Below are 1,052,735 nucleotides of genomic sequence, written 5' to 3' on the forward strand. Positions count from 1 at the left end.
TTGAACGTTGAAAATGAGCTTTTTAGAGCCAGCAGAGGTCAAAATAAGCAGTGATGCAAACTCAGTCATAGACATAGATTTTCACTTGCAACTTTCTTAAACATATTTAACAGTGCATGAAATGTTGTCTAAAACAAAAAGAAAATGCTTTTTAGTGGCTGGAACTGGTTTTATCACATTCTGAATTGAACGTTGAAAATTAGCTTTTCAGAGCCAGCAGAGGTCAAAATAAGCAGTAATGCAAACTCAGTCAGAGACATAGATTTTCACTTGCAACTTGCTTTAACATGTTTAACAGTGCATGAAATGTTGTCTAAAACAAAAAGATAATGCTTTTTAGTGGCTGGAACTGGTTTTATCACATTCTGAATTGAACGTTGAAAATGAGCTTTTCAGAGCCAGCAGAGGTCAAAATAAGCAGTAATGCAAACTCAGTCATAGACATAGATTTTAACTTGCAACTTGCTTTAACATGTTTAACAGTGCATGAAATGTTATCTAAAACAAAAAGAATAATGCATTTTAGTGGCTGGATCTGGTTTTATCACATTCTGTATTGGACGTTGAAAATGAGTTTTTCAGAGCCAGCAGAGGTCAAAATAAGCAGTAATGCAAACTCAGTCAGAGACATAGATTTTCACTTGCAACTTGCTTTAACATGTTTAACAGTGCATAAATTGTTGTCTAAAACAAAAAAGAATGATGCATTTTATGGCTGGATCTGTTTTATCACTTTCTGAATTGGACGTTGAAAATGAGCTTATCTCAGCCAGCAGAGAGGTCAAATCACAGTAATGCAAACTCAGTCAGAGACATAGATTTTCACTTGCAACTTGCTTTAACATGTTTAACAGTGCATGAAATGTTGTCTAAAACAAAAAAGAATGATGCATTTTATGGCTGGATCTTTTTTTATTACTTTCTGAATTGGACGTTGAAAATGAGCTTATCTCAGCCAGCAGAGAGGTCAAATCACAGTAATGCAAACTCAGTCAGAGACATAGATTTTCACTTGCAACTTGCTTTAACATGTTTAACAGTGCATGAAATGTTGTCTAAAACAAAAAGATAATGCTTTTTAGTGGCTGGAACTGGTTTTATCACATTCTGAATTGAACGTTGAAAATGAGCTTTTCAGAGCCAGCAGAGGTCAAAATAAGCAGTAATGCAAACTCAGTCAGAGACATAGATTTTCACTTGCAACTTGCTTTAACATGTTTAACAGTGCATGAAATGTTGTCTAAAACAAAAAGATAATGCTTTTTAGTGGCTGGAACTGGTTTTATCACATTCTGAATTGAACGTTGAAAATGAGCTTTTCAGAGCCAGCAGAGGTCAAAATAAGCAGTGATGCAAACTCAGTCATAGACATAGATTTTCACTTGCAACTTTCTTAAACATATTTAACAGTGCATGAAATGTTGTCTAAAACAAAAAGAAAATGCTTTTTAGTGGCTGGAACTGGTTTTATCACATTCTGAATTGAACGTTGAAAATTAGCTTTTCAGAGCCAGCAGAGGTCAAAATAAGCAGTAATGCAAACTCAGTCAGAGACATAGATTTTCACTTGCAACTTGCTTTAACATGTTTAACAGTGCATGAAATGTTGTCTAAAACAAAAAGATAATGCTTTTTAGTGGCTGGAACTGGTTTTATCACATTCTGAATTGAACGTTGAAAATGAGCTTTTCAGAGCCAGCAGAGGTCAAAAAAAGCAGTAATGCAAACTCAGTCATAGACATAGATTTTAACTTGCAACTTGCTTTATCATGTTTAACAGTGCATGAAATGTTATCTAAAACAAAAAGAATAATGCATTTTAGTGGCTGGATCTGGTTTTATCACATTCTGAATTGAACGTTGAAAATGAGCTTTTCAGAGCCAGCAGAGGTCAAAATAAGCAGTAATGCAAACTCAGTCAGAGACATAGATTTTCACTTGCAACTTGCTTTAACATGTTTAACAGTGCATGAAATGTTGTCTAAAACAAAAAGAAAATGCTTTTTAGTGGCTGGATCTGGTTTTTATCACATTCTGAATTGAACGTTGAAAATGAGCTTTTCAGAGCCAGCAGAGGTCAAAATAAGCAGTAATGCAAACTCAGTCATAGACATAGATTTTCACTTGCAACTTGCTTTAACATGTTTAACAGTGAATGAAATGTTGTCTAAAACAAAAAGATAATGCTTTTTAGTGGCTGGAACTGGTTTTATCACATTCTGAATTGAACGTTGAAAATTAGCTTTTCAGAGCCAGCAGAGGAAAAAATAAGCAGTAATGCAAACTCAGTCATAGACATAGATTTTAACTTGCAACTTGCTTTAACATGTTTAACAGTGCATGAAATGTTATCTAAAACAAAAAGAATAATGCATTTTAGTGGCTGGATCTGGTTTTATCACATTCTGTATTGGACGTTGAAAATGAGCTTTTCAGAGCCAGCAGGGGTCAAAATAAGCAGTAATGCAAACTCAGTCATAGACATAGATTTTCACTTGCAACTTGCTTTAACATGTTTAACAGTGCATGAAATGTTGTCTAAAACAAAAAGAATGATGCATTTTAGTGGCTGGATCTGGTTTTATCACTTTCTGAATTCAACGTTGAAAATGAGCTGTTCTCAGCCAGCAGAGGTCAAAATAAGCAGTAATGCAAACTCAGTCAGAGACATAGATTTTCACTTGCAACTTGCTTTAACATGTTTAACAGTGCATGAAATGTTGTCTAAAACAAAAAGAAAATGCTTTTTAGTGGCTGGAACTGGTTTTATCACATTCTGAATTGAACGTTGAAAATGAGCTTTTTAGAGCCAGCAGAGGTCAAAATAAGCAGTGATGCAAACTCAGTCATAGACATAGATTTTCACTTGCAACTTTCTTAAACATATTTAACAGTGCATGAAATGTTGTCTAAAACAAAAAGAAAATGCTTTTTAGTGGCTGGAACTGGTTTTATCACATTCTGAATTGAACGTTGAAAATTAGCTTTTCAGAGCCAGCAGAGGTCAAAATAAGCAGTAATGCAAACTCAGTCAGAGACATAGATTTTCACTTGCAACTTGCTTTAACATGTTTAACAGTGCATGAAATGTTGTCTAAAACAAAAAGATAATGCTTTTTAGTGGCTGGAACTGGTTTTATCACATTCTGAATTGAACGTTGAAAATTAGCTTTTCAGAGCCAGCAGAGGAAAAAATAAGCAGTAATGCAAACTCAGTCATAGACATAGATTTTAACTTGCAACTTGCTTTAACATGTTTAACAGTGCATGAAATGTTATCTAAAACAAAAAGAATAATGCATTTTAGTGGCTGGATCTGGTTTTATCACATTCTGTATTGGACGTTGAAAATGAGCTTTTCAGAGCCAGCAGAGGTCAAAATAAGCAGTAATGCAAACTCAGTCATAGACATAGATTTTCACTTGCAACTTGCTTTAACATGTTTAACAGTGCATGAAATGTTGTCTAAAACAAAAAGAATGATGCATTTTAGTGGCTGGATCTGGTTTTATCACTTTCTGAATTCAACGTTGAAAATGAGCTGTTCTCAGCCAGCAGAGGTCAAAATAAGCAGTAATGCAAACTCAGTCAGAGACATAGATTTTCACTTGCAACTTGCTTTAACATGTTTAACAGTGCATGAATTGTTGTCTAAAACAAAAAGAAAATGCTTTTTAGTGGCTGGAACTGGTTTTATCACATTCTGAATTGAACGTTGAAAATGAGCTTTTTAGAGCCAGCAGAGGTCAAAATAAGCAGTGATGCAAACTCAGTCATAGACATAGATTTTCACTTGCAACTTTCTTAAACATATTTAACAGTGCATGAAATGTTGTCTAAAACAAAAAGAAAATGCTTTTTAGTGGCTGGAACTGGTTTTATCATATTCTGAATTGAACGTTGAAAATTAGCTTTTCAGAGCCAGCAGAGGTCAAAATAAGCAGTAATGCAAACTCAGTCAGAGACATAGATTTTCACTTGCAACTTGCTTTAACATGTTTAACAGTGCATGAAATGTTGTCTAAAACAAAAAGATAATGCTTTTTAGTGGCTGGAACTGGTTTTATCACATTCTGAATTGAACGTTGAAAATGAGCTTTTCAGAGCCAGCAGAGGTCAAAATAAGCAGTAATGCAAACTCAGTCATAGACATAGATTTTAACTTGCAACTTGCTTTAACATGTTTAACAGTGCATGAAATGTTATCTAAAACAAAAAGAATAATGCATTTTAGTGGCTGGATCTGGTTTTATCACATTCTGTATTGGACGTTGAAAATGAGTTTTTCAGAGCCAGCAGAGGTCAAAATAAGCAGTAATGCAAACTCAGTCAGAGACATAGATTTTCACTTGCAACTTGCTTTAACATGTTTAACAGTGCATAAATTGTTGTCTAAAACAAAAAAGAATGATGTATTTTATGGCTGGATCTGTTTTATCACTTTCTGAATTGGACGTTGAAAATGAGCTTATCTCAGCCAGCAGAGAGGTCAAATCACAGTAATGCAAACTCAGTCAGAGACATAGATTTTCACTTGCAACTTGCTTTAACATGTTTAACAGTGCATGAAATGTTGTCTAAAACAAAAAAGAATGATGCATTTTATGGCTGGATCTTCTTTTATTACTTTCTGAATTGGACGTTGAAAATGAGCTTATCTCAGCCAGCAGAGAGGTCAAATCACAGTAATGCAAACTCAGTCAGAGACATAGATTTTCACTTGCAACTTGCTTTAACATGTTTAACAGTGCATGAAATGTTGTCTAAAACAAAAAGATAATGCTTTTTAGTGGCTGGAACTGGTTTTATCACATTCTGAATTGAACGTTGAAAATTAGCTTTTCAGAGCCAGCAGAGGTCAAAATAAGCAGTAATGCAAACTCAGTCAGAGACATAGATTTTCACTTGCAACTTGCTTTAACATGTTTAACAGTGCATGAAATGTTGTCTAAAACAAAAAGATAATGCTTTTTAGTGGCTGGAACTGGTTTTATCACATTCTGAATTGAACGTTGAAAATGAGCTTTTCAGAGCCAGCAGAGGTCAAAATAAGCAGTAATGCAAACTCAGTCATAGACATAGATTTTCACTTGCAACTTGCTTTAACATGTTTAACAGTGCATGAAATGTTGTCTAAAACAAAAAGAAAATGCTTTTTAGTGGCTGGAACTGGTTTTATCACATTCTGAATTGAACGTTGAAAATGAGCTTTTCAGAGCCAGCAGAGGTCAAAATAAGCAGTAATGCAAACTCAGTCATAGACATAGATTTTAACTTGCAACTTGCTTTAACATGTTTAACAGTGCATGAAATGTTATCTAAAACAAAAAGAATTATGCATTTTAGTGGCTGGATCTGGTTTTATCACATTCTGTATTGGACGTTGAAAATGAGCTTTTCAGAGCCAGCAGAGGTCAAAATAAGCAGTAATGCAAACTCAGTCATAGACATAGATTTTAACTTGCAACTTGCTTTAACATGTTTAACAGTGCATGAAATGTTATCTAAAACAAAAAGAATAATGCATTTTAGTGGCTGGATCTGGTTTTATCACATTCTGTATTGGACGTTGAAAATGAGTTTTTCAGAGCCAGCAGAGGTCAAAATAAGCAGTAATGCAAACTCAGTCAGAGACATAGATTTTCACTTGCAACTTGCTTTAACATGTTTAACAGTGCATAAATTGTTGTCTAAAACAAAAAAGAATGATGCATTTTATGGCTGGATCTGTTTTATCACTTTCTGAATTGGACGTTGAAAATGAGCTTATCTCAGCCAGCAGAGAGGTCAAATCACAGTAATGCAAACTCAGTCAGAGACATAGATTTTCACTTGCAACTTGCTTTAACATGTTTAACAGTGCATGAAATGTTGTCTAAAACAAAAAAGAATGATGCATTTTATGGCTGGATCTTTTTTTATTACTTTCTGAATTGGACGTTGAAAATGAGCTTATCTCAGCCAGCAGAGAGGTCAAATCACAGTAATGCAAACTCAGTCAGAGACATAGATTTTCACTTGCAACTTGCTTTAACATGTTTAACAGTGCATGAAATGTTGTCTAAAACAAAAAGATAATGCTTTTTAGTGGCTGGAACTGGTTTTATCACATTCTGAATTGAACGTTGAAAATGAGCTTTTCAGAGCCAGCAGAGGTCAAAATAAGCAGTAATGCAAACTCAGTCAGAGACATAGATTTTCACTTGCAACTTGCTTTAACATGTTTAACAGTGCATGAAATGTTGTCTAAAACAAAAAGATAATGCTTTTTAGTGGCTGGAACTGGTTTTATCACATTCTGAATTGAACGTTGAAAATGAGCTTTTCAGAGCCAGCAGAGGTCAAAATAAGCAGTAATGCAAACTCAGTCATAGACATAGATTTTCACTTGCAACTTGCTTTAACATGTTTAACAGTGCACGAAATGTTGTCTAAACAAAAAGAAAATGCTTTTTAGTGGCTGGAACTGGTTTTATCACATTCTGAATTGAACGTTGAAAATGAGCTTTTCAGAGCCAGCAGAGGTCAAAATAAGCAGTAATGCAAACTCAGTCATAGACATAGATTTTAACTTGCAACTTGCTTTAACATGTTTAACAGTGCATGAAATGTTATCTAAAACAAAAAGAATTATGCATTTTAGTGGCTGGATCTGGTTTTATCACATTCTTTATTGGACGTTGAAAATGAGCTTTTCAGAGCCAGCAGAGGTCAAAATAAGCAGTAATGCAAACTCAGTCATAGACATAGATTTTCACTTGCAACTTGCTTTAACATGTTTAACAGTGCATGAAATGTTGTCTAAAACAAAAAGAAAATGCTTTTTAGTGGCTGGGACTGGTTTTATTACATTCTGAATTGAACGTTGAAAATGAGCTTTTCAGAGCCAGCAGAGGTCAAAATAAGCAGTAATGCAAACTCAGTCATAGACATAGATTTTCACTTGCAACTTGCTTTAACATGTTTAACAGTGCATGAAATGTTGTCTAAAACAAAAAGAATGATGCATTTTAGTGGCTGGATCTGGTTTTATCACTTTCTGAATTCAACGTTGAAAATGAGCTTTTCAGAGCCAGCAGAGGTCAAAATAAGCAGTAATGCAAACTCAGTCGTAGACATAGATTTTCACTTGCAACTTGCTTTAACATGTTTAACAGTGCATGAAATGTTGTCTAAAACAAAAAGAAAATGCTTTTTAGTGGCTGGAACTGGTTTTATCACATTCTGAATTGAACGTTGAAAATGAGCTTTTCAGAGCCAGCAGAGGTCAAAATAAGCAGTAATGCAAACTCAGTCAGAGACAAAGATTTTCACTTGCAACTTGCTTTAACATGTTTAACAGTGCATGAAATGTTGTCTAAAACAAAAAGAAAATGCTTTTTAGTGGCTGGAACTGGTTTTATCACATTCTGAATTGAACGTTGAAAATGAGCTTTTCAGAGCCAGCAGGGGTCAAAATAAGCAGTGATGCAAACTCAGTCATAGACATAGATTTTCACTTGCAACTTTCTTAAACATATTTAACAGTGCATGAAATGTTGTCTAAAACAAAAAGAAAATGCTTTTTAGTGGCTGGAACTGGTTTTATCAGATTCTGAATTGAACGTTGAAAATTAGCTTTTCAGAGCCAGCAGAGGTCAAAATAAGCAGTAATGCAAACTCAGTCAGAGACATAGATTTTCACTTGCAACTTGCTTTAACATGTTTAACAGTGCATGAAATGTTGTCTAAAACAAAAAGATAATGCTTTTTAGTGGCTGGAACTGGTTTTATCACATTCTGAATTGAACGTTGAAAATGAGCTTTTCAGAGCCAGCAGAGGTCAAAATAAGCAGTAATGCAAACTCAGTCATAGACATAGATTTTCACTTGCAACTTGCTTTAACATGTTTAACAGTGCATGAAATGTTGTCTAAAACAAAAAGAAAATGCTTTTTAGTGGCTGGAAATGGTTTTATCACATTCTGAATTGAACGTTGAAAATGAGCTTTTCAGAGCCAGCAGAGGTCAAAATAAGCAGTAATGCAAACTCAGTCATAGACATAGATTTTCACTTGCAACTTGCTTTAACATGTTTAACAGTGCATGAAATGTTGTCTAAAACAAAAAGAAAATGCTTTTTAGTGGCTGGAACTGGTTTTATCACATTCTGAATTGAACGTTGAAAATGAGCTTTTCAGAGCCAGCAGAGGTCAAAATAAGCAGTGATGCAAACTCAGTCATAGACATAGATTTTCACTTGCAACTTTCTTAAACATATTTAACAGTGCATGAAATGTTGTCTAAAACAAAAAGAAAATGCTTTTTAGTGGCTGGAACTGGTTTTATCACATTCTGAATTGAACGTTGAAAATGAGCTTTTCAGAGCCAGCAGAGGTCAAAATAAGCAGTAATGCAAACTCAGTCATAGACATAGATTTTCACTTGCAACTTGCTTTAACATGTTTAACAGTGCATGAAATGTTGTCTAAAACAAAAAGAAAATGCTTTTTAGTGGCTGGAACTGGTTTTATCAAATTCTGAATTGAACGTTGAAAATGAGATTTTCAGAGCCAGCAGAGGTCAAAATAAGCAGTAATGCAAACTCAGTCAGAGACAAAGATTTTCACTTGCAACTTGCTTTAACATGTTTAACAGTGCATGAAATGTTGTCTAAAACAAAAAGATAATGCTTTTTAGTGGCTGGAACTGGTTTTATCACATTCTGAATTGAACGTTGAAAATGAGCTTTTCAGAGCCAGCAGGGGTCAAAATAAGCAGTGATGCAAACTCAGTCATAGACATAGATTTTCACTTGCAACTTTCTTAAACATATTTAACAGTGCATGAAATGTTGTCTAAAACAAAAAGAAAATGCTTTTTAGTGGCTGGAACTGGTTTTATCAGATTCTGAATTGAACGTTGAAAATTAGCTTTTCAGAGCCAGCAGAGGTCAAAATAAGCAGTAATGCAAACTCAGTCAGAGACATAGATTTTCACTTGCAACTTGCTTTAACATGTTTAACAGTGCATGAAATGTTGTCTAAAACAAAAAGATAATGCTTTTTAGTGGCTGGAACTGGTTTTATCACATTCTGAATTGAACGTTGAAAATGAGCTTTTCAGAGCCAGTAGAGGTCAAAATAAGCAGTGATGCAAACTCAGTCATAGACATAGATTTTCACTTGCAACTTTCTTAAACATATTTAACAGTGCATGAAATGTTGTCTAAAACAAAAAGAAAATGCTTTTTAGTGGCTGGAACTGGTTTTATCACATTCTGAATTGAACGTTGAAAATGAGCTTTTCAGAGCCAGCAGAGGTCAAAATAAGCAGTAATGCAAACTCAGTCAGAGACATAGATTTTCACTTGCAACTTGCTTTAACATGTTTAACAGTGCACGAAATGTTGTCTAAAACAAAAAGATAATGCTTTTTAGTGGCTGGAACTGGTTTTATCACATTCTGAATTGAACGTTGAAAATGAGCTTTTCAGAGCCAGCAGAGGTCAAAATAAGCAGTAATGCAAACTCAGTCATAGACATAGATTTTAACTTGCAACTTGCTTTATCATGTTTAACAGTGCATGAAATGTTATCTAAAACAAAAAGAATAATGCATTTTAGTGGCTGGATCTGGTTTTATCACATTCTGAATTGAACGTTGAAAATGAGCTTTTCAGAGCCAGCAGAGGTCAAAATAAGCAGTAATGCAAACTCAGTCAGAGACATAGATTTTCACTTGCAACTTGCTTTAACATGTTTAACAGTGCATGAAATGTTGTCTAAAACAAAAAGAAAATGCTTTTTAGTGGCTGGAACTGGTTTTATCACATTCTGAATTGAACGTTGAAAATGAGCTTTTCAGAGCCAGCCGAGGTCAAAATAAGCAGTAATGCAAACTCAGTCATAGACATAGATTTTAACTTGCAACTTGCTTTAACATGTTTAACAGTGCATGAAATGTTATCTAAAACAAAAAGAATTATGCATTTTAGTGGCTGGATCTGGTTTTATCACATTCTGTATTGGACGTTGAAAATGAGCTTTTCAGAGCCAGCAGAGGTCAAAATAAGCAGTAATGCAAACTCAGTCATAGACATAGATTTTCACTTGCAACTTGCTTTAACATGTTTAACAGTGCATGAAATGTTGTCTAAAACAAAAAGAAAATGCTTTTTAGTGGCTGGGACTGGTTTTATCACATTCTGAATTGAACGTTGAAAATGAGCTTTTCAGAGCCAGCAGAGGTCAAAATAAGCAGTAATGCAAACTCAGTCATAGACATAGATTTTCACTTGCAACTTGCTTTAACATGTTTAACAGTGCATGAAATGTTGTCTAAAACAAAAAGAATGATGCATTTTAGTGGCTGGATCTGGTTTTATCACTTTCTGAATTCAACGTTGAAAATGAGCTTTTCAGAGCCAGCAGAGGTCAAAATAAGCAGTAATGCAAACTCAGTCGTACACATAGATTTTCACTTGCAACTTGCTTTAACATGTTTAACAGTGCATGAAATGTTGTCTAAAACAAAAAGAAAATGCTTTTTAGTGGCTGGAACTGGTTTATCACATTCTGAATTGAACGTTGAAAATGAGCTTTTCAGAGCCAGCAGAGGTCAAAATAAGCAGTAATGCAAACTCAGTCAGAGACAAAGATTTTCACTTGCAACTTGCTTTAACATGTTTAACAGTGCATGAAATGTTGTCTAAAACAAAAAGAAAATGCTTTTTAGTGGCTGGAACTGGTTTTATCACATTCTGAATTGAACGTTGAAAATGAGCTTTTCAGAGCCAGCAGGGGTCAAAATAAGCAGTGATGCAAACTCAGTCATAGACATAGATTTTCACTTGCAACTTTCTTAAACATATTTAACAGTGCATGAAATGTTGTCTAAAACAAAAAGAAAATGCTTTTTAGTGGCTGGAACTGGTTTTATCAGATTCTGAATTGAACGTTGAAAATTAGCTTTTCAGAGCCAGCAGAGGTCAAAATAAACAGTAATGCAAACTCAGTCAGAGACATAGATTTTCACTTGCAACTTGCTTTAACATGTTTAACAGTGCATGAAATGTTGTCTAAAACAAAAAAGAATGATGCATTTTATGGCTGGATCTTTTTTTATTACTTTCTGAATTGGACGTTGAAAATGAGCTTATCTCAGCCAGCAGAGAGGTCAAATCACAGTAATGCAAACTCAGTCAGAGACATAGATTTTCACTTGCAACTTGCTTTAACATGTTTAACAGTGCATGAAATGTTGTCTAAAACAAAAAGATAATGCTTTTTAGTGGCTGGAACTGGTTTTATCACATTCTGAATTGAACGTTGAAAATGAGCTTTTCAGAGCCAGCAGAGGTCAAAATAAGCAGTAATGCAAACTCAGTCAGAGACATAGATTTTCACTTGCAACTTGCTTTAACATGTTTAACAGTGCATGAAATGTTGTCTAAAACAAAAAGATAATGCTTTTTAGTGGCTGGATCTGGTTTTATCACATTCTGAATTGAACGTTGAAAATGAGCTTTTCAGAGCCAGCAGAGGTCAAAATAAGCAGTAATGCAAACTCAGTCATAGACATAGATTTTCACTTGCAACTTGCTTTAACATGTTTAACAGTGCATAAAATGTTGTCTAAAACAAAAAGAAAATGCTTTTTAGTGGCTGGGACTGGTTTTATCACATTCTGAATTGAACGTTGAAAATGAGCTTTTCAGAGCCAGCAGAGGTCAAAATAAGCAGTAATGCAAACTCAGTCATAGACATAGATTTTCACTTGCAACTTGCTTTAACATGTTTAACAGTGCATGAAATGTTGTCTAAAACAAAAAGAATGATGCATTTTAGTGGCTGGATCTGGTTTTATCACTTTCTGAATTCAACGTTGAAAATGAGCTTTTCAGAGCCAGCAGAGGTCAAAATAAGCAGTAATGCAAACTCAGTCGTAGACATAGATTTTCACTTGCAACTTGCTTTAACATGTTTAACAGTGCATGAAATGTTGTCTAAAACAAAAAGAAAATGCTTTTTAGTGGCTGGAACTGGTTTTATCACATTCTGAATTGAACGTTGAAAATGAGCTTTTCAGAGCCAGCAGGGGTCAAAATAAGCAGTGATGCAAACTCAGTCATAGACATAGATTTTCACTTGCAACTTTCTTAAACATATTTAACAGTGCATGAAATGTTGTCTAAAACAAAAAGAAAATGCTTTTTAGTGGCTGGAACTGGTTTTATCAGATTCTGAATTGAACGTTGAAAATTAGCTTTTCAGAGCCAGCAGAGGTCAAAATAAGCAGTAATGCAAACTCAGTCAGAGACATAGATTTTCACTTGCAACTTGCTTTAACATGTTTAACAGTGCATGAAATGTTGTCTAAAACAAAAAGATAATGCTTTTTAGTGGCTGGAACTGGTTTTATCACATTCTGAATTGAACGTTGAAAATGAGCTTTTCAGAGCCAGCAGAGGTCAAAATAAGCAGTAATGCAAACTCAGTCATAGACATAGATTTTCACTTGCAACTTGCTTTAACATGTTTAACAGTGCATGAAATGTTGTCTAAAACAAAAAGAAAATGCTTTTTAGTGGCTGGAAATGGTTTTATCACATTCTGAATTGAACGTTGAAAATTAGCTTTTCAGAGCCAGCAGAGGTCAAAATAAGCAGTAATGCAAACTCAGTCAGAGACATAGATTTTCACTTGCAACTTGCTTTAACATGTTTAACAGTGCATGAAATGTTGTTTAAAACAAAAAGAAAATGCTTTTTAGTGGCTGGAACTGGTTTTATCACATTCTGAATTGAACGTTGAAAATGAGCTTTTCAGAGCCAGCAGAGGTCAAAATAAGCAGTGATGCAAACTCAGTCATAGACATAGATTTTCACTTGCAACTTTCTTAAACATAATTAACAGTGCATGAAATGTTGTCTAAAACAATAAGAAAATGCTTTTTAGTGGCTGGAACTGGTTTTATCACATTCTGAATTGAACGTTGAAAATTAGCTTTTCAGAGCCAGCAGAGGTCAAAATAAGCAGTAATGCAAACTCAGTCAGAGACATAGATTTTCACTTGCAACTTGCTTTAACATGTTTAACAGTGCATGAAATGTTGTCTAAAACAAAAAGATAATGCTTTTTAGTGGCTGGAACTGGTTTTATCACATTCTGAATTGAACGTTGAAAATGAGCTTTTCAGAGCCAGCAGAGGTCAAAAAAAGCAGTAATGCAAACTCAGTCATAGACATAGATTTTAACTTGCAACTTGCTTTATCATGTTTAACAGTGCATGAAATGTTATCTAAAACAAAAAGAAAATGCATTTTAGTGGCTGGATCTGGTTTTATCACATTCTGAATTGAACGTTGAAAATGAGCTTTTCAGAGCCAGCAGAGGTCAAAATAAGCAGTAATGCAAACTCAGTCAGAGACATAGATTTTCACTTGCAACTTGCTTTAACATGTTTAACAGTGCATGAAATGTTGTCTAAAACAAAAAGAAAATGCTTTTTAGTGGCTGGATCTGGTTTTTATCACATTCTGAATTGAACGTTGAAAATGAGCTTTTCAGAGCCAGCAGAGGTCAAAATAAGCAGTAATGCAAACTCAGTCATAGACATAGATTTTCACTTGCAACTTGCTTTAACATCTTTAACAGTGCATGAAATGTTGTCTAAAACAAAAAGAATGATGCATTTTAGTGGCTGGATCTGGTTTTATCACTTTCTGAATTCAACGTTGAAAATGAGCTTTTCAGAGCCAGCAGAGGTCAAAATAAGCAGTAATGCAAACTCAGTCGTAGACATAGATTTTCACTTGCAACTTGCTTTAACATGTTTAACAGTGCATGAAATGTTGTCTAAAACAAAAAGAAAATGCTTTTTAGTGGCTGGATCTGGTTTTTATCACATTCTGAATTGAACGTTGAAAATGAGCTTTTCAGAGCCAGCAGAGGTCAAAATAAGCAGTAATGCAAACTCAGTCATAGACATAGATTTTCACTTGCAACTTGCTTTAACATGTTTAACAGTGCATGAAATGTTGTCTAAAACAAAAAGAATGATGCATTTTAGTGGCTGGATCTGGTTTTATCACTTTCTGAATTCAACGTTAAAAATGAGCTTTTCAGAGCCAGCAGAGGTCAAAATAAGCAGTAATGCAAACTCAGTCGTAGACATAGATTTTCACTTGCAACTTGCTTTAACATGTTTAACAGTGCATGAAATGTTGTCTAAAACAAAAAGAAAATGCTTTTTAGTGGCTGGAACTGGTTTTATCACATTCTGAATTGGACGTTGAAAATGAGCTTTTCAGAGCCAGCAGAGGTCAAAATAAGCAGTAATGCAAACTCAGTCAGAGACAAAGATTTTCACTTGCAACTTGCTTTAACATGTTTAACAGTGCATGAAATGTTGTCTAAAACAAAAAGAAAATGCTTTTTAGTGGCTGGAACTGGTTTTATCACATTCTGAATTGAACGTTGAAAATGAGCTTTTCAGAGCCAGCAGAGGTCAAAATAAGCAGTGATGCAAACTCAGTCATAGACATAGATTTTCACTTGCAACTTTCTTAAACATATTTAACAGTGCATGAAATGTTGTCTAAAACAAAAAGAAAATGCTTTTTAGTGGCTGGAACTGGTTTTATCAGATTCTGAATTGAACGTTAAAAATTAGCTTTTCAGAGCCAGCAGAGGTCAAAATAAGCAGTAATGCAAACTCAGTCATAGACATAGATTTTCACTTGCAACTTGCTTTAACATGTTTAACAGTGCATGAAATGTTGTCTAAAACAAAAAGAAAATGCTTTTTAGTGGCTGGAAATGGTTTTATCACATTCTGAATTGAACGTTGAAAATGAGCTTTTCAGAGCCAGCAGAGGTCAAAATAAGCAGTAATGCAAACTCAGTCAGAGACAAAGATTTTCACTTGCAACTTGCTTTAACATGTTTAACAGTGCATGAAATGTTGTCTAAAACAAAAAGAAAATGCTTTTTTAGTGGCTGGAACTGGTTTTATCACATTCTGAATTGAACGTTGAAAATGAGCTTTTCAGAGCCAGCAGAGGTCAAAATAAGCAGTGATGCAAACTCAGTCATAGACATAGATTTTCACTTGCAACTTTCTTAAACATATTTAACAGTGCATGAAATGTTGTCTAAAACAAAAAGAAAATGCTTTTTAGTGGCTGGAACTGGTTTTATCAGATTCTGAATTGAACGTTGAAAATTAGCTTTTCAGAGCCAGCAGAGGTCAAAATAAGCAGTAATGCAAACTCAGTCAGAGACATAGATTTTCACTTGCAACTTGCTTTAACATGTTTAACAGTGCATGAAATGTTGTCTAAAACAAAAAGATAATGCTTTTTAGTGGCTGGAACTGGTTTTATCAGATTCTGAATTGAACGTTGAAAATTAGCTTTTCAGAGCCAGCAGAGGTCAAAATAAGCAGTAATGCAAACTCAGTCATAGACTTAGATTTTCACTTGCAACTTGCTTTAACATGTTTAACAGTGCATGAAATGTTGTCTAAAACAAAAAGAAAATGCTCTTTAGTGGCTGGAAATGGTTTTATCACATTCTGAATTGAACGTTGAAAATGAGCTTTTCAGAGCCAGCAGAGGTCAAAATAAGCAGTAATGCAAACTCAGTCATAGACATAGATTTTTACTTGCAACTTGCTTTAACATGTTTAACAGTGCATGAAATGTTGTCTAAAACAAAAAGAAAATGCTTTTTAGTGGCTGGAACTGGTTTTATCACATTCTGAATTGAACGTTGAAAATGAGCTTTTCAGAGCCAGCAGAGGTCAAAATAAGCAGTGATGCAAACTCAGTCATAGACATAGATTTTCACTTGCAACTTTCTTAAACATATTTAACAGTGCGTGAAATGTTGTCTAAAACAAAAAGAAAATGCTTTTTAGTGGCTGGAACTGGTTTTATCACATTCTGAATTGAACGTTGAAAATGAGCTTTTCAGAGCCAGCAGAGGTCAAAATAAGCAGTAATGCAAACTCAGTCAGAGACATAGATTTTCACTTGCAACTTGCTTTAACATGTTTAACAGTGCATGAAATGTTGTCTAAAACAAAAAGATAATGCTTTTTAGTGGCTGGAACTGGTTTTATCACATTCTGAATTGAACGTTGAAAATGAGCTTTTCAGAGCCAGCAGAGGTCAAAATAAGCAGTAATGCAAACTCAGTCATAGACATAGATTTTCACTTGCAACTTGCTTTATCATGTTTAACAGTGCATGAAATGTTATCTAAAACAAAAAGAATAATGCATTTTAGTGGCTGGATCTGGTTTTATCACATTCTGAATTGAACGTTGAAAATGAGCTTTTCAGAGCCAGCAGAGGTCAAAATAAGCAGTAATGCAAACTCAGTCAGAGACATAGATTTTCACTTGCAACTTGCTTTAACATGTTTAACAGTGCATGAAATGTTGTCTAAAACAAAAAGAAAATGCTTTTTAGTGGCTGGATCTGGTTTTTATCACATTCTGAATTGAACGTTGAAAATGAGCTTTTCAGAGCCAGCAGAGGTCAAAATAAGCAGTAATGCAAACTCAGTCATAGACATAGATTTTCACTTGCAACTTGCTTTAACATGTTTAACAGTGCATGAAATGTTGTCTAAAACAAAAAGAATGATGCATTTTAGTGGCTGGATCTGGTTTTATCACTTTCTGAATTCAACGTTGAAAATGAGCTTTTCAGAGCCAGCAGAGGTCAAAATAAGCAGTAATGCAAACTCAGTCGTAGACATAGATTTTCACTTGCAACTTGCTTTAACATGTTTAACAGTGCATGAAATGTTGTCTAAAACAAAAAGAAAATGCTTTTTAGTGGCTGGAACTGGTTTTATCACATTCTGAATTGAACGTTGAAAATTAGCTTTTCAGAGCCAGCAGAGGTCAAAATAAGCAGTAATGCAAACTCAGTCAGAGACATAGATTTTCACTTGCAACTTGCTTTAACATGTTTAACAGTGCATGAAATGTTGTCTAAAACAAAAAGATAATGCTTTTTAGTGGCTGGAACTGGTTTTATCACATTCTGAATTGAACGTTGAAAACGAGCTTTTCAGAGCCAGCAGAGGTCAAAATAAGCAGTAATGCAAACTCAGTCATAGACAGATTTTAACTTGCAACTTGCTTTAACATGTTTAACAGTGCATGAAATGTTATCTAAAACAAAAAGAATAATGCATTTTAGTGGCTGGATCTGGTTTTATCACATTCTGTATTGGACGTTGAAAATGAGCTTTTCAGAGCCAGCAGAGGTCAAAATAAGCAGTAATGCAAACTCAGTCATAGACATAGATTTTCACTTGCAACTTGCTTTAACATGTTTAACAGTGCATGAAATGTTGTCTAAAACAAAAAGAATGATGCATTTTAGTGGCTGGATCTGGTTTTATCACTTTCTGAATTCAACGTTGAAAATGAGCTGTTCTCAGCCAGCAGAGGTCAAAATAAGCAGTAATGCAAACTCAGTCAAAGACATAGATTTTCACTTGCAACTTGCTTTAACATGTTTAACAGTGCATGAATTGTTGTCTAAAACAAAAAGAAAATGCTTTTTAGTGGCTGGAAACGGTTTTATCACATTCTGAATTGAACGTTGAAAATGAGCTTTTCAGAGCCAGCAGGGGTCAAAATAAGCAGTGATGCAAACTCAGTCAGAGACATAGATTTTCACTTGCAACTTGCTTTAACATGTTTAACAGTGCATGAAATGTTGTCTAAAACAAAAAGATAATGCTTTTTAGTGGCTGGAACTGGTTTTATCACATTCTGAATTGAACGTTGAAAACGAGCTTTTCAGAGCCAGCAGAGGTCAAAATAAGCAGTAATGCAAACTCAGTCATAGACAGATTTTAACTTGCAACTTGCTTTAACATGTTTAACAGTGCATGAATTGTTGTCTAAAACAAAAAGAAAATGCTTTTTAGTGGCTGGAAATGGTTTTATCACATTCTGAATTGAACGTTGAAAATGAGCTTTTCAGAGCCAGCAGAGGTCAAAATAAGCAGTAATGCAAACTCAGTCAGAGACAAAGATTTTCACTTGCAACTTTCTTAAACATATTTAACAGTGCATGAAATGTTGTCTAAAACAAAAAGAAAATGCTTTTTAGTGGCTGGAACTGGTTTTATCACATTCTGAATTGAACGTTGAAAATGAGCTTTTCAGAGCCAGCAGAGGTCAAAATAAGCAGTGATGCAAACTCAGTCATAGACATAGATTTTCACTTGCAACTTTCTTAAACATATTTAACAGTGCATGAAATGTTGTCTAAAACAAAAAGAAAATGCTTTTTAGTGGCTGGAACTGGTTTTATCAGATTCTGAATTGAACGTTAAAAATTAGCTTTTCAGAGCCAGCAGAGGTCAAAATAAGCAGTAATGCAAACTCAGTCATAGACATAGATTTTCACTTGCAACTTGCTTTAACATGTTTAACAGTGCATGAAATGTTGTCTAAAACAAAAAGAAAATGCTTTTTAGTGGCTGGAAATGGTTTTATCACATTCTGAATTGAACGTTGAAAATGAGCTTTTCAGAGCCAGCAGAGGTCAAAATAAGCAGTAATGCAAACTCAGTCAGAGACAAAGATTTTCACTTGCAACTTGCTTTAACATGTTTAACAGTGCATGAAATGTTGTCTAAAACAAAAAGAAAATGCTTTTTTAGTGGCTGGAACTGGTTTTATCACATTCTGAATTGAACGTTGAAAATGAGCTTTTCAGAGCCAGCAGAGGTCAAAATAAGCAGTGATGCAAACTCAGTCATAGACATAGATTTTCACTTGCAACTTTCTTAAACATATTTAACAGTGCATGAAATGTTGTCTAAAACAAAAAGAAAATGCTTTTTAGTGGCTGGAACTGGTTTTATCAGATTCTGAATTGAACGTTGAAAATTAGCTTTTCAGAGCCAGCAGAGGTCAAAATAAGCAGTAATGCAAACTCAGTCAGAGACATAGATTTTCACTTGCAACTTGCTTTAACATGTTTAACAGTGCATGAAATGTTGTCTAAAACAAAAAGAAAATGCTTTTTAGTGGCTGGAACTGGTTTTATCACATTCTGAATTGAACGTTGAAAATGAGCTTTTCAGAGCCAGCAGAGGTCAAAATAAGCAGTGATGCAAACTCAGTCATAGACATAGATTTTCACTTGCAACTTTCTTAAACATATTTAACAGTGCGTGAAATGTTGTCTAAAACAAAAAGAAAATGCTTTTTAGTGGCTGGAACTGGTTTTATCACATTCTGAATTGAACGTTGAAAATGAGCTTTTCAGAGCCAGCAGAGGTCAAAATAAGCAGTAATGCAAACTCAGTCAGAGACATAGATTTTCACTTGCAACTTGCTTTAACATGTTTAACAGTGCATGAAATGTTGTCTAAAACAAAAAGATAATGCTTTTTAGTGGCTGGAACTGGTTTTATCACATTCTGAATTGAACGTTGAAAATGAGCTTTTCAGAGCCAGCAGAGGTCAAAATAAGCAGTAATGCAAACTCAGTCATAGACATAGATTTTCACTTGCAACTTGCTTTATCATGTTTAACAGTGCATGAAATGTTATCTAAAACAAAAAGAATAATGCATTTTAGTGGCTGGATCTGGTTTTATCACATTCTGAATTGAACGTTGAAAATGAGCTTTTCAGAGCCAGCAGAGGTCAAAATAAGCAGTAATGCAAACTCAGTCAGAGACATAGATTTTCACTTGCAACTTGCTTTAACATGTTTAACAGTGCATGAAATGTTGTCTAAAACAAAAAGAAAATGCTTTTTAGTGGCTGGATCTGGTTTTTATCACATTCTGAATTGAACGTTGAAAATGAGCTTTTCAGAGCCAGCAGAGGTCAAAATAAGCAGTAATGCAAACTCAGTCATAGACATAGATTTTCACTTGCAACTTGCTTTAACATGTTTAACAGTGCATGAAATGTTGTCTAAAACAAAAAGAATGATGCATTTTAGTGGCTGGATCTGGTTTTATCACTTTCTGAATTCAACGTTGAAAATGAGCTTTTCAGAGCCAGCAGAGGTCAAAATAAGCAGTAATGCAAACTCAGTCGTAGACATAGATTTTCACTTGCAACTTGCTTTAACATGTTTAACAGTGCATGAAATGTTGTCTAAAACAAAAAGAAAATGCTTTTTAGTGGCTGGAACTGGTTTTATCACATTCTGAATTGAACGTTGAAAATTAGCTTTTCAGAGCCAGCAGAGGTCAAAATAAGCAGTAATGCAAACTCAGTCAGAGACATAGATTTTCACTTGCAACTTGCTTTAACATGTTTAACAGTGCATGAAATGTTGTCTAAAACAAAAAGATAATGCTTTTTAGTGGCTGGAACTGGTTTTATCACATTCTGAATTGAACGTTGAAAACGAGCTTTTCAGAGCCAGCAGAGGTCAAAATAAGCAGTAATGCAAACTCAGTCATAGACAGATTTTAACTTGCAACTTGCTTTAACATGTTTAACAGTGCATGAAATGTTATCTAAAACAAAAAGAATAATGCATTTTAGTGGCTGGATCTGGTTTTATCACATTCTGTATTGGACGTTGAAAATGAGCTTTTCAGAGCCAGCAGAGGTCAAAATAAGCAGTAATGCAAACTCAGTCATAGACATAGATTTTCACTTGCAACTTGCTTTAACATGTTTAACAGTGCATGAAATGTTGTCTAAAACAAAAAGAATGATGCATTTTAGTGGCTGGATCTGGTTTTATCACTTTCTGAATTCAACGTTGAAAATGAGCTGTTCTCAGCCAGCAGAGGTCAAAATAAGCAGTAATGCAAACTCAGTCAAAGACATAGATTTTCACTTGCAACTTGCTTTAACATGTTTAACAGTGCATGAATTGTTGTCTAAAACAAAAAGAAAATGCTTTTTAGTGGCTGGAAACGGTTTTATCACATTCTGAATTGAACGTTGAAAATGAGCTTTTCAGAGCCAGCAGGGGTCAAAATAAGCAGTGATGCAAACTCAGTCAGAGACATAGATTTTCACTTGCAACTTGCTTTAACATGTTTAACAGTGCATGAAATGTTGTCTAAAACAAAAAGATAATGCTTTTTAGTGGCTGGAACTGGTTTTATCACATTCTGAATTGAACGTTGAAAACGAGCTTTTCAGAGCCAGCAGAGGTCAAAATAAGCAGTAATGCAAACTCAGTCATAGACAGATTTTAACTTGCAACTTGCTTTAACATGTTTAACAGTGCATGAATTGTTGTCTAAAACAAAAAGAAAATGCTTTTTAGTGGCTGGAAATGGTTTTATCACATTCTGAATTGAACGTTGAAAATGAGCTTTTCAGAGCCAGCAGAGGTCAAAATAAGCAGTAATGCAAACTCAGTCAGAGACAAAGATTTTCACTTGCAACTTTCTTAAACATATTTAACAGTGCATGAAATGTTGTCTAAAACAAAAAGAAAATGCTTTTTAGTGGCTGGAAATGGTTTTATCACATTCTGAATTGAACGTTGAAAATGAGCTTTTCAGAGCCAGCAGAGGTCAAAATAAGCAGTAATGCAAACTCAGTCAGAGACATAGATTTTCACTTGCAACTTGCTTTAACATGTTTAACAGTGCATGAAATGTTGTCTAAAACAAAAAGATAATGCTTTTTAGTGGCTGGAACTGGTTTTATCACATTCTGAATTGAACGTTGAAAATGAGCTTTTCAGAGCCAGCAGAGGTCAAAATAAGCAGTAATGCAAACTCAGTCATAGACATAGATTTTCACTTGCAACTTGCTTTAACATGTTTAACAGTGCATGAAATGTTGTCTAAAACAAAAAGAATGATGCATTTTAGTGGCTGGATCTGGTTTTATCACTTTCTGAATTCAACGTTGAAAATGAGCTGTTCTCAGCCAGTAGAGGTCAAAATAAGCAGTAATGCAAACTCAGTCAAAGACATAGATTTTCACTTGCAACTTGCTTTAACATGTTTAACAGTGCATGAATTGTTGTCTAAAACAAAAAGAAAATGCTTTTTAGTGGCTGGAAATGGTTTTATCACATTCTGAATTGAACGTTGAAAATGAGCTTTTCAGAGCCAGCAGAGGTCAAAATAAGCAGTAATGCAAACTCAGTCATAGACATAGATTTTCACTTGCAACTTTCTTAAACATATTTAACAGTGCATGAAATGTTGTCTAAAACAAAAAGAAAATGCTTTTTAGTGGCTGGAACTGGTTTTATCACATTCTGAATTGAACGTTGAAAATTAGCTTTTCAGAGCCAGCAGAGGTCAAAATAAGCAGTAATGCAAACTCAGTCAGAGACATAGATTTTCACTTGCAACTTGCTTTAACATGTTTAACAGTGCATGAAATGTTGTCTAAAACAAAAAGATAATGCTTTTTAGTGGCTGGAACTGGTTTTATCACATTCTGAATTGAACGTTGAAAATGAGCTTTTCAGAGCCAGCAGAGGTCAAAATAAGCAGTAATGCAAACTCAGTCATAGACATAGATTTTAACTTGCAACTTGCTTTAACATGTTTAACAGTGCATGAAATGTTATCTAAAACAAAAAGAATAATGCATTTTAGTGGCTGGATCTGGTTTTATCACATTCTGTATTGGACGTTGAAAATGAGCTTTTCAGAGCCAGCAGAGGTCAAAATAAGCAGTAATGCAAACTCAGTCATAGACATAGATTTTCACTTGCAACTTGCTTTAACATGTTTAACAGTGCATGAAATGTTGTCTAAAACAAAAAGAATGATGCATTTTAGTGGCTGGATCTGGTTTTATCACTTTCTGAATTCAACGTTGAAAATGAGCTGTTCTCAGCCAGCAGAGGTCAAAATAAGCAGTAATGCAAACTCAGTCAGAGACATAGATTTTCACTTGCAACTTGCTTTAACATGTTTAACAGTGCATGAATTGTTGTCTGAAACAAAAAGAAAATGCTTTTTAGTGGCTGGAAATGGTTTTATCACATTCTGTATTGAACGTTGAAAATGAGCTTTTCAGAGCCAGCAGAGGTCAAAATAAGCAGTGATGCAAACTCAGTAATAGACATAGATTTTCACTTGCAACTTTCTTAAACATATTTAACAGTGCATGAAATGTTGTCTAAAACAAAAAGATAATGCTTTTTAGTGGCTGGAACTGGTTTTATCACATTCTGAATTGAACGTTGAAAATTAGCTTTTCAGAGCCAGCAGAGGTCAAAATAAGCAGTAATGCAAACTCAGTCATAGACATAGATTTTCACTTGCAACTTGCTTTAACATGTTTAACAGTGCATGAAATGTTGTCTAAAACAAAAAGAATGATGCATTTTAGTGGCTGGATCTGGTTTTATCACTTTCTGAATTCAACGTTGAAAATGAGCTTTTCAGAGCCAGCAGAGGTCAAAATAAGCAGTAATGCAAACTCAGTCTTAGACATAGATTTTCACTTGCAACTTGCTTTAACATGTTTAACAGTGCATGAAATGTTGTCTAAAACAAAAAGAAAATGCTTTTTAGTGGCTGGAACTGGTTTTATCACATTCTGAATTGAACGTTGAAAATTAGCTTTTCAGAGCCAGCAGAGGTCAAAATAAGCAGTAATGCAAACTCAGTCAGAGACATAGATTTTCACTTGCAACTTGCTTTAACATGTTTAACAGTGCATGAAATGTTGTCTAAAACAAAAAGATAATGCTTTTTAGTGGCTGGAACTGGTTTTATCACATTCTGAATTGAACGTTGAAAATGAGCTTTTCAGAGCCAGCAGAGGTCAAAATAAGCAGTAATGCAAACTCAGTCATAGACATAGATTTTAACTTGCAACTTGCTTTAACATGTTTAACAGTGCATGAAATGTTATCTAAAACAAAAAGAATAATGCATTTTAGTGGCTGGATCTGGTTTTATCACATTCTGTATTGGACGTTGAAAATGAGCTTTTCAGAGCCAGCAGAGGTCAAAATAAGCAGTAATGCAAACTCAGTCATAGACATAGATTTTCACTTGCAACTTGCCTTAACATGTTTAACAGTGCATGAAATGTTGTCTGAAACAAAAAGAAAATGCTTTTTAGTGGCTGGAAATGGTTTTATCACATTCTGTATTGAACGTTGAAAATGAGCTTTTCAGAGCCAGCAGAGGTCAAAATAAGCAGTGATGCAAACTCAGTAATAGACATAGATTTTCACTTGCAACTTTCTTAAACATATTTAACAGTGCATGAAATGTTGTCTAAAACAAAAAGAATGATGCATTTTAGTGGCTGGATCTGGTTTTATCACTTTCTGAATTCAACGTTGAAAATGAGCTTTTCAGAGCCAGCAGAGGTCAAAATAAGCAGTAATGCAAACTCAGTCTTAGACATAGATTTTCACTTGCAACTTGCTTTAACATGTTTAACAGTGCATGAAATGTTGTCTAAAACAAAAAGAAAATGCTTTTTAGTGGCTGGAACTGGTTTTATCACATTCTGAATTGAACGTTGAAAATTAGCTTTTCAGAGCCAGCAGAGGTCAAAATAAGCAGTAATGCAAACTCAGTCAGAGACATAGATTTTCACTTGCAACTTGCTTTAACATGTTTAACAGTGCATGAAATGTTGTCTAAAACAAAAAGATAATGCTTTTTAGTGGCTGGAACTGGTTTTATCACATTCTGAATTGAACGTTGAAAATGAGCTTTTCAGAGCCAGCAGAGGTCAAAATAAGCAGTAATGCAAACTCAGTCATAGACATAGATTTTAACTTGCAACTTGCTTTAACATGTTTAACAGTGCATGAAATGTTATCTAAAACAAAAAGAATAATGCATTTTAGTGGCTGGATCTGGTTTTATCACATTCTGTATTGGACGTTGAAAATGAGCTTTTCAGAGCCAACAGAGGTCAAAATAAGCAGTAATGCAAACTCAGTCATAGACATAGATTTTCACTTGCAACTTGCCTTAACATGTTTAACAGTGCATGAAATGTTGTCTGAAACAAAAAGAAAATGCTTTTTAGTGGCTGGAAATGGTTTTATCACATTCTGTATTGAACGTTGAAAATGAGCTTTTCAGAGCCAGCAGAGGTCAAAATAAGCAGTGATGCAAACTCAGTAATAGACATAGATTTTCACTTGCAACTTTCTTAAACATATTTAACAGTGCATGAAATGTTGTCTAAAACAAAAAGATAATGCTTTTTAGTGGCTGGAACTGGTTTTATCACATTCTGAATTGAACGTTGAAAATGAGCTTTTCAGAGCCAGCAGAGGTCAAAATAAGCAGTAATGCAAACTCAGTCATAGACATAGATTTTCACTTGCAACTTGCTTTAACATGTTTAACAGTGCATGAAATGTTGTCTAAAACAAAAAGAATGATGCATTTTAGTGGCTGGATCTGGTTTTATCACTTTCTGAATTCAACGTTGAAAATGAGCTTTTCAGAGCCAGCAGAGGTCAAAATAAGCAGTAATGCAAACTCAGTCGTAGACATAGATTTTCACTTGCAACTTGCTTTAACATGTTTAACAGTGCATGAAATGTTGTCTAAAACAAAAAGAAAATGCTTTTTAGTGGCTGGAACTGGTTTTATCACATTCTGAATTGAACGTTGAAAATTAGCTTTTCAGAGCCAGCAGAGGTCAAAATAAGCAGTAATGCAAACTCAGTCAGAGACATAGATTTTCACTTGCAACTTGCTTTAACATGTTTAACAGTGCATGAAATGTTGTCTAAAACAAAAAGATAATGCTTTTTAGTGGCTGGAACTGGTTTTATCACATTCTGAATTGAACGTTGAAAATGAGCTTTTCAGAGCCAGCAGAGGTCAAAATAAGCAGTAATGCAAACTCAGTCATAGACATAGATTTTAACTTGCAACTTGCTTTAACATGTTTAACAGTGCATGAAATGTTATCTAAAACAAAAAGAATAATGCATTTTAGTGGCTGGATCTGGTTTTATCACATTCTGTATTGGACGTTGAAAATGAGCTTTTCAGAGCCAGCAGAGGTCAAAATAAGCAGTAATGCAAACTCAGTCATAGACATAGATTTTCACTTGCAACTTGCCTTAACATGTTTAACAGTGCATGAAATGTTGTCTGAAACAAAAAGAAAATGCTTTTTAGTGGCTGGAAATGGTTTTATCACATTCTGTATTGAACGTTGAAAATGAGCTTTTCAGAGCCAGCAGAGGTCAAAATAAGCAGTGATGCAAACTCAGTAATAGACATAGATTTTCACTTGCAACTTTCTTAAACATATTTAACAGTGCATGAAATGTTGTCTAAAACAAAAAGATAATGCTTTTTAGTGGCTGGAACTGGTTTTATCACATTCTGAATTGAACGTTGAAAATGAGCTTTTCAGAGCCAGCAGAGGTCAAAATAAGCAGTAATGCAAACTCAGTCATAGACATAGATTTTCACTTGCAACTTGCTTTAACATGTTTAACAGTGCATGAAATGTTGTCTAAAACAAAAAGAATGATGCATTTTAGTGGCTGGATCTGGTTTTATCACTTTCTGAATTCAACGTTGAAAATGAGCTTTTCAGAGCCAGCAGAGGTCAAAATAAGCAGTAATGCAAACTCAGTCGTAGACATAGATTTTCACTTGCAACTTGCTTTAACATGTTTAACAGTGCATGAAATGTTGTCTAAAACAAAAAGAAAATGCTTTTTAGTGGCTGGAACTGGTTTTATCACATTCTGAATTGAACGTTGAAAATTAGCTTTTCAGAGCCAGCAGAGGTCAAAATAAGCAGTAATGCAAACTCAGTCAGAGACATAGATTTTCACTTGCAACTTGCTTTAACATGTTTAACAGTGCATGAAATGTTGTCTAAAACAAAAAGATAATGCTTTTTAGTGGCTGGAACTGGTTTTATCACATTCTGAATTGAACGTTGAAAATGAGCTTTTCAGAGCCAGCAGAGGTCAAAATAAGCAGTAATGCAAACTCAGTCATAGACATAGATTTTAACTTGCAACTTGCTTTAACATGTTTAACAGTGCATGAAATGTTATCTAAAACAAAAAGAATAATGCATTTTAGTGGCTGGATCTGGTTTTATCACATTCTGTATTGGACGTTGAAAATGAGCTTTTCAGAGCCAGCAGAGGTCAAAATAAGCAGTAATGCAAACTCAGTCATAGACATAGATTTTCACTTGCAACTTGCCTTAACATGTTTAACAGTGCATGAAATGTTGTCTAAAACAAAAAGAATGATGCATTTTAGTGGCTGGATCTGGTTTTATCACTTTCTGAATTCAACGTTGAAAATGAGCTGTTCTCAGCCAGCAGAGGTCAAAATAAGCAGTAATGCAAACTCAGTCAAAGACATAGATTTTCACTTGCAACTTGCTTTAACATGTTTAACAGTGCATGAATTGTTGTCTAAAACAAAAAGAAAATGCTTTTTAGTGGCTGGAAATGGTTTTATCACATTCTGAATTGAACGTTGAAAATGAGCTTTTCAGAGCCAGCAGAGGTCAAAATAAGCAGTAATGCAAACTCAGTCAGAGACAAAGATTTTCACTTGCAACTTGCTTTAACATGTTTAACAGTGCATGAAATGTTGTCTAAAACAAAAAGAAAATGCTTTTTAGTGGCTGGAACTGGTTTTATCACATTCTGAATTGAACGTTGAAAATGAGCTTTTCAGAGCCAGCAGAGGTCAAAATAAGCAGTGATGCAAACTCAGTCATAGACATAGATTTTCACTTGCAACTTTCTTAAACATATTTAACAGTCCATGAAATGTTGTCTAAAACAAAAAGAAAATGCTTTTTAGTGGCTGGAACTGGTTTCATCACATTCTGAATTGAACGTTGAAAATTAGCTTTTCAGAGCCAGCAGAGGTCAAAATAAGCAGTAATGCAAACTCAGTCAGAGACATAGATTTTCACTTGCAACTTGCTTTAACATGTTTAACAGTGCATGAAATGTTGTCTAAAACAAAAAGATAATGCTTTTTAGTGGCTGGAACTGGTTTTATCACATTCTGAATTGAACGTTGAAAATGAGCTTTTCAGAGCCAGCAGAGGTCAAAATAAGCAGTAATGCAAACTCAGTCATAGACATAGATTTTAACTTGCAACTTGCTTTAACATGTTTAACAGTGCATGAAATGTTATCTAAAACAAAAAGAATAATGCATTTTAGTGGCTGGATCTGGTTTTATCACATTCTGTATTGGACGTTGAAAATGAGCTTTTCAGAGCCAGCAGAGGTCAAAATAAGCAGTAATGCAAACTCAGTCATAGACATAGATTTTCACTTGCAACTTGCTTTAACATGTTTAACAGTGCATGAAATGTTGTCTAAAACAAAAAGAATGATGCATTTTAGTGGCTGGATCTGGTTTTATCACTTTCTGAATTCAACGTTGAAAATGAGCTGTTCTCAGCCAGCAGAGGTCAAAATAAGCAGTAATGCAAACTCAGTCAGAGACATAGATTTTCACTTGCAACTTGCTTTAACATGTTTAACAGTGCATGAATTGTTGTCTGAAACAAAAAGAAAATGCTTTTTAGTGGCTGGAAATGGTTTTATCACATTCTGAATTGAACGTTGAAAATGAGCTTTTCAGAGCCAGCAGAGGTCAAAATAAGCAGTGATGCAAACTCAGTCATAGACATAGATTTTCACTTGCAACTTTCTTAAACATATTTAACAGTGCATGAAATGTTGTCTAAAACAAAAAGATAATGCTTTTTAGTGGCTGGAACTGGTTTTATCACATTCTGAATTGAACGTTGAAAATTAGCTTTTCAGAGCCAGCAGAGGTCAAAATAAGCAGTAATGCAAACTCAGTCATAGACATAGATTTTCACTTGCAACTTGCTTTAACATGTTTAACAGTGCATGAAATGTTGTCTAAAACAAAAAGAATGATGCATTTTAGTGGCTGGATCTGGTTTTATCACTTTCTGAATTCAACGTTGAAAATGAGCTTTTCAGAGCCAGCAGAGGTCAAAATAAGCAGTAATGCAAACTCAGTCGTAGACATAGATTTTTACTTGCAACTTGCTTTAACATGTTTAACAGTGCATGAAATGTTGTCTAAAACAAAAAGAAAATGCTTTTTAGTGGCTGGAACTGGTTTTATCACATTCTGAATTGAATGTTGAAAATTAACTTTTCAGAGCCAGCAGAGGTCAAAATAAGCAGTAATGCAAACTCAGTCAGAGACATAGATTTTCACTTGCAACTTGCTTTAACATGTTTAACAGTGCAAGAAATGTTGTCTAAAACAAAAAGATAATGCTTTTTAGTGGCTGGAACTGGTTTTATCACATTCTGAATTGAACGTTGAAAATGAGCTTTTCAGAGCCAGCAGAGGTCAAAATAAGCAGTAATGCAAACTCAGTCATAGACATAGATTTTAACTTGCAACTTGCTTTAACATGTTTAACAGTGCATGAAATGTTATCTAAAACAAAAAGAATAATGCATTTTAGTGGCTGGATCTGGTTTTATCACATTCTGTATTGGACGTTGAAAATGAGCTTTTCAGAGCCAGCAGAGGTCAAAATAAGCAGTAATGCAAACTCAGTCATAGACATAGATTTTCACTTGCAACTTGCCTTAACATGTTTAACAGTGCATGAAATGTTGTCTAAAACAAAAAGAATGATGCATTTTAGTGGCTGGATCTGGTTTTATCACTTTCTGAATTCAACGTTGAAAATGAGCTGTTCTCAGCCAGCAGAGGTCAAAATAAGCAGTAATGCAAACTCAGTCAAAGACATAGATTTTCACTTGCAACTTGCTTTAACATGTTTAACAGTGCATGAATTGTTGTCTAAAACAAAAAGAAAATGCTTTTTAGTGGCTGGAAATGGTTTTATCACATTCTGAATTGAACGTTGAAAATGAGCTTTTCAGAGCCAGCAGAGGTCAAAATAAGCAGTAATGCAAACTCAGTCAGAGACAAAGATTTTCACTTGTAACTTGCTTTAACATGTTTAACAGTGCATGAAATGTTGTCTAAAACAAAAAGAAAATGCTTTTTAGTGGCTGGAACTGGTTTTATCACATTCTGAATTGAACGTTGAAAATGAGCTTTTCAGAGCCAGCAGAGGTCAAAATAAGCAGTGATGCAAACTCAGTCATAGACATAGATTTTCACTTGCAACTTTCTTAAACATATTTAACAGTGCATGAAATGTTGTCTAAAACAAAAAGAAAATGCTTTTTAGTGGCTGGAACTGGGTTTATCACATTCTGAATTGAACGTTGAAAATTAGCTTTTCAGAGCCAGCAGAGGTCAAAATAAGCAGTAATGCAAACTCAGTCAGAGACATAGATTTTCACTTGCAACTTGCTTTAACATGTTTAACAGTGCATGAAATGTTGTCTAAAACAAAAAGATAATGCTTTTTAGTGGCTGGAACTGGTTTTATCACATTCTGAATTGAACGTTGAAAATGAGCTTTTCAGAGCCAGCAGAGGTCAAAATAAGCAGTAATGCAAACTCAGTCATAGACATAGATTTTAACTTGCAACTTGCTTTAACATGTTTAACAGTGCATAAAATGTTATCTAAAACAAAAAGAATAATGCATTTTAGTGGCTGGATCTGGTTTTATCACATTCTGTATTGGACGTTGAAAATGAGCTTTTCAGAGCCAGCAGAGGTGAAAATAAGCAGTAATGCAAACTCAGTCATAGACATAGATTTTCACTTGCAACTTGCTTTAACATGTTTAACAGAGCATGAAATGTTGTCTAAAACAAAAAGAATGATGCATTTTAGTGGCTGGATCTGGTTTTATCACTTTCTAAATTCAACGTTGAAAATGAGCTGTTCTCAGCCAGCAGAGGTCAAAATAAGCAGTAATGCAAACTCAGTCAGAGACATAGATTTTCACTTGCAACTTGCTTTAACATGTTTAACAGTGCATGAATTGTTGTCTGAAACAAAAAGAAAATGCTTTTTAGTGGCTGGAAATGGTTTTATCACATTCTGAATTGAACGTTGAAAATGAGCTTTTCAGAGCCAGCAGAGGTCAAAATAAGCAGTGATGCAAACTCAGTCATAGACATAGATTTTCACTTGCAACTTTCTTAAACATATTTAACAGTGCATGAAATGTTGTCTAAAACAAAAAGATAATGCTTTTTAGTGGCTGGAACTGGTTTTATCACATTCTGAATTGAACGTTGAAAATTAGCTTTTCAGAGCCAGCAGAGGTCAAAATAAGCAGTAATGCAAACTCAGTCATAGACATAGATTTTAACTTGCAACTTGCTTTAACATGTTTAACAGTGCATGAAATGTTATCTAAAACAAAAAGAATAATGCATTTTAGTGGCTGGATCTGGTTTTATCACATTCTGTATTGGACGTTGAAAATGAGCTTTTCAGAGCCAGCAGAGGTCAAAATAAGCAGTAATGCAAACTCAGTCATAGACATAGATTTTCACTTGCAACTTGCTTTAACATGTTTAACAGTGCATGAAATGTTGTCTAAAACAAAAAGAATGATGCATTTTAGTGGCTGGATCTGGTTTTATCACTTTCTGAATTCAACGTTGAAAATGAGCTGTTCTCAGCCAGCAGAGGTCAAAATAAGCAGTAATGCAAACTCAGTCAGAGACATAGATTTTCACTTGCAACTTGCTTTAACATGTTTAACAGTGCATGAATTGTTGTCTGAAACAAAAAGAAAATGCTTTTTAGTGACTGGAAATGGTTTTATCACATTCTGAATTGAACGTTGAAAATGAGCTTTTCAGAGCCAGCAGAGGTCAAAATAAGCAGTGATGCAAACTCAGTCATAGACATAGATTTTCACTTGCAACTTTCTTAAACATATTTAATAGTGCATGAAATGTTGTCTAAAACAAAAAGATAATGCTTTTTAGTGGCTGGAACTGGTTTTATCACATTCTGAATTGAACGATGAAAATTAGCTTTTCAGAGCCAGCAGAGGTCAAAATAAGCAGTAATGCAAACTCAGTCATAGACATAGATTTTCACTTGCAACTTGCTTTAACATGTTTAACAGTGCATGAAATGTTGTCTAAAACAAAAAGAAAATGCTTTTTAGTGGCTGGATCTGGTTTTATCACATTCTGAATTGAACGTTGAAAATGAGCTTTTCAGAGCCAGCAGAGGTCAAAATAAGCACTAATGCAAACTCAGTCATAGACATAGATTTTCAATTGCAAATTGCTTTAACATGTTTAACAGTGCATGAATTGTTGTCTAAAACAAAAAGAAAATGCTTTTTAGTGGCTGGAACTGGTTTTATCACATTCTGAATTGAACGTTGAAAATGAGCTTTTTAGAGCCAGCAGAGGTCAAAATAAGCAGTGATGCAAACTCAGTCATAGACATAGATTTTCACTTGCAACTTTCTTAAACATATTTAACAGTGCATGAAATGTTGTCTAAAACAAAAAGAAAATGCTTTTTAGTGGCTGGAACTGGTTTTATCAGATTCTGAATTGAACGTTGAAAATTAGCTTTTCAGAGCCAGCAGAGGTCAAAATAAGCAGTAATGCAAACTCAGTCAGAGACATAGATTTTCACTTGCAACTTGCTTTAACATGTTTAACAGTGCATGAAATGTTGTCTAAAACAAAAAGATAATGCTTTTTAGTGGCTGGAACTGGTTTTATCACATTCTGAATTGAACGTTGAAAATGAGCTTTTCAGAGCCAGCAGAGGTCAAAATAAGCAGTAATGCAAACTCAGTCATAGACATAGATTTTAACTTGCAACTTGCTTTAACATGTTTAACAGTGCATGAAATGGTATCTAAAACAAAAAGAATAATGCATTTTAGTGGCTGGATCTGGTTTTATCACATTCTGTATTGGACGTTGAAAATGAGTTTTTCAGAGCCAGCAGAGGTCAAAATAAGCAGTAATGCAAACTCAGTCAGAGACATAGATTTTCACTTGCAACTTGCTTTAACATGTTTAACAGTGCATGAATTGTTGTCTAAAACAAAAAAGAATGATGCATTTTATGGCTGGATCTGTTTTATCACTTTCTGAATTGGACGTTGAAAATGAGCTTATCTCAGCCAGCAGAGAGGTCAAATCACAGTAATGCAAACTCAGTCAGAGACATAGATATTCACTTGCAACTTGCTTTAACATGTTTAACAGTGCATGAATTGTTGTCTAAAACAAAAAAGAATGATGCATTTTATGGCTGGATCTGTTTTATAACTTTCTGAATTGGACATTGAAAATGAGCTTATCTCAGCCAGCAGAGAGGTCAAATCACAGTAATGCAAACTCAGTCAGAGACATAGATTTTCACTTGCAACTTGCTTTAACATGTTTAACAGTGCATAAATTGTTGTCTAAAACAAAAAAGAATGATGCATTTTATGGCTGGATCTGTTTTATCACTTTCTGAATTGGACTTTGAAAATGAGCTTATCTCAGCCAGAAGAGAGGTCAAATCACAGTAATGCAAACTCAGTCAGAGACATAGATTTTCACTTGCAACTTGCTTTAACATGTTTAACAGTGCATAAATTGTTGTCTGAAACAAAAAAGAATGATGCATTTTATGGCTGGATCTGTTTTATCACTTTCTGAATTGGACGTTGAAAATGAGCTTATCTCAGCCAGCAGAGAGGTCAAATCACAGTAATGCAAACTCAGTCAGAGACAAAGATTTTCACTTGCAACTTGCTTTAACATGTTTAACAGTGCATGAAATGTTGTCTAAAACAAAAAGAAAATGCTTTTTAGTGGCTGGAACTGGTTTTATCACATTCTGAATTGAACGTTGAAAATGAGCTTTTCAGAGCCAGCAGAGGTCAAAATAAGCAGTGATGCAAACTCAGTCATTGACATAGATTTTCACTTGCAACTTTCTTAAACATATTTAACAGTGCATGAATTGTTGTCTAAAACAAAAAAGAATGATGCATTTTATGGCTGGATCTGTTTTTATCACTTTCTGAATTGGACGTTGAAAATGAGCTTATCTCAGCCAGCAGAGAGGTCAAATCACAGTAATGCAAACTCAGTCGTAGACATAGATTTTAACTTGCAACTTGCTTTAACATGTTTAACAGTGCATGAAATGTTATCTAAAACAAAAAGAATAATGCATTTTAGTGGCTGGATCTGGTTTTATCACATTCTGTATTGGACGTTGAAAATGAGCTTTTCAGAGCCAGCAGAGGTCAAAATAAGCAGTATTGCAAACTCAGTCATAGACATAGATTTTCACTTGCAACTTGCTTTAACATGTTTAACAGTGCATGAAATGTTGTCTAAAACAAAAAGAATGATGCATTTTAGTGGCTGGATCTGGTTTTATCACTTTCTGAATTCAACGTTGAAAATGAGCTGTTCTCAGCCAGCAGAGGTCAAAATAAGCAGTAATGCAAACTCAGTCAGAGACATAGATTTTCACTTGCAACTTGCTTTAACATGTTTAACAGTGCATGAATTGTTGTCTAAAACAAAAAGAAAATGCTTTTTAGTGGCTGGAAATGGTTTTATCACATTCTGAATTGAACGTTGAAAATGAGCTTTTCAGAGCCAGCAGAGGTCAAAATAAGCAGTGATGCAAACTCAGTCATAGACATAGATTTTCACTTGCAACCCTCTTAAACATATTTAACAGTGCATGAAATGTTGTCTAAAACAAAAAGAAAATGCTTTTTAGTGGCTGGAACTGGTTTTATCACATTCTGAATTGAACGATGAAAATGAGCTTTTCAGAGCCAGCAGAGGTCAAAATAAGCAGTAATGCAAACTCAGTCAGAGACATAGATTTTCACTTGCAACTTGCTTTAACATGTTTAACAGTGCATGAAATGTTGTCTAAAACAAAAAGATAATGCTTTTTAGTGGCTGGAACTGGTTTTATCACATTCTGAATTGAACGTTGAAAATGAGCTTTTCAGAGCCAGCAGAGGTCAAAATAAGCAGTAATGCAAACTCAGTCATAGACATAGATTTTCACTTGCAACTTGCTTTAACATGTTTAACAGTGCATGAAATGTTGTCTAAAACAAAAAGAAAATGCTTTTTAGTGGCTGGATCTGGTTTTATCACATTCTGAATTGAACGTTGAAAATGAGCTTTTCAGAGCCAGCAGAGGTCAAAATAAGCACTAATGAAAACTCAGTCATAGACATAGATTTTCACTTGCAAATTGCTTTAACATGTTTAACAGTGCATGAATTGTTGTCTAAAACAAAAAGAATGATGCATTTTAGTGGCTGGAACTGGTTTTATCACATTCTGAATTGAACGTTGAAAATGAGCTTTTCAGAGCCAGCAGAGGTCAAAATAAGCAGTAATGCAAACTCAGTCATAGACATAGATTTTAACTTGCAACTTGCTTTAACATGTTTAACAGTGCATGAAATGTTATCTAAAACAAAAAGAATAATGCATTTTAGTGGCTGGATCTGGTTTTATCACATTCTGTATTGGACGTTGAAAATGAGCTTTTCAGAGCCAGCAGAGGTCAAAATAAGCAGTAATGCAAACTCAGTCATAGACATAGATTTTCACTTGCAACTTGCTTTAACATGTTTAACAGTGCATGAAATGTTGTCTAAAACAAAAAGAAAATGCTTTTTAGTGGCTGGAAATGGTTTTATCACATTCTGAATTGAACGTTGAAAATGAGCTTTTCAGAGCCAGCAGAGGTCAAAATAAGCAGTAATGCAAACTCAGTCAGAGACATAGATTTTCACTTGCAACTTGCTTTAACATGTTTAACAGTGCATGAAATGTTGTCTAAAACAAAAAGAAAATGCTTTTTAGTGGCTGGAACTGGTTTTATCACATTCTGAATTGAACGTTGAAAATGAGCTTTTCAGAGCCAGCAGAGGTCAAAATAAGCAGTAATGCAAACTCAGTCAGAGACATAGATTTTCACTTGCAACTTGCTTTAACATGTTTAACAGTGCATGAAATGTTGTCTAAAACAAAAAGATAATGCTTTTTAGTGGCTGGAACTGGTTTTATCACATTCTGAATTGAACGTTGAAAATGAGCTTTTCAGAGCCAGCAGAGGTCAAAATAAGCAGTAATGCAAACTCAGTCATAGACATAGATTTTAACTTGCAACTTGCTTTATCATGTTTAACAGTGCATGAAATGTTATGTAAAACAAAAAGAATAATGCATTTTAGTGGCTGGATCTGGTTTTATCACATTCTGTATTGGACGTTGAAAATGAGCTTTTCAGAGCCAGCAGAGGTCAAAATAAGCAGTAATGCAAACTCAGTCATAGACATAGATTTTCACTTGCAACTTGCTTTAACATGTTTAACAGTGCATGAAATGTTGTCTAAAACAAAAAGAAAATGCTTTTTAGTGGCTGGATCTGGTTTTATCACATTCTGAATTGAACGTTGAAAATGAGCTTTTCAGAGCCAGCAGAGGTCAAAATAAGCACTAATGCAAACTCAGTCATAGACATAGATTTTCACTTGCAAATTGCTTTAACATGTTTAACAGTGCATGAATTGTTGTCTAAAACAAAAAGAAATGCTTTTTAGTGGCTGGAACTGGTTTTATCACATTCTGAATTGAACGTTGAAAATGAGCTTTTTAGAGCCAGCAGAGGTCAAAATAAGCAGTGATGCAAACTCAGTCATAGACATAGATTTTCACTTGCAACTTTCTTAAACATATTTAACAGTGCATGAAATGTTGTCTAAAACAAAAAGAAAATGCTTTTTAGTGGCTGGAACTGGTTTTATCACATTCTGAATTGAACGTTGAAAATTAGCTTTTCAGAGCCAGCAGAGGTCAAAATAAGCAGTAATGCAAACTCAGTCAGAGACATAGATTTTCACTTGCAACTTTCTTAAACATATTTAACAGTGCATGAAATGTTGTCTAAAACAAAAAGATAATGCTTTTTAGTGGCTGGAACTGGTTTTATCACATTCTGAATTGAACGTTGAAAATGAGCTTTTCAGAGCCAGCAGAGGTCAAAATAAGCAGTAATGCAAACTCAGTCATAGACATAGATTTTCACTTGCAACTTGCTTTAACATGTTTAACAGTGCATGAAATGTTGTCTAAAACAAAAAGAAAATGCTTTTTAGTGGCTGGATCTGGTTTTATCACATTCTGAATTGAACGTTGAAAATGAGCTTTTCAGAGCCAGCAGAGGTCAAAATAAGCACTAATGCAAACTCAGTCAGAGACATAGATTTTCACTTGCAACTTTCTTAAACATATTTAACAGTGCATGAAATGTTGTCTAAAACAAAAAGATAATGCTTTTTAGTGGCTGGAACTGGTTTTATCACATTCTGAATTGAACGTTGAAAATGAGCTTTTCAGAGCCAGCAGAGGTCAAAATAAGCAGTAATGCAAACTCAGTCATAGACATAGATTTTCACTTGCAACTTGCTTTAACATGTTTAACAGTGCATGAAATGTTGTCTAAAACAAAAAGAAAATGCTTTTTAGTGGCTGGATCTGGTTTTATCACATTCTGAATTGAACGTTGAAAATGAGCTTTTCAGAGCCAGCAGAGGTCAAAATAAGCACTAATGCAAACTCAGTCATAGACATAGATTTTCACTTGCAAATTGCTTTAACATGTTTAACAGTGCATGAATTGTTGTCTAAAACAAAAAGAAAATGCTTTTTAGTGGCTGGAACTGGTTTTATCACATTCTGAATTGAACGTTGAAAATGAGCTTTTTAGAGCCAGCAGAGGTCAAAATAAGCAGTGATGCAAACTCAGTCATAGACATAGATTTTCACTTGCAACTTTCTTAAACATATTTAACAGTGCATGAAATGTTGTCTAAAACAAAAAGAAAATGCTTTTTAGTGGCTGGAACTGGTTTTATCACATTCTGAATTGAACGTTGAAAATGAGCTTTTCAGAGCCAGCAGAGGTCAAAATAAGCAGTAATGCAAACTCAGTCATAGACATAGATTTTAACTTGCAACTTGCTTTAACATGTTTAACAGTGCATGAAATGTTATCTAAAACAAAAAGAATAATGCATTTTAGTGGCTGGATCTGGTTTTATCACATTCTGTATTGGACGTTGAAAATGAGCTTTTCAGAGCCAGCAGAGGTCAAAATAAACAGTAATGCAAACTCAGTCAGAGACATAGATTTTCACTTGCAACTTGCTTTAAAATGTTTAACAGTGCATGAAATGTTGTCTAAAACAAAAAGAAAATGCTTTTTAGTGGCTGGATCTGGTTTTATCACATTCTGAATTGAACGTTGAAAATGAGCTTTTCAGAGCCAGCAGAGGTCAAAATAAGCAGTAATGCAAACTCAGTCATAGACATAGATTTTAACTTGCAACTTGCTTTAACATGTTTAACAGTGCATGAAATGTTATCTAAAACAAAAAGAATAATGCATTTTAGTGGCTGGATCTGGTTTTATCACATTCTGTATTGGACATTGAAAATGAGCTTTTCAGAGCCAGCAGAGGTCAAAATAAGCAGTAATGCAAACTCAGTCATAGACATAGATTTTCACTTGCAACTTGCTTTAACATGTTTAACAGTGCATGAAATGTTGTCTAAAACAAAAAGAATGATGCATTTTAGTGGCTGGATCTGGTTTTATCACTTTCTGAATTCAACGTTGAAAATGAGCTGTTCTCAGCCAGCAGAGGTCAAAATAAGCAGTAATGCAAACTCAGTCAAAGACATAGATTTTCACTTGCAACTTGCTTTAACATGTTTAACAGTGCATGAAATGTTGTCTAAAACAAAAAGAAAATGCTTTTTAGTGGCTGGAACTGGTTTTATCACATTCTGAATTGAACGTTGAAAATGAGCTTTTCAGAGCCAGCAGAGGTCAAAGTAAGCAGTGATGCAAACTCAGTCATAGACATAGATTTTCACTTGCAACTTTCTTAAACATATTTAACAGTGCATGAAATGTTGTCTAAAACAAAAAGATAATGCTTTTTAGTGGCTGGAACTGGTTTTATCACATTCTGAATTGAACGTTGAAAATGAGTTTTTCAGAGCCAGCAGAGATCAAAATAAGCAGTAATGCAAACTCAGTCAGAGACATAGATTTTCACTTGCAACTTGCTTTAACATGTTTAACAGTGCATGAAATGTTGTCTAAAACAAAAAAGAATGATGCATTTTATGGCTGGATCTTTTTTTATTACTTTCTGAATTGGACGTTGAAAATGAGCTTATCTCAGCCAGCAGAGAGGTCAAATCACAGTAATGCAAACTCAGTCAGAGACATAGATTTTCACTTGCAACTTGCTTTAACATGTTTAACAGTGCATGAAATGTTGTCTAAAACAAAAAGATAATGCTTTTTAGTGGCTGGAACTGGTTTTATCACATTCTGAATTGAACGTTGAAAATGAGCTTTTCAGAGCCAGCAGAGGTCAAAATAAGCAGTGATGCAAACTCAGTCATAGACATAGATTTTCACTTGCAACTTTCTTAAACATATTTAACAGTGCATGAATTGTTGTTTAAAACAAAAAAGAATGATGCATTTTATGGCTGGATCTGTTTTTATCACTTTCTGAATTGGACGTTGAAAATGAGCTTATCTCAACCAGCAGAGAGGTCAAATCACAGTAATGCAAACTCAGTCGTAGACATAGATTTTAACTTGCAACTTGCTTTAACATGTTTAACAGTGCATGAAATGTTATCTAAAACAAAAAGAATAATGCATTTTAGTGGCTGGATCTGGTTTTATCACATTCTGTATTGGACGTTGAAAATGAGCTTTTCAAAGCCAGCAGAGGTCAAAATAAGCAGTAATGCAAACTCAGTCATAGACATAGATTTTCACTTGCAACTTGCTTTAACATGTTTAACAGTGCATGAAATGTTGTCTAAAACAAAAAGAATGATGCATTTTAGTGGCTGGATCTGGTTTTATCACTTTCTGAATTCAACGTTGAAAATGAGCTGTTCTCAGCCAGCAGAGGTCAAAATAAGCAGTAATGCAAACTCAGTCAGAGACATAGATTTTCACTTGCAACTTGCTTTAACATGTTTAACAGTGCATGAATTGTTGTCTAAAACAAAAAGAAAATGCTTTTTAGTGGCTGGAAATGGTTTTATCACATTCTGAATTGAACGTTGAAAATGAGCTTTTCAGAGCCAGCAGAGGTCAAAATAAGCAGTGATGCAAACTCAGTCATAGACATAGATTTTCACTTCCAACTCTCTTAAACATATTTAACAGTGCATGAAATGTTGTCTAAAACAAAAAGAAAATGCTTTTTAGTGGCTGGAACTGGTTTTATCACATTCTGAATTGAACGTTGAAAATGAGCTTTTCAGAGCCAGCAGAGGTCAAAATAAGCAGTAATGCAAACTCAGTCAGAGACATAGATTTTCACTTGCAACTTGCTTTAACATGTTTAACAGTGCATGAAATGTTGTCTAAAACAAAAAGATAATGCTTTTTAGTGGCTGGAACTGGTTTTATCACATTCTGAATTGAACGTTGAAAATGAGCTTTTCAGAGCCAGCAGAGGTCAAAATAAGCAGTAATGCAAACTCAGTCAGAGACATAGATTTTCACTTGCAACTTGCTTTAACATGTTTAACAGTGCATGAAATGTTGTCTAAAACAAAAAGAAAATGCTTTTTAGTGGCTGGATCTGGTTTTATCACATTCTGAATTGAACGTTGAAAATTGATGCATTTTAGTGGCTGGAACTGGTTTTATCACATTCTGAATTGAACGTTGAAAATGAGCTTTTCAGAGCCAGCAGAGGTCAAAATAAGCAGTAATGCAAACTCAGTCATAGACATAGATTTTAACTTGCAACTTGCTTTAACATGTTTAACAGTGCATGAAATGTTATCTAAAACAAAAAGAATAATGCATTTTAGTGGCTGGATCTGGTTTTATCACATTCTGTATTGGACGCTGAAAATGAGCTTTTCAGAGCCAGCAGAGGTCAAAATAAGCAGTAATGCAAACTCAGTCATAGACATAGATTTTCACTTGCAACTTGCTTTAACATGTTTAACAGTGCATGAAATGTTGTCTAAAACAAAAAGAATGATGCATTTTAGTGGCTGGATCTGGTTTTATCACATTCTGTATTGGACGTTGAAAATGAGCTTTTCAGAGCCAGCAGAGGTCAAAATAAGCAGTAATGCAAACTCAGTCATAGACATAGATTTTCACTTGCAACTTGCTTTAACATGTTTAACAGTGCATGAAATGTTGTCTAAAACAAAAAGAATGATGCATTTTAGTGGCTGGATCTGGTTTTATCACTTTCTGAATTCAACGTTGAAAATGAGCTGTTCTCAGCCAGCAGAGGTCAAAATAAGCAGTAATGCAAACTCAGTCAGAGACATAGATTTTCACTTGCAACTTGCTTTAACATGTTTAACAGTGCATGAAATGTTGTCTAAAACAAAAAGAATGATGCATTTTAGTGGCTGGATCTGGTTTTATCACTTTCTGAATTCAACGTTGAAAATGAGCTGTTGTCAGCCAGCTGAGGTCAAAATAAGCAGTAATGCAAACTCAGTCAGAGACATAGATTTTACTTGCAACTTGCTTTAACATGTTTAACAGTGCATGAATTGTTGTCTAAAACAAAAAGAATGATGCATTTTAGTGGCTGGATCTGGTTTTATCACATTCTGTATTGGACGTTGAAAATGAGCTTTTCAGAGCCAGCAGAGGTCAAAACAAGCAGTAATGCAAACTCAGTCAGAGACATAGATTTTCACTTGCAACTTTCTTAAACATATTTAACAGTGCATGAAATGTTGTCTAAAACAAAAAGAAAATGCTTTTTAGTGGCTGGGACTGGTTTTATCACATTCTGAATTGAACGTTGAAAATGAGCTTTTCAGAGCCAGCAGAGGTCAAAATAAGCAGTAATGCAAACTCAGTCATAGACATAGATTTTCACTTGCAACTTTCTTAAACATATTTAACAGTGCATGAAATGTTGTCTAAAACAAAAAGATAATGCTTTTTAGTGGCTGGAACTGGTTTTATCACATTCTGAATTGAACGTTGAAAATGAGTTTTTCAGAGCCAGCAGAGATCAAAATAAGCAGTAATGCAAACTCAGTCAGAGACATAGATTTTCACTTGCAACTTGCTTTAACATGTTTAACAGTGCATGAAATGTTGTCTAAAACAAAAAAGAATGATGCATTTTATGGCTGGATCTTTTTTTATTACTTTCTGAATTGGACGTTGAAAATGAGCTTATCTCAGCCAGCAGAGAGGTCAAATCACAGTAATGCAAACTCAGTCAGAGACATAGATTTTCACTTGCAACTTGCTTTAACATGTTTAACAGTGCATGAAATGTTGTCTAAAACAAAAAGATAATGCTTTTTAGTGGCTGGAACTGGTTTTATCACATTCTGAATTGAACGTTGAAAATGAGCTTTTCAGAGCCAGCAGAGGTCAAAATAAGCAGTGATGCAAACTCAGTCATAGACATAGATTTTCACTTGCAACTTTCTTAAACATATTTAACAGTGCATGAATTGTTGTTTAAAACAAAAAAGAATGATGCATTTTATGGCTGGATCTGTTTTTATCACTTTCTGAATTGGACGTTGAAAATGAGCTTATCTCAACCAGCAGAGAGGTCAAATCACAGTAATGCAAACTCAGTCGTAGACATAGATTTTAACTTGCAACTTGCTTTAACATGTTTAACAGTGCATGAAATGTTATCTAAAACAAAAAGAATAATGCATTTTAGTGGCTGGATCTGGTTTTATCACATTCTGTATTGGACGTTGAAAATGAGCTTTTCAGAGCCAGCAGAGGTCAAAATAAGCAGTAATGCAAACTCAGTCATAGACATAGATTTTCACTTGCAACTTGCTTTAACATGTTTAACAGTGCATGAAATGTTGTCTAAAACAAAAAGAATGATGCATTTTAGTGGCTGGATCTGGTTTTATCACTTTCTGAATTCAACGTTGAAAATGAGCTGTTCTCAGCCAGCAGAGGTCAAAATAAGCAGTAATGCAAACTCAGTCAGAGACATAGATTTTCACTTGCAACTTGCTTTAACATGTTTAACAGTGCATGAATTGTTGTCTAAAACAAAAAGAAAATGCTTTTTAGTGGCTGGAAATGGTTTTATCACATTCTGAATTGAACGTTGAAAATGAGCTTTTCAGAGCCAGCAGAGGTCAAAATAAGCAGTGATGCAAACTCAGTCATAGACATAGATTTTCACTTCCAACTCTCTTAAACATATTTAACAGTGCATGAAATGTTGTCTAAAACAAAAAGAAAATGCTTTTTAGTGGCTGGAACTGGTTTTATCACATTCTGAATTGAACGTTGAAAATGAGCTTTTCAGAGCCAGCAGAGGTCAAAATAAGCAGTAATGCAAACTCAGTCAGAGACATAGATTTTCACTTGCAACTTGCTTTAACATGTTTAACAGTGCATGAAATGTTGTCTAAAACAAAAAGATAATGCTTTTTAGTGGCTGGAACTGGTTTTATCACATTCTGAATTGAACGTTGAAAATGAGCTTTTCAGAGCCAGCAGAGGTCAAAATAAGCAGTAATGCAAACTCAGTCAGAGACATAGATTTTCACTTGCAACTTGCTTTAACATGTTTAACAGTGCATGAAATGTTGTCTAAAACAAAAAGAAAATGCTTTTTAGTGGCTGGATCTGGTTTTATCACATTCTGAATTGAACGTTGAAAATTGATGCATTTTAGTGGCTGGAACTGGTTTTATCACATTCTGAATTGAACGTTGAAAATGAGCTTTTCAGAGCCAGCAGAGGTCAAAATAAGCAGTAATGCAAACTCAGTCATAGACATAGATTTTAACTTGCAACTTGCTTTAACATGTTTAACAGTGCATGAAATGTTATCTAAAACAAAAAGAATAATGCATTTTAGTGGCTGGATCTGGTTTTATCACATTCTGTATTGGACGCTGAAAATGAGCTTTTCAGAGCCAGCAGAGGTCAAAATAAGCAGTAATGCAAACTCAGTCATAGACATAGATTTTCACTTGCAACTTGCTTTAACATGTTTAACAGTGCATGAAATGTTGTCTAAAACAAAAAGAATGATGCATTTTAGTGGCTGGATCTGGTTTTATCACATTCTGTATTGGACGTTGAAAATGAGCTTTTCAGAGCCAGCAGAGGTCAAAATAAGCAGTAATGCAAACTCAGTCATAGACATAGATTTTCACTTGCAACTTGCTTTAACATGTTTAACAGTGCATGAAATGTTGTCTAAAACAAAAAGAATGATGCATTTTAGTGGCTGGATCTGGTTTTATCACTTTCTGAATTCAACGTTGAAAATGAGCTGTTCTCAGCCAGCAGAGGTCAAAATAAGCAGTAATGCAAACTCAGTCAGAGACATAGATTTTCACTTGCAACTTGCTTTAACATGTTTAACAGTGCATGAAATGTTGTCTAAAACAAAAAGAATGATGCATTTTAGTGGCTGGATCTGGTTTTATCACTTTCTGAATTCAACGTTGAAAATGAGCTGTTGTCAGCCAGCTGAGGTCAAAATAAGCAGTAATGCAAACTCAGTCAGAGACATAGATTTTACTTGCAACTTGCTTTAACATGTTTAACAGTGCATGAATTGTTGTCTAAAACAAAAAGAATGATGCATTTTAGTGGCTGGATCTGGTTTTATCACATTCTGTATTGGACGTTGAAAATGAGCTTTTCAGAGCCAGCAGAGGTCAAAACAAGCAGTAATGCAAACTCAGTCAGAGACATAGATTTTCACTTGCAACTTTCTTAAACATATTTAACAGTGCATGAAATGTTGTCTAAAACAAAAAGAAAATGCTTTTTAGTGGCTGGGACTGGTTTTATCACATTCTGAATTGAACGTTGAAAATGAGCTTTTCAGAGCCAGCAGAGGTCAAAATAAGCAGTAATGCAAACTCAGTCATAGACATAGATTTTCACTTGCAACTTTCTTAAACATATTTAACAGTGCATGAAATGTTGTCTAAAACAAAAAGATAATGCTTTTTAGTGGCTGGAACTGGTTTTATCACATTCTGAATTGAACGTTGAAAATGAGTTTTTCAGAGCCAGCAGAGATCAAAATAAGCAGTAATGCAAACTCAGTCAGAGACATAGATTTTCACTTGCAACTTGCTTTAACATGTTTAACAGTGCATGAAATGTTGTCTAAAACAAAAAAGAATGATGCATTTTATGGCTGGATCTTTTTTTATTACTTTCTGAATTGGACGTTGAAAATGAGCTTATCTCAGCCAGCAGAGAGGTCAAATCACAGTAATGCAAACTCAGTCAGAGACATAGATTTTCACTTGCAACTTGCTTTAACATGTTTAACAGTGCATGAAATGTTGTCTAAAACAAAAAGATAATGCTTTTTAGTGGCTGGAACTGGTTTTATCACATTCTGAATTGAACGTTGAAAATGAGCTTTTCAGAGCCAGCAGAGGTCAAAATAAGCAGTGATGCAAACTCAGTCATAGACATAGATTTTCACTTGCAACTTTCTTAAACATATTTAACAGTGCATGAATTGTTGTTTAAAACAAAAAAGAATGATGCATTTTATGGCTGGATCTGTTTTTATCACTTTCTGAATTGGACGTTGAAAATGAGCTTATCTCAACCAGCAGAGAGGTCAAATCACAGTAATGCAAACTCAGTCGTAGACATAGATTTTAACTTGCAACTTGCTTTAACATGTTTAACAGTGCATGAAATGTTATCTAAAACAAAAAGAATAATGCATTTTAGTGGCTGGATCTGGTTTTATCACATTCTGTATTGGACGTTGAAAATGAGCTTTTCAGAGCCAGCAGAGGTCAAAATAAGCAGTAATGCAAACTCAGTCATAGACATAGATTTTCACTTGCAACTTGCTTTAACATGTTTAACAGTGCATGAAATGTTGTCTAAAACAAAAAGAATGATGCATTTTAGTGGCTGGATCTGGTTTTATCACTTTCTGAATTCAACGTTGAAAATGAGCTGTTCTCAGCCAGCAGAGGTCAAAATAAGCAGTAATGCAAACTCAGTCAGAGACATAGATTTTCACTTGCAACTTGCTTTAACATGTTTAACAGTGCATGAATTGTTGTCTAAAACAAAAAGAAAATGCTTTTTAGTGGCTGGAAATGGTTTTATCACATTCTGAATTGAACGTTGAAAATGAGCTTTTCAGAGCCAGCAGAGGTCAAAATAAGCAGTGATGCAAACTCAGTCATAGACATAGATTTTCACTTCCAACTCTCTTAAACATATTTAACAGTGCATGAAATGTTGTCTAAAACAAAAAGAAAATGCTTTTTAGTGGCTGGAACTGGTTTTATCACATTCTGAATTGAACGTTGAAAATGAGCTTTTCAGAGCCAGCAGAGGTCAAAATAAGCAGTAATGCAAACTCAGTCAGAGACATAGATTTTCACTTGCAACTTGCTTTAACATGTTTAACAGTGCATGAAATGTTGTCTAAAACAAAAAGATAATGCTTTTTAGTGGCTGGAACTGGTTTTATCACATTCTGAATTGAACGTTGAAAATGAGCTTTTCAGAGCCAGCAGAGGTCAAAATAAGCAGTAATGCAAACTCAGTCAGAGACATAGATTTTCACTTGCAACTTGCTTTAACATGTTTAACAGTGCATGAAATGTTGTCTAAAACAAAAAGAAAATGCTTTTTAGTGGCTGGATCTGGTTTTATCACATTCTGAATTGAACGTTGAAAATTGATGCATTTTAGTGGCTGGAACTGGTTTTATCACATTCTGAATTGAACGTTGAAAATGAGCTTTTCAGAGCCAGCAGAGGTCAAAATAAGCAGTAATGCAAACTCAGTCATAGACATAGATTTTAACTTGCAACTTGCTTTAACATGTTTAACAGTGCATGAAATGTTATCTAAAACAAAAAGAATAATGCATTTTAGTGGCTGGATCTGGTTTTATCACATTCTGTATTGGACGCTGAAAATGAGCTTTTCAGAGCCAGCAGAGGTCAAAATAAGCAGTAATGCAAACTCAGTCATAGACATAGATTTTCACTTGCAACTTGCTTTAACATGTTTAACAGTGCATGAAATGTTGTCTAAAACAAAAAGAATGATGCATTTTAGTGGCTGGATCTGGTTTGATCACATTCTGTATTGGACGTTGAAAATGAGCTTTTCAGAGCCAGCAGAGGTCAAAATAAGCAGTAATGCAAACTCAGTCATAGACATAGATTTTCACTTGCAACTTGCTTTAACATGTTTAACAGTGCATGAAATGTTGTCTAAAACAAAAAGAATGATGCATTTTAGTGGCTGGATCTGGTTTTATCACTTTCTGAATTCAACGTTGAAAATGAGCTGTTCTCAGCCAGCAGAGGTCAAAATAAGCAGTAATGCAAACTCAGTCAGAGACATAGATTTTCACTTGCAACTTGCTTTAACATGTTTAACAGTGCATGAAATGTTGTCTAAAACAAAAAGAATGATGCATTTTAGTGGCTGGATCTGGTTTTATCACTTTCTGAATTCAACGTTGAAAATGAGCTGTTGTCAGCCAGCTGAGGTCAAAATAAGCAGTAATGCAAACTCAGTCAGAGACATAGATTTTACTTGCAACTTGCTTTAACATGTTTAACAGTGCATGAATTGTTGTCTAAAACAAAAAGAATGATGCATTTTAGTGGCTGGATCTGGTTTTATCACATTCTGTATTGGACGTTGAAAATGAGCTTTTCAGAGCCAGCAGAGGTCAAAACAAGCAGTAATGCAAACTCAGTCAGAGACATAGATTTTCACTTGCAACTTTCTTAAACATATTTAACAGTGCATGAAATGTTGTCTAAAACAAAAAGAAAATGCTTTTTAGTGGCTGGGACTGGTTTTATCACATTCTGAATTGAACGTTGAAAATGAGCTTTTCAGAGCCAGCAGAGGTCAAAATAAGCAGTAATGCAAACTCAGTCATAGACATAGATTTTCACTTGCAACTTTCTTAAACATATTTAACAGTGCATGAAATGTTGTCTAAAACAAAAAGATAATGCTTTTTAGTGGCTGGAACTGGTTTTATCACATTCTGAATTGAACGTTGAAAATGAGTTTTTCAGAGCCAGCAGAGATCAAAATAAGCAGTAATGCAAACTCAGTCAGAGACATAGATTTTCACTTGCAACTTGCTTTAACATGTTTAACAGTGCATGAAATGTTGTCTAAAACAAAAAAGAATGATGCATTTTATGGCTGGATCTTTTTTTATTACTTTCTGAATTGGACGTTGAAAATGAGCTTATCTCAGCCAGCAGAGAGGTCAAATCACAGTAATGCAAACTCAGTCAGAGACATAGATTTTCACTTGCAACTTGCTTTAACATGTTTAACAGTGCATGAAATGTTGTCTAAAACAAAAAGATAATGCTTTTTAGTGGCTGGAACTGGTTTTATCACATTCTGAATTGAACGTTGAAAATGAGCTTTTCAGAGCCAGCAGAGGTCAAAATAAGCAGTGATGCAAACTCAGTCATAGACATAGATTTTCACTTGCAACTTTCTTAAACATATTTAACAGTGCATGAATTGTTGTCTAAAACAAAAAAGAATGATGCATTTTATGGCTGGATCTGTTTTTATCACTTTCTGAATTGGACGTTGAAAATGAGCTTATCTCAACCAGCAGAGAGGTCAAATCACAGTAATGCAAACTCAGTCGTAGACATAGATTTTAACTTGCAACTTGCTTTAACATGTTTAACAGTGCATGAAATGTTATCTAAAACAAAAAGAATAATGCATTTTAGTGGCTGGATCTGGTTTTATCACATTCTGTATTGGACGTTGAAAATGAGCTTTTCGGAGCCAGCAGAGGTCAAAATAAGCAGTAATGCAAACTCAGTCATAGACATAGATTTTCACTTGCAACTTGCTTTAACATGTTTAACAGTGCATGAAATGTTGTCTAAAACAAAAAGAATGATGCATTTTAGTGGCTGGATCTGGTTTTATCACTTTCTGAATTCAACGTTGAAAATGAGCTGTTCTCAGCCAGCAGAGGTCAAAATAAGCAGTAATGCAAACTCAGTCAGAGACATAGATTTTCACTTGCAACTTGCTTTAACATGTTTAACAGTGCATGAATTGTTGTCTAAAACAAAAAGAAAATGCTTTTTAGTGGCTGGAAATGGTTTTATCACATTCTGAATTGAACGTTGAAAATGAGCTTTTCAGAGCCAGCAGAGGTCAAAATAAGCAGTGATGCAAACTCAGTCATAGACATAGATTTTCACTTGCAACTCTCTTAAACATATTTAACAGTGCATGAAATGTTGTCTAAAACAAAAAGAAAATGCTTTTTAGTGGCTGGAACTGGTTTTATCACATTCTGAATTGAACGTTGAAAATGAGCTTTTCAGAGCCAGCAGAGGTCAAAATAAGCAGTAATGCAAACTCAGTCAGAGACATAGATTTTCACTTGCAACTTGCTTTAACATGTTTAACAGTGCATGAAATGTTGTCTAAAACAAAAAGATAATGCTTTTTAGTGGCTGGAACTGGTTTTATCACATTCTGAATTGAACGTTGAAAATGAGCTTTTCAGAGCCAGCAGAGGTCAAAATAAGCAGTAATGCAAACTCAGTCAGAGACATAGATTTTCACTTGCAACTTGCTTTAACATGTTTAACAGTGCATGAAATGTTGTCTAAAACAAAAAGAAAATGCTTTTTAGTGGCTGGATCCTGTTTTATCACATTCTGAATTGAACGTTGAAAATTGATGCATTTTAGTGGCTGGAACTGGTTTTATCACATTCTGAATTGAACGTTGAAAATGAGCTTTTCAGAGCCAGCAGAGGTCAAAATAAGCAGTAATGCAAACTCAGTCATAGACATAGATTTTAACTTGCAACTTGCTTTAACATGTTTAACAGTGCATGAAATGTTTTCTAAAACAAAAAGAATAATGCATTTTAGTGGCTGGATCTGGTTTTATCACATTCTGTATTGGACGTTGAAAATGAGCTTTTCAGAGCCAGCAGAGGTCAAAATAAGCAGTAATGCAAACTCAGTCATAGACATAGATTTTCACTTGCAACTTGCTTTAACATGTTTAACAGTGCATGAAATGTTGTCTAAAACAAAAAGAATGATGCATTTTAGTGGCTGGATCTGGTTTTATCACATTCTGTATTGGACGTTGAAAATGAGCTTTTCAGAGCCAGCAGAGGTCAAAATAAGCAGTAATGCAAACTCAGTCATAGACATAGATTTTCACTTGCAACTTGCTTTAACATGTTTAACAGTGCATGAAATGTTGTCTAAAACAAAAAGAATGATGCATTTTAGTGGCTGGATCTGGTTTTATCACTTTCTAAATTCAACGTTGAAAATGAGCTGTTCTCAGCCAGCAGAGGTCAAAATAAGCAGTAATGCAAACTCAGTCAGAGACATAGATTTTCACTTGCAACTTGCTTTAACATGTTTAACAGTGCATGAAATGTTGTCTAAAACAAAAAGAATGATGCATTTTAGTGGCTGGATCTGGTTTTATCACTTTCTGAATTCAACGTTGAAAATGAGCTGTTGTCAGCCAGCTGAGGTCAAAATAAGCAGTAATGCAAACTCAGTCAGAGACATAGATTTTACTTGCAACTTGCTTTAACATGTTTAACAGTGCATGAATTGTTGTCTAAAACAAAAAGAATGATGCATTTTAGTGGCTGGATCTGGTTTTATCACATTCTGTATTGGACGTTGAAAATGAGCTTTTCAGAGCCAGCAGAGGTCAAAATAAGCAGTAATGCAAACTCAGTCAGAGACATAGATTTTCACTTGCAACTTTCTTAAACATATTTAACAGTGCATGAAATGTTGTCTAAAACAAAAAGAAAATGCTTTTTAGTGGCTGGGACTGGTTTTATCACATTCTGAATTGAACGTTGAAAATGAGCTTTTCAGAGCCAGCAGAGGTCAAAATAAGCAGTAATGCAAACTCAGTCGTAGACATAGATTTTCACTTGCAACTTGCTTTAACATGTTCAACAGTGCATGAAATGTTGTCTAAGACAAAAAGAAAATGCTTTTTAGTGGCTGGAAATGGTTTTATCACATTCTGAATTGAACGTTGAAAATGAGCTTTTCAGAGCCAGCAGAGGTCAAAATAAGCAGTGATGCAAACTCAGTCATAGACATAGATTTTCACTTGCAACTCTCTTAAACATATTTAACAGTGCATGAAATGTTGTCTAAAACAAAAAGAAAATGCTTTTTAGTGGCTGGAACTGGTTTTATCACATTCTGAATTGAACGTTGAAAATGAGCTTTTCAGAGCCAGCAGAGGTCAAAATAAGCAGTAATGCAAACTCAGTCAGAGACATAGATTTTCACTTGCAACTTGCTTTAACATGTTTAACAGTGCATGAAATGTTGTCTAAAACAAATAGATAATGCTTTTTAGTGGCTGGAACTGGTTTTATCACATTCTGAATTGAACGTTGAAAATGAGCTTTTCAGAGCCAGCAGAGGTCAAAATAAGCAGTAATGCAAACTCAGTCAGAGACATAGATTTTCACTTGCAACTTGCTTTAACATGTTTAACAGTGCATGAAATGTTGTCTAAAACAAAAAGAAAATGCTTTTTAGTGGCTGGATCTGGTTTTATCACATTCTGAATTGAACGTTGAAAATTGATGCATTTTAGTGGCTGGAACTGGTTTTATCACATTCTGAATTGAACGTTGAAAATGAGCTTTTCAGAGCCAGCAGAGGTCAAAATAAGCAGTAATGCAAACTCAGTCATAGACATAGATTTTAACTTGCAACTTGCTTTAACATGTTTAACAGTGCATGAAATGTTATCTAAAACAAAAAGAATAATGCATTTTAGTGGCTGGATCTGGTTTTATCACATTCTGTATTGGACGTTGAAAATGAGCTTTTCAGAGCCAGCAGAGGTCAAAATAAGCAGTAATGCAAACTCAGTCATAGACATAGATTTTCACTTGCAACTTGCTTTAACATGTTTAACAGTGCATGAAATGTTGTCTAAAACAAAAAGAATGATGCATTTTAGTGGCTGGATCTGGTTTTATCACTTTCTGAATTCAACGTTGAAAATGAGCTGTTCTCAGCCAGCAGAGGTCAAAATAAGCAGTAATGCAAACTCAGTCAGAGACATAGATTTTCACTTGCAACTTGCTTTAACATGTTTAACAGTGCATGAAATGTTGTCTAAAACAAAAAGAAAATGCTTTTTAGTGGCTGGAAATGGTTTTATCACATTCTGAATTGAACGTTGAAAATGAGCTTTTCAGAGCCAGCAGAGGTCAAAATAAGCAGTAATGCAAACTCAGTCAGAGACATAGATTTTCACTTGCAACTTGCTTTAACATGTTTAACAGTGCATGAAATGTTGTCTAAAACAAAAAGAAAATGCTTTTTAGTGGCTGGAACTGGTTTTATCACATTCTGAATTGAACGTTGAAAATGAGCTTTTCAGAGCCAGCAGAGGTCAAAATAAGCAGTGATGCAAACTCAGTCATAGACATAGATTTTCACTTGCAACTTTCTTAAACATATTTAACAGTGCATGAAATGTTGTCTAAAACAAAAAGAAAATGCTTTTTAGTGGCTGGAACTGGTTTTATCACATTCTGAATTGAACGTTGAAAATGAGCTTTTCAGAGCCAGCAGAGGTCAAAATAAGCAGTAATGCAAACTCAGTCAGAGACATAGATTTTCACTTGCAACTTGCTTTAACATGTTTAACAGTGCATGAAATGTTGTCTAAAACAAAAAGATAATGCTTTTTAGTGGCTGGAACTGGTTTTATCACATTCTGAATTGAACGTTGAAAATGAGCTTTTCAGAGCCAGCAGAGGTCAAAATAAGCAGTAATGCAAACTCAGTCGTAGACATAGATTTTCACTTGCAACTTGCTTTAACATGTTTAACAGTGCATGAAATGTTGTCTAAAACAAAAAGAAAATGCTTTTTAGTGGCTGGAACTGGTTTTATCACATTCTGAATTGGACGTTGAAAATGAGCTTTTCAGAGCCAGCAGAGGTCAAAATAAGCAGTAATGCAAACTCAGTCAGAGACAAAGATTTTCACTTGCAACTTGCTTTAATATGTTTAACAGTGCATGAAATGTTGTCTAAAACAAAAAGAAAATGCTTTTTAGTGGCTGGAACTGGTTTTATCACATTCTGAATTGAACGTTGAAAATGAGCTTTTCAGAGCCAGCAGAGGTCAAAATAAGCAGTGATGCAAACTCAGTCATAGACATAGATTTTCACTTGCTACTTTCTTAAACATATTTAACAGTGCATGAAATGTTGTCTAAAACAAAAAGAAAATGCTTTTTAGTGGCTGGAACTGGTTTTATCAGATTCTGAATTGAACGTTGAAAATTAGCTTTTCAGAGCCAGCAGAGGTCAAAATAAGCAGTAATGCAAACTCAGTCATAGACATAGATTTTCACTTGCAACTTGCTTTAACATGTTTAACAGTGCATGAAATGTTGTCTAAAACAAAAAGAAAATGCTTTTTAGTGGCTGGAAATGGTTTTATCACATTCTGAATTGAACGTTGAAAATGAGCTTTTCAGAGCCAGCAGAGGTCAAAATAAGCAGTAATGCAAACTCAGTCAGAGACATAGATTTTCACTTGCAACTTGCTTTAACATGTTTAACAGTGCATGAAATGTTGTCTAAAACAAAAAGATAATGCTTTTTAGTGGCTGGAACTGGTTTTATCACATTCTGAATTGAACGTTGAAAATGAGCTTTTCAGAGCCAGCAGAGGTCAAAATAAGCAGTAATGCAAACTCAGTCATAGACATAGATTTTCACTTGCAACTTGCTTTAACATGTTTAACAGTGCATGAAATGTTGTCTAAAACAAAAAGAAAATGCTTTTTAGTGGCTGGAACTGGTTTTATCACATTCTGAATTGAACGTTGAAAATGAGCTTTTCAGAGCCAGCAGAGGTCAAAATAAGCAGTAATGCAAACTCAGTCGTAGACATAGATTTTAACTTGCAACTTGCTTTAACATGTTTAACAGTGCATGAAATGTTATCTAAAACAAAAAGAATAATGCATTTTAGTGGCTGGATCTGGTTTTATCACATTCTGTATTGGACGTTGAAAATGAGCTTTTCAGAGCCAGCAGAGGTCAAAATAAGCAGTAATGCAAACTCAGTCATAGATATGATTTTCACTTGCAACTTGCTTTAACATGTTTAACAGTGCATGAAATGTTGTCTAAAACAAAAAGAAAATGCTTTTTAGTGGCTGGGACTGGTTTTATCACATTCTGAATTGAACGTTGAAAATGAGCTTTTCAGAGCCAGCAGAGGTCAAAATAAGCAGTAATGCAAACTCAGTCAGAGACATAGATTTTCACTTGCAACTTGCTTTAACATGTTTAACAGTGCATGAAATGTTGTCTAAAACAAAAAGAAAATGCTTTTTAGTGGCTGGATCTGGTTTTATCACATTCTGAATTGAACGTTGAAAATGAGCTTTTCAGAGCCAGCAGAGGTCAAAATAAGCAGTAATGCAAACTCAGTCATAAACATAGATTTTCACTTGCAACTTGCTTTAACATGTTTAACAGTGCATGAAATGTTGTCTAAAACAAAAAGAATGATGCATTTTAGTGGCTGGATCTGGTTTTATCACTTTCTGAATTCAACGTTGAAAATGAGCTTTTCAGAGCCAGCAGAGGTCAAAATAAGCAGTAATGCAAACTCAGTCGTAGACATAGATTTTCACTTGCAACTTGCTTTAACATGTTTAACAGTGCATGAAATGTTGTCTAAAACAAAAAGAAAATGCTTTTTAGTGGCTGGAACTGGTTTTATCACATTCTGAATTGAACGTTGAAAATGAGCTTTTCAGAGCCAGCAGAGGTCAAAATAAGCAGTAATGCAAACTCAGTCAGAGACAAAGATTTTCACTTGCAACTTGCTTTAACATGTTTAACAGTGCATGAAATGCTGTCTAAAACAAAAAGAAAATGCTTTTTAGTGGCTGGAACTGGTTTTATCACATTCTGAATTGAACGTTGAAAATGAGCTTTTCAGAGCCAGCAGGGGTCAAAATAAGCAGTGATGCAAACTCAGTCATAGACATAGATTTTCACTTGCAACTTTCTTAAACATATTTAACAGTGCATGAAATGTTGTCTAAAACAAAAAGAAAATGCTTTTTAGTGGCTGGAACTGGTTTTATTACATTCTGAATTGAACGTTGAAAATGAGCTTTTCAGAGCCAGCAGAGGTCAAAATAAGCAGTAATGCAAACTCAGTCAGAGACATAGATTTTCACTTGCAACTTGCTTTAACATGTTTAACAGTGCATGAAATGTTGTCTAAAACAAAAAGATAATGCTTTTTAGTGGCTGGAACTGGTTTTATCACATTCTGAATTGAACGTTGAAAATGAGCTTTTCAGAGCCAGCAGAGGTCAAAATAAGCAGTAATGCAAACTCAGTCATAGACATAGATTTTCACTTGCAACTTGCTTTAACATGTTTAACAGTGCATGAAATGTTGTCTAAAACAAAAAGAAAATGCTTTTTAGTGGCTGGAAATGGTTTTATCACATTCTGAATTGAACGTTGAAAATGAGCTTTTCAGAGCCAGCAGAGGTCAAAATAAGCAGTAATGCAAACTCAGTCATAGACATAGATTTTAACTTGCAACTTGCTTTAACATGTTTAACAGTGCATGAAATGTTATCTAAAACAAAAAGAATAATGCATTTTAGTGGCTGGATCTGGTTTTATCACATTCTGTATTGGACGTTGAAAATGAGTTTTTCAGAGCCAGCAGAGGTCAAAATAAGCAGTAATGCAAACTCAGTCAGAGACATAGATTTTCACTTGCAACTTGCTTTAACATGTTTAACAGTGCATAAATTGTTGTCTAAAACAAAAAAGAATGATGCATTTTATGGCTGGATCTGTTTTATCACTTTCTGAATTGGACGTTGAAAATGAGCTTATCTCAGCCAGCAGAGAGGTCAAATCACAGTAATGCAAACTCAGTCAGAGACATAGATTTTCACTTGCAACTTGCTTTAACATGTTTAACAGTGCATGAAATGTTGTCTAAAACAAAAAAGAATGATGCATTTTATGGCTGGATCTTTTTTTATTACTTTCTGAATTGGACGTTGAAAATGAGCTTATCTCAGCCAGCAGAGAGGTCAAATCACAGTAATGCAAACTCAGTCAGAGACATAGATTTTCACTTGCAACTTGCTTTAACATGTTTAACAGTGCATGAAATGTTGTCTAAAACAAAAAGATAATGCTTTTTAGTGGCTGGAACTGGTTTTATCACATTCTGAATTGAACGTTGAAAATGAGCTTTTCAGAGCCAGCAGAGGTCAAAATAAGCAGTAACGCAAACTCAGTCATAGACATAGATTTTAACTTGCAACTTGCTTTAACATGTTTAACAGTGCATGAAATGTTATCTAAAACAAAAAGAATAATGCATTTTAGTGGCTGGATCTGGTTTTATCACTTTCTGAATTCAACGTTGAAAATGAGCTGTTCTCAGCCAGCAGAGGTCAAAATAAGCAGTAATGCAAACTCAGTCAGAGACATAGATTTTCACTTGCAACTTGCTTTAACATGTTTAACAGTGCATGAAATGTTGTCTAAAACAAAAAGATAATGCTTTTTAGTGGCTGGAACTGGTTTTATCACATTCTGAATTGAACGTTGAAAATGAGCTTTTCAGAGCCAGCAGAGGTCAAAATAAGCAGTAATGCAAACTCAGTCATAGACATAGATTTTCACTTGCAACTTGCTTTAACATGTTTAACAGTGCATGAAATGTTGTCTAAAACAAAAAGAAAATGCTTTTTAGTGGCTGGAACTGGTTTTATCACATTCTGAATTGAACGTTGAAAATGAGCTTTTCAGAGCCAGCAGAGGTCAAAATAAGCAGTAATGCAAACTCAGTCATAGACATAGATTTTAACTTGCAACTTGCTTTAACATGTTTAACAGTGCATGAAATGTTATCTAAAACAAAAAGAATTATGCATTTTAGTGGCTGGATCTGGTTTTATCACATTCTGTATTGGACGTTGAAAATGAGCTTTTCAGAGCCAGCAGAGGTCAAAATAAGCAGTAATGCAAACTCAGTCATAGACATAGATTTTCACTTGCAACTTGCTTTAACATGTTTAACAGTGCATGAAATGTTGTCTAAAACAAAAAGATAATGCTTTTTAGTGGCTGGAACTGGTTTTATCACATTCTGAATTGAACGTTGAAAATGAGCTTTTCAGAGCCAGCAGAGGTCAAAATAAGCAGTAATGCAAACTCAGTCGTAGACATAGATTTTCACTTGCAACTTGCTTTAACATGTTTAACAGTGCATGAAATGTTGTCTAAAACAAAAAGAAAATGCTTTTTAGTGGCTGGAACTGGTTTTATCACATTCTGAATTGGACGTTGAAAATGAGCTTTTCAGAGCCAGCAGAGGTCAAAATAAGCAGTAATGCAAACTCAGTTAGAGACAAAGATTTTCACTTGCAACTTGCTTTAATATGTTTAACAGTGCATGAAATGTTGTCTAAAACAAAAAGAAAATGCTTTTTAGTGGCTGGAACTGGTTTTATCACATTCTGAATTGAACGTTGAAAATGAGCTTTTCAGAGCCAGCAGAGGTCAAAATAAGCAGTGATGCAAACTCAGTCATAGACATAGATTTTCACTTGCTACTTTCTTAAACATATTTAACAGTGCATGAAATGTTGTCTAAAACAAAAAGAAAATGCTTTTTAGTGGCTGGAACTGGTTTTATCAGATTCTGAATTGAACGTTGAAAATTAGCTTTTCAGAGCCAGCAGAGGTCAAAATAAGCAGTAATGCAAACTCAGTCATAGACATAGATTTTCACTTGCAACTTGCTTTAACATGTTTAACAGTGCATGAAATGTTGTCTAAAACAAAAAGAAAATGCTTTTTAGTGGCTGGAAATGGTTTTATCACATTCTGAATTGAACGTTGAAAATGAGCTTTTCAGAGCCAGCAGAGGTCAAAATAAGCAGTAATGCAAACTCAGTCAGAGACATAGATTTTCACTTGCAACTTGCTTTAACATGTTTAACAGTGCATGAAATGTTGTCTAAAACAAAAAGATAATGCTTTTTAGTGGCTGGAACTGGTTTTATCACATTCTGAATTGAACGTTGAAAATGAGCTTTTCAGAGCCAGCAGAGGTCAAAATAAGCAGTAATGCAAACTCAGTCATAGACATAGATTTTCACTTGCAACTTGCTTTAACATGTTTAACAGTGCATGAAATGTTGTCTAAAACAAAAAGAAAATGCTTTTTAGTGGCTGGAACTGGTTTTATCACATTCTGAATTGAACGTTGAAAATGAGCTTTTCAGAGCCAGCAGAGGTCAAAATAAGCAGTAATGCAAACTCAGTCGTAGACATAGATTTTAACTTGCAACTTGCTTTAACATGTTTAACAGTGCATGAAATGTTATCTAAAACAAAAAGAATAATGCATTTTAGTGGCTGGATCTGGTTTTATCACATTCTGTATTGGACGTTGAAAATGAGCTTTTCAGAGCCAGCAGAGGTCAAAATAAGCAGTAATGCAAACTCAGTCATAGATATGATTTTCACTTGCAACTTGCTTTAACATGTTTAACAGTGCATGAAATGTTGTCTAAAACAAAAAGAAAATGCTTTTTAGTGGCTGGGACTGGTTTTATCACATTCTGAATTGAACGTTGAAAATGAGCTTTTCAGAGCCAGCAGAGGTCAAAATAAGCAGTAATGCAAACTCAGTCAGAGACATAGATTTTCACTTGCAACTTGCTTTAACATGTTTAACAGTGCATGAAATGTTGTCTAAAACAAAAAGAAAATGCTTTTTAGTGGCTGGATCTGGTTTTATCACATTCTGAATTGAACGTTGAAAATGAGCTTTTCAGAGCCAGCAGAGGTCAAAATAAGCAGTAATGCAAACTCAGTCATAAACATAGATTTTCACTTGCAACTTGCTTTAACATGTTTAACAGTGCATGAAATGTTGTCTAAAACAAAAAGAATGATGCATTTTAGTGGCTGGATCTGGTTTTATCACTTTCTGAATTCAACGTTGAAAATGAGCTTTTCAGAGCCAGCAGAGGTCAAAATAAGCAGTAATGCAAACTCAGTCGTAGACATAGATTTTCACTTGCAACTTGCTTTAACATGTTTAACAGTGCATGAAATGTTGTCTAAAACAAAAAGAAAATGCTTTTTAGTGGCTGGAACTGGTTTTATCACATTCTGAATTGAACGTTGAAAATGAGCTTTTCAGAGCCAGCAGAGGTCAAAATAAGCAGTAATGCAAACTCAGTCAGAGACAAAGATTTTCACTTGCAACTTGCTTTAACATGTTTAACAGTGCATGAAATGCTGTCTAAAACAAAAAGAAAATGCTTTTTAGTGGCTGGAACTGGTTTTATCACATTCTGAATTGAACGTTGAAAATGAGCTTTTCAGAGCCAGCAGGGGTCAAAATAAGCAGTGATGCAAACTCAGTCATAGACATAGATTTTAACTTGCAACTTGCTTTAACATGTTTAACAGTGCATGAAATGTTATCTAAAACAAAAAGAATAATGCATTTTAGTGGCTGGATCTGGTTTTATCACTTTCTGAATTCAACGTTGAAAATGAGCTGTTCTCAGCCAGCAGAGGTCAAAATAAGCAGTAATGCAAACTCAGTCAGAGACATAGATTTTCACTTGCAACTTGCTTTAACATGTTTAACAGTGCATGAAATGTTGTCTAAAACAAAAAGATAATGCTTTTTAGTGGCTGGAACTGGTTTTATCACATTCTGAATTGAACGTTGAAAATGAGCTTTTCAGAGCCAGCAGAGGTCAAAATAAGCAGTAATGCAAACTCAGTCATAGACATAGATTTTCACTTGCAACTTGCTTTAACATGTTTAACAGTGCATGAAATGTTGTCTAAAACAAAAAGAAAATGCTTTTTAGTGGCTGGAACTGGTTTTATCACATTCTGAATTGAACGTTGAAAATGAGCTTTTCAGAGCCAGCAGAGGTCAAAATAAGCAGTAATGCAAACTCAGTCATAGACATAGATTTTAACTTGCAACTTGCTTTAACATGTTTAACAGTGCATGAAATGTTATCTAAAACAAAAAGAATTATGCATTTTAGTGGCTGGATCTGGTTTTATCACATTCTGTATTGGACGTTGAAAATGAGCTTTTCAGAGCCAGCAGAGGTCAAAATAAGCAGTAATGCAAACTCAGTCATAGACATAGATTTTCACTTGCAACTTGCTTTAACATGTTTAACAGTGCATGAAATGTTGTCTAAAACAAAAAGAAAATGCTTTTTAGTGGCTGGGACTGGTTTTATCACATTCTGAATTGAACGTTGAAAATGAGCTTTTCAGAGCCAGCAGAGGTCAAAATAAGCAGTAATGCAAACTCAGTCATAGACATAGATTTTCACTTGCAACTTGCTTTAACATGTTTAACAGTGCATGAAATGTTGTCTAAAACAAAAAGAAAATGCTTTTTAGTGGCTGGAACTGGTTTTATCACATTCTGAATTGAACGTTGAAAATGAGCTTTTCAGAGCCAGCAGAGGTCAAAATAAGCAGTAATGCAAACTCAGTCATAGACATAGATTTTAACTTGCAACTTGCTTTAACATGTTTAACAGTGCATGAAATGTTATCTAAAACAAAAAGAATTATGCATTTTAGTGGCTGGATCTGGTTTTATCACATTCTGTATTGGACGTTGAAAATGAGCTTTTCAGAGCCAGCAGAGGTCAAAATAAGCAGTAATGCAAACTCAGTCATAGACATAGATTTTCACTTGCAACTTGCTTTAACATGTTTAACAGTGCATGAAATGTTGTCTAAAACAAAAAGAAAATGCTTTTTAGTGGCTGGGACTGGTTTTATCACATTCTGAATTGAACGTTGAAAATGAGCTTTTCAGAGCCAGCAGAGGTCAAAATAAGCAGTAATGCAAACTCAGTCAGAGACATAGATTTTCACTTGCAACTTGCTTTAACATGTTTAACAGTGCATGAAATGTTGTCTAAAACAAAAAGAAAATGCTTTTTAGTGGCTGGATCTGGTTTTATCACATTCTGAATTGAACGTTGAAAATGAGCTTTTCAGAGCCAGCAGAGGTCAAAATAAGCAGTAATGCAAACTCAGTCATAGACATAGATTTTCACTTGCAACTTGCTTTAACATGTTTAACAGTGCATGAAATGTTGTCTAAAACAAAAAGAATGATGCATTTTAGTGGCTGGATCTGGTTTTATCACTTTCTGAATTCAACGTTGAAAATGAGCTTTTCAGAGCCAGCAGAGGTCAAAATAAGCAGTAATGCAAACTCAGTCGTAGACATAGATTTTCACTTGCAACTTGCTTTAACATGTTTAACAGTGCATGAAATGTTGTCTAAAACAAAAAGAAAATGCTTTTTAGTGGCTGGAACTGGTTTTATCACATTCTGAATTGAACGTTGAAAATGAGCTTTTCAGAGCCAGCAGAGGTCAAAATAAGCAGTAATGCAAACTCAGTCAGAGACAAAGATTTTCACTTGCAACTTGCTTTAACATGTTTAACAGTGCATGAAATGCTGTCTAAAACAAAAAGAAAATGCTTTTTAGTGGCTGGAACTGGTTTTATCACATTCTGAATTGAACGTTGAAAATGAGCTTTTCAGAGCCAGCAGGGGTCAAAATAAGCAGTGATGCAAACTCAGTCATAGACATAGATTTTCACTTGCAACTTGCTTTAACATGTTTAACAGTGCATGAAATGTTATCTAAAACAAAAAGAATAATGCATTTTAGTGGCTGGATCTGGTTTTATCACATTCTGTATTGGACGTTGAAAATGAGTTTTTCAGAGCCAGCAGAGGTCAAAATAAGCAGTAATGCAAACTCAGTCAGAGACATAGATTTTCACTTGCAACTTGCTTTAACATGTTTAACAGTGCATAAATTGTTGTCTAAAACAAAAAAGAATGATGCAGTTTATGGCTGGATCTGTTTTATCACTTTCTGAATTGGACGTTGAAAATGAGCTTATCTCAGCCAGCAGAGAGGTCAAATCACAGTAATGCAAACTCAGTCAGAGACATAGATTTTCACTTGCAACTTGCTTTAACATGTTTAACAGTGCATGAAATGTTGTCTAAAACAAAAAGAAAATGCTTTTTAGTGGCTGGAACTGGTTTTATCACATTCTGAATTGAACGTTGAAAATGAGCTTTTCAGAGCCAGCAGAGGTCAAAATAAGCAGTAATGCAAACTCAGTCATAGACATAGATTTTAACTTGCAACTTGCTTTAACATGTTTAACAGTGCATGAAATGTTATCTAAAACAAAAAGAATTATGCATTTTAGTGGCTGGATCTGGTTTTATCACATTCTGTATTGGACGTTGAAAATGAGCTTTTCAGAGCCAGCAGAGGTCAAAATAAGCAGTAATGCAAACTCAGTCATAGACATAGATTTTTACTTGCAACTTGCTTTAACATGTTTAACAGTGCATGAAATGTTGTCTAAAACAAAAAGAAAATGCTTTTTAGTGGCTGGGACTGGTTTTATCACATTCTGAATTGAACGTTGAAAATGAGCTTTTCAGAGCCAGCAGAGGTCAAAATAAGCAGTAATGCAAACTCAGTCATAGACATAGATTTTCACTTGCAACTTGCTTTAACATGTTTAACAGTGCATGAAATGTTGTCTAAAACAAAAAGAATGATGCATTTTAGTGGCTGGATCTGGTTTTATCACTTTCTGAATTCAACGTTGAAAATGAGCTTTTCAGAGCCAGCAGAGGTCAAAATAAGCAGTAATGCAAACTCAGTCGTAGACATAGATTTTCACTTGCAACTTGCTTTAACATGTTTAACAGTGCATGAAATGTTGTCTAAAACAAAACGATAATGCTTTTTAGTGGCTGGAACTGGTTTTATCACATTCTGAATTGAACGTTGAAAATGAGCTTTTCAGAGCCAGCAGAGGTCAAAATAAGCAGTAATGCAAACTCAGTCATAGACATAGATTTTAACTTGCAACTTGCTTTAACATGTTTAACAGTGCATGAAATGTTATCTAAAACAAAAAGAATAATGCATTTTAGTGGCTGGATCTGGTTTTATCACATTCTGTATTGGACGTTGAAAATGAGTTTTTCAGAGCCAGCAGAGGTCAAAATAAGCAGTAATGCAAACTCAGTCAGAGACATAGATTTTCACTTGCAACTTGCTTTAACATGTTTAACAGTGCATAAATTGTTGTCTAAAACAAAAAAGAATGATCCATTTTATGGCTGGATCTGTTTTATCACTTTCTGAATTGGACGTTGAAAATGAGCTTATCTCAGCCAGCAGAGAGGTCAAATCACAGTAATGCAAACTCAGTCAGAGACATAGATATTCACTTGCAACTTGCTTTAACATGTTTAACAGTGCATGAATTGTTGTCTAAAACAAAAAAGAATGATGCATTTTATGGCTGGATCTGTTTTATAACTTTCTGAATTGGACATTGAAAATGAGCTTATCTCAGCCAGCAGAGAGGTCAAATCACAGTAATGCAAACTCAGTCAGAGACATAGATTTTCACTTGCAACTTGCTTTAACATGTTTAACAGTGCATAAATTGTTGTCTAAAACAAAAAAGAATGATGCATTTTATGGCTGGATCTGTTTTATCACTTTCTGAATTGGACTTTGAAAATGAGCTTATCTCAGCCAGAAGAGAGGTCAAATCACAGTAATGCAAACTCAGTCAGAGACATAGATTTTCACTTGCAACTTGCTTTAACATGTTTAACAGTGCATAAATTGTTGTCTGAAACAAAAAAGAATGATGCATTTTATGGCTGGATCTGTTTTATCACTTTCTGAATTGGACGTTGAAAATGAGCTTATCTCAGCCAGCAGAGAGGTCAAATCACAGTAATGCAAACTCAGTCAGAGACAAAGATTTTCACTTGCAACTTGCTTTAACATGTTTAACAGTGCATGAAATGTTGTCTAAAACAAAAAGAAAATGCTTTTTAGTGGCTGGAACTGGTTTTATCACATTCTGAATTGAACGTTGAAAATGAGCTTTTCAGAGCCAGCAGAGGTCAAAATAAGCAGTGATGCAAACTCAGTCATTGACATAGATTTTCACTTGCAACTTTCTTAAACATATTTAACAGTGCATGAATTGTTGTCTAAAACAAAAAAGAATGATGCATTTTATGGCTGGATCTGTTTTTATCACTTTCTGAATTGGACGTTGAAAATGAGCTTATCTCAGCCAGCAGAGAGGTCAAATCACAGTAATGCAAACTCAGTCGTAGACATAGATTTTAACTTGCAACTTGCTTTAACATGTTTAACAGTGCATGAAATGTTATCTAAAACAAAAAGAATAATGCATTTTAGTGGCTGGATCTGGTTTTATCACATTCTGTATTGGACGTTGAAAATGAGCTTTTCAGAGCCAGCAGAGGTCAAAATAAGCAGTATTGCAAACTCAGTCATAGACATAGATTTTCACTTGCAACTTGCTTTAACATGTTTAACAGTGCATGAAATGTTGTCTAAAACAAAAAGAATGATGCATTTTAGTGGCTGGATCTGGTTTTATCACTTTCTGAATTCAACGTTGAAAATGAGCTGTTCTCAGCCAGCAGAGGTCAAAATAAGCAGTAATGCAAACTCAGTCAGAGACATAGATTTTCACTTGCAACTTGCTTTAACATGTTTAACAGTGCATGAATTGTTGTCTAAAACAAAAAGAAAATGCTTTTTAGTGGCTGGAAATGGTTTTATCACATTCTGAATTGAACGTTGAAAATGAGCTTTTCAGAGCCAGCAGAGGTCAAAATAAGCAGTGATGCAAACTCAGTCATAGACATAGATTTTCACTTGCAACCCTCTTAAACATATTTAACAGTGCATGAAATGTTGTCTAAAACAAAAAGAAAATGCTTTTTAGTGGCTGGAACTGGTTTTATCACATTCTGAATTGAACGATGAAAATGAGCTTTTCAGAGCCAGCAGAGGTCAAAATAAGCAGTAATGCAAACTCAGTCAGAGACATAGATTTTCACTTGCAACTTGCTTTAACATGTTTAACAGTGCATGAAATGTTGTCTAAAACAAAAAGATAATGCTTTTTAGTGGCTGGAACTGGTTTTATCACATTCTGAATTGAACGTTGAAAATGAGCTTTTCAGAGCCAGCAGAGGTCAAAATAAGCAGTAATGCAAACTCAGTCATAGACATAGATTTTCACTTGCAACTTGCTTTAACATGTTTAACAGTGCATGAAATGTTGTCTAAAACAAAAAGAAAATGCTTTTTAGTGGCTGGATCTGGTTTTATCACATTCTGAATTGAACGTTGAAAATGAGCTTTTCAGAGCCAGCAGAGGTCAAAATAAGCACTAATGAAAACTCAGTCATAGACATAGATTTTCACTTGCAAATTGCTTTAACATGTTTAACAGTGCATGAATTGTTGTCTAAAACAAAAAGAATGATGCATTTTAGTGGCTGGAACTGGTTTTATCACATTCTGAATTGAACGTTGAAAATGAGCTTTTCAGAGCCAGCAGAGGTCAAAATAAGCAGTAATGCAAACTCAGTCATAGACATAGATTTTAACTTGCAACTTGCTTTAACATGTTTAACAGTGCATGAAATGTTATCTAAAACAAAAAGAATAATGCATTTTAGTGGCTGGATCTGGTTTTATCACATTCTGTATTGGACGTTGAAAATGAGCTTTTCAGAGCCAGCAGAGGTCAAAATAAGCAGTAATGCAAACTCAGTCATAGACATAGATTTTCACTTGCAACTTGCTTTAACATGTTTAACAGTGCATGAAATGTTGTCTAAAACAAAAAGAAAATGCTTTTTAGTGGCTGGAAATGGTTTTATCACATTCTGAATTGAACGTTGAAAATGAGCTTTTCAGAGCCAGCAGAGGTCAAAATAAGCAGTAATGCAAACTCAGTCAGAGACATAGATTTTCACTTGCAACTTGCTTTAACATGTTTAACAGTGCATGAAATGTTGTCTAAAACAAAAAGAAAATGCTTTTTAGTGGCTGGAACTGGTTTTATCACATTCTGAATTGAACGTTGAAAATGAGCTTTTCAGAGCCAGCAGAGGTCAAAATAAGCAGTAATGCAAACTCAGTCAGAGACATAGATTTTCACTTGCAACTTGCTTTAACATGTTTAACAGTGCATGAAATGTTGTCTAAAACAAAAAGATAATGCTTTTTAGTGGCTGGAACTGGTTTTATCACATTCTGAATTGAACGTTGAAAATGAGCTTTTCAGAGCCAGCAGAGGTCAAAATAAGCAGTAATGCAAACTCAGTCATAGACATAGATTTTAACTTGCAACTTGCTTTATCATGTTTAACAGTGCATGAAATGTTATGTAAAACAAAAAGAATAATGCATTTTAGTGGCTGGATCTGGTTTTATCACATTCTGTATTGGACGTTGAAAATGAGCTTTTCAGAGCCAGCAGAGGTCAAAATAAGCAGTAATGCAAACTCAGTCATAGATATAGATTTTCACTTGCAACTTGCTTTAACATGTTTAACAGTGCATGAAATGTTGTCTAAAACAAAAAGAAAATGCTTTTTAGTGGCTGGATCTGGTTTTATCACATTCTGAATTGAACGTTGAAAATGAGCTTTTCAGAGCCAGCAGAGGTCAAAATAAGCACTAATGCAAACTCAGTCATAGACATAGATTTTCACTTGCAAATTGCTTTAACATGTTTAACAGTGCATGAATTGTTGTCTAAAACAAAAAGAAATGCTTTTTAGTGGCTGGAACTGGTTTTATCACATTCTGAATTGAACGTTGAAAATGAGCTTTTTAGAGCCAGCAGAGGTCAAAATAAGCAGTGATGCAAACTCAGTCATAGACATAGATTTTCACTTGCAACTTTCTTAAACATATTTAACAGTGCATGAAATGTTGTCTAAAACAAAAAGAAAATGCTTTTTAGTGGCTGGAACTGGTTTTATCACATTCTGAATTGAACGTTGAAAATTAGCTTTTCAGAGCCAGCAGAGGTCAAAATAAGCAGTAATGCAAACTCAGTCAGAGACATAGATTTTCACTTGCAACTTTCTTAAACATATTTAACAGTGCATGAAATGTTGTCTAAAACAAAAAGATAATGCTTTTTAGTGGCTGGAACTGGTTTTATCACATTCTGAATTGAACGTTGAAAATGAGCTTTTCAGAGCCAGCAGAGGTCAAAATAAGCAGTAATGCAAACTCAGTCATAGACATAGATTTTCACTTGCAACTTGCTTTAACATGTTTAACAGTGCATGAAATGTTGTCTAAAACAAAAAGAAAATGCTTTTTAGTGGCTGGATCTGGTTTTATCACATTCTGAATTGAACGTTGAAAATGAGCTTTTCAGAGCCAGCAGAGGTCAAAATAAGCACTAATGCAAACTCAGTCAGAGACATAGATTTTCACTTGCAACTTTCTTAAACATATTTAACAGTGCATGAAATGTTGTCTAAAACAAAAAGATAATGCTTTTTAGTGGCTGGAACTGGTTTTATCACATTCTGAATTGAACGTTGAAAATGAGCTTTTCAGAGCCAGCAGAGGTCAAAATAAGCAGTAATGCAAACTCAGTCATAGACATAGATTTTCACTTGCAACTTGCTTTAACATGTTTAACAGTGCATGAAATGTTGTCTAAAACAAAAAGAAAATGCTTTTTAGTGGCTGGATCTGGTTTTATCACATTCTGAATTGAACGTTGAAAATGAGCTTTTCAGAGCCAGCAGAGGTCAAAATAAGCACTAATGCAAACTCAGTCATAGACATAGATTTTCACTTGCAAATTGCTTTAACATGTTTAACAGTGCATGAATTGTTGTCTAAAACAAAAAGAAAATGCTTTTTAGTGGCTGGAACTGGTTTTATCACATTCTGAATTGAACGTTGAAAATGAGCTTTTTAGAGCCAGCAGAGGTCAAAATAAGCAGTGATGCAAACTCAGTCATAGACATAGATTTTCACTTGCAACTTTCTTAAACATATTTAACAGTGCATGAAATGTTGTCTAAAACAAAAAGAAAATGCTTTTTAGTGGCTGGAACTGGTTTTATCACATTCTGAATTGAACGTTGAAAATGAGCTTTTCAGAGCCAGCAGAGGTCAAAATAAGCAGTAATGCAAACTCAGTCATAGACATAGATTTTAACTTGCAACTTGCTTTAACATGTTTAACAGTGCATGAAATGTTATCTAAAACAAAAAGAATAATGCATTTTAGTGGCTGGATCTGGTTTTATCACATTCTGTATTGGACGTTGAAAATGAGCTTTTCAGAGCCAGCAGAGGTCAAAATAAACAGTAATGCAAACTCAGTCAGAGACATAGATTTTCACTTGCAACTTGCTTTAAAATGTTTAACAGTGCATGAAATGTTGTCTAAAACAAAAAGAAAATGCTTTTTAGTGGCTGGATCTGGTTTTATCACATTCTGAATTGAACGTTGAAAATGAGCTTTTCAGAGCCAGCAGAGGTCAAAATAAGCAGTAATGCAAACTCAGTCATAGACATAGATTTTAACTTGCAACTTGCTTTAACATGTTTAACAGTGCATGAAATGTTATCTAAAACAAAAAGAATAATGCATTTTAGTGGCTGGATCTGGTTTTATCACATTCTGTATTGGACATTGAAAATGAGCTTTTCAGAGCCAGCAGAGGTCAAAATAAGCAGTAATGCAAACTCAGTCATAGACATAGATTTTCACTTGCAACTTGCTTTAACATGTTTAACAGTGCATGAAATGTTGTCTAAAACAAAAAGAATGATGCATTTTAGTGGCTGGATCTGGTTTTATCACTTTCTGAATTCAACGTTGAAAATGAGCTGTTCTCAGCCAGCAGAGGTCAAAATAAGCAGTAATGCAAACTCAGTCAAAGACATAGATTTTCACTTGCAACTTGCTTTAACATGTTTAACAGTGCATGAAATGTTGTCTAAAACAAAAAGAAAATGCTTTTTAGTGGCTGGAACTGGTTTTATCACATTCTGAATTGAACGTTGAAAATGAGCTTTTCAGAGCCAGCAGAGGTCAAAGTAAGCAGTGATGCAAACTCAGTCATAGACATAGATTTTCACTTGCAACTTTCTTAAACATATTTAACAGTGCATGAAATGTTGTCTAAAACAAAAAGATAATGCTTTTTAGTGGCTGGAACTGGTTTTATCACATTCTGAATTGAACGTTGAAAATGAGTTTTTCAGAGCCAGCAGAGATCAAAATAAGCAGTAATGCAAACTCAGTCAGAGACATAGATTTTCACTTGCAACTTGCTTTAACATGTTTAACAGTGCATGAAATGTTGTCTAAAACAAAAAAGAATGATGCATTTTATGGCTGGATCTTTTTTTATTACTTTCTGAATTGGACGTTGAAAATGAGCTTATCTCAGCCAGCAGAGAGGTCAAATCACAGTAATGCAAACTCAGTCAGAGACATAGATTTTCACTTGCAACTTGCTTTAACATGTTTAACAGTGCATGAAATGTTGTCTAAAACAAAAAGATAATGCTTTTTAGTGGCTGGAACTGGTTTTATCACATTCTGAATTGAACGTTGAAAATGAGCTTTTCAGAGCCAGCAGAGGTCAAAATAAGCAGTGATGCAAACTCAGTCATAGACATAGATTTTCACTTGCAACTTTCTTAAACATATTTAACAGTGCATGAATTGTTGTTTAAAACAAAAAAGAATGATGCATTTTATGGCTGGATCTGTTTTTATCACTTTCTGAATTGGACGTTGAAAATGAGCTTATCTTAACCAGCAGAGAGGTCAAATCACAGTAATGCAAACTCAGTCGTAGACATAGATTTTAACTTGCAACTTGCTTTAACATGTTTAACAGTGCATGCAATGTTATCTAAAACAAAAAGAATAATGCATTTTAGTGGCTGGATCTGGTTTTATCACATTCTGTATTGGACGTTGAAAATGAGCTTTTCAGAGCCAGCAGAGGTCAAAATAAGCAGTAATGCAAACTCAGTCATAGACATAGATTTTCACTTGCAACTTGCTTTAACATGTTTAACAGTGCATGAAATGTTGTCTAAAACAAAAAGAATGATGCATTTTAGTGGCTGGATCTGGTTTTATCACTTTCTGAATTCAACGTTGAAAATGAGCTGTTCTCAGCCAGCAGAGGTCAAAATAAGCAGTAATGCAAACTCAGTCAGAGACATAGATTTTCACTTGCAACTTGCTTTAACATGTTTAACAGTGCATGAATTGTTGTCTAAAACAAAAAGAAAATGCTTTTTAGTGGCTGGAAATGGTTTTATCACATTCTGAATTGAACGTTGAAAATGAGCTTTTCAGAGCCAGCAGAGGTCAAAATAAGCAGTGATGCAAACTCAGTCATAGACATAGATTTTCACTTCCAACTCTCTTAAACATATTTAACAGTGCATGAAATGTTGTCTAAAACAAAAAGAAAATGCTTTTTAGTGGCTGGAACTGGTTTTATCACATTCTGAATTGAACGTTGAAAATGAGCTTTTCAGAGCCAGCAGAGGTCAAAATAAGCAGTAATGCAAACTCAGTCAGAGACATAGATTTTCACTTGCAACTTGCTTTAACATGTTTAACAGTGCATGAAATGTTGTCTAAAACAAAAAGATAATGCTTTTTAGTGGCTGGAACTGGTTTTATCACATTCTGAATTGAACGTTGAAAATGAGCTTTTCAGAGCCAGCAGAGGTCAAAATAAGCAGTAATGCAAACTCAGTCAGAGACATAGATTTTCACTTGCAACTTGCTTTAACATGTTTAACAGTGCATGAAATGTTGTCTAAAACAAAAAGAAAATGCTTTTTAGTGGCTGGATCTGGTTTTATCACATTCTGAATTGAACGTTGAAAATTGATGCATTTTAGTGGCTGGAACTGGTTTTATCACATTCTGAATTGAACGTTGAAAATGAGCTTTTCAGAGCCAGCAGAGGTCAAAATAAGCAGTAATGCAAACTCAGTCATAGACATAGATTTTAACTTGCAACTTGCTTTAACATGTTTAACAGTGCATGAAATGTTATCTAAAACAAAAAGAATAATGCATTTTAGTGGCTGGATCTGGTTTTATCACATTCTGTATTGGATGCTGAAAATGAGCTTTTCAGAGCCAGCAGAGGTCAAAATAAGCAGTAATGCAAACTCAGTCATAGACATAGATTTTCACTTGCAACTTGCTTTAACATGTTTAACAGTGCATGAAATGTTGTCTAAAACAAAAAGAATGATGCATTTTAGTGGCTGGATCTGGTTTTATCACATTCTGTATTGGACGTTGAAAATGAGCTTTTCAGAGCCAGCAGAGGTCAAAATAAGCAGTAATGCAAACTCAGTCATAGACATAGATTTTCACTTGCAACTTGCTTTAACATGTTTAACAGTGCATGAAATGTTGTCTAAAACAAAAAGAATGATGCATTTTAGTGGCTGGATCTGGTTTTATCACTTTCTGAATTCAACGTTGAAAATGAGCTGTTCTCAGCCAGCAGAGGTCAAAATAAGCAGTAATGCAAACTCAGTCAGAGACATAGATTTTCACTTGCAACTTGCTTTAACATGTTTAACAGTGCATGAAATGTTGTCTAAAACAAAAAGAATGATGCATTTTAGTGGCTGGATCTGGTTTTATCACTTTCTGAATTCAACGTTGAAAATGAGCTGTTGTCAGCCAGCTGAGGTCAAAATAAGCAGTAATGCAAACTCAGTCAGAGACATAGATTTTACTTGCAACTTGCTTTAACATGTTTAACAGTGCATGAATTGTTGTCTAAAACAAAAAGAATGATGCATTTTAGTGGCTGGATCTGGTTTTATCACATTCTGTATTGGACGTTGAAAATGAGCTTTTCAGAGCCAGCAGAGGTCAAAACAAGCAGTAATGCAAACTCAGTCAGAGACATAGATTTTCACTTGCAACTTTCTTAAACATATTTAACAGTGCATGAAATGTTGTCTAAAACAAAAAGAAAATGCTTTTTAGTGGCTGGGACTGGTTTTATCACATTCTGAATTGAACGTTGAAAATGAGCTTTTCAGAGCCAGCAGAGGTCAAAATAAGCAGTAATGCAAACTCAGTCATAGACATAGATTTTCACTTGCAACTTTCTTAAACATATTTAACAGTGCATGAAATGTTGTCTAAAACAAAAAGATAATGCTTTTTAGTGGCTGGAACTGGTTTTATCACATTCTGAATTGAACGTTGAAAATGAGTTTTTCAGAGCCAGCAGAGATCAAAATAAGCAGTAATGCAAACTCAGTCAGAGACATAGATTTTCACTTGCAACTTGCTTTAACATGTTTAACAGTGCATGAAATGTTGTCTAAAACAAAAAAGAATGATGCATTTTATGGCTGGATCTTTTTTTATTACTTTCTGAATTGGACGTTGAAAATGAGCTTATCTCAGCCAGCAGAGAGGTCAAATCACAGTAATGCAAACTCAGTCAGAGACATAGATTTTCACTTGCAACTTGCTTTAACATGTTTAACAGTGCATGAAATGTTGTCTAAAACAAAAAGATAATGCTTTTTAGTGGCTGGAACTGGTTTTATCACATTCTGAATTGAACGTTGAAAATGAGCTTTTCAGAGCCAGCAGAGGTCAAAATAAGCAGTGATGCAAACTCAGTCATAGACATAGATTTTCACTTGCAACTTTCTTAAACATATTTAACAGTGCATGAATTGTTGTTTAAAACAAAAAAGAATGATGCATTTTATGGCTGGATCTGTTTTTATCACTTTCTGAATTGGACGTTGAAAATGAGCTTATCTCAACCAGCAGAGAGGTCAAATCACAGTAATGCAAACTCAGTCGTAGACATAGATTTTAACTTGCAACTTGCTTTAACATGTTTAACAGTGCATGAAATGTTATCTAAAACAAAAAGAATAATGCATTTTAGTGGCTGGATCTGGTTTTATCACATTCTGTATTGGACGTTGAAAATGAGCTTTTCAGAGCCAGCAGAGGTCAAAATAAGCAGTAATGCAAACTCAGTCATAGACATAGATTTTCACTTGCAACTTGCTTTAACATGTTTAACAGTGCATGAAATGTTGTCTAAAACAAAAAGAATGATGCATTTTAGTGGCTGGATCTGGTTTTATCACTTTCTGAATTCAACGTTGAAAATGAGCTGTTCTCAGCCAGCAGAGGTCAAAATAAGCAGTAATGCAAACTCAGTCAGAGACATAGATTTTCACTTGCAACTTGCTTTAACATGTTTAACAGTGCATGAATTGTTGTCTAAAACAAAAAGAAAATGCTTTTTAGTGGCTGGAAATGGTTTTATCACATTCTGAATTGAACGTTGAAAATGAGCTTTTCAGAGCCAGCAGAGGTCAAAATAAGCAGTGATGCAAACTCAGTCATAGACATAGATTTTCACTTCCAACTCTCTTAAACATATTTAACAGTGCATGAAATGTTGTCTAAAACAAAAAGAAAATGCTTTTTAGTGGCTGGAACTGGTTTTATCACATTCTGAATTGAACGTTGAAAATGAGCTTTTCAGAGCCAGCAGAGGTCAAAATAAGCAGTAATGCAAACTCAGTCAGAGACATAGATTTTCACTTGCAACTTGCTTTAACATGTTTAACAGTGCATGAAATGTTGTCTAAAACAAAAAGATAATGCTTTTTAGTGGCTGGAACTGGTTTTATCACATTCTGAATTGAACGTTGAAAATGAGCTTTTCAGAGCCAGCAGAGGTCAAAATAAGCAGTAATGCAAACTCAGTCAGAGACATAGATTTTCACTTGCAACTTGCTTTAACATGTTTAACAGTGCATGAAATGTTGTCTAAAACAAAAAGAAAATGCTTTTTAGTGGCTGGATCTGGTTTTATCACATTCTGAATTGAACGTTGAAAATTGATGCATTTTAGTGGCTGGAACTGGTTTTATCACATTCTGAATTGAACGTTGAAAATGAGCTTTTCAGAGCCAGCAGAGGTCAAAATAAGCAGTAATGCAAACTCAGTCATAGACATAGATTTTAACTTGCAACTTGCTTTAACATGTTTAACAGTGCATGAAATGTTATCTAAAACAAAAAGAATAATGCATTTTAGTGGCTGGATCTGGTTTTATCACATTCTGTATTGGACGCTGAAAATGAGCTTTTCAGAGCCAGCAGAGGTCAAAATAAGCAGTAATGCAAACTCAGTCATAGACATAGATTTTCACTTGCAACTTGCTTTAACATGTTTAACAGTGCATGAAATGTTGTCTAAAACAAAAAGAATGATGCATTTTAGTGGCTGGATCTGGTTTGATCACATTCTGTATTGGACGTTGAAAATGAGCTTTTCAGAGCCAGCAGAGGTCAAAATAAGCAGTAATGCAAACTCAGTCATAGACATAGATTTTCACTTGCAACTTGCTTTAACATGTTTAACAGTGCATGAAATGTTGTCTAAAACAAAAAGAATGATGCATTTTAGTGGCTGGATCTGGTTTTATCACTTTCTGAATTCAACGTTGAAAATGAGCTGTTCTCAGCCAGCAGAGGTCAAAATAAGCAGTAATGCAAACTCAGTCAGAGACATAGATTTTCACTTGCAACTTGCTTTAACATGTTTAACAGTGCATGAAATGTTGTCTAAAACAAAAAGAATGATGCATTTTAGTGGCTGGATCTGGTTTTATCACTTTCTGAATTCAACGTTGAAAATGAGCTGTTGTCAGCCAGCTGAGGTCAAAATAAGCAGTAATGCAAACTCAGTCAGAGACATAGATTTTACTTGCAACTTGCTTTAACATGTTTAACAGTGCATGAATTGTTGTCTAAAACAAAAAGAATGATGCATTTTAGTGGCTGGATCTGGTTTTATCACATTCTGTATTGGACGTTGAAAATGAGCTTTTCAGAGCCAGCAGAGGTCAAAACAAGCAGTAATGCAAACTCAGTCAGAGACATAGATTTTCACTTGCAACTTTCTTAAACATATTTAACAGTGCATGAAATGTTGTCTAAAACAAAAAGAAAATGCTTTTTAGTGGCTGGGACTGGTTTTATCACATTCTGAATTGAACGTTGAAAATGAGCTTTTCAGAGCCAGCAGAGGTCAAAATAAGCAGTAATGCAAACTCAGTCATAGACATAGATTTTCACTTGCAACTTTCTTAAACATATTTAACAGTGCATGAAATGTTGTCTAAAACAAAAAGATAATGCTTTTTAGTGGCTGGAACTGGTTTTATCACATTCTGAATTGAACGTTGAAAATGAGTTTTTCAGAGCCAGCAGAGATCAAAATAAGCAGTAATGCAAACTCAGTCAGAGACATAGATTTTCACTTGCAACTTGCTTTAACATGTTTAACAGTGCATGAAATGTTGTCTAAAACAAAAAAGAATGATGCATTTTATGGCTGGATCTTTTTTTATTACTTTCTGAATTGGACGTTGAAAATGAGCTTATCTCAGCCAGCAGAGAGGTCAAATCACAGTAATGCAAACTCAGTCAGAGACATAGATTTTCACTTGCAACTTGCTTTAACATGTTTAACAGTGCATGAAATGTTGTCTAAAACAAAAAGATAATGCTTTTTAGTGGCTGGAACTGGTTTTATCACATTCTGAATTGAACGTTGAAAATGAGCTTTTCAGAGCCAGCAGAGGTCAAAATAAGCAGTGATGCAAACTCAGTCATAGACATAGATTTTCACTTGCAACTTTCTTAAACATATTTAACAGTGCATGAATTGTTGTCTAAAACAAAAAAGAATGATGCATTTTATGGCTGGATCTGTTTTTATCACTTTCTGAATTGGACGTTGAAAATGAGCTTATCTCAACCAGCAGAGAGGTCAAATCACAGTAATGCAAACTCAGTCGTAGACATAGATTTTAACTTGCAACTTGCTTTAACATGTTTAACAGTGCATGAAATGTTATCTAAAACAAAAAGAATAATGCATTTTAGTGGCTGGATCTGGTTTTATCACATTCTGTATTGGACGTTGAAAATGAGCTTTTCGGAGCCAGCAGAGGTCAAAATAAGCAGTAATGCAAACTCAGTCATAGACATAGATTTTCACTTGCAACTTGCTTTAACATGTTTAACAGTGCATGAAATGTTGTCTAAAACAAAAAGAATGATGCATTTTAGTGGCTGGATCTGGTTTTATCACTTTCTGAATTCAATGTTGAAAATGAGCTGTTCTCAGCCAGCAGAGGTCAAAATAAGCAGTAATGCAAACTCAGTCAGAGACATAGATTTTCACTTGCAACTTGCTTTAACATGTTTAACAGTGCATGAATTGTTGTCTAAAACAAAAAGAAAATGCTTTTTAGTGGCTGGAAATGGTTTTATCACATTCTGAATTGAACGTTGAAAATGAGCTTTTCAGAGCCAGCAGAGGTCAAAATAAGCAGTGATGCAAACTCAGTCATAGACATAGATTTTCACTTGCAACTCTCTTAAACATATTTAACAGTGCATGAAATGTTGTCTAAAACAAAAAGAAAATGCTTTTTAGTGGCTGGAACTGGTTTTATCACATTCTGAATTGAACGTTGAAAATGAGCTTTTCAGAGCCAGCAGAGGTCAAAATAAGCAGTAATGCAAACTCAGTCAGAGACATAGATTTTCACTTGCAACTTGCTTTAACATGTTTAACAGTGCATGAAATGTTGTCTAAAACAAAAAGATAATGCTTTTTAGTGGCTGGAACTGGTTTTATCACATTCTGAATTGAACGTTGAAAATGAGCTTTTCAGAGCCAGCAGAGGTCAAAATAAGCAGTAATGCAAACTCAGTCAGAGACATAGATTTTCACTTGCAACTTGCTTTAACATGTTTAACAGTGCATGAAATGTTGTCTAAAACAAAAAGAAAATGCTTTTTAGTGGCTGGATCCTGTTTTATCACATTCTGAATTGAACGTTGAAAATTGATGCATTTTAGTGGCTGGAACTGGTTTTATCACATTCTGAATTGAACGTTGAAAATGAGCTTTTCAGAGCCAGCAGAGGTCAAAATAAGCAGTAATGCAAACTCAGTCATAGACATAGATTTTAACTTGCAACTTGCTTTAACATGTTTAACAGTGCATGAAATGTTATCTAAAACAAAAAGAATAATGCATTTTAGTGGCTGGATCTGGTTTTATCACATTCTGTATTGGACGTTGAAAATGAGCTTTTCAGAGCCAGCAGAGGTCAAAATAAGCAGTAATGCAAACTCAGTCATAGACATAGATTTTCACTTGCAACTTGCTTTAACATGTTTAACAGTGCATGAAATGTTGTCTAAAACAAAAAGAATGATGCATTTTAGTGGCTGGATCTGGTTTTATCACATTCTGTATTGGACGTTGAAAATGAGCTTTTCAGAGCCAGCAGAGGTCAAAATAAGCAGTAATGCAAACTCAGTCATAGACATAGATTTTCACTTGCAACTTGCTTTAACATGTTTAACAGTGCATGAAATGTTGTCTAAAACAAAAAGAATGATGCATTTTAGTGGCTGGATCTGGTTTTATCACTTTCTAAATTCAACGTTGAAAATGAGCTGTTCTCAGCCAGCAGAGGTCAAAATAAGCAGTAATGCAAACTCAGTCAGAGACATAGATTTTCACTTGCAACTTGCTTTAACATGTTTAACAGTGCATGAAATGTTGTCTAAAACAAAAAGAATGATGCATTTTAGTGGCTGGATCTGGTTTTATCACTTTCTGAATTCAACGTTGAAAATGAGCTGTTGTCAGCCAGCTGAGGTCAAAATAAGCAGTAATGCAAACTCAGTCAGAGACATAGATTTTACTTGCAACTTGCTTTAACATGTTTAACAGTGCATGAATTGTTGTCTAAAACAAAAAGAATGATGCATTTTAGTGGCTGGATCTGGTTTTATCACATTCTGTATTGGACGTTGAAAATGAGCTTTTCAGAGCCAGCAGAGGTCAAAATAAGCAGTAATGCAAACTCAGTCAGAGACATAGATTTTCACTTGCAACTTTCTTAAACATATTTAACAGTGCATGAAATGTTGTCTAAAACAAAAAGAAAATGCTTTTTAGTGGCTGGGACTGGTTTTATCACATTCTGAATTGAACGTTGAAAATGAGCTTTTCAGAGCCAGCAGAGGTCAAAATAAGCAGTAATGCAAACTCAGTCGTAGACATAGATTTTCACTTGCAACTTGCTTTAACATGTTCAACAGTGCATGAAATGTTGTCTAAGACAAAAAGAAAATGCTTTTTAGTGGCTGGAAATGGTTTTATCACATTCTGAATTGAACGTTGAAAATGAGCTTTTCAGAGCCAGCAGAGGTCAAAATAAGCAGTGATGCAAACTCAGTCATAGACATAGATTTTCACTTGCAACTCTCTTAAACATATTTAACAGTGCATGAAATGTTGTCTAAAACAAAAAGAAAATGCTTTTTAGTGGCTGGAACTGGTTTTATCACATTCTGAATTGAACGTTGAAAATGAGCTTTTCAGAGCCAGCAGAGGTCAAAATAAGCAGTAATGCAAACTCAGTCAGAGACATAGATTTTCACTTGCAACTTGCTTTAACATGTTTAACAGTGCATGAAATGTTGTCTAAAACAAATAGATAATGCTTTTTAGTGGCTGGAACTGGTTTTATCACATTCTGAATTGAACGTTGAAAATGAGCTTTTCAGAGCCAGCAGAGGTCAAAATAAGCAGTAATGCAAACTCAGTCAGAGACATAGATTTTCACTTGCAACTTGCTTTAACATGTTTAACAGTGCATGAAATGTTGTCTAAAACAAAAAGAAAATGCTTTTTAGTGGCTGGATCTGGTTTTATCACATTCTGAATTGAACGTTGAAAATTGATGCATTTTAGTGGCTGGAACTGGTTTTATCACATTCTGAATTGAACGTTGAAAATGAGCTTTTCAGAGCCAGCAGAGGTCAAAATAAGCAGTAATGCAAACTCAGTCATAGACATAGATTTTAACTTGCAACTTGCTTTAACATGTTTAACAGTGCATGAAATGTTATCTAAAACAAAAAGAATAATGCATTTTAGTGGCTGGATCTGGTTTTATCACATTCTGTATTGGACGTTGAAAATGAGCTTTTCAGAGCCAGCAGAGGTCAAAATAAGCAGTAATGCAAACTCAGTCATAGACATAGATTTTCACTTGCAACTTGCTTTAACATGTTTAACAGTGCATGAAATGTTGTCTAAAACAAAAAGAATGATGCATTTTAGTGGCTGGATCTGGTTTTATCACATTCTGTATTGGACGTTGAAAATGAGCTTTTCAGAGCCAGCAGAGGTCAAAATAAGCAGTAATGCAAACTCAGTCATAGACATAGATTTTCACTTGCAACTTGCTTTAACATGTTTAACAGTGCATGAAATGTTGTCTAAAACAAAAAGAATGATGCATTTTAGTGGCTGGATCTGGTTTTATCACTTTCTGAATTCAACGTTGAAAATGAGCTGTTCTCAGCCAGCAGAGGTCAAAATAAGCAGTAATGCAAACTCAGTCAGAGACATAGATTTTCACTTGCAACTTGCTTTAACATGTTTAACAGTGCATGAAATGTTGTCTAAAACAAAAAGAAAATGCTTTTTAGTGGCTGGAAATGGTTTTATCACATTCTGAATTGAACGTTGAAAATTAGCTTTTCAGAGCCAGCAGAGGTCAAAATAAGCAGTAATGCAAACTCAGTCAGAGACATAGATTTTCACTTGCAACTTGCTTTAACATGTTTAACAGTGCATGAAATGTTGTCTAAAACAAAAAGAAAATGCTTTTTAGTGGCTGGAACTGGTTTTATCACATTCTGAATTGAACGTTGAAAATGAGCTTTTCAGAGCCAGCAGAGGTCAAAATAAGCAGTGATGCAAACTCAGTCATAGACATAGATTTTCACTTGCAACTTTCTTAAACATATTTAACAGTGCATGAAATGTTGTCTAAAACAAAAAGAAAATGCTTTTTAGTGGCTGGAACTGGTTTTATCACATTCTGAATTGAACGTTGAAAATGAGCTTTTCAGAGCCAGCAGAGGTCAAAATAAGCAGTAATGCAAACTCAGTCAGAGACATAGATTTTCACTTGCAACTTGCTTTAACATGTTTAACAGTGCATGAAATGTTGTCTAAAACAAAAAGATAATGCTTTTTAGTGGCTGGAACTGGTTTTATCACATTCTGAATTGAACGTTGAAAATGAGCTTTTCAGAGCCAGCAGAGGTCAAAATAAGCAGTAATGCAAACTCAGTCGTAGACATAGATTTTCACTTGCAACTTGCTTTAACATGTTTAACAGTGCATGAAATGTTGTCTAAAACAAAAAGAAAATGCTTTTTAGTGGCTGGAACTGGTTTTATCACATTCTGAATTGGACGTTGAAAATGAGCTTTTCAGAGCCAGCAGAGGTCAAAATAAGCAGTAATGCAAACTCAGTCAGAGACAAAGATTTTCACTTGCAACTTGCTTTAATATGTTTAACAGTGCATGAAATGTTGTCTAAAACAAAAAGAAAATGCTTTTTAGTGGCTGGAACTGGTTTTATCACATTCTGAATTGAACGTTGAAAATGAGCTTTTCAGAGCCAGCAGAGGTCAAAATAAGCAGTGATGCAAACTCAGTCATAGACATAGATTTTCACTTGCTACTTTCTTAAACATATTTAACAGTGCATGAAATGTTGTCTAAAACAAAAAGAAAATGCTTTTTAGTGGCTGGAACTGGTTTTATCAGATTCTGAATTGAACGTTGAAAATTAGCTTTTCAGAGCCAGCAGAGGTCAAAATAAGCAGTAATGCAAACTCAGTCATAGACATAGATTTTCACTTGCAACTTGCTTTAACATGTTTAACAGTGCATGAAATGTTGTCTAAAACAAAAAGAAAATGCTTTTTAGTGGCTGGAAATGGTTTTATCACATTCTGAATTGAACGTTGAAAATGAGCTTTTCAGAGCCAGCAGAGGTCAAAATAAGCAGTAATGCAAACTCAGTCAGAGACATAGATTTTCACTTGCAACTTGCTTTAACATGTTTAACAGTGCATGAAATGTTGTCTAAAACAAAAAGATAATGCTTTTTAGTGGCTGGAACTGGTTTTATCACATTCTGAATTGAACGTTGAAAATGAGCTTTTCAGAGCCAGCAGAGGTCAAAATAAGCAGTAATGCAAACTCAGTCATAGACATAGATTTTCACTTGCAACTTGCTTTAACATGTTTAACAGTGCATGAAATGTTGTCTAAAACAAAAAGAAAATGCTTTTTAGTGGCTGGAACTGGTTTTATCACATTCTGAATTGAACGTTGAAAATGAGCTTTTCAGAGCCAGCAGAGGTCAAAATAAGCAGTAATGCAAACTCAGTCGTAGACATAGATTTTAACTTGCAACTTGCTTTAACATGTTTAACAGTGCATGAAATGTTATCTAAAACAAAAAGAATAATGCATTTTAGTGGCTGGATCTGGTTTTATCACATTCTGTATTGGACGTTGAAAATGAGCTTTTCAGAGCCAGCAGAGGTCAAAATAAGCAGTAATGCAAACTCAGTCATAGATATGATTTTCACTTGCAACTTGCTTTAACATGTTTAACAGTGCATGAAATGTTGTCTAAAACAAAAAGAAAATGCTTTTTAGTGGCTGGGACTGGTTTTATCACATTCTGAATTGAACGTTGAAAATGAGCTTTTCAGAGCCAGCAGAGGTCAAAATAAGCAGTAATGCAAACTCAGTCAGAGACATAGATTTTCACTTGCAACTTGCTTTAACATGTTTAACAGTGCATGAAATGTTGTCTAAAACAAAAAGAAAATGCTTTTTAGTGGCTGGATCTGGTTTTATCACATTCTGAATTGAACGTTGAAAATGAGCTTTTCAGAGCCAGCAGAGGTCAAAATAAGCAGTAATGCAAACTCAGTCATAAACATAGATTTTCACTTGCAACTTGCTTTAACATGTTTAACAGTGCATGAAATGTTGTCTAAAACAAAAAGAATGATGCATTTTAGTGGCTGGATCTGGTTTTATCACTTTCTGAATTCAACGTTGAAAATGAGCTTTTCAGAGCCAGCAGAGGTCAAAATAAGCAGTAATGCAAACTCAGTCGTAGACATAGATTTTCACTTGCAACTTGCTTTAACATGTTTAACAGTGCATGAAATGTTGTCTAAAACAAAAAGAAAATGCTTTTTAGTGGCTGGAACTGGTTTTATCACATTCTGAATTGAACGTTGAAAATGAGCTTTTCAGAGCCAGCAGAGGTCAAAATAAGCAGTAATGCAAACTCAGTCAGAGACAAAGATTTTCACTTGCAACTTGCTTTAACATGTTTAACAGTGCATGAAATGCTGTCTAAAACAAAAAGAAAATGCTTTTTAGTGGCTGGAACTGGTTTTATCACATTCTGAATTGAACGTTGAAAATGAGCTTTTCAGAGCCAGCAGGGGTCAAAATAAGCAGTGATGCAAACTCAGTCATAGACATAGATTTTCACTTGCAACTTTCTTAAACATATTTAACAGTGCATGAAATGTTGTCTAAAACAAAAAGAAAATGCTTTTTAGTGGCTGGAACTGGTTTTATTACATTCTGAATTGAACGTTGAAAATGAGCTTTTCAGAGCCAGCAGAGGTCAAAATAAGCAGTAATGCAAACTCAGTCAGAGACATAGATTTTCACTTGCAACTTGCTTTAACATGTTTAACAGTGCATGAAATGTTGTCTAAAACAAAAAGATAATGCTTTTTAGTGGCTGGAACTGGTTTTATCACATTCTGAATTGAACGTTGAAAATGAGCTTTTCAGAGCCAGCAGAGGTCAAAATAAGCAGTAATGCAAACTCAGTCATAGACATAGATTTTCACTTGCAACTTGCTTTAACATGTTTAACAGTGCATGAAATGTTGTCTAAAACAAAAAGAAAATGCTTTTTAGTGGCTGGAAATGGTTTTATCACATTCTGAATTGAACGTTGAAAATGAGCTTTTCAGAGCCAGCAGAGGTCAAAATAAGCAGTAATGCAAACTCAGTCATAGACATAGATTTTAACTTGCAACTTGCTTTAACATGTTTAACAGTGCATGAAATGTTATCTAAAACAAAAAGAATAATGCATTTTAGTGGCTGGATCTGGTTTTATCACATTCTGTATTGGACGTTGAAAATGAGTTTTTCAGAGCCAGCAGAGGTCAAAATAAGCAGTAATGCAAACTCAGTCAGAGACATAGATTTTCACTTGCAACTTGCTTTAACATGTTTAACAGTGCATAAATTGTTGTCTAAAACAAAAAAGAATGATGCATTTTATGGCTGGATCTGTTTTATCACTTTCTGAATTGGACGTTGAAAATGAGCTTATCTCAGCCAGCAGAGAGGTCAAATCACAGTAATGCAAACTCAGTCAGAGACATAGATTTTCACTTGCAACTTGCTTTAACATGTTTAACAGTGCATGAAATGTTGTCTAAAACAAAAAAGAATGATGCATTTTATGGCTGGATCTTTTTTTATTACTTTCTGAATTGGACGTTGAAAATGAGCTTATCTCAGCCAGCAGAGAGGTCAAATCACAGTAATGCAAACTCAGTCAGAGACATAGATTTTCACTTGCAACTTGCTTTAACATGTTTAACAGTGCATGAAATGTTGTCTAAAACAAAAAGATAATGCTTTTTAGTGGCTGGAACTGGTTTTATCACATTCTGAATTGAACGTTGAAAATGAGCTTTTCAGAGCCAGCAGAGGTCAAAATAAGCAGTAACGCAAACTCAGTCATAGACATAGATTTTAACTTGCAACTTGCTTTAACATGTTTAACAGTGCATGAAATGTTATCTAAAACAAAAAGAATAATGCATTTTAGTGGCTGGATCTGGTTTTATCACTTTCTGAATTCAACGTTGAAAATGAGCTGTTCTCAGCCAGCAGAGGTCAAAATAAGCAGTAATGCAAACTCAGTCAGAGACATAGATTTTCACTTGCAACTTGCTTTAACATGTTTAACAGTGCATGAAATGTTGTCTAAAACAAAAAGATAATGCTTTTTAGTGGCTGGAACTGGTTTTATCACATTCTGAATTGAACGTTGAAAATGAGCTTTTCAGAGCCAGCAGAGGTCAAAATAAGCAGTAATGCAAACTCAGTCATAGACATAGATTTTCACTTGCAACTTGCTTTAACATGTTTAACAGTGCATGAAATGTTGTCTAAAACAAAAAGAAAATGCTTTTTAGTGGCTGGAACTGGTTTTATCACATTCTGAATTGAACGTTGAAAATGAGCTTTTCAGAGCCAGCAGAGGTCAAAATAAGCAGTAATGCAAACTCAGTCATAGACATAGATTTTAACTTGCAACTTGCTTTAACATGTTTAACAGTGCATGAAATGTTATCTAAAACAAAAAGAATTATGCATTTTAGTGGCTGGATCTGGTTTTATCACATTCTGTATTGGACGTTGAAAATGAGCTTTTCAGAGCCAGCAGAGGTCAAAATAAGCAGTAATGCAAACTCAGTCATAGACATAGATTTTCACTTGCAACTTGCTTTAACATGTTTAACAGTGCATGAAATGTTGTCTAAAACAAAAAGATAATGCTTTTTAGTGGCTGGAACTGGTTTTATCACATTCTGAATTGAACGTTGAAAATGAGCTTTTCAGAGCCAGCAGAGGTCAAAATAAGCAGTAATGCAAACTCAGTCGTAGACATAGATTTTCACTTGCAACTTGCTTTAACATGTTTAACAGTGCATGAAATGTTGTCTAAAACAAAAAGAAAATGCTTTTTAGTGGCTGGAACTGGTTTTATCACATTCTGAATTGGACGTTGAAAATGAGCTTTTCAGAGCCAGCAGAGGTCAAAATAAGCAGTAATGCAAACTCAGTCAGAGACAAAGATTTTCACTTGCAACTTGCTTTAATATGTTTAACAGTGCATGAAATGTTGTCTAAAACAAAAAGAAAATGCTTTTTAGTGGCTGGAACTGGTTTTATCACATTCTGAATTGAACGTTGAAAATGAGCTTTTCAGAGCCAGCAGAGGTCAAAATAAGCAGTGATGCAAACTCAGTCATAGACATAGATTTTCACTTGCTACTTTCTTAAACATATTTAACAGTGCATGAAATGTTGTCTAAAACAAAAAGAAAATGCTTTTTAGTGGCTGGAACTGGTTTTATCAGATTCTGAATTGAACGTTGAAAATTAGCTTTTCAGAGCCAGCAGAGGTCAAAATAAGCAGTAATGCAAACTCAGTCATAGACATAGATTTTCACTTGCAACTTGCTTTAACATGTTTAACAGTGCATGAAATGTTGTCTAAAACAAAAAGAAAATGCTTTTTAGTGGCTGGAAATGGTTTTATCACATTCTGAATTGAACGTTGAAAATGAGCTTTTCAGAGCCAGCAGAGGTCAAAATAAGCAGTAATGCAAACTCAGTCAGAGACATAGATTTTCACTTGCAACTTGCTTTAACATGTTTAACAGTGCATGAAATGTTGTCTAAAACAAAAAGATAATGCTTTTTAGTGGCTGGAACTGGTTTTATCACATTCTGAATTGAACGTTGAAAATGAGCTTTTCAGAGCCAGCAGAGGTCAAAATAAGCAGTAATGCAAACTCAGTCATAGACATAGATTTTCACTTGCAACTTGCTTTAACATGTTTAACAGTGCATGAAATGTTGTCTAAAACAAAAAGAAAATGCTTTTTAGTGGCTGGAACTGGTTTTATCACATTCTGAATTGAACGTTGAAAATGAGCTTTTCAGAGCCAGCAGAGGTCAAAATAAGCAGTAATGCAAACTCAGTCGTAGACATAGATTTTAACTTGCAACTTGCTTTAACATGTTTAACAGTGCATGAAATGTTATCTAAAACAAAAAGAATAATGCATTTTAGTGGCTGGATCTGGTTTTATCACATTCTGTATTGGACGTTGAAAATGAGCTTTTCAGAGCCAGCAGAGGTCAAAATAAGCAGTAATGCAAACTCAGTCATAGATATGATTTTCACTTGCAACTTGCTTTAACATGTTTAACAGTGCATGAAATGTTGTCTAAAACAAAAAGAAAATGCTTTTTAGTGGCTGGGACTGGTTTTATCACATTCTGAATTGAACGTTGAAAATGAGCTTTTCAGAGCCAGCAGAGGTCAAAATAAGCAGTAATGCAAACTCAGTCAGAGACATAGATTTTCACTTGCAACTTGCTTTAACATGTTTAACAGTGCATGAAATGTTGTCTAAAACAAAAAGAAAATGCTTTTTAGTGGCTGGATCTGGTTTTATCACATTCTGAATTGAACGTTGAAAATGAGCTTTTCAGAGCCAGCAGAGGTCAAAATAAGCAGTAATGCAAACTCAGTCATAGACATAGATTTTCACTTGCAACTTGCTTTAACATGTTTAACAGTGCATGAAATGTTGTCTAAAACAAAAAGAATGATGCATTTTAGTGGCTGGATCTGGTTTTATCACTTTCTGAATTCAACGTTGAAAATGAGCTTTTCAGAGCCAGCAGAGGTCAAAATAAGCAGTAATGCAAACTCAGTCGTAGACATAGATTTTCACTTGCAACTTGCTTTAACATGTTTAACAGTGCATGAAATGTTGTCTAAAACAAAAAGAAAATGCTTTTTAGTGGCTGGAACTGGTTTTATCACATTCTGAATTGAACGTTGAAAATGAGCTTTTCAGAGCCAGCAGAGGTCAAAATAAGCAGTAATGCAAACTCAGTCAGAGACAAAGATTTTCACTTGCAACTTGCTTTAACATGTTTAACAGTGCATGAAATGCTGTCTAAAACAAAAAGAAAATGCTTTTTAGTGGCTGGAACTGGTTTTATCACATTCTGAATTGAACGTTGAAAATGAGCTTTTCAGAGCCAGCAGGGGTCAAAATAAGCAGTGATGCAAACTCAGTCATAGACATAGATTTTCACTTGCAACTTGCTTTAACATGTTTAACAGTGCATGAAATGTTATCTAAAACAAAAAGAATAATGCATTTTAGTGGCTGGATCTGGTTTTATCACATTCTGTATTGGACGTTGAAAATGAGTTTTTCAGAGCCAGCAGAGGTCAAAATAAGCAGTAATGCAAACTCAGTCAGAGACATAGATTTTCACTTGCAACTTGCTTTAACATGTTTAACAGTGCATAAATTGTTGTCTAAAACAAAAAAGAATGATGCAGTTTATGGCTGGATCTGTTTTATCACTTTCTGAATTGGACGTTGAAAATGAGCTTATCTCAGCCAGCAGAGAGGTCAAATCACAGTAATGCAAACTCAGTCAGAGACATAGATTTTCACTTGCAACTTGCTTTAACATGTTTAACAGTGCATGAAATGTTGTCTAAAACAAAAAGAAAATGCTTTTTAGTGGCTGGAACTGGTTTTATCACATTCTGAATTGAACGTTGAAAATGAGCTTTTCAGAGCCAGCAGAGGTCAAAATAAGCAGTAATGCAAACTCAGTCATAGACATAGATTTTAACTTGCAACTTGCTTTAACATGTTTAACAGTGCATGAAATGTTATCTAAAACAAAAAGAATTATGCATTTTAGTGGCTGGATCTGGTTTTATCACATTCTGTATTGGACGTTGAAAATGAGCTTTTCAGAGCCAGCAGAGGTCAAAATAAGCAGTAATGCAAACTCAGTCATAGACATAGATTTTTACTTGCAACTTGCTTTAACATGTTTAACAGTGCATGAAATGTTGTCTAAAACAAAAAGAAAATGCTTTTTAGTGGCTGGGACTGGTTTTATCACATTCTGAATTGAACGTTGAAAATGAGCTTTTCAGAGCCAGCAGAGGTCAAAATAAGCAGTAATGCAAACTCAGTCATAGACATAGATTTTCACTTGCAACTTGCTTTAACATGTTTAACAGTGCATGAAATGTTGTCTAAAACAAAAAGAATGATGCATTTTAGTGGCTGGATCTGGTTTTATCACTTTCTGAATTCAACGTTGAAAATGAGCTTTTCAGAGCCAGCAGAGGTCAAAATAAGCAGTAATGCAAACTCAGTCGTAGACATAGATTTTCACTTGCAACTTGCTTTAACATGTTTAACAGTGCATGAAATGTTGTCTAAAACAAAACGATAATGCTTTTTAGTGGCTGGAACTGGTTTTATCACATTCTGAATTGAACGTTGAAAATGAGCTTTTCAGAGCCAGCAGAGGTCAAAATAAGCAGTAATGCAAACTCAGTCATAGACATAGATTTTAACTTGCAACTTGCTTTAACATGTTTAACAGTGCATGAAATGTTATCTAAAACAAAAAGAATAATGCATTTTAGTGGCTGGATCTGGTTTTATCACATTCTGTATTGGACGTTGAAAATGAGTTTTTCAGAGCCAGCAGAGGTCAAAATAAGCAGTAATGCAAACTCAGTCAGAGACATAGATTTTCACTTGCAACTTGCTTTAACATGTTTAACAGTGCATAAATTGTTGTCTAAAACAAAAAAGAATGATCCATTTTATGGCTGGATCTGTTTTATCACTTTCTGAATTGGACGTTGAAAATGAGCTTATCTCAGCCAGCAGAGAGGTCAAATCACAGTAATGCAAACTCAGTCAGAGACATAGATTTTCACTTGCAACTTGCTTTAACATGTTTAACAGTGCATGAAATGTTGTCTAAAACAAAAAAGAATGATGCATTTTATGGCTGGATCTTTTTTTATTACTTTCTGAATTGGACGTTGAAAATGAGCTTATCTCAGCCAGCAGAGAGGTCAAATCACAGTAATGCAAACTCAGTCAGAGACATAGATTTTCACTTGCAACTTGCTTTAACATGTTTAACAGTGCATGAAATGTTGTCTAAAACAAAAAGATAATGCTTTTTAGTGGCTGGAACTGGTTTTATCACATTCTGAATTGAACGTTGAAAATGAGCTTTTCAGAGCCAGCAGAGGTCAAAATAAGCAGTAACGCAAACTCAGTCATAGACATAGATTTTAACTTGCAACTTGCTTTAACATGTTTAACAGTGCATGAAATGTTATCTAAAACAAAAAGAATGATGCATTTTAGTGGCTGGATCTGGTTTTATCACTTTCTGAATTCAACGTTGAAAATGAGCTGTTCTCAGCCAGCAGAGGTCAAAATAAGCAGTAATGCAAACTCAGTCAGAGACATAGATTTTCACTTGCAACTTGCTTTAACATGTTTAACAGTGCATGAAATGTTGTCTAAAACAAAAAGATAATGCTTTTTAGTGGCTGGAACTGGTTTTATCACATTCTGAATTGAACGTTGAAAATGAGCTTTTCAGAGCCAGCAGAGGTCAAAATAAGCAGTAATGCAAACTCAGTCATAGACATAGATTTTCACTTGCAACTTGCTTTAACATGTTTAACAGTGCATGAAATGTTGTCTAAAACAAAAAGAAAATGCTTTTTAGTGGCTGGAACTGGTTTTATCACATTCTGAATTGAACGTTGAAAATGAGCTTTTCAGAGCCAGCAGAGGTCAAAATAAGCAGTAATGCAAACTCAGTCATAGACATAGATTTTAACTTGCAACTTGCTTTAACATGTTTAACAGTGCATGAAATGTTATCTAAAACAAAAAGAATTATGCATTTTAGTGGCTGGATCTGGTTTTATCACATTCTGTATTGGACGTTGAAAATGAGCTTTTCAGAGCCAGCAGAGGTCAAAATAAGCAGTAATGCAAACTCAGTCATAGACATAGATTTTCACTTGCAACTTGCTTTAACATGTTTAACAGTGCATGAAATGTTGTCTAAAACAAAAAGAAAATGCTTTTTAGTGGCTGGGACTGGTTTTATCACATTCTGAATTGAACGTTGAAAATGAGCTTTTCAGAGCCAGCAGAGGTCAAAATAAGCAGTAATGCAAACTCAGTCATAGACATAGATTTTCACTTGCAACTTGCTTTAACATGTTTAACAGTGCATGAAATGTTGTCTAAAACAAAAAGAAAATGCTTTTTAGTGGCTGGAACTGGTTTTAACACATTCTGAATTGAACGTTGAAAATGAGCTTTTCAGAGCCAGCAGAGGTCAAAATAAGCAGTAATGCAAACTCAGTCATAGACATAGATTTTAACTTGCAACTTGCTTTAACATGTTTAACAGTGCATGAAATGTTATCTAAAACAAAAAGAATTATGCATTTTAGTGGCTGGATCTGGTTTTATCACATTCTGTATTGGACGTTGAAAATTAGCTTTTCAGAGCCAGCAGAGGTCAAAATAAGCAGTAATGCAAACTCAGTCATAGACATAGATTTTCACTTGCAACTTGCTTTAACATGTTTAACAGTGCATGAAATGTTGTCTAAAACAAAAAGAAAATGCTTTTTAGTGGCTGGGACTGGTTTTATCACATTCTGAATTGAACGTTGAAAATGAGCTTTTCAGAGCCAGCAGAGGTCAAAATAAGCAGTAATGCAAACTCAGTCAGAGACATAGATTTTCACTTGCAACTTGCTTTAACATGTTTAACAGTGCATGAAATGTTGTCTAAAACAAAAAGAAAATGCTTTTTAGTGGCTGGATCTGGTTTTATCACATTCTGAATTGAACGTTGAAAATGAGCTTTTCAGAGCCAGCAGAGGTCAAAATAAGCAGTAATGCAAACTCAGTCATAGACATAGATTTTCACTTGCAACTTGCTTTAACATGTTTAACAGTGCATGAAATGTTGTCTAAAACAAAAAGAATGATGCATTTTAGTGGCTGGATCTGGTTTTATCACTTTCTGAATTCAACGTTGAAAATGAGCTTTTCAGAGCCAGCAGAGGTCAAAATAAGCAGTAATGCAAACTCAGTCGTAGACATAGATTTTCACTTGCAACTTGCTTTAACATGTTTAACAGTGCATGAAATGTTGTCTAAAACAAAAAGAAAATGCTTTTTAGTGGCTGGAACTGGTTTTATCACATTCTGAATTGAACGTTGAAAATGAGCTTTTCAGAGCCAGCAGAGGTCAAAATAAGCAGTAATGCAAACTCAGTCAGAGACAAAGATTTTCACTTGCAACTTGCTTTAACATGTTTAACAGTGCATGAAATGCTGTCTAAAACAAAAAGAAAATGCTTTTTAGTGGCTGGAACTGGTTTTATCACATTCTGAATTGAACGTTGAAAATGAGCTTTTCAGAGCCAGCAGGGGTCAAAATAAGCAGTGATGCAAACTCAGTCATAGACATAGATTTTCACTTGCAACTTGCTTTAACATGTTTAACAGTGCATGAAATGTTATCTAAAACAAAAAGAATAATGCATTTTAGTGGCTGGATCTGGTTTTATCACATTCTGTATTGGACGTTGAAAATGAGTTTTTCAGAGCCAGCAGAGGTCAAAATAAGCAGTAATGCAAACTCAGTCAGAGACATAGATTTTCACTTGCAACTTGCTTTAACATGTTTAACAGTGCATAAATTGTTGTCTAAAACAAAAAAGAATGATGCATTTTATGGCTGGATCTGTTTTATCACTTTCTGAATTGGACGTTGAAAATGAGCTTATCTCAGCCAGCAGAGAGGTCAAATCACAGTAATGCAAACTCAGTCAGAGACATAGATTTTCACTTGCAACTTGCTTTAACATGTTTAACAGTGCATGAAATGTTGTCTAAAACAAAAAAGAATGATGCATTTTATGGCTGGATCTTTTTTTATTACTTTCTGAATTGGACGTTGAAAATGAGCTTATCTCAGCCAGCAGAGAGGTCAAATCACAGTAATGCAAACTCAGTCAGAGACATAGATTTTCACTTGCAACTTGCTTTAACATGTTTAACAGTGCATGAAATGTTGTCTAAAACAAAAAGATAATGCTTTTTAGTGGCTGGAACTGGTTTTATCACATTCTGAATTGAACGTTGAAAATGAGCTTTTCAGAGCCAGCAGAGGTCAAAATAAGCAGTAATGCAAACTCAGTCATAGACATAGATTTTAACTTGCAACTTGCTTTAACATGTTTAACAGTGCATGAAATGTTATCTAAAACAAAAAGAATAATGCATTTTAGTGGCTGGATCTGGTTTTATCACATTCTGTATTGGACGTTGAAAATGAGTTTTTCAGAGCCAGCAGAGGTCAAAATAAGCAGTAATGCAAACTCAGTCAGAGACATAGATTTTCACTTGCAACTTGCTTTAACATGTTTAACAGTGCATAAATTGTTGTCTAAAACAAAAAAGAATGATGCATTTTATGGCTGGATCTGTTTTATCACTTTCTGAATTGGACGTTGAAAATGAGCTTATCTCAGCCAGCAGAGAGGTCAAATCACAGTAATGCAAACTCAGTCAGAGACATAGATTTTCACTTGCAACTTGCTTTAACATGTTTAACAGTGCATGAAATGTTGTCTAAAACAAAAAAGAATGATGCATTTTATGGCTGGATCTTTTTTTATTACTTTCTGAATTGGACGTTGAAAATGAGCTTATCTCAGCCAGCAGAGAGGTCAAATCACAGTAATGCAAACTCAGTCAGAGACATAGATTTTCACTTGCAACTTGCTTTAACATGTTTAACAGTGCATGAAATGTTGTCTAAAACAAAAAGATAATGCTTTTTAGTGGCTGGAACTGGTTTTATCACATTCTGAATTGAACGTTGAAAATGAGCTTTTCAGAGCCAGCAGAGGTCAAAATAAGCAGTAACGCAAACTCAGTCATAGACATAGATTTTAACTTGCAACTTGCTTTAACATGTTTAACAGTGCATGAAATGTTATCTAAAACAAAAAGAATAATGCATTTTAGTGGCTGGATCTGGTTTTATCACTTTCTGAATTCAACGTTGAAAATGAGCTGTTCTCAGCCAGCAGAGGTCAAAATAAGCAGTAATGCAAACTCAGTCAGAGACATAGATTTTCACTTGCAACTTGCTTTAACATGTTTAACAGTGCATGAAATGTTGTCTAAAACAAAAAGATAATGCTTTTTAGTGGCTGGAACTGGTTTTATCACATTCTGAATTGAACGTTGAAAATGAGCTTTTCAGAGCCAGCAGAGGTCAAAATAAGCAGTAATGCAAACTCAGTCATAGACATAGATTTTCACTTGCAACTTGCTTTAACATGTTTAACAGTGCATGAAATGTTGTCTAAAACAAAAAGAAAATGCTTTTTAGTGGCTGGAACTGGTTTTATCACATTCTGAATTGAACGTTGAAAATGAGCTTTTCAGAGCCAGCAGAGGTCAAAATAAGCAGTAATGCAAACTCAGTCATAGACATAGATTTTAACTTGCAACTTGCTTTAACATGTTTAACAGTGCATGAAATGTTATCTAAAACAAAAAGAATTATGCATTTTAGTGGCTGGATCTGGTTTTATCACATTCTGTATTGGACGTTGAAAATGAGCTTTTCAGAGCCAGCAGAGGTCAAAATAAGCAGTAATGCAAACTCAGTCATAGACATAGATTTTCACTTGCAACTTGCTTTAACATGTTTAACAGTGCATGAAATGTTGTCTAAAACAAAAAGAAAATGCTTTTTAGTGGCTGGGACTGGTTTTATCACATTCTGAATTGAACGTTGAAAATGAGCTTTTCAGAGCCAGCAGAGGTCAAAATAAGCAGTAATGCAAACTCAGTCATAGACATAGATTTTCACTTGCAACTTGCTTTAACATGTTTAACAGTGCATGAAATGTTGTCTAAAACAAAAAGAAAATGCTTTTTAGTGGCTGGAACTGGTTTTATCACATTCTGAATTGAACGTTGAAAATGAGCTTTTCAGAGCCAGCAGAGGTCAAAATAAGCAGTAATGCAAACTCAGTCATAGACATAGATTTTAACTTGCAACTTGCTTTAACATGTTTAACAGTGCATGAAATGTTATCTAAAACAAAAAGAATTATGCATTTTAGTGGCTGGATCTGGTTTTATCACATTCTGTATTGGACGTTGAAAATGAGCTTTTCAGAGCCAGCAGAGGTCAAAATAAGCAGTAATGCAAACTCAGTCAGAGACATAGATTTTCACTTGCAACTTGCTTTAACATGTTTAACAGTGCATGAAATGTTGTCTAAAACAAAAAGATAATGCTTTTTAGTGGCTGGAACTGGTTTTATCACATTCTGAATTGAACGTTGAAAATGAGCTTTTCAGAGCCAGCAGAGGTCAAAATAAGCAGTAACGCAAACTCAGTCATAGACATAGATTTTAACTTGCAACTTGCTTTAACATGTTTAACAGTGCATGAAATGTTATCTAAAACAAAAAGAATAATGCATTTTAGTGGCTGGATCTGGTTTTATCACTTTCTGAATTCAACGTTGAAAATGAGCTGTTCTCAGCCAGCAGAGGTCAAAATAAGCAGTAATGCAAACTCAGTCAGAGACATAGATTTTCACTTGCAACTTGCTTTAACATGTTTAACAGTGCATGAAATGTTGTCTAAAACAAAAAGATAATGCTTTTTAGTGGCTGGAACTGGTTTTATCACATTCTGAATTGAACGTTGAAAATGAGCTTTTCAGAGCCAGCAGAGGTCAAAATAAGCAGTAATGCAAACTCAGTCATAGACATAGATTTTCACTTGCAACTTGCTTTAACATGTTTAACAGTGCATGAAATGTTGTCTAAAACAAAAAGAAAATGCTTTTTAGTGGCTGGAACTGGTTTTATCACATTCTGAATTGAACGTTGAAAATGAGCTTTTCAGAGCCAGCAGAGGTCAAAATAAGCAGTAATGCAAACTCAGTCATAGACATAGATTTTAACTTGCAACTTGCTTTAACATGTTTAACAGTGCATGAAATGTTATCTAAAACAAAAAGAATTATGCATTTTAGTGGCTGGATCTGGTTTTATCACATTCTGTATTGGACGTTGAAAATGAGCTTTTCAGAGCCAGCAGAGGTCAAAATAAGCAGTAATGCAAACTCAGTCATAGACATAGATTTTCACTTGCAACTTGCTTTAACATGTTTAACAGTGCATGAAATGTTGTCTAAAACAAAAAGAAAATGCTTTTTAGTGGCTGGGACTGGTTTTATCACATTCTGAATTGAACGTTGAAAATGAGCTTTTCAGAGCCAGCAGAGGTCAAAATAAGCAGTAATGCAAACTCAGTCATAGACATAGATTTTCACTTGCAACTTGCTTTAACATGTTTAACAGTGCATGAAATGTTGTCTAAAACAAAAAGAAAATGCTTTTTAGTGGCTGGAACTGGTTTTATCACATTCTGAATTGAACGTTGAAAATGAGCTTTTCAGAGCCAGCAGAGGTCAAAATAAGCAGTAATGCAAACTCAGTCATAGACATAGATTTTAACTTGCAACTTGCTTTAACATGTTTAACAGTGCATGAAATGTTATCTAAAACAAAAAGAATTATGCATTTTAGTGGCTGGATCTGGTTTTATCACATTCTGTATTGGACGTTGAAAATGAGCTTTTCAGAGCCAGCAGAGGTCAAAATAAGCAGTAATGCAAACTCAGTCAGAGACATAGATTTTCACTTGCAACTTGCTTTAACATGTTTAACAGTGCATGAAATGTTGTCTAAAACAAAAAGAAAATGCTTTTTAGTGGCTGGATCTGGTTTTATCACATTCTGAATTGAACGTTGAAAATGAGCTTTTCAGAGCCAGCAGAGGTCAAAATAAGCAGTAATGCAAACTCAGTCATAGACATAGATTTTCACTTGCAACTTGCTTTAACATGTTTAACAGTGCATGAAATGTTGTCTAAAACAAAAAGAATGATGCATTTTAGTGGCTGGATCTGGTTTTATCACTTTCTGAATTCAACGTTGAAAATGAGCTTTTCAGAGCCAGCAGAGGTCAAAATAAGCAGTAATGCAAACTCAGTCGTAGACATAGATTTTCACTTGCAACTTGCTTTAACATGTTTAACAGTGCATGAAATGTTGTCTAAAACAAAAAGAAAATGCTTTTTAGTGGCTGGAACTGGTTTTATCACATTCTGAATTGAACGTTGAAAATGAGCTTTTCAGAGCCAGCAGAGGTCAAAATAAGCAGTAATGCAAACTCAGTCAGAGACAAAGATTTTCACTTGCAACTTGCTTTAACATGTTTAACAGTGCATGAAATGTTATCTAAAACAAAAAGAATAATGCATTTTAGTGGCTGGATCTGGTTTTATCACATTCTGTATTGGACGTTGAAAATGAGTTTTTCAGAGCCAGCAGAGGTCAAAATAAGCAGTAATGCAAACTCAGTCAGAGACATAGATTTTCACTTGCAACTTGCTTTAACATGTTTAACAGTGCATAAATTGTTGTCTAAAACAAAAAAGAATGATGCAGTTTATAGCTGGATCTGTTTTATCACTTTCTGAATTGGACGTTGAAAATGAGCTTATCTCAGCCAGCAGAGAGGTCAAATCACAGTAATGCAAACTCAGTCAGAGACATAGATTTTCACTTGCAACTTGCTTTAACATGTTTAACAGTGCATGAAATGTTGTCTAAAACAAAAAGAAAATGCTTTTTAGTGGCTGGAACTGGTTTTATCACATTCTGAATTGAACGTTGAAAATGAGCTTTTCAGAGCCAGCAGAGGTCAAAATAAGCAGTAATGCAAACTCAGTCAGAGACATAGATTTTCACTTGCAACTTGCTTTAACATGTTTAACAGTGCATAAATTGTTGTCTAAAACAAAAAAGAATGATGCAGTTTATGGCTGGATCTGTTTTATCACTTTCTGAATTGGACGTTGAAAATGAGCTTATCTCAGCCAGCAGAGAGGTCAAATCACAGTAATGCAAACTCAGTCAGAGACATAGATTTTCACTTGCAACTTGCTTTAACATGTTTAACAGTGCATGAAATGTTGTCTAAAACAAAAAGAAAATGCTTTTTAGTGGCTGGAACTGGTTTTATCACATTCTGAATTGAACGTTGAAAATGAGCTTTTCAGAGCCAGCAGAGGTCAAAATAAGCAGTAATGCAAACTCAGTCATAGACATAGATTTTAACTTGCAACTTGCTTTAACATGTTTAACAGTGCATGAAATGTTATCTAAAACAAAAAGAATTATGCATTTTAGTGGCTGGATCTGGTTTTATCACATTCTGTATTGGACGTTGAAAATGAGCTTTTCAGAGCCAGCAGAGGTCAAAATAAGCAGTAATGCAAACTCAGTCATAGACATAGATTTTCACTTGCAACTTGCTTTAACATGTTTAACAGTGCATGAAATGTTGTCTAAAACAAAAAGAAAATGCTTTTTAGTGGCTGGGACTGGTTTTATCACATTCTGAATTGAACGTTGAAAATGAGCTTTTCAGAGCCAGCAGAGGTCAAAATAAGCAGTAATGCAAACTCAGTCATAGACATAGATTTTCACTTGCAACTTGCTTTAACATGTTTAACAGTGCATGAAATGTTGTCTAAAACAAAAAGAATGATGCATTTTAGTGGCTGGATCTGGTTTTATCACTTTCTGAATTCAACGTTGAAAATGAGCTTTTCAGAGCCAGCAGAGGTCAAAATAAGCAGTAATGCAAACTCAGTCGTAGACATAGATTTTCACTTGCAACTTGCTTTAACATGTTTAACAGTGCATGAAATGTTGTCTAAAACAAAACGATAATGCTTTTTAGTGGCTGGAACTGGTTTTATCACATTCTGAATTGAACGTTGAAAATGAGCTTTTCAGAGCCAGCAGAGGTCAAAATAAGCAGTAATGCAAACTCAGTCATAGACATAGATTTTAACTTGCAACTTGCTTTAACATGTTTAACAGTGCATGAAATGTTATCTAAAACAAAAAGAATAATGCATTTTAGTGGCTGGATCTGGTTTTATCACATTCTGTATTGGACGTTGAAAATGAGTTTTTCAGAGCCAGCAGAGGTCAAAATAAGCAGTAATGCAAACTCAGTCAGAGACATAGATTTTCACTTGCAACTTGCTTTAACATGTTTAACAGTGCATAAATTGTTGTCTAAAACAAAAAAGAATGATGCATTTTATGGCTGGATCTGTTTTATCACTTTCTGAATTGGACGTTGAAAATGAGCTTATCTCAGCCAGCAGAGAGGTCAAATCACAGTAATGCAAACTCAGTCAGAGACATAGATTTTCACTTGCAACTTGCTTTAACATGTTTAACAGTGCATGAAATGTTGTCTAAAACAAAAAAGAATGATGCATTTTATGGCTGGATCTTTTTTTATTACTTTCTGAATTGGACGTTGAAAATGAGCTTATCTCAGCCAGCAGAGAGGTCAAATCACAGTAATGCAAACTCAGTCAGAGACATAGATTTTCACTTGCAACTTGCTTTAACATGTTTAACAGTGCATGAAATGTTGTCTAAAACAAAAAGATAATGCTTTTTGGTGGCTGGAACTGGTTTTATCACATTCTGAATTGAACGTTGAAAATGAGCTTTTCAGAGCCAGCAGAGGTCAAAATAAGCAGTAATGCAAACTCAGTCATAGACATAGATTTTAACTTGCAACTTGCTTTAACATGTTTAACAGTGCATGAAATGTTATCTAAAACAAAAAGAATAATGCATTTTAGTGGCTGGATCTGGTTTTATCACTTTCTGATTTCAACGTTGAAAATGAGCTGTTCTCAGCCAGCAGAGGTCAAAATAAGCAGTAATGCAAACTCAGTCAGAGACATAGATTTTCACATGCAACTTGCTTTAACATGTTTAACAGTGCATGAAATGTTGTCTAAAACAAAAAGATAATGCTTTTTAGTGGCTGGAACTGGTTTTATCACATTCTGAATTGAACGTTGAAAATGAGCTTTTCAGAGCCAGCAGAGGTCAAAATAAGCAGTAATGCAAACTCAGTCATAGACATAGATTTTCACTTGCAACTTGCTTTAACATGTTTAACAGTGCATGAAATGTTGTCTAAAACAAAAAGAAAATGCTTTTTAGTGGCTGGATCTGGTTTTATCACATTCTGAATTGAACGTTGAAAATGAGCTTTTCAGAGCCAGCAGAGGTCAAAATAAGCAGTAATGCAAACTCAGTCATAGACATAGATTTTAACTTGCAACTTGCTTTAACATGTTTAACAGTGCATGAAATGTTATCTAAAACAAAAAGAATTATGCATTTTAGTGGCTGGATCTGGTTTTATCACATTCTGTATTGGACGTTGAAAATGAGCTTTTCAGAGCCAGCAGAGGTCAAAATAAGCAGTAATGCAAACTCAGTCAGAGACAAAGATTTTCACTTGCAACTTGCTTTAACATGTTTAACAGTGCATGAAATGTTGTCTAAAACAAAAAGAAAATGCTTTTTAGTGGCTGGAACTGGTTTTATCACATTCTGAATTGAACGTTGAAAATTAGCTTTTCAGAGCCAGCAGAGGTCAATATAAGCAGTAATGCAAACTCAGTCAGAGACATAGATTTTCACTTCCAACTTGCTTTAACATGTTTAACAGTGCATGAAATGTTGTCTAAAACAAAAAGATAATGCTTTTTAGTGGCTGGAACTGGTTTTATCACATTCTGAATTGAACGTTGAAAATGAGCTTTTCAGAGCCAGCAGAGGTCAAAATAAGCAGTAATGCAAACTCAGTCGTAGACATAGATTTTCACTTGCAACTTGCTTTAACATGTTTAACAGTGCATGAAATGTTGTCTAAAACAAAAAGAAAATGCTTTTTAGTGGCTGGAACTGGTTTTATCACATTCTGAATTGAACGTTGAAAATGAGCTTTTCAGAGCCAGCAGAGGTCAAAATAAGCAGTAATGCAAACTCAGTCAGAGACAAAGATTTTCACTTGCAACTTGCTTTAACATGTTTAACAGTGCATGAAATGTTGTCTAAAACAAAAAGAAAATGCTTTTTAGTGGCTGGAACTGGTTTTATCACATTCTGAATTGAACGTTGAAAATGAGCTTTTCAGAGCCAGCAGGGGTCAAAATAAGCAGTGATGCAAACTCAGTCATAGACATAGATTTTCACTTGCAACTTTCTTAAACATATTTAACAGTGCATGAAATGTTGTCTAAAACAAAAAGAAAATGCTTTTTAGTGGCTGGAACTGGTTTTATCACATTCTGAATTGAACGTTGAAAATTAGCTTTTCAGAGCCAGCAGAGGTCAATATAAGCAGTAATGCAAACTCAGTCAGAGACATAGATTTTCACTTGCAACTTGCTTTAACATGTTTAACAGTGCATGAAATGTTGTCTAAAACAAAAAGATAATGCTTTTTAGTGGCTGGAACTGGTTTTATCACATTCTGAATTGAACGTTGAAAATGAGCTTTTCAGAGCCAGCAGAGGTCAAAATAAGCAGTGATGCAAACTCAGTCATAGACATAGATTTTCACTTGCAACTTTCTTAAACATATTTAACAGTGCATGAAATGTTGTCTAAAACAAAAAGAAAATGCTTTTTAGTGGCTGAAACTGGTTTTATCACATTCTGAATTGAACGTTGAAAATGAGCTTTTCAGAGCCAGCAGAGGTCAAAATAAGCAGTGATGCAAACTCAGTCATAGACATAGATTTTCACTTGCAACTTTCTTAAACATATTTAACAGTGCATGAAATGTTGTCTAAAACAAAAAGAAAATGCTTTTTAGTGGCTGGAACTGGTTTTATCACATTCTGAATTGAACGTTGAAAATGAGCTTTTCAGAGCCAGCAGAGGTCAAAATAAGCAGTAATGCAAACTCAGTCAGAGACATAGATTTTCACTTGCAACTTGCTTTAACATGTTTAACAGTGCATGAAATGTTGTCTAAAACAAAAAGAAAATGCTTTTTAGTGGCTGGAACTGGTTTTATCACATTCTGAATTGAACGTTGAAAATGAGCTTTTCAGAGCCAGCAGAGGTCAAAATAAGCAGTAATGCAAACTCAGTCATAGACATAGATTTTAACTTGCAACTTGCTTTAACATGTTTAACAGTGCATGAAATGTTATCTAAAACAAAAAGAATTATGCATTTTAGTGGCTGGATCTGGTTTTATCACATTCTGTATTGGACGTTGAAAATGAGCTTTTCAGAGCCAGCAGAGGTCAAAATAAGCAGTAATGCAAACCCAGTCATAGACATAGATTTTCACTTGCAACTTGCTTTAACATGTTTAACAGTGCATGAAATGTTGTCTAAAACAAAAAGAAAATGCTTTTTAGTGGCTGGGACTGGTTTTATCACATTCTGAATTGAACGTTGAAAATGAGCTTTTCAGAGCCAGCAGAGGTCAAAATAAGCAGTAATGCAAACTCAGTCATAGACATAGATTTTCACTTGCAACTTGCTTTAACATGTTTAACAGTGCATGAAATGTTGTCTAAAACAAAAAGAAAATGCTTTTTAGTGGCTGGAACTGGTTTTATCACATTCTGAATTGAACGTTGAAAATGAGCTTTTCAGAGCCAGCAGAGGTCAAAATAAGCAGTAATGCAAACTCAGTCATAGACATAGATTTTAACTTGCAACTTGCTTTAACATGTTTAACAGTGCATGAAATGTTATCTAAAACAAAAAGAATTATGCATTTTAGTGGCTGGATCTGGTTTTATCACATTCTGTATTGGACGTTGAAAATGAGCTTTTCAGAGCCAGCAGAGGTCAAAATAAGCAGTAATGCAAACTCAGTCATAGACATAGATTTTCACTTGCAACTTGCTTTAACATGTTTAACAGTGCATGAAATGTTGTCTAAAACAAAAAGAAAATGCTTTTTAGTGGCTGGGACTGGTTTTATCACATTCTGAATTGAACGTTGAAAATGAGCTTTTCAGAGCCAGCAGAGGTCAAAATAAGCAGTAATGCAAACTCAGTCAGAGACATAGATTTTCACTTGCAACTTGCTTTAACATGTTTAACAGTGCATGAAATGTTGTCTAAAACAAAAAGAAAATGCTTTTTAGTGGCTGGATCTGGTTTTATCACATTCTGAATTGAACGTTGAAAATGAGCTTTTCAGAGCCAGCAGAGGTCAAAATAAGCAGTAATGCAAACTCAGTCATAGACATAGATTTTCACTTGCAACTTGCTTTAACATGTTTAACAGTGCATGAAATGTTGTCTAAAACAAAAAGAATGATGCATTTTAGTGGCTGGATCTGGTTTTATCACTTTCTGAATTCAACGTTGAAAATGAGCTTTTCAGAGCCAGCAGAGGTCAAAATAAGCAGTAATGCAAACTCAGTCGTAGACATAGATTTTCACTTGCAACTTGCTTTAACATGTTTAACAGTGCATGAAATGTTGTCTAAAACAAAAAGAAAATGCTTTTTAGTGGCTGGAACTGGTTTTATCACATTCTGAATTGAACGTTGAAAATGAGCTTTTCAGAGCCAGCAGAGGTCAAAATAAGCAGTAATGCAAACTCAGTCATAGACATAGATTTTAACTTGCAACTTGCTTTAACATGTTTAACAGTGCATGAAATGTTATCTAAAACAAAAAGAATTATGCATTTTAGTGGCTGGATCTGGTTTTATCACATTCTGTATTGGACGTTGAAAATGAGCTTTTCAGAGCCAGCAGAGGTCAAAATAAGCAGTAATGCAAACTCAGTCATAGACATAGATTTTCACTTGCAACTTGCTTTAACATGTTTAACAGTGCATGAAATGTTGTCTAAAACAAAAAGAAAATGCTTTTTAGTGGCTGGGACTGGTTTTATCACATTCTGAATTGAACGTTGAAAATGAGCTTTTCAGAGCCAGCAGAGGTCAAAATAAGCAGTAATGCAAACTCAGTCATAGACATAGATTTTCACTTGCAACTTGCTTTAACATGTTTAACAGTGCATGAAATGTTGTCTAAAACAAAAAGAATGATGCATTTTAGTGGCTGGATCTGGTTTTATCACTTTCTGAATTCAACGTTGAAAATGAGCTTTTCAGAGCCAGCAGAGGTCAAAATAAGCAGTAATGCAAACTCAGTCGTAGACATAGATTTTCACTTGCAACTTGCTTTAACATGTTTAACAGTGCATGAAATGTTGTCTAAAACAAAACGATAATGCTTTTTAGTGGCTGGAACTGGTTTTATCACATTCTGTATTGGACGTTGAAAATGAGTTTTTCAGAGCCAGCAGAGGTCAAAATAAGCAGTAATGCAAACTCAGTCAGAGACATAGATTTTCACTTGCAACTTGCTTTAACATGTTTAACAGTGCATAAATTGTTGTCTAAAACAAAAAAGAATGATGCATTTTATGGCTGGATCTGTTTTATCACTTTCTGAATTGGACGTTGAAAATGAGCTTATCTCAGCCAGCAGAGAGGTCAAATCACAGTAATGCAAACTCAGTCAGAGACATAGATTTTCACTTGCAACTTGCTTTAACATGTTTAACAGTGCATGAAATGTTGTCTAAAACAAAAAAGAATGATGCATTTTATGGCTGGATCTTTTTTTATTACTTTCTGAATTGGACGTTGAAAATGAGCTTATCTCAGCCAGCAGAGAGGTCAAATCACAGTAATGCAAACTCAGTCAGAGACATAGATTTTCACTTGCAACTTGCTTTAACATGTTTAACAGTGCATGAAATGTTGTCTAAAACAAAAAGATAATGCTTTTTGGTGGCTGGAACTGGTTTTATCACATTCTGAATTGAACGTTGAAAATGAGCTTTTCAGAGCCAGCAGAGGTCAAAATAAGCAGTAATGCAAACTCAGTCATAGACATAGATTTTAACTTGCAACTTGCTTTAACATGTTTAACAGTGCATGAAATGTTATCTAAAACAAAAAGAATAATGCATTTTAGTGGCTGGATCTGGTTTTATCACTTTCTGAATTCAACGTTGAAAATGAGCTGTTCTCAGCCAGCAGAGGTCAAAATAAGCAGTAATGCAAACTCAGTCAGAGACATAGATTTTCACTTGCAACTTGCTTTAACATGTTTAACAGTGCATGAAATGTTGTCTAAAACAAAAAGATAATGCTTTTTAGTGGCTGGAACTGGTTTTATCACATTCTGAATTGAACGTTGAAAATGAGCTTTTCAGAGCCAGCAGAGGTCAAAATAAGCAGTAATGCAAACTCAGTCATAGACATAGATTTTCACTTGCAACTTGCTTTAACATGTTTAACAGTGCATGAAATGTTGTCTAAAACAAAAAGAAAATGCTTTTTAGTGGCTGGATCTGGTTTTATCACATTCTGAATTGAACGTTGAAAATGAGCTTTTCAGAGCCAGCAGAGGTCAAAATAAGCAGTAATGCAAACTCAGTCATAGACATAGATTTTAACTTGCAACTTGCTTTAACATGTTTAACAGTGCATGAAATGTTATCTAAAACAAAAAGAATTATGCATTTTAGTGGCTGGATCTGGTTTTATCACATTCTGTATTGGACGTTGAAAATGAGCTTTTCAGAGCCAGCAGAGGTCAAAATAAGCAGTAATGCAAACTCAGTCAGAGACAAAGATTTTCACTTGCAACTTGCTTTAACATGTTTAACAGTGCATGAAATGTTGTCTAAAACAAAAAGAAAATGCTTTTTAGTGGCTGGAACTGGTTTTATCACATTCTGAATTGAACGTTGAAAATTAGCTTTTCAGAGCCAGCAGAGGTCAATATAAGCAGTAATGCAAACTCAGTCAGAGACATAGATTTTCACTTGCAACTTGCTTTAACATGTTTAACAGTGCATGAAATGTTGTCTAAAACAAAAAGATAATGCTTTTTAGTGGCTGGAACTGGTTTTATCACATTCTGAATTGAACGTTGAAAATGAGCTTTTCAGAGCCAGCAGAGGTCAAAATAAGCAGTAATGCAAACTCAGTCGTAGACATAGATTTTCACTTGCAACTTGCTTTAACATGTTTAACAGTGCATGAAATGTTGTCTAAAACAAAAAGAAAATGCTTTTTAGTGGCTGGAACTGGTTTTATCACATTCTGAATTGAACGTTGAAAATGAGCTTTTCAGAGCCAGCAGAGGTCAAAATAAGCAGTAATGCAAACTCAGTCAGAGACAAAGATTTTCACTTGCAACTTGCTTTAACATGTTTAACAGTGCATGAAATGTTGTCTAAAACAAAAAGAAAATGCTTTTTAGTGGCTGGAACTGGTTTTATCACATTCTGAATTGAACGTTGAAAATGAGCTTTTCAGAGCCAGCAGGGGTCAAAATAAGCAGTGATGCAAACTCAGTCATAGACATAGATTTTCACTTGCAACTTTCTTAAACATATTTAACAGTGCATGAAATGTTGTCTAAAACAAAAAGAAAATGCTTTTTAGTGGCTGGATCTGGTTTTTATCACATTCTGAGTTGAACGTTGAAAATGAGCTTTTCAGAGCCAGCAGAGGTCAAAATAAGCAGTAATGCAAACTCAGTCATAGACATAGATTTTCACTTGCAACTTGCTTTAACATGTTTAACAGTGCATGAAATGTTGTCTAAAACAAAAAGAATGATGCATTTAAGTGGCTGGATCTGGTTTTATCACTTTCTGAATTCAACGTTGAAAATGAGCTTTTCAGAGCCAGCAGAGGTCAAAATAAGCAGTAATGCAAACTCAGTCAGAGACATAGATTTTCACTTGCAACTTGCTTTAACATGTTTAACAGTGCATAAATTGTTGTCTAAAACAAAAAGAAAATGCTTTTTAGTGGCTGGAAATGGTTTTATCACATTCTGAATTGAACGTTGAAAATGAGCTTTTCAGAGCCAGCAGAGGTCAAAATAAGCAGTAATGCAAACTCAGTCGTAGACATAGATTTTCACTTGCAACTTGCTTTAACATGTTTAACAGTGCATGAAATGTTGTCTAAAACAAAAAGAAAATGCTTTTTAGTGGCTGGAACTGGTTTTATCACATTCTGAATTGAACGTTGAAAATGAGCTTTTCAGAGCCAGCAGAGGTCAAAATAAGCAGTAATGCAAACTCAGTCAGAGACATAGATTTTCACTTGCAACTTGCTTTAACATGTTTAACAGTGCATGAAATGTTGTCTAAAACAAAAAGAAAATGCTTTTTAGTGGCTGGAACTGGTTTTATCACATTCTGAATTGAACGTTGAAAATGAGCTTTTCAGAGCCAGCAGAGGTCAAAATAAGCACTAATGCAAACTCAGTCATAGACATAGATTTTCACTTGCAAATTGCTTTAACATGTTTAACAGTGCATGAATTGTTGTCTAAAACAAAAAGAAAATGCTTTTTAGTGGCTGGAACTGGTTTTATCACATTCTGAATTGAACGTTGAAAATGAGCTTTTTAGAGCCAGCAGAGGTCAAAATAAGCAGTGATGCAAACTCAGTCATAGACATAGATTTTCACTTGCAACTTTCTTAAACATATTTAACAGTGCATGAAATGTTGTCTAAAACAAAAAGAAAATGCTTTTTAGTGGCTGGAACTGGTTTTATCACATTCTGAATTGAACGTTGAAAATGAGCTTTTCAGAGCCAGCAGAGGTCAAAATAAGCAGTAATGCAAACTCAGTCAGAGACATAGATTTTCACTTGCAACTTGCTTTAACATGTTTAACAGTGCATGAAATGTTGTCTAAAACAAAAAGATAATGCTTTTTAGTGGCTGGAACTGGTTTTATCACATTCTGAATTGAACGTTGAAAATGAGCTTTTCAGAGCCAGCAGAGGTCAAAATAAGCAGTAATGCAAACTCAGTCATAGACATAGATTTTAACTTGCAACTTGCTTTAACATTTTTAACAGTGCATGAAATGTTATCTAAAACAAAAAGAATAATGCATTTTAGTGGCTGGATCTGGTTTTATCACATTCTGTATTGGACGTTGAAAATGAGCTTTTCAGAGCCAGCAGAGGTCAAAATAAACAGTAATGCAAACTCAGTCAGAGACATAGATTTTCACTTGCAACTTGCTTTAACATGTTTAACAGTGCATGAAATGTTGTCTAAAACAAAAAGAAAATGCTTTTTAGTGGCTGGATCTGGTTTTATCACATTCTGAATTGAACGTTGAAAATGAGCTTTTCAGAGCCAGCAGAGGTCAAAATAAGCAGTAATGCAAACTCAGTCATAGACATAGATTTTCACTTGCAACTTGCTTTAACATGTTTAACAGTGCATGAAATGTTGTCTAAAACAAAAAGAATGATGCATTTTAGTGGCTGGATCTGGTTTTATCACTTTCTGAATTGAACGTTGAAAATGAGCTTTTCAGAGCCAGCAGAGGTCAAAATAAGCAGTAATGCAAACTCAGTCATAGACATAGATTTTAACTTGCAACTTGCTTTAACATGTTTAACAGTGCATGAAATGTTGTCTAAAACAAAAAGAAAATGCTTTTTAGTGGCTGGAACTGGTTTTATCACATTCTGAATTGAACGTTGAAAATTAGCTTTTCAGAGCCAGCAGAGGTCAAAATAAGCAGTAATGCAAACTCAGTCAGAGACATAGATTTTCACTTGCAACTTGCTTTAACATGTTTAACAGTGCATGAAATGTTGTCTAAAACAAAAAGATAATGCTTTTTAGTGGCTGGAACTGGTTTTATCACATTCTGAATTGAACGTTGAAAATGAGCTTTTCAGAGCCAGCAGAGGTCAAAATAAGCAGTAATGCAAACTCAGTCATAGACATAGATTTTAACTTGCAACTTGCTTTAACATGTTTAACAGTGCATGAAATGTTATCTAAAACAAAAAGAATAATGCATTTTAGTGGCTGGATCTGGTTTTATCACATTCTGTATTGGACGTTGAAAATGAGCTTTTCAGAGCCAGCAGAGGTCAAAATAAGCAGTAATGCAAACTCAGTCATAGACATAGATTTTCACTTGCAACTTGCTTTAACATGTTTAACAGTGCATGAAATGTTGTCTAAAACAAAAAGAATGATGCATTTTAGTGGCTGGATCTGGTTTTATCACTTTCTGAATTCAACGTTGAAAATGAGCTGTTCTCAGCCAGCAGAGGTCAAAATAAGCAGTAATGCAAACTCAGTCAAAGACATAGATTTTCACTTGCAACTTGCTTTAACATGTTTAACAGTGCATGAATTGTTGTCTAAAACAAAAAGAAAATGCTTTTTAGTGGCTGGAAATGGTTTTATCACATTCTGAATTGAACGTTGAAAATGAGCTTTTCAGAGCCAGCAGAGGTCAAAATAAGCAGTAATGCAAACTCAGTCAGAGACAAAGATTTTCACTTGCAACTTGCTTTAACATGTTTAACAGTGCATGAAATGTTGTCTAAAACAAAAAGAAAATGATTTTTAGTGGCTGGAACTGGTTTTATCACATTCTGAATTGAACGTTGAAAATGAGCTTTTCAGAGCCAGCAGAGGTCAAAATAAGCAGTGATGCAAACTCAGTCATAGACATAGATTTTCACTTGCAACTTTCTTAAACATATTTAACAGTGCATGAAATGTTGTCTAAAACAAAAAGAAAATGCTTTTTAGTGGCTGGAACTGGTTTTATCACATTCTGAATTGAACGTTGAAAATTAGCTTTTCAGAGCCAGCAGAGGTCAAAATAAGCAGGAATGCAAACTCAGTCAGAGACATAGATTTTCACTTGCAACTTGCTTTAACATGTTTAACAGTGCATGAAATGTTGTCTAAAACAAAAAAGATAATGCTTTTTAGTGGCTGGAACTGGTTTTATCACATTCTGAATTGAACGTTGAAAATGAGCTTTTCAGAGCCAGCAGAGGTCAAAATAAGCAGTAATGCAAACTCAGTCATAGACATAGATTTTAACTTGCAACTTGCTTTAACATGTTTAACAGTGCATGAAATGTTATCTAAAACAAAAAGAATAATGCATTTTAGTGGCTGGATCTGGTTTTATCACATTCTGTATTGGACGTTGAAAATGAGCTTTTCAGAGCCAGCAGAGGTCAAAATAAGCAGTAATGCAAACTCAGTCATAGACATAGATTTTCACTTGCAACTTGCTTTAACATGTTTAACAGTGCATGAAATGTTGTCTAAAACAAAAAGAATGATGCATTTTAGTGGCTGGATCTGGTTTTATCACTTTCTGAATTCAACGTTGAAAATGAGCTGTTCTCAGCCAGCAAAGGTCAAAATAAGCAGTAATGCAAACTCAGTCAGAGACATAGATTTTCACTTGCAACTTGCTTTAACATGTTTAACAGTGCATGAATTGTTGTCTAAAACAAAAAGAAAATGCTTTTTAGTGGCTGGAAATGGTTTTATCACATTCTGAATTGAACGTTGAAAATGAGCTTTTCAGAGCCAGCAGAGGTCAAAATAAGCAGTGATGCAAACTCAGTCATAGACATAGATTTTCACTTGCAACTTTCTTAAACATATTTAACAGTGCATGAAATGTTGTCTAAAACAAAAAGATAATGCTTTTTAGTGGCTGGAACTGGTTTTATCACATTCTGAATTGAACGTTGAAAATGAGCTTTTCAGAGCCAGCAGAGGTCAAAATAAGCAGTAATGCAAACTCAGTCATAGACATAGATTTTCACTTGCAACTTGCTTTAACATGTTTAACAGTGCATGAAATGTTGTCTAAAACAAAAAGAAAATGCTTTTTAGTGGCTGGATCTGGTTTTTATCACATTCTGAATTGAACGTTGAAAATGAGCTTTTCAGAGCCAGCAGAGGTCAAAATAAGCAGTAATGCAAACTCAGTCATAGACATAGATTTTCACTTGCAACTTGCTTTAACATGTTTAACAGTGCATGAAATGTTGTCTAAAACAAAAAGAATGATGCATTTTAGTGGCTGGATCTGGTTTTATCACTTTCTGAATTCAACGTTGAAAATGAGCTTTTCAGAGCCAGCAGAGGTCAAAATAAGCAGTAATGCAAACTCAGTCGTAGACATAGATTTTCACTTGCAACTTGCTTTAACATGTTTAACAGTGCATGAAATGTTGTCTAAAACAAAAAGAAAATTCTTTTTAGTGGCTGGAACTGGTTTTATCACATTCTGAATTGAACGTTGAAAATGAGCTTTTCAGAGCCAGCAGAGGTCAAAATAAGCAGTGATGCAAACTCAGTCATAGACATAGATTTTCACTTGCAATTTTCTTAAACATATTTAACAGTGCATGAAATGTTGTCTAAAACAAAAAGAAAATGCTTTTTAGTGGCTGGAACTGGTTTTATCACATTCTGAATTGAACGTTGAAAATGAGCTTTTCAGAGCCAGCAGAGGTCAAAATAAGCAGTAATGCAAACTCAGTCAGAGACATAGATTTTCACTTGCAACTTGCTTTAACATGTTTAACAGTGCATGAAATGTTGTCTAAAACAAAAAGATAATGCTTTTTAGTGGCTGGAACTGGTTTTATCACATTCTGAATTGAACGTTGAAAATGAGCTTTTCAGAGCCAGCAGAGGTCAAAATAAGCAGTAATGCAAACTCAGTCATAGACATAGATTTTAACTTGCAACTTGCTTTAACATGTTTAACAGTGCATGAAATGTTATCTAAAACAAAAAGAATAATGCTTTTAGTGGCTGGATCTGGTTTTATCACTTTCTGAATTCAACGTTGAAAATGAGCTGTTCTCAGCCAGCAGAGGTCAAAATAAGCAGTAATGCAAACTCAGTCAGAGACATAGATTTTCACTTGCAACTTGCTTTAACATGTTTAACAGTGCATGAAATGTTATCTAAAACAAAAAGAATAATGCATTTTAGTGGCTGGATCTGGTTTTATCACATTCTGTATTGGACGTTGAAAATGAGCTTTTCAGAGCCAGCAGAGGTCAAAATAAGCAGTAATGCAAACTCAGTCATAGACATAGATTTTCACTTGCAACTTGCTTTAACATGTTTAACAGTGCATGAAATGTTGTCTAAAACAAAAAGAATGATGCATTTTAGTGGCTGGATCTGGTTTTATCACTTTCTGAATTCAACGTTGAAAATGAGCTGTTCTCAGCCAGCAAAGGTCAAAATAAGCAGTAATGCAAACTCAGTCAGAGACATAGATTTTCACTTGCAACTTGCTTTAACATGTTTAACAGTGCATGAATTGTTGTCTAAAACAAAAAGAAAATGCTTTTTAGTGGCTGGAAATGGTTTTATCACATTCTGAATTGAACGTTGAAAATGAGCTTTTCAGAGCCAGCAGAGGTCAAAATAAGCAGTGATGCAAACTCAGTCATAGACATAGATTTTCACTTGCAACTTGCTTTAACATGTTTAACAGTGCATGAAATGTTGTCTAAAACAAAAAGAAAATGCTTTTTAGTGGCTGGATCTGGTTTTTATCACATTCTGAATTGAACGTTGAAAATGAGCTTTTCAGAGCCAGCAGAGGTCAAAATAAGCAGTAATGCAAACTCAGTCATAGACATAGATTTTCACTTGCAACTTGCTTTAACATGTTTAACAGTGCATGAAATGTTGTCTAAAACAAAAAGAATGATGCATTTTAGTGGCTGGATCTGGTTTTATCACTTTCTGAATTCAACGTTGAAAATGAGCTTTTCAGAGCCAGCAGAGGTCAAAATAAGCAGTAATGCAAACTCAGTCGTAGACATAGATTTTCACTTGCAACTTGCTTTAACATGTTTAACAGTGCATGAAATGTTGTCTAAAACAAAAAGAAAATTCTTTTTAGTGGCTGGAACTGGTTTTATCACATTCTGAATTGAACGTTGAAAATGAGCTTTTCAGAGCCAGCAGAGGTCAAAATAAGCAGTGATGCAAACTCAGTCATAGACATAGATTTTCACTTGCAATTTTCTTAAACATATTTAACAGTGCATGAAATGTTGTCTAAAACAAAAAGAAAATGCTTTTTAGTGGCTGGAACTGGTTTTATCACATTCTGAATTGAACGTTGAAAATGAGCTTTTCAGAGCCAGCAGAGGTCAAAATAAGCAGTAATGCAAACTCAGTCAGAGACATAGATTTTCACTTGCAACTTGCTTTAACATGTTTAACAGTGCATGAAATGTTGTCTAAAACAAAAAGATAATGCTTTTTAGTGGCTGGAACTGGTTTTATCACATTCTGAATTGAACGTTGAAAATGAGCTTTTCAGAGCCAGCAGAGGTCAAAATAAGCAGTAATGCAAACTCAGTCATAGACATAGATTTTAACTTGCAACTTGCTTTAACATGTTTAACAGTGCATGAAATGTTATCTAAAACAAAAAGAATAATGCTTTTAGTGGCTGGATCTGGTTTTATCACTTTCTGAATTCAACGTTGAAAATGAGCTGTTCTCAGCCAGCAGAGGTCAAAATAAGCAGTAATGCAAACTCAGTCAGAGACATAGATTTTCACTTGCAACTTGCTTTAACATGTTTAACAGTGCATGAATTGTTGTCTAAAACAAAAAGAAAATGCTTTTTAGTGGCTGGAAATGGTTTTATCACATTCTGAATTGAACGTTGAAAATGAGCTTTTCAGAGCCAGCAGAGGTCAAAATAAGCAGTGATGCAAACTCAGTCATAGACATAGATTTTCACTTGCAACTTTCTTAAACATATTTAACAGTGCATGAAATGTTGTCTAAAACAAAAAGATAATGCTTTTTAGTGGCTGGAACTGGTTTTATCACATTCTGAATTGAACGTTGAAAATGAGCTTTTCAGAGCCAGCAGAGGTCAAAATAAGCAGTAATGCAAACTCAGTCATAGACATAGATTTTCACTTGCAACTTGCTTTAACATGTTTAACAGTGCATGAAATGTTATCTAAAACAAAAAGAAAATGCTTTTTAGTGGCTGGATCTGGTTTTTATCACATTCTGAATTGAACGTTGAAAATGAGCTTTTCAGAGCCAGCAGAGGTCAAAATAAGCAGTAATGCAAACTCAGTCATAGACATAGATTTTCACTTGCAACTTGCTTTAACATGTTTACTAGTGCATGAAATGTTGTCTAAAACAAAAAGAATGATGCATTTTAGTGGCTGGATCTGGTTTTATCACTTTCTGAATTCAACGTTGAAAATGAGCTTTTCAGAGCCAGCAGAGGTCAAAATAAGCAGTAATGCAAACTCAGTCGTAGACATAGATTTTCACTTGCAACTTGCTTTAACATGTTTAACAGTGCATGAAATGTTGTCTAAAACAAAAAGAAAATTCTTTTTAGTGGCTGGAACTGGTTTTATCACATTCTGAATTGAACGTTGAAAATGAGCTTTTCAGAGCCAGCAGAGGTCAAAATAAGCAGTGATGCAAACTCAGTCATAGACATAGATTTTCACTTGCAATTTTCTTAAACATATTTAACAGTGCATGAAATGTTGTCTAAAACAAAAAGAAAATGCTTTTTAGTGGCTGGAACTGGTTTTATCACATTCTGAATTGAACGTTGAAAATGAGCTTTTCAGAGCCAGCAGAGGTCAAAATAAGCAGTAATGCAAACTCAGTCAGAGACATAGATTTTCACTTGCAACTTGCTTTAACATGTTTAACAGTGCATGAAATGTTGTCTAAAACAAAAAGATAATGCTTTTTAGTGGCTGGAACTGGTTTTATCACATTCTGAATTGAACGTTGAAAATGAGCTTTTCGGAGCCAGCAGAGGTCAAAATAAGCAGTAATGCAAACTCAGTCATAGACATAGATTTTAACTTGCAACTTGCTTTAACATGTTTAACAGTGCATAAAATGTTATCTAAAACAAAAAGAATAACGCATTTTAGTGGCTGGATCTGGTTTTATCACTTTCTGAATTCAACGTTGAAAATGAGCTGTTCTCAGCCAGCAGAGGTCAAAATAAGCAGTAATGCAAACTCAGTCAGAGACATAGATTTTCACTTGCAACTTGCTTTAACATGTTTAACAGTGCATGAAATGTTGTCTAAAACAAAAAGAAAATGCTTTTTAGTGGCTGGAAATGGTTTTATCACATTCTGAATTGAACGTTGAAAATGAGCTTTTCAGAGCCAACAGAGGTCAAAATAAGCAGTGATGCAAACTCAGTCATAGACATAGATTTTCACTTGCAACTTTCTTAAACATATTTAACAGTGCATGAAATGTTGTCTAAAACAAAAAGAAAATGCTTTTTAGTGGCTGGAACTGGTTTTATCACATTCTGAATTGAACGTTGAAAATGAGCTTTTCAGACCCAGCAGAGGTCAAAATAAGCAGTAATGCAAACTCAGTCAGAGACATAGATTTTCACTTGCAACTTGCTTTAACATGTTTAACAGTGCATGAAATGTTGTCTAAAACAAAAAGATAATGCTTTTTAGTGGCTGGAACTGGTTTTATCACATTCTGAATTGAACGTTGAAAATGAGCTTTTCAGAGCCAGCAGAGGTCAAAATAAGCAGTAATGCAAACTCAGTCATAGACATAGATTTTAACTTGCAACTTGCTTTAACATGTTTAACAGTGCATGAAATGTTATCTAAAACAAAAAGAATAATGCATTTTAGTGGCTGGATCTGGTTTTATCACTTTCTGAATTCAACGTTGAAAATGAGCTGTTCTCAGCCAGCAGAGGTCAAAATAAGCAGTAATGCAAACTCAGTCAGAGACATAGATTTTCACTTGCAACTTGCTTTAATATGTTTAACAGTGCATGAATTGTTGTCTAAAACAAAAAGAAAATGCTTTTTAGTGGCTGGAAATTGTTTTATCACATTCTGAATTGAACGTTGAAAATGAGCTTTTCAGAGCCAGCAGAGGTCAAAATAAGCAGTGATGCAAACTCAGTCATAGACATAGATTTTCACTTGCAACTTTCTTAAACATATTTAACAGTGCATGAAATGTTGTCTAAAACAAAAAGAAAATGCTTTTTAGTGGCTGGAACTGGTTTTATCACATTCTGAATTGAACGTTGAAAATGAGCTTTTCAGAGCCAGCAGAGGTCAAAATAAGCAGTAATGCAAACTCAGTCAGAGACATAGATTTTCACTTGCAACTTGCTTTAACATGTTTAACAGTGCATGAAATGTTGTCTAAAACAAAAAGATAATGCTTTTTAGTGGCTGGAACTGGTTTTATCACATTCTGAATTGAACGTTGAAAATGAGCTTTTCAGAGCCAGCAGAGGTCAAAATAAGCAGTAATGCAAACTCAGTCATAGACATAGATTTTCACTTGCAACTTGCTTTAACATGTTTAACAGTGCATGAAATGTTGTCTAAAACAAAAAGAAAATGCTTTTTAGTGGCTGGATCTGGTTTTATCACATTCTGAATTGAACGTTGAAAATGAGCTTTTCAGAGCCAGCAGAGGTCAAAATAAGCACTAATGCAAACTCAGTCATAGACATAGATTGTCACTTGCAAATTGCTTTAACATGTTTAACAGTGCATGAATTGTTGTCTAAAACAAAAAGAAAATGCTTTTTAGTGGCTGGAACTGGTTTTATCACATTCTGAATTGAACGTTGAAAATGAGCTTTTTAGAGCCAGCAGAGGTCAAAATAAGCAGTGATGCAAACTCAGTCATAGACATAGATTTTCACTTGCAACTTTCTTAAACATATTTAACAGTGCATGAAATGTTGTCTAAAACAAAAAGAAAATGCTTTTTAGTGGCTGGAACTGGTTTTATCAGATTCTGAATTGAACGTTGAAAATTAGCTTTTCAGAGCCAGCAGAGGTCAAAATAAGCAGTAATGCAAACTCAGTCAGAGACATAGATTTTCACTTGCAACTTGCTTTAACATGTTTAACAGTGCATGAAATGTTGTCTAAAACAAAAAGATAATGCTTTTTAGTGGCTGGAACTGGTTTTATCACATTCTGAATTGAACGTTGAAAATGAGCTTTTCAGAGCCAGCAGAGGTCAAAATAAGCAGTAATGCAAACTCAGTCATAGACATAGATTTTAACTTGCAACTTGCTTTAACATGTTTAACAGTGCATGAAATGTTATCTAAAACAAAAAGAATAATGCATTTTAGTGGCTGGATCTGGTTTTATCACATTCTGTATTGGACGTTAAAAATGAGCTTTTCAGAGCCAGCAGAGGTCAAAATAAACAGTAATGCAAACTCAGTCAGAGACATAGATTTTCACTTGCAACTTGCTTTAACATGTTTAACAGTGCATGAAATGTTGTCTAAAACAAAAAGAAAATGCTTTTTAGTGGCTGGATCTGGTTTTATCACATTCTGAATTGAACGTTGAAAATGAGCTTTTCAGAGCCAGCAGAGGTCAAAATAAGCAGTAATGCAAACTCAGTCATAGACATAGATTTTCACTTGCAACTTGCTTTAACATGTTTAACAGTGCATGAAATGTTGTCTAAAACAAAAAGAATGATGCATTTTAGTGGCTGGATCTGGTTTTATCACTTTCTGAATTGAACGTTGAAAATGAGCTTTTCAGAGCCAGCAGAGGTCAAAATAAGCAGTAATGCAAACTCAGTCATAGACATAGATTTTAACTTGCAACTTGCTTTAACATGTTTAACAGTGCATGAAATGTTGTCTAAAACAAAAAGAAAATGCTTTTTAGTGGCTGGAACTGGTTTTATCACATTCTGAATTGAACGTTGAAAATTAGCTTTTCAGAGCCAGCAGAGGTCAAAATAAGCAGTAATGCAAACTCAGTCAGAGACATAGATTTTCACTTGCAACTTGCTTTAACATGTTTAACAGTGCATGAAATGTTGTCTAAAACAAAAAGATAATGCTTTTTAGTGGCTGGAACTGGTTTTATCACATTCTGAATTGAACGTTGAAAATGAGCTTTTCAGAGCCAGCAGAGGTCAAAATAAGCAGTAATGCAAACTCAGTCATAGACATAGATTTTAACTTGCAACTTGCTTTAACATGTTTAACAGTGCATGAAATGTTATCTAAAACAAAAAGAATAATGCATTTTAGTGGCTGGATCTGGTTTTATCACATTCTGTATTGGACGTTGAAAATGAGCTTTTCAGAGCCAGCAGAGGTCAAAATAAGCAGTAATGCAAACTCAGTCATAGACATAGATTTTCACTTGCAACTTGCTTTAACATGTTTAACAGTGCATGAAATGTTGTCTAAAACAAAAAGAATGATGCATTTTAGTGGCTGGATCTGGTTTTATCACTTTCTGAATTCAACGTTGAAAATGAGCTGTTCTCAGCCAGCAGAGGTCAAAATAAGCAGTAATGCAAACTCAGTCAAAGACATAGATTTTCACTTGCAACTTGCTTTAACATGTTTAACAGTGCATGAATTGTTGTCTAAAACAAAAAGAAAATGCTTTTTAGTGGCTGGAAATGGTTTTATCACATTCTGAATTGAACGTTGAAAATGAGCTTTTCAGAGCCAGCAGAGGTCAAAATAAGCAGTAATGCAAACTCAGTCAGAGACAAAGATTTTCACTTGCAACTTGCTTTAACATGTTTAACAGTGCATGAAATGTTGTCTAAAACAAAAAGAAAAGGCTTTTTAGTGGCTGGAACTGGTTTTATCACATTCTGAATTGAACGTTGAAAATGAGCTTTTCAGAGCCAGCAGAGGTCAAAATAAGCAGTGATGCAAACTCAGTCATAGACATAGATTTTCACTTGCAACTTTCTTAAACATATTTAACAGTGCATGAAATTTTGTCTAAAACAAAAAGAAAATGCTTTTTAGTGGCTGGAACTGGTTTTATCACATTCTGAATTGAACGTTGAAAATTAGCTTTTCAGAGCCAGCAGAGGTCAAAATAAGCAGTAATGCAAACTCAGTCAGAGACATAGATTTTCACTTGCAACTTGCTTTAACATGTTTAACAGTGCATGAAATGTTGTCTAAAACAAAAAGATAATGCTTTTTAGTGGCTGGAACTGGTTTTATCACATTCTGAATTGAACGTTGAAAATGAGCTTTTCAGAGCCAGCAGAGGTCAAAATAAGCAGTAATGCAAACTCAGTCATAGACATAGATTTTAACTTGCAACTTGCTTTAACATGTTTAACAGTGCATGAAATGTTATCTAAAACAAAAAGAATGATGCATTTTAGTGGCTGGATCTGGTTTTATCACATTCTGTATTGGACGTTGAAAATGAGCTTTTCAGAGCCAGCAGAGGTCAAAATAAGCAGTAATGCAAACTCAGTCATAGACATAGATTTTCACTTGCAACTTGCTTTAACATGTTTAACAGTGCATGAAATGTTGTCTAAAACAAAAAGAATGATGCATTTTAGTGGCTGGATCTGGTTTTATCACTTTCTGAATTCAACGTTGAAAATGAGCTGTTCTCAGCCAGCAGAGGTCAAAATAAGCAGTAATGCAAACTCAGTCAGAGACATAGATTTTCACTTGCAACTTGCTTTAACATGTTTAACAGTGCATGAATTGTTGTCTAAAACAAAAAGAAAATGCTTTTTAGTGGCTGGAAATGGTTTTATCACATTCTGAATTGAACGTTGAAAATGAGCTTTTCAGAGCCAGCAGAGGTCAAAATAAGCAGTGATGCAAACTCAGTCATAGACATAGATTTTCACTTGCAACTTTCTTAAACATATTTAACAGTGCATGAAATGTTGTCTAAAACAAAAAGATAATGCTTTTTAGTGGCTGGAACTGGTTTTATCACATTCTGAATTGAACGTTGAAAATGAGTTTTTCAGAGCCAGCAGAGGTCAAAATAAGCAGTAATGCAAACTCAGTCAGAGACATAGATTTTCACTTGCAACTTGCTTTAACATGTTTAACAGTGCATGAAATGTTGTCTAAAACAAAAAGATAATGCTTTTTAGTGGCTGGAACTGGTTTTATCACATTCTGAATTGAACGTTGAAAATGAGCTTTTCAGAGCCAGCAGAGGTCAAAATAAGCAGTAATGCAAACTCAGTCATAGACATAGATTTTAACTTGCAACTTGCTTTAACATGTTTAACAGTGCATGAAATGTTATCTAAAACAAAAAGAATTATGCATTTTAGTGGCTGGATCTGGTTTTATCACATTCTGTATTGAACGTTGAAAATGAGCTTTTCAGAGCCAGCAGAGGTCAAAATAAGCAGTAATGCAAACTCAGTCATAGACATAGATTTTCACTTGCAACTTGCTTTAACATGTTTAACAGTGCATGAAATGTTGTCTAAAACAAAAAGAAAATGCTTTTTAGTGGCTGGGACTGGTTTTATCACATTCTGAATTGAACGTTGAAAATGAGCTTTTCAGAGCCAGCAGAGGTCAAAATAAGCAGTAATGCAAACTCAGTCATAGACATAGATTTTCACTTGCAATTTTCTTAAACATATTTAACAGTGCATGAAATGTTGTCTAAAACAAAAAGGAAATGCTTTTTAGTGGCTGGAACTGGTTTTATCACATTCTGAATTGAACGTTGAAAATGAGCTTTTCAGAGCCAGCAGAGGTCAAAATAAGCAGTAATGCAAACTCAGTCAGAGACATAGATTTTCACTTGCAACTTGCTTTAACATGTTTAACAGTGCATGAAATGTTGTCTAAAACAAAAAGATAATGCTTTTTAGTGGCTGGAACTGGTTTTATCACATTCTGAATTGAACGTTGAAAATGAGCTTTTCAGAGCCAGCAGAGGTCAAAATAAGCAGTAATGCAAACTCAGTCATAGACATAGATTTTAACTTGCAACTTGCTTTAACATGTTTAACAGTGCATAAAATGTTATCTAAAACAAAAAGAATAACGCATTTTAGTGGCTGGATCTGGTTTTATCACTTTCTGAATTCAACGTTGAAAATGAGCTGTTCTCAGCCAGCAGAGGTCAAAATAAGCAGTAATGCAAACTCAGTCAGAGACATAGATTTTCACTTGCAACTTGCTTTAACATGTTTAACAGTGCATGAAATGTTGTCTAAAACAAAAAGAAAATGCTTTTTAGTGGCTGGAAATGGTTTTATCACATTCTGAATTGAACGTTGAAAATGAGCTTTTCAGAGCCAACAGAGGTCAAAATAAGCAGTGATGCAAACTCAGTCATAGACATAGATTTTCACTTGCAACTTTCTTAAACATATTTAACAGTGCATGAAATGTTGTCTAAAACAAAAAGAAAATGCTTTTTAGTGGCTGGAACTGGTTTTATCACATTCTGAATTGAACGTTGAAAATGAGCTTTTCAGACCCAGCAGAGGTCAAAATAAGCAGTAATGCAAACTCAGTCAGAGACATAGATTTTCACTTGCAACTTGCTTTAACATGTTTACAGTGCATGAAATGTTGTCTAAAACAAAAAGATAATGCTTTTTAGTGGCTGGAACTGGTTTTATCACATTCTGAATTGAACGTTGAAAATGAGCTTTTCAGAGCCAGCAGAGGTCAAAATAAGCAGTAATGCAAACTCAGTCAGAGACATAGATTTTCACTTGCAACTTGCTTTAACATGTTTAACAGTGCATGAAATGTTGTCTAAAACAAAAAGATAATGCTTTTTAGTGGCTGGAACTGGTTTTATCACATTCTGAATTGAACGTTGAAAATGAGCTTTTCAGAGCCAGCAGAGGTCAAAATAAGCAGTAATGCAAACTCAGTCATAGACATAGATTTTCACTTGCAACTTGCTTTAACATGTTTAACAGTGCATGAAATGTTGTCTAAAACAAAAAGAAAATGCTTTTTAGTGGCTGGAACTGGTTTTATCACATTCTGAATTGAACGTTGAAAATGAGCTTTTCAGAGCCAGCAGAGGTCAAAATAAGCAGTAATGCAAACTCAGTCATAGACATAGATTTTAACTTGCAACTTGCTTTAACATGTTTAACAGTGCATGAAATGTTATCTAAAACAAAAAGAATGATGCATTTTAGTGGCTGGATCTGGTTTTATCACATTCTGTATTGGACGTTGAAAATGAGCTTTTCAGAGCCAGCAGAGGTCAAAATAAGCAGTAATGCAAACTCAGTCATAGACATAGATTTTCACTTGCAACTTGCTTTAACATGTTTAACAGTGCATGAAATGTTGTCTAAAACAAAAAGAAAATGCTTTTTAGTGGCTGGGACTGGTTTTATCACATTCTGAATTGAACGTTGAAAATGAGCTTTTCAGAGCCAGCAGAGGTCAAAATAAGCAGTAATGCAAACTCAGTCATAGACATAGATTTTCACTTGCAACTTGCTTTAACATGTTTAACAGTGCATGAAATGTTGTCTAAAACAAAAAGAATGATGCATTTTAGTGGCTGGATCTGGTTTTATCACTTTCTGAATTCAACGTTGAAAATGAGCTTTTCAGAGCCAGCAGAGGTCAAAATAAGCAGTAATGCAAACTCAGTCATAGACATAGATTTTCACTTGCAACTTGCTTTAACATGTTTAACAGTGCATGAAATGTTGTCTAAAACAAAAAGAAAATGCTTTTTAGTGGCTGGAACTGGTTTTATCACATTCTGAATTGAACGTTGAAAATGAGCTTTTCAGAGCCAGCAGAGGTCAAAATAAGCAGTAATGCAAACTCAGTCATAGACATAGATTTTAACTTGCAACTTGCTTTAACATGTTTAACAGTGCATGAAATGTTATCTAAAACAAAAAGAATTATGCATTTTAGTGGCTGGATCTGGTTTTATCACATTCTGTATTGGACGTTGAAAATGAGCTTTTCAGAGCCAGCAGAGGTCAAAATAAGCAGTAATGCAAACTCAGTCATAGACATAGATTTTCACTTGCAACTTGCTTTAACATGTTTAACAGTGCATGAAATGTTGTCTAAAACAAAAAGAAAATGCTTTTTAGTGGCTGGGACTGGTTTTATCACATTCTGAATTGAACGTTGAAAATGAGCTTTTCAGAGCCAGCAGAGGTCAAAATAAGCAGTAATGCAAACTCAGTCATAGACATAGATTTTCACTTGCAACTTGCTTTAACATGTTTAACAGTGCATGAAATGTTGTCTAAAACAAAAAGAATGATGCATTTTAGTGGCTGGATCTGGTTTTATCACTTTCTGAATTCAACGTTGAAAATGAGCTTTTCAGAGCCAGCAGAGGTCAAAATAAGCAGTAATGCAAACTCAGTCGTAGACATAGATTTTCACTTGCAACTTGCTTTAACATGTTTAACAGTGCATGAAATGTTGTCTAAAACAAAAAGAAAATGCTTTTTAGTGGCTGGAACTGGTTTTATCACATTCTGAATTGAACGTTGAAAATGAGCTTTTCAGAGCCAGCAGAGGTCAAAATAAGCAGTAATGCAAACTCAGTCAGAGACAAAGATTTTCACTTGCAACTTGCTTTAACATGTTTAACAGTGCATGAAATGTTGTCTAAAACAAAAAGAAAATGCTTTTTAGTGGCTGGAACTGGTTTTATCACATTCTGAATTGAACGTTGAAAATGAGCTTTTTAGAGCCAGCAGAGGTCAAAATAAGCAGTGATGCAAACTCAGTCATAGACATAGATTTTCACTTGCAACTTTCTTAAACATATTTAACAGTGCATGAAATGTTGTCTAAAACAAAAAGAAAATTCTTTTTAGTGGCTGGAACTGGTTTTATCACATTCTGAATTGAACGTTGAAAATTAGCTTTTCAGAGCCAGCAGAGGTCAAAATAAGCAGTAATGCAAACTCAGTCAGAGACATAGATTTTCACTTGCAACTTGCTTTAACATGTTTAACAGTGCATGAAATGTTGTCTAAAACAAAAAGATAATGCTTTTTAGTGGCTGGAACTGGTTTTATCACATTCTGAATTGAACGTTGAAAATGAGCTTTTCAGAGCCAGCAGAGGTCAAAATAAGCAGTAATGCAAACTCAGTCATAGACATAGATTTTAACTTGCAACTTGCTTTAACATGTTTAACAGTGCATGAAATGTTATCTAAAACAAAAAGAATAATGCATTTTAGTGGCTGGATCTGGTTTTATCACATTCTGTATTGGACGTTGAAAATGAGTTTTTCAGAGCCAGCAGAGGTCAAAATAAGCAGTAATGCAAACTCAGTCAGAGACATAGATTTTCACTTGCAACTTGCTTTAACATGTTTAACAGTGCATAAATTGTTGTCTAAAACAAAAAAGAATGATGCATTTTATGGCTGGATCTGTTTTATCACTTTCTGAATTGGACGTTGAAAATGAGCTTATCTCAGCCAGCAGAGAGGTCAAATCACAGTAATGCAAACTCAGTCAGAGACATAGATTTTCACTTGCAACTTGCTTTAACATGTTTAACAGTGCATGAAATGTTGTCTAAAACAAAAAAGAATGATGCATTTTATGGCTGGATCTTTTTTTATTACTTTCTGAATTGGACGTTGAAAATGAGCTTATCTCAGCCAGCAGAGAGGTCAAATCACAGTAATGCAAACTCAGTCAGAGACATAGATTTTCACTTGCAACTTGCTTTAACATGTTTAACAGTGCATGAAATGTTGTCTAAAACAAAAAGATAATGCTTTTTAGTGGCTGGAACTGGTTTTATCACATTCTGAATTGAACGTTGAAAATGAGCTTTTCAGAGCCAGCAGAGGTCAAAATAAGCAGTAATGCAAACTCAGTCATAGACATAGATTTTCACTTGCAACTTGCTTTAACATGTTTAACAGTGCATGAAATGTTGTCTAAAACAAAAAGAAAATGCTTTTTAGTGGCTGGAACTGGTTTTATCACATTCTGAATTGAACGTTGAAAATGAGCTTTTCAGAGCCAGCAGAGGTCAAAATAAGCAGTAATGCAAACTCAGTCATAGACATAGATTTTAACTTGCAACTTGCTTTAACATGTTTAACAGTGCATGAAATGTTATCTAAAACAAAAAGAATTATGCATTTTAGTGGCTGGATCTGGTTTTATCACATTCTGAATTGAACGTTGAAAATGAGCTTTTCAGAGCCAGCAGAGGTCAAAATAAGCAGTAATGCAAACTCAGTCATAGACATAGATTTTAACTTGCAACTTGCTTTAACATGTTTAACAGTGCATGAAATGTTATCTAAAACAAAAAGAATTATGCATTTTAGTGGCTGGATCTGGTTTTATCACATTCTGTATTGGACGTTGAAAATGAGCTTTTCAGAGCCAGCAGAGGTCAAAATAAGCAGTAATGCAAACTCAGTCATAGACATAGATTTTCACTTGCAACTTGCTTTAACATGTTTAACAGTGCATGAAATGTTGTCTAAAACAAAAAGAAAATGCTTTTTAGTGGCTGGGACTGGTTTTATCACATTCTGAATTGAACGTTGAAAATGAGCTTTTCAGAGCCAGCAGAGGTCAAAATAAGCAGTAATGCAAACTCAGTCAAAGACATAGATTTTCACTTGCAACTTGCTTTAACATGTTTAACAGTGCATGAATTGTTGTCTAAAACAAAAAGAAAATGCTTTTTAGTGGCTGGAAATGGTTTTATCACATTCTGAATTGAACGTTGAAAATGAGCTTTTCAGAGCCAGCAGAGGTCAAAATAAGCAGTGATGCAAACTCAGTCATAGACATAGATTTTCACTTGCAACTTTCTTAAACATATTTAACAGTGCATGAAATGTTGTCTAAAACAAAAAGAAAATGCTTTTTAGTGGCTGGAACTGGTTTTATCACATTCTGAATTGAACGTTGAAAATGAGCTTTTCAGAGCCAGCAGAGGTCAAAATAAGCAGTAATGCAAACTCAGTCAGAGACATAGATTTTCACTTGCAACTTGCTTTAACATGTTTAACAGTGCATGAAATGTTGTCTAAAACAAAAAGATAATGCTTTTTAGTGGCTGGAACTGGTTTTATCACATTCTGAATTGAACGTTGAAAATGAGCTTTTCAGAGCCAGCAGAGGTCAAAATAAGCACTAATGCAAACTTAGTCATAGACATAGATTTTCACTTGCAAATTGCTTTAACATGTTTAACAGTGCATGAATTGTTGTCTAAAACAAAAAGAAAATGCTTTTTAGTGGCTGGAACTGGTTTTATCACATTCTGAATTGAACGTTGAAAATGAGCTTTTTAGAGCCAGCAGAGGTCAAAATAAGCAGTGATGCAAACTCAGTCATAGACATAGATTTTCACTTGCAACTTTCTTAAACATATTTAACAGTGCATGAAATGTTGTCTAAAACAAAAAGAAAATGCTTTTTAGTGGCTGGAACTGGTTTTATCACATTCTGAATTGAACGTTGAAAATTAGCTTTTCAGAGCCAGCAGAGGTCAAAATAAGCAGTAATGCAAACTCAGTCAGAGACATAGATTTTCACTTGCAACTTGCTTTAACATGTTTAACAGTGCATGAAATGTTGTCTAAAACAAAAAGATAATGCTTTTTAGTGGCTGGAACTGGTTTTATCACATTCTGAATTGAACGTTGAAAATGAGCTTTTCAGAGCCAGCAGAGGTCAAAATAAGCAGTAATGCAAACTCAGTCATAGACATAGATTTTAACTTGCAACTTGCTTTAACATGTTTAACAGTGCATGAAATGTTATCTAAAACAAAAAGAATAATGCATTTTAGTGGCTGGATCTGGTTTTATCACATTCTGTATTGGACGTTGAAAATGAGTTTTTCAGAGCCAGCAGAGGTCAAAATAAGCAGTAATGCAAACTCAGTCAGAGACATAGATTTTCACTTGCAACTTGCTTTAACATGTTTAACAGTGCATAAATTGTTGTCTAAAACAAAAAAGAATGATGCATTTTATGGCTGGATCTGTTTTATCACTTTCTGAATTGGACGTTGAAAATGAGCTTATCTCAGCCAGCAGAGAGGTCAAATCACAGTAATGCAAACTCAGTCAGAGACATAGATTTTCACTTGCAACTTGCTTTAACATGTTTAACAGTGCATGAAATGTTGTCTAAAACAAAAAAGAATGATGCATTTTATGGCTGGATCTTTTTTTATTACTTTCTGAATTGGACGTTGAAAATGAGCCTATCTCAGCCAGCAGAGAGGTCAAATCACAGTAATGCAAACTCAGTCAGAGACATAGATTTTCACTTGCAACTTGCTTTAACATGTTTAACAGTGCATGAAATGTTGTCTAAAACAAAAAGATAATGCTTTTTAGTGGCTGGAACTGGTTTTATCACATTCTGAATTGAACGTTGAAAATGAGCTTTTCAGAGCCAGCAGAGGTCAAAATAAGCAGTAATGCAAACTCAGTCAGAGACATAGATTTTCACTTGCAACTTGCTTTAACATGTTTAACAGTGCATGAAATGTTGTCTAAAACAAAAAGATAATGCTTTTTAGTGGCTGGAACTGGTTTTATCACATTCTGAATTGAACGTTGAAAATGAGCTTTTCAGAGCCAGCAGAGGTCAAAATAAGCAGTAATGCAAACTCAGTCATAGACATAGATTTTAACTTGCAACTTGCTTTAACATGTTTAACAGTGCATGAAATGTTATCTAAAACAAAAAGAATTATGCATTTTAGTGGCTGGATCTGGTTTTATCACATTCTGTATTGGACGTTGAAAATGAGCTTTTCAGAGCCAGCAGAGGTCAAAATAAGCAGTAATGCAAACTCAGTCATAGACATAGATTTTCACTTGCAACTTGCTTTAACATGTTTAACAGTGCATGAAATGTTGTCTAAAACAAAAAGAAAATGCTTTTTAGTGGCTGGGACTGGTTTTATCACATTCTGAATTGAACGTTGAAAATGAGCTTTTCAGAGCCAGCAGAGGTCAAAATAAGCAGTAATGCAAACTCAGTCAAAGACATAGATTTTCACTTGCAACTTGCTTTAACATGTTTAACAGTGCATGAATTGTTGTCTAAAACAAAAAGAAAATGCTTTTTAGTGGCTGGAAATGGTTTTATCACATTCTGAATTGAACGTTGAAAATGAGCTTTTCAGAGCCAGCAGAGGTCAAAATAAGCAGTAATGCAAACTCAGTCAGAGACAAAGATTTTCACTTGCAACTTGCTTTAACATGTTTAACAGTGCATGAAATGTTGTCTAAAACAAAAAGAAAATGCTTTTTAGTGGCTGGAACTGGTTTTATCACATTCTGAATTGAACGTTGAAAATGAGCTTTTCAGAGCCAGCAGAGGTCAAAATAAGCAGTGATGCAAACTCAGTCATAGACATAGATTTTCACTTGCAACTTTCTTAAACATATTTAACAGTGCATGAAATGTTGTCTAAAACAAAAAGAAAATGCTTTTTAGTGGCTGGAACTTTTTTTATCACATTCTGAATTGAACCTTGAAAATGAGCTTTTCAGAGCCAGCAGAGGTCAAAATAAGCAGTAATGCAAACTCAGTCAGAGACATAGATTTTCACTTGCAACTTGCTTTAACATGTTTAACAGTGCATGAAATGTTGTCTAAAACAAAAAGATAATGCTTTTTAGTGGCTGGAACTGGTTTTATCACATTCTGAATTGAACGTTGAAAATGAGCTTTTCAGAGCCAGCAGAGGAAAAAATAAGCAGTAATGCAAACTCAGTCATAGACATAGATTTTAACTTGCAACTTGCTTTAACATGTTTAACAGTGCATGAAATGTTATCTAAAACAAAAAGAATAATGCATTTTAGTGGCTGGATCTGGTTTTATCACATTCTGTATTGGACGTTGAAAATGAGCTTTTCAGAGCCAGCAGAGGTCAAAATAAGCAGTAATGCAAACTCAGTCATAGACATAGATTTTCACTTGCAACTTGCTTTAACATGTTTAACAGTGCATGAAATGTTGTCTAAAACAAAAAGAATGATGCATTTTAGTGGCTGGATCTGGTTTTATCACTTTCTGAATTCAACGTTGAAAATGAGCTGTTCTCAGCCAGCAGAGGTCAAAATAAGCAGTAATGCAAACTCAGTCAGAGACATAGATTTTCACTTGCAACTTGCTTTAACATGTTTAACAGTGCATGAATTGTTGTCTAAAACAAAAAGAAAATGCTTTTTAGTGGCTGGAAATGGTTTTATCACATTCTGAATTGAACGTTGAAAATGAGCTTTTCAGAGCCAGCAGAGGTCGAAATAAGCAGTGATGCAAACTCAGTCATAGACATAGATTTTCACTTGCAACTTTCTTAAACATATTTAACAGTGCATGAAATGTTGTCTAAAACAAAAAGATAATGCTTTTTAGTGGCTGGAACTGGTTTTATCACATTCTGAATTGAACGTTGAAAATGAGCTTTTCAGAGCCAGCAGAGGTCAAAATAAGCACTAATGCAAACTCAGTCATAGACATAGATTTTCACTTGCAAATTGCTTTAACATGTTTAACAGTGCATGAATTGTTGTCTAAAACAAAAAGAAAATGCTTTTTAGTGGCTGGAACTGGTTTTATCACATTCTGAATTGAACGTTGAAAATGAGCTTTTTAGAGCCAGCAGAGGTCAAAATAAGCAGTGATGCAAACTCAGTCATAGACATAGATTTTCACTTGCAACTTTCTTAAACATATTTAACAGTGCATGAAATGTTGTCTAAAACAAAAAGAAAATGCTTTTTAGTGGCTGGAACTGGTTTTATCACATTCTGAATTGAACGTTGAAAATTAGCTTTTCAGAGCCAGCAGAGGTCAAAATAAGCAGTAATGCAAACTCAGTCAGAGACATAGATTTTCACTTGCAACTTGCTTTAACATGTTTAACAGTGCATGAAATGTTGTCTAAAACAAAAAGATAATGCTTTTTAGTGGCTGGAACTGGTTTTATCACATTCTGAATTGAACGTTGAAAATGAGCTTTTCAGAGCCAGCAGAGGTCAAAATAAGCAGTAATGCAAACTCAGTCATAGACATAGATTTTAACTTGCAACTTGCTTTAACATGTTTAACAGTGCATGAAATGTTATCTAAAACAAAAAGAATAATGCATTTTAGTGGCTGGATCTGGTTTTATCACATTCTGTATTGGACGTTGAAAATGAGTTTTTCAGAGCCAGCAGAGGTCAAAATAAGCAGTAATGCAAACTCAGTCAGAGACATAGATTTTCACTTGCAACTTGCTTTAACATGTTTAACAGTGCATAAATTGTTGTCTAAAACAAAAAAGAATGATGCATTTTATAGCTGGATCTGTTTTATCACTTTCTGAATTGGACGTTGAAAATGAGCTTATCTCAGCCAGCAGAGAGGTCAAATCACAGTAATGCAAACTCAGTCAGAGACATAGATTTTCACTTGCAACTTGCTTTAACATGTTTAACAGTGCATGAAATGTTGTCTAAAACAAAAAAGAATGATGCATTTTATGGCTGGATCTTTTTTTATTACTTTCTGAATTGGACGTTGAAAATGAGCTTATCTCAGCCAGCAGAGAGGTCAAATCACAGTAATGCAAACTCAGTCAGAGACATAGATTTTCACTTGCAACTTGCTTTAACATGTTTAACAGTGTATGAAATGTTGTCTAAAACAAAAAGATAATGCTTTTTAGTGGCTGGAACTGGTTTTATCACATTCTGAATTGAACGTTGAAAATGAGCTTTTCAGAGCCAGCAGAGGTCAAAATAAGCAGTAATGCAAACTCAGTCAGAGACATAGATTTTCACTTGCAACTTGCTTTAACATGTTTAACAGTGCATGAAATGTTTTCTAAAACAAAAAGATAATGCTTTTTAGTGGCTGGAACTGGTTTTATCACATTCTGAATTGAACGTTGAAAATGAGCTTTTCAGAGCCAGCAGAGGTCAAAATAAGCAGTAATGCAAACTCAGTCAGAGACATAGATTTTCACTTGCAATTTGCTTTAACATGTTTAACAGTGCATGAAATGTTGTCTAAAACAAAAAGATAATGCTTTTTAGTGGCTGGAACTGGTTTTATCACATTCTGAATTGAACGTTGAAAATGAGCTTTTCAGAGCCAGCAGAGGTCAAAATAAGCAGTAATGCAAACTCAGTCATAGACATAGATTTTCACTTGCAACTTGCTTTAACATGTTTAACAGTGCATGAAAAGTTGTCTAAAACAAAAAGAAAATGCTTTTTAGTGGCTGGAAATGGTTTTATCACATTCTGAATTGAACGTTGAAAATGAGCTTTTCAGAGCCAGCAGAGGTCAAAATAAGCAGTAATGCAAACTCAGTCATAGACATAGATTTTCACTTGCAACTTGCTTTAACATGTTTAACAGTGCATGAAATGTTGTCTAAAACAAAAAGAAAATGCTTTTTAGTGGCTGGAACTGGTTTTATCACATTCTGAATTGAACGTTGAAAATGAGCTTTTCAGAGCCAGCAGAGGTCAAAATAAGCAGTGATGCAAACTCAGTCATAGACATAGATTTTCACTTGCAACTTTCTTAAACATATTTAACAGTGCATGAAATGTTGTCTAAAACAAAAAGAAAATGCTTTTTAGTGGCTGGAACTGGTTTTATCACATTCTGAATTGAACGTTGAAAATGAGCTTTTCAGAGCCAGCAGAGGTCAAAATAAGCAGTAATGCAAACTCAGTCAGAGACATAGATTTTCACTTGCAACTTGCTTTAACATGTTTAACAGTGCATGAAATGTTGTCTAAAACAAAAAGATAATGCTTTTTAGTGGCTGGAACTGGTTTTATCACATTCTGAATTGAACGTTGAAAATGAGCTTTTCAGAGCCAGCAGAGGTCAAAATAAGCAGTAATGCAAACTCAGTCATAGACATAGATTTTAACTTGCAACTTGCTTTATCATGTTTAACAGTGCATGAAATGTTATCTAAAACAAAAAGAATAATGCATTTTAGTGGCTGGATCTGGTTTTATCACATTCTGAATTGAACGTTGAAAATGAGCTTTTCAGAGCCAGCAGAGGTCAAAATAAGCAGTAATGCAAACTCAGTCAGAGACATAGATTTTCACTTGCAACTTGCTTTAACATGTTTAACAGTGCATGAAATGTTGTCTAAAACAAAAAGAAAATGCTTTTTAGTGGCTGGAACTGGTTTTATCACATTCTGAATTGAACGTTGAAAATGAGCTTTTCAGAGCCAGCAGAGGTCAAAATAAGCAGTAATGCAAACTCAGTCATAGACATAGATTTTAACTTGCAACTTGCTTTATCATGTTTAACAGTGCATGAAATGTTATCTAAAACAAAAAGAATAATGCATTTTAGTGGCTGGATCTGGTTTTATCACATTCTGAATTGAACGTTGAAAATGAGCTTTTCAGAGCCAGCAGAGGTCAAAATAAGCAGTAATGCAAACTCAGTCAGAGACATAGATTTTCACTTGCAACTTGCTTTAACATGTTTAACAGTGCATAAAATGTTGTCTAAAACAAAAAGAAAATGCTTTTTAGTGGCTGGATCTGGTTTTTATCACATTCTGAATTGAACGTTGAAAATGAGCTTTTCAGAGCCAGCAGAGGTCAAAATAAGCAGTAATGCAAACTCAGTCATAGACATAGATTTTCACTTGCAACTTGCTTTAACATGTTTAACAGTGCATGAAATGTTGTCTAAAACAAAAAGAATGATGCATTTTAGTGGCTGGATCTGGTTTTATCACTTTCTGAATTCAACGTTGAAAATGAGCTTTTCAGAGCCAGCAGAGGTCAAAATAAGCAGTAATGCAAACTCAGTCGTAGACATAGATTTTCACTTGCAACTTGCTTTAACATGTTTAACAGTGCATGAAATGTTGTCTAAAACAAAAAGAAAATGCTTTTTAGTGGCTGGATCTGGTTTTTATCACATTCTGAATTGAACGTTGAAAATGAGCTTTTCAGAGCCAGCAGAGGTCAAAATAAGCAGTAATGCAAACTCAGTCATAGACATAGATTTTCACTTGCAACTTGCTTTAACATGTTTAACAGTGCATGAAATGTTGTCTAAAACAAAAAGAATGATGCATTTTAGTGGCTGGATCTGGTTTTATCACTTTCTGAATTGAACGTTGAAAATTAGCTTTTCAGAGCCAGCAGAGGTCAAAATAAGCAGTAATGCAAACTCAGTCAGAGACATAGATTTTCACTTGCAACTTGCTTTAACATGTTTAACAGTGCATGAAATGTTTTCTAAAACAAAAAGATAATGCTTTTTAGTGGCTGGAACTGGTTTTATCACATTCTGAATTGAACGTTGAAAATGAGCTTTTCAGAGCCAGCAGAGGTCAAAATAAGCAGTAATGCAAACTCAGTCAGAGACATAGATTTTCACTTGCAATTTGCTTTAACATGTTTAACAGTGCATGAAATGTTGTCTAAAACAAAAAGATAATGCTTTTTAGTGGCTGGAACTGGTTTTATCACATTCTGAATTGAACGTTGAAAATGAGCTTTTCAGAGCCAGCAGAGGTCAAAATAAGCAGTAATGCAAACTCAGTCATAGACATAGATTTTCACTTGCAACTTGCTTTAACATGTTTAACAGTGCATGAAAAGTTGTCTAAAACAAAAAGAAAATGCTTTTTAGTGGCTGGAAATGGTTTTATCACATTCTGAATTGAACGTTGAAAATGAGCTTTTCAGAGCCAGCAGAGGTCAAAATAAGCAGTAATGCAAACTCAGTCATAGACATAGATTTTCACTTGCAACTTTCTTAAACATGTTTAACAGTGCATGAAATGTTGTCTAAAACAAAAAGAAAATGCTTTTTAGTGGCTGGAACTGGTTTTATCACATTCTGAATTGAACGTTGAAAATGAGCTTTTCAGAGCCAGCAGAGGTCAAAATAAGCAGTAATGCAAACTCAGTCAGAGACATAGATTTTCACTTGCAACTTGCTTTAACATGTTTAACAGTGCATGAAATGTTGTCTAAAACAAAAAGATAATGCTTTTTAGTGGCTGGAACTGGTTTTATCACATTCTGAATTGAACGTTGAAAATGAGCTTTTCAGAGCCAGCAGAGGTCAAAATAAGCAGTAATGCAAACTCAGTCATAGACATAGATTTTAACTTGCAACTTGCTTTATCATGTTTAACAGTGCATGAAATGTTATCTAAAACAAAAAGAATAATGCATTTTAGTGGCTGGATCTGGTTTTATCACATTCTGAATTGAACGTTGAAAATGAGCTTTTCAGAGCCAGCAGAGGTCAAAATAAGCAGTAATGCAAACTCAGTCAGAGACATAAATTTTCACTTGCAACTTGCTTTAACATGTTTAACAGTGCATGAAATGTTGTCTAAAACAAAAAGAAAATGCTTTTTAGTGGCTGGAACTGGTTTTATCACATTCTGAATTGAACGTTGAAAATGAGCTTTTCAGAGCCAGCAGAGGTCAAAATAAGCAGTAATGCAAACTCAGTCATAGACATAGATTTTAACTTGCAACTTGCTTTATCATGTTTAACAGTGCATGAAATGTTATCTAAAACAAAAAGAATAATGCATTTTAGTGGCTGGATCTGGTTTTATCACATTCTGAATTGAACGTTGAAAATTAGCTTTTCAGAGCCAGCAGAGGTCAAAATAAGCAGTAATGCAAACTCAGTCAGAGACATAGATTTTCACTTGCAACTTGCTTTAACATGTTTAACAGTGCATAAAATGTTGTCTAAAACAAAAAGAAAATGCTTTTTAGTGGCTGGATCTGGTTTTTATCACATTCTGAATTGAACGTTGAAAATGAGCTTTTCAGAGCCAGCAGAGGTCAAAATAAGCAGTAATGCAAACTCAGTCATAGACATAGATTTTCACTTGCAACTTGCTTTAACATGTTTAACAGTGCATGAAATGTTGTCTAAAACAAAAAGAATGATGCATTTTAGTGGCTGGATCTGGTTTTATCACTTTCTGAATTCAACGTTGAAAATGAGCTTTTCAGAGCCAGCAGAGGTCAAAATAAGCAGTAATGCAAACTCAGTCGTAGACATAGATTTTCACTTGCAACTTGCTTTAACATGTTTAACAGTGCATGAAATGTTGTCTAAAACAAAAAGAAAATGCTTTTTAGTGGCTGGATCTGGTTTTTATCACATTCTGAATTGAACGTTGAAAATGAGCTTTTCAGAGCCAGCAGAGGTCAAAATAAGCAGTAATGCAAACTCAGTCATAGACATAGATTTTCACTTGCAACTTGCTTTAACATGTTTAACAGTGCATGAAATGTTGTCTAAAACAAAAAGAATGATGCATTTTAGTGGCTGGATCTGGTTTTATCACTTTCTGAATTGAACGTTGAAAATTAGCTTTTCAGAGCCAGCAGAGGTCAAAATAAGCAGTAATGCAAACTCAGTCAGAGACATAGATTTTCACTTGCAACTTGCTTTAACATGTTTAACAGTGCATAAATTGTTGTCTAAAACAAAAAAGAATGATGCATTTTATGGCTGGATCTGTTTTATCACTTTCTGAATTGGACGTTGAAAATGAGCTTATCTCAGCCAGCAGAGAGGTCAAATCACAGTAATGCAAACTCAGTCAGAGACATAGATTTTCACTTGCAACTTGCTTTAACATGTTTAACAGTGCATGAAATGTTGTCTAAAACAAAAAAGAATGATGCATTTTATGGCTGGATCTTTTTTTATTACTTTCTGAATTGGACGTTGAAAATGAGCTTATCTCAGCCAGCAGAGAGGTCAAATCACAGTAATGCAAACTCAGTCAGAGACATAGATTTTCACTTGCAACTTGCTTTAACATGTTTAACAGTGCATGAAATGTTGTCTAAAACAAAAAGATAATGCTTTTTAGTGGCTGGAACTGGTTTTATCACATTCTGAATTGAACGTTGAAAATGAGCTTTTCAGAGCCAGCAGAGGTCAAAATAAGCAGTAATGCAAACTCAGTCAGAGACATAGATTTTCACTTGCAACTTGCTTTAACATGTTTAACAGTGCATGAAATGTTGTCTAAAACAAAAAGATAATGCTTTTTAGTGGCTGGAACTGGTTTTATCACATTCTGAATTGAACGTTGAAAATGAGCTTTTCAGAGCCAGCAGAGGTCAAAATAAGCAGTAATGCAAACTCAGTCATAGACATAGATTTTCACTTGCAACTTGCTTTAACATGTTTAACAGTGCATAAATTGTTGTCTAAAACAAAAAAGAATGATGCATTTTATGGCTGGATCTGGTTTTATCACTTTCTGAATTCAACGTTGAAAATGAGCTTTTCAGAGCCAGCAGAGGTCAAAATAAGCAGTAATGCAAACTCAGTCAGAGACATAGATTTTCACTTGCAACTTGCTTTAACATGTTTAACAGTGCATGAAATGTTGTCTAAAACAAAAAAGAATGATGCATTTTATGGCTGGATCTTTTTTTATTACTTTCTGAATTGGACGTTGAAAATGAGCTTATCTCAGCCAGCAGAGAGGTCAAATCACAGTAATGCAAACTCAGTCAGAGACATAGATTTTCACTTGCAACTTGCTTTAACATGTTTAACAGTGCATGAAATGTTGTCTAAAACAAAAAGATAATGCTTTTTAGTGGCTGGAACTGGTTTTATCACATTCTGAATTGAACGTTGAAAATGAGCTTTTCAGAGCCAGCAGAGGTCAAAATAAGCAGTAATGCAAACTCAGTCAGAGACATAGATTTTCACTTGCAACTTGCTTTAACATGTTTAACAGTGCATGAAATGTTGTCTAAAACAAAAAGATAATGCTTTTTAGTGGCTGGAACTGGTTTTATCACATTCTGAATTGAACGTTGAAAATGAGCTTTTCAGAGCCAGCAGAGGTCAAAATAAGCAGTAATGCAAACTCAGTCATAGACATAGATTTTCACTTGCAACTTGCTTTAACATGTTTAACAGTGCATGAAATGTTGTCTAAAACAAAAAGAATGATGCATTTTAGTGGCTGGATCTGGTTTTATCACTTTCTGAATTCAACGTTGAAAATGAGCTTTTCAGAGCCAGCAGAGGTCAAAATAAGCAGTAATGCAAACTCAGTCGTAGACATAGATTTTCACTTGCAACTTGCTTTAACATGTTTAACAGTGCATGAAATGTTGTCTAAAACAAAAAGAAAATGCTTTTTAGTGGCTGGAACTGGTTTTATCACATTCTGAATTGAACGTTGAAAATGAGCTTTTCAGAGCCAGCAGAGGTCAAAATAAGCAGTAATGCAAACTCAGTCAGAGACAAAGATTTTCACTTGCAACTTGCTTTAACATGTTTAACAGTGCATGAAATGTTGTCTAAAACAAAAAGAAAATGCTTTTTAGTGGCTGGAAATGGTTTTATCACATTCTGAATTGAACGTTGAAAATGAGCTTTTCAGAGCCAGCAGAGGTCAAAATAAGCAGTAATGCAAACTCAGTCATAGACATAGATTTTCACTTGCAACTTGCTTTAACATGTTTAACAGTGCATGAAATGTTGTCTAAAACAAAAAGAAAATGCTTTTTAGTGGCTGGATCTGGTTTTTATCACATTCTGAATTGAACGTTGAAAATGAGCTTTTCAGAGCCAGCAGAGGTCAAAATAAGCAGTAATGCAAACTCAGTCATAGACATAGATTTTCACTTGCAACTTGCTTTAACATGTTTAACAGTGCATGAAATGTTGTCTAAAACAAAAAGAAAATGCTTTTTAGTGGCTGGAAATGGTTTTATCACATTCTGAATTGAACGTTGAAAATGAGCTTTTCAGAGCCAGCAGAGGTCAAAATAAGCAGTAATGCAAACTCAGTCAGAGACATAGATTTTCACTTGCAACTTGCTTTAACATGTTTAACAGTGCATGAAATGTTGTCTAAAACAAAAAGAAAATGCTTTTTAGTGGCTGGAACTGGTTTTATCACATTCTGAATTGAACGTTGAAAATGAGCTTTTCAGAGCCAGCAGAGGTCAAAATAAGCAGTGATGCAAACTCAGTCATAGACATAGATTTTCACTTGCAACTTTCTTAAACATATTTAACAGTGCATGAAATGTTGTCTAAAACAAAAAGAAAATGCTTTTTAGTGGCTGGAACTGGTTTTATCACATTCTGAATTCAACGTTGAAAATGAGCTTTTCAGAGCCAGCAGAGGTCAAAATAAGCAGTAATGCAAACTCAGTCAGAGACATAGATTTTCACTTGCAACTTGCTTTAACATGTTTAACAGTGCATGAAATGTTGTCTAAAACAAAAAGATAATGCTTTTTAGTGGCTGGAACTGGTTTTATCACATTCTGAATTGAACGTTGAAAATGAGCTTTTCAGAGCCAGCAGAGGTCAAAATAAGCAGTAATGCAAACTCAGTCATAGACATAGATTTTAACTTGCAACTTGCTTTATCATGTTTAACAGTGCATGAAATGTTATCTAAAACAAAAAGAATAATGCATTTTAGTGGCTGGATCTGGTTTTATCACATTCTGAATTGAACGTTGAAAATGAGCTTTTCAGAGCCAGCAGAGGTCAAAATAAGCAGTAATGCAAACTCAGTCAGAGACATAGATTTTCACTTGCAACTTGCTTTAACATGTTTAACAGTGCATGAAATGTTGTCTAAAACAAAAAGAAAATGCTTTTTAGTGGCTGGATCTGGTTTTTATCACATTCTGAATTGAACGTTGAAAATGAGCTTTTCAGAGCCAGCAGAGGTCAAAATAAGCAGTAATGCAAACTCAGTCATAGACATAGATTTTCACTTGCAACTTGCTTTAACATGTTTAACAGTGCATGAAATGTTGTCTAAAACAAAAAGAATGATGCATTTTAGTGGCTGGATCTGGTTTTATCACTTTCTGAATTGAACGTTGAAAATGAGCTTTTCAGAGCCAGCAGAGGTCAAAATAAGCAGTAATGCAAACTCAGTCGTAGACATAGATTTTCACTTGCAACTTGCTTTAACATGTTTAACAGTGCATGAAATGTTGTCTAAAACAAAAAGAAAATGCTTTTTAGTGGCTGGATCTGGTTTTTATCACATTCTGAATTGAACGTTGAAAATGAGCTTTTCAGAGCCAGCAGAGGTCAAAATAAGCAGTAATGCAAACTCAGTCATAGACATAGATTTTCACTTGCAACTTGCTTTAACATGTTTACCAGTGCATGAAATGTTGTCTAAAACAAAAAGAATGATGCATTTTAGTGGCTGGATCTGGTTTTATCACTTTCTGAATTCAACGTTAAAAATGAGCTTTTCAGAGCCAGCAGAGGTCAAAATAAGCAGTAATGCAAACTCAGTCGTAGACATAGATTTTCACTTGCAACTTGCTTTAACATGTTTAACAGTGCATGAAATGTTGTCTAAAACAAAAAGAAAATGCTTTTTAGTGGCTGGAACTGGTTTTATCACATTCTGAATTGGACGTTGAAAATGAGCTTTTCAGAACCAGCAGAGGTCAAAATAAGCAGTATTGCAAACTCAGTCAGAGACAAAGATTTTCACTTGCAACTTGCTTTAACATGTTTAACAGTGCATGAAATGTTGTCTAAAACAAAAAGAAAATGCTTTTTAGTGGCTGGAACTGGTTTTATCACATTCTGAATTGAACGTTGAAAATGAGCTTTTCAGAGCCAGCAGAGGTCAAAATAAGCAGTGATGCAAACTCAGTCATAGACATAGATTTTCACTTGCAACTTTCTTAAACATATTTAACAGTGCATGAAATGTTGTCTAAAACAAAAAGAAAATGCTTTTTAGTGGCTGGAACTGGTTTTATCACATTCTGAATTGAACGTTGAAAATTAGCTTTTCAGAGCCAGCAGAGGTCAAAATAAGCAGTAATGCAAACTCAGTCATAGACATAGATTTTCACTTGCAACTTGCTTTAACATGTTTAACAGTGCATGAAATGTTGTCTAAAACAAAAAGAAAATGCTTTTTAGTGGCTGGAAATGGTTTTATCACATTCTGAATTGAACGTTGAAAATGAGCTTTTCAGAGCCAGCAGAGGTCAAAATAAGCAGTAATGCAAACTCAGTCAGAGACAAAGATTTTTACTTGCAACTTGCTTTAACATGTTTAACAGTGCATGAAATGTTGTCTAAAACAAAAAGAAAATGCTTTTTAGTGGCTGGAACTGGTTTTATCACATTCTGAATTGAACGTTGAAAATGAGCTTTTCAGAGCCAGCAGAGGTCAAAATAAGCAGTGATGCAAACTCAGTCATAGACATAGATTTTCACTTGCAACTTTCTTAAACATATTTAACAGTGCATGAAATGTTGTCTAAAACAAAAAGAAAATGCTTTTTAGTGGCTGGAACTGGTTTTATCACATTCTGAATTGAACGTTGAAAATGAGCTTTTCAGAGCCAGCAGAGGTCAAAATAAGCAGTAATGCAAACTCAGTCAGAGACATAGATTTTCACTTGCAACTTGCTTTAACATGTTTAACAGTGCATGAAATGTTGTCTAAAACAAAAAGATAATGCTTTTTAGTGGCTGGAACTGGTTTTATCACATTCTGAATTGAACGTTGAAAATGAGCTTTTCAGAGCCAGCAGAGGTCAAAATAAGCAGTAATGCAAACTCAGTCATAGACATAGATTTTAACTTGCAACTTGCTTTAACATGTTTAACAGTGCATGAAATGTTATCTAAAACAAAAAGAATAATGCATTTTAGTGGCTGGATCTGGTTTTATCACTTTCTGAATTCAACGTTGAAAATGAGCTGTTCTCAGCCAGCAGAGGTCAAAATAAGCAGTAATGCAAACTCAGTCAGAGACATAGATTTTCACTTGCAACTTGCTTTAACATGTTTAACAGTGCATGAATTGTTGTCTAAAACAAAAAGAAAATGCTTTTTAGTGGCTGGAAATGGTTTTATCACATTCTGAATTGAACGTTGAAAATGAGCTTTTCAGAGCCAGCAGAGGTCAAAATAAGCAGTGATGCAAACTCAGTCATAGACATAGATTTTCACTTGCAACTTTCTTAAACATATTTAACAGTGCATGAAATGTTGTCTAAAACAAAAAGAAAATGCTTTTTAGTGGCTGGAACTGGTTTTATCACATTCTGAATTGAACGTTGAAAATGAGCTTTTCAGAGCCAGCAGAGGTCAAAATAAGCAGTAATGCAAACTCAGTCAGAGACATAGATTTTCACTTGCAACTTGCTTTAACATGTTTAACAGTGCATGAAATGTTGTCTAAAACAAAAAGATAATGCTTTTTAGTGGCTGGAACTGGTTTTATCACATTCTGAATTGAACGTTGAAAATGAGCTTTTCAGAGCCAGCAGAGGTCAAAATAAGCAGTAATGCAAACTCAGTCATAGACATAGATTTTCACTTGCAACTTGCTTTAACATGTTTAACAGTGCATGAAATGTTGTCTAAAACAAAAAGAAAATGCTTTTTAGTGGCTGGATCTGGTTTTATCACATTCTGAATTGAACGTTGAAAATGAGCTTTTCAGAGCCAGCAGAGGTCAAAATAAGCACTAATGCAAACTCAGTCATAGACATAGATTTTCACTTGCAAATTGCTTTAACATGTTTAACAGTGCATGAATTGTTGTCTAAAACAAAAAGAAAATGCTTTTTAGTGGCTGGAACTGGTTTTATCACATTCTGAATTGAACGTTGAAAATGAGCTTTTTAGAGCCAGCAGAGGTCAAAATAAGCAGTGATGCAAACTCAGTCATAGACATAGATTTTCACTTGCAACTTTCTTAAACATATTTAACAGTGCATGAAATGTTGTCTAAAACAAAAAGAAAATGCTTTTTAGTGGCTGGAACTGGTTTTATCACATTCTGAATTGAACGTTGAAAATTAGCTTTTCAGAGCCAGCAGAGGTCAAAATAAGCAGTAATGCAAACTCAGTCAGAGACATAGATTTTCACTTGCAACTTGCTTTAACATGTTTAACAGTGCATGAAATGTTGTCTAAAACAAAAAGATAATGCTTTTTAGTGGCTGGAACTGGTTTTATCACATTCTGAATTGAACGTTGAAAATGAGCTTTTCAGAGCCAGCAGAGGTCAAAATAAGCAGTAATGCAAACTCAGTCATAGACATAGATTTTAACTTGCAACTTGCTTTAACATGTTTAACAGTGCATGAAATGTTATCTAAAACAAAAAGAATAATGCATTTTAGTGGCTGGATCTGGTTTTATCACATTCTGTATTGGACGTTGAAAATGAGCTTTTCAAAGCCAGCAGAGGTCAAAATAAGCAGTAATGCAAACTCAGTCAAAGACATAGATTTTCACTTGCAACTTGCTTTAACATGTTTAACAGTGCATGAATTGTTGTCTAAAACAAAAAGAAAATGCTTTTTAGTGGCTGGAAATGGTTTTATCACATTCTGAATTGAACGTTGAAAATGAGCTTTTCAGAGCCAGCAGAGGTCAAAATAAGCAGTAATGCAAACTCAGTCAGAGACAAAGATTTTCACTTGCAACTTGCTTTAACATGTTTAACAGTGCATGAAATGTTGTCTAAAACAAAAAGAAAATGCTTTTTAGTGGCTGGAACTGGTTTTATCACATTCTGAATTGAACGTTGAAAATGAGCTTTTCAGAGCCAGCAGAGGTCAAAATAAGCAGTGATGCAAACTCAGTCATAGACATAGATTTTCACTTGCAACTTTCTTAAACATATTTAACAGTGCATGAAATGTTGTCTAAAACAAAAAGAAAATGCTTTTTAGTGGCTGGAACTGGTTTTATCACATTCTGAATTGAACGTTGAAAATGAGCTTTTCAGAGCCAGCAGAGGTCAAAATAAGCAGTAATGCAAACTCAGTCAGAGACATAGATTTTCACTTGCAACTTGCTTTAACATGTTTAACAGTGCATGAAATGTTGTCTAAAACAAAAAGATAATGCTTTTTAGTGGCTGGAACTGGTTTTATCACATTCTGAATTGAACGTTGAAAATGAGCTTTTCAGAGCCAGCAGAGGTCAAAATAAGCAGTAATGCAAACTCAGTCATAGACATAGATTTTAACTTGCAACTTGCTTTATCATGTTTAACAGTGCATGAAATGTTATCTAAAACAAAAAGAATAATGCATTTTAGTGGCTGGATCTGGTTTTATCACATTCTGAATTGAACGTTGAAAATGAGCTTTTCAGAGCCAGCAGAGGTCAAAATAAGCAGTAATGCAAACTCAGTCAGAGACATAGATTTTCACTTGCAACTTGCTTTAACATGTTTAACAGTGCATGAAATGTTGTCTAAAACAAAAAGAAAATGCTTTTTAGTGGCTGGATCTGGTTTTTATCACATTCTGAATTGAACGTTGAAAATGAGCTTTTCAGAGCCAGCAGAGGTCAAAATAAGCAGTAATGCAAACTCAGTCATAGACATAGATTTTCACTTGCAACTTGCTTTAACATGTTTAACAGTGCATGAAATGTTGTCTAAAACAAAAAGAATGATGCATTTTAGTGGCTGGATCTGGTTTTATCACTTTCTGAATTCAACGTTGAAAATGAGCTTTTCAGAGCCAGCAGAGGTCAAAATAAGCAGTAATGCAAACTCAGTCGTAGACATAGATTTTCACTTGCAACTTGCTTTAACATGTTTAACAGTGCATGAAATGTTGTCTAAAACAAAAAGAAAATGCTTTTTAGTGGCTGGATATGGTTTTTATCACATTCTGAATTGAACGTTGAAAATGAGCTTTTCAGAGCCAGCAGAGGTCAAAATAAGCAGTAATGCAAACTCAGTCATAGACATAGATTTTCACTTGCAACTTGCTTTAACATGTTTACCAGTGCATGAAATGTTGTCTAAAACAAAAAGAATGATGCATTTTAGTGGCTGGATCTGGTTTTATCACTTTCTGAATTCAACGTTAAAAATGAGCTTTTCAGAGCCAGCAGAGGTCAAAATAAGCAGTAATGCAAACTCAGTCGTAGACATAGATTTTCACTTGCAACTTGCTTTAACATGTTTAACAGTGCATGAAATGTTGTCTAAAACAAAAAGAAAATGCTTTTTAGTGGCTGGAACTGGTTTTATCACATTCTGAATTGGACGTTGAAAATGAGCTTTTCAGAGCCAGCAGAGGTCAAAATAAGCAGTAATGCAAACTCAGTCAGAGACAAAGATTTTCACTTGCAACTTGCTTTAACATGTTTAACAGTGCATGAAATGTTGTCTAAAACAAAAAGAAAATGCTTTTTAGTGGCTGGAACTGGTTTTATCACATTCTGAATTGAACGTTGAAAATGAGCTTTTCAGAGCCAGCAGAGGTCAAAATAAGCAGTGATGCAAACTCAGTCATAGACATAGATTTTCACTTGCAACTTTCTTAAACATATTTAACAGTGCATGAAATGTTGTCTAAAACAAAAAGAAAATGCTTTTTAGTGGCTGGAACTGGTTTTATCAGATTCTGAATTGAACGTTGAAAATTAGCTTTTCAGAGCCAGCAGAGGTCAAAATAAGCAGTAATGCAAACTCAGTCATAGACATAGATTTTCACTTGCAACTTGCTTTAACATGTTTAACATTGCATGAAATGTTGTCTTAAACAAAAAGAAAATGCTTTTTAGTGGCTGGAAATGGTTTTATCACATTCTGATTTGAACGTTGAAAATGAGCTTTTCAGAGCCAGCAGAGGTCAAAATAAGCAGTAATGCAAACTCAGTCAGAGACAAAGATTTTCACTTGCAACTTGCTTTAACATGTTTAACAGTGCATGAAATGTTGTCTAAAACAAAAAGAAAATGCTTTTTAGTGGCTGGAACTGGTTTTATCACATTCTGAATTGAACGTTGAAAATGAGCTTTTCAGAGCCAGCAGAGGTCAAAATAAGCAGTGATGCAAACTCAGTCATAGACATAGATTTTCACTTGCAACTTTCTTAAACATATTTAACAGTCCATGAAATGTTGTCTAAAACAAAAAGAAAATGCTTTTTAGTGGCTGGAACTGGTTTTATCACATTCTGAATTGAACGTTGAAAATGAGCTTTTCAGAGCCAGCAGAGGTCAAAATAAGCAGTAATGCAAACTCAGTCAGAGACATAGATTTTCACTTGCAACTTGCTTTAACATGTTTAACAGTGCATGAAATGTTGTCTAAAACAAAAAGATAATGCTTTTTAGTGGCTGGAACTGGTTTTATCACATTCTGAATTGAACGTTGAAAATGAGCTTTTCAGAGCCAGCAGAGGTCAAAATAAGCAGTGATGCAAACTCAGTCATAGACATAGATTTTCACTTGCAACTTTCTTAAACATATTTAACAGTGCATGAAATGTTGTCTAAAACAAAAAGAAAATGCTTTTTAGTGGCTGGAACTGGTTTTATCACATTCTGAATTGAACGTTGAAAATGAGCTTTTCAGAGCCAGCAGAGGTCAAAATAAGCAGTAATGCAAACTCAGTCAGAGACATAGATTTTCACTTGCAACTTGCTTTAACATGTTTAACAGTGCATGAAATGTTGTCTAAAACAAAAAGATAATGCTTTTTAGTGGCTGGAACTGGTTTTATCACATTCTGAATTGAACGTTGAAAATGAGCTTTTCAGAGCCAGCAGAGGTCAAAATAAGCAGTAATGCAAACTCAGTCATAGACATAGATTTTCACTTGCAACTTGCTTTAACATGTTTAACAGTGCATGAAATGTTGTCTAAAACAAAAAGAAAATGCTTTTTAGTGGCTGGATCTGGTTTTATCACATTCTGAATTGAACGTTGAAAATGAGCTTTTCAGAGCCAGCAGAGGTCAAAATAAGCACTAATGCAAACTCAGTCATAGACATAGATTTTCACTTGCAAATTGCTTTAACATGTTTAACAGTGCATGAATTGTTGTCTAAAACAAAAAGAAAATGCTTTTTAGTGGCTGGAACTGGTTTTATCACATTCTGAATTGAACGTTGAAAATGAGCTTTTTAGAGCCAGCAGAGGTCAAAATAAGCAGTGATGCAAACTCAGTCATAGACATAGATTTTCACTTGCAACTTTCTTAAACATATTTAACAGTGCATGAAATGTTGTCTAAAACAAAAAGAAAATGCTTTTTAGTGGCTGGAACTGGTTTTATCACATTCTGAATTGAACGTTGAAAATTAGCTTTTCAGAGCCAGCAGAGGTCAAAATAAGCAGTAATGCAAACTCAGTCAGAGACATAGATTTTCACTTGCAACTTGCTTTAACATGTTTAACAGTGCATGAAATGTTGTCTAAAACAAAAAGATAATGCTTTTTAGTGGCTGGAACTGGTTTTATCACATTCTGAATTGAACGTTGAAAATTAGCTTTTCAGAGCCAGCAGAGGTCAAAATAAGCAGTAATGCAAACTCAGTCATAGATATAGATTTTAACTTGCAACTTGCTTTAACATGTTTAACAGTGCATGAAATGTTATCTAAAACAAAAAGAATAATGCATTTTAGTGGCTGGATCTGGTTTTATCACATTCTGTATTGGACGTTGAAAATGAGCTTTTCAGAGCCAGCTGAGGTCAAAATAAGCAGTAATGCAAACTCAGTCATAGACATAGATTTTCACTTGCAACTTGCTTTAACATGTTTAACAGTGCATGAAATGTTGTCTAAAACAAAAAGAATGATGCATTTTAGTGGCTGGATCTGGTTTTATCACTTTCTGAATTCAACGTTGAAAATGAGCTGTTCTCAGCCAGCAGAGGTCAAAATAAGCAGTAATGCAAACTCAGTCAAAGACATAGATTTTCACTTGCAACTTGCTTTAACATGTTTAACAGTGCATGAATTGTTGTCTAAAACAAAAAGAAAATGCTTTTTAGTGGCTGGAAATGGTTTTATCACATTCTGAATTGAACGTTGAAAATGAGCTTTTCAGAGCCAGCAGAGGTCAAAATAAGCAGTAATGCAAACTCAGTCAGAGACAAAGATTTTCACTTGCAACTTGCTTTAACATGTTTAACAGTGCATGAAATGTTGTTTAAAACAAAAAGAAAATGCTTTTTAGTGGCTGGAACTGGTTTTATCACATTCTGAATTGAACGTTGAAAATGAGCTTTTCAGAGCCAGCAGAGGTCAAAATAAGCAGTGATGCAAACTCAGTCATAGACATAGATTTTCACTTGCAACTTTCTTAAACATATTTAACAGTGCATGAAATGTTGTCTAAAACAAAAAGAAAATGCTTTTTAGTGGATGGAACTGGTTTTATCACATTCTGAATTGAACGTTGAAAATTAGCTTTTCAGAGCCAGCAGAGGTCAAAATAAGCAGTAATGCAAACTCAGTCAGAGACATAGATTTTCACTTGCAACTTGCTTTAACATGTTTAACAGTGCATGAAATGTTGTCTAAAACAAAAAGATAATGCTTTTTAGTGGCTGGAACTGGTTTTATCACATTCTGAATTGAACGTTGAAAATTAGCTTTTCAGAGCCAGCAGAGGTCAAAATAAGCAGTAATGCAAACTCAGTCATAGACATAGATTTTAACTTGCAACTTGCTTTAACATGTTTAACAGTGCATGAAATGTTATCTAAAACAAAAAGAATAATGCATTTTAGTGGCTGGATCTGGTTTTATCACATTCTGTATTGGACGTTGAAAATGAGCTTTTCAGAGCCAGCAGAGGTCAAAATAAGCAGTAATGCAAACTCAGTCATAGACATAGATTTTCACTTGCAACTTGCTTTAACATGTTTAACAGTGCATGAAATGTTGTCTAAAACAAAAAGAATGATGCATTTTAGTGGTTGGATCTGGTTTTATCACTTTCTGAATTCAACGTTGAAAATGAGCTGTTCTCAGCCAGCAGAGGTCAAAATAAGCAGTAATGCAAACTCAGTCAAAGACATAGATTTTCACTTGCAACTTGCTTTAACATGTTTAACAGTGCATGAATTGTTGTCTAAAACAAAAAGAAAATGCTTTTTAGTGGCTGGAAATGGTTTTATCACATTCTGAATTGAACGTTGAAAATGAGCTTTTCAGAGCCAGCAGAGGTCAAAATAAGCAGTAATGCAAACTCAGTCAGAGACAAAGATTTTCACTTGCAACTTGCTTTAACATGTTTAACAGTGCATGAAATGTTGTCTTAAATAAAAAGAAAATGCTTTTTAGTGGCTGGAACTGGTTTTATCACATTCTGAATTGAACGTTGAAAATGAGCTTTTCAGAGCCAGCAGAGGTCAAAATAAGCAGTGATGCAAACTCAGTCATAGACATAGATTTTCACTTGCAACTTGCTTTAACATGTTTAACAGTGCATGAAATGTTGTCTAAAACAAAAAGATAATGCTTTTTAGTGGCTGGAACTGGTTTTATCACATTCTAAATTGAACGTTGAAAATGAGCTTTTCAGAGCCAGCAGAGGTCAAAATAAGCAGTAATGCAAACTCAGTCAGAGACATAGATTTTCACTTGCAACTTGCTTTAACATGTTTAACAGTGCATGAAATGTTGTCTAAAACAAAAAGAAAATGCTTTTTAGTGGCTGGAACTGGTTTTATCACATTCTGAATTGAACGTTGAAAATTAGCTTTTCAGAGCCAGCAGAGGTCAAAATAAGCAGTAATGCAAACTCAGTCAGAGACATAGATTTTCACTTGCAACTTGCTTTAACATGTTTAACAGTGCATGAAATGTTGTCTAAAACAAAAAGATAATGCTTTTTAGTGGCTGGAACTGGTTTTATCACATTCTGAATTGAACGTTGAAAATGAGCTTTTCAGAGCCAGCAGAGGTCAAAATAAGCAGTAATGCAAACTCAGTCATAGACATAGATTTTAACTTGCAACTTGCTTTAACATGTTTAACAGTGCATGAAATGTTATCTAAAACAAAAAGAATAATGCATTTTAGTGGCTGGATCTGGTTTTATCACATTCTGTATTGGACGTTGAAAATGAGCTTTTCAGAGCCAGCAGAGGTCAAAATAAGCAGTAATGCAAACTCAGTCATAGACATAGATTTTCACTTGCAACTTGCTTTAACATGTTTAACAGTGCATGAAATGTTGTCTAAAACAAAAAGAATGATGCATTTTAGTGGCTGGATCTGGTTTTATCACTTTCTGAATTCAACGTTGAAAATGAGCTGTTCTCAGCCAGCAGAGGTCAAAATAAGCAGTAATGCAAACTCAGTCAGAGACATAGATTTTCACTTGCAACTTGCTTTAACATGTTTAACAGTGCATGAATTGTTGTCTAAAACAAAAAGAAAATGCTTTTTAGTGGCTGGAAATGGTTTTATCACATTCTGAATTGAACGTTGAAAATGAGCTTTTCAGAGCCAGCAGAGGTCAAAATAAGCAGTGATGCAAACTCAGTCATAGACATAGATTTTCACTTGCAACTTGCTTTAACATGTTTAACAGTGCATGAAATGTTGTCTAAAACAAAAAGAAAATGCTCTTTAGTGGCTGGAAATGGTTTTATCACATTCTGAATTGAACGTTGAAAATGAGCTTTTCAGAGCCAGCAGAGGTCAAAATAAGCAGTAATGCAAACTCAGTCATAGACATAGATTTTCACTTGCAACTTTCTTAAACATATTTAACAGTGCATGAAATGTTGTCTAAAACAAAAAGAAAATGCTTTTTAGTGGCTGGAACTGGTTTTATCACATTCTGAATTGAACGTTGAAAATTAGCTTTTCAGAGCCAGCAGAGGTCAAAATAAGCAGTAATGCAAACTCAGTCAGAGACATAGATTTTCACTTGCAACTTGCTTTAACATGTTTAACAGTGCATGAATTGTTGTCTAAAACAAAAAGAAAATGCTTTTTAGTGGCTGGAAATGGTTTTATCACATTCTGAATTGAACGTTGAAAATGAGCTTTTCAGAGCCAGCAGAGGTCAAAATAAGCAGTAATGCAAACTCAGTCAGAGACAAAGATTTTCACTTGCAACTTGCTTTAACATGTTTAACAGTGCATGAAATGTTGTCTTAAATAAAAAGAAAATGCTTTTTAGTGGCTGGAACTGGTTTTATCACATTCTGAATTGAACGTTGAAAATGAGCTTTTCAGAGCCAGCAGAGGTCAAAATAAGCAGTGATGCAAACTCAGTCATAGACATAGATTTTCACTTGCAACTTGCTTTAACATGTTTAACAGTGCATGAAATGTTGTCTAAAACAAAAAGATAATGCTTTTTAGTGGCTGGAACTGGTTTTATCACATTCTAAATTGAACGTTGAAAATGAGCTTTTCAGAGCCAGCAGAGGTCAAAATAAGCAGTAATGCAAACTCAGTCAGAGACATAGATTTTCACTTGCAACTTGCTTTAACATGTTTAACAGTGCATGAAATGTTGTCTAAAACAAAAAGAAAATGCTTTTTAGTGGCTGGAACTGGTTTTATCACATTCTGAATTGAACGTTGAAAATTAGCTTTTCAGAGCCAGCAGAGGTCAAAATAAGCAGTAATGCAAACTCAGTCAGAGACATAGATTTTCACTTGCAACTTGCTTTAACATGTTTAACAGTGCATGAAATGTTGTCTAAAACAAAAAGATAATGCTTTTTAGTGGCTGGAACTGGTTTTATCACATTCTGAATTGAACGTTGAAAATGAGCTTTTCAGAGCCAGCAGAGGTCAAAATAAGCAGTAATGCAAACTCAGTCATAGACATAGATTTTAACTTGCAACTTGCTTTAACATGTTTAACAGTGCATGAAATGTTATCTAAAACAAAAAGAATAATGCATTTTAGTGGCTGGATCTGGTTTTATCACATTCTGTATTGGACGTTGAAAATGAGCTTTTCAGAGCCAGCAGAGGTCAAAATAAGCAGTAATGCAAACTCAGTCATAGACATAGATTTTCACTTGCAACTTGCTTTAACATGTTTAACAGTGCATGAAATGTTGTCTAAAACAAAAAGAATGATGCATTTTAGTGGCTGGATCTGGTTTTATCACTTTCTGAATTCAACGTTGAAAATGAGCTGTTCTCAGCCAGCAGAGGTCAAAATAAGCAGTAATGCAAACTCAGTCAGAGACATAGATTTTCACTTGCAACTTGCTTTAACATGTTTAACAGTGCATGAATTGTTGTCTAAAACAAAAAGAAAATGCTTTTTAGTGGCTGGAAATGGTTTTATCACATTCTGAATTGAACGTTGAAAATGAGCTTTTCAGAGCCAGCAGAGGTCAAAATAAGCAGTGATGCAAACTCAGTCATAGACATAGATTTTCACTTGCAACTTGCTTTAACATGTTTAACAGTGCATGAAATGTTGTCTAAAACAAAAAGAAAATGCTCTTTAGTGGCTGGAAATGGTTTTATCACATTCTGAATTGAACGTTGAAAATGAGCTTTTCAGAGCCAGCAGAGGTCAAAATAAGCAGTAATGCAAACTCAGTCAGAGACATAGATTTTCACTTGCAACTTGCTTTAACATGTTTAACAGTGCATGAAATGTTGTCTAAAACAAAAAGATAATGCTTTTTAGTGGCTGGAACTGGTTTTATCACATTCTGAATTGAACGTTGAAAATTAGCTTTTCAGAGCCAGCAGAGGTCAAAATAAGCAGTAATGCAAACTCAGTCATAGACATAGATTTTAACTTGCAACTTGCTTTAACATGTTTAACAGTGCATGAAATGTTATCTAAAACAAAAAGAATAATGCATTTTAGTGGCTGGATCTGGTTTTATCACATTCTGTATTGGACGTTGAAAATGAGCTTTTCAGAGCCAGCAGAGGTCAAAATAAGCAGTAATGCAAACTCAGTCATAGACATAGATTTTCACTTGCAACTTGCTTTAACATGTTTAACAGTGCATGAAATGTTGTCTAAAACAAAAAGAATGATGCATTTTAGTGGCTGGATCTGGTTTTATCACTTTCTGAATTCAACGTTGAAAATGAGCTGTTCTCAGCCAGCAGAGGTCAAAATAAGCAGTAATGCAAACTCAGTCAAAGACATAGATTTTCACTTGCAACTTGCTTTAACATGTTTAACAGTGCATGAATTGTTGTCTAAAACAAAAAGAAAATGCTTTTTAGTGGCTGGAAATGGTTTTATCACATTCTGAATTGAACGTTGAAAATGAGCTTTTCAGAGCCAGCAGAGGTCAAAATAAGCAGTAATGCAAACTCAGTCAGAGACAAAGATTTTCACTTGCAACTTGCTTTAACATGTTTAACAGTGCATGAAATGTTGTCTTAAATAAAAAGAAAATGCTTTTTAGTGGCTGGAACTGGTTTTATCACATTCTGAATTGAACGTTGAAAATGAGCTTTTCAGAGCCAGCAGAGGTCAAAATAAGCAGTGATGCAAACTCAGTCATAGACATAGATTTTCACTTGCAACTTGCTTTAACATGTTTAACAGTGCATGAAATGTTGTCTAAAACAAAAAGATAATGCTTTTTAGTGGCTGGAACTGGTTTTATCACATTCTAAATTGAACGTTGAAAATGAGCTTTTCAGAGCCAGCAGAGGTCAAAATAAGCAGTAATGCAAACTCAGTCAGAGACATAGATTTTCACTTGCAACTTGCTTTAACATGTTTAACAGTGCATGAAATGTTGTCTAAAACAAAAAGAAAATGCTTTTTAGTGGCTGGAACTGGTTTTATCACATTCTGAATTGAACGTTGAAAATTAGCTTTTCAGAGCCAGCAGAGGTCAAAATAAGCAGTAATGCAAACTCAGTCAGAGACATAGATTTTCACTTGCAACTTGCTTTAACATGTTTAACAGTGCATGAAATGTTGTCTAAAACAAAAAGATAATGCTTTTTAGTGGCTGGAACTGGTTTTATCACATTCTGAATTGAACGTTGAAAATGAGCTTTTCAGAGCCAGCAGAGGTCAAAATAAGCAGTAATGCAAACTCAGTCATAGACATAGATTTTCACTTGCAACTTGCTTTAACATGTTTAACAGTGCATGAAATGTTGTCTAAAACAAAAAGAATGATGCATTTTAGTGGCTGGATCTGGTTTTATCACTTTCTGAATTCAACGTTGAAAATGAGCTGTTCTCAGCCAGCAGAGGTCAAAATAAGCAGTAATGCAAACTCAGTCAGAGACATAGATTTTCACTTGCAACTTGCTTTAACATGTTTAACAGTGCATGAATTGTTGTCTAAAACAAAAAGAAAATGCTTTTTAGTGGCTGGAAATGGTTTTATCACATTCTGAATTGAACGTTGAAAATGAGCTTTTCAGAGCCAGCAGAGGTCAAAATAAGCAGTGATGCAAACTCAGTCATAGACATAGATTTTCACTTGCAACTTGCTTTAACATGTTTAACAGTGCATGAAATGTTGTCTAAAACAAAAAGAAAATGCTCTTTAGTGGCTGGAAATGGTTTTATCACATTCTGAATTGAACGTTGAAAATGAGCTTTTCAGAGCCAGCAGAGGTCAAAATAAGCAGTAATGCAAACTCAGTCAGAGACATAGATTCTCACTTGCAACTTGCTTTAACATGTTTAACAGTGCATGAAATGTTGTCTAAAACAAAAAGAAAATGCTTTTTAGTGGCTGGAACTGGTTTTATCACATTCTGAATTGAATGTTGAAAATGAGCTTTTCAGAGCCAGCAGAGGTCAAAATAAGCAGTGATGCAAACTCAGTCATAGACATAGATTTTCACTTGCAACTTTCTTAAAAATATTTAACAGTGCGTGAAATGTTGTCTAAAACAAAAAAGAAAATGCTTTTTAGTGGCTGGAACTGGTTTTATCACATTCTGAATTGAACGTTGAAAATGAGCTTTTCAGAGCCAGCAGAGGTCAAAATAAGCAGTAATGCAAACTCAGTCAGAGACATAGATTTTCACTTGCAACTTGCTTTAACATGTTTAACAGTGCATGAAATGTTGTCTAAAACAAAAAGATAATGCTTTTTAGTGGCTGGAACTGGTTTTATCACATTCTGAATTGAACGTTGAAAATGAGCTTTTCAGAGCCAGCAGAGGTCAAAATAAGCAGTAATGCAAACTCAGTCATAGACATAGATTTTAACTTGCAACTTGCTTTATCATGTTTAACAGTGCATGAAATGTTATCTAACAACAAAAAGAATAATGCATTTTAGTGGCTGGATCTGGTTTTATCACATTCTGAATTGAACGTTGAAAATGAGCTTTTCAGAGCCAGCAGAGGTCAAAATAAGCAGTAATGCAAACTCAGTCAGAGACATAGATTTTCACTTGCAACTTGCTTTAACATGTTTAACAGTGCATGAAATGTTGTCTAAAACAAAAAGAAAATGCTTTTTAGTGGCTGGATCTGGTTTTTATCACATTCTGAATTGAACGTTGAAAATGAGCTTTTCAGAGCCAGCAGAGGACAAAATAAGCAGTAATGCAAACTCAGTCATAGACATAGATTTTCACTTGCAACTTGCTTTAACATGTTTAACAGTGCATGAAATGTTGTCTAAAACAAAAAGAATGATGCATTTTAGTGGCTGGATCTGGTTTTATCACTTTCTGAATTCAACGTTGAAAATGAGCTTTTCAGAGCCAGCAGAGGTCAAAATAAGCAGTAATGCAAACTCAGTCGTAGACATAGATTTTCACTTGCAACTTGCTTTAACATGTTTAACAGTGCATGAAATGTTGTCTAAAACAAAAAAGAATGATGCATTTTATGGCTGGATCTGTTTTTATCACTTTCTGAATTGGACGTTGAAAATGAGCTTATCTCAGCCAGCAGAGAGGTCAAATCACAGTAATGCAAACTCAGTCAGAGACATAGATTTTCACTTGCAACTTGCTTTAACATGTTTAACAGTGCATGAAATGTTGTCTAAAACAAAAAAGAATGATGCATTTTATGGCTGGATCTTTTTTTATTACTTTCTGAATTGGACGTTGAAAATGAGCTTATCTCAGCCAGCAGAGAGGTCAAATCACAGTAATGCAAACTCAGTCAGAGACATAGATTTTCACTTGCAACTTGCTTTAACATGTTTAACAGTGCATGAAATGTTGTCTAAAACAAAAAGATAATGCTTTTTAGTGGCTGGATCTGGTTTTTATCACATTCTGAATTGAACGTTGAAAATGAGCTTTTCAGAGCCAGCAGAGGACAAAATAAGCAGTAATGCAAACTCAGTCATAGACATAGATTTTCACTTGCAACTTGCTTTAACATGTTTAACAGTGCATGAAATGTTGTCTAAAACAAAAAGAATGATGCATTTTAGTGGCTGGATCTGGTTTTATCACTTTCTGAATTCAACGTTGAAAATGAGCTTTTCAGAGCCAGCAGAGGTCAAAATAAGCAGTAATGCAAACTCAGTCGTAGACATAGATTTTCACTTGCAACTTGCTTTAACATGTTTAACAGTGCATGAAATGTTGTCTAAAACAAAAAAGAATGATGCATTTTATGGCTGGATCTGTTTTTATCACTTTCTGAATTGGACGTTGAAAATGAGCTTATCTCAGCCAGCAGAGAGGTCAAATCACAGTAATGCAAACTCAGTCAGAGACATAGATTTTCACTTGCAACTTGCTTTAACATGTTTAACAGTGCATGAAATGTTGTCTAAAACAAAAAAGAATGATGCATTTTATGGCTGGATCTTTTTTTATTACTTTCTGAATTGGACGTTGAAAATGAGCTTATCTCAGCCAGCAGAGAGGTCAAATCACAGTAATGCAAACTCAGTCAGAGACATAGATTTTCACTTGCAACTTGCTTTAACATGTTTAACAGTGCATAAAATGTTGTCTAAAACAAAAAGATAATGCTTTTTAGTGGCTGGAACTGGTTTTATCACATTCTGAATTGAACGTTGAAAATGAGCTTTTCAGAGCCAGCAGAGGTCAAAATAAGCAGTAATGCAAACTCAGTCAGAGACATAGATTTTCACTTGCAACTTGCTTTAACATGTTTAACAGTGCATGAAATGTTGTCTAAAACAAAAAGATAATGCTTTTTAGTGGCTGGAACTGGTTTTATCACATTCTGAATTGAACGTTGAAAATTAGCTTTTCAGAGCCAGCAGAGGTCAAAATAAGCAGTAATGCAAACTCAGTCATAGACATAGATTTTCACTTGCAACTTGCTTTAACATGTTTAACAGTGCATGAAATGTTGTCTAAAACAAAAAGAAAATGCTTTTTAGTGGCTGGAACTGGTTTTATCACATTCTGAATTGAACGTTGAAAATGAGCTTTTCAGAGCCAGCAGAGGTCAAAATAAGCAGTAATGCAAACTCAGTCATAGACATAGATTTTAACTTGCAACTTGCTTTAACATGTTTAACAGTGCATGAAATGTTGTCTAAAACAAAAAGAATGATGCATTTTAGTGGCTGGATCTGGTTTTATCACTTTCTGAATTCAACGTTGAAAATGAGCTGTTCTCAGCCAGCAGAGGTCAAAATAAGCAGTAATGCAAACTCAGTCAGAGACATAGATTTTCACTTGCAACTTGCTTTAACATGTTTAACAGTGCATGAATTGTTGTCTAAAACAAAAAGAAAATGCTTTTTAGTGGCTGGAAATGGTTTTATCACATTCTGAATTGAACGTTGAAAATGAGCTTTTCAGAGCCAGCAGAGGTCAAAATAAGCAGTGATGCAAACTCAGTCATAGACATAGATTTTCACTTGCAACTTGCTTTAACATGTTTAACAGTGCATGAAATGTTGTCTAAAACAAAAAGAAAATGCTCTTTAGTGGCTGGAAATGGTTTTATCACATTCTGAATTGAACGTTGAAAATGAGCTTTTCAGAGCCAGCAGAGGTCAAAATAAGCAGTAATGCAAACTCAGTCAGAGACATAGATTCTCACTTGCAACTTGCTTTAACATGTTTAACAGTGCATGAAATGTTGTCTAAAACAAAAAGAAAATGCTTTTTAGTGGCTGGAACTGGTTTTATCACATTCTGAATTGAATGTTGAAAATGAGCTTTTCAGAGCCAGCAGAGGTCAAAATAAGCAGTGATGCAAACTCAGTCATAGACATAGATTTTCACTTGCAACTTTCTTAAAAATATTTAACAGTGCGTGAAATGTTGTCTAAAACAAAAAAGAAAATGCTTTTTAGTGGCTGGAACTGGTTTTATCACATTCTGAATTGAACGTTGAAAATGAGCTTTTCAGAGCCAGCAGAGGTCAAAATAAGCAGTAATGCAAACTCAGTCAGAGACATAGATTTTCACTTGCAACTTGCTTTAACATGTTTAACAGTGCATGAAATGTTGTCTAAAACAAAAAGATAATGCTTTTTAGTGGCTGGAACTGGTTTTATCACATTCTGAATTGAACGTTGAAAATGAGCTTTTCAGAGCCAGCAGAGGTCAAAATAAGCAGTAATGCAAACTCAGTCATAGACATAGATTTTAACTTGCAACTTGCTTTATCATGTTTAACAGTGCATGAAATGTTATCTAAAACAAAAAGAATAATGCATTTTAGTGGCTGGATCTGGTTTTATCACATTCTGAATTGAACGTTGAAAATGAGCTTTTCAGAGCCAGCAGAGGTCAAAATAAGCAGTAATGCAAACTCAGTCAGAGACATAGATTTTCACTTGCAACTTGCTTTAACATGTTTAACAGTGCATGAAATGTTGTCTAAAACAAAAAGAAAATGCTTTTTAGTGGCTGGATCTGGTTTTTATCACATTCTGAATTGAACGTTGAAAATGAGCTTTTCAGAGCCAGCAGAGGACAAAATAAGCAGTAATGCAAACTCAGTCATAGACATAGATTTTCACTTGCAACTTGCTTTAACATGTTTAACAGTGCATGAAATGTTGTCTAAAACAAAAAGAATGATGCATTTTAGTGGCTGGATCTGGTTTTATCACTTTCTGAATTCAACGTTGAAAATGAGCTTTTCAGAGCCAGCAGAGGTCAAAATAAGCAGTAATGCAAACTCAGTCGTAGACATAGATTTTCACTTGCAACTTGCTTTAACATGTTTAACAGTGCATGAAATGTTGTCTAAAACAAAAAAGAATGATGCATTTTATGGCTGGATCTGTTTTTATCACTTTCTGAATTGGACGTTGAAAATGAGCTTATCTCAGCCAGCAGAGAGGTCAAATCACAGTAATGCAAACTCAGTCAGAGACATAGATTTTCACTTGCAACTTGCTTTAACATGTTTAACAGTGCATGAAATGTTGTCTAAAACAAAAAAGAATGATGCCTTTTATGGCTGGATCTTTTTTTATTACTTTCTGAATTGGACGTTGAAAATGAGCTTATCTCAGCCAGCAGAGAGGTCAAATCACAGTAATGCAAACTCAGTCAGAGACATAGATTTTCACTTGCAACTTGCTTTAACATGTTTAACAGTGCATGAAATGTTGTCTAAAACAAAAAGATAATGCTTTTTAGTGGCTGGATCTGGTTTTTATCACATTCTGAATTGAACGTTGAAAATGAGCTTTTCAGAGCCAGCAGAGGACAAAATAAGCAGTAATGCAAACTCAGTCATAGACATAGATTTTCACTTGCAACTTGCTTTAACATGTTTAACAGTGCATGAAATGTTGTCTAAAACAAAAAGAATGATGCATTTTAGTGGCTGGATCTGGTTTTATCACTTTCTGAATTCAACGTTGAAAATGAGCTTTTCAGAGCCAGCAGAGGTCAAAATAAGCAGTAATGCAAACTCAGTCGTAGACATAGATTTTCACTTGCAACTTGCTTTAACATGTTTAACAGTGCATGAAATGTTGTCTAAAACAAAAAAGAATGATGCATTTTATGGCTGGATCTGTTTTTATCACTTTCTGAATTGGACGTTGAAAATGAGCTTATCTCAGCCAGCAGAGAGGTCAAATCACAGTAATGCAAACTCAGTCAGAGACATAGATTTTCACTTGCAACTTGCTTTAACATGTTTAACAGTGCATGAAATGTTGTCTAAAACAAAAAAGAATGATGCATTTTATGGCTGGATCTTTTTTTATTACTTTCTGAATTGGACGTTGAAAATGAGCTTATCTCAGCCAGCAGAGAGGTCAAATCACAGTAATGCAAACTCAGTCAGAGACATAGATTTTCACTTGCAACTTGCTTTAACATGTTTAACAGTGCATGAAATGTTGTCTAAAACAAAAAGATAATGCTTTTTAGTGGCTGGAACTGGTTTTATCACATTCTGAATTGAACGTTGAAAATGAGCTTTTCAGAGCCAGCAGAGGTCAAAATAAGCAGTAATGCAAACTCAGTCAGAGACATAGATTTTCACTTGCAACTTGCTTTAACATGTTTAACAGTGCATGAAATGTTGTCTAAAACAAAAAGATAATGCTTTTTAGTGGCTGGAACTGGTTTTATCACATTCTGAATTGAACGTTGAAAATGAGCTTTTCAGAGCCAGCAGAGGTCAAAATAAGCAGTAATGCAAACTCAGTCATAGACATAGATTTTCACTTGCAACTTGCTTTAACATGTTTAACAGTGCATGAAATGTTGTCTAAAACAAAAAGAAAATGCTTTTTAGTGGCTGGAACTGGTTTTATCACATTCTGAATTGAACGTTGAAAATGAGCTTTTCAGAGCCAGCAGAGGTCAAAATAAGCAGTAATGCAAACTCAGTCATAGACATAGATTTTAACTTGCAACTTGCTTTAACATGTTTAACAGTGCATGAAATGTTATCTAAAACAAAAAGAATTATGCATTTTAGTGGCTGGATCTGGTTTTATCACATTCTGTATTGGACGTTGAAAATGAGCTTTTCAGAGCCAGCAGAGGTCAAAATAAGCAGTAATGCAAACTCAGTCATAGACATAGATTTTCACTTGCAACTTGCTTTAACATATTTAACAGTGCATGAAATGTTGTCTAAAACAAAAAGAAAATGCTTTTTAGTGGCTGGGACTGGTTTTATCACATTCTGAATTGAACGTTGAAAATGAGCTTTTCAGAGCCAGCAGAGGTCAAAATAAGCAGTAATGCAAACTCAGTCATAGACATAGATTTTCACTTGCAACTTGCTTTAACATGTTTAACAGTGCATGAAATGTTGTCTAAAACAAAAAGAATGATGCATTTTAGTGGCTGGATCTGGTTTTATCACTTTCTGAATTCAACGTTGAAAATGAGCTTTTCAGAGCCAGCAGAGGTCAAAATAAGCAGTAATGCAAACTCAGTCGTAGACATAGATTTTCACTTGCAACTTGCTTTAACATGTTTAACAGTGCATGAAATGTTGTCTAAAACAAAAAGAAAATGCTTTTTAGTGGCTGGAACTGGTTTTATCACATTCTGAATTGAACGTTGAAAATGAGCTTTTCAGAGCCAGCAGAGGTCAAAATAAGCAGTAATACAAACTCAGTCAGAGACAAAGATTTTCACTTGCAACTTGCTTTAACATGTTTAACAGTGCATGAAATGTTGTCTAAAACAAAAAGAAAATGCTTTTTAGTGGCTGGAACTGGTTTTATCACATTCTGAATTGAACGTTGAAAATGAGCTTTTCAGAGCCAGCAGGGGTCAAAATAAGCAGTGATGCAAACTCAGTCATAGACATAGATTTTCACTTGCAACTTTCTTAAACATATTTAACAGTGCATGAAATGTTGTCTAAAACAAAAAGAAAATGCTTTTTAGTGGCTGGAACTGGTTTTATCAGATTCTGAATTGAACGTTGAAAATTAGCTTTTCAGAGCCAGCAGAGGTCAAAATAAGCAGTAATGCAAACTCAGTCAGAGACATAGATTTTCACTTGCAACTTGCTTTAACATGTTTAACAGTGCATGAAATGTTGTCTAAAACAAAAAGATAATGCTTTTTAGTGGCTGGAACTGGTTTTATCACATTCTGAATTGAACGTTGAAAATGAGCTTTTCAGAGCCAGCAGAGGTCAAAATAAGCAGTAATGCAAACTCAGTCATAGACATAGATTTTCACTTGCAACTTGCTTTAACATGTTTAACAGTGCATGAAATGTTGTCTAAAACAAAAAGAAAATGCTTTTTAGTGGCTGGAAATGGTTTTATCACATTCTGAATTGAACGTTGAAAATGAGCTTTTCAGAGCCAGCAGAGGTCAAAATAAGCAGTAATGCAAACTCAGTCGTAGACATAGATTTTCACTTGCAACTTGCTTTAACATGTTTAACAGTGCATGAAATGTTGTCTAAAACAAAAAGATAATGCTTTTTAGTGGCTGGAACTGGTTTTATCACATTCTGAATTGAACGTTGAAAATGAGCTTTTCAGAGCCAGCAGAGGTCAAAATAAGCAGTAATGCAAACTCAGTCATAGACATAGATTTTAACTTGCAACTTGCTTTATCATGTTTAACAGTGCATGAAATGTTATCTAAAACAAAAAGAATAATGCATTTTAGTGGCTGGATCTGGTTTTATCACATTCTGAATTGAACGTTGAAAATGAGCTTTTCAGAGCCAGCAGAGGTCAAAATAAGCAGTAATGCAAACTCAGTCATAGACATAGATTTTCACTTGCAACTTGCTTTAACATGTTTAACAGTGCATGAAATGTTGTCTAAAACAAAAAGAAAATGCTTTTTAGTGGCTGGAAATGGTTTTATCACATTCTGAATTGAACGTTGAAAATGAGCTTTTCAGAGCCAGCAGAGGTCAAAATAAGCAGTAATGCAAACTCAGTCAGAGACATAGATTTTCACTTGCAACTTGCTTTAACATGTTTAACAGTGCATGAAATGTTGTCTAAAACAAAAAGAAAATGCTTTTTAGTGGCTGGATCTGGTTTTTATCACATTCTGAATTGAACGTTGAAAATGAGCTTTTCAGAGCCAGCAGAGGTCAAAATAAGCAGTAATGCAAACTCAGTCATAGACATAGATTTTCACTTGCAACTTGCTTTAACATGTTTAACAGTGCATGAAATGTTGTGTAAAACAAAAAGAATGATGCATTTTAGTGGCTGGATCTGGTTTTATCACTTTCCGAATTCAACGTTGAAAATGAGCTTTTCAGAGCCAGCAGAGGTCAAAATAAGCAGTAATGCAAACTCAGTCGTAGACATAGATTTTCACTTGCAACTTGCTTTAACATGTTTAACAGTGCATGAAATGTTGTCTAAAACAAAAAGAAAATGCTTTTTAGTGGCTGGATCTGGTTTTTATCACATTCTGAATTGAACGTTGAAAATGAGCTTTTCAGAGCCAGCAGAGGTCAAAATAAGCAGTAATGCAAACTCAGTCATAGACATAGATTTTCACTTGCAACTTGCTTTAACATGTTTACCAGTGCATGAAATGTTGTCTAAAACAAAAAGAATGATGCATTTTAGTGGCTGGATCTGGTTTTATCACTTTCTGAATTCAACGTTAAAAATGAGCTTTTCAGAGCCAGCAGAGGTCAAAATAAGCAGTAATGCAAACTCAGTCGTAGACATAGATTTTCACTTGCAACTTGCTTTAACATGTTTAACAGTGCATGAAATGTTGTCTAAAACAAAAAGAAAATGCTTTTTAGTGGCTGGAACTGGTTTTATCACATTCTGAATTGGACGTTGAAAATGAGCTTTTCAGAGCCAGCAGAGGTCAAAATAAGCAGTAATGCAAACTCAGTCAGAGACAAAGATTTTCACTTGCAACTTGCTTTAACATGTTTAACAGTGCATAAAATGTTGTCTAAAACAAAAAGAAAATGCTTTTTAGTGGCTGGAACTGGTTTTATCACATTCTGAATTGAACGTTGAAAATGAGCTTTTCAGAGCCAGCAGAGGTCAAAATAAGCAGTGATGCAAACTCAGTCATAGACATAGATTTTCACTTGCAACTTTCTTAAACATATTTAACAGTGCATGAAATGTTGTCTAAAACAAAAAGAAAATGCTTTTTAGTGGCTGGAACTGGTTTTATCAGATTCTGAATTGAACGTTGAAAATGAGCTTTTCAGAGCCAGCAGAGGTCAAAATAAGCAGTAATGCAAACTCAGTCATAGACATAGATTTTCACTTGCAACTTGCTTTAACATGTTTAACAGTGCATGAAATGTTGTCTAAAACAAAAAGAAAATGCTTTTTAGTGGCTGGAAATGGTTTTATCACATTCTGAATTGAACGTTGAAAATGAGCTTTTCAGAGCCAGCAGAGGTCAAAATAAGCAGTAATGCAAACTCAGTCAGAGACAAAGATTTTCACTTGCAACTTGCTTTAACATGTTTAACAGTGCATGAAATGTTGTCTAAAACAAAAAGAAAATGCTTTTTAGTGGCTGGAACTGGTTTTATCACATTCTGAATTGAACGTTGAAAATGAGCTTTTCAGAGCCAGCAGAGGTCAAAATAAGCAGTGATGCAAACTCAGTCATAGACATAGATTTTCACTTGCAACTTTCTTAAACATATTTAACAGTGCATGAAATGTTGTCTAAAACAAAAAGAAAATGCTTTTTAGTGGCTGGAACTGGTTTTATCACATTCTGAATTGAACGTTGAAAATGAGCTTTTCAGAGCCAGCAGAGGTCAAAATAAGCAGTAATGCAAACTCAGTCAGAGACATAGATTTTCACTTGCAACTTGCTTTAACATGTTTAACAGTGCATGAAATGTTGTCTAAAACAAAAAGATAATGCTTTTTAGTGGCTGGAACTGGTTTTATCACATTCTGAATTGAACGTTGAAAATGAGCTTTTCAGAGCCAACAGAGGTCAAAATAACCAGTAATGCAAACTCAGTCATAGACATAGATTTTAACTTGCAACTTGCTTTAACATGTTTAACAGTGCATGAAATGTTATCTAAAACAAAAAGAATAATGCATTTTAGTGGCTGGATCTGGTTTTATCACTTTCTGAATTCAACGTTGAAAATGAGCTGTTCTCAGCCAGCAGAGGTCAAAATAAGCAGTAATGCAAACTCAGTCAGAGACATAGATTTTCACTTGCAACTTGCTTTAACATGTTTAACAGTGCATGAAATGTTATCTAAAACAAAAAGAATAATGCATTTTAGTGGCTGGATCTGGTTTTATCACTTTCTGAATTCAACGTTGAAAATGAGCTGTTCTCAGCCAGCAGAGGTCAAAATAAGCAGTAATGCAAACTCAGTCAAAGACATAGATTTTCACTTGCAACTTGCTTTAACATGTTTAACAGTGCATGAATTGTTGTCTAAAACAAAAAGAAAATGCTTTTTAGTGGCTGGAAATGGTTTTATCACATTCTGAGTTGAACGTTGAAAATGAGCTTTTCAGAGCCAGCAGAGGTCAAAATAAGCAGTAATGCAAACTCAGTCAGAGACAAAGATTTTCACTTGCAACTTTCTTAAACATATTTAACAGTGCATGAAATGTTGTCTAAAACAAAAAGAAAATGTTTTTTAGTGGCTGGAACTGGTTTTATCACATTCTGAATTGAACGTTGAAAATTAGCTTTTCAGAGCCAGCAGAGGTCAAAATAAGCAGTAATGCAAACTCAGTCAGAGACATAGATTTTCACTTGCAACTTGCTTTAACATGTTTAACAGTGCATGAAATGTTGTCTAAAACAAAAAGATAATGCTTTTTAGTGGCTGGAACTGGTTTTATCACATTCTGAATTGAACGTTGAAAATGAGCTTTTCAGAGCCAGCAGAGGTCAAAATAAGCAGTAATGCAAACTCAGTCATAGACATAGATTTTAACTTGCAACTTGCTTTAACATGTTTAACAGTGCATGAAATGTTATCTAAAACAAAAAGAATAATGCATTTTAGTGGCTGGATCTGGTTTTATCACATTCTGTATTGGACGTTGAAAATGAGCTTTTCAGAGCCAGCAGAGGTCAAAATAAGCAGTAATGCAAACTCAGTCATAGACATAGATTTTCACTTGCAACTTGCTTTAACATGTTTAACAGTGCATGAAATGTTGTCTTAAACAAAAAGAAAATGCTTTTTAGTGGCTGGATCTGGTTTTTATCACATTCTGAATTGAACGTTGAAAATGAGCTTTTCAGAGCCAGCAGAGGTCAAAATAAGCAGTAATGCAAACTCAGTCATAGACATAGATTTTCACTTGCAACTTGCTTTAACATGTTTAACAGTGCATGAAATGTTGTCTAAAACAAAAAGAATGATGCATTTTAGTGGCTGGATCTGGTTTTATCACTTTCTGAATTCAACGTTAAAAATGAGCTGTTCTCAGCCAGCAGAGGTCAAAATAAGCAGTAATGCAAACTCAGTCAGAGACATAGATTTTCACTTGCAACTTGCTTTAACATGTTTAACAGTGCATGAATTGTTGTCTAAAACAAAAAGAAAATGCTTTTTAGTGGCTGGAAATGGTTTTATCACATTCTGAATTGAACGTTGAAAATGAGCTTTTCAGAGCCAGCAGAGGTCAAAATAAGCAGTGATGCAAACTCAGTCATAGACATAGATTTTCACTTGCAACTTGCTTTAACATGTTTAACAGTGCATGAAATGTTGTCTAAAACAAAAAGAAAATGCTTTTTAGTGGCTGGAACTGGTTTTATCACATTCTGAATTGAACGTTGAAAATGAGCTTTTCAGAGCCAGCAGAGGTCAAAATAAGCAGTGATGCAAACTCAGTCATAGACATAGATTTTCACTTGCAACTTTCTTAAACATATTTAACAGTGCGTGAAATGTTGTCTAAAACAAAAAGAAAATGCTTTTTAGTGGCTGGAACTGGTTTTATCACATTCTGAATTGAACGTTGAAAATGAGCTTTTCAGAGCCAGCAGAGGTCAAAATAAGCAGTAATGCAAACTCAGTCAGAGACATAGATTTTCACTTGCAACTTGCTTTAACATGTTTAACAGTGCATGAAATGTTGTCTAAAACAAAAAGATAATGCTTTTTAGTGGCTGGAACTGGTTTTATCACATTCTGAATTGAACGTTGAAAATGAGCTTTTCAGAGCCAGCAGAGGTCAAAATAAGCAGTAATGCAAACTCAGTCATAGACATAGATTTTAACTTGCAACTTGCTTTATCATGTTTAACAGTGCATGAAATGTTATCTAAAACAAAAAGAATAATGCATTTTAGTGGCTGGATCTGGTTTTATCACATTCTGAATTGAACGTTGAAAATGAGCTTTTCAGAGCCAGCAGAGGTCAAAATAAGCAGTGATGCAAACTCAGTCATAGACATAGATTTTCACTTGCAACTTGCTTTAACATGTTTAACAGTGCATGAAATGTTGTCTAAAACAAAAAGAAAATGCTTTTTAGTGGCTGGAACTGGTTTTATCACATTCTGAATTGAACGTTGAAAATGAGCTTTTCAGAGCCAGCAGAGGTCAAAATAAGCAGTGATGCAAACTCAGTCATAGACATAGATTTTCACTTGCAACTTTCTTAAACATATTTAACAGTGCGTGAAATGTTGTCTAAAACAAAAAGAAAATGCTTTTTAGTGGCTGGAACTGGTTTTATCACATTCTGAATTGAACGTTGAAAATGAGCTTTTCAGAGCCAGCAGAGGTCAAAATAAGCAGTAATGCAAACTCAGTCAGAGACATAGATTTTCACTTGCAACTTGCTTTAACATGTTTAACAGTGCATGAAATGTTGTCTAAAACAAAAAGATAATGCTTTTTAGTGGCTGGAACTGGTTTTATCACATTCTGAATTGAACGTTGAAAATGAGCTTTTCAAGAGTTCACACTTAGCTGATGATTTACAAAGCTTATTTGGCATGCTGTCCCGGGAGAGAGCCCCGAGCTCAAGGGCTCCTCGAGCCCGGGGCTTCCTCCCGTTGGCAGAGCAAGAAGGGAGCCTGAGCTCGGTGGATCTCAGAACTCCCCTGCCGCTGTAGCTAAGGGAACGTAAGGAATTAGACCAGCTTGATTGTTAAGTATGTTGAATGTCTTTGGATGGTGGGAGGAAACCGGAGAGCCCGGGGAAAACCCACGCGGACACGGGAAGGACATACAAACTCCCCACAGAAACACTCACCGGTCCTATCGAACTAGGACCGGCAGTATTCTTGCTGTGTGGTTCACAGTGCTAACCTCTGGACCGCCGTGCCGCCCAATTACAGGTAAAGGAGGAGAATAGGGGAGGAGGGGGGTTTCTTCCAAACGAAGATAAAGTGAACTGAAAACTTAGACTATTTATGGTGCCTTAGGGCTCAAATGATTGGAAGATTAGTGATTAGCAAATGCGAGACTGGACGTGATAAATCATAAGCACGTGATCCTTTCGAAATTAGTTTATGAATAAACTTCACTTCAGAGCCAGCAGAGGTCAAAATAAGCAGTAATGCAAACTCAGTCATAGACATAGATTTTAACTTGCAACTTGCTTTATCATGTTTAACAGTGCATGAAATGTTATCTAAAACAAAAAGAATAATGCATTTTAGTGGCTGGATCTGGTTTTATCACATTCTGAATTGAACGTTGAAAATGAGCTTTTCAGAGCCAGCAGAGGTCAAAATAAGCAGTAATGCAAACTCAGTCAGAGACATAGATTTTCACTTGCAACTTGCTTTAACATGTTTAACAGTGCATGAAATGTTGTCTAAAACAAAAAGAAAATGCTTTTTAGTGGCTGGATCTGGTTTTTATCACATTCTGAATTGAACGTTGAAAATGAGCTTTTCAGAGCCAGCAGAGGTCAAAATAAGCAGTAATGCAAACTCAGTCATAGACATAGATTTTCACTTGCAACTTGCTTTAACATGTTTAACAGTGCATGAAATGTTGTCTAAAACAAAAAGAATGATGCATTTTAGTGGCTGGATCTGGTTTTATCACTTTCTGAATTCAACGTTGAAAATGAGCTTTTCAGAGCCAGCAGAGGTCAAAATAAGCAGTAATGCAAACTCAGTCGTAGACATAGATTTTCACTTGCAACTTGCTTTAACATGTTTAACAGTGCATGAAATGTTGTCTAAAACAAAAAGAAAATGCTTTTTAGTGGCTGGAACTGGTTTTATCACATTCTGAATTGGACGTTGAAAATGAGCTTTTCAGAGCCAGCAGAGGTCAAAATAAGCAGTAATGCAAACTCAGTCAGAGACAAAGATTTTCACTTGCAATTTGCTTTAACATGTTTAACAGTGCATGAAATGTTGTCTAAAACAAAAAGAAAATGCTTTTTAGTGGCTGGAACTGGTTTTATCACATTCTGAATTGAACGTTGAAAATGAGCTTTTCAGAGCCAGCAGAGGTCAAAATAAGCAGTGATGCAAACTCAGTCATAGACATAGATTTTCACTTGCAACTTTCTTAAACATATTTAACAGTGCATGAAATGTTGTCTAAAACAAAAAGAAAATGCTTTTTAGTGGCTGGAACTGGTTTTATCAGATTCTGAATTGAACGTTGAAAATTAGCTTTTCAGAGCCAGCAGAGGTCAAAATAAGCAGTAATGCAAACTCAGTCATAGACATAGATTTTCACTTGCAACTTGCTTTAACATGTTTAACAGTGCATGAAATGTTGTCTAAAACAAAAAGAAAATGCTTTTTAGTGGCTGGAAATGGTTTTATCACATTCTGAATTGAACGTTGAAAATGAGCTTTTCAGAGCCAGCAGAGGTCAAAATAAGCAGTAATGCAAACTCAGTCAGAGACAAAGATTTTCACTTGCAACTTGCTTTAACATGTTTAACAGTGCATGAAATGTTGTCTAAAACAACAAGAAAATGCTTTTTAGTGGCTTGAACTGGTTTTATCACATTCTGAATTGAACGTTGAAAATGAGCTTTTCAGAGCCAGCAGAAGTCAAAATAAGCAGTGATGCAAACTCAGTCATAGACATAGATTTTCACTTGCAACTTTCTTAAACATATTTAACAGTGCATGAAATGTTGTCTAAAACAAAAAGAAAATGCTTTTTAGTGGCTGGAACTGGTTTTATCACATTCTGAATTGAACGTTGAAAATGAGCTTTTCAGAGCCAGCAGAGGTCAAATAAGCAGTAATGCAAACTCAGTCAGAGACATAGATTTTCACTTGCAACTTGCTTTAACATGTTTAACAGTGCATGAAATGTTGTCTAAAACAAAAAGATAATGCTTTTTAGTGGCTGGAACTGGTTTTATCACATTCTGAATTGAACGTTGAAAATGAGCTTTTCAGAGCCAGCAGAGGTCAAAATAACCAGTAATGCAAACTCAGTCATAGACATAGATTTTAACTTGCAACTTGCTTTAACATGTTTAACAGTGCATGAAATGTTATCTAAAACAAAAAGAATAATGCATTTTAGTGGCTGGATCTGGTTTTATCACTTTCTGAATTCAACGTTGAAAATGAGCTTTTCAGAGCCAGCAGAGGTCAAAATAAGCAGTAATGCAAACTCAGTCAGAGACATAGATTTTCACTTGCAACTTGCTTTAACATGTTTAACAGTGCATGAATTGTTGTCTAAAACAAAAAGAAAATGCTTTTTAGTGGCTGGAAATGGTTTTATCACATTCTGAATTGAACGTTGAAAATGAGCTTTTCAGAGCCAGCAGAGGTCAAAATAAGCAGTGATGCAAACTCAGTCATAGACATAGATTTTCACTTGCAACTTCCTAAACATATTTAACAGTGCATGAAATGTTGTCTAAAACAAAAAGAAAATGCTTTTTAGTGGCTGGAACTGGTTTTATCACATTCTGAATTGAACGTTGAAAATGAGCTTTTCAGAGCCAGCAGAGGTCAAAATAAGCAGTAATGCAAACTCAGTCAGAGACATAGATTTTCACTTGCAACTTGCTTTAACATGTTTAACAGTGCATGAAATGTTGTCTAAAACAAAAAGATAATGCTTTTTAGTGGCTGGAACTGGTTTTATCACATTCTGAATTGAACGTTGAAAATGAGCTTTTCAGAGCCAGCAGAGGTCAAAATAAGCAGTAATGCAAACTCAGTCATAGACATAGATTTTCACTTGCAACTTGCTTTAACATGTTTAACAGTGCATGAAATGTTGTCTAAAACAAAAAGAAAATGCTTTTTAGTGGCTGGATCTGGTTTTATCACATTCTGAATTGAACGTTGAAAATGAGCTTTTCAGAGCCAGCAGAGGTCAAAATAAGCACTAATGCAAACTCAGTCATAGACATAGATTTTCACTTGCAAATTGCTTTAACATGTTTAACAGTGCATGAATTGTTGTCTAAAACAAAAAGAAAATGCTTTTTAGTGGCTGGAACTGGTTTTATCACATTCTGAATTGAACGTTGAAAATGAGCTTTTTAGAGCCAGCAGAGGTCAAAATAAGCAGTGATGCAAACTCAGTCATAGACATAGATTTTCACTTGCAACTTTCTTAAACATATTTAACAGTGCATGAAATGTTGTCTAAAACAAAAAGAAAATGCTTTTTAGTGGCTGGAACTGGTTTTATCACATTCTGAATTGAACGTTGAAAATTAGCTTTTCAGAGCCAGCAGAGGTCAAAATAAGCAGTAATGCAAACTCAGTCAGAGACATAGATTTTCACTTGCAACTTGCTTTAACATGTTTAACAGTGCATGAAATGTTATCTAAAACAAAAAGAATAATGCATTTTAGTGGCTGGAACTGGTTTTATCACATTCTGAATTGAACGTTGAAAATGAGCTTTTCAGAGCCAGCAGAGGTCAAAATAAGCAGTAATGCAAACTCAGTCATAGACATAGATTTTCACTTGCAACTTGCTTTAACATGTTTAACAGTGCATGAAATGTTGTCTAAAACAAAAAGAATGATGCATTTTAGTGGCTGGATCTGGTTTTATCACTTTCTGAATTCAACGTTGAAAATGAGCTGTTCTCAGCCAGCAGAGGTCAAAATAAGCAGTAATGCAAACTCAGTCAGAGACATAGATTTTCACTTGCAACTTGCTTTAACATGTTTAACAGTGCATGAATTGTTGTCTAAAACAAAAAGAAAATGCTTTTTAGTGGCTGGAAATGGTTTTATCACATTCTGAATTGAACGTTGAAAATGAGCTTTTCAGAGCCAGCAGAGGTCAAAATAAGCAGTGATGCAAACTCAGTCATAGACATAGATTTTCACTTGCAACTTGCTTTAACATGTTTAACAGTGCATGAAATGCTGTCTAAAACAAAAAGAAAATGCTTTTTAGTGGCTGGAACTGGTTTTATCACATTCTGAATTGAACGTTGAAAATGAGCTTTTCAGAGCCAGCAGAGGTCAAAATAAGCAGTGATGCAAACTCAGTCATAGACATAGATTTTCACTTGCAACTTTCTTAAACATATTTAACAGTGCATGAAATGTTGTCTAAAACAAAAAGAAAATGCTTTTTAGTGGTTGGAACTGGTTTTATCACATTCTGAATTGAACGTTGAAAATTAGCTTTTCAGAGCCAGCAGAGGTCAAAATAAGCAGTAATGCAAACTCAGTCAGAGACATAGATTTTCACTTGCAACTTGCTTTAACATGTTTAACAGTGCATGAAATGTTGTCTAAAACAAAAAGATAATGCTTTTTAGTGGCTGGAACTGGTTTTATCACATTCTGAATTGAACGTTGAAAATGAGCTTTTCAGAGCCAGCAGAGGTCAAAATAAGCAGTAATGCAAACTCAGTCATAGACATAGATTTTAACTTGCAACTTGCTTTAACATGTTTAACAGTGCATGAAATGTTATCTAAAACAAAAAGAATAATGCATTTTAGTGGCTGGATCTGGTTTTATCACATTCTGTATTGGACGTTGAAAATGAGCTTTTCAGAGCCAGCAGAGGTCAAAATAAGCAGTAATGCAAACTCAGTCATAGACATAGATTTTCACTTGCAACTTGCTTTAACATGTTTAACAGTGCATGAAATGTTGTCTAAAACAAAAAGAATGATGCATTTTAGTGGCTGGATCTGGTTTTATCACTTTCTGAATTCAACGTTGAAAATGAGCTGTTCTCAGCCAGCAGAGGTCAAAATAAGCAGTAATGCAAACTCAGTCATAGACATAGATTTTCACTTGCAACTTGCTTTAACATGTTTAACAGTGCATGAAATGTTGTCTAAAACAAAAAGAAAATGCTCTTTAGTGGCTGGAAATGGTTTTATCACATTCTGAATTGAACGTTGAAAATGAGCTTTTCAGAGCCAGCAGAGGTCAAAATAAGCAGTAATGCAAACTCAGTCAGAGACATAGATTTTCACTTGCAACTTGCTTTAACATGTTTAACAGTGCATGAAATGTTGTCTAAAACAAAAAGAAAATGCTTTTTAGTGGCTGGAACTGGTTTTATCACATTTTGAATTGAACGTTGAAAATGAGCTTTTCAGAGCCAGCAGAGGTCAAAATAAGCAGTGATGCAAACTCAGTCATAGACATAGATTTTCACTTGCAACTTTCTTAAACATATTTAACAGTGCGTGAAATGTTGTCTAAAACAAAAAGAAAATGCTTTTTAGTGGCTGGAACTGGTTTTATCACATTCTGAATTGAACGTTGAAAATGAGCTTTTCAGAGCCAGCAGAGGTCAAAATAAGCAGTAATGCAAACTCAGTCAGAGACATAGATTTTCACTTGCAACTTGCTTTAACATGTTTAACAGTGCATGAAATGTTGTCTAAAACAAAAAGATAATGCTTTTTAGTGGCTGGAACTGGTTTTATCACATTCTGAATTGAACGTTGAAAATGAGCTTTTCAGAGCCAGCAGAGGTCAAAATAAGCAGTAATGCAAACTCAGTCATAGACATAGATTTTAACTTGCAACTTGCTTTATCATGTTTAACAGTGCATGAAATGTTATCTAAAACAAAAAGAATAATGCATTTTAGTGGCTGGATCTGGTTTTATCACATTCTGAATTGAACGTTGAAAATGAGCTTTTTAGAGCCAGCAGAGGTCAAAATAAGCAGTAATGCAAACTCAGTCAGAGACATAGATTTTCACTTGCAACTTGCTTTAACATGTTTAACAGTGCATGAAATGTTGTCTAAAACAAAAAAAAAATGCTTTTTAGTGGCTGGATCTGGTTTTTATCACATTCTGAATTGAACGTTGAAAATGAGCTTTTCAGAGCCAGCAGAGGTCAAAATAAGCAGTAATGCAAACTCAGTCATAGACATAGATTTTCACTTGCAACTTGCTTTAACATGTTTAACAGTGCATGAAATGTTGTCTAAAACAAAAAGAATGATGCATTTTAGTGGCTGGATCTGGTTTTATCACTTTCTGAATTCAACGTTGAAAATGAGCTTTTCAGAGCCAGCAGAGGTCAAAATAAGCAGTAATGCAAACTCAGTCGTAGACATAGATTTTCACTTGCAACTTGCTTTAACATGTTTAACAGTGCATGAAATGTTGTCTAAAACAAAAAGAAAATGCTTTTTAGTGGCTGGAACTGGTTTTATCACATTCTGAATTGGACGTTGAAAATGAGCTTTTCAGAGCCAGCAGAGGTCAAAATAAGCAGTAATGCAAACTCAGTCACAGACAAAGATTTTCACTTGCAATTTGCTTTAACATGTTTAACAGTGCATGAAATGTTGTCTAAAACAAAAAGAAAATGCTTTTTAGTGGCTGGAACTGGTTTTATCACATTCTGAATTGAACGTTGAAAATGAGCTTTTCAGAGCCAGCAGAGGTCAAAATAAGCAGTGATGCAAACTCAGTCATAGACATAGATTTTCACTTGCAACTTTCTTAAACATATTTAACAGTGCATGAAATGTTGTCTAAAACAAAAAGAAAATGCTTTTTAGTGGCTGGAAATGGTTTTATCACATTCTGAATTGAACGTTGAAAATGAGCTTTTCAGAGCCAGCAGAGGTCAAAATAAGCAGTAATGCAAACTCAGTCAGAGACATAGATTTTCACTTGCAACTTGCTTTAACATGTTTAACAGTGCATGAAATGTTGTCTAAAACAAAAAGAAAATGCTTTTTAGTGGCTGGAACTGGTTTTATCACATTCTGAATTGAACGTTGAAAATGAGCTTTTCAGAGCCAGCAGAGGTCAAAATAAGCAGTGATGCAAACTCAGTCATAGACATAGATTTTCACTTGCAACTTTCTTAAACATATTTAACAGTGCGTGAAATGTTGTCTAAAACAAAAAGAAAATGCTTTTTAGTGGCTGGAACTGGTTTTATCACATTCTGAATTGAACGTTGAAAATGAGCTTTTCAGAGCCAGCAGAGGTCAAAATAAGCAGTAATGCAAACTCAGTCAGAGACATAGATTTTCACTTGCAACTTGCTTTAACATGTTTAACAGTGCATGAAATGTTGTCTAAAACAAAAAGATAATGCTTTTTAGTGGCTGGAACTGGTTTTATCACATTCTGAATTGAACGTTGAAAATGAGCTTTTCAGAGCCAGCAGAGGTCAAAATAAGCAGTAATGCAAACTCAGTCATAGACATAGATTTTAACTTGCAACTTGCTTTATCATGTTTAACAGTGCATGAAATGTTATCTAAAACAAAAAGAATAATGCATTTTAGTGGCTGGATCTGGTTTTATCACATTCTGAATTGAACGTTGAAAATGAGCTTTTCAGAGCCAGCAGAGGTCAAAATAAGCAGTAATGCAAACTCAGTCAGAGACATAGATTTTCACTTGCAACTTGCTTTAACATGTTTAACAGTGCATGAAATGTTGTCTAAAACAAAAAGAAAATGCTTTTTAGTGGCTGGATCTGGTTTTATCACATTCTGAATTGAACGTTGAAAATGAGCTTTTCAGAGCCAGCAGAGGTCAAAATAAGCACTAATGCAAACTCAGTCATAGACATAGATTTTCACTTGCAAATTGCTTTAACTTGTTTAACAGTGCATGAATTGTTGTCTAAAACAAAAAGAAAATGCTTTTTAGTGGCTGGAACTGGTTTTATCACATTCTGAATTGAACGTTGAAAATGAGCTTTTTAGAGCCAGCAGAGGTCAAAATAAGCAGTGATGCAAACTTAGTCATAGACATAGATTTTCACTTGCAACTTTCTTAAACATATTTAACAGTGCATGAAATGTTGTCTAAAACAAAAAGAAAATGCTTTTTAGTGGCTGGAACTGGTTTTATCACATTCTGAATTGAACGTTGAAAATGAGCTTTTCAGAGCCAGCAGAGGTCAAAATAAGCAGTAATGCAAACTCAGTCAGAGACATAGATTTTCACTTGCAACTTGCTTTAACATGTTTAACAGTGCATGAAATGTTGTCTAAAACAAAAAGATAATGCTTTTTAGTGGCTGGAACTGGTTTTATCACATTCTGAATTGAACGTTGAAAATGAGCTTTTCAGAGCCAGCAGAGGTCAAAATAAGCAGTAATGCAAACTCAGTCATAGACATAGATTTTAACTTGCAACTTGCTTTAACATGTTTAACAGTGCATGAAATGTTATCTAAAACAAAAAGAATAATGCATTTTAGTGGCTGGATCTGGTTTTATCACATTCTGTATTGGACGTTGAAAATGAGCTTTTCAGAGCCAGCAGAGGTCAAAATAAACAGTAATGCAAACTCAGTCAGAGACATAGATTTTCACTTGCAACTTGCTTTAACATGTTTAACAGTGCATGAAATGTTGTCTAAAACAAAAAGAAAATGCTTTTTAGTGGCTGGATCTGGTTTTATCACTTTCTGAATTCAACGTTGAAAATGAGCTTTTCAGAGCCAGCAGAGGTCAAAATAAGCAGTAATGCAAACTCAGTCGTAGACATAGATTTTCACTTGCAACTTGCTTTAACATGTTTAACAGTGCATGAAATGTTGTCTAAAACAAAAAGAAAATGCTTTTTAGTGGCTGGAACTGGTTTTATCACATTCTGAATTGAACGTTGAAAATTAGCTTTTCAGAGCCAGCAGAGGTCAAAATAAGCAGTAATGCAAACTCAGTCAGAGACATAGATTTTCACTTGCAACTTGCTTTAACATGTTTACAGTGCATGAAATGTTGTCTAAAACAAAAAGATAATGCTTTTTAGTGGCTGGAACTGGTTTTATCACATTCTGAATTGAACGTTGAAAATGAGCTTTTCAGAGCCAGCAGAGGTCAAAATTAGCAGTAATGCAAACTCAGTCATAGACATAGATTTTAACTTGCAACTTGCTTTAACATGTTTAACAGTGCATGAAATGTTATCTAAAACAAAAAGAATAATGCATTTTAGTGGCTGGATCTGGTTTTATCACATTCTGTATTGGACGTTGAAAATGAGCTTTTCAGAGCCAGCAGAGGTCAAAATAAGCAGTAATGCAAACTCAGTCATAGACATAGATTTTCACTTGCAACTTGCTTTAACATGTTTAACAGTGCATGAAATGTTGTCTTAAACAAAAAGAATGATGCATTTTAGTGGCTGGATCTGGTTTTATCACTTTCTGAATTCAACGTTGAAAATGAGCTGTTCTCAGCCAGCAGAGGTCAAAATAAGCAGTAATGCAAACTCAGTCAAAGACATAGATTTTCACTTGCAACTTGCTTTAACATGTTTAACAGTGCATGAATTGTTGTCTAAAACAAAAAGAAAATGCTTTTTAGTGGCTGGAAATGGTTTTATCACATTCTGAATTGAACGTTGAAAATGAGCTTTTCAGAGCCAGCAGAGGTCAAAATAAGCAGTAATGCAAACTCAGTCAGAGACAAAGATTTTCACTTGCAACTTGCTTTAACATGTTTAACAGTGCATGAAATGTTGTCTAAAACAAAAAGAAAATGCTTTTTAGTGGCTGGAACTGGTTTTATCACATTCTGAATTGAATGTTGAAAATGAGCTTTTCAGAGCCAGCAGAGGTCAAAATAAGCAGTGATGCAAACTCAGTCATAGACATAGATTTTCACTTGCAACTTTCTTAAACATATTTAACAGTGCATGAAATGTTGTCTAAAACAAAAAGAAAATGCTTTTTAGTGGCTGGAACTGGTTTTATCACATTCTGAATTGAACGTTGAAAATTAGCTTTTCAGAGCCAGCAGAGGTCAAAATAAGCAGTAATGCAAACTCAGTCAGAGACATAGATTTTCACTTGCAACTTGCTTTAACATGTTTAACAGTGCATGAAATGTTGTCTAAAACAAAAAGATAATGCTTTTTAGTGGCTGGAACTGGTTTTATCACATTCTGAATTGAACGTTGAAAATGAGCTTTTCAGAGCCAGCAGAGGTCAAAATAAGCAGTAATGCAAACTCAGTCATAGACATAGATTTTCACTTGCAACTTGCTTTAACATGTTTAACAGTGCATGAAATGTTGTCTAAAACAAAAAGAATGATGCATTTTAGTGGCTGGATCTGGTTTTATTACTTTCTGAATTCAACGTTGAAAATGAGCTGTTCTCAGCCAGCAGAGGTCAAAATAAGCAGTAATGCAAACTCAGTCAGAGACATAGATTTTCACTTGCAACTTGCTTTAACATGTTTAACAGTGCATGAATTGTTGTCTGAAACAAAAAGAAAATGCTTTTTAGTGGCTGGAAATGGTTTTATCACATTCTGAATTGAACGTTGAAAATGAGCTTTTCAGAGCCAGCAGAGGTCAAAATAAGCAGTGATGCAAAGTCAGTCATAGACATAGATTTTCACTTGCAACTTTCTTAAACATATTTAACAGTGCATGAAATGTTGTCTAAAACAAAAAGATAATGCTTTTTAGTGGCTGGAACTGGTTTTATCACATTCTGAATTGAACGTTGAAAATTAGCTTTTCAGAGCCAGCAGAGGTCAAAATAAGCAGTAATGCAAACTCAGTCATAGACATAGATTTTAACTTGCAACTTGCTTTAACATGTTTAACAGTGCATGAAATGTTATCTAAAACAAAAAGAATAATGCATTTTAGTGGCTGGATCTGGTTTTATCACATTCTGTATTGGACGTTGAAAATGAGCTTTTCAGAGCCAGCAGAGGTCAAAATAAGCAGTAATGCAAACTCAGTCATAGACATAGATTTTCACTTGCAACTTGCTTTAACATGTTTAACAGTGCATGAAATGTTGTCTAAAACAAAAAGAATGATGCATTTTAGTGGCTGGATCTGGTTTTATCACTTTCTGAATTCAACGTTAAAAATGAGCTGTTCTCAGCCAGCAGAGGTCAAAATAAGCAGTAATGCAAACTCAGTCAGAGACATAGATTTTCACTTGCAACTTGCTTTAACATGTTTAACAGTGCATGAATTGTTGTCTGAAACAAAAAGAAAATGCTTTTTAGTGGCTGGAAATGGTTTTATCACATTCTGAATTGAACGTTGAAAATGAGCTTTTCAGAGCCAGCAGAGGTCAAAATAAGCAGTGATGCAAACTCAGTCATAGACATAGATTTTCACTTGCAACTTTCTTAAACATATTTAATAGTGCATGAAATGTTGTCTAAAACAAAAAGATAATGCTTTTTAGTGGCTGGAACTGGTTTTATCACATTCTGAATTGAACGTTGAAAATTAGCTTTTCAGAGCCAGCAGAGGTCAAAATAAGCAGTAATGCAAACTCAGTCATAGACATAGATTTTCACTTGCAACTTGCTTTAACATGTTTAACAGTGCATGAAATGTTGTCTAAAACAAAAAGAATGATGCATTTTAGTGGCTGGATCTGGTTTTATCACTTTCTGAATTCAACGTTGAAAATGAGCTGTTCTCAGCCAGCAGAGGTCAAAATAAGCAGTAATGCAAACTCAGTCAGAGACATAGATTTTCACTTGCAACTTGCTTTAACATGTTTAACAGTGCATGAATTGTTGTCTGAAACAAAAAGAAAATGCTTTTTAGTGGCTGGAAATGGTTTTATCACATTCTGAATTGAACGTTGAAAATGAGCTTTTCAGAGCCAGCAGAGGTCAAAATAAGCAGTGATGCAAAGTCAGTCATAGACATAGATTTTCACTTGCAACTTTCTTAAACATATTTAACAGTGCATGAAATGTTGTCTAAAACAAAAAGAAAATGCTTTTTAGTGGCTGGAACTGGTTTTTATCACATTCTGAATTGAACGTTGAAAATTAGCTTTTCAGAGCCAGCAGAGGTCAAAATAAGCAGTAATGCAAACTCAGTCAGAGACATAGATTTTCACTTGCAACTTGCTTTAACATGTTTAACAGTGCATGAAATGTTGTCTAAAACAAAAAGATAATGCTTTTTAGTGGCTGGAACTGGTTTTATCACATTCTGAATTGAACGTTGAAAATGAGCTTTTCAGAGCCAGCAGAGGTCAAAATAAGCAGTAATGCAAACTCAGTCATAGACATAGATTTTAACTTGCAACTTGCTTTAACATGTTTAACAGTGCATGAAATGGTATCTAAAACAAAAAGAATAATGCATTTTAGTGGCTGGATCTGGTTTTATCACATTCTGTATTGGACGTTGAAAATGAGTTTTTCAGAGCCAGCAGAGGTCAAAATAAGCAGTAATGCAAACTCAGTCAGAGACATAGATTTTCACTTGCAACTTGCTTTAACATGTTTAACAGTGCATAAATTGTTGTCTAAAACAAAAAAGAATGATGCATTTTATGGCTGGATCTGTTTTATCACTTTCTGAATTGGACGTTGAAAATGAGCTTATCTCAGCCAGCAGAGAGGTCAAATCACAGTAATGCAAACTCAGTCAGAGACATAGATTTTCACTTGCAACTTGCTTTAACATGTTTAACAGTGCATGAATTGTTGTCTAAAACAAAAAAGAATGATGCATTTTATGGCTGGATCTGTTTTATCACTTTCTGAATTGGACGTTGAAAATGAGCTTATCTCAGCCAGCAGAGAGGTCAAATCACAGTAATGCAAACTCAGTCAGAGACATAGATATTCACTTGCAACTTGCTTTAACATGTTTAACAGTGCATAAATTGTTGTCTAAAACAAAACAGAATGATGCATTTTATGGCTGGATCTGTTTTTATCACTTTCTGAATTGGACGTTGAAAATGAGCTTATCTCAGCCAGCAGAGAGGTCAAATCACAGTAATGCAAACTCAGTCAGAGACATAGATTTTCACTTGCAACTTGCTTTAACATGTTTAACAGTGCATGAATTGTTGTCTAAAACAAAAAAGAATGATGCATTTTATGGCTGGATCTGTTTTATAACTTTCTGAATTGGACGTTGAAAATGAGCTTATCTCAGCCAGCAGAGAGGTCAAATCACAGTAATGCAAACTCAGTCAGAGACATAGATTTTCACTTGCAACTTGCTTTAACATGTTTAACAGTGCATAAATTGTTGTCTAAAACAAAAAAGAATGATGCATTTTATGGCTGGATCTGTTTTATCACTTTCTGAATTGGACTTTGAAAATGAGCTTATCTCAGCCAGCAGAGAGGTCAAATCACAGTAATGCAAACTCAGTCAGAGACATAGATTTTCACTTGCAACTTGCTTTAACATGTTTAACAGTGCATAAATTGTTGTCTGAAACAAAAAAGAATGATGCATTTTATGGCTGGATCTGTTTTATCACTTTCTGAATTGGACGTTGAAAATGAGCTTATCTCAGCCAGCAGAGAGGTCAAATCACAGTAATGCAAACTCAGTCAGAGACAAAGATTTTCACTTGCAACTTGCTTTAACATGTTTAACAGTGCATGAAATGTTGTCTAAAACAAAAAGAAAATGCTTTTTAGTGGCTGGAACTGGTTTTATCACATTCTGAATTGAACGTTGAAAATGAGCTTTTCAGAGCCAGCAGAGGTCAAAATAAGCAGTGATGCAAACTCAGTCATAGACATAGATTTTCACTTGCAACTTTCTTAAACATATTTAACAGTGCATGAATTGTTGTCTAAAACAAAAAAGAATGATGCATTTTATGGCTGGATCTGTTTTTATCACTTTCTGAATTGGACGTTGAAAATGAGCTTATCTCAGCCAGCAGAGAGGTCAAATCACAGTAATGCAAACTCAGTCGTAGACATAGATTTTAACTTGCAACTTGCTTTAACATGTTTAACAGTGCATGAAATGTTATCTAAAACAAAAAGAATAATGCATTTTAGTGGCTGGATCTGGTTTTATCACATTCTGTATTGGACGTTGAAAATGAGCTTTTCAGAGCCAGCAGAGGTCAAAATAAGCAGTAATGCAAACTCAGTCATAGACATAGATTTTCACTTGCAACTTGCTTTAACATGTTAAACAGTGCATGAAATGTTGTCTAAAACAAAAAGAATGATGCATTTTAGTGGCTGGATCTGGTTTTATCACTTTCTGAATTCAACGTTGAAAATGAGCTGTTCTCAGCCAGCAGAGGTCAAAATAAGCAGTGATGCAAACTCAGTCATAGACATAGATTTTCACTTGCAACTTTCTTAAACATATTTAACAGTGCATGAAATGTTGTCTAAAACAAAAAGAAAATGCTTTTTAGTGGCTGGAACTGGTTTTTATCACATTCTGAATTGAACGTTGAAAATTAGCTTTTCAGAGCCAGCAGAGGTCAAAATAAGCAGTAATGCAAACTCAGTCAGAGACATAGATTTTCACTTGCAACTTGCTTTAACATGTTTAACAGTGCATGAAATGTTGTCTAAAACAAAAAGATAATGCTTTTTAGTGGCTGGAACTGGTTTTATCACATTCTGAATTGAACGTTGAAAATGAGCTTTTCAGAGCCAGCAGAGGTCAAAATAAGCAGTAATGCAAACTCAGTCATAGACATAGATTTTAACTTGCAACTTGCTTTAACATGTTTAACAGTGCATGAAATGGTATCTAAAACAAAAAGAATAATGCATTTTAGTGGCTGGAACTGGTTTTATCACATTCTGAATTGAACGTTGAAAATGAGCTTTTCAGAGCCAGCAGAGGTCAAAATAAGCAGTAATGCAAACTCAGTCATAGACATAGATTTTAACTTGCAACTTGCTTTAACATGTTTAACAGTGCATGAAATGTTATCTAAAACAAAAAGAATAATGCATTTTAGTGGCTGTATCTGGTTTTATCACATTCTGTATTGGACGTTGAAAATGAGCTTTTCAGAGCCAGCAGAGGTCAAAATAAACAGTAATGCAAACTCAGTCAGAGACATAGATTTTCACTTGCAACTTGCTTTAACATGTTTAACAGTGCATGAAATGTTGTCTAAAACAAAAAGAAAATGCTTTTTAGTGGCTGGATCTGGTTTTATCACTTTCTGAATTCAACGTTGAAAATGAGCTTTTCAGAGCCAGCAGAGGTCAAAATAAGCAGTAATGCAAACTCAGTCGTAGACATAGATTTTCACTTGCAACTTGCTTTAACATGTTTAACAGTGCATGAAATGTTGTCTAAAACAAAAAGAAAATGCTTTTTAGTGGCTGGAACTGGTTTTATCACATTCTGAATTGAACGTTGAAAATTAGCTTTTCAGAGCCAGCAGAGGTCAAAATAAGCAGTAATGCAAACTCAGTCAGAGACATAGATTTTCACTTGCAACTTGCTTTAACATGTTTACAGTGCATGAAATGTTGTCTAAAACAAAAAGATAATGCTTTTTAGTGGCTGGAACTGGTTTTATCACATTCTGAATTGAACGTTGAAAATGAGCTTTTCAGAGCCAGCAGAGGTCAAAATAAGCAGTAATGCAAACTCAGTCATAGACATAGATTTTAACTTGCAACTTGCTTTAACATGTTTAACAGTGCATGAAATGTTATCTAAAACAAAAAGAATAATGCATTTTAGTGGCTGGATCTGGTTTTATCACATTCTGTATTGGACGTTGAAAATGAGCTTTTCAGAGCCAGCAGAGGTCAAAATAAGCAGTAATGCAAACTCAGTCATAGACATAGATTTTCACTTGCAACTTGCTTTAACATGTTTAACAGTGCATGAAATGTTGTCTTAAACAAAAAGAATGATGCATTTTAGTGGCTGGATCTGGTTTTATCACTTTCTGAATTCAACGTTGAAAATGAGCTGTTCTCAGCCAGCAGAGGTCAAAATAAGCAGTAATGCAAACTCAGTCAAAGACATAGATTTTCACTTGCAACTTGCTTTAACATGTTTAACAGTGCATGAATTGTTGTCTAAAACAAAAAGAAAATGCTTTTTAGTGGCTGGAAATGGTTTTATCACATTCTGAATTGAACGTTGAAAATGAGCTTTTCAGAGCCAGCAGAGGTCAAAATAAGCAGTAATGCAAACTCAGTCAGAGACAAAGATTTTCACTTGCAACTTGCTTTAACATGTTTAACAGTGCATGAAATGTTGTCTAAAACAAAAAGAAAATGCTTTTTAGTGGCTGGAACTGGTTTTATCACATTCTGAATTGAATGTTGAAAATGAGCTTTTCAGAGCCAGCAGAGGTCAAAATAAGCAGTGATGCAAACTCAGTCATAGACATAGATTTTCACTTGCAACTTTCTTAAACATATTTAACAGTGCATGAAATGTTGTCTAAAACAAAAAGAAAATGCTTTTTAGTGGCTGGAACTGGTTTTATCACATTCTGAATTGAACGTTGAAAATTAGCTTTTCAGAGCCAGCAGAGGTCAAAATAAGCAGTAATGCAAACTCAGTCAGAGACATAGATTTTCACTTGCAACTTGCTTTAACATGTTTAACAGTGCATGAAATGTTGTCTAAAACAAAAAGATAATGCTTTTTAGTGGCTGGAACTGGTTTTATCACATTCTGAATTGAACGTTGAAAATGAGCTTTTCAGAGCCAGCAGAGGTCAAAATAAGCAGTAATGCAAACTCAGTCATAGACATAGATTTTCACTTGCAACTTGCTTTAACATGTTTAACAGTGCATGAAATGTTGTCTAAAACAAAAAGAATGATGCATTTTAGTGGCTGGATCTGGTTTTATCACTTTCTGAATTCAACGTTGAAAATGAGCTGTTCTCAGCCAGCAGAGGTCAAAATAAGCAGTAATGCAAACTCAGTCAGAGACATAGATTTTCACTTGCAACTTGCTTTAACATGTTTAACAGTGCATGAATTGTTGTCTGAAACAAAAAGAAAATGCTTTTTAGTGGCTGGAAATGGTTTTATCACATTCTGAATTGAACGTTGAAAATGAGCTTTTCAGAGCCAGCAGAGGTCAAAATAAGCAGTGATGCAAAGTCAGTCATAGACATAGATTTTCACTTGCAACTTTCTTAAACATATTTAACAGTGCATGAAATGTTGTCTAAAACAAAAAGATAATGCTTTTTAGTGGCTGGAACTGGTTTTATCACATTCTGAATTGAACGTTGAAAATTAGCTTTTCAGAGCCAGCAGAGGTCAAAATAAGCAGTAATGCAAACTCAGTCATAGACATAGATTTTAACTTGCAACTTGCTTTAACATGTTTAACAGTGCATGAAATGTTATCTAAAACAAAAAGAATAATGCATTTTAGTGGCTGGATCTGGTTTTATCACATTCTGTATTGGACGTTGAAAATGAGCTTTTCAGAGCCAGCAGAGGTCAAAATAAGCAGTAATGCAAACTCAGTCATAGACATAGATTTTCACTTGCAACTTGCTTTAACATGTTTAACAGTGCATGAAATGTTGTCTAAAACAAAAAGAATGATGCATTTTAGTGGCTGGATCTGGTTTTATCACTTTCTGAATTCAACGTTAAAAATGAGCTGTTCTCAGCCAGCAGAGGTCAAAATAAGCAGTAATGCAAACTCAGTCAGAGACATAGATTTTCACTTGCAACTTGCTTTAACATGTTTAACAGTGCATGAATTGTTGTCTGAAACAAAAAGAAAATGCTTTTTAGTGGCTGGAAATGGTTTTATCACATTCTGAATTGAACGTTGAAAATGAGCTTTTCAGAGCCAGCAGAGGTCAAAATAAGCAGTGATGCAAACTCAGTCATAGACATAGATTTTCACTTGCAACTTTCTTAAACATATTTAATAGTGCATGAAATGTTGTCTAAAACAAAAAGATAATGCTTTTTAGTGGCTGGAACTGGTTTTATCACATTCTGAATTGAACGTTGAAAATTAGCTTTTCAGAGCCAGCAGAGGTCAAAATAAGCAGTAATGCAAACTCAGTCATAGACATAGATTTTCACTTGCAACTTGCTTTAACATGTTTAACAGTGCATGAAATGTTGTCTAAAACAAAAAGAAAATGCTTTATAGTGGCTGGATCTGGTTTTATCACATTCTGAATTGAACGTTGAAAATGAGCTTTTCAGAGCCAGCAGAGGTCAAAATAAGCACTAATGCAAACTCAGTCATAGACATAGATTTTCACTTGCAAATTGCTTTAACATGTTTAACAGTGCATGAATTGTTGTCTAAAACAAAAAGAAAATGCTTTTTAGTGGCTGGAACTGGTTTTATCACATTCTGAATTGAACGTTGAAAATGAGCTTTTTAGAGCCAGCAGAGGTCAAAATAAGCAGTGATGCAAACTCAGTCATAGACATAGATTTTCACTTGCAACTTTCTTAAACATATTTAACAGTGCATGAAATGTTGTCTAAAACAAAAAGAAAATGCTTTTTAGTGGCTGGAACTGGTTTTTATCACATTCTGAATTGAACGTTGAAAATTAGCTTTTCAGAGCCAGCAGAGGTCAAAATAAGCAGTAATGCAAACTCAGTCAGAGACATAGATTTTCACTTGCAACTTGCTTTAACATGTTTAACAGTGCATGAAATGTTGTCTAAAACAAAAAGATAATGCTTTTTAGTGGCTGGAACTGGTTTTATCACATTCTGAATTGAACGTTGAAAATGAGCTTTTCAGAGCCAGCAGAGGTCAAAATAAGCAGTAATGCAAACTCAGTCATAGACATAGATTTTAACTTGCAACTTGCTTTAACATGTTTAACAGTGCATGAAATGGTATCTAAAACAAAAAGAATAATGCATTTTAGTGGCTGGATCTGGTTTTATCACATTCTGTATTGGACGTTGAAAATGAGTTTTTCAGAGCCAGCAGAGGTCAAAATAAGCAGTAATGCAAACTCAGTCAGAGACATAGATTTTCACTTGCAACTTGCTTTAACATGTTTAACAGTGCATAAATTGTTGTCTAAAACAAAAAAGAATGATGCATTTTATGGCTGGATCTGTTTTATCACTTTCTGAATTGGACGTTGAAAATGAGCTTATCTCAGCCAGTAGAGAGGTCAAATCACAGTAATGCAAACTCAGTCAGAGACATAGATTTTCACTTGCAACTTGCTTTAACATGTTTAACAGTGCATGAATTGTTGTCTAAAACAAAAAAGAATGATGCATTTTATGGCTGGATCTGTTTTATCACTTTCTGAATTGGACGTTGAAAATGAGCTTATCTCAGCCAGCAGAGAGGTCAAATCACAGTAATGCAAACTCAGTCAGAGACATAGATATTCACTTGCAACTTGCTTTAACATGTTTAACAGTGCATAAATTGTTGTCTAAAACAAAACAGAATGATGCATTTTATGGCTGGATCTGTTTTTATCACTTTCTGAATTGGACGTTGAAAATGAGCTTATCTCAGCCAGCAGAGAGGTCAAATCACAGTAATGCAAACTCAGTCAGAGACATAGATTTTCACTTGCAACTTGCTTTAACATGTTTAACAGTGCATGAATTGTTGTCTAAAACAAAAAAGAATGATGCATTTTATGGCTGGATCTGTTTTATAACTTTCTGAATTGGACGTTGAAAATGAGCTTATCTCAGCCAGCAGAGAGGTCAAATCACAGTAATGCAAACTCAGTCAGAGACATAGATTTTCACTTGCAACTTGCTTTAACATGTTTAACAGTGCATAAATTGTTGTCTAAAACAAAAAAGAATGATGCATTTTATGGCTGGATCTGTTTTATCACTTTCTGAATTGGACTTTGAAAATGAGCTTATCTCAGCCAGCAGAGAGGTCAAATCACAGTAATGCAAACTCAGTCAGAGACATAGATTTTCACTTGCAACTTGCTTTAACATGTTTAACAGTGCATAAATTGTTGTCTGAAACAAAAAAGAATGATGCATTTTATGGCTGGATCTGTTTTATCACTTTCTGAATTGGACGTTGAAAATGAGCTTATCTCAGCCAGCAGAGAGGTCAAATCACAGTAATGCAAACTCAGTCAGAGACAAAGATTTTCACTTGCAACTTGCTTTAACATGTTTAACAGTGCATGAAATGTTGTCTAAAACAAAAAGAATAATGCATTTTAGTGGCTGGATCTGGTTTTATCACAATCTGTATTGGACGTTGAAAATGAGCTTTTCAGAGCCAGCAGAGGTCAAAATAAGCAGTAATGCAAACTCAGTCATAGACATAGATTTTCACTTGCAACTTGCTTTAACATGTTAAACAGTGCATGAAATGTTGTCTAAAACAAAAAGAATGATGCATTTTAGTGGCTGGATCTGGTTTTATCACTTTCTGAATTCAACGTTGAAAATGAGCTGTTCTCAGCCAGCAGAGGTCAAAATAAGCAGTGATGCAAACTCAGTCATAGACATAGATTTTCACTTGCAACTTTCTTAAACATATTTAACAGTGCATGAAATGTTGTCTAAAACAAAAAGAAAATGCTTTTTAGTGGCTGGAACTGGTTTTTATCACATTCTGAATTGAACGTTGAAAATTAGCTTTTCAGAGCCAGCAGAGGTCAAAATAAGCAGTAATGCAAACTCAGTCAGAGACATAGATTTTCACTTGCAACTTGCTTTAACATGTTTAACAGTGCATGAAATGTTGTCTAAAACAAAAAGATAATGCTTTTTAGTGGCTGGAACTGGTTTTATCACATTCTGAATTGAACGTTGAAAATGAGCTTTTCAGAGCCAGCAGAGGTCAAAATAAGCAGTAATGCAAACTCAGTCATAGACATAGATTTTAACTTGCAACTTGCTTTAACATGTTTAACAGTGCATGAAATGGTATCTAAAACAAAAAGAATAATGCATTTTAGTGGCTGGATCTGGTTTTATCACATTCTGTATTGGACGTTGAAAATGAGTTTTTCAGAGCCAGCAGAGGTCAAAATAAGCAGTAATGCAAACTCAGTCAGAGACATAGATTTTCACTTGCAACTTGCTTTAACATGTTTAACAGTGCATAAATTGTTGTCTAAAACAAAAAAGAATGATGCATTTTATGGCTGGATCTGTTTTATCACTTTCTGAATTGGACGTTGAAAATGAGCTTATCTCAGCCAGCAGAGAGGTCAAATCACAGTAATGCAAACTCAGTCAGAGACATAGATTTTCACTTGCAACTTGCTTTAACATGTTTAACAGTGCATGAATTGTTGTCTAAAACAAAAAAGAATGATGCATTTTATGGCTGGATCTGTTTTATCACTTTCTGAATTGGACGTTGAAAATGAGCTTATCTCAGCCAGCAGAGAGGTCAAATCACAGTAATGCAAACTCAGTCAGAGACATAGATATTCACTTGCAACTTGCTTTAACATGTTTAACAGTGCATAAATTGTTGTCTAAAACAAAACAGAATGATGCATTTTATGGCTGGATCTGTTTTTATCACTTTCTGAATTGGACGTTGAAAATGAGCTTATCTCAGCCAGCAGAGAGGTCAAATCACAGTAATGCAAACTCAGTCAGAGACATAGATTTTCACTTGCAACTTGCTTTAACATGTTTAACAGTGCATGAATTGTTGTCTAAAACAAAAAAGAATGATGCATTTTATGGCTGGATCTGTTTTATAACTTTCTGAATTGGACGTTGAAAATGAGCTTATCTCAGCCAGCAGAGAGGTCAAATCACAGTAATGCAAACTCAGTCAGAGACATAGATTTTCACTTGCAACTTGCTTTAACATGTTTAACAGTGCATAAATTGTTGTCTAAAACAAAAAAGAATGATGCATTTTATGGCTGGATCTGTTTTATCACTTTCTGAATTGGACTTTGAAAATGAGCTTATCTCAGCCAGCAGAGAGGTCAAATCACAGTAATGCAAACTCAGTCAGAGACATAGATTTTCACTTGCAACTTGCTTTAACATGTTTAACAGTGCATAAATTGTTGTCTGAAACAAAAAAGAATGATGCATTTTATGGCTGGATCTGTTTTATCACTTTCTGAATTGGACGTTGAAAATGAGCTTATCTCAGCCAGCAGAGAGGTCAAATCACAGTAATGCAAACTCAGTCAGAGACAAAGATTTTCACTTGCAACTTGCTTTAACATGTTTAACAGTGCATGAAATGTTGTCTAAAACAAAAAGAAAATGCTTTTTAGTGGCTGGAACTGGTTTTATCACATTCTGAATTGAACGTTGAAAATGAGCTTTTCAGAGCCAGCAGAGGTCAAAATAAGCAGTGATGCAAACTCAGTCATAGACATAGATTTTCACTTGCAACTTTCTTAAACATATTTAACAGTGCATGAATTGTTGTCTAAAACAAAAAAGAATGATGCATTTTATGGCTGGATCTGTTTTTATCACTTTCTGAATTGGACGTTGAAAATGAGCTTATCTCAGCCAGCAGAGAGGTCAAATCACAGTAATGCAAACTCAGTCGTAGACATAGATTTTAACTTGCAACTTGCTTTAACATGTTTAACAGTGCATGAAATGTTATCTAAAACAAAAAGAATAATGCATTTTAGTGGCTGGATCTGGTTTTATCACATTCTGTATTGGACGTTGAAAATGAGCTTTTCAGAGCCAGCAGAGGTCAAAATAAGCAGTAATGCAAACTCAGTCATAGACATAGATTTTCACTTGCAACTTGCTTTAACATGTTAAACAGTGCATGAAATGTTGTCTAAAACAAAAAGAATGATGCATTTTAGTGGCTGGATCTGGTTTTATCACTTTCTGAATTCAACGTTGAAAATGAGCTGTTCTCAGCCAGCAGAGGTCAAAATAAGCAGTAATGCAAACTCAGTCAGAGACATAGATTTTCACTTGCAACTTGCTTTAACATGTTTAACAGTGCATGAATTGTTGTCTAAAACAAAAAGAAAATGCTTTTTAGTGGCTGGAAATGGTTTTATCACATTCTGAATTGAACGTTGAAAATGAGCTTTTCAGAGCCAGCAGAGGTCAAAATAAGCAGTGATGCAAACTCAGTCATAGACATAGATTTTCACTTGCAACTCTCTTAAACATATTTAACAGTGCATGAAATGTTGTCTAAAACAAAAAGAAAATGCTTTTTAGTGGCTGGAACTGGTTTTATCACATTCTGAATTGAACGTTGAAAATGAGCTTTTCAGAGCCAGCAGAGGTCAAAATAAGCAGTAATGCAAACTCAGTCAGAGACATAGATTTTCACTTGCAACTTGCTTTAACATGTTTAACAGTGCATGAAATGTTGTCTAAAACAAAAAGATAATGCTTTTTAGTGGCTGGAACTGGTTTTATCACATTCTGAATTGAACGTTGAAAATGAGCTTTTCAGAGCCAGCAGAGGTCAAAATAAGCAGTAATGCAAACTCAGTCATAGACATAGATTTTCACTTGCAACTTGCTTTAACATGTTTAACAGTGCATGAAATGTTGTCTAAAACAAAAAGAAAATGCTTTTTAGTGGCTGGATCTGGTTTTATCACATTCTGAATTGAACGTTGAAAATGAGCTTTTCAGAGCCAGCAGAGGTCAAAATAAGCACTAATGAAAACTCAGTCATAGACATAGATTTTCACTTGCAAATTGCTTTAACATGTTTAACAGTGCATGAATTGTTGTCTAAAACAAAAAGAATGATGCATTTTAGTGGCTGGAACTGGTTTTATCACATTCTGAATTGAACGTTGAAAATGAGCTTTTCAGAGCCAGCAGAGGTCAAAATAAGCAGTAATGCAAACTCAGTCATAGACATAGATTTTAACTTGCAACTTGCTTTAACATGTTTAACAGTGCATGAAATGTTATCTAAAACAAAAAGAATAATGCATTTTAGTGGCTGGATCTGGTTTTATCACATTCTGTATTGGACGTTGAAAATGAGCTTTTCAGAGCCAGCAGAGGTCAAAATAAGCAGTAATGCAAACTCAGTCATAGACATAGATTTTCACTTGCAACTTGCTTTAACATGTTTAACAGTGCATGAAATGTTGTCTAAAACAAAAAGAATGATGCATTTTAGTGGCTGGATCTGGTTTTATCACATTCTGTATTGGACGTTGAAAATGAGCTTTTCAGAGCCAGCAGAGGTCAAAATAAGCAGTAATGCAAACTCAGTCATAGACATAGATTTTCACTTGCAACTTGCTTTAACATGTTTAACAGTGCATGAAATGTTGTCTAAAACAAAAAGAATGATGCATTTTAGTGGCTGGATCTGGTTTTATCACTTTCTGAATTCAACGTTGAAAATGAGCTGTTCTCAGCCAGCAGAGGTCAAAATAAGCAGTAATGCAAACTCAGTCAGAGACATAGATTTTCACTTGCAACTTGCTTTAACATGTTTAACAGTGCATGTAATGTTGTCTAAAACAAAAAGAAAATGCTTTTTAGTGGCTGGAAATGGTTTTATCACATTCTGAATTGAACGTTGAAAATGAGCTTTTCAGAGCCAGCAGAGGTCAAAATAAGCAGTAATGCAAACTCAGTCAGAGACATAGATTTTCACTTGCAACTTGCTTTAACATGTTTAACAGTGCATGAAATGTTGTCTAAAACAAAAAGAAAATGCTTTTTAGTGGCTGGAACTGGTTTTATCACATTCTGAATTGAACGTTGAAAATGAGCTTTTCAGAGCCAGCAAAGGTCAAAATAAGCAGTGATGCAAACTCAGTCATAGACATAGATTTTCACTTGCAACTTTCTTAAACATATTTAACAGTGCATGAAATGTTGTCTAAAACAAAAAGAAAATGCTTTTTAGTGGCTGGAACTGGTTTTATCACATTCTGAATTGAACGTTGAAAATGAGCTTTTCAGAGCCAGCAGAGGTCAAAATAAGCAGTAATGCAAACTCAGTCAGAGACATAGATTTTCACTTGCAACTTGCTTTAACATGTTTAACAGTGCATGAAATGTTGTCTAAAACAAAAAGATAATGCTTTTTAGTGGCTGGAACTGGTTTTATCACATTCTGAATTGAACGTTGAAAATGAGCTTTTCAGAGCCAGCAGAGGTCAAAATAAGCAGTAATGCAAACTCAGTCATAGACATAGATTTTAACTTGAAACTTGCTTTATCATGTTTAACAGTGCATGAAATGTTATGTAAAACAAAAAGAATAATGCATTTTAGTGGCTGGATCTGGTTTTATCACATTCTGTATTGGACGTTGAAAATGAGCTTTTCAGAGCCAGCAGAGGTCAAAATAAGCAGTAATGCAAACTCAGTCATAGACATAGATTTTCACTTGCAACTTGCTTTAACATGTTTAACAGTGCATGAAATGTTGTCTAAAACAAAAAGAAAATGCTTTTTAGTGGCTGGATCTGGTTTTATCACATTCTGAATTGAACGTTGAAAATGAGCTTTTCAGAGCCAGCAGAGGTCAAAATAAGCACTAATGCAAACTCAGTCATAGACATAGATTTTCACTTGCAAATTGCTTTAACATGTTTAACAGTGCATGAATTGTTGTCTAAAACAAAAAGAAAATGCTTTTTAGTGGCTGGAACTGGTTTTATCACATTCTGAATTGAACGTTGAAAATGAACTTTTTAGAGCCAGCAGAGGTCAAAATAAGCAGTGATGCAAACTCAGTCATAGACATAGATTTTCACTTGCAACTTTCTTAAACATATTTAACAGTGCATGAAATGTTGTCTAAAACAAAAAGAAAATGCTTTTTAGTGGCTGGAACTGGTTTTATCACATTCTGAATTGAACGTTGAAAATTAGCTTTTCAGAGCCAGCAGAGGTCAAAATAAGCAGTAATGCAAACTCAGTCAGAGACATAGATTTTCACTTGCAACTTTCTTAAACATATTTAACAGTGCATGAAATGTTGTCTAAAACAAAAAGATAATGCTTTTTAGTGGCTGGAACTGGTTTTATCACATTCTGAATTGAACGTTGAAAATGAGCTTTTCAGAGCCAGCAGAGGTCAAAATAAGCAGTAATGCAAACTCAGTCATAGACATAGATTTTCACTTGCAACTTGCTTTAACATGTTTAACAGTGCATGAAATGTTGTCTAAAACAAAAAGAAAATGCTTTTTAGTGGCTGGATCTGGTTTTATCACATTCTGAATTGAACGTTGAAAATGAGCTTTTCAGAGCCAGCAGAGGTCAAAATAAGCACTAATGCAAACTCAGTCATAGACATAGATTTTCACTTGCAAATTGCTTTAACATGTTTAACAGTGCATGAATTGTTGTCTAAAACAAAAAGAAAATGCTTTTTAGTGGCTGGAACTGGTTTTATCACATTCTGAATTGAACGTTGAAAATGAGCTTTTTAGAGCCAGCAGAGGTCAAAATAAGCAGTGATGCAAACTCAGTCATAGACATAGATTTTCACTTGCAACTTTCTTAAACATATTTAACAGTGCATGAAATGTTGTCTAAAACAAAAAGAAAATGCTTTTTAGTGGCTGGAACTGGTTTTATCACATTCTGAATTGAACGTTGAAAATTAGCTTTTCAGAGCCAGCAGAGGTCAAAATAAGCAGTAATGCAAACTCAGTCAGAGACATAGATTTTCACTTGCAACTTGCTTTAACATGTTTACCAGTGCATGAAATGTTGTCTAAAACAAAAAGATAATGCTTTTTAGTGGCTGGAACTGGTTTTATCACATTCTGAATTGAACGTTGAAAATGAGCTTTTCAGAGCCAGCAGAGGTCAAAATAAGCAGTAATGCAAACTCAGTCAGAGACATAGATTTTCACTTGCAACTTGCTTTAACATGTTTAACAGTGCATAAATTGTTGTCTAAAACAAAAAAGAATGATGTATTTTATGGCTGGATCTGTTTTATCACTTTCTGAATTGGACATTGAAAATGAGCTTATCTCAGCCAGCAGAGAGGTCAAATCACAGTAATGCAAACTCAGTCAGAGACATAGATTTTCACTTGCAACTTGCTTTAACATGTTTAACAGTGCATGAAATGTTGTCTAAAACAAAAAAGAATGATGCATTTTATGGCTGGATCTTTTTTTATTACTTTCTGAATTGGACGTTGAAAATGAGCTCATCTCAGCCAGCAGAGAGGTCAAATCACAGTAATGCAAACTCAGTCAGAGACATAGATTTTCACTTGCAACTTGCTTTAACATGTTTAACAGTGCATGAAATGTTGTCTAAAACAAAAAGATAATGCTTTTTAGTGGCTGGAACTGGTTTTATCACATTCTGAATTGAACGTTGAAAATGAGCTTTTCAGAGCCAGCAGAGGTCAAAATAAGCAGTAATGCAAACTCAGTCATAGACATAGATTTTAACTTGCAACTTGCTTTAACATGTTTAACAGTGCATGAAATGTTATCTAAAACAAAAAGAATAATGCATTTTAGTGGCTGGATCTGGTTTTATCACATTCTGTATTGGACGTTGAAAATGAGCTTTTCAGAGCCAGCAGAGGTCAAAATAAGCAGTAATGCAAACTCAGTCATAGACATAGATTTTAACTTGCAACTTGCTTTAACATGTTTAACAGTGCATGAAATGTTGTCTAAAACAAAAAGAATGATGCATTTTAGTGGCTGGATCTGGTTTTATCACTTTCTGAATTCAACGTTGAAAATGAGCTGTTCTCAGCCAGCAGAGGTCAAAATAAGCAGTAATGCAAACTCAGTCAAAGACATAGATTTTCACTTGCAACTTGCTTTAACATGTTTAACAGAGCATGAATTGTTGTCTAAAACAAAAAGAAAATGCTTTTTAGTGGCTGGAAATGGTTTTATCACATTCTGAATTGAACGTTGAAAATGAGCTTTTCAGAGCCAGCAGAGGTCAAAATAAGCAGTAATGCAAACTCAGTCAGAGACAAAGATTTTCACTTGCAACTTGCTTTAACATGTTTAACAGTGCATGAAATGTTGTCTAAAACAAAAAGAAAATGCTTTTTAGTGGCTGGAACTGGTTTTATCACATTCTGAATTGAACGTTGAAAATGAGCTTTTCAGAGCCAGCAGAGGTCAAAATAAGCAGTAATGCAAACTCAGTCAGAGACATAGATTTTCACTTGCAACTTGCTTTAACATGTTTAACAGTGCATGAAATGTTGTCTAAAACAAAAAGATAATGCTTTTTAGTGGCTGGAACTGGTTTTATCACATTCTGAACTGAACGTTGAAAATGAGCTTTTCAGAGCCAGCAGAGGTCAAAATAAGCAGTAATGCAAACTCAGTCATAGACATAGATTTTAACTTGCAACTTGCTTTAACATGTTTAACAGTGCATGAAATGTTATCTAAAACAAAAAGAATAATGCATTTTAGTGGCTGGATCTGGATTTATCACATTCTGTATTGGACGTTGAAAATGAGCTTTTCAGAGCCAGCAGAGGTCAAAATAAGCAGTAATGCAAACTCAGTCATAGACATAGATTTTCACTTGCAACTTGCTTTAACATGTTTAACAGTGCATGAAATGTTGTCTAAAACAAAAAGAATGATGCATTTTAGTGGCTGGATCTGGTTTTATCACTTTCTGAATTCAACGTTGAAAATGAGCTGTTCTCAGCCAGCAGAGGTCAAAATAAGCAGTAATGCAAACTCAGTCAGAGACATAGATTTTCACTTGCAACTTGCTTTAACATGTTTAACAGTGCATGAATTGTTGTCTGAAACAAAAAGAAAATGCTTTTTAGTGGCTGGAAATGGTTTTATCACATTCTGAATTGAACGTTGAAAATGAGCTTTTCAGAGCCAGCAGAGGTCAAAATAAGCAGTGATGCAAACTCAGTCATAGACATAGATTTTCACTTGCAACTTTCTTAAACATATTTAACAGTGCATGAAATGTTGTCTAAAACAAAAAGATAATGCTTTTTAGTGGCTGGAACTGGTTTTATCACATTCTGAATTGAACGTTGAAAATGAGCTTTTCAGAGCCAGCAGAGGTCAAAATAAGCAGTAATGCAAACTCAGTCAGAGACAAAGATTTTCACTTGCAACTTGCTTTAACATGTTTAACAGTGCATGAAATGTTGTCTAAAACAAAAAGAAAATGCTTTTTAGTGGCTGGAACTGGTTTTATCACATTCTGAATTGAACGTTGAAAATGAGCTTTTCAGAGCCAGCAGAGGTCAAAGTAAGCAGTGATGCAAACTCAGTCATAGACATAGATTTTCACTTGCAACTTTCTTAAACATATTTAACAGTGCATGAAATGTTGTCTAAAACAAAAAGAAAATGCTTTTTAGTGGCTGGAACTGGTTTTATCACATTCTGAATTGAACGTTGAAAATGAGCTTTTCAGAGCCAGCAGAGGTCAAAATAAGCAGTAATGCAAACTCAGTCAGAGACATAGATTTTCACTTGCAACTTGCTTTAACATGTTTAACAGTGCATGAAATGTTGTCTAAAACAAAAAGATAATGCTTTTTAGTGGCTGGAACTGGTTTTATCACATTCTGAATTGAACGTTGAAAATGAGCTTTTCAGAGCCAGCAGAGGTCAAAATAAGCAGTAATGCAAACTCAGTCATAGACATAGATTTTAACTTGCAACTTGCTTTAACATGTTTAACAGTGCATGAAATGTTATCTAAAACAAAAAGAATAATGCATTTTAGTGGCTGGATCTGGTTTTATCACATTCTGTATTGGACGTTGAAAATGAGCTTTTCAGAGCCAGCAGAGGTCAAAATAAGCAGTAATGCAAACTCAGTCATAGACATAGATTTTCACTTGCAACTTGCTTTAACATGTTTAACAGTGCATGAAATGTTGTCTAAAACAAAAAGAATGATGCATTTTAGTGGCTGGATCTGGTTTTATCACTTTCTGAATTCAACGTTGAAAATGAGCTGTTCTCAGCCAGCAGAGGTCAAAATAAGCAGTAATGCAAACTCAGTCAGAGACATAGATTTTCACTTGCAACTTGCTTTAACATGTTTAACAGTGCATGAATTGTTGTCTGAAACAAAAAGAAAATGCTTTTTAGTGGCTGGAAATGGTTTTATCACATTCTGAATTGAACGTTGAAAATGAGCTTTTCAGAGCCAGCAGAGGTCAAAATAAGCAGTGATGCAAACTCAGTCATAGACATAGATTTTCACTTGCAACTTGCTTTAACATGTTTAACAGTGCATGAAATGTTGTCTAAAACAAAAAGAATGATGCATTTTAGTGGCTGGATCTGGTTTTATCACATTCTGAATTCAACGTTGAAAATGAGCTGTTCTCAGCCAGCAGAGGTCAAAATAAGCAGTAATGCAAACTCAGTCAGAGACATAGATTTTCACTTGCAACTTGCTTTAACATGTTTAACAGTGCATGAAATGTTGTCTAAAACAAAAAGAAATTGCTTTTTAGTGGCTGGAAATGGTTTTATCACATTCTGAATTGAACGTTGAAAATGAGCTTTTCAGAGCCAGCAGAGGTCAAAATAAGCAGTAATGCAAACTCAGTCAGAGACATAGATTTTCACTTGCAACTTGCTTTAACATGTTTAACAGTGCATGAAATGTTGTCTAAAACAAAAAGAAAATGCTTTTTAGTGGCTGGAACTGGTTTTATCACATTCTGAATTGAACGTTGAAAATGAGCTTTTCAGAGCCAGCAGAGGTCAAAATAAGCAGTGATGCAAACTCAGTCATAGACATAGATTTTCACTTGCAACTTTCTTAAACATATTTAACAGTGCATGAAATGTTGTCTAAAACAAAAAGAAAATGCTTTTTAGTGGCTGGAACTGGTTTTATCACATTCTGAATTGAACGTTGAAAATGAGCTTTTCAGAGCCAGCAGAGGTCAAAATAAGCAGTAATGCAAACTCAGTCAGAGACATAGATTTTCACTTGCAACTTGCTTTAACATGTTTAACAGTGCATGAAATGTTGTCTAAAACAAAAAGATAATGCTTTTTAGTGGCTGGAACTGGTTTTATCACATTCTGAATTGAACATTGAAAATGAGCTTTTCAGAGCCAGCAGAGGTCAAAATAAGCAGTAATGCAAACTCAGTCATAGACATAGATTTTAACTTGCAACTTGCTTTATCATGTTTAACAGTGCATGAAATGTTATGTAAAACAAAAAGAATAATGCATTTTAGTGGCTGGATCTGGTTTTATCACATTCTGTATTGGACGTTGAAAATGAGCTTTTCAGAGCCAGCAGAGGTCAAAATAAGCAGTAATGCAAACTCAGTCATAGACATAGATTTTCACTTGCAACTTGCTTTAACATGTTTAACAGTGCATGAAATGTTGTCTAAAACAAAAAGAAAATGCTTTTTAGTGGCTGGATCTGGTTTTATCACATTCTGAATTGAACGTTGAAAATGAGCTTTTCAGAGCCAGCAGAGGTCAAAATAAGCACTAATGCAAACTCAGTCATAGACATAGATTTTCACTTGCAAATTGCTTTAACATGTTTAACAGTGCATGAATTGTTGTGTAAAACAAAAAGAAAATGCTTTTTAGTGGCTGGAACTGGTTTTATCACATTCTGAATTGAACGTTGAAAATGAGCTTTTTAGAGCCAGCAGAGGTCAAAATAAGCAGTGATGCAAACTCAGTCATAGACATAGATTTTCACTTGCAACTTTCTTAAACATATTTAACAGTGCATGAAATGTTGTCTAAAACAAAAAGAAAATGCTTTTTAGTGGCTGGAACTGGTTTTATCACATTCTGAATTGAACGTTGAAAATTAGCTTTTCAGAGCCAGCAGAGGTCAAAATAAGCAGTAATGCAAACTCAGTCAGAGACATAGATTTTCACTTGCAACTTTCTTAAACATATTTAACAGTGCATGAAATGTTGTCTAAAACAAAAAGATAATGCTTTTTAGTGGCTGGAACTGGTTTTATCACATTCTGAATTGAACGTTGAAAATGAGCTTTTCAGAGCCAGCAGAGGTCAAAATAAGCAGTAATGCAAACTCAGTCATAGACATAGATTTTCACTTGCAACTTGCTTTAACATGTTTAACAGTGCATGAAATGTTGTCTAAAACAAAAAGAAAATGCTTTTTAGTGGCTGGATCTGGTTTTATCACATTCTGAATTGAACGTTGAAAATGAGCTTTTCAGAGCCAGCAGAGGTCAAAATAAGCACTAATGCAAACTCAGTCATAGACATAGATTTTCACTTGCAAATTGCTTTAACATGTTTAACAGTGCATGAATTCTTGTCTAAAACAAAAAGAAAATGCTTTTTAGTGGCTGGAACTGGTTTTATCACATTCTGAATTGAACGTTGAAAATGAGCTTTTTAGAGCCAGCAGAGGTCAAAATAAGCAGTGATGCAAACTCAGTCATAGACATAGATTTTCACTTGCAACTTTCTTAAACATATTTAACAGGGCATGAAATGTTGTCTAAAACAAAAAGAAAATGCTTTTTAGTGGCTGGAACTGGTTTTATCACATTCTGAATTGAACGTTGAAAATTAGCTTTTCAGAGCCAGCAGAGGTCAAAATAAGCAGTAATGCAAACTCAGTCAGAGACATAGATTTTCACTTGCAACTTGCTTTAACATGTTTAACAGTGCATTAAATGTTGTCTAAAACAAAAAGATAATGCTTTTTAGTGGCTGGAACTGGTTTTATCACATTCTGAATTGAACGTTGAAAATGAGCTTTTCAGAGCCAGCAGAGGTCAAAATAAGCAGTAATGCAAACTCAGTCAGAGACATAGATTTTCACTTGCAACTTGCTTTAACATGTTTAACAGTGCATAAATTGTTGTCTAAAACAAAAAAGAATGATGTATTTTATGGCTGGATCTGTTTTATCACTTTCTGAATTGGACGTTGAAAATGAGCTTATCTCAGCCAGCAGAGAGGTCAAATCACAGTAATGCAAACTCAGTCAGAGACATAGATTTTCACTTGCAACTTGCTTTAACATGTTTAACAGTGCATGAAATGTTGTCTAAAACAAAAAGATAATGCTTTTTAGTGGCTGGAACTGGTTTTATCACATTCTGAATTGAACGTTGAAAATGAGCTTTTCAGAGCCAGCAGAGGTCAAAATAAGCAGTAATGCAAACTCAGTCATAGACATAGATTTTAACTTGCAACTTGCTTTAACATGTTTAACAGTGCATGAAATGTTATCTAAAACAAAAAGAATAATGCATTTTAGTGGCTGGATCTGGTTTTATCACATTCTGTATTGGACGTTGAAAATGAGCTTTTCAGAGCCAGCAGAGGTCAAAATAAGCAGTAATGCAAACTCAGTCAGAGACATAGATTTTCACTTGCAACTTTCTTAAACATTTTTAACAGTGCATGAAATGTTGTCTAAAACAAAAAGATAATGCTTTTTAGTGGCTGGAACTGGTTTTATCACATTCTGAATTGAACGTTGAAAATGAGCTTTTTAGAGCCAGCAGAGGTCAAAATAAGCAGTGATGCAAACTCAGTCATAGACATAGATTTTCACTTGCAACTTTCTTAAACATATTTAACAGTGCATGAAATGTTGTCTAAAACAAAAAGAAAATGCTTTTTAGTGGCTGGAACTGGTTTTATCACATTCTGAATTGAACGTTGAAAATTAGCTTTTCAGAGCCAGCAGAGGTCAAAATAAGCAGTAATGCAAACTCAGTCAGAGACATAGATTTTCACTTGCAACTTGCTTTAACATGTTTAACAGTGCATGAAATGTTGTCTAAAACAAAAAGATAATGCTTTTTAGTGGCTGGAACTGGTTTTATCACTTTCTGAATTCAACGTTGAAAATGAGCTGTTCTCAGCCAGCAGAGGTCAAAATAAGCAGTAATGCAAACTCAGTCAGAGACATAGATTTTCACTTGCAACTTGCTTTAACATGTTTAACAGTGCATAAATTGTTGTCTAAAACAAAAAAGAATGATGTATTTTATGGCTGGATCTGTTTTATCACTTTCTGAATTGGACGTTGAAAATGAGCTTATCTCAGCCAACAGAGAGGTCAAATCACAGTAATGCAAACTCAGTCAGAGACATAGATTTTCACTTGCAACTTGCTTTAACATGTTTAACAGTGCATGAAATGTTGTCTAAAACAAAAAGATAATGCTTTTTAGTGGCTGGAACTGGTTTTATCACATTCTGAATTGAACGTTGAAAATGAGCTTTTCAGAGCCAGCAGAGGTCAAAATAAGCAGTAATGCAAACTCAGTCATAGACATAGATTTTAACTTGCAACTTGCTTTAACATGTTTAACAGTGCATGAAATGTTATCTAAAACAAAAAGAATAATGCATTTTAGTGGCTGGATCTGGTTTTATCACATTCTGTATTGGACGTTGAAAATGAGCTTTTCAGAGCCAGCAGAGGTCAAAATAAGCAGTAATGCAAACTCAGTCAGAGACATAGATTTTCACTTGCAACTTTCTTAAACATTTTTAACAGTGCATGAAATGTTGTCTAAAACAAAAAGATAATGCTTTTTAGTGGCTGGAACTGGTTTTATCACATTCTGAATTGAACGTTGAAAATGAGCTTTTTAGAGCCAGCAGAGGTCAAAATAAGCAGTGATGCAAACTCAGTCATAGACATAGATTTTCACTTGCAACTTTCTTAAACATATTTAACAGTGCATGAAATGTTGTCTAAAACAAAAAGAAAATGCTTTTTAGTGGCTGGAACTGGTTTTATCACATTCTGAATTGAACGTTGAAAATTAGCTTTTCAGAGCCAGCAGAGGTCAAAATAAGCAGTAATGCAAACTCAGTCAGAGACATAGATTTTCACTTGCAACTTGCTTTAACATGTTTAACAGTGCATGAAATGTTGTCTAAAACAAAAAGATAATGCTTTTTAGTGGCTGGAACTGGTTTTATCACTTTCTGAATTCAACGTTGAAAATGAGCTGTTCTCAGCCAGCAGAGGTCAAAATAAGCAGTAATGCAAACTCAGTCATAGACATAGATTTTCACTTGCAACTTGCTTTAACATGTTTAACAGTGCATGAAATGTTGTCTAAAACAAAAAGAAAATGCTTTTTAGTGGCTGGATCTGGTTTTATCACATTCTGAATTGAACGTTGAAAATGAGCTTTTCAGAGCCAGCAGAGGTCAAAATAAGCACTAATGCAAACTCAGTCATAGACATAGATTTTCACTTGCAAATTGCTTTAACATGTTTAACAGTGCATGAATTGTTGTCTAAAACAAAAAGAAAATGCTTTTTAGTGGCTGGAACTGGTTTTATCACATTCTGAATTGAACGTTGAAAATGAGCTTTTTAGAGCCAGCAGAGGTCAAAATAAGCAGTGATGCAAACTCAGTCATAGACATAGATTTTCACTTGCAACTTTCTTAAACATATTTAACAGTGCATGAAATGTTGTCTAAAACAAAAAGAAAATGCTTTTTAGTGGCTGGAACTGGTTTTATCACATTCTGAATTGAACGTTGAAAATTAGCTTTTCAGATCCAGCAGAGGTCAAAATAAGCAGTAATGCAAACTCAGTCAGAGACATAGATTTTCACTTGCAACTTGCTTTAACATGTTTAACAGTGCATGAAATGTTGTCTAAAACAAAAAGATAATGCTTTTTAGTGGCTGGAACTGGTTTTATCACATTCTGAATTGAACGTTGAAAATGAGCTTTTCAGAGCCAGCAGAGGTCAAAATAAGCAGTAATGCAAACTCAGTCATAGACATAGATTTTAACTTGCAACTTGCTTTAACATGTTTAACAGTGCATGAAATGGTATCTAAAACAAAAAGAATAATGCATTTTAGTGGCTGGATCTGGTTTTATCACATTCTGTATTGGACGTTGAAAATGAGTTTTTCAGAGCCAGCAGAGGTCAAAATAAGCAGTAATGCAAACTCAGTCAGAGACATAGATTTTCACTTGCAACTTGCTTTAACATGTTTAACAGTGCATGAAATGTTGTCTAAAACAAAAAAGAATGATGCATTTTATGGCTGGATCTTTTTTTATTACTTTCTGAATTGGACGTTGAAAATGAGCTTATCTCAGCCAGCAGAGAGGTCAAATCACAGTAATGCAACCTCAGTCAGAGACATAGATATTCACTTGCAACTTGCTTTAACATGTTTAACAGTGCATAAATTGTTGTCTAAAACAAAAAAGAATGATGCATTTTATGGCTGGATCTGTTTTTATCACTTTCTGAATTGGACGTTGAAAATGAGCTTATCTCAGCCAGCAGAGAGGTCAAATCACAGTAATGCAAACTCAGTCAGAGACATAGATTTTCACTTGCAACTTGCTTTAACATGTTTAACAGTGCATGAATTGTTGTCTAAAACAAAAAAGAATGATGCATTTTATGGCTGGATCTGTTTTATAACTTTCTGAATTGGACGTTGAAAATGAGCTTATCTCAGCCAGCAGAGAGGTCAAATCACAGTAATGCAAACTCAGTCAGAGACATAGATTTTCACTTGCAACTTGCTTTAACATGTTTAACAGTGCATAAATTGTTGTCTAAAACAAAAAGATAATGCTTTTTAGTGGCTGGAACTGGTTTTATCACATTCTGAATTGAACGTTGAAAATGAGCTTTTCAGAGCCAGCAGAGGTCAAAATAAGCAGTGATGCAAACTCAGTCATAGACATAGATTTTCACTTGCAACTTTCTTAAACATATTTAACAGTGCATGAATTGTTGTCTAAAACAAAAAAGAATGATGCATTTTATGGCTGGATCTGTTTTTATCACTTTCTGAATTGGACGTTGAAAATGAGCTTATCTCAGCCAGCAGAGAGGTCAAATCACAGTAATGCAAACTCAGTCGTAGACATAGATTTTAACTTGCAACTTGCTTTAACATGTTTAACAGTGCATGAATTGTTGTCTAAAACAAAAAGAAAATGCTTTTTAGTGGCTGGAAATGGTTTTATCACATTCTGAATTGAACGTTGAAAATGAGCTTTTCAGAGCCAGCAGAGGTCAAAATAAGCAGTGATGCAAACTCAGTCATAGACATAGATTTTCACTTGCAACTCTCTTAAACATATTTAACAGTGCATGAAATGTTGTCTAAAACAAAAAGAAAATGCTTTTTAGTGGCTGGAACTGGTTTTTTCACATTCTGAATTGAACGTTGAAAATGAGCTTTTCAGAGCCAGCAGAGGTCAAAATAAGCAGTAATGCAAACTCAGTCAGAGACATAGATTTTCACTTGCAACTTGCTTTAACATGTTTAACAGTGCATGAAATGTTGTCTAAAACAAAAAGATAATGCTTTTTAGTGGCTGGAACTGGTTTTATCACATTCTGAATTGAACGTTGAAAATGAGCTTTTCAGAGCCAGCAGAGGTCAAAATAAGCAGTAATGCAAACTCAGTCAGAGACATAGATTTTCACGTGCAACTTGCTTTAACATGTTTAACAGTGCATGAAATGTTGTCTAAAACAAAAAGAAAATGCTTTTTAGTGGCTGGATCTGGTTTTATCACATTCTGAATTGAACGTTGAAAATGAGCTTTTCAGAGCCAGCAGAGGTCAAAATAAGCACTAATGAAAACTCAGTCATAGACATAGATTTTCACTTGCAAATTGCTTTAACATGTTTAACAGTGCATGAATTGTTGTCTAAAACAAAAAGAATGATGCATTTTAGTGGCTGGAACTGGTTTATATCACATTCTGAATTGAACGTTGAAAATGAGCTTTTCAGAGCCAGCAGAGGTCAAAATAAGCAGTAATGCAAACTCAGTCATAGACATAGATTTTAACTTGCAACTTGCTTTAACATGTTTAACAGTGCATGAAGTGTTATCTAAAACAAAAAGAATAATGCATTTTAGTGGCTGGATCTGGTTTTATCACATTCTGTATTGGACGTTGAAAATGAGCTTTTCAGAGCCAGCAGAGGTCAAAATAAGCAGTAATGCAAACTCAGTCATAGACATAGATTTTCACTTGCAACTTGCTTTAACATGTTTAACAGTGCATGAAATGTTGTCTAAAACAAAAAGAATGATGCATTTTAGTGGCTGGATCTGGTTTTATCACATTCTGTATTGGACGTTGAAAATGAGCTTTTCAGAGCCAGCAGAGGTCAAAATAAGCAGTAATGCAAACTCAGTCATAGACATAGATTTTCACTTGCAACTTGCTTTAACATGTTTAACAGTGCATGAAATGTTGTCTAAAACAAAAAGAATGATGCATTTTAGTGGCTGGATCTGGTTTTATCACTTTCTGAATTCAACGTTGAAAATGAGCTGTTCTCAGCCAGCAGAGGTCAAAATAAGCAGTAATGCAAACTCAATCAGAGACATAGATTTTCACTTGCAACTTGCTTTAACATGTTTAACAGTGCATGAAATGTTGTCTAAAACAAAAAGATAATGCTTTTTAGTGGCTGGAACTGGTTTTATCACATTCTGAATTGAACGTTGAAAATGAGCTTTTCAGAGCCAGCAGAGGTCAAAATAAGCAGTAATGCAAACTCAGTCATAGACATAGATTTTAACTTGCAACTTGCTTTATCATGTTTAACAGTGCATGAAATGTTATCTAAAACAAAAAGAATAATGCATTTTAGTGGCTGGATCTGGTTTTATCACATTCTGTATTGGACGTTGAAAATGAGCTTTTCAGAGCCAGCAGAGGTCAAAATAAGCAGTAATGCAAACTCATTCATAGACATAGATTTTCACTTGCAACTTGCTTTAACATGTTTAACAGTGCATGAAATGTTGTCTAAAACAAAAAGAAAATGCTTTTTAGTGGCTGGGACTGGTTTTATCACATTCTGAATTGAACGTTGAAAATGAGCTTTTCAGAGCCAGCAGAGGTCAAAATAAGCAGTAATGCAAACTCAGTCAGAGACATAGATTTTCACTTGCAACTTGCTTTAACATGTTTAACAGTGCATGAAATGTTGTCTAAAACAAAAAGATAATGCTTTTTAGTGGCTGGAACTGGTTTTATCACATTCTGAATTGAACGTTGAAAATGAGCTTTTCAGAGCCAGCAGAGGTCAAAATAAGCAGTAATGCAAACTCAGTCAGAGACATAGATTTTCACTTGCAACTTGCTTTAACATGTTCAACAGTGCATGAAATGTTGTCTAAAACAAAAAAGAATGATGCATTTTATGGCTGGATCTTTTTTTATTACTTTCTGAATTGGACGTTGAAAATGAGCTTATCTCAGCCAGCAGAGAGGTCAAATCACAGTAATGCAAACTCAGTCAGAGACATAGATTTTCACTTGCAACTTGCTTTAACATGTTTAACAGTGCATGAAATGTTGTCTAAAACAAAAAGATAATGCTTTTTAGTGGCTGGAACTGGTTTTATCACATTCTGAATTGAACGTTGAAAATGAGCTTTTCAGAGCCAGCAGAGGTCAAAATAAGCAGTAATGCAAACTCAGTCATAGACATAGATTTTAACTTGCAACTTGCTTTAACATGTTTAACAGTGCATGAAATGTTATCTAAAACAAAAAGAATAATGCATTTTAGTGGCTGGATCTGGTTTTATCACTTTCTGAATTCAACGTTGAAAATGAGCTGTTCTCAGCCAGCAGAGGTCAAAATAAGCAGTAATGCAAACTCAGTCAGAGACATAGATTTTCACTTGCAACTTGCTTTAACATGTTTAACAGTGCATGAATTGTTGTCTAAAACAAAAAGAAAATGCTTTTTAGTGGCTGGAAATGGTTTTATCACATTCTGAATTGAACGTTGAAAATGAGCTTTTCAGAGCCAGCAGAGGTCAAAATAAGCAGTGATGCAAACTCAGTCATAGACATAGATTTTCACTTGCAACTTTCTTAAACATATTTAACAGTGCATGAAATGTTGTCTAAAACAAAAAGAAAATGCTTTTTAGTGGCTGGAACTGGTTTTATCACATTCTGAATTGAACGTTGAAAATGAGCTTTTCAGAGCCAGCAGAGGTCAAAATAAGCAGTAATGCAAACTCAGTCAGAGACATAGATTTTCACTTGCAACTTGCTTTAACATGTTTAACAGTGCATGAAATGTTGTCTAAAACAAAAAGATAATGCTTTTTAGTGGCTGGAACTGGTTTTATCACATTCTGAATTGAACGTTGAAAATGAGCTTTTCAGAGCCAGCAGAGGTCAAAATAAGCAGTAATGCAAACTCAGTCATAGACATAGATTTTAACTTGCAACTTGCTTTAACATGTTTAACAGTGCATGAAATGTTATCTAAAACAAAAAGAATAATGCATTTTAGTGGCTGGATCTGGTTTTATCACATTCTGTATTGGACGTTGAAAATGAGCTTTTCAGAGCCAGCAGAGGTCAAAATAAGCAGTAATGCAAACTCAGTCAGAGACATAGATTTTCACTTGCAACTTTCTTAAACATATTTAACAGTGCATGAAATGTTGTCTAAAACAAAAAGATAATGCTTTTTAGTGGCTGGAACTGGTTTTATCACATTCTGAATTGAACGTTGAAAATGAGCTTTTCAGAGCCAGCAGAGGTCAAAATAAGCAGTAATGCAAACTCAGTCATAGACATAGATTTTCACTTGCAACTTGCTTTAACATGTTTAACAGTGCATGAAATGTTGTCTAAAACAAAAAGAAAATGCTTTTTAGTGGCTGGATCTGGTTTTATCACATTCTGAATTGAACGTTGAAAATGAGCTTTTCAGAGCCAGCAGAGGTCAAAATAAGCACTAATGCAAACTCAGTCATAGACATAGATTTTCACTTGCAAATTGCTTTAACATGTTTAACAGTGCATGAATTGTTGTCTAAAACAAAAAGAAAATGCTTTTTAGTGGCTGGAACTGGTTTTATCACATTCTGAATTGAACGTTAAAAATGAGCTTTTTAGAGCCAGCAGAGGTCAAAATAAGCAGTAATGCAAACTCAGTCATAGACATAGATTTTCACTTGCAACTTTCTTAAACATATTTAACAGTGCATGAAATGTTGTCTAAAACAAAAAGAAAATGCTTTTTAGTGGCTGGAACTGGTTTTATCACATTCTGAATTGAACGTTGAAAATTAGCTTTTCAGATCCAGCAGAGGTCAAAATAAGCAGTAATGCAAACTCAGTCAGAGACATAGATTTTCACTTGCAACTTGCTTTAACATGTTTAACAGTGCATGAAATGTTGTCTAAAACAAAAAGATAATGCTTTTTAGTGGCTGGAACTGGTTTTATCACATTCTGAATTGAACGTTGAAAATGAGCTTTTCAGAGCCAGCAGAGGTCAAAATAAGCAGTAATGCAAACTCAGTCATAGACATAGATTTTAACTTGCAACTTGCTTTAACATGTTTAACAGTGCATGAAATGGTATCTAAAACAAAAAGAATAATGCATTTTAGTGGCTGGATCTGGTTTTATCACATTCTGTATTGGACGTTGAAAATGAGTTTTTCAGAGCCAGCAGAGGTCAAAATAAGCAGTAATGCAAACTCAGTCAGAGACATAGATTTTCACTTGCAACTTGCTTTAACATGTTTAACAGTGCATAAATTGTTGTCTAAAACAAAAAAGAATGATGCATTTTATGGCTGGATCTGTTTTATCACTTTCTGAATTGGACGTTGAAAATGAGCTTATCTCAGCCAGCAGAGAGGTCAAATCACAGTAATGCAAACTCAGTCAGAGACATAGATTTTCACTTGCAACTTGCTTTAACATGTTTAACAGTGCATGAAATGTTGTCTAAAACAAAAAAGAATGATGCATTTTATGGCTGGATCTTTTTTTATTACTTTCTGAATTGGACGTTGAAAATGAGCTTATCTCAGCCAGCAGAGAGGTCAAATCACAGTAATGCAAACTCAGTCAGAGACATAGATATTCACTTCCAACTTGCTTTAACATGTTTAACAGTGCATAAATTGTTGTCTAAAACAAAAAAGAATGATGCATTTTATGGCTGGATCTGTTTTTATCACTTTCTGAATTGGACGTTGAAAATGAGCTTATCTCAGCCAGCAGAGAGGTCAAATCACAGTAATGCAAACTCAGTCAGAGACATAGATTTTCACTTGCAACTTGCTTTAACATGTTTAACAGTGCATAAATTGTTGTCTAAAACAAAAAAGAATGATGCATTTTATGGCTGGATCTGTTTTATCACTTTCTGAATTGGACTTTGAAAATGAGCTTATCTCAGCCAGCAGAGAGGTCAAATCACAGTAATGCAAACTCAGTCAGAGACATAGATTTTCACTTGCAACTTGCTTTAACATGTTTAACAGTGCATAAATTGTTGTCTGAAACAAAAAAGAATGATGCATTTTATGGCTGGATCTGTTTTATAACTTTCTGAATTGGACGTTGAAAATGAGCTTATCTCAGCCAGCAGAGAGGTCAAATCACAGTAATGCAAACTCAGTCAGAGACAAAGATTTTCACTTGCAACTTGCTTTAACATGTTTAACAGTGCATGAAATGTTGTCTAAAACAAAAAGATAATGCTTTTTAGTGGCTGGAACTGGTTTTATCACATTCTGAATTGAACGTTGAAAATGAGCTTTTCAGAGCCAGCAGAGGTCAAAATAAGCAGTGATGCAAACTCAGTCATAGACATAGATTTTCACTTGCAACTTTCTTAAACATATTTAACAGTGCATGAATTGTTGTCTGAAACAAAAAAGAATGATGCATTTTATGGCTGGATCTGTTTTTATCACTTTCTGAATTGGACGTTGAAAATGAGCTTATCTCAGCCAGCAGAGAGGTCAAATCACAGTAATGCAAACTCAGTCGTAGACATAGATTTTAACTTGCAACTTGCTTTAACATGTTTAACAGTGCATGAATTGTTGTCTAAAACAAAAAGAAAATGCTTTTTAGTGGCTGGAAATGGTTTTATCACATTCTGAATTGAACGTTGAAAATGAGCTTTTCAGAGCCAGCAGAGGTCAAAATAAGCAGTGATGCAAACTCAGTCATAGACATAGATTTTCACTTGCAACTCTCTTAAACATATTTAACAGTGCATGAAATGTTGTCTAAAACAAAAAGAAAATGCTTTTTAGTGGCTGGAACTGGTTTTATCACATTCTGAATTGAACGTTGAAAATGAGCTTTTCAGAGCCAGCAGAGGTCAAAATAAGCAGTAATGCAAACTCAGTCAGAGACATAGATTTTCACTTGCAACTTGCTTTAACATGTTTAACAGTGCATGAAATGTTGTCTAAAACAAAAAGATAATGCTTTTTAGTGGCTGGAACTGGTTTTATCACATTCTGAATTGAACGTTGAAAATGAGCTTTTCAGAGCCAGCAGAGGTCAAAATAAGCAGTAATGCAAACTCAGTCAGAGACATAGATTTTCACTTGCAACTTGCTTTAACATGTTTAACAGTGCATGAAATGTTGTCTAAAACAAAAAGAAAATGCTTTTTAGTGGCTGGATCTGGTTTTATCACATTCTGAATTGAACGTTGAAAATGAGCTTTTCAGAGCCAGCAGAGGTCAAAATAAGCACTAATGAAAACTCAGTCATAGACATAGATTTTCACTTGCAAATTGCTTTAACATGTTTAACAGTGCATGAATTGTTGTCTAAAACAAAAAGAATGATGCATTTTAGTGGCTGGAACTGGTTTATATCACATTCTGAATTGAACGTTGAAAATGAGCTTTTCAGAGCCAGCAGAGGTCAAAATAAGCAGTAATGCAAACTCAGTCATAGACATAGATTTTAACTTGCAACTTGCTTTAACATGTTTAACAGTGCATGAAATGTTATCTAAAACAAAAAGAATAATGCATTTTAGTGGCTGGATCTGGTTTTATCACATTCTGTATTGGACGTTGAAAATGAGCTGTTCTCAGCCAGCAGAGGTCAAAATAAGCAGTAATGCAAACTCAGTCAGAGACATAGATTTTCACTTGCAACTTGCTTTAACATGTTTAACAGTGCATGAAATGTTGTCTAAAACAAAAAGATAATGCTTTTTAGTGGCTGGAACTGGTTTTATCACATTCTGAATTGAACGTTGAAAATGAGCTTTTCAGAGCCAGCAGAGGTCAAAATAAGCAGTAATGCAAACTCAGTCATAGACATAGATTTTAACTTGCAACTTGCTTTATCATGTTTAACAGTGCATGAAATGTTATCTAAAACAAAAAGAATAATGCATTTTAGTGGCTGGATCTGGTTTCATCACATTCTGTATTGGACGTTGAAAATGAGCTTTTCAGAGCCAGCAGAGGTCAAAATAAGCAGTAATGCAAACTCAGTCATAGACATAGATTTTCACTTGCAACTTGCTTTAACATGTTTAACAGTGCATGAAATGTTGTCTAAAACAAAAAGAAAATGCTTTTTAGTGGCTGGGACAGGTTTTATCACATTCTGAATTGAACGTTGAAAATGAGCTTTTCAGAGCCAGCAGAGGTCAAAATAAGCAGTAATGCAAACTCAGTCATAGACATAGATTTTCACTTGCAACTTGCTTTAACATGTTTAACAGTGCATGAAATGTTGTCTAAAACAAAAAGAAAATGCTTTTTAGTGGCTGGATCTGGTTTTATCACATTCTGAATTGAACGTTGAAAATGAGCTTTTCAGAGCCAGCAGAGGTCAAAATAAGCACTAATGCAAACTCAGTCATAGACATAGATTTTCACTTGCAAATTGCTTTAACATGTTTAACAGTGCATGAATTGTTGTCTAAAACAAAAAGAAAATGCTTTTTAGTGGCTGGAACTGGTTTTATCACATTCTGAATTGAACGTTGAAAATGAGCTTTTTAGAGCCAGCAGAGGTCAAAATAAGCAGTGATGCAAACTCAGTCATAGACATAGATTTTCACTTGAAACTTTCTTAAACATATTTAACAGTGCATGAAATGTTGTCTAAAACAAAAAGAAAATGCTTTTTAGTGGCTGGAACTGGTTTTATCACATTCTGAATTGAACGTTGAAAATTAGCTTTTCAGAGCCAGCAGAGGTCAAAATAAGCAGTAATGCAAACTCAGTCAGAGACGTAGATTTTCACTTGCAACTTGCTTTAACATGTTTAACAGTGCATGAAATGTTGTCTAAAACAAAAAGATAATGCTTTTTAGTGGCTGGAACTGGTTTTATCACATTCTGAATTGAACGTTGAAAATGAGCTTTTCAGAGCCAGCAGAGGTCAAAATAAGCAGTAATGCAAACTCAGTCAGAGACATAGATTTTCACTTGCAACTTGCTTTAACATGTTTAACAGTGCATGAAATGTTGTCTAAAACAAAAAGATAATGCTTTTTAGTGGCTGGAACTGGTTTTATCACATTCTGAATTGAACGTTGAAAATGAGCTTTTCAGAGCCAGCAGAGGTCAAAATAAGCAGTAATGCAAACTCAGTCATAGACATAGATTTTAACTTGCAACTTGCTTTATCATGTTTAACAGTGCATGAAATGTTATGTAAAACAAAAAGAATAATGCATTTTAGTGGCTGGATCTGGTTTTATCACATTCTGTATTGGACGTTGAAAATGAGCTTTTCAGAGCCAGCAGAGGTCAAAATAAGCAGTAATGCAAACTCAGTCATAGACATAGATTTTCACTTGCAACTTGCTTTAACATGTTTAACAGTGCATGAAATGTTGTCTAAAACAAAAAGAAAATGCTTTTTAGTGGCTGGATCTGGATTTATCACATTCTGAATTGAACGTTGAAAATGAGCTTTTCAGAGCCAGCAGAGGTCAAAATAAGCACTAATGCAAACTCAGTCATAGACATAGATTTTCACTTGCAAATTGCTTTAACATGTTTAACAGTGCATGAATTGTTGTGTAAAACAAAAAGAAAATGCTTTTTAGTGGCTGGAACTGGTTTTATCACATTCTGAATTGAACGTTGAAAATGAGCTTTTTAGAGCCAGCAGAGGTCAAAATAAGCAGTGATGCAAACTCAGTCATAGACATAGATTTTCACTTGCAACTTTCTTAAACATATTTAACAGTGCATGAAATGTTGTCTAAAACAAAAAGAAAATGCTTTTTAGTGGCTGGAACTGGTTTTATCACATTCTGAATTGAACGTTGAAAATTAGCTTTTCAGAGCCAGCAGAGGTCAAAATAAGCAGTAATGCAAACTCAGTCAGAGACATAGATTTTCACTTGCAACTTTCTTAAACATATTTAACAGTGCATGAAATGTTGTCTAAAACAAAAAGATAATGCTTTTTAGTGGCTGGAACTGGTTTTATCACATTCTGAATTGAACGTTGAAAATGAGCTTTTCAGAGCCAGCAGAGGTCAAAATAAGCAGTAATGCAAACTCAGTCATAGACATAGATTTTCACTTGCAACTTGCTTTAACATGTTTAACAGTGCATGAAATGTTGTCTAAAACAAAAAGAAAATGCTTTTTAGTGGCTGGATCTGGTTTTATCACATTCTGAATTGAACGTTGAAAATGAGCTTTTCAGAGCCAGCAGAGGTCAAAATAAGCACTAATGCAAACTCAGTCATAGACATAGATTTTCACTTGCAAATTGCTTTAACATGTTTAACAGTGCATGAATTCTTGTCTAAAACAAAAAGAAAATGCTTTTTAGTGGCTGGAACTGGTTTTATCACATTCTGAATTGAACGTTGAAAATGAGCTTTTTAGAGCCAGCAGAGGTCAAAATAAGCAGTGATGCAAACTCAGTCATAGACATAGATTTTCACTTGCAACTTTCTTAAACATATTTAACAGTGCATGAAATGTTGTCTAAAACAAAAAGAAAATGCTTTTTAGTGGCTGGAACTGGTTTTATCACATTCTGAATTGAACGTTGAAAATTAGCTTTTCAGAGCCAGCAGAGGTCAAAATAAGCAGTAATGCAAACTCAGTCAGAGACATAGATTTTCACTTGCAACTTGCTTTAACATGTTTAACAGTGCATTAAATGTTGTCTAAAACAAAAAGATAATGCTTTTTAGTGGCTGGAACTGGTTTTATCACATTCTGAATTGAACGTTGAAAATGAGCTTTTCAGAGCCAGCAGAGGTCAAAATAAGCAGTAATGCAAACTCAGTCAGAGACATAGATTTTCACTTGCAACTTGCTTTAACATGTTTAACAGTGCATAAATTGTTGTCTAAAACAAAAAAGAATGATGTATTTTATGGCTGGATCTGTTTCATCACTTTCTGAATTGGACGTTGAAAATGAGCTTATCTCAGCCAGCAGAGAGGTCAAATCACAGTAATGCAAACTCAGTCAGAGACATAGATTTTCACTTGCAACTTGCTTTAACATGTTTAACAGTGCATGAAATGTTGTCTAAAACAAAAAGATAATGCTTTTTAGTGGCTGGAACTGGTTTTATCACATTCTGAATTGAACGTTGAAAATGAGCTTTTCAGAGCCAGCAGAGGTCAAAATAAGCAGTAATGCAAACTCAGTCATAGACATAGATTTTAACTTGCAACTTGCTTTAACATGTTTAACAGTGCATGAAATGTTATCTAAAACAAAAAGAATAATGCATTTTAGTGGCTGGATCTGGTTTTATCACATTCTGTATTGGACGTTGAAAATGAGCTTTTCAGAGCCAGCAGAGGTCAAAATAAGCAGTAATGCAAACTCAGTCAGAGACATAGATTTTCACTTGCAACTTTCTTAAACATTTTTAACAGTGCATGAAATGTTGTCTAAAACAAAAAGATAATGCTCTTTAGTGGCTGGAACTGGTTTTATCACATTCTGAATTGAACGTTGAAAATGAGCTTTTTAGAGCCAGCAGAGGTCAAAATAAGCAGTGATGCAAACTCAGTCATAGACATAGATTTTCACTTGCAACTTTCTTAAACATATTTAACAGTGCATGAAATGTTGTCTAAAACAAAAAGAAAATGCTTTTTAGTGGCTGGAACTGGTTTTATCACATTCTGAATTGAACGTTGAAAATTAGCTTTTCAGAGCCAGCAGAGGTCAAAATAAGCAGTAATGCAAACTCAGTCAGAGACATAGATTTTCACTTGCAACTTGCTTTAACATGTTTAACAGTGCATGAAATGTTGTCTAAAACAAAAAGATAATGCTTTTTAGTGGCTGGAACTGGTTTTATCACTTTCTGAATTCAACGTTGAAAATGAGCTGTTCTCAGCCAGCAGAGGTCAAAATAAGCAGTAATGCAAACTCAGTCAGAGACATAGATTTTCACTTGCAACTTGCTTTAACATGTTTAACAGTGCATAAATTGTTGTCTAAAACAAAAAAGAATGATGTATTTTATGGCTGGATCTGTTTTATCACTTTCTGAATTGGACGTTGAAAATGAGCTTATCTCAGCCAACAGAGAGGTCAAATCACAGTAATGCAAACTCAGTCAGAGACATAGATTTTCACTTGCAACTTGCTTTAACATGTTTAACAGTGCATGAAATGTTGTCTAAAACAAAAAGATAATGCTTTTTAGTGGCTGGAACTGGTTTTATCACATTCTGAATTGAACGTTGAAAATGAGCTTTTCAGAGCCAGCAGAGGTCAAAATAAGCAGTAATGCAAACTCAGTCATAGACATAGATTTTAACTTGCAACTTGCTTTAACATGTTTAACAGTGCATGAAATGTTATCTAAAACAAAAAGAATAATGCATTTTAGTGGCTGGAACTGGTTTTATCACATTCTGAATTGAACGTTGAAAATGAGCTTTTTAGAGCCAGCAGAGGTCAAAATAAGCAGTGATGCAAACTCAGTCATAGACATAGATTTTCACTTGCAACTTTCTTAAACATATTTAACAGTGCATGAAATGTTGTCTAAAACAAAAAGAAAATGCTTTTTAGTGGCTGGAACTGGTTTTATCACATTCTGAATTGAACGTTGAAAATTAGCTTTTCAGAGCCAGCAGAGGTCAAAATAAGCAGTAATGCAAACTCAGTCAGAGACATAGATTTTCACTTGCAACTTGCTTTAACATGTTTAACAGTGCATGAAATGTTGTCTAAATCAAAAAGATAATGCTTTTTAGTGGCTGGAACTGGTTTTATCACTTTCTGAATTCAACGTTGAAAATGAGCTGTTCTCAGCCAGCAGAGGTCAAAATAAGCAGTAATGCAAACTCAGTCAGAGACATAGATTTTCACTTGCAACTTGCTTTAACATGTTTAACAGTGCATAAATTGTTGTCTAAAACAAAAAAGAATGATGTATTTTATGGCTGGATCTGTTTCATCACTTTCTGAATTGGACGTTGAAAATGAGCTTATCTCAGCCAGCAGAGAGGTCAAATCACAGTAATGCAAACTCAGTCAGAGACATAGATTTTCACTTGCAACTTGCTTTAACATGTTTAACAGTGCATGAAATGTTGTCTAAAACAAAAAGATAATGCTTTTTAGTGGCTGGAACTGGTTTTATCACATTCTGAATTGAACGTTGAAAATGAGCTTTTCAGAGCCAGCAGAGGTCAAAATAAGCAGTAATGCAAACTCAGTCATAGACATAGATTTTAACTTGCAACTTGCTTTAACATGTTTAACAGTGCATGAAATGTTATCTAAAACAAAAAGAATAATGCATTTTAGTGGCTGGATCTGGTTTTATCACATTCTGTATTGGACGTTGAAAATGAGCTTTTCAGAGCCAGCAGAGGTCAAAATAAGCAGTAATGCAAACTCAGTCAGAGACATAGATTTTCACTTGCAACTTTCTTAAACATTTTTAACAGTGCATGAAATGTTGTCTAAAACAAAAAGATAATGCTTTTTAGTGGCTGGAACTGGTTTTATCACATTCTGAATTGAACGTTGAAAATGAGCTTTTTAGAGCCAGCAGAGGTCAAAATAAGCAGTGATGCAAACTCAGTCATAGACATAGATTTTCACTTGCAACTTTCTTAAACATATTTAACAGTGCATGAAATGTTGTCTAAAACAAAAAGAAAATGCTTTTTAGTGGCTGGAACTGGTTTTATCACATTCTGAATTGAACGTTGAAAATTAGCTTTTCAGAGCCAGCAGAGGTCAAAATAAGCAGTAATGCAAACTCAGTCAGAGACATAGATTTTCACTTGCAACTTGCTTTAACATGTTTAACAGTGCATGAAATGTTGTCTAAAACAAAAAGATAATGCTTTTTAGTGGCTGGAACTGGTTTTATCACTTTCTGAATTCAACGTTGAAAATGAGCTGTTCTCAGCCAGCAGAGGTCAAAATAAGCAGTAATGCAAACTCAGTCAGAGACATAGATTTTCACTTGCAACTTGCTTTAACATGTTTAACAGTGCATAAATTGTTGTCTAAAACAAAAAAGAATGATGTATTTTATGGCTGGATCTGTTTTATCACTTTCTGAATTGGACGTTGAAAATGAGCTTATCTCAGCCAACAGAGAGGTCAAATCACAGTAATGCAAACTCAGTCAGAGACATAGATTTTCACTTGCAACTTGCTTTAACATGTTTAACAGTGCATGAAATGTTGTCTAAAACAAAAAGATAATGCTTTTTAGTGGCTGGAACTGGTTTTATCACATTCTGAATTGAACGTTGAAAATGAGCTTTTCAGAGCCAGCAGAGGTCAAAATAAGCAGTAATGCAAACTCAGTCATAGACATAGATTTTAACTTGCAACTTGCTTTAACATGTTTAACAGTGCATGAAATGTTATCTAAAACAAAAAGAATAATGCATTTTAGTGGCTGGATCTGGTTTTATCACATTCTGTATTGGACGTTGAAAATGAGCTTTTCAGAGCCAGCAGAGGTCAAAATAAGCAGTAATGCAAAGTCAGTCAGAGACATAGATTTTCACTTGCAACTTTCTTAAACATTTTTAACAGTGCATGAAATGTTGTCTAAAACAAAAAGATAATGCTTTTTAGTGGCTGGAACTGGTTTTATCACATTCTGAATTGAACGTTGAAAATGAGCTTTTTAGAGCCAGCAGAGGTCAAAATAAGCAGTGATGCAAACTCAGTCATAGACATAGATTTTCACTTGCAACTTTCTTAAACATATTTAACAGTGCATGAAATGTTGTCTAAAACAAAAAGAAAATGCTTTTTAGTGGCTGGAACTGGTTTTATCACATTCTGAATTGAACGTTGAAAATTAGCTTTTCAGAGCCAGCAGAGGTCAAAATAAGCAGTAATGCAAACTCAGTCAGAGACATAGATTTTCACTTGCAACTTGCTTTAACATGTTTAACAGTGCATGAAATGTTGTCTAAAACAAAAAGATAATGCTTTTTAGTGGCTGGAACTGGTTTTATCACTTTCTGAATTCAACGTTGAAAATGAGCTGTTCTCAGCCAGCAGAGGTCAAAATAAGCAGTAATGCAAACTCAGTCAGAGACATAGATTTTCACTTGCAACTTGCTTTAACATGTTTAACAGTGCATGAATTGTTGTCTAAAACAAAAAGAAAATGCTTTTTAGTGGCTGGAAATGGTTTTATCACATTCTGAATTGAACGTTGAAAATGAGCTTTTCAGAGCCAGCAGAGGTCAAAATAAGCAGTGATGCAAACTCAGTCATAGACATAGATTTTCACTTGCAACTTTCTTAAACATATTTAACAGTGCATGAAATGTTGTCTGAAACAAAAAGATAATGCTTTTTAGTGGCTGGAACTGGTTTTATCACATTCTGAATTGAACGTTGAAAATGAGCTTTTCAGAGCCAGCAGAGGTCAAAATAAGCAGTAATGCAAACTCAGTCATAGACATAGATTTTCACTTGCAACTTGCTTTAACATGTTTAACAGTGCATGAAATGTTGTCTAAAACAAAAAGAAAATGCTTTTTAGTGGCTGGATCTGGTTTTATCACATTCTGAATTGAACGTTGAAAATGAGCTTTTCAGAGCCAGCAGAGGTCAAAATAAGCACTAATGCAAACTCAGTCATAGACATAGATTTTCACTTGCAAATTGCTTTAACATGTTTAACAGTGCATGAATTGTTGTCTAAAACAAAAAGAAAATGCTTTTTAGTGGCTGGAACTGGTTTTATCACATTCTGAATTGAACGTTGAAAATGAGCTTTTTAGAGCCAGCAGAGGTCAAAATAAGCAGTGATGCAAACTCAGTCATAGACATAGATTTTCACTTGCAACTTTCTTAAACATATTTAACAGTGCATGAAATGTTGTCTAAAACAAAAAGAAAATGCTTTTTAGTGGCTGGAACTGGTTTTATCACATTCTGAATTGAACGTTGAAAATTAGCTTTTCAGATCCAGCAGAGGTCAAAATAAGCAGTAATGCAAACTCAGTCAGAGACATAGATTTTCACTTGCAACTTGCTTTAACATGTTTAACAGTGCATGAAATGTTGTCTAAAACAAAAAGATAATGCTTTTTAGTGGCTGGAACTGGTTTTATCACATTCTGAATTGAACGTTGAAAATGAGCTTTTCAGAGCCAGCAGAGGTCAAAATAAGCAGTAATGCAAACTCAGTCATAGACATAGATTTTAACTTGCAACTTGCTTTAACATGTTTAACAGTGCATGAAATGGTATCTAAAACAAAAAGAATAATGCATTTTAGTGGCTGGATCTGGTTTTATCACATTCTGTATTGGACGTTGAAAATGAGTTTTTCAGAGCCAGCAGAGGTCAAAATAAGCAGTAATGCAAACTCAGTCAGAGACATAGATTTTCACTTGCAACTTGCTTTAACATGTTTAACAGTGCATAAATTGTTGTCTAAAACAAAAAAGAATGATGCATTTTATGGCTGGATCTGTTTTATCACTTTCTGAATTGGACGTTGAAAATGAGCTTATCTCAGCCAGTAGAGAGGTCAAATCACAGTAATGCAAACTCAGTCAGAGACATAGATTTTCACTTGCAACTTGCTTTAACATGTTTAACAGTGCATGAAATGTTGTCTAAAACAAAAAAGAATGATGTATTTTATGGCTGGATCTTTTTTTATTACTTTCTGAATTGGACGTTGAAAATGAGCTTATCTCAGCCAGCAGAGAGGTCAAATCACAGTAATGCAACCTCAGTCAGAGACATAGATATTCACTTGCAACTTGCTTTAACATGTTTAACAGTGCATAAATTGTTGTCTAAAACAAAAAAGAATGATGCATTTTATGGCTGGATCTGTTTTTATCACTTTCTGAATTGGACGTTGAAAATGAGCTTATCTCAGCCAGCAGAGAGGTCAAATCACAGTAATGCAAACTCAGTCAGAGACATAGATTTTCACTTGCAACTTGCTTTAACATGTTTAACAGTGCATGAATTGTTGTCTAAAACAAAAAAGAATGATGCATTTTATGGCTGGATCTGTTTTATAACTTTCTGAATTGGACGTTGAAAATGAGCTTATCTCAGCCAGCAGAGAGGTCAAATCACAGTAATGCAAACTCAGTCAGAGACATAGATTTTCACTTGCAACTTGCTTTAACATGTTTAACAGTGCATAAATTGTTGTCTAAAACAAAAAGATAATGCTTTTTAGTGGCTGGAACTGGTTTTATCACATTCTGAATTGAACGTTGAAAATGAGCTTTTCAGAGCCAGCAGAGGTCAAAATAAGCAGTGATGCAAACTCAGTCATAGACATAGATTTTCACTTGCAACTTCCTTAAACATATTTAACAGTGCATGAATTGTTGTCTAAAACAAAAAAGAATGATGCATTTTATGGCTGGATCTGTTTTTATCACTTTCTGAATTAGACGTTGAAAATGAGCTTATCTCAGCCAGCAGAGAGGTCAAATCACAGTAATGCAAACTCAGTCGTAGACATAGATTTTAACTTGCAACTTGCTTTAACATGTTTAACAGTGCATGAATTGTTGTCTAAAACAAAAAGAAAATGCTTTTTAGTGGCTTGAAATGGTTTTATCACATTCTGAATTGAACGTTGAAAATGAGCTTTTCAGAGCCAGCAGAGGTCAAAATAAGCAGTGATGCAAACTCAGTCATAGACATAGATTTTCACTTGCAACTCTCTTAAACATATTTAACAGTGCATGAAATGTTGTCTAAAACAAAAAGAAAATGCTTTTTAGTGGCTGGAACTGGTTTTTTCACATTCTGAATTGAACGTTGAAAATGAGCTTTTCAGAGCCAGCAGAGGTCAAAATAAGCAGTAATGCAAACTCAGTCAGAGACATAGATTTTCACTTGCAACTTGCTTTAACATGTTTAACAGTGCATGAAATGTTGTCTAAAACAAAAAGATAATGCTTTTTAGTGGCTGGAACTGGTTTTATCACATTCTGAATTGAACGTTGAAAATGAGCTTTTCAGAGCCAGCAGAGGTCAAAATAAGCAGTAATGCAAACTCAGTCAGAGACATAGATTTTCACGTGCAACTTGCTTTAACATGTTTAACAGTGCATGAAATGTTGTCTAAAACAAAAAGAAAATGCTTTTTAGTGGCTGGATCTGGTTTTATCACATTCTGAATTGAACGTTGAAAATGAGCTTTTCAGAGCCAGCAGAGGTCAAAATAAGCACTAATGAAAACTCAGTCATAGACATAGATTTTCACTTGCAAATTGCTTTAACATGTTTAACAGTGCATGAATTGTTGTCTAAAACAAAAAGAATGATGCATTTTAGTGGCTGGAACTGGTTTATATCACATTCTGAATTGAACGTTGAAAATGAGCTTTTCAGAGCCAGCAGAGGTCAAAATAAGCAGTAATGCAAACTCAGTCATAGACATAGATTTTAACTTGCAACTTGCTTTAACATGTTTAACAGTGCATGAAGTGTTATCTAAAACAAAAAGAATAATGCATTTTAGTGGCTGGATCTGGTTTTATCACATTCTGTATTGGACGTTGAAAATGAGCTTTTCAGAGCCAGCAGAGGTCAAAATAAGCAGTAATGCAAACTCAGTCATAGACATAGATTTTCACTTGCAACTTGCTTTAACATGTTTAACAGTGCATGAAATGTTGTCTAAAACAAAAAGAATGATGCATTTTAGTGGCTGGATCTGGTTTTATCACATTCTGTATTGGACGTTGAAAATGAGCTTTTCAGAGCCAGCAGAGGTCAAAATAAGCAGTAATGCAAACTCAGTCATAGACATAGATTTTCACTTGCAACTTGCTTTAACATGTTTAACAGTGCATGAAATGTTGTCTAAAACAAAAAGAATGATGCATTTTAGTGGCTGGATCTGGTTTTATCACTTTCTGAATTCAACGTTGAAAATGAGCTGTTCTCAGCCAGCAGAGGTCAAAATAAGCAGTAATGCAAACTCAGTCAGAGACATAGATTTTCACTTGCAACTTGCTTTAACATGTTTAACAGTGCATGAAATGTTGTCTAAAACAAAAAGATAATGCTTTTTAGTGGCTGGAACTGGTTTTATCACATTCTGAATTGAACGTTGAAAATGAGCTTTTCAGAGCCAGCAGAGGTCAAAATAAGCAGTAATGCAAACTCAGTCATAGACATAGATTTTAACTTGCAACTTGCTTTATCATGTTTAACAGTGCATGAAATGTTATCTAAAACAAAAAGAATAATGCATTTTAGTGGCTGGATCTGGTTTTATCACATTCTGTATTGGACGTTGAAAATGAGCTTTTCAGAGCCAGCAGAGGTCAAAATAAGCAGTAATGCAAACTCATTCATAGACATAGATTTTCACTTGCAACTTGCTTTAACATGTTTAACAGTGCATGAAATGTTGTCTAAAACAAAAAGAAAATGCTTTTTAGTGGCTGGGACTGGTTTTATCACATTCTGAATTGAACGTTGAAAATGAGCTTTTCAGAGCCAGCAGAGGTCAAAATAAGCAGTAATGCAAACTCAGTCAGAGACATAGATTTTCACTTGCAACTTGCTTTAACATGTTTAACAGTGCATGAAATGTTGTCTAAAACAAAAAGATAATGCTTTTTAGTGGCTGGAACTGGTTTTATCACATTCTGAATTGAACGTTGAAAATGAGCTTTTCAGAGCCAGCAGAGGTCAAAATAAGCAGTAATGCAAACTCAGTCAGAGACATAGATTTTCACTTGCAACTTGCTTTAACATGTTCAACAGTGCATGAAATGTTGTCTAAAACAAAAAAGAATGATGCATTTTATGGCTGGATCTTTTTTTATTACTTTCTGAATTGGACGTTGAAAATGAGCTTATCTCAGCCAGCAGAGAGGTCAAATCACAGTAATGCAAACTCAGTCAGAGACATAGATTTTCACTTGCAACTTGCTTTAACATGTTTAACAGTGCATGAAATGTTGTCTAAAACAAAAAGATAATGCTTTTTAGTGGCTGGAACTGGTTTTATCACATTCTGAATTGAACGTTGAAAATGAGCTTTTCAGAGCCAGCAGAGGTCAAAATAAGCAGTAATGCAAACTCAGTCATAGACATAGATTTTAACTTGCAACTTGCTTTAACATGTTTAACAGTGCATGAAATGTTATCTAAAACAAAAAGAATAATGCATTTTAGTGGCTGGATCTGGTTTTATCACTTTCTGAATTCAACGTTGAAAATGAGCTGTTCTCAGCCAGCAGAGGTCAAAATAAGCAGTAATGCAAACTCAGTCAGAGACATAGATTTTCACTTGCAACTTGCTTTAACATGTTTAACAGTGCATGAATTGTTGTCTAAAACAAAAAGAAAATGCTTTTTAGTGGCTGGAAATGGTTTTATCACATTCTGAATTGAACGTTGAAAATGAGCTTTTCAGAGCCAGCAGAGGTCAAAATAAGCAGTGATGCAAACTCAGTCATAGACATAGATTTTCACTTGCAACTTTCTTAAACATATTTAACAGTGCATGAAATGTTGTCTAAAACAAAAAGAAAATGCTTTTTAGTGGCTGGAACTGGTTTTATCACATTCTGAATTGAACGTTGAAAATGAGCTTTTCAGAGCCAGCAGAGGTCAAAATAAGCAGTAATGCAAACTCAGTCAGAGACATAGATTTTCACTTGCAACTTGCTTTAACATGTTTAACAGTGCATGAAATGTTGTCTAAAACAAAAAGATAATGCTTTTTAGTGGCTGGAACTGGTTTTATCACATTCTGAATTGAACGTTGAAAATGAGCTTTTCAGAGCCAGCAGAGGTCAAAATAAGCAGTAATGCAAACTCAGTCATAGACATAGATTTTAACTTGCAACTTGCTTTAACATGTTTAACAGTGCATGAAATGTTATCTAAAACAAAAAGAATAATGCATTTTAGTGGCTGGATCTGGTTTTATCACATTCTGTATTGGACGTTGAAAATGAGCTTTTCAGAGCCAGCAGAGGTCAAAATAAGCAGTAATGCAAACTCAGTCAGAGACATAGATTTTCACTTGCAACTTTCTTAAACATATTTAACAGTGCATGAAATGTTGTCTAAAACAAAAAGATAATGCTTTTTAGTGGCTGGAACTGGTTTTATCACATTCTGAATTGAACGTTGAAAATGAGCTTTTCAGAGCCAGCAGAGGTCAAAATAAGCAGTAATGCAAACTCAGTCATAGACATAGATTTTCACTTGCAACTTGCTTTAACATGTTTAACAGTGCATGAAATGTTGTCTAAAACAAAAAGAAAATGCTTTTTAGTGGCTGGATCTGGTTTTATCACATTCTGAATTGAACGTTGAAAATGAGCTTTTCAGAGCCAGCAGAGGTCAAAATAAGCATTAATGCAAACTCAGTCATAGACATAGATTTTCACTTGCAAATTGCTTTAACATGTTTAACAGTGCATGAATTGTTGTCTAAAACAAAAAGAAAATGCTTTTTAGTGGCTGGAACTGGTTTTATCACATTCTGAATTGAACGTTAAAAATGAGCTTTTTAGAGCCAGCAGAGGTCAAAATAAGCAGTAATGCAAACTCAGTCATAGACATAGATTTTCACTTGCAACTTTCTTAAACATATTTAACAGTGCATGAAATGTTGTCTAAAACAAAAAGAAAATGCTTTTTAGTGGCTGGAACTGGTTTTATCACATTCTGAATTGAACGTTGAAAATTAGCTTTTCAGATCCAGCAGAGGTCAAAATAAGCAGTAATGCAAACTCAGTCAGAGACATAGATTTTCACTTGCAACTTGCTTTAACATGTTTAACAGTGCATGAAATGTTGTCTAAAACAAAAAGATAATGCTTTTTAGTGGCTGGAACTGGTTTTATCACATTCTGAATTGAACGTTGAAAATGAGCTTTTCAGAGCCAGCAGAGGTCAAAATAAGCAGTAATGCAAACTCAGTCATAGACATAGATTTTAACTTGCAACTTGCTTTAACATGTTTAACAGTGCATGAAATGGTATCTAAAACAAAAAGAATAATGCATTTTAGTGGCTGGATCTGGTTTTATCACATTCTGTATTGGACGTTGAAAATGAGTTTTTCAGAGCCAGCAGAGGTCAAAATAAGCAGTAATGCAAACTCAGTCAGAGACATAGATTTTCACTTGCAACTTGCTTTAACATGTTTAACAGTGCATAAATTGTTGTCTAAAACAAAAAAGAATGATGCATTTTATGGCTGGATCTGTTTTATCACTTTCTGAATTGGACGTTGAAAATGAGCTTATCTCAGCCAGCAGAGAGGTCAAATCACAGTAATGCAAACTCAGTCAGAGACATAGATTTTCACTTGCAACTTGCTTTAACATGTTTAACAGTGCATGAAATGTTGTCTAAAACAAAAAAGAATGATGCATTTTATGGCTGGATCTTTTTTTATTACTTTCTGAATTGGACGTTGAAAATGAGCTTATCTCAGCCAGCAGAGAGGTCAAATCACAGTAATGCAAACTCAGTCAGAGACATAGATATTCACTTCCAACTTGCTTTAACATGTTTAACAGTGCATAAATTGTTGTCTAAAACAAAAAAGAATGATGCATTTTATGGCTGGATCTGTTTTTATCACTTTCTGAATTGGACGTTGAAAATGAGCTTATCTCAGCCAGCAGAGAGGTCAAATCACAGTAATGCAAACTCAGTCAGAGACATAGATTTTCACTTGCAACTTGCTTTAACATGTTTAACAGTGCATAAATTGTTGTCTAAAACAAAAAAGAATGATGCATTTTATGGCTGGATCTGTTTTATCACTTTCTGAATTGGACTTTGAAAATGAGCTTATCTCAGCCAGCAGAGAGGTCAAATCACCGTAATGCAAACTCAGTCAGAGACATAGATTTTCACTTGCAACTTGCTTTAACATGTTTAACAGTGCATAAATTGTTGTCTGAAACAAAAAAGAATGATGCATTTTATGGCTGGATCTGTTTTATCACTTTCTGAATTGGACGTTGAAAATGAGCTTATCTCAGCCAGCAGAGAGGTCAAATCACAGTAATGCAAACTCAGTCAGAGACAAAGATTTTCACTTGCAACTTGCTTTAACATGTTTAACAGTGCATGAAATGTTGTCTAAAACAAAAAGAAAATGCTTTTTAGTGGCTGGGACTGGTTTTATCACATTCTGAATTGAACGTTGAAAATGAGCTTTTCAGAGCCAGCAGAGGTCAAAATAAGCAGTAATGCAAACTCAGTCATAGACATAGATTTTCACTTGCAACTTGCTTTAACATGTTTAACAGTGCATGAAATGTTGTCTAAAACAAAAAGAAAATGCTTTTTAGTGGCTGGGACTGGTTTTATCACATTCTGAATTGAACGTTGAAAATGAGCTTTTCAGAGCCAGCAGAGGTCAAAATAAGCAGTAATGCAAACTCAGTCAGAGACATAGATTTTCACTTGCAACTTGCTTTAACATGTTTAACAGTGCATGAAATGTTGTCTAAAACAAAAAGAAAATGCTTTTTAGTGGCTGGATCTGGTTTTTATCACATTCTGAATTGAACGTTGAAAATGAGCTTTTCAGAGCCAGCAGAGGTCAAAATAAGCAGTAATGCAAACTCAGTCATAGACATAGATTTTCACTTGCAACTTGCTTTAACATGTTTAACAGTGCATGAAATGTTGTCTAAAACAAAAAGAATGATGCATTTTAGTGGCTGGATCTGGTTTTATCACTTTCTGAATTCAACGTTGAAAATGAGCTTTTCAGAGCCAGCAGAGGTCAAAATAAGCAGTAATGCAAACTCAGTCATAGACATAGATTTTCACTTGCAACTTGCTTTAACATGTTTAACAGTGCATGAAATGTTGTCTAAAACAAAAAGAAAATGCTTTTTAGTGGCTGGATCTGGTTTTATCACATTCTGAATTGAACGTTGAAAATGAGCTTTTCAGAGCCAGCAGAGGTCAAAATAAGCACTAATGCAAACTCAGTCATAGACATAGATTTTCACTTGCAAATTGCTTTAACATGTTTAACAGTGCATGAATTGTTGTCTAAAACAAAAAGAAAATGCTTTTTAGTGGCTGGAACTGGTTTTATCACATTCTGAATTGAACGTTGAAAATGAGCTTTTTAGAGCCAGCAGAGGTCAAAATAAGCAGTGATGCAAACTCAGTCATAGACATAGATTTTCACTTGCAACTTTCTTAAACATATTTAACAGTGCATGAAATGTTGTCTAAAACAAAAAGAAAATGCTTTTTAGTGGCTGGAACTGGTTTTATCACATTCTGAATTGAACGTTGAAAATTAGCTTTTCAGAGCCAGCAGAGGTCAAAATAAGCAGTAATGCAAACTCAGTCAGAGACGTAGATTTTCACTTGCAACTTGCTTTAACATGTTTAACAGTGCATGAAATGTTGTCTAAAACAAAAAGATAATGCTTTTTAGTGGCTGGAACTGGTTTTATCACATTCTGAACTGAACGTTGAAAATGAGCTTTTCAGAGCCAGCAGAGGTCAAAATAAGCAGTAATGCAAACTCAGTCAGAGACATAGATTTTCACTTGCAACTTGCTTTAACATGTTTAACAGTGCATAAATTGTTGTCTAAAACAAAAAAGAATGATGCATTTTATGGCTGGATCTGTTTTATCACTTTCTGAATTGGACGTTGAAAATGAGCTTATCTCAGCCAGCAGAGAGGTCAAATCACAGTAATGCAAACTCAGTCAGAGACATAGATTTTCACTTGCAACTTGCTTTAACATGTTTAACAGTGCATGAAATGTTGTCTAAAACAAAAAAGAATGATGCATTTTATGGCTGGATCTTTTTTTATTACTTTCTGAATTGGACGTTGAAAATGAGCTTATCTCAGCCAGCAGAGAGGTCAAATCACAGTAATGCAAACTCAGTCAGAGACATAGATTTTCACTTGCAACTTGCTTTAACATGTTTAACAGTGCATGAAATGTTGTCTAAAACAAAAAGAAAATGCTTTTTAGTGGCTGGAACTGGTTTTATCACATTCTGAATTGAACGTTGAAAATGAGCTTTTCAGAGCCAGCAGAGGTCAAAATAAGCAGTAATGCAAACTCAGTCAGAGACATAGATTTTCACTTGCAACTTGCTTTAACATGTTTAACAGTGCATGAAATGTTGTCTAAAACAAAAAGATAATGCTTTTTAGTGGCTGGAACTGGTTTTATCACATTCTGAACTGAACGTTGAAAATGAGCTTTTCAGAGCCAGCAGAGGTCAAAATAAGCAGTAATGCAAACTCAGTCATAGACATAGATTTTAACTTGCAACTTGCTTTAACATGTTTAACAGTGCATGAAATGTTATCTAAAACAAAAAGAATAATGCATTTTAGTGGCTGGATCTGGTTTTATCACATTCTGTATTGGACGTTGAAAATGAGCTTTTCAGAGCCAGCAGAGGTCAAAATAAGCAGTAATGCAAACTCAGTCATAGACATAGATTTTCACTTGCAACTTGCTTTAACATGTTTAACAGTGCATGAAATGTTGTCTAAAACAAAAAGAATGATGCATTTTAGTGGCTGGATCTGGTTTTATCACTTTCTGAATTCAACGTTGAAAATGAGCTGTTCTCAGCCAGCAGAGGTCAAAATAAGCAGTAATGCAAACTCAGTCAGAGACATAGATTTTCACTTGCAACTTGCTTTAACATGTTTAACAGTGCATGAATTGTTGTCTGAAACAAAAAGAAAATGCTTTTTAGTGGCTGGAAATGGTTTTATCACATTCTGAATTGAACGTTGAAAATGAGCTTTTCAGAGCCAGCAGAGGTCAAAATAAGCAGTGATGCAAACTCAGTCATAGACATAGATTTTCACTTGCAACTTTCTTAAACATATTTAACAGTGCATGAAATGTTGTCTAAAACAAAAAGATAATGCTTTTTAGTGGCTGGAACTGGTTTTATCACATTCTGAATTGAACGTTGAAAATGAGCTTTTCAGAGCCAGCAGAGGTCAAAATAAGCAGTAATGCAAACTCAGTCAGAGACAAAGATTTTCACTTGCAACTTGCTTTAACATGTTTAACAGTGCATGAAATGTTGTCTAAAACAAAAAGAAAATGCTTTTTAGTGGCTGGAACTGGTTTTATCACATTCTGAATTGAACGTTGAAAATGAGCTTTTCAGAGCCAGCAGAGGTCAAAATAAGCAGTAATGCAAACTCAGTCAGAGACATAGATTTTCACTTGCAACTTGCTTTAACATGTTTAACAGTGCATGAAATGTTGTCTAAAACAAAAAGATAATGCTTTTTAGTGGCTGGAACTGGTTTTATCACATTCTGAATTGAACGTTGAAAATGAGCTTTTCAGAGCCAGCAGAGGTCAAAATAAGCAGTAATGCAAACTCAGTCATAGACATAGATTTTAACTTGCAACTTGCTTTAACATGTTTAACAGTTTATGAAATGTTATCTAAAACAAAAAGAATAATGCATTTTAGTGGCTGGATCTGGTTTTATCACATTCTGTATTGGACGTTGAAAATGAGCTTTTCAGAGCCAGCAGAGGTCAAAATAAGCAGTAATGCAAACTCAGTCATAGACATAGATTTTCACTTGCAACTTGCTTTAACATGTTTAACAGTGCATGAAATGTTGTCTAAAACAAAAAGAATGATGCATTTTAGTGGCTGGATCTGGTTTTATCACTTTCTGAATTCAACGTTGAAAATGAGCTGTTCTCAGCCAGCAGAGGTCAAAATAAGCAGTAATGCAAACTCAGTCAGAGACATAGATTTTCACTTGCAACTTGCTTTAACATGTTTAACAGTGCATGAATTGTTGTCTGAAACAAAAAGAAAATGCTTTTTAGTGGCTGGAAATGGTTTTATCACATTCTGAATTGAACGTTGAAAATGAGCTTTTCAGAGCCAGCAGAGGTCAAAATAAGCAGTGATGCAAACTCAGTCATAGACATAGATTTTCACTTGCAACTTGCTTTAACATGTTTAACAGTGCATGAAATGTTGTCTAAAACAAAAAGAATGATGCATTTTAGTGGCTGGATCTGGTTTTATCACTTTCTGAATTCAACGTTGAAAATGAGCTGTTCTCAGCCAGCAGAGGTCAAAATAAGCAGTAATGCAAACTCAGTCAGAGACATAGATTTTCACTTGCAACTTGCTTTAACATGTTTAACAGTGCATGAAATGTTGTCTAAAACAAAAAGAAATTGCTTTTTAGTGGCTGGAAATGGTTTTATCACATTCTGAATTGAACGTTGAAAATGAGCTTTTCAGAGCCAGCAGAGGTCAAAATAAGCAGTAATGCAAACTCAGTCAGAGACATAGATTTTCACTTGCAACTTGCTTTAACATGTTTAACAGTGCATGAAATGTTGTCTAAAACAAAAAGAAAATGCTTTTTAGTGGCTGGAACTGGTTTTATCACATTCTGAATTGAACGTTGAAAATGAGCTTTTCAGAGCCAGCAGAGGTCAAAATAAGCAGTGATGCAAACTCAGTCATAGACATAGATTTTCACTTGCAACTTTCTTAAACATATTTAACAGTGCATGAAATGTTGTCTAAAACAAAAAGAAAATGCTTTTTAGTGGCTGGAACTGGTTTTATCACATTCTGAATTGAACGTTGAAAATGAGCTTTTCAGAGCCAGCAGAGGTCAAAATAAGCAGTAATGCAAACTCAGTCAGAGACATAGATTTTCACTTGCAACTTGCTTTAACATGTTTAACAGTGCATGAAATGTTGTCTAAAACAAAAAGATAATGCTTTTTAGTGGCTGGAACTGGTTTTATCACATTCTGAATTGAACGTTGAAAATGAGCTTTTCAGAGCCAGCAGAGGTCAAAATAAGCAGTAATGCAAACTCAGTCATAGACATAGATTTTAACTTGCAACTTGCTTTAACATGTTTAACAGTGCATGAAATGTTATGTAAAACAAAAAGAATAATGCATTTTAGTGGCTGGATCTGGTTTTATCACATTCTGTATTGGACGTTGAAAATGAGCTTTTCAGAGCCAGCAGAGGTCAAAATAAGCAGTAATGCAAACTCAGTCATAGACATAGATTTTCACTTGCAACTTGCTTTAACATGTTTAACAGTGCATGAAATGTTGTCTAAAACAAAAAGAAAATGCTTTTTAGTGGCTGGATCTGGTTTTATCACATTCTGAATTGAACGTTGAAAATGAGCTTTTCAGAGCCAGCAGAGGTCAAAATAAGCACTAATGCAAACTCAATCATAGACATAGATTTTCACTTGCAAATTGCTTTAACATGTTTAACAGTGCATGAATTGTTGTGTAAAACAAAAAGATAATGCTTTTTAGTGGCTGGAACTGGTTTTATCACATTCTGAATTGAACGTTGAAAATGAGCTTTTTAGAGCCAGCAGAGGTCAAAATAAGCAGTGATGCAAACTCAGTCATAGACATAGATTTTCACTTGCAACTTTCTTAAACATATTTAACAGTGCATGAAATGTTGTCTAAAACAAAAAGAAAATGCTTTTTAGTGGCTGGAACTGGTTTTATCACATTCTGAATTGAACGTTGAAAATTAGCTTTTCAGAGCCAGCAGAGGTCAAAATAAGCAGTAATGCAAACTCAGTCAGAGACATAGATTTTCACTTGCAACTTTCTTAAACATATTTAACAGTGCATGAAATGTTGTCTAAAACAAAAAGATAATGCTTTTTAGTGGCTGGAACTGGTTTTATCACATTCTGAATTGAACGTTGAAAATGAGCTTTTCAGAGCCAGCAGAGGTCAAAATAAGCAGTAATGCAAACTCAGTCATAGACATAGATTTTCACTTGCAACTTGCTTTAACATGTTTAACAGTGCATGAAATGTTGTCTAAAACAAAAAGAAAATGCTTTTTAGTGGCTGGATCTGGTTTTATCACATTCTGAATTGAACGTTGAAAATGAGCTTTTCAGAGCCAGCAGAGGTCAAAATAAGCACTAATGCAAACTCAGTCATAGACATAGATTTTCACTTGCAAATTGCTTTAACATGTTTAACAGTGCATGAATTCTTGTCTAAAACAAAAAGAAAATGCTTTTTAGTGGCTGGAACTGGTTTTATCACATTCTGAATTGAACGTTGAAAATGAGCTTTTTAGAGCCAGCAGAGGTCAAAATAAGCAGTGATGCAAACTCAGTCATAGACATAGATTTTCACTTGCAACTTTCTTAAACATATTTAACAGTGCATGAAATGTTGTCTAAAACAAAAAGAAAATGCTTTTTAGTGGCTGGAACTGGTTTTATCACATTCTGAATTGAACGTTGAAAATTAGCTTTTCAGAGCCAGCAGAGGTCAAAATAAGCAGTAATGCAAACTCAGTCAGAGACATAGATTTTCACTTGCAACTTGCTTTAACATGTTTAACAGTGCATGAAATGTTGTCTAAAACAAAAAGATAATGCTTTTTAGTGGCTGGAACTGGTTTTATCACATTCTGAATTGAACGTTGAAAATTAGCTTTTCAGAGCCAGCAGAGGTCAAAATAAGCAGTAATGCAAACTCAGTCATAGACATAGATTTTAACTTGCAACTTGCTTTAACATGTTTAACAGTGCATGAAATGTTATCTAAAACAAAAAGAATAATGCATTTTAGTGGCTGGATCTGGTTTTATCACATTCTGTATTGGACGTTGAAAATGAGCTTTTCAGAGCCAGCAGAGGTCAAAATAAGCAGTGATGCAAACTCAGTCATAGACATAGATTTTCACTTGCAACTTTCTTAAACATATTTAACAGTGCATGAAATGTTGTCTAAAACAAAAAGAAAATGCTTTTTAGTGGCTGGAACTGGTTTTATCACATTCTGAATTGAACGTTGAAAATGAGCTTTTCAGAGCCAGCAGAGGTCAAAATAAGCAGTAATGCAAACTCAGTCAGAGACATAGATTTTCACTTGCAACTTGCTTTAACATGTTTAACAGTGCATGAAATGTTGTCTAAAACAAAAAGATAATGCTTTTTAGTGGCTGGAACTGGTTTTATCACATTCTGAATTGAACGTTGAAAATGAGCTTTTCAGAGCCAGCAGAGGTCAAAATAAGCAGTAATGCAAACTCAGTCATAGACATAGATTTTAACTTGCAACTTGCTTTAACATGTTTAACAGTGCATGAAATGTTATGTAAAACAAAAAGAATAATGCATTTTAGTGGCTGGATCTGGTTTTATCACATTCTGTATTGGACGTTGAAAATGAGCTTTTCAGAGCCAGCAGAGGTCAAAAAAAGCAGTAATGCAAACTCAGTCATAGACATAGATTTTCACTTGCAACTTGCTTTAACATGTTTAACAGTGCATGAAATGTTGTCTAAAACAAAAAGAAAATGCTTTTTAGTGGCTGGATCTGGTTTTATCACATTCTGAATTGAACGTTGAAAATGAGCTTTTCAGAGCCAGCAGAGGTCAAAATAAGCACTAATGCAAACTCAATCATAGACATAGATTTTCACTTGCAAATTGCTTTAACATGTTTAACAGTGCATGAATTGTTGTGTAAAACAAAAAGATAATGCTTTTTAGTGGCTGGAACTGGTTTTATCACATTCTGAATTGAACGTTGAAAATGAGCTTTTTAGAGCCAGCAGAGGTCAAAATAAGCAGTGATGCAAACTCAGTCATAGACATAGATTTTCACTTGCAACTTTCTTAAACATATTTAACAGTGCATGAAATGTTGTCTAAAACAAAAAGAAAATGCTTTTTAGTGGCTGGAACTGGTTTTATCACATTCTGAATTGAACGTTGAAAATTAGCTTTTCAGAGCCAGCAGAGGTCAAAATAAGCAGTAATGCAAACTCAGTCAGAGACATAGATTTTCACTTGCAACTTTCTTAAACATATTTAACAGTGCATGAAATGTTGTCTAAAACAAAAAGATAATGCTTTTTAGTGGCTGGAACTGGTTTTATCACATTCTGAATTGAACGTTGAAAATGAGCTTTTCAGAGCCAGCAGAGGTCAAAATAAGCAGTAATGCAAACTCAGTCATAGACATAGATTTTCACTTGCAACTTGCTTTAACATGTTTAACAGTGCATGAAATGTTGTCTAAAACAAAAAGAAAATGCTTTTTAGTGGCTGGATCTGGTTTTATCACATTCTGAATTGAACGTTGAAAATGAGCTTTTCAGAGCCAGCAGAGGTCAAAATAAGCACTAATGCAAACTCAGTCATAGACATAGATTTTCACTTGCAAATTGCTTTAACATGTTTAACAGTGCATGAATTCTTGTCTAAAACAAAAAGAAAATGCTTTTTAGTGGCTGGAACTGGTTTTATCACATTCTGAATTGAACGTTGAAAATGAGCTTTTTAGAGCCAGCAGAGGTCAAAATAAGCAGTGATGCAAACTCAGTCATAGACATAGATTTTCACTTGCAACTTTCTTAAACATATTTAACAGTGCATGAAATGTTGTCTAAAACAAAAAGAAAATGCTTTTTAGTGGCTGGAACTGGTTTTATCACATTCTGAATTGAACGTTGAAAATTAGCTTTTCAGAGCCAGCAGAGGTCAAAATAAGCAGTAATGCAAACTCAGTCAGAGACATAGATTTTCACTTGCAACTTGCTTTAACATGTTTAACAGTGCATGAAATGTTGTCTAAAACAAAAAGATAATGCTTTTTAGTGGCTGGAACTGGTTTTATCACATTCTGAATTGAACGTTGAAAATTAGCTTTTCAGAGCCAGCAGAGGTCAAAATAAGCAGTAATGCAAACTCAGTCATAGACATAGATTTTAACTTGCAACTTGCTTTAACATGTTTAACAGTGCATGAAATGTTATCTAAAACAAAAAGAATAATGCATTTTAGTGGCTGGATCTGGTTTTATCACATTCTGTATTGGACGTTGAAAATGAGCTTTTCAGAGCCAGCAGAGGTCAAAATAAGCAGTAATGCAAACTCAGTCAGAGACATAGATTTTCACTTGCAACTTTCTTAAACATTTTTAACAGTGCATGAAATGTTGTCTAAAACAAAAAGATAATGCTTTTTAGTGGCTGGAACTGGTTTTATCACATTCTGAATTGAACGTTGAAAATGAGCTTTTTAGAGCCAGCAGAGGTCAAAATAAGCAGTGATGCAAACTCAGTCATAGACATAGATTTTCACTTGCAACTTTCTTAAACATATTTAACAGTGTATGAAATGTTGTCTAAAACAAAAAGAAAATGCTTTTTAGTGGCTGGAACTGGTTTTATCACATTCTGAATTGAACGTTGAAAATTAGCTTTTCAGAGCCAGCAGAGGTCAAAATAAGCAGTAATGCAAACTCAGTCAGAGACATAGATTTTCACTTGCAACTTGCTTTAACATGTTTAACAGTGCATGAAATGTTGTCTAAAACAAAAAGATAATGCTTTTTAGTGGCTGGAACTGGTTTTATCACTTTCTGAATTCAACGTTGAAAATGAGCTGTTCTCAGCCAGCAGAGGTCAAAATAAGCAGTAATGCAAACTCAGTCATAGACATAGATTTTCACTTGCAACTTTCTTAAACATATTTAACAGTGCATGAAATGTTGTCTAAAACAAAAAGAAAATGCTTTTTAGTGGCTGGAACTGGTTTTATCACATTCTGAATTGAACGTTGAAAATGAGCTTTTCAGAGCCAGCAGAGGTCAAAATAAGCAGTAATGCAAACTCAGTCAGAGACATAGATTTTCACTTGCAACTTGCTTTAACATGTTTAACAGTGCATGAAATGTTGTCTAAAACAAAAAGATAATGCTTTTTAGTGGCTGGAACTGGTTTTATCACATTCTGAATTGAACGTTGAAAATGAGCTTTTCAGAGCCAGCAGAGGTCAAAATAAGCAGTAATGCAAACTCAGTCATAGACATAGATTTTAACTTGCAACTTGCTTTAACATGTTTAACAGTGCATGAAATGTTATCTAAAACAAAAAGAATAATGCATTTTAGTGGCTGGATCTGGTTTTATCACATTCTGTATTGGACGTTGAAAATGAGCTTTTCTCAGCCAGCAGAGGTCAAAATAAGCAGTAATGCAAACTCAGTCAGAGACATAGATTTTCACTTGCAACTTTCTTAAACATATTTAACAGTGCATGAAATGTTGTCTAAAACAAAAAGATAATGCTTTTTAGTGGCTGGAACTGGTTTTATCACATTCTGAATTGAACGTTGAAAATGAGCTTTTCAGAGCCAGCAGAGGTCAAAATAAGCAGTAATGCAAACTCAGTCATAGACATAGATTTTCACTTGCAACTTGCTTTAACATGTTTAACAGTGCATGAAATGTTGTCTAAAACAAAAAGAAAATGCTTTTTAGTGGCTGGATCTGGTTTTATCACATTCTGAATTGAACGTTGAAAATGAGCTTTTCAGAGCCAGCAGAGGTCAAAATAAGCACTAATGCAAACTCAGTCATAGACATAGATTTTCACTTGCAAATTGCTTTAACATGTTTAACAGTGCATGAATTGTTGTCTAAAACAAAAAGAAAATGCTTTTTAGTGGCTGGAAATGGTTTTATCACATTCTGAATTGAACGTTGAAAATGAGCTTTTTAGAGCCAGCAGAGGTCAAAATAAGCAGTGATGCAAACTCAGTCATAGACATAGATTTTCACTTGCAACTTTCTTAAACATATTTAACAGTGCATGAAATGTTGTCTAAAACAAAAAGAAAATGCTTTTTAGTGGCTGGAACTGGTTTTATCACATTCTGAATTGAACGTTGAAAATGAGCTTTTCAGATCCAGCAGAGGTCAAAATAAGCAGTAATGCAAACTCAGTCAGAGACATAGATTTTCACTTGCAACTTGCTTTAACATGTTTAACAGTGCATGAAATGTTGTCTAAAACAAAAAGATAATGCTTTTTAGTGGCTGGAACTGGTTTTATCACATTCTGAATTGAACGTTGAAAATGAGCTTTTCAGAGCCAGCAGAGGTCAAAAGAAGCAGTAATGCAAACTCAGTCATAGACATAGATTTTAACTTGCAACTTGCTTTAACATGTTTAACAGTGCATGAAATGGTATCTAAAACAAAAAGAATAGTGCATTTTAGTGGCTGGATCTGGTTTTATCACATTCTGTATTGGACGTTGAAAATGAGTTTTTCAGAGCCAGCAGAGGTCAAAATAAGCAGTAATGCAAACTCAGTCAGAGACATAGATTTTCACTTGCAACTTGCTTTAACATGTTTAACAGTGCATAAATTGTTGTCTAAAACAAAAAAGAATGATGCATTTTATGGCTGGATCTGTTTTATCACTTTCTGAATTGGACGTTGAAAATGAGCTTATCTCAGCCAGCAGAGAGGTCAAATCACAGTAATGCAAACTCAGTCAGAGACATAGATTTTCACTTGCAACTTGCTTTAACATGTTTAACAGTGCATGAAATGTTGTCTAAAACAAAAAGAAAATGCTTTTTAGTGGCTGGATCTGGTTTTATCACATTCTGAATTGAACGTTGAAAATGAGCTTTTCAGAGCCAGCAGAGGTCAAAATAAGCACTAATGCAAACTCAGTCATAGACATAGATTTTCACTTGCAAATTGCTTTAACATGTTTAACAGTGCATGAATTGTTGTCTAAAACAAAAAGAAAATGCTTTTTAGTGGCTGGAACTGGTTTTATCACATTCTGAATTGAACGTTGAAAATGAGCTTTTTAGAGCCAGCAGAGGTCAAAATAAGCAGTGATGCAAACTCAGTCATAGACATAGATTTTCACTTGCAACTTTCTTAAACATATTTAACAGTGCATGAAATGTTGTCTAAAACAAAAAGAAAATGCTTTTTAGTGGCTGGAACTGGTTTTATCACATTCTGAATTGAACGTTGAAAATTAGCTTTTCAGATCCAGCAGAGGTCAAAATAAGCAGTAATGCAAACTCAGTCAGAGACATAGATTTTCACTTGCAACTTGCTTTAACATGTTTAACAGTGCATGAAATGTTGTCTAAAACAAAAAGATAATGCTTTTTAGTGGCTGGAACTGGTTTTATCACATTCTGAATTGAACGTTGAAAATGAGCTTTTCAGAGCCAGCAGAGGTCAAAAGAAGCAGTAATGCAAACTCAGTCATAGACATAGATTTTAACTTGCAACTTGCTTTAACATGTTTAACAGTGCATGAAATGGTATCTAAAACAAAAAGAATAGTGCATTTTAGTGGCTGGATCTGGTTTTATCACATTCTGTATTGGACGTTGAAAATGAGTTTTTCAGAGCCAGCAGAGGTCAAAATAAGCAGTAATGCAAACTCAGTCAGAGACATAGATTTTCACTTGCAACTTGCTTTAACATGTTTAACAGTGCATAAATTGTTGTCTAAAACAAAAAAGAATGATGCATTTTATGGCTGGATCTGTTTTATCACTTTCTGAATTGGACGTTGAAAATGAGCTTATCTCAGCCAGCAGAGAGGTCAAATCACAGTAATGCAAACTCAGTCAGAGACATAGATTTTCACTTGCAACTTGCTTTAACATGTTTAACAGTGCATGAAATGTTGTCTAAAACAAAAAAGAATGATGCATTTTATGGCTGGATCTTTTTTTATTACTTTCTGAATTGGACGTTGAAAATGAGCTTATCTCAGCCAGCAGAGAGGTCAAATCACAGTAATGCAAACTCAGTCAGAGACATAGATTTTCACTTGCAACTTGCTTTAACATGTTTAACAGTGCATGAATTGTTGTCTAAAACAAAAAAGAATGATGCATTTTATGGCTGGATCTGTTTTATCACTTTCTGAATTGGACGTTAAAAATGAGCTTATCTCAGCCAGCAGAGAGGTCAAATCACAGTAATGCAAACTCAGTCAGAGACATAGATTTTCACTTGCAACTTGCTTTAACATGTTTAACAGTGCATGAATTGTTGTCTAAAACAAAAAAGAATGATGCATTTTATGGCTGGATCTGTTTTATCACTTTCTGAATTGGACGTTGAAAATGAGCTTATCTCAGCCAGCAGAGAGGTCAAATCACAGTAATGCAAACTCAGTCAGAGACATAGATATTCACTTGCAACTTGCTTTAACATGTTTAACAGTGCATAAATTGTTGTCTAAAACAAAAAAGAATGATGCATTTTATGGCTGGATCTGTTTTTATGACTTTCTGAATTGGACGTTGAAAATGAGCTTATCTCAGCCAGCAGAGAGGTCAAATCACAGTAATGCAAACTCAGTCAGAGACATAGATTTTCACTTGCAACTTGCTTTAACATGTTTAACAGTGCATGAATTGTTGTCTAAAACAAAAAAGAATGATGCATTTTATGGCTGGATCTGTTTTATAACTTTCTGAATTGGACGTTGAAAATGAGCTTATCTCAGCCAGCAGAGAGGTCAAATCACAGTAATGCAAACTCAGTCAGAGACATAGATTTTCACTTGCAACTTGCTTTAACATGTTTAACAGTGCATGAATTGTTGTCTAAAACAAAAAAGAATGATGCATTTTATGGCTGGATCTGTTTTATCACTTTCTGAATTGGACGTTAAAAATGAGCTTATCTCAGCCAGCAGAGAGGTCAAATCACAGTAATGCAAACTCAGTCAGAGACATAGATTTTCACTTGCAACTTGCTTTAACATGTTTAACAGTGCATGAATTGTTGTCTAAAACAAAAAAGAATGATGCATTTTATGGCTGGATCTGTTTTATCACTTTCTGAATTGGACGTTGAAAATGAGCTTATCTCAGCCAGCAGAGAGGTCAAATCACAGTAATGCAAACTCAGTCAGAGACATAGATATTCACTTGCAACTTGCTTTAACATGTTTAACAGTGCATAAATTGTTGTCTAAAACAAAAAAAGAATGATGCATTTTATGGCTGGATCTGTTTTTATCACTTTCTGAATTGGACGTTGAAAATGAGCTTATCTCAGCCAGCAGAGAGGTCAAATCACAGTAATGCAAACTCAGTCAGAGACATAGATTTTCACTTGCAACTTGCTTTAACATGTTTAACAGTGCATGAATTGTTGTCTAAAACAAAAAAGAATGATGCATTTTATGGCTGGATCTGTTTTATAACTTTCTGAATTGGACGTTGAAAATGAGCTTATCTCAGCCAGCAGAGAGGTCAAATCACAGTAATGCAAACTCAGTCAGAGACAAAGATTTTCACTTGCAACTTGCTTTAACATGTTTAACAGTGCATGAAATGTTGTCTAAAACAAAAAGATAATGCTTTTTAGTGGCTGGAACTGGTTTTATCACATTCTGAATTGAACGTTGAAAATGAGCTTTTCAGAGCCAGCAGAGGTCAAAATAAGCAGTAATGCAAACTCAGTCATAGACATAGATTTTCACTTGCAACTTGCTTTAACATGTTTAACAGTGCATGAAATGGTATCTAAAACAAAAAGAATAATGCATTTTAGTGGCTGGATCTGGTTTTATCACATTCTGTATTGGACGATGAAAATGAGTTTTTCAGAGCCAGCAGAGGTCAAAATAAGCAGTAATGCAAACTCAGTCAGAGACATAGATTTTCACTTGCAACTTGCTTTAACATGTTTAACAGTGCATAAATTGTTGTCTAAAACAAAAAAGAATGATGCATTTTATGGCTGGATCTGTTTTATCACTTTCTGAATTGGACGTTGAAAATGAGCTTATCTCAGCCAGCAGAGAGGTCAAATCACAGTAATGCAAACTCAGTCAGAGACATAGATTTTCACTTGCAACTTGCTTTAACATGTTTAACAGTGCATGAAATGTTGTCTAAAACAAAAAAGAATGATGCATTTTATGGCTGGATCTTTTTTTATTACTTTCTGAATTGGACGTTGAAAATGAGCTTATCTCAGCCAGCAGAGAGGTCAAATCACAGTAATGCAAACTCAGTCAGAGACATAGATTTTCACTTGCAACTTGCTTTAACATGTTTAACAGTGCATGAATTGTTGTCTAAAACAAAAAAGAATGATGCATTTTATGGCTGGATCTGTTTTATCACTTTCTGAATTGGACGTTAAAAATGAGCTTATCTCAGCCAGCAGAGAGGTCAAATCACAGTAATGCAAACTCAGTCAGAGACATAGATTTTCACTTGCAACTTGCTTTAACATGTTTAACAGTGCATGAATTGTTGTCTAAAACAAAAAAGAATGATGCATTTTATGGCTGGATCTGTTTTATCACTTTCTGAATTGGACGTTGAAAATGAGCTTATCTCAGCCAGCAGAGAGGTCAAATCACAGTAATGCAAACTCAGTCAGAGACATAGATATTCACTTGCAACTTGCTTTAACATGTTTAACAGTGCATAAATTGTTGTCTAAAACAAAAAAAGAATGATGCATTTTATGGCTGGATCTGTTTTTATCACTTTCTGAATTGGACGTTGAAAATGAGCTTATCTCAGCCAGCAGAGAGGTCAAATCACAGTAATGCAAACTCAGTCAGAGACATAGATTTTCACTTGCAACTTGCTTTAACATGTTTAACAGTGCATGAATTGTTGTCTAAAACAAAAAAGAATGATGCATTTTATGGCTGGATCTGTTTTATAACTTTCTGAATTGGACGTTGAAAATGAGCTTATCTCAGCCAGCAGAGAGGTCAAATCACAGTAATGCAAACTCAGTCAGAGACATAGATTTTCACTTGCAACTTGCTTTAACATGTTTAACAGTGCATAAATTGTTGTCTAAAACAAAAAAGAATGATGCATTTTATGGCTGGATCTGTTTTATCACTTTCTGAATTGGACGTTGAAAATGAGCTTATCTCAGCCAGCAGAGAGGTCAAATCACAGTAATGCAAACTCAGTCAGAGACAAAGATTTTCACTTGCAACTTGCTTTAACATGTTTAACAGTGCATGAATTGTTGTCTGAAACAAAAAAGAATGATGCATTTTATGGCTGGATCTGTTTTATCACTTTCTGAATTGGACGTTGAAAATGAGCTTATCTCAGCCAGCAGAGAGGTCAAATCACAGTAATGCAAACTCAGTCAGAGACAAAGATTTTCACTTGCAACTTGCTTTAACATGTTTAACAGTGCATGAAATGTTGTCTAAAACAAAAAGATAATGCTTTTTAGTGGCTGGAACTGGTTTTATCACATTCTGAATTGAACGTTGAAAATGAGCTTTTCAGAGCCAGCAGAGGTCAAAAGAAGCAGTAATGCAAACTCAGTCATAGACATAGATTTTAACTTGCAACTTGCTTTAACATGTTTAACAGTGCATGAAATGGTATCTAAAACAAAAAGAATAGTGCATTTTAGTGGCTGGATCTGGTTTTATCACATTCTGTATTGGACGTTGAAAATGAGTTTTTCAGAGCCAGCAGAGGTCAAAATAAGCAGTAATGCAAACTCAGTCAGAGACATAGATTTTCACTTGCAACTTGCTTTAACATGTTTAACAGTGCATAAATTGTTGTCTAAAACAAAAAAGAATGATGCATTTTATGGCTGGATCTGTTTTATCACTTTCTGAATTGGACGTTGAAAATGAGCTTATCTCAGCCAGCAGAGAGGTCAAATCACAGTAATGCAAACTCAGTCAGAGACATAGATTTTCACTTGCAACTTGCTTTAACATGTTTAACAGTGCATGAAATGTTGTCTAAAACAAAAAAGAATGATGCATTTTATGGCTGGATCTTTTTTTATTACTTTCTGAATTGGACGTTGAAAATGAGCTTATCTCAGCCAGCAGAGAGGTCAAATCACAGTAATGCAAACTCAGTCAGAGACATAGATTTTCACTTGCAACTTGCTTTAACATGTTTAACAGTGCATGAATTGTTGTCTAAAACAAAAAAGAATGATGCATTTTATGGCTGGATCTGTTTTATCACTTTCTGAATTGGACGTTAAAAATGAGCTTATCTCAGCCAGCAGAGAGGTCAAATCACAGTAATGCAAACTCAGTCAGAGACATAGATTTTCACTTGCAACTTGCTTTAACATGTTTAACAGTGCATGAATTGTTGTCTAAAACAAAAAAGAATGATGCATTTTATGGCTGGATCTGTTTTATCACTTTCTGAATTGGACGTTGAAAATGAGCTTATCTCAGCCAGCAGAGAGGTCAAATCACAGTAATGCAAACTCAGTCAGAGACATAGATATTCACTTGCAACTTGCTTTAACATGTTTAACAGTGCATAAATTGTTGTCTAAAACAAAAAAGAATGATGCATTTTATGGCTGGATCTGTTTTTATCACTTTCTGAATTGGACGTTGAAAATGAGCTTATCTCAGCCAGCAGAGAGGTCAAATCACAGTAATGCAAACTCAGTCAGAGACATAGATTTTCACTTGCAACTTGCTTTAACATGTTTAACAGTGCATGAATTGTTGTCTAAAACAAAAAAGAATGATGCATTTTATGGCTGGATCTGTTTTATAACTTTCTGAATTGGACGTTGAAAATGAGCTTATCTCAGCCAGCAGAGAGGTCAAATCACAGTAATGCAAACTCAGTCAGAGACATAGATTTTCACTTGCAACTTGCTTTAACATGTTTAACAGTGCATAAATTGTTGTCTAAAACAAAAAAGAATGATGCATTTTATGGCTGGATCTGTTTTATCACTTTCTGAATTGGACTTTGAAAATGAGCCTATCTCAGCCAGCAGAGAGGTCAAATCACAGTAATGCAAACTCAGTCAGAGACATAGATTTTCACTTGCAACTTGCTTTAACATGTTTAACAGTGCATAAATTGTTGTCTGAAACAAAAAAGAATGATGCATTTTATGGCTGGATCTGTTTTATCACTTTCTGAATTGGACGTTGAAAATGAGCTTATCTCAGCCAGCAGAGAGGTCAAATCACAGTAATGCAAACTCAGTCAGAGACAAAGATTTTCACTTGCAACTTGCTTTAACATGTTTAACAGTGCATGAAATGTTGTCTAAAACAAAAAGATAATGCTTTTTAGTGGCTGGAACTGGTTTTATCACATTCTGAATTGAACGTTGAAAATGAGCTTTTCAGAGCCAGCAGAGGTCAAAATAAGCAGTAATGCAAACTCAGTCAGAGACATAGATTTTCACTTGCAACTTGCTTTAACATGTTTAACAGTGCATGAAATGTTGTCTAAAACAAAAAGAATGATGCATTTTAGTGGCTGGATCTGGTTTTATCACTTTCTGAATTCAACGTTGAAAATGAGCTTTTCAGAGCCAGCAGAGGTCAAAATAAGCAGTAATGCAAACTCAGTCGTAGACATAGATTTTCACTTGCAACTTGCTTTAACATGTTTAACAGTGCATGAAATGTTGTCTAAAACAAAAAGATAATGCTTTTTAGTGGCTGGAACTGGTTTTATCACATTCTGAATTGAACGTTGAAAATGAGCTTTTCAGAGCCAGCAGAGGTCAAAATAAGCAGTAATGCAAACTCAGTCATAGACATAGATTTTAACTTGCAACTTGCTTTAACATGTTTAACAGTGCATGAAATGTTATCTAAAACAAAAAGAATAATGCATTTTAGTGGCTGGATCTGGTTTTATCACATTCTGTATTGGCTGTTGAAAATGAGTTTTTCAGAGCCAGCAGAGGTCAAAATAAGCAGTAATGCAAACTCAGTCAGAGACATAGATTTTCACTTGCAACTTGCTTTAACATGTTTAACAGTGCATAAATTGTTGTCTAAAACAAAATAGAATGATGCATTTTATGGCTGGATCTGTTTTATCACTTTCTGAATTGGACGTTGAAAATGAGCTTATCTCAGCCAGCAGAGAGGTCAAATCACAGTAATGCAAACTCAGTCAGAGACATAGATTTTCACTTGCAACTTGCTTTAACATGTTTAACAGTGCATGAAATGTTGTCTAAAACAAAAAAGAATGATGCATTTTATGGCTGGATCTTTTTTTATTACTTTCTGAATTGGACGTTGAAAAGGAGCTTATCTCAGCCAGCAGAGAGGTCAAATCACAGTAATGCAAACTCAGTCAGAGACATAGATTTTCACTTGCAACTTGCTTTAACATGTTTAACAGTGCATGAAATGTTGTCTAAAACAAAAAGATAATGCTTTTTAGTGGCTGGAACTGGTTTTATCACATTCTGAATTGAACGTTGAAAATGAGCTTTTCAGAGCCAGCAGAGGTCAAAATAAGCAGTAATGCAAACTCAGTCATAGACATAGATTTTAACTTGCAACTTGCTTTAACATGTTTAACAGTGCATGAAATGTTGTCTAAAACAAAAAGAATGATGCATTTTAGTGGCTGGATCTGGTTTTATCACTTTCTGAATTCAACGTTGAAAATGAGCTTTTCAGAGCCAGCAGAGGTCAAAATAAGCAGTAATGCAAACTCAGTCGTAGACATAGATTTTCACTTGCAACTTGCTTTAACATGTTTAACAGTGCATGAAATGTTGTCTAAAACAAAAAGAAAATGCTTTTTAGTGGCTGGAACTGGTTTTATCACATTCTGAATTGAACGTTGAAAATGAGCTTTTCAGAGCCAGCAGAGGTCAAAATAAGCAGTAATGCAAACTCAGTCAGAGACATAGATTTTCACTTGCAACTTGCTTTAACATGTTTAACAGTGCATGAAATGTTGTATAAAACAAAAAGAAAATGCTTTTTAGTGGCTGGAACTGGTTTTATCACATTCTGAATTGAACGTTGAAAATGAGCTTTTCAGAGCCAGCAGGGGTCAAAATAAGCAGTGATGCAAACTCAGTCATAGACATAGATTTTCACTTGCAACTTGCTTTAACATGTTTAACAGTGCATGAAATGTTGTCTAAAACAAAAAGAAAATGCTTTTTAGTGGCTGGAACTGGTTTTATCACATTCTGAATTGAACGTTGAAAATGAGCTTTTCAGAGCCAGCAGAGGTCAAAATAAGCAGTGATGCAAACTCAGTCATAGACATAGATTTTCACTTGCAACTTTCTTAAACATATTTAACAGTGCATGAAATGTTGTCTAAAACAAAAAGAAAATGCTTTTTAGTGGCTGGAACTGGTTTTATCACATTCTGAATTGAACGTTGAAAATGAGCTTTTCAGAGCCAGCAGAGGTCAAAATAAGCAGTAATGCAAACTCAGTCAGAGACATAGATTTTCACTTGCAACTTGCTTTAACATGTTTAACAGTGCATGAAATGTTGTCTAAAACAAAAAGATAATGCTTTTTAGTGGCTGGAACTGGTTTTATCACATTCTGAATTGAACGTTGAAAATGAGCTTTTCAGAGCCAGCAGAGGTCAAAATAAGCAGTAATGCAAACTCAGTCATAGACATAGATTTTAACTTGCAACTTGCTTTATCATGTTTAACAGTGCATGAAATGTTATCTAAAACAAAAAGAATAATGCATTTTAGTGGCTGGATCTGGTTTTATCACATTCTGTATTGGACGTTGAAAATGAGCTTTTCAGAGCCAGCAGAGGTCAAAATAAGCAGTAATGCAAACTCAGTCATAGACATAGATTTTCACTTGCAACTTGCTTTAACATGTTTAACAGTGCATGAAATGTTGTCTAAAACAAAAAGAAAATGCTTTTTAGTGGCTGGGACTGGTTTTATCACATTCTGAATTGAACGTTGAAAATGAGCTTTTCAGAGCCAGCAGAGGTCAAAATAAGCAGTAATGCAAACTCAGTCAGAGACATAGATTTTCACTTGCAACTTGCTTTAACATGTTTAACAGTGCATGAAATGTTGTCTAAAACAAAAAGAAAATGCTTTTTAGTGGCTGGATCTGATTTTTATCACATTCTGAATTGAACGTTGAAAATGAGCTTTTCAGAGCCAGCAGAGGTCAAAATAAGCAGTAATGCAAACTCAGTCATAGACATAGATTTTCACTTGCAACTTGTTTTAACATGTTTAACAGTGCATGAAATGTTGTCTAAAACAAAAAGAATGATGCATTTTAGTGGCTGGATCTGGTTTTATCACTTTCTGAATTCAACGTTGAAAATGAGCTTTTCAGAGCCAGCAGAGGTCAAAATAAGCAGTAATGCAAACTCAGTCGTAGACATAGATTTTCACTTGCAACTTGCTTTAACATGTTTAACAGTGCATGAAATGTTGTCTAAAACAAAAAGAAAATTCTTTTTAGTGGCTGGAACTGGTTTTATCACATTCTGAATTGAACGTTGAAAATGAGCTTTTCAGAGCCAGCAGAGGTCAAAATAAGCAGTGATGCAAACTCAGTCATAGACATAGATTTTCACTTGCAACTTTCTTAAACATATTTAACAGTGCATGAAATGTTGTCTAAAACAAAAAGAAAATGCTTTTTAGTGGCTGGAACTGGTTTTATCACATTCTGAATTAAACGTTGAAAATGAGCTTTTCAGAGCCAGCAGAGGTCAAAATAAGCAGTAATACAAACTCAGTCAGAGACATAGATTTTTACTTGCAACTTGCTTTAACATGTTTAACAGTGCATGAAATGTTATCTAAAACAAAAAGAATAATGCATTTTAGTGGCTGGATCTGGTTTTATCACTTTCTAAATTCAACGTTGAAAATGAGCTGTTCTCAGCCAGCAGAGGTCAAAATAAGCAGTAATGCAAACTCAGTCAGAGACATAGATTTTCACTTGCAACTTGCTTTAACATGTTTAACAGTGCATGAATTGTTGTCTAAAACAAAAAGAAAATGCTTTTTAGTGGCTGGAAATGGTTTTATCACATTCTGAATTGAACGTTGAAAATGAGCTTTTCAGAGCCAGCAGAGGTCAAAATAAGCAGTGATGCAAACTCAGTCATAGACATAGATTTTCACTTGCAACTTTCTTAAACATATTTAACAGTGCATGAAATGTTGTCTAAAACAAAAAGAAAATGCTTTTTAGTGGCTGGAACTGGTTTTATCACATTCTGAATTGAACGTTGAAAATGAGCTTTTCAGAGCCAGCAGAGGTCAAAATAAGCAGTAATGCAAACTCAGTCAGAGACATAGATTTTCACTTGCAACTTGCTTTAACATGTTTAACAGTGCATGAAATGTTGTCTAAAACAAAAAGATAATGCTTTTTAGTGGCTGGAACTGGTTTTATCACGTTCTGAATTGAACGTTGAAAATGAGCTTTTCAGAGCCAGCAGAGGTCAAAATAAGCAGTAATGCAAACTCAGTCATAGACATAGATTTTAACTTGCAACTTGCTTTAACATGTTTAACAGTGCATGAAATGTTATCTAAAACAAAAAGAATAATGCATTTTAGTGGCTGGATCTGGTTTTATCACATTCTGTATTGGACGTTGAAAATGAGCTTTTCAGAGCCAGCAGAGGTCAAAATAAACAGTAATGCAAACTCAGTCAGAGACATAGATTTTCACTTGCAACTTGCTTTAACATGTTTAACAGTGCATGAAATGTTGTCTAAAACAAAAAGAAAATGCTTTTTAGTGGCTGGATCTGGTTTTATCACATTCTGAATTGAACGTTGAAAATGAGCTTTTCAGAGCCAGCAGAGGTCAAAATAAGCAGTAATGCAAACTCAGTCATAGACATAGATTTTCACTTGCAACTTGCTTTAACATGTTTAACAGTGCATGAAATGTTGTCTAAAACAAAAAGATAATGCTTTTTAGTGGCTGGAACTGGTTTTATCACATTCTGAATTGAACGTTGAAAATGAGCTTTTCAGAGCCAGCAGAGGTCAAAATAAGCAGTAATGCAAACTCAGTCATAGACATAGATTTTAACTTGCAACTTGCTTTAACATGTTTAACAGTGCATGAAATGTTATCTAAAACAAAAAGAATAATGCATTTTAGTGGCTGGATCTGGTTTTATCACATTCTGTATTGGACGTTGAAAATGAGCTTTTCAGAGCCAGCAGAGGTCAAAATAAGCAGTAATGCAAACTCAGTCATAGACATAGATTTTCACTTGCAACTTGCTTTAACATGTTTAACAGTGCATGAAATGTTGTCTAAAACAAAAAGAATGATGGATTTTAGTGGCTGGATCTGGTTTTATCACTTTCTGAATTCAACGTTGAAAATGAGCTGTTCTCAGCCAGCAGAGGTCAAAATAAGCAGTAATGCAAACTCAGTCAAAGACATAGATTTTCACTTGCAACTTGCTTTAACATGTTTAACAGTGCATGAATTGTTGTCTAAAACAAAAAGAAAATGCTTTTTAGTGGCTGGAAATGGTTTTATCACATTCTGAATTGAACGTTGAAAATGAGCTTTTCAGAGCCAGCAGAGGTCAAAATAAGCAGTAATGCAAACTCAGTCAGAGACAAAGATTTTCACTTGCAACTTGCTTTAACATGTTTAACAGTGCATGAAATGTTGTCTAAAACAAAAAGAAAATGCTTTTTAGTGGCTGGAACTGGTTTTATCACATTCTGAATTGAACGTTGAAAATGAGCTTTTCAGAGCCAGCAGAGGTCAAAATAAGCAGTGATGCAAACTCAGTCATAGACATAGATTTTCACTTGCAACTTTCTTAAACATATTTAACAGTGCATGAAATGTTGTCTAAAACAAAAAGAAAATGCTTTTTAGTGGCTGGAACTGGTTTTATCACATTCTGAATTGAACGTTGAAAATTAGCTTTTCAGAGCCAGCAGAGGTCAAAATAAGCAGTAATGCAAACTCAGTCAGAGACATAGATTTTCACTTGCAACTTGCTTTAACATGTTTAACAGTGCATGAAATGTTGTCTAAAACAAAAAGATAATGCTTTTTAGTGGCTGGAACTGGTTTTATCACATTCTGAATTGAACGTTGAAAATGAGCTTTTCAGAGCCAGCAGAGGTCAAAATAAGCAGTAATGCAAACTCAGTCATAGACATAGATTTTAACTTGCAACTTGCTTTAACATGTTTAACAGTGCATGAAATGTTATCTAAAACAAAAAGAATAATGCATTTTAGTGGCTGGATCTGGTTTTATCACATTCTGTATTGGACGTTGAAAATGAGCTTTTCAGAGCCAGCAGAGGTCAAAATAAGCAGTAATGCAAACTCAGTCATAGACATAGATTTTCACTTGCAACTTGCTTTAACATGTTTAACAGTGCATGAAATGTTGTCTAAAACAAAAAGAATGATGCATTTTAGTGGCTGGAACTGGTTTTATCACATTCTGAATTGAACGTTGAAAATGAGCTTTTCAGAGCCAGCAGAGGTCAAAATAAGCAGTAATGCAAACTCAGTCATAGACATAGATTTTCACTTGCAACTTGCTTTAACATGTTTAACAGTGCATGAAATGTTGTCTAAAACAAAAAGAAAATGCTTTTTAGTGGCTGGATCTGGTTTTTATCACATTCTGAATTGAACGTTGAAAATGAGCTTTTCAGAGCCAGCAGAGGTCAAAATAAGCAGTAATGCAAACTCAGTCATAGACATAGATTTTCACTTGCAACTTGCTTTAACATGTTTAACAGAGCATGAAATGTTGTCTAAAACAAAAAGAATGATGCATTTTAGTGGCTGGATCTGGTTTTATCACTTTCTGAATTCAACGTTGAAAATGAGCTTTTCAGAGCCAGCAGAGGTCAAAATAAGCAGTAATGCAAACTCAGTCGTAGACATAGATTTTCACTTGCAACTTGCTTTAACATGTTTAACAGTGCATGAAATGTTGTCTAAAACAAAAAGAAAATTCTTTTTAGTGGCTGGAACTGGTTTTATCACATTCTGAATTGAACGTTGAAAATGAGCTTTTCAGAGCCAGCAGAGGTCAAAATAAGCAGTGATGCAAACTCAGTCATAGACATAGATTTTCACTTGCAATTTTCTTAAACATATTTAACAGTGCATGAAATGTTGTCTAAAACAAAAAGAAAATGCTTTTTAGTGGCTGGAACTGGTTTTATCACATTCTGAATTGAACGTTGAAAATGAGCTTTTCAGAGCCAGCAGAGGTCAAAATAAGCAGTAATGCAAACTCAGTCAGAGACATAGATTTTCACTTGCAACTTGCTTTAACATGTTTAACAGTGCATGAAATGTTGTCTAAAACAAAAAGATAATGCTTTTTAGTGGCTGGAACTGGTTTTATCACATTCTGAATTGAACGTTGAAAATGAGCTTTTCAGAGCCAGCAGAGGTCAAAATAAGCAGTAATGCAAACTCAGTCATAGACATAGATTTTAACTTGCAACTTGCTTTAACATGTTTAACAGTGCATGAAATGTTATCTAAAACAAAAAGAATAATGCATTTTAGTGGCTGGATCTGGTTTTATCACTTTCTGAATTCAACGTTGAAAATGAGCTGTTCTCAGGCAGCAGAGGTCAAAATAAGCAGTAATGCAAACTCAGTCAGAGACATAGATTTTCACTTGCAACTTGCTTTATCATGTTTAACAGTGCATGAAATGTTGTCTAAAACAAAAAGAAAATGCTTTTTAGTGGCTGGATCTGGTTTTATCACATTCTGAATTGAACGTTGAAAATGAGCTTTTCAGAGCCAGCAGAGGTCAAAATAAGCACTAATGCAAACTCAGTCATAGACATAGATTTTCACTTGCAAATTGCTTTAACATGTTTAACAGTGCATGAATTGTTGTCTAAAACAAAAAGAAAATGCTTTTTAGTGGCTGGAACTGGTTTTATCACATTCTGAATTGAACGTTGAAAATGAGCTTTTTAGAGCCAGCAGAGGTCAAAATAAGCATTGATGCAAACTCAGTCATAGACATAGATTTTCACTTGCAACTTTCTTAAACATATTTAACAGTGCATGAAATGTTGTCTAAAACAAAAAGAAAATGCTTTTTAGTGGCTGGAACTGGTTTTATCACATTCTGAATTGAACGTTGAAAATGAGCTTTTCAGAGCCAGCAGAGGTCAAAATAAGCAGTAATGCAAACTCAGTCAGAGACATAGATTTTCACTTGCAACTTGCTTTAACATGTTTAACAGTGCATGAAATGTTGTCTAAAACAAAAAGATAATGCTTTTTAGTGGCTGGAACTGGTTTTATCACGTTCTGAATTGAACGTTGAAAATGAGCTTTTCAGAGCCAGCAGAGGTCAAAATAAGCAGTAATGCAAACTCAGTCATAGACATAGATTTTAACTTGCAACTTGCTTTAACATGTTTAACAGTGCATGAAATGTTATCTAAAACAAAAAGAATAATGCATTTTAGTGGCTGGATCTGGTTTTATCACTTTCTGAATTCAACGTTGAAAATGAGCTGTTCTCAGCCAGCAGAGGTCAAAATAAGCAGTAATGCAAACTCAGTCAGAGACATAGATTTTCACTTGCAACTTGCTTTAACATGTTTAACAGTGCATGAATTGTTGTCTAAAACAAAAAGAAAATGCTTTTTAGTGGCTGGAAATGGTTTTATCACATTCTGAATTGAACGTTGAAAATGAGCTTTTCAGAGCCAGCAGAGGTCAAAATAAGCAGTGATGCAAACTCAGTCATAGACATAGATTTTCACTTGCAACTTTCTTAAACATATTTAACAGTGCATGAAATGTTGTCTAAAACAAAAAGAAAATGCTTTTTAGTGGCTGGAACTGGTTTTATCACATTCTGAATTGAACGTTGAAAATGAGCTTTTCAGAGCCAGCAGAGGTCAAAATAAGCAGTAATGCAAACTCAGTCAGAGACATAGATTTTCACTTGCAACTTGCTTTAACATGTTTAACAGTGCATGAAATGTTGTCTAAAACAAAAAGATAATGCTTTTTAGTGGCTGGAACTGGTTTTATCACATTCTGAATTGAACGTTGAAAATGAGCTTTTCAGAGCCAGCAGAGGTCAAAATAAGCAGTAATGCAAACTCAGTCATAGACATAGATTTTAACTTGCAACTTGCTTTAACATGTTTAACAGTGCATGAAATGTTATCTAAAACAAAAAGAATAATGCATTTTAGTGGCTGGATCTGGTTTTATCACATTCTGTATTGGACGTTGAAAATGAGCTTTTCAGAGCCAGCAGAGGTCAAAATAAGCAGTAATGCAAACTCAGTCATAGACATAGATTTTCACTTGCAACTTGCTTTAACATGTTTAACAGTGCATGAAATGTTGTCTAAAACAAAAAGAACGATGGATTTTAGTGGCTGAATCTGGTTTTATCACTTTCTGAATTCAACGTTGAAAATGAGCTGTTCTCAGCCAGCAGAGGTCAAAATAAGCAGTAATGCAAACTCAGTCAAAGACATAGATTTTCACTTGCAACTTGCTTTAACATGTTTAACAGTGCATGAATTGTTGTCTAAAACAAAAAGAAAATGCTTTTTAGTGGCTGGAAATGGTTTTATCACATTCTGAATTGAACGTTGAAAATGAGCTTTTCAGAGCCAGCAGAGGTCAAAATAAGCAGTAATGCAAACTCAGTCAGAGACAAAGATTTTCACTTGCAACTTGCTTTAACATGTTTAACAGTGCATGAAATGTTGTCTAAAACAAAAAGAAAATGCTTTTTAGTGGCTGGAACTGGTTTTATCACATTCTGAATTGAACGTTGAAAATGAGCTTTTCAGAGCCAGCAGAGGTCAAAATAAGCAGTGATGCAAACTCAGTCATAGACATAGATTTTCACTTGCAACTTTCTTAAACATATTTAACAGTGCATGAAATGTTGTCTAAAACAAAAAGAAAATGCTTTTTAGTGGCTGGAACTGGTTTTATCACATTCTGAATTGAACGTTGAAAATTAGCTTTTCAGAGCCAGCAGAGGTCAAAATAAGCAGTAATGCAAACTCAGTCAGAGACATAGATTTTCACTTGCAACTTGCTTTAACATGTTTAACAGTGCATGAAATGTTGTCTAAAACAAAAAGATAATGCTTTTTAGTGGCTGGAACTGGTTTTATCACATTCTGAATTGAACGTTGAAAATGAGCTTTTCAGAGCCAGCAGAGGTCAAAATAAGCAGTAATGCAAACTCAGTCATAGACATAGATTTTAACTTGCAACTTGCTTTAACATGTTTAACAGTGCATGAAATGTTATCTAAAACAAAAAGAATAATGCATTTTAGTGGCTGGATCTGGTTTTATCACATTCTGTATTGGACGTTGAAAATGAGCTTTTCAGAGCCAGCAGAGGTCAAAATAAGCAGTAATGCAAACTCAGTCATAGACATAGATTTTCACTTGCAACTTGCTTTAACATGTTTAACAGTGCATGAAATGTTGTCTAAAACAAAAAGAATGATGCATTTTAGTGGCTGGAACTGGTTTTATCACATTCTGAATTGAACGTTGAAAATGAGCTTTTCAGAGCCAGCAGAGGTCAAAATAAGCAGTAATGCAAACTCAGTCATAGACATAGATTTTCACTTGCAACTTGCTTTAACATGTTTAACAGTGCATGAAATGTTGTCTAAAACAAAAAGAAAATGCTTTTTAGTGGCTGGATCTGGTTTTTATCACATTCTGAATTGAACGTTGAAAATGAGCTTTTCAGAGCCAGCAGAGGTCAAAATAAGCAGTAATGCAAACTCAGTCATAGACATAGATTTTCACTTGCAACTTGCTTTAACATGTTTAACAGTGCATGAAATGTTGTCTAAAACAAAAAGAATGATGCATTTTAGTGGCTGGATCTGGTTTTATCACTTTCTGAATTCAACGTTGAAAATGAGCTTTTCAGAGCCAGCAGAGGTCAAAATAAGCAGTAATGCAAACTCAGTCGTAGACATAGATTTTCACTTGCAACTTGCTTTAACATGTTTAACAGTGCATGAAATGTTGTCTAAAACAAAAAGAAAATTCTTTTTAGTGGCTGGAACTGGTTTTATCACATTCTGAATTGAACGTTGAAAATGAGCTTTTCAGAGCCAGCAGAGGTCAAAATAAGCAGTGATGCAAACTCAGTCATAGACATAGATTTTCACTTGCAATTTTCTTAAACATATTTAACAGTGCATGAAATGTTGTCTAAAACAAAAAGAAAATGCTTTTTAGTGGCTGGAACTGGTTTTATCACATTCTGAATTGAACGTTGAAAATGAGCTTTTCAGAGCCAGCAGAGGTCAAAATAAGCAGTAATGCAAACTCAGTCAGAGACATAGATTTTCACTTGCAACTTGCTTTAACATGTTTAACAGTGCATGAAATGTTGTCTAAAACAAAAAGATAATGCTTTTTAGTGGCTGGAACTGGTTTTATCACATTCTGAATTGAACGTTGAAAATGAGCTTTTCAGAGCCAGCAGAGGTCAAAATAAGCAGTAATGCAAACTCAGTCATAGACATAGATTTTAACTTGCAACTTGCTTTAACATGTTTAACAGTGCATGAAATGTTATCTAAAACAAAAAGAATAATGCATTTTAGTGGCTGGGACTGGTTTTATCACTTTCTGAATTCAACGTTGAAAATGAGCTGTTCTCAGCCAGCAGAGGTCAAAATAAGCAGTAATGCAAACTCAGTCAGAGACATAGATTTTCACTTGCAACTTGCTTTAACATGTTTAACAGTGCATGAAATGTTGTCTAAAACAAAAAGATAATGCTTTTTAGTGGCTGGAACTGGTTTTATCACATTCTGAATTGAACGTTGAAAATGAGCTTTTCAGAGCCAGCAGAGGTCAAAATAAGCAGTAATGCAAACTCAGTCATAGACATAGATTTTCACTTGCAACTTGCTTTAACATGTTTAACAGTGCATGAAATGTTGTCTAAAACAAAAAGAAAATGCTTTTTAGTGGCTGGATCTGGTTTTATCACATTCTGAATTGAACGTTGAAAATGAGCTTTTCAGAGCCAGCAGAGGTCAAAATAAGCACTAATGCAAACTCAGTCATAGACATAGATTTTCACTTGCAAATTGCTTTAACATGTTTAACAGTGCATGAATTGTTGTCTAAAACAAAAAGAAAATGCTTTTTAGTGGCTGGAACTGGTTTTATCACATTCTTAATTGAACGTTGAAAATGAGCTTTTTAGAGCCAGCAGAGGTCAAAATAAGCAGTGATGCAAACTCAGTCATAGACATAGATTTTCACTTGCAACTTTCTTAAACATATGTAACAGTGCATGAAATGTTGTCTAAAACAAAAAGAAAATGCTTTTTAGTGGCTGGAACTGGTTTTATCACATTCTGAATTGAACGTTGAAAATGAGCTTTTCAGAGCCAGCAGAGGTCAAAATAAGCAGTAATGCAAACTCAGTCAGAGACATAGATTTTCACTTGCAACTTGCTTTAACATGTTTAACAGTGCATGAAATGTTGTCTAAAACAAAAAGATAATGCTTTTTAGTGGCTGGAACTGGTTTTATCACGTTCTGAATTGAACGTTGAAAATGAGCTTTTCAGAGCCAGCAGAGGTCAAAATAAGCAGTAATGCAAACTCAGTCATAGACATAGATTTTAACTTGCAACTTGCTTTAACATGTTTAACAGTGCATGAAATGTTATCTAAAACAAAAAGAATAATGCATTTTAGTGGCTGGATCTGGTTTTATCACATTCTGTATTGGACGTTGAAAATGAGCTTTTCAGAGCCAGCAGAGGTCAAAATAAACAGTAATACAAACTCAGTCAGAGACATAGATTTTCACTTGCAACTTGCTTTAACATGTTTAACAGTGCATGAAATGTTGTCTAAAACAAAAAGAAAATGCTTTTTAGTGGCTGGATCTGGTTTTATCACATTCTGAATTGAACGTTGAAAATGAGCTTTTCAGAGCCAGCAGAGGTCAAAATAAGCAGTAATGCAAACTCAGTCATAGACATAGATTTTCACTTGCAACTTGCTTTAACATGTTTAACAGTGCATGAAATGTTGTCTAAAACAAAAAGATAATGCTTTTTAGTGGCTGGCACTGGTTTTATCACATTCTGAATTGAACGTTGAAAATGAGCTTTTCAGAGCCAGCAGAGGTCAAAATAAGCAGTAATGCAAACTCAGTCATAGACATAGATTTTAACTTGCAACTTGCTTTAACATGTTTAACAGTGCATGAAATGTTATCTAAAACAAAAAGAATAATGCATTTTAGTGGCTGGATCTGGTTTTATCACATTCTGTATTGGACGTTGAAAATGAGCTTTTCAGAGCCAGCAGAGGTCAAAATAAGCAGTAATGCAAACTCAGTCATAGACATAGATTTTCACTTGCAACTTGCTTTAACATGTTTAACAGTGCATGAAATGTTGTCTAAAACAAAAAGAATGATGCATTTTAGTGGCTGGATCTGGTTTTATCACTTTCTGAATTCAACGTTGAAAATGAGCTGTTCTCAGCCAGCAGAGGTCAAAATAAGCAGTAATGCAAACTCAGTCAAAGACATAGATTTTCACTTGCAACTTGCTTTAACATGTTTAACAGTGCATGAATTGTTGTCTAAAACAAAAAGAAAATGCTTTTTAGTGGCTGGAAATGGTTTTATCACATTCTGAATTGAACGTTGAAAATGAGCTTTTCAGAGCCAGCAGAGGTCAAAATAAGCAGTAATGCAAACTCAGTCAGAGACAAAGATTTTCACTTGCAACTTTCTTAAACATGTTTAACAGTGCATGAAATGTTGTCTAAAACAAAAAGAAAATGCTTTTTAGTGGCTGGAACTGGTTTTATCACATTCTGAATTGAACGTTGAAAATGAGCTTTTCAGAGCCAGCAGAGGTCAAAATAAGCAGTGATGCAAACTCAGTCATAGACATAGATTTTCACTTGCAACTTTCTTAAACATATTTAACAGTGCATGAAATGTTGTCTAAAACAAAAAGAAAATGCTTTTTAGTGGCTGGAACTGGTTTTATCACATTCTGAATTGAACGTTGAAAATTAGCTTTTCAGAGCCAGCAGAGGTCAAAATAAGCAGTAATGCAAACTCAGTCAGAGACATAGATTTTCACTTGCAACTTGCTTTAACATGTTTAACAGTGCATGAAATGTTGTCTAAAACAAAAAGATAATGCTTTTTAGTGGCTGGAACTGGTTTTATCACATTCTGAATTGAACGTTGAAAATGAGCTTTTCAGAGCCAGCAGAGGTCAAAATAAGCAGTAATGCAAACTCAGTCATAGACATAGATTTTAACTTGCAACTTGCTTTAACATGTTTAACAGTGCATGAAATGTTATCTAAAACAAAAAGAATAATGCATTTTAGTGGCTGGATCTGGTTTTATCACATTCTGTATTGGACGTTGAAAATGAGCTTTTCAGAGCCAGCAGAGGTCAAAATAAGCAGTAATGCAAACTCAGTCATAGACATAGATTTTCACTTGCAACTTGCTTTAACATGTTTAACAGTGCATGAAATGTTGTCTAAAACAAAAAGAATGATGCATTTTAGTGGCTGGAACTGGTTTTATCACATTCTGAATTGAACGTTGAAAATGAGCTTTTCAGAGCCAGCAGAGGTCAAAATAAGCAGTAATGCAAACTCAGTCATAGACATAGATTTTCACTTGCAACTTGCTTTAACATGTTTAACAGTGCATGAAATGTTGTCTAAAACAAAAAGAAAATGCTTTTTAGTGGCTGGATCTGGTTTTTATCACATTCTGAATTGAACGTTGAAAATGAGCTTTTCAGAGCCAGCAGAGGTCAAAATAAGCAGTAATGCAAACTCAGTCATAGACATATATTTTCACTTGCAACTTGCTTTAACATGTTTAACAGTGCATGAAATGTTGTCTAAAACAAAAAGAATGATGCATTTTAGTGGCTGGATCTGGTTTTATCACTTTCTGAATTCAACGTTGAAAATGAGCTTTTCAGAGCCAGCAGAGGTCAAAATAAGCAGTAATGCAAACTCAGTCGTAGACATAGATTTTCACTTGCAACTTGCTTTAACATGTTTAACAGTGCATGAAATGTTGTCTAAAACAAAAAGAAAATTCTTTTTAGTGGCTGGAACTGGTTTTATCACATTCTGAATTGAACGTTGAAAATGAGCTTTTCAGAGCCAGCAGAGGTCAAAATAAGCAGTGATGCAAACTCAGTCATAGACATAGATTTTCACTTGCAATTTTCTTAAACATATTTAACAGTGCATGAAATGTTGTCTAAAACAAAAAGAAAATGCTTTTTAGTGGCTGGAACTGGTTTTATCACATTCTGAATTGAACGTTGAAAATGAGCTTTTCAGAGCCAGCAGAGGTCAAAATAAGCAGTAATGCAAACTCAGTCAGAGACATAGATTTTCACTTGCAACTTGCTTTAACATGTTTAACAGTGCATGAAATGTTGTCTAAAACAAAAAGATAATGCTTTTTAGTGGCTGGAACTGGTTTTATCACATTCTGAATTGAACGTTGAAAATGAGCTTTTCAGAGCCAGCAGAGGTCAAAATAAGCAGTAATGCAAACTCAGTCATAGACATAGATTTTAACTTGCAACTTGCTTTAACATGTTTAACAGTGCATGAAATGTTATCTAAAACAAAAAGAATAATGCATTTTAGTGGCTGGATCTGGTTTTATCACTTTCTGAATTCAACGTTGAAAATGAGCTGTTCTCAGCCAGCAGAGGTCAAAATAAGCAGTAATGCAAACTCAGTCAGAGACATAGATTTTCACTTGCAACTTGCTTTAACATGTTTAACAGTGCATGAATTGTTGTCTAAAACAAAAAGAAAATGCTTTTTAGTGGCTGGAAATGGTTTTATCACATTCTGAATTGAACGTTGAAAATGAGCTTTTCAGAGCCAGCAGAGGTCAAAATAAGCAGTGATGCAAACTCAGTCATAGACATAGATTTTCACTTGCAACTTTCTTAAACATATTTAACAGTGCATGAAATGTTGTCTAAAACAAAAAGAAAATGCTATTTAGTGGCTGGAACTGGTTTTATCACATTCTGAATTGAACGTTGAAAATGAGCTTTTCAGAGCCAGCAGAGGTCAAAATAAGCAGTAATGCAAACTCAGTCAGAGACATAGATTTTCACTTGCAACTTGCTTTAACATGTTTAACAGTGCATGAAATGTTGTCTAAAACAAAAAGATAATGCTTTTTAGTGGCTGGAACTGGTTTTATCACATTCTGAATTGAACGTTGAAAATGAGCTTTTCAGAGCCAGCAGAGGTCAAAATAAGCAGTAATGCAAACTCAGTCATAGACATAGATTTTAACTTGCAACTTGCTTTAACATGTTTAACAGTGCATGAAATGTTATCTAAAACAAAAAGAATAATGCATTTTAGTGGCTGGATCTGGTTTTATCACTTTCTGAATTCAACGTTGAAAATGAGCTGTTCTCAGCCAGCAGAGGTCAAAATAAGCAGTAATGCAAACTCAGTCAGAGACATAGATTTTCACTTGCAACTTTCTTTAACATGTTTAACAGTGCATGAATTGTTGTCTAAAACAAAAAGAAAATGCTTTTTAGTGGCTGGAAATGGTTTTATCACATTCTGAATTGAACGTTGAAAATGAGCTTTTCAGAGCCAGCAGAGGTCAAAATAAGCAGTGATGCAAACTCAGTCATAGACATAGATTTTCACTTGCAACTTTCTTAAACATATTTAACAGTGCATGAAATGTTGTCTAAAACAAAAAGAAAATGCTTTTTAGTGGCTGGAACTGGTTTTATCACATTCTGAATTGAACGTTGAAAATGAGCTTTTCAGAGCCAGCAGAGGTCAAAATAAGCAGTAATGCAAACTCAGTCAGAGACATAGATTTTCACTTGCAACTTGCTTTAACATGTTTAACAGTTCATGAAATGTTGTCTAAAACAAAAAGATAATGCTTTTTAGTGGCTGGAACTGGTTTTATCACATTCTGAATTGAACGTTGAAAATGAGCTTTTTAGAGCCAGCAGAGGTCAAAATAAGCAGTGATGCAAACTCAGTCATAGACATAGATTTTCACTTGCAACTTTCTTAAACATATTTAACAGTGCATGAAATGTTGTCTAAAACAAAAAGAAAATGCTTTTTAGTGGCTGGAACTGGTTTTATCACATTCTGAATTGAACGTTGAAAATTAGCTTTTCAGAGCCAGCAGAGGTCAAAATAAGCAGTAATGCAAACTCAGTCAGAGACATAGATTTTCACTTGCAACTTGCTTTAACATGTTTAACAGTGCATGAAATGTTATCTAAAACAAAAAGAATAATGCATTTTAGTGGCTGGATCTGGTTTTATCACATTCTGTATTGGACGTTGAAAATGAGCTTTTCAGAGCCAGCAGAGGTCAAAATAAACAGTAATGCAAACTCAGTCAGAGACATAGATTTTCACTTGCAACTTGCTTTAACATGTTTAACAGTGCATGAAATGTTGTCTAAAACAAAAAGAAAATGCTTTTTAGTGGCTGGATCTGGTTTTATCACATTCTGAATTGAACGTTGAAAATGAGCTTTTCAGAGCCAGCAGAGGTCAAAATAAGCAGTAATGCAAACTCAGTCATAGACATAGATTTTCACTTGCAACTTGCTTTAACATGTTTAACAGTGCATGAAATGTTGTCTAAAACAAAAAGAATGATGCATTTTAGTGGCTGGATCTGGTTTTATCACTTTCTGAATTGAACGTTGAAAATGAGCTTTTCAGAGCCAGCAGAGGTCAAAATAAGCAGTAATGCAAACTCAGTCATAGACATAGATTTTAACTTGCAACTTGCTTTAACATGTTTAACAGTGCATGAAATGTTGTCTAAAACAAAAAGAAAATGCTTTTTAGTGGCTGGAACTGGTTTTATCACATTCTGAATTGAACGTTGAAAATGAGCTTTTCAGAGCCAGCAGAGGTCAAAATAAGCAGTAATGCAAACTCAGTCAGAGACATAGATTTTCACTTGCAACTTGCTTTAACATGTTTAACAGTGCATGAAATGTTGTCTAAAACAAAAAGATAATGCTTTTTAGTGGCTGGAACTGGTTTTATCACATTCTGAATTGAACGTTGAAAATGAGCTTTTCAGAGCCAGCAGAGGTCAAAATAAGCAGTAATGCAAACTCAGTCATAGACATAGATTTTAACTTGCAACTTGCTTTAACATGTTTAACAGTGCATGAAATGTTATCTAAAACAAAAAGAATAATGCATTTTAGTGGCTGGATCTGGTTTTATCACATTCTGTATTGGACGTTGAAAATGAGCTTTTCAGAGCCAGCAGAGGTCAAAATAAGCAGTAATGCAAACTCAGTCATAGACATAGATTTTCACTTGCAACTTGCTTTAACATGTTTAACAGTGCATGAAATGTTGTCTAAAACAAAAAGAATGATGCATTTTAGTGGCTGGATCTGGTTTTATCACTTTCTGAATTCAACGTTGAAAATGAGCTGTTCTCAGCCAGCAGAGGTCAAAATAAGCAGTAATGCAAACTCAGTCAAAGACATAGATTTTCACTTGCAACTTGCTTTAACATGTTTAACAGTGCATGAATTGTTGTCTAAAACAAAAAGAAAATGCTTTTTAGTGGCTGGAAATGGTTTTATCACATTCTGAATTGAACGTTGAAAATGAGCTTTTCAGAGCCAGCAGAGGTCAAAATAAGCAGTAATGCAAACTCAGTCAGAGACAAAGATTTTCACTTGCAACTTGCTTTAACATGTTTAACAGTGCATGAAATGTTGTCTAAAACAAAAAGAAAATGCTTTTTAGTGGCTGGAACTGGTTTTATCACATTCTGAATTGAACGTTGAAAATGAGCTTTTCAGAGCCAGCAGAGGTCAAAATAAGCAGTGATGCAAACTCAGTCATAGACATAGATTTTCACTTGCAACTTTCTTAAACATATTTAACAGTGCATGAAATGTTGTCTAAAACAAAAAGAAAATGCTTTTTAGTGGCTGGAACTGGTTTTATCACATTCTGAATTGAACGTTGAAAATTAGCTTTTCAGAGCCAGCAGAGGTCAAAATAAGCAGTAATGCAAACTCAGTCAGAGACATAGATTTTCACTTGCAACTTGCTTTAACATGTTTAACAGTGCATGAAATGTTGTCTAAAACAAAAAGATAATGCTTTTTAGTGGCTGGAACTGGTTTTATCACATTCTGAATTGAACGTTGAAAATGAGCTTTTCAGAGCCAGCAGAGGTCAAAATAAGCAGTAATGCAAACTCAGTCATAGACATAGATTTTAACTTGCAACTTGCTTTAACATGTTTAACAGTGCATGAAATGTTATCTAAAACAAAAAGAATGATGCATTTTAGTGGCTGGATCTGGTTTTATCACATTCTGTATTGGACGTTGAAAATGAGCTTTTCAGAGCCAGCAGAGGTCAAAATAAGCAGTAATGCAAACTCAGTCATAGACATAGATTTTCACTTGCAACTTGCTTTAACATGTTTAACAGTGCATGAATTGTTGTCTAAAACAAAAAGAATGATGCATTTTAGTGGCTGGATCTGGTTTTATCACTTTCTGAATTCAACGTTGAAAATGAGCTGTTCTCAGCCAGCAGAGGTCAAAATAAGCAGTAATGCAAACTCAGTCAGAGACATAGATTTTCACTTGCAACTTGCTTTAACATGTTTAACAGTGCATGAATTGTTGTCTAAAACAAAAAGAAAATGCTTTTTAGTGGCTGGAAATGGTTTTATCACATTCTGAATTGAACGTTGAAAATGAGCTTTTCAGAGCCAGCAGAGGTCAAAATAAGCAGTGATGCAAACTCAGTCATAGACATAGATTTTCACTTGCAACTTTCTTAAACATATTTAACAGTGCATGAAATGTTGTCTAAAACAAAAAGATAATGCTTTTTAGTGGCTGGAACTGGTTTTATCACATTCTGAATTGAACGTTGAAAATGAGCTTTTCAGAGCCAGCAGAGGTCAAAATAAGCAGTAATGCAAACTCAGTCATAGACATAGATTTTCACTTGCAACTTGCTTTAACATGTTTAACAGTGCATGAAATGTTGTCTAAAACAAAAAGAATGATGCATTTTAGTGGCTGGATCTGGTTTTATCACTTTCTGAATTCAACGTTGAAAATGAGCTGTTCTCAGCCAGCAGAGGTCAAAATAAGCAGTAATGCAAACTCAGTCAAAGACATAGATTTTCACTTGCAACTTGCTTTAACATGTTTAACAGTGCATGAATTGTTGTCTAAAACAAAAAGAAAATGCTTTTTAGTGGCTGGAAATGGTTTTATCACATTCTGAATTGAACGTTGAAAATGAGCTTTTCAGAGCCAGCAGAGGTCAAAATAAGCAGTAATGCAAACTCAGTCAGAGACAAAGATTTTCACTTGCAACTTGCTTTAACATGTTTAACAGTGCATGAAATGTTGTCTAAAACAAAAAGAAAATGCTTTTTAGTGGCTGGAACTGGTTTTATCACATTCTGAATTGAACGTTGAAAATGAGCTTTTCAGAGCCAGCAGAGGTCAAAATAAGCAGTGATGCAAACTCAGTCATAGACATAGATTTTCACTTGCAACTTTCTTAAACATATTTAACAGTGCATGAAATGTTGTCTAAAACAAAAAGAAAATGCTTTTTAGTGGCTGGAACTGGTTTTATCACATTCTGAATTGAACGTTGAAAATTAGCTTTTCAGAGCCAGCAGAGGTCAAAATAAGCAGTAATGCAAACTCAGTCAGAGACATAGATTTTCACTTGCAACTTGCTTTAACATGTTTAACAGTGCATGAAATGTTGTCTAAAACAAAAAGATAATGCTTTTTAGTGGCTGGAACTGGTTTTATCACATTCTGAATTGAACGTTGAAAATGAGCTTTTCAGAGCCAGCAGAGGTCAAAATAAGCAGTAATGCAAACTCAGTCATAGACATAGATTTTAACTTGCAACTTGCTTTAACATGTTTAACAGTGCATGAAATGTTATCTAAAACAAAAAGAATGATGCATTTTAGTGGCTGGATCTGGTTTTATCACATTCTGTATTGGACGTTGAAAATGAGCTTTTCAGAGCCAGCAGAGGTCAAAATAAGCAGTAATGCAAACTCAGTCATAGACATAGATTTTCACTTGCAACTTGCTTTAACATGTTTAACAGTGCATGAATTGTTGTCTAAAACAAAAAGAATGATGCATTTTAGTGGCTGGATCTGGTTTTATCACTTTCTGAATTCAACGTTGAAAATGAGCTGTTCTCAGCCAGCAGAGGTCAAAATAAGCAGTAATGCAAACTCAGTCAGAGACATAGATTTTCACTTGCAACTTGCTTTAACATGTTTAACAGTGCATGAATTGTTGTCTAAAACAAAAAGAAAATGCTTTTTAGTGGCTGGAAATGGTTTTATCACATTCTGAATTGAACGTTGAAAATGAGCTTTTCAGAGCCAGCAGAGGTCAAAATAAGCAGTGATGCAAACTCAGTCATAGACATAGATTTTCACTTGCAACTTTCTTAAACATATTTAACAGTGCATGAAATGTTGTCTTAAACAAAAAGATAATGCTTTTTAGTGGCTGGAACTGGTTTTATCACATTCTGAATTGAACGTTGAAAATGAGCTTTTCAGAGCCAGCAGAGGTCAAAATAAGCAGTAATGCAAACTCAGTCATAGACATAGATTTTCACTTGCAACTTGCTTTAACATGTTTAACAGTGCATGAAATGTTGTCTAAAACAAAAAGAAAATGCTTTTTAGTGGCTGGAACTGGTTTTATCACATTCTGAATTGAACGTTGAAAATGAGCTTTTCAGAGCCAGCAGAGGTCAAAATAAGCAGTAATGCAAACTCAGTCAGAGACATAGATTTTCACTTGCAACTTGCTTTAACATGTTTAACAGTGCATGAAATGTTGTCTAAAACAAAAAGAAAATGCTTTTTAGTGGCTGGAACTGGTTTTATCACATTCTGAATTGAACGTTGAAAATGAGCTTTTCAGAGTCAGCAGAGGTCAAAATAAGCAGTAATGCAAACTCAGTCATAGACATAGATTTTAACTTGCAACTTGCTTTAACATGTTTAACAGTGCATGAAATGTTATCTAAAACAAAAAGAATTATGCATTTTAGTGGCTGGATCTGGTTTTATCACATTCTGTATTGGACGTTGAAAATGAGCTTTTCAGAGCCAGCAGAGGTCAAAATAAGCAGTAATGCAAACTCAGTCATAGACATAGATTTTCACTTGCAACTTGCTTTAACATGTTTAACAGTGCATGAAATGTTGTCTAAAACAAAAAGAAAATGCTTTTTAGTGGCTGGGACTGGTTTTATCACATTCTGAATTGAACGTTGAAAATGAGCTTTTCAGAGCCAGCAGAGGTCAAAATAAGCAGTAATGCAAACTCAGTCATAGACATAGATTTTCACTTGCAACTTGCTTTAACATGTTTAACAGTGCATGAAATGTTGTCTAAAACAAAAAGAATGATGCATTTTAGTGGCTGGATCTGGTTTTATCACTTTCTGAATTCAACGTTGAAAATGAGCTTTTCAGAGCCAGCAGAGGTCAAAATAAGCAGTAATGCAAACTCAGTCGTAGACATAGATTTTCACTTGCAACTTGCTTTAACATGTTTAACAGTGCATGAAATGTTGTCTAAAACAAAAAGAAAATGCTTTTTAGTGGCTGGAACTGGTTTTATCACATTCTGAATTGAACGTTGAAAATGAGCTTTTCAGAGCCAGCAGAGGTCAAAATAAGCAGTAATGCAAACTCAGTCAGAGACAAAGATTTTCACTTGCAACTTGCTTTAACATGTTTAACAGTGCATGAAATGCTGTCTAAAACAAAAAGAAAATGCTTTTTAGTGGCTGGAACTGGTTTTATCACATTCTGAATTGAACGTTGAAAATGAGCTTTTCAGAGCCAGCAGAGGTCAAAATAAGCAGTAATGCAAACTCAGTCAGAGACATAGATTTTCACTTGCAACTTGCTTTAACATGTTTAACAGTGCATGAAATGTTGTCTAAAACAAAAAGATAATGCTTTTTAGTGGCTGGAACTGGTTTTATCACATTCTGAATTGAACGTTGAAAATGAGCTTTTCAGAGCCAGCAGAGGTCAAAATAAGCAGTAATGCAAACTCAGTCATAGACATAGATTTTCACTTGCAACTTGCTTTAACATGTTTAACAGTGCATGAAATGTTGTCTAAAACAAAAAGAATGATGCATTTTAGTGGCTGGATCTGGTTTTATCACTTTCTGAATTCAACGTTGAAAATGAGCTTTTCAGAGCCAGCAGAGGTCAAAATAAGCAGTAATGCAAAATCAGTCGTAGACATAGATTTTCACTTGCAACTTGCTTTAACATGTTTAACAGTGCATGAAATGTTGTCTAAAACAAAAAGAAAATGCTTTTTAGTGGCTGGAACTGGTTTTATCACATTCTGAATTGAACGTTGAAAATGAGCTTTTCAGAGCCAGCAGAGGTCAAAATAAGCAGTAATGCAAACTCAGTCAGAGACAAAGATTTTCACTTGCAACTTGCTTTAACATGTTTAACAGTGCATGAAATGTTGTCTAAAACAAAAAGAAAATGCTTTTTACTGGCTGGAACTGGTTTTATCACATTCTGAATTGAACGTTGAAAATGAGCTTTTCAGAGCCAGCAGGGGTCAAAATAAGCAGTGATGCAAACTCAGTCATAGACATAGATTTTCACTTGCAACTTTCTTAAACATATTTAACAGTGCATGAAATGTTGTCTAAAACAAAAAGAAAATGCTTTTTAGTGGCTGGAACTGGTTTTATCAGATTCTGAATTGAACGTTGAAAATTAGCTTTTCAGAGCCAGCAGAGGTCAAAATAAGCAGTAATGCAAACTCAGTCAGAGACATAGATTTTCACTTGCAACTTGCTTTAACATGTTTAACAGTGCATGAAATGTTGTCTAAAACAAAAAGATAATGCTTTTTAGTGGCTGGAACTGGTTTTATCACATTCTGAATTGAACGTTGAAAATGAGCTTTTCAGAGCCAGCAGAGGTCAAAATAAGCAGTAATGCAAACTCAGTCATAGACATAGATTTTAACTTGCAACTTGCTTTATCATGTTTAACAGTGCATGAAATGTTATCTAAAACAAAAAGAATAATGCATTTTAGTGGCTGGATCTGGTTTTATAACATTCTGTATTGGACGTTGAAAATGAGCTTTTCAGAGCCAGCAGAGGTCAAAATAAGCAGTAATGCAAAGTCAGTCATAGACATAGATTTTCACTTGCAACTTGCTTTAACATGTTTAACAGTGCATGAAATGTTGTCTAAAACAAAAAGAAAATGCTTTTTAGTGGCTGGGACTGGTTTTATCACATTCTGAATTGAACGTTGAAAATGAGCTTTTCAGAGCCAGCAGAGGTCAAAATAAGCAGTAATGCAAACTCAGTCAGAGACATAGATTTTCACTTGCAACTTGCTTTAACATGTTTAACAGTGCATGAAATGTTGTCTAAAACAAAAAGAAAATGCTTTTTAGTGGCTGGATCTGGTTTTTATCACATTCTGAATTGAACGTTGAAAATGAGCTTTTCAGAGCCAGCAGAGGTCAAAATAAGCAGTAATGCAAACTCAGTCATAGACATAGATTTTCACTTGCAACTTGCTTTAACATGTTTAACAGTGCATGAAATGTTGTCTAAAACAAAAAGAATGATGCATTTTAGTGGCTGGATCTGGTTTTATCACTTTCTGAATTCAACGTTGAAAATGAGCTTTTCAGAGCCAGCAGAGGTCAAAATAAGCAGTAATGCAAACTCAGTCGTAGACATAGATTTTCACTTGCAACTTGCTTTAACATGTTTAACAGTGCATGAAATGTTGTCTAAAACAAAAAGAAAATGCTTTTTAGTGGCTGGAACTGGTTTTATCACATTCTGAATTGGACGTTGAAAATGAGCTTTTCAGAGCCAGCAGAGGTCAAAATAAGCAGTAATGCAAACTCAGTCAGAGACAAAGATTTTCACTTGCAACTTGCTTTAACATGTTTAACAGTGCATGAAATGTTGTCTAAAACAAAAAGAAAATGCTTTTTACTGGCTGGAACTGGTTTTATCACATTCTGAATTGAACGTTGAAAATGAGCTTTTCAGAGCCAGCAGAGGTCAAAATAAGCAGTGATGCAAACTCAGTCATAGACATAGATTTTAACTTGCAACTTGCTTTATCATGTTTAACAGTGCATGAAATGTTATCTAAAACAAAAAGAATAATGCATTTTAGTGGCTGGATCTGGTTTTATAACATTCTGTATTGGACGTTGAAAATGAGCTTTTCAGAGCCAGCAGAGGTCAAAATAAGCAGTAATGCAAAGTCAGTCATAGACATAGATTTTCACTTGCAACTTGCTTTAACATGTTTAACAGTGCATGAAATGTTGTCTAAAACAAAAAGAAAATGCTTTTTAGTGGCTGGGACTGGTTTTATCACATTCTGAATTGAACGTTGAAAATGAGCTTTTCAGAGCCAGCAGAGGTCAAAATAAGCAGTAATGCAAACTCAGTCAGAGACATAGATTTTCACTTGCAACTTGCTTTAACATGTTTAACAGTGCATGAAATGTTGTCTAAAACAAAAAGAAAATGCTTTTTAGTGGCTGGATCTGGTTTTTATCACATTCTGAATTGAACGTTGAAAATGAGCTTTTCAGAGCCAGCAGAGGTCAAAATAAGCAGTAATGCAAACTCAGTCATAGACATAGATTTTCACTTGCAACTTGCTTTAACATGTTTAACAGTGCATGAAATGTTGTCTAAAACAAAAAGAATGATGCATTTTAGTGGCTGGATCTGGTTTTATCACTTTCTGAATTCAACGTTGAAAATGAGCTTTTCAGAGCCAGCAGAGGTCAAAATAAGCAGTAATGCAAACTCAGTCGTAGACATAGATTTTCACTTGCAACTTGCTTTAACATGTTTAACAGTGCATGAAATGTTGTCTAAAACAAAAAGAAAATGCTTTTTAGTGGCTGGAACTGGTTTTATCACATTCTGAATTGGACGTTGAAAATGAGCTTTTCAGAGCCAGCAGAGGTCAAAATAAGCAGTAATGCAAACTCAGTCAGAGACAAAGATTTTCACTTGCAACTTGCTTTAACATGTTTAACAGTGCATGAAATGTTGTCTAAAACAAAAAGAAAATGCTTTTTACTGGCTGGAACTGGTTTTATCACATTCTGAATTGAACGTTGAAAATGAGCTTTTCAGAGCCAGCAGGGGTCAAAATAAGCAGTGATGCAAACTCAGTCATAGACATAGATTTTCACTTGCAACTTTCTTAAACATATTTAACAGTGCATGAAATGTTGTCTAAAACAAAAAGAAAATGCTTTTTAGTGGCTGGAACTGGTTTTATCAGATTCTGAATTGAACGTTGAAAATTAGCTTTTCAGAGCCAGCAGAGGTCAAAATAAGCAGTAATGCAAACTCAGTCAGAGACATAGATTTTCACTTGCAACTTGCTTTAACATGTTTAACAGTGCATGAAATGTTGTCTAAAACAAAAAAAAAATGCTTTTTAGTGGCTGGGACTGGTTTTATCACATTCTGAATTGAACGTTGAAAATGAGCTTTTCAGAGCCAGCAGAGGTCAAAATAAGCAGTAATGCAAACTCAGTCAGAGACATAGATTTTCACTTGCAACTTGCTTTAACATGTTTAACAGTGCATGAAATGTTGTCTAAAACAAAAAGAAAATGCTTTTTAGTGGCTGGATCTGGTTTTTATCACATTCTGAATTGAACGTTGAAAATGAGCTTTTCAGAGCCAGCAGAGGTCAAAATAAGCAGTAATGCAAACTCAGTCATAGACATAGATTTTCACTTGCAACTTGCTTTAACATGTTTAACAGTGCATGAAATGTTGTCTAAAACAAAAAGAATGATGCATTTTAGTGGCTGGATCTGGTTTTATCACTTTCTGAATTCAACGTTGAAAATGAGCTTTTCAGAGCCAGCAGAGGTCAAAATAAGCAGTAATGCAAACTCAGTCGTAGACATAGATTTTCACTTGCAACTTGCTTTAACATGTTTAACAGTGCATGAAATGTTGTCTAAAACAAAAAGAAAATGCTTTTTAGTGGCTGGAACTGGTTTTATCACATTCTGAATTGGACGTTGAAAATGAGCTTTTCAGAGCCAGCAGAGGTCAAAATAAGCAGTAATGCAAACTCAGTCAGAGACAAAGATTTTCACTTGCAACTTGCTTTAACATGTTTAACAGTGCATGAAATGTTGTCTAAAACAAAAAGAAAATGCTTTTTAGTGGCTGGAACTGGTTTTATCTGGTTTTAACTACGAGCAACACTTTTCTTGTCGTATCTGGACTTCATTTTAGCTTGCGTAGCAGATAGATGTTTTCTAGCAACCTCCCAAACCTTATGGAGATGCTCACGAAATGTACTCACATAATCCAGGATTGGCACATGAGAGGGACTTTTAGAAAGGAATTGCTCACTAATCAACTTTATTGGTGTTCTAGGCACATGCCCAAATACAAGGTCAGCAGGGCTAAATCCTAACGACTCTTGTACAGTACTCCTGATGGCCAACATTAACAGAGGTAATCCATCTACCCAATCTTTGCCCGTTTCGACGCAATACGCGCGCAGCATTGTCTTGAGCGTCTGATGAAACCGCTCGAGCGCACCTTGCGACTCGGGGTGATATGCGCTTGACAGTTCGTGCTCCACCTGCAACTCTTTTACCAACTGCTTAAATAAATGCGATGTAAAGTTTGTTCCTCTGTCTGTTTGAATTATTTTCGGTAACCCGAACATTGAACAAAATTTAACCAGCTCTCGAATCACCGATTTGGATGTTATTGAGCGCAGTGGCACGGCTTCTGGGTAGCGTGTGGCTGTACACATAATGGTAAGAATGTACTGGTGACCAGACTTCGCTCGAGGTAAAGGACCAACAACATCAAGGATCAGTCTCTCGAAAGGCTCTCCTACCGCAGGAATGGGTTGGAGAGGGGCTAGCGGAACTGTCTGGTTGGGTTTACCCACTAGTTGACAGATGTGACAAGACCGAACGAATGCAGACACGGATGACTTCATATTCGGCCAAAAGAAATGCCGAGCAATGCGATCATACGTTTTTGTAACACCAAGGTGTCCAGAGCAGATGTGATCGTGGGCTAACTTCATTATTTGAGTTCGGTAGCCGACAGGAAGAACGATCTGATAAGCTCCGTCCCGCTCTCTATCAGAGGGCTGCCACCAACGCATCAGTACACCATCATCCCAAAAATAACCAACTGGCGCGTCTGATATTTTCGTTCTGTCTGCAGCAGCACTGACGCATTTATTCAACGTTACATCAGACTTCTGCAAAGCGATTAATTGTTCCCTACCTACTTTTAAGGGAGCATCGCCTTCGTTAACGCCTGCATCAGCTTGCACTGGTTCCGGCTGAATCAACAATTTATGTTCAGTGCTTTCTGGCGATAAAGATAAAAACGACTCAGACAAATCAAGTACGTCTTCAAATTTTTTTCTCTGTGCACGGGTCACGGCGCAAGACGGAAAAAGAGAGTTGAAGTGCGACAGCGCGAGCGCATCATCTGAACTGCTATTATTTGGCTCTGCCGACACAATTGGAAAGGGAAATACTTTTGTTCCAGCCAAATCATTACCCAAAATTACGTCTACGCCTTCCACTGGTAGTTGTGAATAGACACCAATACTCACAGGACCAGTAATAAGGTCAGATTGTAAATGAATATTGTGCAGTGGGACAGATGTACAGCCCATCTCGATTCCTCGAATGAGAACATTAGTACCCGTATAAGATTTAGACGAAAAGGGTAAGGTATTTTCCCGTATTAACGACTGAGCGCTGCCAGTATCTCTTAACATTACCACTGATTTAATATCATGGCTATTTGGCAGTGCCACGGTACCGGTTTGTAAAAATGATTTAAACACAGAGGGATCAGATCGCGGAGTTGACTGTACCGAACTAGAGGTAAGAGAAGTGAACGCCACCCCCTTGGGTTTATTACTAGCTTTTTGCTTCCACGCTTTACAATTTGAGATCAAATGGGTAGGATCCAGGCAGTAAAAGCAAACCCTTTTTTTATCAGACGGTTTCGGAGTATTAATTTCAGCCGCCGGTCGGAAAGAATAATTTCCTTTTTCCCTCACATCTGATTGAACGATTCTTGGAGGGCGCACGGCAGGAAAAACCGTTTTGTGCGTGAGCACGAATTCATCTGCTAAAATTGCAGCTTCGGACAATTTAGAGACCTTCTGCTCGTTCAGGTACACTACAACATTATCTGGTAAGCAGTTTTTAAATTCTTCAACCAGTATCAGTTCCTGCAAATCCTCGAGTGTTACGGTTTTGTTAGAGACGCACCATTTCTCGAATAACGCTCTCTTTTCACGCGCAAACTCCACAAACGTTTGCTTGGCTGTCTTTGAACAAGCCCTGAATTTCTGTCGATACGCCTCTGGTACTAATTCATAAGCTCGTAAAACAGCCAATTTCACTTTATCATAATCCAGCGAATCTTCGATTGGTAAAGCCGCACAAATCTCCTGGGCTTTACCAATAAGATTGCACTGTAACAACAATGCCCACATTTCCTTGGGCCATTTTAATTTAGCCGCTACTCGTTCAAAAGCCACAAAGTACGAATCTACTTCGGTTTCACGAAATGGAGGTACAAGTTTGATGTACTTACCAACGTCGAAGTCGGGTTGCTGCCCAGCCTCAGAGCTACTGGAAGGAGGGCGGCTGCTGCGTGGTAATGGTGTTGGTTTAGTACTCTGAATCTTTTGCGCTTCCAGCTCAAGTTTTCTTAATTTGATATCACGGTCAGCGGTTATTTCAAGTTCTTTTATTCGCAGGAGTTGAGTCTCATTTTCTTGCTTTTTTAATTCTAATTCTAATTCTTTTAAACGAATAGTGACCATCGGATCGATCTTCTGAACCGTTATACTCCCTGACTCTGAACCAGATGTCGCCTCGCCATCAGATGCTAAATCCTGCTCTTGCTCGGAACCCTCTACAGCGCGACTAGGCAAAACGCCGGCCTCCACCAACTTGACGTACAACTCATCTTTTATAACCTGTTTTTTTTGTTCTTTTGACACTGTTAAGTTGAAAAACTCCGCTATTAGAATTAAATCTTTTTTTCTACACCTATCAAATTCCTCTAGCGTAGGCAAGAGAGAAAACTTAATTAGATCAAAATCCATTTTAAGTTGACTTAAACTCCTCCCCTACCAAAAAGTTCAAAAACAGCCAAGCAAATTTGAAAGAATAAATATATCGTATTAACGAGCGGACGAGCCCCCAATTGTTACGTCCCGACCAGTCTAGGGTTGGTGGGAACAATAACAAGTGTAAAAAAAAAACAAATAAAGAGAAACTCAAATACTCAATTAAGGGTTTTCCCCTTCTCCTGTCCCAACTCACAATAATCACAACGCTGATCAAGTAGTAACAATATTTATTTACTTAGAAAACAAAGATAGAAGCATCACTTCGGAAGGGAATCCAGGCCAAAATAATAAACAAAAAGACAGCTAACTTGCGGGGAAATAATTCTAACTTACCTGCTCAAATAAAAGTACCCCAAATAAAATTACAACAAACTTCCCTTTCTCCCTTGCTACCACAAACCAGGAGAAAACGTTTTAAAGTAAATGGCGATTCCCAACCTACCGCTTCTGTTTCTCCAAAACTAATATATATAAATAGGTATTTAATCAGAAAAGCCAATAGATTCACATTTAACAGAGAGTCGTTTAAGAAAATAATTAGTAACAGAAATCAATCTATTCACACCAAGTCAACCAACAATTTGGGGCAGGAGATAGGAGACGCTCGGAACAACAGCAGCGACGACGACGGAGATTTGCGACCTGCACCGAGCAGAAAGATCTCCCCATTGTTCCTCTCCTCCAGCTTATATACTCTCCCACACGCAACACGGCTGGACCGCAATCAAGCGCAGCTCTAGAGGGAGGGGGAGAGAGAGAGAGAAAGCTGCGCATGCTCCACAGCGCACAACACAACATCAGCTCCAAATGCATAACAAAACACAAATCTGTATATATATAATATTTATATATATAAAATTAGCAAACAAATAATTAATACGTTCTATAACGTAACACACATTCTGAATTGAACGTTGAAAATGAGCTTTTTAGAGCCATCAGAGGTCAAAATAAGCAGTGATGCAAACTCAGTCATAGACATAGATTTTCACTTGCAACTTTCTTAAACATATTTAACAGTGCATGAAATGTTGTCTAAAACAAAAAGAAAATGCTTTTTAGTGGCTGGAACTGGTTTTATCACATTCTGAATTGAACGTTGAAAATTAGCTTTTCAGAGCCAGCAGAGGTCAAAATAAGCAGTAATGCAAACTCAGTCAGAGACATAGATTTTCACTTGCAACTTGCTTTAACATGTTTAACAGTGCATGAAATGTTGTCTAAAACAAAAAGATAATGCTTTTTAGTGGCTGGAACTGGTTTTATCACATTCTGAATTGAACGTTGAAAATGAGCTTTTCAGAGCCAGCAGAGGTCAAAATAAGCAGTAATGCAAACTCAGTCATAGACATAGATTTTAACTTGCAACTTGCTTTAACATGTTTAACAGTGCATGAAATGTTATGTAAAACAAAAAGAATAATGCATTTTAGTGGCTGGATCTGGTTTTATCACATTCTGTATTGGACGTTGAAAATGAGCTTTTCAGAGCCAGCAGAGGTCAAAATAAACAGTAATGCAAACTCAGTCAGAGACATAGATTTTCACTTGCAACTTGCTTTAACATGTTTAACAGTGCATGAAATGTTGTCTAAAACAAAAAGAAAATGCTTTTTAGTGGCTGGATCTGGTTTTATCACTTTCTGAATTCAACGTTGAAAATGAGCTGTTCTCAGCCAGCAGAGGTCAAAATAAGCAGTAATGCAAACTCAGTCAAAGACATAGATTTTCACTTGCAACTTGCTTTAACATGTTTAACAGTGCATGAATTGTTGTCTAAAACAAAAAGAAAATGCTTTTTAGTGGCTGGAAATGGTTTTATCACATTCTGAATTGAACGTTGAAAATGAGCTTTTCAGAGCCAGCAGAGGTCAAAATAAGCAGTAATGCAAACTCAGTCAGAGACAAAGATTTTCACTTGCAACTTGCTTTAACATGTTTAACAGTGCATGAAATGTTGTCTAAAACAAAAAGAAAATGCTTTTTAGTGGCTGGAACTGGTTTTATCACATTCTGAATTGAACGTTGAAAATGAGCTTTTCAGAGCCAGCAGAGGTCAAAATAAGCAGTGATGCAAACTCAGTCATAGACATAGATTTTCACTTGCAACTTTCTTAAACATATTTAACAGTGCATGAAATGTTGTCTAAAACAAAAAGAAAATGCTTTTTAGTGGCTGGAACTGGTTTTATCACATTCTGAATTGAACGTTGAAAATTAGCTTTTCAGAGCCAGCAGAGGTCAAAATAAGCAGTAATGCAAACTCAGTCAGAGACATAGATTTTCACTTGCAACTTGCTTTAACATGTTTAACAGTGCATGAAATGTTGTCTAAAACAAAAAGATAATGCTTTTTAGTGGCTGGAACTGGTTTTATCACATTCTGAATTGAACGTTGAAAATGAGCTTTTCAGAGCCAGCAGAGGTCAAAATAAGCAGTAATGCAAACTCAGTCATAGACATAGATTTTAACTTGCAACTTGCTTTAACATGTTTAACAGTGCATGAAATGTTATCTAAAACAAAAAGAATAATGCATTTTAGTGGCTGGATCTGGTTTTATCACATTCTGTATTGGACGTTGAAAATGAGCTTTTCAGAGCCAGCAGAGGTCAAAATAAGCAGTAATGCAAACTCAGTCATAGACATAGATTTTCACTTGCAACTTGCTTTAACATGTTTAACAGTGCATGAAATGTTGTCTAAAACAAAAAGAATGATGCATTTTAGTGGCTGGATCTGGTTTTATCACTTTCTGAATTCAACGTTGAAAATGAGCTGTTCTCAGCCAGCAGAGGTCAAAATAAGCAGTAATGCAAACTCAGTCAGAGACATAGATTTTCACTTGCAACTTGCTTTAACATGTTTAACAGTGCATGAATTGTTGTCTAAAACAAAAAGAAAATGCTTTTTAGTGGCTGGAAATGGTTTTATCACATTCTGAATTGAACGTTGAAAATGAGCTTTTCAGAGCCAGCAGAGGTCAAAATAAGCAGTGATGCAAACTCAGTCATAGACATAGATTTTCACTTGCAACTTTCTTAAACATATTTAACAGTGCATGAAATGTTGTCTAAAACAAAAAGATAATGCTTTTTAGTGGCTGGAACTGGTTTTATCACATTCTGAATTGAACGTTGAAAATGAGCTTTTCAGAGCCAGCAGAGGTCAAAATAAGCAGTAATGCAAACTCAGTCATAGACATAGATTTTCACTTGCAACTTGCTTTAACACGTTTAACAGTGCATGAAATGTTGTCTAAAACAAAAAGAAAATGCTTTTAGTGGCTGGATCTGGTTTTATCACATTCTGAATTGAACGTTGAAAATGAGCTTTTCAGAGCCAGCAGAGGTCAAAATAAGCACTAATGCAAACTCAGTCATAGACATAGATTTTCACTTGCAAATTGCTTTAACATGTTTAACAGTGCATGAATTGTTGTCTAAAACAAAAAGAAAATGCTTTTTAGTGGCTGGAACTGGTTTTATCACATTCTGAATTGAACGTTGAAAATGAGCTTTTTAGAGCCAGCAGAGGTCAAAATAAGCAGTGATGCAAACTCAGTCATAGACATAGATTTTCACTTGAAACTTTCTTAAACATATTTAACAGTGCATGAAATGTTGTCTAAAAAAAAAAGAAAATGCTTTTTAGTGGCTGGAACTGGTTTTATCACATTCTGAATTGAACGTTGAAAATTAGCTTTTCAGAGCCAGCAGAGGTCAAAATAAGCAGTAATGCAAACTCAGTCAGAGACATAGATTTTCACTTGCAACTTGCTTTAACATGTTTAACAGTGCATGAAATGTTGTCTAAAACAAAAAGATAATGCTTTTTAGTGGCTGGAACTGGTTTTATCACATTCTGAATTGAACGTTGAAAATGAGCTTTTCAGAGCCAGCAGAGGTCAAAATAAGCAGTAATGCAAACTCAGTCATAGACATAGATTTTAACTTGCAACTTGCTTTAACATGTTTAACAGTGCATGAAATGTTATCTAAAACAAAAAGAATAATGCATTTTAGTGGCTGGATCTGGTTTTATCACATTCTGTATTGGACGTTGAAAATGAGTTTTTCAGAGCCAGCAGAGGTCAAAATAAGCAGTAATGCAAACTCAGTCAGAGACATAGATCTTCACTTGCAACTTGCTTTAACATGTTTAACAGTGCATAAATTGTTGTCTAAAACAAAAAAGAATGATGCATTTTATGGCTGGATCTGTTTTATCACTTTCTGAATTGGACGTTGAAAATGAGCTTATCTCAGCCAGCAGAGAGGTCAAATCACAGTAATGCAAACTCAGTCAGAGACATAGATTTTCACTTGCAACTTGCTTTAACATGTTTAACAGTGCATGAAATGTTGTCTAAAACAAAAAAGAATGATGCATTTTATGGCTGGATCTTTTTTTATTACTTTCTGAATTGGACGTTGAAAATGAGCTTATCTCAGCCAGCAGAGAGGTCAAATCACAGTAATGCAAACTCAGTCATAGACATAGATTTTCACTTTCAACTTGCTTTAACATGTTTAACAGTGCATGAAATGTTGTCTAAAACAAAAAGATAATGCTTTTTAGTGGCTGGAACTGGTTTTATCACATTCTGAATTGAACGTTGAAAATGAGCTTTTCAGAGCCAGCAGAGGTCAAAATAAGCAGTAATGCAAACTCAGTCATAGACATAGATTTTAACTTGCAACTTGCTTTAACATGTTTAACAGTGCATGAAATGTTATCTAAAACAAAAAGAATAATGCATTTTAGTGGCTGGATCTGGTTTTATCACTTTCTGAATTCAACGTTGAAAATGAGCTGTTCTCAGCCAGCAGAGGTCAAAATAAGCAGTAATGCAAACTCAGTCAGAGACATAGATTTTCACTTGCAACTTGCTTTAATATGTTTAACAGTGCATGAATTGTTGTCTAAAACAAAAAGAAAATGCTTTTTAGTGGCTGGAAATGGTTTTATCACATTCTGAATTGAACGTTGAAAATGAGCTTTTCAGAGCCAGCAGAGGTCAAAATAAGCAGTGATGCAAACTCAGTCATAGACATAGATTTTCACTTGCAACTTTCTTAAACATATTTAACAGTGCATGAAATGTTGTCTAAAACAAAAAGAAAATGCTTTTTAGTGGCTGGAACTGGTTTTATCACATTCTGAATTGAACGTTGAAAATGAGCTTTTCAGAGCCAGCAGAGGTCAAAATAAGCAGTAATGCAAACTCAGTCAGAGACATAGATTTTCACTTGCAACTTGCTTTAACATGTTTAACAGTGCATGAATTGTTGTCTAAAACAAAAAGAAAATGCTTTTTAGTGGCTGGAACTGGTTTTATCACATTCTGAATTGAACGTTGAAAATGAGCTTTTTAGAGCCAGCAGAGGTCAAAATAAGCAGTGATGCAAACTCAGTCATAGACATAGATTTTCACTTGCAACTTTCTTAAACATATTTAACAGTGCATGAAATGTTGTCTAAAACAAAAAGAAAATGCTTTTTAGTGGCTGGAACTGGTTTTATCACATTCTGAATTGAACGTTGAAAATTAGCTTTTCAGAGCCAGCAGAGGTCAAAATAAGCAGTAATGCAAACTCAGTCAGAGACATAGATTTTCACTTGCAACTTGCTTTAACATGTTTAACAGTGCATGAAATGTTGTCTAAAACAAAAAGATAATGCTTTTTAGTGGCTGGAACTGGTTTTATCACATTCTGAATTGAACGTTGAAAATGAGCTTTTCAGAGCCAGCAGAGGTCAAAATAAGCAGTAATGCAAACTCAGTCATAGACATAGATTTTAACTTGCAACTTGCTTTAACATGTTTAACAGTGCATGAAATGTTATCTAAAACAAAAAGAATAATGCATTTTAGTGGCTGGATCTGGTTTTATCACATTCTGTATTGGACGTTGAAAATGAGCTTTTCAGAGCCAGCAGAGGTCAAAATAAACAGTAATGCAAACTCAGTCAGAGACATAGATTTTCACTTGCAACTTGCTTTAACATGTTTAACAGTGCATGAAATGTTGTCTAAAACAAAAAGAAAATGCTTTTTAGTGGCTGGATCTGGTTTTATCACATTCTGAATTGAACGTTGAAAATGAGCTTTTCAGAGCCAGCAGAGGTCAAAATAAGCAGTAATGCAAACTCAGTCATAGACATAGATTTTCACTTGCAACTTGCTTTAACATGTTTAACAATGCATGAAATGTTGTCTAAAACAAAAAGAATGATGCATTTTAGTGGCTGGATCTGGTTTTATCACTTTCTGAATTCAACGTTGAAAATGAGCTTTTCAGAGCCAGCAGAGGTCAAAATAAGCAGTAATGCAAACTCAGTCGTAGACATAGATTTTCACTTGCAACTTGCTTTAACATGTTTAACAGTGCATGAAATGTTGTCTAAAACAAAAAGAAAATGCTTTTTAGTGGCTGGAACTGGTTTTATCACATTCTGAATTGAACGTTGAAAATTAGCTTTTCAGAGCCAGCAGAGGTCAAAATAAGCAGTAATGCAAACTCAGTCAGAGACATAGATTTTCACTTGCAACTTGCTTTAACATGTTTAACAGTGCATGAAATGTTGTCTAAAACAAAAAGATAATGCTTTTTAGTGGCTGGAACTGGTTTTATCACATTCTGAATTGAACGTTGAAAATGAGCTTTTCAGAGCCAGCAGAGGTCAAAATAAGCAGTAATGCAAACTCAGTCATAGACATAGATTTTTACTTGCAACTTGCTTTAACATGTTTAACAGTGCATGAAATGTTATCTAAAACAAAAAGAATAATGCATTTTAGTGGCTGGATCTGGTTTTATCACATTCTGTATTGGACGTTGAAAATGAGCTTTTCAGAGCCAGCAGAGGTCAAAATAAGCAGTAATGCAAACTCAGTCATAGACATAGATTTTCACTTGCAACTTGCTTTAACATGTTTAACAGTGCATGAAATGTTGTCTAAAACAAAAAGAATGATGCATTTTAGTGGCTGGATCTGGTTTTATCACTTTCTGAATTCAACGTTGAAAATGAGCTGTTCTCAGCCAGCAGAGGTCAAAATAAGCAGTAATGCAAACTCAGTCAAAGACATAGATTTTCACTTGCAACTTGCTTTAACATGTTTAACAGTGCATGAATTGTTGTCTAAAACAAAAAGAAAATGCTTTTTAGTGGCTGGAAATGGTTTTATCACATTCTGAATTGAACGTTGAAAATGAGCTTTTCAGAGCCAGCAGAGGTCAAAATAAGCAGTAATGCAAACTCAGTCAGAGACAAAGATTTTCACTTGCAACTTGCTTTAACATGTTTAACAGTGCATGAAATGTTGTCTAAAACAAAAAGATAATGCTTTTTAGTGGCTGGAACTGGTTTTATCACATTCTGAATTGAACGTTGAAAATTAGCTTTTCAGAGCCAGCAGAGGTCAAAATAAGCAGTAATGCAAACTCAGTCATAGACATAGATTTTCACTTGCAACTTGCTTTAACATGTTTAACAGTGCATGAAATGTTGTCTAAAACAAAAAGAAAATGCTTTTTAGTGGCTGGATCTGGTTTTATCACATTCTGAATTGAACGTTGAAAATGAGCTTTTCAGAGCCAGCAGAGGTCAAAATAAGCAGTAATGCAAACTCAGTCAAAGACAAAGATTTTCACTTGCAACTTGCTTTAACATGTTTAACAGTGCATGAAATGTTGTCTAAAACAAAAAAGAATGATGCATTTTATGGCTGGATCTTTTTTTATTACTTTCTGAATTGGACGTTGAAAATGAGCTTATCTCAGCCAGCAGAGAGGTCAAATCACAGTAATGCAAACTCAGTCATAGACATAGATTTTCACTTTCAACTTGCTTTAACATGTTTAACAGTGCATGAAATGTTGTCTAAAACAAAAAGATAATGCTTTTTAGTGGCTGGAACTGGTTTTATCACATTCTGAATTGAACGTTGAAAATGAGCTTTTCAGAGCCAGCAGAGGTCAAAATAAGCAGTAATGCAAACTCAGTCATAGACATAGATTTTAACTTGCAACTTGCTTTAACATGTTTAACAGTGCATGAAATGTTATCTAAAACAAAAAGAATAATGCATTTTAGTGGCTGGATCTGGTTTTATCACTTTCTGAATTCAACGTTGAAAATGAGCTGTTCTCAGCCAGCAGAGGTCAAAATAAGCAGTAATGCAAACTCAGTCAGAGACATAGATTTTCACTTGCAACTTGCTTTAATATGTTTAACAGTGCATGAATTGTTGTCTAAAACAAAAAGAAAATGATTTTTAGTGGCTGGAAATGGTTTTATCACATTCTGAATTGAACGTTGAAAATGAGCTTTTCAGAGCCAGCAGAGGTCAAAATAAGCAGTGATGCAAACTCAGTCATAGACATAGATTTTCACTTGCAACTTTCTTAAACATATTTAACAGTGCATGAAATGTTGTCTAAAACAAAAAGAAAATGCTTTTTAGTGGCTGGAACTGGTTTTATCACATTCTGAATTGAACGTTGAAAATGAGCTTTTCAGAGCCAGCAGAGGTCAAAATAAGCAGTAATGCAAACTCAGTCAGAGACATAGATTTTCACTTGCAACTTGCTTTAACATGTTTAACAGTGCATGAATTGTTGTCTAAAACAAAAAGAAAATGCTTTTTAGTGGCTGGAACTGGTTTTATCACATTCTGAATTGAACGTTGAAAATGAGCTTTTTAGAGCCAGCAGAGGTCAAAATAAGCAGTGATGCAAACTCAGTCATAGACATAGATTTTCACTTGCAACTTTCTTAAACATATTTAACAGTGCATGAAATGTTGTCTAAAACAAAAAGAAAATGCTTTTTAGTGGCTGGAACTGGTTTTATCACATTCTGAATTGAACGTTGAAAATTAGCTTTTCAGAGCCAGCAGAGGTCAAAATAAGCAGTAATGCAAACTCAGTCAGAGACATAGATTTTCACTTGCAACTTGCTTTAACATGTTTAACAGTGCATGAAATGTTGTCTAAAACAAAAAGATAATGCTTTTTAGTGGCTGGAACTGGTTTTATCACATTCTGAATTGAACGTTGAAAATGAGCTTTTCAGAGCCAGCAGAGGTCAAAATAAGCAGTAATGCAAACTCAGTCATAGACATAGATTTTAACTTGCAACTTGCTTTAACATGTTTAACAGTGCATGAAATGTTATCTAAAACAAAAAGAATAATGCATTTTAGTGGCTGGATCTGGTTTTATCACATTCTGTATTGGACGTTGAAAATGAGCTTTTCAGAGCCAGCAGAGGTCAAAATAAACAGTAATGCAAACTCAGTCAGAGACATAGATTTTCACTTGCAACTTGCTTTAACATGTTTAACAGTGCATGAAATGTTGTCTAAAACAAAAAGAAAATGCTTTTTAGTGGCTGGATCTGGTTTTATCACATTCTGAATTGAACGTTGAAACTGAGCTTTTCAGAGCCAGCAGAGGTCAAAATAAGCAGTAATGCAAACTCAGTCATAGACATAGATTTTCACTTGCAACTTGCTTTAACATGTTTAACAATGCATGAAATGTTGTCTAAAACAAAAAGAATGATGCATTTTAGTGGCTGGATCTGGTTTTATCACTTTCTGAATTGAACGTTGAAAATGAGCTTTTCAGAGCCAGCAGAGGTCAAAATAAGCAGTAATGCAAACTCAGTCATAGACATAGATTTTCACTTGCAACTTGCTTTAACATGTTTAACAGTGCATGAAATGTTGTCTAAAACAAAAAGAAAATGCTTTTTAGAGGCTGGGACTGGTTTTATCACATTCTGAATTGAACGTTGAAAATGAGCTTTTCAGAGCCAGCAGAGGTCAAAATAAGCAGTAATGCAAACTCAGTCAGAGACATAGATTTTCACTTGCAACTTGCTTTAACATGTTTAACAGTGCATGAAATGTTGTCTAAAACAAAAAGAAAATGCTTTTTAGTGGCTGGATCTGGTTTTTATCACATTCTGAATTGAACGTTGAAAATGAGCTTTTCAGAGCCAGCAGAGGTCAAAATAAGCAGTAATGCAAACTCAGTCATAGACATAGATTTTCACTTGCAACTTGCTTTAACATGTTTAACAGTGCATGAAATGTTGTCTAAAACAAAAAGAATGATGCATTTTAGTGGCTGGATCTGGTTTTATCACTTTCTGAATTCAACGTTGAAAATGAGCTTTTCAGAGCCAGCAGAGGTCAAAATAAGCAGTAATGCAAACTCAGTCGTAGACATAGATTTTCACTTGCAACTTGCTTTAACATGTTTAACAGTGCATGAAATGTTGTCTAAAACAAAAAGAAAATGCTTTTTAGTGGCTGGAACTGGTTTTATCACATTCTGAATTGGACGTTGAAAATGAGCTTTTCAGAGCCAGCAGAGGTCAAAATAAGCAGTAATGCAAACTCAGTCAGAGACAAAGATTTTCACTTGCAACTTGCTTTAACATGTTTAACAGTGCATGAAATGTTGTCTAAAACAAAAAGAAAATGCTTTTTAGTGGCTGGAACTGGTTTTTATCACATTCTGAATTGAACGTTGAAAATGAGCTTTTCAGAGCCAGCAGAGGTCAAAATAAGCAGTGATGCAAACTCAGTCATAGACATAGATTTTCACTTGCAACTTTCTTAAACATATTTAACAGTGCATGAAATGTTGTCTAAAACAAAAAGAAAATGCTTTTTAGTGGCTGGAACTGGTTTTATCAGATTCTGAATTGAACGTTGAAAATTAGCTTTTTAGAGCCAGCAGAGGTCAAAATAAGCAGTAATGCAAACTCAGTCATAGACATAGATTTTCACTTGCAACTTGCTTTAACATGTTTAACAGTGCATGAAATGTTGTCTAAAACAAAAAGAAAATGCTTTTTAGTGGCTGGAAATGGTTTTATCACATTCTGAATTGAACGTTGAAAATGAGCTTTTCAGAGCCAGCAGAGGTCAAAATAAGCAGTAATGCAAACTCAGTCAGAGACAAAGATTTTCACTTGCAACTTGCTTTAACATGTTTAACAGTGCATGAAATGTTGTCTAAAACAAAAAGAAAATGCTTTTTAGTGGCTGGAAATGGTTTTATCACATTCTGAATTGAACGTTGAAAATGAGCTTTTCAGAGCCAGCAGAGGTCAAAATAAGCAGTGATGCAAACTCAGTCATAGACATAGATTTTCACTTGCAACTTTCTTAAACATATTTAACAGTGCATGAAATGTTGTCTAAAACAAAAAGAATGATGCATTTTAGTGGCTGGATCTGGTTTTATCACTTTCTGAATTGAACGTTGAAAATGAGCTGTTCTCAGCCAGCAGAGGTCAAAATAAGCAGTAATGCAAACTCAGTCAGAGACATAGATTTTCACTTGCAACTTGCTTTAACATGTTAAACAGTGCATGAAATGTTGTCTAAAACAAAAAGAAAACGCTTTTTAGTGGCTGGAAATGGTTTTATCACATTCTGAATTGAACGTTGAAAATGAGCTTTTCAGAGCCAGCAGAGGTCAAAATAAGCAGTAATGCAAACTCAGTCAGAGACATAGATTTTCACTTGCAACTTGCTTTAAAATGTTTAACAGTGCATGAAATGTTGTCTAAAACAAAAAGAAAATGCTTTTTAGTTGCTGGAACTGGTTTTATCACATTCTGAATTGAACGTTGAAAATGAGCTTTTCAGAGCCAGCAGAGGTCAAAATAAGCAGTAATGCAAACTCAGTCATAGACATAGATTTTCACTTGCAACTTTCTTAAACATATTTAACAGTGCATGAAATGTTGTCTAAAACAAAAAGAAAATGCTTTTTAGTGGCTGGAACTGGTTTTATCACATTCTGAATTGAACATTGAAAATGAGCTTTTCAGAGCCAGCAGAGGTCAAATGAAGCAGTAATGCAAACTCAGTCAGAGACATAGATTTTCACTTGCAACTTGCTTTAACATGTTTAACAGTGCATGAATTGTTGTCTAAAACAAAAAGATAATGCTTTTTAGTGGCTGGAACTGGTTTTATCACATTCTGAATTGAACGTTGAAAATGAGCTTTTCAGAGCCAGCAGAGGTCAAAATAAGCAGTAATGCAAACTCAGTCAGAGACAAAGATTTTCACTTGCAACTTGCTTTAACATGTTTAACAGTGCATGAAATGTTGTCTAAAACAAAAAGAAAATGCTTTTTAGTGGCTGGAACTGGTTTTTATCACATTCTGAATTGAACGTTGAAAATGAGCTTTTCAGAGCCAGCAGAGGTCAAAATAAGCAGTGATGCAAACTCAGTCATAGACATAGATTTTCACTTGCAACTTTCTTAAACATATTTAACAGTGCATGAAATGTTGTCTAAAACAAAAAGAAAATGCTTTTTAGTGGCTGGAACTGGTTTTATCAGATTCTGAATTGAACGTTGAAAATTAGCTTTTTAGAGCCAGCAGAGGTCAAAATAAGCAGTAATGCAAACTCAGTCATAGACATAGATTTTCACTTGCAACTTGCTTTAACATGTTTAACAGTGCATGAAATGTTGTCTAAAACAAAAAGAAAATGCTTTTTAGTGGCTGGAAATGGTTTTATCACATTCTGAATTGAACGTTGAAAATGAGCTTTTCAGAGCCAGCAGAGGTCAAAATAAGCAGTAATGCAAACTCAGTCAGAGACAAAGATTTTCACTTGCAACTTGCTTTAACATGTTTAACAGTGCATGAAATGTTGTCTAAAACAAAAAGAAAATGCTTTTTAGTGGCTGGAAATGGTTTTATCACATTCTGAATTGAACGTTGAAAATGAGCTTTTCAGAGCCAGCAGAGGTCAAAATAAGCAGTGATGCAAACTCAGTCATAGACATAGATTTTCACTTGCAACTTTCTTAAACATATTTAACAGTGCATGAAATGTTGTCTAAAACAAAAAGAATGATGCATTTTAGTGGCTGGATCTGGTTTTATCACTTTCTGAATTGAACGTTGAAAATGAGCTGTTCTCAGCCAGCAGAGGTCAAAATAAGCAGTAATGCAAACTCAGTCAGAGACATAGATTTTCACTTGCAACTTGCTTTAACATGTTAAACAGTGCATGAAATGTTGTCTAAAACAAAAAGAAAACGCTTTTTAGTGGCTGGAAATGGTTTTATCACATTCTGAATTGAACGTTGAAAATGAGCTTTTCAGAGCCAGCAGAGGTCAAAATAAGCAGTAATGCAAACTCAGTCAGAGACATAGATTTTCACTTGCAACTTGCTTTAAAATGTTTAACAGTGCATGAAATGTTGTCTAAAACAAAAAGAAAATGCTTTTTAGTTGCTGGAACTGGTTTTATCACATTCTGAATTGAACGTTGAAAATGAGCTTTTCAGAGCCAGCAGAGGTCAAAATAAGCAGTAATGCAAACTCAGTCATAGACATAGATTTTCACTTGCAACTTTCTTAAACATATTTAACAGTGCATGAAATGTTGTCTAAAACAAAAAGAAAATGCTTTTTAGTGGCTGGAACTGGTTTTATCACATTCTGAATTGAACATTGAAAATGAGCTTTTCAGAGCCAGCAGAGGTCAAATGAAGCAGTAATGCAAACTCAGTCAGAGACATAGATTTTCACTTGCAACTTGCTTTAACATGTTTAACAGTGCATGAATTGTTGTCTAAAACAAAAAGATAATGCTTTTTAGTGGCTGGAACTGGTTTTATCACATTCTGAATTGAACGTTGAAAATGAGCTTTTCAGAGCCAGCAGAGGTCAAAATAAGCAGTAATGCAAACTCAGTCATAGACATAGATTTTAACTTGCAACTTGCTTTATCATGTTTAACAGTGCATGAAATGTTATCTAAAACAAAAAGAATATTGCATTTTAGTGGCTGGATCTGGTTTTATCACATTCTGTATTGGACGTTAAAAATGAGCTTTTCAGAGCCAGCAGAGGTCAAAATAAGCAGTAATGCAAACTCAGTCATAGACATAGATTTTCACTTGCAACTTGCTTTAACATGTTTAACAGTGCATGAAATGTTGTCTAAAACAAAAAGAAAATGCTTTTTAGTGGCTGGGACTGGTTTTATCACATTCTGAATTGAACGTTGAAAATGAGCTTTTCAGAGCCAGCAGAGGTCAAAATAAGCAGTAATGCAAACTCAGTCAGAGACATAGATTTTCACTTGCAACTTGCTTTAACATGTTTAACAGTGCATGAAATGTTGTCTAAAATAAAAAGAAAATGCTTTTTAGTGGCTGGATCTGGTTTTTATCACATTCTGAATTGAACGTTGAAAATGAGCTTTTCAGAGCCAGCAGAGGTCAAAATAAGCAGTAATGCAAACTCAGTCATAGACATAGATTTTCACTTGCAACTTGCTTTAACATGTTTAACAGTGCATGAAATGTTGTCTAAAACAAAAAGAATGATGCATTTTAGTGGCTGGATCTGGTTTTATCACTTTCTGAATTCAACGTTGAAAATGAGCTTTTCAGAGCCAGCAGAGGTCAAAATAAGCAGTAATGCAAACTCAGTCGTAGACATAGATTTTCACTTGCAACTTGCTTTAACATGTTTAACAGTGAATGAAATGTTGTCTAAAACAAAAAGAAAATGCTTTTTAGTGGCTGGAACTGGTTTTATCACATTCTAAATTGGACGTTGAAAATGAGCTTTTCAGAGCCAGCAGAGGTCAAAATAAGCAGTAATGCAAACTCAGTCAGAGACAAAGATTTTCACTTGCAACTTGCTTTAACATGTTTAACAGTGCATGAAATGTTGTCTAAAACAAAAAGAAAATGCTTTTTAGTGGCTGGAACTGGTTTTTATCACATTCTGAATTGAACGTTGAAAATGAGCTTTTCAGAGCCAGCAGAGGTCAAAATAAGCAGTGATGCAAACTCAGTCATAGACATAGATTTTCACTTGCAACTTTCTTAAACATATTTAACAGTGCATGAAATGTTGTCTAAAACAAAAAGAAAATGCTTTTTAGTGGCTGGAACTGGTTTTATCACATTCTGAATTGAACGTTGAAAATGAGCTTTTCAGAGCCAGCAGAGGTCAAAATAAGCAGTGATGCAAACTCAGTCATAGACATAGATTTTCACTTGCAACTTTCTTAAACATGTTTAACAGTGCATGAAATGTTGTCTAAAACAAAAAGAAAATGCTTTTTAGTGGCTGGAACTGGTTTTATCACATTCTGAATTGAACGTTGAAAATGAGCTTTTCAGAGCCAGCAGAGGTCAAAATAAGCAGTAATGCAAACTCAGTCAGAGACATAGATTTTCACTTGCAACTTGCTTTAACATGTTTAACAGTGCATGAAATGTTGTCTAAACCAAAAAGATAATGCTTTTTAGTGGCTGGAACTGGTTTTATCACATTCTGAATTGAACGTTGAAAATGAGCTTTTCAGAGCCAGCAGAGGTCAAAACAAGCAGTAATGCAAACTCAGTCATAGACATAGATTTTAACTTGCAACTTGCTTTAACATGTTTAACAGTGCATGAAATGTTATCTAAAACAAAAAGAATAATGCATTTTAGTGGCTGGATCTGGTTTTATCACTTTCTGAATTCAACGTTGAAAATGAGCTGTTCTCAGCCAGCAGAGGTCAAAATAAGCAGTAATGCAAACTCAGTCAGAGACATAGATTTTCACTTGCAACTTGCTTTAACATGTTTAACAGTGCATGAATTGTTGTCTAAAACAAAAAGAAAATGCTTTTTAGTGGCTGGAAATGGTTTTATCACATTCTGAATTGAACGTTGAAAATGAGCTTTTCAGAGCCAGCAGAGGTCAAAATAAGCAGTGATGCAAACTCAGTCATAGACATAGATTTTCACTTGCAACTTTCTTAAACATATTTAACAGTGCATGAAATGTTGTCTAAAACAAAAAGAAAATGCTTTTTAGTGGCTGGAACTGGTTTTATCACATTCTGAATTGAACGTTGAAAATGAGCTTTTCAGAGCCAGCAGAGGTCAAAATAAGCAGTAATGCAAACTCAGTCAGAGACATAGATTTTCACTTGCAACTTGCTTTAACATGTTTAACAGTGCATGAAATGTTGTCTAAAACAAAAAGATAATGCTTTTTAGTGGCTGGAACTGGTTTTATCACATTCTGAATTGAACGTTGAAAATGAGCTTTTCAGAGCCAGCAGAGGTCAAAATAAGCAGTAATGCAAACACAGTCATAGACATAGATTTTCACTTGCAACTTGCTTTAACATGTTTAACAGTGCATGAAATGTTGTCTAAAACAAAAAGAAAATGCTTTTTAGTGGCTGGATCTGGTTTTATCACATTCTGAATTGAACGTTGAAAATGAGCTTTTCAGAGCCAGCAGAGGTCAAAATAAGCACTAATGCAAACTCAGTCATAGACATAGATTTTCACTTGCAAATTGCTTTAACATGTTTAACAGTGCATGAATTGTTGTCTAAAACAAAAAGAAAATGCTTTTTAGTGGCTGGAACTGGTTTTATCACATTCTGAATTGAACGTTGAAAATGAGCTTTTTAGAGCCAGCAGAGGTCAAAATAAGCAGTGATGCAAACTCAGTCATAGACATAGATTTTCACTTGCAACTTTCTTAAACATATTTAACAGTGCATGAAATGTTGTCTAAAACAAAAAGAAAATGCTTTTTAGTGGCTGGAACTGGTTTTATCACATTCTGAATTGAACGTTGAAAATTAGCTTTTCAGAGCCAGCAGAGGTCAAAATAAGCAGTAATGCAAACTCAGTCAGAGACATAGATTTTCACTTGCAACTTGCTTTAACATGTTTAACAGTGCATGAAATGTTGTCTAAAACAAAAAGAATGATGCATTTTAGTGGCTGGATCTGGTTTTATCACATTCTGAATTGAACGTTGAAAATGAGCTGTTCTCAGCCAGCAGAGGTCAAAATAAGCAGTAATGCAAACTCAGTCAAAGACATAGATTTTCACTTGCAACTTGCTTTAACATGTTTAACAGTGCATGAATTGTTGTCTAAAACAAAAAGAAAATGCTTTTTAGTGGCTGGAAATGGTTTTATCACATTCTGAATTGAACGTTGAAAATGAGCTTTTCAGAGCCAGCAGAGGTCAAAATAAGCAGTAATGCAAACTCAGTCAGAGACAAAGATTTTCACTTGCAACTTGCTTTAACATGTTTAACAGTGCATGAAATGTTGTCTAAAACAAAAAGAAAATGCTTTTTAGTGGCTGGAACTGGTTTTATCACATTCTGAATTGAACGTTGAAAATGAGCTTTTCAGAGCCAGCAGAGGTCAAAATAAGCAGTGATGCAAACTCAGTCATAGACATAGATTTTCACTTGCAACTTTCTTAAACATATTTAACAGTGCATGAAATGTTGTCTAAAACAAAAAGAAAATGCTTTTTAGTGGCTTGAACTGGTTTTATCACATTCTGAATTGAACGTTGAAAATTAGCTTTTCAGAGCCAGCAGAGGTCAAAATAAGCAGTAATGCAAACTCAGTCAGAGACATAGATTTTCACTTGCAACTTGCTTTAACATGTTTAACAGTGCATGAAATGTTGTCTAAAACAAAAAGATAATGCTTTTTAGTGGCTGGAACTGGTTTTATCACATTCTGAATTGAACGTTGAAAATGAGCTTTTCAGAGCCAGCAGAGGTCAAAATAAGCAGTAATGCAAACTCAGTCATAGACATAGATTTTAACTTGCAACTTGCTTTAACATGTTTAACAGTGCATGAAATGTTATCTAAAACAAAAAGAATAATGCATTTTAGTGGCTGGATCTGGTTTTATCACATTCTGTATTGGACGTTGAAAATGAGCTTTTCAGAGCCAGCAGAGGTCAAAATAAGCAGTAATGCAAACTCAGTCATAGACATAGATTTTCACTTGCAACTTGCTTTAACATGTTTAACAGTGCATGAAATGTTGTCTAAAACAAAAAGAATGATGCTTTTTAGTGGCTGGATCTGGTTTTATCACTTTCTGAATTCAACGTTGAAAATGAGCTGTTCTCAGCCAGCAGAGGTCAAAATAAGCAGTAATGCAAACTCAGTCAGAGACATAGATTTTCACTTGCAACTTGCTTTAACATGTTTAACAGTGCATGAATTGTTGTCTAAAACAAAAAGAAAATGCTTTTTAGTGGCTGGAAATGGTTTTATCACATTCTGAATTGAACGTTGAAAATGAGCTTTTCAGAGCCAGCAGAGGTCAAAATAAGCAGTGATGCAAACTCAGTCATAGACATAGATTTTCACTTGCAACTTTCTTAAACATATTTAACAGTGCATGAAATGTTGTCTAAAACAAAAAGATAATGCTTTTTAGTGGCTGGAACTGGTTTTATCACATTCTGAATTGAACGTTGAAAATGAGCTTTTCAGAGCCAGCAGAGGTCAAAATAAGCAGTAATGCAAACTCAGTCATAGACATAGATTTTCACTTGCAACTTGCTTTAACATGTTTAACAGTGCATGAAATGTTGTCTAAAACAAAAAGAAAATGCTTTTTAGTGGCTGGATCTGGTTTTATCACATTCTGAATTGAACGTTGAAAATGAGCTTTTCAGAGCCAGCAGAGGTCAAAATAAGCACTAATGCAAACTCAGTCATAGACATAGATTTTCACTTGCAAATTGCTTTAACATGTTTAACAGTGCATGAATTGTTGTCTAAAACAAAAAGAAAATGCTTTTTAGTGGCTGGAACTGGTTTTTATCACATTCTGAATTGAACGTTGAAAATGAGCTTTTTAGAGCCAGCAGAGGTCAAAATAAGCAGTGATGCAAACTCAGTCATAGACATAGATTTTCACTTGCAACTTTCTTAAACATATTTAACAGTGCATGAAATGTTGTCTAAAACAAAAAGAAAATGCTTTTTAGTGGCTGGAACTGGTTTTATCACATTCTGAATTGAACGTTGAAAATGAGCTTTTCAGAGCCAGCAGAGGTCAAAATAAGCAGTAATGCAAACTCAGTCAGAGACATAGATTTTCACTTGCAACTTGCTTTAACATGTTTAACAGTGCATGAAATGTTGTCTAAAACAAAAAGATAATGCTTTTTAGTGGCTGGAACTGGTTTTATCACATTCTGAATTGAACGTTGAAAATGAGCTTTTCAGAGCCAGCAGAGGTCAAAATAAGCAGTAATGCAAACTCAGTCATAGACATAGATTTTAACTTGCAACTTGCTTTAACATGTTTAACAGTGCATGAAATGTTATCTAAAACAAAAAGAATAATGCATTTTAGTGGCTGGATCTGGTTTTATCACATTCTGTATTGGACGTTGAAAATGAGTTTTTCAGAGCCAGCAGAGGTCAAAATAAGCAGTAATGCAAACTCAGTCAGAGACATAGATTTTCACTTGCAACTTGCTTTAACATGTTTAACAGTGCATAAATTGTTGTCTAAAACAAAAAAGAATGATGCATTTTATGGCTGGATCTGTTTTATCACTTTCTGAATTGGACGTTGAAAATGAGCTTATCTCAGCCAGCAGAGAGGTCAAATCACAGTAATGCAAACTCAGTCAGAGACATAGATTTTCACTTGCAACTTGCTTTAACATGTTTAACAGTGCATGAAATGTTGTCTAAAACAAAAAAGAATGATGCATTTTATGGCTGGATCTTTTTTTATTACTTTCTGAATTAGACGTTGAAAATGAGCTTATCTCAGCCAGCAGAGAGGTCAAATCACAGTAATGCAAACTCAGTCAGAGACATAGATTTTCACTTGCAACTTGCTTTAACATGTTTAACAGTGCATGAAATGTTGTCTAAAACAAAAAGATAATGCTTTTTAGTGGCTGGAACTGGTTTTATCACATTCTGAATTGAACGTTGAAAATGAGCTTTTCAGAGCCAGCAGAGGTCAAAATAAGCAGTAATGCAAACTCAGTCATAGACATAGATTTTAACTTGCAACTTGCTTTAACATGTTTAACAGTGCATGAAATGTTATCTAAAACAAAAAGAATAATGCATTTTAGTGGCTGGATCTGGTTTTATCACATTCTGTATTGGACGTTGAAAATGAGCTTTTCAGAGCCAGCAGAGGTCAAAATAAGCAGTAATGCAAACTCAGTCATAGACATAGATTTTCACTTGCAACTTGCTTTAACATGTTTAACAGTGCATGAAATGTTGTCTAAAACAAAAAGAATGATGCTTTTTAGTGGCTGGATCTGGTTTTATCACTTTCTGAATTCAACGTTGAAAATGAGCTGTTCTCAGCCAGCAGAGGTCAAAATAAGCAGTAATGCAAACTCAGTCAGAGACATAGATTTTCACTTGCAACTTGCTTTAACATGTTTAACAGTGCATGAATTGTTGTCTAAAACAAAAAGAAAATGCTTTTTAGTGGCTGGAAATGGTTTTATCACATTCTGAATTGAACGTTGAAAATGAGCTTTTCAGAGCCAGCAGAGGTCAAAATAAGCAGTGATGCAAACTCAGTCATAGACATAGATTTTCACTTGCAACTTTCTTAAACATATTTAACAGTGCATGAAATGTTGTCTAAAACAAAAAGATAATGCTTTTTAGTGGCTGGAACTGGTTTTATCACATTCTGAATTGAACGTTGAAAATGAGCTTTTCAGAGCCAGCAGAGGTCAAAATAAGCAGTAATGCAAACTCAGTCATAGACATAGATTTTCACTTGCAACTTGCTTTAACATGTTTAACAGTGCATGAAATGTTGTCTAAAACAAAAAGAAAATGCTTTTTAGTGGCTGGATCTGGTTTTATCACATTCTGAATTGAACGTTGAAAATGAGCTTTTCAGAGCCAGCAGAGGTCAAAATAAGCACTAATGCAAACTCAGTCATAGACATAGATTTTCACTTGCAAATTGCTTTAACATGTTTAACAGTGCATGAATTGTTGTCTAAAACAAAAAGAAAATGCTTTTTAGTGGCTGGAACTGGTTTTTATCACATTCTGAATTGAACGTTGAAAATGAGCTTTTTAGAGCCAGCAGAGGTCAAAATAAGCAGTAATGCAAACTCAGTCATAGACATAGATTTTCACTTGCAACTTGCTTTAACATGTTTAACAGTGCATGAAATGTTGTCTAAAACAAAAAGAATGATGCTTTTTAGTGGCTGGATCTGGTTTTATCACTTTCTGAATTCAACGTTGAAAATGAGCTTTTCAGAGCCAGCAGAGGTCAAAATAAGCAGTAATGCAAACTCAGTCAGAGACATAGATTTTCACTTGCAACTTGCTTTAACATGTTTAACAGTGCATGAAATGTTGTCTAAAACAAAAAGATAATGCTTTTTAGTGGCTGGAACTGGTTTTATCACATTCTGAATTGAACGTTGAAAATGAGCTTTTCAGAGCCAGCAGAGGTCAAAATAAGCAGTAATGCAAACTCAGTCATAGACATAGATTTTAACTTGCAACTTGCTTTAACATGTTTAACAGTGCATGAAATGTTATCTAAAACAAAAAGAATAATGCATTTTAGTGGCTGGATCTGGTTTTATCACATTCTGTATTGGACGTTGAAAATGAGTTTTTCAGAGCCAGCAGAGGTCAAAATAAGCAGTAATGCAAACTCAGTCAGAGACATAGATTTTCACTTGCAACTTGCTTTAACATGTTTAACAGTGCATAAATTGTTGTCTAAAACAAAAAAGAATGATGCATTTTATGGCTGGATCTGTTTTATCACTTTCTGAATTGGACGTTGAAAATGAGCTTATCTCAGCCAGCAGAGAGGTCAAATCACAGTAATGCAAACTCAGTCAGAGACATAGATTTTCACTTGCAACTTGCTTTAACATGTTTAACAGTGCATGAAATGTTGTCTAAAACAAAAAAGAATGATGCATTTTATGGCTGGATCTTTTTTTATTACTTTCTGAATTAGACGTTGAAAATGAGCTTATCTCAGCCAGCAGAGAGGTCAAATCACAGTAATGCAAACTCAGTCAGAGACATAGATTTTCACTTGCAACTTGCTTTAACATGTTTAACAGTGCATGAAATGTTGTCTAAAACAAAAAGATAATGCTTTTTAGTGGCTGGAACTGGTTTTATCACATTCTGAATTGAACGTTGAAAATGAGCTTTTCAGAGCCAGCAGAGGTCAAAATAAGCAGTAATGCAAACTCAGTCATAGACATAGATTTTAACTTGCAACTTGCTTTAACATGTTTAACAGTGCATGAAATGTTATCTAAAACAAAAAGAATAATGCATTTTAGTGGCTGGATCTGGTTTTATCACTTTCTGCATTCAACGTTGAAAATGAGCTGTTCTCAGCCAGCAGAGGTCAAAATAAGCAGTAATGCAAACTCAGTCAGAGACATAGATTTTCACTTGCAACTTGCTTTAACATGTTTAACAGTGCATGAATTGTTGTCTAAAACAAAAAGAAAATGCTTTTTAGTGGCTGGAAATGGTTTTATCACATTCTGAATTGAACGTTGAAAATGAGCTTTGCAGAGCCAGCAGAGGTCAAAATAAGCAGTGATGCAAACTCAGTCATAGACATAGATTTTCACTTGCAACTTTCTTAAACATATTTAACAGTGCATGGAATGTTGTCTAAAACAAAAAGAAAATGCTTTTTAGTGGCTGGAACTGGTTTTATCACATTCTGAATTGAACGTTGAAAATGAGCTTTTCAGAGCCAGCAGAGGTCAAAATAAGCAGTAATGCAAACTCAGTCAGAGACATAGATTTTCACTTGCAACTTGCTTTAACATGTTTAACAGTGCATGAAATGTTGTCTAAAACAAAAAGATAATGCTTTTTAGTGGCTGGAACTGGTTTTATCACATTCTGAATTGAACGTTGAAAATGAGCTTTTCAGAGCCAGCAGAGGTCAAAATAAGCAGTAATGCAAACTCAGTCATAGACATAGATTTTCACTTGCAACTTGCTTTAACATGTTTAACAGTGCATGAAATGTTGTCTAAAACAAAAAGAAAATGCTTTTTAGTGGCTGGATCTGGTTTTATCACATTCTGAATTGAACGTTGAAAATGAGCTTTTCAGAGCCAGCAGAGGTCAAAATAAGCACTAATGCAAACTCAGTCATAGACATAGATTTTCACTTGCAAATTGCTTTAACATGTTTAACAGTGCATGAATTGTTGTCTAAAACAAAAAGAAAATGCTTTTTAGTGGCTGGAACTGGTTTTATCACATTCTGAATTGAACGTTGAAAATGAGCTTTTTAGAGCCAGCAGAGGTCAAAATAAGCAGTGATGCAGACTCAGTCATAGACATAGATTTTCACTTGCAACTTTCTTAAACATATTTAACAGTGCATGAAATGTTGTCTAAAACAAAAAGAAAATGCTTTTTAGTGGCTGGAACTGGTTTTATCACATTCTGAATTGAACGTTGAAAATGAGCTTTTCAGAGCCAGCAGAGGTCAAAATAAGCAGTAATGCAAACTCAGTCATAGACATAGATTTTCACTTGCAACTTGCTTTAACATGTTTAACAGTGCATGAAATGTTGTCTAAAACAAAAAGAATGATGCATTTTAGTGGCTGGATCTGGTTTTATCACTTTCTGAATTCAACGTTGAAAATGAGCTTTTCAGAGCCAGCAGAGGTCAAAATAAGCAGTAATGCAAACTCAGTCGTAGACATAGATTTTCACTTGCAACTTGCTTTAACATGTTTAACAGTGCATGAAATGTTGTCTAAAACAAAAAGAAAATGCTTTTTAGTGGCTGGAACTGGTTTTATCACATTCTGAATTGAACGTTGAAAATTAGCTTTTCAGAGCCAGCAGAGGTCAAAATAAGCAGTAATGCAAACTCAGTCAGAGACATAGATTTTCACTTGCAACTTGCTTTAACATGTTTAACAGTGCATGAAATGTTGTCTAAAACAAAAAGATAATGCTTTTTAGTGGCTGGAACTGGTTTTATCACATTCTGAATTGAACGTTGAAAATGAGCTTTTCAGAGCCAGCAGAGGTCAAAATAAGCAGTAATGCAAACTCAGTCATAGACATAGATTTTAACTTGCAACTTGCTTTAACATGTTTAACAGTGCATGAAATGTTATCTAAAACAAAAAGAATAATGCATTTTAGTGGCTGGATCTGGTTTTATCACATTCTGTATTGGACGTTGAAAATGAGCTTTTCAGAGCCAGCAGAGGTCAAAATAAGCAGTAATGCAAACTCAGTCATAGACATAGATTTTCACTTGCAACTTGCTTTAACATGTTTAACAGTGCATGAAATGTTGTCTAAAACAAAAAGAATGATGCATTTTAGTGGCTGGATCTGGTTTTATCACTTTCTGAATTCAACGTTGAAAATGAGCTGTTCTCAGCCAGCAGAGGTCAAAATAAGCAGTAATGCAAACTGCATCTAAGCAGTAATGCATCTGAATTGAACGTTGAAAATGAGCTTTTCAGAGCCAGCAGAGGTCAAAATAAGCAGTAATGCAAACTCAGTCATAGACATAGATTTTCACTTGCAACTTGCTTTAACATGTTTAACAGTGCATGAAATGTTGTCTAAAACAAAAAGATAATGCTTTTTAGTGGCTGGAACTGGTTTTATCACATTCTGAATTGAACGTTGAAAATGAGCTTTTCAGAGCCAGCAGAGGTCAAAATAAGCAGTAATGCAAACTCAGTCATAGACATAGATTTTCACTTGCAACTTGCTTTAACATGTTTAACAGTGCATGAAATGTTGTCTAAAACAAAAAGAAAATGCTTTTTAGTGGCTGGATCTGGTTTTATCACATTCTGAATTGAACGTTGAAAATGAGCTTTTCAGAGCCAGCAGAGGTCAAAATAAGCACTAATGCAAACTCAGTCATAGACATAGATTTTCACTTGCAAATTGCTTTAACATGTTTAACAGTGCATGAATTGTTGTCTAAAACAAAAAGAAAATGCTTTTTAGTGGCTGGAACTGGTTTTATCACATTCTGAATTGAACGTTGAAAATGAGCTTTTTAGAGCCAGCAGAGGTCAAAATAAGCAGTGATGCAGACTCAGTCATAGACATAGATTTTCACTTGCAACTTTCTTAAACATATTTAACAGTGCATGAAATGTTGTCTAAAACAAAAAGAAAATGCTTTTTAGTGGCTGGAACTGGTTTTATCACATTCTGAATTGAACGTTGAAAATGAGCTTTTCAGAGCCAGCAGAGGTCAAAATAAGCAGTAATGCAAACTCAGTCATAGACATAGATTTTCACTTGCAACTTGCTTTAACATGTTTAACAGTGCATGAAATGTTGTCTAAAACAAAAAGAATGATGCATTTTAGTGGCTGGATCTGGTTTTATCACTTTCTGAATTCAACGTTGAAAATGAGCTTTTCAGAGCCAGCAGAGGTCAAAATAAGCAGTAATGCAAACTCAGTCGTAGACATAGATTTTCACTTGCAACTTGCTTTAACATGTTTAACAGTGCATGAAATGTTGTCTAAAACAAAAAGAAAATGCTTTTTAGTGGCTGGAACTGGTTTTATCACATTCTGAATTGAACGTTGAAAATTAGCTTTTCAGAGCCAGCAGAGGTCAAAATAAGCAGTAATGCAAACTCAGTCAGAGACATAGATTTTCACTTGCAACTTGCTTTAACATGTTTAACAGTGCATGAAATGTTGTCTAAAACAAAAAGATAATGCTTTTTAGTGGCTGGAACTGGTTTTATCACATTCTGAATTGAACGTTGAAAATGAGCTTTTCAGAGCCAGCAGAGGTCAAAATAAGCAGTAATGCAAACTCAGTCATAGACATAGATTTTAACTTGCAACTTGCTTTAACATGTTTAACAGTGCATGAAATGTTATCTAAAACAAAAAGAATAATGCATTTTAGTGGCTGGATCTGGTTTTATCACATTCTGTATTGGACGTTGAAAATGAGCTTTTCAGAGCCAGCAGAGGTCAAAATAAGCAGTAATGCAAACTCAGTCATAGACATAGATTTTCACTTGCAACTTGCTTTAACATGTTTAACAGTGCATGAAATGTTGTCTAAAACAAAAAGAATGATGCATTTTAGTGGCTGGATCTGGTTTTATCACTTTCTGAATTCAACGTTGAAAATGAGCTGTTCTCAGCCAGCAGAGGTCAAAATAAGCAGTAATGCAAACTGCATCTAAGCAGTAATGCATCTGAATTGAACGTTGAAAATGAGCTTTTCAGAGCCAGCAGAGGTCAAAATAAGCAGTAATGCAAACTCAGTCATAGACATAGATTTTCACTTGCAACTTGCTTTAACATGTTTAACAGTGCATGAATTGTTGTCTAAAACAAAAAGAAAATGCTTTTTAGTGGCTGGAAATGGTTTTATCACATTCTGAATTGAACGTTGAAAATGAGCTTTTCAGAGCCAGCAGAGGTCAAAATAAGCAGTAATGCAAACTCAGTCAGAGACAAAGATTTTCACTTGCAACTTGCTTTAACATGTTTAACAGTGCATGAAATGTTGTCTAAAACAAAAAGAAAATGCTTTTTAGTGGCTGGAACTGGTTTTATCACATTCTGAATTGAACGTTGAAAATGAGCTTTTCAGAGCCAGCAGAGGTCAAAATAAGCAGTGATGCAAACTCAGTCATAGACATAGATTTTCACTTGCAACTTTCTTAAACATATTTAACAGTGCATGAAATGTTGTCTAAAACAAAAAGAAAATGCTTTTTAGTGGCTGGAACTGGTTTTATCACATTCTGAATTGAACGTTGAAAATTAGCTTTTCAGAGCCAGCAGAGGTCAAAATAAGCAGTAATGCAAACTCAGTCAGAGACATAGATTTTAACTTGCAACTTGCTTTAACGTGTTTAACAGTGCATGAATTGTTGTCTAAAACAAAAAAGAATGATGCATTTTATGGCTGGATCTGTTTTTATCACTTTCTGAATTGGACGTTGAAAATGAGCTTATCTCAGCCAGCAGAGAGGTCAAATCACAGTAATGCAAACTCAGTCGTAGACATAGATTTTAACTTGCAACTTGCTTTAACATGTTTAACAGTGCATGAAATGTTATCTAAAACAAAAAGAATAATGCATTTTAGTGGCTGGATCTGGTTTTATCACATTCTGTATTGGACGTTGAAAATGAGCTTTTCAGAGCCAGCAGAGGTCAAAATAAGCAGTAATGCAAACTCAGTCATAGACATAGATTTTCACTTGCAACTTGCTTTAACATGTTTAACAGTGCATGAAATGTTGTCTAAAACAAAAAGAATGATGCATTTTAGTGGCTGGATCTGGTTTTATCACTTTCTGAATTCAACGTTGAAAATGAGCTGTTCTCAGCCAGCAGAGGTCAAAATAAGCAGTAATGCAAACTCAGTCAGAGACATAGATTTTCACTTGCAACTTGCTTTAACATGTTTAACAGTGCATGAATTGTTGTCTGAAACAAAAAGAAAATGCTTTTTAGTGGCTGGAAATGGTTTTATCACATTCTGAATTGAACGTTGAAAATGAGCTTTTCAGAGCCAGCAGAGGTCAAAATAAGCAGTGATGCAAACTCAGTCATAGACATAGATTTTCACTTGCAACTCTCTTAAACATATTTAACAGTGCATGAAATGTTGTCTAAAACAAAAAGAAAATGCTTTTTAGTGGCTGGAACTGGTTTTATCACATTCTGAATTGAACGTTGAAAATGAGCTTTTCAGAGCCAGCAGAGGTCAAAATAAGCAGTAATGCAAACTCAGTCAGAGACATAGATTTTCACTTGCAACTTGCTTTAACATGTTTAACAGTGCATGAAATGTTGTCTAAAACAAAAAGATAATGCTTTTTAGTGGCTGGAACTGGTTTTATCACATTATGAATTGAACGTTGAAAATGAGCTTTTCAGAGCCAGCAGAGGTCAAAATAAGCAGTAATGCAAACTCAGTCAGAGACATAGATTTTCATTTGCAACTTGCTTTAACATGTTTAACAGTGCATGAAATGTTGTCTAAAACAAAAAGAAAATGCTTTTTAGTGGCTGGATCTGGTTTTATCACATTCTGAATTGAACGTTGAAAATGAGCTTTTCAGAGCCAGCAGAGGTCAAAATAAGCACTAATGAAAACTCAGTCATAGACATAGATTTTCACTTGCAAATTGCTTTAACATGTTTAACAGTGCATGAATTGTTGTCTAAAACAAAAAGAATGATGCATTTTAGTGGCTGGAACTGGTTTTATCACATTCTGAATTGAACGTTGAAAATGAGCTTTTCAGAGCCAGCAGAGGTCAAAATAAGCAGTAATGCAAACTCAGTCATAGACATAGATTTTCACTTGCAACTTGCTTTAACATGTTTAACAGTGCATGAAATGTTGTCTAAAACAAAAAGAATGATGCATTTTAGTGGCTGGATCTGGTTTTATCACTTTCTGAATTCAACGTTGAAAATGAGCTTTTCAGAGCCAGCAGAGGTCAAAATAAGCAGTAATGCAAACTCAGTCATAGACATAGATTTTCACTTGCAACTTGCTTTAACATGTTTAACAGTGCATGAAATGTTGTCTAAAACAAAAAGAATGATGCATTTTAGTGGCTGGATCTGGTTTTATCACATTCTGTATTGGACGTTGAAAATGAGCTTTTCAGAGCCAGCAGAGGTCAAAATAAGCAGTAATGCAAACTCAGTCATAGACATAGATTTTCACTTGCAACTTGCTTTAACATGTTTAACAGTGCATGAAATGTTGTCTAAAACAAAAAGAATGATGCATTTTAGTGGCTGGATCTGGTTTTATCACTTTCTGAATTCAACGTTGAAAATGAGCTGTTCTCAGCCAGCAGAGGTCAAAATAAGCAGTAATGCAAACTCAGTCAGAGACATAGATTTTCACTTGCAACTTGCTTTAACATGTTTAACAGTGCATGAAATGTTGTCTAAAACAAAAAGAAAATGCTTTTTAGTGGCTGGAAATGGTTTTATCACATTCTGAATTGAACGTTGAAAATGAGCTTTTCAGAGCCAGCAGAGGTCAAAATAAGCAGTAATGCAAACTCAGTCAGAGACATAGATTTTCACTTGCAACTTGCTTTAACATGTTTAACAGTGCATGAAATGTTGTCTAAAACAAAAAGAAAATGCTTTTTAGTGGCTGGAACTGGTTTTATCACATTCTGAATTGAACGTTGAAAATGAGCTTTTCAGAGCCAGCAGAGGTCAAAATAAGCAGTGATGCAAACTCAGTCAGAGACATAGATTTTCACTTGCAACTTTCTTAAACATATTTAACAGTGCATGAAATGTTGTCTAAAACAAAAAGAAAATGCTTTTTAGTGGCTGGAACTGGTTTTATCACATTCTGAATTGAACGTTGAAAATTAGCTTTTCAGAGCCAGCAGAGGTCAAAATAAGCAGTAATGCAAACTCAGTCAGAGACATAGATTTTCACTTGCAACTTGCTTTAACATGTTTAACAGTGCATGAAATGTTGTCTAAAACAAAAAGATAATGCTTTTTAGTGGCTGGAACTGGTTTTATCACATTCTGAATTGAACGTTGAAAATGAGCTTTTCAGAGCCAGCAGAGGTCAAAATAAGCAGTAATGCAAACTCAGTCATAGACATAGATTTTAACTTGCAACTTGCTTTATCATGTTTAACAGTGCATGAAATGTTATCTAAAACAAAAAGAATAATGCATTTTAGTGGCTGGATCTGGTTTTATCACATTCTGTATTGGACGTTGAAAATGAGCTTTTCAGAGCCAGCAGAGGTCAAAATAAGCAGTAATGCAAACTCAGTCATAGACATAGATTTTCACTTGCAACTTGCTTTAACATGTTTAACAGTGCATGAAATGTTGTCTAAAACAAAAAGAAAATGCTTTTTAGTGGCTGGGACTGGTTTTATCACATTCTGAATTGAACGTTGAAAATGAGCTTTTCAGAGCCAGCAGAGGTCAAAATAAGCAGTAATGCAAACTCAGTCAGAGACATAGATTTTCACTTGCAACTTGCTTTAACATGTTTAACAGTGCATGAAATGTTGTCTAAAACAAAAAGAAAATGCTTTTTAGTGGCTGGATCTGGTTTTTATCACATTCTGAATTGAACGTTGAAAATGAGCTTTTCAGAGCCAGCAGAGGTCAAAATAAGCAGTTATGCAAACTCAGTCATAGACATAGATTTTCACTTGCAACTTTCTTAAACATATTTAACAGTGCATGAAATGTTGTCTAAAACAAAAAGAAAATGCTTTTTAGTGGCTGGAACTGGTTTTATCACATTCTGAATTGAACGTTGAAAATGAGCTTTTCAGAGCCAGCAGAGGTCAAAATAAGCAGTAATGCAAACTCAGTCAGAGACATAGATTTTCACTTGCAACTTGCTTTAACATGTTTAACAGTGCATGAAATGTTGTCTAAAACAAAAAGATAATGCTTTTTAGTGGCTGGAACTGGTTTTATCACATTCTGAATTGAACGTTGAAAATGAGCTTTTCAGAGCCAGCAGAGGTCAAAATAACCAGTAATGCAAACTCAGTCATAGACATAGATTTTAACTTGCAACTTGCTTTAACATGTTTAACAGTGCATGAAATGTTATCTAAAACAAAAAGAATAATGCATTTTAGTGGCTGGATCTGGTTTTATCACTTTCTGAATTCAACGTTGAAAATGAGCTGTTCTCAGCCAGCAGAGGTCAAAATAAGCAGTAATGCAAACTCAGTCAGAGACATAGATTTTCACTTGCAACTTGCTTTAACATGTTTAACAGTGCATGAATTGTTGTCTAAAACAAAAAGATAATGCTTTTTAGTGGCTGGAACTGGTTTTATCACATTCTGAATTGAACGTTGAAAATGAGCTTTTCAGAGCCAGCAGAGGTCAAAATAAGCAGTGATGCAAACTCAGTCATAGACATAGATTTTCACTTGCAACTTTCTTAAACATATTTAACAGTGCATGAAATGTTGTCTAAAACAAAAAGAAAATGCTTTTTAGTGGCTGGAACTGGTTTTATCAGATTCTGAATTGAACGTTGAAAATTAGCTTTTCAGAGCCAGCAGAGGTCAAAATAAGCAGTAATGCAAACTCAGTCATAGACATAGATTTTCACTTGCAACTTGCTTTAACATGTTTAACAGTGCATGAAATGTTGTCTAAAACAAAAAAAAAATGCTTTTTAGTGGCTGGAAATGGTTTTATCACATTCTGAATTGAACGTTGAAAATTAGCTTTTCAGAGCCAGCAGAGGTCAAAATAAGCAGTAATGCAAACTCAGTCAGAGACATAGATTTTCACTTGCAACTTGCTTTAACATGTTTAACAGTGCATGAAATGTTGTCTAAAACAAAAAGAAAATGCTTTTTAGTGGCTGGAACTGGTTTTATCACATTCTGAATTGAACGTTGAAAATGAGCTTTTCAGAGCCAGCAGAGGTCAAAATAAGCAGTGATGCAAACTCAGTCATAGACATAGATTTTCACTTGCAACTTTCTTAAACATATTTAACAGTGCATGAAATGTTGTCTAAAACAAAAAGAAAATGCTTTTTAGTGGCTGGAACTGGTTTTATCACATTCTGAATTGAACGTTGAAAATGAGCTTTTCAGAGCCAGCAGAGGTCAAAATAAGCAGTAATGCAAACTCAGTCAGAGACATAGATTTTCACTTGCAACTTGCTTTAACATGTTTAACAGTGCATGAAATGTTGTCTAAAACAAAAAGATAATGCTTTTTAGTGGCTGGAACTGGTTTTATCACATTCTGAATTGAACGTTGAAAATGAGCTTTTCAGAGCCAGCAGAGGTCAAAATAAGCAGTAATGCAAACTCAGTCATAGACATAGATTTTAACTTGCAACTTGCTTTAACATGTTTAACAGTGCATGAAATGTTATCTAAAACAAAAAGAATAATGCATTTTAGTGGCTGGATCTGGTTTTATCACTTTCTGAATTCAACGTTGAAAATGAGCTGTTCTCAGCCAGCAGAGGTCAAAATAAGCAGTAATGCAAACTCAGTCAGAGACATAGATTTTCACTTGCAACTTGCTTTAACATGTTTAACAGTGCATGAATTGTTGTCTAAAACAAAAAGAAAATGCTTTTTAGTGGCTGGAAATGGTTTTATCACATTCTGAATTGAACGTTGAAAATGAGCTTTTCAGAGCCAGCAGAGGTCAAAATAAGCAGTGATGCAAACTCAGTCATAGACATAGATTTTCACTTGCAACTTTCTTAAACATATTTAACAGTGCATGAAATGTTGTCTAAAACAAAAAGAAAATGCTTTTTAGTGGCTGGAACTGGTTTTATCACATTCTGAATTGAACGTTGAAAATGAGCTTTTCAGAGCCAGCAGAGGTCAAAATAAGCAGTAATGCAAACTCAGTCAGAGACATAGATTTTCACTTGCAACTTGCTTTAACATGTTTAACAGTGCATGAAATGTTGTCTAAAACAAAAAGATAATGCTTTTTAGTGGCTGGAACTGGTTTTATCACATTCTGAATTGAACGTTGAAAATGAGCTTTTCAGAGCCAGCAGAGGTCAAAATAAGCAGTAATGCAAACTCAGTCATAGACATAGATTTTCACTTGCAACTTGCTTTAACATGTTTAACAGTGCATGAAATGTTGTCTAAAACAAAAAGAAAATGCTTTTTAGTGGCTGGAAATGGTTTTATCACATTCTGAATTGAACGTTGAAAATGAGCTTTTCAGAGCCAGCAGAGGTCAAAATAAGCACTAATGCAAACTCAGTCATAGACATAGATTTTCACTTGCAAATTGCTTTTACATGTTTAACAGTGCATGAATTGTTGTCTAAAACAAAAAGAAAATGCTTTTTAGTGGCTGGAACTGGTTTTATCACATTCTGAATTGAACGTTGAAAATGAGCTTTTTAGAGCCAGCAGAGGTCAAAATAAGCAGTGATGCAAACTCAGTCATAGACATAGATTTTCACTTGCAACTTTCTTAAACATATTTAACAGTGCATGAAATGTTGTCTAAAACAAAAAGAAAATGCTTTTTAGTGGCTGGAACTGGTTTTATCACATTCTGAATTGAACGTTGAAAATTAGCTTTTCAGAGCCAGCAGAGGTCAAAATAAGCAGTAATGCAAACTCAGTCAGAGACATAGATTTTCACTTGCAACTTGCTTTAACATGTTTAACAGTGCATGAAATGTTGTCTAAAACAAAAAGATAATGCTTTTTAGTGGCTTGAACTGGTTTTATCACATTCTGAATTGAACGTTGAAAATGAGCTTTTCAGAGCCAGCAGAGGTCAAAATAAGCAGTAATGCAAACTCAGTCATAGACATAGATTTTAACTTGCAACTTGCTTTAACATGTTTAACAGTGCATGAAATGTTATCTAAAACAAAAAGAATAATGCATTTTAGTGGCTGGATCTGGTTTTATCACATTCTGTATTGGACGTTGAAAATTAGCTTTTCAGAGCCAGCAGAGGTCAAAATAAACAGTAATGCAAACTCAGTCAGAGACATAGATTTTCACTTGCAACTTGCTTTAACATGTTTAACAGTGCATGAAATGTTGTCTAAAACAAAAAGAAAATGCTTTTTAGTGGCTGGATCTGGTTTTATCACATTCTGAATTGAACGTTGAAAATGAGCTTTTCAGAGCCAGCAGAGGTCAAAATAAGCAGTAATGCAAACTCAGTCATAGACATAGATTTTCACTTGCAACTTGCTTTAACATGTTTAACAGTGCATGAAATGTTGTCTAAAACAAAAAGAATGATGCATTTTAGTGGCTGGATCTGGTTTTATCACTTTCTGAATTCAACGTTGAAAATGAGCTTTTCAGAGCCAGCAGAGGTCAAAATAAACAGTAATGCAAACTCAGTCAGAGACATAGATTTTCACTTGCAACTTGCTTTAACATGTTTAACAGTGCATGAAATGTTGTCTAAAACAAAAAGAAAATGCTTTTTAGTGGCTGGATCTGGTTTTATCACATTCTGAATTGAACGTTGAAAATGAGCTTTTCAGAGCCAGCAGAGGTCAAAATAAGCAGTAATGCAAACTCAGTCATAGACATAGATTTTCACTTGCAACTTGCTTTAACATGTTTAACAATGCATGAAATGTTGTCTAAAACAAAATGAATGATGCATTTTAGTGGCTGGATCTGGTTTTATCACTTTCTGAATTCAACGTTGAAAATGAGCTTTTCAGAGCCAGCAGAGGTCAAAATAAGCAGTAATGCAAACTCAGTCAGAGACAAAGATTTTCACTTGCAACTTGCTTTAACATGTTTAACAGTGCATGAAATGTTGTCTAAAACAAAAAGATAATGCTTTTTAGTGGCTGGAACTGGTTTTATCACATTCTGAATTGAACGTTGAAAATGAGCTTTTCAGAGCCAGCAGAGGTCAAAATAAGCAGTAATGCAAACTCAGTCATAGACATAGATTTTTACTTGCAACTTGCTTTAACATGTTTAACAGTGCATGAAATGTTATCTAAAACAAAAAGAATAATGCATTTTAGTGGCTGGATCTGGTTTTATCACATTCTGTATTGGACGTTGAAAATGAGCTTTTCAGAGCCAGCAGAGGTCAAAATAAGCAGTAATGCAAACTCAGTCATAGACATAGATTTTCACTTGCAACTTGCTTTAACATGTTTAACAGTGCATGAAATGTTGTCTAAAACAAAAAGAATGATGCATTTTAGTGGCTGGATCTGGTTTTATCACTTTCTGAATTCAACGTTGAAAATGAGCTGTTCTCAGCCAGCAGAGGTCAAAATAAGCAGTAATGCAAACTCAGTCAAAGACATAGATTTTCACTTGCAACTTGCTTTAACATGTTTAACAGTGCATGAATTGTTGTCTAAAACAAAAAGAAAATGCTTTTTAGTGGCTGGAAATGGTTTTATCACATTCTGAATTGAACGTTGAAAATGAGCTTTTCAGAGCCAGCAGAGGTCAAAATAAGCAGTAATGCAAACTCAGTCAGAGACAAAGATTTTCACTTGCAACTTGCTTTAACATGTTTAACAGTGCATGAAATGTTGTCTAAAACAAAAAGAAAATGCTTTTTAGTGGCTGGAACTGGTTTTATCACATTCTGAATTGAACGTTGAAAATGAGCTTTTCAGAGCCAGCAGAGGTCAAAATAAGCAGTGATGCAAACTCAGTCAGAGACATAGATTTTCACTTGCAACTTTCTTAAACATATTTAACAGTACATGAAATGTTGTCTAAAACAAAAAGAAAATGCTTTTTAGTGGCTGGAACTGGTTTTATCACATTCTGAATTGAACGTTGAAAATTAGCTTTTCAGAGCCAGCAGAGGTCAAAATAAGCAGTAATGCAAACTCAGTCAGAGACATAGATTTTCACTTGCAACTTGCTTTAACATGTTTAACAGTGCATGAAATGTTGTCTAAAACAAAAAGATAATGCTTTTTAGTGGCTGGAACTGGTTTTATCACATTCTGAATTGAACGTTGAAAATGAGCTTTTCAGAGCCAGCAGAGGTCAAAATAAGCAGTAATGCAAACTCAGTCATAGACATAGATTTTAACTTGCAACTTGCTTTAACATGTTTAACAGTGCATGAAATGTTATCTAAAACAAAAAGAATAATGCATTTTAGTGGCTGGATCTGGTTTTATCACATTCTGAATTGAACGTTGAAAATTAGCTTTTCAGAGCCAGCAGAGGTCAAAATAAGCAGTAATGCAAACTCAGTCATAGACATAGATTTTCACTTGCAACTTGCTTTAACATGTTTAACAGTGCATGAAATGGTGTCTAAAACAAAAAGAATGATGCATTTTAGTGGCTGGATCTGGTTTTATCACTTTCTGAATTCAACGTTGAAAATGAGCTTTTCAGAGCCAGCAGAGGTCAAAATAAACAGTAATGCAAACTCAGTCAGAGACATAGATTTTCACTTGCAACTTGCTTTAACATGTTTAACAGTGCATGAAATGTTGTCTAAAACAAAAAGATAATGCTTTTTAGTGGCTGGAACTGGTTTTATCACATTCTGAATTGAACGTTGAAAATGAGCTTTTCAGAGCCAGCAGAGGTCAAAATAAGCAGTAATGCAAACTCAGTCATAGACATAGATTTTTACTTGCAACTTGCTTTAACATGTTTAACAGTGCATGAAATGTTATCTAAAACAAAAAGAATGATGCATTTTAGTGGCTGGATCTGGTTTTATCACTTTCTGAATTCAACGTTGAAAATGAGCTGTTCTCAGCCAGCAGAGGTCAAAATAAGCAGTAATGCAAACTCAGTCAGAGACAAAGATTTTCACTTGCAACTTGCTTTAACATGTTTAACAGTGCATGAAATGTTGTCTAAAACAAAAAGATAATGCTTTTTAGTGGCTGGAACTGGTTTTATCACATTCTGAATTGAACGTTGAAAATGAGCTTTTCAGAGCCAGCAGAGGTCAAAATAAGCAGTAATGCAAACTCAGTCATAGACATAGATTTTTACTTGCAACTTGCTTTAACATGTTTAACAGTGCATGAAATGTTATCTAAAACAAAAAGAATAATGCATTTTAGTGGCTGGATCTGGTTTTATCACATTCTGTATTGGACGTTGAAAATGAGCTTTTCAGAGCCAGCAGAGGTCAAAATAAGCAGTAATGCAAACTCAGTCATAGACATAGATTTTCACTTGCAACTTGCTTTAACATGTTTAACAGTGCATGAAATGTTGTCTAAAACAAAAAGAATGATGCATTTTAGTGGCTGGATCTGGTTTTATCACTTTCTGAATTCAACGTTGAAAATGAGCTGTTCTCAGCCAGCAGAGGTCAAAATAAGCAGTAATGCAAACTCAGTCAAAGACATAGATTTTCACTTGCAACTTGCTTTAACATGTTTAACAGTGCATGAATTGTTGTCTAAAACAAAAAGAAAATGCTTTTTAGTGGCTGGAAATGGTTTTATCACATTCTGAATTGAACGTTGAAAATGAGCTTTTCAGAGCCAGCAGAGGTCAAAATAAGCAGTAATGCAAACTCAGTCAGAGACAAAGATTTTCACTTGCAACTTGCTTTAACATGTTTAACAGTGCATGAAATGTTGTCTAAAACAAAAAGAAAATGCTTTTTAGTGGCTGGAACTGGTTTTATCACATTCTGAATTGAACGTTGAAAATGAGCTTTTCAGAGCCAGCAGAGGTCAAAATAAGCAGTGATGCAAACTCAGTCAGAGACATAGATTTTCACTTGCAACTTTCTTAAACATATTTAACAGTACATGAAATGTTGTCTAAAACAAAAAGAAAATGCTTTTTAGTGGCTGGAACTGGTTTTATCACATTCTGAATTGAACGTTGAAAATTAGCTTTTCAGAGCCAGCAGAGGTCAAAATAAGCAGTAATGCAAACTCAGTCAGAGACATAGATTTTCACTTGCAACTTGCTTTAACATGTTTAACAGTGCATGAAATGTTGTCTAAAACAAAAAGATAATGCTTTTTAGTGGCTGGAACTGGTTTTATCACATTCTGAATTGAACGTTGAAAATGAGCTTTTCAGAGCCAGCAGAGGTCAAAATAAGCAGTAATGCAAACTCAGTCATAGACATAGATTTTAACTTGCAACTTGCTTTAACATGTTTAACAGTGCATGAAATGTTATCTAAAACAAAAAGAATAATGCATTTTAGTGGCTGGATCTGGTTTTATCACATTCTGAATTGAACGTTGAAAATTAGCTTTTCAGAGCCAGCAGAGGTCAAAATAAGCAGTAATGCAAACTCAGTCATAGACATAGATTTTCACTTGCAACTTGCTTTAACATGTTTAACAGTGCATGAAATGGTGTCTAAAACAAAAAGAATGATGCATTTTAGTGGCTGGATCTGGTTTTATCACTTTCTGAATTCAACGTTGAAAATGAGCTTTTCAGAGCCAGCAGAGGTCAAAATAAACAGTAATGCAAACTCAGTCAGAGACATAGATTTTCACTTGCAACTTGCTTTAACATGTTTAACAGTGCATGAAATGTTGTCTAAAACAAAAAGATAATGCTTTTTAGTGGCTGGAACTGGTTTTATCACATTCTGAATTGAACGTTGAAAATGAGCTTTTCAGAGCCAGCAGAGGTCAAAATAAGCAGTAATGCAAACTCAGTCATAGACATAGATTTTTACTTGCAACTTGCTTTAACATGTTTAACAGTGCATGAAATGTTATCTAAAACAAAAAGAATGATGCATTTTAGTGGCTGGATCTGGTTTTATCACTTTCTGAATTCAACGTTGAAAATGAGCTGTTCTCAGCCAGCAGAGGTCAAAATAAGCAGTAATGAAAACTCAGTCAAAGACATAGATTTTCACTTGCAACTTGCTTTAACATGTTTAACAGTGCATGAATTGTTGTCTAAAACAAAAAGAAAATGCTTTTTAGTGGCTGGAAATGGTTTTATCACATTCTGAATTGAACGTTGAAAATGAGCTTTTCAGAGCCAGCAGAGGTCAAAATAAGCAGTAATGCAAACTCAGTCAGAGACAAAGATTTTCACTTGCAACTTGCTTTAACATGTTTAACAGTGCATGAAATGTTGTCTAAAACAAAAAGAAAATGCTTTTTAGTGGCTGGAACTGGTTTTATCACATTCTGAATTGAACGTTGAAAATGAGCTTTTCAGAGCCAGCAGAGGTCAAAATAAGCAGTGATGCAAACTCAGTCAGAGACATAGATTTTCACTTGCAACTTTCTTAAACATATTTAACAGTACATGAAATGTTGTCTAAAACAAAAAGAAAATGCTTTTTAGTGGCTGGAACTGGTTTTATCACATTCTGAATTGAACGTTGAAAATTAGCTTTTCAGAGCCAGCAGAGGTCAAAATAAGCAGTAATGCAAACTCAGTCAGAGACATAGATTTTCACTTGCAACTTGCTTTAACATGTTTAACAGTGCATTAAATGTTGTCTAAAACAAAAAGATAATGCTTTTTAGTGGCTGGAACTGGTTTTATCACATTCTGAATTGAACGTTGAAAATGAGCTTTTCAGAGCCAGCAGAGGTCAAAATAAGCAGTAATGCAAACTCAGTCATAGACATAGATTTTAACTTGCAACTTGCTTTAACATGTTTAACAGTGCATGAAATGTTATCTAAAACAAAAAGAATAATGCATTTTAGTGGCTGGATCTGGTTTTATCACATTCTGTATTGGACGTTGAAAATGAGCTTTTCAGAGCCAGCAGAGGTCAAAATAAGCAGTAATGCAAACTCAGTCATAGACATAGATTTTCACTTGCAACTTGCTTTAACATGTTTAACAGTGCATGAAATGTTGTCTAAAACAAAAAGAATGATGCATTTTAGTGGCTGGATCTGGTTTTATCACTTTCTGAATTCAACGTTTAAAAAATGAGCTGTTCTCAGCCAGCAGAGGTCAAAATAAGCAGTAATGCAAACTCAGTCAGAGACATAGATTTTCACTTGCAACTTGCTTTAACATGTTTAACAGTGCATGAATTGTTGTCTAAAACAAAAAGAAAATGCTTTTTAGTGGCTGGAAATGGTTTTATCACATTCTGAATTGAACGTTGAAAATCAGCTTTACAGAGCCAGCAGAGGTCAAAATAAGCAGTGATGCAAACTCAGTCATAGACATAGATTTTCACTTGCAACTTTCTTAAACATATTTAACAATGCATGAAATGTTGTCTAAAACAAAAAGATAATGCTTTTTAGTGGCTGGAACTGGTTTTATCACATTCTGAATTGAACGTTAAAAATGAGCTTTTCAGAGCCAGCAGAGGTCAAAATAAGCAGTAATGCAAACTCAGTCATAGACATAGATTTTCACTTGCAACTTGCTTTAACATGTTTAACAGTGCATGAAATGTTGTCTAAAACAAAAAGAAAATGCTTTTTAGTGGCTGGATCTGGTTTTATCACATTCTGAATTGAACGTTGAAAATGAGCTTTTCAGAGCCAGCAGAGGTCAAAATAAGCACTAATGCAAACTCAGTCATAGACATAGATTTTCACTTGCAAATTGCTTTAACATGTTTAACAGTGCATGAATTGTTGTCTAAAACAAAAAGAAAATGCTTTTTAGTGGCTGGAACTGGTTTTATCACATTCTGAATTGAACGTTGAAAATGAGCTTTTTAGAGCCAGCAGACGTCAAAATAAGCAGTGATGCAAACTCAGTCATAGACATAGATTTTCACTTGCAACTTTCTTAAACATATTTAACAGTGCATGAAATGTTGTCTAAAACAAAAAGAAAATGCTTTTTAGTGGCTGGAACTGGTTTTATCACATGCTGAATTGAACGTTGAAAATTAGCTTTTCAGAGCCAGCAGAGGTCAAAATAAGCAGTAATGCAAACTCAGTCAGAGACATAGATTTTCACTTGCAACTTGCTTTAACATGTTTAACAGTGCATGAAATGTTGTCTAAAACAAAAAGATAATGCTTTTTAGTGGCTGGAACTGGTTTTATCACATTCTGAATTGAACGTTGAAAATGATCTTTTCAGAGCCAGCAGAGGTCAAAATAAGCAGTAATGCAAACTCAGTCATAGACATAGATTTTAACTTGCAACTTGCTTTAACATGTTTAACAGTGCATGAAATGTTGTCTAAAACAAAAAGAAAATGCTTTTTAGTGGCTGGAACTGGTTTTATCACATTCTGTATTGGACGTTGAAAATGAGCTTTTCAGAGCCAGCAGAGGTCAAAATAAGCAGTAATGCAAACTCAGTCATAGACATAGATTTTCACTTGCAACTTGCTTTAACATGTTTAACAGTGCATGAAATGTTGTCTAAAACAAAAAGAATGATGCATTTTAGTGGCTGGATCTGGTTTTATCACTTTCTGAATTCAACGTTGAAAATGAGCTGTTCTCAGCCAGCAGAGGTCAAAATAAGCAGTAATGCAAACTCAGTCAAAGACATAGATTTTCACTTGCAACTTGCTTTAACATGTTTAACAGTGCATGAATTGTTGTCTAAAACAAAAAGAAAATGCTTTTTAGTGGCTGGAAATGGTTTTATCACATTCTGAATTGAACGTTGAAAATGAGCTTTTCAGAGCCAGCAGAGGTCAAAATAAGCAGTAATGCAAACTCAGTCAGAGACAAAGATTTTCACTTTCAACTTGCTTTAACATGTTTAACAGTGCATGAAATGTTGTCTAAAACAAAAAGAAAATGCTTTTTAGTGGCTGGAACTGGTTTTATCACATTCTGAATTGAACGTTGAAAATTAGCTTTTCAGAGCCAGCAGAGGTCAAAATAAGCAGTAATGCAAACTCAGTCAGAGACATATATTTTCACTTGCAACTTGCTTTAACATGTTTAACAGTGCATGAAATGTTGTCTAAAACAAAAAGATAATGCTTTTTAGTGGCTGGAACTGGTTTTATCACATTCTGAATTGAACGTTGAAAATGAGCTTTTCAGAGCCAGCAGAGGTCAAAATAAGCAGTAATGCAAACTCAGTCATAGACATAGATTTTTACTTGCAACTTGCTTTAACATGTTTAACAGTGCATGAAATGTTATCTAAAACAAAAAGAATAATGCATTTTAGTGGCTGGATCTGGTTTTATCACATTCTGTATTGGACGTTGAAAATGAGCTTTTCAGAGCCAGCAGAGGTCAAAATAAGCAGTAATGCAAACTCAGTCATAGACATAGATTTTCACTTGCAACTTGCTTTAACATGTTTAACAGTGCATGAAATGTTGTCTAAAACAAAAAGAATGATGCATTTTAGTGGCTGGATCTGGTTTTATCACTTTCTGAATTCAACGTTGAAAATGAGCTGTTCTCAGCCAGCAGAGGTCAAAATAAGCAGTAATGCAAACTCAGTCAAAGACATAGATTTTCACTTGCAACTTGCTTTAACATGTTTAACAGTGCATGAATTGTTGTCTAAAACAAAAAGAAAATGCTTTTTAGTGGCTGGAAATGGTTTTATCACATTCTGAATTGAACGTTGAAAATGAGCTTTTCAGAGCCAGCAGAGGTCAAAATAAGCAGTAATGCAAACTCAGTCAGAGACAAAGATTTTCACTTGCAACTTGCTTTAACATGTTTAACAGTGCATGAAATGTTGTCTAAAACAAAAAGAAAATGCTTTTTAGTGGCTGGAACTGGTTTTATCACATTCTGAATTGAACGTTGAAAATGAGCTTTTCAGAGCCAGCAGAGGTCAAAATAAGCAGTGATGCAAACTCAGTCAGAGACATAGATTTTCACTTGCAAATTTCTTAAACATATTTAACAGTACATGAAATGTTGTCTAAAACAAAAAGAAAATGCTTTTTAGTGGCTGGAACTGGTTTTATCACATTCTGAATTGAACGTTGAAAATTAGCTTTTCAGAGCCAGCAGAGGTCAAAATAAGCAGTAATGCAAACTCAGTCAGAGACATAGATTTTCACTTGCAACTTGCTTTAACATGTTTAACAGTGCATGAAATGTTGTCTAAAACAAAAAGATAATGCTTTTTAGTGGCTGGAACTGGTTTTATCACATTCTGAATTGAACGTTGAAAATGAGCTTTTCAGAGCCAGCAGAGGTCAAAATAAGCAGTAATGCAAACTCAGTCATAGACATAGATTTTAACTTGCAACTTGCTTTAACATGTTTAACAGTGCATGAAATGTTATCTAAAACAAAAAGAATAATGCATTTTAGTGGCTGGATCTGGTTTTATCACATTCTGAATTGAACGTTGAAAATGAGCTTTTCAGAGCCAGCAGAGGTCAAAATAAGCAGTAATGCAAACTCAGTCATAGACATAGATTTTCACTTGCAACTTGCTTTAACATGTTTAACAGTGCATGAAATGTTGTCTAAAACAAAAAGAATGATGCATTTTAGTGGCTGGATCTGGTTTTATCACTTTCTGAATTCAACGTTGAAAATGAGCTTTTCAGAGCCAGCAGAGGTCAAAATAAACAGTAATGCAAACTCAGTCAGAGACATAGATTTTCACTTGCAACTTGCTTTAACATGTTTAACAGTGCATGAAATGTTGTCTAAAACAAAAAGAAAATGCTTTTTAGTGGCTGGATCTGGTTTTATCACATTCTGAATTGAACGTTGAAAATGAGCTTTTCAGAGCCAGCAGAGGTCAAAATAAGCAGTAATGCAAACTCAGTCATAGACATAGATTTTCACTTGCAACTTGCTTTAACATGTTTAACAATGCATGAAATGTTGTCTAAAACAAAATGAATGATGCATTTTAGTGGCTGGATCTGGTTTTATCACTTTCTGAATTCAACGTTGAAAATGAGCTTTTCAGAGCCAGCAGAGGTCAAAATAAGCAGTAATGCAAACTCAGTCAGAGACAAAGATTTTCACTTGCAACTTGCTTTAACATGTTTAACAGTGCATGAATTGTTGTCTAAAACAAAAAGAAAATGCTTTTTAGTGGCTGGAAATGGTTTTATCACATTCTGAATTGAACGTTGAAAATGAGCTTTTCAGAGCCAGCAGAGGTCAAAATAAGCAGTAATGCAAACTCAGTCAGAGACAAAGATTTTCACTTGCAACTTGCTTTAACATGTTTAACAGTGCATGAAATGTTGTCTAAAACAAAAAGAAAATGCTTTTTAGTGGCTGGATCTGGTTTTATCACATTCTGAATTGAACGTTGAAAATGAGCTTTTCAGAGCCAGCAGAGGTCAAAATAAGCAGTAATGCAAACTCAGTCATAGACATAGATTTTCACTTGCAACTTGCTTTAACATGTTTAACAATGCATGAAATGTTGTCTAAAACAAAATGAATGATGCATTTTAGTGGCTGGATCTGGTTTTATCACTTTCTGAATTCAACGTTGAAAATGAGCTTTTCAGAGCCAGCAGAGGTCAAAATAAGCAGTAATGCAAACTCAGTCAGAGACAAAGATTTTCACTTGCAACTTGCTTTAACATGTTTAACAGTGCATGAATTGTTGTCTAAAACAAAAAGAAAATGCTTTTTAGTGGCTGGAAATGGTTTTATCACATTCTGAATTGAACGTTGAAAATGAGCTTTTCAGAGCCAGCAGAGGTCAAAATAAGCAGTAATGCAAACTCAGTCAGAGACAAAGATTTTCACTTGCAACTTGCTTTAACATGTTTAACAGTGCATGAAATGTTGTCTAAAACAAAAAGAAAATGCTTTTTAGTGGCTGGATCTGGTTTTATCACATTCTGAATTGAACGTTGAAAATGAGCTTTTCAGAGCCAGCAGAGGTCAAAATAAGCAGTGATGCAAACTCAGTCAGAGACATAGATTTTCACTTGCAACTTTCTTAAACATATTTAACAGTACATGAAATGTTGTCTAAAACAAAAAGAAAATGCTTTTTAGTGGCTGGAACTGGTTTTATCACATTCTGAATTGAACGTTGAAAATTAGCTTTTCAGAGCCAGCAGAGGTCAAAATAAGCAGTAATGCAAACTCAGTCAGAGACATAGATTTTCACTTGCAACTTGCTTTAACATGTTTAACAGTGCATGAAATGTTGTCTAAAACAAAAAGATAATGCTTTTTAGTGGCTGGAACTGGTTTTATCACATTCTGAATTGAACGTTGAAAATGAGCTTTTCAGAGCCAGCAGAGGTCAAAATAAGCAGTAATGCAAACTCAGTCATAGACATAGATTTTAACTTGCAACTTGCTTTAACATGTTTAACAGTGCATGAAATGTTATCTAAAACAAAAAGAATAATGCATTTTAGTGGCTGGATCTGGTTTTATCACATTCTGTATTGGACGTTGAAAATGAGCTTTTCAGAGCCAGCAGAGGTCAAAATAAGCAGTAATGCAAACTCAGTCATAGACATAGATTTTCACTTGCAACTTGCTTTAACATGTTTAACAGTGCATGAAATGTTGTCTAAAACAAAAAGAATGATGCATTTTAGTGGCTGGATCTGGTTTTATCACTTTCTGAATTCAACGTTTAAAAAATGAGCTGTTCTCAGCCAGCAGAGGTCAAAATAAGCAGTAATGCAAACTCAGTCAGAGACATAGATTTTCACTTGCAACTTGCTTTAACATGTTTAACAGTGCATGAATTGTTGTCTAAAACAAAAAGAAAATGCTTTTTAGTGGCTGGAAATGGTTTTATCACATTCTGAATTGAACGTTGAAAATCAGCTTTACAGAGCCAGCAGAGGTCAAAATAAGCAGTGATGCAAACTCAGTCATAGACATAGATTTTCACTTGCAACTTTCTTAAACATATTTAACAGTGCATGAAATGTTGTCTAAAACAAAAAGATAATGCTTTTTAGTGGCTGGAACTGGTTTTATCACATTCTGAATTGAACGTTGAAAATGAGCTTTTCAGAGCCAGCAGAGGTCAAAATAAGCAGTGATGCAAACTCAGTCATAGACATAGATTTTCACTTGCAACTTTCTTAAACATATTTAACAGTGCATGAAATGTTGTCTAAAACAAAAAGAAAATGCTTTTTAGTGGCTGGAACTGGTTTTATCACATGCTGAATTGAACGTTGAAAATTAGCTTTTCAGAGCCAGCAGAGGTCAAAATAAGCAGTAATGCAAACTCAGTCAGAGACATAGATTTTCACTTGCAACTTGCTTTAACATGTTTAACAGTGCATGAAATGTTGTCTAAAACAAAAAGATAATGCTTTTTAGTGGCTGGAACTGGTTTTATCACATTCTGAATTGAACGTTGAAAATGAGCTTTTCAGAGCCAGCAGAGGTCAAAATAAGCAGTAATGCAAACTCAGTCATAGACATAGATTTTAACTTGCAACTTGCTTTAACATGTTTAACAGTGCATGAAATGTTTTCTAAAACAAAAAGAATAATGCATTTTAGTGGCTGGATCTGGTTTTATCACATTCTGTATTGGACGTTGAAAATGAGTTTTTCAGAGCCAGCAGAGGTCAAAATAAGCAGTAATGCAAACTCAGTCAGAGACATAGATTTTCACTTGCAACTTGCTTTAACATGTTTAACAGTGCATAAATTGTTGTCTAAAACAAAAAAGAATGATGCATTTTATGGCTGGATCTGTTTTATCACTTTCTGAATTGGACGTTGAAAATGAGCTTATCTCAGCCAGCAGAGAGGTCAAATCACAGTAATGCAAACTCAGTCAGAGACATAGATTTTCACTTGCAACTTGCTTTAACATGTTTAACAGTGCATGAAATGTTGTCTAAAACAAAAAAGAATGATGCATTTTATGGCTGGATCTTTTTTTATTACTTTCTGAATTGGACGTTGAAAATGAGCTTATCTCAGCCAGCAGAGAGGTCAAATCACAGTAATGCAAACTCAGTCAGAGACATAGATTTTCACTTGCAACCTGCTTTAACATGTTTAACAGTGCATGAAATGTTGTCTAAAACAAAAAGATAATGCTTTTTAGTGGCTGGAACTGGTTTTATCACATTCTGAATTGAACGTTGAAAATGAGCTTTTCAGAGCCAGCAGAGGTCAAAATAAGCAGTAATGCAAACTCAGTCATAGACATAGATTTTAACTTGCAACTTGCTTTATCATGTTTAACAGTGCATGAAATGTTATCTAAAACAAAAAGAATAATGCATTTTAGTGGCTGGATCTGGTTTTATCACATTCTGTATTGGACGTTGAAAATGAGCTTTTCAGAGCCAGCAGAGGTCAAAATAAGCAGTAATGCAAACTCAGTCATAGACATAGATTTTCACTTGCAACTTGCTTTAACATGTTTAACAGTGCATGAAATGTTGTCTAAAACAAAAAGAAAATGCTTTTTAGTGGCTGGGACTGGTTTTATCACATTCTGAATTGAACGTTGAAAATGAGCTTTTCAGAGCCAGCAGAGGTCAAAATAAGCAGTAATGCAAACTCAGTCAGAGACATAGATTTTCACTTGCAACTTGCTTTAACATGTTTAACAGTGCATGAAATGTTGTCTAAAACAAAAAGAAAATGCTTTTTAGTGGCTGGATCTGGTTTTTATCACATTCTGAATTGAACGTTGAAAATGAGCTTTTCAGAGCCAGCAGAGGTCAAAATAAGCAGTAATGCAAACTCAGTCATAGACATAGATTTTCACTTGCAACTTGCTTTAACATGTTTAACAGTGCATGAAATGTTGTCTAAAACAAAAAGAATGATGCATTTTAGTGGCTGGATCTGGTTTTATCACTTTCTGAATTCAACGTTGAAAATGAGCTTTTCAGAGCCAGCAGAGGTCAAAATAAGCAGTAATGCAAACTCAGTCGTAGACATAGATTTTCACTTGCAACTTGCTTTAACATGTTTAACAGTGCATGAAATGTTGTCTAAAACAAAAAGAAAATGCTTTTTAGTGGCTGGAACTGGTTTTATCACATTCTGAATTGGACGTTGAAAATGAGCTTTTCAGAGCCAGCAGAGGTCAAAATAAGCAGTAATGCAAACTCAGTCAGAGACAAAGATTTTCACTTGCAACTTGCTTTAACATGTTTAACAGTGCATGAAATGTTGTCTAAAACAAAAAGAAAATGCTTTTTAGTGGCTGGAACTGGTTTTATCACATTCTGAATTGAACGTTGAAAATGAGCTTTTCAGAGCCAGCAGAGGTCAAAATAAGCAGTGATGCAAACTCAGTCATAGACATAGATTTTCACTTGCAACTTTCTTAAACATATTTAACAGTGCATGAAATGTTGTCTAAAACAAAAAGAAAATGCTTTTTAGTGGCTGGAACTGGTTTTATCAGATTCTGAATTGAACGTTGAAAATTAGCTTTTCAGAGCCAGCAGAGGTCAAAATAAGCAGTAATGCAAACTCAGTCATAGACATAGATTTTCACTTGCAACTTGCTTTAACATGTTTAACAGTGCATGAAATGTTGTCTAAAACAAAAAGAAAATGCTTTTTAGTGGCTGGAAATGGTTTTATCACATTCTGAATTGAACGTTGAAAATGAGCTTTTCAGAGCCAGCAGAGGTCAAAATAAGCAGTAATGCAAACTCAGTCAGAGACAAAGATTTTCACTTGCAACTTGCTTTAACATGTTTAACAGTGCATGAAATGTTGTCTAAAACAAAAAGAAAATGCTTTTTAGTGGCTGGAACTGGTTTTATCACATTCTGAATTGAACGTTGAAAATGAGCTTTTCAGAGCCAGCAGAGGTCAAAATAAGCAGTGATGCAAACTCAGTCATAGACATAGATTTTCACTTGCAACTTTCTTAAACATATTTAACAGTGCATGAAATGTTGTCTAAAACAAAAAGAAAATGCTTTTTAGTGGCTGGAACTGGTTTTATCACATTCTGAATTGAACGTTGAAAATGAGCTTTTCAGAGCCAGCAGAGGTCAAAATAAGCAGTAATGCAAACTCAGTCATAGACATAGATTTTCACTTGCAACTTGCTTTAACATGTTTAACAGTGCATGAAATGTTGTCTAAAACAAAAAGATAATGCTTTTTAGTGGCTGGAACTGGTTTTATCACATTCTGAATTGAACGTTGAAAATGAGCTTTTCAGAGCCAGCAGAGGTCAAAATAAGCAGTAATGCAAACTCAGTCATAGACATAGATTTTAACTTGCAACTTGCTTTAACATGTTTAACAGTGCATGAATTGTTGTCTAAAACAAAAAGAAAATGCTTTTTAGTGGCTGGAAATGGTTTTATCACATTCTGAATTGAACGTTGAAAATGAGCTTTTCAGAGCCAGCAGAGGTCAAAATAAGCAGTGATGCAAACTCAGTCATAGACATAGATTTTCACTTGCAACTTTCTTAAACATATTTAACAGTGCATGAAATGTTGTCTAAAACAAAAAGAAAATGCTTTTTAGTGGCTTGAACTGGTTTTATCAGATTCTGAATTGAACGTTGAAAATTAGCTTTTCAGAGCCAGCAGAGGTCAAAATAAGCAGTAATGCAAACTCAGTCATAGACATAGATTTTCACTTGCAACTTGCTTTAACATGTTTAACAGTGCATGAAATGTTGTCTAAAACAAAAAGAAAATGCTTTTTAGTGGCTGGAAATGGTTTTATCACATTCTGAATTGAACGTTGAAAATGAGCTTTTCAGAGCCAGCAGAGGTCAAAATAAGCAGTAATGCAAACTCAGTCAGAGACAAAGATTTTCACTTGCAACTTGCTTTAACATGTTTAACAGTGCATGAAATGTTGTCTAAAACAAAAAGAAAATGCTTTTTAGTGGCTGGAACTGGTTTTATCACATTCTGAATTGAACGTTGAAAATGAGCTTTTCAGAGCCAGCAGAGGTCAAAATAAGCAGTAATGCAAACTCAGTCATAGACATAGATTTTAACTTGCAACTTGCTTTAACATGTTTAACAGTGCATGAAATGTTATCTAAAACAAAAAGAATAATGCATTTTAGTGGCTGGATCTGGTTTTATCACATTCTGTATTGGACGTTGAAAATGAGTTTTTCAGAGCCAGCAGAGGTCAAAATAAGCAGTAATGCAAACTCAGTCAGAGACATAGATTTTCACTTGCAACTTGCTTTAACATGTTTAACAGTGCATAAATTGTTGTCTAAAACAAAAAAGAATGATGCATTTTATGGCTGGATCTGTTTTATCACTTTCTGAATTGGACGTTGAAAATGAGCTTATCTCAGCCAGCAGAGAGGTCAAATCACAGTAATGCAAACTCAGTCAGAGACATAGATTTTCACTTGCAACTTGCTTTAACATGTTTAACAGTGCATGAATTGTTGTCTAAAACAAAAAGATAATGCTTTTTAGTGGCTGGAACTGGTTTTATCACATTCTGAATTGAACGTTGAAAATGAGCTTTTCAGTGCCAGCAGAGGTCAAAATAAGCAGTGATGCAAACTCAGTCATAGACATAGATTTTCACTTGCAACTTTCTTAAACATATTTAACAGTGCATGAAATGTTGTCTAAAACAAAAAGAAAATGCTTTTTAGTGGCTTGAACTGGTTTTATCAGATTCTGAATTGAACGTTGAAAATGAGCTTTTCAGAGACAGCAGAGGTCAAAATAAGCAGTAATGCAAACTCAGTCAGAGACAAAGATTTTCACTTGCAACTTGCTTTAACATGTTTAACAGTGCATGAAATGTTGTCTAAAACAAAAAGAAAATGCTTTTTAGTGGCTGGAACTGGTTTTATCACATTCTGAATTGTACGTTGAAAATGAGCTTTTCAGAGCCAGCAGAGGTCAAAATAAGCAGTAATGCAAACTCAGTCATAGACATAGATTTTAACTTGCAACTTGCTTTAACATGTTTAACAGTGCATGAAATGTTATCTAAAACAAAAAGAATAATGCATTTTAGTGGCTGGATCTGGTTTTATCACATTCTGTATTGGACGTTGAAAATGAGTTTTTCAGAGCCAGCAGAGGTCAAAATAAGCAGTAATGCAAACTCAGTCAGAGACATAGATTTTCACTTGCAACTTGCTTTAACATGTTTAACAGTGCATAAATTGTTGTCTAAAACAAAAAAGAATGATGCATTTTATGGCTGGATCTGTTTTATCACTTTCTGAATTGGACGTTGAAAATGAGCTTATCTCAGCCAGCAGAGAGGTCAAATCACAGTAATGCAAACTCAGTCAGAGACATAGATTTTCACTTGCAACTTGCTTTAACATGTTTAACAGTGCATGAAATGTTGTCTAAAACAAAAAAGAATGATGCATTTTATGGCTGGATCTTTTTTTATTACTTTCTGAATTGGACGTTGAAAATGAGCTTATCTTAGCCAGCAGAGAGGTCAAATCACAGTAATGCAAACTCAGTCAGAGACATAGATTTTCACTTGCAACTTGCTTTAACATGTTTAACAGTGCATGAAATGTTGTCTAAAACAAAAAGATAATGCTTTTTAGTGGCTGGAACTGGTTTTATCACATTCTGAATTGAACGTTGAAAATGAGCTTTTCAGAGCCAGCAGAGGTCAAAATAAGCAGTAATGCAAACTCAGTCATAGACATAGATTTTAACTTGCAACTTGCTTTATCATGTTTAACAGTGCATGAAATGTTATCTAAAACAAAAAGAATAATGCATTTTAGTGGCTGGAGCTGGTTTTATCACATTCTGTATTGGACGTTGAAAATGAGCTTTTCAGAGCCAGCAGAGGTCAAAATAAGCAGTAATGCAAACTCAGTCATAGACATAGATTTTCACTTGCAACTTGCTTTAACATGTTTAACAGTGCATGAAATGTTGTCTAAAACAAAAAGAAAATGCTTTTTAGTGGCTGGGACTGGTTTTATCACATTCTGAATTGAACGTTGAAAATGAGCTTTTCAGAGCCAGCAGAGGTCAAAATAAGCAGTAATGCAAACTCAGTCAGAGACATAGATTTTCACTTGCAACTTGCTTTAACATGTTTAACAGTGCATGAAATGTTGTCTAAAACAAAAAGAAAATGCTTTTTAGTGGCTGGATCTGGTTTTTATCACATTCTGAATTGAACGTTGAAAATGAGCTTTTCAGAGCCAGCAGAGGTCAAAATAAGCAGTAATGCAAACTCAGTCATAGACATAGATTTTCACTTGCAACTTGCTTTAACATGTTTAACAGTGCATGAAATGTTGTCTAAAACAAAAAGAATGATGCATTTTAGTGGCTGGATCTGGTTTTATCACTTTCTGAGTTCAACGTTGAAAATGAGCTTTTCAGAGCCAGCAGAGGTCAAAATAAGCAGTAATGCAAACTCAGTCGTAGACATAGATTTTCACTTGCAACTTGCTTTAACATGTTTAACAGTGCATGAAATGTTGTCTAAAACAAAAAGAAAATGCTTTTTAGTGGCTGGAACTGGTTTTATCACATTCTGAATTGGACGTTGAAAATGAGCTTTTCAGAGCCAGCAGAGGTCAAAATAAGCAGTAATGCAAACTCAGTCAGAGACAAAGATTTTCACTTGCAACTTGCTTTAACATGTTTAACAGTGCATGAAATGTTGTCTAAAACAAAAAGAAAATGCTTTTTAGTGGCTGGAACTGGTTTTATCACATTCTGAATTGAACGTTGAAAATGAGCTTTTCAGAGCCAGCAGAGGTCAAAATAAGCAGTGATGCAAACTCAGTCATAGACATAGATTTTCACTTGCAACTTTCTTAAACATATTTAACAGTGCATGAAATGTTGTCTAAAACAAAAACAAAATGCTTTTCAGTGGCTGGAACTGGTTTTATCAGATTCTGAATTGAACGTTGAAAATTAGCTTTTCAGAGCCAGCAGAGGTCAAAATAAGCAGTAATGCAAACTCAGTCATAGACATAGATTTTCACTTGCAACTTGCTTTAACATGTTTAACAGTGCATGAAATGTTGTCTAAAACAAAAAGAAAATGCTTTTTAGTGGCTGGAAATGGTTTTATCACATTCTGAATTGAACGTTGAAAATGAGCTTTTCAGAGCCAGCAGAGGTCAAAATAAGCAGTAATGCAAACTCAGTCAAAGACATAGATTTTCACTTGCAACTTGCTTTAACATGTTTAACAGTGCATGAAATGTTGTCTAAAACAAAAAGAATGATGCATTTTAGTGGCTGGATCTGGTTTTATCCCATTCTGTATTGGACGTTGAAAATTAGCTTTTCTCAGCCAGCAGAGGTCAAAATAAGCAGTAATGCAAACTCAGTCAGAGACATAGATTTTCACTTGCAACTTGCTTAAACATATTTAACAGTGCATGAAATGTTGTCTAAAACAAAAAGAAAATGTTTTTAGTGGCTGGATCTGTTTTTATCACTTTCTGAATTGAACGTTGAAAATGAGCTTTTCACAGCCAGCAGAGGTCAAAATAAGCAGTAATGCAAACTCAGTCAGAGACATAGATTTTCACTTGCAACTTGCTTTAACGTGTTTAACAGTACATGAAATGGTGTCTAAAACAAAAAGAATGATGCATTTTAGTGGCTGGATCTGGTTTTATCACATTCTGTATTGGACGTTGAAAATGAGCTTTTCTCAGCCAGCAGAGGTCAAAATAAGCAGTAATGCAAACTCAGTCAGAGACATAGATTTTCACTTGCAACTTGCTTTAACATGTTTAACAGTGCATGAAATGTTGTCTAAAACAAAAAGAATGATGCATTTAAGTGGCTGGATCTGCTTTTGTCACATTCTGAATTGCACGTTGAAAATGAGCTTTTCACATCCAGCAGAGGTCAAAATAAGCAGTAATGCAAACTCAGTCAGAGACATAGATTTTCACTTGCAACTTGCTTTAACATGTTTAACAGTGCATGGAATGTTGTCTAAAACAAAAAAGAATGATGCATTTTAGTGGCTGGATCTGGTTTTATCACATTCTGTATTAGACGTTGAAAATGAGCTTTTCTCAGCCAGCAGAGGTCAAAATAAGCAGTAATGCAAACTCAGTCAGAGACATAGATTTTCACTTGCAACTTGCTTTAACATGTTTAACAGTGCATGAAATGTTGTCTAAAACAAAAATAATGATGCATTTTAGTGGCTGGATCTGCTTTTATCACATTCTGTATTGGACGCTGAAAATGAGCTTTTCTCAGCCAGCAGAGGTCAAAATAAGCAGTAATTCAAACTCAGTCAGAGACATAGATTTTCACTTGCAACTTGCTTTAACATGTTTAACAGTGCATGAAATGTTGTCTAAAACAAAAATAATGATGCATTTTAGTGGCTGGATCTGCTTTTATCACATTCTGAATTGAACGTTGAAAATGAGCTTTTCACAGCCAGCAGAGGTCAAAATAAGCAGTAATGCAAACTCAGTCAGAGACATAGATTTTCACTTGCAACTTGCTTTAACATGTTTAACAGTGCATGAAATGGTGTCTAAAACAAAAAGAATGATGCATTTTAGTAGCTGGATCTGGTTTTATCACATTCTGTATTGGCATTGAAAATGAGCTTTTCTCAGCCAGCAGAGGTCAAAATAAGCAGTAATGCAAACTCAGTCAGAGACATAGATTTTCACTTGCAACTTGCTTTAACATGTTTAACAGTGCATGAAATGTTGTCTAAAACAAAAAGAATGATGCATTTTAGTGGCTGGATCTGGTTTTATCACATTCTGTATTGGACGTTGAAAATGAGCTTTTCTCAGCCAGCAGAGGTCAAAATAAGCAGTAATGCAAACTCAGTCAGAGACCTAGATTTTCACCTGCAACTTGCTTAAACATATTTAAAAGTGCATGAAATGTTGTCTAAAACAAAAAGAAAATGCTTTTTAGTGGCTGGATCTGTTTTTACCTTTTTTTGAATTGAACGTTGAAAATGAGCTTTTCTCAGCCAGCAGAGGTCAAAATAAGCAGTAATGCAAACTCAGTCAGAGACATAGATTTTTACTTGCAACTTGCTTAAACATATTTAACAGTGCATGAAATGTTGTCTAAAACAAAAAGAAAATGCTTTTTAGTGGCTGGATCTGTTTTTATCACTTTCTAAATTGAACGTTGAAAATGAGCTCTTCACAGCCAGCAGAGGTCAAAATAAGCAGTAATGAAAACAAAAAGAATGATGCATTTTAGTAGCTGGATCTGGTTTTATCACATTCTGTATTGGCATTGAAAATGAGCTTTTCTCAGCCAGCAGAGGTCAAAATAAGCAGTAATGCAAACTCAGTCAGAGACATAGATTTTCACTTGCAACTTGCTTTAACATGTTTAACAGTGCATGGAATGTTGTCTAAAACAAAAAGAATGATGCATTTTAGTGGCTGGATCTGGTTTTATCACATTCTGTATTGGACGTTGAAATGAGCTTTTCTCAGCCAGCAGAGGTCAAAATAAGCAGTAATGCAAACTCAGTCCGAGACATAGATTTTCACTTGCAACTTGCTTAAACATATTTAACAGTGCATGAAATGTTGTCTAAAACAAAAAGAAAATGCTTTTCAGTGGCTGGATCTGTTTTTATCACTTTCTGAATTGAACGTTGAAAATGAGCTTTTCACAGCCAGCAGAGGTCAAAATAAGCAGTAATGCAAACTCAGTCAGAGACATAGATTTTCACTTGCAACTTTCTTAAATATATTTAACAGTGCATGAAATGTTGTCTAAAACAAAAAGAAAATGCTTTTTAGTGGCTGGATTTGTTTTTATCACTTTCTTAATTGAACGTTGAAAATGAGCTCTTCACAGCCAGCAGAGGTCAAAATAAGCAGTAATGCAAACTCAGTCAGAGACTTAGATTTTAACTTGCAACTTGCTTTAACATGTTTAACAGTGCATGAAATGTTGTCTAAAACAAAAAAGAATGATGCATTTTAGTGGCTGGATCTGGTTTTATCACATTCTGTATTAGACGTTGAAAATGAGCTTTTCTCAGCCAGCAGAGGTCAAAATAAGCAGTAATGCAAACTCAGTCAGAGACATAGATTTTCACTTGCAACTTGCTTTAACATGTTTAACAGTGCATGAAATGTTGTCTAAAACAAAAACAATGATGCATTTTAGTGGCTGGATCTGGTTTTATCACATTCTGTATTGGACGCTGAAAATGAGCTTTTCTCAGCCAGCAGAGGTCAAAATAAGCAGTAATTCAAACTCAGTCAGAGACATAGATTTTCACTTGCAACTTGCTTTAACATGTTTAACAGTGCATGAAATGTTGTCTAAAACAAAAATAATGATGCATTTTAGTGGCTGGATCTGCTTTTATCACATTCTGAATTGAACGTTGAAAATGAGCTTTTCACAGCCAGCAGAGGTCAAAATAAGCAGTAATGCAAACTCAGTCAGAGACATAGATTTTCACTTGCAACTTGCTTTAACATGTTTAACAGTGCATGAAATGGTGTCTAAAACAAAAAGAATGATGCATTTTAGTAGCTGGATCTGGTTTTATCACATTCTGTATTGGCATTGAAAATGAGCTTTTCTCAGCCAGCAGAGGTCAAAATAAGCAGTAATGCAAACTCAGTCAGAGACATAGATTTTCACTTGCAACTTGCTTTAACATGTTTAACAGTGCATGAAATGTTGTCTAAAACAAAAAGAATGATGCATTTTAGTGGCTGGATCTGGTTTTATCACATTCTGTATTGGACGTTGAAAATGAGCTTTTCTCAGCCAGCAGATGTCAAAATAAGCAGTAATGCAAACTCAGTCAGAGACATAGATTTTCACTTGCAACTTGCTTAAACATATTTAAAAGTGCATGAAATGTTGTCTAAAACAAAAAGAAAATGCTTTTTAGTGGCTGGATCTGTTTTTACCTTTTTTTGAATTGAACGTTGAAAATGAGCTTTTCTCAGCCAGCAGAGGTCAAAATAAGCAGTAATGCAAACTCAGTCAGAGACATAGATTTTTACTTGCAACTTGCTTAAACATATTTAACAGTGCATGAAATGTTGTCTAAAACAAAAAGAAAATGCTTTTTAGTGGCTGGATCTGTTTTTATCACTTTCTAAATTGAACGTTGAAAATGAGCTCTTCACAGCCAGCAGAGGTCAAAATAAGCAGTAATGAAAACAAAAAGAATGATGCATTTTAGTAGCTGGATCTGGTTTTATCACATTCTGTATTGGCATTGAAAATGAGCTTTTCTCAGCCAGCAGAGGTCAAAATAAGCAGTAATGCAAACTCAGTCAGAGACATAGATTTTCACTTGCAACTTGCTTTAACATGTTTAACAGTGCATGAAATGTTATCTAAAACAAAAAGAATAATGCATTTTAGTGGCTGGAGCTGGTTTTATCACATTCTGTATTGGACGTTGAAAATGAGCTTTTCAGAGCCAGCAGAGGTCAAAATAAGCAGTAATGCAAACTCAGTCATAGACATAGATTTTCACTTGCAACTTGCTTTAACATGTTTAACAGTGCATGAAATGTTGTCTAAAACAAAAAGAAAATGCTTTTTAGTGGCTGGGACTGGTTTTATCACATTCTGAATTGAACGTTGAAAATGAGCTTTTCAGAGCCAGCAGAGGTCAAAATAAGCAGTAATGCAAACTCAGTCAGAGACATAGATTTTCACTTGCAACTTGCTTTAACATGTTTAACAGTGCATGAAATGTTGTCTAAAACAAAAAGAAAATGCTTTTTAGTGGCTGGATCTGGTTTTTATCACATTCTGAATTGAACGTTGAAAATGAGCTTTTCAGAGCCAGCAGAGGTCAAAATAAGCAGTAATGCAAACTCAGTCATAGACATAGATTTTCACTTGCAACTTGCTTTAACATGTTTAACAGTGCATGAAATGTTGTCTAAAACAAAAAGAATGATGCATTTTAGTGGCTGGATCTGGTTTTATCACTTTCTGAGTTCAACGTTGAAAATGAGCTTTTCAGAGCCAGCAGAGGTCAAAATAAGCAGTAATGCAAACTCAGTCGTAGACATAGATTTTCACTTGCAACTTGCTTTAACATGTTTAACAGTGCATGAAATGTTGTCTAAAACAAAAAGAAAATGCTTTTTAGTGGCTGGAACTGGTTTTATCACATTCTGAATTGGACGTTGAAAATGAGCTTTTCAGAGCCAGCAGAGGTCAAAATAAGCAGTAATGCAAACTCAGTCAGAGACAAAGATTTTCACTTGCAACTTGCTTTAACATGTTTAACAGTGCATGAAATGTTGTCTAAAACAAAAAGAAAATGCTTTTTAGTGGCTGGAACTGGTTTTATCACATTCTGAATTGAACGTTGAAAATGAGCTTTTCAGAGCCAGCAGAGGTCAAAATAAGCAGTGATGCAAACTCAGTCATAGACATAGATTTTCACTTGCAACTTTCTTAAACATATTTAACAGTGCATGAAATGTTGTCTAAAACAAAAACAAAATGCTTTTCAGTGGCTGGAACTGGTTTTATCAGATTCTGAATTGAACGTTGAAAATTAGCTTTTCAGAGCCAGCAGAGGTCAAAATAAGCAGTAATGCAAACTCAGTCATAGACATAGATTTTCACTTGCAACTTGCTTTAACATGTTTAACAGTGCATGAAATGTTGTCTAAAACAAAAAGAAAATGCTTTTTAGTGGCTGGAAATGGTTTTATCACATTCTGAATTGAACGTTGAAAATGAGCTTTTCAGAGCCAGCAGAGGTCAAAATAAGCAGTAATGCAAACTCAGTCAAAGACATAGATTTTCACTTGCAACTTGCTTTAACATGTTTAACAGTGCATGAAATGTTGTCTAAAACAAAAAGAATGATGCATTTTAGTGGCTGGATCTGGTTTTATCCCATTCTGTATTGGACGTTGAAAATTAGCTTTTCTCAGCCAGCAGAGGTCAAAATAAGCAGTAATGCAAACTCAGTCAGAGACATAGATTTTCACTTGCAACTTGCTTAAACATATTTAACAGTGCATGAAATGTTGTCTAAAACAAAAAGAAAATGTTTTTAGTGGCTGGATCTGTTTTTATCACTTTCTGAATTGAACGTTGAAAATGAGCTTTTCACAGCCAGCAGAGGTCAAAATAAGCAGTAATGCAAACTCAGTCAGAGACATAGATTTTCACTTGCAACTTGCTTTAACGTGTTTAACAGTACATGAAATGGTGTCTAAAACAAAAAGAATGATGCATTTTAGTGGCTGGATCTGGTTTTATCACATTCTGTATTGGACGTTGAAAATGAGCTTTTCTCAGCCAGCAGAGGTCAAAATAAGCAGTAATGCAAACTCAGTCAGAGACATAGATTTTCACTTGCAACTTGCTTTAACATGTTTAACAGTGCATGAAATGTTGTCTAAAACAAAAAGAATGATGCATTTAAGTGGCTGGATCTGCTTTTGTCACATTCTGAATTGCACGTTGAAAATGAGCTTTTCACATCCAGCAGAGGTCAAAATAAGCAGTAATGCAAACTCAGTCAGAGACATAGATTTTCACTTGCAACTTGCTTTAACATGTTTAACAGTGCATGGAATGTTGTCTAAAACAAAAAAGAATGATGCATTTTAGTGGCTGGATCTGGTTTTATCACATTCTGTATTAGACGTTGAAAATGAGCTTTTCTCAGCCAGCAGAGGTCAAAATAAGCAGTAATGCAAACTCAGTCAGAGACATAGATTTTCACTTGCAACTTGCTTTAACATGTTTAACAGTGCATGAAATGTTGTCTAAAACAAAAATAATGATGCATTTTAGTGGCTGGATCTGCTTTTATCACATTCTGTATTGGACGCTGAAAATGAGCTTTTCTCAGCCAGCAGAGGTCAAAATAAGCAGTAATTCAAACTCAGTCAGAGACATAGATTTTCACTTGCAACTTGCTTTAACATGTTTAACAGTGCATGAAATGTTGTCTAAAACAAAAATAATGATGCATTTTAGTGGCTGGATCTGCTTTTATCACATTCTGAATTGAACGTTGAAAATGAGCTTTTCACAGCCAGCAGAGGTCAAAATAAGCAGTAATGCAAACTCAGTCAGAGACATAGATTTTCACTTGCAACTTGCTTTAACATGTTTAACAGTGCATGAAATGGTGTCTAAAACAAAAAGAATGATGCATTTTAGTAGCTGGATCTGGTTTTATCACATTCTGTATTGGCATTGAAAATGAGCTTTTCTCAGCCAGCAGAGGTCAAAATAAGCAGTAATGCAAACTCAGTCAGAGACATAGATTTTCACTTGCAACTTGCTTTAACATGTTTAACAGTGCATGAAATGTTGTCTAAAACAAAAAGAATGATGCATTTTAGTGGCTGGATCTGGTTTTATCACATTCTGTATTGGACGTTGAAAATGAGCTTTTCTCAGCCAGCAGAGGTCAAAATAAGCAGTAATGCAAACTCAGTCAGAGACCTAGATTTTCACCTGCAACTTGCTTAAACATATTTAAAAGTGCATGAAATGTTGTCTAAAACAAAAAGAAAATGCTTTTTAGTGGCTGGATCTGTTTTTACCTTTTTTTGAATTGAACGTTGAAAATGAGCTTTTCTCAGCCAGCAGAGGTCAAAATAAGCAGTAATGCAAACTCAGTCAGAGACATAGATTTTTACTTGCAACTTGCTTAAACATATTTAACAGTGCATGAAATGTTGTCTAAAACAAAAAGAAAATGCTTTTTAGTGGCTGGATCTGTTTTTATCACTTTCTAAATTGAACGTTGAAAATGAGCTCTTCACAGCCAGCAGAGGTCAAAATAAGCAGTAATGAAAACAAAAAGAATGATGCATTTTAGTAGCTGGATCTGGTTTTATCACATTCTGTATTGGCATTGAAAATGAGCTTTTCTCAGCCAGCAGAGGTCAAAATAAGCAGTAATGCAAACTCAGTCAGAGACATAGATTTTCACTTGCAACTTGCTTTAACATGTTTAACAGTGCATGGAATGTTGTCTAAAACAAAAAGAATGATGCATTTTAGTGGCTGGATCTGGTTTTATCACATTCTGTATTGGACGTTGAAATGAGCTTTTCTCAGCCAGCAGAGGTCAAAATAAGCAGTAATGCAAACTCAGTCCGAGACATAGATTTTCACTTGCAACTTGCTTAAACATATTTAACAGTGCATGAAATGTTGTCTAAAACAAAAAGAAAATGCTTTTCAGTGGCTGGATCTGTTTTTATCACTTTCTGAATTGAACGTTGAAAATGAGCTTTTCACAGCCAGCAGAGGTCAAAATAAGCAGTAATGCAAACTCAGTCAGAGACATAGATTTTCACTTGCAACTTTCTTAAATATATTTAACAGTGCATGAAATGTTGTCTAAAACAAAAAGAAAATGCTTTTTAGTGGCTGGATTTGTTTTTATCACTTTCTTAATTGAACGTTGAAAATGAGCTCTTCACAGCCAGCAGAGGTCAAAATAAGCAGTAATGCAAACTCAGTCAGAGACTTAGATTTTAACTTGCAACTTGCTTTAACATGTTTAACAGTGCATGAAATGTTGTCTAAAACAAAAAAGAATGATGCATTTTAGTGGCTGGATCTGGTTTTATCACATTCTGTATTAGACGTTGAAAATGAGCTTTTCTCAGCCAGCAGAGGTCAAAATAAGCAGTAATGCAAACTCAGTCAGAGACATAGATTTTCACTTGCAACTTGCTTTAACATGTTTAACAGTGCATGAAATGTTGTCTAAAACAAAAACAATGATGCATTTTAGTGGCTGGATCTGGTTTTATCACATTCTGTATTGGACGCTGAAAATGAGCTTTTCTCAGCCAGCAGAGGTCAAAATAAGCAGTAATTCAAACTCAGTCAGAGACATAGATTTTCACTTGCAACTTGCTTTAACATGTTTAACAGTGCATGAAATGTTGTCTAAAACAAAAATAATGATGCATTTTAGTGGCTGGATCTGCTTTTATCACATTCTGAATTGAACGTTGAAAATGAGCTTTTCACAGCCAGCAGAGGTCAAAATAAGCAGTAATGCAAACTCAGTCAGAGACATAGATTTTCACTTGCAACTTGCTTTAACATGTTTAACAGTGCATGAAATGGTGTCTAAAACAAAAAGAATGATGCATTTTAGTAGCTGGATCTGGTTTTATCACATTCTGTATTGGCATTGAAAATGAGCTTTTCTCAGCCAGCAGAGGTCAAAATAAGCAGTAATGCAAACTCAGTCAGAGACATAGATTTTCACTTGCAACTTGCTTTAACATGTTTAACAGTGCATGAAATGTTGTCTAAAACAAAAAGAATGATGCATTTTAGTGGCTGGATCTGGTTTTATCACATTCTGTATTGGACGTTGAAAATGAGCTTTTCTCAGCCAGCAGATGTCAAAATAAGCAGTAATGCAAACTCAGTCAGAGACATAGATTTTCACTTGCAACTTGCTTAAACATATTTAAAAGTGCATGAAATGTTGTCTAAAACAAAAAGAAAATGCTTTTTAGTGGCTGGATCTGTTTTTACCTTTTTTTGAATTGAACGTTGAAAATGAGCTTTTCTCAGCCAGCAGAGGTCAAAATAAGCAGTAATGCAAACTCAGTCAGAGACATAGATTTTTACTTGCAACTTGCTTAAACATATTTAACAGTGCATGAAATGTTGTCTAAAACAAAAAGAAAATGCTTTTTAGTGGCTGGATCTGTTTTTATCACTTTCTAAATTGAACGTTGAAAATGAGCTCTTCACAGCCAGCAGAGGTCAAAATAAGCAGTAATGAAAACAAAAAGAATGATGCATTTTAGTAGCTGGATCTGGTTTTATCACATTCTGTATTGGCATTGAAAATGAGCTTTTCTCAGCCAGCAGAGGTCAAAATAAGCAGTAATGCAAACTCAGTCAGAGACATAGATTTTCACTTGCAACTTGCTTTAACATGTTTAACAGTGCATGAAATGTTGTCTAAAACAAAAAGAATGATGCATTTTAGTGGCTGGATCTGGTTTTATCACATTCTGTATTGGACGTTGAAAATGAGCTTTTCTCAGCCAGCAGAGGTCAAATTAAGCAGTAATGCAAACTCAGTCAGAGACATAGATTTTCACTTGCAACTTGCTTAAACATATTTAAAAGTGCATGAAATGTTGTCTAAAACAAAAAAAAAATGCTTTTTAGTGGCTGGATCTGTTTTTACCACTTTTTGAATTGAACGTTGAAAATGAGCTTTTCTCAGCCAGCAGAGGTCAAAATAAGCAGTAATGCAAACTCAGTCAGAGACATAGATTTTTACTTGCAACTTGCTTAAACATATTTAACAGTGCATGAAATGTTGTCTAAAACAAAAAGAAAATGCTTTTTAGTGGCTGGATCTGTTTTTATCACTTTCTAAATTGAACGTTGAAAATGAGCTCTTCACAGCCAGCAGAGGTCAAAATAAGCAGTGATGCAAACTCAGTCAGAGACTTAGATTTTAACTTGCAACTTGCTTTAACATGTTTAACAGTGCATGAAATGTTGTCTAAAACAAAAAATAATGATGCATTTTAGTGGCTGGATCTGGTTTTATCACATTCTGTATTAGACGTTGAAAATGAGCTTTTCTCAGCCATCAGAGGTCAAAATAAGCAGTAATGCAAACTCAGTCAGAGACATAGATTTTCACTTGCAACTTGCTTTAACATGTTTAACAGTGCATGAAATGTTTTCTAAAACAAAAAGAATGATGCATTTTAGTGGCTGGAACTGGTTTTATCACATTCTGAATTGAACGTTGAAAATGAGCTTTTCACAGCCAGCAGAGGTCAAAATAAGCATTAATGCAAACTCAGTCAGAGACATAGATTTTCACTTGCAACTTGCTTTAACATGTTTAACAGTGCATGAAATGTTGTCTAAAACAAAAAGAAGGATGCATTTTAGTGGCTGGATCTGGTTTTATCACATTCTGAATTTAACGTTGAAAATGAGCTTTTCACAGCCAGCAGAGGTCAAAATAAGCAGTAATGCAAACTCAGTCAGAGACATAGATTTTCAATTGCAACTTGCTTTAACATGTTTAACAGTGCATGAAATGTTGTCTAAAACAAAAAGAATGATGCATTTTAGTGGCTGGATCTGGTTTTATCACATTCTGAATTGAACGTTGAAAATGAGCTTTTCTCAGCCAGCAGAGGTCAAAATAAGCAGTAATGCAAACTCAGTCAGAGACATAGATTTTCACTTGCAACTTGCTTTAACATGTTTAACAGTGCATGAAATGTTGTCTAAAACAAAAAGAATGATGCATTTTAGTGGCTGGATCTGGTTTTATCACATTCTGAATTGAACGTTGAAAATGAGCTTTTCACAGCCAGCAGAGGTCAAAATAAGCAGTAATGCAAACTCAGTCAGAGACATAGATTTTCACTTGCAACTTGCTTTAACATGTTTAACCGTGCATGAAATGGTGTCTAAAACAAAAAGAATGATGCATTTTAGTAGTTGGATCTGGTTTTATCACATTCTGTATTGAACGTTGAAAATTAGCTTTTCAAAATAAGAGGTCATGCATGTTTAACCGTGCATGAAATGTTGTCTAAAACAAAAAGAAAATGCTTTTTAGTGGCTGGATTTGTTTTTATCACTTTCTGAATTGAACGTTGAAAATGAGATTTTCTTAGCCAGCAGAGGTCAAAATAAGCAGTGATGCAAACTCAGTCAGAGACATACAGTAGATTTTCACGTACAACTTGCTTTAACATGTTTAGTGCATGAAATGCTGTCTAAAACAAAAAGAATGATGCATTTTAGTGGCTGGATCTGGTTTAATCACATTCTGAATTGAACGTTGAAAATGAGCTTTTCACAGCCAGCTGAGGTCAAAATAAGCAGTAATGCAAACTCAGTCAGAGACATAGATTTTCACTTGTAACTTGCTTTAACATGTTTAACAGTGCATGAAATGTTATCTAAAACAAAAAAGAATGATGCATTTTAGTGGCTGGATCTGGTTTTATCACATTCTGTATTGGACGCTGAAAATGAGCTTTTCTCAGCCAGCAGAGGTCAAAATAAGCAGTAATGCAAACTCAGTCAGAGACATAGATTTTCACTTGCAACTTTCTTAAACATATTTAACAGTGCATGAAATGTTGTCTAAAACAAAAAGAAAATGCTTTTTAGTGGCTGGATCTGTTTTTATCACTTTCTGAATTGAACGTTGAAAATGAGCTTTTCACAGCCAGCAGAAGTCAAAATAAGCAGTAATGCAAACTCAGTCAGAGACATAGATTTTCACTTGCAACTTGCTTTAACGTGTTTAACAGTACATGAAAATGTGTCTAAAACAAAAAGAATGATGCGTTTTAGTGGCTGGATCTGGTTTTATCACATTCTGTATTGGACGTTGAAAATGAGCTTTTCTCAGCCAGCAGAGGTCAAAATAAGCAGTAAAGCAAACTCAGTCAGAGACATAGATTTTCACTTTCAACTTGCTTAAACATATTTAACAGTGCATGAAATGTTGTCTAAAACAAAAAGAATGATGCATCTTAGTGGCTGGATCCGGTTTTATCACATTCTGAATTGAACGTTGAAAATGAGCTTTTCTTAGCCAGCAGAGGTCAAAATAAGCAGTAATGCAAACTCAGTCAGAGACATAGATTTTCACTTGCAACTTGATTTAACATGTTTAACAGTGCATGAAATGTTGTCTAAAACAAAAAGAATGATGCATTTAAGTGGCTGGATCTGCTTTTGTCACATTCTGAATTGAACGTTGAAAATGAGCTTTTCACATCCAGCAGAGGTCAAAATAAGCAGTAATGCAAACTCAGTCAGAGACATAGATTTTCACTTGCAACTTGCTTTAACATGTTTAACAGTGCATGAAATGTTGTCTAAAACAAAAAGAATCATGCATTTTAGTGGCTGGATCTGGTTTTATCACATTCTGTATTGGACGTTGAAAATGAGCTTTTCTCAGCCAGCAGAGGTCAAAATAAGCAGTAATTCAAACTCAGTTAGAGACATAGATTTTCACTTGCAACTTGCTTAAACATATTTAACAGTGCATGAAATGTTGTCTAAAACAAAAAGAAAATGCTTTTTAGTGGCTGGATCTGTTTTTATCACTTTCTGAATTGAACGTTGAAAATGAGCTTTTCACAGCCAGCAGAGGTCAAAATAAGCAGTAATGTAAACTCAGTCAGAGACATAGATTTTCACTTGCAACTTGCTTAAACATATTTAACAGTGCATGAAATGTTGTCTAAAACAAAAAGAAAATGCTTTTTAGTGGCTGGATCTGTTTTTATCACTTTCTGAATTGAACGTTGAAAATGAGCTTTTCACAGCCAGCAGAGGTCAAAATAAGCAGTAATGCAAACTCAGTCAGAGACATAGATTTTCACTTGCAACTTGCTTAAACATATTTAACAGTGCATGAAATGTTGTCTAAAACAAAAAGAAAATGCTTTTTAGTGGCTGGATCTGTTTTTATCACTTTCTGAATTGAACGTTGAAAATGAGTTTTTCACAGCCAGCAGAGGTCAAAATAAGCAGTAATGCAAACTCAGTCAGAGACATAGATTTTCACTTGCAACTTATTTTAACATGTTTAACAGTGCATGAAATGTTGTCTAAAACAAAAAGAATGATGCATTTTAGTGGCTGGATCTGGTTTTATCACATTCTGTATTGGACTCTGAAAATGAGCTTTTCTCAGCCAGCAGAGGTCAAAATAAGCAGTAATTCAAACTCAGTCAGAGACAGATTTTCACTTGCAACTTGCTTTAACATGTTTAACAGTGCATGGAATGTTGTCTAAAACAAAAAGAATGATGCATTTTAGTGGCTGGATCTGGTTTTATCACATTCTGTAATGGACGTTGAAAATGAGCTTTTCTCAGCCAGCAGAGGTCAAAATAAGCAGTAATTCAAACTCAGTCAGAGACATAGATTTTCACTTGCAACTTGCTTTAACATGTTTAACAGTGCATGGAATGTTGTCTAAAACAAAAAGAATGATGCATTTTAGTGGCTGGATCTGGTTTTATCACATTCTGTATTGGACGTTGAAAATGAGCTTTTCTCAGCCAGCAGAGGTCAAAATAAGCAGTAATGCAAACTCAGTCAGAGACATAGATTTTCACTTGCAACTTTCTTAAATATATTTAACAGTGCATGAAATGTTGTCTAAAACAAAAAGAAAATGCTTTTTAGTGGCTGGATCTGTTTTTATCACTTTCTAAATTGAACGTTGAAAATAAGCTCTTCACAGCCAGCAGAGGTCAAAATAAGCAGTAATGCAAACTCAGTCAGAGACTTAGATTTTAACTTGCAACTTGCTTTAACATGTTTAACAGTGCATGAAATGTTGTCTAAAACAAAAAAGAATGATGCATTTTAGTGACTGGATCTGGTTTTATCACATTCTGTATTGGACGTTGAAAATGAGCTTTTCTCAGCCAGCAGAGGTCAAAATAAGCAGTAATGCAAACTCAGTCAGAGACATAGATTTTCACTTGCAACTTTCTTAAACATATTTAATAGTGCATGAAATGTTGTCTAAAACAAAAAGAAAATGCTTTTTAGTGGCTGGATCTGTTTTTATCACTTTCTGAATTGAACGTTGGAAATGAGCTTTTCTCAGCCAGCAGAGGTCAAAATAAGCAGTAATGCAAACTCAGTCAGAGACATAGATTTTCACTTGTAACTTGCTTAAACATATTAAACAGTGCATGAAATGTTGTCTAAAACAAAAAGAATGATAAATTTTAGTGGCTGGATCTGGTTTTATCACATTCTGAATTGAACGTTGAAAATGAGCTTTTCACAGCCAGCAGAGGTCAAAATAAGCAGTAATGCAAACTCAGTCAGAGACATAGATTTTCACTTGCAACTTGCTTTAACATGTTTAACAGTGCATGAAATGTTGTCTAAAACAATAAGAATGATGCATTTTAGTGGCTGGATCTGGTTTTATCACATTCTGTATTGGACATTGAAAATGAGCTTTTCTCAGCCAGCAAAGGTCAAAATAAGCAGTAATGCAAACTCAGTCAGAGACATAGATTTTCACTTGCAACTTTCTTAAACATATTTAACAGTGCATGAAATGTTGTCTAAAACAAAAAGAAAATGCTTTTTAGTGGCTGGATCTGTTTTTATCATGTTCTGAATTGAACGTTGAAAATGAGCTTTTCTCAGCCAGCAGAGGTCAAAATAAGCAGTAATGCAAACTCAGTCAGAGACATAGATTTTCACTTGCAACTTGCTTTAACATGTTTAACAGTGCATGAAATGTTGTCTAAAACAAAAAGATTGATGCATTTTAGTGGCTGGATCTGGTTTTATCACATTCTGTATTAAACGTTGAAAATGAGCGTTTCTCAGCCAGCAGAGTTCAAAATAAGCAGTAATGCAAACTCAGTCAGAGACATAGATTTTCACTTGCAACTTTCTTAAATATATTTAACAGTGCATGAAATGTTGTCTAAAACAAAAAGAAAATGCTTTTTAGTGGCTGGATCTGTTTTTATCACTTTCTAAATTGAACGTTGAAAATAAGCTCTTCACAGCCAGCAGAGGTCAAAATAAGCAGTAATGCAAACTCAGTCAGAGACTTAGATTTTAACTTGCAACTTGCTTTAACATGTTTAACAGTGCATGAAATGTTGTCTAAAACAAAAAAGAATGATAAATTTTAGTGGCTGGATCTGGTTTTATCACATTCTGAATTGAACGTTGAAAATGAGCTTTTCACAGCCAGCAGAGGTCAAAATAAGCAGTAATGCAAACTCAGTCAGAGACATAGATTTTCACTTGCAACTTGCTTTAACATGTTTAACAGTGCATGAAATGTTGTCTAAAACAATAAGAATGATGCATTTTAGTGGCTGGATCTGGTTTTATCACATTCTGTATTGGACATTGAAAATGAGCTTTTCTCAGCCAGCAGAGGTCAAAATAAGCAGTAATGCAAACTCAGTCAGAGACATAGATTTTCACTTGCAACTTTCTTAAACATATTTAACAGTGCATGAAATGTTGTCTAAAACAAAAAGAAAATGCTTTTTAGTGGCTGGATCTGTTTTTATCACGTTCTGAATTGAACGTTGAAAATGAGCTTTTCTCAGCCAGCAGAGGTCAAAATAAGCAGTAATGCAAACTCAGTCAGAGACATAGATTTTCACTTGCAACTTGCTTTAACATGTTTAACAGTGCATGAAATGTTGTCTAAAACAAAAAGATTGATGCATTTTAGTGGCTGGATCTGGTTTTATCACATTCTGAATTAAACGTTGAAAATGAGCGTTTCTCAGCCAGCAGAGTTCAAAATAAGCAGTAATGCAAACTCAGTCAGAGACATAGATTTTCACTTGCAACTTTCTTAAATATATTTAACAGTGCATGAAATGTTGTCTAAAACAAAAAGAAAATGCTTTTTAGTGGCTGGATCTGTTTTTATCACGTTCTGTATTGGACGTTGAAAATGAGCTTTTCTCAGCCAGCAGAGGTCAAAATAAGCAGTAATTCAAACTCAGTCAGAGACTTAGATTTTAACTTGCAACTTGCTTTAACATGTTTAACAGTGCATGAAATGTTGTCTAAAACAAAAAGAAAATGCTTTTTAGTGGCTGGATCTGTTTTTATCACTTTCTGAATTGAACGTTGAAAATGAGCTTTTCTCAGCCAGCAGAGGTCAAAATAAGCAGTAATGCAAAGTCAGTCAGAGACATAGATTTTCACATGCAACTTGCTTTAACATGTTTAACAGTGCATGAAATGCTGTCTAAAACAAAAAGAATGATGCATTTTAGTGGCTGGATCTGGTTTTATCACATTCTGAATTGAACGTTGAAAATGAGCTTTTATCAGCCAGCAGAGGTCAAAATAAGCAGTAATGCAAACTCAGTCAGAGACATAGATTTTCACTTGCAACTTGCTTTAACATGTTTAACAGTGCATGAAATGTTGTCTAAAACAAAAAGAATGATGCATTTTAGTGGCTGGATCTGGTTTTATCACATTCTGAATTGAACGTTGAAAATGAGCTTTTCACAGCCAGCAGAGGTCAAAATAAGCAGTAATGCAAACTCAGTCAGAGACATAGATTTTCACTTGCAACTTGCTTTAACATGTTTAACCGTGCATGAAATGGTGTCTAAAACAAAAAGAATGATGCATTTTAGTAGTTGGATCTGGTTTTATCACATTCTGTATTGAATGTTGAAAATTAGCTTTTCAAAATAAGAGGTCATGCATGTTTAACCGTGCATGAAATGTTGTCTAAAACAAAAAGAAAATGCTTTTTAGTGGCTGGATCTGTTTTTATCACTTTCTGAATTGAACGTTGAAAATGAGATTTTCTTAGCCAGCAGAGGTCAAAATAAGCAGTAATGCAAACTCAGTCAGAGACATAGATTTTCATGTGCAACTTGCTTTAACATGTTTAGTGCATGAAATGCTGTCTAAAACAAAAAGAATGATGCATTTTAGTGGCTGGATCTGGTTTAATCACATTCTGAATTGAACGTTGAAAATGAGCTTTTCAGAGCCAGCTGAGGTCAAAATAAGCAGTAATGCAAACTCAGTCAGAGATATAGATTTTCACTTGTAACTTGCTTTAACATGTTTAACGGTGCATGAAATGTTATCTAAAACAAAAAAGAATGATGCATTTTAGTGGCTGGATCTGGTTTTATCACATTCTGTATTGGACGCTGAAAATGAGCTTTTCTCAGCCAGCAGAGGTCAAAATAAGCAGTAATGCAAACTCAGTCAGAGACATAGATTTTCACTTGCAACTTTCTTAAACATATTTAACAGTGCATGAAATGTTGTCTAAAACAAAAAGAAAATGCTTTTTAGTGGCTGGATCTGTTTTTATAATTTTCTGAAATAAACGTTGAAAATGAGCTTTTCTTAGCCAGCAGAGGTCAAAATAAGCAGTAATGCAAACTCAGTCAGAGACATAGAATTTCACTTGCAACTTGAATTAACATGTTTAACAGTGCATGAAATGTTGTCTAAAACAAAAAGAAAATGCTTTTTAGTGGCTGGATCTGTTTTTATCACTTTCTGAATTGAACGTTGAAAATGAGCTTTTCACAGCCAGCAGAGGTCAAAATAAGCAGTAATGCAAACTCAGTCAGAGACATAGATTTTCACTTGCAACTTGCTTTAACGTGTTTAACAGTACATGAAATGGTGTCTAAAACAAAAAGAATGATGCATTTTAGTGGCTGGATCTGGTTTTATCACATTCTGTATTGGACGTTGAAAATGAGATTTTCTCAGCCAGCAGAGGTCAAAATAAGCAGTAAAGCAAACTCAGTCAGAGACATAGATTTTCACTTGCAACTTGCTTAAACATATTTAACAGTGCATGAAATGTTGTCTAAAACAAAAAGAATGATGCATTTTAGTGGCTGGATCCGGTTTTATCACATTCTGAATTGAACGTTGAAAATGAGCTTTTCTTAGCCAGCAGAGGTCAAAATAAGCAGTAATGCAAACTCAGTCAGAGACATAGATTTTCACTTGCAATTTGATTTAACATGTTTAACAGTGCATGAAATGTTGTCTAAAACAAAAAGAATGATGCATTTAAGTGGCTGGATCTGCTTTTGTCACATTCTGAATTGAATGTTGAAAATGAGCTTTTCACATCCAGCAGAGGTCAAAATAAGCAGTAATGCAAACTCAGTCAGAGACATAGATTTTCACTTGCAACTTGCTTTAACATGTTTAACAGTGCATGAAATGGTGTCTAAAACAAAAAGAATGATGCATTTTAGTAGCTGGATCTGGTTTTATCACATTCTGTATTGGCATTGAAAATGAGCTTTTCTCAGCCAGCAGAGGTCAAAATAAGCAGTAATGCAAACTCAGTCAGAGACATAGATTTTCACTTGCAACTTGCTTTAACATGTTTAACAGTGCATGAAATGTTGTCTAAAACAAAAAGAATGATGCATTTTAGTGGCTGGATCTGGTTTTATCACATTCTGTATTGGACGTTGAAAATGAGCTTTTCTCAGCCAGCAGAGGTCAAAATAAGCAGTAATTCAAACTCAGTCAGAGACAAAGATTTTCACTTGCAACTTGCTTAAACATATTTAACAAAGCATGAGATGTTGTCTAAAACAAAAAGAAAATGCTTTTTAGTGGCTGGATCTGTTTTTATCACTTTCTGAATTGAACGTTGAAAATGAGCTTTTCACAGCCAGCAGAGGTCAAAATAAGCAGTAATGCAAACTCAGTCAGAGACATAGATTTTCACTTGCAACTTGCTTAAACATATTTAACAGTGCATGAAATGTTGTCTAAAACAAAAAGAAAATACTTTTTAGTGGCTGGATCTGTTTTTATCACTTTCTGAATTGAACGTTGAAAATGAGCTTTTCACAGCCAGCAGAGGTCAAAATAAGCAGTAATGCAAACTCAGTCAGAGACATAGATTTTCACTTGCAACTTATTTTAACATGTTTAACAGTGCATGAAATGTTGTCTAAAACAAAAAGAATGATGCTTTTTAGTGGCTGGATCTGGTTTTATCACATTCTGTATTGGACGTTGAAAATGAGCTTTTCTCAGCCAGCAGAGGTCAAAATAAGCAGTAATTCAAACTCAGTCAGAGACATAGATTTTCACTTGCAACTTGCTTTAACATGTTTAACAGTGCATGAAATGTTGTCTAAAACAAAAAGAATGATGCATTTTAGTGGCTGGATCTGGTTTTATCACATTCTGTATTGGACATTGAAAATGAGCTTTTCTCAGCCAGCAGAGGTCAAAATAAGCAGTGATGCAAACTCAGTCAGAGACATAGATTTTCACATGCAACTTGCTTTAACATGTTTAGTGCATGAAATGCTGTCTAAAACAAAAAGAATGATGCATTTTAGTGGCTGGATCTGGTTTAATCACATTCTGAATTGAACGTTAAAAATGAGCTTTTCACAGCCAGCTGAGGTCAAATTAAGCAGTAATGCAAACTCAGTCAGAGACATAGATTTTCACTTGCAACTTGCTTTAACATGTTTAACAGTGCATGAAATGGTGTCTAAAACAAAAAGAATGATGCATTTTAGTAGCTGGATCTGGTTTTATCACATTCTGTATTGGCATTGAAAATGAGCTTTTTTCAGCCAGCAGAGGTCAAAATAAGCAGTAATGCAAACTCAGTTAGAGACATAGATTTTCACTTGCAACTTGCTTTAACATGTTTAACAGTGCATGAAATGTTGTCTAAAACAATAAGAATGATGCATTTTAGTGGCTGGATCTGGTTTTATCACATTCTGTATTGGACGTTGAAAATGAGCTTTTCTCAGCCAGCAGAGGTCAAAATAAGCAGTATTTCAAACTCAGTCAGAGACATAGATTTTCACTTGCAACTTGCTTAAACATATTTAACAGTGCATGATATGTTGTCTAAAACAAAAAGAAAATGCTTTTTAGTGGCTGGATCTGTTTTTATCACTTTCTGAATTGAACGTTGAAAATGAGCTTTTCACAGCCAGCAGAGGTCAAAATAAGCAGTAATGCAAACTCAGTCAGAGACATAGATTTTTACTTGCAACTTGCTTAAACTTATTTAACAGTGCATGAAATGTTGTCTAAAACAAAAAGAAAATGCTTTTTAGTGGCTGGATCTGTTTTTATCACTTTCTGAATTGAACGTTGAAAATGAGCTTTTCACAGCCAGCAGAGGTCAAAATAAGCAGTAATGCAAACTCAGTCAGAGACATAGATTTTCACTTGCAACTTATTTTAACATGTTTAACAGTGCATGAAATGTTGTCTAAAACAAAAAGAATGATGCATTTTAGTGGCTGGATCTGGTTTTATCACATTCTGTATTGGACGTTGAAAATGAGCTTTTCTCAGCCAGCAGAGGTCAAAATAAGCAGTAATTCAAACTCAGTCAGAGACATAGATTTTCACTTGCAACTTGCTTTAACATGTTTAACAGTGCATGAAATGTTGTCTAAAACAAAAAGAATGATGCATTTTAGTGGCTGGATCTGGTTTTATCACATTCTGTATTGGACGTTGAAAATGAGCTTTTCTCAGCCAGCAGAGGTCAAATTAAGCAGTAATGCAAACTCAGTCAGAGACATAGATTTTCACTTGCAACTTGCTTAAACATATTTAAAAGTGCATGAAATGTTGTCTAAAACAAAAAAAAAATGCTTTTTAGTGGCTGGATCTGTTTTTACCACTTTTTGAATTGAACGTTGAAAATGAGCTTTTCTCAGCCAGCAGAGGTCAAAATAAGCAGTAATGCAAACTCAGTCAGAGACATAGATTTTTACTTGCAACTTGCTTAAACATATTTAACAGTGCATGAAATGTTGTCTAAAACAAAAAGAAAATGCTTTTTAGTGGCTGGATCTGTTTTTATCACTTTCTAAATTGAACGTTGAAAATGAGCTCTTCACAGCCAGCAGAGGTCAAAATAAGCAGTGATGCAAACTCAGTCAGAGACTTAGATTTTAACTTGCAACTTGCTTTAACATGTTTAACAGTGCATGAAATGTTGTCTAAAACAAAAAATAATGATGCATTTTAGTGGCTGGATCTGGTTTTATCACATTCTGTATTAGACGTTGAAAATGAGCTTTTCTCAGCCATCAGAGGTCAAAATAAGCAGTAATGCAAACTCAGTCAGAGACATAGATTTTCACTTGCAACTTGCTTTAACATGTTTAACAGTGCATGAAATGTTTTCTAAAACAAAAAGAATGATGCATTTTAGTGGCTGGAACTGGTTTTATCACATTCTGAATTGAACGTTGAAAATGAGCTTTTCACAGCCAGCAGAGGTCAAAATAATCATTAATGCAAACTCAGTCAGAGACATAGATTTTCACTTGCAACTTGCTTTAACATGTTTAACAGTGCATGAAATGTTGTCTAAAACAAAAAGAAGGATGCATTTTAGTGGCTGGATCTGGTTTTATCACATTCTGAATTTAACGTTGAAAATGAGCTTTTCACAGCCAGCAGAGGTCAAAATAAGCAGTAATGCAAACTCAGTCAGAGACATAGATTTTCAATTGCAACTTGCTTTAACATGTTTAACAGTGCATGAAATGTTGTCTAAAACAAAAAGAATGATGCATTTTAGTGGCTGGATCTGGTTTTATCACATTCTGAATTGAACGTTGAAAATGAGCTTTTCTCAGCCAGCAGAGGTCAAAATAAGCAGTAATGCAAACTCAGTCAGAGACATAGATTTTCACTTGCAACTTGCTTTAACATGTTTAACAGTGCATGAAATGTTGTCTAAAACAAAAAGAATGATGCATTTTAGTGGCTGGATCTGGTTTTATCACATTCTGAATTGAACGTTGAAAATGAGCTTTTCACAGCCAGCAGAGGTCAAAATAAGCAGTAATGCAAACTCAGTCAGAGACATAGATTTTCACTTGCAACTTGCTTTAACATGTTTAACCGTGCATGAAATGGTGTCTAAAACAAAAAGAATGATGCATTTTAGTAGTTGGATCTGGTTTTATCACATTCTGTATTGAACGTTGAAAATTAGCTTTTCAAAATAAGAGGTCATGCATGTTTAACCGTGCATGAAATGTTGTCTAAAACAAAAAGAAAATGCTTTTTAGTGGCTGGATCTGTTTTTATCACTTTCTGAATTGAACGTTGAAAATGAGATTTTCTTAGCCAGCAGAGGTCAAAATAAGCAGTGATGCAAACTCAGTCAGAGACATACAGTAGATTTTCACGTACAACTTGCTTTAACATGTTTAGTGCATGAAATGCTGTCTAAAACAAAAAGAATGATGCATTTTAGTGGCTGGATCTGGTTTAATCACATTCTGAATTGAACGTTGAAAATGAGCTTTTCACAGCCAGCTGAGGTCAAAATAAGCAGTAATGCAAACTCAGTCAGAGACATAGATTTTCACTTGTAACTTGCTTTAACATGTTTAACAGTGCATGAAATGTTATCTAAAACAAAAAAGAATGATGCATTTTAGTGGCTGGATCTGGTTTTATCACATTCTGTATTGGACGCTGAAAATGAGCTTTTCTCAGCCAGCAGAGGTCAAAATAAGCAGTAATGCAAACTCAGTCAGAGACATAGATTTTCACTTGCAACTTTCTTAAACATATTTAACAGTGCATGAAATGTTGTCTAAAACAAAAAGAAAATGCTTTTTAGTGGCTGGATCTGTTTTTATCACTTTCTGAATTGAACGTTGAAAATGAGCTTTTCACAGCCAGCAGAAGTCAAAATAAGCAGTAATGCAAACTCAGTCAGAGACATAGATTTTCACTTGCAACTTGCTTTAACGTGTTTAACAGTACATGAAAATGTGTCTAAAACAAAAAGAATGATGCGTTTTAGTGGCTGGATCTGGTTTTATCACATTCTGTATTGGACGTTGAAAATGAGCTTTTCTCAGCCAGCAGAGGTCAAAATAAGCAGTAAAGCAAACTCAGTCAGAGACATAGATTTTCACTTTCAACTTGCTTAAACATATTTAACAGTGCATGAAATGTTGTCTAAAACAAAAAGAATGATGCATCTTAGTGGCTGGATCCGGTTTTATCACATTCTGAATTGAACGTTGAAAATGAGCTTTTCTTAGCCAGCAGAGGTCAAAATAAGCAGTAATGCAAACTCAGTCAGAGACATAGATTTTCACTTGCAACTTGATTTAACATGTTTAACAGTGCATGAAATGTTGTCTAAAACAAAAAGAATGATGCATTTAAGTGGCTGGATCTGCTTTTGTCACATTCTGAATTGAACGTTGAAAATGAGCTTTTCACATCCAGCAGAGGTCAAAATAAGCAGTAATGCAAACTCAGTCAGAGACATAGATTTTCACTTGCAACTTGCTTTAACATGTTTAACAGTGCATGAAATGTTGTCTAAAACAAAAAGAATCATGCATTTTAGTGGCTGGATCTGGTTTTATCACATTCTGTATTGGACGTTGAAAATGAGCTTTTCTCAGCCAGCAGAGGTCAAAATAAGCAGTAATTCAAACTCAGTTAGAGACATAGATTTTCACTTGCAACTTGCTTAAACATATTTAACAGTGCATGAAATGTTGTCTAAAACAAAAAGAAAATGCTTTTTAGTGGCTGGATCTGTTTTTATCACTTTCTGAATTGAACGTTGAAAATGAGCTTTTCACAGCCAGCAGAGGTCAAAATAAGCAGTAATGTAAACTCAGTCAGAGACATAGATTTTCACTTGCAACTTGCTTAAACATATTTAACAGTGCATGAAATGTTGTCTAAAACAAAAAGAAAATGCTTTTTAGTGGCTGGATCTGTTTTTATCACTTTCTGAATTGAACGTTGAAAATGAGCTTTTCACAGCCAGCAGAGGTCAAAATAAGCAGTAATGCAAACTCAGTCAGAGACATAGATTTTCACTTGCAACTTGCTTAAACATATTTAACAGTGCATGAAATGTTGTCTAAAACAAAAAGAAAATGCTTTTTAGTGGCTGGATCTGTTTTTATCACTTTCTGAATTGAACGTTGAAAATGAGCTTTTCACAGCCAGCAGAGGTCAAAATAAGCAGTAATGCAAACTCAGTCAGAGACATAGATTTTCACTTGCAACTTATTTTAACATGTTTAACAGTGCATGAAATGTTGTCTAAAACAAAAAGAATGATGCATTTTAGTGGCTGGATCTGGTTTTATCACATTCTGTATTGGACTCTGAAAATGAGCTTTTCTCAGCCAGCAGAGGTCAAAATAAGCAGTAATTCAAACTCAGTCAGAGACAGATTTTCACTTGCAACTTGCTTTAACATGTTTAACAGTGCATGGAATGTTGTCTAAAACAAAAAGAATGATGCATTTTAGTGGCTGGATCTGGTTTTATCACATTCTGTATTGGACGTTGAAAATGAGCTTTTCTCAGCCAGCAGAGGTCAAAATAAGCAGTAATTCAAACTCAGTCAGAGACATAGATTTTCACTTGCAACTTGCTTTAACATGTTTAACAGTGCATGGAATGTTGTCTAAAACAAAAAGAATGATGCATTTTAGTGGCTGGATCTGGTTTTATCACATTCTGTATTGGACGTTGAAAATGAGCTTTTCTCAGCCAGCAGAGGTCAAAATAAGCAGTAATGCAAACTCAGTCAGAGACATAGATTTTCACTTGCAACTTTCTTAAATATATTTAACAGTGCATGAAATGTTGTCTAAAACAAAAAGAAAATGCTTTTTAGTGGCTGGATCTGTTTTTATCACTTTCTAAATTGAACGTTGAAAATAAGCTCTTCACAGCCAGCAGAGGTCAAAATAAGCAGTAATGCAAACTCAGTCAGAGACTTAGATTTTAACTTGCAACTTGCTTTAACATGTTTAACAGTGCATGAAATGTTGTCTAAAACAAAAAAGAATGATGCATTTTAGTGACTGGATCTGGTTTTATCACATTCTGTATTGGACGTTGAAAATGAGCTTTTCTCAGCCAGCAGAGGTCAAAATAAGCAGTAATGCAAACTCAGTCAGAGACATAGATTTTCACTTGCAACTTTCTTAAACATATTTAATAGTGCATGAAATGTTGTCTAAAACAAAAAGAAAATGCTTTTTAGTGGCTGGATCTGTTTTTATCACTTTCTGAATTGAACGTTGGAAATGAGCTTTTCTCAGCCAGCAGAGGTCAAAATAAGCAGTAATGCAAACTCAGTCAGAGACATAGATTTTCACTTGTAACTTGCTTAAACATATTAAACAGTGCATGAAATGTTGTCTAAAACAAAAAGAATGATAAATTTTAGTGGCTGGATCTGGTTTTATCACATTCTGAATTGAACGTTGAAAATGAGCTTTTCACAGCCAGCAGAGGTCAAAATAAGCAGTAATGCAAACTCAGTCAGAGACATAGATTTTCACTTGCAACTTGCTTTAACATGTTTAACAGTGCATGAAATGTTGTCTAAAACAATAAGAATGATGCATTTTAGTGGCTGGATCTGGTTTTATCACATTCTGTATTGGACATTGAAAATGAGCTTTTCTCAGCCAGCAAAGGTCAAAATAAGCAGTAATGCAAACTCAGTCAGAGACATAGATTTTCACTTGCAACTTTCTTAAACATATTTAACAGTGCATGAAATGTTGTCTAAAACAAAAAGAAAATGCTTTTTAGTGGCTGGATCTGTTTTTATCATGTTCTGAATTGAACGTTGAAAATGAGCTTTTCTCAGCCAGCAGAGGTCAAAATAAGCAGTAATGCAAACTCAGTCAGAGACATAGATTTTCACTTGCAACTTGCTTTAACATGTTTAACAGTGCATGAAATGTTGTCTAAAACAAAAAGATTGATGCATTTTAGTGGCTGGATCTGGTTTTATCACATTCTGTATTAAACGTTGAAAATGAGCGTTTCTCAGCCAGCAGAGTTCAAAATAAGCAGTAATGCAAACTCAGTCAGAGACATAGATTTTCACTTGCAACTTTCTTAAATATATTTAACAGTGCATGAAATGTTGTCTAAAACAAAAAGAAAATGCTTTTTAGTGGCTGGATCTGTTTTTATCACTTTCTAAATTGAACGTTGAAAATAAGCTCTTCACAGCCAGCAGAGGTCAAAATAAGCAGTAATGCAAACTCAGTCAGAGACTTAGATTTTAACTTGCAACTTGCTTTAACATGTTTAACAGTGCATGAAATGTTGTCTAAAACAAAAAAGAATGATAAATTTTAGTGGCTGGATCTGGTTTTATCACATTCTGAATTGAACGTTGAAAATGAGCTTTTCACAGCCAGCAGAGGTCAAAATAAGCAGTAATGCAAACTCAGTCAGAGACATAGATTTTCACTTGCAACTTGCTTTAACATGTTTAACAGTGCATGAAATGTTGTCTAAAACAATAAGAATGATGCATTTTAGTGGCTGGATCTGGTTTTATCACATTCTGTATTGGACATTGAAAATGAGCTTTTCTCAGCCAGCAGAGGTCAAAATAAGCAGTAATGCAAACTCAGTCAGAGACATAGATTTTCACTTGCAACTTTCTTAAACATATTTAACAGTGCATGAAATGTTGTCTAAAACAAAAAGAAAATGCTTTTTAGTGGCTGGATCTGTTTTTATCACGTTCTGAATTGAACGTTGAAAATGAGCTTTTCTCAGCCAGCAGAGGTCAAAATAAGCAGTAATGCAAACTCAGTCAGAGACATAGATTTTCACTTGCAACTTGCTTTAACATGTTTAACAGTGCATGAAATGTTGTCTAAAACAAAAAGATTGATGCATTTTAGTGGCTGGATCTGGTTTTATCACATTCTGAATTAAACGTTGAAAATGAGCGTTTCTCAGCCAGCAGAGTTCAAAATAAGCAGTAATGCAAACTCAGTCAGAGACATAGATTTTCACTTGCAACTTTCTTAAATATATTTAACAGTGCATGAAATGTTGTCTAAAACAAAAAGAAAATGCTTTTTAGTGGCTGGATCTGTTTTTATCACGTTCTGTATTGGACGTTGAAAATGAGCTTTTCTCAGCCAGCAGAGGTCAAAATAAGCAGTAATTCAAACTCAGTCAGAGACTTAGATTTTAACTTGCAACTTGCTTTAACATGTTTAACAGTGCATGAAATGTTGTCTAAAACAAAAAGAAAATGCTTTTTAGTGGCTGGATCTGTTTTTATCACTTTCTGAATTGAACGTTGAAAATGAGCTTTTCTCAGCCAGCAGAGGTCAAAATAAGCAGTAATGCAAAGTCAGTCAGAGACATAGATTTTCACATGCAACTTGCTTTAACATGTTTAACAGTGCATGAAATGCTGTCTAAAACAAAAAGAATGATGCATTTTAGTGGCTGGATCTGGTTTTATCACATTCTGAATTGAACGTTGAAAATGAGCTTTTATCAGCCAGCAGAGGTCAAAATAAGCAGTAATGCAAACTCAGTCAGAGACATAGATTTTCACTTGCAACTTGCTTTAACATGTTTAACAGTGCATGAAATGTTGTCTAAAACAAAAAGAATGATGCATTTTAGTGGCTGGATCTGGTTTTATCACATTCTGAATTGAACGTTGAAAATGAGCTTTTCACAGCCAGCAGAGGTCAAAATAAGCAGTAATGCAAACTCAGTCAGAGACATAGATTTTCACTTGCAACTTGCTTTAACATGTTTAACCGTGCATGAAATGGTGTCTAAAACAAAAAGAATGATGCATTTTAGTAGTTGGATCTGGTTTTATCACATTCTGTATTGAATGTTGAAAATTAGCTTTTCAAAATAAGAGGTCATGCATGTTTAACCGTGCATGAAATGTTGTCTAAAACAAAAAGAAAATGCTTTTTAGTGGCTGGATCTGTTTTTATCACTTTCTGAATTGAACGTTGAAAATGAGATTTTCTTAGCCAGCAGAGGTCAAAATAAGCAGTAATGCAAACTCAGTCAGAGACATAGATTTTCATGTGCAACTTGCTTTAACATGTTTAGTGCATGAAATGCTGTCTAAAACAAAAAGAATGATGCATTTTAGTGGCTGGATCTGGTTTAATCACATTCTGAATTGAACGTTGAAAATGAGCTTTTCAGAGCCAGCTGAGGTCAAAATAAGCAGTAATGCAAACTCAGTCAGAGATATAGATTTTCACTTGTAACTTGCTTTAACATGTTTAACGGTGCATGAAATGTTATCTAAAACAAAAAAGAATGATGCATTTTAGTGGCTGGATCTGGTTTTATCACATTCTGTATTGGACGCTGAAAATGAGCTTTTCTCAGCCAGCAGAGGTCAAAATAAGCAGTAATGCAAACTCAGTCAGAGACATAGATTTTCACTTGCAACTTTCTTAAACATATTTAACAGTGCATGAAATGTTGTCTAAAACAAAAAGAAAATGCTTTTTAGTGGCTGGATCTGTTTTTATAATTTTCTGAAATAAACGTTGAAAATGAGCTTTTCTTAGCCAGCAGAGGTCAAAATAAGCAGTAATGCAAACTCAGTCAGAGACATAGAATTTCACTTGCAACTTGAATTAACATGTTTAACAGTGCATGAAATGTTGTCTAAAACAAAAAGAAAATGCTTTTTAGTGGCTGGATCTGTTTTTATCACTTTCTGAATTGAACGTTGAAAATGAGCTTTTCACAGCCAGCAGAGGTCAAAATAAGCAGTAATGCAAACTCAGTCAGAGACATAGATTTTCACTTGCAACTTGCTTTAACGTGTTTAACAGTACATGAAATGGTGTCTAAAACAAAAAGAATGATGCATTTTAGTGGCTGGATCTGGTTTTATCACATTCTGTATTGGACGTTGAAAATGAGATTTTCTCAGCCAGCAGAGGTCAAAATAAGCAGTAAAGCAAACTCAGTCAGAGACATAGATTTTCACTTGCAACTTGCTTAAACATATTTAACAGTGCATGAAATGTTGTCTAAAACAAAAAGAATGATGCATTTTAGTGGCTGGATCCGGTTTTATCACATTCTGAATTGAACGTTGAAAATGAGCTTTTCTTAGCCAGCAGAGGTCAAAATAAGCAGTAATGCAAACTCAGTCAGAGACATAGATTTTCACTTGCAATTTGATTTAACATGTTTAACAGTGCATGAAATGTTGTCTAAAACAAAAAGAATGATGCATTTAAGTGGCTGGATCTGCTTTTGTCACATTCTGAATTGAATGTTGAAAATGAGCTTTTCACATCCAGCAGAGGTCAAAATAAGCAGTAATGCAAACTCAGTCAGAGACATAGATTTTCACTTGCAACTTGCTTTAACATGTTTAACAGTGCATGAAATGGTGTCTAAAACAAAAAGAATGATGCATTTTAGTAGCTGGATCTGGTTTTATCACATTCTGTATTGGCATTGAAAATGAGCTTTTCTCAGCCAGCAGAGGTCAAAATAAGCAGTAATGCAAACTCAGTCAGAGACATAGATTTTCACTTGCAACTTGCTTTAACATGTTTAACAGTGCATGAAATGTTGTCTAAATTAAAAAGAATGATGCATTTTAGTGGCTGGATCTGGTTTTATCACATTCTGTATTGGACGTTGAAAATGAGCTTTTCTCAGCCAGCAGAGGTCAAAATAAGCAGTAATTCAAACTCAGTCAGAGACAAAGATTTTCACTTGCAACTTGCTTAAACATATTTAACAAAGCATGAGATGTTGTCTAAAACAAAAAGAAAATGCTTTTTAGTGGCTGGATCTGTTTTTATCACTTTCTGAATTGAACGTTGAAAATGAGCTTTTCACAGCCAGCAGAGGTCAAAATAAGCAGTAATGCAAACTCAGTCAGAGACATAGATTTTCACTTGCAACTTGCTTAAACATATTTAACAGTGCATGAAATGTTGTCTAAAACAAAAAGAAAATACTTTTTAGTGGCTGGATCTGTTTTTATCACTTTCTGAATTGAACGTTGAAAATGAGCTTTTCACAGCCAGCAGAGGTCAAAATAAGCAGTAATGCAAACTCAGTCAGAGACATAGATTTTCACTTGCAACTTATTTTAACATGTTTAACAGTGCATGAAATGTTGTCTAAAACAAAAAGAATGATGCTTTTTAGTGGCTGGATCTGGTTTTATCACATTCTGTATTGGACGTTGAAAATGAGCTTTTCTCAGCCAGCAGAGGTCAAAATAAGCAGTAATTCAAACTCAGTCAGAGACATAGATTTTCACTTGCAACTTGCTTTAACATGTTTAACAGTGCATGAAATGTTGTCTAAAACAAAAAGAATGATGCATTTTAGTGGCTGGATCTGGTTTTATCACATTCTGTATTGGACATTGAAAATGAGCTTTTCTCAGCCAGCAGAGGTCAAAATAAGCAGTGATGCAAACTCAGTCAGAGACATAGATTTTCACATGCAACTTGCTTTAACATGTTTAGTGCATGAAATGCTGTCTAAAACAAAAAGAATGATGCATTTTAGTGGCTGGATCTGGTTTAATCACATTCTGAATTGAACGTTAAAAATGAGCTTTTCACAGCCAGCTGAGGTCAAATTAAGCAGTAATGCAAACTCAGTCAGAGACATAGATTTTCACTTGCAACTTGCTTTAACATGTTTAACAGTGCATGAAATGGTGTCTAAAACAAAAAGAATGATGCATTTTAGTAGCTGGATCTGGTTTTATCACATTCTGTATTGGCATTGAAAATGAGCTTTTTTCAGCCAGCAGAGGTCAAAATAAGCAGTAATGCAAACTCAGTTAGAGACATAGATTTTCACTTGCAACTTGCTTTAACATGTTTAACAGTGCATGAAATGTTGTCTAAAACAAAAAGAATGATGCATTTTAGTGGCTGGATCTGGTTTTATCACATTCTGTATTGGACGTTGAAAATGAGCTTTTCTCAGCCAGCAGAGGTCAAAATAAGCAGTATTTCAAACTCAGTCAGAGACATAGATTTTCACTTGCAACTTGCTTAAACATATTTAACAGTGCATGATATGTTGTCTAAAACAAAAAGAAAATGCTTTTTAGTGGCTGGATCTGTTTTTATCACTTTCTGAATTGAACGTTGAAAATGAGCTTTTCACAGCCAGCAGAGGTCAAAATAAGCAGTAATGCAAACTCAGTCAGAGACATAGATTTTTACTTGCAACTTGCTTAAACTTATTTAACAGTGCATGAAATGTTGTCTAAAACAAAAAGAAAATGCTTTTTAGTGGCTGGATCTGTTTTTATCACTTTCTGAATTGAACGTTGAAAATGAGCTTTTCACAGCCAGCAGAGGTCAAAATAAGCAGTAATGCAAACTCAGTCAGAGACATAGATTTTCACTTGCAACTTATTTTAACATGTTTAACAGTGCATGAAATGTTGTCTAAAACAAAAAGAATGATGCATTTTAGTGGCTGGATCTGGTTTTATCACATTCTGTATTGGACGTTGAAAATGAGCTTTTCTCAGCCAGCAGAGGTCAAAATAAGCAGTAATTCAAACTCAGTCAGAGACATAGATTTTCACTTGCAACTTGCTTTAACATGTTTAACAGTGCATGAAATGTTGTCTAAAACAAAAAGAATGATGCATTTTAGTGGCTGGATCTGGTTTTATCACATTCTGTATTGGACATTGAAAATGAGCTTTTCTCAGCCAGCAGAGGTCAAAATAAGCAGTAATGCAAACTCAGTCAGAGACATAGATTTTCACTTGCAACTTTCTTAAACATATTTAACAGTGCATGAAATGTTGTCTAAAACAAAAAGAAAATGCTTTTTAGTGGCTGGATCTGTTTTTATCACGTTCTGAATTGAACGTTGAAAATGAGCTTTTCTCAGCCAGCAAAGGTCAAAATAAGCAGTAATGCAAACTCAGTCAGAGACATAGATTTTCACTTGCAACTTGCTTTAACATGTTTAACAGTGCATGAAATGTTGTCTAAAACAAAAAGAATGATGCATTTTAGTGGCTGGATCTGGTTTTATCACATTCTGAATTGAACGTTGAAAATGAGCTTTTCACAGCCAGCAGAGGTCAAAATAAGCAGTAATGCAAACTCAGTCAGAGACATAGATTTTCACTTGCAACTTGCTTTAACATGTTTAACCGTGCATGAAATGGTGTCTAAAACAAAAAGAATGATGCATTTTAGGAGTTGGATCTGGTTTTATTACATTCTGTATTGAATGTTGAAAATTAGCTTTTCAAAATAAGAGGTCATGCATGTTTAACCGTGTATGAAATGTTGTCTAAAACAAAAAGAAAATGCTTTTTAGTGGCTGGATCTGTTTTTATCACTTTCTGAATTGAACGTTGAAAATGAGATTTTCTTAGCCAGCAGAGGTCAAAATAAGCAGTGATGCAAACTCAGTCAGAGACATAGATTTTCACGTGCAACTTGCTTTAACATGTTTAGTGCATGAAATGCTGTCTAAAACAAAAAGAATGATGCATTTTAGTGGCTGGATCTGGTTTAATCACATTCTGAATTGAACGTTAAAAATGAGCTTTTCACAGCCAGCTGAGGTCAAAATAAGCAGTAATGCAAACTCAGTCAGAGACAAAGATTTTCACTTGCAACTTGCTTTAACATGTTTAACAGTGCATGAAATGTTGTCTAAAACAAAAAGAATGATGCATTTTAGTGGCTGGATCTGCTTTTGTCACATTCTGAATTGAATGTTGAAATTGAGCTTTTCACATCCAGCAGAGGTCAAAATAAGCAGTAATGCAAACTCAGTCAGAGACATAGATTTTCACTTGCAACTTGCTTTAACATGTTTAACAGTGCATGAAATGGTGTCTAAAACAAAAAGAATGATGCATTTTAGTAGCTGGATCTGGTTTTATCACATTCTGTATTGGCATTGAAAATGAGCTTTTCTCAGCCAGCAGAGGTCAAAATAAGCAGTAATGCAAACTCAGTTAGAGACATAGATTTTCACTTGCAACTTGCTTTAACATGTTTAACAGTGCATGAAATGTTGTCTAAAACAAAAAGAATGATGCATTTTAGTGGCTGGATCTGGTTTTATCACATTCTGTATTGGACGTTGAAAATGAGCTTTTCTCAGCCAGCAGAGGTCAAAATAAGCAGTAATTCAAACTCAGTCAGAGACATAGATTTTCACTTGCAACTTGCTTAAACATATTTAACAGTGCATGAAATGTTGTCTAAAACAAAAAAAAAATGCTTTTTAGTGGCTGGATCTGTTTTTATCACTTTCTGAATTGAACGTTGAAAATGAGCTTTTCACAGCCAGCAGAGGTCAAAATAAGCAGTAATGCAAACTCAGTCAGAGACATAGATTTTCACTTGCAACTTGCTTAAACTTATTTAACAGTGCATGAAATGTTGTCTAAAACAAAAAGAAAATGCTTTTTAGTGGCTGGATCTGTTTTTATCACTTTCTGAATTGAACGTTGAAAATGAGCTTTTCTCAGCCAGCAGAGGTCAAAATAAGCAGTAATGCAAACTCAGTCAGAGACATAGATTTTCATTTGCAACTTATTTTAACATGTTTAACAGTGCATGAAATGTTGTCTAAAACAAAAAGAATGATGCATTTTAGTGGCTGGATCTGGTTTTATCACATTCTGTATTGGACGTTGAAAATGAGCTTTTCTCAGCCAGCAGAGGTCAAAATAAGCAGTAATTCAAACTCAGTCAGAGACATAGATTTTCACTTGCAACTTGCTTTAACATGTTTAACAGTGCATGAAATGTTGTCTAAAACAAAAAGAATGATGCATTTTAGTGGCTGGATCTGGTTTTATCACATTCTGTATTGGACATTGAAAATGAGCTTTTCTCAGCCAGCAGAGGTCAAAATAAGCAGTAATGCAAACTCAGTCAGAGACATAGATTTTCACTTGCAACTTTCTTAAACATATTTAACAGTGCATGAAATGTTGTCTAAAACAAAAAGAAAATGCTTTTTAGTGGCTGGATCTGTTTTTATCACGTTCTGAATTGAACGTTGAAAATGAGCTTTTCTCAGCCAGCAGAGGTCAAAATAAGCAGTAATGCAAACTCAGTCAGAGACATAGATTTTCACTTGCAACTTGCTTTAACATGTTTAACAGTGCATGAAATGTTGTCTAAAACAAAAAGAATGATGCATTTTAGTGGCTGGATCTGGTTTTATCACATTCTGAATTGAACGTTGAAAATGAGCTTTTCTCAGCCAGCAGAGGTCAAAATAAGCAGTAATGCAAACTCAGTCAGAGACATAGATTTTCACTTGCAACTTGCTTTAACATGTTTAACAGTGCATGAAATGTTGTCTAAAACAAAAAGAATGATGCATTTTAGTGGCTGGATCTGGTTTTATCACATTCTGAATTGAACGTTGAAAATGAGCTTTTCACAGCCAGCAGAGGTCAAAATAAGCAGTAATGCAAACTCAGTCAGAGACATAGATTTTCACTTGCAACTTGCTTTAACATGTTTAACCGTGCATGAAATGGTGTCTAAAACAAAAAGAATGATGCATTTTAGTAGTTGGATCTGGTTTTATTACATTCTGTATTGAATGTTGAAAATTAGCTTTTCAAAATAAGAGGTCATGCATGTTTAACCGTGTATGAAATGTTGTCTAAAACAAAAAGAAAATGCTTTTTAGTGGCTGGATCTGTTTTTATCACTTTCTGAATTGAACGTTGAAAATGAGATTTTCTTAGCCAGCAGAGGTCAAAATAAGCAGTGATGCAAACTCAGTCAGAGACAAAGATTTTCACTTGCAACTTGCTTTAACATGTTTAACAGTGCATGAAATGTTGTCTAAAACAAAAAGAATGATGCATTTTAGTGGCTGGATCTGCTTTTGTCACATTCTGAATTGAATGTTGAAAATGAGCTTTTCACATCCAGCAGAGGTCAAAATAAGCAGTAATGCAAACTCAGTCAGAGACATAGATTTTCACTTGCAACTTGCTTTAACATGTTTAACAGTGCATGAAATGGTGTCTAAAACAAAAAGAATGATGCATTTTAGTAGCTGGATCTGGTTTTATCACATTCTGTATTGGCATTGAAAATGAGCTTTTCTCAGCCAGCAGAGGTCAAAATAAGCAGTAATGCAAACTCAGTTAGAGACATAGATTTTCACTTGCAACTTGCTTTAACATGTTTAACAGTGCATGAAATGTTGTCTAAAACAAAAAGAATGATGCATTTTAGTGGCTGGATCTGGTTTTATCACATTCTGTATTGGACGTTGAAAATGAGCTTTTCTCAGCCAGCAGAGGTCAAAATAAGCAGTAATTCAAACTCAGTCAGAGACATAGATTTTCACTTGCAACTTGCTTAAACATATTTAACAGTGCATGAAATGTTGTCTAAAACAAAAAGAAAATGCTTTTTAGTGGCTGGATCTGTTTTTATCACTTTCTGAATTGAACGTTGAAAATGAGCTTTTCACAGCCAGCAGAGGTCAAAATAAGCAGTAATGCAAACTCAGTCAGAGACATAGATTTTCACTTGCAACTTGCTTAAACTTATTTAACAGTGCATGAAATGTTGTCTAAAACAAAAAGAAAATGCTTTTTAGTGGCTGGATCTGTTTTTATCACTTTCTGAATTGAACGTTGAAAATGAGCTTTTCTCAGCCAGCAGAGGTCAAAATAAGCAGTAATGCAAACTCAGTCAGAGACATAGATTTTCATTTGCAACTTATTTTAACATGTTTAACAGTGCATGAAATGTTGTCTAAAACAAAAAGAATGATGCATTTTAGTGGCTGGATCTGGTTTTATCACATTCTGTATTGGACGTTGAAAATGAGCTTTTCTCAGCCAGCAGAGGTCAAAATAAGCAGTAATTCAAACTCAGTCAGAGACATAGATTTTCACTTGCAACTTGCTTTAACATGTTTAACAGTGCATGAAATGTTGTCTAAAACAAAAAGAATGATGCATTTTAGTGGCTGGATCTGGTTTTATCACATTCTGTATTGGACATTGAAAATGAGCTTTTCTCAGCCAGCAGAGGTCAAAATAAGCAGTAATGCAAACTCAGTCAGAGACATAGATTTTCACTTGCAACTTTCTTAAACATATTTAACAGTGCATGAAATGTTGTCTAAAACAAAAAGAAAATGCTTTTTAGTGGCTTGATCTGTTTTTATCACGTTCTGAATTGAACGTTGAAAATGAGCTTTTCTCAGCCAGCAGAGGTCAAAATAAGCAGTAATGCAAACTCAGTCAGAGACATAGATTTTCACTTGCAACTTGCTTTAACATGTTTAACAGTGCATGAAATGTTGTCTAAAACAAAAAGAATGATGCATTTTAGTGGCTGGATCTGGTTTTATCACATTCTGAATTGAACGTTGAAAATGAGCTTTTCTCAGCCAGCAGAGGTCAAAATAAGCAGTAATGCAAACTCAGTCAGAGACATAGATTTTCACTTGCAACTTGCTTTAACATGTTTAACAGTGCATGAAATGTTGTCTAAAACAAAAAGAATGATGCATTTTAGTGGCTGGATCTGGTTTTATCACATTCTGAATTGAACGTTGAAAATGAGCTTTTCACAGCCAGCAGAGGTCAAAATAAGCAGTAATGCAAACTCAGTCAGAGACATAGATTTTCACTTGCAACTTTCTTTAACATGTTTAACCGTGCATGAAATGGTGTCTAAAACAAAAAGAATGATGCATTTTAGTAGTTGGATCTGGTTTTATTACATTCTGTATTGAATGTTGAAAATTAGCTTTTCAAAATAAGAGGTCATGCATGTTTAACCGTGTATGAAATGTTGTCTAAAACAAAAAGAAAATGCTTTTTAGTGGCTGGATCTGTTTTTATCACTTTCTGAATTGAACGTTGAAAATGAGATTTTCTTAGCCAGCAGAGGTCAAAATAAGCAGTGATGCAAACTCAGTCAGAGACATAGATTTTCACGTGCAACTTGCTTTAACATGTTTAGTGCATGAAATGCTGTCTAAAACAAAAAGAATAATGCATTTTAGTGGCTGGATCTGGTTTAATCACATTCTGAATTGAACGTTGAAAATGAGCTTTTCACAGCCAGCTGAGGTCAAAATAAGCAGTAATGCAAACTCAGTCAGAGACATAGATTTTCACTTGCAACTTGCTTTGACATGTTTAACAGTGCATGAAATGTTGTCTAAAACAAAAAGAATGATGCATTTTAGTGGCTGGATCTGGTTTTATCACATTCAGTATTGGACGTTGAAAATGAGCTTTTCTCAGCCAGCAGAGGTCAAAATAAGCAGTAATGCAAACTCAGTCAGAGACATAGATTTTCACTTGCAACTTGCTTAAACATATCTAACAGTGCATAAAATTTTGTCTAAAACAAAAAGAAAATGCTTTTCATTGGCTGGATCTGTTTTTATCACTTTCTGAATTGAACGTTGAAAATGAGCTTTTTACAGCCAGCAGAGGTCAAAATAAGCAGTAATGCAAACTCAGTCGGAGACTTAGATTTTAACTTGCAACTTGCTTTAACATGTTTAACAGTGCATGAAATGTTGTCTTAAACAAAAAAGAATGATGCATTTTAGTGGCTGGATCTGGTTTTATCACATTCTGTATTGGACGCAGAAAATGAGATTTTCTCAGCCAGCAGAGTTCAAAATAAGCAGTAATACAAACTCAGTCAGAGACATAGATTTTCACTTGCAACTTTCTTAAACATATTTAACAGTGCATGAAATGTTGTCTACAACAAAAAGAAAATGCTTTTTAGTGGCTGGATCTGTTTTTATCACTTTCTGAATTAAACGTTGAAAATGAGCTTTTCTTAGCCAGCAGAGGTCAAAATAAGCAGTAATTCAAACTCAGTCAGAGACATAGATTTTCACTTGCAACTTGCTTTAACATGTTTAACAGTGCATGAAATGTTGTCTAAAACAAAAAGAATGACGCATTTTACTAGCTGGATCTGGTTTTATCACATTCTGTATTGGCATTGAAAATGAGCTTTTCTCAGCCAGCAGAGGTCAAAATAAGCAGTAATGCAAACTCAGTCAGAGACATAGATTTTCACTTGCAACTTGCTTTAACATGTTTAACAGTGCATGAAATGTTGTCTAGAACAAAAAGAATGGTGCATTTTAGTGGCTGGATCTGTTTTTATCACTTTCTAAATTGAACGTTGAAAATAAGCTCTTCACAGCCAGCAGAGGTCAAAATAAGCAGTAATGCAAACTCAGTCAGAGACTTAGATTTTAACTTGCAACTTGCTTTAACATGTTTAACAGTGCATGAAATGTTATCTAAAACAAAAAAGAATGATGCATTTTAGTGGCTGGATCTGGTTTTATCACATTCTGTATTGGACGCTGAAAATGAGCTTTTCTCAGCCAGCAGAGGTCAAAATAAACAGTAATGCAAACTCAGTCAGAGACATAGATTTTCACTTGCAACTTTCTTAAACATATTTAACAGTGCATGAAATGTTGTCTAAAACAAAAAGAAAATGCTTTTTAGTGGCTGGATCTGTTTTTATCACTTTCTGAATTAAACGTTGAAAATGAGCTTTTCTTAGCCAGCAGAGGTCAAAATAAGCAGTAATGCAAACTCAGTCAGAGACATAGATTTTCACTTGCAACTTGCTTTAACATGTTTAACAGTGCATGAAATGTTGTCTAAAACAAAAAGAATGATGCATTTTAGTGGCTGGATCTGGTTTTATCACATTCTGTATTGGACGTTGAAAATGAGCTTTTCAGAGCCAGCAGAGGTCAAAATAAGCAGTAATGCAAACTCAGTCAGAGACATAGATTTTCACTTGCAACTTGCTTAAACATTTTTAACAGTGCATGAAATGTTGTCTAAAACAAAAAGAAAATGCTTTTTAGTGGCTGGATCTGTTTTTATCACTTTCTGAATTGAACGTTGAAAATGAGCTTTTCACAGCCAGCAGAGGTCAAAATAAGCAGTAATGCAAACTCAGTCAGAGACATAGATTTTTATTTGCAACTTGCTTTAACGTGTTTAACAGTACATGAAATGGTGTCTAAAACAAAAAGAATGATGCATTTTAGTAGCTGGATCTGGTTTTATCACATTCTGTATTGGACATTGAAAATGAGCTTTTCTCTGCCAGCAGAGGTCAAAATAATCAGTAATGCAAACTCAGTCAGAGACATAGATTTTCACTTTCAACGTATTTTAACATGTTTTACAGGGCATGAAATGTTGTCTAAAACAAAAAGAATGATGCATTTTAGTGGCTGGATCTGGTTTTATCACATTCTGTATTGGACGCTGAAAATGAGCTTTTCTCAGCCAGCAGAGGTCAAAATAAGCAGTAATGCAAACTCAGTCAGAGACATAGATTTTCACTTGCAACTTGCTTAAACATATTTAACAGTGCATGAAATGTTGTCTAAAACAAAAAGAAAATGCTTTTCAGTGGCTGGATCTGTTTTTATCACTTTCTAAATTGAACGTTGAAAATGAGCTTTTCACAGCCAGCAGAGGTCAAAATAAGCAGTAATGCAAACTCAGTCAGAGACATAGATTTTCACTTGCAACTTACTTTAACATGTTTAACAGTGCATGAAATGTTGTCTAAAACAAAAAGAATGATGCATTTTAGTGGCTGGATCTGGTTTTATCACATTCTGTATTGGACGTTGAAAATGAGCTTTTCTCAGCCAGCAGAGGTCAAAATAAGCAGAAATGCAAACTCAGTCAGAGACATAGATTTTCACTTGCAACTTGCTTAAACATATTTAACAGTGCATGAAATGTTGTCTAAAACAAAAAGAATGATGCATTTTAGTGGCTGGATCTGGTTTTATCACATTCTGTATTGGACGTTGAAAAAGAGCTTTTCTCAGCCAGCAGAGGTCAAAATAAGCAGTAATGCAATTTCAGTCAGAGACATAGATTTTCACTTGCAACTTGCTTAAACATTTTTAACAGTGCATGAAATGTTGTCTAAAACAAAAAGAAAATGCTTTTTAGTGGCTGGATCTGTTTTTATCACTTTCTGAATTGAACGTTGAAAATGAGCTGTTCTCAGCCAGCAGAGGTCAAAATAAGCAGTAATGCAAACTCAGTCAGAGACATAGATTTTTACTTGCAACTTGCTTTAACATGTTTAACAGTGCATGAAATGTTGTCTAAACAAAAAGAATGATGCATTTTAGTAGCTGGATCTGGTTTTATCCCATTCTGTATTGGCATTGAAAATTAGCTTTTCTCAGCTAGCAGAGGTCAAAATAAGCTGTAATGCAAACTCAGTCAGATACATAGATTTTCACTTGCAACTTGCTTTAACATGTTTAACAGTGCATGAAATGTTGTCTAAAACAAAAAGAATGATGCATTTTAGTGGCTGGATCTGGTTTTATCACATTCTGTATTGGACGTTGAAAATGAGCTTTTCTCAGCCAGCAGAGGTCAAAATAAGCAGTAATGCAAACTCAGTCAGAGACATAGATTTTTACTTGCAACTTGCTTTAACGTGTTTAACAGTACATGAAATGGTGTCTAAAACAAAAAGAATGATGCATTTTAGTAGCTGGATCCTGTTTTATCACATTCTGTATTGGACGTTGAAAATGAGCTTTTCTCAGCCAGCAGAGGTCAAAATAATCAGTAATGCAAACTCAGTCAGAGACATAGATTTTCACTTGCAACTTATTTTAACATGTTTAACAGTGCATGAAATGTTGTCTAAAACAAAAAGAATGATGCATTTTAGTGGCTGGATCTGGTTTTATCACATTCTGTATTGGACGCTGAAAATGAGCTTTTCTGAGCCAGCAGAGGTCAAAATAAGCAGTAATTCAAACTCAGTCAGAGACATAGATTTTCACTTGCAACTTGCTTTAACATGTTTAACAGTGCATGGAATGTTGTCTAAAACAAAAAGAATGATGCATTTTAGTGGCTGGTTCTGGTTTTATCACATTCTGTATTGGACGTTGAAAATGAGCTTTTCTCAGCCAGCAGAAGTCAAAATAAGCAGTAATGCAAACTCAGTCAGAGACATAGATTTTCACTTGCAACTTACTTTAACATGTTTAACAGTGCATGCAATGTTGTCTAAAACAAAAAGAATGATGCATTTTAGTGGCTGGATCTGGTTTTATCACATTCTGTATTGGACGTTGAAAATGAGCTTTTCTCAGCCAGCAGAGGTCAAAATAAGCAGTAATGCACACTCAGTCAGAGACATAGATTTTTACTTGCAACTTGCTTAAACATATTTAACAGTGCATGAAATGTTGTCTAAAACAAAAAGAATGATGCATTTTAGTGGCTGGATCTGGTTTTATCACATTCTGTATCGGACGCTGAAAATGAGCTTTTCTCAGCCAGCAGAGGTCAAAATAAGCAGTAATGCAAACTCAGTCAGAGACATAGATTTTCACTTGCAACTTGCTTAAACATTTTTAACAATGCATGAAATGTTGTCTAAAACAAAAAGAAAATGCTTTTTAGTGGCTGGATCTGTTTTTATCACATTCTGTATTGAACGTTGAAAATGAGCTTTTCACAGCCAGCAGAGGTCAAAATAAGCAGTAATGCAAACTCAGTCAGAGACATAGATTTTCACTTGCAACTTATTTTAACATGTTTAACAGTGCATGAAATGTTGTCTAAAACAAAAATAATGATGCATTTTAGTGGCTGGATCTGGATTTATCACATTCTGTATTGGACGCTGAAAATGAGCTTTTCTCAGCCAGCAGAGGTCAAAATAAGCAGTAATTCAAACTCAGTCAGAGACATAGATTTTCACTTGCAACTTGCTTTAACATGTTTAACAGTGCATGGAATGTTGTCTAAAACAAAAAGAATGATGCATTTTAGTGGCTGGATCTGGTTTTATCACATTCTGTATTGGACGTTGAAAATGAGCTTTTCTCAGCCAGCAGAGGTCAAAATAAGCAGTAATGCAAACTCAGTCAGAGACATAGATTTTCACTTGCAACTTGCTTAAACATATTTAACAGTGCATGAAATGTTGTCTAAAACAAAAAGAAAATGCTTTTCAGTGCCTGGATCTGTTTTTATCACTTTCTGAATTGAACGTTAAAAATGAGCTTTTCACAGCCAGCAGAGGTCAAAATAAGCAGTAATGCAAACTCAGTCAGAGACAGATTTTCACTTACAACTTACTTTAACATGTTTAACAGTGCATGAAATGTTGTCTAAAACAAAAAGAAGATGCATTTTAGTGGCTGGATCAGGTTTTATCACATTCTGTATTGGACGTTGAAAATGAGCTTTTCTCAGCCAGCAGAGATCAAAATAAGCAGTAATGCAAACTCAGTCAGAGACATAGATTTTCACTTGCAACTTGCTTAAACATATTTAACAGTGCATGAAATGCTGTCTAAAACAAAAAGAATGATGCATTTTAGTGGCTGGATCTGGTTTTATCACATTCTGTATTGGACGTTGAAAATGAGCTTTTCTCAGCCAGCAGAGGTCAAAATAAGCAGTAATGCAAACTCAGTCAGAGACATAGATTTTCACTTGCAACTTGCTTAAACATTTTTAACAGTGCATGAAATGTTGTCTAAAACAAAAAGAAAATGCTTTTTAGTGGCTGGATCTGTTTTTATCACATTCTGTATTGAACGTTGAAAATGAGCTTTTCACAGCCAGCAGAGGTCAAAATAAGCAGTAATGCAAACTCAGTCAGAGACATAGATTTTCACTTGCAACTTGCTTTAACATGTTTAACAGTGCATGAAATGGTGTCTAAAACAAAAAAAATGATGCATTTTAGTAGCTGGATCTGGTTTTATCACATTCTGTATTGGACATTGAAAATGAGCTTTTCTCAGCCAGCAGAGGTCAAAATAAGCAGTAATGCAAACTCTGTCAGAGACATAGATTTTCACGTGCAACTTGCTTTAACATGTTTAACAGTGCATGAAATGCTGTCTAAAACAAAAAGAATGATGCATTTTAGTGGCTGGATCTGGTTTTATCACATTCTGGATTGAACGTTGAAAATGAGCTTTTCACAGCCAGCAGTGGTCAAAATAAGCAGTAATGCAAACTCAGTCAGAGACATAGATTTTCACATGCAACTTGCTTTAACATGTTTAACAGTGCATCAAATGTTGTCTAATACAAAAAGAATAATGCATTTTAGTGGCTGGATCTGGTTTTATCATATTCTAAATTGAAAGTTAAAAATGAGCTTTTCACAGCCAGCAGAGGTCAAAATAAGCTGTGATGCAAACTCAGTAAGAGACATAGATTTTCACTTGCAACTTGCTTAAACATATTTAACAGTGCATGAAATGTTGTCTAAAACAAAAAGAATGATGCATTTTAGTGGCTGGATCCGGTTTTATCACATTCTGAATTGAACGTTGAAATAAGCTTTTCTTAGCCAGCAGAGGTCAAAATAAGCAGTAATGCAAACTCAGTCAGAGACATAGATTTTCACTTGCAACTTGCTTTAACGTGTTTAAAAGTAAATGAAATGGTGTCTAAAACAAAAAGAATGATGCATTTTAGTGGCTGGATCTGGTTTTATCACATTCTGTATTGGACATTGAAAATGAGCTTTTCTCAGCCAGCAGAGGTCAAAATAAGCAGTAATGCAAACTCAGTCAGAGACATAGATTTTCACTTGCAACTTTCTTAAACATTTTTAACAGTGCATGAAATTTTGTCTAAAACAAAAGGAAAATGCTTTTTGGATCTGTTTTTATCACTTTCTGAATTGAACGTTGAAAATGAGCTTTTCTCAGCCAGCAGAGGTCAAAATAAGCAGTAATGCAAACTCAGTCAGAGACATAGATTTTCACGTGCAACTTGCTTTAACATGTTTAACAGTGCATGAAATGCTGTCTAAAACAAAAAGAATGATGCATTTTAGTGGCTGGATCCGGTTTTATCACATTCTGAATTGAACGTTGAAAATGAGCTTTTCTTAGCCAGCAGAGGTCAAAATAAGCAGTAATGCAAACTCAGTCAGAGACATAGATTTTCACTTGCAACTTGCTTAAACATATTTAACAGTGCATGAAATGTTGTCTAAAACAAAAAGAATGATGCATTTTAGTGGCTGGATCCGGTTTTATCACATTCTAAATTGAACGTTGAAAATGAGCTTTTCTTAGCCAGCAGAGGTCAAAATAAGCAGTAATGCAAACTCAGTCAGAGACATAGATTTTTACTTGCAACTTGCTTTAACATGTTTAACAGTGCATGAAATGTTGTCTAAAACAAAAAGAATGATGCATTTTAGTGGCTGGATCTGGTTTTATCCCATTCTGTATTGGACGTTGAAAATTAGCTTTTCTCAGCCAGCAGAGGTCAAAATAAGCAGTGATGCAAACTCAGTAAGAGACATAGATTTTCACTTGCAACTTGCTTAAACATATTTAACAGTGCATGAAATGTTGTCTAAAACAAAAAGAATGATGCATTTTAGTGGCTGGATCCGGTTTTATCACATTCTGAATTGAACGTTGAAATGAGCTTTTCTTAGCCAGCAGAGGTCAAAATAAGCAGTAATGCAAACTCAGTCAGAGACATAGATTTTCACTTGCAACTTGCTTTAACGTGTTTAACAGTACATGAAATGGTGTCTAAAACAAAAAGAATGATGCATTTTAGTGGCTGGATCTGGTTTTATCACATTCTGTATTGGACATTGAAAATGAGCTTTTCTCAGCCAGCAGAGGTTAAAATAAGCAGTAATGCAAACTCAGTCAGAGACATAGTTTTTCACTTGCAACTTTCTTAAACATTTTTAACAGTGCATGAAATGTTGTCTAAAACAAAAGGAAAATGCTTTTTAGTGGCTGGATCTGTTTTTATCACTTTCTGAATTGAACGTTGAAAATGAGCTTTTCTCAGCCAGCAGAGGTCAAAATAAGCAGTAATGCAAACTCAGTCAGAGACATAGATTTTCACGTGCAACTTGCTTTAACATGTTTAACAGTGCATGAAATGCTGTCTAAAACAAAAAGAATGATGCATTTTAGTGGCTGGATCTGGTTTTATCACATTCTGTATTGGACATTGAAAATGAGCTTTTCTCAGCCAGCAGAGGTCAAAATAAGCAGTAATGCAAACTCAGTCAGAGACATAGATTTTCACTTGCAACTTTCTTAAACATTTTTAACAGTGCATGAAATGTTGTCTAAAACAAAAAGAAAATGCTTTTTAGTGGCTGGATCTGTTTTTATCACTTTCTGAATTGAACGTTGAAATGAGCTTTTCTCAGCCAGCAGAGGTCAAAATAAGCAGTAATGCAAACTCTGTCAGAGACATAGATTTTCACGTGCAACTTGCTTTAACATGTTTAACAGTGCATGAAATGCTGTCTAAAACAAAAAGAATGATGCATTTTAGTGGCTGGATCTGGTTTTATCACATTCTGGATTGAACGTTGAAAATGAGCTTTTCACAGCCAGCAGTGGTCAAAATAAGCAGTAATGCAAACTCAGTCAGAGACATAGATTTTCACATGCAACTTGCTTTAACATGTTTAACAGTGCATGAAATGTTGTCTAATACAAAAAGAATAATGCATTTTAGTGGCTGGATCTGGTTTTATCATATTCTGAATTGAAAGTTAAAAATGAGCTTTTCACAGCCAGCAGAGGTCAAAATAAGCAGTGATGCAAACTCAGTAAGAGACATAGATTTTCACTTGCAACTTGCTTAAACATATTTAACAGTGCATGAAATGTTGTCTAAAACAAAAAGAATGATGCATTTTAGTGGCTGGATCCGGTTTTATCACATTCTGAATTGAACGTTGAAATAAGCTTTTCTTAGCCAGCAGAGGTCAAAATAAGCAGTAATGCAAACTCAGTCAGAGACATAGATTTTCACTTGCAACTTGCTTTAACGTGTTTAAAAGTACATGAAATGGTGTCTAAAACAAAAAGAATGATGCATTTTAGTGGCTGGATCTGGTTTTATCACATTCTGTATTGGACATTGAAAATGAGCTTTTCTCAGCCAGCAGAGGTCAAAATAAGCAGTAATGCAAACTCAGTCAGAGACATAGATTTTCACTTGCAACTTTCTTAAACATTTTTAACAGTGCATGAAATGTTGTCTAAAACAAAAGGAAAATGCTTTTTGGATCTGTTTTTATCACTTTCTGAATTGAACGTTGAAAATGAGCTTTTCTCAGCCAGCAGAGGTCAAAATAAGCAGTAATGCAAACTCAGTCAGAGACATAGATTTTCACGTGCAACTTGCTTTAACATGTTTAACAGTGCATGAAATGCTGTCTAAAACAAAAAGAATGATGCATTTTAGTGGCTGGATCCGGTTTTATCACATTCTGAATTGAACGTTGAAAATGAGCTTTTCTTAGCCAGCAGAGGTCAAAATAAGCAGTAATGCAAACTCAGTCAGAGACATAGATTTTCACTTGCAACTTGCTTAAACATATTTAACAGTGCATGAAATGTTGTCTAAAACAAAAAGAATGATGCATTTTAGTAGCTGGATCCGGTTTTATCACATTCTGAATTGAACGTTGAAAATGAGCTTTTCTTAGCCAGCAGAGGTCAAAATAAGCAGTAATGCAAACTCAGTCAGAGACATAGATTTTCACTTGCAACTTGCTTTAACATGTTTAACAGTGCATGAAATGTTGTCTAAAACAAAAAGAATGATGCATTTTAGTGGCTGGATCTGGTTTTATCCCATTCTGTATTGGACGTTGAAAATTAGCTTTTCTCAGCCAGCAGAGGTCAAAATAAGCAGTGATGCAAACTCAGTAAGAGACATAGATTTTCACTTGCAACTTGCTTAAACATATTTAACAGTGCATGAAATGTTGTCTAAAACAAAAAGAATGATGCATTTTAGTGGCTGGATCCGGTTTTATCACATTCTGAATTGAACGTTGAAATGAGCTTTTCTAAGCCAGCAGAGGTCAAAATAAGCAGTAATGCAAACTCAGTCAGAGACATAGATTTTCACTTGCAACTTGCTTTACATGTTTAACAGTGCATGAAATGTTGTCTAAAACAAAAAGAATCATGCATTTTAATGGCTGTATCTTTTTTTATCACATTCTGAATTGAACGTTGAAAATGAGCTTTTCTCAGCCAGCAGAGGTCAAAATAAGCAGTAATGCAAACTCAGTCAGAGACATAGATTTTCATTTGCAACTTCCTTTAACATGTTTAACAGTGCATGAAATGTTGTCTAAAACAAAAAGAATGAGGCATTTTAGTGGCTGGATCTGGTTTTATCACATTCTGTATTGGATGTTGAAAATGAGCTGTTCTCAGCCAGCAGAGGTCAAAATAAGCAGTAATGCAAACTCAGTCAGAGACATAGAGTTTCACTTGCAACTTTCTTAAAAATATTTAACAGTGCATGAAATGTCTAAAACAAAAAGAATGATGCATCTTAGTGGCTGGATCTGGTTTTATCACATTCTGAATTGAACGTTGAAAATGAGCTTTTCACAGCCAGCAGAGGTCAAAATAAGCAGTAATGCAAACTCAGTCAGAGACATAGATTTTCATTTGCAACTTCCTTTAACATGTTTAACAGTGCATGAAATGTTGTCTAAAACAAAAAGAATGATGCATTTTAGTGGCTGGATCTGGTTTTATCACATTCTGTATTGGACGTTGAAAATGAGATTTTCTCAGCAAGCAGAGTTCAAAATAAGCAGTAATGCAAACTCAGTCAGAGACATAGATTTTCACTTGCAACTTTCTTATATATATTTACCAGTGCATGAAATGTTGTCTAAAACAAAAAGAAAATGCTTTTTAGTGGCTGGATCTGTTTTTATCACTTTCTGAATAGAACGTTGAAAATGAGCTTTTCACAGCCAGCAGAGGTCAAAATAAGCAGTAATACAAACTCAGTCAGAGACATAGATTTTCACTTGCAACTTGCTTTAACATGTTTAACAGTGCATGAAATGCTGTCTAAAACAAAAAGAATGATGCATTTTAGTGGCTGGATCTGGTTTTATCACATTCTGAATTGAACGTTGAAAATGAGGTTTTCTCAGCCAGCAAAGGTCAAAATAAGCAGTAATGCAAACTCAGTCAGAGACATAGATTTTCACTTGCAACTTGCTTTAACATGTTTAACAGTGCATGAAATGTTGTCTAAAACAAAAAGAATGATGCATTTTAGTGGCTGGATCTGGTTTTATCACATTCTAAATTGAACGTTGAAAATGAGCTTTTCACAGCCAGCAGAGGTCAAAATAAGCAGTAATGCAAACTCAGTCAGAGACATAGATTTTCACTTGCAACTTGCTTTAACATGTTTAACAGTGCATGAAATGTTGTCTAAAACAAAAAGAATGATGCATTTTAGTGGCTGGATCTGGTTTTATCACATTCTGTATTGGATGTTGAAAATGAGCTGTTCTCAGCCAGCAGAGGTCAAAATAAGCAGTAATGCAAACTCAGTCAGAGACATAGAGTTTCACTTGCAACTTTCTTAAAAATATTTAACAGTGCATGAAATGTTGTCTAAAACAAAAAGAAAATGCTTTTTAGTTACTGGATCTGTTTTTATCACTTTCTGAATTGAACGTTGAAAATGAGCTTTTCTCAGCCAGCAGAGGTCAAAATAAGCAGTAACGCAAACTCTGTCAGAGACATAGATTTTCACTTGCAACTTGCTTTAACATGTTTAACAGTGCATGAAATGCTGTCTAAAACAAAAAGAAAATGCTTTTTAGTGGCTGGATCTGTTTTTATCACTTTCTGAATTCAACGTTGAAAATGAGCTTTTCACAGCCAGCAGAGGTCAAAAAAAGCAGTAATGCAAACTCAGTCAGAGACATAGATTTTCATTTGCAACTTCCTTTAACATGTTTAACAGTGCATGAAATGTTGTCTAAAACAAAAAGAATGATGCATCTTAGTGGCTGGATCTGGTTTTATCACATTCTGAATTGAACGTTGAAAATGAGCTTTTCACAGCCAGCAGAGGTCAAAATAAGCAGTAATGCAAACTCAGTCAGAGACATAGATTTTCATTTGCAACTTCCTTTAACATGTTTAACAGTGCATGAAATGTTGTCTAAAACAAAAAGAATGATGCATCTTAGTGGCTGGATCTGGTTTTATCACATTCTGAATTGAACGTTGAAAATGAGCTTTTCTCAGCCAGCAGAGTTCAAAATAAGCAGTAATGCAAACTCAATCAGAGACATAGATTTTTACTTGCAACTTGCTTAAACATATTTAACAGTGCATGAAATGTTGTCTAAAACAAAAAGAAAATGCTTTTTAGTGCCTGGATCTGTTTTTATCACTTTCTGAATTGAACGTTGAAAATGAGCTTTTCACAGCCAGCAGAGGTCAAAATAAGCAGTAATGCAAACTCAGTCAGAGACAGATTTTCACTTACAACTTACTTTAACATGTTTAACAGTGCATGAAATGTTGTCTAAAACAAAAAGAAGATGCATTTTAGTGGCTGGATCAGGTTTTATCACATTCTGTATTGGACGTTGAAAATGAGCTTTTCTCAGCCAGCAGAGATCAAAATAAGCAGTAATGCAAACTCAGTCAGAGACATAGATTTTCACTTGCAACTTGCTTAAACATATTTAACAGTGCATGAAATGCTGTCTAAAACAAAAAGAATGATGCATTTTAGTGGCTGGATCTGGTTTTATCACATTCTGTATTGGACGTTGAAAATGAGCTTTTCTCAGCCAGCAGAGGTCAAAATAAGCAGTAATGCAAACTCAGTCAGAGACATAGATTTTCACTTGCAACTTGCTTAAACATTTTTAACAGTGCATGAAATGTTGTCTAAAACAAAAAGAAAATGCTTTTTAGTGGCTGGATCTGTTTTTATCACATTCTGTATTGAACGTTGAAAATGAGCTTTTCACAGCCAGCAGAGGTCAAAATAAGCAGTAATGCAAACTCAGTCAGAGACATAGATTTTCACTTGCAACTTATTTCAACATGTTTAACAGTGCATGAAATGTTGTCCAAAACAAAAATAATGATGCATTTTAGTGGCTGGATCTGGTTTTATCACATTCTGTATTGGACGTTGAAAATGAGCTTTTCTCAGCCAGCAGAGGTCAAAATAAGCAGTAATGCAAACTCAGTCAGAGACATAGATTTTCACTTGCAACTTGCTTAAACATATTTAACAGTGCATGAAACGTTGTCTAAAACAAAAAGAAAATGCTTTTCAGTGGCTGAATCTGTTTTTATCACTTTCTGAATTGAACGTTGAAAATGAGCTTTTCACATCCATCAGAGGTCAAAATAAGCAGTAATGCAAACTCAGTCAGAGACATAGATTTTCACTTGCAACTTGCTTTAACATGTTTAACAGTGCATGAAATGGTGTCTAAAACAAAAAAAATGATGCATTTTAGTAGCTGGATCTGGTTTTATCACATTCTGTATTGGACATTGAAAATGAGCTTTTCTCAGCCAGCAGAGGTCAAAATAAGCAGTAATGCAAACTCTGTCAGAGACATAGATTTTCACGTGCAACTTGCTTTAACATGTTTAACAGTGCATGAAATGCTGTCTAAAACAAAAAGAATGATGCATTTTAGTGGCTGGATCTGGTTTTATCACATTCTGGATTGAACGTTGAAAATGAGCTTTTCACAGCCAGCAGTGGTCAAAATAAGCAGTAATGCAAACTCAGTCAGAGACATAGATTTTCACATGCAACTTGCTTTAACATGTTTAACAGTGCATGAAATGTTGTCTAATACAAAAAGAATAATGCATTTTAGTGGCTGGATCTGGTTTTATCATATTCTACATTGAAAGTTAAAAATGAGCTTTTCACAGCCAGCAGAGGTCAAAATAAGCTGTGATGCAAACTCAGTAAGAGACATAGATTTTCACTTGCAACTTGCTTAAACATATTTAACAGTGCATGAAATGTTGTCTAAAACAAAAAGAATGATGCATTTTAGTGGCTGGATCCGGTTTTATCACATTCTGAATTGAACGTTGAAATAAGCTTTTCTTAGCCAGCAGAGGTCAAAATAAGCAGTAATGCAAACTCAGTCAGAGACATAGATTTTCACTTGCAACTTGCTTTAACGTGTTTAAAAGTAAATGAAATGGTGTCTAAAACAAAAAGAATGATGCATTTTAGTGGCTGGATCTGGTTTTATCACATTCTGTATTGGACATTGAAAATGAGCTTTTCTCAGCCAGCAGAGGTCAAAATAAGCAGTAATGCAAACTCAGTCAGAGACATAGATTTTCACTTGCAACTTTCTTAAACATTTTTAACAGTGCATGAAATGTTGTCTAAAACAAAAGGAAAATGCTTTTTGGATCTGTTTTTATCACTTTCTGAATTGAACGTTGAAAATGAGCTTTTCTCAGCCAGCAGAGGTCAAAATAAGCAGTAATGCAAACTCAGTCAGAGACATAGATTTTCACGTGCAACTTGCTTTAACATGTTTAACAGTGCATGAAATGCTGTCTAAAACAAAAAGAATGATGCATTTTAGTGGCTGGATCCGGTTTTATCACATTCTGAATTGAACGTTGAAAATGAGCTTTTCTTAGCCAGCAGAGGTCAAAATAAGCAGTAATGCAAACTCAGTCAGAGACATAGATTTTCACTTGCAACTTGCTTAAACATATTTAACAGTGCATGAAATGTTGTCTAAAACAAAAAGAATGATGCATTTTAGTGGCTGGATCCGGTTTTATCACATTCTAAATTGAACGTTGAAAATGAGCTTTTCTTAGCCAGCAGAGGTCAAAATAAGCAGTAATGCAAACTCAGTCAGAGACATAGATTTTTACTTGCAACTTGCTTTAACATGTTTAACAGTGCATGAAATGTTGTCTAAAACAAAAAGAATGATGCATTTTAGTGGCTGGATCTGGTTTTATCCCATTCTGTATTGGACGTTGAAAATTAGCTTTTCTCAGCCAGCAGAGGTCAAAATAAGCAGTGATGCAAACTCAGTAAGAGACATAGATTTTCACTTGCAACTTGCTTAAACATATTTAACAGTGCATGAAATGTTGTCTAAAACAAAAAGAATGATGCATTTTAGTGGCTGGATCCGGTTTTATCACATTCTGAATTGAACGTTGAAATGAGCTTTTCTTAGCCAGCAGAGGTCAAAATAAGCAGTAATGCAAACTCAGTCAGAGACATAGATTTTCACTTGCAACTTGCTTTAACGTGTTTAACAGTACATGAAATGGTGTCTAAAACAAAAAGAATGATGCATTTTAGTGGCTGGATCTGGTTTTATCACATTCTGTATTGGACATTGAAAATGAGCTTTTCTCAGCCAGCAGAGGTTAAAATAAGCAGTAATGCAAACTCAGTCAGAGACATAGTTTTTCACTTGCAACTTTCTTAAACATTTTTAACAGTGCATGAAATGTTGTCTAAAACAAAAGGAAAATGCTTTTTAGTGGCTGGATCTGTTTTTATCACTTTCTGAATTGAACGTTGAAAATGAGCTTTTCTCAGCCAGCAGAGGTCAAAATAAGCAGTAATGCAAACTCAGTCAGAGACATAGATTTTCACGTGCAACTTGCTTTAACATGTTTAACAGTGCATGAAATGCTGTCTAAAACAAAAAGAATGATGCATTTTAGTGGCTGGATCTGGTTTTATCACATTCTGTATTGGACATTGAAAATGAGCTTTTCTCAGCCAGCAGAGGTCAAAATAAGCAGTAATGCAAACTCAGTCAGAGACATAGATTTTCACTTGCAACTTTCTTAAACATTTTTAACAGTGCATGAAATGTTGTCTAAAACAAAAAGAAAATGCTTTTTAGTGGCTGGATCTGTTTTTATCACTTTCTGAATTGAACGTTGAAATGAGCTTTTCTCAGCCAGCAGAGGTCAAAATAAGCAGTAATGCAAACTCTGTCAGAGACATAGATTTTCACGTGCAACTTGCTTTAACATGTTTAACAGTGCATGAAATGCTGTCTAAAACAAAAAGAATGATGCATTTTAGTGGCTGGATCTGGTTTTATCACATTCTGGATTGAACGTTGAAAATGAGCTTTTCACAGCCAGCAGTGGTCAAAATAAGCAGTAATGCAAACTCAGTCAGAGACATAGATTTTCACATGCAACTTGCTTTAACATGTTTAACAGTGCATGAAATGTTGTCTAATACAAAAAGAATAATGCATTTTAGTGGCTGGATCTGGTTTTATCATATTCTGAATTGAAAGTTAAAAATGAGCTTTTCACAGCCAGCAGAGGTCAAAATAAGCAGTGATGCAAACTCAGTAAGAGACATAGATTTTCACTTGCAACTTGCTTAAACATATTTAACAGTGCATGAAATGTTGTCTAAAACAAAAAGAATGATGCATTTTAGTGGCTGGATCCGGTTTTATCACATTCTGAATTGAACGTTGAAATAAGCTTTTCTTAGCCAGCAGAGGTCAAAATAAGCAGTAATGCAAACTCAGTCAGAGACATAGATTTTCACTTGCAACTTGCTTTAACGTGTTTAAAAGTACATGAAATGGTGTCTAAAACAAAAAGAATGATGCATTTTAGTGGCTGGATCTGGTTTTATCACATTCTGTATTGGACATTGAAAATGAGCTTTTCTCAGCCAGCAGAGGTCAAAATAAGCAGTAATGCAAACTCAGTCAGAGACATAGATTTTCACTTGCAACTTTCTTAAACATTTTTAACAGTGCATGAAATGTTGTGTAAAACAAAAGGAAAATGCTTTTTGGATCTGTTTTTATCACTTTCTGAATTGAACGTTGAAAATGAGCTTTTCTCAGCCAGCAGAGGTCAAAATAAGCAGTAATGCAAACTCAGTCAGAGACATAGATTTTCACGTGCAACTTGCTTTAACATGTTTAACAGTGCATGAAATGCTGTCTAAAACAAAAAGAATGATGCATTTTAGTGGCTGGATCCGGTTTTATCACATTCTGAATTGAACGTTGAAAATGAGCTTTTCTTAGCCAGCAGAGGTCAAAATAAGCAGTAATGCAAACTCAGTCAGAGACATAGATTTTCACTTGCAACTTGCTTAAACATATTTAACAGTGCATGAAATGTTGTCTAAAACAAAAAGAATGATGCATTTTAGTGGCTGGATCCGGTTTTATCACATTCTGAATTGAACGTTGAAAATGAGCTTTTCTTAGCCAGCAGAGGTCAAAATAAGCAGTAATGCAAACTCAGTCAGAGACATAGATTTTCACTTGCAACTTGCTTTAACATGTTTAACAGTGCATGAAATGTTGTCTAAAACAAAAAGAATGATGCATTTTAGTGGCTGGATCTGGTTTTATCCCATTCTGTATTGGACGTTGAAAATTAGCTTTTCTCAGCCAGCAGAGGTCAAAATAAGCAGTGATGCAAACTCAGTAAGAGACATAGATTTTCACTTGCAACTTGCTTAAACATATTTAACAGTGCATGAAATGTTGTCTAAAACAAAAAGAATGATGCATTTTAGTGGCTGGATCCGGTTTTATCACATTCTGAATTGAACGTTGAAATGAGCTTTTCTAAGCCAGCAGAGGTCAAAATAAGCAGTAATGCAAACTCAGTCAGAGACATAGATTTTCACTTGCAACTTGCTTTACATGTTTAACAGTGCATGAAATGTTGTCTAAAACAAAAAGAATCATGCATTTTAATGGCTGTATCTTTTTTTATCACATTCTGAATTGAACGTTGAAAATGAGCTTTTCTCAGCCAGCAGAGGTCAAAATAAGCAGTAATGCAAACTCAGTCAGAGACATAGATTTTCATTTGCAACTTCCTTTAACATGTTTAACAGTGCATGAAATGTTGTCTAAAACAAAAAGAATGAGGCATTTTAGTGGCTGGATCTGGTTTTATCACATTCTGTATTGGATGTTGAAAATGAGCTGTTCTCAGCCAGCAGAGGTCAAAATAAGCAGTAATGCAAACTCAGTCAGAGACATAGAGTTTCACTTGCAACTTTCTTAAAAATATTTAACAGTGCATGAAATGTCTAAAACAAAAAGAATGATGCATCTTAGTGGCTGGATCTGGTTTTATCACATTCTGAATTGAACGTTGAAAATGAGCTTTTCACAGCCAGCAGAGGTCAAAATAAGCAGTAATGCAAACTCAGTCAGAGACATAGATTTTCATTTGCAACTTCCTTTAACATGTTTAACAGTGCATGAAATGTTGTCTAAAACAAAAAGAATGATGCATTTTAGTGGCTGGATCTGGTTTTATCACATTCTGTATTGGACGTTGAAAATGAGATTTTCTCAGCAAGCAGAGTTCAAAATAAGCAGTAATGCAAACTCAGTCAGAGACATAGATTTTCACTTGCAACTTTCTTATATATATTTACCAGTGCATGAAATGTTGTCTAAAACAAAAAGAAAATGCTTTTTAGTGGCTGGATCTGTTTTTATCACTTTCTGAATAGAACGTTGAAAATGAGCTTTTCACAGCCAGCAGAGGTCAAAATAAGCAGTAATACAAACTCAGTCAGAGACATAGATTTTCACTTGCAACTTGCTTTAACATGTTTAACAGTGCATGAAATGCTGTCTAAAACAAAAAGAATGATGCATTTTAGTGGCTGGATCTGGTTTTATCACATTCTGAATTGAACGTTGAAAATGAGGTTCCCCTTCGCTTGGGGAACTTCAGTGCCATGAATGGGAGGATTCGGATCAGAAGCCGCTTATCTGGAGAGTATTGAACGGGCCAATGAATGAAATTAATTGGCAGCGTAAGCTTGCGCAGGTGTGCGACATCTGCAATCATCTCAGCATATAAGCACACCTGAAGCCAGCAGACGCCATCCTTTTCGCTTCAGATCCTTTCTGAGTGAGTCGATGAGGGTTCCTCTTGCTGATCAGCACTTCAGAGCGAACGAGTGTGTCTCCCGGTCCAGAGTGGGTCTTCGCGGTGGCAGACGGTCGAGCTGGGTTACTCCCTTGCCTGCGGTTCTTTGGGTCCGGTCCTCCAGAGCGGTGCGTATAGTTGCAACTTTCCTAAAAGAGCAACACAGTCGTGCAGCACGTCCTTTTCAGGATGGCGCTCCGACTGTGCGTTTCTGGATGCGGGGGTTTCCTGTCTCCGGATGATGGACACGATCACTGCATTGCATGTTTGGGGGTCCAGCATGTTAATGCGGTGCTCGCGGGCGGTTCATGTCGTCATTGCGATGCCATGACCGTTGCACAGCTAAGATCGCGGCTAACTTTCGCAAGAGAGCGAGCCACCCCAGTTGCCTCCTGTTCTAAAAAAGCAGCGGGCGCTCGGGCAGATCTGAGGGTTTCAGCGGGAGCTAATCCGCCGCCCACGGGCTCGCGGACCTCTCGCTCCTCACGGCGCTCCATCCAAGCTTCGGGTGGTGAGAGTGATCCGTCTAACCAGATGGTAGCTCTCACACTCGCTGACACCGGAGATCAGATGTCCTCCGCGGCATCGGAGGGTGGGCTTTCACTGTCCGACGAAGATCCGGACCCGCTCGCCCCCTCCGGGCAGGTGAGCGCTGTCAAATCGGATCCTGAAGCGGACATGTTAGCCGTGCTTTCCCGGGCTGCTTCGGCCGTGGGGTTGGAGATGGTTTATCCCCCAGCTCCGCGGCCGGACCGACTAGATGGGTGCTACGTAGAGGACCAGAAGGCGAAGCCTTCGAAGCCTCTCGTCCCCTTCTTCCCGGAAGTGCACAGTAGGCTCACGCAGTCCTGGAGGGCACCTTTCTCTGCCCGTGCTGCGAGTGCCTCCGCCCTCACCGCCCTTGATGGCGGAGCTGCCAGGGGGTATGAGGCGATCCCGTCAGTGGAGCGCGCTATCGCGGTCAATCTTTGTCCGCGCGGCGCCTCTACGTGGCGGGGTTTGCCCCGCCTCCCGTCCAAAGCCTGTAGGTTGTCTGCCTCCCTCGGAGCCAGAGCTTATAAGGCTGCGGGCCAGGCTGCTTCTGCTTTGCACGCGATGGCCACCTACCAGCGCTACCAAGCGCAGGCGCTGGCCGAGCTGCACGAGGGCGGGTCCAACCCAAGCTTATTACATGAGCTGCGCACCGCGACCGACTATGCTCTTCGGACTACTAAGTCCGCCGCGTGTGCGCTGGGGAGGACGATGTCCACACTTGTGGTTCAGGAACGCCACCTCTGGCTAAACCTGGCCGATATGCGCGACGTTGACAAAGTTCGCTTTCTTGACTCGCCCATATCCCAGGCTGGCCTGTTCGGCGACACCGTCGGTGAATTCACCCAGGAATTCAAGGCGGTGAAAGAGCAGTCGGATGCGATGGGCAATGTCATCTATCGGCGTGGCCGTAAGCCCGCTCCGCCCGCCGAGCCATCCACCTCCGCTGTTCCTCGCCGAGGGCGCCCGCCAACGAGTGCTGCCCCGCCCCCGCCTGCGCCTCCGGCCAAGCGGGCGCGGCGTTCACCTCGAAAGCAGGCAGCCCCTCCTGCCCAGGGCGCCGTTAAGTCCGGTAAACGGACCGCGAAGCGTCCCTGAGACAGGCCATCCGGAGAGGAGGAAACTTGCTCTTTCCCCGCTGGAGGGCGGGGCCCCGATTACAACGGTACTTTTCAGTGCCACCAAAACATCAGTAAAAGAGCACTTTTCCCCTTCCCCGGATGTGACTGCACGAGTTCTGCCAGTCCGGGACGCGCTGCCTTCCGGCTCGCAGACTCTACGTGCTTCGCCAGTGGCTCACGAGCGCTGGGGGGACGGTCTCCCTTCCCTCAGCCCTCCAGCCCCCTCTCCGGAGTCAGGGTGCGGAGCCAGAGCGAATCGCTCTCCTCCAGCTTTTCCGCGGGACCCTCGTGCTTCCCGGATCAGCACACCCACTCCGCGCTGCCCCACCGCTGGTACGTCAGCGATTGTAGCGATGACTCCATTAGCGAGGGCTCTGCCTGCCTGGTTAGCGCGGGCCAGCCCCTCGCGGTGGCTCATACGCACAATCAGACTCGGTTACGCGATTCAGTTCGCGAAACGGCCCCCCAAGTTTACGGGCGTGTATTTCTCCAGGGTCAACCCCCTGTCCGCCCCTGTCTTGCGAGAGGAGATTGCTGCCCTCCTGGCGAAGGGTGCAATCGAGCCGGTTCCTCCAGCCGAGATGGAGAGTGGGTTTTACAGCCCATACTTCATCGTACCCAAAAAGAGCGGTGGGTCACGGCCAATCCTGGATCTGCGCGTTTTGAACCGCTGTCTGCACAAGCTGCCGTTCAGAATGCTCACGCAGAGGCGCATTCTCCAATGCGTTCGTCCTCGGGATTGGTTTGCAGCCATAGACCTGAAGGACGCGTATTTCCATGTCTCCATTCTTCCACGCCACCGCCAATTTCTGCGGTTTGCGTTCGAGGGTCGAGCGTGGCAGTACAAGGTCCTCCCCTTCGGGCTCTCTCTGTCTCCGCGGGTCTTCACCAAACTCGCGGAGGGTGCCCTAGCGCCCCTTCGGCTCGCGGGCATTCGCATACTCAATTATCTCGACGACTGGCTGATTTTAGCCCACTCGCGGGAGCAATTGATTATGCACAGGGACGAGGTGCTTCGGCATCTCCGCCTACTGGGGCTTCAGGTCAACCGAGAAAAGAGCAAACTCGCCCCCGTGCAGAGGATTTCTTTTCTCGGGATGGAGCTGGACTCGATCACCATGGTAGCGCACCTCTCCGAGGAACGCGCTCGCCTGTTGCTGAACTGTCTGAGGGAGCTCGACAGCAAACTAGTGGTCCCACTGAAGTTCTTTCAGAGGCTCCTGGGGCATATGGCATCCGCAGCCGCCGTCACGCCGCTCGGGTTGCTCCATATGAGACCACTTCAGCACTGGCTTCACGATCGGGTCCCCAGACGCGCATGGCACGCGGGCACACACCGGGTCTCGGTTACTGCGCTGTGTCGCCGCGCCCTCAGCCCTTGGAACGACCCCTCGTTCCTACAGGCCGGTGTGCCTCTAGGACAGGCGTCCAGCCATGTTGTTGTTTCAACAGACGCTTCCAACACGGGTTGGGGGGCCGTGTGTCGCGGGCATGCGGCTGCGGGCCTCTGGAAGGGTGCCCAGCTGCATTGGCATATCAATCGCCTAGAGCTGTTGGCAGTGTTCCTCGCTCTCCACCGCTTTTTACCGGTGCTGGAGCAGCAACACGTGCTGGTCAGGACGGACAGTACGGCGGCGGCGGCGTATATCAACCGCATGGGGGGTATGCGCTCTCGCCGCATGTCTCAGCTCGCCCGCCGTCTGCTCCTCTGGAGTCACCCGCGGCTGAAATCGCTGCGCGCCATTCACGTCCCAGGCACGCTCAATCGTGCAGCCGATGCGCTCTCACGACAGCTGTTACGCCCTGGAGAATGGAGACTCCACCCCGAGTCTGTTCAGCTGATATGGGCGCGATTCGGGGAGGCCCAGATCGATCTGTTTGCTTCCCCCGAGAACGCTCACTGCCAGTTGTTTTTTTCCCTGACCGAGGGCTCTCTCGGCACGGATGCACTGGCCCACAGCTGGCCTCGGGGCATGCGCAAGTATGCGTTTCCCCCAGTGAGCCTGCTCGCGCAGTTTCTGTGCAAGGTCAGGGAGGACGAGGAACAGGTTCTGCTAGTTGCGCCCCTTTGGCCCAACCGGACCTGGATATCAGAGCTCTCACTCCTCGCGACGGCCCTCCCCTGGCGGATCCCTTTGAGAGAGGACCTACTCTCTCAGGGACAGGGCACCATCTGGCACCCTCGCCCCGATCTTTGGAACCTCCACGTGTGGTCCCTAGACGCGAGGAAGACTTAGGTAACCTACCGACTGCGGTGGTTAATACCATCACTCAGGCTAGAGCCCCCTCCACGAGGCGCGCCTACGCCCTGAAGTGGAGTCTATTCACTGAATGGTGCGTCTCTCGCAGAGAAGACCCCCGAAATTGCCAGATTAGTGTTGTGCTCTCTTTCCTTCAAGAGAAGTTGGACAGCAGGCTGTCGCCCTCCACTCTCAAGGTTTACGTGGCCGCCATCTCCGCTTATCATAGCGCGGTAGCTGGCGGCACCGTGGGAAAGCATAACCTGGTCATCCAGTTCCTTAGGGGTGCTAGGCGAATTAATCCATCTCGCCCCCCTCTCATGCCCTCTTGGGATCTCGCCCTCGTTCTCACGAGTCTGCGATCCGATCCCTTTGAGCCACTCGAATCAGTATCTCTAAGATTTCTGTCCCTGAAGACAGCTCTGCTGGTTGCGTTGGCCTCCATCAAGAGGGTCGGGGACCTGGAGGCATTTTCGGTCAGTGACTCGTGCCTGGAATTCGGGCCGGATTACTCTCACGTTATCCTGAGACCCCGCCCCGGTTATGTGCCCAAGGTTCCTACCACCCCCTTTAGAGATCAGGTAGTGAACCTGCAAGCGCTGCCCCCGGAGGAGGCAGACCCAGCCCTTTCTTTACTTTGTCCAGTTCGCGCTCTGCGCATTTATGTGGACCGTACTCAGAATTTTAGATCATCTGAGCAGCTCTTTGTCTGTTATGGCGGTCGGCAGCAGGGAAGTGCCGTATCGAAACAAAGATTATCCTACTGGATTGTGGATGCCATTTCACTCGCTTATTCGAGTCGAGGTCAGCCGTGTCCCCCGGGAGTACGTGCACACTCCACTCGGAGCGTTGCATCCTCTTGGGCGCGTGCACGCGGCGCCTCTCTAACAGACATCTGTAGAGCTGCGGGCTGGGCGACACCCAACACATTTGCAAGGTTTTACAATCTGCGAGTGGAGCCGGTTTCCTCAAGGGTATTAGGTAACCCTTTGGTGATTGAGGAGACAACTCGGTAGGGTGTTGAAACACGCTTGCTGCGCCATTCTCCCTAACACGGAGGTACGTGCGCCTTTTTTATCTGTCAGTAAAGTTCCCCGTCAGGTGAGCCCTGCAGATTCCTCCGTGGCCCCCAGCACTGACTCAGCGGAGGAGTCACTTGCTGGCCCACTACGTTGTAGGTCTGCCCGCTGGTCAGCCCGCGTTTTGGGTATAGGTGCCTGCTATGCGTGATCCCCACTAGGCGATCCCATATGCTTATTCCGCCACGGTTAAGTCCCCCCCCTGGGCGGACCCGTGTCTTCCCTCTCCGCTAACCACTCTTTGCTATGCGTACTCCCCCTTTTTAGGGCTAGTCCATAGGTAAATTCTGCCATCTATCCCCCCCTTGGGTAACGGATGGCCTCCGCAGCGTCCTCCCTATCGGGATTGCACGCTTCCCAACGTACTGTCGTATTTCCTAGAATTATCTAGATGCTCACGACTTCCCAAAAAATATATCTAAATCCGTAAAACTTCTGTTGAAGTAGGATAAATTAGGGCCAGGGACACGTTGGAGGACCGCGCCCCCCATGATGTGGGTGCGTCACGCTTGCTTGACTATCTCCTCATCGGGGGTGTTGGTAAGGTGCAGTCATTATGGCGCTTTCCATATTCTCCCATTCATGGCACTGAAGTTCCCCAACCGAAGGGGAACGTTCGAGGTTACAGAAGTAACCCTTCGTTCCCCGAGGAGGGGAACGGAAGTGCCATATTCCGTCGCCATAATGACTGTCCCTTAGCTGTTTGAAAGTCTCTTCAGCTTAAAAGGATGGCGTCTGCTGGCTTCAGGTGTGCTTATATGCTGAGATGATTGCAGATGTCGCACACCTGCGCAAGCTTACGCTGCCAATTAATTTCATTCATTGGCCCGTTCAATACTCTCCAGATAAGCGGCTTCTGATCCGAATCCTCCCATTCATGGCACTTCCGTTCCCCTCCTCGGGGAACGAAGGGTTACTTCTGTAACCTCGAACGTTTTCTCAGCCAGCAAAGGTCAAAATAAGCAGTAATGCAAACTCAGTCAGAGACATAGATTTTCACTTGCAACTTGCTTTAACATGTTTAACAGTGCATGAAATGTTGTCTAAAACAAAAAGAATGATGCATTTTAGTGGCTGGATCTGGTTTTATCCCATTCTGTATTGGACGTTGAAAATTAGCTTTTCTCAGCCAGCAGAGGTCAAAATAAGCAGTGATGCAAACTCAGTAAGAGACATAGATTTTCACTTGCAACTTGCTTAAACATATTTAACAGTGCATGAAATGTTGTCTAAAACAAAAAGAATGATGCATTTTAGTGGCTGGATCCGGTTTTATCACATTCTGAATTGAACGTTGAAATGAGCTTTTCTAAGCCAGCAGAGGTCAAAATAAGCAGTAATGCAAACTCAGTCAGAGACATAGATTTTCACTTGCAACTTGCTTTACATGTTTAACAGTGCATGAAATGTTGTCTAAAACAAAAAGAATCATGCATTTTAGTGGCTGGATCTGGTTTTATCACATTCTGTATTGGATGTTGAAAATGAGCTGTTCTCAGCCAGCAGAGGTCAAAATAAGCAGTAATGCAAACTCAGTCAGAGACATAGAGTTTCACTTGCAACTTTCTTAAAAATATTTAACAGTGCATGAAATGTCTAAAACAAAAAGAATGATGCATCTTAGTGGCTGGATCTGGTTTTATCACATTCTGAATTGAACGTTGAAAATGAGCTTTTCACAGCCAGCAGAGGTCAAAATAAGCAGTAATGCAAACTCAGTCAGAGACATAGATTTTCATTTGCAACTTCCTTTAACATGTTTAACAGTGCATGAAATGTTGTCTAAAACAAAAAGAATGATGCATTTTAGTGGCTGGATCTGGTTTTATCACATTCTGTATTGGACGTTGAAAATGAGATTTTCTCAGCAAGCAGAGTTCAAAATAAGCAGTAATGCAAACTCAGTCAGAGACATAGATTTTCACTTGCAACTTTCTTATATATATTTACCAGTGCATGAAATGTTGTCTAAAACAAAAAGAAAATGCTTTTTAGTGGCTGGATCTGTTTTTATCACTTTCTGAATAGAACGTTGAAAATGAGCTTTTCACAGCCAGCAGAGGTCAAAATAAGCAGTAATACAAACTCAGTCAGAGACATAGATTTTCACTTGCAACTTGCTTTAACATGTTTAACAGTGCATGAAATGCTGTCTAAAACAAAAAGAATGATGCATTTTAGTGGCTGGATCTGGTTTTATCACATTCTGAATTAAACGTTGAAAATGAGGTTTTCTCAGCCAGCAAAGGTCAAAATAAGCAGTAATGCAAACTCAGTCAGAGACATAGATTTTCACTTGCAACTTGCTTTAACATGTTTAACAGTGCATGAAATGTTGTCTAAAACAAAAAGAATTATGCATTTTAGTGGCTGGATCTGGTTTTATCACATTCTAAATTGAACGTTGAAAATGAGCTTTTCACAGCCAGCAGAGGTCAAAATAAGCAGTAATGCAAACTCAGTCAGAGACATAGATTTTCACTTGCAACTTGCTTTAACATGTTTAACAGTGCATGAAATGTTGTCTAAAACAAAAAGAATGATGCATTTTAGTGGCTGGATCTGGTTTTATCACATTCTGTATTGGATGTTGAAAATGAGCTGTTCTCAGCCAGCAGAGGTCAAAATAAGCAGTAATGCAAACTCAGTCAGAGACATAGAGTTTCACTTGCAACTTTCTTAAAAATATTTAACAGTGCATGAAATGTTGTCTAAAACAAAAAGAAAATGCTTTTTAGTTACTGGATCTGTTTTTATCACTTTCTGAATTGAACGTTGAAAATGAGCTTTTCTCAGCCAGCAGAGGTCAAAATAAGCAGTAATGCAAACTCTGTCAGAGACATAGATTTTCACTTGCAACTTGCTTTAACATGTTTAACAGTGCATGAAATGCTGTCTAAAACAAAAAGAAAATGCTTTTTAGTGGCTGGATCTGTTTTTATCACTTTCTGAATTCAACGTTGAAAATGAGCTTTTCACAGCCAGCAGAGGTCAAAATAAGCAGTAATGCAAACTCAGTCAGAGACATAGATTTTCATTTGCAACTTCCTTTAACATGTTTAACAGTGCATGAAATGTTGTCTAAAACAAAAAGAATGATGCATCTTAGTGGCTGGATCTGGTTTTATCACATTCTGAATTGAACGTTGAAAATGAGCTTTTCACAGCCAGCAGAGGTCAAAATAAGCAGTAATGCAAACTCAGTCAGAGACATAGATTTTCATTTGCAACTTCCTTTAACATGTTTAACAGTGCATGAAATGTTGTCTAAAACAAAAAGAATGATGCATCTTAGTGGCTGGATCTGGTTTTATCACATTCTGAATTGAACGTTGAAAATGAGCTTTTCTCAGCCAGCAGAGTTCAAAATAAGCAGTAATGCAAACTCAATCAGAGACATAGATTTTTACTTGCAACTTGCTTAAACATATTTAACAGTGCATGAAATGTTGTCTAAAACAAAAAGAAAATGCTTTTTAGTGGCTGGATCTGTTTTTATCACTTTCTGAATTGAATGTTGAAAATGAGCTTTTCACAGCCAGCAGAGGTCAAAATAAGCAGTAATGCAAACTCAGTCAGAGACATAGATTTTCACTTGCAACTTGCTTTAACATGTTTAAAAGTGCATGAAATGTTGTCTAAAACAAAAAGAATGATGCATTTTAGTGGCTGGATCTGGTTTTATCACATTCTGAATTGAACGTTGAAAATGAGGTTTTCTCAGCCAGCAAAGGTCAAAATAAGCAGTAATGCAAACTCAGTCAGAGACATAGATTTTCACTTGCAACTTGCTTTAACATGTTTAACAGTGCATGAAATGTTGTCTAAAACAAAAAGAATGATGCATTTTAGTGGCTGGATCTGGTTTTATCACATTCTAAATTGAACGTTGAAAATGAGCTTTTCACAGCCAGCAGAGGTCAAAATAAGCAGTAATGCAAACTCAGTCAGAGACATAGATTTTCACTTGCAACTTGCTTTAACATGTTTAACAGTGCATGAAATGTTGTCTAAAACAAAAAGAATGATGCATTTTAGTGGCTGGATCTGGTTTTATCACATTCTGTATTGGATGTTGAAAATGAGCTGTTCTCAGCCAGCAGAGGTCAAAATAAGCAGTAATGCAAACTCAGTCAGAGACATAGAGTTTCACTTGCAACTTTCTTAAAAATATTTAACAGTGCATGAAATGTTGTCTAAAACAAAAAGAAAATGCTTTTTAGTTACTGGATCTGTTTTTATCACTTTCTGAATTGAACGTTGAAAATGAGCTTTTCTCAGCCAGCAGAGGTCAAAATAAGCAGTAATGCAAACTCTGTCAGAGACATAGATTTTCACTTGCAACTTGCTTTAACATGTTTAACAGTGCATGAAATGCTGTCTAAAACAAAAAGAAAATGCTTTTTAGTGGCTGGATCTGTTTTTATCACTTTCTGAATTCAACGTTGAAAATGAGCTTTTCACAGCCAGCAGAGGTCAAAATAAGCAGTAATGCAAACTCAGTCAGAGACATAGATTTTCATTTGCAACTTCCTTTAACATGTTTAACAGTGCATGAAATGTTGTCTAAAACAAAAAGAATGATGCATTTTAGTGGCTGGATCTGGTTTTATCCCATTCTGTATTGGACGTTGAAAATTAGCTTTTCTCAGCCAGCAGAGGTCAAAATAAGCAGTGATGCAAACTCAGTAAGAGACATAGATTTTCACTTGCAACTTGCTTAAACATATTTAACAGTGCATGAAATGTTGTCTAAAACAAAAAGAATGATGCATTTTAGTGGCTGGATCCGGTTTTATCACATTCTGAATTGAACGTTGAAATGAGCTTTTCTAAGCCAGCAGAGGTCAAAATAAGCAGTAATGCAAACTCAGTCAGAGACATAGATTTTCACTTGCAACTTGCTTTACATGTTTAACAGTGCATGAAATGTTGTCTAAAACAAAAAGAATCATGCATTTTAATGGCTGTATCTTTTTTTATCACATTCTGAATTGAACGTTGAAAATGAGCTTTTCTCAGCCAGCAGAGGTCAAAATAAGCAGTAATGCAAACTCAGTCAGAGACATAGATTTTCATTTGCAACTTCCTTTAACATGTTTAACAGTGCATGAAATGTTGTCTAAAACAAAAAGAATGAGGCATTTTAGTGGCTGGATCTGGTTTTATCACATTCTGTATTGGATGTTGAAAATGAGCTGTTCTCAGCCAGCAGAGGTCAAAATAAGCAGTAATGCAAACTCAGTCAGAGACATAGAGTTTCACTTGCAACTTTCTTAAAAATATTTAACAGTGCATGAAATGTCTAAAACAAAAAGAATGATGCATCTTAGTGGCTGGATCTGGTTTTATCACATTCTGAATTGAACGTTGAAAATGAGCTTTTCACAGCCAGCAGAGGTCAAAATAAGCAGTAATGCAAACTCAGTCAGAGACATAGATTTTCATTTGCAACTTCCTTTAACATGTTTAACAGTGCATGAAATGTTGTCTAAAACAAAAAGAATGATGCATTTTAGTGGCTGGATCTGGTTTTATCACATTCTGTATTGGACGTTGAAAATGAGATTTTCTCAGCAAGCAGAGTTCAAAATAAGCAGTAATGCAAACTCAGTCAGAGACATAGATTTTCACTTGCAACTTTCTTATATATATTTACCAGTGCATGAAATGTTGTCTAAAACAAAAAGAAAATGCTTTTTAGTGGCTGGATCTGTTTTTATCACTTTCTGAATAGAACGTTGAAAATGAGCTTTTCACAGCCAGCAGAGGTCAAAATAAGCAGTAATACAAACTCAGTCAGAGACATAGATTTTCACTTGCAACTTGCTTTAACATGTTTAACAGTGCATGAAATGCTGTCTAAAACAAAAAGAATGATGCATTTTAGTGGCTGGATCTGGTTTTATCACATTCTGAATTGAACGTTGAAAATGAGGTTCCCCTTCGCTTGGGGAACTTCAGTGCCATGAATGGGAGGATTCGGATCAGAAGCCGCTTATCTGGAGAGTATTGAACGGGCCAATGAATGAAATTAATTGGCAGCGTAAGCTTGCGCAGGTGTGCGACATCTGCAATCATCTCAGCATATAAGCACACCTGAAGCCAGCAGACGCCATCCTTTTCGCTTCAGATCCTTTCTGAGTGAGTCGATGAGGGTTCCTCTTGCTGATCAGCACTTCAGAGCGAACGAGTGTGTCTCCCGGTCCAGAGTGGGTCTTCGCGGTGGCAGACGGTCGAGCTGGGTTACTCCCTTGCCTGCGGTTCTTTGGGTCCGGTCCTCCAGAGCGGTGCGTATAGTTGCAACTTTCCTAAAAGAGCAACACAGTCGTGCAGCACGTCCTTTTCAGGATGGCGCTCCGACTGTGCGTTTCTGGATGCGGGGGTTTCCTGTCTCCGGATGATGGACACGATCACTGCATTGCATGTTTGGGGGTCCAGCATGTTAATGCGGTGCTCGCGGGCGGTTCATGTCGTCATTGCGATGCCATGACCGTTGCACAGCTAAGATCGCGGCTAACTTTCGCAAGAGAGCGAGCCACCCCAGTTGCCTCCTGTTCTAAAAAAGCAGCGGGCGCTCGGGCAGATCTGAGGGTTTCAGCGGGAGCTAATCCGCCGCCCACGGGCTCGCGGACCTCTCGCTCCTCACGGCGCTCCATCCAAGCTTCGGGTGGTGAGAGTGATCCGTCTAACCAGATGGTAGCTCTCACACTCGCTGACACCGGAGATCAGATGTCCTCCGCGGCATCGGAGGGTGGGCTTTCACTGTCCGACGAAGATCCGGACCCGCTCGCCCCCTCCGGGCAGGTGAGCGCTGTCAAATCGGATCCTGAAGCGGACATGTTAGCCGTGCTTTCCCGGGCTGCTTCGGCCGTGGGGTTGGAGATGGTTTATCCCCCAGCTCCGCGGCCGGACCGACTAGATGGGTGCTACGTAGAGGACCAGAAGGCGAAGCCTTCGAAGCCTCTCGTCCCCTTCTTCCCGGAAGTGCACAGTAGGCTCACGCAGTCCTGGAGGGCACCTTTCTCTGCCCGTGCTGCGAGTGCCTCCGCCCTCACCGCCCTTGATGGCGGAGCTGCCAGGGGGTATGAGGCGATCCCGTCAGTGGAGCGCGCTATCGCGGTCAATCTTTGTCCGCGCGGCGCCTCTACGTGGCGGGGTTTGCCCCGCCTCCCGTCCAAAGCCTGTAGGTTGTCTGCCTCCCTCGGAGCCAGAGCTTATAAGGCTGCGGGCCAGGCTGCTTCTGCTTTGCACGCGATGGCCACCTACCAGCGCTACCAAGCGCAGGCGCTGGCCGAGCTGCACGAGGGCGGGTCCAACCCAAGCTTATTACATGAGCTGCGCACCGCGACCGACTATGCTCTTCGGACTACTAAGTCCGCCGCGTGTGCGCTGGGGAGGACGATGTCCACACTTGTGGTTCAGGAACGCCACCTCTGGCTAAACCTGGCCGATATGCGCGACGTTGACAAAGTTCGCTTTCTTGACTCGCCCATATCCCAGGCTGGCCTGTTCGGCGACACCGTCGGTGAATTCACCCAGGAATTCAAGGCGGTGAAAGAGCAGTCGGATGCGATGGGCAATGTCATCTATCGGCGTGGCCGTAAGCCCGCTCCGCCCGCCGAGCCATCCACCTCCGCTGTTCCTCGCCGAGGGCGCCCGCCAACGAGTGCTGCCCCGCCCCCGCCTGCGCCTCCGGCCAAGCGGGCGCGGCGTTCACCTCGAAAGCAGGCAGCCCCTCCTGCCCAGGGCGCCGTTAAGTCCGGTAAACGGACCGCGAAGCGTCCCTGAGACAGGCCATCCGGAGAGGAGGAAACTTGCTCTTTCCCCGCTGGAGGGCGGGGCCCCGATTACAACGGTACTTTTCAGTGCCACCAAAACATCAGTAAAAGAGCACTTTTCCCCTTCCCCGGATGTGACTGCACGAGTTCTGCCAGTCCGGGACGCGCTGCCTTCCGGCTCGCAGACTCTACGTGCTTCGCCAGTGGCTCACGAGCGCTGGGGGGACGGTCTCCCTTCCCTCAGCCCTCCAGCCCCCTCTCCGGAGTCAGGGTGCGGAGCCAGAGCGAATCGCTCTCCTCCAGCTTTTCCGCGGGACCCTCGTGCTTCCCGGATCAGCACACCCACTCCGCGCTGCCCCACCGCTGGTACGTCAGCGATTGTAGCGATGACTCCATTAGCGAGGGCTCTGCCTGCCTGGTTAGCGCGGGCCAGCCCCTCGCGGTGGCTCATACGCACAATCAGACTCGGTTACGCGATTCAGTTCGCGAAACGGCCCCCCAAGTTTACGGGCGTGTATTTCTCCAGGGTCAACCCCCTGTCCGCCCCTGTCTTGCGAGAGGAGATTGCTGCCCTCCTGGCGAAGGGTGCAATCGAGCCGGTTCCTCCAGCCGAGATGGAGAGTGGGTTTTACAGCCCATACTTCATCGTACCCAAAAAGAGCGGTGGGTCACGGCCAATCCTGGATCTGCGCGTTTTGAACCGCTGTCTGCACAAGCTGCCGTTCAGAATGCTCACGCAGAGGCGCATTCTCCAATGCGTTCGTCCTCGGGATTGGTTTGCAGCCATAGACCTGAAGGACGCGTATTTCCATGTCTCCATTCTTCCACGCCACCGCCAATTTCTGCGGTTTGCGTTCGAGGGTCGAGCGTGGCAGTACAAGGTCCTCCCCTTCGGGCTCTCTCTGTCTCCGCGGGTCTTCACCAAACTCGCGGAGGGTGCCCTAGCGCCCCTTCGGCTCGCGGGCATTCGCATACTCAATTATCTCGACGACTGGCTGATTTTAGCCCACTCGCGGGAGCAATTGATTATGCACAGGGACGAGGTGCTTCGGCATCTCCGCCTACTGGGGCTTCAGGTCAACCGAGAAAAGAGCAAACTCGCCCCCGTGCAGAGGATTTCTTTTCTCGGGATGGAGCTGGACTCGATCACCATGGTAGCGCACCTCTCCGAGGAACGCGCTCGCCTGTTGCTGAACTGTCTGAGGGAGCTCGACAGCAAACTAGTGGTCCCACTGAAGTTCTTTCAGAGGCTCCTGGGGCATATGGCATCCGCAGCCGCCGTCACGCCGCTCGGGTTGCTCCATATGAGACCACTTCAGCACTGGCTTCACGATCGGGTCCCCAGACGCGCATGGCACGCGGGCACACACCGGGTCTCGGTTACTGCGCTGTGTCGCCGCGCCCTCAGCCCTTGGAACGACCCCTCGTTCCTACAGGCCGGTGTGCCTCTAGGACAGGCGTCCAGCCATGTTGTTGTTTCAACAGACGCTTCCAACACGGGTTGGGGGGCCGTGTGTCGCGGGCATGCGGCTGCGGGCCTCTGGAAGGGTGCCCAGCTGCATTGGCATATCAATCGCCTAGAGCTGTTGGCAGTGTTCCTCGCTCTCCACCGCTTTTTACCGGTGCTGGAGCAGCAACACGTGCTGGTCAGGACGGACAGTACGGCGGCGGCGGCGTATATCAACCGCATGGGGGGTATGCGCTCTCGCCGCATGTCTCAGCTCGCCCGCCGTCTGCTCCTCTGGAGTCACCCGCGGCTGAAATCGCTGCGCGCCATTCACGTCCCAGGCACGCTCAATCGTGCAGCCGATGCGCTCTCACGACAGCTGTTACGCCCTGGAGAATGGAGACTCCACCCCGAGTCTGTTCAGCTGATATGGGCGCGATTCGGGGAGGCCCAGATCGATCTGTTTGCTTCCCCCGAGAACGCTCACTGCCAGTTGTTTTTTTCCCTGACCGAGGGCTCTCTCGGCACGGATGCACTGGCCCACAGCTGGCCTCGGGGCATGCGCAAGTATGCGTTTCCCCCAGTGAGCCTGCTCGCGCAGTTTCTGTGCAAGGTCAGGGAGGACGAGGAACAGGTTCTGCTAGTTGCGCCCCTTTGGCCCAACCGGACCTGGATATCAGAGCTCTCACTCCTCGCGACGGCCCTCCCCTGGCGGATCCCTTTGAGAGAGGACCTACTCTCTCAGGGACAGGGCACCATCTGGCACCCTCGCCCCGATCTTTGGAACCTCCACGTGTGGTCCCTAGACGCGAGGAAGACTTAGGTAACCTACCGACTGCGGTGGTTAATACCATCACTCAGGCTAGAGCCCCCTCCACGAGGCGCGCCTACGCCCTGAAGTGGAGTCTATTCACTGAATGGTGCGTCTCTCGCAGAGAAGACCCCCGAAATTGCCAGATTAGTGTTGTGCTCTCTTTCCTTCAAGAGAAGTTGGACAGCAGGCTGTCGCCCTCCACTCTCAAGGTTTACGTGGCCGCCATCTCCGCTTATCATAGCGCGGTAGCTGGCGGCACCGTGGGAAAGCATAACCTGGTCATCCAGTTCCTTAGGGGTGCTAGGCGAATTAATCCATCTCGCCCCCCTCTCATGCCCTCTTGGGATCTCGCCCTCGTTCTCACGAGTCTGCGATCCGATCCCTTTGAGCCACTCGAATCAGTATCTCTAAGATTTCTGTCCCTGAAGACAGCTCTGCTGGTTGCGTTGGCCTCCATCAAGAGGGTCGGGGACCTGGAGGCATTTTCGGTCAGTGACTCGTGCCTGGAATTCGGGCCGGATTACTCTCACGTTATCCTGAGACCCCGCCCCGGTTATGTGCCCAAGGTTCCTACCACCCCCTTTAGAGATCAGGTAGTGAACCTGCAAGCGCTGCCCCCGGAGGAGGCAGACCCAGCCCTTTCTTTACTTTGTCCAGTTCGCGCTCTGCGCATTTATGTGGACCGTACTCAGAATTTTAGATCATCTGAGCAGCTCTTTGTCTGTTATGGCGGTCGGCAGCAGGGAAGTGCCGTATCGAAACAAAGATTATCCTACTGGATTGTGGATGCCATTTCACTCGCTTATTCGAGTCGAGGTCAGCCGTGTCCCCCGGGAGTACGTGCACACTCCACTCGGAGCGTTGCATCCTCTTGGGCGCGTGCACGCGGCGCCTCTCTAACAGACATCTGTAGAGCTGCGGGCTGGGCGACACCCAACACATTTGCAAGGTTTTACAATCTGCGAGTGGAGCCGGTTTCCTCAAGGGTATTAGGTAACCCTTTGGTGATTGAGGAGACAACTCGGTAGGGTGTTGAAACACGCTTGCTGCGCCATTCTCCCTAACACGGAGGTACGTGCGCCTTTTTTATCTGTCAGTAAAGTTCCCCGTCAGGTGAGCCCTGCAGATTCCTCCGTGGCCCCCAGCACTGACTCAGCGGAGGAGTCACTTGCTGGCCCACTACGTTGTAGGTCTGCCCGCTGGTCAGCCCGCGTTTTGGGTATAGGTGCCTGCTATGCGTGATCCCCACTAGGCGATCCCATATGCTTATTCCGCCACGGTTAAGTCCCCCCCCTGGGCGGACCCGTGTCTTCCCTCTCCGCTAACCACTCTTTGCTATGCGTACTCCCCCTTTTTAGGGCTAGTCCATAGGTAAATTCTGCCATCTATCCCCCCCTTGGGTAACGGATGGCCTCCGCAGCGTCCTCCCTATCGGGATTGCACGCTTCCCAACGTACTGTCGTATTTCCTAGAATTATCTAGATGCTCACGACTTCCCAAAAAATATATCTAAATCCGTAAAACTTCTGTTGAAGTAGGATAAATTAGGGCCAGGGACACGTTGGAGGACCGCGCCCCCCATGATGTGGGTGCGTCACGCTTGCTTGACTATCTCCTCATCGGGGGTGTTGGTAAGGTGCAGTCATTATGGCGCTTTCCATATTCTCCCATTCATGGCACTGAAGTTCCCCAACCGAAGGGGAACGTTCGAGGTTACAGAAGTAACCCTTCGTTCCCCGAGGAGGGGAACGGAAGTGCCATATTCCGTCGCCATAATGACTGTCCCTTAGCTGTTTGAAAGTCTCTTCAGCTTAAAAGGATGGCGTCTGCTGGCTTCAGGTGTGCTTATATGCTGAGATGATTGCAGATGTCGCACACCTGCGCAAGCTTACGCTGCCAATTAATTTCATTCATTGGCCCGTTCAATACTCTCCAGATAAGCGGCTTCTGATCCGAATCCTCCCATTCATGGCACTTCCGTTCCCCTCCTCGGGGAACGAAGGGTTACTTCTGTAACCTCGAACGTTTTCTCAGCCAGCAAAGGTCAAAATAAGCAGTAATGCAAACTCAGTCAGAGACATAGATTTTCACTTGCAACTTGCTTTAACATGTTTAACAGTGCATGAAATGTTGTCTAAAACAAAAAGAATGATGCATTTTAGTGGCTGGATCTGGTTTTATCCCATTCTGTATTGGACGTTGAAAATTAGCTTTTCTCAGCCAGCAGAGGTCAAAATAAGCAGTGATGCAAACTCAGTAAGAGACATAGATTTTCACTTGCAACTTGCTTAAACATATTTAACAGTGCATGAAATGTTGTCTAAAACAAAAAGAATGATGCATTTTAGTGGCTGGATCCGGTTTTATCACATTCTGAATTGAACGTTGAAATGAGCTTTTCTAAGCCAGCAGAGGTCAAAATAAGCAGTAATGCAAACTCAGTCAGAGACATAGATTTTCACTTGCAACTTGCTTTACATGTTTAACAGTGCATGAAATGTTGTCTAAAACAAAAAGAATCATGCATTTTAGTGGCTGGATCTGGTTTTATCACATTCTGTATTGGATGTTGAAAATGAGCTGTTCTCAGCCAGCAGAGGTCAAAATAAGCAGTAATGCAAACTCAGTCAGAGACATAGAGTTTCACTTGCAACTTTCTTAAAAATATTTAACAGTGCATGAAATGTCTAAAACAAAAAGAATGATGCATCTTAGTGGCTGGATCTGGTTTTATCACATTCTGAATTGAACGTTGAAAATGAGCTTTTCACAGCCAGCAGAGGTCAAAATAAGCAGTAATGCAAACTCAGTCAGAGACATAGATTTTCATTTGCAACTTCCTTTAACATGTTTAACAGTGCATGAAATGTTGTCTAAAACAAAAAGAATGATGCATTTTAGTGGCTGGATCTGGTTTTATCACATTCTGTATTGGACGTTGAAAATGAGATTTTCTCAGCAAGCAGAGTTCAAAATAAGCAGTAATGCAAACTCAGTCAGAGACATAGATTTTCACTTGCAACTTTCTTATATATATTTACCAGTGCATGAAATGTTGTCTAAAACAAAAAGAAAATGCTTTTTAGTGGCTGGATCTGTTTTTATCACTTTCTGAATAGAACGTTGAAAATGAGCTTTTCACAGCCAGCAGAGGTCAAAATAAGCAGTAATACAAACTCAGTCAGAGACATAGATTTTCACTTGCAACTTGCTTTAACATGTTTAACAGTGCATGAAATGCTGTCTAAAACAAAAAGAATGATGCATTTTAGTGGCTGGATCTGGTTTTATCACATTCTGAATTGAACGTTGAAAATGAGGTTTTCTCAGCCAGCAAAGGTCAAAATAAGCAGTAATGCAAACTCAGTCAGAGACATAGATTTTCACTTGCAACTTGCTTTAACATGTTTAACAGTGCATGAAATGTTGTCTAAAACAAAAAGAATTATGCATTTTAGTGGCTGGATCTGGTTTTATCACATTCTAAATTGAACGTTGAAAATGAGCTTTTCACAGCCAGCAGAGGTCAAAATAAGCAGTAATGCAAACTCAGTCAGAGACATAGATTTTCACTTGCAACTTGCTTTAACATGTTTAACAGTGCATGAAATGTTGTCTAAAACAAAAAGAATGATGCATTTTAGTGGCTGGATCTGGTTTTATCACATTCTGTATTGGATGTTGAAAATGAGCTGTTCTCAGCCAGCAGAGGTCAAAATAAGCAGTAATGCAAACTCAGTCAGAGACATAGAGTTTCACTTGCAACTTTCTTAAAAATATTTAACAGTGCATGAAATGTTGTCTAAAACAAAAAGAAAATGCTTTTTAGTTACTGGATCTGTTTTTATCACTTTCTGAATTGAACGTTGAAAATGAGCTTTTCTCAGCCAGCAGAGGTCAAAATAAGCAGTAATGCAAACTCTGTCAGAGACATAGATTTTCACTTGCAACTTGCTTTAACATGTTTAACAGTGCATGAAATGCTGTCTAAAACAAAAAGAAAATGCTTTTTAGTGGCTGGATCTGTTTTTATCACTTTCTGAATTCAACGTTGAAAATGAGCTTTTCACAGCCAGCAGAGGTCAAAATAAGCAGTAATGCAAACTCAGTCAGAGACATAGATTTTCATTTGCAACTTCCTTTAACATGTTTAACAGTGCATGAAATGTTGTCTAAAACAAAAAGAATGATGCATCTTAGTGGCTGGATCTGGTTTTATCACATTCTGAATTGAACGTTGAAAATGAGCTTTTCACAGCCAGCAGAGGTCAAAATAAGCAGTAATGCAAACTCAGTCAGAGACATAGATTTTCATTTGCAACTTCCTTTAACATGTTTAACAGTGCATGAAATGTTGTCTAAAACAAAAAGAATGATGCATCTTAGTGGCTGGATCTGGTTTTATCACATTCTGAATTGAACGTTGAAAATGAGCTTTTCTCAGCCAGCAGAGTTCAAAATAAGCAGTAATGCAAACTCAATCAGAGACATAGATTTTTACTTGCAACTTGCTTAAACATATTTAACAGTGCATGAAATGTTGTCTAAAACAAAAAGAAAATGCTTTTTAGTGGCTGGATCTGTTTTTATCACTTTCTGAATTGAATGTTGAAAATGAGCTTTTCACAGCCAGCAGAGGTCAAAATAAGCAGTAATGCAAACTCAGTCAGAGACATAGATTTTCACTTGCAACTTGCTTTAACATGTTTAAAAGTGCATGAAATGTTGTCTAAAACAAAAAGAATGATGCATTTTAGTGGCTGGATCTGGTTTTATCACATTCTGAATTGAACGTTGAAAATGAGGTTTTCTCAGCCAGCAAAGGTCAAAATAAGCAGTAATGCAAACTCAGTCAGAGACATAGATTTTCACTTGCAACTTGCTTTAACATGTTTAACAGTGCATGAAATGTTGTCTAAAACAAAAAGAATGATGCATTTTAGTGGCTGGATCTGGTTTTATCACATTCTAAATTGAACGTTGAAAATGAGCTTTTCACAGCCAGCAGAGGTCAAAATAAGCAGTAATGCAAACTCAGTCAGAGACATAGATTTTCACTTGCAACTTGCTTTAACATGTTTAACAGTGCATGAAATGTTGTCTAAAACAAAAAGAATGATGCATTTTAGTGGCTGGATCTGGTTTTATCACATTCTGTATTGGATGTTGAAAATGAGCTGTTCTCAGCCAGCAGAGGTCAAAATAAGCAGTAATGCAAACTCAGTCAGAGACATAGAGTTTCACTTGCAACTTTCTTAAAAATATTTAACAGTGCATGAAATGTTGTCTAAAACAAAAAGAAAATGCTTTTTAGTTACTGGATCTGTTTTTATCACTTTCTGAATTGAACGTTGAAAATGAGCTTTTCTCAGCCAGCAGAGGTCAAAATAAGCAGTAATGCAAACTCTGTCAGAGACATAGATTTTCACTTGCAACTTGCTTTAACATGTTTAACAGTGCATGAAATGCTGTCTAAAACAAAAAGAAAATGCTTTTTAGTGGCTGGATCTGTTTTTATCACTTTCTGAATTCAACGTTGAAAATGAGCTTTTCACAGCCAGCAGAGGTCAAAATAAGCAGTAATGCAAACTCAGTCAGAGACATAGATTTTCATTTGCAACTTCCTTTAACATGTTTAACAGTGCATGAAATGTTGTCTAAAACAAAAAGAATGATGCATCTTAGTGGCTGGATCTGGTTTTATCACATTCTGAATTGAACGTTGAAAATGAGCTTTTCACAGCCAGCAGAGGTCAAAATAAGCAGTAATGCAAACTCAGTCAGAGACATAGATTTTCATTTGCAACTTCCTTTAACATGTTTAACAGTGCATGAAATGTTGTCTAAAACAAAAAGAATGATGCATCTTAGTGGCTGGATCTGGTTTTATCACATTCTGAATTGAACGTTGAAAATGAGCTTTTCTCAGCCAGCAGAGTTCAAAATAAGCAGTAATGCAAACTCAATCAGAGACATAGATTTTTACTTGCAACTTGCTTAAACATATTTAACAGTGCATGAAATGTTGTCTAAAACAAAAAGAAAATGCTTTTTAGTGGCTGGATCTGTTTTTATCACTTTCTGAATTGAATGTTGAAAATGAGCTTTTCACAGCCAGCAGAGGTCAAAATAAGCAGTAATGCAAACTCAGTCAGAGACATAGATTTTCACTTGCAACTTGCTTTAACATGTTTAAAAGTGCATGAAATGTTGTCTAAAACAAAAAGAATGATGCATTTTAGTGGCTGGATCTGGTTTTATCACATTCTGAATTGAACGTTGAAAATGAGCTTTTCTGAGCCAGCAGAGGTCAAAATAAGCAGTAATGCAAACTCAGTCAGAGACATAGATTTTCACTTGCAACTTGCTTTAACATGTTTAACAGTGCATGAAATGTTGTCTAAAACAAAAAGAATTATGCATTTTAGTGGCTGGATCTGGTTTTATCACATTCTGAATTGATTGTTGAAAATGAGCTTTTCACAGCCAGCAGAGGTCAAAATAAGCAGTAATGCAAACTCAATCAGAGACATAGATTTTTACTTGCAACTTGCTTAAAAATATTTAACAGTGCATGAAATGTTGTCTAAAACAAAAAGAAAATGCTTTTTAGTGGCTGGATCTGTTTTTATTACTTTCTGAATTGAATGTTGAGAATGAGCTTTTCACAGCCAGCAGAGGTCAAAATAAGCAGTAATGCAAACTCAGTCAGAGACATAGATTTTCACTTGCAACTTGCTTTAACATGTTTAAGAGTGCATGAAATGTTGTCTAAAACAAAAAGAATGATGCATTTTAGTGGCTGGATCTGGTTTTATCACTTTCTGAATTGAACGTTGAAAATGAGCTTTTCTGAGCCAGCAGAGGTCAAAATAAGCAGTAATGCAAACTCAGTCAGAGACATAGATTTTCACTTGCAACTTGCTTTAACATGTTTAAAAGTGCATGAAATGTTGTCTAAAACAAAAAGAATGATGCATTTTAGTGGCTGGATCTGGTTTTATCACATTCTGAATTGAACGTTGAAAATGAGCTTTTCTGAGCCAGCCGAGGTCAAAATAAGCAGTAATGCAAACTCAGTCAGAGACATAGATTTTCACTTGCAACTTGCTTTAACATGTTTAACAGTGCATGAAATGTTGTCTAAAACAAAAAGAATGATGCATTTTAGTGGCTGGATCTGGTTTTATCACATTCTGAATTGATTGTTGAAAATGAGCTTTTCACAGCCAGCAGAGGTCAAAATAAGCAGTAATGCAAACTCAATCAGAGACATAGATTTTTACTTGCAACTTGCTTAAAAATATTTAACAGTGCATGAAATGTTGTCTAAAACAAAAAGAAAATGCTTTTTAGTGGCTGGATCTGTTTTTATTACTTTCTGAATTGAATGTTGAAAATGAGCTTTTCACAGCCAGCAGAGGTCAAAATAAGCAGTAATGCAAACTCAGTCAGAGACATAGATTTTCACTTGCAACTTGCTTTAACATGTTTAAAAGTGCATGAAATGTTGTCTAAAACAAAAAGAATGATGCATTTTAGTGGCTGGATCTGGTTTTATCACATTCTGAATTGAACGTTGAAAATGAGCTTTTCTGAGCCAGCAGAGGTCAAAATAAGCAGTAATGCAAACTCAGTCAGAGACATAGATTTTCACTTGCAACTTGCTTTAACATGTTTAACAGTGCATGAAATGCTGTCTAAAACAAAAAGAATGATGCATTTTAGTGGCTGGATCTGGTTTTATCACATTCTGAATTGAACGTTGAAAATGAGGTTTTCTCAGCCAGCAAAGGTCAAAATAAGCAGTAATGCAAACTCAGTCAGAGACATAGATTTTCACTTGCAACTTGCTTTAACATGTTTAACAGTGCATGAAATGTTGTCTAAAACAAAAAGAATTATGCATTTTAGTGGCTGGATCTGGTTTTATCACATTCTGAATTGATTGTTGAAAATGAGCTTTTCACAGCCAGCAGAGGTCAAAATAAGCAGTAATGCAAACTCAATCAGAGACATAGATTTTTACTTGCAACTTGCTTAAAAATATTTAACAGTGCATGAAATGTTGTCTAAAACAAAAAGAATGATGCATCTTAGTGGCTGGATCTGGTTTTATCACATTCTGAATTGAACGTTGAAAATGAGCTTTTCACAGCCAGCAGAGGTCAAAATAAGCAGTAATGCAAACTCAGTCAGAGACATAGATTTTCATTTGCAACTTCCTTTAACATGTTTAACAGTGCATGAAATGTTGTCTAAAACAAAAAGAATGATGCATCTTAGTGGCTGGATCTGGTTTTATCACATTCTGAATTGAACGTTGAAAATGAGCTTTTCTGAGCCAGCAGAGGTCAAAATAAGCAGTAATGCAAACTCAGTCAGAGACATAGATTTTCACTTGCAACTTGCTTTAACATGTTTAACAGTGCATGAAATGTTGTCTAAAACAAAAAGAATTATGCATTTTAGTGGCTGGATCTGGTTTTATCACATTCTGAATTGATTGTTGAAAATGAGCTTTTCACAGCCAGCAGAGGTCAAAATAAGCAGTAATGCAAACTCAGTCAGAGACATAGAGTTTCACTTGCAACTTTCTTAAAAATATTTAACAGTGCATGAAATGTTGTCTAAAACAAAAAGAAAATGCTTTTTAGTTACTGGATCTGTTTTTATCACTTTCTGAATTGAACGTTGAAAATGAGCTTTTCTCAGCCAGCAGAGGTCAAAATAAGCAGTAATGCAAACTCTGTCAGAGACATAGATTTTCACTTGCAACTTGCTTTAACATGTTTAACAGTGCATGAAATGCTGTCTAAAACAAAAAGAAAATGCTTTTTAGTGGCTGGATCTGTTTTTATCACTTTCTGAATTCAACGTTGAAAATGAGCTTTTCACAGCCAGCAGAGGTCAAAATAAGCAGTAATGCAAACTCAGTCAGAGACATAGATTTTCATTTGCAACTTCCTTTAACATGTTTAACAGTGCATGAAATGTTGTCTAAAACAAAAAGAATGATGCATCTTAGTGGCTGGATCTGGTTTTATCACATTCTGAATTGAACGTTGAAAATGAGCTTTTCACAGCCAGCAGAGGTCAAAATAAGCAGTAATGCAAACTCAGTCAGAGACATAGATTTTCATTTGCAACTTCCTTTAACATGTTTAACAGTGCATGAAATGTTGTCTAAAACAAAAAGAATGATGCATCTTAGTGGCTGGATCTGGTTTTATCACATTCTGAATTGAACGTTGAAAATGAGCTTTTCTGAGCCAGCAGAGGTCAAAATAAGCAGTAATGCAAACTCAGTCAGAGACATAGATTTTCACTTGCAACTTGCTTTAACATGTTTAACAGTGCATGAAATGTTGTCTAAAACAAAAAGAATTATGCATTTTAGTGGCTGGATCTGGTTTTATCACATTCTGAATTGATTGTTGAAAATGAGCTTTTCACAGCCAGCAGAGGTCAAAATAAGCAGTAATGCAAACTCAATCAGAGACATAGATTTTTACTTGCAACTTGCTTAAAAATATTTAACAGTGCATGAAATGTTGTCTAAAACAAAAAGAAAATGCTTTTTAGTGGCTGGATCTGTTTTTATTACTTTCTGAATTGAATGTTGAGAATGAGCTTTTCACAGCCAGCAGAGGTCAAAATAAGCAGTAATGCAAACTCAGTCAGAGACATAGATTTTCACTTGCAACTTGCTTTAACATGTTTAAGAGTGCATGAAATGTTGTCTAAAACAAAAAGAATGATGCATTTTAGTGGCTGGATCTGGTTTTATCACTTTCTGAATTGAACGTTGAAAATGAGCTTTTCTGAGCCAGCAGAGGTCAAAATAAGCAGTAATGCAAACTCAGTCAGAGACATAGATTTTCACTTGCAACTTGCTTTAACATGTTTGAAAGTGCATGAAATGTTGTCTAAAACAAAAAGAATGATGCATTTTAGTGGCTGGATCTGGTTTTATCACATTCTGAATTGAACGTTGAAAATGAGCTTTTCTGAGCCAGCCGAGGTCAAAATAAGCAGTAATGCAAACTCAGTCAGAGACATAGATTTTCACTTGCAACTTGCTTTAACATGTTTAACAGTGCATGAAATGTTGTCTAAAACAAAAAGAATGATGCATTTTAGTGGCTGGATCTGGTTTTATCACATTCTGAATTGATTGTTGAAAATGAGCTTTTCACAGCCAGCAGAGGTCAAAATAAGCAGTAATGCAAACTCAATCAGAGACATAGATTTTTACTTGCAACTTGCATAAAAATATTTAACAGTGCATGAAATGTTGTCTAAAACAAAAAGAAAATGCTTTTTAGTGGCTGGATCTGTTTTTATTACTTTCTGAATTGAATGTTGAAAATGAGCTTTTCACAGCCAGCAGAGGTCAAAATAAGCAGTAATGCAAACTCAGTCAGAGACATAGATTTTCACTTGCAACTTGCTTTAACATGTTTAAAAGTGCATGAAATGTTGTCTAAAACAAAAAGAATGATGCATTTTAGTGGCTGGATCTGGTTTTATCACATTCTGAATTGAACGTTGAAAATGAGCTTTTCTGAGCCAGCAGAGGTCAAAATAAGCAGTAATGCAAACTCAGTCAGAGACATAGATTTTCACTTGCAACTTGCTTTAACATGTTTAACAGTGCATGAAATGCTGTCTAAAACAAAAAGAATGATGCATTTTAGTGGCTGGATCTGGTTTTATCACATTCTGAATTGAACGTTGAAAATTAGGTTTTCTCAGCCAGCAAAGGTCAAAATAAGCAGTAATGCAAACTCAGTCAGAGACATAGATTTTCACTTGCAACTTGCTTTAACATGTTTAACAGTGCATGAAATGTTGTCTAAAACAAAAAGAATGATGCATTTTAGTGGCTGGATCTGGTTTTATCACATTCTAAATTGAACGTTGAAAATGAGCTTTTCACAGCCAGCAGAGGTCAAAATAAGCAGTAATGCAAACTCAGTCAGAGACATAGATTTTCACTTGCAACTTGCTTTAACATGTTTAACAGTGCATGAAATGTTGTCTAAAACAAAAAGAATGATGCATTTTAGTGGCTGGATCTGGTTTTATCACATTCTGTATTGGATGTTGAAAATGAGCTGTTCTCAGCCAGCAGAGGTCAAAATAAGCAGTAATGCAAACTCAGTCAGAGACATAGAGTTTCACTTGCAACTTTCTTAAAAATATTTAACAGTGCATGAAATGTTGTCTAAAACAAAAAGAAAATGCTTTTTAGTTACTGGATCTGTTTTTATCACTTTCTGAATTGAACGTTGAAAATGAGCTTTTCTCAGCCAGCAGAGGTCAAAATAAGCAGTAATGCAAACTCTGTCAGAGACATAGATTTTCACTTGCAACTTGCTTTAACATGTTTAACAGTGCATGAAATGCTGTCTAAAACAAAAAGAAAATGCTTTTTAGTGGCTGGATCTGTTTTTATCACTTTCTGAATTCAACGTTGAAAATGAGCTTTTCACAGCCAGCAGAGGTCAAAATAAGCAGTAATGCAAACTCAGTCAGAGACATAGATTTTCATTTGCAACTTCCTTTAACATGTTTAACAGTGCATGAAATGTTGTCTAAAACAAAAAGAATGATGCATCTTAGTGGCTGGATCTGGTTTTATCACATTCTGAATTGAACGTTGAAAATGAGCTTTTCACAGCCAGCAGAGGTCAAAATAAGCAGTAATGCAAACTCAGTCAGAGACATAGATTTTCATTTGCAACTTCCTTTAACATGTTTAACAGTGCATGAAATGTTGTCTAAAACAAAAAGAATGATGCATCTTAGTGGCTGGATCTGGTTTTATCACATTCTGAATTGAACGTTGAAAATGAGCTTTTCTCAGCCAGCAGAGTTCAAAATAAGCAGTAATGCAAACTCAATCAGAGACATAGATTTTTACTTGCAACTTGCTTAAACATATTTAACAGTGCATGAAATGTTGTCTAAAACAAAAAGAAAATGCTTTTTAGTGGCTGGATCTGTTTTTATCACTTTCTGAATTGAATGTTGAAAATGAGCTTTTCACAGCCAGCAGAGGTCAAAATAAGCAGTAATGCAAACTCAGTCAGAGACATAGATTTTCACTTGCAACTTGCTTTAACATGTTTAAAAGTGCATGAAATGTTGTCTAAAACAAAAAGAATGATGCATTTTAGTGGCTGGATCTGGTTTTATCACATTCTGAATTGAACGTTGAAAATTAGCTTTTCTGAGCCAGCAGAGGTCAAAATAAGCAGTAATGCAAACTCAGTCAGAGACATAGATTTTCACTTGCAACTTGCTTTAACATGTTTAACAGTGCATGAAATGTTGTCTAAAACAAAAAGAATGATGCATTTTAGTGGCTGGATCTGGTTTTATCACATTCTGAATTGATTGTTGAAAATGAGCTTTTCACAGCCAGCAGAGGTCAAAATAAGCAGTAATGCAAACTCAATCAGAGACATAGATTTTTACTTGCAACTTGCTTAAAAATATTTAACAGTGCATGAAATGTTGTCTAAAACAAAAAGAAAATGCTTTTTAGTGGCTGGATCTGTTTTTATTACTTTCTGAATTGAATGTTGAGAATGAGCTTTTCACAGCCAGCAGAGGTCAAAATAAGCAGTAATGCAAACTCAGTCAGAGACATAGATTTTCACTTGCAACTTGCTTTAACATGTTTAAAAGTGCATGAAATGTTGTCTAAAACAAAAAGAATGATGCATTTTAGTGGCTGGATCTGGTTTTATCACTTTCTGAATTGAACGTTGAAAATGAGCTTTTCTGAGCCAGCAGAGGTCAAAATAAGCAGTAATGCAAACTCAGTCAGAGACATAGATTTTCACTTGCAACTTGCTTTAACATGTTTAAAAGTGCATGAAATGTTGTCTAAAACAAAAAGAATGATGCATTTTAGTGGCTGGATCTGGTTTTATCACATTCTGAATTGAACGTTGAAAATGAGCTTTTCTGAGCCAGCCGAGGTCAAAATGAGCAGTAATGCAAACTCAGTCAGAGACATAGATTTTCACTTGCAACTTGCTTTAACATGTTTAACAGTGCATGAAATGTTGTCTAAAACAAAAAGAATGATGCATTTTAGTGGCTGGATCTGGTTTTATCACATTCTGAATTGATTGTTGAAAATGAGCTTTTCACAGCCAGCAGAGGTCAAAATAAGCAGTAATGCAAACTCAATCAGAGACATAGATTTTTACTTGCAACTTGCTTAAAAATATTTAACAGTGCATGAAATGTTGTCTAAAACAAAAAGAAAATGCTTTTTAGTGGCTGGATCTGTTTTTATTACTTTCTGAATTGAATGTTGAAAATGAGCTTTTCACAGCCAGCAGAGGTCAAAATAAGCAGTAATGCAAACTCAGTCAGAGACATAGATTTTCACTTGCAACTTGCTTTAACATGTTTAAAAGTGCATGAAATGTTGTCTAAAACAAAAAGAATGATGCATTTTAGTGGCTGGATCTGGTTTTATCACATTCTGAATTGAACGTTGAAAATGAGCTTTTCTGAGCCAGCAGAGGTCAAAATAAGCAGTAATGCAAACTCAGTCAGAGACATAGATTTTCACTTGCAACTTGCTTTAACATGTTTAACAGTGCATGAAATGTTGTCTAAAACAAAAAGAATGATGCATTTTAGTGACTGGATCTGGTTTTATCACATTCTGAATTGATTGTTGAAAATGAGCTTTTCACAGCCAGCAGAGGTCAAAATAAGCAGTAATGCAAACTCAGTCAGAGACATAGATTTTCACTTGCAACTTGCTTTAACATGTTTAACAGTGCATGAAATGGTGTCTAAAACAAAAAGAAAATGCTTTTTAGTGGCTGGATCTGTTTTTATCACTTTCTGAATTGAACGTTGAAAATGAGCTTTTCTCAGCCAGCAGAGGTCAAAATAAGCAGTAATGCAAACTCAGTCAGAGACATAGATTTTCACTTGCAACTTGCTTTAACATGTTTAACAGTGCATGAAATGGTGTCTAAAACAAAAAGAAAATGCTTTTTAGTGGCTGGATCTGTTTTTATCACTTTCTGAATGGAACGTTGAAAACACGTTCTCACTCCCAACCAATGACTGTAAAAAATATGGACGACGCGACAGCCCTTTTTCCCATTGAACGCCTTGAGGGCAAAACGCCTGCTTGACGGGCACAAACTGTCGCAAAAGACTGCTGAAATTGGAGCCAGACATGCGCAGAAGGATTGTCTGATGGAGCCAGAGGAGGAGCCGCGAAAATGAGCAGAGTCGAGCTTCCAATCAAACGCTTTATGTAAAATCAACTACGCCCCCCGAACTTCTCAGCATGCGTTTGCTGTCATATCAACACAAATGGATGTAATAACGTTAACAAATATGAGGGTTTTATATATTCAATCGCGCCAGCTCCAGGCCGCAGCGCACAACTTACTCGCGGCGTCGCGGGCTGATTCCGGCTCGCATGCGGCAGCGCCTGCTCGCTCGGCCGTCGCATCTGGCTCGATTGACTCGGGCTGGAATTGGGTAGTGAGTCCAGGCATCTGGAGTAGGTCCAGCAGAGGTAACATTAGTCAGTCTGAGCTCTAAGAGATAAGTCTCCGGCAGGCGAGAATCTAGCCGGAACTGTGTTTTGCTATCTGGGTGGCTAGGCGTGTATCAGCAAACTAATAAAGCCCGAAAAAAGCCCTGAACTTAGCGAATAAACAGTGTTCCACCAGGATCATGTATGTCAGAAACTATAGTTTACTGCTGAACTCATTTTGTCATGGTAAAATAACACAGAAATCGAATAATAACATTTCAGTCTACTTCAGTCTCCTGCCGAAGCTCAGACGCCGCGCTTTGAGAAACTGTCAATCACAGTTGTCAATCACGATGACACGCCCAGCATTAAATTACTGATAAAAACAAACTGTTTACAAAAATGAAGATCTGCACCTATTTCAGCACAATAACCAGTGCCTTAATCGACCAGAACTATCTTTCGGGACATTTTATTGCAAGGGTAATATTTTTTTTTATTTGGGCTCAAGTCTCCTTCATTAACACGGAGGAGACGGGCTTTATGACTTGTACTGCAGCCAGCCCCCAGGGGGCGATCTAACGGCCGAAACCTTCACTCAAACGTAGGCTTGCGGCACACCTGCTCCCAACTCGTCATATACTGACGCTTGGTCAGGAACCCTCGGCGTAAGTTATTGACGCACAGGGTACCCCTTTAGCGTCATATTTAGACGTGCAGGGATTCCCTATAGAATATGTACCTGAGCCTGAGGCGTCATAGGGAGACGCTGGAGGCTCGTATAATTACCAATAGATGTCAACGCAATTTTTAAAACCTGATTTACGCCTATTATCGCAGTTTTCTTATTTTAAAAATATGTAATTTTTATTTTGTTCATGAAAAGCGTTTGTAAACTGGGTCGAAACTACTGTATGAATAAACTTCGGTCCACGTGACATCCCTTCACGGTGAGTTTAACGCCGCTCTGCTATTGGTCAAACTGCATCAGCGCTGAGTTCTCAGATGAGTTCAGCTGTCAACATTAAATAGTGTGTTAATGCTGCATAATGTATTTTATTGGAGATTAGTTGGTGTTTATAAATATGTTATCATTTACTTCAAATTTAATGAGTGAAATTATACTCGGTTGCCCAGTTTAGGGTAACTATGCCTAATAAAACTTTAGGTGCGTTCGACATGAAGCTCAGCTGCAGCCGGTGATCAACGAGATTAGCCGAGCGCAGGCGGGGCGGAGTTGAAAACGGAGCCGTCAAGACGGACAGCTGGACACTTCGGGACTCAAAGTTGTTGCAGTCATGATGATTGATCACATGGCGTCATCATATTTTTTTGTTATTTTTATTTATAACAACAAAACATTTACAAATAAAACAGAATACAGGCTCTTCAAACTGTAGTTCCTTTTTAAACAATAAGAGAGAATTATGAATAAAATATATAACAAATGCATGAGAGAAATAAGAGGAAATGAGAGGTTAATATAAACATAAAAACGAACAGGTCTATTAAATACAAAGCAATAAGCATAAATTCTAGGAGTTAAACATCAATCTTTAGGCTAATACTTCTTGTTTACATCTGCTAAAAAAGGGTTTACATATATGTACATTTATAGATATAGAAATTTCCCATGTAAAAAGCAAAACAAGGTGTTTTGATTAGGTCTTAATAAATGACATTATTTTGGATAATGAATGAATTTTCAAAAAAGCATTTTAATCCAAAAAGATTGTGTTGAAAAGAACAAAAGGTAAAATAAGTGAGCGATGTAGGAGTTTCCCAGAAAGAGCAGGTAGCCTTTAAACTGCTAGACAGAAAATAAAATATATATTTATATTATAATAATAAAGCCATTTTATAATTATTTAATAAAATAGTTCTTTAACTTAATTTGTTAAGAGAGCTTTAGGGTGGCAGGATCAATGATGATGATTTTCTTATTTCAAGTCTGTAAGACTTATTTGAGTTCATATTTAGGTTATTCACTAAAATATACACTAAAATATATCATTTAAATCGTTCATGGAGATGAATGCAGTAAATAGTCTGTATAAAAAAGTTAAAAAATAAACCTGTGCAAACAAGCTAACCTTTATAACCAGATTATTTAACAAAAGATGATACTGCAGTAAAATATTTGTAGTCTTTTAATAAGCAAGATGTGTACAGGATAGAGAGGATGTGAAAAGTGAATTGTTTGTTTTGAAACTTTTGAATCGGAATTTGTCCAATTATAAACCCGAAATACACGTGTTTGTTGTCATGTGGTGAACTCGGCCAATCGTGTAATATCGGTGTCGTCATCAAAGCTCCTGCAGTCGCTCTTCAGAAGCTGCATGGTCTGAGTTTGCCGTCTGATCTCGGAGCGCTGTCGCGGTACTTTGATGCCACATGTGACAGTCACGTGGCGTCGGCGCAGCATCAATCCGGACAAGATTTCTAACCAGAATGCACCGCTTTAAGACAGATTTCGATCGATCTGCGCAGCGCTGCATGAAGTCGAACGCACCTTTTGATTCATTCATATTATTTATTTTTTTTTTTACTTTAAAAATATTACTTTTCAAGTACTAAGTTTAAAAAATGTTTTTGGCTGATTTTTTTCATTTTAAATGATTTATTGAAGTTCGGGTCATTGTATGTGGCGATCTATTTTTTACAGTCTATGGTCGCGATCCCAAGGTTCATTGCGATCCCAAGGTTCACTGCGGTTTTCCATAAGGTAAGTAAAAAGTAAACGAATAAAGACGATTTGTTGATAAAGCATGTACTGTAAACTAGCGACGTTATCTAATTACATCAAGTTCATTTATTAAAAAAATACTTTTTCTTCACATATAACGTTGGTCATGCATAGCTTAGAACAATATATACATTTTAAGATGAGGAACAGTGTTACCAGATTGTTGTTTTCCACAATAGAATTCGTGCAAAATCTATAATATGCAATATACAACTCTAATAATACAAATGTATTCATAATTGTTTCAATATTAAAGCAAATCAAGTGTTTCCAAAGGTTTAAAGGCTACATTGTTAAAACAATTATTTTCCATGCCTTAAAAAAAAACACACACACACACACACACACACACACACACACATATATATATATATATATATATATATATATATATATATATATATATATATATATGTATATATATGTATATATGTATATGTGTATATGTGTATATATATATATATATATATATATATATATATATATATATATATATATATATATATATAAAACTTACAGGTGTAAATTATTAGGTGTTCATTGTTCAGATATGAATATTTTCTCTTTGCTTTTTTCAGGTTCTTTAGATTACTTTAAAAATCCAATTTAGTTTTCTAATAAGCAAAAAGTAAAGTCACTTTACCAATGTCTATACGTTAAATTGCACTTGTCTCTCTCTCTATCTCTGTTAACACATTTGTATTTGTTTGATTAATTCTTGTGTCTTTCAGCCTGTTTCTGCCTATCACCATGAGTGATTCCTTGATACTCAGATTGATAATCAAGATCTCAATTATAACCTCAAGTATTGATGACAACTTGATGATCTGCTGGAAGCACCACCATGTAAAGAAGGCCAAGACCACTCTGGAATCAGTCAAGGGTTAGTGAAGTTTTTCATTGCATGTATTTTAAATATCTACATTGTTTAGGCATATATGATTGTATAAGATGAAATGCATGTATTCTTTCACTACTATTGTAATAACAGAAAGAGACGCATTAGTTTTACTATTACTATTGTTTATGCAAAACATTATAAACTACAGTATAAGCTCACAAAATATTGTGGCCTAACTGTTTAAAACTATTTGTTCTGGGTGTTGATAGTGGCCAACCATTTTTTTCTTTTTCAGAAAGTAATTTGTTTTGTCTGAATTTATGACACCTTATAGGCCATCAACTGTCCACATTGGGGTTTAGGAAATTAGAAGTCTGCTTATGCTGCTTGTCTACTAGTCTTAGGATAAGTTATAAATGTAAGTTTTTTTGTGGTTTTTATCTGGTACAGCTCATAGGAACTCCAATCTTCCCAACTGTGAGAAGGCCTTGCTCCAGTGACTGTTGGTGTGTACTTTAATGTTTCCATTAGTCCCTGGATCTGTAGACCTAGGTGACAGTGGGCTAGAGTAAAATTTTGGTTTTATTTAAACTAAGCCATACTGATGGCCTTTTTTTATCTCAGATTTGGTCATGCAAGTATTAATATATCCTAAAATATTTTTATAGTCTTTCCATTGGTGGAAAAGATGTTGGTATAATTATTTTTAATGGACTGCTAAGATCTCAGCAGACATTTTTCTGAGATATTCTTGAGTGGGAGTCTGTGCAATACAAGGTGGATAGTATTTGCAAGGAAGAGTCCTTCATCTGTCCTGCTTCCACACTAGATATACTGCCAATTTAAGTAGATGTTAACCATAAGCATAACCATTTCAAGAATGAACGAGGTACTTTAAACTGTATGTATTGAAACTAAATTAACAAGAAAACAGCTCTTTGATGTTCACCTAGTAAAATTAGATTAGAAGATAGAAACTGTTATGCACTTGTTCTGTACTGTTTCATTCCTTTTTCAAACACTGGCATTTTTGAAGGTGTATTTACAGCTAAGGATTAAGGATTGGCAGGAAGATTTGTGGACTCCATCAACTAATGACACTACCTCCAAAGAGTTGCAAAAAGCTGTCCAAAGTTTCAGCACCATCTTTAAGCCTATGATTTTAGTGTGTTTCATGCCTAAGCACATGAGTTTAAATCTGAGATAGATGAACTATATGATTATCTTAAACTGATCTACAGGTAAATGCCAAAACTTATTGGTTTACTTTTTTTTTTTTTTTTGTATATGTTAACCAGGTGAAATGGAGTGAGGCATACCAGGATATGTGTGGTTTTACTCTTGGGAAGGAGGTTGAACAGTTCAATATTTCTTCTATAGGATTGGAGTGACCAGACATGCTACTGTAACTCTCATGGTCATGTGCTGGAATTAGCGGATATTCAACAATTTGGCCATCTCGCTGACCTGTTGATTTCAGAAGGTAACTGCATCCAGTAGAATTTGTTTTAGATGTTCAGTAACCTATTTAAATAGTATTGTGATTTTTGATTGCTTATTATTGTAGACTGCAACAGCTCTGCAAAGCAAGTTGCAAAACACAATCCATGGAACTGGCAGTGACCGGAAACCAATTGGAAGACTTTGGTCTGTGATGTAGAGGAGAGGGCAGGTGAGGAAATTATTATTAATATTACATGTAGTCATGAAATATTGTAAGTGTTACTATTATTGTTATTTTTTTTTTTCAGTAGCAGACGCAAAGACAACAAAAAACAGAAGTGATATGGATGTCTTCGTCATATGGCATGGTATGTACACTAGACTTCTGTCAGTGTTGATTCTTTAAAAGTTGACGTATAATCCTTGTAATACAACTTTCTTTTTATGAATATATTTCAGACTCTGTCGATCCAGCAACAAAGATGAGGGTGTTCAACATCATCCTGCTAGTCAGGATTCTTCAGGAGAAGCAGCGGATTATTGTGGCAGAGATGGCCAACCACTATAAATAATAATATAAAAAGTACTGGTATGTATTTGTATTTTTGGCACATAAAGCATACGGTTACCCAGTCCAAAGGATACTAATATATTTTAATGTTGTTGTGTTCTTCTTTTAAGATTCGGCATGTGGCCTAAACGAAGAGGGGTTAAAAGGTCTGTTGATCATCCTTCTCAGAAAGCAACAAAATAACTGAGAAATAAACAACAATACAATGGTGCAGTCTAGAGACCTGCAAGGTACCTGCAAGTTTTGGCTGGAGCAGTGAACAGACATTTTTTTTAAATAAAGCTCCAGCTGATGAGTATGACATTGACTGTGGATTTTCTTTTACTGTAATCCAGAAGAGGATGACCTTAACCCTGAATCTAAAGCATGTAATAAAATCTGTAAAAAAATAAATTTTCATCATCTATAACCAAATTGTTGTCTCTTTTTTTTTTAAATACATAGATATGTACAGTATGTATGCATGCCTCTAAAATCAATCAGTGTTGTAAATTAAGAGCATTATTGTATGCCTAACTGCTTACAACATATAACAATTTGAGGAACTCTATATTAAAATTAAATTATAACATTAAATGACATCAAGAGCTTTTAAAATATAAATTTTATGATACATTTTTATGATAAATTTAATTTTTGCATATACTTGGCCATAAAATGTATATTATTATGGTCAACTGCTCAGATACCTACAGCCAATATGTGGCTGAGTCAGGCAATCAGACTTCTACCACTGGAAAAATTAACCTATGATTTACATCAAAGATCTGATGTATTGATTTGGTCCTCATGGATTTTTCTAAAAAATATATATTATAATAATCTCCTTTTATTTTTGTCTTTACTTTGAAACATTTGTATTCATTTGTTAGAATGTCTAACAAAAAACTGCTGTACTTGTTGTGAGATAACAGTGCCACTGTTGTTATGCTGAAAATTAATAATCTTTGTATAATGTTTTATTGAATGCAAGATAAAAAATAAAAATAATAAATATTTTCCTAGAGATGGATTGCCACTGGAAGGGCATCTGGTGCATAAAAACATGCTGGAAAAGTTAGCGGTTCATAGCACTGTGGCGACCCCTGGTTAATAAAGGGACTAAGCCAAAAAGAAAATTAATGAATGAAAATAAAATTTGTATTTTTGGTAGACATAAAACTTAACAGTAACTTATAAGTACAGCACAGAACTATTTTACTTCAAGTTTAGATAATTTAAAGGTTTGCATTTTTATTTTATTGGTTGTTGACTATGTATTTTAATCATTTGGTGGTTTGAACTATTCACAACATTTGAAAGGATATCTTTTCGTCATTGTTACCTCATTTCTCACTATTTTCATGATTCTTACAATGCAGCAAATCTTACAACCATTTGATCATAAAGAAAATAATTAACAAATTAACCCACATCCAGGACAAAGACATTATGTGGTCATTATTAAACACAAGTTCATCATTTGTCATCAAAACATACTGTTACACAAACAGTTGAAGATTTAGAAAGTAAAAATAGTCAGATAAAGAGTGGTTGTCAAACAAATACATCTTGAAAAAGGTTATATTTATAAACATTTACATATTTTAAAAGATCTTTTGTCCATATTTCAAATAAAGTGAAAACAATTAAACATCACATGATGACCATTAATGAAACACACTTCCAGAATTCTGAACTCATAATATTTGTGATGAACATAGATTACTATTGCTAATAACTTGTGATTAAAGAGGATACTAATGTTTAGCTTATTTTCCAGCTTATTTTTTTTTTACCACAACTGTACATGTGACAATACAATTTCTTGTCCATGTTGAAGATAATACATCTACATAGGTTAACTGCCCTTTTACTCAAAGGGGATGAGTAGAGCCCCGTAGAAAAGGAAAAAGTATTCACATTTCAAACGAGAAATGAGTGAGAGAATATCAGCAAGACTATTACCTATGCTATGTTCAATAAATAATGTTGGATATAATAGTCTGATATATACTGATCAAGTCAATAAAAGCTGTTTTTAAAAAATACTACAGAACCAAAAAACACTGAGAACCAAAGTGTGCTTGGTGAGTCCAGGTGTTTATGCTGACTAGACTGTCATATTGCAATCCGGTTAGCATGAGGAGACTTGGGCGTAAAGTGTCAGGAATTCCTGGAGGGCTCCCAGGTGTTATTCCAGGTCTTGCCACTGTAAAGTATTAGAAGTGCACAATATCATTACTGAACAAAGAATGATGGTTAGGTTTCATTTAGAAAGTTCAGGGATATTTATTTATATATGTAAAGTGTCATTAATAATAATAGGTTAAACATTTCTAGCATGTTTCCATGTATTCCAAGTAGATCTGTCAGTTCTACACTCAGAGATCAGGATAGTGACTGCACTTCTCATTATGAACACATTTATCCTTCTCAAACATTATTATCACCACTGATGTCCACTGCTGTAGTTTTCATTGAAGGGAATGCTGACACAAATTCCAGCATGTTTTTTAAATAGCAGAATATGGGTATTATTGGGCCAAAACCTTAAAAAATATAAGATGCAAGATTTGAATCTTGATGAACATTGTTAATTTACTTCTTGCAATTTAAAACACACATCTCATGTTTGACTCATTAATTATATGAAAACTACAACAGCATACTGTGCTCCACCCTAAAAATATTTCTAAATTATAACAAGCTTATTGCTTTACATGGCTAAAAATTTATTGTATGCCTGCATGATTCACTGCTATTACTGTAACCCATTACACTCTTAACCCAAACTAGTTGACTTTATTAGAAAACTGCATAGAAACCTGTTGCCTTAAACCCTTTATGTTTTTACACAACTAAACTAAAACAGCCCTCATCAACTAAAACATTGTTTTTACAATGTAGTGAAAGTAAACAGCCCTCTTTAAATTAACTTAGAACCTTTACAATCTTCTTGGACTTACAGTAATATTTTAATTCAAGTACGGCTGTTAAGTTGTACCTTGTATAAAATGTAAGGGGTTTCTATACAATTTTCTAGTAAAGTCAACTAGATTGGGTTAAAGGAATAGTTCACTATTTACTCTCCCTCAAGTGGTTGTAAACCTTTTTTAAAAACTTCCAAGTTACTTTGTGTTGAACATAAAATAGGTTTTTTGAAAAAAGATGAAAAGCTGAAACCATTGACATATATAGTAGGAAAAAACAAATACTATGGAAGTTAATGTTTGCAGGTTTTCATCTTTCTTTAAAATATATATTTTAGTGTTTAACTGAAGAAAGCAACTCAGACATATTTGGAACAAGTGAAGTATGAGTCATTAATGACAGAATTTTCATTTTTGGATGAATCTTTTTAAGAGTATACTGAAAGAAATGTCCTACTCAATGAAGCTAACTTCAGCTGCATGTGTAGCCCCATGAGTACTTATCTAGAAATCAAAACAATGATCACATCAGTCCCATTTTAGGCCCTTTATATCATATTGACCACAGAATAGACTACTTAGTGTTGCAATAAAATATATATATTTTTTTTAATAAAACTATGACTTACCACACAATACAAGACAAACAGTGAATTTTCAGCTCTGCCTTTGCTGTACACAAGATGAGGTTCCAGCTTTAAAATGGCACCATAACACTGATCATGAGTGGGGCGGTTGTGCTGCTCTGTGGGGTTGTGACTGTTCAAATGCAGTGCTGTGAAGAGTTCTTTGTTAAAAGAAAGTACATTCTTTTTAAAATCTGTACATATTAACAAAGAAAATACAATGATTTTATATAATGATTAATTCTGAACAAAAACCTTACCCTTAGTCAAGATGAATTCATATGTCAAAAGATTCTGCATCTGAAATGAATAAAAACAGATGTGACATTAGTTAAACCCACTTAACTACTAGATACATCAGTACTGCATTAAGCAGTTGTAAAGTAATGTAAGTGTAATCCAAAATGATCCTTAATCTGTTTAAGATAATGATTTAAAAAAACGTTGCTTGTGTTAAAAACAATCCAGCCACTTGTAATACATATGATCAATGGTAAATTTCTGAGAAGGTGCCAGGTAATCCATGAGTTTTACCGTTACCATCATGACTGACATAATATTTGACAATGAAGACAGCTTGTTGTGCCTCTTTACCACAATTTAGAGATGATAGATTCTTTCTTTTATTAAATAAATTGGTAAAGGCCAAATTATACTGGTAATAGTGTATGATATTCATTATGTGACATACATCAGCTTAAGTTACACTTGAGCTTTTGTTATGCTTCAAATACTTTTACTTGAAATGGGTAAATTTACTACTGAAATAAGGGCATAATCAATTACATGCCCAGCAGTTTTGCTTTTCTCAACAGACTTATACCATATTATAAAAAATAAATAATAAAAAAATATATACAGTTTATATATATATATATATATATATATATATATATGTGTGTGTGTGTGTGTGTGTGTGTGTGTGTGTATATATGTGTGTGTGTGTGTGTGTGTGTGTGTTTTAAGGCATGGAAAATAATTGTTTTTACAATGTAGCCTTTAAACCTTTGGAAACACTTGATTTGCTTTAATATTGAAACAATTATGAATACATTTGTATTATTAGAGTTGTATATTGCATATTATATATAGATTTTGCACGAATTCTATTGTGGAAAACAACAATCTGGTAACACTGTTCCTCATCTTAAAATGTATATATTGTTCTAAGCTATGCATGACCAACGTTATATGTGAAGAAAAAGTATTTTTTTAATAAATGAACTTGATGTAATTAGATAACGTCGCTAGTTTACAGTACATGCTTTATCAACAAATCGTCTTTATTCGTTTACTTTTTACTTACCTTGTGGAAAACCGCAGTGAACCTTGGGATCGCAATGAACCTTGGGATCGCGACCATAGACTGTAAAAAATAGATCGCCACATACAATGACCCGAACATCAATAAATCATTTAAAATGAAAAAAATCAGCCAAAAACATTTTTTAAACTTAGTACTTGAAATGTAATATTTTTTAAAGTAAAAAATAAATAATAATAATATGAATGAATCAAAGTTTTATTAGGCATAGTTACCCTAAACTGGGCAACCGAGTATAATTTCACTCATTAAATTTGAAGTAAATGATAACATATTTATAAACACCAACTAATCTCCAATAAAATACATTATGCAGCATTAACACACTATTTAATGTTGACAGTTGAACTCATCTGAGAACTCAGCGCTGATGCAGTTTGACCAATAGCAGAAAGGCGTTAAACTCACCGTGAAGGGATGATAATAAAATTATAAATAAAATAATAAAATAATAAATAAAATTAAATAAAATAAAAATTACATATTTTTAAAATAAGAAAACTGCGATAATAGGCGTAAAATCAGGTTTTAAAAATTACGTTGACATCTATTGGTAATTATACGAGCCTCCAGCGTCTCCCTATGACGCCTCAGGCTCAGGTACATATTCTATAGGGAATCCCTGCACGTCTAAATATGACGCTAAAGGGGTACCCTGTGCGTCAATAACCTACGCCGAGGGTTCCTGACCAAGCGTCAGTATATGACGAGTTGGGAGTGAGAACGTGTTGCAATTACTTGAACTTCTAAGGCAAGACAGGACATAATGAATGAGATCATGCAAAATGTATTTAGAATCAGACAGGGTGGACTTTTTGTAAGCTTCTTGTGGATTCCTGGTCATATGGGAGAAGTAGGTAATGAAGAGGCAGACCAACTTGCAAAGGAAGCATTACAACATAATCAAATAGAAATAAAAATAAAAATAAGTAAGTCAGAGGTAAAAAACATAATTGCAAAAGAAACAGGTAGAATGTGGCAGAGGGAGTGGGATAATGGAGAAAAAGGCAGACATATTCATAATATTCATGGATGTGTGGGTGGTACTAGAAATAAGTTTGGTAATAGAAGGAATGATGTGGTGATAACTAGGTTGCGTGTGGGTCATTGTTTGCTAAACCAGTATAAATTTAGAATAGGGAAGCATAAGACAGGATGATGTTGTGATAAATGCGGGAAAATAGAAACATTAGAACATGTAATTACAGAATGTGTGGCATATGAAAATCAGAGATGTCAATTAGTTCAAGGATTAAGCATTTATGGGATAAAAAATTTACCATTTCAGACCCTATTAGGAAACGGTTCAAATCAAGTTAAAATAATAATGCAATTAATTAATTACTTAAAGGAAACAAAATTGATTAATAGAATTTAAGAATAACTTAACATAACATAAGAAATTAAAAATTTATATCGTATTAAACTGTTTTTTTTCCTCCCCTCCTACTCTTCTTCCTGTTCTCTCTTCCCTTTGGTAATCTCATCCCTCCATTCGTATCATATATCTTTTGTACTCGTGCTTCTCCTACATTATGCGCTCCACACTCCTATCCAGTAGGTGGCGGAAATGCACCATATAAGTTGGTCTGCCAACCGCCATTAACCCCATAAGAAGAAGAACATTAAAACGTCTGGAACTAAGGCGTTTACACGTAAATTATGTTTTAACAATTAATTTACGTGTTCATGCGTTTTTTAAATAGTTTAATGATTTCTCCAACGTGCTATTTAATTTTAAAATGTATAATATAATTTTTTACACAAATCACAATAAATGTTTAAAGTCAATTATCTTGACATGTACTCAGTACATGCTATGACATTTTGAAAGGCCAGACTTCGTTTTCCCCATTAGAAATGCATGCATGAGGTCTGCAGCAATAAATATTTGGTCACATTACTACCTTCTGAGTCTGACTAATACTTGTCTAATAAATCTAATTTCCACCTCATGTATTTGTACTGAGTATTTGTCTTAATTTACCATATACAGTACAGGGTATTTCACAGTTGTTATGCTATGACGAAGTTTCCCCCCTTTTTCCATAAGAATATCTACAATTCCATGAGGGACACGATGGTCTCCAATGAGCAGAGGGATCCGTCTGTTTCCTCACTTCCTCTGTCTCTCTCTTGGCTCGGCTCGAAACTCCTGCGCTGTTAGACGGCCATCTTGGATCTCGTTTTGAAGAGGCGACAAAAGCGGATGTTCGGGTGGAATGGAGCCGTCAACGAGCGCGTTCTCCCCGTGTCACCGAATCCTCTAAACATCCGCTTTATCCGCATCTGCCTTCACCACTGAATGTAACGTTGCCGGACAATCCGTTTGAAGAATCGTTGATGAGCAGATATTCTTTGAGGAAGATCGCAGCGGAGGCCCTGAGAAGTGCAATTTTATTTATCTTTACTTGAACCGGACATCCTAAATATGAAGCAGACAGCGACTTCATGCTTTAAAGTATTTTTTTTAATCGATCTCGTTCGCTATTTATTAGATAGCTTTTAATCGCTAATCAAACGCAGTAACGTCATCGAGCGTCCTGGATATTTTTCCCAAACTTTTAACCACTTTGTTTTTAACTGCAGAAGCAAATCAATGATATTGACCAAGCGTGTTATCGGTCAATCATATATCCCCCTCTTTGTTTCACCGCAAAATCTGCTGCTTAAATTGTGATTGCGATGTCAACAACGAGAGCCCCCCTGCCAACCGTCAATGAACGGAAGGCTGAAAACGTAAGTAGTCTATTTTTGTATTGTATTTGGTTAATAATCGATATTAACTTGCCGACTGACCCAATCATGTGTTGATTAATCACGCATACGTGTTATTTTGATCGTGTCACGTCGCAGAGCAAGTATCAAAACCCAGTGAGCTGCCTAACATAACGTTATATAGACCGCCGATTTGATCAAAATTATGTTGAAGTCTACATTAATTCGACACATTTTGTGCAGCATAAAGGGCAATGTCGCATATCTTAACGTGTTTTTTGTGCTGACAGTGTTTTAAGTGGATTAGGTGTATTGTGCCATTCTTTGGACAGATGGAACACCGGCTGAAGTGACGCATGGGTTCCATTGATAATTTGGCTGCTTTTCTGCTTAATGAGTGCAACATATGCTGTTTTATGCTTGTTGATAGCTAAAATCCTGCACACTTAGTGAGTGACAGTGCGTGGGTTTGCATCTTTAATGCGCCGATAGGAGGCAGTTATTGCGCATTGGCGTCAGTCCGTCCAACAGGTTACTGGTCATACGTCAGCAGTAAGGGAAGGTGACGTAAGCACGCGCTCTACTGCAGGTAAAGCTGCCTGTAGATGTGGCATCAAGTTACAGTATTTGACTTTTCCCTCTGCAAATATTTTATTGTTTATCTAATCTTTTACTGTATCTGTAGTTGGATCATATTTCTTAATATATGGCTGACTATTTCATTGTATGTCGTATTGTGTGCCTGTTCAGTCATCTGGGTGTATGTTTGTCCATCTATTGTTCTATCATTCTGTCTTATGTTTCACATTAGGTTATTGTCTGTCTGTAATTTTATCATAAACTACATGCATGTTTGGTTCTGTCATCTGTGTGTGGTATTGTCTGTCGCCCGCATGCCTAACTGTCATTCTTTGTTTGCTTATTGTGTGTGCATGTGTGTGTGTGAAATTGTCTGTTGCTCTTTTGTGTCTGTCTGTCTGTCTGTGTCTCTGTCAATTTGTTGTTCCCCAATTGTTGTCATCCTATTTCTGTTGTTGTGTCATTCATTTGTCATTTTCTCAGCTGTTTTGTTGTAACTCCTCTTTATCTATCGCCCGTCTGTCTGTCTGTCTGTCTTGTTCTGTCATTTATTTGTCTTTTTATTCTGCTGTCTTTCTTGTTCTGTTTTCGAACTATTTCTGTTTCAGTTTGTTTACATTGTTTCCCACCGGAGCTGTCATTGAACTGTGGATTTCATGTCTTACATTAGTTTTTTGAAAATAAGTCTGACTTCTTGTGACCAAACCACTGTTATACCATGAAAGTAGCTTTTGTTTTAGTTTTTATATTGTTATTTAAGGCTGATTTGCCGTTCTTTATCTTAGACTGGTGTTGTGGTGTGCAAAGCCATAAATGCACAGAGGTTTGTGTGTGCCATATGTCATCACGTTGATATATCATTGATATTGTAATATAAAATTTTTCATCATATAAAAATGTACACGAGTATTGTTGTGGACTATATGATCTGGCACACCGCTGCAGTTCAGCTAAAGGACTGAAGAGCATCTTGTGATACAATAGTACAAAATAATGTGAAAAATAAAAAATTTCTAATTGTAAACTGTGTACTTAAACTTTCAAAGATTAAGCTATCACATAAAACAACAGAATAATCAAAACTGTATTAAATAGGGATGCACCAAAATAAAAATTCTTGGCCGAAACTTATAGTACCATTGAATTTATGGCTATGACAGTGTACTAACCATACTAAAATCCAGCATTCCATAAATTAGTATTAAAGTTTCAAAAACAAAATCAATTACAAATTATGAAAATATTTATTTGGCACATTGCATCAATGGGGACAACGATGGAGACCAATTACAGTAAAATGTAGTAATTTTATTTTACCCAATAAATACATTAATAGTATCTATCCACTGATTTCTTTCCCAGAGATGGATTGTGGCTGGAAGAGCATCTGCAGCGTAAAAACTTGCTGGATAAGTTGGCGATTTATTCCGCTGTAGCGACCCCAAATTAATAAAGGGACTAAGCCAACAAGAAAATGAATGAATGAAGGAATATTCACTGATTTCAATAAAGTCAATCAAATGAACTAGAACGACAAAAAAAAAAAAAAATGAAACAAATATTTGTTTGGGCCCGAACTACAAAACCAAATTTAAAACAATTTTAGTACCAGTTTTAGGGCTGGACGATATGGCAAAATGTATATCACGATACATTTCTTAATTTAGGTCGATACCATATAATACAGATAGCGATATAGACAATATTAAAAAGACAGGAAAATAACTGCCAAGAACGCACACAATACATGTCTGCACCTACAAATGTCTGCAAACTGAATTTGCAAAGTCTTTAATACCTCCAGGCTCTTATAACTTTTTTTTTCATCTTGAACATCCTTAATTGCTTCTATCTGTCTATTTATATTTGTGTATGTAATTACCTAATTAAATGAAAAGGTTTAACATAAAATAGTTCCTATATATTTTATTAGGGCTGTTCAATTAATCGAAAATCCGATTTCGATTATGGCTTCTAACGATTATGAAAAACCATTAATCGAGATAAACGATTATTGCATCATATACCCAAAGCGCGAAAGACCGCGTGCTTATGTGTGTGTGCAACACACGCACACACATCAGCACGAGGTCAGCATTCGGTCTCATTCGCACACTGAGACGAGCAGAGGAGCGCAGACATTTAAGTAATCTTAACGTGAGCGCTTTAATGGTCAAATATGTTTCAAAACTCGGTGATTAGTGATTATTCATTATAACCCTCATTTGCGTAATAAACAAACCAGTTGAGAATCAAAAGACACGTGAAAGAGAAACCATTAAAGTGACAGTGTGAAATGCTGCTGCCTGTTTTATCATTAATCAAACGACGAGAAATGAAATTTACATTTAATGAAAATAAGTTTTTTTAACTTATTTCTGAACATAATAGTTTTGATATATCATGTCTAATTACTGATTTGTTTTATCTTTGCTATGATGACAGTACATAAAATTTTACTAAATGTTTTTTTAAAATGCAAGCATTCAAATTAAAGTGCAATTCAAAGGCTTAATTAGAGTAATTAGGCAATTCATTGTATAACAGTAGTTTCTTCTGCAGACAATCAAAAAATATATTGCTTAAGGGCGCTAATAATATTGACCTTCAAATGGGTTTCAAAATATTTAAACCTGCTTTTATTCTAGCTAAAATAAAACAAATAAGATTTTCAGAAGAAAAAATGTTAGAGGAAATACTGTTAAAATTCCTTGCTCTGTTTAACATAATTTGGGAAATAGTTATTTAAAAAAAACAAAATTCTCAGGAGTGCTAATAATTTTGACTTCAATTGATAATCGTTTTGAATAATCGTGATTACAATTATGACCAAAATAATCGTGATTATGATTTTTTCCAAAATCGAGCAGCCCTATATTTTATATAGTCTTTATATAGACTAATATTTCATATAACACTTTTTCATTATTTAACAGATTTAATAACTCTATTAATCACATTCTTTCTATTTCATAAGCTTTGCAATAACCAGATTCCTGATAAATATGTTTGTTGTATTTTGTAAGTTTGCTCGAATGATATACCAGCATGCAGCGAGTTTGTGTGTGTGAGTGTTAATTAGAGGGTATGCAAGGATCGAGTTTATATGTATGTGCATGTGTTAATGTGGGAGTATATGCAAGGATCAAGTTTATGTACGTGGGTGTGTGCATACATCAAGTGTATATGTATATTATGCGCAAGTTTCATACATGTTTTGAACATAGTATAGGTTTATATGCGAGTAATTTATAGGTGTATAAGCACATCTTATGTGTGTGTTAATAATTAAAGTTTGATTTATATTCTGCATGGCGCCTCATAGCCATCTGTGTTTGCTTCATTGCCTTTTCTTCCAACACCGCTGGTTTCGGTGTCAGGGAAGTTGGCTTTAACTTTTATGATGCCTCATCTTCTAACTCTCAGTATGTTCCATGAGGTGAAAAAGATTTGATGTGTTCCTGCTGCTAGTCGGCACCACTCTCCCGCACATTTTGCAGAGCACCAATACTATAAGTTTATCGAAACTTAGAAAGCCGAACCACTTCCACACCATTGCATTAGTTTTTCCTCTCTTATCAACTGTTTCATCTACATTCTTACTTGTAGAAGCTTGTTTATTCACATCTGTATTCAGGGCTCCCATTTTATAGCTAAAACTTTCTTCAATGGAGTGAACTGCTGAGCGCTGGCAGCAGCTTGTCTGATGATTGCCATCACGCAAGTGACATCACGCTCTTTCTGACGGCTGAGCACTGAAAGTCATTCAGTGACAAATGATACAATGTATAGGATCTTATATATATCAGTTAAAGTCAGAATTATTAGCCACCCTTTTATTATTATAATTTTTTTATATTTCCCAAATGATGTTTAACAGAGCAAGAAAATATCACAAAACCTTTTTACATTTTTAATAAAAAATCATTATTTTAAAAATTATTTCTTGCTATACGGTTTCCTCTCTCTCGCTGCATGATGAAAAGCCAGTGACAATGCGCATATGTTAACTTTTTATAAACAGTTTTGTTGTTTAAATATGATATTGCATTAATGTGCCTGCATGCTTTATAAGCTGTAAAATAAAAGGTAAAGCCTATTTGTTGTGTTTATGACGCAGATCAGGAGGTGATCAGCATCAGCGCTGGTTTGGCATCAGCACGTCTGTATCAAACAGCAATAATCTTCTTCCATTTTGCTTCTTTGGCAAATATGTCTGTAGGCGCGTGTGATCATACGTGATCATCCCACAAGTTAACAAGAATGTCTTGCAGTTGAACAAGGGGCCGATCGCAGCAAACTTGCTTTTCTGTTCTAAAAACATGAGGTGCACCACACAGCCTTTTATGGTGACAAGGAAAAAAAGAAGAAAAGAGTCCTCTTTTTTTTGTCACTGTGAAACGACTGAATCAACTGGGTATTGATTGTGCAAAAGTATTACTGTCTGTGTTGTTAGAATCGAAATATTTAATAATATTGTGATATTCAACATTTGTAAATTCATACAGCTCTGGATAACTTGAAACAGTGAGGACTAGTCTCTCCTACATCTTCAGTGTTTCCTCTGGGAGTTTTTCCAGCTGAGGTAGCAGACCTTTTACACAAATCTAACTACTTATGGCGTTATTTCAATGACAAATGGAGAAATGTCGTGAGCGCAGTATTACAAGTCGTGATCATATTTATGTGCAATTCTGCGCTTCGATTTCCTCTGCTTGTGCACAAAACCTCTTGCTCGCCCTCTCAAATATACGCAGCTCAAGCGCAGATCCTATTGTGTGCTCTCAAATAAACATTGCTGAAATGCAATTTAGCGCATTTATGTAGTGAGTATGTCTCCAACATTTATTAGATTTGCTAGGAATATTTATGAATGTCTCCAATTAGACCTACAGAGCGGCATTAATGCATCCTGAAGTAAAGTGAAACGGCTACAAACTCAAGCAAGAGAGTGACTATATGCAGAGCCACAGACCATTATCTATAAATAAAGTATAATTATGGAAACTGTGTTCATCTTAACTGAAAGCTACGTCTTGTTTGCTAGCCTCGAGCATCATGCACCTGTCAGTCAGGCAGGCAGGCAGTCAGTCAGCACATAATCTCAAAGGGTTAGATAGATAGTGCACAGCACTACTGCGGTTACGTTTCTTCGTGTTTTGATGCAGAAAGTCTTATCAGGTTTGTGGTTATGTAGTATAACATTTTGCATAAAGTCTGTGAGCGTTGGGACAACGGTGGGACAATATGAAGAATTTAGTGGAAAAATTGTATTGCAGAGTCGGCGTACCCCACAGAGCTGTTTGTACCAAGCGAAAACATCCCGCTCTCCCTTGTGAAGCCAATTCGGAAGTAATTGAAACTGCAATTCACCACCTCGCCTTTGGGAGCTGGCTCCAGGAAGTTCAGATGTTGATTGACTGCAATGCTAAATTGGCCATGTTTACAGCCTACAAAAGATGGTTTTGGTGTATATATTTAATATTACCCTTCATGAAAACTGTGAGGGGGTGAATGTTTTTTATAACTCATCCATTTTGTTTATTTAAAGTTATATTAAGTCTTAATAATTAAGGGCATGGCCACTTGAGTGACAGCTAGGTTTCGCTGGCTGCCATCATGTCAATTTGACTGATTAGCTGCTAAATCAAGAAAAAATATATCGTATTTTCGTTTTGTTTTGTGTGGCTTAACTCAGTCATTAGCCTTTAGAAATAATTTCCTTCAATTATCCAATAATATGGCTTGCTGTGTACTTAAGTGTGCTCACAAACTATTCAAGTTGCCTCCATTTTCTTGGTGAGTGAAATTATATGCGTATATACCATATCTATAAATGTATTTGTTTTATTTAAGATAAATTCGTTTAAATATTCATATAAAAATCATTTAAATATTTTTTTAGACCTGTAATGCACTCCAGAATCTGACAGATTGATTAGCTGTAGGCTATATAAAAAAAAGTCATCTAAAATGTTGTCATACAGTTTTATGCCTGGATTTCATGAATAGCCTTTCATTTACTAACACAGACTATATTTGAAGTATTTGGAAGTAATTTGCGTTTTCCTCCTGTAGAAAAACGTCATAAGAACAATGCTTAGTGGCTCAACGTATAACAACAGTGTTTTTAAAAGACTAAAACAAACACTGTATTAATGTATTATATGGTCACCCTCGGTCGGTGCGATTGTTGGTGGCGACAATGGGCCTTGCCTACCTGTAACTTCATTTGCACTCTTCAGAAACCCTATAGGTGATGTCACAGATACTACGTCCATGTCTTTTACAGTCTATGGTTTGTACTCCATGCGACTCACCAACTAAAGATCATCCTGCTGCCCTGGACAAGCCTGAATAGAATGGCTTGTTTAGTTTCTATGTTGTTTGTAGCCTGGTGTATGTTTCAAAAATGGTCTCACAAGTTGGAAAGGATCTTAGGGTGCTTTCACACCTACACTTTTGTTTCGGAACGTGTCTCGATTGCCCAGTTAACGCGGTTCGTTTGGCATATGTGAACAGGGCAATCGCGCTCTGTTCCGCGCCAAAGTAATCGCTCCAAGATCGCTTAAATGAGGTGGTCTCGGCTCGATTGAAACGAACCCTGGAGCGGTTCGATTACAGTGAGAAAGCGATCCGATCCGAGCGCGGTTATATCACAGTGTTTTATGGATATAGGCATACGGCTATATGAAGAGAGAATTATCATTATTGGCGGGAAATTTCACGAGTCTCCGGATGCCCGCAAACGAGTGATGATCTCCCAGTAATCTCGCCTCTACCTCCCGGTCCTCAAATAGGCTACGTCGCGCACCCTTCTCACCCCTCCCTACCGCATCTCTCCTCAGACACATCGCGCTCGCACACCCTGTCAATCACCATCAAACCACCACCTCTCCTGACAGCTTAGCGGGACGCTGCAAAATAAACCCTGACACTCCCAATGTGAGGACAGTTTACTCGCACGTGACTTGTTTTAGCTCTTTTGGTCCGATTAGAAACTTTGCAATGTAAAAGCAAACCGCTCCAAGAGCAACAATGTAACAATTGTAATCTCTGTTTCGGAACAACTGAATCGATTCACAGGTGTGAAAGCACCCTTAAATTATTAACCTAATGGAAAAAACTTGTCTTGAGTTATATTTGTGACAATGGCAGACTAGTATGTTGTCTTGATGTTGAGAGATGCATCTGTGCTAATGGAGCTCTTTGGCATGTCGTAGGTGGAGTGAATAACATCTCCTCTCCCTGATTAGGATTTTTGTGTTTGTTGCCAGAATTTCTAAACTTGATATGACTGGACTGAAATGTTGTGTACTCCAGGAAGGCAACATCTAATATGAAATGAGCAAAACCGTAATTATAATTGAAATAAGTTGTGTTTATTATCTATGTATAAAAGTGTTTTACAATGTATATGTATTTACAATATATATATATATATATATATATATATATATATATATATATATATATATATATATATATATATATATATATATATATATAAATATATATATATATTTATATATAAATTAGGGATGTGCGGAGCAGCCGGTATTTGTATCTGTATTTGGTACAAATTGTATTTGTATTTGTTGAGGGGGGAAAAGTATTTGTATTTGTATTCGAGTAAAATTCAAAATGGCGCAAAGATATATATTTTTTCTATTAGACTTCTAATTTACGTTATAGTGAAAGTATTGTTTAATTATACCCATTATATAAATTATAGACATGCAATATTGGTTGTTGTTTTTGAACATGTGACAAGAAATGTCATTGAAAAGAAAATAACCTAGAAGCCATTATCTCATCCATGGTTAAACCAACAACTAATAAAATACCATTGTGAATATTATGAACCCCACCACCACCGTTCTTGTTGAAGGACACTGAATAGACAGAATAAAAACAAATAAAACTTCAAAAAACTGTTCTTCTTCTGAAAGAACTTCTTTCCAATGGACACAATTCCAAAAACTAAAATCAGAAGATATTTTTATATATATATATATATATATATATATATATATATAATTTTATTTTTTGTAATTTCCATGTACTTTTTATTTTTAATAAAATATTTTATATTTTAATTCTTACAGCATACAACAAATGGCCATGGGCGCAGTGAGGTGACCTCTAGATCTGTGAGGTCGAGTGGCCGAAACAGGAATTCTGGTTCAGGATTGGATGATGTGCACCCTGTTATTGGGAATTACCGGCTTCTAAAAACCATTGGAAAGGGCAACTTTGCCAAGGTCAAACTGGCTCGTCATATCCTCACAGGAAGCGAGGTAAGAAGTCCAGAATGTGTGTGATGTGCATTTCCTGACACATAGTGGGTTATGGGGGATTTCCAGACGTGAACAAGTTAGCTTTTGTTCACTTATGTTTCCTTTTGGATTTTATTTATTTATATTTTTTAAGTGCAGCACTTTGAAGTACTTAAGCAGAAAACATCACAAATATTAAAGGTTCAAGAAATCCAGCGAGTCTGCAAATCTTTGATTCGAAAAAACCTAGGAAAAGAGATCTCCAAATGTGTTGATGTGGGAGTTTTGTGTGTTGTAGAAAGGAAGGGTTTACATAAAAAAACAAGTTTCATTGTGTGCATAAAAACAGTTAATTTGCACCCGGGCAATGTAAACCTGCACATATTGTGGAGATGGAGAGTGATTCTGAGAGCTGTGTGGAGGTGGAGCATTCTCTTCATGAGAATCTCAGTGTGGTTTATTAAAGTGCAGGAACACTGCTATTTGAATCTTTGCAACACAAACATGAGCATGCATGCAGGAGAAAGTGATGCTCCCAAGTCTCGCAATCGTATTCTTTTCTACTGTTACTGTTAAAAATAATTAGATAAATGATACAAAGACCATTTGGCCACAAATTTTCCATTGCATGTATAAAATATGGATTGTGTTTTACATATTTATTTTACCAGTATTGTAGTAATATTATAATAAACTGCTTTGTTCACTTTAAGTTGTCTTTTGAAATTGAAAGAGTACTTTTAATGATAATATTTTACATAGCCATATGAATAGACAAAGTACATTTAAGCCCACGCTTACGAAATTTACTTATTACTAACTTTAACGTTACTAACCGTTAAATAACATGGAAGAGTCAGACGGAACTTTATCATGCATAATATGAAGTTACATCTCATTCATAATAGTGTGCAGTGATTTAATTGAATCAGCTATTTTTTCCATGAATTAATGCACAGAAACACTTAAAACCCTATGAGATCACTGTGTACTGGTGATGTAGCCTTAGTTTATATAATTTTTGCTCTAAACAAGGCAAAAAATTATATTTTTTTTATATTTGTCCTATTATGGTTTTATGACTCTTTAAATACAAAACTGTTAAATGTGCTGAAATTTAAAACAAGGATGATAAAATGATTTTTGTTCATGTTGGATTATGTGTAGGACTTTTTTAAATGAAGTAATATTAAAAAAAAAGCATTAACATTCTTACTTCAAAAGTGGACATGTCAAAGACAAAAATATTTATATTTCAAGTTAATGATGATTTTTTTTTTATTATTTAGCAAAGAATTCTATAAAAAATAAATGTTTGCTTGAAGTATCTATAAGAAGCAGATTTTTTTTCCTAATGTGCCAAATTGGCAAATTAAAATGATTTCTGAAGGGTCAAGAGATAATCATAACAGAAGTAATGGATGTTATAATAATGGTAATTGGTAATATTACAAGAATAAATAAAATGTATGTTAAATGTTGTTTATTTCTATATTTATATAATACAATGTTTTTGATAAATAAATATTCAGTCTTCATGAGCATTGTAGACTTTACATTAAAAATCCAAGCTTTTAATAGTCTTAATAGTCTTAATAGTTTTAATAATGTGCAAGTGTATAATTGAACAATACTTTAGTAACTTAGGGTGTCACGATTTCGATCGAAATTTATGCTCTATTTTGATTATCGAATCAAAAAATAGAATCGTCGATGCGGCCACGCCCCCATGTCACGTCAGCTTGGCTTGCCAAGCGGGAAAAAACACGCTTGTTGAAGTGCTTGTTAAACTGTGCAGACGCAGGAGACGGAGACCCATCGACAGAGCTTAAACCTTCAGGGCTCGACAATAAGGACTGCCCGATAGCCCGGAGCCAGCGTGCGAGACGCTCGGGTCAGTGTACAGTGCTGCCTTGTTGCCTGACAGATTGAGCCAGAGCTGCGTGCTGCGACTGTCTGTCAATTGTGTGCAAATACAATCTTACGGTGCTTTCACACATAGACGTTTGTTTCGGAATCTGTCTCGTTTCCCCCGTTAGCGCGGTTTGTTTGGCATATTTCCAGCTGTTGCGCTCGCATCCGCGCCAAATCAATCAGTCCGAGATCGCCTGAATGAGACGGTCTCTGCCCTACTGAGCGGATCGATTGTAGTGAGAAAACAAAACAATGCAACGAACTAACGACCCAGGCTATATCACAGTGTATTGTGATCGTGTAACAGCCATATATACGGCTATATGAAGAGAGAATGATGATGTAAGAATCAGCTCTTTGGTTTAAATCATGTTTAAACTTTGGGGATTCGAATCAAAGATTCGAACATGATTCACATAGAATTATTTAAAGCTTACACTTAACTTAAGTATTTGTCCGGCAAATAGAACGTTTAGTGTAAAGCAATCCTGTATTATATTATTACGTGGCCAACAATAACAATATAAAAACAGTATCTAATTATTTAATAAGCAAGGTAGCAGTATCTGAAGCTGAGGCATTAACTTATAAAGCACACAACACACCAACACGGATCTTAAAACGAAACAAAAGTTTATTGCTACTCTATAACACAAAGTACTAATCTACGTAAAACAAACAAATGCACATACATACACACACGCACAAGCAGTTTGAGGAGAGTTTTGACTGAGTGGATTTAACTTCTAGCCTTTGCTAAGTTCTTAGCATTGCAACCTGAGAGAAACCATAAAAGCAGAGAATTTCGCTATTCTTTACTACTTAAACATAATTCACACCAGAGTCAGCAATGGATAGAAACCTTGTTTGTGCTACTTGCGTTCTGATGTAATTTGGTTTCCTTGACTGGTCCAAAGGGAAATCCCGGCGAAGCTGATTGGTCAGCGTAGCAACTTCAGTGACGTGATGGAATTCCCTTGTCGGTGAAGAGGGGTTTCCTTAGTCGGTTGCTAGGGATACGGATGTTGGACAAGGCGGCGTTCGAAGTCCTTCCTGGGTTCCTGTAGTTAGGATGAGTTTCAGAGTTTGGATGTGTTGACCCGATGGCTTGTTGTTGAAGCGGTTGCACAAGCAGATCGGGGGTCGAGCCGGCAGCAAGTGAAGGTCGCGGTCTGCTCCGTGATGTAACGAGGCTTCCGGCGAGGCGATGTAACGGCCACAGCACGAGAAGAGCGACGTCCGGGCAGCGACGGCGGTGACGACTGGCAAAGATGACCGGCAAAAGACGACGATGAAATTTCTTTGTTCAAAGTTTTATAGGCTTTGGTAGAGGCTGGGTCTACACAATGCTTGTCCAATCAGATAAGGTGCGGGGTGGAGTCACACCCCAATTCTGCCCTCTAGGAGGCCGGGTTGACACCTGGTGTGGGTGCTGCTTTGATAGCATAGTGGTTAAAATAAAGTCTTATAACGTCAACACTTTTCATAGTATGGTTTCTTCATATAAACCAATGCATTTAAAATGTTCCTAGCTTTCAATCGATACCAAACAAAGTATTTCACAAACATTCTGTAGATTTCATTTGTCACTGAGGGCTATTACTCAAGAACTATCTATAACAGTTTTGTAAAACACATAGAACATGTACACACAAAAACCTACAGAAACATAAAGTAAACATACATTACTCAAATAAACTGTTTTACTTAAATGTCCATTAAACTTTGGAAGCGTTTCTGATCGCTTCTGTGTCTGCCTGAGAATGTGTATTCCTTGCAGACGCCAAAGGACAAGCGAACCAAAAGGTACTTCTCAAAAACCGGTTTGGTGGGTTTTTGATTGTAGAGCCTCTTATTGTTTTAGGGTGTAAAGTTAATTAACACGCAACTGTGATGTTGACTGGCTAGGTATCCTGTGGATTTGCCTTTTGCTGGGTGCCTGTGGATTGCTTTGAAAATGAAATCAAAGCTCAGACATTTAGGCACCAACCAATCTTTTAAGGATAACATGGTCTGTGGCTTGTTCGGTTCTGGAACGATCCGTTGACTCCCCACATCCCCCATTTGGATGGTGATGTTCCTGGCATGAACATCGGCAGACACTGGAACAAGAGGCATAGGTAGAGAGAGAACAGACACACAAGACACAAACCACATTTCCATTCCATAGACTGAGTTCTGGTGCAGGTTTTAGCTTAAATTGTTCGGGTCAAGAACACAAGGTGTAGTGTAACATTGCCTGAAATAATTCAAATTTAGTTATTTAGCTAGTTTACTTCATTGCAAGTATGGAGTGGCGCTAGCTTCAACTTAAATAAGCAATAATTCTGCAGCAATTGACACTAATTTGGGAGAAGGAGTCAATCCTACTTTTAGGCCCTATGCATGAATTTGCAGGAGTTCCCTGTAGAGGGGACTGGAACTGCAAATCAGTTAGGGAGAGAGAGAGAAAGAAGGAAATCAAGAGGCACAGGGATGCAAAAAAACAAGGTAGGTTAAAAACCAGCAATAACAGTGTTGCATATGTGGAGTGGCTCCTGTCTTACTAGAGGTTGTTCTAGCAGTGCTGTAGAGGAGAAAGTATTAGTGTTGTGTTTAACTAGGTGTTCCCTAGAATGTCAAAGGTTATGTTAGTATGTAGAGGGTAGAACAGTTGATCTGTGTCAAGTTGCGGTCCTCCCCCATTTGTTGTTCAATGATGATGGAGCAGTCAAATGTTCATCCAGTAACGGAGGTAGCGGAGTTTGGCATGGGTCAGGAAGGGTTTCAGGACTGAACTGAGGTTTGTCGGAGGAGTGGCAGACGACCAGAACGGCACTTTTGGGAGCCTGAGGGCTTTCACCTGCAAGTGTTTGTTGGTTCAGGTGGTTGTTGCTTCTCCGCTCGGCAACTAGTCAGGCTGAATCTGCTTTTTCCTTTTCCCGTTTCCTGTCCTCCTCTATGCATTTGAGAAACTCTTTCATCATCAATTTCACCAGTTCTTGAGGGTTAAATCCCTGTGGGGCATTTTCCTCTTGCTGGGATTGAGTCTGAGCGTTGTCAGGGTGGAAGTTTTTGGAGTACCTTCGTTGACTCCTTGGACTTGATGATCCAGGGTTTTGATGTCTTCCCTTGGATGGTGACCAGCTTTTGTTTGACCCCCATTGGTTTCTTTCCCGGTGGTGTTCAGGCGAGCGTTGTTGTCCATGCGGTCCATGCCAGTGACTGTTCCTTTGTTTAGGTCTTGTGTCATCGTAGGAGTTCCGTTGTCTATTGGACGAAGACGCATTCCACGCTGGGGATGGTGGTCTCACGCTGTTTGAGCGTTGGGCACCCTCTAGTGCCAGTTCTGGATTCTGGGTGTTAAAGTCAAGAACTTTTGCAGTTTTAGAGTTTTTCTCTAACACCATCTTTTGTTTGTCGTGGGCTTTCTGTGTCAAATCTCGCAATTGCTGGATGCTCATTGTTCGTGGGCATGCGAGTACTCCGAAATGTTGGCTTACTGCAGGATGGAGGTTTCTCAGGAAGAGAATCTTAAAGTTCAGGTCTTCTTCCATATTCGGTTCGTTGCGAGTTCCGAAAAAGGCTTGCCTGAGTCGGTTGTAGTAAGCATGTGGGGACTCATTGCGAGCTTGTTTTGTCTCCAGAGCACCTAACAGTCCTTGATCTGATTCAGGGTTTGCAAACTCTCTGATGAGGGCTTCTTGGAGCAAGCGGTAATCATTCTTTACCCGAGCCGGTTGTCGGTCCAGGAAGCTGCGCACCTCAGGGCTGGATGTGGCTCGAAGCAAATACAGTCTTTCTTTGTCAGAGACATTGGGTCTCATTTCCAGGTGGAAATCAATGTCTTGCAAATAAGCGTGGACCTCCAAACCACCTGACACACTTGGAGTAAACTTGGCAATGTTTCTGGCCAGCTTGTCAAGGTCTTTAAGGTCCAGACTGTATGACGATCTGTGACTGGCTATCACAGGCTCTCGTCGCTGTGGGGTAAGGTAAGGCTCTTCAGAAGGTGTTGGCGAAGATCTTCGGCATGGTTTCTCACCTCTTTCAATAGGTGAGAGCTCAGGAACAGGGGATCCTGTCCTGCTTGGCAGGGGCGAGGCTGGTGCACATCTTGTCTTTGGAGGTTCATAGCGCAGTGCATAGGCATGCCTGAGTTCACTGGCGGACTCCTCTTTGATGTCATCCACTTCCTGCATTAGTCTGTCGATCTCATGTCTTGCTTCGCTCAGGTGAGTTTCAAGGGCTTTGATTCTGGCCTTCTTGTCTCTTAAGTCCACCTTCGCTTCCTTCAGTAGCTGTTCAGCGTAATCTAGCTTGTTAGCGACGTCAGCGTGGTCTGCTCTGGCTTGTTCTCTTTCTTCTGTGATGGCTGTTAAAGCTTCTTGTAGTTTGTCGATCTCCTCTGTGGTACCTTCATCCACCTCACTTGGTTGCTCCAGACGTTCCTGAGCCTCTAGCTCTAGCTGCTCGATGCGGGCTTGCAGGCGTGTCAGCTTGTGTTGGAGTTGGGAGGCGTGTCTGTCACTCAATTTGAGGGTGGCTATGAGTGTGTGACTCAAAGTACCAGTGATTTTGGCCAGCTCCTTGTGGTTGAAGCTTTGACTTGGGTCTTGCTTCATGATGCTGTCTATGTTCTCATCCAATTGGTTTTGCGTCAGGGGCTGCAGTGTTTCGGCAGCTTTAGGGAGGAGACTGCCTGTTACAACGCTCAGCCATGTTTCCAGGTCCTTCCAGTGGCCAACAGGATCTTTGGAGTGAGCCATGTTTTGCGGCGGGGGAGGACTTAGGATTTTAACTGACACAGACCTTGAAGAGAGATAGAGAGGAGAAAGAAAAAAAACAAGGTAGAACAAAGCAAACAGACAAGGAGAAATGTTAATGTGCAATGTTAAGTGTGTTCTAATGTTGAGTGATGTGTGGTTCTCTGGAACTGTGGCCCTCTGGTGGGTACGCGTGTCTAACTGGTAGTCTCTGTGGAAAGAGTCAGTAGCACAGACACAGTGAGAGAACAAAGAAAAACAAAAGTGATAAGGAGACTAAGGAGTAGGGTGAAAATCTGTAGTTTCCACTTTCCTAGAGAGAGGGTTCCTTTAGCTTTTGTTAAATATAAAAATAAGATTTCTAAATACCAGGACTGAAGTTGCTATTAACTTTCTTCTGAAGTGACAGAAAGTAGGACAACAATAACAGTATTGGCTTCTGAATAGGATTGACTCCGTACACCAAATAAATTGTTTCTGGATGGGTGTTTAGAATTGGATCTAACGACGCCTATCTTCTTGGTGACCTGATGAGTGAGAAAGGAGGGGTGAGATCAGAAAATTTTAACAATTAAAAGTGTTCAAGTGTCCCAAACATCTATTAAATGTTTCTAAAATTCTCTGCTTTTTGACTCTCACAAGCACAATCCTTAAACCAGCATCATTAGTCTAGTTAAAAGAAGATAACTAGTAGAAAGAGAGAACAAAGGAGTTAGTTTTCTCTTAGCATTAGGTGTATTTAAGGATGTCAAAGCGGTGGCGCTGTCGAGTTGACACTACAAGAAGTGTTGGTTTTATTGTGTTATATAGTAACCACTTAGTCTACGTATTAGAAAAATCAGAATTTTCCTTTTGAAGTTGGCTAATTGGAGGGCTACTGCTCTACGACTAGGCTCAATGATGGCTTAGGTTGGTACCATTACAGCTCACTGGGCTGCACTGTCCAATTGCATCAATGAAGCAGCAGGGGGAGCACTGTCTGTTAGCAGGCTTAAAATAAACTAAATTTAATAGACTAAATTCAATTTTGAATTGAACTTAACTTTAAATCTGAAACGTTGTAATAACTTTTATAAGTTATCTTTAAAATTGATAAGAACACTTATGACTAAATTTTATTAATAATTGTTATTAAAATGATAGAGCCATGCATAAATGAACCATTAATGAAATTAAAATTTCAAAACAATGAAGTTGGTTAGAGTAACATTTAATGCAGTTTATCATTAAATTAAACAATTATAATTTATTTAATCAGTGAGTCTTATCCGTATAAATCAACAATTATAGGAAATGGGTGTTCCTAGATGTTGATGAATGGAAAAAGTATTTATACTTGTACAGGTCAGAGAGCATTAATTTATAGTCATGAAAACAAAACTATAATTCATCACTAATAAAACCAACAGCTTATGTGAGTTCAAACTGATTAAATTCAACAGGCCAGGTACAGCAGGAAAAACAAAAATAAAATAAAACAGTAGTGATTAAACTCAGCAGTTAGATTGTGCACACTTTGATTTACTTTGCGTTTGTTAACTTTTCCAAGGTGAGTAAAGAGAAATAACTGAGATGCAAGAGTTATTTCAAACATCAGCCATACAATGCATTTAAGACCACTAAATGCTACGTGCTATCTATTAGCCTTCGTTGCTACTGGAAATGCATAGACTTCAATGCAAACGCGTTAGCGTTAGTTTAGCTTAGCTTCACGCTATGCTCTTTGTTTACAATCCAAGCTGGCGCTGGCGGACTGCACATGCGCGCTTGAATGTAATTCCGGCAAGTCTCTCTGTACTTCCGGACCAAGGTTGCTGCTATGGCAACGACCACAAAGTGGAATAATAGCAAATTTCACAGTATCACTTGAGATGGCGGCGCATCTCACACTGTTCAAACAAAAAGCACTAGTTAGATTTTATATCTTAACAGTACTGAACGATTCTCAACTTATGAAAGTGAGATAAAATTAATCAACAGGATTTCTGAGATTAATACAAATCGTGACAGAGATATGGGGGATCTCAGCACTCTGTGTTAAGTCTGTTTAGACTGCAAACACAACCGTGGATTCAAACCACAATTTTAATTGATCAATTTTAAAACTTCTCCTATAAACTACGCTAGTCAGCTCTCTCTGAGCTCCGCGTTTTAAATAATTTGCTAAGTATTAGCAAATTACAGGGCAACAAGAATTTAGTTAGCTATGCTAAATCAGTTACCAGGAGAAAACACAGCTGAGTTTCCATCCGGGAATCGCGGCGTACGAAATCATACTGTGAAGGCCTTATATAACGTTATGAGATAAGCACAAAGGAATACGCTTTGTCTTTCTCTACATGCGCTTTAGAGCGGCTTACAGTTTGTCTCGGCGGACAATTCAAATGAAGTTTTACTTTCTTAACAACACTAAATGTAGTCAAGCAATAAAACAAATGGTACCACAATGAAATTGTGCAGTAGCAAATCTTTTGTTCCCTCTAATCTATTCTTTCCGGACAAAAATAGAAAAGATTAACAACGTGATTTCTGGGTTTTGTGCTTTAAAAGTTAGATCTGCTTGCCCGCATTCTCCACCACTATGTAAGAATCAGCTCTTTGGTTTAAATCATGTTTAAACTTTGGGGATTCGAATCAAAGATTCGAACATGATTCACATAGAATTATTTAAAGCTTACACTTAACTTAAGTATTTGTCCGGCAAATAGAACGTTTAGTGTAAAGCAATCCTGTATTATATTATTACGTGGCCAACAATAACAATATAAAAACAGTATCTAATTATTTAATAAGCAAGGTAGCAGTATCTGAAGCTGAGGCATTAACTTATAAAGCACACAACACACCAACACGGATCTTAAAACGAAACAAAAGTTTATTGCTACTCTATAACACAAAGTACTAATCTACGTAAAACAAACAAATGCACATACATACACACACGCACAAGCAGTTTGAGGAGAGTTTTGACTGAGTGGATTTAACTTCTAGCCTTTGCTAAGTTCTTAGCATTGCAACCTGAGAGAAACCATAAAAGCAGAGAATTTCGCTATTCTTTACTACTTAAACATAATTCACACCAGAGTCAGCAATGGATAGAAACCTTGTTTGTGCTACTTGCGTTCTGATGTAATTTGGTTTCCTTGACTGGTCCAAAGGGAAATCCCGGCGAAGCTGATTGGTCAGCGTAGCAACTTCAGTGACGTGATGGAATTCCCTTGTCGGTGAAGAGGGGTTTCCTTAGTCGGTTGCTAGGGATACGGATGTTGGACAAGGCGGCGTTCGAAGTCCTTCCTGGGTTCCTGTAGTTAGGATGAGTTTCAGAGTTTGGATGTGTTGACCCGATGGCTTGTTGTTGAAGCGGTTGCACAAGCAGATCGGGGGTCGAGCCGGCAGCAAGTGAAGGTCGCGGTCTGCTCCGTGATGTAACGAGGCTTCCGGCGAGGCGATGTAACGGCCACAGCACGAGAAGAGCGACGTCCGGGCAGCGACGGCGGTGACGACTGGCAAAGATGACCGGCAAAAGACGACGATGAAATTTCTTTGTTCAAAGTTTTATAGGCTTTGGTAGAGGCTGGGTCTACACAATGCTTGTCCAATCAGATAAGGTGCGGGGTGGAGTCACACCCCAATTCTGCCCTCTAGGAGGCCGGGTTGACACCTGGTGTGGGTGCTGCTTTGATAGCATAGTGGTTAAAATAAAGTCTTATAACGTCAACACTTTTCATAGTATGGTTTCTTCATATAAACCAATGCATTTAAAATGTTCCTAGCTTTCAATCGATACCAAACAAAGTATTTCACAAACATTCTGTAGATTTCATTTGTCACTGAGGGCTATTACTCAAGAACTATCTATAACAGTTTTGTTAAACACATGGAACATGTACACACAAAAACCTACAGAAACATAAAGTAAACATACATTACTCAAATAAACTGTTTTACTTAAATGTCCATTAAACTTTGGAAGCGTTTCTGATCGCTTCTGTGTCTGCCTGAGAATGTGTATTCCTTGCAGACGCCAAAGGACAAGCGAACCAAAAGGTACTTCTCAAAAACCGGTTTGGTGGGTTTTTGATTGTAGAGCCTCTTATTGTTTTAGGGTGTAAAGTTAATTAACACGCAACTGTGATGTTGACTGGCTAGGTATCCTGTGGATTTGCCTTTTGCTGGGTGCCTGTGGATTGCTTTGAAAATGAAATCAAAGCTCAGACATTTAGGCACCAACCAATCTTTTAAGGATAACATGGTCTGTGGCTTGTTCGGTTCTGGAACGATCCGTTGACTCCCCACAATGAGCAGGGCGAGATGTCATTCTTACCGGTAAATGCGAAAGTGAAAGCATGCTGAAATATTACAGAGAGCTGTTTATCCAGCCTGATCTCGGTTTATCCGTCAGGAAAATTGACCTAAATTACTATCTGTTAATTTTTCCATATTTTAATCGTATAATATGTTGTATTAGGCCTGTTGTTTTGTTCATTTACGCACTGACAGCTCGAAAGAAAGATTTACATTGATCTGATGCAGTCTCGGTTCATCTGCTATGTCTCTCTATAATTTAAGCCTATAATGCAGAATTCTAGCCAACGTTTCTTTAATAGATTGATTAATTCAATAGATCGATTTTTACAAAACCTGACAATTGAAATGAGGCTCTGTATATATGAGAAAGTCTGAACTCTGCTTATTATTCGGTGACGATGTCTGTGGGTTGTTAAAATTAAAGTGCACATTTTTGCTTCTAAAATATTCTATACACAACTGGTCAAAAGTTTGGGGTCAGTATGATTAAATATGTTAAACTAAGCTTCTTCTGCTCACCAAGGCTGCAATTATTTCATCATAAATACAAATTATGAAATGTTGCACTATAACTGTTCAAAAGTAGTTTATCATTTAATTTATTTATTTATTCCAGTAATTTTAAAGATGAAATTTCAGCTTCATTACTCCAGTCACATGATCCTTCAGAAATCACTAATATTAATTATTATTATATTTATTAATGGTAATAGTAATTAATAAAAGCAATAATGTCTGGAGTAATAATTTTATTTGAAGCTACATACAATAACAAAGCAGTTATTTAAAATTTTGATAAATATTTAACAATTTAACTTTTTTTACATTTAATAAATGTAGCCTTGATGAACTGAATAAGTTTTCTTAAAAACATTAAAAAATTACTGTAAATATATATACAGTGAAAGTCAGAACTATTAGCCCCCCTTTGTTGTTTTTTTTCTCTTTAAAATATATCCTAAATTATGTTTAACAGAGCAAGCAAATGTTGATAGTTTGTCTGATAATATTTTTTTCTCTATTATTATTTGTTTTATTTTGGCTAGAATAAAAGCAGTTCTTAATTTTTTATGAACCATTTTAAGGTCAAATTTATTACCCCTTAAGCTAATTGTTTTTCAGACTGTCTCCAGAACAAACCATTGTTATACAATGACTTGCCTAATTACCCTAGCCTGCCTGGTTAACCTAATTAACCTAGTTAAGACTGCTTCAATCTTTTACTTTCCCACTAGTACTTAGTCATTTTAGCAAACCCCTCAGATACTGTTGGCTGGTTCCTGTTGGTTGTGCAACTTTTTTTACCGACGCCATAATAATGACACAGATCACTGCCTATTCACAAGAAAAAAGTGATTGACAGGTGGTAATTATGTGTGTAACTTGCCTTTATTCATTTACTGTAAGATTTGTTTATGGGTAAAACAAAGACCATACAGGTCAGGTAGTTTAAACAGTAGGCTACAAATAATAAATTTTTCATTAATTAATTAATTATTCATAATCGAAAATCGAATTGAATCGTGACTTAAGAATCGAAAATGTAATCGAATCGAGCATTTGGAGAATCGTGACACCCTTGTTAGTAACCCTTTTGCTCAATTTAAGTAAACATATACTAAAACATTTTTTTTCCCTTTCTCAGGTGGCAATAAAAATGATTGATAAAACGCAACTGAATCCAACAAGCCTTCAAAAGGTGAGCTTCACATTTATTATTAAAATGTGCATCTTATGAGTATTTAATGTAAAACAGATTTTTTTAAGGTTGGTGATTCTTTGGTGCTGCTAGCTTTATATATTTTTTTTCCACAGAAAGTTCACATTCTGTTTTTTTCATTACGGTGTATATTATGTTGTTCATGGCTTGGTTGATTTATTGGTGGTGCAGTTCCACAATGATTCATAGGCAATGTTGGCAGTCAACTTCAGTTTTAAACAGAACACAGACTTCAGTGCTGATCTTTTGTGCTACCCAGAGCACTTCTCAGAGGCTTGTGTCATGCAAAAGGAAAATCCTTTCTTTCAGCTGGTTTTCTCAGTCACCCATCAGTCTATTGAAAAAGTAATGAACTTTACACCTCAAGCACAAATACTGAAATACACTAGATGTGCAGCAAAAACCTGCCCACCAACTGCAGGCAACAGCGCCACTCAAGCCACTCTTTACTGAAAACTGTATATATACAAAGTGGGCAGCACGGTGGTGCAGTGGGTAGCACAATCGCCTTTAAGGGTGTCACGGTGTCTTCGATTATCGAATCAAAAAATAGAATCGTCGATGCTGCCACGCCCCCATGTCACGTTAGCTTGGCTTGCCAAGCGGGAAAAAAACATGCTTGATGAAGTGCTTGTTAAACTGCAGACGCAGGAGACCCGTTGACAGAGCTTAAATCCTCTCTTCTTTCAATGAAGGTGTGGAAGTATTTTGGATTTCCAGTTAGTTATGTTGACAACGTTCGTGTTGTCGACAAAAAAAAAAAAAAACAACGCAGTTTGCAAGCTCTGCTATGTACGTATTACGGTTGGGATGATAGATGATGGGCGCATCGCGATCCTCCGCCCCCGCACCCGTTGCAAATCAGTAGACTGCTTCCATCTTTTACTTTCACACAAGTACAAGTACTTAGTCATTTTAGCGAACACCTCAGATACTGTTGGCTGGTTCCTGTTGGTTGTGCATCTTTTTTACCGACGCCATTATAACGACACAGATCCTGCAGAAAAAAGTGATTGACAGGTGGTAATTATGTGTGTAACTGACCTTTATTCATTTACTGTATGATTTGTTTATGGGTCAAACAAAGACCATTCAAGTCAGGTAGTTTAAACGGTAGGCTACAAATAATTTATTCGTTATTAATTAATTAATTATTCATAATCAAAAATTAAATCGAATCTTGACTTTAGAATCAAAAATGTAATCGAATCGAGGATTTGGAGGATTGTGACACCCTTAATCGCCTCACAGCAAGAAGTTCTCTGGTTCGAGCCCCGTCTGGGTCAGTTGGTGTTTCTCTGTAGAGTTTGCATGCTCTCCCTGTGTTTACGTGCGTTTCCTCTGGGTGCTCCTGTTTCCCCCACAGTCCAAAGACATGCGCTATAGGGGAATTGGGTAAGCTAAATCGTCCGTAGTGTATGTGTAAATGATTGTGCAGAGATGGATTACAGGTGGAAGGGTATGCGCTGTGTAAAAATATGTTGAATAAGTTGGCGGTTTATTGCGCTGTGGCAACCCCAATTTAATAAAAGCATTAAGCTGAAAAGAGAATAAATGAGTGAATGAATATAGAAAGTGTGGGGGAATATGGGATCATTACAGGCTGTCCTTGGTACTGATGCAATTATTATAGCACGGATAACTTGCACTTTACTTATTGATGTCATAAAAAACAGTGGTAACACTTAAGTTTAGGTCCCATTTCATGGGTTAAAGGTAAAAAAAAAAAAAAAAACAGTCACTGTCAAATAAAATTAAAGAAAATATCTACACGCAAATGCATAAATTAATACAAAATAGTAACTATGCTTGTATTAATATCAGGGATTTTCCTGCCTCACAATAAAGCGGAGATATATGTATATATATATATATGTATATATATATGTATGTATGTATATATATATATATATGTATATATATATATATGTGTATATATACATGTATATGTATGTATATATGTATATATATATGTGTGTGTGTATATATATATATATATATATATATATATATATATATATATATATATATATATATATATATGTATATGTGTGTATATGTATGTATATATATATATATATATATATATATATGTGTGTGTGTGTGTGTGTGTGTGTGTGTGTGTGTGTGTGTGTGTGTGTGTGTGTGTGTGTGTGTGTGTGTATATGTAAGATGTGTGAGGGACCTCTGTAACTAACGGAGGATAACTCTATACAAAATGCATTATATAATATCTTCATTTTGATAGCCCCATCAAACATTCAGCCCAAATGCTCCAGAGAGACCTAAACCATATTGCTATTTCCATAGGATATATGACATTTAATAGGTAATTCCCGTTTATTTAAGAGAATAATTTAAGAATGTTGCTTATTATTTGGTTATCTTAAGTATAAAAAAAAAAAAAAAAAAAAAACGTTGTGTTTCAGGACATAAGAGCAAGTAATAAAATTTAGACTATAGCCTAGGCCAGGGCTATTCTATTAGTTTGTCATGGGGGCTGGTTCGTGAAAAGTATCCCAAACGAAGGGCTGGAGAAATATGACTTGCTATATGAGTGATGACACAACTGCATATACAGTAAGAGCCCATATGCTGTATTTTTGCTCTTTAAGACACCCAAGTAGATTTTTTTCTGCATTAAAATTTTAATATATTGTATTTTGATGCTACATAACATCAGTGCATTGTACAATAGACTTTTATTTTTTTGTACAGACATATTCAAATGTTGTATTTCAGAGCACAACAAAAGCAGTGCATTACTAAAGTAGGCTTCTTCTACATTCAGACACATTTATATGTTATGTTTTGAACTGCTTAACAATTAGGGATTCAACAATTATAGATTTTGGTTGAACGAAAGTCTGAAGAATAATCATGATTTCACGGTTATCGCGTCTAATGTAAATTCAAGCTCTATATTAAGTAAGTAGCTATTTAGATTAACTGTTGTTGCCATCTGCGTTAACACATACATAATCATTTTAATAATTATTTGTCTAACTTATCTTTTTTTTTTTACCATGCACTAGGGCTGGGCGATAATTCGATATCGATAATTATCACGCTAAAATTTTTTCTGATAAAACGAAAATAACAGTTCGATAATTGCTCGATAATATTTATGCACTATATGCATAACATTGCGCAAGCATTTTGCAGCCTGCCCTTCCGGATGCCGCATGCCATACAAGTTTACAGCCATACAGTGTTAGTTGTACTTGAAGGAGTAAGAAAAAAAAAGGGTAAAAAAGGTCAGAGTCACAGACATTGTTGACAAGAAACGTCACTAGACCTCAGTCTTGAGCTACTTAGTTTTTTGCTAACTGACACAAAACAGCAACGTGCACTGCAAACTGCGCAGACGACTAGTGTCATCAAAAGCAGGCAACACCACAAGCCTGTTTCATCATTTAAAGAGCCCATATTATACATGAAATAGGGTCATATCTTGGTTGTAAGGGTCTCAAACAACAGTCTAATATGCATGCAAGGTCAAAAAACACTTTCATGGTCTTATAATCTGCATTTATTTTTACCTAATTATCCCAGCGACTCCCGTATGAATCGTCCAGTGATAGCGCGAAGCTAATCTGCGCTGATTGGACCGATGACAGTCTGTTGCGATTGGTCGACTGCCTTTAGTGAGAGAGTAAAATGCCCAACAGCTAATCAGCAAAATAAAAGTAATCACAGTTCATACACGCTCGATAGTGTAAGGCGTGGATTTTAGCTGCCAGTGGGTCAATGTAAATGCAGACGATGGACTTGAAAATACCGACGACTAACTATTTTATTGAGCAAAAACTCCAAAAACAGTTGAGGAGATCTTCTAGCTTGTCTCACTCTGCTCTTTTCACAGACACACACACATATTGCGCTCGTCCTTGCGCGAGCGCACACACACACACACACACTTTACCCTCCGCCAGACGTCAACGCGCGCGCATACACACACAAACACATGCACCTCCAGACGACAGCGTGCGCGCACACACACACGCACTACCGTCCTCCATGGAGCTCCGTAAACAAAGCAGCACGCGTCACGTTTTTAACGTGGCTTTGCACGCGATATGAGAATATAACCTTAAGCAGTACACGCGGTTACAAGTAACAAATCACAACTAAATACATTTGCAAGCTAGAGTAAACGAGGCAACAACTTTAATCGCACGTACTTACACTTGAGAAATGGAGGAAGAAACCCATCCTGACAAGTTACTCTTTACTGATCCTTCCTTTAACAAACGCCGATGAAGTATTCTTAGTAGCATGTAGTTTCCAGAAGTTTCCAACTTCTGAGGTTTCATCTTTGGGTAGAGACTCAATTAAATCCATCTGCAGTGTGACTTCAATCAACTGGCATGTTTGTGTGTGTGTGTGTGTGTGTGTGTGTGTTTGTGGGTGTGTGTGTCTGTGTTTCTGTGTTAGAGGGCGGGGCCGCAGGTTTCAAATCTCCCGGGTTTGCGCGTGCATGTGAATAACTTGGTTTCGTTAGTACGTCATGGCGAAACACCTAATGACTTGGTATCAAGGCAACTCGTTTAAAGCACTATGAGTCGACTCTTATAGATGAATCACCAGTTTTAAACACTGTACACTTACAGATTTAAGCCTTAGCTGGAGACTTCACTTAGAGCTGTGTTACAAACTACATGGAGGGGCATTTTTAAAAACCCATAATATGGGCTCTTTAAAACAACACCACCCTTATGAAGATGCTAAGAAATTACAGACCTAAACAAGTGCTGGTAAACTAGGACAACTACCCAGCAGAGTCTCATGTCATCATTTTCGAAAGCCGTGCCTTACGAGATAAAACCCCAAAAAGATAGACGAAAGATATGACAGACAAAATATCTCAATCACATCTCAATGAACACTTGAAGCTTGCTCTACAGGCTGCATTAAGGAAATTTACAATACAACATTTACACTAATAAAAAATAATATAATAAAGTAGCAAATTCAAACAAAGTATCAAACAAAAATTTGTTAAACTCTAGTAAGGGGACCATAGTGAAGCCAAACAAAAGAAAGAAATATAACAAAACAATTCTAATTTATGAATAACCCCTCTTACCTCACTAAAAACTGATGAAAAGAAAAAAGTCTTTCAGCGCAGTGCGCCGCATTCTTCCGTATAAAATAAATATAAAGATGACGTTCATCTCTTACCTGATGTCTTTAACAATACATTATCTACGTGTTTGCAAAATGGAAGTCGTACGACATCTTCCCTATCCACTTTACTCTGAGAAAAGAGTGAATTTGAGGAGATATAGCTCATATAGAGATATTGTCGGGAAAGAGCCGAGCCAAAAAATAACATACAAATCAATCTAAATAAATATGAACAAAACTCACAAAATTTGTCAAAGTGGTTGAAAGTAATGCAAAATAATTTTCCCCAAGCGAAAGTTAAGCAAAAACAGCGAAAATCATAATCGGCAAAATACACGAAAAACGAGATCAAAGGAAAAGGCCTGCTCTCCCCGCGCGGCCACCCCATCTTCGCCTCGCCTCACCTCGCCTCCGAAACGAGGTCAGCTGCAGGCTGCAGTGAATGAAAGTTCGCTTGCACCGCGTGTTGTAGGAATGATTCTCCTCGCAAGGCGCTGAAGTCGTGGAAATGAGCGATCTTGTTTCTCCCAGGATGATGGCAGATTTTCCTCTAACTGAAACTTTTAACAGTAGGCTACTCTTGCTCTTCCTCCATTATGGCGTCTCTTATCTTCCCATTCTGCAAAGCCCACTCTCTGCTTTTTCGCTGATCCACTGCCATGCCCCGCTATACACCCGCAACCGACCTGCAATTAGCTAATTATAATGTATTGTTTTATTACCCGATCTGTGGTTTGTCCTCTGCGCCATATAACCGCCATTTACGGATCACTAACAGGAGGCAAAAATACAACCTTTATGACTCCAACCGTAACATTAGTTTCGGACAAAACAGCAATGTATTTTACAGATGAATATGTCATGTAAAAACACTTTACAAACACAGTATAAGTATATTTTATCATTAATTTAAACAGAAACCTATCTATCTAAATGAAAACTTAATCAAAAATGAGCATCACTATGTCTTGGTCTGGACAGAGATCAAGCTTCTCACCTGAGAATATGGACATTATGGTGTTTTTGAAAAAGAACTTAAAACTTAATTAAATTTTCCAAATGTCCTTAGAGAGGACAAGCCTTTTTATCTCTTACTAGTCTACACTGCAGTTATTTATTTAATTTTAGTTTACTTAGTTAAGATGTCTGCACTAAAAATAATAGTTTTTTCTGACTAGTCTATATTGGAGGTATTTATTTAATAGTTGTTGTTTATTAGGGTATCCTGACTGTACTAAAATGTGAAAAGTGAAAATTCTCTGACCATTAACTCACCTTTACGCGTTTCAAACTGGGTTTATTATTTTTTTTTTCTGATGTTAAACAATAATATCCAATAACTTGTAATGTCTTTGGTTGTTGAAAACTTGAACAGTAAATGCTGAGTTAAGATTGTTCTTTTGTTTATTTTATAATTTATATTGTCAAGACAGCTAAAACCTTACACTAAATGTGTTAAATCAACTGCACAAAGTGATTGGCATACTGAAAATCTTGTAAAATTGATAGATATATAGATTTTACATTTACCGTGATAAATATCGATATCGACTGATATGAAAAGAAATATTGTGATAATTTTTTTTGCCATATCGCCCAGTTTTACATTGCACTGAAAGGCTCACACAACTCTCCCCTTGAGATGTTTTCTACTTTGTGCACCCGGAAAGCTGTAAACGCGTTGCAACAGAAATGCGGCTTAGAGAATACTTCATGATTAATTAACTGGCGTATTGATAGTGAAATCGGTAAATCGTTGCATCCCTATTAACGATATCAGTGCATTGTACAAAAGTCCTTTTCTACAAACACATCTAAATGTTTTCAGCTGCCTGCACCACTCGCTTATTGTGACTTGCGCTCTGTGCAGCCTGCAACTGCAGCTCGTGCTGTATTGAACAGACGCGCATCACTTCATAACTATAGCAGCCGTTTTCCGTTTGAACGAAAATTATTTTTGATGTCTTGGTCACAGTGTTTGGAGGATCGAAACAAATTGCCTCGGGGGGCCAGGTTCGGCCTGTGGGCTGCTAATTGAATAGCCTAGGCTATCTTTCGTTGTGCTCAGCAGCTATTCACTAATAAAGTTCTACATTGACATTTTCTTCTTTTTTCCTTTTTTTTAAGCATAAACACTAGAGATGCTCCAATCAGCTTTTTTGAGACCGATTACCCATCGCAAAAATCATGATCTGCCGATTGCCGATCACATAATGGCACGGGGAATGGGAATCTTTTATCTATAATCTAGCAGAGTTTGCACCATTTGTAGAAATGAAACTATATTGGAAAAAAAAAAAACATTGTAGAAAGGGTACAGTCAAGATCTTGTCAAAATCTTGTCCACCAAGTGTTTATTTTAGAAAATGAGAACTTAAGACTACTGTAGGCCATCTTTCCCAAATAAGGCAAAGTATAACTTACAATTATTTCAAACAAAGAGGGGTCAGGCAGACCAACACACTGATCTGATTAGCTTAATTGCATGTAGCCTCTTAATACACTGATTACATTTTATAATTGGCAGCAAAATGTAAAACTACACCAAAACTGGCTACTGGCACAAAGGACAAAACTATGGCAAATGTTTTTTTTTCTGGAATTATTATGAACCAGGAACCAACTACATCAGATCGTAAAAAATGAAATAATGTAGTAAGCTACTGTACGCCAATGCCTTCCTTTCTAAATAACAAGGCAGAGAAACAAGGAGGAACAACAAGATAAACTAGCATCTAATTAGTTAGTACCAGTACCTAATGATTAACTAGCAGTACATAAAAATATGTACCAGTCCCAACTGGAGTATACTAGTCAAAACTGAAATTGATATCTCAATGACAAATTCCATAGAAATCAAGACAAATTTTACATCTAGTGACAACAGAAAAGTTACTAGTCACATTTAAAATAAGTACTAGTGTCTAATATATAAAGACTAGTACCTTAATAAGTACTAGTGTCTAATGAATACATACTAGGAGAGCTGGGCGATAATTCGATATCGATAATTATCGCGATATAAATTTTTTCGATAAAACGATAATGACAGTTCGATAATTGCTCGATAATATTTACGCACTATGCGTAACATTGCGCAAGCATTTTGCAGCCTGCCCTTCCGGATGCCGCACGCCGTACAAGTTTACAGCCATAGTTGTACTTAAAGGGGTAAGAAAATAAGGTAAAAAAGGTCAGAGTCACAGACATTGTTGACAAGAAACGTCACTAGACCTGTCTTGAGCTACTTAGTTTTTTGCTATCTGACACAAAACAGCAACGTGCACTGCAAACTGCGCAAGACGACTAGTGTCATCAACACCACAAGCCTGTTTCTTCATTTAAAACAACACCACCTTTATGAAAATGCGAAGAAATTACAGACCTAAACAAGTGCTGGTAAACCAGGGCAACTACCCAGCAGAGTCTCTTGTCATTTCGAAAGCCCTGCCTTACGAAAAAAAACCCCCGAAAAGACAGACGAAAGAAATGACAGACAACACAATCACAAGTAGATCTCAATAAACACTTGACGCTTGCTCTACAGGCTGCATTAAGGATATTTACACTACAACATTTACACTAATAAAAAATAATAAAGTAGCAAATTCAAAGTATCAAACAAAAATTTGTTAAACTCGAGTAAGGGGACCATAGTGAAGCCAAACAAAAGAAAAAAATATAACAAAACAATTCTAATTCATGAATAACCCCTCTTACCTCTCTAAAAACTTATGAAAAGAAAAAAGTCCTTCAGCGCTGCGCCGCATTCTTCCCTATAAAATAAATATATAGATGACTTTCACCTCTTACCTGATGTCTTTAACAATACATTTTCTACATGTTTGCAAAATGTAAGTCATACAACATCTTCCCTATCCACCTTACTCTGAGAAAAGTGTGAACTTGAGGAGCTCAAAATTGTCGGGAAAGAGCCGAGCCAAAAAAATAACATACAAATCAATCTAAATAAATATGAACAAAACTCACTAAATGTCTCAAAGTGGGCAAAAGTAATGCAAAATAATTTTACCCAAACGAAAGTTGAGCAAAAACAGCGAAAATCATTATCATGTGAGCAAAATAAACCAAAAACCAGATCAGAGCGTGCTCTCCGCTTTTCATATCTCCGCTATCTCCGCCTCATCTCCGAAACGCGGCCAGCTGCAGGCTGCAGTGAGTGAGCGCTCGCTTGCACTGAGTGATGTAGGAATGATTCTTCTCGCAAGGCGCTGCAGTCGTGGAAATAAGCGATCTTGTTTTGGTAACACTTTATTTTGATGGTCCCCCTTTAGATAGTCTGTTGACCATAAGTTACTTTTCAAGTTCTTATCTGTTTACTCTCATCTGGGTAGTATCTGTAGATTGTCTTTTAAATATTTCTAGGCAATCATTACATTGTCTACAACATGTAAACATTTATTAAACTTTTGGTAAGTTGTGTTACCAATATAGGTTCTAGATGGTCAACAATGTATCAGTAGATATGTAACAAATCTTCAACAGATGCTCAACGGAGAATCAGTAGATAAGCAACAAATCCTCAGCATTAAGGTTCTAGATGTTTAACAGTGTATCAGTAAATATGCAACAAATCTTCAACAGATGTTCAATAGAGTATCAGTAGATATGCAACAAATCCTCAACATTTATTAAACTTTTAATAAGTTATGTGCTACCAAATTAGGTTGTAGATGATCAACAATGTATTAGTAGATATGCAACAAATCTTCAACAAGTTTTCAGTACATTTACCATCAAGATTTTTTTGTTGTCACTGTCTGCATGTAGTTGTTAATCAGTTTATGAATAGACCTTCAGTAAACATTCAGCCTATAAGTAGCAACGCAACATAATTTAAAATGAACTTTAAACAAATATAAAGTTAGGGTTAGGTACAAATTTCATACGTATTTGCAAAAGTGTTTAACTAACTATTCGTTGCATTTAACCTAACTTTCAATAGACAGTTAGTTTACTTTAAGTTACATTTATCTGCTCATCTGTTGTCACACTAGGCCCATCAAAATGAAGTGAAAACCTAAGAAATGATGTTGAATGACTGTAAGGAGCCAACATTACAGACTGCATGGTTACTATTCTGTAAATGTTCATCAGATAGTCAACAGACAGGTAGTAGCAACACTGGTGCAAGTATTTGAAGAGACACAACAGCACCACACATACAAAAACATAAAAATAAATACCAGAGTCATTAGTTTGTTCAACTGCTTTTAATGTATTGCTGTCAAAAACTTTCAGTAAACACAACTGAACATTAAATGGCTCTTGCTCTTGCTCTCTTTCTTTATTTATATATATATATATACACAACAATTCTGTCTGGTTCTCGAATCTGATTGGCTGATAGCCGTGATATATTTAAGTAATATCAGCACCCGTACAGCCTCTTTACCCTTTGTGTATTACTCCGCCCACATACAGCCAGCAGAAAGCAGACACTACAGATCTAAAGTTTAAAAGATGCTTGCTCAACTGTTTAACTGTCAGCTTATGATTTGAATCCAATGCGGAAGAAAGTAGTTCCTCATACTAAAGGGTTTTTGAGCCTCACCATGTTTTTATATCCACAATTATGCCATCAAACTGTTGTATAAACGCAATATCACACTCGTAGCACTGCGATATGGCTGTATATCGGCACTGGTGGGGACACTAACGCACGCCTCCCACCCGTGCCGATATACAGCCATATCGCACTGCTACTCGTGTGATATTGCTCATATATATATATATATATATATATATATATATATATATATATATATATATATATATATATATATATATATATATATAGACACACACACACACACACACACACACACACACAGTTGAAATAAAGTCAGAATTATTAGCCCCCTTTTGATTTTTTTGATTTTTTTAAATATTTCCCAAATGATGTTTAACAGAGCAAGGATATTTTCACAGTATGTCTGATAATATTTTTTCTTATGGAAATTTTAATTTCGGCTAGAATTAAACCAGTTTTTAATTTTTTTAAAATCATTTTTGGGACAAAATTGTTAGCCCCTTTAAGCTATTTTTTTTTTCCGATAGTCTGCAGAACAAACCATTGTTATACAATAACTTGCCTAAGTACCCTAACCTGCCTAGTTCACCTTATTAACCTAGTTAAGCCTTTAAATGTCACTGGGGTTGAAGCTGTATAGAAGTGTCTTGAAAAATATCAAGTAAAATATTATTTACTGTCATCATGGCAAAGATAAAATAAATCAGTTATTAGAAATAGGTTTTTAAAACTATTAGGCTTAGAAATGTGCTGAAACAATCTTCCCTCTATTAAACAGAAATTGGGGAAAAATAAACAGGGCTGCTAATAATTCAGGGGGGCTAATAATTCTGACTTCAACTGTATATATATATATATATATATATATATATATATATATATATATATATGTATATATATATATATATGTGTATAAATATATATATATATATACACACACACACATACATACATACATACATACATACATACATACATACATACATACATACATACATACATACATACATACATACATACATACAGTATTATTGTTTTTCTTTTTAATGTATCAATTTTCTTTGCTTTTGTCATTTTTTGTCATGGTCTGTATGCCTTTATTTTAGTTTTAGTGATTTTTGTTTTTATGTCTTTGAGTTTAAGTAACTTTTTTAACTTTACAGTTTTTTTTTTATTGTTTTTAGTTTATTGTACTTTCTGAATAGTGCGATAAAGCAGAATAATATTACTTTGCCATACATGATTATTGTGTGTCATTTTACTATTCATTTCCTTTGGCATTGAAGCAGTGGTGCATGCAGCAGTGTCTTAAGTATCCCATGTTATGTTTCTCCACCACATGTCCTCTTGGTTATTCATATGTGTTGCTGGGAGCTGGAGATTATGTAATTGGTTGTGGGTGTTTCAGCTCCACACTTGGTCTGGTCCCTCCACTGAAGTGAGATGTTCTGCTGTGGATTGGTGTATTTTAGTCACTGGTCGTGTTGAGATGGTGCATCAAAGAGAAGGCAGTCACGTTAAGACAATGCATCAAAGAAAAGGCAGTGTGTAAAAGCTGAGAGAGAGAAACTAAGAAAACATGATGATTACAGTTTTAACAGTTATTGGGTCTCGTCTATCAAATTTGATCTTTATTTTTTTATTTCTTATTGGATTTAAGTCAGATGATTGGCTGGAAGATTACACAGCTTGATTTTTCCAACTCTGAAACAATTTGAGTTTCTTTGGGTGTACTTTTTGGATCATTGCCTTGCTGAAATGTCCAGTCTGGTTTTATCTTCATCATCCTGCTAATGTAGATGCTGGACTGAAGCAGCTAATATTAATTTACACTGACGAAGGGCAGGAGGGTGCTTTCTGAGAAATTTCAGCTGCTCTCTGAGCTTTCACTGCCTTTTTACACCCCCCTTTTTTCATGTGTTCAATACTTTTTCCTTGTGTCATTTCATTTTATTACACATACCATTAAAATAATTAGATTTTTTACATATAGTTTTTTTCTTTAGTAGTTACCAACATCCGCTTTTAATTTCAGGTCAACAGCACCTTTACAAATATGTTTTTGAGAAATTCTGGATAAAATGAGAATAATGACTTTTTTTTGTTTAAAATCAAGTTCACGATTTTCTCACTATTCTATAGATGTAAAATAAAGTAAAAATATGTAAAAAAAAATAAATAAAAAAACATATGGTAAAACAACAATGATAATATTAGGCCTATGTGTAGGACTACTGTTGGTTAAAATGCTAGATTTTGTAAAGACTTTGAATGGTGGACTTTAAATGAACAGACTTAAAAAAATGTCCTGGTTTTTATTTCACAGTAAAGTGATGCCTCAGAAAACAACTATTCATAATTCTAAAGTTAAGTTATGTTTGAGACATATGCTTGTCATTTGTTATTGATAACATTATAAGACCATTTTTTTTTCACTGGTAAAATGAAACATCCGATTCCCTCTTGCATTATATTCAATGTTATATATAAAGTAGTTACACTGACCCAGTAAACATTTATTTTCATGCACAACACACTGTGTTCACTTTGAAAGAAAAAACGTATCAAATTAGGGTTTGGCCGATAGACGATGCCATCGTCCATCTCTGATGGCCAATAGACAACACGATGCTGAGCCGGCTTCGCCGATGCTCCCCATCACAAACCCTCTCACAAAAAATAAACACTAAGGCCCCATTAACACTAATACGTCTTGGTGTTAAAATGGCATTGTAGAACGAAAATGATCCACATCCACACCGTGTTTCACCTAGCATTTCTGAACAGCCCTCTGTCCGCTGAAAATGCACATCACATGACCCCACACACACACTCTCTCTCTCACACACACACACACACACACACACACACAAACAGACACAGCCACGCGCTTCTCTCTCAGAGCTCTAGAGACAGAGAGCTGTGCACGTCTTTATCAAGGTTGTACCACTGGATCGCTTCTCACTACAGTTGTTAAACGTGATATTCAGACATCCCAAGTCTCCTGGAAGTTTTGAGAGTCTCTATACATTTGCGGGACTCTTACTGAATGCAAACGAGTGATAATCTCCTGGAAATTTTTCATCTCCCTCCCGGTCCTCAAATAAGTCACGTACCCTTCTCACCCCTGGATCCCTCCTTGCTCTTCAGACACGTCACGCGCAGTTTATCAACCACCATTTTTTTCATTAAAGTAGACTTCATTGTTGTGCATGTGCGTGTCCACTCGGTAGTAAACAAACAGTGTGTCAGCTCTCGCGTGATATTACATTAAGACAGAAATTACATCTTTGGGTGAATTTTACCTTATAAATAGAGTATGTGACACTTAACATCATTTGGAGGTCTCCATGTTGCTAAGCCACATATATAAAACAATTAATGTGAAGACTTGTGCGACCACCTTTATGCTTTTTTCCTGACCTTGAAAATATAATTGGCTGAATCATAGAAAAGCTGAATTAAGATCGTCTGTAGGGTTAAATCGCATCAAAAGTTTTTAGTTGGCCCAAATGGAATTCGGCAAACAATTTTATTTATTTTTTTATTGTAGCAACAACCTGTTAACATTGAGACAATGAGAAATAATGTGTTAAGCCGATTGAAAAAACCCTCAAGTCTGCCCAATTATGTTATTGGCCCAATTTAATATTTTAATTTACATACTTTCAGGATGCTATGAGGTAAATTGCATTGTGGGCGGGCATCTGTTTGTTTACAGCAATTCTTGAAAATGTTTTGTTCAACAAAAGAAATAATCTACAAGTTTAAACTAGATGTTAAATGAAGGAGGTTAAAAGAAACAAAACAGGGTTTTGTTTCACACAAAACTGAAAACTCTGAAATTTTACTCTTCCTTCCCTTGTTTTAAACCTGTTTGTCTTTCTTTCTACTGTTGAACACAAAAGAAGATATTCTGAAGAAAGCTGGAAACCTGTAACTATTGACTTCCATAGTAGGAAAAAACAGATGCAGGTACTATGGAAGTTAATCAGTCCTTCTAGGATTTCACGGGAGTTTTAAGTTTTAAGGAAAAAATAATAATTTTAGCAAATAGCTGCAATATAACAACGAGTTAAAAATATAAGGGGGTCTGAATACTTTCCATACCCACTGTATATACGTGCATGCTAGGGCTGTTAAATTAATCGAAAATCCGGTTTTGATTTCAATTGTTGACTTCTAACGATTATGAAAAACCATTAATCTAGATAAATGATTATTACGTCATATTATTCCATCAATCACTTCTTAAAGTGACACTGCACAAAATTCCTGCTGCTGCCTGTTTTTATTATTAATCAAACAACAAAATAAGAAAATCCCTCACTGCTCTTGACTGAAAGACTTTGGTAGCTAAAGTTTTTTTCTAACAGTGAAGATGCTGAAAGCACAGTTTAAACATAACAGATTTAATAACTAATTTCTAATAACTGACTTCTTTTTAACTTTGCTATGATGACAGTAAATAATATTTTACTAGATATTTTTCAAGATACTAGTATTCAGCTTAAAGTGACATTCAAAAGCTTAATTAGGGTAATTAGGCAAGTCATTGTATAACAGTAGTTTCTTCTGCAGATAATCAAAAATATATATTGCTTAAAGGGCTAATAATATAGAGCTATTAAAATAGGTTTCAAAATATTTAAACCTGCTTTTATTCTAGCTGAAATGAAACAAATAAGCCTTTCTCCAGAAGAAAAATATTATAGGAAATACTGTGAAAAATTCCTCTGTTAAACATCATTTGGGAAATATTTTAATATAAAAAAAATTCACAGAAGGGTGAATAATTTTGACTTCAACACATCATTTTGAATAATTCTTTTAAATAATTGTGATTACAAATATGACCAAAATAATGGTAATTATGATTTTCCCATAATCGAGCAGCCCTAGCGCATGCTGAATTTGTTCGGTAAATGTGCTTTTAGAGGTTTCTTATCAAATAAAAATATGCCTGTTTTTTTCCAACAGTACACAAAATTATGACAAATTTTTCATTTTCATTAATTTATGGGTGAACTATGATGTTTAATGACGATCGATCATGAGAATTTGTGTAAATTCGCCAATTGTTCTTGCTTGTGAGTTCTGCAATCTTTTGCTGTTCCATAGTTGTCAGAAAGTACTGTCGTGGGAAAAGCATTCGGTTGCTCATCCACCAAAAGTGTTTCCCTGTTGTCCAAAATCACAACTTGTTTCTCGCATCCTCTTCAAAGCTACACCTACACTTGTGAGAGCATGATGTGAAAAGCAAAACGTGCTAACAGGAACACAGCCTACCTAATGCCAGCTATAGCGCTAATAAAGATGCATGAATCTTCCTTTCTATTAAGAGCAGAGGATATCCCTTTTTTTGAGAGATCAATAATGAATAGCACTTAATGCTTGTTTCTACTGAAAAGGAAACACTTTTCACTGTGACGATGGTGTCTAGCTGTATTTTGCTTCCTCCTCTGTAAATTCTGAATAACTGTTTAAATCTTTTGTGAAGCAGTTCTTTGTGAATTCTTAATGCTTATTTTGAATTCTCTTTTCTTAAACAGCTTTCCAGAGAAGTCACAATCATGAAGAATTTAAACCACCCAAATATTGGTAAGCATGTTTACTTGTCCACAGCTATATCACCTTGCATCCCAAGACTGGTTGCTCTCTGAAGCTGAGCAGGTTTTTTTCTATTTTGAAGACATTGTAGATGTCGCTCAGCCTGTCCTTGTGTGCAAGACAGAGCGCCTGGCAAATAAAATTAAGCAAAGTTCATTTCAAATTATAGTGGTGATGAGTTGTAATTTGACCAAATAATTTAAAACTACTACTAATAATAAATTTGATAACAACAATAATAATGCTTTAAATAGCTCCCCATCTTGCTGTCTTGACTAATTAATTATTAATTCACCTATAGCTGCGCACGCTGCCCAGGGAGGATTACTAATGTAATGAAATAATGAAAAAAATAATGAATTCCTCTTGTAAGCAAAAAACTATTGTGCATGCAGTCAGTTCTATGGCAAAAGCTTGTATCACTATCGAAATGCTACACATGGGAAGTGCATTTACTGTCCTGTTAAGAAACCTGCATTATTTTGTGATGTGATGTTTAAGAAAATTTAGGTTCAACAAAAATATTAAACTTAATATTTTTTTACTTTTTAGCTGTCTATTGTGACAAGCTAAATCTTTTTAAAAATTTGGAAAATTCTTTATACGCAGGAGCGGGAGTTGTTTTGTTTACATGTGCAATATAAAAATGATATTCATGTCTGAATGGCCTTTTGTTACATTTGATTTGTTTATTTTTTATTTTATCTTGATTAAAATAAATATATTTACATTGATGGGCCTTCTTTCATGAAAACATTTTTTTTTCAAGTTGTTTGGAGTTTTTTCTCTTCTTTCCTGTTTGTCATTTAATTTTTATTTAACCAATATATTTTCTATTATCTACTTCTATGCTTTATTGTTATTGATTTTATTGGGCTAACTTAAATACATTTATGTAACAGTGCATTTCATAATGTGTTTTGTTAAAATATATACATTTTTCAAAATCTAAAGGTAAGTGATGTGTTAGACTAGGCAATTTAAAATACAGTTAAACATCATCTAGATGGACTACATGTACTTGCTTGCTTTCATATATATATATATATATATATATATATATATATATATATATATATATATATATATATATATTTTTTTTTTTTTTTTTTTTTTTTTTTTTTACTAAAATAAAGTTGATTATCACCTGATAATCTAATGTCATAATTGAATAAAAAAAATAGAAAATAAAAAAATAGAATTTGGATTTTGACTTATTTTCTTATGGTTTTATGTTTGTACTTTTTTTTTTACTTACCAAATTCCCTTTCACTCTCTCTATAGTGAAACTGTTTGAGGTGATAGAGACGGAAAAGACACTGTTTCTTGTGATGGAATATGCCAGTGGAGGTAAGTTTCGTGTCCAGCTTATTGTTACTGATATTTTAAAAACGTCCATTTCCCACTTACATTTTAGTGCTGTTGAGCATGTTCTTAAACATCTCTGATTTGTCATTGTGTTCACTTGCTCAACTAAATTGACTGTGATTGGCCCCAAAGGTCACCTCACTCACCACTGCTTACTAATGCCTAGTTCACACTAAAGGATTTTAAGCCTGATTTGAGCCCGATTTGGAAGTTAACGAGCTCGCCGACAGATCGGGCTGTGATCGGGAAGAAATCTGCGGGTGCTCGGCGGTCGCCGCTCTTTATGTGTGAACTACTAAACAACGCATCAACGAGGCTCGCTGACGCGTCGCCGACACCTCACAGACGAAAATCCAACATTCAGCATGCTAAATATTCCAGAGCCGTCGGCCGACTCAACCCCACGTGTGGTCAGATGTAGTGACGAGCTGCAGCCAATGAGAGAGCATATCAGCATGAGCTGAATGCCTGTGTGTTCAGGAGCTCAGCAGAAACATCTGTGATTGGTCAGAATGGGCATCGGTGCACTCGCTTCATTCTGCGTTAACACAGACATGAGAGTAGGATATATTAACAGTGGAACTAGAATTCTGTAACTATAAGAATTACCATACTGCTCATTCTGACCGTTCTTATATAAAACGCCATACTGTCACAACATATTTACATTCAAAGCTATTATTGAGATATTAAAATTAAGCTTTGAATGTCTGGCATCATATTTAATGACACCATTACCCTAAAAATATCATCTTTCTTTGGTAATACAGCCTATAAATATGTAGTTAAGATACTAAAACACTTAAAGGTCTTGGCTTTCATTTTCACTTTGAAGCAGGAGCTATTTAACAGCACAGAATATGCTGTTTTAAAAGATATCTGAGGTAAATTGATGTTTTTGCCATCAGAAAGTTTTGTTTATGTTAGCAGGAAGTTGCTAGGCAAGAAAATGCACACATATTTAAAGTCACAGTGAAAAGTATCAGACATGCATGCAGTCATTTTGACCAATATGGTATTTTAAGGCAGAAATACTCAGTTCTTTACTGTTTTGTAATTAAAAAAAAAATAACAATGTCAGAAAGAAATACACTGATAGTTAGAAAACAGCAGGATGTTATAAATATGTTAATTTTATTTCAAAGAGTTATAAAATTACAAAAATTAAAAACTCTCTGTGTATCTATCCACTGGAACCTTGCAGATGAGTGATTACTCCGCTGATAGATCAGCTGCTTTGACAATGTTTTTAAATGCTTTCTCCAAAGCTTGAAACCTGTCAGTGATGTAATCAGCACACAAGCAGCCAATAGTGTTCAACTTTTTCTGACGACTCCTCCCTCAAAATTTCATTGGCTGTGGTTTGGTAGCTTGAATGAGCTGATTAGGAATGAGTTGTTGTCAGATCCTCTAGTGTGTGACCCCCCTCTTGTGGATCGTTCACAGAGTGTTGCATAGTGTGTGAACACCACAGAGATTAAAAGACACAAAGTCAAGTCATGTAGTGTGAACAGCACAGAGATCTGCTGATGTTTAAAATCCTGTAGTGTGAACTAGGCTTAAGTGTAAACACAGATACAGGAACAATACAGCGCTTCAAAGTCACATCGATCAGACGAACAGACACAGTGGATAGCAGTGCAGCAGGTATCTTTCTCTATCTACAGTAGGTGAGAGTTCAAAGTGACTATTACCGCCGCGTCTTATACCGCCGCCGTTTGAAATAACTGCCGCTCTGTTTTTAGTATATGACAGCAGCTTGTGAATGAGCCGCCAGGGGGCGCAAAGGGACGGGATGCGAACGGACAGAAATAGCCTTTACAGCAGCTTTAAATATGCTACTGTGCTTGTAAATGAGATTAAACAATAAGTCAAAGCATTATAATTCCTTCATTAATCATTTAAAATTTGTTAACACACTTTATTGTAAACTTTTTAAGTGCAAAGAGGACTAGTTTTGGAAAATAGAATTGAAGAAATAAAAGACAACTAACATGAAAGCACAAACATTCAGTACAAATAAGTAGTCTTAAATAAATAAATAAAGCAGTCTTTTAGCCTAAATATAGAGAGATGTTCAGTGTTTGCTATTTTGATAGGACTAAGACAAGACATTTTCATATATGTTTTTATTTCTGTTTTTGTTTTAATTTTCGTTTTTGATTATATTTTACTATCTTATTTTATGTCTCAACAATTGTACATAATAATAAACGAATAATGAAAACTAATTAATAATGAAATTAGGCCTAAATAAATTATTTATTTAAAGATATTGCGGCAAAACACTGAGAAACGGTCAGGGGCATGGTCTAAAGAGCTTAAGTTGAATGCTGCTTCATCAAAAGCAAATAAATAAATAAATAAATTGACTTACCTTAAGGAGATCACTGAAAGTATAATAAAACAAATTTTGCCGCAGGACATAATATAAATTAAGTCTCGCAGGTTTATCTTTAATAATTTAGTTTCAGTTCAGTTTTTTTTTTTTTTTTTTCAAAACGTCAATGTTCTCCTTTAAAGAAGCTATAACTGTTGTTTTGTTTTTTAATTAATGGCTCAGTATGTTTGGTATTTTAATTTCAATTTCAGTCACCTTGCATATGCGTGTGAAATATAATGCCGCATAACCGCGAAAAAAGAAGAAAAAGCTGTCAGTTAGACCTAATTCATCAAAATGAACTGTAATAAAATACAGCATGTTAATACAGGCAGAATGTGAACAAACTCAAGGTAAGGCTAAGATATGTGCTTGCTTTTTAATGCATTTAAAAAGATTTGCGGCTACTATGGTGTATAATAATGTTTTTTCTTCCTTTTTTGTATGGTAAAGGACAATGCACATTGTTATTGATGTAAACTTAGACTAAAACTTACCATTGATAAATGTGACCTAGCCATACTTCAAGCAGATAACTTAAAGTATAATAAAAATAATTTTGCCACAGGACATAAATAAAGTCCCGCAAGTTTAGTTTTAATAATTTGGTTTCAGTTTTGTTCAGTTTTTTTTTCTCAAAACATCTATTTTTCTTTAAAGTAAAATTGTTGTTTTTTGTTGTTGTTGTTTTACTTGTAATGGCTCTCTCTCTCTCTCTCTCTCTCTCTCTCTCTCTCTCTCTTTCTCTCTCTCTCTCTCTCTCTCTCTCTCTCTCTCTCTCTATATATATATATATATATATATATATATATATATATATATATATATATATATATATATATGTAATTATTTAATAATATATAATTATAAATATATTCTTAATAAACTTCCCAGCCACAAATATTGAAGAACACAACTTGTATTAAAACTGGGCGGGGATTAGAAAGAATACAATGCTTGTTATATAATTTAAAATGTTATTCCTCTTGTTCAATTTCTGCATGCACATTTTTTCACCCGCTACTCTGCCAGGAACTTCGCCGCTGGAGAGCACCTTCAAAAATTTCAATCTCATGGCTCATTCTTCACGAATATAGAATTAAAATAATGGCGCGATAGGTTTATTGTGCATCCCGCAGGTGCAACCAACAAGAGTTGTGCATTTTAGTTTAACTTTTTGAGCGTTAAAAGCAGTTCTGTGTTAGTTTTTATTTAAATATATCAAGCCGAAACTAAACAGCGCATTCTCTCCGCCTCCTCGTTCATAACCAGCCCGACGCACTGCTGAAGCAGGCAATAGAGACACTCCGTAATTCATAATCTTAGCTGATGTTTCGGAGTCGAAAGAATATATTAAAGAGAAATGTTCTTTTAACAGTCCCGATATGTTTAATCTTTTTTTTTCTGTCATTTCTCTTCAGCAAATTATATTTTTTAAAGCTGCTTGATTCTTTTAAAACCGAAAGCAGAGCCCGGCAATTGGTGTTTTTCCATAAGATACGCTTTGTGAAGTTTTTAATGTGTTTTTAAATAGTTTTATTCTATTCAAAGCAGCACCTATATGCCAATTTATCCTAAAAACGCGGAATAGGAGCCATGCATGTCATGTGTCACATAACTGCATTTTCCTATGCGTGCGCGATCAATTTCTGATCCTTTTGCATAAAGGTTTTTAATCAAAAACAGGTCATTTAATTACTTTCGATGTGCTAAAATATTTGTTAGACGAATGTTATTTTAAAAAAAGCATATGCACATATTACAATTGTAAAATAGTTTAAAATGCATGGTCTGATCAGAAATAAAGGAAATTTGTTATATTTCATTATTTAATGCATAAAATAGGCTAGTCTTTTTATAAATTGAGTTGAATTGAATTGAATTGATTTGAAACTTTTAATTGCATTTTACGTCCTGTAAATAATAAAAGTTGCATCAGATTGATGAAAACGAATCTTAATACCTGCAAACAGGGCCACAGTTACTTCTTTTTTCACTGACTGGCATGAATGGCAAACGCGTCAGAAAAAAACTGCTGAATCTGCGCGAATATTTGGTTAACTTATAAAACAAATGTCTGGTTTAGTGATGTTAGTAATGCATAGAAAAATGCAAAGCAGAATTCTCCTAAGCTCATTAACCCATGCACTGATGACAGCGAGGGAATCACTGGCCCACCATTTTATTTATTAAAGGTATTATTTTACTGACCTGAACATAACCATTTATAATATAATTAATAACCTATCGTCTAAAGCAGGCAACACTCTATTCAGCTATGTTCTGTGTTTTTACGTAAAAAATATATTCGTTTTGGCGAATGCTTGGAGCGTAATATAGATATTTTAAATAACACATTAAGAAAATGAAATAAACATTCATTTTCATAAGGCCCCATATTTAATGCGGTTTCGTTTTTAAACGCATAGGTTTTGTTAAGCCATCCGTCCTATTTTTGAATTTTGTGTATTCATGTTTATGAAAAACACTTAAAGAGTGGAGACCCCTTCCCCCTATTCATAACCAAAAGCTTGTCTGTTAGGTGTTAATGGGCATTAGTGAGGCTGAAATCATGTCGCGTTTTCACTTTCGGGCTAGTAGCTCGCAGCATGACACGCAAACCCTGCCCCCAGAACGTCCCCGGAATTAGATGTTGCATATTGTATCTGTGATCTTAAGGAAAGTGTTAAGTAGACTATTTAAGCACAGAGCGAGTAATAAAACAGCATATATTGCGTTGCGCTCAGCAGCTTTTCACTAATAAAGCTCTTCATGTAAATTTCATTTTTCAATTTTAGCGCGTCATATAAAAACATCAATGCTTGTTTGGGGACACAGAACACACTTATTTTTGTAGTTTCCCCTGATCCGTTTTTAAAGTGGCACTGCACATTTGGTTAACTGAAAAAAGGTCGCAGTTCATGCGTTCACTCACCCCAAAAATGCTCTGTTTGCATGATTTGATTATTATCATCGTATCCTAAATAAATAATAAATAAATAAATAATATTTTAAACCTTCTCTGGTGTTTACTGTTTTTAGAGAATATATAAAATCTTTTTTTTAACAAAGCCTTTGTAAAATGGCTTTGTTTAATATGGCTTTAAAGGTTTCATTTATGTAGGCTATAAAGGCCTACCTTGTTGCTTTTGCTTGTTTTATAATGGTTTATTTATTTCATGCGATTTTATTATATCAGATATTTGTAATTCTTTAAATTATATTTCAATATGGCTTAGGCTATTTTATAAAGATATTACACTTGTTTTAAGTCTACAAAAGGGTACACGTAAAGTTTTATGTCTTTCTGTTTTATTCATATTGTGTATTATCTGCAAAATAAATAACAAAAAGAAAGAAGCTGCTCGCAGCTTACCAGAGCTGTGAAGGGAGCGCTCATTTGCTCAATCTCTCACACACACATATGCAGGCATATAAACACGCACAAACACACCGTTTAAACTTGACAAAAACTCTCGAAAACCTTTAGTCTGCTGTGTCTTTAATATGGTGTAAAGATGCGTTATTGAAACATCCAGGGGGACGCAGCAAAGTCACTTATAAATTAAAATTGTATTATTTTATGCAACAGCCTTACATTTAAAACGGAAACATAACGGCGATTATAATCAAAAAGACCTCTCAACCCATAAGGCTAGATGTTTTCTTTTCCTTATTTATTAATTTATTTTTCCGTGTTTGGCGCATGTAACTCGTGTGCCTTCGGAAAAGTGTAATGACGGCAAGCCATCTTTCCCAGACTCGGGGCAACGTCCGCCTCTCCTTTCACTTCGCCCCCCAAAGCCCCAGCTGGCCCTCCTGGCATCCTCTGCGTAAAACATATGCTGGATAAGTTGACGGTTCATTTACTGTGGCAATTACAGACTTATAAAGGGACTAAGCCGAAAAGAAAATGAATGAAAGAATGAATTAATAATAATAATAATAATAATAATAATAAAATAAGGTAATGATCTTTACACAGATGCCGCGTACGTGGCATTTTTTATTTTTAGAGATGGTTCATTTGAATTGCCTCTGCCACTTCACCCACCTCAAACCTGAAAGTTGCAGAGAGAACTATAGCCTATTTACACCTTAGCCTCAATAGCAACAGTTCATAGCCCATTTACACCAAGACAGCGCAAGTTTAGCGGAAGAATGTCAAATCAGAATCACGCAGATGAAGCACACCAGCTACTACTATCATGAAACTATTAAAATGGCATTGGCATAACTTTATTTATTTTCAACAGCTTTTTTTCGCTCAACAGAAATGCGGCGTTGGGAAGCATTTAATAAATAAAAGCAGGGTTAATAGTGACGTGATTCAAATGATGGATCTGCGACAGAGAAACTATAGGGGTTTTGGGAAACACTCACTACTATATCCTCCCCCCCCAAACTATGCATATTCAGCGCAAGTTACTGTACGGCTTTGTTTGGGAAAGCACAGGTCCGCTGGTGCCGCGCGCCTCTTTCTCTGGGCCGAAGCGAGATGATTTTAGAAATATTAAAGATATAGATTAATTAATTATTCAGCAAAATTGACATTAATTTCAAATTTCACTATGCATTTCATCTGATAGGCTAATCTTTATAGCTTAATTAAACACATATTGTCAAAACCCACACGTGTATGAAAATGAAAATGGCATTTGTTATTATTAGACTCCGATTTGTTATTTGTTGCCTAGGCTATTTTCACATTTGAGGTGCTTTATTGGCATGACAAATAACTGTACATTCGTATTGCCAAAGCAGTGCAGCGTCACTGCGTACAAAGACAGTGCAAAAAGGGCAGTAGTGCAAACAATTATGGATATAACATATAATAAAGAAAATAAAATAAAAAAATTGAATAATAAAAATAAAAATAGAATCATGATAAAGGTAATGATAGTAGCCTATTATCAAAAGTAAGTCCACAAATAAAGAGTTCGAGTATTTGTGTGTTGGAGACAGTGGAGCGGGTATTGTTAGTTGAACGCACAACGCGCTCTGTGCTGGACTTTACACCTGCTTTGATCTGGTGCAGGCATAAATGCGCATGCGGTGGAGGCGCACTCTAAACTCACACTGGAGAAAACTGGACGTGGATATCACAAAGACACGCAGTTTAATTTATTTCATGTTTTGCTTAACTAATTCTTTGAATAAAACTATTGAGCTATAAAGGGGAAAAACGCAGAAGAAATTTCCCGTTACATTAATTTTAGCACAGCTGCCATTCATTTTCACATTAGTTTTTGAGTTAGGGATTAATATTAAAGTAGCCTAGTAAAAATGTCTATACTATAAATAATATTATAATTTATTATATCCATTATTATTATTATTATTATTATTATTATTATTATTATTATTTTAATTATTATTATTAAGCTATACAATTGACAAAACGCAGAACAAAATATTTGCTTTCATTTTGGCATAGCTAAAGCACACGTTTACAGTTATGTAAAAAAAACATCCCCTTCTACAGCAGCAGTCAATTTAGGACACTTAAAAATGTCTTTTGCGTTTAAAGATGATCGACCTGCGAAGTTATGTTTACAGTGTTGTAAAAGAAAAAGGTAGGCTATTTAGTGCGTGTGGATTTACCGCGGATCCACCTCTTGCGCTGCAGGCTGAATAATATAGGTAGACATGGCTTTCTGTTTGGCTACACTAATGCCTAAAAATGTAACTAAGTAACACATTAATTTTAGAAACTATTTTTAAATGGCATTTAACATTTAAATTAATTTTTTTATTTAATGTAACATTTAAATATAATTTAATTTAAAACATTTATTTTTTCCTCGCTGATTTTGGTTGAGTAATAAAGCGTGATGACTCAGATGATCTAGTTTAGCTTGCATGTGTGGGCGTATTTTGACGTCTTTACCTAAAACTTTACACATTTATAATGTTTAAAATAAAACGGAAAGAAATAAGGAGACTAACATAATTTAAACCACTTGTTTGGTGCTTAACATTATCTTTCTGCATTAATGTAAACGGTATCGTTGCCTTCATTAATAAAATCGGTAATAGCAAAACTGCATATTATTATTACTATAAAAAGTAGGACTATATCGGTAATGCAAAGTAATGAATTAATAAATAGCCTAAATAAAAGGAACAAGAAAGGACCAAATTCAGTCGTCAAGTGCAATGGGATTGCGCCCTTGCGCCCTCAGTTATGATATCCTGCCGCCGGGCCTGCTATAGCGAAACTTTATTGTTTGAGAAGAAACAAAAGCGGAAACTGTGGATGAAAACCTGACTGGGAAGATGGTGACAACATGAATTTTCTGTTCTTCAACGAGAAAAAAAATCGCAGACAGGACACAATGACGCCGTTTATTATACAACGCAGGTCGTGTTTACGATCATGAATATTAACAACTAATATTAATATCATATCAATAACTCCTCTTGCTTTAGACTTTACCTTTTAGAGCTTGTTCTTGTTGGCGCAATATAAGTTTATTGCATGTATAGGGTACGAATCAGATTATGAAGAATGATTAAGAGCATGCTTTTCCTTCATTGCATCCTTTCCGTAAGGTGTTTTATTTATTTTTTTATTTAATTTATTTATTTATAATTTTTTTGAATAATGATGACAATATTTACTGTCTAAACATTCATCGGTATACTACCAACAAATTACGCCCCTGTACCCAAGTAGCCTACCTAAGTTAATTTACATTTCATGTAAAATTAAGAAATAAAAAAAGACCAAAGTATTAAGCTAAATATTCGTACAAACGAACATGTTTGTTTTTTAACTTTCGTTGATAAAACAACACAATACAGCCTAGGCTAGTTAAATATTAAATAACTTTAACTGCTTGAAACAGTAAACGTTACATTTTAGAAACTTCTCAAATACTAATCAATAATAATATAAATAGTAACGAAGAACAAAAATGTAACAACATAAGTCAGATGTTGGAAAAAAAAACTGCGTCTCTCTGCCTTTTTTCTATTCATATTTTAAATTATTTGCCAGAAAAACTAACATGTTGACTTTGTTCGGTTTAAGCGGAGACTTATTTGAGATTACAATGTTTCCAGCAGCACTGAGACTGTGTGCCTGTAGCCCATACAGATACTTTTTCGCAACCGTGGCAAAGAGAGTATCTTGCTCCGCCGCCTGCATTTCTCGGAAACCAGCTCTACATTGTGGATCGGCGCGTTCTCAACTACCAAATATGCTGCTCCATTTCTCATCAACGTCTACTATTTATCAGTTTCTCTTTTGTATTTGCCCATTTTTGAAAAGGCCTCTCTACCATACCTGGCTGACTAGCTGGGCATTTGCGTTCAGTAGATGACACCGGCTGGCTCCGCATGTCATGGCTGGGTGACATTACCACAGATGGCCATGGAGGTTCGACGTGTTTGTCCACTTATTTTTCTAAACAAGCCCTACAAATAGCTTCATCCTAATTATTGATTCGCCTTACTCGTTCGCCACGAATCCAAAATGTTTCCAGATTGGCGATGTAATATAAGTTTTCCAGCAAGGTTCATGGCTAAACTTGAACTTGCTGTATCACGTCTAAGTTAACGTTATGTTCATAAATGTATAGGCTATTTGGCAACAAAACAGAAAATGTGTGTTCTAGAGTGATTGTCGTCACGGTGACCGTCACAGCCCTTATATGACATTGCATACATTTGCATACATGTTTTAAGCTATAAAATGAAAGCCTCAGTTTGGTGCGGAGTTATTATTATACAAAAATCAAGAAAATCTTTGGATTTGTTTGATTCGTAGATTGTAGGCTATTTTAAAAGCTGATATTATATAAGAACTATTAATAACTGTAATTTTCAAAAAATAAAAAAATAAATAAAAAAGGGGTTTGTTGGTTGTAGCCCACCCTAAATCATCAACAGCCTGCTTTTTTTAAGTTTATGAAGCGGCTCCATACAGCACAGAGGTGATCTGCATCAGCGCTGGTTATTGTCAACACTGTGTGAAACTGTGACGAGAAATATCCTTCTTTCATTTTGCTTCTTTGGCAAAATGTGTCTGTAGAAACGTGTGTTTGCATGTGTTACCATCCCAAGAGTTAACAAATATTTGTTGTACATTTAGGGGCCGATCACAAAGCGCACGCCTTTACGTTGCAAATACGCGCGACGTACCGCGCTGCCTTTTATGGTTGACAAGAAAAAAATAAGCCTCTTTTGTATGTCACTAGAAAACGACTGAATTAGCTGGTGTGCGCGAGTCGAGTTGCTGTCGATGTTATAATTGTAATTTTAATAATATTGTGATATTTAAGATCTATAAATACAGCTCTGGATAACTTGAAACAGCGACCACAAGTCTCTCCTCAGTCTTTAAAAGTTTATCGTACTCACATTGACAACCCAAACCCCGCTGTCACCTCAACAGAAAGCCTGCAGTGCTTTCATTTGACTGAACAATGAAACAGAGGTAACACGCTTTTTCCACTCGAGCACACAGCGCGCAACGGCAAAACTTAAAGCGCGCAGAGCAAGCATAATCAGAGCGTAAAACACTGGCGGCAGTCAGTAAACCATTAAACAGATGCCCCGTATGCAGCCAAACTTTAAAAATGTATAAAGCATATTTTAATCGTTTAACTGATACCATTCATCGGTTACAAACGCACCCTTTCGGTTATTGCTTAATCAGTTATTTTGAGCATCCCCAACTAAACCGCATGTGCAAGCTCTATTTTTTTTTTCTCTCACGGCCGCACGCCGGAGATCCGGCATGGTGCCGGAATACTTTAAGCCCTGGTAAGATCATGTTTATCACTATAAGAAAACTAAATCAAAATTATATTTAATTGAACACATCTGATCACATAAGGTACGCACAGAAAAGTCTGTTTAGTGTTGTGAAAAGGCAAAGCTGAATATCTGTGGTTAAACTGCCACCCAGCGGTCAAAAGCTGCTGGCGCATCAAGTACCGCCGTCGCCGCGGTATGAATGGCGGCATAAGGAACACATTGAAGTAGTAACATCTGTATTTCAACCATTAACCCTGCTGGTAATCTGGAGAATTTAAACATTGGCGAACACAGCAGCACGGATATAAGTGATGTGTTTGAATGGTAACAAACTCGACTGATAAAAGACAAAGTCTGCCATTCTCTAATTCTCAAACAGCTCTGCTGAAAAAATGCTTGCTGCAAACCAACAGCTTTGCTGTATCGGCTCGGACAGTATTGCAGGGAAAACAACAAACACATGGAAACAAACACATATAACCCATGCCGTGCATGGACAGGGTCTCACCCAGTCATTGGGTCTCACTGCTTGGCAGGTCTGCCTGGTCTTCGTAAAGCACATGCTCTCATGAATAATTAAGTAGCAGGGTCTTTTCATGGGATAAGCAAACTCTGATATGAATAACATTGAGAAACTGACGCGTCATCACTTTGCTAGCAGATGCACTCTGCGTCACTGATTTTGATCCCGCCCAAAACATTATTTTAAACCCAGAAGATGAAATTAGTTGACAAATCTCAAAATAATCCAGTTTTTTCCCACAATTAAATCTGACAGGTGGTAACGTTGTCTTAACTGATGCTCAACACACACAAATCTGCTAAAATAAAAAAAGTGTGTCTTGAACCTTTATGAAAGTGCTCAAATGTTAGCGGGAAATGGACGTTTTTATTATTTAGGTATCGATTGGTATCAAATTCTAGTATAGTGACAACCCTATGTCCTTGTCCTTTCGTGATGTTTATCTCTGACCTCTCTGATCTGTCTTTCATGCAGGTGAGGTTTTCGACTACTTAGTGGCTCATGGGAGGATGAAAGAGAAAGAGGCCAGAGCTAAATTTAGACAGGTGCAGTTCTCTTACTGTTTTCTTTCAGCACACACACCGTGATTGGCCTTCTCCTTGGTCTGAGTTTAAATAAGTTTATCTGCCTGAACTAATCCTGTTTTGTCCAGTAATGACCCCAGTTCACTAAACAGATCTTCACTGTTATTGCACTAGGTGTTGGAATCCAATGTTGCTCTTTAATAGATTGGACTTCAGCATTGTCATTAGCATTACACTGATCCAAACTAAACTAAAGTGAATGTCAGCAGTGACATTTATAGTAAAGTGAACTGAAGAAGTTTTAATTTACTAGAACTAGCACCAGCGTTCTACACTACTCTCCTGCCTGCTTGAGATATTGTGATGTTCGACAGATGGAAATATTTTATTATATTATATATTTTATTGTTTTTTGGAAACAGATTTTCAAAAAAAGTTGGAACAGTAAAACATTTACCACTTTGTAATGTTGCCTTTCCTTTTCACAAAACTTAAAAGACATTCAGGGACTAAAGACACTAAGTGATGAATTGTTTCATTTTTAATTTTGTCCCATTCTTACTGCAAACAAGTCTTAAGGTGGGCAACAGTCCGGGGTCTTTGTTGTCACATTTTTCACTTCAAAATTCACCACACATTTTCTATTGGAGACAGGTCGGGTCTGCGGGCAGGCCAGTCAAGGACCTGTATCATTTTCCTCCACAGCCATGACTTTGTAATGTGTGCAGATTGTGGTTTTGCATTGTCTTGTTGAAATATACATGGGTGTCCCTGGAAATGAAGGTGGCATTAGAAAAATGGTTTTCCATACTGTCCCTTCTTTTTTCTGATTCGAGTTTGTATAATTTAATGCAAATGCAACTGTTTGAATAGACCATTTATTGATTCCAGTCTTAATCTTCTTATTTTTTTCATAGTTTCTTTCTCAAATTTATACAGATAATCAAATTTATTGTATTGTACAGATTGTGTCAGCAGTCCAGTATTGTCACCAAAAACGCATTGTGCACCGAGACTTGAAGGTAAGCAGTTCTTGCTCTTAATTTTTAACATGAACAATAAAAAAACAGAACACTGTTTTATTATATTCAAGTGGGCACTTAAACCATAATTTAAAGCAATATTTTGTTAGATAATTTTTTTTTTCAGAAAACCATTTCACTTAATTTCTTAGATTACTTAATTACTCAACTTTTTATTTCTTAGGTTTTAAAATATATTTTCTTTTACCCATGTTTTCTCAGGCTGAAAACCTGCTGCTAGATGGTGATATGAACATTAAGATTGCTGACTTTGGCTTCAGTAATGAATTTATGGTGGGCAGTAAGCTGGACACGTTCTGTGGAAGCCCACCTTATGCTGCTCCTGAGCTCTTTCAGGGAAAGAAGTACGACGGGCCAGAGGTGGACGTGTGGAGCCTTGGGGTCATACTTTACACACTGGTCAGCGGCTCTCTACCTTTCGATGGACAGAATCTCAAGGTTTCACCCTCTTTTATCAATGTATTTTTTTGTGTGAGTTTGTTTATGTCACTGCATACTTACTGCTGTGTCTATTCTACAGGAATTGCGCGAACGTGTGTTGCGTGGTAAATATAGGATTCCTTTTTACATGTCCACTGACTGTGAGAATCTTCTCAAGAGGTTTCTGGTCTTAAACCCGGCTAAGAGAGGAACATTAGAGGTTTGTTATTTAGTCCATCTGTCATTCTTTCATATGCTGTCATATGCTGTGTAATTCCACAATCAGAACAGTTTTTTGTAATGCCTGTTTTGGTCAATGTTGCTCTGATAGTTGTGTAAATTGCTTCCTCACTTTGTCACTTTGGATAAAACTGTCTGCTAAATGACTAAATGTTAATGTAAATACAATATTGAACATTTGATAATTAATACCAGTATGAATTTCAGCAGCACTTTTTAATAACTCTTGACATTCTGCACTGAAAATGTAGTTTTTTTCATGAAATGTTTGTGAAAGTATGTGTTGGCAAATACTGTTATATTGATGCATACAAGTGAGATTTATTAAATAATTGTATTTGTTATACGTAACGTTTTAAACTATCTTAAACTGTATATATTTTTGTACTTTTTCTATAATTTAAATATAAACAATTACTCAAATATAAACACTTGTTTATGAGTAATTTGTTGTTTCTTTAGTAATAAAGCATACATATAATTAATCAAAAGTGATTAACCATTGAAAAAGTGCTGTCATGAATTTTCCCCTAGGCATTGAAAAGCCATTCTCGTTCTAAACTTGATTGTTTCTGAACTCTCTCCTTCAGCAAATCATGAAAGAACGCTGGATCAACTCTGGGTTTGAGGATGACGAGCTCAAACCCTTCACTGAGCCAGATGCTGACATATCTGACCAGAAGAGAATTGGTAAGAGGAAATTAAGCAGCACTTCTTATTCATGCAGAAAAGAGAAAGAGTATGTTTAAGACAAAGTTATTAATATTTCCCAAGTGTGTTCGTAAATTTTCAGCTCAAAATGTCTATCAGATAATTTATTATATCCGGCTGAATATGGGAATTTTGAGGTCGAGGAAACGGTTGCTGTATTTGTAGCCTGTGCTTTTAAATTTAAATTCAATTCAATTGATCTTTATTTCTTTAGTGCTTTTACGATATAGATTGTGTCAAAGCAACACAACGTAGAAGTTCTAATAAATTGCATTTGAAACTGTCAGTCCAGTTTTCAGAGTTCAAGTTCAATTCAGTTCAGTTTAGTATGGTTTAGTTTTCACTGCTAAATGTCCAACCACTGAAGAGCAGATCCATCAATGTGCAGCTTCACAAGTCCCAAATCAAGCAAGCCAGTGGGGACCAATGGACATCACCTTTTGACGAAAATGAGAAGAAAAAAAAGCTAGAGAGAAACCAGGCTCAACTGAGCACAACCATTTTTCCATTGTGGAGAAACTGCATGTGTGTGTGAGTAGGTCACCGCCGGGTGTACAGGCTGATCCCTCTGGATAAATGCGGAGACTCGTCTGTCACTGGGGTCTTTTAGGAATCAGTCTCATGCTCTCCACTTCTCCATGATCGCCACAGCATCTGCTCAGTTTAAATTTGAATGTATTTTTATTTCACAGGGACAATGCTCATTACTAAACAGTGAAACTGTAAATAAGCCAAAGTTAGCCACAAGGGCTAATTTTCATCTGTTGCCCCCTGCCAGATTTTAAAAGGCAACCTAAAATCAAAAAACACATCATCACACATACAAAAACAGTAAAGTCACATATGAAAAAGGGATAAAAACATGTAATAAGAATTTCTTAAAATGTTAGACAAAAGAATTACACATGATTACAAACTTGATTTGGTTTTAGCCATTTCTTTAACTTGTATTTAAAAGTTGAATAGTTTGTAACACCCCTTAAATCAATCGGAAGTGGGTTCCAAAAATGACTGGCTCTAACTGAGAAGATGATCATGAAAAAGTGCATCTAAAGGCTGATTTATACTTCTGCGTCAAACGCCGGCGTATGCTACGGCGCTGACGCATAGCCCTTTGCCGTGGCCGTCGGCGTTGCTGACGTGCACCTCTCAAAAAATGTAACTACACGTCGCAACGACGCGTAGCGCAAGCTCTGTGATTGGTCGGCTTGGTAGCGCTGACGAGTCTGGGCGGGATCGAGAGCCGTGCGAATGGTGCAAGCCTGATGTAGCGATTGTTTACAAGTGTGGTGTTCCGTTAAGGAGCTCCTGATGGAGAGTTTTGTTTTGTTTACCTCATGGTTAAAGTTGTTGCACGTCCGCCGGTTCCTGCCTCAAAATGAGCGAGTTTGAGCCACTTGTACATCCAGGAAGTGTTCAGGAAAAGAAAAACAACAGCAAAGAAACTCGACACAGAGGAACATTTACACCTCACTGCCATTTAGCATTTTGTAAGTGTTAATGCAGACCAACAGAGACACCGCGCAGAAGTATAAATGCACAGCTAAGGGTGTTGCATGCGTCATGAGTTACGCCGGTCACTTGACGCAGAAGAATAAACCAGGCTTCAACTGCACAGCACAGTCTCCTCTGGTAACAGATCGTGTTGCTCGACCATATTGTTCTTGTGTGTCACAAACTCACATAATGGGGGTTGGAGCATATCCATTTAAAATTTAAAAAATCATACAAGCTTTAGCCAAATATTTCATGTTATCAAAGCTCAATAAATAATGTTTTTGTATTATATTACAGTGATGATACCTAATAGACTTCTGATCAAATACTTTAAGTGCCAGTTTATAAAGTGATTCAACTGATTTTAAAACTGTTTTACTAGCGTGTGACCAACTAGTAGGACAATATGTAACATGAGAAAAAATCATTGAGTGCATAAAAAGTTTTGCTGCTTCATTAGTCAAGTAAAGTTGTATATGCCTGAAGTTGGCCAGATTAAATTTAACAATTTTAATAACCCTCTTGGCATGCTTTTGGAATGTTAATTGAGAATCTAAAATTTGACCTAAATTTTTAAAATCAGAGACAACCCTGAGCTTTTCTCCTTTAACAAATACATCAGGATGATAGGTAACTGTCAATGTTTGTGAGAAAAACATACAAACCGTTTTACTTGTATTCAAATTAAGGTATGATTCACACAACCAATCAGATACATGAACTGATGCCTCGGTTAAATAATTTGCTGCCAGTTGCTTGTTTTTTGCGTGCACATATAGAACTGTATCATCCGCATACATCTGAATATTAATAGTAGGACAGACTTGTGGGAGGTCATTTATATACAGGCTAAACAGGATTGGGCCCAAAATGGATCCTTGAGAAACTCCACATTATTAATTCTGTATACTGATTGACTATTACCAAGGCGCACACATTGTTTCCTATTTGTTAGATATGAAGTTATCCAAATAATCGCCTCTGATGAAAAGTTATAAAGCTTAGAAAGGAGTACCTCATGATTTACTGTGTCAAATACTCTTTTTAAATAATAAAAAAAAAAAACGGCTCCTATTACTCCTCCAAGTTTGGATTTCATATTCTCTATAAGATAACAATTAGCACATTCGGTTGAGTAATTAGTTTGAAATCCAAACTGCATTGGATGTAAAGGAGTATGTCCCGCATTCAAGTAAGCAATCATTTGCTGTGCTACCCATTTTTCTGTTACTTTGGCAACTAGGCAATATACTAATTGGCTTATAGTTTTGCACATTTGTTTGCTCGCCAGCTTTAAAAATTAGTGTCACTATGGCTAATTTCCAAGCATCTGGGTATATACCTTGTGTAATTGAAAGATTTATTAGATGGGTGATAGGCCCATGTAGTATATCCTTGTATGTTTTTAAAAACACAGAATCTAATTCATAAGCGTCTTTTGCTTTTGAAGTTCTAAGTGAGTCTGTAATGTTTAAAACCTCAGATTCAGATATTTCATCTATTTTAAAAATTGGTTTATTGGTGTAATTTATTGGTCTTACATTTTGATAAAGTTTTTTGCTAGTTCTGCAACAGAATTAATAAAATAATCATTAAAAATATTTGCAAGTCTTTCTTGATCATGAATAAAATTTCCATTTATTTTATTCTTAATTCACTTAGGGCTCTATTTTGACGGTCCATGCACAGAGTGCAAAACGCAGGGCACAAACCCTTTCAGGGTGTGTCAGAACGCATTTTTGCTAATTTAAGGACGGGAAAATCTGCTTTGCGCCGTGGCGCATGGTCTAAAAGGGTTGAGTTCATTTTCTTATTGAGTTATAGGTGTGTTTTGAGAATAAACTAATTAGAGTCTCATCTCGTATTCCCTTTAAGAGCCAGCTGCGTCGTGCCATAAGCGCATTCGTATTTACAGGACGTAAAGTAAGTCTAAGTGGAAAAACTGAGCATTTCACTAGCTAACAGTTAACAGTTTTTTTTAACAGAAAAATGAGAGATAATGGAACTACTTTCACTTTCGCTCTTGGATAGGAAAACCTTTACGCACAGACATCAATTAGTCTATAAATAATTAATTTTGTTTGTTCAGCGCAAATATTCGTTTCAAAACTATTTCTAAATTTAGTTCTAATTTCCAGCAAACGAATAAATTAACAATATTAACGAAGTGTGCTCAAAAACCTGAGTTATATCCTAAAACACATGCTGTGCCCCATATGGTCTAAAACCTGACAGGTGGGCAAATCTAAGCTTGTTTTTAATAAAACAAACATAAATATGGATATAATAAATAATACTGCTAATAATAATAACATTATACAAAAGAAAATTGTTATGAATGAACTGAAAAAGCCTCCCGAGATGAAGACATAAAAGCAGTGATTTTTTATATTTATATAGGCTAGAAAATAATGTCTTGTAATATTTTAATCCTTTATATTTATATCCTATATGTTACATATATGCTGGAGATAAACATTTCGTTCAACATTACATAAAAATGGTCTGGTTTCAATTTCCAGGGCAATTTAGATCACTCGGTGACAAAAAGTCTGGCCTAAAAAAATTCCTGCTGACAAGTAACGAGTTTGAGACGTTCCACAGAACAGTCCTAAAGTACTCTCTGCCGACTTCAAAGGGACATGGCTGATAAGATAAGAGGAAATACCCATCTAGAAGCCCTCTCCTCACAGAAGAAAAAGACATTCCTCTCCAATGTTTTTTTTTTTCTATTTAAACAAAGATATTTAGAACCCAAATCTCTTGTTTAATTACACTTAACTTTTGTAATGTGTACCATTCCTCATAGTTTATACAAATTCGTACATTTTAGGCCTTTTTAAAGCATAAATAATATGAGGATGTGAAAAATCATGTTGATGTACTTTTAAACCCCCCATGTTTGGTACCGATGGGTTTCTGCTGACATTTTACAACACGATACATAGAGCAAAATCATAACTCGCATTGCTTTATTCTTTAAATCCCTGTATTAAATGCCTGTCCGCATGCTCTGGGCGGACACTCAAATTTGCATACGTTGAGCCTCGAGACAAAGGAAGGATTCGCGCTTAAACTTTCCCCTGAAATCATTGGTCAGAATGCTGAACGGGTTGACACGTGACCCGCAGGTATAACCAGACTTCTCCCCAAATATCGCGGAGAACGTCCGAACAAAGAACCCATCAAAACGTGGCCCCTTTGAGGGCCACGAGGTCTTCTAAGCCGCATGGACTTTTCCCGCCACGCTTTTCTTTATTTTCCGGCAAAGTAAACTCAGTTTAAAGTTTGCGATCGTGTTCGTCCGAACTGCATTACAAACTCCACGCATCAAAAAGGACATCAAAAGGAGTTTTCATCACGACGGAAGAGAGACTCGCATAGGAGAGACCTCCAGACATGAAAGTCCAGGTGATTTTAGTTATGCGATTTAAGCTGTGCCCCTTTTATCAAAAAAGGTGTTTTTGTTTTTATAATCTTGGTGGTCCTTAATGGTGCGTGTGGAACTGAAAGTTTTGTCACTCTTTTATCTGAAATCTATATTTCCTCGCTTTACTATTTCTCTTTGTTGTTACACGTTCTATAGACCCGATATCTCCACGTGGTTTACCTTTGTTCTGTGTTTAATGTATGTTTGTGCGTTTGTTTGTTCGTTATGTCTGACTAGTCAATAAATTCCATTATAATCAAATGAATTGTATTGTATGCCTCACGAGAAAATGTCACTGAAATACAGATTCCCCTGCCTAGCTATTATAAGTTGTTTAAAACTTATGAATGATTAATCTACTTCACAAGAAGTAGCAATTAAATTCCTTTTTTCTAAATGAATAGATCATTGCCGTGGCCGCTCGGAAGAGCGGCGGCTCTGCTTGCGTTTGTTTGGTCAAACTGACAATAAATTGATCCAGAATATTAATGATTAATAATAATTCGTTATTGTTGATAATTAATATTCATAATCTGAGAGTCCGCTCGGTCGAGCGGGCAGGATTATATACAATCATATGTTTGTTTGATCAAATTGACTGAAGCTTAAGCCGGAATATTAATAATTAAGAATAAGCCGTTAATGTTGATTATTAATATCCATAAAATGAGCTAATTTCTGTTACATATAACTATTCTTATTATATCCTATATATATCCTTAATATTTAAACTTTTTCATATGTAAAGATATTTGCCTATTGCTCTCTTATGCGTATTATGCAGTGTACAAGTGAGGCGCAACTCTGCGCCGGAGTTTAGACCGGGTTTGTTTTGGTCTAATGGAAAATCTATTATAGTTTCTCAAAATAGCAACGCGCCTCAGAACGCCTTCCTTTTTAGACCAGAACGCCTATGGGCGCACATACGAGCGCTAATGCATTTGCTATTTAAACAGCGTAGCGCAGGGGTCACCAATCTCGGTGACCCCTCAAAATATTAAAATCCCCCATGATTAGCATTTCTTTTGTCTGATCGCATTCCTTTTTAAATTTTGTAGAATTTTTCATCAAAACTAATATCAGCAGATGGTGGCCTGTACAAACAAATTACATTAAATGACATTTCTGTAGACATGGAGATTTTTTGGAGAAATATTTAACCCAATACATTCCAGGTCTGTTTCATGCGACCATTCAATAAAACAACATTTAAGTGACTCTTTAACATAGAACAACACACCTCCCCCCTGCCTATATTTCTATCACTTCTAAAAAGATTATGTCCAGAAATACTTAAAGCAGCGGTTGGGGAGGATTCAGTTAGCCATGTTTCCGAAATACCAAGGAAGTCCAAATTTGAAGCAGACAATAAATGTCGCAGTTAATTACTTTTCGAAACTATACTACGGATATTTAAATGTCCACCTAATATTCCCGTTAGTTTAGAACAAGGGTCCCATATAATTTTTGCATGGAGCATCACTGGATTCAGGCCTTGATAATATTTGTTAAGAACGTCAAGCTGTCTGTCACGAGTTAAATTACTATTAGATGCCAAATGCACAGACCCCGTTTGAGACTCACCGCTACCAACACAGAGCAGATGCGAATCATAACTTCCTCCACCAGCCCCTCTCACTGTTGATTCAAACAGTGCTGAAAACCCAGTCCTGCCTCAGCAAAAGACTACAAAACTCCGCTATCTGCCACATTCAATAGCATTGCCGCGGAGTTCAATTCGCCGACTGCAATATACTTCATCCGCCAAAGGCACACCGGCCACTCAGTTCTCTTAAACTGACCATCTTTCTGGGGTCTGTTTCTGTGCTATGAAATGCTCTAAATCCACATAGAAATGTTCTCAAATATTGTTTATTTGTAGGAAGAAACATAGTTGAACAGATACAACTTCTTCTAGTATCTTTGATAGAAAAGGCAGTTTGAAATGAGTATATAATTTACAAATTTTTTGGGACCAAGTTGTGTTTTTTTTTAGTAAGAGGCTTAATGACAGCTAGTTTAAAAGTTTTAGGCATGTTAAGAACGGGTTCAGAAACTTCTGAAAACAATTGTTTTAATAATTTGGTCGGTTTAGGATCTAACATAGATGTTGTTGATTTGGAGGAGTGTATCAGTTTAGACAGTTCTTCCTCACCTACTGCTGAAAAAGTTTGAAGTTTATCCTTTCAAGGGTCTACAGTACTCTCATTGGGATGATACTGTTGAAGGCAGATCGATGGTGCTTATTTCATCTCTGATATCATCAATCTTGCATGTGAAGAAATTCATAAAGTTATTACTGCTGTGTTGAGAAAGCTTGGAAATGTTGGAGCTTTATATTTAGATTGGTCACTAAGATTGTGTTTATTTTTTTCTAAAGTCGGTATGGTGCCCTGGAGGCTTATTTAGAGTTGCCAATATAAATGTAGTACTGCTGTCAATCAGTTAAAAAAAATTAACTACTTTAACTTTTAAATTAATCGCATTTAAAACACTGAAACTTGTAATTTTGGCTATTTAAATGTAAAATTAATGTAAACGCAAGACAAAAACTATTTAAATTCAAAATACAATTGTTTATTAGAATTTTTGTTAAACTTGTAACACAGATTTCTTCATGTAAACAACATACCCACAATAAACCATCAAGATCCTGGCCTAACAGCCATATTTATTGCAGAAATTAAAACACAGGCATGTTAATGCCATTTGAATTTTAAAACAATCAATACCAATAAAGAAAACATTGATTTCCATGTTGGATTCTAAGTGGACTGCAAAAACATGCCAAAAACAGGCATTGCAGATATTTAAATTGGAAAATAAAAATAATAATAATAAACTATTGAATACAGTTGCACTCATTGTAAAGTTGTATTGCTGTTGAGAACATTAATTATAAAGTAGAAACAATTTTGCTTTATCCTCCTTTACACTCATCCAGTTGCTAAGACTATAGGAGTATCCCACAAATGCACACTCCCGGATGCCAGCAAATGAATGATAATCTCCAGCAAATGGATCCTTAAAAACATTGCGCACCCCTTTCCACCGCATCCCTCTTAGCTCTTCTGGTATGTCATGCGCAACTCACCCCCACCGCTATTCAGGTACGTGTCGCGCGCACACGCCCCTTCTCAGATACGTCACTCAACCCCTGAGTAATGCGCTGTCTTTGACAGCTTGCGACTTCACCAGAGACTTTCTGAGTACATTTACATAAGACACCAATACTCAGATTTTCATATGATTAAGATAATACTCTTATTAAAAGTCTACCGTGTAAGCAGCAATTTGATTACTTTAAAGGACCACTGAGTCTCGAAATGCAGAGGTTTTTCTTTCCGTTCGCCATGCGGTATCAAATTCCATTAAAACTGAAGTCAAAAGTTTAAAATGAAACACCTGAAATTGCCTTCAAAAAGTGCATAATCCTTTAGGGTTATGTAATCGTCTGATTTTAACCAGGGTTTGGGAGGGGTTTTTTTATATTTAGAGGTTCGGAAAACACACAGTTTCTATGTTATAAAATCTGGGTAGCTCTATGAGCTTTAGATTATTTTAGTTTGGTAAACTGTGGAGACTGTTGGTTAAGCCAGTCTGTCTACTCCCTGACCTGGGCCCCAGTTAATCAAGTGCCAACACTAAGACTATAAGCCAGATTACCAGAGAGGAGAGTTGCCCCATCCTGGGTGGGATGAAGACCAGATCTCTTCAACAGGTCAGGTCTACCCCAGAAACTTGGCCAATTGTCTACAAAACCGATGTTATTCAGTGAGCACCACTTAGACATCCAGCACTTGAGTGATCGGAGTCGACTGTGGAATTCGTCACCATGATAAACGGGCAGGGGACCAGAGCATATTACAGTGTCTGACATTGTCTTTGCAAGATCACACACCTCTTTAAAATTACTTTTAGTGATCTCAAACTCACGTAGCCAAACATCATTAGCACCTACATGTGGATAATGATCTTACTGAACTCACATTTAGATTTAACCAGCACTTTTAAATTTGACATTTGCTCTAGCTTCTGGGTCAGTGTATCATTTGGTCATTGAATTTTTATTTTAGACATGGATTTTGAAAAAACAAAACAAGCCTTTTTTTGATTTTAGTTTTAAAAACGAAAATTGAAATTCAGTGCGTTTTTTGGTTTTTGAATTTGAAAACAAAAATGAAAAAACAGCTCGTTTTTCTTTTTCATAGGCCAACTCAGTGTTAATGCTGACCTGCTAGGCTAGCCTACTATAGGCTATTATTTTTATTTTTTTCCACTTAATGTTATAAAAGGTATTTTCCTGTTATAACAGGATTTTGTTAACTAAGAAAACATATTTCTCATATAAGGGCTGGTTATAGGCTATATATTTATTTTTTGTTGGTATGTTTTACATGAAACAACCTTTATTTTGACATTACATGCAAGCATTAGGTTGCTTTACTGAACACCTTTCTGATAAGACAGTTTTGATATTGTTAAAACCATAATACTTCCACTTCCCGTAGTTTGACCACAAATCATTTTAAATGAGGGAGGCATTAATAAAGTTGTTCATTACGCACATTTCAATAAGTCATAGTATTTAAAATAAAAATTAACAATTAATTTTATCTGAAAGGAGGCACGCTGCACAAACATCCCGATAAGCATCCCCTGTCTTTTAAAAACATTTTTATTTAGCATTTCATATAGCCATTTGCAAATATAGGAGCAAATTTTTAATACAGAAATTGAAATTATAAAAAAATAACCTACGGCATTTCATATTATTATATAACTACAACACTGAAAGATGAGCAATGATTGCAATGTTACTGTCGCTCCTGAAGTGGAAGTGATTTTAACAAACTTTATTTTCAGAAAACTGTTCAGCAATGCAAATAATCCATATATCATCAATTATTTTGTTCCATATAACTGGCTTTAATGAGAAAAATATGTATTAACAAAATCCTGTTATCACAAGAAAATACATTTTATAACATTATTAGGTGGAAATAAATAATAGCCCATAGGCTAGCCTGTGTGTGGCAACATTGCATCACTGTAATTGAGTTGACCTCTCTGGTTTGGCAATATAAAAAAAACAATTCTTTATTCGTTTTTGTTTACTGGTGATTTTATTTTTTGTTATTCAAAATAAAAAATGAAAATCAAATCATTTTTGAATTTTTAGTTTTTTTTGTTTTTTACCATGAAAAAGAAAATCGAGCCATTTTTTTATTTTCGTTTTCAAATTCAAAAACCAAAATCAAAAAACGAATCGAATTTCAATTTTCGTTTTTTAATTATAAATTTAAAAAAAATATATATATTTTTTTTATTTATTTATTTATTTTTTTTTTTTCATTTTTTTAATATCCCTCTCTAAGAGGAGAATTCAATGACCAAAAGATACACTAACCCTCCTGGCAGACATTTGACTATCGTGGTTGGTGACTCTATTTGCACATTCCGTACTTTGGAGTCACCAATTACTAGGGCACTTTCATCGGGTTTCTCAGTGGACACAGATCACAGATTTCTGTCAGCCTGACTATTTCCCTACATTTATCACTTGTAAAGCCCTCATTGCTGACAAAGAGAGATACACTAATCATGTGGCAGGAAATGCATGTGAGAAGAACAGGAGAAGCCATTTTACTCACTGTGAGTTAAAGTAGATTCTGACTTAACATTGGAATATGATAAAGGCCTCAGCGATCCTGCAGCGAACTGTAAAATACAGCCTTAACCGTCAACAAGGACTACTTACTTATTTTCTAGTCAATATAAAACAAATAAGACTTTTTCTGGAATAAAAAGTATTATCAGACATACTGTGAAAATGTCCTTGCTCTGTTACACTTAATTTGGGAAATATTTAAAGAAGAAAAAGAAAATCAGTGGGGGCTAATAATAATAGGAGTTGGCCCCGAAGTGAAAAAGTTAAGAACCTGTGCTGTAAAGGATTTAAATTTCAAAAGTTATGCTATTGTTTTATGTGTATTCTAATAATGCAATGAAATTGTTGTTTAGAGTGTGTCTGCCTCCCGAACTGTGCAAGGTAGGCTGTTCCACAAATATCATATCTGGCACCTACACTGTGGAACAGCCTTCCTTTGGACACCTCAGGGTTAGATGGTATTGTAGGTTTTTGACATGAGGTTTTTGGGTCCAATTACCAAGACCTTCTTCAGTAATAATACATTTTTAATCATCCAATGTTTAATATCAGCTGTTCAATATGTTAGTTTTGTGAATTCTTACTAATTGTCAGGTTGAGCGAAGATATAGTGATGGGTGTCATCTGCATACCAGTGGAAACTAACTTGTTTTTTAATGATTTCGCCTAGCGTACTGTTGGCCACCTTAAGACTTGTTTGCAGGAAGAATAGGACAAATTGACAAGTGCCTTCAGGGTCTAAACGTCTTTTAAGTGTTGTGTAAAGGAATGGTAACAATTGGATTATATGTTTATTTTAGGATCATTAAATATTTGTAGTTGTATTGTCTGCAATCAAATACAGATCAAAGTAAATTTAGAAATCACTACTTTTTTGTGTTTTTCATCCTATCCCAACCTTTTCTGATTTTGGGTTTTATATACAAACATGCATACATACTTTTGTTAAACCACTGTAAGTTTAACTGCAGGCACTGCGTGCAAGCAAAGAGGAGTCAGTCAGATTTATCTGAAGAATTAGAACAGTCCTCACACTGTTTATGGCAGTCATTCGGTCATATATTCATATAAATCATTTCATTATTCCTCTTCAGTTAGAAATGCGTCATCATACTGAAATAAAATTCAGTAGCATTTTCTGGTTCACACAGACTTTGTGTGGATAAGTAATTTTTTTAAATAAAAAAAATGAAAATAGTCATTTAAAAAAAAAAGCCATTGAATCTGTCATGACATTTGGAGTGTAAATGTACTGAGTGTAAATGTAATTGCATGACATAAATTGTTAATTGTTAAATTTTGCATAAGTAATGTATGTGTGTAAAATATTTTTAACCCAATAAAGATGTTGAATTGCTTGCATGAATGAGTACTGATAGCTCAAATATAAGGTTATTGTATCAAGATTTAAAATGAATGGAGACTAATAACATTGGTCTGTATTCTTTTTATGTGTTGTTCTCCACAGATGTGATAGTGGGCATGGGCTTCTCCAAAGAGAAGATTCATGAGTCTTTGTTCAAAATGAACTATGATGAGGTCACAGCCATATACTTACTGCTGGGCAGGAAGACCCATGAGGTGAGTTACAAATGGCAATTGGTTACTTATAACAGGTCTGTTGTCCATAATAGTGTGAGCTGCTGTTTTTGTGTGTTTGTAGGAGGTCAGTGACTCCAGCTCCAATAGTAATCTCTCTGTGGCAAAGACCAGACCCTCTAGTGAGATGAACAGCCAATCACCATCTCACCTAAAGGTCCAGAGAAGCATCTCCTCTAGTGAATCTCGAAAATCCAGACGCCATAGTGAACAAGGTGACTTTCTCTTTGCATGCAGAAAAAAAATGTTGGCCCATTTTGGGACAGGCTTTCAATTGAAAAAAATTCCTGTGAGCTAATTAGTTAATCAGCCAGTGAAACATTTGTTATCAGTATATTTTTTATGAAGGTTGCAATTATTTGAAACCATAAAATTGTGAAATATGTGCTTAATTTTCATCAGTGCTTAATTTTCTTAGTCTAACTGCTGCTAAAAATAATTTATTGTTATAATATGTGTAAAACAGTGTTTACATATAAACAGTGTAAAACTTGAAGTAATCTCAGCATTCAATGAAGGACGGCAGTATACATCTTGTGAGGGTTATTTTAAACAAAGCAAATGCTTGTTTGTTTGGATTAATCTTCTGCTTGTCAGGTGAATCATTTCATCAGTCATCTAAGCCAAAGGTTTTTGCATAGAAATGTTTGCATTTGTAGATTACTAGTCTTCAAGTATTAATTCTTATGTCAAAGTGTTTTGCATTTTTAAGGTTTACATTTATAGATTACTAGTCGTAAAGTATTATTTGTTGAGTGATTGTGTTTTACATGTAAAAGTTTGCATTTGTAGATTACTGGTTGTATTATTTCTTAAGTTAAAGTGTTTTTGCATTTGATATTATTTGTTGGGAAGAATTTATTTATTTTTTTTAAGGAAAAAATGTTTTGCATTCAAGTAGGGGTGTGACGAGATGCTTAGTCCACAAGACGAGACGTGACACAAGATTTTTAAAGTATTTTTAAGAAATCTTCAAATGATGAAATATATAAATGGAAAATATTTTATTCAACTAAAAAAAATCACAAATTGCAAAACTATTCAGGTGCTTTTTAAAATAAATTTGTAATGAATGTTATTTAACTTCTATTTTAATGAATTCTATGTAGTAAAGGACATGCAAACATTGCAAAATATTTTGCTGATATGTTAATGAAAAATAGATTTTTTTTTACTTAACTTAAAAAAATGAAATACAAATCACAAAATGTAAAACCATTCAGGATTTTTTTTTAAATCAACTTATAATGAATGTTATTTTACATTTATTTTAATGAATTTTGCCATAAATGTCATGCAAACATTGCTATATATTTAGCTATAAGCAGTATTGACCAGCTTCTTCCTTGTAGAATTTCACATGAGGATCGAACTCCTTTACACAAATAGATTTTTTTAAATGTATGTAATCATGTCATTTTTAGTTTTTAATTTTTTAACCATTTCACTTGCATTCTGCAACAGCTTCCTTTTTTTTTTTTTTTGATAATGATGATTATGATGATGATGATGATGATGATGACGACGACGACGACGACGACAGGTGTATGTGTCTCCAGTTCACTGTGTGTGTGCGTGTGTGCGTGCGCGTGCTCGCACTTGGAGGAGATGTGTGTGTCCATGGTCCTTTACTGACTCAATGGGTGCAGAGAAGTGTCAACCATCTCAGTGTGTTTGGCTTATCTTGTCGCAAAATGCAGCTAAAAGTCCTACAAAACGTTAATAGTTTGATTACATGTCTGAAATAGGAATTCTCCACGTCTTAATTCGATTAGTGTTTACAACGATTATGGCTTTAAGCATATCTAAAGTGCTTTTCCATCGTATGTTATGAGCCGTGGTTAATGCGTGTAGATGCAGTTGTAGCAGCCTCTGCTTCTGGACGCCGCAATCCTTGAACTCTGGTGAAGAAAAAAAAATTGGTTATGTCACACTCAACCGCACCAAATGTGTGATGCGCTACTCCGAAGCCAGCCTGTCAGGTGTGTGCAAAGCACTTAATGTGCGGTTCTAATCCAACCCTGCTTCCAATCTTCAGTGCTAAATTCACCCTCACGCTCCAGCATCATAACATTACAACTCACAAGACAACTTTTCACCTTGACGAAAAATCTTGTTGCGATTTAGTCTTGCGAGATCTGGTAGCCCGAGATCTCATCACATCCTTACAGTCAAGCTATTAGTAGAGTGGAATCATTTCTTAAACTAAAATTATGCATATAGATTAGTTTTTGTTGTTTTAGCATTTAATCCAAATTGTAGCTTAACTGCAACAGTAATGACATCTACTCAACCTGTGCATCTCCAACAAGCAGCGACACCCACATTGTACTACAGTAGGCTGTTTTATTTACTTTTTTCACAGTGTGCTTGCAGTTCATTCCTGTCATCACACGCCCATGCACACACAACACACAAAGACGGCAACGCAACACTAACAACTTACACCTGATCCACATTTCATTACATACACCTTCATCTGTGTCCAGTGGTCTGTGGTACATAAACCTTCACTGACTTTGCGCTCACCTCCACAATCAAACGAGGCCTTTGTACTCGACACGTTCGACATTGAGATTTTCTTTAAAACAACATGGGGTGGGCAAAAAAAACCAACCGTAAAATCAGACAGATAAACAGATATAGGACGTTTCTGGAACTACGTCATATCATTATTAATATTTCTTTAATAAAAGAAAGGCAATAATACTTTTAAAAATTACAAAAAAGACTGAGATAATCGATTTACATTCACAATCTTTCCATCCTCATTAATAATAATAATAACAATAATAATTATAATAATACAACATATATAAATGAATATAATAAAAATATGCTAATAAAATAAATAAGGAAATATAGGTAGCAGGGCAATTGAATACCTCTAATGAAGTATATAATCTTTTGTTTTTTGACTTTTCATCTCTTTTAATGTCTTCAAATATATCATAAATTCGCCTTTAAGCACTACTATTTTTGGGAATTTTATGAATGTGAAATTTTAATAATATCAACAAATCTTTTATAAAGTATGCGATCTTTTTATCTTTAAGTATTAAGCCAAACTTTATCATTTAAGTCTTAAAGATATTTTATGTTGTATCCAAACTAATACTTCATCCCAAAATGTTTATACATTGGAAAAACAAGTGTTCAATTGTTTCAATATCTAAATTACAAAACTGGCATACATTTGAGTCCCCAATATTGAATTTTTAACCTTAGAAATAATTTTGCTGGATAGATATGTTTTATAATTTTAAAGTTTTAATTTATTGTTCTTTACATTTAGGATTAACATGGTATGAAATTTTTTTTCCTAATATCATATATATTTTTCTTATCATAATGAGATAAGCTCTTTTACCCCTTCCTGAAAAACAAGACAGTGTAAGACAATCTCTCAAAATTAGCTTCAGGATTTTCTATTTATAAAGTTAATATTTTCTGTTTTAAGACCTACTGTTTTGGGGTTTTATTGTTGAATAGCGTATTTGATCCTTCCATTTTCAAAGGTATATTAATAATATTTTGGAATGTTTATTTTCAATGATCACAACTTAAAGGTCTGTGTGAACAGTGGTTTGATAGGCCTTTGTAAGGTTTCCTGCTTAATTTTTTTTTTACTAAAACGACATGCCACAAAATGGCAACCACCTCAAATTATTCACTTCATTATATGATATCACTTCAATCCATTAACCAAATTTCAGCCGATGATCTTATGAAATTAACGGTTTCAGAAACTGAGACATTAAAGTCCCTTTACCCAAATCTCTTTTTCAGGCTTTTTTTTTTAACTCAAGCTACACTGCTGGATATGGAGCTCACAGAAGTTTTTGATCTCAGATCTCCCTTATCACCAAGCTCCCCATTCACATTGAAATAAACTATATAAAAACAAATGTCAGGAAACACTGACAATTCAACAATTGAGCAAAATGATGCAAAACCAATATTGAAAGACACCATGTTAAAGGAATAAGGAGAAATAAAGCAGTTTGTGGACACTTTTATTGAATGTATCAGTTTTAATTAATGTGAATGATGCATCTGAAAAACAATTGCCTAAATTGAAACCACTTTTGACTGATCACTTTGAGCACTTCAGGAAGGAATTTAATAACATATTGCATTGGAGGCTAAAGAATCATCTTTTAGAAATACTGAAAAATTTCAATTATGTTATGCAACAAGTGGCTGCTACCTTAAGTCTCATTTAAAAAGAAACAGATCAATGTGCTTAACAATTGAATACCTTATATTGCTTAGGTAAATTCCAATAAAACTTTACAGGCCGAAGTACAACAGTGTAAACAAAAGCTTAAAAAACTTAGGGCTGCTCGATTATGGGAAAATCATAATCACGATTATTTTGGTTATAATTATAATCACGATTATTCAAAACAATTATCAGTTGAAGTCAAAATTATTCTTCCTCCTGTGAATTTATTTTTATATATAAATATTTCCCAAATTATGTTTAACAGGTTTTTTTTTTTACAGTATTTCCTATAATATTTTTTTCTTCTGGAGAAAGGCTTATTTGTTTTGTTTCAGCTAGAATAAAAGCAGGTTTGAATATTTTGAAACCTATTTTAATAGCTCGATATTATTAGCCCCTTTAAGCAATATATACGTTTGATTGTTTGCAGAAGAAACTACTGTTATACAATAACTTGTCTATTTATCCTAATTAAGCCTTTGAATGTCACTTTAAACTGAATACTTAAAAAACATCTAGTAAAATATAATGTACTGTCATCATAGCAAAGATAAAAGAAATCAGTTATTAGAAAAGAGTTAATAAATCTGTTATGTTTAAACTGTGCTTTAAGCATCTTCACTGTATTTTTTATTTTATTATTGATTAATAATAAAAACAGCCGGCAGCAGTAGGAATACCGCACGCTCACTTTAAGAATAGTGCGGCTCTGATAAGGTTTCTCTTTCTTATGTCTTTTGATTCTCAACTTGTTTGTTTATTACACAAATGATGGTTAATATGAATAAACACTAAACACCGCGCTCTGACACAAGTGTGCATGTATTTGACTATTAAAGCGCTCACATTAAGATTGTGTTAGATGTGTGTGTGCTCTGCTGTTAAAGGCTAAGCGCGGCGCGCGCGCAAACACACACACACACGCTACCTGTCCGAGGCTAAGCACGGCGGGCACACACACAACAGCACGTGCTCTTTTGCGCTTTTAAAAACATGAATGATGCGCATCCCGTGCTGCAAAAGTTACATTACAGCACATGCTTTTAGTCATTTTCACGTGGAACTGAGCTTTGCAGAGGCAAAGAGTTTTCACACATGTACAACTGGAAAGGGGGCGGTACGTGATGGAATAATCGTTTATCTCGATTAATGGTTTTTCATAATCGTTACAAGCCAAAATCGAAATCGGATTTTCGATTAATTGCACAGCCCTAAAAAAATAGCACTGGACATCACAGCTCTTAAATCATCTCAGCAGATTTCCACAAAAGCAAATGCTTCAGTACAAACAGTTCTTTCCAGTGGTGGATTCTTTAGTGGTAAATCCTTGGTTGCAGTGGCTTCATTCCACTTTACAATGATTTTCATTCTTCTACTGAATTCGGTACTCCCACTGTGAAAGGAAGAGTAAGGTTTTTGAAAAAGCAACCCATTAAGAATCAATTCCCCAGATTTTTTTATTTTTTTTAATTTATTTATTTATATATATTTTTTTGAAAAATGTATGATTTCATGTCTTTCCGTTCACTTTCCAATGAAGATATAATAGCCTCACTCAGGAGTGTGCCTCATGGAACAGCTAGAGATTGGTGGAATGTTGCTTGACATGAAACAACTACTTGGCAGGATTTTGAATGCTAGTTTCTTTCTGCTTATCAGAAGACTACAAGGATGAGTTGGCAGAGAGAGTGTGAACACGAGTACAGCAAGAAGGTGAAACTAATAGAGATTTTGCTTGTGTGTAGAGCTTTGTGCAAATGCTGGAAACCACTCATTACAGAGGAGGGAATCATAAAGCTGATTCTTAAGAACATTAACCAGGGCTCAATGATAAGGACTGCCCGATGGCCCGGAGGCCAGCATATGAGACGCTCGGGACAGTAGACAGGATCATTACTTGTCACTAAAGTTTAATTTGCCTGCGACTATTTGTCAGTCTTAGAATCGAGAGTTAGGGTTTTTAAGCCTTCAAATGCTACCTTCTCTGTGTTGTCGTAAGCAATAGATTGCTTTTCCATTCCTCTTATCTGATTTAATGTTGTGAGCACAATATTTTTTTTTCATAACCTGTTCAGCGAAGAGACAGCAACATCAAATGATGATCCTAAAAGAAAATGTTTGTTTTGAAGTAATGTTTCGTATAGTTTGCCATCAGTTTGGCATGTCTGCCACTTTTGTTTTGCAATAAAATACCTGCACATTTTCCATACCGCTACTTCTGTTTGCATGACACTTGAAATTTTGCTCATTGTACATTAATTACCATTTTTTATATTTAAATTCTAGATTCACAAACTTTTTTTTATTTTTATTTGTGGCTAAGAAATGGCTATTAACTTTTTTTGGTGGGGCCAGTGAAAATATTGGCAGGCCAAGTAAAAATCTGAACCACTGGTCTACTCAGGCCAGTAGAAAAAATCCTTAGCGTTGAACACTTAACCCTTAAACATTTAACCCTTATACATTTAACCCTCCAGCCTTCTGTCTGCAGAATCAGCCAAAACACAAATTCAAAAATCAGCCAAACACAAATTCTACCACAAGTAACTCAGTAAAGCATCCTACTTTTAGTACTGTTACACATTATGCTGTATCTTCTTCAGCAGATATTTGTTCATGTAACCATTGTACTTGGGGAACTTACTGTTAATTCCTTTGTAAACTTTGTCTTCCAAGACAGTAAATTGTTGTTCAGTTTCCCCATAAGACTGTAAAATTAAATGTACATACCAAAGGCATCCGTGATCAGTTACTCTAGACTCTTCACAAAGACTCATGCAGCAGTTATGTTGTTTTACTTTTATCTGTCTTATCCGGCATCTTTTGTTTGAGTTTAACTCAACATAGAAAGAATCAAGAACATAGCATCATGCTATCATTAGTCAGCGTTGTCTACTGTATATACTGCCTAGATGCCGAAAAGCAGATGAATGTGAAGACCGAGAAATATTGACTTGCAATAGTGAAGAAACTCATCAACTACCATTATAAATGTTCCATATTGATATCTTTATGCTGCTCTAAAAATCATACTGATTCCAAACGTTTGCCTGTTATAAGTAAAGAGATTAATTTAAGATAAGATTTTGATCTTATTTGCTGTTTTTCTCCTTCACAGTTGGTGTAGTTGCAAACAATGCATTGAGTAACTCAAAAAGGGTGGTGCCTGTCACAGCAGACAGTGAAGTCAAACAGGAGGGTGGAGTCATAGCACGTAAGCTGCCCAATCACAGCCCCCCCAGCCCACTCTTGGGTAATGCTAACAACCCCAACAAGACTGAAATACCTGATCGGAAGAAAGGAAACTCCATCACATCTAATGTGAGTTTACTTCTCTGTTTCTGTCATTTAATACAGTGCATATAATGAAGGTGGTATTTTCTTATGCGCGGCTGTTCTAAACATTTTGAGTAAAAGCATAAAATCAAAATTGGTCCTAATTTTCAAGTGTATGTTTTTTTGTGTGTGTGTTGTGGTGATACAGTTATACATAATTCACCATAGCTTACATAAGTCATCTTATTCTGTTCTTTCAGGAAGCATTTGCTGTCAGTATTTCCTGACTAAGTTGTATGGTCTTTGTAATCACAATGCTTTATGTTGCTCAGTGTTTAGCTGTAGATTTCCTTTACCCTTTAAGGACCCTAGTGTTGTGAGAATTTCTTTTGCCCTTTAAGGACCTTTGTGTTTTGATGATGGATTTTGGTGGAAGTTTCACAGAGTTTTTGGTTGGCAATAAACGACACACGCATTTCGTGTGCTCAGATAGAAAGTGCGTCTGCGACTATTTATTGACTCTTACTACAGTGTAATAATATTTCAGTATTAACATTTTACTGAGATGGCATGGTAGCTCTGTGGTTAACACTGTTGCCTCATAGCAAGAAGGTGGGTCTGCTGGGGCAGTTGGCATTTTGTGTGCAATTTGCATGTTCTCCCTGTGTTCGCGTGGGTTTCCTCCGGGTGCTCCGGTTTTCCCCACACGCCAAAGACATGCATTATAGGTGAATTGGCTAAACAAAAAATTGTGTGTGTGTGTGTGTGTGTGTGTGTGTGTGTGTGTGTGTGTGTGTGTGTGTGTGTGTGTGTGTGTGTGTGTCTGTGTCTCTGTGTGTCTGTGTGTCTGTGTGTGTGTGTGTGTCTGTGTGTCTGTGTGTCTGTGTGTCTGTGTGTCTGTGTCTGTGTCTGTGTCTGTGTGTGTGTGTGTGTGTGTGTGTGTGTGTGTGTGTGTGTGTCTGTCTGTGTGTGTGTGTGTGTGTGTGTGTTTGTGTCTGTGTGAGTGAGTGTGAGTTTGAGTGAGTGAGTGTGTTAGTGTGTGTGTGTGTTAGTGTGTGTGTGTGTGTTAGTGTGGGACAAAGCTAAATTAAATTAATTAATGAATTAAAATGAATGAATGAATGAATTTTACTGTATTTTTGATTTAGAAAATTGCATTGTTATCATAACGAGACATAAAAAGGTCTCAACCACAAATGTTTGCATAGTAGTATACACTGTAAAGCATCACAACTGTTTTCTTGATGTCACACAGAATATCTCTGGATCAGGAAGCATGTCAAGAAGAAACACATATGTGTGCACTGAGAGAAACAACACAGACCGCCTTTCTGTCATTCCTAATGGGAAGGAAAACAGGTAAAGTTTATCTCTGCCAAATCTGACACTTATTTTAACCATGTTCAAAAGTGCTGAAACTAGGTCTGTCGTTTTCCACAAATTAATTATGATTAAATGTTGTTTAAAATAAAAATCAATTAATCAATTATTTGCCAACAATAACAATGCAATTTGTGTCTGTTTCAATGTCACCAGCATGACAGAATGTGCAAATGGCACTCAAAACAAAAGCATGCTCACCTGAAGGAATATGTTTTTATTGTAATTAAATGGCTTGCAGGATTGAAAAAATCAATGGTTGGTAATTTAAAGGGGTCATTTAATGATTTAAATTCAATGTCTAAAAAAACATCTCTAGGCCCATCTAAGATGGTGATGTGAGTAAACAGTTTAAAGGGATAGCCCCTTTGATCTTGACTGCATTAGGCCTGGGACACACTAAGGCCCAATCTCAATACCCCTCGTTTTTAGGTAGGGGTGTCCCAATTCTCTTTAGCTTGGCTAAGGGGAAGGGGTGATTAGCCCTTCGAACGAAGATTTTCGAGGACCACATTTGAAACCAAGGGATATTTCTTCCTGGATACACCTGTCACAATGGCAGTATTGCGATCTAATCCATAATCATAACTCCTGTATAGTAGTCCCACAACATTCTGACACTGTCAGAAAAGTCTTGTGTCTGAGAATAAGCTTTTTACAGCGTCTGCTATAATGTACAGCTGCACAATTAATCGAAAAAAGATTGCGATCTCTATTCGACCCCGTAGACGATCTTAATCCAGCTTTTCTACGATTCTGCCAATCATATTTTCAAGTTCAGGAGAGAAGCAAAGGTGGCTGCACGAGTCTTTTCATTGTTTCACATACATTGCTCAGGGACATGGACACCTCCAAATGATGTTAAAAGAGTCACATAGTGTATGCAAAAGGTATAATTTACACAAGTGTAATTTTTGTCTTCATATAATGCTGTATTGACGGCCGGAAAATCACACGTAACGTGAGCTGCTGACCGTGAGCTGTTAACACAGAGAGGGCAGGCGCACGTCCTACCTAATGATAGACGCGCGCGCATCTACTTTAGTGAACAGAACCTGCATAGGCTGTGAATAACAGGTGATAAAGTTGTAAATAATATTATGTTTGTGGCACAGAGTGATCGTTTGAGAGTACGAATAGCACAGTATGAAAACGAAAGCAAGCACATCATTTAAATAATCATATCAAAACTATGGTGGCACACCATCTTTACCAGACTCGGGCAAAGTCCGCCTCTCTTTTTAATCCACCCGAAGCCCCAGCTGGCCCTTTTTGGCCCAAAGTATTAGGTGGGCTGAAAAAAGCTGGCCCCGAGAAAGCCCCGCTTTGGCCCGATCAGGCCCTGGAAGTGACAGTGGAAATGTGACTGACTTTAGCTCGCCCTGGCTCTCTCACTTTAGGCACGATAGTGAAAACGCAGCTATTGGAGCTTGTTGGCCTAATTCAGCATGTCAAATTAGCGTCAGCTTTCTGCTGAAGAGAGCTCTCTGACGGGATATTCAGCAACGAATCAGAGCACATACTGAAGTGACATAGCAAGTGGCCAGCTGTGATTTGCCTATTTTGTATTTTTAGATTATCAGACATATGTACAGGAATGAATTCCTCTGTGATGAGTGAAAGCTACTGTGATAATGGTATTGACCCCTCCTTTGTTTAAAAATTGCACAAGTCTGAAGTTAAGTTAACTTAATTGATTGATTGTTTCCATCCTTAGTTGCAAAAAGATGTTGTTTAGAGAAACCAAGCCTTATTTTATGTCTCTCCACAGTGTATCACTGTCTCCCAGCTCAAGGGATCCTGGTGCCTCCACTCACAGCATCAGCACTTCTGTCACACCAGACAAAACACGTTTCCCAAGAGGCTCGGCAAGCCGCAGCACCTTCCACGGACAAGTAAGAGATCGACGCACAGCCACCTACAATGGGCCACCCGCCTCACCAGCACAACCCCGCAGCCGCGCCAACGCCAACAACCTGCTTACCAAGCTGACCTCCAAACTTACCCGCAGGTAAATGCATTCACATACATTCAATTTAGGCCTGTGTATTCCTTGTTTCCTGACTTAACTATTCTTTTTTTTCAGGGGGTTATTAAAAATGGTTTATTTTTTACATCTTTGTAATGTCTACCTTTTTTCACTCTTTTGTTGTAGAAATATGTCATTCAGGTTTTCCAAAAGGTAGGACATGTGTAAATCTGTCCTTAACGTAATGAGAGGCATTTAGGGGGTGATGCACTAACCCATAGTGATTTGATTGCAGTGTTTTGGAGTTTATTCTCCCTCAGTGGTTGATTACAGCATGCTTTAAAACACTGCCTGCATACTAGCGTGACCGGATCAAATCAATCTACTGCTCTTTAACTGATTGTTACTAATCTAAATGTTTGCATGACACAAGCTGATTGTGCAAAACTTTGTGTATAACCTGACATGGCCAAAACCACTTCATTCGAATCATTCAGCCGATTCCATGATGCCTTTGAATTTTCTTTTCAGCTGTACAGATTGTAGAGTTTTGCATATGCTGCAGCAGTTCTGTGTAAAAGTACTGGTACTTACTGGTACATACTGGTATTTATTTGTAACATTATACAAGTTTTGATTTAAAGGCAAAGTTCCTCAAAAAAAAATGTTTGTCACTTTTTAGAACTCATTTGTCTTCTTCACATAAGAACATACTTTAAAGATGTTGGTTCTGGTAAAATATTTTATTATTATTATTATCATCATATTTTTTTAAAGTAAAATTTTGTATGTAATAAGCTGTTGTAATGCTTACTGTAGTATGCTTTTTGACGAATATAGTTAATATCTTCAATATGACATTATTGAAAATAATATATAATAATTCAAATACACAAAGTAGTCTTATATGAAACTTTATGGTGGAGAAAGATTGAGAATGGTGTGCATTGAGGCTAGTAGTGTATAGTATTGACAAAAAACTAAACGGAACAGTAACTATATTTTTAGGAGATTTGTTTTTCAAAAAATCTAATGAAATAATATTTTCCTATATGCCTTTTTGTCCTTTATCTCCTCAAAATAATCAAGTCTCTGACTTTTTGAGTGATTTGCTGAAACACTTATTTGATTCCTTCAAAATGGCTGATATGTTTTGAAGCAAAGCATGTGACTTATGAACGGGTCATTTAATCATTGAAAACTGTGACTGTTTGTGTGATATTGCTAAATACATAATAAAAAATAAAATGTATTAAAATATTTTCTTCTCCTGAACAAATCTGTACAGAACAATAGACTTTCTACTATTAAACTCTAAAAAGTTTTTAATAACTTTATATTTAATTGAATGTAACAAAAACATCCAACATGCACATACTGTAAGTGTGTCTTTTATTGCACTTTGTCTACAGCCTTCAAAATGACTTTTCTCCTGAACTGAAACATCCAACTTTATTCGCATCCGTATTCTATTTTTACAGAAGAATGTTTGAACATAATTTGAATTTAATTTGCATGGTTATGTAATTTTTTTTGCCATATGGCATATTTTTCTGAATTATGAACAATGATGTTATTTTAAAAAAAGAGAACCAATATCCTTTAACTTTAATGCTGCGTTCACACCAGACGCGGAAGATGCGTCAAGTGCAAGTGATTTACATGTTAAGTCAATGCAAAGACTGAATAGACATCCTGCGGCACGAGTTTAGCGAGTTGAGCATTTTTCGCGATTGACGCGTTTAACGTGTGTTTCGCACAAATTGCTCGAGTTCGAAAATCTGAACTTCAGTGGACGTTCGCAATGCGTTAACCAATCAGAAGCTTGCTCTTGTGGGTGTGTGATTATGACATAGCACCTGTTGTTGGTGTATCGGGAGAAAATCCTCCTACCGACACTAACAACAGTTTATTAAACTGGCTCGGCTTAGTCAGAAGCACCGCTGAAAGCTTTCATCATCCAGGTACAGTTTCTGTAGGAGTTGATGAACTCACAGAGCTGGGTATACCTCTGAATGGATTTAGGGGACTCAGACACGGCTCCCAACAAATCGACGCTGTTTTTAAAGCACATAAACATAACTATTCTCTTAGTAAAATTCATGTTAGCCATTTAACAACGAAGCTAGAGTCACGGGGCAGACAAAAGCCCTGCCCATCATGTGAATCCGTGTCTGTTGTGAAGAGAATTTGACGCGTAAATGAAGCAAGTAAACTGAAAAGTTCACGCGTTTATTTACATGTGAATAGTGCAATTTATCCACGCGTACCCCATCTGGTGTGAACAAAGAATAATGGTCAAAGTAAAAAGTTGATTTAAGAATGTGGCTTCATATTAATGTTTTGTTATTGAAATGTTTTTGCAAATTAGCACTCATTTAATTATTCATTTTCCTTCAGCTTAGTCCCTTATTTATCAGGGGTTGCTACAGCAGAATGAACCACCAACTATTGAGGCATGTGTTTTACACAGCGGGTTTCCTTCCAGCTGCAACTCAGTATTAGGAAACACCCATACAGTTTAACATTCACATATGCAGGATTTCACATTCACAAATGTCAATTTAGTTTATTCAATTTACTTATAGCGCATGTCTTTGAACTGTGGGGGAAACCGGAGCACCCGAAGGAAACCCACATGAACGGGGAAAACATGCAAACTCAATACAAAAATGACAACTGTTCCAGCCGGGGCCCAAACAAGTGACCGTCTTGCTGTGAATTGACAGTGCTAACCACTGAGCCACCGTGTCGCCCCCAAATTAGCACTCATTTAAATATACTTTTATATATCTTAAATATATACTTTAAAAATATTTTTTTATAAAAGAAAGATACAATTCTCACTATTAATAAACCATTGACTATGACTTTAAACTCCTTATTTGCGGCTTATTAACAGTTATTTATATATCAGGTCTGGGTTTTAGGTAGGATTAGGGATGTAGAATAAGTTCATGAATGATATGTACTTTACAAGCACTAATAACCAAGCAGATCTTAATAATAAGCAGGGTATAAGCCACTAGTTAATTATGAGCATTGGTACTTAACAGTTGAGCTGTTGATTTCTTATATGGATTTTCCCAGGATTTTTGAGGGATTATAAAATGTTAGGACTTTATTTTTTTGTTTGTTTGTTTTTTTAAATTTAGAACAATTTAAAGTGTAATTATATTTCTGGAGGGCTGTTTCTCTGCGAACACTTATCTTTAAGAGCATATGGTCAAGTTCAGTGGGAGGATTTTATTTAAAGCTTACTGTAAGCTACAGTAGACTCCATTTTGAGTCATCCTCATGATGACCTTTAGATTATAAACTTCTAATAAAGCTCTTACAGTACAAATGCTTGATTGATGATGGAAACTGTCTCAATCTACCCCTCTCTTCTCTGTGTTTCCTTTTCTTTCTTTCTTTCTCCATCCTTCCTACTTCCCTGTATCTCTTTCTCTGTATTCCTCTTCCTCAGGGTCACTCTTGACCCAAGCAAACGTCAGTGTGCTGTTAAATCAGGTCCGGCTGCTCCCTCTGTGCCCCCCACCCTCACAGTCCCCTCCAACCCTGCGGCAAAGACCCTTAGTAAGTTTGTGCTCCAGTCGTCGTCGTCTTCTTTTTAATCATCCCTTGCTCTTCTCCTCCTGCTTCAGCCCTAAATCCACAGCATGGGGTTCCTACAAATCACAGAAAAACTGGGAATATCAGGACATTTTACATTTTAAAAGGACAGTAAATGTGCAAAATTATTTATATATGGTTGTGCGTGTGTGCGTGTGTGTGCGTGCGTGCGTGCGTGCGTGCGTGCGTGCGTGCGTGCGTGCGTGCGTGCGTGCGTGCGTGCGTGTGTGTGTGTGTGTGTGTGTGTGTACAGTTTAATTATTAGCCCCCTGTTTATTTTTTCCCACTAATAACAGATTTATTTTATCTTTGCCATGATGACAGTAAATAGTATTTTACTAGATATTTTTAAGACACTTCTATACAGCTGACACTTCTATACAGCTAGACAAGTGAGGCTTAAAGGCTTAACTAGGTTAACTAGGCAGGTTAGGGTAATTAGGCAAGTTATTGTATATCGATGGTTTATTCTGTAGACTATCGAAAAAAATATATAGCTTAAATGGGCTAATCATTTTAAATAAAAACTACTTTTATTTTAACCGAAATAAAATAAATAAGACTTTCACCAGAAGATAAAATATTATCAGACCTACTGTGAAAATTTCCTTGCTTTGTCAAACACCATTTGGGAAATATTTAAAAAGGAAAGAAAAATTCAAAGGGGGTCTAATAATTCTGACTTCAACTTTGTATGTGTATATATAATTATATTAATATTAATATTGACTTTAAAATAAAAAAATAAAAAAACTTGTTATTTCAGCTAAAATAAAACACCAAAGAGGTTTTTGAAGGAAAAAACATTGGAAATATTGTGAACATTTTCTTGCTCCACTAAATATCAACTAAATATATTTGAAGAAAAATAAAAAATATTTCACAGGATGGCTGATTATTTTGCTCTCAATTGTGTGTGTGTGTGTGTGTGTGTGTGTGTGTGTGTGTGTGTGTGTGTGTGTGTGTGTGTGTGTGTGTGTGTGTGTGTGTGTGTGTGTGTGTGTGTGTGTGTGTGTGTGTGTGTGTGTGTGTGTGGCGCGTGCACATAGAGGTTTTACAATGATACGGAAACAACTGGTTTTAAAGCCCAATAGTTCATTAATATGTCAGGGTCTTGCACTTTGTAGTCCTGCACAGAGGCCATGGGGATTTTGAGCCATTCTTCTTGCAGAATAGTGATTGGATCACCACGTGATGCTGGCGGAGGAAATCATTTCCTGACTCGCTCATCCAAAACACCCCAAAGTGGCTCAAGAATATTGGTGAACTACACGTTCATGTTCGTCAAAGCAATCTGTCACCAGTCTTGCTGTGTGAATTGGTGCATTACCATCCTGATACACAGCAGACAGCACCACAGGAAACAAGGTTCTTTGGGGCTTCTTCACACCATAACTCTCCCAGATGTGGGAAGACAGTGAAAGGGGACTAATCGGAGAACAATACACTCACTGGTCACTTTATTAGGTACACCTTACTAGTATTGGTCCTTATTGACATGATAGCATCATGCAGTTCTCGGCTGACGTCCATGATGCAAATCTCCTGTTCCACCACATTCCTTAGGTGCTCTATTGGATTAAAATCTGGTGACTGTGGAGGCCTTTTGAGTGCAATGAACTTGAGATGAGTCGTGCTTTATGACATAGCGTGTTATCCTGCTGGAAGTAGCCATCAGAAAATGTGTACTCTGTGGTCATAAAGAGATGGACAATGGTCAATGGTCAGCAATAATACTTGGGTAGGCTGCCGCGTTGACACGATGATTAATTTGTACTAATGTACACATGGTAAAGTGTGCCAAGAAAATATCCCCCACACTATTACACCACCACCGTCAGCCACATTTTTCTAATATTCTATTGTCCAAATTTGGTAAGCCTGTGCGAATTGTATTCTCAGTTTCCTGCTCTTAGCTTACAGGAGTGGCACCCAATGTTTTCTTCTGCTGCTGTAGCCCATCCGCCTCAAGGTTCAATGTGTTGTGCGTTCAGAGATGCTCTTCTCGGTTGAAATGCTCAGATGCTGGGCTGAAATAAGTGGTTATTTGAGCTACTGTTGCCTTTTGTTTCAGCTGGAAGCAGTCTGGCCATTTTCCTCTGACCTCTGCCATCAAAAAGGCATTTGCACCTACAGAACTGCCGCTTACTGGGTATTTTCTATTTTGGACCATTCTCTGTAAACCCTAGAAATGGTTGTGCATAACAATTTTAGTAGATCAGTATTTTCTGAATTACTCAGACCAGCCCGTCTGGCACTAGCAACCATGCCACTTTCAAAGTCACTTATATCACCTTCTTCCCCATTCTGATGCTCAGTTTGAAGTGCAGCAGATTGTCTTTACCATGTCTACATGCCTAAATGCATTGAGTTGCCGCCATGTGGTTGGCTGATTAGAAATTTGTGTTTACGAGTAATTGGACAGGTGAACCTAATAAGGTGGAGGGTAGTTGTATATTTAACTTTGTCCAAAGCCCAAGATTTTTACTGCTGGCACCATTGAAAACAAAGGTTGGTATTGGCAAAAGTGGCCAACAGTTTTGATGGAAACAGAAAAGTTGAAGTGCACCTTTAATTCTGCAGTGAGTTGGGAAGCTCTGCTTTTAAGTTTTCTAGATGCAGTCTACATCACATTCGGACAATTCTTTCAAACAGCTTTCACTTACATCCACAGTTATTCCTTTTGGATGTGGTTCATCTGTCTTGGTAGTTGCTGAAATTATTCTGGACACCGTGGCTCTTGATACATCATAAAGTCTGTTGGCAGATCTATTTTAGTCACAGATCTGCCAGCGAGACACACACCAGCTATTTGTTGTCTGATATGTCACTCATAATGCTGTGCGCATTGTAACATGTTAAGCAAAACTGTGCTGTTACTCTGCTAATAAAACCTTCAAACTCTACTCTTAATAGATGATTGTGCAATCAATAAAGATTGGCCAAAAGGCTAGTAAAATTTAACCATGAAACCTCCAACTCTAACTTGTCCAGATTCATTGTACAACCTGTGTGTGTGTGTGTGTGTGTGTGTGTGTGTGTGTGTGTGTGTGTGTGTGTGTGTGTGTGTGTGTGTGTGTGTGTGTGTGTGTGTGTGTGTGTGTGTGTGTGTGTGTGTGTGTGTGTGTGTGTGTGTGTGTGTGTGTGTGTGTGTGTGTGTGTGTTTTGCATTTTTTCGCCTAAAAAAATGAAGAACGGTTTTTATTTTGCATGAAGACTCACAGGTTGATTCATACACCAATTTAAGCAAGTCCTTATTGAATTTGTCATGAATACTGAGTTTTTCTTCAAATTGACTGGTCTGAAAGTGTGGGAACCCTATCTTTAACCCTACGCATCTGTACTCGCTGTTTGTCCACTATTTTTAATTTCTTCCTTTCTTTTTTTTGGCTTTGAACTGCTCTTTTCTTCCAGATTCAGCAGCTCTGGCTATAGGCAGTTGTAGGAATACACAGCTGAAGAGTGTCTAGAGTAAGGGCTCATTTAAAATGCACAAACAACATGAAGCTACAACCAACACACTTTGTTTAATGGAGAGCGAAAGACTGTGTGCCTGTGGGAGAGAGAGGAAAAGAACGATTGCTTTGTTTGTGGATTTCAGTCTGAAGTTATGACGTATCCATAAAGGCACTACAACACTCACCTCTCGCATGCCAAGAGCACAGATTAATGTATGTACAGACACGTTCTCTATATCTGTTTATGTGTCTGATGTCAGGTCACAGCCAATGTCTCGCATCCAGTGCTCAGAATAGGCTTTTACTCATGATGCACTCTGGCAGTCAACTTCTAGATGTTATATTGTTCTTGAAGGAAGCAGCATGGCAGTACAGATGAGTGCATGGTGAAGTCTAGCATTCATATTCAAGTGTCGAGTCAATTGTAAAGTCCAGTTAAAGCAGTTTTTGTGTTTGTCTGATAAAAAATGCTAGGTTTTTGCTTTACTTTTTTTTTTGTCTTTTTATGCAGTCACCCTTTCTCTCTTAATCCATCTCATTGTGTGTGTAGTGTGAATTGCTCTAAAAGGACTAAAATTATTTCCTTTTCCCTTTTTTGTCTCTCTGTCCTTTTGCTTCATTGTGATCTCTAATCTCTCAACAAATACACAATAACAGAGTCTCAACCGAGTTTGAGAGAAGCGGGAGATTTGAGGGCTCAAGGTGAGGTGACTGTGACTTTGGAAACCATTATTTCCTTCTCTTTTTTGTGTTTTGTTGACTTTGTTTGCCTTTCCTGTTGTGAGACTGTATATTAGTTAATTTGGTACGGAGCCATTTGTATGCTTTATTAATATTAAATGGTCCAGTAATGTTTTCCCCTCCGTTTACATTGGGCTTGGCGATATAAAATATTAAAGTCCATATGAAAAAAAATTATGTGCCTTGTTAGCCCTAAACTTAAACTGTTACTCCACACCCACATTTATGTAAGAGTAGTTAAGTTACTATTGTTCTTATATTGTTCTGTTAAATACATTTTAAAGTTTGTCTCTCTCTATATGTATTTATGTATGTGTTTGTTTATGCATGTTTGGATTGGGTTTAAACACACATACATGCATTCATGCATACATGCATACATACATGCATACATACATACATACATACATACATACATACGTACAGTACATACAGTATTCAGACTTCCTAAAAGTTGCCGTTTTTAAGTTTGACACCCAGTAGTTAAACTTGGTATTGCATTCCTGAATCAAAACACAAGCAGGCACAGGTTGCCAGATTGACTTAGTTACATTTTTTTTTCAACCAGCAAGTTTTTTTTTTTTTTTTTTTTTTTTTTGACTCAAGGCCATGCGCTTTAATTTCACTCTGTTTAATTCTGTTTTCATTTAGCCTTTTGTTGTTAATGATTACTTCATTGTCAGCAACACAAATAAGTTATACTTTAAATTGCAAAATATAGAAAAAAGTTTTAAAAATTTTATCAGAATAGTCAAAACATTTTTAACTGTATTGCTCAGCCCCAATTTGTTACATTGCAATCAAATATGAGCTGCTTGTGTGCATGATTCAATCTGCTGTGCATTTGACTAGCATTAATTCTCATGCGTAATTATTAGGATTGTAACCAATGCATGCTTCTGCACTGACTGTTAACTACCATGATATAACCTCAATATAACTTTAACTGTGTGTGTACGTATATATATATTCTGACTCCAACTATATATATATATATATATATATATATATATATATATATATATATATATATATATATATATATATATATATATTTATTTATATATATATATATATATATATATATATATATATATATATATATATATATATATATATATATATACATCTAATAGAATTATTATATATATTATTATATATATCAGAATTATTAGCCCCCGTTTGAATTTATTTTCTTTTTTAAATATTTCCCAAATGATGTTTAACAGAGCAAAAATTTTCACAGTATGTCTGATAATATTTTTTCTTCTGGAGAAAGTCTTATTTGGTTTATTTCAGCTAGAGTAAAAGCAGTTTAAAAAAAATTTAAAAGCCGTTTTAAGGTAAAAATTATGTTTTTTGATTAGCCTACAGAACAAACCATTCTTATACAATAACTTGCCTAATTATCCTATAAGAGCTATAAGTTCATTGTTTTTATTTATTTTAAATTAATAATAATGTGAAAAGCAAAACTTTTTGTACTTTTCACTTCTATTGTCACTGTATAGAAGTCTTGAAAAACATCAAGTACATATTATGTTCTGTCATCATTACAAAAATAAAAGAAATCGGTTATTAGAAATGAGTTATTAAAACTATTATGTTTAGAAATGTTTAAAAAATCTCTGTTAAACAAATTGGGGAAAAAATAAAAAAGAGGGGGCTAATAATTCTGACTAACTCTCTGTTTGTGTGTGTGTGTGTGTGTGCGTGCGTGCTTTTCTTAATCCATTGCTTAACCCTTCTCTCTCCCCCCCCATTCCTGTTGTGCTTCATTTAATAGTCGCCATGTATCTGGGGATCAGCAGAAAGATGAAGGGAAAGATGGAAAAGACGGGAAACCCCGCTCTCTCCGTTTCACCTGGAGTATGAACACCACCAGCACTATGGAACCAGCAGACATCATTAATGAGATTCGCACAGTTCTGGATGCCAACAGCTGCAGTTACCAGCAACGTGAATGCTTTCTGCTTCTGTGTGCCCATGGCGACTCTCACACCGACAGCCTTGTCCAGTGGGAGATGGAGGTGTGCAAACTGCCCCGGCTCTCACTTAATGGTGTCCGTTTTAAGAGGATATCTGGCAACTCCATCGCTTTTAAAAACATTGCTTCCAAAATTGCAGGCGAACTCAAGCTATGAATATATCTTTATCTACACAGAGGAATTTATGATTCAGTTCAGTATAGGCAAACCAGTTAAGCTGTACAATCGTAAAGTAGCAGTTTACATTTTTTTTATGAACCACTTACATGTATTTGAAAAACTGTATATATTTTAACATTGCTTAAAGCAATAATTTCTTAACATCGTTCATACAGTTATGGTGTTATCGCGCAAGTCGTTAAATGCTGTATAAAAAAAGAACAGGTTTGAAACTTTCAGTGTTACGATTGTATGAACTCATTAAAAGCAGACTCATTGCCATCAGACAGATGAGTTGAAAATGATCATTAAGGATTTGTGATATTTTGCTTTATTTGAGCTTTTTAATAGCCACTGTTATGTGGTGGTTTTAAGTATTACATGTTTTGGATGGCTCTTGTGTAAAGAGTACAGCTGATCCTTGAGTTGCTTTCTTTTTAATTTTTGCTCTGCCCCTCTTTGTATTGAGGTTGCTTTGTCTGTGAAAGTGGCTACTGATTTGAGTTCAGTTTCACTGCTTGAATGTTAAGAGCAACATTTAGATGTTTTATAATTTATTTCATGTTATTGCCCACTTTATTGTATTTTGTTGTGTAAATAATTTACTTTGAGGTAATTACACATTTTCATACTGTTTTGTTGGAAACCAAGAGGACGTCTTGTAATCATTCACTTTAAAGACTCACCACAGATTTAAATAAACTATCTGTAACTTGTCACGGTGTTAATTGCAGAGATATAATACAGCTATAAAATGAACACTTGATCAGACTCTTCTTCATGTTTGATTATTTTTTCTAACACATTGTACAAAAATTGCACACAACACTTTTTCAATGAAAATAGTCTGAATATTATTTTGAATGTTTATTTATCTATTCTTTTATCAACAAACGGCTAAACTTATTTAATCAAAATTATAGCAAAAACATGACTATTTTGAAATTGTGCAACTTGAACATTTTATTTAATGTAAAATGTAACTTACCCCTTAATATATATATTAACATGCAATAATGCAGAATATGCTTGTTGCTGATTATATTTAACGTTAATTTAATTGACAAAAGTACAAAGAATTTCAGTTTTCAATGCGCAAATTAGTTGTATTCAGAAACTATAAACACACTTTGATGGCTGCCATATGCTGCACATTCCAAAAAAAGTTGAGATTAAGGCTAAATAAAAGTTTCACGAATAAATAAATTACAAAATTTAAAGGATACACTAGAGGTTGTGTTTAAGTATAAAATATTTATGTATAATTATATGTAGATTATATGTCTTATTCATGCTTTCATGACCTCTTGGTTAGACTACTGTAATGCATTGATAGGTGGTTGCCCTGTCGGCCTAACTAACAAATTTCATCTGGTTCAAAATGCAGCTGCTAGAGTGCTTTCTAGATCTAAGACAATGGTTGTATTACTGTGGTACTTTCAGCATTGCTATAGCTCCCCGTTAAACATTGTATAAATTTTCAAATCTTACAAAGCTTTGAATGGCTTAGCTCACTAGTATTGAAAGGAACTCCTACTGTGTTACAGCTGTTACATTGATTAAATTTCTACAATATCGAAATTCATTGTAGGCAGTAGATACTTCTCATATCTGGCACCTAAACTATGGAACAGCCTTTCTAGCACATCTCTTTGCATTAGCATATACATAAAATAATGCATAACTTTTGAAATACAAATCTTTTTTTAGGCTGTGTTAATTAGGGCAAGGTAACATAGTGGCTCAGTGGTTAGCACGGACCTCAAAAAAGAGAGGAGGTTGCTGGTTTGATTTACCCTGTGTTCGCGTGGGTTTGCTCCTGGTGTTCCTGTTTTCCCCACAGTCCAAAGACATGTACTATAGATAAATTGAATAAACTAAATTAGCTGTAGTCTGTGAGTGCATATGTGAATGTAAAACTGTATGAGTGTTTCCCAGTACTGGGTTGTGACTGGAAAGGCATTCGCTGCATAAAACATATAGTTGGTTGTTCATTCCACTTAGGAAACCCCTGATAAGTACAGGACTAGGCTGAAGGAAAATTAATGAATAATTAGGTCAACTGGGAGGCTCTGGTGAGTCTCTCTTGGAGTACTGAGTGTGGGAGAAAGTACTGAGAGCTGTATCAAAACAGGGCTCATAGTTATTCACGACTACCAAATATGGTCAGTATGGAGCTTCTGATTCTTACTAGTATTTTATGAAGTAATACAACGTGTTTTTTTAATCTGCCTATGGCACGTACCTACTTTGAAGATATCAAACGTTTAATTAAAATGTAAAGATGTAAATATACAGCAGATAAAATAGAAAAAAAATGTAGATAAAGAATTGTTTTGGAATCAGACTTTGACTGCAGAATTGGATTAAATTTGCCAAATCTTTATTTCTGGCACTTTTACAATGTAGATCAAAGTGTCAAAGCAGTTTAACATAGAAGATTATAGTAAATTGAAACTGTGTCAGTTCAGTTTTCAGAGTTTAGGTTCACTTTAATTCAGTTCAGTGTGGCTTAATTTTCACTGCTGAGAGTCCAAACACTGAAAAGCAAATCCATCGATGTGCAGCAGCACAGTTACTCCAAACTGGTCTGACTCAGGTTGCTATATCTTTTCAAACTGATCCGACTTACGATTTTCCGAAAACTGACCTGGAAAATTTGGAAAGTCCCATTGACTTAACGTTGGACCAAATTTTGTGACATCATAACTTTCCAACAAACTGTTATGCAGTCTTAAGGTTATGCTCATTTAACTTTAGACTACCTATCTGCCAATCATTAATGACATTTTAACTTACTAGACACACCCTAGCAACCACTTACAGCACCCTAGCAACTGTCCCATACACTTCCATAATAAAAAAAAAACTGCCATTGACTTTACACTGGACATACTAACAACATACCAATTCACACATACTAACAAAACCTACTAATCATACTAGCAACATACTAATTCATACTAAATTCATTCTAACGACATGCTAGTTTATACTAGAAACATGCTAGTGACATGCTAGTTCATACTAAAACCATGCTAACAATATGCTGATTTATTCTAGAAACATGGTCATTTATATTGGCAACTGCACAGCAACCACTCAGAACACCTTAGCAACCTCTCTCTCTCTCTCTCTCTCTCTCTCTCTCTCTCTCTCTCTCTCTCTCTCTCTCTCTCACAATCTCTCTCTCTCTCTCTCTCTCTCTCAATTGAATTCAATAATTGCTTTGTTGGCATGACACAATGTTACAAATGTATTGCCAAAGCAGTTATAAAGTTTTCATAAAATTAAAATAACATACTTATTTGATAAAAACACAGTAAACAGTAGTAGTAGCAGTAGTAGTAGTAGTACTTGTAAAAAGGATGTATATACGTATAATAATTAAATAAAAATATAAATAATATATTATTCAATATATCATATTATTGTTCAATTTATCACATTATTATTCAATATATCATATAATTCACATCATATTATTAATTTATAACAATTACAACATTAATAGATCAGAATAAACTGTACATTTAACAATCAACATTTTAGGATAAAGCAGTAAAAACAGCAATCAGCTCTGTTTCTCTATCTGAGTGGACTCTTTGACCTGCGTGTGTGTTTATGAGGTAACGTTTTATCTCCTCTCTTGGCTTTTACAAGAATGTTCGGCTGAGTGAGTTTTCTGCACTGTGTCGCCATCTATAATGGATCAGCTGATCGGTGTGCCTTTTAACATCAGAATGACTGTTAGATCTAATCGCAGCCTTTTCTGATGAGCATGTAACCAATCATATTCATTTAAGACCTTGCTTAACAATGCTCAAAAAGCAAGAGAGATAATATTTACATTAGTTTATTTGCTATAAATGCTCATGTTATTCTATGCAAGTCCTTGAGTTTTGTTTGATACTTTCAAAAATACTTCTTCTTTGAGCAGGTAACATTAAAGGTACAGTTCATTTATCTGACTGCTTATTACAAATAATAGTTAAAGATATTTATAAATTATACATTTTAATACAAGAATTATTGTGTTATCATATGTGAGATATCGTATTGAACCAAATCGATGGCATTAGAATTGTAACCGAACCAAACTGTGAGATAGGTGTAGGTTCACACCCTTGTTATTTATACTAAAATAAACTTGTGTTTGGTTTTCATAGTTTTAATGGAAACTAGCACTGTTTCTCAATTCCAAGAACGCAGAGAACGGACTTGTGTTCTTGTGGAGACCGGTCTTGCCAGGTGTCCTCGGAAGAACGAACTCAGGAGACCGCGAGGGCAGAGAACGCGTCCTTTGAGAATTGAGATGCTGCGTTTTTCCTGATGGTCACATGACCTTCACGTGTTTTAAATGGTAAATTATTTAAACATTACAGCATTCATACAATGATTTATTGTTTTTCCCCTTTTCAAAATATATACTTTGCATAAAAACATTATAAATATATGTTGCACAACATAAATAAAACAGATTTTAATGCGAATTTCAGCAAACAAACACCCTTAATGTGTTTATTCTTTAAGATGTCCATGGTAATGTATACTGTCACCGTTTCATTTAGGGAAACTCCTGAGGTAAATAAGTCATATTTATGAACTTTAATAATAAATCTAAATAAAATGCTGCGCTTCCCACCTTCAGTCACAATGACTTCTGGGACTTCCAGAGCGAGTTCGGTGCTCAAGTCTGCATCGGTGCGTCCTCGATATCAAGAACACATCCGGGAAGTTTCACGCGTCCTCCGTACTTGCGGTCTTGAGTATTGGAACTGAACTTAGGCAGCTGATGATGACGTTTCACAAGGACGAAAGACCGCTGAAGAATGCATATTGAGAAACAGCCTAGATCTAATTTTGACAATTACACTCTAGCATATGCAGCTTGGTCAAGTTGGTTTTAGGTTTCATGCATGAAGTTTTAGGGATCATGGGAAAATTACATTCACAGAACCAAGACGCACAGTAACGAAAAAGACTACTACAGGGAACAAAGCTACTATACTGTACCTCTAACTATATAGTACATACAAAGCTGAAATTGGCAATATCTCTTCTCATAAGTATACAGAGCATATGTAGTAAAACATTTTCCAGGTAATTCACCTTAAATGTTATTGTCTTACATTTTACTCTTTATTTATGTACATCTCACAAATATTTGGGAAAAAAACATGTTTACAGTAATTCACCAGATGTAATTTTCTCATTCTTAAATATGTTCACATTCCTGGAGACTAATGTAACCCAATTAACCTAGGTTATTAATGAAAAGTAGAAGTGATGTGAAAAAAGTAAAAGAAAGCAAGGAAAATTAGACATTTAATCAATCTGTATTAATGTCATGGGCCCTTTAAGAGTCAACAGGAAAGCGAGCAAAACTACACCAACATACCATATTTGGTCAATAGAGGATGTTATGATTGAAAAAAGCTACAGTTGAGAAAGTTACAGTTGAAAAGTTATGGTTGAGGATATTAAATGATGCAGAGAGATGATCGAGAGAGAGAGAGCAACAGAGAGAAACTGGCCAAAGATGGCAATATCTGTTGAAAAAAAAATTAAAGACCTGTGAGCGATGTGTAAAACGAAAGACCCCTCCTGAAAGAGCTGCACCCCTGGTGAACATCACAACCAGCAGACCCCTTGAACTAGTCTGCATAGACTACTTGTCACTGGAGCCTGATCAAAGTAACACTAAAGATACCCTTGTGATTACTGATTATTTCACCAAGTATGCTGTTACCAGGAACCAGAAAGCTGAAACTGTAGCTAAATGCTTGTGGGACAACTTTTGTGTCAATTTTGGGTTTCCTGAAAGAATCCTCATTGATCAGGGACCCGACTTTGAGTCAAGATTAATTAAAGAACTTTGTGGCATAGCAGGAATAAGAAAAGTAAGAACTACACCTTACCATCCCAGAGGCAACTCCGTAGAATGTTTTAACAGAACATTGCTTCAAATGTTAGGGACCTTGGAGGATAAACAAAAGACCTGTTGGAAAGACTTTGTTAAAGCATTAGTCCATGCTCACAATTGCACTCGTAATGACACAACAGAGGGTGAAGCAGTAGCGCAGTAGGTAGTGCTGTCGCCTCACAGCAAGAAGGTCTCTGGTTCGAACCTCGGCTCAGTTGGCATTTCTGTGTGGAGTTTGCATGTTCTCCCTGCCTTTGCATGGGTTTCTTCCGGGACATGCGGTACAGGTAAGTTGGGTAGGCTAAATTGTCCGTAGTGTATGAGTGTCTGTGCGAATGTGTGTGTGCAGGCCCGTGCAGAGACCGTCCAAAGGGCATGTACAGGATCAAATTTTTAAAAGGGGGGGGGGGGGGGGGGTGTCACGCGCGTTCTGATCAGCTGTGTTGTCGCGCGGGGGCCCTTTTGATCATTTTGGAAGGGCACATTCTATCCAAGACTAAAAAGGGCATGTGCACTGCACAGGTTGAGCCCTATGTGTGCACGTGCCTGTGTGTGTGGATGTTTCCCAGAGATGGGTTGTGGCTGGAAGGTCATCCGCTGCTGGAAGCTTCATTCCGCTGTGGCGACCCCAGATTACTAAGCCAACAAGAAAATGAATGAATGAATGACACAACAGGATTCTCACCTTACGAGCTGATGTTTGGGAGACAGCCTCTGCTACCAGTAGACATAGTATTTGGTTTACCTGCTGCTGAGTCATCCCCATCTCATTCCATTTATGTGAGAAATCTGAAAGATCGCTTAGAAGAAAGCTATGGGATAGCTACTGAGAATGCCACAAAATTAGCATTAAGAAACAAGAAAGGATTTGATGAGCGAGCGGTCAACTCATTCCTTGAGGTTGGAGGTCGTGTTCTGGTACGAAATGTCAAGCTAAGAGGAAAGCATAAATTGGCTTATAAGTAAGAGAAAGAAATCTATGTTGTGCTAAAGAAGGTGGGAGACTTACCTTTTTATACTGCTCGTCCAGAAGGCAGGGATAGTCCACTTCGCACACTGCATCGAGACTTAGTGCTGCCCTGTGGATTCTTACAGGAAAGCATGCCTGAGCCAGTAAAATCAAAACCACCCTGCAGACCTAGAACTCGAGCAAACACTGGTGCAAGAGAACCTGAAAGTATCACTGAGATTTCTGACTCTGAAGATGATTCAATGGACCACTACTCACGTAGACACTTACCAAAAATAGACAGCAGAATCCTCTTCAATCCAAGACATGTGGAGCCTTCAAGAGACAGGCTGATGGCAGAACTTTCTAGTAAAACAAGAGTTGTGAAAAGTAAAATCACTGACTGTCCTGCAATGGAGATACCACAAAAGAACTTGCCTTACTTACCTGAAGATGAAGACTGCCCAATGAGTGAACCTGAAAGAGAGAACAACTATAATAGATTTTGTTGGAACAGATATGTTGAGAAACTTACCTGTAGTAAATGATCCAGAACTATTGGAACAGAGAGATGAGCTGGAAATATCGAGTGAAATAGATATTGAAGCTGATCAGAGAAATCTTCACAGTGGCTAGGCAGTGATCGACCAGGTTGAAAGAAATAAGTTGAGACGTTCTCAAAGACACCGTAAGCCACCACAAAGGCTACAGTACTCTCAATTGGGAAATCCCCTTTCTCTGGTTATACAATCCTTACTACAAGGTCCATGTACAGCGTTCACTGCATCTTTAAAGGAGTCTAATTGCCCCGGAGAAGCCTCTCTTTTAGACAGAAAATGTTCTGTACCTTCTGTACCTGCATAGATTCCAGGCGGGGAGAATGTAACCCAGATAACCTAGTTGAAAAAATAGAAGTGATGTGAAAAAAGACAAAGAAAGCAAGGAAAATGAGCCATTTAATCATTCTGTATTAAAGTCATGGGCCCTTTAAGAGTCAACGGGAGAGCTAGCGAGACTACACCGACGCACCATATTTGGTCAATAGTGGAAGTTATGATTGGAAAAGCTACAGTTGAGAAAGTTACAGTTGACAAGTTACGGTTAAGAAGATTAAATGATGCAGAAAGATGATCGAGAGAGAGACGAGACAGCAACAGAGAGAAATCAAGAGGCTCACCACATTCAAGAAATCGCCGTTGGAATGATATCTAAGCGAGAAGCAGATGTGGTGTAGCTTGTAAGCAGATACTGACACGGATCTGAAGAGAATTTTATTGATGAAAATACACCTTTTCACTTTGGCTGGGTTTTTTGTGTGAGTCAAAGCATCTGTGACGAGACTGATTCACGCTGGACTCGAGGAGAAACTTACATCACGGCGAGCCACCCACAGAACCGACTCACCTGTTAGACTGTGTCTTTAAGCCACCAGACTGGTAGGAGAGTTCTTTTGATTTGTTTGGAGAAACAAGACTCGGACTCATCGTGACCCTCCTGTTTTCTTCTTTCTTTTCCCTTGTATCCATAACAGGAAACACTGACTGGAATTGAACTATGAAAATCGGCAGTTCTCTTGCACAGAATCTTTGACATTGAACTGTGAACGACAAACAGTGAAACGAATCATTTGAAAAGCAAAACAAAAGCTGCGTCCCAAATCGCATACTTATACACTATTCTACGACATTTTGTTGTATAAATAGTGCAAGTAATATGTTCACTCTGAAAACTCTAAAAATAATTAATGCCCTTTAATTGCCTGGATGATGCACTCATTCAGCCACTAAAATGAAGTGTGTAATGATGGACACTTCACGCACCGCAGGTTTGCTCACGTAGCGGAAGAGCAAAGCTATCGGGCGCACATGTTGGATAACTTTGTTTATTTTGGATGGTGGAAGCAAAATTCTCCTACGAGAGAGATTATAGCGCCTCCCGATGGTGAATGCGGTTATACTCACGCCAGGTATTATTTGATAATTCGGTCGTTTAATTCACTGATTTGGCAACCGTCAAACGTCATCAGGGAAACGGTTTGAATTTGACACTGCATTTATATACTACCCTGTTGAGTGTGTAAGTGCATAAGTACATAGTGCATGAGTGCATAGTGTGCCATTCGGGATGCAGCTATATTCTTTTGAACAGCAAAATGAATCATTTGAGCAGCGAAACGATTCATTTAAACTGTGACACGAATCTTGAACAGCGAAGTGATTCTTTTAAACAGCAAAACGATTCTTTTGAACAGAGTAACGATTCTTTGAACAGTGAGGTGATTCATTTGAATAGTGTAACGATCTTTTGAACAGAGAGGTGATTCATTCGAACAGAAAGTGTGAATATTGATTTCCTGCACTTTGAGTTGAGTTGGTTTATTTATTATTGATTTATTTCTCTATTTTCTTTTATTGATTACATCTGAGAATGCAGAGTATTTTTATCACAATTTATTGCTTTCTTTACTTTATTTTATACAAAGGGTAACGCAGTGTTGTAGTTTTTCAAGATATTTATTTTTTATTTTGTACAAGTGTTTGAATCTTCCTGATTGTCTTGATTATACTTTCTTCAAACTGTATATTGAGTTCATGTTCATCCGTGTTAAAAAAAGAGAAAAATCATTTACTTTTTATTATTACAGTTTATAATTGAACCTATTTATACATACATACTTATATATGTTAAACAGAAATCTACAAACATAACATTTTTCTAATTATATAAACTATATTGAAGAAAGAAACTAACTGTGTTTGATTATTCACTCACCTGCTGTTCTGCTTTTCTTCCTCCAGTAGCCGTTCTTTCTCTTCTAATCAATTGGCCCACATTGAAAAATACACAAGCGCGATAAATCAAATCGTACTTGCTCCACTAAATTAGCTTACTAAAGAAAATATTTTCCCAATATTTCCCAATATTTTCCCAATAAGATTTTTTTAGAGTACACAAATACTGAAGAAAATCTTTCACAGTAAATCACCTAACTGTAATTTTTGTTCATTTTAAAGGATGCAGCACATTCCCATAGGCCAGAATGACTTAATACAGGTGAATTTTTAGCCATATTTTCATTCATATTTGTACAGTACCCTTTGGAATGACAAAATTACAGTTAAAGGTGCAGTAGATGATCTGCATTTAACGTAAGCATATTAGCTTTGAACATTCACATACCTCCCCTGCCATCCAAAGCCACGCCTCCTTTACTCATGAACTGAAAATATGACCATAGACATCCTTATATAACGTCAGATCGTGTTATTCACCATTTACAAAACATATAATCAGTCAATGACCATAAAATACAAGATTGTTCACAGTCAATTGAATAGTTGCTAATGTTGTTTTGAAGTCATTTCAGACTGAATATTCAAGGTAACGTTAGAGTGGGAACGTGTCACAAGCTGTCACTGTTCAAAACTGAACAAATGTGTGAATATAAATCAAACTTCACCTCAGTAAAGGTGGTTAGGTGAAAAAGCGCTATTTATGTATGTTTTCTTATTCAACTAAATAAAAATCATTCAAAAAGGTGTGCTAAAAACAATATGTGCTAAAAATATCCTGTCACCTATTAAACTTTTTATTACTATCCCAGTTATTTATAAAACTGAGCACATACAGTTGACGTCAGAATTATTAGCTCCCCTGTTTATTTTGTCCCCACTTTCTGTTTAACGGAGAGAAGAAACACATTTCTAAACAAAATAACTCATTTCTAATAATTTATTTATTTTATCTTTGCCATGATGACACTAAATAATATTTGACTTGATATTTTTCAAGAAACTTCTATACAGCTTAAAGTGACATTTAAAGGAATAACTAGGTTAATTAGGTCAACTAGACAGGTTAGGGTCATTAGGCAAGTTATTATATAACAATGGACTATCAAAAAAAATATATAGCTTAAAGAGGCTAATAATTTTGACCTGTAAAAAATAAAACTGCTTTTATTCTAAATGAAATAAAACAAATAAGACTTTCTTCAGAAGAAAAAATATTATCAGACATACTGTTAGCATGTTCTGTTAAACATTATTCGGGAAATATTTAAAAAAGAAAAAACAATTTAAAGGGGGGCTAATAATTCATCTGTACACATGCAAGCAGATTACTTAAAGGAACATTCCACGTTTTTGGACATAGATTCATTTTACAATTCTCCTAGAGTTCAACATTTGAACAATTGAACAATTCAACAGTTGAACAATTTTTGAATCCACTAAGCCAATCACGACATCTGGTTGTGGCACTTAGCTTAATATAAATCATTAAATCAGTTTGACAATAAGCACCTCACTTTAGAATCTTACTTTAAAATGACCAAATAGTTAGAATATTTTTACAATTTAAATCATTCTTATTTAAAGTTAATTCTTAGTAAATTATTGTATTTATTTGTTGCACTTAAAATAATGGGTTCTTTTTTATTTTATTATCAATTTATATTATTTTTATGCAATTTCCTGTGTCAGCTGAATCTTTGGGGGAACATTTTGCAGAGTTTACATGTTGTTTTATTTCATAAAGTACAAGTTTATTTCAAACTGCATCTACATTTTGTGATTAAAAAAAATTCAATACATATTTTATCAATGAGGATTTCTTTCAAATCTTGTCTCGTCTTGTTTTTGTGTCTCGATAAAAATGTGTCTCATCTTACCCCCATTTAATGAATGTACTGTAAGTTAAAATGTTTCAAATGTTACTGGTTGAAACCTGAAGTGGCAATGAGGTCTTAAAATCTATGGAAAGAATCTTAAAAATGTCTTAAGAGCTAATGAATTTAACTCCATAATTCCTGTATATACTATAAAAAAATGTTTGTTTGGTTTTTAAGTGGTAGCGGTTGTTTTCGACTGAAACAACAACAACAACAACAAATAAGCACAAGCACATAATTTCTGTTCAATTTGATTAAGATTTTAGAAATATGTGTATCACAGGACTAATTCGGTTTGACAGTCGAGAAGAGGCTCTTTGAGAGGCTTAGAGAGTATTGGTCTACAACAGAAAAAATATTTTGATCAAAACCATTAACAAGCCATACCAGTAAAACTCAAATAGTGTTTAAAAACACTGGTAAATAGTTTTTAAAGAAAAGTGCTGAAAAACACTAATTGATTATGTTTTAATAGTGCATTGAAAACGGATTGAAAACAGAGAAAAAAAAACATGGATTACCACCTTCCATCTTCACAAAGCACCCATCAGTCATTAAAACTAAGCACATGCATGTACAAATGCATAATCTATGATTGCCTCTTTATATCAGTGATTTAAAATCTATTTGGTTTATACATCTATACACCATCTATAACAGTTTTGCTATTTTACTTTATTTTTTAACTAAAACTGAATCTGTCAAAAATAATTTAAAAAATATCTAGTCAAATATTATTTACTGTCATCATGGCAAAGGTAAAAGAAATCAGTTATTAGAAATGAGTTATTAAAACTATTATGTTTAGAAATGTGTTAAAAAAATCTCCTCTCTGTTAAACAGAATTTATGGGGAAAAAAATGAACAGTGGGGCTAATAATTCCAGGGTCTAATAAATCTGACTTCCACTGTACAGTGTGTATATATAGAGTTGAAGTCAGAATTATTGTGCCCCCTGAATTATTAGCCCCCCTGTTTATTTTTTCACCTTATTTCTGTTTATCAGAGAGATTTTTTTTCAACATATTTCTAAACATAATAGTTTTACTAACACATTTCTAATAACTGATTTCTTTTATCTTTGCCATGATGAAAGTAAAAAATATTTTCCTAGATATTTTTCAAGACACTTCTATACAGCTTAAAGTGAAATTTAAAGGCTTAACTAGATTTATTAGGTTAACTAGGCAGGCTAGGGTAATTAGGCAAGTTATTGTATAACGATGGTTTGTTCTGTTGATTTTTTTTTTAAAAAGCCTAAAAGGGCTAATAATTTTGTCCTTTAAACGGTGTTTAAAAAAGTAAAATCTGCTTTTATTCTAGTCGAAATTAAACAAATAAGACTTTCTCCAGAAGAAAATATATTATCGGACATACTGTGAAAATGTCTTTGCTCTGAAAACATCATTTGGGAAATATTAAAAAAAAAAGAGAAAAAAATTATTATATACACTGTTTTAGACAGAACTGAATCAACAGTGAACAAAATGGAGAATGAGAGCATAGTGTGGTCAGCCACGGCACCATCAAATAAATTGGCCAAACAGTAAATCTTATTGGCTCATACCATTATTTAAAAACTAATTGGCTGATATATCAACCTTGGTGATAATGCAAGATTGGCAGCAAGTTTACAACCTTCTCTGCTTCTCTTAATTCCTCAGTCTCAGGTTTCCAAACACTGGAAAATAAATGTTCTATGGTGGTGCTGATAACAGACATCTTGAATGTTATTCAAATGCATCAGCTATTGCCTTTTTAGCACATAAATGATGGTCAGATTTTTAATTTTTTGCTAATTTTTTAACTGATATTATTTTTGTTAAATGAAGGTGCAGGAGTAGTAGCAATTTTGTACTTTAAAATGTATGACAATGAATTTAATTAGATTTTGTTGTGATTTTGCTCACATTTTAACATTATAAGGCTGAATGGCATGAAATGTCATCAGTATCGAGACATTTCCCAGTAATTCTCTGTTGCAATCGGGATATCACAATACTTAACCCCCGAAAAAGTCAAAGCACAGCAAACACTACCAGATTACTATACTATAAATACAGCACTACAATAAACAAAAGAGAGAGATCGACTTCACTTGCCTGTTTTATGATGATTTGATCAGCAGTAGCTTGACATTATGCTGAGGGTTTTCCTCGTCTAATTGCTTATTATTCTGTCCTTGTCACTATAAATATATATATATATATATATATATATATATATATATATATATATATATATATATAAGGTTGTTAAAACTATTAGGGAGACTTGTCATGTTACTGATTCTATTAGGTGCACCTGTAGCTGTTATTTTTATTATGGGATTGTTATTCTTATGATTATTATTAATCATTAATTTTCTGCAGAATGTAATATGTATGAATGTACTATGAATGTACTATAATACAGGCTCAGGAAAACATGGGTGTATCTTTTACAATTAAAAAAACAACATAAATGTATGTAATGTATGCAAAGAATTGGTTTCTTATTATGAGATTATATGCACAAAAACTCACAATGAAAAAGTTAAATATATTTCCGCTAAATAATTAAGACAGGAAAACAAACAAGATTTAGGCTGGTTACTTGAAAATTTGTTATTATTTTTTTTCAAACCTGCAATTTCTTTAAAGTTGTTCCGCTTGTAACGTCAGTCACATGATAATGTAAACATAGTGGATGACATGCAATCTTATTTATACTTAATGAAATCTGGCTGTTGGATACTTACTCTTTTAGTCCTCAGTAAGTAAGTACTTTTTGAAAATGATTACTTACTCTTTGAGTATCTTCAAATGGAGCCACTAATTCATATGATCACAGTGTATGTTTCCACTGTGTTATGGTCCATCCCAGATGCCTCTGAGCCCAGAGAAGTCAAAGGCGCTTCTGGACACTGTTAACATATGGCTTCCTTTTGGCACAGTACCATTTTTACTGACATTTGTGGATGCAACTATGTATTGTAGTACTTGAGGTTTGCCAAAGTAGACCTGAGCCCATGTAATGTATTATATACTGTAACCATGTAGCGTTTTTTTATACTGTCCCAACTTTTTCTGATTTGGCTTTGTAATTGGTGGAAAGGTGTGTGAATCCTAGAATATTTAACATAACATAATAAAGAAACGCAAAAATTAGGTCAACAAGGGCTCAATTTTATTCTCTGCCTTTTTATTTTATTCTCTATATCTGTTGGCCTAACATATCAAGATCTCAGAGCAGAGACTTTATAAAGACTTAATAAAAATATGTCAACATTCAATCAAAGAACTAACAAAGGGCAGGTTAAAAGAGAAAATGTGTGAAGTGAGCTTGAAGTGTTCTACTTTTGAGCAGGCATGAGGTCATCTACAGACTGGCCCTTCTCCAGTCGTTTTTCCATCTCTATGAGCAGTTTGACTCCATCCACCACCATCTGCACCAGCTCCACCTCAGAGAAGCCCAGACGGTCGGCGTTAGAGATGTCAAAAACACCACCAACTGCAGCAGTGTCCACACCACCTGATGAAAAAAGACAACACTTTCTTATTGCTAAAAGCTTTTAAGCTGGATTTTTGTTCACAACAGTAGTAAAGTATCTACTACAGTTAAAGTTAGTTGAGTTCCTACCTGTTCCACGTTTTTGCAGCCTCAGTCTCTTGAGGATCTCCTCAAACTGCCGGTATTTGCTGAGATTGGGCAGTTTGACATGTACTCCTGCACGCAGCCCTGTTCCGAGGTTGGATGGACAGGTGAGGACGTAACCAAGATGCTCATTCCACATAAATGCATGACCCTTGTTTCTGAACAATTCCTCAATCTGAAATAAGCAATGTGTATATTAAAGTCTCAGTTTAAGGAACCTTTAATATATACTTTAAACAAACACACTTTATGCACTGGGATTTGTGATCTTATCAAACAATTACGTCAAAACAACATCTATTTTGAGTTAGAAATTTCAAAGCTAAATGCCAAAACACAGCAATTACACAAGCTGATTTCACTAGACAGATGTATGAGAAACACAGCACACTGAGGACATAGTCTGGTTTCCAAAAGGTAATGCAAAAAAAAGCATATACTAAAATAAAAATAAACAGATTGTGGACTAAAATATAGTCCTTGGTGTAAATGACTCATTCACATCGCACAGACAAACAGCAACGTACACTTCATTGGGTTTTGTCAGATCAGTGTTTTAACCTTGTCAATGTCTATTGATGGCTGGATTTTTCACAAAATTGTGCTTAATATTCTGAAAAACAAGACACTCTTTACATCCTTATTGTAGTCACTTTCAGATTGGACTGGGGTAATCAGTCTGATTGGTCTGTGGCTACACTGCCCTCTACAAAGCATGTTGTGACACATTCCTCTCACAAACCTCAATCAATTCAGGGCTTTATTTCAAAGATCTAGGCGCAAAGTCTAAAGTGCAAGGCACAAAAGCATTAAGGGTATGTCCGATCCACTTTTGCTATTTTAAGGATACAGTTTGTGCCCAAACAAATGGTCTAACAGGGTTGTGCTTATTCTCTTAATGAGTTATGGCTGTGTTTTAAACATAACATGCATTAAACCATGAGGTCAAAGGAACAGCCTGAAGATTTCAGGGACAGAATTGTGGCAAGGCACAGATACTGTACGGCCAATGGCCAACTCTACCGCACTTAAGGATTCTATGAGCACAATGGCCTCCATAATCCTTAAATGGAAGACATTTGGTATGACCAGAACCCATCCTATCAGGGGGTTGAAAAGCCTTGGTGAGAGAGGTAAAGAAGAACACAAAGATCACTGTGGCTGAGCTCCAGAGAAGCAGTTAATGCATTTATATGTACTTTTATATTCTGGGTAAGGCATGGGACTAAATAATTAACTTAATTATGATAGGTAACTCAAACTGTCAAGAAATTTAAATTACGTATTTCTGCACATGCTCTTTACGTAGACAGATCATTTGCGTGTTCATGAGAATGAAATAAAAGCTGTGATGGCAGAAAAAAATGGACAGAGAGTGCTATGGACGACGGTTCGCGGTGTCCAATCCTCACACGGAACTGGGACCCTGGCTGCACCATGGACACCTTGTCCTTTACACCCTGCACTTCATACACCCACTTCTTTGCGAAAAAATAGCCCTTCGGAGGTTTCAAGGATTTTTCTGTAATCTCTCACCTGCGACAATTGCTATAGTCAGAATATTAAAAGAAAGATTCAAACACCTTCGTTATACATTTGTACATGTTTGTGTAATTCTATTTAATGAGCTGAATAATACACAAGCCATCAAATAGACTATTATAGATGTTATTTTTAGGCATTCATGAAATAAAAATAAAAAAACATAAATGCATTTTTAAAATTAATTGGACAGAGCAGTTTTTACCATTAGCAGGAATTGAAAACCTGTAGTTGATCCCCAGCAAAGCCATTATACAGAACCCTAACCCTTAGTAGAGTGAGGTACATGCTTTCCTCCAGGCTTTGATCACATCTGCCACAGCAGACTGAATACACAGCTCTTTCCTTATTTTAAGACCTAATCAAGCTAAAATGAAGACAATTAATACAAGGAGAGGCAGATTGATGAAAGTCTGTCACAGACTTGCTGCAATTAACAGAAAATTAGTCGTAGCTATGGAGAACTTTAATCCATTTAAGTAACCCCAAGTAAAGCTTGCTGCACATGAAGTGCAGTTATTTGGTAACATGACAACCTTGTCATACACCCCCCCCCCCCCCCCCTCCTTTTTCTTAATTTGAGTTACATTTCAAACAGATAAACTGTGTGATTATTCTTCAGTTAACTCATACTATTTAAACCATGCTATTAAAATGTATCAATTGATAGCCCTGTGAATCAGTGTAGGTGCTATTAAAATGACTGTTCTTGTTGTGAACAAGTGTATAGGATCACTTGTATGACTAGTAGCAGTGATGTAATACCTTAGTAAGACCTATGCAGAAACGGGTGAAGACTTCCTTCATTTTGCCTCCTTTTTGCATGGAGATGACACGTAGATGGTCTTCCTCATTCACCCACACAAGGAATGTCTTGCTGTCATTGTGCCTGGAAATGAGGAGAGTCAGAAAATCAGGGATACAGGAATGTCTTAAAAGCCCAGCACAAAAATGCAATCCTTAATTAAAATAAATGCTTTCCTTGTGAGAAATGATGCTAAAGTATGGTTAAAAAAAAACTATGCAAATTAGGGTTCCCACTCTTTTTATGAAATTATTTTCCAGGACATCTGCAGGAGTCTTTTTAAATAATTAAGTTAGAAGTTGGTCAGAATCATTCATACTCATTAGTAATAGGCTAATTAGTAATTAGGGGCCATTCACAAAGAGTGTATTTTTCCTCTCCAATGAGCAATTTTTAAAATAGTTTTTCCAATGTAAACACATGCTTGTTGATGGCCATGTTTGATCGTCTTGTGTCTTTAAAAGTGATGCAAACTTCGGTTCGGATGCATTGATTAAAATGACAGATGACTTTGCGCTTTACTAACACCCCGTTTACACTATAACGCCTTGATGGCCAATTCCAAGTTGTTGCCTATATCTGATTTTTTTCTGTCCTTTTACACGTTCTGTTAATTGGGACAAATTTCCAATTCATGTGTTTACACTTGCTATACAATTTTCGTCGTTGCGCATGTGTAAAGGCAGGTTCTAGCATCTGCGCCATACTAGCCACCATGGAAGAAATTGTCTTGCTTTTAGCTCTGCGAAATATGAAAGTTTGCCCAACTTTAAAATGATTTTGAGGTGGAAGACGAGGGAAAGGGCCGTCATCGCAGCTTGCACCTATGGCTTATATATGGTGTCCTCCACTGGTTCATCTTTCAACAGGGCAAGAAGGCAGGTAACTTCTGCCGTCGACCACTGATGACTTTCCTCCTCTCTGTTTTCTGTTGGAGTTGTGTACCGCATCGGCTACTCCACACACCCTCTACCTTCTACATTTTTTAACAGCGAAGAAGTACCACATTGTCACAAGTTTAGTGACGTACAAAAAAGAATGCCTCAATAAATCCGATCTGCCTGTTTACATGAATGTCGCATTGTCACATATTTGATTTCTTTCTATCTGAGTTATTTCCACATATGAAGGAGGCCTAAAACTAATCTCGGGGCATTACTCTGCATTTTTTTTTTGTGTGTTTACACGGTCTTAGAACAGATCCGATCTGTGTCACATACAGTATGAGCAAAAAATTGGAATTGGGTCACATTTAACTGGCAGTGCAAATGGGGCCTAGGTCTGTGTGGGTTATGACACGTTCCCTTATTAAATTAATATCTCAACATTCTTTATGAAAGACGTAAAAACCTACAATGTGAAAAAACGATCTTAGTTTGGTTTTAACACAAACAGAGGTGAGGGGCTTAGTATTTATAAGTGAAATTACCCGCCCCAATACATCGTGCACCAGACCTAGTTGAAGCCCAGACAGACAGGCAGTCAGGCAGCGTAGTACAGAGAGTTGATTAAAGCGCACCAAACTTTAGACATATTTTATATTTTAGACACAGATTTGATGCTTGTACTTGCACCAGCTCCATGCATTGGGTTAAATTAGGCTTTCCAGTGTCCGTAGTCAGTCCATTACTTCTACTGTATCTGTTCAGCCCTAGCTCTAAAAGCTACAGTAAAACTTGCCCTTTTCTTCAAAATGATTACATTAATTGTTGTTAGATTTTGCAATAATTGCCTTAACCATTCTTGAGTTAAATTCAAAGCATAAATTCAAAGCATAAATTGAGCATTTTTATTAAAGTAGAAATCAATTTACAAAATAATATAAACTTGACTGACTGCTTTAATTTAGTACTGAATCAGTAACTATCAATACATTCATTCATTTATTTTCTTCTCGGCTTAGTCCTTTTATTAATCTTAAGCAGTGGATGCCCTTCCAGCTGCAATACATCACTGGGGAACACCCATAAACTCTTATTCACACACATACACTACGGACAATTTTTGTCTACCCAATTCACCTATACCGCATGTCTTTGGACTTCGAGGCTCGAACCAGCCACCTTCTTGCTGTAAGGCGCAAGCAGCACGAGGACTTTTATGATGATTTATGAGGATCAAAAGTGGTGGATCTGTTCTGCAAAATATTTGACTGTGTGTCTCTGCATCTCAAACGACTAAAAATAATGCAAAACAGTATAACTAAAGCAACGTTGTTCACTTTGCCCGTTTCCCGGATCGTTTGAGAAGTGTGAGTGCTCTGAATTGGGCTCAGGCACGATTAACTTGGCCAGCCTTAACCTGGTTGGAAGAGGTATGCCTGAGCACAGTTCACTTGGGCTTTGGGCACGGTACACTTGTGTGTAAGTGCAAAACGCACCTAAGCCCGAAACTGAAAGCGAGACGCAACTTATAAGGGACTGTTTCATATGGATTTATTAATCATTCCTACAGTACAGTGTATGCAAACTGTCGTAAATTATTAAAGACGCAAACCCCTCACTGCATGACAGCTGCGCACGTTCAGCAAACCTCCTAATTCCTGCAGCACGAGGACTTTATGGTTGTTTTTGAGTGTCAAAAGTGGCTGATCTGTTAAGCGAAATATTTGACTGTGTCACTGCATATCAAACGTTTTAAACGTTATAACTAAAGAAATCTCCACTATGCTGAGCGAAAGCGCTTACTGAACAGCGCGGGATCGATGACATAACCATGCCCAGGCCTGAATGTAATGTAAGTGCAGGCCATTAGGGGAGAAGGGAGGAGAGACAAGTGTGCTTTGGCATGGTTCAAGGCAACTGTGCCTAGTGTGAGCATGCCCTTAAAGTCTAAATGTAATTTGAAGTGGAGCTAAAACTTTATTATGGAGAGGCAGTAGTGGTTAGGTTGTGCTATGAAATGAAATCAAGAAATACTTATTTCATGAAATAAAATAAATAACAGAAAAACAACATATACCAAGACAGAAGATTTGTAGGATCTGGAACGAACAGACAGGAAGTAGGTTGCTTTTTCTATGACAATAACTATTTTAAAGTGGAAAAGGGAAAGCATTAAGCTGAACCAGAACACTTACCAGATGCCTCTCGCATCAGGCCAATCACGAGCCATCCCTGAGGCCAATAGCAGAGGAGACACAGGCTTGTCGAACAGGAAGTGATCATCGATAAGCTGCTGCTGCTCTGCCTCTGTCATGTTCTTCAGGGCATAGTATTTTCCTTTGAGATCCCCAGCCAGGGCACCCAAAGCTACAGCAAACAGACATAAAATATCTATATTATATATATATATATATATATATATATATATATATATATATATATATATATATATATATATATATATATATATATAAATTTATTATCACGTCGATATTTTTCTCAGAAAACATATTTCTAAAGGGGCTGTTGACTTAATGTTGGTAACAACCAAAAAAATCCATATATGGAAAGAACTACAAACAAAACTAATTAGGTTTACAAATTAGGTTATGTGTAACAAAATATAATGACACAGAAAAATTTTTAAGAAAAGCGTAAGAAAAGGCAGTGAAAGCCCAGACAGCATCTAAAATCTCTCAGTGGTCAGAAAGCAACCCTTTATTGTAAATGAATATTGGCTGCTTCAGTCAAACATCTACATTACAAGGATGATGAAGATAGGGCTGCACAATTTGGGAGAAAAAAAAAGCGATTTATCTGATTTTAAAATGTGACTTACTACCATTTCATAAAAGAGCTACAGGTTTGAGTAGGTAAATTTAACAGCACCTAAGAAAGACCAAGCATTGACACAAAGTACATTACACTCATTTTTATTTTAAAACTTTTTATCTATTGTAGCCATTTATTTTTATAAAAAATTGTTGTCAGTTGTCATGACTAGTAAGAAAATAGCTACAGTATTTTAAAATTCTTAAAATTTTAAAAATGCCAAAACCATCAGAATTTGAAATGTGTTTATTTGAATTATTGACAATTGTAATTTAATAAATCAGAATTTTTATATGCCATTAATAATTGTTTTGAATTTGAACTTCTTACTTTAAATTAGAATTTTATAACTTGAATATTGAACATCTGAAATGTAAGACAACTGAATTTTTCAAGGCTCAATTTTTTATAGATGTATTTTCAAATTTTTGTGTTCTGAATTTACAAACTGCAGGTATTGGGTTTGTAAAAATACAGTTTTACATTTTTAGGGTGAAGAAATTCAGAACATCAAATTAAATTTTCTAAAATTCAAAACCAGAAAGTCAGATGGTGAAATTCAAAACCAGCAGAAAGTAGGTTAGGGGTCATCAACAGGGTACAGTAGACGATCACCGAAATGTCAATCTAAGCAAATTGGCCAATCACAGAGCTGCATGAGTTTACTGGTGTATGTGAGGCTTACACAATTCTTCTGCAAACTGACTATCGGCGGTCAGCTATTTTCAGTAGTTTGTGTAATAAATATGGATGCTTCAGTAAACCAAATTAATATATTTAATTCAATAACATCTCATTGGGTAATTAATTTTATTTACATTTTTTGAGGGATAAAGAGCTGATTCTTAACTGTACTGTAACCTCTGATGGGTTATTTCAGCAGACACAGGGCTCTTACACTTTTAACAAAATGTCACATCAAGGCACTTTTCAAGCTCTTTCTAGGTGCATTTTCAAACTGTCCCAGCATTTTACAACTGTGGTAAACGACATATTTGCATGCACACACTTCTTCAACAAATTATATAAGATGCTAGTTGTTACAATATTCTATATTACATCATAGCATGTATTTTATAGCAAGTATTTTATAGTAAATTCATTTTGTAGTGTATGCATTTAGTATATGCATGTAGTATAGTATTTTAAGGATAGCCTATTATCAACACTGATATGCTGCCTCTTTTAAAGATCATCTATTCACATCTAAGATGTCATATTTAACCTTACATTTATATTTATTTGAATGATCTGATTTTTCCATATATTTAAAAATATTAAATTATTTTTGGCTAAAATACATTGAAATCAAAATGTCCAATGGGTGGCACCAAATCTCTCTCTTTGTCACTGAATTGCACATTCAGATTTTTTTGAACTGGCTTATTTATGAATGAATAAAGTGCCTCACTATGAATGACTCTCTCAGAGATTTCTTCTTAACCTCGTTTGTTAAGCGCTTAAAACTTTGTTTCAAATGTTAACAACATAAGAGGTGTTTAAAACGTCTATATTGTTGTTAATAGTGTACAGGGAAAGCCACTTGATCAGTTTTCAACATGTTTGTTTTTTTGACCCAAAAGCAGCCTTCCCAATACTCTTAGCTTAAATACATATGAATTTAATTTTACATTAGGATATATGTAGATAAAAAAAAACATTTCTTTTACCTATTTCCTGTTTCCTTCATTTATTTTAAAGTTGAGTAATGCACCCTTCATTTTGAAATATCTCACCTGTAATATGTGATCATATTTATTGTACAATACTTGTAAGTCAACTATGAGGGCAAAAAATAAAATATATAAAAAATAGTTAATTAATCGTAGTCGAGTTAAAGGGCCCTAAAGGGCCACAATGTGGCGCAAGGCGCAACACAATTGTTATTTGCTAGTTTCAGCTAGGCGCAAAAGTCGTTTTGACATTTTGCACCAAGCTGTTTAAATAGTAATGCATTTGCGCTCATATGTGCATATGTGGCATTCTGGTCTAAAAAAGCAGGCGTGTTTTGGAGCGTTGCTGGCGCGTTGCTATTTTGAGAAACTATAATAGTCTGTTCTTTAGACCAGAACAAAGCCGGTCTATTTTCCGGCGCAAAGTGCCCCTTGCTTACACACTACTTCATAAACACAAGATGTAGAACAATAAGCAAATATCTTTACATATGAAAAAGAATTAAAATATTAAGGATATATATAGGATATAAATATAAATGATTAAAATATTACAAAACATTATTTTGTAGCCTACATTAATATGAAAAACCACTGCTTTCATGCCTTCTTCATCTCGGGGGCTTTTTCAGTTCATTCAGTTTTCTTTTTTATAATGTTATCATTATTAGCAGTTTTATTTATTATATCCATTATAATTTATTTAGATTTGTTTTAATGAAAACAAGCTAAGAATTGCCCACCTGTCAAATGCACAGCATTTGTATTAGGATATAACTAATTTTTTTGACCACACTTCGTTATTATTGTTCATTTATTCGTTTGCTGGAAATTAGAACTGAATTTAGAAATAGTTTTGCAACAAATCTTTACGCTTAAAGGGCACATAGTTTAACCCTTTTTTATGATTTAATATTAATTTTATGGTTCTTTTGAATGTGCCAGTTTAGGTTCAGTTCAACACACAGTTCAGATGTTTTTATTATTATTTTATTATTATGTGTTAAAAAGTCACACGCTGAAAATGGCGGACGTGAAACAAGAAACTGAGAATATGATCGTGACGCGAGGCTGTCAATCAATATTGGTGGGCGGGGGGACCGCTCTCCTACGTAAAGTTGCGGTCGGTCTGAAAACAGCTCCAATTGGTCCACCGTTTTTATGTTGTTAAATTGAAAAAAAAAAGGACTGTGTGTGTTTATATCACCCCAATATGACTGTCTATACACTATATATGTCCAAAAAGCTTGAAAAGTAGATTTTTCACCATAGGTGCCCTTTAACAAACAAAATTAATTATTTATAGGCTAATGGATGTCTGTGCGTACATGGTCTCCCCATCCACGAGAACGAAAGTAAAACTAGATTATGAGATGACTTATCTCTCATTCTCGCACTGTAGATGCTCTGTTTAACTGTTTTCTTGCTGGTGAAATGCTCAGTTTTTCCACTTCCACTTATTTTATGTCATGTAAATAGCAAATGTGCCATGGCACGACACAACTGGCACTTAAAGGGAATGAGAGATGAGACTCTGATTGGTTTATTCTCAAAGCACACCTATAACTCATTAAGAAAATAAACTCAACCCTTTTAGACCATGCGCCATGGCGCAAAGTGGATTTTTCCGATTCTGACACGCCCTGAAAGCGATTGCGCACTGCGTTTTTTGCTTTGCGCATGGACCGTCAAAATAGGGGTTAGTATAAATTGGCATGTACTTGCTAAGTTTCTTATAGTTAGTTAAAGTATCAACAGATACAACAGTATCAGCAATATCAACAGATATTAAGCAGACAGTCTTCTAATACTCAAATGGTCCATCAAAATAAAGTGTTACTTGAAGCTTGTTGCTACAACTTTTATATCTGTATTGGACTATAGTTGTGTTATTTATATGCATGCTTCTTTTTAGAGTTTGCACTGTTTACCATGGTGCACTGAGGTTTATAACAAATCTTAAATCTCTCACTGATCATTGTGTTTTGTACAATCAGATGTTACTCGCAGGCTCAAGCAATTACATCTTTGTTAATAAATCTATTTTGGGTTTACTCCCCTCATATCTCAAACTTTACATTTGTAAAGTTGTAAAGCTATAGCCTTTGGTATCAGAATTTTTTTTATTGTCTATACCAGTGTTGTGTACTGAAATGGGAAAAAAGTATTTTAAATATTCATCACATTTTGCATGGAATAAACTCCAAACAAAGTTGCTATTTAAAAAGTTGGTTTCACTAAATGCTTTTAAAAAGATTTTAAATGATTTGGCGTTTAAAACATTGGCCTGTAGATGTTCTAAATAGTTTTTACTGTCATTGTATGTGTGTTTTGATGGATGAATGATGTTACCTGTTATTTGTTTTTGTTTGTTTGTTTGTTGTTTGTTTGTTTGTTTGTTTGTTTGTTAAGCCCATGTGAACTGTATACTGTCTAATCTTGGCCAGGACACTCTTGTAAAAGAGATTTTTACTTTCAATGTGCTTTTCCTGGTAAAATAAAGGTTACAATATCATGGGGAATCACATGACGTAAACACATGATGACAACATCTAAAGCAAAACACAGACACACCTGACATGTAAAACAATAATATATCAACTAAAAAACAAAAATTTTATTACTTTACAAACTATATTGTAAATAAATCACATGAACGTTTTCATATTAGTCAAAAATATTACCGAAATGACTTTAAAAACTGAATAATGTAAATTTGCACAAATTTAATAATTCTTTCATTCATTTTCTTTTCGGCTTAGTCCCTTTATTAATCTGGAATCGCACAGTGGAATGAACCACCAACTTTGCCAGCATATGTTTTATGCAACGGATGCCCTTCCAGCTGCAACTCATCACTGGGAAACATCCATCCACAAACTTATTCACACACATACACTATGATCAATTTTAGCATACCCAATTCACCTATACGTCTTTGGACTTGTGGGGGAAACCTGAGCACCCAGAGGAATCCCATGCAAACACAGGGAGAACATGCAAACTCCACACAGAATTGCTAACTGACCCAGCCTAGGACCAGCAACCTTCTTGCTATGAGGCGACAGCACTACCCACTGCGCCACCACATCGCCATTTGCACACATTTACATAAGTTAAAAAACAGACTCAATGAGGGGCTAAAATCTGCTGAAATCTGTGTGCGCAGATTCAGTGTTGGCCTAGTCATAACAGACTTATGTTGTGCTACTTGTGTTGAGTTTAGAAACTCAAAGTGACTACAGATTGTTGGCAATTGAAAAAAAAACTGTAACCTTATAGTTAATATTGTAAAACCTGGGATGTCATTCTAGGTGTGTGTCATTTCAGAGGTTGCATCCATCAAAGGATGCAGACTTCAAAGGTGCGTTCTTCGAAGTCCACACAAGCCAAACCAAGCGTTTAAAAATGAGACAGTCTAGCCTACAGAGGACAGATCTCATTGCCTAGCTACCATAACAGCTGCCATTAAATAAGTTTGTAATGACTTTTTTTTCAAAGTGATTTTAAAACTTATTTCAAGCGATCTGAAGGCAAAGCAAGGTTTACAAACACTGGAAATAAAATTCTCTTGATCTATACATGTACACATAAAAATGTAAACTGTCTATTAAAATGACTTTTTAATAAGACATGTCGTACTCTTTTTGTTTTTTAACATGTGTTTAGCTTTTCAAGTACAATAAAAACCTAATTCATACATTTAATCTGAAGTTTTCTTTTAAAAACATCATGCCATTAACAGCGCGCAATGTATCTTGGGATGTTCGAGGCCCCCAAAGGATCCACCGGTTGTACCCACCATATCCTGGGAAACGAAGGATGCATTTTGAGGCTGCATTTGAAGCAGACTTTAAATTGTTTTAAAATGAGACAGCCTTTTTGCAATGACGCAGTGCCCTTCGAATGCATCCTTCGGAGGATGCAGCCTCTGAATTGAGACACAGATGATGTGTAATATGCTTGCTGATGTACCTTGTACTGAGAGCTTCTCTACAGCTCTCCTCTCTCCACGGCTGCAGTGCGGTGGCAAACAGAATCCACGGATACTCCTGCCAGTTCTGACGCGAGAGCTCAGCACGTAATTGGGATCCAGGTCATCACCCCCCTGCAAGTACAGAATGTTTTAGTCTTTTACAGCGTTGCTGTAATCAATTTTTACAATCAATATGAAGACCTAAAAAAAAATTAAATGAATACTCTACATTAGGATGTGCAATAGCAACACAAATTCATACATCAATCTTTTTGACATTCTGGTAATTAATCTATAATTTTTTTATACAAAAATGAATCATCTAAATAAACAGGATAACAAGTTCAACTTAAATTAAATCAATGGACTGTGCCTGAATGCAAAGGACATGATACCCACATAATGGGTATTTTATAATACATAATTTATTTAAAATATAGTGCCTCTGCTATCAGTTTAGATGACAGTATAATGATTACTGTTAAAATAATGAATATGAAGTAAAACTGCCAGTAGGTGGTGACAAGTATTAAGGAGTGTCACTGAGCCTGCAAAGCTCAGCATTGTGATCTCAGATTGTGAATATTTAGCGTTTTTGCTGGCAAAATACAACAAAACGGTACAAATTCTGAATATTTTAGTTAATAATTGTCAGTTAGTAATAGAACTGTTGTATAGGCTAAAATAAGTAAGTATAAGTTACAAGTAAATATGCAATATATGGGAAAACTGCAATTCAAAACACATTTTAAAAATCCTAAATAGATTTTAATCAACAGCGTTATAAATATTTAAATGTAAGAAAACACGACATACAGCATACAACAAAATGCTTTCTAGGGATATATTCTGTAGAGGTGGGCAAAGCAAAGCTTCATGAAACACTGAAACAGTTGAAGCAAATGTGTCGAAGCTTCGAAACGTTTCGAAACCCCACTCTACAATAAGGGTGAAACCTAGTGGTCAATTTTATGTATAGCTCTGAAAAAGCTTCAGCAAAGAAACAGCTAAGCAAATTGAGTTATTAAACCCCACGTTGCAGAGTTGAGGTTTCAAGTGATTTAGTGAAGCAGTAAGAGTTCCTGACTAGCATGCAGAGATAATGGGTTGGAATGATGCAGCTATAGATGTTAGTTTTTAAATGTTCTGTCCTTTTAATGTGTTTTGCTTTAAAATTCATCTGACATCCAAATGAACACTTTGTGAATGTCTTGTTTTGGTCAAAAAAGTAACTTTATTAAAATACATCAAGCCATAATTTCATAGTATTTGTACAAGTCAGGATTCGAACCCAGGCCATTTGCAGCACAGTTACTCTGAGTGCATGCACAGTCCACTAGGCTACATGAGATGTACAAGGATGGACTGGCCATAGGGAGCACCGGGAGATTTCCAGGTGGCCTGATGGTAGGCCTATCACAATAATCAATATATCAACTTATCGCACAACACATGGACATGACCTCAATATTTTTTGGTAATGCAATGCAGGTCATTTCCAAGACTGGAAAACAACCTTCTAGATGTCAAGGTTTTCCAAGACCTGTAGGAACCCTGTGTAATCCTGTAAAATACCAAACACTATGGAGTAAATTTTAAGACTTCTCGCGAGCAAAAATAATGCTTTTTATGACCTTAAATTTAAAAAAATATAATGCTTTAAGACTTAAGGACTCTTGTGAACCCTGTTTTAAATAAGCAATTGAAATTAACCCAATTTTAATGATCTACTATTAAATACCCATAAAATGTTTATATGAAGACGTCTGCACAGGGGCAGTCACATGGGGCCAATTTTCAGACAAAAATATGTCAGAAGTACATGTACAGGTAATCCACTCCTTCAGCTGCTTACCTTGAGGTTACTGGGGTTTAGATCAGTCTTGTGTTTGTCTGTTGGCTTGTACCCTCCATGTCGGTCCTGAATAACAGGGTCCAGTAGCTCCTTGAACACCTCGTAGGTCTCCTCATCCCCAGCCACACAACCCACAGTCATAATGAAGGGGTGGCCTGAGATGGGAAACAAGCCAGGGCACACAAATTAGGAGCCAAGCAAATAAATTCATACCTAACATTAAATTTTTACATTCTGAACTATCTGAAACCTGATCCTGACAGGATAAGGGCATGTTCTTTTACCAGGATTATCTACGCCAGTCTGAATGACATTATCTATGGTGAAGCCACTGGGTGTGCAGCGCTGACGGAGGCGCTTGTACATATCCAGAGTGAGAACCTTGGCCATGTGGTTGTGGTGATGCTCAAGGTCTGGGTACTCATCCTCGGCTGACTGCTGCTTGTTCAACCTGGCTAGCTTAGCATTGCTGAATAAATACAACAACATATGGGGTGTAAAAATACCACACTCTGCTGACAAAGTAGTCACTTGTCATGGCCTGATTCAGTTAACACTACTTGTCTAACCAAATACTTGGTTTTACCAAAAAAGCATAGAATGTTCATTGGTCATGATCTGTTTTTAGGTCAAGTTGTTGACATGGTCTTGTACAGAAGACAGCTAAAATTGCTATTTCCATACTACAGCCCAATAACAAAGATTCAGCAAGGTCACTGTCTAATGTTCAGTGGGGAAAAAACAAACAAATGTTTCTTTCTGACTGTAGAGTCAATGTTGTTGCAACGCAACTATGTTATTAAAGTGCACGAGAGGTGGGCTTTGGAGAGTTTTGGGTTGTGTCGATGTCTTTACCTGGGTTATCTACCCCGGTCTGGATTACATCATCCAGTGTAAACCCGCTGGGTGTCTGTTTGGAGCGTAACTTTTCATACAGTCCTGGAGTGAGAATCTTGGCCATATAGTTGTTGTGCTTGCTGAGGTCGGGGTATTCCTGCTCAGAGGAGTACTTCATCTTCAGCTGGTTGTGACTGTTCCCAAAAGGCATGGCTGTTGTTTCCTGAGTGTGTTAGGAATGTGATCGGGGTCATACTGAATGTGAAGCAAAGCCAACAGGTTTAGTACTAGCTTCCATTCTAATTAAATCATTTAATATATAGAAATAGAAATGACTTGATTCTTCCTATATATGGTTATATAATATAACACTTTTTTTTAGAATCATTTAAAATTTTTGATTCATTACATCCCAGGTGAAAAAAATATATATAATTAAATGCAATTAAAATACACTTAAATTTTTTAAAAATTTATTTGTAATGTTTTGTTGTAGAAGTACATTTTCCCAAAATACTTTTAATACAGTATTTAGCACATTTTTTTTTACAATTTGTATATTCTTTTAATATATTACAATTATACTTTAAATTATTCATAAATATATTTAAATGTTTAAAAGTAGGGTTCAAGTGTATTTCTAGTTGTAACTAAATATATATTTTTTTAAAATACAGATATAGTATGTTAAAAGCACATTTTAGTTCAATTTCAGGGTGTCTCAAAATACCACATTTGAGTACACTTAGATGGTAATAAGTTTATCTTAACATATACTTAATACTATCTTTTAGTACATTATACAAAATTAGTGTGTGAAAATAAAGCACTTTTAGTACTTTATTTAAAAAATATACTTAGTGTACGTAAATTGTACTTTACCACACTTTTTTCACATTTTGTATATTCTTTTAATATATTACTATTATACTTTAAGCCATTCTTAAATATATTTATAAATGTTTAAAATTAGGGTTCAAGCATATTTCTAGTTGTAACTATTTTTTAAAATACAGATATAGTATGTTAAAAGCACATTTTAGTTCAATTTCAGGGTGTCTCAATAGCACAGTTGAGTACACTTAGATGGTATTAAGTTTATCTTAACATATACTTAATACTATCTTTTAGTACATTAATTACAAAATTAGTGTGTGAAAATAGAGCACTTTTAGTACAGTACTAAAAAAGTATAATTATTGTACTTAAAGTGTATTTTAGCACACTGCTTTCACATTTTGTATATTCTTTTAATATATTACTATTATGCTTTAAGCTATTCTTAAATATATTTATAAATGTTTAAAATTAGGGTTCAAGTGTATTTCTAGTTGTAACTAATTTTTTTTTTTTAAATACAGATATAGTATGTTAAAAGCACATTTAGTTCAATGTCAGGTTGTCTCAAAATAGCACAGTTGAGTACACTTAGATGGTAGTAAGTTTATCTTAACATATACTTAATACTATCTTTTAGTACATTAAGTACAAAATTAGTGTGCGAAAATAGAGCACTTTTAGCACATTTCTGAAAAGTGTACTAAGTATACTTAAATAAAGTGCATTTTAGTGCACTTTTTTTTTACCTGGAATATATAGATATATAGATATCTAAACTCTTTTTTTAATTACTGATTTTACTTAATGTAAAGTTGGGAGTTTTAACACCAACCATCATCTGTGACTGCATCTGTGAACAAACTGCAACATTAAAAGCATGCAAAATAAGTAAAAATTAAAAAAATAAGTAAATTACACACACACACACTTCACAAATACTCGTATATTAATGGAGAACAAGATAATATTTTCCTCAGTGAATAAAAAACTGCGGCATTTCAAGATGTGAAAATTATTATGGAAACAAATATATTTGTAAGCAGGTTCTACACTGTAGAATAATGACTGATTTGTTTCATATGTACAAACATCGTTATGTAATATGATTTTTCACCCAAATATTTACTCAAAGGTACTAAACAACTCTCAATCGCTGACAGGAATCTGAATCGGAAGAAAGATTATACTTTGCAAATTCCATTCCAATATCTGTTTGAGGCATAAAGTAACGAAAGCTCAATCTATATTCGACAATTCTGAGCTGTAGAAAGCACAAATCGATGCTACTAAATGGATGACTTATTACAGGGCGTCTACTGGACGGGATTACTTTAGCGAAAGAGTGAGCTGTCACTTATGAGTGACACGAGCTCTCTTCAAGAAGAAAATTGTTCCGAAAAATTACAAAGCATCGTTCTCAAAAATTAATCTCGTGTACTAAATTCATCTCAATCCATGCGTTAAATGGCCTTGAAACAAAGATCCACGGCAAGCCTATACAGTAAGTCTACACAGCCGTTATTATTGTATTTTTACAAAGTAAATTTAAACTGCTCGCTTAAGCAGGAATAAAAACTTCCCTATAAAGACTTACCGAGGGGCGCAGGAACTAGGTGGAAGACTGTGGTGAGACAAAGATTGCTATTTTCCGTGCTATTTTTCCGGTAGGAGTGAGGTGTGTGGCGTCTGTTCGCTCTCCTGCACTAAATCTTGATGAAGCGCTGGTTTTATAGTAAAGGAAAGCCACTCCCATTGGCAGCTTTTTACAGTGCATTCATTCCATAGGAAGAAGTTTCACAGCTCTCAACATATTTATATACATCATGTATATAATGCATGTTTGATTAATGATTGAATAAAGTTTATATTTTAGTTAAGTGAATTTTTTGTGTTTGATTTTGCTTTGGTAAACCTGTTAAAATTATATTTAACTATAAGTATTATGGTAAAAGTACTAATTACTAAAGTACTTTTTATACTAAAAGTTAAATAAAACTTATATTGGAAGCGTCAACACATCTAAACTTAATAGGGTAACATTTCTGAGTATTATACAGCGTATTACTTGATGAAAGCATACTTAGGCTTGTTATTGGGGTTTTAGGGATGGAAAAAAACTTTAGCGGAATCTTTTCTAAAGTTACCACCATCACAAGCAAGCACACATTTTGTTCATTATCACAAGCTTTTAGCGACATAATTTTATTTTATTTTATTTTATTTATTTTAGTTTCTTATTGGAAATACAAAATCCAAATACAACAAAATAGCATTCATCCTAACAAATTGTGTATCACACATAAAGCTCAACACAAAAAAATTACAAAAAAGTAAATTACAAAAATCATCCAATGTAAAATCAAATTAAAAGTGAAAAAAAAACATAAAACAGAAATCAATATAAAACATTTATCGGCTATGGCAAGATGATACAAATACATGTAATATTTTTAATGAACTTTTTCTTATCATTTTAGCCAGGTTATCCGGAAAAATTTTAAGTTCTTTTATAAAGACATTGTGTAGTGGAGGGATTTTGAAATATCTGCATTTATGAATAAAATATTTGTCTAATACAGTGATAATATTTATAAAATCGTGCAAAACAGAACAATATTTAGTAATTCCATATAGTACATCGTGTAATGTGAAAGTCAAACCTTTAGCATCCACATTCTTTATTATCAACCAGTCTTACACTTTTTCCTAAAACGATTGAACGGAGCTACAACTACAAAATATGTGTTCTGTGTCTTCAATTAAGTGTTTACACAAATGATACATTTTCAAAATTACATTTCAAGTGTAAAACCCATTAGAAGGCTATATTCAATTTAATATTTTAAATTGTACTTTTTGCCTTGGGGAGAATTGGAAATTTAAGATATGTCGTTCTGAAATGTTTAACAGTATTTTTATCCAATGAATTAAATAATTTATTTTGTAATACTTGATGGGGGTGGGGGGTTCAAGATTGGATAATAATTCGTCTTAAATGTTTATTATTGCAAGGTTTGTTATCAACTTCAATCCAATATACAATAAGGGAAGTATTGGAATAATTTTCAAATAAGATAGGAAACCTTTCATTAACATTTTTATACCTGAGGGTATTGCATTAATAAAAGTGAAAAACTGCTTTGGGTGACAAGCAATGGTGACAAGTCGTGTCTTAAAGTGAAAGTATTATCACTAGAAAATTGCCACTGCCATATATTATGCCTGTTACTGACCAAATATTTTTATTAAAACATTCCTACTAAAAATGGATTTGTTCCCATGTAGAATATACTTGTTTTTGCATATAGGGGTATTTTGGGGTGTAAAAATGTGTGTGCGCTTGTTTCCAAAACAAGACTTGTTGGTGGAATGCTGAAAGCTTCACTGGGAGTTTGGGAAAGTCAAAATCACATCTGAGAAAAATTCGGATGCTTCCCAGTTTGTTAAGGCAAGATAAACTGTAACGTTACCAGAAACTCTTCTCAGTTATGCGACATAACCTTACGCTGTTCCTTTAAAACCCTTACATCATTTTCCTGAGACTGTGTCGCGAGCGGGTCGCGAGATGTTGACGTTTTCTACGAGTGTAGATTGGTAAATACCAAGTGGAGCGATCACTTGTGATAGAGTCAATCAACATGATGTGAAGATCGGCTCTGTGGCTGCTTCTGTGTGTACACGAGGGGGTTTTTCAGCAAACTAGCTGCACACACGTGCTACGTCGTTCTGCTCCTTCACAAACAAAACAGTCTTACTAAAGTAACTTAACGGTGAGTTTTTTCAGTCTTTAAATATGCTCAATGGTGTATGTATCGTTCAGAAATGTCATGTGCTCCTTTGTGAGTTAACGAGCAGGCGCAGGTTACTTCAAAATATCTTTATTGTAACTCGAATTACGTTAACGTTAGCTGTCAAGTGTGAAAGAAGTTTTTTGAAACTTGTTTTCATTTTTAGTGTAACCGTTATATAAAAATGCTCTTTATAAAGTATTGAAGATAGGTTTGTAAGTTAATGAAAACAACTGAAGTCGTGGTAAGTTAATTGAAGACGCGGTTTAAGTTAACGTTGGGTTAGTGTTTCTGTTGTTGGTCTGTCAATGACAGTGACCTTGCTGACTCATAGAAAATAGAAATGCCAACAGGTAAGATTAAAAGTGTGATTTAAAGATTAACTTACATATGGCCCATTTTTGCTCGTCTGTACGGTTTTAGGAGTGGGGTTTCACAGGCGCTGCTGCTAATGTTCAGTCTGTCTCGACAGTTGGGTACTAACGGCAATTAACGGCTTAGAGCTGTTTAAATCAAAATGCACTGTTTTGATTTTTAGTATGACGTGTAACATTATGTATACATACAAGCGCACATGCAAACAAGCATACAAATATTGGCTTATAGTTTCTGTTTATATACATTTATAATTGTAAAATATCTAAAATCTTATATTGTAAATTTTTAAGTTTCTCTAACTGAAATACTTAACATTTATTTTAGGCATGATCTATGTTCTTGCTTTACTAATTACAATTAAGTATGTGTTATTACCAACCAAAGTGGGTTATTCACACGGAACAATTAAAACAACAAGGCATTTGGGATTTTTAAATATACAACCTATTGATTTAGTCGTATAAAAATTAAAGGAAATACTGTTATATATGAAGCACAATGTGTATTTCAACATGAGAATAGTGTTTTTTAGTTTGCTGCATTTTATACTAAAATTCTCATCACATAGATGTGTCTGTTATATTGTAATTTAAACATATTAACATGCATTAGCTAGTATAAACATTAAAAGGTGTGAATAAGTATTTTTATTTCTCTAATAATTTGATTATCTTGCGGTGCTAGACATGCCTGTTATAGATAATTTTGTTCTCTATGATTTGTGAATTCAGATGATCACAAGTTTTATTTTATGTTTGTGAGTTTCTTCACAGCAAACCATAAACCCCTTGTTAAGTCCGATGTAAAGAAATGAGTTAGGCGTTCGTCATGTTTACAACCTATTACCTTAAATTCATGCTTTTAGAACACAAAAATTCTTATTTTAGTTTGAGTTTAATTTGCTTAATGAGCTTAAACACATCAATTTCTTTTGAGCATGTGAACGCAATGACCAGTCATAAGGGTATAAGAACTTGCTCGACAATGCTCAAAGGAAGCAGTATTACTATTTACATTAGTTTAATTGCTGTAAATGTTTATGGTGTCTTCTGGCATGTGGTTGTATTTTGTTTAAAACAATCAAAAAGAGCAGTTAAAATTAACGGTACGGTTCATATATCGGACTGCTTGTATTAATGGACAAAATTGTACTGCAAATAATATATAAAATTATTTATATATTTTAATTCAAGAATTCTTGTGCTGTGAAGAAAAAAATATAACTGTGCATGGAAAGCGTCATCAATGCACCGAGATATCGAATTGATGGCATAATAATCATAACTGAAACAAACCAGTGGGGCCAGTGTAGGTTCACCCGTTACCAGTCCATGAATTCTTTTGATTTTTTTCAGTCCACAGTGAATGTTACAATTTACCACTTCAGTTGAGTAATTCACTACTTTAGTCTGTGTGAGAGTGTATGTGACATGAATCTTATTGATTTTTATTAATGTTTATAGCTATTGTCAGGTCGGATGTGTTTCAAGTGTCAAGTTAATCCTATTAGGGTGGGCATAAGGGTTATGATTAGTATAATTCAAAGGCTAGTTTTAAGGTAAGGGCAACCAAAATTCAAGTTGACAGTCTAAAAACAAGAAAACAAATAAACGAACAATCAATAATACCAAATGATGATGTTAAAGGGTAAATTATCTAATATTTATGATGGGTGTGATGTCTCAAGACAGTGTCTCACAAATATATCTTCTACTAAGTGGGTGATGGAATGGGCCATAATCATGCCCACCCCCAAAAAAGGCGGCTGATCAATGTTGTAAAAGTTGTAAAAAATTGTTAAGGTAATAAATTTAACTTTAGGATTCCTGCATATACACTGTAGTGGGTTAATTCATTCACAGAACATAGAAAAAAATAAGTGCACTTTTAAAACACCCAGATGTTAACTTATTTAACCAAAGAAATCAGTTGTATAATATTAGACACTAAATGCACTCAGCTGTCACGACTTTAATAACATGATGACAAAATAACTTTATAAAGTTGAGTATGTTGTTTGTAAGCATAGTGTATATGTGTATCTTGCATCAGACTTTTTACTAAAATTAACTAAATATTCATATTAAAATTTGTTTGTGTTGTAATATGAGTAAAATGATTTGTCCACTAACTTAAATATGCAATTTTTCCCCTTTCAATGCAGTTTAATCATCTAAGGATCATCAATTGTCACTAAAGCTGTACCTCATGAGTTTTGTGGAGTACTCTGAGCTTATCCAAGAAGGGGATGTTGTCATTATCTTCATGGGGCATGATTCCATGATGCCAATAAAAGTTCAGTCAGGAGCTCAGACTCAAACTCGCTACGGGGTCATCAGGCACTCCAGCGACCTGATTGGACAGCGGTTTGGATCCAAAGTAACTTGTAGTAAGGGTGGTTGGGTTTATGTGTTGCACCCTACACCAGAGCTGTGGACTATCAACCTTCCCCACCGAACGCAGATCCTCTACACGACAGACATTGCCAATATCACACTGATGCTGGAGCTCAAACCAGGCTCTGTTGTGTGCGAGTCAGGTAAGATGATGTGCTGTGTTCCTGCTGGTCTTTAGTGGCCCATTTTCACTGAGTTGTACGGTACGGCTCGGTATGCTTTTATGGCCGTTTCCCCTGTCAAAAGGAAAAGTGAACTGTTTCGTACCACTTGTTCGGTACCATTTGCAAAGGGTATCTAGCACAACAAAAGGGTGCCAAAAGACAGAACTAGACTCGCAACTGAACGCTATTGGTTTACAGAGATACGTCACTCATTCGTGCAACAAGCCAGAATTAAAACAAAGGAACCGCCATGTTTTAAATACACAGCTGAGACATTACACCATAATAATATATACATAAAATTATGAGAATCTGCCCTGTAGTTTATTTACCCGGCCGTCTAAAGAGTGAGCAGTTTCGATTGCTCGCTTGCACTCGCCATGCGTCTATATTTGAAAAAACAAACTTATTAAACTGATAATAATAAAGTACATGTGATTATTAAAGTGCTTCCGACATCCGATCCTATTAGAAAAGAACAAACCCAAGACTGACGCGTGAAATAATAAAGGAAAAGCCGGAAAAAACAAAGGAGCAAAGGATTCTTTCAGCAGCCTAAAAGATGAACAAACTGCCATGTTTAACTATTATCATCACCCTTTGAACTATTATGAACTCGGAATGACAGAATTACTCTCTAACAGTGGTTACATGTGCTAGTAAAGATTAAAAATACAGATGAGAGGTTTGCCCTTGCTGGGCTATATGTTGTGTGGACTAAATGTATGCTGTGTAAAGTTTTGTTGTAATTGGTAAAATATCGGAGACTTTAAGGGTCTGTATGTGTTCACATATGTTGCATTTATTTATTTGTTTATTTATTTTATGTTATCGCATACCGTACTGTACTGTACCACTTAGTTTAAAACGGGCCAATCAGCTCCCTTGTCACTCAGGCCACTAATCAGTGAGTCAGCAATTTTAAGGTGTACATTAATCAAAGCATTCTTCAAGTGAACTGAACAATCTCACAATGCAATGAAAAAAAAGGGAGCATCGATGCACACTAAAGCCTGGTTAATACTTCTGCGTCAAGTGACCGGCGTAACTCACGGCTCAGGCAACCTGCGCAGCTGTGCATTTATACTTCTGCGCGCTGTCTCTTTTGGTCTCCATTAACACTTCCGAAACGCTAGTTAGCAGTGAGGTGTAAATGTTCCTCTATGTCGAGTTTCTTCGCTTCTGTTTTGCTTTTCCTGAACACTTCCTGGTTGTACAAGTGGCTCAAACTCGCTCATTTTGAGGCAGGAACCGGCGGATGTGCAACAACTTTACCTATGAAGTAAACACAAAACAAAACTTTCCATCAGGAGCTCCTTCACGGGACTCCACACTTGTAAACAATCACTCCATTGGGCTCGCGTCCAGCTCGCGCCATTTGCGCGGCTCTCGGTCCCGCCCATACTTATTAGCGCTACCAAACCGACCAATCACAGAGCTTGCGCTATGCGTCGTTGCGACATGTAGTTACAATTTTTGAGAGGTGCACGTCAGCAACGCCGACGGCCACGGTGAAGGGCTATGCGTCAGCGCCGTAGCATACGCCGGTGTTTGACGCAGAAGTATAAATCAGCCTTAAGGCCCAATCCCAATTCTGTTTTTGTACCCGTACCCCTACCCCCTGGGCCCTTAAAACCGAGTGTGAAGGGGAAGGGTTTTTTAACCTTTACCCCTAAGAAATGGGAAAGCACAACAGCACCTTCACAAGTCATCATATGTCATCGCAATCTCATGCTTCATATGAAATCAGACGATCGCGGCTGCTATTCCAGTTTCTTTATTTTTTTGTATTTATCTTCAAGAAATTACTGAATTCATATATTATATTATCATAACGATCTAATGTGGCAATAAGATTGTAACTATGCTGTGCATATACACTGTGGCCATATTCATCTATAAACACAAAAAACAACATTAACATTACAGCAGACACTGTAAAAAGGCTATTCTTAGCCACTAAACTTTTCTGACAGAGTATGCGAGTGTCATTGAGTGTCAGAATGTTGTGGGACTGCTATACAGGAGTTATTACCATGGATTATAGATATTGAAATTTAGCATTTTTTATTTTAGCGTTTTTTTTAAAGCATGATGATAAAACACAAACGTGGTTATGAATATATTAAAACTTGTGCTTGGTTGTTGTAAAAATTTATAATAATGACAAAAAAAAATACTAATTTGTGGATCTTCTTAACTCCGGGTGGAGCTATGCTGCCATTGTGGCTGGTGTACTCTGGGAAATTTTTTGATTGTAGTCCTGAAAAATCTCCATTCGAAGGGCTAACTACCCCTTCCCCTTAGCCCTACACCTTCAAGCTAAAGAGAATTGCGACACCCCTACCCCTTTAAGGGAACGCACAAAACGACAGGTAGGGGTTAGGGGAAGGGCTAAAGGGATAGAATTGGGATTGGGCCTAAGTTCTGAAGCATGCCACGAAACATGAATCAGATGATGTAATTGATCAATGATTGAATTGTTGCTACTATATGAAACAAAGGACTGAAGTCTGCTGACTGTGGAGGTCATTTGAGTACATTAAAGTCATGGGGCAGCAACAATACTCAGGTAGGCTGTGACATTGATACGATGCTCACTTGATACTAAGTATGCCAAGGAAATATCCCCCACACCATTAGAACCACAACCAGCCTCAACCATTGATAAAAGACAGGATGGATCCATGTCTTTATGTTGTTGATGCCAAATTCTGACCCTACCATCTGAATGTCGAATGCAGAAATCGAGACTCATCAGATCAGGCAATGTTTTTACAATCTTCTATTCTCCAATTTTGGTGAGCCTGTGCGAATTTTAGCCTCAGTTTCCTGTTCTTAGCTGACAGTAGTTGCACCCAGTCTGGTCTGCTGCTGTAGCCCATCCACCTCAAAGTTCAACGTGTTGTGAATTCAGAAGTGTTCTTCTGCATACCTCAGTTGTAACAAGTGGTTATGTGAGTAACTGTTGCCTTTCTATGAGCTCAAACCAGTCTAGACATTCTCCTCTGACCTCTGGCTTCAACAAGGCATTTGCATCCACAGAACTGCTGCTTACGGGATATTTTCTTTTTTTAGGTCATCCTCTGTAAACCCTAGAGATGGTTCTGCATGAAATACCCCGTAGAAATATTTAGACCAGCCCGTCTGGCACCAATACACATGCAACGTTCAAAGTCACTTAAAGGTGCAGTAGGTGATTGCTTCAGAATCGTTTTTTGTTGTGCTGGTTGAAAGTCTCTTCACAGTCTAATAGTAATGATTCAAGTAAATGATCTAAATGTATTTATATGTATTTTTATATTTTGGGTAAGGCATAAAACAAAAAAAATGCTCATCCAATTAAATAGAGTCGGACCGACATCTCTCATAATTCCGATAAGTAGGCGAAACTGTCTGTCAGCAAATGCAGATTTGAACAACTGCGCAGCCGTTTGTATGCATCTCCGCAGACCGCTGTTGGTGCCGTGCATTCACGAGAGAGGGCGCGCGCATGATCGGTGAAAACCTGCTTGATCAAAACTTTTTAAAACCTGAATCAGTATTGGAGTTACCTTTGCACGCTGGAGAAAGGATGAAACAATGGCTGAAGGATATCTCATAAACAGGTAATGTTCTGTTTTAAAACTATTTTAACTTCATGCAAAACTGAAGTAACGTTAGATGTTGTTACAAACGGGTTATATCTTTACAGAAGTGTTGTTCAGCCACTAAAATCTTCCGATAAAAGATTAATAAGACTATTTTCAGTTTCATAAGGGACCTTTTACAGCATCTATAATGTAGATTTTTAGTTAGTTTAACAACAACACACAAGTAAATAGCGATATTCCGCCTAGTTTCCCTATGTTGTTTACCATGAAACTCGAAGGCCATACTCACACTAGGTACAGTTGCCTCGAACCGGGCCAAAGCATGCTTGTCCCCCCTCCCGTCTCCCCTGACGGCCCGCACTCACACCACAATCGGGCCTCGGCATGCTTACGTCATCACTGCTGTGCTGTTCAGTGAGAAGCGCTCTCACTCAGCAGCACAGTGGAGATTTCTCTAGTTATATTGTGTCAGTCGTTTGATATGCAGTGGCATGCAGTCAAATATTTCGCCAAACAGTCCTAAGGGTTGCTGTGACACGCAGTCAGATATTTCGCCGAACAGATCCGCCCCTTTTGGCGCTCATAATCATAATGCTCTCGTGCTGCAAGAATGAGGAGGTCTGCTGAAGGTGCGCAGCTGTCGTGCAGTGAGAGTGTTTGCGTCTTTAATAAACTACGGCAGTTTGCGTTCACTGAACAGTATGAATGATTAATAAATCCAAATGAAACAGTCCCTTAAAAGTAACGTCTCGCTTTCAGTTTCGGGCTTTGGCGCGTTTTACACTCACAAAGCCCAAGTAAACTGCGTTCAGGCCCATCTCTTTCAACCGGGCCAGGGCCGGCAAAGTGAACCGTGTTTGAGCCCGATTCAGCGCACTCACACTTCTCAAACGATCCGGGAAACGGGCCTGGGCACAGTTCAGATGGCATAGTGTGAGTAGGCCCTAAATCTTCACTCTGAAATAGCATGACAGTTTCGCTTGCTTGCCGCCGAACAAGCACTAGCCGCTTTTAACACATGAGAGAGAGTTCTTTTGCTGTGCTTGTATTTAAGGAGATGTGGCTCTAGACGGCAGGAGAGGGACTGTGATTCAGAGATTTATGGTAAGCTGTTAGCATTGTGAAAGTTCACCTACTGCACCTTTAAATCACCTACCCCATTCTGATGCTCGGTTTGAACTGCATGACCATGGCTACATGCCTAAATGCTGCCATGTGATTAGAAATTTGCGTTAACAAGCAGCTATACAGGTGTACCTAATAAAGAGACCGTGAGTGTAGATAGTGTATAGCCTGTGGTGCAAACAAAAATTTTCATAATAAATTGAGACATCTCACGATTTCTCTGCTTTTTTTCACTCATGCATTCCTTTCCAAAGCATGTTATGGTATTTCAAACTCATATTATATAATTGTGAGCAGAAGTCAAAATCTTTTGTTTAGATGTCTGTATGTTTGTTAGTTTTATTTCTGTTTTGAAGACATAGATGTGTGTCAGCCTGTTCGTGTGGGCGAGGAATGCCTGGCAAATAAAATGAAGCAACATTAATTTTGCATTACAGCAGTAATAACTTGTTAATATTACCAAAGAATTTCAAAATAATAATAATAATATTTCACTCTTCATCTTGGACAGACTGTTGTGCATACATTTAGTTTATTATAGCTTTTAAATCTTTGAAAAAATTTGTCCACTTTTTTTCTTGTTGGAAAAAAATGTGTATTTTTACAACTAGAGCTTACTTGTTTTGACAAAATATTTCGCTAAGAAATATAAAATATGTATATGTTTTATTAAAACTTTATTATTGTATTATTAAATGTATAAAATTATTATATGTATAGGTACTACAAGTATACTTATATATAAGTATATAAGAAAAAAAAAACATTAGCGCTTAGCCCTGTATTAGTCTAAAATATAATGATAAAATATAATGTAATGATCTCATAAAGTCTTTATTAAACCTGGTGAAACGTGCAGAATCCCTGTACACACATTTTATTTTAACATATAGTTTTTTTTGTTTGTTTGTTTTCCTGGTCTGTCACTTTTGACCGGAGTACAAGTGTGACTTTATGCCCTTTACCTGCTTGATTCTTGCCCCCATTTTTTATGAATACATTGTAAAAACAAAAAAAAAGTTTGTACTATTCAGATGAAGCAGTGATTTTTTTTATTTATTTTTTTTTAGGGATGCACGATATATTGGTGGCCATATCGTTATCGGCCGATAAATGCTATTTTTAAGATTATCGTTATCGATCCGATGTCTAAATTAGGCCGATATCTTTAAGCCGATGAATTACGTAATTGTACAGACCTGGGCGGAACTTGTTCAGACTTGCCCAGTGCACTGTAATAAATCTCTCCCACACTGTTTATTTCTTCAAAGTCAGAAGTAAGTAACCATGTTCCTTATCATTGTAGATGTGTTTGATTGAGTGTCATTGTGTATTTTGCTTTAAATCGCCTCAGGAAAAATATTACATGTGTAAACCTTTCCTGCTCCGTCTCTTTGTTGTGTAGAGATAGCAGGGGATCTTAACTTATTACTCCAGGGCCGAATAATATTAGTTTTGTGGTGAATTACCTTTTCTTTTAGTTGCAGCCGGTGAATGAACAAGGACACATGTAACTTGGGCCCAAAATATTTATTACTTTCCGTGTGGTACAACAAATCAGTCACCTAAAATAGTCTTATTGCCCAAAAACTGCTCCTCTCTCTCTCTCCCTCTTCGCTTCACACACACACCCCCCAAACTGCAGCTGGACTGGACCCGCACATTTTACAACAAGTAAAAACATAACGGTTGTTTGTAATCTGATTATTTGCTATTATCAACGCGTTGCTTGTCATGTGTTGTTGATGTAAGATGTATTCAGTTTGATCGGAATATTCATATTGATTTTAACGAGCGTGCAAGCTGTCACCGTAGCACGGGGGAGAGGTGAATCCAGTCATAGAGACTCTTGACCTGCCGCTCATTCTGTCTTTATATTCAGCTGTGTTTGCCATAAAGTCAGCTCAATGCAGGTTTTTTATGAAAATCTGACTCTGATGGCAACTCTGCCTCTACAGTTAAGTGAAACTCAGCGGTTTATCATAAACTTTTCATCGATCATTTTCCCCGCAATTGACAGCAAGAACGAGCGCAGAAGTGTTGTTTGATTGACAAGCAGCTCCTACATTTTCAAAAGAATCTTAAACGCCAAATAGGATGAATCTGTTCCACATTTTCTAAGCGTACTATATATATTTAGCTGTTCGCTTGTACGGTGGCTCTGAACTGTCAAAACGCCTCTAAAAAAGGCTTTTTCGGGCATGACGTATTTGTACATGTGTACATCACTGTAACCCGTTTTATTCAATACTATTTGAGCTGGTTTCAATCCTTATTGCTTTCATTTTCATCTTATTCAAATATATTTAACTCGCTTGTTGATTAAATCCCATTTTGTTATTTAACCTTATTAATTTTATGCAACAGTCAAGTTGCATGTTAATTTGCTATGAAGAAAAGAAAGTAATGTATTTTTTGCATGCTGATTTATGTGAAATTGTGAATATCGGTCTATAATCACCTTGCAATTTTGAAGTTAAAGCTTTTTTGCTTTGAGTATAGACTATTTAGTTCAATCTTTTATGAAGTTTGCTGTATAAAAATATGTCATTTTGAAATATTTATAAATATCGGCCTATACATATCGGCTATCGGCCTCCAAGTCTAAAGAATTATCGGTATCGGCCAAAAAATCCATATCGGTGCATCCCTAGATTTTTAAATTTTTTTATTTAAAAACCTACATTTTTTTGGTCAGAAGTGATCAAGGAGACTCAAAGGGTTAAAGAGTTTAAGACCGAGTGTAAAAATACTTGCATTTTATGCATGTATACATTTATTTAAAGAAATTGGTTGTTTTGCTATTAGATGTGCCATTATTTACTCATGTGCAAAATATGCTTGTTATTACAGAGTCATTTAAGGTTGTGGGGGGAAAAAACATTTACTAGTTAACAAGTTGCTTGGCAACTGCCTGTTTGTTTATGTCAATTCAGGAATGCATAAACCTTAATTCATAGTACCTCAATGATAGCTAACGTAATATTTGTATTATTTGACATTTGAGTGTTTGTGTAAACTTAGACAATATTTTTCCAGTAGTGGGCTTGTTATAACAGCATATTTTGAATCTGTATTCCAGGTACAGGCAGCGGCTCTTTGTCTCACTCCATTTTGCGGACCATCGCTCCTACCGGCCACCTGCACACTGTGGAGTTCCACAGTCAGCGAGCCGAGAAGGCTATGCAGGAATTCAAGGAGCACAAAGTGTCTCATCTGGTTACTGTCAGAAACCAGGATGTGTGCAAGGATGGCTTTGGCATCACGGGTGTAGCTGACGCTGTCTTTTTAGACATTCCCTCTCCGTGGGAGGCAATCTCACATGCCAAGAAGGCCTTAAAATACAAGGGTAAGAGCACATAACTAAAGTCACATTACCATAACAATACTATGTCATGTGATACATCAAGTCTTTATGTTCACGGATGAAGCAACTTAAATAAGTCTTCTTAAAACAAGATTTAAATACTACTTAATGCCACAGTGAACTTTATGATCACAAACAGCATAGGTACAATAATGGTGCTTTTTTCATGAGGTGATATTTTTATGTTACTAGTTGTTTCAGTGCTAGTTAGATCTTATTGCAGTTTTGAAAAAATTACTCAAGTTACTGGAAAATGGAGAAAAGGAGGGCTTGACAGTTTTGCACAGATCGAGTAAAAATATCTCTTACTTTCCTAAAATGCTGCATTTCACCATTATACAGAACAAAATAAGTGTATTTTATAAGCATTTCGTACTTTCACCATGCATTATACAAATGCACACATTTGTGGTTTTAATTCAACTCATAAATACATACACAGCAATTTCAACATTGTTTGAGTCTTATGCTGAACAGAACTTCCATTTTTGTTGCTCATAAATTTTCATAAATGTCATCATGCTGCATGTATTAGAAGGTTTGCTGAATGTGGCAGCTGAAGTGCAGCGAGGGGTGTTTTGTGTTCATTGAAAAGTGAGATTGAGTGATAAATCCATATCAAACAGTACCTTAAATGTGACATTGCGTCCTCTCAGTTTCATGCTAGGGTCTGCTTTGCACTCACACTACAAGCATACTGCACCCCAGCCTAAGCAAACCCCTTTCTAACACACCTTTTCCAACTGGGCCAGGGCCAGTACTGTACTGTGTAAAAGTCCTAAGCACTGTACCATATACCAGCTTTGTTGGCATTTTGCGCAATAAAAATCAATCACTCTCTTTATTAAAAACATACAGAATATATAGGAAATATGTAAAAAAAATAAAATAAAATAAACACAACAACAGCTCAACATATTCTCTTCAAGTAAAAGTCTGTGTTTAATGTAACTTCTCTGTGTAATATCAGGCATCTTTTAGCACTTTCCAGAGCTCTTTCAGTTTAGAGCGTCAAATCTTTCTTTTTCTGTCCAGGTGATCTCTTACAGCCTCTATAATATTCAGGTCTGGACCCTGTGGAGGCCTTTTTATCACTGTTTTTCATTAAGGTTTTTTTTTCCCAAAATATGATTTCACTGCAATTAGTGGATCACTAAAATTAGTCCATTGCAGAAGGAATGGCATAATGTATTAAAATCTGTACATTTCAACATTCTTCACTCCATCAATTCAGGTAATTTGCTAACAACACTGGTAGAAATGCAGCTCAAACCAGGACAAATAACCTCGCTCCAACATTGACTTTCACATGTCTAAAAACAATTAAACCAAGATAATTCAAACTCTAACCATACCTAACTTCTATGCTAACAAACCATACATCAACTGAAAGATAATTCAATTCCCCTGTATAAATCTCAATTGTAAAAAAATTGACACTTATGACCAGGGCTTAAATCTGGAAGAAAAAAAAATATTTGGCTTACTCCTAGCAGAATTGATTTATATATTTAGGTTTCTGTTATTGCGTTCCTTATTAAACAATGCATTCCAAAAATGATTTTCTAGAAAAAAATATACCGGTTAATAACGTCATTTTATTGCACAATGCAAACATATATAGATTAATTGATTTATTGCGTGTGCTTTTTAATAACATATTTGATATTGTGTTTACATATGATTAAACTAGGGGCTGCTAGCAATTACTTAATGATTGATTTAATTGTCGTAAGCCTTTTAATCGATAGACCTTTTCAAACACCAATTAACATGGATATTTAAAGGATAAGTGTGTGTGTGATAAAGTGTGTGCAGTTCACATTACCTTATGGATTCACTATCCTGACATTGCATATAGGGGGACACATAAAACCCTGTTATTTGTGTATCTCGGTTATATCCGAAGTGCTGCTGTTAATCCGCGGGTCAGGAAATCAAGGAATAGGCTGCATATTATTTAATTATGGGCTGCATATTGTTTAATTAGGGTTTAATAACTTAAACCTAAACATAACTTTGTACATGAAATAGAGCTTCGGACCGTGTTGTAACGCAACACATTATGGGTGTTTAGGTCAAGGAAGCCTGATTTCCATTGAACTATATTTATTTATTTTTTTCTATCATTTATACACTTACCAGCAAAAAAAACGTAAGCACTCGTACTACAGATAATAAAGAAAATCATATATGTTTCCTTTGTTTATTTGATCCAGCTTTTCTGTGTCTGTTCTCCATTTAATTCACCGTTCGAGACAGTGTTATGGAATGTTTATCAGCTTAAACACACAAAGAGCTTTTATAAAGGTATAAACACATTAGACCTTTTTATTCTGAGTGTTTGTGAGATGCTTATAAAAGTTCTTATTATAAAGCACCTTTTTTTTTTTTTTTGATTTGCTTGTGTTTATAGCATTTAGGAGCATAACAAAAAAATCTGTGGACATGTAGAAAAGTACACGCAACTTCAGTTTGTGGTCAAGCAGAACATCAGTGCCTTGAGTTTAACCACACACACACACACGGCCTATTTATTTGTTTTGCCATAGGTCTGTTCTAGAGATGATTTGTTACGCCTGTACTAGGTGATTTTTATTTTAATGACATGTTACGGGCCTTTGATAAAGATCTAATTTGTTTTCTTTGGAAATATGTTTCAGATTTACACTAAAACGTCTGTGTGTCAAAATCATGATTAAAATCGAAATCACAATAATGTTTAAGAAAATTGTTGTAGGTTTCTTTGTCCATATCGCACAGCCCTAGTTCACACACAGCTTTTTGTTCCAGATGCCAGCCAATATGAGACGACAACACAGTTGGATAGCAGTAGTTTTTTTTGGCGTCAACTTGACGTGTCACAGGAATAGGGTATATGCACAGCTAGTGTTTTTTCCCATACTTATAAATTACCGGTGAAGGTTAATGTAACTATTCTCGATTTTATACGGTTACTTTTACAGTATCGACATTGTAATATAATTAAAATATTATAAGTTAAATAGACTTTAGCATTCAATTAGTTGTCCTTTTTAAATGAGATAAAAAGCATACACACATGCCCATAAAGATTAACTGGACAGAGCAGAAGCTCCATTAAATATACCTGGGTAAAATAAATGTTGGCGGTTCATTCTGCTGTAGCGACCCCAAGGGGACTAAGCCGAAAAGAAAATGAATGAAGGAAAAATAAATGTTCATTTTTGAAAGACATGGCACGGAAAAATGTAATTTAATGCATTGCTTCTTGTACTTTCTAAGATCCACCTTATATCGTATATCAATCAGGCAATAAGGATCACTGGTTTTTAAAGAAAATGGACCTTAAACACTGCATTTTTTTAATAGCATTTAGTTCACCGGAAGCACTTGACTCGAGTTACTGAAAAATCAAAAATCCTTTCGCATACTTCTGCATATACCCTATTGTTTGCCTTGTTGGACGAGTGCTGACAAGTCCGTGTCCCATGAAGGATCAGCATCCCTTGTTTATTATTGATTTCCTTGCATCAATACATTGAAAGAGAAACTGTTATGAAAATGTATTGCCTTTGGCTTTTTAGCCAGTAAAGCTTAAAACTGAGGTGTAGTTAAATAGGATGTTTATTTTCAGCAGGAAATGTGATGTAATTAATCTAAATCTTTCTAAAACAAAGCTTAATTATAATGTTTTATTTTAGTTCATTAATTTTAGATAAATAGGTGAGGTTGTGCATTTTTTTTACAGGTATTTGGCATAAAACATAATTTGAATGATGTCACGCACAGGTGATAATTTCATGTCCACCCAAATCCATTTATTTTGTCTACATGCATGTAAAGTATTCTTTGGTGGAGTGTAAAATCAAGAAAGGATCTCCTATTGGAAAACTTTTCTCGAGTCTGTCTGTCTCATGCTTGTGGAATTTCTGCAGCACTCAACATTATACCCAACCCCTTCAGGGACTCTGATATATACACATGCAAGATGTTTTTGCTAGCAGGTTGTCCATTAATGTCCATAAAAGGGCTGGCGGTGAGACTTGAGTATGGTCAATGCTTTGTGAAGACAAGATACTTATGTTGGCCTTGTTCTGTTTCTTTCCACAAACTGACTGATTTGTGCAATACTTGTCATGGAGTTTTCAGAGCAGAATGTTGCCAGGAAACCTGTTGAGACTTTTTAAAAGAAAGCATATGTCTCTGTTAATGACAGTTTAAATGAGAAGGCCTAATTTGTCAGTAGAATGGCATGATGAACTCAAATAAAAACGTTTTTCATTTGCTTACCCACTCTTTAAATCAAATTGCTCCTGCATATTTTAAAGTACGCTTATTATGGATTTGTGAAAATTACCTTTCATACAATGTGTAGCACAGCTGTAAGTCAATGAAAACATCCTGTTGAGTTTGAAATCTGAAAGTGAACTGTGTAAACAGTTATTCATTTTAAAAAGTGTCATTTCAAATCAGTTACTTTTAAAAACAATCCAAGCTGTGAGAGTAAATGATTTTTTTGTAACTGCAAAAGGACAAAGATGTGAGGAGTCAAAAGTTAATCTTTACACTGATACCACAGCAGTGAAGTGTTGTTTCCATGTAATTTTAGGGTGTACTCACACTGGGCTGTCCGAACCGTGGCCGGGGTGAGTTTCCTGGTTTGTTTGATAAGTGTGAGTGCTCTGTTCAGTTGGGCGGCCTGGCCTGGTTGGAAGAGGTGTGCCAGAGCTCGGTTTGGTTGGGCTTTTCCCTCACAGTTCTCACTATGCATGCATGCATGCATGTATGTATGTGTGTATGTGTATATGGATGTGTTTATTAATGTATTCATAGTAGGGATGTAACTGTATTGTAAATACCGTCATACCGCAATGGCAATTTTTTTCAATATTACCGTAGTCGCATGACTCAGTAAAACTATAGGTCTTCTGAGAAAATTTGCTCAGGCGAATGAAGCGAACGGGAGGTAGCGGAAACTTTTCTGTTGCAGATAAAAACATTGTAAATGCCCAGAGATACCAGCTTTTACCAGATTATAGTTATATGATAATTTTCCTTAAAACCCATCTCTATCTAAGTGAGTGAGTGCTTGATTAAATGTTGAATGTGATGAGTTTTCAACAATACTAAATTGAAACTTTATTTTTTTTACATGGTTTAATAATTTTTTGTTATTAAAATTGAAGTTCCTGTTTCAAAGCTTACAGATAGATGGCTAACTTGTATGTCATTGACACTTTTGGCACTTTTTTGGGGTATTTTCATTAGTTTTGTTTTTCCTGTAAATGACTCAATAAATACCGTACCGTGCCATTCATACCGAGGTATTACCATACCGTGAAATTCTGATACCGTTACATCCCTAATTCATAGTGCCTATTTTTCCACATTTTTTATATGTTACAGCCTTATTCTAAAATGGATTAAATTAATTTATTTCCTCAAAATTCTCTGGACTCTGGCTGGGCCACTCAAGGACATTCACAGAGTTGTTGTGAAGCAACTCCATTGATATTTTGGCAGTGTACTTTGGGTCATTGTCCTGCTGGAAGATGAATTGTCACCCCAGTCTGGGGTCAAGAGCACTCTGAAGCAGGTTTTTATTCAGGCTGTCTCTGTACTTGGCTGCATTCAACTTACCCTCCATCCTGACCAGTCTTTTAGTTCCTGCTGCTGAAAAACATCTCCATAGCATAATGCTGCCATCACCATGTTTCACTGTAGGGATGGTATTAGCCTGGTGATCAGCGGTGTCTGGTTTTCTCCAAAGTAACGCCTGGCATTCACTCCAAAGAGTTAAATTTTAGTCTCATCAGACCAGAGAATATTGTTTCTTATGGTCTGAGAGTCCTTCAGATGCCTTTTGGCGAATTCCAGACAGGTAGTGGCTGCACAGATGGTTGTCCATCTGTAAGGTTCTCCACTCTCCACAGAAGAAGGCTGGAGCTCAGACAGCATGAGCATCAGGTAATTGATCACCTCCCTGACTTAAGACCCTTCTCCCCTGATCACTCAGCTTAGTTTGTCTGCCAGCTCTAGGAAGAGTCCTGGTGGTTTCCATACATCTTCCACTTACGGATTATGGAGGCCACTGTGCTCATTGAAACTTTCAGGGCAGCAGAATTATTTTTTTTGTAAGTTTCCCCAGCCTTGTGCCTGGCATATTATGGTTAATCAAATGTATTTCACAGGTGTAATGTAAGTCTTCATCATTAATTAGTATTGTAATATTCTACATATGGTAATAATGGTCTGAGTTTAAGTTAAAAGACATGTATGTTCCATTCCTCAACAGTAATATCTACTTGAAGGTTTCTTTTCCTTGCTAAAAGATATGATAGCGGATTTTCTTTCCAGCAATGTTTTATAAAACAAGAAAGTAATTCCTGTATTCATGTAATTTTAAAACAAGTTTTAAAATTGGATTCAGAAAACCTGAAAAGATTCAGGTTTGATGTCAAGACAAAAAAGACAGTAAACTGTGTGGGTTCAGAAATAGCTGATAAAAATAAGGAGATCTAAAGCAACATCAGCATGCCAGGGAATCATCCCGATATTCACGCAAAGATAAACTCAGACCTTTTTTTTTAAATAATTGTGTGTGCTTTTGCTTAACTGAAATGGTATTGCCTCTCGCTGACCTTTAGAAAAATGACTCCCTTAGATTGTACATGAAAAGTTATTTAATCTGTAATTTTTACATTTATATGATCATGGCATTCATTCTGCGAGTTGTTTCCTCACGTTTTAAATTTTAGATGCAACTTCAGTTTAGCTAACTCACATTAGATTTATGCACTGTCTGCGTCTGCCGCGATCATCAAGACAACAGCCAACTTCAAATTTTCCTGTAAGTTACCACAAAACAAAAACTGCTTTTTTCAGGACGTCATTCAGCAATGTGATTATTTCTTACATCTGTAAGGATGTAATAATACTGTAGTGCTATAATTTCTGCTTATCAGGGAGTCACATACAGCATGCAAGATAACAAAACTTCTTTAAAGTGAAACAAACTTTTAATTTTTATGAACATCTGTGCTTTAGAATTCCTCTATATAACACAGCTGTGGAACTAAGTGCAGGTTTTACAAGTTAACACATAATAATTTGCCAGCTATATGTCATTACTCCTATTTAATCAGTGCTATATCTAAGCACCATGTACTGTAACACCAAATACATCAGTAAAGCTTGCTATAGACTGACATTGCAAAGTGGACATAAAATATTTGAAGTCCTTTCAAAGATTTGATGGCTTGAAACTGTTCAACAGATTGGTCAAAAAGACTAGTTTTTTACCACTTTAAAACAAAAGTTTTGCTAAATAATCATTCATTTTTCAATCCTACATTTTCTGATGGCTTCTGTTCTTACATGTAGATTGATTGCTTACACATAATTTTACATATTACTTATGATATAAATAAACAGTGCATATCTAACTTTTGGTCTTCAATGGAAAACCATAGTTTAATTAGACTGTTTTATTTAACTTTTAAGGGTGTCACGTTGGGGTAGTGAAAAGCACGATCGCCTTGCAGCAAGAAAGTCACTGGTTCGAGCCCCGGCTGGGTCAGTTGGTATTTCTGTGTGGAGTTAGCATGTTTTCACTGTGTTCATGTGGGTTTCCTCCGGGTGCTCCAGTTTCCCCCACAGTCCAAAGACATGTAGTATGGTTAAATTGAATAAGCTAAATTTGCCATAGTGTATGAGTGTGAATGCAAGAGTGAATAGGTGTTTGCCAGTGTTGGGTTGCGACTGGAAGGGCATTCGCTGCATAAAACATGCTGGATAAGTTGGCGGTTCATTCCGCTGTGGTGACCCCTGATTAATAAAGGAACTAAGTCAAAAATAAAATGAATGAATAATTATTTAAAATTAATTTAAAAAGTTTTGTATAAACAAATGTATAATATTTAATTAAATTACACTTAAACCAAATATATTTTAGTCAATTAAATCTAGAGTTGATTTAGTCGACTAAAAATTTGTTGACTAAAACTAGAATAAAACTAAAATGATTCAGAAGACTAAAATATAAGACTAAAACTAAAAAGAAATTTGTCAAAAGACTAAAACTAAATCTAAATTTTCTGTCAAAATTAACACTGCTCTTACTCTCCTGAAAATTTGAATCCCATCCAGGAGCCTTCATTCAGTAAGTGAGTCAGTAAAATCTAGTCAGTTCGTAAAATGGCCTAACAATATCATGAAGAGAAGCTCCAAGTCAATTTCTAAAACATATTCATTCAGTTTTTTTACTGGTTAAATGATCTTTCCTTTCCGACATGAACTACTGATTCACTAAAATTATTCAAAAGACAACTGAAAACCCATCTCTTCCTCAAACACTTGAGCACTTAAAAGACACAAATAAAAAAATTATTGTATAGTATAGTAGCTCTTCTAGTTTGTATTGCCTCCATGTTGAATCACTGAATGCCTCTTCATTTGTAAATCACTTTGGACAAAAGCATCTGCTAAATGACTGAATTTAAATGTTAATATATATGACCACTGCATATACAATTTAGTTAAAAGTGTGCTAAAAGTTTAAATAAGAAATTATTATTTACTTTATTTTAAACTGCTTATGGCATCAATATTTTGTATGTTCATTATTACTATATTGAATTACTGAATAAATGTTTATTTCTACTTTGATTGGAGCAAAGACAAATTGAGCAACACCACTACCCTCCTAACATGGTTCCTGTTCTCTGTAGTTCTGTATTGAATGTAAAGAGTGAAGGATTGGATTGGTTGGGTTAGATGATGGACTAAGTTAATGTAATCAGGTTGAACCTAAAAACCTAAAGAGTAAACTGTACCCACAAAGCCTTCTCCTTAATATACTGCTGTCCTCACATTTCCCTGTCTCTCTTCTTACTCAGATCTGATGTGGCTATTCTTGTGCATGTTAGTAATGCCACCTTCAGTCCAAATTCCATCTATTTGTGTTAGTAGAGAAAGATGAAAGAGAAGTAGAAGATAATCACTGTTAAAACCTCTTAACCACCCTTTCTCCATTTATCCACTTAATAATAGACCTTAGCAGGAAGGGATGAAAATGCAAGCAAGAACATGTGAGTGCTCTCTCAACCTTTACAGCTTGGTGAGCTGCTAATTGTTTCCAGTGTGTGTGTGTGCACTTGGGTGGGTTAAATCCAGAGCAGAATTTCCAAGTCATCATACTTGGCCACATGTCATGACTTTTCCTTTCCATGTCTGAATCCAAATTCTGCTTCACTTCCAGTCATGGGCGATGCTTTTTCAGATTTTTTTTTTAAAGCAGCATACTGTAGATGTGTCCTTAACTGACATGAGGATACTATATATTGTATTGATGTATAGGGCCAAAAATGTTAGAATTGTCAATTCCCAATATTTATAGACCTGACTGTATATGTATTTTTTAAAATACATATACAGTCAGATCCATTAATATTAGGATATCAACACAATTCTAACATTTTTGGCTCTATACACCAACACAATGGATTTGAAATGAAATGCTTTAACTGCAGATTGTCAACTTTAATTTGAGGGCATTTACATTCAAATAAGGTGAACGCTGTAGGAATTAGAAAAGTTTACATATGTGCCTCATTCTTGATATGAGACCAAAGTAATTCGACATAATAATAATCATAAATCAAACTTTCACTTTTAACTTTATAGATGGAATATAAAGATGAATTTATAGATGCGCGATATATATATATATATATATATATATATATATATATATATATATATACATACAGTTGAAGTCTGAATTAATTGCCCCCCTGAATTATTCGCCTCCTTTTTATTTTTTTCCCCCAATTTCTGTTTGACGGAAAGAAGACTTGTTCAATACATTTCTAAACTCATTACTAATAACTGATTTATGATTTCTTTTATCTTTGCCATGATGACAGTGAATAATAATTTACTAGATGCTTTTCAAGACATTTCTATGCAGCTTAAAGTGCCATTTAAAGGCTTAACTAGGTTAATTAGGTTAACTTGGCAGGTTATGGGAATAAGACAAGTTATTGTATAACGATGGTTTGTTCTGTAGACAGTTACTAATTCACCAACATCATTTTAGAGCTAGTATTTGAATAATTCTCTAGCATAATCAGGGTTATACAAAGAGTGGCCAACACAAAATACATTAATTCCTGAAATGTACAAGTGCTATGGTATAAACAAAACACCACAGACACTTTTTGAGGTGAAGACTTTTTTTGAACACAGTCATCTGTTTGATAACCTTTTTTCACTGCTGTGACTGGCACAGGGCAAAATTTCCATAAAACTGTTGTACAGATCTGTGAAATACTCTCTTAAATGGAAACACAAGCTTGTATGACATTGTCATCTTCAGGTTTATCTGTTAGAAGCATGCATGTTAATGCATGTTGTGACATCTTTTACCACATCATTACATAATGCTACATTAATATAAATCTGTTTAAAAAATGATTGGCAGTCATGAATGGTTTCATTCAAAATTTGGTTTTGCCATTCCAATGAGCATTTCTTAAGCTGTGGCATCATGTGAAAACTACAAATAGTGGCACACTTTGCACAAAATTGCAATAACACGCTAACTAATGAGGATATGTTACGAAATTTTAGAAAGTGATAAAATCAACATATATTTCATTGTTTCAGGAAAAATAAAGAATCATTAGAATTTCTGAAAGCAAACAGATATTTAATTCATGTTGCATAAAATTGAAGTAAAAATCACTACCATTTTTCTCAACCTGAAAACATTGAGAATAGGAAAGAAAACAAAACACTTAAAAGTTTAGTTTTCATGCAACCTTATAGACTTTTTTAGCCATTTGTTTGTTTGTTTGTTTTTCCTCATGTTAATGTTAACTGCATTAATTTTGGCTCAAGCATGTATTTGTAATGGGATTATAAATACATTTTATACCAAATATTTTTTAAGTTAAACTCAGGAGCTTATAAATATTTTGAAAATGCTTTACTTGGTGGTGTTTTTTATTTTGGCAAATAAAACAAATACTCCCATTATTCCTGTTTTCTGTTTATGCATATAGTCCATTATAGATATAGGGCAGGGGTGGCCAACCCTGTTCCTGGAGAGCCACCTTCCTGCAGATTTCAGTTGCAGCCCATATCAAACAGACCTGCCTGTAATTACCACGTGGTGTTCAGGTCCTAATTAATTGGTTCAGGTGTGTTTGATATGGGTAGCAACTGAAATCTGCAGAAAGGTGGCTCTCCAGGAACAGGGTTGGCCACCCCTGATATAGGGTATATTGGAATGGATGTAGGATCGTGATTTGTATGTATGCACTGAAAATTATGTGTGCCTAAATAGAAATTATATTGTACTGCAAATCATATTGTACATGAAAACATTGAATTCTGTCCACTTTGAATCTATAAAGAACATTTTTATATTGAAGCACATGGGTTTACTAACATGCCATACACACAGTATTTTAGCATTCATATTGAAATTGTTAGTTTTTTTTTAGTTTTTTTACCACAGACTGGTAAGTTCCCTCTGCTTAGTTTCAGAGATATGTGTTGTCGTAACTACATTTCCTGATTTGCTGAAAAGTCTTTGAAAGGTTGTGCTAAAGACACAAATATACTTTTGGATTAAATCTCTTATTTATTCCAAATCATTGAGATGTACATTTGTGATATTTTTATAATCTTGATAAATTGTGCAGCCCTACATTTACCCCTAAAATGAGTGCAGAAAGTTTTATTTTTTTATGCTAACACAATTAGTGCATGTGATTTATATTTCATTATACAATACACACATACTAGTATTTGCAGTAATTAATTTGTCCAAAAATATGCAACACTGGTCTAGTCGGTGGAATTGCAGTCCAAAAAAAGAGAGATGAAACAAAGACATTTTATAATGTTAATGTAAAAACAATCTTTGAATGTGTTCATTTGCTTACTGTCTTGTACTCTTAACTTAATCTCCAGGAGGTCGTCTCTGCTCATTCTCACCATGTATAGAGCAGGTCCAGAGAACTTGCGAAGCTTTATTGGACCATGGTTTTGAGGAGATCTGCACTCTGGAGGTTCTGCTACGGGTTCATGATGTTCGCACTGTCACTCTGCCCTTGCCAGACTTCGGACCAGAGGAGTATTATGCCGACAGCACTCAGACGACTTCAGACATCAGTCAAGAGGATGTCAACACCTCTGTGATCTGCAGGACTGCCACACCACCCAGAGAAATGGCAGGACACACGGGATACCTCACCTTTTCTTCCAAACCACGTGACCAGAGGTGTGAATGAAGTTGATGTTGTAGAGTTTAAGCAATGCAGGCCTGAGAAATGTCTTAAATGCACCTGTACAATTCCTTGTGCTTGCCTTCATTTACATTTAAAATATTAGTTGGCTGATAGATAAGTTTTTAATCAACGTAGAAGTTTTTTTTTCCATTTACTAAAGCTTTTTGCTTTTTTCAACAATTATTTCTTTAGTTTAACTATAAATCAGAATAAAAAAACAGTTAGTAGTTTGTATGTATTGCTTAATCTCGTGGTGCTAATGAACAGACTCTTAACTGTTTGGTAAAAATAAATGCACAAATATCAGATTTCTCTGAAAGCATCAAGACTGTGTACTTGTCTTCATAACACACAAAAAATGTTTTATCTTTATATTTCTATAGTGCTTTTTACAATGTTAATTGTGGCAAAGCAACTTAACATAGATGAAGTTCTAGTAAGTTGAAACTGCTTCAGTTTGGTTTTTATCGTTGCAGTTCAGTGTAATGTACATATAACTGTTGAAAGCTGAAACGCTGAACATTGTAGAACAACTTTGCTGATGCGCAGCTCCACATGTCCCTAACACTCCTAATACTAGGATGTCAAATAACGTCATGCAAGGCTTTGTTTGATTGTGAGGTTTTTAATGTGCTCATTGATGTGATATCAGCAGTTTCTCACCACTAGTGCTCTGATTTCAAGGCTGTACAGCCTGTTCTGGATTTGTACATTCTTGCATGTGAAATGTAAGATACTGTAAAAGAACAAGATGTGCAAACATCTGGTAAATGTTAGATCTGAAAATAAGTACTGAGAGCTCCTCTATTTATGTGTCCATAAAAGGCCTTCCCACTGAAATCTGATGCATTTGTAGTTGCTGTAAAGTCGTGTTTTTGTTTATTATTATTCTTTCCATCACACACACACTGGCTCAATATTATAAATCTTTGTTAGCTCAATTTTTGGAATACTGTAGATATATATTTTTAGAATGGGATACTAATGTACTGCATGGAATCCTGTTCAATCATTAACTACAGTCCTTTTTTATAGAATTATATGTAGGCCGGCTTCAGCCATATTTCACTTCTATTATGCCATATGAACATCTAAAAGTTTAGCCCTGAAACTTCCAACACTAAATTGACCAGTGTTTTAGTTTTTTTGTCCAACTCCTGCATATACTGTTGTATGTGCACTTTGAAGTACAACGAACCTTTGCAGCATTATATTAAAAAGCCTGAGAATTAGGTGGAGCATAATTAAACTAATATAAACAAAACTTTAAAACAAAGTTTCAAGCAAGAACAAAAATTAGCTTGTTTCTGCATGAATCAACACTTTTCTAGTATTTATGAACTAGCGTAATTCAGACGAATTAGATTTGACATGTTCTTAAAGTTCATTTGCATGCATGTTTTAACATGACCCCATAAAATATAATTTAGTTGATATAATTAAAAGATATCTTAAATATGGCTCTTTTTAATGTTCATTACATTGGATTCTTCTCATCAGATTTTTTAGTTAGGTAATTTAATATTTAAATAATCTTTGAATTAGTATAACCCACATCCTGTTTGTGTTAACTGTGTTAATATTTCATGCTTAGACTTGCAATTGTATTACTGAAATAATATTACTATATATGAGGGATTATGTGTTATGTAATGCTGCAACTCAAATGCTATAAAAAGGCCCTCTCCCCATAAAAGTGTGTGTTTAAACCATCTGCTTTCTGTTAACAGAATATCAAGGGAAAGAATGAGAAAAAAGCCTGGTTCTCCTTCTTGCCTGATGGTCTCAAACACAGCAATGGGCTCTGTGATTGCAGCTCTTAGACTCCACAAATCCTCTCACCTTAAACAGTGTGTCAGCAAGCTTGCAGTTGACACAAGATACCACATATTATGATATTCTAATGAACTAGAACAGTGGTTCTCAAACTTTTTTCATCAAGTACCACCTCAGAAAAAATTGTCTCTCCAAGTACCACCAAAATGAGCAGTATTGAAATATAGTAACGTAGTAGGCCCAGTAAAGCAGCTACAACTCTGCACATTTAAAAAAACGTGGCAGATTACCTCAGAAATATAGACTATATGTCATATATGGCATAATATATACATCATTTTTAATAAATTTTGAAATATATGTAGGATGTACATAACATATTTCTTTCCTCCGTGTACCACTAGAAGGAAGCCCGCGTACCACTAGTGGTACACGTACCACAGTTTGAGAACCACTGAACTAGAACATAGGGTACGGTGATAGTTTTCTGATAATCCAAATAGACATATTACATAATAAGGTAAAAATAGGGAACAGTATTCTGCATTAAATGGCTGAAATTTTTCCCTTTCAAGTAAAAAAAAAAAATCCATTGGCCAATAATGATTAATGGTGATGAGGTTAAATTTTCCAAAACAATTCAGACTTTAATGTTACTTGATCCTACTGAAATCATTCTAATATGGTGTTTTTGTGCACAATCAACCTTATTTTACATTTTTGGAAACTAATATTGTAATATGTCAGGACTTTAATAGAAATTTCTAAAGAACAGTATTTGAAATTAATCATATCTTTTAATGTTAGAAGTATGTTTAATGTCTCTCTTGATCAGCTGAAGTTGCGATAGCTGAATGAAAGCATAATTAAAAATGAATAATAGTCTTTCTCCAAACCTTTGTATGGTATGGCCAAGAAAGGACTCACCCTGTTACCATTTATGTTAACTTTAAGCTCACAAGCACCTTTATGTGTAAAGAATAGATGCCAATCAATCTACTTGTTCATTCATTCCCCTGCTTCATTTTGGTTTCATTCCTCCGTTCTAGGGCTGCCACTAATGACTATTCTTTTCCTGCCAGTGTTTTTTTCATAATGTTTTTATTTATTTATTTATTTTTACTATGCACGCAGGCTGATAGGACGTCTATCTGTTCCTACATCTGTCAAGGTTTAAGTGTAAGAGGGACAAGTACTCAAATGAAGTAAAAAAAAAGATGGGTGTTTATTTATAATAAAAAATAATAATAAAAAGCAACAAAAATTAACCAAAGGGGAAAAACAATAACAAACAAAACTTGACCAGGCTGGGCAGGCAAGGGAGAACAAGACAAAGCAACTATATCACCTGAAGGAATGACGATGAACTTGTACAGGACAGCAGACATGTTGCGGTCAAACTACAGTTTGTGTTTGCGCAATTCTGTTGTATGGCGCTGTAAAAAGGTGCGGGATTAAACAAAATGAACATAAGAAAAAAGCGGGCAATTGCTCCATGTTTAAAATTCTGTCTAGAGAGGTTATGTTTGGATCTTCGATTGGGCTCACACAATCATGCGATGCGATTTAAGCTTGAACTTTCTAATGCAGTGTGCTGCTAAATTTGTTGCACGAGCTTGCGTTTCCAATCTGATGCATTCGCGTTCATATGAATGAAAATCTATGGGGAGAAAAGTCTAGTGTGACCGCAGCTTTAGTTATAAACAAGAACAAATTAAGAAACAAACAGACGAACAGAATAAACTAATAATGGTTTAACAAGATGGAAGTTTTTTTTTTTAATTATAAACCAAGGCAAGGCTGCACAGAGGTCACATATTCAGATGTGTTATTTGCATTGAAAATGTCATATTTAACCCTGGTTTTCTAGTGCTTCTCAAATAGGATAGTGGGAATCTGATAATGTCACAAATTATTTATTCCCCTGTTCTGGTTTCTAACAGTAAATATCATTGTTATATCACTGTTCAGAGAAGGAGTATGAATGTTCATCATTATGTCAGTAAAGCCTGCACTCCCACAAACCACAGACATTTATGTAAGCAATTTTCCGAACGCACATAGAATATTTAGGTGATGCAAATTTGCATTTATTTAATGCCAGCTCATTCTTATTAATTAAAATTATTTCATGGTGTACACTGAAATAAAGGTGAAATTAACTATAAATAGTACTATTAAGTGTAAATATTACATTTTAATCCAAACTTATGACAAACATATGAATAATGATCTAACTAAAAATGGTATTTTCTTTTACCTAACTATTAACAATTACACAAAACTAAATCTGGTAAAATTTTCTCCTAAAATATTTATAGAAGTGTCTATACCATTAATTATTATTATTATTATTATTATTATTATTATTATTAATGTTAATCTAGTATTTTAATATATCCTTTGTTTTAGATTAACTCACTACTGATATGTGTTTTATGTTTGCTTTACTGGTCAGGTGGTATTTTTTTCTGTAATTCTCTTCTTGAATCAGTGGAAAGGATTTAGTTGCTAGTTTAATTTTTCGGTTTTATTTTGAGTGTGCTGTCATGCTCATGAGTCCATGACATATGGACTTAAAATAAATATATATATTTTGAAAACTGGAAAATATTTGAAACTCACCAGCATATGCTGCTCTATTTTCAGTCTGTCAGATGACTTGACTGCTATTCTGCTTTGCTCTCTAATAAATTTCAAAAGTACAGCAAGCACAGAGATAGCATATCATAAGTGTACTCTCATTGTACCTGTGTTCATGGTCATTCCATGCGCACATAACTAAGCAAACAGGATAAGAAATTGAAATATAAGCAAATACTTTTTGTGACAACCAACATGACCTTCATTTTTCAAAACATACAAACAATGTCTAAACTACCTTCTATATAGAAATTGAAGAGCCTGAAGCGGTTTTGTCATCATAATGGAGCTTAAGAGAGACACAAACATGTGCTTCAGGATGATGTATGACGTGAGACACGTGCAAAGGTGCATGCACAGCATGCTTGGTCTATGCAGGACAAAGTACATAGGAGCAGGAAAACCTGCTGTTCCTGTTACAGTTTCAGGGCATGGTTTTCATTTATCAGAAAATTACTGAGGAGAGGAAGGAAATCCTTACCATATTTATAGAGAAGTGACCACATCATTGACATTCTCCACATTTACTGTAATATGTTTGTTAATACAACTGTTCTGGCCACAGGAAAATTGTTCAGTCTTTTTTTCATTGTCAGGCATATCATGTGAAGATAATTTAAATGTTGAAACAGTTTAACTTGGCTCTGGTTTGATAAAAGTACAACCCCATATCAGTAAAAATTGGGACGGTATTGAAAACGCAAAAAAAAAAAAATTGGGTGATTTCCAATTATACATTAACTTCTATTTTACTGCCGACAATATGAACACAATATTTTTTGTTTTGTCTGGTCAACTTAATTACATTTGTAAATATACATCCTTTTCTGTCATCCAGACCTGCAACACATTGCAAAAATAAAGTTGGGACAGGATCAGTTTAGGGCTAGTAACCAGGAAAATTGGTTAAATAATTATGTGATTTGAAACAGGTGATGTCAGCAGATTTTGTACAGAGATTATAATTATGATTTGGTACTAAAGCAGCATCCAAGAAAGGTCTAGTCCTAACCAGTTCGTATGTGAGAAAATTATTGAAATATTTAAAAACAACGTTCCTCATAGAAAGCTAGGAAGACATTTGGATATTCCACCTTCAACAGTGCATAGCATAATTGGGATAATAATAAGGACCAACGCGCAACCTACACTGAACAACCGGATCTCCATCCATCAGGTGGCACTGCATCAAGAATCGTCATTCTTCTATGAGCGATATCACCACATGGGCTCAGGACTACTTTGGCAAACCTTAGTCAATAACCACAATACTTAGTTAAATCCACAAAATGTCAGTTAAAACTGTACTGTGCCAAAAGGAAGCTTTTTGTTAACAGTGTCCAGAAGCGACATTGTGCTCTAGGGCATCTGGGATGGATAATAACAGTGGAAACGTACTGAAAAGGATTATCCAGAGTGTTACCAGAAACAAATCCAAAAGCCAGAGACTATCATAGTATGGGGTTGCGTTAGTACCTTTGGCAAATCACTTGCACTTCTGTGATGGTACCATTAATGCTTATATGAGATTTTGGAGCTCAATATGATGCTGCCTTTTTGAGGGACACCCATGCATATTTTTAACAAGACAATGCAAAAATCACATGCTTCACAAATTAAAGTCCTGGCTGTGGAGGAGGATACAGGATACTTGTCTGGTACCCTGCAGTCCTGACCTGTCTCCAATAGAGAATGTGTGGATCATTTTGAAGCGCAAAATGTGACAATGCAGACCCTTTACTGTTGCCCACCTTAAGACATGTTTGCAGTAAGAACGGGATAAATTACACCTGAAACACTTCCTCCCCTGGTGTGAAGAGGTTGTGAATAGGAATGGCAACATTTCAAAGTGGTAAATGCTTTACTGTTTCAACCTTCTTTGAAATGTGCTGCAAGAAACAAAAAACATAAGGAACCCATTAAATTATGTTTGTTGTATTGTCTGCTATGAAATGCAAGTAAAAGTAAATTCAGAATTTTTTTTTTATTTGCACTTTTGATAGTCACAACTTTTTCTGATTTGAGGTTGTATTGTATGTGACCTTTAAATGAAAGGCTTTCAAAAAAAAAAAATTACTGGTTTTACAACAATTTGATAGTCTGCACACAGTGTGCATGATACACATTTTGTCATCATAATAGTATGTATTTGTGTGCTGTACCGTTTTGGAAACAGCAGTACAATATACATGCAGATCACATGTGTGTTTTGAATTGTCCAGAGGCAACCGACACTGTGGTACAGTGGCTGAGAGAGCTCAAATGCATTGCAAAGTCAGCATGAAAAAAGGTTAAGTTGGTTCTTTTTTTTTTTTTTTTACCATTGTGACATACACTCATTGGCCAATTTATTATATACACCTGTTTAACTGTTTGTTAATGCAAATTTCTAATCAGCTAACCACATGGAAGCAACTCAATGCATTTAGGCATAGTCAAAACGATCTGCTGCAGTTCAAACCGAGTGTAACGAGGAGACTGACACGGAGGGATCCATTATGCAGTATTTATTGATCACGCTCTCACTCAAACACACAATATGCACAAAGGTGCAAACACACACATCAACAGTAGTATTCAAGGTTTCAAGGCTTGCGGCAAACAGACACAAAGTGATTTACCAGGCATGGGTCAAAGGCAGGCAGCGAGTATCAGAGTCCGTGTATCAGGCTTGGGTCGAGGGCAGGCAGCGAGTATCAGAGTCCGTGTATCAGGCTTGGGTCGTGGGCAGGCAGAAGGCTAAGCAGAGTCAGAAACGGGCTGGAGTAATACACAAGAGATCAGGCAGGAAATAACGCTCAGTAATGCTGGCCGGGGCTAAACAAGACTTCGCACTGACTGAGTGTTTGAGTGCGGCTTATAAAGGGTACGTGGGTCGTTAACTGGATTCAATTCAGGTGTGTGCACAATCAGTCTAGGTGGATGATGTAATGCTTAGAAATAGTGATGGTGAAATGAAGCTTTCTGAACCAGTGAAGCGCTCGACTCAATTGTATCGGAAAAAGGTTCGTTACTCGAAGCTTTCTAAATCAGAGCTCGATGACCACCTCTTCTGGTGAAAGTGTGGGAAAGCACTGTGTTGCCATAATGTCAAATGTTCACAACTGACCAACTTATTCATGTAGTAATACAACAACAGCAATATAAACAAATTACTCAATTACTGTAGTTTTTACACAATATATATTACATTACACAACTGATGATTGTAGTAAAATCCAAGGTATTCAAAAGTTTATCATAATACAATTAATCCCGCTCCAAGCAGGGATCGATCCAGCGATTCCTGATTGGGAGGCGAGTGCTCTAGGAGGACGCTATGTGAATGATGTTTCAGGGTCGCATTCACCAGATGGTCTCTGTTAAACACAATACTACGATATGCGTTGATTTTCTTTAAAGATAGTCATAAAAAAATACGCTAATACACTTTAGTATTGTTCAAAACCTTTTTACTAAAAAATACTATTGTAGTTTAGTTTAATTACTGGTGTGTGGGACTGGTGCAGTGTTTTGAAACAAATGTATGTAATAGACGCCAACTCTCTCGCTATACACTTTACTATGAGGGTGTTTAAACCTTTGAATCAAAATTCGAAGCAGTCACGTGGGTAAAGGCGAAAATGAAGCTTCGGACGTCACTGATCACGTGATGATGGCAAAACGAATCAAGCTCCGGTACACTGCTTCACTGCGAGATGTATCGTTTTTTTTGATACATGCTTCGAAGCCTCGGCGCACAACGTCACATCACTACTTAGAAATCCGGGGACGGCGGCCTCTGCTGGCCCGCGAGGTGAATGACTGGGACCGAGTCGGTGACACCGAGCATCAGAATGGGAAAGAAAGATGATTTAAGTGACTTTGAACTGAGCATAGTTATTGGTGCCAGACGGGCTGGTCTACTGGATTTTTACCACACAACCATCTCTCAGATTTACAGAGAATGGTCGGAAAAAGAGAATATATCCAGTGAGCAGTATAGTTCTGTGGGCACAAATGCCTTGTTAATGCCAGAGGTCAGAGGAGAATTGCCAGACTGGTTCAAGCTGAAGGAAATGCAACAGTAACTCAAATAATTACTCTTTACAACTGAGGTCTGCAAAAGAGCATTTTTGAATGCACAACACATCTAACCTGGAGGCGGATGGGCTACAGCAGCAGAAGATCACAACAAGTGCCACTCCTGTCAGCTAAGAACAGGAAACTGAGCTTACAATTCGCACAGGCTCACCAAAATTAGACAGAAGATTGGAAAAAACTTTGCCTGGTCTGATAAGTCTGATAAGATTTCTACTGCAAATTTCAGATGGTAGGGACAGAATTTGGCATCAACAACATAAAAACATGGATCAGTCCTACCTTGTATCAATGGCTCAGGCTGGTGGTGGTGGTGTAATGGTGTGGGGGATAATTTCTTGGCACACTTTGGACAACTACTATCTGTGAATTGTGTCAATGCCACAGCCTACGTGAGGGCTGATGACCATGTCTATTCTTTTATGACTACAGTGTACCCATCTTCTGATGGCTACATGCAACAGGATAATGTGCCATGTCATAAAGCCTAAATCATCTCAGACTTGTTTCTTGAACATGACGATGAGTTCACTGTACTCAAATGGTCTCCACAGTAACCAAAACTTGATCAAATAGAGCACCTTTGGGATGTGGTGGAATGGAAGATTCACATCATAGAAAAATGCAATCATGCATAATGCTATCATGTCAACTTGGATCAAAAATCTTCAAGGAATATTTCCAGTACCTTGTTAAAACAATACCACAAAGGATTAAGGCAGCCCAACCAGGTATTAGTAAGGTGTACATTCAGAAACAGTTTCTGAAATTATATAAAAAAGGTAGGTCAGTGCATGAATTAAATAAGGGAACAAGAAACCTTTCTTTAGCTTTGTAACTTTGAAAATTTCCTTTTATAGTGTTTTCTTGACACATCATCAGTCCATCATGTCAGAGAACGCTCTGGTTACTAAAGTAACCCTCGTTCCGCGAGGAGGGGAACGGAAATGCTATTAGTGGATTTTAATCCACAAAATGGGGATTTCGTTTCAGAAAGCCTATTTTCTGAAAGAGTATATAACGGGCCAATGAAATGCCAAATGAGTTGGCAGAGTAAGCTTGCGCACCTGAAGCTTATTGCCAGTTAGCTCCGCATATAAGCACAGGGGAAGCAAGGAAACGCCATCCTTTTAAGCTAAAGTGACTGACACAGCTAGGGAACAATCATTATGGCGATGCTATATAGCAATTCCGTTCCCCTCCTCAGGGAACGAGGATTACTTTAGTAACCAGAGCGTTCCCCTATGGATGGGGAACTTCAATGCTATTAGTGGATTTTAATCGACGAAATCGGGAAATGTCTGGAAAACGCCATAATGACTGTACCGTACCTTCGCCTCCGATGAGAGGATAGCCAGGCATAGCGTAAGCGCTCCTGCATCAAAGAGAGGCGCGGTCTTCCAACGTGATACCTGGCCCTTACTTATCCCTCTTCAAAGAAGTTTTACGAATTTAGATATAATTTTTGGGAGTCGCAAGTGTCTAGATAATTCTAGGAACATACGACAGTACGTTGGGAAAGCGTGCAGTCCCGTTAGGGAGGACATTGCAGAGGCCACCTGCTACCCAATGGGGAGATATGATGGCAAAATATATGGACCAGCCCTAAGAAGGGGGAGTACGCATATAATAAGATGGTTAGCAGAGAGGGAAGACACGGGTCTGCCCGTGAGGGGGGACTGCACCAGGGCTGAATAAGCATATGGGATCGCCTAGTGGGGATCACGCATAGCAGGCACCTATACCCAAAACGCAGGCTGACCAGCGGGCAGACCTACAACGTAATGGGCCAGCGAGTGACTCCTCCGCTGAGTCAGTGCTGGGGGCCTCGGAGGAATCTGCAGGGCTCACCTAACGGGGAACTTTACTTACAGAGGAAAAAGCGCACATATCTCCGTGTTAGGGAGAATGGCGCAGCAAGCGTGTTTCAACACCTTAACCGAGTTGTTTCCTCAATCACAGAGGGTTACCTAATACCCTTGAGGAAACTGGCTCCACTCGCAGATTTGCAAATGTATCAGGTGTCGTCCTGCCCACAGCTCTACAGATGTCTGTCAGAAAGGCACCGCTTGCATGCGCCCAAGAGGATGTGATGCTCCGAGTGGAGTGCGCACGCACTCTCGGGGGACACGGCTCGCCCTGGCTCTGTTAGCGAGGGAGTTGGCATCCACTATCCAGTGGGCCAACCTCTGTTTTGATACGGCACTTCCCTGCTGCCGAACGCCATAGTAGACGAAGAGCTGCTCAGATGATCTAAAGCTCTGAGTGCGGTCCAGATAAATACGCAAAGCGCAAACTGGAAAAAGTAAGAAAAGGGCTGGGTCTGCCTCCTCTGGGGGCAGCGCTTGCAGGCTCACTACCTGGTCTTTGGGCACATATCCTGGGCGGGGTCTCAGGAACGTGAGAGTAAGCCAGCCCGAATTACAGGCAAGAATCAATGACAGAAAAATGCCTCCAGGTCCCCAACCCTCTAAATCGATATCAACGCGACCAGAAGAGCTGTCTTCAGGGACAGAAACCTTAAAGATACTGAGTCGAGGATCGAAGGGATCAGACGCAGGCTCGTGAGAACGAGGGCATGAGAGGGGGGCAGGGTGGATTAATTCACCTAGCGCCTCTGAGGAACCGGATGATGAGGTTATGCCTTCCCACGGTGCTGCCAGCCACCGCGTCATGAGAGTGGAGATGACAGCCATGTAACCTTGAGTGTGGAGGGCGACAGCCTGCTCTCCAGCTTCTCTTGGAGTAAAGAAAGCACAACGCTGATCTGGCAAATTTCAGGGGTCTTCTCTGCGAGAGACACACCATTTAGTGAATAGACTCCACTTCAGGGCATAGGTGCGCTCGAGGAGGGGCCTCTAGCCCGAGTGACGGTATTAACCACTGCAATCGGTAGGTTACCTAAGTCTTCCTCGCGTCTAAGGACCCACGTGGAGGTTCCAAAGATTGAGGCGAGGGTGCCAGGTGGTGGCCTACGCGGGCCTACGTGAGAAGGGAGAGCTCTGACATCCAGGTCCGGTTGGGCCAGAGGGGCGCAACCAGCAACCTGTTTCTCATCCTCCCTGACATTGACAGTAACTGCACGAGCAGGCTCACTGAGGGAAACGCATATTTGCACATACCCTGAGGTCAGCTGTGGCCCAATGCATCCGTGCAGAGAGAGCCTTCAGTCAGGGAAAAGAACAACTGGCAATGAGCGATCTCACGGTTGAGCTTGCCTGAAATGTGAATGGCGTGCAGCGATTTTAGCCGCGGATGACTGCAGAGGAGCAGATATGCCAATGATATGCCAATGCAACTGGGTTCCTTTCCACAGGCCCGCAGCTGCATGCCCACAGCACACAGCCCCACAGCCCGTGCTGGAAGCATCTGTTGAAACAACAACATGACTGGACACCTGTCCTTGGGCGCGGTGACACAGCGCAGTAACAGTGACTCGGTGTGTGCCCGCATGCCATGGGGTCGTGAAGCCAGTGCTGGAGTGGTCTCATATGGAGTAATCCAAGTGGCGGGACAGCGGCTGCGGATGCCATATGCCCCAGGAGCCTCTGAAATAATTTCAGTGGGACCACTATTTTGCTGTCGAGCTCTCTCAGACAGTTCAGCATCAGTGATCTCTGTGCATAATCAATTGCTCCTAAGAGTGGGCTAAAATCAACCAGTCGTCGAGATAATTGAGTATGCGGATGCCCGCAAGATGAAGGGGCGCTAAGGCACCCTCCGCGAGCTTGGTGAAGACCCGCGGAGACAGAGAGAGCCCAAAGGGGAGGACTTTGTATTGCCACGCTCGACCTTCAAACGCAAACCGCAGAAACTGACGGCGAGGAAGAATGGAGACATGGAAATACGTGTCCTTCAGGTCTATTGCTGCAAACCAATCCAGAGGACGAACGCACCGGAGGATACGCTTCTGCGTGAGCATTCTGAACGGCAGCTTGTGCAGACAGCGGTTCAAAAACGCTCAGATCTAGGATTGGCCGTGACCCACCGCTCTTTTTGGGCACGATGAAGTGCGGGCTGTAAAACCCGCTCTCCATCTCGGCTGGAGGGACCGGCTCAATTGCATTCTTCACCAGGAGGACAGCAATCTCCTCTCGCAAGACAGGGGCAGACAGGGGGCTGACCCTTGTGAATACAGTGGGAGTGGAAAAGTGCTCTTTCATTGATGTTTTCATGGCAGTAAAATGTGCCATTGGAAATGAGGCCCGCCCCTCCAGCGGGGAAAGAGCAAGTTCCCTCTTCTCCAGATGACCTGTCTTAGGGACGCTTCGCGGTGCGTTTACTGGAATTAGCAGCGCTCTGGGCAGGGGGGGGTGCCTGCTTTCGAGGTGCTCGACGTGCTCGCTTCGCCAGAGGCGTGTGCGGGAGGCGGGGCAGCTCTTGTAGGCAGGCGCCTTCAGCGAGGAGCAGCAGATATGGATAGTTCGGCGGGCGGAGCGGGCTTCTGGTCCCGCCGATAGGTGACATTACCCATCCACAAAGGACTAATTTGTCAAACTAAAAAAAAGACAAAAAAACATTTTGACTACTAAAGACGGACTAAATTTGTAAAATTCCAGAAGAATAAAGCCAGTTTGAAATGAAAATATTTCACCTTTTCACTACCATAGTAGGTTACCATGCAATCCAATGCTGGTGTTTACATCTGAGTGTATAAATCAACGACATAAATGTAAGCGAAAACCCTTTATTACACACTTACACACAAAATACAATTCATAATCTACAATAAACATTACATGAATATGTACAATAAGTCTATTTTCCAGTATATTTTAAACAATGAAATGGCAGGAAACAGTGAGGAGGCTGAAGCTCTGAGCTTTGAATCATGGGTCATTTCCCAGTGAGTCATGGGTTATGAGTACAACACCACTGCTGTACTTTTTCACAACACATTTTCTCTTGTCCAAAGTAGTGTGGAACAAAGGAATGAATCTGTCTTGTGACCGTTCTAAATGTTAAGCTAGTATGCTTATATCATTTTCTTGTAAATTTACTTAATTAAAACTGCTCAGATTTGCTTAGACACAGTAGCTCAGTGGTTAGCACTGTTGCCATGTAAACGTGTATGTAAATATGTAAACCAAATGCCAGAGTAATTTGTGATTCAATCTACTGTGACGACCTCTGATACAGTAAATCAGCAACTAACCCAAAGGATAGTGAGTGATAAACAGCTTAGATTAAAAATACTTAAGGCAAGGCAATTATATTTATAAAGCACATTTTTCAAACAAAGGTAATTTAAAGTGCTTTACAAAAACAAAAATAAAGGAAAGAAATAATGATTATTAAAATAAATAAAGATGATCAAAAACAGATTAAAATGTATTAAAACAGGTTATAAAAGAAAGAAAAAAAAAGACATAATAGTGTGATCTGTTCAACATAGCACAGTGCTCATTCAGTAAAGGCAAACAGATGTGTTTTTAGTCTTGATTTGAATGTACCTAATGTTGGAGAACATCTGATCATTTCTGGATGCTGATTCCAGCAGCAGGGGGTGTAGTAGCTGAAGGTGGATGTCTGACTGTCTGTGGGAAGGCCAGTAAGAATTCATTACAGTAATCCACCCTGCTGGTGATAAAAGCATGAACAAGTTTCTCTAAGTTCTCACTGGAAACAAAGCATAAAATTCTTGCGATGTTTTGAGATGATTTTATGTTTATTTACTTACTGCTTTGACATGATTACTGAAACTCACATCAGACTCCAAAAAAACCCCAAGATTCTTGACCTTATTTGTTATTGTTTGACCCTTGAAGTCAAGGTATGCATTCACCTTGAAAAACTCATTTTTGTTCCCAGATGCAATGAAAGTTTTCTTTTTATTTAATTTAATCAATGCGTTGGCAGAGGATATCAATGGGGCTGTAGGAAGTAAGGCCTAATGATTACAAGTAGTGTCATCAGCATAGCTGTGGTAGGAGATTAGTTTTGATGTTATTATTTGGTTCAATGAGAGCATATAAGAGTTGAACTAAAGAGGTGCCAGAACTGAAGTTTGTCATGTCATAGGTGTCCACCTCAACCGATGGTCACCTATACTGACATAGTAACCTCTTCCTTTAGGGTAAGATTTCAGGACCGTCCCAGACAGCCCAACCCAATTTTACAGCCTATCCAGATGAATGCTGTGATCGACAGTGCCAAATGCAGCACTATGATCAAGCAATATCAGCACTGTTGGCTTGCCTGAATCCATATTTACAATGATGTCCTCTGATAACAGATTGAAAATCGTCTAAACTTCCTTTGGATCTTAAGAACGCGTTAACCTGTACTGTAAAAAATGTCTGTGATTTTAACAGTAAAAAGCTGTAAAATTGACAGTGAAAACCTGTTAAATGATTAACAGCTTATTTCTGTTCAATATACAGAAAATAACTGTAATGTACCTTACCTTTGTTTTCAAGAAAATAATCAGAGTGTCTGAAATCTCACCATACACCCTCATTCACAAGTACCTAAATTAGTCATTTAGTTTAGTCCACTAGACAATGTGAATGAAAAAAAAAACAACTAAAATATTAGTTAAAAACATTTTCAATAGGTTTGCTAATAAAAAAAAAATATTTGAAATCTGCCTGTAGTTGGTCAATAAGCTGTTATCCAGGTTGCTCTTTTTCAAGAGAGGTTTAACAACTACAGTTTTAAGTGAGTTTGGAAACGTCCCTGAAAGAAGTGGAAGTGGAAGCATTTACCACTTTTAGGAGATCTATTTCTATACAGTTAAACGCTGTTTGAAGTATAAAGTGGGGAGTGTGTCAAGAATGCAGGTTGATGTTTTCATAATCTACACAATCTCTTCCAATTTTGTACTATTAATTGTCTTAAAATCAAACATATTGTTTGATTTCTTAAGGTGTGGTTGAGCCTGACGTTGACAAAACTTAGCTGACTGGATGAGCTGATTGCCTTTCTAATATGATTAAGTAATAATGTATATCAGTAAAGGAAAAAGCAAGCTCATTGTATTTGATTGTGAGTCTCTCTACTATTGCAAAGAGGGTGCGGGTGTTAATTAAGTTGCTGTTGATAAGGTTGAAAAGAAAGTCTGCTTAGCAATGTTTGGTTCCATGATAAAGGCATGAAGACTGTCTTTATACATGTTATAATGGACTACAAGATTTGTGTCTCCACATGTGTAATCCCGCTGGTCCTACACCACCCAACCTGCTCCGAGCTGGGATCGAACCGGCGACTTTCTGTATGGGAGCCGGTTTCTCTAACAAGGAGACTAAAGACCATGACTTCTAGCGTCTGTCGTTAGAGCACCTTTAGAGGTCAGAGGAGTGAGGTTTACCTGCACAGCACTTACTAACTGACCTTTGTTAAACATGCGCTCAGCTTTTATCAAGTCTTTTCATCTTCTGTACTGCTGTTGTTTTCCTGTCCTCTTTCACAGGAGGAATGTCATTCATGACATTTTTAACTTTAAAGTTAAACAAATCAAGGAGAACATCAACAGAGTCTGCAGTTATGCTTGGTGCTAGCAACATGACCTTTATAATCTGCTCACTAGTGAGCACTAGTGAGCATTTATGCTCACTAGTGAGCATTTGTGCATATTTTTCTGTGCGAGACAGATCTGTCTTCAATGGCTGGAGTGTTCAATACATCAAAGAAAATACAGAAACCATCAGATAGTGTCACACCCTTATCACCATATGAAATGTGTAAACCCTTAGAGTGTGTCGACAATTGTGTGTGGGTCCTTGTACATGCTGAGTCGGATCAAAAGTGTTTAAAACAGTCATAAGTTCTTTTACAGAATTAATTTTTGGATTAGCAATAGTAAAATAATTAAATTCAGAGGTTGCTATTGATAACAGCTCTGTAAAATCATCAATAAAACTTTGAGAATATTTTGGAAGTTTGTATTTAATGATCAGTAAAATGCGTGGAACACCCTTTACTGCTATACTCAGATATTCAAAGGACAAATGAAACTTGTTTACACTCAGACTTCTTTAAACAAAGCAGCAATGCCTCTCATATTAGCTCTTCAAATGCTCATAAAATCGAAGCTGGGAGGAGCTGCCTCATTTAAAGTTGCAGCACAACAACTCTCTTCTAGCCAAGTTTTAGTTAAAAACCATAAAATCAAGGCAATCTGTGTTGATAAAATCATTGACTAGAAGTGACTTTTTATTAAGTGATCAGATGTTTAAAAGTGCTAACTTAACAGTTTTAGCTATTTTACCTAGTCTCAGAGCTTCATTTAATAGACACCAGATTGGAATGATTTGCTATACGATTTGAAAAGGCTTTTGATTTTCTATCATATAATGAAACACTTATCTGCGTAGAGAAAGCTACAGGCATGCTGGGTTCCTGCTAGTTCTATAAACATTTGATAAAGATACTGTTATCCAAGTGGCCATCCAACATACATTATTAAGAGTTGTTTTGTTCACCAGCTGAAGATGGGGCATTTTTTGGATCCTGGTGCTGTCGCAAGGGCCAGAGGGCTCTCTTAAGTAAAGGATGAGATGGGCTCTGAGATGGGTGTGGAGCTTGCTGCTTTTTGGTTGCTCACTGGGGGATTGTAGCAATGGAATGTGAGAGTTTATTTGCCACAAACAGCAGTTTCTCTTTTTTGAAAAACTCAAGAGAGGCGAGTAAGTTGACAAGGAATTTGTGTCTTGTGACAGAGGCTGTGGCTCTGGAGTTTCTGGCTGCTGGGATTTGTTGCTCTCACTGTTTTACTGCAAATCATCCATGAGTGCTGAGACTTGATGCTGTTCTTATGTGTCAGAGTCTATCTGTGTTGAGCTCAGGGCGCAGGCGGCAGTATGTTCGTTAGCAGTAGTTGTGGCTCTGTGGTTTTATCAATGTCCTCGTGGAATGCGTCAGCCACAAATCCACTTAGGAGCTGATTTAAAGTCCTGTGGTCATTCGGACATTGAGTCATTTGGGTGTGTGCACCATTTTGGTTGCGTTCAGTGGCACATACAGCTGATGGATAGTGGAGTGAGAAGTATATATTGTCTTTTAGCACTTTTGCACCAAGTTTGTTTGGATAAAGGCTGTCTGATGTAAAGTTGTCTTTGGTTCCAGACAAGATTTAAGTTGTCAATGAAATTCAGTCCTTTCCTGTTACATGTTTTCTGCAGCCATGCACTTAGACCAAGAAGCCTTGAAAATATATTTGTCCCTCTTGCAGGGAGTAATCCACTGATGAACATCTGAATTTTCAGTCTTTTGACTATTCACAGAAATCTCTCTTGAGTAGTTCTGACTGCTACCTTTGAATACCATTCTTTGTTCACACCAGAAACTGTTGCATGAGGGAAGCAGTATGTCACTGTAGCTCTGATTTTTAAATTGTTTTTAAACTGTTTATTGAATCTCCAACAATCAGCGTCCTTATCTCAGCGGCGATCAGTGTAGAATACCACTGTCTGGTTGGCCTTGAGCCTTTGTTCCATACTAAATTAGTGATACAATCTCTGTCTGACTGCATTTGGGGATTCTTCATCCATATTACTTAAAGCTTTATATCTGTTCTGAAGAGGTACTTGAGTTTGAGCTGTATTTGGGGTAGAGAACACTAATGCAGCAGCTTATGATCTTCGTGATCTGACCCCGCGAGTACCTTCGGTCTTGGACCATGTTTGTTTGTTTCAAGAACTGCAATCTTTTGTAGAAGTCTGTGGCAGTTTGTGCAGCAGTAAGATTCTGAATCAATCTGAACTGGAGGCATTTTCACAGGCGTCTGTTTTCCCGTGTCAGGAATGTAAGCTGGTGGTAGCAGGAGGTTGCTTATTTGATATTTCCACTCTTGTTAGTAATGTTGTATTACATAAAGTTTTTTGATTCAATGTTGATCTTCAAGCTGTGTCATTTGAGCACTGTGCTGATAGGCTCAAGTTAAAATTAGAGTATAAAATATAAAAAGCAAGAGTGCAAAGAGCGGACCAGTAAGCAAAGATGTCCAAACAGTAGCAAACCAGGAAGTGAGGGACAGTTCACCCAAATCAGAAAATTCTGTCAATTCCTAACCCTTCAATTGTCACAAACCTGTTTGTGTTTCTTTCTTCTAGTGAACACGGTGGACTCCAGCAAGGTTGCCCTTTGTCACAGATTCTGTTCATAATTTTAATAGATTGAATTTCTAGGTGCAGCCTAGGAGCGAAGGGCTTCTGGTTTGGGCACCACAAAATTCATCTCTGCTATTTGCAGATGATGTTGCTTTGATGTTTTTTTCTCTCTTTTTTTTTGCTTCATCAGACATGGACCTTTAGCATGCACTGAGACAGTTTGCTACAGAGTTTGATTTATCAGGGATGAGGATCTGCACCTCCAAGTTTGAGGCTGGCTTGCTATCTCCTTACCACTGGTGGAGGAGTTCAAGTATTGGAGTTTTGTTTACAAATAAGGGAAGGATGGAACATGTGATTGACAGACAGATCAGAGAAGGAGGCCCTGGAGAAGACCCAGGACATGCTGGAGGGACTATATCTCTCGGCTTGCCTGGGAACACTTCAAGATCCCCCTGGAGGGGCTGGAAGAAGTGTGAGGGAAGAAGGAGGTCTGGAGTTCTCTTCTAATGTTGTACTATGTACAGTTGGCTTGAACCGGGCAAAAGCACGCTTGTCCCCCTTCCCGTCTCCCCCAACGGCCCGCATTCACATTACATTCGGGCCTGGGTACACTTACATCACCGATGATGCGCTGGTCAGAAGTGCTCTCGCTCAGCATAGTAGAGATTTCTTCAGTTATATCGTCATTTAAGTCATTTGATATGCAGTGACACGCAGTCAGATATTTCGCCAAACAGATCAGCCACATTTGACGCTCATAAACAATCATAAAGTCCTCGTGCTGCTGGAATTAAGAGGTTTGCTGAAGGTGCGGAGATTATGTGCAGTGAAAGCTTTGCATCTTTAATTCTCTACGACAGTTTGTGTTCTTGAACAGTAAGAATGTTCAATGTTTCAGTTTCGGGTTTTGGCACATTTTGCACTCACACACAAGCATACCGCGCCAAAGCCCAAGTGAACCGGGCTCTGGCATACCTCTTCTAACTAGGCCAAGGCCGGCCAAGTGAACTGTGCCTGAGACCGATTCAGAGCACTCACGCTTCTTAAACGATCCAGGAAACGGGCCTGGGCACGGTTCGAATAGCGTAGTATGAGTAGGCCCTAAGACTGCTGCCCCCAAATATGCTGGCCCTGCATAAGTGGAAGAAAATAAATGAATACTATGGGTGCAACTAGTTTCAAGCTTTCTTCAGAATATCCTCGCTTATGTTTAATAAAAGAAAGAAATTTTAAAAGATTTGGAACTACTTGACACTTAATGAATACATTTTAATTTTAAAATGTATATCAATTAACCATGTACCATTACCATGATTTCTAAGTTGGGCAAATGTTTGTGTTTAATTGTTCCATTATAATCCGAATTAACAGATTGTATAGTTCAGGGGTGTCAAACTCCTGGAGGTCAGCAGTTCTGCACATATTAATTCCAACCCTGCTCCACCACACTTACTGCACCTGTGGGTTTCTAACAAGCCTGAAGGAATTAGTTTTATTTAGTGTGTTTAAAAAAAAAAAATCCCACACACAAAAACCTGGAATACTGGCTAAACCTTGATGGATTTTCAGTTCAGTCTTCATCTTCAGTCAAGAGTTTGGGGGATGTAGGGAGGACTGGAGGGAGTTCTGGGGGCTGGAGAAACCCTTGCTGAAGAGACCTTTCTTTTTAGCCTCCGCCTTTGGGTGTGGGTTAACCCATGGGGGTTGGTCATGGGCTGGGACCCTTCTTGAGACTCAGGCGGCGGCTCGGACCCTTCATGAGACTCAGGCAGCAGTGGCAGCTCTGGCGCCGGCGTCAACTCTGGCAGCTCTGGCTGTGGCGTTGACTCTGGCGGCGGCGGCGTCGACTCTGGAGGACCCACTCATTTGCAGTGCAAGATCGATATAACTTTCTAGAGTCCTGTGGGGTTTGTGCAAAGGCATAGTGGAATATAGGGGCTCAGAAAGTCCTCCATGAAAGAAAATCAAACATAACTCACTCATGGATGTTTGGTATGCCAGTTCAATGAATTTCTCCACATACTCCTCAATAGACTGTGCTTCTTGATGAAGACGCATGATTGCAATACCTGCTGGATCCCTGTTGTGGCAGAGTCTTCTGTAACCACGGGGAGTGACACCAACAACTGAGGTAAGATCCAAATACAGGTTTATTCGTGGTCAGGCAAGCAATGGTCAATACAGGTGCAAACAAGTATATGGCGACAGTCCAAAATCGTAATCAGTAAACAGGCGAGAGGTCAAAAGGCAGGCGGCAGGCAGGGAGAACAAGAATACAAGGCTAGGTAAAACACGGGGAAACAAGACAAGGAATAACGCGTTGTAATGTCATCTACAGATAAACAAGACTCGGCCAAGTGAATGAGTGAGTGTGTAGCTTAAATAGTGTGTGCAATCAGTCTCTGACAATCCTCAGGTGGTGTGCGTGTAATCAGTCTAGATGAGGAAGCATGTATGAGTGTGAGCGGAGTGCATGTATGAAAATGTAGTCCAGAAATGGTGGATTTGTAGTCCATGGTTACTGAGAGTGAAATCCAGCGATCTTATGAAAGACGATCGCTGGTAGTCATGACAAATACAATAATTACTGATCTTCGTAGAAATAATAATGAAAATTATATAAAATTGTAAATGTAATTTCTAGACATTTTGACATCTGTCTGAAGTGGATAAGAATTGTCCAACACTTATTTGAACCGCTATGATTTGCAATGCAATTACAAGTGTTCACTGACCAACAAGCCCCCGGACTGTTCCTGTCTTGCCAAAAAATTTAAGTGGTCAGAAATGGGCTTATAATAAAGCTACAAACCTGCAACAGAGGGCATAAGAGGAGAATACTGATGACATGAAACTAGTTAAATATGATAATGATGATAAATAAACAGAAACAGTTTGAAATAAAGAAATAAATTCATGAACAAAATATAATTATATTGTTTCTTTTTGTATTGCATGTTCTGTTTATATAAAGATATGTTCAAGATATGTTCATTCTTTGGCTCAATGTTTAGTGTCATTGAAGGTTGATTTCTGAGACTGCATGCTGCATGCCACTAACAAAATGTTATTAATGTTGTAATATCATAATTAGTAAAATATTTAGCCAAGGCCCATGTACTTTATGTTCTGATGACAGATTATATAGAAAATTATCTTGAATTACTGCCAACCTTTAAAAATGTTAATTAAATAAAAAATGCACAGTTAAGTAACAGGCTGTTATTCAAAGGACATTTCCATGCACATAAAAAGGCATGGCACAAAATGGCTATGTGAAACTATGAATGACTAGTGGCATAACTTCCAGAGGGGACAGGAAGATTTTTCAAAATCCTGTTTGTCCTATTGTTAAAATCCAAAGTTTTTTATCGGCACACCGTCATCACCGCAGATAGACAGATTCTGTGTGAATTGATATGTATGTCCTTTTTCAATAACTTCACATACAGGCAGGAAAGACCTTTTCAAGTACTACTCAACTCCCATTCCAATTAAGAATATTGTCTTTCCTAAAGCAAGGGGGAAAAAAGCCTCTAGTGGGCCGTATCCAGCCCTGACATGATTCCTTACTTATATCACCACATGCTAAATTCACGACTTACAGCAGATCTACCGCTTTCCATAAAACTACTCAATCAGATTCAGGAAAGGCGAATATGAAAGGGAGATCCAATTTCATAAACTGCCCATTGCACTTGTCCTCTCACGTTGTTTCTGTTTGCTCTAAACAGGCTTATATTGGTTGTGTCACATCATTTGAAAAATGTGACAACAATTTATTGTCTGAACCAAGTGCTCAGTTGCCTGAACCCACTGATTGAATCAATCGCTCTTTTGGCAAAACCATAAGCATACCTGCCAACACTTCCGTTTTTTCCAGGAGTCTCCCTTATTTCAGATCCATCTCCCGTTTTGTTATGTCCCGGAAAACTCCTGGAATTCCACCCCCTCCAAACATATACAGTAAGCCAGTTCAGAGCACTGTTTTGTGAGGCCCTACAATGAATAGAAATCTGAGAGGAAGAGAGAGGCGGTCCATGTGGTCAGGGAAGACAAAGAACAGAAATATCTGATAAAATCAAAGCTACTTTGATTGACCATGTTCTTGTCCATGGTATGAGCATGAGGGAGGCTGGACAAAGGGTACAACCAAACATCAGTAGATTCACTGTGTCTACCATAATCTGAAGATTTAGCGAAGAGAACAGGTAAATACTTGTTTTGACATTATAGTACAGTATGTAAATGTTGACAGCAATTACTATAGAGCTGGTAAGTCCTGCTCATTCGTAAAACCCCACTGGACTTCTAGATTGAAAAACCGTTAATGCGAGAAAATGTGAGAAAATAATTATTGATTCTTACATGATCCTGTGGCATCCCATCTATGTTGTTGTTTGGGACAATGTCAGTTTTTACAGAGCCCTCCAGGTTAGAGAGTGAACCAAGATTTAATCAATCTTTCTTCCCCTTTCTTAAACCCTATTAAGGAATTATTCTCCTCATGGCGGTGGAAGGTAAAATGAATGCCAACCTTACACCAGGGTAAATCTCCTGCAAGCCATGTAAGTTGCCTGTGGTGACATAGTTGTGGAGGCATGCCAAGCCTAGGTACTGCATACCAGGGTTTCTTTCCCCCTTTGTCTGGCCAGACAAAATTTGGCTTGTAATGTGGATGAAGTCCTGTGGCCTAACCCAGTATGGGGACATGATGCTGTGGCTAAGTAATGCACTTATTTGTATATTTTTGTACTTCATTTTTACATGGGCTTACTGTACACAAGTGGCAAATGCATAAGATTTCTGTTTGTTTTTACAAGTGCTACATGTAAATGAACAAGATATCTGTTATTTCTTTTTGTACAGATTTTCTTTGTTTTGCAACATTTATTTAGCCTACAGAGAAAAATAAACTTTTATTTCTCTAGCTTCATATCCTGAGCATTGTGTTTCTATTTTTCTACAGAGTGTTTAGTGAATGTTCAGTAGTGTTTTAGATTTTGATTGAGTTTGGGCACAATTTGACAACTTTAGTTCAGTTTTGATTGAACGGTTTTGAGGCGAAAGTTTGGTTTTGCAAGAAGAGTCTAAGGTTTTGTGAATGTAGCTTCAAAATTAGGTTTTGTGTTCAGAGTTTAGATAAAAAGATAGCAGCTTTCAAGAAATGTGTCTTAGCAATCGAGAAAAACTAATCAATGACATCTTTTCTCAGTTTGTAATTGATTGTTTCTACTTGTGTTTACCAGCATGAATGATTGTTTTGCTCACTGCACATTGTGTTTTACCATGTGAAATGGTTTAACCCATAATCCTGGACCAGGCCTTATCCTCAGCAGCATCCTCAGTGGTGGCCATGGAGGAGTGGAGGGCATGATTCTGATTCATGTAAGACCACAGTGACAGACGAGTCTTCCCATTAATCCTGAAAGGCCACCCTGTACATCAGCTGGTGACCTGTCCCACCTGCAGCATCTCCACAATGAACGTCCAGCTTTCTCCAACCTCTGGCTCCTAGACTGCAGCTGTGTACAAGAAGTTTGGCCATGGAAGAAATGGTCATGCCCAACTGAGCCTGGTTTCTCTTGAGTTTTTTCCCTTCATCTTTGCCAATTGGTGAAGTTTTTTCCTTACCTCTATTGCCACTGGCTTGCATGATTCAGGACTTGTGGAGCTGTGCATCGATAGATTTGCTCTTCAGTGTTTGGACTCTCAGCAGTTAAAATGAACCCACAATGAACTGAACTAAACTGAACTTCAACTCTGAAAACTGAACTGACACTGATTCTATTTACTATAATCTTCTACTGTATATTAAGCTGCTTTGACACAGTCTACTTAGTAAAAGTGCAGTGGAAATAAAGATGAATTGAACTAATTTGAATGTAAGATATTGACAACAGACTGTACAATAAGCTAAATGAGGTCAGGCAACTTAGAATTAAGTTCAGCCAATGGGTTTTAGTGTTTTAGCAACTGAGAAAAACTGTTAACTGTGATTCTAGGTAGTGATTTATTCTGCTGTGTTTTATGTGTTTTGTAGGAAATGTTTGATATTGAAGGACTTCCTGGTTTTATCCTGACCAAAGGGAGGAAGAAGGGGAGGAACAGAGTTTGCTATTGTAAATACCCCTGGTCAACATGGAGGGAATGATACTTTGTACGTAGCCATTAGCCAACAAGGGCTATTCCACCATCATGCCATTTTTGGATCCAAAACACCTTGCTTTCCTTGATGGTCTAAGAGAGCATATATTCCAGCTTGACTACAGAGAACCAGCACAACCTGAACAGACTCACTACTTTGTTGTTTGGGAAACGTCAGTTCCATTGCACTGCTCTGGTTTGTGACTGGTTTAACATCTTTATGCATGTTAACTCTCCCTTTCTAAGCACAATAGATGAGTTTTTTGGGGGGCATGGCAGTGGAAGGTATATGGCAGAGAACCTTATACCCATGTATGCCTTCTCCAGGCCATGGAAGAACCTGCCTAAGGATGCCAGTAGATGCATGCCAGGGGTAGATCAGGCATGCAAGAATATTGTACCCCTGCTGCCGGGCTAAAGCCAATATAGCCTGTGATGTGAATAAGATTATCTGGCCTGACCCAAACTAAGAAAAGACAGGATCCTGAAGTGGAATAATGTGTGTGTGTGTTGTATCGTAAAGTACATGAATAAACATGTACCAGCGTATATACATTGGTTGCAGAAGACTCAAAAGCAACCTAGTTTTGGAAAAATTGTTGTTTATTTATTGCACCAGTGTGTATGACTATGTTGTAAAGTGTGTGTTTTTGAGACTTACAGTTAGTGACAAATAAATGTGGATTAGGATTCAACCATTATCCAGATTTTAAATTATGGTTCCCAAATTGGTTGACTAAATAAAAAGGTGAATGTCATTTCATTTTAATAAAAGATGTGACGTTTAATCTGTTTTTTTCTTGCTTATTGTGTTCGCTTTGCGCCCTCTTGTGGGCACAATAGACAACACAGTACTTTATCCTGTAACATTAAGTATGGACTTCAGATTCAAGTATAACTCAAAAACTTTGCTTATGTTTAATAATGTTATTCGAATTTGGTATTTCAGTTATATTAGCAACCCAAGTCAGCCGTAAATGTATTTTTAGTAATTGCATGTGTACTAACATTAATTTTTTTCTTGTTTCATTAAATGTATCAGTGGGTTAATGCAAAGATTGACACAGAAGTAAGAAAATAATGATAATGCATGTTGGTAAAGGAAGCTATACAATTTTCAACAGCAAAGAGGTAAATGATTATAATAATTTGAGTTACAATCAAAGACCTTTATCATTGAATGAAACTTTTAATAAATCATATATATATATATATATATATATATATATATATATATATATATATGTATATATATATATGAACTTTACTTAAAACTTCGTGTTCAATTATCTTGAATTTATGTAATACCCAACTTATATTGTCTTATTACAGTTTTTCTTAGTTTTTTTACACACAATTACTTGTACTTCAGAAACAATGACTACAACATTTAACTGACGCACTAATTCTGCTAAACTGCAAGCACAGTTCCTGCTTTACACTCAAATTGCAGGTTAAAACACACTTTTTTCAAAACACTACACACAATTCTCTGCATTTGGCGCAATTTTCATGCAGAAAATCTCTTGTTTTCACAAGGAACAATTTTGTCATTCAAAATTGTAAAGTCAGTTGCCCTACTTTGTATACTTACTCATCACATAGGTAAGATCTGTCACACGTAATTGCAATTTAGAAATCAAAGCTCATCTGGTTCATAACTGGTCCACTGCCCATCCACGCTTTTTAGTTGTTACAGTTTTTTACAGTTTTTTTTCCAATTGTTTACACACATTTTCTGAAAGCAGGTCTCATATTGTCAGAACTCTACACACAAATCACAAAACACACAAACACATTGGTCAAAACTCTTCAATTCTTCTACAAAATAAAACTGTACATTCAAAACAATGTGATTTCTTCTCAAAAAGGTTTTTTGTTTTCAAATGGCACACACAAACCATCACATGAATAGACATTCATAAGATCAGTTGAACACTGATGTGCTCAATGTAAAACACCATGACCACTTCTTCTCCATTCATCATTATGACTTTCTGTAAGCCTTTTTTTGTTCATTGTTACACTTACTACAGACAGTAGGCCTACAGAAGTGCATTGTAAAAAATTTCAGAGTATTGTTTTTATACAAAACAAACAAATACACGGTACCAAATATTTTATTGTATTTTTCCCCACAAAAACTGTGTAAACAGTGTTCATTCTAACCAACACAAAGTTGCACATAACATAGTCTACAAATTTCCTCAACAGAAGTATTTACTGTGACTGTATTCAGTAAATACTTCTGTTGATGGCATATGTAGATCACGATATCTGCATCTTTGTGTTGGTTAAGATGAACATTGTGTACACTTTATTTGTGGGGATGGAAAGTGTATGACCGAAATCCACACTTTTTTTTTTTTTTTTTTTTACTGTAACTAGTCTGTAAATACTTCTGTTGAGGAAATTTGTAGACTGCTCCGCTGAGTCCATGTTGGGGTCTCAGAGGAACTCTCTTGTAGCGTTCTTGGTGAAGTCAGTGCACTCACGCTTTGGCTTGGCAAACTACACATCAGGAGCATGTTCCCTTATGAAGGGGAACGTCCTGGTTACGTATGTAACCCACGTGTCCGAATAGGGAACAGAGATGTGTGTCTCCACTGCCACAGCACCTGAGTCTCCAGCTGGGAGCTGAGCGATCGGCTCTTCAGCAGGCAAAATTCTGATGAGCTGACCCACACACGACTGATATAGCCCTAATTGGCTCATCAGTTTCAGCTGTGGAGCTACGCTCCGCCAATTCAAATTCATCTAAAGCACTCCCAAAGTCTGTTTATACAGACACACATCTCCGTTTCCTATTCGGGGAACGTGGGTTACGTACGTAACCAGGACGTTTAAGGTATTGACAGCAGAATTAGCTAAATGAGGTCAGGCAACTGAGAACTCAGTTCAGCTAATGGGTTTTAGTGTTTTAGCAATTGAGAAAAACTAATAAAGTGAATAAAAGAAAGGAATTCTTCAAAACATCGGCATGCGAAAGCATAACGTATAGGCGAGGCATTTCCCCATCATGATGCGTAATAATTCCATAGCACTTATGTTAATACAGCCCTGGTGCCAACCCTTTTAGTAGTGAAGTCTATGTAGATTTGTTTTTCAAACTTTTGTTTATAAAGGCACATTTCCACTGACTGGTACAGTACGGTACGGTTCGGGTCGGTTCGGGTCACCTTTATCAGGCTAGCGTTTCCACTACCAAGGGTACCCTTTTGGTGGGCGTGGTGTATGACAGAAAGTTTAAGTCGATGTCATGCTCGCTCGAATAAATGTCTACAGTAAAGCTGTAAAGCTGTACAGGTCGCTTACATATAATATGAGAAGTACTTCTCAAAAAACTCAAAAAAAAAAACAGATGCTTTATACACAAATACTTGTTTATAAATGTTTATTACTAACTTTTCTATGAACAGGATTTGATTATAACTGCAGATCAATAACAGTGCAAAAAAGCCTACTCTAACGTCTGCAATTATATTAAATAAATATATAAATGCAACATAAATGAACACATACAGACCCTTACAGTCTACTATATATTATTAATTACAGAAAACTACAAACAGCAGACATTTAGTACTTGAGTTCAAAAGCACACGCAATATAGCCCAGAGTCAAACCTCTCATCTGTGTCTGTAATCTTCACCAGCACATGTAAGCTCTGTTAGAGAGCTGTTTTTTTGGGCTTCGCTTTACTCTCGTGCTTGTCCTTTTCTTTCTGAATGGATTAGATGACGGAGACACTTCAATAATCACGCACACGTTATTATCAGCTCAAGAAGTTTGTTATATCAAATATAGACGCGATCGCGAGCTCCCAAAAGAAACCGAATACCGTTCGCACTTTTAGACGGGCTCGTAAAGCAACAACAGGACGCGGCAGATTTTTCTTCTTGGCTTTGTGTCTGTTCATTAAGACAACGACAAGGTTTGTTTGAGCTCGGGTCATCCATGGCTCGTTATTATATGCATATAGTATATCCATGTAATCTCTTGGCTGTGTATTAAAACATGGCGGATCCTATGTTTACATTGTCTAGCTCCATGAGCTCGTGACGTATCTCTGTAACCAATCAGCGTTCAGCTGCGCGTGTAGCTGCACCTTTTGGTACCCTTTCTCGTTTTTGGTACCCTTTCGAAATGGTGCGAAAATAGTGGTAGGGTATATTTCGGTTCGGTACGCTTATTGACAGTCGAAACGGCCATAAAATCGTACCAAACCTAACGCACCGTACTGTACCACTCAGTGGTAACGGGCCATTAGCCCTCTATGGGAACAATTATGAAATCACATAAAAAATCTTCTATTTATTTCTAGTGCATTTAGGCCTAAAATCATTTCCCATCATTTTATTTTGTACATCTTACCTTTGACCTTTGTTTTAATTTGCCATCATTTATAACAGACTTTGCCCCATTACAACTTTATGAACAATTTTTGGAAACTTGTCTAAAACTTCACACATAAATACATATTCTCTGTCTAGAATTAGTTTTAGAACTAATATTGTTTTAGAACTTAAATGGAAAATTTCCTGGAACTCAAGTGCATTCAAATGCATTTTAAAATAATGCAAACATGTCTCACGTGGAGTTCAGACAGCATGATTTTAGCCCCGATTTTGACTAACTTACAGGTTTTGACAAATCACCAACAAATGTCTGAAATCATAAGCAAATCGATGCTCTTTCACGTGAGTAACAATCACAGTGTGAACTTTCAAAAACACAATCTGAGAGAATCGCAAATGAGTCGCCGATGTCCGTGAGATATTTGGCATGCTGAAAATATGGAGCTGTTGGCGATTCAAATCATAGCGTGTGAAAGGAGTTTGACTGAAAACAATATTGACGATGACCTACAGCCAATGAGAGAACAGCATCCAATAGTATGGGTACCTGTAGGCCAGCTGGAGGTAGTGGGAGATTTTAAAAGCGCTCATTTTCTGTTTATTTGGACCCAAAAAATGGAGGAAAAACTAGTAGAAATTTGTCATGAGCGCCCGTGTCTGTTTGACAGATCATGTGAGCAATATCACAACCATGTTAAAAAAGAAAACAGTTGAGGAGAAATTACTAATTCCCTTCAAACCCAGGTGAGCAAATATGTACATTTTCTACCCCATTAAAGGCTTCTTTCTTATTATCCTAGTTAATAACAAAAGATAAACAACGTGATTTTGGTTGTGAGACATAGTTTGGACAAAGTTGTCGGTGATTCTTGCTATTGTAAAGTCATGCAGTGTGAAACTCCATCTTGTAGTGTAAACAAAGCAGCGACTAAACGCTTTTTTTTTTGTTTGTTTCAAAATCGTAAGTGCAACATTAATTCATTCATTTTCCTTCAGCTTAGTCTCCATTTCAGAAGTTGCCACAACAGAATGGGCCGCCAACTATTCCAGCATACACATGTTTTACGCAGCGAATGTCCTTCCAGCTGCAACCCCCTACTGGGAAACACCCATACACACTCATTCTATCTCTCTCTTACACACAACAGATAATTCAGTACAATTCACCTATAGCACATATGTTTGGACTGTGGGGGAAACCGGAGCACCTGGAGGAAACCCATGGCAACACGGAGAACATGCAAACTCCACACAGAAATGCCAACTGACCCAACTGGGACTCGAACCAGCAACCTGCTTTTTATGAGGCAACAGTGCTAACCACTGTGCCGCCAGAAGTGCAACACTTTTTTTAAACAGTATTTTTTAAGTTTGTTCAAAAACAGTAGTGCAACAATGTATTTTTACACAAAAAAGTAGAGTAAATGTCTATTTCAATAGCAATAGTGCAAATAACTAACATCAACCTAGAACACAGACATAAAAACTCTTACACTGCCTCATAGTACACTCTTAGAAATAAAGGTACGCGAGATGTCACTGGGTTGGTACCTTTTATTTGTACTTAAAGGGTCCATATTGGTACCTCAAAAGTATATTAGTACCTAAAAATTAAGAGGAACACTTTTGTACTTTTTAAGTACTATACCTTTGAGGTATTAATATGGACCTTTAAGGTACACATTTGTACCTTTTAAAAAGGTATCACCCCATTGACAGCTTGGATACCTTTATTTCTGAGAGTGTACTGAACAACATTGACAGCTACACAGATAATATGTATCCCTAAAGGGATTTAGTCAGTTTTACATGACGCACAGAATTTTGTTTTTGAGTTAGTTTTTCAAAAATGTGGATGAAAAATTGCATCTTTTATAGATTTTGTAGTTAAAAATGAACACTGTCTTGCCTTGACAGCACGTCACCTCAAGCTGATGTCTCATTTAGTTCCTGTTTTCTAATTATGTAAAGCAAATTGCAACTATCTTTTAGCTTTACTGGCTAAATGAGATGTCATGTGACATTACTAACAATTAAATTTTATTGATTAAAGATCATTGTTTTTTAAAAAAAAAGGAATTTTCTTATGGTCATTTATAAGTGATTATGCCCTATAGAGGGTTAGACAACATAGAGTAGATTTTGATATTAGTAAGCTTGGATTTGATTAGTTTATTTTCTTTCGCACTTATTCTCATTGTATATTGTTACTCACTTTTTGCACCACACCACTTATCACATTTATTTGACCAATTCTTTGTTTAATCATGCAAACTTTATTCCTTAGACTACTAGACTGCCCAGGGTTGTAACAGCAAGCAACACATCCAGCTCTATCATTTTGGGCAGATATATTTAGCAAACTAAGTGTGCAGGGGTATTTTCTGGCTGTGCGTTTCTTTTTCTGAACACCTAGTTTGCAGCACAGAAAGGGGTTTCCATAGAAACGAGTTGAAAGATCCCAGGCCATAATTAACACTCTGCAAGTTCTTTTTAGATCACCATCTTTTATTCAATGTAAACATGTAAAAATCAAACATACCCCACTGACCAGAGCATTCACACAGCACAATGAACTGGATGTGCTTTCTTTATTTCAACCAGACAATGCCTTGAACACTATAAATAGCGTGACACATTAAGACAATCTCACAGATCACCACAAAAACACATTCTTCCAGGCATACAGCTAAGAAAAATAGACTGCATTAAAATTCTCAGTTTCTCTAGAATTAGTAAGTATGGGTTTAAGTAATATTTCATATTTACTTCATTCTATAAAGGTCTGATAACATTTCTTATAAGAAATATAGTCACTCTGAGGATTTTATTTTTCTTTACACAAAAATTCCATTATTTGAATGTTCCTTTTCAATGTTTCCAGTGGTTGTGATTTAAAAGCAGAATTGTTCCAACCAATTATCACGTGAATATAAACATGGCAGAACATTTATTTGTTGTTGTTGTTATTATTTTATGCACCAAAAAACATAAAACTTTAGATATTAAAATTTGAAAAAATTCTAAAGAAGTTTACAAAATAAGACAATAATTACATTTTCTTAAGCTCATAACTATTGTAATGTAGAGTTTTATTACATAACCTAACAATAATGTGTCATGTCTTTATTAGATATTTATATTTAAATCCTATTTTTAACAAAATAACACAGGTTTATGGTCCGAAGGGATAAGAAATACAATAAGCGGTGAAATAATAAACAATTATTATTCGGACCAACTGTCATTTTATGAAAATACACATACATACATGGGGTAAAATAAGTATTGGACATGTCAAGAAATGTTGTCAGACTTTAAAATAAATATAAACATTTTACTCACATTTGTAACCCAGCAATTCCAGAGAAACATTCCAGAGAATTTTAGTGACCTCATTTTTTTCTACAGCTGAATAGATCAATAACACAACCAAAAGCAAGAGTGGGAAGTTTTCCCTTTTCTGATTACTATTTCCAAGTGCCAAAACATTAAAGAATCAACTTTGGTATAAAAAAAAGATGGACATTCTTCAGTACATTCTCATCTCGCAGGCAGTGTGTACTGAATTTCATGTTGATGTAGACAATTCACACCTAGTGTATAACAACAATTCTGACGCATCTCATCTTACCCCAGCAATGATGTCACTGCTAATAAAGACTAAAAACAAAAAATAAAATGAAAGGTGCAATGTTTGCTCATTACATTAAATTAGAGCCATTTAACACACAAACCTAGTCTTAATATCAAATATCTCTTTTGTTTTGAAATCTCATTGTGTAAAAAAGCAGTGTAATAGTTCTTTAACCTGTAATAGTGCTAGATCACTTGTTGACCCATTGAGTGCTATAAACTGCAACCGAATCAAAACGAATTAGAATTTTGATCGTAACCATGAGGAATGGACAGAAATCAGCATGACTCAGAGATCTGACAGACTCAGTTTGACTAAATATGTAAAGATCTGGGGGTGAAGCAGTGGCGCAGTAGGTAGTGCTGTCGCCTCACAGCAAGGAGGGCACTAGTTTAAGCCTCATCTCAGTTGGCGTTTCCGTGTGGAGTTTGCATGTTCTCCCTGTGTTCACGTGGGTTTCCCCCACAGTCCAAAGACATGCGATACAGGTGAATTGGGTAGGCTAAATTGTCTGTAGTGTATGAGTTTGTGTGTGAATGTGTGTATGGATGTTTCCCAGAGATGGGTTGCGACTAGAAGGGCATCAGCAGCGTAAAAACTTGCTGGATAAGTTGGCGGTTCATTCCGTTGTGGTGACCCCGGATTAATAAAGGAACTTAGCCGAAAAGAAAATGAATAATCTGTTCTGACCACAACCTATAATTTTTTTTTTTTGCTTTTTTCTGCAGCTTTTTCCTTTCCAACATCATTGCACCTTCATTTTTTCAACAAGAATGATTTAAAAAACAATGTCTACGTTTCATACAAGCACAACTAGACTTTGATTGATACCTGTGGTGTTGCTTCATGACTGTTGATGGTTGTTTAACCTGGATGTGCTTTTATCTGGTGCAGAACAGAGAGCAGCGAACACAGCGCAAATGGGACACGACCGAAATAAACTGTAAATTGTAACCCGACAGCTCCGATTAGCAGAAAGCTGCTCTGGTGCACAGCCTAATACTCATGAGAAATGTTATTTAAATAAAAAAAATACAATTTATGAGGGTCATCACCTGGCATCTATTATACATTTGTAAACAGTGGTATTAAATAATCCTGTTTTTTATTTTTTTTTATTTAACCACAGATTAGCTACTCCAACAAGTTTCTACATTAGTCTCTAGGGTATTTTAGCAGATTTTCACACTTCAAGCTAAAGTCCCCAATTAGTTTGTCACAAAAACAGTTTGTTTTATGAGAAGTTGTCTATATGACCTTTTAAATACGTCCCATATCAACACTTCCCTAAATGAGTTGTTAAAAAAGAAATTTATAAAAAATAAATTAAAAAAAACATTGGCTATGTTTAGAAATGAATCATTATATCATTCACATAAATTTGTTTTAATAATCCGATAATTGATTTTCACATTCTTCAACATCCATATTTAAAATTAAATGTATTTGATATATGATAGAACTTTTAACTCATATTGTTACTTTATATAATTATGGTAAATATACTGTGGTTTAGGGCGTCACAGTGGCACAGCGGGTAGCACAATCGCCTCACAGCAAGAAGGTCGCTGGTTCGAGCCCCGGCTGGGTCAGTTGGCATTTCTGTTTGCAGTTTGCATGTTCTTCCCATGTTTGAATAGGTTTCCTCTGGGTCCAAAGATATGCGCTATAGGTGAATTAGGTAGGCTAAATTGTCCGTAGAGCATGTGTGTGAATGAGAGTGTATGGGTGTTTCCCAGTGATGGGTTGCAGCTGAAAGGGCATCCGCTGTGTAAAACTTATGCTGGATAAGTTGGCAGTTTTTTTTCCACTGTGGCGCCCCAGATTAAAAAGGGGACTAAGCGAAAATGGATGAATGAATGAATACTGTGTTTTAGTTATTACCCGATAAAAACTAGCATGTTAGTTCTTTGAGTGAGCCTTGTCATTTGATAATGCATAATTTCTATTTTCAAATAATAAAGTTAATTAAATAGTGTAAATAAATGTTTGTTCAGTTTTAGTGTCATCTTAACTGAATGCAACAGTGCTCAAGTATCATTGTACCATTCATTTTCTTATGTCATGGCTGCCGTCACTCTGGGAAAAAAAAACAAACATACATGCAAATCATACTTCCTACGCTGCTCCTAAACGATCGCTCCGTGCAAAAAACTGAACGTTACTTGTTTGTTAACTCCTATCTATTATTTACAGCCTATGCAGGTTCTGTTCACTAAAGTAGGCTTCATTCTTGGGCGCACACGTCCTCTCTGTGGCAAACAAACTGCTCGCATGTGATTTTGTGGCCGCGAATACATCATTACATGAAGACAGAAATGACATTTTGGTTTGCATTATACCTTATAAATACAGTATGCTGATTCTTTCAACACCACTTGTGGTCTGACCGTGTCCATGTTGCTGAGCAATATATAGAAAACAGTTATGAATTGTTTGACTACCTCTATGCTTCTCTCCTGAAAATGAATACACAATTGGCTGAATCATAAGCCCCTTTCACACATACAGACCTTTCCGGAAAATTGCCGGCAATTTTCCGGAAAGGTTGTATGTGTGTACAGGTCCTTTTTGAAAATACCGGTAAATTCGTTCTGGCTATTTTCCTGAAAGAGAAGTTGTAACATTACCGGCAATTTGCCGGAATGCTGTGCTGTGTGAATGCAGAAGGAAGATTGCCGTAATAAGCGCGTGCACGTCTAGAACGTGCTGACATGAGACGTCTGCTTTAGCCAATCACAACAGTCGCGGTTTGTGAGAATAAAAGCCTTTGAATATTTTTCCAGACACATTTAGCTGCTAGAAGTTAGTCAGATAACGTTTATATGTTCTTCTTAATGCCAACTGTGTAAATAATCATCAATGAGATGGTTATGATAAGCCGTTGTTTGTTTACCTTCAAGCTTTGCGTGTGCATGTGAAACAGCCTGTGAGCGCCTGCACATGCACATATTATGAACATCTCGACATGAGAAAGTGATCCTGCAAAAGTTGTTCACAATATTGATCATCCACAGAGTTTGTAATTTAGTCAAATGTTTACAAATACAAGCGCAGCCGTTTAAAGCTCATTTGTGGTGAATGATGTCAGAATTTACCGGTATTTTGGAATTGATGTGTGAATGCTCTTTTCCGGAAAATTTCCGTAACGTCCTCGCCTGTGTGAACAGCGCTTTTTTGAATATACCGGTAAAGTCGTTCCGGAAATTTTCCAGATATTTACCGGTATCACTGTGTGAAAGGGGCTATAGAGTTGCTGGATTATGATGTGTGGGGGGGTCAAATAAAGATCCTTATTTTTATTAATCGTGCAGCTCTACTGTCCATGTAGTGTTTTATATAGTGCTTTTCATGCATTTGTTTAAGATTCAAACCAATGCTAAAACTAAAATTATCATAATTAAGAACAAAAACAACAACAATAATAATAATAATTGACACATTGGTCAAATGCAGCTCACCGCTTTATCTCATCTATTCGTATATATGAATGTGGACCATATCTAAATTTAAATTATCACATGAGATTTTTGCTGTTCATAGTATCATCCAAATAGGAAACAAAATAGGATTTGGGTCACATTTAGCTGTGAATGTAGCCACAGTTCTTCAGTGTTTGTTTGATAGCTTGCTGACTTTAAACACTGCTCCAATGCAAATGTCCTAGAACGCCCCTGTCCACTTTGATCAGTCTCACCACCAAAATAGCACGCACCACTTTTTTTTTTTAACAATCACAGACACACACTTTCAGTCTATGCTCTATTCCCTGGTGGCTTGCATAGGCACTTTTTGCCCGATAGCAAGAAAAACCAATGAAGAAAAAAAAAAGAAACGTTGTGATCTAGTTTCTATTTTTTGACCTCCATATCCATACTGAAATGAAACGTCCCCAAAGACAATACATCATTGCAATTTTTGATTCCCCATCCACTTTGAAATTTGACAAAACTGCAGGAATGGTTCAAATGTTTCTCTCGCATGCTTTTTCACAGTTGTCTTCTTTAAAAGACAAGTGTGTAAATTCATGTTGAAAACAATTCTTTCTTTCCTGGCTTGAACACCCTAAAATAAAAGCCATTGTGACAGAAAATACACACTTCACTTTTAAACTGACATTGCAAAGCAGTGTTTATTTCAATGCAATGTCCTTAAATTAAACTGGGGGTTATATGTAGAAGTTGCTTGAAAACCAAAAATAATGTTCCAACATGTGGGGTCAGTCGTTGTTTATATGCAGGGTTTATATATGAAGAGCTCGGGTTCTAACTGCAGCTATGAACACTAAGCTTGTCTGACCTTTTAAAGTGATGGTTCACCCAAAACTGAAAACTGTTCTTTTTCTTGTTGTAAATATTGTTGCAAGTGTTTTCTTTTTTAACAGTTGATTGCAAAAGAAATCATTTTGAAAAAAAATATATAATAATCTGGATATTCTCTTACCATTGACTATAAGTTCTATTATTTGTTTTTTCCACTATGGAATTTGATGGTTTTAGGTTTTCAGCTGTCAAAATATTGTCTTTAGTGTTCAAAAACCAGAGGAAACTTTTGTTTGGGTGTGTTTGGAATGGTGAGTAAATCTTAATTTTTGGGTGAACTATCACTGTAATTATCTGGAAATGGCCTCATTATGAGTATGTTGTGGTCAAATCAGGGAATGATGTGTTACCAAATGGGTTATAGTTGACAAGACTGAAGCGCTGACGTGTTCACACTGCGAAAAAGACAACATGTGCTCCACACAGGCATGTGGTAAAGCAGAAAGCAGATTTTGGCAGCAGAACAGGGTTTAGCACCACACCACACCAACCAACAGCTCAGATTCAACCAAAAAGATCATGGATTATTGTCAGGAAAACAAAAGCTTCATATGCAGTAGTAACTGCAACTCCTGCCAGAAGATGGCTGTTTTCAGGGACCAGTAAAGGGCCAACAAAAGCAGCAGGTACAGTGCATCATGGGTAACAGTGTCGCTACCCATGGCGATACACAGTCTTTTATATACAAATTAAAAATTTCACCCATGGCCTGTATGGTTGCCAAGGCCGTGCTAGTCCTAATATGTTGCACATTTGCTGATCTTTAATCAGGGCAATCCAGTGTCTTATCCACTCAGTACTCCCACTCATCCGTCTTCATATCCAGATAACTAAGAATATTCTGGGCATGTTTAACAGCTTGCTTACGGGCAGTTTTGGTCCCCTGGTCACCCTGAGGGTCCACAGCGTCAAGAGCCAGAAGTTGTTTGGTCAGTAGCTCCTCCAACACCATGTAGCTCTTGTCGGCCCTTTTGCCATCGAAGCCCAACACCTGGGCCTGCAGATCACACAAACTGCCCAGCACTCGCCACACGGCTGCATGAGGTGGAGGTTCATCTGGCCCTGGATTACGTCGTCCTAGTGCTTCCCAGAGGTCTAGGAAGGTGATGAGCGCCTGCACCTCTAGCACAGCCCTGCGTCGCGCCTCCCGGATGCAGGGATTTCGGCCTGTATTTACCTGGTCCAGATGGTTAAGGAGACCCTGCAGCTCTATTCCCTGTCCAGAAGCTCCATGCCGAAGCACCTCTTCTCGCAGCACTGACACACGACCCCTGATAGCCTCAATTTCACGAATAGAGTCATTCTGTGCTAGATCATACCTGAAAGAAAAAAAATTGTAAGTATATTATTGGAAAAAAGATGCTTTTTAATTCATCCAAGTAAATAAATTTTATTCAAATATATACATGCACCACAATTACTCCATAACTACTCAAAAGTTTGAAATAACTTCCTTTTGTTATTTGATTAGGCTTTTTATCATAAAATGAAACTGTATAAATGCTACTGTATGTTAAGAATTGCATTATAAACATATTCTTTATTCTTATTGTAATACTAAGAAGGTTTACATAGCACATAATAAATAGCTGATGTAATCCAGGTCCCCGTATGAATAAAATAAATATAACAAGAATTGTTAGTGCTCAGTGCTCACCTATTTAAGGTGGTCAAGAGTGCTTAACGTGCTGCAATTTAAGAAAACACATGCAAAAACAAAAAACATTAGCAATTAAGAAAAGACACAAGCTGCAAATCCTCAAAGCAAAGACAGTAAAAAACACGCTGCCGTTTTTCACAACACAAACAATTAATGAAATCGAGCTGCCTTTTCTCACAACACTTCCAAAAAGAACGAAACACAATGAAAATGTTTCAAGGGTACCGAAAAACGTGACAAACATAACTGTATACTCAGTGAAGTTGTAAGTGATCTTTGAAAGGGGAGTTTTTTGTTTGTTTATATTAACATCTTGATTCCCTTGTTTTTTGCATTTTATTAGCCTAAATAACCAGAACCTAAATAGCCAGGTCCCCTTAAAACATTTTCACTGTGTTCCGACCTATTTGAAAGTGTTAAAAAGAAAATGCAGCACATTTTATTCATTTATTTGCATTGTGGGAAAATGCAGCCCTATTTTTATGTGTTTGCGTTGTGAGGATTTGCAGCACGTTTGCTGTCAAACAGATGAAGATCTTTTCTAAATTTGCTGGCATGTTTGTGTATTTGCATGAGTTTTCTTAAATTGCAGCACATTAAGCTTTCTCTGCCACCATACTTTTTTTTCTAAAAATTAGGAACAAATAAAAATAAAACAAAAAAAAGTGTTTTAAAACAAAATTTGCAAATCCATGTACAAATCACATAAGGCTTCTATTTCATATTAATGACATTATGCTTACTTCGTTACAAAATTTTAGACTTCAGTGTCACAGACTTTTTTATAATATAAAAATCTGAATTATTAAACCTACTTTAAAATTATTTTCTTTTGTAAATATTTCCCAAATGATGTTTAACAGAGCAAGGAAATTTTCACAGTACCATATGTCTGATAGTATATTTTCTTCTGGAGAAAGTCTTATTTGTTTTATTTCAGTGGGAATAATACTAATTACCCTGACCTGCCTAGTTAACCTAATTAACCTAGTTAAGCCTTTAAATGTCACTTTAAGCTGTATAGAAGTATCCTGTAAAATATCCAGTAAAATATTATTTATTGTCATCATGGCAAAGATAAAATAAACCAGTCATTAGAGATGATTTATTAAAACTATTATGCTTAGAAATGTGTTAAAAAAATCGTATTCCCGTTGAACAAAAATTGGAGAAAAAAATAAACTGGGGGGCTAATAATTCAGGGGGTTTAATAATTCTGATTTTTGATTGCGTATGTGCGTGTGTGCGTGGTTCAATGCAGTCCCATAGCTTTAGAAATGGATTTTTAACCTTTTCCAGACTGGTAGATCTCAATAAAAATCTTTTGGATCTTGGCATGATGTCTAGCTTTTGAGGATCTTTTAGACTACTTTACTTTGTCTTCACTTTTTAGGTCCTATTTAAGCTATTTTTTAAATTGTAAACAGGTGTGGCAGTAACAAGTTCTGGGCGTGGCAAGAGAAATTGAACTTTTGTTGTGATAAATTAGCATTAAGTTATCTTTAAATCTTATCTCCCTTAATGATAAAAATCTTTATTAAAAAAATGTGTGATGTGTTTAATTGTGCTATCTTTGACTAACATTTAAAGGACACCTATGGTGAAAAATCTACTTTTCAAGCTGTTTGGACAGACATGTGTGTAGGTATAGTGTATTGACCATCATATTGGGATGATATAAACACACACAGTCCTTTTTTTTCAATTTAACAACATAAAAAAGGTTGAACCAATTGGAGTGGTTTTCAGAGCAACCGCAACTTGACGTAGGAGTGCAGTCCCCCAGCCCAGTTTGTTGTTTCACGTCTGCCATTTTCAGCGTGTGAGTCAAAGCGATGTCACTAAAGGAACACCCTTGCTCTATTTTTATATGTAAGGCTCATTAGGCTCAACACAAGATGAACATACACCACTTGATCGCTCTAATCAGAATTATTGTTTGTAACTTTAGGTAGGTTTGCAAATATGAGTACTTTTCATTGTGTCTACCTTAAACTGGAAAGTGCGAGCACGTTGCCTCAGGTGCACGTCTCTTCATTGGAAATAAAATAACAAACTTGCCTGCAGGAAGCACACCATAAGCGCCGCTCTGCGTGGCCCGACACTGAGCATGCATTTTAGAATTCTAAACATAGGTTTCTATCAGGGTACACACAACGGCGCTTCAAGTCGACGGCTGGCCGATTGGGCACAATTCATGCTTCTGCCGCGTCACAGAGCGTCATCTAAACAATTAAATTTAAATAACATCTGAATGTGTGTGTCTGGTGTGCCGTGTCGCGGCTCCGAGCGGCGCATCTGGTGCCTCAATCAAAGTTAATTCAGTGTGCTTGGTTATTAGTCTCAGTGTACAAGCTCGGCACTTTAAACTAGCACACAGTTGGCTGTAAAACAATACAAAGTTACAAATGATTTTGTACTCTCTGCTTGGTCTGTGTCCGAGTCGTACATGTACAGCCGAATGCTGGTCCTCTCACTCGTTGCTTCTCTCTTTCTGCCTTTCTGTTGCCAAACACAGAGTGGGGGAGCTCTTGGCTCCGCCTCCTTGTTAACTTGGGAGGGTAGTCGAAACAGATTTTCATGTGAAGCAAAACACCCCTAAAACAGCAAGCTGTGTACACGTCCCCAAAATAACACTTTTTAACACTTTATAATAAAAATCTGAACTGTGTTTTGAACTGAACTTAAACTGGCACACTCAGAAGAACCATAATATGAATATTAAATCATAAAAAAGGAGTAAACTATTTGCCCTTTACATTAGTTTGATGATCTATAACATTAACGTGTGACAAACAAATAAAATAACAAATCAGTAAGGGGGCAAACCACTGTATATACAAATCTGTTTTTATCATTTTATTAAAAAAAGATTTTGGTCACCTAACATCTTTAGGAATAAAAAGATAATACATTAAAATTCACACACAGTATTGCAAAAAAAAAACAAAAACAAAAAAAAATTCATCTTGATATTATATTATGCTTCTCTTGTTTTGTTCTTTTTTTTTAAATTGCATTTTATATTTTTGCCAACATAATACTTCGAGTCTACTAATTTTTACACTGATCTTTTTGGCTTTGGTACTGAATAATCTAATGAATATTCACAATTATATTATTGTAAAGCATCCTACAGAACAGTGGTTTCCAACCTTTTTTTTGCCTGAGACCCCCTTTCCCCCCGGAAAATAATGTAAGGCCCCTCTCAACATTTATTGATAATATCGTTCATATAAGTTTGCAGTAAGGATGACAAAAAATTTTGTTTTCAAACAAACGGTGTGTTTATTCCTATATCTGGATATGTTTATGCACAAATAATAGCCTAATGTGAAATATAAAAGCCAAACATCAGTAGGCCATTTGTAACTTAAAAACGTAAGCCTTTGGCCTTTAAAGTGGCCCTATATATTCAGGGCTCGAAATTGCATATGCAACCTCAAAATTTTGTTTATGCGGACCGGTGAGCGGTCCGTGTATCTTTTGGTCAGTTATGTTATAAAAATGTTTTTTCTTGTGATAACGGGATTTCGTTAAGACATATTTTCCTCACGCATGCATTTATATTTTTTGCTTGTTAGTTTGATTACAGTTGATTTCAAATGCAATAAATATGTTTGTATAACACTTGTAGTAACGGTGCTTATAATTGGTGGGTGCGACAAAATTTTGGCTGATGTGCCTAAATTTTTAAAGTTAGGATCACTGGTGCTACCAAGCAAAAAGGTTAATTTCGAGCCCTTTAGTTGCCACTTAGTTGACAATTTTTTAAAAAGTTTCTTGTCAGTAGCTCTGATGTCCCTCATCTTATTTTGGGTGTGCGTCAATTCTTTTGCCTTGCACTCAAAAAATGCTCTGGGTTTGTCGCGGTATTGGGAATGAGTCGTCTGCAAATGTCTTATTAATTTGAACGGCCTCATACATTTGTTAGCAAAAACTTTGCGGCAGATAATCCACTGTGGCTGGGTCAGGGACTCTTAGCTTGGAGAAAATGGAATAAAACCATAGTTCAGGTAAGTATCTTGGTATTTCCTGCAATTAATGTGTCCAGTTTTGCTTAGAGATGTTTGGAGCTTTCCCACCAATATGGTCCAGTATGCTTGCGTTGTTAGTATTAGCTGCTAAAGGCGAATCAGTGAGACTCTGCCTTTTTGGTCAGCCAGGGGATAAAATTAACTAAGGCAACATGATCGTTCTCCTAATTATCCACTGCTGAAAAAATTTAAGAAATATGATGCGACTGCCTCCACAGAGCTCGCGTGGCCCCCTTGTGGAACCGTCCTGTTGGGAATAGCTGCTACAGAAAATAATAATTTGAAAGAGAGTGAGGGGTATACCAATTTATGCTGTGAGGGGTGTACTCATTAATGCTGAGCACTGTTAACTTTATATATAAAGTTGTAGATTAAGCATATTTTATGTTTCACTTCATTCCGTGAATGTATGCAATGCATTAAAACTTGCAGTTTTCTCACAAGCAACACTTGGCAGAGAGTGCTCATTCTCTCCCACAGATGCACAGTTTCCCACACATGCACAGTTTTAGTAATACAGGTATATTGCTAAATATCGAAAAGCTCAACAATTTCCTGTCAGCCTTCCCTTTTGCTTTGTTGCAGTCATAGTTTTTGATTATCATGTTTAAACGATATGCTTTAATTCTCTAAAAACAAATGTTGCTCACTCACAGTGAATATTGCTGCACTTTCTTTCATCGTAGGCGCCATGGTAGCATACAGCAAAATGGATGCATCTATGCTTGACCATCAGGGCTTGTGCACATGCAGTTATCTAGAATATTTAAACTTAACTCAAATTAGTTATATCAAATTATTTTCAACTTGCTGTTATGGAACCATTCAATCACCTGACCTGAATCCAACAGAACAGAAGAACTAACTGTTTTTTCTTTAGTTTTATTTTTCTGTTTGAATTATGAAATGATGTATTCAATATTAATCAATGTTTTTAAAACTGTAAAAGAAAATTTGTGCTGATGTAGGTATACACTCGAACACAAATAAAGTCATATTTAGCATAATGCCAGATTAGACTGCAGGAATTTAAAAGTAGTCGTGACTCATGTTTTCACACTGCATAACTATCTGGGCTAGCGTTTGTTTCATCAATGCTTTGTTTACACTGCAAGATGGATCGGCGACCCTGCATGACTTTACAATAGTAAAAATCACAGACAACTTTGTCTAAACTACGTCTTACAACCAAACACATGCGAGAAGAAACATGGAAACAACGCAATGTGACATAGTTCTGTATCGTTTGTTATCAACTAAATAATGAGTAAGAAGCTATAATGGGGTAGAAAATGTACTTAGTTTGCTCATCCTCCGCTAGCCTGCATATATCCATACTAGTGAATGCTGCTCTTTCATTGGCTGTAGGTAATCGCCAATGTTATTTTCAGTCAGAACACATTTCACACAGCATGATTTTAATTGCAGACAGCTCCAGATATTCAGCATGCCAAATATCTCGAGGGTGTCGGCGACTCATTGGCAATTCTCTCAGATCACGTCTTTGATAGTTCACACTGTGTGATTGTTACTCATGTGAATGAGCACCGACTTGCCTGTGATTTCGATTTCTCAAACCCTGTCAGTGAGTCAAAATTGGGACTAGAATCATGCAGTCTAAAAGCGGCATAAGGTTTCAAAATGCAGCGCATAGTGATAATTTCGCACGAACCCTAATTTGTTGTATAATAAACTAACATAAAGAGTTCCGATTGGAAATGCAAGTGTAACCATAAATGTGAACTTAAAGTGACAGCAAAATACAGCTGAAGTCAGAATTATTAGCTCTCCTGTTAAATTGAAATTCTTTTGTATTTTTCCCTAATTTGTTGCAGTTTGTTTCTTTGATTTTATAGGAGAAATGTAAATTAGAAGAACAAAAACATTGTTATTGTTGAAGACTCTTAGGATATCATTATTAGTGAGCTGTATGAAGGTGTATGTATATCTGTATAGACACATTATAGTATTTGTGTGTGCGTGTGTTTGTTTGCTTGTAGCCAGCATGAGCCCATTAGTGGGAATGATATATGCCTGACGATAACAACGTTTTGATAATGTTTGGCATTACCATATCTTTGCCATACATCTGAATGGCAGCTGTCAGCTGAGCTATCTCTAATATTGCCATATGTATTATGTTCATCAGAGTAAACTGTTTTTGCTAATTTTTGGGGAAATACAAAATGTTCTTTGTTTAGAATCCTAATTTTGTAATATGGTTTTGCCTTGCAACAGTCATTAAGCTAAATCTTCTGATGTGGAGTGGGTTTCTAACACCAGCCAACAGCAAACTCTTTGTATAAGATGTTCAAGAGTCAGATCTTCCAAACTCAGAACCTGTTTTGGTCGTGAACTGGTAGAGAGTGAGCTAAAACCAACTCTGCCCTGCTGCCCAAACTTTACCATTTTCACAGACTTTGAAAAATAGTTAAAAAAGGTGACTCAAACCCTGAGACAGCAGGCTGTGTATACGAAGGCCAAAGGGACACTTTCAGTCATAGGAAGAGAAGCCAGATGGTCCAAATCTGTGATTTCTAGAACATTCATCTTTACAGTGTCACAAACTATTCAAAAGAGAAATTTATGAGAGGATAAAAGATCTCAATAGTCAATCATCTCAACTCTGCAGCTGGAATAGACCACCAATTCAGCACTGAACAGGGTCTTTATCTTGGCATACTGTCTCAACATTTCAATTGTTTAAGAATTTGGGCTAAATGTGTGAGTGAGCTGAAGACATGAAAGTTTCATCTTTAGTAATGAAAGCAAGTCACAATTAAACTTCACACTCCCAAAAATGTTAAAATGGCACAGCTGTTGTAGTTTGTGTGTTGATGTGTGTGTTTAGTATCACCTGTGTGTGTCTTCTCCTTCACCCTCCAGGTCAAGATGTTTCAACAGGCCGTTGATCTCCTCCACCACTTGTTTTCTGTAGTTCCTCACAGCAGCATTACTAGACACATCCAGGGCATCAAGTTTAACCAGCAGTTCTGTAAGGATCCTCGCTAAGTGGGCACAGCTGTCACGCCCACTCAGACCCATCAGCAGAGCCACTTCCTGGCAGCGGGCCCCACTCACCTACAGGAGATTAGTTCAATTCAGCTTTACAACATTGTAAAGTCAGTTTAGCTTAATTTGTTTCATGACATTCATTATTTTAGAGAATTTCCCCTAAAAAAATTAACTAAGAAAACAATTTATAGATCAATTGAAAATTCTCAATTTCACTGAATTTACTAAACTTCCACTGAATTATTAGATATAGGCAGTGTTGGTCTTTTGCGTTTATCATTAGCATTTTGAAACATTTTTCTGGATTCAAACCCAAGCAATTTTCCCTGCATTCTACACTATTTTTTACTAAACTGTTAACAAAGTCTAAAAACATATGCTTTTCATAAATGTTACAAAAATCTTCTATAAATATTACAGTATTATTTTTAGACTATTAGTTTTATATCCCGGGTAACAGAATTCTGCCATTATAGAAGAAACTGTAAATTAAGGCATTACAGCTTCTTTCAACAAACCTTCTAATTTTCATTCATGTTTTAATCTTCGTATAACTGTAATAAATCAGTTTCACGTCCACCATGATTACTGCAGAATCCATAGTTTATAAATATAAAAGATTAAAATGTTACAAAACATATTATTTTCTAGCCTACATAAATATGAAAAACCACTGCTTTTATGCTTTCTTAATCTCGGGAGGCTTTTTCAGTTCATTAATAACAATTTGCTTTTGTATAATGTTATTATTATTAGTAGTATTATTTATTATATCCATATTTACATTTGTTTTATTAAAAACAAGCTTAGATTTGCCCAACTGCAGGTTTTAGACCATGTGTTTTAGCATGTGTTTTAGGATATAACTTAGGTTTTTGAACACACTTCCTTATTACTGTTCATTTGTTTGTTTGCTTGAAATTAGAACTGAATTTAGAAATAGTTTTGAAACAAATATTTGTGCTAAACAAAGTAAATTAATTATTTATAGGCTGATTGATGTCTGTGCGTAAAGGTTTCCCTATCCACGAGAGCGAAAGTAGATCATTTATCTCTCATTCTCGCACGGTAGATGCTCTGTTTAACTGTTTTCTTGCTAGTGAAATGCTCAGTTTTTCCACTTACACTTACTTTACATCATGTAAATAGCAAATGTGCTTATGTCGCAATGCAACTAGCTCTTAAAGGGAATGGGAGATGACACTCTGATTGGTTTATTCTCAAAACACACCTATAACTCATTAAGAAAATTAACTCAACCCTTTTAGACCATGCGCCATGGCACAAAAATGCATTCTGACATGCCCTGAAAGTGTTTGCGCCCTGCGTTTTGCGCTTTGCACATGGACCGTCAAAATAGAGCCCAGAGAGAGTCGGCAAATGTAATATGACTGATGCTGCCCTGTTTACAGAGTAATAAGACAACTTTTGGTCCATCGAATCACAGGTAAATAAGAGAGACACATTCCATTGCAAAAACAAGCCGATTAAATGCTTAAGTCGTTAACCTTCCGATTATACTACACAGGATTTCAATTTAATACCCAGAAAAATATAGCTTTTTTGTAAAGATTTGCACATTTAGTAATAAAACAATTAAACACTTTATAAAAAATGTATGCATTGCGGTTTATTTCTGATAAGTTCATATTTCCTAATAAATCATTTATGCTGTTTTTCAGATTTTATTGAATTGTCTTTTGAACATATAATTTTTACATATGCCTATACAGTTGTCTTAAATGAATAATTTTTTACAAATTTTTTACCACAACAAAAGTATCTATATGGGCAATTTATGGTAATAAAAATGTAATGCTAAAGATCCTGAATTATCACGTGAAAGATCATGTACATGTTTTGGAGGTTGTAGTCACACCTGTATGTTGCTTTTAGCATAGAATAAATATATTACAGTTTTTCTCAGGCACTTTGGCACAATTCAAAGATCAAAATTAAAATTTGCAAAACAGTAGGCCTAAGTGCACTTCTCAAAAAAAAAAACATATAATTAGCAAAACACCACAGATTACCTGCAAAAGCCAGTCTCCTGCTCAAAATTCTTAGTTCAGCTCTCAAAACAAAATTTCTGTGTTGATGAACATGTCACTGGCTTCAGAATGACAAGTCCTTGTGTCATTGTGTATAGATAAGTCAAATCACTTAGTAGTCATGTTGTCAATATCAGTGTATTCTGGAGGGGTGTTTTGATTTAAACTATAGAAATATTTTTTGGCTGTTTGTACTGTAATTTGTTGACAGGTGTTGTCTTTGTGATACAGAAGGGAAAAGACAGCACTGCATAGCACAAAGAAAAAAACTAAAGTAAAAATGTAAACATAGGACAACCTCCTTTTAGGAGTTTATTAGAAAAAGTCAAGATTTACCTGGAAGAAATTGATAAATTATAGACAGATTTATGACAAATCTTCTAATAGAAATGTGTAAAAAATGCATTATGACAAAACATATGACAATCTGTTTAGCCATTTTGCATGTAAGGAAATGCCATGAACAAACAATTAAATGTTGTGAGGAGTGAGACTATTCAACAGAGGCCAAAATAATATATTTTGATCAACATGAGATCAGCAATTGATAATGTAGGAAACATCAGAGAACTGCACATAATCATTTGCATGGATGTACAAAAGCATTTGCAAATTGTTCAAAATGAGAAACTGCTTTTCTAATGTGCACAAGTGACACAATGATCTGAAGATTAATTGGGAGTTTTGAGAATTTCAATTCTTATCTGAGAAATGGACCAAAGAGACTGAGGAAAACTGTAACAGATTTAATGTTTATTCATTAAATAAAATACCCACAACACCTTTAAAAAAACCACTAAAATAGCGGGTTATGTAAAAGAGCTGCTCTTTGAAGAAATAAGCAGCTTTAGCCTAATGCAAAAAAAAAAAAAGTTTGCAGTCAAATTTAGTAAAAAGAAAGAAAAAAAATCAATATATTTTGGACAGAATTCAGTGTAAAATGTAAGACATTATTTTTAAAGACAGACAGGCCGACAGAATTATTTTGAGAGTTTATAAACATGAATGGCAGCTGTTGTTTTTGATCTAGCAGCCTAAAAACTACATGCTGAATGCTGTGAATTTGCATTAGGATGATGATACATGGGCCACCTTTTAAAGCAATGTTGTTAGCCTTCCAGCTGCAACCCAGTGCTGGAAAACACCCATACACTTATACACACAGACACACACACACACACACACACACACACACACACACACACACACACACACACACACACACACACACACACACACACACACACACACACACACACGTTTAAACTACTGCCAATTTAGTTACCTGTTATTCATCAATACTGCATGTCTTTGGACTGTAGTTGAAACGAGTACTTTTTACTTTTGTACATTTTTGAGGCCATACTTCTTTACTTTTACTTAAGTACAAAAGTGTAGTTAGTACTCTTTTACCAGAGTCGTTTTAAACGAGAGTATCTGTACTTCTACTTAAGTAAAGGATGTGGAAGGAGTACTTTTGACATCTCTGAACACAAGACACAAATATTGTGAGTCTGCAATCCACATCGTCCAACTGAGCAAAAGCAGATCATTCGCACTTGAGCAACCAGTGTTTTGAGAGCTCGCAAACAGTTTTGTCCAAGAACAGAGGAAAAACATTCACTCTTGTATTACGTGAATGCGCTCCCGAATTGTAATACTGCACTTGTCACTGACATTCGTCAGTGAAATAATGGCATACTCCACCAGCCGAAATCATGTGGCGCGCACCCACAGCGAACTTCCGCAAACACATCGATGACGTCACATTCGCTGCACACAATGAGTCAATAACAGAAAGCTGATTGGCTATTGCATCATTTGTAGTTGTAATGCCGCAAATTACAATTGGGCTAGTAAAATAAAGAACTACAACACCACGAAAACAACAAACTAGCAACAACAACAAAAAAGAATTTAAATGAGAATTAGATTTAGCATTACATGGACATGCAAAAATAATTAAAACCTAGAACAGCTAATTTAAGACTTTTTAAGGACTTAAATTAAAATGTTTACATTTTAGACTTTTTAAGACTTTAAGACCGCACGGAAACCCTGTAAATTATATAACACCGCGTTTAATTGTCATTAACAGCATTGTAACAGAATTCTTAACAGCAATTTATTTGAATACTTGTTACAGAAAAAGATAATTCTGTTAGTAACGCCATTTATTTATAACACTGTTTTTCCATCACTGTACTGTGTGTTGAGTAAAATAATAATATATTATTTAATAAAAATAATTCTATAAACCACTAATAATACTTCTTGCAAACTTCTAATAAAAGTACTGTAGTTATGTTACAATTTTTTATCAGGGTTTATGTCAGGCTTTTTTTATTACGGTTAATCCAACAAACAGTGATGTGTTGATTTTTCCATTTTTCTTGTTATTAAATTATAATAATACTATTAATATTACAAAAATAATCATAAATAAGTAATTAGAAATACTTGATAAATACTTTTTTTTCACATTTGATAAGCAGTTTAATTTGATATAACAGATTGAATCAAGTTTTAAGGTTTCCTCAAATATATAACTATAACTTGTTATTATAACTTTAAAGTTATTGTCCAAAACAGAGTAAAAAAGGTTTTCATTACCACTTTCTTACTTTGAAAATGTTCCAGCTTTATCTAAGGAACTTTTGGCTCATGTGTAAAAACAAATAACAGTAGTTTTCTGCTGAGGATGTGATTCCTTGTGAATTTGTCTTTTTGTAGTTCCACTCACCTGCGACATTACTTCATTAATACCCTGCACAGCCTCATGTGTGTCATCCGACAGTGGTAGTGCCAGCGTATGAGTTTGTACACGACCCTCCAGTATCTCCTGTACGGCACAGATCCGTGTCAGCGCCTTATAACGGGCTTTCCTGAGTGGTACACTTCCTCCCGTCTTTACTTGCGCAAGCCGCATGGCCACATCCTGCACAGCCTCCACCAGCTCCTCACTGATTTCAAAGGCATCTAGAGCCTGGCCCTGACGAAAGGGCATCACAACCCCTTCATTCAACAGGTTCCTCGCCTCTTGGGTCAGTTCCTCAATGGCCAGCCGGGATGGATGTGTGGCATTGCTCTCCAGGTAGTGGAGCAGACCCTCTACCTCTCCTGCTGCACGCTTACGAGGCAGCTGGAGCTCCGGACGACCTTCTGTCTCCACCTGTGGGGGAAAGTAAACTATGGTTAACAGGGTCACTTCTTCCATTATTGAGTAATGTTTTCTTCCTGGAGCTTATTTCAAGGGATACTGTATTCTACCTTTAGTGAATTAGGAAATCACAAACCCATATCAAGCATTCCATGATGAGCACAATTTTGAATAGCAGAAAAGAAGGAACCATACTTTAAAGGTGCCATAGAGCAATTTGATTCAATCTTCTCTTTCTTTGATAGATTTTTTTAAAGGTATGCAAGTTTTTGACACTTCTAAAGCATAAAAATACCATAATATGTTTTCAGATATTTAAGAAACATGTCAAGTGAACATACTTGTTCATCTGAAAAACAATGCTGAAGTCAGTTATGAAAATGTCTCTTACGTGCCAGAACGCTGCCTTTGTTTTGTTTTTTTGTAACCTGCTCAATGCCACCTTATGCAATTAAATTTTAGCACCCCGGGTTGCCTTGGTGAAAAACCACACATTTAATTTTTTCATTCATTCGGAAAGGCTATCAAAGCATGCGTCTGTGACCGAAATGCGACATTGGGTAGACAGTAGCAGACTCCCAAATGAGACACAGATTCAGAGTTCCACATGACATTAGGTGAACAATTTAGATTCTATCCCTGTGTCCTAACAACATGCTGCGTGATGAATTATGCAGTGATAACAGGGTATATACAGGAATCAGAGATTAAAATGTAATACCTTTTAAGACCTTTTTTTAAGTCTCTTTGCCTTGATTTTAAGACTTCATCACCACTTCAAGTTTCAACCAGTAACATTGCTGACATTTTAACTTGCAGTATATTCACTAAATACTGATTCCAAGAAATGAATCCTAAATTAAAACTGTAATTATTTATGGAATAAAAATGTCAATCCAGCAGATGGCGCCTTTACAGCAGTAGGAATAACGGTGTTTCCCTAGGTACTGCAGTAAACAAAGCAGCTTGATGTCAAATCTAGCAGGATTTTTTTTTATTTTATAAACTACACAGCATCCCAATGTTTAATGATTAAATTTAATACCTTGTAAAAAAAGCAATAAATACTTTTTAATACCCTTTAAGGGCCTTACATTTCTCTAAATTGATTCATCAATTTTTAATATTTATTAGTTTATAATATATAGCGTGTATTATAATATAATAAACTAAAATAGATTAAATCTTGTCATTGATCATATTTCTAAAAACAAGCTAGAAAAGTTATCTGTAGCAGGGTGGTGCTGACATCACAGGCGGGCACCCCAAAAGCAGTGTAGTCCGTTTATAGCCTAATGTTAGCTTTTCAATTCCTGCGTTTGCATTTATGATCCAAAAGGACTAAAAGTTGTATTTTCGTGTGAGGATTATTCAGCTGGACAAAACCAGTAAGTGTAAGAGGTTATTTTATAGCTATCTACGAAAAGCCTATGGGGAAAAACCTATAGGGATTTTATCGAGGCAACCAGTTTTATGCTAGCAGCCAATTAGCCTACAAGGTCATTTAGCATTTTAAGGTGACATCATAGTTCCTCCACTCTATTGTCTAATAGTTAGATTTACCATTTTCATAAAATGCACAATTCGTTGCATCATGATTAAAACATCACGTCAGAGTATTTTTGACAAAATCAGAAAAAACTGTTTGCCCAGACCTTATCAACCTCCAGCAGTAATCGGGTCAGCTCACGCTCCAATCTTTTATATTCTCTGTTGTTCTGCAGGCCGCTGTAAGAGCACACCTGAGGGCCCAGTGAGGCGATCTCCTTCTGCACTTCATCCAGCCGTGACAAAGCTGGATGCTGCCCAGGATATGGGCCCTGCTGTCCTGCAAAAGCTGCGAAGGGTCCTGGCATCTGCTGAGTCTGAGACTGCTGACCGCCATGATCCATTGTCCTTTTACCACCATCAAATGGCTTCCCAAATAGGCTAAAAGAGAAACAGAAAAAAAAAAATATGTAACTAATATTTAAATAAAAAGCATATGCAAGGGACATTGGGTACATCTACATACACTGGAATACATAACTTACATAATTATATACATTTTGTAAATCTTTGAGTCAATCATTATTGTGCACGCAAGTTTTATAAGCTGGTTTGATATTTTATCAGCTAGTTTGAGTGTGCAATACTTTGAGAGGGAAAAAAATCAACATTGGAAAAACAATGACTATATAAATGAACAAGTACTGAAACTTACATCATTGAAGAACTTTAAATAAATAGCCATAGGACCTAAGAATTTTAGAATATCTTCTGACGTATGTGATATTATCAAAAAAGGATAGTCACTAACAGTAATGAAATGAAATATTATTACAATTTAACAGGGTTTTAAACAAGCAGCAACCTCCCGCTCTCCCTTGTTAAGCAAATACTGAAGTAGCTGAAACTGAAATTCATCGAAATTCTGTTAGTCCTGGCTCCATAATAGAGGAAATTGCTATTAAACCCACTGATAAAACGGCCAACTTTAAAGCTGAAAAAAGGTGTTTACAGCCTGAAACAAAGAACGATTTTTGTTCATATAGGGGCTGAATTTTTTTTTATAACTCATCCGTTTCATTTATATCAAGTTATATTAAGTCTGCATAATTAAGGAGCGGGGTCACTTGAGTGACTGCTAGGTCTCGTTGGTTGACGTCACTTTACCTCAGCTGATTCTGGCTGATTAGCCACTGAACTCTGCATATATATATCTTATTTTTGTTTTGTTTTACTTGGCGTTACACAGTCAGTTGCTTTTAAAAAATTATTTCTTGCAATTATCACATAATATGGCTTGCTTTGCACTTAATTGTTCGTAAACCATTCACAAGGCCTTTATTTCCCAGGTGAGTGAAATAATATACTTATATACCATATCTATAAATGTATTGGTTTTATTTAAGATAATTTATCATTTATATTTTTCTTTAGAAATTGAATGCACTCCATAACCTGAAAGATTGATTAGCTGTAGGCTATATAGAACAGTCATCTGAAATGTTGTCATATAGTGTTATGCCTAGATTTCATAAATAGCTTTGCGTTTACTAACACAGAATTATTTGGAGGCTATTTGCATTTTCCTCCTGTAGGAAAACATAAGTACAATGCTTAGTGGCTCAATGCATTACAACAGTGTTTTTGAAAGAATAAACACTTTACTGAAATAGTTATTTTATAATGCTGCTGTGAAGTCTAATAAAACACAAAACATATTAAAGCATTTTTTATTTAACCAAATTGAAAATTGAGAATATATGATGTCACAACACATGGTTCATGTCACTAGTTAAATTTGCTTATTTTATATTGCTTTTTTTAGAACTAGATGTCTGCGATGTGACAATGTTTGACTGCGAAAGAAAAAATTGTCTCCACAATCTGCTTTTAAAGAAATAAAGTATTAAGCTACAGTGCAAATTTAATCCATTGCAATTCTAGCACCCTCCATATACTGTATAGTATAACACGGCATATATTAACATCAAATGTTAACTCAATGGCAGAGTTACATCCACAGGATATGACACTTATATATAATATGCTTTAATGCCTTTCCAGTGATGCACACACTTTTTCAGAGCAACACATATGCATACAACAAACCCTATTAAACAGTGACTTGTTATGTGACCAGTGATAGGAATAATGACGCCATAAATAAACAGTATTACTAATGGTGATACTTTTTTCAGTAATGAGTAATCAAATTAATCACTGTTTCTGCTGTTACAACGCCATTACTGTTACTGAAAATGAAATGCGTGTTACTAATTGAGAATGCTGAAGCGGTTTCATACAAGCAGCTTCTTTCTCAGCCGTAGGACCCCTCTTTCTCTAGGGTGGGATACATAACCAACCAATGATGATGGTTGTTGTGTCTGTGAACGTAGCGTACCTGATGTGATGATGATTGGCTTAGATGAAGTACTTTTCGTTTTTAAAGTACGTTTGCCAATCAGAGGCAGTAAAGTGCGAATTCACACACAAGCACACACACAGTCAGTTGCACACACCAACGACCAGGAGTCAACATGATGGCAAATCCAACAAGTTCAAAGGTAGCGCCTAATGAAGCACCTTACATTATCACATGCCGCCACAAAATTAATGGCTACGCAGGTGATAACCTGAGGTCTGCTACTAAGGGAGGAGACGTCATGAAGTCAAAGCAAAAAAAAAAAAAAACTTTTCTCTACCACAAACACTTATTACTCAGAGAGAATTAAACAAAGTAATATCTAGATAAATAGTTAAGGACATTAAAATAACATTACTATCCGCTTGTTAAGTGGTGACGTGTTTGTGACGTATGTATACTGTTTCCGGGTCCAAGCCGCCATTCATTTGAGTGGAGAAATCATTCGTTTATGATCACGTTTTATTCCTATCACACATTAAAGTTAATTTTATATAAAATCATACTGTACACAACAATCTCTGGGCTTGCTGCATAACAAATACCAAAATTTTAACAATTTATAAAAAATTTATCACTTTCTAGCCATCGGATATTAGGCATGGACATATACTGCGATCGTAATTTTTGAAAGCCTTAAATCGCTTTGTAAACGTTTATTATTACCATTTCATGAGTCTCCCCATTCAGTTGAATAGAGCGCTTGGACTTGGAAGCCGCTTCGTGTGACGTCACACTTAACAAGCGGATAACATTAAACAACAACATTGAAATAGTGTGGATTAGTGTACAATGTTTTATATTTATTTTATAGTCATTTGACAATTTAGATTTCATTAGTTACTTTTATAAATATGTAACTCAATTACTGTTTGTGAAAAGTAAGTAGTAACTATAAACAATTACACTTTTAAAGGAACTTGCCCAACACTGTATGCGATTAGTCTTAAAGAAACAGTAGACCAATGCTGCAGCTTGTCATTTAGGGATAATTTGCCCAAAAATATAAAATATGTCAATATTTGCCCACGCTAATGAAGTCCCAAATCTGTTTTCATTTCCTTTTTGTGCTGAACAGAAAAAAAGATAATTTAATATTAAATAAAATGGATGGCGTGAATTTTCTGATGGATGTTTGCTCCAAGATGGAGTAGCGCATATCTTTTTTCTGTCTTTATGATTATTAATAAAGTTTAATGTTTAAGAGCCTAGATTATATAATGACCTTAGTGTCATCCCACTTCAAAGTATGGAATAATATGTGTGTGATTACTTTTTTGTATGCCAAAAGATTTGTTTCCACAGGATCTACCCAGCTAGGTCAGAGGTCATGGAGACCTCTTGAGTGGACCTGGACCCTTAAAGAATTTGAACCAACTCTTCTTATTGTTATTTTCTATGTGTTAATTATGTCCATAGTGATATTTGCCATTTTATGTGTTACATCTTTTAAAGTTAATTCTTTTGCATGCAAGCTGCCAGTTTAAAATTTTAGATGTAGATTAAACTATTTTTTTACCTGTTTTGATAAAGACAGCTGAGAGTACACTCTGCCTTGAGTAAGAAATAGATTGTACTTTGAGTCTGTGTGTTTTAAATTGTGGATCCTTTGACAGGTCTGGGGTCAGCTCTAAACAGCCTAGTGGCTCTCTGACGTTATATGCTTGAGATATTGTTCAGAGTTGTACGCATGTACCCACGTGGAAATTTTCTTAGTCTATCTGTGTTTAAACCAATCAGGCTAATACAATCAGGTTTAACTAATCAGGTTAAAACACCTATATGTATGCCGTAGTTAATGACGTTATTTAAGAGTATAACTGTTGATGTTTTGAGATTGTAAGAGGAGCGTCCTACAAACTCATTGTGAGTGTTGAGGCTGGCTTCTGCTGAACTATCTTCAGTAAACTTTCTTTAATTGAATCTCTGGCTCTTCTTTATCTGACAGACTGTTCATTTTCCCAACAAAACAACACAATCATTTTTATAAGTGTTTATAATTTTTTTTTTTAAATGCTACTCCTAAATACACCTAGCTACTTGAAAAACAAACAACTACTTTGTTTAACTTGTACATGTGTATTTGTCATGTGTAATTAAAATATAACAAAGATTTTTATCTTTACTAAATTAGGCAAAAGTTTTTGTCTTTTTTTTTTGTTACCATTTAAAGGCTTTTATTTTAAATAAGGATATTTGTTGGGCTGTACTCCTCAAATAATTTGCAATACAGTAAAAGCAACATCACATTTTTTTTTTTTTATAAAATCGTGAACTGTGATTTTTCAGAAAAAAGAAAGGAAAAATAGAACAAAATATCATTCCAAATGACATCCAGGCTTATATATGATGGTTAATGTTTCTTTCTTCTAAATTGCTTCAACCTAAAATCTTTATTGTGTGAGAAGGGTTAATCCTGATTAGGGTTGTGCAATATTGGAAAAAATCTAGCATTGTGATATTTTTATATTTTGTGATATATAATGCGACATGAATACAATTTTATATGATATATTAATATGTTTATTTGGAAAGAATTTATTATGTTAGATCAATTGGGATGAATCTGCAGTAAAAGTGCATGTCCATAAAATCAAATAATCTAATAATGACCTTTTTACGGTCCCCAGACACAATTTTGACGGGGTCTGTGCCATTTGCAGTGCATTTCTAAATTTGCATGTGTTGTGAGAATTTTCTTGCATGGCAATCTTTAAATAAATTCAAGAAAAAGATACAATTAAAAAAGTGTTTTATCGTTTTCAGAGTCTAACAATATTAAAGTACAGCAACTGAATGATACAATTTTTTTTTTTATAAATTAAATTGCTGTTTAAGTCACAAATTATACAATTTCTTATGCCTGAATGCTTCAGGGTCATTATACAATCACAGGCATTAAATACACATGCAAATAATGAATTATAATACAACCTCAAAATTGCATATCCTGCAATGTGACACATTACATTGCAATATCGATGCTGATACGATAAATTGTGCAGCCCTAATCCTGACCCAGGTAAACTGTTTTGTACATCTGCAGAGACTTCAGAATGTATGTGTTGTACAGCTGTGATGACTCAGCCAGACGTTTTCAACTACACCCCTCATAAACAACAAGCAAGCCACCACAGGAAAAAGGATCTGACTGAATGCATGACACATCACAAAACCCACAAACCTTGTTAGGGGGACAAACTTTGTGAATAGTAAGTAAATTAGAAAGTAGAGCAAGTATAATAATAATAATAATAAAACATTTTAAAAGATAATAATGCAATCCAAATTTAACGTTTTCCAAAATTCTGAAAGATCATATTCCTGACTTTATCTGACTTTATCTTAAGTCCTTCCTGTCAATGAAATATTATTCATGCTTACCAAGCCTTTATGTAATGATTACATTCATCTGATTTTAACAGCAACATTCCCTACATGAAAGTTTTGAAAAATGTCAGAGTAGTTAAACCTTGTTGTTGCCCAAACAAATATTTACAGAGTATGCGGTAACAACAACCATTGTGGTCCTACTGAATCTTGCCTGCAGACTAGCTATTCAGATAAATCAATCCAAAAGCTCTGACAACTGAAATGTAGATTTAGATTAGTTTAGAAAATTAAAGTGTCCTTCAAGAACACACCCAATTCAATGCTCTCTTACCTTTGCAGATTCAAAGTACAAAAGATTATATTTGGGAATCAACTGCTGCTGCTATTCATTAGGGAAGTGTCTGTGATGTCATGGATAGGTCATGTTCACGGTCCTTAAAGAGACAGAGTTTATTTGTGCCTAGACCAAACTTTAAGGCTTTTTAAATATAATATAAAGCTACTGAGAATGTACATGCAAGTTCTTATATTGATTAATGGAAATAAAAAACAGAGAAAACACCCACCCTATTTTTCTTTCTAGATTCACCTAACAGTACCTATTGGAGAGTTGGGAATGAAGATATTACAGGACCCATCTGATTGGTCAAATTTGAATAAACAATCTGAAGCATATTAAACTAATTGAAAGGTGCGGTATGTAAATTTTTAACTCTTCTAAAGCATAAAAAATGCCACAATATGTTACAAGAGATTTAAACGAAACAATTTATTAAACAGATTTATTTATTAAAATAATATCAGTCACTAAAATAAATTGTCACCAAACATCTTTAGAAATAGTATGATAATACATTTCAATTCATGCGAAATATTGAAAAAAAATGTAACTACAAAATTTCAAAAGTTTTATACATTTTTTGTTTCACTTGACTGTTTATATTTTGTTGAATTCAGAATTATTAGCTCCCATGTTTATTTTTCCCCCAATTTCTGTTTAACGGAGAGAAGATTTTTTCAACACATTTCTAAACATAATAGTTTTAATAACTTATTACTAATAACTAATATTTTTAATATCTTTGCCATGATGACAGTAAATAATATTTTACTAGGTATTTTTTCAAGACACTTTTATAAAACTTAAAGTGACATGTAAAGGCTTAACTAGGTTAATTAAGTTAACAAGGCAGGTTAGGGTAATCAAGCAAGTAGCTGTATAACAATAGTTTGTTCTGTAGACTATCGAAATAAAATATAGCTTAAAGGGGCTAATAATTTTGACCTTAAAATGTTTTAAAAAAAATTTTAAACTGCTTTTATTCTAGCCGTAATAAAACAAACAAGACTTTCTCAAGACGAAAAAATATCAGACATAATGTGAAAATTTCCTTGCTCTGTTAAACATCATTTGGTAAATATTTAAAAAAGGAAACAAATCTAAAAGAAGGGCTAAATATTAGCCAATTTTAACAATGTCTGAACTGCGAAACACAGGGCATACCAAAGTGTGGGAGTACATCGGGACGATACAAATTTTTACAGAGAATCGCTGCACCTCTAGTGCCCACACAGGAATGCACAGATCTCATTTGAATACAGAATCAATACTGAATCTGAACATTTGAGAGTCGATTCGGGATCCTTAGAATCAAGAAAAGTGATCTATTGTTTTTTTTTTTTTACTTCCAACCATAGTGGGCATAAAAAATTTAAGATAAGAACTTTCTTCATTTTTTAACATTAACATCACTTTCAGCCATGTCTGGATATATCTTATTTGCAAGGCTAGATGATATCAAAGAATAGTATATCTGAATATCTGAATGGTGATCATTTCCTTGATTCCTTCCTATGTCCTTGATTTATTCAATTATTTTCCTTGGGCTTAGTCTCCATTTCAGAGGTTGCCAAAGCAGAATGAACCACCAACTTTCCAGCAAACGTTTTTACGCAGCGGATGCCCTTCCAGCTGCAACCCAGTACTGGGAAACACCCATAAACACTCATTGACACACACTCGTATACTATGGCCAAGTTAGTTTATTCAATTTACCAATACTGCAATTTTTGGACTGTAGGGGAAACCTGAGCAGCCAGAGGAAACCCATGCGAACACGGGGAAAACATGCAAACTCCACACAGAAATGCCAACTAGTGCAAACGGGACTTGAACCAGCGACCTTATTGCTGCAAGGCGAAAGTGTTAACCACCGAGCCACTGTGCCGCCCCACGATATGTCAGTATGTTTTATATTTAAATTGGATCAATTAAATGATGTAAAAACAAAAGCAATAGCGACTAATCAAGTTTGCATCGAAAATTGTTAAACTCACATGACATTCTAACACTGTAGCATTACATTCTGAAAACAAAAATAATACTTTTTAAATCAGAATTTCAATTCATTCATAAAACCATTTTAAAATAAATAATTACATTACAACAGTTACTTTCAAGTTACTGCTATTATGCAAACAAATACTTGTAGGTTCAACATTTTACAAATTCACTGTTTTTTTTCTAACAATAAATATTTTAGCAAAAAGTATATAAAAGCTCAAGTGGCAAGTTTCACACCAAGAAAAAAAACTTATCTTAAAAACATTAATCTGAACAAGTAGGCGATCTTTCGGCAGCACACATATCTGTCAAAGCAATAAGTCTGCACAAATGTGGGCACAAAAGATAAGCTGCTGGCAGCAGTTACCAGTGCCACTATTAACCAGGCTTTCCAAAATTCTCACAGCCCTGTTTTTGTCATGTTCTACATACAGCAGCTTCATAGAATCAATAGTGCTTGCAATGCACTAGGCTGTAAAAAAAATGTTAAGGTTGAGTTTGGCCAACTGCTGATTTAAGGCTTTGGAACTTACATGATTTAAAGACTAAATTAGAACTTTGCTATTTTCATATCAATAGTGTGCATTGTCTATGCAATTAAAATGAGACAAAGTTTATAAGACCGATTATGCAAGTTTACAAAGATTGAGTCTTTATGTTAAATGCTATGATGAATATAAAATGATGAATAATGTACTGTATACATTTCTTCAGAAAAACAACAATTTTCTAATCCTTAGCCTTTAAATGAAAGTATATAAAATAAGAAAATCTGTAAAAATGTTACAAACAGAGGCATACATCAAAGCTAATTTTTTTTTGACAATAATCATCAAGAATATAATGGAGCTTCAACTGAATTCAATCCTGCTTGCTTATATTTACTCTTAGTTTTCTGTTTTCTTGCAAAAGTATGCCTCAGGTGTTTTATCCTTTTACATAACCAGGTGAACAAACAGACTGCTGTACAGGAAAAAATACTCAGGTCTGTTTCAAAAAGGATTACAGCTGCCACCAACCTACAGGGGCCTATTTAAAAGCTGCTATCAAAAATAAACAAAATAGAAAATTACATTCCAGAAAATTAAATAAATACTTCTTAAATACTCCCAAAACATCCGAGTTCAAGGAAACATGTATATATTTCACATAGCTTGTTGACTCTCCATTTCTCACAGCTGAGAAACAGCACAATGTTAATCTGGCATTATGCTGTGATTACGGGAGAGGGCAGGGTCAGATAAGGATGAGTCAGAAACATCATCTGTCCAATTCCTTCCCTCTCTCCTTCTCTGCTATCCAGTAATTTAAGGCACAAAAGACCTCTTGACTATAAAATTTGGGTGGCGCAAAAGTGCTAACATGTCATCCATACCAGCAAGAGATTATAAGTAGGTACTGTAAGTGCTGCTAAATACACGACTGCTCCTTTTGTTACCTCTGAATCAACAAATTATTTTCTCTTGCTCAAAAACTCACAATGATAGTAAATACCAAAACTGATAGCTACAATTCAAGTCCAAAGTTAAAATTATTCATTCATTCATTCATTCATTTTCTTTCTTTACAGCTTAGTTATTTTACTATTCTGGGGACGCCACATCAGAATGAACCGCCAACTTATCCAGCATATGTTTTATGCAGCGGAAACCCTTCCAGCTGCAACCCATCTCTGGGAAACATTCACACACTCATTCACATTCATACACTACGGACAATTAAGCCAACAAAATTCACCTGTACCGCATGTCTGGACTGTGGGAGAAGCCGGAGCACCCGGAGGAAACCCACGTGAACGTGGGGAGAACATGCAAACTCCACACAGAAACGGCAACTGACCCAGTCAAAACTTGAACCAGCGACCTTCGTGCTATGAGGTGACAGCATTACCTACTGTGCCACCGCGTCACATTCAAATTAATCATTCCAAATATAACAAAATAACGATGTTCACAATACAAAAAAACTGTCCTATCAATTAAAGGTGAAATCCCAGAAAAAACAAAATATAAAAAAGTGTAAGTTGAAAGTATACAATGACTGAACTATAACAGTACTATTTTTTTTATAACGTTCACATTAAGTGGTCCCACATTTTGCAAGTCCAGAAGTATTTACTGTGTGATGCAGTATTAACTGTTGTGCTGTTAAAATCAAACTATGATTAGAAATATAAATACCAAAAATAACACTGTACAGTACATTTTTTATGTACAATCATATTTTATAACATTATGACAATATATTGTTTGAGCATTAATATATCATTGTGCAAATTTGCTATAGTCACACGACAGGTGTCCAATAAATGTCCCACAATAAATATTTGTGCCAAAAGTATATGAAAGCTCAAGCACCTCTGACAGCAAATATTTTCATGACTTTTAACATTTGCAGATGTCGTAAAGTCCCAACCGCAGGTGGAGGAGTTCAAGTATCTTGGGGTTTTGTTCACGGTTAAGGGAAGAATGGAATGTGACATTGACAGGCGTATTGGTGCAGCGGAAGCAGTAATGTGGTCGATGTATCAGTTTGTTGTGGTAAAGAAGAAGCTGAGCTAAAAGGCAATGCTCTGATTTACAGGTCAATCTACGTTCCTACTCTCACCTATGGTCATGAGCTTTGTGTCATGTTCTTCTAATTTTCTTCGCAGGCTGGCAGGGCACATCCTTATAGATAGGGTGAGGAGCTCTTTCACTCAGAGTAGAGACACTGCTTCTCCACATCAAGAGAAGTTAGCTGAGGTTGCTCAAGCATCTGTTTCAGATGCTGCCTGGACACCAACCTAGGGAGGTGTTCCAAGCGTTTCCCACAGAGAGGAGGTCTCGGGGAAGACCCAGGAGGGTGGGACTATGTCTCTCAGCTGGCCTGGGAATGCCTCAGGATCCCCCCGGAGGAGCTGGAGAAAGTGTGTGAGAGGTAGAGGGAAATCTGGGGTTCTGTCCTAAGACTGCTGCCCCATGACCCGGCCCCGGAAAAGCAGACAAAAATGAGATGAGAATGGAAGTTTCACACTAAGCAAAAAACTCATTTCAAAAACATTAATCTGCACAAGTAGGTGATCTTTTAGCAGCACATGTATCTGTCAAAGCATTGAGTGTGCACAAATGTGAGCCCAAGTGATAAGCTGCTGGCAGCAGTTACCAGTGCCACTAATAATTAGGCTTTACAAACATTTTTACAGCCCTGTTTTTTTGTCATGTTTTACATACAGCAGCTTCATAGAATCAATGGTGCTTCCTATGCCTAAATTGCTCCTGTCCCAATTTGTTTTGGAATGATTTGCAGGTCTAAAGGACAAAAAAGGATGTATATTTACAAATTAAATTAAGTTGACAGAGCATGATTTTTTTGTTTTGTTTTTTTTCCGGTTGTATTTTCCATACTGTCCCAACTTTTTCTGATTTAGGGTTGTAGAAATAATGTGCAACTAGTTGGGAGGGTGAGGAGCCTGATCAACTCCCTCTACTCTCTTACCTAGTTGGCTGACCTTTTGCATCACCCGAATATTTTCACTATACAGGTGAGAACGTCTTGCAAAACCACTGGAAGTTCAGCCGTAGGACAAGGGCATAGCCCATCAGTCTCAGACATATACGTTGTTTTTCAAACGTGACTGCAATGGGAAATGGGCCTTTAGCAGAAGATAAAGGTATGTTTAATTTATGTGCCGGTATGCAAGTATGTTTTATATGTAAATAAGATGTATACAACATCCTGGCCAATTTTGTCCAATTAAATGATGCAAAAACAAAACCAATAGAGTGACTAATCAAGTCTGCATCAATAACGGGTTAAAAGTCACATGCCATTCTATCATTGTAGCATTATATTCTAAACCTACTATCATACAAACAAATATATGTCCAACAATAAATATTTTAGCAAAAAGTATATGAAGGCTCAAGCACCTCTGACAGCAAATATTTTCATGACTTTTAACATTTACAGATGTAAAATGCAAGTTTCACACCAAGGAAAAAAAATAATCTCATAAACATTAATCTGAACAAGTAGGCGATCTTTCAGCATTAAATATGTCTGTCAAAGCATTAAGCGTGCAAAAATGTGAGCACAAGTGATAAGCTGCTGGCAGCATTTACCAGTGCCACTGATAACCAGGCTTTCCAAAATTTTCACAGCCTTGTTTTTTGTCATTTTCTACATACAGCTGCATCATAGAATCAATAGTGTTTGCTATCCCTACATTGCTCCTGTCCCAATTTGTTTTGGAGTGTGTTGCATGTATGAATCACAGAAAAGGATGCATATTTACAAATGAAATGAAGTTGACAGAGAATTAAAAATTTTGTGTTTATATTGTCTGCAATGTAAATTTAAAACCACTACTTTCTTTTTTTTTAATTTGCGTTTTCCATACTGTCCCAACTTTTTCTGATTTGGGGTTGTAGAAATAATGTGCAACTAGTTGGAAGGGTGAGGAGCCTGATTAACTACTTCTATTCTCTTACCTAGTTGGCTGACCTTGTGCCAGCAATCAACTTTTCACTATACAGGTGAGGATGTCTTGCAAAGCTGAAGTTCAGCCGTGGGACAAGGGCATTGCTAAGCATTCTCAGACATATACGTTGTTTTTTCAATTTTTACTGCAGTAGGCAATGGGTCTTTAAAGAGGTAGATAATGGCACATCTTAAAGATCAGATCTGTTTGCTTGACGTAATTAACTTCTAATCTGTCTTCTATTTAAGCACATATTTTTTTTCTTGTTTTAAGCCTTTTATGCATTTTTTTGAATATCATGGTTTTCACTTTAATTGAAATCAGCGGTAATTACCAGCCATAAACTTTTGTACCGCTGGATTGGTATGCTGCACTGACCATTTATTTGTACCTTCTCTTGTTGATTAGCACCACACTTATCTCACTTAAGCGTTAAAACAGAAACTGAGAAAATTTTTGGTATGATGAAACATTTCAGAAACAAATAACTTGGGCATACTAAAACAACAGATTAATTGTAAAACATCATTTACCCAATGAAGACTTTAAAGAGTTATTTTATATTTGATTATTACATTTTTGTGTCTTAATACTGTTACACTACCGAGAAATCTATAAAGCAAACCTTGTTTGATTTGCTCTTTAATTGATTTAATTTGATTTGTTCAAATAATTTAAAAAAAATAAGACAATTTTGAAATTTTTATGTTCATATAAAATGCTTAAGAAAATATAATAAAGGAATAAAAAGTTTAAAGGGGATTGTTTTCAGAAACATTTTTGTTGTGCTGGTTGAAAATCTCTGCACATTCCAATAGTAATGATTAAAGTAAATTATATAAATGTATTTATATGTATTTTTATATACTGGGTAAGGCATAAGTCTAAAAAATGTTCATCCAATTAAAAAATTGTCAGGCAGACAATTCCCATAATTCTGATAGCCCAAACTGTCTGTCAACAAATGTAGATTTGTACATCTGGGAAGCCATTCACACAGATCCATCATTTTTTTTCCGCGTTTACCTGCACACAAGAGAGAGAGAGAGAGAGAGAGAGAGAGAGAGAGAGCAGTAAAAACAAATGCTAATTGCTAAATCAAAACTTTTGAAAATCCTGAATCAATATTTGAGTTACTTTAGCACGCTGGATGAAGGATGACACCATGGCTGAAGTATTTTTAGACAGGTAATGTTATATTTTAAAACAATTTTAGTCATGCAAAACTTATGTAGATTTTGTTGTTTTATGTTTGGGTTATATGCACAAAAGTGTTGTTCAGCCACTGAAATCTTCCAGCGAAAGAATAATGTGGCTATTTTCAGTTTTATAAGGTACCATTCTACAGAATCGATAATGTTGATTTTTATTAAGTTTAACAACAAAATATAAGTAAATAGCGCTATTCTGCCTAGCCTGCTTTACTGAGGAAGTTGATTTTACATTCACAGTGGTTTTTTTTTTTTAACAATGACAGCCTGCGATGCGCTCTCTATATGGTTTACTATGCTACTTCGAATATTCGGTCTGAAATAACAAGTATGTCTTGGTAATAAGTGTAATTCCTGCACGCCGCTGGCCAACGACAACCGTAGTGGCTTTAGGGCAAAGTGCATGAGTGAGACCTTGCATGCATGAATATTGCACATTATGACAAGTTTTGCTTGCTACACAACTGAAAACATGTTAGATTTAATACAGTTTTTTATTCAGAATTGTAGTATTATAAAGTATAACAGGCGAATGACATGATCTAGTTGGTTGTCTACTGTCATCTTTAGTGTGCGTGTTCATGATTTCAGGAGGCGTGGCTTTATATGGCAGGGGAGGTATTGCGTTTTAAAGATATTATGCTAGCCTGTAGCATTTAGGCAGATCACTTATCACACCTTTAAATTGACCTTGTTCTGTTTTACGTCATGACTCAAAAGCCGCAACCAATTATGCAGCTAGTAATTATGTCAACACATCCTAATATTTGAGCCCTTTTAAAGAATTGATTTCTTGTTTACATTAAGCTTGCATTACCAAGCAACATGCAATTTTATTAACATTCATTCCAGAGAGCTCGGTTATCAGCAGGACTGTGGTAAATGAAACTGCACAGAATGCAAACATTTAAGCAAAGAGTGAGCATTTAGCTAATCTCTAGTCTTAAATCAGTTTGAACAGTCGGTCGGGAGAAAGATTTTCTTAGCATATAGGGGGTAAACAGAGCTAACAAATAGTGGGAGTGATTGGGTGCGAAGTAACGCCCAGGGGGAGCAGGACTGAAGTAACAGACCTGCGCAGACCTCTATAGGCTGCATGTACGGATCCAAATGGGATGCTTCTGGGTCTCGACCACCTGTTAGTGATCACTGATCTTTGAGTAGTTTTCAAGAAAATCTGCATTTGTCATACTTTGTGTTTGAATTTACATTGAGTGTCTGTTGAAACACTGATGGCAATGTGCTGTGTTTTTGGTTTCACCTGCCCTGGATTGTGGAACTGTACACAGCTCATGATGCTGATGTTACTGGCATGCTCAGTTAAAAAAGCTGCCCTGTACATGTTAGCTGAACACACATCTGACCATCATCATATATGCAATCATTAAGCTGTCTTATAGTTCTTAGATACATGATTCAGAAGACATAACATGACTAAATATGCTTTGCAACGGCTGATTCCAAAATGACTACATTTGGTCCCCCAAGACCGTACGGCTCCATCTTTGACATGAACTATAGAATCAATCCAGCAGAGGGAGAATCTAACACAAGCCTGTCCATGCCTCACCATAACGATTGTTCAGTAATAGATGCACATGAATGAAAACATCGCAGAATGACGTTTTTATGGCTTCTGAACACCAGCCAGCCATACCCAGCATATCTCACCACCTCCTGGGATGCGCAGCATATTTCTCACCTCTTCAACGCGCCGAAAACGTTCGCGCACATGTTTAAGGGGCTCCTTTTCCATCAGCCACGCGAGTAAAATGTTTTGCACGGCACAACACTCCAGTAATTTCTGGATCGCAGAGTTGCAGTGATACTGGCAAAGGCAAACAGGCATTCAGATCAGTTGAAGCATTACATCGGCGTGGACCGCATTCCTGCCCCTCCCCTTCCCTTCCCTTCCCTTCCTCGATCAGCGCCAGTGGTCTAGTGACTCTTTTGAATCAGTTCAGTAAAAGATTCATTCAGTAACAGTCTGTGCAGTTGCGTTGTTACGCCGGTGTTCCGGAGAATTCAGTTCCCCTGTTCCCCCATTCACAGCGCATGCGCAACTTTACGGCTGATTCCATGTACACAAATCATGACGTCAAAAATTCGCTTCGCAGTTCATGGTTGTTTTGATGTATTTTCGTAAGCCCGGTGTTTATTTCATCACAGAGTTTATAAAATGTTGTAATTATTTGCATGGACACCCGTGTCTATTGTATTGTTCCTGTTTTTAGCACGCGCTTGTTTCTTTCAAACAGTTGCCTTGTCGAAAAAAATAAACCATACTACACTGCACAAATTATAGTGTGTTTTATTTCAGATAAATCACAGTGATACTTGTGTTGTTTTAAAATACATATTTACGTAACTTGTCATGTATCTTCAGAAAGTGACTTTACATTAAAAAAACAGGAGTACGGATTTTCCCGAAGCAGAGGAAAGTGTTACCTTCTGAGGATTGGAAAACACAATATACAATGCCTTTTTAACATCAGATTTAAATCTAACAATTTTGTTACACCTTAAAAAAAAAATAAGTAGGCCTAAATTAAAAGGATGATACATTAAATGAGTTTACTATTTGAACAACCCTATGCTTATCACACACACACACACACACACATATATATATATATATATATATATATATATATATATATATATATATAAACTAGCAAAAAAAAGCTAAAATCTTTTCAAACGAACCAACCAAAAATACGTGCACGTTTTCAAGTGTTTAAAGCAAGCTAAGCAATAATATTCTTCATTATAGGCTGTACAATATATCTTATCAGCATTAATATTGCCATGTGCCCATCTGCAGTAGTCACATCTGCAATGTTGAACAGCACAGGAGTTCAGAGTACATGTGATTTGTGGAGTAGCTGCAGATGCAGAACCAAAATTAAATAAAAAAAAATATCATTTGCATGTGATTTCAAAGAGTTTAATACATTCAGGCACAAGAAATTATAACTTTTAAATCTTAAACAAATATTAATTGTACTTGTTTTTTTATATAAAGAAGACGTGTTAATTTACATTTGATTATTCGATTTCTGTACTGAATGCTCCAAAAAAAAAACAAAAAAATAAAAATAAAAAACAAACAAACATAAAACACTGTTTATCTCAGCAGTTTTGTCGTTGCCCTGTTTATCTATGCTTGTAAATTGTTTTATGCATGATTCAATCAGTCCCCTACAAAATCATGCCAATCAATGTAAAATAATGAATTATTTTCTAACAGAGCTATTTAACCAATCTGGTGTAATAGTTTTTATATCACAATATATATAAGGCAAAACAACAAAATATTGCAATATTAGTTTTATTTTGTTTTTTCAATATCGCACAGCCGTATTCTGCCAACACATGACTGGTGATAACCACATCAATCACAGGCAATCTGAAAGATCATGCAGGGTAATTACTCACAATTGCCTCAAACATTAAAATAATGTTTAACAGCTTTTGTCAATTTAACAAGAAACAAAAGGTACAAAAATTGTTAAAAATAAAAAGTACTCATTTACCCAAGCAGGTGAATGCATATGGTCATTGTGTAGTCCACAAAAATAACATAAATCACTGTAAATACACTTTTCTGAACATATAAGAGTTTAGACATAATTATACCATTAAAAAATGTCACCAGCATCACTGTAGTGCCTTTCTAATCCACAAAAGGCAATATATAGGAGTTAACACTTCTTTGGGCCATGTAAAAAAAATTCCCATGCCTTTTCAATGGTAACACCCCTTTATAGATAGTAAAAAAGTTTTCAAAAAATGTTGAGCCTATCTTTTAATTGTATTCTGTGCTGTATCTATAATTGTTGTTTATGCCCTTTCTGCAGATGAAAACTGTTGGAGACAATTATTAGATTAAAAAGACGTCATTGTATTGTTGTTTTGTTTTGTTTTTTTAATTCAGGAAACTTCCCTTGCTTACAGAAAATCTGTTCTCGTGTGTTTTCATATGCAGATAAGAGACAAATGTTTCCATTAACAGTCTATGCAATTTTTAAACATTACAAGCATCATCGGGACTTACCTAAAACAAGAGACACTAATTTTGCAGTGCTATTTTTCTCGACAAGGCTTATTTGAAAGACAATGCTTGTTTGAAAGAAACACGAGAAAACACGCACATCACGCACACATTAACAACAAAATAATTAATGAGTGCATGCAAAAATTACAATTTCAAAATATAATAAAAATGTTTAATGCAACCAACATTGGGCTTGTTAATACAGCAAAACCAACACGATTTTTGTTTATTTTATTTTTAAAACCAACACGAATTGATTCACTAGCGAAGGGAAAGCATGACGTCATTACTGAGAATTAGCGCATGCGCTGTGAAGGGGGGGAACAGGGGGAACTGAATTCTCCGGAACACCGGCAGGTGATGAGTCGATTGAATCCCTTACGATCACAATATGTGGTTTCTTTTTTTTAAAAGTTTGTTTGCCTATACATCTTGTTTTAAACAATTTGCAGTGTTTCCCTACAAATTACAACATGGGAGATCTATACATTTATTTTACGTCCATAGCCTACTGACCACTTTTTAAGCCATAGAATTTCAAACAGTATCTGTTTGATAAATAAATTTGTTACTCAAGTGTCATTCCTAAACTCATCGAGACTAAAACACTGGCAATGATATAGTAAGTTCCTGTTCATGTTAAAAAGGGTAACTATAAACTATAATGACAATTAATAATTAAAAAAACAATTACAGTAAAATCCACATTAACATGTTTATTATTAAAAATAATTGTAAAGTTATAATAATTGTTCCGAATTACAAAACAATAGAAAGCTACAGCTATAACCATCTATAATTAAATCAAATAAAAACACTAGAATTACATCTTGTTGTTGCGTGCATGCACTTTAGATGGTTTTGGAAAGGCACTTTCTATCCAAGACTAAAAAGGGCATGTGCACTGCACAGGTTGAGTCCTATATGTGCACGTGCCTGGCCCACTGTAAGCTTTGATTTGGTCCACCATTCCATCAGAGAGGAGAGTGACAATGATGAAGAGAGTTGGGGCAAATGCCTTTAACACAGAGATCATAATTTTTTTATTTAACGTAACCTTTTTTATGTAATCTCTTTTGTTTTATTGCTGAGCTACAAAAAAGCAAATTGAAATTAAATGCTTAAATAAAATGTAAATGAATCAGATTTTTAAAAATGTAAATAATGTCGTCATCTGTGAGAAAATTAAGGCAAAACTTGCGTAATTCTGCTATAAATGAGATTTTTGTGTTATTACTATAATAACTTCATTATACAATGTATAAAATACAATATTAGTTCATATAAAGATGTTTTGTAATCATTTTTACATATTAATATATAAATTAGGAAATTACTCTTGATAACTATATTTACATTCAGCCAACTAGCCTCAATCAAGTTTGGTTTTTGGCCTTTATAATAAAAAGTTTGGGCACGCCTGGTATAGATTGCCACACGGAATCTGCGCACGCAGAAATCTGCAAATTTGCGCAGCTATTTAGCCTATCATTGAGTCTATTTAGTTATCTGTCTAAATGCGTGCAAATTTATATTTGTTTTAAATTAATAAGTTTTTATATTAATTTCAGTAATATATTGATGAATATGAAAATGTTCATTTGATTTATTTACAATAGTTTGTGAAATAATATTTTACAAAAGTCTTTAGTAGATATATTATATGAGAGACTTGCTTAGTTTACCAAATAAGTGGATCTAATTGGACTTGTATTGTAAACATTAAAACAAAAGTAAAAAAATTATTATTGTTTTTATTAGAAAACTCCCAAAATTATTCAGCATAAATCTACAGATTTTTTACAAAATTCTGCGCAGAAATAGCAAAAGAGGTCTGCAGATTTTGTTTGGGCCTAATCATAGGTGAATGCTATACTATTTTTAAACTTTGACATTACATCAATGGACATTTTAATCTCCCTCTCCAACACTGTAAAAAGCAGTCACTTGTAAATTTGGACTTATATACGGGTTATAAAAAGGAAAAAAAAGTATTTCGTTATAGTCCTTGGTGTGAACAGACCTCATGGCCTTGAATAGGGCAGGGCGATATGGCAAAACTGCAGTCTCAATAAATATTTTCCATATTGAACGATAACAATATATATTTTGATATAAGTAGTTAATGCTTCCAAACTTAAAGAGCACCGCAACAATGACTGATGCCACAAAAATTAGAGGGTCCATTAAAGTGCATAATATTTTCAGCTGATACATTTTCAGTGGCCGAATATTTTGTACATCTCTAATATCAACACACTTTTAGATTCCCATTGTTGCATATTTCTGCTGTGTTATTGGGTCTTAGATCAATATAGAGTAAAAAAGTCCAGAGCTTATCATTGATACTGACATAAATTTTTATCACGATTCAATATAATACTATTTATCGGCCCTACTTCATTTATTCATTTTCTTTTTAGCTTAGTCCCTTTATTAATCTGGGTTCAGCACTGTGGAATGAATCGCCAACTTATCCAGGATATGTTCTACGCAGCAGATGTCCTTCCAGCCGCTGAGAATAATCCATACACTCTCATTCACTCACATACACTATGGACAACTTAGCCTTCCCAATTCACCTATAGTGCATGCATGTCTTTGGGCCCAGAGGAAACCCACGGCAAAACGAGAACATGCCAACTCCACTCAACCTTGCTGTGTGGTGATCGTGCCATCCACTGCGCCACCGTGCAGCCCCCCGAGCCCTACTTATGAATGATTAAAAACAGTAACAGCCAATGACAGCTCACCTGACATTAAAGGGACTGAACAAGTTACATTTAAATTAATTTACATAAAAAATTAGGACATTTCAGTTTTTCAAAGATATGTTACATTTAAATATACGCACATTTTCAGACTTCAGTAAACTAAAAAAAGAGTCAGTGGCAGAGAATGGAAGGTAACGAACGAGACTGATTCGTTCACTTAAAAGATTCGTTCACCCTAGGTACAACACACTGGGGAGACCATTCCTCGCATCAGGAGGGATCCCTGTCGCTGTACAGTATTCTCTTTAACCAAATGTGCCCAAATAGTAAACAAGTCAATCACTCCACAACCTGACTCGCGTTAACGCAAAACATACTGGCTCGCCTGCCTTAGTACTTTTAATAAAAACATTTAAGCGAGGAAGTCAAATGTGAACTCCCTTTCTCAATATAAAGTGGTTGCATCGTTTATGCACAAAAACGTCAACGAATTTGCTGTAAACGTAACATCTGAGCTGCGTTAAACTATTTGAAACGGCATACATCGGATGAAATTATCCTACTGTTTACCTGGCTTCTGTTATGTCTGTTTAAATCACACAAAGACACTGATCAGCTCTCATTATAAGCTCACGGAACTGCGAGGCAAAGTTTTGTTTAAATCGAATAGATATTTATATGAACACATTTCTTGTGAAACATGACGTTCAAAGGGTTCCTACCTGCATAACCAGCGTACAGCCATTGGTGAGCCTGTGTTTACAGATTCAGCACAACGCAATATTCTTTTACAGCCACAGGGCATACATGTCTAATGACATAAACCTGCTGGCCAACAAGAACGAGCGAAGAGTTTGATTGCGTTGGATGTTGGATGTCCAAAACTGAAGTTGGAAGAGAAATGGATGATTAATAAAAATGGGATTTAGAGCAATTATACATACACAGTAACATTCAAAAGTTTGGGGTTGATCATATATATTTTAAACGCATTTATTAAACGAACAGCAAAATAAAACAATAAAAAAAATTATTTTATTTGATCATTTATTCATTCATTCATTTTCTTTTCAACTTAGTCCCATTATTAATTTGGGGTCGCCACAGCCTAATGAACCGCCAACTTATCCATCATAGGTTTTACGCAGTGGGTGGACTTCCAACTACAACCCATCAAACATCCATACACACTCATTTACACATACACTACGGGCAATTTAGCTTACCCAGTTCACCTATACTGCATGCCTTTGGACTTATAGGGGAAACCGGAGCACCCGGAGGAAACCCACGCAAACACAGGGAGAGCATGCAAACTCCACACGGAAAAGCCAACTAACCCATCCGGGGCTTGAACCAGCGACCTTCTTGCTGGAAGTCGATTGTGCTAACCACTGTGCCACCATGCTGAACATTATTCAAATACATGCAATTTAGGATTGTTAACTTGCAGCAGCCATCTATATCACATAATTCTTCAGGAATCATTCTAATACGCCAACACAAAAAAATTTAATTAATTACAAAACGAACAAACTAAAAAAATTAATAAAAAAAATAAAACAATTATTCTTATTATTATCGTTAAAAAAATTGTTGAGTAATATCTGTAGAAATACTGCCAAAATTATTTAAACAGGGATGATTAGTGACATAAAATGCTCTTATCATTTTGAAACAGTTGACAATTATTTGAGTAGTTTTATGCAGTATTTTGCTTAAAAAAACCTGCTTGGACTGTTTGGAAATTGTGGCACCACGGTGGTGCGGTGGGTAGCACAATTGCCCCCCAGCAAGGTCACTGGTTCTAGCCCCGGCTGAGTCAGTTGGCATTTGTGTGTGCAGTTTGCATGTTCTCCCCATATTCACGTGGGTTTCCTCCAGGTGCTCCGGTTTCCTCACAGTTCAAAGACATGCAGTACAGGTGAATTGAACAAGGTAAATTGGCCATAGTGTACACTATGTGTGTAAATGCAGAAGTGTATGGGTGTTTCCCAGTGTTAGGTTGTGGCTGGAAGGGCATCTGATGCATAAAATATATGCTGGATTAGTTGGCGATTCATTCCGCTGTGGCGACCCCAGATTAATAAAGGGACTATAAACTGAAAAGAAAATGAACGACAAATCTGTTTGAGTTGAAACCTGTTTTGAGTAAAGCTATCTTCAGAATTTTAAACATATAATCAAACCCGTCCCACTTTAGACCACAATCTTAAACAAATAAATAAATTATGCTTGGAAATATTTGGGCATTTGTTGGTTCTATGGTAACGTTGAAACCCATGGAAATCCATGGAAAGTTTTGGTTGTTCAGTTTAATTTACTCAAACGTGGAGGAAGTAGTAAATTTCGCTCAAATGTTTTTAGTTTTATTAGAAAATGTCAAGTACTTCATATAAACTGTTTTTAGATTTTATTAGTTTTTTACCCTCAGAAAATAGTTGCATATCCTCTATTAGTACGAAGTGTTAAAACATTAGTGCTGTAAGAGACTTTTAATTTAAAAACATCCACCATGTTAAAAATGCACTGACATATCGGCGCTGTACAGATTAGGGACATCGCATTTATTATATTTGGTCAAGGTCGACGAGTTAATAATGAATGTAGAAACAGCTCGTTATTTAATATTTAGATCTTTGCGTCCGTGTTATACAAATACTAATTTCTCGTTGAGGAGCCCTTGTCGAGGTCATCGGGAAAGCACAAGCCAAGCACCAAAACATGCCAAACAAGCAGAGGTTTGTTGCTTATTACCTTGATATCACTCCCAATAATAATAATAATAATACTTTTATATATTTTAAGTAGGTCGGATTTCCATAGCAAAGTTAATCATTTGTTTCAAAGCAGCTTTACAACTCAGCACGTGAATGTTTTGTCTATGTCTACTGTGAATGTAAAATTTGATATTGTAGATTGAATTGTTTTAATACTTTGCTAATTTAACAGACTATCAATATACCAGAGGGTGATTGTTTTATTTATGTAAACATTTTATCAGACGTGTTATCAGATGTCCAAACAGACTATCAATATACCAGAGGCCCAGAGGGTGATTATTTTATTTATGTAAACTTTTTATCAGACGTGCTATCAGATGTCCAAACTTATTATATGTAAAATAGTTCATTGTACCAGATTGAATAGAATATTATTTGTATTTATTGTTATTATTGTGTGTGTGTGTGTGTGTGTGTGTGATTTCTTGGCATGTCAAATTGTTCTAATCTGCATGACTTTGTATGTAGAGGTCTGGATTCTGTCCTGCTGCCTCATCTAAATATGATTGGATTGGTCCACCAGACCGACTGTCAAACCTCAGGCTGATCATATATCACATCCCAGAGAATGAGACTCCTCTGGAGAGGGAGTTAAGGCATCTGAGACAGGAAACTGAGGACTGGAACCATGAGTTCTGGACCAACCAGAACTTCACATTTAATAAGGTATAAATCATATGTGTGCCATGCAAGGTTTAAACTACAGGAAGGACTAGGTTTGGTTGTAACTATTATGATCCTACACAACGTTTGTTTACCATTATCACCGTTAGAGGGCAGATTTGTGTCATAAATGTTTTATTTTTAGATGTTTGCTATGGAAGACCGCAGAGGTCATGCATTCAAATATTTTTATTTATGTATTATTTATTATCAGGGCTTGACATTAACACTTACTGAGAGTTTGATCAGTGGTGGACAGAGTACTGTAAAAGTCATACTCAAGTCAAAGCACCATTACTTGGCTAAAAATGTAGTGCAAGTAAAATTAAAGTACCTGTTGTAAATTTAACTTAAAGTAAGAGTAAAAAGCCCGTTTAAAAGTACTCAAGAGTAGTGAGTATTACGCTGGGAAAGGTTGATGCGTTTACATGTAATGCGTGTGTAAACGTAACATTCTGTAGTGCATTTATTTATTGTTTAAGGCCATTTCAGTCATCATACAGTCGACATCTGTCATCTTCCCATCAGTTACATGCAGTTTAAACTTTCTCTGGGTCATTGCGTGTAAAGTATCTTTTTGGACACTTTTAATGCTTCCAGTTTGCTGCACGTCTAAGGATTGTTCGGTATGATGCAATTTACTTTCTATGTGCGGTTTGATTAGAGTCGCAGGTTGATTATTCTAATCTCCATAGACCGGAAATAATAAAGTAGTGACTGCTGGTTGAAGGAAAATAGTGGAGTAATAGTACCCATACAGCACTAAAATGTACTCAAGAGAGGTAAAAGTACACATTTTAAAACTACTTAGTAAATTCGAGTTTCTGAGAAAACAACTCAATTGCAGTAATCTGAGTATTTGTAATTTGTTACTTTACACCACTAAGGATAATCACTCTTGGGTCAGTGCGTGCCAGGGCTTTCATTAGCCGCATTTCCACTATCGGGCCAGTGCGAGCCAGGGCTTTAATCGGGCCGGGGCGGGCCAATAGCCCGCGAGGTTGGGAAATGAGGCCGAAATCATGTTGCGTTTCCACTGACGGGCTAAAAGCTCACAGCGCGTCACGCAAACACCGCCCACAGAACGTCCCCGAATCAAACGTCACACAACCCGCCCACTTCAGATAAAGCACACAATAGAATTATCACGAAACGAAACCATTAAAATGAAGACAACCGAAACAAACAAATGACACGTTACTGTACAGCAGTACATGAAATGTCTATACGCACAGACCTGTGTATTTCCATTCATTACATTTGTTTACTCGCCGACCAACTGGCATTGTGCATCGACTGCTCTCGCCGAACGCAGGGACCCATCACAGAGAGCGCACACATCCATAATATAAAGCCACAGAAATTCTCCTTTATAGCTCGATATTGCATGTATTTTTATAACATCCTCGTTTTGATAGAAGTCGTGTTAAGTGTTTCAGCATAAGAGCGAGTAGCCTTAAAAAATATAGCCATATTTGTTGCGCTCGGCAGCTATTCACTAAAGCTCTTCATTTAAAGTTTCATTTATAAATTTAACCACGTCATATAAAAACATAAACAGTTGTTTGAGTTTATAGAACACATTTTGTGTTTGGACTTTCCCCCATATGCGTTTAAAGCAGCGAGTGCTGCGCAGGACTGGGTGACAGAAAAAAGGTATAGGCTAGATTCTGCTTTCACTCCCCCAAATAATGCTCTGTTTGCGCGATTTGATTAATATCATCGTATCCAAATACTTTATAAATAATATTTCAAACCTTCTCCGGTGTTAATTGTTTTTATAAAATATCGAAAATCTTTTTTTTTCAGACAGGTCTTTGTAAAATGAAAGTTATATATGTGGCTTTAAAACGGTTCGATTTATGTATTGTATATATGCTACCTACAAATAGCTAGCTTTTGTTTATTTTATATTGGTTTATTTATTTAATGTGATTTCATATTTATTTGTAATTCTTTAAATTATATTTCATTAAAGCTTAGGCTATTTTATCAAGATATGACACTATATTGTTTAAAGTCTACGAAAGTGGGCACGTACTTTGTTAAGTTTTCCTTCTGTTGTATTTATATTGTGTATTATCACCAAAATAAAGAAAGAAAAAGCCGCTCGCGGCATAACAGAGCTGTGAAGGAGCGCTTTAGCCCGGTCTCACACACACATACAGGCATCTAAACGCGCACAAACAAACATTTTAAATTTGACAAAAACTCTCGAAAACCTTTACTGTCTGCTGTGTCTTTAATATGGTGTAAAGATTATTATGCGTTATTGAAACATAAAGGAGGACGCAGCAAAAAACGTCACTATAAATTAAAACTACTTTATTATTTTATGCAGCAGCCTTACATTTAAAAGGGAAACATAAGGGTGATCATACGCAAAAAGACCCCAGACTATAAGGCTAGATGTTTTCTTTCCCTTATTTCTTTGGCGCATGTACTCATGTGCGATCAGAAAACTGCCCGCCTCTCCTTTCACTCCGCCCCGAAGCCCCAGCTGGCCCTCCTTGGCCCAAGGTATTCGGCGGGCCGAAAAAGGCCGGCCGCTGGCCCCAAGAAAGCCCCGCTTTGGCCCGATTAGGCCCCGGAAGTGACAGTGGAAACGCCACTGGCCTTGGCTCGCCCTGGCTCGCTCGCTTTAGGCGCGATAGTGGAAACGCGGCTAATGGGCCCGGTGGTGCCAATACAATGTATTTAAGCAGTAAGGCCAAAATCATGTCTCGTTTCCTCTGTGAGGCCAAGAGCTCGCATCACATCCCGCAATCAACGCCTTCAGAATGTCCCCGATTCAAACCTCATACAATCCACCCAGTTCAGTGGGTAGAAAAAAGTCAAATCAGAATTATGCAGATAAAGTGCACCATCGCATCATCACAAAATTATCTAAATAGAGGCAATGGTTGATCCGTGATCTGTATGGATCACAACTACTACACAAGCTGCACTATAAAACATTAAAAGATTGTGATCTCAATTCAAACCTGAATGATAAATGATAATGATTTGCATATGTTTATTAATCCTTTGAAGCACTGCATTTAAATCTGTGTTTAGCGAGAGAGAGTCAGTTTTTAGACTTTTTCAGTTAGTTAAAAACAGTTAAATGACACAGAAGTACTGGGATAACAGTTTATAGTTTAGATATATACACTGTTGTTTATGGTAAAGATTAAAATCACAGTTTGATGGGACTTGACCAATAAACTTGATGTTGGTGAATGTTATCACAATTACATTGTTTAACCCTCTTTTGCATGAGACTATAAACCGAGGTCCTGACTCTCTGTGGTCATTAAAAATCCCTTGACACTTCTCGAAATTGTAGGGTTATCTCCCCGGTGTCCTGGCTAAGTTGCCTCTCGGCCCTTAACCGTCATGGCCTCCCAATCCTCCTCATCCACTGAATTGGCTCTATCACTGTCTCTCCACTCCACCTATAGCTGTTGTGTGGTGAGCGCACTGGCTCTGTTGTCCTGCGGCTGCCGTTGCATCATCCAAGTGGATGCTGCACAATGGTGGTATTGAGGAGAGACTCTTCAAATGATTGTGAAGTGCATTGAGTGTATGGCTATACACGATAAATGCGATATATAAATGCACATTACATTACATTAACCAACAGAGGTGACAAAAAACCATCAAAATTATGTCACTGAATAGGTTTTCAAAAATGATCCACCTATAATAAAACATAAAGTTTTATATTTGAATTGTTGAATCATTTATTGAAAATAAATATGATATGTTGTACAAGATGTTAGATTTTTAGTTATGTTTGTTAAAACCAATGGTTTTTGCAAATGACATCAGTCTCCTCCTTTTTTTGCCTATCCAGAAAATGGTCAGATTCTTGACTCAAAAACCGTAGTGTGATCCCAACCGTGAGATTTTTGAACCGTTACACCACTAGAGAAAACAGAAGAAAACAAATGTTACTGTACAGCATTAAATCATATGTCTTTACACATAGGCCTATGTATTTTCATTCATTATATTTGTTTACTTGCCGACAGACTGTTGGCATTGTCCATCGAGTGGTCTCACCACTAACGAATGGGATGACCCAAGGCACCACTCATTATATAAATCCATGAATTTTTTTTTGTTAATAGCGTTTTATAAAACTTATTTTAAAACATCCTAATTTTAGTAGATGCTGTCAAACTTACCGACCAAACGCTCCGGAAAGCCTTAAAACATCAAAATTTTTTCCCTTGGCTAGGTTATGACACTTGATAAGTAAATTCCTATTTATTTAAGAAGATAATGTAAGGATGTTGCATATTATTCATTTATCTTAAAAAAGTGAAATCTTTAAGAGTGGGTTTGTCTTTAAAAAATAGGCCTTAGAGAAAGAGAATATCTCGTAACAGAGCAATGCATTCTAGTTGTTTAGAAAAAAGGAGGCTAATTCCCATTGATCTTTATTGATTTTTGTATCATATATACTCATCAACAATAAACTGTAAGTGCTCATACTACAAGTAATGAAGAAATATCTGTGTAAATGTTTTCTTGTGGTGGCTCATTGATTTCCAGTCAGTTACGGGTAAACACATTTTAAGGATAACTAATTTACTTGATCTGCACCCTTTGCATCTGTGCTCTGCTTTTCCAATTGCACTTTACTGCTTGACCAAGAACCTTATGAAATGCATATTATCAGCTACTTTGACACACAAAGAGTATTTATAAATCTATATACATGTTAGTCCATTTTATTCTGTGTGTTTGTGAGATGTTTTTTCAAAAGATATTACTATTCAGCTTTTTCTTTTGTGATTTCCATTGGTTTACATTAAGCGCTCCTGCATTTGTTCACAAACATGGCCGACCACAACTTGCCATTATGTAGATTCCCGAGCTCTGTAGGCTATATATTGATGTGCTCACATCACAGCTATCCACAATAAATGCATCCGTTTTAAGGGAAAAAGAGTACCATACATTTGGTAAAAGTAGTGTTAAATATTTCAGAACAGCATATTCCCAATTTCTGATTCTCCCCAGCAAAGCAAAATAATTACAGTTTAAATATTAAATTATAGTTCACTATCCTAATACATTTTTACATTTAAATGTTAATTTATTGAAATTTACCAAATCATATACAAACATAAACATTTGTTTGAGGACATAGGACATGTTTTATACAGTTTTTCCCCAATACATTGGGAGCAGTGCAGGACTGAATGACAGAAAAAAAGGTAGTTGTTGATGGTTTCACTCTTTTATTAGTAATAACAATAATTCCTTTTTGAGAACGCGACTGCAGCCATTTTGCGCCAGACCGCACGCCACACACCAGCTGATTGGTGGAGAGGAGACAGAGTGATGATATGCCAATTATGGTTTTTAGGCTCGTCTTGTATGGAATTACCAAAGAATGCTGCGTTGACACAATTTGATTAGTCGTATTAGCCGAATACTTTATACATTATATTTTGAAACTTCTCAGTTGTTTGTGGCCTAAAACGTTATAAAATTTGTTTTGTTTTATATTGGGTATTTATATAATTATTTTATTTATATCCGATTTTGCTATTTCTTTTATTGCTTTATTTATTAGCCTGGCTAGCTATTTTATCTAGATCTAATATGAAACTATTGTGTTGAGCCCACAACAGATAATACGTAATTTGTAAAGTTTTATGTCGTTCTGTTTTATTAATATTTTGTATTATAAAAAAAAAGAATAAATAAAATAAACCCAGCCACTCGCATGGGATCTGTAACTGAGCTGAGAAGTGAGTGCTTTAGCCCAGTTTCTCACATACATGCATCTTAATGCGAATGTTTCATGCACAAACACCTCTTTTAAACTTGACAAAAACTATTGACAACCGAAAGTTACTGTCTTCAATGTATATTAGAGACCTGCCGTCTGGGCCTGAAAGAAAGATCATTAAGCACCTGAATCAACTGAGCAGAACATTAGAAGAGACTCCAAAATCTAAAATCATTGGGTTAGATAAGGGAGACATCCAAAATATGTACTGTTGGTGAGCCTCCAGGAATAGAGTTGGGAAACACTGTCATAGATACTGTAGCAACTCACAATTTAATAACTACATGTAATGTAAAAGTTGTGCACAATGTAAAAATGATTACATCATAGTTGTAATGTTCATTGCATAACATTTTTTTCAAAATTAATAAAATATTGATCTCGTATTATAATAACAATTATTAAAATTCTGCTAGCGTCTGCGGAAAAAAAAGTGATTGACAGGTGGTAACTTGTAACCTTTATGGTTTGGTTATGGGTAAAGCAAAGACCATGTGAGTCCGGTAGTGAAAATGGTAGGCTACAATTAATTAATTCGTTATGAATTAATTAATATTAAACAACGACCCCCACCCCCTCGCCTACGACGACGATGCCATCATCCATCACGATGTTTCACATTAGATATCGTACGATGCCAAATTGGTCAACATCGCCCAACCCTAGCTTCTACCCATGTTAGGATTGTTAAGGTTCAGTGAATTTTATGTTGTAATCAATTAGCATCAAGTGACTACAGGTTTTAATCCACACAACAGAGAGGGTGCCCAAACTTTTGCATAGCTTATTTTCCTGCCCCAATTTTAATTCCTGCTTTAATTTCACACATCTTAATACTGTTAAACTAATTATTTCTGTCTGAAAAACATTACATTATCTAGCTTTCTCTAGAAACCCAATGGCATTTCACTGTGATCTCTTATAAAGAAAGAGCACATAAGTATGCAGTCAAAGAGTTACTGTATGTGCTCTTTCTTTATAAGACAGATATTCAATGTGTGTGTGTGTGTGTGTGTGTGTGTGTGTGTAAACACACATTATCATTATTGCAAAACAAGCTAATTTTTCATATATAACCCTACAATTTGATTGTGAAAATGTGTCATTACATTTAAGATTTGAATAAATTCTAAGGAAAACTGTTTATAACAAATATGATGTAGTACTTATTGCATTGTTCAGTTTTTTTACATTACATGCAGTTATTACAATCAGTTGCTACTACAGACAATTTGAGTTTTGGGGGGCTTTTTAATACTATATTGACCCATTCATGTTTATTATTCTTTCAGGAAAAAGAAGAATACATACAATCACAGCTGTCAGCAAAAGGGTTGTCAGAGAGAGATGATGATGGTGAGCTGTCTAAACATGAACACAAACTGCAGTGTATTACATTTTTCAAGTTTTCAAAGAAAAATATTGTTGCTTCATGACAGCCTTGCTAAATTATATGTGGTTATAAACTGTATGGTGTCATTTATTGTTTCTCCAGGAAGGAAAAGGACTTTAAGCAGTGAGGAAATGGCAGTGTTCTACAAACACTTCTTGGACAAAAACATTACAAGGCATGCCAATTACAACAGGTGGGATTTAAAACCTTTTTATTTTTATTTTAGTTTAGACGTTTTTGTTATAAAAATACTATATATTTTTATCTCAAAGTCAGCTTTTGCAATAGAAAATAGATAGAAAAAAACAGAACAAAGCATTGCTTATTTCATTTCTAAGTCTATCAGTATTCAGCTACACAAATTGAAAAAGCAAATGTAAATTAAATGTAAATTCATTTTTCTATGTCCACAAAAGACTGTCTCAGATGTTGTAATTTGTCTAAATATGTGTTGGTGTGCAATTTTCTTTTGGCAAGATAATCTATCCACCTCACAGCTATTGCATATTAAGATGTTGATTAGACCAGGGGTTTTTTAACCTTTTAGGTTAGTTAATTTCACTCACATCATTCTCATTTTACTTTCTGCTTTTTAAGTGCATAGCATTAAATACATTTAAACATAAATATATAGCATACCTATATAGCTAAGCGGTGTGATGGCTGAGCCTGTTTCTGTGAGAACAACATAGTTGGATTCCTGACATGACTAACCATAAATCATTTTCCACTGTTAATAAGTGTGAGCCATAGCATACTTGCTTTTGATGTACATACATGCAGAAAATGCTGCTTCACAAAGCCAAGTTCGCTGAGCCCTGACAGTGTAGTTGAGTCGAACATAGAGTACGTACAGTACACATGGGTCACTAATATTTTAATAGATTTTAATATAATTGGTACAATACTTTGATTAAGAGTCTACCATGTAAACAGCGTTTTTTTTTTTTTTTTTTTTTTTTTTTAAATACCTTAATCCCATTATACTCATAACTGAACTAAACAGAAATGGAATTTAGTATGCATATATTAGTGGCACTTTTAAAGTAAACATTGAAATCAAAGTATTACAGTCATGTAGGACTTTTCAACATATTTTCCGAAAGGATCCACACACGTGGCTGTCAGTAAAGGGCCGCAGACACACACATCACGAAATGCGGATTTTTTTTTTCTTTCCATTAGGTGATATTAAATTCCATTAAAACACCACTCTTCCACAAGTACTTGCTACTTATTTCCATTCAATACCCCAGTTGGTTATGGGGGCATGAATGAAATGTTCATGAGTGAAAGTTAAACTGCCGAAAGGCACCCAAAGTTACATGAAACTCTGCAGGAAATGTGGATAGCCTTGGCATGCAACATTCGAAAGCACTTCACGTAAACAACTTAATTGTATTATTGTCTATTAAGGCAAATAACTAGATTACTGATGTCCATGTAAACATAGTCCGTAGTGTCTTCAAAGTACATGAAAGATTCAGATGGGCATCCTGATTTGAAGGGCACTTTTTTGTCGGTTTTACTTTCATTCACTGTCATTTATTTTAAAAAGCACCTGGTCCATTTTATTAGTGTATATTTTACTTGAACGCATTAACTTTACAGATGCCTGATAGTTAGATGTGGAGGAGCTAACATTAATCAGATTCACTCTAGTGAACACGCAAAAATCCTCATCATAATTTACTTAATTACCTCATCATTAATTTACCCCCACAGTTTGAAAACTTCTGGATTAGACAGCATGTTCATTGCACAGGTGTGCCTTAGGCTGTCTACAACAAAGGTCCATTGTAAAATGAGACCATTTATTATGCTGGATATTCGGAGTAACAGGAACACGCTATCAAATATGTCGATCCAGAGCATCCCAAACATTTGTAACATGTAACATGAGTAATATGTTCAGTAAGTATACTGGCCATGCAAGAACTGGTATGTTTTCAGCTTCCATGAATACCACAGCAAAAGATCTTAGGATCTAGTTGGGTTGGGGTATCTCTGTGCATTCATGCAGCTCTGTTTATTGTGTATAAACATAAACATATACCATAACCCTACCACCAAAATTGGCCACTCGATTCACAGTGGTAACATCAAGAAACCACTCACCCACATGATGCGATACACACTGTCTGCCATCAGCCCTGTACAGTGAAATACGGGATTCATCTGTGAAGAGAACACCTCTCCAAAGTGCCAGTTGTCATCGAATGTGGGCATTTGCCTACTTAAGTTAGTTTCAATAGCTATTTTTCCATCAAAAGATACAAATTAAATCTATGCCAAAACTGGAATATTGTAATAAAAGAGTTGCGAAGAAATCACCATTTCAAACCAGTGAGTCTAAGTGAACAAAAATATTTAACTGGCACCAAATATCAAATATAACAGAATTTGCTGTGGTAGGAGAAGCTACATGAATCCATTTTTTATTTAAAAAATTACTTGCGCCGACACGCTATGAACACGATGGTGTTTGAAGTTGTGTGACACGTCACACAGATGCTATTGACAATTCTGGAGGTAACTAATAATATGATAACATTAATACTGAAATGGTTAAGCTGTTCTAGGATTACCAAAACAACATTTCTGATGTTTTACAGTGTACTCAGCCTGCTGGTTTGTCCATTCACACACATTTTTATCATCACATGATCTCTTATAACAAAATCACATGAATTTTTTTTAATATGCATACTGGAATTTGTTCGCTAAAAGTGTTTCTATCGTAGTTTATGCACTTTTTTTCTCATTGAATAAAATGTTTATCCTGCTCAGTTATGCACATATGTTTTTTTGCACGTACCAAAGTGTGCATAAAAATAGGTGGATGGAAACATAGCTACTGACAAACTGCAGTCAGGTCCAAACCCAGATGAGGACATAAGCATGCAGATGAGGTTCCCTTAGACATATTTTTTTTTTGTTATGCAAACCTATTGTTGCAGCAGCTGTGCAGGGGTCCATTCTTCGTACCTCGCTTAAATGATCTAAGATGATTTGGCAGATCCTGGATCTTTTAATCTTGATAACTGATCTCTCGCTAATTTGGTTCTTCAAACAAGTTCGCGAATCAGATTAGAATGTCTAGATGAACTGATTTGAGATCGCTGCGTGTGTTGTGAAGGACAGATCTATCGATCCTCGAAATCATGATCAGCAGTGCAACGATTGGCTGACGGCACAGCAGCGTGATGACATCATCTGATAAATATTCAATTATCCATGTGAGCAAAATTACATCAAATTAGCAGTAAACGGCTTGTTAAATATGATACGCAATAACCTTCCACATTTGTTGTGAGCTGCAGGCTTTACTCTTTCATGTGTCAAGAGTATTCATCATGTATTTCAATGCATATCAGTGTATTTAGTTCTACATTTAGAAAATATTTTCTTTATTATAATAGCCATTTTTTAAATCGCTGTATGGAATAACTGGATGTTTTCAAAAGCATTTTGATATTGGTAAAGGCGTCTGCAACTTTTGTTAAGCATAATCACTGGCATATTAACTGTCAAAACATGTTTATGACTGCATTTATGTATAATTTATTTATTTTAAAAGTCACACATTGTGCATTTGTATTATACACAAATTGTACTAAAGCGATCTAAAAAGTTCATATGTTTTCTCTTTGCACCAGCAGGTGGCAGTCTTTGTACTTTCATTTCGAGAGTGCAGATTGCATAAGTTTTATTAATATGTTTAACGTTATTTATTTTATTAATAACTATAACTTTATTTATATATATATATATATATATATATATATATATATATATATATATATATATATATATATATATATATATATATATATATATATATATATATATAAAATAGTTACTATTTTCCCAAGTGTATATAACTACTATTGTAAGAAAATATCAGAGTTCGGTACATACTTTCTCTATTATCTTTGCTTGAACTGAGCCGATCTAATCCTGTTTATATAAACTGAACCTGCTCCCGATCAGGTTTAAGCTAGCAGAACTGTTGCTATGACAACAACTCTCGGATCAGCTTTGAAGAACGGAACGATCCTGGATCGTGTCAAATCGTCAATATACAAATCTAGCTAACTGAGTAATCCACGTACGAAGAACGGACCCCTGGTTGCTGGTCTCAGACAATCTAGGAGTAAAATGCTGATTGTGGAGGTCCTGGGCTAGTGTAATTACATGTGGTCTGTTTATTTCAATTTAATTTACTTTATTTCTATAGCGCTTTTACAATGTAGAATGTGTTAAAGCAGCTTTACATAGAAGATTATAGGAAATTGAAACGGTGTAATTTCAGTTTTCAGAGTTTAACAGTTTAGCTCAGTTCAGTGTGGTTTAATATTCACTGCTGAGAGTCCAAACACTGAAGAGCAAATCCATCAATGCGCAGCTCTACAGGTCCCGAACCATGCAAGCCAGTGGCGACAGCGGCGAGGAAAAAACTTGAAGTGAAGAATTAAAAAAACTTAGAGAGAAACAAGGCTCAGTTGGGCACGACCATTTCTCCTATGGCCAAACGTCTTGTGCAGAGCTTCAGTCTAGGCACTGGAGGCTGGAAAAGCTGGACGTCGGCGAGACTCGTCTATCCCTGGAGCATCACAGGAATCAGTCTCATGCTCTCCACTCCTCCATGACCACCACAGCGGCTGCTCAAGATACGGACTGGTCCAGGAATATGGGATCCTTGGGATCCTCTCGTAACGGGTCTTGGATCACATCAGTGGCACTGCATTTCTGAAAGCCTTGGGATGAGTATCCTTAGGTGGAAATAGAGAATAAAGAGAATGATAGGCGTAGCTGCTGTTCATAGTGTACATAAACGAGATGCAAACAACCTGCGTGAGAACATTCATGCATCATTGGTTTTTTTAATAGGATAATTTCAGTATCAATAATGGCACATTAGACTTTTATCTATCAATTGTTTTGTACTGTATGTTTTGCCTCCACAATAAAACCTACAGAGCTTTGAACATAAAATAATATATTTAAATACCATTACTTATTTTTGGGAAATATAGTATAATAACTGATACTTTTTAAATGGACAGATCACACAAAATAAAAATTCTATCATAATAGTCGAATTGGCTTCCTCCATAGGTCTCGCACCAAATTGTTGCCTCTTTCAGCCAGTTGAGAACCGAAACCCAAGATTTTTTTTATTCTTTCTTTTCTCTGTTTCTCCTTTTTTCCCATCTCACCCCATCTATTCTTCCTCAGGTCTTGTAGGTGCTGTGTTATTCATTTCTAACCCTTTTGCATTTCAGGGAATGGTATCGAAGGAACTTCACCATTACACTTCTGATGGCGAGAGTAACACTGCACAACACATGGAGGACACTTACTGGACAGACAAGGAGAACTGAACGAGAGAAAGGCAAAACTACATGAAATGCAAAAAAAAGACTTTGAATTAATCACTGCATTCTGTGTTGTTGTCTCTTTGTGGAAACCAAAGTAGGCTTACTGACGTTTAGACCAAGGATGACTAGTTAAAAGATGCTTGACTGGGCATATACGGGTAAATTGCATTTCATCAGGATACATTTTCCATTTTTAATAACAATTTTTGTAATGTGGGCCTGACAGGTTTTAAACCTAATAATCAACCTATTCCACTTATAATTAGCCTGTTGGCTGTGAAATTGGAAACGCACTACTTATCAGCCTTATCCATCTGTCTTATCTAATGTAAAAATAAAAAGGTCCTTTAGTCACCCTGATGGCTTTTCTAAACTGTATGACTTTCTTTTGTAAAATAGAAAAGTAGGAGTGATCGTCGGAAGAAAAATTTTGAGCAAGGTCCTCACAGTGCATTATTGTTGTACATAAATACAGTTTCAGATATAAGCAATGGGTATGGTTACAGAACCATTTTTTAACTTACTATAGAAAAACTTTCTAGGATTTTTTGCTGTTTATTTACACTTTTTATTTTAATGAGTGGTTCTGTATAATATGGAAAATAAAGCTAAGAATTGAAAATAAACATAAAGCAGAGTTCATACACATTTTTACTACAAAGATTTCATGACTTTTCCAGAACTTTCAAGTAAATTTTCATGACGTAATGTTTCATGAAATGTCTATGTATACATGTTAAATAACAAGAAAAACACTGTATGTGCAGATATATTACAGCATATCATAGATCGCAACAATCCATTTTGTATAAATTTGTTTTTATATTTATGTAAAATTGATTTTGATAATGTTTAAACCACTAATAATGTGAAACAATGTTTTTGGCAAAGGACAGAAAAGAAGTAAAGACAACCCACCTATATTTAAGGGACACCATTTATCGTTTTCAGCATCGATATCGCAATGTGTGCATTTGCAGTAGTCACATTGCAGAATATGCAATGTTAAATTGGGATTATAGTTTAATATAGAGTTTAATCATAATGGATTAAAAGTTTATCATCTGCATTTATTTTTAAATAAAATCACTCAAAAATTCCTTACCATGCACTTAACTTTTTTAAAATAGAACACAAAAAGAAGACAATTAAATAACTCCCATACTATTGAAACAAGTGAAGGGTGACTAAATAGTGAGTACATTTTAATCTTTGAGTAAACTGTCCCTCCAAGGCCTGTGACTGTGAACATTTCAATATTTCAAATTTTAAAACATTAGGCCACAAGAATATTTTTGTAACTTTAATAAAGATTAAATAACATACAATAAAGAATATGCAGTGTTGATTATTCAATATCTGTGCCAGAATAGTGAATACCTGAAAACTAAAAATTTGTGATTTATTTGTTATATACTATTCGAGATTCACTCCCCTACAAAATGTCCCTAATCAATCCAAATCAATCTGTTAAATCATATGGTGAAATTGTATTCACATCGCAATATACATCACAAAAGTCCAAAATATGGTGATGTCAGATTTTTTCAATATCGTGCAGCACTAATTAATAAATACATATATTTGTTAAACTATTTTCCATGACTTTACTAAAACTTTGTGGGTTTTTCTGTTTTTCAAAACTTTTCCAGGCCTGGAAAATGCCATGTCAAAATTCCATTCTTTGAGTTGCAATTATTTTCATAGAATGCTAACAATTAAAACAAAACGATTTGGGTGATGCTTTGGATGCACTTTGAACTGTAGCTGCATCATCAACCTTGGGGGTGCAATATTTTAATAATTCAACAGCCCATAATTGGTTACATATTATTCATAACATATACATTATGTTTGGAATCTGATGACATAATCACCGGTCGATTAAATATAATCAGTTACTATTCAACACAATGCAATCTGTTTACAAATGCTAAATATTTGGAATCTGATTACGCAATCTAGAGTAGATTTCATGTAATCAGTTACTTAATTGTTTTTGATTTATAAAATGCTTATAACGATTTTTTATGCAGCAAACAACAATTTGAATAACCTCAGATTTCCTCCCAAAATCTTCGAGACCAAATATCCAAGAAATATTGAACTCCTTTCATCCTTGGATGACATCATAATGAGGAGGAGTGAACCTGCCGGGAGAAACACAACGCCATTTTCACCTCGCACAGCTCTAGTCAGATGCGTCTGTGCATTCAGTTGTTATTGCATACACAACCGTGCCACATTATGACGACGTGAATATTAACGTAATGTTTCTGCGCCACTCAGTGATTTGAGTCCGTGCTGGTGGAATCGGACTGTGAATCAGCTGCAGGAACTTTCCCTGTCGATCTCCGGAAGACTGGAGAGAGACGTAACCAACCCGGCTGCCTGATTTTAGCCCCAAACCATACAAATCAGCCTGCTGAGCTAGATATCGACTTGAGTTTCGTGGTGGGACACAGAAGAGCAATCCCTGTTACGGTTGTGGGGGATCTGGATCTTCCGCAGAACGGTAAGGTGTTTATCATGCTAACTAGCTAATGTTAACTCACGCGCTGAGATCCGAGGATCGCTGGGAGTGTCAGTCTGTGTCCGTCTACCTGACACATTTAAACGACTCCGAGGTCGCTGTCTGTTTAGTTGACCTGGTAAATCGGTTAAATGGATGCTTTGGTGTTTGATGGTGAGAATTGGTGGTTGTGGTATTAAGTAACCGTGTGCAAGGAATGGCATAAGCCCTACCGGGCCATGTCATGCAGTAGATGAGTGTTGCAACAGATCTCTTTTCTATGATACAACATTAAAGCATTCATGGGTAGATTTGTATTAAATTAGCAATAGATGGGTGCTGCAAAGTCATTGTTAGTCAACGCGAAAGAGATCCGACCACGACACAAGCCTAAAGCAATGGTGCTCACTCCTGGATATGTAGAACAGCAACATTGCATATTTAAGACGTCTTTGATGTTGAAAGTTGTGGTGATAGGGTATTTCAGGATTAAGGAGCACTTCCCTAAATCATACAGAAGATCACTGGTAAATAACGTAACGTAACGGCTTTTTAAGAGCATAATGCACAACAGTATTATGTTTATTTGATGCATATAAAAAGTCCTAATTTTGCATTAAATGTTTTATGCAAATATACATTTTTGAAAATGTATGCTTCAGGTTTGGTTTCTGTGATTTTGTTGTTTATGTATAAGAAACATTGTACACATGTTGTAAGAAAATCATTTAATTGAGCGTTAATTGATTCTGCCAAAATAAAAAAACAAAAAATTATTTGATTGCTGTAATAATAGTGTTATTTGTGCGTAATAAAGTGATTTCTGATATATATATCTATTTTATTTTAATTGTTTCAGCTTATTTTATATTATATTTTATATATTATATATATTATATATTTTATATCTTTTTTGTGTTTGTAATAATATGCAAAAGGTACACAAATTGAGATTGCATCCAAATAAAAGAAAAACAGAAAAACAACAAAAAAACAACACAACAGCCAGGTACTGGCAGGTGTGTGTGTGTGTGTGTGCGTGTAAAGGTCACTGGGTGAACAGGTCAGAGTACATAAATAAGAGGAGAAAAAAGAAATACATATACACACAACATGCAAAACAGTAGAACATTATTAGGCCACACGTCAATAAACGAAGCGAATAACAGATATAACTAAAACAGACAGAAACCAATCAGTGGTATGGAGTGATGACAATAATAATAATGTATTGATAGATATAACGAAGAAAAGGACAACAGGAATAACGATAATAATATTAATAATAATTACAATAATAATTACAAGTACTACATCAACTACTACTCCAGCAATTACTAGTACTACTACTGCTGCTACTACAGCTATTACTACTACTACTACTACTCCTACTACTACTACTCTTACTTCTTCAACAACCCCGACTACTACTATAACAACAACAACCACAACAAAAAAATCCTATAATGATGATAATGAGGAGATAATAGGAGAAGTAAAAGTTACAACATATTACAACATAATAATGATGAAAACAAAAGTAAGCAATAATATTAGTGATAAAAATTATACTCATGAGGTGAGGGGAGGTTGGGAAACCAGGAAGAGGAGAAATTATTATTATTATTATTATTATTATTACTACTACTAATACTACAAGTAGAAGAAGATAATAGAAGAAATAGAAGAGGAAGAATAAAGTGAAGAAAAAGAAGTAAAAGTTGAAGAAGGTGCAGAAGATGAAGCAATATGAAGAATTACTAGGAAAAAACAATGTTACAATAATAATGAATTATTATTATTAATAATAATAATAAGATTGAAAGATCAAGAGGATGTACAGATAAATGTGATAACTAATATACTCATGTTGAAAATAAAAACAATAATATTAATAATAATAATAATAATAGTAATAATAAAATCAGTGACAACATTAATAATAATAGTTTTGAGGAGGTGTAAGTTATAAGATCAGCCTTGAAGTGTACAATGATTGTCAGTTGCTTTATGATGCATTAAAAAAGTATGACGTGCAGCATAGATCAGTCCAGTGCAATGCCCAGGCTGCCATGTCCATGTCACACTTATACTGTGAATGTAGTATATAGAAGTATTTTTTTTTGTGTGCATCCTTTTTATTTAAATAATTGTTATTTAATTTGTTGTTAGACTGGCCAGGAGTAGAACTGGTGAAATCAGGCCCAACTTCACATGCACCTCTATCTCTAATACAAGCTGTACATTTACAGATGTCACAATGAACTGAGGTGAAGAGAAAAAATAAAATAAATAAATTTGAGAGAGGGGTGACACGGTGGCGCAGTAGGTAGTGCTGTCGTCTCACAGCAAGATGGTCGCTGGTTCGAGCCCTGGCTGGGTCAGTTGGCATTTCTGTGTGGAGTTTGCATGTTCTCCCTGCATTGATGAGGGTTTTCTATGAGTGCTCCGGTTTCCCCCACAAGTACAAAGACGTGTGGTACAGGTAAATTGGGTAAGGTAAAATTGTCCTTAGTGTATGTGTGTGAATGAGAGTGTATGTGTTCCCCAGAGATGGGTTGCAGCTGGAAGGGCATCCGCTGCGTAAAACATATGCTGAATAAGTTAACGGTTTGTTTACCTGTGGCGACCCCAGATTAATAAAGGGACTAAGCTGAAAAGAAAATGAATGAATGAATGAATTTGAGAGAGACAGAATTATGATGTGAGAAATCAATAATAAAAATACTAAATAATTTTTTTCTTTACATATTTTAGGATATTTAATTAGATTTAAAATTAGACACAGTTTCTAACTCTTTCTGACCCTCTTGCACCTTTTTCTTTTAATTAATATCAAATTTGGTGATGTAACGCTCAACTGCCAGTGGAGTGATGACGCATTGGTGTCTCATTATTATTCACTGCCTGAGATTTATTATCCTATGAGAAAACCCTACTTCTTAATTATTCACTACAGCACGTGCTTTTCAATAACACCCTGCCAAGCTCAGACACTGCACATGGCACACAATAGTTAAAATCTGTTATTTTACTTAAAAAAAAAAAAAAACGGAAAATAACGGCTTTTAAATAACAAATTTACTGTAAAATAAAAGACGTTAAATTACAGAAACTTTCTGTAGAATTGAATTACAGTAAATTTATGCTATTTATTGGCAGTTATTTTATGTATTTTTTACACCGGCTGCTGGAAAACCCCCCATAAAATAACAGATTTTTTTGTTTACAGTGTGGTTAGTTGACCATTGCCTACCGATACAGCCGAGCATTTAAAGAGTTATGAAACCCCCCTCTTTCAGTTTAAGTCTACCTCAGAATTTTTTCAAAAAATGCTTAATGATGGGCGTGGAGCACTGTGAGCAGAGGGAGGAGTAGGCATGGCCGGCAGAACAAGGGAAAAAGAGAACGGCAAACAACTGTCAGTTGGCACATAAAATCAGACAAAAAAAGAAAAACAAACACAATTCGTGAGGAGACCAATGGTTTTATAGTTTACGAAGTTGAAATGTAAAGAAAGGAACGGTAAGTATTTTAATGCTCTGCTATATATATGATAGATTATTCGTTATTTCAACATTAGTTGTATCTATATAAACATGGTTCTCTTAGTGATGTAAAAAATGTGGTCATGTATATATTTGTAATATTTTCTATGTAATCAGTCTGGTGAGTCAGTTGACAGTTGCTCCCATCTTGTTACCCTTGCTTTGCCATCCATGCCCACTTCCCTCACTTCTGTGGCAGCTCCCTGCCTATTTTTATTTATTTTTTAATTCTAAGGTAGACTTGAGCTGAAAGAGCTCAACAACATATAGCCCAAATATTTACTACTAATAATAATAAAAAAAAGAGTCATCCGTTCTGAGCACCAGTGCTTGATCTTGCTGCATGACATGAATCTTTTTTTGGTTAGTATGCAGGTGGCTTGCTCTGCTCTGTTGACATACAGTCAGTCTTTCCTCAGTGAAAGCATTTGTGTTGGTTTTGAAGGAGATGCAGTCTCTGAATGTGGGCAGCTGTGAGCTCTGGCTTTACTGCAGTAAGAAGGTGGCTGCTTCTCCTCTGGGGAATCAATGGGACAGTTATAAAATTGGCTCCACATAGGAACACAAGTATAATTTATAGTCACTCTAATAATCGTGTTGCAGAAAAGTGCCTGCGCTATGCTTGTATGCTTGGCACGTTCATTTATGCACACAACAGTTTTTTAACTGTTGTGGGTGAATTGTAATGCCAATGTATAATCCTACAAAATGCATTAATATATTTACACATATAATCATTATAAACATGGTGGCTCAGGAGTTAGCACTGTTGCCTTGCAGCAAAAGGTCGCTGGTTCGAATCCTGGCTTTGCCAGTTGGCATTTCTGTTTGGAGTTTGCATGTTCTCCCCGTGTTCTTGTGGGTTTCCTCTGGGTGATCTGGTTTTCCCCACAGTCCAAAGTAGGGCTGCACGATTTTGGATAAATCAAAAATTGCATAATTGGATAAACTCTCCCACAATTTTACAAAAAACTGTTTGAGCCCAACACCCAACGCAATAAGGAGTAAGATGTGTTTTATGACGTGTTGCTATTTTCAGGCAATAATTTTCCATGTTGTTTAAATAGCAAATCCGTTTTGTGCCACTTTGTAGACTCATGGTTGTATCGATCTAAGAGACGGGTTAAGGCGCATTCCTATTTTTAGGAACTTAAATAGACTGTTCAATTGACCAGCTGAGAGGAGGTCTAAAGTCCAGCGCAGAGTGCGTTAGTTCTCCAATTTTGTCATTTAATACAAACAGTCAGAAATATAAACTGTACCTTTAAACAACTCGAGCATTTAGCAAATAATATAAACAATATATATCCAGCTCACTTTCTGATCCTTGTCTAGTTCTCTTACACCTCTTTGATTGGTCACACCCTCAACAAAAACAATTGCGATTGGCTCTTGTGCGCTGCGCTCCTGACAGATGAGTGATACTGATAAGCGGCAGGCGGCAGCGGCGATCACAGCTGATGCATGATAGACACGGTGGAAAAAACTCTGCAGACACGCGCTCGTTTCTGTATCCAGAAGTAACGCTTTAAAACAGCTGAGAGGAGAAGAAAAGTCACGCCAGCAGGTCAAATGGCCCACTGTGTGTGTGTGTGCGTGTGCGTGCGTGAGTGCGTGTGTGTGAGAGAAAGAGAGAGAGAGAGAGAGAGAGAGAGAGAGAGAGAGAGAGAAAGAAAGAAAGAAAGAAAGAAAGAAAGAAAGAAAGAAAGAAAGAAAGAAAGAAAGAAAGAAATGGAGTACTTTCATTCTCTCGATCTCAGTGAAATAGGGGCTTTTGCTGTTAATGTCTGTGAAAGACTGATCCACCAAACACACACAGTGAAATTGTGCACAGTTTATGAGTTTTAAGTAGTTAGAGCATTGTAAATACTCACGCTCGCCTCCCTTGCGACAGAGCGCATATGAGGTAAATGACGTCAGTAATAACAGGTTATGGTTATTACTGAACCGATACCGAATTGTCCGGGTCTGCATCACTGTGCACCGTAGAAACAATTAATTTTGACACCCCTATTATTTATATTTGTTTTATTAAAAACAAGCTTAGATTTGCCCACCTGTCAGGTATTGGACCATTTGGGCATAGCATGTGTATTTGGATATATTTTTGACCACACTTTGTTATTATTGTTCATTTATTTGTTTGCTAGAAATTAGAACTAAATTTAGAAATAATTTTGAAACAAATCTTTGTGCTTAACATAATAAATTTTTTAGTCTAATGCATGTCTTCGTACAACACGTTCACTTATCCACGAAAGAGTTAAAGTGAAAGTAAAGAATGAGGAGGCTCATTCTCTCATTCACGCGCTGCAGATGGTCTGTTTGTTTTTTCGCTAGTGAAGCGCTCAGTTTTTTCACTTACAAAGTCCTCCATGTAAATATAAATAGCACATGCGCCATGGCACGATGCAACTAACTTTTAAGGGAATGGGAGATGATGGGAGATAATTTTGGTTTATTCCCAAAACATAACTATAACTCATTAAGAGAATAAGCTCAACCCTGTTAGACCATGCACCGCGTGAGCTGATTTTTCCGTCCTTAAAATAGCAAAACTGGATTTGAACTTTCCTTTAATGCTTTTGCACCCTGCACTTTGGACTTTGCGCCTAGATTGTTAAAATAGAGCCCTTCATCTCTCACGTTAACATGTCCTGTCACAACATGTCAACAAAATAATGAACATTGAAAAAAATGTTGCTTGCAGACATGTAGTATAACATTCAAGTGCATTTTAAGCAAATACAGTGAAAAACCTCACAATGGCAGTGGCACAAGTGTTCGTCTAAAAACAAAAAAGAATTAAAATGTGATTATATTTGCCCTCAAATCACAGTCTTTATTAGGGATGGGTACCAAAACCCGGTGCCATTATAGCACCGGTACCTTTGTAACCGGTATGTACTGGATCAAATCAGCATATGAATTTTGGTGCCTAATTTCAGTGCTACTGGTGCTGCGACAAGGACGTAAGAAGCATTTAGGCTTTACACTAAACTTGCATGTAAGGGAGAAACACGCAGAACTTAATGACACATTTGAGGGCTCAAAGGCAGAGGAATGCACTGTCTCTGACATAATCTGGCAGAAAGCAGAAGCTGTGAACTAAAACCTCTAAGTGTTTTTTTTTTTGTTAAAATTGATCATGACATGTACAGTGTCTAGCGTTAACGATATGCTGTAGCAATGATGTAAACAATAGCAAATGCTCCTTTGCGGGCAAACAATTTAGCTACAAATTCATATTTATCAGTCAAACTGCTGTAAACACACACACACACACACACCACTAGCACGTTCGTGTCTCTTATGTGTGTACGCGACTCCATTGATTGTCTTCAGGCAGCTTTTCCATGCGTTTCACATCTCGTATAATAAAGTCGCAAAAGATATGTGGATGATTCATATTACTGACACCTGCATATTCCGTATATATGTGAAAGGCGTTGTGTATTGTAGTTAAAAAAATACAGGATAGCTCACCTGACTCGTGGTAGCAGAAGAAAAATAAATCAAGGCTCACACAGGTAGCATTCCACATCTTGTGCTTTATTCTTCTGTCACGATATATTACAGAAAATAACTTAATCCAAGCATCAGAGAAAAAGAAAAAAAATCTCCTTTGCTCAGGCGCTTGTTACAGAAACTTCACACATTCACATACACACACATAGACGCAGACAGCATTCACACACACACACACACATTGATGCGCACACAATGGCAAATGCTCTTAAAGGAGCCGCACCCCATTTTCACTCGTTACAAGTGAAACATGAGCACACATTGCTTTGCATCTTGTAAACACAACCAAGCCTTAAAACTACATTCTGGACCACTCCTTTAAAGGACCACAGACACCTGCGTCGCGAAATGCAGAGGGTTTTTTTCTTTCCATTTAACGTGCGGTATCAAATCCCATTAAAAGAGCACTTTCCACCAGTCCCTGTGTCAACAAGCTTAGCCCCCTGAAATTTGGATGCGTATTTTTGTGTCAAAACGCCACGGAGAAGCGAGATCAGCCATCGGTGGCCGACTACAGATATATGACTGAGGCCTTTCTAGCGCGCTCTAGGTGTCAGGAGCACTCTCTCTTTCAGTCAGTGACGGTGCTGCGCGCATTAGCCTAGTTCCCCGCATTCGTCAGAGGTTGACACCCAAATTGACAGAGGTAATAGCGATTTTAACACTTTTAATATAGGAAGTCTTCAGCTATGCAGAGACCATTATTAATCAGAAATCTAGTGTACATAGTTTTACTTTAGAAAATTAAGTCTTGAATTTACAAATAGTTAGCAAGTAGCTTACCAAAGAACATATGAAACGCATTGTTTAAATGTAGTTTTCAGTCTTGCTCATGTAAGTCACATTCAACTCGTTTAGTTTTGCCTTCATTCATTTTTGATATTAATTTTCAACACATGATTTATTTACAACACATTTTTAAACAATAGTTTAACCGGGCCTTACTTTTTTATTTTCCCCATGGTGACAGTCAGTGCATAACACTTTACTAGTTTTTTTGCAAGGCAGTTCAGACGAAGTCTCTTTAAGTAGTCTTTTTTCAGATTAAAGTGTAATTTAAAGACTTAATTAGTTAACTACGAAAGTTGAAATAATTTGTCAAATTATTTTGTAAGTGATTTGTTTTGTATATCAAAAACATACAGTAAATATTTCTTAAGGAGGCTAATAATACTGACCTTAATTAAAAAAATGCTTTTATTCAAGAAATAAGCAAAAGGAAATACGACTTATGACTCCAGAATATTTTTTTTTAGAAAACACTAAAAAATTTCAGAAATATTATTTGAAATAAATGGTAGGTCAAAATAAATTGACATCAACTGTAGGCCTATCTGTTAAAGTTTACAGGTGCAACAATGTGCCTTGATGTACACCAATACAAAATTACTTGTCAAATAAATGAACAATGAAGATTATTTTAAGTTTACTTTATTTAATTATCTTGTTCATGAAGACTGCAGAGTGATGCATGAAAAAAAAATGAAATAATTTAAGTGTTTTGTGATAGATGGTAAAATGATGGTAAAGTTCTAGGAGGATTTGGTCTTCCCAACATTTAATATTATTATTATTGGGCAGCTAATTTAAACATACTGACATGGTCAAGAAAGATTTTTTTGGTTGAACAAAGAGACCAACCAGAATGGTTAGCTATTGAGGATGCTTTTTGACTAAGACATCATTACCAGCCCTGTTTAATCAAATGTAATATTGATCTAATCATATGATATATAGTAATACATAATGTAGTTCAATTAAAGATATGTACTTGAATTCCAATTTTTAATAATCATCTATTCCCTCCTGGATTAAATTATGTATTTTGTTCCGAATGGAACGATGTATCATAACAATTCAACATCTTTACAAAGAAAGAACATTTAACTTCTTTGAACGACTAAAACAAAAATACAACCTAGGGACAATAGTGGTATTACAGATACCAATAAAATATCTTAATATTAAAAAAGCTTAACAACAGATCCTATCAATGTTGTAAGGAATGGCCCTCAACAATGTAGCCTAGTTGACAGCAAGCATCAAGTGTTTTTTAAAATTATGTGATCTGTCATAATATTTAAGTCTGCTCTTTTACTTTACTGTTCTTTTACGTGTGCTGTGGCTGCAGTGATGTTAAACTCAGATGAGGTGCCTTCATTTAGCCTGTAGTCTACCATATAATAATTTTTAGGTTTTCTTGATGTTCCATTGCCTAAATTTTTTTTTTCTAGTCATTTTCTCAGGTATGTGTGCACAACTAGTTAGTGGGACAATGTTTTATTTAGACATCACAATGAAATGGCAATAGCTAAAGATTTGAAAAATGACCTTTAAAAAATTAGCTTTAGATATAGTACACTTTGAGATTTAAACATGAGCTGGATGTTTTGATCCACTTAGAGCTGTATTCCACACACTGCATGGAAGGTAATTTTCAAAAACCCACAATGGGTTCTTTAAAAGTGGAGCAGCATACTGTTCTTTTCTACAGTCAACCAAAAAGGCAGCGAAAATGTATTTGGTGTGATTGGTTCCCTACTTTTATGCTTTTTTATGCTTGGAAAAACCCTTTTTGTCTTTGACCCATGAAGATTATAGGTTAAAACTAGCATCTCAATAAGGTTTTTTTATTCATTGTTTCTCTTCCACTTTGTTCATGCACAGCTGAAATTTAAAAATACAAACTTTAAGATGCTTCCCCAAAATGCCATAGAAAGAAGGAAATATTTGATTTCAGTGCTCCAACATTGACACAGGGTTGAAGAAGCAGAAGTGGTGGCGTTTGTTAAGCTAAGTGAATTGGATTGAAGTATCAAGGCAATCACACTTTTTCATAAAGTTCATTTAAATCAAACACCACACTGCAGTTTCATGGTGGTCTGGATTGTAGCACAAGGCAAATCAAGCCGAGCGAGGGCACAGACACCAGCACCTGATTCTCAGTAGCTATGTTTCCATCCACCTATTTTTATGCACATTTTGATATGCGCATAAAAAAGCGGTTGATGGAAATGCCAAAATGCAAATAAATTTGGAAAATGCGCATAAAAACATATCTGTATAACAGAGTAGGATAAACTTTTTATACAATAAGAAAAGATGCGCATAAACTACGATGGAAACACTTTTTCCAAACAAATTCCAGTGTGCTCAAAAAATAAAGGTAATTTGATTTTGTTATAAGAGATCAGGCGATGATAAAAATGTGTGTGAATGGACAAACCAGCTGGCTGAGCACATTGTAAAACATTTGAAATGTTGTTTTGGCCATTCTAAAATGCTTTAACCGTTTCAGTATTAGTATTATTATATTATTAATGACCTCCAGAATCAAAAGCTTTTGTGCTCAGCTTCTCACGCCTTCAAACGCCACTGCACGTTCACTGCATGTCAGCATTGCCTTCTGAGGTGCAAGTCATTTATTAAATAAAGAAAACATTCACGCAGTTTTTTCTACCACAGTAAATTTTGATTTGATATTTGGCACCAGTTAATTAGGAATTAATTAGGATTAAGTTAATTAGGATTTTACTCGCTTTGACTCATTGGATAAATGCAATAATCCAGTTTTGCACAAAGTAAATTCACATTTTTGAATGTTAACATAGCTAGTAAAAATGTTACTTTTTGTCCGTCATGTCAGCCCATGACTGACAAAAAAATAAGATAAATTGGGCATGATAGATTCGGTGTTTACACTTGAACTGACAAAATTTTTAGCATGGCAAGACTTTTTTTTTACATTTTGTCAAAGCCTAAATGCTTTTTTATTTAAGCATGAAACACTAAAAAAGAAGTGTCAGATATATAATCTAACAAAAGTTTTTTTTTATTTCAGATACAGTGGGTGCGGAAAGTATTCAGAACCCCTTAAATTGTTCACTCTTCATTATATTGCAGCCTAGCATTGCTGAAATCATTTAAGTTGTTTTTTTTTTTTCAATGTACACACAGCACACCATATTGACAGAAAAACACAGAATTGTTGACATTTTTGCAATTTATTAAAAAAGAAAAAAATGAAATATCACATGGTTCTAAGTATTGAGACCCTTCGCTGTGACACTTTATTATTTATCTCAGTTGCTGTCCATTTTTTTCTGATCATCCTTCAGATGGTTACACCTTTATTGAGTCCAGGTGTGCTTGATTATACTGATTGGACTTGATTAGGAAAGCCACACACCTGTCTAAGACCTTACAGCTCAGAGCAAATGAGAAGGTCAAAGAGAGAGCTCAGAGACAGAATTGTGGCAAGGCACAGATCAATTACAATTTTACACTTTTTCTCTCGTGTGTTTATTATTGTGATGTAGAGCTGCACAATTAATCGAAAAAAGATTCAAAATGGTGTTGTTTTTAAAACAATTTATTTTGTAAGTTTGCAACTCACTATAGCCAAAAATGAATCTCAAAATTTTGATTCTCAAAACAATAACAACGAAATATTTACATTAACTGAACAAGATAGCTTTTCTATATAAGACACTGGTAGATGAAAATTTAAACCTGGACATTTGTAGTTTCTGTATTTTTTCCCCCTGTCTTTTATTTATGTAAACTGCTAAATATTTACATTGAACTTATGTGTCTGTTTACTGTGTTGTCTGACGAAGGCACACAATCTACCTTTCCTGCTGCTTCCTCTCCAAATAAATATTTGATGATGTCTTTGGTAGCTGGTAATAACAATGCTTCTCAGCATGTGCGATGTGGAGTGATGCCAAATATGACGCTGTTAAACACCTCTCAAGGACTAGCTCCCGAAAAATGCTAGCCTTCCAGGCCAAACACAACTCCTGATTCTTGAAATAGTCTGTTGATTTTTCTGTCTCTTTGGGAAGTTTCTGCTGTAGATGGCGCTTGAGCTTGGATGGTTTCATGCATTCGTTGGAAAGAATCTCTTGAAAAATAACACACTGGGGTCCCTGCTTTAACATGCAGGTAAAACCAAACGCAATGTAAGATTTGTCATATTTTCTGGGTTTTGCCTTAATGCTCGCCTAGTCAGATTTGCATAAACTGCTTGTGGGAGCTGGATTCTTTAAAAGTCTTTCCATCATCTGTCTTGCACATACAGCCGCTTATTGCTCCATTCAACTGTATGGAAAACCTTAAAGAGCGCTTTGAGATAAACACATTACAATTAAGTATCCACTTATATAAATCTTAAAACTGTATATAAATTAATAATTTATAGTCAATAATATGGAAGTTTTTTCCTATCAAAATTAAAATGAAAATTAAAATGCTTAAAAGATCAAATGATAAATCAAATGGTCAAACTATAAATCAAATGCTCAAACCGACATTGCAAATGATAAATCAAATCCTCAAACTGACTCTGCAAATGATAAATCAAATGCTCAAACGGACTTTGCAAATGGTGAATCAAATCCTCAAACCGACTCCTCAAATGATAAATCAAATCCTCAAACTGACGTCGCAAATGGTGAATCAAATCCTTAAACTGACATCGCAAATGGTGAATCAAATCCTTAAACTGACATCGCAAATGGTGAATCAAATGTTCAAACTATAAATCAAATCCTTAGCATTTGATTCACCATTTGCGATGTCAGTTTAAGGATTTGATTCACCATTTGCAGAGTTGTTTGAGCATTTGATTCACCATTTGCAATGTCGGTTTAAGGATTTGATTTATAGTTTGAGCATTTGATTCACCATTTGCGATGTCAGTTTGAGCATTTGATTCACCATTTGCGATGTCAGTTTAAGGATTTGATTCACCATTTGCGATGTCAGTTTAAGGATTTGATTCACCATTTGCGATGTCAGTTTGAGGATTTGATTTATCATTTGAGGAGTCGGTTTGAGGATTTGATTCACCATTTGCAAAGTCCGTTTGAGCATTTGATTTATCATTTGCAGAGTCCGTTTGAGGATTTGATTTATCATTTGCAATGTCGGTTTGAGCATTTGATTTATAGTTTGAGCATTTGATTTATCATTTGATCTTTTAAGCATTTGAATTTTCATTTTAATTTTGATAGGAAAAAACTTCCATACAATAACAATTTTAGGATTGGAAAAAAATACCTCGTAAATCATTTTTTTCTTATTGCCAAGTTTTTCTCTGACCCCATAGCGGGCCACCAGTGACCCTCTTGCGGTCCGTGGACCCCTGTTTGAAAATACCTGTCCTAGACGATCTTAATCCAGCATTTCTACGATTCTGCCAATCATATTTTCAAGTTCAGGAGAGAAGAAAAGAGGGCCGCACAAGTCTTCACATTGTTTTACATACGTTGTTCAGCAACGTGGAGACCAATGGTGTTGAAATGGTGTTGAAAGAGTCACATACTGTATTTATAAGGAATAATTCACCCAAAAATGTCATTTCTGTCTTCATGTAATGATGTATTCCCGGCCGCGATATCACACGTTACGTGAACTGCTGACTGAGTTGTTACCACATAGAGGGCGGGCACGCGCCTGCGAATGAAGTCTACTTTAGTGAACAGAACCTGCATAGGCTGTGAATAACAGGTAATAAAGTTGTAAATAATGTTCAGTTTGTGGAACAGAGTGATTATTTGAGGGCCTCACGGGAAGTATGAATCGCACTTAACAGTGAAAATGAAACTGAAAGCATGCACAACATTTAAATAATCATCTGGCATTATAGAGTTAGGATTAGGCTACGACAAGCATTTGATATGCTTTTTTCTTTCTTAGCTATCACAAAGTGTTGTGGATGAGAATAGACAATAGACCTACATATAATAATAATATAGTTTTTACCATATGTTTGAAAAATAACAATAATAATAGCCCACTCAATAACCTTAATTTTACATCTACAGCATTGTGAGAAAATCGTGATCTTTATTTTAAGCAAAAAAAAATTCTCATTTTAGCCAGAATCATGCAGCTCTATTGTAATGCTTTCATTATAGAGTTGTACAAGCTCAGATCTTATTTATTGTATTTTTGCTTAAATATAAGGATATTTTTAAAATGAACATAAATCTTTCACAATTTAACAAGAGTCAAAAAATGTTTTTTTCATGACTAAATTACAGATTTGTCAATTTGGGTGAACTGTTCTTGTAATCTCTGCTGCTTGTTTTATTTTGGCATGGTGTGTGGCCTTCCTGTAATATCAGCAATATCGCTTCCTGTGACTTCGCAGTGAGAATGTTGTGTTAGTTCGAGGCATAAGGTTGGACCACCTCCCTCTTCCTCTTGAGGTCACAAGAGAGTATTTCACCATCGACAGGGTTGTGAGTCATGCTATAGTTCTATCGGCTTAACAGCTCTGAGTAATGAGTCTTTCACCCAACATACTCAATCTTGTCAACTGTCTGCTTTTACACCTCAACATCCTCTATTTATTCCTGTAGCTAGACATTTGTCAATATTCAATAATTCAATAGATAGTGATAATGAACATGCATAATTTTGATATCCTGGGCTCTTCATTCATTTATTTTCTTTTCAGCTTAGTCTCTCTATAAATCTCGGGTCGCCACAGCGGAATGAACCGCCAACTTTTCCAGCATATGTTTTACGCAGTGGATGCCCTTCCAGCTGTAACCCATCACAGGGAAACAACCATACACTCTAATTCACACACACACACTATGGACAGTTTAGCTTACCAAATTCACCAATAGCGCATGTGGGGCAAAACAGACCACCTGGAGGAAACCCACTGGAACACAGGGAGAACATGTAAACTCCACACAGAAACGCCAACTGACCCAGCAACAGCTCAAACCAGTGACCCTCTTGCTATGAGGCAACATCGCTACCTGTTGTGCCACCACACCGCCCATCCTTGGCACATTAAAAAATACATATATTTAGATGTTTAGAGTATTTTGTGTTTTGTATTTGCAGTAAAATTCATAACAGCCCCAAATGCTTAGATAATTAATTATTCTAATTTAGCTTAATTATTCTAATTTAGCTTAATAGTTCAAACATGAACATTTTCACGTGCTAATGTGATCTACATGATGAAATACTCACTGAAATGTGTGATAATGTTAGTTATTGCCTAATAACGTAGAAAAATAATGTTAAAATGTAGTTGTACTCTGATAAGTCGTAATTTTTTTATTAAATTGTGTTAATAACTAATATAATTCAGCAGTAATATTTGTCAAACTGTACAGTGTCTCTGCTTGAACTGGACAGAACTTTTGTATAAATATATATATGCAGTCTTATGCATCTTTGCCATGATGACAGTAATTAATATTTCACTAGATATTTTTCAAGACTCTTCTATACAGCTTAAAGTAGAGATCTGTACTGCATTGCGCTTGGTGACAAGTGTATTTTGCAGTGCCATTGTATTTTGCACTGTCTGGAGCCAGCACCTAAGCTTTTAACTCATCACAGCACACGTGCTGCTGATGATGCGACAATAAAAGTGATTTGATTCGACTAAATTTTGAATCTCGCTTCTGCCAGTTTTTAGTTCGAACCCACCACCGAAAACCTCCCAGCGATATGGTCCGGACAGTCTTAAACAAGATGTCTGTATTAACACAGACACACAGCACCAAGCAAGTGACCCAAACACCATCACGCACATAGACATTACCAAGCTCTCTCTCTCTCATTCATACTCATATACACACACACACACATAGACAGCAACAATCAAGCTAAACACAGCATCACACTCTCTCGTTCACACACATGCATACGCGTGCTTGCTCGGGAGTCGGGAGCGATATTGTTAGACCGCCTGTTCCCGTTCAAATTAAACCAGTTACCGACCGCTCCCTCGATTTATTCGAAAATTTATTCTCATGCCGCAAGAAATCTGATCGGGTCCTGTGGTACAGCCGCGCGAATGCAGACCTCTAACGTAAAGTGACATTTAAAGGCTTAACTAGGTTAATTATGTTAACTAGGCAGGTTAGGATCATTATACAATAAATTGCCTAATTATGTTTTTTTTTCTGTAGATTATCAAAAAAATATATAGCTTAAAGGGGCTAATCATTTTGATCTTAAAATTAAAAACTGCTTTTATTCTAGCTGAAATAAAACAAATAAGAGTTTCTCCAGAAGAAATAATATTATCAGACATATTGGGAAAATTTCCTTGCTCTGTTAAACATCATTTGGGACATATTTAAAAAAAGAAAAAAACATTCAAAAGGATGCTAATAATTCTGATATTTTTCTCTCTTTTACAGTAAAGCAATGCACAAGTATTATTTCATAATTATTATACCTGTTATATACCTATTTTTTGCGACTTTTTTCAATATTGTGATGATAATGTATGCTGCGATATAAACTTCAGCAATTAATCACACCAAGAAAATGTTATACAGTCATAAGCATAATCTCTAGCACTTTCTTTCCCATCCTCTTCTCATTGTAATAAATCATTGATTGTTATCATTTGTAATTCAGCAGGATGCATTCAGGCATGTAAAGTTTTTAAATTTTTATGTCCTTATATGATCTCATTCATTTAGGTATTTTCCTTTTGCATTTTTATTTTAGGAAACTGGAAATTGTATGCACATGTTTATGGCATCATTTTAACCTTGTCAATGCAATCACAAAAGGATAGCACTGGGAACCCTTGGTTGTGGGAGTCACAATTCCAAAGTGTTTCTTGACATTTATTTATTTTTTTCTATTTTGTTGGGTCTGCAAATACATCTTTCCGACTTTACATTTTATCCAGAACATTATTTTAAACATTCTTCTCTATTGTTTTGGGGATGCCAACTGCATGCATCCGAGCACGTTTTTTTGACAGCATAAAAAGTTTAATCTATCATAAGTAAAATTAGATTTTATGAACGGCATTTTTTTTAAGTGTGTTTTTCTTTGTGTTGTTTGTTACGTTAAGCCTTTCCTTATTGTGGACTTTAATGGAATAGAAAATGCTTAACGTGATATTGTTCACTTTATCTATGCAATCAGGGCCCGTTCTTTTGATAATGGTTATTGTTAATCACAAGAAAACTTTGACAGAAATGTGGGTTTTCCTTTCCCTGGTTGGTGTTAAGGTATATTAACCCATGTTAGGCTGTTGTCTTATAATGGATTTCTATGGGGAAAATGTTTAAAGGGAATTTGTTCACTTTATGCAAGCAGGAGCCTGTTCTTTTGATAGCAGAATGTGTTTATCATGAGTATATTCCTATATAAATGTATTTCTCACCGTTTGTTGTTAATTTAAATCATAGACTTTATCGGAATAAAATGCTTAACGTGACATTGTTCACTTTATGGAATCAGAATGAGCTTTTTTATGTTAATTAGTATTAATTACAAGTGAATTTTGATAGAATTTTAGTTTCCCCTGTTGTTAAGCTTTTTCCTTGAACTTTAATTGGTTGAAAACACTTAATATTCACTTTATGTATAGAATAAGGGCTTGTTCTTTTTATAGTAGTTAGGGTTAATTACAAGTAAAGTTTCTCTGGTTGATGTTTAGGTACATTATGCCATCTTATGCGTTTTTCACATGGAGCGATTTAGAATGACCTATTCACAGACAAGCAGTCTGTATTTGTAACCCAGATGTTATATGTTAGCAGATCTAAAGACCAGTGGAGCTGGGGTGGAGGAGGATCTTTGAAAAAGTGCTGAGTAACGTCCAAATTCATAGTATTCTACAAACAGTATGTGAGAGGTTACTAGGTGACCTACACAACCAGCGAGAATCTGAAGTGTGCATCCGATGGATGCTACAGTATCCCATGATGCCACATGAGAATTAATTAATGGGAGTGAAACTGATGTGGGTAAGTCACATGATAATGACAAATGGCAGATGTAGAACGTCCGAGTTCCATTCATACTCTATAAAACATACTTTTCTAACAATCGTGTAGTAAATTCTAATTCAAATGCAGTACCTGCTCAAGTAGTAGGCAATTTCAGATGCAGCATGTCACATTTGAAAATCTTAGGAGAAAGCTCATTGCCTTTTGAGGTGACAGCAACCTCTCTCCTCTGCTATGTAGTTAATGGCGCTGGAGCAAATTAGCTGTGACCTATCAGCATGTGCAGCAGAATCTCAGTACTTTGATTCCCATCATACATTGGTGTTTCCTGCCCAGTGCTTGTCACATGGCAGATGATGAACTACTTATGGGTCACATGAATCTGCTGCCTCACTTCCTATTTCCCCTCCCACAGGAATAGAGCACAAACCCGAAGCTTAGGAGCAGCACATAGATCTGCTTCTCTTTATATCATAATTGCAGGGAGTAGATGTGCGATTGTTTTCATGAGAGAGAACAAATCTGTGGAGACGTGTTTATTTCAAATGAAAGGCCTTTACCATTATTTTCACTGTAGGCTGGATGTACATCATTTGAAAGGGCAACAATCTCAGATTCCTCTTGCTGTTTTTTGGAAATTCAAGTGTGCTTAAGTGTCTTGGCTACCGTGAACTGCCTTACCAGGTGAGTTGTGTCTTGGCAACAGCAAAGACAGCTGCTTTGTGTCCGTGTGTCAGGCTGGGAAGAGTCAGAAGCCTCTCAGATTCTTGAAGAGGGTTTGCATTCTAATTGCTTCTCTGAGTGAACTTGCTTTTTGTCTTTTAGTGTTATTTTAAAATGTAGTGTTCATTGTGTTTGCCAAGTCAAGCATCCTTTTGTTTTTCATACTAAAATTAGTGATTTGAATAAACCCTGAAATATAGTATAAAATGCCAGCTAAAAAAACATCATTGTGGGTTGCTGGGAAGAAACTTGTTGCCTTTCTTAGAGATGTCACCTTATGATTTCACCTGGTTTCTCAAACACAAACTTGGGATGTTCTGTCCTTTTGCTGGAGGGACATTGTCCTAAGTTCAGCTTTGACTTGTCTGGACGTTTTTAATGAACCTGAATAACTTGGTTGGTTTATGTGTGTTTAATTAGTGTGTGAGGTTGGATACTCCTGCATTAAACCAACATCAAAGAACTAGTGGAAACTAAAAAAGGATATGAAGCTCCACTTTCCAACACTGCACATTTTGCACATCTGTAGCAGGAGTCTTCAATTTCACGACCTGTGTTCAGATGCAAAATCTTCCCAAATACCCTTAAATAGTTCACTATTGAAAAAAAGCAGCCATTTGTAGGGGTGTCCAAAACCAGTTGAATTTTTGAAGTGCACTCAATCCCACAACGCACCGCATAGCAAGTGTACAGCCCATGTAGACTCAACAGATTGAAAATACCAGCGTGATCTCAGGAGGAAACATAACTCTTTTACGTTTTGTCAATGTAGTGGATAGTTTGTACAAATTCATTTATATAAAAGTGTATTATTTTAAAAAGGAGGGGTGGCCCCACCCCTTAACCCAACCATCATTGGGGAATGAGCAAATTGTACTAGATGGTATTGTTTCACTAAACCAAAAAGTTACGAATTGCTGTGAGAGAGCGTTGAATATAGACATAATGCACTTTGAGAGATTGTGTGCCAAAGCAATTTCTGCATGACAAGGCATAATTTTTAAATGAATATTTTTTTCATTGTTTATAAACAAAAAATATAGTTTGACTAAAGTAACATTAGTATACTGTATGTATGTCATAAAATGTATGTTTTAAATACTTTCATTACTTTTAGACAGCTCTCTAACTATTAAATAATGATCCCAGGGTCTGATCAAAAAGTTTAAAATCTAGTCTGTCTGAGAAATTTATCAACCAGTAAAGCACAAACAAAACTGCATCCTTCTCAATACACTGAGTGCTTGAATTTTCCAAATGACAGGTGACAGCCTTATATATCTGTCTTTTAGACCTGAACAATATGGTTTATCGTTTGAACATCGATATCACAATGACTACATTTACATGGACATCAGTAACCGAATTATTAGCCTTAATATGAATGAGAGAATAATATGATTAAGGTGTTAACATCAGTTGCTTTTTGAAAGTTCCTTTTATTATTCTGTTTTACATGTTATAGTACATAGTTTGATTAACGACATTGTGTCACCACGCTATCTACATTTCATGTAATTTTGGGTGTTTCATTTAAAAAATTTTTTACTTTAACTGCAGTTTGGCACTTTCACGTTCATTCAGGAACATTTCATGCATGCCCCTGTGACTATGGGACAAGCAATATTGGATGCGAGTATTAACTGCTGTAAATACAAAAAAAAGTGTTGTTTTAATGGAATTTGAAAAAAAAAAAAAAACTTTGCAATTCGTGATGCAGGTGTCTGTGGTACTGACTTGGTAGGTGCAGATAATAGTGTCAAACACCAGTGTGTGGTGGAATACCATGTTGCAAAACAGCGAAAATCCTACAAAATGGTAATAGTTTGATTAAGGTGTACTGCACTTACGGCTTGGCGATTTGGCCTAAAATCAAAATCTTGATTAATTGAAGATTTTAATTCGATTACGATTAATGAACGATTATTTAATTCTTATAAATAAATAAATAAATATACAACACTACAGTTGCAGTTTTTTTTTTTCATTTCCTGTTGTGGCCGACGTGTGTTCAGGGACGGTGCGTGCATGCATAGAGATGACCTATGTGGCCGACTTGGACAGCAGAATAGTGAGCATCCCCCTGACCTCGCATCACCAGGCTATTCTGCGTTTCCTCCAGTTTCATGCAATTTCGGGTGTTTCATTTTTAATCTTTAGACTTTAAATGCAGTTCAGTAGTTCACTCTCATTCAGCATATTCTCATTCAGGACGTTTTAATGGAATTTGTTACCTCATGGCAAATGAAAAGAAAAACCTAATTTCGGGACTAGCGTGTTCCTTTAAGGTAATCAAAAATTGCTGCTTACATGGTAGACTCTTAATCAGTATTTCAAATGCCATTTAATGCCTGTGCTTTTATTTCTGCAATAAATACGGTGTTTCGTGATTAATCATGATTAATCACTTTTAGTGATTAATCATGATTAATTACAAAAAAGTATGATTAATTATATATTTTTTTATTATTTGACAGGCCTAATATATAAATTAGTGCAGTTAATCAATAAAAAAAATTACTAATTAATAACACTTTTTGCACTCACAGTTACAGTGATTTGAGTAATTTGTCAATGGTTTAAATGGACAAGAACAAGAAGGAAAAGGCACTCATTTATACAAAACAAACTAATCTTTACTGGAAACGTTCCCTCACATCTGTGTTATGTGTCTCTATGTAGGATGCGTGAGGATATGTCGAGCGTGCTGTGTGTGAAGGAGACGGAGGGCCAGGGGGACCTCGGTGAAAAGCTATCCCAGGATGAGCTGCTATGTCGGACGCGCGAGGTCATGCAGGGGCTGGAGGCGCTCCGTGCTGAACATCAGGCCATTTTGGAGGGGCTGATGGGGACCTTGCGCTGCCTCAAACAGAGCCAGGAGGGGCGTGCTGTTGAGGAGAAGACTGCAATGATCCAACGCTCAATGGAGATGCTGGAGCTGGGCCTCAGTGAAGCACAGGTACGATGTGGAAGTTATTACAAAATGTGATGAAATTTGCTTGACAACATGGTAACATAGCTGCTCTCCCTCTTTCTTTCTGTTATTGCTCATTGCAGGTGATGATGGCTCTGTCAGGGCATCTGAGTGCAGTGGAGGCAGAGAAACAGAAGCTTCGAGCACAGGTGCATACACACACACAAAGACACTGCATCGCATGTAAAATTAAACTGCTCTCCGGTTCAGTGGTGTACATGCATCAGTTTTTGATTAGAAAGTCAAAACTCTAAATTGATGAGATAAAATCAGTTAAGAGCCAATACCCTACATAAATTTCCAGGGTTCCCAAAGGCCATAGAATTAGAAAAGCCCTATTCCAGATATTGAATGTCAGGGAATTTCATGTTTTTTGCAAGTGTTATCAGGAAATTTCATTTGACATTTTTAATTTTACTTTCCATTAGCACAACTTTTCTTTAACGTGGTTTTTTAAGCATGTTTCATGTAGTCATATTGACCAATATGTTTTTTTTGAAAGCATATTCTGAAATATTGGATATATATCAGGGATGCAGCAATTAACTGATTTCACTATTAACCTAGCTTTGATTTGTCACGTTATTTAATCGCAAAGGCTTCTTAACCCTCAGGGGTCTGAGGGTGTTTGGGACTCTGGAGAAGTTTTGACATACACTGACATTTGTGTTGTTTTCAGTATCTTAAAAACATATTAATGACTAAAGTGTGATAACACTGTAAACAGCACAAGCTGGGCTACAATAATACCCAAGCTGCATGTTTGTATATGTTTGTGCTTTTGAGAAAGAAACGTTTATGCGATTCTTTCGTAGTTAGTGAAAAACTAAAATTTCGAAGTCACTGAAACAAGGCTGTGAAACACATGAAGAACATTTGTTCACAACACTTTTGAGAACTGGATCTTGTAGCCTAGTGTTTTTGCTTCAAAATGATGTGAGAAACATCTTGTTTACTTGCTCACAGAAAACAATATAATGAATTAAAATTTCTAAGTCACTTTCTGAGTGAAAATGGTCTATACAAGAAGGCGTGAGCTATCAATACTAATGCAGTGAGTCACACCTGAGAAGACAAAGACCTGCATAATGAGCTGCATAATGAGCCTTCAGACAGGTATGTCACTAGGAATTTCAAGAGAAAATCTGACAAAAAAATAAGTTTATATATATATTTTTTGTTTGCAGTTTATTTAAAATATATTTTACTATCACACAAAATAACTCTAGATACACTTGTGAGAGTCAGTACACTGTATAAAACTCTGTAAACTATATAAACTTACACATAGCAAATCTACTTTAAAAATAAGCTAGCTGATTACATTACTACATTTTTAACATTTCTGTGTTGTTCACTGACACTAGTACTAATTTACCTAATAATCTTGGTTACCACATAGAAATTATAAACTGAATATAAGCTGTTTTGTAAACAACTGGCAGTATTTATTTTTCACAGTAGCATAGCATATGCATACTTGATGAGAGAACAGAATGCAAATAACAAAGAAACTATAGTTTAACACTAGTAACCACAAATAAGTTTACCATACTCGCAAGAAAAGCATTATTAGTAATGTATAGTCAACAAGTTGTTTCAAACCATAGTCTAGTAAAGTACTTGACATAATTTGTTTTATTAATTCAATAGTTGCTGTGGTAATATAACCACTAGCCTATGGTATTGTACATATAATAATACACACACACACACACACACACACACACACACACACACACACACACACACACACACACATATATATATGTGTGTGTGTGTGTGTGTGTGTGTGTATGCATACATATACATGTACATACATATACATAAATATAATCAGTTAATTACTTGAAAAGAGATTATTGGTTTTCAACTTGAGTTGGTTATTGCAAAAGTAGACATATCAAGCTTTCTTTAGATAAATCTCTGATATTTCTTTGTTAAGTATTTGCTGAGTTTCAGTTCATTTGTTTTTCCTGACAGTCCACACTTGCGTGTGTCTCATGCAGGCTATTTGTAATATCAAAGACTCACCGGCGTGGTAGCATTAACTCTAATGAACTCAGACTGAGAAACTAGACATAGCATTGGTTTCATACTGATTACTTTATCAAACAATATTTGTTTTTAACATGCACTCACTGCAATTAAAAGTAGACACTTCAAGCTTTCGAAAGATATGTGTCTCGTGTCTGTGTGATTTGTTTTCAGCATTTTACTGGCGCGTTTCTAAAAACAGTTCACGGAGAGAGAAAAGACTGATTGCCTACACTGTTTATTATCCTTGTTTTGCAAAAGCACCCGTTTGTTGTCATTGTGAGTGTACACATTGAAAACTAGACACCTAACAGATTCGATTGATGTCTTGATCTCATCTGTACGATCAAAACTGAAAGTGTAATTTAGGTTGTCAGAACGCATATACGCGGTCTTCGACCCCAGGGGGTTAACGTTGTGTTTCTTCATGGAACAAAACTGCTACAACTAAACAAAGTCATCCCAACTGTGTACTAGTTTAAAGTTATACCCACACACACTGGGTTAACTGTGGCTTAGGCTGTTCACATATTATGTCTTTTGAGCGTGCAAGTTCGTTATTTCCGGTAGAGGAGAGCAATGTGCATGCAGAGTGCTAGCAGCACAACGCACACACTTTTTCTTAATTTAAATGTACTTGCATAAATTCACAATTTTTCAATAAATAAATTATTGTGCATTAATTGGTGCCATTGATGTAGCTGATTTACTGCCTCTCTGCCTCCCCGATCGTCGTTGACAACATGCACAGACCTTCATTAAACAGCAATGGCAATTTACTATTTACCTTTAGGTACATCAAAAGAAGAAGCTGTATTAATAATATTGTGGCTCAAAAAGGAATATGTATAAATAATATTGTAAGGGTCTGTATAGTGAGCATGTGTATATAAAGTAATGGCTTTTGTTCAGTTTGTTAATTTGTTTGTTTATTTATTCATTCATTAATTTTCATTAGTTTTAGACATGGCATATACTGTATGCTGTACAATAAAGATATGTGGAAAAATAACTGAAAATTTAACTGAATAAAATAACTGAAATGTTATTAGCATTATTATATGATTATATTATTATTATATATGTTAATATATATGAAAAATGTTTTTAAACTGAATATTGATTTTTATTTGGTTTGGTTTGCACATGCAGTTGCTGAATTATTTCAAGGAGTAAATTGCAATATTTCAAGAGGAATTAAATAAATGAGTAAAAACCACATTATTTCATTTACCAGAAACAAAAATTATAACATTACACTGAATTCATTATTTTTTGTGTGCCACCCCAAGATTTGGTGTGGCCTCTTCTGGCCACCCCTAAGAAAATTTTCTGGGGGCGCCACTGTCAGGTACACCTATTTGAAAAAGAATGCTGCAAGCACAACGCTAGTCACGTGACAAGAACTGGACTGAATAATAAACTTTCGATTAATGTAGTTGACAAACGTTTTGTAAAACAGAACAATCGCCCTTACTGATATTTTGCAGTAAAAATGTTGGTGATTTACAATTACAATTCAATAACTAAAAATAAATAATTAATGTTTTTTGTGAACTTTTTTTACAATCTGTTTTGTTGATATTACAAACTTTATTTACAGGGTACAGTAGTGTATTAAGTAGTGTAATATTTTATGTATTTTTTTTCTTATCAAAATTGGGCCCAGGTACAAGATATAAAAAAAATATACACTTGAAATATTAAATACTCAAGAAAACATTTGATCATTCAGGTGTTCATCAAACACACTATTGTTGTGTAGTAAGATACAATACGCTTTTTTCTGTGCATTTGACTTCAAACTTAATTCTTTATTTAAGGATTACAATTAAAGTTCTTTTTTGGCGTTAAATCACACGTCATTATATGGGTAATCACCTCTGAGCTGGCTGGTTTTAAGGATTTATTCAGTATTTTCCTTTTCAAGGTAAAGAACTTTCCAAGCCAGGGCTGCTGAAAACATGGGTCAGCAATTTTGTGTAAAAGCTGTAGTGTGAAAATGCTGTGAATCTGAGTGCTGCTGTTGCACAGGTACGGAGGCTGTGTCAGGAGAACCAGTGGCTGCGGGACGAGCTGGCAGGAACCCAGCAGCGGCTGCAGAAGAGCGAGCAAAGTGTGGCTCAGTTGGAGGAGGAGAAGAAACACTTGGAGTTCATGAACCAGCTCAAGAAATATGATCAAGATCTTAGCCCATCAGTGAGCCCTCACCTTATTTTCCCTATGACATTTACCATATTTTCTGTTTTTTTTAGTCTTACCTTGTGCTTCTCTCTTTCTAACACTTTCTGTTCAGGATGATAAGGACTCTGATTCCAGCAGGGAGACACTGGATGATCTTTTCCCAGATGAGCAGGATGAGCCTGGACCTGGCAGTAAGTACTTTAGAAGCACTCAGTTCTGAACAGTTGATAAAAGAGACATTAGTTAAATTCAAGATGTTGATGTACTTCTAGTATAAACACTTAAGTATCATTATTGAGTATTATTAAGTACTATTGAAACACCATGATTTAGTTAGTAACAATTTAGACTCTAAGGGCCATCATACACCAGGCGCAATGTGGCACAAGGCGCGACGGAATTATTGTTTGCTAGTTTCAGCTTGGTGCAAGAGTTGTTTTGACGTTTTGTGCCACTCTGTTTAAATAGCAAATGCATTTGCGCTCATATGTGCGCCCAAAGGCATTCTGGTCTAAAAAGGAAGGCGTTCTAAGGCGCATTGCTGGTGCATTGCTATTTTAAAAAAAACTATTATAGATTTTTCAATAGACCAGAACAAAGCCGGTCTAAAGTCCAGCGCAGAGCGCGTTAGTTGTGTGCTCCTCGCTTACTCACTGCTTAATACACACAAGATGTAGAGCAATACGCTACGCAAATATCTTTACATATGAAAAAGAATACAAATATTAAGGATATATATATAGGATATAATTAGGATATATATAGGATATAAATATGAAGGATTAAAATAATATAAAACATTTTCTCGCCTATAAAAATTTAAAAACCATACTTTCATGCCTTTTTCATCTAGGCGGCTTTTTCAGTTTATTCGTGATAATTTTCTTTGGTATAATGTTATTAATATTAGCAGTATTATTTATTATATCCATATTTATATCTGTTTTATTAAAAACAAGCTTAGATTTGCCCACCTGGCAGGTTTCAGACCATATGGGGCACAGCATATGTATTTGGATATAACTCAGTTTTTTGAGCACACTTCATTATTATTGTTCATTTATTCGTTTGCTGGAAATTAGAACTGAATTTATAAATAGTTTTGAAACAAATCTTTGCGCTTAGCAAACAAAATTAACTATGTATAGGCTAATGGATGTCTGTGCGTACAAGGTTACCCTATCCACGAGAGCGAAAGTGAAAGTAGATAATGCGAGGCCTTATCTCTCATTCTCGCACTGCAGATGCTCTGTTTAACTGTTTTCTTGCTAGATGAGACTCTGATTGGTTTATTCTCAAAACACACCTATAACTTATTAAGAAAATAAGCTCAACCCTTTTAGATCATCTACCACGGCGCAAAGTGGATTTTTCCATCCTTATTTTAGCAAAAGTGAATTCCGACATGCCCTTAATGCGTTTGCGCTCTGCGCTTTGCATTTTGCAAAATAGAGCCCTAAAAGTCTTAGACCCCTAGTAAAATGTTTTAAAAATGTATTGCAAATTTAAAAAAATTTGATTATGTGATCTTAAAATATACTAAACATTTAAATAAATGCACTCAAAAAAGCTTTCAGGACAGTGAGCTTTATATTATTATTATTCGTGCTGTTGTTGACATACTTTTTTGACATATTAAAAGAATGTCTAATCTGTAATTTGATGCCTTCTGGAGATTTTTCCATCTTTCCTTGGCTTCTTTATGCACATTAATACAAATTTTCAATCCCCACTGTATCTAGTAAGAGCTTAATTTGCTGCTTCAGGTGTGTTTGATTAGAGTTGGAGCTAGAGCTGCACAATTAATCGTTAAAAGATAGCGATCTCGATTCGACCCCCCCTAGACGATCTTAATCCAGCATTTCTACAATTCTGCCAATCATATTTTTAAGTTCAGGAGAGAAGAAAAGGCGGCTGCACGAGTCTTTTCATTGTTTCACATACATTGCTCAGTGACATTGACAAATGATGATGAATGAGTCACATACTGTATTTATAAGGTATAATTCACCAAAAAAATTAATTTTTGTCTTACTATAATGATGTTTTCACGGCCGGGAGCCAAAATCAGGGCTAAAATCACGCAGTCTGAACTAGGCATTAAACACACGCAGGGTCAGAGCAAGCTGAACTGGCGGTCTAGGCAAACGGCAATCAAGCCGCCCTCAACCAGAAAGTGATCTTTTTGCGGATGAAAGTAAGGATGGTGAAGGAGGGGGTGGGTGTAGCGGATGAAAGTGAGGACTGGTGGGTTCGCTCACTATTCTGCTGCCCAAGCCAGCCACCTAGGTCGCCTCAATGCACGCGCCATCCCTGAACACACGTCGGCTACAACCGAAAAAAAAAAAAAACTGCAACTGTGTCATTTGCTTTATTTTTTAATGTGTTAAATATTCAAATTAATCACGCTGATTAAATTAATTAATATGCTAATTTTGACAGCCCTAAAAAATAGTAGATTAACGTTTTTATTCGGTAGATATATTAAGTAAAATGTTTGAAAAGGTACCTTCTGGAACAATTTTAGAGTATTTATCTTTAATAAAACTATAAGATTATATATGACTCTTCTTCCGTGTTGTTGCTATGTGGATTGTTTTGTTGTTGTTTTTTTTCTTTACAATGTATGTTTGTTAAGAAATTGATATGATTATATGATTATATATTGTACATTTAGTAGTATATTTTTGCCATGAAAATAGCCAATGCTGCTGATATGGCATTAAAACCTAAATAAATGAATAAAAAATAGTACTATAGTTATATAATAGTTATATAATACTAGTTATATAAAAAAGCAACAACATGCAAATAAAAAGCCTTTTAATTTTTTTTTCGAAGGATTGTGTGTTTAAGCTAGATTTTATTGTACCAGGTTAAACTTTCTGACACCTTTATGGCAATTAAATACATTAAAAATAAATACTGGCCACAACTGAACATTGAGGGTGATCTCTGAGTGGCAGTCCCCAAAATTAAACCAAGAATAAACTTGAGCTAAAAACATTGTACCCACCAGTCTCATTACTTGAGATTAATATTAAATTAAACCAAATAATAAATGATCATATAAATTATAGCCTGTGGTTGTTAGACTGTTGCACTTTTTTGTGTTCTTAATATGCTTTTGTTTTCTTATATTTCTATATTTATAATCACCTTATAGGAATGTGGGGGTCGCGAGTCACTGGCATTGTCATTTTGGGGGCCTGGCCTGAAAAGTTTGGGAACCCCTGACTTAGACAAATGTATAGGCACTTGCTAAAAATATATAGTATAAGAGTCTTTGTATAATAATGTATGCTGAATATGTCTATATATTTATACTTGTGTCCATGTTTGTAAATATGGAAAAACATTGGATTTATTCCCTAGTTTAAATGAAAACAGTCAATAAATGTAATACAAATTATTGATGATTTAAAAGAAATAGTATTATTGAGAGGAAAAAATGTTGAAGTAGAGTTCTTTCCTTGTTTCTGCGTGAGCTAGAGAGTTTGCTGTCTTGAATTACTCTCCTTCCAGTCACTTCCTTTATTTTTCTGATAGAATAATTGATAATTGGCTCATTGACTGTGGAGTGAGATCAAAGGGCAGTGTGGGTCGGGTTGTGGCTCAGAGCTCCTCAGTGCACTGATATTTTTGGTGTCATGTGTTGCAGTCTGACACCGCTGAATCGTGAACGCACTCAGATTAACCCTCATTCTGACACATGAATGCCAGGCGGCTGTTTCCTTGTCAGTGATGCTGCCCTGCAGCAAATGATTTCCAGCTGAGTTTTTCAAAGGGAATGACATAAATCTTCTCTGAAAAATATTGCATTAATCTCTTCTCCTCATTCCTGAAGTGCTGGGAATGTGCTGTATCTTTTTACTTTCATTTTGCCATGTCTTTAGTTATTCCTTGTTTATTTAACGTTGCAAAGAGACAGCAGCAGATATACAGTCAAGCTAAACTACATTTTCCAATCACCATGTCATCCTTCTGTGAGATTGCTGATACTTGATACTATCACATGGAGACATGGCAGTTTTTTTTTAACTTATATTCGACTAAGTATTATCAACTTTCGACTGATTTATTTATTTTTGCTTATTTAATAATTTTGATTTGCAATGTGTTTTAGCTTGAAAATTAATCAAGATAAATGCAAATTATTGTGCTCTTCCAGCTAAGTAATTTAAGAGATTTATTTTAAACACAAGAAGATATATTTGATAGGTTATTGCTGATTCAGGCAGTTATCCACTCCTTCGAAATGAATACATGTACAAAACAAGTAAATAAATAAAAGCAAATTAAATTACATTTATCTACATGACACACAAGAAACAAGAACACATTATTATTAAGTATTATTATCTTAACTCATCCATCACCACAACAGCCATCTACTTAAAATACTGGATCCAAGATTAGACCTCGGAATAAAAGCTAAAGACTTGTTTCCTCTCCCACAACTCTCGCCCTGCCCACATTTGTTAATGATATCAAGCTGACCATTCACAGAGCTTGTGCTATGCAACGTGTAGTAATTTATTATTATTATTTTTTGAAAGGTGAGTGTCAGGGTAGACATCAGCAATGCATAAATCAGCAACATATAAATCAGCCTTAAGAAGAAATGGACAAAAAAAGGGTAGATGCCACTTAAATTTTAATGTCTTCTTCGAAAGTGTTCCCAGCTCCAGTTTTAGGTTTTAGAAGATTATTACAACCTAACAGACTCCTCCTCCTCACCATTTCTGTTTGTTGTCAACTGACAGTTGGAGCAGCATTAGCCACGCCCATTACCTCAATGTAATAATCTGATAAATCAACTAAAAACAAACAGGAAGTGCATTTTCAGATTCAGCCAAGAGCTCCGCCGCTTTGTGTTTGGCAAGAGACAGGCAGACAGAGAGATGCAACATGAGTGAGAGGACCAGCATTCCGCCGTACATGTACGACTCGGACACAGACCAAGTAGAGAGTACAAAATCATTTGTGTCTTTGTATAGTTTTACAGCCAACTGCTAGTTTAAAGTTCCGAGCTTGTACACCGAGACTAATAACCATGCACACTAAATTAACTTTGACCGAGGCACCAGATGCGCCACTCAGAGCCGCGACACGGAACACCAGACACGCACATTCGCATGTTATTTAAAACGAAACTATTCAGATGGCGCTCTGTGGCGCGACAGAAATATGAAGTGCCCTGAATCGTGGCTGGGCGCCACGGACAGCCACCGGCTGGAAGCGCTGTTGTGTGTACCCTGACAGAAAGCTCGCACTTTCCAGCTGTACCTAGTTAAAATCACAGGGAGCTTCTGTGACCACGAGAAACAGATGAAGTTTAAGGTAGACGCAATAAACAGTACACATGTTTGCTAACCTACCTACAAACAAACTAAGTTACAAACGATAATTCCGATTACACCGTTCATGTGGTGAATGTTGGTCTTGTGTTAAGCCCAATGAGCCTTACATCTAAGAATAGAGCAAGGGTGTTCCTAGTGACATCGCTTTGACTCTCACGCTGAAAATGGCTGATGTGAAACAACAAACCTAGGATATGGTAATTTGTTGCAGTCAATCGATATTGGTGGGCTGGGGTACCGCACTCCTACGTCAAGTTGCGGTCGATCTAAAAACAGCTCCAATTGGTCCACCATTTTTGATGTTGTTAAATAAAAAAAAAAGGACTGGGTGTGTTTATATCACCCCAATATGACGGCCTATACACTATACCTACACAGATGTCTGTCCAAACAGCTTGAATAGTAGATTTTTTACTATAGGTGCCCTTGAAAGATTATGGCAGTGCAAACAATTTTTTTCCCTAATGACATGCACGGATGAATAATTCACCACAGAACTAGCAGTGTACGCTAACAAAATCATATCGTTAGTTTTGATTTCTTAGGGACTTTTCCTAGACTCTCTGCAACAGTTTCTTCACTTTCTGTTGGTTTTTACTAATAAAAAAGGAACAAGTTTTTAGATTTGTATCACATTATATGAATTTTACTTCAGTGTACTTTTGTTCTCTTCTATTCTCCCAGTCCAGCCTCCTCACAGCAGTGCAGTGGCAGCAGCTCAGCAGGGTGGTTATGAGATCCCTGCTCGTCTTCGAACCCTTCACAACCTGGTGATCCAGTATGCCTCACAAGGCAGGTATGAGGTGGCCGTTCCTCTCTGCAAACAGGCTCTTGAAGATCTGGAGAAAACATCTGGACACGATCATCCCGATGTAGCCACCATGCTTAACATTCTCGCTCTCGTCTACAGGTCGGCTAACAACTAAATACACCAAAAAAACAACAACATCTGTTTAATGTATCATTTTAAGCATGAAATAAGTACTGTTTAGTACACAATGCCTGAAATGTGTTTTTTTTTTGTCAGTATGTTTTTTCCTTTGTAAGATATTAATACTTTTGCTCAGGAAAGACACATTAAAACACAATACAAATTATACTGTTTAAAAAATACTATTTTAAATAAATGCCCAATTTAAAAATTTTTATTCTTTATAGAATCCTGAAATAAATGAACCACAGTTGTCACAGATAATATTAAGAATCACAACTGTTTTCAATATTGATAATAACAGCAGCAAATGGGCGTATGATAATATGATTTCTGAAAGATCTTCTTTTGCATCAGAATGCTGTATGTACCGTGCTTTAGCTCATCACCCATAACCTTTGTTGTAAGCTATGCTAATATCCGGTTTGCAGACCGTTGGGACATTAGTCTATTGTGCCATCATCCTGTTGCCTTGGAAACAGCTTTTTTTGTTAGAAATACCTTAGCAACAGCCCTTTGTTACACAATAAGTAGCAATATTGTTTTGTATGTGTTTTCTGCTCTTTAGGGACCAGAATAAATATAAAGAGGCAGCAAACCTTCTTAATGATGCACTGGCAATCAGAGAGAAGACTTTGGGCAGAGACCACCCTGCGGTAAGATGTAATTCCAATATTAAAGAGAAAATTGTACAAATAGTTTGTCTGTGCTGTGTGCAAGCAAGGGCAGACCATTATCTGAAAATATATATTTTTTTAAGTTGACCTGAATAGATTTATTTGGAGTGAATTTATGCATGTGGAATAATATAAACAAAGTATGAGTATATCAATAAAATATAACAATACAATAAAAAGGGCTTTAAACAATAGACAGTTTATATATATATATATATATATATATATATATATATATATATATATATATATGAGGCGCCGTGTAGGATTTAAATCAAACTTTGCTTATCAACACACACATAAACACGTGCATATACACCTATAAATTACTCACATATACACCTATACTATTGGATGTTCAAAGCAACATATATGAAACTTGTGTATATACATATAAACTTGACGCACGCATACACCCACTCACACACGCGCATACATATAAACTCCATCTATGCATACACACCCACATTAACACACGCGCATACATATAAACTCCATCCACGCATACACACCCACATTAACACACGCGCATACATATAAACTCTATCTATGCATACACACCCACATTAACACACGCGCATACATATAAACTCCATCCACGCATACACACCCACATTAACACACGCGCATACATATAAACTCCATCTATGCATACACACCCACATTAACACACGCGCATACATATAAACTCCATCCACGCATACACACCCACATTAACACACGCGCATACATATAAACTCCATCTACGCATACACACCCACATTAACACACGCGCATACATATAAACTCCATCTATGCATACACACCCACATTAACACACGCGCATACATATAAACTCCATCTATGCATACACACCCACATTAACACACGCGCATACATATAAACTCCATCTACGCATACACACCCACATTAACACACGCGCATACATATAAACTCCATCTACGCATACACACCCACATTAACACACGCGCATACAACTCCCAACATGCATGAACACCAATTAAACAGTAGAGCAAACATCTAAAACAAGATATACAAAGTTGTGTATATGCATATAAATCACCTGCATATATGTGGATGTGCGTAACTTTTCAGTGTGAACGGAAGGCATGTCAGTTCAAACGGAAGGCATTAAGTGATCTTTTTCTCGAGCAAATCAACATGAATTTCAGAGTGATCTTGTTAACCGTGGCGTTTGTCGGTGCTTTATTTACTTGTGCCAATTGCAATGAAGATGATATAGTCGATTTCTTTAATATTGTATTACATTGCTTAACGCGTATACAGCAAGAGCCGAGAGAGTCGCTTTGTCGTGACTTGGATAATCATGCCAATACAATTTACAGCCTTTTGTCCGTAGTTCGTAACGGAAATCCCCAATCTAGAGAATGCATCTTAATTCTCGAGACGCTGTACCGCACACTGCGCCAAATAACATCGCTTGAAATTGGAAGAGGTGCCTCAGCAGGAGCAGTCCCACCACCGACATCTAGGACAGGCCACAGAGGTCGTCCCCGCTATGACATTTCACATGAGCAGCTTTGCCATTGTCTGCGACTTGGGTTTAACTGGCAGGGAATTGCTTCCTTATTAGCAATAGACCGCCGCACTTTGTTTCAACACAGGCAGCGTCTTGGAATCAGACCGTTGGAATTTGCAGAGCTGTCTAACAATGAATTAAACACTCTTGTCAGAGAGATTTTACAAAGAACCCCAAATGCAGGCGAGACCTACATTCTGGGCAGTCTCCGGTCTCGCTCCATCCACATCCAGCGTCGGAGGGTCCGACAAAGTTTACATGAGATAGATCCTATTGGAAGGTCTCTAAGGCGCCGACGTGCTGTCAGAAGAAGAATTTATTCTGTGCAAACACCTAACCAATTGTGGTATGTCCAGCAGTTTGACAACTTAATTGAAATGTACATTAGTAAATTAAGGGTTAACACTTTATAATATCTACACACTATGAATCATTTAGACTACTACGCATATCATAGTGAATTAATTATCTGTTAAGCATTAACTCTACATTTATAAACGTTAGTAAGCAGTTTATAACTGCAGCTACAAATGCTGTATTGGGTTATAACCACATCTATAATGTGCTTACTAATTGTATTTTCATACTTTGTTAATGATTTATTTTTCATTACTTAATGAAGTATTGCATTATTTACAAACCATTTGTTTTCAATAGTAGCCTATGTGGTTAAGATTTTTCAGAATGAGTTAGTAAATGATTAATAAACTATTGAAATCAACGCTTATATATTCATATTATTCAGGCAGATATTAATGCTTATATATGTTAATAATGCTTTATTAACTAAACTTCATGCAGTTTTCTGACTTATAGTGATGACTATTCATGCTTTATAAATCCCTTATAATGACAATTATAGGCTCAGTATCAAAAGAAAAATAATATTTGCAATAAAATAAAATTACTGTAAAGTTCAAATATTGCCAAATAACAGGAGTGTCAAAATACAACATATTTGGATAAAACAACATCAATATAATAATTTAACATAATTTAACAATATAATAGGATGCAAAGTTTAAACTTTACATTATTTTTATTTTAGATAAGGTTGCAAAGAATTTTTTCACATGTGTATCTTCAAACAAATAGGAATGAATAATGTAATTTATGTAATTTTTCCTTTTTCGAATTTAACTGAGTCTTTAATAGTCAGTTATACGGGATTTATAGCATAAATAGTCCTCACAGATTGTCACAAAACTGGATGAAGTTGAGTTAATAAAGCATTTCTTAACACACAAATTAACTATTAGTATATGCTGGAATAATAAGAATTATAAATGTAAATTTGAATAGTTTATAAATAATTTACTAACTCATTCTGAATCATCTTAAAAACAACCAACTATGCTTAAATAACTGGTTTGTAAATAACGCAATACTTAATTTAAAAATGAAAAATAAATCATTAACAAAGTATAAAAGTTAGTGAGCACATTATAGATGTGGTTATAAGTCAGGAATACAGCATTTGTAGGTTCAGTTATAAACTGCTTACTAACGTTTATTAATATGTAGAGTTAATGTTTAACCGATAATGAATTCACAATTTGCTAATGCTTAATAAATGGTTCATAGTGTTTAGTTATTATAAAGTGTTAATGTTAATAATGTTAATAAATTACCCTAAGAGGCTATTCTACAAGACATAAAACGGTACAATGAAACACACGCATATAAACGTGTAATGAGTGGTCTCTCTTTACAGGCATATAGACGGAAATCATAAACTGGTCAGATGGAGACTGGTTTTCCACGAGTGTGTTGACGGATATAGTCGCTGTATTGTTTATCTTGAGTGTCTGAACAACAATAGAGCATTAAGTGTTTTGTCGTTGTTCCAAGAAGGGGTTCAAAACTTTGGTTTACCATCCAGGGTTAGATGCGACCACGGCATGGAGAACACAGAGGTTGCGCGCTACATGTTAAATAGAAGAGGACTAAATAGAGGGAGTGTCATTACGGGCCGCAGTGTCCATAATCAACGAATTGAACGTTTATGGGCAGAGTTAAACAGAGTTGTTTCATATTATTATTCGGACTTGTTTACTTTCATGGAGGACCACGGTATACTGGATTCTCTGTGTGAGCTTCACGTGTTCTGTTTGCATTTTATTTACTTGCCTCGGATCCAGAGGGCAGTTCGGGAATTTAGGGAAATGTGGAATAACCATGGACTCTCAAGTGAAAGAGGACAAACCCCTCTGCAGTTATGGCACAGAGGTGTGGTTAGCCATATTGGAATTAACAACACTGCTATATCTGGTGTGTTCGAAAGTGATGATCATTGGGACGTCAACGAAAACCGACCAATTCCAGAACTGCAGAGCAGGAATAATATAGTAGTTCCTGAAAATATTTACCACCCAAATGACACTACAATGGAAAACATTCTCGAAACATTTAACCCATTGCAAGATGATGGAAATCATGGAATTGATCTGTTTTTGGCGCTTGTACAATTATTGGTAAGACAACAGGTTGAGACACAGTAACAATGTTTGTAATGCAAGTGTTTATTGCAATTTATTCCTGCAAATGCTTTATTTACTACACAGCAAATGTTATGTAATTAATCCATAAACATGCATTTACAAATGTATTACACAAATGCTTGTAAAAACATGGAAAACATCAGTTAAAAAAAGTAATGTTAGGATTGATCAAAAATGATGAAAACTTCCTAACAATGAGTTAAACAAATGCCTCAAGAACACTGGCACATTAACATGTTAGCATAAAGGTTGAAAATGTTAATTCCTAGTTAAAGGGATAGTTTATCACTTTTTACACACCCTCAATTGGCTCTATACCTTTGAGATTTTTTTTTTCTATTGAACAAAAAACATTTTGAATAAAGCTAAACCCTTTAACCAAAGAAACTCAAACGGGTTTGAAAAGTGAAGAGTAAAGAGTAAATGACAATTATTTGTATATAAACTAGCCCTTTAATGTTGAAACATGAACTGCTAAGATTAATTGTAACATTGCTGAAAATTATTAAAGGGACAGTACACTCAAAAATGAAAACTGCCATTATTTAATTATCCTTCACTTATTCAAAATGTTTACTTAATTTGTTTTGCCAAACAAAGTTATATTTTAAAAAATACTGAAAACCTGAAACCACTTAAAAACTACTTTTGAAGTTAATAGTTACAAGTCTAGTTCTTCAAATTAGTTTATTTAATGTTTAACAAAGGAAAGTAAGTCAAACACGGTTGGAACCACTTGGTGGTGAATAAATAGTGAGTAGATTTACATTTTTGGGTGAACCATCTCTTGCAATCTATTGCTTCAATAAGAACCCTGGCTTAATATTAACATCTTGGCATTTAAGTCTCTCTTACTCCTTGCCAAATCCATGTGTATTGTTGATAGCAAATTCCATGTTGCTTTTAAAAGCACCATAGGTGCTATATAAAGGCAGGCGAAGGCAGTTAATGCAAGTATTGGCTATTGGAAATCTTTGTAGAAGTTCAGAGTCATGGTGAAAGGCAATGGAAGGCTGGGGATGAAATCCAATTGGTGGGACATGATCTGATCCAGTGGTAAAGGATAAGATCGCGCCAAGCCTCTGTGCTCCTTCCTCTTGAGTAAACAAAAAAAAGCAAAATATCAACAACTATACAGTATATTCAGCTAGTCAAGAAAATAACTGCAAAACTGTTGCAGTATTAAGAAAGCAATACCCTTTATGAAACCTGCAAATGTAAACATTAAAAAGGTATAATAAAAACTAATGTGTTCTGTCTTGACCATGCTACTTTACATGACATTTTCAGACAATACACAACAAAAAAGTAACTGAATTACAGAATAGCAGAAAGCTTGTTTTTTGTTTTTGATGCATGATGTTACTTGAACAATTAACACCCTTCATGTTTCTGATAGCTGTTAATGGCTATCTTTTGCTTTTGACCTGGCTCCTAATGCATCGCATTGCCTTCATTTAAATTTTTTCATCACTTCATATTTAAGGTGTATAAACCAATTACTGTCCTTGGTGTAAAAAGAAACATTTATACATCATAGATTTAGTCACTGATGAAATAAGCTAAAAAATTCTGATATTTGTAACCCCTTGAATGTCACTGTCAGCCAACGGAACACTTAAAGGTGCAATAGTAGATTAAAAAAATTCCAACTTTCGTATTACAGTATGGTTGCACGATATCAAAAACTTACTACAGGGAGTGCAGAATTATTAAGCAAATGAGTATTTTGACCACATCCTCCTTTTTATGCATGTTGTCTAACTCCAAGCTGTATAGGCTCGAAAGCCTACTACCAATTAAGAATATTAGGTGATGTGCATCTCTGTAATGAGAAGGGGTGTGGTCTAATGACATTAACACCCTATATCAGGTGTGCATAATTATTAGGCAACTTTCTTTCCTTTGGCAAAATGGGTCAAAAGAAGTACTTGACAGGCTCAGTAAAGTCAAAAATAGTGAGATATCTTGCAGAGGGATGCAGTACTCTTAAAATTGCAAAGCTTCTGAAGCATGATCATCGAACAATCAAGCGTTTCATTCAAAATAGTCAACAGTGTCGCAAGAAGCGTGTGGAAAAACCAAGGTGCAAAATAACTGCCCGAACTGAGAAAAGTCAAGCGTGCAGTTGCCAAGATGCCACTTGCCACCAGTTTGGCCATATTTCAGAGCTGCAACATCACTGGAGTGCCCAAAAGCACAAGGTGTGCAATACTCAGAGACATGGCCAAGGTAAGAAAGGCTGAAAGACGACCACCACTTAACAAGAAACACAAGCTGAAACGTCACGACTGGGCTAAGAAATATCTCAAAACTGATTTATCTAAGGTTTTATGGACTGATGAAATAAGAGTGAGTCTTGATGGGCCAGATGGATGGGCCCGTGGCTGGATTGGTAAAGGGCAGAGAGCTCCAGTCCGACTCAAGACACCAGTAAGGTGGAGGTGGAGTACTGGTTTGGGCTGGTATCATCAAAGATGAGCTTGTGGGGCCTTTTCGGGTTGAGGATGGAGTCAAGCTCCACTCCCAGTCCTACTGCCAGTTTCTGTAAGACACCTTCTTCAAGCAGAGGTACAGGAAGAAGTCTGCATCCTTTAAGAAAAACATGATTTTTATGCAGGACAATGCTCCATCACACACGTCCAAGTACTCCACAACATGGCTGGCGAGAAAGGGTATAAAAGAAGAAAAACTAATGACATGGCCTCCTTGTTCACCTGATCTGAACCCCATTGAGAACCTGTGGTCCGTCATCAAATGTGAGATTTACAAAGAGGGAAAACAGTACACCTCTCTGAACAGTGTCTGGGAGGCTGTGGTTGCTGCTGCACGCAATGTTGATGGTGAACAGATCAGAACACTGACAGAATCCATGGATGGCAGGCTTTTGAGTGTACTTGCAAAGAAAGGTGGCTATATTGGTCACTAATTAGTTTTTGTTTTGTTTTTGAATGGAATGTCAGAAATGTATATTTGTAAATGTGGACATGTTATATTGGTTTCACTGGTAAAAATAAATAATTGAAATGGGTATATATTTGTTTTTTGTAAAGTTGCCTAATAATTATGCACAGTAATAGTCACCTGCACACACAGATATCCCCCTAAAATAGCTAAAACTAAACTAAAAACTACTTCCAAAAATATTCAGCTTTGATATTAATGAGTTTTTTGAGTTCATTGAGAACATGGTTGTTGTTTAATAATAAAATGATTCCTCAAAACTACAACTTGCCTAATAATTCTACACTCCCTGTATATGCAATATGCCTGTTGCAAAGCGCTGCAATAACCTGTGTTACATGTAGAGGTTGTCCATATTTGACCAATCAGATGGCAGAATGAACAGAGGCAAAATATTTGCTAGGACAAAGAAAGAATGAGCAACACAGATTGCAGCATTACTTTATTGTCTGTAACTTAATTAAATGTGTAAAGTTCTTATATTTATAAAAAAAAAAAAGTTACCTTCTACATCCTGCAGGTAGTCCCTCCAAAAGGCAATTACCCTGTTCTCATTAGCCCGTTTGTTGCTCCCAATTTCTGACCACTGTATTTCAAACAGGTCATCCATCATGTCTGCAGTCAGCTGCTTTGGCTGGTGACAAAACAAGGACCTAAACGATTCCGGGTGTTGTTGGACTTTAGCAAGGACACCAAGTGTTTTCAGGCCATCTCTGAACCTATAATAGGGACCTATATTAGCTTGGCTTAATATAAAGCATAAAAAATAGGTGCGTTGTCACAGTCTTTACAAGAGAATTAAGTCGTTATTAAATTATTTATAACAAACCTTTCAAATGGTCCACGGACACGATTCACCACTTGAAACATAAGCAGATCTTCAACTAGCCTGTCCTTGTCATCAATGTTCTTTATAGGTCTAAGACAACCAGCATTGGCTAGGAAGTCCATGATGGGCTCAGTTGACTCTCGTAGCTCTTCCACAGTTGAGGCTTCAGAAAGCTGTATGCAAACAAATAGCACGTGCATTTCAAATTTATTTACAAGTATACCAGAGAAACTTTTCTATAAACAATATTTTAAAACTAAGCTATGTCTTTAATATAGATGGAACATACTGAAGTAAATGAGAGAATCCATGATGAACACTTTAAACAGTTGTAACCTAACCTTTTTTATTTTACTATAAATCTCAGGGTCAGCTACATCCTCCAAGCCAGGTCTGCACATGTCTGGTCCCTGAACTAAACTGTCATATAGCGTTTTTGAAAAACAACCAGGTGCAGGTCCTCCATGCACAAGACTGACTGCAACTGCTCTCCCTGCAATGAAATATCTGTCCTCCCTCATGGCTGACATAAAATTAAAGAAGAAGTGTCAATACAACAGCGTTAAAAGATTTAAAATATAAGTTATGGAACATGGAATACAACTTATTAAATCTTTACAAAAAATATAATGTATACCTTGTGAATCAAGTGCCAAGTTTATACTGCCCTCTTTTCCATCAAACATTGATGACTCCATTAGTGCCACCAGGAGGAGTCGTAGAAATTCTCGTCTAGGGCCGCCCAAGTCAACAGCCTCTTCAAACTTTCCTTTATCGTCGGAGAACCTAATGACCATTCTGTTATTTGGACTGTAGGACATTCGCGTAAATCCCCGTATAGCACCATCCAACACAGATGCACGATTAATATTAAACTTGCAGGTTTGGTTGCCATTTATTTTTGATGCAAGTTCCTCCAGTATTTCCTTTATTGGGATTTCAACTGCTGGGGGAAATCTGAAGAACATCATATATTATTTATATTTTATTATGAAATAAAAACATATCAATCCAATTCAAAATATATAAATGTATATTATCTAAAATCTATATCTAAAAGCCTGTGCTGGAGACTTACTGCTGATTACAAAATTGGCTTTAACATAACAATGGCCATTGATTTTTCTTGTCGTTTTGTTTTTGTGCTTTTAAGTGTAATACTTCAATATATTTAAAAATGACATGCTACTTGTGATTTATTTGTTAAATTAGAACAAATAATACTCACATCTGGTCCTCAATGCTGGCCATTATAGCGCAGCAAAGATCTTCATCTTCTTCCTCATCTTCAGACGTTCCCCGGAGGAGGGAAATGTAGGTATCATAATCACCATCCCAGGAAGCAGATCTAAAGGACTGGTCCGTGTTCCAGGATTGAGCTGGTGCGTTACGTCTAGTGCAAAGCTGGCCACTGGTGGAGGGTTGCGCACCGCTGGAAAGGGTGGAGGGCTGCAAACCGCGGGAATTGGTGGAGGGCGGCAAACTGCTGGAACTGGTGGAGGCCTGTGTACCACTGGAACTTGTGGAGGGCAGCACACTGCTGGAACTGGTGAAGGGTTGTACACCACTAAAACTAGTGAAAGGCTGTGTGTCGCTGGAACTTGTGGAGGGCTGTGCACTGCTGAAACTGGTGGAGAATTGAGTTCTTGTGGATGACTGAACTCTGGTGGAGGACTGAAAAGAAAGACAAGATGGAGTGTACATTAGATAAGGCTGAAAAAGGGTTGCACGATTAATCGAAAAAGATAACGATCTCGATTCGACCCTACACACAATCTTAATTCAGCTTTTCTACGATTCAGCCAATTATATTTTCAAGGTCAGGAGAGAAGCAAAAAAGCAATCGCACAAGTCTACACAGGAACATGAACATCTTCAAATGGCATTAGAAGTGTCATATACTGTATTTATAAAGGTATAATTCACCCAGCAATGTCATTTCTGTCTTCATGTAATGATGTATTCACTACCGCGCAATCACACGTGAGCTGACCGTGAGGCTGTTTGTTTACTGCCGTGAACGCGCACGCATGCAGCACGCCAATAACAGCTACTTTAGCAAACAGAACCTGCATAGGCTGTGAATAAAGTTAAAGTTAGGTAATAAAATTTGTTAATAACATTTAGTTTGTTGCACAGAGCGATGGTTTGATAGCTGCGCTTAAAGAATGATTTGCATGTGTATATGTTTTATTACAGTGACGGCAGCCATGCGCTGCGCTAGGAAGTGAAAATGAACCTGGCCGCACATAATTTAAGTAATCATAATGCATTTAACTGTTATGATTACGACAAGCATTTATGTTTTTTCTTTCATAGCTAACACAGTGTTGTGCAAGAAAATAAAGGTTTAACAGTCAGTATAACTAGTCTAGCTTATAAAATGTTGTATATAATGCAAGAAGAAATCTGATAATGACAAATTTTACCAGTGAAAACAAATGGTCTATTACTGCTGTCAATGGCAGATGGCAAGGACGTCTTCACCATAATAAATCAATTTTATAATTATGAAAAGTTGTATTCAGATGTCATTTAACTGTGAATTAACAAACAGGACATATTGAAAGTCTGTTAAAGTCTGCCATAATGACTGTACAAAGTTTTGCATTTACAGGGTTCTTGCACCATTTCAAAAGTAAAATTTCATACTTTTTAAGACGTTTTTAAGACCTCAACAAATATAATTTAAGACCCAAAAATGTTATAATTTCTTTGGAATAGGCTACTCAATTTAATGTTCTCGTTAGATTTTAATAAATTGTGCCTCATCACAGTATGGATAACCCACAGTACCTGCCTTTTGGGTGTCTGGTGGTGAAATGAAACTGTTAAAGCTGACTGTGAGGGGGCGTCTGAACTAGAGCTGTAATCAGGCTATAAAAGTTAGCCCCGAGAGCCCGAACCCAACAAGTACATTTTGATTGAGTTTTTTTAAAAGCCCGTTTAAAGCCCAACATTATCCAAATGTGCACATGCACACAGCTCTTTTGTCTTTTTTCATGAATGAGTCGTTTATATGCGTTAACATTACTTATTTATAACATAGGCTATGGGCCAAGTTGGCACAAAGAAAAAAAATAATGTTTCCCAGTGATGGGTTGCGGCTGGAAGGGCATCTGCAGCGTAAAACGTGCTGGATAAGTTGGCGGTTCATTCCGCTGTGACGACCCCTGATTAATAAAGGGATTAAGCCGAAAAGAAAATGAATGAATTTAGCATTAAGCAACAGTACACCTACACATAAGCCTAATATTATAAGTGTTGTTTTTTTACCATATCATCACTTTAGAATAAGGTTCCATCTGACATTTGTCAAAATTGAGTTATTGAATGAAAACTTATTTACAACATGGGATGTTTTACATCGTTGCTTACATTAAGACTTAAAAAAAAAAGCAAATGTTACACACATACTGTACTACTATATGGGTTGCAAAAACTTTGAAGCTCATTATCTCAAAATCATTCAGAACGCAGAGAAAACCTTATAATTCCAAGGTGACGATATGTTTGAGAATTAACAAGAATAATAATAGTCTACTTATACTAACCTTTATTTTACATCTAAAGAATCGTGAACTTGATTTTAAGCAACAAAAAAAAATCGTGATTCATTTTAGCCAGAATCGTGCAGCCCTAGGCTGAAGTATACAAAAAAAAAGCATCAAATCAAAACAGGCACTCACAGAGTTTTGTGTGGAAGATTGGTCATTGAAGTCAGTGTTCATATTCTCATCAGAAGCAGTTCCTGGTGATTGGTGGATACTTTCACCTGGCATGTCAACCTCAAAGCAGCTGTCATCAGAGCAGTCTGTTTCAGTCTTCAAAAATAATACAGTACAGAAAACCAAGGTTAGTTTAACAGGTATAATAAACAACGAATACATAATGTATTGCTTTATCTTATATTCATGTCCAGAGAAAACAAATATTTCTACCAAATTAAGTTGCAAATGGATTATAAAAGTAAAATATAGGTAACACTATTTCAAAAAAGTTCTCATTAGCCATGTTTGGGTACTGCATTAAATTAACAGCAAGAAGAGAGAGAGAAAAAAAGATTTATTACTGTTATTTTAGGTTTAAATCCAACTTGTATTAGTTGTAACTTCATTTAAAATAAAAAGTTCATAAAAAGTTATTAAGATTAAGCAGCCTTTAAGCACTGTTATGAACACCACTACAAGTACAATCTGACAGGGGCGTGATGGACAATTTAAAAGTGGGGGGACAGCTGTATGAAATCCAGAAGTTTAATTCCTAAGCTCCTGTTTCTGAATTGTCTGTCTCTAAAAGTGAGGGTGACATATCCCCCCGTCCCCCCGGTTGCTACGCCCCTGCAATCTGAATATTCTTGAAAACACTTTTAAAAGTTTAAGAAGTTAATAATCCATACTACATTAAAGTACCCATGATATCCAAACTGTGCATGTTCATCATAACAATATAATGAATTATTAAATATTGGCATGTCTAGAAACAATTATGTCAAAAATAATCCTAAAAATATGTTTCATTTCAATTAAACAATTACACCTGACTTACCAAGAGTAGTGGTCTTGAGGGTCTAACATACAAGGCCTTCAACCTGAAGACCTTTAAAATAATTCGGCCATCTAGTTCTTGACCTTCAGTTAACTGTGGTTTAATCAGCTTGTTGCCACATCCCATAAGTATTTCCAAACTACACAAAATGAAAATCATTGGTATTAATGCATCATTACATAATGACTCAGTAAAACATGAATACACAGTAATACAAATACAATACTTACAACTTAAAGAAAAAGAAAAACATTTACCTTACATCGAATGGCACTTTCTCTTTGAAGCCTTCTTTAATTCTTCTTAAAACCATAGTACTGTCCCATGCTTTTTCAAATTCGAAAGCATTTAATATGTGTCCAATCTCATGCAAGCGCTGTTTTTTCCTTTGTTTAACAACATTTTTATCATTAGGAGAGGTCAACAAGATTACGTCTTTGTTGAAAGTTTGATGGTATTGTCCTCTGGGCCTGTAAAAACAAAGAGCTTAGAGCAAGCTTCAACAGCATATGTCATAAAATACTTGACATCTTTACAATTTTTTTCTACACTAGTGGGATAAAATATAAACATAATTGGTTTTTAAAGGCTATACTACGACTCCTCGCTGTTCCATTAAAGGGCCATGACACCCTTCTCTTTCAGTTAAAGTCTACTTCAGAATTTTTTCAAAAGATGCATGATTAATGGGCGTGGAGCTCCGCGAGCATCGGGCAGGAGTGGGCGTGGCCAGCAGGGGAGAAGGGGAGCGAATAACTGCTGTTGTCCGTTAGCTCACAAAATGAGATACAAAGAGGAGACGCATGAGTTTATAGTTTACAAAGTTAAAATGCAAAGAAATGAACAGTGATTTAATGCCCTGCTACATTTGTTATTCGTAATTTCATATACAGACAACCACAATTTATATCATTATAAAGATAATCGTGTTCATGTAAACACTATAAATGAGGACTTCTCCCTCAATCCCCGTATCCAGCAGACTCAGTGCAGCAGGTCTCCTGACCTGTCTATTTTAACCATTAGCCCTGCTGGTAATCTGGAGGATTTAGGGGAACACAGCAGCACGGCGATGTGTCTGAATGTGAACGAACTCCTGATAAAAGACAGCGTCCGTCATTCTCTAATTCTCGTGCTGCTCTCCCGACAAAAATGCTAGCAGCACACACACAGCTTTGCTGTATGATCGGCCCTGACAAGATCGCGGGGGAAAACATGCAACAAACCCCGTGGATCATGGAAACAAACGCATATGAGCCTTCATGAACGGCTCAATACTGTGCCGTGGTTTCCGTGTCTCTCAGCTCGGGCATGACACTGGCAGGTCTGATGAATAATTAAGCAGTAGGGTCTTCTCATAGGATAAGAAATCTCCGCTATGAATAATAATGAGAAACCGACGCGTCATCATTGCACTTGCAGTTCTGCGCTACGTTGCCGATTTTGATCCCGCCCCAATAATCATTTTAAACCCAGAAGCTGAAATTAGCTGACAAAAGCTCAAAATTATCCAGTTTTCCCCACAATTAAAGCTGACAGGTGCTAACATTGTCTTAACTAATGCTCAACACACACACATCTGTTAATATAAAAAAAAAAGTTCTCCGGGGTGTCCTGAACCTTTAAGACGGCATTAAACTTGAGCGGGGCACCTTGTTGGACAATCACAGCCATATCTATTGAGCACATGAATATAAAATGTTCCATTAGAAAAACGCGCTCAATTGTTAGCGGGAAAAGAACTTAATGACATTTTTATATTTTATTTCCGCAACATTACCAATTGGCACCTTACTCGATCCTTTTAAAAACCCTATAAAATATAACAACATTACACCGCAATAACATTGTACTGTCAATTTGTTATACATTTATTCAGAACTAATTTTCATTCATTCATTTTCTTTTCAGCTTAGTCCCTTTGGGGTCGCCACAGCGGAATGAACCGCCAATCCAGCATATGTTTTACACAGCGGATGCCCTTCCAGCTGCAACACATCAAAACATCAATATACACTTATTCACACACATACACTACGGACAATTTAGCCTACCCAATTCACCTGTAGCCTCATGTTTCTGGAGTGTGGGGAAAACCAGCGCACTCGGAAGAAACCCACGCCAACACGGGGGAGAACATGCAAACCCCACACATAAATGCATACTGGCCCAGTCGGGGCTCGAACCAGCGCAGAATTCATTTGTATTATGCTAATGTTTTATCGTTACAAATAATTTTAACGGAAAGTGACTTTTCAGAAAGGTTTCGAGAGAACTAACTGTTAACGTGTAAAGAACACGTACGTTACGTCTATAAAAAAACTATTGTTGGATGATTATTTATGTAGTGATCGTATGTTATGTAACAGTTAACGTTACTGATATCGTTCACGTTGTATTTCAGCTTTAATGCGTTTAAAAAACAATAAGTTCCAGTGGACGCCGGTTTGCTTTTAATCCAAAATGGTGGAAGCGCGGGACTGAAACTGGGCATTACTGTTGCGATTTCCACGTTTGCATTGCAAGACAAAGTGAAGATCGTGGCTTTCTTATCTCGTGAAAAGGCAAGATGGTCAGAAGGCTCGCTAGACGAACTAACTTTTTACTTATAAACTTTTAGTGCAATATCCCCCACCACCACATACTTAAAGTTCATGTTATTTCTTACCTTTTTCTGGACCGAGACTGCCAATTGCCATACTGCTGGCGAGTATGGTATCGTGGTCCTTCACCGGCGGACATTGATTGCCTGATGCTTTGAGCGCGAGATGGCCGAAACAAATTGCGCAATTCAGATTCTGTTTCTGTTTGAAGTTCAGCTGAAGGGGACGCATTTGAATCCACTGAATTAGATATGGATCTAATTATAGTCGGCGAAGCAAGAACATTTCGCAAAATGTTAATCGCATCTGTAAGGTTGGCGCTATCACTGTTCATCGTGGTCAAATGCAGAAACGTGGTAAAATCAAGCTTACTTCGTCTTATTTTTTGATTAATGGCAGCTGGCAAACAAACAAGGTGCATTCCTGCCACCTTCTGGACTGAAGTGTGGAGCGCATAATATAACCAAAATAACCCATTAAGGATAGCGACACCATAAAGAAAACCTTATTAGACTAAATGTATTCTAATAATAACTAAAATGATATACTTCATATGTGACTTTGTATTAATTAAACCTACTGCTTTCACTTATTTTAGGATTTTTAATAAACATTTTGCTGGAGCAGTCATGTCATGTTTTCAATAATCAAAAAACTTAATACCTCAATTAATCACATTATTTATATTTCATAAGCTTAACGATAGGATAGATTTCACTACAACACAACTAATTGAAATTACCTGATACATGCTTTTAATTATAAATAATGATACATTTCGTTTAGGCTGGGACTTTTACACTGAAGGACTTCTATTTTATAAACTGAGATAACTTCCTTTTATACTAAAACACCTTCCTTTTAAAGTGAAAAATTCATGCGCATTCACATATAAAATAACTTGCGCGCGCGCACACACACACACACACACACACACACACACACACACACATATATATATATATATATATATATATATATGTAAATTTTGTACAACTGTTTTATGGGTGTGTGGAAGGATCAAGTTTATGTATGTGCGTGTGTGTATTCAAGGACCGAGTTTATAAGTATGCGCGTGTGTTAATGTGGGTGTGTATGCATAGATGGAGTTTATATGTATGCGCGTGTGTTAATGTGGGTGTGTATGCATAGATGGAGTTTATATGTATGCGCGTGTGTTAATGTGGGTGTGTATGCATTGATGGAGTTTATATGTATGCGCGTGTGTTAATGTGGGTGTGTATGCGTAGATGGAGTTTATATGTATGCGCGTGTGTTAATGTGGGTGTGTATGCGTGGATGGAGTTTATATGTATGCGCGTGTGTTAATGTGGGTGTGTATGCATAGATGGAGTTTATATGTATGCGCGTGTGTTAATGTGGGTGTGTATGCATAGATGGAGTTTATATGTATGCGCTTGTGTTAATGTGGGTGTGTATGCGTGGATGGAGTTTATATGTATGCGCGTGTGTTAATGTGGGTGTGTATGCATAGATGGAGTTTATATGTATGCGCGTGTGTTAATGTGGGTGTGTATGCATAGATGGAGTTTATATGTATGCGCGTGTGTTAATGTGGGTGTGTATGCGTGGATGGAGTTTATATGTATGCGCGTGTGTTAATGTGGGTGTGTATGCATAGATGGAGTTTATATGTATGCGCGTGTGTGAGTGGGTGTATGCGTGCGTCAAGTTTATATGTATATACACAAGTTTCATATATGTTGCTTTGAACATCCAATAGTATAGGTGTATATGTGAGTAATTTATAGGTGTATATGCACGTGTTTATGTGTGTGTTGATAAGCAAAGTTTGATTTAAATCCTACACGGCGCCTCATATATATATATATATATATATATATATATATATATATATATATATATATATATATATATTGTATATGTTTATATATTAAGTTTTTAACAATTGTGATTTTATAAAACTGAATATTAAATGTTGTTGAATTAGGGCTGGGCTATACAGCAAAAAGTTATCACAATATAATGTTTCATATCATTCAGTATCAATAATTATTGATTTTTTTTTTTTTTTACAATCCATTTAGAAAAATTGGGATTTTTAATTTATTTAACCACTTTATTTTAATTTACCAACATTACTAAGGCAAATAGTTTTAATTAAAAACAACCAAATAAACAAAAACATTGTATCTCTTATGTCTTATAATAAAATAAAGTGTTAAAGAGACTCCTAAACATGTTAAATAAAATTTTCCAAGGTGTGTGCAATGGTAAAGTGTAGTTACTGAACAATCAAAATTTTAAGGTAAATCGACATCTGTAGGGTGCCAATAATAATGAAACAGTAAACTTCAGACTGTAAACAAAACACATTATAATTATCAAATCAGAGCTTTCAAGTAAAGGAACCAACCATTATTATTCAAATACATACTGCAACATTACAAAATGTGAAGTTGGATGACTACATTACCACTATGCTAAAAAACGATTTTCAGATGGGGTGCTAGTGGCTAGGATGTGCAAAAAATGAAACCAAAAAGCCACTCTGGCGACATCCTTACATCCTTTTTTATTTGCAATCTCCTCACTGCTTATTTCATGGCACTTATTTTTGGTTGAGTTATTCGGATTTGTAGTGGCCATGAAGCAACCTAATTGTTGTTCATTCCCATATCTAAAAGCATGTAAAAAAGCGCTCCCCTGGTGTCTATTGTAACTAGGCTACCATCATTTTCTCAGAGGATGAAAAACGGAAAATTCATTGCTGTGGATCCGATACAAGATTTTATTTACTAAGAGAATTAAAAAGAAATGCAGTGTTTGGGTGCTCTGTGCTTGTCTGAGGTAATTAGTCTGACTTTATTACCGAATTGTGTATATTCCATACAAAGTGTGAAACAGATTAGTTAGTTATATTTACATGAATCGTGGTGCACACTCTGCATTCTGGAAAGTTGAGAGTTTTTCAACTAGGTGCGCCTGGAAAACTCGTCATGCTTGCATCATGTGCACTTCACTCCCTGTTTGTGTGTGCAAAACGTGTGCCCTGATTGGAAATAACCATATAGACATTCCTTCAAAAGTTTGCACTCAGCAGACACATTTTAATAAAATTATACTGAAACTTCACACCAAACTATTTTTTTTAGCGTGATTGACAATGATGTTCAATTAATAAACACCAGTACAATTTTATCAGCAGTTTTTTTGTTCTGAATTCAGACACTTAACAAGATAAAAAAACAATTGAATCATCAAATTCAATATTCTAAAATTCTAAATGAAGAAATGCAGATTGTGAAATCCAGATAGATTGCGAAATTTGTTTCAGATGGCATTGACGCCTGCTCTTTTCGCCACTGAATAGCTATTAGACCAGAAAAAAAAACAAAAAAAACATGGCGTGACCAGTTTTAAACAGCCCATATGTGGCATCACACAACCTGCAATGTAATAATTGCAGATTCAACTTAGATGTTAAAAAAATATATTGTGCAATCCTAGTGCAAGTGCATCGTGTGTGTATTGAAACAAGGAGCACAGGCTGCTAAAGTTAAGTTGGTAATGTGAAACCTATGTCTTGCCCTTTCATCAGGACCAGCATCCCACAGTTCTTTGCAGAGGTTAGATGCTTTAACACCTTTTGTAGCTTTTTCTTCTATTTCATTCTTTATCTTCCACCTGACTTGTTCTGTACAGCTGAATGTTATACTAAATATCCGCAAATTTTATGCATTATGATTTTCTGGGTGGTTGAATTGGAGCAATACTTAAAATATCATAATGATTTTATTTTCCAACTAGTCACAATCCTTACTGTCGCTGATATTATTACTTGAAAATATAAAATGTCTTATTTATAAACTCTCTTTTAGAATTGGTCAGCTAACTGCATTTTAGAAAAGAAATTTCAGAATTGTAATAAATGTAAAAATTCAGATTTTTTTGTATGAAGTTTCAAGTTTACTAATTTCTTTGCATTATAGTATGTTAATGTTTGGCAGCATTTTTAATATTACAATAGTTCAATTGAATGTGGTTTAATGTATTCAGTTATCTGCTCATTATAGGGATATTTATGTTTATAGCAGATGTTGTTTATTGTAATTGCCAAAATTTCTATAAATTATATATACTATTTATACTATATTTTATATATTACATACCATACATTTCAACTTAATACTGATAATACTAACTTACAATTTATAAATACTAAATACAATTTATTGTGGTACGTTTGCAGTTTTCTGAATATTATGTTTATTTTGGTCTGCTATTAGCCCGTTTTACAATTTACACACCTTTACAACATATATCATCTATTTTTTGTTTCTCTCTCCACAATTCAATTCTATATGCACTGAAGTAATTAAATCAAAGGTTAATCAGAACACCTCTATAACACAGCATGGGTGAATGTTGTATGTGTATATGCATGTTAGACCGCAGAGTTGACCTTAATCAGATTTCCAGTCATTTAAATAATCATTTTGTAATCAGTGACTAATTGTTTATAAATGATTGGCTTTATAAATGATTTGATCTTTTGATTGTTTTATGTTATTAGACATTTTAGTAAATTTATGTGTAGAAATAAACATGCTTGTTCTTGTGTATGTGCAGGTGGCTGCCACACTGAACAATTTGGCTGTTCTTTATGGCAAACGAGGGAAGTACAAGGAAGCAGAGCCTCTGTGTAAAAGAGCCTTGGAAATCAGAGAGAAGGTGGGTCAGGTGTTAAACATACCTGTCGTGAGTGTGACTTAGTAATGAATTTAGTCTTTATTTCAAAATGGATTCTAATTTACAACCCCAAATCAACAAAGGTTGCGATGATATGGAAAACTTATCAAAAACATACAAAAGCTGCTGGCACACCAACTACCGCCGCTGCAGTAATACGAACGGCGGCAAAGGTAACATATTGAAGTAGTGACATCTTTTATTACAATTCCCTGTTGACATCGCCTGTTTCAAATCGCATCATTATTTAACCAATTTACATGATTACTAGCCCCAATCTGCTCCTGTCGCAACTCTTTTTGAAATGTGTTTCAGGTCTGAATGACAGGAAAAGATGTATATTTACAGATAAAAATGAATTTGACCATATTAAACATGAACTAATTTGTGTTCATATTGTATGCAATGAAATACAAGTCAAAGTAAATTTTCAAATCACTACTTTCTTTTGTATTTGCCTTTTCCGTATATGTACACAGGGGATATACATTGAAACTGAAACTCTTGCCATTTTAATGTTAGAGGTTTCATTTCTAAATTTGATCATCCTTGTGCCTAAACATCATTAGCCGCATATCCACTGTCGGGCCAGTGTGAGCCAGGGTTTTCATCAGGCTGAAGTAGCCCAAGACTCAGAGAGTTTGAACAGTGAGGCCGAAATCATGTTGCGATTTCACTATTGGGTCAATAGCTCACAGCGTAAAATGCAAACCCCATTCCTAGATTGCTAGCTGATTGAAACTTCACACAACCTCCCCAGTTAAGCAGGAAGAAGAAAGTCAATGGCTGCGTCCGAAACTGCATACTTCCATACTATATGGTACACTAAAATCAGTATGTGAGTCGAGTAGTATGTCCGAATTCATAGAATTCGAAAATCAGTATGTGAGAAGTACCCGGATGACTTACTGCTTCCGGCGAGATTCTGGAGTGCGCATCCCATGCACGCTGCGGTATCCCATAATGCCCTGCGAGAGAATTCATGAATGGAAGTGAAGCGATGCAACTGACGCTGGTAGGTCATGTGACCATAACAAAATGCCGGATGTAAAACGTCCGAATTCCATTCATACTTTTCACATTCATACTTTATAGAACATACTTTTCTAACGGCCGAGTAGTACGTTTAAATTCAAATGCAATACCTACTGAGTAGTAGGCGGTTTTGGACGCTGCCAGTGTCATTGCACTCAGCTGCCATCTTTGAAACGCCAGTCGTGTAGTGTGCTCTGGCATTCTGTTTGAATGGGGAAACATCAAATTCTCCAAAATTGCATTCCAAGCTTATGATTAAATTTCATATTAACAATCACCAATAAACTTAAACAACAACTTTTAAGTTTAATTTCTAAACAACTTGAATCGCACAAAATCTGCAAAAACTCACGTCTGGTTCGAGCCCCTACCATGGAGAATCGTCTGTCTATTGCGATCGATGATTGGCTCCTGTACTAGAAGGCAGGGCTCTATTCGCCATATTGAATGTTACACTTACCTCATAAAAAACTATACGAGTGACATGTCTTGTGTTTTCTATGGTCTTTGCTCTTGGTATCGTGCATCGAGTGGTCTTAAAACTAACGGAGGGATGATGACCCAGTACACCATCTATAGGCTAATATAATACCACTGAATTTCTCTGGTAATAACTCGGTTTAAATCATATTTTAATACCTTCTCGTTTCGGTAGATGCCATCAAAAGGTTAATCCTAATTCTCCGGAGAGATCTAAAAACATTATTTTCATAGGCTATGTGACACTTAATAGGTAATTCCCCTTTATTTAAAAGAATAATTTAAGGATGTTGCATATTATTCGGTCATCTTAAGTAAAGGAAACCGTAGAGCAATAATAAAATATAGGCTAGCCTATATTGTTGTGTTCGCGTCACAGCAGCTATTTAAAATCTGCATCTGGTTTAAGAAAAAAAAGTATCATACATTTGACTAAAGTAATGTTAAATATTTCAGAACGACCCAAGCAAGATTTATTTGAAAAATTACGATTTAAAATATGAAATATCCTTCTTATAAAGCTCTACATTTAAAATTAGAATTTGAATGCAATTCGTTTATAAAGCAGTGTAGGACTGCATGACAGAAAAGAACAGGTAGTTTTTGATGTTTTTGCTCACCCAAAATATGCTCTGTTTGCCTAATTTGATTTATATCATCATATCTAAATATTTTATAAATAATATTTCAAGACTCCTCTGTTGTTTAGAAAATATCTAAAATCTAAAAAATATAAACTATTTTTCAGGTAGGCCTTTGTTAAATAAAGTTTAAAATGGCTTAAAACTGTATAATATAATTTATAATTTATTTTTATTACACATGCCTAAATTGTTAGTGCTATTGTTTGTTTTATTCATTCATTCATTCATTTTTTTTAAATGTACTACACGACAGCACTACCTACTGCGCCACTGCTTCGCCCTGTTTGTTTTATATTGGTTTATTTATTTAAAAAAATTTTATATATCCGATAATTGTAATACTTTAAATGATTTCAATAGCTTAGGCTATTTTATCTATATCTAATATGACATAAATAGATTACAGTGGCCAATAAGCAGCAAGTGTGAACATGATTAGTGCATCTTTGCATAGTTAAAGCAGTTCAGTGAACTGCTTAATGTTTGTTTAAACAACATTTAAAAAGTATATTTCAGTTTAAAGGCTGGATTCTCATTCCTGCAGCCCCAATGGTATGCATTACAATCCATACTGTAAGAGCTAACCTCTCCAAACAACTGAATAACCTGGTAATATACTCTCTGTTGGTGGTTTACACTGCAGCCGTCAGTGTGACAGATAAGTCTGCAGCAGGTCAATAATGTGAGATATTCATGTGTTTGTCAGGTGCTGGGGAAGGACCACCCTGATGTTGCCAAACAGCTAAATAATCTGGCCTTACTGTGTCAGAACCAAGGCAAGTATGAAGAAGTGGAGTACTACTACCAGAGGGCCCTGGAGATCTATCAGACCAAACTGGGCCCCGATGACCCCAATGTGGCCAAGACCAAAAACAACCTGGTACAAACACCCCTCACACTTCACACCATTTATTTAAAGCAGTGTTTCACAGCCATGTTTCTGAAACCCCTTCAGCAATGCACATTTTGCATGTATTTTTTGCCTGACACAACCTTTTTAGGTAACGAGGCAGTGACCTGTGTGTTTGATTAGGGTTAGCATGCAAAATGGGTAGTGTTTACAGTTTACAGATTTACTCATCTCCTTGTTATCCAAGGTGTTAATATCTTTCTTTATCTTCCATATATACCTCTTTTCCTCCAAGGTAGTTTGAGTATCAAAAGACAAAGAACCAATTTGTAATTAGGCTCCAGCTCTGAACCAGAACTCAAAGCACTGGCTCTAAATCAGGATTAAGTTGTTCTCAACAGCACCAAAGCATTCTTGGCTAGGAATAAGAACAGTTTGCATCTGGGCTGAGGGTAGGATTACCTCAACCAATGAGATGCCCAAACTGTTTGGAGTGTCATATATGAAATGGCAGCAGAACATAATGCTTCTAATCTCTGTCAGTGTCTTTGTGCAATAGCATTAACTCTAAACTAGCAACAAATTCTGGTGGAAAAGGGGAAATCGAGGTCTTCAGCGGAGCTCACAAATTACTACTGCAAATAATAATGGTGGTACTACAAAAAATAATGGTGGTCTTTGCCAAAACTCGCCTCAAAAATTTATTCGAAGGTATGAAATAGATATTTGTGTTACAATAGATGATTCCATAGTCATGTGATTATTAGTCTTGCTAAATGATTTTTTCTTTTCGGCCTAGTCCCTTTATTTCTATGGGGTCTCCAAAGTGGAATAAACCCCCAACTTATCCAGCATATGTTTTACACAGCGGATGCCCTTCCAGCTGCAAGCCATCTCTTAGAAACATCCATACAGACTCATTCACACTCATAGATTACGGACAATTTAGCTTACCCAATTCACCTGATTCACATGTTTTTGGACTTGTGGGGGAAACCGGAGCTCTTGCTAAATCAATGAAAAATTTTCTAATCATAATCCAATGCTATAGGGATTTCCTGGGTTTTTTTCGTCTTGGGTGTTTGAAGTGAGAGCACCCTCTGGTATTTTGAAGGAGCTTTACAATTGATCACACAACCATACCTTCATGACAAAATGTACATAGCCATCGCAGCTTTACTCGGTCGTCTTTGCAATTTCTATTTTTTGATTAATTTCTGAGCACTACCATAATGTATGCAGTGCTGACCCACTGTTTCCAAAGCACACAAACAATTTTAAGCAACAAACTGCAGTTTTAGTTCTGTCCAGTCAAGGCGCCTGGTTTGTCTCTACATGACATATATAAAACACCACCAGTTCCCACTTGAACATAGTTGAAACGCCTTTATACAGTGCATTTGGAGAAAATTCATAAAATGTTTTCCCTAAAAAACATAATTTCTTTACAACCAACGAACAAAAGAAAATAATATCTTGGGTGACAAGGGGGTGAGTAAATTATTTGTAATGTTTTGTTTTGAAAGAGAACTAATCCTCTTTAAGGAATCTATCCATATGGTGTGGTCTGCAGTGTTATTTACTGCAGGTTTTCTGTCATCTCAGCAGATTATAAACATAACGTATGCATCATTCTGCTTTTAGTGTAATGGAAGATGCTTTTAGAGTAACAACTTCTCAAACTGTAACATCTTTTACCAGAGTAAGGGTTTAGGGTTTCATCCAGTTATTTTTAGATATGCCTGTATATACCAGTCACAGATATTTATGAGAAAAATAATACCAGTCTTCAAATTAATACCAGCTGAAATTGCACAAACACTAAATGTCAGATACTTATTTTTAATTACTTTAATTAGATTGTATAGAGTCTATCATCTTTTTCCCTGTGTGTAAAAACTCAGTAAGTCTGGACACTGTTTATTTACTATAAATGCTTAAATAAGTAATTGTTAATGATAATTTTTTCTCTCTATCTAAGGCTTCATGCTATCTGAAACAGGGAAAATTTAAGCAGGCAGAGACTCTATATAAAGAGATCCTCACCCGAGCCCATGAGAGAGAATTTGGTTCTGTTGATGGTATGTATGCCTTTTTCATAACTCTTACATCTTCTGAAAAATGTTTTGCAATGTTCTTTATACTTTGTCCCTGTGAACAAGGGGAATTTATTTATGAGGATATTCAGCCATCCCGCAAACGTACATACACCTTGTGGAGTCCCTTTGAACTGGTTGTGGTTTGCCTGATGTGGGGGAATAGAAGCAGTTCACTGTTTCACTCGTTCACTGTGGTGTTAACTTAATTTACAAAAACAGTAAATGCAGATTGCAGAAATGATTTTTCTTGTTGACAGAACCATGAGACGTCATTATGTTTACAATCTTACCGTTTGTAACTTTTTCATTCATCATTTCCAATAAGTGCTGTATTCTTTACTGGATGCATATTTTCCAACTATGGGCAAGGGTTATAATGAAAATGCACTGCATTAACCATGCGTTAATAAAATATATAGGATAAATATAGGAGGCATGCGTTAGTGTCTTAGTGTCCCACCAGTGACGACATACACATATATATATCGCACTGCAGGAATATTGGACGGCTATCAGCCAATCAGTTTAGAGAACCAGACAGAAGTGTTGTATATATTTATATATACACATGCCTTGTCATCATTTACTCACCCTTTACTTGATCCAAACTTCCAAACTTGTTGTTTGACTTCCTTCTGCTAAACACTAAATTTGGAGAAAGCTAGAAGCTGATAACTGTTGACTTTCAAAGCATTTTTTTTTTACTACTATGGAGGTCTTTGTTTTTAGCTTTTTAGCTTTCTTCAGCTTTTATCTTCTTTAGTGTGTAAACTTTCTGTTATCACTCTGGGGTGATTTTGAGTCTTAATTTGGCAACAACTTTTTTTGTGTTTCAGCAAATGGAATAAATTTGGTGACAACCTTTATTTTGACTCCTATTTTGAAAAAAGGCTTTGAGACTCAACTCAACAATACACCATGGACAAATTTACTACCCATTTGTTATGTTTGCGGATGTTTTTGCTCTAATTACTTCCATTATAATAATTTTTCTTTAATCGCAAAGCCATGACACCATATATATCATGCATTCATAATTGCTGCTTGTTTTCCATGGCCATGGTATCATGGCTTTGCAAACAAATATTTTTGTTATAATGAAGGTCAACGAAGCAAAAACAGCCACGAACATAATGAAAGAGTTTCAATTTAAACAAAACACAAGGTTTAAGTTAATCTTATTACACGTTGAGTACATTTAAATATGTTGTATTTTTAGGAAATTATTTCTTACTCTTTTAAGCTCTTACGCATATAACAGGTATAACATGCATGCACACACGTACTGACAGGAATTAATGTTGATTTATTGTAGATATGGTATAGCAAATGTGTGTTTGCTTTTGATGTTTTTTTTTTCGTTTTATTTGTTTACCCTGCAGATGAAAATAAACCCATCTGGATGCATGCTGAAGAAAGAGAAGAACAGAGCAAGGTGAGGATGGACAGTTTAACAGTAATTTTTTTGACTCTACCCTTGTTAAATGACATATAATCAAACAGTTTTCCATCCATCCAAGAAAAAAAAAAACAGCTTAGATTTATTTTATAATACACATTGCAGTACATAATACACGTTGTAGTATCAGCTTATTTCTCAGATGGCTTAATTTGTTCATTTGATGACTAGTGGAAAATAATATATTAATAATTGTAAATACTGTCATACCGCAATAGCATTTTTTTTTCAATATTACCGTAGTCGCATGATGAGAAAATTTGCTCAGGCGAATGAAGCGAACGGGAGGTAGCGGAAACTACAATTCCCATCAGCCCAGGCATGGCCATCATCCTTTGCGGTCTGTTGTCGCTACAGATCCAGTAATGCGGAAATGGAGTGTGCTGCTAGTAGCGGGGATGTAAAAGAGCTGAAAATGATCGAACCTAAAGCGAGTTTTAAATTGGATGTGTGGAAGCATTTCGGTTTCTCTCTAAAAAGAGGGGGTTGGGGTGTTGTTGTTGTCGCCGCGTACTGAAGGGCGGGACGGAGGTTGTGTCGCGTCGCGGGGGCACTTTTGATCATTTTGGAAGGGCACTTTTTATCCAAGACTAAAAAGGGCATGTGCACTGCACAGGTTGAGCCCCATGTGTGCACTTGCCTGCAAGTTGGGGAATACGACTAATAACAGTCATGGCATGGGGACTGCAGAAACACAGCACACTGTTCAGATTGATGCAGACATTGTCTTGTACCGCAAAGAGACCTCTATCTCACTCATGGCTTGTCCTCTCAAGTGGGGGAAAGACAATGCGCAACGTTACCCACTGCTGTCAACCTGGGTCAAGTCATATCTCTGTCCCAGAAACCTCAGTCCCAAATGAGAGGGTTTTTTTCTGTTGCAGGGGACATTGTAAATGCCCAGAGATACCAGCTTTTACTAGATTATAGTTATATGATAATTTTCCTTAAAACCCATCTCTATCTAAGTGAGTGAGTGCGTGATTAAATGTTGAATGTGATGAGTTTTCAACAATACTAAATTGAAACTTTATTTTTTTACAAGGTTTAATAATTTTTTGTTATTAAAAATGAAGTTCCTGTTTCAAAGCTTACAGATAGATGGCTAATTTGTATGTCATTGACACTTTTGGCACTTTTTTGGAGTATTTTCATTAGCTTTGTTTTTCCTGTAAATGATTCAATAAATACCGCACCGTGACACTCATACCGAGGAATTACTGTACCGTAAAATTCTGATACCATTACATCCCTAGTGGACAATGTAAATTCAATCTGATTCTACATTATAGTTTTGCAACTGTGGAACAAAAACAAAACAAATTTTATTTTCCAATGTTCTTTTGTATTTATATAAACCAAGGATCTCCATCCTTATTTTTTATACGAGCTACTTTTAAAAACTGAGAGCTACTTATGTCATGCTTGCTGACTCTTTGGGTGTGTGTGACCCCTCTGTTAAAACCCAGCTAAAGTCTTTTTTGTGTGTGATTCGCCATTTTCGTCATAAAATCATACTACACAAACTAAGAAATATTCTGTGAAAATATAACTTTGATATCTGTAATATTGACTAAGTTAGGCCGTGTCAAAGGTTTGCTTTCTGAGAAATCTTCTTTTTGAGAAATTCCAATTTAAAAATGCCTATTTATAAAACTGCATCACATGTGAACCATAATTATACAGACTATGTGCAAATATAGCAAATTAAAGCAGATTTTTACATTTCATAGATAGATGACAAATTTATAGGACAATTCTTAAAGTTTTATAAAATGGGTCTAATTTGTATAATGTTGTAGTCCAAAAGGCATAAAAACAACTCAACTATTACCCCTGGTACATCAGCTTCATATGTGGAAATCAAAAATCAATAGAAAATGTTAATAAATGCATAATATAATGTAATATAATATAATATAATATAATATAATATAATATAATATAATATAATAAAGATAAATATAAAATCTTATTATTTTATATCTATAAAATCTCATGTTGTAATTATCTCATTAAAATTGCGATTTTTGACATCTGATTTAGGGCACTGCCATGTGCCATCTGTGACATTATGCCCTGTACAGTATGTGCATGATGTACAGTTGACCATATGGATATACAGTAGGGGTTTTGGCTATGTTGCTTTTAGCTCGTGTTGTTATATCAGCTGTAGTGGGGGTTGATTTAAGGGGTCTGTCTCTCCCTGTGGTTGGTTTAAATGGAAGCACAGTTCCACAAAAGCTATATAAAATCAAGGTAAAACTAAGTGGTCACCTTACACTTTTCTCTAACATTTGCTTTTGAAAACACTATTGCTTGGGTTTAGAATTATTTAGTTGGTATACAGTGGGGGAAATAAGTATTCAACACTTGACTATTTTTCTGAGAAAACATATTTCTATATTAAACTGATATATATATATATATATATATATATATATATATATATAAATATATATATATATATATATATATATATATATATATATATATATATATATATATTTATATATATATATATATATATATATATATATATATATATATATATATATATATATATATATATATATATATATATATATTATATATATATATATATATTTTTTTTTTTACTTTTGACTGGTTGAGGTACAGTAAAAAAATAACTTGTAACATGTGCCATCTTCTAAATAAGGCAGCATTCAATCACAGTGGTTTTCCAAGTAGGGATGTCCCAATCAGTGTTTTTGCCCTTGAGTCAGAGTCATTGATTTCGAGTATCTACCTATACCGAAACCTGATCCGATACTTCTATAAAGCATAAAAAAGAATAAAGAAGAGTGAAGAAACAGACCCAGGATGTTCCTTTTTTATTTAATTCACCTTATTTTAACACTCAACCACTCTGTTAACAAACAGAGCACTTCTGTGAGGTAGATTGAACAACCAATTAATATATAACATAAATTCTTCACTTTTGGACTTGTGCAAGTATAATAAAAAAAAAAACTAATATAAAAAAAATAGCGCCTCAACTTAAAATACCTGGCAGGCAATCGCAAGTTTACATATCTCACAGTTTGCTTTGGCAATGTTGTCTTCATCATTTTTATAATGCCTCCAGACCACAGACATACTTGCTCTTTCTGCTTCAAGCTGCTTCTGTGTTGTATTTTGCATTAAACCAATATCGTCTCTGCAACAAAGTGTTGTCATGTCGCACATCTTGCTGTTTCTTGCTGTATATGTATGTGTATATATATACACACACACACACACACACACACACTCAGCAAGAAACAGCTGTATGTATTTATATATATATATATATATATATATATATATATATATATATATATATATATACACACACACACACACACACACACACACACACATACACACATACATACAGTTGTAGTCAGGATTTTAGCCCCCTGAATTATTAGCCCCGTTTATTAGCCCCCACCCCCCATTTTCTGTTTAATGGAGAGTTTTTTTTAACACATTTCTAAACATAATAGTTTTAACAACTCATCTCTAATACCGGAAATATATAGCTTAAAGGGGCAAGTAATTTTGATCTCAAAATGGTGTTTAAAAAATTTAAAACTGCTTTTATTCTAGCCGAAATGAACCAAATAAGATTTTCTCCAGAAGAAAAATAATGTCCTTACTCTTTTAAACATAATGTGGGAAATATTTTTAAAAATCTAAAAAATAAAATAAAAGGGGGGCTAATAATTCTGACTTTAACTGTATATACATATTTATTTGAGTCTTGATCGGTAGGTAACGTACGATTCCAATCAAGTCTGAAATCTCATGATCGGCCCCAACTTAATACCAACTTTTTCTTAATGATGAAATAGAAATTAACTTCTCTCTGAAGATGAACCTAGCGAGTTGTTTGTGGCCATTCACGAGTTCATGTGTGTATCATCATGTGATGAGGGTGGCGGGAACTAATTAGCGGATAATTAGCACAGACCAGAGAATTCTGCTTTGCATCTGCTCCATACAAATTAGTAAACCAGAGAAGATTTGTTTTCAGAAAGAGTGCATTTTTTTCTCTTTTAAAAGTGTACATTTCAGGCTTTTACGCAGGTATGTGTCATGTCTGTAAAGCAACAATTCTGTGAACATTTTTTTTTATGCGTTTGTTAATCAGTCACAGACAGATCAAGCACTCCCTTTCATTCATTCATTTTCTTGTCAGCTTAGTCCCTTTATTAATTCAATATTAATGATCTGCCAACTTTTCCATCACGTTTTTACGCAGTGGATGCCCTTCCAGGCGCAACCCATCTCAGGGAAACATCCCTGCACACACACACACACACTATAGACAATTTAGCCTATACAATTCACCTAAACCGCATGTCTTTGGACTGTGGGGGAAACCAGAGCACCCGGAGGAAACCCACACGAACGCAGGGAGAACATGCAAACTCCACACAGAAACGCCAACTGAGCCGAGGTTCGATCCAGCGACCCAGTGACCTTCTTGCTGTGAGGCGAAAGCACTACCTACTGCGCCACTGCGTCGCCCCAAGCACAATTTTTTTCTAAAACATTTCTGTTTGTTGGAAGTATGAATGTATGGAAAATAAATCCAAACAGTTTACAGTTTTTAAATTCGTATTTGACTTATCAATATGACCAGAAATTACAGGCTGTTTTAGCTCCTTTTAGTGTAATCACATAAGAACGCATGCCTGCACATAAGAAGTGCATACTGTATACAAGTTATTGAACCCCAGGGAGTTAAAGGTGCCATATAATGAAACATTGATAAATTGATTTTGCATTTTGCATTAGGATGAACACTGTGGTCATGCATGGCTGTCTGCTTTACAAAACTAATCTTTTACACTTCCTTAAAGCCTGTCCCATTTTAAAATAAAAGTTCCTCATACATTGTTAGTATAACACAAGTATATACAAAAAAATAAGGGTAATAACTTCAATAACTTGTATACATCCAGTGAGTAAAGGCCAACCAAATGCTGCCTTAGGTGAGTATATAATTTGTCATTGGGAAAGTCTGTGTTTTGTTTGGATTGACAGTTTTTTTTTATTCTTAGTTTTTACATCATATCTTTTTTGACTTTGAACACCAGCACCATCCAGATGGTACTTCCAGTGTTTGGTAGATTTGAGGGGGGTAATTTTCAATTCTATCTGTGTTTTAGATCAAGCAGAAGGATGGGACTCCATTTGGAGAATATGGTGGATGGTACAAGGCCTGTAAAGTAGACAGGTCAGATATTCTCTCTGCTGCATAAAGATTGATACAAATACACACATTTGTTTGTGAATAGCCTTTCAAGAGTTTACACTTTTACAGCTGTTGCATCTCAATTAAGTGTTTTTCTGTTTGACTTCTTGGACTGCAGCCCAACCGTGACAACGACACTGAAGAATCTTGGAGCTCTTTACAGGAGACAGGGCAAGTTTGAGGCTGCTGAGACTCTGGAGGAGGCGGCTTTGCGCTCCAGAAAACAGGTGGGTTTGAATTATCAGTTTAGAAGAAATGATCAGGTCAAACAAAAATTGACCTCTGTCACTCAGGATTCAGTGAGTTCTTTTTAAGTACTTAGTAAAGGTTTAGCCTGGCAAAGTTTTATGTAATAATGTCAAAGTTAGCTTGTTTGGATATGTAAATTTGTGTTTCTCTAATAAGAGTCTCTGTTCTTGGGAGGGGTGGGGACCATGATGGAAATGGATTTTGCCAATGGCAAAATGGATTATAATATATGTTATGCAGTGCATAATTATATACATGTGATTTTTCAGGTTTTTTATTTTGAATAAATTTGCAACAATTTCAAAATTGTTCACATTGTCAATATGGAGTATTGTGTGTAGAATGTTGAGGAAATAAATGAATATAATCCATTTTAGAATAAGGCTGTAACATAAAAAAAAAAAATGTGGAAAAAGTGAAGCGCTTTCTAAATGCACTGTATCTGCTGGGTGATATGACAAAATTAATTTTTCACAATATTAGGTCCATAGTAAATTTGAGTTTCTCAAAATTCATAGTATTATAAAATACTTCACCTAAATTTCTGTGAAGTTACTTTATAATATGATAGTTTATATGTAGGCCCACATGACATTTCTGCAGTTTTTATCCCGTTTTTGAGTCCGTTTATTTAATTGTGCAAATGTGTGTAAATTTATATTTATTCTGTTTTTAAATTAATATCAGTAATATTACTGACTAACATGAAAATGTTCATATGATTTATTTACAATACAGTTTGCAAGGTAATATTGTCTGCCTTTAAATATATCTGTATTATTTGAAAGACTTGCTGTGGTTAACAAATACTGGATCTAATTGGATTTGCACTGTAAACATTTAATAAAAAGGTATTACTTTTTATTTCATATATTAACTTTTTAGTTATCATACTCCCTACTTTTTACAAAACTCTGCACAGAAATGGCAAAAAATGTCAGCAGATCCTGTCTGGCCCTACTTAAATGTGAGAAAAAGACAAAAAAGACAAAAAGACCAATAATTGCAATCTTTTTTTTTTCTTTTTTTTTCTCAAATATTAGATTCACAATACATGCATACAATAACAATCCAGCCCACAAAACAGTTTGTTTTATATATTTATATATGTCAACCTGTCTTATATATGTATACACATATAAATATTCAAATGACATAAATAAATAAATAAATAAATAAATAAATAAATAAATAAATAAATAAAATATTGAATAAAAATAATAATTTAAAAAATTATGCGTTAAAACATTGAAAATTAGATAACGACAAAAAGAAAGCAATAAAAAATACATGTTTACAAACACACAATTTACATAATATTCATATATGGCTGCCAAAAAAAAATCCATATTCTTGCCTTTGATATAAGTTTGTCTCTCAAGTTCAATACAGTTCAATGTTTCTTTTTTTCACAATTCTATGGATGAAGCATCCATCTTTCCAAGTATAATGCAATAGCCCTTCTAGCTTATTGCAATCATTTTTAATTGTGAGTGTGATGTCTTTGTTGCTGAAGGGTCTGGACACAGCTCATAAGCAGCGTGTTGCAGAGGTGCTGGGAGACCCTGAAGTACGAGAGAAACAGAGGAGTCGTGAGAGCCTGACCTCTGACACGGTGAAGTACGAGAGTGGCCCTGACGGTGGAGAGGAAGTGAGTATGAGCGTGGAGTGGAATGGGGTAAGTACAGTACACACCGCCCAGCCTCTTACACACTACATTGACAATAAATATAGTCACAGGATAGCGCATTAATTTTTAGAAGACTAGACACAATCAAACCAGCTTATGGGCCTCTACCCCTCCTTACATCTATAATTAGATTATGTGATGTATGATGATTCGGATGTGTGCCAATGCATTTATCTAAAACGGGATCATTAATCACTGGAAGCAGATCAAACCTGAAATTAGACCAAGCTAATAATAAGGTATCATATGATTAAAGGATTATTGATTAGTAACGTTGTGGCCTGTGTGGTGTTTACTCTTAAAAGTATTCAAATTCAATACTGCACTATTCAAAGAAAACAGAGTTCTGCTCTTAAAATCCAAAGAATTGCCTGTGGAAAGACCCTGGAAAATGCATTTCCAGGTCTTGTTACTAAGGGTCAAATAGTGTTGCTTTTTATACTTTGTGACTCCAATCATTAGTCATTTATTGTCCTCCTGCTGATCTTTTTGCCTGTAGTGCTTTAATGACCTGACTTGAAGCCGTATTAACCCTTTCAAACCTTAATTAACTCTATGAAATTACATACATTCACAGTTGAGACTTGTTTTTTTATGTGTTGTATGATATATGATCTATACAAGTGCTCAACCATTCAAAGGTTTGGACACACTTAACAAATTAATGTATGTAAATTTTAAAGCTGTTTATATTCCGGAGTCTTGGGTTAAAATACTTCAAAACGTTTATAGGCATTATATAGTTGTGTTTAAATGTTAACTAAAAGCTACAAGGCTTCAGAAAGTTTTTAAAACCTCTTGGCTTGCCATATTTTGGATGGATAGATAGATGGATGAATAGATGGGCAGACAGATTGATAGGTTGATTCAGTAGTTTGTGGTTACTAGACAGTTGCTATATTTAAGATGGTTGAAAAGGTAATTTGGGTAGTTTCTAGGCAGTTGCTAGGGTGTTAAATAGCATATAAAGATACACATTTCTATGTGATGACATTAAAAAGAGCTTTAAAAAAGGCTGTAATTTTTTGTTGTATTGATAATACAAATACAGATAGCTGAATCAGTAAAGGGTCTAAGTTTTAATACAGTTGAATAGGTGTGTCAGGATTCAAAATAAATAAAAATTCATGCTCTTACTGTAATTATCAAATCAAAAAATGGAATTGTCGCGGCTGCCATGCCTCCATGTAACGTCAGCTTGACTTGCCAAGTGGAAAAAAAACACGCTTGTTGAAATGCTGCAAGAAGTTCTCTGCTATGTACGTATACCACATTATTCCACCGGCAGCACGACTAACTTGGCAAGGCATTTCCGCAGGCACCACAAAAACATATTTTTCTGTTAAACCGACAAGTGTAACACAAACTACTCTCCTGTCATCATTTGGAATAAAACTTCCAAGTAACTTAACATGTGCAAAGGCAATTACAAGCGCAGTAGGTGGATTTATAGCTTCGGACATGCAAACTTATTTAGTGTTAAAAAACTCTGGTTTTAGGCATTTAATTTGCATGTAGAACCGCAGTAAGAAATCCCAAGTAGAACGCATCTCACAGCTATAGTGATAACCCTCCATGTACAATAATGTGAAGGAGAAATTTATTGAAGGTCTTAGCAGTGCACATTTAGTAGCCTTGACTACATACAGTATTGCTGGACCTCCAGCGCAGCATAAAGCTTCATGACTGTCACAGCACACAAAGGTCAGATATTATTTTATTGCATAAAAGTCTTAAAATGGGATAGCTTGTGCTTTCAAATTGTTCTTTTTTTTAAATCGAGAATCGAGTCGAACCATGACTTTAGAATCGAAAATGTAATCGAATCGAGGATTTGGAAAATCTTGACACCATTACAGTTGAAGTCTGAAATATTAGCCCCCCTGAATTATAAGCCCCCTTGTTTATTTTTTCCACAATTTCTGTTTAACGTAGAGAAGATTTTTTCAACACATTTTTTAACATTTAATAACTCATTTCTAATAACTGATTAATTTTTATCTTTGCCATTATGACAGCACATAATATTTAACTAGATATTTTTCAAGGCACTTCTATACAGCTTAAAGTGACATTTAAAGGCTTAAATAGGTTAATTAGGCAGGTTAGGGTAATTAGGCAAGTTACTGTATAACGATGGTTTGTTCTGCAAACTAAATAGCCTAAAAAATATATAGCTTTAAAATATAAATATAATATAAAGTGGCTAAAAATTTTGACCTTAAAATGGCTTTAAAAAAATAAAAAAATGCTTTTATTCTAGCCAAAATAAAACAAATAAGAGTTTCTCCAGAAGAAAATGTATTATTAGACATATTGTAAAAACTCCCTTGCTCTGTTAAACATCATTTGGGAAATATTTTAAAAAGAAAAAAATCAAAGGGGGGGCTAATAATTCTGACTTCAACTCTTTACATTAAGCATTTATGATTTTAACATATTTAGGTTATGAAATGTATTATTAAATATTATTAATCAGGTGGATGCTGCACACTGGTGGTGGCTGATTCCACTAAAATCTGTAAAGCATTTTGAGCCACCCATAAAAATCTTTAAAGAGCACCAATAAAAAGCTTTTAAGATTTAAATCTAATATTTTTTCAGTTTTTTTTCCACATTTAGCTATATTATTAAATAAAAAAAGATTTAATAATAATAATAAAAAATGTATTGTCTTGAATATGTCCAAACCATTGAGTGGTAGAGTATTTATAAACACTATTTATTCAATATTTGATTATGTTTTTACAAATGTATTTAATGTATTTGCATTTGTCTATTTATCTGAATTTCTTTTGGTTTTATATGAAATATACTTGTAAATAGTGTATGAAATCATGTATTTTTAAACAACAGGATAAACACCTTTTTTTTAAATGCCCTTAATTGTCATTTTAATAATATTTCATTTGTACTCTAGATACTTAATAGACACTAAATGATCTGAATCATCATAAATTTAAATTTATTTATTCATTAATTTTCTCTTTGTAGCCATTCATTAGATGATCATGAGCTCATTCTTCTCTGAGGCATAGTTTCATAACTGCTGTTTTGACTATCACACCTCTGCTGTAGTCTCTCTGCAATTCTGAGTCACAGTTTTCATGCTGCCATAGCAACAGTAACCATAGTGCCAAGACAATCAATCAGCATTTCTTCCTGGTGAGACTGCCCCCAGTTCAGATTGTGGGAATGTCCTATCAGGTTCATCAAGCTTGTTTGGCTTTAACCTCATTCACTGGGATTTTCCATTTCTGTCTTTCTTGCTTTTATGTGCTTGTCTTTTTTTCTTAAACATGTATAGCTCAGCAATTCAATCAATACTGAGATTTTTAAATTGTAAATCGTGAACATGCATTTACATATAAAGGGATTTACATGTACACATAATATAAATGTTCCTTTTACTTACATGTTGGGGTCACATACAGAAGTTGGCGTGGGCTGTGTGTTCTGTACTCCTGATATGTCTCATTGATTGCAGGCTCTAATGCTATCTGTGTGTGTGTTTTTGTTTGCATACGTGATTTCTCTTGCTTTCTACCACTTACCTCCTTGCTTTTTTGTTGTTATCCCCATCTCTTTGTATCCCTCTCCCAATCCGAATCTGAGCTCCATAATGTATCAGCATGAAAGTAAATGTGCCATTTTTAGATTGTGTTATTGTTGGTGAGACAGAGACATGGAAAATAGCCCCAAGCTTTGGCCTTAAATGAGGCTACTGTGCTCAATTTTTGCCGTTCAGGATTTTACTCAAAACAAGCACATGATTCTATACAATGTATAACCAAAGCAGCACAGCATTTTTTTGTTTTAGCTTGCAGTTGCTTTTTATGTGCCTGTGAGTAGCTGTAGTTTCAGATTAGTTCTTTTTGAGGAGTATATTAGGTCGAACTAGCCTAAATATCCATTCACATGTTCCTTTCTGATTTAGATCCTGTTTCTACTTTGAACTAATGTGTGTTTTTTAGGGATGGGTATCGTTAAGGTTTTAGCAGTATTACTACTTTTAATGATACCACTTATCGGTTAGGTATTTTAACGGTTCTTTTATCGGTACTTTTGAGGTGTTTTTTTTTATATTAAAAAAAAATCAAATAAAAAATTAGACAGGATTAACAACACTTTATTTTATAATTATTTATTTCGTTAAAATAAAAACAACACATCTGTTTTATACAAACAGTATAATATACATTAATATGTTCATGTTTTAGTGAGATTAATTGCTTCATGTCAAATGGAATTTGAATTATTCACATAAGTAGATCACTTACAAAGGTATTGGAAGCATGATGTGAATAGAGGCGAAATTTCACCAGCCAAATTCAACATAAAGTCGTAAATCTCTATATTATCAGCAGTGGACAATCTAAAAATGTTTCAGATTTGTACCTGCATTTACTTCGGACTGACAAAAATGCATTTGAGTTCCAGGTGTGAACCAAGCCCTTTATCACATAACGAACAGTCCAACCTTTTATGAAAGACCAATGTAGGAAAAAAATTGAAATTATTTCATTATTTTATCAATTTTATGAAGTAATTTTATCTTTATGGTATTTTGCAAAGACATCTATGCTTCAAGATGGGTGAATGAACCATCCAGGTGATCAGTGTTGCAGATTGTTTCAAACTCATAAATTAGCATCACGGTGGTTACTATACAACATGACACCCCACATTTTAAGAATTTGACACATTGCTTTCCAAGTGCTCGTAAACTGGCAGTGTCATTTAGCATCTGTCGACATCTGTCCAGCTCAGTGCGGTTCATTTTAAGAAGTGTAAACACTGTCAGATAAACCTGTGAAAGCACCCCTGTCTCTCCAGACTGGGTCTCCTCCCTATGGAACAAACCTAGAACATCTCTCTATGTAGGTGTCCAGGAAACATGCGAAATAGATGCCCGAGACACTTTATGTGAAGGTGCTGAGACTCTACTCTGAGTTCCTCTCGAGCTCCTCAATCTTTAAGGGTGTGCCCTAAGACCCCAAAAAACCCATTTCAGTTGCATGTATCTGAGATTTGTTTTTTACGTCCATCCAGAATCGTTTCGTTGTTTAAAACTCATCTGAGACTTGTTGTTATAGCAATAGGTCTGGTAGCTCAAACCTGCTCGAGAGCAGGCTTATCTCATATAAATAGGATTAGATTGGGTCGTTCCAAGCAAAGGTAACACTAAAAGTATGTTCAGAGTACTTATATATTCTTACAGTTGTAAGCTATGGATCATGAACACTGTGGAAAATGGTAAAATAGTTTTTAAAAAACCTTTTTTTAAACTATAAATAAAACAGTTGTGCAACCTACAATCCACGTCACGTGTGTTCGTTTTTCAAAGAAAACATTTATTAATATGGACTTTTTAGATACAAATGCAAATGTACTATTTTAAGGTACCGACCCAGCTTTAGTACAATTTGTGTATAATAATGGACAACATTTTTTTTTTTTTTAAGGAAAGGAATAAAATGTATGCAGTCATGCACATGTTTTAAAGGCTAATATGCCTGTGATTTGATGCTTCGCAAATGTTGCAGACACCTTTACCGATATCAAAATGCTTTTTTAATGCAAAATTAATTTTAAAAAATATTTAAGGAACTAGAATAGGCCCACTATAACAAAGAAAATCCGCTCTAAATGTAAAACTAAATTAAATGCTAAATACTCTAGACACTAAGGATGCAACGATTATAGATTTTGGTTGTACAATTATAGTCTAAGAAATAATCACGATTTCACGGTAATCAAGATTATTATGCATTCATTAATTTCAAAACACCACTAGTTTAGAAAATCACCTGAAAACTCTTTATATTTTAAAGTGTTATTTATTGCTGTTCAGTAACCAATTGATACAGCACAAACTAATATTACAAACAAACAATAGCCTATTTTTAACTTTTGTACTTGGTAGCACCGTTGCTCCCAACTTCAAAAATTTTAGGAGCACCATAAAAAAGTTAGGAGCACCCCCCAAAAAAGAATGAGTACCACTGCAAATTGTATATTAACAAATTTATTTTATTTAAAAACATTGAAACATCAACAAAAACCAGAAACAACTAACTAATTCTGTTATAACTTAATGATATTTGTGCAATAACTGCAAAATTAATGTCTAATAATTATAAAATATAATGATGACAATGATAATAATACTAACAAAAAATAACATTATCATGCTACCTTGAATGTGCTTTAATGTGAGATATCTGCTATAAAAAGTTCAACTTACATTATGACAAATAAATCTATGGTTTGCATCAAACAAAAACGAAGCATTGCAGTAAGAAATATACATTTTGCACTATTGCTTTCATACACATGTCAATATAATAACCAGAAAGAACGGACAAACGAAAGGAAGAAAAGCCTCATTTCGGCCACTCTTAAAAGGCTTTGGTTTTGGTTTGTGTCATTGTACATGTTCTGTCTTGTTATGCGCTGATTTACTTTTTTTTGTTTGTGGAAAAAAGCAGGCGAGTCAGCCGACCCAATATATGAGAAGCGCAGAGCAGCATTCTCACGATGACCACCTGCGCAATACTGTTCTTTGTCATGAGCCGAAGTTTCAATTTAAACTTAGCTAAGTCAAGCTTCTGGCAAAGATCTATACACTGTTAGATTTTACATTTAGCGTCCATTTGCCTTGAACGCTGTGAATGCAATACATCGAGATTCGAACATTAAACAGCTAATCCACTCCGAGTCTTTCAGCACTCTCTCCGAAAACACTGGATTGGTCTCGGCTTGCAGATCATATAACCGCATGATCGCTCTCATCGGCACCAATATTTCTAACTTTAAGTAGAGTTGCAAACCTGTGTTCTTTTATTGCTTCTTCCTCAAACTTCATCCGTTTGCAGTTTCAGCGCTCACAAAAGCCCTTATCTCAACTAGTGCGCCTGAAAAATATGAGCGCTTTGCATTGCGTTGCGTCACCCTCCAGTGGAAATAATGAACTCGCACCAGCTTGCCTTAGTTAATTGCCCCAGTCATAGTTAATCCCATGTGCGTGGTTATTAGTCTCTGTGTACAAACTAGCACACAGTTGGCATAACTTTGTTTAGTTGCCACAGTTTTGATCCGCGCAGAATCACGGTGGTGAGAAGCTTTTATGATTAATTAACCATAATGAATTGAAGCGCGGTTAATAGTGAAACCGGTTAATCGTTGCATCCCTACTTGACACATGAAAGTGTAAAGCCTGCAGCGCACAACCAAGGTGGAAAGTTTTTCCATATCATATTTAACTAACAGTTTAGTACAAATTTTATGTCATTTTGCTCACATATGTAATTGTATATTAATCAGAAGATGTCATTATGCTGCTGTGTTGTATGTCAGTATTTGCATTGCTTATCATGTTTTCGAGGATCGATAGATCTGTTCTTTAACACACACATACAGCAATCTCGGATCAATTCATCCAGGCATTTTAGTCTGATTTGTGATCTTGTTTGAAGAACCAAATTACCTAAAAATCAGTTATTAAGATTAAAAGATCCAGGATCTGTCAAATCAACTTAGATCATTTAAGCAAGGCATGAAGAACAACTTGAACTAATATTTTATGGGTTCTTACAAAGAAGTGATATGTGTATGACGTTAATCTCAATTTTCAGGTGTACCCCACTCCTTCAGTACCAAGTAAGAGTACTGTTGGCAGTGGAAACTTGAAAAGGAACCATACCGAATCATACTGCGCTAAACTGTACTATACCACTCGATTAAAACGAGGTACAAGTGTCACTTTTTTAATATTACAAAAATCACTTACTCAGTTACTTTAACTTCATCAACAATATTACTCAAGCTGTTACCTCACCATGACAGTAGTTAAATCTGAGAATTGATTTTGCACTGCCATTGAGATATGTATCTTGGCACATTTTGGAACCCAGTGATGTCCATTTAATTATTTGCACTTATTTGATCATGTGGAGTATGTTTTAGCTCTTACTGCCATCTGATTTTTTTTTTTTTTTTGCGCTTTCTGAATCTTTTGCTTTCTCTCTTTTCATTGTCTGTGCTTTCAATTTCAGTCTCCCTAATAATATAACATTAACATTCAGTCTCTGTTCCTCTTTCTCTATAACCCCTCTCTCCTTCTTGTGTACTTATTCTCCCTCCTCTTGCATCTCTCTCTATCTCCCTCTCTTTTGTGTGGTTGGCAGGTGTAACTTCAGATGCCTTGTTGTGGTTGTTGAACTTACCTTCTGCATGATGGACGCCATCCTCACTCCCTCTCCAGCTTTGCTGTTTTGCGTCTCCTCTCTCCGAACAGCACCTTTCCTCCTTCTCCTCCTCCTGTGGGCATAATTGGGCTAAAGCAGACCTAAGAGGGCCATGTTCTGTGGCTTTCCCTTCTATGTCAAAAGTTGAACTAAGTCTCCCTTCTATCACTATAATAATCTGTCAGTCTGTAATATGTCAGTAGAAGATCTCTTCTTGCCTGTCGGTCTCTGTTTGTCTGGTCATCATGTCTGTTTGTCTCTAATTAACTTCCTGTTGAACTCTTATCAAGTTATTCTGCTGTATAAAGCACTCTCTCTCTCTTATTTAACATTCCATTTTTTTCTGCTCAAATACTCCAAAGCGACTATCCTTGATTTTCCTTCCCATCTCTAACACTGATTGGAATTTTCATCTCCGCTTTGAGTGAGAATTCTCTTGTTAAGAATGAAAATTCTCTTATTTCAAAGAATGAATGAGAATTCTCTTGTCAAGTTCTGCTCCTGAAGTTGTTCCAAACCTGCTTGCTGTTCACTAATCTGTAATAGAGAACTGGATTGCTCCTGTGCCTTTTCGACCGTTCACTTGTGACACATTGATAGTTTTCTTTAGCAAATATACATAAACATGTTGTACACCAAACATGTCAAAAAGCTTTTATTTACACAAATTTAAGCAAATTAATTGATTTGAGTCAATCCCATCTCACTGATTAGATATGTTTTGTATGTGCACTTACAATAAAGCCTTTATCTGATTTGGTTTATAGTGCATTGTTAAAATTAGGTGTTTGTTTGGTCAAGTAAGTTACATGGTTTGAAAATTCATATGATGCCAATACAGTTCAAGCAACATGACAGTAAATTAATGAATGGAGTTGTATTTGGCTCTGTTACCTGTTTTAAAAAAGAAGCACTGCTTCCATCTATGACTGTCAGGTGGTTTTGCTATTGTAGTAGATTATATATCACAGTATATTATTAGTTTATGATAAATTTTTTAGCTATTACTACTCACTTCTAAGGAAAGAAAGAGTATATTTGCACACAAATGACAAAATAAGCTTGAAGAGAACCTGAACAGATTTTCCTCATCCTTTATTAAACGTGTCAGACTTGTAACTGTACACCGGGTCATTTTTGAAGCAGAGCGACTAGTCCCAGTAGCGTAGACATTGTAACTCTATGTCAGTATGGCACAGTAAGATGGCGGATGCAAGACTTCCGGTGGTTTCTGAGCAATCCAGTAATTCTTTATAGATCAGTGCTGCTGTCATTTTCTCCTAAGAATACATGTTGAATTTTAACAATTAATAGTGGGTGTGCTATTATAGCAATAGAATATAAATACTTGTATGGTATTTTTAATTCAGACAGTCTGTGATGAAAATATTAGAAAAAAGAAAATACACTTTCACTTTTGGAATGACATAAGATGGTTCTCGGAAGGTGAAGCTTAAGAATAAACTATAGTCAGAGTGGTCCTTTAATTTAATAGACATTAAAGCAAACTTTGCTCCTCTCCTAAAGTAATGTTCCATATTCAGTACAAGTTGAGCTCAACAGCATTTTTGATAATGTCAATAACCACAAAATATCATGTTGTGTCTGAAATAATAATAAAAACAACAACAAAAATCTGTTGTTTTTCTGAATTTACAGAAATACTTGCATTTTTAAACGTCAGTTTTGTGGTAGCACTAAATCTGTATCTTCTGGGAAAAAAATCACACCCACTACCAGTAATTCTAAATAAAGTTAAATGTTTAGAAACATCGTATTTTAGCCCCCTTCAATCCACAACAAATTATGTGTTAAGCAAAGAATTTTGGATTACGCTGAAAAAACAAACACATTTTGTTAAAATTATGTTACAAAGTTATATATTAAATATATTAATAAATCGCTTGAGTCCATTATGTATGGAACATTTTGCCACAAATGCTGTGAAAAGCATATCTTGTATTGACTGACATTTTAATCTTATGCAGGACTTGTGACACTAGTTGTTTTGGTTTTCATTGGTTCCTCTCAATTTCTTGTAATGCAGGGGACTTTAGAACGGCTCTTTCTCTAAATGAAGCCTCTCTATCACACTTTTTGTATAGTGCATTAATGTGGCATGGTGTTGTTGTTCAGCTTCTGTATAAACCAAATCCTGGTTTTCACGCACTTTCATATTGTTCATTATTGTGAGACCCTTGTATGTACACTAGTTGAACACTAGCGAAAGAGATGAGTAACGGGATGATTAGAAGCATGTCTGTAGAATCTAATGTTCTTGTTTTTTTTTCCTACTAACATGTTCACTGGTGTTTTGCTGCATCTTTTGTCTTTCATAACTTCTAATAAAACTGACTTCGCTCACCAGAGCCTCTGCCTGTGTGTCCTCTTTCTCTTCACCTGTTTTTGAATGCATATGTGTGAGTTTTTCCTGTGACATATTCAAACCTGATGTTGATATATGTGTGTGAGTTGGATGTGTTTGGGCTGATTCCTGTAATTGCTTGTCTTTTTTTAATGGAGGTTAACTGGGACAATGTTGTCTTCAACCCTCTTCTTCCTTCCACCTCCATCAATCTCTCCATGCTTTTCCAAGTGCTCAGGGTTCAGAGGTGAGGGGTCACAGCAGAAGAGACTGCAGCAGATCTGTATCAATATGTATTGGAAAACAGAAACCAGATGTATTGGGATCTACAGAATATTAAATGGTTCAAATGATCACCACATATTATAAAATCCAGGAGTTTCAAGTAGTTTTACATGAACCTTTCTACATCAAATGTAAATCTAGTTATGGTTGCTTGAGAAAACCAACATACTGTTATACTACATAAATGTATTATTCTTCCATCTTCTTCTTAGACTTTATTAAGAACACACCTCCTCCTAGACTGTTCATACAACCACCAAACAAACTACAAACCTCCAAACTGGTCTGACTTGGGTTGCTATTTCTTTTCCAACTGATCTGACTTGCGATTTTCCGAAAACTGAACTGGAAAACTTCTAAAAGTCCCATTGACATAACATTAGACCAAACATTGTGACCTCATAGCTTTGTCATACAGATATAAGTTTTGGCTCATTTAACTCAGACTAATAATCTGCCAACCACTGATGACCTTTGAAATTACTAGCCACACTCTAGCAACCACTTACAGCACCCTAGCAACTGTTCCATAGATGTGTATTGTAAAAAAACTGACATTGCAGGACACCTTAGCAATTGCCTAGCAATGCCTTAACAACCAGCCAAAATACTCAAGCAATGCTTTAGCAACTGCTTGGTAGCTAATCAGAACACCCTATCAACCGCCTAGAAACATCTTAACAACCACTTAGTCCACCCTAGCAACACCTTAGCAACCATTCAGAACGCCCTAGCAACCCTTAGCAACACCTTAGTAATCACTCACAACCCCCTACCAACCACCTAGCAAGACACATGCCAATACTAGAAATATGTTAACATATATGTAGTTATTTATCTATGCCAACGGTTTCAAACTTCCTAAAACTACTTCAATTATTTGAACTTTTTTTAAATGACTTCAAACTGTCAGACGAGGCTTTCTCAAGCCACCATAAAGTTTGTCTATGAACTTTACTTTTCTAGTTATACTCTAAATCTTTTCATCAATTTGGAAATGGACATTCTGTAGATGCAGTCTCTGTACAGTTTTTAATAAATGTTTTTTATTTTTTTAGATAATTCTTTAATAAAGTTTAAATCACATTTACGCCATACCAGTGCTCAAGAACGACGTACAAAGCATTGCAAACACTGCAAAAATGTTAATCAATAGTCGACTGTAACTTGTGATTTTCAGCCATACATCCTGTTTATTAGTATTATGGAACCTGCATACTTTAGTTTTTATTTCTGTAACATCTTGACTGTAATGACAGCATAAGCTAATATGACAATGATCACTCAGACTCGAGCTGCACGATTCTGGCTAAATGAGAATCACGATTTTTATTTATTTATTTATTTTTGCTTAATAAAATCATGATTTTCTTCATTCTTAGATGTAAAATACATGTTAATGTTAGTAGGCTACTTTTATTGTTAATTATCAAAGGTATAGTAAAATAACAATAATGTTATGTGTATTTTTGTTGGTTAAAATGCTTAATTTTGTAGTGTGGTGTAGAATGATGGACTTGAACAGACTTTAAATTTGTCCTGGTCATTAATGCACAGTAAAGTGATGACATCAGAATACAACTATTCATAATTCTGATGTTAAATTATTATGTTTGAGACATATACTTGCAATCTGACGACATTATTAAACCATTTTTTTTTTCTACTGGTAAAATCAGACATTTGTCAGATTCCCTCTTGCATTATATTCAACATTATATAGGCAAGAGTAGTTATACTGACACTGTTAAACATTTATTCTCATGCACAAGAAAAAAACATGTAAAATGCTCGTCGCAGTCATAACTATTATGCGATAGGATTATTTAAATGATGTGCAAAATGATTCTGATGGTATGATAACCTTGGATAAAAATATCACAGTTTTGCGATTTGACGCAATTGTGATTATTGCTGTAAAATATATTCTTTTTAAAAGTCTGAAGAAAACAAAATATTTTATTTTGAGAAACATTTCCAAAATATTTTAACAGTAAACATGTCTAATAATAATTAAATAATTAAAATAAATCATTCACTTCTGCTGTCTTCATTAGTTTCAAACACACTGATATCTTTACAGTTTAAAACTGTATTTTTGGATATCTTTTCTGCGTAAAAAAAATGTTAATAAAAAAATCATACACGTACCTTAGGAACGGTATAGCAGAAAATTTTGCTGGTTTTAAAACCTTGACTTTTCCAAACCGCGGTATACCTTGAAAGAAGATATTATCCAATCCCTAATGTCATCATATTCATATATAATCTCTTTTTGATAAATTTTGAAATATATGATGCATGTATATATGACTTATCTGTATATCTTTGAAATCTAAACATTAACTTGTATTTAAAATATATGAATAACCATATTTAAAATAGAAAAAAACAAATATTAGAATACATTGAAAATTGAGAATAAAATAAAAGGTTTAGCCTATTAAAATCAATTTACTGATCACATCGGTGTTATCATACGTATAATTTTTTGTTATTTTTTTTACTTTATTTATTCAGCGATTCCTCCGCATACCACTAAATGGAAGCTTGCGTACCACTAGTGGTACACGTACCACAGTTTGAGAACCACTGGTCTAGGGGGTCGAATCGAGTTTGCAATCTTTTTTTTTTTTTTGTTTAATTATGCAGATCTTCCTCAGATGCCAATTATATGCTTTATTAAGTGTTTTATGTTACCAGTGTGAGTTTGTCTACCACTTTACATGACATTTAGACCCATAATGAAGATAGTTTACCTCAAATCTTGAAATAAAACAACAGCTTATAATTTAGTGCAAATCAACAACAGCAATCACTCAGCATATACTTTTAATAATGTTATTTAGGTGTAATACTTATTAATTACTTAAACCCATCCATTTCATTTGGAGCACAGTACATTCTGCACTGCTTTATTTCTGTTGTATTTTAATGGATCTGTTGTGTTGCATCTGGTGTGGACATCTCTGGAATATTGTGATGTAGCGTGTTGTTAGGGCACGGAGTGATGGTTAACAGAATTAAAATCTTGGGGTAAAGCCTTTAAAATGAATACACCTCAGCACATTCACAAATCAAGGTAAGTGTTTGTTGTGCTTGATTGTGTGTTAAGTGTATGTCAGAATGGGCCCTGTTTGACTAATGTGCTGTATTTGGTTGCATATGTGTGGTTAATGATGTAGTCTTCTGTTCACAGGACGGTTCAGGCTCCTTGAAGCGAAGCGGTTCTTTTAGCAAACTACGGGCCTCTATCCGGCGCAGCAGCGAGAAACTAGTCCGCAAACTCAAAGGAGGAGGTGTACGAGAAAACGAACCCAAAAATCCAGGGTAACTATAACCACTTCCTTCCCAAATGTCAGACCTCCTTCTCTTCCAAAAATCCCAAACCTTCAAACGGACTCAACCATGGCTAGATGCACACGACACTGTGACAATTAAGCCTCAAACAAAATATACACTGAAGTGACAAAGTGAGTGCTGTGTTTGGAGAAATGGGTTTGCTTAAACAGTGTTAAGATGATTTGGCTAGAGTTTCAGTTAAACTCTGCTGTGAAGTACGGTAGATCTCTAGAGCAAAATGGAGCAGGAGCACTTCATTTTTCAACCTCAAAGTCATTACATTACACATTCTAAAGGGTCACTGAGAGTTGAAGACCGTAAATATGAAAAGGCTAAAGTGAACTGTCTCAATCTGAATTACTTTTAAAGGGATAGTAACAGTTTACTTAAAAATTTTAATTTGCTGAGTGATCCAAGATGGAAGTGGTGATTTTTTAACATTAGTGAAGACTTTTAGTGAACATCGTGGTTCTTGGAAATTCAAAGTCAATGACTACTCTCACTTTAAGAGTAAAAAAAAAAAAACTCTTTTACCTGGAGAAACCAAGATAATACCCATGGCTCCAGATGATGCATCAAGGTTTTATGAATTGAAATGATTGGTATGGGCAACAAACTGAACGTTGCTGACAATACTATTACCTTCAGTATGAATAAGAGGTTAGTGCAAGATATTAAACATTGTTTACAATATTATTATGTTTAATCCATAGCTTTGACAAATAGTTTATACATGACTACTTCCTGTCACAAAATGGAAAACAAAACTCCAAGTTACATTGGAGAAATGGAGCAGGACTGTTATATTTTTCATCAAATTGTTCCTTCCTTGTGCTTATCCTAGTTACTGCAACCTAAAAAAATGCCAAGGACTGTTGAATATAACTGGAAGGTAACAATGTTAAAAATGATGTTTAGTTTCTTCCTCGGACTGCTCGTTTCATTTTCTCAAAACCTCAATGTATCTTTTAGAGCCTTGGTTATTCATTTTATTTTGCCTTTGTTTGTTTTTTACTTAAACTAAAAGTGCCGCATGATCCACATTTGGATCACATTTGCAGCTGAAATTAATTTTTTTTCTAAAATATTTAATAATTCTAAATAAATATTAAAGCCACCATCTTGGATGAGTGTCAGTAACGGAAAAGCAAATATTTTTTGGTGGTATTTTCTCTTTTAATATTTAATGCCAAAAAATAAATTTTCTCATCCAAAGTGTTTTTATAGAGATTATGGTCCATTTTATATACGCATCTCCTTAATGGGAGTGAGGCAGATGTTTTTTTTTACATGCAGATGGGATTTTGCTCATGATATCCTGGAATATGCAAAGTCTCTTTCTTTTCCGCTAACCAGTTTTAAGTGGATGCTTGCTTTATTAACTGGATTGCACATGAACAAACGTGCTTAACTCTGAATGATACGTTGACAACTAACGTGACATTAGGATGCAATGCATTGAGGGAAAGCTGTTTGTGTCTGTTACTGGGGTTTCTGTATCATCTGATTGGTCAGATGTGACTAACTTTCTTGCCTTTTTTGTAAAGATTTATGTTTTATATTTATTCCTTGAGTTTTAACTATATTTTCTGGTCTATGCTCTGAATTTTTTTTTTTTTTTTTTTTTTTTGCTTGGTGACTATTTGTCTGCTTGGATCTGTTTTTTTTTTTGTGCGTGTGTGTGAACTTTTATATTTTCTGTGCTGTGCTGTACGTTTGTTTAATTAAATAAACATTTCCTTGCAAATTTGCTGTCTACTGCATGCCTGTTTCCTCCATTTTCTGTCTTATGGCCTCATTTGCTGTGTAATCCAATGTTTTTTTTTTTTCATTTAATCTTGCCTCTAAAACATTTTTTCTTCCCAAAAATACCGATCAAAACTCCATTTGGAATGGATCAAATTCACATACTTATTTACATAAAAATATATTAATTTGTATTATAAAAACACACATACAGTTGAAGTCAAAATTATTAGTTATTAGTGTGTGTGTGTGTGTGTGTGTGTGTGTGTGTGTGTGTGTGTGTGTGTGTGTGTGTGTGTGTGTGTGTGTGTGTAATATCCTGTTTGATGTCTGATTTTTGTTTATGATTTTATAGAATGTTTTATAGTGTTTAAAGAAAATCATCTTTACCAGCCCTTATGGAATAGCTTACCCATAAACGAACATGTTTTATTTTCCTGTCGTTCCAAACTTAAATGTTGTTTTGTCAAACATGTCCAGAACTATATTTTTTTCATTCTAAGCACACTCAAACATGCACAAGCGTTAGCATGAGAAATATGTAGCTGGCTGCAGTTTACTTAACAGCCACCAGTGTAACTAATGATGGGTTTTCTACATATAGCCCCTTTAAATATCATATTCTGTTAAATAATTTTAACACGCGAGTTTTGAAATAAGTGTCCAAAAACTAATCTACAGATAACACTGTATGTTTTGCATGTGTTTTTACTGTTGTGTTTTTATGTCAGTTCACATTAGGGACTTTTGCACCAGAGGAGCCTTTTCATAGTTCCTAAAACCAGTGCCCTTAAAACCATTATACACTTTTACCATTTTACCCTTACTTTTCCACCCTAGAAACTGGGGACTATTTGAGTTAGGAACACAATTTGGGGTTATTAAATAACCTCCTACCTCAGTGTAAAGTCCAGTACCTTTGTACAGTGATGTAAATGTACACTTGTTTGTGCAAATGCAAGCCATACAAACGTCAGAACAGCGATGTATTTAAAGACATTCATATTCAGAAAGATAATATTGCAGCATTATTTTGTTGCCTTTTACTGTGGCATTGTTAAACTCTTAACCATAATAAGTTGTATTAGATTCATTTTTTTTTTTTTTTTTTGGCGAGTACAAGAACCTACAAAACTTTAAGGGTTAGTCCACCCTAAATTAAATTTTTTATTAATTACTCATGCTCATGTTCATCTTTGGAACACCAATAAGATAGTATATGTCTGATAGCTCAGTGATCCTCCATAGATAGCAACATAGAGAGGTATCAGAAAACATCCTCAAAACAATCCATGTGTCTTTAGTGGTTAATGCAGAATATTTTTAAGCAACAAAACTAATAACTAATGACAACAGTTAGTGTTAGTATAAGGTGCACTGTTCACTTATGTATTTGCTAAATGCCCACACAGGCTTCCTCTGTTTAAAACTAAGCACAAATGCATCCGAGGTAAAATGTCAGCAGTGCAACTGAGCATGACACGCATAAAAAAACTTGCACTATGCTGACACACTGAGGAGGAGAATAAAGTTGAATAAAGTCATTTTTATTTTATGTGCGCACAAAGGTATTCCCGTACCTTGATAATGAATTACTGAAGGGATTTGCTCTGTTTTGAGGATGTTTTTGATATTTTTCTGTACTTTAAACAAGTCTGAAGGATGAGCGAGCTAACAAATTTAATCTAAAATATCTTAATTTGTATTCTAAAGACAATTAAAGGTCTTTAGGCAGTAATTAATATTGTAATTTTCATTTAAGGGTAAATTATTATTTTTCTTAAGCGCAGCACTCAATGCAAACTTGCTAACCTGAACTTTAGAGTTCCTAATAAAGGTGCGAATGCAACCAATAAAATTTTCCCAGGGGAATGAGTTGCTAGAAAATCACGCCTGGTGGCTAGTTCATATATCAGAGATCCTGTAACTATTCTGTGCAAAAGTCCCTTGTGTAAGGTATCATCTCTGAGTGACAGTTGAATTAACATAATTTTAACCCACACATTCCCATCCCACAAACCCCACCTCACTCCCACCATGACCCCTCACCTCTGCCTACTGACGTGCTTGCATGTGGCTCTGTCGGATGCAGCATGAAGAGGGCCAGCTCTCTCGGAGTCCTCAACCAGCCGGATAAACCAGTTGGTGAACTCAATGTAAGACCACATCCTTCTCTTCTAGTCCAAAAAAGCTTTATCTTCCAACTATTCTTAATCTGTCAGTCTACATCTTGTATACATTAGTTTCTTTCTATTTTAGACTTCCTTTTGCTCTGTTTTTCTGGACCATATGTCTGACACTGACACTTTCTCTTGGCCATTTAGTTTTTGGGGGCATTTAATTTCAGCACATCCAGAGCTCCATCATTACCATTAACACAAATTTGTCTGGAATCTCACAATGTGTTTGCTAAAATGTCCAGTAACCACTGATGGGCTGTTTTTTTTATCATTTGTCTTGATTGGTTCTTTTGTTCTGAATCTAAAGTGTTTCTGAAAGCTGATGCTATAAATGGTTGTTTTAGTTTAGTTTTGAGTTTTGTTGCCAGGTTTAGACTACAGAATATCTTGGTCACTGTGTTAGATTATCATACTCCAAAATTCTTGTGTAATGGACCAGAAACAGGCCAGACTGCCTGTGCTTTCCAAGTGAGATATATCATCTTCTGAAGGGCACTTCATAATGAAACAATCATGGCTTCATCTTGAAGTTTTGTTCCAAAATGAATTGCTCAAATCTGGCCACTTCAAAGTGCTACTGGATGGACACTTCAGGACCCTATAATAATTTTTGCAGGGAAGTTGTTTGGTGTCCAACAGCGCATTTCATTTGGAAGAGCCCTTGCCTATTCCCATAGGGTTGAGTCCTTCTAAATGGAACACTTTGAAAGTCTTGCTGTAGAGGGCAGTGCATTAAATCGTTCTGCCATTGTGACATTACATGCTAATTCATATTCAACAACTGTTTTTGCAGATTTATAGAGGCTGATGGTAGACCTCATGTATGTAAAAAGATCTGCTTTTTGCATTTAAAAAAATCTTGTGTCATTAACTTTGGATTCACATGGGCATCTGTGTTAATGCTTGACAGGTCATAGTGACAACAGCCAATCACGTACTAGAATACACACCATATTTACCATTGCACCTACATCCAAGCTTGGTTCCTCTTGTATAAGTCCCAATATGTATTTAAAGAATAATCATATAGACTATTTCAATATGGTCATGTCATAGGCCCATGAACATTACCTGCTTGTTATTAAACTATTACATAACTGTAACAAGAGGCAGTTCAATCATAACTTAATTTTAAAATAGTAGTCATAACATTAACATTATGTGGCTCTTTTTGGATTCTCGAAAGCTATAGAAATTAATAAAACAGGAAATATGCCTGCTGAAAAATCCAGCTTAAACCAGCCTAGGCTGGTTGGCTGGTTTTAGCTGGTCAAACAGGCTGGTTTTAGAGGGGTTTTGGCCACTTCCAGGCTGGTTTCCAGCCATTTCCAGTCTGGTCTTAGCTGGTTAGGCTGGGAGATGACCAGCTAAATCCAGCTTGACCAGCCTAGCCAAGCTGGGAGCCCAGCCAAAACCAGCTATGTCCAGCTTAAACCAGGCTGGTCAAGCTGGTTTTAGCTGGATTTAGCTGGTCATTTTCCAGCCTGACCAGCTAAGACCAGGCTGGAAATGGCTGGAAACCAGCCTGGAAGTGGCCAAAACCCCTCTAAAACCAGCCTGGTCGACCAGCTAAAACCAGCCAACCAGCCTAGGCTGGTTTAAGCTGGATTTTTTAGCAGGGATGTTGGGACCATTTTTTGTGTTTACATCCCTCAAAATGGTCTATAGGACAAGGTTATTACCAACTGTGGTAATATATATATATATATATATATATATATATATATTTTTTTTTTTCCCCCTCCTTTTTAATGTACCACTATTCTTTGGTGTTTCATTAATGTGATTGGATAGTGTGTGGACTAGTACAACATATTGCCTCACGTAATTTGATTGACTGACGCTTGTGAAATAATTAGTAACTTGTTATTACTAATAATTATGTTATATACTAATTTATAAAAGAGTTCTGTCTGGTTCTCAAATCTGATCGGCTGATAGCTGTGCGATATTCTGCAATATCAGAACTCCTACAGCCTCTTTACCCTTTGTGTATTACTCTGCCCACATACCGCCAGCAAAAAGCAGACACTACAGATCTAAAGTTTAAAAGATGCACACTCAACTGTTTAACTTTCATCTTATAATTTGAATCCGGAAGAAAGTAGTTTCTTATACAAAAGGGTTTTTGAGACTCTCCATGTTTGATTTTGTTTTAATATACACAATTATGCCGTCAAACTGTTGTATAAACGCAATATCACACTCATAGCAGTGCGATATTGCTCATTTATATAATATATATACTAATGTATATAATAAATATAATTGTTACTTGGTAGTTGAAAACCACCTGATGTGAATTTTGATAACTCTGAATTTGCGGCGTGGTGGCACAGTGGATAGTTCTGTCGTCTCACAGCAAGAAGGTCGCTGGTTTGAGCCTCGGCTGGGTCAGTTGGCATTTCTATGTGAATCTTTGCAAGTTCTCCATGTGTTTGCATGGGTTTCCTCCAGGTGCTCTGGTTTTCCCCTTAGTCTAAAGACACGCGTTGTACAGTAGGTTAATTGGGTGAGCTAAATTGTCCATAGTGTATGTGTGTGAATGAATGAGAGTGTATGGGTGTTTCCCAGTGATGGGTTGGAGCTGTAAGGGCATCCGCTACCTAAAACATATGATGGATAAGTTCATTCTGCTTTGGCAACCACAGATTAATAAAGTGACCAAGCCAAAAAGAAAATTAATCAATTAATCTGCATCTTATTTCGGAGGCTGTTGCTGCAGTGTTTTCCACCAAGGCAACATGGCGTGCTGAAATATAATTAAGACATTGGCAGTGGGCAGAATATAGAGACAAAAAAAAAAAACAGACTTCTGACATAGAATCCATATTTTTAAAGGAGAATAACTGACTTAACATAGATTTTCAGATTAACAGGCATGTTAAACATATAGTAATTTTATGCTTTAGAAAAGTCAAAAATATACACAGCACCTTTAAAACAAGCGCCCCATGTGAATTATTTATTTATTTATTTATTTGTATTTATTTTTTTATTTTTTTACTTTTTTGGAATTGGATATCTTTAGAACAAACTTTACAAAACCAGACTACTCTATACACTTTTTGTGATAATTAAGTTTACAAGTGTACATTTGGATGAAGATCACCAGGCAGTATGATGCAGAATGAACATCCCCAGAGCAGTATGAAGTTAATTTATTCATTTGTATTTTCCAAACAGGAACGAAATAATCGTCTAAGGAAGATGCGGGACCTGAGTTCCAGCCACACTGACCTAGCACATTCTGAAGATCTGCTGTAAGACGTCTCATCATTTGGATTGCAGTGGTTAAGACAGTACTAACTTCTCCACAGATCACTTCCTTGCTCAAGTCTTTAGGTATTTAAAATCTGTAAATGTCAAACAGAACCAAAGAACGTTATTAATTCGAAAATATTATTCGGTTAAAGATGAAAAATTATGAAAAAATAGATGGACTCTGGGCTTTTTTTTTTAATTAGATTATATATATGATTCTCTGATTCTTCTGGAAAACAAGAACAATAAGATTCGTATTAATGAAGGAGTACAGTGACTTACGATATGTAACAGGTGGTGTACATTTGAATGTTTATAAACAAAATTGACTTTTTTTGTATAATTTCATATCTTAGGAGTCTGCCACTGACAGTTAAATGTTGTTTATATCTTGAGCTACACCAGAGGACCATAATACTAAAGTATTTAGTCAGACATATTCCCTTGATACAGAAAATAATCTTCACATGTTTACATAAAAACCATATTACTCTTTTAAATGAAAGCGGTGAGGCCTTATTTTTTTATCTGGTTTATGACAAATGGAAAAATCCCTTTGTCACATTACATAAACAGATTTTAATTGGTTAACTCTGCCCTTGAGGTCTATGAGTAATATATGTAATAGATCTCAGGACTGAAATAATAGTTTCAGCCTATAACTATAAAGCACTTTGATATCACAGGATAATGTTACAATTACTGAATCTGTTACAGAACTAAATTGTGTGGAAGAGGTTCATTTTTAAATGGATGCTTTTAGTTGTTTTAAATGATTTGACCTAGTTTTGCCTGTTACTCCACCTTTAGCACCAATATTTTTTAATTGAGATCTGTAACCTGAATATTACAAGATTTCATGAACAATAAGAAACACATGAATCCTGGTTTAATGTTATTTAATGTTTATGAGTTACAAATACATCTACTCCAGATAGAAATGCACTGGAATATAAGGTCTGTCTCCAGATGTTTTAACTATAGGAACTGTTTAAAGGCAACTGTGCCTTGTGAGTGCCTCAGGCAGGTTCTTACTATTGAAAGATGTTGATTTTTAAGTATGACAGCTGAACAGTTAAAATTATGTAAGGTCAAATGTGGGTCAATATTTTACAAACTAAAGGTGTGTGTGTATATCGTGACGCATAAAAGCCCAGTATGTCAGTGTGGGTTTATACTGATCCAGTGCACAGCACAACTGTTCATCTTGACTTCTATATATCCATCTAACGCTTTCATGATAACCTTTATGTGGGTGTAATATAATATATTGCTGCCTCATGCAGTAATTCATTCATGTTGTTTTTGTGTAAATGTTTTCTTTATAAAACCCATGATAACCTACATCTCTGCAGTGTGACAATGTGCAATAACGTAGCTGATGTTTGTTGGCTGGTTTTGATCTCACATAAGATGTTTTACTGACAAAAGCTGGAAAGTTAGCTTTGCTTGTGTGATTTGGTTTGTACTTAAAGTGAATAAAATATAGCATTGTGTTTTTGTACATAGAGTATATTCATACAATGCAAGTATTCATAGAGCTTCACTTTTTCCACATTTTTTTTATATTACAGCCTTATTTTAAACTAGATAAAATTTATATATTTTCTCAAAATTCTACCCACATTACCCCATAATGACAATGTGAAAAAATATATTTTTCTTTTAAATTCTTGCAAATGTATTAAAAATAAAAAACCTGAAAAAACACATGTACATAAGTATTCACAGCCTTTGCTCAATACTTTGTTGATGCACCTTTGACAGCAATTACAGCCTCAAGTCTTTTTGAATATGATGCCATAAGCTTTGAAATTTTTGCCCATTCCTCTTTGCATTACCTGTCAAGCTCTATTGGGTTGGATGGGAAGCAACAGTGTACAGCCATTTTCAGATCTCTCCAGAGATGTTCAATAGGGTTTAGGTCTAGGCTCTGGCTGGACCACTCAAGGACATTCACAGAGTTGTTGTGAAGCCACTCTATTGATATTTTGGCGGTGTGCTTTGGGTCATTGTCCTGCTGGAAGATGAATTGTCGCCCTAGTCTGAGGTCGAGCACTCTGAAGAAGGTTTTCAATCAGGCTGTCTCTGTACGTTGCTGGATTTATTTTTCCCTCTATCCTGACTAGTCTTCCAGTTCCTGCTGCTGAAAAACATCCCCACAGCATGATGCTGCCACCAACATGCTTAACTGTAGGGATGGTAACACCTGGCATTCACTCCAAAGAGTTCTATTTTAGTCTCATCAAACTAGAGAATTTTGTTTCTCATGGTCTGAGAGTTCCAGAAGGGCAGTGGCTTCCGTTTGCCGACTCTATTATACATGCCTGATTGGTGGACTGCTGCACAGATGGTTGTCCTTCTGTAAGGTTCTCCTTTTTCCACAGAATAACGCTGGAGCTCAGACAGAGTGACCATCAGGTTATTGATTACCTTCCTGACTAAGACCCTTCTCTCCTGATCACTCAGCTTTGATGGCCGGACAGCTCTAGAAAGAGTCTTGGTGGTTATAAACAACTTCCACTTACAGATGATGGAGGCCACTGTGCTCATTGTAATCTTTTGGGCAGCAGAAATTTTTCTGTAACCTTCCCCAGCCTTGTGCCTCGAGACAATCCTGTCTCGGAGGTCTACAGACAGTTCCCTTTGTCTTTGTGCTTAGTCTCTGCTTTAACATACACTTTCAACCCTTGGACATTAGGTGTATGCCTTTTCAAATCATGACCAGACAACTGAATTTACCACAGGTGAACTCCAATTAAGCTGCTGAAACGTCTCAAGAATGATCAGTGGAAACAGAATGTACTTGAGCTCAATTTAGAGCTTCACGGCAAAAGCTGTAAATACTTTTGTATATGTGATTTTTCAGGTTTTTATTTTGAATAAATTTGCAACAATTTTATAAAAAAATTCTCACATTGTCATTATGGGGTATTGTGTGTAGAAAGTTGAGGAAATAAATTAATTCAATCCATTTTGGAATAAGGCTGTAACAAAAAAAATGTGGAAAAGTGAAGCGCTATGAATACTTTCCAGATGCACTGTATGATAGTTTGAGCTTCGCTACACACTTGTGGGACTAAATGTTCCCTTAACATGTTCAACTTAAATTTTCATACTGTTTATATGCTTTGATATTTGACTGTTGATCAGTTTGTTTTTGAAAATGGTTACTGATGTGGCATCACTCCCTGAAGAGAGCTTTTACATTTATGATATTCAGTTGAATAGTTTTTGTTTGCTTTCTTGACAGAGTTTAACCCTAAAGTGTGAAATTGGATTTAAGGTTGATGACAAATAAAGGGACTGTTGTGACCTATATGATATACCCTGACATATTTATTTATTTGGTTGCTGATGATGAATTCATGACACCTGTCTCTATCATTTACCATCTGTGTTAATGTTTGTTTGTTTTCTGGGGGTGATTTGTTTATATGTATGTATGTGAAATTTCGCACTGTACCCTTCCACTTTCTCAGGCTGCCGCTGTTTGGCTAAACTTAATTTACTACCATTGTGTGGTGATGTGTGTTGCTCTGAATATCATATGATACAGTGTACAAACTTGAATAAAGACGACAGAAGTACTTGATTCTCTTGGTTTTGCTTCCCCCTGCTGGCAAGTCAATCGTCATTCTACAGAAACATCCTCTTTTGGTATGGCAAATTCATTTTTCAAAAATTTAAACTTAGACCATTATTAAATTACCTTTTGACTTTATAAAAGCACATACAAGACAGCCAAATGATAAAAAAGAAAATTGTATGCATTTATTTAAAGATCGCATACAGTACTGAACTGGTTTTTATTACTTTTGTTATCACTGCAAAAAATGCTTTTCTTACTTAGATTTTTTTTGTCTTATTTTAGTCTAAATATCAAAAAATCCTTAAATCAAGAAGCACTTTCTAGGTAAGCAAAACATAATTTTAATGTCATTGTTTTGAGAAATGATATGCTAATAAAGTGTGCCCATTCCTCACAACTAAGTGTGTTTTTCTTAGTAACAAGCAAAATAATCTTGTTTTTCCTTTTGACATATGATTTTTTTTTCTTACTCCATTTGCAGATTATTTTGCTTGTTTTAAGGAAAAAAACTCAACTTTATTTTGGCATATTATTTCTTGAAACAAGACTTTGTTTTGCTTGTCTAGAACATTCTTCTTGATTTTTAGATATTTGGACTAGAAACAAGACCAAAAAAAAAAGGCAGTTTTTGCAGTGTGTTTCTTGATTTTTGTTTTGAGCATATGTGGAGAGTTACAGAAACGTCTTGACCCAGATATGAGATTTTTCTCTTTTACAGTTTTTCCCAATTGTTTACACACATTTTCTGAGAACTCTACAAACAAATCAAAAACCACACACACATTGGGCAAAACCCTTCTGCAAAATAAAACTGTGTTCAAAACAATGCATTTTTTTCTCAAAATGGTATTTTGTTTTCCAATGACACACGCAATTGGCATTTATTAGAAACAGTTGATCACTGATTATGTAAAACACTATGACCAATTTTCCATTTGTCATAATGACTTACTGTAACCCTGTTTTTGTTCAGTGTTACATTTACTACAAGCAGTACATAAGCCTACATATGTGCATTGTAAAATATTTCAGAATGTAGTTTTATACAAAATACATGGTAACAAATATATTTTCTGCATTTTTCCCACAAAAGAAGTGTGCAAAGTTTTCATCCCAACCAACACAAATTTGCACATATTGTGGTCTACATACCACCAACAGAAATGTTTACAGAACACAGTTACAGTAAGAAAAATAAATAAAATAAAAATTTTGTGGATTTTGGTCATACACTTTCCAACCCCAGCAGGCAGAAAAATAAATTCTCAATAGGACTGAGAAATGGAGAATATAGAGGGAGATAAGCAACTAAAAAACGTGGGTGGGCAGTGAACCAGTTATGAACCAGATGAGCTCTATATTGCAAATAGATATAGATTGCAATATGATTTCTATATTGCAATGTGTGACAGGTGTTTACCTATGTGATGAGTTATCCAAAGTAGGGCAAATGACTTTACAATTTTGAATGACATTGTATTTCTTGTGAAAACAAGATTTTCTTCATGGAAATTGTGCCAAATGCAGAGAACTGTGTTTTGTTTTGGAAAAAAAAAACTGCAATTTGAGTGTAAAGCAGGAATTGTGCTTGTAGATAGCAGAATTGGTCCAGGGGGTTGGTGTGTCAGTTAAATGTTGTGGTCATTGTGTCTGAAGTACAAGTAATTGTGTGTAAACAACTAAGAGAAGCTGTAATTAAATTGATATATTTATCGATTTCGAGTTTGTGCCATATTGTCGTGTACCCCCCCTCCCCCATCTTAAGAATGTAGGAAGGTGTAGGAGGTGTAGGAATTTCAACAGTTTGCAAATGTGCCTCCTACTTTTTACGGCCCCAAAAGTAATTGGACAGGTGTGTGTGTTTTTCCCTCATTATCCCAATTACAATGAGCAGATAAAATGTTTAGAGTTCACGTGTGCTATTTGCATTTAGAATTTGTTAATGTCAACTCTTAAGATGAGATCAGTCAAGCAAGTCATCATTAGGCTGAAAAAACATAAACCCATCAGAGAGATAGTAAAAACATTTGGGGTGGCCAAAACAACTGTTTGTAACATTCTTAAAAAGAAAAGAATGCATCAGTGAGCTCAGCAACACCAAAAGACCTGGAAAAACATGGAAACAGCTGTGGTGGATGACCAAAGAATTATTTCCCTGGTGAAAAAAAACACCCTTTAGTTGGCCAGATCAAGAACACTCCAGGAGGTAGGTGTATTTGTTTCAAAGTCAACAATCAGGAGAAGACTTTACCAGTGTGAAAGACTTTACAGAGGGTTCACCAGTTCACATATATATATGGTGCCTTTTTTACAGAAAAATGTTTGAGGTGCAGAGAGAGAGAAATAGCCAGCCCTTGTTGGGAAGGTTTTCCACTGTTCCTTGTTTTTTGCCATTTGTAGATAATGGCTCTCAGTGTGGTTTGCTTTAGTCCCAAAGCTTTAGAAATTATTTTATAGCCTTTTGGTGGATCTCAATTGTTTTGAGAGTTTTTTGGATTTATATTTCGCATCTAAAATATTTAAGTCTTGTTTAAGTTATTTAATATTAAAGAATGTTTATCTTTTTAGAATTATTCATGTCAAAATTAAAGTAATTCGTTATGTTTTCTCTGGAAACATGCCCCACATGTCCACAATTTATTTTCTCTTACTTTGGAGATTGGAGCTAGTAGATTTGCAATTTACAATTTCTTAACAATAAAGAAATTCTTCTTCTAAAGACAATCTAACAATAAAAACTTAAAAGCTTTAAATCATGAAATAAAACTGACAAATTTTCTGATAACTGAAGAGTTAAAAAGTTACAAAGAACCCTACTCCATTTATCTTTATAAAAAAAAAGACAAAAGTTGCCAGAGTGATTTTTATTTCAAAATAATAGATTTTTCCTTTGTAAAACCAGTCACATGCGACCCCTTTCATATATTTCATAATAATTATTTGTTTATTTTGGTATCTACATGATATATTTTATTGTTATAGGTAGATACATTGTACAAATGGTCGACAAATCTTTTTTTTTTTTCCTCAAAATAAAGCCCCCTATTTTGAAATAGCTGTGGTGGCAAGCAGTTTTGTGCTTGGAGTTGTAAAAAAAGATTTTGCCCCATTAATTGCTTAGAAGGGTGCAATTTTTCAAATAACAGATTTATTTAAGGTTTTATTTAAACCTACAAAGTGTATACTGTAAGTGTTATGTTTCTGTAAAGGTTAGGAGCAGAAAAGAAAAATTCCTGTAGAATGACCTTTAATTGGTTTTTATAAGTTTTCCTTTCATTCATTCATTAATTTTCTTGTCGGCTTAGTCCCTTTATTAATCCGGGGTCGCCACAGCGGAATGAACCGCCTACTTATCCAGCACATTTTTACGTAGCGGAGGCCCTTCCAGCCACAACCCATCTCTGCAAAACATCCACACACACACACACACACACTCATAGACTACTGACTAGCCTACCCAACTGACCTGTACCACATGTCTTTGGACTGTGGGGCAAACCGGAGCACCCGGGAGAGGGGTCTGGCTGCAGACTCGGTGCAGTGCAATCTGAGCTGCATCCAATGCTTTTTAATGCGCTCACCTAACCCCACCCGTAACCCTACCGTCACAGTGACATCACTCACTCAATTGAGTGCATTGCGTCTGACATTGCATCGCTGAGTGATGCAGTTTCAGCTTGCATCATAAAGGCTGCATCCAGATACTATTGGCACCCGGAGGTAACCCACGTAAACTTAGGGTGACTGCGTCACCAGTTTTCCTTTCACTTTGTTTGTTATCATTTATTTAAGACAGTTACAGCCCTTTACTTTTTCCACGTTTTATGTGTCAGCCTTATTCTAAAGAGGATAAATTCTTTTATTTCCTCAAAATTCTACACACAAAACCTCATAATAACAATGTGAAAATATTTTTTTGAAATTGTTGCAAATTTATTAAAAATAAAAAACCTGAAAAATCACATGTACATAAGTATTCACAGCCTTTGCAGTGAAGCTCTAAAATCTGTTTCCTCTGATCATTATTAAGATGTTTCAGCAGCTTAGTTGGAGTTCACCTCTGGTAAATTCAGTAGATTGGACATGATTTGAAAAGGCATACACCTGTCTATATAGGGTCTCAGAGTTGACAGTGCATGTCAAAGCACAAACTAAGCATGAAGGCAAGGTAATTGTCTGTAGACCTCCGAGACAGGTTTGTCTCAAGGCACAAGGCTAGGGAAGATTACAGAAAAATTTCTGCTGCTCTGAAAGTTCCAATGAGCACTGTGGCCTCCGTACGTAAAGGATGTTTGGAAACACCAAGACTCTTCCTAAAGCTGGCCAGCCATCAAAGCTGAGTGATCAGGGGAGAAGGGCCTTAGTCAGGAAGGTGATCAATAACCCGACGGTCACTCAAACGGCAACCTCCCGCTCTCCCTCGGGAGGCCAATACGGAAGTAACTGAAACTGCAATTCATCGAAAATCAGCTAGTCCTGGCTCCATAGTAGAGCAAAATTGAGCCCACTGTTAGAATGGCCAACTTTACAGCAGAAAAAGGCTGTTTACAGCCTGGTACAAAGAACGATTTTTGTTCATACAGCTAATATTACCCTTCATGACAACTGTGAGGGGGGTGAATTTTTTTTTTTTTATAACCCATCAGTTTCCTTTATATTAGGTTATATTAAGTTTGCATAATCAAGGGCGTGGCCACTTGATTGACAGCTAGGTCTCGCTGGTCGCCGTCACTGTACCTCAGCGGATTCCGGCAGATTAGCCACTGATTTCGGCATATTCATCACATTTTTGTCTTGTTTTATGTGGCTTTACACAGTCAGTTGCCTTTTGGGATTATTTTCTACAATAATCAGATGATGATATGGGATGCTGTCTGCACTTAATTGTGCTCACAAACCATTCAAGTGGCCTCCGTTTCCCATGTGAGTAAAGTTATATACTTGTATACCATTTCTATAAATGTATTTGTTTTATTTAAGATCATATATCATTTATAACGTTGTTTATCACTGTAATGCACCCTAGAATCTGACAGATTGATTAGATGTGGACTGTAGAACAGTCATCTGAAGTGTTATCTTACAGAGTTATGCTAGATTTCATCAATAGTCTTGCATTTACTGACAGACTATATCTGAAGTGTTTGGCAGTAATTTGCGTTTTCCTCCTGTAGAAAAACATCATAAGAACAATACTTAGTGGCTTAATGTATTACAGCAGTGTTTTTAAAAGACTTAACAGTTTATTGATATAGTGTACAGCCAAGCACATGTGGTCAGAATACAAACGAGTCGCAGGTGATAAAGTATTAAGGGTTTTCCCAAAGTAAAGTGTGTCTGAGCCAGGTCCAAGCAAAATGCCAGCAGTGTCTGAAGCTCCGCTCACTCTCCGCCTCTTTGCCCTTGTTTGGGATCCCGCCTTGAGTGCGATGACGCGCAAACAAAATGGCGATGTTTGGCCACGCCTACTTGTGGCTTCTTTTGCGCTCTTCAGAAACCTATGGGTGACGTCACAGATCCTACGTCCATATATTTTACAGTCTATGTGGTCATTCTGTCTGAGCTCCAGCGTTCTTCTGTGGAGAGAGGAGAACCTTTCAGAAGGACAACCATCTGTGCAGCAGTCCACCAATCAGGCATGTATGGTAAAGTGACCAGACAAAAGCCACTCCACGCCTAGAATTTGCCAAAAAGCATCTGAAGGACTCTCAGACCATGAGAAATAAAATTCTGGTCTGATGAGACTAAAATTGAACTCTTCAGAGTGAATGCCAGACATTACGTTTGGAGAAAACCAGGCACTCCTCATCACCAGGCCATCCCTACAGTGAAGCATGGTGGTGGCAGCATCATGCTGTGGGGATGTTTTTCAGCAGCAGAAACTGAAAGACTAGTCAGGATAGAGGGAAAGATGAATGCAGCAATGTACAGAGACAGCCTGAATGAAAACCTGCTTCAGAGTGCTCTTGACCTCAGACTTGGGCGACGATTCATCTTCCAGTCAGACAATGACCCAAAGCACACTGCCAAAATATCAATAGAGTGGCTAGTGCAACAGTTTCTGCTGATCTGATGTCAGCTGCAGATGTAAAAAAAAATGGCAGAAGAAAGTAGTTCCTCATACAAAAGAATGTTGAGAGTCTTTGTATTTGATTTTCTTTTTTTTATACACAATTATGCCATCGAAATGTTGTATAAATGCAATATCACACTCGTAGCAGTGCGATGTGGCTGCCTATAGTCACTGGTGTAACACTCAAACACTCGGCCAGTGGCCTCCTACCAACACACACCTCCCAACAGTGCCGATATACAGCCACATCGCACTGCTACTGGAATGATATTGCTTAAACACATGACAGTAAATCACTACATATAATTTGGATATATGCAGGCATTATGTAACTATGAGGATACTTGTTACATTACTCAAGAGTTTCAGACAGTGTTGAGTATTTTAATTTATTGCACACAATGAATGCTTATATTTGAATAACGAACACTTTTAGTCTTTAACCAATCCAATGGATTTAGTTTTTTTTTTCAAAAAGTCTGAACAACAGTAACAAATACAGCAAACTAGACTAATAATAACATTCCTTCCTCAGACAAATACAGGAGAAAAACAAAAACAGCATTCCTACATTTTACGTAAACCAGTAATGTCCAGAAGACCATTAGACATCTTGAACAGCATTGAAGATATTGAATCAAACTGATCTTTGGCTGGATGGAGATGTTTCCCTTCAGGCTACATAAGACTGTCATCAGTTTTCTCTTTTTTAACTAATTGAAAAACTGTACAGCAATATAATGTTTAAAAAAAAAACATGAAAAAAATCACAACACAAAGATGCATAATAAAAATATGATGACTGGATAGCATAGTGAAAGTGTTGATGACATCCTCTGGTTTTATACAGTCCTTTCCCTTCAATACTTTAAAACTCAAGAGACATTGCACTGCTTGAACCCCTCTTAAAGGGATAGTTCGGCTAAAAATAAAAATTTCCTCACAATTTATTCATAATCATTTGGTTCTAAACTTTTTTTTTGAATGTCTTCTGTTGAACATAAAACAAGGTACTCTGAAGAATGTTGGAAAAAGCAGCTATTGACGTCCTTATAGGAACAAATATACTATGAAAGTCAATCCTCTAAAGTCTGTTCAGAAGATCTTACTTCTTGCTCAACAGAAGAAACTCAAACAGGTTTGGAACAAGAAAAGGTTGATCAAATTATGACAGAATTTTCATTATTGGGTGAACTATGTCTTTAAAAGTCTTTCCTGTTTCCACAAACAGCCATAACACGGACTCCTAAATATCACGCATTCAACACTAAATTGCTGCTTGTGCATCATTTTCACCAGTCATCTTAACAGTGTCAACCACTCAGAGCCTGCTGTTAATGAATCACACCAGTCATATCAATCTGCCTATACAGAGTAAAATAAAGAAATACTACTATGACTCCTGCTGCACCACAAACCCACCAGGAAGCATCCAATTTTGTGTATTAAAGGGATAGTTAGCAAAAAAATAAAAAAATAAAAAAATAAATAAATGCTAATTTACTCACCCTCAAGTGCAGGGTTCACCAATCACGGTCCTGGAGGGCCGGTGTCCCTGCAGGGATTAGCTCCAACTTTCTTCAACGCACCTGCCTGGATGTTTCAAGTATACCTAGTAAGACCTTGATTAGCTTGTTCAGGTGTGTTTGATTAGGGTTGGAGCTAAAATCTCTGTAGAGACACAGGCCCTCCAGGAACAAGTTTGGTGACTACTGCTTAAGTGGTTCCAAACTTTTTGAAGTTACACTTTTCTGTTAAACAGGAATTCAAACAGGAAAAGGGAAAAAAAAACTCAATGGCTACCAGAATTTTTTTTTTTTTTTTTTAGAATAAAATATATAGAATGCTATTTTTAGGTGAACTGAAATAAAATGAAAATATTACATTACTGACTTCCATAATAGGAAAATCAAATAATGTGGAAGTCAATGGTTACAAGTTTCCAACAATAACTTGTGTACAACATAAAAATACGGGTTTATGACATGTGAAGGGTGAGTAAATGATAAAAATTGTCATTTTGGGGGTGAACTATCCTTTTAAGAAATATCAACCAAGCAATGCATGATTCATTTTTACAGTACAGAAGTATAAAATGAGAGCTGAAGTGATGCATTTATCTTAAAATATAAAAACTCAAACTCCTATCTCTAGTAGGTATTTACATGCTTCGACATGCAACATTTTAGCCCACCAAAAGTTTCCTCACTCAGAGAATACTCTTTGAGCATTTGTCTAGTTGTGAACGTGTCTTCTGGTGCTACAGAAGGCAGTATTTCCCCAGTTCCCAGATGTTCTTGATTGCCTGTCACAACATAATTAATAACCAGACCTGTGCAAACATCAACAGGAGCATTGGGAAGACTAAATCTGGTCTCAGTGGACAGATCAACAACAAGCATGTAAACGTTATCTTCTGCTACTTCTACTAAACACTGTCTTCTACATTAAACGGCAAATCATAAAAATCTGAATCAGAAAATGTTTCATTTTTGGTTTCAAAACTATTTAGTACACACTACCCAAGCAAAAAAAAAAAGCACAAAATACATACAATAATCAGACTGACATTACAGTGCTAAGTTTAAATGAGTACACTGCTGACCAATCTCTCAAATAAATTAATAAATTCTATAGAATAACTTACAATAGTATTTGTGTCTCATTTTAGAGGGTCCATACCTCTGTGAGGGCGAGTCCTTCGAAGTCCACACAAGCCAAATCAAGGATTTTGAAATGAGATAATCCAGCCACCTAGCAAACGTAACAGCTGCTGTTACTAACGGTAATAAACTTTGTGATGACTTTTTACAGACGGACTTTAAACTTATTTTAAGCAATCTGAAGGTAAAGCAAGTTTACAAACACTGAAAAATAATTTTTTAAATCCAAAAATGTACACTTAAAAATGTAAACGGTCTGTAAAATAACTTTTTAGTAAGACACGTCATGTTCTTTTTATTTTTTTAACATGCGTTTAGATATCCAAGTAAAATAAACCTAATTCATACATTTAATCCAACGGCTGTGTCCTTCATTACCTGTGAAACGAAGGACACGTTTGGAGGCTGCATTTAAAGGAGCCTTCAAATTTTGTTTGGAATAAGACAGCCTTCATCACGGCACAATGACGCAGCGCCTATCGAATGGCACCCTTTGAAATGAGATACATACAGCTACAGTAGATTGGTCAGTTCAAAAACAACAACTTATTTTAGGTGTAATGGCTTTTGGACTATGATCATATGTTGGGGGAGTTTTTTTTTTTTTTTTGCAATAACTTGATTGAATTTAATTGTATTATCGTTCTATTCCTAAAGATGTTTGGCTCTCTGAGAAATGGATAAAAGTTAAATTTCTTAAGGACATGTACTCATTTATGCGCAGCACTGTAGTTGATTGAGTGCATTTACAAAAAGGCCGGATTAATTTGCTGGGAGTTAGTGTTGAATCTGTAAGGCACTAGGCTCAAATCCATCATTAGGCTTATCAAGGTGCTGGGAAAAATCCTGAGGAGTCTTGCTGACATCTGGACAGATCTGGGGGCAATTCAGAGTCAAATTTTTTTTTGCTCTTTTTGGTGTCCTATACTCCTTCAAATATGTGCTTAAATTCACATTTTAAAATCACCTAAAGCATAGGTCTCAAACTGGACTCCTGGAGGGCAGTTTTGCTTCAACCCCAATCAAATGCAGCTGATCCAACTAATGAAGGTGTTCAAGTCTATTAAGCAGGTGTGAGTTAGAAGTGGTTGGAGCTAAACTGCACTTGCAGAGCAGTGGCCCTCCAGGTATTGAGTTTAAAATGAATTGAATTAAATCTGAATTAAAGCATAGTGGCAAAATCAGTTCCTGGAAGGCCACAGCTCTGCAAGGTTTAGCTTCACCCCTATTTAAACACACCTGATCAAACAAATTGAGTCCTTCAGGCTCCTTCACAACAAAGGTAGGTGTTAAAGCAGGACTGCAGAGTTTGACACCTCTGACCTGAAGGGATGGTTCACCCAAATCTGAAAATTCTGTCATAGCTTTCATACTACAAAAAAGGCAAGGCATTGGGTACTGGTTTCTAACATTCTTCAAAATCTCTCTTTTGTGTTGAACAGAAAAGAAAAAAAAAAAACACTTGACTAGTAAATTTTCATTTTTGGGAGAACAATCCCTTTGAAGGCCCAAAATTGTAGTCTCAAAATTGTAAATGCTTGGCTTCAGAAACCAAATTACTCTCTTTTCTGGATGCTGCTACTCTGGATTTTCCTCACCTTCAAGTCTTTACGTCAGAAAGCTGAGCTCTCAGCTTTTTTGTTTGCAAACAAACACTGATCATACAGTGGTTGACCTCATGTCCCTTCTGCCCTCTTCAGATGGAGATGAATCTCCGGCATGTTCAACCCCAAGCCCCTTAAAATTTTAGACTGGCTGATGTTGTTTTAAGTGGGACAGTGGGGTTTGCATGATAATGGCAGTATTTTGCAAGTCATTTATAGTTTGCTGAATGGGCCGAAGTGATGGGGTGCTCTGATCTTGGGTGAGGAGCAGGAGTTGGAGGACAAAGATGGAGAGGTGGAGAATGGAGGTGAAGATGAGAGAGCATCCGCACTCAGAGAGAAGACTGTGGAGATGGCCACATCCACGATCCCTTGACAGAGCTCAGGGTACAATTTCCTAAAGGAAAAAAAAAATTGACAATATTTAACATTCAAACTTAACATCATACAAAACTATTAAAGAAGAAAAAGCCTTAAATATTCCAAATCAATTTTGATTTATTTATTGAAAAGGAGCTAAAATACATGGAAGTGTTATTGGGTAAACAATTCTGAATGTAATAAAATTTACTGCTAAGAAAATAAAGTGGACACTTGTACACAATCCAATGTAACTCCAAATGTTCGCTTTGGTTTTTTTGAGCAGTATATTACATCTTTTCTCTCTCAATGTGACTTGGTGTTTGGGAGGTGTGATTTTTAAATGTGTTAAATCAGTGGTTCTAAAACTTTCACCAAGTACCACCTTAGAAAACAATTGTGTCTCCAAGTGCCACCATAAAGACCGAAATACAGTAGTATAGTAAGCCTAAATAAGCAGCTACAGCTCTGCAGAGTTCGAAAATGTGGCATATTAATTCTTAATATTATGAATATTTATTATTGCCTACATTATAAATAGTTTGAACAGTAACACTGTACTGTGCTTACAGGTAAAAAATAAAACATCAACGTTTAAATTATGTGCTTTAAAAAAAGTTTAAAAATGGCACTGTTCTTAAAAAGAAAAAAAAAAACTGCTGTACTTAAAATGTAAAGTATTATCATAAAGTCTTACAAGTATTTATCAAAACCTGAAAATGTTCCATGGATAAATATAGGGTCTATGTCCTAATATTCATATAGAAACTCTTTTTGCTAAATTTTGAAATTTATGTTGCATGTATATATGACTTATTTGTGTATCTTTGAAATCTAAACATTAACTTGTATTTTAAATATATTAATTGGATTTACACATTTAGATTAGAAATTAGATCTGCTTACTGCACGTTAAAGTAGGCTTTGTGTGTCAGAAAAGCAAGTGCTTAAAGTAAACCTGTTAACATTGGGATTTACATATATGGGATACAACCCCAACAACCGTTACAAATGGCTTGAAATTAGCTTCAAATGATAGAATACATAACAAACATTAGAAAATCAAAAGGTCTAGGCTATTAAAATCAATTTACTGATCACATCGTTACTGTCATAAACATTAAAGGGTTAAAACCATTATTTTTTTTACTCAACATTAAATAGACATCAGGAAATAGTTTATAAATGGTCCATGTATATTGTGCTTGTTTGCATTTTCATTATTACGCAATAATTTAGTAAAGAACAAAATGATTAACAAACCACTTATTTAAGAGTAGTTGGTGGTTTTTAAGATAATTCAAAATAAGTACATGATTAATAAACATTTATACATAATTTTTAATAATAATTACTATGTTAATGTTTTAACACAAATACCTTCAGTTTTGGGATCTCACCTACACTAAGGACAATCTCCGCTTCGTAAATCCCGTATAAATATTAAATTTAGTTTTAATTCATATTTTTAGATAGAAAAATCTTATTTAAATAAAAAATTGCTCAAGCTAGCCAACAGCCACTGTGTGGATCACCATTACTCTGCAACAATTGCCTCTTATAAACATTTGATTTAGAGTAGGGGTGTCCAAACTCGGTCCTTGAGGGCTGGTGTCCTGCAGATTTTAGCGCCAACTTGCCTCAACACACCTGCAAGGATGTTTCTAGAAAGCCTAGTAAGAGTTTGATTAGCTAGCCCATGAGTGTCTGATTGGAGATGGAACAAAACTTTGCAGGACAACAGGCCTCTTGAGCAGAGTTTGGACATGCCTGATTAAGAGTTTTTACAGTTGTTTTGCCACAAATTTCAGAACCCTGATATCAATTTTCAAAACTCGACACAAAACTCTAACAGTCACTACTTCTAACACAGACTCTCTAGTGTTCAAAACTCTGCATGCTGCGTTGATTTCCTTTAAGAAGTCTTGCATTTGCAGGATCATTGGTTCATATGATCCTGTTATCATACAATTACCACAGAAACATAACTTAAATTTGCACGCATGCATGCACATGCTTTCAATAAACAATCATTAAATATTGTTGTTTAAAATATAGGATACAGGTTTCATCATGGTTTATACATAAGTGCAAAGGGAATAGTACAGACAGTAGAATCATCGAGTGTGGTTTATTTATAAACTAACTTTGAGAGGATCATGTGCTTATGACTAACCATGGCTGGTACCGCATCAGCTCCACATATTGTGCCAATTAGATGAATACTGACTCACTATAATTAACCAGTTTTCCACTTCAGTCATCTACGCCTTGAAGAATGCTCCTCTTACCCCTACTCCTTCCCTTCTAATAATAGGTTGGCACAGTGGCCCAGTGGTTAGCACTGTTGCCTCAAAGCAAGAACAACACTGGTTCGACCCCTCACCGAGGCAGTCAGCATTTCTGTGCGGAGTTTGAAAGTTCTCCCTGTGCTCATGTGAGTTTTCCCTGGGTTCCCCGGTTTTCTCCCACCGTCCAAAGACATACATCATAAGTAAATTGACTACTTCAAAGTAACATCTCAAGACAAACTCTTAGCCAGCTATATCTCAGCTATTCCTACACATTCACAAGCAGAGGAGTTCTCGAGACCTACATGAGGTCAAACTCCCCTCTCACTCTTCAAACGGGGAGCCTCAGGCTCAAAACTATTCTGAGCTCAGGGCTCTCTCCTGGGACAGCATGCCAAACACGCTTTATTATCAATCATCAGCCAAGTGTGAACTCTTGAAACTAAAATTTTATTCATGCTGTGATTGGACTTTCTTGCATACAGTAATCTCAAGTATGAAAACATTGTGTGTAAAAACATTGAAACCATATACAGTTAAAGTCAGAATTATTAGCCCCCCTTTTGATTGTTTTTTCTTTTTTAAATATTTCCCAAATTATGTTTAACAGAGCAAGGAAACTTTCACAGCAAGTCCGATAATATTTTTTCTCCCAGAGAAAGTCTTATTTGTTTCATTTTAGCTAAAATAAAAGCAGTTTTTATATTTTAAACATTATTTTAAGGTCAAAATTGTAAGCCCCTTTAAGCTATTTTTTGCGATAGTCTATAGAACAAACCATCATTATACAATGACTAATTACCCAAACCTGCCAAGTTAACCTAATTAACCTAGTTAAGCCTTTAAATGTCACTTTAAGCTGTATAGACATGTCTTGAAAAATATCTAGTAAAATATTATTTACTGTCATCATGGGAAAGATAAAAGTAATCAGTTATTAGAAATAAGTTATTAAAACTATCATGTTGAGAAATGTGTTGAAAAGAATCTCTCCTTAAACAAAAATTGAAAAAAAAATAAATAAACATGGGGGGGGGGGCTAATAATTCAGGGGGGTTTATAATTCTGACTTCAACTGTATGTAAAATAAGGACAAAATCCATAGATAATGTAGTTCAATTGAGTCATCTTGTGTGGTAACTGATGTCATTTGATTTATCCAGAAATTTTCATCTAAACTTGTAATATTGTACATCAGTTTCCAATAAGTTATGCATACAGAGTAATGTATACTTTATAATAGGAAATTCATAATTTTGGGCACTTGTACCAATTGACAGTTACACGAAATTAATTAAATGAATACAGTTATTTCAAATGACGAGGCAGTGGCGCAGTAGGTAGTGCTGTCGCCTCACATGAAGAAGGTCACTGGTTTGAGCTTCAGCTGGGTCAGTTGGCGTTTCTGTGTGGAGTCTGCTTGTTCTCCCTGTTCGCGTGGGTTTCCTCCGGGTGCTCCAGTTTCTCCCACAGTACAAAGACATGCAGTACAGGTGAATTAGGTAGGCTAAATTGTCTGTAGTGTATGAGTGTGAATGAGTGTGTATGGATGTTTCCCAGAGATGGGTTGCGGCTGGAAGGGTATCTGCTGCACAAAAACATGCTGCATAAGTTGTCTGTTTATTCCGCTGTGGCGACCTCGGATTAATAAAGGGACTTAGCCGAAAAGAAAACTAATAAATGAATGAGTTATTTCAAATGTTATGTTTGAGCTGCATTTACAAATGGGATCAATTTAATGTTTAATTGTATTATATTGAAAAGGTGATTTCAGTTTTAAAAATTGACATTAGGGTTCAGAAATTAGTGGCAAAACAATTGTAAAAACTTAGTGTTAAATAATCAACATCAGCTCACACAACTTGTTAAATCGATTAATATATTATCAGAGATCATAAATGCAAGAAACCAGTTATTATACACTTAGTTTAAAAGTCCACTCCATTTTAAAAATTCTGGCCCGCCTCCAAATCGATTTGGCATTACATATATATATATGCAATAATGCAATATAGACAATTGCAAGCAAAAAACTTAAGTAAAGTATTGTTGACATAAGAAATGAGAAGTTTGTACTGACTGTGCACAGGCAGGTGCCCCATTGATCTCAATCAGCCAGACTTTAAAGCTTTCGTCCAGCATAAAGTCAAAGCCAAAGAGCTGGAAGCTCTGGTAGGAGAGGTGCTTTGTGCTGATGGCTGGTTCGATGCATGCAAGACAGCTCCTTTTGAGAAAAAAACAACAACACCACAATACTTAGATGGCAAACCTCTGTTTTTTTTCCTCAAAATATTAAGATGATAGTGTTGATTAAATTAGTAATTTCAGTATAAGTTGTACATGTAAATATAGTACTGTATGTCAATTCCTTGATAACAGAAACTGCATATTTTTGTCATTTTTGACTATACAACTTTGATACCGTTACTTGGAAATAGATTGTGACATCACACTGACTTTTCACAGAGGAGGTCACATACACGTACTGTAAAAGGAATGGGCCGATATAAGATTTTGACGGTATAATAACCTTGGATAAAAATATCACAGTTTCACAGTATTGTAATTACTGCTCTAAAATATTTTCTTTTTAAATGTCTGGATAAAACAACAATTGATTCCTATAGTTTTTGGATACTGTTTCCAAAAAAATAAAAAATAAAATAAAATGTAAATAAAATAATCTTACACATACCTTAGGAATGGTATTACGGAAAATTTTGGTGGTTTTAAAACCTGGTGCAAAAATTTGATCAAGTTTGTTTAATTAGCATAAAAATATTAATCTTGAAAATATTGAAAACCATTTTTAAAGTTTAAAACAAATAAAAATAGTAAAAGTAATAATGCAGAAACATAAAATGTTCATGAATTCCATCCAAGCCCACCAGATTTTTGGTAATTTTATTACAATAGAACACAATTTGTGTATAATTATAATACAATAAGGTCATAAGTTTTTTTGAAAATCAGTTAGCCACCTAGGAAGTTTAAGTTGCACTAAAGTAATAAAATTACTAAAACTGATAGAAACAAAATAATTGTATTTCTTAAGTTAAATGAAGATCTTCAAAAAACTAATGTCTAATATCATAACAGAAGTAAATACATTCTAAAATTGTAATTAGTAAAAAAAAAAAAATAAGCAAATGCAAAATATAAACAGATTTTTATGATTTTGAACTGGTAGACTATTAAATCTCTAGCACAAAAAAACCCCAATTCATTAGCTTTTGAAACATTAGGTAAGCTACATTTCCTACATGTGTATTAAAGGTACACCAAGCGAATTTTGTTATAATGCTGTTATAATTCTGAGTGCTGTATAAATGCTGAGTGCTGTTATAATTCTGTTTTGCGACCCAGTGAAACAGTGTATTCAAAAGTATTTTTTTAATATTGCTTAGTGCACCTTTAATGTAACCCATTCATAGGCACAAAAACATGAAATTCCATCTTTTTTCATGGCGAAAATAAACTTTTTTTTGTAAATGAGCACCTGATTATATGCTTGATCTGAGGTAAAATAGAGGTCTCCATAGCCAGATTGTGTGTGTTCAGCAGGTACTGTTTAAACTCATCAAAAAACATTTCATTGCCCTCCTCATATCGGCCATAGTTCTGCGAATGCTCTTTCTGAATACAGTGGTTTGTCAGATGACTGGTCATATTCTGGAGATCTGAGCTGTTGTAGGGCTCAGACGATGTCCTCAGCACACCCTCACGGTACAGGTAGATGTTGTACTGATGGTCCACAAGCACCCAACTTCTGCATAAAAGAACATCCAGCATTAGGACGACACATTGCATTTGTATGCTCTCCCATCATCTTAAAGGCTCATCTTACCTTATATCGAATTTGCGATGACCTGGCTCAAGCAGCAGAGGTTTCTCCAGATACTTCTGAATGACATGCACTTGGCCTTGATTATCAATGAACTCCAGCAACTGGTTTGCGTCATGAGAAATCAAAATGCCAGCACCTGAACATAGATAGGGACATTAACATACTAATAAATGATGGATTATTTTTTTCAATAAAATAACATTTAAGTCCACATAATATAAACATTTGTAGTGTTTATTTTGTTAGCGCACAATTGTGTTTTATTATGAACATCTAATCCATGCAAATTAATCCAATTTAGAAAAAAAAGCTGTTAATTTTTGTTAATCTAGATTGTTTTGCTCTTTGTATTTCCTATAACTGTGTTTCTCAACCACATTCTTGGACCACCAGCTCTGCAGATTATCCATGTCTCCTTAACCAAACACCCCTGATTCAGATCATCAGCTCGAAAGTGGAGACTAAAAGACCTAAAATAGTTGTGACAAAGGAAACATCAAAAACATGCAGTGCTGGTGGTCTCTCTGGAACATGGTTGAACACCACTGCCCAATAATACAAAAATAATCAACATGGCCATAACATTGCTCTGAAACGGTCTCAAATTTTTGAAGTTATTTGTGGTCTGCTGAAGATAATTTGCTTTAAGTTGCCTTTCATTTTCAAATGCTGTGATGAAAATAATGATCCATATGACCCAAAATACCCATTAAAAACTTTGTTTATATCTTAACAGTCTTTTGGATCAACAGAGATTTTTTACCTTTTGCGCCTGCTGATGATTTGGCTATCCACACTGTCCCATCTCCACTTTCCTTTCTGGAGTTATAAGATGCTAAGAAGACTTCTCGCTCATCTGTCTTTGGGTTGCTCTTCATGTGGCTGATGCCGTTGGTGGCCGGGGCCACCGGGGTGTTGAGGTTGGTTGGGTATATGATGTAGGACTCAGGAAACCAGTTACAGGAGTCCTTCAACTCTGGACTGGTCTTGATAATCCTAAACATCAAAAATATTACAAGATAAATATTATTCCCAAGGTTAACAAACTATAAATTGATGAAAATAAACCACATGAGGAAACCCCAGTACAATTTGAAGACATTCCTCACTTAACAAAACATTAAAGAGATTAAATTAAATTCTGTCATTTATTCATGCTCCACTTAAGTCTGATTTATACTTCTGTGCCAAGCGTATGCGTGCATAAATTGTGCATATAAATTCTTCGACATATGCAGACCAGAGACTGACCTCTCAAAAAATGTAACTACACGTCATGATGCCGTTTGCGCAAATTCTGTTGCTCTGTCCCAATTCACATACTGTCCATTCTAAATAGTATTTGAAACTAGAATTAGTATGTCCCAAACTATAGTATGCTGAAAGAAGTATGCCAAAGGTTCCTGGATGGCTTACTATTTTCGGTAAAAATTCTGAGTCTAGAACCGCCTGTACTCCAACCCCTAATATTGCCCACAATACACTGCTTATTGGACATGAATTTAATTAGAACTACAAACTCGATTAAAAAGTGTAAATATACTACAAACTTGGTGAATACGTCAGACCAACCATAAAGTACGGAGGCTTTGGTGATTAATTGTTTGTGAGGAGTTTTCTGTCCTATTTTTCCTCTGCAAAAAACAATGTGAACTCACATATTATATGTTTGGACATTAACTTCTAAATAGATAATTAGACAAAGATCTGAGGAGATTTCTCTGCATGATAGACTCGAAAATGGCAGATTTTTATGCTGCTGCTTCTCAAATAAGGTCGGTAATTAAATATAAAAGAAATGTGGATGTGTCGAGATGATTGACAGGCGACATACCCAAGCAACGTAACAATCTGTTAATGAAGTAGTATGTCCAAAACTTGCATACTCTTCTGTTACATACTCAAATGTATTTACTTTTTCTAAACAAAAAAGTACATACTTTTAGGGTGAAGTATTAGTATCTGAATTGGGACGCAGCACATGACTGGACAGTTTGGTAGCATTGACTAGTGTGGGCGGGGCCAAGAGTGGCAGGAGAGCAGCAAGCCTGTTGGTACGAGTTTTTAAAAGTGAGTCCTGTGGAAGAGCTCCAGTTGGAAACTATTGCTTTATGTTGCCCTTATGATTAAAGTTGTTGCATGACCGCTGGCTCCTGCCTCTGAATGAACAAGTTTTAGCTACTTGTACATTAAGGTAGCATTCAAAAAAACAAATTACCCACAAAGAAACCCGACACAAAGGAACAAAACAACACACTGCCAGCTGATTTTACAAATTACAATACAAATTTCGCTAATTAAATTGCAAAGGGATTGTAAAGTATAATATGTAACAATTTATGTCATTAGTAAATCCATTAACTAATGTCAATAGTGAAAAATAGCTACAATTGTTACAAAAATAAATAGCTGAAATCTATTAGTTATTAACACCATAAAATAAAAAGTTATGATATTTGTTAACATCACCTAACATTATTAAATGCTTACTTTTGTTAACATTAGTTAACCACTTTTGAGTCGTATAGTAAATTGTTAAAATTTATGTGTATAAAAAAACATTGAAAATGTTTAAAAATAAACATTTCACTCCTAGTCAAACACTTGCTGATAATGAACACAAAAAAATTCACAATCTGAATATTCTTATAAACAAGTTTAACACACTGTGTTGAAGTGGCCACGATAACAATGCCATGCGTGTTCGTTGTCATAATATTGCATTACTGAATAGTGTACCACTGAACAAAAAAAGTTATTCAAAGTAACTTTGTTCAAGTAAACCACATACTTGACCAGTGATGCTTTGCGACACAGTTTATCGGCTCCTCTATAATAATTCACCAGCTGCATGAGTCCTGGTTCATGACCTGTAAAGGACACAGAAGGGCATCTAATCTTAAATATCGAAATATTGAGTGATGACAACACAGCCCTGCAGCAAAAAGTACTTTTGACATTCAAAAACAGCTTCTATATGAAATATTTTTATTTCTGAAAGTCTTGTAAGCTAACAAGTGCTGCATTTATTTGATAAAAAAGATCAAATAAAATAGTATGATTAAATATTTAAGTGACATTTTATATTTGAATATAATAAAAAGTATTGTTTTATCCAGTGATTGCAAACTAATTTTTACCACCTATCTTGTTGTCACATGATCCTTTCGAAATTGATGCTAAATTGTTAATTGAAATATTATTTACATTAATAATAAATTGTAGACTGACTTTGAATAAGTTTTAATAATATTAATAATTCTTACTGCAATCAATGCTGAAACCATTTCTGCTGCGTAATATTTTCTGACATATTTTTTTATTATTGATAAAAGATTTTTTATAATTTTAACACTCAGGTAGTAAAATGTTTTCTAAATGAAAAATAGAAAGAAATGTTCCTTCAGCACAAAACGAGTATATGATTTCTGAGTGATCACAATATCATGTGACACTGAAAACTGAAGTAATGACAGAATATCGCAGCACTAATTATTAGCATATGAAAATTACAAAAATGTGAATTGTTCCAAATTAAATATTGATTTTAAATTAAATAGTTTCTGTGTAGTAAACATCAAATAGACATCTCATTACATAAAGAGACTAAATTATTCAAAAACTGGTTTAAGATTATCATACTTTAAAAGTTTAAAATCCACATAGATGCATTAAAGAGTTGAAACTTTGTTATCAGGTTATTGCTGCAGGACACACAGCACACCATTGCTTCATTGAGTATAATCATAAATTAAACACTTTGTACCTTTTATGTTTTTTTTTGTTTTTAAATAGCATGGTCTAATGAAAACTATCATAGCTTAGATACATTGCAAGAACCTGCTGAGACTACTAACTTTCATTATACACTACAATAACAACATTTAAATCAATTACATCAGTGTTAAATTTTGATTTAGCAATGCATTTGTTGAAATGATTTACCCAGCCGTCCAAAAGGCAGCCGATTTCTCTCTCCCAGCATTAAATTAAAGCGAGGGTTGTCTTTCTTGAGTCGTTTCCATTTTCCAGTTGAAGTAAGAATCTTGGCGACCTCAGCATACACAGTACTGGTGTCATCTCTCAAAACAAACGTGTATATTGGTGAATTCATGATTCCCAGTCTTCAGACAAGAGCGCAGCGTAATGATGAAGAACACACACAGCTAGCAGACTAACGTTATCTGTCTCCCAACAAAGTAGACTGAAAGTGGACATACATGATTCCCCTGACGCTTCTTAGTTGTATTGCTCTAACAAGTACAGTATGTACATAGTACGACTGTCGTCCAGACAGGGTGGACCATCTGAACCCGCAGTCGATCGCGTGGCCGATGCGAGGAAACTGAAATTTAGGGTGTGACTCTTGAAGGATTTTGTCTAGTAAATTCTCGCGGCTAACAGTCTACGCTAGCGTTCTCTCCGCTAGTGAATATCTCTGAACTGCAGATGTTATAAAACACAGTCCGGGAACAAGCCAGCTCTGTGCAGAGCGTAAGAATAGTGGTTGACTATATAACTATATAGTTTAACCCTAGCCTCTTGTGCGTTCGTCCAGACAGGACATCAATTTAAATCCCAGTTGAAGCCTCTTTATCCCAGCACGCTCATGATGTGACGTACCGCTGGGAGTTTTAACGTAGCACACGCACGCCGCACGCCCAAAGACTTATGGGTAATGTAGTGTCTGCTGTGTTGCTATTTAACAGAAAGGTTGTAGTATTTATACAAGGTATATGTTTGATCTTTTAATGCTTATTAAAAAATGCTTTCTAAATGCCCATAGTTTTAGAATTAGTTTTTTCTCTTAAGTTAAACTTCACCAAATGTGAACGTCAATTAAAGAGTGTGCGGCTCCCACTGTATGCAATATCCCAGTTAGTCTGAAGTATGTTAGGCATTGTGATTACTAAAAACCAAGGAAGGAAATATTTTCTAAACTTTGATCCTGATATTATTAAGACACAGAGAATATTTCAGCTATGGCTGTAGAGAGACTTCTTTAAGAGACAGGTTGCTTATTAAAGCGGAGGGTATAGCTTGGCTTACTTTACCTGCACTTTCTTTATATGCAGATAATAAAGTTTGTAAAAGTATGGATAAAAATAGGCTATGATTAATTTTGACTGGAAGAATAAAATCCATTATGAAAAGAAATCTGTAGTTATGAACAAGTATTAATAGGCCAATAGAGGGTTACATTTTCTTCATTTTTCATTATTAAACTTTTCTTTCACAGTTAACTGGCTTAGGCAATTTATAATTAAACCAAACTCAACTTGAAATTTTCTCCACAATTACTTTTTTCAAAACTGGAAGGTCTCTCTTTTCTACTGATTTTATTAAGAAGAACTCTTTATTAAGAGTTATTTAATTAAGAAGGTCTTCTCTTAAATTATAAAGAGTTTTTATGCAAGTTTGTTTTCCCAGTAACTCCAAAATAATTTTCCATTGTAGAGGATGCAATTCTTAAAAGTGTTTTAATGCTTTTTAGAGGTTATGGTGGAGCTTCCAGTGTTTTGACTGTGCCATTGCACCCCTTGGAAACCTCAGTGGGAAAAAATGCTTTTATCACAACTTTCCTCACGTAATTACAAAATCAGGTCTGTCTTTCAAAAAAAAATTGTAACAATGTGACGTTTTTTTTTTTTTTTTTTGATGCAAATATATGACCAGATTCAATGGGAAAAAGTTTGGTATTTGTCTGTAAAATATATAATAACTAACAAAATTTGAGAAATTTCATCAAAACTGTTACACAGATTTTACCTAGCTAAGACATTCTTGAAAAGATTCAAGTCTTTAATATCTGAAATATTCCCAGTGAAACTGTTGATCAATTTTTTTGCATTGCCCTTAAATACAATGCTTTTGGATTAAATTTCTTTGGTTATTCATCGCAATGTACTACCGGGATTCTTGTTTTCTTTTAAGGGTATCCTGTTGGGTCAATACCACTGATGATAAAAGTAAGGAATATTTTATTATTAATCTAATTTTAATTCTTGCAAAATGCCATATACATCGCTGTAAATTCTCTCAATGTACATTGTTTTATTGTTTTTGAAAAGGAACTTCAACAGTACATTAGAGCTAAAAATCTTAAAGCTATTAGAACTGTTTACTTATTGTCCTTGATTGTACATGATTTTATATTATTTGTCGTTTTTTCTCTTGTATGTGCTTATTTTGATGCTTTACTTCTCTGTAAAACTCATGTAGTAGTAGTAGTAGTAGTAAAACTTTATTGTCCTTGACAGGAGATTTGTTTTGGGCATCGCCATATTGCTGCAGACACTCACTAAAACAAGCAATAAAAACAATAGAAAATACAACAATTACAACATTTATGGTGCTAATTAAGATATACTCTTATTAAGTAAGCCCACTGACACAGGTACAAAGGATTTCTTATAACGGTTTAACCTACACTTTGGGACTCTATATCTTCTACCAGAGGGAAGCAGTTCGTACTGGGGAAACAAAAAATGAGTTGGATCCTTTACAATCCTATCCACCTGATTGAGGACACAGTTCTCATATAAAACTTGAGGATTAAAATATTCGTTGTGCCTGACAATTTTCCATGCTGTCTTTAAGAGATGCATCAGTTTAGATTTACACTGAACAGATAGGTTGCCAAACCACACTGTAATGCCATACCTGACAATGCTTTCAAGAACTGCTTTATAAAACAGCATCATGAACTTCTTGTTGACTCCAAAAAGACGCAACCTCCGTAAAAAATACAATCTCTGATGTAAACGAGAACAAATCCAATCAATATGTGTTTTCCATGTGAAAGAACTGTCGATATGAATGCCCAAGTACTTATAGGTATCTGACTGAGTAATAGGATCATCATGTAGCTACAACCACTTGACGATGGTCACCTATGCACTTAGGGTCAAATACCATCTCTTCTGTTTTCTTAGTATTTATTTTTAGCTTATTTCTATCACACCAATCAATGAATTGACTAATTTCTGACTGATAGATAACCCCAATATCATCCTTCTCATATCGTAAACTTAAAATGGCTGTGTCATCAGAGTATTTAAAAAATAAAATTCTGTGAATGCTTACTTATACATTCATTTGTAAAAAGTGTAAAAAGAATAGGCGAACTGACACAGCCTTGTGAAACCCCAGTACTACTGTTCTTTTCCTCTGAACAGATGTTTTTAACCTTAACAACCTGAGTTCTGTTTGTTAAAAATGAGAAATACCATTTGCATATGAATGGGTTTATATTCAGCTGTTCCATCTTTTCAATTAATAAATGTGGTTGGATCGTATTAAAAGCGGAACTAAAATCAATAAAAAGCAGTCGAGCATAAGCTTTAGGATTGTCTAAGTGCTTAAGAATTAAGTGCGAAATACTATTAACTGCATCTTCAGTACCTCTGCCATACCTGTAGGTGAACTGTAGAGGATCTAAATTACTAGCAACTTCTGATTTTACAATGGACACAAAACATTTCATGATAACAGATGTTAATGCCACCGGTCTAAAATCATTGTACTCAGAGATGTACAATCTACACAACAAATTTGTACTCATCATGTACAATCTACACAACAAATTTGTATGATGCTGTTATTGTTACCCTGACATTAATAAAAATAAAATAAAATACATAAATAAAAAAGGTTTATAGGCGAGGCAGTGGTGCAGTAGGTAGTGCTGTCGCCTCACAGCAAGAAGGTCGCTGGGTTGCTGGTTCGAAGCTCAGCTCAGTTGGCGTTTCTGTGTGGAGTTTGCATGTTCTCCCTACCTTCGCGTGGGTTTCCTCAGGGTGCTCCGGTTTCCCCCACAGTCCAAAGACATGCCGTACAGGTGACTTGGGTAAGCTAAATTGTCCTTTGTGTGTGGATGTTTCCCAGAGATAGGTTGCGCCTGGAAGGGCATCCGCTGCATAAAAACTTGCTGGATAAGTTGGCGGTTCATTCCGCTGTGGCGACCCCGAATTAATAAAGGGACTAAGCTGACAAGAAAATGAAATAAATGAAAAAGGTTTTATCTTGTGTTGAAATCTGCTACTAACCATATTTTCTCTATTGTGTTTTCTTTGAAAAAAAGACATCATATTACACTAATATTCAGTTTTGTAATATATTTTCCCTAAAATATTTCACATTCTAACCATGAATTCTTTTAAATGGAAGTATTACTTCACGAAGCTATTGTCGTATGTTTAAACAGAACGCTAAAAAATCACATTACTGCACGCAGTGATTGTTTTTCGTCAGGCGATGGCGCACGCGATCTTTTTACAGATCAGCCGGAAGTTGTTCGCGCGCGCCGTAGAGGCTGGAGGCGGGAGCTTTAGTCAACTTTATGGTTGTTTTGTTTCGTGTCCATCATTTACACGAGAAATACGTTTAACCCAGAGGTATGTTGCTATTTTCCTCAACCAAAAGTAAATGAAAACGTAAGTCGTTTTTCGTTTGATCGCTTTGTTTATGCTTTCAGCTCATGTTATGAGTTTAAGCTACTGTCTTGTCTTTCTGAAGACATTCCATAAAATGTGTTGATACCCTGGAGATATTATTCGTAATGTCCTTATACACCACATTTGATCTGATTGATGAGACGGGGGACATTCGGGTGTAACGTAACGTTAACGTTTCTGTTTCATAAATTCTTCTTAGTCAACTGTCATTCAGGAGTTTTAGTCATTAAAACAATGAACAGATCAACAAATCAAATATATCTTTGAATTTGATTTCTGTTTACCTTTTAATATGTCAAAAGCTACTTCATTAGTTGCGTCCAGACTCTTGGGAGTGCAAAATATTTTTTGCACTTTCTGAAATCCTGAGCCCTTACAATCCAAGCTATGGTTTTCATTATGGTGTCTTGAAAAGCCAACATACTGTTATCTCACTTAAACTTCTTCTTCTTCTGAGACTAATTTTGAAGTGTATCTCCTCCTAACCCTTTCAAGCTACATACTTCAAATTTTTGTCAAACCTTCAAACTGTTCTGACTCTGGTTACTATAGCTGCGTCCCAAATGGCACACTATGCACTCATGCACTATGTACTTATGCACTTACACACTCACACACTCAACAGGATAGTATCCGCTTGTTAAGTGGTGACGTGTTTGTGAAGTATGTATACTGTTTCCGGGTCCAAGCCGCCATTCATTTGAGTGGAGAAATCATTTGTTTATGATCGCATTTTATTCCTATCACTCATTAAAGTTAATTTTACATAAAGTCATAGTGTACACAACAATCTCTGGGCTTGCTGCATAACAGATACCAAAATTTTAACAATTTATAAAACAATGAATCACTTTCTGGCCATCGGATATTAGGCATGGACATATATATTGCGATCGTGACTTTCGAAAGTATTAAATCGCTTTGTAAACGTTTATTATTACCATTTCATGAATCTCCCCTTTCAGTTGAATAGAGAGCTTGGACCCTGAAGCCGCTCCGCGTGACGTCACAGTTAAGAAGCAGATATGTATGTAGTGTCGTCCCAAATGGCACACTAATGGTTTTTTACTAAGCGGAAATTCAAACCGTTTCCCTAATGACGTTTGACGGTTACCAAATAAGTGAAATAAACGACCGAATTATCAAATATTACCTGCCGTGAGTATAACTGCATTCACCATCGTGAGGCGCTATAATCAGTCTCGTATGAGAATTTTGCTTTCACCATCCAAAATAAATAAAGTTATCCAACATGTGTGTCCGATAGCTCCGCCCCTTCCGCTACGTAAGCAAACCTGCGGTCGTTGAGTGCGTGAAGTGTCCATTGTTACACACTTCATTTTAGCGGCTGAATGAGTGCATCATCCGGGTAATTAAAGTACACTTATTATTTTAGAGTTTTCAGTGTGAACGCACTACTTACACTATTTATACTTCAAAATGGCGTAGAATAGTGCATAAGTGTCGATTTGGGAAGCAGCTTATATCTTTTCTAACTGATCCCACTTCCGGTTTTCCGAAAAACGACCCGGAAAATTCCCAAAAGTCCCATTGACTTAACATTGGGTCAAACTTTGTGAGCTCATAACTCTGCATCAGACTGTCCTACAGACTTCTAACTGGGCTCATTTAACTCAGTCTAGCCAGCTGCCAATAACTGATGACCTTTTAACTTACTAGCCACTCCCTAGCAACCACTTATGGCACCCTAGCAACTGTCCATAGACTTCTTTTGTAAAAGACTACCATTGACTTAACATTGGATCAACTTTTGTGAGCTCATATAACTTTGTATCAGACTGTCCTACAGACTAGTCAGGCCTCATTCAACTCCGTCTAGCCAGCAGCCAATCACTGATGACCTTTAGACCCTGCTGAAAAATCCAGCTTAAACCAGCCTAAGCTGGTTGGCTGGTTTTAGCTGGTCGACCAGCCTGGTTTTAGAGGGGTTTTGGCTACTTCCAGGCTGGTTTCCAGACATTTTGAGCCTGGTCTTAGCTGGTCAGGCTGGGGGATGACCAGCTAAAACCAGCTTGACCAGCCTAGCCAAGCTGGGAGTCCAGCCAAAACCAGCTATATCCAGCTTAAACCAGGCTGGTCAAGCTGGTTTAGGCTGGATTTGGCTGGTCATTTTCCAGCCTGAACAGCTAAGATGGCTGGAAACCAGCCTGGAAATGGTCAAAACCCCTCTAAAACCAGGCTGGTCGACCAGCTAAAACCAGCCAACCAGCCTAGGCTGGTTTAAGCTGGATTTTTCAGCAGGGGACTTACTAGCCACTCCTCAGCAACCATTTACAACACCCTAGCAACTGTTTTATAAACTATGACTAGCTGTTCTAACACATGCTAGTAGTTTTAACATGCTACTGACATGCTAATCTTGCTAGAAACATGCTAATGACATGCTTGTCATGCTAGCACACATTAATTCATGCTATAAACATGCTAACAAAATGCTAATTCATGCTAGTAACATGCTACTTTATGCTAGAATCATGCTAACAACATGCTAATTCATGCTAGTAACATGCTACTCTATGCTTGAATCATGCTAACAACATGCTATATCATGCTAGAATCATGCTAACAACAAGCTAATTTATGCTAGAATCATACTAGCAACATGCTAATTCATGCTAGAATCATGCTAACAACATGTTAATTCATGCTAGAATCATGTTAATTTAATATGCTAGATTCGTGCTAACAACATGCTAATTCATGCTAGAATCATGCTAGTAACATGTTAATTCATGCTAGAATCATGCTAATTCATGCTAGTATCATGCTAGCAACATGCTAATTCATGCTAGAATCATGCTAGCAACATGCTAATTCATGCTAGAGTCATGCTAATAACTTGCTAATTAATTTTAAAATCATGCTAACAACATGCTAATTCATGCTAGAATCATGCTAATTTATGCTAGAATCATGCTAACAACATGCTAATTCATGCTAGAATCATTTTAGTACCATGCTAATTCATGTTAGAATCATGCTAGCAACATGCCAATTCATGTAAAAATCATGCTAGTAACATGTTAATTCATGCTAATTCATGCTAACAACATGCTAATTCATGCTAGAATCATACTAATAACATGCTAATTCATGCTAGTAACATGCTAATTCAAGCTAGAATCATACTAGTAACATGCTTTTTACACTTTAAAACCACTTCAAACTTTCATACTCGGCTTTTCAAGCCACCATAAAGTTTGTTCTCAAACTTTAATATCTAGTTACAGTTGAAACCAGAAGTTTACATACACTGTATAAAAAGGCACATAACCATTTAAAAGAAGTCAGATGTTAATGTGACTAAACTTTTTTGTTTTTGGTAAGTTAGGATTATCAAATTTGTTTTTGTTATGCATACTTAATTGCAGAATAATGAGAGAGATATTTTTGAGAAATTGTTATAACTTTTTTAAAGTCAAGTTTACATACAATAAGAGTATTATGCCTCTGAAAAAGCTCAGATGATGGTATCAAGGTTTTGGAAGTTTCTGATTGGCTAATTGACAACATTAAAGTTAATTGGAGGCACAACTGTAAAATAGTATTTAAGGAAAACCTCAAACACACTGCTTCCTTGTGTGACAACATGGGAAAATCAACAAGCCAGAATCAACAAAAAAGCCAGACTACAATTTGCAAAATTACACCGGGAAAAATAATAGTTTTTGAAGACATGTCCTGTGGTCTGATGGAACCTAAGGCCCTATCCCAATTTTTCTTTTGTACCCCTACCCCTTCCCCTTTCCTTTGGCCCTTACAACCGAGGGTTAAGGGGAAGGGCTGCAAAATTTACCCCTAAGAAGTGGGACAGCACTACACCACCTGCACACGTCATCATATGTCCTCGCGATCTGATGCTTCATATGAGATCAGATAATCGCGACTGCTGTAGTTATTCCAGTTGTGTTTTTTATTGGTATTTATCTTAAGGAAATCACTAAAGGCGTATAGTATGTTATCATAACGATCTAATGTGGCAATAAGATCGTAACTGTACTGTGTATGTACACAGTGGCCATATTCATCAATGTAAACACACCAAAAACAACATTAACATCATAGCAGACACTGTAAAAAGCTCATTCCCAGCCACTAGACATTACTGACAAAGTCTTCGAGTGTCAGAATACTGTGGGACTGCTGTACAGGAGTTATTAATAGGGATTATAGATTGCGAAATTTAGCGTTTTTTTTTTTTTAAGGCATGACGGTAAAACACAAACACGGTTGTGAATATGTTAAAACACATGTTTGTTTGTTGTGAAAATTCGTAATAATATCAAAAAATACAAATTTGTGGATCTCATTACTTCCGGGTTCAGCAATACTGCCTTTGTGGCAGGTGTATTCTGGGAAATTCACTGTGGCATGTGTATTCTGGGACTATTCACCCCTTTCCGTTAGCCCTACGCCTTCCAGCTAAAAAGAATTGGGACACCACTACCCCTTGGCCTGCACCCGCAAAACGAGGGGTAGGAGTAAGGGGAAGGGCTAAGGGGTAGAATTGGGATTGGGCCTAAGATTGAACTGTTTGACCATAAAGACCAGTAGGGCTGGATGATATGGCAAAAATTTATATCGCAATATATTTCTTAATTTCGGTTAAAAGATATAATTCCAATATCGATTTGGATAATTGGAAATTTAAAAAGCCAGGGAAAAACTGCAGAGAATGCACACAATAGATGTCTGTACCTACAAATGTCTGCAAACTGAATTTGCAAAGTCTATAATAACTCCAGGCTCTTATAACTTTTTTAAAAAATAAAAAAGTACAAAAAAAATTAATGTTCACTTTATATTTGTATTTAGCCTTTACAAACAGATGAGTATATTCATAGTTCTGGTTGCTTTTCATCTTGAACATCCTTTAAGGGTTATATTTGTCTTTTTATATTTGTGTATATAATTACCTAATTAAATTAAAAGGTTTAACATAAAATCGTTCTTGTATATTATATATAGTCTATTTATATAGACTAATATTTTATATTATTTTATATAACACACTTATTTAACATTAAGTTACACTAATTTCATTATTTAACAGAATTAATACATCTATTAATCAGATTATTTCTATTTCATCAGTTTGCAGTAACCAGATTCCTAATAAAAATGTTTATGAATTTTGTTTTGTAAGTTTGCTCGAGTGCTATACTAGCATGCAGCGAGTTTATGTGTGTGAGTGTTAATTTGGGTGTATGCAAGAATCAAGTTTATATATGTGGGTGTATGCATGCATCAAGTTTATATGTATATGCGCAAGTTTCATACATGTTTAAACATATTATAGGTTTATATGCGAGTATTTTATATACTATATGCATGTGTTGATAAGCCAAGATGTAAATACTACACAGAGGGTGCAGTTTCATCTTCTCTTGATGAGGCTCATTATCCGATTTACTCTGGTTTAAAAAAAATATGTTCATGTATGCTTGATTGCCTCTAGCATTTTTGAAAATACATAGTAGGCCACTATGTTACTATGTCTGCTCACTACGCACGAAACAATAATCACCAATCAATGAGAGTGATTGTAAATGTAAGAAAGCTGATTAGACAAAAGTGACTACATTTGTGTGCGCGCGTACACGATGCACTTCACCATTGTTGCCAGATTTTGCGGTTTCCCGTCCAATTGGGCAGTTTTGATTTTCGGCGGGTTTTGTATAGTTTTTGGGCTGGAATCAGTCAGCAACATCTGGCAACATTTCACACAGCTTTGCTGATGTTTTTCACTCGGACTCATTCACAGTCTCTCTACCACATAAACACACATTCAGGTATTCACCATGCACAAGTTAAGCAAAACACGAATATCTGACATTTGCCGGAGCAAGATCCAGCACTGCCGCGAGCAGTTTATTTGCCATACTTAGCATACACGACTTATTCACCATTTTTGAAAGGTTTGCAGTTCATGCTGGAGCTTCTCACGCCTTCTTTCAGCTTTCGCTCAGCTTGTACTTTGCCGCAAAAGCTGCATGGTGGGTTTTGCCATAGGTTCCCGACCACTGTTCTATAGGATGGAACAGATTTGAAGTGTCCTCGATGCTAGTCGGCACTCTCCCGCACATTTTGCAGAGCACCGAAACTACAAGTTTATTGGAACTTAAAAAGCCGAACCACTTTCAAACCATTGCATTAGTTCTTCCTCTCTCATCAACTAATTTGTCTGCATTCTTAATTGTGGAAGCTTGTTCATACACATCTGTATTCAGGGCACTCATTTTGTAGCTAAAGTTTCTGCAAGACTGCGACGGAGCGAACTGCTGAGCGCTGGCAGCACGGCAGCACAGCAGCATGTCTGTGATGTACGTCATCACGCAAGTGATTTGTTCACGCTCTTTACGGCTGAGCACTGAAAGTCATTAAGTGACAAATGATACAATGAATAAGATCTTGCATTTGGAGGACAAAGGGGAAAGCTTGCAAGCCTAGGAACACCATCCTAACTGTGAAGTATGGGGGCGGCAGCATCATGTTTTGGGGCTGTTTTGTTGCAAGAGGGACTGATCCTCTTCACAGCATAGATGGCATTATAAAGAAAGAACATTATGTAGAAATACTGAAGCAACATCCCAAGACATCAGCCAGGAAATTAAAACTTGGCCACAAATGGGTCTTCCGAATAGACCATGACCCTAAGCATACTGCTGAATTAGTTGAAATGTGCTTTAAAGACAACAGAGTGAATGTTTTGGAGTGGCCATCACAAAACCCTGATCTCAATACTATAGAAAATTTGTGGGGATAGTTGAAAAAGCTTTTGCGAGCAAGACAGCCTACAAATCTGACTCAATTTCTGTCCGGAGGAATGGGCCAAAAGTCCTTCAAACTATTGTGAGAAGCTTGTGGAAGGATACCAAAAACATTTGACCAAAGTTACACAGTTTAAAAGCAAAGCTAAAAAAATACCTAGGAAATGTGTGTACATTTTTGACTGTCTAGAAATTAATAAAAAATCTAGAAATTATTATTCTGGCATTTAGCAAATGTAAATCAATTAGGAAATCCTAACGGACCTAAAATAGTAAACGTTTAGTATGATTTATCATCAGACATTTAACAAACAAACAAACAAACAAACAAACAAAAAATGGTTATGTTCCTTTTTTAGAGTGAATGTAAATTTTTGGTTTCAACTGTATGTTTATCACTTGAACACTAGGTTGAGTTTTTCTATATAAGCACCACATTTGGAAAGATTTAACAGGCCTCTATTTTTTAATCGTCACTTTACCAAACCTTTTCATTCTGTTATGGTTTAACTTTGTAATTAATCCTCAAATCACATGAATGTCAATGATGAGCCTTACTGCGATGTGATTATTGCAGATGCACACATTAGCCCCTTTCACACAGTGATACCGGTAAATTTCTGGAAAATTTCCGGAACGACTTTACCTGTATATTTACCGGTATGTTCACACAGGCGAGGACGTTACGGAAATTTTCCGGAAAAGAGCATTCACACATCCATTCCAAAATACCGGTAAATTCTGACATCATTCACCACAAATGAGCTTTAAACGGCTGCGCTTGTATTTGTAAACATTTGACTAAATTACAAACTCTGTGGATGATCAATATTGTGAACAACTTTCGCAGGATCACTTTCGCATGTCGAGATGTTCATAATATGTGCGTGTGCAGGCGCTCATAGGCGCACGCAAAGCTTGAAGGTAAACAAACAACGGCTTATCATAAGCATCTCATCGATGATTATTTACACAGTTGGCATTAAGAAGAACATATAAACGTGACCTGACTAACTTCTAGCAGCTAAATGTGTCTGGAAAAATATTCAAAGGCTTTTATCCTCACAAACCGCGCGGACGTAAATGCGTCTGACTGTTGTGATTGGCTAAAGCAGACGTCTCACGTCAGCACGTTCTAGACGTGCACGCGCTTATTACGGGAATCTTCCTTCTGCATTCACACAGCGCAGCATTCCGGCAAATTGCCGGTAATGTTACAACTTCTCTTTCCGGAAAATAGCCAGAACGAATTTACCGGTATTTTCAAAAAGGACCTGTTCACACATACAACCTTTCCGGAAAATTGCCTGTAATTTTCCGGAAAGGTCTGTATGTGTGAAAGGGGCTAATGTGACACTTATGTTGAAACAATATATTGTGCAGTCTTGTAACAGACTGATATTTAGTACATATTATTTTATTTAGTAAAATATGTGACAGATAATTTTGAGTTATGTTGTAAATAGGGCTGAGTTTTAAGTCCGTTCGATGAAAGTTTGACAAATTTTCAGATGAATCTATTAAATTTATCAAAACAACTGTGAAAACCTTATGCCCTTAACAGAAACGCTTTAGAAAACATTATAGCCACAACATTCAAATTGAAATAGATAAAGTTTTTGCTAAATTTTATTTACCCTCAAATGAATGTGAAAAGTCATGAATATTTGCTTTATCATTTACTTCTAGAAGTCTGTCCATGCTATTGTTGTGTGATACTTCTTTACTTTTATACATTATTAATTTATCCTGTGTCCACTTCTTATGCAGGCTGGAGCAGGCCAGGCATGAGCAGAGCACACCTGGACGAGTGGCAGAGGAGGTCCTTTGACATTTCGTCTGGCTCCTGTACACCTGAACAGACGGCCGATGCTTATCGGGCACACATCTTGTCCATTCAGTATGCATGGGCGAATGCTGAGCTCTCTCCGGCCGGAGCTGCCAGCCTGCTCAGGACCTACACCGAGCGCTATGCCGCAGTCCTTGACTCAGACGACCCATACAAAGGACTAAACAACTACGCAGAGACTGCCCTGCACCTGGCCCGCAATCAAAAGAACCATAGCGACAAATGGGAATCGTCCCTAACACTCGAGAATGTGTTCAACTTGTCGTGCGTGCAGAAGATGATACAGGCCAGGTCAGATGGATGCGCTCTCCCTGTAGATCCAGCAGATGTTAACATCTCTGTCGGTGGTGAGGTTAGTGGGGGTGGAGAGAAAGGCAGTTCTCTCTCTGGTCCTCCCTCCGGATTAAAGCAAGAGCCTCTGGCTCACGGGCACTCTGTGCCTTTACCCACAGCGGAAATGGCAAGGGGGGACATTAACCCAATTAGTGGATCTGGGGGACTCGAAGTAGCCCCTCCGCGTTTTTCCCTAGCACAAAATACTCCAAAAGGTCTAACAGGATCTACAATATTTGGCCATAATAATTTCGGTTCCACAGGCAATGCTGTTGTGCCTCAGTCTAATGTAGCTTGCACAAGTAGATCCAATGTGCACAATCAGCCTGTGTTCTTTTCCTCCACAAACCCCTCCAAGAGGAAGAACTTCTACGGCTCAGGAACTGAAAGCAGCAGAAGCTCATTCCCATCACAAGGCGAGCAGGAACTGCGAGGGAGGGGACTGAGAGGAGAGGAAGGTATTAGCACTAATTTTAGATCTGCAAGAGAGCAGTTCATCGTTGACCAGCAAAAAAAGCATTCCCATCAGGGCCAACGAGGTTCTCCAGGCAATGTTTTTACAATCACTAAAAAGTGCCTTGGGGCAAATCGTTCTCGGGGCGCGTCCTCTAAATTTATCTCTCCTATGCCAAGGCAAGAGGAAGATTTGAAGGACAACACACCAAAAGATATGCAACCCGTTGATGAGCGTTTAAAGAACTTTGAGCCAAAGATCATTGAACTTATCATGAGTGAAATCATGGACCATGGCCCTCCGGTAGCTTGGGATGATATTGCTGGCCTGGAGTTTGCCAAAGCTACAATCAAAGAGATTGTAGTGTGGCCTATGTTGAGGCCTGATATCTTCACTGGCCTTAGAGGTCCACCTAAAGGCATCCTTCTATTCGGGCCTCCAGGCACTGGTAAAACCCTCATAGGCAAGTGTATAGCGTGCCAATCAGGAGCTACTTTCTTTAGCATCAGTGCTTCCTCGCTCACTTCAAAATGGGTCGGGGAAGGTGAAAAGATGGTCCGAGCACTTTTTGCCATCGCTCGGTGCCATCAACCTGCAGTTATCTTCATTGATGAGATTGATTCTCTTCTTTCACAACGCACAGATGGAGAGCATGACTCTTCTCGTCGAATTAAAACAGAGTTTCTTGTCCAGCTGGATGGAGCCGCCACCTCAGCAGAAGATCGTATTCTTGTAGTGGGTGCCACCAACCGGCCACAAGAAATTGATGAGGCAGCACGTCGTCGTTTAGCCAAGAGGCTCTACATTCCTCTCCCAGAGGCTGAGGCTCGCAGGCAGATAGTGACTAACCTCATGTCCCATGAAAAAAGCCAGCTGGGAGTCGATGAGATGGAGAAAGTGGTGCAGGGCACAGAGGGGTTTTCAGGGGCCGACATGACGCAGCTATGCCGCGAAGCAGCTCTTGGCCCCATCCGAAGTATCAGTCTTAGTGACATTGCAACCATCATGGCAGAACAGGTTCGGCCTATACTGTACAGTGACTTTCAGGAGGCTCTCAAAACAGTGCGGCCCAGTGTCTCTTCTAAAGATCTGGAGCTGTATGAAGAGTGGAACAAGACTTTTGGTTGTGGCCGTTAAGCACATGTGCTGATTATAGTAATGGAGTTGATGTTAGTATGATTGTGATGTTTATTTCCTTAAATAAATGATTGATTTGTCTTCGCTTTTTGTCATGTTTTTGGCATAAACTTTCTTTTCAGAGAGCTTCTAATCTCATAGTCTGGTCTGAGTAGCAAATGTTTTCATTTGTTGTGATTTGGAAATCAGAATGGCCTCTTCTGAAGTTAGAACATTATCTAAAATTAATTTAAACATGGCATCAAATTAAATGATTGGGGCATCACGGTGGTGCAGTAGGTAGCACGATCGCCTCAAAGCAAGAAGGTTGCTGGTTCGAGCGACAGTTGGGTCAGTTGGCATTTCTGTTTGCATGTTCTCTTTATGTTAGCGTGGGTTTCCTTTGGGTTCCTCCAGCACAAGTCCAAAGACATGTGCTATTGGGTAAGCCAAATTGTCCATAGTGTATGTATGTGAATGAGAGTGTATGGTTGTTTCTCAGTAATGGGTTGCAGCTGGAAGGGCATCCGCTATATAAAACATATGCTAAATAAGTTGGCTGTTTATTCCGCTGTGGCGACCTCTGATTAATAAAGGGACTAAGCCAAAAATGAATGAATAAAGGAATGAATGAATATAAATTGTATTCAGGCATTTATCATGTTTTATTTTAACAAAAATATAAATTATAAAAAGACAATTTTAAGTAATTTTCTCTCTCTCTCTCTCTCTTTCTCTCTCTCTCTCTCTCTCTCTCTCTTTATATATATATATATATATATATATATATATATATATATATATATATATATATATATATATATATATATATATATATATATTCTTATATCCAGAATGTATATATATATATATATATATATATATATATATATATATATATATATATATATATATATATATATATATATATATATATTCTTATATCCAGAATGGTGACTCAAAAAAGCATTCTAGATTTAGTGAAACAGCTTTTACTGTATTTATTGCCTCAAAATTAGCATACCGCACTTTTGCCTTCCTGAAAATAGTTGCATCACTTAGTGGAGCTGCAACTGTTTTCCCTGTAATATAGAGGAAATGTGCCAAGTTTGCACTAAAAGGGAACATGGGGTCTTGAGTCTGTTGTTTCCTTCTGAATGCACTTATCCAAAGGGGAACTGTCAGCTACTACAATGTTCAGCTGGCCCTGCTTTCTGTGTGTACAGAATGAAATCAACAGCTCTTCATGTTCACCTGCTCTCGCTCCTGTAGAGATGGAGTGTTAGACACCTTAGGCCAGCTCTCCCATTGTGTTCTGTCTTGGTGAATGGATTTAGAGGGGAAGTTAGGCAACACTGCAGGCATTCTGGTCTCATGATAAAAGCTGCCCACAGATCAACTCTTGCAGTGCTCTTCCTGTTGCTAAGCCAGTGCGGTCTCGGACCACATCTGGTTAACCAGAGGAATACTTTTGTGCCTTGGAGGGTGTTAAAAAGATGAACACTTCATCCTCCTCAAGGAAAGATTTTTTTTTCTTTCAGTGCCTGTAGTCTCCAACACTTTTTTTTAATTATTTTTTTTTTATTTAAAGATTTTTTTTTAGAACATGAAAAAATGTTTAGAAACAAATTGGTTCATAGCAGACATTAAAGGGATAGTTCACCCAAAATAAAAATTTACTCACTATTTTCTCATCCTCATTTTCTCAGATAAGTGGTTTTTATTATTATTTTGAATTATTTTTGAAGATATTTTGAAGAAAGCCTGTAACTTGACTAATTCTATAGTTAGTTGTAAAAACTAATTCTGTGGGGGTCAGTGGTTAGTTTTCTTCAAAAATATTTCTTTTGTGTTAGACTTTTTTTCTAAAGCAAGAAAACAGGTCAAACAGATTTGAAAAAAAGTGAAGGGTGAGGAAATGATTACTGATTTTTATTTTGGCTGAAACTTTAAGGTTACTTAAAGAGATTAACCAGAGGAATGTTCTGTACCCTGAAGGAGGTTTTAAAGATGAACAGGATGATTTGTTAATTTTAATTAAATTTTAATTTAAATTAATTTTGTTAGTTAAATAGGGCCACTTAAAGCCTCTTGTGTCCATCAAAAGTATTTTCAGTCAATTTTTAGCCTTTTCCCTTTAAAACCAGAATCTATTAAAAATAAATCGGTTTGTAATAGACATTATGGTCCAGCTCAAAGATGAATGGAAATCAGGTGAGTTCCAGATCTTAAAGGGACCCTCACTGAAATGATGCATTATAGAAAAAAAGCAGAGTACAACTGTGGCTTGATGGAGGGCAGCACTGTGGAGCTGTAATTGAGTGGCCGCAGATGGCATGAGGAATAAAAGTTGCTGGTCCAGTGGTGAGGAAACTCAGCCAGGCCAAATCGGAAAGCAATGAATTAATTTTAATATAAACGGTTTTGGTCAGATTACAAAATATCAATCTTTGGTAAAGCTCAAAACGATGTAGGTCTGAATTTAGCTGTTTTGGTTTCACTATTGGCCAGTTTTAAATTCTGTCATTTTATCTGAGTGGCATCCTACACAGACATAATCTATATTAACATATATTTTAATATAGTTTTTAAAATATGTGACAAAATTGACCGTTTTCCTTGCACGCCCACACACACACACACGCGCGTGTGGGTGTGCATATATGCACATACTGTACAATTGAAGTCAGAATTATTAGCCCCCCTTTGCACATTTTTTCTTTACATATTTCTCAAATGATAAACAGAGCAAGGACATTTTCACAGTATGTCTGATAATAGTATTTCTTCTGTAGAAAGTCTTATTTGTTTTATTTTGGCTATAGAATAAAAGCAGTTTTTAATTTTCAAAAACCATTTTAGGGTAAAAATTATTTGCCCCTTTAAGCCATATATTTTTTCAAATAGTCTACAGAACAAACCATTCTTATACAATAACTTGCCTAATTATCCTTACCTACTTAGTTAACCCAATTAAGCCTTTAAATGTCAATTTAAGCTGCATATAAGTGTCTTGAAAAATATCTAGTAAAACATTAGTTACTGTCATCATGGCAAACATAAAAGAAGTCAGTTATTAGAAATGAATTATCAAACTATTATGTTTAGAAATGTGTTGAAAAAATCTTTTCTTCGTTAAACGGAAATTGGGGGGAAAATAAACGTTGCTAATAAACAGGGGTAAAATCTTATTTGTTTTATTTCGGCTAGAATAAAAATAGTTTTTAATTTTTAAAAAAACATTTAAGGTCAAAATTATTAGCCCCTTATATTAGCTATATATTTTTTTCGATTGTCTACAGAACAAACCATCATTATACAGTGACTTGCCTAACTACCCTAACCTGCCTAGTTAACCTAATTGACCAAGTTAAGCCTTTAAATGTCACTTTAAGCTGTATAGATGTGTCTTGAAAAATATCTAGAAAAATATTATTTACTATCATCATGGCAAAGATAAAATATATGTTATTAGAAATGAGTTATTAAAACTATCATGTTTAGAAATGAGTTGAAAGAATCTTCTCTCTGTTAAACAAATTAGGGAAAAAATGAACAGGGGGACTAATACAGGGGGGGGTAATGATTTTGACTTCAACAGTATGTGGATATAAAGAAGCAATATAGGAGACAAATATGGCCTGTATATGCACATGTATTGACCTCAATTTTGCCTATATGTGGCATATGTATATGTATATATACACATAAATACAGCATATATATGATCATATATGTGCATATACACTGCATATGGGTTTTACATATGCGCATATATTCTCTTATTCTTTTCATGTGGGATTCCTGAAAAAAAAAATCGAATATGTTTTCTTTTTATGCCTCTATGTTGCATTTTCATCACCATTGTACAACTGATTTGTGTTGGAGTGAAAAACAAGGTCTGTAATACGTAAAACCTGATGACTGCCTTCTAGAAAAATTGAAAGAGATTGGTTGATTGGTTGCTTCTTTTTTGCAACTGCAAAACCATTCTTACAGGAAGTCAGGCTGAACTGTTAATACACCTCAGAAGGCGGGATGTGAGATGTAACAGTCTAACACAATCCAAAACTCAGACTCTCGGGTTGTCTTCATCTGCATCCGATTATAGATTGTGCTCACATGAAATGAATCAGTCATGTAATTTTTATGAAACAATCTTAGAAAAACTGGAAGCCCATGAAAAAAGGGTGTCATTTATTTTTCATCTTTTTGTCAAGCGGGTTAATGAATATTTTAGAGTTGTGTGGTTGGCCGGAGAGTCGAAACTTTGTAAAATTAGCCAGCAGTGCAAGTAGTTGGTCCATCCCTGAGGAGCCGTGGAAGGCTGTCAGAACAGCAGGGCAGCCCACAGCTGGACCATAGGAGGACAGCACACAGAATTCCTTCACATCCATTCTTGACATTCTTTTAAGGGGTACAGTCATTTTAAATGCTTCATAGTAATGCAATTCAAACTGGTAGGTATACAGTATGTAGCTCTCCATAGTAGCTTAAGGATTCAATAACATAAATGAAAACTCTCATCATTTACTCAACATTCATTTGTTCAAAACCAATTTAAGTTTCTTCTGTAGAACATAAAATAAAATATTTTGAAGAATGCTCATTGCTGGAGCCCATTGACTTCCATAATTAAATTTAAAAAAAAAAAAAAAAAAAACTGAAGAAAGAATACAATTCAAGTTGATATTTACAGCAATTTTCACAATAATTATTCTCAAAGCAGCTTTACCGAAGCTGCATATTATTGATTGGAAAAACAACTATTTAAAGTTCAACTCAACATAAACTAAAGGTTTAAAAGCACATGGAAAATAAATGATGAGGTTATTAACATTTTAGGGTCAAATTAACCCTTTAACAGAGATTCTTCGGCACATTTGCGTGATAATAATGTTATTTTTTAAATAATTTCTTTTTAAAGGTTTTATTCCAGTAGATGCCAATGTCATATTTAAAAAAAAAAAACAATAATACCATTTTGAAATCAACACAAAGGGCAGCACGGTGGCTCAGTGGTTGTTGTTTCTCAAGAAAGTTGCTGGTTTGAGCCCTGGCTGGGTCAGTTGGCATTTTCGTCTGGAGTTTGCATGTTCTCCCCCTTTGTTTGCATGGGTTTCCTTTGGGATAGGTTATCAGTTTGTTCCACTGTGGTGACCTCTGATAAATAAAGACTAAGGCGAAAAAAAATGGACATAAATGAAGACATTAATGGGATTGTCATGCTCACAAAAGGTTGTTATGCAATTAAATGGCCAAAATGCATAAATCATTTATTTTTATTTTTTAATAGTAGTTGAAAACATTGTAAACAGTGTTTTTTTAAAATATTTTTTTTATTAGTTTTGCATATATACACTCAAAAAATATCTCTTTTCTGCTTGTTCAAACTACTTAGTTAAATGAGCTGAAACAACACGATTCTGAACGAGATTTTATTGGGACAACCTAATTTTTTATGTTCAATCCACATAAATTTGTTAAAAGTATTAAGTTAACTTGATCAATTTGTGTTGGGACAACAAGAATAAATTGTTTGGAACCCTGCATTTTTTACAGTGCATTTTGTAGATTCTTAAAACAAAACTTGATTAATTATGTTTATTATGTAAATGATACATCTGTTAATAAATTTTGAAACACAAAAGACAGGTGTAAGATTTCTGTTGATTAACTAAGCGGATACCATTTTTGGCATTTACAGACTTCTCAGACAAATCTTTGTGATAAGGAGAAACCCTATAATTGTGTTAAAGATTAAGTTCACCCAAAAATGTAAACTCTGATATTAATATCTCACCCTCATGTTGTTCTTAAATGCTAAGATCTTCATTCATCTTTGAAACACAATTAAAGATATTCTAGATTAGAGCTCTCTAACTTTCTATAGACAGCAATGGTCATAAGACGTTCATAAAAGTAAAAATAATTGTCAAAACATTTCCATGTGACTTCAGTTGTTCACCTGTAATCCTAAAAACTCCAAGAAAAAAAAAAATCCCAAATGTCTTATCTGTCAGGTTGTCTGCTGGTTTACTGCAATGACCCCATTTCTGTTATCTATTTGTTAAAACCAGTTGCAATGTCAACAAACAAGCTGTTATTTGAAACGGTATTACAAATAAATGAAACTATTTAGTCTGCTAAAGTCATTCATTAATTTTCTTTTCGGCTTAGTCCCTTTTATAATTCGGGCACGCCACAGCAGAATGAACCACCAACTTATCCAGCACGTTTTACGCAGCGGAAGCCCTTCCAGTTGTAACCCATATCTGGGAAACATCCACACACACTCAGTCACACTGTATATACTACGGACAATTTAGCCTACCCAATTCACCTGTACCGGATGTCTTTAGACTGTGGGGGAAACTGGAGCACCCGGAGAACATGCAAACTCCACACAGAAATGCCAACTGACCCAGCCGAGGCTCGAACCAGTGACCTTCTTGCTGTGAGGTGACAGCACTACCTACTGCGCCACTGCGTTGTCTCTGTTTAAGTTATTAGTTTACAAAATATTTACTGTTTGCATTTCTTGTTTTCAGTTCTTGTTTTCCTGGAAAAAGTTGCTAGCCAATGCTCTACTATTTGAGCTATAGGAAGAAACAGAATAAAGTGTAAAGTAAGTATTAGCTTCACATTGATTCCTATTAAAATCGCTTTATTAATTTAGTCAATAGCAGTGAATGATTATCTTATTTTGTTTTGTTTTTTGATTAACATAATGTTGTTTAAGTAAAAACACTTAAATTATATTTCAGCCTGATCTCTTGAGTAAATGTAACTATGTTTTGTCAGTATAGTGGCTAACTCATACCAATTCGAGTTCAGTCGTACGACGATTTACAATTTTAAAAGGGAGGTGTGGCACCCAACCTCGAGCCTAAACCCAACCGCTGTTGGGGAATAAGCAAACTGTACTAAATTGTATGAATGAGATCCTACAAATTCATATGAAATAGCCACTAAATCAAAAAGTAAAAAATTGCTATGAGATTATGTTGTCTGACATATTTATCTGCGCAACTAACAATTTAAGCATACATGCCAATCCCAAACTAGCATATTGTCACCTGGAGAACTGACAACGTTTGACATGATAACTTAATATGATTTAATGGACACTTGGAGGTTACAGCGGAAGGTATAGGTGAATTGGGTAGGCTAAATTGTCCGTAGTGTATGTGAATGAGTATGTATGGATGTTTCCCAGTGATAGGTTGCGGCTGGAAGGGCATCTGCTGCGTAAAACATATGCTGGATAATTTGGCTGTTTATTCCGCTCTGGCGACCCCAGATTAATAAAAGGACTAAGCTGAAAAGAAAATGTATTAATGGATAATCGTTATAAAACAGTTAAATTATGTTAAACATCTTCCTTTATTTCTCTACATTCATACCTACTCAAAGCCTAACTGCAGTAAAATCATGTAAATTAACTTTTGCATCATGGGGCATGGTTGTTATTTGTATTATTAAGTAATAAATTTACTTTACATTATTATGTACTTTATTCATGTTTTTAAAAGCGCGAAACAGAATTTGTGGTGTTTAATGCATGCACTTTAGGGATATATGTCCCCACCACTGTCTAGAGCAAATCTATGCCCCTGAGAAGCCAGAAAGTAAAAAACTAAATGAAATTAAAGTTGTACAGCTATACTAATTAAAGCATCATTAAGAGTACTGTAGGGCTCTAATGGTTTGGGTATTTGCAACTCTTATACTTTACTTTATGGGAGGCCTGACACTGTTGTTCCATATTAATGATGACCTCCCAATCCATATTTTGCCCATATACTAATGCAAGTGTAACATTTTTTTTAATAGTCGGGGTCTCTGCGCTGTACTGTCTAAAGTCAAAGCGGGTCAAAGAGGTGAGATTTGGGATTGAGACTGATGGGGATGGGGTGTTGTGGAGGGTGTTGGCCACATTATCCCTCTCATGCAAATTTACTCTCTCTACGGTTAGGTCCCAGTGAAGCGTGGGGGCCCCGGCGTTGGCCACAGCTGCTTCCCGTTTCTGCCCAATAACACAGCAGCCATCTGGACACGCATAACATTGGTGAGCTCTTGAGTTGGACTCACTTTTTCTCTCTTGACACATCTCTCCGTCCTGAGTTTACCCGTCTCCTTACGTATGTCTGTTCTAGTATGACTACATCTATTTTTTATACATTCTAGTTTGCTATAAGCATAACGCCAGGTGTTATATGATATGTGGTAGCTAACCCCACAGTGCTGCAAATGCAGTTTCAACACTAACATTACCCTTATTTGAATAATGCAGGAAACGGAAAGAGTAAATGTTTGACCAAAAAGCATCAGTTTTTGTGCCTAATCTTTTATAAAAATTTGGGGTGACAGACATCTTTGGTAAAACGTTACTAAGTATGTTCAGGCAGCCTCTATACTTGTGAACAATTATTGCTGATAATTGAATGGAGTGCAAAAATAAATAAATGTTTCAATAATATCATTATATGCATTGTTTATTCATATTTCTATGGCATTAACATTTATATTATGTTCAACAGATTGCTCTTACCATTCAAGTTCATGCAAGGTAAGTTGGATAGCCCCCCTAAATAATTAGCCCCATGTTTATTTTTTCCCCAATTTCTATTTAACAGAGTGAAGGTTTTTATTTTATTTTATTTTTGCCATGATGACAGTAAATAATATTTTACTAGATATTTTTACAAGACACTCTATACAGCTAAAAGTGAAATTTAAAGGCTTATCTAGGTTAATTAGGTTAACTAGGCTGGTTAAGGTAATCGGGCAAGTTATTGTAGATTATTGAAAATAAAGGGTCTAATAATTTGACTTTTAAATGTTTTTTTAAAAAAACTTAAAAACTGCTTTTATTCTAGTCGAAATAAAACAAATGAGACTTTCTCTAGAAAAAAAAAATAATATCGGAAATACTGTATAAATTTCCTTGCTCTGTTAAACATCATTTGGAAAAAAAATAAAAAATTCAAAGGGTGGCTAATAGTTATGACTACAAGTACTGTATGTGTGTTTGGTTGGCAAAAAAGTGTTGATTTGACTACTAAATCTTAAATGTGTTATTTATTTGTTTATTTTTAATCTTAGATCAATAATGAACAGAAGCATAACCACAACTCCTTGTAGCCAGCCTTTCTTTAAAAACTGGACCATATGCACTCAACCATATAAATGTATATACTGCACATCCAATTTTCAGCTGCTAAGGGCCAGACGGAATATGCAGACGTTTTTTTGCTATTTCTGTGGAGAATTGTGTTTAAAATCTGTGGATTTCTGCGGAAACACTTTGGGAGTATCATAACTAAAACCTTAATATGTGAAATAAAAAATAATATCTTTTTATAACTTTTATTTAATATTTGGAATGCAAATCCAATTAGATACACTTTATTTGGTAAACAAAGCAAGTCTCTCATATAATTTATCTACTAAAAGACAGAAAATACTACTTTACAAATTGCTTTGTACATAAATCAGATGAACATTTTTCATATTAGTCAATAATATTACTGTAATTAATTTAAAAACTAGATTTACACACATTTACTCAAGTAAATAAACAGAATTAATAATGGGCTAAAATCTGCAGAATTCTGTGCGCACAGATTCCATGTGGGCCTACTTATTAGATATGCAGTTATATGTAGATGGAAATTTACACTGTTAATTGAAGACAAGTAAGATGCTGTGATCCGCAGCCTACTTTCCTACTTGGGAGAATAATTTCAGGAGCTCATTGAAGACTACCAGGTACATTAAAATGTCTAAATTAGTTTTTACTGTGGATATGTAAGGTTCTTTAAGTGTTAAAGACATATTAGTATTTCCCCCCAAACTTGTAACTTTTGGCTAACTTATAAAAACTTGAATCAATTTATGCAACAGAGGACAGGTCTTAACATCAACACAGTCTATTAGCAAAAGGCAAAAGATAACATTGATAACATTGCAACTAACCATACAATATTTTAATCACTTTGCACCTACTTGTTTTTTTGACAGAATGTTAAGAGACCTGCTTAAAGACCTGCTTCACCAATCGTAGATCACAAGAGAAGATGCCAAAATAGATGACCCCATTATTCTTTCTCAGGGGACTTTTTAAATTTGTTTGTTGAAAATTTTTACTCAAATTAAAGTACTCTGCAGTGTTTTAATTAAGAAACAGCTGCAAATTATAATAAATAATATTTTTTGTTAACATTTTAAAGTAAAGTTTATTCAAATAAGATAACTAGAAATCTTAAATAAAAAATAAATCTATAAATTGCAATATATTTATATGTTTGATTTGTAAATTTAATACATGTAAATTTTACAAACAAAAAAATTTACTTGGAATTCCCAAGTTAACTCAACATTTCTAACTAAATGTATGAGTAACTATGGTTAGTCCTTTACATGGCAAAGCTTTGGAAATGTACTACCCTTTTCTGAGTAAAAATTGTTTCCAGGCTTTTTTCCAAATAAACCTTACTCCTCATTTTTTACAATGTACTCATTTATCTCAGTTATTTAAAAGAAAGCTATGTCTAAGTGGGATGTCTAAACTCTTGCTTTTGTATTATATTAATATGAATATTTAATTTTGACGGTGATGCGGTGGCGCAGTGGGTAGCCTCACAGCAAGAAGGTCACTGGTTTGAGTCTCGGCTAGGTTAGTTAGCATTTCTGTGTGGAGTTTGCATGTTCTCCCTGTGTTTGTGTGGGTTTCTCCCGACAAGTCGAAAGACATGCGATACAGGTGAACTGGGTATGCAAAAAAATTGACTGTAGTGTGAGTGTGTGTGTGAATGAGTATAGATGTTTCCCAGTGATGCTAAAAGGGTATCTGCTGTGTTAAAAAATGCTGGATAAGTTTTCGGTTCATTCCGCTGTGGCGACCCTAGATTAATAAAGGGACTAAGCCGAAAAGAAAATGAATGAATGAATGAATGAATTTAATTTTAACACCTACTCAAATACTCGGTAGAAGTTGCATTTAAATACTACACAAAGTGTACTATTAATGCAATTCATATTCAGTTAATGAAAATATTTCTAAAATGCTTCAATTTACTTTCCACAAACTTACCCTATATCAAATTATGGATCTTTCTCATCATTTCTCATGTTCAAAACTCTAAAGATGGGGTGAAGCAACCGATTCACACTGTATTTATACTGTTTTTAAAATCATTTAATCAATTAATCAATCAATCAGACAAACTCTATATTTGTGTTTGTGTAAACATGTAAACTCCCCATAGAAATGCTATCTGGCCCAGCTAGGACTCAAACCAGTCACACACACACACATATAAAGAGAGTGGTGTGGTGGCTCAGAGCAAGAAGGTTGCTGGTTCGAGTCCCAGCTGCAGCAGGTGTCTTTCTGTGTGAACTAAATTGATTGTAGTGTGTGAATTTTCACCTGGGTATACTCATTCCGAGGGCCTAAGAGACTATGCAGCACCATTGATGCGATCCAAGACCTGTGAATAGATGATCCTGAGGTATCCATAATGCTGGACCAGGCCGTGTCCCAAGCTGATGCTGTGACGGTCATGAAGGAATGGAGTGCATGAAACTGATTCCTGAAAGACCACAGTGACAACGAGTCCTCACACTGATCTTGTAGGCCAGCCTGACCTTCCGCTGGTGTCCTACTCACACCTGCAGCTTCTCCACTATAGTCGTCCAGCTTGTCCAGCCTCTGTTGTCTAGACCACAGCTCCACACAGGAAGTTTGACCAGAAGAAGAATGGTCGTGCACAACAGAGCCTGGTTTTTCTCTAGGTTTTTCTTCCTTTGCTTCATCAATTGGTGAATTATTTTTTTTTCTTGCCACTGTTGCCACTGGCGTGCTTGGATTGAGACTTGTGGAGCTGCGCTTCGGTGGATGTGCTCTACAGTGTTTGACCTTCCAGCAATGAAATTTAAACTATACTAAACTAAACTGAACTTCAGTTCTGCAATCTGGACTTTACTGTAACTGTTATGATGCTTTGACACAGTTTAAATTAAGGAAAAAAGTGGTATATAAATGTGAAAAGCACATAAATTTAATTGAAAATTCACAACCACTGCCAAAATTGCATGTTTTTGCAAAACTGTTAACTCTTAACTTTATTTTCCTCAAACATTTGGATACAATAATACACACAAGTATATAGTACAACTTGAATCACTTTTTTAATATAATACAATTAAACATCAAATTGATCTTATTTCAAAATGCAACTCAAACATTACATTTGAAATAACTGTAAATTCATTTGATTAACACGATGTAGCTATGAACTACGAGCACTCAAAATTATAAGTAACTGTTGCATTACTCTTGATGCATGGAAACTGATAGACAATAACACATATTTAGATGATGAAAGTTTCAGGATAGATCACATGATATCGGTCATCACAGATGTCCAACTGGACTACATTATCTATGGATTTCATCCTTATTCCATGTATATGGTTTCTATGTTCTGTTTATCACTTTTACAGACAATGTTTTCGTACTTAACATTACTGTATGCAAGAAAGTCAAATCATAGCATAACAGCAGACCAATGTCAGGCATGGATTTATATTGACAGAAGGTTTTTTCCAAGATTTTTAAATAATGAAAACCCCACTGTGATCTAGAGAAGAACCTGTGGCCAAATTCACAGGACCAGACTGATGGAAACACAGATCCTAAAATAGAAACTTTCTCCATACCCCTCACTGCATGCCATCAACATGTAGCACGGACTGCACTTTAACCAATCTGTACTTGACAATATTGCCTACAATATTCTACAACAAACAGTCAAACTATGTGTACACCTATTCATTGTCTTTTACGTATTACTGTCAACATTGCTAATTGTATATTGTCTTGTTTTTTGGCAGTATGTTGTTGTATTTTGTACTGTCTGAAGCCAGCACCTAAGCTTCTCACTTATCATTGCACACGTGCTGCTAATGATGTGACAATAAAAGTGATTTGATTTGAGAAATCTGATGTATAGAAATATATGCAAATTACATATGACATACTAGTTCATATGGATTTCATACATATTGCAAAAATTTGCATTTTGTTTTCAACAATTAGAGTTACAAATATGCATATATATGTTACGTAAATATAAAGGTGTCCATATATGGCTGAATATGAACACACAGTATATGATAACATAGATATATGTGTTATCATTTAAAGTGTGTATACAATACAAATGCAGTTAGCATATGTTGCCATATATAATACATAAGCTTTCTATATGAAGATGTGCAATGAGAAAAACTTTCGTTTACTTTACTAATCAGGACTATTTTTTTGTTTGTTTTGTTCACAGTAAACCTATGTTATGATTGAAGGAATATAGCTTTACTTCAGTGATGTATCATTAACAATTTTTAATCATTGTTAATGATTGTTATTTAAATCAATGTGTATCTTGTTTGTGTGTGATCTAAAGTAATGTTGCTGTAGTATTTTTATGATAAAAGCATTATGTGAAACAATGGTCCCGAAAATGCTCTGCTGCACTATATTCAGAGTTTGGAATGTTGTTTTTTCTTTTTGTCATGCTTTGTTTAGGATGTGGGGAGAAAAATCATCCATGATTCTGCTATAGGGCAAACTTCCTTCTTTCATTTCCCTTTGGCTTAATCCCTTTATTCATCAGGGATCGCCACATCGGAATGAACCGTCAACTTATCCAGCACATGTTTTACACATGCACTTCCAGCTGCAACCCAGTACTGTGAAACACCCTTACACACTTTTTTACACATATACACTACAACCAAATTAGTTAATTAAATTCACCTGCATGTCTTTGGACTTTGGGGGAAACTGGAGGAAACCTATGCGAACATAGAGGAACATGCAAACTCCACACAGAAATGCCAACTGACTCAGTCGGGACTCGACCAGCGACCTTCTTGCTTTGAGGCGACAGTGCTAACCACTGAGCCACTTTGTCGCCATTTGTGGAAAAAAAAGCATTATAGAGAAACCTGTGAATTATCTGAATATTGAGTCAAAATAACAATACATTTTGTGTTAAAGGTGTGGTCACAACAGATATGTTGTGTTAATTGTGTTTAGAATTTTGAAGATCTGACAGATCGGAAAAAGGGAACAAATGAAAAAAAAAAAACCTGAATGTAAACAAATGTAAAATATCTTTTATTATTTTTGCAAGCATATATATTCTAAGATGACATAGTATAACGCTGGCAAACTGCATATTTAAATACATTAATAAAAAAAAAGCCAAAAAAGCAAGCGAAAAACAAATAAACAGACAGGTACAACATGTATTGCCATATATATATGTTTCATTATAACAAACTGTTGGAACACAGTAGAAACACATGAGAGAGATACATGAGATGAGCTTAAATCCCCTCTTGCAAATAATATTTAATAGTATCATTGTTAATGATATGCATTGTTTCACTAGTAGTATATCAGAAACTTTGGCTCAAATAAAAACACCAATTTCAGATGCAATCCTTTATAAATGTTGCCGTTTCAAAAAAACTTTTCAGTTACAGTTCTTTATCCTTCTTTAAATCCCTAGTGGTTTACGTACACCATTGTATAAAAATAGACAAGACAGTGAAATATATAGGTTAACTGTATATACATATGTTCAAATCAACCAATGTTCAAAAAAGAAAAATTCTATATTTGAACAGTGTCTAAAAAAATTCAGGAACGATGTATTGTTTCATGTTGGACAGCAGTATGCTGTGAACATTTGGCCAAGTGTTTGTGGAATGACTCTGTGTGTTAACTCAGATGCGGTGCTCTCCACGTGTGATGTGCGATGAGAACTCATAACGGTCCTGACTGCGGTACCCGCATAGGTTGCACTCAAAGGGGTCTCGGAAGCCATGACAGCCCATGTGGATGGTGTACATGACATGATCCAGGAACAAAACTCTGCAGTGGATACAGCGGTACGCCCTCAATTCTTCTCCATCTCCACTTAGCACCTTAAATCCTTCTGATGACGCTATACTCAAATCCATTCCTGCTGCTCGCAAAGCCTCAAACTGCCGGTGTTGTTCTTCCTTTACCCCTGGCAGGCCTCCATTTCTCATACCTGGAGCCATGTGGTTGGTCAGGTAGATGAGACCACCTGTGGCTGCTGTTCCGCTTACCCCGGCCGAACGCTCCTCGTTGTTGCTCTCAGTGTCAGTGGAATCCTGCCCGCTGGGACTGGGGGAACCGTCTTTGTCAACAGAGGCGGATTTGGACTTAGAGAGTAGGAGAAGGTGCTCTGCGGCGCTGTCTTTAGCAGAAACACCATTGCCTTCAGCTGTTTGTGACTTGTGCAGGTTGTATAGAGGGCTGACCACCATGTCGGCGGACCCAGGAGAGGTCTGAACCAGAGGCCGCAAGGACTCTGCACCCAGATAGCTAATTGCACTGTTGATGGCCTGATCAATCACATGGGGCTGCATCAGCTCACCTGAGCCACTCTCGAAAGATAGCTCTGACAGACGATTCTCTCCTGAGGAAAAAATGTGAGAGAGCAAAGGATTTAACTAATTAATTTTGATTTAAAAAGGAATTTACCTATCACAAGAAAATGCATTTCTAATGCACTGTAAAACCCAATAAGTTCAGGTAACTCTAACCATTTGAGGAAACCGATTGCAACAAATCATTTAAGTTCAAAAACTAATCCTAATGAGTACTGTGAACTTAATCCATTTGAGTAAACAAAGCAATTTGAGCACAGTAAAGAGCAATAAATGACGAGATTCAAACCAACTCAAACCAACTGAGTGCTGTAAAACCCAATAAGTTAAGGGAACTCAAACCGTTTAAGGAAACTGATTGCTACAAAAATTTTGAGTTGAAAAACTAACCTATATGAGCACTGTAAACATTCTCCATTTAAATTGAAGTAATGAGGGATTAAATTAATTCGTTACCTTCAACACTTGCAATCAAAACTCTTTTCACATGAGTAGAATTAGCTTTCAGTAAGTTTTGAGTTAACTACACTCATTTCACTTGATAAAGTTGACTGTTGGGTTCACGGGCATAGCGGACATTTTAAAAGCGGGGGGTTGACGGAGCTGAAAAGGATCCAAAAGTTTACACTCATATAATTATTAAACACCTGTTTCTAAATGGTCTGTCTCTAAAAGTGAGGGGGACGGATCCCCCTGCTCCCCCAGTTACTACACCCCTGGTTAGGATTTACAGTGTGGCTATATTGTACTGTCATGATCAACAATAGGACTTTGACTTTTGATTGAATACAGGTTAAATATTATGACATTATGTACTGACTTTGGTTTGTTTAGGTGTCTTATTTCGTCCAAAATTTGGAGTTTGATTACTTATCCTCAAGTAGTTTCAAACACCTGCGACCTTCGTTCATCTTCAGAACACAAAATAAGCTATTTAGGATGATAAAAAGACTGCATTTCCCAAAATGAGAGTCCAAAAAGGTAACAAAAACATCCTCAAAACAGTGTTGTCAGTGGGTAAATCAGAATATTATGAATCTATTGCTTTGTATGAAATCGCATACTACCATCCTATATAGCACACTAAAATCAGTATGTGAGCCAAAAGGTATGTCCGAATTCACAGTACCCGAATTACCTACTACTTCCGGCGAGATTCTGAAGTGTGCATAGGATGGACGCTATCCCATGAGAGAATAAATGAATGGGAGTGAAGTGACACAACTCACAACACTACTACTTGGGTAGGTCACGTGATCATGACAAAATGGCGAATGTTGTATGTCCAAGGTCCATTCATACTTACTGTGAACGAACGGCTGAGTAGTAAGTTTAAATTCATATACATTACCTACTGAGCTGTAGGTGGTTTCAGACACAGCCTATGACAATACCTTGTGTGCACATAAAACAAAAATAAAGACTTTATTCATAACGAGTTCCTTCTCCACAGTGTCAGTATAGGTCACACGTTCTTGAGAGCATTGTGCACTAATGTATACCCCCACCACCCTCCAATACAGATGACTATGCATGACTTACTCTGTTTGAAACAAAGCACAGCAATATAATTCAGCAGAGTGACCGAGCATGAGTAGCACAGTCCTTATATGAAGGTGCTTACTATATTGACATTGAAGAGAAGAAACTTAAATAAAGTTTTCTTTTATTTTTTATGTGGGCACAAATGACTGATTATATTCTGATTAAAGCACTGAAGGCATGTTCTGAGGAGGTATTTTTATTTGTATTTTTTTACTATTGACTATTGTTCTGGATTTTCTTTGAACGTGTCAAGACTATAAGGTATATGCAGAAGCATGCAGAAGGACTGTCAGTAACCTGGGTCAAATGATTCCGGTGTACTGTATGCCATTACAAAATCAGCACATTTAAAGTCTGTTTTCTTTAAAAAAACAACGATTTTTACTGCCTAAATGATATACGCAATAAAGTTGGTCTCTGGTTGTACAAGAAGCACTGCATTAAATAAAATTTTTCTGTGCCATGTCTTTAAAATATTTACTTTAATTTTTGTCCAGTGTTTCTAATGGCATTTCTGCACTCGCCTGCTGATTCTGACAGGTGCATACATGTATACAGCTTTACATTCCAGTTTAAGCTTCAACAACTAAATGAATGCTGGTCTAACTGATTATATTTTAATTACATTACAACATCGATGCTGAAAAAGGAGCTGTATAAAATTGAAAAAGTCACATAACCGTTCACCGGAAGTTTATCGATATGGGAAGAAACAGCTCTGCACATACCCTATTGCTGTGTATGGAGGAAAAGGAAGAGATTTCATTAAAAAAAAAAACATTTTTGTTCCAAAGATGAACAAATATCTGACATGAGTAATTGGAAACAGAATTTACATTTTTGGATGAATTAAATCTTTAAGTTGAATTGTAAACTGCCAATTGTTTGCTTGGAAGTGAACCAAGATCTTTACAAATGTCTTGTTGCACTTGTCTGGTGCACACTTGTACCAAAATAAAAGAACAATTTAACCATAGAGTTTTTTTTATCTAACCAAACCTCCAATGTGTGAATAAAGAATGTCTATTTTAAATAGGTTTAAACACTTTTAAACGCATTTAACACGTTTTCTTCGAATGTGACAGTCTAGGTGGCATCACATAATGCCTCATATTTATCTTTTAATTTCTAAGGTACTCTCAAGTAAAACATGCATGTAAAAAACAGCAATGGGCTTACACTCATTACGTATGAGAACCATTATTAGTAACCCAAAGAACCTTTTAGTGAAAAAAATAAATAAAAATCTTAAAATATTGATGTTTGTTTATGCAAAGCACATTTTAAAAGCCTCTTTTTACATTTTTGGAATGGTTCACCAGCTATACTGTAGCTGTTAAATAAGCAATAGAAATTTAATAATCTTGTAAGAAACTAGCAACGTGAAATTCCTATCGCAAGCCATAATGATCATCTTTTTGCTTTTTAAAGTAAACTCATCCAAGAAAAAGAAATGATGTAGCTTCCTATCATTATTAAGTATTTCTTTAAGTCAGATACATACTGTAAATGCATATTAAACAGTGATCGCTGGATTATCTAACATCTATAATATATTGCTGCACAATGAAAGCAAACTTCAACTCTTACCCACAAACCTCTGTGGCATAGAGCTCTTACGCTTAGCTACATTGTTAGCTATCCTGTCTAGCACCAAGGCCCTCTCAGATGCAGGCATGTCCTCCCTCTGCTCATTCTGGCTGTTCTCTTCCTTCACTATGGAAAGCAAGACAAAGAAACCACGCATAAGTTTTAGATTGCTGTATCTAACCTAAACTCATCTTCTGGCATGGTGCTAACTATGAGGAAGGATGTTTCATGCAATATGATGTTGCACACATTGCTATATGGTTTTCTGTCTCTTACTTTAGTTTTGTCCCTATAGTTTTCTCCTCATCTTGAGAATTGTTTTCTTAAGCTTTGAGTCTTTAAAGGCTTATACTGTAGCTATGGGTTATTTGATATAGGGTTATCTGTCACCTGATAGAGAACTGCCATTGCATTGTTGGTGGAAGTTGTATATCTACTTTTATACAACAGATACAGGGATAGTTCACCCAAAAAAGACAATTGCTGCTAATTTGATGGTGAAGATGCCATTTAGAAGATGGTGACTATTTTCCAGTAAATTATTTTAAAATTTATTATGAATTCAATGTCAATCAGCACTTTGACAGTAAAAAACATTAAAAAAATGAATACCCTAATGGCTCCTGGTGATACATAATAAAAGAAACAAAATGAACCTATGCAAGAAATTTAACAGTATTTAAAACATTAACACCTCTAATCCAGAGCTTTGGCAGACAGTCTCAAGCATGCTCAGAAAGTGTGAATTCCTTCAGCTGATTTGAATGTTATCACTCGATTGAATGGGTGTGGTTATCAGTGTTTATCAGCTGATAGATATGGGCCAGTAGGGACCATCTGCACCTACTGTAGGTTTAGAAGGCTGTTATCATCCATCCACTTGGTTAATCAACTACAGATCACATACAGCTGCGGCTGGCAGTTAATGGGAATTATTTAAATCCTTTCTTAAATTTCTCATTAAGTGTATTTCATTAACTTCTATCCCTACCCCTAAACCCTAAACCCAACCGTCACAGTAATGTAAAAACAGATCCGGATCTGAAGTCTTCTCTATTAGTATAGCTGATTAACCATGATAATTATTTATATTATTCATTTAGTTTCCCATTAATTGTATTTTATTAACGTCAACCCCTACCCCAACCCTGAACCCAACCGTCACAGTAATGTAAAAACAGATCTGGATCTGGAGTCTTCTTTACTAATATAGCTGATTAACCATGATAGTGACAAAGGGTAACACTTTATGATGTATTAATATGTAAACTCAACATTATTTTGAATGAATGATGGATTATGGCACGCACTAATCATGAACTAATTTTAACTACAACCTGAGTCACAAGAGTTCATGTGTGAGTAGCGGCTATACCTTTATTACTTGTTAATACATATTGTTAATTGATGTATTAATTAACATTAAAGTTTAAGCTGAATATAACCATTTTGAACTTATGAGCTGTTAATGTATAATTACGTCATGACCTTACTTAGAGGGGCACATCACCATTAACTCCTGTGCACTTTTATATTGTTATCCAATGTAAATGCAGTACAGACGTGCATAAGGAGTTCGTGAATAGTTAAGAATGGATTACTGATGATGTGCCCCTTCAAGTAAAGTCATGCTATAATTATACATTAACATCATGAGTTCATAATGGTTAATTTAAGCATAAACTAATACATGAATTAACAAACAAGCATGCACCAACATGTATTAACATGTAATTAACTTTAAAAATTAGTTAAAGTTCGTTCATGATTAGCTCATGCATTAACTGATTAGTTCAAAGTAATGTATAGTTTACATATCAACAAATTACTCATGTACCTTAACACTTTATAATAACTACACACTCTAAATCATCTATAAAGCATTAGCAAATAGTTAATTCAATATATCTTATGCATTAACTCTAAATTAACAGACGTTAGTAAGCAGTTTATAAATACAGCTACAAATGCTGTATTTTTGACATAAGCACATTTATAATGAGCTTAATAATTGTGTTTTCATACGTAGTTACTTATTAATTGTTTATTACTAAATTCAATATTGCATTATTTACAAACCATTTGTATTAAACAGTAGTTAGGCTTTTAGAATCATTCAGAAAGAGTTATTAAATGTTGTTAAGCCAAACAGAGAGTTAATAAAAGTTAATAAACCAAACAAATCAACATGTTATTATTCAGGCAAATAGTAATGGTTACTATGTATCTTAATAAATGCTTTATTAAAAAAAAAAGGCTTAGTATTGAATGAACAATAAATGTTTGCAATCTTATCTAAACAGTAAAATTGCTGTAAACTTTAAATATTGCCGAATAACAGGAGTGTCAAAATACAACTAACAGAAATTACAATTAAATAAAATTGAATAAATCAACAACAATATAATAAATTAATAATATATTATGATACAACATTTCAAAGTTATTTAGCAATGTACAGTGATTTTATTTTCACATTATATTGCAAAGATTTATTTTTATTTGATACAGTTTCATTTATGTATCTTCAAAAGAATAGAAATTAAAAAAGTGTTTTGGTAATACTTTATAATAACCACACATTATGAATCATTTATTAAGCATGAGCAAATAGTTAGTTCATTATCTGTTAAGCATTAACTCTACATTAATAAATGTGAGTTAGCAGTTTATAACTGCAGATACAAATGCTGTATTCTTGACAAAAACACATATATAGTGTGCCTGATTGTATTTTCATTCATTCATATTTTGCCACTCTTGTTATTCTTATGTTTAAACTTTACAGTACTTTTACTTTGTTATAAGATTGAAAAGATGTATTGTCCATTTAATACTAAGACTTTAATTGTGGGTTTTTTTCAGCAGTTTTACCTTTGGGTGAACTTTCCCTTTAAACCAGGGGTCACCAATCTCGGTCCTGGAGGGCCGGTGACCCTGCAGGTTTTAGCTCCAACTTGCCTCAACACACCTGCCTGGATGTTTAAAGTATACCTAGTAAGATCTTGATTAGCTTGTTCAGTTGTGGTTGATTAGAGTTGGAGCCAAAATCTGCAAGACACCAGCCCTCCAGGAACAAGTTTGGTGACCCTTGATTTAAACCAGGGGTGTCCAAACTTGGTCCTGGAGGGCCGGTGTCCTGGAGAGTTTATCTCCAGCTTGCTTCAACACACCTGCCAGGAAGTTTCTCATATATCTAGTAAGAGCTTGATTATCTGTTTCAGGTGTGTTTGATTAGGGTTGGAGCTAAACTCTCCAGGACACCGGCCCTTCAGGACCGAGTTTGGACACCACGGATTTAAACCAACACATAGAAATATCATTCATTCACAGACCTGTATAAATGCTGTTCTGAAGGCCCATGCACTGCAAGTAGTTGTGACATCTCTCCTTATGTTCCTCCAGTGAGCTCCGCTGCTTGTAACTGCGTCCGCAATATGCACACTTATGGGGCTTTCCAACTGACAGGTCGAAATAGAAACAAAATCTGCTCAGTCAGACCACATCATTTAGTTGTTGTTTTAATACAATAAAGAGTTTCAAAATATTCCATCATGAGTTACCCGAATGAGTGCGCAGATGTCCAGTGAGAGCGTCTCTGCGGCGGCAAGCATAGTTGCACAGGTGACATTTGAAAGGTTTCTCGCCAGAGTGAAGTTTGATGTGTCGGAGCAGGTTACCCTTCTGAGTGAATGAAGCACCACATTGATTGCACTGGAATGGCCTTTCACCTATGTGACAAATAACGATAACACATTACTTATGCACTCCACATAAATAGGTAAAGGATGTTTGATAATTACAGGGATAGTTCACCCAAAAAATGAAAATTTACTCTCTGTATACTCAAGTGTTTCCAAACCTTTATGAGTTTCTTTATTCTGTTGAACACAAAAGAAGATTTGATGAAAGGTGAAAACCTGTCACCGTTGACTTCTATATTTGAAAAAAAAAATTCTATGGAAGTCAGTAGTTACAGTTCTTTCTTCAAAATATCTTCTTTTATGTTTAACAGGGCCAGAACATCAGTAAATGACAACATAATTTTCAATTGTATGTGAACTATCCCTTTAAGGGATTTAGAGATTTTGTTAGCATCATTCTTAGAAATTCGTTTTATTGACGGTTTCATGTAAAAAAAATGTATCTTTAGGTTGTAAAAATGTTCTAAACACCCATAGAAATTGTTCATTAAGAAACGATTAATGAACCCAAGTCTTATTTTACTTTTAAGAGTCATTGTTCTCCATTCTATTAGCTGACAAAACTATATTTTGTCAAAAACATTGTTGAATAAAACAGACCAGTTTGAAAGGTATTTCATATTTAGTATTACTGATTTAACCACACAGACACTAGACACTGGATGAGGAAAAAATTTGTTAAGAAATGTTGATTAAGCTAAATACTACTGTAGAGATACAGCTTAACCTTTTAAGGTGCACTCCTTTGGCAGAATCTTTATTGTGTAAATGCACTATGACTTGAAATGTAACTAGAAACTGATTGTGTATATCTACCTGTTGGTTAAAAGTAATTAAGTAACTTAAACTCTCTGAGACAACCCTGAATTAAACCCTCTCTGAGAAAAACATTTGACATGCTTTTTTTCTTTTAATGATGTGAAGCATTGTAGTCTAATCAGCTAGGCTTCAAACAAAAAGACTAAATCAGTTTGTTTTAAAGACTGATGCTTGCATTTTTAAATGCTTTAAATGTACTAAAATTAGGCTACATTTTGAATGTATTATTATTAAAAGTAAATTATTTTTACTATAGCATGTTTTTGTATTGTATAACGATTTAAAATATGACTTAAAATGATGTGTCCACTAAAATCCAAGCTTAGCAGTTCAAACAAGTTTCTTTGTGATTAAATGTAAATCACTCAAGGAAGTGACTCATTGTGCATTAACACCAATAGCAGTTATACACCTGTAGTTCTATCAGATTTCGTTTCATTTGAACACAGAACGCCAGCGACAATTGGCCATGTAAATGGTGTGCGTCTGAGACACATTTCTGCCCCGTGAAAGCAAGCATCCGCCGCTGTAGCGCTATTACGCTGTGAATGTGGGGTCACTGTCCTACACGCCTCCACTGCGCTGTTACATCTCGAACAACCCAGCGCCCCGCGCAGGAGCTCAATCAAACACGCCGGCGGATCTCGCCCCTGAGCGCCGCGCTCCGCTCCGCGCGCCGCCTGGATCCGCACACCGACTGCATGGGGCGCTGATCGAACAAGAGGCTTTCAGACGGCGCCTGCCAGTTTCGTAATGCACCACTGCCTGGGTCAATTTGATCTAAAAATCTCATTTTTCCCCCTCTTCTTCAGCTCTAAAATAAGAGCGGCCCATCACAATGCAAATGCAGAGCTCATTTAAATAAAGTGAAGGAAACACTTTGTGTTTGAGAGCCAGTCTTCCTGATCAGCGCCCCTGGAATAAACCAATATCCAGCTCCTCCGAATGTTGTGGCATTCTGCGAGAACGCTATTAATACCGCGCTCTCTTCAAAAGCCCTATAAAATAAGAGTCACCAGTGAAGCAGCAAAAAGACGGAAAAAAGAAACTCATTAAAAAAGCATTTCAGGAGAACGGCACCTCCTGCGAATATTTTGATTTAAATAGGAAAGCGCTTCATTATATCTTTTATTATACGTTCTTTTCTGAATTTACATTAGCCCCACTGTTCCTTTCTTCCATTTTGAGTTTCATTAGTTTGTCAAGTGAGAAAGTTAAGTGCCTTTTTGAAAAATGTTCTCAGCCACTGGTTTGGCTTCATCGCAGTGGAATATCAATTTGAGAAAGGGGGAAAATAACTAATACTGTAGTAATTGTCATTTCAGAGAGGCTTCGTCTTGGTTGGCTGTTTCTTTTCAAATTTCAAATCAAGAAAACCAAATAAAATGTCATATTTTAAAGGCAAAAACATACACACACAGACACACACACACAAACACACACATCTTGTTCAATCATCGTCATACTAATTATGTTTAAGGTGAAAACGTTTACTGTTTAGTAAAAAAAATGTAATTGTCATCATTTACTCACCTTTTTGTTGTTCCAAAACTGACTTTCTTTCTTCTGCAGAACACAAAAGAAGATATTTTGAGTGTTTTTTTCTGTTTCCACAGAAGAAAGAAAGTCATAGAGGTTTGGAACAGCATAAGAGTAAGTAAATGTTGACAGAATTTCATGTTTTGTCTGAACTGTCTCTGCAATGCAACAAGCTGATGCCTATTATTAACTTTATACTAGCAAGGTTATTAACCTTTTAAAACAACTTTTCACAACCTTCAGTATGTGGAAACAGAGATATGGTTAAGTGGGGGAAAGTTAGGACGATTCTGAGGGCCCATGCATATTGGGGTCCCTTAGAGATCTGTTTTATTAGTATTAACAGTATGAGGGGGCCAACCTCATGTTCTGTCATAGGGCCCAAAATTGCTAGCAGTGCCCCTGTGTGGAAATGTGGCTTTGGAACATTTATGTAAAACAATTGTTCAAGTGATCTCATGAGTTTTACATAAAATGTTATGTTACAACCATACATTTCACATTTCATTTGTGTTTTTCACTTGTCAGTTATGTGAAGGTGTTTTGTTCTGTAACTTTAATCCTAGCAATCTTATCCATTTAGGTCAAGCCATACAAAAATAATACACACCATGTATCTGATTTAATAAAAAGATGGTTGCATATTAAACACATCCAGCGTCAGTCTTTATCCTGCTCTCTCTGTGTGTGTCTCACTAAATGCGGCTTAACCTACCCAGCCTAGCACCCTGTGCCTTGGACTATAAGGAGGGAAGAGTAGATGGCAGTTGTGCTTACCAGTGTGACTTCGCTTGTGAACCATCAACACATTGGGCCCAATGCAAACTATCCCACAGATATCGCACTTCAGCTTCCCGTTGGGGAGGCGGATGCCCCCGGCTGTGGGGTAGGCGGCCGGCTTGCTGTCGGGGCCTGCGTGGGAGCCGTTCACTTTGGCCCCAGAGCCATCGAGTATGCGCAAGTCCTCAGCTGCACATTCCTCTGCCTCTCCATTCATCTCACAGGACAGACCGTTTTCCTCGTCACTCCGAGCCTCAACTTTTATATTACAGGCTGGAAAAGAGGGTAGTGGGCCTGTTAAGTCAAGTGGCAGGCTGGGTGGTTATTATATCTAACTAACAATGGCATCCTTTACCATGTTATCTCAATGTTCTGCAGCAAAAGTGCACCTGCAAAGCAGCTGTTTTCCTCCTTTAGTCTTTGATTGTTAGATTTTGTATATGAATGGGAAAAGCATCATTTTATAGCATTTCAGAACATTACTGCATATGTAAAATATCTTCTGTTGATATTACTGGTAACTATAGTCACTTTATTAGCTACTTGCTAACTTAGCACCACTTTAGCTGTTATGTGTTATAAGTTTTTAAGTATAAGCAGACAAACATCAGCATGCTTTTGTTCTTTCATGTAAAGAATTGTGAAGTCTGGATCAGTTTTGAATCAGTTTTGTCTGAATATTGATGTTACCTGCATTCTAAACTATAGTTTAAAAGACACTGCTCCATTTAAATATCTTCCACATTTCAAAATATTTGGTTGGTAAGACATTTTTCATTGTTTTATTAAATTATATTATATTATATTATATTATATTATATTATATTATATTATATTATATTATATTATATTATATTATATTATATTATATTATATTATATTATATTATATTATGCATTTTCCTTTCGGCTTAGTCCCTTTATTAATCTGGGGTCGCTACAGCGAAATGAACCGCCAACTTATCAAGCTTATGTTTTATACAGCGGATACCCTTCCAGTTGCAACCCATCTCTGTGAAACATCCATACACACTCATTCACACAAATATACTACGGACAATTTCAAGAGTTCACACTTAGCTCATGATTTATACATAGCTTGTTTGGCATGCTGTCCCGGGAGAGAGCCCTGAGCTCAAGGGATCCTCGAGCCCAGGGCTCCCCCCCTTTTGCAGGGCGAGTGGAGATTGAGCTCAGGTCTATCTCAAACTCCCCCGCTGCTGAGGCCAAGACGAACTTCCTGAGAGTAAGACATTATGAAAAAGGTTTAGGCTTGTTTTATCTATAATATAGAGCACATTTGGATGGTGGGAGGAAACCGGGGAACCCGGGGGAAACCCACGCGGACACGGGGAGAACATGCAAACTCCACACAGAAATACCAGATGGCTCAGCGAGGACCCAACACCATTGGTATTGTTGCTGTGAGGCAACAGTGCTAGTCAATGGGCCACCATGCCGCCCATTCTGGATAAAGGAGGAAGAAGGGGAGGAGGGGGGTTTCTTCCAGACGAAGATAGTTGTAGAAAGGAAATGAGGATATATATAGTGATTTGGGATCCTTCGATTGGAGGATCATAATTAGTTAATGTGGACCAGCTGGGTAAATCATGAGCACATGCTCCTCTCGAAATTAGTTTAAAACTAAACTTCACTTAGCCAATTCACCTGTACCGCATGTTTTTGGACTGTGGGGTAAACCGGAGCACTCAGAGGAAACCCACGCAAACGTAAGGAGAACATGCAGAAACCCTAACTGACCCAGCTGAGGTTTGATCCAGTGACCTTCTTGCTGTGTGGCGATCGTTCTACCCTCTGCACCACTGTCATGCCATAATAAAACTACTACTACTACTACTACTACTACTACTACTACTACTACTACTACTACTACTACTACTACTACTACTACTACTACTACTACTACTACTACTACTACTACTACTACTACTACTACTACTACTACTACTACTACTACTAATAATAATAATAATAATAATAATAATAATTACTATTATTATTATTTATTCTAGTTTTTTTTCTCAGAATTCTGATTTCCTATCTTGTAATTCCTACTTTGCATAAAAAATCCATGCAATTTTGACTTTACGTCCTACAGTAGTTTACCTCAGAATTTAAAGTTTATGCATTTGTATCAAAATGATGGGATATATAAATGCACAGTTGTCAGCTTATATGTTGAAACTGTGAGACACAAATGTGCATTTCTGAAGTCAGAATTGTGAGATGGTAAAACTGTCAGTTACAAGAAAATCAGACAGAACTGTGACAAAAAATTACATAGTAAGAAATATTCCAAACTTCCATTAAAAATAGTTTCACTGTAGAAATGTTGGCAGTTAGCAGCTTCCTTATCACTAGACATTACTTTTAAAGATAAAACTGTAAATATGACAAGTAAACTGTCAAATATGTAACACGGATATTTATATACGACATATATTCAAATAACAGATAAAAGCTCCAGTGTCCTTCATAGAACAAAACAATTACATTTTACTATTTAAAGTTTCCAAATTGCCATTGCTGGTTCCATGAAGAAACTTTAACATCCATGAAACTTCTGAAAATCTTTAATATTTTAAAAAAATCCTTCACACTAAGAAAAAGTGATTCTTTTAAAAACTCTTCACTGACACAGCTTGTAAAATCCTAATAGTTCTTTAATGGCATCACTGCAAAAGCCCCTTTAAAACTTTTATTTATAAGAGAGCTGAGAGATATATTGCAACTCTACTGGAATAATATTCCACATTATGAAAAATCCAGTGTTTTTTTTTAAAGGCTGACTGCTCATAAACCACCTCAACATCTCATTCACCATCACACTTCTCTGAAACAAATGAGTGATAAACAGGAAACAGAGACACAGGAAGCACTGTGAAACTGAGGACTCTCAGCGGTGTAAACCAGACCAACAAACCATGGTAAACACACACACACACACACACACACACACACACACACACACACACACACACACACACACACACACACACACACACACACACACACACACACACACACACACACACACACACACACACACACACACACACACACACACACACACACAAGCCTACTTAAGCATGCATAAAAAGAGCACTCAGTTAAAATAAAAACAAAATAAATATTCAGATTATTCTACAAAGTAACCAGTCATTAGGCTCAGTAAATCTGTTGTTTTTTTAGGCAGTTAGAGCTCAGAGAAAAGGCCTGTGGTTTTCATACTGTGGTGCCAGGCCGATTTCCCCATGCTTCAGCCTCTGTTTGAACAGACTCAAGAGGAACAAGCAGAAATAATGAAATATGGGAATCCAAGGGAAAAGGGGAAGCTTCAGCACCCAAGCCGGCCCAACCGAAAAAAAGGACAAGAGTTATGGAGAAGTGACAGAAAGGGAAGCAAAGGCAGGGAATTGTTAAGCACAACAAGTGAAACAGAGTTTTCTTTTTCATTTTCTACATTCAGACTACAGGAATCAGCAACAGAAGCATGTGATTCAGCTGGAGAGTACCGACAGTTTGTATCCAGGTTACTCTCTGTCAGTTCATACAGTTAAATGCTAAAAATAAAAGCTTCAAAAGATGATTTTTTTTTCTAAATGGAAGCTGTTTTCAGTTATTCAAAAAGAATTTCTAAGTGCAAACAACATATTCCATGATAAAGAAGCTTTTGTGTAATGAAATAATTAAATGGATGTTGAGTGGCCGACCAGACATCAGGTCCCATAATGTAATTCTAAAGCATAAATAAGCAGCCCATTCATCCCAAACTATGAAAAACTGTCCATTAATGGGTATTTTTTTTACACAGGGTGTCAGTTATATTGGGGTTTAGTGGGATTTAACCCCATGAATAAAACTTAACCTTTTTAAAGGACATCAAAACACAATGTAAGGGAGGTCTGGACTTTAAATAGTTGAAAATAGTTTGTACTAATCTGTTTCATAATTATTATTTATAATAATAAAATTTTAAATATAAAAAATTGTTAGTCCGCAATCAGCGGTTACTGTCAGAAAGTTGCTTATTATCCATTAAAAGACTGGAAGTTTGAATTGATAAATAAGATGAATTTTGTTTAAATATATTAATTTCCCCATATGAAAATTATATATGTTTATGTATGGCCATATATAAATATATATGAACATATATGTGTAATTATATTTAATATGCTTGAACATAGTATATACTTTTAATTCCAATGGTTGTAAAAATATATGAAAGTGAAAATGCTTGCAATACTTTGAAATATGTTGTATTTATAACCTATATTACATAAATATGAACTTTTTATTTTGTTATTTAGATGTTATCTCTGCACTGTTGACTAAACTCTGCAGTTTAACAGTGACTTTTATTAGCATTTTTGTTTTTTGAAATATTTTATCGTTTAAAAAATTATATATATCAAAATTATTATCCCCCTTTGGATATTTTATTTTATTTTTCAAATATTTCCCAAATTATGTTTAACAGAGCAAGAAAATTTTCACAGTATGTCTGATAATATTTTTTTCTTCTAGAAAAAGTATTATTTGTTTTATTTTGGCTAGAATTAAAACAGCTTTGAACTTTAAAAAACCATTTTAAGGTCAAAATTTTTAGCCCCTTTAAGCTAGATATTTTTTAAATAGTCTACAGAACAAACCATTGTTATACAATAACTTGCCTAATTAACCTATCCTGCCTAGTTATAATTAACCTGGTTAAGCCTTTAAATGTCACTTTAAGCTGTATAGAAGTGTCTTAAAAATATCTAGTCAATTCTTTTTTGTACTGTTATCATGGCAAAGACAAATCAGTTATTAGAAATGTGTTATTAAAACTATTATGTTTAGAAATGTGTTTACAAAATCTTCTCTCCGTTAAACAAAAGTTGGGGGAAAAAATAAACATTTAAAGTTGTTGGAGGAATGATGAAAGTTCCATAATGCAATACAAAAGCAAAAAGCACCCCCTCCAAACAAACAAACAAACAAACAAACAAACAAACAAACAAACAAACAAATTGTTAATTTACTTTTTTACACAGTTTACAAAGTTAATGTTTGTAATTAAAATATAATTAAAACTGTTAATTTATGGATAATTTTTACATCAAAATATGGACAATTTATGTGAAAACATAATCATACAACTTTTAATGAACATTTTACAAATGAATGCTTTACAAGTATTGTGTATTTATTTAGTTAAGAACTTTATAGTTAAGTTTTACCAAACATTTTTGGGAAAATTTTCCTTCTCATCTAACATGAATCCTTCCCCTCCATCATCCTGGCTGCATGAATATTTCCACCCTCCAATCAATTCCCAACAGGCTGCCCTACTTTTTTTTCCCACTAAATATTCAGTTTCACTCTGATGAAGTACATCTGATTAAGTAAAACAGGTTGTGAGCCGCAGTTCATGTTGACTTTAAAAAAGGTTTATATAGATTTTGGTGTCAATGCGTGAATATATTACAGCAGTTAATGACACAAAGTCAATACAGGAATGCAATCTCCCATTAACATCCATAAAAGGATGTATTTCTTCCTCTTGCGCACACGCAGATCTGCTGACAACCTTTCTGCTTATATGATATAATGAATTAAGCAGCGCAAGGTGACCTACGTTTGGCAGAGGGAACTAGGCTTGCTGTCATGATATGGTCTCTCATGGATCTTTTGGGGAAGTTGTGACTAAACTGGGGATGGGAAGAGGAGCTTTTACTTTGTATAACGCTTGTCACACATCCTAATTTACCCATTTTGGGAAGCAAGTGTCAAAAGCCACAGACATGGACAAACAAAAGAGCTGTACATAGAACACAAGGACGTCACAGGCAAACAACATCGGCTAAATTTAAACAGGATTAAATTAGATTTTATTCCATTTCCAGTGTAATTCGGTCTGTGGTTTATTTCCTTGAGGATTATGTTTGTGACAAGTGAGTCTCCTTTTTAGGGTCTGAACTTGTGAGCTTCTATTAGGTTGGCTATAAAATAGTTGCATCTTTTATGTGCACTATAAATGAATGAGTTTGTGTAGAATTTTTTTTTTGCATTTTCTCCAGTCGAAGCTTTTAGAATAACCATGTATAGTTTATGCGGCGTGGGGTGTTTAACCACGGCTGCACAGAGTGTGGGTGAGAGAGTTTGTTTGAGCATGTATGTGTATGCAGATGTGTGTCAGAAGTGATAAAAAGAGCCCTGCTTTCACTCACATTTTTAGGAACTTGCTAGTGAATTGTTTGCCTCTTATATAGCAACAGGTTTAAGGCCAGGCTGTCACCCTCGTACATTTAAAAAGAGGAATTGCATGATAAAATCAGCCCCATATGAAAAACATCCTGCACTTCACTGGACGTATTTTGCCATGCAGAGCTATAAATACTAAATGCTCAATAGCCCAACAAATTTCAGTTTTCTTCACTTTTAGTTGACATGAAATTAAACTTTGTTTAAGCTTTGTTAAAGCTTTATTTAATTTCTCATCAGTTCTTCTAGATATTATTATAAGGGATATTTTGCTAAATGTGACATAAATAGTCAGCTTTCAGAATTTTACATCGATCTAAATTTTCTAATACAAACATGCATTTTACACCATTTCAAATAAACCAGCATTCAATATGTCTCTGATCTTGCATAAAACACCCACTGAACAAACAATTGTTTCATTAGGAAATTGTTGGATTGCAGGAATAAAATGGGTTATGGTCAAAAATCTCCTTTTATTGTGTGAAAAAGAAGTACATTTGTACATTTACTTTACTTTACTTTACTTTACTTTACTTTACTTTACTTTACTTTACTTTACTGTGCACTAGTAGAAAAATGTATCCTTAGTACACCATAGAACTACATCAGCGTTCACTTCACACATATCACTTCAATATCATCACTGAAATCACGTTAAAAACTCAATGGGGTATATGCACACAGACTTTTATTTTCAGTCAGATATGCCCAGGGCTTCTAGTGAAATGTCATCCCATACTGTGTTTAAGATCTGATTAAAAAAAAACTGTGATCATCACTACCTTACTGAGATACAATATAAAGTGGGTATCAGACCAAACAAGAATCACTGCGCTAAATTCATTTTTTCCTGCTATAGCTTTAAAATATTGAAATTAATTTAACCTCAGAATTTCAGAACAGTCCATTTAACTGATTATATTTAAATTACATTACAACAACGATGCTGTAAAAGGTACCTTACGAAATTGAAAATAGTAATGTAAACCTTTCACCGGAAGTTCATCATTGGCTGAAAAACAAAAACTGTGCATATAGCTCGTTAACCTTTTTCATTCTTAAAGCCCAGAATTTAAAATTCTAATGGCAGTTGGCACAAAATACATGTGATTGTCTTTTTGATGGCAAAGGCTGAAATTTTTCACATGCTTTCAGTTTAATTGTCATTAAATAAATTTCATTTAGTTCCCCAATCTTGTTCTTGGAGGTCTGGTGCTCTGCTGGGTTTTGCTCCAACTTGCCTCAACACACCTGCCTGGGTGTTTCAAGTATACCTAGTAAGACCTTGATTAGCTTGTTCAGGTGTGTTGCAGCTGAAATCTGCAGGACCCCGGATGTCCAGGAACAAGTTTGGTGATCCCTGGTCTATACCATGCAACCATGTTAAAAATCACGGTAACACTTTATTTTGGGTACTATTGCACATTTTGTTGACTAAAAGTAGCATTGCAACTACATGCCAATTAAATCTCATTTGAGAATTAATAAACTGTCTGCTAAATATCTGCGGATACTGCTCCTTCAATAGACATTTAACTGACTATAAGAAACTTTGCAAGTACGTCAACTTACACTAACCCTAACCCTAACCGTCTACTTATAATTTATTGAGAATTAGTTGGCATGTGGATGCAATGTAACTTAATTTCAACAAAATGCATTAAAGGGACCATTAAAATAAAGTGATGCCAAACTCACAATACTTTCGACTAAATTCTTGTAAACCATCTCCAGAATATCTTGACTTACACCAAATGGTTGAAACCTTCAAAAAAGATATGATCTCTGCTTTGCTTTTTTAAAAATACATTCTACATTTCCTGCACATACCAATATACTATCAGTAAATGTTCCTAAATATTTAAAACATCAACTGTCTCTATTTGATGTCCCTCAAAGTCCAGAAGTTTCAATCATTAAGTAAGAACTAGTTTGTTCCTGCTGTTTATCATCTTTTTAACATATTTTTTAATATTTAAAGCAAAATTTAAAGTAGAAAGCATTAGGTTTTCTAAAAAAAAAAAAAAAACTAAGTACAACATACTAAAATACATATCTAAATTAAAAATAAATAATTAAAGTATTAGTAAAGTACAATTAGTAAATTGTTTTGTGGATAATGACCTATTATAATTAAATTTTTTTATTATAAATTTATGATAAATTTATTAAATGTGAAATATAAAGTTAATGTGCTGACAAGCCTGTATAACAGTACTAAAATACTAATAATATTTTAAAAATATAAACTAATAATAATAAAATGTTAAAATAATAAAAACAATTTATAATAAAAAAAATCCATAAAAATTTTTGACATGTATTTAAACGTATTAGACATAAGGTTTTGTTACAATTGCGCAAATGTATCATTTTAAAATCACTAGTCACGTTTCTATTAAAGTATTTGTACTTTGGTTATTTTAAAATAATTTTACTAGTGTTCTTTTTTTCTTTTCAAATGCATTTCAAAATTATTAGCCTTAGTTTAATAAATTTATTTTAATTTAAATTCTAATCCTGGTTAAATATTTTCCAAGTGCTGCATAATAGAGATTTGGATTGGATTGGAGAATGGATTTTTAAACATAATAGTTTTAATAACTAATAGTTTTTTTTTCTTAAACTTCTTTTGTCTTTGCCATGACAGTACATAATATTTTACTAGTTATTTTGCAAGTTAATAGTTTTCAGATTAAAGTGCAATTTAAAGACTTAACTAGGCTAGTTAGGTTAGGCACATCTTTGGCAATATTGGTTTATTCTGTAGTCAGTCAAGAGAAAAAAAATCTTAAGAGTACTAATATTCATTCTTTTCATTTTCCTTTAGGAAATATTTTTGCACACACATTTTCTGCTACACACACACACACACACACACACACACACACACACACACACACACACACACACACACACACACACACACACACACACACACACACACACACACACACACACACACACACACACACACACACACACACACACACACACTCATACACCACAGCCAAATTTCAAAGTTTACCCAATTCACTACTTCATGTCTTTGGAAACCATAGAAAACCCACATGAACACAGGGAAAACATGCAAACTCCACACAGGTATGCCAACTGGCTTAGCTGGGACTAGAACCAGTAACCTTCTTGTTTTAAAGCCACAGTGCTAACCTCTGAGCCAATATTAAATTAATTTTAATCATTTAAAAACTGCCCCCCCCCCCCCCCAAGTCAAACTAAAATAAATAAAACGTTCTCAAGAATTTGAAAATTTTTAAATATTTTTTATTATTTAAAATTATAATCTAGCTCCAATAAACTTCACATGGGGAATATCTGCAAAAGAATACAATTGAATAAAGCTATTAATTTTGTCTTTAACTGTATATATGCTTAGGCATATAATTACACATTTTCATTAATTATATCATATTATCTGCCAGTGCACTTTGTACACAAACATTCATTTAAGACTGAAGTACATGTCCGCATTCAACACAATTAAGCACATTTATTTTTCCACAAGAAAAATTGTGTCCCTCATATTGACATAAACAATTATTTAAAATGAAAAATTGCCTTGGCTCTTTCTGCTTCATGTTCAAAGACAGTAAATACAGTTAAACCAAAAGAATATCTGGGTCTTTCATTACAGCAGGAAAGCAAACATGCAACGCTCTCTCTAAGACCCGTCTCTGCATGTGTTGATTTTTTGATACTCTATGCTTGTATCCATGCATCTGATTGAGCAGCACTGCACAGTCTGCACAGATATTCCCTTGATACACTTAATCAGAGAAGCAATGATGCACTGTGAAGATACTGTCTTCACATCCTCTCACACACACACTGGCTGATTATATCTTCAGGGACAACATGAAGACAGACAGATGCACGCACATTAACATTCACACAAACATTAATACTAGTGTTTCACTTTAGTTCCTCGTTTCATTCCACAGAAAATACATTTTATTTTTTTTAAATACTTTTTTCTATTATTGTTGTTTTACATATACATTCGTAAATCTCAATAAGAGAATAGAATATATATAATAGAATATTTTATTTAAAAGTTTACAGGAATAACTCACCCAATGAAAATTTACTCACATCTAATTGGTTCTATACATTTACTTTATATACATTTATATACATTTTTCTTTTTTTCCTGTTTAGCAAAAAAGAAGACATTTTGAAAAATGTTAACATGTAACCATTTACTTTTACAAATATTATGGAAGTTAATGGTTACAGGTTTTCCAAAATAACTTCTTTTGTGTTCAACAGAAAAAAGAAACTTAAACAGGTCTATGACAATGAAAGGTAAATAAATGATGACAGAATAGTCATTTTTTTGAGTGAACTGTAGCTGTGGAATCACTTTTTATTGTTCTTGTACATTTATACAAGAAAATTGTATTTGGGGCATACATTTTTTGAGATTTATGCCATTTGAATGCTCTCATTAGTGTTCAAAATGTCATCCTAATTAAATGACTAATTTTCTTTCCAGTAATGTAACTCCGTCAGCATCTGTAGTCTTTCATTATTGTGTTGGTATGACTTTGCTTTTTATATAACTCACGAGTGAGATATGAAAGTGCTATTTTGCTGAAAGCGGAGCACGTCTTTTGGACTTGCATTTGAGTTTGTGTGTGTGTGTGTGTGGGGAAGTGTGTGAATATCATGGCAGTTGAAGTGAAAGCAAGGCATAAGCGCAGGTGCAGAGCTGTGTGTTCTGTGTGTAAGAGTGTTCACTTGCATGTGCATGTGATAAGCTACTGCGTCTGCCCTGTGTTGCTCCTGAACATTTTATCTCCCTGAGTGAGTGTTGAAACTGAGTTCTGGCAAGTTCTTCTTAGGAAACTCTTGCACATCCTATTTCAGTTTCCTCTCGTCTTTTCTTCGTCTCTCTCTCTCTCTCTCTCTCTCTCTCTCTCTCTCTCTTTCTTTCTGTGTGTGTGTTTTTTTTTTTTACTTTCAGTAGCTTCAAAGTGAACGGGTCACATATTAAGTCCAAATTAATCTGGAACTTCTGGAGGGGAAAATTCCAAACTAAAATACATCAAGATATTAAACAGGCCATCTGTTAACTTCTGGTTAGCCAAATTCATTCCCACCCATTTTCGCTTTAGTTAACCCACTTTCTTTTTACACTGCTAACACTAAATTCATTATTATTATGACTATCTTGCACTTTTTGCTGCTTATTTTTATTGAGAAATCATATTATTGTATTAGTTTTGTTAAAACAGAAGTAAAACAAGCACTTATATACACTGTAAATAAAATCCGTAACTTTGCGTTTTTTTCTATATATAATTTTTTTTTCTATAATAATGGGTGTTATATTACAGAAGTTTACAGTACATTAAGGGACGTGAAATTACAAAAATTTACTTAAATTTAAATTTATGATAAATTTCTGTCTGTTATTGTACAATAAATATCTGTAATTTAACGGCCGTTATTTTATGTTTTCTTTTCAGCACCCCAGCTGCTGGAAAAAAACGTAAAAGCATGGATTTATTTTTTACTGTGTACACAGTGCTCAGCATATATAAGTACATTCCTCACAAATCTATCTTTTAAATTCATGTTTGTGAAAAGAAGCTATATAATATTACATTTGTGCATATATATACTAGATTAGTCAGTACTGAAGCCAAATCTGGAGCTTATCTAACAAAATAACTTATGATAACGGTCCAAAAATTAGCACACCCAAATTTATGTTATAAAAAATATTAAATACAAATTTAAAAAAGAAGAAAAAATCAAAAGAAGCAATAAATAAATAAATAAATAAATAAAAACTTAGTTTAAATTTTGTAGGTTATATCTTTCAATTTCTAAATATATTTAATGACTAAAATATTATTTTAATAAATATTTCTGATTAATAAATCTATTTTGTTTAAATGCATTGAAATACATGCCTATGCCTACATTCACTAAGGAATAGATAAAAATATAATTATAATTATATAAAAATATGCTGAGCACTGTACATGTGTTTGGAGTCTGTGCAATTTGTTTTAAAGGAATTCATATTTTCATTTAGCAAGGATGCATTAAATTGAACAAAATTACTTTGTATTTTATTTAAAGGATATCTATGTTCAAATGAATCTTTTCAAATAGATTATTCATTAAATGATTTTGAATAATGCATCAAGTTTTTTAAACAGAAACATTTTAAAGGGAATAATAATAGGAAATCTTTCTTGACAACCAAATCAGTACATTAAAATGATTTCAAACGAAGCACACAAGACTTAAAATGAGCTTTGCCAACACAGTAATAAATAACATTTAAAAAAATATTAATATACTTAGTTTAGTATAATTCACCCTAAAGTTATTACTAAAAACCTACTAGGTGTACTAAAGCCGATGAACAGCAGTATATAATTAGATTTTGCTCTTGAATAACTGATAGCTACAGAAAATGTTAAATTATTATTCTAATTTAAGTTCTAAAAAGCTGAAAATTATAATAGAAAGATATAAATAAAGAAAAAAAAACAGGAAGTTTATTATATCAATTTCAAAGTAAAGAAGTATAAAAAAGTCGAGAAAGATTTCCTAATATGTGGGGGCTAAAGAGTTCATGATACAACTGAGCACGTAACGTGCAGGCTCAGTTCATGAGTAAACTGTTTCAGTGGATTAAATTAGAAATCTGCTGTTAAAATATTCAGAAACCAGTCAGTTTGAACAACCAGTTTGACTAAATGGAAAATAGTTCATTTTTACACTTAAAAATATTCTAGAACTAAAATTCGAAAGTTATATACTGTATAACAAATGAAAACAAACATCAAGCAGATGAAAGAAATAGGCACAATCTAATTGCAAAAGCTGAAGATGCGAGTTTTAATCTAATTTAAACGATTCTGACCCCCTCGAGTGTGTTTGAAAAATCTAGTGCACTCGCTCTGTGATCTTGCAGGGAGGATGAGAGACGTTACATGCACTCTTTCATTCCCCGTGTTGCATTTGAAAGTTTTTTGCATTAAGCTGACATTAAGAGGGAGCTGCAGTGGGTGCTATATCAGTCTAAGCATTGCATGTATGTGTAAATGAGGTAGTTTTGTGGTCATGTCCCAGCTTAGACTGGCCTGACTCACCCAGTGGTTTATCTGTGCGATTGTTGTGTTGGAGGCCAGTGCTTGCTGACAAGTCTTCAGGAACAGGCATGGCCTCATCTTGATCCTCTCCGCCTTCATTAGCATTCATCGGGCTGTCTCTTCCTAAAAACATAATAAAGAAGATACCAATACAGATTCAGACACAGCCCTCCTACACCATATGCCATAGTGGAAATTAAATTAAAGAGTCATGCATGGAATATGTTATGTTGTGGCAACTATGTTTTATACATACACTAATATATGTAAAATGTTACAGAAGTGTTTTATTCATGAATGACATAAATATTGTCAGTTATCTGTCAAATCTGTTCTAAAATTGCACTGGAGAATGAATTTTTGAATTTGACCGATCAAAGAACATCTGTTCTCGACTCAACAACTCTTAACTTAACTGATTCAAATTATTAATGATTGAATTATTAATTTAGAGCACTTCTAAATTAAAAAACAAAACAAAACAAATCTGTCCAGAGCAGAAAATGATTCAATTGGATTAAAATGAAGCTACTAGAATATTTTTGTGGGCACATAAAGCAAAAAGAAATACTTTATTCGACAGTTTCTTCTCAGTGTCAGGGTGTGCATTCACGGAGCACTGTTTTTTTTTTTTTTTTTTTTGCGCACAAAAGTATTCTTGTTGCTTCATAATATTCCGATTGAACCTCTGAAGGCATTTGTTCTGTTTTGAGAATTTTTTTTGGTATTTTTCTAAACTTTGAATGTATTAGAATCATCCATGGATTAGAGAGCTTTCAGATGTAATCTAAAATATCTGCATTTGTGTTCCAATATAAGGATCTCAGGGGTTTGGAATGAGATGGAATGGAGAGTAATTAATAACATAATGTTAAATTTCTTTAAACTTCAACACCAGAAATACCACACTTGTATTTCTTTAGTATGGATTTTTATCAACACAGCTATTAGAAGCAATGGCAAGTAGCCTGGAATCCCGGTCATATCAATATAACCATATCCTACATTCAGAAATAAAGGTACATGAGCTGTCACTGGTGTGGTACGTTTTCAAAAGGTACATATTTGTACTTAAAGGGGCCATATTGGTACCTCAAAGGTATATATTAGTACCTAAAAATTTTAAGAGGAACACTTTTGTACTTTTTAGGTACTAATATGTACCGTTAAGGTATCAATATGGACCATTAATGTACAAATTTGTACCTTTTAGAAAGGAACCACCCCAGTGGCAGCTTACGTACCTTTTTTTTCTGAGAGTGTAGGGCTATGGTGTGATAATGTTCATTTAAACAGCATATGCTTATAATGAATGTTTAATTTGTAGATACAGGTACAGCTAAATACAGATAGATACAGGTAAATCTTAAGCAGAATGTTAAATACACAAAAGTGATGTGTTTCCATTGCTTTATGATAATGCCTGGAATGTGTGTTTATTTGACAACATCTAATCCACTATATACAAACATCATGCATGAGTCTCCATGAGAAGAAGAAGGTGTCCGACTTCACATGTAGGTTTTAAATTTTTGTTGGTCAGCTAAATCCAACCACAGTTGAGCATATTTATAATTTCTGCATATCCGTTTGGTGACACCAGGGGCATAAAATTTGCCCACTTCCCCTAAAGTTAAAAGGGTTGTATTGTGGTTGCTCCTGGTTTATTGTGTCCCTGCGTGACACTCAGTAGCATAAATATATTATTCTCAATAATTCAACATCCTTGGAGCTCACTATAGGGAGTCTTGTGCAAGATTTGTAACTTTATTTAGAAATGAAAATGTCGACACAAATGCTGACCCTACAGCCTTCATAGTGTGTTCCTTTTTCCTTGTATCTATTTTCCTGGAATAGTGTTTGCATTGACCTTGGATCGGCTCATTTACTGTAACGTAGTCATCCTTGTGGTACATTTTATTTTTTTATCTCTGAAAGTGGTGAACGCACATTTTAAAATGGAATCTGTCTGTCATGTAGCTGTACATCAGTATATAAGGCCTTAGCATGTCATCAGAATAGACAGTTTTTATAGATTGTCAATAGTATTGCTTATGTCATATTAAAGTCAAACCTGTATGAAGTCATTCAAAGATACTTTGAAGAATGTTACGGAAGATATACTGAAAGTCAATGGAATTCGGTACTGTGGGTCTTGGGTTCGAGAGGGGTCTGAATGCAGACTTGGTGCAGTTGCAAGGTGAGCTGCATCTAATGCTTTTAATGCACTCACCTAACCCCACCCCTAACCCTACTCTTCACAGTGATGTTAGTAGCTCCATTGTGTCTGACATGGCATCTTAAATCCAAAAAGCAGGAATGTAAAAAGTACTTAAAATATATACTTTAATAAAAATAAACATACTGCAAAAATTTAATTTAAAAATATGATGAACATTATTAGCCATCTTAATGAATCATTTTCTGCCAACATATGACAAGAGTTATAATATTAGAATTATTAGCCCGTTTAATTTTTTTTTCTTTTTTAAGTATTTTCCCAATGATGTTTAACAGAGCAAGGAAATTTCACAGTATGTCTGATAATTTTTTTTTTCTTCTGAAGAAAGTCTTATTTGTTTTATTTCTGCTAGAATAAAAGCAGTTTAAATTTTTTTAAAACGATTTTAAAGTCAAAATTATTAGCCTCTTCAAGTTATATTTTCTTTCGATAGTCTACAGAACAAACCATAGTTAAACAATAACTTGCCTAATTACCCTAACCTGCCTAGTTAACCTAATTAACCTATTAACCTGATATTGTGATTATACAACAATTCAACAGCATAATCGAGTATATAAAAAAAGAAAATTAAACATGGAGAGTCTAAAAACCCTTTTATACAAGGAAGTACTTTCTCTTGCATTTCATTCACATTTGAACAGGAGAAACTTTTGCTACTTTACAAACTTCTCATTAGAGCTAGTATTTAAATGATTCTCTTGCATAAACTGATGACAAAACAGAATTTAGGAATTTAATTTATGCAAACAATATTGTTTTAAGAATTAATCAAACATTTGTTTAGGAATTTATGGCACAACGTCATGAAATGCCATCCGTCTACAGAGATATCTGTATTTCTGTGTTGCAATCAAGATATCACAATAATTAACCTAAAAGCTAAAACCACCAGATTACTGTTGTGTTTGCGATAAGGAAAAAAGGAAAATAAGGAAAGTAAGGAAAAATTTTGCATTTTTTCTTTTTACTGAACTAGTCTGCAGTAACGAAAACAGGAGACTCGTTATAAACAAACAGATGAACTACATGCTTCCTCAGATTTTATAGTTAATTTTTAAAGCCAGGAATTTCAATGGCAAAAGTTATAAATAGTGTGGCAAACAAAAAATACATACATTTTTATTATGTGAGTCCCATCTCACACTCAACACACTACACTTACTTTGGTATAAATACAGCACTACAACGTACAAAAAAGAGAGATTGACTTAGAATGTCAACTACCAGTTTTATAATGATTTGATCAGTTGTAGTTTAAAATTACACTGTGTTTTTTTTTTCTCTAAGGGCTTCTCTTATTCTTGTGGATGGCGCCGTATCTTCAAAATTATAAATATTGAAAATAGGCACTATCCTTATAAATAAACTGCCTAGTTGCAATCTAAACAACTACATTCCAGCCTTAAAAGCCTCAAAAGTACATTATGTTGTCCAACAGCTCCAATATTTGTCAAACAGTAGTGAGTTTATTGATCTGCTGTCACTCAATGTGGGCTGAGAAATACAGAAAGGTGGGGAGGCTGTCGGAGTTCTGGTTTTGCAGAATATTGCTCTGCTATCAGCCAATCAGATTCAAGAACCAGACAGCACTGTTGTATGAATACAACAGAGGGGTGGGGGAACTACATGCTTCCTCAGATTTTAAAGTTTATTTTTAAAGCCAGGAATTTCAATGGCAAACGTTATAAATAAAGCTGAAAAAGTCAAACTACATTGTTTTCTGTAAGCATGTTCGAGCTTCTGTTTACCATATTCAATCTGTATTCAAAAATCTACTCATGTAAAAGTCATCAGTTTTAATTTATGCAAACAATATTGTTTTAAGAATTAATCAAACATTTGTTTAATATCTGAGACTTTTAGAAAACAGTCTAGAATACCTTTTGCATTAACATCTACTGAGTCACACCACATATACTGTTGTTGAATATTCAAACACGGCTATCTGTGCTCGCCTGTTTTGATTGTCCAGGCCTCACTGTGGCTTTAAGCGAATAAGAGAAGCTCTTACCTGTTATCTGGGACATTTCCTGTGCCTCCTCAGTCTCCATCCTGTGCAGGTACTCTAACAGGAGCAAAAATAAAACAGAAAGAGTATCATCAGGGCTTGCTGCCTCTAAAATAACCTTGTATAAGAGAAGTGCTTGGTGATTAAAGGAGAATGGCCTTTCTTTGTGTATCTCCATCACCCTGGCAAGAATGGCCCGTTCCAGCAGCACACTCCACTGTCTTCCACATTACATTACAAAGAACTACAGACATTTTCATTACCGCTTTGACAGACAGGCTGAACTTAGAGAATGTGTTTGGTGGACTACAAGGCCCGCGATGGGGTGCGAGTCTCGAAAGGAACAGGCTTTCAGACCACATTTGTTATTTATTGTTAATTTCCCACCACATAATCATCCAAAAATGCAAACTGACTGCCGCAAAATTAAGCAGAAAATTAGATGGCCCAGGGTCATGGAGGATGCGGGTGTTTGGCATCGGCAGCTGATTGGCGCCCGTGTTCACTCTAATTTACTGAGCATGCATGGGTGAGCCCGGCAGGCCCAGTCTTTCTGCGTCTCTCTGCTTCTCTTTAACACACGCACACATACACACACTCAAACGAACACTGATATGTGAGCTGACAGAAAGAAGGTGAAATTAAAGAAGACAAGGAATAAGCGCAGATGAAGAAATAAGGGAAAATCACACTCTAAGAAACAGTGGGTTTTTTTTTTCCAACCCAGATGCTGAGTTAAGCCTGTACTGTCATTTTATTTGTGTTATTTGTTGGGTAGTTTTGTATTAGTTTTTAAAGCTGTTGGGTTTAGTGGCTGGGGCAATCTTGTGACACTGAAGTTATATGCCCCTTTCTTCCTGACGAAACAAACCAGCTGTGGCCCAGCAAACACATAACGTTCTTCTCATGTTCCCATATGGCTCTTGTTTGATTTGAGAACAAAATAAGAATGAAGGGGAACATTAGATTTTTTTTACTGGTAAAAATCCAGAAAGCTTCTAACCAATAGAAGACCTTTGATTTCCATTAAGACAAATTTGCCAGTAGAGAATGTTTTAGGAAACAACATTTTAAGCATAATTCATTCATTCATTTTCTTTTCGGCTTAGTCACGTTATTAATCTGGGGTCACCACAGCTGAATAAACCGACATCTTATCCAGCATATGTTTTACGCAGTGGATGGCATTCCAGCCACAACCCAACACTGGGAAACATCCATACACACTCATTCACACACAAACACTACAGACAATATTAGCTTACCCAATTGACCTATACCCCATGTTTTTGGAAACCGGAGACCCCGGAGGAAACCTACGCAAATACGGGGAGAACATGCAAACTCTTCACAGAAACACCAACTGACCCAGCCGGAGCTCGAACCAGCGACCTTCTAGCTGTGAGGCCCACATTTTAAGCATCAAACATTTTATGGTAGGGGAGAACTCAGTGCTATTCGCCTAGCAATAAATACACTGCTGTTAGTAGTTATTAGGATGAATTCAATTAAAGTAAAAACATTCTCAAAACATCATACTGTTTGTTTCCAGGCAGGGTAAGTCAGTCATGGCATCCTTTGGCTTTGAGTGAAAGGGGTAACACATACCGATTGCATAAATTAAATGTGGAAATGTTTCTTTTTTATTTTTATGTAAAGTATGTAATATTAAATGCATAAAAACCATGCACTATTTATCCAAGTTATAAGCAAATGTTGATTTATTGTAGTTTTTTAATCTAGTCTCTATTTATGTTATCTGTGATTTTCCCTTCAACCTTTTTGTTTTATGCAAGATACGGGGTAATCCAATGGGTCAACACAACCAAGTACTGGGTTTGCCCATATTTGACTCTGCACTAGGTTTTCAAAATAACCCCAACTGAGTTGTGTTTAACTCTATGTCATAGTATAGGCTGAGAGATAAGGACAAGTGAAAATGTGAGGCGGCGTCAACATGAGTTTTTTTTCTGACTCTTCCGAAGGAGTCAGTGGTGAGCACTTCCTCAGGGCAGGCCTGCATATCTGAAAAGTCACCAGCACTCGTGGCCCCATTAATAATGTAGTGCCCACTTGGGTCCACAGCAGATGGGCACAACAGCCTCGGCCTCGCTGCCACTTCAAGACGCTCCCGCTAGGGCCTCGCGCTGGCCCCGCAGCCACACAGGGAGAAGTGAAGATCCTGAAAATAGCCAAGCAAGCTGAACTGAGCTCTTGGGAGAAGGGGGACATAGGCCTTCCTGTTTTAATGACAGATGGCTCCACGCGCTTGGAACAAATAGTGGAAAACCAGCGGCCCACCGTCTGTTGCAATGTCCCAGTCTTCCTGGGGATCACACTTCTCGCTAGACTTACGACCCGTTTGCTACTCAAAACCCTTGTGTGGGCTTGACTTGCGTTGGTTTGAGATATGTATATGCGTAAGAGCTGTGTGAAATGGAGAGGGTTAAAAGTCACTAGTGCATGAAGTAGAACATCATAAGCTAATTGTAATTTGTATTTAAAAGAAATAGGTTATTTGTGTATTTGTTAATCTTTATGTGCAATTACATACTATATTTTACAAGACTGCTGTCAGAAATAAAGGTGCAAAAGTTGTCACTGGGTTGGTGCATTTTTAAAAGAGTGCATATAAGTACCAAAAATAATACATTTTAGCAAATGTAGAGTGCATATTTAAAAAAAGACACTGGCCCAGAAAGCCTTTTTTATGAGTGTATCTGAGCCTCTTAATACTGTATACTTTACAATTTATGAGATGAAGCAGCAATGAACCATTTCATATGAGCTTTTGTCACTTTTTCTTTACATCTGTACTTTTCAGAGAAAAAAAAACAACAACATTGACGCAATTATTGCTATAATAGTTTAATTTATTTACATGTATATGCACCCTACATGGGTTTAATTGCTAGGTATAATTGGTACTGCTATAAGTGCAATAATGTTAACAAAACTGATTACAAACTGATACTATTAAATTGAAGGCATACTTTTGTATTTAATATATACTTAATGTATATCATGATTGAGTTTGGTCATGATGTACACAGTGTGTACTCTATAGATATTTATCAAATTGTGGAATAGCTGATGAGCTTTCATTTATCATGTGAATTTCTTGTCACCACCTGTTTCTGGTAATTGACAGTTGACAAATACACAGATATTGGTACTTGAGCAGCTTGGTACTGTACATCAAAATATATTTTACTTTAATTTGAAAGGGATGGTTCACACAAAACTAAAACTTCTGTCATCATTTACTCACTCCTGATTTTCTTCTGTTGAACACAAAATGTTTTAACCCCTCGCTGTGGGTAAGTCAATATTGAGTAAATGTTCAAGTAACTTTAAGTTAAATAATTTTTTTTTACACAGAAATGAAGTCAACAAAAGCTGCCCCTACTCTCCCAATTTAATTAACAGATTAATCTACTTTGTAGGTGCAATTCACTGGCACAGTATTAACAGTAAGATTTTACATGCAATTCACAGATCAGACCAGCTGTTACGAAGGGCAGGGAGCTACTGATGGATCTTCACAGACCTCTTTGACTGTTTAAATGGGACATCACAATCTTTTTAACACCACAGATTTGGCCACTAAAAGGATGGCAATATGGCTTCTCTGCCAGTTTTTTTTTTTTTTTTTTTTTTTTGCCACTGGTTAGGCTTTGATTTAGACCAAGAGGCACTTATTGCCATCAAAAGCTACATGGGTTGGATTAATATAGGCAGTTTTTTTAAGACAACCTGTTTCGGATGCTTTTTGAAGACTTGCAGCACAATTTGGCAGGTGGTAAGTAGTCACCTAATGTGGAGTAATAAAATATTTCCTGTCATTTCATTTTATTGTGGGCTTAGTCCCTTTATTAATCTTAAATCGCCACAGTGGAATGAATCGCCAACCTATCCAGCATGTTTTTTACGCAGCGGATGCCCTTCCAGCTTTTTTCCCCATCTCTGGAAAAATCAATAAAACATGTTCCATAAATAAATAAATAAATAAATAAATAAATAAATAAATAAATAAATAAATAAATAAATAAATAAATAAAGTACAGCACTCTTATTCTGTGTTTTTTTTTCATTGAAAATGTCACAAACAAGGCTAAAAGGCCTGAGCTCAAAAAACTGCTAAATGGTCTTTATACAGCCTACATTAGTCTCTGTTTTGTCTTAAGATGGATCTCTGTTTTGTTTTGTTTTGTTTTGTCACATAAAAAATGAATTATTAAACTAATTGGTAGTTTTCTGCTAAAATAAAAGTTGTTTGTATTTTATTGCAGTTGTTTTAAACTGCTAATAATAATAATAGTAATAAAAAACATGAAACCACTGTAAATTCTTATTCAACAGCCAAAAAATAACAGGATAAGAGCTGTTGATTTAGGTTAAAGTAAGGTCCCGTTTGGGTTTGGTTTAGGCGCAATATGATGCTATAAAATAAATGAAATATAAAGCATTACTCATACCACAAATTAAACCATCTCTCATCTTAAAGTCTGATGCACTATTTTTTTCACAGTTTTTTATTTTTACCTAAGTGAGATTCATGAACAACTCTCGAGTGGAGAAGTTGAGTGTGTGTGTGTGTGTGTGTGTTGTGTGGGTGGTGGTACGGTATTCCCCTGCGCCCCCTTTTCTGTGCAGATGTGACAGTGAGTGGAAACAGTGATGGTGCAGACAAAGACGAGGAAGAAATTAAAATATGTCTCTTTGATGAACTTGTTCATGTACAATTAGGTTATTCATCAGGGGAAAAAGCTTTATTCTTTCACTCATCTCAGTTAGCTACACAATTACAGGTCAGTATTGGTGAGCTGCACGGCCTGCAGGTGTTTAAAAAATTAATTATTGATATATCCTAAAAATTCACACATTCAGCTACCTCTTTTTTTCCTGCAGATTTGCTTGTGTTGTCAAACCTCAGTGTGCGTGTTGGACACTGGTCACAGTCAAGACAGGAGATTAGCAGAGTCAAGCATATTATCATAGCGACAGGAAGAGCTGTGGCTTTTAAAACACCCTTAGTGTGTCTGCGTTCATGTATATGTGTGTGTGTGAAAAGAAGGGAGTGTAAAGGGTAGGAAAACAGATCTATGTGTGAAAAAAAAAGTTGAAGGGTGGAGACTCTGCACTGCAAAACCGTTAAACAGACAAATTGTCATGGCTGGCTTTAGAGGCATTCAAAGGTGAGTATGACTTAACTAAACAACTACTTGCAACAAGTGCAGTTTCTTCATTTCACTCAGGGATGACTACATAAATGACATCCCAAATGTAATGAGTCAAGAAGAGCTGCATAGGGTAAATGGTGGAATTTTTACCTTTGCATAAACAGCAATAATCTAAAAGGATGCAAAACAATTTTGGGAATTTTAGATTTTTTTCTAAAGAGATTTAAGTATAGCAGAACTGTTCTCATTTGGGGTAAACAGGACTGTATTAAAACCAATGTTCGGATTTTAACTAAATTTTAAACATTTTTTTGTTTAAAAAAATAACACTTAAAATAATAAATATATATATAAATGTAGAATTTATTGTTAATTGATTTATTCATTTAACTTATTCTTATTCAGATTTTTATTCATCAAATGCATATGTTGATTTAGCCTTTTTCCCTTTATTGTTTAATTATTAACACTTAAAATAATAAAAAATATAAATAGAATATTTATTATTCATAACTTAATTCATTGAACTGTTGATTTGATCAGTTTTTAATCATCAAATAAATTTGTTAACAATATACAAATACAAAAGCATTCTCTGTTCACTAAAAGGTATATTAAAGTTCACATACAGTAAGTTAATTAATTATAATACAGAACATTGCTTCGGATATAGAAAATGCTGGACTTCTAAAAGCTCTGTAAATTTTTGTTAAATAGGATACCCATTGACTAGCCTGTCTTGCATCAGAAATGATTTCATCACATTTGAGGGCGTAAGATAGTGATTACTATCAGTCAAAGATGATATACAGGAACTGCATTCTGAGGCTTCGACAAAAATAAAAAGCTTTCTTTAGTAGCATCATTTACACTGGCCACACACTTGACGATGAGTGCACTCGTTTATTCACTTCATCTTTCTCTGCGCATATTCTACACATTTTAAAATCTAGAGTGCTGGAAACAATTCGCATTCGGGGATATTTCTATATTAAGATGCGCAAAAAGTAAAACAAAAACAAACAAAAACAAAAAAACATACAATGGGAAATTATTTTAACACCACGGATGTGAAAACCATTCCCCTTTTCTTTAGTGAAGCACACTTGATTAACGCAGCTTACTGAACATAAAAATTATATAATATAAAACATTTTGAACCTTTTTTGACAACAAATAAAGATAGATAATTAATAGATAATAGATAATTTATACTCCAACTTTTTAAAGTTAGGGCATCCCTGTAAAATAAAACTTTTGCTTAATTCGTTTCTCTGTTAAAAAGGTTGATGAACCAATCCTCTTAAATTGAAAGAAATGGGTCGAGCGAGGTAGGCTATATATTCACTCAATTGATCAATACAGTTTTGCTGTGTGTTTGTTGTACATATGACTTGTGTCGTGAGCACTAACAAGTGTACATGAAACCAAACAAGGACACAAAGGAGAAGCTCGAGACACACATGCAGCATCGGAAAAATGAGCAAAGAATTCGTGTAAGTTATTTTCAACTGTTTATACACTGCAAAAAACAAACAGAGGAATAACTTTCTAACAAAAAAAAAAACTTTTTTACAGATTAAAGATTAGCCTATTATTTAAAAACAGCTTTTACTCACTTCATTATTTAGTTTCAATCATTCTAAATTGAATTGCTGATAAGCAATATTTAGTACAAGCGAAAGTAAAACGTTTGGAGTTTATATTCTCGCATTATAAAGAAAATCCCGCGTAATTTATTTCTATAGCCTACTATCATTTATAGTTCGATGAACTCGATTAACTTTCGATTTCATACATTTCCCAAGACAGTATCTCTGAAAAAAATGAAGGGTTATTTTAACAGACTTCTTTTTATTCGTAGAAAACTCTTTATTGCTAAAAATAGTGAGTCATTTCCATGCTGAGCAACAGGTGCGTATCGAAAGAATGAAAGTGCGTTTAAAAGTTCAATTATACAGGATATTCACAAGGAACACAATTCGCGATTAAATTGTGTGTATTTTAATTTTATTATCAGTTAAATGACTGGGAAAATTTCACCCGACTCCACATTTGGGACATCGGGAAACTTTTTCCGTATGGAAAATTGGAAAAAAAAGATGAAACCAAAAACAAAGGAAAAGATAGGAAAACATATGACCTTTACCTAAAACCTCTAATAAAGAATCCCTCGCCTGAAGCCAAAGTATTCAAGCTTACGCGCTCAACAAACGCGCCTTTTGCCATGTCAAGTGGATTGAAGCGCTTGCACCTGCTAGAGTTCAGGACAAAATATTTCCACTACGCCAATTTTTCTCGCCCGCACTTAAAAGAACTGAAAACTTTCCTTAACTTCCCTATACTAAATGTTTGAAATTTGTGACTTGGAACAGCCTGCGAGAGTGATTTACCTGCTATTCCTTGAGTTTGCAGTATGAAGCTCTTCCAGCTGTCCCCTGCCGCTCCATGCGCACAAGTTTTCAGCGCCGCGGCTGCAGTCTGGAACTCCGCGCGCGGTCCCTCCCCTCTCCACTGCACTTCCTCCTTCCAGCCCAGCATTGCTATGTCTCTGTGCTCGTGCGAGACATTTTGCAAGCTTTTATTCCAGAGACCGAATCTGCTCGGGGAATCGAGGCAGCAGAGCTTGGCACTTCGCTTTGTATCGTGCCAATAAAAGCTGACACCCAGTAGACCATCACTGGCAGCCATGCATGAGATGGGATGAGGCGGGTTAGGACAGTGCACTGATCATTTCTTATTTATTTATTTCTCTTAAAAGAACGGGGGGTTCTTTATCTCATGTCACCTGTTTTAGTGTTATGGGAGGAACACCTTCCTTAAATGAAAAGTGAAATGATGCCTGTTTAAATGAGAAACCAAAATGTGAAATACATAGGGCCTTGTTTATTAATTAAGGATTAGCAAGGGCCATTTGACATGAAATATGTCAAATAATTTCAATTACATTACATACAGAACAAAACACTATCAATAGTAGCTAAATACAGTCAGGGTGAGTGTTTCACAACAAAATTACCCAATTCCTTCCTTAAGGATTAGTTTGCTAAAAAAAAATTATTTACAAATTATTCTCGCCAAACCTTTTGAACACAAAAGAAGATATTTTGAAGAAAGCTGAAAACCAATAACACTGACTTTCAAAGAAAAAAACAAATACTACAGGGTCAGCAATTACCATTTTTTTTCTAGTTTTCTTCAACATATCTTCTTTTGTTTTCAACTGCAAAAAAGTCAAACTCATGGTGAGTAAATGAACACAAAAACCTTTTTTGGTCACACTTTATTTTGATGGTCTGTTTGTTGACAAAGTAACATTGCAACTAATTCTCATTAAATTGTAAGTAAATTGTTAGATTGCATTTAGGGTTGGGTTTAGAGTTAGGGTCAGTGTAAGTTGACGTACTTGCTAAATTTCTTATAATCAGTTAAATGTATGTTGAAAGAGCAGTACCAACAGATATTAAGCAGACAGTCTACTAATAGTCAAATGGACAATCAAAATAGTTGGTCAACGATCCCCTTAACTACCATGTGATGATGTGTTGTTGAAGAGGCTATAAGTCACAACAGTACCTATATATATATATATATATATATTCTTCTTCTTTAGCCTTAGTACCGTATGGTTGCAGGGTCGGCTCTTTGGAACAAGCCATTAAACTTGTCCATATGATAACATCTTTTTTTTTTACACATTCTGGCCGGCCTGTCGTCTGGGCCTGTCACCCTCATACACTCATACACTACGGACAATTTAGCCTACCCAATTCACCTGCAGCATGTCTTTGGACTGTGGGGAAAACCGGAGCACCCGGAGGAAACCCACGCGAATGCAGGGAGAACATGCAAACTCCTCACAGAAATGCCAACAAAAAAAAGTTAATACTGGGAAAATCACCATTAAAATTGTCCAAATTAAGTTTAATGCAATGCATATTCCTAATACCAATATTAAAGATTTTACCACTAATAAAGTTTAAATATATTTTGTGAGGGAAATTTTTAAAATATCTTAATGGAACATGATTTTTATATAATGTTAAACTGATTGGTGGAAAAAAAAAAATTGTTTTGGCTATTCCCAAAAATTTACCTGTGCAACATAAGACCAACATCACATGGTCCAACATTACATATTTATCATTTTGACCATGTCAAGACTTGTTAGTGACATCATGAGATCAGACACCATCATGAAAAAAGTCATTCATCTTGGGACTGCTGTGCTTGATTTATTGTTTATTACATATTTGGACACACTTCTCCTAAATGTGCCCAAAACAATGTGTAAACTCAAAAGGGACCGTGCCTTTGTTGTTTCAGCTCCTAAAGTTTATTAGGGCATCTTCGTGGCCTGTTTTCAAATCATATCATAAAACAGACCTTTAACACCTGTTGACATTTTGGTTATTTATTTTGCTTGTTTGATGGTTTCTTGAGCATTTTCATTTGTATTTTAATTTCCTGTTTCTGTACAAGTCTTCTGTACAGGGCCTTATTTTGGGTGCTATATTTTTTATTTTTAATTAAAAAAATTAATTTTTTATTTCTTATTTTTTAACATGTTTAATAAAGAAAGTTTGACTTCATTATTCTGGTTGCCTTCAATTGTGGAACTCTTCAAAAACTCCACTTTAAATCAATAAATCCTAAAATGTTGCATATTAGATTGCTACTTTTGCTCAAGTGGATGATCGAAAAAGGCCTTTACTTTTAAAAGTAATGCATTAGAATATTGAGTTACTCCTCAAAAAGTAACTTGTTGCGTTACTTTATAAGTAATGCATTACGTGACTTTTGAGTTGCTTTTGAGCTACTTTTTCTTACCTAGCTGAGATTTGATCTCTTACAGAACTTTTTTCTTTTTTAAATAGAGGGACTCTGCAATTAACAGGGCACTGTATATCCTACACCTTAATTTACCTTAAAGAACACACCAAATAATTACAATTTAGCATAATACTATTTTATGAGATAATCTTATCTTTCTGACTCCAGAGCTATACATTGTATACAGATTATTGAAAGTTTATAGCAATGCATTTTCTACTTTTGTAATTTTTGTCTTATTAGTTAAGTAAAATCACTGTCCACTGAGACAATCTTCCTTTCTTCAATGCAATCAAAATATTAAGAATAGTTCCACTGTAGAAATGTAATTCAACAAAAATGTAACTCACATTACTTTTTCAAAATGTAACCCAGTATAATATTATCATAACATTACTTAGTTTTTAAAGTAATGTGTAAAGTAATGCATTACTTTATGTGTTACTTAGAATAGTAATTGTATTACATAACATTGCTCGCAATGTATTCCCTCAACTCTGCGCATTTATCATATTCAGAAGAAACTTAACCACAGGCCAGAGTTGCAGTAGTGGATTTTGAAAAAAAAAAAAAAAAAAAGAATCATTTAACTACTATAATAATAGCAGAACTTGTGATCATTGTTGGCTGGGAATAAATTAGGGAAATGCACTCCAGCACAACTGGAATTGTGTATATGCTCTGAATGCTGTGAGTGAATAAATTATCTTCTTCTTCTTCTTCTTCTTCTTCTTCTTCTTCTTTTTCTTCTTCTTCTTCTTCTTCTTCTTCTTCTTCTTCTTCTTCTTATTAATATTATTATTATTGTTGCTGTTGTTGTTGTTGTTGTTGTTGTTGTTATTTTTGTTAAGATCCTTGCATTAAATTTAAACATGGCATTTAAAATTTTATTTAGAAAAGTATGTTTAAAGTCCATATTTTAGTGAGTTGGATTAAAACAATTCTTAAATTTGTTTTGTGGAATAACTTAATTTTTCATGTTTAATAAATAAAAAAATTGTAAAAACAATAAAGATAACTTAATTGATTTGAGACAACATTAAGGAGTTCGTGTTGACAACATGTAGGACAACATGAAGGTATTTCATATTGCTGAAATCCAGGCTTTTTTACAGTGTTATTAATGTCATCAAAAAGGATTGTTTTTATTTAAGTATGTATGTCTGTATGTATGTATGTACACTCCAAAAAAAAAAAAAGGTTCCTAGAGGTTCTATATAGAACCTTGGGGTTCTATACTTGGCCAGTAGAACCTTTTTCCCAAAAAATGTTTCCATTTAGAACTCTTTGAGTGCAAAGAACCTTTTTGATTAAAATGGTTCTATAGTTTTTGATTCATAACATAATTATCTAGTAAAGATTATAAAATATGTATAAGCTATAACAGATATACAAAGCTTTTTGAGTCAAAACCTAATAAAATGAATGCTGTGGTCAAAAACTTAATCAGTGTACAGTATGATGGGATTTTTTTCATTCAGGTTTGCACATTAGCATATAACTTATATTTTATATATACTTAATATTTAACACTTTTAAAAAATTATTTTGTGAAATAAATAAAGTAACCAGTTTATTTATTTATACTGTGCTGTACCATGTTTTTATGATTTAATAATTTATTTAAAACTAATAATCATCGTCGAGGACAGGTGGTAAAGAGCCTCGAGAGTGACGGTTAATTTTTCGCAAGGGGAAGTCCACCACAGCACATCATTCACACAATATATATATATTTATATATATACTTAAAGGTTTAATATTTCACAATACATTTAGCCTGCATTTTTGTGTCCTTCATAAACAACACCTGATCTTTCATCTATGGATTATTCAAATATGTTTGGCTTCAAAAGGTTTTAATAATATCCAGGGACGGACTGGCCATATGGAGAACCGGGACCTTTCCAGGTGACCTGATGGTCAATCTAGCCTGTCATCGTGACTTTGGCCTGCCGCGCCTACACAGACTCGGTGCGGGCACGAGCGCTGCACTGCTACCTAAATAAAGAACCCTTAAATGGTTCTGAATAGAACCATCTAACTTGAATTCGAAGAACCATTTGGGGTTCTATTTAATGAACCCTTAAAATGGTTCTGTTTAGAACCTTTTTGGGGTTCCATATATGAAGCGCTTGATAGAACCGTTTCATTTAGGAGTGTATGTATGTATGTATGTATGTGTTTGTTTGTTTGTATATTTATTTATTTATTTATTTATTGCATCTTTGAATATTGTCTGCCATTGGATTTGTTCACACCCTCTCAGAAATGGAATAAAATATGAAAATGAATTAAAAGGTCACACATTCAAAAAAATGTGGGTTTCACACAATTAATTTGTGTTTGGATAACATGAAGGAATTAAGTTAACTCATTGTTTTTAACACATCTAAGTGGATTGAACTAAAAATTATTAAGTTTTCTCCCAAAAGCTCAAGAATTATGTTTCAGCTCATTTTAAATAAGTAGTTTGAACAAACAACAAACAGCATTTCTATGAGCACAGGTCAAAATTGAGTTAAACGTTAAAGGACAAAATTTTCTGCAAAATCTCTCATCATACACAAAATCTATATAGTAAGTAATTCATTTTAATCAGTAGACAGCTTTAGTGTATAAAGAATTTGAATATGATATGCTACATGCTACATGTTGTGTGTGAAGTCAGATATATAAGTCATTTATATTATATTATTGATTATTATAGTGAATAATAATTTGTCCTATTCTGCAGCTCTAACCTCATTTAGTAAGCTGTTTACAGTATGCAAGTGTTGTATACTGCAAATGCACCTTAAAGGTATCACTCCAAAAAAATGACATTTTGGTCATCATTTACCCTCCAATTAAGGTCTGTATAATTTATCAAAGACAATATATAAAAGAATGTTGGTAACCAGACAGTTAATATTTCCCATTGCCTTCTGAAGTCAACATTCTGTTTTGTGTTATGCCAGGTTATGACCCTCTTTCAGTTTGTAAACATGACACAATGTTGACATGGCAATGATTTGTTTTTTCTACAGCAGCATTTTTAAACACACCTCATCATGATATCAAACAGAAGTTGCATGAGATTAAAGCTGTACATCCTGCCGGTTTCTGGTCACGTATGAAGCGAACAGAGGAACAGCTGAGACTGTGCATTACTTGCTGGTTCCTGTGTGACTTAAGTCTATTAAAAGGATGGCTCACCCAAAAAAATGTAATTTCCTTACCATTTCCTCATGCTCAATTACTCAAGTGCTTCTAAACAGCTTTTTTTTTTTCCTTCTGATGAAACGCAAAAGAAAATATGTTTAATGATGTTGGAAAAACAGCCAGTGGCATCCAAAGTCAAAACTGAAATTAAACAGTCAATAGCTTTTCCCCAGTATTCTTACATAAAGTGTATTTTACTTAAGAAAGAAGCTCTAACAGCATTGGAATAAGTTGAGTATGAGTAAATGATCCTCAGAATTAAATTTTTTTTGGGTGAACTATCCCTTTAATTGCTTTTTTGGTGCAGAAAGAGTAGATGTACATACAAAATTCACTATACATATATATATTTTTTTAATTAACAATTAAAATTTCCATTCTTTGGCTGAGATCAAGATTGAAGCAGTGCAAACTGACCTGTTCGATATGATTAAAATATACTATTATACTCAGAGCAGATCTACTAACAATACTGCTTCCAATCATCCAAAGAGATATAATTTTTGCATTAATATTTATAGAAATAGTCAATAAATAATGAGTTAGAAAGCAATTTTGGTTTAAACAAATAGGCTTGTTTAATTCCCATGTTTTGTCATTATATTTTTAAATGATGTTTCCGGTACATTGCCTCATGGCTGTGGTATTGGTGTAATAAATGAGGGTCTTTTTTTTTCCACCCAGTGATCCAAATGTTTCACCCTTCCAGGTAGCCATATCTCTTTAGCTGCTAGTGTTGAGTCATGTTCGGCAGGAGGCCGCTCTTATCTCCCGTCTCCAGGAGGACTTTTTCAGGCAGTTGGGTGTGGGCTCAAACGGGAGCCCTGGATGATGTTGGCTTCTGTTTTTCAGGACTGCCTCTTGTTTATGTAATTGAGTGACAATTTAGAAAGCCAGTATGTTTTTCTATTTGTCATATCATAACATATGGAGTATAAACTGGCATTATTGAGGGACAATTAGCTCTTAATGAGATGGCCCTGAGGGAATGTTTCTGATGTACAGTGACTCAGCAAACTGCTGGAGCTCCAGTCATATGCAACAGGGCAGAGAGGAGACTCACAGAGCCAGCGAGTTGCATGATGACTCTGCACAAACTAAGTTTGTGTAGGCTACAATTTTAAGGGTAAGGTATCATTAATGTGATCTTTCCAGGGTAACATTTTAGTTTAGGTCACAATTCACGGTACTAACAAACCATTAACAAACACTAGCTTTCCAGTTTAAAATATTATTGACCTTTGGATTTTAGGTGGTTTAATAGGACAAAATAAAGTGTTGCAGTTTATACATTTTTAAAAGAAGAAAAAAGTTTCATTAAAGCATTAACAACCCCCCCGAAAAAAAAGTGTTTGTCATTTTTTACCTTTAGTTAAAAGAGGTCTATTTATTGTTAGTTCAGGTTTTTAAAATAAAAGCTAATTTTAATAACAAAATAATTAGCTGATTTAAAAAAGTAAAGAAAAGCTGTAGAGATAGCATATTCTTCATTGTTACTTTATGCTAATTCATATTGTTAATGGTAACAAAAAAGGAAGCTTGTGCCTTCTCACACTGTTTAAAGAATTTACTTATTTGTTTTTGTTAGTATTTCTTAACAATAAGTTGTTGTTTTTGTTGTTGTTGCTTTTGTTGTTTTTAATAAAGTCAAGCTAATGATATCTTTGGTGAATGCATTCAGAAAAAAATCCCTCTGTCCTTCCTCAATTTGATTGCCTTTTTTAAACAAATGCTGGGGGTCAGTGGAAATGTAAATTAAAAAAAAATATTTAATTTATAAAATTTGAAAATGAGTTGCATAACCATTTTGACATGGAAAATAAACATTAGTATGAAAAACAATTGGACTAAAATAAGCTAAATGCTATACAAATATAAAAATAATAATAATAACTAATAAGTGATTAGATGACTACTTAAAAAGTGAACAAACCCATTGATTTAAAAAAGTAAAAGATCTATGTGCATAATTATAAAAAAAGAAATAAAGTCTACTTAAGAATTAAAAGTTACAAAGGGTTTACTCACTATTTAAGTATCAAATCTTCTTTTCAGTGTAGATTAAATGGAATAATAGCAAATATAATAAAATAAATGAAAAAATTAAGTAGCCTACCGGAACAGGTAAAAATCATAATAATAAAAAACAAAAACAAAATATTACTAATTTATTCTTTTTTTTAGCTTAGTCCCTTTATTATTTAGGGGTCGGCACAGCGGAATGAACCGCCAACTTATCCAGCATATGTTTATGAGTGGATACCCTTCCAGCAACAACCCAACACTAAGAAATACCCATACACTCTTCATTGACACACATACACTATGGCCAATTTAGCTTATTCAATTCATTTTTGGCACAAACATGGGGAGAACATTCAAACTCCACACAGAAACGCCAACTGACCCAGCTAGGGCTCGAACCTGTTTAATGGAACAAAATAAAACATGAATTACAAAAGAAGAAGAACAATTTCATTAAAGCAATAAAAAAAAAAAAGAAAAAAAAACATATTAGACATTTTGTTTATCTATAGCAAAGAAATATCTGTTTATTGTTAGTTCAGGTTCTTAAAATAAAAGCAAAGTTTAATGACAAAATAACTAGCTGATTTTAAATAAACTACGATTAATAAAGCTGTAGAGGCAGCATATTCTTCATTGTTAGTTTATGTCAATTCATGTTGTTAATGTTAACAAAAAGGAACCTTGTGCATCCTCACACTGTTTAAATAAATTATTTGTTTGTTTTTGTTTGTAATGCTAAACTGTTTTTATTGTTTTGTTGTTTATTTTGTTTTTAAACAAACTCAAACTAATGATATACTTTGTGAATGCATTCAGAAAAACCTAGACAAAGTTCTGGGAGTCAGCGGAAATATTTAGAAGACGTAAAATCACAAAATGTAAATTAAAAAACGATTTAATTAATAAAATAAAAAAATAAGGTACATAATCATTTAAAAATCAAAAATAAACATTAGTATGAAAAACAATTGGACTAAAATAAGCTAAATGCTATACTCATAATAATAACTAAAAAGTAATACAATCAAAAAAGTAAATAAAACTAATAAAGTGACTATACTTAAAAAGTAAATAAACCCATTGACTTAAAATAAAAATAATAAGTTCAAGTGAAAAAACCTGGGAGATGCAGTGGCGCAGTAGGTAGTGCTGTCGCCTCACAGCAAGAAGGTTGCTGGGTTGCTGATTCGAACATCGGCTCATTTGGCATTTCTGTGTGGAGTTTGCATGTCTCTCTGCGTTCGTGTGGGTTTCTTCCAGGTGCTCCGGTCTCGTCCACAGACAAGCGGCACATGAATTGGGTAAGCTAAATTGTCCATAGTGTATCAGTGTGTGTGTGTGGATGTTTCCCAACGATGCGCATAAGTATAAAAAATAATTTAGGTCTACTTAAGAATTACAAGTTGGGGTTACTCACTTTTTAAGTAAAGTATCGAATCACCTTTTCAATTAAAAATAATAAAAACAAACTTAATAAAAAGGTGTAAATAAATGAACAAATAAAGTACTGTAACAGGCAGCAAAAGATAATAATCTAACATTAACAATATAAATATTTATTATATCATATTTGGGGGTATGCGGCATTAAACTTATGAAAACCCTGTCCTATACAGAAAAAGGACAAATTATTATTGTGGGAATACTACATTTGGTATAATGGATTCAATTGTTCTGTCCTGCAGATAGAGTTACATTTATAACTTAATCCATAATGACACAATATACTGTATGACAATTATACCTGCAATACTTTCCATTAGGTTTAAATGCCATCATAATATAATCATTAATACAAAACAACAATTAATACAATATCAATTTAAATTCCTACATATATTGTACATTTTAATTTTCAAAGTGTATATCTTATGTAAACCTACAGTTAAAGTAAAAGTTAGCTCCCTGTAAAATTTTAATTCTTTTAAAAATATTTTCCTTTGCCGTATATAAAGGTTTTCTTGAGACATTTTTAAACATGATAACTAATTTTAAATAACTAATGTTCTTTGTTAGGATGACAGTACACCATATTTTTCTAGTTATTTAGTTAGATATTCAGCTTAAAGTGCCCTTTTAAAAGCTTTACTTAGTTTATTAGGTTAACTAGATGAGTTTAGTTTATTAGTCAATTCATTGTACAACAGTGTTTGTTCTGTAGTCTATCAAAAATATATAATTTCTTAAGGGGGCTGTTAATATTGACAACAAAATAGTATTTTTTTGTTTTTAAATGGTAAAAACTGTATTAATTTCAGCCAAACCAAACAAAATATGACGTTTCCCACAAAAAATATGATATGAAATCATGTCAAAATGTCCTTGCTTTCTTAAACATCACTTAGAAATATCTGAAAAAGAATTTTAAAAAATCACAGGACGGCTAATTATATTTCCTTCAACTGTGTATTTTAAGCTAACCTAGATTAATATATGATTTAAAAAATTATAGCTAATTGTTTATTACACCCAATACCAACATTCAAAACCACTCATTGTTAAATGCTGACTAATCCCATGCAGTTTATGTTTGATAGGATAAAAATCCAACATCTATTATTAATTATCTAGTAATTATCTAGTTATTATTAATTAGTTAGTATTATACAGCATTAAGGCAATGAGCAAAAGAACAGAGACATTTCTCACTGCTTATTTCATGGATGTTTAAGCAGCTTCACACCTTCTAATTTATGGCATTAACATCATGTAATCCATAATTGGTTTAACTACCTAAATAAGAGGTAGGCGTTCGAGATTGGTAATCACATTAATAGTCTGCCATACTTAAATTCTTAATCTGGGTCTGAAAAAACTCACTTTATTTGGGAATGCATTATTCAGGGGGATGTCAGAGTAAATTAAATTCCCCTCTGCACACTAAAGCATCAATTTCCTTATGGTAATTATCTGCAGGAATGGATGTGTCACTGGAGGGAGTCAGGCATGCTTGACATTTAGCCTCTTTATGTGGAAATGACAAAAAAAGAAAAAAAAAAGAAAAAAAAAGACGTAAGCGGCAGAAGGGAAATTAATCTCTCGGCCGAGCGAGTATGGTGAAGACCCGAAAGGACTGTAGCTGAATCACTCATTATGTTTGTGACCCCATCTTGAAAATTGAGCCAATGATACGATGTAGACAAGAAAAAGACTAAGCTTAAGAAACTGAGAAGAGAGAAGAAGAATTGAGTTTTAAACGGTCATGCCTATAAATTTTGGGGTCTGAATCGTGGGGTGGCTTTTAAAAAAAGCTAATATTTAGATTAAAACTTTGACTAGACAATCGTTTAGGATTTGTTCACACTTGGTTTGTTTGGTCTGGACAAAAATAAAAAAAAGATACATAGTTTTAGTTTGCTTAGTGCTTACTAAATAATAAATATACATATAATATTAAATATCCTTTATACAATAGTATTTATAGTCTAATACACATATAATCCTTTCCATAAAATTTACTGGTAAATAAACATAAATGTCACAATCACCAGTGATCTAACCACCATAGATCACTAGAGATCATTCTCATTCACATGAACTACAATCCTGCCTCAAAATGAACAACATATCCAGTCATGCAACGCACACACACCTGCTTCAAGTCACCATTGATTGCAAACACTGAAGCTGCTCACGGACTGATTACTGCACTATTCATACAGCACACTAACACACAGAAGTTGCTGAGTCTTGTAAGCTGATGGTAAACGATGTGTTTTCCCTTGCCTTGCCTTCTGTGTTTAGGCCCTGCTTTGTTTTGTTTGTTTACATTGTATGCTGTCTGCCTTCTGACCTATCGCCTGTTATTAAGACTATGACTCTGGATTGCCCATACACTTCTATTTGTTCCTGTATTGACCATTGCTTGCCTGACCATTCTGTTTAATAAAACCTGCAAAAGAATCCTTACTCTGTTGTTTCAGCATCACTGTCACATTAAAATAAAGATATCATAGATAGATGCAAGGTTTTTTTTTTTTGTTTGCTAGTTTCAGTCCAGTGCAGGTATCCTTAAAATAGAAAATGCATTTGCACCTGTTTGTGTGCTCATAGGCATGCTGTTGTAAAAAGGAGCTTGGTTAGAGAATTGAACTTGTGATCGGAAGGTCCTGGCACAAACAAGGACTATAGACTGATTTTCTATGGCCACCATTTTAAAAGCGAAATCGAGGAAGAAAACCGAAAGTATCGCCTAGACACACATAGGAATGCTGTTTAACTGTTGTATATCTTATCAGCAAAGAGAAAGTGACACAAATTTGTCATTTTACCGTCTTCTGAGTGACCCGAAGATCCGTTTTGAATGGATGGTGAAACTAAAAAGGGATATCAGACTTCATTTTATGCTAAATTTGGGAAAATGGCACTAGTTAGCTAACATTTTCTTTCCCAAACACACGTTTTAGATGCCATTTATCAAACTCAAGTTAATAAACTGATTCTTTCACTATATTAGACTTGTCACAATACTGAATTTCGGTGCTGAAATCATAATAAAAAAAAAAACCTGCTGACATTTAAGCGCTGTTAAGCGTATTCTTAAACACAGCTGATTTGGCATATTATTCACCAGTGCTCAACAGAAATTACTCTGATTGGCTATGAAGGTCATCAGTTCACTGCACTTCACGGATATGTACTGAATGCAAACACAGACGAGCAATCGACTGATCTTCGTAGCTTTAAAATGCTCCAGTGTATTTGCCCCTGGTGAAGAGTGGTGAACTGATGACCTTCATGGCCAATCACAGTCATTTCTATTGAGCACTGGAGGTTTTTAAAATTTCAGTACTTGGACAACACTATAACAGACAACAAACCGATGTGCTACAGAGGACTGCATTGTTTCATTGCTCACCAGGTTACATAAGCAGATGCAGGAAAGTACAATGTTAACCTGGCGCCATAAGCTGAAGCCTAGGAGGACACTTAAGCATATTAAGGTGCGCAGTTATTTTCAGGTTGTCTTTCATCTTCTTCTGTTGTCACTCCTCCTTTTATGCTTGCGCTGTTTAGTGAGAGTCAAGACCAGTGCATGAACAGGTGATGCTTACTATCACTTGTGCGATCTGCCTCGCTCCATTCCTCCATTTCACTCTCTGCCACACCCCCCTTCTGACAAGGTTGTTATTGCAGATTAAAGCTCAACAGGCTTTGTGGTGTGAAAGACAAGCATACATATATATATATATATATATATATATATATATATATATATATATATATATATATATATATATATATATATGTGAGTGGATGTAAGTTTAGGAATTTGAACGTAATCATTGAAGGTCAAGGTGATTCGAAGTTCCCAGATGATCCTGTGTTATTCCAACACAATCTCACGGCAATTCGTAACTTTTTCATTTAGTGGCTAATTCGTACAAATTCGTACGATCTAATTCGTACATTTTAGTACGATTTGCATATCCCCCAATGACGGTTGGGTTTAGGGGTGGGGTTAGGTGCCACACCTCCTTTTTAAAATCGTACATTTTCTTACGACTGAACTCGTACGAATTCGTACGAATTAGCCACTAAACTGCCAAAACGTAAAATACTTACGTTTTCTCGTGAGATCAGGCTGGTTATTCAGTGGTTGTCGTCTCCGAGTAACATATCTTGGAATGTAATGACTTACCAATCAAAATTAAATATTTCAGTCAGCCGTGTAGTAATGCTGTTAGTTAATGTATTTGTAAAAATAAGTATTCAGCATTTAATAAATGTTCATTTTAATTATTCATCAAATTAACATTACCTAATGCATTATTAAATACAAATTTGTGCTTGTTAACATTAGGTAATGCAAGACCATTTAATGACTAAACTTTCATAAACTAACATGAACAAAACATTTAAACATATTGTAATGGATTGTTCATTGTTTGTTCATGTTAACCTTAAACCATGTAATATCCTAACAATGTGAACTACTCATTAAAGGGAAAGTTCAACTAAAAATGAAATTCTGACATAATTCACTCAGTTTCAAATCTATTTGAGTTTAGGTGTAGGAAACTGGAAGCTATTGATTTCTATAGTATTTTTTCCACACTATGGCTGTCAGTGGCTTCCAGTTTATATAAATTTTTCCCCAAAATATCTTTTTTATTGTAAGTAAATAAATTAATAGATAAATAAATAACGTCAAGATTTGTAACCAAGAGTAAGTAAATAAATTACAATTTTTGGTAAACTTTCACTTAAAATACACATGCAACACATTAAGATTATATTCTATTTTATTAAAAACAGATTTACAGCAATTATAGACACAAATATTCTAATTGTAATGTAAATACAAATGAGATAAAAAGAATAGAATGCTGAGCCATAGAAGTGTGTGTTTATAAGTGTGTGAGAATAAGTGTGTTTGGTGTTTTCCAGTACTGGGTTGCGGCTGGAAGAGCATCCGCTGCATAAAATATATGCTGGAATAGCTGGCAGTTCATTCCGTTGTGGCGACCTCTGTAGAGACTAAGCCAAATAGAGACTAAGCCAAAGGAAAATGAATGAATGAATAATAATCATAATAAATATTTTTTTTTGTTGACGATACATACAGTATCCCTTCTTAGCTAACCTCGCTTCAATAGTAAATCTATAATACTACCAGATTAATACCTTGGTTAGACAATAAAAAAGAAGAATAAAACAGTTGTCACATTTACACAATCAACAATTGTTCTACTGGTAACACTCTTTAATAGGAATAGATACAACAGGGAATATTGTGTTAAGGTAAAAGAATTTGCAATGGAGTTTATGTAGCTCACAAGGATTCACCACGTAGACTAAAGGAAAGCTTAAACTGCAAGAGACGTGTGTCTGAGCTGTGTATTGCTACTTTACTGACACCCATTTTGCTAATGAGATGCACCAATCAAATTGTGTACATTTACTAACTGTTGTAACTAAATTTAGTAACTGTTGTTAACTAACTGCTTAACCCCAGTGCTGAACTAGTTTCAGATGGTTACGTGCAAAATGATAACCATATGTTGAACACTATGTTTTTGGTACCCCAAAATCCTACAACTATATTCATATGTACCCTATGTCTTAGATGAGGTGACCCTTAAGACTCATCCATTGCTAACGTCTTTTTCTAAGTATATAGTTTAAAAGCTAACTCATGGTAATAGGCATTGCATGTGCATGATGTTACTATATATATATCAAAAGCTGAATCAAAATATGTCAGAAACACAACGCATTTTATTCTTGTGCATATATTGTCTAAATCTGTCTCATCTTGAAAAGGCTTTCAGCTTGTCATACACAGCTCATTGCGATGGGCTGAAGGTCAGTTTAGACAAAGAACTTGAAATAAAAGACAGGTCTTGTCCCTCTCACTGGCCCCAAGATGGACGTTAGTTACCAGTAAACCACATTTCCATCTCTGGAAATACCGCAGAGAGGCTTTTATTCCCACCATGGCTCAACTGACAAACTAACTGAAACAGAAGATTTTCCCTTTGCCCAACACAAATATATTCAAGCATCACTTTGAATGTTGTCTTATTTCTTCTTTTCCTGTGTACCTGAAATACATTGCCTTGTTTTGCTGCACATTTGCAGACGACACGTACGTCCACTAATGTTGCAGTCAATACCACAAAAACCAAGACAGAGTGGCTGACTACAAACCAAGATTAAGACCAAGACAGCATCAGAATATCATATTTATTTGCTTTCTCAAATTTCATTATGTTTCATAAGTATTTGCAACCACAGTAATTAGAAACAAATGGTAACACTTTTATCAAAAAACGTCACTTAATAGGATAGTTTACTCAAAAATGAAATTTTACTCCATGGACTTACTGTCAAGTGGTTCAAAACAATTTTGAGTTTGTTTTTTTCTGTTAAACACAAAAGAAGATATTCTGAAGAATGTTGAAAACCAGTAGGATTATTCACCTTATTCTTTGCTGACGAGCGGGCGCAGCCATTTGAATCTTTTTGGCTCAAGACTTCTGGTCTCATTCACTTCCATTCATTTTTAGACTTTAAAAACTGCTCGTTACGCTGCTTGATGTTACAAACTGATATTTTCTTATTATATTATTTTACTTGGTCTGTATAGTAATGCAAACATTTGTTTGTAGAGCAAGTAGTTTGACCGTTTTCTGCCGTTTGTTATTTCTCACATAGGCGACTGAATCGGAAGTTCAAAAACAATCGCGAAAACAGGCGCACTGCTAAAGCAAAAATACTTTCTCTTCTTTCCCTGTGTTCAGTGCAGATGTTTTCTGTATGATGTGTAAACATGAAACTGCAGTTCTTGATTTACTGTGATTACATGTGAACATGTTTACTCATCACTTGCACAAAATAGATTCAGTATCCCTCAGTACCCCTATAATGAATAAAACTGTGAAATATAAACAGGGGATATTTTTTTGGCTTAAGAGAGTTTCACTTTTTCATGCATCCTCTTCTTCATTCAATCCAGAAATCTTTGTTTAAACTGCACCACAACACACAATCCATTTCCTTAAGAGTGATATATATATATATATTTTTGCTGTGAGGCAACCGAGCGACCCACTGTGCCACCGAGATGCCCTATATATTGGTAAAGTCAGAATTATTAGCCCCCCGAATTTCTGTTCATCGAAGAGATTTTTTTCAACACATTTCTAAACATATTTTTAATAACTTATTTCTAATAATTGATTTATTTTATCAATGCCATAATGACAGTCAATAATATTTTACTAGACATTTTTCAAGACTTCTATACAGCTTGAAGTGACATTTAAAGGCTTAACTAGGTTAATTAGGTTAACTAGGCAAGTTAGGTTAATTAGGCAAATTGTTGTATAATGATGGTTTGTTCTGTAGACTATCGAAAAAATGTAGCTTAAAGGGGCTAATAATTTTGACGTTAATTAAAAAAAAAAATTAAAAACTGCTTTTATTCCAAGCTGAAATGAAACAAACAAGACTCCCCCCCCCCCAAAAAAGAAAAAAAAAAAAAAAAAAAATATATATATATATATATATATATATATATATATATATATATATATATATATATATATATATATATATATATATATATATATATATTATCAGACATACTGTGAAAATGTCCTTACTCTGTTATACATTATTTGGGAAATATTAAAAATAAAAATTAAAATTCAACGGGAAGGCTAATAATTCTTTTTAATACTTTTTAAATATTTTCCAAATGATATGTTACAGAGCAAGGACATTTTCACAGTTTGTCTGATAATATTTTTTCTTCTGGAGAAAGTCTTATTTGTTTTATTCCAGCTAAAATAAAAGCAGTTTTAAATTTTTTAAAAACAATTTTAGGGACAAAATTATTAGCCCCTTTAAGCTATTTTTTCCCAATTGTCTACAGAACAAACCATCGTTATACAATAACTTGCCGAATTACCCTAACCTGGGGTGCGTTTCCCAAACAACGATGTAACTTGCGGCTGAACTATCATAGTACGATGCATCGTTTGGGAAAAGAACTATGTAGTGATGAGTGTTTCCCAAAACCTGTAGTTTTTCTGTCGCATATCCATAGATTGAACCACGTTAGTTATAACGTAAAACGCCCACAATGATGCTCTAAACGGGGTGGAGTAACAACTTCTTTACAGAAAAACCCATAATTTCTTTGTGCAAATAATATTGTTTTACACGCACTTGCATTTAAAATAAATTCCAATATTAGATTTGGTAAAAACATGCACTCGCTTTCCATATTAACTGAAATAAATGTAAAAGGCACATATAGGGCCTGTGTTTCCTTTACTAATGTTATTGAGAAGTTAAACATTATAATATTCTATTCTAAAACATATCACTTACAAAAGCTAACACGTATTCTAATATCATATATAAACCATATAAATAAATAATGAGGCTATTTATTAAGAAATAAAATGTACTATTTATGTACTATGTACTATGGCCACAGCCATATCACCCTGCAGCCCAAGACCGGTTACTCACTGAAGCTAAGGACTGAGCCTGGTTAGTACCTGGATGGGAGACCACTAGGGAACACTAGGGTGCTGTTAGAAGTGGTGTTAGTGAGGCCAGCAGGGGGCGCTCAACCTGTGGTCTATGCGAGTCCTAATGCCCCAGTAAAAGTGAAGGGGACACTACACTGTCAGTGGGTGCCGTCTTTCGGATGAGACGTTAAACCGAGGTCCTGACTCTCTGTGGTCATTAAAAATCCCATGGCACTTTTCGTAAAAGAGCAGGGGTGTAACCCCGGTGTCCTGGCCAAAGTCCCTCTATCGGCCCATACGATCATGGCCTCCCAATCATCCCCTTCCACCGAATTGGCTCTATCAATGTCTCTCCACTCCACCAATAGCTAGTGTGTGGTGAGCAGACTGGCGCCGTTGTCCTGTGGCTGCCATCGCATCATCCAAGTGGATGCTGCACACTGGTGGTGGTGTGAAGAGACCCCCCCCCTCATGATTGTGAAGCGCTTTGGGTGTATGGCCATACACAATAAATGCGCTATATAAATACACATTACATTACATTACATTATTTATTAGAAATGAAAAAAACATACTTTAATAATAGTATTAATAATATTAATGATGATGATGATGATGATAATAACAATAATTATTATTATAATTAAGTAGGATGTTGTTTATTTATTTATTTTTTTTTAAAAGTCTACTTTTAAAATTTGACACTTTTAAGCCACTGCAGAAATGTTCTTACCAGCAGGCCCATGTCATATACAGTACAGATATTTAATAAATTACCCACTATTAATTAAAATAATAAGCGTATGCTTTTTGTTTTCACAAGCTTTGGAGTGGTAACATAAATTCCGCTTTTAAATAAAAAGTCACCGCCATGAGGTTGTGTTCAAAATGACATCAATGTTTTCAAAGTGCACTGCGAAGGGAACACAATTGTAAACATGAAGATCGCTAAAACTGAACTGTAAAAATAGTTTGGAAGCAAATTACACCTAAGAAAGATGACCTTGATGCTTTTTTTTAATTTTTTATTCCAACTTTAAATGTTAGAATGTTCTAAATGAATAGGGCATAAGGGGGATAAGTGTGAATAGAACACAGCCAGGAATGTTTCAAACATAGACTGTAAAATATATGGACGTAGTATCCGTGGCGACGTCACCCATAGGTTCTGAACATTGCAAAAAATGAAAGAATTTATTTCATTTTATTTTATTTATTTTTATTATGTTCATAACTGTTGTGAGATGTATTCTATTGTACTATGTTTGTAAATACTACAATAAAAAAAAAAAAAAAAAAAAAAAAGAAGCCATAAGTGGCGTTGGAGCCCAAGATGGCGTCGTTGCAATCGCTTTTGCAATAGCTCTTAAAGTTAGCTCGGACCCGGGAATAAGTTCATGTTCCGGAACTAACTCAAGGATTTTGCAAAAGTTATGAGCTAAAAAGCTATCATTTTATTGATTTATTTTCTTTTTTAGCTTTCTTGTATGCTGAGTTTGAAAGACGAGTGTTTTTGATAGATATTTGCTAACTTAAACGTGTTTGCTAAAACTGCTGCACTGACAATGGATGAAAAAGAAGAAACTGTTGTAGCAATACACAGCTATGCAAGGAGAAATCTAATTTCTGAAATGGATACACAGCCTGGGCAATTTGTGTCTTTACCCGAAACCAAATCCTGCCAAAAAAAAGTAAACCAAGCTCTGACAGTCCTACGGTGAGTGATGCAATGCTAATGAGATTCTTGCAGAGGATCGAAGCCATGCACAAAGAGACTTTCCGCCGAATTCAAATAAAAAAATAACGATACTTGAAAACTCAAATTGTATTAAACAGATAATCAACTCCCTCGAGTTCCAAGGTGAAGAGGTAAAGTGCCTGAATGAAAAACTAAAGAAAGTCAATGACAAACTTCGTGAGAGGTGTAATGATTTGGACGCATACAAGAAAAGGTGGAATTTACATGTTGCTGACATTCCAGAAAAAAACAGGGGAGAATGTAAAGCAGATGGTCATCCACCTCTTCAAGCAGGTTTCACCAAACATCGCAGCAGAGCTGCCCAACGGAGTAGACATCGCGTACCTCTTGGGACCGAGATCTGCTTCAGAAAAATCCTCTCGCCGCATCATAGTCCTGTTTTCATCGCGATCACAACGGAACAGAGTTTGGAATGATGTCAAAACGTCAAACTATCTAAAGAAAAGGAAAATTAAGATCTTCGTGGATCTTTCACAGCAAGAAAAGGATGCAAGATCTCTCCTGTGGCCGATGGTAGTGAAAGTGAGACAATAGGGGAAGAGAGCTGGCTTTCATGGTCCTTTTGCTGCGATTGAGGTTAAAAGACTGACCGCTAAAGATGTAGCAGCTAACATTTAAAGCATGGTACTTACTTAACAAGCAACCTTTTCTGTTAGCAATTAGCCGCATAAATGTAAAGAGTGAATCTAAATTTAATATTATTTTTTCAATTATTATTTCTTTTCTAATTTTTTATATACATATTTTTATTAAGAAGTGTTAAGCTTATTGCACAATTGTCATCTAAATGTCATCTAAATGTCATCTAAGTTATTATTATTTTTTGTTAAATTTTTTTTAATGTTTTATTAGTATTTTTATTATTATATATAATAATTCTTGGCTCTTTTCAAGACTTCTAAGAGGAAATTTAACCACAATAACAGTATTAGTTATTCACTGAACTTGTAGATTATTTTTATTTATTTATTTGTAAATTATTCCCAGGTGGGTATTTGTCATTGATTGCCTGTCTTAGATATAAGTAACATAAACAAGTAGATTTTCTTTGCTTCACAGGTTCTTTTTTGTTTTATTTAGTTTTTCTAGTTGTTGTTCCTGTTTGTCATTGTCATTAATAGCCTTCAATGCCAGGGGCCTCAGGTATAGTGTCAAAAAGAAAGCACTTTTTTTTTGTTTGCTAAAAAGCACACCTCAGATTTTTGATTCAAGAATGCCATTCTACTAATGATGATTACAGGCGGTGGAAATCTCAGTGGGGTAATGATAGTTGGTGTTCACATGGCACAGAACACTCGGCTGGTGTAAGCATATTCAGAAATAAATATGGAGGGGAGATATTAGGGTTAGATTCAGATAGCTTGGGTCACTTTCTCATATTAGTGATTTTACTTAACCAACAAACTTTAATTCTTGGTAATATATATGAGTATGAATACTTCAACAGATAATACAATTCTTTTTGATAAATTAGATGAAAAGCTTACATATTGGTTCAAAAAATTCCCTTAGACATTTATCATTTTAGGTGGAGGTTTTAATGTATCTATTAACAATTTGTTAGACAGATGTCCTTCAAAAAGCGCAGCTTGCTCAAGTCCAACACTATTAGACCTATGAGACAAATTTGAGTTGATAGACATTTGGCGAGAGAGATTTCCTAATAATTTGGAGTAAACCTGGTCCAACAAAAGGCTCAAGTCAATCCTCAATTGATTTTTGGCTAATCTCAAAAGATATGGCTAAGTTTGATCTACATACTAGCATTCAATGTACACCTTTGACTGATCACAAAACTATCTTACTCAATATACCATAAAGGGCAGATTACAAAACAGATCATATGAAATCCTCTTAGTGGAAATTAAACAGCTTTTTATTAAATTAATTTTTATTTTTATTAATTTTAATTAAAGAGTTAGTTGCTAAATATTGGAAAACAGCCACAAGTTAAAATTCATTTTGTTCAAATCGGGAGCCTTTTTAAGTTTAAAATTGGTGTTTATTTAAGAAAAGTTAGAGCCGATTTAGCTAAAGAAAGAAAGATTCTTGAAGACAGCCTGATCAGTAGTTTATCTAAAACTTGTAATTTTGATAGCATGTGGTTAGAAGAAAAATCTAAAATGGTAGCTTTACAAACAAAATTAGATGATTTATACTTATCAAAAGCTAGCGGTGTTTATATAAGATCTAGGAAAGAATGGTTTGAAGAGGGAGAACATTATTCTGCTTTTTTTTTTACTGGAAAAGCGAAATTATTACCTTTCAACAACTGAACAACTATGTATTAATGAATATATTGCTAAAGATCCTAAGGAAATAGCTGAATTTAGTGCTAGCTTTTATAAAAATCTTTATAAATCAAGATGCTCAGAGGATACCTCCTCTTCATTTATGGACTTAATTAATTATTTAAAGCTTATATCTGACTCTGCCAAATTTTTTTATTTATTTTTTTGATGGCAATATAACTTCGGAAGAAATACAAAGTGCAATTAAAAGTTAGAAAAATAATAAAGCCCCTGGGTGTTATGAATTTACAGCAGAACTGTATAAATTATTTGCCGATGATTTTAACTAATGTTTTTAAAAAAAACATTGAAAAAGAAACTTTACCTCCTACGTTGACACAAGGTGTCATCACACTAATTCCTAAACCTAAGAAAGACCTTAATAATTTGGACAGTTGGCGACCCATCATACTCCTAAACAATGATTATAAGATTTTTGCCACAATATTTGCCAAAAGAATTAAAGATTGTTTAGATACTATTATAGATGAGACTTAATTGGGATTTATGAGGGGGCGAAACATAATGAATTACATCAGGCTAGTTTTAGATTTATTGGGCTATTATGAGTTAGTGGAACATAATAGTTTTATTCTTTTCCTAGATTTTTATAAAGCTTTTGATTCAATCGAACACAATTTTATTTTTTAAATCGGCAAAAAAATTGGCTTTTGGTAATTTTTTTTGTAAAGCAATAAGAAGACTTTATTACAACTGTAGTAGTACAATTTAAAAAAAAATGGTACTTCTCCCAGATTTTATTTATCATGAGGTATAAGACAAGGATTTCCATTGTCTCCTTATTTATTTTTATTAGTTTGCCAAATATTTGTTTCCTTTATTTCTAATAGTGATTTTAATGGTATTCGTATAGCTGACAAACAAATACTCATCAGTCAATTGGTTGATGATACTACGCTTTTTCTGCAAGATGTTAATCAAATTGCTGTAGCCCTTAAATATATCCAGATATTCTCTAAAGCATCAGGCCTATCCTTGAATCTTTCAAAATGCGAGTTAATGTCCATCAAAGAATGTATTCTATCTGAAATCTGTAATATTAAAGTAAAAAATCAGATCTCTTATTTGGGTATTATAACAAAAATTGAATCAAAAAGAGACTTTTGAAATTTTAATCCAATTACTGAAACAAAGAAAAAACTTAATATGTGTCTCCAACGTGATTTGTCCTTAAAGGGCACATAGTTTACCCCTTTTTTATGATTTAGTATTAATATTATGGTTCTTCTGAGTGTGCCAGTTTAGGTTCAGTTCAACACACAGTTCAGATGTTTTTATAATAATGTGTTAAAAAGTGTCATGTTGGGGGCGTGTACACAGCTCGCTGTTTTAGGGGTGTGTTGCCTTACATGAAAATTAGTTTCAACTTCCTGCCAACGTAAAAAGAGGGCGGAGCCAAGAGCTCCCACGCTCTGTGTTTGCAACAGACAGGCAGACAGAGAGAAGCTAAGCTGCATGAGAGGAACAGCATTTAGCCGCACATGTACGACTCGCACACAGACCAAGCAGAGAGTACAAAATCATTTGTGTCTTTGTATAGTTTTACAGCCAACTGTGTGCTAGTTTCAAGTGCCGAGCTTGTACACCGACAATAATAACCACGAACACTGAATTGACTTTGACTGAGGCACCGGATGTGCCGCTCGAAGCCGCGACACGGCACACTAGACACTCTCAGTGGCGCGGCAGAAACATGAAGTGTCCCGAATCATCGCGCCACGCAGCGCCATGCATTTCAGAGCTCCAAACACAGGCCTCCACCAGGGCAAACACAACGGTGCCTCAAGATGCGCCGCTGCGTGCACCCCGACAGAAACCCACGCCCAGAACTTTGAAATGCACAGCGCCACGCCACGCAAAGTAACGCTTCTGGTGTGCGTCCAGCAGGCAAGTTTGTTAGTTTATTTCAAATGGAGAGACCCGTACATGAGGCAACGTGCTTGCACTTTTCCAGCTGCACCTAGTTAAGATCACAGGGAGCTTCTGTGATGTGACCAGCTGAAGTTTAAGGTAGACGCAATGAAAAGTACACATGTTTGCAAACCTACCAAAAGGAACAAACAATAATTCTGATTTAAGCGATAATGTGGAGAAAATTTATATCTTACATCTAAAAATAGAGGAAGGGTGTTCCTTTAATGATATCGCTTTAACTCATTAGCTTAAAATGGCAGACGTGAAACAACAAAATAAGGATATGGACGTACCTGTCACTCAATATTGGTAGGCGGGGGGAGCCCACTCCTATACGTCAAGTTGCGGTCGCTCTGAAAACCTTTCCAATTGGTCCAATTATATAAAGGACTGTCTCAGTAACCCATTGTCTATATGAATCTGAACTTATTGAATGGGATACCCCCTTGAGATGAATCGTCTCATTTTCGAGGGGGTCCCTAAAAATGGAATCTGTCTATCTATAATCTAATTGTCCCATTTTCATAGTCAAATATTATTAGCTTGGTCCCTCATATTGAAACACAATCTTACACCTCATTCATATATAATTTTGAATAATAAGAGCATCTTGTATAAAAACTAATCTCTATTTTTCAATAACTGGTTTAAAAATTATATAATTCATGTGTATCAACTTTTTAACGATAGGGTTTTACTTTGTAACTACTCTGAATTTTAGTTAAGCACGGAATTCCTGTTAGCCCAAAAGACTTTGCTATTGTTGCTGATGCTATTCCACAAGGTGTTTTTATGCTTTTTAAAGGACTTTCATTTTCAATTACTTGTCATTCAGTGGACCTTTGGAAAACATTTATTGGTAAAAACTGTCTTTCTTTATCTAAATCTAAATGCAAAGAAAATAAGAGCCTTGTTTCAGGAAGATTCTATTACTGTTCCCTATATAATGTCATATTGGAGTGGTTTTGTGAATGATATTTCCTGGAAGAAAGTTTGGTCATTACCCCACAAATGTTTTTAATAATAAACAAAATAAGAGAAGTTACCTTTAAACTGATTCATAGATGCTATCCAGACAAGTGTAATCTTAAAATACTTAAGAATTATATTAACATTGTTCCTTTTGCTTAGTGAATCCTGAAACTTCTGTTCATTTATTTTGGACTTGCCCTCATTCAGTGACATTTTGATGTGATGTTCTTGATTTTATAAAAGTTTATGTGAAGGCAGATTTTGAATTTACATATAAGAATGTTATCTTTGGTTTACATGAATGTGAAAAGGAAAATAATACTTATTTCATGAACCATGTTTTTTTGTAGGCCAAATTTCATTTTCACAAGAAAAAAAAAAAGGCGGAGAGTGAGCGGAGCTACAGACAACTGCTGGCATTTTGTTTTACCCTGGCTTAGACAGACGTTACTTTGGGAAAAAAACTTAATACTTTATTACCTGCGACTCGTTGGTATTCTGACCACATGTGCTTGGCTGTAAACTATATCAATAGAGTGTTCAGACTTTTAAAAACACTGCTGTAATACACTGAGCAACTACGCATCAGGGCCGGAGTGGTACTCCTTTTCAGCTCTGGAGTTTCAAGCATTAGACCGGCCCACCTCAGTTCACGACTGACTATATCAAAAAAATTCATATTTTCCAAATCAGTTTCTAATGGCAGTATCAAAAAAACAGCTGCTATAGAACTTTGAATGTTCAACAACCCTAACAGTATTATATGTCTTAACAGTAAAAATAAAAAAATAATACTCGGGTAAGGTTCAAACCCACGTCTGCAGCGTCATAACACAACATGCTGATAAATTAAAAGAGCAGAGCTGCGGCAAAATAATGAATAAAAAAGTGAGGCTATGGTCAAATAAATAAGTAAATGAAAAAAGTGCGACTGTTCAGAGCAACAGAGTCTGGAGCTAGGGACACCGGCCCTCGTGGACAAAAAATGGACCGGCCCACCGGGAATTCTCTCGGTCCTCCCGATTAGCCAATCTGGGCCTGCTAAGCATTGTTCTTATGACGTTTTTCTACAGGAGGAAAACACGAATTACTTCTAAATACTTTAGATATAGTCTGTGTTAGTAAATGCAAGGCTATAGATGAAATCCAGGCATAAAACTGTATGACAACACTTCAGTCAACTATTCCAGAGCCTACAGCTAATCATTCTGTCAGATTCTGGAGTGCATTACAGGTCTATAAAAATATAAATGATAAATAATCTTAAATAAAGCAAATACATGTATAGAAATGTTATAAGTATATAACTTTACTCACATGGGAAACAAAGGCCACGTGAATGGTTTTGAGCACAATTAAGAGCACACAGCATCTCATATCATCTGATAATTGTAAGAAATAAATCCAAAAGGCAACTGACTGTGTAAAGCCACATAAAACAACACAAAAACATGATGAATATGCAGAGTTTAGTGCAGGGGTCACCAATCTCGGTCCTTGAGGGCCGATGTCCCTGCAGGGTTTAGCTCCAATTTGCCTCAACTCACCTGCCTGTGTGTTTCTAGTTTTCTAGTAAGTCCTTGATTATCTAGTTCAGGTGTGTTTGATTAGGGTTGGAGCTAAATTCTACAGGACACTGGCCCTCCGGGAACAAGTTTGGTGATCCTTGGTTTAGTGGCTAATCTACCAGAGTCAGCTGAGGTGAATTGACAGCGACCAGGGAAACCAAGCTGTCACTCAAGTGGCCATGCCCTTAGTTATGCAAACTTAATATAGCCTAATATAAAGAAAACGGATGAGTTATAAAAATTTCACCCCCTCACAGTTGTCATGAAGGGTAATATTAGCTATATGAACCAAAATCGTTCTTTGTACCAGGTTAAAAACATTTACGTTTTTTCTGCTGTAAAGTTGGCCATTCTAATAGTGGGCACAATTGAAATTTGCTCTATTATGGAGCCAGAACTAGCGGAATTTCGATGAATTGCAGTTTCAGTTAGTAGGGAGAGCAGGTGTCGAGGTTCTGCCACTCTGGTCATGTAAATTCTTGTTTTGGTGGCAGAATCCAGACACTGGTCATGTCTAATCCTGTCCTGTTGTGCTCGGCTCAAGTTTTCTTGGGTCTAGCACTTGTTTCTGTCATTGTGTGTGTCTCCGTGTGTGCGCTCTTGTACTCGTGCTTGTACTCGTGTTTGTGTTTTCGTTTGTCTGCAGCGTGGTGTTTCATTCCCAGCGTCTCAGTTTGTTGGTTTCGGTTTTGGTCGGTGCTGGGATGAAGCATGCACGCTGCGTGTGTGAGCGCATGGTGAGTGTTTTCATTCATCGTGTGCTCGTGTCTTGCGTCTGTTGTCAAAGCACGTGGCTATGTGTTTACATTGTGGTCACGTGCTTTTGTCGTGTGCTTCAGTGTTGTGCTTGTCTTGTCATGAACATGCGGTTAATGAGTTCTCTCATTGGCTGCATGTTCTTGTCCTGTTTTATGTGAGCGCATGGCTTGTGTTATCTCTCTGTGTCATGCGCTCTCCCGTCTATTGTCTAGTCCCACCCTCCTTGTTAACTCATTATTAGTTTGTCATGTTCACCTGTGTGTCAATTTACTTTTGCTTTATAATCCCCTCATGTTTTCAGTCCTGTGCCAGTTCGTCGTCGATATTACTCTGTCTTGTTGTTTCCAGTCCTGCTTTGTCCTGCCAGCCCTGTCAAGTTTGTTTTTGCCTTTTATTCATGTTTTCCCCTTCGGGGTAGTTTGGTTTTGCCTTTTATTTTTATTTGTATTTTATAATAAATCCTTCATTTTCTGCAATTGGGTCCTCGCTCCTTTTCCCCTTAACCGACCGTGACAGTACTAACTGGCCAAAATGAGGACCCAGCAGACTCGTAAGGATGACTCCTTCCTCAGCCACATGCCACAGCTTCTCAGTCTGTATGCGCTGCGGCAACATGGCTTGGAGTTAAAGGAGTTTGCGGAGAGGTTCCGTATGGCAGCAGAGGGGCTTGGGTTCAATGACTGGGCTCTTTTGAATCTCCTAAACTTTGCTCTTGATAAACCCCTCTATCCTCCGCAGATTCAGAGATTGGTGGGCTACTCATACAAACAGTTTGTGGACCATATGGTTAACCAAGTTGCCCATGAATGTCCTCAGGAGAGAATCTGCTCTGGTCTTCCACCAACAGACCAACCTGAACCCAGCTCCCTGCTGCCTCCCACAGAGAAGAGGAAACTGAGGAGGAGGAACAGGCCTTCCTCTATCGTTACCCCTCTATTGGTGACGGAACCTGCTGCAGCCCACCCAGCTACAACCCTGGCTGCAGCATCACCCAGTGAGGCACTCGCAACAGACACAGCACCAGTCCAGCTGACAACGAAGTATACTGCAGTGTCTGAAGAGGTGGCCAGCTTCCCACCACCAAAAATAAGGAAGTGTAGGAGGAGAAAGGGCTCCTCCACCATACCAGCTCCAGCCCCAGAGCGCCCTCCAGTGTCAGCCCCAGCTCCAGCCCTGCCGGCTCCATCCAGACGCCTTGCCCTGCCGGCGCCTCCTAGACACCTTGCCCTGCAGGCACCAGCCCGACTCCCTGCCCTGCCGGCTTCCCTCTGGTCTTCAGCCCCACCGGCTCCCCTCTGGACTTCAGCCTCGCTGGCCACCCACAGGCCTTCAGCCCCGCTGGCTCCCCACAGGCCTTCATCCCAGCCAGCTCCCCACAGGCCTCCTGCCTTGCTGTCCCAGGCCGATCCTCCCTGGGTTGTCCCTCCTGCTCCACCTTGGAGCATACTTCTGCCACCCTGAACTGATCCTTCGGCTCCACCCTGGTTTTAGAGCTGTAGTTGTGAGTCCTCAAGTTTGCAACGCAGTTTGCGGTTGTTCGTTGGAGCGAAGTATTTGGGAAACGGCAAATTTACAAACTATGTTTTTAACAGTGGAACTTGTGACCTTAGTTGGCTAACGCTCTGGTTACTAAAGTAACCCTCATTCCCTGAGGAGGGGAACGGAAATGCTATGAGTGGATTTTAAAGAGTATATAACGTGCCAATGAAATGCCAAATGAGTTGGTAGCATAAGCTTGCTCTCGTGTGGCTTATTGCAATTAACTCTGCGTATAGGCACAGGGAAAGCAATGAAATGCTATCCTTTTAAGCTGAAGAAACACTAACAGCTAAGGAACAATCATTATGGTGATGCTATATAGCAATTCCGTTCCCGTCCTCGGGGAACGAGGGTTACTTTAGTAACCAGTGCGTTCCCCTTCGGATGGGGAACTTCAATGCTATAAGTGGATTTTAATCCACGAATGGGGAAATGTCTGGAAAACGCCATAATGACTGCACCCAACCTTCGCCTCCGATAAGAGGATAGCCAGGCATAGCATGAGCGCTCCTGCATCAAAGAGAGGCGCGGTCTTCCAATGTGATCCCTGGCCCTTACTTATCCCACTTCAAAGAAGTTTTACGGATTAAGATATATTTTTTGGAAGTCGCAAGCATCTAGATAATTCTAGGAACATATGATAGTATGTTGGGAAAGCGTGCAGTCCCGATAGGGAGGACGGTACGGAGGCCACCTGCTACTCAATGGGGAGATATGATGGCAAAATATATGGACTAGCCCTGAGAAGGGGAGAACGCATATAATAAGATGGTTAGTGGAGAGGGAAGACACGGGTCCGCCCGTGAGCGGGGACTGCACCACGGCTGAATAAGCATATGGGATAGCCTAATGGGGATCACGCATAGCGGGCACCTATACCCAAAACGCGGGCTGACCAGTGGGCAGACCTACAACGTAATGGGCCAGCAAGTGACTCCTCCGCTGAGTCAGTGCTGGGGGCCTGGGAGGAATCTGCAGGGCTTACCTCACGGGGAACTTTACTGACAGATGAAAAGGCGCACGTATCTCCGTGTTAGGGAGAATGGCGCAGCAAGCGTGTTTCAACACCTTAACCGAGTTGTTTCCTCAATCACCAAGGGTTACCTAATACCCTTGAGGAAACCAGCTCCACTCGCAGATTGTAAAACCTTGCAAATGTATTAGGTGTTTCCCAGCCCGCAGCTCTACAGATGTCTGTTAGAGAGGCGCCGCATGCACGCGCCCAAGAGAATGCGATGCTCTGAGTGGAGTGCGCACGCACTCTCAGGGGACACGGCTCGCCCTGGCTTTTAAGCGAGGGAGATGGCATCCACTATCCAGTGGGCCAACCTCTGTTTCGATACGGCACTTCCCTGCTGCCGACCACCATAACATATGAAGAGCTGCTCAGATGATCTAAAGTTCTGAGTGTGGCCCAGATAAATACGCAAAGCGCGAACTGGACAAAGTAAGAAAAGGGCTGGGTCTGCCTCCTCCGGAGGCAGCGCTTGCAGGCTCACTACCTGGTCTTTAAACGGTGTGGTTGAAACCTTGGGCACATATTCCGGGCGGGGTCTCAGAACCGTGAAACGTGAGAGTAAGCTGGCCCGAATTACAGGCAAGAGTCACTGACCGAAAAATGCCTCCCCGACCCTCTTAATCGATATCAACAAGACCAGCAGAGCTGTCTTCATGGACAGAAATCCTAAAGAGTCGAGGTTCGAAGGGATCTGATGCAGCAGGGAATTTTTATTCCATAAATCTTTAGAACATCTTCATTTGTGTTCAACAGATGAAAGAAACTCAAACAGGTTTAAAACAAGTGGAGGATAAATAATGCATTTCTGCAACATGCTCATCCTGAAAACAGCCCTACAGATATGGCTACTGAGAATGTGTGAGTAAATTTAAAGAAAAATCGCACATGTATGTTTCTGGAGATCGCAAATTATGTAGTCAGAAGTATACCATGAAAATGCTATAGGGTAGATGCAGAGCTAGTGTTTCTTCCCATACTGATAAACTTCTGGTGAACGATAAACTCTTAAAGACCTAGAGGTATTTTGTGGGCACCTAATGGGCCTATATTATTATTTTTATTTAAAGCAGTTTTATTGTTTTTTTAGCAGTCAGCCACAAGTGTCATATATTATTTTAAACAGGAGAACCTGAAACTTTAATCTGTATCATTCAAAGGTCCATTCTAAAATATTGTTTGGTCCAAAAACACATGAACAGACAGAAGTTCTGGGAATTAACTAAACAGAAAGATTGTTACAAAATAACAGAACACTGAAGCAAGTTTGACTTTTTCCAAATAATATTTTTTCAGTTACCATAAACAGCACCACTTACAATGAACAAATAAAAAATAAGAAAGAAATAATGCGTCAAAATCGAAATAAACATGGTGCAAATCCTCAGTAAAAAATTAGATATCAATATTTATTACACTATAAATAGTTACATAAATAAAAAAGATTCACCTAAGGATTGTCCTTAGGTTTTATGTGTCAGCGTGAATATGGTGTTTACCCTGCTGTCTCTCAACTTTTGCGTTGCAGGCAAACAGTCGCACCAGCATTTGCGTCTTTTGAAAACAGCAAGACCAGCACTTCGTCTTTGCTGTGTTTCTCATTCCGGGTTGTTCAAATAGCTGATTGCTGTTCCACAAAGCTAAACCTATGCTTATAGGTTGAGAGCGAGCGAGTTTTAACCAATCTGGGCATGGAGGAGGGACAATGTATCAATGCATCACGTCTAGTTTGTCAGGAGACACAAGCCACATGCGTTTCTTTGTCAAATTAGTGTTGTCAAAATGTGATGACGTAACCACACTGATTCCGGAGCCTCAGAGGGTCCGTGAATGTAATATTTTATAGTGATGGAAAGCTTAGACTCTCTTCTTTATGCCAATCTTTGAATTGTACAGATCGGATCAGCGGATCAAAAGTTATTAAACATTTAGGGCCCTATCATACACCCGGCGCAGTGTGGCGCAAGGCGTGGCGCAGTAGTCTTTTGGTAGTTTCAGCTTGCCGCAAGAGTCGTTTTGAGGCGTTGCGCTACGCTGTTTAAATAGCAAATGCATTAGCGCTCATTTTTGCGCCCAGAGGCATTCTGGTCTAAAAAGGAAGGTGTTCTGAGGAGGACCGCTGGCGCATTGCTATTTTGAGGATCTATAATAGATTTTTCATTAGACCAAAACTAACCCGGTCTAAACTCCGGCGCAGAGTTGCGCCTCGCTTACGCACTGCTTAATACGCACAAGAGAGCAATAGGCAAATATCTTTACTAGCGCTGTCAAAATTAACGCGTTAATGCATGCGATTAATTTTAAATAATTAACGCGTTAAAAAAAATTAACGCAATTAATGCAGTTCAGGTTTTTTTTACTTCCTGTTGTGGTGGACGTGTGTTCAACATGCAATAAATGTGCATAAGACCAAGGAAGCACTTTTTGAAGGCAAGTTCCAGTATAAAACAATTAGTTGCATCACAAGTTATCCAAAGTTTCATGCAATTTCGGGTGTTTCATTTTTAACTTTCGACTTCTGTTGTAAGTTGATACCGCATGGCGAACAGAAAGAAAATCCTCCGCATTTCGTGACTCGGTGTTCCTTTAAGGTAAGGTTCCTTTTAAGGCTACACGGTAGAATTTCAATAAGAGTATTATCTTAATCCCCTGCTGAAAAATCCAGCTTAAACCAGCCTAGGCTGGTTGGCTGGTTTTAGCTGGTCAACCAGGCTGGTTTTAGAGGGGTTTTGGCCATTTCCAGGCTGGTTTCCAGCCATTTCCAACCTGGTCTTAGCTGGTCAGGCTGGGAGATGACCAGCTAAAACCAGCTTGACCTGCTTAGTCAGGCTGGGAGCCCGGCCAAAACCAGCTATGTCAAGCTTAAACCAGGCTGGTCAAGCTGGTTTTAGCTGGATTTAGCTGGTCATTTTCCAGCCTGACCAGCTAAGACCAGGCTGGAAATGACTGGAAACCAGCCTGGAAATGGCCAAAACCCCTCTAAAACCAGCCTGGTTGACCAGCGAAAACCAGCCAACCAGCCTAGGCTGGTTTAAGCTGGATTTTTAAGCAGGGTCATATTAAAATCGGAGTATTGGTGTCTTATGTAAATGTACTCAGAACGTCTGGTGAAGTCGCGAGCTGTCAAAGACAGGGCATTACTCTGCCTTTCAGCATGAGCCCTCCAAGTTTAGCGTATTTCCTCATTAAACGCAACGAAAGCGTATGCTTCGCGTTGTTGTGTCAGAATCCTTGTGAAATACAGTAATACTTTAGGACGCTTAGTTTAGGACGCTTAGCAAATTTGATGAACGTGATCATGCGTGTTGAATCTGAGGGGAGTCGCTCCAGTATGGAAGGCCGTTGGGGCCAAAACGTCTGCAGCGCGTTGTGTGTGTCTGTCTGTGTGTGTGTCTGTGTCAGGCCCGTTGAGGGGTGCCAGGGGTGGAGTGAGCGACGTATCTGAGTAGGGGCGAGAGGGGTGTGCAATGTATTTAACGACCAGTTTGCAAGAAATTATCATTCATTTGCGGGCATTTGGGAGTCTCTGTGCACTTGCGGGATACTCCTAGTCTTAGCAACTGGATGAATGTAAAGGAGGATTAAGCAAAATTGTTTCTACTCTATAATTAATGTTCTCAACTCACAGCAATAAAACTTTACAATGAGTGCAACAGTTTGTATTCTATAGTTTATTATTATAATTTTTCATTTTCCATATCTGCAATTCCTGTTTTTTGGCATTTTTTGCAGTCCACTTAGAATCCAACATGGAAATCAATGTTTTCTTTAATGGCATTGATTGTTTTGAAATTTAAATGTCATTAACATGCCTGTGTTTTAATTTCTGTAATAAATATGGCAAGCCAGGATCTTGATGGTTTATTGTGGGTATGTTGTATACATGAAGAAATCTGTGTTACAAGTTAAACAAAAATTCTATTAAAAAATAATATTTTGAATTTAAATATTTTTTCTTGCGTTTACATTAATTTTACATTTAAATAGGCAAAATTACAAGTTTCAATATTTTAAATGCGATTAATTTTTTAAAAAAAGTGCGATTAATTAGTTAATTTTTTTTAATCGATTGACAGCACTAATCTTTACATATGAAAAAATGTAAATATTAAGGATATATATAGTTTATAATAAGAATAGATATAGAATATAAATATAAAGGATTAAAATAATTTTCTAGCCTACATAAATATGAAAAACCCCTGCTTTTATGTCTTCTTCATCTCGGGAGGCTTTTTCAGTTCATTCATAACAATTTGCTTTTGTATAATGTTATTATTATTAGCAGTATTATTTATTATATCCATATTTATATTTGTTTTATTAAAAACAAGCTTAGATTTGCCCACCTGTCTTAGACCATATGGGGCAATGGCATGTGTTTTAGGATATAACTCAGGTTTTTGAGCACATTTTGCTATTATTATTCATTTATTCGTTTGCTAGAAATTAGAACTGAATGTAGGAATAGTTTTGAAACGAATATTTGAGCTTAACAAACAAAATTATTTATTTATAGACTAATTGATGTCTGTGCTAAAGGTTTCCCTATCCAAGAGCGAAAGTGAAAGTAGTTCCATTATCTCTCATTCTCACGCAGTAGATGCTCTGTTTAACAGTTTTCTGTTAAAAAACTGTTAACTGTTTGCTTGTGAAATGCTCATTTTTTCCACTTAGACTTACTTTGCGTCCAGTAAATAGCGAATGCGCTCTTGGTGCGACGCAGCTGACTCAGATCTCTGAATTTGAGATGAGATTCTAATTGGTTTATTCTCAAAACACACCTATAACTCATTAAAAAAATAAACTCAACCCTTTTAGAACATGCGCCGCAGCGCAAGGCAGATTTCCCATCCTTAAATTAGCAAAAACGCGTCCTGACACGCCCTGAAAGCGTTTGCGCCCTGCGTTTTGCGCCCTGCGTTTTGCGCTCTGCGCATGGACCGTCAAAATAGAGCCCTTAAGACTTATTTATAGCCGCGGGCGGCTGATTCGGTCTTTAAGGGTTAATGTGACTTTTTTCATTTTATACGATTCTTTTTACAGCATCAATGTTGTAATGTAATTACAATACATTAAGTTGAATAGACTTTGGCATTTATTTTGTTGTTCAAGTGTAAAACAAGAAGAAAAGCCGTTTACACGCACAGGCCTGTCAGGATTATCAGGCTAGTGCAAAAGCTCCATTGAATATACTGGGGTAAAATAAATGTTCTTATTTTGAAGACATGGCAGCTAAAAATGTAATTTCATGCAGTGCTTTTTGTACAATCTGAGACCCACGTTATATTGGATATTACTCAGCCAGAGGAGATCGCTGATATAAAAAAAAAAAAAAACAGACGCACTGATTTTGTAATGGCAAACAGTTGACCGGAAACACTTAACCTAGGTTACTTACAAATTTTAAGTCCTTCTGCATACTTCCGCATATACCCTATTGGTTGGTTTTAGAGAAGGAGGAGGGTGGGGGGATCAGTCAATCGGTCAGTCAGTCAGTCTAGTTAGTTAGTTGAGAGTGACCTCTGGTGGATTCACACGAGAAAAATATGACATTTAAAAAAGTTTACACAGCGGCCTCTGGTGGATTCGTGAAAACAAGAACTGCAAAAAAAGTAGCTCCTGGGATGTATTTAGTGGTCTCTAAAAATGTATATAGAGATACATTTTCAGAATGAGCCTGTTTTTTTGTATGGAGTGTGCATGTTCGTTTGGAATAGTTGGCAGTTCATTCCGCTGAGGCACACCCATGAAAAATAAAGGACTCAGCCGAAAGAAAAAGAATGAAAGAATAAGTCTCTAAAATATTGACTACTTGTTTGTTTGACATTTACACACATTTGCAGTAATACAGAATTGATATTAAGTTTATCTGGACATATATATATATATATATATATATATATATATATATATATATATATATATATATATATATATATTTTTTTTTTCTGTTGTATTTACTTTTATTTCTTATCAGAGTATCGCAAACACTAGCTGATTTACCAAGCAAGGTTACTGTCAAAAAACCCTCAACAGTACACCAAGGATGTTGTGAAATCATTTTAAAACTTATATAAATGGATTTGACTGCTTTTAAGTGTTTTTTTAAATTCATAAATAAATTTTAAGTCTTACTAGTTGAAGGTTTTTTCATCTGGATGCTTCCAGAGCAGACTGTTTTTGACACAGAAGCGTAGAGTTGACAAAGGGGGAAACAGGAAACCTATTTCCTGTAAGCAGGTGAAGCTTCATTGGTGCTCTTTCATTTATTCTCCAAACCGCAGTTCTTGGGCTGCAAAACTAGAACATTTCAGAAATGCATGTCTTTTGTTTTCTTTTAAGATCATAACGAACAAAGTTTTATTTGCAATGCCATTGCTACATAACCACAAAATATCTCTTTTTGCAATCAGTTTGCAAGTGCTTTTTGGATGTGCCAAAGCAATAAACGCTTGCAAAAGAGGATCTGTGAGAAAATGATTCACTCATTTATCCGCATGGACACACATATAGTCAAATATGTAAACCCACACACGCACACGCACACACACACACGAAGATTAAGACAATGGCACAACCTCCACATTTACAGAAGCACTCATCTAAATCAAGGGAAATTATGCTCATCATTACTCAGAGCTTAGAGAATCAGTCATTGACATAGCATCATTATAGATCTATTCACAAACACAGATTGGATTTTATAAAAAGGAAGACTCTCATTTCCCATATTTCTTCATCATTTATTTTTCTTTGTAAAAGAACACTCTTCCTCTTAGTTATTTCATGGAAAGTACCGGGGCTTTGGAATGAAGGTAAGGGTTTCCTGGAGGGACAGTAGTGATCATACTTGATAGTGGAGCTTTGCGTCCATAGAATGAGGAGTTCCATGTGCCAGGAAGGCTCCTAGGAATAAATGATAATGATCAAATTAAAGACATATTCTATGCACTGCGGCATGATCTTCAGCTAACACAAAAAATAATATTATTCATCACAAAAATCTGAATTTTTTTGTTCTCCCAAGACATGATATGTACTTTGCTAGGATAGTTTAGCCAAATATTAAAATGATGTCATCAATTACTCCCCCTTTACAAGTTTCAAACTGGTTCGAGATTAATTCTTCAGTTGAACACAAAACATATAATAAAGGATGTTGAAAAAGAAGCAGCCATTAACCTCCACAGCAGTGGTGGAAAGGGGGCTGAAAATCATACTCAAATAAAAGTACCATTAATTGGCCAAGACGTGTGCAAGCAGAGTTAAAATATCTGTTGTAAATATTTCTTAAAGCATAAGTAAAATGTAGCCCTTTTAAAAGTACTCAAGTGACTAGGGAGTATTACACTGTGAAAGGTTGATGTGTTTACATGCAGTTATGTGTGTGAAAATTTAACATTCCGCAATGCAGTTAGTGATTGTTTAAGACCATTTGACCATCTTTTCATCAGTGACACGCCATCTAAACTGTCTTGGAGTGATTGCGTGTGAAGATTTTGGACATCTTCTTGGACACTTTGCAAACATGTATTGAAATAGTTTGTTATGATAAAAAACTTTTTATTATTTGATTGAACAGGAACTGCAGGACTGCAGGACTGCAGGACTCCCCATAGAGAAGAAAAAAATAAGTAGGTTGAAGGAAAATAGAGTAATAGTATCAAAATGTACTCAAGTGAAAGTAAAAGTACACATTTTTAAAGCTACTTAGTTACAATTCCTGAAGAAAATACTTAATTTGTAATACTTAAAATGTAATTTGTTACTTTACATCACTGCTCCACAGACGTTTTTGTTCCAACGTCAATACTTGAGCTTTCCAGCTCAAATAAAACAAATTCATTAATTTGCTTTTCGGCTCAGTCCCTTTATTAATCCGGGGTCGCCCAAGCGGAATGAACCACCAACTTATCCAGCACGTTTTTACGCAGCGAACACCCTTCCAGCCTCAACCCATCTCTGGGAAACATCCACACACACTCATTCATGCACAAACACTCATACACTATGGACAATTTAGCCTACCCAATTCACTTGTACCACATGTCTTTGGACTGTGGGGTAACCGGAGCACCCGGAGAAAACCCACGCGAACGCAGGGAGAACATGCAAACTCCACACACAAATATTAACTGGCTCAGCAGGGACTCGAACCAGGTAACTCATGTTAGCTTTTATAAAATTATACGATTTTCATTTCTGTCATTTCATCAATTCAAAGAACCTCAGTTTACCCTTGATATTACATTCTTACGTAAAAAAAAAAAAAGATCTTTTGTGATGGTCCTATACTGACATTTTGGTGCATCTTGCCGGCAATGATGGAAAGAGTACTGCAAAATCATACTCATGTAAAAGTACCATTAATTGCCCAAAAATATAGAGCGAGTAAAAGTATCTGTTGTAAATATAACCCAAAGTATGAGTGAAAAGTAGCCCTTTAAAAGTACTCAAGAGTAGTGAGTATTACACTTTGTCTAATCTCCATAGACAGGAAATAATAAAGTAGTGACCACAGGTTGAGGGAAAGTAGTGGAGTAAAAGTATTAAAAGATACTGTACTAAAAATTTTATCAAGTGAAAGTAAAATTACACATTTTTGAAACTACTTAGTTAATTACAATTTCTGAAAAAAAATACTCAATTACAGTAGTTTGAGTATTTGTAATTAGTTACTTTACACCACTGCTTGCCGGTTCCACCCATGTAATTGCCTTGATTGACAAACCTTGGAGCACTCATTTTAAAGAGACTGCTGGCATTACAAGTATGGGGACTTAGTTTTGGATTGTTATTTGTTTTTTGTTGTTGTTGTTTTCTGGATTTGGGCCCAGTTTGTTTAACATTTATTTCTACACCACAACATTAGAGTTTATGCAAACATTATGCATTACACACTGGCAAGATGACTTTAACAGGCATTATTTTCTTTTATTGTGATCATTTCAAGTTTATAAATTTTTTCCATTGTAAACACTGCTTAGCTTGTGTGCGTCCCTTTGTTTTGTTGCTTACTTTGAGCCAGGGATCATAACAAAGTGGGGGATTGTCCTACAGCTTTTAGTTTGAAAATAATTATTTAATTTGTTTGGGATGCACAATTTTTTTTTTCCTAAGTCTATTCATTCACCTTGCCAGATTGTTGCCAAAAAAGAAGTTTGCCAAACTTTTGTGTAACGAGCATTGTTTTCTTCCAACGTTAGTTTCCCTGGTAGGTGGAGTGGCATTGCCTTCGTGGGTAGAAGTGTTTAAACTCGGAATCTTCTATTTGTCGTGTTGAGCTGATTTAATCAGCTGCGTGGCCCACCCAGTGGGCTTCAGTGCATAAATACCCCCCACAAGTAGTTGCTTGAAGATTCTTTAGAACTGCAGATTCATTCTTTTTTGTCATGGCGGATGCCAAGTCAAAACAACTGGTTGTCACACTAACAGGAGAACAGATACAACACTATTTATTGACAACAATGGGAAAGAGGGTAGGTTTTATAGTTTGTTTGCATTCTTATGTCGTTAAAAGTCTTTTGTAGAATGATGGGCAGAGAATGCAGAAGTAGCTCAAATTTAGAACAGTCTGTAGGCATAAGCTCATGTCGAAGCAACGAGAAGCACTCATAGGCGCAACTGGGAGAGGAGAGAGTCTGGTAATTTCACAGTAGATGGCGAGTGGTTCAACAAACAGTGACTGTTTCTCAATTACAAGAACGATGAGAATGGACTCGTGTTCTTGTGGAGATCGTTCTTTTGAACAGTTGATGATGACATAACACAAGTAAGATCGCTGAAGCATGCATTTTGAGAAACAACCAATGGGTGCAGGGGAATGGCACTGTTTCTTAATTCCAAGAACATAGAGAACAGACTTATGTTCTCTTGGAGACCGGTCTTGCCAGGTTACCTGAAACGTATTCAGAATATCGCGAGAACTATTTATTTTTTTATTTCAAATGTGCATGTGCATTAGCTAGGGCAACCTGAAAAAAATACAATTTTGTTTGATTCGAACATTTAAAAATTAAACTTATGAGACAGTTTTAGTTTAATTTTATTGGAGATTCCAAATTTTTAATGTAATCGAAAGCTCTGCAAACAGTTCATTCAGACAGAATGCTCGAGCATACTACTCGAGATGTTTACTGCATTTCAAAGATGGCCACCAAGTGAAATTACTTGCCTTAAAGGGACTTGGATGCTGTGTTCTTTTCTGATGGTCATATTACCTTCACGTATTTTTAACAAAAAAATATTTAAACGTTACAGTATTCATACAATGATTTATTTTTTTTTCAATAAAACAACTTGATTAAAACTTTATAGAATATAAAAGATTTTGGACAATTTAATTCCAGTTTCAGTAAATAAACACCCTAATGTGTTTATGCCTTTATTAAGAGTTTTATGTTAAAGAGCCCATATTATACATGAAATAGGGTCATATCCTGGTTGTAAGGGTCTCCAACAACAGTCTAATATGCATGCAAGGTCAAAAAACACTTTCATGGTCTTATAATCTGCATTTATTTTTACCTAATTATCCCAGCGACTCCTGTATGAATCGTCCAGTGATTCATTTGTTCCCAAACCCCTCCTTAGCGCGGAGCTAATCTGCGCTGATTGGACCGATGACAGTCTGTCGCGATTGGTCGACTGCCTTCAGTCAGAGAGGGAAATGGCCAATAGCTAATCAGCAATTTAAAAAGTAATCACAGTTCATACACGCTCGATAGTGTAGACGTGGATTTTAGCTGCCACACTATGGCGAGTGGATAGTGCCACGGATAACCGAACGAAGGAGACAGTCGTGTACTCGCCATACCACACACACACAAAAACACACACACACCTCCGGATGACAACGCTCCCGCTTCCGCCCGCACCCGCCAGGTTTTAGCCTGAGAACCCGCTCCGTTTTCTGCCCGCCGCGCCCGGTCCCGCTAGAGCGGAGAACACAACCAAAAATCACCCAGTATACAGTCCAGACAGCCAAGCTGTCTGTATAAACACACACACACACACAGCACAAAGCACACAAAGCGCGTTCGTTCGTTCGTTCGCTCTCTCTCTCTCTCTCTCTCTCTCTCGCTCTCTCTCATACGCGCGCGTGCGCACTAACACACACACAAGCACCACGCAGACTCTCTCTTTCTAATTCGCATAGCAATATCCGTGATATTGCTAGACAGCCCGCTCCCGTCACAAATTAAACCCGTTACCGACCGCTCCCGCGATTTATTCGGAAATTTATTCCCGCGGGGACAGCCGCGGGAATAAATTTCCGAATAAATCGCGGGAGCAGAACTCTAGCACTGAGCTCCATAAACAAACAGCACGCGTCGCGTTTTTAACGTGACTTTGCACGCGATAAGATAAAATATCCAGTTAACCTGATACAGTACACGCGGTTACAAGTAACAAATCACAACTAAATACATTTGCAAGCTAGAGTAAACGAGGCAACAACTTTAACCGCACGTACTTACACTTGAGAAATGGAAGAAACCCATCCTGACGTCCATCAGTTACTCTTTACTGATCCTTCCTTTAACAAACTCAGATGAAGTATTCTTTGTAGCATGTAGCTTCCAGAAGTTTCCAACTGCTTGGCTATAATGCTGAGGTTTCATCTTTGGGTAGAGACTCAATAAAATATCCATCTGCAGTGTGACTTCAATCGACCGGCATGTTTGTGTGCGTGTGTTTGTGGGTGTGCGTGTGTGTCTGGGTTTCTGCGTCAGAGGGCGGGGCCTCAGGTTTGAAATCTCCCGGGTTTGCGCGTGCACGTGAATAACTTGGTTTCGTTCGTACGTCATGGCGAAACACCTAATGAGTCGGTATCAAGGCGACTCGTTTGAAGCACTATGAGTCGACTCTTTTATAGATGAATCAACCGTTTTAAACACTGTATTCTTACAGATTTAAGCCTTAGCTGGATACTTCACTTCACTTAGAGCTGTGTTACACACTACATGGAGGGGAATTTTCAAAAACCCATAATATGGGCTCTTTAATGTTTACTTTCACAGTCTCTTTTAGGGAAATTTCTGAAATAAATAAGTTATATCTCTGAACTTTAATGATAAATCTACATAGATATTTACATTAGATGGTGCCTATGCTATTGTTGTCTATTAGAAGGAATGCGTTAATATGTTGTTTACAAATGACATCACTGATGAGGTGCAAAATTCAAATGAAGAGCAGAAAGTGGTTTTTCTACATAGGAATCACTACCAGAATATCAAAATATTTCTGTTTTTTTTTTTTAATTGTTTAAATTGCAGAATAGCTTTTATATACTTTCAAATGTTTTTTGCTCACAATGGGGAGAAAGTTCAAGAAACTGCCTGAAAAACTGAAGAAAAAGCAGCATGTAATAAACATTTTTTTAATATATCTATGTGTACAAACTTTTTCAAACACATAATTTGTGTCATGAGAATAAATATGTTAATGTGTAATATAAAAATCAGATACAAATGCCACAACACTTATAAAAAAATCCAGTAGAATATAAATAGTACTCAGCCATGTAATCACTGCAACGAAACCTCCATCTTGTTTTGCAATAATCCATGTTTTTACTGGCATTTCAGCAGAATAAACAACCGTACTCTGAGCATCCAGATCAGCAGTGAATGTCTGATGATATTAAATTCATTGACAAAACAAAAAAAGTAATGCAACTCTTGTGACAAAACTAGACGGTTATTATTTTAAAGCACTTTTCCCCCCCTTACAAAATAAATAAATAAATAAATACATAATAGATTATTTGTCCATGCTTTTGTATGCTTTCATCTGTTATTTCATGATGTCTGGAAGATATGTAATTTATAATAAACATGTTTTTGAACCACATAGTTAAGTGTATAATGTGTACAACTCTTTGTTGATGAATGCTACAGAATACTGTAGATTAGTAAACAGATAAACTGTAATAAATAATGTAACATTAGTTTCCCCAGCGATCAGTATACAAATATTTCTTTATAAGTAAACTTTTAAATTATATTTCTACATCGATGAATAAGTGACCACATGGGCATTGCTGACCAAGAGCATATGTTTGTGTGCATGTAAATGTATTATCCACCCTACCTGTTAAATTTGATTTGATCCATGTCCTGAAACACACCCTCTTCTGATTTCACTTCTAATTCTAATAGAGGGAGCGATTCATTTGTAAATAAATCTCATAAATGAATGATTTGTGTGACCCCATCAATATACATGCTTCTCAAGCAGTGTTATGTTATCAGGCATCCTTATAAGTCACTTCAAGAACTTGCACCACAGAATCTTGTTGTTATATTTTATTTACATTGTTTGCTAATTGTATTCAACAAAAATACACAAGCCTAGAAACTTAGTGCAAGATGGTGCTATGGTCAATGCAGTAAGTGACTGTATTATCATCAATACTGCTATTTGTTGAGCACAAAAGTTTGTAACATACATAATCGTAAAGAAAATCTAAATCTTATCTATGAAATGTTATGCCTTTATGCTTTGTTTTCTTTGTTTGCTCATAATTACACTCATACACAGAACAAAAGTCCAGAATCTTCAGATTGGCTTTATTCTTCCCTGAGTGCGGTTGAATTACTTGCTCTGTACAAATATGGCAGCAGTATTGATGCATGTTCAGGGTCTGTATAGCTGCGTCCCAAATGGCACACTATACACTATGCACTCATGCACTATGTACTTATGCACTTACACACTCAACAGGATAGTATATGTATTTAGTGTCGTCCCAAATGGCACACTAATGTGTTTTTACTAAGCGAAAATTCAAGCCGTTTCCCTGATGACGTTTGACGGTCGCCAAATCGGTGAAATAAACGACCGAATTATCAGATAATATCTGCCGTGAGTATTGCCGCAATTACCATCGGGAGGCGCTAAAATCACTGTAGTAGGAGAATTTTGCTTTCACCATTCAAAATAAATAAAGTTATTTAACATGTGCGTCTGATAGCTCCGCCCCTTCCGCTACGTGAGCAAACCTGCGGTCGTTGAGTGCGTGAAGTGTTCATCATTACACACTTCATTTTAGCGGCTGAATGAGTGCATCATCCGGGTAATTAAAGTGCACTTATTATTTTTAGAGTTTTCAGTGTGAACACACTACTTACACTATTTATACTACAAAATGGCGTAGAATAGTGCATAAGTATGCGATTTGGGACGCAGCTATTGCAAACTCTAGTGTATTAATAAAATAAAATTAATGTATAATGTATAGCCCACATTTTAAAAATAAATGATATACAGTAAATATATTTTAGTCTACAAAGATTTAACTTATTTTGAAAGCATTTAAACCACATTTTGAAAAACAAATTCTAATACAACTAGTGTAGATTAATTGATTTTAGTATACTTGTTCAAGTTCACAGAATCAGTATAACTTCAATCAACTTACAATGCATATGATTTTGATATAACACCTCTCCAATCCAGTTCCATGAGTCTTCCACAAAACACACACATATTAATGATTCCTACTTGTCTTCTTCGTGATGAAGAGTAAGCAAAATCTGATATGTAGTAAAGGGAAAAAAGAAGAACGTGTTCATCAGACGCTGAATTCAAACCAGGTTCATGTGCTTTACAAGCTACGCCACTCACACTGCTGATTTGCTCCCTTTAGCTTTGTTGTCTCTGTCAATCAAACATTGATGAGTGGGAATCACTCAACTAGCTTATTCCAACGAGGTTACCCTTACCCTAACACTACAAAATTGCACTTACTCTAACACTACAAAATATATATATGAAGTCAGAATTTTTAGCCCCCGGTTTATTTTTTTCCCAGATTTCTGTTTAATAGAGAGAAATATTTTTCCAACGCATTTCTAATCATAATAGTTTTATTAACTAATCTCTAATAACTGATTTATTTTATCTTTGCCATGATGACACAATAATATTTGACTAGATATTTTTCAAGACACTTTTATACAGCTTAAAGTGACATATAAAGGCTTAACTAGGTAAATTAGGTTAACTAGGCAGGTTAGGGTCATTAAGCAAGGTTTGTTGTAATGATGGTTTGTTCTGTAGACAGTCTAAAAAAATTGATTAAAGGGGCTAATAATTTTGAACTTAAAATGTTCATAAAAAATTAAAACTGCTTTTATTCTAGCCGAAATAAAAAAAGACTTTCTCCAGAAGAAAAAACTGTATCAGACATACTGTGAAAATGCAGCCTAAAGCATGAGTATGTCTGTGGTCTGGATGTATTATAAAGTTGATGACGACAACATAGTAAACTGTGAGATATACAAACTTGGGCTTGCCTGTCGGGTATTTTAAGTTGTTAAATATTAAAATAAGGTGAATTCATATAAAATTAAAGAATATCCTGGATCTGTTTTTTCACTTTTCTTTATTCTTTTTTTATATATTATAGAATTATTGGATCAGGTTTCAGTATCGGTAGATACTCATAATCAAATGACTCAGACTAGGACTCGAGGGCAAAAAAATCGATCAGGACATCCCTAGTAATTTAAATATTGAAACAATTTGAACACTTGCTTTTTTAACGTAATTTGGTACAAACATTTTGGGATGAAGTATTAGTTTGGATACAAAAAAAAAAAAAAAAAAAATAAAAAATAAACTTTATATATATGTGTATATATATATATATATATATATATATATATATATATATATATATATATATAAATATATATAACATATATATAACTTTATATATATATATATATATATATATATATATATATATATATATATATATATATATATATATATATATATATATATAAAGACTTATCTTCTCATGGGATATTATTAAGTGTTGGCTATCTTATATAATAAATAATTTGTTAATATTATTGAACATTTCTATTATTAAATGTAATATTTTCAAAACTTCCCCAAGACTAGTGGTGTTCGAACAAAAATTTGTGATATATTTGAAGATATTTGGAGAGTTAAAAAGTCAAAAAACAAGATATTTATATACTTGATATGAGTATTTTGGTTTTGTCATGATTACCAGCAATCGTCTTTCATAAGATCGCTGGATTTCACTCTCAATAACCATGGACTACAAATCCACCATTTCTGGACTACATTTTCATACATGCACTACGGTCACAGACACACATGCTTCCTCATCTAAACTGATTACATTCACACCATCTGAGGATTGTCAGAGACTGATTGCACACACTATTTAAGCCACACACTCACCCATTCAGTTTGCCGAGTCTTGTCTATCTGTTGATGACATTACAACGCGTTCTTCCTGTCTAGGTTTCCTGTGTTTCGACCTAGCCTTGTATTCTTGTTCTCCCTGCCTGCCGCCTGCCTTTTGACCTCTCACCTGTTACTGATTACGATTTTGGATTGCCTACACATACCCGTTTGCACCTGTATTGACCATTGCTTGCCTGACGACGAATAAACCTGCACGTGGATCCAAACTTCTGTTGTTGGTGTCACTTCCCTGTGTTACAGGTTTGATGTTTTGAGAACTCCCTATCTACTTTTTTTTAATCATATATTTTATTTGTTATTTTATTTGTTTATTTATATGTGTTGTATTATTAATAAAGAGGGTGGAAAGATTGTGAATGTAAATTTATTGTTATCTCAGTCTTTTGTGTAATTAAAAAAATATTAATGCCTTTTTTGTTATTATTTAAGCATTGATGATGATGATAATAATAATAATAATAATAATAATAATAATAATAAAGAAAAACTGCATTATGTGTCTTTTGTTCTTATGGTCTTGAGTTTTGGAACTGAACTTTTGTGGCTGATGATGACGTTACATGAGTACATGAAGACTCAAGAATGCTGAAGAACGCATTAAGAAACAGCCTGTGTCTCGTAAGTATGAGTCTGATTAGTGTAATCACAGGTGATGTGTTAGAATGCAGGTGACCTAACATTGTAATTATTTTGGTATAACAGAAAAATCAATCATTTTGACACCATTCTGTACAGTGTTGCTAAAAACAAACCCATGCAACTTTAGACACATTTGTGGTCACATATATGATTATATGTAATCCATTTAAACATCTAGATGCTGATTCATAGACATGTAAAGGTTATGCATCTACTTATATATTACTAATGCTTTAAAAAGGGATGGTTTCATGGAGTAAATGACTTAAAGCCAATAGCCCAATTTTCCATAAAGCTACCACTAGTCTGTCTCATGACACACTCAAATGATTGAGAGTTTCCAAAGTTGCAGAGCTATGAAAACAGTTTGGAGACATTTAAGTTTATCACCAAATAAGGAGGAGGTGAGGGTTAAAGGAAGTTGTAAAGGTGCTGACTTTCTGCTGTAAGGAAAAGAGATGGCTGTTTTATCGGCAAGGGAAACACATTTGAGAGCAACTGGTGGCTCCAGGAAAATGGATCTGGGTTGAGCAAAAACCACGATTACCACTGGCAACAAAAGCAGCTAGGTTTTGGATAGGGCCATCTGGAGAGGTCTGCTCCAAAAAGACAGTAAAGCAGCTCTTCTGGGGCCCAGCTAGGAAACACGTTTAAAAAAAAAAAAAAACACCCGGTCCTTGGGTGAGGAGTTTGGTTTTCCTCCAGTGCTTCTCTCAAACACCACCTCCTTCTTATTTTTGCTAGAGCTGCAGATGCTTCATTCCTACTCATTCTGAAAGCCGAGGATGTTTTGCCATTACAGATGGAGGGTGTAAGAGCTGCTGGACTAGTGTTGCTTTCCCGCTAGTGTCTGTTTCATTTGAATTTAAAAAAAAACCCCACAGAAAATAACAATGTTTCAACAATCATTCTTCCTGATTGTTTAACCTTTAAATAGAGAATAAAGTTTTTAAGAAAATAGACAATTAAATGTCCACCTTTCTTCTAAATCGCAGATGCTTTGGGAGAATTATGGAAGTAGCTTTCATGAACCCTTAAATGACAGTTTTATGATTTTTTTATGATTTCTTTTAAATCATCTCAAAAGTTTTTGTTTTAATGATAATTTCAACCAGGCAGCTTTGATGGCCGTTAAACTGTAAAAAAATCAGTAAAGCATTTTACAAAACTGGGTGCTCTCTTAGATGACCATAAGTGACCCCAAAAAGTCTTTCCACATCGATATTAAGGATGTGTTGAATATGGCTGTACTTTAAGAAATGCAAAGATAAAATGAAAGCTGCAAGCAGTGTTGAGGGGGCCTTCGCACCCAGGCTCACTACCACTCGGTGGCCTCAAGATGACAGAGAACAGTTGGAAATATGCATTTACAGTTTTTTCCAACTGCTTACACACAAAATCATTGTCACACGTGTCTGAAATGTTACTCACAATGCAAAACTACTCAAAACTAGAAGCTGCAGTATTTCGCAGCTTTGAACTCTTCACTACACACAACTCTCTACCTAAAAGACAAAAATCTAACAGGAAGCCACTTGCTTTCCTTTTTCAAATACAACCAATCAAAATGCTACACTTATTCACAAGGTCACACACACACGCTTATCACATGTGGAAATCCTAATTTCTTAATTGATCTAATTACTGCATGCTTTAGTCTAGTATAGGTCAAATGTGATGGAACACATGGTTCCCCCCAAAAAACTGGTTTGCCACCCATCCACAATTTTTTGTACCCCATTTTCTCCTTTTCTAAATCCTAAATTCTAACAGAATAGGGGAATTTTTCTGAGCCTAGCGCTGTAAAGTGTATGATGATCAACCCTATGCACACATAATGCTATTCCAGGCAATGGAAACTTCTCAATCCTTCACTTTTCAAACTCCCTTCACACACATTTGTGTTCTTCACTATATTGTAAAGAACATAATTTTGCTTTACATATGTAATTGCTTTACAATTTATTTATTTTTTAATTTTACATACAGTATATTTATGTTTTTTTTTGCAATACACACCTATAATGTTTGGCCTATTAAATATTTTCTGTTTTTTAGGACATTGGTGTTTACAGTGTACCTGATACTCCTCTTAGCAAATTACTGTCACTGTTAAACATTGTATTGAAATGTAGATGTAAGGTCAAAGAGCAATGAGCTTAAGATTTAGAACAACCATGTTTACATGCTATATCTAAACATTTACTATAATGAATAAAGGGTTTGGCACTTAATGTTAATACTTCATTCTGGCAAGTGTTTATGGGATTTTTAATGCAGTGTTCCATTTTGAAGAAAATATTTGGCATTTTTTATTTCATGTGTGCAGTTTTGGAAATTGTGTGTCGAGTTGTGAAAAAAGGTGATACGGTTTTGAAAATGCGTATAAGCAGTTGGAAAAAACTGTGGGGAATATAAACACACTACAACTTCACTGATACATGCCAAACGTCTGTCTGTCAGCAGGTGGCACTATGAATGTAACTGAAAGTTGGCATGTGAATGTCTTCAGGACATGTCTTTATCAAACGCAAATTTTGAGGTAGATCTTATGACAACTTCCTCTTCTTTAAGGAAAGTCTAGACCTTGACAATTTAACATCACAAATAGCTTCAGAATAGACTTTGTTGGTCTGATTAAATGACTAGGAGGAGTTTGTCACGGTGTAAAACATGTAATTTCCTGTCATCGCTATGACTGAAACTGAATATTGACGTGTATAACAAATGTGAATTTTGAAACCAATCGGACATTGCATTTTTGATTTATAACAAATTCTTGTTTGGGCAAAAACATATTGCAAATTTGTAAGGTTGCTACAGAGACACCCTTTGACGAATACGGCAGGGGTGTCCAAACTCGATCCTGGAGGGCTGGTGTCCCTCTGATTTTAGCTGCAACTTGTTTCAACAAACCTGCAAGGAGGTTTCTAGTATAAATAAAAGCTTGATTATTTGGTTCAGGTGTGTTTGATTGGGTTGGAGCTTAACTCTTCAGGACACTGGCCCTCCAGGACCGAGTTTGGACATCCATGCTCTACATGCACTTTGTTGAAAGTGTATGTAGCACCTTTCAGCCTTTTAGCCATCCCATGGGAGTTTCTACCAGAAATGTACATTATCTGTCCCTGAAATAAAAACATAAATACAGCAAATAATAAGTATTTCATCCCAAAAATTTCTAAAATGGACTGATAGTTGACTTCTTGAGTTATTAAGTAAAGGAATATGTCATTCAGTTGCTTCACAGATTTTTGTTCTTTATTAAAAACACTATACAAATTTAAAAACCCTGTCACTGTCCTTGTCCTCAGCCTAATTGAACCTACAGCTTTAATAGTTTTGTTATGCAAAAAACTGTTATTTAGAGAAAAAGACTTCAGAAATAAGTTTTAAGTTTTTTTATATTAAAATCAATTGATTACGAAATAAATTTGACAAATTAATACTACAAATATACAAATAAATTAACATTTGTCCCCATGTTTCAGTCAGTCATTTGCATTAATTTTAACATAAAATGTGTCAAAGGAAGTGACATCATTTGATGGAGAAGCTGACAGTGATCAAGGATGCGTTCGTTCATTGTACTGTATGATTTTATGATTCTTTGAGGAAGACAAGCTTAAAGGTCAGGCCCTGTCACATTTTTTATAAGTGACAATGTACGTTTCTGATAGAATGTCCCCCATATCAGATGTAAATGCTCACCACTTCTGGTGTGAGCAAAGCTTTGAGTTTTCAAGAATGTTTCGACTTTAAAAAAGGCATATTATTTTTAAAAAATAAATACAGTTAAAATCAAAATGTAATAAACCCCCTTTGATTTTTTTTCTTTTTTAGATATTTTTCTAATTATGTTTAACAGAGCAAGGAAATTTTCAAAGTATGTCTGATAATATTTTTTCTTCTAGATAAAGTCTTATTTGTTTTATTGCGACTTAAATAAAAACAATAAAAAAAACAATTTAATTACAAAATTATTAGCCTCTTTAAGCTATATATTTTTTGATAGTCCACAGAACAAACCATCGTAATACAATAACTTGCCTAATTACCTTAAACTGCCTAGTTAACCTATTTCATATCTAGTAAAATACTATTTACTGTCATCCTGGCAAAGATAAAATAAATAAGTTATTAGAGATGAGTTATTAAAACTATTATGTTTAGAAATGTGTTGAAGAAATTGGTAACTCATTATAATAACTAAATTATAATAATAATTTATCAAGCATTAGCAAATAGTGAATTCATTATTTGTTCAGCATTGACTTTACATTTAAAATGTTAGTAAGCAGTTTATAACTGCAGTTACAAATGCTCAATTCTTGACTTATAAGAACATGTATAAAGTGCTTAATAATTGTATTTATATAATTTGTGAGTGATTTATTTTTCATTCTAAATTAAGTATCACATTATTTACAAACCATTTATATTTAAGAGTAGTCCATTTTTCCAGAATGAGTAAGTAAATAAATAATAAACAGTTTAAATCAAAATTTATATTTCTTATTATTAAGGCATATAGAAATGGTCATTATGTATGTTAATAAATGTTTTATTAACACAATTTCATGCAGTTTGGTGACCTAAAGTGAGGACTATTTATGCTTATAATCGCTTATAACTGACAATCAAAGGCTTAGTATTAAAGGAACAATAATCTTTCCATTCCTATCTAAAAATAAAATTACTGTGAAAATTGGATAAAACCACAACAATATAATAATTTAACAATATATTATGATACAACATTTAAAAGTTATTTAGTGATATTTATATTGTACAGAAATTTTATTTTAGATAAGGATGCAAAGATTTATTTTTCATTTGATACAGTTTCATTTATGTATCTTCAAATAAATATAAAATGAATAAAGTTTATAATATAACTGAGCCTTTAATTGTCATTAAGGGATTTATAAAGCATAAGTAGTCCTTACTTTAGATTAGGCCACAAACTGGATGAAGTTGAGTTAATAAAGCATTTGTTAACATACAATTGCACTATTAGTAAATGCCTGAATAATAAGAATTAAAAGTGTTTATTAACTCATTCCAAATTATTTTTAAAAACATCCAACTAATTAACTGGTTTGTAAATGAGGTAATATTTAATTTATTAATGAAAAATGAATCATTAACAAAGTATAAAAATACAATTAATTAGTAACATTATACATTTGACAAGTCATACAAGTCAAGAATAGAGCATTTGTATCTGCAGTTATAAACTACTTACTACTTAAGTAGTTTATAACTGCTACTTACTACTACTTAACTATATTAATGTAGAGTTAATGCTTAACAGATAATTAATTCACTATATGCTAATGCTTTATAAATGATTCATAGTGTAAATGATTCATAATCTTAATGAACTCTCCGTTAAACAGAAATTGTTGAAAAAAACAAATAGGGGGCTAATAATTCAGGGGGGCCTAATAATTAGCCTCTAGCCACTAGCTTGCATGGTTTGGGATCGGTAGAGCTACCCATCGATGAAATTGCTCTTCAGTGTTTGGACTCTCAGTAATGATTTTAAACCACACTGAACTGAGCTAAACTGAACTGAACTTAAACACTAAAAACTGAACTACTCTGTTCCAATTACTATGACCATTTATGTGAAGCTGCTTTGACACAATCTACATTGTAAAAGCGCTATAAAAATAAAGCTGAATTGAATACAATTGAATAATTCTGACTTCAACTGTAAATAAATAAATAAACTGACCAATTCCAAAAAGGTCCTGCCAGCACTTCTGCTTGGTCCCTAATATATAATAATATACTGAGAAATTTTCTAAAAGAGTCCTTAATAATCAGGAGGAACTAAACTTAAAACTTGAACTTAAAATATATGCTTGTGATTCTGAGCTCACGTTAACAGGAATAACTTTATTTTCATGATGGATAAAAATAAAGCCCAAAGCTAATCATACCTCCCACTCAGTTTTCACAACATATATGGATTATTAAAAGCATTTGTTTTAGTTCTATTGAATTAAAGTTCCCCAAATCAGAAGTGCAACCCATTATTTAAATTGTAGAATCAAGTGCGGAAAAATGTGAATACTGTACTATTTTTGATCTGCAGAATGTTGCTTGATGTCATCTATACACTCTCAGAAAAAAAGGTACAAAATTGTACCTTTTAGGGTACAAATGGCCCGTCACTGGGGTGGTACCCTTAAGGGTACAAATTTGTACCTCTATTTAAAGGTACAAAATTATACCTTCTACATTTGTACCCTTTAAGGGACAATTTTGTACCCTAGACACTGAAGGTACAAAAATGTACCTTTTTATATTATATAGTATTTTCAGGGTACTGACCCAGGCATTTTGATCCTTTGGTGACTGCATGCACAAATAAATAAATAAAATATTTTGGTTCACAGATGTCCATTTTTATTTATTAATGTAGAAATATTTCATTACAACTTACAACTGAATGTGTTAAGAAATAAAATTACACAGCAAGTATAAAGCAGACATGTAAAACAGTAAAAAGAACAATTTAGATAAAAAATAAAAACTAAATAATCTACACTTAATACAAAGACCACAAGAATACTGTTTAAGATTTATAAAACATTACACAGGCTACATCAAGTACTGCACTTTATAAAGTCCAAAGTATTTGTCTTTAGTCAGAATACTCAGTCATAATAAATAATTTGTCATCAACATTTTCTCTGTATTTCAAAATGAAGGCAAACTTTCTCTATAAATTGCTTCAACAGTGCAGAAAACCAAATACATCAGTAGCCTCTTCCTCAACATCAGTAGATTACTCCTCATCATCCTCAAGTGGAGTTGTAATTTGATAAACATGACATGTAAGGCACTCATATCTGGAAAATGTTCTTTGATAGTCATTAGGACCACAAGTTATTTAAAAATTTGCTTTATGCATGAATGAGAGCAGTGTGCTGGATTAACTTGATGATTGTGATTATCCCAAGAGCATGTAGAGAAACAAAAAACAAGGTTGATCACTCTGGTAACTGGATCAGATCGAGGCTTGTCACCGTCCACCGTTCATTCAAAACATTCCACTGCAGAAACATCAAGGTGTTCTTCTAATAAGATGGATATGTCAAAAATGTATATTCGTCCACATCATTAGCCCGGCTAATCGCAATCCCATCAACTCTGAAGACTGCCGTGACTCGTCTTGTTAACACAGTTGTCCAGTCGGTGGTGTCCTCCTGTACTTGAACTGTTGGATGTGGTGAAGATGGTTCACTGTAAATGACAAAGCAGTAATTACATTAATATCAGTCACTCTATCACTGATGAAGAGAAAATTAACATGCATAGAAAGTAAAATAATTAATATTCACTGATTTAAGAAAAAAAAAAAGTATCACAGATTAAAAGACTAATATAAATTTCATTCATTCATTCAATTTCTTTTCGGCTTAGTCCCTTTATTAATCTGGGGTTGCCACAGGGGAATGAACCACCAACTTATCCAGCATATGTTTTATGCAGCAGATGCCCTTCTAGCTGCAACCCAGTATTACGAAACATCCAGACACACTTATTCACACACACATTTATACACTACAGACAAATAAGCTTACCAAATTCAGCTATAGCGCATGTCTTTATACTTGTGGGGAAACCGGAGCACTTGGAGGAAACCCTCACGAACACTGGAAAAATATGCAAAAACTCCTCACACAAATGCCAACTGACCCAGCCGAGGCTCGAACCAGCGACCTTCTTGCTGTAAGGTGACAGCACTACCCACTGCGTCATCCTAATATAAAGAATATCAAGCATTATAAAATGCATTTATCACAGCATATACTAAACAGAAAACAACATACGCACCTGAGCACAACGAAATGTTGAAGTGTCTCGCTTAACAAGGCTGGCAACATGAGAAGTGCTGCTGTAAAATCAATTCCTGGAACATAAGATGTGGCATACAAACAAATATGAAGGAATCCATACAAAGCTAGAATTAAATAATATTAATCAAGTGGAGAAAGTTTAGAAAGAGTACCTTAGAGTCAGGTCCATAGCATTCTTCAGTTGATCTCTTTTCTTTCGATGAAAACCTAGAAAATAATTTTAAACATGTGGGTGTACATTTATTGTTGTTTGTAAGTAAAAACCTACAAATTTAAAATAGTATGTAAGCCATTAAAACCATGGTATAGATAATGATACATACTTACATCTTGTAACTGAGCCATGCTTTCATATGACCTGCCTTCATTGCTCTGATGCTGTTAGGCTGCATTCTGTTGTTCAATCTTGTCCTGAAAGACAATTGGAAACTTCAAAAACTTCTGGAAAGCAACAAGATAAAGCAATAACCATTTATTTATTTTGAGATATTAATAAAATAGGTAAAATAGCTTAAGGTACCAGTTTCAGAACAGATGAGACAAATTATTACATTAAAGAACAAAGTATAACTTAAAACGTCGATTTATACAACATGGTATGTTAATAATTCTACATTAACATAAGTATAACGTTAAACGATAGTAAAGCACCCACAATTCTGGACATGAGAGTTTGTGGACACTCCTCAACATTAATGTAACTTAGACACTGAAACGAAGATATGTACAAGCATAAGTTACACACGCCACGTTTGTAACTAGCCACGTTTACATAATCAGTCGCTTTGTCGGTGACAAAATTGTGATTTTTCTTCACAAAATGCCCAGATAGCAGGCAGTAATCGGCCCGAGCTCGGCTGCCCTCCGGCGCCTCCGGCTCCGACTCGGCATCGGCGAGTGTTATCCGGGCAGAGTGCGGCCCGCAGCTCGCTCGCGCACATGCGGCTGTGATGCGGCTGTAAAGCACTGGCCCGATTCCGGTCAACCATATCCGGTCCGAGTCTGTCTGTAGAGTCCTGGCCGCTTCTGGCAAGGACTCGGCTGATGGCAACCGATTAAGTTCTTATTTTATCTAGTAATCTGTTAGCTCCACGTTTAATGATAATTTGAGAAAATATTCATGGTACGATAGCAAAAAAAAAAAAAAAAGAATATTTAGTGTGGATGGTCGCAATGTTTAGACGCAAACAAAACAATATTATTTATAAATAGATTATACATGTCATCTAGAGAAAAACTATGTAAAATTCGCTTATTTTTGAGATAGCACGCTCCTGTGCTGTTTTTTTGTTTTAAAGCAGAAGTTGGTTTCATAATAAACACATGCGTGACTAGAACTAAACTCATGATCCAAACTCCAATCCAGACGGTGGCGGTAATGCTCCAAAAAGCTGGTTGTCAACCACCATGGCACGAAGATCACAAGAAGAAAAAGTTTGGTTTTTCAAAGATTTCACATCGATTCCGGTCAGAAAGGTAAGCTTTTTACTGCTTGTGTACTGTATAATTAGCGAATTTAGAGCTTAAAACATTTCCACGGTGTTTGGTTGTAACAGCGTTTAGTAATTTAAAACCGTTTGATACGAAATGTAACTTGCTTTAAAAAACACGACTGGACACGACTAATGTATGCTAACGCTAACAGTTACAAACACGTCTGAAAGTTCCTTTTCCTTTTACACAATGTTAGATTGTAACGTGTGTAGTAACTGAAAACTATTTTAATTATTTTAAAGAAACATGAAACGAATTTGTGTGTATGCTAACTTTGCGTTAAAGAAAGTTTCTGTAGACGAATCCATTAACGCTAACATGGCAAAACGTGTTTTTTTTTCCTGATTTAACATTATAAAGTACCGTGGATGTTGAAAAAAATCATTGTACAGGCGTATACTTATCCAACAGTATTAATTCTGTGATTATGTGTAAATAAAAACTAATCGTTTTGGATTAATAAAATATTATTGTTTATCTTGTTTATGCAGTTAGTCGCGAAAAATGATTGAAACTCGACTGTTTACTATTCTCTTTAAATTGTCCAAGAGAAATATATTACTATGCACTTTAATTCATATGTGTTAGCCTATGTGAATCAATTATATCTTTTGTTCAAGCTGTAATGGTCAGTTAATGTAAAACTGAACGTCTTAAAGCAGATTTTGATGTTGGTTTTTTTATTTTTTATGTTATTGACAGTGATAAATTCTGATTTAAATGAATGGGTAACAATATGTGTTGGTTAAGTCTTATTGTTCTTGTTTAACAAAGGTTAGTGAGATCATTTTGCAGCACATCACGACCAAAGAAGTCAATGGCACACTCTTTTGAACGTGAATAGGCATGTTATAGTTGTGTGCTAAAGTCCATTATAAGCTGTAAACTGCTGATATATTTTCAACATAGATTGAGCTTTTCAGACATTACATTACTAATTGCTTCACAAACAGCTGAAATGGTTTATTGTTATTGGCTATCATCATCAAACATTTTTCACAATGGTAGGTTAATCTTCATGGGTACAGAATAATGCATGTGCTTGACCATCTTACAAATCTATGTCTCAGATTCATAAGGCTGTCACTCTGCATGAATCTCCAAATAAATCTTGTGCAACCTTCTGTGTACTGATTATTTACACTATAGGTATTATATGCATTAATTAACTTTGATAGTATTTTAGGATTTGAACTTTTCTTTACGGGAGGTTAACAACAATGTGATGTTTCATTATAGATGCATATGAGGAAGCTCGACTCCAACATCCAACCCAACTGTGATTTCTGACTGGTAGACAGATGAGGATGATGATCGCCTGTCATACATCTAAAGACAGAACAGGTTTGTTTGCAATTATTTTAAACACATACTGTCAACATTATGTCATTGATCTATTACAACCTGTGAGTTTTGACCTGGCACTATACTAAAGTGATGTTTTGTAAATGTATCTGATTAAGGGACAGTATAGACACATCTATACCATGATGAAGAAAAATTACTTGGAACAAAGAGGCTGGATAAAAGGCAGGTATGAAGATTTCAGAAATCAATGCAGCACCACAAGTACCATCACCATCAATGACTATGGCAGAAATCTTAAGACCACCATCAAGATGCACAGATACTGTACATTCCAGTACACCAGGCGTGTCCAAACTACGGCCCGCGGCGAGGCTTTTTATAAATATCAATAGAATCTGGCCCGCTATACAAAAATGAACGTAATTCAATAAATAACCACCGGGTGTCGCTATTACATGCATTCAATTAAGCAGCAGTTCTTGTTATGATCTATAAATCTATCTATCTGTCTGTCTGTCTGTCTGTCTGTCTGTCTGTCTGTCTGTCTATCTATCTATCTACACACAGTTGAAGTCTGAATTATTAGCCCCTCATTGATTTATTTTTCTTTTTTAAATATTTCCCATATAATGTTTAACAGAGCAAGAACATTTTTACAGTATGTCTGATAATATTTTTTCTTTTGGAGAAAGACTTATGTTTTATTTCGGCTAGAATAAAAAGCGGTTTAAATTTTTTTATGAACCATTTTAAGGTCAAAATTATTAGCCCCTTAAGTCTTCAGAACAAACCATTGTTATAAAATAACTTGCCTAATTACCTTAACTTGACTAGTTAACTTGATTAATCTAGTTAAGCCTTTAAATGTCACTTTAAGCTGTATAGAAGTGTCTTGAAAATATCTAGTCAAATATTATTTACTGTCATCATGGCAAAGATAAAATAAATCAGTTATTAGAAATGAGTTACTAAAACTAATATGTTTAGAAATGTGTGGAAAAAAATGTTTAACTCTCCGTTAAACAGAAATTGGGGAAAAAATAAACGGTGGCTAATAATTTAGGGGGGCTAACAATTCTGACTTCAACTGTATTTATATATATATATATATATATATATATATATATATATATATATATATATATATATATATATATATATACACACACGTGTCTGTGTGATGTATGTAAAATTTGGCCCGCGACAACGTTTGTTTTTTTGCATCTGGCCCTCGACCCAAAAAGTTTGGACACTCCTGCAGTACACCTATGAACATTTACAGTCTTTGTTCTAGTGCAGTTTGAGATCAAGACAGAACTTATTGCATCTCGTGATGTCTTTGTAAGAATTGAAGACATCACTAAATTTGTTAAGGTTTAATGCAGCTAGAAAGTAAAGATCAACTAGAGAATATCAGCAGTGTCTAACCCACTGTTGTATTTACAGAAGTTGTATGAGAATAAGCTACAGGTTGATTTATACTAATCTGTTATTTTTCTTTTTTAGCACGACTGACTGAAGTTTTAAAATCATGCAACGTCATAAAGCAGCAGCTGGGCCTGATTCTCACAAAACCAAAACAGACGTGATGAAATTCCAGATGTAAACACATTTGACCTTCCTTTGGCCAATTTGATTTGGAAAAGCTTGAAAATCAACTAAAGGAGCAGCCCGAACAAATGAAGAAACTGGTAAGTTCAAGCTCTTGCTAATTTCAAAGTGTTTTAAGTTTATTTGTTTTTTTTATTGTTTTTTTTGCTTCGTAGGTAGCCTACTTTTTTCCTAATTTTTTCTTTTTTTTTTACATTAGTACTTGTTCACTACTAATTATCTGTTTATCTTTTAATCACAGATGGAGTGAGGAAAAATGTCCATACCACGCCACTGATAAAGAAGTGGAAAAATGCATTACAAGGTAGCTACAACTTGCCCCTGACAGGGATGGAGGAAGAAAGAAGAGAAAGCTAATGTGTCAAATGTCTACATCACTATTTTGTTTTATTTTTTAAACAACATTTTAAGTGTATTAGGATGTTCCCTGATACTTGAACAATTTGTTTCTTTCATTTGCATTTATATATATATATATATATATATATATATATATATATATATATATATATATATATATATATATATATATATATGTATATGTATATGTATATATATGTGTGTGTGTGTGTATATATGTATGGTATGTATGTATGTGTGTGCGCCAAATTCTGAAGATACATCTTGATACATTTTTAATAAACGTAATACAAATACAATTGTAAATATAAAATTGCACAAGACGTGTTGAAAGAAAATTGCTGTTTGTGCAATTGATTTTGTTCAAGTTTATTTAAAAATAAGTTTGACTTTATACTTCTGCAATTATATATATATATATATATATATATATATATATATATATATATATATATATATTTGTTTGTTTATTATTATTTTAATGTTTTATTAAAAAATGTTTCAAGATGTTTCTTCAGAATTCTGCAGTACTTTTTACAAGTTTGACTTGGATATTTTACGGATTGTCATTGGTATTTTTAAGATGTTTCTTGCTATATCTTAAATGGGTTTCTATATTTAGGTTTATATAAAATTTAGCTGTTTTTTTACAAATTTTTAATTCAAGTCTATTGGGAAAACAGGGTTGTTTTAAAAACATCTGTGTTTGTGTGTAATTTTTAGATTTTTTGTTTAAAGCTTTCTGTGTGTCTTTATTGTGTTGTTTTATTGTTGTTTTTATATTGATATTCTTGTGCACTACAAAATTATGTATAAAATTTTAGTACTATTTTTTTCTTGCAATCAATAAACGTTTAACATTTATTTATTTTGTCATTTGTCTGATTATTTTCGTTACAGAATATGTATGCAGTTTGCACTTTATTCAAAGGTTAAACGCAGTGCTTACACTTTGTGTTTACATTATAGTCTGTGTTTGCTGTTATATAAATTCAAATGGTTGTAATACCATATATCAAGTACCAATGTAATACCAAAAGGTTTTATAAGGTGTATAAATACGGAGTCGCGCCAGCTCCGGGCCGCAGCGCACATTACCCTCGCGCCGATTCCGGCGCGGATGCGCAGCGTCGGCTCGCTTACGGCCGCCGCATCTGGCCCGCTTGATTCGGGCCGGAATCGGGCAGTGAGTCCACAGGCATCCGGCCCGAGTCCGGCAGCCGAAGTTGGGCCGAGGGGTAAGTCTTCGGCAGGCGACAATCTAGCCGGAACTGGCCCGAGTGTATTTTGCTATCTGGGTGGCGGTGTAACTTATATAACCGTCTAAAATTACATTTCAGCGGTCAACCGTGGCTAGAAAAATGGCCTCAAAATATAAAACATTATCGATAATTACAAATTTCCAGTATTAATAACAAAAGGTTTTATACCAAGGTATATGAAGACTTTAGTCGCGCGAGCTCCGGGCCACACCGCACATTACTCACGGGTCACGGCCCGATTCCGGTGCATGGATACGGCAGCGTCGGCTCGCTTCTGCCGCCGCAACTGGCCCGAGTGTATTTTGCTATCTGGGTTGCGATTATATTCCGCCGTGGCAACACTTATTAATAAAGCAGTAACGTTAACGTAACGTAAGATATAAGGCACAAATACGTAACGTAGGCGATAAAGGGAACTTTTACACCGAGAAAACTAACAGCATATAGTACTCACCGTCTATAACGTTATGTCCCTCGGTGACTTCGATATCACATTGTATTAACTTCTTTAATAAGCTGCAGACATATTAGCAAACTCCATCCTGCAGGCCAGCCCGGAGCACTTAAAGCGGGGGAAAGCCGAGACCCGAGAGTCAGACAAAATCAACAGAACACGGCTTCACATGTAAAAATGAGATTAAAAATATATCTTTAATACATTCTTACCTGAAAAGTGTGGACTCCAAAATAGACTTTTCTTTGCAAAGCGTGCGAAGTTCTGTGTAAACAGCCAGCACACTCGACGGACCGCCTCAGTAACAAACACTACTATAACGTCTCAACAAGCCAAATTCTTAAAGAGACAGCATCACCACCTGTATGAAGATGCTGTCACTCTGCATGGTTCTTATTCTACATCCCATAAACTATAGGGTCTTAAACAGTAAGCAAAAACCAGTATTTACGTTTTTAATGATTAAAATTACATTCATTATAAATTTAATTATAAACATTTTTGAGAAAATTTTTTAATTTAAATACGTAAGAAAATTTAATTATTAAAATATTTAATTCAATCAATTTATTTATTATATTTTTTAATTATGTATTTTAGTAATAATGTTTAGTATTAATACATTTAAATTAGTGTTATATAGTGTCTTGGTCTTATCATGAGCTGAGGGTACAATTTTGTTCCTATAGGGAAACAAAATATATAATTGTACCTTTAAAGGTGCCAAATTAGTCCTTTACGGTACAATTTTGTATCCAAATGTGCTATAAAAGGTACAAAAATGTACCTTTCAAACCTAAATCTGGACATTTGTACCTTTATAGCCCATTTGGGTACAAAATTGTACCCTAAGGACCAATATAGGACCTTTAAAGGTACAATTTTATATTTTGTTCCCTCTAGGAACAAAATTGTACCCTCATTGTACCTTTTTTTCTGAGAGTGTAGTGATGCTTTATGTGCAGTTCACACACCTCCAGATGAAGCCACACTCTGTTAAAGAGCTTAAAATCTAGGACAGATGCAAAGACAGAACAAGGAAGGAGGAGGAGTTTGAAAAAAAAAATACAGGACATATACTAAGACAGAAACAGAGAAAGATACTGTAGGAGAAGGTAATTGAGTGAAAAGTTTGTGCAAAGTGAAATGAGAGTGATCCTGTGATGTGCAAACTGCTGCAGAGCATGTCTAATACAGCCCACTTAAAAACTTACAAACACAGAATTGACAAATAGTAAAAATTCAATTTAACATGTATTCAATTATTATTTTTTTCTCCATATAGTTTTATCAGCATTAACAGTTCATGATTAATCTTGATTTTATCTTCACAGTGTTTTTAGTAAATGTAATACAAGTATGTGGTGCTTGGTTATTGTACAGGATTTACATGATTAAAAGTATTTATTCTAAATAAATAAGTTATTTGTGGGAATTAGTTCCATTCATGAAGAACATTCTGAAAACAAAGCAATGCTGCCATCTACTGAGATAAATTGATCTTACAAAGAGGAGTAAAGTTAGCAATATTGTTTATTCATTAGTTTTCCTTTGACTTAGCCCCTTTATTCATCAGTGGTCGCCACAGTGGAATGAACCACCAACTTATCCAGCAGATGTTTTACACATTGAATGCTCTTCCAGAATTTACATTAGCACTATTTACATTTGTTAACATAAAAATATATTACTAAAGCTTTAGTTTTAACATTACCAACACTTTTGATTTTTTTTTTAGAATTAATATATATTAATACAGTTACAGCAACAGTGTTGCTTGTTTGATTTACTGAATATTGATAACTAAAGTTCCTTATTATCAATTAGCTATTTTTACAAGTTATTGTTTACCCTTGACAAACATTTGTAACTAGCATACAGTATAAATAAATTAAAAGATTACATTTCTATTCAATTTTAACAATTACAAACACATGGCAAGTATCACATTAAATGAACTATGACATTTTGAAGTAAAAAGACTGAAATACGTTGGCATTTATGTGTGAAGTTTGCTGGAAGAGCATCCGCTGTGTAAAATATATCCTGGAATAGTAAACGGTTCATTCTGTTGTGGCGACCTCTGATAAATCAGAGTCTAAGCCGAAAGAAAATGAATGAATAAATTAGTTAATAGTGTAATGGTCTTGTAGGGGTCTCAAAATTAATTATTTCTTTGGTGCACTGCGATGCAGATGCAGACAATACAGTATCAGTTCAGTAATAATCATAACCATTTTTTGTGTACTGACGTCATTTATCTCATGTGCTCTATGTTGCTTACTATGGCGAGGGAGGCCAGGACGAACAATTAAAACACTCTAACTGCTTAAAAACGCAGAAACTACACAATTTCACTGTGTGTGTGTTTGCTGGACAGTCTTTCGCTGACACTTACAGCAAAAGCCCCTAATTCACTGCGTTTGAGAAAATGAAAGGGAACTCCATTTCTCTCTCTCTCTCTCTCTCTCTCTCTCTCTCTCTCTCACTGTGGCCCATTTGACCTGCTGGTGTGACTTTTCCTTTCCTCTTGGCTGTTACAGCGATACATCCGGATAATGGAAAGCCAAATGAGTCAAAGTGCATCTATTACCAAGCGCATGTCATGCTCCAAATGCTAGCGTTTAAGATGAAAAGTAGGTAAAGATCACTGCGTTTTCCAGTGCAAACTCCACAATTTACGCCATTTTGCATAGCAAAATCGGCAGAAAACGTAATTGTTTTTAATCCGGCCAAGAACTCAATGACACCAATGGCGAAAAAACTGGTGTTTTGAAGATGACACACATTTGGTATTAGGCGCAGAGTGAGTTTCCTCTCCGTGTCTGTCAAGTATCTGCTGTGATCGCCGCTGCCATTTATCAGTGTTACTTATTGGCAGGGCCAGACGGAATCTGCAGACGTTTCTTGCTATTTCTGCGGAGAATTTTGGTAAAAATCTGCGGATTTCTGCGGAATTATTTTGGGAGTATCCAGCGGAGTATCATAACTAAAACCTTAAAATATTAAATAAAAAGTAATAAATTTCTGAATAAAAACTGAATAAATTCAGATTTACACATTTACTCAAGTAAATAAACAGAATTAATGATGGGCTAAAAATCTGCTGAAATCTGTTTTGAAGATGACACACAATCTGTGGGCCTCATATTAGTGAACAGCGCCAGAGCGTTAGAGTCACAACCTGACGCCCTCTTGTGTTTGCTTTTCTCATGTGACCTTCACCATGTGCTCCTTTGTTCCAGTTTTAGCCACTAGTTATGTTCATCTGTTCCACCAGTGTTCATCCTCCTGTGTTAAATCATTGTCATTACCCTCATCTGTATTTAAGTCCTTGGTCACACTTTATAATAAGGTTTAGTAGTTAATGTTAATTAATGCATTTAGTAACATGAACAAACATTGAACAATACATTTTTTCATGTTAGTTAACGTTAGTTAAAGAAAATACAGTAGTTTATTTTCAGTTCATGTTAACTCATGGTGCATTAACTAATGTTAAAAAGCATGGACTTGGATGTTAATAATGCATTAGTAAATGTTCAATTATGATTAATAAATGCTGTGTGTTGTTCATGATTAGTTCATGTTAGTAAATGCCTTAACTAATGAACCTTATTGTAAAGTGTTACCAAGTCCTTGTATTCATTTCCTCCAATGTCTGGTATTCTCACTATGTCGATGTCTAGCTTCACTCCATGTTCTTCCTGTGGTCATCTCCGTAAGTCTTGTAAATAAATATACGTGTTTTGATAATCCTGAGGTCCTGTGCCTTCTTTGAGTGAACCCAGGTGTTACAGTTAGAGCCAATACCAGCTCTTTCTGTTGAGTGCATGACCAATTATAGAGGTGTAAGAGAACTAGCTAGACAAGGCTCAGAAAGTGAGCGGGATTTTTGTTTATTTGCTTTAAATGTTCCTGTTTTGTGTATGTACTTAAGTTTTTAAAGGTACAGTTTATATTTTTCACTTCGTTTTAAAGGTCAAAATTGTATTAAAAATAGTATATACATATAAATAGATTTATACATTTTAATACAAGAATTGCTGTCCTGTGAAGAAAAAATAAAACTGTATAGAAAGCATCGTCAATGCCCAAAGAACTTAAATTAAATAAATCACTGGCATGATAATCGTAACTGAACCGTGAGACCAGTTTAGGTTCACACCTCCATGGTCTTGCTTTATATTTATACTTATACGTTTTTTTTTCTTTGCTATTATAGTTTATAAGAGTTGTTGTTGTTGTTGTTATTAATCCAAACAATTTATTACTTGTGTGATCAAGAGATATTGGAATCAGTCCCAATATCTTGGGTTGTAGAAAGGAAAACATCTTGGACAGATGGCTAGGCCTTTTCAGACCAAACTTAATATCTGAATTTACAATGTTATAATGACTTACCCTGCTGTTTGTGGAGTACAAAGCAAAGAAGGCAGACTGGCCTCTGAAGTCTGTGCTCTATCAAACCGGGCTTTTCCAGTGTAACCAGGAATAGTAGTTCGACTGCAGAGAAAATCAAACATTGCTTAAAAAAAAAAAAAAAAAAAAAAAACAGAAGTGATATATGGTTACAACATATACAGATTCAGACACATACTAGCTGGTAAGGGTATGAGGAGGTACTTTGCTCCTCAAAACTGTCAGAGGGGTGAAGTCTTCTTCTGGGATGTTCACATTGTCCATGTTCTCAGAGCCCACTGTACCGCTGTACAGTCACATCAAACCATTAATAAATAAGTGTTAGTTTATTTAACTCAAAGGGATGGTTGACCCAAAAATAAAAATTCTCATCATTCACTCATTCTTAACTTGTTCCCAATAAGTTTAAGTTTTTTTCTTTGTTTTGTTCCATTAAACACAAAAGATATAACCACAGACTTCTAAAGTAGTAAAAACAAAAGTCAGTGTGTACCAGTTTTCAACAATTTGGAAAAAGTGAAAGGTGTATAAATGAATAAAATGTTGCACTAACTATCCCTTTATTACGAGCAATAAACTTTAACTAACTAACAAAAAACAAACAAAAAAAAATTAACAGTTCTAAATTGGCTTTTTAAAATTAGCAAAAGAGGGTTTGACTTTTGCTCATGCGCCAATCGGAACTTGCATGCTTAAGTACAGTACAGTAGCACTTTTGGGTGTTAGTTTTGAGCAAATTATTAGCATATAGGAAAGCATGTAGTTTAAGAAGGGTAATTCTGAAGTAACCTTTCTGCATCTGCTTACCAGTATAAAGGAATATGGCCTGATTTTGGGCATGAACTGGTGCTGTTAATTAAGAAGAACATAATTTATTATACACAAACTCATGTTTAAGCCACATACACACATTTAGGTTCTTTAACACTTGTTTTAATTAATCAGTTTGAAGTATTGTGGTCAATTCTATCACACTGGTGAATGTTTAATGCTTAACATCTGAAGTGAGTAGTTGTAATATATGCAGGGGAAAGTTCATTTTGAAAGTAATGCCTTACAATATTGAGTTACTCCCTAAATAAGTAATTAGTTGTGCTATTTAGTAATTTTTTTATTGAAAGTGATGCGTTATGTTACTTTTAAGTTACTTTTGCGTTACTTTTTCATAACAGCCTGAGGCTTGATCTCTTTCAGAACTTGCAGGGTACTTACTTTTAAATAGACGAGCTCAGCATTTGACAGCACACAGTATAACCTACCTTCATTTACCTTAAAAAAATAATTCAATAATTAAAAACAAATTGAATAATGATACCTTCTGAGAACTCCCTGACGCTATACTTGCCATGTACAGATTAATGAAAGTTGAAAGCAATGTGTTAATACTCTGACGTCTTGGTTTCTGCCTGTTCCTAAGAGCTCATTCTCTTATTGAGGGTGATTCAATGTGATTACACTAATTTTAATTCAGCAAATTATTATTTTTAAGTGAATTAATTAATCTAAAATGTAACTCAAATATTATTATTATTTTTTAAGTAATGTGTTACTTTATTCATTACTTACTCTTAATATTATTATGTAACTCACAATACTTGTAATGCGTTACCCCCAACACTGGTTATAACTTGAGTTAGATAACAATTATCCAACTAAGCAAATACACATACAGGTGGCAATGAAGAAAATACAGATGAATAAAATGTGTTAAAGATATTGTAGGTAAACAAGTCATAAATGTTTTACAGAAACCCTAATGGTCCAACCATGAAACCAAAATTGTGCTTATTAAAAAAATCTGCATTCACAATAGTCATGAGAATATTTTTTGCTGATGTCTCGTTGTAACTGAAAAGTTGTTACAGGTTCATTTTTTTTTAAACATCTACTGTAGTTATTATGCATATTCCAATACACTTTATTTGTCCTATACTAATTATATTTCATTCACCCCACTCATTTATATCCTTCGTTCATTCACACCTGTAGTATTAGCACAGCATCAGATATCCCAAAGTTCAGTCTAGACAACACTGAATTAATATGACAACATTTGTCACAGTATGTTTTTCGGATTCAAAAAGTTCTTAATTGTTTGAAAATCACTATATAATTAATGAGATCTAAGGAATCTTAGAATAGTGTTAAATACTAGAACTATAATACTAGTGGTCTAAAAATAGAAGTACAATTAGCATGAAAATAGATACTAGTATGTTAGAAAGATTCAGAATTGAAATAGCTTGGTGGTGTTTTGTTGCTTTGATGGTCGCTTCACAAATTTTACCATTTTACAGTTTATAGAGTTAATGAAGCATACAGATATGGATATTGATATTTTACTATGTTAAAATACAAAGATTTTATGATTAAGCTTGTTCTTGTTTAATATCTGACTTTAATATCTGGCAACACTACTGTGTAAAGGTATATGTATTTTCCTTGGATTCATTGCACAGTCCATACTGACATTTTAAAATGTTTTAAATATGTAAATAACTAGGGTTTCATTTGGTTCCATATGGATATCATTTTTGTAAGTGTGGTGGTACGGTGCTGTGTTCCTTTTGGAAATTACTGAACTTGTGTGTAATGAATTGAACTGGAACTGACAACCAAACTTAGCAATAGTGTGTACGTGGCCATAATGCATATGTCTAAAGACTTTGTCTAGACTCTCAGTTGTAATAATTCTAAAATCAAAGGTTAGGTTAATCACTTACAAGCTAATGGGTTTCTTTGGGTTAAATGTGCCACGTAACTGGTGTTTGCTCCAATGGGATCCAATGGCCTGAAAGAAAGGAAAAATCTTTCCCCAAAGTAATCAGTGCATCAGACTCACCTGCCAAAGCTCAGGTCTACTATGGTATCGCTTTAGCACAAAGCACTGGCTCACAGGGTCAGCCATTTTTTCCAGAGAAGATATGGGTGGTTCGTGACGAGGAGGCAACTTCGAGTCCCAGGCCACATCCTCATAACCTCTATATCCACACAATTAAATTTTCCCATTAGGTATATTTTTCCTGGACATTTGACAAATAAATATCAATTGCAGATGAATATTAATGTCAGTTAAAATTTAAGTAATGGAAATAAGAGGAAAGTAGCATGAAACTCAATGAAAGTACTATAATGACAATATCGATCAAATACTTTTACAAAATAATCAAACTTCTCTTTAGGCCTATAATAATTTGAGTCAGGATTCTGCCACTTCGGTCTTGCTAATTCTTGTTTTGGTGGCACAGTCCAGACACTGGTCCTTTCTTGTCTTGTATGATGTGCTCAAGTTTTTATGGGGCAAGCACTCACATCCTGTCTTTGTCGTCGTCCTTCGATTGCTGCGCATGGTTTCCCGTTTGATGTGGACATGCGAGGTTCAGGCATGCTCGGGATTTGACCTCTCGTGCTTGTGTTTGTTTTGTCGGCGGTGTGATGTTTAGTTCAGCTCTTCAGTTAAGTTTGTTGGAACATGCACATCACATGTGTGAGTGCAACGCAAATGTTTTCATTTACCATGTGCTTGTGTCTTATGTTCAGTCTTCTGTTGGTGTTTTGTAAAGCACGTGGCCTGGTGTTTACATTGTGACTACATGCTTTCGTGTTGTGTTTCATGTGAGCATGAGTTTAATAGGTTCTCTCATTGCCTGTGTGTTCTAGTCCTGTTTTACTTGAGCTTCTATTGTATCTGTGTATTATGTGCTCTCCTGTCTATTGTCTTGTTCCATGCTCCTTGTTAACCTATTATTAGCTAATCCTGCTTACCTGTTTGTTTATTAATGTGTGCTCCTTTATAGCTCCCTCTTGTCAGCTGTCCTGTGCCAGTTTGTCATCAATCTTTGAGAGAGTCAAGTCTTGTCATGTCATATCCTGTCTTTGTCACGGTTGTAGGTGTGCGCACTTCTGAGTGTCTGTTTGGTCACATGGCTTTGTTTTGTTTTGGTGTTCCATGTGTGTCAGTGTTATGTCAAGTTCTATGTAGTACCCTGCTATTTTGATTAGCCTGCGACTTGTTATCTTGGCTATATCTGGACAGCCCGTCTCTTGTCTTGTGTCAGTTCGTTGTTGTTTTTGATGTCCTCTCTGTCTGTGTTCAGGACTGGCGTGGAGTTCCGCCTGAGATCCAGATCTACAGTTCTGTTTCTGTTTGTTCCCTGACCCCTGTTTGAGCGGGATACCTTATCTTTTGTTTGTTTATTTATCGTTTTTGGACTTTGTTCCAGCGCTTTATTAAATACGTCAATAAAGTATTTTACTTGCATACTGGATTCTTCTAGTACTTATTTTCATCAGTTACAGTCTTGTCCATCCCTGCTCTTCCCAGGCATTCCCTGCTAACCTAGTCAAATTTGTTTTTGAAATGTTTGGGTTGTTTTTGTATAACTTGAATATACAAGTTTTGAATAAAAGTTTGTGTCAAACTTATAAAATGACGAAAGGTACTAAAGGTATTTGAAAAGTACATACGGTTGAGTTGATTGATAAGAGAGCTTTTATAGCATATAATCAGACCTTTGGGTTGCAGAAGTGTAGATATATTGTTGAGCTGCTGTTGCTTTGCTATCAAAAAGAACAGATGGATCCGGATCCTATGAAAGGAAAGTAAAATGACACAATCGTGTAATTTTAGCAAATGCCCTTTGGTCTAAAGAGTGGTCAAATGTAATATAAAAGCATAACATAAAATGTAACATAAGTATGATTTATTTCTTTCTTCTCTGGAACACAAAAGTAGAAATTCTGAAGAACAGTTTTAGCCATACAATGCAAATAAATGTGTATTGTTTTATAAAAGCACTACAAGCTTTCATAAACAACACCAATCATTCACAACATTAAGTTTATCTGCTTAACATACCATAGTCTAAAGTTTGGCTCTAATGTTGCCAAAACAGCACCAACACGCAGAGACATGGACTCAACAAGTCCTCTAAACGTGTCCTGTGAGATCTGGCACAAAGAAATTTCCTGCAAATCCTGCAGGTTGGATGTGTTGATCCAGCACATCTCATCAATACTGAAATTGATTAAATTGTGGTGAATTTGGAAACCATGGCAACACATACTGGTTTTATAATGTTTCATAAGCAATTACTGTAGGCCTTATCAAGTTAAAGGAAGGCTGGATACAGAAGACACAGGTGGACCTAGGGTTGAGGAGGGTATCTGTAAATGTTGAAGGATGCTAACACAAACAACACTGAGGTATTTAAATTGAGATGAGGACCTTTGTACTGCCCATAGTAAGATGATAGCTGAATCACTGTAGTCGCATGGAATGTTTTTACAATGCTTTTGGTACTTCTTCTGGACTTTGAATGTCTAGGCAACTGTAACAAAGTCAATGTCTCTTCACATGTCATTGATTTTAATGCTGTGGCATTTCAATGTAGTCTCTGCATCCACTTTATTTATTTTTCTCGAAGCCATAAAAATACTGGTCAAAGCAGAAGCAGGTTGAAGTTATTTTGTGCTAATAATCTTGCCCTCCAGTGAGCTGTAAAGCACTGCAGGTGGACACGACCAGATAGTGGCATTTGGGATATGCTTGAAGAGTCTGTGAAGTTCTCTTAACTCTATACATAAACATGTGTCCATGTTAGATCAATACAAGATATACAAGATACAAGTAAATCTATGCTTCCTGTAAACTGGGAGAAAACAGTATAGTCCAGGGGGACGGGGGTTCTCAATTCTTGCAAAAATTGACTTTTACGCATACTGCAGTTTAGCACTAACCTTATCCAAACAAACCTGCTTTAATTTTTTTAGTACTCCAAAAGACTTTGATTAGCTTATCCAGTTACATTTGACTGGTGTTAGATGCCTGCCCCAAATCCAAAAGTACACATTTTTGCAAATCTCACAATAAAAAACCTAACCACACATGGAAACGTCATAATAAACTTTAAATATGGTAGAAACTTTAATGGCTGCTTCTGTCATTGTTATTATTGTTAATTTTTACAACAACTACTTAAAAACTCTTTTTATATAAAGTTACAAGAGCTGTCACTGGGTTAGTACCTTGTCAAAAAATACATTTATTCATGTTTGGTTTAGTCCCTTTATTCATCAGGGGTTGCCACAGTGGACTATACCACCAACTTATCCACCAAATGTTTTACACAGCAGATGCCATTCCAGCTGCAACCCAGTACTGGGAAACATTCATTCACATACTCATTCACACACATACACTACAGCCAGTTTAATTTACTTATACCACGTCTTTAGACTATGGGGGAAACCAGACCCCCAGAAGAAACCCACATGAACACGGGGAGAGCATGCAAACTCCACACAGAAATGCCAACTGATCCAGCCGGGACTCAAATCAGTGTCCTTCTTGCTGTGGGATGAAAGTGCCGCCCCTCAAAAAATATATGTTAATATAAAACTTACACCAATAATATAGTATTGGATGTTAGATGCCATCGTGTGGTCAGACAGGTAAATTATTTCAGCTCTCACAGTACATAATATTCTCTAGCTGTTGAGTGTACATGTGTTGTGGACTCATTATTGCTGTTCAATGTGGAATTGATTCAGTGCACTACATAAGGTCCACTATAATTTTGGACATCTCTAAAAATGGCTGCTCCCTCAAATAGTGTACTGGGAGCACAGAACAGCCCTTCAAATTCATTTACTATTTGAGGGTATAGGTGGCACTTTTGAATAAAGCCAATGATCCCAAAACACAGAGAAAACTTTTTTTTTTCAGAAAACAAAATAAAGCTGCTAGAATGGCCCAGCCAATCACAGTTATTTTTGTGTAATTTTAAAAGATTGTAATTGTAAGTTTTTTACTTTTTCAAATATAATTCTCCATAATGTCTCCATCAAAAGGTCATAATGGGTTTGGATCAATATGGGGCAAGTAAATGATGATAGAATGTTTGATTAAACCGTTCCTTTAAGGCACATTTCACATAAATAGTTAATGTTCAGAACTGTAAAAGTGATAAAGCTTCAGAACAAACAGCATACAAGAGTATTGCTACAGTAGCAGGGATGAATAATTGAGCATAGCTATGACTGACCGCATTTATTTCATGGCTGTCCTGAGAGGGTTGTTTAATGCTCTGTGCATTTGTCCAACCTGATGAAAGAGCAGATGGAATGTGATGATAAATATGTAAGAGTCAGATATTTTAAATTGCTTTTTGTAACACTCTGCTGCAGTCAGTCCTAACCTGTAGAACAAAAAAGGTTGTGATTACAATACCTTCAAGTTTTGCTTTCAGTGCTGCCTCTGGTCTCATCCTCGAGTTCCACCTCTTGTGTTCAGAATTGTCATATATCAAAGCTGAAGGTCGGGTTGGTGGAGTTTGAGGCCTGTCTCGTGCACCTGCCGGAACCCACAGATCAGACGTAGGATAAACCCTATTGACGAATGGAGTTCTGCTGGTTACCTCCAGATGCACCTGTGCCCCTGTACTCAGTTGACCAGAGCAATGATCTATTAGAGACACACCATCACGCAGAGGGGCCAGAGCCGCATTTTCAGCTGGTTGCTTGGCTGCAGGATTGAATTTGGAGAATGCACGTCTGTCTGTCTCCGCCATGCTTTCAAAGTCATACCTTCCCTCTGGACCTTTCTCACAGGGCAGATTCATGCGTCTGCACAGCCACCTGCTCACTTCTTTTGAATTCCCACAAGGAGCCTTGAGAAGTCTTACACGATAAGTTTCTCCTTTCTCGCCCATTAATGATTCATAAAAGCAAACAATTAAGAAATGAATAGAATATATTTTCATAAATACCCCATCTCTCTTGTAGACGTGGCTGGGTATGTGGTTTTATGCAGATGGCAGCCACAGGTGTAATCATCAGCGTCCGCTGTTGCCAGGAGACTGTGTCATTAGTTTGTCATTAGATTGCCTCCTGTGTCACTGCAGTCAGCAGGAGGTCAAATTACTGCCACACGTCTGTAAATTGACACGCTGAGTCTCAAAAGGCTCACAGTGAAGCTAAAAGGCACTGAGTTGAATTAGAGTTTGCAAAATGTGAATTAGTTATACAAATGGTGATTGGTTATTTAAGTAGTACGCCTTGAAATGATTGGAATGTGCCTACTGTAGACAGTAGATATCAAAGAGATCTGCCTGTAATGTAATTTGATGGTCACTAGGTGGAGACCTAGATCAAATCATTTGGGCAATGATAACATCCTTCAAAATGATGGTGGTTCTTAAAGCCAATAAAACACAATTTATAAAAACCTGTAATGATTAAAGGGATCTTAAATGTAGTTGTTTCATATCTTAATATTTCTGTGCAGTTGCGATTTTGAAGCTGCACTTTTATTATAGGATGAAATACAAATTGGTCATGTAAAGTGAAATGGTGTGTGTATGGTGTGTCTATTTAACACTGGTCAAATGATAAAATGGTGGTTGGTTTGAGAAAATATACAGACCACACCATTGGGTTAACTGGGTTATAAATGGAAGTGATAAACCAAGATGTTGGATTTGTATTTTTTTAAACAACTCAACATTTTTAGAGTAGGTAGCCTATACTTAGCCTACAAGTTGTCTAATGAGCTGTGAGATTAAACAAGATAGGTATTTTTATAATTACTAATATAATACAAACTTGTGAAAAAAATACACTCAAAATCGTTTGTGAAAAAAATCTTAGGTTGACTCATTATTCCCAGAGTTGAAAATAAAATAATCAGTTCATACTAGGTATAAAGTCACTAAATTGCCTTGACAGCCTATTACTGGAGTTCCACAACTACCGATGAAATTCTGTTCTCTCCCACTAGGCTTGTGGTGTAGCTGTGGTAAAGGGGAAGCAGTCAGTGGACCAAAGCACTGTGAGGCTAGAGATTAGGACTCCAAAAAAAAAAAAAAAAAACTGAAATTAAAATGCAATTTTTTTACCTATATGAACTATATTATTTTAAAGTACTTGATAATTATAATTAATCTGTTGAGGTATTTCTAGGCTAATTGAATTAATTGGGTAAGCTCAGGTAATTAGGCAATCATTGGACAACAGTGGTTTGTCCTGTAGCAAATCAGGGGAAAAATGTTAATGTGGCTAAAAATATTGCCTTTAAATCTTTATTTAATGACTTTATTCCAGCCAAACAAAAAAGTAGACCTTTTCCAGAAGAAAAAAATATATAGGAAATACAGTTAGCACTGTTGTTTCACAGCAAGAAGTTTACTGGTTCGAGTCCAGGCTGGGCCATTTGGCATTTCTGTGTGGAGTTTGCATGTTCTCCCCTTACTCGCATGGGTTACCTCAAGATGCGGTTTCCCCCAAAGACATAAGGTATAGGTGAATCAATGATCTAAATTTGCTTTAGTGTATAAGTGTGTGTGTGAACGAGAAAATGAATGGATGTTTACCAGAACAGTGCTGGTTTGCGGAAGGAGGGGAAGCCAACAGAATGGGCACTATCACCTGAATTGCCAAAGCTGCTACCACCACCAGAGCTATTACTCCCAGAGTTGCCACCACCAATTCCAGAGCTTTCGCCACTGCCAGAACCGCTAAATCCTTATGAACTATCCAAATGGCGGGTGCTAGATCATCCTGAATTCCCCAAATAGAAGGTTACAAATTCCCTTCCTGAGTCCCTGGAGTAGGTGCCAGATTCTCCTGAATCACCAAAAGGGTGGGCACCAGTCTTGTTTCTCTGTCTAGTCAAGTCGTGTATTTGACCATTGTTTGTGTTGCTGTTATGTGCATTAATGAGTGTTTCCACGTTCCTGTGTTTTTGCCCTGTTGTGTTTTTGATCTTGGACTGTGTCTTGTTTTTTTGATTGTTTGCTCCCTGCCTCGACTTCTGCCTGGATTTTTTTATTACTTTTTGTGAATTATCCTTGACATTGTTGTTTGCACCAGTTTTGACCCCTTGCCTGTTTGACCTCAGTAGTTGCATTTGTAACTTATACTCCATTGTTTCATCTCATAAGTGAAAGTAACAGTTTGCTGTAGCATTCATTAACAAAGTTGCAAATAATAATGTATTACTTAATGGACTTAAAGCTGTAATGTATGTGTGTGAATGCAGTAGTGTATGGGTGTTGGGTTGCGGCTGTAAGGGTATCCGCTGCGTAAAACATATGCTGGATAAGTTGGCTGTTCATTCCACTGTGGCGACCACTGATTAATAAAGGGACTAAGCCAAAAACAATGAATGAATGAATGATAAACACCATAAGTCTCTCTTTTTTTTACTTCCTTTACTTCCTTACATTTTTACTTAATGTTAAAATAGTATCCAAATCTAATAAAGGAGTGGTGTTTTTCCCGCCCACCAAATTGATTGACAGCCACATATTAACATGTCTTCATAGTAACATGTATAACCATATTCACAAGACAGGACTTGCTAACTGGGATTAAAAGAACTCTCTGAGATCAGCTGCACATCAAGAAAAAGTTTTGCACGTTTAAAACCTTTTTAAAAAAGTGCATGTTTGCAATAAAGAAAAGACTATGTAAAATTGCTATTTAATAATCACCACAGTCACGTCAGTACAATTATAAAAGAAGACACTTCAATCCTGGTTTATGGATGTTAAATTAGGTTTATTTTGTACATTAACATAATGGATGTCTATATAGCAGTGTATATTAATGTGTATCCTGTCACATTTGCCTGCAAAAACAGTGCAAAATAAAATGTGTGTGTGTGCGCAGCTGCTTTGTAATGACATTGTGTGTGACTCATCGTTGTAGAAAGGCTTAAAGAAACAGCACAACAAGTACATCAAAAAATCATTGGAAAAATTCTTACTGTAGAATTTCCCATGAATGGGAGATCAGCTTCCTACATGTCTGTCACTGTGCTGTTTATCTAACATGAGACGAAGCAGGAAAAGGAAACATCCATCAGAGCAATAGAGGGAGATTCAGCGTCCTCAGACCTCAAAATTCTCATATGTTAAAAGGTATACATATTCTGATTTGTATTTTGAGCTGAAACTTTACTTTAAATCTTATCTTAAATTATCAAAAAGTGGTAAAATAGGTGCCCTTTAACAATGCTACAGTATTTATTTTAAATGACAACTTTATTGTTTTATGTGGTAATTATTGTAGGTATATATATATATATATATATATATATATATATATATATATATATATATATATATATATATATATATATATATATATATATATATATATATATTAATCTCATACTTTACAATGTGAAGTTTATTCATAAACTAATTTCGAGAGGAGCACGTGATTATGATTGAACACGGCTGGTTCTGCATTAGCATGCTTGATCCACCAATTAGGCCATTCCTAACCACTATAAAGAGCCAGGGTTTTCTCACTACAGTCATCTTCGATTTAAAGAATACACTACTACTGCTACTCCAGCTACATCAACTTCTCCAGCTACATCAACTTCTCCAACAACAACAACTTCTCCAGGTACATCAACTTCTCCAACAACAACTTCTCCAGCTACATCAACTTCTCCAACAACAACAACTTCTCCAGCTACATCAACTTCTCCAACAACAACAACAACTTCTCCAGCTACATCAACTTCTCCAACAACAACAACAACTTCTTCAACAACTTATACAAATACAACTTCTCAACCTTCTTCAAATTGCCTCACACAATGCAATCTCTGTGTCTTCAACCCAATTCTCCAACAAGATAACAGTAAAAACTCGATCACCATCCATGAACTTTGCCTAAACTCTCGATGCCTGCGATCCAAGCTGAACTCTCTTCTAGGGGTGCACCAGCGGTAACATACATGACACTTTTTAAGGGGAAGCCTCACAAACTACAACTAAGATTAAACATCCATCTTTAAAGGATGATTCTAGCGTGAATAGAATGACTCACCTCTCAATCAAGGATCTAGACAATCCAATCCCTAAAACACCAGTCCACAACTTATGCATACATTTATAAACATCCATGTTAATCCTCCAAACTAGTCGCTGTGGTGCATTCAATAGAGTAGCGTCTCCAATCATAACACTAGTTCTCTGGCAAACAAAATGGCCGCCAGCCTTTTTCTGCAACTTTGATTGACACTCCTTCGAGCCAATAGCTGAAAGGAGAAGCGGCACCATCCCATGAACTCTCAAAAAATTTGAGATGGTCCCACCCTCTCTCATGACAAGCTCATGAATGATTATCATTACATTTACACAATTACTACAAAATGGTGACATTAATTTTAAGTTCAGGGTTTGATGTTGGCAGATGATAGATAAATAAATAAATACATAAATTAATAAATAATAAAGAAAATAAATAATTATAAAATGTATAAATCAAGGGAAAAAAAAAAAACTGCCACATCTGATAGCAGTTTAACTTCTAAAAAGTTTACTCTGCTACTGAAAAACATTCAACGCATTAGGCATAGAAGTCCAATCGTAATATGCCCCAGTGACTCATGTCCATACACTTATAAGCCATAAGCTTATAATGGCAAGTTGGTTAGATGTGAAAACGGCAAAGAAACAAACTTCCCGCTTTGACTTCCACGAATGAGAGGAGGACATTTCTGACATGTCTGATGTTTCATCAATTGACTCTGTGTTAGATACAAACCAAGGGGTTTAAACTCCACTATAATTCCACCTACCCTGTCTTCAAGAGGTACATCAGGACCACTAGACGAGCAGATTTCCCATTTAATCTGCCATCCTTAGGAGGGACAAATGCCTACCTCTACTATCTTTGCTCGTTGCGACAATGAGGCTTCGTACCATGCATTAACAAAGGCACTTTCACACTTAGTTGCCCATGCTTTTATTAAGACGCCCCGCATGGTTATCAGCTAAAATAATTCATTGTGTTTGCCATACATGTACCATGTTGTAATGTCATTTCTGATTCTCTCTTGTTTTTCTCATTTCAGAGATCATGTCAGCTGGTTGCAGAAGCTGACCCTCATCCAACCTATTACACTCCACATCCATTTCTAAATACATTTACACTCTTTGCAAATGACACTTTTTCACTCACATAGCCCACACCCTCGATGCCATATTCACACTAGCCTTTTTAATTTAAGTCTTCTGAACTAAGTATGACATTTCAATCCAACAATACACCTAACCATATTTGATCTATCTTCGCAGGATGAAGGGATGCAGGGTGATATCCGTTCCCCCACACACCCGTTCTAAACAGGCCCGGATTGACTTATCGGGAGGACCGATAATTCCCAGTGGGCCGGTCCGTTTTTTTTTTTTTTTTTTTGGCCGCGAGGGCCGGTGTTCCTAGCTCCAGAATCTGTTGCTCTCAGCAGTGACACTTTTTAAATTTATTTACTTGACCACAGCCTTTTTATTCATTATTTTACCGCAACTTTTCTCTTTTGTTGTTGTGGTCGAGTGGTTAGCACGTTAGGTTAAGATGCCGCGGACCCGGGTTCGATCCTTGCTAGAGTAATTTAGTGTTTTCATTTTTATTGATAAGACATATAATACTGTTAGGGTTGTAGAACATTTGAAGTTCTAAAGAGCTGAAAGGGTGTCCCACTCCGGCCCTGGTTCTAAACCTCTTAGCATTTTTACACCACAGAAGAGCAATACCACCTCGAGGAAGCCCTGCCGATCCTCTCCAGCCAACTTCCACCATCATGCACTATTGGGTATGAAGTATGACTCTGTCATTTCCTTCCTATTTCCCTTCCTATTTAACATAGGAGCTCCTTCACTACCCTTCCCTGTTTTTCTAGCTTTAACTTTTTCTCTCCAAATTTAAACTATCCTATACTTCTATTCACTTCCATTCACTACAGCTCCGACCAATTCAGGGGTTGTCTTGAGTTTCAGTTGCTGCAACAGGAACATTCTAAATGAGCTAGCATACACTTACAAATTTTCTAAATACCGCTATCGTTGCACTCCCCGCACTAATACAGCAGTAAATGCTTCTGCGGGAGCACAAGTTGCCTCCATACTGGCCCACTACACCACTGCAGCTGCAGAAATGCTCCGCAGAGTTTCACACCCAAAGCACCACTGCTACCGCAGTGACCCTCTAGCATATGCCTTATTCACCTTCATCTTTACATATCACTAAAGGCAGTATTTAACGTCCATGCGGGAGCACTCAAAACTTACTAATATCGACTGTTTAGGTGCTCCACTTAACTATACACCCCATTAACATCACTGCAACTGCAGTGACGCTCTTGCTGAGCCCCTTTTTCACTTTAATTTCTAAATATCACTGCTAATAGTACTTTGTATTTCCGTGTGAGGCTCTAATACTGAGTACCACTGCACCTCTGCAACTGCAGAGACGCTTTGCCGAGCCTTATTCTCCCTCTGCACCACTGCTGCAACAGTTAAGCTTTGCCTGAGCTGCAACTGCAGAGACGGCTGTTTAGCCTTAATTCTCTGCACCACTGATTTTATTGCACTTCTGTAACTGCAGAGAAGCTCTGCTGAGATTATTCTTTCCCCTGCACCAATGCTGCAGCAGTGACGCCCTGCCTGAACAGTCTTCCAACAACAGATATAAACTCTGTCATTGGTCCTCTAACACCTTTAAATCCTCAATTTGCCTCAGCCAATATTTCCTCAGAGAAGCCCAGCTGATTCTCGGTTGCAGACTTCAACCTAGTTTCCAAGCAGCACGACTCTGTCTGTTCTTCCTACTTTCTGTCTTAGTTGCATAGGACTTATTTTTACTAAACTTTCCTTTTTATTTTATTAAACTTCCCTTCTCTTCCTCTTCATAACTTTTCAATTTCACTTGCACTCATTCTCCGCAGCTCGGACTCCCACAGGGGTAGCCCCAAGCTCCCACTGCCACAGCAATAAAGCTCTTTTAAGAGCTCACATGTACACTTTTCAAAAATTTAACCATTATCACACTCCGCCGCAACAATACAGCCGTAAAGGCGTAGCGGGAACTCGTATTGCTTCCATACTGACTACAATTACACCTCTACAGCAGCTCCACTTAATTACATTGCATTGTAGCATCAATTTATTCTCCATCACCACGCTCCCCGCAACAATACAGCCATAAAGGCTTAGCGGGAACTCGTATTGCTTACATACTGACCACCATCACACCTTTACAGCAGCTCCACTTAATTACATTGCATTGTAGTATCAATTTATTTTCCATCACCACACTCCCCGCTATAATACAGCTGTAAAGGCTTAGCGGGAACATGTATTGCTTTCACACATATAATGCACCAGACTCTGAATACCTATGCACCCCTGCAGCCACAGAGTCGCTCTACTGTGCCTGATTCCTATCTGCTACACAGCTGTTAATCAGCTCTCCAAAGCGCACATCCCTTTAGATACTGACTTCCACCGCACCTCTGCAGCCGCAGAGACGCTCAGCCGAGCATCACTCCCCTCTACATCACTGACGCAGCAGTGACGCTTAGCGAGCGCATATACACTTCCACTTAGCAATCCACTACTGATACACTCTCCAGCACTGCCAATGCAGTTAAACGTCTCTGCGGAGGCGTATTTACCTTCCAGATACTGACTTCCATTGCACCTCTGCAGCAGCAGAGACGCTCAGCCGAGCATCATTTACATCCCCTGCACCACTGCTGCAGCAGTGACGCTCTGCTGGAGCTCATGCACACTTCCATTACACTTATACCACTTCTGTCACTCCCAGCACTGCTAAAGCAGTTAAAACGCTGCTGCAGAAGCGTATTCTTCCCCTTAGTACTGACTACCACCGCACCTCTGCAGTCGCAGAGACGCTCAGCCGAGCATCACTCCCCTCCACATCACTGCCGCAGCAGTGATGCTCAGCGAACGCCTATACACTTTCATTTAGCAACCCAATACTGATACACTCTCCAGCACTGCTAAAGCAGTTAAACGTCCCTGCGGAGGAGTATTTCCCTTACAAATACTGACTTCCATTGCACCTCTGCAGCAGCAGAGACGCTCAGCCGAGCATCATTTACATCCCCTGCACCACTGCTGCAGCAGTGACGCTCTGCTGGAGCTCATGCACACTTCCATTACACTTATACCACTTCTGTCACCCCCAGCACTGCTAAAGCAGTTAAAACGCTGCTGCAGAAGCGTATTCTTCCCCTTAGTACTGACTACCACCGCACCTCTGCAGTCGCAGAGACGCTCAGCCGAGCTTCATCCCCCCTGCACCACTGCTGCAGCAGTGTCGCTCCACCGGAGCTCACGCACACTACCATTTATCCATACCACTACTGACACACCCCCCATTGGACTGCCAAAGCGGTTAATCAGTTAACCGCTTCTCATCTGCAGCTACAGCTCCGCAGAACCTTACAGCTTTATTTTCCATCACTACTAAACCTTTACGAAACTCACCACATATGTTTTAAACCTTTACACTTACCCCACTCACTCTCCCGCTGGTCCTTACAATTAACCGGCCCCGGGAGCACACATAGTCATACATAAGCACTTTCAGTTAATTTTTACACCCACACCAGTCTCTGTTGCTCCTCCAAGCTATTTCTGTATCACTTTTCAGCAGCCGGATATGGCATTAATCTCATGTGCCTTTTGGGGGGTTCTTCAAATACGCGGCTGCTGTCCCGAGCGGAGCATTTTGGGGAGTTGTCGAGATCTACCTGAGCTCGAGGCTCCCCTCTCTACCTCCAAACGGGAGGGAACCCAGGGCTCAAGAACCTTCGAGCTCAGGGCTCTCTCCCGGGACAGCATGCCAAACTTGCTTATAATCAATCATCAGCTAAGTGTGAACTCTTGAAGTGAAGTTTATTCATAAACTAATTTCGAGAGGAGCACGTGATTATGATTGAACACGGCTGGTTCTGCATTAGCATGCTTGATCCACCAATTAGGCCATTCCTAACCACTATAAAGAGCCAGGGTTTTCTCACTACAGTCATCTTCGATTTAAAGAATTCCCTCCTTCCACCCCTACCTTTTCACCTTTCCCTCCATAGGGCAGCACGGTGGCTCAGTGACTAGCACTGTTGCCTCACAGTGGTCGTTTCTGTGTGTAGTTTGCATGTTCTTCCCGTGCTTGCGTGGGTTTTCCCCGGGTTCTCCGGTTTCCTCCCACATTCCAAAAACATGCACAAGAAGTTAATCGTTAAATCTAAATTTCAATACAGGTAATCTAATAATGCAGCATATCTTTTAATAGCCTTCAATCTTAATCTTTAGCTATTATAAAAAGGGGAGTTGTCGAGATCTACCTGAGCTCGAGGCTCCCCTCTCTACCTCCAAACGGGAGGGAGCCCAGGGCTCAAGAACCTTCGAGCTCAGGGCTTTCTCCCGGGACAGCATGCCAAACTTGCTTATAATCAATCATCAGCTAAGTGTGAACTCTTGAAACACAACTTGGAGCTTAATGAGATTGTTTGTTTGGTTGGTTGGTTGATTTTACTTAGTAGAACATGTTCTTGGATTAACATTTATTTCCAATCAGATTTGATGGATAAGTTACAGCTTACCTAAGTTACCAGACTTACAGTAAGTTTAGGCATTTGATTTTTGCCATGTGATTCTACATCCAAGGTTTTTTTTTTAAAAACGTAGCCCTTTCTACATACCTGGAGATTGCGAATTATGTATCCAGAAGTAAATATGGCAGCATTTTGTCTTTTAAATGAACCCTTCAGGGTGGTATGGTCTGTTCCTTTTCCATGTAGACGGCTTTTCCACTATTACCAGTTTGTCTGGTAGCTTGACTCGTACGTAGGCAGGCTTGAGATGCAGAGAGAAGTTGACCGTGACGACGGGGTTCGAGTCCGGTAAAGAACGGTTCCAGAAAGCAGGTAAGACAAAAACAGAAGCCAAAAAAATAAATAAACAAGTAAATAACAGGGTGAGAATGTGGGGACTGCGATGACGCAGGGCCCCCTCCGTCCGCTACGCCACTGATTGCATCCTACATGGCAAAATCTCACCCACCCTATTACGCAAATTGGTTCAACATGTTAAACCTAACTAATTAACCAATCACTTGACAGCAATTTGGCATGTAGTCCTGGTCAAGCTGATCTGCTGATGTTCAAACAGGGTACCTGAGTGAGGATGAAAGATGATTAAAATTACTATTACTACAGATCTGAGCATTTCAGAAACTGATGATTTACTAGGATTTTTACACTCAATCATGGAACTTACAAATAATGATCTACCAAAAAAGGGAACATGTCTCATTAATGCAAGAATTGGCCAAACGGGTTTAAACTGATAGATAGGCGGCAGTAACTCAAATTACCAGTTTTAACTATGGGGAAGAGCTTCTTTGAATGCAAAACATGTCAAACCTGGAAGCAGATGAGCTATAGCAGAAAAAGAGCACACATGTCGCTTTTGTCAACTAGGAAGAGAAAACGTAGGTTACACTAAGAACACACAAAAATTACACAGTAGAAAATCTATAAATGTTTCCTGCTTTGATGAGTCTTGAATTCTACTGCAACATTAATGTAGTAGGGCCAAAATTTGGCATAAGCAACATTAAAGGATGAACCCCTTCCGCTACTGTAGGTATAATGACTTAAGGATTTTTTTTCTTGGCACCTTTTGAGTCCCTTAATACCTATTGATTCAAACCAAGAAATACCAATAAAATTATTTAGTGCATCTTGAGGTCTGGTTTTCTTGTTGTTCAAGAGGATTTTTTCATCCATGTTCACTGAAGCAAAGTGCATCTCATACAGTCTGCCTCAGTGGCCAAAGATTAGTAGATGGTTGGCTTGATAAAATGGTCAAATGCAATATTCTTCTTTACAGTTTAGAAAAACAGCTCTGTCATTAATATGGCTGTGTTTGTTTTGCGCTCTTGATGAGAATGCCCTTGCATATCGGGATGACACAATGCGGTACTGATGACACTGATAAGCGCTGATAGCTGATGTTGAACTTGTGCCTTCGTTAACATAAACACCCAACAAACATTCAGGAAGCTATATGGACTGGAAACAGTGGGTTAAAAATAGTCCAATTAGAATTATTTGAAAATGGTGCTCTGCATGTATAACACCCCCGCCCTCCCAATTAATTATGTCGGAAAAATATCTCAGATCCGATTCAAGGGGAGAGAGAGAGAGAGAGAGAGAGAGAGAGAGAGAGAGAGGAGGGGGGGAGGCCTAAAACAGTAAGTCAGCACACTTTTCAGTGGGAGTTCAAATTCAGACTTTCCCTTTAATAATTTACACCCTTTTATAGTGCTTGCTTTGTTTCAAAAGAAGCTGTATCTCAGGCTTTATGTTCTTTCCCATAGAAAACAGACCATAGGTCCTACTTGACTGAGTGTAAATCCTAAATATAAAGCTCCAAGGCTGAATATTAATCATTTCCCTACACAAGCTTATTTAAAATAGCTTCTTTTTTAAATCATAGCTCTTGCACTCTTTCACACTTGAAATTCTTAAAGAACCGCGAAAGAACATCATATGTAACTTGATCAAACACTTTCTAGCTATCCAGTGACCAGTACAGCTAGGAACTTAAGCTCACCAGTGTGCACAATGTGATTGTGCTCATCAGGATCTGCAAACAGATTAAAAGGTTTCCAAAGTTTAATTGAATTAACTGAGGCCATTTAACTGTCATTTATGTTATTTATGCTTCAATTTGCATTTTCGTTAAGTAATGCACTGCTCATTTGAAAACACACAAACAACCGCAGTGGTGTTTGCAGAGACGTAAACAAATTCCTCTGTAAACAATTAAGATTTAATGCCTCACTCAAGGCCTAGAAATGTCATAGACGGCTATTCACCTCTAAAAAATATTGTTCTCCTGAATGAACCACATTCAAAACAAGACCTTTTCTGTCTTCTCAGGTCAGTGTTCACACTAATTGGCCATATTATTCCTGACAAAAACAGTGTGATGACATTTTTGCAACACCATTGGTAAAAGACTCCTTAGGCATTAGTTATATGATCCGTGAGAGTGGCGCCCCAGGCAAAACAAGAGTTCCACAATTTGCGATATAGACGTTCTCAAATAAAACGCTGGAAACATGTGACATGCTTTGTGTTAACGTGAGTGAGGCTATTCCTTTTCCTAATTAATGCTCAATGCCTAATTTATTTGTTCTCTTTTTGCTTGAGGTTCATTCAGTAGGGGAGCTCTTAATGAATTAGAACGTCTTTGGAGCTTGCAGATGAAAGTATTTTTGGCAGGGATATGGGTATTTTTAGTCCAAGAAATAATTTTCTTCAGAGAGAGGGAGAAAAAGACAGAGTGAGAATGCCATGTTGCTGAAATCTGGTTATTAGTCTGCTTGTCTGCTCCCTCTTTCCCTCTGCAGGCCCTGACATTATTTAAATAGCCGCACACCCATCCCATGGTGCCCAGCCGTGCACCAGAGTGGCTAATTTGGGTAAGCCTCATTCGTCTAAAAAAAAAATGCAACTGTATATTTTAGAAAATGGCATGAGAAAATGGGAAATAAATATTAAACAAAATGAATGAAAAGCAGGTAGAAAGAAAGAGCAGTGTAAGACGCAATACCTTTTGTTAGTCAAGCCTATATTCTGTAATTGTATACACTGTACCTGTAACACTATGTTTTCCCCTCTCTCTCTTTCTAAATTGTAATTGCTTTTAGAAGCTTTCCCAGCCACATCGACCACTTTCGGCACAGACCTTCAGCCTGTTTTGGCTTAAAGTGCTTTTTCAAATATTGCCTTTCATGAAGTGGGTAATATAGCTGTTTGTTAATACAGGGTTTGCAGATTTAATGTTATAAAAATGTTTTTTCTACTAAATATTTTCTACTAAATATCACTGTTGGCTCAAAGACAACCCACACAGACATTGAAATTGGCTCAAGGTTGTTAGAATCCCCAAAAATATCTATAAATAATTTTCAGCTAAACACAAAGGTTTTTGCCATGTTCTCACAATAAGACATCATGCATACACTGCATCCGGAAAGTTTTTACAGCCCTTCACTTTTTCCACATTTTTTTAATGTCACAGCCTTATTCCAAAATTAATTAAATGTATTTCATCAAAAATTTAAATGCAATACTCCATAATGACAAAGTGAAAAAAGATTTTTTGAAATTGTTGCAAATGTATTAAAATAAAAATAAAAAAACTGAAAAAAGAAATCACATTTACACTAGTATTCACAGCCTTTGCTGTGAGCTCAGGTACATTCTGTTTCCACTGATCATTCTTGAGATCTTGAAAAAAAAAAGAAATATGATAAACATTAAACAAATATAGTCAAGAAATCTGGATGTTGAATTGTATGTACAGATTTGTTATAAATATACAGGTTATAAAGTGCTATGTACAGATGCGAATAGAGAAAGTATTGCATTGTATGCTGATATAAGGAGCTTTGTACAAGTGTGTAGGAGAAAGTATTGCACGTATTTATTGCATATTGGGGAATATTTAACTGTTCATAAGGTAGATGGCCTCAAGAAAGAAACTTTTCCTGTGTCTGGCTGTTTTTCTACTTGGTGCTCTGAAGCGCCGACCAGACGGTAACAGTTCAAACAGGTCATGTGCTGGGTGTGAGGCATCCAGAGCGATTTTGCGAGCCCTTTTACTCACTCTGGAAGAGTACAGTTCTTGAAGTGTAGGAGGGTAGTGCCAGTGATACGTTAAGCAGTTCGGACTATTCGCTGTAGTCTACAGTGGTCAGTTTTGGCAGCTGAGCCGAACCAGATGGTGATTGAAGTGCAGAGGGTGGACTGGATGACAGCTACAGTAAGTGGAACTGCATGAGCAGCTCCTGTGGCAAGTTAAACTTCCTCTGCTGACGAAGGAAGTACAGTCTCTGCTGGGCTTTCTTCACAATAGAGTCTATGTGAATGTCCCACTTCAGATCCTGAGAGATGGTGATGGTGAACCTGAATCACTCTACTGCAGCCACAGTGCTGTTCATGATGGTGAGTGGGGTGAGTGCACAGAGGGGTTTCTCCTATAGTCCACTATCATCTCCACTGTTTGAGGGTGTTCAGCACCAGGTTGTTTCAATCTGCACCAAAAAGCCAGCCGCTCCACCTCCTGTCTGTATGCAGACTCGTCACCATTCCGGATGAGGCTAATAACAGAAGTGTCGTCTGCAAACTTAAGGAGTTGGATGGAGGGGTCTTTTGCGGTGCAGTCGTTGCTGTACAGGGAGAAGAGCAGTGGGGAGAGAACACATCCCTGGGGGCACCAGTGCCGATGGTGCGGCTGTCGGATGTGATTTTGCCCATTCTGACTAACTGTTGTCTATCTGTCAGAAAGCTGGTGATTTATTGAAAGACAGAGCTAGGAACAGAGAGCTGGGTCAGTTTGTACTCGAGCAGTGATGGGATGATGGTGTTAAAGGCAGAACTGAAGTCCACAAACAGAATCCTTGCGTAATTTCCTGGTTTGTCCAGATCTTGTAGGGTAATGCATTCCCATGTTGACTGTATCATCCACATACCTCTATAGGCAAATTGCAGGGGGTCCAGCAGGGGTCCAGTGATGTCCTTCAGATATGCTAGTACCAGTCTTTTGAATGACTTCATGGCCACAGATGTTAAGGCAACAGGTCTGTAGTCATTGAGTCCTGTGATCTTTGGCTTCTTCCAGATTGAGATGATGGTGGAGCGCTTAAAGCAGCATGAACTTTGCGCTGTTTTAGAGATTTGTTGAAGATCTGTGAGAAAATGGGAGCCAGTTGGTCAACGCAGGTTCTCAGACAGGCTGGTGAAGGACCATCTGGGCCTGGTGCTTTCCTTCTCTTCTGTTTACTGAAGATCTGACACATATTATCCTAACTGATCTGAAGTGCAAGGGGGGAAAGGAAAATGGCTGGGCTGCATAGGGAGATGGTCCAGGCTGTGTTGATGTGGTGTTGATCGCTGTGTAGGGAGATGGTCCGGGCTGTGTTGTTGTGGTGTTGATCGCTGTTTAGGGAGATGGTCCGGGCTGTGTTGTTGTGGTGTTAATGGCTGTGTAGGGAGATGGTCTGGGTGGGTGTGAGGTGTCTGTTCAAAGGTGTCAAATCTACAGTAGTACATATTCAGCTCTTTTGCAAGATGTTTATTGGTGTCTATGCTGGGGGATGGTGTCTTGTAATTAGTAAAACCTTTTAAGCCTCTCCACACATGATGATGCAGGGTCATTAGCTAAAAACTGGTTTTGCAGCTTTTTGGCATAGTTTTTTTTTTAGCCACACCAATCTCCTTTTTCAGTGTGTTCCTGGCCTGATTGTATAAGATCCTATCACCACTCCTGCAGGCATCCTCTTTGGCCTAAAGAAGCTGTCTGAGTTTTGGTGTGAACCATGGTTTATCATTGTTAAATGATAAGTAGGTCCTGGTAGGAATGCCTAACTCCTCACAGAAACTGATATATGATGTTACAGTCTCTTTGAGCTTGTCCAGGTCTGTGACTGCAGCTTCAAAAACACTCCAGTCAGTGCATTCAAAACAGGCTTGTTGGATCTACTCTGGGTTGTTGGTCCATCTCCTAACAGTCCTAAATACTGGCTCAGTAGTTTTAAGTTTTTGCCTGTAAGTTGGTATAAGATGAACCAGGCAGCGGTCGGAGAGTCCTAGAGCTGCTTTGGTGACCAAGCGATATGCATCCTTTATTGTAGGGTAGCAATGGTCCAAAATGTTATTGTCTCTGGAGGGGCATGTATTGTGCTGTTTGAATTTAGGCAGCTCATGTGTGAGTTTTGCCTGATTAAAGTCACCAAGTATGATAAAAACAGAGTCCGGGTGTTGTTGTTCTCTCTCTGTGATTAGATCAGCCAGCTGTTGGAGTGCAATACTCACGTGTGCTTGTGGTGGAATGTAAACACAGATGAGAATGAATGAGGAAAACTCCTTTGGTGAAAAAAACGACTTACAGTTAATAAAAGCACTTCCACATAAGGACAGAACATCATCTTTAACACAGTTACATTTGCAGACCACCTTCTGTTGATGTAAAAGCATGTCCCACTACCGCACATTTTGCCCTTGACTCTGTATCGCGATCTCCTCTGCACAGCTGAAAGTGGTGTAATGCGCTTCAGTTAGCCAGGTTTCCATGAAACACAGCGCAGCAGAGTTGTTAAAGTATTTGTTTTTGCATGTGAGCAGAAGTAGTTCGTCCATTTTGTTAGGAAGAGAGTGGAGATTCGCCAGATGGATGCTTGGCAGTGGTATTCTGAAGCCAGCTCGCTTTACATGCTTGTGCGTCTTGTAGCGTTTCCACAGTACAGCCGCTCCACCGACTACAATGTTCCGCAAAACAGCAGAAAAAAAAATACGTTTTTTGTTTAGTTGGTGTGCACTGCCAAATGTTCCGCAGCTCGTCCCTAGTGTAACTAATTGTGTTTGTTAAACATAAAACAAGACAGACTAACAAAAACAGTGCAAACACTGGAGAGCTCCACACCGAGGCGGCCATCCACGTCGCCATCTTGATGAGGATTAAACATGATTTGAAAAATCATACACCTGTCCCAGGGTTAACAGTGCATATCAAAGCACAAACCAAGCATGAAGACAAAAGAATTGTCTATAGACATCCGAGACAGGATTGTCTCGAGGCACAAGGCTGGGGAAAAAAATTCTGCTGTTCTGAAAGTTCCAAGGAGCACAGTGTCCTTCATCATCCATAAGTGGAAGATGTTTGAAACCACCAGGGGCCTCATGTACGAAGACTTGCGTGGAAATCTTACTAAAACATTGCGTACGCACAAAGCTGTAAATGTGCGTACGCAGAAAAAAATTCAGATGTATGAAACACTGCGTACGCCGAGTGTCACGCATATTCTTTTGTACATCCGAATGAACGTGAAACTGAGCGCAACATGCACGAGCACAAAACCCCTCCCTGCCTCCTCCCCCGTATGAATATGCTAATGACTATGCTAATGGCAAAACCCAACGAAAAAGCAATTGCAAAAGCAAGCAAAAAGAGAAACTTTGAACAGAATGTGAATTGGAGGTGCTGCTTTCGGAGGTAGATCGGAGAAAAGCGGTGTTATTTGCAAGTTTGTTTTTCGGAATTAACAACAAAAGAAAAAAAAATAGAGTGTGAGAGTTTAGCTGATGCGGTTGACACAGTTGGGTCTGAACATCGCACTGAGTGCATTTAAAAAAAAATAGTCTGGTTTATATCTGTAAACTGTTGCAGCACTCTGAACAGTCTCAGTGGCGCGCTCGTAAGACGCATGTGATCATGTTTTGACACGTTCGAGCATGAACTCGGCTCGAATCCGGCGTCTGATGAACTCTATCTTCTTTTTTCCCCCCCGCTACATATCATATTTTGCCTACTATTTATCACGAGAAAGACTAGTAGGAATCATTAATAAGTTTGTGCATCATATTTTATTTGCACATTTATTGAATGGAAATGTTTCTGATTCACGCTTGCAAATTCATCTTCAGATAGTGTCTTTATAGCAATGTGCGTGCAGTAGATCGCTCAGATTACATTGGGAAAACAGGCGACCGCTGCAAATTGTGCTTTAATGTTTAGCTGGTCAACTGTATGGTATGGAAATCTTACATATACCTACTAGATGAACCCGTCTCATACAGCTGCCATTGCAAGGCTCAGACACTTTGTAGAGAAGAATTTAACACAACTGCCTCTAGGAGTCGCCAATGGAAATAAAACAGACACGCACAAAAAATGTGCGTACGCCTGCCAAAAAGCTGCCGTGAACCTGCGCACATTCCCACGTTCAGTTCATTGTTAGTAAATCCAAACGTGAGCGATTCTGAGCGTGAAACCTTGCGTACGCAATGTTTTTGTGCGTACGCAGCGTTGATACATGAGGCCCCAGGACTCTAGGACTCTTTTTAAAGCTGGCCGGCCATTTAAGCTGAGTGATAGGAGGAGAACGGCCTTAGTTAGGGAGGATGATCAATAACCCAATGGTCACTCTGTCTGAGCTCCAGTGTTCTTTTGTGGAGAGAGGAGAACCGTTCAGAAGGACAATCATCTGTGCAGCAAATCATGTCTGTATGGTCGAGTGGCCAGACAGAAGTCGGGAATATGGCAAAAAGCACCTGAAGGACTTTCAGACCACAAGAAACTAAATTCTCTGGTTTGATGAGACTAAAATTTAACTCTTTTAAATGAATGCCAGGTGTTACGTGTGGAGAAAAACAGGCACCACTCATTACCAGGCTAATACCATCCCCAGATAAGCAAGGCGTTGGCAGCATCATGCTGTGGGGATGTTTTTTACCAGCAGGAACTGAAGACTAGTCAGGAAAGAGGGACAGATGAATGCAGCAATGTACAGAGACATCCTAAATGAAAACCTGCTTCAGAGTGCTTTTGACCTTAGACTTGGGCGACAATTGATCTTCTAGCAGGACAATCACACAAAGCACACTGCCAAAATAACAATAGAGTGGCTTCACAACAGCACGGTAAATGTCGTTGAGTGGCCCACAAACTTAAGCCAGAGCCCAAACCTAAATCCTATTGAACATCTCTGGAGAGATCAGAAAATGGCTGGACACTGTTGCTTCCCATCCAACCTGATAGAGCTTAAGAGGTACTGCAAAGAGGAATGGGCAAAAATTCCCAAAGACAGGTGTGCATCATATTTAAAAAGACTTGAGGCGGTAATGGTTGCCAAAGGTGCATCAACAAAGTATTAAGCAAGGCTGTGAATACTTAACTAAAAATGTTAATAAATTTGCAACAATTTCAAAAACTCTTTTCAAATTTTCATTATGGAGTATTGTGTCTAGAATTTTAAGAAAATGAATTAATTCATTTTGGAATAAGACTGAAACATAAAAAATGTGGAAAAAGTCATACTTTCCGGGTTAACCGTACCTGTAAAACTATAATTGATTACTCACGTTCCTTTAGTCTAGTGCCTGATTTATCAGGAGTTGCCACAACAGAATGAGCTGCCAGTTAGTTAGTTTTTTTTTTGTTAGTTTTTGCAATGGATGCCCTTCTAGCAACGAACTCCAATATATCTGAAACTTTACTGAGTCTGAACCATTTATTTCTCTTTAAAATGTGTCTTTAAATGGATAATGACAGGAGACAAAAAGAGTACAGTGTATAGGAAGCAGCATGGCACACAAATAGTCGTCATCACAGCTAAAGGGGTGATCACTACAAACTGATCGACAAACTGCAGATCTTACCTTCCAGCAGCATACACTAGGTCCATAGAGACTGTTTTAGTTTGTCAAACTAGAGATTTTAACAGCTTACTTTTCAGTTTTTTTTTTTTTTGTTGTTTTAAGTTCCTTGTTTTTTTTTTGTGGTGGCACAGTGGGTAGTGCTGTCGCCTCACAGCAAGAAAGTCGCTGGTTTGACCCTCAGCTGGGTCAGTTGGCATTTCTGTGTAGAGTTTGTTCTCCCCCTTTCCTCCAGGTGCTCCAATTTCACCTGCAAGTTCAAAGACATACTGTACAGGTGAATTGGGTAAGCTAAAAAAGTGTGTATGGGTATTTCCAAGTGAGGGGTTGCAGTTGGGAGGGCATCTGCTGCATAAAATGCATGCTAGATAAGTTGCCAGTTCATTCATCTGTGATGACCCCTGACTAACAAAGGTACTGACAGACAAAGGAAGTTGTGCTGGAGAGTCCTAGATAGAGTAAATAGTAGCCACAGAATGCCCGGAGAACAGCAGACTGAGCTGAGATGCTCAGGCAGGCAGGAGGTGGTGAATGCCTTGCTGACCAGTGATCCTGGAGAGTTGTGGTCTTACCAGTAGTAACCTGACAGACGACACCAGCAGCCAGGGTATCACAGTGAGCAGGTCAAAGACAACACGCACACTAAGAAACAAAATAAACTAAAATAAAACAAAAAGGAAAACTAAAGTTGTTAAAAAGGAAAGTGAAAATAATTGGATTTAACTTCCTAAAATAAAATGGAAAATAAATCCAATAATAAAAAGGAACTTAAAACTTAAATTAACTAATGAATCAAAGATAAATAGAATTACTTAAACAAGCAGACTAGAAAAGGATAAACCAGACAGGGATGATACTAAAGGCCTACTGAAAAACATAACCATTAGACAAAGACAACTCAATTCAGACACAACAGCACAGAGAAAACAAGCATGGCCAAGTCACAAACAACAACAAGTAAAGCTGCGGTCACATCGGAGTCTGAGCATGCGATATTTTGTCGTGTGGCGCTGCGAAAAGGGGCGGGATTAAACAAGCTTTTTCAACATTAAAATAAGCGAGCGATTGCTCCATGTTTTATATTTTGGCCAGAGAGGTTATAATTTGATCCTCGATTGGTCTCACGCAGTCAAGTGATGCGATTTCGAGGGTCAGAGTTCACCAAGCTTGAACTTTGCACCACAGCAACCTGCAAAACTTTACACATGACGCTGCGTTTCCGGTCTGACGCATTCGCGTGCGTGTGAATGGAATTGGAAATGGTGTGTCTATGGGTGGAAAAGCCCAGTGTGACTTAGCGATGCAATGTCAGACTCAATGCACTCAATGGAGTGAGTGACGTCAATGTGACAGATAGGGTTAGGGGTGGGGTTAAGTGAGCGCATTAAAAAGCATTGGATGCATCTCAGATTGCACTGCATCCAGACCCCTCTCAAGGGCTATGACACAATATTTATTGTTAAGAGAAAAGATTTTTTTATAACTTGCTTTTCTTTTTTAAACAAAAGTTCCTGTTATAATCACTAAACTTGCACAATAAATATCTCACATTTTAAGTGGTACATAAGAACATAAGTGGTTAGTTTACACTACACTAAATTGTAAATCTTGTCATTTACTCAATACACTACTCTTGTTTCAAATTGTGTTCTTAATCACTCATCTTTTTTTTTGCACTCAAGTGGTTTTTTTTTCTTCTTCTGTTGAACAGAAAAAAAGAAAGTTTGAAGAATGTTAGAAGCCAACATTGATTTCCTATTTTATTTTCTATTGCTTCTGATTTCCAACAGTTTTAAGTTATCTTTAAGTGAAGTCTTTTTAAAACTGTTTTCAACATGATGAACGATCTAAACAAATCTGAGTGGCCATTGTGTTCATAAGCTCAATAGAAATGTGCATGATTAGTTATTATTTATCAATCTTACCGCTGTAAAATGTCTTGCTGCGATTGGGTTGAACTGGTTTTTCCTGTGCTGCATCATCAGATTTGCGCTTAAATTGATTTAGTAAAATCCATTCGATTGTTACTGTCCTACAGTGAGAACCAATTCTTAGGATTGATGAAGCATTTAGAGCTGAAATTCTGATATACTGTAATAATGGCCTTTTTTTTCCAAAACATGCTGCAAGAGGTAGATTAGTCACAACCACCAATGGACCGAACAGAATAGTCTCTTGGAAGAGAGGGGTTTATAAAAAATAATCTTCAAACCAATTATTTAACATTCCTTTTTTTAACAAAAAATAAAGCCTTTTGACTACTAAACTGTACATTTCTTTTCACAAATGTGGACTAGCTGAGCTTGCTATTAGAACACCAAATCAGAAAAAGTTGGGACAGTATGGAAAGCCCAAGTAAAAATAGAAAGTAGTGATTTCTAAATTTACTTTCACTTGTATTTCATTGCAAACAATATAGCAAATTTTATGTAATGTGTTCCTCATGATTTTTATTGTTTGTTTGTTTAATTTATTTTAATTTATTTTTATTTTTTTCAAAATAAACACATATTCCAATTTTGGTTCTTGCAACACATTTGAAAAATAAGGTGGGAAAGGAGCAATTCAGGGTGATGTGATTTGAAACAGGTGATGTCAAAAGCGGCATCCAAGAAAGGTCTTTAGGAGCAAAGGTGGGCTGAGGATCGCCAGTTTGCCAACAAGTGCATAAGAAAATTGTTGAAATGTTAAAAAACAATGTTCCTCGAAGAAACATAGGAAAACATTTGGATATTTCAATTTCAACAGGTTATTATTAACATAATAAAATTCATGAAATCTGAATGAATTTCAGTGCAACAAGACCAAGGGCACTAGCTTAAGCTGAACACCTGTGATCTTTGATCCCTCAGTCAACACTGCATCAAGAATCGCCATTCATATATAAGCGATATCACCATATGGGCTCAGGAATTAGGATTACTTTGACAAACCTTTGTCAAGTTTCACATAGTTAAATCCACAAATGCCAGTGCAAACTGTACTGTGCCAAAAGGAAGCCCTAATTTCACAGTGTAGAAGCGCCATCAACTTCACTGGGCTTTGAGGCACCTGAAATGGTCCATCACACAATGGAAATTTGCTCTGTGGCCAGATGAATCAGCATTTTAGGTTATTTTTGGGGGGAGAAATAGATGCTGTGTGCTCCAGATGAAAGAAGAAAAGGATCATCAAGACTGTTACCAGCAATGGTATTGGGTTGTGTCAGTGCCCCCTTGGCAAACATAATTGATGGCACCATTAATGCTGAAACGTACACAGAGGTTTAGGAGCACAATATGCACAATATGACAATCCAAATTTCTTCTATTTCAGCAATACAAAACCACATTCTGCACACAACACAAAGTCCTGGCTGCGGAGGAAAAGGCAGTCCCAACCTGTCTCCAATAGAAAATGTGTGGCATTATATATATATATATATATATATATATATATATATATATATATATATATATATATATATATATATATATTGTAGCGAGGCAGAGGGAAAACACTGACACAGTTGCGTATGTTTACAGACAAGTCCCCGGAGGGTGCTTTATTTACAAAGAAAGGTAAAGTATTGAGAGGGGGGGTAGAATGTCTTGACAGACCTGCCCATCCTGACCAGAGCCTTGAGAGACCGTCAGCGTTTCCGTGGGAGGCCCCGGCTCGATGTTGTACTGTGAAGTTAAAATCCTGGAGCGACAGGAACCATCTGGTGACTCGAGCTTTGTTATTTTTTGCTGCAGCCATCCACTGTAGGGGAGCATGGTCGGTCACCAGGGTAAATTTCCTGCCAAGGATAATACCTGAGCTCCAGGATTGCCCACTTGATCGCCAGGGCCTCCTTCTCCACCGTTGCGTACGGGGTCTCTGCAGGGGTAAGCTTCCGACTCACGTACATGATGGGGTGTTCTTCATCGCCGTGGACCTGGGAGAGGACCGCGCCCAGGCCCGAGTCGGAAGCATCTGTTTGTAGAATGAAGGGGCAGCCGAAGTCAGGTGCGTGCAGTACCGGTGAGGATGTGAGGGCCGTCTTCAGGGCTCGGAACGCGTCATCTGCATCTCTGTTCCATTGTATCCTCTCCGGCTGCCCCTTTCTGGTCAGGTCTGTCAGAGGGCTGGCTATGGATGAGAAATTAGGTATGAAACATCTATAGTAGCCCGCTTACCCCAGAAATGCACGTACCTGGGTCTTTGTGGTGGAGTTTCTTGTAGTGCTTTGATCTTGTTTTGTTGTGGCTGTATGAGACCTCTTCCGATGTGGAATCCGAGGTATTTGGCTTCTGCTAGACCCAGGTGGCATTTCTTGGGATTAGCTGTGAGCCCAGCCCTTCGAAGATCTAGGAGCACCCTCCGCAACCGGGATAGATGTTCTTCCCATGACTCGGAGTGGACGATAAGGTCGTCGAGGTATGCTGCTGCATATGGCTGGTGGGGCCTCAGCAGGATGTCCATCATTCGTTGAAATGTGGCTGGGGCCTCGTGGAGCCCGAAGGGAAGAACCCGGTAATGCCAGTGCCCACCGGGAGTGGAGAAGGCGGTTTTCTCCTTGGCGCTTTCACTTAGTGGTAACTGCCAGTAGCCTTTGGTGAGGTCGATTGTGGATATGAATCTGGCTCCACCCAGCCTATCCAGCAGCTCGTCCACCCGAGGCATGGGGTACCCGTCGAATTGTGAGATTTCGTTGAGTTTCCTGAAGTCGTTGCAGAAACGGAGGGTGCCGTCGAGTTTGGGGACCATCACTATAGGGCTGGACCACGGGCTACGGGATGGTTCGATGATTCCTAATTTTCTCATCTTTTGGATCTCCTTGTTGATAGCCAGCCGGCGAGCCTCTGGTACTCGATAAGGCCTCTGCCGGAGGATGGTGCCAGGTGGGGTGATGATGTCGTGCTGGATGATGGTGGTTCGGCCCGGTTTCTCTGAGAACACATGCTTGAACTGACCGACCAACGCTTGCAGCTCCGCCTTCTGATTTGGTGAGAGTTGCTCACCTATATGGACGACGAGAGAAGTTTCTTCTGAGAAGGCAACTAGATGACCTGGAGCTGCAACCTATTTCTTCATTAAGTTGACATGGTACAGTTGTTCTTCTCTTCTTCGTCCCGGCTGACGGACTCGATAGTTTACCGGCCCTACCCTTTCTACCACCGTATATGGTCCCTTCCAGGATGCGAGGAACTTCGAAGTTGTGGTAGGTATGAGGATCATCACCTTGTCCCCTGGGTCGAACTCTCTGGGTTGGGCGGGCCGGTTATATAATCTCTGCTGGGCGCGCTGGGCTTCGGTCAGATGTTGCTTGACGATGGGCATGACTTTTTCAATGCGTTCTCTCATGTCCCGTACGTGTTCGATCACCGACCGCTGGGGGGCTGGCTCCTGCTCCCAGGCTTGACGAGTCACATCCAATAGCCCACGTGGTTGGCGGCCAAATAGCAGTTCAAAGGGGGTGAAACCTGTGGATGCCTGGGGAACTTCTCTGATTCCGAATAACACGTATGGGATCATAAGGTCCCAGTCGCGCCCGTCCTCTGCCACCACCCAGCGGAGCATCTGCTTCAGCGTCTTGTTGAACCTCTCCGTCAGTCTGTGGATGGTAAACAGACGTTTTTATTTGCTTTACCTTGAGGAGGCGGCAGAGGTCTGCCATTAACCGGGACATGAATGGGGTGCCCTGGTCGGGCAGTATCTCTGCTGGAATTCCTACTCGACTGCATAGCAAAAACAGCTCCTTTGCGATCGCCGATGACGTGGCTTTCCTCAGGGGAATCGCTTCAGGGTATCTGGTGGCATAGTCGAGGATGACAAGGATGTGCTCATGTCCCCGGGCTGACTTCGGCAAAGGCCCTAAGAAGGTCCATGCCAATGCGGTTGAAGGGCACATCGATGATGGGTAAGGTTATTAGAGGGCTGGGGGGTGGTCGTTGGGGAGACGTTCTTTGGCAGATGTCGCATGCCTGACAATACCTCTTCACCTCTCCATCCAGCCCGGGCCAGTGAAACCGATCGCGGATTCTTTTAACTGTGTTGGCCGCTCCAAGATGTCCAGCCATCGGGTGGGTATGTGCCAGCTCCAGAACCGTCTCCCTCTTGGTCCTCGGAACGACCAATAGTGTCTTCTTTTCCCCCCGCCTCTCTGCGACACAGTACAGCAGACCATTTTGTACAATAAAATGTGGGAGGGGGTGAGGATTTGACGTGTTTCCTCCTTAAACGCAACGAAAGTATATGCTTCGCGTTGTTGTGTCAGAATCCTTGTGAAATACAGCCATACTTTAGAATGCTTAGTTTAAGCAAATTTGATGAATGCGATCATGTGTGTGTGTCTGTCTGTGTGTGTGTCTGTAAGGCCCGTGCACAGACCCTTACAGGAGCAGGTGCTGCAACGCGATTGAAACGTGAAGAGCAAGTGCCTCCTGAGAGGGGCACCTAAGCCAATGAGGGCAGAGGGGCAGTGGCTCTAGCCACCGGGCCAACCCCCTGGGCACGGCCCTGGTCTGTGTGCACGCGCGCAAAATTGTTTCTACTTTATAATTAATGTTCCCCTTCGGGGGGAACTTCAGCACTATAAGTGGATTTGATTGTAAAATCCACGCATTGGGAGGTTCGGTTCAGAAGCTACTCGTCTGAAAGAGTATTGAACGGGCCAATTAAGAATGAATTGGCAGCGCAAGCCTGCGCAGGTGAGCGGCATAAGCAATCAACTGAGTATATAAGCTCACCTGGCGCCAGCAGACGCTATCCTTTTCGCTTCAGAGACTTTCTGATCGAGTCGATGAGGGTTCCTCCTGCTGTGACCAGCGATTCTGAGCGAACGAGAGCATTCTCCCGGTCCAGAGTGTGTACACGCAGTGGCAGACGGTCGAGCTGGGTTTCTCCCTTGCCTGGCGTTCTTTGGGTCCGGTCCTCCAGAGCGGTGCGTATAAAGTTGCAAACTTCACAGAAAGAGCAACACAGTCGTGCAGCACGTCCTTATCAGGACGGCGCTCCGACTGTGCGTTTCTGGATGCGGTGGTTTCCTGTCCTCGGATGATGGGCGCGGGCACTGCGTTGCATGTCTGGGGGTCCAGCATGTTAATGCGCTGCTCGCAGGCAGTTCATGTCGTCATTGCGATGCCATGACTGTTGCGCAAGATCGCGGTTAGCCTTTGCAAAAGGATGAACCACCCCAGTTGTCCCCTGCTCTGCAGCGGGCACTCGGGCAGATCTGAGGGTTTCAACGAGAGATAATCCGTCGCCCACGGGCCCGCGGACCTCCCGCTCCTCTAAGCGCTCTATCCAAGCTTCGGGCGGGGGAAGCGATCCGTCTAACAGATGGTAGCCCTTACGCCCGATGACACCGGAGACCAGATGTCCACCGCGGCATCGGAGGGTGGGCTTTCATTGTCCGATGATGATCCAGACCCGCTCGCCCCCTTCGGGCTGGTGAGCGCTGTCACTACGGATCCTGAAACAGACATGTTAGCCGTGCTTTCCCGGGCTGCTTCGGCCGTGGGTTGGAGATGGTTTATCCCCCAGCTCCGCGGCCGGACCGACTAGAGGGGCGTTCCCTTCTTCCCGGAGGTGCACAGTAGGCTCACGCGGTCTTGTAGAGCACTTTTTTCTGCTCGTGCTGCGTGTTCCTCCACCCTAACCACTCTTGACGGTGAAACAGCCAGGGGGTATGTGGCGATTCCTCAGGTTGAGTGCGCGATGGCGGTAAATCCGCGCGGCGCCTCTTCTTGGCGGGGTCCGCCTCGTCTCCCATCCAAAGCCTGTAAGTTATCTACCTCCCTCGGAGCTAGAGCTTACATAGCTGCGGGCCAGGCTGCTTCCGCCTTGCATGCGATAGCCACCTACCAGCGCTACCAAGCGCAGGCGCTGGCCGAGCTGCACGAGGGTGGGTCCAACCCAGGCTTACGAGCTTCGCACCGCCGCCGACTTAGCTCTTCGGACTACTGAGTCCGCTGCGTGTGCGTTGGGGAGGACGATGTCCACATTAGTGGTCCAGGAGCGCCACCCCTGGCTGATATGCGCAAAGTCGACAAAGTCCGCTTTCTTGACTTCCCCATATCCCCAGCCAGGTTCGGCGACACTGTCTGTGAATTCACCCAGGAATTCAAGGCGGTGAGAGAGCAGTTGGTGGGTGATGTCTTATCGGCGGTCCGTAGCCCGCTCCGCCCGCCGTGCCATTCATACCTGCTCCTCGCCGAAGGCGCCCGCCTACGAGAGCTGCTCCGCCCCCGCACACGCCTCCGGCGAAACGAGCGCGTCGGGCACCTCGGAAGCAGGCAGCCCCCCTGCCCAGAACGCCGCTAAGTCCGGCAACGGACCGCGAAGCGCCCCTGGGACAGGCCATCTGGAGAAGAGGGAACTTGCTCTTTCCCCGCTGGAGGGCGGGGCCCCATTTCCAACGGCACTTTTTACTGCCATGAAAACATTATGAAAGGGCACTTTTCACTTCCCCAGATGTGACAGCCCGAAATCTGCCAGTCTGGGACGCTATGCTTTCTAGCTTGCAGATCTCTCCTTGCAGACGGTCTCCTTTCTCCCACCCCTCGAGCCTCCCCTCCGGAGCTCGGGTTTGGAGTGAGAGCAAATATCTCACCTCCAGCTTTTCCGTGGGACCCGCGAGTTTCCCGGATCAGCACACCCACTCCGCGCTGCCCCACTGCTGGTACGTCAGCGATTGTAGCGATGAGTCCATTAGCGAGAGCTCTGCCTGCCTGGTTAGCGCGGGCCAGCTCTTCGCGGTGGCTCATACGCACAATCAGACTCGGCTATGCGATTTTGTTCGCGAAACGGCCCCCCAAGTCACGGGTGTGTATTCACCAGGGTCAGCCCCCTGTCCGCCCCTGTCTTGCGAGAGGAGATTGCTGTCCTCCTGGCGAAGGATGCAATCGAGCCGCTCCCTCCAGCCGAGATGGAGAGCGGGTTTTACAGCCCACGCTTCATCGTGCCCAAAAAGAGCGGTGGGTCACGGCCAATCCTAGATCTGCGCGTTTTGAACCGCTGCCTGCACAAGCTGCCGTTCAGAATGCTCACGCAGAAGCGCATCCTCCGGTGCGTTCGTCCTCTGGGTTGGTCTGCAGCATTAGACCTGATGGACGCGTATTTCCATGTCTCCACTCTTCCTCGCCACCGACAGTTTCTGCGGTTTGCGTTTGAAGGTCGAGCTTGGCAATACAAAGCCCTCCCCTTCGGGCTCTCTCTGTCTCCGCGGGTCCTCACCAAGCCCGCGGAGGGTGCCTCAGCGCCCCTTCGGCTCGCGGGCATCTGCATACTCAATTTCTTTACGACTGGCTGATTTTTGCCCTCTCTCGGAGCAGTTGATTATGCACAGAGACAAAGTGCTCTGGCACTTCCACCTGTGGGGGTTTCAGGTCAACCGAGAAAAGAGCAAACTCGCCCCCGTGCAGAGGATCTCTTCTCTCGGGCTGGAGCTGGACTCGGTCACCATGGCAGCGCGCCTCTCCGGAGAGCGCGCTCAGCTGATGCTGTACTGTCTGAGAGAGCTCGACAGTAAAATAGTGGTCCCACTGAAACTATTTCAGAGGCTCCTGGGGCATATGGCATCCGCAGCCGCTTCATGCCGCTCGGATTATTCTATATGAGACCACTTCAGCACTGGCTTCACGATCGAGTCCCCAGACGCGCATGGCACGCGCGCGCACACCGAGTCTCTGTTACTGCGCTGTGTCGCCGCGCCCTCAGCCCTTGGAGCGACCCCTCGTTCCTACAGGCCTGGGTGTCTCTAGAACAGGCGTCCAGTCTTGTTGTCGTTTCAACAGACACTTCCAACACGGGCTGTGGGGCTGTGCGTTGCGGGCATGCGGCTGCGGACCTGTGGAAAGGTACCCAGTTGCATTGGCATATCGCCTGGAGCTGTTGGCAGTGTTCCTCGCTCTCCACCGTTTTTTTCCGGTGCTGGAGCGGCAACACGTGCTGGTCAGGACGGACAGTACGGCGGCGGTGGCGTATATCAGCCGTATAGGGGGTATGCGCTCTCGCCGCATGTCTCAGCTCGCCCGCCGTCTGCTCCTCTGGAGTCATCCGCGGCTGAAATCGCTGCACGCCATTCATATTCAGGCAAGCTCAACCGTGCAGCCGATGCGCTCTCACGGCAGCCTTGCGTCCTGGAGAATGGAGACTCCACCCCGAGTCTGTTCAGCTGATATGGGCGCGATTCGGGGAAGCCCAGATCGATCTGTTGCTTCCCCCGAGATCGCTCATTGCCAGTTGTTCTTTCCCTGACCGAGTGCTCTCGGCACGGATGCACTGGCTTACAGCTGGCCTCGGGGCACGCGCAAATACGCGTTTCCCCCAGTGAGCCTGCTCGCGCAGTTACTGTGCAAGGTCAGGGAGGATGAGGAACAGGTTGCTGGTTGCGCCCCTCTGGCTCAACCGGACCTGGATGTCAGAGCTCTCCCTCGCGATAGCCCTCCCCTGGCAGTCCCTTCGAGAGAGCACCTACTCTCTCAGGGACAGGGCACCACCTGGCACCCTCGCCGATCTTTGAAGAGATTTTTAGACGCGAGGAAGACTTAGGTAACCTCCTATTGCGGTGGCTAATACCGTCACTCGGGCTAGAGCCCCCTCCCCGAGCGCGCCTATGCCCTGACGTGGAGTCTATTCACTGAATGGTGTGTCTCTCGCTGAAAGAAGACCCCCGTAATTTGCCAGATCAGCGTTGTGCTTCCTTTACGCCGAGAGAAGTTGGAGAGCAGGCTGTCGCCCTCCACACTCAAGGTTACGTGGCTGCCATCTCCGCTCTCATAACGCGGTGGCTGGCAGCACCGTGGGAACGCATAACCTCATCATCCGGTTCCTCAGGGGCGTTAAGCGAATTAATCCACCCCGCCCCCTCTCATGCCCTCTTAGGATCTCGCCCTCGCTACACAAGCCGCGTCAGATCCCTTCGATCCTCGACTCAGTATCTTTCTGTCCCTGAAGACAGCTCTGCTGGTCGCGTTGATATCGATTAGAGGGTCGGGGACCCGGAGGCATTTTTCGGTCAGTGACTCGTGCCTGTAATTGGGCTGGCTTTTCTCACGTCCTGAGACCCCGCCCGCGATATGTGCCCAAGGTTCCTACCACTCCGTTTTAATACGAGGTAGTGAGCCTGCAAGCGCTGCCCTCGGAGGAGGCAGACCCAGCCCTTCTTTATTGTCCAGTTCGCGTTTTGCGTATTATCCGGACCGCACTCAGAGTTTAGATCATCTGAGCAGCTCTTCGTCTGTTATAGCGGTCGGCAGCAGGGAAGTGCCGTACCGAAATAAGATCCCACTAGATTGTGGATGCCTTTCTTTCACTATCAGAGCCGAGATGAGCCGCGTCCCCCGAGAGCGCGTGCGCACTCCACTCGGAGCTTCGCATCCTCTCGAGCGCGCGCACGCGGCGCCCCTCTAACAGACATCTGTAGAGCTGCGGGCTGGGTGACACCCAACACATTTGCAAGGTTTTACAATCTGCGAGTGGAGCCGGTTTCCTCAAGGGTATTAGGTAACCCTTGGTGATTGAGGAAACAATTCGGTAGGGTGTTGAAACACGCTTGCTGCGCCATTTTCCCTAACACGGAGATACGTGCGCCTTTTTATCTGTCAGTAAAGTTCCCCGTCAGGTGAGCCCTGCAGATTCCTCCGTGGCCCCCAGCACTGACTCAGCGGAGGAGTCACTTGCTGGCCCACTACGTTGTAGGTCTGCCCGCTGGTCAGCCCGCGTTTTGGGTAAAGGTGCCTGCTATGAGTGATCCCCACTAGGCGATCCCATATGCTTATTCCGCCACGGTTAAGTCCCCCCCCTGGGCGGACCCGTGTCTTCCCTTCCCGCTAACCACTCTTTTGCTATGCGTACTCCCCCTTTTTAGGGCTAGTCCATATGTAAATTCTGCCATCTATCCCCCCTTGGGTAACGGATGGCCTCCGCAGCGTCCTCCCTATCGGGATTGCACGCTTCCCAACGTACTGTCGTATTTTCCTAGAATTATCTAGATGCTCACGACTTCCCAAAAAATATATATAAATCCGTAAAACTTCTGTTGAAGTAGGATAAATTAGGGCCAGGGACACGTTGGAGGACCGCGCCCCCCATGATGTGGGTGCGTCACGCTTGCTTGGCTATCTCCTCATCGGGGGTGTTGGTAAGGTGCAGTCATTATGGCGCTTTCAATGGGCTCCCAATGCGTGGATTTTACAATCAAATCCACTTATAGTGCTGAAGTTCCCCCCGAAGGGGAACGTTCGAGGTTACTAAAGTAACCCTTCGTTCCCCGAGGAGGGGAACGGAAGCACTATACTCCGTCGCCATAATGACTGTCCCTTAGCTGTTGAAAGTCTCTTCAGCTTAAAAAAGATAGCGTCTGCTGGCGCCAGGTGAGCTTATATACTCAGTTGATTGCTTATGCCGCTCACCTGCGCAGGCTTGCGCTGCCAATTCATTCTTAATTGGCCCGTTCAATACTCTTTCAGACGAGTAGCTTCTGAACCGAACCTCCCAATGCGTGGATTTTACAATCAAATCCACTTATAGTGCTTCCGTTCCCCGAAGGGTTACTTTAGTAACCTCGAACGTTCTCATCAACTTTACAATGAGTACAATTGTTTGTATTCAATACTTTATTATTATTATTATTATATTTTCCATGGGGCGAAGCAGTGGCGCAGTAGGTAGTGCTGTCGCATCACAGCAAGAAGATCGCTGGGTCACCATCATGAAAGAGTGTGTGGATGTTTCCCTGAGATGGGTTGCAGCTGAAAGGGCATCTGCTGCGTAAAAACTTGCTGGTTGTTGGTGGTTCATTCCGCTGTGGCGACCCCGAATTAATAAAGGGACTAAGCCGACAAGAAAATGAATGAATGAATGAATGATATTTTTATATTTTCCATATCTGCAATGCAAGAATATCTGTATTCTTGCATTTTTATGCAGTCCATTTAAAATCCAACTTGGAAATCAATGTTTTCTTTATTGGCATTGACTGTTTTAAAATTCAATTGGCTTTAACGTGCCTGTGTTTTAATTTCAGTAATAAATATGACTGTCAAGCCAGGATCTTGATGGTTTATTGTGGATATGTTGTTCATATGAAGAAATCTGTTACAAGTTAAACAAAAATTCTAATAAACAATTATATTTTAAATTTAAATAGTTTTTGTCTTACGTTTACATTAATTTTACATTTGATTAGCCAAAATTACAGGTTTTAGTCTATTAAATGTGATATATATATAATTTTTTTTCATTTATTCATTCATTCATTTTCCTGTCAGCTTACTCCCTTTATTAATCTAGGGTCGCCACAGCGGAATGAATCGCCAATGTATCCAGCACGTTTTTATACAGCGAATGCCCTTTCAGCCGCAACCCATCTCTGGGAAACATCCACACATTCACACATACACACACACATACACACATGCACTATAGACAATTTAGCCTACCCAATTCACTGAATGTCTTTGGACTGTGGGGGAAACCAGAGCACCCGAAGGAAACCCACGCAAACGCAGGGAGAACATGCAAACTCCACACAGAAACGTCAACTGAGCCGAGGTTTAAACCAACGACCCAGCGACCTTTGTGCCTAATTACTCTAACTTGCTTATTTAACCTAGTTACCTATTTAGCATTTGAATGTCATTGTGAATAAGAGCAGAAGTCTTGATCCAATAAGGTTCCAATGGTGACACCCTCTTTTACTAAGAAAAAATTAGGTCTACATGGTGACACCCTTGCCTTCTGCAGAGTTACTTTGTAGATGAATCAAATTATTTTCATTATTGATGAATTGTGCAACACTGTTACAGGATCAACACTGATGTAGCTTTACTAACTGAATAATGACACTGCTGCCTTTTGTAAAGTTGCTTATAGCTGTATTTCATTATTGATGAGCTGAACCAACTATAAAGTGCTCTCACATGCTCTTACGTTTAATTTGTTAGTTTGAAAGAATACATGCATCTCATTTTACTCCTACAAAATAATAATAATAATAATAATAATATTAATAATAATAATAAACTATTTCTGTGTGGAGTTGCACGTTCTCCCTGTGTCCTTGTGGGTTTGCTCCGGATGCTTTGGTTTCCCCCACAATCCAAAGACATGTGGTATAGGTGAATTTATTAAACTAAATTGGCCATAGTGTATTCATGTTAATAAGTGTGTATGGGTGTTTCCCAGCACTTGGTTGCAGCTGGAAGGGCATCTGTTGTGTAAAACATATGTTGGATAAGTTGGCAGTTCATTCCACTGTGTCAAACCCTGATGAATAAAGAGACTAAGCCGAAGGAAAATGAATGAATAAAAAATGCAATAACAACTATGTTTGCCAAATGATTGACCTGCACAGAGAAACATCACAATCACAGTACTATGGTCAGAGGGGACATCAATGAGATGGGCCCACAAGACTGGTTCTTAGCAAACACCTCAGCAATGGGACCAATTCTCCACACATATCCCTAAGAAGGACACTCATTGTGCTCAGAGCGACTGGTGGGACTACTGTGTCTTTGTTGCCCAAACTGCTGCAACTGCTTTGCTTCATTCATCTATTTGGCCAGAGGAATACTGGTCCCACAAATGAGCCTGATTTCTCCCTCTGCATTTCCATCCTTTGGAGTTTGGGTTTCTTGCTGCTGTCGCCTTTGGCTTTCTGAGAGAGCTGCCCTACAGTGAATCCTATCCTTTAACAATGACATTCATATTAAACAGAATAGAATCATCATTGAACCAACATCAACAAAACCAACATTGTGCTAAATTAAACGTGCTTACTGTATTGAAGTTGTTTCACAGTAATGAAATTTATATCTGAATGTATTTTTGCTGTTTATTGCTGTGATTCTGTGAATCACATGATTTACACATGCATCTACATAAACATTTGGGATTCATATGATTTTGATAAAGTATATGTATTATAGAAACATAAATGGGTTCAATTCCAGAAAACACACATATTGTTAAATTGATTACACTGAATAAACTATAAATTGTTTTCCGTAGTCTCTGCCAAATGTATTAAAGCAATAGTATTAAAATGATTTACAACATTCTTCAGTGTATCTCCTTTTGTGTTCATCAGAAAAAAAGAACAGGTTTGAGGATGAGTTGCAGTTTTTCTCAGTTGCTTTGGTGCATTTCTCACAACACTATTTACGTTTACCAACAGTTAATGCATTTCTCAAAACAATTAGTCATTTGTGCACATCATAGTAGCAGTTTCTCTTTCCTTCCAACAAATTGCAAATGCTTTTGAACAGGCATCGATTTCTTTCATATACTCTCTGCTGTTTTAAAACATTATCATTTGCTTATGTCATGTCAGAGAAAATTGACTGAACTTGTGAATGGTGAATAGTCATTCCATATAAAACTAATAATCCTCATTTAATTACTTGAGTCATTACATACAAAAATGTTGAACTAGTTGTCAGAATCTGTCTAGCAAATTTTAAAAACATTTAAAAAAAAACATTTTTTTTCTTCCTGAAAATGTCTTCTAAATTGAACAATTTCATGAATGATTTACAGACCTGTGTGTGTTGTAGGCATGTACAGCATGTACTGCAATATTGTTTACAGTTGTGCACAGCTCTACTCAAAGGAAGTTTATGTTTGTTGTAAATTAGGGTGTATTTACCGTAATTATTTTGCACAATGCTATGAATAAATCACAACTGCAAAGAGCATGTGCAGTAAAAATATGAAACATGCATATTCAGCGTCTTGTACTCAGATACCTCACTAAATGCAATGATGTCTAACTTGACTATAGTTTTCAAATGGCTGTGCAAATAGTATATAGTGCTGTCTTGAGCATTTTCATGAGGACGTGTCTCCAAAAAAAAAAGTTTATTGCATTAGAATAAATGTACATCGTAAACTGTCATAATGAAAACATGACAAAGCCATTTGACTATCTTGTTCATAAACAATGGTGGCAGAACTTTTCATCTTGATGACACCGACACTTTTATTGACATGAATACTTGCTTTTGAGGAATGAGCTATCCATTTTGAGCAAGTGACACGCTTTTGCAGGTTATCACCTAGGTTTTGTAGTTTTTACTAATTGTTTTGTAAAATGCATTAACTGTAGTGCTTATGTAAATAGTGTTGTTAGAAATGCTGTAAACAACTGAGAAAAACTGTAAAGTTGACAGAATTGTAATAGTTAAGAAACCTAAAAATCACACACTTTGCATTTTAACAAACCTGTATTTTAATTAGTAATGCCAGTTATATGTCATTTTATGACAACACTTACAACACAACACAGTCAATATTTTTATGATGAGGAAAATCTCATATTATGTGGCTTCTTCATATACATTCTGTACACAAATCGATACAGATTTAATGCCTTGAGAAATTTTTATCTGAACACAACTGTTCAATAAAAAATGTAAAATAGACAAATTTAGCTTTTATTATAATCAAAAGGTAAAAACTGTATGTATGATATATCGTAGACAGCGGCACAGTGGATAAGTGGTTAGTACAGTTGGCATTTCTGTGTGGAGTTTGCATGTTCTCCCCATGTTTTTGTGGGTTTCCCCCGCAGTCCAAACACATGCGGTATAGGTAAATTGAATAAACTAAATTGGTTGTAGCGTCTGTGTGTGAATGTGTATGGGTGTTTCCTAGTACTGGGCTGCAGCTGGAAGGGTATCCGCCATGTAAAACATATGCTGGATAAGTTGGCGGTTCATTCTGATTTGACGACCCCTGTTAAACAAAGAGATTAAGCCGAAAAAAATGGATGAACGATATATTGTAGACTCTCACAAACAAATTAGCCTGATTCTAAAATGTATTCTTCAAAAAAAAATAGTCTGATTTCTTTGTTCTTTAATCTGTATGCCCGGTTAAAGAAACTGAATGTTTAACCTTGTTTAAATAGACTTTTATTCAATCTTTATTCAATTTAAGATTACTTGTGTAGTGCTTTTCACAATAATTATCATTTCAAACTAGCTTCACAAAAGCCACACATCATTACATTACAGTAAAAATTGTAAAAATCAAAAAAATAAATGGTTTAAGTAACTGGATGTATGCTTTTCCAACTGTCCGCTCTGTTAACGAAATTGAGTGTTTAGCCTTGCTTAAGTCACATTGCCAGTGGTCTGGGCCCCAAGCAGTGGCCTCGCCAAGACTTGTAAATCTGAGTGATCATTGGCCTTTCTTTCTCTCCAGTCTCCCGTCTTCCCATGGCCTGCTGGCCTCAGCAGCATCACTGCTCATCCAAACACTAGTCATCCTATGAAACCCCCATGAGCACCTGGGGTGAGCTTGTCCTGCCAGTGTGGCCTTTGGCAGCTTCTGTGTGCTGCTTTATCACCCTCCCTCTTCCTTGCTCTTTGCCTGTCACACTCAATTAGCCCAATGAAGTAACAAATCTGCCGCTCTATATTTTTTATTAGGGAGCAGACAGATATCTGTGAGCCGTCTCAGTATGGAGAAGTTTATAATCAGCGTATGTATTTCCACAGATGACAGTGTTTACTCAACTCTCTCATTAGAAATCAATGCTGTGTTGGGAGTTGACAGCTCAAATGAAAATCAGTCAGAGACAATTGACATTTTTGAGATAGCATGGTTGGGCTTGTCACACGCATATAACGATTTAAAAAGATTCAAACCTACAGCTGAGAAGCTGTCAGAAAAGAATGTGGGAATAGGAAATGGAAAACAAAGGGGCTCAGAGGCACAGAATGAAATGTGCCGGGATCATATTCACAGACCCTTTTACTGGAAGTGTTTTGTGCGGGCAAGAATTCAGACAATAGCAGAGACTGTCAGAAAGCTGAAGGGTCTCTGAGAGATTACAGCCAAATGATGTTCCTACCTTGAGGCGAATGCATAATAGACATTAATCTGATTTGTGAATTAGTCAGTTCTGTCATGACAGGAAAAAAAAATCAGCTCAATGTTTTGTAAACATCATCACTGCACTTGCACTTTGAACACTATGATATTTAATTAATCACAGAGAGAAGTTGCAATTAATTGAACAGCAGCAACAAACTTGAGTAAAAAAGTAGGTCAAACACTAAAACAAGGAAGAATAAATAAAAAACAAATATCAAACATATAGAGAGAAAGGCAGGCAGGCAGACTGATAGATAGACAGTTGATTGATAGATAGATAGATAGATAGATAGATAGATAGATAGATAGATAGATAGATAGATAGATAGATAGATAGAAAGATAGATAGATAGATAGATAAATAGATAGATGATAGATAGATAGATAGATAGATAGATAGATAGATAGATAGATAGATAGATAGATAGATAGATAGATAGATAGATAGATAGATAGATAGATAGATAGATAGATAGATAGATAGTAACACTAATGTCTTGTGATGCTAAACAGTTGTTTTGTGTAGGTAACTGAACATCATCTGAGGAATCAATTCTGCAATAATTCTGAAAATCTGCATTGCAATTTTCTCTTAAATTCTGATCTTAGTTTGTAACAGCACATGACACTGAATGCTTTACAAAAAGCTGAACTCTACTTGCTCTACTCACTCTCTGACTCACATTCCTTCTGCTTCATTCATTCATTAATTTTCTTTTTGGCATAGCCACAGTGGAATGGACCGCCAACTTATCCAGCATATGTTTTATGCAGCGGATAACATTGCAGCCGCAATCCAACTTAAGGAAACACCCATACACATTCTTTTACACACATACACTATGGCCAATTTAGCTTATTCAATACACCCACAGTGCATGTGTTTGGAATGTGGGGGAAACCAAAGCACCCAGAGGAAACCCACGCCAACACAGGGAGAAAATGCAAACTCCACACAGAAATGCCAACTGACCCAGCCAGGAGTCAAAGCAGCAACCTTTTTGCATTAAGACAACAGTGCAAACCACTGAACCACCATGTCGCCTGATCTTGTATATAAATTCCAACTTATATGAATGAGGTAAATACAAAAGTGCTTTTGAAATATTGAGATTGTACATAGTCATAATTATTATATTTACTCCAACGCCAGGGCATAGCATTCTTAGTATGCACACAAGATGTATCCACGATGGTGCATTCAGATACTGTAGCATAATTGATAGCAGTTTATGCATTCTGGACATTCACAGATAAGAACTATTTTTTTCCTAATACATGCAACCTTACTCTTGTAACTTCATGCCAAGGGGCAGACAGAATCTGCAGACACTTTTTGCTGTTTCTGTGGACAAATTTGTAAAAAAATGTATTTATGTGAAATTATTTAGGCGGAACTGAAAACTTAATATATGAAATAAAAAAAGAATAGCTTTCTAACTTTTATTTAATGTTTATGTAGCAAGTACGATTTAATGCATAACACAAGCATATTTTTCAATGTGGGCCAGCTTCATTTCTAATAAAAATCACTCACTAGCTCCTTTCACACAGTGATAGTGGTAAATATCCGGAAATTTTCCAGAACGACTTTACCGGTATATTCAAAAAAGTGCTGTTCATACAGGCGAGGACGTTACGGAATTTTCCTGGAAAAGAGCTTTCAAACATCCATTCCAAAATACTGGTAAATTCTGACATCATTAACCTGAAATGAGCTCTAAACGGCTGCGCTTGTATTTGTAAACATTTGACTACATTACAAACTCAGTGGATGAATCAGTATAGTGAACAACTCTGATAAAAACATAGAGAAACACTTTCGCATGTGGAGATGTACATGATATGTGTGTGTGCTGGTGCTCACGGGCACACGCAAAGCTTGAAGGTAAACAAACAACGGCTTATCATAAGCATCTTATCAATAATTATTTACACAGTTGGCATTAAGATGAACATAAAATCATTATCTGACTAACTTCTAGCAGCTAAATGTGTCTGGGAAATTATTCAAAGGCTTTTTTTCTCATAAACCGTGCGGACAAGAATGCGTTTAATTGTTCTAATTGGCTAAAGTAGACGTCTCATGTCAGCACATTCTAGACGTGCACGCGCTCTTTCCGGCGATCTTCCTTTTGCGTTCAAACAGCGCAGCAGTCCGGAAAATTATCGGTAATGATACAATTTGTCTTTCCTGAAAATAGCAGGTAATTTTCCGGAAAGGTCTGTATGTGTGAAAGGGGCTACTGAATGTGGAGGGGCTCTGGATCTCTCTGTTGCGGTCCCGTCTCTCTCTCTTTTTTCGATCATCTATCTGCATCATTTAATATTCTCAACCATGACTTTCTCACCTGTCTTAAGGCTGGTTTATACTTCTGCGTCAAGCGCATGCGTATGCTCCGGCGCAACCTTCACATGGTCGCTTAGCCCTCGCCATGGCCGTCGCTGATACGCTCCTATTGAAAAATTTAACTACACGTCGCAAAGATGCAAGCTGTGTGATTGGCCGGCTTAGTAGTGATGATTAGTGTGGTTGGGGGTGAGAGCCACGCGAACCCATTGGAGCAAGTATTTAAAAGTATCCAGTGGAGAGTCTAGTGAAGGAGCTACAGATGGAAACTTTTATTTTGTGTTCACCTCATGATTCAAGTTTTAGCATGTCCCCAAGCTCCCACCTCAGAATTAGCAAGTTTTTGCTACATGTACATTAAGGTAGTATTTAGAATAAACAAAACACCAGCAAAAAAACACAACGCAGATGAACATAGCATAACCTACAGCCAGCTAAAGCATTGCAGAAGTGTTACTGCAGAGCAACACAAACAGCACGCAGAAGTACTGTATAAAGGCACAGAAATGCACAAGGCAGGCACTGTGGGTCACGACGATCATTCGACGCAGAAGTGTAAACCACCCTTCAGCCTTAACTTTTCCAATAACTTTCTGTCCTAACCATATATGATGCATTGGAGGAGTTCCAGTGGCTCTACCCTTGACTCTTAAAGGGCCCATGACTTTAATACATAGAATGATTAAATGGCTCATGCTCCTTGCCTTCTTTCTCTTTTTTTCACATCACTTTCATATTCCATTAGTAGCTTAGGTTATTCGGGTTACATTTACAATGCAAATCTAGTTAGATTCACATATTTGCTAAACACAGCAAGTCTAATATATCTACTAAAAGAATCCAAATTAAATGAACGCTTTCATAATAGTCAATAATAGTACTGAAATTCATTTTAAAAAGAATAAATATAAATTTGCAGACATTTACACAATTAAATAAATAGACTCAACGCATGCAGATTTCATGTGCCTACTCGTGCCTGACATCTTCATTGGGCTAAGGGTAAAAAAATACCTGTAAATTAATTTTTTTGTGTTCATTATGCCAGTAACAATTTTTACAAATGCATTTATTAATTTAGATTGATTTATCTTCAAACACCAGATGCAATTATTAACAATAAAATAATAAATTCCCTCATCAAGTTTGCTAATCGACACATTTCATGGAACAACCCTTCTATTACTTGCTTCACTGAGCAGCTGTTGCTGTTACACAATGTATCTTTAAACTCAGTTTGGGCTCGCTTACAAGCAATGAGGTCATCACATCATTGTGCAGTCTTTACTCATCAAAGATTGATCCATTGTTCCTATTAACTATTTGACAATCTGCAAATGATTTGGCTGTTTGCACTGGTGTCATTGGTGGTTATTAGTTCCCTTGCAGCTGTGATGAGTGAGGACGTTGATAGTGTCCTCACTGGAAAGATCATGCTCATTGAAGCTTGTAGATATTTTTAGACCCGTCTTTGCCGAAGGTGGCAAAGAAGAGAGGGCTTCTGGATCTGGCTGTCTGCTGTCTCTCCCATCCTCTACAGCCCCTGTTCTCTGTGTTTCTGTCCACACTATAACACAGCCAAGAGTTTCAATTAAGAAATAAAAGGCACCATAAGGTAGGCAACACAGAGGGTAATGGACTTTCTCTGTTGCTTTGTAAAAATGAGCCTGTCCCTTGTGACTTACGACATTCCATTATTAGACTGGCACACAATTGCAGAGCCAACCTGTTTTCATTCCATAAGACTGGTTCGAAATTACCTGGGCCAGAGAAACTGACTGCAACAGAAAGAGACGATTGAGTAAATGCTTTTCTCTAAGCACCTTAATTGCTGTCGACTGTCTCTGCGTTTAATAGAGTCTCGTTTAAAAATTGGTCAGCAAGGGCCTTAAATGCTGCTTGTGTTCTCACAGATAAAACCAGCAACTGTTGCCTTTAAAAGGTGCCATTGAATGAAAATTTGGATATCATAGAATAATAAGAGTTCAGTACATGGAACTGACATGAGCATCAGACATCCATTGTTACTTCATTCTTATGTAAAGCCTGTAAGTGTAAAAATCCTGTTAAAAAACAACAACAAGCAAAACAGTGATTGTTGGGCATGAGACCATTCATTTGCACACCTCAGACTACGTTTGGACAAAACGTTTTCCAGTGAGATTACAAGAAAGAATTTTTCTTCTTTTTTTAAAGTTTCTCTAAGCTTGTATTAACCACTATGTATGTGGGACACATATTTAAAAAAAAAAGGCAAAACCTTTATTTGAGTGTGAAACAAGCATCACAGTGCTCATTTGTTCACTGCCTGTCATTATCTGATAATACATATACTTAGCACTACTCTGAAGTGGCAAAAAGTCTATTTAAATGCATCTTTTGTTAGTTTAATATGTGTATTGTTAAACTTGCCAGATTTGTTTGTAATGAGGCAACAGACACATGTAGATGGCTGAGTATACAAAACCCATCACTGGTGTGCTACCTTTTAAAAAGGTACAATTTTGTACCTGACAAGTCCTTAAAGGGCACATAGTTTACCCATTTTTTTATGATTTAATATTAATATTATGGTTCTTTTGAGTGTGCCAGTTTAGGTTCAGTTCAACACACAGTTCAGATGTTTTTATTATAATGTGTTAAAAAGTGTCATGTTGGGGCCCTGTTGTCACCGACTCGGTCCCAGTCATTCCCCTCGCTGGCCAGCAGAGGCCGACATCCCCGGATTTCTAGCATTACATCATCCACCTAGACTGATCGTGCACACCTGTTTCCCAATCAAGTTAATGACCCACGTACCCTTTATAAGCCGCACTCAAACACTCAGTCAGTGTGAAAACGCTGGATGCCAACCGCCGTAAAATTATAAGGAGAGAGAGAGAGAGAGAGAGAGAGAGAGAGAGAGAGAGAGAGAGAGAGAGAGAGAGAGAGAGAGAGAGAGAGAGAGAGAGAGAGAGAGAGAGAGAGAGAGAGAGAGAGAGAGAGAGAGAGAGAGAGAGAGAGAGAGAGAGAGAGAGAGAGAGAGAGAGAGAGAGAGAGAGAGAGAGAGAGAGAGAGAGAGAGAGTGTCAGTCAGTCAGTGTGAAGTCTTGTTCAGCCCCGGCCAGCATTACTGAGCGTTATATCCTGCCTGATCTCCTGTGTACTACTCCAGCCCGTTTCTGACTCTGCTTTGCCTTCTGCCTGCCCACGCCCCAAGCTTGATTTACGGACTCTGATACTTCTGCCTGCCCACGACCCAAGCTTGATATACGGACTCTGATACTCGCTGCCTGCCCTCGACCCACGCCTGATACACGGACTCTGAATCACGCCGCCTGCCTTTGACCCATGCCTGGTAAATCACTATGTCTGTCTGCCGCCAGCCTTAAGACCATTTCTACTACTGTTGATGTGTGTTTGCACCTTTGTGCATATTGTATGTTTGAGTAAGAGTGTGATTAATAAATACTGCATAATGGATCCCTCCGTGTCAGTCTCCTCCAAAATCATTTGTGTCTTTGTATAGTTTTACAGCCAACTGTGTGCTAGTTTCACAATACTTACAGGGTTTAATCAAGTAACAGGTGTGACAGTATGTTGTGGAACTATACAAGAGTTATTATTATGGATTATGGATAGCGAAAATTTAGTGTTTTTTTTTTTCATCCTTTTATTTTAAGTATGACCATAAAACACAAAAGCCTTTATGAATGTATTAAAACATGCTTGTTTTTTGTAAAAATGTGTAATAATGACAAAAAATACTTATTTCCCACATAGCAAATTATCTCTGGCCCAGCTCTGGCCCACACAACCAGCTGTTGCTTTTCTCACATGCCGCAGTGAATTACGGTACATGACTGGACCAAGTCTGGCTTACAGGCAAGGGAAAAACATTGACCATATCTGGGCCAAGTCTCAGCCAATTTACTAACCCATAACTTGGCCAGATATGTTGGTGTGTCACGACTGCAATGAAATTGATAAACCTATAAACCTTTACTTTTTAGGTGCGCTATGAGTGTGCTTTTTCTCAAATCAACCTGATTGGTAGATTTATTTTCTCTTTATTGAAAAATAAAAAAATGGCCCACTTATTCATTGTTAGCATCTGAGCCAAATACTACATTTGATACCTGGCCCAAGTATTGTGTGCCACCTTAAAGACAGTGCCACCTCTGCCAAATCCGGGTCATGTTTGGCCCACATGCTGTATGCCAGTGCCGGATGAATGCCTGCTGTACCAGATTTATGCCAAATCTGGGCCAAAATTCTTTGCTACCTGGGCATGTATGCTATTATGCTATATGCTAATTTCAACTAAATTTTTCTTACATGACTGCACATTTACACTGCTTTTAATTCAGATAATTATTTGAAGAAACTACTTAAAAGAATCATCCTTAATCTACACATCAGTAGTTTATAATAAGTAAGAGTTCTGTTCCTTATGCAAATCTATCATATGACAAAAGAATATTTAGAATGTTCTATAGCTGTAGGACTGCTATTGTAATACTTATTTAGAGTCAAGCTAAGAGTTATATGGAATGCTACTTTGCTTAATGAGTTACATTGTTCATAATTTACCCTAGATTTGTAATTGCAGTGCTTGATTAGTTTACATTACACATCCTCATATTATATAGTCGACTGCTGAGAAGTTGCTTTCCTGGATGGACTTCTCATACTATAAGAAGAATAAAACGGTCTCTTGTTCTCTCCATTAGGCTATATGGATGGTTCCTTCTTAGCTTTTGACAGCAGAAGCATTTCTAGTAAACTGTCAGCTGTCAAGATATCATTCTGTACCTGCTGGCATCAAGATCTGCCTCGGGTCAGCATTAATGATGTATAACACCTAATCCAGGCAAACTCTAAATAGGGTCGCATACCTGATGGGAAACATTGCAATGGCTTGCACCAAATCTTTAAAATTCAAAAATATAGTTTTCTATGAAAATGAGCACAGTGCTGGCAGCACTCAGCATCTGCAATGGCAATATCCAGATGGCTTATTATTGTGAACATTTTTAAGAATGTTTAATGTATAATTGATGCTTTTTCCACCACTTGTGACATTTCTCACCACAATGCAGTGTTAACAATGTTAACAATAACCACTCTTCTTTAAAAGTAGTGTTGTTTTTACAACCACATGTTTGCCATACAGGTTTGAAATGACATCAGGGTCATCATAAACGATGCCTGAATAATAATTTGGGGGTAAGTCAATCCCTCAAAGTTTCACAATGAGGACACAATCTGTCTGTTTTCAGTAGCTTGCATCAGAAAAACCTGCAGGATTGCTGTTAGCAAGTTGTTTTTATTTATTAAAAAAACTTTATCTAGAATGAATAAACAGCTCATACAACTTTATTTCAAGCCTCGCTACTCAAATGAACTGGTTTACTTTGAGAGAGTGAAAAATTTAACTTCTTGAATTTGTTTGTCACAGCCATATCACCCTGCAGCCCAAGTCAGATTACTCATTGAAGCTAAGCAAGGCTGGATGGGAGACCACATGGGAAAACTGGGTTGCTGTTTAAAGTGGTATTACTGAAGCCAGCAGGGGTGCTCAACCTGTGGTCTGGATGAGTCCTAAGGCCCCAGTATAGTGAAGGGGACACCATACTGTCAGTGAGCACTTTTGATGCCTGATTTATAAATGAATCCTTGTCTTGAGCATTTGTTAAGGTAATTAATTGATTCATTTCACAAATATCAAGTCAGGATCAAGTCAGAATCACTAATGCATGATTTAGACTGATTTATCTGCACATAAACAGAAGGGAAGATCGTCAGTGAAAAATTGATTTCCATTATTTTTTTTTAATTACTTGAAATAAACTGGCTTCGCTCGAGGTTCACATTATGGATGTTTATTTTACCGAACGCCGGTAAAGACATAGATTATTGCAAAATAAGATGGAGATTTCATTGCAGTGATTGCATGCAGGGTGCGTTATTTATATTGTACTGGATTTTGTATGGGCTGCATGGTGGCGCAGTGGGTAGCACGTTTGCCTCACAGCAACAAGGTTGCTGGTTTAAAACTCGGCTGGGTCAGTAAATGTTTCTGAGTTTGCATGTTCTCCCTGTGTTCGCGAGGGCTTCGGTTTCCCCCACAAGTCCAAAAACATGTGATATAGGTGAACTGGTTAGGCTAGATTGTTTCTAGATTTCGCAAAAGTCATGCGCATCTTATCAGGAAAGCATAGCTCTGTAGAAAATAAAAAATCTCCTCCAAAGGCCAGAGTGCGCTTTTACACAGAAAGTACAAATACGCTGCAAAGAATAGCTTGCATAGCTTGTCAGTGAACTATTGCTCTGTGTGGAAATCCTGCTCTATCCTAAAACAGATGATAGAGATCTACAGCTGATTTCAAAACGAGTTTTATTGACTAAATATGCATGGAAATTGCTTTTGATAAACAGTGCAAGCATATCAGGGTGCACAAATGATAACTGTATTACAATTTTGGGTATAAGTTCTTCTGTCAAAGTTCCACAGTGAGGACAGAACCTCTGTGTTTTCAGCTGCTTGCGTCAGATAACCTTACAGGGTTCCTGTTAGCAAGATTTTACCAATTGTAAAAAAAAAAATTAATCCCAGGCATGAATAAAGACACACAAATACCTGGATTTTAACATTCCTTGAAGCAAAAAGAACAGAGTGGTTTTCTTTATGTTAACATGACCTCACGCTCAGACAGCTTGACATCTAGTTATGCAGACATCCGTATGAAAACAATGCTCTTCCAGGCTGAAGCGAGACACGCTCTGTATTCAGGTCACAGCGGTGAAGAGAGGAGACGAGGCTTCTCCCCCAGCACACGAAAAAAAAAGAGGATGAGCAGGATTAGCCTTCTCCCCCAATCACTCACATCCCCTCCAATCAATAACACACTCACATGGAGACGCAACAGGTGGTTTGCACAACTTACAAAAACAGATAGCCGATATTTATGTTTTCCCGCTCTTCTTTTTTAATCGAGGCGCTGGCATGTGTACTCATGTACGATCTCTTCACATGTGAGCTGTGAAGTGGAGGATGATGGAGGTAGAGGTGTTTTTGGAGGGTGTTAGGCATACCGTCTCATCTCTGACCACATCACACCTCAGTAATGCAGTGTTTCCATCTGCCGTCTTTGCTGCAGGCTGAAGACAGACACACAGCTGGGGCTGCTGGACCAGAGAAAACCCGATTCCTACTACAAATCAGGCATATTGATTTCACTGGTGGCTTTCCAGTCCAGTAGCGGACCTGTTTTTTTGGTCACTTATTCTCAGTGCTGGCTGTCTTAGATTTTTTTCTATTCTGTGTGAAGTGAAATAATGTTTCATGTGGTAAGTCTCACAGCCTCAATCATGTTTTTTAAAAAGTTGAATTTTAATTTAACAAATCAGTTGAAAAAGAAAAAAAAATTAAAAGCTACATTGACAATTTGAAAAAAAAAAAAAAAAACTCAAATTAAGATAAATAAAAGAAATATTGGTAACACTTTATAATAACTACACACTATAAATCATTTATTAATCAATTATTATTATCTGTTAAGCCTTAACTCTACATTAATAAGCGTTAGTAAGCAGTTTATAACAGCAGCTACAAATGCTCTATTCTTGACTTATAAGCACCTATATAATGTGTTTAACAAGTGTAATTTCCCATTTAGTTAATGATTTATTTTTCACTACTAAATTAAGTATCACATTATTTAAAAGCCACTTGTAATTAAGAGTAGTTGAGGGTTTTTAGGATCATTCAGAATGAGTTAGTAAATGATTATAAACTATTGAAATCAACGTTTATATGTCTTATTATTTAGGCATATATTTATGGTTACTTTGTATATTAATAAATGCTTTATTAACTCAACTTCATCTAGTTTTGTGTCCTAAATGAAAGTGAGGACTATTTTTGATTCATAAATCTCTTATAAATGACAAATAAAGGCTCAGTTAAATTCTAAACAGGAAAAATGACATTATTCATACCTATTCATTTAAAGATACACAAATGAAATTGTACTTCAAACGAAAAATAAATCTACACTTTATAATAACTACACACTATAAATAATTTATTAAACATTATCAAATGGTGAATCCCTTATATTTTAAGCATTAACTCTACATTAGTAAGCCTTAGTAAGCAGTTTATAACTTCAGCTACAAATGCTCTATTCTTTATAATGTGCTTAATAATTGTACTTTCAAGCTTTGCTAATTATTTATTTTTCATTACTAAATTAAGTATTGCATTATTTACAAACCATTTGTATTTAGGAGTAGTTGAGGGTTTTTTAAATAATTCAGAATGAGTTAGTAAATGATTAATAAACTTTTGAAATCAACGTTTATATATCTTTTTAGATATATAAACTAATGCTAACTAGATGCTAATGCTTAGTAAATGACTCATAGTGTGTAGATATTATAAAGTGTTACCGAAATATTAAAAACATACATACAAACAAAAAAAAAAACACAATTACTATATATGTAAATATATAGATGAAAATTAAAAAGGTATTTTAAAAAATTATTAATAATATTATGTAATGAAACTGGATTTCCCAGAGATGGATGGGTTGTGGTTAGAAGGGCATCCGCTGCGGAAAAAACGTGTTGCACAAGTTGGTGGTTCATTAATCCAGCGACCCTGGTATAATAAAGGGACTATAGGCTGAAAAGAAAATGAATGAATGAATGAATGAATGAATGAATGAATGAATGAATGAATGAATGAATGAATGGATGGATGGATGGATGGATGGATGGATGAATGAATGAATGAATGAATGAATGAATGAATGAATGAATGAATGAATGAATGAATGAATGAATGAATGCAACTGGAAGGGAATCCATCGCATAAAACAGACCAAGAGTATCAGGGTATATGCACAGCAAGTGTTTTTCATAATTTTCCAGTGAAAGCTTAATGTGACTGTTTTCAATTTAATAAGGTTCGATGTTGTAATGTCATTAAAATAGATACAGTTAAATAGACTTAAGCATTCATTTAGCTGTTGAAGCGTTAAAGGAGATTAAAGCACTAAAACTATGCACTAAAACTATGAAAAAATACATTTAATTGGGTGAGTGAAGGGGCATATGAATCTGCCATTAAATGTCTTTGAAAGTAGTTGATATTTTAAGACAAATGGGTCATAAAAGAGCACTAGAGAGGACTTGGGGATACAATGCAGAACTACCTTCGTACTGTAAATGGATCCAGAAGAGCATGAAATGTATACAACATGTTGAAACTATCATGTATGTTTGAAAAGACACATATTGTATGGGAAAAAAGAGTCCAGTTTAGATGTTTGAAATATGAAATATGAACACTAGTCATGATTGCAAAATTTGAACTGTATGTGGTGTTTTTTGTGTCAGGTCTGCCTTTATATTTGAAGCCTCTCTACGTTTTGTTTTGTTGGGTTTAGTAAATGCAGGCAATTAGTTTATTTTGCTGCAGAAATCCAATACAAAAAATGAATGACCATCTCAGAGTTGCTTTATAAAATGTACAGTTTATGTAAAAAATAAAATACAAACACAGAATTGCTGCAATACATACTTTATTTGCAAAAGGACATTACTGCAAGATTTACAAACAGAAAAAGCACCAGAATTCCAATAAAAAACAAAGTAATCTTCTATTCTGCCCTGTCTTCTTTGCCTGACTTCTTCTTCTCTGGCCCGGCACGGTAACTGTGGCCCTTTGGCCTATTATGTTTCTCCCACAGCGACGCCTTTTCGCCAAGTTGTAGCCAGCCTCATTAACATAGATAATCTCATGTGGGACTTGATTGGCCTCTAACTCCATGACACTCTGAAAGTAATTAGAAACTGTACTTTATGCTGTACTATACTGTATATCTACTGTATGTACTAATGAACTCCAGGTTTAATTTACTGCAAAACTACTGTGTATAGTACAGTAATGACTGTATTGCATAACTTTACCTAGTCGTATTGTTGACAAAGTTCTTTGATACGCTCACTGTTCCTATCAAAAGCCCGAAGAGTCCTCTTATAGAGCATCCGATCATGTGATTGGAAACATCTCAACACATGAGTATGGTTTCTAAATGGGAATCAGCAGTGATATTCATAGAATTTATACATCATATTGCGAATTGAAACACAAATAAATTCCATTGCAGTAATGCAAATATAAATATTTATATATTTTGTGTGTGTGTGTATATATTGGTGTTGTCAAAATTAGTGCATTAACGCATTAATTAATTTGAAATATTTAATGCGTTAAAAAAAACTTAACGCAGTTGCAGTTTTTTTTTTTACTTCCTGCTGTGGTCAACGTGTGTTTAACGTGCAAAGAAATATGGATAAGACCAAGGAAGCACTTTTTGAAGGCAAGTTTCAGTATAACCAATTAATGTCGCATAACCAGGCTTTCCAGAGTTTCATGCAATATCGGGTGTTTCCTTTTTCGACTTCTGTTTTAATGGAATTTGATACCGCATAGTGAACGGAAAGAAAAACCTTTGCATTTTGTGACTCGGTGGTCCTTTAAGATAATCAAAAATCACTGCTTACATAGTAGACTGTTAACAAGAGTATTATCTTAATCATATTAAAATCGGAGTATTGGTATCCATGTACATGCACTCAGAATGTGTCAGATGAAGTCGCGAGTTCAGATGAAGTCGCGAGCATTTCTCTGCCTTTCAGCATGATTCCTCGATTGTGTCATTCAGGCATGTGCACACATAGGGCTCAACCTGTGCAGTGCACATGCCCTTTTTAGTCTTGGATAGAAAGTGCCCTTCCTAAATGATCAAAAGTGCCCCCGCGACACAGCCCCCCTCCCTCCTTCCGCCCTTGAGTAGACGCGCGACAGCACCACTCTTGAGTACACACGCAACCCCCCCCCCCCTTTTTTTTATAGTACGCGCGGGACAACACCGCTGATCAGAACGCGCGCGACAACACCGCTCTTCAGTACGCGCGCGACAGCAACAACAACCCCACCTTTCCTGACCTGCGCACGTTTTTTTTTGTGTGTGTGTGTCTGTCTGTGTGTTTGTCTGTGTCAGGCCCGTGCACAAAACACAGACTCTTACAGGGGCAGGTACTCAATGTGATTGCAAAGTGAAGAGGGGCCCCTCAGCCAATAAGGGCAGAGGGGCAGTGACTCTAGCCACTGGGCCACCCCCCTGTGCATTTCCCTGGTCTGTGCACTCAAAAAAATCAACTAGGCATGTATTGGATTTACAAAATAAAAACTTGTCAGATTGAAAAGAACAAATCAAGTTTACGTATGTTAAATGATTAATTCATGTTATTTGAAACTGAATCAAGAAATAATCAAATGAATTTGATCAGAACATGTTGATTCAATGAGACTGAGACGCTTCAAATCAACAACTCTCACTCTGGAGAGTCACTTCGCGCATATCAGTAGGTGGCGGTAGTGCGTTTGGATGTCACCATACGAAAACAACAAGAAGAAGTATCACCGCGTGATTTCGGCACAGTTTGGGAATTGGTTTTCCCAAGAGCTTGAATGTTATGCATGTTATGTTGTTGGCTAAATGTATCTTATACATTTTATATTACATATTACAATTTTGGATATTATATAACATTTTGTATCAGAATATTAAAGAAGAAATGAAGAAAAAGAAAAACATGTTTTCTGTCCTTTTTGTGTTGAATTACTTAATTTTAAATCTTGCTTCATCGTATTGTCATTTAAAAAATGTGATTTAAACAACAGGGCGAGGCAGTGGCGCAGTGGCGCAGTGGGTAGCACGTTCGCCTCACAGCAAGAAGGTTGCTGGTTCGAACCTCGGCTCAGTTGGCATTTCTGTGTGGAGTTTGTATGTTCTCCATGTCTTCTTGTGGGTTTCCTCTGGGTGCTCCGGTTTCCCCCACAGTCCAAAGACATGTGGTACAGGTGAATTAGGTAAGCTAAATTGTCCCTAGTGTATGAGTGTGTGTGTGAATGTTTCCCAGATGGGTTGTGGCTGGAAGGGCATCTGTTGTGTAAAAAACTTGCTGGATAAGTTTGTGGTTCATTCCGCTGTGGTGACCCAGGATTAATAAAGGGACTAAGCCGACAAGAAATTTAATGAATTTAAACAACAATATTGCTGATTTAACAAGACATAATTTTGTTCATTTTAATCAGATTGATTTTAATTAGAATAACACAATACAAACATTTTGAGTCAATTAGTTGCAAAGAAGTTAGACTGACATATTGAAACCATGTTTTATCTACAAATGTGCTTTGTGTTCATACAACATGTTCAAAGCAGTTCAGGTTTACTTGATTGGATTAGATGCATAAAGGGTGCCACGATTAAATCATGTTCATCCAACAATTTTTTTTTGAGTGTGTTTGCGATTGCCTTTATTAGCAATAAACCTGCCTAAACGTAGTTGTCTTTAGCCACTAAATCAAAACGTTTTGAATTGCTGTAAGATTGAGTTGAACTCTCAGCTCACATCAATCAAAAGAGAAGGTCCACATAGTCCAACAATCCAACTTAGAAATCATTTTTTTCTTTATTGGTATTGATTGTTTTAAAATTTAAATGACACTACATGCCTGTGTTTTTATTTTTTTAATAAATATGGCTGTCAAGCCAGGATTTTTTGGGTTTATTGTGGGTATGTTGTTACATGAAGAAATCTGTGTTACAAGTTAAACAAAAACTCTAATAAACAATTATATTTTGAATTTAAATAGTTTTTGTCTTGCGTTTACATAAATTTTACATTTGAATAGCCAAAATTACAAGTTTTTTTTTAAATATGATTGATCGCGATTAATAAAAAAAAAAGTGTGATTATTAGTTAATTATATATATATATATATATATATATATATATATATATATATATATATATATATATATTTGTACATAAGGGTCAGCAAGAAGAGGGGTATAGTCATAAGTAGTAGAAGCTTAAAGTCATAAAGTAGTAGAAGCTGGGAGAGGCCTGCTGAACCAGGAAACACAAAGGTGGGAGGAAGCAAGGATAAAGGGTATAGCAAATTTGAGGGACATTGATTCTCCTGAGGAGAGACAAGAGATGGATCTGCTTAAGGACGTCTCAGCTTTTTTGGAAAGTATTCCAATAAAGTATATTCTTCTGATATTCATAACCTCCAAACTGAGTTTGATTCATTAATGGAACAGCCGGAAACCACAACACAGTCAGTACCAGCAGGCTAGCTCCCCAAACTCCATTGAAGATACTGGGTTAAAATAAATTGTCATATTTTTAAGACATGACCGAGGAAATTTGAATTTAATGCAGAACTTCTTGTTTGGTCTGAGACCCACTTCATATTGAAAATCTATTAGCCTGTGAAGTTAAAAAAAAATAAATAAAAAAAGATTTAAATAAATAAGTGATGGCTGGCTGAAAATTAAAAGTCTGTGTGCATATACCCCATTGCTGGTTCAAAAAACTGAGCAGAGCCCTGATGAAGCAGATACTAAGCCAAAGAAAATGAAGGAGTGAATATCATGTAAATTGTAATTAAATAACTCTGATCTAAAACAAATATTATCTAAACCCATTTTAATTTTGTTTTTAATTTATCAGCATTTGTTGTGTTTGTCTGTGACATCCAGCACTCTAATATATTTTATCGTCTTAAATAACTAATCACACTAATGCTAAAAATAGGACAAACCTGATTTTTTCTTGAAATCGGGCATGTTTGATTTTACTGGTGGCTTGCCGGTCCAGTAGAACAGCCCTGTTTTTTTTGTTTTTTTTGTTTGTTTTTTGGGTTGCAGTGGCTGCCCTGCTTTTTTTATTATTTCAGTTTGCGAGGAGAAATAATACCTCATGTGGCAAGACAGCGCAGCAGGTCGCAGCCTCAATCGTGTTGTGTTTGTTTTCACACGCGGAGGGGTCTGTTTGCAATTCTTGTGTTATCATTCATCTTCTTCTGTTAATTACATGCTTGCACTAGTTTTACTGTCGAAAACTGGACCAGAGTAAACAAGCCCGAGGAGCAACTGTGAGAGAGCAGCATCAAGTCAGCAATGATAAGCTTTAGTTTGAGTTACTCTGATGACTAAATGCAGAGTAATATGACAGACTGTTATACAATAGCTCATCATATGGTGATCATGGTCAAAACAGTCAGAGAGCTGACCTTCCAATTTAATAAATATATAAACTGTAAACTGACAGTTGAACCTTATCTGATATGTAGAATCCACAGATTTGCCTGAGAAATGCTTTTTTTTTAATGATTGTCACAGTTATGGACTTTGTGTTTTTATTTTCACTGTCTTTAGTTTGACCTAGTTTTCTGTTGTTCATTGTTATCTGTGTATTTAAGTCTTATATTTGTTTAGTTTATTAGTGATATTATTATTTTTTTTTTGTAGCATTTTGGTGTATTCTGCTCATTAGAAGCTATGGTTGACACTTTATAATAACTGCACATTCATTTAATAAGCATTAGCTTATAGTTAGTTCATCATTATCAACTCTACATTAACAAACATTAGTAAGTAGTTTATAAATGCAGCTACAAATGCTGTATTCTTCACTTGTAAGTACATGTATATTGTGCTTAATGATTGTATTTTCATACTTTGTTAATGGTTTATTTAACAAAGCAGCTCCACCTGTTAGTGTTGTTGCAGGGACTTTCAGTCACCAGTGTCTTTGGGTCATTTAAATCAGACTTCCCCTCTCTCTGGCTCCATGCTTCCCCATCTCTACTGTGGTCTATCTTTCCACCAGCTCCACCAGGGTCCCTTGATCCTCCAGCCACACTTTGATCAGTTGTCCCTAACCTTTACCTCCACTCCCACATATTAACTGTATCATATTTAACATACAATTCATTCATTCATTCATTCATTCATTCACTCATTCATTCATTCATTCATTCATTCATTCATTCATTCATTCATTCATTCATTCATTCATTTTCTTTTTGGCTTAGTCCCTTTATTAATTTGGGGTTGCCACATCGGAATGATCCGCCAATTTATCCAGCATATGTTTTATGCAGAGGATGCCCTTCTAGCTGCAACCCATCATTGTTAAACATCCATATACACTCATTCACACACATATACTACTCCCAATTTTGCTTTCCCAATTTACCTATATCATGTTTTTTGGACTTTGGGGGAAACCGGAGCACCTGGAGGAATCCCATGCCTAAACGGCCCAACCATTAGGCTACTATATCTTTGATTGTCATTCCATTTCAAATTAAAAATAGCATCAATGCACATGGCATAAATTTGAAATTAGATATAGCCTACAAAAAATTTACTATAACTCATATTTAACAACTAAAGAAGTGAGATCCAGCTGGAGATCTGAAATGGACTGGCCGACATAAGGCTGTTATCAGCTGGAGAAGTGAATTCAGAACCTGCAGCTAAAATGTCTGAAAACGTAAAAGATGCTATCTTTGCAAGCAAGCTGCAGATTTGAGTGTACAATCACTTAGAAAAAAAATAAAGCTTAAAATTCTGTGATACAATGTCACAGTCAGGCCAGGTACTCCCCACTCACAGTCACCACAATTGCACCAATCACAGTCACCTGAATTTTGATATGCCCCGCACAAGCACATCATCACCGATCATTGCCTTAGCCCCATTATAACCATCCCCAGGCTCCATTTTATGTCCAGCAACGAGGGGCTGCACTCGCCATATGGTTGCTGGTTATGGTCTATTAGAAAGTATTCCCCTTTCCCTTGTGATCTCCAATATCTGCGACTCTCTTCCGAGTGGTCTATCCTGCTTCTCTGTCTGGTTTTCAGCGATCCTCTGTATCTGGTTCTCTGTGTTCCTGGTTCTCTGTTTAAGCCTTCTCTATCTCATCCAGCCATCTCCATCCTGTTTATCAATTTGTCCACTTCCTGCCATTTTCATAATATTTGCTTACCACACTGGTTTCCATGTCCTTCTGTGACATAAAATGTGTTTGTGACACTTTTTTTTTCAAATTATGTGGGTTGTCCATTGCCGTTGACTTTCTCTTGATCATTTGAAATGTATTAGGATACCTGTATGTTGAAGATTTGCACAAGTCAGGAACACATTCAGGGATTTAAACAATATATCAGCAATGAATGATGATGCACCAAAACACAAGATAAGAAAGCATGCTGAGGAAACTGTCACAAATATGTTGAGGAGGCATACATATAGCTCTTTATTAAGGCAGAGGGTGCAGGTGACCACCTGAAATACAAATCAAAATAGAAAAATACATTTAAATGTAAACTAAAATGAACAAAAACTAATACAAAATTAACCACCTATTACTGTAGCACATGTTGTACCAGCATGACCCAGCATTTAGTGTTTTCCCAAAGGAATAACTAAAATGACTGACAATAATGATTCTAAATGGGATATGTCTGCCTCAGCCTACATTTTTTAGAAACATAAAACACCTTGGTTTGAGTGTTGCAAGTTTCAAATAACAAATTTACTAGAATTCGCTGTCTATCTTTCCAAATCCGATAAACAGTTGAAGTCAGAATTATTAGCCCCCCTTTGAATTTTTGGTCCCACTTTATATTATGTGTCCTGATGTACTTGCATCAAAAATATAAATACATTGTACTTACGTGTTCATGATGTATTTGAGAACACCTGTGGTCCTCTTGAGTTGGGATAGGGGTTGGGTTATGAACAGGTTTGGTGGTATGGGTAGGTTTAAGTATGGGTTAAGGTAAAAGGGGTGGTTAACAGTGTATTTACAAATGTAACTACAGAAGTTAATTACAGATGTAAATACAGGAGTTCAATCAAGCATAAGTACACAGTAAATGCATGTATTTACACAATAACAAGATTGTAACAAACTATTAATTTCTATGTAAGTACGTATTAGTTAAGGCCACAATATACAGTAAAGTGGGACCGAATTTTTAATTTTTTAAATATTTCCCAAACTATGTTTAACAGAGCAAGGAAATGTTCACAGTATGTCTGATTTTTTTTCTTCTGGAAAAAGTCACATTTGTTTTATTTTGGCTAGAATAAATGCAGTTTTTAACTTTTTATTAAACATTTTAAGGTCAAAATTATAAGCCCTTTTAAGCTATATTTTTTATAGTCTACAGAACAAACCTAATTAACCTAGTTAACCTAATTAACCTAGTTAAGCCTTTAAATGTCACTTTAAGATGTATAGAAGTGTCTTGAAAAATATATCTAGTAAAACATTATTTACTGTCATCATGGCAAAGAAAAAGATTATTTATCGATCATTGTTATTAGAAATTAGTTATTAAAACTATTATGTTCAGAAATATGTTGAAAAAAATCTTCTCTCCGTTAAACAGAAGTTGGGGAAAAAATAAACGGGGGGGCTAATAATTCAGGGGGCAAATAATTCTGAATTCCAGTGTATGTTGGGGATAGTTTTGTTGTACATTTCAGATACACAACCAGAAAAATTGTGCTGGAAGAACAGCAGCTCAAAGATCAACTGACATATGACTAACATCTGTGTCTTTGCAGTGATTGTGCAGGAGAGACACTAGAATACAAAAGGAAGAATGCTAGAATGTGAGAGAGAGCACCTAGTTTCAGAGACTAGTCAGCAGACTACCTGAATTGAGTTGTCATGGACACAGTAGTGCTTTCCCTTTGTTTACTGTTTATTTATTTAATGAAAGTCTGCTGGAGCTTCTCGCTGACCTGTCTTGTTCCTCACACAAACTATATCACACTGATGCCAAAACCTGGGAAAGTCGACACCATCTGCTACAGAGCCAGACCCTGCTACCATCTAAAAGGAAACAGCTACCACCAGACAGGGGTTACAGATCCGGATGGCTTACTAACACACACACACACACACACACGCACACACACACTGTTATTTGGTAACATCACACAGTTAGCTACTTAGTTAATTGATTAATTAATTATCAACCTTTTTATATACTAACATACAATGCATTTTTATGAATTTACACTTTAGCTACAGTATTAAAAATGTTCTACTATATTTTATATTATATTATAGTTTATTATATGCATATTTATATTTGTATTATTAAAAACAAGCTTAGATTTGCCCACCTATCAGGTTTTGGACCATAAGGGACATGGCATGTGTATTTGGATATAACTCAGTTGTTTGACCACACTTCGTTATTACTGTTTATTTATTTGTTTGCTGGAAATTAGAACTGAATTTAGAAAAAGAAGGAAACAAATCTTTGCGCTTAACAAACGAAATTCATTATGTGTAGGCTAATGAATTTCTGTGCATACAACACATTTCCCTATCCACAAGAGTGAAAGTGAAAGTAAAGAATGAGTAGGCTTGTTTCTCATTCTCCCTCTGTTTAATTGTTTTCTCGCTAGTGAAGCGTTCTCTGCCATTTGAATAGCAAATGTGCCATGGTGCGATGTAACTGATCCTTAAAGGAATGGGAGATGAGACTCTGTTTGGTTTATTCTCAAAACACAACTATAACTCATTAATAGAATGCTCAAACCTGTTAGACCATGCGACGCAGCGCAGAGCAGATTTTTGACACGCCCTTAATGCTTTTGCGCCCAGTGCTTTGGGCTTTGCGCCTGGATCATCAAAATATAGCCTTGTATATTTTACAGTACAGATATAAAAATACTGAAAATACATACACAGCCAAATAAATTGTAAATACAGTATTTTTACTGTAATTATTTTAATTTTTAATTTTAAGTTACTGGTGAACTGCTGCCAGTAAGTTACTGTAGATTATACAGGAAAATGTTAACAGTTGAAAAATTGAGTTACAGTTAGGGATGTAACGGTATTGTAAATACCGTCATACCGCAATATTAATTTTTTTCGATATTACCGTAGTCGCATGACTCGGTAAAACTATAGGTCTTCTGAGAAAATTTGCTCAGGCGAATGAAGCGAACGGGAGGTAGCGAAAACTACAATTCCCATCAGCCCAGGGGTGGCCATCATCCCTTGCGGTCTGTTGTCGCTACAGATACAGTAATGCGGAAATGGAGTGTGCTGCTAGAATCAAAAAGAGAAATGATCGAACCTGAAGCGGGTGTTGTCGCCGCACGCGTACTGAATAGCGGTGTTGTCGCGCGCGTACTGAATAACGGTGTTGTTGCCCGCGTTCTGATGAGCTGTGTTGTCGCTCGCGTACTGTAAAGCGGGGAGGGGGGGTTGAGCCCGCATACTCAAGAGCGGTGTTGTCGCGCGCCTACTGAAGGGCGGGACGGAGGGTGTGACACAGCACACTGTTCAGATTGATGCAGACATGAGACCTCTATCTCACTCATGGCTTGCCCTCTCAAGTGGGGGAAAGACAATGCACAACGTTACCCACTGCTGTCAACCTGGGCCAAGTCATATCTCTCTGTCCCAGAAACCTCAGTCCCAAATGAGAGGGGTTTTTTCTGTTGTAGGGGACATTGTAAATGCCCAGAGATACCAGCTTTTACCAGATTTTATTTATATGATAATTTTCCTTAAAACCCATCTCTATCTAAGTGAGTGAGTGATTAAATGTTGAATGTGATGAGTTTTCAACAATACTAAATTGAAACTTTATTTTTTTACATGGTTTAATAATTTTTTGTTATCAAAATTGAAGTTCCTGTTTCAAAGCTTACAGATAGATGGCTAATTTGTATGTCATTGACCCTTTTGGCACTTTTTTGGAGTATTTTCATAAGTTTTGTTTTTTCCTGTAAATGATTCAATAAATACCGTACCGTGACATTCATTCCGAGGTATTACCGTACCGTGAAATTCTGATACCGTTACATCCCTAGTTACAGTAGGTTTATCTTGTTATTTACAGTTTTGAATTCCATTGTGGAAAAATAATTTCTGCTCTGTGATGTTTTATTTATTTTATTGCATTTTTTGTCGTTAGAAATGATGTATAAGAAATAAAATATTGAGAATTAAGTCCATAAAATAATTTAAAAAGTACTTATTACCAGGATTTTGTACCATAATTTACACCAACCCAAGCAATATATCACCTTACACTGTTAAAAATGTCAAGAAATGTCACTGCTTTCAAACAAAAGATCAAGTTGCCACAGTGTAATTCAAAAACATAAATAAAGTAAGGAGTGAGCGAGGGGAAAAAAAATCGCAAAATACAAAAAAAAAAACTAATAATAATAATAACAATTAACGGTAAACGTATATAACTGCAGGAAATTGGATTTGAAACGATGCCATTTCACCCCAGATTATTTGATTTTTGCTCCTTAGATCACACAGATGTTGCTCCACACGTAAACCCACCGGCTTGGTTTCTGTCAATATATTATTTCAAAGTGTTCTCACTTAAATCACACAATTTAAATGTATAACCAGTTCAAATGTATATAATATAGTAATGAACAATTTAATTTAACACACTTAGAAAAACACAATGCCATTGTAAGTTACTTTTTTATCTGCAGGTTATAAGGTAGAATCATTTTCACAGTTTATACTCACTACTTATTACTCTTGAGTACTTAAAAAGGGCTACTTTTTACTCATGCTTGAGTCTTAATTAGAATAGATATTTTAACTACATGCAATGTTTTGTGGTATCTATTTGGTGTTGTGCAAAGAACTCCAGAAAAGTAATCCCTTATTTGTCAGTTTTATGCCTGTCTAGACATCATTTATGTGAAAAAGTAAAAGTAAAAATTTTAGGTCACACTTTATTTTAATGGTCTGTTTGTTGAATTTAAGTTACATTGCATCTACATGCCAACTAATTCTCATTAGATCATGACTGTTAGGTTGGGGTTAGATTTAGTGTAAGTTGACATGTACTTGATAATGTGTCTTATAGTCTGTAAAGAGCAGTATCAACAGATATTAAGCAGACAGTCTGCCAATACTCAAATGGACCATCAAATAAAGTGTTACTAAATTGTATATATTATGTTATTTTAATTGGGAATATGTGCCTCAGTCTATATTTTTTAGCAATTGAGCCTTTGTTGCAACATTTAGTACACCAACACTCTTACAAATTAGCTTTTGTTGCTATAACATTGCTGAAACATTATTCTTGTCATGAGCGGTTGATTTGTATTTTAAATTTCCTCATGTTTCACTTTCATAATGAACAATCATGTAGCTTAATAAATTGGATGCTGTGTTTAATTTCGAGACGCAGCTATCATTTAATTGTGTCATTTGTAGTGATGCGTATAGAGGCCGTACCAAGGCCAGAAATCAGAGTGTGAAATTTCCCCTTTATCTTCTTCGAAGCGATGTGGACATGAGCCTAATAAAACACAGCTGAATGCTTATTGTTCATTTTGTACCTTACACAAACACAATTACCCACAAAAATCGCTCAATTAATCATTTTACATAGAGGTTTGTGTTTTCTGTGTCTAAAACTCCTTCAGATTTCCACCGAAGGGATTACAGTTTGGTCCAGAGGAGAAACATGACAGATTGACAGACATGTTTAATGGGGTATTAGCCATGTATGAAGTAATGTGACTACAAGCCAGAAATGAATGTCATTGCTTGTTAAGGACGAAGCATTTACTATCATTTGAATGACCAAGGGAGGGGAAAATGTAGATGCAGTGTGGGTAATCTGTTCGAGTTTGTGTAACAGATTCCCTCATTAAAAGTTCCCTTTGAAGACAGACGGAGTTGCTGGTATTAAGTCACTTTGGGAATTCCATTTCAAAGGGGCAAACTAATTTAGGCTACCCTCAACTGTGTAGTCATTAGAGTTAGTTTTAATAAGTGAGCTCAACTACTATGGAAAAACAAATAGAACCTAATAAAATTGGCACTGTTTTATTTAAAAAAAAAATTCAGTTTTTACTTTACTGTTGTAATGTGGAGTGACACTGACAACAGTGGACTAGATGCAAATTCAGGGTTTATTAGCAGGATGGTCAGGCAAGCAACGTTCAACACAGGGGGAAACAGATGTATACAAGGAATCCAGAGACATGGTCAAAACAAAGGCGAATTGTCAGTACAGTCAGGCAGCAGGTAAAGTAAACAAATAAAACAACAAAGCAAAAGTCTAACACAGAAAGGCAAGGCAAGGAAACCACATCGTAACATTCACAAATAGTATAACAAGACTCAGTGACTAGTGTGTGTGAATGTGCTGCTTTTAAAGTCCATCTAATCTTTGAGCAGCTCCCAGCTGTGTGAGTGTATTCAATTGTGATCTGGAACAGGTGTGTGTGTGGTGCATGACGGGAACTTTGTAGTCCATATACCAGCAGATTAGTAGTCTGTTATTGATCTGTGCAGGCTGGATCGCTGGTGATCAAGATAACTATACTTCATATGTTTCTATAGTACAAGTACCTGCATTTTATTTGGAGAATTTTTACTTTAGGAAATCTATAATTTCACTTCACTACAAAAAAAAAAAAAATTATTCAACAAAATATTCCACTACATTTCATATAGATAGATATAGATATATTGGTAACACTTTATAATAACTACACACTATAAATCATTTATTAAGCATTAGCAAATAGTGAATTCATTATCCGTTAAGCATTAACTCTACATTAATAAACGTTAGTAAGCAGTTTATAACTGCAGCTACAAATGCTCTATTCTTGACTTATAACCACATTTAAAATGTGCTTAATAATTGTATTTTCATACTTAGTAAATGATTAATTTTTCATTACTAAATTAAGTATTGCATTATTTACAAACCAGTTGTATTTAATAGTAGTTGAGGGTTTTTAGGATCATTTAGAATGGGTTAGTAAATGATTAATAAACTATTGAAATCAACGTTTATATGTCTTATTATTCAAGCATATACTAATAGTCAACTAATATGTTAATAAATGCTTTATTAACTCAACTTCATGCAGTTTTGTGACCTAATCTAAAGTGAGGACTATTTATGCTTTATAAATCCCTTATAAATGACAAATAGTTGTTTGTAAATAGTAGTGTAGTTATTATAAAGTGTTACCATAATCTGAAAAGCAGGTTAATGATTCTCTGAGTTTACAAACTGATTCAGAATGAGCCTAAAACCAAAGATGCTCTCAGTTTGGGTGCTTGCATAGGGTGGTATGAAATGCAACATACTAAGTTCAGGTTTAATGGTTTGTTAGTGTAAATGAGAATCATATTTAGATCACAATGTCCACTTTTGTAAAGTAAATCTACAGTAAAATGTTGTTCAAGCCTGTATGAATTGCTTGAAATTTTACAAGTTTACATTTGTCTATTACTGTCTAAATGGGATATATTTAATAATATGTACTAATGCATTTCCCTGCTGCTGAAGCACACAATTGATACCAGTACATTGCATTGTGTTTTTGACAAACGTTTGGCACTTTTTGCACGTATTATGCCTTTTTTATTTTGTGTTACTTATCAGCACACATTTACATTTTGTGTTTATTCATTTTATTATATACTAGGTTGTTTGACATGCACTACCTGACAAAAAAGTCTTGTCGCCTATTCAAGTTTTAGGAACAACAAATAATAACTTGACTTTTAGTTGATCATTTGGTTTTAGAAGTGGCTTAAATGAATGACAAAGGCCTCTAGATTAAGCTTGTTTTACCAAAATAAAATATGATCATGCCTTGATTTTGAATTATTTAATTAGGACAGTAAGATCTGCCCTTGCTTAGACAAAAGTCCTATCACTTAACAAAAATAACGCACAGCATAGAATATAGTCATGGTGCAGTTAAAAATAATTAATATTTTGTAAGACTCCCATGAGATTGGATGACTGCATCCATACAGTACATCTCTGCAGTGACTCAAATAACTTATTAACAAAGTCAAGACTTCCAGAGTTCATCAAGATTCATCTGCAATATCTCCTCCTTCATTTTACCCTAGACATGCTCTATGATGTTCATGTCTTGTGACTGGGCTGGCCAATCCTGGAGCACCTTGACCTTCTTTGCTTTTAGGAACGTTGATGTGGAGGCCGAAGTATGAGATGGAGCGCTGAAGAATTTGCTCTCTCCTGGGGTTTGTAATGGTCAGCACAAATATCTTGTTACCTCAGGCTGTTAATGTTGCTATCCGCTCCCCAGATCTCCCAAACACCCGCACACTGAATGTAACTGTAAACCATTCAGTTTTCCTCATAAAACACAGCTGAATGATTATTGTTTAAACAAGGTTTGTGTTCCTTTATCCTTCAGATTTCTGCCGAAGGGATAGCAGTTTGGTTCAGAGTAGAAACATGACAGATTGACAGTAATTTTTAATGGGGTATTAGCCATGTATAAAGTAATGTGACCACAAGTCAGAAATGAATGTCATTGCTTGTTAAGGATGAAGCAGATCTCCCAAACACCCTCATACTGAATGTAACTCCAAACCATGATTTTTCCTTAACCAAACTTGACTAATTTCGATGACAATGTTTGGGCCATGCAGGTTCCAGTATGTCTTTTGCTGTATTTGTGAGGATTGGGATGAAGTTTAATAGATGATTCATCTGAAAAAATAACCTTCTGCCACTTTTCCAAATGATCAACTAAGTCCAGTTATTTGTTGCTCTTACAACAGGGATCGAATTTGTAATTTTTTTTTTCTTTTTTATTTAGTACTCATGTATATTATCCGCCATTGAAAGGGAAACATAAAATATTTTTATAATTTATAATAATTTCATGGACTTTTTTGTCCATATTAAGAGATATTTTGAGGTCAAAGCTGAAGGAAAATATAACTACTTGGAAACTTGGAAGTATATAGAGAAAGTTGTTCCCATCTGAGGCATGGGTAGATGTAAGAAAAGCTGAAGAGGGTTTAGCAATACTGTGGGAAAGAGTCACTTTAATGGCAATTGTGTACAGCCAGCAGGGTGTCAGACTTTACAAAAGGATGCATGAAGAAATCCATGATTCCAAATCCATTGAGCCCCACAGCTGAGACGTCAAGAGGGAGAAAAGAGACATTGGAGGTGATCAGAGGTAAAGAGAGAGATGGATTGAAGCACAGTGAGATGCCAGGGGGTGATCAGCTCTTCTGTCATGTATGTGCCCGCATTCACCTTCATTTCACCACAATCCCTCAGTTTTGCCTGGAGGCACGTTTTGCTGCAGGAGGCCAACAGTGGTTTTCTAACAAGGGTGATTCAAAAAGGGGTACAGGAGACATAATGAACAAACATTTGAAATAGGAATGGGCAGTATGAAAATATATATCATGGTGATGATATATGCACTGTTAACAATTTTTGTAAAATTCACACTATTTAACTGTTATAATAACTGTATTTTATTGTTATGCTGTATGTTACTGTATTCTAAAATCATGTTGTGAAAATTACTGTATATTGTACAGTAAATATGATATACAATACTGAAAAAACATATAGAGAAAGATAAATGGTGCTTTAAATGTAAATACCGTATTTTTGCTGTAATTGATTTACAGTAAGTTACTGGCAAATTTTTGCCAGTAAGTTATAGAGGAAATTGTTAACAGTATAATGTCTTTTTTTGTTTTTGTTTTTTTTTACAATAGAGCATCAGTGGTTAGCACTGTCACCTCATTTCAAGAAGGTTGCTGGTTCGAATACCAGCTGGACCAATTGGCATTTCTGTGTAGAGTTTCCATGTTCTTCCCATGTTAGTGTGGATTTTATGCAGGTGCTCCAGTTTCCCCCATAGTCCAAAAACATGTGTGCACTTTAGGTGAATTGGATCAACTAAATCGGCCTTAGTGTATGAGTGTGTGTGAATGAGTGTGTATGGGTGATTTCCAGTACTGGGTTGCGGCTAGAAGGGTATCTGCTACATAAAACATATGCTGGAATTTTGAACTTTTTTTTTTTGTCCTTTTTTATGACTTTCTCTAAGTCAGAGATTCTCAAACATGTTACTGAAGCCCCTAATGGATAGCACATTTTGAATTTTTTTCTAGAGTTTCTGATAATGTGCTAATCAGTTGTGTAAAGTAACAAATTACAAACTCAAATTACTGTAATTGAGCAGTTTTGATCAGAAATTGTAATTTACTAAGTAGTTTTAAAAATGGGTACTTTTACTTTCCTTTGATTACATTTTTAGTGTGGTATTGGTACTTTTACTACACGACTTTCCTTCCACCTGCAGTCACAACATTATTTTTTCTTGTCTATAGGTATTAGAAAATTCAATCCAGTGATTCCTGTCTAATCAAATCTCACATAGAAGTAAAGAGTCAAATCGCATAATGAACTACCTTAAGAGATGGGCAATTTATATTTGCAGCAAACTGTTTGGAACCATTAGAAGTGTCCGAGAAGATGTCCAAAATCTTTACACACGTTGACCCAGAGACTGTTTAGATGCATGTCACTATTGGAAAGATGAAAGATGTTTATTGTATGAAGACTGAAATGGCCTTAAACACCCAGCAGGTACAAGACATCAACATAATGTCAGATTAAAGTTGTATCCCAATGTTGTTGGGAACATTGCATTTTTGTTTGGAAATGAAAATCAGGTTGACGCAGAAATCAACATCAGTTTCCAACACCCAACCTAAAATCAACCAAATATCAACGTCTAATGCTGTTACAGCTTGACGTTGCATGGACATTACCACTATGATGTCTATCAGACATTGGATTTTGGTTGCTATACCTTACGAATAAATGTCAGTATTTAACGGATAGACATTGAACTTTGGTTACCCAACATCACAACCTAAATTGAACCTAATATTAACATCTTAATGTTGTGTGCCTGCTGGCCCATAACTAAATGCACTACAGAATATTATGTTTACACACATTCAGAAATTGGCCGAGGCAGTAGCGCACTCGGTAGTGCTGTCGCCTCACAGCAAGAAGGTTGCTGGGTCGCTGGTTCGAACCTTGGCTCAGTTGACGTTTCTGGGTGGAGTTTGATGGCAGCTCCAGTTGCTCCGGTTTCCCCCACAGTCCAAAGACATGGGGTACAGGTTAATTGGGTACGCTAAATTGTCCTTAGTGTTTAAGTGTGAGTGAGAATGTGTGTGTGGATGTTTCCCAGAGATGGGTTGTGGCTGGAAGGGCATCTGCTGCGTAAAAACTTGCTGGATAAGTTGGTGGTTCATTCTGCTGTGGCGACCCCGAATTAATAAAGGGACTAAGCCGACAAGAAAATGAATGAATGAATGAACATTCAGAAATTACATGTATATGCACCAGCTTTTTACAGCATAATACTTACTACTCACTACTCTTGAGTACTTTTAAAAGAGCTACTTTTTACTCTTATTTAGAGTGATATTTATAACAGATAATTTTACTCTACTTGCACTACATTTTTAGGCAAGTTATGGAACTTTTTCTTAAGTATGATTTTTCAGTACTCTTTCCACCACTGGAGCTAATGAGTTGAATCAGGTGATTTTTCCTAAGGAAACATACAAAACAGTAGAATTGGGAGGGCTAGTTGAGAATCACTGCACATAGGTGATCAGATTAGTGAGACCTGAGATTTGAAAAATGAAAGGACAATATATTAACATATACTTAATTTCCCTTTTAAAAAAATTGTAGATCAATATTTTACAAATTAACTGAGGCACAACAGAAAGTCTTTCACAGACATCCCTTTTCTCTCACATGACATCACTAGTCTCTCACAGGACATCATTAGTCTATGACAGAACATCACTAGTCTCACCAGAACATTATTATTCTCTCAGTCACTCATTTTCAGGCTTATTCCCTGCTTTATCAGAGGTAGCCACAGTAGTATATACTGCCAATTACCCTGGCATATGTTTTACCAGGGGGTGCCCTTCATGTGTGACTTGGAGAGTGTGTGGCCACATATATATTTTTTAAGTTATACAAAGTTTAACCTAATTTTTCAGTCTGTTTAATTGAAGTTGAAATGACTAGAAAAATCATTTGATTCAACCAAAAGATTTAAGGAAATTGATCTGCTCTCCTTTGGTCACTCTCACACTTCACTAAGTGTAGAGTTTCTTATCCTCCACCAATGAGGTTCCACAGATTTTCAATCATGTTTAGATCAGGACTCTGAACTGTAATTTTGTGATTTCAGTGTTTTTGTCTTCAAAGAGCTGATATTGCTGTATGACAGAGCTTCTTTTCCTCCATGCCAATTTTAATTGGGCAACGAATGCAGGAAAGGAACCACAGTTCTGCAGAATAAGCTATGTAAACAAGTACTCTCTCATATAGCCACACTGTTAGACCTTACCTTTTTTACAGTAGAATTCTGGCAACACTGTTGCCAGCTACTCACTGTAAAAGTTTGGTTACGGTAAGTAACTGGCAACAGTGTTGCCAGTTAATTACTGTACCTGAACCATTACAGTTAGTAGCTGGCAACAGTGTTGCCAGTTATTTACTGTACCTGAACCATTACAGTTAGTAGCTGGCAACAGTGTTGCCAGTTATGTACTGTAACTGAACCATTACAGTGAGTGGCTGGCAACAGTGTTGCCAGTTAATTACTGTAATAGAGCAGTAGTGGTAACTAACTGGAAACTGTGTACAGTTAATTACTGTACTGTAGTGTTTCAACTCACAGCATTATACTGCATACACATTAATAGTATGTCATAGTGTTACTGAAATTAATTAGTATTCTTACCTGTTATTAAAAATAGAAGGCATTAAAAATTCAGACAAATGTATTTAATTGTTTTGGCAGCAAACAAATATACAACAGAAAATGTATAACAAAATTAAGAAATCAGCAGATATAAAAATCATCTTACATATTACATATTACTGAGAGACACAGATCTGCACAGTAAGGCTGCGGTCACACTAACGATTGAGCATGCAAAATTCTGTTGTACGGCACTGCGAATAGGAGTAGGATTAAACACAATAATTAGAGATTGAAAAAATAAACGACTGGTCCATAGTTAAAATTTTTGTTCAGGTCATGATTTGATCTTTGATTGGTCTCAAGCAATCACATGATGCGATTTTGCTGGTCAGAGTTCTCCAAGCTTGAACTTTCCAAGGCTGCAAACTGTGAAATTTGTCACATGAGCTTGCATTCCTGGTCTGCAGCATTCACATGCATATAAATGAAATTCTAAAGGGAGAAAGTGCAGTGTGACTGGGACTTTAAGCTGTAACTGTAATTGAACACACCTGATAAAACTAATTAAGGCTTGTTGGAAATCTACAGGTAATGTTGAAGCAGGGTGGGAGCTAAACTCTGCTGCGCTGCAGTCCTCCAGGAATTTGGAGTTTGACCCCCATGGTAAATAGCATACTTATAAAACAACTTCAAACATTTATCACAATCACATGTCCAACAAAAAAAACTCACTCACTCACGCATGCACACACACGCACACACACACACACACACACACACACACACACACACACACACACACACACACACACACACACACACAGAATATATATATATATATATATATATATATATATATATATATATATATATATATATATATATATATATATATTTTTTTTTTTTTTAAGTTTTAAATAATAAGAATACGAAAAGAACACACACATACTCTAATACTCTACAAATACAGGCACATGATGTATCAATTCTCAATAAAAAGTTTAAAATAATAAAAAAATAAATAAAATTAAAAAAAAGTCAGCAACACCGAAAATCCAAAAGATCCAATCTTTTATTGTTATAATCATTATTTACTTCAAAAAATATCATGACCACAAACTTTTCTATTGTTTCTAAAATAAATTCATAGGTGGAAACACAGCTCTGAAAAATACTTAGCAACAAACTCACAACCTGGGACCTGACAGTGGAGCTTTTGTGTGTGTGGATGGTTATGTGTATCATATTTTTTTGTGATTCCCTGTGATGATTTCTGTGCACGTTACCTTACTGAGATAATGGAATTTAATGGTTTTTATATGCATAAAACTGCTTAGTTGCCAGAAAGATACATGAAACTGTTAGCATCTGTACATTATGGCAATATGCAATATCCAATAAATGAATATACTTAAACAAATGTAACGTAAGAAGTTATATGAGGAGAGGCTAACTAGCTAACAATGTAGCTTTCAAGTACACAGTTCAAAATAACAACAATATAACCTAAAACACAGCCTTATTTTAGAAACCCTCAAAAACATTTGGACACATTTTACTTACTCATAGTAGATTCTTATTTAAAGCCTAAAACATATCAGACTCAACATCTGAATTGATAGACAGAGAATAGAGCACACTCAGCAGTAAATAAATCAAACACCTGACTCCCTTAAAGGGCCAGCATTCTTTGAAAACTTTTTCTAACACCTTTGTGTTTAGAATAAGACAGACAGCCTGTGAGAGTGTGTGGTGATGCCTAAATCATTAATGATTGAACATGTAATTTGCTATTTATTGTCGAAGTTACTATCTGTAATGAGAAAATAAAGTAAATTACTGTAATTTATACTTTGCACTACACAATTTCATACAAAGTCTACTTCTTTTGCAGTAAAATACTGTTTCCTTTTATTACAGCAAAACACTGGCTATTTTACAGTTATTTACTGCACAATCTACAGGGTAACAGTGCAGTTATACTAATTAAACACACCTGATCAAACTAAATCTAAAGGTAGTGTGTTGAATCAGGGCTGGAACTAAATTCTCCTGGGCTGCGGCGCTGCAGGAGTTTGACATCCCTAGTACATCGCATATTTTTAAAGGAACTGCCTACATTTAACACAGTCATGCACATACCATTGAATAGAAACAATAAAAATATAAAAACTTTATCCAAAGCAAAAAAAAAAAAAAAAACAATAAAAAATTAACAATGATAAATAATCTGATCCTCATGTTGTTCCAAACCTGTCGTAATAAAAAATTAAATAAAATAACCTGATTAATGCATTTATTTAGGAAAGCCTTTATACTATACTGTAATGCACTCTTACTTCATTTGAAGTTTTCCAGACAAATTCATTGAGTCTCTGCAAAAATGTATGTACGTGCTGTTTAATATATTTTTAAATAACACATTTTTACTAGTTATTTAGCAAAATACTAATATTCAGCTTAAAGTGCAATTTAAAAGCTTAACTATAGGTTAAACTAGGCAAATTATATTAATTATAGAAAAGTAAACAAAGTTATAAAAATTATTGTGATAATTTCGTTGCTCTGTGTGAATATTTTTTCCTTTAAATGCATCTCTTCGATATCTTTACCTTTTAATTAGCTCTGTGACATTGGTTGATTCCTGATACTCAATAATACAAACATAAAAGGAACCAAAGAAAACACAGAGATGGCTGCAGAGAAATTTAGCTTATCATCAATGCATTGTCTCTCACTTTCTCCTCAATACTGACCATTCACATACCAAAACTGAACAGTATATGTGTAAATACTTTATGTATATATATATATATATATATATATATATATATATATATATATATATATATATATATATATATATATATATATATATATATATATATATATATATAGCAACATTAAGCATCAGAGTAGATGGGGTAGTAATGGTTGAACAGTAATTTACCATTTATTATCACAGTAACTATCTGTAATAGGTACATAAAGTAAATTACTGTAATTTATTCTTTGAACCACAAAATTTCATACAAATCCTGCTCATTTTACAGTAAAATACTGTTTCTTTTTATTACAGCAAAATACTGGCTATTTTACAGTTATTTACTGCCTAATCTATAGTAAGGGTTAACAGTGATGCCATTCCCTTTCTCGCTTACCAACTGATCACTTACCTCCGTATGGATAGCTTTTCTGCTGTTACCAGTTTGTCGGGGAGCTTGTCATGTATGTCGGCGGACTTGAAGCAAGTCCGGTGAAGAACAGTTCCAGAAAACAGGTAAGATAAAAGCAAACGCTAAAAAATAAAATAATCAAGTAAATAACAGAATGTGAGAATTTGGTAAAATGGGGTTTTCCCCAGATTGAAAATGAACATTGCCTGATTTTCTATTGTGGTTCATCTTATGCTTTCATAAATTTGCCTGTCATGGACAATTTAGTGCCTGTCTTGTCTTAGTCTCAGACAAAGAAGACTCAGCTGATGCAAACCACAACTACAATTCTAAAGTGCCTGGGCAGAGTTTGATTTATTTGCTAACATCATTACTGTAAAATCTCTTGCTTCAGATCCAATCAATCACTTGTTTCTAATTTGATTTCTGCTGCTACTGTTTTGCTTGTTCAGATGTTAACAAAGGATTGTGTCAAAAAGCACTATACAAAAATTAAATTAAAGATGTTCAAGAAACCAAATTGAATGCATTATTTAAAATAATGGTCACACATTAGTTTGGACACAACTATTAGCATGACTTTTGCCTCAAAAAAATTACATCTCATCTGCTGCTTATTAACAGTTAGTATGTTATGTTTAGGCATGGACAATAAGGCTTTACTCAGTTCTATTACATAGCCAATATTCTATTAATATTATGACAATAAGCAAGCAGAAAACACTGAGCAATGGTCCCCAAATTAAAGTTTTACATTTGATTTCATGCATTATACTTGGGATTGTTACATAATAACTCATTATAGGTATACATGTATAAGTAACTTCTTTTTTCCTCACATTAGGGATTTTAACTTGAGATTAACTTAAATCATCATACACGATTTAAAAACACACTTTTTGAAGCAGTAGCTAAATTGAAACTAACATAGGTCATTTATAATTGAATAATTTAAAAGTAACTTCTAATATCCCTTTTCACTGAAATAGAGCAAGTATCATACAAAGATTGTAGAGTTTTGATAAACTATTTTAGCATTAAGTATGTAGTATTGATTTGCTTTGCACCAATAATTATTCTGAAAAGTGCTACACAAGTAAACTTGAATATTAGATCATAATATTACAGTATATCAAATAATAAAACAGGTTTATTATATGCAAGGCAAACAGTGTTTCCCTTATGCATTTAGCTGACATATCATTTCTGTATGATGTGTCTTATAAAATTATTTATTTTAGCACATTAGTGGCTCTTATAGATGCAATAAAATATTTAAAACCTTTATTTCACAAAATAAATGGACCAGTTTGCTGATATTGAAAATTGAGCAGGGCAAAAATGGCTATGCTCATACTGTAACTGAACAGCTTTGTTGAAGTAACAGTCGGTGGGTTATTTTGTTTGTGAGATAAGATGTATTGTTTCAACTGTTAGTGAGTTTGATCCACACACTAACCCAGCAGTCATCCAACTAGAAAACTTTACTATCAAAATATGGTTTTAAAATAAATATTGGAGAGATATATAAATATTGGGAATATATTCCCAGTAGTTTAGTGTTTAAAAATCACCCCACATAGATGTATTTGCTAAAAAAAGACTAAGTTTGTACTCTGTGATATCTAATAGATATCTAAGAATAGTCCAAAACAGACTAGTCTTCAAATAGACATGAATGAATGACTACGCTGTGTAATCTGTCTATTTGTTGACTAGCCTATTTTGGACTATTGTTAGACGTCTATTGTGTTTTCACTGACAAGCCAAATGTTGCCTTATGTTAGCCAAGTTATCTGTATTTAGATGCCTGTTAGATTGTATTTTAAACACACACTTTTTTGGTGGGAGTTGCCATTATTCCCAATAGTGTCATCAATCTGGCAACCTGTATTTGAAAGTATTTTCAATTTTGACTGCAGTTCCCAGTCACCACAACGGAATGAAGCACCAACTTACCCAACATATGTTTTAAGCATCCGATGCCCTACCAGCTGCAACCCATCACTGGGAAACACCCATATGCTCTCATTCACACACAAACTACGGACAATTTCAGCTTACCTAATTCACATGTATCACATGTCGTTTGACTGTGCGAGAAACCGGAGCACCCGGAGGATACCCGAACTCCACACAGACACGCCAACTGACCCAGCCGAGGGTCAGTTAAACCAGCGACCTTCTTGCTGTCTACCTACTGCACCACAGCGTCACCAATATATATCCATTATATATCCATTATATATATATATATATATATTTGTAAATTTGTATATATTGTAAAGAAAAAAAAAAAAAAATATATATATATATATATATATATATATATATATATATATATATATATATATATATATATATATATATATATATATTTTTTTTTTTTTTACATTTTTTTTAAGGGTGTACGCGTATTCGTATTGAACCATTCGGTACGAGACTTTCGGTTCAGTACGCATTACAAACCGAAAGATTCAATTCAGACAAACATCTAAAAAGATAAAAGGGAGTACGTACCAGTTCTTCAGGTACAATGGGCACAACTCACCCCTGCCGATCAGGTACATTGCAAGCACATGCCACCATCACCGCTACCAAGAGAGTCGTGAAAAAAAAAACATCTGAGAGATCTTAATCGGTAGTGAAAACGTAGAGTTTTAAGAAAATGTTAAATGTAATAGAGCCCCGTTACATTATTCCTTCAAAAGCCCATTTCAGTTCAAATTTCTGCTTTCAGATCCACTGAAATGGCAGGTGACAGTCAAATCAAGCAGATCTGTGCTGTCTGAGGAAAAGGTGTATAGTCATCTTTCTGAAAAGTTCCATATACAAACTAAATTGTTATTTTCTTATTATTTGTTTAACTGCTACAATACTATATTTATTTTTTATAGGAAGCTTTTTTTGTTTTGAGTATAAAGAAGGATTTGTTTAATTTGCTGCTAAGAAGAAACCCCGGAAGTATAGCTCTATTACTGTTTAAAGTAAAAGAAAAAAAAAACAAGTTAATACTTTTATGTTGTTAGTTTTAATAGATTAAAAAATTTAAATCAGAGAAATCCTCTGGCCTCTTTCTTTTTTTGCTATATCGAAAACGTACCGAACTGTGACACCACTGTATCGTATCAAACCGAACCATGATTTTTGTGAACCGTTACACCCCTAATATATATATATATATAATATATCTTAAAACTATTATGCGTTAACGCATGCGATTAATTGGAAATAATTACGCATCAAAAAAAAAAAAAAAGCAATTGACACAGTTGCAGGTTTTTTTAGTTTCTGTTGTGGTTGACGTGTGTTTAACCTGCAAAGAAACATGGATAAGACAAAGGAAGCACTTTTTTAAGGCAAGTTTCAGTATAAAAGACCTAATGTTGCATCACCAGGCTCTCTAGAGTTTCACTCCATTTCGGGTTTAACTTTCGACTTCTGTTTTAATGGAATTTGATACCGCATGGCGAATGAAAAAAAAACTCCACATTTCATGACTCGGTGGTCCTTTCGTTGATCGCTGCTTACATGGTAGACCCGTAATAAGAGTATTATCTCAATCATATTAATATTTTAGTATTGGTGCCCATGCCGGATGAGGTCGCGAGCTGTCAGACAATATTTTATTAAGTTTGACGTGTTTCCCCTTAAAGGCAAGTGTATGCTTCGCATTGTTGTGCCAGAATCCTTGTGTAATACAGCCATAATTTAGAACGTTTAGTTTAAGCAAATTTAAAGATACCTACCTGTAGCAATTACCCTTTACTGTAGCATTTCATATTGCAAATTAAGTGTGCAAGATTTTTTTAATTAAATATCAATAAAACTAATTATTCGTTATTGACAATGAAACACAAATAGTAAACCTAGATGCACATTTAATAATTTTCCTTTGGCTTAGTCTCTATTTCAGAGGTTGCCAGAGCGGAATGAACCCCAACAATTCCAGCATTTATTTTACACAGCAAATGTCCTTTCAGCCACAACCCAGTATTGGGAAACACTCATTCACACTCATGCACCAAGGCCAATTTAGTTTATATTTAGTTCACCTATACCACATGCTTTTGGACTGTGTAGGAAACTGAAGCACCCGGAGGAAACCCATGTGAACATGGAGAGAACATGCAAACTCAACACAAATGCTAACTGGCCCAGCCAAAACTTGAACCAGTGACCTTCTTGCTGTGGGGCAACAGTGCTAACCACTGAGCCACCATGCTCATATTGTTGTTGTGGGAAAAAAACATATTATAAAATAACATTTTGGGCAATGCTTATATCAGCCACCTTTCAAATTGACAAAAAAGTGAGTTTTTTTTATAATCCTCTAACATTTCTTTTTAAGACGTATAATTCAGTTCTGTTATTCATAATCTCCCTGTAATTATGTTGTGTAATTTTATGCTCATTTAATTGATTGGACACATTATTAACTGCTGATAAAACATCATGAGGGAAATATAAACCTCTCCTTGTAAACCTCATCTTTAATCCCTAAAAACTAATTGCCGTTTCTACGCCTAAATGAGGCCACTGTCGAAAAATCCCAAAGACCGACTGGCTGTTTGTTTGCTGAGGGCTCAACGCACTGAAGTGGCAACAAAAAAAAATCTTGCGGAGTATAATCTACTCAGTGCTGTGCTCTCTGTAGCTCTCAGAGCCCTTGACATCAAACCCAACTGCATTTAAAAGCTGCCATATGGCAAGAGGGACCCGACTCAATGACTTTGATGCAAGATTCAGCTCATGCATCTTTGAAATCACACCTGATGTTGGGCCATGTTTTCATGTCACTTTAAATTGCCGACTTCACTTCGCACCTTTCATATCATGCTAATGATCAAGATTTTAGCACTGATTTGCTTTGTTTTAAGGCAAAGCACTGCAGGGGAATAGGTTAATAAAACTAAAAATATTTTCACTGAACTTTTAAAGTAGATTGAACATTTTTCTAAAAGTTCTAAAGGTTCAAATATTGAAATTATGTATTCTTATGTGCTAATTTGCATTAATTTCTAGCACAAAAATCTGCACTGTGCGTCAGGATAATGCTATTTATTCGTAGGCTATAATGACTCTGAATAAAGGTAAATCTTAATTAAAGTTATAGCATTTCTTCATTTTTCTCAAACAATGACCCAAAGATGTTGCTCTAGATTTCCCTTCTCATGTATGGCATTGCAAGGTGCTGTCCCTGGTGCTGAATTGTTTGATATGCATGGTAAAACTCACATTTAAATGAGGACCATTTACTTTTTTGTCATGTCCTTAATTTATAATTAGCAATGAGCTCAGCATCTGTGACGCAAAAAATACTCAACCATGACTAACCCTTAATCTCGAGTCTCAATCCATCAAAAGTGAAATTTGGTTTTATTTTCCCAGCTGCTTTTAAATTTTTATCATAGTGGATTAAGAGATTTTAATGAGTCTGCAATGACTTAAATAACTTATTTATGAATTCACTCCCAGTGTTCATCAAGATTCTTTGGATTCATCTTCACTGCCTCCTCCTTCATCTTACCTCATGACATGCTCAGTAATGTTTATGTCTGGTGACTGGGCTGGCCAATGCTAGAGCCCCTTGACCTTCTTTGCTTGCAGGAACTTTAATGTGAAGTATGAGAAGGAGTGCTATCCTGCTGAAGATTTTGCCCTCTCTTGTGATTTATAATGTAATGGGCAGCACAAATGTCTTGATACTCATGCTGTTGATGTTGCTATCCACTCTGCAGATCTCTCACATGCCCCATACTGCATGTAACCCCAAACCATGATTTTTCCTTCACAAATACCGACTGATTGCTGTGAGAATCTTTGGATCTATAAGGATTCCAATAGGTCTTTAACAGTATTTACTGGGATGCAGTTCAGCAGATAAAACATTGGAAAAATCTACCTTCTTACACTTTTCCAAATGATCAACTAGAAGTAAGATATTTTTATTTTGTTTTGTCACCTGGGATTGATGACAAGACTTTTGTCAGAGAGTGTACATATACTGTACCCTATGGCAGAAAAAAGTGTGAGAGGAGTCATAAAAAGTTGGATAGCCATAAGAAGCAATATCTAAAAATTGTGTTATATTGTTATTATAATAATAATAATAATAATAATAATAATAATAATAATAATAATAATAATAATAATAATAATAATAATGAAGATTTTTAATAAAAAAAAACTCTTTAAATTAACTTTAGTTTTTGCATAACAACTCTTTAATGTAGCCCACAGTAATTAAACACTGGGTATATATATATATATATATTTAAACACACAGTTATATTCATAGGCTAAAATGTAAAAAAGCCATGATAAGGTATTACTAGTGCAATGGTCCAGACCAACATTATGAAAAAGGGTAGTCTTTATTAAGATCATGTATTAATGCTAAGGTGCAACTTAAGGTTTTGAGAAATGCAGTCCTGAACATTGGATGACTGACACAGAAGAAGACTGGAACCAAAGATTCAAGCATAAAAACTGTTTATGGAATAGTATGATAGGGTATAAATAGAACTTATTAAAGATGCTTTGCAGGATAGATATGGTAGACCAGAAGAATCAGAGGGACCAAAGGAGTAACGACAGCCAGGCACACAGATAGATGTAATCAAGGAGAAAACAGAGGAAAGGACTAGGAGAAAGCACAGTACAAGGACACTGGAGATCATAGGGAACGAGAAATTTAAGTAAACTTGGTAGTCTTAGTAATAGACACTCACTGTGAGAAGCTAGCAGTACTTTGTAGCAACAAGGCCCGACACTGAGTAAGGGATGGTGAGGGTCTTTATGGTGCTGGAGTGATGATGAACGTGGGATTGACGTGCAGGTGCTCAACTGATTAGAACTCAGTTGACTGTGATTGTGATGATTAAGTGAGGGCAGAACCTGGCCGGGCTTTGACAATAATGTCAGGCTAAGCTTGTTTTATTATTTGACAAATCAAAGTGAAAGGTATTTTGTTTTATCACTCCATATTTCTGAAAATACTGTAAACAGAAAAACGAAATAAGGAAACAAGAAAATATAAAATAGTTGTAATAAGATGTTTATAACATACAACATATACCTTACAAATAAAAAAATAAAATAAATTAGCCGTAGTGAGTGTAAGAGTGTATGGGTGATTCCCAGTACAGGGTTGCAGCTGAAAGGGGATCCGCTGCATAAAACATATGATGGAATAGTTGGCAGTTTATTGCGATGTGGCAACCCTGGATAAATAAAGTGACTAAGCCAAAGGAAAATTAAATGAAATAACAATAATAAATGACACACAGTGTTTTTGCCAGCATCTCTAGTCTTAAATGGAGAATTGTGGGTAATTTATGCACTTTTTAAATTCTGACATTTAATGTAATATGTTGACCTTATCAACATATTGTTCTGAAAACTTGTTTTTAAATGGTGCGTTGTAACCAAAATAACAATATTGTCATTTGAAGTTAAGCTAAATAAATTAAGAAAACAACCCAGATTGAATTCAACTGCATTCATATTCACAGAGGAAGTATCCCACAAGGCATTGTTTTTTATTATTGAGGCACAGAAGCATTTACCATGTATCTCACATCTCCATCAGTGGGAGGTGTTTGAGCTGACTGAATCACCTAAACCAGTGCTTCTCAGTCCTGAGGTCCTCAAGCTGCTCAACGCTGTTATTGTTGACTGCAGAGTACATATATGGACCCACTTCATCACCATTTTCCTTAATTACAGTGTAATTACATACCTAATCATCTATTGTATATTTCCAAATTCTGTCATTGGTTTTACCTCCTCTTGAGTCTTAAAAATGCCTTAAAAAGGAGAAATTCTGTAGTGCATTTGATGTCTTACCATTTAACAAAAGCTCTTCTTCAGTGTGACAAAGTTCAACAAGACACTTTCCTCAGGCTGGGAGTTTGATTAAAAAGAGCAAATAGCTACTGGATGTGTTCACTGAGATTCATTGTTTTTTGACATTCCTGATCGCACCGCAAAACATATTTTGTGCTTCAAGTTGTAACATCTAATTCTCTACTTACAGTTAACACAACCATTAGCATGAGCGCACAACACAGTTGGCATGAGCGCTCATGCATCAAAGAGAGGCGCGGTCTTTCAACGTGATCCCTGGCCCTTACTTATCCCACTTCAAAGAAGTTTTACGGATTTTGATATATTTTTGGGAAGTCGCAAGCGTCTAGATAATTCTAGGAAAATACGACAGTACGTTGGGAAAGCGTGCAGTCCTGATAGGGAGGACGCTGCGGAGGCCACCTGCTACCCAGTGGGGAGATATGATGGCAAAATATATGGACTAGCCCTGAGAAGAAGGAGTATGCTTATAATAAGATAGTTAGCAGAGAGGAAAGACACAGGCTCGCCCGAAAGGGGGGACTGCACTGTGGCTGAATAAGCATATGGGATTGCCTAGTGGGGATCACGCATAGCGGGCGCCTATACCCAAAACACGGGCTGACCAGCAGGCAGACCTACAATGTAGTGGGCTAGCAAGTGACTCCTCCGCTAAGTCAGTGCTGGGGGCCTCGGAGGAATCTGCAGGGCTCACCTAATGGGGAACTTTACTGACTAACTTTTACCGACTTTGTCGACTTCTCGCAAATCAGCCAAGTTTAGCCAGAGGTGGCGCTCCTGGACCACTAATGTGCACATCGTCCTCCCCAACGCACACGCAGCGGACTTAGTGGTCCGAAGAGCAGTGTCGGATAGTCGGATGCAGTGCGAAGCTCACAAGCCTGGGTTGGACCCACCCTGGTGCAGCTCGGCCAGCGCCTGCGCCTACGCTTGGTAGCGCTGGTAGGTGGCCATCGCGTGCAAGGCGGATGCAGCCTGGCCCGCAGCCATGTAAGCTCTAGCTCCATGTAAGCTCTCAGTCCAGCCGCTGAGCTGGGGGATAAACCATCTCCAACCCACGGCTGAAGCAGCCCGGCACGGCTTACATGTCCATTTCAGGATCCGTCTTGACAGCTGGATCTTTACCGTCTTGAGAGGTCTGGATCATCATCGGACAATGAAAGCCCACCCTACGATGTCGCGGCGGATGTCTGGTCTCCGGTGTCATCGAGCGTAAGGGCTGCCATCTGGTTAGACGGATCGCTTCCCCCGCCCGAAGCTTGGATGGAGCGCTTGGAGGTTCGCGGGTCCGTGGGCGACGGATTATCTCTCGCTGAAACCCTCAGATCTGCCCGAGTGCCCGCTGCAGTGCAGAGGACAGCTGGGGTGGTTTGCCCTTTTGCAAAGGCTAGCCGCGATCTTAACTGTGCAACAGTCATGGCATCGCAATGACGACATGAACTGCCCGAGAGCAGCGCATTAACGTGCTGGACCCTCAGGCATGAAACGCAGTGCCCATGCTCATCATCCGGGGACAGGAAACCACCGCATCCAGAAACGCACGGTTGGAGCACCATCCTGAAAAGGATATGTTGCACGACTGTGTTGCTCTTTTTGTGATGTTGCAACTTTATACGCACCGCTCTGTAGGACTGGACCCAAAGAACGCCAGGCAAGGTAGAAACCCAGCTCGACCGTCTGCCGCTGCGAGTACACACTCTGGACCGGGAGAATGCTCTCGTTCACTCGAAATCAGGAGGAACCCTCATCGACTCTCTCAAAAGGCTGAAATAGTCTCTGAAGCGAAAAGGATGGCGTTTCATTGCTTTCCCTGTCCTTATATGCGGAGCTAATTGGTAATAAGTTCCAGGTGCGCAAGCTTACACTGCCTTTCATTGCCTTACGCAGGCATTTCATTGGCCTGTTATATACTCTTTCAGACAATTGGCTTTCTGAAACGAAATCCCCATTTCGTGGATTAATAATTAAATCCACTGAAAGCATTGAAGGTCCCCATCTGAAGGGGAACTACTTTCTTTCACCATTCATTTACATCTGCAGCTGATGTCAGAACAGCAGAAACCCTTGCTACTTCACCAACATCACTTTATAGTTAGTATTTGTGTGATTATCTACCAAAATATCTAAAGTAATGACAAAACTGTTGATTTTGCTGACATTTTATGATTATAAGGCTAAACAGCATGAAATGCCATCAGTCTACAGAGATTTCCCAGTATTTCTCTTTTGCAATCAAGATATCACAATAACAAAAAAAAGCAGCACAATCACTACCAGATTGCTGTTGTGTTTGCGATAAGGAAAATATTACTTTACATCCATAACAACATTTATACAACAGTTCATTTATATATATATATACATATATATATATATATATATATATATATATATATATATATATATATGTTTATTTGGCCTTAGTCCCGTATGGTTGCGGGGTAGGCTCTTTGGAACAAGTCCTCCATTTAGACTTGTCCATATGATAACAACTTTTTTTACACATTCCGACCGGCCTGTCGTCTGGGCCTGTCACCCTCATACACTACGGACAAATTAGCCAACCCAATTCACCTGTATATATATATATATATATATATATATATATATATATATATATATATATATATAAAGAAACTATTAGTTTATTTTTAGATAGCATAAAAGATAGCATTTTATTCTATCTTCAAGTGATCATGTTTTATCACCACATAAGTATGCAAAGTACAATTACAAATAAAAATGAGATTTTTATTTATTTATTTTTGTTATTTCTGAGCAGTGTTTAAATTTTTACTGGTGATCTGATCTACTGTTCTGTAAAAAAATACCAATTATCTGTTTTGATTGGCTGACTTTAGACACATACAGTGATGCTTGTTTAGTGGGATTTAAGTGCACTTTTTAATACCATTTCTCGTAATGCTTCAGATAATTCATTTCTGTTGGCATTACTAGTGTTCTTCTCATTTGTTTTATATTTATTTCTCTGGTTAAACTTAATTAGCCCAAATATTTATCATTTTCCTCACCTGTTACTACAGGCATTCCTCAAGACTCTGTCTTGGCTCTGTCCATATTTGATTCTTAAGCAATATTCTTAAGTTAAATTTCAATAAAAAAATGTAAAAAATCTTCTAGTACTAAGTCTAATTCTGCAATACACACAATTGCTTTTATTGTAATTACTTAAAATCACAACATATCTCCTGCTTTACATTGGCTTCCTGTTAAATATTATCTTGAGTACAAATATCTGCTTTTGCTTTTAAAGCTTCCATATTCTTGATTAACTTAACTTGATTTACATTCACACTCCCACACAGACTCTTGGGTTATTATCTAAATCAGTGTTTCTCAACCATGTTCCTGGAGGACCACCAACACTGCATGCTTTGGATGTCTCCTTTGTCTGTCAAACCCATTAGAAGTCTTTCAGTCTCTGGTAATGAGCTGATGATCTGAATCAGGTGTGATTGGTTAAGGAGACATGGAAAATGTGCAGAGCTGGTGGTCCTCCAAGAACAAAGGTGAAAAACACTGGTCTAAATTAACTGGCTTTAATCAATTAAATAATATTAACTGTTACAGAATGAATATAGGAACACATTGTTTGAACACTGTTAAAACTACATACAGTAAAAGTTATAGTTTCACAGCTCCCTTTGCTCCAGTTTTATATTCTAATAACTACTGCAAATATTGTGCTTGCTATTTCTCAGAATCTTTTTAAACAGCGCGATTTATACTTCAATTTAGTTCACCAACCGCTGGTACAGAAAACCTGGGGTTAAGTGGTTTGTGTGCAAAATGCTAATACATGGGGCTTTTATTGACATAGCTAAAATTAACCCATCTGGTTATTGGAATCCTCCACTTGGAGTCGCCTGGTTCAATATTCCCTCTGAAATATGTGCCATTTTTCATCTTTTTTACTTGACATTTCAAGCGTGGTCCTGGGTTTAAAATGGTAACTAACCTTAGCTGACCTCACATCAGTATCTACTCGCAAACAAGCGTGCACAGTGTAACGATTTATTTGGAACATAAAAACACATACACATAGAAACACATCTTAGCAAACCGGACCTCATATAAGAGCACAATAGAGACCGAACACAAATGCAAACATCTGCAAGCAGCGTTTCCCCCTTTTTTGATTTCCTCAAATCCATTCTGCTCTGTTGACTATCCTGACGTTGTGTTAGATGTTTTGTGTCACTCCTGACAGCAGCATCATCTCATTTCTGATGGGCCAATCCTCCAGACACATTGACAGCTGTAGGTGTGTTATACATTCTAATAAGACAGATTAAAGTCGATTCGGTATTAAACGGTACGGCATATCAAAATACAGTGGCTATAAAAAATATTATTTCACTGTAAATCAGACACTCCAATCGTAATCGTTAAACCAGCACATACATAAATAAATATCATTTATATGGGTTATAAATCTCAATACAAACTCGAAGTATTAATATAGTAGTTGAATTCAACGCCATGCCTCCTAAGACTATATATATAACTCTAACATGAATCTCATCACTCGTCATGACTATGCTATGCTAACTCAGAGGCTCCATCGTAGCAGGAGGAATGTAGAATTTGGCACTTTGAACCTTGGCCTTGTTTCCAGGCTAATCGGGCCGTCCGCTACATGCTACGGGACAATCTGAGTTCATAGTCATAAATGGCCGTGACTGATGTAACGCCACGCGGTGCTGGTGTTTTGGCTGCGTGTGAGGCTCAGGGCCGCCATGCTGAGCCCATACAGACCACAGCTGGGATGGGTGATCCAGATCCACAGCTGTCCGGGTGAAGGCTGAGGGTCTCGAGCCCCCATCACCGATTTAGCTCGGCTGGCACTCGTTCTTGCTGCAGGTCGCCTGCCGCTCGATACGCCAAGTGCCCTCCTCGTACGTGCAGTAGCAGATGGTGCATTCGTCAATCTTCACCTCTCGGCCGGCAGGGATCACCGATGTGTCCGCGTAACAGTTCGGCCCTGCACACACAAATGAGAGAGTCCGCATCAAACTGAGAAAAAAGCCTGCCAACAAGAATACATCCTGTGGTTTTGAGTGGCAGGGATCAAGCTGAAAACCTGTGTCAAATAACCTCATGTAAAATGTATGATGTTCTCAAGTTAGCAGTCAATCAAAACACAATATAACAGTTCTTTCCCTGCATGTAAAGGCTTACAGAATGAAAATTAAATAAGAAAAATACTAAATTCAAAGGGTTAGCATAAATAAAAATAAAGAATTTGTCATTAAATACTCACCTTCCAGTAGTTACACCCCTGAGACCTTGGTTCATCTTTGGAAGTGTCAGGGTTCTGGCACTCTGGTCATGTAAATTCTTGTTTTGGTGGCAGAATCCGGACACTAGTCATGTCTAATCCTGTTCTGTTGTGCTCGGCTCAAGTTTTCTTGGGTCGAGCACTTGTTTCACTAGTTTTTTTGTCGTGTGCTTCAGTGTTGTGCTTGTCTTGTCATGAACATGCGGTTAATGAGTTCTCTCATTGGCTGCATGTTCTTGTCCTGTTTTATGTAAGCGCATGGCTTGTGTTGTCTCTCTGTGTCATGCGCTCTCCCGTCTATTGTCTAGTCCCACCCTCCTTGTTAACTCATTATTAGTTTGTCATGTTCACCTGTTTGTGTCAATTTACTTTTGCTTTATAATCCCCTCATGTTTTCAGTTCTGTGCCAGTTTGTCGTCTACACTCCCCCTGTGTTCCTGCTCCAGTCTTGCCGTGCCTTGCCTTGCCTTGCCTTGCCAGCCCAGCCAAGTTAGTGTGTTTTGATAATGTTTTCCCCCTCGGGGTAGTTTTGTTTTGCCTTTTATTTTTATTTTATTATTCATAAATACCCATTATTTCTTTGCACTTGAGTCCTCGCTCCTTCTCCCCTCATCGACCGTGACACGAAGACAAATTTGGATATTTTAAATAAAATCTGAGATCTCCCTCATCCTTCATTGACTCATTCAAAGTCCAAAAAACAACATCCTCAAAACAGACTACATGCCTTTCGAGGTTCAAACTAAATATTTTCAAGATACGAGAACACTTTTGTGACCACATAATACAAAAATTATATATTTATACAGGTATATATATATATATATATATATATATATATATATATATATATATATATATATATATATATATATATACACACACAACACAATATAATGCTTATTTCAAAATATTTCTCTTTACTATAAATTACAATAGTATTTTAAATGTGTAACACCTGGTTTTATTGGATTTCTTGTTTTTGCTGTAATATACTATAATGGGTTTCTGTTTAGTACAGCATATTATTTACAGTAAATAACTGAACTTAACTATTATGCCTCATATATTTCATTGGCAATTTTATTGATCACTAAGATATGATTGACTTGTATATAAGTTTCTTTGATTTAAAAATTAAATTTATTAGCTTAGATATAGCTAAGCTACTTTTGCCATATAGCTTTTAGCTTGGCTTGCTACATTTCCCAGAGGGTAGCTTTTAGTGTAGTTAAGCAAAATTTTAAGTAGAGTAGCTAATAGCTTAGCTCACTACATTTTTCAAGCTTTCCCAACACTGAACACTGCATTAGAAACACCTCACATACTGTGTTAATTAGTTTTTTGTAAATTGATGCAAAAAATATACAATAAAAAATAGCTTTACAAATGTACATCTTTTTTAAATCTAAATATTAAAAGATATATTTTAGATGCTGATGCTGATTTAAATGCATTATCACTACCTTGTAAAAGGGGTATATAAAAAGTCACTAGTTAATAGTGAGAAATATTGCTTAAACTAAAGTGTTACAAAATGAGATATCTGAAGCGATTCCATTTTTTTATATGGTTACTACTGTAACAATGAAAGTGGATGTGTATTTTATAACAGCATTGTTAGGTTATTTAACATGTTTCTAAGAACTAATTATGAACATTTGGGGTGTGAGTCTATGCATCTCATGTCTACGAAAATTCAAGTATCAATTAGTTATGACATTAGTTACTGACATTATTTTTATTAAATCCCCCCAAAAATAACAATTACAAAACCCCATTAGAAATCTTAAATCTCAAGGGATCCCATGGTGGACTCTTCTTTGGACTTTAATGTCATACCTGTACCACTCTATTGCCCTTTCTCAGGGAGATTGACAGGTGATCTGACCATTCCAACATTATCCACTAAACAAAGAAAACCATACAGTAAAGTTAGTGAAAAATAACTCTTATATAAATAACTATATTAGGTACACTTTACTAGAAAAGTGATGTTCAGTTGGTAATAATGGGCCCACAGTGTGCCAAGAAAATATCCCCCGCACCATTCCACCACGACTATCAGCATGAACCATTGGTACAAGGCAGGATGTATCCATGCTTTTATTTTGTTGATGCCAAATTCTGACCCTACATCTGCATGTTGCAACAGAAATTGAGATTCATCAGACCAGGCAACATTTTTCCAATCTTCTATTGTCAAATTTTAATGAGCCTGTGCGAATTGTAGCCTTAGCTTTCTGCTCTTAGCTGACAGGAGTAGTGTGGTCTTCTGATGCTGTAGCCCATCCGCCTCAAGGTATGACGTGTTGTGCATTCAGAGATGCTCTTCTGCATACCTCAGATATAGTGGTTATTTGAGCAACTGTTGCCTTTCTATCAGCTCAAGGCCATTCTACCAGTCTAGACCATTCTCTGTAAACCCTAGAGATGGTTATACATAAAAATCCCAGTAGTTCAGCAGTTTCTGAAATACTCAGACCAGCCCGTCTGGTACCAACATCCATGCCACATTCGAATTCACTTAAATCACCTTTCTTTCCAATTCTGATGCTTGGTTTGAACTGCAGCAGATCATCTTGACCATGTCTACATGCTTAAATGCATTGAGTTGCTGCCATATGAATGGCTGATTTGAAATTTGTGTCAATGAGCAGTTGCGTCTTGCAGTGAGCATATAAACCTAATAAAGTGGCCGGTGAGTGTAAATGTATAAATAAATCTTTATTTATTTAATGTAATTCCGACTCTCAATTAGCCAGTAGCTGTTGACAAGCATTTACCAAGTACCAGTAAAAAATTGTCTGATTCCTACAAGAATGTCTGTGGGTTTCATTAATAATTTAAAATAACTCTACAACAATCAATCAGTTCTTCAGAGTCAGTTTTCATTGGCAGTCAATGTTGGAATGCACAAGATGGTATCTGATTAATTAAAAAAATGATTCCTGTTTCATTTTGAATCAGACATGAAAAATTACTCCAAGTAAGGATGTCAGGCACATCTAAACTTATTAAATTGGATTCAAATTGCTAGGTTGAGGTCTTACGCATCATTTTAAATGATTCATTGCAAACAACAAGTTCATGAGAGTCATTTTTCATTGGCATTCAACTCTGGTGTCCACAAGATAGTATCCAATGAAACAGAATTTACACACAAACAAGACATTGCCAGTTGTAACTAGATTTTTTAGTTGCATTAGGAATTTCTGTTGCAGTCTGGACCCCTAATGCAACTCACTTTATCACTTATCTTGACAGCATTCTTTGCCGAACCCACAGATGACAATCAGTCTTCATCCCAGCAGTGTTAGAATCCAAATGATAATTGTTCCTCCACATCTTCACACTAGAGCGCACGGTTTACTATCAGGACTTCCATAAAACATGACTGTATCATAACTTTAGAGAAGAGGTGGTGTAATTGCTCAGCTTCTGCTGCACCATAAACATTTATCAAGCCCCAAGTGCAGAGTCAAACCTTTAGTGTGCTAATCTATAAAGCTCTTCCATTACATACATTTTTAACTACTCTTCTGCAAGAGCTTTCTCAAAATGTAAAAAATTTATACAAACTTATGCATTTAAAACTGAATCTGGCCAAAATGCCTTTAAGACTTGCTAAAGAAAAGCTGATCTCTGGAACTGAGGAAACCGGCAGTCGCAAATGGAAAAAATTAAATACAGACATGGTCTATATATGTAGGTATTTTAAGCAAACATCCTGCAACAGTATTTAGAGCTGTGTTAAAGTGGATTGTGGGAGTGCTTCTTACGTATAATTAGCAGTTGAGTTTATAGGGAGTGATACCCACTTGCCAGCAACCTCTTTTTATGTTTCAGTCTGCTCTTTACTGTCCTAATATAACTTTAAAGTCAATGAACAAAATATATATGGTCACTTTTAGTGCACTTTGGGCACAGCTATGCCACATCAAGAAAAATAAATGGCTTGTCACATTCTGAAAAATGTGTTAACTGGAAGAAGAAAATTTAAGACAAGCTTGGATATAACCTGATATTTTTAAAATGCTTTGAAGCTTGAATGATTGGATGAATGGCTTTTCACTGCAGGACAATCAAGCATGATCAGTTCAGAAAAATAAAGCCCACTAAGTCAGAACAGGCTGAAGTACTGTGCTGAGTTTGGTGAACACAGCTTGAAAGCTCTGACTGGAATTAGGGGCATTTTACACAGTACACGATCGGCAGCAAGCTTTGCATGCATTTGCCATATAAATGAGAGGGGGTGTGAAACCGCTTCAGCTCCTTGCTACACCGTAAAAACAAATCCATGAAATTTATGGTAAAAAAATGCATCTGTCATTGAAAGACCTTGGCTGTAAAGATTTGCTAGCAATCTATTAGTCTTTACTGATTGACTTTTACTGATATTTTCAGTCGAAATTTATTGTTAACATACCAACCAACTGTGGTAGTGTTGTGGTATATTGTATGTTGGGGGGAAAAAAACTGAAGTTCATTACACATAACATTTGTTTACTATGAGGTGAACAGTAATATGCATTAAAAAAAATTGTAAATAAATGTAATAATCAACAATTGTAACAGCTTATAGCTAATGTTTACCATTTATTTATGTTTTTTATTTGCATTATGGGACGTTTAAATGCACAGTGTGTAATTTTTGCCATTAGAGGACACGTATTCAAAACAAGGTGTAGTTTTATGCCATGACTGAGTGTGAAATCAATTTGTAATTATGATTTGGTTCAAAAGCAGCATTTAAGAAAGGTCAAGTTTTTAGTAACAAAGATGGGCGAATGATCACTATTTTGCCAACAAATACATGAGAAAATTATTGAAATGTTTAAAACAATGTTACTCAAGAAAGATAGCAAGACATTTGGATCCCCTTCAACAGTGCGTAACATATTTAAAAGATTCAAAGAATCTGGAGGAATTTCAGTGGGTAAAGGACAAGGGCGCAAGCCTAAGCTGAACTACTGGCATTTCCGATCCCTCTGCATCAAGAATCATTACATAAACAATGTCACCACATGAATGCCTTGGCAAACCTTTGACAAGTACCACATTACATAGTTACATCCACAAATGCCAGTTAAAACTGTACTGTGTCAAAAGGAAGCCCTATGTTAACAGTGTCCAAAAACGGCATTGACTTCTCTGGGCTCAAAGGCATCTAGCATGAACTATCACATGGTGGAAATGTGTACTGTGGTAAGATGAATCAGTATTTCAGGTATTTTTTGTGAGAAATGAACATCACATGGTCATAGAAGAAAAGGATCATCCAGACTGTTACCAGCAACAAGTCCAAAAGCAAGGGTCTGTCATGGTATGGAGTTGTGTCAGTACTATTGGCTAAGGTAACCTGCACTTCTGTGATGGTACTATTTATGCTAAAATGTACATAAAAATATAGCTGCTTTCCTTTCCAGGGACGCTTATACATATTTTAACAAAACAATGCAAAACCACATTCTGCACTCATTACTCATTACAAAGTCCTGGTTGTGGAGAAAGAGGATACAGGTTCTTGACTGGACTGCCTGCAGTCCTGACCTGTCTGTAACAGAGAATGTGTGGCACATTGTGAAGCTCAAAATGCAACAACTTAGATCCCACACTGTTGCTAACCTTAAGACATGTTTGCAGGAAGAATGGGACAAATTACACCTAAAACATTTCATCACTTGATGTCTTCAGTCCCTAAATGTCATAAAAGTGTTGTGAAAAGGAATGGCAACATTACAAAGTGTTAAATGCTTTACTGTTTATTTTTTATGTCCTGCAAGAACCACAATTGCAATATGTGTTTATTTTGAAAAAATAAAATAAATAAATAAAAATCACGAGGAACACATTAAATGTTTGTTTGATTGTCTGAAATGAAATACAAGTCATTTAATTTAGAAACCACTACTTTCTTTTTTAATTTTGATTTGGGATTGTACAATATAATTTTTAATTATTTTACTGTAAAATTATATGAAATTGCCTGTTAGATGTATCATAGTTTTTATAGTCACATTTTTACAATCTTTTTTCTACAATATATTGCAATCATTTTTGCAATCTTCTTCCATTCCTCCCTCTATTGTAGTATATAAATACACTCTAAAAGTAATGGCATGTTGTAACCCAATGTTGGGTCAGGTATGGACAAACCCCAACACCTGGGTTAAAAGTGTCATTTAAATTTAATTAAAAAAATTTACCTCAATGTTGGGATGGCCATATTAGACTTAACAATGGGTTACAGCAACCCAGCATTTTAGAATGTGGTGCATTCTATTGTGCACAAAAGTGAAAATGTTGTTTTATAAAATGTGTTTTTTCTTTGCAAAATAGAAGACAAACTAAATAAACTGGAATGCAAAATTAGCTAAATCACTTATACTCCCTGGACAGTGAATGCCACTACACAGGAAATCAGGAAATCAATTTTGAGCATATATGGCTGCTCTGCAGGGAACTAAGCATAAATGCTTTATTAGTATGCAGCAGCCTCAAAAAAAAAACACTAAAAAGTATGGTCATGTAGAGCGTATTTACCAGCAGGAAGCTTGAGAATGAGTTTGGAAAGCTCTTGCTGCTTTCATTTCACTGAAATAAACCTGAAATTCATGTGCCATGTAAAATCACATTTATATATTAAAAATTTCAATGGAAGTTACTTATTAACTATGGAAATGGCCAGAACAGGCTGCAAGACTGTGGCAAATTTGGAGAATATAGCTTGAAACCTGCAGGAGAAGTTACAGTACTTTTATATGTTGAAAGTATAGTTTCAGGTAAGAAGAAAAAAACATAAAGCTTCCTCCGCACAGATTGCACTTCCCCTTTTCACATTATCCAAGCAACAAAAATTGGTATTCAGCCTCTAAAAGACATTATCATAGAAGATGGAAGACTACATAAAAAGCATGCAGGCACATCAATCATCTTGAATATTTGGCCGGTGCTGTCAAGACATCACCCAATCCATATTTATAATAATTTCAGAGCAAACACTTCACTTTCTACCCCCAAATGAAAGCAAAAGCAGCTGGCACAGCTGATTCACCCTCAGCTTTTACATCTCAGATCCCCTTATAGCTTTGTACTCCATGTCTGTTAATATATCTGACATATATGTTTAACTATTGCCTAACAGAGCATGATTATGAATTGTAAAAAAATAAAAAAAATAAAAAGAAGAGATGCACCAATCAGCTACCATTAAATCAGAACAGGACAGTTTCTGTTGTAATACTGTTTGCGATTTGTAGTTTTGTTTTATGTGGGTCAAGCTCTGTTTTATACACAAACTCTTCTGCAATCATTTTATATCATAAAGTCAACAAAATATTATCAGTGCTGAAGATACAGCACAGGTGTACCAACAGACAAAATGCTGTACCAGGCAGAATATTTTTGCCTATTGTCTAACCAATTTCTTTCTGCTTGGATATAATTTGCATCATGTAAAGTGCAATAGGTTGAAACAAAAATTGTCAGAGCAATACTGTATATAAAATACCAGAGTAAAAAGATAAATGCTGATTTTGAGGGGTGCCAATTTGTGGGGAGCTCACTAATTACCCCAGTATAATGTTTAACGTGTATATTTGTTTGTTTAGAGCACTGTTGCATAAAATGCAATGTTATACCCAAATGTGCCAATCAGCTACCATTAAATCAGAACAGGACAGTTTCTGTTGTAATACTGTTTGCGATTTGTAGTTTTGTTTTATGTGGGTCAAGCTCTGTTTTATACACAAACTCTTCTGCAATCATTTTATATCATAAAGTCAACATAATATGATCAGTGCTGAAGATAGAGCACAGGTGTACCAACAGACAAAATGCTGTACCAGGCAGAATACTTTAGGTGCCGCAGGAATGCTTGGGTATCGTGGAAAAACACATGATATTCAGCATTAATTTCAATAAATCAAATATTAGTTGAGATTCTGGAATCTCTCTTATGGATGGGTCTCACATAAGCTCCTTGCAGGTTGTAATATGCACAAACACTTCTTTACAATAGCTACGTTTCCATCTATTTTGGATATGCGCATAAAAACTGGCTGATGGAAACGCCAAGATCCACATAAATTTCAAAAATGTGCAGAAAACAATAATGCGCATCACTGAGTAGGATAAACTTTTTAATCAATAAGAAAAGATGCGCATAAACTACAATGGAAATACTTTTACCAAACAAATTCCAGTGTGCGCATTAAAAAAGTCATGTGGTCTTGTTATAAGAGATCATGTGATGCTAAAAATGCGTGTAAATGGACAAACCAGCAGGCTGAGCACACTGTAAAACATCTGAAATGTTGTTTTGGTCATTCTAAATTGCCTTACCATTTAAGTTTTAGTGCTATTATATTATTAATGACCTCCAGAATCAAGAGTGTCTGTGCTCTTATGTATGACACCTTCAAACGCCTCTGCTCGTTTACTGCGTGTCAGGATTGCCTTCTGAGGCGCAAGTCATTAATTAAATGAAGAAAAGATTGAATCAGCTTCTCTTACAGCAGCAAATTCTGTTTTAACTTTTGATTCTTTTGTCGCAGTTAATCAGGAGGTGGCATGTCTTTTATGCAATAATCCAGTTTTGCATATAAAGTGGAAACATAGCTAGTGTCTAGCTTATGGAAGTTTGTTTTGTCATTGTAATGTAATCATTAAATTGGAATTACTTCTTTTAACCCCCCCCCCCCCCCCCCCAAAAAAAAAAGCTTGCCTTGATTAAAAAAAAAAAAATTACAGAAAATTTTTACTTTTTTTTTGTCAATTGTCTAACCGATTTCTTTCTGCTTGGATAAAATATGCATCATGAAATGTGCAATAGGCAGAAACATAAATTGTCAGAGCTATACTGTATATAAAATATCAGAATAAAAAGATAAATGCTGATTTTGAGGGGTGCCAATTTGTGGGGAGCACACTAATTACCCCAGTATAATGTTTAGCGTGTATATTTGTTTGTTTAGAGCACTATTGCATAAAATGCAATGTTATACCCAAATGTGCCATCTAGAAAAGTGAATTGGCATTTTCATTCAGTACTGTATGTCTACTGCTTGTTTTGTATGCTTTAAGTAGCATCATATATATATATATATATATATATATATATATATATATATATATATATATATATATATATATATATATATATATATATTTAATATTTGCATTTTATTTAAAGGCGCCTTTCATGACACTCAAGCTAACCGTACAGGACAGCTAAAACAATCAATTCAAATAAAAACACAATAAAAACAATAGAATACAATGCAAACTTTAAAAATTCAATCGGGTGCAATGCAATACATTTCACAAAGATCAAATCACAACATTTTAATAGTTTTTAATATATTTAACTTCATGTTTCTAAGGAACTTTTTTTTATTTTAATTGGTCAATCATGACATTCCAAGTTATGTAATTCCATGATAACCACTAAATAACACAGCTGGGTATACTACAAATAATTATTTACATTACCACATTGTTTAAATAGCAAACAATTCCACTTTGTGGACTCATGGGTGTGCTGGTTTAAAAAGGAGGTGTGTCAAGGGGCATTGTAGGCTTGTTGCTATTTTGAGGAACTGAAATGGACCACACGAGTGCGTTAGTTATGCACCTATGTGGGTCAAAATGTTTACGCATTGCTTAATGCACACAGGATGCACAGCAATACATAAATGTCTTTACATATTAAAAAAAAAAAATTAAGAATTCAAATGTTACAAAATTATTATTTTCTATATAAATATAAAAACCACTATCTCCATGCCTTCTTAACTTCTGGGCTTTTTCAGTTTATTCATGACAATTTGCATTTGTATAATATTAATATTAGTATCATTAATATTTATTATAAGCACATTTATATATTTTTTTTATTAAAAACAAGTTTAGATTTGTCCAGCTTTAGAGTTTTGGATCATAAGAATATGACTTGTGTTTGGATATAACCACACTTCATTATTATTGTTCATTTATTTGTTTGCTGGAAATTAGAGCTGAATTTAGAAATAGTTTTGAAACAAATATTTAAGCTTAACAAATTAAATTAAATATCTAGTCTAATAGATGTCATCAGTATAGTGAGTTTCCACCGTTCCCTTAGTAAAGAGTAAAAGTAAAGTAAAGAAAAAGTAAAGAGGCCAAATAGGAGACTCTTTCTTTATCCTCGCGCAGATGGACTGCTTAACTTGTCTTCTCGCTAAAACGTTTAGTTTTTTTTTTACTTACATAGTCCGCCATGTAAATAACAAATGCACATATTTTTATTTCCTTAAAACAGCAACATGTCATGTGCTTTAGATTTTGCACTAATTATATTTAAGATCATTAAAATATAGCCCTTTGTGGTTAACAAAAGAGTGGACTAATTATCACAGCTAAGATCAATGTTTCCTGTTTGTTTAATCTTGTGGCATGAAGCCATGTAATAAGTGGCATAATGTACCTCTCTGCAGTTGTTTTTGCAGAATAAAACCTCAGTCTTGTACAACAGTTGTACTCTATGAAAGTTCAAGGCTATATGCTGTGATAATATTCAGCTCAATGTACATTATCCCCTACTTCAAGGTATTAATCATAATTAAATGCAGTGGTTGCCTCTAATTTTAAACTGAACTGCATTGTTCAGGTTCTCTTGTATCTTGCTAAAATAATAGTATTTAAACAAAATCTGCAGTTGGAAACCGATTCAGCTGACTAGCTTAAAAAAAAAGTCGCCAAATGAAATCAACCAAGAAACATCAAGACTGGTGCACCACAAATCAAGACAGGTGCTTCGCATCAACACAAATGGGAGCACAGAAAGTTGAAAAGGGATATAGAAAAATATACGACAGAAAATAAACACAGAAGAAAACAAAGCAGTATGCTTGCTGCATTTTTGGCAGTGCAGAGCAGTGTTTAATCACGCTGAGCAGACCCTTATCCTCACCGCTTATCAAAGCACTGCTGTAGAGGCTAAATTCAAGAGAGAGCACCATTAAAGACTTTGGTCCATTCAGAGATGAATTGCATTCCCTATGGTACAGTGGTAATTGAGATAAAAAGCAAAGGAGGAGGAAAGAAAAGCTTGGATCCTGAAAATGACATGATCTTTTAAAGCTCATTAGAGCTGATGTTCTCTGAAAGAGCCGGGATCACAGCTCACACTGCTCTGAGAATCAGTAAAAGGAAAGCCCTCTAATGCACTTCTTTAGTATGTATGCATTATAAATGCCACTAAATTTACTTACTTTTGTGGAAATGATGACTGGGACAGGATGGATGGGGAAGGCGTATGCAGATTTGCAGGGGTATATTTTATTCTGGAAGTGCCGGTGGATGAACACTAAAACATTAATGAATGACTTCAATATTTTCATAATGAGTCAGACACAGTGCTGCATATACCACGATTCTTTCCCACAAGTAGGGTTTAGTATTTTTGGGGTCTTTAGAAATAAAAGGCCAAAATATCAACTTGTTTAGCTGTTATGTACAGAATACAGGATCATTTATGACTTTTTATTCACACATTAAAGCAAATTGTTACACAAACATGTTAGATGTTGATGTTTCTGTACCTGCTACATCTGTGATATGTTATTTTAAACAGCATTTTAAAGATTGCTAAAAATAGGCACAAAGTAAAAGATAGAGAAAGGAAACCTGCTGTAGATGTCAATGGTTACAGGTTTTCGGCTTTTTTTTTTTTTTTTAAATATCTTCCAACAGAAGAGAGAAATTCATAAAGGTCTGGAACTACTTGAACTTCAGTGTCCTCATTTTGAAATGATACCACATTGCTGATACTCTTCAGGAAAGTATGTTGTTTTCATTGATTTGGCTCAAAGCAGAGTGCTTTTCAAGATTTAACTGTACATAACGTTTTATAAAATAAGCTTTTGGCCATATTTAATGCAAATATATGGCTCTCCTTTTGATTTCCGACATCTTTTAAAAACATACTCCTCTTTGTGAGGTTTGCTTTTCAAATCCTGTACTGCTACTTTCAGGCCTCTCCTAGGCATAAAAGACTGGGAAAATAGTGTTTCAAGAGAATGTAAAGAGAGCTGGAGGTGCTGTGCATATAAAATCACTGTCCTCTACTTCTCTCCTTCAGTATCACAGAGAATCAAGCCCCATTACAAACGGATAAAACCATCAGCGCAACAAATCCGGCTGAACATATTTCTCCGGAGGACGAAAGAAAAAGAAGCAGTATTTAAGATGAGCTGAGACCTAAAAGTGATTTCTGGGGCCTCTCTTAAGCCCCCATGAATATTTCCCCTCCATTTTTTCGTTTTCTTTCTTTTTTTTTTTTTTAAATGCAAGTGATTCCTTTCTGCCCCCAGTAATGTGTATTTTCAGGGCTTCGGGCTCATGCTCAAAATGTTTATTGCAACCTCCTCAGATTATTAGCGACCTCTGTGTCGGAGCACTTCGAGAAGAGGGCTTGTTTGCCTGAACGTTGCCAAGGCAATGGCCCACATGAGAGGAGGTCGACAAAAAGGAAAGGGCTGCAGGGAAATGAATAGCATCTCTTCCTGTTTGTAACACATGTTGGTTATTAGGAGAGATTTTGATTCATCTCTGTGACTCTCTTTTGAATCTGTTATGAAAAGATCTTTCAGACTCACCGACTGATTTTTTCACAGATTCTTTCAGCTGGTTATATCATTATTAATGTACGTAGGTGAACTTTAAAGACTGATTCATTGATTAATGATCATATACAGTTAGGTCTATAAATATTTAGACATTGACACAATTTTAGCATTTTTGGCTCTATACACCAAAACAATAAATTTGAAATTAAACTAACAAGATGTGCTTTAACTGCTGACTGTCAGCTTAAATTTAATTAAATTTTTTAATTTACATTTAAATTGGGTGAAAGCAGTAGGAATTATAACAGTTTGCATTAAGCTGAGGTCACATTAGAGTTTGAGTATGCGATATTCGGTCGTGCTGCGCTGTGAAAAGGGGCAAGATTAAACAAGTTTATTAGATATTTAAAAAAGTGATCGATTGCTCTATGTACAAAAAAAATCTGTACAGAGAGGTCATGTTTTGATCCTCGATTGTTCTCACGCAGTCAAGTGATGCGATTTCGCAGTTCAGAGTTCACTAAGCTTGAACTTTGCACCACAGCAACCTGCGAAACTTGACGCATGACCTTACGTTTCCGTTCTGACGCATTCGCTTGCGTATGAATGGAAGTCTATTGGAGGAAAATTCCAGTGTGACAGCAGCTTTATACAGCGTGCCACCCACTTCCTTTCAGAATTCATTTTGCATTTGGAGTTAATTTCAAACACTTTAAATCAATTATAGTATAAAGCCAAAAATGTTAGAATTGTGTTGATGTCCAAATATTTATGGTCCTAACTGTACTTATAATGATCATATACTAAAAACATCACTGCATTGCTCTTATTGTTCCGGATGAAATAACTAATGTGCAACTACACGAAGATCATGCATGGAACTGTTTTAACAAGCTGATTATCTGAATCAGTTGTGCTGGTATAAAAGAGACATGCAAAATTTTCAGAGAAGTGAGTTCCAATGACCAGAATTGATAACCACTGAACTAAACAAGCATGACTCAGACACACTTTTAAGCAATTTTAAATTACCTTTTTCATTTGTGTAAAGAACATTTTAAAAAGATGAAGAACTTTTTGTTCATTGGAAAAAAAATTTCATGGAAGTAGTGCAAAAATATACTTCAGTGTATGTTTGACTAAGCAATGTGATGCCAACAGTGGTGTAAAGTAACAAATTACAAATACTCGAACAACTGTAATTAGGTAGTTTGCTCAGGAATTGTAATCTGATAAGTAGTTTTAAAAATGTGTACTTATTCTTTCCCTTGAGTACATTTTTAGTGCTGTATCAGTACTTTTACTACACTATTTTCCTTCTACCTGCAATCACTACTTTATTTCTGTCTAGTCAATGGTAATTGGCTAAAGCAGAAAAATCAGTCCTCTGATTCCTGACGAATCAGATTGCACATAGACAGTAAATCGCATCATACCAAACAGCTTCAAATCATGGGCGCTTTATTAATACACCAAACATTTGGAAGCATTAAAATGTCCAAGAAGATGTCCAAAAACCTTACACGAAATGACCCATAGACTGTTCATAGAATCCATGTCACTGATGAGAAAATGAAGGATGTTGACTGTATGATGACTGAAATTACCAAACAGCCTTAAACAATCACTAAATGAAATGAAAAAAGAATGGAAGGAAGGGTCGAATGAAGGAAGGGCCAAACAAGCAACTGAAGTAAGGACCAAATGAAGGAAGAAAGGACCGAACTATGAAGGTAGGAAGGACCAAATGAATGAAGGGCTGAACAAACGAAGGAAGGAAGGAACGAACTAATGAATGAATGAGTTAATGAATGAATGGAGGAACAAAGGAAGGAACAAAAAATGAAGGAAAAAATGAACAAACAAATAAAGGAAGAAAAAGAATGAACAAACAATAGAAGGAAGGAAGGAACGAACAAACTAACGGATGTAGGAAAATAAATGAATGCACCAATACATTTTACGTTTATTCATCCCTTCACAAACTGCATGACACATTAACCTTTCACAGTTTAATACTCAATTGTCACTACTCTTAAGTACTTTTAAAAGGACTTTTTTTACTCATACTTTGAGTAATATTTACAACAGATACATTTACTCTAATTGCAATACATTTTTGGGCAAGTAATAGTACTTTTATGTGAGTATGATTTCTCCGTACTTTTTCAACCACTGGATGCCAACAACTTTTGTTCCTTTTCAAGTTAATGATATTGTCAGGGTCGGTGAGGGGAAATGGGGAAAAAGGAGCGAGGACTCAAGTGCAGAATAAATGGGAATTTATTAAATAATAAAAATAAAATAAAATGCAAAATAAACTACCCCGAGGGGGAAAACATTAACAAAACAAATACATACAAACAGGACTGGGCAGGCTGGCAACGATGATAACTGGAAACATGACAAGACAAGGGTTTAAACAACAACATGTGATGACGAACTGGCACAGGACAGCAAATGTGAGGGGTATATAAACTGTAGAAAATTAACACACAAACAGGTGAACACAATTAACTAATAATGGGTTAACAAGGAGGGTGGGACAAGACAATAGACGGGAGAGCGCATGACACAGAGAGACACACAAGCCATGCGCTCACTTAACAGGACAAGAACATGCAGCCAATGAGAGAACTCATTAACCGCATGTTCATGACAACAAACAACACTGAAACACACGACAAAAGCACGTGACCACAATGTAAACACCAAGCCACGTGCTTTGACAAGAGACGCAAGACACGAGCACACGGTAGATAAACACCTTACCGTGCGCTCACACATAAGCAACGCGCATGCTTCATCTCAGCGCCAACCAAAACTGAAACCAACTAAACGGGGGCGCCGAGAATAAAGCAGCGCGCTGCTGACAGAACAAACACAAACACTAGTACAAGAGCGCGCGCGTCTGAGGGACGCAGAGCGTGCGCGGCCACATCAAGTGGCAGCGCGCACACTCTGCGTACACCCACGACGGCGCGCGCGCGCACAGAGACAGAAACAGGACCAGACATGGAGGAGTAGTGTCAGAGCTCTGCCACCAAAACAAGAATTTACAAGACCAAAGTGGCAGAACCCTGACAGATATGAACTGGGAAATTGTGTCATCAAATTTAAGATTATGTTTGGTGCAGTTCTTTGCACAACACCAAATAAACATTACAAAACAACATAACTGTTTATGATTTGTAAATAAAATATGTTTTCCTCACTTATCTATCTCCATATGGAAGACTACACAGAGTTGTACTTGAGATGCATAGATTTGAGTCTGGTATGGTTCCACAAAAGAGATAAAAACAATGTAAAATCAAACTAAGAAATGAGTGCTCACAGTAGGGCTGAAGGAAATTAGAAAAATCTAGCATTGCGATATTTTGTTGTTCTGTTATATATATTGCAATATGAATACAACTGACTTTTTTCTCTTTATTTGCAAAGAATTCATCATTTTAAATGGTTGGGATGAGTCAAAAACACATGCAAATGATAAATTAGAATACAGACAGCATTGCAGATCCAGCGATATGACTATTGCAAATGATGACATTGCGATAATGATGCTGAAACAATATATTGTGCAGCCCAAGCTCACAGTCCACCCTTAAGTTTGCTTTTGGAAACACTATTGGTTGGTTTTAAGGAAGGGTTCAGGTCAGTGCTTTGCTAGGTGTGCTGTACAAAATATACATGTATCTGAAACATATAACAGGAAATACCTAAAGTAATATATTTCCGATTTGCAAAAAAGTAGTGCCCTCTACTGGATTTGTCATCAGAAATGTGCAACGAAACAAATCTGAAGCAATGTTTTTCTGGTTTTGCCAAATTAATGTAGGCTTAGGCAAGTCTTTTTAATGATCATGCATGGGCTGAAAAATATTTGATCTGATTTAATATTATGTGGCATTAATTACTATGTACCTTGCTATATAGATAATCATTTAGTACAATGCACTCATTACGTACATACATGATTTTGCATTGTACTTATATTTTGAAAAACTACACTGTAAAACCCAAAAAGTTGTGGTAACTCAAACCATTTGAGGAAACCGATTATAACAAACCATTTAAGTTTAAAAACTAATCCTAATGAGTACTGTGAACTTAATCCATTTGAGTAAACTAAACAATTTGAGCACAGTAAAACATATGGAAGCCTGTTCCCGCCACTGAGTGATAAAAAATAAATAAATAAATAAAAATAAAAAAATGTTTGAAAAAAATATAATAATATTAATCAAAAATATATAAATTATAATTAAAATTACAAAGTCAGAATTCTGAGTTTTAAAGTCACACTATCCATTCTAACACTCTGTTTTGTAGAATGATCATCCCTACCACAGATCTGGGCCGTTTTGACAGTATGGTCTTGCCCTTTGAGCTTAAAGCCTATGACATACTAAAAAGCCAGTCTGGTAAGAAAATGTTTTCGTTGAAAAATTAGGTTTTTCATTTTAGTTGCAGCATTAAAGTAGGAACTATACAGAAATGTCAGTTAGAAATGTACATATACCTATGAAAGCCCGTTCCCGCCATAGAAGTTTTGAAGTCAGAATCGCAAGTTATGTCAGAATTCTGAGTTATAAAGGCGCAGTTCAGAATTGCGAGTTATTAAGTCAGAATTGCGAGTTATAAAGTTAGAATTATGAGTCATAAAGTCAGAATTGCGAGTTCTAAAGTCAGAATTCTGAGTTATTAAGTCATAATTGCGAGTTGTTAAGTCAGAATTCTGAGTTATGAAGTCAGAATCGCGAGTTATGTCAGAATTCTGAGTTATAACGTTGCAGTTCAGAATTGCGAGTTATTATGTCAGAATTGGGAGTTATAAAGTCAGAATTCTGAGTTGTAAAGTCAAAATTGTTAGTTAATAAGTCAGAACTCCAAATAATAAAGTTAGATCTGCAAGTTATAAAGTCGCAATTTTGAGTTATTAAGTCAGAATTGTGAGTTTTAAAGGAGTTTCCTGTTGTGGCGATTGAAATGAATAAATGAAGCGTTTCTTTAGGTTCTCTGCTTGTGATTTGGTATGGATTCGCAGCCCAGTTTTCCCAATAAAGGCCAGGAGGTCTGTATACTGTATATTTAGTTGACACTTTTACTTAACTGAAATATGAACTAATACAGCCCTTTTAGTTTTATCCCTTTATAATGTCTATGTAAGATACATGTCTGCATCAAAATTTAAATCATATAATTGTTACACATATAATACATACAGTTGAAGTCAGAATTATTAGCCCCCTTTGAATTTTTTTCTTCTTTTTTAAACATTTTCCAAATTATGTTTAACAGAGCAAGGCAATTTTCACAGTATGTCTGATAATGTTTTTTCTTCTGGACAAAGTCTTATTTGTTTTATTTCTGCAAGAATAAAAGCATGATTTAGTTTTTTAAACACCATTTTAGGGACAAAATTATTAGCCCCTTTAAACTATTTTTTTTCTCAATAGTCTACAGAACAAACTATCCTTATACAATAACTTGCTTAATTACCCTAACCTGCCTAGTTAACCTAATTAACCTAGTTAAGTATTTAAATGTCACTTTAGGCTGTATAGAAGTGTCTTGAAAAAATCTAGTCAAATAATATTTACTGTCTTCATGGTAATGATAAAATAAATCAGTTATCAGAAATGAGTTATTAAAACTATTATGTTTAGAAATGTGTTGAAAAAATCTGCTCACCGTCAAACAGAAGTTGGGAAAAAAAATAAACAAGCGGTCTAACAATTCAGGGGGGCTAATAATTCTGACTTCAACTGTAAATAATATAGAAATCTTAATTTTAGACGTTTGGAGGAATCATACGACACAACCTACAGCTAATAGTTTCAGGTGATCTGTTTATAATATAATATAATATAATATAATATAATATAATATAATATAATATAATATAATATAATATAATATAATATAATATAATATAATATAATATGTATTTATTGTTATTAAGTGTCGAGTGGTTAAGACCACTGAATATAAAGTGGGACTGAGGCTTTGTTCAGTTCATTAGCTGATCTTCATTAACAAATCAATTCATTATGAAGAGCTGTGCTTTGATTGGCATGGACTCTACGCAGTGTTTATTGCTCCCTATTCAATGAGAACAGGAATCATTACCCACGCCAACTCATTCAGAACACCCTGTCATCAAACACAGATGTATATTACAGGAGTTTATGGTTTGTTGCTACAGTATAACATATGGCTACATTAATATGGTAATGCTTTACAGTAAGACCAAATAACTTTATTTTCTGTTGACTACATCAGTTAACATGAACTAGCTAAATGGTTAAAATGACAAATAGGTTAATTAATTAGTATTTTGGGTCTGCACTGTGATCCTTGTATAGAATAATTTAATGTATCAAATTATTTTTGCACAAAATAATTTACGTTTGTAAATATTCTTGGATATTGCAAAAAATAATATATATATATATATATATATATATATATATATATATATATATATATATATATATATATATATATATATATACAGTTGAGGTCAGAACTATTTGCCCCCCTGAATTATTAGCTTATTTTCCCCCAATTTCTGTTCTGTTCTGGGAAGATTGTTTCAGCATATTTCTAAGCATAATAGTTTTAAAAACTTATTTCTAATAACTGATTTCTTTTTATTATTGATATATTTATTTATTGATATTATTCTTTTCCATGATGACAGTAAATAAAATTTTACTAGATATTTTTTCAAGACACTTCTATACAGCTTAAAGTGACATTAAAAGGCTAACTAGGTTAATAAGGTGAACTAGGCAGGTTAGGGTAATTAGTCAAGTTATTGTATAATGATGGTTTGTTCTGTAGACTATCGGAAAAAATTTTGCTTAAAGGGGCTAATAATTTTGTCTTAAGGTAGCCTTAATTTAAGGCTACTGCACAAAAACCGTTTAGTCGGTAAAAACTGTGTTTAATATTCAACATCTTAGGGTGCTTTCACACTAACACTTTGGATCCGCACCCGAGTTTGTTTGACTTCAGAGTACGGTACGTTTAGCTAGTGTGAATGTGTCTTCTGAACTCGGGTATGCACCCACGAACCGTATCCGAGTCTGCCTGAAAGAGTTTGTCTAGGGGTACGGTTCATGCAAACTCTGGTCCAGTTCACTTCTGGTATGAATGCAATCGCACCAAATATCAAAAGTGAACCGCCAACAGTATAACAAAGTATTGTTATCATAACTGTCATTTGTGTGTGTTTGAGTGTGTGTGTGTGTGTATCATGTACTGTACCTTGATGACAAGTGAGACTAAGCCAGGGCAAGCACAGTGATAATGTCTGCTTGTCTCCTCCAAAAATAGCTTCTGCGGACATTGCGTAATGTTCTAAACGTTTATAATATTTTTGCGGCATATAGATGCAAGTCGCTTTCTGTATATCCAAAACCAAAAAATCCAGTAAAAGCAGAACGACCGCAATTTGGGGACGTCTTTACATTTTGGTGCTTTGCTTTCATATCCATCACTTAGAAACAGCAATACACACAACAGCAGCTCAATGACGCAAGCGTACTGGGGTTCAGAGGGAAAAAAGACAGTGTGAACACATATCCAACCGAGAAGGTAGCAAGGGAGGGCAATCGAACTTGGGTACTACTGTAGAATATTCGGGAAAGTGATTGTTTCTTAAACCTTTGAAACAGCAAGGAATAAAGAGTCAAATAAAGATTTCAATTTTAAGCAATTATACAATGGCGCACTGCAGCTGAATAACTATAAGCACAAACTCTAAGTAGCTTTCAACGTGCATTACCATAAAGTAAAATTTATGTATATAAACATATAATTATAATTCATTACTAACGATAAACAAAGAAGTGATCAATAGGTTACGAAATCACACTTATCTTGTTTTTGAGCTCTGAAAGCACTCAAATAATTGACAGTAAACCAAACAGTGAGTATGTGTGTTCTACTTCAAGTGGCACTGCTTGAGAGCTTTTAAATGCAGCTGAATTTCTCCCACACCACTCTGATCTCTATACTCTGATCAGTCTGTGCAGGCTGATTTTATAGTCTGGGGAATGAGGTGGACTCTGGCAGGTGTGCTGATTAGGGGACTGGGTGGAGGAGAATGCTGGGGGATGGAGTCATTGAATTTAAGTTGGTCACTGAGCTGGTGAGAAAATGGGTGAGTGGGCTGGCAAAAGGGCTGTTGACTTGGGATGTGACAGACATTCTCATAGATTTATTGCAAACAGTGTTATATGCTTAACTCCAAAATTTTATTTAATTTCAAATCAATCTGGAAAGTACTCATAGTGCTTCAAAATAGATTAAATCTATTTATTTCTTCACAACTCTACACACAATACCCCATAATGACATTGCAAAATATATATTTTTTAAATTGTTGCAAATTTATAAAAAGTAAAAAACCTGAAAAATCACATGTACAGTGGCTTCACAAAAACTCAGTAAATGTCTTTGAGTTGCCCAGCAAGAGCCCAAACCTAAATTCTATTGAACATCTCTAAAGAGATCTAAAAAAGATTGTACTCAGTCGCTTCCCATTCAGCCTGAAAAAGCTTGAGAGGTACTGCGAAGAGGAACGGGCTAAAATATATTTAAAAAATATTCAAAAAGACTTGATGCTGTAATTGTTGCCAAAGGTGCATCAACAAAGTGTTGAGCAAAGGCTGTGAATACTTTTTTCAGGTTTTCTATTTCAATAAATTTGCAACATTTAAAAAAACTTTTTTTTTTCACAATTCACTTTCTGGATGTACTGTAGTACTATGGTAGATTGTCAGTGAGTTAAAAGTAATGATAGACAACTCTGGCTGTAAAGTGCTTACTCTTAATAAACATTCTTTATTGGCATTGATGATTCCATAAAGGACCTTTAACATTCATGGAACCTTTTCAAACCACAAAAGGTTTTTTTTTTAAGTTGAAAAAGGTTTTTAGATCATATGATACCGTTCTTTCATTCATTTATTTAATCATTCATTCATTTATTTTTCTTTGGCTTAGTCGCTTATTTATCAGAGGTCACCATGGCAGAATGAACTAACTCTCCCAGCATGTTTTATGCAGCAGATGCCCTTCCGGCACCTAGACTGCAGCTCTGCACAAGACGGATGACCATAGGAGAAATGGTCGTGCCCAACTGAACCTGGTTTCTCTCGAGGTTTTTCAATTCTTCACTTTTGCCAATTGGCAAAGTTTTTCCTCGCCGCTGTTGCCACTGGCTCGCATGGTTCCGGACCTGTGGAGCTGCACATTGATGGATTTGTTCTTCAGTGTTTGAACTCTTAGAAGTGATTATTAAACAACACCGAACTGAACTAAACTGAACTTTAACACTGAAATTGGACTGACACTGTTTCAATTTACTATAATCTTCTATGTGAAGCTGTTTTGACACAATCTACATTGTGAAGCTGCAACCCAGTACTGGGAAACACACACTCTCACATTCACACATACACCCATACACTATGGCCAGTTTAGTTCATCCAATACTTTTAAGCAGGTCGCACACCAAAAGCGCCGCGCAGCGCCACGCAGCGCCATGCATTTTAGAATTCTATACATATGTTTCTATTAGGATACACACACCGGCGCCGCAAGTCAGCGGCTGTCGGCGGCACCCGTCCACGGCTCAGGACGCAGTTCATATTTCAGCCACGCCACAGAGTGCCATCTGATTAGTTTCATGTTAAATATCATTCGAATGTGCGCTTCTGGTGTGTGATACTTTAAACTGTCATGTGCGCATCGTGTCGCGGCGCCGAGCGGCGCTTCTGATGTGCGACCTGCTTTACAGTATGAATCATGTTGTCTTTGGACTAGAGAGAAAACTGGAGCACTCGGAACAAACCCACGTTAACATGGGGAGAACATACAAACTTTACACAGAAATCCCAACTGGCCCAGCCGGGGCTTAAAACAGCAACCTTATTGCTGTGAGGCAACAGTGCTAATCACTGAGCCACCACTTTTATTTCATATTGTACAGTAAAAAAGTCAACAATGCAACTTCAACCTTTACATGGACTATTTAAGCACTGCAAAGACATTAATTCCTTGCTCAGTATTGTTCTGTGTTCCTTGCTTTTAAGTTTTGCTCTGTCTGTTTTTTTATTCTTGGACTGTTTTTGGATTGTGATAGCTTTCTGCCACACCTGCATCATTACAGAATTAAATGTCTAATAATAAGTTGGTGACCAATGACATTTAAGGTGGGTGTGACCAGTTTAAGTTCTGCTTATATCCAGCTTAAGCTTCTGCTTACAGTTTAGCTTTAAGCCTAATTAACAATTTAACTAATTAATTCACTAGTTTGACATCGGTGCGTTATGTGGTCCCTGATGTGCATTTGCATACAGCCCACTTGATGGTCATTGTGTCAGGATCTGTCATTTTATTGTTGGCCTTTTTGATCCTCCGTTAACTCAGTCTTATTTTATATTAGCATTCTTTGTTGTTCCAAATCTGGATTTATGTTTTTGTAAACAAATCTCTCACAGTGCAAGTACTGTCTCGCTTCTGGGGTTCATTATCCACCTGTGGCGGAGTGGTTAAGTACTCAGACTCTGACACTGGAGACCCGGCTTCAAACCCCATCCCTTACACATGGATATGGCACATGGGTCAAACCGGTACATGCAGAGCGATCCAAAGTCGTGGTCAAAGAACAGCCCCCCCACCCCCCTCCCCCAAAATGGGTAAATTGACAATCCCCTATTGCCTATGCTGTTTGCAGTTCATTTGTAACTAAACATGTATGCTTCATTCCAACTGGAATCTTACTTTATATTGTCTACTTCACAGAACACTTAAAGTTGAATGAAATGCACCTGTGATGAATCATTCAGTGCCAAACTGCTTCCAAATGAGATACTTCAGAGAACGAAAGATACCCATTGACATCACAGCACATGAGAACAATTCATTAGCTTTAAAAATCTGTTCACCTAAAATAGAGTTCAAAAGTACGTATTCATAATCAAAGGAAACAGCAACAATTATTGTTAAACTATTATTAAACTATTAACATACAAGTATGGTGCTTTTATGACCAATTGATGGCAATTAGTATTTTTGTTTATATCACATGAATCTTTTCTTAAAGAGTGTTTTGGATATTTCAGCATATTTGATACATGATGCCGCTTTCTCTTTGAATTTTAAAGCACTAAGAAAATCACTCAATGCCAAGTTTATTATTTACTGACAGTCCCTCGGTGAGTGAAAAAAACGCAGGAGTGCTATGACTGAATCCGAATGTTTTTTTTTCCTTCTCAGTTCTTTTTGAGTCCCAACATTGCTGCTGCTCGCAGATGTTCTTTGATATTCATGAACAACTGCCTGGGGTGGATATTAGCAATAGCGTTCACTTTCATCTCCCCCCATGGCACTTCCTCAAGTGTCTCCCAGCATACTCCTCCAACAACAGACCCGCTGCACAGGAACATAATACTTCATTCAGGAGCCAAAAAGGAGCTGCTTACCTCGGCTCTACGTGAGCAACAAATAGAGATATCAGCCCTCATGACTGCTTTATAAACCCTTTGTGCTTTCCACGTGTTAACAACCACTTAAAATTAATGAAACTGTGGCTAATAGGATAAAATGCGCTCCACTGTCTTGGTGTAGGTGGCCTTGCACTTTGTTTACTGCGTTTTCTTCGAGCTGCTGACGCCGACCATGGATGAATCAGCTCGATGATGAGCCGTTCTAATGACCGAACAAATTACAAGCATTTACATCCTTTGAATTGCATGGTTTCTGTGACCTGAGCAAAAACAGTCGGGGGGGACGCTTCTGTCACCCCTGCTGAGCGTAGCGTGGTGAGCGTGAACCGAGCACAAGATTATGATTATGAGAGAAATGCTTGCAACCCATTTAGAAATCGATTCTCCTCACTGCTTCCCCATTCAGTGTCAAGTCTGCCAACCAAAATGAAGACGACAGCCCCCATTTCTTCTGCAGCTATTATCATTTCATCCCTCAGACACCACATTTTTCTCAAAAGGCTGGTCTCTCATACAAAGGCACAGTCAATCAGATGGTAATTGACTCTTAATGGCACCAATTAAATAATGATTCTCCATCTGATTTATTGGACAAGTAACTCGCAAGGAAAGTTTGAAAGTTTCTGTGTTGAACAAGCGGTCACGTTTTAGCTGATTAGCAAGTTTTAGCTGCTTATCCAAAATTGTTGACCAACTAAAAGCTGTTCTTAAGTCCAAGGCAGAGCACATTAGTTATGCACCTAAAACACATACACATTGCTTAGTACACACACGATGTACAGCAATACACAAATATCATAACAAATTTTTAAAAATTAAGGATTAAAATGTTGCAAAAATTATTATTTTCTACATAAATATAAAGATCACCACCTCCATGCTTTCTTTATGTCGGGGGGCTTTTCAGTTTATTTATGACAATTAGCATTTGTACAGTATAATATTATTATTATTAGCAGTATTATTTATTATATTCATATTTACATTTGTGTTGATAGAAACAAGTTTAGATTTGTTCACCGGTGGGCTTTTGAAGACGTATGCGTCACTATATGGGGCACAAGAATAGGACGTGTGTTTGTGGTTTTCTGACCACACTATGTTATTATTGCTCATTTATTCATTTTACTGTTACTGTTTCTATTAGTCTGTTTGCTGGAAGTTAAAATTGAATTTAGAAATAGATTTGAAAATAATCTTTGCGCTTAACAAAGTTAAATATATAGACTAATGGATGTCTAGTTGAGTGTGAACAACACCGTTTTCTAATTCACAAAAGTAAAGGAGTAAAGAGTAAAGGTAGATTAAAGAAATGGTGGAGGCTAATTCTATATCCTCATGCTGCAGCTGGTTTAGCTGTTTCTTGCTAGTAAAGCATTCAGTTTTTCCACTTACAAAGTCTGTAAATTGTCTGTAAATTGCAAATGTGCCATGGCGTGACACAACTGACTCGTAAATGGAATAGGTGACTCTGAGTGGTTTATTGCATGTTATGCTCAAAACACACCCATAACTTATTAAGAAAATAAGCGCAACCCTGTTAATACCATGCGACTCTGCGCAAACCGTATTTTTTCATCTTTAAAATAGCATAAGAGGTTTCGGACATGGCCTTATTGCTTTTGCGCCCTGCGCTTTAGACTTTGCGCCTAGACTGTTAAAATTGAGCCCTAAATGTTGTAACATTAAAAATCCTACTGACCTAATCTTCTGAATGTTCTGTTCAATCTATCAAAATAGACTCCACACACATGGACTTTTTTCATCTAGTTCAATTAAGGTCACAGATGTATTGGATAATGTTGAATTAATCTTGATACATTTTTTAACCATTGTATTCATGAGTTAAATCAGATAGACATCAGATTGATCAGTCATGGCGTTTATGCCCCAAGTGTTTGGCTAAAAGTGACTCTATATTCTATTTGAAATGATGTACTTCAGGGGGGTCCAGTGTCAGTTGTCAAGAAACGAACACCCTTGATGTTCTCCTGTCAAATGTTAAGTTTGTGTATGTGATTATTATCCTCATAAGAGGCTAAGATACAACTGCTGTAGCTGTTGCAGCCAGCACCCGTCCTACGGTGTCACCACACAAAGCTTTGAAGTCTTACTTTTGAAGAGTGGAAATCTCATGGGGTCAGAGCATCTGGCTGCTTCTTGCAGTTCATCTGTGCTGGAGTCTTTGTACCACAAACATTTGCAGAAAAAGCCTCAGAGGTGCCACCCATCACACTCTCATCGCGTCTCTCTCTGTGATCCACCCCCACAAGAACCACAGGAAACACAAACAGAGTATTAAAGTGATTTTATCTATCGCAACAATTCCAAGATGAAATCAAATTGCAGACTACCTGGCAAGCGCAACGGCGCCGAGCCAAGCAGTGGTATTACGGCATGCCGTGAAATCACTCGGCGGCTGTAATCTTGTGCGTGAAGCGAAAATGCTTCCAATCCATCATAAAATCATACAGGCGTATTTTGAGGGTGCAGATACATCTGTAAAGCTGTTTGAATTCACCATGGCATGACTTGATGAAACTGGCTCGCTTTTGTTCCTTGGCCTCCATCTCACACCCAAACACCAACTGAGAGATCTGATTAGGAAGTCTTGGCATCATCTCAGCAAATGCCAAGATGATTCATTTAAACATGTGTGCTCTTTAAAATAATTGGCCCACATTGCCCCTTCCCCCACTGTCCACACTACACTGAGAGTTTAGCTGCCGAGTCAGAGATCCATTTACTAAGTCATCATTTCTTTTCTGCTGAAGGAGGCAGCGTGGCTGCCGGTGCCATATTAGATCAGGATCCAGGCGTACACAAGAAGCAACAGTCTTGGACATGCTGTCTAAAAGCATCTCAAACAGCTCTATATAACCCACACTGATTCAGAAAACTTCTCCCAAGACATTGTAATGTGTTCCAATCACAGAACACTCACACACTAACCCGAGGTCACAGATTTCTTCCCTCCCCCTCCAGAAAAACACTCCTTTGGCCAAAAAGAGAACAACAACATGCACAAGGCAGACAAAAGGGCTTTTCACAAACCTACTGAGTTGACTCACTGTCTCCTACATAGGCAAGAGTGATTGAAGGTAGCATTTAAACCTTTATGGAACACAACACACATATAGCATTTCTCACTTGATATTTGCTTATCTTTATTAGAGCTGCACAATAAATTTTTAAATACCACAATCTTGATTCAAACACCCATGCAACCTTAATTCTTAATTATTTGTGTATGCTTAATAAACCTTTAACAACAACAGTGATCACAATGGGTGGTGAAAAGCAAACATTAAAAATGTATTTGTCACTAGATAATTAATTCAATATATTCGCCAAAATGCTGATTCATCCAGTAATAAAACATGTGCGGTAGAGCTGCGTAATAATCATTTCAGCATTAAAATTGCAATGTGCGCATCTGCAATAGTTAAACAGCTTGATGTGCAATGCAAACTTGGAATTATAGTTGACCAGTTCAGAGCACATGAAATATGTGAAGTCACTGTACAGTTTAATCAGAATGGGGTCAAATTGTTTTCAAGGCCTGTGGCTGTCTTATTTCAAGAGAGTAAAAATCAAGACATAATATTATGTTTGTAACTTTAATAAAAATATATATTTTTAAATAATTATTACTTTACGTACTTTTGAACAATTTTTTTTTAGTGCAATAACATTTCACAATTTTGAAGAAATGAATGAAGCCTTGGTGAACAGGGATAAGCTTATTTTAAAATATAAAAATCCCACTGACCCCAAACGTTTGTCCAATAGAGTGCAGCCCTAATGTGAATTCTTTATGAATTATTAATTCATTTTAACAGATATTTTCAAAAAAAATCTTTTTATTTAATATCATTATTTAAAAACAAGATTGCTATTCTGTTTCATAAATGTAAAGTTTTTTGCTAACAGCACATTACTATAATTAAATAATTATTTACTTCACTGAACTTTAGTTTATCTGCTACTGCAAAGCACTAACTTTTCATAAAAAGCAACACTTTTCAATAAATGTGTATTTGTCATTTATCATTAGTTCTTTTTGGATTTGCACTATAAACCTTAAACAAAAGTTATTTATTTGTTAAATTTTCACCTCCTATCCTCTTAAAATCATTCTGCATAAATTGTGTGCAGGAATAGCAAAAAAGACCGCAGATTCTGCTTGTAGTTAATAAGTAATAATTAAGAGTTTACTAAGAGAAAGCTCTTAGTGTTACAAGACAGTCGAGGTACAACAGAGATGGGGATCCATATGCAACTTTATTCAGAAGCATCAGAAAGGCAATTGTCAGTCACAGGAACAAAAGGGTACATACAGGGAAATTCAGGAGCGTAGTCAGTGTAATCACAGGCATTTATTAAATGTAAAAAAGTTAAGTTGTTAAATATTTATTACAATTTTAAATACCTGCTTTCTTATTGTATAGTGTTAAATAAATTATTAAATTAAATTATAAACTACTATTGAACAGTTACTTTATAGTGCAATAACATTTTACAACTTTACAATTTGTTCTATATTTTTGATTAAATAAATTCAGTCTTGGTGAGCAGAAGAAGCTTATTTTAAGCATTTAAAAATCCTTCTGACCCCAAACTTTTGACCAGTAGTGCATATATAAGTATATTATATACAATTAAGGGGTCTAAAATATAGTCAAGCAGAAAAAAATCACTAATATGTCATATATAAGTGCAGCCATTATGGTAGTATTATGCATACTAATTTATAGTAAATATTTTTTCTAAATGTACCCTAACATGTAGCCAAATTAACAATTGCCATTGTATAATAAAAGAATGATCAGAAGAAAAGAATAACAGTTAAGAGTTGGAGTTTCATCTTAGATTCATTTTGCATTGTAAGATTGCCTTCTTTGCAAAAGACACACAAAACACACTTGCTAAAAAAATGGCAAAAGGAAATTATATAAAGAATCCTTGCAGAAAAAGCCTTTTTTTCAGGAGTGCGTCAGGTATCTCTTAAAATGCTGCTTCAGTAAGCTGCTCGCTAAGGTTTTGTAAAAAGGCAAAAAAGTCTGCAGTGCAAGGGTGCTTTTCATGTTGAGTGGCTTTGAAAATACTTCCTTCTCTGCGGTGGGAGCTTTGACGAGAGACTACATTTATGTACCTTATATTTCTGTATTTCCAGCCAAATGGAGAAAAAAAACATGTGTAAAAGTTTAATCATCTGTGCCCTAGGGCAGGAGAAAGCAGACTGCAGTCGAAACACCTGCCTGTGCTAATCACCTCACCTCCTGGAAACAAGCAGAGCAACTTTGCAGGTTCATTAATGCTATTGCTGTCTGAATAATGCATCCTAAACAAAGGCCTGCAGACAAATGCACTCTCCTTGGGTTTGCATCATCTTACTGATGGTAAACGGGCTATTATAGAACAATGAGATGGATGCACACGCAAGGCATAGGAGAGGCGGACAGTTCTGTGCACGCTTTCTGTGAATGTTCTCCACGGTTTGGTAATTGGGTGTAGTGGACTGAAGTCTCAGTGGTCATTTTACACAAGTAATTCTAACCCACCTCTTTCCCTCCTAGGGGACATAGCGGGGGTTCTGCAGTTCGACAGAAAGTCTGGAGAAACACGAACACTTACCGCTCTTACACACTGGACAGCACTGGTCAGGCTCATACTCCGGATCAACACACTCTGTCTGTGGGCAAGCTGACACTGAACATAGCACCTCCCCACTGGGCTCGCAACGGCATTTCTCACATGGAGACACCTAGAAGAACAAACCAAAAAATGTATTCATTGTATTATTAGGATCGATATGTGGTGCTTTAACTAAAGGGAATTATCTGTCTCAAGGAACTATTTTTATTCACACTTTCCACCCCCGATTTGTTAAAGGAATGTCATAAAACTAAAAGTATTCAAACGTTTCATTTATGTGTGCGTAGACACAATTACTGCATGGTACTGTTTGTAAAGAGGTTGGACAATGAAAATAAAACACTGGCCAACTTAGTTTTGGAAGTTTCATGGTTAAATTTGACCAGTCTGTTGGCCAATCTTCATTGATTTCACTATCACCAAGCCTTGTTCATCCTACATGACTTTAAACATTGGCAGATCACTGTGCCGTTCAAACTACATGACTTGATGTTGTGTCTTTTAATCGCTGTGGTGTTCACACTATGTGACACGATGTAAATGATTCTCAAAGGGGAGGTCATACACTTAATGATCTGACAACAATTTGTTCCCCAACAGATCAATCAAGCTACCAAACAACAGCCAATAAATTGTTGAGGCTGGAGCCGTCAGAAAAAAGATGAACACTTGTGTGCTGATAACATCACTGACAGCGTTTCAAACTTAACTGAAAGCTTTCAAGGGAGCATTTAAAAACATTGTCAATCAGCTGATGTCTTTCAAAACAGCCTTTCCTGTGCCACGAAATAGCTCCCGTTCTTTTATTCATTCATTTTCTTGTCAGCTTAGTCCCTTTATTAATCCGGGGTCGCCACAGCAGAATGAACCGCCAACTTATCCAGCACGTTTTTACGCAGCGGATGCCCTTCCAGCCGCAACCCATCTCTGGGAAACATCCAAACACACTCATACACTACGGACAATTTAGTCTACCCAATTCACCTGTACCGCATGTCTGTGGACTGTGGGGGAAACCGGAGCACCCAGAGGAAACCCACACGAAGAACATGCAGGGAGAACATGCAAACTCCACACAGAAACACCAATTAAGCCGAGGTTCGAAACAGAGACCCAGCAACCTTCTTGCTATGAGGCAACAGCACTACCTACTGCGCCACTGCATTGCCACTCCCGTTCATGAAAGTGAAAATGAAAGCAGATGTTCTAGTAGCGTAACTAGTTATAGGCTGTATTACCAAAAAGATAACATTTTTAGTGTAAACTCAAGTGTAGCAAGTGCATAAATTGCCATTTTAGCCAATCACAGACATTTCTGTTGAGCTCCTGAACACAACGGCCATCCAGCTCATGCTGATATGCTCTCTTATTAGCTGCAGCTAGTCACTATATGTGACCGCACGTGAGGTTGAGTCAGGCAACTGGTTTGGAATATTTAGCATGCTAGATATTGTAATTTTGTCTACGAGGTGTCGGCGATGTGTCAGCGAGCCTCTTTGATGCATTGTTCAGTAGTTCCAACATAAAGACTGCCAAGCGCAGAGCATCCCCAGATTTTTCCCAAACATGGCCCGACCCGTCGGCGAGCTTATCAACTTCCAAATCGGACTCACATCAGGCTTAAAATCATATAGTGTGACCTAGGCTTTAAAAGCAGAGCATGAGAGTTTAATTAGCAGAATAATAGCACAGTTTTGCTTGAAATATTGCAATGCAGACAACATTATGGGTGACAAATCAGAGTTCAAAAGAGGACAAGTTGTTGGTGCATGTCTCACTGGTGCATCTGTGACCAAGACAGAAAGCCGTTGTGATGTACAATTTCAAGATTCACGGCTATACAGGGTAATGTCAACATTTCACTGTGGATGCATAAGGAAGCTGTCCGAAAGAGATGTCTGGGTACTAACCAAGATTGTATCCAAAAGACATAAAACCACAGCTGTCCAACTCACTGCAGAATTAAATGTGCACCTTAACTCTCCTGTTTCCACCAAAATTGTTCAACAGGAGCTCCACAGGGTCAATATACATTGCCGGGGTGCTATACCCAAACATTTGGTAATTCGTGCCAATGCTAAACATCAGTTTCAATGGTGATAGCAGCAAAAATCTTGGGCTGTGGACAAGGTTAAACATGTATTGTTCTCTGATGAGTCGACCATCATTGTCTTGCCCACATCCAGGAGAGTTATGGTATGGAGAAGTCCCAAAGAAGCATACCACAGAGACTGTTGCATGTCTAGAGTGTCGCAATATCATGGCATTCTTTAGGCCAAACACTTGTGCTAGATGTTTCAGTTTCATTGTTCAACCCTTGTACTTATCAGTTTCTTGAAAAATCAACATCTCTCATATGGATTAAACAACTAGCGATTATTGGCTTTTGAATGAATTTGAATTAAATCATATTAAAAAAAGACATTTCAGGAGTCCTTTATAATCTAAAACTTTCTGAACCTTCAGAGTTCAGAATAATACAGAATACAAAAACATTTGACATACAATACAAATTAAACATTTTATATTACGGCTTTATGGTTAGGTGTTTTCATTATACTATATGGCGCAAAAGCACCCAGTGAACAAAAAATGTGCTTAAAAATTGCTCATTTACAAATCAAATTTTACTTTATTCTATAAAGTAACATTTTCATTTGTATTAAAATTAAATCAATTTTATTGATAGTTTTTAAGTGACATTACACTATTTGAAAATTGCCCGTAATCGCCGTCCCCACCCCCTGCCCTGCCAAGCTGATGATCTTTTTTTAGCCCAATAGCCAGCTAATTGTTGTGCAATAAGATATAGCATTACTAACTGATGAGGAGACAGCCTTCAAAGTACCTAAAACTGTCTTTTGTACACTTTTTGTACTGGTTCTATTCTAATTTGCAGGTAACATAAATTAAAACGCAAAGTGTAAATAGCAGGAGTGAACAAGTACATTTTTCCTGCCAGCAAATATTAATCTAAGCAAAAGAAATAGACACCAACTAAAAGCCGACATGCTGCACAATGGTGCAGTGGGTAGCACGTTCGCCTTAAAGCAAGAATGTCGCTGGTTTGAGCCTTGGCTGGGACAGTTGGCGTTTCTGTGTGGAGTTTGTTCTCCCTGTGTTCCCGTGGGTACTCCGGTTTCCTCCTTAAGTCCAAAGACTCGTCTGTAGTGTATATATGTGTGTGTGTGTGTGTGTGTATATATATATATATATATATATATATATATATATATATATATATATATATATATATATATATATATATATATATATATATATATGTGTATGTATGTGTGTTTATATATATATGTATGTATATATATATATATATATATATATATATATATATATATATATATATATATATATATATATGTATGTATATATATATATATATATATATATATATATATATATATATATATATATATATATATATATATATATATATATATATATATATTCATTTTCTTTTAGGCTTAGTCCCTTTATTAATCAGAGGTAACCACAGCAGAATGAGTTATCTTTTACACAGTGGATGCATTCACACACATACACTATGGTCTTTTTAACTCCAATTCCCCTGTACCACATGTCTTTGGACTGTGGGGGAAACCAGAGCACCCGAAGGGAAGCCCACGCGAACATGGGGTGAACATGCAAACTCCACGCAGAAATGCCAACTGACCCAGCCGGGGTTCAAACCAGAAACCTTCTTGTTGTGAGGTGATCGTACTCCCCCATGTGCCACCATGATGCTTTATAATCTTGTTATATAACATACACAACATTTTGAATGGGATGAAATAATTTGCATAAGTAAAATAAATCTCTCAAATCCAGGAAAATATCACATGCAGTATTTACAGTATTCACTCAGGTCGGGGGAATTTTAATGTCTATTTTTTACAGTATATTAGCAAGAGAGTCTGTCATTGTGCTTCAAAAATGTTTAAAATGTCATTTTCACCATCATTTCCATCACAAAATGAATGATGGAGTGTTCAGATGTAGTCAGCATTATGGTTAAAATAATAATTTTGCTGTGTTTTATCAATTCCCGGTTTAAATACAACTGACTTAAATGCATTTTTTCAAAAATCACTGAAGTTCTCAAATGCCCGTATTTGAAGAAACAGTCATGTGCGTTCAATAAGCGTGAATCGAACCATATTCATGTGACAAATTCAGAGTCTTACTGTCACACGCTGGATTTCTGAAGCATTCATGTGACTCTACAGATGTCCCAGAAATCACATACTGTGTATATATGAACAAACTGTTCAGTTTTGCTCACTACTTTTTCTCTGCTTCTAAGCTAAAAATACAAAAGACTTTTTGGCATTAGCATTTCAGTAAAAAAAAGAACCTTCTACACACACTATCTCCTGAGACAATCTTCAACAAATCAAACAGAGGACAATGTGTCACCTCCAATTGTAATGGAAAATAAAATAAAAATTCACAGGGGGTTCTAAAATTGAAAAGTTCAACTAAGGTGAACTCTTTCAGCAGCTTCTCCCCCTGAGAGGCCTGCATTGTGGGACCAAACAGATATGATACTGGACTCTTTTCATTCTGCCAAAGGTTTAATTGTTACCTTTGCGCTCTTGCATATGCATTAGGTGCGACTGAGCAGAACCAATAAATTCAGCGCTTGGTCATTAGCACACTTTGTAAAAAGCTCTTATGCTGACTTCTGCATTAATAAATCTCAGAGCTTGCCATAAAGCTCAGGTGTTTTGGATAAGGATTCCAATGACACAGAAGGAACCAATGAAAATTGAATCAAGAGCATAAGCTGTAGAAACAGCTAATGGATCTGGCTGCACTGAAGGGTGAGAGACGCGGTTCAAAAAGAATAATTTGTGCACCTGCTGCTTACTCTGAAACTGATGACACGCGTTTTTCACTAAAGGCGAACATTAGGGAGCATCATAATAGGGCCTCAAATGAAAAACAAAAGCGGTCTTCTTCTCTTACATAACAGCCTAAGCAAGATAAGTCGCCCTTAGTTTTGCATAATAATTGATCTCTTCACACTTTCAGAGCACAAAATGCAGAAAACAAATGTATCTTGTGACAAGCCTTTTCCCTGTGGAAAGGTTGGGGCTGAGGATTAAAAATGAAACATTTCAAATGTTTTTTTTTTTTTTTTGGTCTACTGGAATCAATACATTATCAAGAGATAATGCGCACACATTATATTTCTTCAACTGGACAGAAAAGTCTACTGGACCACAACAATTCAGTTCCACTCAATAATGAATAGGGATTCATAAGAGTAAAGATTTAAATGGCAAAGTCTGCCATAAAAATAAAGGTCACTCAAGCACTCCTGACAATTTTGAACACAGATAAAATAGAAGAATAAACTTAGTTAAAACTGGCATATGGATAATGAAGCACTTAATGTGCTGCTCTAACCTTAAACTCCTCCAGAGATGAGTAGATTTTTCCACGAAATTCACAGTAGTTTTTCTTCTCTTTGCACTGTGGGCAGCACTGGCTGGTGTCAACACGCAGGCAGCGTGGATGAAGTTTTGGACACTCAGGTTGTGCACACAAAGGACCTTCGTCAGTGCACAAGCATGGGCATGTGGATGGTCCTGGGGTGAATTTTTCGCCAATAGCGAACACAAAGCCTGTTTCATCCATGCAGCCCTTACCCCTATAATCAGGGTAAGCATATTCATCAATCGCATCCAGTGAAACGTTGGCTTCTTCCGTAGGAGCTCCTTCAGTTTGCTTAAGTGATTCTTGCTCACTCCATGCTTCAAGGGTCTTTCCTTGTAGTTTGGACCCTTTTCTCAAGGAGCTTAAGTTGGGTCTGGTCCTGCCCGAAGTGGATCTGTTCCCACCCTTAATTCCCTCCAGTTCAAGATTATTTAACTCTTCCAAGCGCTGTTTCGCACTTGGACTCAACGCACCCTCCTTGGCTTGGGTCAAAACACGTTCCAAACGCTCTTTCTCCCCACCTTCTGGCACCGACACAATGGGATTGCCCCGTGCACTTGTGTACAAGAGCCAGGTAACAAAGATAAGTCCTGTTGTCATGGCAGCCGAGTGAAGCATCTCCCTCCTCGCCTCCAGGATAAAATGATGGGACTGCACCTGGACTCACATTACAATCCTCAAATCGCAGGTAGAGACTATTGCAGCAAAAGCGATGTCACATCTGTAAGAGAAACAAACTGCAGGGTTCAGCACCATGGACAGTGACAATATAATGCCAGTCAAAAAGCTGCCTACAGCAGATAGCAAACAGCTGACCTAAAATCAATTCTCTTAAGGAGTGTAACACCAGAAACAGTGATCTACAACGCTCGTTTAAAACCCCTTCACTGATTCTTCAGTTGAGTGAATCGTTCAGGCTGTGAAATGGATCCTGTGTTTCATGAAAATTTTATTCGCAAGCTATATTTTACAGAATCTTGTTCTTGTTTTTTTTTTATTGAACTATTAAAGGATCTCTGAAATAAAATCGTGAAATATTTACAACTACTGAGTGATTTGGAGATTGAAGATGACTAAACCTGACATAAAAATGTCTTGGTTTTACAAGCATGTTTAAATGTTCCTTTTGCTCTCACTCATGTTTGCAGCAATAGTTTTGCTGTTCAAATTCATTCGCTCCACTGAAGCATGGATAATTATAATTGCATTGTGTGACTTTTTCTGTTGATGTTGGTTTTACTGTCATGTTTAATAACTTATTGCCAAGATGGACTTGTTCCGTTATGAACAATTAGCTGATTGTTAGCCCAGCCAGGTCTTTGAGTATTCTGAAGTGTTAAATTAATGCTTTTCATTTCATAGGTGTTTGTGTAGTGCTCTTATACTGTAATGTAGCCAGCAAACAACAAAAACAGTATAAATGCAGAGCATAAGGTAAAATCTGTTAACCTGCTTAACCTAATAAGGGCTGGACGATTTGACCTAAAATCAAAATCACGATTAACTAAACATTGTAACTCAATTATGATTAATGAATTATTATTTTATTTATTTATTGTCTTTTTTTTTTTTTTGGCCTCATAGTTCAATTGCAAGTTTTGTACAGTAAATATGCTGTGAGATGTTTGAAATGATTGATGGAAACACACACTATCTGTCTATGATTAATTATTAAACATCAACATTGAACAACTAAAAGTAAAACACACATTGCCTAAAACCAACAGCCACTTTTATTTTTATATAAAAAAAAATTAAAAACTTGCACTTTGGGAAACAAAATTAATTATTTTCAATGTTTTTAATAATAAAAGTGGAAAATACCGGTATTTTAATATGTTAATGTAAATAATAATTGTATTAAATTTAAATTTTGTATTTTATTAATAGTATTTAAAAATAACTAGAAAACATTGCATTATATGAACTAATACAGCATAAATCTTTAACATTTAATAATGAACCTATTACAGTAAATACAAAAACAATTTCATTTACATCAGAATGGAGTTACATTAGTTTTTGCCTTGATTTGCTCACGGATGTGTTCTGCATAGTCCTGTCATTATCTGTCAAGTGACATTGTTTACATTTTTAAAAATTAGATTTATTTACAACTTTTAATTGAAACATTTAATTTCAGCTAGCTTTTTTTGTAGCTCAGCAATAAAACGAACAAAAAAATCGGTTGCATCAAATTAGAAATGACGATCTCTTTTAAAGACCCGCCCCGACCCTCTCCGTCCTTTCCACTGTCTTCTCAGATGGGATGGTGTGCCAAATTAAAGGTTACAATGGGCCAACTTTGGCCTACTGGCCTTACTTTGGGAATCTCTGATTTAGTGCAACTGTGCGACATGTATTTACATTTTAACAAAGGCTGCACCGCACCATATTTGAGCGTTCAAAGTATAAATCAGAGCAGAGGTCACGTGACTCTACACAGGAAGTAGGGAAAAGTATGTAAAGTAGTTTTAAAAAAATTTAACTGGAAAAATTAAATTGATTATAGGTTCTAAATGTCGATTTTGATTACTTTTCGATTAATAGCCCAGCCCCAAGATGATCCTATTTGAATTCCAATATGGTTATAAAATTTGACAAGGTGAACCAATTATAATTTTACATTGTACAGAATTACGTAAACAGTCAATAACCAAACAGTCAATAACCATCATAACCAATAACCATATATATAATTAATTAAGCTTCTTTTTTAAAGAGATATACAACTATCCCATGTTGCAAATGTGTGAAGGCTGACTGCCTTGGGTGTAATCACACATAGCGACAGCAATCTTCCAATCGCACCTCCATGCATCAACTTTCACGGGGGTGATGGACACGAAAGTAAATTGCCTCAAGGGAACTTGAGTCACAAGCACTTTAATAACTACTCTGTTCTCCATCCACCTAAGCACAATCTATTTGCTTCAATTGAATCTGTTAAACGAAGAGGTTAATCGAGAAATAGATTTTAGAAGGCATTGAAGGGCTTGGTGGGAAAAATATTTAAGCAATCCCACATAAAATTGCTGTTGTGCTGAATATTATCATGGATGGGAATATGCTTTGTACAAGGCTGCAGGTAAATCCCAAATGTGCTTGTATTCAATGAAAATGAAGTGGCAACAGAAATGTTCTTCGATTCTATGATAGACAGACAATAGTCTATCAGCTTACCAAAAAAGAAAAAATGTGAGACAGGAGCTTGGTTTAATCAATTAGTTGTTGATTAGTTTTTGAGATCTGGGCACTGCACTCAAGTATACAGAGAGATAAATGTGAGCTTGCAGAGGCCGGTACACTGAAAAAAAGATGTCTACAAAAGTGTTGCAAACAATTTATATGTGTTGAATTTAAACAAACTAATTTAATTTAGTATTGTTCAACTAAATGTACTTGTTTCAATTCAGCCCAAAAAATATGTACAACCACTTAAAAGAATTTTGTAAATCTAATCGTTAAATAATTATTTTCAGAGCATTTAGAATCTTAAAATGACTGAAGAACTTCTGCATATGTAACCAGAGAAAAACCTGTTGATATATGGATTAAACTTGATGTGACCAACTGTGTAAGAAAACAGTTAGGGCAACTATTCATGTCATGATAACTTCAATAACTAAATCAAATTAGTCCAGAGATGTTTGTCGTCACTAAAGACCATAATTATACAATTCTAGAATAAATACTACAATTTGTAAAATCTAATTAATGTATTCCTTCTCTCACAGCTTACATTTACACAAAAAACCTATCTACAACAGAAAGTTTTTTCTTTGCATATTTTAAATGCCTATACAAAGACCACACCATTTTCAAAATGATCCCTGTTAACTCTGATCTGCGAAAATGACTAAAAACCCTGCATTACACGTCAGGCCAGTAGATCCCCTGAAAGCACATGTCACTTTGTAACAAATACTTTCTCTAGTGTGATATTGATGTACTGAAAGTCTAGTACTTGTACTGTAGATGCCTACAAACTGAACATGTAAAACTTATGCTGTCATGGTTTTACAAAAAAAAAAAAAGCGCATTGTGGCCAAAGTACCGCTGTTGTGCAAGTAATTATCAAAAACGGCAAAACATTTATGTTTAAAAAAAAAGTTGAGGGTGACCAGATTTCAGATTGGCACAGGTTCCGTCTTCACTATCGAAATGTGGTTGGATGGTCATTTTTTTCTTCAAATATACTATTATATTAATTACTATTAGGCTTTTTCAAATGCTAAACAATGGAGAATTTGTATTAGTGCAATATGTGACAGGACATTAACAAGTCATGACACTTAAAGCAGAATGAAATAGGGGACTGACCCAGCAAAAACAAAAGATCAGGTCACTTTAAAATAGTTCTTTAGGAAGTCTTTTTTTTTTATTCTTCATGGTGGCTCAGATTTTTACGCTTCTGAATGGAAAGTGTGAAAACGTGAAAACTCAAAGTCGAACAAAAACAGTTCTATCCAAAAGCAGGGTAAAAAGTGCACCCTGGTTTTTTTTTTAAAAAAGTGAAACGTTTCTTTACCTTGGGGTTAAACCTTTAATAGGTTCAGCAACACAAAGAAGATACAATTATTTTAGTCTCAAACAATTTGCTTCTTGTCCCACTTTTGAGAACCCGTAGCCTAATATCAGTCTGACAGGCCGTGGAGACAGACTAGAGGAGTGATACAGTCAGTCAGTCAAACGTCCCAGTCGCTATTTTACATCGTTCGGTCGATCAAACGGCTGGAAGGAATCGTTGAAAAGCTGACTATGTATTAGCCTACAACGAAGTGCATAGTTGAGGAAAATGAAATTGAGTCGGCAAGCTGCCATGGTAAAAAAAATCAAATCTTAAATGTCAAACTTAAAAATTCAGACTAAAATGGCAAATAATTGTTAATCCAATCTCGCGTTACTGCACAATAAAGACGTGCATTTATCAAATGCACTCCAGTCTCTGTGGGCTGTAGAGCCTGTTGATGCAATACACAGGTGCTTCACAGCATCATTCACAACCTCTCCAAAATCACATCTGCACCCATAGCGTTAAACGATAGAAAGTGTCACATCAAAAGAGTCAAATCACTTTGAGAACTAATGCAATCGTTTGGAAGCTAGGAATGAGGCAAAAGAGGCTTGATAACGATGCGACACATTAAGCAGAAAAAAACACTGCCTGGGTTGTATCAATGAACCTATTAGCCTTATTAATATTCACCCACATAAGTTAATTGACGTAGCATAAACCTTTTTAATGCACAGAAAAGTGTAGTTTATTTTTATCCATATCATACTTCACTCATCCCCCGTAAATATCAGTTCTGTGCGTTTTGGCACCGTTCATGCAGCTATACTGACTAATCATAATCGTTTAACAGTAACTTTATAATGCTATTTAGAGGCTTTAACGCTGACCAGACGACCATACCTGCATCTTTCCGTCGGTGTGGTTGATGTTTTGTGAAGATAGTTGTCACACAGTTGATCTCGAGGATCGCTCATCAGTCTCCACATCACCTTACAACTACGCTCAGGAAATTGGAAATTGAGTTGAAATGCTGCCACTAACGACTAGGGCTGCAAATGTCTCGCCAGCTCTTGCTGGAGAACTGAAAGAAAGGAGTGTACTCTTCAGCACCAGTGATAAAAAAAGCATAAACCGGCAGACTGACGTCACATGGATGCTGAGGACTTTAATGAAAACAACGCGTCACCTTTTCGACCGCCAGGTGGCACATTTTCTTACTTGACTAGCAAAAATCCACTGTGATTAATCATTTGTTCACATTGTTTTGACAGACTATCCATTCTCAGGTCGTTCGTAAGATGTGCAATGAGCGTGTCTGCTTTCCAGATTGCTGTGTTTGCCTTCGCCGTCTGATTCTGAGGACAGAGAAACATTTGAATGTGCAGGTATAAAAGTGGTGAACGTGCACGCGAGGATTGAACTTTTCTGCCATGATTTGTATCGATTGTATCTGTTTGCTGCCATGAACAGGGAAATCACAACACACATACACACTTGGGGTTTAGATACGTGTTAAACCTTTATCATAGTTTTCACACAACATAGTTGGGTAATACTTTTTTGATGGCCCATTTGAGTATTAGTAGACCGCTTAATATCGGTTGATACTGCTCCTTTAACAGACATTTAACTAAGAAACTTATTTTACAAGTACATGTTAACTTACTCTGACCCCAACCTAACAATCTACTTATAATATAATGACAATTAGTTGGCATGTAGATGCAATGTAACTTAAATTCAACGAATGAACCATCAAAACAAAGTGTTACCCATTGTTGATATAAGTAGAGCTGTACTTAAAGTTGACTTTGAGATAACTCTCAGGCTTAGACTAGTTTTTGTATAAATCTGATAATAACTTGCAAAGAAAACCATACGGCTTTTATTTATTTAAGCATTTTTCCTTATTTGTTTTTACAAACATGTCTTGTCATGTATGTTCCAAGTATGTTCCCATGGAGTCTTTCATTCAGCAAGAGCACATTAAATAGATCAATAGTTTTCAACAGCTAATATTGTATTTATTTTTCTAAAAATAAATAAATCTATAAAAACATTATACTCTTCAAAAAAAATCTGAAAATTGGGCTCTGAAATGAGCATGCTCAATTAGGTGAGTTTGATTTTTTATTTTATTTTTTTTTAAAGTCCTCCAAATAGCAGCTTTCAACATTAGCAAAAGCAAAGCAATGCATAAAAAAGGTTTGCACACTGGATGAGAAGCTTAATATAGCAAATATATTAATATTTTGTCATGCACTGTGCCTGCAATGAGCATGTCAAAAGAGACAGTAAACAAACAGTTTTAATAAATCTATGACAGAATACTTAAGAGACTGCAGGAGAAGACATGACACATCTACTCTAGTAATGACGAAACAGAAGGAAATTCAAGGCTGAAATACAAGATGAGCATAATGGATTTGAAGCTGAACAGGTGTTGAAACTAATTAACAATAGGGAAACTAATCCGAGAACTCAGGTGGGCAATAAAAGAAACAGAACACACACAAATGTGACACACTGTATAAGAAGTTTGATAAAGTTTTTTTTGATAGTTTTGGTTTGGCTCTACGTGACAAATAATTAAAAATTTGTGAGGCTAAATTGTCTGGTCAGAGAAAAAAGTTAAAATCAGCTGGAAATGGACTACAGTTTTTACAAAAATACTCATTGTCTTGAACGCCAGATAGTCACACTAAAATGATTTCTGAAGTGAATAAAGCTTTGGGATTGCTATATAACATTTAAAACTGTATTAAAAATAGAAAACTCATTTTAAACTGATACATTTTAATATTTGTATTGTATTTTTGACCCAATAAAAGCAACTTTCAAAGTTATTTAAAATGCATTTTGTACCAATCGCATAAAAATAAAGATAGTATAGTTATCATTATCCAAGCAAGCACATAAGACAGAACATACCCTATAGGGCTGTCAATACTCACACATTCATTCATTCATTTTATTTTCGGCTTAGTCTCTATTAATCAGGGGTCACCACAGAGGAATGAACCGCCAACTTATCCAGCATTTGTTTTACACACAGATGCCCTTCCAGTTGCAACCCATCACTAGGAAACACTCATACATTCTCATTCACACACATACACTACAGCCAATTTATCTTACCCAATTCACCTATAGCGCATGTCTTTGGACTGTGGAAAAAACAGGAGTACCCGGAGGAAACTCATGGAACACGGGGAGAACATGCAAACTCCACACAGAAATGCCAACTGGATCAGCTGAGGCTCAAACCAGCGACCTTCTTGCTGTGAGGCAACAGCACTACCCCCGCTCACATATTAGTATTTAAAAAAAATCATTTGACATAAATAATTTACTGAAGCATGTGAAATTGTGTCATTAACTTAGATTACATCATGTATTTAGATAATCCTGGGAGTCAGTTATCTATCATAACAGCACCCCCACTCACCATCTAACCCAACTTCATGTCTGTGATCAAATAATTTTAAGTGACTAAACTGCAGAAAACCAGGCAGAATTCATCAGAGATAACATTGACTTGTGGTCAATTTCCTGTGATTTAGCTGTAAAGCTCAAGATCTGTCATGTTTTGTGATTGCGCTTGAGCCCTCACATTGCTCTTGTTGAAATACAGATTGAAAGGAATGTCAATGTATCCCACCAGAAGGTGCACATACAATTTCAGTACAACTTAATGAAGCTGCAGACATTTGAAAGTTTCTTTCAATATTTTGAATGTGGAAAAGTGAATGTACTGAAACGTGACAAATACATATATGCATAAACATGTGCAAACAGTGCATCAAGAGCATATATAGTACATGGTTTGTGTCCGCATATCAGACTTACACATGCTTAATCTATGATCTGTCTCTGTAATTTACTTTTATTGCAATCCTCACCCATCAATAACTTTACTAGCGAAACGATGCTTTGCTTTATCCAGAAGAGAAATATGGTTTATAATGATACACAATATGATTTGGCGTAAATTACAATACTCAAATCTATACAATATTCTCACAATATTTTAAGCTCACTTATTTTATGACAGGATGCATACAAAGAAGTTGTGAGGCATTTGATGACAAACAAGCAACAATGGCTTCAAGCAAGAGAGCACATTTTGGTGCGAGCAGGAAACGATGACTATGCTGAGAATTCTCCCACCAGTCCTTACTGCGTACACTCATCCAGTACCTCCAATTTTGTTGCGGAAGCATAAATGAAGAGTTAGTGAATGAAATGGCAGAGGTGGCCTGTTGCCTTGCAATTGCAAGCCATTGTCTGTTTACATGCAGTGTGAGAAATGAACTGCCATTAAACTTGTTGCAAAATTAAAAACAAACTGCCCAAATTCACATATGCCATGACAAACACTAACTGTTGTTGCATAAAATGCCTAAAGAAACAATCATCGAATGATGACATGATGACAAAAGACGTGTCTTTGATCCCAGTTGTAAGAGCTACAAATAATAACCTGACTTCTAGTTGATGATTTGGGAAAGAGGCAGGACGTTTTTTTCAGATGAATCATCTGTTGAACTGCATGCCAATCATCACAATTACTGCAGAAGACATTTTGTTACCTGCATGGAACCAAGATTCTTAAAGAAACCAGAAGTTTAGTGAAGGAAACATCATGGTTTGGGGTTGCATTTAGTATTGGGGCGTGCAAGAGATCTGCAGAGTGGATTGCAACATCACCAGCCTTTGGTATCAAGACATTTGTGTTGTCCATTACATTACAAACCACAAGAGAGGGCAAATTCTTCTGCAGGATAGCACTCCTTCTCATACTTCAGCTTCCTCATCAAAGTTCCTGAAAGCAAAGAAGGTCAAGATGCTCTAGGATCGGCCAGCCCAGTCACCAGACACAAACATTATTGAGCATGTCTGGCATAAGATTAATAAAGAGGCATTAAAGATAGATCCAAAGAATCTTAATGAAGATTTCAAGATGAGTCCTGCAAGAATGCTTTCTTTGCCATTCCAGATAATTTTATTAATAAGTTATTTGAGTCATTGCAGAGATGTATGAATGCAATCCTCAAAGCTCATGGGAGCCATTAATTCTTTTTCCACTGCACCATGATATGGCACCATATATATATATATATATATATATATATATATATATATATATATATGTGTGTGTGTGTGTGTGTGTGTTTTGTTTTGTTTTTAATAGGCTGAGGCACAAATTTCCATTGAGCCTAGGTTGGAAACCAGTATTCCTGAGAGTTGCAGATTATGACAAAATAAAATAGACTTATATAATTATTTTTGGTTCTAAGGCATGGTAAAATTTAGCAAATATGTACTACTGGTTAAGAAGCTAAATTTGATATTGATTTGATTTTGAGTCCTGATCCAGAAACCACAAGACAATGATGATACTAGAATGACAGCAGTGATTGCAAATAAATAAGTCATTTTAACAGCATGTTGAAGTCAGACATTCTCCACCTACAGATTTCTTTCGACTTTACTGTACTGTATAGTCATTTAATGCAGTAATGTCACTGAATCACCATGACCTGTTTTTTTCCTCATACAGTACATTTACGCTGTGAAAACACATATTTGTTGAAGCCATGCTTACAGATCCTCTCTGTGCTTGCTACACAACACTTCTCTTCTATTAACACTCTTACTGCATTATATATATGAAATGGAGATCTTCTTCTAATGTGCAGTGTGATAATTTAATCAATATTTCCAATTTTACTTTAAGGTGAGCCTTTCCAGCACTTCACACAATCAATGCAATCAATAAAAATATTTAAAATCTTATCCAAATGTCAATTGGCTAATAGAAAAAGGTAAATTTGATCAAATGTTGTCATTCTGTCTTTACTAGGGATGCAACGATTATAGATTTTGGTCGTACAATTATAGTCTGCGAAATAAATCATGGTTTCACAGTTATCATGATTACTATTGTCATGGTCACACAAGGAAGACAAAGAGATATAAATCTTTAAGGAAATGTATTTGTGCAAATGCAAGAACAGAGAGATGAAGCAGGTACGTGGTGTAGCAGAAGGAGAGCGATCTCACACACAGTTCAAATGGTAAGTCTGAGATCTTCAGTAATACATCAATATAACTTAAGTCACTTCCATTAAGCAGATGTGTTTGCATCCAAAGGAAAATGACATGCGCGGAAGAGCACAGCAGAAATAGGGAGAGCTGTCGAGGATAACCATCTGACTTTGATTCCAGTGGGCGAGTGAATGAATGAAGTGAGTGTATAAAGTGCATGGGTGATTGCAGGTGCGGGTGATTAGTAATCGGGATGGTTAACGTGTGTGGCGTGTGGTGGATGGTGATGGAAAACGGTGATTGGGGCTGCAGAAACAAGCCAAGGGTGTAACAACTACGCATTCATTAATTTCAAACACTACTAGTTTAGAAAATCACATGAAAACTACTTATATTTTATACTTAGTTATTTATGGTGGCTTAGTAATCAATTAAAACAGCACAAAATAAGAATATAAACAAACAATAGTCAATTTCTCACTTTGAACTTAAAAATAAGTGAATAAAAGTTTTTTTTTTTTTTGGCATTTAAACACAAGTAATAATATACACTGAAAATAAACAACAGAACAAAGAATAAATAAAATAAGAATAAATAAAACAATTCTATTTGTATAATGTAAATCTAAGCTACATATTAGCTAAGTATTTCCCTTTTAAAGAGAACAAATGTAGTCAAAGGATGCATGCATAAGAAAATAAATAACTAACCGAGTTCAGACGTGTCACGGATTTTTTCACACTACATGACTATCTGGGTTTGCGTTCTGTTGATGCTGTTTACACTGTAGGATGGATCTGTGGCAAGAGAGTTCGCACTGCATGACTTTAAAATAGGAAGAATCACAGACAACTTTGTCCAAACTACGTCTCACAACCAAACAAAAGTGAGAAGTGACATGGAAACAATGTAAGGTCATGTAATAATCCTTTTATTATTAACTACATAATGGAAAAAGAATGCTTTAGCTTTAGAAACTTGTGTTGCTCACCTGTCTTTTGAAGAAAATTAACAATCTTTCCTCAACTTTTCTTTTACTTTTCGACCTGATTGTGATATTGATCAGATGACGCGTCAAACAGACACAGTGCTCCTGCCAAATTTACACTATTTTCCCCTCCATTTCTTGGTCCAAACAAACTGAAAATGAGCGCTTTTAACTTCTCCCCCAGCTTCAGACACCTACTATAATGAATGTTGCTCTCTCATTGGCTATAGGGGATCACTGATGCTATTTTCTCTCATATCGTGTCCTTGAGAGTTCATACTGTGTGATTGTCACTCATTTGAGCAAGCACCGATTTGCCTGTGATTTCAGGCATTTGTCATCGATTTCTCAAAACCTGTCGGCGATTTAAAATCAGGGCTAAAATCATGCAGTCTGAACTCGACATTAGTTAATAGCCTCTGACATAGTTAATCCAGTGTGTGTGCATATTAGCCTCGATGTACAAGCTTGGAACTTCAAACTAGCTAACAGTTGGCATAACTTTGTTTAGCTGCAGCAGTTTTGTTTCATGCAGAAACGCAGTTTTGAAACAACTTTACGATTAATTAAAAGTAAAGAATTCAAACTCAGATAATAGTAAAATCGTTTAATCGTCCCTAGTCTTTTGATTGTGGCATGCTCATACAGTACCATAGTATATCAATGTAATAAAGTATTGTATTTCTACACACACTCTTCAAAAAGTGAGCTTCATTTGCTTTAAAACTGATGTAGAATGAAATGTGTACAGCTAGGGCTGTACAATTAATCGAAAATCTGATTTTGATTTTGGCTTCTAACAATTATGAAAAACCATTAATCGAGATAAACGATTATTCCATCATTTGCCGTCACTTTTATATATATGTGTGTGTGTGTGTGTGTGTGAGTGAGTGTGTGTGTGTGTGTGTGTGTGTGTGTGTGTGTGTGTGTGTGTGTGTGTGTGTGTGTGTGTGTGTGTGTGTGTGTGTGTCTGTGTGTGTGTGTGTGCGGATCATATGTGTAATTTCTGTAAATCAGACCTGTGTCTTTAGGCATGGGACGTTAACCGCTTGCAAGGTATACCGCAGTTTGGAAAAGTTTTAAAACTACGCAAATTTACTGTTATACCATTCCTACAGTATATATAAGATTTTTTAAATGCTTTTTTTAATCCATAGATGCCATTTTAAATTGTTAAGAAATCAGTGTTTTAGAAAGTAATGAAGACAGATGTCAATAATTCATTTGAATTATTTAGCGTGACATATTTACTGTTACAAAATATTTTAAACGTTTTTCAGAATAAAATATATTGTGTACAAAGGGAAAAAATTATAAGTATTTTTTACATAGACATTTAAAGAGAATATATGTTTGAGAAGTAATCACAATACTGTAAAAACGTGAGAATCTTAAGTCTGCCGTCTGAAATACCAAGCCACCACAATGCAAGTTGGCACAGAATAAAATTAAGTTATGTTATGAAGAGTATGTGTGTGTATGAGCAGACTTAAAGTGGAAAAACAGTGGAAACATGTATATTGATATATTGTGAACCTATAGAAACATACTTTTAACCTCAGCCCTGTGAGTACTGTAAATAAAACAACTTCACAAAAACGCTATATTTCTCAGCAGGAAGGCAATACATGTACTGTTTTAGTAATTAAACTGAGCTTCACTTGACAGAGACATTGTACTGTACATGCACAGGCAATTCAGACTCAAAATCTCTCTCCCCCTCTCTCCCTCAATAATTTATTTCATTCAGTTCATTCTAAATAATAGAATAAAAACACCACACTAATTCATTTCATTCCAGAATATAGAACTGTTCCTATTGTGAAAATAAAAACAATTTTTTTTGTGGTATATACAATATTCAAGAGTTCACCTTTAGCTGATGATTGAGCTCAAAAGATCCTCGAGCCCGGGACCCCCTCCTATTTGAAGGGTGAGAGGGGAGTTTGAGCTCAAGTGGATGTTGAGAACTCCCCTGCTATAAATGACAAATTATAGATTATATGGAAATATACTGCTGACTAGAGCTCATGTAACCCCCGCCGGTCCTACACCACTCTGCTGATGAGGTAAACACATGTATCAAATACCAGTGCAGTCTAAAGTGAATGTACAATAAACAGGTGAGACAAAAAAAAAAACATAGTGGTCTACATATCAAAATCTGTGTGGTAAAGGGAAAGTTCACCCAAAACTGAAAATCCGGTCATCATTGCTGACCCTTCACTTGTCACAAACTAGTTGGCGTTTCTTTTTTTTTTATACAAAAGATGATATTCTGAAAAAGGTTGAAAACCAGCACGGGCGGACTTTGTGATTTGGGGGCCCTAAGCAATTTCATGTAAAGGGTTTAAGCATTGAAGCTCAAAACATTCTCTTTCTCTATAGACATATATTTTTCTCTGTAGATTTTTTTTTTTTCAAAATAAACTACATGTTAAAAATATATTTTAAGGGGAACCTTTATTTTCTTAATGTATAAATTAAGTACAATAAATTCAAAAGTTAAAACAAAAGTTCACAAACTATGTGTACAGTTAAGCCATATTTGTGATTACATATTATTATTTGCATTTGCAGTATGTAAGGAACGTTTCTGTCTCAATCACCAGCGATCTAATCCTTCCAGATGGCTCATTGCCTTGCTTTGCCTTGCCTTGCTTTGTTTTGTTTGTTTTATGTTGTCTGCTGCCTGCCTTTTGACCATCTGCTGTTTATTACTAGCTCACGACTCTGAATTTCCCGTTTATATCTGTTTGTTCCCATGTGGACTGCTGACTGATGGCTTGCCATCTCTGTATAACAAATCTTCATTTGAATCTGCACTCTGTTATCAGTGTCCACTTCTCTTTACAGTTCCACTATTAGGGCCTCCGGTTTTGAAAAGAAGTAATAATATTAAAACCTTTATGTTATTGACAGATTTTACAACATATGAAAGAAAAATTATAAATCAGAAATGACTAATTTTGGCAATTCTTGCCGTTGGTCAGGGCCCCCTAACTTCTTGGGGCTTTAATCGGCTTCTGACCTCGCTAATTGGTCAGAATTAAAGTCCTCCCCTAAAAACCTGTAATTGACTTCCATATTATTTGTTTTTCTTACTCTTCATGTCAATGGCTACCAGTTTCCAGCTTTCTTTAAATTATATTTATATTATAGAAGAAGAAACTTCTGTAGTAAATATTAAGTGCATATTTTTTTTTTTTGAAGTGAACTATCCCGAACAGTGGACTTGCATCTGCTGCAACTTGCAACTGAACACTGAACTGAACTAAGCTGAACTTCAACTATAACTTCTACTGTAATCTTCTATGTTAAGCTGCTTTGACACAATCTACATTGTTAAAGCGCTATAACAATAAAGATGAATCTATATTTGGCTTACTGTACTTTTTAACAAATGCACAAAATCACACAAAAAGGACACAAATCATTTAATTTATAATCAAACCTAATACAAAGGTAATAATAATAAGCACAAACCCTTAAACCTGAGAAATCGCTTGACATTCTTGGTAAATTCAATTTTATCTACAAATTGCTTTTTATTTTTTTCAAATGAAACATCCCTGGATGTTCCCAAAAGCACACTGTCAGATTTAACCAGTTTCTAGGGACACTTTTGTAAACACACACACACACGCATACACACAGAATGACAGTGGTGCTTGGGGCCAGATGATTACGTCCTTTTAAAGAAATGCTCTTCATATCCAGCACAAGCCTGCATTAATATAATTGATTATTCAGGGTGGGTCGAAGCCATTTCCATCATCTTCTTTTGATGGGGTGAGAGGGGAAAATCATTAATTCAACATTAACGAAAAGGCAGGGATAGATGTCCACAACACTACATTTCACAACAGACACCCTCCAAACAGAGGAGACGAGGTCCACTTCTGACTCTACATTTCCATGCCCATTAAGAATTGATCCAGTCCAGTCCTACTCTGAACCTGTATTTAGCATGCAGATGTGTTTCAGATATTCAAGCCAGTAGGATTGAGGTCAAATTTTTTAGGCCTTGCAAAATGTCTTAGTGTGAGAGTGTTTTTCTAAAAGCAGAGGTTATTTTATTAAAGTTGAATGGGGCCTCGGCTCCCTGAGAACAGGACAAGGGCTCTGTGTGCAGTGAGTGACAGTGTGGTAATGGTTCACTCAGACCACATGCATGATTGAGCAACCTGCAGGGAAACCTGTCTCTGAAGTACCTGTGAAAAGCCGCTTTCTAAAACAAGTGTGATGAAAAGTTCATTCTGATTTTGCCCAGACAAAGTTTGCTGTCTAGAAGCAACTCATGTCTCCGTGGACATTTCTGCTAAAGGGTAAAAAAGTTCAGACAAACTATTAATATTCATGAAGGCCTTTCTTCGAGGGGAAGAAAAAGTGTCAGAGGACCCCTAGAAAGTGAAACATCCACGATAAAGGTGAAGCATATGGCATAATCAGGGCCTAAAATTCTCAGTGCAAGTGAAAACAATGACAAGGATATGCAACTGTTTAATTAATTTAAACAAAGTATGAGAATGATAAACTCTAAAAAAAAAAAAAAAAAAAAAAAAGCTCCAAAAGGGTGTTTTCTAAAGGATCATAGCTGTGGAGGGACCCTTTTAATTCCCTAAATAAAGTTTCAGATGATGTTTGCAGCACAGAAAAATGATGCATGACGCTTAAAGATTATGTTAAAGTCACATGAAATCCGACATAACCGTTCATACTGCGGTCGCATTGCAAAACATAAAATCTGTGTCTGATTTAAGACTACATATGAAACTGGCACAGATCTGACCTGAAAAGATCAGATTCCATGCAGTTTGGGCTGTTCACACTGCCATCACCTAAGTCACATGAGGGGGGAAAAATCAAATTCATGCCACAATTGCCTGCAGTGTGAACATAGACTTATATGAAGGCAAAGATTGCGATGACATATGATGACTTGTGCAGGTGCTGTAGTGCTGTCCCAATTCTTAGGAGTAAATTTTGAAGCCCTTCCCCTTCACCCTCCGTTGTAAGGGCCAAACGGTAGGGGTACAGAAATAGAATTAGGACTGGGCCATTGTTAGACCGCCCACTTTCAAATTACACCAACCGCTACCGCGTTTTATTCAGAAATTTATTCCCGTGCCGCAGAAAATCTGGTCTGGTCCCACAGCTCCTGCAGTACAACTGCAGGGAATGCAGACCTCTAGTTGTTGGTTCTTCATGGAACCATATGTTATAATCACCAAGTGTTGCTCTTTTAGGATGCTGGAGTACACTCACATTAGACCACACTACAAATCCCATCACGCACTTCACTCACACACCTGGTCTAGATTCCCCTTGATTACAAACACACACAGCTGTTCAGAACTAATTAAATGGACTATAAACACAGCACTAGGGCGGCAGAATAGTGAAGGCGGTGTCCTCGACCCCTATCCCCTCCCAGGCCACAACACTCTCCAGCACCTCCTGTCCAGACTTTCCTTTCATCTGCTACACCGCCAACTGTCACTTTGCGCACCAGGCACTTCTGTTTTTTTACTTTCAGGTTGTGGGCAGCGTGATTGTCGTATACCTAGAGTACCAGTTCAGCTTGCTCTTGCCCTGCTCACAGGACATTGCTAGTTTCTTACAGATATTACTAGTATTGCACAGAAAATCACTTGTCTATCACAGACATAAATATTTTATCATAGAACATCACTATAGTTTCTCATCATCATCACTAGTCTCTCTCTGCTGTTCTGTAATTTTGATCTGTTCATCTTCACTGTTTTCCACACTTAACTGACTTTAGGGGTCCTTAGCCATAGTGTTAAGATATTTTCAGTCGGGTTTAATTCAGGGCTCTGGGCTGGACATTTATTTGTTTACAGCTTCAGGGAACAGCTTTGCAGTACATGTTTTGCTGTGTGATGAACACAATGTCCTGCGTGAACATTGCTGGCTGATTGAGTGATGAATGCAGTTAAGGAACTACATGTTGCTGAAGAGCTTTTGCTTCTTTACTTTCGCTCTGTACTGTAGCTTCCATGTTGCTGTTTCAGTCATACCACATACAAAACATTGCCCAAAGCTGTGACATTTAACCGCCATGTTTACTGATCGCTTTACTGTACACTTTGTTTTTAGTTTTTTTTTTTTTGTTTATGTTTTTGTATCTGTTTGTTTTGTTTTTGTTTTAATCCTCTTACCTTTGCACCAGTCTTGACTATGTTCAGCACTTTGGCCAGCTGTACTGTGATAAATGTACTATATAAATAAAATGTACTTACTTTTTCAGTTTGATGATGAACATTGCATTTCCAATTTGACTCAAATTAATTTTAACCTGCTTTCGTAACAAAAGATAATTTAGTTATTTTCTTTCCACACTACATGCTCATCAGCAAATTTTAGTGTTGCCTTTTGATTTTTGGTCTGGTCACTGCACAGGCTTTCAATCCAAATTCTCCTAGATGTCAAGACACTGTATGCAGAGATCCAGATATTAAATTTGATCAAATTAACTGGTGATTGATTCCATCTGCAGAGCTAAACTGATTTCCTATCAAGATTCTTCACGTTATCTTGTCCTTTGTGCATTTGTCTTTCATGGGCATTTAGGCATAGGGACCAGACTCTCTGTGAGACTTGAATTATTTTGTGACACTGTAATGATGAAACTACAGTTTAACTATAGTTATAAATTCTCTTGCTATGCTGGCCCTTGATATTTTTATACTGCGCTTTAGAATATTACAATTCATGAAATATTCTTAAAGAGTACCCTTGGTATCAAGACTTTCATGACTTAATATAACATAAATAATGTATCCTAGTGAAATACAAAGTAGTATTTTTGAAATTATGGAATATATAGGTTAAGTGTTTTCATTTAAGTGTTCAGTGAGTTATGTCAAATGGATATATATTCGGTCAGCCACTGGAGTTGCCTGCTGCTGTTTAAACAATTTGGAGAGTAAAATACTGATAAAATGCTAGATTGTGCTGCTTTTGGTTTTAATTTTCAATCAGAGAGCTCTTGGACTTCACTAACATTTAAAATGGTAAATGCTTCAGAATATTGAGTAAAATTGAGAAATGCTACACACGTTAAAAAATGTGGAGTTTCAGCCAATTTATTCATGTTGTCCCATGTAAAATTAGCTTAAATGTCCCAAAAAAGCATCAACAATTGTGTCATTTCATCTCATAAGTAGTTTGAACAAGCAGCAAAAATACATATTTTTTGAGTGTACAATAAAAATGCTGACATTCATCAACATCCATCTTCAATGCTGAATCAATCAACTGAAGAACGTACCACAGTGAAACTGACCAATTGTCAGGTATCTCCTTAAAAAATATTATAATCTGATAATAATCTTATAATCTGATAATAATCTTATAATCTGATAATAATAATTCCTTATATTTACAGTTGAAAGCAGAAATTTACAAACAAAAAAGGAACAAAACCATTTTTTTAAATGTCTCATGGTAAATCATACTAATCGTTTACTATTTTAGGTCTATTTTAGGATTACCTAAATGATTTACATTTGCTAAATGCCAGAGTAATGAGAGAATTTATTTTGAGAATGTTTTATTAATTTCTAGACAGTCAAAAGTTAACATACATTTCCTGAGTATTTTTTTAGCTTTCCTTTTAAACTGTGTAACTTTGGTCAAATGTTTTGGGTATCCTTCCACAAGCATCTTACACTAGTTTAAAGGAGTTTTGGCCAATTCCTCCTGACATAATTGGTGTAACTGGGTCAGATTTGAAGGCTGTCTTGCTCCCACAAGCTTTTTCAACTCACAAATTACCCACAGATTTTCTATAGGATTGAGATCAGGACTTTGTGATGGCTACTCCAAAACATTCACTCTGTTGTCCTTAAAGCACATTTGAACTAATTTGGCAGTATGTTTAGGGTCATGGTCTGTTTGGAAGACCCATTTGTGGCCAAATTTTAATTTCCTGGCTGATGTCTTGAGATGTTGCTTTCAGTCCCAGTTCCTCCTCCAGCAAAACAGCCATACAACATGATGCTGCCGCCCCCATACTTCACAGTTGGGATGGTGTTCCTAGGCTTGTAAGCTTTCCCCTTTGTCCTCCAAATGTAACACTGTTCATTATGGCCAAACAGTTCAATCTTAGTTCCATCAGACCGCAGAACATGTCTCAAAAAATTATTCTTTTTCCCAGTGTAATTTAGCTAATTGTAATCTGGCTTTGTTGTTGTTGTTGATCCTGGCTTGTTGATTTTCCCATGTTGTCACACAAGGAAGCAGTGTGTTTGAGGTTTTTTCTTAAATACTATACCACAGTTGTGCCTCCAATTAACTCAAGTGTTGTCAATTAGCCAATCAGAAACTTCCAAAACCTTGACACCATCATCTGAGCCTTTTCAGAGGCAAACTAATCTGATTGTATGTAAACTTGACTTTCAAGAAAAGTTATAACAATTTCTCAAAAATATTTTTCGTTATTCTGCTATTAAGCAAAACAGAAACAAATGTGATAAACTGAACTTGCCTAAAAGGGAAAAAGTTTAGTCACATTAACATCTGACATTTTAAAAAATGGTTATGTGCCTTTTTATAAAGTGTATGTAAACTTCTGGTTTCAACTGCATATAGCGATTTTCTGGACACTCAAAGCGTTTTGCTAATTTTTGGGGGGCATCTCCTCATCATCTCCTAATTGTTGAGACTTTAAACAATCCACAGCACAGCAGTTAATTGCTGTACATTTTTTATGTTAGAAAACCGTTTTGTTTTTATTCATTTACTATAGCCAGGATTGAAACTGACCAATTACCAGGTATCTCTTTGAAAAAAAAAACACACAAACAATATTTCTAAGATCAAGTGTTAGCTTGTATACATCCAGTCCTTTCTCAAAGCAAAATTCACTTATTATTGAAGTATTTAGATGGTTTTTGCATAAACACTGATGGCACAACATTTGTTTTGTGTGCATTTATACCCATCTAGACATCTGCACTCTTTCAGTAGCTGTTCTTTCCTGAAAGCCTTAAAGTCATCAGGCATCTCATTCTCATTCATTTCTTTTCTTATCAAAAAACTGTGAAGACATACATCACATCTTTTTTTAGTGTTGTGTCTGACTCTTAAAGGCAAAAGCCACACAATGTGGCACATCATATTAGTATTTTTTATTGAAAGTTGTGTTGCATTGACAATAAAAACAGATTAAGAGCCAGTAGGAGTGCAATTATTTGACATCATCAAAACTAATGTCAGTGACATAGTCCAAAATAAGTTTGTTTTTTGTTGTTGAGTAAACCTGTCATGTTTTCTACATTTTTACAGTTTTTTTCAATTGCTAACGAGAGTTTGTCCAACCAGTTGTCACATTTGCAAAGCTCTAAATACAATTAGCACAGCATCAGTCTTTTATGGCCATATTATTCACACATTTCATGTCGTTTTCACCCAATATGCAGTCAGTGAATGCATTTTCTCAATGACTACATTTTCTTTACAAACAAGCTATACCTCCCAACAAAATGATGTTTTGTTTTGTAATATTTATAAATGTTAACACACAACATCCCACAATAACAATATTCCAAACCTTAGATACAGTATAAAATCCTCAGCTACTGCAATGATATTAGTTCGAAAACAATATAAAAAATATAAATATAACCCAGCTGATAATACAGTTTTTTACAATTGCTATGACAGTTTTTTTAACATTTAACAAGTTTCCTAAACTCTTATCACACCAACACAACTACAATACAATAGGTAAAATGGTTAATTTCATGCTCAAAATCACAAAACTAATTTTCAAAATACAATAATAAACTAACACAATACACCATGTCTAACAAAACACTGCAAACATGTTTCAAAATCAAAAAATTATTCAAAACACTAACACATGTTCTCCTCCAACATGAACATTTAGTCAATCATAACACATTGACAAAAGATCACTATCATCAGCTGAAATGACAGAAACTGCATTATTTTATGTCAGGTCTGCCCTTATATTTAAAGCATTTCTACACCTTTGTTTTGTTGGGTTTAGTAAATGCATGCACTTTGTTTCTTTTGCTGCAAAAATTCAAAACAAAAAATCAATGACCATCTTAGAGTGGTTTTAAAAAATGAACAGTTTATGTAAAAAAATACAGACACAGAATTGCTGCAGTACAGAGTTTGCAAAAGGACATTACTGCGAGATATACTGTACAAACAGAAAGAGCAGTGGAATTATAATAAAAAACAAAGTAATCGTTTATTCTGCATTTGGCCACATGTTCTCATCCACATCACACTTGATATCTTCTCTGGCCCGGCATGGTAACTGTGGCTCTTTAGCCTATTACTGAATGTTTCTTGCAATGCCTTTTTGCTACAGTAAGTTGAAGCCAGTCTCGTCCTCATAGATAATTTCATATGGGACTTGATTTGCCTCGAACTCCAAGACTCTCTGAAAGTAATAGACACAGTGTATGTTTATGCTGTACTGTACTGTATATCTTTTGTACTGATGAACTCCAGGTTTATATAGTTTACTACAAAACACACTATGTATACTACAGTAATGACTGTATTGTATAGCCTAACCCGGACGTATTGGTGATGGAGTTCTTTGATGCGTTCACTGTTCCTTTCAAAAGCCCAAAGTTTCTCTTTTAGAACATATGATCATGTGATTGGAAAAACCTGAGTGTGGTTCCTAGATGGGAATTTATATATTTGCATTACTGCAACAAGCTGTTTCTCATTGACAATGTAATAAAATACAGGGAATATATTTGTGTTTCATTTTATAACATAAACAGCCGTTCACTTTGACTTTAGCCTATATATGTTCTGTTTAGAACATGATGTTATCTGTTGTGACATACTGTTTGAAAGCATTTGTAAATTTGATTGTAAAAATACATTGTTTTGGACTGGGTTGAGCTTGTGTATAAAAGAAGCATTTGAAAGAAGCATTCAAGCATTTGAAATTGGTTTTAACTGTATGCATTTTGTATCAAAGCAACAAGGAATGTGTTCATTGCAAGGCCTACAAAGACGGATGTTGTGCTAACCGTGTTAGGAGTTTAGGAAACTTGTTAAATATATTGAAAAAAACGAAAATCATTGTGATTTGTAAAAAACTGTAAACAAACAATTGAATAACTGACACTGATTTATGTAAACTGGACCAATTACAGCTAATTCTAGTCTGACTCTATTACATTTACACATATACAGTGTAACGTACGGGCCGCAGCAAGAGAACAGCTTAAGAATAAAATAAAAAAACATTCGTAAATACCTTTTTTTTTTACTAGCTTGAAGTTTATGTCCTTCGGCTCCAGAAGATGTGTAGTAGTGGACTCTGGGGATCTATTCTGTAGTCTATAATCTATTACTGATAGGTGTAAAGGGGGAAATGCTCTCCTTTTGAATATTCTCTTTTGTGGACATTTGTGCAAAAAGACATTCCAAAGGAAAACCCCCACCTTTTTCGACACCCATACTAAAAACACACACTATTGAAAAGAACTATTTGAACTCAAAAACTCACTCCAAATGATTTGTAATATGTGTTTGTAATCTATATGCTCAGCCCTATAGCAAAAGTAGTAAAACTAGTATATGCATGCACTAATGAAGTCCTTCTTAAGTCTTATAGTCTAGAAATGCCTAGATGCTAATGTGTGTTTAGAGTGTTGTGTTTAGTATCATTACGTTTCTGCTGCTATTTTACAACACATGATGCTGAGTGCATG

General features: G+C 35.9%; 18 protein-coding genes and 2 long non-coding RNA genes across 99 annotated transcripts; 9 read left to right on the forward strand and 11 right to left on the reverse strand.

Moving 5' to 3' along the window:
• The first annotated feature begins 394,350 nt into the window (after window positions 1-394,350).
• LOC147841024 (uncharacterized) lies at window positions 394,351-879,816 on the forward strand. Its single transcript, XM_087279102.1, has 2 exons — window positions 394,351-397,592; window positions 879,718-879,816. The coding sequence occupies exon 1, from the start codon at window positions 394,627-394,629 to the stop codon at window positions 396,562-396,564; it is 1,938 nt and encodes a 645-aa protein (XP_087135228.1). The 5' UTR covers window positions 394,351-394,626; the 3' UTR covers window positions 396,565-397,592; window positions 879,718-879,816.
• Window positions 417,220-856,282, reverse strand: LOC147834160 (uncharacterized). Of its 2 annotated transcripts, none has more exons than XM_087279114.1 (5): window positions 856,180-856,282; window positions 420,515-420,574; window positions 419,469-419,508; window positions 419,212-419,369; window positions 417,220-417,861 (listed from the first exon to the last, which is right to left on the reverse strand). In XM_087279114.1, exons 1-5 carry the CDS (start codon window positions 856,276-856,278, stop codon window positions 417,844-417,846), a joined length of 375 nt encoding a protein of 124 aa, XP_087135240.1. In that variant the 5' UTR covers window positions 856,279-856,282; the 3' UTR covers window positions 417,220-417,843. The 2 variants fall into 2 exon arrangements, with proteins under 2 accessions (XP_087135240.1, XP_087135241.1); XM_087279115.1 differs by lacking the exon at window positions 856,180-856,282 and adding an exon at window positions 422,520-422,722.
• mark3a (MAP/microtubule affinity-regulating kinase 3a) lies at window positions 422,752-510,846 on the forward strand. Of its 13 annotated transcripts, XM_087277540.1 has the most exons (20): window positions 422,752-423,271; window positions 431,938-432,129; window positions 444,721-444,774; window positions 461,032-461,080; window positions 462,374-462,439; window positions 474,601-474,671; window positions 475,616-475,672; window positions 475,895-476,131; window positions 476,214-476,333; window positions 476,944-477,043; window positions 489,131-489,243; window positions 489,326-489,476; window positions 496,608-496,810; window positions 498,021-498,124; window positions 499,917-500,156; window positions 500,301-500,327; window positions 503,584-503,693; window positions 507,144-507,200; window positions 507,845-507,889; window positions 509,715-510,846. In XM_087277540.1, exons 1-18 carry the CDS (start codon window positions 423,218-423,220, stop codon window positions 507,197-507,199), a joined length of 2,004 nt encoding a protein of 667 aa, XP_087133666.1. In that variant the 5' UTR covers window positions 422,752-423,217; the 3' UTR covers window position 507,200; window positions 507,845-507,889; window positions 509,715-510,846.
• On the reverse strand, window positions 434,639-442,298 carry LOC147834161 (uncharacterized). Of its 2 annotated transcripts, none has more exons than XM_087279104.1 (2): window positions 441,871-442,298; window positions 434,639-439,294 (listed from the first exon to the last, which is right to left on the reverse strand). In XM_087279104.1, exon 2 carries the CDS (start codon window positions 438,768-438,770, stop codon window positions 436,917-436,919), a length of 1,854 nt encoding a protein of 617 aa, XP_087135230.1. In that variant the 5' UTR covers window positions 438,771-439,294; window positions 441,871-442,298; the 3' UTR covers window positions 434,639-436,916. The 2 variants fall into 2 exon arrangements, with proteins under 2 accessions (XP_087135230.1, XP_087135229.1); XM_087279103.1 differs by having other exon boundaries at window positions 434,639-439,644; window positions 439,770-442,298.
• On the reverse strand, window positions 524,769-544,774 carry ckba (creatine kinase, brain a). 10 transcript variants are annotated; one of them, XM_087278245.1, is made up of 9 exons: window positions 544,679-544,774; window positions 539,681-539,885; window positions 539,110-539,294; window positions 538,826-538,980; window positions 536,970-537,102; window positions 530,685-530,856; window positions 527,566-527,689; window positions 525,244-525,433; window positions 524,769-525,135 (listed from the first exon to the last, which is right to left on the reverse strand). In XM_087278245.1, exons 3-9 carry the CDS (start codon window positions 539,213-539,215, stop codon window positions 524,957-524,959), a joined length of 1,059 nt encoding a protein of 352 aa, XP_087134371.1. In that variant the 5' UTR covers window positions 539,216-539,294; window positions 539,681-539,885; window positions 544,679-544,774; the 3' UTR covers window positions 524,769-524,956. The 10 variants fall into 10 exon arrangements, with proteins under 10 accessions (XP_087134371.1, XP_087134370.1, XP_087134372.1 ...); XM_087278244.1 differs by having other exon boundaries at window positions 539,681-539,917; XM_087278246.1 differs by lacking the exon at window positions 544,679-544,774 and adding an exon at window positions 542,097-542,204.
• trmt61a (tRNA methyltransferase 61A) lies at window positions 544,196-568,430 on the forward strand. Of its 2 annotated transcripts, none has more exon segments than NM_001002321.1 (4): window positions 544,196-544,272; window positions 546,833-547,207; window positions 555,029-555,295; window positions 567,278-568,430. In NM_001002321.1, coding segments are annotated over 3 exon segments (918 nt in total). In that variant the 5' UTR covers window positions 544,196-544,272; window positions 546,833-546,876; the 3' UTR covers window positions 567,598-568,430.
• LOC147834162 (uncharacterized) lies at window positions 576,853-582,650 on the reverse strand. Its single transcript, XM_087279113.1, has 2 exons — window positions 577,315-582,650; window positions 576,853-577,003 (listed from the first exon to the last, which is right to left on the reverse strand). The coding sequence occupies exon 1, from the start codon at window positions 578,787-578,789 to the stop codon at window positions 578,148-578,150; it is 642 nt and encodes a 213-aa protein (XP_087135239.1). The 5' UTR covers window positions 578,790-582,650; the 3' UTR covers window positions 576,853-577,003; window positions 577,315-578,147.
• On the reverse strand, window positions 599,141-641,365 carry bag5 (BAG cochaperone 5). Of its 7 annotated transcripts, none has more exons than XM_087278390.1 (6): window positions 640,432-640,537; window positions 626,107-626,209; window positions 620,188-620,461; window positions 618,116-618,544; window positions 613,164-613,387; window positions 604,401-605,928 (listed from the first exon to the last, which is right to left on the reverse strand). In XM_087278390.1, the coding sequence occupies exons 3-6, from the start codon at window positions 620,422-620,424 to the stop codon at window positions 605,403-605,405; spliced, it is 1,416 nt and encodes a 471-aa protein (XP_087134516.1). In that variant the 5' UTR covers window positions 620,425-620,461; window positions 626,107-626,209; window positions 640,432-640,537; the 3' UTR covers window positions 604,401-605,402.
• Window positions 642,864-656,936, forward strand: coa8 (cytochrome c oxidase assembly factor 8). Its single transcript, NM_001145619.1, has 5 exons — window positions 642,864-643,304; window positions 643,815-644,012; window positions 651,093-651,156; window positions 651,296-651,386; window positions 656,482-656,936. The coding sequence occupies exons 1-5, from the start codon at window positions 643,164-643,166 to the stop codon at window positions 656,603-656,605; spliced, it is 618 nt and encodes a 205-aa protein (NP_001139091.1). The 5' UTR covers window positions 642,864-643,163; the 3' UTR covers window positions 656,606-656,936.
• On the forward strand, window positions 658,703-868,588 carry klc1a (kinesin light chain 1a). Of its 28 annotated transcripts, none has more exons than XR_015505026.1 (18): window positions 658,703-659,092; window positions 680,310-680,586; window positions 680,685-680,750; window positions 684,673-684,837; window positions 684,935-685,013; window positions 690,870-691,095; window positions 691,685-691,772; window positions 711,393-711,494; window positions 714,378-714,551; window positions 716,503-716,602; window positions 718,003-718,055; window positions 723,260-723,327; window positions 723,464-723,572; window positions 725,111-725,272; window positions 739,383-739,513; window positions 743,364-743,427; window positions 746,638-748,359; window positions 749,553-750,305. XR_015505026.1 is itself a non-coding variant. In XM_087277704.1 (18 exons), the coding sequence occupies exons 7-18, from the start codon at window positions 691,723-691,725 to the stop codon at window positions 746,716-746,718; spliced, it is 1,122 nt and encodes a 373-aa protein (XP_087133830.1). In that variant the 5' UTR covers window positions 658,703-659,092; window positions 680,310-680,586; window positions 680,685-680,750; window positions 684,673-684,837; window positions 684,935-685,013; window positions 690,870-691,095; window positions 691,685-691,722; the 3' UTR covers window positions 746,719-750,305.
• On the forward strand, window positions 692,157-696,221 carry LOC101883107 (uncharacterized). The gene is made up of 2 exons (XM_087279105.1): window positions 692,157-693,679; window positions 695,048-696,221. Exons 1-2 carry the CDS (start codon window positions 692,865-692,867, stop codon window positions 695,832-695,834), a joined length of 1,602 nt encoding a protein of 533 aa, XP_087135231.1. The 5' UTR covers window positions 692,157-692,864; the 3' UTR covers window positions 695,835-696,221.
• si:ch211-57f7.7 lies at window positions 695,838-707,142 on the reverse strand. Of its 4 annotated transcripts, none has more exons than XM_087277327.1 (10): window positions 706,230-706,588; window positions 704,433-704,645; window positions 704,176-704,314; window positions 703,317-703,451; window positions 700,856-701,301; window positions 700,265-700,584; window positions 699,969-700,150; window positions 699,628-699,800; window positions 699,303-699,517; window positions 695,838-696,930 (listed from the first exon to the last, which is right to left on the reverse strand). In XM_087277327.1, the coding sequence occupies exons 2-10, from the start codon at window positions 704,486-704,488 to the stop codon at window positions 696,686-696,688; spliced, it is 1,911 nt and encodes a 636-aa protein (XP_087133453.1). In that variant the 5' UTR covers window positions 704,489-704,645; window positions 706,230-706,588; the 3' UTR covers window positions 695,838-696,685. The 4 variants fall into 4 exon arrangements, 3 of the variants coding, with proteins under 3 accessions (XP_087133453.1, XP_087133454.1, NP_001429533.1); XM_087277328.1 differs by having other exon boundaries at window positions 706,239-706,539; NM_001442604.1 differs by lacking the exon at window positions 706,230-706,588 and adding an exon at window positions 706,844-707,142 and having other exon boundaries at window positions 695,840-696,930.
• On the reverse strand, window positions 755,531-771,754 carry ttl (tubulin tyrosine ligase). 5 transcript variants are annotated; one of them, XR_015505433.1, is made up of 9 exons: window positions 771,091-771,754; window positions 769,937-770,015; window positions 767,909-768,141; window positions 767,146-767,281; window positions 766,798-767,067; window positions 765,379-765,522; window positions 760,642-761,044; window positions 759,063-759,134; window positions 755,531-755,883 (listed from the first exon to the last, which is right to left on the reverse strand). XR_015505433.1 is itself a non-coding variant. In XM_087278550.1 (7 exons), exons 1-7 carry the CDS (start codon window positions 771,257-771,259, stop codon window positions 760,861-760,863), a joined length of 1,215 nt encoding a protein of 404 aa, XP_087134676.1. In that variant the 5' UTR covers window positions 771,260-771,754; the 3' UTR covers window positions 759,725-760,860.
• fignl1 (fidgetin-like 1) lies at window positions 775,453-786,249 on the forward strand. 3 transcript variants are annotated; one of them, XM_087278387.1, is made up of 2 exons: window positions 775,453-775,580; window positions 784,163-786,249. In XM_087278387.1, the coding sequence occupies exon 2, from the start codon at window positions 784,180-784,182 to the stop codon at window positions 786,163-786,165; it is 1,986 nt and encodes a 661-aa protein (XP_087134513.1). In that variant the 5' UTR covers window positions 775,453-775,580; window positions 784,163-784,179; the 3' UTR covers window positions 786,166-786,249.
• Window positions 800,310-837,285, reverse strand: ikzf1 (IKAROS family zinc finger 1 (Ikaros)). Of its 8 annotated transcripts, NM_130986.1 has the most exon segments (9): window positions 800,342-801,668; window positions 804,775-804,900; window positions 808,110-808,235; window positions 808,338-808,505; window positions 810,831-810,863; window positions 811,614-811,889; window positions 825,025-825,147; window positions 829,281-829,334; window positions 836,854-836,921. In NM_130986.1, coding segments are annotated over 8 exon segments (1,614 nt in total). In that variant the 5' UTR covers window positions 829,321-829,334; window positions 836,854-836,921; the 3' UTR covers window positions 800,342-800,946.
• Window positions 858,732-867,669, forward strand: LOC147834165 (uncharacterized). The gene is made up of 2 exons (XM_087279111.1): window positions 858,732-864,042; window positions 864,443-867,669. Exon 2 carries the CDS (start codon window positions 864,450-864,452, stop codon window positions 865,257-865,259), a length of 810 nt encoding a protein of 269 aa, XP_087135237.1. The 5' UTR covers window positions 858,732-864,042; window positions 864,443-864,449; the 3' UTR covers window positions 865,260-867,669.
• On the reverse strand, window positions 873,087-910,843 carry spmip7 (sperm microtubule inner protein 7). 6 transcript variants are annotated; one of them, XM_087279108.1, is made up of 10 exons: window positions 909,458-909,939; window positions 909,271-909,393; window positions 909,086-909,144; window positions 906,552-906,628; window positions 904,882-905,020; window positions 904,763-904,830; window positions 902,847-902,888; window positions 902,218-902,325; window positions 902,022-902,123; window positions 873,087-873,261 (listed from the first exon to the last, which is right to left on the reverse strand). In XM_087279108.1, exons 2-10 carry the CDS (start codon window positions 909,305-909,307, stop codon window positions 873,135-873,137), a joined length of 759 nt encoding a protein of 252 aa, XP_087135234.1. In that variant the 5' UTR covers window positions 909,308-909,393; window positions 909,458-909,939; the 3' UTR covers window positions 873,087-873,134. The 6 variants fall into 6 exon arrangements, 5 of the variants coding, with proteins under 5 accessions (XP_087135234.1, XP_087135232.1, XP_087135235.1 ...); XM_087279106.1 differs by having other exon boundaries at window positions 909,271-910,843; XM_087279109.1 differs by lacking the exon at window positions 902,847-902,888 and having other exon boundaries at window positions 909,458-909,908.
• Window positions 889,649-897,943, reverse strand: LOC137487381 (uncharacterized). Its single transcript, XR_015505833.1, has 7 exons — window positions 897,830-897,943; window positions 897,618-897,725; window positions 891,456-891,539; window positions 891,281-891,335; window positions 891,106-891,181; window positions 890,853-891,031; window positions 889,649-890,511 (listed from the first exon to the last, which is right to left on the reverse strand). It is a non-coding gene; the product is annotated as an uncharacterized LOC137487381 (long non-coding RNA).
• On the forward strand, window positions 893,832-895,571 carry LOC137487380 (uncharacterized). Its single transcript, XR_015505839.1, has 3 exons — window positions 893,832-893,966; window positions 894,086-894,156; window positions 895,437-895,571. It is a non-coding gene; the product is annotated as an uncharacterized LOC137487380 (long non-coding RNA).
• Window positions 910,844-992,891: 82,048 nt separating the features above from the next.
• Window positions 992,892-1,035,044, reverse strand: vwc2 (von Willebrand factor C domain containing 2). 2 transcript variants are annotated; one of them, XM_087278634.1, is made up of 4 exons: window positions 1,034,849-1,035,044; window positions 1,029,400-1,030,150; window positions 1,023,949-1,024,078; window positions 992,892-993,875 (listed from the first exon to the last, which is right to left on the reverse strand). In XM_087278634.1, the coding sequence occupies exons 2-4, from the start codon at window positions 1,030,045-1,030,047 to the stop codon at window positions 993,724-993,726; spliced, it is 930 nt and encodes a 309-aa protein (XP_087134760.1). In that variant the 5' UTR covers window positions 1,030,048-1,030,150; window positions 1,034,849-1,035,044; the 3' UTR covers window positions 992,892-993,723. The 2 variants fall into 2 exon arrangements, with proteins under 2 accessions (XP_087134760.1, NP_001108100.1); NM_001114628.1 differs by lacking the exon at window positions 1,034,849-1,035,044 and having other exon boundaries at window positions 993,724-993,875; window positions 1,029,400-1,030,047.
• Window positions 1,035,045-1,052,735: the final 17,691 nt, after the last annotated feature.

Source organism: Danio rerio, chromosome 13 (genome assembly GCF_052040795.2).
Source record: "Danio rerio strain M-AB ecotype USA chromosome 13, GRCz13ab, whole genome shotgun sequence".
NCBI classification, from domain to species: domain Eukaryota; kingdom Metazoa; phylum Chordata; class Actinopteri; order Cypriniformes; family Danionidae; genus Danio; species Danio rerio.

Coding starts and splice junctions, on each gene's coding strand:
- vwc2 (XM_087278634.1), bottom strand. CDS start 1,030,047: ATGCTTCACTCGGCTGCCATGACAACAGGACTTATCTTTGTTACCTGG. Junction 1,024,079..1,029,399: donor CATCTCTGGAGGAGTTTAAG/GTTAGAGCAGCA, acceptor TTGTTCTTCTAG/GTGTCTCCATGTGAGAAATG. Junction 993,876..1,023,948: donor CTGTCCAGTGTGTAAGAGCG/GTAAGTGTTCGT, acceptor TTGTGTGTGCAG/GGCCGAACTGTTACGCGGAC.
- LOC147834165 (XM_087279111.1), top strand. CDS start 864,450: ATGGCAGCAGAGGGGCTTGGGTTCAATGACTGGGCTCTTTTGAATCTC.
- spmip7 (XM_087279106.1), bottom strand. CDS start 909,802: ATGAAAATATATTCTATTCATTTCTTAATTGTTTGCTTTTATGAATCA. Junction 906,629..909,085: donor ACAGCCATGAAATAAATGCG/GTCAGTCATAGC, acceptor TTCCTTTCATAG/GATCCGGATCCATCTGTTCT. Junction 902,326..902,846: donor GGCCATATTCCTTTATACTG/GTAAGCAGATGC, acceptor GTGACTGTACAG/CGGTACAGTGGGCTCTGAGA.
- LOC147834161 (XM_087279104.1), bottom strand. CDS start 438,770: ATGGCTCACTCCAAAGATCCTGTTGGCCACTGGAAGGACCTGGAAACA.
- ckba (XM_087278238.1), bottom strand. CDS start 539,314: ATGTTGTTGTATTTATTCAGCAATGCTAAGCTAGCCAGGTTGAACAAG. Junction 537,103..538,825: donor TAAACCCCAGTAACCTCAAG/GTAAGCAGCTGA, acceptor CTGTACTTGCAG/GGGGGTGATGACCTGGATCC. Junction 527,690..530,684: donor CCTGATGCGAGAGGCATCTG/GTAAGTGTTCTG, acceptor CCTCATTTCCAG/GCACAATGACAGCAAGACAT.
- trmt61a (XM_087277785.1), top strand. CDS start 546,877: ATGAGTTTTGTGGAGTACTCTGAGCTTATCCAAGAAGGGGATGTTGTC. Junction 547,208..555,028: donor CTCTGTTGTGTGCGAGTCAG/GTAAGATGATGT, acceptor TCTGTATTCCAG/GTACAGGCAGCGGCTCTTTG. Junction 555,296..567,277: donor GAAGGCCTTAAAATACAAGG/GTAAGAGCACAT, acceptor CTTAATCTCCAG/GAGGTCGTCTCTGCTCATTC.
- coa8 (NM_001145619.1), top strand. CDS start 643,164: ATGAATGTAGAAACAGCTCGTTATTTAATATTTAGATCTTTGCGTCCG. Junction 644,013..651,092: donor AGAACTTCACATTTAATAAG/GTATAAATCATA, acceptor TTATTCTTTCAG/GAAAAAGAAGAATACATACA. Junction 651,387..656,481: donor AGGCATGCCAATTACAACAG/GTGGGATTTAAA, acceptor TTTGCATTTCAG/GGAATGGTATCGAAGGAACT.
- LOC147841024 (XM_087279102.1), top strand. CDS start 394,627: ATGGCACGCGGGCACACACCGGGTCTCGGTTACTGCGCTGTGTCGCCG.
- ttl (XM_087278550.1), bottom strand. CDS start 771,259: ATGAATTCACCAATATACACGTTTGTTTTGAGAGATGACACCAGTACT. Junction 770,016..771,090: donor GCTGCCTTTTGGACGGCTGG/GTAAATCATTTC, acceptor TGTCCTTTACAG/GTCATGAACCAGGACTCATG. Junction 765,523..766,797: donor CAGATCAAGCATATAATCAG/GTGCTCATTTAC, acceptor TTTTCTCAAAAG/GAGCTGTCTTGCATGCATCG.
- LOC147834160 (XM_087279114.1), bottom strand. CDS start 856,278: ATGGCTTCGATCCTCTGCAAGAATCTCATTAGCATTGCATCACTCACC. Junction 420,575..856,179: donor TTGGCAGGATTTGGTTTCGG/GTAAAGACACAA, acceptor TATTTTTTACAG/TCTATGGTCGCGATCCCAAG. Junction 419,370..419,468: donor TGAATTCATCTTGACTAAGG/GTAAGGTTTTTG, acceptor CTTTTAACAAAG/AACTCTTCACAGCACTGCAT.
- LOC147834162 (XM_087279113.1), bottom strand. CDS start 578,789: ATGGCTGTCATCTCCACTCTCATGACGCGGTGGCTGGCAGCACCGTGG.
- klc1a (NM_001442270.1), top strand. CDS start 680,311: ATGCGTGAGGATATGTCGAGCGTGCTGTGTGTGAAGGAGACGGAGGGC. Junction 718,056..723,259: donor AAAGAGAAGAACAGAGCAAG/GTGAGGATGGAC, acceptor TCTGTGTTTTAG/ATCAAGCAGAAGGATGGGAC. Junction 739,514..743,363: donor AACGAACCCAAAAATCCAGG/GTAACTATAACC, acceptor TGTCGGATGCAG/CATGAAGAGGGCCAGCTCTC.
- fignl1 (XM_087278387.1), top strand. CDS start 784,180: ATGAGCAGAGCACACCTGGACGAGTGGCAGAGGAGGTCCTTTGACATT.
- bag5 (XM_087278390.1), bottom strand. CDS start 620,424: ATGGATCATGGCGGTCAGCAGTCTCAGACTCAGCAGATGCCAGGACCC. Junction 618,545..620,187: donor TACTGCTGGAGGTTGATAAG/GTCTGGGCAAAC, acceptor TTTCCCCCACAG/GTGGAGACAGAAGGTCGTCC. Junction 613,388..618,115: donor TTAATGAAGTAATGTCGCAG/GTGAGTGGAACT, acceptor AATCTCCTGTAG/GTGAGTGGGGCCCGCTGCCA.
- LOC101883107 (XM_087279105.1), top strand. CDS start 692,865: ATGTGGATGTGCGTAACTTTTCAGTGTGAACGGAAGGCATGTCAGTTC. Junction 693,680..695,047: donor CAAACACCTAACCAATTGTG/GTATGTCCAGCA, acceptor CTCTCTTTACAG/GCATATAGACGGAAATCATA.
- mark3a (XM_087277532.1), top strand. CDS start 423,218: ATGTCAACAACGAGAGCCCCCCTGCCAACCGTCAATGAACGGAAGGCT. Junction 476,334..476,943: donor CTAAGAGAGGAACATTAGAG/GTTTGTTATTTA, acceptor TCTCTCCTTCAG/CAAATCATGAAAGAACGCTG. Junction 500,328..507,844: donor TCATTCAGGTTTTCCAAAAG/GTAGGACATGTG, acceptor ACACAATAACAG/AGTCTCAACCGAGTTTGAGA.
- ikzf1 (XM_087277352.1), bottom strand. CDS start 837,151: ATGGCTGCCAGTGATGGTCTACTGGGTGTCAGCTTTTATTGGCACGAT. Junction 808,236..808,337: donor ACATCTGCGCACTCATTCGG/GTAACTCATGAT, acceptor TCGACCTGTCAG/TTGGAAAGCCCCATAAGTGT. Junction 804,901..808,109: donor TCAGAACAGCATTTATACAG/GTCTGTGAATGA, acceptor TGCTTTCCATAG/TGAAGGAAGAGAACAGCCAG.
- si:ch211-57f7.7 (NM_001442604.1), bottom strand. CDS start 707,112: ATGAACAGTGATAGCGCCAACCTTACAGATGCGATTAACATTTTGCGA. Junction 704,315..704,432: donor AAAGTGCCATTCGATGTAAG/GTAAATGTTTTT, acceptor CATTTTGTGTAG/TTTGGAAATACTTATGGGAT. Junction 699,801..699,968: donor TTTATAGTAAAATAAAAAAG/GTTAGGTTACAA, acceptor GTTTGCATACAG/CTTTCTGAAGCCTCAACTGT.